At 42.6% G+C, this 958,148-nt stretch overlaps 6 protein-coding genes, 3 long non-coding RNA genes and 1 other non-coding gene across 33 annotated transcripts; 5 read left to right on the top strand and 5 right to left on the bottom strand.

The window, feature by feature from the left end:
• The first annotated feature begins 41,489 nt into the window (after positions 1 to 41,489).
• Positions 41,490 to 57,097, top strand: LOC149123069 (uncharacterized). 4 transcript variants are annotated; one of them, XR_016218538.1, is made up of 4 exons: positions 41,490 to 41,798; positions 45,465 to 45,519; positions 47,954 to 48,015; positions 56,898 to 57,097. It is a non-coding gene; the product is annotated as an uncharacterized LOC149123069 (long non-coding RNA). The 4 variants fall into 4 exon arrangements; XR_016218539.1 differs by lacking the exon at positions 47,954 to 48,015 and having other exon boundaries at positions 45,468 to 45,519; XR_016218537.1 differs by lacking the exon at positions 47,954 to 48,015.
• Positions 45,027 to 61,314, bottom strand: LOC103351146 (transmembrane and coiled-coil domain-containing protein 5B). 2 transcript variants are annotated; one of them, XM_008269257.5, is made up of 11 exons: positions 61,280 to 61,314; positions 60,459 to 60,608; positions 60,020 to 60,137; positions 59,656 to 59,706; positions 58,994 to 59,062; positions 57,872 to 57,928; positions 56,371 to 56,430; positions 55,778 to 55,842; positions 46,740 to 46,815; positions 46,345 to 46,388; positions 45,027 to 45,225 (listed from the first exon to the last, which is right to left on the bottom strand). In XM_008269257.5, exons 1-11 carry the CDS (start codon positions 61,312 to 61,314, stop codon positions 45,027 to 45,029), a joined length of 924 nt encoding a protein of 307 aa, XP_008267479.3. The 2 variants fall into 2 exon arrangements, with proteins under 2 accessions (XP_008267479.3, XP_089167133.1); XM_089311007.1 differs by lacking the exon at positions 61,280 to 61,314 and having other exon boundaries at positions 60,020 to 60,126; positions 60,459 to 60,516.
• A 72,811-nt stretch (positions 61,315 to 134,125) lies between these two features.
• On the top strand, positions 134,126 to 716,840 carry RYR3 (ryanodine receptor 3). Of its 13 annotated transcripts, NM_001082762.1 has the most exon segments (106): positions 134,238 to 134,358; positions 302,698 to 302,817; positions 343,302 to 343,409; positions 378,085 to 378,159; positions 380,862 to 380,940; positions 387,826 to 387,938; positions 389,135 to 389,234; positions 394,115 to 394,208; positions 399,185 to 399,259; positions 401,840 to 401,996; positions 413,647 to 413,820; positions 417,549 to 417,670; positions 424,795 to 424,963; positions 426,294 to 426,429; positions 428,514 to 428,609; positions 430,111 to 430,229; positions 437,334 to 437,467; positions 438,707 to 438,948; positions 451,803 to 451,995; positions 465,811 to 466,027; positions 470,666 to 470,770; positions 472,418 to 472,521; positions 473,581 to 473,664; positions 476,058 to 476,217; positions 477,664 to 477,811; positions 478,651 to 478,820; positions 478,822 to 478,856; positions 479,343 to 479,382; positions 479,385 to 479,517; positions 487,198 to 487,406; positions 489,348 to 489,523; positions 490,407 to 490,443; positions 492,271 to 492,434; positions 496,072 to 496,237; positions 503,156 to 503,242; positions 503,628 to 503,854; positions 505,359 to 506,166; positions 508,445 to 508,645; positions 513,466 to 513,568; positions 514,673 to 514,810; positions 538,653 to 538,926; positions 540,983 to 541,097; positions 542,616 to 542,745; positions 543,857 to 543,960; positions 551,272 to 551,407; positions 566,632 to 566,812; positions 568,257 to 568,365; positions 570,090 to 570,210; positions 572,438 to 572,607; positions 574,018 to 574,238; positions 579,178 to 579,268; positions 581,883 to 582,023; positions 583,513 to 583,676; positions 585,853 to 585,931; positions 588,192 to 588,281; positions 589,564 to 589,710; positions 589,903 to 589,965; positions 591,065 to 591,140; positions 591,256 to 591,379; positions 593,644 to 593,759; positions 594,206 to 594,273; positions 595,169 to 595,290; positions 598,953 to 599,002; positions 599,405 to 599,465; positions 601,631 to 601,869; positions 603,227 to 603,308; positions 625,104 to 625,234; positions 633,087 to 633,407; positions 636,041 to 636,281; positions 657,182 to 657,269; positions 657,370 to 657,462; positions 663,954 to 663,968; positions 665,828 to 665,998; positions 666,295 to 666,354; positions 668,931 to 669,062; positions 669,488 to 669,600; positions 672,278 to 672,374; positions 674,290 to 674,396; positions 674,765 to 674,816; positions 675,700 to 675,753; positions 677,084 to 677,183; positions 677,333 to 677,412; positions 678,777 to 678,853; positions 681,874 to 681,947; positions 682,205 to 682,222; positions 682,645 to 682,725; positions 683,180 to 683,268; positions 684,541 to 684,669; positions 687,496 to 687,600; positions 689,304 to 689,385; positions 690,033 to 691,360; positions 693,142 to 693,200; positions 693,861 to 694,032; positions 695,081 to 695,167; positions 697,007 to 697,207; positions 700,792 to 700,922; positions 705,755 to 705,797; positions 706,264 to 706,391; positions 706,782 to 706,842; positions 707,134 to 707,280; positions 709,714 to 709,848; positions 710,984 to 711,140; positions 711,999 to 712,063; positions 712,394 to 712,494; positions 715,119 to 715,170; positions 715,893 to 716,839. In NM_001082762.1, coding segments are annotated over 106 exon segments (14,616 nt in total). In that variant the 5' UTR covers positions 134,238 to 134,307; the 3' UTR covers positions 715,989 to 716,839.
• Positions 137,661 to 138,417, bottom strand: LOC149123068 (uncharacterized). Its single transcript, XR_016218015.1, has 2 exons — positions 138,289 to 138,417; positions 137,661 to 137,845 (listed from the first exon to the last, which is right to left on the bottom strand). It is a non-coding gene; the product is annotated as an uncharacterized LOC149123068 (long non-coding RNA).
• A 142-nt stretch (positions 716,841 to 716,982) lies between the features above and the next one.
• Positions 716,983 to 906,477, bottom strand: AVEN (apoptosis and caspase activation inhibitor). 4 transcript variants are annotated; one of them, XM_089310021.1, is made up of 7 exons: positions 906,355 to 906,477; positions 905,932 to 906,049; positions 852,875 to 853,052; positions 727,200 to 727,270; positions 721,807 to 721,902; positions 718,214 to 718,520; positions 716,983 to 717,435 (listed from the first exon to the last, which is right to left on the bottom strand). In XM_089310021.1, the coding sequence occupies exons 2-7, from the start codon at positions 906,028 to 906,030 to the stop codon at positions 717,320 to 717,322; spliced, it is 867 nt and encodes a 288-aa protein (XP_089166147.1). In that variant the 5' UTR covers positions 906,031 to 906,049; positions 906,355 to 906,477; the 3' UTR covers positions 716,983 to 717,319. The 4 variants fall into 4 exon arrangements, with proteins under 4 accessions (XP_089166147.1, XP_051678083.3, XP_051678082.2 ...); XM_051822123.3 differs by having other exon boundaries at positions 905,932 to 906,379; XM_051822122.3 differs by lacking the exons at positions 905,932 to 906,049; positions 906,355 to 906,477 and adding an exon at positions 892,068 to 892,413.
• CHRM5 (cholinergic receptor muscarinic 5) lies at positions 825,148 to 906,759 on the top strand. Of its 3 annotated transcripts, XM_089310020.1 has the most exons (3): positions 825,204 to 826,027; positions 903,242 to 905,845; positions 906,373 to 906,759. In XM_089310020.1, exon 2 carries the CDS (start codon positions 903,312 to 903,314, stop codon positions 904,908 to 904,910), a length of 1,599 nt encoding a protein of 532 aa, XP_089166146.1. In that variant the 5' UTR covers positions 825,204 to 826,027; positions 903,242 to 903,311; the 3' UTR covers positions 904,911 to 905,845; positions 906,373 to 906,759. The 3 variants fall into 3 exon arrangements, 2 of the variants coding, with proteins under 2 accessions (XP_089166146.1, XP_069910065.2); XR_011380834.2 differs by lacking the exons at positions 903,242 to 905,845; positions 906,373 to 906,759 and adding an exon at positions 828,198 to 830,076 and having other exon boundaries at positions 825,148 to 826,027; XM_070053964.2 differs by lacking the exon at positions 825,204 to 826,027 and having other exon boundaries at positions 901,053 to 905,845.
• Positions 863,230 to 863,520, top strand: LOC108178276 (H/ACA ribonucleoprotein complex subunit 3). Its single transcript, XM_051822128.3, has one exon. It carries the CDS (start codon positions 863,259 to 863,261, stop codon positions 863,451 to 863,453), a length of 195 nt encoding a protein of 64 aa, XP_051678088.2. The 5' UTR covers positions 863,230 to 863,258; the 3' UTR covers positions 863,454 to 863,520.
• LOC127484058 (small nucleolar RNA SNORA11) lies at positions 878,215 to 878,342 on the bottom strand. The gene has a single exon (XR_007910838.3). It is a non-coding gene; the product is annotated as a small nucleolar RNA SNORA11 (small nucleolar RNA).
• Positions 906,760 to 922,574: 15,815 nt separating the features above from the next.
• Positions 922,575 to 939,778, bottom strand: EMC7 (ER membrane protein complex subunit 7). Of its 2 annotated transcripts, XM_008269259.5 has the most exons (5): positions 939,485 to 939,778; positions 933,507 to 933,626; positions 926,667 to 926,805; positions 925,217 to 925,297; positions 922,575 to 923,045 (listed from the first exon to the last, which is right to left on the bottom strand). In XM_008269259.5, the coding sequence occupies exons 1-5, from the start codon at positions 939,706 to 939,708 to the stop codon at positions 922,893 to 922,895; spliced, it is 717 nt and encodes a 238-aa protein (XP_008267481.1). In that variant the 5' UTR covers positions 939,709 to 939,778; the 3' UTR covers positions 922,575 to 922,892. The 2 variants fall into 2 exon arrangements, with proteins under 2 accessions (XP_008267481.1, XP_008267483.1); XM_008269261.5 differs by lacking the exon at positions 933,507 to 933,626.
• A 141-nt stretch (positions 939,779 to 939,919) lies between these two features.
• On the top strand, positions 939,920 to 941,026 carry LOC149123067 (uncharacterized). Of its 2 annotated transcripts, none has more exons than XR_016218014.1 (2): positions 939,920 to 940,353; positions 940,815 to 941,026. It is a non-coding gene; the product is annotated as an uncharacterized LOC149123067 (long non-coding RNA). The 2 variants fall into 2 exon arrangements; XR_016218013.1 differs by having other exon boundaries at positions 939,920 to 940,485.
• The last annotated feature ends 17,122 nt before the right edge of the window (positions 941,027 to 958,148 follow it).

The following is a 958,148-nucleotide window of genomic DNA, read 5'->3' as shown; positions in this document are numbered from 1 at the left end:
TGGACAGTGAGAGAGACAGAGAGAAAGGTCTTCCTTTTCCATTGGTTCACCCCCAATGGCTGCTGCGGCGGCCACACCATGCTGATCCGAAGCCAGGAGCCAGGTGCTTCCTCCTGGTCTCCCATGCAGGTGCAGGGCCCAAGGACTTAGGCCATCCTCCACTGCACTCCCAGGCCACAGCAGAGAGCTGGACTGGAAGAGGAGCAACCGGGACAGAATCTGGTGCCCCAACCAGGACTAGAACCCAGGGTGCCGGCATCGCAGGTGGAGGATTAGCCAAGTGAGCTGCGGCGCTGGCCAGGGCTTTGCCTTTAAATAGGCTCCATGGTGAAAGCAAAATATATCATCCTAAATAGATTGTTTCAAAAAAAAAAAAAAAAGTGAAATATTTGCGAAAGTATTTTAAAGCGACTTCCCCCCTCACAAGTTTTTTTTTCCTACAAATAATACTTTTAGGAAGCCTTGATTTATTTTTTTTAATAATATTAGTCAAACACTGATGGACACTTCATATGCATTACCCCCCATCAATCCTCATATCCACCCTTTGTGAATTTCGCTTAAACACGAGGAACCTAGGCTCCCAGAGCTGGAGTAAATGTCCCTGGGTCACAAACAAGAGTACTTTAAAAAGTTCATGGAAAATGGAATTAAAAAAGAAGTTTATTTTAGGTGTAAACTATTTTAAATCCATACATAGTTTTGTTTTCCCCTCATAATAATCATTTTCTATGAATGTTTTGAAGAGCCCCCACAAAATCAAAGCCACTGGTCAATATTTCTCTTGTTCAAAACTCATCATTGTAAGTTGTGGGGAGCAAACCGGACTAGACTGAGTTACTGGAATTAAGACTTATTCTGTGCATCTGCTCTCCCACAATGTGGCGCTGGGAGAGAAGTGAACAGCTTCCGCACAGCTGCCTCCAGTTCAACCAATAAACTGTAGGACTTGCTCCTGATTGGAGAGCAGCGTACTCGGCGTGTGGGCAGCCGAGTTAGGATTGGCGGAGGAGGACTATAAAGGAGGAGAGAGACGGCATGCACCAGGAACATCTAAGGGGAACATCTAGCTGAAGGAACACCTGTGCAGCCCCCGAAAAAGCCGGCCGGCGGTGTGCCGCTCCCCTGCGGAAGTGGGGAATGTGGCCAGGGGGAACTGCCCTTCCACGGAGGTGGAAGGGATAGTAGCCAACCCGGGAAGAACCAGCAGCAAACCCGGGGAGGGCCGAGCAGACGAAAGAACAGCACAGGGTTTAGTGTCGTTCCTCCATGAAGAGGGGGAGCGACATAATGGTGCCGTGACTCGGATATGAAGCCTAGGCAGGGCTTAGTGTCGTTCCTCCACGAAGAGGGGGAGCGACAGTAAGTCTAGAGAAGACTGGGCATTTGCACAACTCTTGTTTCTTTGAAGTTTTTTCTTTTTACCTGAAAACATGTCCTAGTGGGATCCAGTCTCCACACTCCCGACTTCTTGACACTACTCATAAACACTCCCAAAAGTGAAGCCTCACCTCTGAAATGTGTTAGCAGCAGTTGCTAATAAAAAGGAGCTGGGATTTGGTATCAGTGAGAAAGAGGTAAAATCTTTCAGGGCTTAAGCCTAACTAGGTTTAAATTGATGTTGGAATATTTTAAAATATACCAACAAAACAATATCCTGACCATGAGAGCTTAGTCCTAGATAGGAAAGAGGGTGTAACCCAGTCTTATTCCTGCATTGTTTTAGCAGGTTTCTGAAGAAATTCCTAAATCCTACTCTGACCATTAATCAAACCCAGAAATACATACTTACTCAAAGCTAGGTGGTGATGAGAAGTAACAGTGGGTGGTTTAAAGGGAAAAGAGAAGAAAATTTTACAAGCAGCCTATTTATATAGAAAAAATATAAATTATAGGCTATAGATCAATACAAAGGTATATACTAATTAACAAGCCAGTGGTATAGACACTTACCTTCTTGGTTTAATAACAATGATTAGATATCTCAAATATGTTAGATGTTTTACTATACTGCGAGGATTTCCAGCTCAATAAAAGCCATTTCCTGAGTCAATGAAGCATAGCCCAGCTGAAGACATCCAATCTGGACCAGACTTGAAAAAGATTACTGTATCAACATAATTACTATTCTTCACAACCGTACACATAGTAGGTATTGTCCCGCTTCACAGATGAGACAACTGAGACTAGGGAGAACACTGACTCACTTGAGGTTGCACATTTAAGAAAAAGCCTTAATCTGACCCACAGATCCACATTTTTGTAGTACACCATGCTAACTTCCTAAGCAAAAAAGCTATCTCTAATAATCCCCATAGAAAGAATTCCTCTCTGGAATATATAATGCAATGCCTATGAATTTTAAAATTTGGAATTGTGAATTTGCACTACTTTCTAAAGGGAGCCAAGAAAATATAAGTGATAGTTCCTGCTTACCTGGGACCCAATATACTATTTATATTTGCTCTCCTTAAATGTCTAGTGGCAAGTGGAAAGATTTCATGTCATTCTCAAACAGTCTCAGACTGTCTTTTTTGCCTTTTAGCTCACTTCTATTAAAATGAATTAGTGACATTCATTCTGATGTGTTTTCAGGTTAGCAGGACTGATCTCACCTACTTGTGGGAAATCTAGCCTCTCAGGTTCACTCCATATCTATTGTATCAGAATCTGTGTTTTAATAAAATACTACAGGTGATTCCTAGGTAATAAAGCCTGAGAACTGGTTAGTGTGAAGTGCATCAAATAATTGCAGCAGTTTACTGCCCAAAGAGGCTTGCTGCTGGCTGTGGGCTGCAGAGGGATCTGCAGAAGAAAGGAAAAAGGAGAGAGGTGAGAGTTTGAATGTCTGCAACACCCATACTCATGCTCCTATCGTTACCTCTAACAGCAAGATCACTGACTCTTTAATTTCTCTCTAAACTATCTCTTTCCTACTAGAAGGGGAGAAATAGAAACTTAAGCCAGGCTGTGGACTTGGATATAACATATCTGAAGTTTCTCAATCCTACCACTGTGACCTTCACAGTCAATTCACCCCATTGAGGTCACAGGGCAACCACTAAGCACTTCCTTTCAAAGAACAAGATCAAAAGTTCCTTCCACAATTAGTTTCCAGCTCAAATGCTGTTTCCTCCATGAAGCCTTTCTTTGTTCCTGGTCCTGTGCTTCTGTAGTGTGTTGACTGTACATCTCTCTCTCTCTTTTTTTTTTAAAGATTTATTTTATTTATTTGAAAGAGTTACAGAGAGAGGTACAGACAGAGAGAGAAGTCTTCCATCCGCTGGTTCACTCCCCAAATGGCCGCAACAGCGGGAGCTGCACTGATCTGAAGCCAGGAGTCAGGAGCTTATTCCAGGTCTCGCACGTGGGTGCAGGGGTCCAAGACCTTGGGCCATCTTCTACTGCTTTCCCAGGCCATAGCAGAGAGCTGGATCGGAAGAGGAGCAGCCAGGACTCGAACCAGCGTCCATATTGGATGCTGGTGCTTCAGGCCAGGGCTTTAACCCACTGCGCCACAGTGCCGGCCCCTGTACATCTCTTATCCCACTGTCTTTGATGAAGGACTGCAGACATGTTTCCTTCCTCTGAATTCAAAGCAACTCGAACGATGGGATTGTCTGCTTTAACTTTTAACCCCACCAACGCCTTACGTGTTATAAGTGATCTGTGTTTAGTTGAATCATTGTTCTTTTCTGAGTAAGCGGAGATGACTTCATTGTGTGACCTAGAAAATCAGAGAAGAGTGAGGAAGGGGCCACAACAAATGCAGAGACAAGATGCAGAGAAAAGAACACAAACAGCATGGTGGCGCCACTTGAAAGGATTTCAATCCATGAGAAGAAATGAGATGGGCGGTGGTACATGACATCATCTGTGAGTCAGGGTCCTACCTTCCCATGATATCACCAGACAGAAGCAAGAAGCATCTTTTACCAACCTGCTAGTGTCAGGGAAGGGGAATCTGTGGGATTGGTGTATGGCTGTCAGAAAGGCCGACTGGAAATGGGAATAGGTGTTGGAAGTGAATGTTGAGAGATGCCAGGGGGGCAGTGCTAGGAAAGGCATCCCAGTGAGCATTTTCAGGGAGATGAACTAAAAGATCACAAGGAGGACTATGCTCTGACAGGAATGCCAAGGATTGCCAGCAAAACAGGTAATTCCAGAAAGGGTCAACATTTCACACGACCAGCTGGTGATGTGGCCTTGTTCAAACCATGCTAGCCAATCTGGACCTCAGTTTCTTCTTCTGGCACTGATAGGGAATGACAGTTATTCAAAGCACCTGTCACAGAACCAGTAATGTTAATGTCCTTTGTGCTGAGCCAACTTTATCCATACAATATTCTCCCTGATAAATTTTCCATTTATTTTAATCTTAAGACAAACAATCCCTATGGGAAGGGAAGGCCATCAGTTGGAAACAGTAAACATGAAACCAATGATCACATCCCTCTGAAATGTAGGACACTGAGAGCAAACCTAATCTCCAAGATGTTTCCACCTCATTTGCCCTCTGCTGTGTAATCAGCTTTTCATCTCAATGCCGGATAAATGCAACTTGCCTGCTGTCACATTTGTCCGAATATAGATGCTGTTCTACTGATCAATAGCTGTTCATCTTCCCCAAATTCCCTGAAAATGCTTAATGGCAGCAAGATGCCAATCTCTGCAACATACCCCGGTGTCTTAGACCCAGGAAAAACAAGGCTTTGTGCTGCAAGGTTGTCGCTTAACATGACTTCACAGACTGGGAAGAGATACACTGGGCCATGGAGAAGTTGGAACTTAAAATAACAATTGAAAATATTTCCTTAGACCACCAGAACAATACCTCTTCAGATTGAGGGGACTCATTCTCTTCCAATGCATCATCTATGTATACTTATCCCCAACTCCTTCTGAAGAACATTTGAAATGGCAGATTATTCTTCTAACATTGTGATGTATAGGTGAACATTGTAAAGGCTGGTACGATTTTTATAGACTGTAGTTTTTTTTTTTAACTTGCCTACTGAAGTCTTTAAAATAGCTTGTATGCCACCTTAAGCACCATATGGAGAAATTACTCTTGCTTAGATACAACCATAATTGCATTTATACTGTAATCTTGTACAAAGAAAGCAAAAAATTTGAATCTTAAAGCTCAAACCATTAAACCACTTTCATTAATTTCCTGAAACAGCTTAGGTTTGACTCAACAGGAAAAGTCATAATGATTATAAGTCTCTTAAATATAGGGGGAGCAGAGTGCTGTGAAGTGTGGGGCTTCATGCCAAGAAATCTACCCTCAGACACTACAGCAGGATTTGCACTCGGTAAAATCATACTGACTTGCCATTAGCTGGCAAAACAGGCTTGGTGTGCTATTTTGTCAAAGGGTCATTTGCTGAGTCACAGATGCCACCAGGCTGCACCCCAGAAGGCAGGGGAGAGATAACAGCAGGCTTCCAAGCTATCTGCTTTGTGATGAACAACTCGAAAGTTATGGGCAGGGAAGAATATCCCAGCTGGGCAGAATTTCAGACAATGCAGCATAATCATGCTCATGGCATAAGCTAGCCTAGAACAGTAGCAGGCAGAGGAAGCAGAGCCAAAGGCGCAGGCTCTGCAGAGAACAGCTGCAGCATCAAATCAGAGATGAAAAGCCTTCTAGATTCTTTAAAAAAATTTTATGAAAGTATCATATGATCATTGTAATCAGAAAATATCAAGAGTACACAAGGAGAAATATGAATGATTATAACCCCCACTATTCATTTATTTAATCAGCAAGTATTTTTTCAGACTTCTGTAAATACCAGGCCCCTGTCCAGGCACTAGAGATGAGAAGATGAGCATACACCTTCTCTTTGAACTTAACAGTCCACGAAATGAGACAGAGCTAAATAATGTAATCACACAAGGGAGAGGATTATCACTTCCCAGGCTAAGAGCCACAAGATGAATAAGGGAGCCTCATCAAACTCTGGTGGGGGAGGAGATGCAGACTGAGGAGACTGCAGGGGAGGTGACCCTTAAACTGACATCTGAGGAATTAAGTAGTCAAATGAGAGGTGAAGAGCCTGCCAGGAAGAAAGAACAACATGCGCAAAGCTCCTGGACATGGCAGAAAGGAACGTGAAGCGTGTTGAAGAACTGAGAGAAGCCAGTGTGAATAGAATCACCAGGCAGAAAGCTGGACCACAAGACTGAAGGTAGGTGGGGCCAGACCACATAGGGCATTGTAGATATTTCTCTAAGTCCTTCAGGTATTTTATTCATGTGTGTATTTATACACATAATATATGTATATGTATGTATAACACCATCAAATTGTCAAATTTCCCTCCAGAAAGTAATGTATCAGTTTATATACCTGAACTATACCAGAGTGTCCATTTCACTTCTTACTCAATAATATTTATATTTTTTCTTACTTCAACATTTGATAAATAAAAATTATATCTTTCAAGTTTTCATGTAATAGTAAACATGATTTTTTTATTGAAAGGCGAGGGACAGACAGACGAAATGATTTCCCATCTGCTGGCACACCCTACTCCATTCCCAATTGCCCACAATGATCAAACTGGACCAGGCTGAAGCCAGCAGTGGGAACTCAATCTGGGCCTCCCACATGGGTGGCAGGGACCCACAACTTAGGCCACCACTGCTCCATTAGTCATCCATGAACCTTCTGAAGTTACAACACATTGTTCAAATGAGCTAGAGGCAACGGTCACAGCTCTCTGTTGGAAATATGTCTTGCAAAGATGCAGCCTAGGTACATAATGTTCTCTTATTGCCATCCTTACTTGTAGGCATTAAAATGTGGAAATGATCTAGATCTAAATTACTGCTAGCAATTAGTCTTGTTCAAAATAATGCAGACTTACTGCCTCCTGGCCAATTGCTTAGGGCAGTCCTGAGGCAGAGAAGAGTTTTCTAAGACTTGTGGAGAGGATGGAAAAGGGTCAGATCTGGCCTTGACAGGAAATGTGTCAATCTCAGGGAGGTGAGAAATGATGGGATCCAAACCAGAGATCTCCATGAAGAGGCTCTGTGCCAAGGAGGAAGGGGTAACCCATGATGACAAAGAGACAGGATTTGATCACAAGTTTGACAGGTTCACCCCTCTGCCTGGGAAGAGCTGTGTTCCATTGCATGAGTCACGTGGGAAGACTCACTGGCTTCCCTCCCAGGTATCCCTTCTGAACAGATTTTGACCTCAGAAGATCAGGACTTTGATTAAGTCTGCGTGCAGGCTGCTGTGGATTATGCACAAGTCATAGGTGGCATATACAGTGTTCCCTGATACTGAACTTGCATAATAAGGCTGGCAAAAGCCACTTCTGTGGGTTAATGTAGGAGCAGGACAGAGAAGTTCAACTTCTTCACAGCAATGATCAGAAGTGACAGTCCAGAGAACTTGCTGCAATAACTCTGGAGCAGTTGTTTAGCCTGAGAACTTTATGAAACAATTGAGAAAGATTGAGCACTCACCAAACATTGAGTTTCACATATATTTTACTATACAATCTATATTGTACAAATTACAAATACAATAAGGTATGTTTCCTTTACAAATTTATAGCTACAACTTACTAAAGAGGCTGATTGAGCTATCATGTGTCCTCTCTTGAGGACTGGCTCATGTTCTGCAGGTAGCCATCTCTGATCTCAGTTACATATTGCAATGGCTTATCTAAGTCTGGCTTCACTGGGGTCTGACAGGTGTAGTCACATGGCCCAAATGTAGAAGGGCTCCACACTTTGTTTAATGCTCTGTTGTTACTATCTTGACATTCTTAATAGTTTCCACTCTGCGTGAGCCCTACGAATTTTGTCACTGGTCATACACATTCTGTTATCAAGAGTCTCTTCTTCCAATATGGAAGTTTTGCAGATTCATGATATAGTTGTATGTCAAGTCAATATGTTGGAAATAAGATAGACTAGAGGTTCACATCTTAGTCCTGCCACCTCCTAACAGTATGATTTTTGAGATACAAAGTCACTCCAAAACTTAATTTCCTCATCTATGCCTGCCTCATAATTTGATTTTTCATTTTTTAACATAATTAAAATGTGGCAAAGTACTTAGCACTCTGCATGGCACAATGAATGAAGATAGCAGTAATACACAATTATACACATTTTACTTTTATTGTGTGTATGTATTGTGCTATTTAATGAAGACTTTGCTTCTCTCTGACACAATCAGCCAAGAATTTCCTGCTAATTACCATAGTAACATTGCCTGACTGTGTGGTCCTGTAGGTATCCCATCCCTGTCTCCTTAATCTGCATCCTTTGTTATATTGTCACTGGCTGCTGAGTTCTTCCTCCAGTGTGGTTTTACATTCAGCAATCTGTGCTCTTGTTGTAGCCATGAGAAAGTTGTTTTTATTCTGCTCCTTTGGATAGAAAGAATAACTCCTTGATTTGGGTATGAGCTAAAAATGATTCTTAACTCTTGGATCATTTCCCACCCTCACCCACTTCACTTTCATTCTGTGACAATTACTATATAAAACCATCAAGCATCAGTTCTATTCCCAGCAGTGTTACCACATTACTGCTTAACCATTTCATATCTTAAAATATACAAAGTTGGACATAGAAGCTTCATTTAAAACATATATGGGTATGTGCTTACCCACACAAACATTCAGATAAATCAAAATAGGTGTCATAGCTGAGAGTAAAAATGAGCAGCCATGGGGCCAGTGAAGTGGCTCAATGGGTAAAGCTGCCGCCTGTAATGCCAGCATCCCACATGAGTGATGGCTTCAGTCCTGGATGCTACATTTCCAATCCAGCTCCCTGCTAATGCATCTGGGAAGGCAGAGGGAGATGGTCCAAGTGCTAGGGTTCCTGCCTCCTGTGTGAGATGCCTAGATAGAGTTGCAGGATCCTGGCTTCGACTTGGCCCAACCCTGGCCATTGTGGCCATATGAAGAGTGAAACAGGAGATCAAAGATCTCTTTCTCTCTCTCTTGCTTTTTTTTCACCAGTCTGCCTTTCAAATAAATAAGATAAATGTTTTTTAAAAAATATGGGTGGCCAGAGGTGTTTCAGAAACAGTTTTCTGATGCCTGCACCCCACTTTGAAATATACAATTATTAAAATGAACTGATGGGTGGGCAGAGGGATGGATAGATATGTGTTAAAGCAAACATAGCTGAATATTCCCTATACAAACTATATAGTAAAGACATGGTATTCAGTATGTAGTTCTTTCTTGTGTTCTGAACATTGGAAAAGTTTTTATTATAAAATATAAAGAAAGGGTAAACAATTGTGAGTTGTTTATTTGCATATTCTGAAAATCAGGAAATGTAATAAAATCCAGATTTTTATCTTTCTGTAAAAATCTAAATTCTGGCAATACTGAGCCCACATGCCAACAGGTATTTGGAGCTGATTAGCAGCTTCCTTTTCAAGGGGCATGAGCTCCCCAAGTCTTCACATTCGTGCAACTTCCTGTTCTATTGTGTGTGTACTTTCTGAGTCAGAGACATTTGACTTTCAAACTCTTCTGTTGATGTCCCAGTGCCCTTAGATTGATTGCAGAACAACTACTCACGTAATAAGGAAGGTTATTCAACTCACAATTCATTTTCCAGGGATGTTTGTTATGGAAACTTTATGGGTCTCCCACAGTAGTGTGTCAGCAAACTTCCTGAAGTTGTATATAAAATATTGTGCCTGTATCCTTGTCAGTCATGTTCTGGGAAGATAGCTGAGAGATTTTATTATGTTCTCAAAGAGATCTATGATTCAAACATAATTAAGAACCACAGTGAATTAAGGAGCTATACAAGTATATTTAAACAATTTTTAAAAACATGCTATCGGGGCCGGCACTGTGGCTCGCTTGGTCAATCCTCTGACTGCGGTGCCAGCATCCCATATGGGCGCTGGGTTCTAGACCTGGTTGCTCCTCTTCTGGTCTAGCTCTCTGCTGTGGCCAGGGAGGGCAGTGGAGAATGGCCCAAGTGATTGGGCCCCTGAACCCACATGGGAGACCAGGAAGAAGCACTTGGCTCCTGACTTCCGATCGGTACAGCGCCGGCCGTAGCGGCCATTTGGGGAGTGAACCAACAGAAGGAAGACCTTTCTCTCTGTCTCTCTCTCACTGTCTATAACTCTGTCAAACAAATATAAAAAAAATGCTATCCACATATAACCAATTATATACGCTATTATCCTACTTATCAAGGCGTCTGTTTACCTCTTCAGAGCTGGTGTAGGTCAGAATCTGTGAGGATGAGAGTCTATAAGCAAGTGCATGTAGCAGGCAAGGTGAGACCTATTGAAGATGAAGATCCTCATGTGCATAGTCCCCAAGCACTCTCTGCGCTTCCAGTATTAGACATCTTCTTTACATGCATATAAAAAGGCTGGTGAGCTCTGTGTCTGCCTTCCTTGCCATATCAAGATCTTGAATTCTATCACTGGCTAGCTTCTGAAAAATTCCATCTCATTGCTTCAACATCATTGCATTTAATTATACCCTTAAAAGGGCCTGGAATCACATGTAGGTGATGAGTTCCAAAAACCAATAATTGTTTCTTCCAATTGTTTTTCCAAAGTTCTTCCAGTAACAGCCAAGACTACAAATCATGCCTTAAATTTAAACATAACTTTAAAGAAGTGACTCTTCTTCATTTAAATTAGCTAGAAGGGTCTCTATAAATCCAATGAACTGATAAGTCTCCATATGAGTTATATTATGCTGTCTAAAGTTAGGTTATAACCCTGACAAATATGTCAGTAAATTCCACATCAATGCCCTTCTGCCCTAGTCAGATGCCAGCTTAGAAGCTAAGGCTAGGAAAACTTAGAGCCAGACCCAAATATGACCCCAAGGGACCCAGATTTCACCTGAATTTTCCCTCCAAACTTTTCCTCCCTGTCCCTCCCCAAACCAGCTTTCTACATAAGAAATGCACCCTTAGCAAAGCTCCCATTTGACACATTCCCTACGCAAGTCAAACAGGAGAAAGAAGAGGAACCTGAACAGGATTTCTTGATCTATGGAAATTTGAGGTTTTGGGTGGCTTTCCTGATCATTATAGAATTGTAAACAGCATCTTTGGTCTCCATCCAATAAATGCCAACAGCACCACTGCCATCCAGATGTAGAAACCAAAATCATCTCCAGACTTGTCAAATGAACTGCAGAGGCAAGAAAAATGAGTGTTTTTAACAACAATCATAGCATTTACCCACATATCAGCTTTTTAAAGCTGATAGAGAAAATTTGAGGTAAAACCACAAACAGGCTGGAGCAGATGTCTTCTATTTCCAAGAATAAATCTTCCATTATCCATCACACCGCAGCTGACCAAAACAAATGCTGTAATGCTATTGGGCCAAACTTCTCTGGATTCTCTCTTCAGTGCTAACACTGCTTTTTATGAACCAGAACACACAGTTAGTCTTTCCAGGTTGCTCTAGATAGTATTTGCTGCTTTTTAACCTCAGCTTCACCTCAGATAACCCAAAGTCACTCACTAGCAGGTATCATCCTACTTATTGGATTTGGGAGTGGATTTCACAATAGATATTCTTCAGGACAATCTGTTCAGCTTGGTTTTTCTGTTACATAGAAGCATCTAATGCCTAGATACGAGAGTCATGTGAGGTATAAGGATGCTCCTAGCCAGAAAGAAGACAATGCTAACTACTGAGCTGGAACTTATGATTCCCTGTGGATAAGGGAAAACAGGAGCAAGAGTAAGACACACCCAACAGGGATCTGATCTTTCCTTCCATCCACACTGTGACAAAGTTCCACTCCCTCTAAGCCAGCAGGTAGTTTCGCCTCTTGTTAGTGTGAAAGGACAGTGTGTTTACTCCTACAATATTGACAGGCCAGCTGCTTTACTAAATGTGATAATTAACGAAAATGTAATTCATTGAATGCCATCAGCTCATAGATACTATGTCTCCAAGGATTAAAAATAAAAAGCCAAATTAACACCTGGAAGGAAGTTAGAACTAAGGTGACCAGATGTCTCTGCTAGTCATTTGAATGTATTGTCTTTCCTAGTTCAGCCATCTGGCCCTGGGCTGGAACAGACTCACTGGATCTCTGCCAGAGGACACATGACTTAAATATCCACATCTTACAGAAGTCTAGAATATGAGAGCAGGATCAATAAAGTGGTAGGAAGATGGCATTCACCCTTGGAAATCTACATGTTCAAGTTTCATTTTAGGAATCTGCATATCACTGATTTAGGGCAATACTTTAAATTAGTTCATTCTATTGCTTAAACCAAAAAATAAGACCAGGATAGAGATGCAAGATACTTAATTTTGATTACATAAAATATATTTGCATTCAGGAAAATAGGAGGACTAGAGATGGAGCTCCTTGTTTTGTTCTTTCTGAATAATTACCCTCAGTAAGTGACTTGGCTTATTCTTGGCAAATGAAACAAATTAAGCTAGTTAACAGGAGTTTCTGGCAGCTGAGTGAGTTCTTGGATGAAATGGCTGGAAAGGTTTGTAAGTTTTTAAAACCCCCACATAAATGACATTTACATGAATCTGATACTAACTTGAAGCTTCTTAAAAATAAAACTCTATGTGTGTGTGGAAGATTGGAAGATTCTATCATTGAAGCCAGCATTGTGATGCAAAGGGTTAGGCTGCCACCTATATGCACACTGGTTTGAGTTCAGCTGCACCACTTCCAATCCAGATCCTTGCTAATGCACCTGGGAAGCCAGCCAAGCCTGGCCCAAGTACTTGGGCCCCTGCAACCCACGTGGGAGACTCTGATAAAGTTCCAGGCTCCTGGCTTTGGCCTGGCCCAGTCCAGCTGTTGTAGTCATTTGGGGAGTGAATCAGCAGATGGAAGATCTCCCTGTCTCTCCCTCCCTCTCTGTAACTCTGCCTTTCCAATTTAAAAAGAAAAAAAAAAAAAACTTTCATCACCAGGCACAAATGTTCAAGTATTTATATCAATGCAGTCAGGATCATTCCCTCTTCCTTTTCCTTCTTCATCGTAATAATACATAGGGAAGAAGCTGCATCTGGTCTTTGAGCTCACAGCAACCTGAGGAGCAATCTGGAGATAATGCAGGTGAAACTGTTCCCACAGCCCTAAAGCCCTGAGGATTAACCCCATCAACAGTGCCCCATGTGGGATAGCAAATCCAGTTTAAACTTAAATCAGCTGTCACAAACCCTTTATAACCCTGATTCTGAAGATGGACCTACCTGGATCATTCAAACTAAACTCGCTTGAGCAAAAAACCAATGGCCAGAATTAGAAATCTGGCAGGACAGTTGCGCTGCAGTTTGACACATTTGAGTGGAACTAGTTAGTCTCAATCCTTTTTTTGCTTCTAGTGCTTAGTTTAGTTTTTTAAAAAAATTATATTTCAACTTTAGCTAGAAGGAAGAAGAAATGCCCTGAGTAATTGAGAATCAGTAGTTATGGGTCCCATTAGGGTTTAGGCAGTGAATATTTCTTTGAATTGGGGGTAATCTTATTGCGTTAGCAAAAGCATTTCCCAGTCCCCTTCTGAAGCAGTGTTCTCATCTTAAGAGCCTGAGAAAATAGCCCCTCAATTAAGATTAATGGCAGAGCATATAAAGGATAATGCTTTCATTGAATATTCAATTACAAGCCAAACGCCTTCTCTCTGGCTGGAAATGCCTTCTCAATTTCATAAAGATTTTGATGTTAGGAAGCAAAGGGCAAGAGGAAGAACAGACTAGACAAGTTCAAGAGAGTAAGTCACAGAGGATCTAACAGTTTTGAAATTGTGTGTATTTTCATCATCAAATTAGATAATAAAAGATCTTATTTTACTTGTCTGGAAATATCATACAGTTCATTCCCTTGACTTTGGAACTGGGAAGATTTTCCCGCCAGTTTTCTTTATCCAGTTGTCTCCATTTCATTTTTTTTTTAGGTAAGTGGTATATGGTATAAGATTAATTTTCTCAGTCACACTTGTGTTTATTTCTCTGTATCTCACATTTATCTATTATGCTTAAAGAATTACTGTCATATTATGATTTCCTTCAGCCTTTTTCTCATGTTCTATTTTCATGTTCCAAAGATCTACAATATTAACAAATTTTCTGTAACATATACATTCAAAACTTTTAATTATTTTTTATATTGCATTTCCAAATAAAGCAATCACTCTAGAATTTTTATTTTTCTGGAGCTTAACATAAATCTCTAACATTAGAAAACATGTGTCATCTCGATTGTCTTTGACCCCATGATTTATCTCTCCTGAAAGGATTCAACTGCATCACGCATAGCAACATCATCATCAGTTATGGCTAATACTTATTAAACCAACTGTCTGCCAGACGCTGTGCTTATTGAATCAAGCAATTTGTTATGGGCTCTGAGCATCCCTGCATCTTCTTACATATGCCAAGAACTCAAAGCTCTGACCACTCTTAAGCCAGACCATTTCTCAGTGCTCTCTTCATAGCAACGAACCTTGAGGGATGAGGTAATAACTTTCATGGACAAAGAACACACTTTTTTTCTTACTTTACTTACCATAAAATGGTGTGTTCAGGGGAAGCATTTGGCCTCATGATCAAGACTGGTTAGGATGCCCACATGCTATCAAAAATGCCTAGGGTCAACATCCGCCTCTGCTTCCTGATTCTAGCTTTCTGCTAATATGAGAGGCAGTGGGGATGGCTCAACTAGTTGGGTCTCTGCTACCCATATGGGAGACTGGATGGAGTTACTGGTTGAAGGCTTTGGTGTGGACTTTGTGGAGTGAACCAGCAGGTAGAAATACAAAGACACACTCTCTCTGTCTCTCCCTCTGCCTCTCAAACAAATATATAAAAATTAAAATAGTGGAACCCCAAGCTTAGTGTCCCTCTCCTGTAATTCAGGCCACTGTGCATAAGCATCTATTACAGGTCTTGTGTTAGCCTCATGAAACTTGGGAAACATAGTAAACCAGTGAAATTGAGCAGGAAGCTCTAGCCACCACTTTTACTCTGAGCAATAAAGTCCTTTGTGTCGGCTCCACTAGTCTCATCTCCTCTGGCAGCATCCTGTGGCAGGCTAACTCGCTTCTAAGTTAGTTTCTAAGTAGGGTCATACTGCAAACCCTGCATATACAGTTCCTGACAAAGTTTTATACATTGATAACCACATCTAATCCTCATAAAAATTCTTTCACTATTCTGGAGTTATCAGCACTCTGATGATCATACTTCCTTGCATTACTAATGATGGACCCCATTGTCAATTCTCTTGTGAGCATCTTCAACTCCATATAGCAGTCAAGTTCTGGCAGAAAAACCTAAAATTACAGGTGAAATAAATGGAGCTACATTTTTTCCATGAACACAGGCAGGAACAGCACTTAAATGTCTAAGATAATTTCAAACCATGTAACATCAGAAGATGCCCAGAGTTACTGTATAAGGAGCTGAAATTTAAAGAGGCTAGTGATTGAATAGATTAGTTTTATATATTTTTTAAAATGATTTTATTTGAAAGGTAGAGTTACAGAGAGAGAGAAAGAGGTAGAGAGAGAGGGAGGAGGGGGAAGGGAGAGAGGGAGAGAGAGAGAGAGCGGGAGCGAGCTTTCTTTTGTTGGTTCACTCCCCAGATGGCCAGAACAGCCAGGGCTGGGCCAGGCTTCTTCCAGATCTCTCACTTGGGTGGGAGGGGTCCAAACACTGAGGCCATCTTCCACTGCTTTTCCCAGGCCATTTTTAGAAAGTTAGATCAGAAGTGCAGCAGTCAGGACGCAAGCTGGGGCCCATATGAGATGCCAGCGTCTAGGCAGCAGCTTTACCCACCATGCCACAACACCAGCCCCCAAATAGGTTACTTTTAATATATGTAGATATATATAATAGGATTTTTGGGCAATTTGATAGGGAAGAGAAAAGCAAAAAATGTTTTTCAGTTCGTAGGTAATTTACATTTTTGGATACAATTTTCATCATGCTCTTGTTTATGCTGGGGCAGTATTTAGCATACCTATGACTGATATTTAATTTTATTAGAAACAGATATTTATCTGGAAGTGAAAGAATCAGGTATTCTTTGACCTCATGACTTCTCTTGGCTGCACTCTATATTTAATCATTTGACAACTTCTTCTCTTTACATGTCATGGATACACAATAAATGTAAGAGTGGAAAGATCTTTTGAAGACAACTGAGCTGCACATTAAAATTTTAAAAATGAAGATAAGGTCTGGAGATGTCACAGGAATTACTCAAGCCCAAGGAACAATTGTTAGAAGAGAGAAAAACCAAGAGTTCGGTTTCCCATAACATTTAAGGCTACTTTTAGTTCCTCTGGATTTGCAAGGGATCTCTCAAGATGTGGAGCAAATGTTCCCATAAGTGCTGTCCCATTAACAAGAGGCTCCTTCAGCTGGAAACTGTTTCTAGGGATGCATGATGCCCAGTGCTAAGCATTTGGGCACCTGTGCTAGAACTCAATCTCCAACCTCAACAGTTGTGGGTGGTGGTTTGACCACAGCTTAAGTGACAATACTTCACAGGTAGGATTCTGTTACCCAGTGGGCAGTGTAAGGGCAAGAGCAATCTTGGCTGGAAAGAGGAACCATTTGGAATCAAGCTGTTGGTTCCTTCCATGGATATATTCTATATCTCTCACTGACTTTTTACATGCCCTGAATAGGGATCAAATGTAAAATAAGACTGCATACTTTTAATTTCACTAAATGGAGCCAAACTCCTAGCATTTAAGCATATTAACTTGATTTAAGACTTTATTTTTGAAATTCATTTTATTATCAAACTTTCTGGTGTTGATTGCAGAGTGGGTAAGAGAAGTGCCTGCAATTTTTACCTTTAGAGGATGGGCTTCCTGATTAGCATGCAGGCTATGTTGGCCAGCTGCATTCACTATTGGAATAGCAGCTGAAGCTGGGCTGGAGTGTAAGCTAACTTACTACAGACACATAATCACACACAGTATATGCTGAAGTATCTCAAGCACATTCATAGATATTGCAATATGATGAATTTCTTTTTAAAGAAATCTAGAGATGCTCATTCTTTCTATCACTACTTCTGTTACTGCAGGGATATGAGCTGGCCTTAGTGCACTCCTGTTGTTGGCAAGAAGTGTCTTCTTTCCCACTTCACCTCCACCCACGTCTACTTTCCTCTTGGCCCCATGGCCCTACCACCCAGTCTGTGGTTTCATGTATTAAGGCTTTTTCCTTCCTCTCTCTTCTTGGAGTAATATTTCCCTGGCTCCTTGTTTATCTTATTTCTCATTATTCAATTATACTTCTTTCTCTTTATTCAATTCTCAGCTCAAATGTAACCTCATCAAAAAACCCTTTCTAGTTTACTCCATTCAACTCACCCTTCCCTCCTGTTATTTTTATGACATCATCCAGATTTTTCCTACTTTGCAACTTTCCACAATCTGCAGTTTATTGTTTTCATGGTTTCTTGCTTATTGTCTTGTTTTACTTAAGGATTAAGAGGTCAGGTATTATATCTGCCTTGTTTACGACTGCCTCCTCATTGACTACAGCAGTTCTTGCACTGGTACGAGCTCATTATATTTGCTGGAAGAACATATGTTGTCTAACGCGTTGGGCAGGAAATATGACTTTATGATCCTTCTTACGTAACACTATTACTGCTTACAGCAATCAGGGTTTTCCTATTTATTTCAGGTCATGATCTCATCATTATAATCTTCAAAACACAAATCTTCCTTCACACATCATTAGACCTTCCATCGTTCACGCCCAACAAAACCTCTTACTCTTTTTTTTTTTTTTTTCTAGAGCAGGATAATAAAATGAATTTCAGGGGCCGGTGCTGTGACTTACTTGGTTAATCCTCCACCTGCGGCGCCGGCATCCCAAATGGGTGCCGGGTTCTAGTCCTGGCTGCTCCTCTTCCAGTCCAGCTCTCTGCTGTGGCCCGGGAAGGCAGTGGAGGATGGCCCAAGTACTTGGGCTCCTGCACCTGCTTGGGAGACCAGGAAGAAGCACCTGACTCATGGCTTTGGATCAGCACAGCGCCAGCTGTGGCGGCCATTTAAGGGGTGAACCAATGGAAGGAGGACCTTTCTCTCTGTCTCTCTCTCTCACTGTCTATAACTCTACCTATCAAAAAAAAAAAGAATAAAATGAATTTCAAAAATAAAATTGTATCTACAAAATTATTGGCAAGTTAATATGCTTAAATGTTAGGAATTTGGCTCTACCAGTTAAACTAAAAGTATGCAGTTTTATTTTAAATTTGATTCTCATAACTATGGATTGTACTGGTCTTTCCTGACCATTCAAGTTGTTGTGCCAGTTACAGCTTTATTGAATCTGAACCCTAAACTTTTTTTGACTGCTCTGTAAAATTGGATCTTAGCTCTTTAAATATACAGTTGTCCCTCCATATCAATGGATTCAACCAAGAGCAGATTGCAAATTTTTGAAAAAATTCTGTATTAAATAATTAGACTTTTTCTTGTTATTAATTTCCAAACAGTATAGTCTTACAACTATGTCTCTTTACATTTACATTGCATTAGGTACTATACATGACCTAAGGATGACTTAAAATATGTGGGAGGATTTCATAGGTTAAATGCTAATTCTGTACCATTTTACATAAGGGACTTGATCATCTGGGGATTTTGGTATCCAGAAGTGGCCCTATTACTAATCCTCCACAGACTGAGGTATCACTGTGTGTGTGTGTGTGTGTATACTTTTTTTTAAGCTTGTGAAATGTTAAACTTTATCAATAGAGGGCACTAGGGAGACATTGACTATGGAAAGAGTTTTGTTTTCCTAGCTACTAGTTTGCTACTCCCAGATACACCAGAGCCAAGTAACCATATAGAATGGTTACCTCAAGTCTGCAGGCAGGAGACACTGGATAAATCTTGTACTGGAATAACACTGTATTATTAGTCTTAAATTCTATCTTCAGAATTCAGCAGTTCAATAGGGATGTCTTTATGCTTGACCTGGAAACAAATCAGTTAACAAAGTTTCTGCTATCATGTCAACATCTACTGACATTGTGGCATAGAATTTGTGCTCCTGCATCTTCTAAAAGTGGTGCTGCTTATAAATAGATCAGAACAGCACAATTCACTAAAAGGAGGCTCTGGAGAGTCCCTGTGCCATAAGCCTTCCAATAAAAGCTATGAAAGGATATGAGATAAATCAAGCTAAGTCCCCAAATCAAAACAATCACAGTTTTTCAGAGAGCACACCAACAAAAATCTGTTCAAATAAACAAGTTCAGTAAAATTTCAGGATACAAACTCAACATTCAAAAATCAGTAGTATCTTTATACACTAATATTGAACTATCTGAAGAAAATCAGGGAAACAATCCCATTTACAATAGTTACAAAAAGTAATACAATGCTTAGGGATAAATTTAACCAAAGAGATGAAAGGTCTCTACACTTAATGCTATACAATACCGATGAGAGAATTTGTAAGCAGCACAAATAAAGGCATAGATATTTCATACTTGTGGGTTGGCAGAACTAAAATTGTTAAAATGGTCATAATCTTCAAAGTAGTCTACAGAGTTTCAGAAATCCCTGTCAAAAATTCCAAAGACATTCTTCAAAGTAATATTATATCCTGCAAAGCTATCATTTGTGAATGAAGGTGAAATAAAGACTTTTCATAGTAAACAGAAATTGAAAGAATTTGTCGCCACTCGTCCAGCCCTGCAACAGATGCTTAAAGATGTGTTACACACAGAAACACAGAAACACGGTCATCAATATGAAAGAAGATAAAGGAAGGAAACCTCACAGCAAAAGATCACAGGGAATTCAAAGCATATATTAGAACTTATCTTTGGCAAATGGGAGGTCAAAGTTACCACTTTTCATTAGTCACATTGAACGTTAATGGCCTGAACTGTCCAGTTAAAAGACACCGATTGGCTGATTGGGTTAAGGAACAAAACCCATCTATTTGCTGCTTACAAGAAACACATCTTTCCAACAAAGATCCATACAGACTGAAAGTGAAAGGCTGGAAAAAGATATACCATGCCAACAGAAATGAAAAAAGAGCGGGCGTAGCCATCTTAATATCGGACAACATAAACTTTACCACAAAAACTGTTAAGAGAGACAAAGAGGGACACTATATAATGATTAAGGGATCAATACAACAAGAAGATATAACAATTATCAATGTATATGCACCTAACTACAGGGCACCAGTTTATCTAAAAGATTTGTTAACGGACTTAAAGGGAGACTTAGACCCCAATACAATAGTACTGGGGGACTTCAATACTCCACTCTCAGAAATAGACAGATCAATAGGACAGAAGATCAACAAGGATACAGTAGATTTAAACGACACTATAGCCCAAATGGATCTAACAGATATATACAGAACTTTCAATCCTACAGCTAAAGATTTTACATTCTTCTCAGCGGTACATGGAACCTTCTCTAGGATTGACCACATACTAGGCCATAAAGCAAGTCTCAGCAAATTCAAAAGAATTAGAATCATACCATGCAGCTTCTCAGACCATAAAGGAATGAAGTTGGAAATTAGCAACTCAGGAATCCCTAGAGCATACGCAAACACATGGAGATTGAACAACATGCTCCTGAATGAACAATGGGTCATAGAAGAAATTAAAAGAGAAATCAAAAATTTTCTGGAAGTAAATGAGGATAACAGCACAACATACCAAAACTTATGGGACGCAGCAAAAGCAGTGTTAAGAGGAAAGTTTATATCAATAGGTGTCTACATCAAGAAATTGGAAAGGCACCAAATAGAGGAGCTTTCAATTCACCTCAAGGAACTAGAAAACCTACAGCAAACCAGACCCAAATCTAGTAGGAGAAGAGAAATAATTAAAATCAGAGAAGAAATCAACAGGATTGAATCAAGAAAAACATTACAAAAAATCAGCCAAACGAGGAGCTGGTTTTTTGAAAAAATAAACAAAATTGACACCCCATTGGCCCAACTAACTAAAAAAAGAAGAGAAAAGACCCAAATCAATAAAATCAGAGATGAAAAAGGAAATGTAACAACAGACACCACAGAAATAAAAAGAATCATCAGAAATTACTACAAGGACTTGTATGCCAGCAAACAGGGAAACCTATCAGAAATGGATAGATTCCTGGACACATGCAACCTACCTAAATTGAACCAGGAAGACATAGAAAACCTAAACAGACCCATAACTGAGACAGAAATTGAAACAGTAATAAAGGCCCTCCCAACAAAGAAAAGCCCAGGACCAGATGGATTCACTGCTGAATTCTACCAGACATTTAAAGAAGAACTAACTCCAATTCTTCTCAAACTATTCAGAACAATCGAAGAAGAGGGAATCCTCCCAAATTCTTTCTATGAAGCCAGCATCACCTTAATTCCTAAGCCGGAAAAAAGATGCAGCATTGAAAGAGAATTACAGACCAATATCCCTGATGAACATAGATGCAAAAATCCTCAATAAAATTCTCGCCAATAGAATGCAACAACACATCAGAAAGATCATCCACCCAGACCAAGTGGGATTTATCCCTGGTATGCAGGGATGGTTTAATGTGCGCAAGAAAATCAATGTGATACACCACATTAACAGACTGCAGAAGAAAAACCATATGATTATCTCAATAGATGCCGAGAAAGCATTTGATAAAATACAACACCCGTTCATGATGAAAACTCTAAGCAAACTGGGTTTGGAAGGAACATTCCTCAATACAATCAAAGCAATCTATGAAAAACGCACAGCCAACATCCTATTGAATGGGGAAAAGTTGGAAGCATTTCCACTGAGATCTGGTACCAGACAGGGATGCCCACTCTCACCACTGCTATTCAGTATAGTTCTGGAGGTTCTAGCCAGAGCTATTAGGCAAGAAAAAGAAATTAAAGGGATACAAATTGGGAAGGAAGAACTCAAACTATCCCTCTTTGCAGATGATATGATTCTTTATTTAGGGGACCCAAAGAACTTTACTAAGAGACTATTGGAACTCATAGAAGATTTTGGCAAAGTAGCAGGGTATAAAATCAATGCACAAAAATCAACAGCCTTTGTATACACAGACAATGCCATGGCTGATGAAGAACTTCTAAGATCAATCCCATTCACAATAGCTACAAAAACAATCAAATACCTTGGAATAAACTTAACCAAGGACGTTAAAGATCTCTACGATGAAAATTACAAAACCTTAAAGAAAGAAATAGAAGAGGATACCAAGAAATGGAAAAATCTTCCATGCTCATGGATTGGAAGAATCAATATCATCAAAATGTCCATTCTCCCAAAAGCAATTTACAGATTCAATGCAATACCAATCAAGATACCGAAGACCTTCTTCTCAGATCTGGAAAAAATGGTGCTGAAATTTATATGGAGGCACAAGAGACCTTGAATAGCTAAAGCAATCTTGTACAACAAAAGCAAAGCTGGAGGCATCACAATACCAGATTTCAGGACATACTACAGGGCAGTTGTAATCAAAACAGCATGGTACTGGTACAGAAACAGATGGATAGACCAATGGAACAGAATTGAAACACCAGAAATCAACCCAAACATGTACAGCCAACTTATATTTGATCAAGGATCTAAAACTAATTCCTGGAGCAAGGACAGTCTATTCAATAAATGGTGCTGGGAAAATTGGATTTCCATGTGCAGAATCATGAAGCAAGACCCCTACCTTACACCTTACACAAAAATCCACTCAACATGGATTAAAGACCTAAATCTACGACCTGACACCATCAAGTTACTAGAGAACATTGGAGAAACCCTTCAAGATATTGGCACAGGCAAAGAATTTCTGGAAAAGACCCGGGAGGCACAGGCAGTCAAAGCCAAAATCAACTATTGGGATTGCATCAAATTGAGAAGTTTCTGTACTGCAAAAGAAACAGTCAGGAGAGTGAAGAGACAACCGACAGAATGGGAAAAAATATTTGCAAACTATGCAACAGATAAAGGGTTAATAACCAGAATCTACAAAGAGATCAAGAAACTCCACAAAAACAAAACCAACAACCCACTTAAGAGATGGGCCAAGGACCTCAATAGACATTTTTCAAAAGAGGAAATCCAAATGGCCAACAGGCACATGAAAAAATGTTCAAGGTCATTAGCAATCAGGGAAATGCAAATCAAAACCACAATCAGGTTTCACCTCACCCCAGTTAGAATGGCTCACATTCAGAAATCTACCAACAACAGATGCTGGTGAGGATGTGGGGAAAAAGGGACACTAACCCACTGTTGGTGGGAATGCAAACTGGTCAAGCCACTATGGAAGTCAGTCTGGAGATTCCTCAGAAACCTGAAGATAACCCTACCGTTCGACCCAGCCATCCCACTCCTTGGAATTTAAACAAAGGAATTTAAATTGGCAAACAAAAAAGTGGTCTGCACCCTAATGTTTATTGCAGCTCAATTCACAATAGCTAAGACCTGGAACCAACCTAAATGCCCATCAACGGTAGACTGGATAAAGAAATTATGGGATATGTACTCTTTAGAATACTATACCGCAGTAAGAAACAATGAAATCCAGTCATTTGCAACAAAATGGAGGAATCTGGAACACATCATGCTGAGTGAAATAAGCCAGTCCCAAAGGGACAAATATCATATGTTCTCCCTGATCGGTGACAACTGACTGAACACCAAAAAGGAAACCTCCTGAAGTGAAATGGACACTATGAGAAATGGTGACTTGATCAGCATAGCCCTGACTGTTAATGAACAACTTAATACATTATCCCTCTTAGTAGTTTTTTTGTCTGTTCTACTTAATATGACTGGTTTAATACTGTAATTAATACACAATTACTCTTAAGTGTTGAAATTTAACTGAAATGTGATCCCTGTTAAACATAAGAGTAGGAATAAGAGAGGGAAGAGATGTACAATTTGGGACATGCTCAAGCTGACTTGCCCCAAATGGTAGAGTTAGAAACATACCAGGGGACTCCAATTTAATCCCATCAAGGTGGCATGTACCAATGCCATCTCACCAGCCCAAGTGATCAATTTCAGTTCACAATTGATCATAATGAAAGGACTAAGAGTCAAAGGGAGCACATAAACAAGTCTAGTACCTGCTAACACTAACCGATAGAATAAATAAAGGGGAGAGTGATCCAACATGGGACGCGAGATACTCAGCAGACTCATAGAATGGTGGATGTCCTAAACAGCACTCTGGCCTCAGAATCAGCCCTCAAGGCATTCCGATCTGGCTGAAAAGCCCATGAGAGTATTTCAGGCATGGAAAGCCAAGACACTCTGGCAAAAAAAAAAAAAAAAAAAAAAAAAAAAAAAAAAAAAAACACAAAACCTAAATGAAAGATCTCTGTGAGTGAGATCCCAGTGGAAAGAACAGGTCTTCAAAGAAGGAGGTACCTTTCTCTGAAGGAAGGAGAGAACCTCCACTTTGAATATGACCTTGTCTAAAGAAGATAAGAGTCGGAGAACTCAAAAGGCTTCCATAGCCTTGGAAACTCATGACTGGTGCATAGGGAGATTACTGATGCCATAAACAGGAATGTCAATTTGTAAAGTCAACAACAGGAGTCACTGTGCACTTACTCCTCATGTAGGATCTCTGTCCTTAATGTGCTGTACATTGAGACTTAATGCTATAATGAGTACTCAAACAGTATATTTCGCTTTGTGTTTCTATGGGGGTGCAAACTGTTGAAATCTTTACTTAATGTATACTAAACTGATCTTCTGTAAAAAAAAAAAAAAAAGAAGAAGAAATTATCAATTCCCAACTTGACTCTCACTGGGATTAAACATGACAATAGGTCTGATCTGATTTCATCATCATTTAAAAAATCATCTATTATTTTTCACTTTATGTTTGTGTGGGAGCAAACTGTTGAAATCTTTACTTAATGTATGCTAAAGTGATCTTCTGTATATAAAGAGAATTGAAAATGAATCCTCATGTGAATGGAAGGGGAGAGGGAGTGGGAAAGGGGAGGGATGCGGGTGGGAGAGACGATATGGGGGGGAAGCCATTGTAATCCATAAGCCGTATTTTGGAAATTTATATTCATTAAATAAAAGTTAAAAAAAAAAAAACAGAACCGGACTCAACACTCTGGTCTAGAAGTAAGAACTCAAAACTGATTATGGGATCGCAAAAAAAAAAAAAAAAAAAAAAAAAAAAAAAAAAAGATAAAAGAAAAGAAACTCTAAAATTTGTATGAATCCACAAAAACAAACAAAAAACCTCAAATGGCTAAAGCAAGTTTTAGGAAAAAGAACAGAGCTCTAAACATTACATTATCTGACGTGAAAATACACTACAAAGCTATAGTGACCAAAATAGTATGATACTGGCATAAAAGTAGGCACACAGAATAATGGAATAGAATAGAAAATATGGAAATGAGTCCACACATTACAACTGACTGATTTTTGACAAAGGTGCCACATATAACAATAAAGTAAGGACAGTCTCTTTAATAGATGTTGTTGGGAAATCTGAAGGTTCACTTGCACATAGGAAGCTTCCGCACAGCAAAGGAAAGGGAACAACAATGAAAAGACAATCGGCAGCATGTCAGAAATATTTGTCATCTTGACAAGGGATTAATCTTTTTTTTAAAAGATTTTATTTATTTATTTGACAGGTAGAGTTATAGACAGTGAGAGAGAGAGAGACAGAGAGAAAGGTCTTCCCTCCGTTGGTTCACCCCCCAAATGGCTGCTACGGCTGGCACTGTGCCAATCCAAAGCCAGGAGCCAGGTGCTTTTCCCTGGTCTCCCACACGGGTGCAGGTGCCAAGCACTTGGGCCATCCTCCACTGCCTTCCCGGGCCACAGCAGAGCTGGACTGGAAAAGGAGCAGCCAGGACTAGAACCCAGCACCCATGTGGGATGCTGGCGCCACAGGCAGAAGATCAACCCAGTGAGCCACGGTGCCAGGCCCGACAAGGGGTTAATCTTCAGAGCACAGAAGAAACTCAAAAATCTCAACAGCGAAAAAGCATATGATCAAGTCAAAACTGAGAAAATGATCTGAAAAGACATTTATCAAAAGCAGATATACAAATTGTCAACAAATATATGAAGAAATACTCAATATCAGCAATGATCAAGTAAATGCAAATTAAACATGGGAAATCTCACCCAAGTTAGATTGGTTATTATATAAAAAAAGAAAAAAATTGGTGAGGATGTTGACAAAAGGGAAGCATTTTTGGATTTATTGATTTATTTGACAGAGTTACAGAGAGAGAGAGAGTAAGGGGCAAAAAGAGAAGTCTTCCATCTGTTGGTTCACTCCCCAAATGGCCACAATGGCCAGAGTTGGGCTGATTCAAAGCTAGGAGCCAGGAGATTCCTCTGGATCTTTCACATGATTCCAGGGGACCAAGCACTTGGGCCATCTTCCAGTGCTCTCATGGGCCATTAGCAGGGAGTTGGATTGGATGTGGAGCAGCCGGGATTTGAACTGGCATCCAAATGGGATCCCAGCACCACAGACAGAGGCTTAATCTACCATGCCAGAGTGCCAGTCCCCAAAGGGGAACTCATATACATGGTTGGTGGGAATATAAATTAGAAGAATCATTGTGGAAAACTGCGTGAAGTGTCCTCAAAAATGTAAAAATAGGACCACAACATGATCCAACAATCCTATTGCTGGGCATAGTTGCAAGGGAAATGAAATCAGTATATCAAGGAGACCCTTGCACTGCCATGTTTATTATGGCACTATTCATAAGAGCCAAGATACAATATCAGCTGTGGCATCCATCAATGCATGAATGGATAAAGAGAATGTGGTATTTAATACAATGAAACATTATTCAACCACAAAAAAATCATTTGTAGCCACATGATTAAACTTGGAGGTCATTGTGTTAAGTGAAATAAGCTAGGCATGGAAAGCTAAGTACCCCATGATCTCACCCATATGTGGAATCTAAATAAGTGTTTCTTGTAGTAGAGAGTAGATTAGTGGTTACTGAAGGCTGGAGAGGGTGGCAGGGGGAGAGATTTGTCAACTATTACAAAGTTATAGTTATATAGGATGAATAAGATCTGGCATATATTGCACAGGAGAGTGGTTATAGTTGAGAATATTATAGCTAGAAAAGAAGATTTCAAATGTTCTTGTCACCAGAGGAAAGGCCTCCTCTGTGGGGTTCTTGTCTTCATGCAAGAAAGAATTCAAGTGTGAGACGAGAGCAGAGTGATGAGGCTTTACTGGGGATAGGGCATCCATCAGACGGAAGGAACAGAGAGAAAGCGCCCAGTCGCTCCGACTGGGGGAGAGCGAGGTTACATGGTTGAGTGGAGAGAACACACCTGGGCAGGCCAGGCGGGCAGCTCAGCAGAGAGGCAGAGGGGCTGAGCACACAGTCTGTTTGGACTCCGTAGGTTTTTAAGGGAGTCTGTTTAACCACCTTCTCCCCTCTTAAGTGTGTGTGAGAAGGGCCTGAAGACCAGCACCTACTGTGGAAGCTCCAGAAGCCCAGCATTTTGCAATTCAAAGCTCCTAGGAGAATTCTCTCTCAAGACCAAATGGGTTACCTGACCTGATAACATGGGACAATCAAACCTTCACAGATGCCCTGAGGGAAACCCCTCTACTCTCCCCAGTGCCAGCAAATCTGGGGAGGAATTTGCCAATTTTCACCCAACAAACCATTTGGCTAGGACTCCCCATCCTTTGTTCTTGAGGAGAGAGTGATTGGGCACTCTCTGTCCCTTCTGTTCTTATAGGATGCCCTATTACCAATAAAGCCTTATTTCTCTCCTGTCTCCTGACTGAATTCTTTCTTGCGTGAAGACAAGAACCCCACAGCTTCCACAGCTTCCATGGCCTTTCTCTGGTGACACTCACACCTTCAATAGTGCACACACTCCCCCCCACAACACATACTAATTTACCTCTTCCTGCCTGAATTTTCTAGATTTTGTGTCCTCTAACCTCTGAAGACACAAAATAGTTCCATAACTACAGAACTATTGTGCTATTTTACCGAATAGGCAGATTATTCATATATATTAAAAAAGTAGAAATAGGAATAATTAATTTCAATGCTAGATATCATTTAACCACTATATCCAAAACATAATCACTTCAATATTCACTTAACAAAAAATTGTCAGTGAGATATTTAACTTTTTTTGTTATAGTAAAGCTTTAAATTTTCTTGTCTTTGTGTAAATGGTCTGGAACTCACCAAAAGTGCTTTTAGAGTACTGGAATCACCTGTAGGGTGATACCAGTGCTCCTAAATAAAATCAAGATTTCTGGTGTTGGGTCTCTGGGCACCAATATTTTCAAATATCCCCCAGATGATTCTGATGTGCTATAAAAGAACTAACTGAATTTCTTTCTCACAGGCCACAAAATTCCTTCTCCAACTTTCCATCCCCCTCTCTCTCACTCTCCCTCTCTCCCTTTCCTGAATAATGTTTCTCAGTTCTTTGGGAACCAGTGGCCTTGAAGCTTTAAGAATTTAAAAAGTTCAACCTGGGAGAACCTTCAGGATTATCTGGTTCTTTCTTCTCTCTGCAATCAAGTTAATAGTTAATCCACTGGAGACAAAAGTTTATTGATCCCATTTCAAGCTCTGTCTTGCATACCAAATGTAAGTGAATAATTAAGGTTCTTTAATACTTGGTAATCAAGAAAGCTGCTTTAAGATTTTTCTCTGCTGGAAGAATGTTCTCTTGATGTTCCAAGGCTTGGTTTATCTCTAGTCTGTTCCTGGACATTTTAGTTTATTTAAAAGCCTGGGGGATTATTTGCTCTCCTTCCCTCAGTTAAAAGGGCCTTCCTCCTCCAGCAACATGGATTGAAATCCTATCACTGTGTTGATGCCTATATCATATGACATCTCTCCCATTAGCTCCTTCCTGGTCTAGGTGTAATCTTTCTCCCTTGAGTCTCCTTGGCACTCTATATTCTCTTCACGGCACTTCTTCACTCTTCTTTGCTTTTTACTTGGTAATAGATCATAAATTCTGTCAAGGTGGAGATTATGTAACAAAAGGCACCATTCTGTCTTGCCTGTTTCCTAGCAGAGTGATGCAGGTAGTAGAGACATGAAAATTTGACTTCAGTAAGATTGGTTAATGGTATCTTTCAAGGACAATAAAATCGGAGGGGGGAGATAGGTTTCCCATCATGTGGGAGGCAGAATCCGTCTCCTGCAGAAGGCAAAGCCCACCTCCCATAATATGGCACTGATAAGGAGTAACCAGCTTTTACACAGCTGATTCATCTTGACTACTAGAAGCCGCAGGAGCCGATTCATCCTCTCAATAGAAGAGAACAGCATGATCAACACGTGGACAAGAGGAGCACGGCTTGGTGGAGAGGACTATAAAGGAGAAGAGAGATGGTACGGTGGTGTAGGTTGGTTGGAGAGTGTGTTGGAGAGTTCGCGGGGGAAATTCGTTGCTTCGTTCTTTCTCATTTCTGCTCATTCTTGCTTTGGGAGTTCGCTGTTTGCTTATTCTTACTTTACTATAGAAAAGACTTGTAAAAAAAGGGAACAAGCGTCCGCACACAGGAAGTCACTGGCAGATTGGGTTCTAGACCCACACTAACTCATCAATTTCCTTCCCCAGGAATCCTCAAACCATGCATGGAAAGATAGGTGAATTTTTCAGCCTCTAATTTCATATTTACTCTTATTTCCAGACTGCAGTGGGCTGTATAGGGCTTAAAATGTCATATGATTTGGTTTAAAGCTGACTGCAAATGTAATTCCAAGCCAAACTGGCCTGAAAGACAAAGAAGCTCCTAACCACCTACTTTTACAGCAAAGAAGTTATAACAAAGGGAAGGATTCATACCTAGGAAATCTAATCCCTTTCCCGGCAGACTATTTTGCACCATCCACCGTGCCACCCCATCCCTTATCCCCACTCCATCTTACCACCCTCTGCATTGTAATCCTTCCAAGACTATTGAAATCCATTACCATACATCTTTCCATTCTTCAGAGACTTAGCTATGAATATTTTGGAATCTGAAAATTATCAAGTTAGTTCCAGGTTTCACCAATCTGCCAATATACCTCCCAAAAGAAGAATAAACCCTACCTCCAAGAAGGTAATTGTCATTCAACTGGTTAAGGGTAGATGGTCCCACATTGAGGCAGCTTTGCCTCCTGAGAGCCCTGACGTCAGCAGCCTGGAAGGAAAGCTTCTATCAGCCCATGTGAATGGTGTGAGCAGTACATGCCCATTAATGGTCCCTGTGACAGAGTTGGCAGCTGTTGAGCTTGGGGACCACAGAGCCCTTTGGCTTTCCAACTCTGGGGAGAACTTCGAGAAGGAGTCACCATAATCCATTTGAATTTGTATGACAAATCATAGACTTGACAGCTTATAAATAACAGATATTTATTTATTATGGTTTTGGGATATGGGAAGTCTAAATCAAGGTGCCAGCAGATTTGGTGTCTGCTGAGAGCTTTCTTCCTGGTTAAATAGAGCAGTCTTTTCACTGTGTCCCAACATGGCAGAAGGGACAAGGGAACTCTCTGCTGTCCTTTTGAAAGGAGTCTCTCTACCTTCTTCACTTAATCACTTTTCAAAGGCCTCATTTCAAATACCACCACTTTGTGGATTAGGTTTCAACATATGAATTTTGGAGGAGCATACACGGTCTATAGCAGAGTGCAACTGATTTTCTTTGAAGCGGGTACCCATCCAGAGTAGGTGGTAACATAATATAAAGTCAAGGGAAATCCTAACTGGTGAGTACAAATGCTATATGGGGGAAGGAACCACCAAGAACATTTCCTGGGGATAATATCAGCCTGGAATGGGTTGAACTTCTTCCAAGTCCCATTAATTTATATTAGAAATTATAAGGGTTTTCTGTGATAAAGTTTTATACACCACACCATCCTGAGCCAACTCAGACAAAGCTACTCTTGGAAGAATCATCTTCCAAATGATTTCTTTAACTTTCCTGTTAGGCTCTGGATTCAATACGCTTATCCATCTGGAGATAACAATAATCTTAAAATTTCCTTCAAGTCATCCTTCTAAGCCCAACTTTCAGGTAGGTGTTTATCATAGCAGTTAATATACTGCTTAAGATGACCTTGTTCCATATTGGAGCACCTGAGTGATACCTGGCTCCTATACCTGAATTTAACTTCCTGTAAGGCAGACCCTGGGAGGCAACAGTGATGACTCTAGTAGCTGGATCCCTGCCACCCATGTGGGAGACCTGGCTTGGGGTTCCTGGTTCCCTGCTTTGTTCTCTCCTCCTACTGGCCATTGTGGGCACTTGATTGGTAAATTGATGACAGGAGCTCTGTGTGTGTGCATGTGTATGCATGTGTATGTGTATCTCTGTCTCTCAAATACATTTTAAAACATTTTTAAAATGGGGCTGGTGGGCTGGTGCTGTGGCATAGTGGGTAAAGCTACCACCTGCAGTGCTGGCATCTCTTATGGGTGCCAGTTCATGTCTTGGCTGCTCCACTTCCAATCCAGCTCCCTGCTGATGGACTGGGAAAGCAATGAAGGATGGCCTAGGTACTTGGGCCCCTGCACCAGCATGGGAGACTCAGAGGTGGCTCCTGGCTCCTGGATTCGAATTGGCTCAGCTCCGGCAGTCATAGCCATTTGGGGAGTAAACTAGCAGATAGAAGACCCTTCTCTCTGTCTCTCCCTCTCTCTGCCTGTAACTCTACCTCTCAAATTAATAAATAAATCTGTAAAAAATTTAAAAAGCAACTCCTCCATGTTTTACTTATATTAAAATGTAAATGGTCTGGGCTGTCTTCATAAAGTAATTATACAAGGCATTTTTTTTTATCTTTTATTTAATGAATATAAATTTCCAAAGTACGACTCATGTGTTACAATGGCTTCCCCCCCATACCGTCCCTCCCACCCACAACCCTCCCCTTTCCCACTCCCTCTCCCCTTCCATTCACATCAAGATTCATTTTCGATTATCTTAATATACAGAAGATCAGCTTAGTATACCTTAAGTAAGTATTTCAACAGTTTGCTCCCACACAGAAACATAAAGTGAAAAATAATAGATGATTTTTTTTAAATGATGATGAAATCAGATCAGACCTATTGTCATGTTTAATCCCAGTGAGAGTCAAGTTGGGAATTGATAATTTCTTTCTTTTTTTTTTTTTTTTTTTACAGAAGATCAGTTTAGTGTACATTAAGTAAAGATTTCAGTCGTTTGCACCCCCATAGAAACACAAAGTGAAATATACTGTTTGAGTACTCGTTATAGCATTAAGCCTCAGTGTACAGCACGTTAAGGACAGAGATCCTACATGAGGAGTAAGTGCACAGTGACTCCTGTTGTTGACTTTACCAATTGACACTCCTGTTTATGGCATCAGTAATCTCCCTATGCACCAGTTATGAGTTTCCAAGGCTATGGAAGCCCCTTGAGTTCTCCGACTCTTATCTTGTTTAGACACGGTCATAGTCAAAGTGGAGTTTCTCTCCTCCCTTCAGAGAAAGGCACCTCCCTCTTTGAAGACCTGTTCTTTCCACTGGGATCTCACTCACAGAGATCTTTTTGCCAGAGTGTCTTGGCTTTCCATGCCTGAAATACTCTCATGGGCTTTTCAGCCAGATCCGAGTGCCTTTAGGGCTGATTCTGAGGCCAGAGTGCTATTTAGGACATCTGTCATTCTATGAGTCTGCTGAGTATCTCACTTCCCATGTTGGATCACTCTCCCCTTTATTTATTCTATCGGTTGGTGTTAGCAGATACTAGACTTGTTTATGTGCTCCCTTTGACTCTTAGTCCTTTCATTATGATCAATTGTGAACTGAAATTGATCACTTGGAGTAGTGAGATGGCATTGGCACATGCCACCTTGATGGGATTGAATTGGAATCCCCTGGTATGTTTCCAACTCTACCAATTGGGGCAAGTCAGCCCGAGCATGCCCCAAATTATACATCTCTTCCCTCTCTTATTCCCACTCTTATGTTTAACAGGGATCACATTTCAGTTAATTTTCAACACTTAAGAATAACTGTGTGATAATTACAGAATTAAACCAGTCATATTAAGTAGAACAGACAAAAAAAAATACTAAGAGGGATAATGTATTAAGTTGTCCATTAGCAGTCAGGGCTATGCTGATCAAGTCACCATTTCTCATAGTGTCCATTTCACTTCAGGAGGTTTCCTTTTTGGTGTTCAGTCAGTTGTCACCGATCAGGGAGAACATATGGTATTTGTCCCTTTGGGACTGGCTTACTTCACTCAGCATGATGTGTTCCAGATTCCTCCATTTTGTTGCAAATGACTGGATTTCGTTGTTTCTTACTGCGGTATAGTATTCTAAAGAGTACATATCCCATAATTTCTTTATCCAGTCTACCGTTGATGGGCATTTAGGTTGTTTCCAGGTCTTGGCTATTGTGAATTGTGCTGCAATAAACATTAGGGTGCAGACCACTTTTTTGTTTATCAATTTAAACTCCTTTGGGTAAATTCCAAGGAGTGGGATGGCTGGGTCGAACGGTAGGGTTATCTTCAGGTTTCTGAGGATTCTCCAGACTGATTTCCATAGTGGCTTGACCAGTTTGCATTCCCACCAACAGTGGGTTAGTGTCCCTTTTTCCCCACATCCTCGCCAGCATCTGTTGTTGGTAGATTTCTGTATGTGAAGCATTCTAACCGGGGTGAGGTGAAACCTCATTGTGGTTTTGATTTGCATTTCCCTGATTGCTAGTGACCTTGAACATTTTTTCATGTGCCTGTTGGCCATTTGGATTTCCTCTTTTGAAAAATGTCTATTGAAGTCCTTGGCCCATCTCTTAAGTGGGTTGTTGGTTTTGTTTTTGTGGAGTTTCTTGATCTCTTTGTAGATTCTGGTTATTAACCCTTTATCTGTTGCATAGTTTGCAAATATTTTTTCCCATTCTGTCGGTTGTCTCTTCACTCTCCTGACTGTTTCTTTTGCAGTACAGAAACTTCTCAATTTGATGCAATCCCAATAGTTGATTTTGGCTTTGACTGTCTGTGCCTCCCGGGTCTTTTCCAGAAATTCTTTGCCTGTGCCAATATCTTGAAGGGTTTCTCCAATGTTCTCTAATAACTTAATGGTGTCAGGACGTAGATTTAGGTCTTTAATCCACGTTGAGTGGATTTTTGTGTAAGGTGTAAGGTAGGGGTCTTGCTTCATGATTCTGCACGTGGAAATCCAGTTTTCCCAGCACCATTTATTGAATAGACTGTCCTTGCTCCAGGAATTAGTTTTAGATCCTTGATCAAATATAAGTTGGCTGTAGATGTTTGGGTTGATTTCTGGTGTTTCAATTCTGTTCCATTGGTCTGTCCATCTGTTTCTGTACCAGTACCATGCTGTTTTGATTACAACTGCTCTGTAGTATGTCCTGAAGTCTGGTATTGTGATGCCTCCAGCTTTGTTTTTGTTGTACAAGATTGCTTTAGCTATTCGTGGTCTCTTGTGCCTCCATATGAATTTCAGCATCATTTTTTCTAGATCTGCGAAGAATGTCTTTGGTATCTTGATTGGGATTGCATTGAATCTATAAATTGCTTTTGGGAGAATGGACATTTTGATGATGTTGATTCTTCCAATCCATGAGCATGGAAGATTTTTCCATTTTTTGGTATCCTCTTCTATTTCTTTCTTTAAGGTTTTGTAATTTTCATCGTAGAGATCTTTAACGTCCTTGGTTAAGTTTATTCCAAGGTATTTGATTGTTTTTGTAGCTATTGTGAATGGGATTGATCTTAGCAGCTCTTTCTCAGTCATGGCATTGCTTGTGTATACAAAGGCTGTTGATTTTTGTGCATTGATTTTATATCCTGCCACTTTGCCAAACTCCTCTATGAGTTCCAATAGTCTCTTAGTAGAGTTCTTTGGATCCTCTAAGTACAGAATCATATCGTCTGCAAAGAGGGATAGTTTGACTTCTTCCTTCTTGATTTGTATTCCTTTGATTTCTTTTTCTTGTCTGATGGCTCTGGCTAAAACTTCCAGAACTATGTTAAATAGCAGTGGTGAGAGTGGGCATCCCTGCCTGGTGCCAGATTTCAGTGGAAATGCTTCCAACTTTTCCCCATTCAATAGGATGCTGGCTGTGGGTTTTTTATAAATTGCTTTGATTATATTGAGGAATGTTCCTTCTATACCCAATTTGCTTAGAGTTTTCATCATGAAAGGGTGTTGAATTTTATCAAATGCTTTCTCTGCATCAATTGAGATAATCATATGGTTTTTCTTCTGCAGTCTGTTAATGTGGTGAATCACATTGATTGATTTGCGAATGTTGAACCATCCCTGCATACCAGGGATGAATCCCACTTGGTCTGGGTGGATGATTTTCCTGATGTGTTGTTGTATTCTATTGGCCAGAATTTTATTGAGGATTTTTGCGTCTATGTTCATCAGGGATATTGGTCTGTAATTTTCTTTCAGTGCTGCATCTTTCTCTGGCTTAGGGATTAAGGTGATGCTGGCTTCATAGAAAGAATTTGGGAGGATTCCCTCTTTTTCGATTGTTCTGAATAGTTTGAGAAGAAATGGGATTAGTTCTTCTTTAAATGTCTGGTAGAATTCAGCAGTGAATCCATCTGGTCCTGGGCTTTTCTTTGTTGGGAGGGCCTTTATTACTGTTTCAATTTCTGTTTCAGTTATGGGTCTATTTAGGTTTTCGATGTCTTCATGGTTCAATTTTGGTAGATTGCATGTGTCCAGGAATCTATCCATTTCTGATAGGTTTTCCTGTTTGCTGGCATACAGGTCCTTGTAGTAATTTCTGATGATTCTTTTTATTTCTGTGGTGTCTGTTGTTACGTTTCCTTTTTCATCTCTGATTTTATTGATTTGGGTCTTTTCTCTTCTTTTTTTAGTTAGTTGGGCCAATGGGGTGTCAATTTTGTTTATTTTTTCAAAAAACCAGCTTCTCGCTTGGCTGATTTTTTTGTAATGTTTTTTTGGATTCAATCCTGTTAATTTCTTCTCTGGTTTTAATTATTTCTCTTCTCCTACTAGATTTGGGTTTGGTTTGCTGCAGTTTTTCTAGGTCCTTGAGGTGCGCTGAAAGCTCATTTATTTGGTACCTTTCCAATTTCTTGATATAGGCACCTATTGCTATAAATTTGCCTCTCAATACTGCTTTTGCTGTATCCCATAAGTTTTGATATGTTGTGTTGTTGTCTTCATTTACTTCCAGAAAGTTTTTGATTTCTCTTTTGATTTCTTGAATGACCCAGTGTTCATTCAGGAGCATGTTGTTCAGTCTCCATGTGTTTGCATACTTTCTGGGGTTTCCTGAGTTGCTAATTTCCAGCTTCATCCCGCTGTGGTCTGAGAAGCTGCATGGTATGATTCTAATTCTTTTAAATTTGCTGAGACTTGCTTTATGGCCTAGTATGTGATCAATCCTAGAGAAGGTTCCATGCGCTGCTGAGAAGAATGTGAAGTCTGTAGATGTAGGGTTGAAAGTTCTGTAGATATCTGTTAGATCCATTTGGGCAATAGTGTCAATTAAATCTGCTGTTTCCTTGTTGATCTTCTGTCCGGATGATCTGTCTATTTCTGAGAGTGGAGTATTGAAGTCCCCCAGTACTATTGTATTGGAATCTAAATCTCCCTTTAAGTCCCTTAACATATCTTTTAAATAGACCGGTGCCCTGTAATTAGGTGCATATACATTTATAATAGTTACATCTTCCTGTTGAATTGAACCCTTAATCATTATATAGTGTCCCTCTTTGTCTCTCTTAACAGTTTTTGTATTAAAGTTTATTTTGTCTGATATTAATATGGCTACACCTGCTTTTTTTTGGTTTCTGTTGGCATGGAATATCTTTTTCCAACCTTTCACTTTCAGTCTGCATGCCTCTTTGTTAGAGAGATGTGTTTCTTGTAGGCAACAAATAGTTGGGTTGTGTTCTGTGAGCCAGTCAGCTAAACGGTGTCTTTTAACTGAAGAATTCAGACCATTAATGTTCAATGTGACTATTGATACGTAGTGACTTTGCCCTGCCATTTTCCCGGAAATATTTTCTAGTATATGCTTTGAGCTTCCCATGCTCTTTTACTGGTAGGTGTTCTTCCTTTCCCTTCTTTCATATTGATGGCCGTGTTTCTGTGTTTCTGAGTGTAGCACATCTTTAAGTATCTTTTGCAGGGCCGGACGAGTGGCCACAAAGTCTTTCAATTTCTGTTTGCTATGAAAGGTCTTTATTTCACCTTCATTCACAAATGAGAGCTTGGCAGGATATAATATTCTGGGCTGGCAATTTTTCTCTCTTAGCACCTGTGCTATGTCTCGCCATTCCCTCCTAGCTTGTAGGGTTTCTGATGAGAAGTCAGCTGTGAGTCTGATTGGAGATCCTCTGAGAGTAATCTGACGTTTCTCTCTTGCACATTTTAGGATCTTTTCTTTATGTTTCACTGTGGTAAGTTTAATTACCACGTGTCGTGGTGAGGATCTCTTTTGGTCATGTTTATTGGGGGTTCTATGAGCTTCCTGTACTAGGATATCTCTGTCCTTCTCCAAACCTGGAAAGTTCTCTGCTAGTATCTCACTAAAAAGGCCTTCCAATCCTTTCTCTCTCTCCATGCCTTCAGGAACTCCTAGAACTCGAATGTTGGTTTTTTTAATAGTATCCTGTAGATTCCCAACAATATTTTTTAGGTTTCTAATTTCCTCTTCTTTTCTTTGGTTTGACTGTATGTTTTCCTGTGCTCTATCTTCTAAGTCCGATATTCTCTCTTCTGCTTCACCCATTCTGTTTTTAAGGCTTTCTAATGTGTTTGTCATTTGATCTATTGAGCTCTTCATTTCATTTTGATTTCTCTTCACTATAACACTTTCCTGTTCTACTAGTTTCTGAGTTTCATTTTGACTCTTCCTTAAAATTTCGTTTTCACGAGAGAGATTTTCAATCTTGTCCATTAAGGATTTCCATAGTTCAAGGATTTGCTTTTGAAAACTTCTAAATGTTCTTATCATAAATTTTTTGAAATCCGTATCTTGCATTTCTTCTATCTCATCATCTTCATACTCTTGGCTTGGGGTGTTTTGCTTATTTGGAGGCATCATAGTGTCATCGTTGATCTTGCTCCCTCTATTTCTGTGTTTGTTACTCGGCATAGTTAATTCTTCTTGCGTCACTGTGCGTTTTTTTTTTTTTTTTTTATACTGTGTCCGTGTTAAGTGGACTGCCTGCTGTTGGAGGAGCCTTGGAGGCTTGAGATGGGTGCGGCCTGAGAGCTCTGCCTGGTTCTTCCAGGTTAAGGGTGTGCAAAGGTGACACCCTCAGGTTATGCGTGGTAAATCTCTCTCTTTTTATTTATTTATTTATTTTATTTATTCAGGGGGTAAGTAACACCGCAGGGCACGGCTGTGCAGAATTGATGGTATTTAGCTTCCAGTCTTTGGCTCCTCTGGACTCCCACTGGGTTGCCTAGGCTACTGAATTGTAGTGACTCAGTTCCTTAGCTCTCCCCCATTGATATGTAAATCCAGAGAGCAGGCCTGCTCTTTGTCTCTTGTGAATTCTTCTAGCCTTGCAGCCTTGTAACCTTTGCAAGGTTAGGGGGAAGAGAAACCCCGAAGCTTTTTTTTTCCCTTCTTTCCGGTAGTGAGTTTGCTGCACTTTCCGGCCCCCCTCTAGATTCTGACCCCCGTTTCCCCACCAATGTCTCGGGTTATTGAGCTCACCTCCCCTTCCAGCGCCGATGTGTGGACTCGGAGCCCTGAGCGTCCCAAGTCTCCCTGCTGTTGTCTGTGTGGCATGCACTCCCCTTGGAGCACTGGGGCTTCTGCGGCTGGGTCCCGCGACTTGGCTTCCGCGCGGTGGGCGACCTTGTTCTCCCAGTAGGTCCTCCGATTCACGATTCCCGTGCAATTTTTTCCTGGTTCTTTTTTCTGCGGCTACCGTAACTCCCCTTTTATTAAACTAAATTTTCCCGGACTATCGGTGCGCGCCCTCACTATTCCGCCATCTTGGCTCCGCCCCTACAAGGCATTTAAATATCTGTCACTGAAATCATTAAACAAGAGGAATAAATGGACTCCCGATTAAACCGTAAGACACTGAAATGATTTGGGGTCTCTTTTTTTTAAATTTATTTGACAGGTAGAGTTATAGACAGTGAAAGAGAGAGAGAGAGAGAAAGAGAGAGGGAGAGAGAGAGAAAGGTCTTCCTTCCGTTGGTTCACTCTCCAAATGGCCGCCATGGCCGGCACTGCGCCAATCCAAAGCCAGGAGCCAGGTGCTTCTTTCTGGTCTCCCATGTGGGTGCAGGAGCCCAAACACTTGGGCCATCTTCCACTGCCCTCCTGGGCCACATCAGAGAGCTGGACTGGAAGAGGAGCAACCAGGACTACAACCATATGGGATGCCGGCACCGCAGGCAGAGGATTAACCAAGTGAGCCATGGTACCAGCCCAATGATTTGGGGTCTCTATACTATCTTTACATAAGTGGTAAAGGGAGAAGTAAATATGTGATGGAACATGAATGGCCTACAATCACTGATTCAGTAGTTCTACTAACTTACAGGCTGTTATTGGCTTCGAAGATGTTGCCAAGGGTCTTGATTGCACCTGAATTTGAAAGGCAAACGTCATCAGGGAGTCTGAAGGTGGCATATGGGCCTGGACTCTGCCACTTACTAGGTGGATACTCTGAGCCAGTTCACTAAACCATGAAATGGACACTGTATGAAACTAACATTATATCTGCAATACAGTAGGCAATCAATCAATGTGCAGGTGTTAATAGTTCTGGACTCCCATTAAGTCAGGATTTATACTTCAGAGCAGCTGCTGAGTTACCTTGAACCTTGTGCTGAGGGCTGGGACCTGCCACAAAATTGAGTCTTTGAGAATGTCATGAACTGCTGGTTCTTGAACCACTCCTGTCACCCCAGCCCCTCCTGAACTCATTGTGCAGTGTCTGGCATGAAGTAAGAACTCAATAAACAAAGCCTTTACATTGAACTTCTTAACTCATGCTTTTTATATTTTTATTTCTTTGAAAGGCAGAGAGAATGAGAGAGAGAGAGAGGAAGAATGAATGAGAGATCTTTCCATATGCTCATTCATTCCCCAAGTGCCTACAATAGTCTGGGTTGGGCCAGGCCAAAGCCAGGAGCTTGGAACTCCATCCAGGTCTTCCATGTAGTGGCAGGAACCAAAGTATTTGAGCCATCACCGGTGCCTCCAAAGATATGCATTACCTGCCTGTAATTTATTGTTATTCATTTATTTATTTAAAAAAAGCAGTAACACATGGGGGTGGGGAGGGAGGGAGGGAGAGAGAGAGAGAGAGAGAGAGAAATCTTCCATCTGCTGGTTCACTCTCCAGGTGGCTGCAATAGCCAGTGCTGGGCCAGGCTGGAGCCAGTAGCCAGGAACTCCATCAGTGTCTCCCACGTGGGTGGCAGGGACCCAACTATTTGGGCCATCTTCTGCTGCTTTCCCAGGCATTTTAGCAGGGAGCTGGATCAGGAGAGACTCAAATTGGTGCTCCGATGTAGAATGCCAGCATCACAGGTGGTGGCTTGACCTGCTACACTGCAGTGCTGTAACTCCTTAAGAAACACTACTCAAGAAGATAGGAATTACAGGAACACTATGCACTGAAATGCCTGACAAGGAAAAGAGATAAAAGTACTTCCAGGTTCCTGAGGGATCACCTGGGAAACAGGGAGCGCCAGGAAAAAGTCTGCAGGGAAGGCCGAAGCCTGATGGAAACGTTAGGAAGAGGATTGTTTCTCACTTACTACTTTGCCTGAATGGACTGATTCATAGAATCCAAAACTGTCAGCATAAATGACTGTAGAAGTCACCTGGAGATTCACCCCAGGCCCACAGAAGGTAAGTGGGGCTTGTGTACAACCATTGGGTTAACAAAATAACTGGGCCTAGTGTCCAAGGCTTGACCTTCTTATCAGTGCTTTTTTCCAGAAAACACTGTGACTTTCCAGAAGAGAGTATGAGTGCAGTTTGTTTTTAATTTTATTTATTTATTTATTTATATATTTATTTTTATTTTTTGACAGGCAGAGTGGACAGTGAGAGAGAGAGACAGAGAGAAAGGTCTTCCTTTGCCATTGGTTCACCCTCCAATGGCTGCTGCGGCTGGCGCGCTGCGGCCAGCGCACCGCGCTGATCCAATGGCAGGAGCCAGGTACTTATCCTGGTCTCCCATGGGGTGCAGGGCCCAAGGACTTGGGCCATCCTCCACTGATGAGTGCAGTTTTTAAAAGCCTCTTCTAATGTGTTTGGAACAAGGAGAAATGAAAGGAATAGGCCATCCCCTGGGGCTGGAGTCTAATGTTGAGAGAGAAGAGTCTTATTTCCTATCAAAGGAACCTAATCTTCAGCACGATAAAAAGGAGAGTCCAAAATAGTTAACAGGTGATTAAGTTTTAACACAGGTGAGAAGATAGAGTGCCCAATCTATTTAATTGGATTCAAGCCTCCAGACTCAAAGAAGTTCCATTTCAGAATACTGAGGAACTTGCAGCTGCTGTTAATGCTGGCCTTGGGTTTCAACGGAAGGGTTAACTAGCTGTCTGACATCAACATATATGGCAAAGCCAAAGCAAATTTTATTCTTAATCCTTTCTGCAACCGGAGTTCCTCAGTTTCTACTCCTCCTTTGTGCCTGTCTCGCTACCCTGTCTTTGGTCACTGAAGTGGGGAGTCAATTCCTTTATAGAAGCAGCATTTTGAAAAATTTCAGTGGAATAAATGAAGCAGTGAAACCAACAAAATGAAAGTTAACAGAACAAGAGGCAAGCGGTAAGTTCTGCATTTATCATTTTATATTATGAACAAGAAATACAAAACAGGATATGTAGAATAAAAAGTCATTCACATAATCCTGGTGGACTCCACACATTACTTTGTGTGATACAGCTACCAAAACAGCTAATGAAATCTTAGAAAGCATTAAGAAAGCCATAGTTTTCAGAATAAAAGAATAGGGTTACTGTTCTTTGCCAGACATCATATCATCTGCTGTATTCTGTTCAGCTTAATAGGTATACAGAGAAGGATAAATAAGATGATCTAGAACCCAAGATCACAGGAGCTCAAAGGATTAGGGAATTTTCATTTTGGATAGCAGACAGCTGTCCAATTTTAAAAAGATACTATGGTTTGTACAGGCTGTGGCCCCCAAACTCATGCAGATGGTCAAATCCCAAAGTCACACGTTCAGTATGCGAAGAAAGTGAAGACTTAATCCAGTTATGGTGCCTAAGAGGTGGACCTACAAGGAGGTCCTTAGGTCATAGGGAGCATGCCTCTGCACGATTGTTCTCATGAGAGGGTTGCCTAGGGAAGGCTAAACCGGGCCCAGCCGCTCCCTCTGTTCCTGGCTCACTCTGCGATGCTTCCTCTGCAATGCTCTTCCATTGCTGTCCTCCGACTTCACCAGACACTTCAACCAATGGGGCCTCTCCAGTCTTGGATGGTGAATTGCCAAAACCTTGAGCAAAATAAACCTCTTTGCTTCATGAGCAACTTCTCTCCAGTATTTGGGACTGAACTAGGAAGGAGCCAGCCTTTTTCTCTGTGTTGCTTTGTAAAATTAGCTTCAGGTGAAGGCAAACTTTTTTGTAACAAAAGGGAAAGAAAACTAGTATTGGTTGACATCATGTGTCCCTTGCTGTGCTAAGTACATTAAATTATTTTATTAAAGTTTTTTGGAAATGTATGGATATTTGGGAGGGTGGTGAGCTCCCACCGCAAGTCATGTTTCCAGTTTAGCACTATTCAGGTAAAGCGTCGTTATCTCTTTTCTGCTTCCAAGACATGGGAACACCATCAGAGCCCTTCTGGCACCAGCTTCCTCCTTGGAGGCAGACTATCTTGGGCAGCCAAAATGTCTATGCTTTTCCAATCTACATCCAGCCCAGTTTCAAGTTTGCATAATCCTGCTGGATGGCTGACTGCAAGTGAGGGGCCACTTAGTCCGTATTTTCCAAGTCGCCTTCCCAAGTCTTGAATGTCGGAATGCAAGGATGTGTCTGTTGGAAGGGCTTGGTGATGGAGAACCCAGGAATTCCATGGACTTATGAGGACTGTAGGGTCAGATGGGAATGGGTCAGGACATATTCTGTGAATGCGCTTCTGTCCAGTTGCAGCCCTTCTCCTCACATATACCTGTAGTTTTACACCACAAGTCCTAAAGTCTTCTGCCCCTTCTGCCTCAGGGATGCTCCGGCAAGTGAACAGTGTATTAGCCAGGGTACTGTCCTGGCAGAAACCAAAACTTAGCTTGGAGTATTCAATCCTAAAGAGACTTTAAAAAGGGACCATTTCAGAGGAGTGAGCAGGGAATCCACAAAAGAGCCTCCTACTCCACTTACTTTGTTAAATCACCTAACCTCATGTCATATTTGCATATTTAATTATATGTTTATTGTCTGCCCATCCCCACTACAAAGCGGGCAGAGAATTGTGTCTGTTTTGTTCATTACTATAATCCTGGCACCTAGAACACCATATAGTCTAACAAAGGTGTTCAGTAACTATTTGTTGAATGAATGAATGAAGACTAAACAGACTCATTAGAATGCATATAGAGAATTGCCCAGGAATGACATGTGATCCATCTTTCCTGTTTCAATTCCATCACAACTTTGAGTAAAGGAGCTGAAACACAAAGATTGTATTGGCCACAAGAGGGCGGTGTTGATCAGTCTTTGTAGGGGCCTTGTTGTGAGACAATCTTATCCCCAAACCATAAAAAGAAAATCTGGGACAGGACCATGTCCTCAGCCAAAGCAAGCACATCGACATTGTCTTCCATGTGAAATTCACTGAAAATTTCATAGGGAATGTTCTCTAGAGGAGACAAGGGCACTGAGAAGCCAGAGCATGAGCAGTGTGGAGGAAGGAGCTGCCAAGGGACACCTCAACCGCTTAGCTTCAGTAACCATGGAGACACCTCCAGCTAGACATATGACCTCATGTTTTGTTGCACCTTCCTCACCTCCCTTCTCTCTGTGCTGTCAACTCCCAATAGTCTTTCCTTGCAAAAGGCTGGGCTTTCACAATATACAATCTAAACTCATGCTTCTAGTTATCACTCCTCAGATGCTCTTGGAAAGAAATACAAACCATCATAGGGATTCTTCCCTAAGTCTCACTTTGTAAAGCCACCATTCTAAGGCGCTGTGTACAAAGGCATCATAAACCCCAAGATACAGGCACTCAGTCGTGGCACCATAAGGCAGTCATGGACAGGGCAGGAAGAGGGGAAGGCCAGACAGGTGGCCTGCAGCGAGGAGAGGTCACGGGAGGCATGTTGGAAGTGAGGAAATTTGAGTTGGGCTTTGAACAATAGGTAAGTGTAAGTGTATTTGGCTGTTTCTAAAGCACTTTCCAATTTTACACATTGACTTTTATTCACATTTGAATTTTAAGGTAATTTTCTTCTCATTTATGAATGAGTAAAAGCACATATGCGTGTGAAAAAGGCCAGCTTTTCAGCGCATCCCACTCCTCTAAGACATAAAATAAAAAGTGTGGTAGGGGAGATAAGGTGTCATTAAAATTACAGAAAGGAACAAGCCTTCTATTCATCCTACTGGCTCCTTAATGGAATGCCCTTTATCCTCACTCCAGAGTGACTGGAGAATCTAACAAAAGAACATGTGACTTTTTCTTTATTTTTAAGAAAATGTGGAACAGACCATAGAAGTTCTGGGAGAGTTTTTCATTCAAGTGCAGGTTGTATCAACGGTACAGGGCAGAACTGGTGGATGCCCAGCGAGGCTCCAGGACTCCCAGACCAAATGTAGGCTAACATAGTGGTCTCTCTACAAACATATTCTTTATTTGAAAGAGAGACACTCTAGAGGGGAAGCAAAGAAAGAACAAAATGAAGACATCAAACATCAAGTAGTAGCTCTGAGTCAGCAGCTCCCACTTCCTTCCAGGACGACCCTTCAACACAGTGGCCTCTGCTATAGCTCCCTCTACTCAGGAGCAGGGTGAGCCCCCACTGGCCACCCCAGACTAGTGTGGTAGAACTTCTTCCACCTCTAGAGTGAGGGAGGGAAATAAGACGTCCCTCAGCCACGTCAAGGTGTCCCTGCTCATTACCATGGGCAGGGCATCCACAAGGAGGTCCGGGTTTATGTACTGCAGATGGAAAAACACGTAACCCAGCAGCCTAATGAAGATCATGGCCATGAAGACAAGACACCGGAAATGCCTGCAAAAAGACACTTATCATTAGTGCAGGGGAAACAGCCCAAGGTCAAGCAGTGCAGATGAACCTCACACTTACAAATTGCTGGTGAATTGTTTCTTCAGGCAAATCTGGTGGTCTGGGGAGGATAGGTGGGAGGTTGGGGGGTACAGAAGGTAAGGGTAGTGGGATGGTGAATACAGAAAAAAGTGATGCCATGGTCAGGAGTTGAGTATAACTCTTCTGATACTTTTGTCTTCCAGCAGAATAGATATCCACAAAGAAAGATTGGAAGAGCAAAAGGAGATGACTTTCCAGGTACTATATTTTAGGGATTCCTTTTTAGGGGTTGTCAGAAAATGTTCAGAAGTGTCCCACTCACAAACCTCATCATCGGTGCCCCTCTTCTGGCCTTTTATAGCAAACAGTTCTAGAACCTGAAACATGATTTAGCCACCTGTGACATTAACATCCAGGTAAAGTGAACACCAGCATTTTCTAAACAGACCAACAGACCAAGTCCAAAGAGACCAACCCAAACAGTAAAAAATGTGTGTGTGTGTCTGTGTGTCTTCTTATGTATACCCAAACCAAAATTCTACCCTGGCAACTAGTCAAAGGCTGTTGTTCTTCAGTTATACTGACATGTCCTAAATAAAAGTTTTCCTTAAAGTGACACATGAAACATGTCTGGGTTAGTCTCCATATTTCAAAAATCAAAAAAAAAAAAAAGGCACAGAGAGTTCAGTGTCATGTTTTTTTTTTTTTCCCTCAAGTTTTCAACTTGAAGCAAAAGAGCTAAGAAAATTAATGCCCCTTGAACTCCCCCCAACAGAGAGGACAGTGGAGCTTGTCAGATTCAGGACCTGGAAAGTGGAAAGGGGCCAGGCTGAGGTTCATAAACGTGGAAGTTGAGGGTGAAATACAGCCTACAGCCTTCATCTGAACTCAGAAAAAGCCAGTAATTCTTCTAACCATTTATCATTGTCTAACTCTGATGTTATAATTCTGGGTTGCGAAAGGAAGGAAGGGGCTGCCTGATGTTCTCTCTTTGATGGATATGGGTTTTCTTTGTTACTTTCTTAGATCAGCTGCAGACCCATATGATCTGAACTAGCTAAAAACTAAGATTCTGCCATTTACCTGTACCAAAAGACCCTCTTTTGTTTCTTCATGATGGTCCTCTCCTATGGGAGGTAATAAAAATCACAGTTATGGCTGTCCACATGCTCACAGAAGGGTAATGTAGCAGAATGGCTAAGAGTGGCCACCCTGGAGTCAGGCTGCCTGGGTTAATGCTGGCTCTGCCACTCTCTATGTGTTAGGGTATGGAGCAAGGCATTTCCTAACTCCAGGGTTATTGATGGACACACATACAACACACACACACACAGAGACGGACACACAGAGACGGACACACAGAGGGAGGAATGTAGAGAGACAGACATACGGGGGAGAGAGAGAGAGAGAACGAACATACAAATCCAGGGAAGGGGAGAGTAGGGGGGAAATCCCGATTTGGAGTAGCAAGGACCTACCACGTCGCTTTGGATGGTCTCCACCAGAATTGATCCAGGCTTCACAATTTGGGAGGAGTTATTCTGGACTTTGGATCTAGGTAAAAAAGATCAGAGCCAATAATGATGTAAAATAATCCAAGAGACTGATGAGAGGAGTTTCCTAAGTCATTTTTCATCTATGATCATGATTTATTTCCTGGATCCAAAATAACATTCACTATGCTCCACATTCAAAATTCATAATTGCTCAGCATACTAAGAACCAGGGTAATGTGATCCATTCTCAAGAGAAAGAAAATTTATAAGATAAAGATTGATGTGACCCTAAAGTTAAATTCAAACAGAAGTCTGTCTTTTGGTGGCAGTTCAAAGGTCAGTTCTGGTCTTGTATCCCCAGCTGAGCTGTTTGCAGATGATCCTGAGTGTGCAAGGCTTGGAGCTCCTCTGGAGACCGGGACAGAGTTTAAATGTAAGGCCTTCTCATGCCTGACTCCCTGCTTTCCTTCCAGCACCCTTGGCTGCCCCAACTCTGTCTTCTAATTTTTATCCCAGAAAAACCATTTAGCTGCCTCTTACACACCAAGTTTGGCCTACACTCAGGCTAGCAGCTCTGCAAATGAGGCAGTAACCTCCTGCTATCCTCTCCTTCCAAGAGTCGGCGCCTCTGTCATATCTGCCTGCTTTTCTTCATTCCCCATTGCCTTCTGGTCATTGATTGTACATTTATTTTCATTTGTTTTATTTTGTGGTTCACATTTTATAATTATTTTCCTCCCCCTGGAGGGGTTGGGTCCAGTGAAAGCTTAATCAGCATTTTAATGGGAATTTCTTTTTATAATCATCAAATGAAAGAGAAAAGATAGAAGTGGCACAGACTCCTGATTCTTGCCCCAATGGAATAACTGTATCAGACTAGTGCACCTCGAAAAGCAACTGTGAAAACTGGGCACAATGCCTGACAGCTGTTGGAATGCATTGGCAGGTGCAGGCAGAAGTCAGGGGGATGCTGACTCATGAAGCTCACTGGACTGAGCTCATTCACCCAGGCTTTTCCCTAGGACATTTACCAATCTGTGGTTCAGGGCAATCGAGTCCAAGCAGCAATGACAGCTTCAATTGGCTGAGGACACGGAGGCTGGAATTCAAGGCCATCAATGTGACTATGACTTGAGGGGAAAAACTCAAGGGAGGTAGAAGTGAGTTCAAACATCTGAATGGATTATCCTCTCAAGGTAGCTGGCTCCTAAATTGTGTGTGTGCAGCTCAAGATTCCAAGAAAGCAGAAGGTGAAGAGGTGAGCAAACAGTGGTGTAATCACACAGTGTGTGGAGGAAAAGTCAGGGTGCAGGGGGCATGCGCATGTTTTCAAGGAAAAAACATGATCCTTTCAACAGATGGTACACAAAGGTTTCCCAAAATGTAGTATATGTCATGACAAAAAGTATTCAGCAAGCTGAAAATAAAAGGGAAATGTCTTAGTCTGACAAAGCATGGCTACAGGAAAGCCATATATCATAATACTTAATTGTAAAGCATTAACACTTTCCCCCTAAGTTCAGTGATAAATAAATAAATGATATCCACCATCACTCTCTCTAGCCTATGCTGTACCAAAAGTCATAACTAATGCTGTAAGTCAAAAAGATAATAACAGGTTTAAAGATTGGAAAGAGAAAGACACAGCTGTCATTATTTTTGAATAAAAATCTAAAAGAATCTACAGATTACTAGAATAAATGGATGTAGCAAGGTTGATGGATATGAATTATATGTAGAGAAACCAATGTCATTTCTGTATACTAGCAGTAATCCAGTCAAATTAATGAACAATGTGATTATAACAGCAATGAAATGTCAAATACCTGGGAATAAATCTGATGAAAGATACACAAAAATACTATGCAGAAAACTACAGAACATTATTTTCAGAAATTAAGGAAGACTGAAATAATCAGAAGGATAAAGATGTTAATAGTTTGGAAAACGGTCATTTAAATATTATCGTTCCACCAAATGTATCTGTAGGATCCATGTAAGTCCAATCAATCTTTCAATACTTTTTGTTTTTAATAGAATTTGAAAAACTGGTTTTAAAATTTATATAGAAATGCAAGAACAACCAAGATAATCTTGAAGAACAACAAAGTTATAGAACTGAAGAAACCATATATCAAGATATTACAAATCTACAATACTTAAAGCATTGTGGTATTGGCACGAGTATACAGGCATAGACTAACAGTACAAAACAATCATCCAGAGATAGACCCACATATAAATACTCACCTGACTTATAAAACAAGTCACCATTGCAAATGCATGGTCTCTTCAAAATGGTGCTGGACCAATTGACAAGCCATCCAGAAAAAATCTTAATCTCTACCTCAAACTACACGGGAAAAAAAATTCCAGATGAATGGAACTTAAGGGTGAAAGTTAAAACAATAAAACTTTCTATGGGAAATTATAGGAGAGTAGTTTTTTTTTTTCATTCAACCATTTATTTTTCCTCCAGAATCCTTTTATTTAAGGAATACAAACTTCAAAAATTTCATATTTACAACTTTAGGAACATGGTGATTCTTCTCACTGAGCCCTTGTCCCACCCATTCTCTTATTGTCATTCTTTTTACCAAGATCTATTTTCAATGAACTTTATAGACATATGATTGATTATGTTAAGAGTTTAGCAAATAGTATGAAAGAAAAAATAAACCTGTTCCTCAACAGTCAAGACAAGGATGTTCAAAGTTATTGCTTCTCAAAGTGTCAATTTCACTTTTAGGTTGTGTGTTAGGTGCTCTGTTAGTTATCACAGGTCAGAGAGAACATATGGCATTTGTCCTTTTGGGACTGGCTTATTTCACTTTGATGTTTTTCAGTTTCGTCCATTTTGTTGCAAATGACTTAATTTCATTTTTTGTTTTGTTTTTGATTTTTTTTACTGCTATGTATATTCCATGGTATACATATCCCATAATTTAACGAGTCTTCAGTTGACGGGGAATTGGGTTGATTCCATATCTTAGCTATTGTGAATTGAGCTGCAATAAACATGGGGGACAGATAGTTCTTTCATAAGCTGATTTCATTTCCCTTGAGTAAGTAACCAGGAATGGGATGGCTGGGTCATTTGGTAGATTTATATTCTGATTTCTTAGGTATCTCCGTACTGTCTTCCATAGTGACTTTATCAGTTTACATTCCCACCAACAGTGGATTAGGGTACCTTTTTTCCACATCCTCACCAGCATTTGTTATTTGTTGGTTTCTGAATGAAAACCTTTCTAACAGGGGTGAGGTGAAACCTCATTGTGGTTATGATTTGCATTTCCCTGACAGCTAGTGATCCTGAACATATTTTCATGTGTCTATTGGCCATTTGGATTTCCTCTTTTGAAAAATGTCTATTTTAAGTCCTTTGCTTATTTCATAACTGGGTTGTTTGTTTTGTTATGTTGACTTTTTTTAAACTTTTATTTAGTAAATATAATTTTCCAAAGTACAGTTTATGGATTACAATGGCTTTTTCCCCCCATAACTTCCCTCCCACCCACACCCTTCCCATCTCCCGTTCCCTCTCCCATTCCATTCACATCAAGATTCATTTTCAATTATCTTTATATATAGAAGATCGATTTAGTATATATTAAGTAAAGATTTCAACAGTTTGCACCACACAGAACATAAAGTGTAAAATACTGTTTGAGTACTAGTTATAGCATTAATTCACATTATTGAATTTCTTGAGCTTTTTATATATTCAGGTTATTAATCCTTTATCAGTTGCATAGCATGCAAATAAGTTCTCCCGTTCTGTTTGTTGCCTCTTCACTTTTGCAGTGCAGATGCTTCTAAATTTGATGTAATCCCATTTGTCAATTTTGGCTTTGATTGCCTGTGCTTCTGGGGTCTTTTCCAAGAACTCTTTGCCTATGCCAATGTCTTGCAGTGTTTCCCCAATGTTCTCTAATAATTTAATGGTATTGGGTCATAGATTTAAGTCTTTAATCCATTTTGAGTGGATTTTTGTGTTAGGTGCAAGGTACGGTCTTGCTTCATAGCTCTGTCAATGGAGACCCAATTTTACCAGAATCATTTGTTGAAGAGACTGTCTTTGCTCCAGGGATTTATTTCAGCTCTTTTGTCAAAGATAAGTTGGTTGTAGGTGCATGGATTGATTTCTGGCATTTCTATTCTGTTCCATTGGTCTATCCATCTGTTTTTGTACCAGTATCAGGCTGTTTTGATTATAACTGCCCTATAGTATGTCTTGAAATCTGGTATTGTGATGCCTCCTGCTTTGTTTTTGTTTTAAAAGATTGCTTCAGCTATTCAGGGTCTCCTGTGTTTCCATATTAATTTCAGTATCATTTTTTCTATATCTGAGAAGAATGTCCTTGGTATTTTGATTGGTATCACATTGAATTTATAAATTGCTTTTGGTAGTATGGACATTTTGATGATACTGATTCTTCCAATCCATGAACATGGAAGATTTTTTGATTTTTTTGTATCATCTATTTCTTTCTTTAATATTTTGTAATTCTCATTGTTTGACATCCTTGGTTAAATTTATCCCAAGGTATTTCATTTTTTTGTAGCTATTGTGTATGAGATTGATCTTAGAAGTTCTTTCTCTGCTGCGGCAATGTCTGTATATACCAAAATTGTTGATTTTTTGTGTGTTGAATTTATATCCTGCCACTTTACCAAACTCAAAATTGAGTTCCAATAGTCTCTCAGCAAAAATCCTTTGGATTCCTTATTATAGAATCATGTCATCTGCAAATAGGGATAGTTTGACTTCTTCCTTCACATTTCTATCCTTTTGATTTCATTTTCTTGGCTAATGGCTCTGGCAAAACTTACAAGGCTATATTAAATAGCAATGGTGAGAGTAGATATCCTTGTCTGGTTATGGATATTAGGGGGAATGCTTCCAACTTTTCCCCATTCACTAGGGTGCTGATCATGGGTTTGTCATAAATTGCCTTGATTGTGTTGAGGAATGTTCCTTCTATATCCAATTTGCTTAAGGTTTTCATCATGAAAGGAGGTTGTATTTTTTCATATGCTTTCTCTGAATCTATTGAGATAATCATATGGGTTTTTGTTCTTCAGTTTGTTAATGTGATGTATCACTTTTATTGATTTGCATATATTGAACTATCCTTAATTACCTGGGACAAATTTCACTTTGTCTGGGTGAATGATCTTTCTGATATGTTGTTGGATTCGATTGGCAAGTATTTTGTGGAGGATTTTTTATCTATGTTCATCAGAGACATTGGTCTGTAGTTCCATTTCTCTGTCATATCTTTCTCTGGCTTAGGAATTAAGGTGATGCAGGCTTCACAGAAGGAGTTTGGAAGGATTCCCTCCCTTTCAGTTGTTTTGCATTGTTTGAAAAGAATTAGAATTAGCTCTTCTTTAAAAGTCTGGTAGAATTCAACAGTAAAGCTATCCAGTCCTGGACTTTTCTTTGTTGGGATGGTCTTTATTACTGATTCAATTTCCATCTTGGTTATTGATCTGTTTAGGTTTTCTAGGTCTTCATGACTCAATTTTGGTAGTTTGTATGTGCCTCGGAATCTATCCATTTCTTCCACATTTCCCAATTTTTTTGCCATACAGCTGTTTGTAGTAATTCTTGATGACTCTTTATTTCTATAATATCTGTTGTTACATTTCCTTTTCCTACTTAATTTTATTGATTTGGGTCTTTCTCTCTTTCTCTCTCTCTCTAGGTTAGTTGTGCCAATGGTGTGACAATTTTGTTTATTTTTTTCCAAAAAACCAGTTCTTTGTTTTGTTGATCTTTGGTATTTTTTTGTTTCAATTTTGTTTATTTCTTCTCTAATTTTAATTTTTTCTTTCCTCCTATTAATTTTGGGTTTAGTTTGCTGTTGTTTTTCTAGGCCCTGGGGATGTATTGATAGCTTTTTTATTTGATGCCTTTCCCATTTCTTGATGTAGGCTAATTGCTATAAACTTTCTTCTTTTTTGCTATATTCCATAAGATTTGTATTGTCATCTTTATTTTTTCCAGAAATTTTTTGATTTCTCTTTAAATTTCTTTAATTATCCACTGTTCATTCAGGAGCATGCTTTTCAGTCTCCATGTGTTTGCATATGTTCTAGAGATTCATGAGTTGTTGATTTACAGCTTTATTCCATTGTGGCCAGAGAAGATGCATGGTATGATTTTGATTTTTTTGAATTTGCTGAGACTTACTTTATGGCCTAGCATCTAGTCAGTCCTAGAGTAAGTTCCATACATTGGTGAGTAGAATATGCATTCTGTGACTGTAGGATGGAATGTTCTATGGCTATCTGTTAGGTCCATTTGGTCTAATAACTCTGTGTTTCCTTGCTGATTTTCTGTCTGATTGATCTGTCCATTAGTGAAAGTTGGGTATTGAAGTCTCTCATTACTATCGTATGGGTGTCTATGTTTCCATTTAGATTTATTAATGTTTCTTTTAAATAGCCTAGGGCCTTGTAATTAGGTGGATATACATTTATAATAGTCACATGATCCCTTAATCATTACATAGTGAACTTTGTCTCTTTTAACAGTTTTTGCATTACAGTCTATTGATATTAGGATGGCTGCATCAGCTCTTTTTTGTTTTCTGTTAGGATGGAATATCTTTTTCCATTCTTTCAGTTTCAGTGTTCATATATCTTTGTTGGTGAAACATGTGTCTTATGAGCAGCAAATAGATGGATTTTGTTTTTTAATCCATTCAGCCAGTCTGTGTCTTTTAACTGGAAAGTTGAGGCCATTTACAAAGTGACTATTGATAAATAATGACTTTGCCCTGCCATTTTCCCGTAAATATTCCCATTGTTTACTTTGAATTTCCTTTGTACTTTTACTGATAGGTTTTCTGTCTTCACTTCATAGTGATGACCATGTTTCTGTGTTTCTGTGTGTAGCACATCCTTAAGTGTCTTTTATATAAGGCTGGATGGGTGGTGACAAATTCTTTCAATTTCTGTTTGTTATGAAAGGTCTTTATTTCACTTTCATTCCTAATTGAGAGCTTTGCAGGGTACAGTGTTCTGGGTTGACAGTTTTTTTTCTCTTAAATCTGAATATATCTTGCCATTCTCTCCCAGCCTGTAAGGTTTCTGATGAAAAGTCTGCTGTGAGTCTAATTAGAGATTCTCTGAAAATAATCTGGTGTTTCTCTCATGCATATTTTAGAATCTTTTCTTTGTATTTTACTGTGGAGAGTTTGACTACAATATGTCATGGTGAAGATCTTTTCTGGTCATGTCTAATTGGATTTCTATGTTTTCCTGTACTTGAATGTCCCTTTCATTCTCCGAATTGGAAAGTTTTCTGTAATTATTTCACTAAAAAGGCCTTCTAATCCATCCTCTTTCCATGCCTTTAGGAACTGTTAAAACCTGTATGTTGGGACATTTGATAGTATCCCATAGATCTTCAACATTATTTTTTAGTTTTCTAATTTCTTCTTTTTTTTTTTCAGTTTGTAAAATTTTCCAGTGATTTGACTTCTAAATTGGATATTCTTTCTTCTATTTCACTAAGTCTGTTGTTAAGGCTTTCCACCACATTTTTAATTTGTTCTGCTGAAATCTTCATTTCAAAGATTTAATTTTAATTTCTCTTTAAGATCTCAATTTCATGGGAGAAATTTTCTTTCATGTCATGTACGGTTTTCAGTAATTTGTGGATTTACTTCTGATTACTTCTAAGTAATACTATGATCAATTTATTGAATTGCGTTTCTTCAATCTCTTCATTTTCACATTCTAGTATTGAAGTGTTGTGTTTTTTTGAGGGCATCATGTTGCCTTCTTCATTCTTGTTTCTTGAATTGCTGCATTTATTATTCAGCATTTGTGGAGATACTCGTTGGTTTCTTTTTTTTTTTTTTTTTCTCTGTGATGGCTTTTATCTTTGGATCATATCTCTTTGACTTAGTGGAGTGTCCACTTTTTCTGTGAATACCCAGAGGTATGTGGTGGATTGGCCAGGGAGCTCTGTTCAGTGCTGCAGGGTGAAGGAAGTGCACAAGGTTTGGTGTGGTAAATCTCTCCACTGCCATTTTTTTTTTTTTTTTTTTTTTGGTCAGAGGGGAGGTTTGTTCTGCTCTGTTGGCATAGTCTCACACTCATCTCCTTTCCTCTTAGGAGACTAGTGTTTGAGTGCTAGCCCCAGTGGGTACAATATTCATCCACATTCACACAAGAACCACACAAAGGATCTGTGCAGTCCTTGGTGTAAGATTAGATACCACAGCAATAACCCTCACCAGGGAATCAGAGAACCCTTCGAGCATGGAGCTACCCTTAGGGAATTCCCAAAGTCCCAACCACACCCTGTGCCCTCCCACACAGTCACAGTGTTTTCACAGTCCTGGCACATAAGCCTCCCACAACCACAAGCCCCCAGTCCCTGTCAATTCTCCCGCCCAGACTTGGGCATCTCCACTCAGCTGGTTACTGAGAGTGTAGACACAAACTGGCGCAGCTGTTACATATGTCCAAAATGGCTCCTGCCCTCTCTCAGCTTGTTATAGAAGAGAAGTTTTATAACTGAGAGCACTGAATATAGAAGAAAAAATTGATAAACTTAATAGATTAAATTTCCTTAAGATTAAGAACGATTGCTTTTTAAAGAAATTCTATTAAGAAAGAATAGAAAACTGTGATACATATATATGACAAAGAACCTTGTGAAAGAAATATAAGGAGCTTGTACAAATCAATGTGAAAAAGACAAAAAACACAAGTGTAGACGAAAGACATGTTATATAAGAGGATATCCCAATCTCCAATTAGCAATATGAAAATCTATAAAACCTCATAAGTAGTCAGTGATTAAATGCATTATTTAAATCAAAATTATTTATCACTACAACTCTCTTTCCAGAAAGGCTAAAATTTTAAAAATTGAAAATACTAAGTGACAGTGAAGATATAGAATAACTAGAATTCTACATTTCTTGTGGGAGCAGATACCGGCACAACCTCTTTGGGAAAATCAATCAGGGAGGTCATTCTTTCAAACTTACATTTCTTTTTCAAGAAGCAGCACCTCCTTTTCCTTTTCCATCTTCCTCAGAATTTCCTGGTATTTCTTCCCACAAAAAATGAAAAAAAAAAAGTCACCAACGAGAATTTCTGTCTTTCATTACAATGTCATTGATAAAAAATATTCTGCTAAGACTAAGTCTTCATATTCTATATGGTACATTCCTTGGAGTGTTCACATAAAGGTAAGGAAGATGTTCTAATAAAAAAGTATGAGATATTAGTGACCAGAATGGATACAAATAAAAGGCATTCTCATTATGGACCCTGCTCTGATTCAAACGACAGCTCTAATGCTTACCAGCTGTGTTCCCCAGAGCATGTTACCTAACTCCTTATAACCTCAGTGTTCTCCTGCTTGTAACATTATCATTCTAATAGAATTATCAGGCAGATTGAGGAAAAATTGAGAGTTTAACCCAGTGCCCGGCACAAAACAAATTCTTAATGAACATCTCTCTTGTTATTTCTACTGTTGCGTAACAGGCATTCTCATGCCTAATGAGAAACCAACGACTTCAAAGCCTTGGAGAAATTTTGCCCTTACTCTGCCTTTTCCCCAGAGGCCTGGTACCTTTATGTAGTGGGCCTGATCCTCACAGAGCTGATACACAGACTGGTAGTCACTCTCTACCTAGAAAGAAAAGAAAATTAACACATCCCGTAAGTTAAAGGAGAACCAAGCCTGAGCTGCTCCCTGGAGCCCTACTTGGTACATTGGACAGTTGCCTGGTTTCCAAGCAAGTCCTTAGTTGAAGGAAAACTACAATATCACAAAGAGGTGATCTCATAATTCACTTGTCTAATTTTCACAAAGAAAATTGCCCAGGTTGCCATATGCTCTTAGGTGGGACTCCAAGGGATATTTCAGGGCACTTATACTTGGGATGTGATGGTGGTATTTGAGGTAGAGGAATATTTTAAGAAATGGAAAAAGCAATACTTTTAAGAGACACTTTCTTCTCCTTCCTTTGCCTCAAATGATTCTGTTTATAAGACCCTTTGAGGGGCTGTGGCGCAGCAAGTTAAAGCCCTGGCCTGAAGCGCTGGCATCTCATATGGGCACCAATTCTAGTCCTGACTGCTCCTCTTCCAATCCAGCTTTCTGCTATGGCCTGGGAAAGCAGTAGAAGATGGCCCAAGTCATTGGGCCCCTGCACCCATGTGGGAGACCTGGAAGATGCTCCTGGCTCCTGGCTTCAGATAAGCCCAGCTCCGGGTGTTGCAGCCATCTGGGGAGTGAACCAGCAGATGGAAGACCTTTGTTTCTGTCTCTACCTCTCTCTATAACTCTCTCTCAAATAAATAAAATAAATCTTTAAAAAAAGACCCTTTGAGTTATCTCCCTTTAAAATTTTTTTTATTTAATGAATATAAATTTCCAAAGTACAGAATATGGATTACAATGGCTTCTCCCCCCATAACGTCATTTTATTTATTTGAAAGAGTTACAGAGATAGGGAGAGAGAGAGAAAGAAAAAGAAAGAGAGGAAGAGAGAGAGGAGAATGAATCTTCCATTTGCTGGTTCACTCCTCAAATCAGAATCCAGGAGCCAAGAGTCTCCTCTGAGTCTCCCAAGCACTTGGGCCCTCCTCCCTTACCCTCCCAGACACATTAGCAGGGAGCTGGATTGGAAATAGGAGCAGCTGGGACTCGAACCTGCACCCATATGGGATGCCAGTGCTGCAGGTTGGGGTTTTAACATGCTGCACCACAGTGTAAACCCCTTAAAATGTTTTTTAAGGCAAAGATAAAGAGAGAGAGAGAATATCTTTGATCTACTGATTCATTATCCAAATGCCACAACAGCCAGAGCTGGACCAGGCCAAAGCCTGGAAACAGGAACAAGGGACTCAATCCACATCTCCCACATTGGTGGCAAGGACCCAAGCACTTGAGTCATCAATTGCTTCCTCCCAGGGTGCATATGAGTAGGGGCTCAGACTCAAACCCAGGCACTCCCATAAGGAATGTGAGCATCTTAAGCAGGGTGGATTAACTACTGTGCCAAACATCTGCCCCATCCTGTTCTTATCCTGCATAGACCCTCAGCAGAAGAGACAACTTCATCTACCTTGGCCATTTCCTTTTCTTGATTTGCACAGGACTCCATTGTCATCTGTACTTTTACCTATGGAAGACAATGAGTGACAGTAGAACGTTTATAGCATTCTTTTAGAGAAGGCAAATGGGTAATTATCATCTTCTCCATACTAGCAAAGAACATAATGATGGCTATAGATTGAGGACATGTGATAGCAATGTATTAGAGCAGGCATGGTTACTACCCTCATTTTTATAGATAAGGAAACAAAAAGGCATGGATTCAGTTAAGTATACAATCATAGTACGTCACATAGTGACAGAATAGCCATGTAAATCTTGGTAGCCTGATTCCCCAGTGAACCTTATCCATCCTTCCTGCAGTCCTATTCACCAAAGCTCACCAGATATTTTCTCCACTCATATTCAGTATGGTGCAGTAGTATGCCCTCTGAATCACATAAAAATCAAAAGAAAACCTTGCTCCTCTTTTTCAGAGGGAAAAAAAGATAGTGGGGCTCTTGCATGGTGGGCTTAGTCAGTTGGTCATATTTGCCACATATATCTGTAATGAGCCTCCCAATCATGGGAGTCCAATTCTTTCATTCAATAAATATTTATTGGATATCTATCATGTGCCCGGAAATATTATAGGCACTCAGGTGTGAACACAAAATTCATGTTGGAAAATTCATGTGAAACACAAAATTCATGTTGTCAATGGATTTATCTTCCAGTAGCATACAATGATAATAAAAATTAATGTTTTTTAAAAAAGCCCTTGGCCTACAAACCCTGGGTTTGAAAACCAGATTGTTGACAGAGCCCTGTGTAATTGTGGATGTTACTATTTTATTCCTTGAATATCTTATTTATGTGTCCTCATTGAGATCATGCACTTCATGATGGCAGGCCCTGACAAGCATTCAGAACATGTGTTGCATTGGCCTGTGGATGATGAGGCTTCACAAGCAATTCCCTCCATTTTGATGCCATGGAAGCCATCTCTGCTACGAGTGTGACAAGGAATGACCTTACGAATGCCCCATGGGCCTTTAACATCTCACCTCAGGGAGTCCTAGAAAACAACAACTTCCAGAACCTAGAATTGACAGATAGTCTGGAAAATCTTTAGGTTTGTTTTTCTACTCACCTTCAATTCTGCCAACATTTGCTTTAGGATTCCTTGATCAAGGCCAACATTCTGAAACCTGTTTGAAATCTGAAATATCATTCCACATATCAAGAACTAAGTAAGGCATACAACCATGAAAACTTGGGAGAGTGGCAGATTTGACTATCTGAGGCAGCAAAATGGTTAACTCATCCAGGTCTCCATAGACACCTGATGGAACACTGTTTGCATTTCCCTAAGAAAGCTGTCTGATTCCATGCTAGCTGGACACAACTTTTGTTCCCATATCCTGTGGATGCTAAGGCTCAAAGAGGAGAAGAGGAGGATGGGAGAGGCAATAGAGTGGGGCAAAATGTTTGGGGAAGGAGGAACACCTCATTTCCTCCTTTATAGTCTTTCATCTTGCTCCGCAATCTGAAATTCCCAATTAATGCTGGCCTTGGTCAGAGTTTGTTCTAAGATCCATTAGATAGCAGTACATGGATTTTGCTGGTTACTTCAGACTGTAGAGTTCAGGAAGACAATTATGGGGATTCCTCAGAAATGGATTTTGTGGTGTGGAAACCAGCCCTTTCATTCATATACCTCCTTCTGAGTGTGCCCAGACCCCCTCTCTCAGGCTCCCAGCCCACCCTAACGGTCTTTCCTGTATGAAGACAATGTTCCAGGGCCCCTCTTACCTCCTTCTGAAGCTCTGCTACATTCCTGCTAAGGAGCTTATTCCTTTTTTCCTGTGGGGAGAAGAAAGCAAAGGGGGAAAGCCTATGCTGCTCTCCTATCCTCCCCTTTACCAGACCCCTGAAATAATATCTGGGGATGAGTGTACCAAGTAGAAAAAATGTACTCTGGCCCCACGTGGTGGATCCAGAAACAGAGCCCAGGCACCAGCTCCTTTGCTGAGTGCTACATCCCAGAACACTCTCTTAAACAGCTGTGATTCCTACAGATACAGAAATGATGAGCATGTGATGATTGCTGGGAAAGAGGGCACAGTAGAATTGTGAGCAAGTGCATCCGAGGATGCCTGGCTAGATGTTTGCTTACCAGTTGTCCTGACTCCAGTTTCAGGTCCTTCAAGGCTTCCTCCTTCTCTAGTATGATGTGGTTCAACTCCTCCTTCTCTTTGACTCGCCCCAGTGACAGGGTGATCTCTGTTTCCAGACTGAAAATTAGAAAATTATCCAGGTGTGGGGCAGTCCTAAGGAAGCCACCAGGACTTCAGCTTGAGGCGCTACCCGAAAGTCTCAGGGATCTCTAGTGACCACCAAGGGCAGCGGTGATAAAATGTCAACCTAATGCAGACATTTAATGCACAAATCTATACGTAAAGCATTTTGAGGGCACCACAGTTCATACTTTAGAATTTAAATAGCATGCCACAACTAGCCATAAAAAGGAGTCATCCACCTTTCAATTTTCTCTCTATCCTAAGGGACATTCAGATAAAAAGAAACCCTTCCCCTCACCAACAGCAAATCCCAACCTTTGAATAGTTTCTTCTTTCTCTTGGATTTTTCTAAGAAGAATCTGATTTGCCTCATCCAGTTTCTGCAGGTCCTGTTCAAGATCTGAGTTCAGGTAGTCAAGATTCTGTTTTGTGACTTCCAAATTTGGTATTTCCATCATCTTGCACCTATAGGAAAATTATCTTCATTACTAAATTCAGGCCAGGAAAATACAAGAGCATAATATGGAAGATTTTTCCTGTAACCTTACTTATTCCCCCAATTGCTGTAGTTAGTAAGCCTAACCAGTTCTACCTTATTTTCCATGATAAATTGATTTCCACAGTGTTTTGCATAAAGAAAATTGCTGGAGTCAAATCCCATTTTATTTTCAAATATTATAAGTGGAACTAAATACACTATAATTCTTTTATCAAGCAAAATAAAGGTTTTTCATATGCATAATCATTCTCTAACTTACATACTTATTTTTATATGGAGTATGTGTAATCCAGTGAACCTATAAAGTGTGTGAGCATGTAAAAGGGAGAGGAATTTCTTCCATATCCATTGGTTGCAGACTTGACTATTTACTAACCCAACTGGACAGATGTGTTTGCTGAGTGTAGAGCTAGAAAGCGGAGGGATCATTTCCCCAAATAAGACCGATAAGCTATTTAAGACAACAGCTATTTCTGAAAACCACTCCATTGATCTGAAAGAACTACAAAGAACTGAAACAAAAGCTTTTGTCTCCTCAGGCTTGAGGATACCTTGGCATAACCAAGGTTTTCCTCCTTCCTGGATTGCAGGAGATTCTCCCTCTAGTACCAAAGTCTTTGTTAATGTCAGTACTTACACGTCATTCAATGGGTTCTGTCCAACTTCTTCCATCGTAAGTTTCCTAAAATGTGAATGCAAACATCTGTTATGGAAATGAAGCACCTGATGTCCAACACATGAAGGATCAGTAAAAAGGTAGATATGGTATTCAGGCAGGACAAAGCCGAGACAGAAACTCAAGCTTTCTATACTCTGCTTCCCAGGATCAACTGCAATATCATGTACAAACTAAATTTCAGCACAACAGATCATATTTTAATTTAAAATGCTGTAAATGAATCTAATTAGAGTATAGACATATTTTTGTTTCCAAAAATTTTCACTCTTTGGTTACTTCTATCTTTTTTAACCTACCTTTATCTCATCACTGGTAAAGTGTAAACAGTACCCCTGCACGTCTGTTGAAAAATTAACGAACAGCTTATTTGTAATCCAAACCTTCAGGAAAACTTAGAAAACAATGTAGAGGAGTCAGAGTAAAAAAGTTGGCTGCCTGGGGCTGACATTGTGATGCAGCAGGTTAAGCCACCTTGAGATGCCTGCATCCCACATCAAAGTGCCAGTTCTAGTCCTGGTTCCTCTGCTGCTTATCAGCTTCCTGTCAAAGCACTTGGGAAGGCAGTGGATGATGGCTGAGTCCCAGCAGCCCATGTGGGAGACCCAGAAACAGCTCCAGACTCCTGGATTTGACTTGGCTTAGCCCTGGCTATTGCAGGCATTTGGGGAATGGACCAATGAATGGAAGCTCTCTCTCCCTCCTCTTCCTCCTCCTCCTTCTTTTTCTTCTCCTTCCTCTCTCTCTCTCTCCCCTCTCCTTCCCTCATCCCTCCCTCTCTCTCTCCCTTTCTCTCCGTGTTACTCTGTATTTCAAATAAATAAGAAGATAAATCTTTTTAGAAGTTGGCTGCCTGATTTCTATTAGTCCACTGCTGTCCTATTTTCCTCAAGCTCTAGATACTACAGGCTGAGTTGATCCTGAAACAGCAGGAAAAAACACAGCATGTGAGCAGTAGGCTACAACTACTAGAAGACAGAACAATCAAGCCCTGAGGAACATCCTCTCCTGGTCATTAATCCATAATTAAAGTTCAGGACAAGACCAATCAAAGTAGAATGTAAAACCTCTTCTCCTTTCCATATTCCATCTTCTTATCCATTGCCTTCCTTTGAATATTTTTTAAAGTTTACTTTTTAATTCCTTATCATACCTCCTCGCATCATGCTCCCTGCTTTTCTTTCTATTCTCTTTATAGACAAGATGTCCCAGGTTGTGATAATGCCCTCTGAGCTTACCCTTCTTTTCCCAAGCAAGATTTCTTCTCCTTTCAGTAGAGATTTCCAATTGAACAACAGAACTTTCAGAAAAGGCACTGCCTTCCTTGCTGACTGAGTTCCCCACTTAGAGCTGTACCTGTCCTCTCTGGCTGGGTGGGGCAGCATGTCATAGTAGGTAGTGTGATAGGTGGGATGGCAACAACGCATTGTCATCCCTGTGGGCAGAGTAAAAGCACAGTGCAGAACTTTATCTCAGTATAGATCTCTTCTGAAATGGGAAAATATCTATAGGACAGACTTCTAGACACAGTTGGAATCTCTTCTAAAGCAGCAACCAGCTCTATGGAACCCATTCCATTTCTCTGAATCTCTGGGCCCAGCAGTGGTTGTAATCACTCTCTTTCCTTTTCTGGGATCTCTGTGGCATGCATGCAAATTGCTGCCCCCAAATCCAAACCATGCATCTCTATTCAGTGCATCCAAGAGCTACATGGTAGGTCAGAGAACAGGCCAGGAAAAATCTGAAAACAGTCTTCTCTCTCGAGCTAAGCAAGCGCTGACTCTCACCAAGCTGGGTTCTTGGAGTTGAAAAGCAAACTCCTTTATTTCGCACTGCAAGTCACTGGGAAGGAAGGGTATGATGTTTCAAAGGTGGAGGGAGTATGTAGAGGTGGAGAAGGAGGTCAAAAAGAGGAGTGTTAGATTTAGAGACCCAAGTACACTCTCCATTCTTTCAGAATTCCCTCTTCATTTTTTAAGGTCTTAAATTACTGGGATAGTAGATGGAGTTTTACATATCAGTGTCGCATTACTAAGCATTCCTGGAATCCTCTCTGCGTTGACTAAGAAGTTGAGACATGGCTGATTGGATACATACCAACTTAGGAATACACCTGGACTTCAAATCTGTCCATTTCTTTCCCTTAAGGCCAATTCAGTCCTCTATGATCCAAGTCAAACCTTTTCCATATAAATTATAGTAATCTGGGCCAGTGTTGTGGTATAGCAGGTTAAGCTGCTGCCTGCGATACAATGCTGACATCCGATATGGGTGCCAGTTGCTCCACTTCTGATCTAGCTCCCTGCGAGTGGCCTGGAAAGATCAGTGGAAGATGGTCCAAGTGCTTAGGCTCTTATACTCAGTGGAAGATCTGGAAGAAGCTCCTGGCTCCTGGCTTCACCCTGGCCCAACCTTGGGTTTTGCAGTCCTTTGGGGAGTGAACCAACAGATGCGAGATCTCTGTGTCTCCCTCTGACTTTAAAAAAAGTGTATGTCCCTGAAAAATGCCTTCTAGAACACAGCACCCTCTGAAGGAATGTGTTGTAATTCTATCCATCCATCTCAACTCATCCCAAATGCTGCTGTGACTACTTGTCTCTACAAACCAACGCTCTAACCAAGCAGAATTAATCACTCCAATCTCTGTTCTCCTCTTCCGATATTTTATTTTATTTTTAATCTGGTCTCCATTCAACAACTGGGCCTTGAGAGAGTATGTTTCAGTCAAAAGCATTTTGATCTCCTTCCCCAGTTTTGTTCCAGGTATGCTGTTTACACAGAATTCAGTGTGGAAATGAGCTCTGTTAGACATAGAGAGCACCTGAATTTTATTTTATCCTGGCACTTCACAGTTGTGATATATTGAACAATTACTTAATCTCTGGGAGCTCAAGTCTTCTTACCTGTAAAATGGGTAAAATAGTATACATAAAGCTAACATAATGCATAGCATGCAATGATACCCAGTTCTCACTCATTGTGTCCAATATAGTACTTCATTTTCTAACTCTTATGACCTTTGCACACGGCATGTGCTGAATGCTTTTAGCATAAGTGCATGAATAAATGACTCATTCTACTCCATCTCTCTAGAACAGGTGCTCTTTGTTCTTTTCTCCTTCTAACACACCTGTGAAACTCTTACCTATACAGTGCCATTTGTAAAATCTCATTAGCAACACAGTGCACCATGGTAAAATCCTCAACAGAAGGGCGCATTCTCTAGGATAGACAAATCAGCAGGGATGTAGTTTGGAAGCCCCTGTTAAATATGTCAGGGCAGCAGGTGCCTCTGGTTGAGAATTGCTGATGAAGAACATATTCTTCCCACCAAACTGCACATCTTCCATCTGTAAAGATGCTGTCCACATTAACCCTATCCACAAAACTTTCCAAACTGAACACTTCTTAGCTTATTGTTCCAAGTACACAATGTGAACTTTCAAAGTGACCATGTTTCCCTTTTTGTGTTCACAACAAGAAACTCAAGGCTACACTGGAAGGCCCATATTTTCATGATTGTGTTGAACATCAAATGGTATATATCTGGCCTCTCCTGTTGTATCATATTTCACATAGTCCTAATTTTATACTTATTTCCCCACTATTTTCTGCTAAGTATAGATGTAGATACTAAAGAGACCAAAACAGATGGACATAGGGACATAAACACAAATGTAAATATAAGCAATGTTTATAGATGTGAGAGCAGAAAGAGTAACATTGAGTGTGGTGGATAAGACTATTTGTGTAGGAATCAAACCGATTTGACTGAATTGCTCCACCACTGCCTAGAAGGAAGGTCTTGAACAATTTATTTAACCTTTTTGAGCCTCAGTTTTCTATTTACAAAATGGAGATAATGTGTATCTAGCTCATAAAATTATTGTAAGATTAAAAAAAGACGTAGCACAATTCCTGACCTAAAACAAATGCTCAGTGAACACCTATAATTATCATCATTATTAAAAGCATCTACACTGGCTCAGTACCACTAACAGCACATCCTCATCCATGACTTAATTCTTCCAGCCTGCATTTTGACCAAGTATCATAACTGTTCTGATGGACTGCAGCTTCCTTCATGTGTCATATTCTTCAGTTTCTGATTCTCTTTTCAGTACCCTTGACTTGACATTTTTTTTAAACCAACGTGACCCTCGATGCTGTGACTTTTCACTTTGATGCAGTCCATGGACTTTTCCTTAGTTTCATTCTCTGTCACTTCAGACCAACCCTCTTCTAATTTTTACCCAACTCAGCTTTTAGAACTAAAAGTACTCACTTGTTTAGATAGGGCACAGGGATCATCAGATGCCTTAAGTCCTAAGTAACAGATATTTGTGGTCACAGTGGTCAACAGAATGAACCCTGAGCTGATTCATTAGCCAGGGAGTAGGACACAGGCCAGGGCAAAAATTCCTTGAGTAGTTGACTCAGGACAAAGGTGTGAGACTTTATTGTAAGAAACAGGAATTTGGGCATGTTATGCTAATTAAAAATGCAAAGTTTGGGGGCAGCCATTTGGTCTACTTATTAAGGTGCTGGTCAAAGTGTTAGTATGTGTGATTTCTAGTTCCCAGCATTGATTATAAGTTCCTGCCAGGGCTGGTACTGTGGCACAGTGGGTTAATGTCCTGGCCTGAAGTGCCAGCATCCCATATGGGCGTCGGTTCTAGTCCTGGCTGCTCCTCTTCCAATCCAGCTCTCTGCTATGGCCTAGATAGAAATAGAAGATGGCCCAAGTCCTTGGGCCCCTGTACCCATGTGGGAGACCCAGAAGAAGCTCCTGGCTCCTGGCTTTGGATCGGCACAGTTCCAGCCGTTGTGGCCAATTGGGGAGTGAATCATCAGATGGAAGACCTCTCTCTCTCTGCGTCTACTCTCTCTGTGTAACTCTGACTTTCAAATAAATAAGTAAATCTTAAAAAAATAAAACGTTCCTGCCAATGCAGATTTTGGGATGCAGCAGGTAATTGTTGAGTTCCTGTCACACACATAGGATCCCTGGACTGGAGTCCTTTCTCCAGCCTTGGCTGGGCTGTTGTGGGCATTTGGAGACTGAAGGAAGAGAGATTCTTTGTCTTTCTATCTCGAATCAATTTTACAGAAGGAAATTTTTCCCTCTGGAAAGGAGAAATGGATTTACATATTTGCACTAGTGTATAAAAACAAATGTCATTTTTAACGAATCAAGAAAGTGTTTTCAGTTGGATTCAATAAAGGTCTGGCATACAGAGATCTCTTAAGGTTCTCAGTCATTTGTCATCTCATCTGGTGGTTGCTCTGGGGTAATATTTATTTTTTTTAAGTAACCTTATTTTGAAATAATTACAGGAACTTATAAAATTAGCACTGAGAGGCCTCCTGTACTCATCACACAGTTTTCCTCAAGGTACCTTATATAAGGTATAGTAGCCAAAATATTGACATTGGTACATTATGTGTATTTATTTCTATGACATTTTATCATAACTAGGCTTGTGTAACCATCAATACAATGAAGTTTCAGAACTATTTCACCACCACAAAGATCTTCATTCCCCTCACAGACACACCCACTTTATTCAGCTTCATCATGCCCCTGGCAACCACTAATGTGCTTTCCTTATTTATAATTTTACCACTTCAAGAATGTTACATAGGAGCAGGCTAAGCCTCTGCTTGCGATGCCCACCTCCCATGTCAGAGTGCTTGGGACTGAGTCCCACCTCTGCATCCTATCCAGCTTCCTGCTAATGCTCATACTGAAAGACTGCAAATAATGTTCAAGTACTTGAGTCCCTGCTACCCATGTAGGAGACTCATAAGGAATTTCTGGCTTCTGACTTTGGCCAGGCCCAGCCCTGGTCGTTTCATGCATTTAGGGGGTGAACCAGAAAATGGAAGGCTCCCTCATCCTCTCTCTCTCTCTCTCTCTCTCTCTCTCTCTTTCTCTCTTTCTCTCTTTCTCTTTTGCTTTTTTCTTTCAAATAAATGAAAAGTAAATAAATGTTTTTAAAGTTATATAAATGAAGTCATATGGTATATGATCTTTGAGGATTTTTTTTCCACTTTTAAAAATTTTTGTCCTTGAGACTAACCCAAGATATTTCAGCTATTGATTGTTGAATGCTTTCTATTGCTGAGTAGCAGTACTTCATGCTTCACAGTTTGTTTAACCATTCAGCTATTGAGGGACATTCTGATTGTTTCTAAGTTTGACTATGACAACTAAAGTTGCTGCAGACATTTGCATACAAGTTTTTTTGTGGATGTAAATTTTAATCTCTGGGATAAATTTCCAGGAGTGTGACTGCTGGCCATTTCACAAACATAAGGAGTCTTCAAAAGTTCATAGAAAATATGTATTATGAAAAAACAATGCATACATTTCAAAATATTTTTGCATAAGTAAACATGTTTTAGTTTTCCCATGAAATTTTGAAGTATTCTCATATAGATTTAGTGTTTTAAGAGACTGTCAAAATACTTCCTAGAGTAACTAGAGTATCTGACAGTTCCACCAATAGATGTATGAGAGACCTAGTTTCTCTGTACCCTCTGTAGCATGCAATGTTGTCATTATTTTTATTTTCACTTTTCTAATAGATTTTCAGTGATTGCACATCATGACCTTCTTTGTGTTTCCCTAATGACTAATGATGTTAAACATTTTTTCCATATGCATATTTGCCATCTGCATATCCTCTTTGGTGAAAGTGTCTTTATGTTCTTTGCCCATTTTCTAGTTTGTATTGATTTTATTGTTGAATTCAAGGAATTCTTATTCTAGATATGAATCCTTTGTTATTTAGGTGATTTGCAAACATTTTCTCCATGCCATAGCTTAGTTTTCAACATTTTGACAAGGTCTTCATATAGGAAAATGTTTTAATTTTGATGCCCAGTTTACAGATTTTTTTAATTTATGAATCATGCCATTGGTTTAGATATTAATATTTTCCCCCTGTGTTTTTATTTTTAAATTTTTCAGTTTTATATTTTACATTTAACTGATGACAATTTTGTGTTAATTTTTCTATATAATGTGAGATTTGTGTCAAAATATGAATGTAGTTAGTCTACAGATGTCCAACTGCTATAGTATCATGCGTTGTAAAAACCGTCCTTGTTCCATGGAATTGCTTTTGTACTTTTGTCAAAATCCATTGAACCTATTATGGCCTTTTAACAATTTCAGCTGGTTAGATACAATGACACAGTATTTAGTTTCCATATACCATAGACAAATGATATTGTATGTGGAATTTTTTGGTGTGTTTTCTAATAGCATAGATAGGATAGAAATATGTAGTAAGGGGCCAGTGCTGTGGTGTAGTGGCTAAAGTCACCGTCTGCAGCACCAGCATCCCGTTTGGGTGCCAGTTTGAGCCTCAGCTGCTCCACATCTGATCCAGCTCCCTGCTAATGTGCCTGGGAAAGCAGCAGCAGCAGATGTCCCAAGTATTTGAACCCCTGCACCCACATGGGAGAACCAGATGAAACTCCTGGCTCCTGGTTTGGCTTGGCCCAGCCCTGGCTATTGTGGCCATTTGGGGAGTGAACCAGCAGATAGAAGATTCTCTCTCTCTCTCTCTCTCTCTTTTCCTCTCCCTCCCTCTCTCTCTGTAGCTCCATCTTCAAATAAATAAAATAAATCTTAAAATAAATACATAATTAAATATATTTGAGGGGAGGGGATTCTCAAGTAACTCTAGTAGTTCTTAGCTAGTACACATACATGACTAATCTAAAAAGTCTATTGAAAGCTTTCTATGGTCTATAACACATGGTGAAGTCCTGGGTCCTCATAAATATGATTAAGAATATGGATAATGTATCCTTTTTCCTAGGTCTATCAATGCACAGCATATTATCTATGAACAGAAAGCACTTGCTGTGAATAATTGGAATGCCCTCCTGCCTCCTTGATAGAGTTCCATTCATACCATCCTAGCAAATGAAAAGAATGGTGTAATCTGTAGAAAGATAACAAAGATCTTTAATATCTAGAATTTTGAGAGGGGCCTAACATTAACCAGCCATTTGGACTTCCCATGGCCCTCTCTTCACCTAACATTACATTTATAGTAACATATCAGGGAACTCTAAGCTTAGAGAAACAGAAGTGCAAGCTCCTATTTACTATTTTGCATTTTGACTTTTTATTTTAATTTAGTTTTATTGAGAATTGTTCCTGTTTAATTGTAGTACTTGAGGCTGTAGTGGAAGTCTATGCTATTGGTATAGCTGCAGCTTGCAGTTTTATCCTTTTTTGTTTGAAATTCGGCAAGTCAGAAGCTTTTGTTTTGTCATGCTATTTTAGTTCTCTACAAATATCACATCATGACAAGACAAATTGTTGCAGTGTCTGTCTTCTGAATGACTAAGAAGAATTTTCAATTACTGGATCGTATACCTAGAACAAGATAAAAATGTAGAGTCAATACATTTCAGAGGGCATGCATTGTGTAGCAGCATCCCAGATAGGAGTGCTAGTTTGCATTCTGGCTACTCTGCTTCCATCCAGCCCTCAGCCAATGCTCCTGGGAATCAGTAGATGATAACTCAAGTACTTGAGTTCCTGCCACCCATGTGAGACCTGGATGGAATTCCTGGCTCCTAACTTCAGCCTGGCCCATCCCAAGCTGTTGCAGGCACTCTGCCTTTCTAATAAAGAAAGAAATATGAGTTTCAAAAGACTTTGAATTCCCTACTTTTACATATATGCAAATATGTGAAAGTTAAATCATTGGAAATGTAAGAAAAGATTCCATTATTTTGTACTTTATATAACTTTTCATAACATTAAGTTGTCAATCACAGAATAAAAGAAATAATTCCTATATTATTAAGGTATTATCTAAAGGTAACAGTTGAATTGCACTATTTGTAATCAAAGTTTCCATTTCCCAGATGGAAATAAAATTAATAACTTCATACTAAAAAAGAAAACTATGCTTCTAACTCATCATGCTAAGAATATTTTTTCTCATGATATTCTTGATTATCTATGAGACTACATTCTAAGTATCCTAGAACTATTAACAGGAACTGGTCTCAATCATGACAAATAATAAGGTGCATCTGATTTCTGCTCTGTAAAAGAGTGTGTTAAGGAAAACTTGGCTAGGTCTTATATTTTGTATCAGACAGACTCATTCTGAAAAATGAAATTTTCAGTAAGACAATATTAGATTAGGTATAATCTAACAATTCATGTGAAGCAATAAGAAATCTCATACATTGTCTATGAGATTAAAATTGACCAAGAAACTTTGGAAGAATCATTTAGAGAGGGCAACCATTTGGCAAAAACACTTGGAGAATGGTAAATGGCAATACAGAACATGTACCTATCAGTTAACCAATAATATCACTATAAAACTTACCTTAAAAGTATCTTTGTACTTGAATCCCAGAACAGATGTTTAATAATTTTTGCACAGCATTGTCAGCAATAGCAAGAACACTGAAAGCAATCCAAATGTCCATAAACAATAGAAGGGAAAATTACACTGTGGTGCATATCAGAGGAAATAATTTATAATTATACTCAACGTATATGGATCTCTTGATCATAAAATTGATCAAAAGAGGTATGGGGAAGGTGTTTGGCCCAGTGGTTAAAACGCTGCTTGGGATGCCCACAACCCGTATTGGAGTGCATGAGTTTGGGTGATGGCTTTTCTTCCAATTCCAGTTTCCTGCAAATGCACACCTTGGGAGGCAGCAGGTGATGACTCAAGTAGTTAGGTCCCTGCCTCTCACATGGGAGATTTAGAAGGAGTTCTGGACTCCTGGCTTTGGCTTGCTTAGTCCTAGCTATTACAGGCACTTGAGTGAGCCAGTGGATGGAAGAGCTCTCTCTGTTTCTCTCTGTCTCTATTTCTCTCTCTGTTTCTCTCTCTCTCCCTCTCTCTTCCCCCCTTTCTCTCTCTCTCTCTCTCTCTTACTCTTACTCTGTGTCTGCCTTTCAAATAAATAAAGATAAGTAAATAAAAAACTTAAAAGAGGCAGATCATGAAAGAATGCATGCAATATAATCCAAGACATACAAAGTACAAAATAGACAAAACTAAACAATTTGTTTAGGGTACATACATAGGTGATAAACCTATAAAGAGAAGCAAGGGAATAATTATCATAAAATTCATAATGGTTAACAATCTGGAGGAAAGAGTGGATATCAAAGTTAGAAAATGACCTTCTGTAGTATATTTTGTTTTCTTTCTTGGGTACATGAGTGTTGATTACTTATTATTCCTTAAAGACTCACAAATGCTTTTATGCTGTATTTATACGATACTTCACATGAAGCCATACAATTTAGAAAATGATTAAGATTTTTTTTAATACAGTGTTCCCTTCTACTTCTAAGGAAAGGTACTTGGGATTTGAGTTCTTATTTATTTCTATTTAAGGGAAACAAATTTCATGTAATTCATATATAGATTTAGGAACATAGTGATATTTCCCACCCGATCCTTCTTCCTGTCCACATTGCCACCCTTCTTCCTCCTTCCTCTGTTATTTCATCTCTTAATTGTTACAATGATCTACTTTCAATTTACTTTATACTCATAAGATTAACCCTACACTAAATAAAGAGTTCAACAAATAGTAAGAAGAAAAAAAAAACAAACACTGTTCTTCAACAGCAAAGACAGGGCTGTAATCATTCATTGACTCTCAAAATATCAATTTCACACCTATACATTCCATTATATGTACTCTATTAGTTATTACAGATCAGAAAAAATATACAGTTTTTTAGGATTGGCTTATTTCATTAATACACTTATTTCCCCTCATCCTCATCAGCATTTGTTGTTTGTTGATTTCTGTATGAGAGTATTGTAACTGAGGTGTGGTGAAACCTCACTGTGGTTTTCATTTGCATTTCCCTAATGGTTAGTGATCCTGAGCATTTTTTCAGTGTCTTTTGCCCATTTGAATTTCCTCTTTTGAAAAATGCCTGTTCAAGTCCTTTGCCCTGTTCAAGTCTTAACTAGATTGTTGTTGAGTTTCCATCCCTGCATACCAGAGATAAATCCCACTTGGTCTGGGTGAATCTTTCTGATGTGTTCTTGGATTCAATTAGCTAGTATTTTGTTGAGGATTTTTGCCTCCATGGTCATCAGGATTTTGGTCTATAGTTCTCTTTGTTGTATATTTTTCAGGTTTAGGAATGAAGGTGATGCTGGCCTCATAGAAGGGGTTTGGGAGAATTCCCTTCCTTTAAATTGTTTTAAATAGTTTGAGAAGAATTGGAATTAGTTCTTCTTTAAAAGCCCGGTAGAATTCAACAGTAAAGCCATCTAGTCATGGGTTTTTCTTGTTGAGAGGGTCTTTATCACTGATTAGATCTCTATCTTAGTTATTGGTCTATTTAGTTTTCTATATCATCATAACTCAGTTTTGGTAGATGGTATGTGTCCAGGAATCTATTCATTTCTTCTGTTTTTTTTTTCCAATTTGTTGGCATATAGCTGTAGTAATTTCTGATGATTCTTTTTATTTTTGTGGTATCAGTTGTTGTTATATCTCCTTATTCATCTCTAATTTTGTTAATTTGGGTCTTCTCCCTCTTTTTCTTTTTTTGGTTAGTTGGGTCTGTTCTTGATATCTGAGTTCCCTATTCCCATAGAGGTGAGGAAAATGGCAGATGACAGTTCAGTCAAGAGCAAAAAAGAGAGAAATAGCCCTTTTACAAAGGTAAACACCAAATGGATTTCTTCTTTTAGTCCAGGTCTGGTCTGGACCTTCTAAAATAATCCTGCTGCCTTTGTCAGGAGGGAAAGTGATGGTGATTTTGGCATTAAGCAGGATGAGGAAGGGGACTACATCCAATAATTGGGGACTCAGTTCTGGGACTCATGTTGTAAACTGCCAGGGAGAGAATAAGTTGTAAATTGTCCATAGATGTTCAGCTTGATGCAAATATGTTTATAATTTTTAGTTAAGTTGGTGGCAATTTAGAAAGTGATCTCATGTGAAAATCTTGAATTTCAGTTCTTAAAAAATAAAAGCTGATAGCATTGAATTAATAGTTAGATGGAATATTCATTCTTCAGTTCAGCATGGGACCCTCACTCCCTATTTGTTTATCCCCATGGAACTCATTTACATTGACAGGCTGACCACTGGAGCACTTGAAACACTTGGTTTGTTAGTGTTGTGAGTGGCACAAAAATGAGGTGCCTTGCTTCTAGTGCTTCAGATGTAAGAGTGGGCATGGATGAGGCCAAGGGGATGCCCGTGGAGGCAGGTCACTAAGTGGTATGGTCTCTGAAGTTGCATTGATGGCCCCTGAGCCCAGTCTACCATGGATCTGGCATGTGGAACTGGGTTAGCTGGACTGCCCCTCGAGTGTCACAGTAGCCTGGACAGGTGATTGCAGGAGGTTCTGTGATCAATGGCAAACTCTTCTCTCCCATTTTTATTGGATGATGAAATTTCAGGGTCCTGGTATAACACAAGGAGGGGTTAGTGGCAAAGGAAGGAATGTATTGCTATTGGGCATTTCATTAATCCTGGACTTTGAAAGAGATGTAATAAAGAAAAAAAGAAATATATCTTTTGCACATTAGTTATGGTAGGAGCATTCATTCGTGCCTCTTAGGTGATTTTTTTATTATTACCAATTTGAAAGGGTCTTTAAATAAAGATTAATGGGTCAATGTTTCTCACCTCATTTGCTCCTCTCATTCAGAGAAGTGAATCTTGCATTTGCTAGTTCACCTTCTCACCCTGCCCCACTCTCAGCTTATTGTTGCCAGAAAGTCTGTACACTTGCAGATGCCAGAGCAGAATCAGAAATGGGCAGGAGAGCAGCCCAAAGAACAGGAGGAGATGTTTTAGGGATGGAGCCAAATTGAATTTCAAAATAAACCACTGGGGAAGAGAGGGGCTGGGGGTGAGGAGAAAAAACTTTAGGGAAAAAAGACTGGGAGGTAGCAAAACAGTTGAATCTGCCTGGGAGCTGGTGATCAGCAAGAAAGTTGTGAGAAATGAAAGGGTGCATGCCAGGGTTGTTCTAATTATGAAGTAGACAGGATCTTCTAATATTTGGAATTTACCGAGTACTTGTGACAGATTGGAATTGGTATTTGGCAGGCAACTGGGGCAGGGAGACTGAATCACGCTTCTTTGAACCTAATGCTGATACTTAGACAAACAAGGAGATTGAGAATCTGGACTCATAAGAATCACGACCATAGTGTAGAATCCAACAGATCCCCACTGAGGGGACTATCAGTGAAGTTAGGTGTGAGGGGGAAACCTGTCCAGTTTTAGACAGACAGACAAAAGAGCAAATCTCAATGCAACAGAAAAGACTTTGGCAGGTGGTGCAGTCAGGCAAATTCCCGAAGCCAAAGAAGTCAGCCTGTAATCCTCTGCCTTGCGGCGCCGGCACACCCGGTTCTAGTCCCGATCGGGGCGCCGGATTCTGTCCCGGTTGCCCCTCTTCCAGGCCAGCTCTCTGCTATGGCCAGGGAGTGCAGTGGAGGATGGCTCAAGTGCTTGGTCCCTGCACCCCATGGGAGACCAGGATAAGTACCTGGCTCCTGCCATCAGATCAGCACGGTGTGCCGGCCACAGCTGGCTGTGGCAGCCATTGGAGGGTGAACCAACGGCAAAAGGAAGACCTTTCTCTCTGTCTTTCTCTCTCTCTGTCCACTCTGCCTGTCAAAAAAAAAAAAAAAAAAAAAAAAAAAAAGAAGTCAGCCTGGATGATGCAGGTAGTGATGTGAACAATCAGGGGTAAAGCAAAGGCCCTGTGCTCTTTCTCTCATTTATGTACTACACACAGGAGTGGGAGGGAAGGAAGTCAGACACGGGCAAGTGAAGTCTGAACTCAGTTGCTTTTGCATCACTAAGTAGCCTTCAGAAATTTGGTGAATATATTTGATTAAATTTCTCATATTTATTTGCCTAACCTGACTATGTCCCTTTGCTAACTGATGGGGCTCATTTATTTGGGAATGCAGGTGGATATTGATTTTTAAAATATTTTATTTATTTATTTGAGAGAGTTATAGACAGAGGGAGGGATGGAGAGAAAGGTCTTCCATCCACAAGTTCACTCCCCAAATGTCCACAATGGCTGGAGCTGAGTAGGTCCAAAGCCAGGAACCAGGAGTTTCTTTTGGGTCTCCCATGCAGGTGCAGGGGCCCAAGCACATGGATGATCTTCCATTTCTTTCTCAGGCCATAGAAGAAAGCTGGATCAAAAGAGAAGAAGTCAGGACTAGAACCACACCCATTTGGAATCTGGTGCCGCAGGCAGAGGCTTAGCCCACTATGCCACAGTGCTGGCCCTGCATGTTGATTTTTGTGGTTGCCATTATGTGAATCTTGCCACTCTAAACACTAGCATTCAAATATATTCAAATCCAATTGTTGCTGTTGATTTCTCAACAATGTTGCAGTGGATTCATTTCTGAGAGGAGGAGCATGGTGGGGGCACGGAGGGGCGGAGTCACCACACAGACCCCGGGAGTCGGGTGAAAGCAGGCTTGAAGCAAGCAGCCTGCAGACTCCTTTATTTCAGTTGGTACAGCAGCTTATATAGCCAATACCACCCAATCCGGTCAAGGGGCAGTCTATGCCACAACCAATCACAGCCTGTTGCCAGGCAGTTTCCAAAGCCATCCAATCACAGCCTGTTGCCAGGCAGGCTCTGTTGCCAGATGGGTTTCAAAGCCATTCCTGAGTAACTGACGCTGGCTTGCCAGCAACCATCTTGGCATGGCCTTCTCATTCCACCACATCTAATCATTTAAATGTAACACAAATTTGCATGTCTAATGCTTAAATAGTATTTGAATTTTGCCCATTGTGCCATTAATGTTCTTTATAGAATTTTTTCTGTATTGAGGATAATACACTGCATTTAGTTGACATATAATTTTAGTCCTCCTCTTATATGGAACAGTTCTGGCTTCTTTTGCCTTTTATGACTATGATATTTTTGAACAGAATAAGCTAATTGTTGTATACAATTTTACAATTGTGTACAATGATAGTATATAATATATAGGCTATGTATAATCAATAAAGAGAGAGAAAGGTATTCTAATGTTCAGAGGACCTGTAGATTTATACCATGTGACTTAATTTTATAAATGAGAAAACTAATCTACATGTTAATTTAAAAATAGCAATTCAGATGTTAACTTTTCATAGGAAGTTGGCCCATGAAGAAAGCTTTGGAGAAGATTGTAATATAGGCAGAAGGCTCCATGAAGGAAAGGGGCCCTTTGGGAAGTAATGAGGAAGCTGAGGGCTGGGTAGGACTCAGAGCACAGAATGCCAGCTACTCTATGAACAGGATCCCTCTCTATGACAGATTTCATTTTCCAAAGTTGGCTACAATAATATCTTCCTTGTCTAGAACTTCACCATTCCCTTATCAGGATGAGGAGTCCAGAACCTATTCCCTTTGTATTTAACCTAACCTATGACTGGTTCCATAAATAGAAGACAGTACACAAGACACTGAGTGGTTTCTGAGACTAGGTTAGAAAAGCCTATCAGTTTCTGCCTGCTTCTCTTGGAACTCATGCTCTGAGGAAGCTGAAGCAGCATGTGGGAATGAGACAAGACATCATCCCATGGGCCTGGCTGAGCACCTGAGTGGGAGACAGCCAGTACCAACTTTCCAGCTGAATGAGAGAGATCTCGAAGGAAGGCCCTCCGGCCCTCAGTCATGAGAAGAGAGTAGCTCTTTCACTGAGCCTTGCCCCAGTTGTAGATTTTCAGGGAAAAGAAGATTCATTCTTTCAAGCTTTTAAGTTGTCAGTGTGGGTTGTTAATTCTTTCAAGCTTCTAAGTTGTCAGTGTGGGAGTTATCTCATGGGAGATAATTAGAAGGCTGTCTAATTCTTAGGTGTCACTTGAAGAAGAAGCAAGGAACCAATGTAAGGTGTTTGAAATCCTTTCTCAGGCTGGCGCTGTGGCTCAATAGGCTAATCCTCCGCCTGTGGTGCTGGCACACCGGGTTCTAGTCCCGGTCGAGGCGCCGGATTCTGTCCTGGTTGCTCCTCTTCCAGGCCAGCTCTCTGCTGTGGCCTGGGAGTGCAGTGGAGGGTGGCCCAGGTGCTTGGGCCCTGCACCCCATGGGAGACCAGGATAAGTACCTGGCTCCTGCTTTCAGATCAGCACGGTGCGCCGGCTGCAGCGCGCTGGCGATGGCGGCCATTGTGGGGTGAACCAACGGCAAAGGAAGACCTTTCTCTCTGTCTCTCTCACGGTCCACTCTGCCTGTCAAAAAAAAAAAAAAAAAAAAGAAAAGAAAAGAAATCCTTTCTCTCTCTTTCTCTCTCTCTCTCTCTCTCTCACACACACACACACACACACACACACACACACAGGAGCTTCCAGATCAATGAAACTATCACAATGGAAGGGATCTGACCAGGACTCTCTTTGTATCTACTGGATCTCATGAGCAGGGTGCAGCATTCATGCCTGCAAGACTTCAGCCTGAAAAGCCTGTCATCCCAGGCTCATAGCACCAGCTCCAGGAGCTTTGCTGGGTTAGCTCTTCAACCTCCTGTACTCCATCATAGTTCTTTATATTAAAGATGACATCTCATCTTTGTCCTGCTTCTCTGGTTTTTATTAACCACCTTTCAGTGACTCTCAGTGCTTAATGCCAGGTAATTAGATATGTGAAATGCTCAACAGCAGCCTCTACCACATAGACACAAAGCTAACAAAGACAGTCACAGTCATCATGCCCAGGACCAATCCAACTCCACAAGAATCAGTGCCCAAAATGCCCAAGTCCTGAGAACGTCCCAGAAATCAGAAGCTATCACATGACAGACTTGCCAACTGCAGGCTAGGGTTTTCTCCCAGAGGTCCACTGCAGTCCCTTGACGGCCATCGGGAAGAGCTGTCCATCCTTTCTAAAATGTATTCACAATGTTTTTTCTTTTCCTCAAGTACATTCAGGGAATAGTTTGATGAGTTAATTGCAATTGATAAGCTGTAATTAGGGACACATGGTTTCCCTAGAGTTTAGGCCCAATAGCTACAGAATCTTATTAGTGAATTTAATTAATGGATTTCCATTATATTTCACTTACTAGGGGGGGAATCAGAACAGTGATGAAAAGATTTTCATGGAAATGAAAAAAGTTAGGTAAATTACCATTTTTAAACTTTGTTATTGAAGAAAAGCACCTTAATGGAATCTTGTTCAGTCAAATGAGTGAAAGGGCTCCATTGCACTTTAAAGATTACCACTCCTATTCATAAAATAAATTAAGACTCAAAATTATATTCCACATTTCCATAAAAACAGTTTGTCATGGACTTGGAAAATATGAATCTTGAATATAAGGTTCAAGGGGAATGACAATTATCTTGGTTAAGAGACAACCTGAAACACTAACACATTGTTTAGTTATTCAAAGAAGGGATAATATCTCACCTGTTATCTTCATTCTATATAATAATAAACACTGAAGTTATCCCCACCAACCAATAACATGACTAAACTTCTCTGAGTAAGGATTTACTAATTAGCAAAAATGCTTTTTCCTCTGTGTTTAGAATAAACCGGTTGCAATGTTATTATTTCTGGAGAAAGTACCATATCCTATATGACTGGTTACATACTATTTATCCTGTTTTTTTTTTTTTTCAAATAAAGAATTGTCTCAGAATGCTAAAGCAAAATGTCCTGAATGAATGCGGATTTAGGATAGATATATTTTTGAAATTTTTTTTTAATTTTTAGTTTCTTTTTTTTAAACTTTTATTTAGTAAATATAATTTTCCAAAGTATAGTTTATGAATTACAATGGCTTCCCCCCCCATAACTTCCCTCCCACCCACACCCCTCCCATTTCCTGTTCCCTCTCCCATTCCATTCACATCAAGATTCATTTTCAATTATCTTTATATACAGAAGATTGATTTAGTATATATTAAGTAAAGATTTCATCAGTTTGCACCACACAGAAACACAGAGTGTAAAATACTGTTTCAGTACTAGTTATAGTATTAATTCACATTGGACACCACATTAAGGACAGAGATCCCACATGAGGAATAAGTACACAGTGACTCCTGTTGTTGACTTAACAATTTGGCACTCTTGTTTATGGCCAGTAATCACCCTAAGCTCTAGTCATGAATTTCCGAGGCTATAGAAGCCTCTTGAGTTCACTGACCTCAATCTTATTTAGACAAGGTCATAGTCAAAGTGGAAGTTCTCTCCTCCCTTCAGAGAAAGGTACCTCCTTCTTTGATGGCCCATTCTTTCCACTGGGATCTCACTCACAGAGATCTTTCATTTAGTTGTTGTTGGTTTTTTTTTTTTTTTTTTTTTTTTTTTTTGCCAGAGTGTCTTGGCTTTCCATGCCTAAAATACTCTCATGGGCTCTTCAGCCAGATCCGAATACCTTAAGGGCTGATTCTGAGGCCAGAGTGTTGTTTAGGACATCTGCCATTCTATGAGTCTGCTGTGTATCTCACTTCCCATGTTGGATCGTTCTCTCCCTTTTTTATTCTATCAGTTAGTATTAGCAGACACTAGTCTTGTTTGTGTGATCCCTTTGACTCTTAGACCTATCAGTGTGATCAATTGTGAACAGAAATTGATCACTTGGACTAGTGAGATGGCACTGGTACATGCCACCTTGAAGGGATTGTATTGGAATCCCCTGGCACATTTCTAACTCCACCATTTGAGGCAAGTCCGATTGAATAAGCTGTAATTAGGGATGCATGGTTTCCCTAGAGTTTAGGCCCAATAGCTACAGAATCTTATTAGTGAATTTAATGAATGGATTTCCATTATATTTCACATACTAGGGGGGAAATCAGAACAGTGATGAAATTTTAAATTATTTGTTTTCATTTTATTTGAAAGGCAGGGAGACACAGAGAGAAAGAGAGACAGAGGGAGACTTTCCATCTGCTGGTTCACTTCCCTAATGTCCACAACAAGCAAGACTGGGCCAAGCTAAAGCCAGAAGTCTTGAATGTAATCTAGTTCTCCCACTTGAGTGGCAGGGACCCAAAATGCGCCTGCTGCATCCTGGGGTACACATAGCAGGAAGCTGAAATCATAAAAAGAGTCAGGACTTGAACCAGGTGTTTCAATAAGATGTGGGCATCCCAAGTGATGACATAACCTCTATGACAAATGTCTACCCCAGGACAGATATGTTGTAATATGGAATATAATAGCTCTTCAGGAAAGCTGGTCTTTGTGGGGAAAAATAAATGCATAAAGTTTGAAAACAATCTTTTTCCCCTGGTTTTCCAGAGTTGGTCCTCACCTTTGGCAATAAAACTCAGGGTAAACTGGGTTATAATTATAAGTACATAAAAAATTCCTGAATAAAATATAATGAAAATTTATCCTCTTTATGTCTTTCCTCTTTTGTCTGAAAGTCCTTTTATACTTCTTTCCCTGGGAAGCTCCTAGTCTTTTTGCAATGCTTATTTTAGATGTCACCTCCTTTGTGAAGACATTCACAAATTCTTCAACCTTTAGAACAATTAATTACCCAGTCTTTCATCTGACAGCATTTCAAAGGTACCTCCATTTTAAATGTAAAGTCACTTGCCAGGATGTGGTCTCTTAGAATTTTGATAATGTGAAACAATAAAAGGTATTTAATGGTTAACGGATCAAAGCAGAATTATGGCACCTGTAATTTCTGTGCAGTAGGAGATTCTTTTTTCAGTTCAGATGCAACCCATATGGTATTCTTCCTACAGAGGCTTTGGAAACATTCAGAATAGAGACAGAGAGAAAGCATCAACAATATGCAAATCAAGAAACTTCCCAATTAATGAGTGTATATTGGCAAGCATTCTGCCAACCTTACTTAACAAAACAAATCTCCTAAGCAATAAAATTGATGATAATTGTGTTACATAATGTCTGAATCTGTGCATTTGCAAACCAAAATATGGAATTCTCTAAAATTAGCAACAAGTACCTTGATAGAAAGAAGCAGCTATTTAAGATGAGACCAGCATGAAGCATCAATAATATGGGAACCCAAAGGGAGGTTCAATAGAATTTGAGTGAAGATAAAAGGGTCCAGAGCAAAAAACAGAGTATGTACCAATTCATAGTAACACAGATTGGAAGTTAATCCTCCACAACTCTGACATAGCATTCATGTTTATTCTGCTTCTATCTATCTCCATATCAATCTATTATTCGGCTATGTATAAGTCAACCAGATGGTATACTATTATTATCATTGCAAATTCTAACTTTCTCATTTCTTTGATAAACTTGACAAAAATTAGAAATAACCTATCAAGTACTATGATAGATAGCTATTTGAATCAATTCAACCTGACTAAAAATTACAAATGCAATCAAAATTTGGTGCTTAGGATGAGTCCACTAGATAAGCATTTTTCCTTAGAGACTTGTTCCCTAAACAAGAGTATATTTCTGTAAATATGCTTGTGTTTTCCTCAAGCATACATTTCCCTTAATTGTTTATACTCAGTTACTAGTGTAGTGACTAACACATAGCAGGCATTCAATAAATACTTATTGCATGAATAAATGAAAAAAGCATAGCTATAACTGTTTTCTGCTAAATACCAAAAGTAAAGCAAGTGCATGCTTTATTGACGGGAACATAATCTATCTTGCTGCTAATGATAAATGTCATATAATAGAACTGTCAGTACAGCAATGGCATCCATTAATCTGCTTTTTTTTTTTTTTAACTTGTGTCTTCACATCATTATACTAAGTAACTGATATTGATGTTGTCCTTTTTTTTTTTTAAATAGTGATTGGGGTTTCTTGAAATAAAATTTTAAAAATGTGTTCTTAGAGAACAGACAGATTTAAATGGAGTCATTTAAAACCCTGAAATATTATTCCCTTAATTTTGGTTTAGTTTGGAATCTGAAAAATAGACAATAATGAAGAGAAAGGATCTGGGTTTTTAGGTCATTAAAAGGAGCATTGGTATCCAAGGGTTAGTTGTGGCAAATTTGCTTTCATATGATTTATTTGTTTAGATGGAAGTGAGGCAGAAAAATAAAATTTCTGATTTTATATGTTTAGACTGAAGTGAGTCAGAAAAAGCTTTTCCAAACCAAATTCAGATTAATTTGGGTTAACTTATCAAAACTAGAACCTGAATGAGGATCTTTATGTCAGGTTTTGGTTAGGCTGCTTTAAGCCATGGAGTACTATCTTTCCTTATGTAGTGCTCAAAATCCAGAAAATTAGATATTTCCTATTCTGAAAGACATGTGCCAAAGTCATAATTGCTACTTAAAATGGAGAAGGTGGCAGAAAAATTATTTAATTAACACTTGACAGATATGTGTGGTTATACATATTTTTAATTAAAGTACTTGAAACCCTACTGAATGTCAACACAAAAATAGTTGTCACCATTTGTATTAACACATGAAGGTAAAATTGTAAGTCTGGAACCAAAGAAAAGTAATGAATCGTGATAGTAAAAATACTTTTATTAATTGGCAAATTGAGTTATACTCATAAATATCTTCCAAAATTAGAATTAGAGAAGTGGTTCATGAAAACCAGATCAATTTAAAGGAGCAAAATGCTAAATAAATATTCCAACTCCTTTTCATTGTATTTAAATAGTCACTTTCATTCCTTAGGAAAGGTCATAGTTATTAAGAGACAATATTTGTCATTCTTTTTTTAAAATTGTATTTAAGTTATACAAGTTTCATGTATTTCATATACACAGATTTAGGAACATAGTGACACTTCCCCCCTTACCCTCCCTGCTGCCCATGCTCCAACCCTTCTTTCTCCTCCCGCTCACATCCTCACTCTTACTTTTTACAAAGATCTATTTTCAGTTTACTTAATGATCATATAGTTAACCCTAAACTAAGTAAAAGATTTCAACAAATAGTATGAAGAAAAAAGAAGAGAGAGAGAGAGAAAACACTGTTCTTCAAAGGGAAGAGACAAGGGCTGTAAACAGTCAGTCTATTACATTACATTTCAGGTACTCTATTAGTTACCTTGGATCAGGAAAAACATGATATCTGTTTTTTTTGGGGGGGACTCACTGATTTCACTAAGTATAATGGTTTCCAGTTGTGTCCATTTTGTTGCAAAAGACAAGATTTCATTTTTTAAAAATCTGAGTAATACTCCATAGTGTGTGCGTGTGTGTGTGTGTATATATATATATATACACACATATATATATAATATATATAATATATTATATATTATTTATATATATAATTTCCTTATCCAGTCAATAGTCAATGGGCATCTGGGTTGATTCTATATTTTCACTATTACGAATTTGCTGCAATGAATATAGAGGTGCAGATAACTCTTTCAAATGCTGAATTCTTTTGGTTTGGGTAAATTCCCAGCAGTGGGAAGGCTGGATCATATGGTAGGAATATTCAGATTTCTGAGGTATCTACATACTGTCTTCCCCAGTGGCACCTCATTTTGGTTTTGATTTGCATTTCCCTGATGGCTTATGATCCTCAGCATTTTCTAAAGTGTTTGTTAGCTATTTGAATTTGCTCTCTTGAAAAATACCTGCTACTGTCCTTTGCCCATTTATTAACTGGATGGTTTGTTTTGTTGTTGTTGAATTCCTTGTGCAATTTATAAATTCCAGATGTTACCTTTTATCAGTTATGTAGTTTGCAAAAATTTTCTCCCATTCTGTTGGTTGCCTCTTCACTTTGCTGAGTGTTTCTTTTGCAGTACAGAAGCTTCTCAGCTTGATGTAATCTCATTTGCCAATTTTGGCTTTGAATGCCTGTGCTTCTGGGGTCTTTTCCAAGAAGTCTTTGAATAAAGCCAATGTCTTACAGAGTTTTCCCAATGTTCTTTAGTAATTTGATAGTATTGAGTCGTAGATTTAGGTTGTTGATCCATTTTGAATGGATTTTTGTGTAAGAAGATAGGTATGGGTCTAGTTTCAAACTTCTGCACATGGAGATCCAGTTTCCTCAGCACCATTTGTTAAAGAGACTGTCTTTGCTATAGGGATTGATTTCTGGAGTTTCTATTCTGTACCACTGAACTATAAGTCTGTGTTTATGCCAGTACCAGATTGTTTTGATTATAACTGCCCTGTAGAATGTCTTGAAATCTGGTATTGTGATGCCTCCAGCTTTGTGTTTGTTCTATAGATTGCTTTAACTTTTGGAAGTCTCTTGTGTTTCCATATAAATTTTAGCATCATTTTTTCTAAATCTGCAAAGAATGTCATTGGTATTTTGATTGGGATTGCATTGACTCTGTAAACTGCCTCTGGTAATATGGACATTTTTTTGGACATTTTGATTATATTGATTCTTCCAGTCCATGAACATGGAAGATTTTTCTATTTTTTGTCTTTTTCTATTTCTTTAGTGTTTTGTGATTTTCATCTTTAGAGATCTTTGACATCCTTGGTTAAATTTATTCCAAAGTATTTAATTCTTTTTGGAGCTATTGTGAATGGGATTGACCTTAAAAGTTCTTTCTCAGCCATGACGTTATCTGTGTATACAAGGCTATTGATTTTTGTGCCTGATTTTATATCTTGCTACTTTACCAAACTCTTTTATGAGTTCCAATAGTTTATTTGTGGGATCTTTTGGATCCTCTGTATTTAAGATTATGTCCTTTGCAAATAGGGATAGTTTGTCTTCCTCCTTTCCAATTTATATCCCTTTGGTTTCTTTTTCTTTCCTAATGGTTCTGGCTAAAACTTCCAGTACTATATTGAATAGCAATGGTGAGAGAAGGCATCCTTGTCTGGTTCCAGATCTTAAGGGGAATGCTTCCAACTTTTACCCATTCAATAGGATGCTGGCTGTGAGTCTGTCATAAATTGCCTTGATTGTGTTGAGAAATGTTCTTGCTATACCCAATTTGCTTAAGGTTTTCATCATGAAAGTATATTGGATTTTATCCAATGTTTTCTTTGCATCTATTGAGATAACCATATGATTTTTATTCTTCAGTTTGTTAATGTGATGTATCACATTGATTTGTGAATGTTTGAACCATCCCTGCATACCAGAGATAAATCCCACTTGGTCCAGGTGAATGATCTTTCTGATGTGTTGTTGGATTCAATTGGCTAGCATTTTGTGGAGGATTTTTGGATCTATGTTCATCAGGGAAATTGGTCTGTAGTTTTCTTTCTCTGTCACATCTTTCTCTGGCTTAGGAATTAAGGTGATGCAGACTTCACAGAAGGAGTCTGGAAGGATTCCCTCCATTCCAACTGTTTTGAATAGCTTGAAAAGAATTAGAATTAGTTCTTCTTTAACAGTCTGGTAGAATTTAGCAGTGAAGCTAACCAGTACTGGGCTTTTTCTGGGGGAGGGTCTTTATTACTGATTCAGTTTCCTTCTTGGTTATTGGTCTGTTTAGGTTTTCTAGGTCTTTATGCCTCAATTTTAGAAGCTGTATGTATGTCTGTTTCTTCTAGGTTTCCCAATTTGTTGCCCTAAAGCTATTTGTAGTTATTCTGGATGATTCTTTTGATTTCTATGGTACTGGTTGTTACATTTCATTTTTCACCTCTGATTTTATTGATTGGAGTCTTCTTCCTCTTTTTTTTTTTGGATAGTTGCTCCAATGGTGTATCAATTTTGCTTATTTTTTGAAAAAAAAAAAAACCAACTCTTTAGTTCACTGATCTTTAGTATTATTTATTTAGCTTCAATTTTGTTTATTTCTTCTCTAATTTTAATTATTTCTTTCCTCCTACTAATTTTGTGTTTGGTTTGATGTGTTTCTCTAGGCTCTTGAGATGTATTGATAGATAGCTCATTTATTTGGTACCTTTCCAATTTCTTCATGTTGGCACCAATTGCTATATACTTCCCTCTTAACACTGGTTTGTCTGTATCCCAGAAATTTTGATATGATGTATTGTTGACTTCATTTGTTTCCAGAAATTTTTTGGTTTCTCTTTTGATATCTTCTATGACCCACTGTTCATTCAGGACTATGTTGTTCAGTCTCCTTGTGTTTGTATATCATCTAGAGTTTCTTGAGTTGTTGATTTCCAGCTTCATTCCATTATTGTCAGAGAAGATGCATGGCATGATTTCAGCATTTTTAAATTTGCTGAGACTTGCTTTATGGCCTAGAATATTGTATATCCAAGAGAAACGTCCATGCGCTAATAAGAAGAATGTATAATCTGCAACTGTGGGGTAAAAAGTTCTGTAGATACCAGTTAGGTCCATTTGGTCCATAGAGTCAATTAGCTCTGTTGTTTTTGTTGATTTTCTGTCCAGTTGACCTGTCCATTGATGAAAGTGGGGTGTTGAAGTCACCTGTTACTAATGTATTGGAGTGTATATCTCCCTTTAGATTCATTAACATTTCTTTTAAATAACCAGGCACCCTGTAATTGAGTGAGTAATAATTATAAGTCACATCTTCTTGTGAATTGGTCCCTTAAACATTATATAGTACCCTTCTTTATCTCTTTTAACAGTTTTTATGTTAACATCTATTTTGTCTGATATTAGGATGGCAATACCTACCCTTTTATGCTTTTCATTAGAATGGAATATCTTTTTCCATCCTCTACTTTCAGTCCATGTGTATCTTTGTTGGTAAGGTATGTTCGTGTATGCAGCAAATAGATGGGTCTTGTTTTTTAATCCATTCAGCCAGTCTGTATCATTTAACTGGAGTGTTGAGTCATTTACATTCTAGCTGACTATTGATAAGTAAAGACTTGGCCCTGCCATTTTTCCATAAATATTCCTATTATGTATTTTGAAGTTATTTTGTACTTTTACTGGGGGATCTTCTGCCTTCACATTCCTGCATAATGATGGCTATCTTTCTGTATGTAGCACATTCTTAAGCATCTTTGGTGGTGTAAAATTCTTTCAATTTATGCTTGCTGTGGAAGGTCTTTATTTAACTTTCATTCATTAATGAGTGCTTTTCAGGGTACAGTATTCTGGGTTGACAGCTTTTTTCTCTCAAGATTTGGAGTCTATCTCACCATTCTCTTCTAGCCTATAGAGTTTCTGATGAGAAGTCAGCTGTGAGTATAATTGGAGATCTGCCAAAAGTAATGTGACATTTCTCTCATGCACATTTTAGAATATTTATGTTTTGTTGTGGGAAGTTTGACTATAATGTGTTGTGGTGAAGGTCTTCTCTGGTCATGTCCGTTAGGAGTTCTGTGTGCCTCCTCTATTTGGATGTCCACTTTCTTTCTCCAAATTGGGAAATTTTTCTGTAATTATTTCACTAAATAGTTCTTCTAGTCCATTCTCTTTTCAGACCTCAGGAACTCCTAAGACGTGTATGTTGAGTGTTTTGATAGTAATCCATATATCTCCAAAAGTGTTTTAAGTTTTCTATTTTCTTATGGTTGCTTTTGTTTGTTTGACTGTATGTAATATTTCCAAAGATTTGTCTTCTAGTCTAGGTATTTTTTCTTCTGCCTCACCATGTCTGCTAAGACTTTCCACCACATTTTTAAATTGATATATTGAATTCTTCATTTCTAATATTTCATTTTGACTTCTCTTTAAAATCTTAATTTCATGTAAAATTTTTCATTCATATCAGGTATGGTTTTCTTTAGTTCATGGATTTGCTTCTGATTGCTTTTGAGTAGTCTCATGATTAATTTTTTGAATTCCATTTCTGGCATTTCCTCAATCTCTTCATCTTCACATTCTAATATTGAACATTATTGTGTTCCTTTGTTGGGGTCATAGTGTCTTCCTTATTCTTGTTTTTTGAATTTCTGCACTTATTTTTAGGCATTTGTGGGATTTATTTTTGTTTTATTCCTCTAACGGCTTTTTTTTCTTTTTTTTTTTTAGATTTTTTGACAGGCATAGTGGATAGTGAGAGAGAGAGAGACAGAGAGAAAGGTCTTCCTTTTGCCGTTGGTTCACCCTCCAATGGCCGCCATGGCCAGCGCGCTGTGGCTGGCGCACTGCACTGATCCGATGGCAGGAGCCAGGTACTTATCCTGGTCTCCCATAGGGTGCAGGGTCCAAGGACTTGGGCCATCCTCCACTGCACTCCCTGGCCACAGCAGAGAGCTGGCCTGGAAGAGGGACAACCGGGACAGAATCCGGTGCCCTGAACGAGACTAGAACCCGGTGTGCCGGCGCCGCAAGGCGGAGGATTAGCCTAGTGAGCCGCGGCGCCGGCCCTCTAATGGCTTTTATCTTTGATCTGTGCCTCTGTGGCTTAGTGTGATGTCTGCGCCTTCAGTGAATATCAAGAGGTGTGTGGTGGGTGTGGCCGGGGAGCTCTGGTCAAGGCTCCAGGATGCGGATGACACCCAAGTTGTTGGTGGTAGATCTCAATGTCCTGGTGTTAGTCCCCAGTGTGTTCCATGCCACCATATGAACTGCACAAATGATCTGTGCAGTCTTAACTGAGCACAGTGAGCAGGTAGAGCCACCCCCCGGTGATTGCCCAAAGACCCCTGCACCTTCTCATGTAGCTACTGAGTCCCCACAGTCTCAGCACACAAGGCTCCTGTAGTCGCTGGGTACCAAGGTTTCTGTTTGCCCTGACAGCCTGTCTCGTCAACAGAGAGGCGGATGTTCCCCAAAACAGCTCCACCTAGGCATCTTGGTCCTGGGATGCTGCAGGCTCCTCACTGTCCTATGTGGTTTCCCAGCCAACTCCCAGCTGGGCTCAAAGTCAGTGGGGACTGCAGATGGTTCCCTCTGCTAGAATCACTGAATCACGTGTGTACATAAGAGTCACTGGCTGAATGTTTCTCCCTGCTACTGCTGCCAGTACTGCTGTGGAAGTGGTGCCCTTTTGAGCCAGGTGCTGTACACACACACAAAGGTTTGCACAGCTGCAGCCCAGACCCCAAATGGTGCCAGCACCTTCTCAGCCAGGCATCGGATGCTATTGTGGGGGAGTTGGAGTGAGACAATCGTGCTCCCTCTATTTCCACTGGGTCTGTGGGCAACCACTAGCAGCCGCTAGCCTCCTGGGCTCCAGTATGGACTCACACCAAGCTCTCCCTCCAGTTATATCACACAGGTTGCTGCAGTCTGGTCTTACCTCTGTCTCCAAGCTGCCACCTGCTCTGGCTCTCGGCTGCTGCAGTCGTGTGCTGCTTCTGTTCATGCTGTGTGTCTGCACCCCACCCCCAGTTCCATGGGGTTCCTCCTCCTCTTGTAGGATTTCTAGTGTGATTTTCTCTCTAATTCTCCCCTGAAAGTGTATTTCCTACACCCCTTTCTTTCACTGTTTAGCCCTAGTCTAATGCATCCTGTCATTCCCTAATTTACCACCTTGGAAGTGATATCTGTCATTCTTATGTAATGCCTTTTTTTTTGCCTTAGCTATAAGGATCAAAACTGTTCTTGAACTAGAATCAGAAACATGTGAGCTTGCAGGAAATCTAACTAGATTTGGACCAAGAGACAAAGGGCTCAGAACTGTTGCTAGAGACAGATGGAACCCTGCCTCCCACCATGCCCAGTGATCAGTAGAGAAGGAATCGGGTCATTTTTAAGATTTTAATTATAATGGCGTGTTAGTTAAACTATTTTAATCATGTGGAATAGAGGTTCAGCCAGTTAAAAATATTAAGCAGATTATAAAAACACACAAGAATGAATTCCTGAAGGTCTTCAGAATGTGAGGCAGGTCTATAGCCCATGTGGCCCCATTCTCAACCTTGGCTGATGGAATCTTCCTCTCAGGAGGTTTGGCCGTACTGCACATATCTAATTGGCCAAATTCCTTCTTTATACATGTAGACACTAGTTTCTACTGCATACAGTAGTTGTAAGGATTAGTGAATCGATTAATGCTAAGTACTTATAGCAAGTTCCATTTCTTTTTTAAAAGATTTTTTTAATTTATTTGAAAGGAAGAGTTATAGGGGGTGACACAAAGCCTACTGGCTCACTCCCCAACTGGCCACAATGTGTGGGCCTGGGCCAGACTGAGTCCAGGAGCTCGAAACTCCACCCAGGTCGCCCACATGGGTGGCAGGGCACCGTATCTTGTGCTGTCTCCCCTGGCAGGGGCTCACATCTTCTACTGCCTTCCTAGGTTGGAAGTAGAGCAGCTGGGATGTGAACTGGTACTCATATGGGATGCTGGCATCGCAGACAGCAGCTTAATCCACTGTACCATAACTCCAGGCTCCAAGGTTGCATTCCTTTAACTCATTCATCTCCCACTGTCCTCCAAGTGCATCTCTTACTTTAAGTCTCCCATACTTCCTATTATCCTCATTCTCAGCTGAGGACTAGGTTCATTTACACTGAGAATACAAAACAAATCAGAACATAATTTTCATGATCTCAAGCTGCTACTTCCATTAGTGACCAGGGTCTATGCCCATGTATCATGCCTTTCCTCCTGGTACCACAGATGTCTGTCTGCACTCAGGCATCAAGCCCCATCTTCACTCTCCTACACAAGGAACATACCAGAAATTTCCTCTCTTTTTCCATTTTATCTTTTCCTCTTTTTTAGACAGCCAGTACTGTCAGCATACAAACTAATTTCTTCTATCATGAAAAAATAACAGTTAAAAGGTCTTCTCTTGACTCGCATGTCTGCCTCTGAATACATCTCCATTTATCTCCCTTTTCTTAAGAACCAAACCTGCAGAGGGCAAGCATTGTGATGCAGCGGGTTAAACTGTCACTTGCAATGCCAGTATCCCATATGGCAATGCTGGTTCAAGTTCTGGGTGCTCTGCTTCTGATCCAACTTCTTGCTAGTGCATCTGAGAAGGCAATGGAAGATGGTGGAAGCACTTAGGTCCTTGTCATCCATGTGGAAAACCACAATGGAGTTTCTAGCTCTTGGCTTCAGCCTGGCCAAGACCTGACTGTTGCAGCCAGTTGGGAAGTGAACTAACAGATGGAAGATTTCATGATGTCTCTCTAATTTCTCTCTCTCATTTCTCTCTCTATGTTGTTTTGCCTTCAAAGTAAATTTTAAAAATCTTAACAGGATGATTCCTGTTTCTGATTCCTCTTTCCCTTATCTTGAAAGCATTTACACCACTCCACCAAAAGTGCTGTTGTTGGGAGCATTAATAATTTCCACAGTGCTGGCCCCATCTCACCTCCCGTGGCCTATCTACAGTATTTAGCATAGTTGACCTCCTTCATTTTGACTTCCCAAACCTAGTTTTGCTCTCCTCTCATTGTACTCTCGTGGTCAGTTTCATATTCTGGCATTTCTTCATGTCTTGAATCTTTAAATAATGGGATAGGATGGACTTTCTATTTTCTTTTCTATCCACTACCATCCAATTGTTCTTTTTACTGTCTCACATGCAGGAAGTTCTCAAGTATATGCCTTCAGGAGAGCCATCTCCACTTTGTGTCTGATAAACTTCACACAGTGACTACATCCAAACTGAACACCCAATCTTCCTCCAAATTTTTCCTCTACATATTCATCTAGCCTGACTCCTCTCTCTGGACACCACTGTTAGTCACTTAGCAAATCCTGACATGTTTTCTCCATTACACTGATCACCATTTATTATACTGTTTATTTTCCTTGTTCAAAAATCTGTGCCCACATCGGAAGGGAAATTTTTTGCTTTATTTTATATATTTTCTTGCCTTCTATGTCTATCATGTATGGAAACATACTTGGGGCAAAATAGGCACTCAGAAAATATTCCAACAGTGTTTGACACAGGATGAAGTCTCAATAGCTACAAGCAGTGGTTTGCATCTTGCTCTCATCTGATCAGTTCTGCTTTCCTGAGCAAGCAATTTATAAGGAGTTTTTTTCTCTTTTTTTACTACTTTATTGAAGTATGATTAACAAACAGAAAGCTTTGTATATTTAATGTGTATAATTTGATGAGTTTGTAAATAAGTATATACCTGAGTTCACATCAGCACAATCTATGCCATAAACATATCCATCACCTCCAAAATTTTCCTCCTGCCTTTTATTTATTATTTGACATGTATGATAGGAACACATAATAAGATCTACCCTGTAAGCTACTTGTAAGTATGTACAGTAGAGGATTGTTATGGTCACCATGCATGTAGTTCTCTAGAACCTATTCACATTATAAAACTGAAACTTGACTCTTTCACTAATGCTTTCTTATTTCCCCTACTTCTACCAGGCCCTGGAAGCCACCATTTTACTCTGTTTTTCAGTTTGACTACTTTAGATCTCACATGTAAGTAGTACTTCTCCTTATGTGTCTGGATTATTTCATGTGGACTAATGTCTTCCAGGTTTTCCTCTGTGTTGCCACAAATGCAAGATAACCATGATTTTTAAGGTTCAATGCCATCGCAATGTACAGACATACCATACATGCAAACAAGAGCAAGATGATAATTGTTCCTGGTGTTTACTGAGTATTCACCCAGTGTCAGCCACTAATGGAATATTTCTTGAATGTCTATTATATATAGTCTTGTGCCTATTCAGTTTCTTTGCCCATTTTAAAATTGAGTTATTTGTTTGTTTGCAATTAAGTTGTAGGACTTCCTTATATATTTTAGAAATTAACTCTTTTGCAAATACATGGTTTGAAAATATTTTCTTCAATTCTGTTGGTTGCCTTTTCATTATGTTGATTGTTTCCTTTGCTATGCAAACACTTTTTCAGTTTGATGCAATCCCATTTGTCTATTTTTTATTTTGCTGCCTGTACTTTTGGTGTCATGTCCAAGAAACCATTGCCAAGACCAATGACATGAAGGATTTCTCCATTTTTTTTTGGAGTTTTATAGTTTTAGAACAAACATTTACATCTTTAGTGGGTTTTGTTTTTGTTTTTGTGTATGCTTTCAGATAAGGATCAAATTTAATTTTTTTGCATTTGAATATCTAATTTCTCCAAAACCATTGATTGAAGAAATTACCCTTTCTCTGTTGTGTATTCTTGGCATTTTTGTCAAAGATTAGTTGATCAGATATACATATGTGTGGGTTTACTCTCTGCTCTGTTTCATCACTCTGCATGTCTAGTTTGATTACTGTAGTTTTGTAATGTGTTTTGAAATCAGAAAGTGTAATACTTCCAGCTAGTTTCTTCTTGATCAAGATTGCTTTGGCTATTTGGTATCTTTTGTATTTCATATGAATTTTAGACTAGTTTTTCTTTCTATGCATGTGAAAAATATCAGAATTTTGAATGGATTACATTGAATATGTAGATCCCTTTGGGTAGTATGGACACTTTGACAATACTAATTATCCAATTCAAGAACACAAAGTAGAACTTTCAGTTATAAGGGAACATGGGCAAAGTATACTCTAAGTTCCTGCTGTCTTGCTGTTGGGTAGCACGCTGCTGCATTCTCAAACTGCTTCCATCATATTTAGCACATCTGAATGTTGCCGCAGAGAAGGCCCAGAACTCTGAGCTCTGCCCAGAGCTGGAACTTATCTTTGGTTGGGGACAGGGCTTGGAACAGCTGGGTTCATAAAAGTGAAAAAAAAAACTGTTGGTATAAGCAGAAAGTTCTGGAATAATGCCCAGAATTTTAATAGTGGTTGTCTCTAGGAGAGTTTTTCTATTTTGTGTGTTTTGACTGTGAGATTTCTTCAATGAAAAAACAGTAGAAAAAATTTAAGATTTGCTTTACTATCAATGAGAAAGAAAAATCAGAAATTCTTATGCCAGCAAGGTATCTCCAAAATGTCCAGGATAGAAAGTGTCTCCCCCCCACACACCCAGGAATAACTTGGGTGCAACTCTGTGCCTGCAGAGGGGCAGAATGCATCCCCATTTTAACAACAATAGGCATTAGGATCTAGTTCCACTTGTTGTAATGCCATGCTCACCAAGCAACATTCTCATGATCATTTAGCATCTCAGGAAAATTATCTACAGGGAGAGGCGCACTCTCCAGACACATGCATCCATCCTCCTGAGAGTTATATTTTCTTTATTAAAAATTAGTATGTAAGCTTTCTGGGTATGGTTCTTAGGTTGATGGAATTTCTCTTTCAGATCCCAGCTGAGAACAACCTACCCACAAAGCCATCTCATTCAAAAATCCTATTTCAGTCTGGCTAATGTGTTTGCCTCAGTGTGTCCTGAGGTGAATACAGGCTCTGCTTCTTTTCTGATATTGAGAATTTTGTCTAATTACTGGTTACAACTGTAACAAGTTATTGTAATTATTACAGAAGGTCAAATAATTTACTGACACTATGTCAGGAAATAGGAAGCTTTAACTAGATGGAGTCTCTTCTTCATTTAAATAGTATTTCAAAGATTATCTTAATAGCATTTTGAATTTAATTTGTTAATGTAACAATGGAAACAAGAAACTAACAAAACCAATTCAAATTGTTAAAGAATGTATAGTTGATCAAGAAGCCCAAATAATCTGCCTTTCTTGTCTTGGCAACAGGTCTTCAGAAGGGGGCCAAGAATGGGCAGTGTGCCTGTCTTCTGGGATGCTGATGGGATAACCCCGAGTGTCTTCTTTCATTCTCTGTTATCAATTTTCACCACTGCTGTAATGTTTGTCCTAGTGGTTAAGACACTGTATGAGATGCATATCAGGGTACCTGGGTTTGAGTCCAGGCTCCATTCCGAATTCCAACTGCCTATTAATGTAGACTCTGGGAGGCAGGAGGTGATAGCTCAGGTTGTTGGTCCCTGCCACCACAGAGAGCTCCACTGAGTTCTCAGCTTCAGTCTGTCCCAGCCATAACCACTGTGGGCATCTGAAGAATGAATCAGTAGATTGGAACTCTGTCTCTCTGTTTCTCTGCTTCCTAATAAATTAAAAATTTATAAATATGGATATATTCAATTATGTATCATTAATGTTACACATAGATAATTTATTTATTGTCATTTTTTCTTGAAGCCTAATCAAGTGGCCTCTCACCTCTAAGCAACCTTGAGGTTCATTATACCACATAGAAAAATTCATACTGCATGGGAAGAGGCCATTTGAATTTCAGTTCTGAGGATTTTTGCTTAGCCAATTTAGTACATTAAAAAGTTTAAAAGTTAAGCTTTATGGAATAGAGATGGGATTTCTAAATCCCAAATCTTCCTTCTTTAGCAGATTGATGCCTGGCGGTCTTGATCTTGAGAGAAGCTGGAGAAGTGATAAGCCTGAATTTTCATGCCTTCAGGTTTGTGGAAAGGAGAAGGAAATCAAAAGAAAGTTCCGGAGGCCAAGATCTTTGTTTTCTTCTCTTCTGGAGCCCATGCCTTGAGCAAATGGAAGTGGGGAGAAATTAAGGTGGGGATTGAGGAATCCACCTCAATAGGGCTGCTTTCCTGAGTGAATGCTGGAGGAAGCTTCAGGCTGAATATTTCCTAACACAAGCAACTGCATTCTCCCTGGGATCCCTGGCACTCTCTTAGCATTGGACTGCTAGAACAGAGGAAGCTGCCTGGACAGGTGAGCCTGGGGCAGTGCTCCTGGCTCCCTGCTGGCCTCACTTTGCAGACTTGTCCGTGTGTCTTACTGAAGTGTTGGGAGACCCAGGGCACCAGGGGGATGAAGGCACTCCCAGAAGTGTGTGTGTGTGTGTAGGGGACTTTTCATAAAAGGGCTGTTGGCTGAGACCCAGTCTCCAGGGATAAATACCAGAGCATAACCGGAGAGAGCCATATGAGATTGTCTGTGCTGCAGTAATTACCTCTTTAGGGTACAGATCAGATGAGCCATTCAATAGCAGAGACCAACAGTCCCCCAGAGGACATGCAGTGTAAGGTGCCTGATACACTTCCTAAGAGGGAGACAGCGGGTAGAGCAGCAGTGTGGAAGGCTAAGAATTTACTCACAGAGACGGAGTCTTCCAAAATAGACAATTTGTATCAGTCCCAATAGAAAATTAAACTTTGACTAATCTGATTACCTAACCAAAAGGAGATTGTTAAACCCTAAGAGACAGAAACTTCAATTAGGAAGTTAATTAGCAAGTTCCTTGGGTCCCCAGTGAGGGCGGAGGCTCATAGAAAATTAACTACATCTTTGTATGTATGATTATCCAGTCTGAGTTATTTGTAACCCTGCTTCATGCACTGAGGAAACCCCCCAATTTCTTTCATTTTCACTTTCATTGCAAACTGTGCTTAGTCAGGGAGGCGAGGCTGGGTAGATCTAGTGCTCCTACTCACCCACTGCCTATCCATGGGTTTCACCGCCCACACTCTCAGGTTATCTCTGAATATACTTGTCACCCCACAATAAATAAGTCCTCCTCCTGGATCCCTTCTCTCCCCCAATTCACATTAGATGCAATGATAAAGAAATGTATTCTCCTCCCTATGGGAGTCTGGAGACTTCAAGTGTTTTGGATTCAGTGACTCAACAATGCTACTAAGGCTGATTTTGTTCCATCTCTCTGGTCTGTTACCATACTGTAGTGTCTCAGCTCTCAGACAGGCAGAAGATAGCTATAGCCATACACAGTCAGATGCAGACATAACGTGTTGAGGAAGTGAGACTCTTTCTTCCTGTGTTTCCCAAAAGCCCTCAGCAGACTTCTCCCAACTCTCATTTTGTCACCTGTCTGTTCCTAGCCAAATGCTGGCAAGGGTAACAGAGTTACTAAAATGAAGCTAAATGAATTCCCTTCAATAAAATTGGTAGTATGGTAACAACAATGCATATCTACTACCCCTTCTGCACTTCTCCTGCTCCACTAATGTATGACAACTCTCTTCCTCTGCCTGTGTTGGTTGTCTATTGCAGAGTGAGCCAAAGGAGGAGCTTCAGCCAGAGTAGGAACTCCACTGGAGAAGTCTGGACCCCAGTAACAGCTTGCCAAGTTTTCCTTTTTCTCTCAGTATCACACACCTTATGTTTTTCTTTTCAAAAAGAATAGGAAAACATACCTGGGTTTGAGAGCTAATCTTCCACTAGCTTTTGACGCTTATGGTGCCAGATGAGTGTCTGCTTCCTCATAGATTTGCAGTACAAAGCTGTCCCCTTTGAACTTTCATTGCCCTTGCCCGCCTTAGTTTTAGGTTCTAAATTTTTTTTAAGACTGATTTTACTTATTTGGAAGACAGAGAGAGAGAGGTCTTTCATCCACTAGTTCAGTCCCCAAATGGCTGCAACGGCCAGAGCTGAGCCAATCCAAAGCCAGGAGCCAGGAGTTTTTCTGGGTATCCCACATGGGTGCAGGGGCCCAAGGACTTGAGCCATCCTCCTCTGCCTTCCCAGGTGAATTAGCAGGGAGCTGGATGGGAAGTGGAGCAACCGGGAGTCGAACCGGCGCCCATGTGAGATGCCGGCTCTGCACATGGGGGCTTTAACCCACTGCACCACAGTGCTGGCCCCTTCATTTTCCCTTAGCAGCTTGACAAAAAGCTGGTTAGTGATAGGCTCAAACAGTCGCATTACTAATTTATAGGAGTGGAAGATGCAAAGAAGTAGGATCTGTGTTCAAATGAGGACCTCAGACATCAGCTCTCAGGAGGGTGTGTGTGTACTAATTCCCAGTGAGCAGTGTGCTCCTAAACAGCAGACTGGGTCAAATTCTTGCTTCATGTTCTTACTAGGAGCAGAACTTTTATAATTGGGAACAGAATAGGAAACAATTTGTATTATATTTGCACTGGGTACAGTTCACTTTCAATCTCCAAAGTTCCAATACAGTCATTAATGATGAGCTATCATAATTATATGAAATATTAGCCTTATTAGAATGTATATATTTATATATATTCATTTAATGATCAGAAGAAAGCAATCATACATTATTTTTTTCATGTTAAAGCCTGTACTTTACTAGAAAGCTGTAAAATGCAAAAACATATCTAGAAAAAAAGCAGTAATTCTAAATGACACTAGTAATAACAATCTGCTTTTTCATGATCTAATAATTTTTCCATATGTTTAAAAATTTTCATATCACACATGTTGCTAAGGTTTGGATATAGAATGTCGCCAAAGGCCATTGTGATAAAAGCTTGATCCACTGGATCACTATTGGTAATTGATGGATCCTTAGCTGGTGGGGCCTAAGGGGAGGTCCTTAGGTTATAGAGAGCATGCCCTTAGTCTCAAGGGACTCCTTGGTAGTTTTTAGAACAGAGTTGTTCTAAAACCTGAGTTTGGGCCTATCCAATGTCTACTTCTTGGCTTTGCATGTGTGCCCCATCATCCACGATGAGTTCCTAACCAAAGCTAAAGCCTACACCGTGCATTTTGGAATTTAAATCTCCAAAACCATAAGCCAAATAAGCCTCTATTTCTTTCATTAGAAGCTTGTTTCAGGTATTTCATTATAGTAATAAAAATCTCAGTAATATACAAATGTACACACACAAAGGCATATATATATGTATATATATGTTCATATACAGTTGGTAATATACCACATACCACTTTGTAAATCACCTTCTTCACTTAATGTGTATTATAAACAGCTGCCTTTCTCATTATTGTTTTTCTATAAGCATGTTTTCCCTTAATTCTTAATCATTGTGATGAACACAGTATGTTGGAAGGAACTGGAGGGAGACCTGCAAGGAAAATTAGAGGCGCTCCTGCTCACCTGTTTGCTTACTGACAAGGAACTAGTGACCCAGGCAGATGCTACACATTGTGCTAAATATGTACAGAAATTAGTGAAAATGCCAGAGTAGTGCCCAGACCTGCAGCTTCTAGTTCCTCATCTAACAGATTGTTACACCTGGCATTTCTCATCTTCCCTGATTTTCTGACTTGTTCTTTTTTTTAATGTGTACTTGAGAGGCAGAGAGACAGAGACAGAACTCCCATCCACTGGCTCACTCCTCAAATCCTTGCAACAGTGTCTAGACTGAGTCTAAAGTGGAACTCAGAAACTTGATGTAGATCTCCCAGGTTGGTGTCGGGGGACCTGTTGCTTCCCAGGGTGTGCGCTAGCAGAAAACTGCTGTCAGGAGTGGAGCTGGGTATTGGACCCAGGTGCTCCAATATTGGATATGGGTATCTGAACTTCTAGGTCAAGTGTTTGCACCTATTCTGATCTTTTACACAAAATCGGAAGCTCCATCAGCAATGGTTGCAAGCCATGTTGATTGCTTCCCAAAAGGTCAGAATCTTAAGAAAATTCCTGTCTTTTTTGGGAGGGCATTTTTGTCCCAATATGGGTTCCTAATTTCCCTGGGTCATTGTAAGCTCCAGGGACACACAAGTTCTTTTCTGTCAGACTCTATCATTTTCTTTTTTTTTTAATTTTAAACTTTTATTTAATAAATATAAATTTCCAAAGTACAGTTTATGGATTACAGAGGCTTTTTCCCCCCCATAACTTCCCTCCCACCTGCACCCCTCCCATCTCCCACTCCCTCTCCCATCCCATTCACATCAGATTCATTTTCAATTCTCTTTATATACAGAAGATCAATTTAGTATATGTTAAGTAAAGATTTCAACAGTTTGCACCCACACAGAAACACAAAGTGTAAAGTACTCTTTGAGTACTAGTTATAGCATTAATTTACATTGTACAACACATTAAGGACAGAGATCCTACGTGGGGAGTAAGTGCACAGTGACTCCTGTTGTTGACTTAACAATTGACACTCTTGTTTTTGGTGCAGGTAATCACCCTAGGCTCTTGTCATGAGTTGCCAAGGCTATGGAAGCCTTTTGAGTTCACCAACTCCGATCTTATTTAGACAAGGTCCTAGTCAAAGTGGAAGTTCTGTCCTCCCTTCAGAGAAAGGTATCTCCTTCTTTGATGGCCCGTTCTTTCCACTGGGATCTTACTCGCAGAGATCTTTCATTTAGGTTTTTTTTTTTTTTTTTTTCCAGAGTGTCTTGGCTTTCCATGCCTGAAATACTCTCATGGGCCCTTCAGCCAGATCTGAATGCCTTAAGGGCTGATTCTGAGGCCAGAGTGCTGTTTAGGACATCTGCCATTCTATTCAGCCTCTATCATTTTCATCCTTCTTTATTGCTGCTCCAAACCATCCTGTTGCCCCGGCAATGGATGGAAGCATCACTATAGATGCAAAGAGTCCTCCTGTAATCAATGACATGAGTGAGAAAAACATGATTTCTACACTACTTTTCACTTTTTACATATCCTTCTTTTTTAGTTTCTATCTCAACTGTTATTATCTACAGTGTCAGATATCCAAAGCGCCATATTTTAATTGTGGCCCTTGTCCTTCTCGACCCTTGCATTACTTGCCCTGTTGAGTACTTACTATTCCTTGGAAAGACTCCAGTTCAAGGGCTCCATATCTGGGTACTCTCCAGGCTTTCCTACTTCTCTGACTACTCCTTTTCTGGTTCCTTTATAATCTGACTTCCTCATCTTGATTTAGGTATGAGCATTCTCCATGATGCTGTCTTTCAAACTCCTGTGTTCTCTGCAAACTCAAGTGAAATATTTGACCCTGGAACAGGTTTTTTTTTTTTTTTTGGACAGGCAGAGTGGACAGTGAGAGAGAGAGAGGGACAGAGAGAAAGGTCTTCCTTTTTCCATTGGTTCACCCCCAATGGCCGCTGCGGCCAGCGTGCTGAGGCCAGCACACCACGCTGACCTGAAGCCAGGAGCCAGGTGCTTCTCCTGGTCTCCCATGCGGGTGCAGGGCCCAAGGACCTGGGCCATTCCCCACTGCACTCCTGGGCCACAGCAGAGAGCTGGACTGGAAGAGGAGCACCCGGGACAGAATCCAGCGCCCCTACCGGGACTAGAACCCAGAGTGCCAGCGCCACAGGCAGAGGATTAGCCTCTTGAGCCACGGCACCGGCGACCCTGGAACAGAATGCAGCTACATGAAGACATTTGATCTAAAATTTTGAGACCACACCATAAGCAACTGCTAGCCATTTGGCCTAATGTAGCTAGTGTTCTAGCAGAATATTTTCATTTTGTTATCATGGTTGTAAATGCATATTCCCTGATGTGAATAGCCACCTGGGTAGGACTATGATCTATTTAATTAATTTAATTTAATTAATTAATGTATAGCCAGTTGCCAAGCATAAAGAGACCAGTGATACACCTGAATGACATGGTACCTGTCTTCAAGGAGTTGGAATGCAGTGAGAATGCTCACATCTGAACAAGTGAATGCAACCAAATATGATGTATCATGGCAGGAGTGGGCAGAGGGTGCTGTGGCAGTGCTGGAGGAATTGTTAATCCCAGTTTGGAGGGTAATGCTTCCCAGAGGATGTGAAGATAAGGATGAGAAGGAGTTCACCATAGTAGACAGCAAGGATTGTGAAAAGTCATGAATACTGGGGCCGGTGCCCAATCTGGCTCACTTGGTTAATTCTCCACCTGTGGCACCGGCATCCCATATGTGCACCAGGTTCTAGTCCCGGTTGCTCCTCTTCCAGTCCAGCTTTCTGCTGTGGCCCGGGAGGGCAGTGGAGGATGGCCCAAGTGCTTGGGTCTCTGCACCCACATGGGAGACTGGAATGAAGCACCTGGCTCCTGGCTTTGGATTGGTGCGGCACGCCATCCGTAGCAGCTGTTTGTGGAGTGAACCAACGGACGGAAGGCCTTTCTCTCTCTCTCTCACTGTCTATAACTCTACCTAAAAAAAGAAAAAGAAAAAGTCATTAAGATTGATCATAACTCAGAATTTCTGTAAAGAAACCTGAGACTACTACTTTTATGTTTACAGATGTCAATCACAGCATATCCCTGGCATTACCTGTTTAAACCCAGAAATAAGGCATGCCATGTAAGGTATACATTTGGCATAGTGATGAGATGTCATTTGGCACACTCACATCCTGTGTTGGAGTGCCTGGGTTTGAGTCCCATATCTGTGCTTAATTCTTGCTTCCTGCTAATACATACCATGAAAGGCAGCGGGTGATGGCTCATGTCATTGTGTCCCTGCCACCCACATAGAAAACCCAAATTGACCTCTGACTCCTGGCTTCAGCTTGGCTTGGCCCAGGCTGTTACAGATATTTGGGGACTACACCAGTAGATGGGATATTTCTTTGTGTCTATTTCTCTCTCTCTCTTTCTCTCTGCCCTTTTCAAAATGAATAAGATAACATGTAGTGTTTGTCTCTTAGAAGGTATGTAACTGAACAGAATTTCATTTCTGATGCATTTTTTATAGTTTTTTTTTTTTTTTGACAGGCAGAGTGGGCAGTGAGAGAGAGAGAGACAGAGAGAAAGGTCTTCCTTTTGCTGTTGGTTCACCCTCCAATGGCCGCCACGGCCGGCACACTGCGGCCGGTGCACCACACTGATCCAAAGCCAGGAGCCAGGTGCTTCTCCTGGTTTCCCATGTGGGTGCAGGGCCCAAGCACTTGGGCCATCCTCCACTGCACTCCCGGGCCATAGCAGAGAGCTGGCCTGGAAGAGGGGCAACCGGGACAGAATCCGGCGCCCCGACCGGGACTAGCACTCGGTGTGCCGGTGCCGCAAGGCGGAGGATTAGCCTGTTGAGCCATGGCGCTGGCCTCTGATGCATTATTAATAGCATTTCTTGTAAGTTCAGTTATACACGAACTTGTATATACCTGTAGCTTGAGAGCTGTTTGTTTTTCCATAAAAACAATTATATTCAGGCAGTTAAATGCTGATTTAAAAGAAAATCCCAGCAACTATTTTGATCTGTTATGCCACAGAGATGTCCCACAGTATATAGGGATGTCTGCCACTAGGCTTTTTGGTTTTTTGAGTGTTTCACTAATAGATTTTTTAAAAATTTTGTTTAAGGAATACAACTTCATGAATTCAATATATTCAGATTTGGAACATGATGATTCTTCCCCCCCTCATCCATACTCCTGCCTTTCTTCCTCCTCCCTCTTCCATTCTCATCCTTATTGTTTACAAAGATCAATTTTCAGTTAATTTTTATACTCATAAGATTAACCCTACACTAAGTAGAGAGTTCACCAATTAGTATGAATAAAAAAAGAACAAAAGAACAAAAATGAACAAACAAGAAAACCGTTGTTCCTTGACAGTCAAGGCAAAGGCTGTTCAAAATCATTGAATCTCAAAAGTGTCACTTTCCCTCCTATGGATTACAATTTAAGTACTCTAGTAGTTACCACAGATCAGAAAGACTATATGGTATTTGTCTTTCTGTGACTGGATTATTTCAGTAAATATGATGGTTTCCAGTTGCATCTATTTTTTTTTTTTTGCAAATGGCAGGATTTCATTTTATTTTTACTGCTGTGTGGTATTCCATAGTGTACATATGCCATAATTTCTTTATCCAGTCTTCAGTTGATTGACATCTGGGTTGAGTCCATATCTTAGCTATTGTAAATTGAGTTTAAATGAACATGGAGGTACAGATCATTCTTTCATATGCTAATTTCATTTCCTTTGGATAAGTTACCAGGAGGGGATGGCTGAGTCATATGGTAAGTCTATATTCAGCTTTCTGAGATACCTCCATACTGTTTTCCATAGTGGCTGTATGTACCAGTTTACAGTCCCACCAATGGTGGATTAAGGTGCCCTTCTCTGCACATCCTTGCCAGCATTTGTTGTTTATTGTCTTCTGTATGAGAGCCATTCTAAAGGGGGTGGTTTTCATTTGCATTTCCCTGGTGGCTAGTAATCCTGAACATTTTTTCATGTATCTATTGGCCATAAGAATTTCCTCCCTTGAAAAATGTCTGTTCAGGTTCCTTTGTCCATTTCTTAACTAAGTTGTTTGTTTTGTAGTTGTTGAATTTCTTGAGCTCCTTAAAAATTCTGGAAGTTAATCCTTTTTCAGTAGCATAGCTTGAAAATATTTTCTACCATTCTGTCAGTTGTCTCCTCACTTTTCTGAGTGTTTCTTTTGCAGTGCAGAAGCATCTCAGTTTGATGCAATCTCATATGTCAATTTTGGCTTCAATTGCCTGTGCTTCTGGGGTCTTTTCCAAGAAGTCTTTCCATATACCAATGTCTTGTAGGCTTACCCCAAATGTTCTCTATTAATTTGATGATATCACATCATAGGTTTATCCCTCTGATTCATTTTTTTAATTTTAATTTTAATTTTTTTGACAGGCAGAGTGGACAGTGAGAGAGAGAGACAGAGAGAAAGGTCTTCCTTTTGCCGTTGGTTCACCCTTCAATGGCCGCTGCGGCTGGCACGCTGCGGCCAGCGCACCATGCTGATCCGAAGGCAGGAGCCAGGTGCTTCTCCTGGTCTCCCATGCGGGTATAGGGCCCAACCACTTGGGCCATCCTCCACTGCACTCCCGGGCCACAGCAGAAAGCTGGCCTGGAAGAGGGGCAACCGGGACAGAATCCGGCGCCCCGACCGGGACTAGCACCCGGTGTGCCAGCGCCTCAAGGCGGAGGATTAGCCTAGTGAGCCGCGGTGCCGGCTATATCTCTGATTCATTTTGAATGGATTTTTGGATAAAGTGTAAGGTAAGGATCTTGTTTCATACTTCTGCCTGCGGAGATCCAGTTTTCCCAGCACCATTTGTTGAAGAGACCATCTTGGCTCCCAGTGGTTGGTTTTTTGCTCTTTTGACAAAGGTAAGTTGGTTGTAGTTGTGTGGATTAATTCCTGGAATTTCTATTCTGCTCCATTGGTCTACACATCTGCTTTTGTGCCAATACCAGGCTGTTTTGATTATAATTGCCCTGTAGTATGTCTTAAGGTCTGATATTGTAATGCCTCCAGTTTTGTTTTTGTTGTTTAAGATTGCTTAGCTATTTGGGGTCTCTTGTGTTTCCATATGAATTTTAGCGTCATTTTTTCTAGATCTGAGAAGAATGTTATTGCCATTCTGATTGTGATTACATTGAATCTATAAATTGCTTTTGGTACAATGGAAATTTTGAAGATGTTGATTCTTCCAATCTATAAAAATGGATGATTTTTCTACTTTTTAATATCTTTTTCTATTTTTTTAATGTTTTTAAACTTTCATTTTTAGATCTTTGGCATTCTCAGTTAAATTTATTCCAAGGTATTTAAATTTTTTGTAGTTATTATGAATTGAATTGCTCCTAAAAGTTCTTTCTCAGCTATGACATTGTCTATGTATACAAAGGCTGTTGATTTTTGTGTTTGATTTTATATCCTGATACTTTACCAAACTCTTTGATGAGTTCCAATAGTCTCTTTGTATTGTCTTTTGGCTTCCCAATATATAGAATCGTGTCATCAGCAAGTAGGGGTAGTTTGATTTCTTCCTTCCCCATTTGATCCCTTTGATTTTGTTTTCTTGCCTGATGGCTCTAGCTAAAGCTTCCAGGACTATATTAAATAGCAATGCTGAGAGTGACCACCCTTGTCTGGTTCTGAATCTTAATGGGAATGCCTCCAGTTTTTCCCCATTCAGTAGGATGCTGGCTGTGGGTTTGTTATAAATTGCCTTGATTATATTGAGGAATATTCCTTCTATACCCAATCTGCTAGGTTTTCATCATAAAAGTGTGTTAAATTTTGCCGAATGCTTTCTCTGCATCTATTGAAATAATCATATGGTTTTTGGTCTTCAGCTTGTTAATGTGGTTTATCACATGCATTGATTTTTGAATGTTGAACCATCCCTGCATACCAGAAATAAATCCAACTTAGTCTAAGTGAATGATCTTTCTAATGTGTTGTTGGATTCAATTGGCTAATGTTTTGTTGAGGATTTTTCTATCTAGGTTAATCAGGGATATTTATAGGTTTATAGTTTTCTTTCTCTGTTGTATCTTTTTCTGGCTTAGCAATTAAGGTGACTCAGGCTTCAGATTTGTTAAAAATTATTTATTTCAAAGAGTTACAGAGAGAGAGAGAGAGAGAGAGAGAATCTTCCATTGCTAGCTCACTTCCTGGATGGCTGCAATTGCCAGGGCTGAGCCAGGCTAAAGCCAGGAGCCAAGAGCTCTTCTGGGTCTTCCATGTGGGTGCAGAGCTGAATCCAACTCTCTGATAATGGCTTAGGAAAGCAGTAGAGGATGGCCCAAGTGCTTGGGCCCCTGCACCCACATGGGAGACCTGGAAGAAGTTTCTGGCTCCTGGCTTTGGATCGACCCAGCTCTAGCCATTGCAGCCATTTGGGGAGTGAAACAGCAGATGGAAGACATTTTTCTCTGTCTCTCCCACTCACTCTCTGTAACTCTACCTCTCAAATAAATAAAATCTTAAAAAAAAAGTGGAGCCATTGGGACTTGAACCATTGCCCATATGGGATTCTGGCATCATAGGCAGAGGCTTTACCTGCTTCACCCCAATGCTGGCATCTCATTTATAAATTTTTGTCTCTCTTCCCATCAGAATGTCAGCTGTCCCATCTTGCTGATATTGATGCCCTGATCTCAGCAATCCTCTTCCCCTACAATCAGATGTGGGTTATGAAGCCGTATAATCATGTCTGTAAAAAGTGTGTGTAATGCTATTGTTTTGGAGTGAGCAATTCTCTTATTTTTTTCTTTTTTTTAAATTTTATTTAAGCTATACAAGTTTCATGCATTTCATATATATAGATTTAGGAACATAGTGATAATTCCCATCCCACTCTCCTTCCCGCCCATGCTCCAACACTTCTCCTCCTCCCTCTAACATTCCACTCTTAATTTTTACAAAGATCTATTTTCAGTTTACTTAATGATCTTAAAGTTAACCTTACAGTAAGTAAAAGAGTTCAACAAATGATATGAAGAAGAAAACACTTCCTCAACATAAAAGGCAAGGGCTATAAATAAAATCAAATCTCAAAATGTTCTTTTCACTCCAATACATTACATTTTAGGTACTGTATTTGTTACCTCAGATCTGGGAAAACATATATCTGTCTTTTTGGGACTGGCTTATTTCACTAAGTATAATGATTTCCTATTGTGTCCATCGTGTTCCAAAAGACAAGATTTCATTTTTTAACAGCTGAGTAGTACTCCATAGTGTATATATGCCATACTTTATCCAGATAACAGATGATGGACATCTGGTTTGATTCCATATCAAGCAACTGTCTTCTGAATAATGGATGCATTTCTGCTCAAAAGCATGAACTTTTGGGCTATTTGTGATTTTCACTATTCTCATTATCCCTCTTCTTCAGTTCTAAAGAGGAAAACTTTCTCAATAACTGAATTTCATACTGGGGATATATATGCTCTGAATGCTGCATGTAATATCTTATGTCTGTTTTCTGTTCTGCTGGCTTCTTGACACCAGTGGAAACAATTATTAGCACAAAACCATGATGGGTCACAGTTGTTGGTGGGGTGACCAGAAACTGTATCATCCACAGAATAGGGGTGATTTATAGAGAGAGTCATAGAGGCCAGAAGAGCCAGAGTCCAATGTTGAGGAAAGCTTTGTAAGCACAAGAACAAGGGGAGGGCTGGAAAGCTGCAAATCAAATAGATAAGAGGTTGGTTATAATTCATAATTCATTTGTCCTGATGATGCTAGGTAACAAAGAACCCCTTTACTCAATGTTTACAAAAATAAGCACTTATTTCTTCATTATATACCTGTAGGGTTAGCTGTGGTTCTGATTGGCATGGCTGAGTTTAGCTTAGCTTGCCTAGACCTAGCTCCAGGGGTCGGATCCACAGGTCCTGGGTTGAAGAGCAGCCATTAGCTGGAGTATGTGGTACTCCTGGAAGAGGACAGGAAGACAAGGGAGGAGACAGAAACAGGTGATGTCGCTGCTCCAGGTTTGCACTTGTCATTTCCTGCACATGACCCAGTCCAGAGTAAATGGGATAGGGAAATATACTTGGTGAACAAGAGTGGGAAAGAAGAATTTTGAAGAAATTATACATCCTACCTTTTCTTGGGAAAAGCAGAGACAATTATTTCAGAATATCAAAGTTTAGAGAAAGGGAAACCAGAGGCCTCTCTTGGACCCTAATCCTATGAGTAGTCTGATAAAGATGCAGAGCTGGATTTGATACTGTGTTCTTAGGAGAGAGTTGGTACATCCAAGAATGATGGCCAGCCCAGCCCTACACCTGTACTCCTGATGAGACTTGCTTGATTCCCCCTTTCTTCCTTCCTTCCTTCCTTCCTCTCTCTCTCTCTCTCTCTCTCTCTCTCTCTCTCTCTCTCTTTCTCTCTTTCTTTCTTTCTTTCTTTCTTTCTTTCTTTCTTTCTTTCTTTCTTTCTTTCTACCTTTTGGCATTGCGTACTCTCTGTAGCGTAATTGGGAATTGATGCAATTATTTTCTGGCTGGTTGCACAAATAAAAATTTACCAGCTGGACCACAATTAAATTTAATTGGAAACTTTCACCACAAAAAATTTTCCAGTTATTTATTAAGTGTTCAATGATTCCAGTCTTAAATCTATTATTCTATCACATCTCTTTTCTGAAATTATAGTTTCGTTTCAAAATCTCATCAGTATCTCTTTACCCCAATCATTAAATAAATGTTCCAGATGTGAAGGTTATGCCATTCCCTTTTGCACTGTGACTTGATACTTTTAGGTCAACTGAGTCCCTGTATCACATTGATTCAGTTGCCAAGCATGGGTGACTTTACCTGTGGAATATGCCTTGCCTCCTCTGTCAATTCCTGCCACCATCTGGTAGTTCTTACCTCCCACCTGTGTAATTACAATAGCCTCTTGGGAGCCTGCTAATCAGTCACTACTTCATATCCCATCACTATATTATGCAGTTTTTTTTTTTATTTTTTGACAGGCAGAGTGGACAGTGAGAGAGAGAGACAGAGAGAAAGGTCTTCCTTTGCCGTTGGTTCACCCTCCAATGGCCGCCACGGCCGGCGCACTGTGGCCGGTACACCGCGCTGATCCAATGGCAGGAGCCAGGTACTTCTCCTGGTCTCCCATGGGGTGCAGGGCCCAAGGACTTGGGCCATCCTCCACTGCACTCCCTGGCCACAGCAGAGAGCTGGCCTGGAAGAGGGGCAACCGGGACAGAATCCGGCGCCCCGACCGGGACTAGAACCCGGTGAGCCGGCGCCTCAAGGCAGAGGATTAGCCTAGTGAGCCACAGTTATTTTGATGTAATTTTAGATCTACAGTAAAGTCTCAAGAGAAGTATGAAGAATTTGAAAATACCTTAACCTAGATTCTACAAATACTAATATTTTATCACATTTACTCTCATTCTGTGTCTCTCTCAAACACATACATATGCTTATACGTGTGCACATATTTCACATTTCTCATTCTCACATTGACAGCTGAATACATGATATTCATATACTCCTAAATGATTCAGTGTACATTTCCTCCAAACAAGCATATTCTCATACATAATCACAGTACAGACATCAAAACTAAGAGCCATAGTGACACAATACTATTTTCTTTTTTTAAAAGATTTATTTATTTATTTATTTATTTGAAAGGCAGAGTTTTACAGAGAGCAAGAGAGGAGTCAATAAAGAGATCTTCCATTTACTGGTTCACTCCCCAAATGACCTCAGTGGCCAGAGCTAGGCCTGACTAAGGCTAGTAGCCAAGAGCTTCTTTTGGATCTCCAATGTGGGTGCAGGGGCCCAAGGAATTGGGCCATCCTCTGCTGCTTTCCCAGGCACATTAGCAGGAATCTGGATCAGAAGTGGAGTAGCCAGGACCCAACCAGCACCCATAGGGGATGCCAGCATTGCAGACAGCAGCTTTACCAGGTGTGCCATAGTGCTGGCATCCACAATACTATTTTCCAATCTATAGATCTTATTCAGGTTTTGGCAAGTATTCCAGTAATATCCTTATAGCTAAAAAAAAATAAGTAAAAATCCCAGATGCTGCATTCAGTAGTCACATATACTTAGTTTACTTTGAAAAAGTCTCTGATACTTTATTTTTCATGGCATTGATACTTAAAAGAGTATAGGTCAATTAGTATTATAGAGTGCCTCCTCACTTTGGGTTTGTCTGTAGCTTCCTTTTGATTAACATCACTCTTTTTTAAAGCGCCATTCTGGTGAGAAGTAGCTTCAGTTACTTCCCATCGTATCACTGGTAAAGTTCCTTTTCTCTTGCCTTGAGAGTCTAACCTCACCCATGTTTCCAGGTCAACGTTCATATACCAGCCATACTGGACTACAAAGCTATGACCCTCTCTGCATATTCTTAAATTGTTCCTTCACACAAGGTCATTCTCTCCACTCTCCACCAGCTGGCACCTACTTTATATCCTTAAAAAATGAGTGAGAATACTACCTAAAGCCACCCATATTTTTTTCCCAGTCATGGAATCATCCCTTCCCTTAATTGAACTCCTGTGACTTTGTTTAGAGTTTTATGATGATCACCACCAAAACTAGAAAGAATTATGAAACACAGGCCCATGAGTACTTAAGAAAGGAAGTAGTAATTAATAGTAGGCAGTTTCCCACAGTCAGGACAAGTTAGACCAGCATCATCTCATTCCTTTTGTGCTAAGATTGTGAGTCTGAAAACTCAGAGGAATAATAGAGGGCTCTGCAACTAAGCAAAGTGTGTGATCAAGTCCAGCAGCATGGACTTGGTTTAGAAACCTGAGCTATCGGCTACTACTGACAGATTCCTGATCTCCAGAACCTTCCACCTCTTCCAACACTTGGGAGCTGTTGGTCATCCACCTGCCCAGGCTCCAAGGAAGTATAGCCCAGGTCACACCTGTGGCCAGTCCAGCTCTAACTGTGTGGCATTTCTAATCTGCTGCCTTGCTCCTAAATGAAGTCCCGATTTGGTGTCCAAGTTCTGGTGACTACCTACCTTTCTTTTTAACCTCCAGTGCTCTAGTGCTCATCTTTGTTACATTACTGATTCTTGTTTACCTCCAGGACCATGCTTTGACCTTGCTTTGATCTTAATATATATTCTCCTGGAAACTGGAGTCATGACTATGAGCTTGATTAGTGGACAAGGCTTTATCAGATTGTAGATGGTTTTCTTGTTGATAAATGTCCCCCAAAGATTTCCAAATGTCTGCCCAATATTTCCTGTCCCCCTTATCCTACTCACCTTGGAATAAGGTCCCTTGTTGGGTATCATCCTTATTCTCTGCTTCCCCAGTTCACTACTTGCTTATTGTTCCGTACTCTGTACATAAGCTGCTGCTGCTGCTGCTGCTGCCGCCTGTTGAACTGGGCTCACCTCCGCATTCACATGGGACTCTGTCCTCAGTGTCTGCTTTCCCCTTTGGCAGGTGCACGTTCATTCCTGGATCTTTTCCAAGTTGTCCTAACCTGCTATTCCTGGCCATAGGTAATCAGACCACCTCTCATTACTGCAGACTGTTAGCTAATTAAACAACCATATGTGTGGGCTTTTGATTGTTGGATCAATGTCAGTTTGGTGGGAAATTGTTAGAGAATACTGAGGGCTCTGGATTTGGTGCTGCACTGTTTGGCCCTTTTAATCAAAGACTAGAAGGAAGCTGGAAAAAAATTTTTTATCGAATTTCAGATAATCTGCAGTGAAGTAGTAGATATAGTCCTTCAATACTTTGAGACTATTCTAAGGCTACATGAAAAAGTGAAACAAATGTATGTATATATATATATATACACATATATATATTAAAATAAGAGATGTAAAGATCTTTGCTAAGGCTTCTAAATGCAGTTTCTCAAGTGTAGGAAGAGAAAAAAAATCTAACTTACTATAGTGATTTGCATTTGACAATCCAGCAACACATATGACACAGCACACCTTTTAACAATGTGCTGTTTCTTTCTCCAGGGTTGACTTGACATTTTTAGTTTATCTAGAAAGTCCTTTCCCACACTTTAATCTGCCTAATTCCTCCTCATCTGAAAAGACTCGGACAATCTCTCCAGAGCATTTCTAGATAAACCAATCCTATTCTATTTGCTCCTTCCTTGGCCTCTGTATTTTCCTCCTGTATCCATCTCCCATAGAGGATGTGAGAACTCAGAGTTTGGGCTGGGTCTTTCTTTTGTATATTCAGTGCTTAGCTAGGCACATAGTAAATGTTGATTAAGTGACTGAAGATGCTGGAACAGGTGTGGTCCTCTTAAAGCTTGCCTTTCTGGATTCTACCTCTGAATTTTTTCTGTCACTTTGAAGCCGTTTCCATTTGGATTTAAAATTCTACTTTGACGTGTTCCTTCAAAGCTAAGTTTCCTTGCTTTGCAGCCTGCTCTCAGCCTGAAGTCCCTTTTTAATTTTCTCCATAGCCTGGGCCCCCAAACCTAGGACAAGCTCTTTCCTCCAACCATCTGTGCACTCAGTGTCTATTCTTGAGACCCAGCAAGTACAAGAGGCATTTCCTTAGTTATTTCTTCACCACCCCCTTTCTTAATCCAGCACAAAATTTACTTCCCCTGTCCAGGATGTGGGCTGAAGCAATAATATCTAGGCTTTAGTTGATTTCAAGTATAAGACAAGCCATCAATGAGCCATAGCTACTAGAAAAGCACATGCCTTTGTTTAAATATGACAAATTCACAAGGATCCAATCCAGTCATCACACTTAAGTATCACATTTTCTGTATTCATACATGCATTTATCTTATCTACTTTATTATGTGCTCCATCAACACAGGGATATTGTATCCAATTCACCTTTGCTACTTTTATAATGGAATATACATAATATACTTGCTCAATAGTTAGCTGATGAATACATTGATAAATAGATGAAAGGATAAATGGATGGATAGATGAAGCCAAAACTATTCTAAGAGTTTTTCTGCGATCTTAAGAAATCCTTCAATTTTTCCCTTATTAGTAAGATTAACATTAAGTATTCTATACCAATTGGAGTGTCAGAGGAAATAGTTAATGCATGACTTTAAAGATGTAGAAACATAGAAATATTGTTATTTCATTAACAATCTTGGCTCCTGTCTCATATCCTTCTATTAAAATTTCACTTTTTTTCAAATTATGGAGTTTTATAGCAGACATTTAAAGTTCAGTTGTATTTTCTTCTAAGATACTAATTTTTTAAAATATGCAATACTCTTTGTAAGAAATCTTTACAGAGCCATAAAATCTTTCTTTGGCATGGGTTAGAATGCATTAACTGAATAATGTGGCTTTATTACTCAATTTAAATTCAATGTGATAAATAAAATCTATTTCCCTATTAATCAATAATAACAACAGCATAAATACAGAGTTACCAAGGTTCAAATAATAGATTGTTCCCTTTTGTTAAAAACAGATATGAGTTTAGTCTTGTGGTTCACATCTGTTGGTTTATCTATCATAGCTCCAAGCCCCTCCATATCGCTATTTACAACCACAGTTATATTAAACCTGGTTGGGACTGTGAACAAAGCTAGATCCATTACAGACCCATCCCCCAAAATCTGAATTTGGGATTAAAGGTCAAGCTCTCTTCTCGTAGCTGTGCCTATAACATGTCAACTTTCTCACTTCTGCCCTATTATTCAATATCTTCTAAATAATCAGAGGAAATCTTCCTATGCATTCATTGTTTGTAAATATCTTTATAATGTGTATGTTTCTATTATTGGGCTAATTTTGATTTCAGTCTCTAGGAGAGTATTTGTAGTTGAGATTTTTTTTTAAAGTTGCAAATAACATGGAAAATAGTTTAAGGAAAAAAATTGAAAATTTAATTTTAGGCTGTTGAGGTACATAATTAAACCCAAGAACGCAGAACTAGTGACAGTATCAGAGCTAGAACCCTGTCTGTTGACTATGCCTGTTGCTTGGAAATTGGAATTCAGTTATCAAATTTTCTAATTTCCTGGGTATTTTCAACACTGGCTGGCCTTTTTTCTCTTCCTTCCTTCTGTCTATCCTTCCTTCCTTCCTTTCTTTTTCCTCTGTTCAGGTCAATTTCATGTAGGTTCATGAAGACTTTTCAGAGTGAGAACAATTCTTTGGAAACAAGAGTGTTTTATTTGCTATCACCAGGGAGAGCTTGTTCATCAGACATGCTATCAGTCCTGGTAACACAGAATCCCATTAATGACACCTGTTTTGGTAGAATAATAGATTGAATATTATTTTAGTTCTTCAAGATCCCAAAATTGCTTTCAGAGTTCTTTATTAGAAATGAAACAGAAACTTGAAGTAGGTGTTTATTATTTCTTCTTCTTTTTTTAAATGTGTTTATTTTGAAGGCAGAGTTACAGAGAGGCAGAGGCAGAGAGAGAGGTTTTTAATCTGCTGGTTCACTTCTGAAATGGCCACAATGGCTGGAACTGCACCAATATGAAGCCACCAGATTCTTCTGGGTCTCCTATGAGGGTGCAGGGGCCCAAGGACATGAGCCATTTTCCACTGCTTTCCCAGGCCAAAGCAGAGAGGTGGCTCAGAAGAGGATCAGCTGGGGTAGGAACCAGCACCCATATGGGATGCCCGTGCTGCAGGTGGCAGCTTTACCTGGTATGCCACAGTGCCGGCCCAATTACTATTTCTTTGTTCTGTGAAAACATATGAGTTTTCATGCGCTACAAATATTAGACTCACACCAGAAAAATCACCAGAGGAAACACACGCTTTATCAGAAACTAGGTTAGCTCCCTGCCACCAGAGGGCGACCTTACCTAATAATGGGATTTGTGACTCACAAACGAGGAGTTAGCATCTATAGTGAGCCCTAAGCAATTCAGGGAGAAAAATTACACACAAGAACTTATATATTGTAAATTAAATTTGCCTATAATGTGTTCACAGTTACTTTCTTCTAACACACCTATTTCACTCACTTAAGGAAATATTTACTTTTCATTACTTGGTATTTTCATGGCATACCTTTGTTATGTTTAGTTCTTGCCACATGGTTGTCTAAGGTTAGAACTGAAGTATTTCTTTTTTCTTTTTTTAAATATTTATTTATATATTATTTGAAAGAGTTACACAGAGAGAGGAGAGGCAAAGAGAGAGAGAGAGAGAGAGAGAGAGAGAAAGTCTTCCATCCGATGGTTCACTCCCCAGATGGCTGCAAAGGCCAGAACTGCACCGATCTGAAGCCAGGATCCAGGAGCTTCTTCCAGGTCTCCCATGTGGGTACAGGGGCCCAAGGACTTGGGCCATCTTCTACTGCTTTCCCAGGCCATAGCAGAGAGCTGGGTCAGAAGAGAAGCAGCCGGAACTAGAACTGGTGCCCATATGGGATGCTGGTGCTTCAGACCAGGGCGTTAACCCGCTGAGCCACAGCGCCAGCCCCTGGAGTATTTCTTTAGGTTAAAATATGACTTGGACAGTACTGCACTCTAATGTTTGCAACTCACTACCTAAAACTGAAAGGTGGTCTTGACCCACTCCTAACACACAGGGACCCCCTGAGGTATTGATCTCTTTACCTCCCCTGTTCCTCCTCCCTTTTGTTATTGCAGCAAAAGTCCTCATTAGTGGTCAGCCCTCCATCCAACCCAAATTCTCAACAGTAGTGTAGAATCTCACTTGCTCCTGTTTTGTCTTCAGTAGTAGTGGAAATAGCTAGTTACATACACAAGAAAACTTCAGAAAGTACAATTAGAAGACAAGTTGATTGTAATACAAAAAACAGTTTTTGTATTAATCCATGCACAGTTTTTCATAACATGTATTCTCTATGAACTTTTTAGTACTCTTGTACTGACTATTTTGTTAAATCACTTCGTTGGCCTTTACTCTTCTCATGAAATAATATGCATTCTTTTTAACTTCTTTTCAGACATTACATGACATTGCTATTTTCCATGTTTCCTTCTATTTTGGTGTTTTCTTCTAAAATAAATAGAAAAGGGGCCAGCGCCATAGCGCAGTAGGTTAATCCTCTGCCTGCGGCACTGGCATCCCATATGGGCACTAGTTCTAGTCCTGGCTGCTCCTCTTCTGATCCAGTTCTCTGCTATGGCCTGGGAAGGCAGTGGAGAATGGCCCAAGTGCTTGGGCCCCTGCACCTTTGTGGGAGATCTGGAAGAAGCTCCTGGATTCTGGCCTTGGATCAGCGCAGCTCCGGCCGTCGCGGTCATTTGGGGAGTGAACCAACAGAAGGAAGACCTTTCTCTCTGTCTCTCTCTCTCACTGTCTGTAACTCTACCTCTCAAATAAATAAATAAATTCTTTAAAAAAAGATAAAAAATAAAATAAGTAGAATAACAAAAATAGTTATTCTTGTTGATTTCATTTCCCCCAACTCCCTTATGTTAGTTTGTCTCTTTGGTGACAAGTTGGGGGCTGCCTGTATGGTGTTTGTGCAATGCTGGAGCTTTCCTGTTTACTCTGGTTTTAATTTGAACACATCCCAGAGCCAGCCATCATTTCTGAATTCATGCTGCTCTCTATTCCTTCAGCAGGAGAACATGAAAGTGATCTCCAGGCCCATCTCCAGATGAATAGTACACAGCACCTGAAAACAGCCCTTTGATTCTCAGATGCAACTCCTGGGTAAGTCATTGTCCCTCTCTACTGAAGGCTGGTTCCTCGGCAGATCTCTGGCACAGCCCAGAAAGAGCTTGCAAGCACTGGGAGAGAGGAGCCTTTGAAGTTAGGTGGCTGCTGCTGCCTACCTTAATAAATGCTCCCAGTATTTATCCATGAGAATGTCTCATGAAGACAATCTTTCCTGGGGGACCATCGGTGGCTGCTACAAACTGTGTGAGGAGCTTCCAAGCTATGTGTCACTCTGCAAATATGTGGGCACTAAAAAGTGTGTTTTCCTGGCTCCAGAACAGAAAACCAACTCTGCCCCAGAGATCAAGGATCCCTGGTACACAAACAGGCTGCCTGGTCAATGCTGTGTCCTTTCTGTTCTAGCAAGAAATGCTCCTGCACAAGCCCAAACGTCTTGCTGGACTGAAGGGAACTGTCACAAGCTCATTAACAGCAGAGGGTCAGAGTGGAAGCACATTTCCCTCAGTAAAGGAGCAGTTCTCCTTCTATGCTTTGTCTTGCCTCAATCTTTAGATTTGTGTGGAGAATGAAAAAGCAGCAAGACAAGATTTGTTTTTTTTTTTTTTTTCCATTCTCATTTTCAGCAAGGACTGTGGCCAATCATTGGTCTCTAGTGCTTAGCATATTATGTATTGACTACCAAAAAAGAACCAGGAACGCGCTGTCCAGCCCCTCCATTCTGCCCCACACAGAAGAGGATCAGAAATATAGTAGTGATGGAAATTACCATTTTTCAGGTCTTCCCCTCTGCCAGGCACCTGTGCTAAACACTTGGGATATATTATATCAGTTAATTTTTATCAGAACCATTTCCAGTAGATTTATCATTCCAATTTTACAGATAGGGAAATTGAAGCTGATAGATTAAAAGAAATTTGCTCAAGTTCTCACAGCTGGGGAACCATAGGGATACACTTTGAGTCAGCATTTATTGCTATACTCCAGTCCATATTTCAATAGTGTTCTAGAATAGAATGTAGGTAGTACACTGTGGGTTCTCTATCACTAGTGGTAAATCTTTAGTTTATCTAAGATACTATAATGAACAATGGGTGTCACATCACTGGTTGATCTAACCAAAGGAAAATTCCAGAATTTGCTGGGCTGACTGAATGGATTAAAGAAAGATTCCATTCTGGAGAGACCAGGTTCTGGCCTTTTTTTTTTTTTTCTAAATTGTTCTGCTTCTTAAATGTTTATTTGAAAGACAGTATGACAGAGACAGTGGGAGAGACAAAGAGAGAAAAATGTCTGCTATACACCAATTCATTCCCCAAATGCCCATAACAGCCAAGACTGAATCAGCCAAAGCCAGGAGCCTGGAATGTCATCTAGGTCTCATGGATGGCAAGGACCCATACACTTGAACCATTACCCACTATGCTTCCCAGGCACATTAGCAGGAAGCTGGATTAGAAGTGGACCGTCACTCCAACATAGGATAAGGGCATCCCAGGCAGTGGCTTAAGCCACTGTTCTACAATGCCTGCCCCAGATTCTGGCTTCCTGACTGTTGAATGGAACTTTCTCACATTTCTGTCCCCCACCCAGTGGACTCACAGAGCTACTGCAATGGGCTGAGGGAGGAGAGTCTTCCAAACTGGTTGGATTTTAGCCTTCAGACTGACATTACACTTCCTCAGCTTATCCTAAATTAATGCATTTTGCACAATTGAAGATCAATGCATATCAATAAATAGTGTGTATCATGTGATCAAGGCCCAGTTGGGCTTTGTAGAAGACAAGAGAAGAAATATGAAAAATGGGCTCTGATATGGCTTTGTGCATTAGCAAAATGGACAGTGCTCAAAGTTCCATGGTCATTCTGAATTGTTCCCAATTCCTGGAGACAGCCAGTCACCCTAGGGGCAAACTTTGCTTCCTGTTCCAGCAGTGACACAATAAATGATCTATAGCACTAGTTTTTAAATAAGCTTTTTTATTTAGGATTCCTTATGTACTTAAATTGTCAAGAACAGAAAGAGCTTTTGCTTATATGGGTTAAATCTAATGATATGTACCATATTAGAAATTAAAACAAGTTAAAAATACTTACTTTCTAAAGGTTTATTTATTTACTTGAGAGGTGCAGTTACACAGAGAGAGGAAGAGATGAAGAAAATAATCTTCCATCTGCTGGTTCACTCCCCAAATGGCTGCAAGGGTTAGAGCTGGGCCTATCTGAAATCAGGAGCCAGGACCTTCTTCCAGGTCTCCCACATTGGTGCAAGGGTCCAAGTGGGCCCTTGGGCCATCTTCTACTGCTTTTCCAGGCCATAACAGAGAGCTGGAAGGGAAGAAGAGCAGCTAGGACTCAAACCGGCACCCATATGGGATGCTGGTGCCACAGGCAGAGGGTTAGCTCACTAAGCAACAGCGATAGCCCCACTATTTATTTTAAAATAAATTCATGGCATATTTATCCCTCAAATTAATAAGAAAGTGGCATTATTTCATATTTTTCAATTATCTTTAATGGGTCTCTTTAAAAAAGCACAATTCTCCTATCTGCTTCTTCCTTTATAATGTGTGATTATAATATGTACATGTTATAATAACAGGTGATATGTTGTTTGATGGAAGTATATGAAGTCAATATGCTTCACATAGGTATTGTGGGGAGCAACTCGGACTAGACTGTTACTCGAATTAAGACTTATTCTATGCATCTGCTCTCCCACAATATGGCGCTGGGAGAGGAGGAAACAGCTTCTACACAGCTGCCTCCAGTTCAACCAATAAACTGTAGGACCTGCTCCTGATTGGAGGAGAGCAGCGTACTCGGCGTGCGGGTAGCAGAGTTGGGATTGGTGGAAGAGGACTATAAAGGAGGAGAGAGACAACATGCACGAGGAACATCTATGAGGAACACCTGAGCAGCCCCCAAGAGAGCCGGCCGGTGGTGTGCCGCTCCCCCGCGGAAGTGGGGAAAGTGGCAGGGGGAACTGCCCTTCCACGGAGGTGGAAGGGTCGGTAGCCAACCCGGGAAGAACCAGCAGCAAACCCGGGGAGGGCCGAGCAGACAAAAGAACAGCGACAGGTATGTAGCTGGAAAAAGAGGACCTTGCTGACTTCATGTAAGTACCCCAGGGATATCTGTAGATGTCTCAGATTGTTATTGGAGAAGCAAAGGGTCCTTGTCTTCACTCAAGAAAGAATTCAGGCGTGAGAGAGAGACTAGTGGAAAGCAAAATAGCAAGGTTTATTAGGGGGGCCGGCACTGTGGTGTAGCAGGTAAAGCCGCCGTCTGCAGTGCCAGCTTCCCATATGGGTGCTGGTTTGAGTCCTGGCTGCTCCACTTCCAATCCAGCTCTCTGCTATGGCCCAGGAAAGCAATAGAAGATGGCCCAAATCCTTGGGCCCCTGCACCCATGTGGGAGGCCCAGAAGAAGCTTTTGGCTCCTGGCTTTGGATTGGCAAAGCTCCAGCCATTGCAGCCAACTGGGGAGTGAACCAGTGGATGGAAGCCCTCTCTCTCTCTCTCTCGCTCTCTCTCTCTGCCTCTCCTTCTCTTTCTGTGTAACTCTGACTTTCAAATAAATAAGTCTTAAAAAAAAAGGTTTATTAGGATAGAGACATCCTTAAGAACGGATGGGCACCTCTCCAGGCAGGACCTGAGAGAGAGTGCCTAGTCCACATTTAGGCTGGGGCTTTTGAGGGGATGGGTCTTGCCTTCCCTCCCTCTCTCCTTCTTTTCCTCCCAAACAAAGCACTTGTTGGATGTAAATATGAGAAATTCCTTTCTGAGTTTCCCCCTGCAGTTATCAGACAGGGGAAGCCTGGCTGGCATTGCCCCTCCTTAGAGGAAGGATGGTTATTGGGTAGAAGGGGCAGGACCTCCTGGAAGGTCATCAGGATCCAGGCAGGATGTTTGAAGTGCAGATACTGGGCTGCACCTGGAAGGTTATTGGGATGACTTTGAGATGCAGATGCTGGACCTAGATGTCAGTTCCTTAGGCTTTTGTCACACACACATAAGCTCATTTCTGGCTTCCTACCTAACAAGATCATACTTTCAGATCAATGATTCTTTGGCAGGGATTGGGCATGGGCAACTTGCATGATCTGTGCATGTAACACCAGTCTATAACAAGACACTAACTATGGCAACAGGTGAACAATTAATTAGGCAACTACCTAAATGATAGCATTTGAGAAGCACAAATATCTCCCTTCTACTGGTCCCTTGTGGGGCATGAATACGATCATTAGTCTTATCTTTGGGTTAGGATATTGAATGTTCCTATTTAAATGTAAATGAATCAATCATCCTTTAATAAACCTGAATTAAAAGACAAATATTTGTAAGAGTCAGAGCTAGGAACATAAAAGTAAGTAAAACAGAAAAACAGAACAGTTTATTAGCCCATAACCTGACAGAATGGAAAGTGAGATAAGAATTGGTGGTATAGAGCAGCAGAAATAGTCTGAAAAAATATTACCAAAGACTGATTCAAACCAAAGTAGAGATGGCCAGCATGGCATAATGATATATATTCAGAATTCTGATCTAGAAAAAAACTGCCTCTGAAAACTCATTTATTTGAATTATTCAAGTCTCCTAAAGTAAATATATGAGTTCTTCTCTCAACCACTACGAAGACCACTCTCAGAAGTATTGGACATTTCTGCCTGCTGTATCATATAGGATTTTCCCAGAGTAGTAGAACCAACGATCTCATACACACACATACACACACACACACACGAGAGAGAGAGAGAGAGAGAGAGAGAGAGAGAGAGAGAGGAGATTGCAAGGGATTACAGGGCTGGCATAATCTAAATCTGCAAGAAGGTTGATCCAGAAGGATAGACTGGAAACTCTTGGTCAGGGGATGATGCTATAGTCCACAGATGAAATTTCATATTCTGTAGGGAAGCCTCAGTTCTAATGAATTGGACCAGCACACCCAGATTACCCAGGATGATCTCCTTTACATAAACTCAGCTAATGGTAGATTTTAGTCACACCTAATAATTGTGGATATTAATCACATCTACTAATTGTGGTTTTTGATCTACATCTACAAAACACATTCCCAATTACACCTTTATCTATTGAACACCTGGGGACTTGCCAAGTAGACACATAGAATGACTATTGCATCACCTTACTGCAAATTTGTTCTTCATTCTGAAAAACTTTTGCATATCAAAAAAATTTTGAACCTAGGAACTTAGAAGAAAAATCCAGAGCAATAAGAAGATAGGAAAAAAAGAGCTAGTGATGTTGGAGGGCAACACAGGAGGGATGCAAAATGAAAGCAGAGAGATTTCCACAGAAAGATAGAATGATGAAGGCAAGAAGCAGAACGATAGGTAATATTACAGAGCAATGAAGGCAAGAAGCAGAGAGAGAGAAGAGGGAAAGGTGACTATTGCTAAGTGCAACTGCCTTAATCATTAACTTTAAAACAGGAATTGGAGAAATAATTACTACTCACAATACTGTATTTTCTTGGTCCTTAATGCTGATTGAAGGAGCTAGCTAAGATTTCCCAGTAGGAAAATAAACTCTTGGTACTCCAGTGACCTGAAATTTATTAACTTTAAATCATAGTTAGAGCTGGCCTCTGTGCTAGAAAACTTCCCCCATCACTCATCCCCTGAATTCTTTGTTGAGATAGGCTTGATTCTTCCAAATTACCATAGAGAAAATGTGTGACCCCACTCCTTTCAAGGCTTTAGGCTCTATAATCAGACTGTGTGAGACATCCTTTAAGATGCTCCCCTGTGATCTCCACCTACTGCTATTCATGCTCTATGTGTTATCTCCTCTCCTTGAATGTGGGCTGAATCTAATGTTCTAATGAATACAATATGACAGAGCAATGGGATGCCACTTCTGAGATTAGATTACAAAAGACTGAGCTATCTTGCCAGCACTTTCTCTGTCTCTGTATCTGAATCTTCATGCTTCCGAATTCTATAAAGCAAGTATAAAGCCACGGTATAAACTGACCTATTGAGAGGCCCATGTGACAGGACATTGAGGGTGCAAGTAACCTGCATTCTATACTTCAGCTAAATCATTTGTAAAACATGGACTATAATAATCATGATGCTGGCATAGGATTATTGTAGGATTAAATGATGCAATAAATTTAAAAAGAACAGAGTCTAGAACATGGTAAATGCATAATAAATGTTACTGCTACTACTACCATCATCATCATAGCAATCATCATCATCATTGAAAGCTTAGGGAAAAATCACAGTGCCATATCACTCTATAGAAAACCATAATGTTGAGCAACTAAGAACAACTGCTGTCACACAGAGAGTTCGTCTTAAACTGTCCATATTAGCTTCCCAACCTTCTGCTAGCTTCGGCAATTCTAATCTTGGAATGGCAAATTCTTGTACACCATAAGCCCCAGAGAGACTAGTGCTTCACTGAGCCCATATTAGTTTAAAAAATTCTAAAGTAGTCTGGAAATAACCTCCATAGAAATCATTTCCTATTTGTTTCTTTTCATCATGTTCTACTTTAACCCAAGGATTTCCAATTCCTGGTCATGGAGTTACCTGTTTAAAAAAAAATAAAGAGGTTCTCTGGCCTCAGAGGTTGGTGAGGCATCATTTGAATGGAACTCTGAGGAGAGACTGCTTCTTGTCTGCTTTTGTTGCCTCAAGAATCCTGCACAACATTTTCCTCCTGAGATTCTGACAGAGGACGGGGGAGTGTCTTCCAAAGGGAAAGACCAATTTAAAGGCTCATTACTGGTCATCTGTCTTCCCTTATCTTTAAATCAAGTCTAATATTTGACTCTTTCTACTTTTCTAAGCTGTCTTATTAGAAATGATTAAATGAGTGGATGAATGACCTTTAACAAATCTGTTAACACCTTTAACAAATCTGTTATAGTGAAAGGAGGCGTCAGGTAAAGCGGATCTTTGATTTTTTTAAAAAAACAACTGCCAAAAGGTAACAGATGGGATGTTAAGTACTAGCTGAGCAAGTCTTGAAATTTTGCAAAAATGGGGCTGAACTCAGATCTCAAAGAATTCCTCCACTCCTAGAGATCCAAGAATGCCATAAATGCACCATCTGTTGACCAAGGGGAGGAGGCTGTCACTCAAGTGGATTTCAATCTACTCTCCCTGTCCCTCCCGAGTTTGTTTTTCTTAAGTTTTCAGTAGCTGCTAGGGTATAGGTAACCTTGGGAATGGTATCCACAGCTGTGTTGGTAACAAGGGAGACTAAACAATCTATTTACATACATATGCTTTGGATCAGTTGTTTGTTAGGATCTAATTTGATTATCCCAAATTTAAAGAAACTAAGAGTTCATTTCCTCTTTTTGCTAGAAATGAGATATCAAAGCATAGTGATTTGGCTTGAGTTTGAAATCAGATAGATGAGGGTTCAAAACCCAGTTTCTCTGAGAAACCTTTGCAAGGTTCTTTAACTCTTATTCTCAGTTTCCTCAGCTGTAAAATGGGGATAAAAATGCCTACCTCACAGGATTATCGATAGCCACCGTTATGCCGTGTGAAAACCGTGTAAACTGGGAGGGCAGGGTCAAAGTCAGAGGGAGACTGAAAGCTGCATCTGCCTCTGGGAGTGACGATTTTGGAAGAATGACATCACCACTGCACCAAAGCACTTTGCATATTCCAGAATAACTGAAGGACTGTGAGAAGCAACAATCGCAGCCCCCAAGCCTCTGGATCAGGGGAGATCTTGGCCCCACTGTGTTATTCTCTCCTTAAATTTCCCCTGGCTCTGCCAATGTGAAAACAAGTCATCTTTTGGTCCAGTCCAATTTGTTCCATAAAGTTGTCTCTGACTGCTCCAGCCATGGCAATCTCACCTTCCAAACAACTCCCGCTCTGCTCACCAAACACAGTGAGTCCTGAATTCCACTGCTGCTTACCTAACTGTACTACATTTTATTTTGCTTTTGAAACTCCCTGAGGGCAGGAAGTCAGCTGTTATTGTCTTCAAATCACTCCCACCAGCAGATGTCATGAACTGTGCTCCACACACTGCTCTACAGATATCTAGGGCTCTGTCAAAGTGACTCAGGAGTATCACCTGGGGTGAGAGGACTGGACTCCCAGGGCTCATCAGCCAATCTCTCCCCTCTGCTTTAGTCACAATACACTACTTTTCAACTGCTTTGTCTTGGGACGTCAGCAGTGATGATGACAACAACATATATATTCAGCATTCTGACTCCAAGGGCCCTACAGTCTTACCAGCCCAATTTCCAACCACCTGAAGGGTTTCTTTAGCAGCCTGTAAACTGGAAGTGACAGAGAATTAACATTCCAAGGAATAGCCTTAACCCTCTGGCTGGCTGGAGTTAACATGTAAATGGTAGTAGCTCCATGGTTCTTTTAGGGGGTAACTGTCAGGTGAATGTTCCCACAGTTGTTCCCATAGTCCTCTTGCAAGATTAGGCTCCACTTGAAGTGGTAATTTACTGGGTAACTTACCAGTTGCCTTCCCTTCCCTGTGCCACTCCCTCACTCTTACTGGTACTTCCTGGGGTCATCTCCCAAATCCTTGTCTCGGTGCTTACTTTGGGAGAAACCAGACATGAAACCAGCAGGTGCTCACGACCAATCGCTATTTGAAAAGCTTTACACATATCGACTTTTTCAAATTTTCAGTTACTCTTTCAAATTTTTAAAAATTGTATTATTGTCTTGCACATAAGAAAACTGAGGCAAGGAAAAGTTAGGCATCTTATCCAAGTTCACAAAACTGTGCCAGGATTGAATACAGAGCTTTCCGAAATGAAGACTTTGAAATCTGCTGATCCAGGTAGATGTGCTGCCCACTGAAGAAGAATTATAGCATCCTCCAGAAGCTCTTGGCAATGCTCATTTTCTGTCATTAATTCATGAATCCAGTCTTTTCTTTCAAATTTTTTAAGTCTGCATGACCTTGGTCTGTTATTCGAAGGTAATTCCTTATTAGAGGTATTAGTTTGGTTACTTGCACACCAAATTCAGTTGTGGAGGCCAGAGCAGGGACAGTACAACAGGCAGGAATAGTATGCCCTTATTTCTTAACAAAATGGCTCTTATTATTTCTGCTGGCTCCTTTGCCAGCGTCACAGAAGACATGGAGTTGGTTCCAGTCATTGTTCCTCCAAGTATGGTGCTATCAGTAATAGAGACAGAGATACTGGAAGAAAGAGAAAGCAGCTAGCATGAGAAGGAAGAATTGCTGGGAAAGCTCTTACTTGTAGGATGGATCCTGTTTTAGGCATGCTGCTTTGGAAAAACAGGTGATCTATAGAGTTGGATGTACCAGTATGCAGTTAGAAAAGTCATTTTGGGACTTGGAAAAACTAAAAATAAAAATTCTGATCATGGAGGTGGTGGTGGCTGAAGTTATGGAAGAAGCTAACATCTGAGTTTGCAGAGAATGAAGGAGGTTCAAAGATGGAATCTTGGGAAATCCCCGCTTCTTATGCCAGGATGAGGAAGTGAGGTCATAAAGGAGGCGGAAAAGGAGTGTTAGAGAAGGAGGAGAGCCAGGATAGAACCTGTACACGGGCTCCATGGATAGAAGTAAATCCCAGAAATAGTAACTGCCCATCAGGACCAAGTACTGCAAGGGTCAAGAAAAACAAAGACCAAAAGTGAAAGGTGGCACTTAGGATGCCTGAGGCCATAGAGGAAGGGTAGGGAAACAATGTGAAAAGCAGTGTGGAAATCATGTCATTTAATAAATTAATCCTTTTTCTTTTGTGAAAGGCTCTTCTAATAGCGCAACACTGGGGCCCCAACCTATCCCCAGACCTCCTCAACACACTGTTTTCATGTGTAGTAAGTATTTAAGTGAGGACTCTTTAAGGCGAGCTTCAACTGTAAATTTCTTTTCTTTTTCCTGGTTCTTTGTTGTTTGAAAGAATAGTAAACAATCCCTTAGGGAATGAGCACTCTAGCTAGTCACTAGAGAATTCCTATACATGTATTATCTGTTTTTTAAAGAAATAGACCTTAGTAAGTTCGCTTAACATTACAACTTTATAGAAAGCAGAATAATTTTATTTGATGATTAAAAATACAGTCCAGGAGGCTGGTGCCGTGGCTCAGTAGGCTAATCCTCTGCCTTGCAGCGCCGCCACACTGGGTTCTAGTCCCTGTCAGGGCACCGGATTCTGTCCCGCTTGCCCCTCTTCCAGGCCAGCTCTCTGCTGTGGCCAGGGAGTGCAGTGGAGGATGGCCCAAGTGCTTGGGTCCTGCACCCCATGGGAGACCAGGATAAGCACCTGGCTCCTGCCTTCGGATAGGCGCGGTGCGCCGGCCGCGGCGGCCATTGGAGGGTGAACCAACGGCAAAAGGAAGACCTTTCTCTCTGTCTCTCTCTCTCACTGTCCACTCTGCCTGTCAAAAAAAAAAAAAAAATACAGTCCAGGATCTTGCTGTACAACTGAGCCACTACCTTGAATTCAATTACAAAGAAGACAGAGAAAATAAATACTAGACAAGGAGAAGGGAGATATGGGCTCTTGTCCTGGCTTTCATTATTTCAGTTTATAGCTCACCTCAGGGGTCCTTAGTTACCTCACCCTAAAAGGAGAGGGTTGGCTTTATCGTGACTCCCAAATCAGTGTTGTGCTCATCTCTGATGATGCTTTCATCTCCTTTGCAGCAAAGGAAGGCTGAAAGGAGAGAGAGAGAGGGAGGGAGAAGGAGAGGAAGAGGGAGAGGGTGAGAGGGAGGGAGAAGGAGAGGGAGAGAGGGAGAGGGTGAGAGGGAGAGAGGGGAAGAGGGGGAGAGGGAGAGAGGGGAAGAGGGGGAGGGGGAGAGGGGGAGAGGGGGAGAGGGAGAGAGGGGGGAGAGGGAGGGAGAAGGAGAGGAAGAAGGAGAAGGAGAGGGGGAGAGGTAGAGAGGGGGGAGGGGGAGAGGGAGAGAGGGGAACAGGGGGAGGGGGAGAGGGGGAGAGGGGGAGAGGGAGGGAGAAGGAGAGGAAGAAGGAGAAGGAGAGGGGGAGAGGTAGAGAGGGGGGAGGGTGAGAGGGAGAGGGGGAGAGGGGGAGAGGGGGAGAGAGGGGGGGGAGAGGGTGAGAGGGAGAGAGAGGGGGGGAGAGGGTGAGGGGGAGAGGGGGAGAGGGAGAGGGAGAGGGGGAGAAGGGGAGAGAGGGAGAGGGTAAGAGGGAGAGAGAGAGAGAAGAGATAGGTAAAATTGGTTCACTCCCCAAATGCTTACAATGGCCAGGGCTGGGTCAGGCCAAAGCCAGGAGTTGGAACTCATTCCGGGTCTCCCATGTGGGTGGCATAGACCCAAGTACTTGAGTTCTTAGCTGCTATCTTTCAGAGTGTGCATTAGCAGGAAACCAGAATCAGGAGCCAGAGCTGAGACTCAAACCAGTCACTCTGATATGGGATGTGGGTCTCCCAAGAAGTGTCTTAGCCACTAGGCCAAATGCCAGTCACCAAAAGTATATGTTTTTAATTCTAAGAGTCATCTTTTCTGTTGTTTTATGTTAAAATATCTTTTCTGAAACAGGTGTTTGGTGCAATGGTTAAGATGCTGGTTGAGACACCCCCATCTCATATCAGAGTTCCAATTCTAGCTTCCTGCTAATATGTATTCAGGGAGGCAGCAGGTAAAGACCCAAGTACTGCTACCTACATGGAAGACCCAGGCTGAGTTCTGGTGTCCTGGCCTCAGGCTGATCCAGCCTTGCACATTGTAAGCATTTGGAGTGTGACCAAGCGGATGGAGGATCTCTGTCTCTGTATCTCTGCCTTTTAAATAGCAAATAAATTAACATTAATTTAAAATTTTCTAATATCCTTTTTTGATATAATGCTAACAGCCAGCCATTTGCAGTTTGATTTTCAATGTGCTTAACAAAAACATAAAAGGCTGACAACCTCATAATACTGCTGAAAATTTCTCTGCAATCTTATCCGTCTGTAGATCCACTGGACTGCAATGCTTGTTTACTCCTAACTTCTAAAATGTGTAATAAGGATGCAGTTTAAACTCCCCGACTTTTATTTCAGCATCACTGCAAGTCTTCTGAGCTCTCAGCATCTGGAGCATTCTGCATGCCTGTTGGCAGCAGCAGTGACATGTTGAGAGGCAATTTCAAAGCATAGCTCACATCCCAGGACACTGACAGAACTGTGCATCCTTTTAGCATAGAGAGAATGAAGATTTGTTTTGTTAAATTCCATGAATTATTTTAAAGTAAATTTCACCAACTCAAAGATATTGGAAATGAGATCTGTTCACAACAGGCTGTAGAGGCAAATTGAACCAGGGGTTGGTCACAGAATCACTACCATGGAACCAGAATAAAACTCATTTGTCGACATCCTTACCTACTGAAATGTGGGTTGTGCCCTGGTATCTGAAATAAATGACATGAAACTTCATCTACTTACCTCCTACTGTGTCCCCACCTATTTCAGCAAGAACTATGAAAACTGAAGCTATTCAGAGCAAGTTGTTGCTGGCAACAGCTTCAATAAATCTGTGCCACTGAAGTGCAGGAAAAATTAAAACACAGAAATTAGAAATCAAAGGTTTTGAGCTTAGTGTAAGTGAGACTTAACTGATTAAGTGTAGTTTCATCAACCACCGGATCTCAATCTCCTGAGGCCCACAGGAGAGCCTGGGGGATGGGTGCTGACAATTGTGCCTTCCAGAGGAAGCTATACATTTCAATATGCCATAGCAACAGAATACATTTCTCATTAAAGATGCGGACATAATACAGCTCAAAACTCCCTGGGAAACAAAAAACAAAAAAGCGGTATGGGTGTTCACCACTAACTTGTAATGCATGAGATCTGCCAAGAATGTTTGCTTATTGGGATAGGAAATTATTTTCTGAAATCAAAGATTTTATATCTTTTTTTGTGGGGGAAAAAAATACGCCTCATGAAAAGAGAGTCAGGAACCAACAGACCCAAAGGCCAGGCATTGGAAACCAAAACAAAGGAGGAGGATGGAGACAGATCTGCAAGGTAGCTCAGGATTTTACATTGAGTGCTTTCACAAGACATTCTGCTAAGCATTGTCTCATCACTAAGTCATTTGAATCTTAAAATAACCTTAGCAATGTTTTCAACCCCATTTTTCCAGAAGATGAAACAGGCTCTGAGAGTTTGAAGCACTTGCTCAGTGTCATTATCTGTAAATGGTGGAGTCTTACCCAGGACTCAAACCCTCATCCTTCTGATGTCAAAGCTGGTGCTATATACAATGGCCAGAGTACAATAAGCTCATGGTTAAATGCACGCTGACCTGGAGGCAAACTCAAAAGAGCGATGATATTGCTGCTGGTTTACTCTATTGCTTTCACAACCTGGTCCAGCTGAAGACTTCTTTAAAATGAATCAGCTCAATGGCCAGCACTTGGTGAGAGGGTCGGCCTCCCACACACCTGCAAGTGTGCTCTGCTTGCCTCCATCTCTCCCATAGCACCTAAGCCACCTAAAACCCTGGAGATGGAGCCCCCTCTTTGAGTGTTTTAGTTCCAGGAGCCTTTCACCAGGGTAGCGTATTAATTTTGACCTTATAATGTAATCCTTAAATCTTAAAGTATCAGGAAAAACAAAACATTTGCATGTGTTCATCTTCAGGAAGGTATAACTTTGGATCCGGGCCTCTGTTTGGCAGTCATAATATCTGTGGCTTTTATAAGAGATATAAAGTAGATATTGTCAGAAAAAGAAAATGTTTTCCAAATATCTGTTCCCTTTCTAATGAAGAAAGGGATTTGGGTCAAGGCTTTTTGATATGGCTCCAAGTCTGTAGACTGAAGATATATAACAACAACTATGTAGCTTATTGGACACATCTTGAAAACTAAGGATAATAATTTCTTAACATTAAACAGAAAGATGTCTGTAAAATGCAGATGTCATGCTTCTGTTGCCATCACATAAAAAACTGGTGTAGTTTTGGGAGCCATTTCTGTCCGTGTGCCTCATTGGTGATAATACCTTCTTGCCTTATCATAAGTAAAAGAGCTTCACAATTCAAACACCTGAACAAAAACCACCAAAAGGAATTTTGCTTTTCTCCCTTGCTAGCAGAAAAATAAATACATCTTCAGTCAATGTATGGTACTACCTATGTATATGGTAAGATATTTTAAAAAGGTGGTAGCCTGCAGAGTCAGCTTCCTCAGCTCCACAGTTCTTTCTATCATGGCCTTTTATAGGTACCCCGGGCAGAACCTGAGTCAATGCAGACCAAAGCCAGAAGCACAATGAACTGGAGAAATGCATTTTCAGCAAATGGATGCCTCCTATAGAAGATGAAGCTGATACGCATATTGAAGATAGGTTCTGTGCTGTGCAAGGTTTAACATACCTCCAGGAAGACGGAGAAGGCTATCTTTATCAAGGGAAGCCTCTCAGTCTCCGTGTCCTCAAGTGTGATAGGTTCTAGCTAGTTCCCAGGCTTTAGACTCCCTCCCTTTATGGCTAAATCAACAAAGATTTATGAGGCTTTTGGCCAGAGTGAAGGGTCTAGGGTCTTGAGCCAGCAAAGAGAATAAAGCTAACTGGCCCTCTTTGAATTGAATCCACAACTGTGGCCTCATTAATATCAGTTGGTCATTTGGCCATCATGAATAATAAAGCATAATAAGATACTGAACTATATGACTGTGGCCATGTTTCAGTGTATTTTAAAGCTATATTACTCTCAGTTGTAAGAAACATATAAGAGGCCCTGTTATATGAGAAAATCCTTGAGATTTTCTTCAAGACCTGTCAGAAAAGAAAATACATGACTTTCATATTAAATATTAGGTTTTAGTTTGTGTCAGGACATTAAAAATCATATATGTAAGGTGTAAAATGTGTAGGAGTGCTGAAAAGATAAAGGTTGAAAATTCACAGGGTGGCCCCACAGACTTAGGGTTGTTACCACAAGCCTTCCAGCTGTGGACAGTGGCTGTAAAGTACCCCAGCACACAAATGCTGCTGACTTTCAGGGCTGGCCCTAAAAGATTCCAGCATCCCTAGGGTACTTCACTGTTCTGTGAACACCTCATTGAAGTCCTAATAATGACTGATACTTCCTCCAGGGGTTTAGAAACCTGTGAGGCTGTGTTTTTTACCTACCAAAATGTAGCAGCTGCAGTATCTTCTCTGACCTAAGGTCTAAGCCATCTGGCTCTCTTTCCAAGTGGAAACTCTCAAAATCCATAGGCTGAGCTCCAAAAGAATCCAAGATTGGGGTAAACAATTCACTTTTGAGCACTCCAAAGGAGCCTAAAGATAACCAGGAATTGAAATGGATGCATTAATAGTGGTATAACACTTCTTTATCACTTTCTTTTATGATCTGGTCATTTAATTGATAAATGAAGCAAGAAGTGTGCTAGCTCATGTATCTTGATTTCAGGAAAGACAGTGAAAAAAGCATTTGTAGTTGTCCCTTGAACAAGAAGAAATTTGGGCTACAAAATAGTAATATTTTTAGATAGGTTCTTAACCTCTTAGGTTAATCACAACCATGGGTGGACATTTCACTTAGTGGTTAAGATACCAGTTGAGATCCCCACACCCCACATGGGAGTACCTGGGTTCAAGTCCTGTCTCTCCCTCTGAGCTCAGCTTCCTGATAACATACACTCTGGGAAGCAGCAGCTGGTGGCTCAAGTAGCTGGGTTCCTGACACCCACTTGGGAGACCTGGACTGAGTTCCAGACTCCCAGCTTCAGCCTTACCCAGCCCTGTCCACTGAGGGCACTTGAGGGGTAAAACAATGAATGGGAGCTGTTTCTGAAATAAACAATTGAAAAAAAAATCATAACTAAAAGTATAAAAGTTAACTTGAGAAGGACTCTATAGGTATTCCAAATGTTTGCTGTGTCATAGTTTAGTGATAATTGGCACTTCTAATGGCACAATTTAGATTGAAAACATCTTCAAGGTCCACTTACAGAGACACCAATATAAGAATTATAATATGAAGAAATTTTTTTAGGTTTTCAAAATGTATATTAAGAACTCCCACATATACACTTTATTCTACTACACATGCACTCACATTCATTTACATTCACTTAGATATTCATGCCACGCATTGGCTTGTGCTTGGCCCCACATTATTTCCCATCCTCCTCCTTTTCAAAGAAATACTTTTTAAAGCTGATGCATAATTACTTGTACACAACCAAGATGAGGAAGACTTGACTTTAGCACTTCAAAGCGAAAGGGGGAACAAACCCAGAAATTCTAGTTAAATCTAAATATGTGTCAATAGATACTACCCCAAAAGTCAGTCTAATGTCAGACTGTATTTAAAGACTGTCCAAAATAAGGAACAAGGGCACTCCAATTTAAGAGGAAGAAGACAAATGGATTCCAATTTGGTCATCAAAGATGATGGAGGTCCTGGAACCCTTGCTATAGGGGATGGTGGGGGCAGGAAGACTTCAGCAGGTCACAGAGCCCAGCACGACAGGTGCATGACAACGTGGGAAGGGCCACAAGGCACAGATGCTTTGGTTTACTCCAGGCAGGCTTCAGAAGAGGCACGGGACTCAAAGTGCAGCCTCTAGAAGGAAGCAGGGTGGGCACGATAGAAATGAGAACTTTTTTTTTCTTAGCATTTCTGATGTCCAGCAGAAAATGTGGGACTGCAGTTCAGCTAAGAGGTCTTGAGGCAGAATAGAGAGAAGAAGGTTGTCCACAAGGAGGCTGCATATGAAGCTGGGAAATGGTCGGGGGTTTCCAATGTCTTCTGCCACCATCATCCTAGAATTGCCGCCCTCCAGGGGGCTTATCTAGGGCTCTTTCTAATGCCACTTCTCGAACACTTCTCTCCCCAGGAACTTCGTGGCCAGCAGACAGAAGGGGGCACCCTGCACCCTTAGCTTCAGCGAGGACCAATCTGACGGCCCCCAAACCTTAGACTACTACCTAAGGCTGGGTGGCCCATCAGCGGGTTTCCAGGAAGAGGGCTTTCAGCGCTACTTCCGTTACCACCTTTGGCGTCCACAGTCTGGCACCGTTAGGGGTGGGCAGAGTGGAAAGGTTCTGACGCCATCTGATTTCCAAAATCTGGATGAACGGGAACCCCCAGGAGCTTCCTGGGGTACAGAGAGAAGTTCCTCCAACTCTGGACAATTGAGGGGTTTGGAAAAGTGTGTTTATTCGACTCTCAAGAGGGGAGGGGGCTCCCTTAAGGTTCAGAAAGAGCTGTCTAGGGATTCGCAAACTTTGTTACGAGTGGACAGTCACCCTCAAGGCACCGTTCTCTCCTTGCTGCGCCGAAAACCAAGGCACACTGTCTCAGCCTTCCACGGCTGGGGTCCTAACAGCGCACTATGGTCAATCTCACATACACCGAGGCAAAGTGGGCACAGAGAGAAGGCTGATGCCCAGCTTGGGTGCGCTGGAGCCAAAGCAACTGGCCTTTGTGTATGAATCACTGTACAGGGGGCATCCTAGCGTCGCCGCGGGGCGCGCGCCTCGGCTGCCCGTGCCGTGCGGTGCTGGGTGGTGCGGTGCGGGGGAGGCTCCACCGCGCGCCGGCCCGGGTCCCTCGCGTCGCCCCCACCCGCTTGACGCGCTCGGCGCCGAGCTCTCCGCGGAATCCGCGGCCGCAGCGCACTTGGCTGGGGCGAGAGGCTAGAGGGGTGGGCGGGCTGCTTGGTTGGCGTTGGCGCTCTGCAGTGCAGTGGAGTGTTAGCCCAGCTCCCTATATGGTCGGGGATTAGCTCGGCGCTGCTGAGGCTGAGCCAGGAGCGGGAGGAGGAGGAGGAGGTGGAGAAGGAGGAGGACGAGGACACGGAGGAGGAGAAGGAGGAGGAGGAGGAAGAGGAAGAGCTCAGCAGCAGTCAGCGCACGCCGAGCGGCTGCCGGGGGAACCAGAGGCGCCGGAGGCTGGGTCGCCGCCGACGCCTCGGGAGCCATGGCCGAAGGCGGAGAAGGAGGCGAGGACGAAATCCAGTTCCTGCGGACTGTGAGTCTCCGCGGTGGGGCGAGACGGCGGGCAGGTGGGGAGGAGCGCGGAGCCGGGCGGGGAGCGGCTGCGCTGCGCCGCGGTGCCCGTGCCCGGCGCGTTCTCCGCACCCACGGGCTGCAGAGGCGGACCGGCCACCTACCCTGGGGCCCGCGTGGGAAGGGGCACCTTCTGATTCTCCCTTCTTCCCCTCCCGCCACCTCCATCCGAGACCCTGCAACCCGGACGGCTCGCTCTCCAGGCAACTTGCTAGTTGGTCTGAAACCTTTGATGCCCAAACTTCCAGCTGAGGTTTGCCTGTGCTTGCCCTGACCCAGACGTGGGAGAATCCTGACCAGGAGTTGGCCCCTATCACCTCCACCCTCTGCCCTAGCCCACCTCCTCTCTGGAGGCGCCCCCGCCGCACCAGGAAACCGCCGGGAAGGAGCCCCCAGGGCAGGGGCGAGAGCGGGGAGCCCGGTCGGAGGAGAAGCGGGCGCAGCCACTTGTCCCAGTCCTGGGCTCGCTCGCAAGAGAATTCGCACAGCGCTGCCCTTTTCTCGTCCAGCCCCACGCCGGCAACTGCTGCTGGAGTCTTAGGACCGATTGCCGGGTGTGCGCGGGCCGTGGCTTCTGCTCTGGCGAGCTCCGCAGGACAGGGAAACCCCGGTGTGCGGTTCCGCGTCACTCAGGTCCCCTCCCTGGCACCGGAGGGCGCTGATCCGCCCCCGGATTTCAGGGGGAAGGGGGGACGGAGTCTGTGGCCGCCAGTTAAGCCTTGCCCCTTAGGCGTTAAAGCCCTCCAGGGTGCCCGACCCCTGGGAGCGGTGCGGGGCCTGGGGGCTGCGTCCTAGCTCTGATTTCGGCCACGTGACCTTGAACAAGTCGCATAGTCCGTCTTACTTGGCCTCAGGTTCCTCAAGTGTAAAAAGGAAACGTCTAAGGAGCGTTTCAGGGTGAAAGGGATTAAATGAGATGGTGAACGTCCTAATGTTTTGGAAACTGTAACTTGCGCTGTGTGTGTGGTAATTTTATATGCGATGTCCAGCTCCCGGGAATGAGAGTGGAATTCTTTCTCGACCTCTCTCCTCTTCAAGTACCTGCCCTCCTGAGCTGGTCTTTGAAGATCTCCACTGAGCTCTGCGCCGTCTTCGAGACCTTTTCTTCCCTCATTGAAGGGCTTCCTTCGAATCCCCTTCAGTTTCTCTTCTAAACCTGGTTTCTTTGAGAAGGCTGCGGCCTAGGTCTGATTCCAGGAATAAGGAAGGAAGCTATCCAGAGGCCAGGTAATTCAGTTCTCACTCCCACTCTGGTCTGCAGACCCAAGCTCTCTCCTCGTCTTCTGCACTGCACCCAAGATGGCCCCACAGCTGCAGCTCCTTCCCACCCTCCTGGAAAGCTGCCGGGTTCTCCAAAGCCCCATGGAATCTATCAGCTCTCCCTCCAACAGGTGGGCTTGGTGTCGGAAGGAGGGCAGCTCAAGTATTCCCTGCCTGGTGCCCTCCTCAATCAATCATGTAATCTTACTGTTAATGATCATGTAGATACCGTGGGCTGAAGAAATTTCCCTCCGACTGATAGGATCGGTGAACCTGAAGGTTCTCTTGAGATCTGGGTCTTGCGTGTCTCTGTTGGCTACTCTGGCTGCTTCCCCAGCGTTTCCCTTCCATTGGGCAGTGTAATTGCTTTTCAATTCAGTTCACCTGTGAGCAAGGCTCATTGAAGCAGTGGCTCTTTAACTTTTTTTTTTTTTTTTAAGATTTATTTATTGGAAAGGCAGAGTTACAGAGAGGGAGAGGCAGAAAGGAGTGGGGGAGAGGTCTTTCATCAGCTGGTTCACTTCCCAGATGGCGGCAAAGCCAGAGCTGTGCCGATCCGAAGCCAGGAGCTAGGAGCTTCTTCCAGGTCTCCCATGTGGGTGCAGGGGCCCAAGGACTTGGGCCATCTTCTACTGCTTTTCTAGGCCATAGCAGAGAGCTGGATCTGAAGAGGAGCAGCCGGGACTTGAACTGGCAGCAGCTTTACCTGCTGTGCCACAGTGCCGGCCCCAGTTCTTAACTTTCTGTCATGGGCTTCCTATCCCAGAGACCAGAGCAGGTGGGCTTTTAAAGCTCATCCATGGCCCCTTGTAGGGTTCAAGGACCCAGGGTAACAGCCCTTATTGCAGAGTGCTTTGTATCAGTTGCGGCTTAGAGGAGGCAAATGACTCCACGTTTGGCATTATGGGTTCTTTTCCTTCCAGCAGTCCCTGTAAGCATGTTTCGTGTGTGTTTCTCAGTTCTTCCTATGAAGCAGCTTGACTTCTTTTCCTTATTGAAGAGAAAATGGATGAAGAAAGCGAAGCTCAGGAAATCAAGTGATTTGGTCACAGTTGCCCAGCAAGTGACTGGTAATTTCATTATGTAATGTTAAATTAAATACCCCCTGGAGCCTGGCATTGAGCACTCCTCCAGAGGCTCTGGTGTTAAGAACTACAGCTTTCTGAACTTGACAATCTCTCTCTCCATGTGCGAATCACACAAGACAATTTCTTAGAACCCAATTGCCACACACTTTTGGTCTCTGCACAAAATGTTTCCTTGCCTTTTCTTCTTTGAGGGGAATCAGATCACTGGGCTATTCTAGCAGTGGAATTACTAGTATGTCCAGGTTGTATGTCTAGGTTGTCTAGATATGTCTAGGTTACAGAAGGTATTTCACTTTGAACTCACCAACTAACCTTTGCTTTAGGTTTGCTGTTCTCCCCAAAAAAATCTTTGACATTAGTCGACCATTTGTTAGTCATCTAATGCCTCCTCACCTGAACATTGTCCTTCATCAGAAAGTGGTTGAAATGTGGCAATGGAGCAAAATTGTATCTTCACACCCCTAAACCTTGAGGCTTGCTATCCCAGAGAGCAAAGGCTTTTAGATGGACTTTTAAAAACAGAACGTAGAATAGCATCATGTCAGGGATTCCAGTCAAATTGTTGGTAGTTATAGTGTCATGCTTATGATGATTGTGCCAGTAGCGAAAACATCTAAAACTATCGATGGCATGAAGGGAGGCATGATTATTACAGTAATCACCATTTTGTGTGTGTGTGTGTGTGTGTGTTTGTGTGAGATGTAGCTTTAGACACTTGTCAGGTGTTGGTTGGTGTTCATTTTGTTTGTGACCTCTGGTGCAGTTCAAGTCTACCCTCTCCTAAGCAGAGGGAAGGCCCTAAACAGGGATTTTAGAAGCTTAAGAGCACCCTGCTAACTAAATGCTCCCCGACCCCAAACCTTAAGAAGACGATGTAAAAACTACATTCTCTCTTCTGGCCTTCTGAAATCACTGACCGTTACAAATGCCAATGAGAGTTGGACAGACAGACGTAAGAGTCTTCTTTCAGGCTGAAATTTCCCTCCCACTGCTGCTGGCAGTGGCATCATCCCTCCTCCCGATTGCTCTCGCTGACGTAGCCAGTGTCACTGACGTGGCTCTGAAGCTGCTCAGAAGCAGATAAACCTGCCAGCCGCTGATCTGAAAGCAAGAAGTTATGGTGAGAAGGGTGACAATTACCCTGTCTCCAGACAGTCAGTGGTGCAGCTGGCACCGCAGCGAGCTCTGAGAGTGCCAGGGAGATATCTTTCCCTCACTTTGCCTCTTAGACTACAGTCTCCATTTAAAAAGTGGAGCTACACACAACTCCAAGCCTTCACTTCTTGTTTTAAGAATATCACGGTCTTCTTGCACACTTTGGCACAAAGGTAATCGAAACAGGATGTGGAGTGAGACTAAGATTCATTTCCATTCACTCAGTTAAAGACTGGTCCTAGACAGTGCAGGGCAACCCTCCCCAGAGCCAGTTGTCCTCCTTCCTCAAAATTGGTAGCTCTAGAGGGACAGGATTAGGTACCTGGGCAGAAAATCAAGGGTTACATCTTTTTCTCAGGGTCCTCCTCCGGAGTGGTTAGGGAAAATACCTGAATTTGAGCTGCAGCCCCTCTGGACTCCGTAGTTCCAGGATGGGGTGATTTTGAACTCTGACCTGTGGTTGATAGATTTCTTGCTTCTCCCCTTTGTGGAGTCTGTTTACGTAATAGCTGTGTGATGCCTGTGTTTTGGCAGCTTTTCCATGAGGAGGCAAGTGAGGAGCTAGACGTGAATGACTGCTCCTTCTGGGAACTAATGAGTAGTAAGAAGGACAGCCCTGGAATGCAGACCCTTGATACCCAGGTGGGAGTTATTGCATGGCTGAGGGTGGCTGTCCTGCTGATTTGGCTCTGATGGTTAAAATGACATAGTATTCTCACATGCTGGGCCTTCCAAGGTCATTTCAGGGCTTCACACCTTCTCAGTCCTTTCTCCCTTGGGTTCTCAGAACTTACCTGATTAAAGATCCATGGGTGTCCATGTCGTGATCCATGTCGTGGCTCACTAGGCTAATCATCTGCCTTGTGGCGCCGGCACACCGGGTTCTAGTCCCGGTCGCAGCACCGGATTCTGTCCTGGTTGCCCCTCTTCCAGGCCAGCTCTATGCTGTGGCCAGGGAGTGCAGTGGAGGATGGCCCAAGTGCTTGGGCCCTGCACCCCATGGGAGACCAGGATAGACCAGGATAAGCACCTGGTTCCTGCCATCGGATCAGCGCGGTGCGCTGGCCGAAGCGTGCCAGCCGCGGCGGCCTTTGGAGGGTGAACCAACGGCAAAGGAAGACTTTTCTCTCTCTCACTGTCTACTCTGCCTGTCCAAAAAAAAAAAAAAAATCCATGGGAGTGGAGCTGAAAACCTGCTAACCCCTCTTCCCAGTTGGATCCTGTTTCAGAAGGAATTAACCTGAGCCAGAAAGGCAGCATCAGTACGGGGGGGGGGGGGGGGGGGTGGCTGCTGACACCTCCGCTAAGGTGTGGTTACCCAGTCACCATCATCCTGAGGATTTTCAGCTGCTCAGCTCCTGAGACAGTGAGTGACGACATCTGCAAACTTGGGAATACTGGGAATGGGATATACTCCCCTGCGAAATGAGACCAACAAACAAGCCTGCAGTTGAAGGATGTGTGTCTGATGTTTGTGCACATTATTTTCTTATGCTATTCTGATTTTTAAGTAAGGCTGAGGGCACTTAAAGGAAATGTATTTTATTTCTTTTCTCATAGTGGTTGAGAAGAAACACGTGTGTATTTTCTGTAGCTCCTTAGGGCTGGTCAGAGGAGGAAATGTTGAGAATGAAAATGGAGAGGAATTTATCTTGAGAGCAAAATACGCTGGTAGTTATTTTTGTTATTTAAATAGTTATTTAAATAGGTTTCATATTATCAATATTTAGCTGCTTCTGTGCTTGTTTTGCAATTATTTTCACTGCTTCTTAAGAAAGACTTTTTATTTTGTACTTTGGCTTTTCCTTTATTTTACTCCTTAAAGAGTTTTAAATTTATAAGCCACTGAATCCATCATTTTCTGATTGACTTGGCCGCCTTCTGAATGATTTTTACCAATCCCTTGTGAAAAATCAGGAGGTCCTGTGTCTCCAGAACCCAAAATATTAGCTCATTTCCCACAATTTCATATCAGTATAAACCTTTCTAAATTAGCTCTGTCTTTAAAACTCACCTTAATACAAATTTATCGAGTAAGAGTGGAATGTTGTAATAACAGAACTGAGCTTGGAGGCAGGAATTCTCACTCCCAGCCCTGCCTCACTGTGACCTTGAATAAAGGAAATTGATCCTGCTTGTGGCTGGATCTTGCTGCAAAAGCACCACTCTTGCCCCTAATATGCTGTGTGCCACACACCCTGCATCCCAGAGTTGTTGGACATCTTCAGTGTTGGCCTCACTCTAGCAGATCTGGGCAGTTACTTGACTAAAACAAACCCCAACTTTTCTGCAACCATTTGATTAAAAGGCTTGATAAAGCAAATCAGTGGGTACAATTGGCTCCCTGAATTCCAGCCACAAAACACATCCAGAGTTATTTTTTTCTCCTCTCAGAAAATTACCCGTGCTACTCTTTCCCATAGGACCACCTTTTCTTATTGAATCCCATAGCTCTTCTGTTCAAAGCGCTCCCTTCCATTCCCCCTCGAATTTCTTTTATGAGCCCATTCTTCTTTTCCCTCCAAGTGCCGGGAACCAGCTTTTCTGGAAAACCAAGTTGGCTTTTCCTCCTAGGGACTGCACTGCTTGAGTTTTGTCTGCTTGGGAGGTTGGGACCTTTTGAAAACTCCTTTGGTCACATCTGGATGAGGCAGGTGCTTTAGTGGTGTGGAGCACAGCCAGTGCTGAGGCTGCAGGGTGATGGTTCTCCCCAGGGGGCCATGCAGGGTCTTCCAGGCCTCACACTGGTGTCCTCTCAGCCATGTTCTTGTTTGGGGCATTTTTAGTGACAGAGATATTTCCAGCCACTGCAGTGAGTTTCGCCATCATAGCACCTTCAGTTCAGAGAAGGAAGAAAAAGTGTTGATACTTTCACCCTGATCCTGCTAAGGGGATGAACCTCCTGAGATGTCAGTTTCCTTTTCCCCGCCCCTGGGCATCATGGCTGATTCCTGGCTGTTAGAAAATACAATTTGGATAAGCTCTGAGATGGTTGATGCAGGATTCCAAAACAGAGGAGTGAACCTCCTCTCTTCATATGCATTTCTTCCCTTCTGCAGCCCAGAGCACAGTGCTGACTACAATCATGGGGCTGTTCTCTAGAGGGTGTGGGTGAAGCTTTACAAGTGAAGGCACTAAGGCATTGCCCTCCCTCCCTACTCCTACCTTTTCATTCACCTTCCAACTCCCTAGACAGTGAACACATTGATTTTAGGCCCCCAGACCCTCCCAGGCTTGTCTGCTTGAGGAGTTCTTGTTATTGAATTGAGTGCCCAAAAAAGGAAAGCAAGCATTCTATCCCCAAATCAGATTACAATGAGATTCAGGAATTATACTCAACGTGAGTCCTTCCCTCAGCGGTGACAGCTACCTGCTACTGCTGGCTTCAGAGTGCACAGGAGGCAGCAGAGAGCTCTGGAGACACAGTGGCTGCTGCCTGTGCAGAATCTTAGTGCTGGGGTCACTGAGAGGTGGTTTTATGTTATACTCTAGGACCCAGCCATTGTGATGATGAGCAAGGCAGTGCTGCTTTAAGGCAGGTGTAGGAGTGAAAGTTAGGGTTGACATCAGAAGGAATGTTTCTCCTCTTTGTCTGCTTTTGGGATAAGGCATTGCCTCAAGAAATTCCCCCTATCAAAATGCTAAAGTGCAAAATTGTTAGCTCAGTACATTCCATTAATGATTAGCATCATTAAAAGCTGCGCAGAACCAGTTCTCTGAAGGAATAGGAATTGGATTGGAGGAGGAGGACAAGAGTACTGGGAGCATTGCTGAGAAGGGCTGCACCAGTTTTGGGGAGACCCTGGATAGAAAAAGAGCCATGAAGGCACAGGAGTCTTTGGTGTCGGGTGGTAGGACAGAGATTCCATACGTATCTAGACTGAGCAGAAGGTCAAGGAGAAAGTGCTGATATTACTCAGACATTAAAAACACTATTGTAGCTGGGACTTGTTCTAATACATACCTTCTATTAGATAATTCATACTCAGAGACAACCCTAGGAAAAGGAATGCCTCATTTTTTTATATGAGGTGGCTATACATGAAAGTGAGAGCTAAGGCACCTCTTCCTGAAGTAGAGAAGAGTCCAAGTGGCATCAGACCCCATTATCAGTTACCATATTTGTTGATGTGTTCCTCACTGTAAACTCCAGAAAAATGTTCCTGATTCCCTGAAACTGACTCAGGACCATTTTCACAGCAAGAACACAGTGTGAAGGGGAGCTGTCTGCCCTCTCAATAAAGCAAATAGGAAAGGCTTTTCTGGGAAGGTGTAGGCACCACAACCCACCAGTGAAAGGGCCTGGCATTACTTCTCTGATAATTTCACAGTTGAATTCTCTAATGGACCAAAGCAGAGAGAGCTAGGCGGTGGGACTATAGAAAGAAATGGAAAGTTCTCCATCAGTGGCACATAAATGTCCATAGTCTAAGAAGTATTGATCAGAACTACTGTACTCTATGCTGTGGACCAGGTCCAGGCTGTAAATAATACTAGGGCAGAAGGAGGGTTCCAGTTGGCAATAACAACACATTGAGTCGGAAGCTGTATCCAAGAGGTAAGAGCAAAATAGGGTGGCTGGTCCTGAAAGATCCTAAGCCCCTCATCTCAGTCACCCAGAACTCATGACTCTGTGCTGAACTCCAGGGTTGGCTCACCTTCGGGGCATCCTGTCTCCTGTCCAAGCTGGTTAGAAGAGAGGAGTCCAAGGAAAAGCTATATAGTGGTATGGCTGGGTTGAATGGTAGGGTTATATTCAGGTTTCTGAGGAATCTCCAGACTGACTTCCATAGTGGCTTAACCAGTTTGCATTCCCGCCAACAGTGGGTTAGTGTCCCTTTTTCCCCACATCACTAGTCCCAGTGATCAATTTCTGTTCACAGTTGATCATAATGATAGGACTAAGAACCAAAGGGATCACATAAACAAGAATAGTGTCTGCAAATACTAGCTGATAGAATAAAAAAGGGAGAGAATGATCCAACATGGGAAGTGAGATACACAGCAGACCCATAGAATGGCAGATGTCCTAAACAGCACTCTGGGCTCAGAATCAGCCCTTAAGGCATGCGGATCCGGCTGAAATGCCCATGAGAGTATTTCAGGCATGGAAAGCCAAGACACTCTGGTGGGGGGGGGACCTAAATGAAAGATCTCCGTGAGTGAGATCCTAGTGGAAAGAACGGGTCATCAAAGAAGGAGGTACCTTTCTCTGAAGGGAGGACAGAACTTCCACTTTGACCATGGCCTTGTCTAAATATGATCAGAGTCAGTGAACTCAGGGGGCTTCCATAGCCTTGGCAGCTCATGACAAGAGCCTAGGGTGATTACTGATGCCATAAACAAGAGTGTCAATTTGTTAAGTCAACAATAGGAGTCACTGTGCACTTACTCCTCATGTAGGATCTTTGTCCTTAGTGTGCTGTACATTGAGATTTAATGCTATAACTAGTACTCAAACAGTATTTTTCACTTTATGTTTCTGTGTGGGAGCAAATAGTTGAAATCTTAATGTATGCTAAACTGATCTTCTGTATATAAAGAGAATTGAAAATGAATCTTGATGTGAATGGAAGGGGAGAGGGAGTGGATAAGGGGAGGGTTGCGGGTGGGAGGGACGTTATGGGGGGGAAGCCATTGTAATCCATAAGCTGTACTTTGGAAATTTATATTCATTAAATAAAAGTTAAAAAAATAAATAATTTTTAAAAAAGCTATATAGTGAGGTTTTCAACAAATCTCGTTTCTTTGCAAAGGACACTTTAGGATGAAAATCATAGTAGGGAACATACTAGTCACATGGGTATATAAAATACTGGCTACATTTGGTGACATTTCTATTGTCATATATTTGTAGAGTTCCCTGCTCTCCCTGAGGTTTTAGTTCCCACATTTATAAAGGCATGGTAATGATATTGTATCTCAGGGATGCCTTGAAGGGATTCCAGTGTCTTCTCCAAGAGGAAATAGATATGTAAATATGGAGGAGGTAGCTTGAAATAATAAGAACAAGAACAACAAAAGTCCTTATTAACCAAAAGCATGAACTGTATCTAATAAACTCCAAGAGCAGAGTTCTTAAACTACATGTATTCTAAGTCCATTGCTACTTGTAGAACAGTGGAATCACAAACTTCAACACTTTGGAGGTCAAGAAGGTAGCTAAAAATGTGAATCATGCTTTATTTGCAGTGAGGTGGGCTTGACCTACACATTCAAATTTTAAAAACATTTCAAACACACTGCCAGTCAAGCAAAACACAACTGCGTCAGGATTCCGAGCTGCCTGTCAGTTTGCCGTTGTGGATGAACCTTCAGAGTTTGAACGAATGCACTCCCTAGAATGCATGAATATTTTCATGAGTCAGATGAGGCTCACAGCACACACTAAGGTCCTTGATGAAAATGTCAACTTAAAAGACAATGTATTATTTATCACAGTGTACAGGAGAGAGATTTTCAGGCAGAGACATTAATAGACCTAATAAATGATAGACTTCCTCATCAAAATAAATTCAGATTTTGCTAGCCTGTAGGTACTCTTTAAGGTTGTCATATGGATATAGATATAAATTCAAAGAAATGTATCAATTCAACATTTGCTGACCAGCTTCTGCTCTCTGTCTGGCCCTGAACAAATTACTAGAAGCTTCATAAACTAGTTAGACATCTTAATGTTGGATGCCTTTGACAAATTAAAGTCAAGAGTGAACTCAGTCTTATTTTGAGATACCAAGGACAGCAGTCCCTTCCAATAATGTTTTTTTTTTTTTTTTTTTTTTTTTTTTTTTTTTTTGGACAGGCAGAGTGGACAGTGAGAGAGAGAGACAGAGAGAGAAAGGTCTTCCTTTTGCCGTTGGTTCACCCTCCAATGGCCGCCGCGGCCGGCGCGCTGCGGCCGGCGCACCGCGCTGATCCGATGGCAGGAGCCAGGAGCCAGGTGCTTTTCCTGGTCTCCCATGGGGTGCAGGGCCCAAGCACCTGGGCCATCCTCCACTGCACTCCCTGACCACAGCAGAGAGCTGGCCTGGAAGAGGGGCAACCGGGACAGAATCCGGCGCCCCGACCGGGACTAGAACCTGGTGTGCCGGCGCCGCTAGGCGGAGGATTAGCCTATTGAGCCGCGGCGCCGGCCCTCCAATAATGTTTTAACAATTAATTTAACTTTTCCATCCTTGTTCAGTACAAAAGTTTTCCTGAAAAATGTATAACCTTGAGGAAGTTTTTTCATTTTCTTTTTTTTTCCTTTTACCTCTATGCCTGTTTCCTCATGTGTTAAATGAAAGTAATAACAGTACCTGTTTCAAAAGGTTATTGCAAGGATTAAATGAGTTAATCCATGAGAGGTGTTTGGAGCAGTGCCCAACATATAGTAAGCCCTCAATAAATATTAGCTATTAATATTATTTCAACAAATAGTGTAAACATAGACATTGATGACACTAGCTTTTCCAAATGTCATTGCACATCCAATTCCTAGTGGAAAATACCAGGGGACCATGCTCCGCGCTTACTCCAGTCTTGATTCCTGACATTCTGCTTAACTATAAATATGAGCAGGCCATGTGAATGGAAATGAGCCTGCCAAGGCTGTGGCCTCAGGGGTGCAGTCTGTTAACTCCGTCCTCAGAAGGTCTGCTTTGCAAAACCTCTTGATACGAATGCTGATTGACTTTTCCTCTGGCAGCTTTTACTTACACACACCCACGGCTAGACAACAGGCTTTGGAGAATCTTCAACCACAAACAACTTATTGTCTTTGGTTGGAATAGTTTTTTTTTTTTTCAAACTGTGTTTTCAGTGTAGAAATTTTCTGTCTCTGGAGAATTCATTGTATTTCCAAAGATCACCCGCCTGTAAAGCTCTGTCTATTCACTGTCCCTGGTCCTTTTCATTTTCTCAAAATACAGCGCATGAACTTAATGTCAAAACTCATGCTTGTTAAGATACTTCACTGTCTTCTCCTTGGAGGGTCCTGCTGGAGGCAGTCTCCCAGGCCTTGGATTCTTACTCCTCTCTATCACACATTTCTTCTTTTTCACGGCTTTAATGTTGGTTATTAAACCTACCTTTAATGTTGGTTATTAATCCTACCAAGAACTTTCTCTTGCCTGGATAAGAGTAAATGTTTTGCTACTTAAAATGTTGTGCTCCTTAAGGAGTGACAGGTGTATAGGAAGGTGCTGGGGAAGACTGATGGCGCCTTAGTTTTGATTACATTAGATCACCCTAATTGGCTCTTCATTTCACTCATAAAGCTGGTCCTAACAACTGGAAGCTTAATCATGCTAAGTAGATGGAAAATCTAATTGAAAAAATTAAAGCAAGATTCCTCCAAGTAATGAAGAATGGATGGGCTTTTGATTCCCTTAAAGAAAGGAACAGATTCTTTTTGGTGCTAAATATAGACATTTCACTAGCTAGCCATCAATTTTGTTGTGTAAGTTGTGAATAGAAAGGTAAACTATATGGATGAGCTGCTTCACCCGTTCAAGTTCAAATTGTGAAAATCATAACTAATTCACAGGGAGGAGTCAGGATGAAATGAGCAGACACCAAGTGTTTATAGATGAAGGCCCTGTTTTATTACTGTTTGCCGCCCTTTCCCCATCATCTGATAATGTCTGGTACTTGAGAATGTCCTCAGAAAGTATACTTTGTAAAATAGAAGATGTCATACATGCATATTAGAACTTGGGCAAAAGTGACATCTGCTATTGATAGAGCTCATATGATAATTAAATAAATTTTAGAGCCAAGTTATGGTATTTATTTTTATCCATAAATATTATTGTAATGGTTTATAATTAGGTATGATTGTACAGTTTACATAAATGGCTATAATTAGTGTGGAGTCTTGCCTCTCCAGAGCAAATTTTCTTCATTGAATGTTCTAGTTCTCTTCTATTATTAACCATAATTGGATGCTTTCACTTGTAACACATACCATTTTGAGATTACCATTCCCATTGTTGTTATCAATAGCAATACCACTTTCACATGCAGGTGTGGATAAAAGAGTGGTTAAGAGGTAAAGGCAAGACAAACTTGACTGTAAAGTATGAATTTGTCATTTGCAGTTTCTTCTCCTCTAAAGATATTGTGACAGGTATTTAATCTAGCAGTTGAGACACTGTTTAAGACACCTGCAATCCAAATCAGAGTGCCTCGGTTCAGTTCCCCTAGGGGGCAGTGGTAATGGCTTTTATGATTGGGTTCCTGCCACCCAAATGGGATCCTGGATTGAGTTCATTGTTTACAGATTCAACCCCAGCCCAACTCGTGTTGTTGTGGGAAAATGGGGAGTGAATCAGCAGATGGGAGTGTTTCTCTCTCTCCCTGTCTCCCTCTCTCTCTCTTTCTCCCTTTCTCCCTCTTTTTCTGTCTCCACCTCCCCATCTGTCTCCCAGATAAAATTTTAAATGAGGATTTTAAGAACTTTTCATGTCTGTAGCACTTTAATACTGGCTTACACTTTTCATATCTGCTCTTCTGTGCTAAAATATATGACATAATACATGACACTTCTTTGAGTGGTAGATCCTACTGCCTACTGACAGCAGAACTCCTTTGCCAGGGCCCAGAACCCTTGCTCAGCCCATGTTTCTAGGAGCCACCTGGGATCCCGAAGCAGCTGCTCTTCAATGATATGGGAAATGTTTGGGGGGTGGGTAGAAGATGTACTTAAACTGTTTATTTACTATGATTTTGAACTCAATTAATTGGAAAAAATCTAAATAGCTCTCCCACCTGCGCCCTGGAAGCCTTAGCCAAATGAAAAGCTGTGGGTGTGTGCACATTTATGCTTGATTTTCTGAACACATGAAGGTTGCAGTCCTAAGTCACGCTTTTAGCAAACAACAGCAACCTGTTCCTGACTCCCAGCTGTTTTGTGGGTATGGAAGATGGTTTCATTCCCAGGCTTGCTGTAGTCTCTGACTGTGCAAAGTACATGTCACTCATTCATGTCCTGGTGAGAACTCCAGAATACATATAAGAGGGCAAATTACTCACCAAGCTAACAGACTCTCAAATCTAGTCTTAGCTGCCTCAATTAAATGAAAGTTAAAAGGTAGTTTATTGGGATTTTAGAGTAAGAGAGATTTGGGGTTAATGGGATGGGGAAACTTTCTTTCTGCCAAGGGCCCTTGGGATATTTATAATATCATTCACAAGCCATGCAAAATTACCAACTTAAAATTAGTCTGCTGTAGACTTACTGAATTTTGAGGCCCACCTCAGTTGCCTTGACAGGGCCAGACCTAATGATTTTGTGGACTCTATACAACTCGTGAATCGGATGTTTCCAACCCATGCTAGCCCATAAGTTAGTTTTATTATGTCCTTGGAGAGGATATGACGCTTTTACCCCAGACTTCTTTGTCACCATGTGATATGGTGCACAGATTTCCTAACATTAAGAATGATTATGTACTTTATTTATTTGAGAGATAATGATAGATCTCCCATTCACTTCTTCACTTCCCAAATGCCAACAACATCTAGGATTGGGTTAGGCCATACCCCAGAGGCTGTAACTCATCCTTGTCTCCCATGTGGGTGCAAGACCACTTGAGCCATCACTTGCTGCCTCCCAGGGTATTCCTTTAGCAGGAGCTAGAATTGAGTGTAGAGCCAAGACTTGAACCCAGGCACTCCAGTGTGAGATGCAGGCATCCTAAGTGGCAACTTAACTGCTTTGCCAAATGCCTGTCCTCTTTCTTTCTTGCATAAGTCTGTGTGGTGTTTTTAGTATCTATGTATAAAAATCAAAGCTAATGCCTTTCTAAATGATCATTAAGACATTTATAGCTAGGCAAAGACCCCAAAAATCACCTGTTAATTTCTGTTATTTTTTTATTAGGAAACTAAGATGCTATACCTTATCCATTCATCCATTCATCCATTCATCCATTCATCCATCCATCTGTCCACCTAACGACATTACTGTGTGAAAGATGTATGGTAGGGAATGGGAAAGATTTAAAGGTGAGAAAATACATAGTCTTATTTTCAAGGTTCTTAAAGTATTCTCAGAGAATTCAACATCTAAAGAATTAACAGTAAAGTAGAACAAAATGTGCTAAATAAAAATAAAACTTATGCACTCTAGGGGTATAGTTAATTTTGAGCAAGCAGTCAGGGAAGATTTGAAAAGAGAGGGAACATTTGAACTGAATGGATTCTGCAGGGGGTTGATAGATTGCAAATGAGTTAAAAGGGAATTTCAAATAGAAAGATCATCAGAAAGAAAAATCCAGAGTTGTGAGACTGTTGGATATTTTCTAGGGACTACAAAGATTGGAGTAGTGGGTACATGGATGACACTATTGGGAGATAAGACTGGAAAACTTAAAATCAAGACAATCTCACCTTAGTTCTTTAGGTAGTGGAGAACTAGCTAACATAAATACAGTTATGCCTAAAAAAACTCAATATATGTTCATGTTAGTTTACTACTGCATGGTTTTGATAAAGTGGCCTATGTAGATTATCACAATACTTTTTGTAGTGGTTTCTTCCATTCATAGATATCTTTCTGATGCTTTAAAACTCTATTTGGCCTTTTAAGGACAAATATAAATTATTTGAGCAATTGCACCTATAAAGATTGGATTTGAGATGTTTTAGTCTATTAGTGAGAAAGAATTTCCACTGACAGAACTGGAGTCACCCCTTGAATGGAAATGAAAGAAGAGTCTCATGTTGTGCCTAAACTTTTGTTTGAATCAGAACTGTTCTATAGCTATAAAAGATGATTCACCTTGGTTCATGCCAAGAGGTTTAAGGTGACATAGAAAAGAAGTAGGTTCTTTGGGAACATGTAGAAAATAGAAACTGATTAGCACTGAAGGGCTGTAGCTCTTTCAAAGGCCTATTGAGGACTCTGCTGTTGAGAGTTGAGTATCAGCAGTGTCCTTCATAGTGCAGATCTTTAAACGTGTATAGCTTCTCCACTCCTGCCTGAAGGCCAGATGTCTATGGGGCACATGAGCCCTCTCAAAGCCCCTGGTGATTGAGTGGTACAGCCCTTTCTCAAGGTGTATTTACAGACCTTACCACCCTGGCTCTTGCCCTTTGATTTACCACTTTGTCACATCTAATAGTGAGGGGAGATGGGAGATTAGAATTCAAACACATTCAGCTTATTTGTTTAAAATTTTGTTAAAAGTTTAGAAAAGAATCTGCCTGAAAAGTAATTGTTAATTATTGTTTTCTGAGCAAAATAATCTGGTACTTGATCATATTGTTCCAATTTTGTTTCGTGGTACGTAAATCTCCTTTTTTTTCCACAAGACTGAATAGCTCCCCGGAGGCAAAGTCTTCTTTCTTTATTTAGCTTTGTTTCTTACAGTTCTTGACAGTGCTCCTATTCAGGTACACAGTGACTCAGTGATGACTTGAATGATTTTTCATTCATTGTTTCTGCCAGATTGCATTGCCCAGACTAGATATTCAGCAGATATTCCTTCCAGTTCCCCCCAAATGGTATGTTCTCACCTAAATACTCATAAAAAGGAACTTTTATAAATTTGCAGGTTCCAGAGTTAGATAATGTGAACTTCTAACAGGAGTGAGTTTTTCAATAAAGTTTTAAAAGTGTGTGTGTGTGTGTGTGTGTGTGTGTGTGTGTGAGAGAGAGAGAGAGAGAGAGAGAGAGAGAGATTGATTTTGAATTGAGGACTGTGGATTTCTGTTGTTTTTTTTCTGAATATATTTTATATATATATATATACAAACATTCATACATACACACACATATATATACATACACACACACATACTCATTGGCCAATGTACCACTTAAGCTATGTGCCAAATAAACATATATAAAACAACTTAATAAAATGAACTGGAAAAAAGGAGAGGGAAACATAAGTGTATTTGAAATATGATACCTTGCATTTCAACTAAAGCCTACATCTGGTGCCTGCCTATCATGGAGTCTGCTATTACTCCATTCTGCCCATTAACATCTTTCTGTTTTGTCTCATCCTTGTTCAAGCTTACTATTGCTCACTTATGTATGTGCCTACTTAAGGCGGCCATCCATCTTAGCTTCTTTCTCTCATATACTATTCAATAATTCCATATCAGCTTCCTCTCTCTGGGTCTAAGGTCCTGTGTTGCATTTTTGGTTGAGCCCTTTTTTCTCTCATCATCTAGGTGGGGTCATGAAATTGAGGGCACCATGTAATACCCTCTTGGCTTTTCATCCAGAGTTCCACTATTTTGGGGGGACTTTACATACTAGCAATTCCAAGTGCACATATGTGAAGTATTTTAGTTGGGATTGATTTGTAACCTTGTTTTCTAGCTGTGACAGAGATGTAGTTGCTGTCTTGGACTTTGGTATGTGAATCTAATATTGCCATTTAAATGCTTGGATCACTTTGCAGCCTTTTTGGTAAGCCCAGACTTGTAACTCATTGAAATATATCTAAATGTATAAGAGTACTTGCTTTCTCCTCTTCCCTCTCATGTGTATTCTTTCTCTCTTCCTTCACCCCTTGCTCATTTTTCCTTCTTTGTGAGCCCCTTCCCTTTTCCCTTATTTTTAGCTGCTTCTCTCCTTTCTTATATTTTTGCTTTCTTTCTCCAGCATTACTCTGGAAATATGAGTAAGTCCAAGTAAAGTTTAGCTCTAGAATATAAGAAAGTAAGGCTCCAATGAAGGGTAACGTAAGTTCAGATTACTCTGCTTATTGACCTTCTGTGGTTTTCCATCAGGGTTGGTCTGCAAACCTAGGGATCGCCTCCTGCCTCCTCTTCTTTCTCATGCCCATTCCTCCCCCTGGCTTAGAGCATGCAGTCTAGAGGATGCCTCAGGCACAGGAGTTGTTGAATGTGCTTCTCTATTTTAAAGGTGGATAAGAACTAGTTTCTAACTCTAAGCTGGATTTCCACGACTGGGTCAGCAAGCGTTTTCCTGTCCCCGGGGAAGTCACCTACTGAGGAACATTAGTGCAGTTAGAGTTCCAAGAGTTTTTGAAAACTGCAAAGTCGGACTTCAGAATACCAGGAGGAGGTAGTTGGCTCTACCCAATTATCTATGGATGGTTTCAAAGTTCATGAGCTGTTTGATAAGTAGTGAATTGAGGGAGACAAAGGGAAATGAATTTTTCTGAAAGGGTACTTGGGTCTTTCTTACCCTTATTAGTGTGTGGAACACTCCATTTGGGTTCATTTGATCAAAAGTATTGGGACATAACATATGCCAGAAGCTGGAGCTGCACCAGTAAATGCTTACACTCTAAATCTCAATAACCCCATTATTTTTTAACCTTACAATCTTTGCTATCACCACAGTACCTGTTATTACAATCTGACAAGGGATAGTCTATTTTCCTCTTCAATGGCTGTCCACAGGACTCGTCTGTGTCCAGTATCAGTAGCCTACAAAATGGTTCCCAACTGTAGGAGTGTCCAGTCTGTGTTGCATGGGTGGTTACTGATATGTTTGTAGTAATGTGGTGCCAAGAAGAAGATACCCCTCAGAGTCCAGCAAACAGAACCGAACATGTGGGAGTCAGGAAGGCAGACCAAGAGGGTAGGACAAATCGGGAAAGGGAATGAACCTGACTGTAAGTACACAAACCCTACGGGTCCTTCAGGGCACTCTTCTTACATGGGCTTGAGCAACCCTGGGATGACGCAGTCATAAATCAAACTGCTCAGCTTTTTCTTGTGCTGCATTGTGGTGGCAGCATCTTGATTGTTTAATCTCATGAGTAATGCTGGCTTCCTTTCCAGGGTATATCTTCCTTGTCTTAAAATAATTGAGGTCCACCCTTTTAAGGGCTCCATTGTCTCCCATTCACCAAGCAAACTGCCTGTATGCCTTCCTCATACCTTCTATGTATTACCAGAATTTACACTAAGTAAAGCTAAAGGAGGAGTTTGTTTTTGTTTTCTCTGTCCTTGTACCCCTTTTTGAGAAGTAGGCTCCTCCTTCTGGTTCCCATAATGCAGTTGTGGTCATGCAGATTTCCTCCCCCGACTGTGCCTTCCTCTATGCACCTTGAGGTACTGCACACTGGCCCAGCTCAGCAACGAGGCTCCCTGTCCTAGGCTCCTGGGCTCTCCTTGCTGTGTTGTTGGTGTTTTATGAATTAATGTGTCTATGAGTGCCAGCTCCTAGTCACCAGAGTTTTATTTTAAAAATGAGTCTTTATGCTTTAATTCATGTAAATGAACAATAAACAGAAATCTAGGCATACTAGCATCAGGATGGTATAGATTGTAGCTGCTGCTCACAGCTGCCCTACTCACAGGTTTGTGAATATCCTTCAGGAATCTCATGGACTTAGTTGCACAGGATTAAATTTTGAATTTAAAAGCAAAGGCATATTAATTTTTATAGGATTCTCTCTTTAAAAAACACTCCTATGTAGCGTTTGGGTTGTAGTCTTAGCTCTGCCTCTAATTCTGCAAACTTGGTCTGCTGTTCATGCATCTTTAAAATGAATGCTCTAGAAATGCAGGAAAGATCACATCAGGCTTACAGGTAGCCACTTTCCACTCAATCAGTGTGTGCAAATCATGGAAATGTGTCTGAGGTTTTATGAGATGAGTTGTAAGACTGTCTATTTTAAAGGATGATTTTTGGAGTGGAATCTCTTCCTCTTACTGTACATTTTTTTTTAATAAGTAGCATTAACAACTTTTTTATAGAGTCATATGCTTTGCACCTTTTAGAAGAATAATCTTTTCACATTGATCCATTTTCTTCATATATTAATTATAAACCTTCTTGATGCCTCAGTACCTTGGGATACATTCACATAGTTAAGAAGGCAAAATAACCCATCCTTAAAGTTGCTTCACCTATTAGAGCTGTTTAATTTGCTGATGTTCTTATAAGGTAGATCACTAGCTAATTGCACATTTTAAGAGGATGTACTGAAGCATAGTCTGGTTTAATTAAGTAATTTTGGGTAGCAAATTAGTTGTTTAACTAGAAATAGTCTCTTAGTTTCCTTGTTTCACTTGGTAATAACAATGCATCTAGCTGTTCTGCTGTGACATATAAATATACATTTATACATTAATTGCTGAGAGAAAACAAGATATCCAGTGGCATTATATTTCAAGAATGAAGACTACATAAAGACATTTTCAGATAAAACCTGAGGAATTTTGTACCATAAGAACTTAAGGACATATTTTGAGAGGAATAAATGTGATCCCAGCAAGAGGATCTCAAAGAAAGAAGAAATGGTAAGACAAAACTAAAACAAAATCAGAAATATAAGTCTATAGGAAACAGTAACAGTTATATAAATATATAAGTATATATATACATATATATAGCTATATAAAACTATATATATAAAACCATAAATATAGCTATATATATAAACTATAGTTATATATAAAAATTCTGAGGTTAAAAAAAGAGAACACATATCCAAAACTCCTTGGATAATTGCATATAAATAGCATGGAAGATGAAGGGTGTTTGATGGTAAAGAATTCTCAGAGGGCAGGCATTTGGTCTAGCAGTTAGTCAAGATGCCCATGCCTGGGTTTGATTTTTACCTCTGGCTCCTGATTCTAATCCTGCTACTATGCACCCTGGGAAAGAGCAAACTTATGGCAGAACCTTAGGTAAAGATTTAATTTTCTACAAGCAATGTCAGTATTTAGACAAGGCCATAAGCAAAGTGGAAGTTCTCTCCTCCCTTCAGAGAAAAGCACCTCCTTCTTTGATGACCACTTCTTTCCAATGGGGTCTCACCCACCAAGGTCCTTCATGTAGGACATTTTTTGCCACAGTGTCTTGGCTTTCTATGCCTGAAATGCTCTTGTGGGCTTTTCAGCCAGACCAGAATGCCTTAAGAGCTGATTTTGAGGTCAGAGTGTCATTCTTGGGTGCTGCTTTAAAGTTAATTAAGTTCCTAAACAAAAAAAAAAATAATAATTTCAAGATGCAATGACTTTGAACAGCCTTTGTCTCAACTATTGACGAACAGGTTTGTTTTTTTCTTTTTGTGCAACTTATTGAACTCTTTACTTGGTATAAAGTTGGTTTTCTATGTATAAAGTTAATTGAAAATGGATCTTAGTGGTGAATGGGACTGGGAAGGGAAGAGGGAAGAGGAGGTGGGGTGGGAGTATGGGTAGGAGGGCCAGTATGGTGGAAAGAATCACTGCATTCCTAAAGCTGTACTTATGAAATGCATGAAGTTTATATTCTTTAAATAAAAGGTTTCTTTGGGGGAAAAAGGCTGTTATACTAGAAAAAAGAGGATTTAGGTTTCTAATATCTTTATTTGGAAGGTACAAGCCCCGGGGCTATCAGAGGGGGAGGCAGGAATCATAGCATGTTGTCCATCAGGAAACATCCTCTCAGCAGTTTGATCTTTCTCCCAAGTTTGAAAGTAGAGGGTGATCAAGCACAGGTGGTGTCCTGCAAAGAGAGAGAAGGAAGGAGTTCAAGGGCACTACGAATGCCCACAAGGCCTGTGTTGCAATGTAAGAGCTAACATAGCTTCTAAACCTTTGGAAAGACTGTTACAAGAAACTGAGATGGCATGAGAAAATAATGTGGAGGGAGGACAAGAGTACATAACTGATGCTGAAAGATTTAAAGGATAACAGTATAAAACAGTATATGCTAATAATTTTGAAAACTGAGCTGGTAGGCCAAATTCCTAGAAGAGTGCAAATTATCAAAACTGACTCCAGAAAAAAATAGAATGTTTCTATAAACTATTAAATAAAATGAACAATGTATTACTGTGGGGAGCAACTGAGACTAGACTAAGTTACTGGAATTAAGACTTATTCTATGCATATGCTCTCCCACAATATGGCGCTGAGAGAGAGCAAACAACCTCTATGGTGTGTGTGCTGCTCCTCCGCGGAAGCAGGGAAAGCGGTGGCGGGGCTGGCAGCTAACCCGGCACGGCATCATTCCTCCGTGAGTGAGGGAACGGCAGCAAACCCGGGAAGGACCGGCAGCAAACCCAGGAAGGGCCAGGCAAGAGAACAGCGCAGGGTCTAGTGTCGTTCCTCCGCGGAAGGGGGAGCGACATACTACCTGAAAAAGTTTTTCTAAAGACACAGAGCTTAGGTAATTTTTTAGGCAAATTCTGTATCAACAACAACAAAAAACAAGCAATCATCATTCCGATCTTGCAAAATCTCCTAAAACAGGAGAAAAGGAAGAAACACTCTCAAACTAGAGTATGAGGCTAGTACTACATGACACTGAAATCAGTCAAATATTATTAGAAAAGGAAATTTACAGTCCAAGTTCACTCTTAAATGTAGATGGGAAAATTCTAGACGAAATGTCAGACTGAATTTATCAACAGATGGACAAGTAGTTGTGTCATGACTGCCAGTTGATTCAGCTACTTTGGAAAATAATCTGGCATTACCTGATAATGCGTTGAAGTTGAATACACACATGTTCGCAGCCCACCCATTTCTCTAACCTCATGCATACAGGTATCAGGTGTGTGTTCAGACTTCCTCCCAGTATCAAACAACTGGAATAACACACATGCCCATCAGCAGTAGTAGAAAGAGTGTGCATGTTACACACACATATTCATCAGCATTCATGGAGAGAGCAGTGAAATGAATCAGCTACAGTTGCCTGTAAATGCGTCAGCAGATCACGAACATAATGGTGAAAAAATAACTCTTCGAAAACTTTAAGCATTTGTTTCCATTCAAAAACAAGTTAAAATAAACAATATATTATTTATGGGTACACGCATGTAGTAAAACTATAAAGGAAAACAAGAGACTGGAAAAACCTGCAAATTAGGGATAGCTGCTGCTACTTCTGGCAGATGGGGGGCAGGTGGTTAGGTAGAGAACTTCCTAAGGTTGGTAAGATTTTGTTTCTTAGGTTGTTGGTGGGAACACTAGGATTATTTTTTATTATAATTTGTATGGCTTTTCGTGCACATGCGCACACACGCACACACACACACCCCACATAAAGAGGTAGAGATGGAGATAATGATAGAGAAATAGTACTTTTGCGGCAGGAGAAGTACACACTCACCGAGGCACTCACCCCAGGGTAGAAGAGTGTGGCTGCTGCAGCCTGCAGAACACATGGGGAACTGGCCAAGAGCAGATAGCATTAAGGAGGGGTTTGTGGAGGTTTGTTTTGTAGGGAAGACTTCTGCTGGTAATTTAGAATGAATATTGAAAGAGTAAGGCCGGTGATCAGGGACCATTTACAAATTTAGTTTAGGCAAAAGGTAACAAAGTGGCATCAAGCATAGGAAAAACCAGGATAAAGAAACAAGGAAAGATTTGAAAGATAATTCAGAGGCAAAGTGGTCAGGATTGGATGCTGCCTGATAGATACGGGTTATAAAATAATTTTTAAAAATGTTGAAGGTGAGACAGGTATGTGTCCTGGTGTTTAAGCAGCTGGATAAAGTGCCTGCGTCCTGCATCAGAGTCCCTCTGTTTGAGACCAGGTTCTGGTCCTCAATTCAAGCTTCCAGCTAATGCAAACCCTGGGAGTCAGAAGATTATGGTTTAAGTAGTTTGATCTCTGCCACCCACATGGAAGATCCCAACTGAGTTCCCAGATTCCTGCTTTGACTTGGCCTAATCCTAGCTGTTAGCATTTGGGAGGGTGAACCAGTAAATAGAAGTTCTCTCTTTCCCTCCCTTGCTCTCTCTCTCTCTTTCTCTCTCTCTCTCCCCCCTCATTCTCTCTCTCCTCATTCTCTCTCTCTCAATCTCTCTTCCTCTTTCTCTCCATCTCTTCTCTCTCCTTCTCAAATAAATTAATATTTAAAAAAAATAAAATCAAATACTCTTGTCCAAGTAATTAGGAGCCCTGGTATATTAGTCAGTTAAGTCTTCCATAATAAAATACCATAGACAGGATGGCTTACAGAGCAAACATTACTTCTCCCACTTCTGGACACTGAATGTCCAAGATCTAGGTGTTGGCAGGCTAATTTTCCAGAGGTTTCTCTATTTGACTCACAGATGGCTGCCTTCTTGCTGTGCCTTCACGTGGCCTCTTCTCTGGGTACTTGGTTCCTTGGTGTCTCTTCTCTTCTTGCAAAGACACCAACACTTTGGGGTTAGGGCCCTACCCTCAAGACATCGTTTAGCCTTTATTATCTCTGTCCCCACATATGGTCACTTTGTGGAGTCAGGCATCCCAGCCATACACTAGCAGTATGCTATCAGGCTGGTGACTTTTTCTGCACTCCTGTGCTCCTCATTTGAAAGTGAAGGTCTAGACAGGGCCTGGAGCAGTGGCTTGTTGACTTCTGTGCACAGTAGAATCTCCTGCAGGACTTTTTGAGCACACATTGTTGAGCCACCCTGGACTTTCTGATTCAACGGACTGGGATGGGAGAAACTTTGTACTTGAACATGTTTCCAGGGACTGCAGCTGCTTTAGAGCCACACTTGGAATAGAATGATCTATACTTTTTTTTTCAGCTTTATCATTATGTGATGATTCTGTTGGAAGGTAACATCTCATATCCTTTCTCAAATGGGGTTCTTTATCTGAACCACAACCTGGAAATTGTTCTGAGTGCTGTTTTCTCAGTTTTTCCCCAAATGGCACAAACTTGTACCATCAAGATGCAGAGGAGGGAAGTTCATTCATCACAGAAAGTGGATGTCTTAGGACAGGAGAGCTTAATTCCCTGTGGAAACTCTGTTGAAAAAGGCTAATATTAGTGCCCCAGTCTTGCAGAAGACTCCAGTATTGAATGCCACTCCCTCAAGGTGATGTTCATAGCAAAGGAGAGCAGAAATCTTATTCTGGCTATCATTGCCTTCCGTCAAAAAAGTAAAAAGATTAAAAGGAAGAAAGGCAAGAAAGAAAGAGTTCGAGCTCAAAGAGATTGGTAGTCATTTCTAGACCAGAATTAAAATTGTTTCAGAGGAGGACACTGGTATTCAAGGATGATGAGGATGACCTACCCAATGCAACACAGGAATCTGTGGCTGAGCCAGAAGTAGAATTTAGGCAGAGTGATGTGCATGGCCAGTCCTGGGGATCCATACCTACTTATCATGATAAAGAGATGATTCAGCAGAGGAAGAGACTCAAGGTGGGAGTGGGAGGGTGGAATCAGTTGGAGCCCAGGTCCTGCCTTCGCAGCTGTGGTAGGTGCCTACTTCAGCAGTTCGGAAGGTGGCATATGCTACACAAGTGCTCCTACTGGGAGCTTTCACTAACTTCTGGCCACTGACATCTGCAGATTTCCAAGTGTGGGGTTTGGACGAATTGTTGCATTGCTTTAAAACTAGATTTTTACAAATAGGGGGTGAAATGCAAAATGAAGAAGTCATATTCATAAAGAAATATATACCCATTGAAAATTGAGTCATGTTCATTCTGCTCAGCTGCAGTGGAATGTAAGGTTAGATTTTTGTACCAGAATCACAGTGCTTGATGCCACGTTTGCCTTTACATATTTGCATGATTAGTTGATAGCTGTTGACTAAGTATTACAATCATATTAATAGGTGAGGTTTATATAAGCCAAAATGGTTTAAAAATCATTTTCAATAGAAGCAGGTCCTTCATTTCATGTACACAGTATTATCCAATGATCTTTAGTCAAAGCCAGTTTCTTTTCAGAAGAGTTGTTTATTTGAAAAGCAAAGTGACAGAGAGAGAGGGAGAGAGAGAGAGAGAAAGAGATCTTCTATCTGCTGGTTAACTCCCTAAATGGCTGTAAGGGTTGGGGCTGGACCAGGCCGAAGCCAGGAGCCAAGAATTCCATCTGGGTCTCTAACGTGGGTGGCAGGGGCCCAAATGCTTGAAATGTCTTCCACTGCTGTCCCAAATGCATTAGCAGGGAGCTGGATTGGAAGCGGAGCAGCTTGGACTTGAATCTTGTTCAAATGGGATACTGGCATTGCAGGTGGCACCCTAACTCAATGTGCCACAATGCCAGCTCCTAAAACCAGTTTCTGTCACTCAATTTCATGTTTTGGAACCCATTTCCCTTCCCCCAAATTGAAACACTAAAGTATGATGCTTCTCCTCAAAATGGCATGATTTTCATTTAAAAAGTTTTTCTCCAGCTACCTGAATCTATGCTTCCCTTTTCTGATTCACTTTGCTCTTGTAATCAGACCATAAATGTCCATGCTATATTGAGACTCAAAGCCATTTCCAAAGGTCAAAGACATTTCTTAAGGGTATGAACACACAGCTCACAAGTCTCGTTCCAACTCTGTTCTCTAGCTAGTTTTTTTTCCTCAATGTTGGAGGACTAACTGCAATACAAGTCATCTTAAAAAGTTCATGGGAAATGTGTATTGTGAAGAAAGATGCATGGATTTCAAGTTTTGCACCAAAGTAAACTTATCTTTTATCTCCACTTCTGCACAAACTTTGTAAACTACCCTTACTCATATGTGATGAGCTATCTAGAGAGCTTGAGGTTACACAGGGGCAGGGTTATATGATTTTGAAGAAAACATGGCATTTGTTGCTTTTTAAAAATATTTAATTTATTTGAAGGGCAGACAGAAGAGAGGTAGTTCAACAGAGATCTACTATCTGCTGGTTCACTCTCTTAAAGCCTGCAATAGGTGGCTGTGCCATAGCCAGGAACTGGGAACACATTCCAAGTCTCCCACATGGGTGGCAGAAATCCAGCCTCATGGGTCATCAGCTCTAAGTCCTTAGGGTCTGCATTAGCAGGAAGCTGAAGTCAGGAGTGGAGCCAGCCATCCAACCAGACTCTTTGTTATGGGATGCAGACTTCCTTATCGTATCTTAACCACTAGGCCAAGCATCCACCCCAACCTGGTCATTTTAATTTTTCTTTTTTGTTCCCTTTAGTTTAATCAGAAATGACTGTCTGTAACAATGCTAGTTTTGATCATGTAAATGAGAAATTGGGATCAAGGAGCAATGATTTTTATACCTTCCCAGTTTTCTACCATAAAAGTAAATAAATAAAAGCAGCTGGTCAGCTGATATTTTTTCATAGGGTTAAACGATAATTTTATTTTGGTTCCACATATTTTTAAAATTCACACATGGTTTTTGCATACACTTTTTTTCATGAACTTCTTAAGACCTTTCATACTACTTCTGTAATATAAACTTTTTAATTAATTTATTTATTTTTGTGATACCATTTTTTATTTCATTTTTTTTAAAGATTTACTTATTTATTAGAAAGTCAGAGGTAAGGAGAGAAAGAGGAGGAGGAGATCTTCCATTGCTGGTTCACTCCCCAAATGGCTGCAATGGCCAGGGCTGGGTCAGGCTGAAGCCAGTAGCCAGGAGTTTCATCTGGGTCTCCCACATTGGTGCAGGGGCCCAAAGACTTGGGCCATCTTCTGCTACTTTCCAAGGCACATCACAGGGAGCTGGATAGGAAGTGACTCAAATCAGTGCCCATATGGGATGCCGGCACTGCAGATGGCAGCTTAACCTATTACACCATAGCGCCACTCTGATAACGTATTTTTAAAATTTACATTATAGACAAAGGAAAAGCAGCTGTTAATGTAAGTAAGATTCTAATGCATGGAGTACTCTTTAATAGGGGTACAGCGTTTTATGGCATTGTATGATATAAGTGAAAGGAAGCAGTTTACACAGATCCCTGAAAGTTTCTAGTTCTTAAAAAGGAGGTGGCTCTGCTACCCCACCAGCTCCAGATTTCACTAACCTGCCCTTTCTTGTCAAATGCAAAGTTAAAAGAAATCCCTTCATCTTTTACTCCCTATCTTTCTTGCAGCCCAACAAACACCTTCCTTTGTGTTTCTCTCAGAACTGTCTTCTTTGTGGCACCTCCTGCTGAATCGCACAGAATTTATTCTGGGCTATTTTGTCATGATTTTGTGCCTCCCTTCCCTTGCCACCCCAGCCCCCCAAGTTTGACTTTACAGGCACTCTCACTTCCCTGTCCTTTGAATTTTACTGCTCTTTGCCTCTTCAGAGTGAAGGGCCTATTTTTCACTGTCTCAGAAAAAAAGAGATCATTGTTATCGGTGGAAAAAACATTTCCTTTTGTTTTGTACTACTTCTTGTCCACATATCTTGATATTTTCAAAATAGACGTCATTTATTGATAATACTCAGTTCCCATTGTTTTGATTCTATTTTTCAAATGAGTTAAGACCAAAACTGAAGGTGTCATGTCCCAGGAATGGAAGCAAGCTTTTGTTTCCAGGTCTGATTTTGTGGTCATGGGACAGCCTGACTACTTAGTGATTCAGAAAGATGTTCTGGGCATTTGTGTTTTTCCTACACAGTAGTAATTCTTGCTATCTTCTGCCTCTGGAGCAGTGACTTGTGGGATGGAGAAAGGTTAAGATAGATGGCAGCATCCAGCAATCTTATTTTTTTAAATTGAGATAGTTTTCTTGCAGAGAAGTTCTGAAATGCTTAATTTCAAAACTGCACACTCACTTGCTGGACTGTTGTTGCTTTTTACAAAGCAGTATTACTGCAGAGCAGTGAGAGGCTACCTGTCTGTGCCAGCCACAGAAAATGAAAACACATTCCCCTGACTGCAGGTGAGGCTGGAGTTCACGCAGGTAAGCCTGCACCTGGGAGTTGACTGGTGATGCCATTAAGGAGCTTGTACCTAGGACTGAACTCTGCCTAATGGCTGGAAAATGTGTTTTGCAACATTGTGTTGAGAAATCAAAAGTAATTTCTTCCTAGAAACTATTTCACGCTTTTGACCTTTGCCAATTTAAGATGAAAATTAGACCCTACCAAGGGTATATCTACACTAAGTACTTCCCAATGCTGGTTTTTTGTATATGAATTCTTAGCCAACAACATTTATTTTTTCTGTAAGAGGTTTTAGAATCATCTAGTTTATACAGAAAAAGATAAGTTTATTTTCCCTGATAGTGTGTTTTCTCTGGGTGGTTCTGTTTATCACAACATCCAAAACATTTCTTAAATGTTTTCCCTAACTGACTCTGAAGACCGGTTCTGAGCTTAAGACCCTTGATGAGTACAGTGATACAAATATTTTCAAGGTGGTTTCTTTAGATCAACCTTCTGCTTGTAGATAGGTGGATCTACTTTAGATCTACAAGTTCTACTTTCTGTTTATATGGAGATAGTGCATCATCTGTGCAGCCAGTACAGGGATCAAGCAGTAAGGATAGGGAAGGTGATTCAGCATGAAAAAATAAGAGACCCAAACTAATACGATCATAATTCATCAGTTACAAAGCCCTGGGCTTAGGCATGTCTACACATGTAGAATGACCGAAGTCCTGGTGCTGAAACTTGTTTCCAGAATTTTATGGTGAAAATCCACCTTCCCAGCCCTCCCATATTTTAAACGTAGGAAAGAAGCATGCTCAGATGTGAAATGACTTCTACAAGTTTGTATAGCTGAATGAGAACACAGATTTCCTTATTTCTAATCCACTTTTTTTTTTCTCAAGTTCAGTATGAAGTAATTGTGTTTATTTGCCAAAAACTGTATTGCAAACTCAGCTAAAGAAATACAGAGCAAAATGTGGCTGACTTACTTTCAACAATCAGCTTAGTCATTGCATAAATATATATTGAGTAGTCACTGTGTGCCAGGCATGGTGCTAGGCTCAGCATTAACGGTGGGTGTGTAGAAGGCATGGGCCTCTGCATCCAGCCTTTCTTTGGCTAACCACCAGCCTGGACTTTCATACAGAAGCTTAAGTAGATAGCCTCTGGGGTTCTGTGCAGCCCCAAAGGCCGATGGTCCCCGCGAAAGCTTCTATAAATGTTTCCATGACAGAGCTTTAGATGTAGATTCAGCACAGGAAAGGTGGTGTGCATCTTAGATGAGCCATAGGAATAAGGAGAGCATTTTAAGTTCCTGCTGTGTTGCACATGGACCCAATCGGAGTCCTGGCAGTGCAGGAAAAGCATAGGTATCAGGGTCTGTACTAAATTGCCAGCACCTGGTTGCATCAGGCCACACAGTGTTCAAGAAATACAAGATGGCTTTCAAAGTTGAAAATTTTTTCAGTTACTGAATTAATATGTTCTATTTATAAAAATCCAAATATTACAGAAATCTCTACATGAAAATGAAAGTTCTATATAATCCACCCCTTTGGAAAACAGTTTGGTATGCATTTCTCTAGATATTTTCCTCTAAATATATTAACATGTCATTTCTTAATAAAAACCAAATTATACTTAGCAAGTTTTTAAAACTTATGTGTCTTAGATATTTTTCTGTGTTAATAAATTTTTTAAAAAGCTTTGTAGCACTCCACTGAATGGATGTATCATTTTAAATAATTACTTACCGATTTTTCCAGTTCTAAAGCAATAGTGCTATACCTACTTCTAAAGGATATTGACCTTTATGTTTGTAAGATGAAAGTGATAGGTGAGTCTTGGAATATGAGAAACAGAAAACTGGATTTTTTAAAAAGATCTATTTATTTATTTGAGAGGTAGAGGCAGAGGCAGAGGCAGAGAGAGAGAGAGAGAGAGAGAGAGAGAGAGAGAGAGAGAGGTCTTCTAACCAGATGGTTCACTCCCCAGATGGCTGCAATGGTTGGAGCGGCGCCATTCCAAACCAGGAGCCAGGAGCTTCTTCCAGGTCTCCCACATAGGTGCAGGGGCCCAAGGACTTAGACCGACTTCTACTGCTTTCTCAGGCCATAGCAGAGAGCTGGATGGGAAGTAGAGCAGCCAGGACTTGAATCAGTGCCCGTATGGGATGCCGGCACTGCAGGCGTTGGCTTTACCCGCTGACCACAGCACGGGCCCCAGAAAACTAGATTTTTAAAAGTGTGTATGTATATTGCGGTGAGAGAGACATAGTTGAGAGGTTGTGGTTATAAAAATGTATTGAGCAGAAGATTGTAGTTTCTCTGCAGGGAACATTGTGACATTCTGTTATCCTTACACACTGACTTCAGTGGCTTCAAAGTGGTACTGCTAAGATTAATGTGGGAGAATCCTGCTCTCCTAATTATTTACCTGAAACCCCAAATGAAACTTGCATCCAAAGTATGGCTGTAACCAATGGAGCTGCAAGACCAGGGACCCAAAAACTACTTGGTAGGAGAGAAGAGTGGTTTATACATGGGTTCGCCTGTTTATTTTGGGGGCAGTGTTTTACATTTATTTGTTTATTTGAAAGGTAGCGAGAGAAAAGGAGAAGGAGTGGGATGGAGGGAAGGACAGAGAGAGAGAAAGCTACCTTCTGCTTGGTTCACTCCCTAAATACCTTGGTGGAATCAAAACCAGGAGAAGAGAGTGCAGTCCAGGTCGCCCATGGGAGTGATAAGAACCTCATTGCTTGAGTAATCACTGCTGCCTCCTATGGTCTGTTTTTACAGAGACCTGGAATCAAAGCCAGAGCTGGGACTTGAACTTGGGCACTGTAGTGTGCAATGCAGGCATCTTCTCCAGCATCTTAAATACTAGACTAATGGCCCATCCCTTTGCAGGGGGTAAAGGTCCTAAAATCATATTAGAATATGTTAGTGGTGTTGTATTTTTATTAATAGATTTTATTTTTAAAAACAGTGGTACAAAAAAAAAAGGAGATAGTACAGAGAGTTCTTATGTTACTCCCTTCCCATCCCAGTTTCCTCTATTATTAATATACTGGTGTGGAACATTTGTGATGATGAAAGTATCGATGCTGGTACGTGAAGATCAACCAATGGCCCTGGTTTATTCAGATTCCTTTACTTTTTAGCAAATGCACCTTTCCACAAAAATTCTTGTAGTACCCTTGTATATCCTGATCAAGGCCTAGAATTAGCCATTTCTCTAAGGAATCTTGGTTCCTCTAATTGGAGAATGAAAGCTAAATTGGGATTGAAAGATAAATTCCAGGCATGAAGGATGTTTGTGGCCACTGGCATTTATTTTTTCTTTTGAAGTCTTCTTACTGACAGAGAAAAGAAAGAGATACATGTATACTAACCTAATTATATATACATTTAGGGTACTTCCAAGAGTTAATGGAAAATATGCTGTCAGAAAACTATATGGATTTCAAAATATTTTATATCAAAATAAACTTATCTTTTAATTCATTTCCATGAGCTTTATGAAGTACCTTTGTAGCCATAAATATTTCTGTGTATAAGCATCTGTATCTGTATTGTTAAACCCTAGTACATTGTCACATGGATCTTTGTAGCTTTCACCTTGTTAATCTGTTTCTGTTCTTTCACTGAGAAACTTCCTCCCACAGTCCACTATCCACTCAGTTGATTGTCCAGTTCCAGTGTACCGAGGTAGCACTATCGGGATTTTGAACCCATATCCCTGTGGGAAACATCTTAATTAGAGGGAGCATAATGCTTATATGCAATTCCTTTTGCCTTTAATCTTCGAGACTTCACTCATTTCCAGATTTGCTTAGAATAGCATCTTTTTTTCCACTCTCTTCTGAATTTTTAAAAAATCTACATACATTAAGTTTCACTCCTTGTGCTGTACAGTTCAATGGGTTTTGACAGACACATAGTATCATGTTTCCACCATTATAGAGAATATAGATCATACAGAATAATTTCAACACCCAAAAGTCCCTTGTGTTTCGTTACTTTGCTCTGCCCCCCAAGCTCCTGGCAACCACTGATATTTTCAATGTCTGTATAGTTTGGCCTTTTCCAGAAGGTAATGTAATTGGAATCAGATGGTGAGTAGCCGTTTCAGATCAGCTTGTTTTGCTTAGCACATATGGTTCCTCCTTATCTTTTTTGTGGCTTGATAGCTTTTGTTTGCTGGATAGTAATCTACTGGATGGAAAACCATTCATCCAGTTTACCTGTTGGAGGAATCTTGGCTGCTTCCAGTGTTTGACAATTATGAGTAAAGCTGTTATAACTGATCTTCATGAGCAGCTTTTTGTGTGGACGTATGGTTTCAGTTCAGTGGCGTAAATAGTGGGAGCAAGGATGTTGGATTATATGGTAAGAGTATGGTTAGTTGCTCGACTGTCTCCCAAAGTAGCCATACCATTTTTGCATTCCAACCAGCAATGAATGAGAGTTCTTGTTGCTTGTCATTCCTGTTGGCATTTAGTATGTGAGAATTCTGGATTTAGTCACTCTAAAGGATGTGTAGTAGTATCTCAGTGTTATTTTCATTTGCAATTCCTTGATCACAAATGATGTAAGCATCTTTTCATATGCTTTTCCTATTTGTCTGTGGTCCTTAGGATTTTAAAAATCAGATTTTAAAAATAATTTTTATTTATTTTTGTTTATTTGAAAGAAGAGAGAAAGAGATATCTATCTATCTATCCATCTATCTATCTTTCTGCTGATTCACTCTTCAAATGTCTGTAACAGTCATGACTGGGACAGGCCATAGCTGGGGTCCAGCACTTAATCTGGGTTCCCAGATTAAGCAGGGACCCAAGGACTTGAACCATCACCTGCTGCCTCCCTTAGCAGTAAGGTAGAATTGGAAGCAGAGCTGAAATTCAACCCAAACACTCCAATGTGGGATGCAGATATCTCAAGTGCCTTTTTAACTGCTGCATGAAATACCCACCCTGACTGTTCAGCTATTTTACCCCTTTAATTGATTTTTTTATTGTTGAGTTTTCAGAGATTTTTTTTTTCTAATTTTGTTCCTTTATCAGATCCTTATATATAGGTTCTTATATAGAGGCCCTTTATCAGATATGTTGTTTGCCAATGTTTTCCCTCCTCCTCCGGCTTGTCTTTTCCTCCTCTAACAGTGTCTTTCATGTGTTGTTGAATTTTATTGACATTTTCTTTATTTTAAAAGAGTAATAATAAGGTGAAGCCTTCTTGTGGTAGGCAGCTTCCATCATTTTTCTCCAGCTGGCGTTTTCTTCTGTCCTTTGCTCTCTTGACAACCCCTGGCCAAGGATACCACTCCTGGTATCCACAATTTGTTCCTCCCCTTGCTGACTTAAATAGATGGAAGCAGCGGGGGAGGTAAGTGCCCGAGAGATTCGACACATGATTTTTTTTTTCTCTGCTGCTTACTAGATGCATGGCTTTGAAGGGATAGTGGTGTTTCTCTGTGCCTTCAATACTGTGGATCCAATACTCTTTAAATTAATAACATCTAAGACATTGTTCACAAGCAAAAGCTTAAGTACCAAAGCATTTGATTACTCTCACTGAGCTTCAGAGTGGGCCATTGCAATGAGTTTTTAAAACAGAGGCCTGTTCTCACTTTTGTCCACCCATGCCCACACTCTACAGAGTTAACGTTAAAGCTATACCTAGACCACTGGTAGAAAATAAGCTCATGCAATCGCTAATGTTGCACGGAACACACCAAGACTTTATGGACCTGTCATCTCTTCTCATATTATATTTACTGTGGGCTTTGAACCTCTGCTGGACCTAATGAGAGCTCTCCTTTTGAAAGTGCTTCCCCAAATGGAGAGCCTACTCTGTGAGGTCTTCAGACATTTATTCCATCAAGTAGAAAGGTTCAGAGCAGCAGATCCTGCTTTGTTTCATCTTTTTTATTCTTTCCCTCTAAGGTATGTGATAGCATTTTTTATATTTAGCTTGAATTTCAATGAGAACAGCCTAAGTCAGCTGTGGGTAAAATAGTGTTACAGCCAACTCTGACTTTTGCCTCTGTAAGTTAATTTCTGTGTTCTGTCTGCCAAGGAAACCGTCTGAAGGATTTTAAGGAGGATTTTGACATGATATGGTTTAGGTTTTGAGGAGATTACCCTTGCTAGTGTATACAAAAGGGATTTTAGTGGGATAGCGTGGAAGCAGGCTAACACATCAGGGAATGATTACAATGGGCAAAGCCACGAAATAGCTTGGGCTAGCTGGTGGCATGGGGATTGGAGAGAAGATATCAGAGTTGAAGTATACTTCGCTGGTGGAGCTAATTAGACTGATTGACAGATGGAGCCTGTGTGGAGAATCTGGAGCTTGCCACCTTAGTGTGTCCGAGACCTCACAGTTTCACCACTGAAAGCCTCACCTGGGAAGATGGTCATCTTGGTAGGGAAATGCCCCTTTATAAAAATAGAGAGTGGATTCACAAATCATGACTATTCTTCCTAGCTTGACAATTTTTTTTTGCTTTGATTCTGTGAAATGCTCCTACAGAGCGGTTTTCCTCCCAGTTAACAGAAGGTTGAATGGTGATCTTGGTATCTTCTCTGGTAGGGTCAGGAATAAGAGCCTATCCTTGTAACTCCTATGTAAAATAAAATTCTTTACACACAGGAAATTTCATTTGTATGAAAGAAAGACTTTTTAAACTGTATTTCCTGGTAAATGGAAAGATGTGGCTCTTCTTTTGGAAAGGTTTCTTTCTTTTTGTATTTCCTTACGGTTGATTTATTTATTTGAAAGTCAGAGCTATGCAGAGAAAGAGAGATACACATACACACAGAGATTTTTCCATCCACTGGTTGCATCCAATATGACTGCAATGACCATGAGTCCAGAACTTCACCTGAGTCTCCCAAATGGGTGCAGGGGCCCAAACACTTGGGTCATTTCCCACTCTTTCCCAGGGTCATTAGCAGACAGCTGGATCAGAAGTGGAGCAGCAGGGACATGAATCAGTACCCATATGGGATTAAAAGAGTCCAGTCAGCAGTCTAACTGACTATGCCACAATGCCAGACCCTGGAAAGGTTTTGAAAAAGCAAACTGGCCGGCGCCGTGGCTCAAAAGGCTAATCCTCCGCCTGCGGCGCCGGCACACCGGATTCTAGTCCCGGTCGGGGCGCCGGATTCTGTCCCAGTTGCCCCTCTTCTAGGCCAGCTCTCTGCTGTGGCCCGGGAGTGCAGTGGAGGATGGCCCAAGTGTTTGGGCCCTGCACCCCATGGGAGACCAGGAGAAGCACCTGGCTCCTGGCTTCGGATCAGCGCGATGCGCTGCCCATAGCGGCCATTGGAGGGTGAACCAACGGCAAAGAAAGACCTTTCTCTCTGTCTCTCTTCTCACTGTCTGCTCTGCCTGTCAAAAAAAAAAAAAAAAAAAAAAAAAAGGGAAACTGGACATTCATTCATCTGAAGTTTACTCAGAATCAAAAGCAAGGTGAATGATGTCTTGAGGTTACTTTTGTGACTCTTTGATGAATGGTTTTAGTTGTATGGCAAAAGCAGTTGACGATTGTCAAATCTGATATGTATTTATTGTCCCTACGCTACACAAATGTTCACCATTCCATTTACTCAGATGCAGGTGGCATTGATGAGAATTCCTTGGTGGTGCAGGCAGCCTTGCAGCTGTTAAACTCAGCCTCTGTGCAGCATCTGCCGAGAAAGCCGTCGTCAAGGAGCTGTGTAGCAGGAGTGTTCTTATCCACTCATAGTATTTCTCTCTGTGGAATCTGGTCTGCTCTTCCTTTCTTCAGATACACTTCCTACTACTTTTCTTCCTGCAAACTGCGTATATGAGTACAAACATTTTGACTAATGCCATATACAAAGCCTTGAGCCTACCCATGGGGAAATATTTAGAGTCTTTTCAAAACCCTGTAAATGAGAGCATTTATACAAAAAAGAAAAACTGCTAAGTGTCAAGTATCACTTCATAAGGCAGCTCTTGACTTCTTATACAAGAATATCAGGACTTTCATCTGCTTTGCAAACCTGCTGTGGAATTTATTTAATCAGCCTTCTGTGCTAGATGAGAAATTGTGGTATGGGAGTGAAGTTAGTTTCTCGCTAACTCGCATATTCTCTCGATAAAATAAGTAGATCTTTCTTTCAAGGAGTGCTTTATCAAAACTGATCTGGAAGCTTACCATTTCCTGTGTTGCTCAATTTCTTTAGCAGTTCACAGGTAAAGTTGCTCAGTTTTGTTGGCCTCTGTCAAGACTAGTTTAAATTCACCTTTTAGCCTCACTCATCATATATCCTGACAGCCAAGATTATGCCGTTAGCTGGGTTGAGCAGGCTTGTCATTCTTATATTTTCTAAATGATTAGAGAACATTGTATTTTTACTATTTGATTATGAAGGTTTCTAACTTGCAGTCACTGTTTAATGGCAAGGAGAATAAAACTCAAGCTTGTATGTTTATAATATTTACTTATATTACTATATAATATTAGCATCATGCAGTATTCCATTTAGCAGCCTTCCATCAGCCCTATATTATATACCAGCAGTTTATTTTATTGTTACCCACTGAACAGATGTGCAAACTGAATTTGGAAAACTTTAAGGCATTTTTGCAACCTCACATCACTGATAAACATTGACAATGAGTTAGCAACTACTGTGGATGTCATATGATAATCAAAACCAAGGTGTCTATCTTCAGGCTTCTTATATGCCACATTTTCTTTAAAAAAAAAAAAAGATTTTATTTGGGGCTGGCACCATAGCTCACTTGGTTAATCCTCTGCCTGCGGTGCTGGCATCCCATATGGGCACCGGGTTCTAGTCCTGGTGCTTCCTCTTCCAGTCCAGCTCTCTGCTGTGGCCTGGGAAGGCAGTAGAGGATGGCCCAAGTGCTTGGGCCCCTGCACCTGCATGGGAGACCAGGAGGAAGAACCTGGCTCCTGACTTCAGATCAGCGTAGTTCCAGCCTTAGCGGCCATTTGGGGGGTAAACCAACGGAAGGAAGATCTTTCTCTCTCTAACACAGTCTAACTCTATCTGTCAAATAATAATAATAATAATAAAAATAAAAAGCATCTTTGTATTCTAATCCCACTGAATGTCTTGAAAGGAGGTTGAGAGATTCACATTGACCAAGATGTAGCTGAGCTGTTGTTGGATGCAGTGATTCATATAGCATGACAGTGTGGCCTTGTGCACACACACACACACACACACAAAGATTTTATTTATTTATTTGAGAGACAGAGTTACAGAGAGAGAGAGTCAGAGACAGACAGACAGACAGACATAAAGGTCTTCCATCGGTGGTTCACTACCCAAATGGCTGCAACAGCTGAATCTGGGCCCATCTGAAGCCAGGAGCAAGGAGCTTCTTCCAGGTCCCCCACACAGGTGCAGGGGCCCAAGCACTTGGGCCATCTTCCACTGCTTTCCCAGGCCATAAGCAGAGAGCTGGATCAGAAGAGGAGCAGCCAGGACACAAACCGGTAGCCATATGGGATGGTGGCACCACAGGCAGAAGCTTGACCTACTAGCCATATTTTCTCATCTTCAATCTTAGAGTCTTTAATCCAGTCAAGAGACTTGCAAAGTATTTAAACCCACCAGTCTGGTGTTCCCACTGTAACTGGCTTCATGGAGACCCTTTTTAACCTGGGATGTCAGAGAAAAATGGCTTCCTGTTACCCCTGATCTTCCAGGTTGGGCAAAACAGGTGCCATTGTTATTTATCATGGGTGAACTTGAGGGGAATTTGGACACTTCATCCCCACCCCAGACGCTATGCTGTACAGATTCCTGCCATGCCACTCAACTTATTGAACTTTTTCTTCTTTCTCCTTTGAAATATTTTATTTATTTATTCAAAAATTGTTAATTGCCTGCTTTGTACCGGACCTTGAATAGATACTGTGGGAGAAACAAAAGAGTGAGACCTTCAAGTAGGACATTCAGGTGGAGATGCCCAGCAGATGGATGGCAGAGTTATACTTGAATTTGAGAGGTAGGTAAGGACAATGAGCAGATTCATGAATCATCATATAATGAAGTTTGATGACTCTAAGTGGGCAGCAGGTTTGCTGGAAAGAGCCCAGAATTCAGAATGAGGAGACTTGTGGTGGGGTCTCATTTCCACCTCTTTCTAGATACCTGTCTCACCCTGTTAAAACTTAGGTGTCTTTCTTATCTCTTCAAGCAGAGCAGTTGTCATTACTTCTTCACAGCACTGTCACAAGGATAGCGTCTATGCTTTGTAAGGTGCTATCAAAATTTCACTTGTTGGTGTTATTACTGCTGTTATTACTATGATTAAAAACAAGTGAGAAAATTTGATAGATGAGGGTAGATCCACATGGAACCAACTCCTGGTTAAAGTCTACTACTTTTGAAGTAGAATTAGAAGTCTGAATTTTAATTTAGGGACCTTTTCCAATAGACAAACATAGTGACACGGAGGAAATAATGATAATTACCAACATATCAAGATAAAAGAAACTTACGTACAGACCAAAGCTGAGCTGCTTAATCTCCCTACATCTTGGGTTCTTATTCAATAAAATGGGAATGATTACACAAAATGTTTACTTTGAAGATTAAATGAGATTTAAAACTCTTGGAAGAGTCCCTGGCACAGATTAGCCATGCAAAAAATTGTCCCAATTACTATTTAGACATAGCCTCATTATGGCTAATAAGCCCTAATACTTGCTTTGGCAAATTACTTAAGTTTTCACTGTGTTTCCTCATACATAGAAGGTTTATTATGACAATGCCTGGCACATAATCAGAATCCAATAAATGTTAAGTATTACAAATAAAAAGTTTATATAATGAGTTACTGGTTAGAGGTGAAATCCATGGAAACTAAATATTTAGACAGAACCAAATGGGAATTCCCCATCTGTTTTTCCATTAGTCAGGTTCAGTTGTCTAGACTAGTAGAATGTTAGGGTCTGCTTCTCACCATAGTGGTAATCAGCAGAACTAGAGATGCAGGACCTAGAAAAAGATGAACCTTGAGTTGCCACAGTTAAACTATTTGGTAGTAAGGGTTAGAAATAGAATTCGAAGCACAAACCAGCTAAATTTACTGGCCAAAACTGTTTAGGGAAAAGGAAAGATCAGTTCATTTCACTCACTGGGAGGAATATAAACTAAATGAAATACTAAATTTATAGGCTTATGGATTCATTAACTCCAGTAAGCATCAAAGTTAGGCTGTCAAGTAGCAAAAGCTGTTAACTCCAAAACAATAATTAGAATGATGGATGGATATGGTAAGTCACAGTTCATAAAAATTAATTTATAAAAGCTATTGTCATAAGTTTATGAAAAGAGTCTTTACTTGTATTCTTTCTATAAGAAGCACCAAGATTCTGGAGAGAGGATTACTGTTAGCATATCTGAGAATATTTTTGTTAAAATTTGGTGATTGGGTAGTATCAGAAATTTAGGTGTGTAAAAAAATAGCCACCAGGTTTGAATTGAACAGATGATAAAAATATCAACACTTTGTAAACCTAATATCCTTTTAAGAGGTGTCATCTTGGACTAGATTATTAGCTCCAGTGCAGCCTTGACTGAAAGGAGATTCTCTGAAAATGAAATTAACAATGGTAATGTACATTTCCTTTGTAATGCCAGGGGCTGATGTGTGTGCTTCTGTTCTCTTGGGAGTGGCAGAGCTGCCTTCCTGGATAAGCAGGGCATGGGGCAGGCAGGGCTGGCCCCATGGTGTAGATCAAGGAGGAGGATCCTGCAACTGGAAATCAGCAGTCAGGCATGTTTTCCAAAGAGGCTCCAGAGAGGGGACCGCGAGTTGGCAGGAAGGCTGGGGAAAAGGTTTAGATCAGGAAAGGGTACAAGCCTGGCTGAGGACAAAGGGGAAGTGGTCTTAAGACAAGGTAGGGTCTCAGGTTCATCTCAGGTGATTCTTGTGAGCCTCCATGTAGTCTGACACCTGGAAAGCCAAAATTTTCCCCAGGTCTTAAGGAAGCTGTTCAGCAGGACAAAATGCAAGTCTGTCCTCTGAGGACCAATGCAGCATTTAACTCTAATTCCCTCTAACATGGCAGCTAGTAAGCATCCAATAAATCAAGGATATTGATAGTTATAATAGGGGGAAATAAGACTTTGGGGGCCACAGTTAAGCAATACCATTCGTTAGTACATAAACCCCATGCTTCCTTGGAAAGGGGTGATTCCATGTGACTTGGAGTCTCGTTTTCTAGCTCTCTTGGAAGTGCCTTTAGGAAGTGTAAGGTGTAAGGTCGCATCCTTCCCTTGTCTATACCACCCCTCTTGGCTTGCGGATTTGATATCTGTGTTGGGTTTTTCTACCACCTGGCCTGATCCTAAATATATGTGCTATTTGCAGCACACAGAAGTCTACATATTTTGTAAAAGCGGCCAGCCCTGCCTTCCTGCCACTTAACAGACCTAAATTATTTAGAAACTACTAGATTTCTTAAAATAATTTTAGTTCTATTCTTGAAAGGGTCAAGAAACTTTTCCATAAGAATATGAAAACAAAAGCAACCCTTCCCTTTAGGGACTGATCTGGTTTGGAAAACTTAACTGCCACATTGGACCAAAGAATAAATGAGGCTAGGTAGATGAGGATGTTGTCTGAGTCTTACTTTTAACTCCTGTGACAGGTCAAGACTCAGCTATAACTTAAAACTTCTCTAATGTTCAAAATCCTTCAAATTTTAAAATCAGAATCTATTTCTCCAGCCTAGCCCATATGACTTCCCAACGTGTTGCATTTTTGTATTTCATGTTGTTTTATCTATTAATATGCTAGAAAATTGAGTTCATCATTGAATATTTTAATCAATAACCTTTATTTTCATTGATTTTTAATAGCTTGTGGGGAGCAACTCAGACTAGACTGTTACTGGAATTAAGACTTATTCTATGCATCTGCTCTCCCACAATATGGTGCTGGGAGAGGAGGAAACAGCTTCTACACAGCTGCCTCCAGTTCAACCAATAAACAGCAGGACCTGCTCCTGATTGGAGGAGAGCAGCGTACTCGGCGTGTGGGTAGCAGAGTTGGGATTGGTGGAAGAGGACTATAAAGGAGGAGAGAGACAACATGCACCAGGAACATCTATCTGAAGGAACACCTGAGCAGCCCCCGAGAGAGCCGGCCGGCGGTGTGCCGCTCCCCCGCGGAAGTGGGGAAAGTGGCTAGGGGGAACCGCCCTTCCACAGAGGTGGAAGGGTCGGTAGCCAACCCGGGAAGAACCAGCAGCCAACCCGGGAAGAACCAGCAGCCAACCCGGGAAGGGCCGAGCAGACGAAAGAGCAATGCAGGGTCCTGTGTCGTTCCTCCACGAAGACGGGGAGCGACATAGCTGTTATAAAACAAACCTACAGAATAGCCTTCCCTCCCTGCCCCAGCAGTCACCATTGATCGTGTTTTGGGTCTTTTAGATGAGAAGTATTTTGCATTAATGACAAACTTGTATTGAAATAGATGGGAGAACTCCACTAAGAAGAGGGCTGCACTCAAGCTCCTTTCATACCGGGGGCAGAAGACTACATTACAGCATTTTACCATAGAGCATATGTCACAGCACTCCCTTCACCTCTAATTCCTTCCTTCTTTGTTGATAGAGTGGAGCATTGCAAGCAGTATAGAGCCAGGTAGGGTCCAAATCCTGGCTGAGGGGCCGAGTGACAATTGGCAACTCACATTATCTGAGCCTTGCTCTCCTCATTGGCAACGGACATGTTGTTTGGATTAACAACAAGCTGCCAGGTGCCCAGAAAGTGCTCAGTAGGGCACAGGCTTGGTTCTTGTGCTGGGTGTTCTACATGTTTGGGTGCTGCAGCCCATTTGTGATCCTGGACTGTATCAGCAATAAGGGAGACATGCCTGTCTCCACTGACAATCTGCCCAGCCTCTATTTGGCTTGCTTGAAATTTGTTTGACAGTATTTCTAGCTGACCTATAAAGAAAAGGGTTTAGACAGGTTGAAATGATCAAATTCAGTCCTGTCTCCACAAATAAAGTACGTTGTTGTGCTTCTGTGAAAAGGGCTTCAGAAATATGGAACTTGCCAAAATTCAACTCAGGACCTCAGTGGACCTAAAATCCTTAATCACTGCCCCAGGGTCCACTATTTGCAAAAAAGCCTGCCTAGCTTCCTTGTAACACCCATTGAAATAAGGGTAAGGATATTGTGGGAAAACAGGAATTGTTTTAGTTACATTATTCCAACTTAATCTTGAACATTTTGCTAAATTTTGCTGTGGTCTGGAATCACACAGTAGTTAGATTGGGAAAGTGGAGGCTCACTCAGAACCCTTTGACCAAAGAGATGAACCTCTTCCTTCTCCAGAGGGAGAGTGAGTGCTCTTTTACCAAGGAAGAGTGGTGATACCGGCTCACATGGCTGCGTGCTTAGCTAAGTGCCAGACACTATTCTAAGCACTTCTCAGGGACTTAGCATATTTTAAGCACATTTCCATTCTATTTACTTTAGAATATTCTAAGTACCATTATAAGCACTATTTTAGGTGCATAGAGTATTTTAAGTACTTTTCAGTTTTTCCTCTCAGCCACCCTATGATTTAGGCACTCTTTAATTTTTTATTTATTTATTTGAGAGGCAGAAGGAGACTGACAAAGAGACAGAGAAGACTCCCACTCATTGGTTCATCCTCCCAAATGCCCACCACAACTCCTGCCTGAGACCGAAGCTGGTATCCAGAAGTTCAATCCCATGTGGATACAGGGACTGCAGTATTTGGGCCATCACCTGCTGCCTCTGAGAGTTTTCAATAGCAGTAGAGCTAGAACTTGAACACAGGTACCCCAGCATGCGATTTGGGTGTCTAAACTGTTAGGCCAAATGCCAGCCCCTGAGGTCATCACTCTTTACTCCCAGATTTACCCAGACCACTTTCTGCTCCTCCACTGATACAGCTTGTCCAAGCCACTGTCAACTATTGGGAAGCTATGGTCCTCTCCACATAGCCATCACTATGATGCCATTAAAGCATTAATCAGATCATATCACACCATTTTCCTTTTCATTAATAAAAGACATAATAATAACAACAGCATAGCAAACAAGCAGAAAAGCCCCCACTCACTTTTCAGTATACTTGACTTTTAAATTCCTTACTCAACCTTCACAGCTCCTGCAAGGTCAGGTTTTTGGTCTCTTATTCTTGACCTTCCTTGTCTGGCTTCACCACAGAAGCTTCCTGGCTGCTTTGCAACCTTTGTGCTCCTGTTTTCAGGGATTGGGTTGTTCTTCCTTACATACCACAGCCGCTGCTGCATCTCTGTCTCACTTCACTGAGGTTTCTGCTCAGAGATGGTCTCTTCAGAGAGGCATTCTTTAACTCCCTGTCCTACATCATAACTCTGGGGTGGATGTTTTGCCTAGCAGTTAGGATGCTGGGTAGGATTCCCAAGTCCCATGTTGGAATTCCTGGGTTCCATACCCAGCTCTGACTATTGACTTGAGTTTCCTGCTAATGCAGATGTTGGGAGGTAACAATGATGGTTCAAGTAGTTGAGCTCCTGTCACCCATATCGAAGGTGAGGTGTGAATTACATCGTGGATCATGGCCTCAGCCTTCTACCTCCCAGTGGTTGTAGATGTTTGGGGCGTGAACCAGCAGATAGGAGCTTGCTATCTGAACCTTTGTCTCTCTGTACCTCTCTGCATCTCAAATACACATAAATTAAAATAGTACTCTGTCACTCTTTTACCTTGTTTCATTTTCTTTAATGGCATTTATTTCTCTTAATTGACTTCAGTTTTATGCATTATTTGTCTCTGCTCTTTAGAATATAAAGTTCATGAGGGCAGGGACTTTTCTTTTGCTCATTGTCGTCTCCCAGCGTGTAGAACAATGGAACCTGGAACATGGTGCTACTACATACAAAGATATTTGAGATATTATTAAACTATGATCAGTGACACTCATTTAAACCAAGTTTTAAATGCATTTTGACAGATGTATAAATCTGTGTAACCATGATTATAGTCATGAGATAGAATGGTTCTCTACCAACCCCTTTGTAATCAATCCCTGCCCACCACCCACCCCTTACCCCCAGGCAATTGCTGGTCTGCCTCTGTCATCATACACTAAGCTTGTCTTTGCTAGAATTTCCTATGAGTGGAGTCCTACAGGATGTACTCTTACACGAACTTCTTTTGCTCAACATAATGTTTTTTGAGATCCATCTGAGTTATTGCATGTGCTGGTTCGTTCCATTTCATTGCTGAGTAGTAGTCTATTGAATGGATGCGTCACAATTTACCCATTCACTTGATGCTGGATATTTGGGTTGTTTCTAGACTACTTTGGCTACAATGAATAAAGCTGCTATGAATATTTATGTACAAGTCTTCTTGGGGACATAGGATTCATTCCATCCTATGTTCTGAAATCCTCAGTGGATGCATCAAATTGTAGATAGAAATAAACATATATATATATATATATAAAATATAGTTTTTTTCTGTACATGCATCCCCATGATTAAGTTTAATTTATAAGCATGTAAGAATTAACAATGATTAATAATCAAATAGAATAATAACAATATACTGTAGTAAGATTTATGTGCATGGTCTCTCCCTCTCAAAATATCATAAGGTACTGTCCTCACCCTTTTTCCTGTGATGATGTGAGATGATGCAGCACTCACTTGATGAGACAAAGTGAGGAGAATGCCGTTGGCACCAGAATGTCGCATAGGCTACTGTTGAACTCTGATCTTTCATTAGAAGTGTCATGCAGCCATGACTTCTGTTAATTGAAACTGTAGAAAGTGAAACTATAGATAAGGGAGCAGAGACTACTGTACTTAGGCGTGGCTAATATATATTCTGAATGGATTTTTACCAGTGGAGCATTGGAGCCTGAGGGGAGGTAGTAAGTGACCTTCCCAATACACTCAGCTGACAAGTGGTGAGGCTGGGTTTGCACCTGGGTGGTTTTGCACCAAGGTGCCATAGTCTTGAATGTTTATTGAAGATACCTTTGCTATTATAGCCCAAGGCAGCTTAGGAGCCTGACTTCTGCCTCCAAGTGGCCAGTCCTTGGCTCTTGGAGACACGCTAGTAGGCTTTGGTCCAAGCAGAGGTGGAATACAAAATTTACCTACTGATTCCCTTCTCTGTCTGCTCCCCTTCCCTAGGTTTCTCCTTGAGCACACAGCCATTGTGGCTGTATTAAGGGGCAAGCTGCTGCTGCAGCTCCTGTTATAATTGGGGCACATGGCAGGTGCCCTCCTGCGGGAGGTGTCTCAGCCTGCAGCCAGCTGGGCCCACATTGTTTGTGGCCTGGGGCTGGTCATCAGTGGGGGCAGGAGTAGGTCTGCTGTGCTGCTGTACCCTCCACGTATATGGCAAGAACCAGAAGTTGGAACTCTTCCTTGCTTGGGACTCTCCTCTGGGTGCTTGCTGAACGTGTCACACTGAAGTTTTACAAAGGGTAGAATCTCTTAGCGAACTGCAGCCGAACTGGAAGAATGGAGAAGAGATATATACTAATGATGGCTTTTAGCAAACAAGTCACAGAAAAAATTACCTGTCCATGCAAGTCTTTCTCTATTTTAGCGGTGCAGTGGTCATATCAATAGGAAGGTCCTCACAGAAGAAAATGGGAAACAGTGAGTTTCAGGCATTAGATCCTTTGTGACCATAGAGAGTGGTAAAAGAGACTGCACTGGTTCTTGGCCTCAGCAGCATCATAAATGCAATACATGGACTCAGCTACAGAGAGGACTTCCTGTTCTGTGACTTGAACAGCTCCCACAGGGGGAGCCCCTTTGTTTTGTGTTGTTCCCTTATGGAGGAGGAGCAGCTTGGGTAGTGTATGAGCCAGTGGTATCTGGTCCCCAGTGTGTGAGTAACCTGAGGGCATGTTATAAAAGAGATTCTCAGGGGCCAGCTTCGTGGAATAGTGGGTTAAAGCTACTGCCTGTGATGCCAGCTTCCCCTATGGGTGCCGATTGCGTGCTTGCTGCCCCACTTCTGATCCAGATCCCTACTGATGACCTGGGAAAGGCAGCAGAGGATGGCCCAAGTACTTGGCCCCCTGCTTTCCACATGGAAGACCTGGAGGAAGCTCTTGGCTCCTGGCTTCAGCCTGTTCCAGTCCTGGCCATTGTGGTCATCTGGGGACTGAGCCAGCGTATGAAAGATAGATCGATCGATCGATTGATCTCTCCCCCCCCCCCACCTCTGTAACTCTGACTTTCAAGTAGATAAATAAATCTTTAAAAAAGAAAGAAAGAGGGTGCCAGCGATGTGGCATAGCAGGTAAAGCTGCCATATGCAGTGCCGGCATCCCATATGGGTGCCAGTTCAAGTCCTGGCTGCTTCACTTCCCATCCAGCTTTCTCCTATGGCCTGGGAAATCAGTAGAAGATGGCTCAAGTCCTTGGGCCCCTGCATCCAATTGGGAGGCCCGGAAGAAGCTCCTGGCTCCTGGCTTTGGATCAGCACAGCTCCAGCCACTGTGGCCCTCAGGGGAGTGAATCAGCGGATGGAAGACATCTCTCTCTCTCTCTCTCTCTCTCTCTCTCTCTCTCTTCCCCTCTCTGTCTCTCTCTTCCTCCCTCCCTCCCTCCCTCTCTCTTCCTCTCTCCCTCTCTCTTTCTTTCTCTTTGTCTCTGCATCTGTGTAACTCTGCCTTTCAAATAAATAAATAAATCTTTTTTAAAAAAGAAAGGAGATTTTCAGAACCAGCTCCTAGTGATTTGTAGTTAACTGACCTGGAACATGGCCTGAGAATCTGCATTATAGCCATTCTTAGATGATTCTGATGCTTGCTGTCAGGGAATCATTATTAGAATCACAGCAAGTTAGGGCCAGTGTCCTCCTCTGAACAGAGGTCAGTGGGAGCCCTTGAAAGTACCTGCCTAGAGGCCAGCCAAGGCCCTGAGTGCCTTGGGCTGAGCCTCCTGGCCGGCAGCTGGCTGTCCGTAGCCAGGCCTGAGGCTCTTCAGAAGCTGCTTTGCACTGTCCCACAGGAGGCGAATCTGATAGGTTAATGTGTTATTTATAACACATCACTCTTGCCTCCTGCAGTGTGTTGCTTCTCATTTTTGGTAACAAGTGCTCTGTAGTTCTTATAAATAAGAACTCCCTGTTGGCTTGTGTTATTGCCTTTATTGTTGGGTATTTTTCTCTTTTGTTCTCCTTTGCTTCACTGTGTTCCAAAATGAACAGCCTGGTGTTTCTTTCTCTCCTCCACATCACAGGATTATTGGGAGAATTAAAGTATTTGGAAGAGGACTTGGCACACTGCTTTCACTTAGTGAATGTTGGTTGTCATTTGTTGTTGCCACTTTGTTGTCCTCATTATCGTCAGCATCATTGCATGAATATAAACTTGCACATTCATATCAATACGCAGGTATGTTTAAATATCCTGTTCAGATGCCCTTTTTGGTTCCCAGTGCTCTACTTAAGAGGGTTCGACCCTTAGCCTGGCAGTTATGGCTGTCCTCAGCATCCTTGTCAGTCTCAGCACTCTCGTTCACACAGTCAGTGTTTGAATTGAGCTGAATTGTTCACTGTTTTTCTCTCATGCTTTTCTGTGTCTCTTCTTGCGTCTGACTTCTTGCTGGGAGATCCCTTCCCTGAAATACCCTGCATGTGGCAATCCCCAGTGTGCAAGGCAAAGTACAAAAGTCATCCCCTGCCGTGCGGTCTCTCCAGCCCTCTCAGGCAGGGTTCACTTTTCCCTCCTGTGACATCTCAGAGGGCTACTATATAACTTATCTGTGTTTTCCTTATAGCACCTGCCGTGCTCTGCCTTGAGATGGAATCACTTGAGTGTGTATATTCTCCCCTTTCTAGCAGAGTGACAGCAGTGGCCATATGACATGGCTGTGAATTGCACAAATTCTTCTTTGTGTCCTCATCTCATTACATTGTTCCTTCCTTGACATAGTGACCTGCAGGTGGTGGAATCTCCATGCACATTGGTTGATAAATACATAAAAATAGAGTAGACACTGCAAGGGTGCTGCCTGTGCCAGTCAGCCTTACGCGAATGGGCAGAGCAGAAGTTTGTGTGGTCTGTGCCCTCTTCATCTTCTGCACAGGCTCAATAATCCAGGAATCCCAGTTCCTCTCTTAGCCATCCCCCTTCCTCACACCAGTTAAAACATCTTAGTTCTGAGAGGGATTGCCGCCATGCTAAATTAGGAAACTAAATTTTGTTCAGTATGCTGAAAGTAGTTACTAGTTTAAAGGCTTTCTCTTCCATTTTTTAAAAAAAATTATTGATAGTAAATGTACATGTTATGGGCTACAGTGTGATATTTCAATACTTGTATGCAATGTTTAGGATCAAAAGTTTTTCCACTGTAACCAGTGTTGATTATTTCTAGTGCTCTCTTTGGAGGTACAGCATATGCCAGCTGGTGACTTGAGGGCTCATGGGGTGTGGCAGGGGTTACTGCAATAGCTGTCCAAATGCATACTATGAAGTATGTGTTGGCTATAAATATACTCTCTTGAGAAGTTTGTATTGGTACTTTAAAAAATACATGTAGGTGCTGTAATTAGTAAAGTATAAATACTTAAATTATGGGTTACACACCATTTGTCATTTTGTATGTTCTTAATCATGGGATGTTAACATGAAAATGACTATTATGTGTTGAACCCATAAATTTTGGATAAAAAAATGGGTTGTCACACTCAAAACTTGCTCTGTCTCTGGGCTATGCTGCTCAGCATGCTACCCACCAGCCACCTGTGGCTACTGAGCACGAAATGTGGCTGTTGTAACTGAGGAGTGGTATTTTACAATTTACTTAATCTTAATTTATTTTAACTAAAATGCTGGATCCAACTATTGGAAAACATTTTTTTAAATGATTTATTTACTTATTTAAGAACCAGAGTTATAGACAGAGAGGTAGAGATAGGGAGAGAGGTCTTCTATCTGTTGGTTCACTCTCCAAATGGCTGCAACTTTCAGAGCTGGACCGATCTGAAACCAGGAGCCAGGAGCCTCCTCCAGATCTTCCATAGGGATGCAGGGACCCAAGAACTGGGGCCATCCTCCACTGCTGTCCCAGGCCATTAACAGAGAGCTGGATCACAAGAGGAGCAGCTAGGACTCGAACTGGTGCTGGCACCCATATGGGATGCCAGCATTGCAAGGTGGAGCTTAACCTACTATGCCACAGCACTGGCCCTGGAAAACTTTTAAAGTAAGTCTAGAAAAACATCAATATACGAATCTAGTTTATCGCCTATGAATTTTAGAAAATCTAAATACAGATCAAGTATTGCTGATGAAAATTCGGCATCTGAAACTAGGTTGTGGTGAGTGTGAAAATATACACCAGATTTCAAAGGCTTAGCATGAAAATAATAGTCTCATTGTAAATTTTCATTGATGACATGCTGAAGTAGCATTTTGAACTTATTTATTTAGGGTTAAATAAAATGTTATTGTAATTAACTTTACTTTTTTTTATTTTTACTCTTTTAAATGTGGCAACTGAAATATTTACATTAAGTGTTTGCCTCACATTATATTTCTGTTTGACAGCATAGCACTAAGCCCTGTCTCTCTGCAGTTAATGAACCCATTCACTCTCCTTAGCCCCGAGCTTCATCTGGAATGGGGTGGGTTATTCACTTACCTTAAAATCAGGGGTTGTGGCCGGCGCCGTGGCTCACTAGGCTAATCCTCCGCCTAGCGGCGCCGGCACACCGGGTTCTAGTCCCGGTTGGGGCGCCGGATTCTGTCCCGGTTGCCCCTCTTCCAGGCCAGCTCTCTGCTGTGGCCAGGGAGTGCAGTGGAGGATGGCCCAGGTGCTTGGGCCCTGCACCCCATGGGAGACCAGGAAAAGCACCTGGCTCCTGGCTCCTGCCATCGGATCAGCGCGGTGTGCCGGCCGCAGCGCGCTGGCCGCGGCGGCCATTGGAGGGTGAACCAACGGCAAAGGAAGACCTTCCTCTCTGTCTCTCTCTCTCACTGCCCACTCTGCCTGTCAAAAAAAAAAAAAAAAAAAAAAAAAAAAAAAAATCAGGGGTTGTGCGGGATGCTGCCTATTGCACAAAACTTTATGAGCGGCCCTGTGTAAGAGCCTTCTGTTCCCCATCTATCTCTCTCTTCTAACTCTTCATTTTAATCAGATCATGATTTTTGTGAGCAACTTGCAAATCCATGAGCACAAAGTTCAGAGAAACACAAAATAAAGTAATGAGAGACTTCAAGTATTTGGGCCTGCAAAGCAGACTCACTCGATTTGAATGCAGAGTCCTAGACAATGCATCAACAGTCTTTCCTGAAAAAGTCATCTCCTAAGACATAGGAGTGGCCGACGCCGCAGCTCAATAGGCTAATCCTCCGCCTTGTGGCGCTGGCACCCCAGGTTCTAGTCCCGGTTGGGGCGCCGGATTCTGTTCCAGTTGCCCCTCTTCAAGGCCAGCCCTCTGCTATGGCCCGGGAGTGCAGTGGAGGATGGCCCAAGTGCTTGGGCCCTGCACCGGCATGGGAGACCAGGAGAAGCACCTGGCTCCTGGCTTCAGATCAGCGCGATGCGCTGGCTGCAGCGCGACGGCCGCAGCAGCCATTGGAGGGTGAACCAACAGCAAAAGGAAGACCTTTCTCTCTGTCTCTCTCTCTCTCTCTCACTGTCTACTCTGCCTGTCCAAAAAAAAAAAAAAAAAAGACATAGGAGTGAAAAGGTGGACAGAATTCTACCCAATGGGAACAACTCAGGTTGGCCTGCTGGTGTAGACAGGGGGCCTAGAAGAAAGTGATTCTGTCAGTAGAGCTCATCAGAATGGAATTAAAGATGACGTGGTAGAAGGGCCTAGACTCAGGCAAGGCAGGCTTAAGACATTGTAGAAAAGAGCAGTACATGTGATTCCATGGCATGCAATTGTAACAGGAAAGCAGGCTCCATGATATTAAGGAGGTCTCAAAAAATAACTTGCCCACTTGCAAATGACCCCAGGAAGAAACATAGGAGATATTTTAGAACATGTATCAGAACGTATCGTCTGTCTTGCTTCCTGATGTGTTGACTGCCTCATGAATGCTCAGGGAGTTTCCCATAGTTCAGAGGCAAAGAGGACACATGACAAGGCGGACAGAAGGACATGTTGCCAAGAGGACTGTCTTGGTAGCAGAGTAGCAGCAACACAGACGGACGGTACCTAGAAGGCTGAGGGGTCAGTCAGCTGGTCCTTGTGAAAAATAACAGCAACACTAAGAGCCCCTCTAGTTAGGCTGGTGCAGCAACAGGAAAAAGAAGAGTGTCTAGATGTCTCGCCTACTTGGAGACCACTACACTTATCTTTGTCCTGAGGTTAAGAGGATGAAGGCTGATTAGTAATAGGGAATTGAGAGCTCATGACACTTTGGCCTGGCCTGGAGGAATTCCATCCCGAGAGACCAAGAGAGAATCAGGGAGGTCAGTGAACTTGTGATGGAGCCTGGAAGGGATTGGGAGGACAAGAAAGGTGCTGATGCTTAGGGAGGGCCATGGGAGGAGGACAAAAAGCAACACGAGGAGTTTCCAGGTTGAGAAGTGAAGAAGGTAGATTGTGAAGGCTGCAGAGTAGTGAGTTCTATACCAGTTCCAGGCAAGACTCCAATATGGGTTATGCAGATGATGGTTTGTAAACATTAGGAAGCCCTGAAAAAGCTGTCAGTGGTCAATAGGGACTGGTTTAGGTTCAATGAAAAAAGAAATCATCACATCTGCCATGCAGCATAGTGCCTGTAGCTAACAACACCTTGATGCATATTAAAGCTTTTCTAAGGCCAGATCTTATATTAAATGTTCTACCAGCAATTGGTAATCATAATAAAGGGGACAGGAAGAAACTTGGCAGGTGATGAACATGTCTCTGGCCTTGATGGTGACAATGGTTTCATGATGTATACTTATCTCCAAGCTCACTGAATTGCTGACACTAAATATGTACAGCTTTTAACATGTCAATCATACCTCATTAAGGTGTTTCTTTAAAAACTTAATTTGATTTTTCTTAATTAATTAGCATTATTGGAGTAGAAGATTGGGATAGCATTTTACATATTTATCTACAGTCCATAAAGCACTTTATAAGGTCTCTCCTCAAAGCACTGTGAACCAAATTGAGAAATTTACCCTGAATGATATCAGAATTGGACTTGGTAACTAATGTCCATAATTAAGGGACACCAATTACTTAATTCTACCAGAATGCAAACTCCATGTAAACAGAGTCTTTGTTTTGTTTTCTACTTTAGTGCTTCACACACAGTAGGTTATTGACATATTTTTATGAATTTTTTTAAAAAGATTTATTTGAAAGAGTTTCAGAGAGAGATGGACACAGTGAGAGATCCTCAGTCCTCTGGTTCACCCTCCAGATAAAACAGCCAGGGCTAGGCCAGGCCAAAGCCAGGAGCCAGGGCCTATACCAGGTCTCCTACATGGGTAACATAGGCCCAAGAGGCCTAAGCTCTTGGGCCATTTTCCACTGATTCTCCCAGGCCACTAGCAGGGAGCAGGATCAAAACTGGAGCAGCTGGGACTTGAACCTATGCCCATATGGGATATTGGCATTTCGGGCAGCAGCCTCAGCCACTATGCCACAATACCAGCCTCACATTTTTATGAATTTATGAGTTTGAAAATTGTAGTTTGATTATCCACTCTTGATAATTATAGATTACCTATTTTCTAATTATGTATTATTTCTTCTCTTAGTCTTCTTCATTCCACAGTTTTATCAATGAATTAGGTAAAATTAAAAAGGACATGCTTATCAATTTGTGCATGTCATAAAGCTTTCAAGAGTAACTAAAATAGTGAAGGGCAGGATTTAAGAAATGATCTTGGCAATTAGGAATGATGAGCCTTATCTAAGAGGTTGAATTTTAATAAGGGTACACGAGAGTCACTGCCCTTAGTTTCAGAACACCAAGAGAAGCAACAGGAGCCATGCATGTGAACTAGACTCAGGGGCCTCAAAGTGACAGTAAACCACACCTGAGTCCACAGGGTGCTGTGCTTGTTCAGGAACTAATGTAAGATTGGGCCACATTGAGACAGATAAAGACAGGTTGGTAGTAGGAATTCTGTGCTAGGAAAATGGCTGGGACAGTCAGGGGCTTGAGCACCCTGTGCCAGAAGGGGCCACGGGAGTGTGGCGCCTAGAGAAACCCGGCAGACTGCTTTACTCACACTGTAAGGGAATCAGCTGCATACAAGAAACTTGGTCTAACTGGCTTGAACAAGGAACCATAAGGACAGTCAGTAGAGAATGAGGGAGCTCATTGGGAGCCCAACAGAAGGAAGCATTGTCTAACTGCTAAGATGGATCCCAGAGGAGGAATCGTGGGTGCAAAGATGCCTGGATGACTCTGGGGTCTCTCTGGTCTCAGCATGGCCATTCTAGCTCTGGGAACATAACATGTTACTCTTTTGTTAAATGTTATGAAAGTGCTGCTGACAGTTTAAGAACCATGAAAAATCAATAGCAAAACTTTATTTGTATTTCCATAAGTAAATTATTTTCAATAGCCAGAGGCTGTGATACCTCCTAGTGGCTGTGTCATCAAACAGAAAACATGCAGTTTATTACCAGATGCTAAATTCTGTCACTTTGCATTTCTGAAAGAAGTTTAGAAAGCATAAAGAAAATAACCAAGAAAATACTGTATTGACCTCATCTTTATTTTATCTGAATCCTCCTGTTTTTTACTCTCTTTTTTCCAAACCTCTCTACCTCCCTACTCTTTCCCCTGTTGACCCTGAATTACTATTTTCATGACTATGCCATTGTCTTCAGAGTGTTTTATACAGTTGGTTAGCTTAAGGGGCAGAGAAGTCAGACTGATAAAATGCAAAAAATCTGCACAATGGGCCATTTTTACTGCATACCGCTCCTCCCAGTGTAAGGACACATATGCAGGGTGAACCCTGCAGGGAGAAGGAAGAAAATCTGAGAATCTCGCCCGGCTTCTGCTGGACGAGTACCGTTCCTACTGAGCACTGTTAGGAGTTGGGTACTGTGTTGGCTGCTAAAGCAATTTGCCCCTTTTTATACTTAGTATAGTATGGTTACAAATTTCTGATTAGACTCCACAGCCCTGAAACTCATCCCAGTACCCGTGTCAGTTGATCTGGTGATAACATGTTCCCCTGTGTTCACAAACTCCGGGTATTGAAAGGCAGCTAAGAGATCCCCAGTCCAGGTTCACTATTTTGCAGGTCGAAACCCACAGACCTGCACAGTTGTGTGGCTTCCCTTCAGTACCTGTTCTTTACATCTGTAGTTTTCCTGTCCCCTTGCTATGCGACAGGTAGTCTGTGTGTCTGATGAGGTATTTTTATTTTATTTTATTTTATTTATTTATTTCTTTTGACAGGCAGAGTGGACAGTGAGAGAGACAGAGAGAAAGGTCTTCCCTTTGCCATTGGTTCACCCTCCAATGGCCGCCGCCGGCGCGCTGCGGCCGGCGCATCGCACTGATCCGATGGCAGGAGCCAGGTACCTATCCTGGTCTCCCATGGGGTGCAGGGCCCAAGCACCTGGTCCATCCTCCACTGCACTCCCTGGCCACAGCAGAGAGCTGGCCTGGAAGAGGGGCAACCGGGACAGAATCCGGCACCCCGACCGGGACTAGAACCCGGTGTGCCGGCGCTGCAAGGCGGAGGATTAGCCTAGTGAGCCGTGGAGCCGGCCCTGATGAGGTATTCTTAGCAGTGTAGGTAGAAAGGAAGAATGGAGAGGAGGCTTTATTTGTAGTTTTGTTACCTTACCAATAGCTTGCCCAACCTCTGACTTTCCTCACACTGTCTAATCATCCCCTTCAGAAAAAGCAGCCTAGCTACCAACTCACAAAGGTAAATCACAGAGAGAATGGGGACTAGTGCAAAGAACAAACCCCTGCCGTGGTTGAACTATCTCTGCTCTTCCAAATATATAACACAGGTCTAGATTCTGGGTCATAGCCTGGTTTTGTGGCTTGAGAGCAGGAGTTCTGTTGCCCCTTTGGAGCCTTTCTCTCCTTTTCCATTCTGGTTTCCTGTCCTGAGGCCCAGCTCACTGGTTTGCCTCTCTTTTTGGAGTCAGTAGAGCTTTACAGCTGATAGGGGCAGCAGTTGGCTTTCGGCAGCCTTCATACAGGTCTTTGTGGCTCCTGTCTGATGTCAGCTTTGCCTTTGAGGTCTCCTGGGCCCATAAGAAGGTAGTGAGATTGATGGATAAGCCTCCTGGTCTAATGTTAGCCGTGTTCAATCAGCAGTTACACTCAGTATGATCATCCTCATTCCAAGTGAGGCACATTGCTCCCAAGAGAAATGTAGTGTACAATCCCTCCTGAGAAGGCCTTACTGGAAGGCCCAGGGAATGTGCTGCCTGCAGCCTGCAGGTTTCCATGCTCGGTCAGCAGGGAGAGTAGTGGGAGAGGCCTCTAAGGGTTCTAGTGCCTTGAGATCCGAAAAAACAAGCCCCAAGGCCCAAACTTACAGCAAGCTCCTGCAGAGACGACTTAAATGAGAGACAAGGCCCTGTCAGAACACCTCAAAATAATGGGGCTTTTTAGTCCCAGGGACTTTCCCAAGGTGTGGGGAAGGGCCTCCATGGGCTCCTGCTGTGCACCTGCTCTCTTAGGAGGGCACCACCCTCTCTTGGGTCACTGTCTACTTAGCCGTAACTAAGGCAGGATTATTGTTATGTGCTAGATGCTGCCTAACACATTGGAATTGTGTGGCATCATTGACTAAAACAACTCTATCATCCTCAGTTTGCCAAGAAGGAAACTGAAGCATCAGACAGTTAAGTCATTTTGCTGAAGGTCACACATGTAGCAAGCAGGAGAGCCAGGCAGGCTGGTTCCAAGGCCGAGCCCTAGCCACTGTGCGATCATGTGCAAGCACAGACCTTGTAAGCTGATTCCTTTCTCCTGTAAGCATCTTCTAGAGTGTAGCCCCTACTCATTCACTTGCGCACAGGCACCATTGGCATGCTTGCACTTCTGTGTGTTTGTTCAGTTTCTGGTCCTTGGACGACCTTGGTCCTCTCTCTGTGTGTGGAAGATCTACTCATCATCCATGGCTGAGCTCACCTGCTGCCTCCTCCATGAAGACTACCCTCCTCTTTCCAACTATAATAAATTTCCTTTTCCTGTGCTCAAGTAATAATTTTATCACAGGATCGCATCTGTTACCTTCATGGCAAGTGTGAGTTTGTAATTCATTATCTATCTACATCATCACTTACCTAATTCATCATCTATTGGTAAGATCTCTCCCTGCCTTCAGCTTTAGAAGAGGGCACCCTATTTGATTTTCTTTTTAAAAAAATGTTTATTTATTTGAAAATAACAGAGAGAGCATGAGCATGAGTGAGCACTAGCTCCCTTCTGCTGATTCACTCTCCAAATGCCTCCAACAGCCAGGGCTAGGTCAGGCCAAAGCTGGGAGCCAGGGCTTGAGGCATCATTTGCTGCATCCCAGGATGTGCAGATCAGCAGGAGGCTGAATCAGAAATGCAGCAGCCAGAGCAGGAATCAGGCACTGGGATACGGATGACGGCAAGGTGACCTACTGCACCATGATGCCTGCCCCTTGATTTTCCTAGACTGGATACTGAGTACCTCTAGCAGAACTTGAACAAATATGTTTTGAATGAATGAGTAAATGAATAATGCTTATACCTGTCCATTAGTAGCTATTGTTGTATTCTTCCTTATGTTTTAGTTCTCTTTGTGAAATATTTCTGTGACATACATTACTAGAAACCCCTGGATTGTAAGGCTTAGAAAATGAGCAATATTTTGTTCATTGCAGCTTCTATCCTATACATGAATGTGCCTAGCACGTAGCAAGTGCTCACCATTGTATGTTTATTCATTTGACTTGCAGGGGCCTCATGACATTTCCAGCCAACACACTGCCACTTACTTGAATTTTTCTTGCTAGTAACAAGTGTTTGAAAATGCATTCCCTCCCCCAATAGGAGCCTTGATACCATGGCAACCACACTGGTTTGACTTGGAAGTGTGTCTTAGAAGCTGAAGGCATTTCCTTCTTCCTGCTGCTATAACAACCACGCACTGAAACATTTCCCAAAAAAGGCTATTGCTTTCATCTGAGCAGATTTGAGTAGGTGGAGCTTTTCATTCTGCGCCTTCTGACATGCTTTCCACCTGGCCTGCCCCACCTCCACCTCTCACCCTGTTCCTGATGAGTTATTTTGAGGACTGTAATCATGATGTCAGAAAATCAACAGCGATAATTCCCTTGGTACTTCCATTGGCTCAGGGCTCCAAAGCCCAGAACTTGAGGGCCAGATGTGCTGGGAAAAGCAGCTGGATGCAGCTGCCCTATGAGAATGCTGACTCTCAGTTCTTGCCTGTGGTTCTCATCTTTCACACAGGTAATCAGTATTATGGCCCAGAGGCAGAATAAACTTACTGGATTTGTTTTATGTACCCAGATTTCCATTTTATAGCTGGGCACTTGATGGGAATGATCATGCCAGGATGTTGGCAGCTTTGGTGCCAGATAAGCAAAACTGAGCCAGGATGGAGAAAGTCAAGAAAAGCATCTAAGATTATCCAGAAGAAAACTGGAACCAAGGCAGGATTCGGTTCAAAGCAACTTTAGGCCAGGAGGGAGGACAGAAGTGAAACGCTGGAAATGAAGATAACTCAGCGAGAACTGCGGTTGTTAGGTGCTTTGTCACACTGCCTACCACCCGTGTTCTGCGGAGGTAGAGGCGCCAAAGCGTAAACATTCGTCAGGGATTTTGATCTTGGTGTGCTCCCCTTGATCCTCAGCTTCAAAAACTGTTCCTGCTACATAGAAGACGTTCAGGAAATAGTTAAGAAATGAATAATTGGTCCAGAGTGGATAATTATTTGTGTTTAATATTTATTTAAATTTACATTTAACAGGGCGTTTACACATAATCTCATGTGAACCTGGTCACAGGAGCTTTTGTCAGTGAGTGAACAGGCAGAGAGGTAAAGAGGCTGAGAGACAAAGGTTGCCCAGCTAGAAAGTGGCATTGTAGGACTTTGGCCTCGAGCCACCAGGGAACAGGGGTACTTGGAGCTAGGGGAGGAGGACTCTCATCATTTTTCTAGAAACAAGTGGCTGATTCTGCAGCCGAGGCAGCGTGTGATGCAAATGCAGCACCTTCTGATGCCTTGCACTACGACAAGCCTGGCCTGTGTTCCAGACTGCTGCCGGCGTCCAGTGCCTGCTGTCAGATGGGGAGTTTGCAGAGGGAGAGTGACCTGAGCCAGAAGAGATGACTGGCTCTGCGGGAGCCCTCCTGAGCATCCGCCAAATTGCTTAGTGGGCATTTCTGCCAAGATGGTAAGGCAAAGAGGGCTTCCACTGCAGCTTGTCCACGCTAGCCATCTAGGCGTTTGCCTTCAGACAACGGCTTTGCAGCGGTCACTTACACTTGTTGATGCTCACCGTGTGCTGGGCCCCGTGCAGACTGCTCCACGCTGAGCTGTTCCCTTCAGTGTTCACGGCATTGCTGGGAAGGAGATGAAGCGGCTCCAGCTCTGATGGTGTCACTGCCTGCTCAGGAAGCTCTGACCCTTGAAGGCTCTTCAAGTTTCAGCTGCTCCTGAGTCCTTCTGCCTATCCCAATCTGTGTGAACTTTTGCCTTCTGCAACGTCATGAGAATTTTAACTTTGTGCACTGCAGCAGACATCCTTGCATTGCTGATTGTCTCTGTGTTTGTGCTGGCATCCGATTATGGATTATGCAGCCTTTACAGGCGGGGACATCATCTGAGTCTTCTCGTATCTCTTCCATTTTTCCTATTAGCAAATTTAATGATATATCAATTCACTTTGCATTAGTGTTCCAGGAATACCGCATTCATGCTGATCAAGTCTTTGTCCAGTTCTCTCTTGAATTCACCAATAAGTATCAGCAAATGGCTGACCCTGACCTGGGAATCCTAGTTCAGCAATTTTTCTTTTAAGATTGCCTCTCTGCCGGCGCCGCCCCTCAATAGGCTAATCCTCTGCCTTGTGGCGCTGGCACACCAGGTTCTAGTCCCGGTTGGGGCGCCGGATTCTGTCCCAGTTGCCCCTCTTCCAGGCCAGCTCTCTGCTGTGGCCCGGGAGTGCAGTGGAGGATGGCCCAAGTGCTTGGGCCCTGCACCCGCACAGGAGACCATGAGAAGCACTTGGCTCCTGGCTTCGGATCAGCACTGTGCGCCGGCCACAGCGCCGGCCGTGGCGGCCACTGGAGGATGAACCAACGGCAAAGGAAGACCTTTCTCTCTCTCTCTCTCTCTCACTGTCCACTCTGCCTGTCAAAATAAAAAAAAAATTGCCTCTCTATCTGGTGTTCCTGCATTCCCTAGTTGTGTCCACTTTCCATTTCTACCATCTCTGCATAAATGCCAGAAAATATCCAAATGATGTGAGGTATTTATTGCTAACTCAGCTACTAGATGACAGACTTTTAGCCAGTTACTTATCTTCTTTAAACCATGTGTCTATACCTGTAAAATGGGCCAACTCTTTTTACATAAGGCTTCAAGGTATGAATGAAATGTGAAAAGGATTTGGTGATTGACTTATGTTTAGGAAAAATAATGTTGCTGATGCATGGCTGAGTGTAATCTCTCCTCTCTCTGTCTCCCTCTCTCCATAGGCATTTCTAAGCATTTTATAGATAGTGGTACAAGAACTATTTCATATTTCATTGTTGTAGTTGTGTACTCAAGATAAGTTTCCAAGATGTGACCTGATTTTTATGTTCTGATGCATTTTAAATTGCATAATAATCTTAGCAAAAGACACCACAATATTAAGTCTGCTTCAAACCTAGAACAGGTAAACTGGCTATCCTCAAATAGCTCCTCAGAATGATGAAATCAGGCAATTAGAAGGAGCAAACCCACATGAGAAAAAGGCAGGACACAGTCTAAAATATATCTCACAGCTATCATGCCTCTGTGAAAATGCAGCTGGTCCAGGGGTTTGCGGGGTGAGTGAGGCAGGCAGAGTGGGGAACTGCTCTTCAAGATGGTGCGTGCAGCCCAGGCTGGAGGCTGGGGACTCCCATCACTTCCAGACAGAGAATATCCTGAAGTGTCCCAGTGGCTTCATTTATGAGCAGCTCTGACAGTGTGTGAGGCTGGAAACATCTTGTTTCCCCAGAACACAGCTGAGAGTTCTGACATTGCAACCTTTAAAATACAACACACATCTCAGGGGATTGAGCAAACAGCAATTTCATGGCAAGGGATTTGATCCTACACAGTATCTGTTTCCGACTCCCAAAACTAAGTGTTTAAAAGCTGACTCGTGGCTTTTCCCCAGGAGCTGCCAATATTCATGGTGTTTTGTAAGAGGATGAGACAGATAAAAGAGAAAGGGAAAGCATTTATTAATATGTTGAGGTAGAAATAGAGAATAAGAGAGCAGGGACTATAAAGAGTCATTGAAATGTACAAATAATTTAGGAAAGGAAATCGTGTTTTACTTGATGGTTTACAACTCTTTCCTCACAATGTCTTGAATCGGGGTGCTGTCAGGAAAGAAAACTGGTGGGTTTTAGCTGGCATCCTTTCATTTTCATTGTTAAATCTTCAGCAAAGCAGCTAAACAGTGGTAAGAAGATAGGCAACGAGGAGGAAGGAAGATGAGGAAGAAGCACACACTAAAGGGAAAAGCAGCCAACTGCAGACCCAAGATCCTTGGGGTCTGAGTAATTGGGTATTAGCAGTAGCTGCCTTTCCAGGATGGCTGACGTGTGACTAACACATCCCTCGGCTCATCAGTAGCCTCCATAGCATCCTAAACTCCCTGCTTTCTGTATCTCTCATTCTTTGTTCCATATATATCTATATCTATATATATCATATATATACACATATATTTGAAATTTTTAAATGGCACAAATATGTATTTATGAGGTACCTTGTGATTTCTAGTACATGCATACATTTTATAATGCCCAATGAGTATAAACATACCTTGTTCCTCAAACATTAATTACTTCTTTAGTAATATAATAATACTTCTTTGAAAAGTTTCAAAACCCTTTCTTCCAGCTTTTTTTAAAAGAAAAGTACACATTATATTATCATCTATAGTCACCCTACTGTGCAGTAGAATGGTAGAATTTCTTAGTACCCAGTAAGTGACTTTACCCCATCTCCTCCCACCCACCACTCTCGCCAGCCTCTGCTAACCACCATTCCACTCTCCACTTCTATAGGATTAACTTTTTTAGATTCCACTTATGAATGAGGCCATGTGGCATTTGTCCTTCTGTGTTTCATTTGCTTCCCTTAACCCAGTGACCAACAATTCCGTCCATGTTGTTGCACATGAGAAGGTCTCATCCTTTTAACAGTTGAATAATATTCCATCGCATCTGTGCCACATTTTATTGGCCATTCATCAGTTGGTGGACACTTTGTTTCCATTTCTTGGCTATCATGAATAGTGCTGCAATAATCCTAGGAGCACATATGTGTCTGACAGAGTGATTTCAGTCCCCTTGGATATATACCCAGTAGTGGAATTGCTGGATCATATGGTGGTTCTATTTCAGGTTTCTGGGGAACCTCCACACTGGATTTTTTATGTATATAAACACACACATGCATATACATACCAGCCAAATCACATTCTTCCTCAGTCATGGTCAGTGCCAACTCTCTCTTTGTTTTGAACAAGCTTTAGCAAAGAGGAGTGGAAAATATCCGTGGCTTAATGGCGTCAAAGAATCAACACACTGGATCACACATGCCCCTTTGGAACAATTTGAAGGTGTATCTGGTGGCCTGAATTGAATGTCATTAGGGTTAGAAAATGGACAGCAAATTTGTGCAAATGGTGTTATAATTGAGAGCAGATGAAGTATATTGCACTAAACATTCAATCAACAGAAACAGAATTATGATAGCATGTGTTTGGGACATTTTGGAAATAACTTTGGAGCCCTTAAGGACAATAAACAGCTGCATTCAGCTGGCCCTGGGCAGGCTTCACCCAGGGTAAATCAGAGCTTGTAATTATGTCCCTTCTTTTTAGTTTAAAAATCCTATTGTTTAAAGAACTATTTTGAGTATTATAATCACTGCATTATTAATAATATAGCTCTTTATTATTCAAGCAAGAGGTATTCTATTAAACATAAATTTTGGCCAATAGTGTCTGGTGGAGAGAATCTAGCCTTTGAGTCAGTTAGAGGTGGGTTTCAGTCCCGGGAGTATTACCTGTTGCTTTATGACTACAGATGGCAAAATGTCTCCAAGTCTCAGTATCTTTCTATGTAAGATGGGAGCAATAATACCTACCTTAAAGGTTTGCCCTAAGTTGCTTTATTTGTCTATTTTTTTTCACTTTATTTGAAAGGCAGAGAGAGAGGAAGAGAAAGAGAGACAGAAAGAGGTCTTTCTTCTGTTGTTTTATCCCTAAATGTCGCTCCCCGTCTTCGCGGAGGAACGACACAGGACCCTGCGTTGTTCTTTTGTCTGCTCGGCCCTCCCCGGGTTTGCTGCTGGTTCTTCCCGGGTTGGCTACCGACCCTTCCACCTCCGTGGAAGGGCGGTTCCCCCTAGCCACTTTCCCCACTTCCGCAGGGGAGTGGCACACCGCCGGCCGGCTCTCTCGGGGGCTGCACAGGTGTTCCTTCAGATAGATGTTCCCCTTAGATGTTCCTGGTGCATGTTGTCTCTCTCCTCCTTTATAGTGCTCTTCCGCCAATCCCACTCAGCTGCCCTCCTCCAATCAGGAGCAGGATCAGCTCCTAGAGGTCATCACTCAAGTTGGCAAGAGGCAGCTGCGTAGAAGCTGTTTCTCCCTTCTCAGTGCCATATTGTGGGAGAGCAGATGCATAGAATAAGTCTTAATTCCAGTACCTTAGTCCAGGTTGCTCCCCACACTAAAGAACCACAATAGCCAGAGCTGGATAAGGTCAAAGCCAGAACTCTGGAACTCAGTATGGGTCTCCCACATGGGTGGCAGGGACCAAAGTACTTGATCCATCACCTGCTGTTTCCTAGGGTATGCATTAGCAGGAAGGTACATCAGAAGCAGAGAAGTTGGGACATGAACCAGGTGCTCCAGTATGGGATGAGAGCAATCTAAGCTGCATCTTAACCAATGTAATAAATGACCATCTCTGTAGGTTTTCCTCCACGATTTATTTATTTGAAAGGCAGAGAGAGAGATCTTCCATCACTGGTTCACTCCCCAAATGGCCACAAAAGCCATGGCTGGGCCAGGCCAGAGCCAGGAACCAGGAGCTGAATCCTGGTCTCCCACATGGTGGCAGGGTCCCAAGCTCTTGGGCCATCTTCTGCTGCCTTCCCAGGTATGTTAACAGGAAACTGGATCAGAATCCAAGCAGTCAGGACTCCAACAGGCATTTCAATATGGTATGTCAATGTTGCCAGCAAAGGCTTAACTTGTTGCACCATAATGCTGCCTTCCGGCCCTAAGTTTTTAAGTGAGGTAGTATGTACAGAGCACTCAGGAAACATGGTAAGCACTCACAAAGTGGCAATGATTATTGCTGTTGTTAGTAAGTCCTCACTGGTCTGGGGACAGAGGAGAGGCTGATTCTCCAGCTGGCAAAATGACAAGTCCATCATCTGGAACCAGTACATTTCGAGGGGGAGAAATATGGGAAAGGAAGATGTCATAGTCCCCAGAAAAACCTTAAGATTCCTAAAAGAAGGAGGATCCAGCCAGATCAAGTAAAGAGAGGAGAGGAGCTGGCTTCTGGGTGAATCCAGGTAGGTGCACTGGAAGCCCTGTTAGAAGCCGCTTAAAATTCATAGCCTTGGGATCAAAGACAATAGAGATCTCTATTCATATGCATGGGTGATTAGAGCAAGCTCAGATGTGAGGGGAACATCATTTTTATTGAAGTATAATTTCCACACAGTAACACGCACAGATTTTAAGTGCAGTTTGATGAGTTTTGACATTAAATGCGCCTGTGTAACTATCACCTCAATTAAGATATAGAACATTTCTGTTCACCCAAAAAGTTTCTTCTTGCACCTTTTCAGGCAACTTCCCCTCCCCGCCCCAGACAAAGTATTCTAATCCCCAGCACCATTGTGTTACCTGATCTGGTGTTTATGTACTTGTGTCTAGACTCTTTTGCTTAACCTAATGTTTTTTTTTTTTTTTTCAAGATTTTATGTATTCACTTGAAAATCAGAGTTAGAGAAGAATAGATATATCCCCTCCCCCATATATATGTGTCTCTCTCTCTATTTTTATATATTTATATATTTATAATATGGCCTCCCCAGGGGGCCATAATGGCCATAATGGATCTGCGAAGGCCAAGAACACCTGGTCTCCCACATGGATGGCATGGCCCAAGAACTTGGGCCATCTTCTGCTGCTTTGCCCAGGCCATTAGCAGGGAGCTGGATGGGAAATGGAGTGTCCAGGACATGAACCAGCACACATATGGGATGTTGGTGTTGCAGACAGTGGCTTTACTCACTATACCAAAACACTGGCACCACCTAATGGTATTAAGACCATCCATGGGGCCAGTGCTGTGGCGCAGTAGACTGAACCTCCACCTGTGGCACTGGCATCCCATATGGGCACAGGTTCCTGTCCCAGCTGCTCCTCTTCTGACCCAGCTCTCTGCTATGTCCTGCAAAAGCAGTGGAAGATGGCAGAAGTGCTTGAGCCCCTGCACCTTCATGGGAGACCCAGAAGAAGCTCCTGGCTCCTGGCTTCAGATTGGCCCAGTGCTGGCTGATGTGGTCATTTGGGGAGTGAACCAGTGGTTGGAAGATTTTTCTGTCTCTCTGTCTGTAACTCTCAAATAAATAAATAAAATCTTTAAGAACAAAAAAAGAAAGAAAAAAAGACCATCCATGACATTAAATGTATCAGTAGTTTTTTTTTTTTTTCCATTTTCATTGATGAAACACATTCCTTTGTATGAATATCCTATAGCTTGTTTATACATTCTCCTCTGCTGGACACTTGGATTTCCTGTTTGTAGGTGTGGTGAATAAGGCTACTCTAGACATCCGGAGAAAAGTCTTTATGGATATGTGGTTCATTTCTCATGAGCTAACCTTCAGAACCGTCCCAAATTGAGAAGTGTAAGTCTTTGTCTCTTCAGTTTGAAAACGTATTGAATGAAGGCTATCCCCAAGGAGAAGCAGATCCCTCTTGCTGAGGAAAGAGGCAGCTGTGAGCCGTAACAGTCAACACCCGTATCTGGGGGACTGAGGCTCTTGGTCTGAAGGGAGCAACCTGCAACCTGTGCTGTGCACCAAGCTCCCACCGCAAGGTCATCTGTTCTCTAGAAATTTCATGATTATACCTTTCACATTTGTGATCCATCTCAAATTTATTTTGGGAGTCAGTTAAGGGGTGAAGTTCATCCTTTGTGTTTTTTTTTTTGTTTTTTTTTTTTTTTTTTTTTTTGCATACAGATATTCAATTGTTCCTGCACCAGTTGTTGAAAAGACTTTCCGATCCCTATTGAATTCCTTGGTGCCTTTGTTGAAAATCAATTGACCACATATGTGTGGGCCTATTTCTGGACTCTTTATTCTGTTCCATTGATCTATTTATCTGTGCTTCCTTCCATGAGGCAATGTTTTGAACAAAATCTGGCAGAAACTGAGTAACCCTTTGTGTTCAGGAAGGTAAATTTGTAGTGTGGGGAAGGCACAGAAAGTAGCCTGGGCGTACAGTAGGCAGATGTAGATGATAATAACCCTAGCAGTGAAACCAGAAGTAAACTAAGTAGCAGGTGTTTAGAATTGCCTAGGCCATGCCATCATTAGTAACCAAACCTGAAATCTCAGTGGCTCAATCCAGATGAGTGTGTTTCTTGCTCATTTCACCACTTAATATACATTGGGTGGCTCTCTTGGTAGCTCTTGTAGCAAGACTCAGGCACCCTGACTACTGATAACTTATATCTGTGCCATCTGGAACTTGTGCCTTCTAAGTCTTCATGGGTGGGGAAGAGGAAGCTGGAAGAAGTTTCTAAATGCCTGTCCTGGTACCTACCATCTAACAGTACCCAGTCACACAACCCTACTAAACTACAAGGAATTGTGGTCTTTGGTAAGCATCAGCCTTGTCCCAGCTATAGATGAACCTGGAAAGAAGTGGGACTGGAGTGAGTTAAAGCAACAGCTTTCACGTGGGATGCTTTATAGCTGAGCTGTTCAATGTCAGAGCTCTTGAGCTCATTTTCTACAGGTTCAAATGCAATCCTGATAGTTACTGTGTGGGTGACCCTGAACATATCACATACACTTTTTGATACTTTGGATTCTGTATCTGTAAAATGCAATGGGATTCTTATCTTAAAGGGTTGCTGTGATAATTTAAAGAATTAGTATATTCATACAGAGAACACTTAGCATAATGCTTGGCACAGAATGAGCATTTCATGAATAGTAGTTATTCCCACATCTGTAGAGGCCTATGAGCATTACTTGAGAGAGTTCAGACTGTGGTTACCAGCTTCCTCTCACTCTATTCAGTACTTGCTTTCTGAGACCCTGGAACTCTTAGACCAGAAAATGAGAACTAAAACAGTTCTTTTTCCCCTCTGCCAGCCCCTGAGCCTCTGACCTCAAATTTCATCTTGTTGCTTCCTGGACACAGTGTGGTCCACTGGTCAGAGGTCATGCATGGCAGACAATTTAAAGAGTTCCTAGTCCCAACCATTTTGGGTTGTAGGATGCTTGAGGCTTTCTGTTTATCTTTGCCACATGTGGTTGGTGTTAAACTGGTTCACAATGACAGCCAATGAAACTCGCTTGTTTAAACAAGAAGCAAATGAGGAGTGAGGATCTGGTGTTTCTATATAGATCAAACCAGGAAGGTGTGTGTGCCTGAGTATTTGCTTCACTCCTCAGAATTTAGCATTTGGACAGAAAGTAGACAGGCCATGTTATAATCTTATGTTTAATCCAAACCTTGTCTAGGTTACTAAGAAGGTTCTCTTATCTCTTAATGACTATGGATAAACTCTGTCACTCCACTGGGTGTTGATTTCTGTACACTCAAATAAAATGGGTAAAGAGGTGTTTGGCTTAAGTGGATGCTAGGGATGCCCATTTCCCATTTAGTTACCTACTGATATGTACCCCAGGAGGCAGCAGTAGATCCTACATGAGTGACATGGATGGAGTTCCTAGCTCCTGGTTTTAGCTTGGCTCAGCCCTGGTTTTTGAGGGCATTTGGGGAGTGAACTGGTGGATGGAAGATCCCTGTCAGTCTGTCTTCCTGTCTCTCTCACTCTCTGCCTCTCAAATAAAGTGAAAATAGGTTAATAAAAGTGTTTTTTTTAAGATTTATTTATTTATTTACTTATAAGAGTTACAGAGAGGTAAAAGGAGAGACAGAGAGAGGTCTTCCATCCATGGTTCACTCCCTAGATGGCTCCAATGGCCGGAGCTGGGCTGATCTGAAAACAGGAGCCAGGAGCTTCTTCCAAGTTCTCCATGCAGATGCAGGGGCTCAAGGACTTGGGCCCTCTTCTGCTGCTTTCCCAGGCCACAGCAGAGAGCTGGGTTGAAAGTGGAGCAGCTGAGACTCAAACCAGCACCCAGATGGGATGCCAGCACTGCAGGCGGTGGCTTTTACCTGCTATGCCACAGCACCAGCTCCTAAATAAAAATTTAAAAAGAGAAAATTCTGATAGTTTTGGTCAGGGAAAAAATGAGTACAAGCAGTTCTGGCTACTGCTTCAAAATCACATAAAACTGATAGTGTTGTAAACCATAATGGTTTCCAAGAATTTGAGAGGTTGTTGATGCAATAGTCAGAAATAAAAGTAGAAGGGACACGTGGTTATTGGTGACTAGCCATGTGGCTATTCCCCCTTACACTCTGGGAGTGGAAGTGAAGGACCATATTTGGGGATTCAGATTAAAGCGATACTGAAATTAAGCAGACATTTAGAGTGATTTAATGTCTGTAAAAAGGATGCTTTTAATCACTGTTCTATGAGAAAAGTCTGCCTGCCTGTGACTTGAACTTTCTTGCTGCCCAAGATTTGATCACTCCTCAGTTTATTATTCACCTGATTGCAAGCAAATAATAGAATTCATAAGAAGCATGGAACTGAGATTAAGTTGTTGAACTCTGATCTCATTTCTAAATTGGTTGTTTCTCTCCCCAAGGACTGTCTGTAAACAGGTCCTGTAGACCCAGGTATAGCAGAGGGGACTGACCAGAGACCTGTTGTAGGAGGCAGGAGGTGCCTATTGCCCACTCCATAGAAACTCTTGCAGGCTCCTATTTTAAGGCATTTTCTGACAGGGAGCATTTATCTTTGAGTGACTTCTGAAGATCTTTTAGCCATGGGAAGGCTGAACTAGAGATGGCTGAGCGATTAACCACCAGGGTGATAAGCACTCTAGAATTTTCAATTCTGGAGGGCTAAAGATAACAAATTCCACATGCTGTCCCTATCAGGATGCCCTGGAGATGATTCATTCAGGTTTCTTGGACTCCATTCATTTTCTAAAACATGGCCATTCATTTCTACACACGTTGCCAAGCCACACCCTGAGTAGTGTTTTACAGACAGTAGTTTTTACAGTAGTGTTTTACAGATAGCGTGGGCTACCTGGGTTTCCTCAGGCATGAGGGACATTCCTTTGGAGCCTGTGAAGCAGTGCATGTACATGGAAACCCGGTCTTATCGGAAGATCCAACAATGTCTTTAGCTTGCTGAGTTTTCCCAGGTTTTGCAGACCTTGTCACTTCCATGGCCATGAGGTCTTTATAGTGAGCTGTTTAATAAGACCAGTATTTTTTTTAAGATGAAACAATTTATTCATGCTTTATCAGATAGGTACTGATTTTGATTCTTGGATTGTATGAACCTTCATCACCCGGTAGGGATCAATAATCTAGATTGTTTTCAATTTCCGCATTCTCCCTTATGCCTTTGGTCTATCAGATCAATCTTCTGGAACCTCCAGCTTGAAAGTGTTCCTGGCTAACAGATCAACAGAGGCTTCCTTGTGCCTGCATGGAGAAGTCCAGGTTCCTTCACTCACTGCCATCTGGTTCCGCTATTTCCAGCCTCTTTCCATTAATCTTAAAATATTGGAGAGAACATTGATTTTTTTTTTTAAGATGTCCAAGCCCTGCATGTTATGGATAAACAGGCAGATACAGAGTAGTGAAGTAACTGTTCAAGGTTACACTGTGAATTAGCAGTAGAATCCCTGGAATGGAAGCACTGTGAGGACAGGGATTTTTATTTTGTTTACTGCTTTGTTCCCAGTGTCTAGAACAGTGAGTGATCAATAAACATTTACTGAATTCATTCATGGAAGAACCAGGCCTGGAACACCAGTCCTCAGAATCCCAGTTCAGCCCTCTTTCCACCTCCCTGATCGTCTCCACAAACCTTCACTGCCCCAGCCTAGTGGGTCAATAGCTTTTCCTCCCAGTGTTTGCTCATTTTGTATTCTTTGTACCTTGACTTGTCCTCCAGGTTGAATTCTTCCCTCAAGGTTCAGTTCAATCCCAATTCTCCTTGAATTATTCCTGACAGTCCCAGGTCTCAGATTTCTCTCTCTCTGTTGGCCTACTGTGGTATCCACAAATTGTGTTGCTTACTTAACCAATGCAACCTTGTATTGAGATTTTCTCGCATGAGCACTGTGTATGCTCACCTGCACAGTGCCCTCCACCCTGCTGGTGTTCTTTCCATTGGTGGTGAGCCTGGTGATCCCAAGGAATGTGGTGTTAATGTTTATTCAGACATGCACAAGCCTTACCCCTTCTTCATTTCAGTCTTGCAAGTCTCTATTACATTACTTAGTGATATTCTTACCTTCATCTATCTCCCATTCTGAGGGCCAGGGCAATGGTAAGTAAAACAATTCTAAAGCTCATAGGAAAGAGCGTAACACAGGAAGATTCAAAAGAGAGGTATCAGAATTAGACTAAATTTTGATTAATGAGAGTTAGCCAAGGAAGGGGAAAAGGAGAATTATAGGGAGTTATAACCTAACAGGACAGTATTTGGGGGAACTGCAAGTAGCTTGAAGGAAAAACTACATGTGGGGAAGTAGAGGAGAAAAGCAAAATGTGCAGGGGCAGCCAGATGATATGGGACTTGCCCACTGTACTTGGTATTTAAACTTGATTGTGTATTTGTCACAGTTTTGTTTCAGATACGAAAAGACAAAACAATGTAAATCTCCAGAAACAAATGCTAATTAAGTAAATAATGTTTCATACCTCCAACTGCATAGAATGCAAAAGAATGAAGTAGATATATGTTCATATGACATAGTCTTTAACATAAATTAGCTAAAAAATCTATATAAAATGTTCTGTATATAACATACTTATATAACATATATGAGGAACACAAAGTTAATGGAAAATGCATATTCAGAAAAAACTGCATAGATTTCAAAATGTTCGCATCAAAATAAACTTATATTTTAATTCTATTTCAATTTCCAAAAACTTTTTAACTCTGTATGTGTGTGTGAGAGAGAGAGAAATTGAGAGAGAGAGGTAGGAACCCTGGGAGTTTGGGATATATGAATACATATTTCAAGAAAATCATATTTACATTTCAATAAGGGTCATTATATAACCTCTGGTAATATTTAAAATTTTATATTGTATCTGTATTACCTTGACTAGAAAAAAAACCATACTTAAAAAATGAACAAATCTTTTCCCCTAAAACCATATGGCCATTTAACATCTCTGCAAAGGGGTAGGGAGCATTGTGGTGCAGCAGTTAAGTGGCTGCTTGCAACATGGGAGAGAGACCCAGATGAAGCTCCTGGCTGCTGGCTTCAATCTAGCCTAGTCCTGCGGTTGCAGGCATTTGGGAAATGAACCAGCAAATGGAAGTTGTCTCTATCCCCCTTTCTCTCTTGCTCTTGCTCTGCCTTTCAAATAAATGAAAATAACAAAATTTTTAAAGTTTAGAATCTGTGAAATCTTTTAAGTGGAGAAGTGGGGTAATCCCGTTTTGTAAAGATCACTGGGTGATAGTGAGAAGAGTATGAAAGATGTACTGGATGGAGACAGGGAGAGCAGGTGGTTGTGGAGGATAGAAACCCCTGGGAGAAGTATGTTCGGGGGGTGGGGTCGGGGAGTATAGCAGTGAGGATCCAGATCCGGACCAAGTGAGATTGGAAAGTGAACATGGGTGTGTCTAGGAGGTGCGTGTCTAGGAGGGAGGCTGGGTGATAGAGAAATGTTGTGTGATTACTAGGTTGGCATTGTGGCAACTGGCTCATGTTGTCACTACAAAGGAAAAACAGGAGGAAGAAGAAAAATGAGTGCTCTTTTGGGATACATCATGGCCTGGGGATATGTCACATTTGAGGTATCTCTGTTCAGTGACTGAGGATCCTTGGATTTCTCACCAACTAACACAGGTTAACATCAAGCATTTTCAAGGAATCCTTGCTGCTTAAGTCATGCCTTTCAAACTTCTAGAGTCTGCCTTAGTTTTCAGTTACTGTGATCACAGAGACAGAAAAACCAAAGCACCTTTCCCCCATGTGATAAGAATGTATATTCTTTCCCCTAGGTCTGGAATCTGGGTCTCTTTAAGAGTCTTGCTACTGATAGTTTCTGGACCCATGCTAAGGAAAGATGTAGTACCTGTACATGTTCACCTTTAATCTTTCTAGAGGTTCTGACAGCCTAGGTCATCTGCTTTCCTCTGGACCCGTGGAAGGATGTGGTGAAGGAGGAGCAATTAGTGATGCAGGCTAGAGACAGCAGGGTTTTGCCTCCATCATCTGGGTAATTCGTTGACTTCTCTGTAATTTAGTTTGCAAATAAGAATTATTTCACACTTGTTGTTTGTCATTATACTTCTAATTTTCAATTGACAAAATTGTTTATGAAGTATAGCATGATGTTTTCACATATGTATAAACTGTAGAATGACTAAATCAAACAAATTAACATATCCCTTATGTCACTTTTTTTTTTTTTTAATGAGAACATTTGGAATCTATTCTCAGAGTGGGCGTTTGGTGCAGTGGTTAAGTCACCACTTGAGTTCTCGTCCCATTTTGGAGTTTATGATTTGAGTTCCGGTTACTCCAATTCTGATCTAGCTTTCTGTTAATGCACACTCTGGGAGGTACAGATGAAGGCTCATATACTTGGGTCTCTACCACCCATGTGAAAGACACAGCTTGAGTTCTGGGCTCCTGGCTCCAGACAGGACCAGTCCTGATTGTTGTGGGCATTTGAGGATTGAACCAGTGGATGGAAGATCTCTGTCTTTGTCTCTCTTCCTTGGAAATAAATAAAATTTTTAAAAAAATCAAAGAAATAAAATCTACTCTCATAGTTCCAAGCAATTTGCAAGAATATAGTACATTGTTATTAATCACCATATGGTATAATAGATCCTTAAGTATATTCCTTCTAACTGAAATTTTGTATACATTAGCCTACATCTTCCCAAACCACACTTCTACCCCAATTTGATCGCACTTGTTTGACTAGTGGTGTTCTAAAGGTTGACTGGGGATAGGGTAGAATTTCTAAGGCTATATCGTGAGTGTTCAAAGGTAAAAGTTGGCCGGCGCCGTGACTCACTAGGCTAATCCTCTGCCTGCAATGCTGGTACTCCGGGTTCTAGTCCCGGTTGGGGTGCTGGTTCTATCCCGGTTGCTCCTCTTCTGGTCCAGCTCTCTGCTGTGGCCCGGGAAGGCAGTGGAGGATGGCCCAAGTGCGTGGGCCCTGCACCTGCATGGGAGACCAGGAGGAAGCGCCTGGCTCCTGGCTTCGGATTGGTGCAGCGCCAGCCGTAGCAGTCATTTGGGGGGTGAACCAACAGAAGGAAGACTTCTCTCTCTCTCTCTCTCTCTCTCTCTCTCTAACTCTGCCTGTCAAAAAAAAATGTAAAAGTTAACTGCAAAAGGAAAAGTAAAATATTAAGGCTTATATAGTAAAATATTAGCCTTGGTGTGTATCCCTCCCATACTTAGGTTGTCCCAACAAGGTGTTTGAGGGAGTTTCAAAATGTTCATGGAATTGGAATTAAAAAGTAAGTTTGGGGCAAAAAAAAAATTTGAACTAAAGGTACAGTTTTTTTATAGTATACTTTTTTTTTTTAATTTGAAAGGCACAGAGAAAAGGAGAGAGGGAGAGAGGGAGAGAAAGAAATATCTTCCATCTACTGGTTCACTCCCCAAATGGCCTAAATGGCCAGGACTGGGCCGGGACAGAGCTAGGAGTCCAGAGTCTCCTTCCAGTCTCCCAAATGGGTGCAGGGGCCCAAATACTTGAGCCATCTTTCGCTGCCTTCCCAGATGCATTAGCAGGGAGCTGGATCAGAAGTGGTACAGCCAGGACTAGAACTGGTACCCGTATAGGATGCCAGCACTAAGACCGGCTTAACCTGCTTGTCACTACACTGGCCCCCATAGTATACATTCTCTGTGAGCTTTTTGGACTCTCATGGAAAGAAGAAATCAAATTTCCTGGAAAATTTGATGTAGAGCCAGTTACCCGCCACAGCTCTTTGTCTAGTCCCCTATTTTTTCATCTACATTAAGGGTTTGTTTTGTGTATTGCACAGCACTCACCACTTCAGTCATGATAGAAGTGAGAGGCCATTTCACTAGTTAATAAGTGTTTATTGATCACTTCTGGGCCTTTTGGCAGAACTGAATTAGAGCCAAGTGCTCTCCATTTGTGCTCAATGGCATTTTTTTGTTTGTATACTTGTAGAAGGTAGAGAAATGTATTCTCTTTGGTAACAACATTGACAATGGAAATTTAGCCTTATAAATGCCAGGATACTTGTAAGTTTGATTGATTATTTTTAGCTGAATGATGAGCATTGTGACTTGCCATTTTTTTTTCTGTTGCTGCCTCTACTATTGCTATTTTATATAGAAATAGGAGGAGCCAGCACTGTGGCACAGCAGGTTAATGCCCTGGCCTGAAGAGCTGGCATCTCATATGGGCGCCGGTTCGAGACCTGGCCACTCCACTTCTGATCTAGCTCTCTGCTGTAGCCTGGGAAATCAGTAAAAGATGGCCAAAGTCCTCGGGCCCCTGCACCCACATGGGAGACCCGGAGTAGGCCCTGGCTCCTGGCTTCAGATCAGCTCAGCTCTGGCAGTTGCGGCCATTTGAAGAAAGAACCAGCATATAGAAGACTTCTCTCTCTCTGCCTCTCCTCTCTCTGTGTAACTCTGACTTTCAAATAAATAAATAAATCTTAAAAAGAGAAATAAATAGGAAACCCTGGGGTTACAAAGTGCTGGCCTATCTACTTTATAATAATAATAATAATAATAATAATAAACACCTCGGAGTTTTAAAATCTGAAAGCAAAACCAAGAATGGATCATTCATATTACTGACTTGCCTGTACATCAGGGATTTTCATAGGATATGCTAACACCAATGACTTCTTTTCTTTTCTCTAACAATGTCTATTATTGTAAAATAGAAAAAATAATTCTTCAAGAGAAGACAATTTATGGGCTGAAATCTTTGGGAAAATCTTTTTTTTTTCCTTCAATGCCAATTTGTCTTAAGTTATGAGCAGTTTGTTTTATTTATATAGTTCTTTTCAACACCACCCTTCTGCCTTACTTTGTATCTTTCTAAGAGATTTGAAGTAAGAATCACAATGCTTACACATTTGGACTGTGCCTGTAACTCATTGGCCTTTCCTTCCTGGATCAGTTCTCTCAAGACCATTTCCAAAACCAGAACAACTTGTAAGGTGTCAGTGATCTCAAACCTTAGAGAAAAATGTTTAGATTGATCTGTAGTGCTAATATTGATTATTATCCCATCCAACAATGAAAACAGTGCTGTGAACTGGTACACTAAAATAAAGTTGGAATCATGCTGGCTTGTGCTGAAGTGGTCATTGTGAGAAGGTAATGGATAGGATCCCAACATTTCTGTTTCAGCAACCTGTGGGATCCTTTCTTTTAACAAAACTTTTTTCTGATGTTAGGATGCAGGGATAGAGAGAAAAAAGACAAACAGCTACATAGAGCATTTCTATCTGCTGGTTCACTCCCCAGATGCCTGCAGTGGTCTGGTGTTGCTGTGGTTCTGTTCTGAGAGGAGGAGTATGGTGGGGGCACGGAGGGGCGGAGTCACCACACAGACCCCGGGAGTCTGGTGAAAGCGGGCCAGAGGGGAGCAGCCTACAGACTCATTTATTTCAGTTGGTACAGCAGCTTATATAGCCAAGGCAACCAATCTGGTCAAGGGGCAGTATATGCCCTAACCAATCACAGCCTGTTGCCAGGCAGTTTCCGAAGCCATCCAATCACAGACTGTTGCCAGTCCCGCTCTGATGCCACATGGTTTCCAAAGCCATCCAATCACAGCCTATTGCCTGGCAGGCTCTGTTGTCAGTGGCCTCTTGGCATGGCCTTCTCATTCCACCACAGTCTGGGGGCTGCATTTGGGAGCTGACAACTCAGTCCAGTTCTCCCACATAAGTGAAAGAAACCTGATAACTTGAGCCATCTCCTACTGCCTCCAAGGGTCTGCATTAGTAGGAAACTGTAGTCAATATATAGAGCCAGACTCGAACCCAGATACTGCAATATTGGATGGGATTATCTTAACTGGCATCTTAAACACGAGGCCAAATGCTCACTCCTTCATAAAGAGTTTTAAGTATACAGTTCAATAGCGTTAATTATATTCATATTGTTGTGCAACCAATCTTCAAAACTTTTTCATTTTGCAAATCTGAGACTCTACGCCCATTAAACAGCAACATATGTTGTTGTTCCCCTCCTCCTCAGCCTCCATCAACATCATTCCACTTTTTGTCTCTATGGCATTAGCTACTCCATATAAATAGAGTCATACAGTATCTGTCTCATGTGGCTGCCTTGTTTCGCTAAGCATAAAGCCTCAGGTGTTCATTCATGTTGTAGCATGTGTCAGGATTTCCTTCCTTTTAAAGGTTGAATACTACTCACTTGTATACGTGTATCACATTCTGTTTATCTATTCATCCAGTGATGGACACTTGGGTTGCTTCGCCCTTTGGGTTATTGTGAATAATGATTTATGAATATTGCTATATAAATATCTCTGAGACATTGCTTTCAATTTTGTGATAGTATATACTCAGAATTAGAATAGCTGGGCCATATGGTTATTCTATTTTTAACTTTTTGACAAATTACTATATTCTTTTTCACAGCAGTTACACCATTTTATATTCCTAATAACACTGCACAGGGATTCTAATTTCTCCACATACTTGTCACCACTTGTCACTTTCTGATTTTTTTGATAGTAGCCATCCTGATGGATATGAGAAGTTTAATGACTTTTTATTGCTCAATTCTTTTTTTTTCTTTGAAAGATTTATTTATTTGAAAGGTTGAGTTACAGAGGGAGAGGGAGAGAGAGAGAGAAGAATCATCCAAGTGTGGATTCTCTCCCCAAATGGCCACAGTGGCCAGAGGTGGGCCTGCCTGAAGCCAGAAGTCAGGAGCATCTTCCAGATCTCCCAAGTGGGTACAGGGGCCCAAGCACTTGGACCATCTTCTGTTGCTTTCCCAGGCACATCAGCAGTGAGCTAAATAGGAAATAAAGCCCCTGGGACTTGCACCAGTGCCCCTTTGAGATGCCAACATCACAGGCAGCACCTTAACCCACTACATCACAACACTGGTCCCCGTTGTTCAGTTCTTAAATATGAACAACTAAGAATCATCATGCATTTGAAAAAGCCTGAAAAATTAAACAAGAACCCTAGATGAATGGACAGAAAAAAATGACCTCAGAGAAAACAGAAATAATGGGACAAGAGAAAGAGTGAGGTTATTTTTTTTCTTGTGATTCTCAGAAAAATGTGAGTAGGTGCTTCATCCATAAAACAAAGTGCTCTGAAAAGGGAAGAAAGGAACATTAAATAGGACACTGGAAGGGTGGATGAGAAAGCTGAAGCAACCTCTTCCAAATCAGAAGAAGGAGGTACAGTGGTGGAAGATAGCAGAGCAAGGATAAATCAGAGAGCATAAATATGGGAGGGTCTGAGAGGACTGAGAAAAGACAGAGAAGGAAATTATTAAGGAAATATTTCAAGACAGATTCCTAAAACTGAAGGGTAAAAAGGAAGTGATTCACTAAATGTCTACTAAATATGAATAAAGCATGACATAGAGAAAATGCACTGTTTCTGGAAGTTCTGAATACTTGGAATAAATGTAAGATTTTATGAGTTTGTGGAGGAAGAAAATACCACCACCACCACCAAAAACAGCCCACACACAGAGGAACCAGCCTCCCAGTCAAAATACATACAGTATGTTAGGGAGCAAAACTTAAATGCTTGCTGACAATTATTTTCAATTTAGATTCAGGCAAGTTTAATGGTAGAATACACGTATTTTTAGATATGTACTAAGAGGAGGAAAAAAACAACAAAGGAAGGTAGGATCCTGGAAAAAATAGTCAACCCAGGAGAGTAATGAAGGAGAGTCTCAGAATGACAGCTGAATTGTATTGACTATTCATGATTAGAGCAGGAGAAAAGATTGCTTTGGCAGGGAGGTGTCAGAGAGTAGGAATAGGCGGGGGAAAAGAGATTCTACAAATACATTATTATCCTTGAATCTTTAGATAATGGAAGGAAGTCATATAGACAAACATTGACACGGGGAAAATGAAAGCAACTAAAAATTCTGGGAAGAATTAAAAAGCTGTGCAGAAAGAAAATATAACTACACTATACCATTTGGCTCCAAGAGTGAACAATAGTTATGGAGACACCACTAGGTAGACACTTTTTAAAAATTCCAGCTTTTAGAATTAACCTATAGACAAAGCATGGATGACAGACATGGCTGCAGACCAACATGTAAATTATGTCAGCCTGCGTTCTGTAATGTATGAACACAAACAACGATAGTTCAGAGTTAAAGCTGTGGTGGAAGAATGGAGCGGAGGAAAAATCATGGAATGGAGAGTTAATAAAATCCTACCTTGAGTAGATGGAAGGAAAAATGTACGTATATGTATGGTTTCTATTAACAAAGGAATCCAATAAACTAAGAGCAGTAAACAGTAGATAAAATCTAAAATCAATAAATTAAGAAATACTGGCATAAGTGTGTTATTCAGTGAAATGGAGATAATCAGTAGAAAATTTTAAAACAGGAACCCATAAATAAAAGTCATTGCTGCTACAGAATAGAAGCAGCTGGGAACTGCGACTTTTAATTATGAATCATTTCTTGACTATTTGATTTGTAACAATAGCTATAGATTACATTGATTAAAAATTAAGAATTTAACATATATTAAAAGTAAAACTGAATTCTTATACTGCAAATTATATAATGATAATTATGGCAGAGAACACCAAAAAGGAAACCTGTTGAAGTGAAATGGACACTATGGGAAACGGTGACTTGATCAGCATAGCCCGACTGTTAATGAACAACTTAATACATTATCCCTCTTAGTAGTTTTTTTTTTTTTCTGTTCTACTTAATATGACTGGTTTAATTCTGTAATTAATACACAGTTATTCTTCAGTGTTGAAAATTAACTGAAATGTGATCCCTGTTAAACATAAGAGTGGGAATAAGAGAGGGAAGAGATGTATAATTTGGGACATGCTCAAGCTGACTTGCCCCAAATGGTAGAGTTAGAAACATACCAGGGGATTCCAATTCAATCCCATCAAGGTGGCATGTACCAATGCCATCTCACTATTCCAAGTGATCAATTTCAGTTCACAATTGATCATAATGAAAGGACTAAGAGTCAAAGGGAGCACATAAACAAGTCTAGTACCTGCTAACACTAACCAATAGAATAAATAAAGGGGAGAGTGATCCAACATGGGAAGTGAGATACTCAGCAGACTCATAGAATGGCAGATGTCCTAAATAGCACTCTGGCCTCAGAATCAGCCCTAAAGGCATTCCGATCTGGCTGAAAAGCCCATGAGAGTATTTCAGGCATGGAAAGCCAAGACACTCTGGCAAAAGATCTCTGTGAGTGAGATCCCAGTGGAAAGAACAGGTCATCAAAGAAGGAGGTACCTTTCTCTGAAGGGAGGAGAGAACCTCCACTTTGATTATGACCTTGTCTAAACAAGATAAGAGTCGGAGAACTCAGAGGGCTTCCATAGCCTTGGAAACTCATGACTGGAGCATAGGGAGATTACTGATGCCATAGACAGGAGTGTCAATTGGTAAAGTCAACAACAGGAGTCACTGTGCACTTACTCCTCATGTAGGATCTCTGTCCTTAATGTGCTGTGCATTGAGATTTAATGCTATAACGAGTACTCAAACAATATATTTCACTTTGTGTTTCTATGGGGGTGCAAACTGTTGAAATCTTTACTTAATGCATACTAAACTGATCTTCTGTAAAAAAAAAAAAAAAAAGAAATTTTCAATTCCCAACTTGACTCTCACTGGGATTAAACATGACAATAGGTCTGATCTGATTTCATCATCATTTAAAAAAAATCATCTATTATTTTTCACTTTATGTTTCTGTGTGGGAGCAAACTGTTGAAATCCTTACTTAATGTATACTAAGCTGATCTTCTGTATATTAAGATAATCGAAAATGAATCTTGATGTGAATGGAAGGGGAGAGGGAGTGGGAAAGGGGAGGGTTGTGGGTGGGAGGGACGGTATGGGGGGGGAAGCCATTGTAATCCATAAGTCGTACTTTGGAAATTTATATTCATTAAATAAAAGTTAAAAAAAAGAAAATATTTTTTAAAGATTTATTCATTTATGTGGGAGGCAGAGTTACAGATAGAGACAAGGAGAGCAGAGAGAAAGATCTTCCATCCACTAGGTCACTCCACAAATGGTTGTGATGGCTGGAGTTGGGTTGATTTGAAGCCAGGAGCCAGGAGCTTCTTCTGGGTCTCCCACGTGGGTGCAAAGGCCCTAACACTTGAGCCATCTTCTACTGCTTTCTCAGGCCTTAGCAATGAGCAGGATCAGAAGAGAAGCAGCAGGGACACAAACCAGTGCCATATGGGGTGCTGGGGCCACAGGCAGAGGCTTATCCCATTATGCCACAGAGCTGACCCTGGAAAATATTTTTTTAAAAAATCTGTGAACTGGGGCTGGCTCTGTGTTACAGTGGGTTAATGCCTTGGCCTGAAGCGCTAGCATCCCATATGGCCGCCGGTTTGAGACCCAGCTGCTCCACTTCCAATCCAGCTCTCTGCTGTGGCCTGGGAAAGCAGTAGAAGATGGCCCACGTCCTTGGACCCCTTCACCCGCTTGGGAGACCTGGAAGAAGCTCCTGGCTCCTGGTTTCAGATCGGCACAGCTCCGGCCATTGCAGCCAGTTGGGGAGCAAACCATCGGATGGAAGACCTCTCTCTCTCTCTCTCTGTCTCTCTCTCTCTCTCTGCGTCTCCTCTCTCTGTGTAGCTCTGACTTTCAAATTAATAACTAAATCTTAAAAAAAATCTGTGAAATTTGATGTAAAATATGACTATAACTTCATAAAATATATATGCATCTGGACAGAAACTAAAAACTAACATGTAGATAATATAGGTATTTTATGTGAAATTATGAATGATTTTCTCATTGTAGAATTTTATTTAATATTATTACTTTGCTTTTTCAAGGATACAGTTTAGTATTTATGTGTTATTATTATATGCAGCTATTTTACCTTTCAGGAATATTTATGAAAATGTAATGTGACGGTGAATTACATGAGAAAATGGCATCCTATAAATATGCTACCTTGGCACTGAGAAAGGTCATTTTGGCTATAAAAAAGTTGCAATGATGAGGGCTATTTATTTAGGCTATGCTGATCAGTTTCCAATTTATCTCATTTTAGATATGTAAATTATTGCTGAAAATGTGGTTTATGTTTGTGGTAAATGGATTTTATGTCACTGGATGAGTTGGCTTCATTGCTGGAAACCTATACTTTTATTCCAAGCAGTCTCACTGTTGTGAGACCAGAGGAGATAAAGCTTCCCTTTTAATACACTTGTCCAATGAAAACAATTATTAGGAATAGCCAGTTTGTACTGTCTGAGGCTGAAAAAGTAAGATGTTTTTTGGTTGGCCTATTTTTTTTTTTTGTATTGTTTTTGTTTGTTTTTTGCTGAGATGGGCTTCAATACCTATGTACCTGGGGATGTCTACACTGGAGTTAATGAACACTGATGTTTCCAGATCACTTAGGACCAAAGCACTTCAAAAGAACATTCCTATAAGATTTTCTTCCAAGTTGATTTTCTCTCTCTATTGGTTGGATGCTGCTGAAAATAGGGGAATGTTTGGTTCATTTGTCTCATTTATGAGACAGAAAAGTTTGCAGAAAAGAGTTGACATAGCAGGCATGAAGTTGCTGTCTTTGGAGGGCTCTGCTTGTGAGACAGCCCCTTGGCTGGCATCTGGGAACTTGTCATTTGACTCATTTATTAAAAGATAAGGATGGTCCACTGTACCTAGACTGTTACCACCAAGAATGTGATCTATGCTGAACATCTGCTTACCGCTGGGATCTTAGAAGAGTGGTACTTGCAAAGTAGAGGGTGCCAGGATGACCATACCCTAAGAAAAACTATGGAAACTGAGTCTTTAATGGGATCATTGCCCAGAAACACTTGTACTTGTACACGTTACTGTATTTTCATTTGCTGGGAGAAAACATGCTCAAATGTGCCCCATCACAGGAGACAGCAGGTGTAAGGAACCATGGCATTGATTTCTTTACTGTGTCTTTTCTCCTTAGGAGCCAGTAGGTATCATTACTACATGCAGCAATAAATCCTTGCACGTATAACTGTGTGCTGAGTCCCAGGAATCCTAGTGAATTTCCAAAGGTGGAGGTCATCTTTGGGACCCAGGGAACAGTAGGAGGTAGATTAATCACACGTCTTCTCTCTAATTCCTCCACTCCACTACCACCCCCACCCAAGATCAAAGATGTAGTCATTCTCAAACACAGACAGCCTTTTCTAAGCAAGGACTAGGAGTCTAGCCATTCTAAATTGGTGGACCACCACACAATCAACTAATTCTGCTTTTGAACAACTTGCAGATTTTGGTTATTTTGTTTTAGTGGAGTTTCCAAGTAATAACATTTTTGAGCGCTAAAGCAAACAGGCAGAGTTAATTACATGGATGAAATAATATATAAATAAATGAATGAATAAATTTATGAGCTAAATAACAGTTTTTTTCTTTTAATTTCCAAATAAAATTGCACAATCCTCTCATTTTCTTAGGGCTGTTAGCTCTGTTGATCATTTATGTGCTACTGGAGGCAGTGTAGGACTTCTGCTATATCCATCTTTTCTCTGCAGTGGTGTCTTCTGAAGCCACAGGGCTTTTATACGTGCTGCTTCCTCTGCCTGGGACAATATTCCACCTACTCTTTACCTTGCTCCTCCTACTCATCCTTTAGCCTTTGGCTAAAAGCTGCTTCCTAAGGGGAATCTTTTCTGCAAATGTGGACAGGTCTCCTTATGTTATACTGTGATGTGTTCTGCATTCTGTCTTCACAGCAGTCATCAGTAAGATTCTTACCTGCTTTATATATATATACTCCCCCACCTCCCAACACCATAGTCTGTAACTTTGATAATAAAAGGATAGGCCCAATGGTTAAGATGTTGGCTAAGACATCAGTTTCCAGTATCTCAGTGCCTGGGTGCAGTACTCAGCATTGGCTCCTGACTCCAGCTTCCTCCTAATGAAGACTCTGGCAGGCAGCAGTGATGGCTCAAGCAATTAGATTCCTGGTACCCATGTAGAAGATTGTGCTTCTGGCTCCAGACTTTGACCTGGCCTGGTGGCAGCGACTGTGAGCATTTGGGGAGTAAGCTAGCAGGTAGGAGGTCCCACCTCAATTAAAACAAAAAAGAAAGGAAATTATGGTGTGTGTCTTGTTAATCATTGCAGCCCTAGAATTCAGCAGGTGGACAGGCACAGGGTGTGCCTTTTAAAAATACCCATGTTGAATAAAGGAATGAAGAAACCTGGTCTTTGGGTGCTGGTGGATCTCTTTGGTCTCATTGTGTCAGTACCTTAGGTTAGATTGATCCATGAGTATACACTGAAGTAAGGTTGGAACACAAGTACTTTGCGTGGAAGGTGATTCCAAGAAGCATTCGTAGTAGAGTAGGGGAGTGAGGTAGGGCCAGGAAGAAAGTCACTTTGGGATTGCAAAGGGCAGGTCACCGCTGTGAACAATTAGGATGCCATCTGCACAAGGTCTCAGAGACTGTGGAGAGCATACCTCACACTTGTTCTGAGGGATGAGGAATCCGGTATTTATTCACTAATTCTCTTCTCTTCTATTGAAGGCTACTCCCTGGGTCATTAACTCTTTGATGGTTGCAGCCTGTGCTATTAAAGCCTAACAAGTTCCTGTGGTTAAAGAAGTAGTCAAAGAGTAGAAAATGCTTGTGATGGGCATGGGCATTTGGCATAGTGGTTAAGTTACTGCTTGGGACACCTACCTCTCACGTGGGAGTACCTGACTCCTCCACTTCTGATTCAGCTTCCTGCTTGTGCACACCCAGAGAAGCAGCAGATGATGGCTCAAGTACTTGGATCATTGCCACCTTCATGGGAAACTCAAATAGAGTTCTGAGGTCTTAGCTTTGGCCTGGCCCAGCCCTGGCTGTTGTGGGAATTTGAAGAGTAAACTAGCAGGTGGAAGATCTTTCCCTCTTTCCCTCTTGCTTCCCCTCTCCTTCTACCTTTCCCTGCATTTCAAGTAGGTAAAAATAAGTAAATTAATTCAAAAAATACTGTATTAGCAAGCCATCAGCTAGAATGGTATTAAGGGAATTTAGTGGATCACAAATAGTAACTGCTGTGTTCAGAAACTCAATGGGATGAAATTAAAGCAAGAAGAATTTGTCATTATGTCATATGTTAAGACAAAGTAAGAAAATAAAATTTTTTCTGTGTGTGCTGTTGTTATTCTTGCCAAAGTCTATTTTAGAAAGAATGCAAGGGCACTAAACAGCCTGACAAACTAGCACTCTGCAGATATGTAGGTGTGGCAGGAAGCAAACTCATGCTAGCATAGTGGGAAACTGCAACAGGCTCTTCTGAGAGTTCTGAAGGAAGGGCTGGTACACCTCATCTTGCCACATGGAATCGTTTTTATAGAGAAGGGTGTTAGCAGCAGCCTTTATCTTTAAGTGTGTTACTGTGTGATTGCTTAAAAGGTTGCCAGGAAACCATTCTGCTTGGTGAGTGTGAACCAATGCAATGTATATAATAGGCAACCTGACTGAATGAGGAACTAAAACATTCCAAGACTGAAACATCCCATAAAGCTTTCTTGTTTTCAGAACTTCAGCATAAAGAACACATGAACTATCTCCATACCTACTTCCTCACCCCTCTGCGTGATGATTTGACTTCTATAGCAAGGATGTTATCAAGACCTTGAGAACCATGCAGAGGAGTGACATAGAATGTGAAGAGGCAACACTCTTTAAGCCACTTCTGGAAAGATGGAGAGAAAGTTTAAAAAGTACAGGGAAGAAATTGGAAATATTTATTATTTATAGAGAAGGAAGTTTATTATTTATGAGCCTACTTGAGCTCATTCTAGTTGAGGCAAGGAGAGTGTGACAACATAGGGTGATTGTTTGGTAGGGCTGGGGTTGGGGACCCTCTGTTGTGCACTCTAGGCTTGGTGTGTGTTCAGAGCCTTCCTTGGAGGCTGGCTCAGGATGTCAGGCTTGAATTTCAAGGCAAACTAACTTAACTGAGTACTTGGAGTGCAGCATGGCATAATCTATTTAGGGAAAGAAAACAAGCAGCTACAGAGTAAGGGCTGTGTGCCAGACTTGATGTTAGGTACTCTACAATACGGTATCTCACTTAACATAACTGGGAGCCCTGTGAGCTAGATGTCATAATCACCTTTTCAGATGAGGTAACTGAAGCAAGAAATGTAGATAGCAGAGCCAAACTCAGGTGTGTCTGGTTCCAAAGTCTGTTCTTTGCACCATCCCATGAAGCCATAGATTACCTCTCTATTCTCTTGTGACCTTGGAAGTAAGTTGCAATGTCTTCATCCTTGTTTTCCGTGTTGGTGAAACATAGTTAACGCTGCATAGTGATGTCTCCTACCCAGAGTAAAATCGCCATTTATGTTAAATAGTAGCAATCTTAAAATGGGCTGAGACATTGGAGAGGGGAGGAAGTTATTACAGGATACACACCCTTTTCATTATGTTCAACTTCATTTAAAATACGTTCTGCTAAGCTCAAAAGAGGGGCAGATGATCAGAATCAGAGCGTGCAGTAATCTGGGGCCAGTAATCTGAGAGAGAGAAACAATTTGCATTCTTTCATGTGCTCACTTTCCGTGTGGATCAGGATGGCCGAATTGTGTGCATTTGTCTATAGGTCTGGGTGGGGAGGGGAGGATATGAGACATGCTGATTTCCCGTCATGCTTAGTCACAAGTTGTCACTTTGGCTGCTGAGCTGACTTTCTTCTTGGTATCTTTTGGGGATGTTATCCTGCCAAAGAGAACTTGAATGTCAGTGGAAGAATTCTTCCCTTCACTCCATGAAATTCTTGGCTGGAGCCTAAAATGAATTTCATTCTGAAATGATGCTGTATAGAAAAGCTCAGCTTTGACTTTCTGGGGCTTTCACCGATCAAACATGCACAGAGTCTCTTTTTCACAAGTCAAGCTGATCTCCAAATAATGTAGCAACCAGTCAGGGCAATAAAAAGAGGGCGGGAGATTGATTTTGAGAGCCAGTTCTGAGAGATAAATGGAAGTAAATTTAGAATTTGACTGGTAGGGATAACCGAATGGATATTTAGTATGATACCAGTCTTGAGTTTGTAAAACTATGACTGTCGAGATTTCAGCCCAGGGGGCTTCAGTTTAATTAGAATGACATGAGATTAGCACTGGGATTTTACAAGTCCCCCCGCCCTGGACTAGAAAAACAAAGTGTGTTGTTCCAAGGATCGCAATCATGGAGCTGATATTTAGAAGGTAAGCAAGAAGATGTGCTCAACTGCACGAAGATGGCATGCGGTTTTAATGTCCTATTGTGTGAGAAACTGGCGCTCACTCTCACAGCTGCGAATACATCAAGGTGTGACTTTCCTTATTAGTCACACACATGGGGATCAAGCTGCTGCTCATACTTTAAGCAGGGAACTGATTATGGGAAGGCACTTCCATAATCAGATAACAAAGTGAGTTCTGATCTGTCCTGCTGTGCCTGCCCCCTGGGCATGGGGAGATGATGTTTTATGTTTTATTCCTTCTCACCTGTCACCCCTGGAGCACTGCTGTATTTTTGATAGTTTCTTAATAACAGAAACTTAAAATTGCAACCACTCAAGGTGCTTTGATCTGCAGCATCTGCTGCCATAGCACACTGCACAGAAGCAGCTGGACACTGGGCACTTCTGAATGTCAGACTGGGCTCCCGATGACTGACAGGCAAATCAGAGAGATGGGCAGAACATAAAATTTGAGCTGATGACGGAATCTGAGCCAGACCAGTGACTGACAGCCCTGCAGTGACATAGGCAGCCACTCTGCTGAGTCTTTCGGCTGGAGCTGAAGATGCTCCATATTTGTCAGACATCCTGGAAATCATATCTGGCTGTGCCATGTGGTGACAACAGTGGACATGCTCCCTGTGAGGATCCGGCCTGCTCAGTCCTTTCTGGTTAGCTGACTGATTTATCTTGGGCACCAACTGCCTGGAAAGTGAGTGCTTGTTCCACTGCGCCTGTGCCCTTTGCATTGCCGGCTCGAGCAAGTGGATGAGAGACTCTGTCCTCCAGCAGCGTCGTTCAGAGACAGCTGTTTCAGATTGGTGCTGCCACCTCTTCCACAGTGCCTGAGGGGTGCAGGTGTTGTCTGAAGCGATCCCATGTTCACTAGCTGCCCTATTTGAGGGCTTACAAACGCCAGACTTAGGCTAATATCACGGGATGGCAGACCTCACCAAGAGAGCCCCACACAGGTTGTCTTTAGGACTGCGTTACTTTAGACTGAGATTCCTAAAGCAGATCCAGGGTGTGAGGGTGAGGAGTGGAGCATCTTCCACCCCTGCAGCGTTTTCTGGCTGATCCCTCGAAGGTCATTTCCCACCCCTGCCCAACAGCGACATCTGTTTTCACTCACATACCCTGCTGGCCTCTGCCCACCCACCTGGGAGCCATTTCATCTGCTCTTCAGTGTGGCAATGGGGCTCTCTCACAAGTTTTCCAACTCCTTTGCCTTTAGAACAGACCTCTCAACCCCAGGGAATCGCATGCATGAAACGGGCCCCTGTAGGAGACGATAGGAATGCTGGGGACAGTGCTGACCCGGAGGGCAGGTGACCCTGCTACACTTGGGACTCAGCTGCACCTAGCTGTTACCTAGAAGGAACTTGAGGCCAACAAGTTGCAAGAGAAACTGTGCACACAGTCTGATCTCCAGATTTTAAATGTAGACGACAAACTGCATATTGCTAAGACTCTGTTTCAGAGAAAAATTTCTCTGGGTCAGGTAGAGTCAGGGTGCCAGTTCTGACTCCCTCAGGAACAGCTTCCTATGCCTTTTTGTCTCTCTAGCTCTCAGCCCTCACCATTGCCTCCCCTAATCCTCAAAAATATTCATTAACACATGGGAGGGATCCAGTCCTGATGTTATACAGTCAGTGACATAACAGGAAAGCCTAATCTAGAGTCCCAGGGAGATTCTTTAATTAATTGAAAGGGAGTAAGAGAGATCTCCTGTCTGCTGGTTCCCTTCCTAATAAACACAATAGCCAGGCCTGAGCCAGGCTGAAGCCAGGAGTCCAGAATTCAGTCAGGGTCTCCCATGTGGGTGTCAGGAATCCAAGTACCGCAGCTATCACCACCGTCTCCCATGATGCACAGTAGAAGGGAGCTGTAGTTCAAACCACTCTGATGGAGATACAGGTTTCCTAAGAAATCTCTCAATGCCTGCTTCCCCATGCGTGTTTGCCTCTCCCTCTGGATATCCTGTGCTATAGGAAAGAAGATGTAGCAGGGTGCCTTTCTCCTGCAAACCCATCTAGACTTTAGAACAAAGAGGAACACATGCATCTCCAAATAACACAAAACAGCCTCTTTATTTCCATGGTGAAGAAAGTAAGCCAGATATATTTTGTTTCTACAACTACAATAAGGCAAGGAATAACATCTGCAAAAAAAAAAAAAATTGTGAAGTTTCTATATCTTAGAGAAGGGAACCTAATGCCTTTGGATTTTGTTATGTATCAAAATCCTGGTTGAGCCAAATATAAGAGCTATAGAGTATAATATGTTTCAAATTTTTCTATAATCTCTTCAAGATAAATACTCAACTTGAGGCTCCTTAGAAGAATGATCCTCTATAAATATAAATGGTTGTGAATGTGTAACGAACACTCTGTTTACTGAAACTGTTGAGGAACTACCTTTAAACATTGTTTTTCAAGGGTGAGTGTTGTGGTGTAGCAACTAAACTTTTCACTGGGTTTACCTATGTCCTGTATCAGGGTGCTGGTTTGAGTCCAACTACTCCACTTACAATTTGGCTTCCTGCTAGTGCATCCTGGGAGGCAGCAGATGATGGCTGAAGTACTTGGGCCTTCGCCATGCAAGTGGGAGACCCAGAAGGAGTTCTGGACTCCTGGCTTCGGTCTGACCCAGCCCTGTCTGTTATAGGCATTTCAGGAGTGAAGTAGCAAGTGGAAAATCAATCTCTCCCACGTCCCCCGCCTTATTTACTTTTTCAGATTCCTGAAAGAATGGCCTCGCTTCTGTCGCTCCCCCTCTTCGTGGAGGAACGACACAGGACCCTGCATTGCTCTTTCGTCTGCTCGGCCCTTCCCGGGTTTGCTGCTGGTTCTTCCCGGGTTGGCTACCGACCCTTCCACCTCCGTGGAAGGGCGGTTCCCCCTGCCACTTTCCCCACTTCCGCAGGGGAGCGGCACACCGCCGGCCGGCTCTCTTGGGGGCTGCTCAGATGTTCCTCAGGTGTTCCCGGTGCATGTTGTCTCTCTCCTCCTTTATAGTCCTCTTCCACCAATCCCAACTCTGCTACCCACACGCCGAGTACACTGCTCTCCTCCAATCAGGAGCAGGTCCTGCAGTTTATTGGTTGAACTGGAGGCAGCTGTGTAGAAGCTGTTACTCCCTTCTCAGCGCCATATTGTGGGAAAGCAGATGCATAGAATAAGTCTTGCCGGCGCCGTGGCTCAATAGGCTAATCCTCTACCTTGCGGCGCCGGCACACCGGGTTCTAGTCCCGGTTGGGGCGCCGGATTCTGTCCCGGTTGCCCCTCTTCCAGGCCAGCTCTCTGCTATGGCCAGGGAGTGCAGTGGAGGATGGCCCAGGTGCTTGGGCCCTGCACCCCATGGGAGACCAGGAAAAGCACCTGGATCCTGGCTCCTGCCTTCGGATCAGCACGGTGCGCCGGCTGCAGCGGCGGCCATTGGAGGGTGAACCAACGGCAAAGGAAGACCTTTCTCTCTCTGTCTCTCTCTCTCACTGTCCACTCTGCCTGTCAAAAATTAAAAAAAAAAAAAAAAGAAAGAAATAAAAGAATAAGTCTTAATTCCAGTAACAGTCTAGTCCGAGTTGCTCCCCACAGCTTCCATAGTAGGGTACCTGAGCTGGCCTCCCTTGGGGAGTCGTTTTGCTAAAGGCATTATTGCTCTTTCCTTCTCTTGTTCCAACTCGCATATGAAAGCTGTAACCAAATGAGAAAAATACTCAGCATTGCCTTTTGTAAACATGTAGTTCCCTTTTCTTCCCTTTTTTTTTTTTTTTTTTTTTTTTTTTTACCTTTCATCTTTGAGCTACTGTTTGGGTCAGTTGTTGTGACCTTAAAGTCTGGGCAGGTAAATTAGAAACACATGATTACATGATTTGAAAGGCCAGCAATGCCTTAGCTACCCACTGTGATCTGGTCATCCTGAAACAACTGTTCGTTCTAGAATGGATGTTTTCTGGTTACTGGGATGTGTCCCAGGCATTAGCAACCTTGGGCCAAATATGAGCTAATGTCCTTCTGATCTGCACCATGTGAGGTGTGCCCCTGGAGAGTCTCAGTTAGCCATAGCTGCTCAGTTATTATGAAGTCTTTAAAAATAGTGCTGCCTTGTTGGGGCAGCCATTCTGAAGGGGAAGAGAGTGAAGAAATTCTTGGATGACTTCCTTCACAGGACAGAAGTATTGTATTGCGTTGTAGAGCATTTTAGCTTCTTAAAACTCATTCACAAAATTACTAGTTTTATCCTGGCATTAGCCCTGGTCAGGGTGGGTTGTAGCTTTCTTGTTTCAGCTGTCTAATTTCACAAGTATACTGTATACTGTATGGATGTAGGCCACCTGGTAAAATCCTGCTGCAGGCCTTGTAAAGGTTATAATCAGCTTTAGCCACCTTCCCCAGCCGCAAGCTGTAGAGCCATTAAAATGCTGTAGAAATTCTATAATTTCTGACTTGTAAAATAATTTTTTTGTGGAAGAAAAAACTCATGTTTTACTTGAGGATGTAATTTCTAAAACAGTATGAAATGCTATGTGGAAAAAGGTCCTGTGTTACTTTCATTTTATTCCCCCATCACTTCATGTTTTTAAAATAAGGCTTACCCATCCCTACAAAAATTCTTATCTGGATGATAAATCTTATATCTGAGAACATCCAACACCTTAGAACCAAAGAATATGATCTCTTTACCACTCCTTCCTAAATATTTATCTATTTAAGTAATTTAAAGGATATCAGAATGTTGACATTGGTTTTCTCTGGGTGAGGACAGTAAGTGACTTCCTGTTTTTTTTTCTTTTTCCCTTTGTGTCTTACAAATTTTCTACATGAATATAAATTTCAACTATTTGAAAGATAATGTTCAAAGACTTCACAATTAGTGCAGTAGAGATAAAATCCTTCCCATAGTAGATGGAGAAGCAAAACATATACAAAAATCTAAGATTGACTAAAAGTATTTAGAGAAAGGTTGGTTTCAGGGAAAGGAAATTGAAATCTATTTAAATGCGATATATCAAGAATGTTTTCTTGTTATTAAATATTATTAAATATTTCTGTGCAACATAATTTCAGCTCGGAAAGAAATGACAAGATACTAATAAATCCTTACTTGAGTCTGGTTGATGTGTTCACAAGGGCATTCCTGGTAGAACATGGAGACTAACAATTTTACTTTATAGTTGAGAAAGGGCAATGGATAGCACAGCTGAAACAGCCTGGTCTGTGAACAGCAATGGAACTTGTCTCCCAACTCAACTTTCACTTCCAAAATATTTAATATACAGAGAAATGGGAACTAAGTGCTGGGCATTTCTGTTGCCTTTGCCTTGTAGATTCACAAGTTGCTTGGGATAAACTTTATTCATCAGCTTAACCTAGACCTCTGCTTAAGAATTGATTCATAGTGGCAATGTAGACAGGCTGTTGCTGTCTTTGTTAATACTCATCTAAACTTGACATATTAAATGGCTTTGCTAGACTTAAGCCACCAGCTTTGAGCTCTCTCTGTGAGAACTGCCCTAGGCAGAGGATCCCCTGGAACCTGTATTCAAGGACTTGAACTTGCTGCTAGGATATCACATTCATGTTTTTTCAAGTCTCTGTAGGCCTTGGTGGTATTTGTTGTCATGAAATCCTATGCCGACTAGGGCCAGGACTAATTGGGTTCACCATGGTGTCAGCTGCAGAGATGCAGGGGCTGATGATCTTACCACAGATGGATGTGGACAGGCAGTACCAGCCTCTCAGCCTCAGCCGTGACCCTGCTGTGAGGAGCCAAGTCCACCATCAGAGGACTAGGGGCAGAATTATTTAAAAGAGTGTTTAGTGGCATTTCACTTACCTATTTTAGTTTTCTTGTATTATGAGGCAGGTTGAGTGAGCAGTTGGGACAGCTGATGTGGACATGAAGAATCTTGAAGACTTTGTTTCTGAACCAGGACTCTATAAGGAGGTTTGAAACTCAGTCACTTAGCAAAGATTCCTTTACCTTGTCCTCATTGTCTGTGTTGGCATGTGCTTTTTAACTGTGTGCCAGGGCACTTCAAGAAGTTGATGGAAAATGGAATTTTTGATGCAGATTAAACCAGTATATGATAATGCCTTTGCTTTCTGTCTTAAACTCGGCCAGCACTTTTAGTTAATGAAACAGATTTCTGAAGATGAGCAATTGCAGACCCTGAATAATAATGGGTATGTTTCAAGTCAGGCAGTTAGCATCAAGCTTTATTGAGAAAGGGTTAGGTCAGTCACTTATTGTCGATGGATTTCAGATTTTAAGTCATCAAATAGATAAATTGAAACACTTTGGAAGTATCAAGAGCACATTTTTTTTCCCAGTAATAGCTATGCCTGATACATAGGAAATGTAGATATCTTTAGTATGTAAATATGAGGTGTATTCAAGAATTTGCGGAGATTCTTCTAAATCAAATTATCAGTTTCACTGTAGAATAATTCTGTGACAGTTATCTGTAAACATTTATGATGCATTGATCTAAATGAATATAATTTGGGAAACTTGGTCATGTTTCTTTTTCCAGTGATGTAAAAATTTTTTTCTTCCATTAGTTTATAGCTAGTGATAGTGTCCAAGTATTTCTCTGTGTCCCTGACATAAAATGATTATTATCATATAGTAGCTATTTGTGCATAATTAAGTACATTGATTACTCCAATTTCTTCAGAATGACTTTACTCTTAGTTGGGTTTGGCTGAGTTTTCCTTTAAGTAAATCTTGAATGTTTCCAAATTAAAGCCAGGAGAGAGATTCTTAGCTAGCTATAATTTTAGAGGAGTTGTAAAAAATAAATGCAGTTGCCAAAAAACATATGGAATGGCTTGTCAACACAAAGATCAACAGTTGTTTTGTAAGGCTATTTCTTGCTTATGATAGCAAGCCACATGTTAACTGTTTTATCAGAAGTGTTTTTGCATCTCCCTTTCAGGAGTGGATGTGATAGTAAAATAATGGTTAGCTTACATCTGGAGTGGTGCTTTTTATTAGCAGAAATGATGGCAAGATGTAAAAAAAAATACTGCTTATACTGTTTTTTATACTGGGGCACTATAAATGAGAAAACACATTGATGCTTGTTAGAGGGGAGGAGACTGCACTCCTATTGAACAATTACATGTTCATGTGCTCATTTAATCTTTTCAAGAGTCCTAAGTAGTAAATATTTGATTTTTTAAAACAAGAAAATGGGCTTGAGGTCTATTAGGTAACTTTGCCAAGGTCAAGGTCACACAGACAGGATGACTGACTTTGAAATTAAGTTTACCTTGGCTCTTAGCGCTCGGGTTCTTCAGGCTACCCTGTTCTCTTTAGGCACTAGTAGTTTGTGGTATCACTACTGTCATTGAAATAGCTAACTGGCACAGTTACCACGTCAACAAGACAATGACCCACCTATTTTAAATGAAGAATGATTGTTTATTGCTGCATTTACTTTTAATTATAAAAATGGGAAACACTAGGTTTTGAGTATATTAGAAGTATACAAATCTTTGAAATTCTTCAAAAACTGAGAAACATTAAGCACTTTAACAAAATATTAATGCATAAAATATTTTTAAAAATTGTTTAAAAAAGGGAGTTCATAATAAAAATGTAAGCAGGACTGTAATTCACATGCATTTTGAAGACTGTAAATGTTTTGTATTTTCTAGTTAGAATAAATACTTCTAATCTATACAATCTTTATTTTAAAGAATGTGTCCATCTGGTATTAAATGTAAAGTATCTTAGAGACTATCTGTAGAGGAAATTTGGAAGCAGTGAAGAGTGTGGATCCTGAAGTCAGATCACCCAAGTTTGAGTCCTGTTCTGCTGCTAACTAGCTATGGCATCTTGGGCAAATGGAAACCCATGTTTGTCCTTGGGAGAATAGGGTTAATACTTACCTTCCAGGTACTGTGAAGGCTCCAGTGAGACAATGTGTCTGGAAATACTTAACATGGGATCTGAATCAAAGGTGATATGCATCTTTTTTCCAAACGAATGGCAGAACACTCTGGTGCATATTTTTAGCGTGGGAGGTGGTTTGGTGACCTGAACTAGCAACCATGAATGGCTTTTATTCTCTAAGGCCATGGTTCTGGCATCAGAGACTGAGGCTCTAAATCTGTCTGCTGATACACTTCATTAAGTATGTGGCCCGAAGTGGAGTTGGGTAAGGTGTGACTTTATAAACTTGTCTTGTGTCTACTGTCTAGGGATTTTCACTAGGCCATTTCCCTGGAGCTATCTGGCCAAGGTTCGAGACTGTTACATGAGACTTTGGGACCTGTTGGTGGCAGGGAATGGTGTTTGTCTTGGCTTTTATAGTATAAAGAGTTGAGCAATCCTAGGGTACCATGAAACCTCTCTGGTATGCTAGTGTATTTCTTTTTTAAAAAATTTATTTGAAAGGCAGTGTTATAGAGAGAGAAAGGGAGAGGTCTTCCATCTGCTGGTTCACTCCCCAGAGCTGGGCCGAACCAAAGCCAGGAGCCAGAGCTGCTTCAGGGTGCAGGGGCCCAAGCACTTGGGCCATCTTCCGCTGCTTTCCCAGGCCCAGCAGAGAGCTGGATCAGAAGTGGAGCAGCCAGGACTTTAACCGACACCCATGTGGGATGCCAGCATTGCAGACAGTAGCTTTACCCATTACTCCATAGCACTGTCCCCAGCTAATGTAGTCTTTCAACCTACTTGTTGTATATGTCCAATAAATGCTTTCTCTAGTAGAAAACATAATAGCTCACTGGATAAACTGATACTTCAGATACTAGCAAGTAAGGCCTGTTGGTATAGAGATTTCTGAGTACATTAATCAAAGCTCATTCAGTTGAAAATGTCAGAACCCCAACTCAAAAGAGCTTGCAAAGAGGGAATTTTTGTTAATTCAACTGGGCAGTCCAAGCAGTGATGCTGGTTTCAGACCCAATTAATCTGAGGATTTAGACACTGTCAGCAGGGCACTGCTCTGCTTCCCTTGCTTAGCTCTGCTATTCTCTGCTTCATTTGCAGGAAGATTTTTTCAGTGGGAACAAAGAGACCCACAATGGCTCAAGGACCATAGAATCCTCCAACGTGTATATCTCAGAAAAATGTGTCCCTCCCTCCTCTAGCATCCATATAAATGACGGAAAAGGACTCATAGTGGCCTGCTTTGGTGATATACCTACCCTTGAGCCAAGTGGTATACTCGGAGGGGTGTGTTACTCTAGGGTCCAGGCTGAGTTACCTGTTCACCTCTACTGTATCTAGTGGAAGTGAAGGTGGGTTTGAAAAGATATCACAGTCATTCAGTAGAGGATTCATGAATACAGGGAAATAATGATCTCATTGGGAGACAAGGAAATGCTTTCTTCTCATTGCTAACTTCTGAGATTGATGACTAGAGAGGAAGGAGTCCCGGGGAGTGGCTCAGCTAATGTCAGGGCTAGCTCCCTTAAGCCATAGTGGCTGACCCTCTCAGTGTTCCAGCCCTCCTCTAGGGAATCCTCCCACTGCCTTTCCCCCACCTTTGGCCTCAACCCACTTCCATAAAACTTCCCTCTGTGATCCATTGCTCTCAGCCTGACAGTGAAAGTGTTGACCCATGAGATTTAATTGCCTCCCAAGAACATTTACACTGGAGATTTTTTCAAAGATAAGCTTTTAAAAGCCAAGAAATAAAAAAAGTAGCATGAAACAGTGGACAAAGAGTCTCTAGGGGTCAGGCAGTCATGCCCTGCTAATCTTCAAATAACACAGTAGAGGCAGCTACCTCATCAGCTTTGGGGTAGTCTCCAGCCTTGTGTTCTGTAGAATCAACTTGGACATAGCTGGACATGACAGTCAGACAAGGGCATGAAGTTCAAGAGTGAGGGGCTACCTCAGGCCAGTTCACTGATTTCTTTATTAAGAGTGTACTGAATGCCACGTGCATGCCAGGTTCTGCTGTACGTTTGGAGGACAAATTGATGAAGAAAGCAAAGTTTTGCCATATAAGTATTGAGTAGGGAAAGATGATTTGTTCATCTGGTGCTACTACAGCAAAATACAGGGCAACTTACACATAACAGAAATGTGTCTTTGGCATTTCTGGAGGCTGGGAAGTCTAAAATTGAAATTGTGGCAGGCATGTTAATCTGGTGTGGGCCATTCCATTATAATATACCACCTTGTGGCCACACTGGTGGGAAGGAGAACACTGTGTCCTCACATGATGGAAGAGAAGGAACAGAAAAGCAAGAGGAGCCTTAGCTAGTTCGCTGCAGCCCTTTTATAAGGTATTAATTCATTCATGAGAGTGCACCCTCCTAACTTAATCACCTCTTAAAAGGACCTATCGCTTAATACTACCACAATGGGGATTAGTTTCAACATGGAATTTGGAGGGGAAAAAACATATCAGAAGATGACCATGAACTAAAACAAGTTCACAAGAACTAAAACAGGGTTAAAGAGATAGAGCATATGGAAGGAGGGAAGTAGTTTCACTGGAAGCTTAAGTTAAGCATGGTTACCATCATTAAGCAGTTCCCACAGCATGTTCCTTCCTTGTTTCCTCTTCTCTCCCCCCCCCAAAAAAAAACCCAAATCTAATATTATTATTCTATAAACATTGCCTAGTTTAGAAAAGAAAAAATACTTAGACTTGAATTTCAGATCAAAAGCGCGAATTTTTAAATGTAATGTGTGTCCCAAATGTTGTAACCCCCTGTATTTTATCTGGTAACCATGGTAGGCAACATAGAATATAGAATTGTTCTGGTCTGAACTTTGGTTGCTGCCTCTGTAGAATGGACAAGTGGACCTTGAAGATTTATCATGCATTGACTCAGTGATTCATGGCTAGAAAAGTTATTCCTGGGATTCTAGCAGCACCTGAAAAATAGCAGAATTAAGACCTATCTCTTAGAGATAGTACTGTAGATTAAGATTTATACTGTAGATTAAGAATTCACAAGGTTTTCCAAAGAATTAGGAAGTGATAGGTCCCATCTTCTTTCTCCATCAGGCTGGGGTTGGAGAACTGTAACCTAAGAAACCCTGAAGGGCTCTGGGTCCATGTTCCAATGGTCCTGAAATTTGATCTTGTAATGTAGCACAGTCCAGGTTTAAACCCTGAGAACATAAAAGTCAAGTCGAAGTCAAAAGAGATCATTTCTGTTTCTCCATTGTTTGATTCTAAGCATACGGAAACTGTATTTCCATTGCTCCAACACAGCTCGTGTAGAATGAGAAGTGACAGCAGGAGGAACAATGGAACTAGCTCATACATTACAACTTCCTGGGGAGTACACACCGCAACACTGATTAAGCAGATATTGGGCCTGATCTGCCAGCTCATCAGACTCAGAGGCAGGATTGATCTCATGTATATGTAAGCAATTGAACACGATGCTTTGTTTCCTCAGAACACTTGACTTGACAGGCCTGAGACTCCAAAATTTGAAATTAACTGAGATGAATTGGAATGAATTGGCAGGTAGACTTCATAGTGGAAACGAATTATTCACTCCACATCAAGAGGTTGAAAGTGATTTGTTACAAGTTCAGACGAATCCATCCATAATGGACTCAAGAGGAAAAGTTTGTCAGATGGAGAAAGCTGATGTCTCAGGAAGCAATGAGCAGTCTGTGTGTACTTAATTGGTTATTTTAATCAAGTTGTTGCAGAGGGTTGGAATCGAGGCATAACTCTCTGAGAAGTTTGTTGCCACTGTATAACCTTTCAGTCTCCCAGTGCTGTGTGCAGCATGGGCCCTGCGTGGTACAGCAGTGGGTGGAGAGGCCAGCAGGAAACCATTGCCGCCATCCGTTCTTGGCTTAGATGCCGGTTTCCAGCTGGTGCCCCACTTCTCAGCACCCCTGCACCTGTATTTGTATTGCTTCAGTTGTTTAAAAATGTGCTTACCTGGTGCTGAAGCTATCTTGCTGAGCCCCTGAGTACAGTTATGAGGTATTCAGTCTAAATTTAAGGAACTCTTGTCTTTATGCAACACTCGGCCATCCCTGGAGCATCTTTAGGGGATTAAACAATATGTGCATTCCTGGCTTTAATTCTGATGGCCGCTACCTGCAATTGCACGTATTGAAGCAAACAGATCCATACAATCTACTCAAATGTGTATAGTGAAGGGAGTTTGCATGGCCATATATGGACCTTAGAAGAAATTAAATAAATGGTTAGTTTGTACAAGATATGTGCAGGGTGACAAAGTAACACCCCTTTTGTCTGGGCATGCCTGGTGTTCAAAGTCAACCCTCGGACTTCTTTGAAGATGATTATTTCTTTTCTTTTTCTTTTTAAGATTTATTTATTTATTTTACTTGAAAGTCAGAGTTACAGAGAGAGAAGTAGAGGCAGAGAGAGAGAGAGAGAGAGGTCTACCTTTTTTTTTTTTAATTTATTTGACAGAGTTGGATAGTGAGAGAGAAAAACAGAGAGAAAGGTCTTTCTTCCATTGGTTCACTCCCCAAATGGCTGCTATGGCCAGCATGCTGCGCCGATCTGAAGCCAGGAGCCAGGTGCTCCCTCCTGGTCTCCCATGCGGGTGCAGGGCCCAAGCACTTAGGCCATCCTCCACTGCCTTCCTGGGCCACAGCAGAGAGCTGGCCTGGAAGAGGAGCAATCGGGACTAGAACCCAGCGCCCATTTTGGGATGCCAGCACCACAGGTGGAAGAGAATAACCAAGTGAGCCATGGTGCCGACCCCTGAAGATGATTATTTCTTATTGATTCTGATTTTTAGTAGTAGTTATTTACAATATGGCAAAATGGCCAATACCTGAATGTTTTAAAACCACAACCTAGGCTGTACCTTAAGAGTTACTTTTCCCCAGTGTTCACACACTAAGAGATCTGGAGGGCATCAGAGGGTTCAAGCTGTCTGGAAGCTGGTGTCTGCATAAGGAAATCCTGTTTCCGTGTGGGCCTCTTCTGTTCAGTTTTACAGTGATGACTTCTTGAAGCAAAAATCTTAAAAAAAAATAGGGGGGAAATTGTCAGATACCTTGCAAACATCTGGTCTGCCTTCCCCATCTTCTCGATGTTCTCCATAGTAATCAGCTCCATAAAGACATCTCGGGGCCAAATTAACCTCCCAAGAAAGAATGTGTCACAGTTGTCTGCAGAAATATCATGTTACTGTGAATGCTATGTCCAACTGAAGTTTCTTGTGTATCAGCTACACCTGCTGTTGCCATTCACAGGGCTACTTTATGAATAGTTCCATAGTAACTTAGAAGAATTGCTTAGGAAAGTAACAGATGATAAATACGATCACTGAAAGGAAGTAGACTCCTTTCCCTCACAGGTACAGCCATGGGCTTCCAGACTGAGTAGTTTCTGGAGAAGGAATGTAGCTTTTCAATTTCATAATCTGTTGGCATGAGGCTGGGAAAGCCACGGGTTGTTCTGGGCACTGACTGGCAAGTGACCTCTTCCAAGTGCCAGAGGTATGTTCCCAAGCTGGATCTGGGCTTTGATGCTGTTCCCCTTAGGAGAGCAAGCTGACAGTGGAAACTCCAGGTCTGGTGAAGGCTTTTGGAGAAACAGCAGGTGATGGTGCTGTGTGGATTCCATCAAATAATTTGGTTGTCACCAAGTGGATCACTTTGCAGCTACCCTGGCAGAAGTCTCCCAGCCTCTGGGGAAAGGAGAGGGAACCCCTATGGTTCCCCTTTGTGGCCCAGGAGGATGGGACTCAGACCTTTTCCTGCACCATTTAGGGTGGACTGGCTTGGTTGTAATCCTCTGCAGCTGAGCCTTGTGGCTAAATCAAGCTCCTGTTCCACTGTTGGATTTTCAGAACTGTCCTCCGGTTTGCCTGTTTCACACCCTCCCACTTCTGCAGCTTCCTGTTTGCAAACAGAGTTGCTGGTTAAATGGAGAAAACCAAGACTGTATGCATTTGTGTCAGGGGGAGGAGGAGGGAAGGCAGTCTTCCTGGGGGAAGGCAGCTGGGGTTGAGTGTTCATGAGAAAAAGATTCTGCTCAACAAAATAGCCCAGATTCTCCATCTTCCTGTTGCTTCCTCTTTTCAAGGATGGAGTGGTCTACCTATCCCTGGGCCTAGAAGAAAAGGGAACCATCCTGATCATAATTGTGTAATGTTAAGATGTTATTTCAGAGATGAAATGACTCTGCTTTTGAAGGAAAAAAAAAAACGAGGTGTCCCTGCAACCCCTTGAATTTTGGCATTGGAGCTTCTGGGAGGGGCCCTGTTACCCACTTTGAGAAAAGAGATAACTTGCAATTCCCAGGAAGTGGTAAAAACAGATTTGTATTGTGCAAGAACTCTTTTTTGCTGACTTGGCTGATTCTCAGATGAGTTATATCTCAAGCAAGAGTTTATCATATTTTAACAACCTTCCCAAAGGATGAATATTAGATAAGAGATACCATAACAAATGCGATTTCTGAAATGGCATGGAAGAATGCCAAAGTCAAAGTGTTGGAAGACTGTCTAAGTCCTAGTGGAAGAGCCATGGGAGGGAAGGGGAGAGTGTAGACAGGACAGCCCAGCAATTTGCAACCAAGCCAATGTGCCTCCCTAGAACCATCTTGGCAAACCAGGCAAAGATCACCATCTTCACGTACGAACAGGAGTGCAGTAGGCTGGGGGTGTCATATCAATGAAAAAAGGTATGTATTCTGCAGACCTCTGATCTAGGATAGGCTGAAAGCCCCCCTTCTAGCCACTTGCAGAGCCTGCCCTACAGAAAACTGGAGCAGGTCAGACGCTGCTGTGTTGAGGCTTCTCCCAGTGGTGGCCAGGGCCCCAGTGTTGTGCAGTAGCCTACATCCTGCTCGCTCCTCAGTTAGCGCTGCCTGTACTGGGGTCCTGAGGAGTTCCTAGCCAGCATCCCAATTATCAAAGGTTACCTGTTTTGTTCCACATACCTGACATTGACTTTTTGCCTAACAATGTGTTACTCTTAGTAATAGTTTTGGTAACTTAGGGTGCTGCCATATTTATTATTGAGTAGCTCTTTGTTCTTGAAAAGTAAGGAAAAGGACTTCAGAGTACCAGAAAAGGCCATTTGGGGAGGCTTTGGGAGGTTCGTGTCATGGAAACATTTCTTAGATATGTTTAAGGTAGGTGCTACCATATTAATATGGAATTAAAAAATATATATCAAGTTGCTGAATAAATGTCTCCACTTGTTATAAATAATTGATACTTTCCAGAGTCCCAGATTTATCTCTACCCTTGCACAGACTGCAGGAATTAATTAATCACATTGTAAGGTTATTAAAATTTTCATTGATTTAAAAAGACATAACAAAATTATAAAAATCATAAAGCTAAAGTGTATTGTAATATCTGTATATGTTGCTCTGCTGTTCAAATTTTTTTTAAAGTGTGCAGAGGAAAGAAAAATAACTAAAAACATTCTGGAAAATATAGACTTGGAGCTGGAATTTTTTTAAAATGGCTTGGCAAATGATATGTGAGCTAGAGATAGAAAGTTATGTCATGTGCGGGGTTCATATGGCTAGAATCTTTGATAACAGAAAAAAGACTATGTAAAGCATGAAGGGACTTCAAAAAATTTATGGGAAGTGAAATTAAGAGAAGTTTAGTGTCTCATGCTTGGTGCAGCAGTTAGACACTGTTTGAGATGCCTACATCTTGTGTATCAGTGGCTGGATGCAAGTCCCAGCTCTGCTTATGATTCCAGTTTCCAGCTAAGGCACACCCTGGGAGGCAACAGATGACTGACTGGGTCCCTGCCACCCTCCAGGGTGCCCTAGCTTGAGTTCCAGCTCCTGGCTTCCACGTGGCCCTAATTTAGCTATGTCAGCCAGTGGGCAACTGAACAGGCAAAGATCTCTCTTGCTTGCTCTTTTTCTCTGCCCCTCAAATAAAAATGTTAAAAGATTTTTTTAGTCCAAAATTCTTGAAATCCATGCATCGTTTTTTCATAACATGTGTTTTCTACAAACTTTTGGGAAGCTCCTCATATTTAGGTTCTAAAGCCTCCAAACATGTGTTGCTAAAATTTTTAGGAATTAAAACAGTACTAGTCCTCCGCACCAAGGGAGACCACTTCTTCAACACTTAGGGTATGGGTGAAGCTAGTTAGTACTGTATTTGAATCCTGACTCAGAAGTGGGGATAAGGGACTGGTGCTGTGGCTTGGTAGGTTAAGCCATAGCCTGCAGTGCTGGCATCCCATAAGGGTGCCAGTTTGAGATCTGGCTGCTCCACTTCTGATCCAGCTCTCTGCTATTGCCTGGGAAAGCAGTAGAAGATGGCCCAAGTTTCCTTTCTTTCTTTCTCTTTCTCTCTCTCTCTGCCTCTCCTTCTCTCGCTCTGCCTCTCCTTCTTTCTCTCTTTCTCTCTCTCTCTCTCTGCCTCTCCTTCTCTCTCTCTGCCTCTCTTTCTCTGTGTAACTCTTTCAAAGAAATAAATAAATCTTTAAAAAAAATGGGGATAGGACATGTCCTGGCTTGAGGCACCTAGAAGTCTTACTCAAGCTGTGTGACTTACCAATAACAACAATTGTCCTCAAACTTGTGGGTTATAGATGGGCACCCTCTCAAATATGTGCATGTGTTTGGAATAACAATTCACACAGTCCCATATGGTGCCTGCTAGGCACATGTAGCTGTTGAGCACTTGGGAAGTGGCTAGTGCAAGTTGAGATGGGCTCCAAGTATAAAAGACACGCTAGACTTCACAGATGTAGTATAGAAAAAGAATGTACAGTATTTCAAGGACAAATTTTTTTGATTCAAGTTGAAATATTTCTGATGTTTTGAAAGTCAATATATTGGGAATTAATATTTCAGTTTTTATGTGGCTACTGAAAAGGTTAAGTCTTTGTATCTGACTATATTTATATGGGACAACACTAATTTAGATGTTCATATATACATGCATCTGTGAAAAGCTTTCAAGTGTATCCATAGTTTTCTCTTTCATTTAACATTTGAGTGCCTGAAGGGACCTGAATTACAAAGATGAATAAAGATTCAATATGTTTCCCCATCTTGGCAGTATACCATTTGATGGATGAGATGATATTCTTTTAAAATAATAACCACAGTGCAGTATTTAAGAGCTGTAATAGAGAAGTGTACTGGTGGTATAGGAGTGTTGGGCTGGGTGAGGAGAGGCTGAGGCAGAGAGACTATTGCGAGCCAGGGAGCAGGCAAAGGCTTCATAGAGGAGAGTGCATTCAGCTAGACTTTAAAGGAAGAGCAGAAGTAGACCATTTGGAGAAAATAGGACGATTATGTTTCAGGTAGAGGAAGAAGCATACCAGGGACAGCGAGACATGGAATAGCTGAACAAAGTGAGGTCAGTGTGGCCAGAGTTGGGTGGTGACAATCCTGGAAGGGTAACTGGGGAAACTGGATGATATACATTAGGGCTAGATATGTCACTGGAGAGGGTTTTTAACAAAGTGTATACGACTTACATTTTGAGACAACTCTGTCTGGATTTAGTATAATTGAACAACTAGAGGAGGCAAAGATAGAAGCTGTAGGCAGAGGAGGGGAGCCTTAACTTCAGACACTAGAACTAGGGATAAGGAAAAGGTGATGCATTCAAGAAATACTTAGGTGGTATAGAAAATGGGACTTAGAAACTGAGTTGTCCGGCACGGGGCGGGGCATGAGGGGAGTCTGCTCACGTGGGGATGTGACAGAGCAGAAGCTAGAATGGTGTGAGGTAGAGAATGAGTGACTGTAGGGGAGGGGCAGCCGTGAGGACTGCCTTGTGGTGAAGCGGCAGGAAAAGGCAGAGAAATGAGTCAGCTTGGTGGAAGGAATGGAGGGCTGTACCCATCTATCTTGCTGTATATGCTTATAAGGGAGACTTAAGTCTTTGGTGAACAGGAGGGTAGCACAAGCAGAAAGAGGGGGATTAGACGTATGAGAGCAAGGGGTAATTAATAGGCAGGGCTTCCAGAGGAGACGGGGCAGGGGTTGAGAATCAAGAATTAGGTAAAGGAAAACTAGGTAAATCAGAAAAAGCCAGTATGAAAAAATGAGGTTGCCAGAATCCTCAGTGCTGTCTCTGAGAAACGGAAGCACTGCAGACCTTAAATAGTTCAACCTTAAACTAGCTTGTTGGGAGTGTCAATCCCGTGTTTTATCCTTGTTGACTGTCCTGGCAGGGGAGGGTGTCTACTTTGAGGAGCAATGTTGCTCCAGCACTGTCACTGGAGACGGGCTCTGCCACAAGCAATGGAGCTGGTGAGATGTTGAACTCGAAGGTGTTTAATCAGACGTTTGGCCCAGGTCCTTCCTTGCTTCTGTCACTTGTTTGGTTTAATGTATATGCTTTCACTTGGGCTTGAGTGTGGACAGGTGTAAATTCATGATCTTCCTGGTGAAGGACTCTGTCCAACTTCAGGCACAAAGTGATCCCTTTATCTGGTGATGTAACTGCATGAAATACTCATGCTTTCTGAGCTCCACTTTATGTTTAAAACTTAGGCATCAAATTAGGTTTTTGCCAAGGCTCCTTTTAGTTCTAAAATTCTATGGTGGTGTGGTTTTAAGTTGAATTGGTGCCCATGTACAAGATGTGAAACAGAAGGAGAAAGTGACACAGTGTGTACTCATCAGTGGGAGCGCTGGTGTTGATGTACTACAGATGTATAAAACCCCCATGCTGCTTTTGCAGGCATCTGCAGTACCAGGACATTTTGCCTGCATAAGCAGCGTATGCTGTGACTCGGAATACATGGCGAGCACACTTGAGGACTTTTGTATTTTGCCGCTAAAGCACAACACAGCTGGCCTCCTAAATGACTTAGTCTGCCTCTTCACCAGCAGAATTAAAAATGAGACTGTTATGATGCCTCTAAGAGAACGTAGATGCAACCTGTAATTATGAATTATCAGACAATACAGCAATATGGCCATCTTTAATATGTTGCCATAATCACACTTTGTTTAGAGAATCAAGCCTTGATTTTAAGAATTTGAGTCACCTAGAGGCTGGAATACAGGAAGTATATGTGCTGCTCATCCAACAGAGCTGAAAAGGAGAACTTAACTAGTTTCCTTCTTACCTGCAGCAAAGTAAGCAAGAGATAGAAGAATCGGTGTGAAGGGGTTTAGCATGTGACATTGGATGCTAGGCTTAGTGTCTTCCTGCTTGTGATGTCACTTATATTGGTATTTGAGTTGGGTTAATGCTTTGACTAGGCATGGAAAACACTATGAATCCGTTGGGTTTCTCCTAGGCCATTCCACAAGAGCAGAGGTCGCTTTGTGTCTTACTTGTTTTCACAATATCCTGAAAACGTACAGTTTTTTGTCATCAGCTTTCAGATGACGAAATTTAGGCACAAAGAAGAGAGTTGAAGCAAAGCAGGTCACAGACAGATGGGGCATCAGCATAAAGTCTGTGAATCTGCGCAATGTTCCTTTTATTCCCTTTAGAAAGAAAAACAAAGTTAAATTTTAAAAATCGAGTGGCTGTTTGAATTATTTGCTAGTTCTTTGTCTACCTTATAAGAAAGGAAGCTGTTTGCTTCTGATAAGGCCCCATGATGAAATATGTCCCGATGGCAGAAATGAGGAAGCAGATGTATTCTGGACCGGTGCCTACCACTGATAAAATGAAATCCCACCGTGCCCATGGCCTGCGTGTGGCGATGGGGAGCTGTCCTATGAGCAAATCAGCATTTTTGAGCTCCTGCATTGTGCTGGACAGGGTGCTAGGAACAGGCTATACAGTGAACAACAAGACACAGTCTCTGCCTTCATAGAGCTCACGGTCTAGTGGGAAATAGTGAACAGATGATTCCAATTACATGAAATATGCTGTGGTCCCTGCAGCATTTGGTGCCGGAAGAACACATTAGCAATGTCCCTAACCCTTTCCTGAGGGTCTTGCTTCTTCAGGGAAAATTGCCTTGAAGGGACGTGAATAGATAGTCAAATCAAAAAGGTCAGGCTGTTTGGGGAGGTGGAGAGGAGGGAGTCCACTTGCTGTTTATTCTACCTGTTGCAAAGGCCTGGAGCCAAGAATGATTCTAGTGAGTTGAAGAAGAAATTGGGAGAGGGGGAGGAGGAAGCTGAATGTTTTAGAGTCAAAAGGGTTACAAGAGGAGACTGGAGAGAGAGACAGAGGCCAGATAAGATGTTTTGTTGGCTGTGGAAGGTATTAGAAAAGCCTCATGCAAGAGAGTTTAATGAGAGCTACACTTATAATTAGTCTAGCGATAGGTTGAAAGGAGACAAGACTGAAGCACGGAGACACATTTGGAGTTCTTTAATGAATGCAAGTTAAAAGCCAAGGCCCGGACTAAGATAATGGCATTGAGGATGGAAGTAATCTGATGATTTGGCAATGATACAAGGGGTTTTGTGATAATTGGATATAGAGAAAAAGCCTTCCAAAAAGGCTTCTAGAATTATGTCTGGATTTCTGGTTGTGAGACCCAGGTAGAAGGGGAAATGAAAGAAAAGGAGCAAGTAGAGGATGTGGTGGCAGAGGAGGAGGAGGCACTTTTGGTGGATGGGATAATGACAGTGACCTTGCTTTTAGTCTTTAAATTGTTTGTGAGAAATTCAAGGAAAGGTATCCAGGAGGCAGTGTGTGTATGAATCGGTAGCTTGGAGAGGTGTAGGCTGGAAATGAAAAGTGGAGTCTTCAGCGGAGGAATTAAAGCATTTAGAAGGAATGAAATTGCCCAGATAAGAAATAGTGGAGAGTGGAATGAGTGCAGGTCCCAGGAGACAGCTCCAAGGTTTGCACCATGTAAGGGGGAAAAAGAGCGTGTGGGTGAGATTTGGAAAGAAGCTCCAGTAACCAGCCACAGAATAGATACTGTGTGATTGCATGCATATGAAGTGGCCGGAATAAGCAAATCCTTGGAGACAAAGTACAGAAGGAGTAGCCAGAGGAAGATGGAATGGGGAGTGTCTGCCAATGAAATGGCCTTTCTTTGGGGAAGGGGAAATGTAAAAATAGTAAAACTTGGATGGTAGTGAAAGTTGCACAACTCTGAACATACTGAAAACCACTGAATTGTACACTCCTCAAAGGTGACTTGTATAACACATGAATTGTAGCCCAACCAATGTATCCTGCATAAAAAAAACCTAGAGCTTCGATAATCGAATGCTGTATTAGAGGAGGAGAAGCTTGGTGTTAGATGAGAACAGGTATGTTGTAAAGCACTTTCAAGGTTTACCTGACTTTTCCCAAGTCCTGCAGTGGTCACCCTAAGCCTCCCTTTCTCTCAGGTTGCTACTGCCTAGGGGTTTATGCTTACAGTCGATAAATGAAATTAAAAACAACAGACCAACATGAAGAGGACATCTCATTTCAAAACCACAAGCCTGTTAAAGGTGTTTTCCTTGGTACAGCGAGCACAAGGCAGCCGCAATGTGAAAAGATTCAGAGGCACCCTAGGCTTTGAATTATCATCATTTTTCACATCACTCTTGATTTAACCACCGAATAACCAGAACCTATTCCTGCAAAAAATGGCAATTTAAAATCTTTTTCCCTAAGACAAAAGTGTTTTTGTTTCCCAGTAGAACTCTTGTGGGCTTGGCCTTAGCAGTCTGTCTGGGACCCTGCTGAGCTGTTGTCTCCTTGCTATTTCAATTTTCCAGCGCTGCCCCTTGGAGTTAAAATGCAGAAGTTAACATAGAAAGGACTCAAGAACCAAGCCCAGTCAGTCATGAGAGTTGGTAAATGGGCAACCTATGCGTAGGAGCCAGGCTTAGTAATCAACCTTGGGAAATTGTAATGTACAAGTTTCTGGCCCTCATGTTTGAGAATCAGTTCTTTAGCATTTTAGTCACCTTTATAAATATTCAGACATTGAAAAGAGAACACACAGAGGAAGGGGGTAGCACTCCCAGCTGTCACGTGGAGTTAGTTAAGGAGTGGGAGTTAAAACCTAGGTCCTTGACTCTGCTGTGGAACTCTCTACCTTTCTTGGTGGTGCATCAACTGCAACATAGATCCAGTCCTTGGATGCAAGGATTTAGAAATTCTAAGGGTGTTTGAGTCTTCTCTATCCCTGAATAGGAATAGGCCAAGTCATGTCCTTCTGGAATTAGTATGGTAAAGCCTGTGTGAGGTCCTGATGAAAAGTGCTGTGTTTTATTTTCTCTTTTGAAATTGATGTATTTATTGGAAAGGCAGGGTTGCAGAGAGACAGGGAGAGAGGTCTTCCATCCACTAGTTCACTCCCCAATTGGCCACAATGGCAGAACTAGGCCAATTCAAAGCCAGGAGGTTGTTCCAGGTCTCCCACATGGGTGCAGCGGCCCAAGGACTTGAACCATCTTCTACTGCTTTCCTAGGCCATATCAGGGAGCTGGATTGGAATTAGAGCGGCTGGGATGGGAACTGGCGTCCATATGGGATGCTGGTACTGCAGGTGTGGCTTTACCAGCTATATTGTGGTGCTGCCCCCCCCCCCCCTTATAATTTGTTTATTTGAAAGGCAGAGAGAAAAGTGCTGTGATTTTTAAGTGGATTTCTCAGGCCACTGGAGACAGAACCATGTCAGAGTGCAGGTGTTTTCTCCTTGGAGTGCCTTGAAAACCAGCAAGGTGCCTGCTGCAGTGTCAGATGGTGTCTCCATGAGATAGGGCTCGTCCACCAGCCATTTCCAAGGGCTGGGCAGAGGCCCAGTCTGCCACAGAGGAACAGTGGCTCAGATTTCCCAGCTTCTTGGTACTAAGAAACTTGGAAGAAGTAGGAAGTTAGGGTTTTGATGTTTGTGTGTCCTTCTCCATTCTGGGGGGATCCAGTATCCTCCTAGAAATAGGGTCTTGTTAACAGACTCAGGGGCACAACGGAGGTAGAAATTCACTGAATTCATACTCAAAAGAGATTCCTGTCTGGTCAGTCCAGGGGCACTAAATAGAATCCAACTTGCCAGCAATCAGAAGTTTATTTTCAAGCTAGCTGTTGGTGAAATGCAATATGCTTTCTAATGGAAGTATCTGTATAAATGACAGTTGTATGTAATAAAAATTGAGCAGTGTTGGAGTTGTCTACGTAGGGAAAGGAAAAATTCAGGGAGTGAGAACAAGAGTCTGGGCCAGCGCCGCAGCTCACTAGGCTAATCCTTTGCTTGCAGTGCCGGCACATCGGGTTCTAGTCCCGGTCGGGGCGCCAGATTCTGTCCCGGTTGCTTCTCTTCCAGTCCAGCTCTCTGCTGTGGCCCAGGAGGGCAGTGGAGGATGGCCCAAGTGCTTGGGCCCTGCACCGTGTGGGAGACCAGAAGGAAGCACCTGGCTCCTGGCTTTGGATCTGTGCAGCGCGCTGGCCGTAGCAGCCATTTGGGGGGTAAACCAACGGAAGGAAGACCTTTCTCACTGTCTCTCTCTCTCACTGTCTAACTCTGCCTGTCAAAAAAAAAAGAGTTTGTTTGAAGGGGAGGAAGAAAGGTGGTGACTGGGGAGAGGTCATGCTTCATTTAACTTCCTGCCAGCCGGAAGGAGGTGCTGCACGCCCTGGAACGCATCATTCGTCACCTTCTAATTCTCGGTCCCAGAGGGTGGAATTCTCTTTTAATTATGCTCCTGGAATGCTGACCAAACCCTAATTAGTGCTGGCCACACCTACATGAGTTTACCAATCCAAGTACTAATTTGTTCATTTTTGTTTAGAATCCTGTTGTTAGGATAACTGGAAAATCCCCTATGGATATCGATTCCATCTGTTAGGTAGAGCTTCAAAGTGACACAAATTATCAGATGTGTTTAGAAGCTCAACAAATGAAAATGAATGGATTTTAAAGGTTTAACTTAGTCACATAAAATATGGATGATATACACATGATATATATACATGAATAATCACATTACCTGTTTGGAGTTGATAGTTTTGGATGATTATTCATATTTTTAAAATTTTTATTTTTTTTTAACTTTTATTTAGTAAATATAAATTTCCAAAGTACAGTTTATGGATTACAATGGCTTTTCCCACCATAACTTCCCTCCCACCCGCAACCCTCCCATGTCCTCCTCCCTCTCCCCTTCCATTCACATCAAGTTTCATTTTCAATTATCTTTATATACAGATGATCGATTTAGTGTATACTAAGTAAAGATTTCATCAGTTTGTACCCACACAGAACTTAAAGTGTAAAATACTGTTTCAGTACTAGTTATAGCATTAATTCACATTGGACAACACATTAAGGACAGAGATCCCACATGAGGAGTAAGTGCACAGTGACTCCTGTTGTTGACTTAACAATTTGACACTCTTGTTTATGGCGTCAGTAATCTCCTTAGGCTCTAGTCACGAGTTGCCAAGGCTATGGAAGCCTATTGAGTTCGCCAACTTCGATCTTATTTACACAAGGTCATAGTCAAAGTGGAAGTTCTCTCCTCCCTTCAGAGAAATGTACCTTCTTCTTTGATGGCCCGTTCTTTCTGGTGGGATCTCACTCACAGAGATCTTTCATTTAGGTTTTTTTTTTTTTTTTTTGCCAAAGTGTCTTGACTTTCCTTGCCTGAAATACTCTCATGGGCTCTTCAGCCAGATCCAAATGCCTTAAGGGCTGATTCTGAGGCCAGAGTGCTGTTTAGGACATCTGCCATTCTGTGAGTCTGCTGTGTATCCTGCTTCTCATGTTGGATCGTTCTCTCCCTTTTTTATTCTGTCAGTTAGTATTAGCAGACACTAGTCTTGTTTGTGTGATCCCTTTGACTCTTAGACCTATCAGTGTGATCAAATGTGAATTGAAATTGATCATTTGGACTAGTGAGATGGCATTGGAACATGCCACCTTGAAGGGATTGAATTGGAATCCCCTGGCACATTTCTAACTCCACCATTTGGGGCAGGTCCAATTGAGCATGTCCCAAATTGTGCATCTCCTCCCTCTCTTATTCCCACTCTTATATTTAACAGGGATCACTTTTCAATTAAATTTAAACACCTAAGAATAATTGTGTGTTAATTACAGAGTTCAACCAATAGTTAACTAGAACAAAAAAAAAATACTAAAAGGGATAAAGTATTAAATTGTATATCAACAGTCAGGACAAGGGCTGATCAAGTCACTGTTTCTCATAGTGTCCCTTTCACTTCAACAAGTTTCCTTTTTTGTGCTTGGTTTTCAAAAATTTTAAAGATTTATTTGGGAGGGGGAGAGAGAGAACTCTTTGATCTGCTGATTCACTTCCCAAATGGCCACAAAAGTCCATGCTGGGCCAAGCCACATCCTATAACTCCATCCTGGACTCCCACAGGGATAGTAGGGGCCTAAGTACTTAACACCGGTCCCTGGATGATGATTCATGTTTTCACTCTTAAGATTTTTGTTTTCCTTCTTTACAATGCAGCTTCAGTTCATCTTTGATACTTAATTCTTTTTCACCTGGAGCACATTTTTAATAAGCTGCTTCTTATTTGCCTTCTTAGAAAAGTTCCTCAGATTGCAAATATGTGGATTTCTGATTTCATTTGTGTGTGTGTGTGTGTGTGTGTGTTTAACTTTTATTTAATGAATATAAATTTCCAAAGTACAGCTTATGGATTACAATGGCTTCCCCCCCCATAACTTCTCTCCCACCCGCAACCCTCCCATTTCCCACTCCCTCTCCCCTTCCATTCACATCAAGATTCATTTTCGATTCTCTTTATATACAGAAGATCAGTTTAGCATACATTAAGTAAAGATTTCAACAGTTTGCTCCCACACAGAAACATAAAGTGAAAAGTACTGTTTGAGTACTAGTTATAGCATTAAATCTCAATGTACAGCACACTAAGGACAAAGATCCTACATGAGGAGTAAGTGCACAGTGACTCCTGTTGTTGACTTAACAATTTGACACTCTTGTTTATGGCATCAGTAATCACCCTAGGCTCTTGTCATGAGCTGCCAAGGCTATGGAAGCCCCCTGAGTTCACCGACTCTGATCATATTTAGACAAGGCCATGGTCAAAGTGGAAGTTCTCTCCTCCCTTCAGAGAAAGGTACCTCCTTCTTTGATGACCTGTTCTTACCACTGGGATCTCACTCACGGAGATCTTTCATTTAGGTCGCCCCCCCCCCCAGAGTGTCTTGGCTTTCCATGCCTGAAATACTCTCATGGGCATTTCAGCCAGATCCGCATGCCTTAAGGGCTGATTCTGAGCCCAGAGTGCTGTTTAGGACATCTGCCATTCTATGGGTCTGCTGTGTATCTCACTTCCCATGTTGGATCATTCTCTCCCTTTTTTATTCTATCAGCTAGTATTTGCAGACACTATTCTTGTTTATGTGATCCCTTTGGTTCTTAGTCCTATCATTATGATCAATTGTGAACAGAAATTGATCACTGGGACTAGTGAGATGGCACTGGTACATGCCACCTTGATGGGATTGACTTGGAATCCCCTGGTATGTTTCTAACTCTACCGTTTGAGGTAAGTCAGCTTGAGCATGTCCCGAATTGCACATCTCAAAAAATGAATTTACTTTTTTTTTTATTTAAATGAATGTCATACACAGAAAGGGACAGATCTTCTCTCCACTGAAGCCAGGAGTTCAGAACTTAATCCAGGTCCCCTACTTGGTGACAGGAACCAAAGTACTTTAGCCATCACCCTCTGCCTTTCCAAGGTGTCCATTAGCAAGAAGCTAGAATTGGGATGGGCATAGTGGGACAGGGTTTTCAGCCACAGCTGGTGTGGCTGTAACCTATATCAATATACTTTGAGTGCTGGAAACTCTGCTTCCTATCCAGCTTCCTGCTAATGTATCTGGGAGACAATAGATGATGGCTCACATACTTGAGTTTCTGTCACCCACATGGGAGAGCCCAGTGGAGCTCCAGGTTGCTGTCTTTGGCCTGACCTATCTCTGGCTGTTGTAGAAATTTGGATAGTGAACCACTGGGTAGAAGATCTCTCCCTCTATCTTTGTCTTCCTGATAGATAGGTAGGAAGATAGACAGGTCTTCTTAAAGGCTCAAACCCAGCCACATCATTATGGGATGTGGTCATTCCAATCTTAACCACTGTGCCAAATAACCACACTTGTTTGGAGTTCTTATAGTATCTCTGATGTTGGTGATCCTTTCAAGCTTTTCTGACTTTAATTTATGTTTTACTAACACCTTGTATTCAAACTGAAATGTGATGTGCATTGAAAAAGTTGAGGAAACACCAATGAGTGACAACTTCCTGGACTTTGAATAAGCAGTGCTTTCACTCCCCAGCTGAGTATTAGGCCTACTGTCTTGCTCACTTACTTTTAAACCCTTGATGGAATACTAGTCTCTTCAGAAAGAAATGAAATAGTATATTTCCTGTTCTCGACAAAATAATAGTCTCATAGAAAACAGACATGCAAACAAGAAATTGGAATGTATAATTGCTATTACAGAGGGATAAATCAAGGCAATGGGCCATGAAAGAAGGAGCCTTGGAAGTCTGGGGAAGGCCTCATGGAACTGAACTTAATGATGAATTAATTAGGCATTTGTCAGATGATAAAAGTTGGGGTGGAGGAGTATGTGAGCCCTTTCTAAGCACACAGAACTGCGTGGGCAAGTAGGACAAGTAGGAAGGTTTGAGAACTGGACATGTTCTGGGCCTCTTTCTGTGTCTATGAATTTGCCTGTACTAGGTGTTTTTATGTAATTCAAATAATGCAATGTGAGTATTAGTCTTCTTGTGTTTGTTTTGTTTCCATCCACAATTTTGTTAAATGATAGAGAAAGCAGAGGCCATGTGGGAGGTAAGCTTGGAGTTGGACAAGTAAGTAGAAACCAGAGCAGGAAAGGCTCTGTATCCCATTAAATAGCGTAAGTAGGTAGGAAGTTATTGAGTTATTCTGAGTAATGTGATTGGAAGGCGACTAGTTAGGTGTTCATTTGCATATATCATCATTATACAAAGTTTAACACTGACCCATAGACAAGAAATATTGTAATAGTGTAATCCTCCTGGTTGTGGTCAAGATAATTCTTGTTTGGGGGTGTTTTTTTTGAATTGTGGTAACATATAATATAGAATTTGCTGTTTTAACCAGTTTTAAGTGTCATTTCCATGGCACTAAGTACTTCTGCAGAGCTGAACAACATTCACAAGTATCTACTTCCAGAATTTCTCCATTACCCCAAATAGAGACTCTAACCACTAAGTAATAACTCTGCATTCCCAACCTCCCAGAGACTGGAAACCTGTACTCTGCTTTCTGTCCTTATTTGCCAATTCCAGGTATCTGATGTAATTCAAATCATATGATTTGAGTGTTTGTTCTTTTATGTCTGACTTGTTTAACTTAGTGAGGTGTTTTCAAAGTTCATCAATGTTGTGGTTCATCCCATTTTATAGGTAAGAATCCATTGGATGTGTGTACTACATTTTCTTTGTTAATAAACACTCATGTTATTTTCCATCTTGGACTATTTGGAATATGTTTTCATGAATATTTGCCTGTAAGAATTTGTTTGAAATCCTACTTTCCATTCTTTTGGACATACACCTAGAAGTAGAATCGCTGGGTCATACAGTAATTCTATGTTTAATTTTAAGAACTGCCAAGCTGTTTTCCATAGTAGCCACTATGCACCATTTTATAGTCTCACTCTCAAGGTGTGAAGGTTCTAATTTCTCCATGACTTAGCTGACCCTTGTTTTCCAATTTTTGACAAATATTAGATTTCCTGGTGTATATGAAGCAGAATCTCATTGTAGTTTAATGCATGCTAGTCTTTGGCTATGTAAATATGTATTTCGGTAACTAATACCAAGCCTAGAAGACATTTTTGTTCATGTATCATCTTAAATGTTCAGTTTTTTGCCATGGAAAATAATATTTGATTGTGAACTTGTGTTCCCTAGTTAAGGCTTGAGGTTCAGTAATTTTAAGTGCAAAAATCCTTGCTTAGAAATACCTTCCAATGCATTCAGGGTGAATTTGCCAAGGTGCTACTGTTGGTCATGTCAGTATACCTAGCTACACAGGTTCCTCTCTCCTTGCCGCAGTTAAGGTATCCCTCATCTCTTGAGTGGACTAGAGTAGACGAGAGTGGCAGCCTGCTAGCTGCTCTTTGCATCCCCTTTCTCTTCTCCTCTTCACTACTCCTACACACTGAAAGCAACGGAGGTCTCTGATTTAAGAACCACAGGCTTTAGAATCAGACCCAGGTCTGAGTGCCAGTTCTGCTCTCCCAGCCGTGACACCATGGATAAGTCACTTATTGAACACATTTCTTCTTCCATGAAATGGAGAAATAACAGTCTATACCCAACAGTTGTTAAGGCAAAGCATGCCAAGCCCTTAGTACCTTGCTTAGCACATAGAGCCTGCTCACTAATAGTTGATGCTGCCTAAAGATTCATCTTTCCAAAAACCTGATTTTGGAACTTTTCTGCTTGAACAAATCTGGACTCTTGCTTTTTCAAAACAGAATACAAACTGGTTGGCAGTGCTACAGCTTAGGTTACTATCCTTACCTGCTGCTCCAGCCTTCCTGAACCACTGGCCAATATAGAACCATTGAGGATGTAGCCATGGCTCAATGCATGCTCTTCCCTCTGCCCCACTGAGCCTCGTACAAAGAACTCCTTTACTCTGAAACCTCTGAAAAGACCTCCTCTTTGTGAAGCCCCACCTGGCATGCTAGGTGAGGCCATGGCTCACTTACCTGTGTTACTGATTATCGGTCCTTCAGCAGATGGTTTTGTGGACTCCTCTCTTTTATTTCATTGCTAATAACCTATGTCCTGCACACTTCAGGGACTTGATCAAGGAGTGAATGTGGCGATTGCTTTATCTATATAAATCATCCATAGAAACCAGCCCCACTTTTTGTTCAGTAGCTTGACATAGTTAAGACTGTAGGTTGAGTGTCCATGTCTTAAAACTAACCTGTCTTTTCATATGGCCATGGAGTCATCAAAACAGACTCTTGGATAAATCCTACTTGCAAGTGTGGTCATGAGCATGTTTTATTTATCCAGCAACTTTATTGAATACCTAGTTTGTGTAAGTCACTTAATAGTTCCTGAGGGAGATAAAGAATTGCATAAGATGCTGCTGTTAATGAGCCTTCTCGAGACAAATTTTCTTGCTTGTCCTGTGGCTTTGAGCAATGTAAAATTTAGTGGGATAAGTCATAATCTCTGTCACTTTTCTGCAGGGGTCTTGGGAAACTCCGACTCCTTTTGCCATTGTATTTTCAAAATAGTTCAGCTTTTTTGCTTGGCAGATGGGGCCACTTGTGGTCCTGACTCAGCTCCTGAATTTCTGGTGAAATCTGAAACTAGAGAAGAGAAATTCAGCTGTTTGCAAAGAAGTCAAGATGGAGATCACAGTAGGTAACAACTCAGAAATCAACACTCAACAAAATAAGCCTGTGCCATCTTCTACAGTCCAAACTAAATTTCCTGACACCAGCTGTTTAGTCTGAAGCTTCTACTAGATAGGAACTCACAACTTTTGCCATTTTTATTTTTGAAGAAAATGTGTTCACATATTGCATCATTGTCTATAAACCATCTCCCTAACTCTGATCTTATTTAAAGAGTAAAGATCTAAATGAAAACTACAAATTCAGTGCCATTATTCTGGGGGGGGGGGTATTGATGAAAGAGAGGAGGTATGGATCAGGAGAAAAGTTAGAGCAGAAAACATAGCCTAAGCATTGTTTTTTTTTTGTTTGTTTGTTTGTTTTTTCAAGAGGCAGTCAGGGCTCTCATCTGCTGGTTTATTCCCCAAAATCAAAGGCCAGACCTGGGCAAAGCCCAAAGCTGGGAGTCAGGAATGCAGTCCGAGTCTCCCATGAGGGTGGCAGAAACCCAAGTACTTGAGCCCTCATCTGCTGCCACCCACAGTGTACATTAGCAGGAAGCTGGGGTGGGCAGTTTAGCCAGGACTTGAATCTAGACACTGTGATATGGAATGTGAGCATCCCAAGTGGTGCCTTATGTACTGTGCTAGATACCTGCCTATTATTTTAAAGTACAGCTAAAACTTAGTTCTGAGATTCACAATAGTTAAAATAGAAAAGTAAATGCCAGAAATTGAATCAACACTCTGAAATGCTTTGATTTCAGCACTCTGAAATTGCTTAGTTTCTCTTCTTTCTGTTTTTAAGAGAACGAGGCATTAGGCATCTGTGGTGGTCCTTCAAGCCCTTCAGCCTTGCTTCCAGATTTGAGATGTTAGATCCAGCCTTGGAAGTGAGGAATGGGCCTTCTGTGGCAGAACTTGAAAGACGACAGGTAACAGGCACTATTTCATGTTTTCTGAGCTAGCTCATTTTTGTAGAAGTGTCTCCTAGAAGTGGCACTTTGCCATTCTTTTCATGGTAAGGGGATATTCTTTTTGTACTAAAGGCAGCTTAATAAGCATAAAAACTACACAAGTCACATGATTTATGGAGTGTTTTTACATACATATTACCCTATAAGGTATTATTATTATATATTTGTATTTAACAAGTATATTGAGGCTCATAAAGTTAAGTCCATTAGCAGCTGGTTGGTGGCAGAACCAGGATTAGAAACTCAGTTCTGAATCTCGGGCCTCATTACTTCCATTGCACTGTGCTCAGTCAGTTATTTGCTGATGCTTTAGTTCCAGCTGCTGTCACAAAGTTCCAGCGTCAGGGTGACTTAGTAACAACAGGTTTATTTCTCACAGTTCTCGGGGCAGGGAGTCTGAGATCATGGTGCCAGTCAGCACAGTCAGGATCTGGTGAGGGCCCTGGTCTGTGTTGCAGATGTCTCACCTATATCCTCATGTGGTCTCTCTATCCACTTATAAAGGCATTGATCCCATTGTTGAGAACTCTACCCTTATGACCTAATCACCTTCCAAAGGCCCCGCCTCAAGTACCATCAGATGGCCCGGTTTAGGTTTCAACATATGAATATGGCTTGGGGGTAATACAAATCATCCCTAACAGCTGGTTCTGTACTGGCTCTCTGATGGACACAAGGATCTAGAAGAACATGTAGCAAGGCATTGAATGGGTATCAGTGTTCATTATAAAAGTACAGTCGTGTCAAAACCTAACGTTCTATTCTTCTTTGGTTTTGGCTGGAATTGGTTCTATAGAGCGGACATTAAAATGTTTCTGATTAGAGGTTAAAGATTGACACAGCGGTAATTGGTTGTAAGTGACAGAGAACTCTGCTCACAATTGCAGTGTGTGGAGGGGAAGGTGTTCTATTCGGTGCAGATTTATGACTGGTATTCCCTTTTCCTTGAACAATACTTCTTGGGATGTTATTTTTTAAAAGCTTGATTTTATTTCCTGGAACTGAGAGTTGTATTGCACCACTGCAAGTTTATTCATGGCTGTCTCTGAAATGAATATTTATGCGCCTGAGCCAGGTTTCCCTCTTATCTCCAAGCAGGACTGGTTACTAGTCACTGGCATCACAGTGAAAACCAGATGTGGAAAGAGAAGGTTGAGACTTATAAAAAACATGAAGCAGGAGCCTGACATTAAAGGAGTAGTGAGACTGTGTATCCTATCCCTTCCTCCTGCCAGGCAGGCTTCTTCTAGATAGAAGCTTCGATCTAAAGAGACGAGCAAAGGGCAAGTCTTGAGTAGACTAGAGATGCCTGTGTAGAAAATGCCATCTTGGAAAGCACTTCTGAAATTCCCTCTACGGTGATCTCTCTGGCTTCACCTCCCCAACCTTGTCTATCCCAATTACCAGGTGTAACATGCTCGTATTTACTGTCTTTGTTTAGTATGCTCCTTAAGGAAAGGAAATTGTATCTTTGGCCCGTAGCAACAGAAGGCCACCCTGATATTCCTAGGTGATCTGGAATATCCAGATAAGCCTGTTTTCCATCACATAAATTGTACCAAATACATTTTCTTCCTTCTCTGCCTCTGTCTATTTGACTTAATGAGCTGAATCTTTGTCAAATGACAGTGCTACTTACCATGGAAGCACTTGGTTATTAACAAACTGCTTGAAGAAAGATTTAGCTTTTTAACTCTTAATTTACTTTGCAAACTTATCTTTGTGTGCAGATAAGATCTATACTTTGATTTTAATAACCCTCACACAAATATCCTAGTAAACAAGATTCTCTTGTTGAACAGTGAAAACAAAAGCCCTGAGACCTCTGTTTCTAAATTTTACTATATCCATGAAAGGTAAATTAAGTGCTGATGTGGAAGCAAAACCTTAAACTAGATGTATTCAGAGAACTTTTTCTCACTCCCATCTTGTTTTTAAGATTTATTCAAAAGGCAGAGTGACAAAGAGAGGGAGAGACAGAAAGATCTTCTATCCCCTGACTGGGTCCAAGTACTTGTATGGTCTCAAACTGCCTTCCCAAGCACATTAGTGGGGAGCTGGACTGGAAGCACAGAAGCTGATGGTATTGCAAATAGTGGCTTAACCTGCTGCACCACAACATCAGCCCTTCTGCTCCCCTTCGTGAAGAGCAAGGAAGCTATTCAGGTGTGTATCAATTCCCAGATGACCTTATTCCTTATTTTCTAGCATTCTTACAGTGAGACCCAGTTAAGTCAGAATTTTTTAAGTGACTTCATTTTACAAAGTGAATAAAAGGGGGCAGTATTTAGCTCAGCAGTTAAGACTCCATTTGGGATACTATCCCACCTCAGAGTGCCTGGGTTGAGTGCTGGCTCAACTTCCAACTCCAGCTTCCTAATAATGTGCACCCTGGGAGGCAGCAGGTGATGGTTCGAGTGTGTGGGTCCCTGCATGGAGTTCACAGCTTTGGCCTGGCTCAGCCCTGGCTGTTTCAGGCATTTAGTGGTGAAGCAGCAAATGGAAGATTGAAAGGCAGAGAGAGAAAGAGATCAAATACAATGGAAATAAAAAATTAAAAGCTTATATTAAAAAATGAATACTAAGTATAGTTTAGGGAAAACATTTTATCAGAAAAATAAGAGTAATTATCATAACTTACGTCATTTACACAAGTTTTTCAAATACATGAGATAGTACTGTCTACCAGGTACTGAACTGGGATTTGAACACACTATGACGTCTTTTCCCTTAAGCTGTCAAAATTCTTGACTGTGCAAGACTGTAAACTCCGAAAGCAACCTCTCCACAAGAGCCTCGTCCTCTGGCCATGGCCCTCAAATTGACCAGTGGCCTGGACTTCCTGTTTAGGGTCTGGGCACTGCAGGAGCATGCATCTTCTCTGGTTCTTTGTGTTTTCTAACGTGGCCTTGGAATAATTATGGAAATGTGCTGCCAGAGGCCCAGGAAGTTGATGTTTCAACGTGTAAGTGTTTCTAAGAGTTATGCCACTAGGGTCCCCAGAGGACTTATGTAAATTCTACTGTTACTTAGAGTTGAGACAAGAAAACGCTTTTTCGGTCTGATGAGTGGCCTGTAGAAGCAGAGTTGCATAGGAGTCTCTCAGTTGTTATGTAGCTGAAAGAGACCTGCATTTGTTTCTTAGGAACTACCTTCACTGCAAAATTAAGGCAGCCCCTTCATAGAAGGTTTACTGGTTTGCAGTAATAAATTGCAGGGACTCGGTGTTGCTGGAGTCCCTCTTTCTTCCTCTTAGCTCGTGGGAAGCAGACTCTGATGATCAGCTTTGCACGGAGCTCTAATTTCCTGGTTAAAGCATGCCCTTGATGTCCCTGATGTTTTCATTGTGCTTTAATGAGGCCCTTTGAAGAGGGGAGACACTGGGTAGCACTTGGAATGCTTCCAACACCAGTGAGCACAAACGCTATTTTAAAGAAACTTCTCCCTTTGTACATTTGACTTAAATTGATCTATCGAACTTTTTGAACATGTATAGCAGAATCACAAAAATTCCATGAATTATTTAGGAAGCTGCTCTAAGTGACGGGGTAGCTCTGACAGTTGGCTTTCGGAAAGGCCGAGCTGCATTAAATATTGTATGACATAAACAAGATTTCTTTTCAAAGGTGGCTCATTATTAGTGTTTCTTTGGGTAATGTGAATAACAGCAGTGGGAAGAAAAGACATTGCAATGGTTTCCAGCACCCCTTCAGCCAGAGTCTCCAGGGCGTACAGGACCTGCTGGATGGTGTGCTGGTAGTGGGTATAGGATGAAGGAAGGAGGGGCAGGCATTTGGCCTAATGATGAAGATCCCTGAATCCTGTATCTGAGATCTGAGATCCCGAGTTCAAGTCCCAGCTCTGCTTCCTATTCCAGCTTCTTGCTAACATGGACCCTGAGAGGTAGAAGGTGATAGTTCAAGTGGCTGGGTCCCTGCTACCCCTGTGGAAGACCTAGATTGAGGGCCTGGCCAGCCCTAGATGTTGGACATTGTGGGTGTAAACCAATGGATGGGAGCTCTTTGTGTATTCTCTCCTCAGCCCTGCTGTGTGTGTGTGTGTGTGTGTGTGTGTATTTCAAATGATTGAATGAGTGAGTGATGAGAGGGGAACAGTGGGCAAGTGAAGAGATTTCCAGCCAACATCAGCAAAGTGAGGAAAGCAGGAAGTATGCACTATTTGTTCTGGGAGATGTGACTGCAGATGAACTCTTCAGATGCCGGTAGCCTCAGGAGAGTCCACAACTGCTTTGTTACCTGCCTGTTGTTTTAGGCCCACCTTCTCTCTCATTGCTTAAAGGAATAACAAGACTCGGGTACAAAAAAACTGGGTCAAAATGAGCTTCCCTAAAAAGACACTGTGCAGAGTGAATGAGATTGGTGGGTTACAGACTCTCCTATGTGCTGGTGGGATTATAAATTAGTACTGCTGTAGGAGGGGCATTGAAGTTTCTGTCCCACCCAGTATTTCTGCTTTGGTCTGTCTAGCAATAAAGAAGCATAAGAACATCCATTGTCAAATACCAAAGGAGTTACCATATCAGTGGGATGCCAGCTATGAACCTTTAAAGGGAATGGTCTAGATTTTTACTTAGGTGGACAAGATCTCCAAGTATAGAAAATGTAGATATGCTCCTACATACAAATGTGCACAAAAATATATGAATATTTGTCCCTTTTATGAGATGCTATACAATTTCTGACTACATTTATGTGTAATCTCATGTTTGCTTTCCTACATGTAGATGTATTTGTAAGTAGGTATAGGTATGTCTGAAAGGAGACACACTTAATTTTTACTTCTGTAGAAAAAGAAATAGGGTGGAGAATGATTATAGAAGATTTAACCTCTGAAATTCCTTTAAAAATTAAATATGTATTCATATTTTACTTATTAAAGCTTAAATAAGGAGAATTTAGCCTAGTGTTTAAGACACCTGCATCCCACATTGGAATGATTCTGTTCTGGCTCCTGATTACAGCTTCCTGCTAAGGCAGACCTTGGGAGACAGTATACAGGCTAAGGTAATTGGGTTCCTGCTACCCATAAGGAAGACCTGGATTGAGTTCCAGCTCCTGGTCCTGGCCCAGGCTTAATCGTTGCAGGCGTTTGAGGAGTGAATTGTCAATTGGGAGCTTTCTCTTTTTGCCTGTCTCTCCCTCTGTCCCTCTGTCTCTTAAAGTTTTTCTTTTTTGAAGTATCAACAACAACAAAAAAAACCTTGCTCATCTTGTTTTGGAACTGGGTAGGTTGTGGGACCCTGGAGGATTTTGCATCATTCAGAAAGTCATCAACATGTTTTAGATAACAAATGACTGGACTTATTGGAGACAAAACTTCTTTCTACCACCAAGTTCCTGGGTTACCCTCACTCTTACTGCTCACCCTTGCCTGCCAAATTTGGCTACTTGTAAGGGTACCGATTCTGGGTTGATCTATAAGTGCCTCACAAATATGAGCTACCCAGTTTCCAATGAGAATGAGTTCATGTTCCCTTCATGGCTGAATAGCTTTTTAGAGGAAGCCAGGATGAGTGTCAAGCAGGCATTTGGGAAAATAATAAAAATCATGGGTACTGATGTAAGATGATGACTAGTAGAGCAGGAGAAATGCCAAGTGTCTACATTTAAATGGAAGAACAGCTTGATACCTTGGGAGCACACAGGATATTATTGAACTACATAAATGTAGTTTTCAAAACAGCACACCTACATTTAACCTGCCAGCCCTCATCCTGGAGCTTTATCATCTGTTCAAGACAAAATCGCTGTTCCAAGACTGCCTGAATATTCCCAGTAAATAGTGTAGCCAGGTATTTAGGGAACTAGTCTTGAGAGGGAGGCAATGATCTGCAGTAGTGTTTGGCCATGGAAACCACTTACAAGGGTACTTCAGGAAGTTTGTGGAAAATGGAAGTAAGACATACTTTTATTTTGGAAAAGTCCATGCATAGTTTTTGCATAATACCTATTTTCCATGAACTGTCTAAAGATTCATCATCTATTCCACTATAGTAAAGCTTTTTTTTTTCTGGTTCTGACAATTCTATATCAAATTAATTTTTCAGTGTCTGGTAATGAAGTAAGGATAGAAAAATCAATAGAATTCAACTCTTTGGCCTAAATAATCTAGTCTTACAACTCTGAAAATAATACACGTTGTGTTGGCTGCATCAAATTAGTTTATTGATTACTGCTTTAGTTGATTTTTTTTCCATTGCCGAAAGCCTATATTGACCTTTTCTTTCATCAGTCTTTTACTCATGCAAATATTCTGGAGGAAGATGAAATGGGACCTTCCACATCAGTGAGATCTGCTGTATAGAGATACATTTTGTATTTTAAATCCTCTAGTATGCATTTCTCAGTGTGTGCTAAGCATAAAACTGCCACCTGGGTTTAGACCTAAGGGACACCTTACTGCTGTGTGTGCTGTCTCCCACAAGAAGCCCAATGTATGCTCTGTCACAGAGTCCTTGTGCAATTTTTTTAAGGCATTAGCATCAGCAGTTAGGCCTGTCCCCCAAAACACTTTATTCTGTTAATGAATCATTAAAGCATCTTTGGATTTACATCTAAAGCTATTTTGACCTTATATCATTGCATTTAATAAGAATGATTAAGTGACCAAAACTGGGGATAAGCTGATAAAGAAGACTGATACTTGCAAACAAGTTAAAAGACCTTGGCGGGGGTGGGGGTGCTGGTGCTGTGGCATAGTGGATAAAGCAGCCACCTGCAGTGCTGGCATCCCATATGGGTGCCATTTTGAGTCCTGGCTGCTCCAGTTCTGATCCAGCTCTCTGCTATGGCCTGGGAAAGCAGTGGAAGATGGCTCAAGTCCTTGGGCCCTTGCACCAATGTGAGAGATCAGGAAGAAGCTCCTGGCTTCAGATCGGCCCAGCTCCAGCCATTGTGGTCATTTGGGGAGTGAACCAGCAGATGGAAGACCTTTCTCTGCCTCTGTCTCTGCCTCTCTGTAACTCTGCCTTTCAAGTCTTTTTTATTTTTTTAAACTTTTATTTAGTAAATATAACTTTCCAAAGTACAGTTTATGGATTACAATGGCTTCCCCCCCATAACTTCCCTCCCACCCACAACCCTCCCATCTTCCGCTCCCTCTCCCATTCTATTCGCATCAAGATTCATTTTCAATTATCTTTATATATAGAAGATTGATTTAGTATATATTAAGTAAAGATTTAATCAGTTTGCACCCACATAGAACATAAAGTATAAAATACTATTTGAGTACTAGTTATAGCATTACTTCACATTGGACACCACATTAAGGACAGAGATCCCACATGAGGAGTAAGCACACAGTGACTCCTGTTGTTGACTTAACAATTTGACACACTTGTTTATGGCGTCAGTAATCACCCTAGGCTCTAGTCATGAGTTGCCAAGGCTATGGAAGCCTATTGAGTTCGCCAACTTCGATCTTATTTACACAAGGTCATAGTCAAAGTGGAAGTTCTCTCCTCCCTTCAGAGAAAGGTACCTCCTTCTTTGATGGCCCATTCTTTCCACTGGGATCTCACTCGCAGAGATCTTTCATTTAGGTTTTGTTTGTTTGTTTGTTTGTTTGTTTGTTTTTTGCCAAAGTGTCTTGGCTTTCCATGCCTAAAATACTCTCATGGGCTCTTCAGCCAGATCCAAATGCCTAAGGGCTGATTCTGAGGCCAGAGTGCTGTTTAGGACATCTGCCATTCTACGAGTCTGCTGTGTATCCTGCTTCTCGTGTTGGATCATTCTCTCCCTTTTTTATTCTATCAGTTAGTATTAGCAGACACTAGTCTTGTTTGTGTGATCCCTTTGACTTTTTTTTTTTTATTTTTTGACAGGCAGAGTGGACAGTGAGAGAGAGAGACAGAGAGAAAGGTCTTCCTTTTGCCGTTGGTTCACCCTCCAATGGCCGCCGCGGCCGGCGCGCTGCGGCCAGTGCACCACACTGATCCGATGGCAGGAGCCAGGTACTTATCCTGGTCTCCCATGCAGGTGCAGGGCCCAAGTACTTAGGGCATCCTTCACTGCACTCCCTGGCCACAGCAGAGAGCTAGCCTGGAAGAGGGGCAAGCAGGACAGAATCCGGTGCCTCCGACCGGGACTAGAACCTGATGTGCCGGCGCCGCAAGGCGGAGGATTAGCCTAGTGAGCCGCGGCGCCAGCCCCCTTTGACTCTTAGACCTATCAGTGTGATCAATTGTGAACTGAAATTGATCATGTGGACTAATGAGATGGCACTGGTACATGCAACCTTGATAGGATTTTAAAAACATGAGGAAAGTAGATACATAAGTGAAGAAATGCAGTGGTTCAAATGTAGAAATGTGAATAAGGGTAAGAAAAGATTAAAAATAAGAGGTAGCTCATTGATATGTTGATTCTGTACTATCTCTTTCCATAATGAGATTCACATATTACTATATAAAAAGCACTTTTAGTAATTTAAAATGAAAATGATGTGATCAAGTACCTTACTCAGTAGCTAGTTTATTTCAGACTTTCAATATGTTAGTTTCCCCTTCCATCTCCCAAGATTGGAGATGCTCCATTCCACATTACCTTGTCTATCCATGCCTGTGGATAAGCTCCCGCACTTCAGTTACATTCCCTTTTAAACACCATCTTCAAGGTCAGCGGACTCTCATCTTCAGAATGACTTAATTGGATACAATCTCATCCCTCTGGGCACTGTGCTTTCGTTCTGTCTTTACTAGATAAATTACACTTTTCTTCAAGTACAACAACTTGAGCTCCACATAATGTTCCAAGTGCAGAAGCATCCTCCAAAATGGTCGGTTAATACTGTGTACCTTTTCTGATGGGGTTGACATTTCCTGGCCCATTTTCTAGGCAATTCCATATTGGGTCAACGTCTTCAAAAATACCTTGTGACATCATTAAAGGCTCTTTTGAAGATTTATTTGAAAGGCAGAGATGGAAGGAGGAAGGGGAGAGAGGGAGGGGGAGATGGAGAGATGGAGATCTGTAGATCTTCCATCTGCTGGTTCACCCCCCAAGTGGCCACAATGGCCAGATTTGAGCTAGGAGCTTCTGCCAGGTCTCCCACGTGGGTGCATCTTCAGCCTCTTTCCCAGGAGCATTAGCAGGGAGCTGGATCAGAAGTAGAGCAGCCAGGTCTCAAACCCACACCCGTAAAGGATGCCGGCACTGCATCCTGGATGTGTGGTATAGAGGCTGCCTTTGCAAAGACAGTGTCAGCCTCAAAGCCTCTTCTGCAAGTTGTGCCCATTAAGCAGCCCATACAGTGTTCTCTTGTTGTTCAGTACAAATGTTTGTCATTTGTTGATTTCCCAGTCACAGCTTCAGATGTTTTCTCAACGAATAACCCCCAGTCCTTGTAGTTCTTTTGCTTATAGTTTGTATTAGTTTGTAAGAGCTTGTATCATTTGCACACTTAAAGATTTCAAAGTATACAGCCTCAGATAAAGAACTTAGTTGAATCCATTTTTTCCTTCCCATATTACCATGTATTAAAACCTGTCTTGTCTGTATAACACAACACAATATTGACCAATTTCAGGTAACTGTTCTAACATTTTTAAAACCCTGGAAGTTTTATGAAATATCTCATTCATAGAAAAATATCTATTTCCTAGGTTCATAAGGAATGAAGATGAACTGAGCTGGTGTGCATTTACTGTTCAGCTAAAGTCACAGGGCAGTTCCAGTAGCTGTGTGACCTTTCTTGACCGCATTTCTCTCTTCCCCAGAGGAAACCACACCCAAAATTTTTCATTCTCTTGCTTCTTCTTAGGGTTTGCTATATAGAGAAATCTCAAAACACAAACAAACTCTATTAGCTTGTTTTTTCTTCTAAATTTTTATGTTGATGTGTCCTACTTTATATGTTCTTCAACTATTTACTACTTTGTGGATTAACAGGAGTTTGCTTATGTTTTTTCCCCCTTCCTATTGGGTTTCTTTTCTAAATAATTCATAAGAGTCCTTCTGATGTTTTGGTGGTTAAGCTATTGGTTATATTGCACAGATTTCCTGATTCATGCTTTATGCTTTGCTTTATCTGTCTTCTGGCAAAAGTCTGTTTTTAAAATCTGAAGGCAATCGTGTATTAGCCTTTAAGAAATATTTTTTTCTGTTTTTTTACATGATCTTTATTTATTGCAATACCAAAAATATTTTTACTCAATTTTGAAAGGTTTTCTTTTTATACTTAAATATTTAATCTTGGGCAGCCATTGTCACATAGTGGGTTAAAATGCCTACATCCCATATTGGAGTGCCTGAGCTTGAATCCCACCTCTGCTTTTGATCCAGCTTCCTACTGATGTACACCCCAGGAGCAAAAGCTTTATGATTCAAGTATTTGAGTTGCCACTGTTCTCCTGGGAGACGTAGATGGAGTTCGTTGCTCCTGGCTTTCATCTGGCCGAGCCCTATCTATTGCAGGGATATAGGAGTGAACCACTGGATGGAAAATCTCCTTCTCTCCCAAACTCTGCCTTTCAAATAAAAATATACAAGTAAACTTTAAATATTTATCTACCCGAATGCACTGTTTGTGTTGTAAAGTACAGATCCAGTTTTATTGTTTATCCATGTGCTAAAGATTTATCTTAGCATCACTTACTGTAATGATTTATACTTCGATCTCTGCCAATATCAAGAATATACGTGTGTGTGGCATGGGTTTGCTCATGTACATGTGGACGATATCTCAGGAATAGAAAATATTACTATGTAGTGACCTATTAAACATGCAGCTTGCTTGTCTCAGGCAATAACAAGTCCATAGTCTGGGGAAATTAGTTGAAGCTGTCTCAGCAGTTATGTATCATCAGGCACCCAAGGTCCTCTTACATTACAGCTTTGTCACCCTTAACATTTTCCTCATAGTTACAAGATGGCTGCAGTACTACCAGGCCTTCTATCTGCTTCCTACTCAGGAAAAACAAGGAAATATAAAGGGCAGAAGCTTGATTTTTGTCATGCTTTGTATTTTAACTTTTCAGGAAGGAAAATTCTCCCTGAGGACTTCTGTCTAAATCAATTATGCATGCCAAAACTGTTATGTATGCTACTCTTAGTAAAACAAAAGCTGGGAATTAAAATAGAGCATTTAATTGTGTAGCCTCCACTCCACTACAGAGAAAAGCAAGAGAAATGGAGTTGACTAAGTACTGAGTAAGTCGCAACCTGCAGTGAGCTGTTCTAGGGGCTATCGTTATCCATTGGTCTATATGCTTGTCTCTGCCTTACTATAACTTTGTTTACTGACAAATAAGTGATATATATTTATGTTATACAATATGCTTTTATATACATATACTTTATGGGATCATGAAGTCAAGCTAATGAACACATCCATCACATTTTTCTGTGGTGAAAACATTTAAAATTTACTTAGTAATTTTCAAGTATATTATGCATTATTTCTTTTAATTGCTGTGCTGTGGGACAGATCAAAACTCACTGCTGTCTGAAACCTTGGCCTCAGAACCAGCATCTACTCGGGCCCAGCCACTTGCCACTGTTGTGGCTTCCATCTTACTCTGCTTCTATGACCGAGTTTTTTTAAAGATTCCACATGAAATATTTCTCTGCCTGTAGAATCTCTCACCCAAAATAACTTTAAAAAAACTCTTCTGTGTAGGACAAGTCCTCTCTTCCTGGTTGCTGTTCTTTCAAGTGTCTGAGTATTCCTGCACCTTTTATCTTCCATATAGTTCTTAAAATTTTTAACCTATCCACAGAAAGCAGTTTAATTTTGTTGTCCTGAATGTATACATTAGAGTATAACTGACATCATATTTTTTAAAAATCTTTGATCATGGTATACTTATTCAGGTTTTCTTTCATGTCTTTCAAAAAAGGTAATTATTTTTCTCTTAAATTGGTAGTCCTAAAAACATAATAACTAAAAGACTGGAATCAATAGCATGTTATTTACACTAGATAAATAGACTTCCATATAAAATAGTAATCTACATGTCACAAGAACTCATACAAGCAGAAGACTACATTTCAAGCCTATTAGGATATTTTTCTGTGGGTGCTGTGACAGAAAAAGGAATGAGAGAGAATGGGTCAGTGTTGCTTTATGGGTCAGGAGTTGAGTATTAACTCAAAAAATTGAAAACATTAAATGTCCAGTAATCTTCTGTTTCTATACAAGTATTTTTCTGGTTTTCTATCTGTTGTTTTTGCTATTTAAATCGTGTTATTTTTAAAATTTTGGATCGTAATCTTTTACTGCTGAGATACAAAATGCTTTGCTATTTTTTGCTTGTTGATCTTGGAGCTAGCCACTTTGTAAAATTCTTAATATTTACTTGTCTTGGAGTTCATTTGCAATTTCTATATAAGCAATTATTTTTGCAAGTCTGGAAATAATGATAGTTTTTTTTCCCTTGCCATATTGTATGTTACTACATTGAATACAACTAATAATAGTGGATATACTTGGCCTGTTTTAACTTTTAAAGGAATTGCTTCCAGTGTTTTATCATTGACTATGACTCAAGTAGGTTCCTTTAGATTCTTGTTTGGTAGGGCTTTTGTTCTTTTTGTGTGTGTGTGTGTGTGAATGTGTATTGAAATACTTCTGGATGTATGAAGATTGTATTTTTAAAATTTGTTAAATTGATGTGTTTGAGTACATGAATCTGTTATACTGCACATACCTTAAAGTTCCTGGAATTTCTAAATTAGATTATGACATTTCTTCATGCTCTGTTTGGTTCAGTTTGCATTATCTTTAACTGAACTCAAGAGTGACAGTAGTATCTGTCTCTCCTCATATTCTCCTGTGTGGTTTTTAACATCATAAACTTAGTTAGGGAATATTCTCTATTTCTAGTCCTTATTCAAAATGTTTTAAGATGAGCCACTTGACTATAATCATAAAATAGATGTGTGATCACAGACAAATTACTCAGCCTCATTAAACCTTTCCTTAATAATAAAATGGGGATAATAATAGTACTGATGCCATGGGCTATTAAGAGAATTGATTGAAGTAATCCACAGGAAGCACTTAGCTCACTCATTGACATACAGTAAGCACAGGAGAAAATGACAGCCATGGTCCTATCGTTGGTCCCTTTTTATCCATAAGTATGAGTTTGCTGTTTCCTTATGTAAAACAAACTACCTTTTTTGGTGTTGCAGTTACATAAGCATGGATTTCTAAAACCACTAAAGGCGATGCAACTGCTTTGCCTAAAGCACAGATAGAGTAAGCAAGCATTCAAGATCAGGTCCATGGGCACAGGGACTTGCTGTTTGTCTTACGACTTGTTTGTTCTGGTTTGATGTTAGAGCAAATGGCCACAGGTGGATGAAAATTTCCTTTAAATTTTCAAATGACAATTCTTAATACATTGAGTTCACTCTCCTACAAGATGCTACAGGAAATAAGAAATGTATGCAACTTGGCATATTGGCTGCTGACTTGAATCCATTTAAATGCAGAAGCCCATAGGTAAGCAATTGAGCTGAGCAGCTTCAGGGGTAGTCATCTCGTCTTTGTCCTGTGTGTGTTGAAGGAGAGACCAGTTCAGTGTCTGTCAATGAGGCATGATTATGGCTATGTAGCAATGTCTAGAATGTCTAGAGATAGTAATGACTGTTACAATTCGAGTGTATGTGGTGCTATTGGCGTGCAGAGAGGGTAGATGCTGGGGATGCTTCTGGACATCACTTGGTGCACAGGGTGTCAATAATACTGACTTTAAGATCTTTCTCAAGTTGATAGAACCCTGAAGCCTGGCTCTTTAGACATGAGGATGAGTCTGTAGTAGGTGGTACAGGAAGTTCGCTATAAGACATACTGAAATATGCAAGTAATAAGAGCACATTTACCAAAATGCATTTATTAAATACAAGGATAGTTCAAAAAGTTTGTGGAAAATGCATATTAAAACTATGGATTTAAAAATATTTTGTTCAAAAGCAGTTCTTTTCTAATTCCATGTTTCTATGAACTTTTTGAAGTACCCTCCTCAATTGAGGGCAACAAGGAAGGAATGTTTGGACAGGAGCCAAGAGTGTGAGTGTTGAAAGTTCTGGGTTCAGGAGAACGCAGACTCACAGGCTTGTCCAGTGATAGCAAAATGACTTCCGGCACTGGCTTCATGTGGCCCTGGTTTCCTCCCCTGGTTCCATATACAGCACAGCTGAACAGTTTCTGTCGTTATCAAGCACTTTGTGCTCAGCCAGCCACATCTTCAGGGTCACTTCTGTGGTGAGGATCTGTCATCATTCTAGGCAGGCTGCAAACAAGGCTGAGTGCTATGGATGAAATTTACAATGCTGTTAACAGGAATTCATTTATTGGAGTCCAGGTTATAGCTGAGGTTAGGAACATATAGGGGGAAATTGCACCTCAAGCTTTATCCTCCATTGCCAGATTGAACAATCTGGCTTTCTGATTGTTCCGTTTACCTTCTGCATTAACTAATGTCGCTTTGGCCAAAAACTCATGTTAGGGATTATCTTTCTGTAGTACTTGTTTTTTTTTTTTTTTGCCAATACTTGCATAGCACTTAGCATTTTCAAAGAATTTTTCTAAGTACTTTAAATACATTAGGTGATTTAATTTTCACAAAAACCAGATTAAACAGGTGCTATTACAATTCCTGTTCTGGAGGTAAGGAAACAAATGGAGGTGGGAAAGAGGTTCCCTTTGGTTGCACAGCCAGTACCAGTTGACACTCAAACCCAGCCCTTCTGGCTCCATAGTGCATATTCTGTAACCTAAACCAGTACTTGCAAATGTCTTTCCCATACTCTGTGACCATAAAATTAAGTTTATAAAATGTTAATGTCCTAACAGTCATTTTGTTTACATATCTCTGCTTTTAAGGAAATGCCCTGCTTGCTTCATGTGGGGTTTTTCTGTATTTTTCCAAATGTTGTAAAGATCTTACTGCTGTAGACTAGGAAGCACTTGTTCTGGATCCATCCATGGTTGCCATATTTGATTCCACATAGCAAAATACTGGTGATTAAATGATTTCCTTGAGAGTAGGATGGGAAAAAAAGATACTGCACAGAAAGAAACCATTTTGGGGCATATCATTGGAATATTACTCAGCATATTAATTCTCCATTCTTCCTTTTTGGATTATTCTAGGAATTTCCAAATTTCACTTTTCTCAACCACTCACCTGTCTCATAGGCTGTTACGTACCAGATGAAGCCAAAGGTCAAAGCTGGAAACTGGTGTTAGTGTCAGAGTGACTTCTGAGGGTTGTCTTGCCCAAGTAGAAATGTTTTGATTTCTCAAATTGATATTTTCTCTTATTTATATTTATATTTGAAAGTTGACTATTATGATAGAAAAAATGTAGTAGCAATTAATTACATTTATTACTTTAAGAGAAAATGTTGCTAAAAGGTGATTGTGAAAAAAACATTCAGCTAAGCAATTGTAATTTCCACTATGAATTACACTGTTTTATACCATCACATTTTTATATTCACTGAAAACCACATTAGCAATTTTTATACAACTTTCATTTGAGCATTTGTGTTGATTGTTTTTATTTTGCTTAATATTAACTAGTTTAAAATTTTACATATATTTGATACATTTTTACTGTGCTTTTCAAATTAAAAATTTCAAGGAAGGAAATTAAAGAAATTCAACATGAAATGGTTTTTTATGATGTTTCAGGCAGAACTAAGAGTCAGTTTGCAAAGAGGAAACATCAGTAATGGTGTTGCTGATAACAAAGGCAACTAATGCCATGGGTTAGGACCACCAGGCCATCGGCAAGTTGCACATGGCCTGAAAATGCCACGTTTTATTTTTGTGTTTACATTTTCCCTTAAGCCAAATAGGTTGTAGACAGAAGCTTCCAACCATAGCAGTGCTTCATTGATCTGTATCTCACTTACACAGTATCTGTGAATATTTAAAATATAATTAGTATCATAATAGTAAACAATGGTCTTTATACAGCCAAAACAGATACCACAAAATCGAAACAGTAAATCCATGTATTTATTCACCTGAAAAGGCGATGATCAAAATGCATTTGTTCTGAGATACTATTTCTAATTGTGATAATTATAATTTCCAGACCAAAACACACTAGAAGGTGGCAGAAAGAGGGAATTGAGAACTACATGAACACAAGTAAAACATTTCATTAAAATAAATGAACCAAACTGTAGAAGTCAGAAAAATTGAAAGGACCACATCCTGGAGTTGGTAAGACAGACACTCAGCCACCTTAAGGGTATAGCATGATTATTTTACTTGATTATCATGAGCCTACATTAAAACAGTGGAGGAATTGTTCATTATAGGCCATTTAATGAAGCAAAAGCTTATAATCCATTTACAAAATCAACTCATTTTTTCCCCTGAGAAATTGAAGACAGCTCCTAGTATCATGGCACATGACACTAAGTGTGGCTCACCTCAGCTGGTAAAGAAGGTGCCCCTTTGGCTTTGCTCAGCACAGTAATTGTCAGGTTGTCAAGTCCTTCACTGTTTTACAAGGCATGGAACCCCAGCAGCTGGAAGTGATGGAGCAGACACAAAAGACACCCTCACCTTGCTCAGCATTGGGGGGTCCACCAGAATGCATCCAAAAGGGGGGTACTTCCTGTGGATTCCCTTCACACTTCCCCCTTCTCTTCTGCCTTCATCCCAGCTCCTACTCTCCTCCTCAGTGCTGACAATTCATCTGGGATTCTCTGCAAGACAGCTTGAAAATCTGTGCCATTCCAGCACACCAGTTACTGCACGAAATAAGTTATCTCCTACCCTGTAGGTTATATTGGAGTGGTAATTGCAAGGTACCCAGTGTGCCTGAGATAAATTGGAGGGCTTATAGTTAGCATCTTCTGTGAATTAAATTTGAGTCGGGACTCACAGTAATAAAACTTTGTTGGGATTTTACTTTATTTGATGGGTTGTTAATGGAGTCTGTATTCAAACATAGGACCAGGAGACTGTCATAGGCTCAGGGTAGACAGGTAAGTGACACTAATTCTGTGTGGGAGCAGGAAGCTTGTTACAACAGGAAGTTTTCTTAGCAGCTCCTCAAGTTGAGCCGATTTGCATTTTAATTTGACTTCTGAAAAATTAAAGACTTACAAAGTCTTACTTTGCTAACTTTACTAGTACCTTCTGTGCAATATGAAAACTTAAAGGCCTCACCTTGTGATATACTCACAGTTGCTACTCTGGTCACAACAAAAACAACCTTGATCTGTGCAGTTTTTTCATAAAATGTATCTTCTATGTATTATGCAAAAATGCACTAAAATAAATTTATACTTTTAAGAATATTTAAGAAGCAGAGAGAGTATACTCTCATCTGCTAGTTTATTTCCCAAATATGTATGAAGGCTTGGCCAAGACCAGAGCTAGGAGCCAAGAGTGCAGTCCAGGTCTCCCATACGGGTAATAGGAACCCAATCAATTGAGCTGTCACTGCTGCCTCCCTGGGCCTGTATGAGTAGGAAGCTGGAGTCAGGAGCAGGAGCCAGGAATCAAACCCAGGCATTCAAATGTGACACATGAGCATCGTAATTGTTTGGTTACTCCTAAATTCATTCATGTTTTTAATTCCATCTTCTACTAATCTCTTGATTTGTGCTGATAAAGTAAACCAAAGGGCCATCACCCGGGACAGCTACTTGGGAGGTTGAGACATGTATGAGGGAACCAGTTACCACCAAAGCTAGCAGAAGACATTGCAGGTGGAGGCCAAGTTTCCTCCTGAAGGGAAAAAGGCTTGTCACACTCCAGTAACTAAGTAAGGCTCACATGAGTAGAACAAGCAAACTGGAGTGAGAATGCTGGTAATGTAAGTAGAGATGAAGGCAATTGATTATGCTGTAAGGCGGCCTCAGGGGAAGCAATACATTGTTTGGATTTGTCCTAAGAAAACTGGGATGATTGGGAGGGTTTTAGCAGAAGAGTGGTGTGATGCCATTTGTGTTCTGGAAGCATTTGATGGCTAAGACAGCAAACTGAGGGCACAAGACTAGCAGCAGGGAGATGAGCTGCAGTGGTGGTAAGGGCTCAGGCTGGAGAGCTGGAGGCAAGGGTGAGGCGAGTGGGTGGATGGGTTATGTCTTAAAGGTTGATGTGATGGGAACAGCTGATGGATTGGATGTTGGAGAATAAGGGTGAGAGAGGAGTCAGGAATGAATCCTAGGTTCTAGGTTTGAACAAGTAGGTGGATGGTGGTATTTTCAGAGATGGGGGAACCAAGTTAGAAAAGATCTGTTTTGGACTGACTGAATGTTGAAATGCCTATTAGCCATTCAAGTAGGACAATGCAGAAAAATACAAAAAAGTTAAAATAAGTTGTGAATTGGGAAAACCTATGCATGTAATTTTAAAAAATTTATATCAAAGTATCTTTTCGATCTTTGTTTTTAAATATCTTATTTAATCTCATTTCATTTGAAAGACACACATAGAGACAGAGAGACAGATCTTTCATCCAGTGGCTCACTCCCCAAATGCCTACAACAGCCAGCGTTGGATCAGGCTGAAGCCAGGAGCCCAGTACTCCACTGGGGTCTCCCGTATGAGGACAAGGGACCCAAGTACCCGTGCCACACCTGCCGTCTCCCAGGGTGTGCATTGGCAGAAAGCTGGTGTTGAAAATGGAGCTGAAACTCGAACCCAGGCAATCTGATATGGGGTGTGGGTGTCTCAACTGACAACCTGAGCCTCTGCACCACGTGCTCAGCCCTGACTTTTTAAGCTACGCTCGCATATCTGATTCTTCCTAATCTAGGAAATGTAGCAGATATGCAGGCCCTAGTTTATCAAGCATCAGTAAATTGTGGGAGAACTGTCCCTCGGTTTTTCAATGTCAGATAATATCATTTCTTGTCCCTTATCTCATCTTTCCACAAGAATTAATACACACATGTCCTCCAGTTCTCCCTCTCTCCTTCCCCTTGAGCTTCTGAGAAACTCCAGGGGAGAATTCAGTGAGTATTGTTCTGATGTAAGTTAAAAGCTTAGCTAATCCTTGTTTGGTACTAAGATACCAGATTTGTACATTTTACAGCTGAAAATGAATACTATTTTTGTACTGTCATAAATAACAATAGAATGCCCTTTGTGTTAAGATGAAACTTAAGATCCCCAAGGGTCTGGGATGCTGAGACACCCTAGTGGGAAGTGCCTTAAACCTCTACCTTTCTCTGCAGTGGTTTAAGTACAGTTGTGCAGATGAGGCTAGAGCCCTGAGGCTAGTGCAAGCAGTTTCCTACGTGTATTCCCTCTCCTAATATGTATTTTCTGCCTTGGGGCATGGCCAGTAAAGCTGTTGCCTGTGACACTGGCATCCCTTATGGGTGTCCATTCAGGTTCCAGTTGCTCCACTTCCAATCCAGCTTCCTGCTAATGACCTGGGAAAGCAACAGAGGATGGCCCACACCGCAAATGCCTACAACAGCAAGCACTGGATCAGGCTGCAGCCAGGAGCCCAGAACTCCATTGGGGTCTCCCATATGGGGACAAGGGACCCAAGTACTTCTGCCACACCTGCTGTTTCCCAGGGTGTACATTAGGCTGCTGCCACCCATATGGGAGACCCAGACGAAGCTCCTGGCTTCTGCTTGGCCCAGCCCTGGCCATGGTGGCCATGTGGGGAGTGAACCAGCAAATGAAAGACACCCCCATTCTCTCCCTCTGCCTTTGAAATATATAAAAAACAAATCTTACAAAAAATTCCTATAACTGCCATTGGCTTCACTGATTTCGGATTCTCTGATTCCTTTGCTAAAACCAGTGTTTTCTTCAAAAGGGCCAGCCAAGAGTTCAGGCTACAAGATTTTCTTTCTAAATTGAAGACTTGGGATAACTTGGCTTTGCTTCCCCAGATATGGAAGCTTACCACGAGTATCTCTGTATGTGAGTGAAAACTGGAATGGAAATAGGCTTTTTGCATCTGTGTTCATTACCAAGATTGCCATGCAAAGTACCTTAGAACAGCAGAGATTCATCCTCTCACGGTTGTGGAAGCTGGAAGTCCGAGACAGAGGTGTCTGCAGGCTTCCTTTCAGCCTCTCTCCTTGGCCTCAAGTGGTCTTTCCCTCTGTGTGTGTGCCTGTGTCTGAATCTCCTCTTCTGGGAAGGATACCAGTTATAATAGACTAGGGGTGGGGCCAGCACTGTGGCAAAGTGGGTTAACGCCCTTGCCTGAAGCACCGGCATCTCCTATGGGTGCCAGTTCTAGTCCCAGCTGCCCCTCTTCTGATCCAGCTCTCTGCTATGGCCTGGAAAAGCAGTAGAAGATGGTCCAAGTCCTTGGGCCCCTGCACCCATGTGGGAGACCCAAAGGAAGCTCCTGGCTCCTGGCTTTGGATCGGTGCAGCTCTGGCCGTTGCAGCCAATTGGGGAGTGAACCATCGGATGGAAGATCTCTCTCTTTCTCTGCCTCTCCCTCCCCCCCCCCCCCGCCTCTCCTCTCTCTTTGTAACTCTGACTTTTGAATAAATAAATAAAATCTTTAGAAAAAAAATAGACTAGGGGTTATCCATTTGAACTCATTTTACCTTAATTGCTCTTTTCTTTAATGACTTATTTTAAATGCAGAGCAACAGGGAGACATATACACACGTACACACAGAAGAAGGGAGGGAGGGAGCCTTCCTTCTGCTGGTTCATTTTCAAAACGGCCATAATGGCCAGGTCTGGGTCAGGCCAAAGCCAGGCGCCAGGAACTCCATCCAAGCCTCCGACATGGGTGGCAGAGGCCCAAGTACTTCGAATTTCTGCTGCATTCTCAGGTGCGTTAGCAGGAAACTGGATTGGAAACAGTGCAGCCAGGACTGGAACTGGCATTCCAACATGGGATGCTGTCATTCCAAGTGGCAGCTTAACCTGTTGTGCCACAACATTGGCTGCTTTAGTCCTTCTTTTAAAAGCCCTATCCAAATACAGTCAGTTCTGAGGTGCTGGGGTTAGAGCTTTAACATAAATTGTTTTCAAAGATTTGTTTTATTTATTTCTAAGACAGCGTTACAGAAAGAGGTAGAGACAGAGAGGTCTTCCATCCCTGGTTCCTCCCCAGATGGCCACAATGGCTGGAGCTGCACCGATCTGAAGCCAGGAGCTTCTTCCAGGTGCAGGGGCCCAAGGACTTGGACCATCTTCTACTGCTTTCCCAGGCCATATTGGAGAGCTGGGTTGGAAGTGGAGCAGCTGGGACTAGAACCAACGCCCATATGGGATGCTGGCGCTTCAGGCCAGGGCTTTAACACACTGCACCATAGCACTGGCCCCAACATAGAAATCTTGAGGACAACACAAGCTCAGAGCAGTGCATCAGTCTTATTTATCTCCTATGGAATAGCTGACTCAGTGTAAAAGCTCTACAGTCCTCCTTTATCACTTCAACATCTGTTACAGTTTCCCCCCTTTCTTCCCTTACACATACTGTAGACAGCAAGTTCTCTAACATCTTCACACCCTTCTGCTTTGAGGAAGCTTTTTCCCGGTCTCCCAACAAATTCAGTCTCCTAGATGCCATTGCTTTGTACTCTTTACACACAATTCTTGCCTGGCGCATCTAGCCCAGATCTGAATAAGAGAAATGAAGTCAAAGACTGTTTTCGTTCTAGTGGCTAACCTACAATATAATACGTGGTTAGTAAATGATGCAGTGAAACACTTAAAGGTGTAAACAGTGGTTTGGAGACAGCTTACATATTGTGTAGTGTCAATAAAGGTAATTTTTTCATTGCTTTGAACTTGGTTGTTAATTGCCTTGTTTTACTCATATTTCCTGTACACTGAGAATCTTTCATTTAATGTAGCCAACAGCCATTAGAATGACGAGATGAAGACAGAGATATCAGAACAAATGGGCTAGCATCAATCATAGGTCAGAAGCATCCTTTCTTTCTGCAAGGACCCTCTCTCCACAACCCTTGCCTATTCAGAGTTCTGTTCTCTGAGCAGTACTGGTCTCATGGATTCCTTTGATGGTTGAGGTTGTGTTTTTTCCAGGGCTATCTGATTAGGGCACACATCTACTTACCCTGCTTGTAGGAAGGACATGAAAATGCCAGGGCTCTGCATGGGTAAGATATTCCTCTAAGGCTGCATTGTACAATGATAGCCACTAGCCACATGTAGCTATATGAATTTACATTAGGGGTAGGCATTATGGTGCAGTTGATTAAGTGTCACTTAGGGTGCTAGCATTCCATATTGGAGTAGCTGATTCAAGTCCTAGCTACTGTAAGTGATCCAGCTTCCTTCTTACATTTCTGGAAGGTGAAAGATGGTGGCCCAAATTCTTGGGTTCCTGACACCCAGGTGGGAGAATGGGATGGAGTTTCTGCTCCTAGATTTGGTGTGGCCTAGCCTTGGCTGTTGTGGGGATTTGGGGGAATGAACCAGCAGGTGGAAGATCTTTGTTTCTATATCTGTCTCTCTCTTCCCTTCTGTCTGCCTTTCAAATCTTAAAAGTTTTCATTAAGTTCCCATTCTGTCGGTTGTCTCTTCACTCTCCTGTTTCTTTTGCAGTACAGAAACTTCTCAATTTGATGCAATCCCAATAGTTAATTTTGGCTTTGACTGCCTGTGCTTCCCGGGTCTTTTCCAGAAATTCTTTGCCTGTGCCAATATCTTGAAGGGTTTCTCCAATGTTCTCTAATAACTTGATGGTGTCAGGTCGTAGATTTAGGTCCTTAATCCATGTTGAGTGGATTTTTGTGTAAGGTGTAAGGTAGGGGTCTTGCTTCATGCTTCTGCATGTGGGAATCCAATTTTCCCAGCACCATTTATTGAATAGACTGTCCTTGCTCCAGGAATTGGTTTTAGATCCTTGATCAAATATAAGTTGGCTGTAGATGTTTGGGTTGATTTCTGGTGTTTCAATTCTGTTCCATTGGTCTATCCATCTGTTTCTGTACCAGTACCATGCTGTTTTGATTACAACTGCCCTGTAGTATGTCCTGAAATCTGGTATTGTGATGCCTCCGGCTTTGTTTTTGTTGTACAAGATTGCTTTAGCTATTCGAGGTTTCTTGTGCCTCCATATAAATTTCAGCACCAATTTTTCCAGATCTGAGAAGAAGGTCTTCGGTATCTTGATTGGTATTGCATTGAATCTATAAATTGCTTTTGGGAGAATGGACATTTTGATGATATTGATTCTTCCAATCCATGAGCATGGAAGATTTTTCCATTTCTTGGTATCCTCTTCTATTTCTTTCTTTAAGGTTTTGTATTTTTCATCGTAGAGATCTTGAACGTCCTTGGTTAAGTTTATTCCAAGGTATTTGATTGTTTTTGTAGCTATTGTGAATGGGATTGATCTTAGCAGTTCTTCCTCAGCCGTGGCATTGTCTGTGTATACAAAGGCTGTTGACTTTTGTGCATTGATTTTATACCCTGCTACTTTGCCAAAATCTTCTATGAGTTCCAATAGTCTCTTAGTAGAGTTCTTTGGGTCCCCTAAATAAAGAATCATATCATCTGCAAAGAGGGATAGTTTGAGTTCTTTCTTCCCAATTTGTATCCCTTTAATTTCTTTTTCTTGCCTAATAGCTCTGGCTAGAACTTCCAGAACTATATTGAATAGCAGTGGTGAGAGTGGGCATCCCTGTCTGGTACCAGATCTCAGTGGAAATGCTTCCAACTTTTCCCCATTCAATAGGATGTTGGCTGTGGGTTTTTCATAGATTGATTTGATTGTATTGAGGAATGTTCCTTCCAAACCCAGTTTACTTAGAGTTTTCATCATGAACGGGTGTTGTATTCCCTCAGTTACACTATCCTTGTTTCAAGTTCTTTATAGCTGCATGTGGCCAGTGGCCATCATATTAAACATCACAGGTTATCAACTATATCCATCTTCACAGAAAGATCTATTTCTTGACACAGTTCTAAACCTTAGGTCACAAAATTTGTTGGTTGTTTAATTCAGTAGATGATAACCATCACTATTTAGCACATATCTACCATATGTTAGACTTTTTAAAATCTCATTTTGAGGATGTGGAAATGGAGGCTCAATGAATTCAGTAATTTATTTAAGGCCTCCAATTTAGAAAACAGCAGAGCCAGGACAAGAAAGAAAATATTTCTAGATTTTGCTTGCTTGTTAAGAGACAGAGCATGCTCCCATATGCTGGTTCACTCCCTAAGTGGCTACAATTGCTAGGATGAGGCTGGGATGAGGCCATATCTGGCAGTTGGAACTGAATCCTGGTCTCCCATGTGAATGGCATGAACCAAGATACTTAATCTGCAGACTGTGTATTAGCAGGAAGCCAGGGTCAGTAGCTGGAGCTGGGTATCAATCCCAGGTACTCCAGTATAGGTTGAAGGTATGTTAAGTGGTAGGCTAAACCCACTCCAAAAGAAAATACTTCTAATTGCTCATTGAATAGATACCAAATGGCCTTGTTGTCTTTTATAGTGAATTTGGTGGAGCAAAGCTAATTCTGTGAAGTTTTGTCTTAGACTTACTCAGCCTCAGTTTCCTGCTGTGTACTTTATCTTGGTCCCCAATGCCTTGAGGTAGCTGTGTCTTCCTGTGAGGGGCCCCAACAATGGGCAGCTCCTCTCAGGAGCAGCTTGACTGCTGACCCCAAGAGAAAACGACATTTCATGTCACAACATCTCGTTTACAAGCAGAGATTAGAGTTGGCTGCTTTTGGCTCCTCTTCCTCCTTTTCCAGATGGGAATCCTAACTGGGAGTAAGAACATGCTAATACTTTTTACCTGAGCCAACCCCCCCCCCCAAATGCACCTGTTGAACAAGAATAGAGGGTCTTCTGTGGTTGTTTCTGTGTGAGTTATTACGTTGTCCAGGAGAGATGACTATAGGCTTCCTAGAGAATGCAACAAGTATTTCTGAAGAAGATAGCATGAGATGTGAGGGTGGCTCAGCACTAACAAAATAAAGAAATGTCTGTAAAACAAAGCATGGACAGGCATTTTCAAAATGGTGAGATAATGAGTGGCCTTTTGCAGCTAGTGCAAAGGTGAGTTCTACTCAGAAATCAGTTCTGTTTGTCTTTTTTAACTGTTTCAGTATGGTTAGACTCCCGAGGAAAATCAGAGAGTAAGGGACGTTAGGTCGCGGGAAGCAGACTGTGGGCCTCATCAGGTGAGGAGAGTGGCAGGGCCGCCAGCTTCTGAGCACAAGTGCATCTCTCTTGGCTGCCGGTTCCTTCTGATGGGAAGTGGCTGCCTGGCTGTGGGTGAGAACATGGGAACCAGTTCTCCTTGCTTTCCATGGACTCAGAAAGGACGTGGTGCTACTCCTGTCGGGGATCTGTGACTCTAGGCCTGAGGGGAATGTTCTAGGGATATTCTTGTACTGAATACTTCTGATGTAGAGACTAATAAGCTGTCTGTTTCTGCATAGCAAATTTATAGCATTTGATATATCATAGTCTCTGTTGGCGAGGAGCCCAGGTATGGCCTAGCCAGGTGCTTTGGTCCAGTGCGTCTCAGGACACAGAGGCAAAGCATCAACACAGGCCATCCCACTGCTCCCTGATGGGGTTGCTTTCAGGCTCTTTGCCCTGTGGTCAGGAGCTTTTGTTCGAACTGGGTATTGGCTAGAGATAGCCACACCTGACCACATGGACCCCTCTGCAGGGCAGCTACTTCCACCAGTGTGGGCCAGGAGGAGAGCTACCGAGGATAAGCCACATAGAACCCATGGTCTCTTTGTGACCTAATCCAGGAAGTGACATCACATCATTTCTGCTGTATCCTTTTCATCAGAAGCAAAGCTCTAGGTCCCACCCACACTCAAAGGGCAGGGATCTGATAGGTGGACTACATAACATAGTGAGGCTGAGACAGGATGCAGAATACATGACAGAAATACCGTTGTCTTCTCAGTAATTATATTGAGATGCAACAGTGTCGTGTGTGTTAGTCCCATGCTGAGTATAAAAATAACATGAATGCCATTATGGAACCAGGAAGAAGTCTGCCAGTTCCTAAAGTTTAATTAGAATGCTTTGTGTGGTAACATCAATAGAAAAGGAAGTTTTGACAAGGTGCGTAGGAGCTGGCCAGTCATTTTGAAGCAAGGAGATCTATGCTCCAAAGAGGAGGCTTGTACTGCTCAGCCTGGCGTGAGAGGGAGGCGTTCCCCCTCAGAGAAGCAATGGCACACCACAGCCCCGGAAGAGGAGAGGAGGTGAGGGACGAAAGGCCCTCAGGGAAGTGGAGTTAGGGACTAGATAAGGCAGGAGAATGCCAAAAGGAAAGCCTATTTTGAATTTTTGCTCACAGGAAGTCCTGCTCTTCCCTACTCAGAAGCAGAGTATCTATGTTATCCCTGGCCTGTGCTACTCTTAACCTCTCTTTACTGAATCACTGAGACCTGGAAAGATGAGCTAATGGCAGTGAGTGGGTTTTCTAGTGAGACCATTTCTCAAAAGAATGCTGGGGGTGCCACTCATCACCTGTAGGTCCTTACACAGGCAGATCTTGGGGACTCGGGAGTTTGACCATGAACATGAAATTCTGCAAAGCCCTTCTAGATAGAGAAAACATCCTGCTAAATAATTAGTGCTGGAGTCTGTTGTCTGAACTTTGGGAAAACAGGAGTCTGATTGTGACTCTATAACACTAGGAGACGGAGGGAGCAGGAACTGGAAACCACCAAGCTCCAAGCCACAAGCACTGTAGCTTTGCAGGCAGCAAAGGCATTCCCTCCCCCTGCCCTCATCTCACGCTGCTCCAAGTCAAATGTTTCCACACAGCAGTTCCCAGAGCCCAGAGTGCTGAGATCAAACTGTTCAGAGCAGAGTGGCACAGTCTCTTCCTGGGCAGAGCGCCAGCATTCCCTGCTCTTTAGATCTGATTCAGACAAACTTGAGTTTTAGGAACTTATTGGGAATACAATGTCAGCTTATGGACTCTGCCTGTCACCTTTATTTAGACTGCAAGCCCTGCAGGATGCTTATTTTTGTAAAGAAGTGAGTCCTAGCTTCGTGAATTTCATGGCAAGGAAGAGGATTCTGGTCATCCCTAGTTTATGTGTATGTGCCAAGAAAGAAAAGGCTTCCACAGCACGTGCTCAGAACCACAGGGAACAGCACAGTACTGCAGCTCTGCTACTCCAGTTACTCCTCACAGCCCTAAGGAAGAAGACATCTTTAGTAACTTTATAGCTCACAAGTTCCAGTGCCTGCTCCCAGCCCCTTTGAGATCTGTTGTGATCACTGAAGGAAGCAGAAATAGGATGCCCTGGGGTCTTTACTTGTAGACTCCTTTCTAAGCCTGAAACAACCTGGTGTTGTCAGAGGCAAATCCATCCCAGTAGACCTGGATTCTCATTCCATCTCTACCATGAGCTTTGGGTAAATGACATGTACTCTGAGCCTTATTAGTTTTCTCATCTGTACAATGCCTATGATGCTACTGTCGGTGTTTAATGAAGCACTGTTAATGAGGTGCCTCCCACAGTCACTCCATAAATGGTGGCTTCTTTCCCTAACCCCCAGCAGTGACTGTCATCACCTCTATTCAAATGGATCCCTTATTCTCTTCCTCCTTTCCCCTGTCATAGGTACCATTCAGGACAGCAGCATGTCACATTCACCTGGTTAAGGCTCAACATGAGTGAACCCACTGGTTGCATAGCTCTGTTGGAAGTTAAGATTGGCAGGAAGGAAGAGCCCAGTTTTCTCTTGAACTAAATCTGGAGAAGTGCGCTCTGCATAGGTTGTGTTAACTCCAGAATTACCAATGCATCTATGATATCTGCAACAGCCCGTCAGAATTTGGCAGGATGGAAGAGCACCTGCAATATCTAGAGGCCGGAAGTCAAGTCCAGAGAAGGCCCTGGGGGTTGTAGAGCAAGAAATATGGAGCCTCAAGCGAATTGGGAGACTGTACCGAAATCCTTAGCCTTTATTTTTTATTACTCATTATGATCATTTTGTGCTTAACAGTTTGTAGATTGTGTCTGCATGAGTGATTCTGTTACTTCTTGTAAGTCTTTGAATCGGGCATTATTAACCAGTTGTAAATAAGGCTCATAGAAGTAAGGAACTCGTCCAAAGCTATGCAGCCATTGACTGATCTAATAAGTACTCACACCAGGGTCTTCAGTGCTTCATTCTGGTGTTACCTATTGAAACACCATTGCACTCTGAAACTGTTTAAGACACTGGGAGTCCAATTGAAAGACAGGTCAGAGCCTCTTTGTTCAGCAGCCAAATAGAACTTGATGTTGGAACAAGATTTTCTGGGCCAAGGCATGTTTATTTGCCTCTCCTAAAATTCAAATTGATCTCATAATGGAAAATAATCCAACCTTTCCTTTCCCAATTATGGAGTGCAAGTAGGGGCTGTGGGGGAATGTTTCCTGTTGTGTTCAGCCTGGTGGTCCTCCAGAGTGCCGAGTTCCTTGCTGGACAGAAATAAGACGTGTCTCTCTTCATTGAATTCCAGCTTCCCAAAGCAGAACTGATACTGTGGCTTTGGGTTACAAACCTATTGAGGATAGGTTATATTTTTTGTACTTAAAGCTGCTTCTCAAATGCCAGAAAAACAACCAAAAATCTACTTAACTTTTTTCTTCTAAATCATGGTTGCAACTTTGGAAACATTAATAAGATGTCTGTGAAGATCAGACTATTTTATTGTTATAAGGAGATAAAGACAGTTGAATGCTGGTAATTCTTAAAGGGTTTCTTGGATATAATAATGTGAATATTAACAAGATACCAGCATCTATTGAGTATTTGTTAAGTGTAAATTCTCTTTGGGGAGTGTTATATTTAGTAATTTAATTCTCAGTGTCTTAAGAAGTTACTGTTGGCCAGCACCGCAGCTCACTAGGCTAATCCTCCACCTGCCGCGCTGGCACCCCAGGTTCTAGTCCCAGTTGGGGCGCCGGATTCTGTCCCGGTTGCTCCTCTTCCAGTCCAGCTCTCTGCTGTGGCCCTGGAGTGCAGTGGAGGATGGCCCAGGTCCTTGGGCCCTGCACCTGCATGGGAGACCAGAAGGAAGTACCTGGCTCCTGGCTTCAGATAGGCGCAGCGTGCTGGCCGCAACGCGCCGGCCGTAGCGGCCACTTGGAGTGTGAACCAATAGAAAAAGGAAGACCTCTCTCTCTGTCTCACACACACACTAACTCTGCCTGTCAAAAAAAAAAAAAAAAAAAAAAAAAAGAAGAAGAAGAAGAAGAAGTTACTGTTACTATTCCCATTTCTCAACTAAAAAATAAAGGTGCGGTATTAATGAAACTTTCCAAAAGACTCCTGGCTAGATGCAAATATAAGATCCCAACCCAGCCAGTCTGTTGTTAGAGCCTGATGAAGCACATTTTTTCCCTAGTTTTTCTTTAATTTTTAAACATTTCAGCTCTTCTTTCCTGGCAGTCTTGACAGCTTCTATCACAGCCATGCCCATGCAGCCAGTGGGCTGTCTCATCCATTCATTTTCTGTTGTTGAGCCTGTGCCAGGCAAATGGGAACTGGTATATCCTGAAAGGTGTCTGGAGAAGGGACAAGGAAGGCAGGGAGAAGAATGGGGTACCGATTTGTATAGAGGCAAAGACAGACACTTCTGCCCTCTGGGGAAGAAGGGAAGGACAACTTCTTCACGCTGCTGTAATGGATTTTATATAAAAATTAAAGTAGCAAAGACAATCAAGAAAAGACAGATGTAAAACACATTATAATTCTTCAGCCATAACTATGTAAATATCCACAGCAGTATGTTAGTGCCAGTGGAGGTTTTATCTCTCTGAATGTTTTACTTGTTAGAAAATCTTCATAGTCAGCCGGCGCTGTGGCTCAATAGGCTAATCCTCCGCCTTGCGGCTCTGGCACACCGGGTTCTGTCCTGGTTGCCCCTCTTCCAGGCCAGCTCTCTGCTATGGCCTGGGAGTGCAGTGGAGGATGGCCCAAATCCTTGGGCCCTGCACCCACATGGGAGACCAGGAGAAGCACCTGGCTCCTGGCTTCGGATCAGTGTGGTGCACTGGCTGCAGCATGCCAGCCGTGGTGGCCATTGGAGGGTGAACCAACAGCAATGGAAGACCTTTCTCTCTGTCTCTGTCTCTGTCTCTGTCTCTGTCACTGTCCACTCTTCCTGTCAAGAAAGAAAGAAAGAAAGAAAGAAAGGAAGGAAGGAAGGAAGGAAGGAAGGAAGGAAGGAAGGAAGGAAGGAAGGAAGGAAGGAAGGAAGGATCTTCATAGTAATATTACCAGTAGCATGCTGGCTCTGACTTCTGCCCTCTGTCTGAGGTCCCCAGGGAGGTTTGCTGCTGTTGAAACTAGGGTTTTCTTCCTTAGAGTTGGGAACGTCTTTGTGAGCCATAGCTTCAAAGGGGAATGAAGACAAGCAGTAAGTCCTATCTCAAAGCTCTAAATAAACTCTTCATTGAATCAGTCATTGACAATTTAAAGAAAATTTAGAAAGTTAAGTGCCATCTTAATGCAAGAAGCTATAGAAAAAATAAACCCTGATCCCTAGTCAGATTAGTATTTTGCGCACTGTGTCCATTTCACTCTGATCCTTGCCCAGATGTAGCAAGTTACATGCTGTTTCCATATTTAACAGTGAATACCCGGGCTGTTTGGGGGTTTTTATATGTTCCTCTTCTAGAGCAGTCTCTCCACAGAAGGTTTAGTATTGCACATGGCAGAAAGAGACATCTGTTTCCATAATTTTTTGGGCAAAAAAAAAAAATGCCTATATATTGATTGTCCATTTAAAGAAACATATAATGATGATTCAGTAGATTTAATTCAAAAATGACCAACTGGTGTAATATGAATAGTGACAAGTAGTGTACCTAAGCATGCACAACTGTACGCAAACGTTGACCATGTCATCATCATACCACAAACCCTGGTATACTTGGAAAAGGCGCAAGTACTAGTTCTTCTTTGTGTTTATGCAATAGTTAATATGTGGACTTTTAGTACATGGTTTTTTTGTTTTGTTTTGTCAAAAAGAGCATTCTAAGGGAGGTATTACCTTCAGAGAAGAACATATAGCCAACTTATAAAGGAATCTAGACTGTACAAAAAATTATTAACCCTTTGAATTAGTTGAATAGTCGATCATAGCATTTCCTATGTATTAATCCTTTCCTGGTATCCAGTAGGTAAATGAATGTCACTCATTTGAAACTTGCTGGTTCTTGCCAGACTGAGGCTTGTAAATGGACAACAGACATGGAAGTTGGCTCAAGGCAGGAGAATATCTTGCTGGTAGGAGAATATCTTCATGCTGGGTGGGGTGCGGGGTGGAACTTACACCTGACCAAGTACTGTGAAGATACCGGAGTACTGAGCAACATGGCTTCCAGTGTTAAGGTGCAAGCAGTAGTAAGACTTGAAGCCTACAAACAAAATGTTACTGTGCTCTTGTTACATGTTCTCAAACCAAAGTGGCAGTCCAGAGAAAACAGCTGAGGTATCTGCTTATAAAACTACTTAAAGCAGGCTGTCTTCCATTGCAGGTAACGCTGGCCTTCTCTTTCCACCTAATTTCCCATCAAGTGGCCTGGACTAAAGCATAAAAATGTGAACTTGGCCTGTGACTATATCAGTGTAACATGAGTTTCAGTTTATGACCCTGGCCCAGCTAAACTCAGTCATCCGGTCATCAAGCGTTCATTAGACATATGCTTTGTGGTAGGCCTTGTCCCGTGCACAAAAATGGATCTGATATAGTTGCTGTCTTCAGGGATCTTACAGACAAGTAAAACAGCTAAGGTACACAGTGGTAAATGCAGTGCCAGAGGTAGGTGGGGCGTATTAAGGGACCACAATGGTGGATCTTCCAAGACTGAATGGTATATGTATATGAGAAGTCTTAGAAAGTGAGAGTGAGTGATGTGATGTGATGGAGACATGCATTTTAGTCCAAAGTGGCAGCAGGTGCAAGCGCTCAGAGATGGAAGAAAGCATGGTACTTGACCAAGTAGTTCAGTAGTGCAGAAGTTTAGCATTTGGGTGAAGGGTATGAGCCAAAGCTGTAGAGGATAGATCAGGAGCCAAATGAGGAGGGATGTAAACATCATCCACAAAAGTTGATAATTCTGGGCAAACTATGTAGTGAGCTGCTCAGAGTTGTCTTCTGCAATGTCATTTGGTTGGGACTGTAGAGAGTTCATGGAGAAGGGTGTTAGCAGAAGGCTGAACTCAGTAAGTAAACTATTGCAGTCACCTCAGGGGTCCAAACTAAAGCCACCAGCAATGGGAATGGAGGAGGGGGTGGGTTGGGGAAGAGTGAAAGAAATTCCAATTGAATGTGTGGAAGAGGGGAGCTGTCAATGGATGACTTGAGGTTTCTCCACAGGTGTGTGAATGAATGATGATACCTGCTCCAGTGTAGGCAGTACAGCAGGAACAGCTCTGCTAAAGGAAATATAATGACCTAGGGTTTGGGTAAATTGACTTGCGGTGTGTCAGGGACATCCAAATGCAGCCCTAATTCTAGCAGTCTAGAGCTTGCAAAAAAAGGCTTAGGAGTCATAAATAAAGTGGTTTGAGTTGAAATTGCTGACATGGATGGAGTCACTCAGAAAACAGAATGAGAAAAGCAGAAGCTGAGGACAACCTGAGCTGTGAGAGACTGAGGCAGAAGACAGGAGGCTTGCAGGGAGAGTCATACATTGCTGCAGAAGCTGAAAGAAAACACTACTTCCAGAAAAATGAAGAGATTCACGGTTTGTTGCCACATATAAAATGCAAGACCAAGTCAGAAAACATCTCCCTGAAAGGGCAAATTGGAGGTCACTGGTGACCCAAAGTGAGAATTGTTTGCAGGAACAGTGATAATATTATATATTGAACAAATGGACAGGGTTGTTTTTCCACGTTTTCACAAGGAATGGAGCCCAGGAAGCCTGGCTGCTGGATATTGGTCCTAGAAATATCTTATCACTTATTTATTTACATATCATGCCATCCAAGCACAGAAGAGGGTGGTTTTACCATTGCGGAGATACTCATGGAGCTCAAGTCCTTTGGTGCATGAATATCAAGACTCTAAAATTTGATTTAAAAATTGATCAAATATAACCTTTTTAAAATGAGTGTTTCCAGAGTGTGTTCTTAGAGAATACCAATCACAAGACACTTAAAATATCAGAGAAGATAGTTCCGTGTGTAAATAACTGTAAGTCAATCTTGGTAATTTATGGCAGTGTTTAACCCTCACTTTCAATAAGTCCATTCTCAAATCTCATTTCAATCTCTTCTTCTGTATTTTTAGGACTCTTCTGTCTCATTCTGACCTCAGTGGATAACAGATGGTTACCATCTTCCATATATCAATCTTTCTCATCCTTACAGATGAATAATAAATTTCTTTTTGCTTTGGAAATCTTCAGGCTAAATAACTAAAAGCCAGAAGAATTGAACTCACAGAATGCCAAGAGGATTAACTAGTTAATGGACACAGACTGTTTTGTAGGCAGAGCAGGCAAATACATGACCATGGATGTTTTTAATTGGTATTGAAAAATGTGGAAAATAGTATTGCATGTTCCAACTGGTGTTTACACATCTTTTGGTATTTTGCTTATGAATTTCTTCCCTCACAAGGTGAGCAGTCTTAACTTCTGTGTAGAACTCCTAGGCTGTTTGCATTCAGTGACTTCTGATGTGCTGCAGTTTTAAATAATCCATGATTCCACATAGGCCATTTTTCTTCCCCTTATCTCTCAAGGTCTGGAGGTTCATTGGCAGTAAAGGATCTGATAATGGCAAAGCCTGAGAAGTAAGGTCATGAGCATCTTCGAAGGGTGTATCTCGTGAAGATGAGTACTGCATTAAACTGTTCCCTGTAGAATCCCCTGCTGTCTATTTCTTCAGTGGGTCAATGCTGAATTAGAAATCATCAGAACAACAACTCGTTACAGTGTGTGATAAAATAGGTCCCAGTCTGTGTATTATTGATCTGTTTTATATAACAAGAATGGACATTGATGCTTAATTCTAAACTGACTCTGATTTGCGATCTAAAGTTATAAAAGGAAAAACTTTCCATCCCTGGGGCAATAAATTTTGCATGATGATTGGAATTTTGTCTGTATTGAACATAAGGATAGCTACCTACAGAGAAACTAGGATTTCAAAAGTATGGAATGTTTTTACTTAGAAGTCACACATTATTTAACACCGTGTTGCATACCTACTGTACATACTCCTGACATTTGGGAGGGAAGATTAAAACTTATTTCCCTGTTTCAAGGTAGAAAAACATGTGCCAATGAAAATAAGATGGATACATATTAGCTTTGTAACATGTCCAAATAGTCTGACTCTTGCTACCAAGAAAGAAATATGTTACTGTGGAGAGACTGAGCCCCTAGTGCAAATGCACAGTGCCCTTATACATTTTAAGACTCAGACATTCCTAACTATAAAACACTTCCATTTCTACACGGAAAAGAGATTTTATTCATTCAGAATATTTCCACTTGCTCTCCTTTGTTCAGAAAGTCATTTACACTTGTTATGGAGCAGTTTGGGAGTGGAATGGGGAGAGAAGAAGCATCAGCAAGTGTCATGGTATGAGTAGTGTCAGCTGCATTGAACATTGTCAGTGCTTGCTGGTTGGTTGCATAATGTTAATGGTTAATTTTATGTGACAACTTAGTTAAAATAGGATTCTTTAAAGCATCATCTCTGGAAGTGTCTGTGAGGTTGTTTCTGGAAGAGGTTACCATTAGAATCGGTAGACTCCATAAAGAAGATGCACCCTCTGATATCATCCACTCTATGAGGGCACAGATAGAACACAAGGACAAAGGAAGGGCAAAGTCTCCTGCCTCCCTCCTTGTTACTTGGAGGTGTTTGTCTTTTCTTGCCCTTAGACCTTCGAGTTCCTGGTTCTCAGGACATCAGCCTTCAGGATGTGTATCACCAGATTTCTTGGTTTTGCAACCTGCAGCCAACATCTTGTGGGACTTGGCCTTCATAAATGCATGAGCCAATTCTCATAATAAAATCTAAGTGTGCTTGTGGTTGTATGTCTTCTATTGGTTCTGTAGCTATGAAGAACCATATTCATACAACTAGTTTTCCTGTTTTAAACTTCTCACTCCATTGTAAATTTATGATTCCATAGTTCTAACAACATCTGTGAGATATTAGTTTCTCCTGGTGACTTACTTAAAACTGACATATTATCTTCCTTATCTAATCCTTGTACTTAAAGAAAACCCACATGAAAATATTGTAAAGACCTTCAGAACAAAGGAATTGGGCTATGTTTGAGAGGAGCATACCTTATAAAGACCTGCAGATAACATTTGGTGATTAACAGGTCTGTGGTCAATAATAGCATACCCTCTGAATCCTTGATTGAAATGAAGTGAGGATCTGATATTGATCTTTCAGCCACTGTTTTCTTTTTTCTGCATTCAGAACACAACAGTTGTATTCTGTGATTTCATAACTAAATCAGAATATTCCTACCATTTTCTGACTTCCCCAAGTATCAGTTCTGACTTGACTCTGTAGATGAGGTATCCAGACTCATTGTGCATCAGTCACTCTGGGGAGTTCTTGAAGACCTGCACCCACCACACTCCCCCAGTGATTCTCATTCTTTTGGACTGGACTAGGGACCAGGCATCAGGATGATTCCAGAAGTGATCCTGGTGATCATATTCACATGAGGTCCATTCCTACTGCCATACAGCAGAAGCAAGTTTATTCTTTTCCTGTAGACTGATCAAAGTGAGAAAAATCCAGGAAGACATTATAGAATAAAAAGGAATTCTGTTATCTGATCTTTCTTTACAAGGAAAAACAGATCTGTGTCCTGGAGATCTGGGGCTTCCTCTTGCTCTTGGGTGGAATTGAGATTTACATTTCTCAAAGTCTCTTGGAGATAAAAATTGGAGGGGGGAGGTCCTAGTAAGGAGAAGTTCCTGAGACTTGTACAGATGAGGCTAAGTGGCCAAACCTGAGAAACTATACTTCTTATGGACTGGGTTGAGGGCATATCAGGGGCTTAATAAGTACAAAAACCAGCAACTCTGCCCACATACTTTCCCCAGGAGATGTCAGAGTCTATAAAAGCCAAGATGCTGGAAACCTAGGCACTGTATCTGGAGCAACCAAGACTGGGCTCCATAGTCTAGCTGGGAAAGGTAATCAAGTGGTGAACACCTGTCAGCCATCATATGGACAATATAGGCTTAGACATGGGCATCTTGGCAGCAGTCTTCACAGAATGAAGACATGGCTGTCTTGCTCCAAACTTGTGTATTAGGGAACTTCATAAAGTACATAGACTGATGAAAAAGATACAATGTTTGCATCCGAATAAAATGGAAAGCCATGTTTTTTTTTTTTTTTTTCCATAACACATACTCTGCAAGAGCCTTTTAAAGGACTCTCATATCGGGACACTTTTTAAAAGTTTGTGAAGGCTGGCCCCACGGCTCAATAGGCTAATCCTCCACCTGTGGCGCCAGCACATCAGGTTCTAGTCCCGGTCGAGGCACCAGATTCTGTCTCAGTTGTCCCTCTTCCAGGCCATCTCTCTTTTGTGGCCCTGGAGTGCAGAGGAGGATGGCCCAAGTCCTTGGGTCCTGCACCCCATGGGAGACCAGAAGAAGCACCTGGCTACTGGCTTCGGATCAGCGCGGTGCGCCGGCCGCAGCGCGGTGGCCATTGGAGGGTGAACCAACGGCAAAGGAAGACCTTTTTCTCTCACTGTCCACTCTGGCTGTCAAAAAAAAAAAAAAATAATAAGAGGAAGAAAAAAAAGTTTGTTTAAAGACTATTTTGATGCCAAGAAATTTTGAAATCCATGTATATGAGAGGTGTTCAAATATCATGGAAACTACATTATGGAAAATCATGCATGAATTTCATTTGAACTTCCTTGTAAGTTTGGAAAGCTTGTTGTGGAAAGCTTCCCTAAACATAATGGAGATTGTAGTTATGGCAGGTAAGGATTTAGATGCAGACATGAGTAAGTTTTTTTTTTTTCTTAAAGAGATGCAGTATTGCTTTCATCCTAAGGATACGGAGCAAATTCTAGTCTGTTACAAAAGGAATCAGGCAGTCATGCTTAAACAAATTGAATAACCCTATCTCATATGACTTTTAAATTTTATTGGTGTTTTAATTTTTAATTAGATTTTGATTTGACAAAGAATTCTCAGGAAAGGTACATTTTCTTAGCCTTTCGATAGGATGTGCTCCAGAATGTCTTAGATCAAGGCTCACAAGCAACAGTGTAACTGGACAAGGTGGGGGGAGAGAAGGAATGGCCCTGAGACTTGAAGTTGGGGTTTCATTTGACATAAAATTGAGAAATAATTGGTTGTTCATATTTTATTTTACTTAAGTGGGGAGAGCTTTTCCTTCAACTGAAAGCTTCTAGCTGCTGACCCCACAATAAAATAAGCAGTTGAAAATGCAGCATTACTAAACTGGAGTGTCAATTATGCACATGACTGAAATGCTTTTTGGAGGTTTGGTATAGTGGGAAAAGCTTGGGTTTTGGAGTCACACAGACTTGAATTTAAATCACCATTTATGAGCTTTGAAGCATTTTTATATTCTCAGGATTTAGCAGTCCATGGCATGGAATGGGCACTCAATGAATACTTAATAAGTTAATAATGAATGGACAAAAGAAATAGCCATCTCACAGTCTGGACAGTGATCCGAAGCCCAAATGTCTTTAACTGAAGGATGGACATAATGATAACTACCTTGAAGAGAGTTTTTGGGAGTTTATAAAATGTTTAAGGCACTACCTGGAAGAGTCATGAAATTCGAGTTTCCTGCATGCCCACCCCTTCCCTAATTTCTGTTTATTCATTGCTTTGTGATAAGAAGAGCCTCCCTATATTGCAACCTTCAAGTGCAGGAAGTTGCCACACGGTACCTGACTTCTTAGCCCTGACTAGATGTTGGCACTAGTTGAGTGCTCACAAAAGAGAATAAGCTGGGGACAGTGGAAAGCAAAACGAGGCTTTGCTTCCCTTGGATGCACTGACCCTTCAGGAGGTATGTCTTGTTATACAGTGTTGGCTCTGATCCCTACTTTTGGATACTTTTGACCTTCAGTTTTTAATTCAGAATTGACCCACCATTCTGAGATATTATTTATCCTAACCATTATTTTCATTCTATGAACAGTGGTGACCAGTTTCCCCAAAGTAGGTACTGGAGATCCAAGATAACCAGGATGGACATGAGGAGAACGTAATCCTTGTCTGCTAAGCATAAAAATTCTGGAGAGGGGATTTCAAACCAGATGTTCAAGAATTACAATAGAGGGATATGTTCTCCAATAAAAATACATTCAGATGGTCTTTGACTTAAGATGGTAGTTCAGCTTACAATTCTCAACTTTCTCATGGTGAAAAAGCAATATGCATTCAGTGGAAACTGTATTTTGAATTTTGGTCTTTGCCTAAGCTAGCAATATATTGTATAATACTCTCAAGATGCTGGACAGTGGCAGTGAGCTGCATTCAGTCAACCACATAATCACAAGATAAACCACTGGTCCTCTATAGTGTATTAAATTATTAAACTAGATGTTTGCTATGTTAGGAGTATTAAATGCATCTTTGACTTAAGATATTTTTGACTTAGAAATGAGTGCATTGAGATGTAACCCCCATGGTTAACTTGAGGAGCATCGGTGCTCGGGGGATCTGAGCCTGGAGTAAAACAGTCCTCAGGAAGGAGAGAGATGTACTTAAATATCCCCATGTTCTTGTGCTGTCTTACCCAGGTTCTTCTGTGCTCAATTTTATCATCTCTGCAAACCACTGCAACCTAAAGCCTGTTTGAGCTTTGTATAAGATGAGATGATTATACACTAAAAACGTGAGCGCCTCACCTGCCTTGTTTATCACCATGTCCCAGACCATTAGAGTCTGGGACATAAATCATACATTCATTCAAGAAATATTTATGTATTTATTTCTGAATGAAGCTGAAGTAACTAGTTTTTTTTTGTTTTTTTTTTTTTTTTTTTGGAAAATAGTCCTGGACAGGATAGTTCACAGGGCCTTTATCTACCATTAAATTAAAAAGACATGTCTTTGGCCTGTTAATGACTTGCTTTCAAAGATTTATCCATTTTAATGTCAGTTGATAAATTTCATTAAAATATGACTTTATTGAGCTTCCTTTTGGAGAACAGTACCATGTTCCCTAGCTGTTACATTTTGTATGGAAATTGCTGGATGCTTTGTTCTTGCTTTTAGATTTCACAACATCTGTCAGTAACTTGGAGTAATTGCACATACACACTATTCAGAGTGCCCTACGTGTTGGATATTTTAGTTTTGTTTACTTTCTCTGCACAAGGATAAAATTCCAGAAAGTGCCCTGTCTGTGGCCCTGCAAGTAGAAAGAGCCTTAATTATTTCCCAGAAACAAAAGTGGATTATTGTGTCCTGTTCCCCTGGTCATAAATATTGTTAGACATTCTGGCTAAAAGTGAATGCATTGTTTAAATGGATTGTGTGGCCCAAGGAAGGCATTATGCCTCAACTCGGTAGCCAAGGTTCCCAGAACCCATGATAAGAGCAAAGGAAATGGCTTAATAAAGAGTAGATCTAATAACAAATGAGGTCTCTCTGTTGTGCATGGTATAATCATAGTTAGGTGCTGTTCTTTGTCTCTGGGGCCACAGCGCTTTAAATTGTGTCAATGTGGAGACAGATTCACAAATTTAGTGGCATTTATGATATGAACATGGCAAGTTCGTATCTCCTCTGCAAAACCACATTAAGATCAGTGTTAAATTCAGAGACCAAATTTCTCTGTCCTAATTTTATCAGCCCTCTTTACCCCGAGATTATGCAGTGAACATCATGACTTGCTGTAGTATTCTAGATGTTTCCCATTCATTCTTCTGCCTCGCTGATGTGGCTGAAGAAGTCGGGTGTGTGTGTATGCACATGCGTGTGGTCACTTACTGGGTGCCTTCTGAGTGAGTGGCAAAGGCGTACTCAAAACATCAATGTCACAAATAATTGTGTAGAAGATCCCCCTAGAAGCTGTGAAATCTCCTGGATACCAACTGGTTTGTTACTTTTCCATCCTGTGAGAATAGAAAATTTCAGCAAGTTGAACACTATTTCTAGGAGAATATGTCATAGGTTACTGTATTCGGTATGTTCTGCCTAAGAGAATTGTGTATGTAAACTCTCATATCTGTATATCTACCTAATCATTTTAGAGAAAGCTTTCCCCTTTGCTGTCTCACCTGTAAGTTCCAAAGGGACCAACCCATGGGCAGGCTGAGCAGATTGCATAGTCAACCTCCAATCTCTGCCTTCTTTGCAACAGATAATTTGCAAAGAAGAAACAGAGTACACCTTCCCTTTGCTGGAGTTGAAAGGGCGCAGTAGGCTGTAGGTGCCCCTTTCGTCAGTTCCCAACACAAATAAACATTTCCAGCTGAGACCAAGGGCTGTTTGGACACTTCCAGTAAAGGAATAAAGGAGTATAGTTTCCAGGTGTTCATGGACACTGCAGTTAACAGGAAATAAAATGAGGAGTCTTTCACGCAGTGACTGTTGGAGTGCTTCCCATTTGCAAGCATTACTTTAGGCACTGGGGCTACATTGGTAAAAGTAACAGAATCTACAAAGGTTACATTCTGATGAGGGTGAGAAAGATAAGAAACAAATACGTATTGTTACAGGGTGAGTGCTAGTTGGAAAAGAAGGCCAATTAAGCAAAGTGAGACTTGTAGCCTGGGAATGGGTTTATAATTTTATATTAGGTAATTAAGGAAGGGCTTTCTGACAGGGTGACATCTGAGCAGACACATAAAGGAAGTGTGGGAGGAAACCCTGCAGGCATCTGGAAGAAGATTATGGGTAAAGGAAACAGCAAGTACTAAGGGCTAAGCTCCAAGGAGGAGGCCAGTGTAGCTAAAACTAAGGAAGCAAAATATTGATGAGATTGTAGGGAAGTGAATATCTGTCTATATACACACATACATATACATATATTTAAGGTATATAACTTGGTGTTTGATATACATAAACACATTGTGAAATGATCAGCACATCAAGCTAATTAACATTTCGTTCATCTCAGCTGTGTGTGTGTGTGTAAAACACTTAACATCTACTCTCATAGCAATTCTCAGGTATACAGTCCAGTATTGTTAAGTCTAATAATCATGCTGCAATTATCTCTCCAGAATGTGTTCATCTTACACGACTGAAACTTTTTACCCTTTGACCAACATCTCCCTGTTTGTCCCATCCCTCCCCACAACTGCTGGCGTTGCCATTGTGTTCTGTGCTTCTATGAGTTTGACTACTTTACATTCCATATATAAATGATAAAACGCAGTATTTGTCTTTGAATTTTTGGCTTATTTTACTTAGCATAATATCTCTCAGATCTGTTCTTGTTGTTGCAAATGGCAGGATATCCTTTTTTAAGGTGAATAATAAACCATTGTGCATGTATATTACATTTTCCTTATCCATTCATTTGTCAGTGGATATTTTGGTTGTTTCCATATCTTGACTATTGTGAGTAATGCTGCAATGAACATGAGAGTATAGATTATATGATACTGATTTCATTTCCTTTGGCTATATATAATCAGAAGCAGGACTGCTGTATCATATATTTGATTTAATTTTTTGAGAAACCTTTGTACCATGTTTCCTTGAGGGTTGTAATAACTTACATTAGCCCCTAGGGAATGGTTTCCAGTGAACAGCCAGGGTACACTCAGTGTACCTGAGTTTCACTTTCTCCACATCTTCACCAGTGTGTGTAATCTTATCTTTATGTCATAGCCATTCTAGCAGGTATTAGGTGATACTTCATTGTGCTTGTGACTTGCATTTCAAGGTAAGCATAGTTTTAGGACCTCGTTAGCCAATGTAAGAATTCAACCTTTCACTAAGAAAGCTGTTTTGAGGAGTAGAATGATATGAATGCAAGTCTTAAGACCCTCTTTGGCTGCTGTGTATAGAAGAGAAGAGAGTGGTAGATAAGTTTAGAGGTGAGTACAATAATTGTGACAACAGATGATGGATTGAACCAAATGGTGGTGATAAACAGCATGCAAGTTGGTACAGATGGATTGATTTTGAGGGTGGAATGGACAGGATCTCTTGATGGAATGGATGTGAGAAGAGAGGAAAAGGAGTTAGTATGACTTTGAGATTCTTCCTGTTTTTTCTTTCTCTTCTACTACTAAAAGAACCTAAAGAATGAAGCTGCAATGTCCTGAGCCAGAGAAAACTTCAGGAATAGCAGAAAGGGGAAGATGATCAGTAGTTGGATTTGGGACTTACAAGTTTGAGGTACCTGTAGGACACCCAACGGGAGATGTTAGAGAAACAGCAGTGCAAGCCTGAAATTCAGAGGTGAAGTTTAATCTAGTGGTACAGATTTGGGGAGTCAGTAAGATATGCATAATTTATAAAACTGTGAAGTTACAAGGGAGAATTTCCAGGTAAAGAAGGAAACTCTGGGGTACTACCCCAGCATTAGAGAAGAAAATGGGAGGAAGTCAGCCCAGGAGCCGGAGTAGGAACTGCTGGTGAATAGAGCCAAAAAGGAAAGTATACCACATAAGTAAGTCAAATGAAGAAAGTATTTTTATAGGAGAGATATAAATGATATCATCTTAGTTTCTTGGTAATTTGAAATTTCAATTTCTTTGCATCTTGCAACAGTCCTCGAGTGAGTGGTGAGGTACCAGAGATGTGCAGCCATCCCTACTTTTTGACAGACCCTAAAACAATAAGACAGTACCAAAAAAGCAAGCAAACTAAAACTAAAATAGAAAATAACAAAATCCTACAAGTTTTGAGGTCGAAATCATGGCGTGGCAGTTAAAACTGCCCCCTGAAAGCTGGCATCCCATATGGGAGCCAGTTTACACCCTCGCTGCTCGACTTCTAATCAAGCTCCCTGCTAATGGCCTAGGAAAAGCAGCAGAAGATAGGCCAAGTGCTTGGGCCCCTGCTACGTACATGGGAGACCCGGATAAAGCTCCTGGGTTTGGCCTGGCCCAGCACTGGCTGCGTGGCCATATGGGGAGCACAGGAGTAAACTAGCAGATGGAAGATCTTTTTATTTTTCCCTCTCTCTCCTTCTCTATAACACTGACTTTCAAAATAAATAGATAAATCATATTAAAAACCCAGCAAGTCTTATCACTGGAGATACAAGCTCAGCTTCTGAGAGCTGGACATTGGGCAACTTCTCCTCCCTCAATTTATAACCTTCAGCTCATAGTTTATAATGGAACTAAGAATGTTTGAACATCTCAGAAACCCTGTAGAAGCAAATGGTATCACAGATCCTTTGAGAAGTACCTTTATTATGAAATTGTGCATGAGCATTGTTAGTATAATTAGATTATAAAAATCTTTTCATTTTTAATATTTGTGGTTTTCTACTTGGTACAAAGCCCTTTTAGGAACTTGTTTTAGGAACTAAGGGTTTACAGGTAAATGAGAGGCTATACCCTCAGAGATCTTAGAATTCAAGGAAACAAACGGGAAAAATGATTGATATTTAGAACATACAAGTCAATGACCAGTACATTAATCCTTATGAGGTAATCTGTGGAGTCTTGTCATTCCAAAATATCCATTTGTTTTTCACTTAAGTTTTAGATAAAGCCTTAGAATCAGTCTTTGTAAATGTTCAGCAAGTAGTTCTAACTTTATCAGTTCCCTAAAATAGTGCCTGATGCTCCAGATTCGTGGATGGGATACATCTCTGCTTTAAAAGCAATAAATGGTTATGGATTTTGCCTCTGCAGTCGTATCCGCACTTACATGTGGACCATGCAATCTGCCAGCCTGCACTCTGCCCCACGTGTTCCCTGCTCACGAGCTTCTTGGTACGGGTGAGGTGCAGATCTAACTATAGGGCTGTCATCAGCTGCCTGATGGTCTCCCTTAAATAGGCCTGCCAGCCATTTTGTTTTGTCCTAGAATGTTCTTCACGAATGACCCAGAGAAAAGAGGGAGAGCCAAGGTGCCCTTGTCATCAACTCAGAGATGGCAAACATGGCACTCTATTGTTGCAGCGCGTGGGCTGTAAGCCAGGGTGGAAGGAAGAAACAATAGGAATAGAATAAGTGAACTTCATTCATTTTCAAATTCGGTGTTCTTTGGTCAGAGGAGTGTAGAAAACCTTGCTTTGTCAGAGATGACCTGTGGTAATAGGAATTCTAAGCAACACAAAGCTGAGACTGTCTATCCTTGCTCAGGGACAATCACTCAACACCACCACGAGCTGAGTCTCGGACAGGAATAGCTGGTGCATGTGAATTACAGAGCTTGGAGGGATGCTGACATATGATACACTGTGGATTTTGATCCTGTTTCCCCTTGACTGCAGTTTTGGGCTGATGTTCAGGCTTTCCAGTGTCACTATCATTGGGTGTAGAGGAATTTTGTTTTCTTGAGTTTCAGCACTCTGGCTGTTGTCTCTGGCATTGTGCTTTGTGGTTTGGTTACCCTTCAGTGTTGTTTGACCACGTGAGAGGGCTAAAGGTCCCCTATTTTTATCAACACCATCATCATGGACTTTAGAGATAAGCAGAGATGAAGTCAAACCTATCACAAAGGTCAGTCTGGGAGGAGAAGACAGCTGCTTGGACACCACAGTATAAAAAGGACAAATTCCTGATTCAGACCATCCTAAGGTCAAGGACTGATTCTACCACTTATGAGCTGTGTGGTGCTAGGCAAGGCACTTAACCTTTCTGTGCCTCAATTGTTTATCAAACAGTGAACATATTAACACTTACTGTATGAGGTGATTGGAAGGCCTCAGCTGAGATGCTATAACACAATAACACATCATAACTGTTCATTAAATATTTGCTGTTATTATCTAACTCGTCTGAGCTTTTGTTTCCTCATTCTTAAAGTGGCTGTGAAGATTAAATAATCTAGGGGGAAATATCAGTAGTGTCTGGTAGAGAAGTGCTGAATGGAGAGTTAATGTTATCAATAATAATAATTGAGAACCACAAGGCCTCATTATCACTTTATGCTAATGTCTGTTCTGTTTTCATTAGATCATTCTGTTCTTACCCATCAACTGCACAATCATCCCTTCTGCAGTGACTACTGTTACATGACTGAGAATAATCCTTTTTTCAAAAGATTGTATGTATACTTTTTTGAAAGGCAGAGTTAGAGAAATGGAGAGACAAAGAGGTCTTCCATCTGCTGGTTCACTCCCCAGCTAGCCACAGTGGCCAGGACTGGACCAGGCCAGAGCCAGGAGCCAGGAATTTTATCTGGGTCCCACACACAGATGCAGGGGCCCAAGTGCTTAGGCCATCTGTTGCTGCCTTCCCAGGCCTTTAGTAAGGAGCTGTATTAGAATCAGGACATCCAGGAATCCAACCCGTGTCCATATAGGATGCCAGTGTTGCAAGTGGAGGCTTAACGTACTGTGTCACAAGACCAGCACTAGAAACCTCTTTTAATCTTATTCCATGGCCTGGTGAATCAACATAGTTTTGCAAAACACATCTTGTTTCTAGCTTGTATGGAGAAGAAGTTTTCTGCTCTCAGTTTGTAATTAACCGGGGTTGTGAGGTAAAATGTACCTAGTCAATTAATAACTGATTACACATTATGAATCAAACATCATGCTAAGGAGTATTGTGGTACACAAACATGAATTAGATGTGCATCCTGACTTCAAGGGATACAAATCCAGCTGGGAGTAATGGTAGAGAGAACATGGATAGAGACTTCCTAGATCGGATACCAGGCTCTACCCATTGCCAGTGTTAGACCCTAGGCAAGTTATTTACTGCTCTATACAGGGAGTCCTCATTTTTAATATGGAGACTACAGTAGTATCTTTATTATGTGTTATTGTGCATAAAACATGTAGTCAGAGATCACTGTGTGTAGGCCATTTTTAAAATTTATTTATTTAAAAGACAGAGTTGAGGAGGGGGGTGAGAAGTGGTGGAAATGAGAGAGAAAAGTTTTCCTTCTGCTGATTCACTCCCCAAATGGTTGCAATGGTTGAGACTGGGCCAAGCCAAAGCTAAGAGCCAAGAACTTCTTCTCAGTCTCCTACATGGTTGCAGGGGCCCAGGCACTTGGGCCCTGCTCTGCTACTTTCTCAGGAACATTAGCTGGGAGCTGGATGAGCTGGGACTAGAACCAGTGTCCATATGGGATGCTAGGATCACAGGTGGCAGCTTTTCTCACTGTGCCATAATGCTAGTCCCTAAATGTTAGCCATTTTAAAACACATGAGGTGTCCCATGCTATATATATACCACAATTTCTTGATCTAGTCATCAGTTCATGGACATCTGGGTTGATTTCATATCTTAGATTATTGTGAATTGAGCTGCAGTAAACATGGTGGTACAGATAACTCTTTCATATGCTGATTTCATTTCCCTTGGGTAAATTCCTAGTAGTGGTATTTCTGGGTCACTTGATATATCTATTTTGGGCTTTCTGAGGTAACTCCATACTATCTTCCACAATGGCTGTACTAGATTACATTCCCAACAGTGGATTAGGATAGCTTTTTCCCCCAATCTTTGTTTCTCCAAACAAAATGGATGTAACTGGAAACCATTATACTTAGTGAAATAAGCCAGTCCCAAAAAGATATATAGCATATGTTTTCCCTGATCTGTGATAACTAATAGAGTAATAAATAATGTAATGTATAAGAGTGAAATTTACATTTTGAGATTCAATGATTATTTACAGCCCTTTTCTCGACTGTTGAGGAATGATTTTTTTTTTCTTGTTACTATTTGACTCTTTACTTAGGGTTAATCTTATGAGTATAAAGTAAACAAAATAGATCATTATAAAAATTGAGAGAGAATAAAAGAGGAAGGAGGAGAAAGGATGTGAGCATGAATGGGAGGGAGGGAGGTTGGGCAGTATCTCTATGTTCCTGAATCTGTATATGTGAAATACATGAAATTTGTTTACCTGAATTTTTTTAAAATTAATTTTAAAAAACCACATGATATAGTTCAAAAATTCATGGATGGTGAAATGAAGAGATAAGCTTATTTTGGTGCAAAAACTGGAAATCTTATGTGAGATCTTAAGAGTTCATAGGAAATATATATTGGGAATAAACTGCATAAATCTTAAATTTTTGCACCAAATTTATCTTCCAATTCAATTTCCATGAACTTTTAAAGTATTCTTATATAATATGGTGGGATAAAAGACATTATTATATATAAATAACCATATACAAAAATGTGGTGATAATGCTATGGAAATTCAAGGAGAGGAGAGATTACTTGGTCTTCATAAAAGAGCTTATCTGGGTAAGCTTAGGTAGAGAGGCAATAAATGAACATGGAAGCAAATCAGGGCAGCTGTAATATTAGAGATACTGTCCATAAGGGTATGGAAATAGAGAAACCCAAGGAGCTCTGTAGAATTTGGGGAAGGGGCTGACACTGTGGTGTAGCGGGTAAAGCTACACCATACGGGATGCCGGTTCAAGTCCCAGCTGCTCCACTTCTGATCCTGCTCTCTGCTATGGCCTGGGAAAGCAGTACAGGATGGCATAAGTCCTTGGGCCCCTGCACCCATGTGGGGGACCTGGAAGAGGTTCCAAGCTTCTGGCTTTAGATTGTCCCAGTGTTGGCCATTGTGGCCATTTGGAGAGTGAATCGGCGGATGGAAGATCTCTAACTGTATGCCTCTGCCTCTCTGTAACTCAGCCTGTCAAATAAATAAACCTTTTTTTATATATATAATAAGTTGGGGAAACAGGTAGAGAAAGTAGAAGTCCTCAGATGGTAGTTTAGGAAGTTTGTATTTGTCTTGTGGATAATGAAGTCAGAACCATTGATGTTTTCAGCAGGAAAATAAGATCTAAGCTGTGCCTCTGATGACAAGGGAAGGCATGTACCGGGTATTATGGTAGCCTTGTCTTGATCTCTAAACTTTCAGTCTCTCCTTCCTGTTGCCCATTCTCCACAGGGCAGAGAGAAGGGGTACTCAGAAATATGAGAATGAGGTTCTAAGCTATGTTGCTCAAGAGTTAGATGTGCAGTAACAACAATGGGAGATAAAAAAGGATTAGGAGACTGAACAGGAAACCTTCTAGTATGTTAGGATATGTTGGTTTGAGGTGTTGATAAATCCAAAGATAAATTTCTAGAGGTTTGGGACTGTAGATGCAACCAGGTTGAAGGTACAGATTGCATAGCAACTCGTCAGAAGTGACACCAGAATCTTGAACACATGAGATTGCCAAGGACAAATGACAGAGATTAATCCTTGGGCAGTTCCTACATTGAGAGCTTGATAGATCCTTCCCATCTCATTTTCTTCTAACAGAAAGGTAGGAGAACATGGAGTTGAACAAAGGAACAGAAAGCTTTCAAGAAGGAGTATTTTGGGGAGCCAGGGCACTTCTTATTTGGGAGAGGTAAAGCTAGAGGTGTTGGACAGAATTCAGCCTTAAAATCCAGGCAGAGTTTTTGATGTGCTTGTTATAAAGCAGGAAACCCTTATGTGATATTAAAGATACGATGTCCTCCTTCCTTGGGACTAGAGAGATTCATACCCTTCTTAAGGACAGAGGCTGTGTCCAAAAGGTCTTATTTCTACCTCCTAGTATTACTGACTATAGTACCCTTCAACTTAGTTCAAAAAACTTCTTCTTTTTCCACTTTCTTTTAAAGACAGGAGGTGTGGTTATAATGCTGAGCTGAATCTGTCATGAGTCTTATAAACAAGGAAAAATTTTATCATCTTGTTCTAATGAAATCAGAGTAAAATGAGCTGGAAATAAGTTATCAGGAAACTATAAACTTACAGTGGCACAAAATCCTCAAGTTATATTTATCGCAAAATCAACCATTGTCCTCCTTGAAATAGAAGAAGTAAAGTGATTGGGGTACGTTCTAGGAACTGAAAGACTTGAAGTAGAACAAATCTGGGAGAATGAGAAAGGAAGAAAGAGAAGGTTGGATTAATACAGTGGGATAGTCTAATTTGGGGTCTTAGGAATGAAACTACCATAGGTTATGGCAAAGAAAGCTCATAATAGTATGTTATTAAAACAGAAGAAATAGTTAGATCAAGGTGTTTGTTCTAAACAGCTTATAAGCATAAATCTTAGTTACCTGGATAATGACTGAAAGTGGAGTGGAGGAAAGCCATGAGCTGGCCTTTCATCCCACAGCTCCATTGTTATAGTGGAAGTTTATCTGGCTTTATTGGCTCTTGCGGATCCCATTACATCTTAACAGAATGCCCTGTCTTTAGAAGGTAGTCAATAGATGCGTGTTGAGTTTGCACAAACATTTTCATCAGGTTCTCTTATTATTATTATTATTATTATTGAGATAAATGATGGGAGAAATAACTGGGATGTTTATGGTTTCTAAAGATGTGGAGAAGGGCTATCATATACTGCAAAATAGAAGTTTTTTTCACATACATGAAAGAGTAACTTATGAATTTGATATTGAAGCATATAAAAGAATGCAAGGTTCTGGGGATATAAGATACAAGATTTTGCAACTTTGATGAAAGGGCTTCCTTGGAAGTGGTATCGGTGAGCAATGCCCTGATCTGATTAAAAACAGAGAAGGAGAGAGATAATAAGCTAAGGAGAGAAAGTGCAGATCTGTGTGGGGATGAGTCACCTAGGGAAGATTGGTAATTGGAGGGGCTTGTGTTCTGTTTTTTTAGAGAGTGAGAGAAGTAATGAGATGGTTTGAATTAACTTACAATTCCAAATGGAGTTTGGTGCAAAGATTTCAGCATCAAACATTCAGACTCCAGATGTATGTCTGTTTAAGATTTATGGAGATAATAGCTGCTATATGGAGCAAAGGCAAGTACAGACTGCCACTCCAGGCTGTGACTGCAGCCAGGTTAGCACTGAACATAAGGTTTTGGATGAAACATGGAGAAGATGAGGAGCATTTGGACAAGGGACCCACTTATCTGTCACCCAGGGCACCAGTCGAGGGCTATGCTAGTATAGGGCTGCTATCGAGCAAATATTCAGTGAATCAGGGAAGGTTTGTTGATTGTATCAGTTTCTTGGCAGCCTGAGTTATAAATATGTGAACTGCAGGACTGGAGTACTTCAGAAGACAATACTAAGACCCCAAGGAAACTCGTATAAGGTCAAACCAAGGTGATATGGATATCTTGAGATAGAAAGAGAAACGGAAATGAGATCATGGAAAGAGACCCATGAAGGCAAACATTTCTGATAGCTTGTATATTCTCTATCCATTAAATCACATCTTATTGCCTTATTCCATATTTGTAGAGAGTCTTAGGTTTACTTTTATAGATGCTCAAGAGTTAAAATTATCTCTTCTCCAGATCATATGCATGAATCCCTGTTAGGAACGAGGCCCATGTTTTAATGTATGTAGTATGTCACTACTTGCTCCCACCCTAGAATGAAGTTCTGACTCATGCTAGAAGCTCAGTGATGCCAGGGGAAAGCAGGCATTTGAATCAGGCATGTAAATACAGATCTCTCCTTAATCAGTTAAAAAAAAAAAGGCATGTTGTCGCTCCCCCATTCGCAGAGGAACAACACAGGACCCTGCGCTGTTCTTTTGTCTGCTCGGCCCTTCCCAGGTTTGCTGCTGGTTCTTCCCGGGTTGGCTGCCGACCCTTCCACCTTCGTGGAAGGGCGGCTCCCCCTGCCATTTTCCCTACTTCCGTGGGGGAGCGGCACACCGCCGGCCGGCTGGCTCTCTCGGGGGCTGCTCAGATGTTATCCGGATGTTCCCTGGTGCATGTTGTCTCTCTCCTCCTTTATAGTCCTCTTCCACCAATCCCAACTCTGCTACCCACACGCCGAGCACGCTGCTCTCCTCCAATCAGGAGCAGGATCAGCTCCTGCAGCTTGTCAAGTTGGTGAGAGGCAGCTGTGTAAAAGTTGTTTACTCCTCTCCCAGCGCCATATTGTGGGAGAGCAGATGCATAGAATAAGTCTTAATTCCAGTAACTTAGTCTAGTCCGAGTTGCTCCCCACAGCATGTGCCTGTCAGTAGAGACTGGCATCTTACCCAATTTCGATATCCTAGAGTGACTTGCAGCCTGGTGCAACAGGGGGAGGTGGCTACCTACCATTCACACTTGGTTCTCTCTTCTCTTCACAGGAAGATGAAGTGGTCCTCCAGTGCATCGCAACTGTCCACAAGGAGCAGAGGAAGTTCTGCCTGGCAGCCGAGGGACTTGGCAATCGCCTGTGCTTCCTGGAACCCACTTCAGAAGCCAAGGTGAGATTAGTCGCCTGCCCTACACCTTTCCCTCTTGGCTTCTCATGCAGTCATTTAGGGGAGATGGTGATGAGGAGTAAATTTGAAAGGATGCTTTTATTTTTTCAAAATGGGAAGCCAACTGGGCTATCTTCTGGTGTTTGCATTCCAAACACCACTGTCCTTACATATTCTGGTTATTAATCCCTTGTCTGGATACTTAACTTACAAAAATTGTCTCTTCACTTGGTTCATTATTTCCTTTGTGGCACGGGATCTCCTTAGTTTGATGAAATCCCAATCGTCTATTTTTGCTTTGGTTTCCTGTGATTTTGGGGTCTGGTCTAAAAATTCCTTGCCCATTCCAGCATCCTGAAGGTTTCCCCTTTGTTTTCTTCTTGTAGTTTCAAAGTTTCAGATCTTACATTTAGATCTTTGAATATATTTTGAGCTGAGTTTTGTACATGGTGAGAGATAGGATTCTGGATTCATTCTTCTGCATGTGGATATCCAGTTTCCCAGCACTGTGTAGAAAACTATCCTTTCTCCCAATGCATGTCCTTAGCATCTTGGTCAGTGACTGATTGGGTATAGATATGTGAGTTTACTTCTAGGGTCTCTATTTTGTTCCTTTGGTTTATGTATGTTTTTTATGCCAATATCATGCTGTTTTAATTACTGTAGCTATATAACATGTAAGGAATCCAAACAACTCAATAACAAAACAACAAGTAATCCAACTTAAAAATGGGCAGTAGATGTAAATAAACATTTCTGAAAGAGTGATATATAAGTAGCCAACAGGTCCGTGGAAAAATGCTAATAGCAGGAATCATCAGAGAAATGCAAATCATAACCACAGTGAAATGTCACCTCACTCCAGTAGAATTGGATAATCAAAAAGAGAAAAACATTGGGGCAGAGTGGGTAAAACCGCTACCTGTGATGCTTGCCTCCCATATGGTGAAAGTTAGTGTCCTGCCTGCTCCACTTCCAGTCAACCTCCCTGGTAATGGCCTAGAAAAAGCAGCAGAAGATAGCCCAAATGTTTAGTCCCTTGCCACCACATGGGAGACCCAGATGAAGCTCCTGGCTTTGGCCTGGCTCAGCCCTGGCCATTGTGGTCATCTGGGGAGTGAACCAGCAGATGGAAGATATATATATGTCTGGTTCTTTTTCTTTCCCTGTCATGGTGACTTTCAAATAAATCATTTTTAGAAGACAAAAAATTGCAAGTGCTGGTCAAGATGTGGAGAAAAGGGAAACTTTATACCCTGTTGCTGGGAATGTAAACAGGTGGAGCCATTGTGGAAAAGAGTGAAGCTTCTCAAAACACTAAAACTAGAACTCAGATAACCGATCAGTCCATGAACTGGGTTTATAGCCAAAGGAAATTAAATCATTCTGTGAGGAGACATCTGCTCTCCCTCCCAAATCACTGCAGCACTATTCACAGTAGTCAGAGCAGCCTAAGTGTCCGTCAGCTGACGAATGGACAAGAACATGTTGACATGTGCACCAGAGAGCACTGTTCAGACATGAAAGGGATGAAATCCTGTCGTTCACAGCGACGTGCCAGGAACTGGAGTTCACCACAAAATGAGATACGTACCACACGTTTACATTCGTGTGCACTCAAAAATGGTGACCTCGGAGCAGCTTAAAGTGTGGTTACCAGAGTCTGAGGTCGGGGGGTGGCGAGGAGAGCTGGGCAAAAGTTAATTAATGTATACTAAGTTAGTTAAGGACAAGAGGTTCTAGGGTCTCTTTTTTTTAAGGTTTATTTTATTTATTTGAAAGACAGAGTTACGGGGGGGGGGGTGGGGGGGAGGTTTCCATCCGCTGGATCACTTCCTAGGTAGCTGCAACAGCCAGAGCTGTGTTGATCCGAGGCCAGGAGCCAGGAGCTTCTTTCAGGTCTTGCAAGCGAGTGCAGGGGACCAAGGACTTGGGCTATCTTCTACTGCTTTCCCAGGTCACAGCAGAGAGCTGGATTGGAAGAGGAGCAGCCAGGACTCGAACCAGCGCCCATATGGGATGCCAGTGCTTCAGGCCAGTGCTTTAACCCATTGCACCACAGCGCTGGCCCCAGGATCCCTTTTCTTAGTGTGTGTTTATTTTCATTTATCTGAAAGAGAGAGAAAGCTCATCTACTGGGTTTACTCTCCAAATGTTTGCAATAGCCAGGGCCAGTGCTAGGGCAGGCTCAAGCCAAGAGCTCAGAACTCCACCCAGATATCCCACCCAGGGGTCCACATCTGCTGCCTCTCAGGATATATTAGCAGGAAGCTGGATCAGAAGTGGAGTAGCCCTGACTCTGCCACTCCAATATGGAAAGCAAGCATCCCAAGTGGCAGCTTAACCCACTGCACCAAAATGTCTGTCCTAGTCTTGGGGTTCTGTTATACAGTAGGATGACTATAGATAATGAAAATGTACTGTGTATTTCTTCTTAAAAAACTAGATAATAGGATTTTCACCACAAAGAAACATTAAAATGTCTGAGAAAATAGGTATATTTACCCTGGTTGGATATTACACAAGGTATGCATGTATCAAAATAACACATGGTGGGGCTGGCACTGTGGCTCAGTGGGTTGAAGCCCCAGCCTACAGTACAAGCATCCATATGGGTGCTGGCTTGAATCCTGCTGCTCCACTTCCAATCCAGCTCCCTGCTAATGCACCTAGGAAAGCAGTGGAGAATGGACCAAGTCCTTGGGCCCTGCACCCTCGTGGGAGACCTGGAAGAAGCTCCTGGCTCCTTGCTTTAGATCAGCTCAGCTCTAGCTGTTAAAAGCCATTTTGGGGAGTGAACCAGCAGATAGAAGACCTCTCTGCTCCCTCTCCCCTAAATAAATCTTAAAAAAAAAACCATATGATGCTCCAGAAATACGTACAACTTTCATGTGTCTGTTTATAAACATTGTTTAAAAATAACTCCTCCCACCACCACCCCCAATCCCAGGAAGCATTGAAGTAGGGGTGTGAAGAATGCGAGGTGCTCTTGCCTGTCAGTGTTCTGAAGGGCACCAGGGATGCTCTGAGTTATCATTCCCTGACCAAGAAGATTCTCTTAATATTCCCTAAACACCTTGTCTTGTTGTGAATTCCTGAAAGTCTGAGTGCATGTTCTGTACCCCCAGCTGTCATTTTGTTGCTACAGCGACTCACGGTTGCCTGAGCCTGTGTCTCACAGCAAGCACAATCTTTTCAGTTCTGACTATGCTGAGGTCGTCACTGTCTGCCTGCTGTGACCCAAAGGCAGAGGGGACCATTTGCTCTGGTCCCTGTCTGCATGGTGGCATGTAACATCATGTCTTTGCAGTTGAACTTTCCTCTTTCCATTTTGAGTCTCTGTCTGCTTTTCCTGATGTGTGTCAAATGGATCTATGTGCTCTGAATCCTTGCAATCCTTTGCAATCCTGGCAAGACATTTATATGAGTTGGGGTTCTCCAGAGAAATAGAACTAACAGAGTGGGTCTGTACGTGGGTGGATGAATAGAAAGATGGATGGGTAGATGGGTGGGTAGATGGATAAATAGAGATTTAAGATATTGGCTTGGGGCTGACACACTGTGGTGTAGCTAGTTAAGCCACCACCTGTGACGCCTCCCTTATGGGCTGATTCGAGTTCAGCTGCTCCACTTCCAATCCAGCTCCCTGGTAATGCACTTGGGAAAGGATGGCCCAAATGCTTGGGCTCCTGCAGCAATGTGGTAGGCCAAGAAGAAGCCCCTGGCTTTGGGATCAGCCTAGCTCCAGCCATTGTGGCCATTTGGAGAGTGAACCAGCAGATGGGAGCACTCTTGAGCTCGCTCTCGCTCTCTCTCTCTCTCTCTCTGTAACTGTCTTTCAAGTAAATAAATCTTAAAAAAAAGAAAAGAAAAAAGGCTGGCACTGTGGCACAGCGGGTTAACGCCCTGGTCTGAAGCGTGGGCATGTGGGTGCCGGTTCAAGACCCGCCTGCTTCACTTCCAATCCAGCTCTATGCTATGGCCTGGGAAAGCAGTGGTGGATGGTGCAAGTCCTTGGGTCTCTGTACCCGCACGAGAGACCTGGAGGAGGCTCCTGGCTCCTGGCTTCGGATCGGTGCAGCTCCAGCTGGTGCAGCCATCTGTGGAGTGAACCATCGGACAGAAGACCTCTCTCTCTCTCTCTCTGCCTCTCCTCTCTATGTGTAACTGACTTTCAAGTAAATAAATCTTAAAAAAAAAAAGGGTCATGCCGTAGTTCAGATTAGTGAACCTGAAATTTGTAGGTTGGATCATCAGCAGGATCATCAGGCTAGAACTCAGGCAGGAGTTAATACTGCCTCTGGAGGACCAGTTGTTTTCTTTTTCAGGAAAACTAAATTGCTGCTCTTTTTTTTTTTTTTTAAAGATTTTACTTATTTGTCAGAGCAACAAAGGGTTGAGGTGGAGGGGGGTGGAGAGAGAGAGAGAGAGAGAGAGAGAGAAAGAGAGAAAGAGAGAAAGAGAGAAAGAGAGAAAGAGAAAGAGAAAGAGAAAGAGAAAGAGAAAGAGAAAGAGAAAGAGAAAGAGAAAGAGAAAGAGAAAGAATGAATATGAATCTTCCATCTGCTAGTTCACTCTCCAAATGGCCACAATAGCCAGGGCTGGGACAGACCAAAGTCAGGAGCCAGAAACTCCTGGTTTCCCACAAGGGTGGCAGGGGCCCCAGTACTTGGGTCATCTTCCACTGCTCTCCCAGGTGCATTGGCAGGAAGCTGTACTGGAAGTAGAATAGCCAGGACTCAGATAGCTACTCTGATATGGGATACTCACATTACAAATGGTGGGTTAACCCACTGTGCCACAATGCTGACCTTCCTGCTGCTGCTCTCAAGGCCTTTAGCTGATCAAATAAGGTATACCCAAATTCTCAAGAGTAGTTGCCTGTATTTAAAGTCAACTGATTATAAATGTTAATCCTATCTATGGGATGCCTTCACATAAAAACCTAGGTAGGTGTTTGATTAAGTAATTGGATAATTTGTCCTAGCCACACTGATAACCAATCAACCATCACACATTTTATCTAATCACAGAATCTTTTTTAAAAAATGTGGTTACATATTCAAAAAGTCCCACCTATTGGTATGTCATTTTCCACATAAGCATACAACATACATCCAGAGAGACATACAGTTGGGCTGTATCTTGGAACAAGATGTGCAGGGCGATGGCCATAGTCTCTAATAGCCCCTCTCTTTCTCCTCACTGCTTCTCCATCCCATATAGGTGGCTGATTCCTAGGGACAGGCATCAGCCAGTAGGACAGAGTCCCATTAAAACAAGTAGCAGAGGATGGACAAGGAAGATTTCTATCTTTTTTTAGACATGATTTCCCTGGGGCCTTAATTCACTTGCCTTTTTCTTAGGTATTTTTCTTTTTCATTCTCAGCAGTATAGGATAGTAGGAAGATCTTTAGATTAGACATCAAGAAGTTAATCCACAACTATTAACTAGTCATGTGACCAAGCACAGACAAGTCACTCAACCTGTTTTCAGTGCAGTAGAAAGACTGTTAGCCTGAGAGAAGCCAGATAGTACTATTTCTTGTCATATACCCAGTGGAGTGTGAGGCAGTGATGTAAGGCAAGACTTGGGAAGTGGAGGTTAGAGTTTGAATCCTGTTCGTACCATTGGCTACCTAAGCCAACATCCTGTGCAATGTACCTCACCTTTCTACATTTCTCTTCTTCATAACCTTCATGGGAATTTAATGGTCTTTACCTCAAAAGGTTATTTTAGGATTAAAGTGTCTCACACATAAATTGCCTAGCATGTTGTAAGCTGTAAACAACCATTGGTTATTGCAATTTAACCTTGGGCAAAATATTTGAATTGGGGCTCAGTTTCTTGATCTGTAAAATGAGGATAACTAATTGCATTTCAGGAGAACTATGAAAATAAAGGGAAACTATATAAAATGCATAAAGTACTGAATCTAATACAACACACTTAATAGCTAGACTTGATAATAATTCTCTGTTAAACCTTTTGATTTACAAAGTCTTATCAGTAGGAAAGGCAGAAAGATTATGGGCAGGCACTGCAGCACAGTGGGTTAAGCTTCCACTTGGGATGCCCACATCACATCTAAGAGTGCTGGTTCAAGTCCTGGCTACTCTGCTTCCAGTACAGCTTCTTGCTAATGCACCTGGGAGGCAATGGATGATGGACCAAGTATTTAGGTTCCTGCCTCCCATGTGGGAGATCTAGTTAGAGTTCCTGGCTCCTGGCTTTGGCTTGGCCAAGCTTTGGCAGCTGTAGCCATTTGGGGAGTAAATCAGTGGGTAGAAGATCTGTCTCCTTCACCCTCTCCCTCTCTCTCCTCTTTGTGTCACTCTGCCTTTCAAATCAAAGAAATACATCTTGTTAAAGAAAAGAATTCTTCAAGTTGCCCAGGTATAAAAAAGATAAACTATGCCACTCATAAGTGCATGCACTAGGGATAAGAAAATATCCTTCATAGATTTCACATGATTAAGTGGTCATTATTTTCATTCTAATGTAAACAGGATGGTAAAACTAGAAAATCACTGAGATATAATATACTATGTATGATTTAACACGTATCATAACTATTTTTTTCCTTTAACCTCTGTCTACATGCACCTGTTTTTGAAGTTACACTCTTAGTGGATATTCAGAAATTCTGCCTCTTTTCTTTGTTTCAACTAGTCCCATATCACTATGTAGTCTTTATGGATAGTTTTCAAAATCATTCATGTACTTTTCTTGGCTTATTTTAGCTTCCTAAAGTGAATGTCCAAGAATAGAATCAATAGTATCAGAAACAAGAATATTAAAGTGCTTTCCCAAAAGGATATGCCAGTATTATAGTTGACATTTCCATTGTCATTGCATGAATGTATGTCAGTTTTACAGTAAGAGGGAAGTACACCATGATAAGGTCACATTCATGGAAAAATATAGTAGGTGTTGAGAATTTTCTGTTAGCATTTCTGGGAATGACCTTCTTGATGAACCCATCTTCTGGGAGCTTTCTTGGCCACAGTTGGTTACAGCCATGCATGCTTCTTTTGACTGCCTATCCCCATCTTTTTTTTTTTTAACTAAATAGTTCCCTTAATTGTCTACCATCAAATTTCACAACCAGCTATAGTCATTTGTAGGTCCTTGGAACCTGAATAAGTCATGCAGTAAGGCAAGAAGGGATATTCCAAAGCCTGGCACTGATCACAGGCATGGACATTAAACACCATTCTTACCAGCTAGCTGCAGAGCCAACCACTGACCTTGAGCATTTCTAGTCAAGGTGACAGCCTCTTAAGCTAGAGAGGTAAAATTGAGATAAACCCTAGGGAGAAGAAAGAGCTCAGAAAAGAACAGATGAGATACGGTGTTCAGAATATATTCTTGGTGTACACGTCCTGAAAAGAGGTCTTACGGAAGCAGAGTGAGAAGGTAGAAGAAATGGAAGCCCAGGATCAACACCTGCTACAGACATGGAGACCATTTTTGTTTAAGGAATAAACTTTGTGCTTTTAATATATACAGATTTGGGAACTTGGTGCTGCTTCCTCCCTCTCACTCATGCCCCTGCCTTTCTTCCTCCTCCTTCTTCCTTTCCCATTCTTATTTTTTACAGAGATCAATTTTCAGTTAATTTTTATAAGATTAACCCTACACCAAGTAGAAAGTTCATCAATTAGTATGAAGAAAAAATAAATAACAAAAGCAAACAAGAAAACATTGTTCCCCAACAGTCAGAACAAGGGCTATTCTAAATCGTTGTATCTCAAAGTGTCAGATTCATTCCTATAGATTACATTTTAAGTACTCTTAGTTACCACAGATCAGAGATCAAATACCATATGGTATTTGTCCTTTGGTAACTGGCTCATTTCACTAAGTATAATGATTTTTAATTGCATCCATTTTGTTGCAAATGACAGGATTTCATTTTTTACCACTGTGTAGTATTCCATAGTGTATATATACCATAATTTCATTATCATGGAGACCCTTTAACACTTGGGACAGCTCTGGTGACTGATCCTTGTTTGCTGTGGCCGACCCTTCCCGGAAGGACTCCTGAAACTGCTGGTATTAACTGACAGTGGTAAAATTATTCAGTTTCCTTCTCAAGTAGACACAGGTCTAGGAATTAAAAAGTGCTTTCTTGGGGCTGGTGCTGTGGTGCCATGGGTTAACACCCTGGCCTGAAGCGTCAGCATCCCATATGGATGCTGGTTCGAGACCCAGCTGCTCCACTTCCAATCCAGCTCTCTGCTATGGCCTGGGAAAGTAGTAGAAGATCACCCAAGTCCTTGGGCCCCTGTATCCACATGGGAGACCTGGAAGAAGCGCCTAGCTCCTGATCAGTGCAGCTCTGGCCATTGCGGCCAATTGGGGAATGAACTGTCGGAATTACGATCTCTCTCTCCCTCTCCCTCTCCCCCTCCCCCTCCCTCCCCCTCTCTCTCCTTCTCCTCTATCTGTGTAACTCTGACTTTCAAATAAAAATAAATAAGTCTTTAAAAAAAGTACTTTCTTAAAAAAAAAAAGTACTTTCTTTTATAGGAAGACAGCTATAACCAGAAACCAGGGAACATAGAGAATAAATTTTTAATTAATAATATTAAATGTTTATTTGCTGTCATTTTTAAGTCGAAATGTGTTCCTTGATACCAAGAATTTAATCTTTGGTCCTTACTATTCTAATCTCATCTATTTGTAACTACAGGGGGTCTTCCTTGGTTTAACTTAACATCCAGATTGATAAGATTCTTCATAGAACACTTGGCACCAGTCTTCTCAGAAGAGTGTAGGACAGGAACCAGGGCTTGCCAAAAAAAAGAAGTGTCAGACACTACTCACTGCTCTTCTGCACAATTTCTTGCAGCAGTCAGGGTGCTGAATTCTGAATTCCCCATCCCCTGACAATGACTCCAATGCAAAGGAGTAAGGGCCACAGCACGCATGGGTGAAAGTCTTCATGGCTTAAAAGCCTGATTTACTCTAGCAGTGAACGTATCTTGCAACAATTCCACAAGTATAACTTTGGGAGACCTCACAAAGGGCAGCCCCATCTATAAGAATGGCTTCAGTTGAGTGGTTGCAAAGGTGTGGCTTCCTATAAAATAATATTCTTCTCAGTCCAGATGCAAGCTACCAATAGGGGTTCATTTCCACCATAAGCATTGTATGCTGGTGCCATGATTAACAAAACATTTTTATCAGGTTGTCTCCAAGAGCAACTGAAGATCAAATTTTCATGCTGAGGGAGAAAAGGATTTCATAAGCCTTATCCCATAATAATCTTCATTGATGATGATTATGTGATTACTGTGACCTAGTCAGCTGAATTTGGAACTCCAGTGCTTTTCCAAATCCCAACTTCCACCTGCCTTAATAATAAATAGATCATCATCGAAAGTGTGAACAGTGTGGGAACTTTCTATTGGAAATTAGTTTCAACAGATCAATCTGGGTTTGTTTCACCGATTTTCATGTTGAAGAAAATGAAATAAGGTAGAACAGTTTACCCTAGTGCCCTTTAACAGCTAGCATGTCTAAAATATTTGAGCTCTAGGTGTCTGAGCATGAATTTCCATCTCCCTTTTAGATAACGCTTTGTCTGGCTTACTGATCATGGCCAATTTAAACTGAAAAATCCAATTTTCAAATTGAACATTTCCTGAGGAAATTTTATTCCCACTGTTATCACCTCCTGCTTTGAAAATGAAGGAGCCTGCTATTATTTCTGAAAGTTGTACAGGCTCTCAACTCAGGATTAAACATAAGCTATTGTGCAAACATCATTATGCAGATGACATAAATTAAGATCAAATTCTCAGCTAAAAATAACTTATTATTTTCTATTATTTTTATAATCTTTCTCCCAGGAGGGAATTTACTGTTTACTCCCAGAAAGTTAAATCTGTGAAAATTGGCAGACAGAGAGGCTCAGCCTGAGTTTGTATGCTCTTCTTTGAACTTCGGATTTATATTTTAGTAAGTTGTATTCTCTGTGGATTGGAGATCTTATGAAAGGCCAAACTGGAATAAAACTTATTCCAAAAATGTGCCATATCATACTATGAAGAGACTAATAAGTAGATATTTTGATTTTAACAAAATTATTAGCATTTTTCAGGCATCCTACACCATATGCCAAGTTCCACAGTGGCTGCTGGCTGCTTTTGTTTAATCTTTAGAAACCTATGAAGCAAACACTGTCCTCACTTACAGAAAAGAAAGGTATAGGGATTTAATTGACTTCCTGAAGAGTATTCATTTTAAACTTTAATCACTACCTAATTTTTTTAATATTCAGAAACATAGAAGTATCATGGATCGAGTTTACTTAAGGGTAAAATAGCCATATTACTCCATGTTGTTAGACCTTAACAAGTATGTCTCCATAACCCCTCCCACAACCTTCTACATCTGTCCAATGAATGTCTGACATTCCAAAGTTAGAATTATGCATTTTGCTTAAATCAAATGGGAGCTATTAAAATGCAAATACTCTGAGCAAGCATATGAAGCAGTGTTAAATTTTTTACAGTTATAAATGAGATTATCATGTATTTTCTTCAAAGCTAAATTTATAGAGGGGGATAAGCATTCTGTATTGTCACAAAGAGACATGGTGAAATTGAGGGGTGTCTAAACATTGACTGCACTGAGTTAGAGTAGTTCACTTGGATATTCGTCTGCCTCCCACCAGTGGATGAGCACTAAAATGGAGGTCTCTGTATAGCTGCACATAGCACGGGGGTTAATAAACATGACCCTAGAGTCAAACTGCCTAGGCAGATAACTCTTGCTCTACCACTTAATAGCTTTGTAACTATGGGCAAATTCTTTGACCTGTCTTTGCCTCAGTTTCTTCATCTTTAAAACTGTACCCTTCTTGTAGAATTACTGTGAAGATACAGTGAAATGGGCTCATAATAGCAAAAAGCTTTACAACAAGTGCCTGATACATGAAAAGTGACCTTAAGCAGTCATTTTGTTATGCCTAGCATGAGTTGTATGACTTGGTAGAGTTGCCTGTTTATTGAATTAGACTAATTAAGTATTTTGAGGCCTAGATTTGTGAGGATCAGGACATTTTGGCTTTCAAAGTGAAATATTAAGGAGAGTCAGTAAGTTAGATGAAAACTGTTAATAAATGGATGATCTAAAGAAATAAAATGAATCAATGGAATATAAATTTTAATTATTACTGACTTCTAATTTCTGATAAGGTCAAGGGACATACTCCATGATTTAAATTTTTTGAAATTTTTTCAATGTTTTTGCAGTTTATTGAAACATATTTTATTACCTGGCATATGGTCTGTCTTTATGAATGTTTCATGTGTACTTGAACCAAATGTGTATTTTGCATTTTTTGAATTTACAATTTTTATGAATGGCAAGATAATCTTTAGTATTATTGAAATAGTCTATTTTCTTATTGAAGACTTGTCTATGTCTCCTTTTTGTTCTATCAGTTTCATTTTTTTGTATTTTAAGGCTCTACTGTTGGGTACACATGTTTAGGATTGTTGTTTTCTTGATGAATTGGTTTCATTTCTCCTTATCAAATAATCTCCTTCCTTACAGAATACTTTGATTGACATTAATCTAGTCCTAAGCTTTCTTGTTCTTACTGCTGGATTTACCATTTTTCAGCACTCTATTTTCACCTCGTTTATATATTCATAGCTTTATATTTAAAATGTATTCCTTATGAGCAGCATGCAGTGAAGTGCTATTTTCCCTCATATTTTATAATCCCTATTGCTTAATTGCAGTGTTCCTTTACATGTATTTTAATAATTGATAATGTTGAATTTTGTTCTACCATCTTTCTATCTGTTTCCTTTTGTCCTCTCTGGATGTGTTTTCTGTTCTTTGCTGTCTTCTTTAAACGAAATCATTTTAAAGAGTATTCTCTTTTGTCTCCTCTACTAGCTTTTTAGCTATATCCGTTTGATTTATTATTTAAGATTTATTTTATTTGAAAGAGTAATAGAGAGGAAGAAAAGACATCTTACATCTTCTTCATTCCCCAAATGACCACAATAGCCAGGGCTGGGCCAGTTTGAAGCCAGGAGCTCCATCCAGGTCTCTGACATGTATGGCATGGGCCCAGGTGCATGGGTCATCTTTCCCCGCTTTCTCAGGCACGTCAGCAGGGAACTGGCTCAGAAACAGAGCAACCAGGATTCAAACCAGTGCTCCACTGTGGGATGCCTGTGTTGTAAGCAACAGCTTGACCTGCTGTGCTACACTACCAGGCCCCCTTTATATCACTTTATGAGTAGCTCCTTTAGAGATCAGAATATAAGCTAACTTCCCACAGTTTCCCTTGAATTAATTTTACATCATGTTCATTGCATCCTTTGTTATATTACTTTGAGGTATTGTATTTCTACATGTTATTAAATTTACAGTATATTCTCATATTTTATCTTAAAGAGCCTATTGTATTTGAAAGAAACTCGTAAAAGGGAAAATGGCCTTCTGTTATATTGACACAGTCACCGTTTTCACTGCTCTTCATTCGTTCTTGTATATCTAGATTTCCACCTGGTAGGATTTCTCTTCAGTCCGAGGAATATCCTTTACTGCTCCTTGTGCTACAGATCCCCTCAGAAAAACTCTCCCAGCTTTTGTTTCATTAAGAATGCCTTCATTTCTTCCTAATTTTTGAAGGCTGTTTCTCCAGATATAAGATACTGGGTTGACTTTCTTACCTTCCCTTTAAAGGTGGTATTTTATATTACTCTCACATCCATTATTTTTTATGAAAAGTTAGCCATCTCTTACAGAATTCAGTAGTTTATTGTTTGTTTGGTCCGAACACATTCAAAATGGAAACTCAAAATATTTCCTACCAGAAACAAACTAGGTTATCTTAGCATACAATTAGTGCTTAACATTTAACAGCAGCAATGAAGGCAAAATGGTAAATCCAATTTAATTGTGATAGTGTCATAAGGACAGAACAGTAACATCAAAAAAATAAATAAATAAAACCAGCAAATGACAATAATGGTAGAAGAGAGGCAATTTCAAAAGAGAAGGGGTGCCAGTAGGGGGCACTATTAGTGAGGGGGTTACATTGAGTGCACCTTTGACGTTGGCAAGGAAAAAGGGAGGAGGTGATGGCACAGATTGGAAGTAGCAAGGATAGAAGCTGAATATGCATAGAACTCATTCTTGGAGGAAAGCTTGTATAAATTTTATAGGTCCTCAAATAAAAAGGAGACAGATAGACTAGCATTAAATCAAATTCAGTCATGCTTCATGTAATTCATAGGGCAGCAAAGGATCAAAGTGGTCAGAATCCAGTATGACTCTAGAGTTACGGGCTTCAGCTGCCTGTAGCTGGCACATCATTTAGAGAAATGTGATATACTGGAAAAGGGATCTATCAAACAGAGGGTGGTGCTGGACATGTGGAGTCCAACGGGCTTGAAAGATAGCCAAAAATATTTTTAAGAATGTATAAATGGAACAAGAATTCATAAATAATGTTCAAAGGAGTTAACGTTTGGGAGTTATTGGCTTGGAGTAATAAATCAAGCTATGAGAATGAGTGAAAGATGTTGATTTCAAAGGAAATAGGAAAATGTCAATATTTTTAAATGAGTGGAGGAAGAAAACACACCCAAGAGCATAAGGTGACTACCCTGAGAGAAGAGAAGAAAACCAGCCAAGTGTGGTGCCAGAGAAGCCATACACAAGAAGAGAAGTATGTCCAAAGGGAGCACAGCCAATAGGGTAGAATGCCATTGGAAGGGCAAGGAATATGAGGATGGAACTTTCCGTTAGATGTGGTGACATGAAGACCAGCTGCAGTTCTGGTGAGAGCTCTTCACAGGGGTGATGAGAACAGAAGCCAGTTTAGAGTAGGAGAAAGTAAGCAAAAACAACCCATATAGACTAATGGAAAATGACAGCTGGAGAGGGATTCGGGATGGATGGACTTTTGCAACAGGAAAAGGCGTCAGCGTTTTTAAATGCTCATGAGAAAGTATAAGTGGAGAAGGAGAGGGAGAAGGTGCAGGAGAGAGAATGGATGGGTTGGGGTGTAAAATTACTGATATGGCAGAAAAGGATAGAAGAGAACTTGACCTTCAAATAAAGGAGGAACTCATTCAACAGGAAGGGAAAAGGCGGTGGTGAAAGTGGAGCTGTAGGTTTTGTGCAAAAAGTGTCCCAGAATGTACTACCTAGAGAAGAATAGAACTGATAAGCAGTGTGGGGGCCTGGGGTTGAGGACCAGTTGGGGTTGGTGACAATGAATTCTTAATGCAACCAGGGTAATGAATAATGTCATCTTCCACCACAACCTTCAGCAGTCCCAGCAGAGACATGAAGAAACTGGGTCCTCCCAGGATCAGGGTATTACTAGGCAACTGTGAGGAGCAACATGGGGCCAAGGAGTATAGGAGATTGGACTATAGAAATCCTGGAACTCAGTTGAATGAGGTGAGAACCAAGATAGGAGTGACAAGGTTTGAGATATAAATAATAATGAAATTGGTGGAGTGAGCAAGCAAGATGAATAGATGATTACATAATGGGGAGTCTCATTTAGAATTTCAGAGAAAAGAAGTTGAGTGAAAATAGGCTTCACATGCATGACCATGAGAGACTGGGGCTAAGGTGGAGTGTTGGAGAGCATTCCTAAAGAGGGGAGACTGTGATATGAGGGGACTTCAAAAAGTTCATCCATTTAAAAGCTAAGTATATTTTGGTGCAAAAAATTTTTGGAGTCTATGCATGTGGGGAATCTTCCAAAAGTTATCTGAAAGTTTACATCATGAAAAAAGTTCATGCATTTTAACATGTTTTGCACCAAAATATTTTCCATGAACTTTTTGAAATTCCTTTGTATCATATGGTGGTATTCATTTATGCATTGGTTTCTTAGGGCTAATGTAGCAAATGACCACAATCTAGATGGCTTAAAACAATGGAAAATTATTCTCTTACAGTTCAGGAGGCTGTAAGTCTGAAATCAAGGTGTTTCCTAGGCCATGCTTTTAAAGTATCTAGGGCAGGATCCTTCCTTGCCTATTCTATATTCTAGTCTCAGGCATCCTTGGTTTACAGAAGCCCCAACTGCAGCCTGTGCCTTCATTGTCACATGGCATTTTTCTCTTCCTATAAACAGCATTAATAATATTGGATTAGGGACAACCCTGATGCTTTAATCTTAACTTGATTACATGTAGAGATACTATTTACAAATAAGGTCACATTCCCAGATTCTAGGGTTAGGACTTCAGTATATGTTTTTAAGGGACATCTTTAAGCCCATAGCAGTGAGCATGCTTGAATCACCAAATATAGGAATAAAGGAAGCCAGAGATTTTAGCAAAGGAAGTAAAGGCTGTGGAAGTATGTGAGTGGCCAAAAGGAGAGGTGTGGAGGATGATGTTTCCAGGTGTGTGAAGCTAAAAGGAGAAGGAGTTAGCAACTCCTAGAAGAGTAATTATCTAGAAACAGTTCTGCATGGAAGAGAGACACAGACCCACCTTGTAAGCTTGAATTATGACAGGAGAGAATAAGTATCCTGTAATAAGTATCCCCAGGAAAGTGGGGTTTGGGGGGTGTCAGTGCCAGATTCTGTTCAGGTGAAGAGTGTGAGGTGCTGTAAGAGAGACAGAGGGTGGATGATGATGGAACAAGTTGATCGCAGAGAAGGTGTTCGAGGTGTGGAAGGGGCAAGGGACTGGATCAGAGGATTTCAGGGTAAAAGTTGTTAAATGAGGATACAGAAAAGGCAAAATGATATAGTAGAAAATCAGCTTATTTGTTGAATCTTGGTCTGTTACAATTTTAAATTTTAATTGACAAATTTTACTTATGGGGTATACTACATGAGGTTTTGATACACACATCTATTCTGTAATATTCAATGAGGTTAATAATATCTGTCTCCTAAAATATTTGTAAGTCCTCTAGGGTAAAAACTTTGAAAGTCCTTTCTTATAACATATGTATGTTTAACAGTGCTACTGATTTTCATGTGTTAACCTTGTATCCTGCAACCTTATTAAATTTGTTATAAAGGTTTTTTGGTGGACCCTTTGCTGTCTTCTATATATGATTGTGTCTTCTGTAATAGTGGTAGTTTTATTTCCTTCTTTCCAATTTAGATCCCCTTTATTTCTTTCTCTTACCTAATTGCTCTGGCTAATATTTCCAGAATAAAAATGGTGGAAGTGGGCATCCTTGTCTTAGTACAGAATTGTAGAGGGAAAGCCTTCAGCTTTTTACCATTCAGTATGATTATAGCTATTGATGTGTTATTTATGACATGTATTACAATGAGGTCCCTTCCTACTAAACCTGGTTTGTTTGGAATTTTTCTTTTTAAGATTTATTTGTTTGAGAGGTAGAGTTACAGACAGAGGGAGAAACAAAGAAATCTTCCATCTACTGGTTCACTCCCCAAATGGCCACAATGGCCAGAGCTGGGCTGATCTGCAGCCAGAAGCTTCTTCCAGGTCTCCCACATGGATGCAGGGACCTAAGCACTTAGACCATCTTCCACTGCCTTTCCAGGCCATTGGCAGAAAGCTGGGTCAGAAGAGGAGCAGCTGGGTCGTGAACCAGATGCTGGCGCTGCAGGCAGAGGCTTAACCTACTATGTCACAGTGCCAGCCCCGTTTGGAGTTTTAACATAAAGGGTGTAAAATGTCTTTTCTGCGTCTATTGAGGTGATTACACAGTTTGTATCCTTCAGTCTGTTGATATGATGTATCATGTTTATTGTTTATATATGTTGAACCATCGGTTACCTCCCTGGACTGAATCCAATTTCAGTGTGGTAGATGATACTTTAATGTGCTGTTAAAGTTGGCTTGCTAGTATTTTTTTAAGAATTATTGCATCCATGTTTATCAAGAATATTATTCTGTAGCTTACATTTGTTGTGCCATTGTCTAGTTTGGTGTCAAGTTAATGCTGATCTCATAGTATGAATTTGGAAGAATTTCCTCTTCTGTCTCTTAAATAAGTAGAGAAGAATTCATGTTCTTCCTTAAATATTCAGTAGAAGTCAGCAGTGAATCCATCTTGTCCTGGGATTTTCTTTTTTGGGAGACTTCTTATTCATTCAAACTTGTTATTCATTATTGCTCTGTTTAGGTATTCACTTTCTTCATAATTCAATCTTGGTAAGGTTTCTGTGTCTAGGAACTTGTTCAGTTCTTCTACACTATCAAATTTGTTGGTATATAATTGTTTTAATTTCTAGCAATCCATTTTCTTTAGGGTCAGTTATAATGTCTCCCTTTCATCTCTGGTTTTATTGGATCTCTTTTTTTTCTTAACCTAGGTAAGGGTTTATCTTTCCTGTTTATCTTAATTGATTTTTTAAAAGGATTTTTATTTATTTGAGAGATAGTTACAGACAGAGAAAGAGAGAAAGGTATTCCATCCACTGGTTCACTCCCCAAATGGCTACAATGGCCAGAGCTGGGCCAATCTGAGGCCAGGATCCAGGAGCTTCTTCCAGGTCTCCCACATGGGTGCAAGGGCCTAAGCACTTGGGCCATCTTCCACTGCTTTCCCAAGTCATTAACAGATAGCTAGGTCAGAAGAGGAGTAGCCTGGACATGAACCGGCACCTGTATGTGATGCCGGTCCTGCAGCCAGAGGCTTAGCCTACCACACCACAGTGCTGGCCCCACTTCACTGATTTTTATTCTGCATTTTTTCAAGTTCTGTTTCACTTTTTTTTTCTGTTAGGAGTTTTATTATTTCTTTTTTGCTACTAATTTTGTGCTTGTTTATCCAGTGTCTTGAGGTAAAGCAACAGATTGTTATGGAAGATCATCTTTTTGATGCAAATTTGAATGCTATAAAATCCCCTCTTCATCGTGCTTTTGTTATAACCTATATTTTGGAGTGTTGTGTTTCCATTTTCATTTGTTTCAAGAAAGTTTTAATTTCTTCCTTGATCTATTGGTTGTTCAGGAGTGTGTTTGTTTGTTTGTTTGTTTATTTGACAGGCAGAGTGGACAGTGAGAGAGAGAGAGACAGAGAGAAAGGTCTTCCTTTGCTGTTGGTTCACCCTCCAATGGCCACCGCGGCCGGCACGCTGCGGCCAGCGCACCGCACTGATCCGATGGCAGGAGCCAGGTACTTCTCCTGGTCTCCCATGGGGTGCAGGGCCCAAGCACTTGGGCCATCCTCTGCTGCACTCCCTGGCCACAGCAGAGAACTGGGCTGGAAGAGGGGCAACCGGGAAAGAATCCGGTGCCCCGACCGGGACTAGAACCCAGTGTGCCAGCGCCACAAGGCAGAAGATTAGCCTATTGAGCCGTGGCACCGGCCACTAGTTATGATTTTACTGCCAAAGTGGCTGTTTGCAAGTTGAGGCCTTAATGCTATTATATGGGGAGAACAGAGGTACCTTGGAATGTGTGATATGGTCCTAAAGACATGAGTGGACTGTCCCAATGATGGGATTACCTTAGTGACCAAGGTAAGCACTCCATTGAACTGCTACGTTATGTTGAATTATCTAAATTGGGCCAGAGACTATAATTGCCAAACACAGAACAGTCTAATGTCATGTTAGACCATTTGTGAAAGCATCAACTCAAAGGATTGTTACGTGACCTGACTACACAGATCCTGGAAAGTATGGCCACACATTCCAGTTTTTCAGTTAGTAGCTAAATGGTTTACTTTCAGGAAATCCCTCTCCACTTCAACTCTGTATGCACATTGAGCCTCATGCTAGTTTATTTCTAACAGTGAAGAAGTGGGAAAGGAAACAGATAACCTAACAAATAGCTTAGAAATCAGGTGCAACACACGTCAAGTTTATTAATGCATTGTCATTTGCTGAATCCATAGCTTAAAAGAGAAGAAAAAGGCCAGCCTTTTAACTGTGAGATCTCTGCTCATCTGTATTGTTCTCCTTGCTACTTGAGCTGTTAATACTATAGTGATAACTTACCTGCTCAAGGCAATACAAGCCACCCCTTTATATTTAAGGGCAGCCTGTTCCTTTAGGGTGGGAATCTTCACAAGGAATTTATTCAGTGAGTAAAACAGCACCATGGCTCTGCTGTTCATTTGTCATTTACTTGTTCACAGCAGGCAAATGGCCCCAGGTGAATTATGAGTAGGTCTTACTCATACATGGGCACCTCTGCAGTACTTAGTGCTTTCCTCTTCACACCTAATAGCTGCTATTTTTGTCCTGATTAACAGTATCTTTTATTCCTCCACCAACTCTTGAACTTACTAATTAGATCACAAAGACTTTTCCTGTGACTAGAAGAACATCTCCTTTCCAGCTGATGCTTTTCCATGGAAGAAAATGATGTATTGCATCTGTGGTAGAGCTGGATTCTGAGGAATACAAACCATACTGCATTTAGCATCTTTATTCTTTATGGGAACTTTAAAACCTGGGTGTAAAACTTAAGTCTTAGTTCTGATATTTTAAAGTTATATGCATACTCATAATTCACAAGTCATGACTGTTTACAGGGAACACTGAGTAGTGATTCAACAGATGAGTTTTTGTTCTTCTTCCGACATGTAAAATGTTATGCAGAATAACCTCTCAGGCCCGAGTCTGACGATCATGGAAGCATTTAGTAAGGGAGATGTTTCAAACTGCACTGGAAGATTTTTAGACGTTTAAGTTGACAACTTTCTCTTTTCCACTACTGTGCGCATTCATTCTTTGAAGTTTCTTTCATTTTAAATATGGGTGTGAACTACGTGAACTGAAACTTTGTGAATCATTTGCAAATAATATCTTGCTTATGTGTAGTTTCCTGATGGGTGAAGAACAGGTGATTTTTGATAATTCAAACATTACTCTGGGGAGTTAATTTGTTTATCTTCTGAACTATTCTGGGGAATGATAACAAAGTGCTCCTAACTTAGTCATTCCAGGATTAAACTGCTTTCTTTGTTAGGATATCTTTAAATCATTTTTCTTCCATTTCATTTAAACTCAATTGAGCTCTATCCAAAGCCTTTAGAGGATGAGAACAATTGGTACAAGAAAGCTGTTTCTAAGCCCCTCTCAAGCAGCTGTTTCTCAACTACAGCGTGGTTGACAAAATTAAGAACCCCTTGACCTAATCATCCAGTTCTTTTTTGGAGCACTTTCATCCAGGATTTTTGCTTCAAGCCCCGCTTTAGCACTTCACTGTACATCCTTAGATATTTCTACTTCAGAACAGTGCAGATTGGCATCTCTTTGGGGGCGGTGCAGCTGCACTCCTGCCTAAAGGCACAGAGGGTGGAATAACAGATCTCTGCTCCACCTCTTCAATCCCAGGAGCAGTCCTGTCAGCCTTGATGTTGCAGTTGTTATCCTGATAAGCTGTGACATCCAGGTTCAAACCATGTTACTTCTTTTACCTAAAGATGAAGAGAGTTTTTGGAGTGTAATAAAAGTGGTGAGACTGAGTGAATACAAGATGGTTTAAACATCCCCTTCAGCAAAGCCCCCAGTAAGCAGCTGAAAGGTGTGCAATTTCTGTGTGAAAAACACAGCCAAGAATGATGAGGAATTTTTCATGTTCATGAGATGAGTTCTACAACCTCCTCTGGTCACCGTTCACATTGAAAAATGAGTTCTGTGGTATTCCTCACTGCTCAGGTTCCAGGTAAATTGTGTCAAGAATGCCATGTCCATGAACAGGGTAAGCCTGCCCAGCTTCTGTAGGGCTTGACATGGAGCTCAGTCGAGATACAGTGGTTCTCAATCTCAGGTATATCTGCTGATTCCCACTCTTTTCTTGGGTGGAGGAAAAAAAATATTTAATTTTTTTTATTCTTCCAAAATTCTTAAGCAGGTGGACCACAGCCCATGCTTTGAGAAATTTTGGCTAATTTTGTGGTTCTTGACCTTAAACACCTAGTATTTTCAATGGCAAAGTAACCAGCAACTTAGGTGTGCTGGTGTCATTGCAAAATAAAGCCAAGCTTTAAGTTTGATTCGTTAGTATCATATTCAAGCTTACCTATAGTAGTATCATATTCAAGCTTACCTATAGTAGTATCATATTCAAGCTTACCTATAGTCACCATAGAAAGTTTCTAGTTTGTATAGTAATGAATAAAATCACTTCCTTCTCAAAATATACAAGTTTAATAGGGAGCCAATCTGACTTTCATCTGTGTCTTGTTCAATGAGAATGTAAGGACAAATGCCACTGGAAAGCAACTGACTAATTTGAAGCATTTATCTTCATAGGGTCTGACATACTTTCCTTAGGTCACCATGAGCAAGGACTTTGATTTTTGAGGTGTGTCATTGCTCAGTCAGTTTTAATCAGTGTGTTCGTTCTCTCTGGGGCTGTCAAATTAATTCAGATGTTATGTATTGGTAACTCCTGACTTATCCAAAAAAGGAAGAGAAAGATCATAATCTGCCATGTAACACCCCTTCCCTGTCCTCACTGTTGATAAGGAACCTCAGTGAACTGAGTTTGTTAGCAGGGCAGGGGAAGCCCAGTCGTGACTCGGATGGTTGGGCAACAGCAGTACTTGCCATGGTATTTCCTGGCCGGTCCCACAGGATACTGAGGGGTTGTGTTCTAGTAAGAAGAGATTGGGTCTCTTAAAGGTTTTGTTGGGTTTATTGGACCTGGCCCGTGTCCTGGGTGAAAAGTATCAGTGACTTCAACTGAAGAAAATTTAGGGAGAAAGGATCCAACGGAGCTCTAGTTCAATGAACGTTTTTTTACTTTATCCATCTTCCATACTTACGATCTTTCCTGATAACACTGTTCAAGAAGAAACAGCCCAAGGAGGTAATAGGTGTCTCTGTTACCATTCTATGTGAGCATTTCTAACTCCTGCAGCAACTTACTAGCAGTGCCAAATCCCTGTCCAAGATATGGCTTTGTATATGATGGGTGCTGTATGCCCCCTTGTAAGTGGGAACATATGGTACTAATGTTTGCAGATGCAAACATCTCTATGAGGCAGTTGCAAGGAATGGGATCCGATTCTCTGTGGAGAGGTAAGGAGACTTTGTCCATGTTGAAGGAAAAAATAACATTTCTACAAAGGCTTTCTAAAACTATGAATCAGTAATATCTGTCCTTGTACGCCTGCCAGTTTTTAAAAATCCTAAATGTAGTTTATAGTGATCTAGTCTTATTTTTCTCAAAGCAGAAATGCCATTTAGGGGCAATTAATAAAAACTGCATGTCCACAATGAAAACTGTCACTTTAAGAGTAGGAAGAAGGCATTGGAAAAGACATTGAGAACATTTGGAAGCCATGTTGTTGTCCTTGCCCTTACCGTAATGCTTAGTGTTCACTTCTGGTCCTGTGTCTGTGACCTTGTGGATCCAGTCCTGCAGTAAGACAGGACCCTAGTGGTGCTGCTCCCTGGGGATGAGTAATACTGACCACTGCATGTAAGGGAGCAGCACAGCCTCTGGGCACCGCGTTTTCTCAGTTCAGTTACAACTTGGCATTTCCTCCACTCTGGTGGGTACATCGCAATGTTCTCAATCTTCCCCTTCCTGTTATGCAATGGTAAGGCCAAGAGACAAACACTGTGCCATGCTGCAGCTGCTATATACCACTGTCTTGGTAATAGAGAAAAAACTGCTCTTGTTTCTGAATTCTGTAATAACAACCACACCATCACTAAAAGGGAGGAGAGGATAGATGCCATAGCAAAGGAGTACACCAAAGCTAAAGTAAACCTAATTCAAGATTAAAGCATGAACATTAGTTTCATACTAGGCTTTTCTTCTCCCCTCCCCTCAGCTTGTATTCCATCTCTGTGTTTCTACTCTCAATATTTTCAAAAAATTTTACTTGAGAAACAAAGACACACGTACACACACACACACACAGCTCCCATCTACTGGTTTACTTCTCAAATGCCCACAACAGCCTTTGGCCAGGCCAGGGACCAAAGTCAGAACCTGGAAACTATATCCAGATCTGACATATGGGTGTCAGGAATCCAACGACTTGAACCATCACCACTGCCTCTCAAGGGTGTATAATGCCAGGAAACTGAGGCAGGAGTTGGAAGTTGGTAATGAACTCAGGCACCCCAATATGGGAGATGTGCGTTTTAATGGCTTGGCAAACACCCACCTCCCCATCTCATCTCATTCTAATTCCACTATCCTGTACCTACCTTCCTCCCTTAGGTGATGCTCAGACTCCTAACTTACTCATGGGACACTTTGGCTGATTTTGTCTCTAATTTGACATTCTGCCTTTTTTCTTTCCCGTGTCTGCTATTTTTCTGATTGCAATCTCTTCTAAATAACGTCTTCAATGTGTCTCAACATAGCACTCTTTGAAAGCTAGAATTCTAGGATTCTAGGTTCCCATTAAGCATCCATGATATTGTTACAGTAGCTGTGCTACTCATTATCATTGTATTTTTGACCATATAATTTTAGGACCCTATAAAGAATCACTGTTTCCAATATCTCTGCCCATCAGCCATAAGTATTAGTTGCTGCTCATCAACACAGCTTGTTTTCCCATGTGCAAATAATCCAAGTTTCCACCTATTGGCACCTTAGTTATTTAACATTCTGACCATGCACTGCCAGGCAGAGAAAAACTTGGCTCAGTCAAGAACCAAATCAACTATCCAACCTGTCACTTATGCTTTTTCCCAGCAGGCATTTTGCGAGCCAGCTGCCCAGCGTTTTGTCTCTGAATCTTTGGCTGCCCCCTCTTCCTTATTTTAAAGAACACAAGCTTTGCAGCACTAATTTGCACAAGGCTTATGGTAACATTCTTCCTAACTGTGCCAGAAACAACTGATTCTTGGCAGAACATAGGTATCCAGGGCAGTTCAGCATTACTTTTCACTGGGCCCACGTCAGGCAGAATCATAAAAACAACAGTCATACAAATATCAAATTACTGGATTATTCATTTGAAGGAAATTACCGTATTTTGATGAATTTGATTCTTCAAAGGAGGAACTTGGGCAACCAACATTTTGGTACAGTTGGTTAAGCTGTGTCTTCTGACACCAGCATCCCATATTGGAGTGCTGGTTCACATCTCTGCTGCTCCACTTCCAGTCCAGCTTTCTGCTGATGTGTCTTGGAAAGCAGTGAAAGATGGCCCAAGTATTTAGACTCCTGCTGTCCATGTAGGAGACCTGGATGGAGTTCCAGCCTCCTGGCTTCATCCTAGCCCAGCCCAGGCTATTGCAGCCATTTGGGGAGGCAGTGGATGAAAGATTGATCTTTCTTTTAAGTAAAAAGTATTTTAGATTTATTTATTATTTTAAAGACAGAGTTGTGTGGGTGGGGAGTGGAAAAGGAAAGAGATCAATCTTCCATCTGCTGCAGCATTCTCTGAATGACTGCAATGGCCCAGGATGGGCCAAGCTTAAGCCAGGAGCTTGGAACCTCCATCCAGGTCTCTCACATGGGTGGCAGGAGTCCAACCACTTGGACCATCTTCCACTGCTTTCCCAGGCACATCAGCAGGAAGTTGGACTGGAAGTAGAGCAACTGGGACTCCAAGTGACGCCCACGTGTGATGTTGAATTGCATTCAGCAGCTTTAACCTACTGTACTACAACATCACCCCTAAATAAATATTTTTAAGGAGACTCTAAAGTAAGAATCAGTTATTCTCAAGGACCTGAATTCACTTGTTTGGTCCAGCTGTTCTGCAGTGTCTCTGAAACAGGGATCAGAGGCACTTCTGCTTCCTAACGCTTGAGATCATCTTTTAAGGTTCACGGGAATTGGAAATTTTAGCAATATGTCCCAGAAAATTCTTATGCCCCCCCCATATTTCTGCATGAACACTTCCAGAAAACGCTTGTGTTTGTGTTAGCTTTTGAGAAAAATCTGTCATCAAAAGAATAACTGATGTAGCAAGTGTTGCTTTCACTTGAATTAACGAGCATTCCTCCTAGGAAAGACTGGACTTTAATAGATCTGTTGATCAGCCAATCTGGGTCTCTGGGGGATAGGCAAGGAACCAGTCGTGGGATGCACACACATACGTTTGTATTTCTTAGATCTTTATCACTTTAGCCTGGCGTTTCTCAGCAAGCCTTTTATGGAAGGATATGGGTCCTGCAATTTGGGTTTCCTGAGCCTAGGTGGCAGTGAAGCCACCTCTCTATAAGAAATGCTTCACAAGCATTTCTACAGCATTTATCTAAGCTCCCTACCATGTGCTCAGCTCTTTTTTTTTTTTTTTTTAGTCAAGACTTTTCTGTAATTGGATAATTTTCTCCTTTTCTTGGCACGTGATCAACTTACCCCACTCTTTGCCTTCTGAACACTCCTCTTGTGTGTTGGTAAGGGTCAGCCCAGCACGACATCTGTACGCCACCATTGTTCCTCCCAGGACTGTGATTGTTTCTGCCCAGAGTCTCTGGTGGTGCAGAAGTGTTTCTCCACAGCTGTCAGTTCTCAGGGCAGCCCAAGTGTCCCTAACATGAAGAAACTCCTAGAAACTGCCTTTATGCTGTGAGCCTGACACTCCTGTGTTGGGTTACTCGGGCATCAGAAAGGGTCGCCTTTACTTTATTCTTTTAAAAGATATTGGCATCTTCTACTTCTCTCAAAAAGGAATGTTTTCCAATTAGAATTATATATATATATATATATATATATATATATATATATATATATATTACTGTTTATCTTTAGTAGCTTTTGTCATTAGTGGCCAAGCATAAAATTAGAGCTCTACTGTTTTGGATAGTATCATTTACCATAGAATGATATGTTTAATAAATAACTTAAGCAAAGTGTTATATATTTTTTTCCTTGATAACAACTCCAAACATAGTCTGTTTCCTCAGAATATTTAAAGTCTGGAAATAACACCAACTTAAAATCGACTTAAAATGTTTGAGAGGTCTTCATTAAGTTCATGGAGAGGCCAGCACTGTGGTGTAGTGAGTAAAGCTGCTGCTTGTGATGCCGGCATCCTGTGTGGGCATCAGTTCAAGTCCTGGCTGCTCCACTTCAGAACCAGCTCCCTGCTAATATGCCTGGAAAGCAGCAGATAATGGCCCAACTGCTTGGTCCCTGCATACATGTGGGAGACCCAGAAGAAGCTTCTGGCTTCTGACTGGCCCAGCTGCAGCTGTTGCGGCAATTTGGGGAGTGAACCAATGGATGGAAGATTCTCTCTCTCTCTCTCCCTCCCTCCCTCCCTCCCTCTCTGCATTGCAAATGAATACATAAATATTTTCTTAAAAAGAAGCTCATAGAAATATGTATTATAAAAACTGTGCATTGATTTTTGAAATGTTTTTTCACCAAAATAAACACCTTTTAATTCTACTTCTCCATGAGCTTTCTGAAGTACCCTGGTATGTCAATGCCTGAAACTTGCTTGAAAAGGCCCAGAGTTGAATGATCTTTTGGAAGAGAAAGCTTCCATAGGTCTCGGATTTTAGAACTTAAGGAAATGATGTCACCTGCCTAGAATCTAGATTTTATAAAGCTCTGGGGCCGTGAAAGTCCCAGTAACTTCAGTCCATGGTCTTTGCATTCCCTATGACCATTCCAAAATAGAGAACCCTTTCTGAGATTGTCAATAATCTAATAAGAGTGGAATGGAGGTAGCCTAATGGGATTAGAATTCTGCAGCCTCGGCATAGGGACGGGAACCCTCTCTTCATGGATATTGATGCGGTATGAGTCAGATCATTGAGTCTGCACTGGCAGCAGAGCTGTCGTTCAAAAAATAAAATAAATCTTAAAGTTGAGTTTGTAACTCAGAGTTAAAATGTTTCCCTAGCTGTATGATTGTGGAAAAGTGTCTCGACTTTCATGCATCTGCTTCTTCATATATAAAATGGTTATTATCTCTCCCATAAGAAGGTTGAGGTAAAGGTTGAATGAGGTGATTTTTTAAGGTTTATTTTATTTATTTGAAAGGCAGAGGTAGAGGAAGAGCAGGCAGGGGGTGGGGTTGGAGAAAGAGAGAGAGAGAGAAGGAGGGAGGGACGGAGAGAGGGAGAGGGAGGTCGGTCTTCCATCCTGTGGTTCACTCCCAAAATGGCTGCAACTGCCATGGATGGGAGAAGGTGGTATTAAGTTCTTGAATCTAGTGGTGGATGAAGCCAGGAGCTTCATCCAGGTCTCCATGTGGGAGCAGAGACCCAGCCACCTGAGCCATCTTCCTCTGCTTTCCCGGGCACATTGGCAGGGAGCTGGATCAGAAGTGGAGCAGCAGCTGGGTGTGAACCGGCCCTGTATGGGATGTAGGCACTGCAGGTGGTAACTTAACCTGCCACACCACAGTACCGGCCCCAGTGAGATAATGAGACAATTTTTATAGAGCATATTAAGCAATTCCTGTTACAGTTACATAGGTAGGCTTGTAGATGCATTCAAAGTGTGTATGTGGCTTTTACTTTTTTTTCTTCACTTGCCCATATAAATTATATATAAATATATATATATACCTAATTTAATTTGTGTCTCACCTGATCCACTTTAAGATTGTTGTAAAATCATCAACTGATCACCATTTAACTTTGATTATAACCTTTCTATTACTTTCCAGAAGTGACAAAGATAGACTGAAAAAATACTTAATTACATGATATTTAAATAAATCATATTGGGATGGAGTGTGGGTGTTTGGTTAATGATGAGATCTGCCTCTGAAGTATAAATACAAATAATTAGATATTATCAATAATTGATCAGCAGTCTGTCCATGAGCACATGTCTGCTGGAATTGGATGAGATAATGTCTGGAAAGTGTCTAAATTTCCTGAAATATAAACTGTGCATATCATTTCTGGCTCTCCTGATGCTAGCCCATGAGAAGTTGGTCTCAGCTGATTCCACGCTATACCCAACAGGGCCTGGATGATAAAGACATTTTCTAGAGGACAGAATAGGTTTGGGTTTTGGAGGGGGGGGGGGTTGTTGTTGTTGTTTTGTTTTGTTTTTGAAGATTTATTTTATTTGAAAGAGTTACAGAAAAAGAGACCCTTCATCTGCTGGTTCACTCCCCAAATGGCCACAATGGCCAGGACTGGAACACACCAAAGCCAGGATCCACTTCTTCTGGGTCTCCCATGTGGATGCAGGGTCACAAGTACTTGGGCCATCCTCTGTTCCCTTCCCAGGTGCATCAGCAGGGAGCCAGATCAGAAGTGAAGCAGCAAGGACTCGAACTGGTGCCCTTAAAGGGTGCCAGTGCCACAGGCTGTGGCCTTGACTCACAGTAACAATGCTGGCCCCTGCAGGAGAGCTTGGAAGTCCTCTCACCCATGTCTTTGAGTAGGACTACTTTGAGTCATCATAGGTTGATGGTTATCAGTCCTGTTTGAGGCAGTGTAGTAAAATGAAACAACCTCCATTCCTGTAGAAGCCAAGCCATTGGCTTTACCTGTTACCAGCAGACACAGTTCCCCTGCAGAAAGGGACTCATTTTGTCTATACAATTTGAAATTTAGAGCTGTGATAATGAACATGTATTTATCCCTGGATGAGGCAGCCTCAAGTATCATAAATAGAGCATAAAGTTAACAATTGGGATACTTTTCTTTCTTAATAAACTCAGAAATTTCAAGAACTATCCTTGAATAGAGAAATCCTTTTGGTGAGAGTTGGTTGGTCATGGGACCCTAATTTTCTGTTCTGACTCTTCCTACTGGGTACTGGTTCTCCTGTTTGATGACTGCTATTAAAATCTTATTGGCTATGGCCGGCGCCGCGGCTCACTAGGCTAATGCTCCGCCTAGCGGCGCCGGCACACCGGGTTCTAGTCCCGGTTGGGGCGCTGGATTCTGTCCCGGTTGCCCCTCTTCCAGGCCAGCTCTCTGCTGTGGCCAGGGAGTGCAGTGGAGGATGGCCCAGGTGCTTGGGCCCTGCACCCCATGGGAGACCAGGAAAAGCACCTGGCTCCTGGCTCCTGCGGTGCGCCGGCCGCAGCGGCCATTGGAGGGTGAACCAACGGCAAAGGAAGACCTTTCTCTCTGTCTCTCTCTCTCACTGTCCACTCTGCCTGTCAAAAAAAAAAAAAAATCTTATTGGCTAAAGGGAGCCACCCTGTTTTCTTTAATGTCTTGGCTCACTTACAGACCAAAATTCTTTCCTCAATTTGCTGTGAGACAACAAATTGTTGGAACTTAGGAAAAAGAATCTGTTGAACAGCAAGGAATAACACAAGAAAAAATATTTTGGTGAAATTCCAAAATACTTCAACATTCTGGCTTCAAGTTTTTAATTCTTACACAATTAACATGCTCACTGCTCCTGTCCCTGATTACCCAGAACCCCAGAGAAAAGCATGACCTGCCCAAGTGTCAGCTTCAGACCCATCTCTGGTTGGATGTTTCTATGATATCTGTTGTTCAGGAGGACCTAAATGGTGGGCTTGACTCTCTACCACTAGATTTAAGAACTTAATACCACCTGCTCCCAACCTCAGCTCTGCTTCCCTAGCTCTGGCCTCTTTTCTCACAATCACTCCTTTCCCCTGGTTTGTTGACATTAGAAATTGCTTTGACTAGTGGCATATATCAATGGCAGTAGTACTGAATTCATGTAAACACATCAGCTTATAGTAGTGTAATGCCATATTGACAGCATCCATCTTACTGCTCAGCCCTGGAAGTAGAGTGGGAAATATGGGTAGGAAATTATCCACTACTTTCTTCCTTTGCTCTTTTCCTTTCCCCATAATGACATCCTCATGGGTTGACCTTTTTCCTTGAGGGGTTGGGTGAGAAAAAGAGGCATTAACTTAAAATTGCTGCTCCAATTCATGGAATTTTAAATGGAAGGGAAAATGCACACAACACAGAAAATGGAAAGACTAAGTCTTCCATCTTAATCATTCACTCAACGAAAGTCTGAATCGTTTCTATGTGCAGGAGGATCCTTATTACCCAAATAAGAACAAATCACCTTCACCCTTTCAGGCCCAGCTGGCCTTTCCAAATTACGTCTCTGCAAGGTATACCAAACCTCTCAACTTGACATTGAATATACTCTTTTGTATTTTTTTTCATGAAGTCTCACATACAGTAGATCTCTGTTCAAATAGATGAAAATTCCTTACAGGCTAGAAACCATGCCTTCCTTTGTTTCTTTGGTCCCAGTGCAGTTGCTGTACCTCTTAGTGGATAGTGTTGTGTTCTGTAAGTGCCGAGTGACTGCCTGAAGGGCACAGGAAAGCACAGTGAGGTTGACGTGGTGGACCTCAGTCGCTGAGCCTCCAAGACTTCTCCTTCATGCCTAGATTCCTCCTTTCTCACAGATGAGCCTACTTGTGCTGACTCCTACAGGGATAGCCTGTATTGGCGCAGACAGTTCCCCACACTCTCATCACTTTTCTGTTGGTCCAAATGGGGTTCCAGTGGGTGGGCGTTTTGCCAAGTAGAATTGCTGTCTCCATGGTCTTTTTGGCGTTTGCCATGACTTGTTCTGGCTAAGTCCTATCCATTGTGCACTCTGCCCCAACCAACAGAAACTTGGTCATCTTCCACACCCAATTAACTGCCAGGTTTTATCTCTTAACTTCTTCAGATGTGTAAAATCCATTCTTTTATCTTCATACTCACAGCCACCACTTTTAATTGAGGCCACTGTTACCTCTCACCCAGTTTATTGCAACAACCTCCTATTTAGTCTGTCTCTGCCTCTGTCTAGCCTTCTTCACACTTTGCTTGCAATGATCTTTCAGAGGTGAAACCTTAAATATATCACTTTCTACATAACTTCCTTAAATGGTGCCCCATTATTCTGAAGATAAATACAAACTCTGCCTTGAGGAGAGAACTCAACTTATGCCTGATCCCCTTCTCCTTTCACTCAATCTCCCCTCCTCTCCATTTTTCTCTATTTCTTTCTTTCTCTCTATTTCTTTGTGTGTGTGTGTCTGTGTGTGTGTGTCTTTATCTCTCTGTCTCTCTCTCACCTCCCCCAGCCATCCTAAACTTGACATGTCTCCCTATTCAGCTCTGGACCTTTTAAAATGAATATTTTTAAATGAACACTTGCTTCCCACACAGACCACATAACCCTGAATAGCTGTGGGGAGCAACCCGGACTAGACTAAGTTACTGGAATTAAGACTTATTCTATGCATCTGCTCTCCCACAATATGACGCTGAGAAGGGAGTAACAGCTTCTACACAGCTGCCTCCAGTTCAACCAATAAACTGTAGGACCTGCTCCTGATTGGAGGAGAGCAGCGTACTCAGCGTGTGGATAGCAGAGTTGGGATTGGTGAAGAGGACTATAAGGGAGGAGAGAGACAACATGTACCCGGAACATCTAAGGGGAACACCTGAGGAACATCTGAGCGGGCCCCCAGGAGAGCCGGCCGGCCATGTGCCGCTCCCCCGCGGAAGTGGGGAATGTGGCAGGGGGAACCGCCCTTCCACAGAGGTGGAGGGGTCGGTGGCCAGCCCGGGAGGAACCAGCAGCAAACCCGGGGAGGGCCGAGCAGACGAAAGAACAGCGCAGGGTCCTGTGTCGTTCCTCCACGAAGACGGGGAGCGACATAATGGTGCCGTGACTCGGATATGAAGCCTAGGCAGGGCTTAGTGTCGTTCCTCCATGAAGAGGGGGAGCGACATAATGGTGCCGTGACTCGGATATGAAGCCTAGGCAGGGTTTAGTGTCGTTCCTCCATGAAGAGGGGGAGCGACAAATAGCAAGTAAGTATTTACGTTACACACAACAGAAACTTCAAAAATACTAGATACATAGTGGTGGTGTTTGGTCTACCAGTTAGATGCTGTTTAAGATCCCCACATCCCATATCAGAGTGTATGGGTTCAATACTTGTCTCCAGCTCCTAACTTCAACTTCTTGCTGATGCAGACCCTGGCAGGCAGCAGGTGATAATGGCTCAAGTTGTTGAGTCCCCCATTCACATGGGAGACTTAGAATACACTCCCAACCCCCAGCTTCAGCCTCTGCCTAGCCCTACCATTGCAGGCGGTTACAGAAGGAACCAGCAGATGGGAGTACTCTTTCTCATTCTTGCTTTTTCTCTGCCTCTTAAATAAGTATTATATATATATATATATTATATATATCTACAAACATATTGCATAAATAAGCCACTGATTCCATGAGTTTTTATAACTGAGTTATTTGATGAGGTATTTTTATTTCACTGTTTTTGGTTAGCTGTCATCTGATATTTTTTAAGTATTTACTTTAAATCAGAACATATTCTAAACTCTTTCAATATGAAAAAAAGTTTCTTTTGAGAAGAAAGTACTAGTATATCTCTAGAAAAGAAAATTGAGGCACAGACGGTAATCCGCCTACTATCATTCCACTGGTCAGTAGTTGGACAGAGATTTGATCTCGGGCAGTCCTATGCCAGAGTATCCACTCCTAACCAACAGACCCTACATTGCCTTTATAATCATCAGTGCATTTAAAGGTATATCACCGAGGCATGTCTGTGTGTGTACTTGATACAGTAACAAAAGTGCAGAGAACTCCATAATGGTGGGAAAAGAAACTCCTTGAATAAAAAGTGGAGGCCAGCACTGCGGCTCACTAGGCTAATCCTCCGCCTTGCAGCGCCAGCACACCGGGTTCTAGTCCCAGTCGGGGCGCCGGATTCTGTCCTGGTTGCCCCTCTTCCAGGCCAGCTCTCTGCTGTGGCCAGGGAGTGCAGTGGAGGATGGCCCAAGTGCTTGGGCCCTGCACCCCATGGGAGACCAGGAGAAGTACCTGGCTCCTGGCTTACAGATCAGTGTGGTGCGCCGGCCGCAGCGCGCCGGCCGCGGTGGCCATTGGAGGGTGAACCAACAGCAAAGGAAGACCTTTCTCTCTGTCTCTCTCTCTCTCTCACTGTTCACTCTAACTGTCAAAAAAAAAAAAAAGTGGAAGACTCGTGGAATGGGCTCAGCCAGGCAGACTCAGTGCAGTTTGTTTATAGACAAAACCCCTGTCAATCACACACTCCTAGGTGGTCTCAAGGACACAAAATCTGTTCAAGAAGACTTGCGCTCCTATTGTTTTATGTGCTGGGAATACCAAACATCAAAAAAGAAATATTTTTCAAGGGACCCACAACTTAGTGAAACATAGACATTGACTCATCAAAAACTGTATGAGCCCAGACAGGGTGGTAGAGAAGTGACAATCCTTTTTGTGAATAATTTTGCCCTTTGTTTCAGGGTTATGCTGGTGTAGCACTGAGTGCATTTGGTGGGATACTGGATAGACAAATGCTCAATGACTACAACAGGAACATCAGACTCCCATCATCCTGGATTTAGTAAACCCCAGAAAAAAATAGGCTGTTAAATAGGTATATGGCGCATGAAATATGCATAGGCCTTCAGTCACTGTTTTCCACAAAGTGGGGATAAAGGTATGCAGGTTCCTGGCTTACTCAAGGCCCTGGTATCTCAAGGTTTTCTGTAGGACACTTGGAAACAAAATGTTTCTCTAGGCTAAGGGGAGGGCTGGGGAGAGCAATGAGGAGCTATTTCAGAACAGATGTCAACAGAGCCCTCCTCTCCGTGCTGAGAATCATCAAATGCATGCCCCACGCCTGCCAGGCAGCGTGACTGCGGCACAGGCTCCAGCGCACAGAGACAATGGACTGGCCTCCTGGGGGACTCTCTCGGCCGCAAACAAATGAGCTTTGATGGACCAGTGGCCTTTGCTCGCTCTTCAGGAGTGTACAGGTGGGAACTCAGGCCGGTTTGAAGTTTAATTAAGGATGGCAGCTGGCATAGCCGGTCAGATGGCTCTGTGCTGTGTACTCCATTCATGTCACAAGTTGCTAGTTGCATTTTGTTTCCTTCTAGATGGTCCTGTTGCCCCATTCCCTCCCTTGCCACTGTTCACACATTGTTATGTATGGTGAGAGTCCAGCCTGGGATTGTGCTCTAGAGGCAGAGGAAACTAAACTGAGCAAATGATATAAGGCAGTGGTAGATACACAGGCCCCCATTTGAGATACTTCCTCCCCATCACACTAGTCTGGAATTCATGACCACCTGAGGACTTGTCATACATGGAAGGAAAGGGAAGATTGATTTATATGCATGCATTTCATAAACAACTTTAGGAACATAGTAATTCTTTCCGCCGTACCCACACTCCCATTCCTCTACCTCTTCCTTCTTCCTAGAGGAAGTTCCATCACTGGAGAGAAGAGTGTGTATTCTGTGGCTGTAGGATGGAAAGTTCTGTGGATACTGTTAGTCCATTTCATCTAATGTCGATTAACTGTTTCCTTGCTGATTTTCTGTCTGGTTGATCTGTCCATTGCTGAAAGTGGGGTATTGAGTCCCCCATTACTATTGTATGGGAGTCTATTTCTCTCTTTAGATTCCTTAACATTTCTTTTAAATAACCAGGTGCCCTGTAATTAGGTAAATATACATTAAAATAGTTAAATCTTCCTGTTGAATTGACCCCTCAATAATTTCATAGTGCCTTTCTTTGTTTCTTCTAACAGTTTTTGTGTTAAAATCTATTTTGTCTGATATTAGGAGGGCTACACCAACTATTTTTTCGTTTCTGTTAGCATGGAATATCTTTTTCTATCCTTTCACATTCAGTCTATATGCATCTTTATTTGTGAGATGTGTTTCTGGTAGGCAGCAAATAAATGGGTTTTGTTTTTGACCCATTCAGCCAGTTTGTTCTTTTTTAACTGGAAAGTTGAAGTCATTTACATTCAAGGTGACTATTGATAAGTAACGTGGCCCTGCCATTTTTCCATTAATATTCCTAATGTTTACTTTGGATTTCCTTTGTATTTGGAGATTTTCTGCCTTCACCTTCTTTCATAGTGTTGACCCTGTTTCTGTGTTTAGCATATCCTTAATCATCTTTTGTAGGCTGGGTGGGTAGCTACAAATTCTTTCAATTTCTGTTTGTTATGGAAGGTCTTTATTTCACCTTTATTCATAAATAAGCGCTTTGCAGGGTACTGTATTCTGGGTTGGCAGTTTTTTTCTCTTAGTATGTGGAATATATCTCACTATTCTCTCCTAGCCTGTAGGGCTTCTGATGAGAAGTCTGCTGTGAGTCTAATTGAAGTTCCTCTGAAAGTAATCTGGTCTTTCTCTCGTGCACATTTTAGAACGTTTTCTTTGTTTTACTGTGAGGAGTTTTACGACAATGTGTCTTGGTAAAGATCTTTGCTAGTCATATCTCTTGGGAGTTCTATGTGTTTCCTGTACTTGGATATCCCTTTCTTTCTCCAACTTAGGGAAGTTTTCTGTTATTTCATTGGAAAGGCCTTCTAATCCTTTCTCTTTCCACTCCTTCAGGGACTCAGGAGTCCGTATGTTGGGTCATTTGATAGTATCCTATAGATCTCAACAGTGATTTTTAGTTTTCTAACTTCTTCTTATTTTTGCTCTGACTGTAAAATTTCTAGAGATTTGTTTTCTAGCTCAGATATTCTTTCTTCTGCCTCACCAACTCTGTTGTTAAGACTTTCCACTACATTTTTATTTGATCGATTGAATTCTTCATTTCTGATATTTCATTTTGATTTCTCTAAGATCTCAATTTCCTAGAAAAATTTTCATATCGTACATAGTTTTCTTTAGTTTGTGAATTTGCTTCTGATTGCTTCTGAGTATTCCAATGAATAGTTTCTTGAAATCCATTTCTGGCACTTCTTCAATCTTTTCATCTTTACCTTCTAATATTGAAATGTTGTAGTGTTCCTTTGGGGGACTCATAGTGTCTTCCTTATTCTTATTTCTTGAATTATTTCCTTTATTTTTGGCATTTATAGACTTTTTTGTCTGTTGGCTTTTATCTGTGTTTCTGTGGTTTAGTTGGATGCCTACACTTCAGTGAGTACCAAGAAGTGCATGCTGGGTGTGGCCAGGGTGCTTTGTTCAGTATTCCAGTGTGGGGCAAGTATCCGGGGTAAGATCTCCATTGGGCATGGTAGCTCTCCTCTGGTTAACGAGATGGAGAGGAATGGTCACCTCTGTTGGTGCAACCAGCCCTTCTCACAGGTGATGGATGCCCTGGTGTTAGTCCCCGTTGTGCTCAGCACTCATCCACACTGCTTAATGAACTGTACTTTAGATCTCTGGAGTCTTTCCTATGAGCACAGTTCCCCTGTTATGAGCGGCTATGGGTGACCTGGGAGCTCAGAATGTGGAGAAGCACTCTGATTGCCCAGGACCTAACCATACTCTGCCGCCTCTTATACAGTCACTGTTTTCTCAGGCTCTCCAGGTCATGGATTGTCAGTAGGGCCACTCCTCCCCACTAGCCAGTCCTTTGTATAAGGAAACGAATGTGTTCCCAGAGCAGCTGTGCATGGTCCTCCCAACCAGCTTCAGTGTCACTGGTAGGGAAGTGGGCAGTTTTCTCTGTTTTGGTCTGTGGTTTGTGAGCATGTAAAGGACCCTCCCACTGCAGCCCTGCTCACTTTTCAATGGTGCGGGATCGGTAGGGAGAGTCCTGCAGGCAGGGCTTCCCTTCGGTAGAGACAGCTCCTCCTCCCCTCCCATTGCCAAGCAACTGGCTCCATGCGACTGACAAGAAGGGGAAAGGAATTCTTAATTGTTAATTGGGTGGGGGAGACCCCTGTTATTGCTGGACTCCTGCAGGGGAGGTGGGGTGGCAGCTATCTGTGTCAAAAAAAAAAAAAAATGATGTGAGCCCCCCCCCCCCCCGACTGGCTGTCGGTCTCTGCTGTGGCAGGGAGGGGGGAGGAGGGAGAGATGCCTCAACTATTTTTTTTTTCTTTTGTTCCCCACCTCTGCTGTTTTCACGTGGAACATTAAAAGCAGTTCACCAAGCTCTCCCTCCAAGTGTATCAGCAGTGCCATGGGCCCATGGAGTCCCCTCTCAACTGGTTTGCCAGGGCAGGTGTCTGCTTCCCCGGATCCAAGCTTTTGTTGTTTTTTGTTGTTTTCTGTTCTTTCAGTGTGGCTCTGGACCATTTCTATTGCTTTCACTGGGTCTCCAGCAGTGGTTCTCCTGCAGCTTTGTCTGAGTGTACTTTCTCCCCCTTTTTAAATGTTAATTTCTCCCCATGTAAGCCAGACTGTCCTTTCACTATTGTGCCATCTTCCCTCTTAGGGAGTTTTTTTGTTTTTTTTTTGGTTTTTTGTTTGTTTTTGTTTTTGTTTTGTTTGTTTGTTTTTTTGACGGGCAGAGTGGACAATGAGAGAGAGAGAGACAGAGAGAAAGGTCTTCCTTTGCCATTGGTTCACCCTCCAATGGCCACCGCAGCTGGCGTGCTGCGGCCGGCACACTATGCTGATCCGATGGCAGGAGCCAGGTACTTCTCCTGGTCTCCCATGGGGTGCAGGGCCCAGGCACTTGGGCCATCCTCCACTGCACTCCCTGGCCACAGCAGAGAGCTGGCCTGGAAGAGGGGCAACCGGGACAGAATCCGGTGCCCCGACCGGGACTAGAACCCGGTGTGCCAGCGCTGCAAGGCAGAGGATTAGCCTAGTGAGCCACAGCGCTGGCCGAGTTTTGTTTTTTTTTTTTTTAAGATATACTTATTTATTTGAATGACAGAGTTCAAGATCTTCCATCCACTGGTTCACTACCCAAATGGTCACATAATCCAGAGCTGGGCCAATCTAAAGCCAGGAGCCAAGAGCTTCTTCTGGGTCTCCCATGTGGATACAGGCTCCCAAGTACATAGACCATCTTCCATTGCTTTCCCAGGCACATTAAAGGGAGCTGGATTGGAAGTGGAACATCCAGGACTTAAACTGGTGCCCATATGGGATGCTAGCGCTGCAGGCAACAGCTTTACTAGCTATACCATAGCTCTGGACCCTGGGAAGGTTTTTCTTGTATTATTATCTATTGGTGGTTCTCCTCAAGAATAGACAGTGGTAGAGGCAGAGAGACCTGTCTCCTGTCCAACAAACCGCCCACAGGGAAGAAAGAATGCTGGCATACAATCCCAGGATCTCCGGTAAGGGCAGAATCTCTAGTGCTTGGAGCCATGAAACTTTCTTAGAACAAATGGGACAAATACTTTTATTGTAAAAGTGGGCATGAGTATTGAGACTGTTCAGTTGACTAGCCAAAAAGCATACCTTAAACTGATAACCATAGTTGCAGACATTCTTGAGTGGAATAATCTCCAAACCAAACACTTTAATAAAGTGGAGGACCAGAAAATGGGCAAACCCTGGCTTTTATGCTTCCTATTTAGGGGATGTGAAATTCAGTAGGCTAAGAATAGTATAAAATTTTGTGTAAAATCTCATTAGATGGCATCACATTTTAGGAGACTAGAGTGTAAGGTCTTTAGGGAATGCTCTATGATATAATTGTATGCTGCTTGTAATGATGCTATATGTACACTAAAAACGCTTCCTGGGGGTGCAGCTCTGCATCACCAGCTGCCTGCTCACTCAAGTCCCATACAAATTAGTTAATTACCTGCTGGGGGAACAGACTTTGAAAACAAAGTGAAAACCATAAAATAACAGTTGTAATCCTTATGTTGCAGTCTCTCATTGGTTATATTGTTTTGAAAGACAAATAGACAAATTCCTGCAATGTCAGAGAATTCTAAGACTGTGGTGGTGTGTTTTGGTTTTGGTTTTGTTTCTGAGAGCATAGACTTTAAAAACTGTATGTAAATTGAAAGCTATTCACTCAAATACTTGGTAGAAAAATATATGGTTTAAAAGTACTATAAAATGTAAATAACTCAAGGTGGCATTGGCCGTTCCTGGCTTAACACTTTAATAAAAGGGATCTTGGAGCTTTAACAGAGGAAAATTATAGGCAGGTCCTGTAGGCAGGATATCATCTTATTTCTGAAGACACTGAGGTTGGGAGGGGATGAGGAATGTACAAACACTTGTAAATGAAAGAGAACTTAATCATGGCCAGTTCCATGATCTTCATTTTGGAAATCAAAGTGCTGACATCAGGTTAAATCTGTATTAGGCACAGGCTTAGTGTGGCTTTTAAATTGGAGCTCCTAGAAACAGCTTTACCCGTCTTAAACTGTTAAATATGGCTGGTGGTGACTTGTGGCCTCACAGTGTCCATGATTTGTTGATACTATGTAGGAACCAAGGATTGGTCTTTTCTGTCAAAGAGATTTATTTGTTGACTCATTTATTTGAAATTGAGAGTTACCAAGAGAATGAGATACACACACACACACACACACACAGAGAGAGAGAGAGAGAGAGAGAGAGAGAGATTTTACATTCACTGGTTCGCTCCCCCAGTGGCTACAGCAGCTCTGGCTGGGCCAGGCTGAAGCCAGGAGCCAGAAAAATGATTCAGGTCTCCCGTGTGAGTGCAGGGACCTAAGCAGTGGATCATCTTCTGCTTTCCCAGGTTCATTAGCTGGGAACTAAATCAAGTGAAGCAGCCCCAGACTTGAACTGGTGCACATATGGAATGCTGGCATCACAGGAGGTGGCTTAACCTGTGCCACAACACTAGCCCCAAGGAGTGGTCTTCAAGCTGATCATAAATTGTATTACCAAGAAACTTGGTGTATTACGAAACTGGATTGGAAGCTCTTGAAGAGCAATGCCTTGTTTTGTGTTTCTTTGTTCTTAATATCAAGCACTGCAGTTTCCAAAAATATAATACTTAAATATTTGCTGATCTAAAACATTTTAGTTGCAAAAATTTTCCTTAATATTTTCACTAGCAGCAAGAACAGTGTAAGGTGAAGCACCTGTGTTTTGATAGACTGCTTGGATTTAAGCCTGACCCAGCCAAATGTAGCACATAGGCAGGTGACCTAAGATCTCTGTGTCTTAAATTTCCGTGGCAATAGTCTCTATCTTATAGGGTAGTTGTGTAGGGATTACATGAGTTAATATATGCAAAATGCTTGGAGCAGTGTCAGGCACAGAGAAAGTACTCTGTGACTATTAGCTATTACTACTTAGCACGTAGAAAAAGTTGTCTTTAATCATCCTCAAGATATGTTCAGGAATAGGCATGAATGTCACTGTTGATCACAGTTAAGTGATTCTAATTAATTAGAATGATTATTATAGAAGTCACAAATTCTTGTAGTTTGGGACATTTCTTTGTTCAGAGCTATATTTATAGAACTCTTAGCTCCCTTTATTGCCTCTTTTTATACTGTAATACCCATGTTTTTGTAACAAATAGTGGATTATCTATTTTGGTCACTGTTGTATAGAGCCAAATTTCAATCTGTCCACAGCTCTTACAAATTATTGTGAGGGGCCCTGGGTTTTCTTCCTTTGGCCCTGCCCAGGCATGGATAAAGATCAACCTTCCCCTCCTGTCCCCCACTCTGCTGGGCTATATACATTTTCTTCCATGTACATTAGCAGCCCTCCCACAATTCAACCCTGATGTCATAGTCACTTCTCCCCTAGAGACTTGGGGCTTTTCTTCTTCTCACCATGTATAATCCTGGTTAAAGCCCATCTTCACTTAAATAAGGGAAATCCACATTTCTACATTCATATTCATCCATCCAACCAGCATGTTGACTGGTAGGTTCTTTGCCTTGAATTGTTATTCCACGATTGATCCATGACTGATTGATATCAGTATGTATCCTCATTCTGGTTTTATTCCCACAGTTTATTCCTCCAGATCTCTGCGTCTGCAATTTCGTGTTGGAACAGTCCCTCTCTGTCCGAGCCCTGCAGGAAATGCTTGCCAACACAGGTGAAAATGGTGGCGAAGGGGTGAGTACCTACATTATGTCCTAGTTTGGGATTGGGACACACCACAGTTTATGAGCACATCCTACATTTCATTCTTCCAGTTTGGAACTGGAAAGCCTTGGGGCCCTTCAGGTGCTTGTTATGGGGAGAGGTAATCTTTCTCACTGAGTTTAGATGATTCTTACTCAGCAGTCATAACTCTGCTTCCTCTGGATTAGCCAGATTCCATCAGAAGAGAGCAGAGACCACCACTAATGCTGTGTGAGCCAGGCATAAGACACTGACCCTGCTCCCTTCTCCTACCCTACAATCCATGAGGGAATATGGAGAGACTGAGAGGGCTTTAGATTGAAGATACCTGTTCAGCAGGTTCTTTTTCCTTGTTAAAATCTGAGTCCCATAGGAGCACATCCACGTTACAGCATTTCAGAGGGGATTTCCTACAGAATTCCGAGACTTTCACATGTGCCCATAACTCTGTGGTTTCCCTGAGATGAGCAAATACAGAACCGTCTTAGATTTCTGTTTTCAGGGAAGTAGTCCCTGAGCACTTCACTGAGAAGCAATGATTCACATCAGGAGGTCTCCTGGGAAAGACTTTGGCCAAATATTGCAGAATACCTTGATCCTCTCCTCCCCTAATGATGGACATTGATTTATATTCATTTATCATCAAATACTTTAATTCTGTTGCTGGAATATATCCAGTCCAGTTGCTTCTCTCCATCTTTGGCACTTCCCAGCACCCTGTTAGATGACCATCCTCTATCTTCTGGGTTACTGCAATAGCCTGCTACCTGCTTTGATTTCTTCTGTAATTCATCCTTCCATTTTTGTTTCATTAGTCGTCATAATGTTATTTCTAAAGGTTAGACACAATTATCACATTTTTATGTTTTGATATCCTTTATCTTTTTATGACCTTGAATTAAATTCCAAATTCCTTGGCATGAGATAAAGCCTTTCAGGATTTGCTGAGCCCTGTTGGCTTTTTCTTCCCCATCTATCATTGCATCTCACCAACTTCTCAATGTTCCAGGTATGTGCTGAATTCTTCTCACTGCCACAAACATGCCAATTCTCTGTGCTCCTCATCCTGAGTCTCATCTATTTCTTCCACATGGAATAATTTCTTCCTCTCTCTCTTGCTATGTAATCCCTACTTACCCTTCAAGTAGTCCCCGTTCTAGATATTTCATAAGCTGAGCAGCTTCATTGGCCCCACAAATCTACTTATTAAGATTTATCTGTTTGAAAGGTAAAATGTTAGGGGGAAGGAAGAATAATCTTCTACCCACTGGTTCACTCCCCAAAAAGCTACAACACCCCAGGCTGGACCAGGCCAAAGCCAGGGGCCAGGAACTCCATCTGGGTCTCCCACATGAGTAGTAGGTCTCCCAGGTGGCCACACTGGACCATCAATTGCTGCTTTTCCAGGCATATTAGTAGGAAGCTAGATTGGAAGCAGAGAGCTGGGTTGCGAATTGTCACTCCAGTATGGGATGCCAGTGTGGCAAATGGGAACTTAACCCACATCATCATAATGCCAGCCATCCACAAGTCTATCAGTTGAACAGAATTGGTACTACTTTTATAGTTCTTATCGCTCTATACCATAATAAAAATGTATTTTCCTTTTACTATACTGGACAATAATGCACCATGTGTGCTTCAGAACTATTTGCAATTACCTAGTAGCATGGTTTATTTTTACTTGACATGAATGAATGCATACATAATACAGAAGTGTTTCATTGGTGGTAGAAAAAACAATAAAAGTCAAGAAAATCAATATTAACATTGTGTTCATCTTCCAGCTCTTAATAGGATCTAGGTGAGTCTTCTAATCTCTTGGGGATACTGTGTTATGACCTATAAAATGAGGATGTTTAATTAGGTCTCTAGGATCCTTAACACCAAATGTTCGTGATGTTTCACTCTTTTGGTTTATAACAAAATGCTTTAGTCAGCCATCTGAGAATAGCTTTTGTTTGTCCCTGAAAGCAATTAACACAGGTGAGATATTTATACCTTTAATGTTCACCTCAATCTGGGTTCGTCTCTTTGCATTGTCTTCAGCACTTCATGGGTTCTGCATATCCTCCAACGTTTCCAGTTCAAGGTGACAATTTTTTTAGTTGCTTGCCCTTTTCTCAAGGCTCATAATATGCAGAAATATTTGCTGAAGAGGACCTAGTTGATTTTAAATATCACCCCATTCAGAGTTCAACAAGATCCAGTAGACTTTGCTTAGTTATGGCCCCAGCATGAAAATTGGGAACACATATAGGCTATGTTACCTCAGAATTGTCTCTTGGGGATTCTTTTAACTTCTTTGTTCAAAAGGTGTTTTTTGAAGGACCTCTTTTTCTTTATCATTTAGCTTGAATGGTACATGGGTCCTGTAGTTGAGAAAGTAAATTCAAAAGTTCTAGTTCTCTTTTGTTACCAAGAACTAGAATAATAATCTTAACTTAGCTTGTTATAAAGAGAAATAAGTAATAATTCACTTTCCAATAAGTGTGGGAAGACCAACTTAATGAAAATTAACCCTTAGGTTTTATTCACGTTTTCTAAAACTATCTGAATTGGCAGCCACTTTATAAAAGAAATTTATTCAATATAGTTGCATATTTCAGGGACCACCTGTAATTTGTAATATTTAGAAACATGCTTTAAATCTTATTTGGGGAGATGTGGTATCTTTGAGAACTTGAGTTTAAAATAAATGATGCATGGCATTTTATTAAATATTCATTGGGTAATAGTCATTGTATTAGGTCAGATTCTGAAGTTTCCCATGAGTCATGTTGCCTTTTTGTGCTGTTTTACCAAAGAGAGATCTGATAGTTATTTGCAATCTTGACATATTTATTATTGTTGTTGTTACTATTATTATTCCCTGGGGAGTGAAGGAAGGGCCTTGAGAAGAGAGATGGTGCACATATAGGATATTACTGTTATGTTATTGACAGTGGCCTCACAAAATAGTTCTTGAGACAGCAGCTTCAGACTCTAGAACCTTCTCATTTTATCTGAGCTCTCAGTCTTTAATGTAAGAAATAATATTTTTGCACTTTCTTGAGTCTGATTGTTTTGCTTTTCTGAAGTGATTACTGTGCACATTTACTGTTAGTGCTTAATTTGATTTTAGAAGATAATGTTCAGTGGGGAAGATTAAGAAAAAGAAAAAAGAAAGAGGGAAGTGAGTTAATATGACAGACCCTGATGATCCTCCGAGAGCCTGGGGATGTGTGAATGGGATGATGCCTCCTTTGCATGCTGTTCCACTCTGTTTGGAAATAGCCATTCACTGCTTTTAAATAGAGATTGCTTTCATTAATGATCATGACTGCCACCAACCCAGATGCTTTGAAGAGTATAATTTTTTCCTTTTAGTCATAAATTAGTCCTTGTGTGGTGTGTCTGTTTACTGCTATGGAGCAACTGGACAGTTTAAAAAATGACTTCAGTTGTTTGTTCCTTCATGTGATGAGTGTACTGAATTCTTTTTGCAAGGATTTATAATTCTGCACCAATTTCTCTTGCTAACAAAGAAAAACAAAGGTGCCTAGCCAAATTTAACAGCAGAGTTTTTTATTACTGAAATGTCCTTAGCTCAGCCAGCGGCATGTGGGAGCCAGTTTTATGCTGAAAAGGAGAATAAATGATGAGAAAGACCCGGGGACAGGACGTTTGGTGCCTCTCAGAGCCTGTCTTTGCTTAGCTATTCCTTGGATCATTTTACCTCTGATATAATCCTATCTAATTCTTTTCTGGGGGGAAATTACCAAGGGATAGAAGCTTGGCACTGAGGCCAATTTTATGGCTGAGTTTGAAGTGAAATCCCCACATACAAATATTAAAGTGATCACACTCTCAGTTGCTTGGACCTATAATGTATAGAATGTCCACCAACATCCAGCGGGCAGCAGGATCAAATGAAATGTTACCATCTCCCTTGAAACCCTCAAGCCCCATAATCTTGTAGAAATGACTAAATTTAGAGTAAGCAGAATTTATAGTGAGAAAATCTCAGTCTTTAGACTCAGTCAGGTGTGTTTTCAATCCAGTTTATGTTGGACCAGGTGACCTCTGGGGAAAATTACTCTCTGTCTTCAAAATAAGATGGGGTGAGAATAAATGAGATCAGGGCCTATAGCTGCCTGGAGATATGGAAATGCGTACCTGCTGTCTTAATCCTGGCCCGCTTCCTACTCTCTCAGAATCTTCAGGAATATTCAGATGGCCCCCAAGGCAGGAGAGGCCCATGCTGCATCTTCAGATGTGTGTTAAATCTGGGGCTAGGTAGCTGTAGCTGGGCTTTAATGTGAACCAGTGTAATGCTTCTGGAGACGAAAGGCCTTGATTACCACAGTTACCGGCTGCATTCCTTCCCATGAGGACTCTGGTTTACCCGAAAAGTCGACTTCATCAACTTCAGACCAGATAAAATATGCATGTATCAATGGTTGCCACATTGATATTAGACTTTATACACATCTGGAACACTTGAGATTAAAGTCCAAGTTTTCCAGTATGCTAATTTATAATCAGTCTTTTAATTTGATTGGGAAATATGACCTTGAAAGGTATTGATTGGGACATCAGTATCTTGATTGGGATATGTGACCTGGAAAGATTATTTCTGGAGAGATGTTTTGTTCATCACAGATGTCCTCACTCAGAGTTCCTTCTTTTTTTTTTTAACTTTTATTTAATGAATATAAATTTCCAAAGTACAGCTTATGGATTACAATGGCTTCCCCCCATAACTTCCCTCCCACCCGCAACCCTCCCCTTTCCTTTCCCTCTCCCTCCCCCCTTCCATTCACATCAAGATTTATTTTTATTTTCTTTTTTCTTTCTTTCTTTTTTTTTTTTTTTGACAGGAAGAGTGGACAGTGAGAGAGAGACAGAGAGAAAGGTCTTCCTTTGCCGGTGCCTTGGTTCACCCTCCAATGGCCGCCATGGCCGACGCTGCGGCCAGCGCACCGCGCTGATCCGTAAGCCAGGAGCCAGGTGCTTCTCCTGGTCTCCCATGCGGGTGCAGGGCCCAAGCACTTGGGGCATCCTCCACTGCACTCCCGGGCCAAAGCAGAGAGCTGACCTGGAAGAGGGGCAAGTGGGACAGAATCCGGCGCCCCAACCGGGACTAGAACCCAGTGTGCCGGTGCCGCAAGGCAGAGGATTAGCCTAGTGAGCCGCGGCGCCGGCTGATTCATTTTCAATTCTCAGAGTTCCTTCTTTGTCTGCTGGTCCTAGTGCTGTGGTAGCTTCATCCTCCTTTCCTTTGCCCTTGTCCTTATTTTTACTTATTTTATTTTTACTTTTTTTAGATTACAGATTTTTTAAAGATTTATTTATTTGAAAGTCAGAGTTACAGAGAGAGAGTAGAGGCAGAGAGAGAGAGGTCTTCCATCCGATGGTTCAATCCCCAATTGGCCGCAAGGGCCGGAACTGCGCCGATCTGAAGCAGGAGCCAGGAGCTTCTTCTGGGTCCCCCACGCAGGTGCAGGGACCCAAGGACTTGGGCCATCTTCTACTGCTTTCCCAGGCCACAGCAGAGAGCTGGATCAGAAGAGGAGCAGCCAGGACTAGAATCAGTGCCAATATGGGATGCCGGCGCTTCAGGCCAGGGCGTTAACCCACTGCCACAGCGCCGGCACTGAGATTACAGATTTTTTAATTAAAGGCTTAATAGTCCCACTAAAAAGTTCAACAAATAAAGACCATAGTTCAGCTGGAAAATAGGCAAAAGCTATAAATAATCAAATGAAAAGATGTTCAACTTCACTCATAAGGTAAATTTTAAAACAATCTCAAAATCATTAAAACTATAGTAGTATATAATTCCTATCAATTTACTTGACACAGATTTAAAACAAAAACAAAGATGGTATATTTGCAACAAAAGGGATACACATGGACATTTCTTTTTCTTTTAATTTTATCTTCCACACATAAGGGAGAACATGTCATAACTGTCTTTCTGTGTCTGGTTTATCTTCCTCAACATAACATCCTTCAGTTCCAACAGTTTTGCTGCAAATGGTAGAATTTTTACAGCTGAATAATATTCGTGTGTGTGTGTGCCACATTTTCTTTATTCATTCTTCTGTTGATGGACACCTTGATTGATTCTGTAGTTTGGCAATTGTGAACAGTGCTGCTATAAGCATGATAGAGCAGGTATCTCTGATAAAAAAGAATATCCATGTCTTTTGCTTAAATATACAGTGTTGGGAATACTAGATGATACCCCATTCCTACTTTTTAAGAAATTGCCAAACTGTTTTCCACAGTGGCTGCACTAATTTACATTCCCATCAATAGTGTATAGGCATTCCCCTTTTTCCACATCCTTGCCAGCATTTGTTGCTGTCTTTTAGAAAATAGATGTTCTTACAAGGGTGAGGTGATACCTCATTGTGGTTTTCATTTGCGTTTCCCTGATGCCTGGTGACATGGAGCATTTTTTTTATATATTTCTTTTGTGAACCATCTGCTCCTGTCTTTTGCCCATTTCTTAACTGGATTGTCTGTTTCTTGGTTGCCGAGTTCTTTGAGTTGCTGATAAATTCTGAATATTAAACTTTGTCAGATAAGTAGATTGCAGATAATTTCTCCCATTCTGTCACATGTTTCTTCACTCTGTTGATTGGTTCCTTTGCCATGCAGAAACTCCTGAGTTTGATATAATCCCACTTGTCTAGTTGTGTGATTGTTGCCTGTGCTTTTGGCCTTGTCTTTAGAATACAGAATACTGCACACACCATGTTGTATGGTGTATTTGTTGAGTGTTACAACTCCCTGAAGAAGACATACCTTCGGAGGAGCTGTGGATTGTCCCCTGGTGTCACATGAACCTGTAAACAGCCAATGAAGCATGAACATACATTATGCTATCTTCATATAACGATTCTTAAAGTAAATGTCATGAGATAGTTTACAGTAATTTCTTACCTTGCAGCCAAGCTCAGGACATTCATCCATTTTACAAAGTCAAGGAAATTTAGTGATGGAAAGGTAGCAACATCATTAAAAAAGAACCTACTCCAGATACATCTACTCCAACAATGCTTCATGTTGAACAAATCAAAATAGATACTGCTGAGGGGAATTCAAAGGCCCTCGTTTAAAGTGTGAACTTTAGCTCTGCCCAGATCTAGAGATCTTGTGTGAACTCACATAGGATAAAGGTGCTTGTCTCTTTCTTCCTGGCCCCCAGATTCCCACAAACATTTTCATATTGTAGAAGAGAAGGGGTATTGTCATAATCCAGATTTAGTGTCTTAGTCTGAGATTTTCATCTTTTCTTTGTAACTGTCAGGAAAAATCCAGAATGAGACTAATTCAGGTATGTGTGTGTGGGGAGAGAGCAAGACTGACAGAGAAGCTACATAGCTAACTCTTCATCAACCTCACCCTTAATTACAATTTTAAACAACTTAATATTTTTAAAGAGAAGTAAACCATGTAATGAGTCCTAACAGTAGACATTAATAACCCATTTAGAATAGTCAATAAGATTTCCTTTGGAGAAAAAGGAGAAGTCACCTGTGCTCATATTGTGGCATAAGCCCCATGATTCGGCCACATATACATCCAGGTCCTATAGCCAGGGTGGCTATGGTGGGGAGCAGGGCCCATCTCCCATAACATGGCAGGGCCCGTCGCCCAGGAGACAAATAAGTACTGAGACTATGGACAAATAAGTACTGAAACTACCGAGACTAGACTAAACTACTGGAACTGCTAAGACTAACTCTATGCATCTGATCTCCCACCATATGGCGCTGAGAGGGAATAAACAACTTCCACACAGCTGCCTCACCAATTCGACTAACAAGCTGCAGGAGCTGATCCTGCCCCTGATTGGAGGAGAGCAGCGTGCTCAGCATGTGGGGAGAAAACGCCAGCAGAGTTGGGATTGGTGGAAGAGGACTATAAAGGAGGAGACAACATGCAGGAAGAACATCTGAGGAACCCCTGAGAGAGCTGGGCAGCGGTGTGCCGCTCCTCCGCAGGGCGGGGTGGGGCGGCAGCTAATCCGGGGAGGACCGGGGAAAGAGACAACAGCAAATCCATTGCCGCTCCTCCGCGAGCCTGCGGAGAGCAACAGCTATGACATACCAAAATAACCAGCTTACTGGTTAAAAGTCTGAACTTTGTACTGGTTGGTAAAAGCCACTTCTGGAAGCTCTCCAAGAACTTCCTTGGTACCCTCACTCAGGATTTCTAGCCCTCAGTACCAGATCCTTTTGGGCAGCAACCCTTGGAGATTCCCCTTGTCTACCATCCAGTTGGTAACAGCAGGATACTTTGTCGTTAAATTCTTAGTTTGCTTGACCTGACCCTGTTGTTTCTTTGGAAAAGGATAAAAATAACGTTCTGGTCTTAGATGCTACCCTTTCCTTTTTTAGCCTGGGTCTGGTTACCCTCACCTCCTGCAAAAATATTTTTGTGTTCACTAAATAATAAGTCTATATTGCTCCTAGATGAAAGCTTGTCAAAACCTTCTCCTTAAACTCTGCCTTGAATTTCAAGCTCACTTTAGGGATTTACTCATGGGAGACAGCCCATTTTGGTGACAAATCTAGACGTCGAAAAGTTTAAGGTTTGGACCTCACTTCGCCACCAATTGGGAATTTGATGCCAGGCAAATGTCTTAATGCCTGTGTGCTTTGATTTCACCATCTCTAAATGAAAGCATCGCTTAGATGCCAAAGTCCTTTCCCTGTTCTGTGGTGGTTGTGATGGACCCAGTCAGCATGGAAAAGTGTCATCACCTCGCATCCCATCTTCTACTGTGTCTTGCTGTCTACGTCACTGGATGTTAGCCTGTTTGGATTAGCCATTATACTTGAGACCTGAGCTCCCATACATTTAAGTATAATTAATATATGTGTTTATTTTCTTTCTGCTTTGGCGTGGATCTGAGAATTTCCCAACGTCCATCCAGGACCACAACTCTAAAGCACTAAGTGTTCACTGTATAATTTTAACTTTGTAATGAGATCTGATTCTTCTATATGTTTTCTTTTAGAGAAATATGGGATTTAATCTTTGCTTTTGATAGGATTTCTGTACTCAGAGAACTAGCTCTTGTTCTGAGAAATAAAATACTTCGTCAATGAGAAGCCTCCAGTGTGGGGTTTTAATGTTGTGGTTTGTCACAGACCAAATTGCCATTAAATATATTTCTGTCCTGTTTGTCCTTTCCTTTTTGCTTTCGTACTATTCATTCTCAAGTTGCACTATGATTTTAGGATTTATTTAGACATAATAGGTCTTAATATTCCTTGATAAGTTTGTATTTACAAAGATGTGTATGAAGTCACTTCTTCATGGGACTGACCTTTTGATAACATGGTTTTCAGTTAAAAATAAGAACTTCATGAAAAGAAAGAACCTTATTTGGTTAAAAAAGTGTGATTGATTGATTGCAGTTTTTTCAAGAAAAGGAAATTCCAAGTATGCTGATGTAGATAACAACCATTTTCCTTGGGAGGGTTTTATAGTATGAGTATAACTATAATTCTGGAAAAAGTATTGCAAAAACTGAATTTAGACCACAAAACATTACTTGTAATTCTTTGATGATATCAGCATGGGGCTGGATAAAGCAAATAAAAACAAAGTTTTAGCCACTGAAGACTTTTAGCTAAGATAAAAATGTTCACATGGCAGGAAATCCACACCCTGTATTCTCATTGCACTTCTGCTCTTTAGTAAACACCAGTGGAATCTCAAGTAAATTGAAAGCCTTCAGCAAGACCTGAGCACACTGAAATACCATTTGCTGTTTTGTGTAGGGTTTTGCTAGCTCTGTGACCTCTCGGAATGGGTGTGTTATTCACTCCTTCCATGCACTTGTAGATGTGTGTGTGGATGGACAGGTGACTCTATCTGTATCTGTAACAAGCTGTGCCTTTCACTTGTGAGTGTGCAGAACACATTCCACTCTTTGTGTCTCTGCAATTTAAAACCAAAACCCACTTGGTCACCACACACTCCCTTCTCGTGCAGAGGTGGCTGCACACTTACAGAGTTGTTGCTGGTCAGCTTGTTGAACCACTGCTCTACAATTAGAACGGCTTGCCCAGGGACTCATTTCCACCACAACCCCCAACCAAGGCATTGAAATTGCTTCCAAACTTTCACGTTTTTTCCTCTGAGTATGCTATAGGTGGTCTGTGGCTGTTGGCTTCAGCTTGGTAAGAGGATAGAGCGTGCAGCCTTGTCTATCTCAAAGCTTGAGGCTTTTTCCAGTGCTACTCTGCAGCTCCAGCTCTGCTCTGCTCTGCCATTAGGCTGGAATTCATAACAAAAATGGAAAAAAGCTAGTTCAACATTTTCCTTCCTCATGCAATATCCTCAAAGTGAACCAGCCGAAGAGCAAATGTTCATTTCCACCCTGAAGAATAACCATTAAGGTTAACTAGCTTTTAACATTTCTTCATGTCCCAGTTGAAGCATTTTCAAGTGAAAGAACCCACAGAATGAATTTTTAAAGCTCCAGACTCTTAGATCCCCTACTCTCTGAATATCATACTTGGCATTAGTGTAATTGCTTTTTCTTTGGTGAAATTGGCTTATTCTGGAGTTGGCACCTCACGTTTTAGACCAGGATGCCAGAACGATCCTGGTGTTACTTTGTAAATGTGATAGCATTTAGCTTTGCTGATGGTGCATACACTCTGGAGTTGTTTTCATTCTCTCTGTGGACATCAGTATGCCCTGTTAGAATAGCAGTGTCAGGACAACTTTAGTCATCTTAGCAAGCCAGAGCTTTTCCGCATTGCTGGGCTAAATATTTTTGTATATTTTAATTGCAAAAATTTTAAATATCTTTATTAAAGTTTCTTAGAGTGTTGACCAGGGATTAGGATGCCTAAGCTTTCTCCAGCACATAGTATGTAGATGAATGGCAGTCTCTTTCAGGGAATGGTTTTGATGAGCGATTTCGCTGAAATGTTTATTTGAAGAACAGAAACATAGATGGGTTATAAAAATGAGTTTTGTCTTAATTTTTAGAAACTTTAATTCTAAGCTGTAAGATATTTGAATTTAGGTGACATCTTTTGTTTTAATACATCTGTTTCCTTTTTTTATTAATTTATTTGAAAATTGGAGTTACCCAGAGAAGGAGAGGCAGAGAAAGAGAGGTCTTATATCTACTGGTTCAATCCCCAGTTGGCTTCATTGGTGACAGCTGCACTGATCCAAAGCCAGGAGCTTCTTCTGGGTCTCCAACAAGGGTGCTGGGGCCCAAGGACTTGGGCCATCCTCCAGTGCTTTCCCAGGCCAAGGCAGAGAGCTGGATTGAAAGTGGTGCAGCCGGGACTAGAATGGGTGCCCATGTGGGATCCTGGCACTACAGGTGGCGGCCTTTACCAACTATGCCACAGCGCCGGCCCCTGCTTCCTTTTTAAAAGTATCATACTACACCCCCATAGATATGTAAAATTTTTACAAGTTAATCAAACATTTTGAAAATGAAAAATAAATATAAGATGAAAGTATTTGGGGATGTTACTATAGTAAAAGAAAATAAAGCACATTTGGAATTCAAGAGACTGAGAGAATAGAATAGAAACCCCTCAGATTATTTACTAGCTTTTTTTTTTTTTTTGATCATGTAATATACTTTTTTTTTTTTTGACAGGCAGAGTGGACAGTGAAAGAGAGAGACAGAGAGAAAGGTCTTCCTCTTTGCCATTGGTTCACCCTCCAATGGCCACCGCGGCTGGCGCGCTGCGGTCGGCGCACCGCGCTAATCCGATGGCAGGAGCCAGGTACTTCTCCTGGTCTCCCATGGGGTGCAGGGCCAAAGTACTTGGGGCATCCTCCACTGCACTCCCTGGCCACAGCAGAGAGCTGGCCTGGAAGAGGGGCAACCGGGACAGAATCTGGTGCCCCGACCGGGACTAGAACCCGGTGTGCCAGCGCCGCAAGGCGGAGGATTAGCCTAGTGAGCCGCAGCGCCAGCCGTAATATACTTTTAATAGCTACCAGTTTAAATTATATATTCATAGGGAGAATTAAGTGAACTAGAGAACTCCAACTTATGTTTTGTGAAAGTCTAATAAAAACAACCAAGCTGGATTTCTGGTAAAGAAAGGTTAACTTAGTGCCAGAGAACACTGGCACCAGCTGGCACTTTAATGCAATCACAACTCCAACCCTATGAGAACTGCTCTCTAGTTTGAGAATGCAGGGCCTGAAATGATGAAGTGGAATCTGAGGAAAGAAAGCAGGAACAATAGCAAGCCATCCATTAAGAGATCCACTGAGAGAAAAATGATCCCTGCCCTGCAGAGGGCTGGACGGCACCTGAAAAGCAAGAGGAAAGCAGAAGGCAGAACGTTCTGTTTCTACCTGGCATCGCCTCCTGTGGCTAATACTAGGGCTGATGCCAAAGTAGCAGGTGGATGAGGGGCTGAGTCTTGTTTCCGTGTCCAGAGCTGTTTCTCTGGTGGGAGAGAGGGAAGAGTCAGGTTGAAGTAGAGCTGGCCAACCTGGAAAACGTACAGCCTTTCTCTGGGTCTTAGCCCATCTGCAAAATGCAGCCCGTAGACATCTATCCCAGGATGAGTATGTCTCTCAAGTCATCACAAAAGCAAGGAAAACTATTAGGTTAACCTTATAAGTGGAGAGGTCTGCCTTAAAAAAAAAAAGAAAAGAAAAGAAAAAACTATGATTATGTCCTTTTTAGTGCTTTTATATTTTAATAGTTATAAAGTTGATTTTTGCTGGAAATTGTAGTGATTTGTACAGGTGACAGTGCCTTTTCTTAATGTCCTTATTTATCAGTTTTGTTCCTGTTGAAATGCTGAAATTGGACTGGTTCTTGGGCTAGTGAAACTCGTGAGATCTCTTATTGTGTACAGCTCACAGATTCCATATTCTAAGTAGTTTTGGCCAAACACCAGACACGTGTTTTGGTTCAAAGACTGTTGCTTCACACATTGTTTTCTTGGTGAAACTTGGAATGGTTGTGGTTCTTCACGTTTCTTTGTGGTTAACTATAGGTTGTGCCTCTGTGACGAAAGGGGAAAAGCACTTTGAGATTGTAGTCACTAGTTGCGCATCTTTTGTTTTTGTTATTGAGAGAAGCATGCGTTGGCACCAACACGTTAACAGTTAACAAGACCCTCCTGCTGCCATCTCATTGGTGACTTGCAGCTGGGGACGAGGTGCCCCCTCATCCCATTTCTCTGTTGTTCAGCTTTGATAAGGTGGGAAGCAGCAGGCAGGAGACCTGGGGTGTTGTTCCAAAAGAGCACACTGAGTGCTCTTGCAGGATGAAGAAGCCAGCACACTAGGCTGCTTCTGAGGAACAGCCTTGGGCTGTAGAAGTTGTTCACCCTTCGCTGTTTCCCCTGGGCCTGCCTTCAAGTGGGAATGGAACTGGAGATTGTGTTGGTAGAACCCTTCCTGAAAATACTTGCTTTCATGTCTTTGATGAGGTGTTGGAATGGAAAGTTGAATGTGTATGTTTTTATACCATGTATATGCTGTGTGTTTTTTTCCCTAAAGTTATGACTTAGTTTTAAGAATGTTTAGAATTACTCCTACACTACAAAAATCTCCAGATTTTATTTCTTTCAGTAGGCAGAGATAATTGAATTGCAATTACCAAGGCATCTTTAGTCAAGCAGAGAGCTATGGTGCTGATTCTGTAAAACTCGAAGTGTCGTTCTGTATTTCCTGCTCAGAACACAGCCCGGGGGATAAGACATTGCCCCAGTGGTCTGTAGACTGTTTCCCCATACTTCACTACCCTGCCAACTTTACCCTATGCTGTGCCGCCAGAGGGATTTTCCCACAGCAGCCTGATAAGGCGACTGATTGCAAACTCTGATCCAACTTTTAAATTTGTATAAATTTTGGAAATAGTGACCCAATGTAACATCATACCTCAACTTCATATTCTCTCTCTCTCAGCTTTGAAATGGTCTCAATAGCATGCATCTTCATCAGTATAAAGTAGAGAAAGTGGAGAGTGAATATTGAACCAGATGCTAGCCTTGCAGAACTTCATGCCTTTCCCAGAGTTGTACATTTCATGGCAGGCTTGACTCCCTGGTCTTGTCCTACATGCTACCTAGGGAGGCCTGGCCCTGTGAGCAATGCCCAGAGACTGGAAGTGGTCTAAGCAGCAGAAGACACAGTTCCCTGACACCAGACAATAGGCCGGGGCTATGAGGAAAGTGAGTGCTTGCTGTTTCTCAGTTCATTGATCCTTCCAGATACCCAGACATTCAGGGCCAGTAAAGCAACAGTGACAAATAAATTCATGACTTATTAGCTGATTTCAGTCAAAGTCAGTAGGAGAAACAGGTCTGTACAACTCACAGGCTCTCTTAAGACTGCAGATTCAAGTTAACCTGCTGCATGGAACTCTAGCTCCTCCTCTCATAACCTCAGCCTGTTCACTTGGTACAAATACCTTCTGAACTCTCCCAAAGTAGAGCTACATATGCTAGGGTTGCTTCACCTCTAACACTGTGTACTTCATTTGAAGCTTTTCATTAGATTTCTTAGATTGAGCTGTTGCCAGGGCAACCAGGGATGCAGAGTTCACAATGCTAAATCCCTGGTCCTAACAGGTCCACTTATTTTACATAATTTTTTGTGCTTATAGAAATGTAAAAACATTACTGGGTGCTGCCAGTCTTCCTCTATTTGTCTATCCATAATTATGGACTCATTGACATATACTTTGTTCTAAATATATTGACTTCATTTTAACACTCCTAACAAACCTCCATGTTTTTCTCTTGTGCATAAGTGATATCACTCAACATTTGGAAAGACTAGTATTTCCAAACTTATCCCCCCTATGTAAAAGAAATCTATTTGTGTCTACCTTTTTTATTTCACTTATGGGCATTGGCTACTAAAATATAATTTTAACAGAAGAAAAGCCTCAATTATTTTGATGTCATCTGCTAAACAATGTTTAAAAATCAGTTGCTTCAATCCTTTCTTGAATAGAGTGCTGTCTCATTGCTATATCTAACTGAATATGTCAAAATAGTCAAGATATTTCTGTATTCCACATTCTTCCATGTTTCATTTGGTAAGGGCTACTTTAACTTATCCTCAAGTTCTAGCACAAAGCAGAAGATTCTGCTTTATAACAAACATACAAGGGTACTTCACAAAATTCTTGGAAGAAAATGGGTAAAAATTTAAATTGATGCATACTTCTTTAAATAATAAGCATTTACATGAAGTTTTTTTGAATTTGTCATGGATTTCAAAAGTGTATTTGTATCCTTCCAAACCAAAAGGCTTCCAAAGCTATAAAAGCTTTTAAATACATTCACTGTACCTCAAAGAAGAGTGTTAGGTCAATTTCAATTTATTCCTTACGAATCCCAGTGGGCTCCAGGGTCAGAGATTTTTCCATTTCAGTATTGCAAACCTTCCTGAAGCTAGGTCCAAATGGCTTCATACCATCCAGTGTATAGCTCATGCCACCTTACGCAAACTTCAGTCCCATATGAAGCTCCTCAAGTTTTCAGGCTGACTTAAGAAAAATTGTGATCCCCAGCTTACTGGGTCACCATGTTAACAACATCAGTGGCAAGAGCCAAAAATATTATCCAGTGTTCTCTTGTCTTCTGAATCATCTTTCTAGTTTATGAGCTTATTTTATAATCTAGTGGTTGAAAAATTACTCCAACATAGAATCAGCATGATTTGAACTAAGAGTCACTGCTGTAAAACAATGTTGGAAACTCACCCGAGCATATATAGTGATGTTTCACACAATGTGTCACCCCATACCTGTTTTAGTATCATCTTAGATTCACAACTTTCTTAAGGTACCCAACAGGTTCCAAAAGACTCATGGATGCTCAGATTCTCCTTGCTGGGTCCAGGAGAGCAGGTGTTAACTGATGTTTTAAGAGACATGGTACCCTAACCTATCTTAACTTTTGTCACAGGGTATGAAACTGTACAATCCTTTGATATTGCTTTCTCCATTTCACAGAGAATAATGTTACAGACCAGACTAGTGTTGGAGAAGTACATTTCATTTTCCCTGCCATGACCAATCTCAGTCCAAACTGGAGATTTCTCCATTGGTCTAAGATTGGAGGAGAAAATAGTAGGATAAAAGAAGACGTAAATAACATCAGTGACAAAGTGAGACTTTATTTTTCTGAAAAGCATGAATTTAAAGTTCACAGTGAAAACTCCAACATACTTCTAACTTCCTTTATCCGACCTTATTTAAGTATGAGAGCTTATTATCCTGTTGTTTTTCTCTTGGGGAACAGTCTCATGTTGTACCACTTAATTGTACTAACTTATCCATTCACTTATTTTTAATGATTTTTTTTATTTTATGTATTTATTTGAAAGAACAACAGAGAGAGACATCTTCCTTCCACTGGTTTACTCCCTAAATGGCCACAACAGCTACATCTGGGCCAGTTCAAAACCAAGAGCCTATAACTCTTTCCTGATCTCCCACGTGGAGGGCAGGGGCCCACGTACTTGGGCCATCTTCCATTGTCTTCCCAGGTGCATTAGCAGAAAGCTGGATTGAAAATGGAACAGCCAAAGCTCAAACTAGTGCTCTGATATGGGATGCTGGTGTTTGAACCAGCAGCCTAACTGCTGAGCCATATCACTGGCCCTGTTCACTTATTTTAAAAGTGTTTATGTAGTGTCTGTTGTGGGTCCTTTACACATAGTTATCTAGGGTGTTAGGAACAGGTTCTTGGTATCTTAAAGCTGTACACACAGTTGTAGGTACATATTAATAACTGGACAGTCATCCAGTGACAGTCATACCAGTGACTGTGGTGGACTGTGCTGGCTCAAGCCAGCCGGTGTGACCTTCTGGTTCTCCCCTTATTGTAGACTCTCACAAATGATTTCTCTTGGATGACTTGTTTGCTCCTTCAGGTTTCCGAAGATCATTCCCAGTCAGCAATGTTATGGAAAAGGCAGAAATAAGCCACAATGTTCTTTTTGGTACCGAGTCATCAGATTACGTTAATGGTCACCACTAACCCCCAGGGAAATGATTGGCTTTTGTTCCCTCTATCCATTGAAGGAGGTGAATGTCGGCCAACTCAGATTTAGTTTTATTTATTTTTGTGGGTTTTTTTGAACCCCAAATTCTGAACTGGCCTCTCGTCCTCTCACAGGAGCTCACTCTGCAGGAGTGCTTTTTTGTGCCTTCTCCCCTTGCCACAAAGCCCGCCATGGTATCTTGAGCTCAGGGAAAGTCAAGTTTTGCTGTCAGCCTCAGTAGGTTATCCTCTCCATGTCTCTGTGATAAATTTGCTCCCTGCACAATGGGGAGAAAAATAGATCAAGATGGTTTGTGTTTTATCTGGGTCCCCAGCTTCTATTCACAGATCAGCAGAGGAGACTTTTTTATAAAAACTTTGATTTTTTTGGCTGGCGCCGCGGCTCACTAGGCTAATCCTCCGCCTTGCAGTGCCGGCACACCCGGTTCTAGTACCGGTCGGGGCACTGGATTCTGTCCTGGTTGCCCCTCTTCCAGGCCAGCTCTCTGCTGTGGCCAGGGAGGGCAGTGGAGGATGGCCCAAGTGCTTGGGCCCTGCACCCCATGGGAGACCAGGAGAAGTACCTGGCTCCTGCCATCGGATCAGTGCGGTGCGCCAGCCGCAGCGTGCCGGCCGTGGCGGCCATTGGAGGGTGAACCAACGGCAAAGGAAGACCTTTCTCTCTGTCTCTCTCTTTCACTGTCCACTCTGCCTGTCAAAAAAAAAAAAAGAAAAGAAAAAAAAGAAAAAGAAAAAAGAAAGAAAGAAAAGAAAGGAAAAAAAAAAACTTCGATTTTTTTTCCATCTGAAAGAAGAGCTGGTTGGTGGGAGGAACACTTGGACCTAAGCCAGACCTCTGGAAGGTGGGATTTTGAAAGCAGCCATGTGAATAGCACTGCCCAAGTGTTAGATGATTCAAAACAAGATGCTAATCAGCCTGCAGACACAGAGGTGGGATGATGTAAATGAGGATGTGAAATGCTAAGGTACACCCCCAAGGGCTGAGAACCTGCAGGGCACAGAAAACAGTGAGAATGTAGGATGAGAGGTACTGCTTTCAGAGGTGGTTGACTGGTAAGAGAAGTAGCGAAAGTCCCTCTGCCCTTGACCTGCTACTCTTTGGTGTTAACTCCATCTCTTCCCAGGCCTCCTAGAGTACAGGCACGTGGGGGAAGGAAGACCAGGCCAAGAAGGGTCCAGTTGGTCACTGATGTGATGAGATGGACAGATGAGAGTTGAACACAGTGGGCCTGGAACTCTTCCTCTGTCAAGCTTGAGTTACCTAGAGTCTTGACCACACATAGATTTTGCAGTAAGGATTGGTGGCTTTTCCTCTTTCACATAGGTAGCAGCAGAGCTGAGAGGGGCAGAGTGGGTTGAATGTTAGTGCTAAATCTATCAAAGACTAAGGGAAGCAGTCCTATTTGTTCTCGCATCTGTGGGCTTCCGGAGGAATATTAAAAGGAAAGTCAATCAGGAGTCCAGAAGGATGCTTCTGAGAACAGAACTAGTTTGACTATAAGCCTCTTGCTAATTACATGCATGGAGGGTCCAGTGTGACTGGGGAGGTCCTAGAGTGGTAACTTTCAAGCCTGGCAGTACATCATTTTAGCTGGCAGCCTGGGCCCTAACACATACCCACCAAATCAAAACCTTAGGAATTTTGTGTTGTTTTTTTTTTTCTTGTTTCATTGTCTACTGGTGATTCTGGACCATAGCTGAGAAGGAGGGTTGAGGGTCACTTCTGTGGCATGAATGCATGAGAGAGACACTGAATGATACAGTTACCCACAAAACAACAATTTAGACCATGGACAGGCTCGAGGTATCGGGTGCACCTGTTCTGTCCATCCACAGGTTACGCAAACACAGAACACCTGAGAGTTTCTCTGTTCAAGGTCCCGTACTTTAGGAAAAAAAAAATATTAAATAAGCAGTTTGTTTCATTTGGGAATACAAACCTGGCTCCAGGCTTGTTACAGTGAATGTAAAGAGAACAAGATGAGTCAGTCTCCATCCAGCAGGATCATCCCTACTGGGATAAGTATAACAGGGATGGAGCATTGAAAACCACAGAAAGAGGTTGTCAGAAAGAAGACATTCAGGATAATGAAACAACAGACTTAAGGTATGTAGAAAAGAGGGAGTAGGATCAGATAGCAAAATGTAACAAGGATGAACTTCTACCTTATAGTCCACAAAGGTAGAAAGAGAAAGGTTTGTATACAGTAGGACTCAACTGGAGTTCTATGACAGAACCTTACTCCTATTTTATTATCTGTAAATTCCCAGGATAAGCAGTGATTTTTTTAAAATAATAGAGAAAGTATAGGTTAAAAAGTGTTCAATTTGTCATGTCAAGGTAGTCTGACCTTTCACATGTTAGACTTTCCGTAGGAAATACTCATACATTACATGAGTGAAGGGAAGTTCTGGGGCAGGCTTCTTGGCTGGCCCTGCCGTTGTGTCAGAGGCCCAGTGCATGACGAGGAGCATGAGTTTGTTTTCCAGAACAGCACCTGGAGAACACACTGGACTCACAGCATCTCTATGTAAAGAATGAACTTGGCAAGGTAAGATTCATAGAATTCAGCCTGTTAACCTAGGAGAAAGGGGATGGGGGACTTAGAGGGGAAAAATGCCTCACCTCTCTCCAAATCATACTTGTCATCAATCTAAATGTCATTAATACCCTGACAAACATCTCCTCTCTATCTGCTCTTTTAGAAAGAAGCATAGAAGAAATATAGGTTAGACAGTTCTTTTTTTATATTTTTTAACTTTTATTTAATGAATATAAATTTCCAAAATACGATTTATGGATTACAATGGCTTCCCCCCCATACTGTCCCTCCCACCCACAACCCTCCCCTTTCCCAATCCCTCTCCCCTTCCATTCACATCAAGATTCATTTTCGATTATCTTAATATACAGAAGATCAGCTTAGTATACCTTAAGTAAGGATTTCAACAGTTTGCTCCCACACAGAAACATAAAGTGAAATATAATAGATGATTTTTTTAAATGATGATGAAATCAGATCAGACCTATTGTCATGTTTAATCCCAGTGAGAGTCAAGTTGGGAGTTGATAATTTTTTTTTTTTTTTTACAGAGGATCAGTTTAGTATGCATTAAGTAAAGATTTCAACAGTTTGCACCCCCATAGAAACACAAAGTGAAATATATTGTTTGAGTACTCATTATAGCATTAAATCTCAATGCACAGCACATTAAGGACAGAGATCCTACAGTTCTAACTTCAGTAGTTGGGGCTCTATGGTTTCCAAGTGGCATCTATGTTCAAAGAAAGGCACAGACGTCCACTGGCTGACCGCATGCCCAACTCCGCTGCTACTTTTACTCCTCTTGACAGGAATTCTCATCCTTCTGTTTCATCAGCAGTGTTCATAAAATTCCAGGCCCAGTGGGAACCTCAAGCAGTCATTTAGTTTGTTCCTCAATTGTGGGTTTGGAATGGAAGGGCAAGAAAATTGTTGTACAAGACTACTTGGGTTCTCATAGGTCAGAAACTTTTTTATAAACTTGGAATGCAGGAGATCCCTTGGTTGTCTTCAGATGTGCATTCGTGGTTTAAGCCTGCACACATCCAAGGGCTCTTCATTTATGCTGGGTAAGTACCCACAAGACAGAATCATGTCTGGGTTGCCATAATGGATCCTGATAGTCCCTAACTCGTCTGAACCACCTCAGATTTAACTTACCACACAGGATCAGTTTGTGCAAACCAGAAGCCAGGTAGGTGTTATCCTGGAAGAGATTGTTTTACTGCTGTGCAGGTCCTTGCTGCAAATGATGCTCATGACCTGGAATTTACAGTTTCTCAAATTAGGCTCCGGCCTTTCATCCCTTTGTCCTGAAATACTTCCATATGACTGTGAAGTTAATAATACAAGTGAAAAAGAGGTCGCACATCTTCTTGTCCAGGAAAAGTAAGTCTGGACACTTTGAAGAGAGAGAGGTGGCTGCATTCAATACATGATAAAGTGAGGGAATCGTGAATTTGACATTCAGAGGTGGGTGGTGGGGAATGATTGAGTTGGATTTGTGTGTTCCCCACTTTGTGGCAAAATATACATACTTGAAAAGCAAAGAAAAGGAGGACAACCCTTCTGTGCGTTGCTTGCTTTTTTTTTTTTTTTTTTTTTTGACAGGCAGAGTGGACAGTGAGAGAGAGAGACAGAGGGAAAGGTCTTCCTTTTTCCGTTGGTTCACCCTCCAAATGGCCTCCAGAGCCGGTGCACTGTGGCCAGTGCACTATGCTGATCCGAAGCCAGGAGCCAGGTGCTTCTCCTGGTCTCCCATGCGGGTGCAGGGCCCAAGCACTTGGGCCATCCTCCACTGCCCTCCCGGGCCACAGCAGAGAGCTGGCCTGGAAGAGGGGCAACCGGGACAGAATCCGGTGCCCCGACCGAGACTAGAACCTGGAGTGCCGGTGCCACAGGTGGAGGATTAGCCTTATGAGCCTGTGCGCCTGCCCTGTGCATTGCTTTCAGAGTCCTCTTTTAGGGAGAAGGCAGCAGTGAGGGCATGGAAAGTGCTCTTTGGAGGTATGGTCACACCACCACCCTTGCTACAAGATCATGGTGGCAGACAGAGCCATGGCTGCCACAGGTCCTTTGCAGCCACTTTCTCCTTCTGTGGGGTAAGGGATTTCCTATTGTGCCTCGAAGCTGCTTACTTTTGGGTCTGTCTTTTCAGTAAGTTAACTGCTAGTTTACCACGTAAGACTGCATGATCACTGACTTTGGGGAAGTGGATCTGTCTGACACAACATCTTTCTCCTCTTTTCTGAACTTCGTTAAAATCCTATTTTATGATTTCAGCTTCCAACGATATCTCAGAAGGGCCTGTGATGAGTGCCAAGGGTGTGACAGCCTTCTGTCCTCACGTGCACTCGTCTTGAGGCTGAGTTGCCCCAGACTTACCTGAGGGATTTCTGAGAAAGCTCTTCCAAGTCCTATCATAAAGCTTTCTGTAGCTCAGGCACCTCTGACTAGTGGCTTTAGATTCATACTAACCACCCTATTATGGGAAGAAAAAACCAAGGTGTCAAATTTAAAGAATAATACCATATGTGGGTGCCATGTTTTTATACCAGCATGGAGAGACAGCAGGAGTTAAACAGCATCCTGGTTCAGCCCAGGAAAACAGGGATTTGGCAATCACCTTATTGAGGACTTAAGTATAGTGACACCCCCCCCCCCCCCGCAAAGTACTGGAGAAACGAGGTGAGTGTCCCATGTTGGTCTCCTCAGTGTTTCCCATCTTCTGGACACGGGGATGGCTGTTGTCTACCTACTGAATCCCTGGTGCCATAATCACTGCCTTCAACTCTAATTGCAAGTCATACTCATCAGCCATGCACCCCTCCCACATGGACTACACTTCTCTAAATTCCAGTCTGTACAAGATCCTTCTTTACAGGCTAGCATTGTGGCTTAACAGGTTAAGCTGCTGCCCATGATGCCAGCATCACATATAGGCACTGTTTGGAGTCCTGGCTGCTCTACTTCTGATCCAGCTCCCTGCTAATGTGCCTGGGAAAGCAGTGGAGGATGGCTCAAGTGCATGGTTCCCTGTACCCATGTGGGAGACCAGGATGAAGCTCCTGGCAATTTGAGGAGTGAACCACAGAAGGAATATTGCTCGCTTGCTCACTTTCTGCCTCTCCCTCCTCCTCACTATAATTCTGCCTTTCAAGTAAATAACAAACCTTTAATAAAGCTTTTTAAAGATAAAATAATAGTTAGATGAATACTTGTTTAACTGTCATTAGAAAGGAAAGTCCCTGTTACTAGAAGCTTACAATCAAGACCCATTTGCAAAATATGTCATCAAATCCTTCAATGTTGTAGGTTTTTTAGTTTTTTAATTTTAATCCGTTTTTAACAGATTCAATGTGATTTGTAAATACAATTCTAACAAGATACTCCCTTCCTTTTTCCCTTTCTCCCTTCCCCTCTCTCCCTCCCACCTTCCTTCCTTCTCCCTTTCTATCTTTTTTAAATTTCAGAAATAGCATTTTAAAATTTACATTACAGTAAAAAGGGTTACTACTTCACTGAATAAGAAGTTTAACAAGTGAAAAGAAAAAAGACTAGTGGGAATATAGACAAAGGCTATAAACAGTAATTGGATGGAAAAATGACCATTTCACCATATACAGTAAATTTTAAAGTAATCATAGATCATTAAAACTATAGTATAACATTTTCTAAAAGATTTATTTATATGAAAGGCAGAGTTAGAGACAGATTTTCCATCTGCTTTCACTCACCAGATGGTCATAGTGGCTGGGCCTGGGCCAGTCTCAAACCAGGAACTTCTTCTGGATCTCCCACGTGGGAACGGGGGCCAAGTTGGGCCATCTTCTCTTGCCTTCCCAAGAACATTAGCAGGGACTGGATCAGAAGTAGAGCAGCAGGGACTCAAACTGGCACCCACATAGGATGCTGATGCTGTCAGCTTTACCCACTATGCCATAGCACCAGCCCCAGGAGTACAATATTCTTAACCATTGGTTTGACAAAGGTATAAAAGAAAGTTTTATAAAACTATATTTGCAGCAGACATTTCTTTTTTCTTTAATTTTAGTTCCACAGATAAGGGAGAACACCTAATATTTGTTTTTCTGGGTCTGGCTTATTTCACTCAATATCCATGCCCCCCAGTTGTGTCCATTTTGTTTCAAGTGGTAGAATTTCATTTTAATTTATAGCTGAATAATATTCCATTGTGTATATATGCACCATATTTTCTTCATCTGATGATGGACACCTTGGTTGAGTCCAAATTTTCGCTATTGTGAACAGTGCTGCTATAAACATGATATATTATGTGTACACTGGGTATATACCCAGTAGTGGGATTGCTCCAGCTTTTGGCAAGTCTGTTTCTAGTTTTTTAAGAACTCTCCACACTGTTTCCCACAGGTGCTGGACTAATTGACATCCCCAAAACAGTGTCTAAGTATTCCCCTTTGTCCACGTCCTCGCCAGCATTCCTCATTCCAGGTGTTTTGGATTTTAGCTATTCTGACAGCGGTGAGGTGATATCTCACTGTGGTTTGAATTTGCATTTCCCTTGATGTGCTGTTGAGTATGTTTTATGCATTGGTTGGCCAGTTGTATTTCTGCTTTTGGGAAATACCTATTGAAGTCCTTTGCCACTTCTTAATTGGATTGGGTGTTTTTTGTTTAAGTTGCTGATATATTTGGGATATTAATCCTTTGTCAGATAGGTGATTTGCAATTCTCTTTTCTGTCAGATGTCTTTTCTCTCTGTCGATCATTTCCTTTGGTGTTTGACACAGAACAGTCTCGTCTATCCCAGCTGCCAGCCCTCTGAGAAAAGTGGATCATTTGAGAGTGGGGCCTTGAGTGTTTGGCCAGGGAGTGGTGATGGTCTGGCTTACTGGATAAGGGAAGGGTAGACTTGAGATTCGAAGGCTGAGGGAGGCCACAGAGAGAAGCAGAGAGTAATTTGTGTAGAACCAAACCCCCAGATACGAGTGGAGTATGCACAAACGGCAGTCACAGTGAACTACTGTGGTAAGAGATCTTTCCTGGTGCAGTCTGTAGCTGAGCCTGAGCTGAGGGATGCTGAACCTGAGGGACCCATAAGGAGGCACTGAGAGGTCCTGAATGAAGCCTGCTTCTCTGAAGTTTGCAGGTAACATCACTGCAGGGCTTGAGTCTGGAATCAGTATCTGAAAACAAGCCTGCTAGATCACTGTCCCCATCCATCCTTCATATGGGTAATTTATCAAGAACCCTGACAAGTCAGTTGCATTCCCAAGAAACTTAAATGATTTTGTTTTTCTTCCAGATAAACAGGGAGGGACACAAAAAGAATGAACACTTTCTTATCTACTGGTTTACCCACCCTGCCACCCCCATACCCAATGCCCACAACAGCCAGGGCTGGACCAGGCCAAAGCCGGAGCCATGAACTCAATCCAAGTCTCCCACGTGGTCTCTCAGGGCACACATGAGCATGAACCTGTAATTGGAAGCAGAGCTGGGACTTGAACCCACTGTGCTGTTGGTATCCCACCCAGCATCATAACTGCTACTCCAGATGCCTGCCAAGCGACTAGATTGAACAGAAACACTGCAGTAGTATTCAATTCTTTTAAACACAGGCAGCATGTTGTTGTCCCCTTGATATGTATGCTTTTATTAAAATGATGATGTGGTAATGGTGTAAAAGAAAAACTCGGAAAAGGAAAAAGTACAGTGGCTCTGCAACCAAATAAGTGCCTATTTCATTTTTATAGGTTTCCTTGTCATTTGTACATATAAAGTAGTCTCAAGCATTTTGTATTCTACTTTTTTCACAGTAGCATATCATCAACATATTTCTGCTTCCACATAGTCTCTGTAATTGCCTTCCTTAATAGCTACGGAACAGAACATCCTGAAGAAGCCCCATGATTTACTAGACAATATTTGCTATTGGATATTCAGGTTCTTTCCAGGCTATGTGTTTCGTTGCACCGATTATAATGCTCTTATCACAACTTTGTGCATACTTTTCTGCTTCTCTTGAATGATGCCCAGTCGTAGAATTACTATAGCAAAGGTTATGGACTTCTTTATGGTTCTTCTTTATATATTGCCATATTGCTTTGCAAAACAGTTGTACTCAATGCCACCTTGCATAAGATCACATCAGCTCAATTGCAACACTGACATTAAGTTTTCCCTCATTTTTGCAAATTTCATAGATGTCAAATGATACCTCAAGATTGCTTTAATTGTCATTCCTCTTATTACTTGAAGAAATGAAATATTTTCCATATGTATTAACTTTATTCTGATTGAATTATTTATTCATATCCTTTGCCTAACTTCTTTGTTTGAGGCTTGTTCTTTTCATACATTTCAGTGAGCTGTTTAACCCTTTCTACTAAATGTCAGTGTTTCCATTCGTCTTACCTAGTTTCTGTTGCTGTAGCAAAGACTGGTTATTTATAAAGAAAAGCTGGGTTATTTATAAAGAAAAGCTGTTTATTTGGGCTCACAGTTCAGGCGGCTGATATAGCACCAGCATCTTCTTGATTTCTATTGAGGGCCACATGCTGCTCCATCTGTGTTAGAAATGTGAAAGGGCAAGCAGACCATGTGCGAGAGAGAAACCAAGAGAACTAGGGGAAGAAGCAAAACTTACTTTATAATTAACCCACTCCACATTAATTTCTTTGTTAAGGGTGGGGCCCCTGTGGTGACCCACTTACTATCTCTCAACACTGTTGCATTTGGAACCCAGACTCAACTGTGAGTTTTGCTAGGAACAACCCATACTACAACCATAGCACCGTTGTTCTGAAGTTCAGTTATTTTGGTATGATTGTATCTGTTTATTTATTTTTTTGACAGGCAGAGTGGACAGTGAGAGAGAGAGAGACAGAGAAAAAGGTCTTCCTTTTCCATTGGTTCACCCCACAATGGTCACTGCAGCTGGCGTTGCAGCCAGCGCATGGCACTGATCTGAAACCAGGAGCCAGGTGTTTCTCCTGGTCTCCCATGGGGTGCAGGGCCCAAGCACTTGAGCCATCCTCCACTGCACTCCTGGGCCACAGCAGAGAGCTGGACTGGAGGAGGAGCAACTGGGACAGAATCTGGCACCCTGACAGGGACTAGAACCCGGGGTACCTGTGCCACAGGCGGAGGATTAGCCTATTGAGCTGCAGCGCTGGCCTTTGTTTTATTTTCTACAAATGAGTCTATTACTTCAAAGGATGGATAAATAGAGGATCTCTAAATGATGTAGACTATGTGTTCTATTCCATGTAGTTCTAGAACTTAATTTTAAAATATGTAACTCTAAAAGCAACCTTCAAAAAGTTTATGGTACAGAATTTTTTAAATCCATCCATAGATTTCTCATAAAGTACAATTTCCATGAAATTTATGAAGACCCCTAACATGTACAGTTTCAAGATGTTTTCTACAAAAATAAACTTATCTGTTCCATTTGCCATGAACTTTTGAAGTGCCTTCATGTTATTCACCCAGAATCCATCCCTTTATGTTTTCTGTGGATCTTACAGAATGCTGTTCATATCACAGAGATGTATGCTTCAAGACCATGCCTGTCTCCTGCTGTACTGAAAAATATGCATAATCATATGTCACATCCTTATAGAGTCAGATCTGTGTATGGACTGTCTATATTGTGCTGTATTATTCCTTTGAATCACTCCCAGAGTCAACTCTTGGTTCCTTTTCAACATAAAAATTTTGTATTGTTTATATTTTCAGATTAATCATTATTAGCAATTTTGTTGAGTTCCTAAATATTCCATTGGTATTTCAATGAAAATCATGTTAAATTTGGAAGTTAAATTTAGGAAAGCAAGCATTTACACACATGCCTATTCTCTTTCTGTAACTGGGTACATCTTTCCATTTCATCAAATCAAGTTTTATTTTATACAGTAAAGTTTTTTGACTTTTGCTTTACGGGTTCCATTCACCTCCACGTGTTCCTAAACACTTAGTACTTTGTAGCTATCATGAGTACACTCATCATGTTTCCTAATTGAGTACATCAGGTGACTTAATTTTGTTTTTGCAATAGCAAATTTTTTGGACAGGCAGAGTGGACAGTGAGAGAGAGAGACAGAGAAAGGTCTTCCTTTGCCGTTGGTTCATCCTCCAATGGCCACCGCGGCCAGCGCGCTGCGGCCGGCACACCGCGCCTATCCAAAGGCAGGAGCCAGGTGCTTCTCCTGGTCTCCCATGGGGTGCAGGGCCCAAGCACTTGGGCCATCCTCCACTGCCTTCCCGGCCCACAACAGAGAGCTGGCCTGGAAGAGGGGCAACCGGGACAGAATCCGGTGCCCCGACCAGGACTAGAACCCGGTGTGCCAGCGCCGCAAGGCAGAGGATTAGCCTGCTGAGCCACGGCGCCGGCCTGTTTTTACTGTATAAAGCAGCATTATTATTTCATCATCACTTGTATCAAAAGAAGTGCAAACCTCCTGGATAATGCCAGGGGGCCCCAGCATGTTCAGGAAATGTTTTTGCATGGCCCTCTAGATAGAAAGACCTCTTTCTTGGATATCCTAAAGGATGGAATAGATGTGGCATGTGGAAAGAGAACTGTAGCACACACATTCATGTGCAGCCTACGGCAGTATACTGTCGCTCCCCGTCTTCGTGGAAGAACGACACAGGACCCTGCGCTGTTCTTTCGTCTGCTCGGCCCTCCCCGGGTTTGCTGCTGGTTCTTCCCGGGTTGGCTACCAACCCTTCCACCTCCGTGGAAGGGCGGTTCCCCCTGCCACATTCCCCACTTCCGCGGGGGAGCGGCACACCACCGGCCAGCTCTCTCGGGGGCTGCACAGGTGTTCCTCTTAGATGTTCCTCTTAGATGTTCCTGGTGCATGTTGTCTCTCTCCTCCTTTATAGTCCTCTTCCGCCAATCCCAACTCGGCTGCCCAAACGCCGAGTACGCTGCTCTCCTCCAATCAGGAGCAAGTCCTACAGTTTATTGGTTGAACTGGAGGCAGCTGTGTAGAAGCTGTTTTTCTCCTCTCCCAGCGCCATATTGTGGGGGAGCAGATGCATAGAATAAGTCTTAATTCCAGTAACTCAGTCCAGTCCGAGTTGCTCCCCACAGTATACCCTGCAAGTCCTCCCAGGAACATGGCCACTGAAGCTTCTCCCTTCTATTACTTTCAGCCTGGAGCCTGGGAATATTACTTAGACCCTTGGATTCTCAAAGTGCAACTTAGATCTCTAAGCCATCCTTGTGATCTGAAACCCTAACGTTTTAAAGCATTTGTGGGTGGCTGGAGAGAAGCAGAATTGCCTCCCCCCTTCCCCTGTTTGCTGAATCTGGTTTATCCTACTGATAGTTAGTGTCATCTAAGAACCACCAAAAGAAGTGTCTGTCACAGAAATCCATGTTGAAATGATAGGTGATATTATTGAACTAGTGATCTAGTGAAGCATTTTCCCTCTGGATATGACATCAGAGCCTTTCACCACCTGCTCCCTGGCCTGCTCCCGTCCTGAGAGTCCCAGATGGTCTCCTCTGTCAGTGGTGACAGCCGAGGTCACTCATGGCAAGGACAGGACTTCATCCTTAGGAAGTCTTGGTATTCAGGTCTAGACCTCCTGATGAGGAAGTCCACACAGTCCTCTGTGTATCATATATCCTTCCCGAAATGCTGTTCCAGAATTAATATCAAACAGTGAAAAGAGTTAATAGAATTTGTAGTAAGACCCAAATTCAACCCCAGCCTCACTGATTAGAAGCCAGCCATGGGAAAGTGTCTTAAATTCTCTATAACTCCTCTTTCCCATCTGTTAGATGGAGACAAAAGGAACACCTCCTCCAGTTATTTGTTCCTTCAAGCGTTAGCTCATGTATACCACCTATGTTCTATGCACTGATAAAAATGACAGTGATATGTCAGTGCATACAACGAAGACCCTGTGTCCATGGGGCTTGTGTTCCTGGGGTGAGAAAGGTAAATATGTCTTTAAAAATAACATGATTTCATATCAGTTAAATACCAAGTAAAAAGCAGTAAAACAAAAAAAGTCAGTGTAAGAGTATTCTTACAGAATGGGTGATTGGTGAATGCTTCTCTAATGATAAGAGAATTGAATGAATAGTGGAAATTAGTCCTAAGGATATGGAAAGAAGAGCTCTCCAACCAGAGGGACACATTTGCATAAAAGCCCTGTGGTGGTAGTACGCGTGTCTGAAAAACAGAGGAAGACTAATTCCGGAGCAGAGGGAGTAAGAGAACATGCTGTTGTTAGTCAGAGTTTGAGGAATCTCTACCTATAGGGTAGAGATTGGCAAGCTACAGCTTTCAGGCTAAACCCAGCCTACAGCCTAAACCATGCCTACAGCCTGCCATGTAAGAATGATTTTAAAATTTTGAGGTTGTTTAAAATAGAGGATTATATGACAGAGATCATATTTGGCCTGAAAAGCCTACACTATTTGCTGTCTTGCCTTTTATGGAGAAAAATTACCAATTCCTGATGCAGGACCTGGAGAGAGGACTTTGTACTAAGTGTTACAGGAAGCCATTGTTGGTTTTGAGCAGGAAAGTAGTGCAGTGACCTCCAGTTTTAAAAGAAGGGCAATGACTGCCGTGTCAGCTCGGGCTGTCAGAGGAGAAGGGGCAGAGCGGGGAGCACAGTTATGATCGTCCAGGCCACAGAGTGTACTAGACTGGCAGCAGCAGGGCGCTGAGCAGTTGGATACAGACTGTGTTTTGAAGGTGTCACGAGAAGATGCTTTGGACTGACTGTGGGGTTTGAGAGGAAGAGAGCAGTAAGAATGACTCCAGGACTATGGGTCAACTCACCCCCTCCTCATGCAGTCATGGAAACAGAATGAAAGGTCTCTTCTGCCCCTATGGCTTGGCCCTTCCGTTTGGGCTCCCTTTCTAAGGTACAGCTTTAACAGTGACACTCCTCTTTCAAAAGCCGACTCCAGTGTCCTGTCAGCCATAGAATAAAGTCCACCCTCTGAGCCCAACAGTCTTAGCCCTGCTTGCTCGGACTGCCCAGTACTACATCCTAGCTTGTTTCCAACTGTTTCTTTCACTGACTCCAACACTACGATGAATGGTCTGCAGGTTCCCACATACACTTCAAGTTCTCCACTTTTCTTAGCAACAATATGAGTACTTTAAATGTCTATAGAAAATGAAATTAAAGTACAGGTTTGTTTTGATGCCAAAGATAATTTGAAATTGAAGCATATGGGCAGTCTTCAAAAAGTTCATGAAGAATGTGTGTTATGAAAAAACCATAAATGGATTTCAAATAGTTTTTATACCAAAATAAACATCTTTTAAACATATTCCCCAAACTTCAAAATTAATTTTGGAGAGGCAGAAAGACAGATTGACAGAAAGCTTTCTCCTTTTGGCCCATGCCCCAAATGCCCACAATGACTGAGGCAGGGCACAGAAACCCAACCCAGGTCTCCCATCTAGGTGGTGGAAACCCAATCACTTGAGCCATGAGCACTGTCTCCCAGGGTCTACATCAGCAGGAAGCTAGAATAAGGAGCCGGAGCTGGGTGTCAAACTTGGGTGCTCTGGTGTGAGACACAGCACCTTAACTTAACGGCCAGGCTGAATACCCACCCCTTCACAAACTCTCTGAACTACCTTCATCCTTGTCAGCGGTCCTACCAGAATATTCTGGTATATCCTTTTAATTATTTCTTAGAATACCCTCTTTGACCTGAGTGCTTTTCAATACTCTTTATCTTCACTTCTTTTAGTGGATATACTGTTCTGATTTGCAACTTGATTTTTATGATACACTAGACTTATCTCACCTACCAAAACACAGAAATAGAGATAGTGTAGCATATGGTTAAGTGTCTTTGTCTTTGTTAAATCTTGACTTTACATTTGAACCTATATGGTTTTTAGCAGGGTAATTAATCTCTCCAAGCCCCAGTTTGCACAGCTCTAAAAAGGGGATGATTAATATAGTCATTCTGAAGTGCTAATGAAGACGATAAAATGAGGTGATTCCTGTATAACACTTAGCCTGCTGTCATGTGATTGGAGGTCATTAAGTCCAAGCTATATCAGTTCATCTCTCTGAAGAAGCTGAGGCAGTATCTTCTATTGGATTCTTACCTGTGCTTTGTACACTGATTTTGCATATGTTAGGTAAATGAGGATGCTATAAAACTTAGAAGCAAATAAGCTCAGGCTGTAATGTTAACCCCAATTTCAAATGCTACCATCACCACATTAGCTGTGAAACATAAGGCAAGCCCAGCATTGTTTAAAGGGTAAATCCATCCCCTGTGATGCCAGCATTCCCTATAGGCTCTGGTTTGTGTCATGGCTGCTCCACTTCCAATCAGACTTCCTCCTAATGGCCTGGGAAAAGGCAAGGGAATGGCTCAAGTGCCTGGGTCCCAGAAATCCACTTGGGAAGCCCAGGAGGAAGCTCCTGGCTTCAGCATTGCACAGCTCTGGCTGTCGCAGCCATTTGGGGAGTGAAGTAGCTGATGCAAGATTGAACTCTGTCTTTGCTCTCTCTCTGTCCCTCTCTCTGTAACTCTTTCAAATAAAGACAATAAATCTTTTTTAAAAAATAAGGCAAGATACCCTCTTTGAACATCATATCCCTTACATGCAAGATGAGGGCAGTCACTCTACCTTAAGAAGTTGAGGATGGCTCTGATGGTATGTAAAGCACCTAACAAGTGCTGTGCACCCAGAGAGAGTCAGCACCATGACGACAGTGGTCCGAGGCTCTGCAGGAAAGGCTCTGTGCCATTCTAGCATTGAAGGGGATTATTCTCTTCGGCCACGGTTTCTAAAGTGTGGTCCCTGGACCAGCAGCATCAGTGACACTTGGGACTGGTTAGAATTACACATTTTCAGGCCTCATGAAGCAGTGTGGACCTGGAGTTCAGGTGATTGTGATGTACAGCTGTTTTTGAGAACCACTGCCTTCGAGAAGGGAGAATTTGGGGTGTGAATGCCCACAGAGAGGATGCTAGGTTCTGCACAGGGACTTCACATGCAATCCGAGTGAGGCACTTAAGTCCTCTGATTTTGTGGTCATGCCATCAATAAGGGACATGAGGTCTCAGTGGTGCCAGAGAAGGAGAGGAGCACAAGTTCTTCAGTACTGCTTTTGAGGTCAGCAACTAATTTTTTTTTAAGATTTAAGAGTAAAACAGTCAGAAGGGAATGAGGGCTCTTCCATCTGCTAGTCCACTCCCCAAATACTCAGAATAATTGGGATTAGGATAGTCTGAAGCCAGAAATCATCCAGTTCTTCCATGTGGGTGCCATGAACCTAAGCACGTTGGCCATCATCATATGCTACCTCCCAGGCTCATTCGCTGGAATGCTGGTTCAGAGTAGCCAGGACTTGAACCAGGCACTCTAATATGGGATGCAGGCAACCTAAGGAGCACTTAACCTGCTCTATTGCAATGCCCACCTCTTGGCAACTGTTGAATCTTGACTTCTGCCTGGAGGAAACTGTGATCCATGGTTAACAACAGGCAACACAATTCAGTCATTTAACTTGACACGTAGGACTGAGTTGGGAATATAAGCCATCAGGAGTCATCATTTAACTTGTAATAACAGAAGTGTATCGGGACAATTTCAGTTATTCTGAAAAGATGTGAAAATTATTTAGTATGTCTAATTTTAACATGAGCTGTTGACACATTTATAAACATAGAAATCAACATTAGTGCAAATGATTTCAAGAAAATTGGAAACATTATGAAGAGCACTATAATTCTGACACAGTATTAGTCTAGAGAACAGTTACATATATCCATAGCTGTGGGGGGTGGGGGAAGCACAGCCATGTTTATATTTATATTTAATTACAACATTTATCTTTTTCCTTTAGGCTTGTTGTGTGACATGAGAACCCATCTCTTTGATAGAGTGATTCTGTTAATCCAAATAGAGTTGAAATAAAATTACTGAAAATATCACCTGATTTCCCTTCCTCTGCATTGCTCTTTGCTGTGACTAGAGGGTAGACGTGGGACAGGAGCAAAATCTCAGACAGCCTTTTGGCTGCCAGTCTAGAGCTCTACCTAAAATGGACTCCATAAAAGATGCCTTTGAAGCATAGAAGGAAAGTATTATAATTTCTCTCATGTAATCAATTCCTATCTCAGTCTGTGTGTCATCGTTTTGTGCACATTTGTAGAAGGGAGGGCCTATGCTCAAATATTTGTTCCCCAAATGGGTGTATGAGCAAAAAACTTGGACTATCCCAGGACAGGTTAGCACGAGGAGGAAAGACTTAGGTAAGAGGATAAAAACATTCATGATAGAAAATTCTAGAACTTTCTGTAGATTGTGGTTTTCCAGGCTACCTACTCACCTACAACTAGAATGGATTACAGTTTTGTCCCATGTCTGTGATACTTAGTTCAGCACAGTGATGTGTGAAACCAATTAAGGGGAGAAGTAAGGAGCAGACACAAGTGGCTCCCTTTCAGGCCTCCTTTGCCCACTGTTTGAGTAGCCACTGAGCAAACAGAGTGGAGGTGCCTGGGAGGCAGAGAAGACACCCAGGAGGTCTCTCAGCTGAAGGGTCTCTTTCTAGTTAGCATTTTAAAGTCCCAAGTCTTAGCGTCATCTCTCATTGGTGAGATCTGTGTTAAAAGGACCCAGTGAAGTGAGTGGGCAGAAGGTAGAATGTCTGAAAGGGTGCAGAGGGTGATGGTTCATCTGCCCGCCGTGCAGCCTCTCTGTCGCTAGGCTGTAGTTACATCACGTGTGTTTCTCTCTCTCACTCTGAACGCTCCTGCGAAGTTTCAAAGGAAGGTAAGCAGTACCTATATCATTCACGTGCTTCTCTGGTGGAGCAGCCCTGTTTCTGCTGATCCTGGGCAGGGCCGTCTCTGAGGAGAGGTTTGTCCTCCATGCCCTCTCCCAAGGATGTTGCATGGCTGTGGTCCTGAGTCTCCTGCCCATCGGCCGGCCACTTGCTTCTAGAATGAATTCCTTGGGAGCTTTGCCGTGGGTCTTTTCCTTGTAGTCTGTCTCCCAGAATTCTCGTGCTGCTTTGCTGTCAGGGAAGCCTCATCTGATGTGTGCTGACACTCTCCCTCCCCCACCTTCGTTCCCACAGGCAGCACAAGGAGGGGGCCACAGGACTCTGCTCTATGGCCACGCCATTCTTCTGCGCCACTCTTTCAGCGGAATGGTAAGTGCATCTGCATTTCTGCTTCCCCGTTTAAGGAGGAGGCCAAAGGTGAAGGAGAGGGGAGGAATACAGGAAACCAACAATGCCAGGTTAGCTCCAGTCCGGGAATGAATTATATGGCAGTTTTGTTTTAGCATTTCCTTCATGATTACCTCAGATTCAATTATGTTTGTGTTTGACTAGTGTCTGACACACTCTCCTCTCCAAGAGGAAAAGAACCATGTCATTTTTAAATTTCACTAACTCTGACTATGCCATCGACAGCATTTGACATACTAGATGCCCAATAAATATTTGTCAAATTTAGGAATGATCCAATGGGCCATGGAGTAACTGATTTCTTTAATATACAAGGATAACCAGCTTAGAAGAGAAAAATTAAGCAAATGGGGTTTTTCTGATATTTCTCCTCTTTTACCTAGCTAAAAGAAATGGATTTACATGTGTTGCCTTCAATTCTGGAAGCATTAGAAGGTACTCTGTTAATCCAGAGGCAGGAGAAAGATAACAGCCGTAGAAACCTGATCAGGCTACTGCTAATCAGGTTCCTAGAAACAGAATTAACCATAATGATGATAACACAATGTAACTTGAAGCCAACTCATGAGTTCTAAATAAATAGAGCTTGTAAAATACTGATACTGCAGATCTCTGGCAAGGAGTATTAAGACTATCATGATCTCCCTCAAGTATAGTAAGTGCCACTCTATGTAGCATTTACTCTCCATGCCTGAGTGTGTCCCCCAAACTTGCTGTCAGTGTAAGGGAGATTTATCTTCTTTCTCTAGCCCTACTGGAAAATGGATGCATTAATTCAAGACTTTATTTTCACACATTTACACCTGCAACATGAAGCAAATTCTTCTCAAAGCTTAAACTATCAAGTTGGCAGCAGGATCAGCAGCTGCCTCTTAAATAATTTATTTATTGCAGCATTTTTTTTTTTCTGAGTACTGGTAAGAAGTTGACCTTTTCAGCTTGAATACACATCTGTTGTAGTCATTCATGGCAAAAGACAAAGCAAAAATGACCAAATAGAAGTTTGTATGAGTGAGAGATGGGGATATTTTAATTGGGGTTGGTAGGGGGGTACTTTATTCCCTGGTTTTGAGAGATGATCATTTATCTTTCTGATTCTGCTGCTTCCGCTAAGATTCATAAAACCCAACACTTCTCTTTTTCTCCTTAAATTGGGTAAACAAAACTTTAAATAGCATACTGCTCCTGGCTTCGAAAACTCAAGCTAGCATCCTGGTAGAAATGTGAAGGCTTATGTTATTCATCATGAAGTTAGCCCCTCCTAGAGAGTCCCATCAGCTCCCTCTGGCTAGTTCCTCCTAAGAGCAGCTCTGAGAATAAGGCCTGTGACTTAGGATTCTGTAGAAGGCAGTGATTTTCTGTCTCTTACAGGCTTTAGAAGTACAAGCATAACTCTGGCCTCAGAATCAGCCCTTAAGGCATGCGGATCCGGCTGAAAAGCCCATGAGAGTATTTCAGGCATGGAAAGCCAAGACACTCTGGCAAAAAAAAAAAAAAAAAAAATGACAGATCTCTGCGAGTGAGATCCCAGTGGAAAGAACAGGTCATCAAAGAAGGAGGTACCTTTCTCTGAAGGGAGGAGAGAACTTCCACTTTGACTACGACCTTGTCTAAATATGATCAGAGTAGGTGAACTGAAAAGGCTTCCATAGCCTTGGCAACTCATGACAAGAGCCTAGGGTGATTACTGATGCCATAAACAAGAGTGTCAATTTGTTAAGTCAACAACAGGAGTCACTGTGCACTTACTCCTCATGTAGGATCTCTGTCCTTAATTGTGCTGTACATTGAGATTTAATGCTATAACTAGTACTCAAACAGTATTTTTCACTTGTGTTGCTATGTGGGTGCAAACTGTTGAAATCTTTACTTAATATATACTAAACTGATCTTCTGTATATAAAGAGAATTGAAAATGAAAACAAACAAACAAACAAACAAACAAAAGAAGTACAAGCACAAAGTATATCCCAAGTACGTTCCTTCCTCCCACTTGGGGATGTGCCACTGTGGCCATTATTAAAAGTCATTTTGAGGTTCCACTTGCACATGTATTTTTATAATCAGAAAAATAAGCATTATAAAAGTTATAAATCCCGTGAGAAAATTCAAAATTAGAAAATAAATAGAAGTGAAGCAATCATCCATGGCTTCCTGCCCCTACCCCCATCTAAAGACAACTTCTGTTATTTTGGTGTAAATCCTCTCAGTATGATTTCTAGGCATTTACATGTAACTATGCAAGTGTTTTTGCATATTACTTTTCAGTTCAGTGTATCATAAACTGTGCTCCATGTTATTAAGCATTGCGATAAATACTCTTAGTAACATACTTTTCTGTGAAATAACATTTATCTAGCTTTTCCATTGTTGGTCATTTATGTCCCATTTATTTTGCTCCCCATTTAAAAGCTACTCAGGAATCTCTGAACTAAAGCATCTTTATTTCACATTTATCTCTAAAACATATGGACCTATAAATTAAACAACTGGGGCATCAGATAAGAACGTCTGGAGTTTTAAACGTGCTGTAAAAGTTGTCTGCAAAAGCGCGGCACCTGTGACCTTGCCAAGGAGCGGTAGCTAATTGCTGAAATGAAATGGAAGCTAGCTAGTGGTGATGAAGACCCAGTGGAAGTCTGACTTCTGCTCTCCTTTCACAGTATCTGACATGTTTGACTACATCAAGATCCCAGACAGATAAACTTGCCTTTGATGTGGGTCTGCGGGAGCATGCCACAGGTGAGTAAGCTTCCCAGGTCTCTGCTCAGTGGATTCTTGGGATGAGGGCTCTGAGGTGGGCACTGAATATGTTACATATTTGGAATTCCAAGGCGATCTGGTCAAGAAATACATCTAGTAAAATTATAGAGAAGAATGAACTAAGGAATATATGCTAGAAACAGAGGGACTGAGAATAAAAAAGACCATAATTTAACCATAGTCTGTTCAAAAAAAAATTTTAGGTTTAAGCTCTGAAAGTAAGTAGGCAAGTCATTCCTGATAAGAACCAATAATACTGAATAACTGTCAGATTAAAAAAAAAAGGTAGCATAGTAAGGGCATGAGTAATGAAGTATAATGTCTACATCGAGGTAGTTCCATTTGACTCAGCAGTGAACAGGCTGTGTCTAAAGCAGTGTTTCCCAAAGAGTCAGGATATTCACCGTTATTATTTTTGTCATGTCAGTATATCCCCTTTAATATTGTTTACCTTAATTTGCTTTGTATTTTCTTATTTTGTTCTTAAAATTTTATAGAAAAAGAACTGTGTCCTTACCATAAGTGAAGGAGACATGTTTGCCATAAAAATATAAATACAATGAAAAGAAAAATGCATTATTAGGTAATTAAGGAGATAATGGCAAACATTAGAAAAGTGATAGTGATACACTAGTTCAAAAATTAAAATTTTCTGCAATGGAATCAGAAGGCTTGAAAGAGTAGTAAAAATAAAATACTTGTTTATTCTACCACCAAGGGTTTATGTTGTATATTCGGGGAACCACTGGCTACTGCTGCTGCTTTTCTGTGTGTGTGTGTGTAGTAAAAAGTACTGATAGTCAAAGATGGGTCCTGTGGTGGAAAGAGAAGGCCATGCCAAGGTGGCTGCTGGCAAGCGAGCATCAGTTACTCAGGAATGGCTTTGAAACCCACCTGGCAACGGAGCCTGCCTGGCAACAGGCTGTGATTGGATGGCTTTGAAACCCACATGACAAATGGAGCCTGCCCGGCAACAGGCTGTGATTAGATGGCTTTCGAAACTGCCTGGCAACAGGCTGTGATTGGTAGGGGCATAGACCGCCCCTTGACCAATTGGCTGGTCTTGGGTATATAAGCTGTTGTACTAACTGAAATAAACGAGTCTGTGGACTGCTTGCCTCAAGCCCACTTTCACCCGACTCCCGGGGTCTGTGTGGTGACTCCTCACCTCTTGTCCCCACCACGCTCCTCCTCTCAGAAACAAATCCACTGCAATGTTGTTGAGAAATCAACTGCAACAGGGTCCTAAGGAAGGAGGTGATGAGGGTGATTCTGGTTCTCATGGGAACCAGAAATGAAAAACAGAGGACCGGGATAACAACCTATAATTACTCAAAAAGTTGCAATATCAAAGGTGGTACAGACTTCCTGTGGATTATCCCAAAGACTGACAGAGCAATGGGCAGATGTTTAAAGTAGGTATATTTCACCCCAACAGAAGGAATCATGTTGTAACATCTGCATTGAGGTAGCAGAGGAGCAGCTGGCCTTAGGATATCAGGGTTTCATATGACTGGAAATATTCATGGACAACCTGACCACTTGTCAAGGGCATTGCATTGCCTATGAAATTTCTGCTCCATTTAAAGCTTGAGCTATGGACCAATCTTGGTTGCAAATGACAGAAACTGATTTTAGTTAAAAGGAGAATAAAAATTTATTGGAAAGATACTGGGTAGAACCCGCACTGATACTATAGCCCCAGACATGGAAATTGGTCAGGCCAGTGAAAGAGAAACCAGTGGAGAGATAAGAGATCACATTTCAGGAAGAATTTATTATGAATTCAGGTTTTAATATCATGGCATTTTTTTCAATAAACAGGAAGTGGGTTCTCACGTTGAGTAGACAACAAATGGAAGTCTATGTAAGACTGGTCAGTTCATAAAGGAAGGTTCCACATCATTTGATTTTACAGATGATCTAGAAAAGAATCTGGAATTCGTGCACATGCACCTGCTATTTCTCTGTGTTGCACAGTGGTGTCCTAACAGTGCCAAAGAGAACTCTCTTATCTCTTCATTTTTGTCAGCATGGGAGAGGGGACCTGCCTCTACCCAAATAAGATTGTGTTTGAATTTGATTTGAGACTTCTTTGTTTTTAGTTAATGTTTTTCTAAAAATATAGTTTCCCCTAAGGTGTTGTCAAACTTTGCTGAAAATTACAAAATGAGTCAAGTGCCCCTCTCTCTGAATATAAATTGGCCTCTGTGTAAAACCCATCACCAGTCTTGGAACATAGAAAATCCTGTATGACCATTCTGCTTATGCTAGGCTAATGATTGTGTGTTTTGAGAGTTGGGAAGAAATTGAGAAATACAACTTTCTTGTTAGATATTCAAGGAATCAATTTTGCTTAATTAATAGAGCCTCCAAAAATCAAGGAAAAATTGAAACCAACTTTACTCTCTCTTGAGCACTTTGTTCGAAATTCTGAAAATCAAACTTGATGTGAATTCTGCTGACAAACCAGGCAAGCTCATGGACTGGCCCAAGTTCAGGTTGGCTTCTCAGAAACCAACTGTGGAAGGAGGCAGTTGCCAAAAGGATTGGCTGGGTCTTCATGAAAATCTAGAGCCTAAAATAACTTTTTTTACTCTTCCTCGGAACTGGAAAAGATTCACACAGAAACGGAACAGTATCCTGTTTCCAATCTGGATAATTCCATGAATGTGCTTTTGGTTTAGAGGCCACTTAAGAGTAGTGAACAAGAAAACAGTTCAGCAGTTGAGTTGAATCTCCAGGAGAATGTGAAAGGAGAAAGTTTGGGGGGAGTTTCTTGAGCAAGTCGGAACTGTTCTCCCTGCACATGGGATCGTAAATTACTAGACTTATCTGATAGTCTCCTTGCAGTTGGTTCTGGTAAACTTCTTTCAGTCCTTCTTCTTAAAGCTTATTTTATTATCTTTAAGATTTAGAGTAGGCCTTTAGAATTCAGGAAGAATATTTTTAAGAATCACACACATTCACTAAAAGCACTACTATGTATCATGGCATCCTTTTCTTTCTTCTTCTTTTTTTTTTTTTGTTTGTTTGTTTGTTTGACAGGCAGAGTGGACGGTGAGAGAGAGAGACAGAGAGAAAGGTCTTCCTTTATCGTTGGTTCACCCTTCAATGGCCGCTGCAGCTGGTGCGCTGTGGCCGGCGCACCGCGCTGATCCGAAAGCAGGAGCCAGGTGCTTCTCCTGATCTTAAATGCGGGTGCAGGGCCCAAAGACTTGGGCCGTCCTCCACTGCACTCCCTGGCCACAGCAGAGGGCTGGCCTGGAAGAGGGGCAGCTGGAACAGAATCTGGCATCCCAACCGGGACTAGAACCCAGTGTGCCAGCACCGCAGGCAGAGGATTAGCCTATTGAGCTGCGGTGTCATGGCATCCTTTTCACTCAGGGGAACTGTTCAATCCCTGGACTACAGAGCCCAGACAGTGGCAGGAAACCAACATAATCTTCCCATTGTACCTCTTCAGGGCTGTGTTCATCCCAGACAACACACAATACACAAAAGCTAAAACATTGCATTGTCCTTCAAATGCAAAAGTCAGCTCTTTACTCATATAGTTTTAAATGTAATCAAACTAATACCCACACATAGTTTAAGTAGATAAAATTGTGCTCCTAAAATAGTGGTATCCTGCCCTACAATTCCCTACTCTGGATTCCTCCTTTGGGGCATCTACTTTCAGCCCTCCTGGTGTTGTGACCCACTTGTTTAAGAACACTATGCTGATACTGTTTTTTTTTTTTAATTTTTTCCATTTTAGGTATCATCTATTGACATTTTGATTAAAATGCAGCTCTTATATGCCACTCTTTTCTGTCTTCTCTTCCCATATTCCCAGTGTGTATACATCTATTTTTATGTAATTCCAAAATCAGTATTAACAATTTATGTTGGTATAACTTCTAATCATTTCCAAATGAGCAACATAATCTACTATGATCAGTTTTACTTTATTACTTTTTGGTTTTTCAGTAGTTAATAATTGTCTTGTGGTTTTAATTTCCTTTAGTCCAATCATTCAGTCATTTCCAATGTTTCCTGTAGAACTGAAAATCTCCCCTGATTAGGTTCAGTCTATTTACCTTTTCTATCAGTTTCTTCTTTTTTAGAAACAACTACCATAATCCAGGAAATTATCCTTGTCTCTCTCCTGGAATCCAAGCTCCCTGAATCTTATATTTTTTTCCATCCTGGTTTTACCACTTCCTTTTGGTGGAGCACATCATCCAGAAGCTTTTACATTAAAAAAGGGAAGTAAACTATCTAAAAGTTGCTTAATTCCAGCTTCATGAGTAATTCATAGTTTAGTTTAATTCTGCACTGAATATATATTTTTGTCTTAGCTTTCTGAAGCCTGTCTCCTAGTTTATAGTCTAGCTGTTGAGAAGTCTATGTTCAGATTCGTGATCCTTTGTGTATGACCTGTTTTTCTTTTTTGAAAGCTACTAAGATTATCTCTTCTGTCCTGGTGTTGGAAATTCTACGGTTCTATGTGTTGGTGTGGATCCTTTCTGTCCTGTCATCTCACAGGAATGGATTTTGGTGTGAGTCTGTGTTCTTCCGTGTGCCAGGGACTCTGAAAGCTTTTAGATCTGTTTTAATTGTATTCATTCTTTGTTAATTTGTTTTCTCCATTCTTGCTTTCTGGATATATTAGTCAGATTTTAATGACTACAATGAAATAGAGGCTATTTAGGAAGGAAAGTGATTTATTTGGGTCCATGTTCTGGAGACCCACAGTCGAAGAGCAGGTAGCCCCATGCATTAGGAATTTGGTGAGGGCAGCAGTGGTGGCCATGGAACACAGACCGAGGAAGGACCATCTGGTTAACCAGGAAGCAGAGTGGTTGGGCCGGCCTCAGGGTAGTGTAACCAACCCTCTCACAAGAACATACTCAATCTAAAGACCTCACTCAGGGCCTGCCTCGTAAACACAAACATATGATTAAGTTCCCACCCTCGGCCGGCGCCGCGGCTCACTAGGCTAATCCTCCGCCTTGCGGCGCCGGCACACCGGGTTCTAGTCCCGGTCGGGGCGCTGGATTCTGTCCCGGTTGCCCCTCTTCCAGGCCAGCTCTCTGCTGTGGCCAGGGAGTGCAGTGGAGGATGACCCAAGTCCTTGGGCCCTGCACCCCATGGGAGACCAGGAGAAGCACCTGGCTCCTGCCATCGGATCAGCACGGTGCGCAGGCCGCAGTGCACCGGCCACGCCGGTCATTGGAGAGTGAACCAACAGCAAAGGAAGACCTTTCTCTCTGTCTCTTTCTCTCACTGTCCACTCTGCCTGTCAAAAAAAAAAAAAAAAAAAAAAAAGTTCCCACCCTCTTAGTACCATCAACTTATATCTTTTAGATTTAAATATCTGAGTGAATTCAGCAGCCAAATCATGTTCAGATCATAGCAGTAGAAATCTCCTAGATGGTTTTTAAACCATCTCTTTTTATTCTTCTGACATGTTTTTTTTTTTTCATTCTTATTTCTAGGAGAATTTTTCAATTTTGTCTATCCTACAACAGCTTTGTTTCTTCATTTTTTTCCAGGTTTTCCTTTCTTTTCTGAAGGGATTACTTCTTGTATTCCTACAGCTGTTTCAGCATGTAACTTTGCATTAATTCTCTGAAATTACTAATATGATTTTAAGGTGTTCTTTTGTTCTCCATAATCGTTGCTTTCTTCAAGTCCCTTTCCCTGTTTTTTGTCTTGCCCCTGTTGTTCATGTTGGAGAGTTTTCTCAGATTTCAGGGGAAACTCCATCCTTACTCTTGTTGAGGTCAAGGCTGTCAAGAAGACTGGAAACTGACTCTGGTTTGTCCTCTGTTAAGCCTCACATTGGGTGATCTGGTAGAGACCAGGGCATTTCACTGGAAACCTCCCCACCTCCCCCACTGAAGTATCTTTTATTTGGGTACTTCGGTTTCCCTAAAAAATAATCCTCGAATTCAGGGAGCCAGGGTTGATCCTGCTTCATAACTGGCAGACTGAAAGCTGAGAGGCAGAAGCAGAGGGTTGGAGCTGGGGTTTTACTAATGATTCTCTTTTCATTGAGAATTTTACTTCACAGTACCTGGTATTTCCAAGACCAGGCCATTAGCGGCTTGCCATGTCGTGGCTTCAACTTTCCATACAGTGTGATGTGGGAGAAAAAGTCATCTGGTTGTGCTGGGCAGGAAAAGGGATCTAGGGATTAGATTTTCTTTCAGGCCTTCAGCCCATGCTGTTTTCAATCTGGCTCCTATCTCAGACTCCAATGCCGGGGACTTGTCTAGGGAGTCTTTGGCAGAAATGGGTGTTTTTATTGGTAGCTTCTTCTCTTCCATTTTCTTAGTAGAAGACTTGGGTTTTAACTTTCTCCTGGCTAAAAGCATCCATCTGCTTTCCTTTGCTAAAATGTCAGTTTCTCTTCCTTGCTATGAATTTCTGACCTGTTTGCATCCTTACAAGTTTAGGCCTTTATAAAAATCCCTTTACTGATGTTTTAGTAGAATTTCATGGGTGGTGTGGAGCAAAGTTAAACGTATTTATGTGTTCAGCACAACAGTGAGGTCAGTGCTTAAAAAAAGATTTGAATGAAGAAAGCATTTTTGATATGAATTAAAAATGCTCAAAGGTTTGTATACATTATGACATAGGATACTGTTTCCCTGTATTTCTCTGGGGAAAATGAAAATGGTAGAGATGGTTAAGAGAGATCGGAGGATGACTGGGAGAAGGTTATAGGTAAATAGAACTTGAAGTCTGGAGATTGTGTGTGTGTGTGTATGTGTGTGTGTGTAAGGTTGTTATCAGGGGGAAGGAGAACAGGGGCAGAATTGGATACATTGGCTTCATATGAAACAATGACTAACTCAAGGAGCCTTTATGTAGGAGAAGCCTGTTGGTGGACCATACATCCTGCTTCTAAACAGAGATCTGAGGGAGAGAAAGTTCGAATTGGTGATGACCTCATCCTCGTCAGTGTGTCCTCTGAAAGATACCTTGTAAGTACCACCTAACACAAGCGTCTTCCTTTTTTTTAACTTAATTTTATTTATTTTTTTGACAGGCAGAGTGGACAGTGAGAGAGAGAGACAGAGAGAAAGGTCTTCCTTTTTTGCTGTGGGTTCACTCTCCAATGGCCACTGCAGCCTGCGCACCACACTGATCCGAAGCCAGGAGCCAGGTGCTTCTCCTGGTCTCCCATGCAGGTGCAGGGCCCAAGCACTTGGGCCATCCTCCACTGCACTCCTGGGCCATAGCAGAGAGCTGGACTGGAAGAGGGGCAACCGGGACTATAACCCGCAGGCGGAGGATTAGCCTATTGAGACGTGGCGCCAGCCACAGGTGTCTTTCATTTTCACAGTTTTTCCCTTTAGCAAAAGGTGGCCAAGGAGAGCTGAGACACAGCAAGTTGGGTAGGATAAGATGTCTTTAGCTGGATATAGTTGAGAGGTGATTAAATTCTGCCCCCATCCGGTAATCATGATGCCTGGAGTTTAGCTGTAAGTTATCCTTTTGGATTAAGGTGCTGTGTCCAGCAAACTTTGTGAAATTGCCCCAGGCACTATTGACACATTAGCTATGATTTCTGTGCTTTTATCATACTGCTTAGCTGTTGTTCTGTAAAGAGCAAGACAGAAAAAAAAATGGAATAAAGGGAAATCAGCTTAAGAGAGTTTGAGATGTTTCATTGTGGGGCTTTGCAGAGGTTGGACGTGGCAGGTGAGATTTTGAAGCTGGGGAGGGGCATCAAGTCGTTGGCTGCTGGTGGGGCTGCCTGAAGATTAGAGCAATGTCAAAGATTAGCCTATAAGCTTCTCAACAGTTTCCTTGGAGCCAGCCCTGTCAGCAGGTTTAACTCTGCCTTGTCCAAATGCTGGAGTAACTCTTCCCATCTGAATTTCTTTATCCTACAAAGCATAGACATTTTATGAGTCCGCACTGAGTCAGGGATTCAGCTGAGGACATGAAGTCAACGCTTGCCTGCCACCTCTGCAGCTGTAGCTCTCCTCCCAGAATGAAGTGGCCCGATTTGAAGCTGCTTCTAGACTGGTTAAAGAAATCTCCCACAGGCTATGTAGAAAGAGCAAGAGGACAGTAAGGCTGTTTAATTTGATCTTTGAAATTCTAGGTGAGCTGCTTTTGTAAAGATTGAACCAGCAATTGAAAGACTGTCCCATTTCTGTTTCTGCTACAGCATCTCTCGATATCGAATGGCAACATACAAGTGGATGCCTCCTTTATGCAAACACTCTGGAATGTACATCCTACCTGCTCAGGAAGTAGCATCGAAGAAGGTGTGCTTTATTATAGTCATTCAGCCCTGGGCTTGCCACTCTCTATAGATGTATATACTGACATTTTCTGTTACTTTCCAGCTCCCACCCGCATGTCTACACAGGTAGCAGGATTTTAGTTCAACTGATGTGTTTTTTTTTTTTCTCTCTGATATCAGAATAGATTATTTCCTGTCCTGACTTCCAGTTACATGAACAATTCTAACATTTTTTCCTCCTTTGGAGCCCACTAGTATTTTAACATTGTGTGCAACCAGGACTCAGTTATTATACCTTCTCTCCCTCAGAGTTTTCATTTCCCTTTATAGCTAGTGGTTGCAAATGTACAAACCTCAGTGATGGTATCTTAGAAGAAATTATTTGCCAAGAAGGTGACACTGTTTATATTTCTCCCTAAGCATCTCTTTATGGGGGAAGGACTTCCTTTATAATAAAAGTATATTTGGTCATTTGTTTTCATTTCTATTTAGAGAAGACCATAGTAAGGAAGAATTTTCACAGTATTATATTTTTTTCCTTTGAAATAAGATCATTAAACTTTGTCTCCACATCCTGTTTCTTGGAGGCTGGCAAACTCTATATACCTTGCAAATTACATAATAAAGAACCCTGGCCTTAGCAAACACATAGGTAATGCCACAGCTGGCAGGATAGTCGAATGTCAGTGACCTATAGGTTATTGCATTACATTCTAGCACCTTGTAGCAAAATGAGAATTTTTTAAAAATAATCCTATATCAGCCGTTAGCCCTATTTTTCATCCTGTGTCTAGCAGTTTCACACTAGGAATGCCCTTCTGTGCTATGATGCTTGAAACTAGAAGGGAAAATAAGAGCTGTCAAGGTGATACCCTACCGTCAGAAGGCATCCTAGCTACACCGAGTGTTCGGGAAATGACAGATCCTTAACTCTTTGGGAAACCTCTGGAAAGCTTTTTAAAAGGCAGAATTTGTTTGGCCTTTGCCCTTGATGCCGAAAGTGACCCAAGACCCTAAGTCTGTTGCCATTCTTCTTTGCTGTCGGATTTAGGAAGCTATGGGTTTAAATCTCCCTGAAAAGCTTTGATTCAATCTCCAAGTTTTTTATTTTCACCCTAGGAATAGAATTATTTCTCAAGTGTCAACAGAGGGCTTGTGGAGATTAATTGAGGAGTGTTTGCAAATCATGTCAGAAAGGTTCTTGTGGAGCTGTTGAGTGCCCTTGTTCTGAGAAAGCCTGGTTGGCTCATCACTAGAGTCATCTGGCTCTGTAGAAGATGCCCTTTCAGCACCCACTTCAGCCTTGGAGAGTGTAAGGGATCCTCACCCTTTCCTGAGGATGGCCCCAATATATTTCCATGAAGAAAAGTTGTGAGGCACCAGCACTTGGCATTTTCCTCTGTGTGAGTAGAATATTGATCAAAGGAGCCCAAGAGCCGTAAATGATGAACTGCAAATGGGACGTGGCCATACCATCAAGAAATGAAGAATTTAATCAAGAGCATGATCACTGAGGCTTTTAATTATCTAAATAAATTGGCTGTTAAGAATTTCCCGGCAGTATGTCATGATTTTTAAAATATTTTTAAATAATGTTTATTAGTTTTTTAGAAATGCAGAGAGAGACCAAAACTGACATCTCCAAACTGCTGGTTGGTTCCTCAAATGCCTGCAACAGCCAGGGTTTCCCAGGCTGAAGTCAGCAGCCTGGAACTTCATCTGGGTCTCCTACATGGGCAGCAGGGACCCAGGCACTTGGGCCTTCACCAGCTACCTCCCAGCATGTGTATAAGTAGGAAGCTGGAGTCAAAAATGGAGCCAGAGCTCAAATTCAGTCATTCTTATAAGGGATGCAGGTGTTCCTAGTGGCATCGTACCTACTATGCCAAGTGCTTGCCTCTCACAAGTTGGTATTTTTTTTTTTTTTGACAGGCAGAGTGGACAGTGAGAGAGACAGAGAGAAAGGTCTTCCTTTTTTGTCATGGGTTCACCCTCCAATGGCTGCTGCGGCCGGCGCACCACGCTGATCCGAAGCCAGGAGCCAGGTGCTTCTCCTGGATTCCCATGTGGGTGCAGGGCCCAAGCACTTGGGCCATCCTCCACTGCACTCCTGGGCCATAGCAGAGAGCTGGCATGGAAGAGGGGCAACCGGGACAGAATCTGGCACCCTGATCAGGACTAGAACCCAGTGTGCCAGCGCCACAGGCGGAGGATTAGCCTATTGAGCCACAGTGCCGGCCTCACAAGTTGTTTTTAATACAAAAAAAAAAGAGAGAGAGAGAGAGAGAGAGAGACATGACTAGAAATTACAGTATAATAACATAGAGGGAAACCATTAAAATTTCTCTGAATATTTGAGAAAACTTTCAGAAAAGCTGTCCTTGGCTAGAAAGAAAACAAATGAGCTAGACTATTGGACTGTCAGTATTCAAGATCCACTAACGCATGCTGGCATGACTATTTACTTGTATTCTTTAAAACAGGCATTCAAAATAGTTTAAGACACTACCTCAAGTGATCTAATTATGTGTGTATTTTTTTTCATTTTCAATTCTCTTTATATATAGATCAGTTTAGCATATATTAAGTAAAGATTTCAACAGTTTGCACCCACATAGCAACACAAAGTGAAAAATACTGTTTGAGTACTAGTTATAGCATTAAATCACAATGTACAGCACACTAAGGACAGAGATCCTACATGAGGAGTAAGTGCACAGTGACTCCTGTTGTTGACTTAACAAATTGACACTCTTCACTCTTGTTTATGGCATCAGTAATCACCCTAGGCTCTTATCATGAGTTGCCATAGCTATGGAAGCCTTTTCAGTTCACCGACTCTGATCATATTTAGACAAGGTCGTAGTCAAAGTGGAAGTTCTTTCCTCCCTTCAGAGAAAGGTACCTCCTTCTTTGATGACCTGTTCTTTCCACTGGGATCTCACTCGTGGAGATCTTTCATTTAGGTGGTTTTTTTTTTTTTTTTAAACAGAATGTCTTGGCTTTCCATGCCTGAAATACTCTCATGGGCTTTTCAGCCATATCCGAATGCCTTAAGGGCTGATTCTGAGGCCAGAGTGCTGTTTAGGACATCTGCCATTCTATGAGTCTGCTGTGTATCTCGCTTCCCATGTTGGATCATTCTCTCCCTTTTTTGTTCTGTCGGTTAGTATTTTCAGAAACTAGTCTTGTTTATGTGATCTCTTTGATTCTTAGTCCTATCATTATGATCAGTTGTGAACAGAAATTGATCACTTGGACTAGTGAGATGGCATTGGTACATGCCACCTTGATGGGATTGAATTGGGATCCCCTGGTATGTTTCTAACTCTATCATTTGGGACAAGTCAGCTTGAGCATGTCCCAAATTGTACATCTCTTCCCTCTCTTATTCCCACTCTTATATTTGACAGGGATCACTTTTCAGTTAAGTTTCAACACTTAAGAATAACTGTGTATTAATTACAGAATTAAACCAATAGTATTAAGTAGAACAGACAAAAAAATACTAAGAGGGATAACGTATTAAGTTGTTCATCAACAGTCAGGGCAAGGGCTGATCAAGTCACCATTTCTCGTAGTGTCCATTTCACTTTAACAGGTTTCCTTTTTGGTGCTCAGATAGTTGTCACCGATCAGGGAGAACATAAGATATTTGTCCCTTTGGGACTGGCTTATTTCACTCAGCATAATGTTTTCCAGATTCCTCCATTTTGTTGCAAATGACTGGATTTCATTGGTTTTTTTTTTAACTGCTGTATAGTATTCTATAGAGTACATATCCCATAATTTCTTTATCCAGTCTACTGTTGATGGCCATTTAGGTTGGTTCCAGGTCTTAGCTATTGTGAATTGGGCTGCAATAAACATTAAGGTGCAGACAGCTTTTTTGTTTGCCAATTTAATTTCCTTTGGGTAAATTCCAAGGAGTGGTATGGCTGGTAGGATTATATTCAGGTTTCTGAGGAATCTCCAGACTGACTTCCATAGTGGCTTAACCAGTTTGCATTTAAATCCTGATGCAGACACTGAGCATACTGTTAAATCCATATGTCTCCCAAGAACAGAATCACCTGGAGTGTTTTTTAATTCAGAGGAAAGAAAAATCCCACCTCTTCATATAAAGCAAGCTCATCAGAGGTCTCTGTCCTGCTACTAGGTTCTTTGAATGAAGGCTCAGATTTTATTTGAAGGTCATCATGTCTTTGAAGTTCAATGTTTCCTTCCCACCTTTGAACTCCACTACTATTGAGATTCTTGTCCTTGTTCTGAAAGCTAAATGATCATTGACAGTAGCACCTACACTTGTCCACTCAGGGTAGATGGAGAGTAATTCTGCTTTCCCCTTTGGGCTACAGGGGTAGCACCCTGGTTTTATCTATGTGCGTGATAAAGCTATTGAAAGCTAGCTTCACCTAAGACAGCTCTGAAGAACAAGTTTGCTATCTCACTTGCCAGCATCTTCATTCTTTCCCATGACTATGATTGGATTTGGATTTTGCTGCGGAATATACATAGCAAGATTGCAGGAACTTACTGAGGAATTTGGTGTTAGATATATTTACATCGTAAACAATTAGAAAATCCTTATCTCCCTAACAATAGAGACTTAACTTTCCTTTTGACTTATAGTGATACCAGTCAACACTATTTTCATCTTGCCTTTTGACAGTAGATTTACTCATATCTGAAATCCTGTTTAACTTTCAGTGCTAGAACTGTTTTGGCTTTCTGGTCTTCTCTGCCTAAGGCTTGAATTCATGGAATCTGTAATGTCCCAAGTGCATCTCGCTTGGTATTTTCCATGACTGTCTCATATTTATATGAATTTATCCTTTTAAAACATGGTGTTCTCCTTACTAAAATTCCCATAGTTTATGCCAGAATATAATTCTTTTATAGGATACCTACTTGGTGGGCACGTGGTACGTCTTTTCCATGGCCATGATGAGTGTCTGACAATACCATCAACAGACCAGAATGATTCCCAGCACAGGTAAGCCAGTAGCGTCATCCTAGTTGTCTCCCAGTTGAGTTGCACTCAAAAGTTTACCTTTGTGTTTGGCCACAGATGTATTCTGTACTGTCAGTCGATTGCCAGCCTTCTTTCAGCTTGGGTTCTGGTTTGCCCACAAGTAGAGCTATGCACATGTCTTTCTTTTAGACAAGCATATCTACAATATTTCCCAATTCCTTTGTTTTCTTTGGCTGTTCCTAAACCAAAGGAGTTGCTAGTAGCACTAATTGTAGACTGAAGCATTCATTTTAGAGATGGAAATCGGGCTAATCGGTTCAGACTTTGGTGAATCTGCACACTGACAGACATTATTCACTAGGTTTTTCAAAGGCAGAGAGCATCTCCATTCTCATTTCATGTGCTCAATAATTAAAGTGGGGTTTATTGATGTGTTGTCCGCTTACTAGCAAATAACACTGGAGAAAGAATGCATTAGCATCCATCAGCAACCGGGTTTAGCAGGGGTACTGCTGAGGGTGATTTTTATTTGGTCTTGAAGTTGAACTCTCAACAGATGTTTGTCAACTGTTCAAAACTATGAAATGGAAGGTATTAATATAGATCTAATATAGATCTTAAATTCATACTAAAGAGTCCCTTTGGTGTTCTGTTTATCACCAAAGGAACAGTTCATAAGAATCTTGGACCTAGAACTATAAAAATATGATATTTTTAAAAAATCTAACCTTAGGTTCAAATTCGGTTGAATTTGAGACAATAGTGAATTTGCTGTGGTAATAATGTGTGTGTGTGTGTGTGTGTGTGTGTAGTTCCTACAGGAATCTTGTTAACTACATTTCTTTTACATAGAAAACACAGCTGACTTGGAGATCATCTAGGTCAGGTCCCTGCCAGAGGCCAAAGTCTGCCTGATTTCAGACGGGAGCCTGGGACTCAGAGCTGCTGATTCTCTATCAGTGCTCACTACTGGGTCCTGTACTGAAGGATTCAGGAAGCAGTGTGCCTGAGTGTATTATGGTCCATCTTACAATACTGACACCTTACAGATCTGAGTTTCTTCCTAGTTGCTATGTCCTCCAAATATCCTTTTGTGGGAACCCTATGTGACCCAGAATCCTGCCCAGGACACATAAAGCATGAACCTGTGTGAGGTGCTGTGACAGATTCACTCATTGCCTCCTGGCACTTGTCCAGTGGTTGACAGTTACCTCTGAATAGAGATGTTAGACTGACCGGGTTTGCTTGGATTAAGGATTCCCTGCCTGATGGCATGTGATGCCATGTGCTCTTATTCAGTTGCAGTTTCTTTTCCTTTTTTTTTTTTTTAAGATGAAATTGTGCAACAGGCCATGTACTATATCTTTACTATCTTTTTTCACTGCATCAAATGAAAGGTTTGCAGGTGAATGAAAATCTGAAGCTTCATGTTCTACAAGGGCACCTCAGGAATTTCATAGAACACAGAATTAACTATAACTTTGTTTAGGTGCAAAAAGTCAAAACCCATGCTTACCAAGAGTCTTCAAGAAAAGTTTGTGGAAAAAGTTTCAAATTTTTTTGTAACAAAACTAAACATCTTTAAATTCCTTATACTCTGAAGAATAGGAATTTAGAAAAAGTGAGTTCTCTGACATGTTAAAATGAGCCAAATCAGAAGCAGCCTGTCCAAAAAGAAACAGTACTACTTTGAGAGGCTTACCATTGCTGGATATTCTCGTCAAGTGATTCCACAAGAAATGAGGTAGTGGAGTGAAGGGAGTAGATGGAGAGGAGTTCCCATGCCAAGGTGAGGACACATGCGAGCATCACTGAATCCAACGGAGGCAGCCTTCCCTTGCCTGGGGATGTTGTAGTCTCAAATTTTTGTTCTGGAAAAAGTGAAACTTACCAATAAGTGTAAGAAGGCTTTTATACTTTTGCTTCATGAGGAAGTTTGGAGGGCTTGAGAGTGAAGGAAATAAGTAGCTATTCAGTACATCAGTGTATCCGGACATGAATTTTTAAATCAACTGGTCTGTCAATCAAAGCAGGGTGCCCTGTTGTGATTTGAGGTCTAGGTGAGGTGAGAGGCAAACCTCATCATTGTATTCTATTGTCAGGTAAATCCTGAGAATTGGTCAGGATGATCAAATAACACAGAATCTGGGGGAGCATGTGGGACTAGGAAATGGAGAACATGCTAGGGGCCAGTGCTGTGATGAAGCGGGTTAAAGCCCAGGCCTACAGTGCCTGCATCCCATATGGGCGCTGGTTCAAGTCCTGGCTGCTCCACTTCCAATTCAGCTCCCTGCTAGTGCACCTGGGAAAGCAGTGGAGGATGGCCCAAGTATTTGGGCCCCTGCACCCCTGTGAGAGACCTAGAAGAATCTCAAGGCTCCTGGCTTCGGATCAGCTCAGCTCCTGCCATTGTGGCATTTGGGGTGTGAGCTAGTGGATGGAAGACCGTTATGGCCCTACCTCTATTCTGTCTTTCAAATAAAATAAATCTTTAAAAAAATGTAAATAACATGCTAAGAGTTCACACTAAGGTTTGCAGGTTGTCCACTTCCATGGTGCTGACTCTCCCTTGCAAATCATCTTTATTCTATGCAGAGCCTGACAAAAACCAGGCTAGATGGAGAGTCCCAGAATGAGGCCCATGATTCTAAACTCTGATCCTTGTCTCTGCCTCTGGCTTGTCAGACACCCTAGGATAAGTCACTTAACCTGTCGAAGCTCAGGCTGAGCTGTCAGCCAAGCTTTCAAAAGCATCTCAGCTCACCACCCACTCTGTACCTCTCCTTGAAATTGTTTTAGAGAACAGGAATAGGTTGTTTCAACCTTGATAACCTTGTAAGATTAAACAGAGCAAGTCACCAAGTGCTTCAGATGGAAGAAATCAACCTTTAGGAATCCTTCAGATGTCAGAGGCAGAGAGCCACCTAGTGCTAGCTCTGGTTTTGTCTTACCTGTGACCTAGGATGAATCAATTTCCTCTCCACCTGAGGAACCCTTGCAGCCCTCACTGAAGGGGGACATGCATCAGTGAAATTGCCAGAAGGCCATCCTGAGTGGCCAGCAGGTAATGACCTGCTTTGTTCCAGGCCTTTTGCAGAAACTTCTGGAACGTCACAACCCTGGCATTATGTAAAATGTTTCTTTCCTGATATTTACTGAGTCTTTCCTGATGTTTACTAAGTATTTCCTGCTAATGTGATCTGGAAAATGCTTAGAAATGCCCCTTCTAACCCCCTTCCCAGAGATAATCATGATTAATGTATCAGTATATTTCTGTGCCACCAGTATGTTTTTCTACATATCTTTATAAATGTTTGTCTATATATGAACAAAATTTGGAAAAAACCTACAATATGTAGTAGTTGGTACATCCATGAACATCTTTGTGAACATTGGGTCACACAGCTAACAAATTCACACTCAGACTTCTCTGATTTCAAAGCCCGTATTTTGAACCAATTCATAATTATTCTCTAGAGATTAAAAAAAGTTGTGAGGGAACTTCAAAAGCATTATGAAAAAATGAAATTAAAAGCTAAGTTTATTTTGATACAAGAAAATTTAAATCCATACACAGATTTTAAATAATACACATTTTTCATGAACTTCTTAAAATATTTATTTAAGAGCTAGAGTCACAGAGGGAGAAGACAGAAAGAGTCACAGAGATGGAGAGACACAAAGGTCTTCCACTTGCTGGTGCACTCCCCAAATGTCCACAGTGGCCGGAGCTGGAGCCAGGAGTTTCCCCTTGGTCTCCCAAACAGGAACAGGGCCCAAGCACTTGGGCCATCTTCCACTGCTTTCCCAGGCCATCAGCAGAGAGCTGGATCAGAAGAGGAGCAGCTGGGACATGAGCCAGTGCCCATATGGGATGGCAGAGGCTTAGCTTACTAAGCCACAGCGCTGGCCCTTTCATGAACTTTTTAAAGACTCCTTGTTTACATTGCTTCTCAACTTTATTGATTGTCTATTGTCTCCAAAATCTTCATCAAGAGTCTTCTGGGACTGAAGTGATTCTGCTGTGATGCATACAAATCCTCTAGGGCAGACATAGGGCTTTAAATCGGTGAATGTAAATATGGTTAAGTGATCAGTCTTGAGCAAAGATTACAATATTCTCAATACAGGGCTGGATTTCGTGTACCAAATACTCTGAGGACCACTGTTCTTGAGACCTGCAGTATAACAATTGGTTTAATTCCAGAGGACCTGGAATTTGAAAACCTGGGACAGACTGAGAAACTATTCCAGGTCAAAGGAAACAGACATGACTGCAATGTGCAGTGTAGAAAACTGAAGGAGAAATTAAGTGAAAGCCAAACAAGATCTTGAGTTGATCTGGTAATGATGCCCAAAGCTTGGTGTCTCAGTTTTGACAAATAATCTACATTAATTCAAGGTGATGACATTAGGGGAAACTGAGTCAAATTATATAGGAGCTCTCTGCACAGTCTTTGCAACAGTGTTGTCAATATAAAACTATTCCTAAGTGAACACTTCATTTATAAACACATTTTTTAAAAGGAGGCAATAGTACAGTAATAAAATCATGAACACTACAATGACTGAGCCCACAGCTTTGTTCCAAGTTTCCTAGAACAGTGGAAATGAGTTCACACTGCATTGAATTTGTGTGACAAAAACATTTTTATAAAAGACCTAAACTACTCCAAGGAACTTAACCTAAAAGAATCAGGGCATTCTGTTTGGTGATGCAACATGTACAACTGGGTATGAGTGAAAGGGGTGTGTGCTTGCCCTCTTTTCATTGTGCATCTGATAATCCATGAGTGTCCATCACAAATAAGTGATAAGCAATCCTCCCCCATTGCACTGCTTATATCCTGCTAAGAGGGTGAGGTTGGGGAACTATGCCTCCTTTTGGCTGTCTTTGTGTTTTGTTGACTCCCCAAGAGCTTAAACAGCAAGACTGTAGCAACTTCTGCAGGGAGCTGTTCCTCCCTGCCAGTGCTGATTTCCAACTTTGCTCACAGGAGGATATTCTACGAAGCTGGGGGAGCTGGGACCCGAGCCAGGTCTCTATGGAGAGTGGAACCCCTTCGGATAAGGTAATGGAGGGACTGAGAGGTTCTTATTACAAAATTACTTTCTTTACTAGTAGTGTTTTCTCTCCTAAATTTTTATTTTGCTCCATCACTGACAAACTCAAAATCCTTGGTTTAGATATAAGTTCTGAAATTTCTGTGATTTTGGTTTTAAAGAACACACACACACACACACACACACACACACACACAAACAGGTGAGGGGTTTCCACGCCCACTGTTTTAACTCCAAGACTAGACAACTCTGCTGCCCTTATAGTAACTGAGTTACAAAGCACAAGCTTGGACATGGCTGTGAAAGCTGTCAAAGTTCCTCTCCCATTTGTTTTCTCCACCAGATTCCCTGGAACTCAGTTAAGTCTTCTCTCTCCTCTCAGCTGTTTTGTTAGCTACAGTGGAAAGTTAGGTTTCAGTGACAGCCAGGAAGGTAGTCCACATAGGATAAGGATGCTGAAAGCTCTACTAGAGATATAGCTGGGAAGAAAGCAGCATTTACCAGAACTCTTGAGTGACAGTATTGTGCCTGGGTGGAGGGAACAGGAGGCTGAGGCTCTGCAGCCATGGGTTGGGGTAAGAATGGTGAAAATGCGGCTTGCTGAATTTCAGACTACTGAAAGCAGTGAAAGACAAGACCTTTATTTTGCTGAATGGGTTTGTCAGGTAGGCTGGAGCTGAACTGCTTGTGATGAGAGAGGAGGGTGAAGTGTGGTCATCAGTTTTCTTTCTCTGCCTTTCCCTCTCACTCTCTGGTCTGTCCCTGAGTGCACATTTCAAGTAAAAGTTTATCTCATGAGGGGTAGATGCTTCTAGGGGTGTCTTCAAGCTAATTCATGGGGGTACCCAGAGAAGATGTTTCAACATACATACACATACAAAATGCATACAAATTTTTTTACTGAGAAACCGTAGCCTGCTGTTTTAAGGAGCATTTGGTGTAAGGAGGACTCACTTGTTATGAGGCATTTACATTCTGTTTCCACTCCCATTAAAAATCTGACAGTTCCGTATCTTAATGGATTCTTTAAAAGATCAAAATAAGCGTGTTGATACAGTTTGAGTTATGATTGTTCTTTTCCCCAGAGACCTAAACGTGAAAAGATTAGTCTTCTATCAATGTGGTTTGGATTCATTGGTGCTCCAAACAGTTGAATCAAGTAGATAGTGATTTTAGAATTTGATGCATAGATCCCTCAAACATCTTATTATAAATTGAAGATAAAATATGAGCTACTGTATATTCAGTGGGTAATTTCTCCCCAAAAAACCTGTTGTTGAATTCTAATATTTTTTTTGACAGGCAGAGTTAGACAATGAGAGAGACAGAGACAGAAAGAAAGGTCTTCCTTCTGTTGGTTCACCCCCCAAATGGCCACTACGGCTGGTGCACTGCAGCTGGCATTATGCCGATCTGAAGCCAGGAGCCAGGTGTTTATCCTGGTCTCCCATGCGGGTGCAGGACCCAAACACTTGGGCATCCTCCACTGCCTTCCCGGGCCACAGCAGAGAGCTGGACTGGAAGAGGAGCAACCGGGACAGAATCCTGTGCCCCAACCAGGACTAGAAGCTGGGGTACCAGCACCACAGATGGAGGATTAGCCTAGTGAGCTGCAGCGCTGGCCGAATACTAATATTTTGACATAGGACCAGGACAAGATTGATGTTTAACATGATATCATGCTTATTTCACTATTCCTACATGTTTTACTTTTTCTCACATGATTTATCTCCTTGTAATACAACACAACACTTTCTGGATTTTATGCTTGTTTATCATCTCTCTCCCTAGCAAATGTGAGTTGCACAGAGTTTGTCCCACAGCTCATTTTTCCTGAGGATGGGACTCATTGTAGTAGTGAAATGTTTGAGTTCAGATGACACGTTTGGAAATGCTTTGCTCTCCCCTAAACTGGGTTTCAATTAAAAGGCAAGCTCCCAGCCGGCGCCACAGCTCAATGGGCTAATCCTCTGCCTGCAGCGCCAGCACACTGGGTTCTAGTCCTGGTCGGGGCGCCGGATTCTGTCCCGGTCACTCATCTTCCTGTCCAGCTCTCTGCTGTGGCCTGGGAGGGCAGTGGAGGATGGCCCAAGTGTTTGGGCCCTGCACCCACTTGGGAGACCAGGAGGAAGCACCTGGCTTCTGGCTTCAGATCAGCGCAGCGCGCCGGCTGTGGTGGCCATTGGGGGGTGAACCAACGGAAAAGGAAGACCTTTCCCTCTGTCTGTCTCTCTCACTGTCCACTCTGCCTTTCCAAAAAATAAAAAAAGGCAAGCTCCCTTCTGTCTTGTGGTCCTTTGCATCAAGACCCTTCAGTAGAGTGAGGGGAAATTGGAAACTTGTGATTTCTGGTTGTGCTAAGTCATTGACATGCCCTCAGGTTCACATTGCTTGTTGCTATTCTTATGAGGGGTCAAAAGAGAGCATGATGGTGCATTGTAGGCAGACATGAAATCCAAGGGCAAGGCAGGAGATGGGTACATTATCCCTTAAGGATGAGGCTTGGCCTGTGTAAGAAGTCACAGGTAAATATTGAAAAGGACTTCTTTTCATATAATTACCATTTCTTGTCTGTTTCACCTGACCAGCTGGAGTGGCAGTAACATCAGATGGGGCCAGGCCTTCCGACTCCGGCATCTCACCACAGGCCACTATCTAGCCTTGACAGAGGACCAAGGCCTCCTGCTGCAAGACCGGGGAAAAGCAGACACCAAGTCCACAGCCTTCTCTTTCCGGCCATCAAAGGTAAGGTGCAATGAAGCGGGCTTTGACCCTGTTCTAAAAGTGAAAGTTCTGAAACCTCTGGGTAGAACTATGACTGAAAGGAAAGTAGGCTGGAACAAAGTGAAATTGGAAACTAGACCCATAATAAACACTTTCTTTTTATTTTGAAAAGAGTTCATGGAGGAGCATGTACCTTGGATGAAGGTTGAAAGACTGGGTAAGAGTGGAAAGCCCTAGAAAAACCAGGTCTCACAGAAACAGACATTGTTATGGAGAAACTAATGGAAAACATTGTTTAATATGTTCTAAGTTTAGTAGCTGCCAAGTTACATGTTTCACTGTCTGTTGTTAGGCAATGCTATCATAGAGCTATGAATTGAATTTCAGAGCCATTTCATTTAAATCAGTGAAGTGATTTCCTCGAGAAAAATCTAGAGGAGACATAATTCTGTACATGCCATCATCTCGATACTGTCTTATTGAAAGTGACTTATGGGCCAGCGCCACAGCTCAATAGGCTAATCCTCTACCTGCGGCGCCAGCACACCAGGTTCTAGTCCCGGTCAGGGCGCTGGATTCTGTCCCGGTTGCCCCTCTTCCAGGCCAGCTCTCTGCTGTGGCCCAGGAAGGCAGTGGAGGATGGCCCAAGTGCTTGGGCCCTGCACCCCATGGGAGACCAGGAGAAGCGCCTGGCTCCTGCCTTCGGATCAGTGCGGTGCACCGGCAGCAGCAGCCATTGGAGGGTGAACCAACAGCAAAAGGAAGACCTTTCTCTCTCTCTCTCTCTCTCTCTCTCTCTCACTGTCCACTCTGCCTGTCAAAAAAAAAAAAAAAGCGACTTACACTGTCTTCATTCTTTTCCATGCTATCTCTATTTCTCAAATCGCTTAGCTTTCTCTTCTACATCCCTAATCTTAATCAAGAATGGATTCTGTGGTAGGTAAGCTAACCCGAAGTGAACGGCTTTGCCATTTGATGTGTCTGTAGACACTTTTTTTTTGGGGGGGAGGGGACTACATACTTAATGTGCAGCCAGGTTTTGACTGTGCATAACTCAGAGCTGGATCTGGTTGAGTGGCCATGACTGCATGCTGCACTAACTTCGGATGGACAGCTGGATGCTCTGTTGCTTTGTGATTGTTCTGGAAGGATCATCCAAGCATTGAGAGGCTCTGGACAGATACACGTACAGTTACCAGGAAGTCTGTACTTTCTAGGAGGACAGCTCAACATTTCCTCTGGGGGTTTCATCTCCAGTTTCATTCTTCTTTGTTCTTTTCCAGAAATAGTTCTTGATGTGTGTTTTCAAGTAGATTTCAGTAGAGGGTTATTGACGATTCTGTTTGTGTAAGACTTGGTATGAAGCTGACAGCCGAATTTTCTATGGGCCATTTCTGCTTCCAAATGCATTAGCATAGAGCAGTCTTTCAGAAGAGGCTCAGAATCCTTTATTCCCTTTTTATTCTATGATCTTTTTAGGCAGAGAAACTCTAGCATCTATTTTTTTTTTCTCCCTCAAGTTGCCATACATTAGAATTAGGCTTTTAGTGCACCTATGTTCAACTGTAAACATCTTTCTGTATCTCCACAAATGCCTCTCAGACATCACCTTGCATCTGTTTCCCTTCCAAGAGAACACTGGCTCCTTGGTTTCATCTTGGTTTTCTGAGCACATGTCCTTCAAGTCATCATCGTTTCTTTCTGAATTTCCCAGCATACAAGGAACTTTTAAATTCAAATTTGTTAACTGTTTAACAAACATTTCGACCTCCAGGAAGTAGGTTAGGGTGGTAAAACTTGGTAAAAGAATCAAAGAAACAGTTCAGCAAAGTTGTAAGACCAGAGATGGGAACAATCATATTCTTCCCTGAGAGATAATTGGGTTGTAGAGTGAGGGGTGCCAGCGAGTTGGGGTGGGGTGGGAAGTGGAAAGCCAGAAATGATTCCTCTTGGATAATGGCCAAGTAAGCACCTTCCTAAGAATGCCGAATTGCCCTTTCTCTTATCATTTTTTAAAGGTTGTTTTATTTATTTGAAAGAGATAAAGATATCTTCTATCCACTGGTTCACTCCCCAGATGGCCACAAAGGACAGGTGGGCCAGGCCAGGACCAGAAACCAGGAGCCAGGAGCTTCTTCTGGGTCTCCTATGTGGGTGCAAGGACTCAAGTACTTGGGCCATCTTATGCTGCTTTCCTAGGTGCATTAGCAGGGAGCTGGATCAGAAGTGGAGCAGCTGCTATGCATGAACCACATACCCCCACCCTTTTTTCTAATCTGAGCACTCTACCCCTTTCTTATTGGCCTACTTGACATGTGCTTCCCTGGGGCAGAACAGTGACCACAGGGCCTTAACCATTTCTGAAAGGGGCTTCTCTTACAGCAGAGGAGCCTGGCAGCCTTCCAGGCAGCTGGCAGGATCTTATTCCAAGGGGATTCTTCCACTGCATTCCCTTTTTTGGCTGAGCCTCCTAGAGGGTGGCTCATCGTTGTGCCATGGTCTCTGGGGACAGCCAGAAAACCTCAGAGCACGATGGAGTTCTTACAACACTCCTTTCACTTGGCACTACTCTAGACTCCAAATACATATTACGTTCAAAAGGACTACTGCTTATCTTCCCAACTCACTGTTCCATGCACACAGAGGCAAGCAGATGATGGCTGGAAAGTCATCACGGTACCATGGGGACCACCAGCATAGCAGAACTGGAGGTAAAAGTCATCCATGAGTCACACTGCGCACTTGGCAGTGTGGTTACATTTTTTTGGAGTCACTCTGTTAGAGGCTTTAAATAACTCTCAGGGCACTACCATTCATCCCAGCTACCTTCATTGCCATTTAAAAAGAACCAAAATTAAAATTACCTAGGCTCCATGGTAGGTAGAGATACGACTGTGTTCCTCCCTGAAACTGGGGCTTCCCTGGGAGCTTGTGTGAGCAGGGGATTTGAGCATCTTAGGCTGTGAAGCTACACAACGAGAGACAAGTCTTGGGGGCAGGGGGACGGGGAACACGTGACTCCACCAAACACAATATCCACTTAGCTGTGGGAGAAGAACACTGGAGATGCCCTCATTTTTCTGGTTCCTTAGGGGCCTCCATTATAAACATATTCGCACCTTGCTGGGTGCAGTTGATCCTCCTTAAATGCATTCACGTGTGTTTCCCTTCTGGGTGGCAGGGTGGTCTCCAGCAGAGGTTTGGCACCCTATTTTCCTCTGCTTTTCAACAATGTTGGGGCATTGAGTCTTCTTGCTGCTCTTGCCTGTTATAGACATTATGTGAGAGTGACACAGAAGAGAGCATGCAGTAGCCTGAGACAGAGCTGGGTGATGGCACATGAGTTGAGTGGATTCACTAGGAAGGCAAATGAGGTGGAGACAGTGAGCCATGTTCTATATAGTGGAAACATGATGTTTATCTGATATTCTCTATAAGTTGGAGAATCTGGAAACAGAGACTCCTGGGGAGCGTACTGCTTGGAGTTCAGTCACATGTTTTAGGAAAATTCTGGGTTAGCTGGTCCATGAACACTTGGTAATGATGAAAATCCCACTCTGGGGTTTTCTGTCAGATTGCATTAGCCTGTGACAGCCATGACTACTAAATCACCAGCCATGGGACAGCTGCAGGTGTATGTCAACAGCCTTATCAAGATTCCTTACAAGGAGGATGGCAGGTGCCCTGTGGATCTTGTATGCATACGATAGGAAAGTGATAAAGGGTGGCCATGTCCAACCACCAGCTGCTGTTACTGGCCTGGGTCAGATAAAATCACATGGAAGACTTTGAGCAAGTTATACAGATATGTAGAATAATGAGCAGAATGTGACCTTGGCTATGATTCTCTCTTGTATCCAACACACACACACACATAAAATTTGAGCAGGGTGAGCCATATCTAGCTGGAAGTCAGAGATGTATTGTTGCCTCCTAAAAGCAGTGTCCCAACTTTGTTCCTTCAATCTGCAAGTGGTGTGAGGTAAGACACAGCATGGCTTCAAAGTTTCCTGAACCTCGCCTTGCTTCCCGTCTGCACTCTATGAGACCCAGAACACAATTCTTAATCTATTTGCACCTCCTCTGAAGTCTCTCATAAAAGATGCTTTCAGATATGACCCCTGCCTGCCCTTCCATCATGTCTCCTGCCACTTGCTGGTGGTTGCCTTGAGCTCCAGAATACTAAGTATTTATCAGTCTGAATGTGTTATTTTTCCCCCGCCACCAAACCTATGCCTACAATGCCTTTACCCTCCTTACATTGCTGCTAGTGAGCTGCTTTTCATACTTCCATACAGGTGTCAGGTACCCCTATGGGAACAAGCCTTATTCATGAACTCCCTCCAGTGGATGACAAGACACCCCCCTTCTTTTCTTGCATCCAAAATCCTCAGACAGCATATGGCACATAGTAAGCTTGAAGACTCCTCGTTGAAGGGGCATCTACATATCACACACTGAAGTGCAGAGTGAGATTCATTTTATTTCACCCTCCATCATCTTCATAGAAACATTCTGTCATCATAATGATCATAATGTACTCATTTTGCTATCATCCTCCCATCCCTGCACGCATTCAATGAAACAGATTCATTTTACTTTGGACATCCTAGTCAAATTTCTGTGAACTTGATTTCACATCATTTATCCATGGTCCTGACATTGCAATGCCATTCCCCAAGGATTGTCGGATAATGTGATTTAATATTGACTCTGGCATGGCAATACTATCTGTTTGGATGTCGTGTCTCAATGTCAGTTTATAGCACTTGAATTCCTTTCAGGGAAGGGTGAATTAATAATGTTATAGCAGGCCTTATTACATGTAGCCATTTATTTTATAGCTTCTTCCTAAGTGCTTTAGAAAGGTACTTGAAATGACTGCACAATAAGTCTTAAAAATATTGAGATCGAATCTCAAATTCTGCCTATTTGGTTGTGTAGGGGCATAGAGCTATCACTATCCTCAACTAGAAGAAATTGTTCTTCAGTGGATAAAAAACATTCAATGCCAACTTAGTCCACATTTATCAAATAGCTACTCTATGCTAAGCACTGTGTTCCTGCCTGGACAAGGTGACTTCTGCACCTGCCTTTCATGTGCCCTCTAACCTCAGCAGCCTGTGACAGCCAGGCTGATGGTGCCTCCGGCTATGAAAACTTCAGCACGGAGCAGTTCTGTTCTGCCAGTCCCTTTGCTTGCTCACACCAGTGTTTCTTCACCCAGTTATCAGCTGGAGGAAAAAAAGGGTAAACAGCAAAGGAGGGAATGGTTCAGGGGGAAATGGGAACATTCAAATTCAACTATTGAGGGGCTGGCCTTGTGTCACAGTGAGCTAAGCCACTGCCTGCAGTGCTGCCATCCCATCCTGGAGCACCGGTGGGATCCCAGCTGCTCTGCTTCCCTGTCTGGCTCCCTGATAATGTGCCCGGGAAGGCAGCAGAAGGTGATCCAAATGCTCGGGCCACTGTCACTATGGGGGAGACCCAGATGGAACTCTGGGTTCCTGGTTTTGGCTTGGACCAGCCCTTGGCCATTGTAGCTATTTGAGGAGTGAATCAGCGGATGGAAAATTGATCTTCTTCTGCCTCCCTCCCTCCATCCCTCTCCCTCTCTGTTTCCATTGTTCTCCCTTCAAATAAATAATAAACTTAAAAAAAAAAAAAACTTCAAACTTTGGGATTAGCATTGTGGCACAATGGGTTAAGCAACCATTTGTGATGCTAGCATCCCACATTGGAGCACAGGTTCAAGTCCTGGCTACTCCCAACCCAGCTCCCTGCTAGTGTACCTGGGAAAGCAGAAGGTGGTCCCAAGTATTTGGGCTTCTGCCATCCAAGTAGGAGTCCCAGGGTCCTGGCTTAGGCCTTGTCCAGCCCAGGCTGTTGCAGCCATTTGGAGAGTGAGCCAGTAGATGGAATATCTGTTTCTTTCTGTCTCTCCTTTTCTCTCTGCCACTCTGCCTTTTAAATAAATACACCTTTTTAAAAAATATTTAAACATCTAGAGAGAACACCATGAGCTGCAGTTTGATTTTTAAAAAAATGTGCAAAGGATTTTTAAGATTTGACTTGAAGTATTTCCCCTAGTCTTTATTGTTTACCTTGGAACAAATAGAAAGGCAGTCAAGAAAAACCATGGGCTTTGAAGTTGAAGAAGCCTGGATTTGAACCCTTGTTTTGCCATTTTCCTTGACCTGAATGTTCTTTCTGGTAAAAATACAGGTAAAAATTGTTTGTTTTAAGGGGTTCTTATGAGAATTAAATAACACCAGGAAGATGACCTGAGGAAATGGAGCAGTACTGCCTACCTCAGGGTGATGGTGTGTGGTAAAGAGCCCAGTACTATGACTTCAGCTTGTGAACTGAGCCTTCCCCCAGGGCGGCAGGTGAACCTGCTCTGCTGAATAGTAGAAGGCCCAAGAGAGTACTTACAGCCAGTCTTGGGTCTGCCAATGTCCTGCAATGTATGATTATTAAGCCACTACTAAGATCTCAAATTCTAGATGATAAATTCAGAAGTGAGCTCTGTAGGTGTAGAAATGAATCCAAAGGTAATTTTTGCAAGGCTTTCTCCAGAGACCCCTAGGAAGGAATAGCCCAACCAAGACTTTGTCTAAGGCTTACCCCAGAATCCACAAATGGGCCCCATCTCCCCCATCTACTTTTCCCGTGGACAATTTTGAGTGTTAATAGTCAATGTTAGAAAAACACTTTGTTGATTTCTGTGGGCACAAGTGTTTTAAATGATGCTAAGTAACAATAGATTTCACTCAAATAAGCATGATTTAGGATGTTCTTCATTCAGGATGTCATCCCAGATACTAATGCTAAGACTTACAGCTCAACCATCTCTAGCCATATTTCTTTTCAGTACTTCACCCATGTTTCCCCGTGTGTTGGAGGCTTTTCATTATCTATTCTGGCTTTCTTAGAGATGTCATTCCAGATAGTGATTTGAGGGAAAGAGGCAAAAGTACTGCATTAAACAAGAGTTCAGTAGGTCATTTGGATTATTGGTGATGGTGGTTGCTTTCTACTGTAGGACTAAGAAGACAATATGCTATTCCCTGTGACCCTTAGAAGAAGATAAAGTATTATTCCAGCTGCCTCTCCCACAGAAAGTCTATTGACATTGTGAGTTTGAGACATCTGAATCTGTAGGTTAAAGATCACAGCCTTGTTTTTTTTTTTTTTGTTCAAGTCCCTGTCTAGATTTTACCCTTCTTGCCACACCAGGCCCATAATAGAATGCCATCCCCTCCAAACTCCCTTTCCCTTTTCTGTCCCCAGGAAGAACTCACATGAGGGATATGCCTTGTATGAAGCCATATCTATTGCCCCTATCAGAGCTGTCCTCCCTTCCAAACTGCAGGTGCACCTGGAATACAGACCATCTGAACTTGCTGTGGTTATTGATGCGTGTGTGTAACTCCTATAGCTTATATAAACCCAAAGCCAATTTCACAAAGGAATAGTATGTATTTTCGACTTTTCTTCAAAATACTTTTAAATAACTTAACCATATTTAGTTTCGTAACTATGATAATGATGATAGTAGTCATTCCAATAATTCTGCTCAAATGACAGTTGGGATTTGGCATTGTGCCTGACTTTGGATTCTCTTCCATTACTTACTACCTTTGTGGCACTGGACAAGTTGCTCAGTCTCTGAAATACTCTCTTTTATCATACATAAAGTAAGATAATAAAAACAATAGAGATATTGAAAGGTTTACAGAAAATGCTTATAAGGTATGCATATGATACTTGTCAGTTTCTAGGTCCTTTATAATCTAGGCAATAGGGTCGTCATTACAAAGAACTTTGCGGGATACCAGACTCAAAGTAGGAACTGAGCAAATAATAGTTCTGGTTCACTTCCTTGTTCTTAAAGTGATCTTTAAACCAATCTGGAGAATAGCAACTTGATCAATACTCATGGACAGTTAAGATATGGTCACAAGCATCTCATCAATAAGCTCACAGTCGTGGCAGAGGATAATGATTATTGCCCTTCAATACACATTAGGCCAAGTAGTCATGCTTTCTTGGAATCAGCTCATCACCATCTGATAGAAGCAGTGTTAGTGCATGTAAACAGATATACAAATTGAGTGCCTGCAAAACAATAACAATAAAAATTATTTGCAGCCTGTTTTCAGCAGAGCACTATGTTCAGTACAAAGACAAACAAATCCCCATTTTGCGCTTCAAGAATTAGCAATCTGGCAGGAGCAGCTAGTGGACCTGCAGCAGTTTTATGCCTGTCTAATAAGGTAGATTTTACTGTTACTCATTTGTGATGAAGCCAAGCAATCAGGAGATGGCTGGCATTGAAAGGATGGTTGGTTACTCACAGTTCCCAGGAGGAAGGGGTATATCTCCCACCATGCAGGGCCACAGGGTACCAGTCATGGGGCAGAGGAAGTGGGGCTGGGGGGAATACAGAAGAAATGTGGGAAAGAATAATTTTTTGGTTTCCATGAAAACTACTGGACAAAGAAAGATGAAAGGATTTAATACTGGCTATTTTGAATATTGTCAGCTGGTTTGGAAACATAGGGGTTATTGCTAGTTAGCCAGCCCTAGGAAAAGTACTCTCCCCCCCAACCAAGAAGCTTTTGTAATATGAAAACATAATAATATACAGAATAATTTAAAATATAAACAATATAGATGTCAAGATGCAGAGATGAGGTAGAGGAATTCTAAGCAGAAAGTGTAAAGAGTAAAGGCCCACAAACATCAAAATAAGCATGTGTGGTCTAATTTGATTAAAGCATATGGTATATAAGAACTTCAAAAATTGTATTCTACAGAACTTGAATTCTTAAAGGAGATGATTAGATTAGCCCTAATCTTTAGGAGGTTTTTGTTTTGGCAATAGAGTTGCCAGATATGGGGCCATGGTCAAGTAAAAGCAGAGGATTGTTAGTTTGCTTTCAAGTCAGAAAGAAACCACCAAACTGCTATGAACCACACCAGGATTCTCTGACAACGATCTCTGGTTTCCTTTCTGATTTACCGTTATTGCCGTTTGGGGCTGGGTTTGATTGCTTTTAGTGCTGATCTTTATCTCTGTGTCTTAGTTTTTGTTGTTGCTGACATCATTCTTGAAATTAGAAGTGGCTTCTGCAGTGACTGTCACAGAACTTTGTCAATGCAAAGATACAGACTCTACATTCTACACAGAATAATGACACATTTCTTTGAATGACTCTAGAATAAGAGAGCCTAGGATTTAGTTTCTTTTGGCAAAGCCACATTTAAATAACTAAAAAGTGAAAAAATAAATGGAGTAGACATGTCCATTGGTAGTTTCGGAATATGTATTCTCTTAACCAGGAGTTATTAGAGGTCAGTGTAATTATTCATATTTCATAGTTGCAGTGTCTGTTATTTTTATGTCACTGGATTGGCCATGGTTAGCAAACAGTCTAGAGATGGAGGTTTTGGCATCTTTTATGTCTTGTTACTGGCTTGAGTTCTATAGAAATGTGAATACGTCTGAGATGAAAATCAAGTATCATTTTATAGAATAAGTGCATTCTTTTGTATTAAATTGTTTTATTTTTGGGAGTTTTGATTACTGTGTAATGCTTATACATGTTTCTGGAGTACAATGCATTTTTGACCAATTGCCTATAAAGAAAAGTCCAATATATAAAATTCTATACTCCCATAGCCTTCTGCTATAAAATCAGAAATGTTTTTCTCTGGAAATGTTCATCATAAGAAATAAGAAGTCACATTTAACAATGCAGCCAGCATTCCAGCACATATATTTAAAAAGAATTTTCTTATGAAATAGTAATATTGCTCAAGATGTTTTTAACTGTACACAAAATAACTAATTTTGCTTTTATGAAGGGTTGAGGGAAAAGAAATGAGAGCTGAAATAAAAAATATAATCACTGAATGATTACTCATATACATTCCATCAATATGTGTTCATCAAGTAACTGGTGCTTAATTCTCTGCATTGGAAATCCAAAGTTAATTGAAATTTAGCCTGTGCTCTTGAGTCTTTCACAGCCTGACAAAAAGAAAGTGCCATGTGAACAAACAGTGTGGTGTGCATTATAGGGGTTCAAAGGAGGAGTGATTGTATGCTAAGGAAATGCAGTAGGAAAGACACGGAGAAGTAGCTTCTGAGCAGTATTTTGAAGGTTGGGAAGGAGTTCAGGGTAGTGAAGGAGAGTAGACTCTGGGCTAAGTGTCTCGGTTTTCATTCTGGCATTATTCCTTGAGTGACCTTGAGAAAATTACTTCCCAAATTTTCTCATTGGTAGAACTGGGGCAGTGTTTGTAGCTGTATCAGAGATTGTTATGAAGAGTTAATACCTGTCCATGTAAAGAAGTTAGGACACTGCATTAAACATGGTAAGGGCTCAATACATGGGTTGCAGTTGTTCCATCATTAAGAATGAGAGGAATGTTACCACAAGCAGAGAGACTAACACATCACATTTTTCATTCTGTAAAATATTCAGAATGTCACCTAGTTAATGGCTTTTACAAATGAGCAATTTAACGCAAGATGTAGAAAAGAAATGGAAATAGAGTAGAACCATTCAGAATAGAGCCACAGAGGCCCTGATTGATAAGAAGGGGGAAAAGTTACCATGCATAGATCAAGGATCTATTTTGTGACACATTCTTGTGACAGACACATCAAGTTGTCACCATGGTTATCTGGTGCATAGTAAGTCCCTCTTACATAGTGGAGAATCGGTAGTGAAACAGTGGCAATTGAATAATGAGATCCATTGACTGTACAGTACAACTAAGGGGGCCCTAAGGGACTAATATGCAAATTACTATATTAACTTGTGTCAAAGTGGCACCTCCTGCTGCTCAGAGTCTCCTTTTGCTGCTTATTTTTATAGGAGATTTACATGATATTAGTTTAAAATTCCTGAGTCAGGACATTTATATAAGATAATCATTAAAATTACAAAAGATATCACTTGGCGAAAATAAGTTAATTAAACCAATAAAGTATGACTTATTAAGGTATCAATGTCAAGATGAGGAAAATAGAAAACATAGTAGGGAATTAAATAAAATCAGATCAGAAGAGAGGTGCTACTAACTACCTTCTGTCCCTATGGATTTTTTGTTTATTATTTTATTTGAAGGGAAGAATTACAGAGTGGAGAGGGGAGAAAGAGATCCATTATCTATCCGCAGGTTCACTTCCCAAATGGCCACAATGGCTAGAGCTGGGCTGATCCAGAGCCGGGAGCTTCCTCCAGGTCTCCTTTGTGGGTGCAGGGGCCCAAGTACTTGGGCCATCATCTGCTGTTTTCCTGGGCACATTAGCAGGGAGCTGGATTGGAAGTGAATCAGCCAGAAATTGAACCAGCATCCGGGTGGGATGCTGGCACTGCAGAAGGCAGCCTTACCCACTACGCCAAAGCATCTCCCTCCCTACAGATTTAAATCATCATTGAGGCAGCTGAAACTTGAGATCCATTGGTTTTTCACAATTAACAGCAGGTAAGGAAAGCAACCCTTTCTGAAATCTCAACTTGGACAGATACATCATGATTTTGATCATCAGTTACCTGGCTTACGTATTCTGCATAAGTGATTTGTTTTATATATTGAATTTCCATTTTATCAGGCACGCCTGTGTTTGTTTCTTTTTTTGTGTGTGAAATAGGAAACCAAGGAGAAATTGGATTCCAGTCACAAGCGAGATATAGAAGGCATGGGAGTTCCAGAAATCAAATATGGGGACTCTGTCTGCTTTGTTCAGCACATAGCCAGTGGTCTATGGGTAACCTACAAAGCACAAGACGCCAAAACATCCCGCCTGGGACCTCTCAAAAGGAAGGTGAGGGGTCAAAGAACCTGTCCACAGTTGATTTATTCTAAGTTGGAATCAGCTAGGAATAGAAGTGCTGAGAATCAGGTGAACATGAGTATGTTTTACTTAACTACTCTGAAGAGTTTTTCTCTGACATGTGGTACATAGCTCCTCTGGTACGTCAATCTGTTTTGGTTACTTTGTTCTCTTATTCAATGAAAAACAAAGTTAAATACATGACAATTCTGTGGGGATGGGAGGGATTTGTTTAATGTACTCTAAAATCTGATCTAAATGACTTTTGGTGGTTTGCTGTTTTGGGGTTATATACATCATTGCTCTCCTCATTTAAGTGGATAATGGAGTTAGCACACAATTTTAATAATGTGGATATGGAATAGAATCCCTACAGAGAAATGCAGAGTGCATAGTAACAAAGCCCACTGGAACAAGATACAGAAGAGAAGAGATGCTGTGGAATGATGCTATATCCACAGAGAATTATCTCCAAATTTGAATGGTCCATCATAACGTGTTACAGTTGGAAGCTAGTGGATTGGGAGACATGTAGCATCTTTTTACCATCAAGTCAATTGCTGTAACAGGGTTTCTTCTGATGTGAACCAGAGAATAGATGTCAAGGATGTGATGCTTTACTTCTTGGAAAACCCTTACAAAATCCGGGCTTGGGTAGTCGAGGAGTCTGAGAGCAAAGTTCTAGGAGGCAGTGTACACTACATTTTAAGTATAATGTAATGCAGTTTCTCTGAAAGGATGTTGAGAACAAACCACAAGGTATTTTCTTATTTTTGTGTAAAGAAAAACATATCAGGAAAACATCAAGAAAAGATAAAATAGAATTATCAGGAGGAGCTAGAAAACAGAACAAGAGTCTACACAGTCTAGCTTATATGAACCCAATCTTTCCATTAAAAAAAAAAAAAAAAAAAAAAAAAAAAAAAAAAAAACTAGAAAATCCAGATGAGCTACAAAACAAAAAATGCTTGAAGGTTTCAACAACCAAGGAGCCTGAAACAGGAATGCTAAAGATTATGCCTGGAATATAAGTAAGTGCACTAATGTGAAACCACCTTTATCTCCATTTTTCCCTTGAGGGCATTTGTTGATTTGCAGGCCTAGGAAATGGGGGTCTTGTGTTAGCTCCACGGTGCTGGATTTGACAAATGACCAGCCAAGGTTTCTGGGACTTCAGAAGCCAAGATTAGGGAGCCAAGGGACCTATAGAAACAGGAGCCTAAATTATATATGCAGTTTTCCCTAGGGTCCTAAGCTGACCATGGACAGGCTGTGAAGCCAAGGAATCAGTCAGAAAACTGCAACTGTGGTAGAGAAAAGCAGAGCAGAGCTGGTGGCAGAATGGCAGTGGCAGTACTACGGCAACAGAGGCTGGAGCTCAGGGCCCGTCAAGCTGGAATGACCCTGGAAAATAGGGTTGGCTCTCAGCTGAATCCCACAGGGTCTACACTCCAGCAGTGAGGACTACTCCCAGGGATTAAGGACAAATAGAAAATAATATGCCAAAAATCTATCTTCTACCAGCATTTCAGAAGAAAATTAAACCCTCTGTAGGGTGTAATACCATATACAGCCTCTGTAGGTTTTCAAAGTAATACATTCCTACTAAGTTTACTTTGGCCTCAGTCCCAGATTTCTGGCCCCCAAAGATCAGAATTCTTAGGTCCTGCTTGCTCTTGGGTGGGGAGATTCTTCCTTGATAAAGACGAGCCTAGGAAGTGGGCTTCTGAGGTCAGTGGGACATAGTACCAGTAGCCTAACAACCGCATTTCCCCCAGTTCTCTTTCTCAGCTAGAAGGCCAGTTTGAACTTGTTCTCTGAGCAAGCAGGACCTAAGAATTCTGATCTTTGGGGGCCAGAAATCTGGGACTCAGGCCAAAGTAAACTTAGTGGGAATGTATTGCTAAGTCAAAATGCAATATTGTTAACCAGTTGCTGGGACCTTCTAACAAAGTGATGTTTTCTAACAGTCCGTGACTCCAGTGTTAAGGCCATCCTTTGCCAGTACTTAAGCCCCAGTATCTAGAGGGAATACCGAGTCTTTTGTTGAAAGTAAACATAGATTACCCAGTGTGTGCATCAGCTGAAACATGGCACCCCATAAATATGTACAGTTTTTATGGCAGTTAGAACATTTTTAAGGCCTAATTTTTTTAAATGTGAACTTTTGCAAGGCCTGTATGTTTCCTATGTGAAGCTATTGTATCAGGGTGTATCTTCAAAATAAAAAAACAGAGATATTTTCAAATGAAAAGTAAAGTAAATTGTTTCTCTATATTAAGAAGAAGGCCGGCGCCACGGCTCACTAGGCTAATCCTCCGCCTAGCGGCGCCGGCACCCCAGGTTCTAGTCCCAGTCAGGGCGCCGGATTCTGTCCCGGTTGCCCCTCTTCCAGGCCAGCTCTCTGCTATGACCCGGCAGTGCAGTGGAGGATGGCCCAAGTCCTTGGGCCCTTCACCCCATTGGAGACCAGGAGAAGCACCTGGCTCCTGCCTTCGGATCAGCGCAGTGTGCCGGCCGCAGCAGCCATTGGAGGGTAAACCAACGGCGAAAGGAAGACCTTTCTCTCTGTCTCTCTCTCTCACTATCCACTCTGCCTGTTAAAAAAAAAAAAAAAAGAAGAAGAACCAAAATTCTTATTACAAAGATAATTTTGGAGCCACATATTTAGTTTATGTTGACATACAGACTGGCTTCCAGGACCTACAAATGATCTCTCTTTACTTAGTCCCTGAATCAGGAAATCATGTCAGGGAACTTGAATCAGAATTTGTCCCTGACTTGAACTGGGGTCAAACCATTTCATTTAACATCTATGCATATTTGACCCTGTCAAGGGAAAATGTTACCTGCACACTAAAGCTGCCAGCCCCAACCAAAAATTGTATCATGAAGACCTTGATGATGATCAGTAAGTAGCTTTTACATTACTGGTCTAAAATGAGTAATATACTGTCCCTTATAATAAGCACTTGGTGAGCACCTATCAAATTCAAGGAACCATGCCAAATGATCTATATGAATCCTCTCAGTAATCATCTTGAGATAAGTCCATTTGCAGATGGTGATATTGAAGCAGGGAGGGATTAAGTAACTTGCCCAAAGGCACACAGCTATTCAAAGGCACAGCAGGACTCAAACTAAGGTCAGGTGATAGTAGACCCCTCACCTTCCAAACCCCTCCTTGGCCTCCGTGAGAATCAGGCTACCACTCTGAGCTGCTTTCCCTAGGACTCCTGTTAACACACTAAGTGTAGCTCCCCTTCTGTAGAGATCCAAGCCTGATCCCAGTAGAGGACTTTGCTTTAAATTCTTTCTGCTTCCCCCAATATGTCTCTAGAGGTCTCTGAAAAAAGTGACTTTTCCCATCTCCAAGGGTAAGGTTCTGTGTTCATTTTAGAAGAAAAACACTATTATAAAGTATGTTTTCAACCTTTCAAATTGGTCATCTAGGCCCATGGAATTTATTGGAACTCATACCATGGTGGCACATAAAATTTCGTGTTCATCAGAGCACCATGTTTCAGCAATGATTCACATGTCAGTAATAGGACATATGGGTGAAATAACATTGTTAATGTTCCAGTTTCAAAATGGACCTAGAGGAGCTTGGTTGGGGAAAGGAAGAAGAGGAAAATATTGCAGGAAATGTTGACTGAACAGCTCTAGCTAGGGAGTAACATGCAACCTTGACCCACTGTCCCATGCCTTATGGGTAGGTCATACTCCATCAGGAAGGTCACATGGATGACGGATTAACACTGCAGAGATGCCAGCGTGAGGAGTCCCAGGCTGCTCGTATCATCCGGAACACGACTGCCTTATTCAGCCAGTTTGTCAGGTACGTTTGCTCCTTCTCTTTTTCCTATAAGTGGTTTCCAAACCCACTCATCCACCTTCTCTCAATACTACTTCCAGGAAATAATTGAACACCCATGATGAGTTTTACCAGAGAGAACTTGGGACTAAAACTTTCCCACGCAATGATCTCCTACCAGCTTCACATTTTGCCCAACAAATGCCCAAGCCCTTTAGTTATGCAGGTTGGAATGATGAGTACCTGAGATGTTCAAAAGAAAATTGAGACTGCTGGAGTGCTTTATGTCCTTTTGGTTTAGGGTGTAAAGGGAGAAGGAGAGGAGGAAAGCTAACCTATCCTCTCGGTGCTACTTAGAAATCGTCTTTACATCATTCGGTATTGCTGCTGTAATTTGGATCAAAGGGGATTTGCATCGGAAGCCTTGGGTTACCCAACTATGGCTAAAACTTAAATGGGAAAAGTAACTGAACTGTCTGCTTGGGTTGCAATCCTTCCAGCATAAACAGTACTGCCAAAACAGAACCCTGTGGATTGCTTTCTCCAATTACTGTGTGGAGTTGATTCTGTTGTAAACAGTGCAGTGTTCCAAATCATTCTTCCCTTGTAAAAAGCCAGGAAGGTATAAAATGCATGATTGAAGTTGCATGAACTAAGGGCTTCTTTATATCTTTACTATGCTTTGACTTGAAACCTTCAATTCAAAGGATGCACATTAGAACATATACTAAGCTGCTGTTTCAATGCAGAATAAATTTTATTTGTTTTCTAAGTAACAATGCAGAGTGGGCAGGTGGTTTAGGGAAAACAGATAACCCAGCCCCTGCAGCTCAAGTTCATCTGTTTGACATCTCCTACAGGCTCTTTTTACAAATTTATTTATTTAAAATAGAGAGAGAGAGATAAAGAGAGAGCAGTTCCATCTGCTGATTAACTCCTCAAATGGCCATAACAGCCAGGGCTGGGCCAGGCCAAAGCCAAGAGCCTGGAAATCCATCTGAGTCACCTACATGGGTGGCAAGGACTCAAGAGCTCAGACCATCTTCCTCTGCTTTCCCAGGAGCTTTAGCAGTAATGTTGGATCAGAAGTGGAGCAGTTGAGACTCAAACCAGCATTAATATTTTATGCCTGTGTGACAGGCAGAGGCTTAACCCACTACACCATAATGCCAGCACCTCCAACAGGCTCTTAAAGTATGCCTCTGGACCAACACAGCAGCATCACTTGAAAATCTGTTAAAAAACACACATTCTCAAGTTTCACCCCAGACCTACTGAATTGGGTGTCTTGGCAATAAGATAATCATATTTCCAAAGGCCTTCTGGGTGATGCTGTAATGCATGATGCCATTTTAAAACCACTATCTTGGAATGGACATTTCAATTTTGCCTACATGTGAGATTCATCTGGGGAGATTTTTAACACCCTTTTGCTCAGGTTGCGTTTGAAACCAGTGGTATCAGTTTTTGGAAGTGGAATCCAAATGTCAGTCTTGTATTGATGCTCTCTTGGTGACTATAAAATTCAGCCACAGTTGAGAACTGCCATCCATGTATGTTTTCTTCATTCCATATAGTCAGAAATAGCTACTAGTACTATGCCTGAGGTCTGTCGTGCAAAAAATGGGAAAGGAAGAGGGAATAGAGGGCAAGCAATTTCTTTCTTAAAGGATTTGACTCAGAAGTAGATCACTTTATCTTGTATCCATTGACTAAGCTGAATTACATGGTCATACCTAGCTTTAGGGAGGCTGAGAAAAGTATCTCTGGCTAGCTGGCTATGCACCCATTATAGTTCAGAGGTTCCATAACCAAAATTAAAGAGTGGATTGTAGAGGTATTCCTGCCACACAATGAAACTTAGACCTGCAAGTCCCTAATCCTTAGTTTACTTTTGGCTCTGCCACTGGCTTCCTGTGATCCCTAGGCAAGATATTTTTTCCTTTCTATGTCTTGTTACTTCCAGATCCTACCCCCTTCTTCAAAGAAAGGCTGTAAGAGTGAAGAGCCTGCCATAGGCACAAAAAGGTTCTTGCATGCGAACGTGAATTTTTTCATGTAACCTTGACTAGCACCAAAGTCATTACCTTCAAGATAGAAGCTTGTCTTTATCTGGCCTCTAATTCTCTCAACCTCTGCCCTGAAGTATTTTGTAAAAGACAGTGACTCTTACTTCATACATATACAAACTTAATTCAAAAGGGATCAAAGACCTAAATGTGAGAACTCAAACTATAAAATATGTAGGAGAAGAAATGGACATAAGTATTCATGACTTTGGACTTGGCAGTGGTTTCTTAAATACTAACATACCAAATACAAAAGCAGCAATAGAAGAATAATTATGCTTAACTTCATCAAAATTTAAAATGTTTTTGCTACAAAAAGCAATACCAAGTAAGCGAAAAGACAACTCACATAATAGTAGAAAAGATTTGAAACTCACATATTGCATATAAGGGACTTGTATCTAGAATAAAGAACTCTTACAATTGACTGATTTTTTTGAAAAGGCAAATGAACCAATTAAAATGAGCAGAGGATATGAATAGATATTTCTGCAAGATATAGAGTGGTTAATAAACACATGAAGAAATGTTCACCATCATTAGCCATCAGGAAAACACCAAGATATTGCTGTGTACCCTGTAGGATGACTGTAATCAAAAACATTGTTAATAACAAGGATGGGAGAAGAGGTGGAGAAATTGGGATAGTCATACGTGGCTAGTGGAAATGTAAAATGTCGCAGCTACTCTGGAATACAATCTTGAAGTCCCTTGAAAGGTTAAACATAGGGTTAATATATGACTCATCCACTTCTAGGTATATACGCAGAGAAATGAATGCCTATATTCACATAAAATTCATGTACAGATACTTATGGCAACATCATTAATAAGCAAAAAGAAGAAACTATCTAAATGTCCATCAGCTAATGAATAAATAAAAGAGTAATTTATTCATAAAAACTATCAGTCCATAAAAAGGAGTGAGCTACTGATATATACCATGTCATGAATGAACCCGGAAAAAATAGTATGCTAAGTGAAAGAAGCTGGTCACAAAATATTGTGTATTACATGTTTTCGTTTATATGAAATGCCCAGGATAAGCAAACCCATATAGACATAGGATATATTGGTTGTTACCTAGGGCTGGAAGGTCTTAGGGGGAACAGAAGACTGACTGCTAAAATGTAGGGGGTTTCTTTGGAACACTGATGGAAAAGTTTTAAAGCATTGCAGTGATGGTTGCACAAATCTACTTTTGAAATAGGTGAGTCTATGATATGCGAGTTATCAATCAAGCTGTTTAAAGTCAGTGGAAATTACATGTCTGATAAAGGGAAAATTATTTTTAAACAGCTTTATTGAAGTAGAATTTATGTCCTCAAATTCCTCTTGTTAAGGATACAGTTCAGTGCGTTTTAGTATATTTACAAAGCTGTACAATCGTCATCACATTTCTGTTTTAAGTCATTTTTCATCACCCCAGAAATACCTCTTAGGCCACTTCTAGCCCTAGGCCTTGACCCTCTTTATCTCTCAATTTAAGACATTAAATTGATACATTAAGTCACGAAATGTCTTGTCTTTTGAATCTGTCCTTTGCATTTAGCTTTACATCTCTGAGATTTATACATGTTGCTCTGTCCCTTTTTTATTTTTATGCCTGTGTATATAAGTGTATTTGATGTTGTGCATGGAAAGGTGGACCTAGATAGATAGATACAGATGCACATATACTGCATTTTATTTACTTATCAATTGGTGAGTTGGTTGTTTTCATTTTTCATTAGTATGACTAAAGCTGCTATGGCTATTAGTGTGAGAGTTTTCAGATATTTGCTGTCATTTCTCTTGAGTAAATCCCTGGGAGTGAAATTCTTGAATCATATGTAAATTTGTTTGACTTTTTAATATTCTTATTGTGGTAGAATTGATGTATTTGTTAAGTTTACCATTTTAGCTATTTTATGTGTCTGGTTTGGTGGCATTAAGTACATTCATATTGTTGGATAACTGTCACCACTAACCATCTTATCTCCAGAGTTGTTTTTTTTTAATCATCCCAAACAGAAACTCTGTACTCATTAAACAATGACTTCTCAATCTCCTCTTCCCACAGACAGGCTCCTACTATCTGTCTCTCTGATTTTGACTGCCCTAGGTACTTCATATAAATGGAATCATACATTATTTGTCCTTTTGTGTCCAACTTACTTACTAAAGTATCTTCAAAGTTCATCCTTGCTTTGGTATGAATCAGTTTCATTCCCTTTCGAGGCTGATGTAGTATTTCATTATATATGACTACCACAATTTACTTATCCACTAGTGCATCAGTGGACATCTGGTGATGTTTTAAGAAACTGGAAAACTGCTATCCAAAGTGTGAAATTCATTCCTATGCATTTGGTTGTTTTTGGTGGTACCACATGGAATTATTTCCTTAGGTTGATTTCAGATTATTCATTATTGCTATATAGGAATACTGGCATATAGAAACTGAGTTTTAGAATTTTCTGTATACAGGGTCATGTCAACAGTGAATAATGAGAAGTTTTATTTTTTCTTTCAAAATAGAATGTCCTTTATTACTTTTCTTCCATGATTACACTGGCTAGAAGATCCACCACTATGTAGAATAAAGGTGATAAGTACGGACATCCTCCTCTTGCTCCTGTTCTTAGTGGGGGAAATTTGTTTTTTTTTTTTACCTTTAAGTGCAATGTTGATGATAGGCTTTTGCAAATGCCCTTTTATCAAGGTGAAGAAGTTCCCTTCTATCAGGAGACTTCATTTTTTTTTAAGATTTGGTTATTTACTTGAAAGTCAGGGTTACAGGGAAAGAGAATCTTCCATCTGCTGATTGAATCCCTAGATAGCTACAGTGACCAGATTCTGAGCCAGTCCAAGGCCAGGAGCCAGGAGTGTCATGCAGGTCTCCCACATGGATGGCAGGTGCCCAAACGCTTGGGCAATTTTTCATTGCTTTTCCCAGTCCATTAGCAGGGAACTGGATCAGAAGAGGGGCAGCCAGAACAGGAATCGGCACCAACATTGGATTCCTACATCACCGGCGGTGGGTTTACCTGCTGTGCCACAACATGGGCCCCAAGAGGTTTTATCTCAAAAGTTTATTGAATTTTGTCAAATGCTGCTGCTTTGTGTATTCAGATGGTTATATGGTTTCATCTGTGATTAACAGGGTTTATTGCATTAACCAACTAGAAACAGGCTATTGAGGTTTCTATTTTTTTTTAACTTTTATTTAATGAATATAAATTTCCAAAGTACAGCTTATGGATTACAATGGCCTCCCCCCCATAACGTCCCTCCCACCCACAACCCTCCCCTTTCCCTCTCTCTCCCCCCTTCCATTCACATCCAGATTCATTTTCAATTCTCTTTATGTACAGAAGATCAGTTTAGCATATATTAAATAAAGATTTCAACAGTTTGCACCCACATAGCAACACAAAGTGAAAAATACTGTTTGAGTACTAGTTATAGCATTAAATCACAATGTACAGCACATTAAGGACAGAGATCCTACATGAGGAGTAAGTGCACAGTGACTCCTGTTGTTGACTTAACAAATTGACACTCTTGTTTATGGCATCAGTAATCACCCTAGGCTCTTGTCATGAGTTGCCAAGGCTATGGAAGCCTTTTATTGTTGAATTATCTCCCTCAATGTTGTTAGTTTTAGCTTCACATATGTTGGTCTCTTTGAGTGCTTATATGTTTATAATAGGTTTGTCTTCTTGATAAATCAACTCTTGTGATTATAAATTACCTTCCTTTTTTTCTGTATGAACATTTTTCATCTTAAGTCTATTTTGGGGAGCCACTCCAGATATTTTACATGTAGGTTATGGTTACTATTTTCATGTTATATCTTAATCTGTTTGTGTCTTTGAATCTATAATGTGTCTCTTATGGATAGTGTATATTACATTTTTTAAAAAAAATCTAGTCTGACAATATCCTTTAATATGTCTAATCCCTTTATACTTAATATAATTATTCAGATTAAGTTATATCTATTATTTTGATGCTTTTATTTTGCTATGTCTCATTTCTCATATTTTTCTCTGTTCCTTTTTTACTGCCTTATTTTGTTTTAGGCATTTTCTATTGTGCCATTTTAATTACATTTTTGGGATTTTTAACAAATTTTTTGAGTTATTTTCTTAGAGATTGCTCCAGGGAACTGTATTGTATTTAACTTGAAATATGGTACTTCCAATTAATAATGACTTAGTAAAATAAACTTACCCCACATTATTCTGTAGATGTCCTCCTCCTCTGTGATAATATTGCCACATATTTTGCATCCTCCTATATAGTACAATTTTACAATTATTGTTTTATGCAATTGTTTTCTTAACTATAAGAGCAAAAGAAAAATATATTTATACTGTTGTTTTATATTTACCTACATAATTATATTTACTGTTGTTCTTTATTTCTTTATAAGGATTCTAGTTATGATTTGTTGTCATTTTCTTTCAATGTGAAGAACTTCTTTTGGTACTTCCTGTAAGGCAAACCTGCGGCCATTTGTTGATGTACCTGTGTTGAGAGCTGCATTCCATGATCAAAGTCCAGGCATTTTCTAGTTCTGTCCTGGATTTTACTTTCTGCTTCCATGGGGATAAATAGGTAGCCTTCAGTGACGGCCCTCTCCTGTCCGTTCTTAGCTTGAGTGGCAGAAAACCATGGTGGATGAAAGGGAAACATCTGCAGGTAGAAAAGTCATTGTCTTAATCACAGCTACAAAGCTCCTCTTTGGATTACCCAAAAATCATTAGACATTCAGTGAAGATTTGTTGCATCCTAGGTGGTGAAATATCACAGTAATTTTAACAGAATAAGTTACACGTTGCTTGAAAATAAACATGCTAAAAGGAGACATTTCCTTTTGTTTATGAAGTAGCTTTAAAATGGAATCCGAGTATTCTCTCTTGGTGCTCTATTGGTTGGTAAACTTCATTTTATAACTGTTAGTACAGACAATAACCAGGGAAAAGCTCACTGAGTTCAGTGTGGAGCCGTTAGGAGCCAGTGCCAGGTGGATGCTTGTCGGGGCTCTTCTGGATGTTGGTGCCTGAGTCCTGTCCGTCTCGTGGCTTTTAGTGGGAACAATCGCACAGCTGCCCCTGTCACCCTGCCTATAGAAGAGGTCCTGCAGACCCTCCACGACTTGATTGCGTACTTCCAGCCCCCGGAGGAGGAGATGCAGCATGAAGACAAGCAAAACAAGCTCCGCTCCCTCAAAAACAGACAGAATCTTTTCAAGGAAGAGGTGAGTCAAAAAAATAAAGAAGTTGAGATTATCTTTGTGTCCAGAGTTAAAATAGCTTTACCACGACAATTTAGCTTTATCTCTGTGCTTGTGCGTGTTTACAAGAGCCAGGGAACAAGAAAGCAATTCAGAGACTGGTTAGGAAAGCTTGTCCCGGCGGTTGACCTTCCTTGTCAACTGCCCCTGGTTATAGCAGCAATGGTGGGCACATTCACCAGATTATGTTTCAGTGCCTCAGTGCCACCTGTGCATCCCAAATCCATTTCCAGGAAATTTTATCTCTGGGAGCATGGCATTGGCTATGAATCTTGTATTTTTGGAAATGTCAGAACTACCTAGGAAACCTATTTGAAAAACACAAATACCTAGATGTGGCCACCTCAAGAATGCCTGTCAACTGCTTTGAATGATGCTGATGATGTTGGGTGTTAGAACTTGGGCTTCTGAGTGCTTGGGGGTTAGGGCCTTCACATGAAAGAAACACCAGGTAGAAGCTCAAGAGACCTGGGCTTTCATTCTGACTCCAGCCAGGCTGTGCCTGACCGTAGCCAAGTCACAGATCCCCAAACTGGGACATAATGAGCTGATGCCAATGGGCTTTCCATTCCTTGGGACGTGGCTTGTCCCTTGGCCAGTTCCTAGTGGTATGGGATGTGGAATCTTCCCTTCTGAGTCTTCTGATCTGTGTAGACTTTGGCTCAGATCCTTCTGTCTGCCTGCTAGGCTACTGAAGCTGCCTTCAGCATATCCTTTCTACTCTTGAAGAATAGCAGGAGGTGGGTGTTTTGATGGAGTGGGACTATATATTAGCTGGAAAAGTACTTGAAAAACCTCTTTGTGTCTGATTGTCTCTCAATCCCACCATTTTGATAGGGCAATTTGGGCAAGGGGAGACCAAACATGGTTATCTTATGCATCTGAATGGAATTTTTTGTATTTGAGATTTCAGAGAGAAATAGGTACTGTATCCAGAGCTATTTCTGGATGACTCAGAATCACTTCACAACAGACAGAAAACAGGTTTTTGTGAGATTCATTGATGCTTCCTCTTCCTCAGCATGTCCTTGGATTGAGTTAAACACAACACATGGGGACAAATCCATCAGAAGAGACTGCTGACTCACTTCCAAAATGGATGCTATTTAGGTCTCTGAGATATAAAAATGTATATTGTGTTTTTAGGAGGAAAACTCAACTGGCACCAGGAAGGTCTATTTGCACATTAGCACTATCAGCTAGGAAAGGTGAATGATATGGGAGGAGAAAGAGAAAAAGGGATAGTGCTGTTTCCACCAGGAATGTTCACTTTTTCCTCAACTCTCCTTCTCAGGGAATGTTGGCCTTGGTGTTGAATTGCATTGATCGCTTAAATATCTACAATAGTGTGGCACACTTCGCAGGGATTGCAAGGGAAGAGAGTGGCATGGCTTGGAAAGAAGTCCTCAGCCTCCTGTACAAGCTGCTGGGTAAGTGCATATACAGTGCGCTCTTGGTGGGGACTGCAAGAGGAGTGTGTATGGGCTCTCCATTGGCACCCAAGATTGCCGTCTAGCTGCCTTCCTTGAAAGCCTTTTGTTAACCATGTGATTCTAACCCAGACATTCACTCTGGTAACCTAATAGCTTATTGTCCTTAACTTGGAGCAAGAAGCCAGAAACAGGTCGAAGCAGGTGATAATCAGTCTTGCCAAAACTACCTATTGACCCTTGACAGTCATTTTCCCTCTCTAAACCTCAATTCCTTGTTTTTAAAATAAAGAAGCCAGACTAGAACATGTTGACAAGAGTCTTCCAGTTTTAAATATCTTTAAAGTTATTGCCTGCACTTTGAGAACTAGTATTGTCTTAAATCCTGTGCCCTTTCACATATCCACTAGTTGGTCATGACTCCCCTTATTTTGGTCTATTACTTACTTGGCAGGGAGTAAGAAAGTTCCAGCACCTGCCTTTCATGTCTCAACACCAAGTGTATGATGATGCTCATGCCTGCTATAACAGGATCCATCACGTAGGTTGGAGCTGGCAGCTTAGGGGAAGGAGGCAACAGGAAGACCTGATCCACAAATGCAAGAAAGTGGCCAGACGAGTTGATCAGGCTCTTTGACAAGGCATCACTTTAGGGCTTTTCTCTGAATTGTGCTTCTATACCCCACTGAGAGAGGAGTCCACAGAAAGTTCAGTAGCTCACAGGGGACCCCAAACAAATGAGCCTGAACCTGTTCTCCCTGCTAGGGTTTAGACTAATTGGATTGGCACTGTGCACTAGGACGCTGTAAAGTCTCTTCAAACTCTAGTAGTTTGCAATGATATAGCTCAAAATCTGTGGTTGTTATTGCAACAATAATGGCTAACCTTTATTGAGCTCTGTGTGCCCATCAGTGAAATGTCTCATTTTAACACAAAGAGAAACAGTTTGAGATGTGAACTATTCTTATCTTTGTTTTACTGATGAAGAAATGCATGCATTTAAATCCTCATAACCCTGTTACACATCTTATTCATGATGGAGCCAAAGCTTAAGCCTCAACAGCCTGACCCCAGAACTCATGCTTTTCAGGTTAAAAACAGGTTAGAAGAGCAGACTGAATTCTGCCTTTTAGGAGCCATAAAAATATAAAGTCGAGGCCCCAGAGGTCTCTCCTTGTCTTAAGTTTACAATTTCTTAGTCTCTGAAAATCTCAATCCCAGAAACCAGGCACACAAAGGGCAAGTAACTTGGGCATTAATTAGTTTACCTGGACTTATTGCAGATTTGCATCTACTATTGTTGCCCTGTGGAGGGAAGAATACTTGTCTAGATTGGTAAAACTCTAGTGACAGCATATTCTCTCCCTCTCTGTGATACCATCTGCCCATGATCTTCAAGGATGAGCAGTCATCAGAATCAGCTGGAGAGATAGCTAGACCAGATGCTGGGATACCCCCAGAGTTTCTAGTTTAATCCATCTGGGAATTTGCATTTTTAGCAGGTTCTCAGGTGATGTTGATGTTCTCAGTCCAGACACTGTCCTCTGAGAACCACTGTCATATAGTGGTACATCTTAGACATTGTATGTTGCTACTGTTTTTCTATTAGTTTAACCTTTCCAGCTGTATGCATTGGGATGCCTTCCTTTAGAATTGAAGAATAAAACATCTCTAGCTTGATTTAAGAAAACATTGCATGACATTGAGTCCTTAAGTCTGTATCTAAGCAGATGTTAGATTCTTGCTTATTGCTATCTGAAGTCAGTTTAGGTATGTGTTTATTGTCTCTTTCCTGCTCAATGAAGAAGGGAAACTGCCTTTTCTGCCCCGCTGCTGTGCTCCCAGCACTGGGCAGGTGCCTGGTACATAGCAGATTCTCCAGAAGTGCATGTTGCATGAGTGACTACTAGATTTTTACTCCTCTAAAAATAGAAAAAGAATTCCATCAAAGTTTTCGACAGAGTAAGCTAGTCATTCAGTTCCTTTTAGTTACTTAGCAGATGAACTATTCAATTGCTCTCCAAATTCTTCTGCTCATCATTCTGCCCTTTAACCTATATAATCAAATGTTTCCTTGTTTGTAGCTGCTCTCATCCGTGGAAACAGAAACAACTGTGCTCAATTCTCCAATAACCTTGATTGGCTTATCAGTAAATTGGACAGACTAGAATCTTCCTCAGGTAAGAATCAACAGTTAACTGTAGCTGGACAAGGTGAACCTTCTTTTCTCTATGTAAAGAAAACAAGGTCAAATCTGTTTCCAAGGACTGCAAAAGATTCTCAGATAATTCCAGGAAAAAAAAAATCTCAAAACTTTCTGGAAACTGTACAACTTTATTTAGCAACTCTAACCCATATTTCAACAATTCTGTTTTGTTTAATTTTAGCTTTGTGCCTTCAACTTCACTCCCTGGATCCTTTCATCCCTCCCCACCCCCAACCCCAGGAATCCTGGTCTTCTTTTAAAGCCTCCTCTACGTTTGTCCTATTGTTTTCAAAATGCTCTTTGATGTTGTCCTAATGGTAAGAAGCAGAATTGGAGGATGACTGGAGTAAGGGAACTGACCCTAACTCCCCTTACTCTTCAACATCTCTGGACCCCTTCTTGATGACTCAGAGAATTTGAGGCAGGAGTGTAGTCATTGTGGGTAAGTGACCGTGCCACAGGGGTCAGCAGTTTGCTTCCTTGGAGAGAAGTGAAGGTGAGAGATGTAGGCCCCTTTCTGGGAAGCTGGGAGGTTTGGATGCTTTCCTCATAGTCCAGAGGTGGCAGGAGCTGTGACAAACTAGCCCAAGGAAGATTCCCTAAGGATCATCTACCTACACATGTCTTCCGGAGTCTCTCTTTTCTTCAGGGCTCTCTCTCACGGGCTTGATACATTTTAGAGTAATTTATGACAAACCTGAGGGGAAAAATAAACAGAATCAAAAGAAATCTTCCTAACAAAACCAATGAAGTTATTGGTCAACTACTTACCTTGAATTTTTGTCCTGCTGCTGCCCTTGTATGTGTCTGGCTGATGTAGCACTAGTTTTTCTTCAGCCTTTACTTAATATGGAAGATTATCCAGTGTGCCAAGAAAAGGGGAAAATGGCAAAAAGTCTTTATTTGGTGATCTTGTTGTACTTTGTGTGATATGCTAGATTACATAAAATGAAAATACTGAGCATTTTCAAAACACTCATGAAAAATGTACATTACATTTTCATTCCATTTTTTCATGAACTTTTTGAAGTAGCCTCATAATTTCTGGGGTGGTTTCTAGAAAAATTCTTACTCAGAATATTTTCTAAACTGCTTGAATGATCTTCAGAATGTATATTAAACTGGACATCTTTTATGTCCATTTTTAAGTGAAGCATTGTTTGGTTTGATCAGACTCAGAATTCTGTTTTACAGTTGCTTATCCTTATTTTCACATCCAAGGATTATGTCTTTGTCCAGGAAGAGGGAGATGAGGTTAGTACTAAATTAAACTCACCTCTGAATTACAGACCAGTTGGCCCCTGGGGGCTCCTGAAGTCAACCAGAGATGATTACATCTTTCTTCTGGCTGGGAATATTTAATAGATTCAAAGAACTGATAGCACTCTATCCCTGCAGGGTGGTATCAGCTCTCTAAATTATGTCAATTCTGCAAGCTATTTAATGTCCTAATGGCTTTTGTGGTGCTCCTGCAGGTATCCTGGAAGTTTTGCACTGCATCTTGATTGAAAGCCCAGAAGCCTTAAATCTGATAGCAGAGGGCCACATCAAGTCCATCATCTCCCTGCTGGATAAGCATGGGCGGAATCACAAGGTGAGTATGGAAAAAGAATGCCAGCAGTAATTGATCTTACCTGGCTTTTCTCTCCCAGCCCATAATAATCACTGTATGCGTTGACTTTGATGGAAACTTGGGATCTTCCTTGACTGTAAGCACAGCACAAGTCACGCTGGATCTTGGGTGGTCCCACTGGGTTTCCACCTGCTTCGTAAGCCCAGGTCATCAGCATTAGGCCTTCACACAAACTCAGTGCAGGGGACTTGGCTAGACTCCACAGGACTGGCTCCTAGGATCTAGAATCTTAGTAGTGAAACAGCTAATAGCAAACTGTATGGAGAGGATATACAGAAATTAAATTTAAAATAGTGTATAAAGTGTTGACCACATGGACTGTTAAATGAAATCAGATTTACTCTGAGTCAATTCAAGTGAAGTAAACAACTATCGGCATGGGGGCCGGCACTGTGGCACAGCGGGTTAATGCCCTGGCCCGAAGCGCCGGCATCCCATATGGGTGCCGGTTCTAGTCCCAGCTGCTCCTCTTCCGGTCCGGCTCTCTGCTATGGCCTGGGAAAGCAATATAAGATAGCCCAAGTCCTTGGGCCCCTGCACCCGTCTGGGAGACCTGGAAGAAGCTCCTGGCTCCTGGCTTCGGATTGGCGCAGTTCCAGCCATTGTGGCCATCTGGGTAGTGAACCATTGGATGGAAGACCTCTCTCTTTCTCTCTGCCTCTCTGCCTCTCCTCTTTCTGTGTAACTTTGACTTCAAAATCGATAAATAAATCTTAAAAAAAAAAAAAAACTATCAGCATGAGCAAGCAAGAGAACTAAAGCTGAAGAGCCCTCCCTTTGAAACAACACAGCCATGTGACTTTGCAACTCAGTTATTTCATCTGTCAAATGGAGGTATTGCCACATCACTTTCCAAAGTGTAATACCATATCAATTTTATGTGATCTCTTCTTGTTCTGATACCTCTCTTTAGGAAATTATATCTCTGAGGCACAATGATTTATGGGGAAGGTCTATTAAAATGCAGTTTTAGTCTGACATTTCACACTTGCACCTCCCATGGGGGCTAGGGTACTCACTAGTTAGTGAGCAGGTGACTCAGGCTAAGGGGGCAGCGGTATGTTTCAAGAATGGTGGCATAGCTGGACATGTGGGCCTGCAGCTGTGTCCCTACACACTGGGGAGAGTTTGCCATGCTTTGGAGGACTGCATGTCTGAGACACATCTCAGTGTGACCAGGAGAATGAGCTCTGTGGCGCTGACTACAAGATCTGCAACATCCTTAGGAAGCAGAGAAGCCGTGGTCCTTCGCATCTGTGAAATTACTTGACAAAGAATAGAAATAAATATGTGGGGTCCATAATTGCTTTCCCAAACATGGTAAATCAAAAACAGACATGAGGCTGCAGCTTGTCCATGTTACAACATGTTTCTGCCTTCTGCAAAGCATAAGAGTAATTAGTACACACTCATGTAACACACCATGTGAGCTGTGAGCTATGTGCTGATGTCAGAGGAGCCCTTGGACAAGAAAGCTTCTCCCATTTTGCTGCCCCAAGGGCTTCTTTATGATAACACCACTTAATCCATAACATCTTTTTTATGACTTCTTTTAGCCAAAAGCCACAAAGCATTTAGTGGTGGACACGTGGTCAAGTTGACCACTACTCTACCCATCCCAAAGGTGAGAAAACTAAGGCCTAGTAAGCCGAAATATTTTGCTAAGAAAGCAATACCTGGTGTTATCTGAGTGTATTAGCAGAGTAGTCTTTAATCCTAGGGAGTTAAGGCATTGTTTGAGAAGTTCTGGCAATATTACAAAAGTAGAGGCAATAGAATCTTGATACTTCAGCGTCTTCTCAAAGATGCCCCTCCTCTTTTGACAGATTTTGGGAGAAGGGTTGTTTGTTCTCTTACAGATTTCTTTGTAAAGAGAAACTCAGACTCAAGTCACCACTGTATTTGTGCTAGTTCCACACAGCATGTGCTGGGTGTTGGCCAGCCTTCCATTGCCATGATTTATCTTGGCTTGGAAAATCCCCAGGTAGCATTTAGCTATCCAGGCTGTTGTGTTTTCCCCAGTCCTAGGTTTTTAGGAGTCTCCAATCCATTCACTTAGTTTTCCATAAAGACAAGGACAGAAAATATACAGAATTTTAGAATCATAGGGGACCTCAGAAGTCCTCTAATCCAGAGATGATGACAATGATGATGATGATAATGATGATGATAAATAACATCTATTATGCTTTTAACAAATGCCAGCTATGGGTCTCAGCATTCAGATGCATCTTCCTTAGTTATACCCCACTGGTGTAGCGTTAACTAATTTCCATTTGACTTAAGTAGAAGGCTGGGGCATGGGTCCTGAGGTGTTAAGCAGTTTTAATCAATGACAGGCCAGGACCTGTTTGTTTAAGACCTAATAAATGTGAATAGGGACAATGAATGAATAAACCCAGAACCCACCCCTGTGCCTCCTTGGTGGCTGGGAGCCCACCCATGTGCACAGGCCTTGTCTCAGCGTACAGACCTCTCAACAGGAACAAATGCAGTTAGTTGTGCTGATTTGATTGAAGAAAAAAAATAATTTTTTAAAAGATTTACTTATATGAAAGAGGGAGAAAGAAAGATATCTTCCATCTGCATGTTTACTCTCCAGATGGCCATGATGGCCGAGACTGGGCCAGGCTGAAGCCAGGAGCTTCTTCGAGGTCTCCTAGGTGAGTGCAGGATCACAGACACTTGGGCCATCCATCGTTCACTGCTTTTCCCAGGTGCATTAGCAGGGAGCTGGATTAGAAGTGGAGCAGCGGCTGGCACTGTGGTTTAGTGGGTAAAGCTGCCACCTGCAGTGCCAGCATCCCATATGGGCAACAGTTGAAGTGCCAGCTGCTCCACTTCTGATATAGCTTTCTGCTATGGCCTGGGAAAGCAGTGGAAGATGACCCAAGTCCTTGGGCCCCTGCACCTGCATGGAGACCCGAAAGAGGCTTGAGGCTCCTGGCTTCAGATTAGTACAGCTGTGGCCACTGTGGCCATCTGGGGAGTGAACCAGAAGGTAGAAGATCCCTCTCTCTGCCTCTGCCTCTCTCTGTAACTCTGCCTTTCAAGTAAATAAGTCTTAAAAAAAAAGTGGAGCAACAAAGACATTCACTTATCAGAGCATCAACGTGAGTCCTGGCTGCTCCACTTCTGATATAGCTCCTTGCTAATGTGCCTGGGAAAATAGTGGAAAATGGTCCAAGAGCTTGGGCCCTTGTAACACACATGGGAGACCTGGATGGAGTTCCAGGCTCCTGGCTTTGGCCTGGCCCAGTCCCTTTGTTTTGGGGATGGCCTTGGTTCTTTGTCTCGCACAAAAGAAGAATTATCACACAGACACCGCAATGAAAGTAAAGTAGGATTTATGTAGGTTGGAAACTTCCTGCTAGAGCTGCAAAGAGGGGGGTTCCAAGAGAGGAAGACCCAAGGAGACGGTGGCAGTGGGCTTTTTAAATATAATTTTGAAGGAAAAAAAAAAACAAAAACAAACAAACTTGGCAATCAGATTGGCATTCAGTTACTAGGCGGAGACAGAAACCATCAAAAAACCTCATTTACAATTCTCCATCCTGTCTGGCCTGCTAAGGGTGGGAGAGGTAACTTGTTTTGAGAATAAGCTGTGAGCTCAGGAAGGGCTCCCTTGCTGGGGGTTCCAAAGAAAGGAGAGTGGCCTGTTTGTTCTTGCTAAAGATTGGGGAAGGAGGCAAGTATTTTACACCCCAAATTCCACTGGGGTCCCCTGACTGCTAACCCATCTGACTCTTCACACTTTCTGATGAGGCCATCTGGGGAGTGAACCAGCAGATGGAAGATCCCTGTCACCCTGTGTCACTCTGCCTTTCAGATAAATAAATCTTAAAAGACTGCAAATAACGTAACAAAAATAGAATAGATTTATATAAATAAAATAACAAAATAGCCAAACAATGTTTTTGTGGATATGTAGTATGTATTTTTTATCTTTAACCTAGAATTCCCACATAAACCTGTGTTTGGGGTAGAGATTGGTGGAGATCAAAGTTCCATTCTGTGTGGTCATTCAGTGGCTTCATTGTTACCTGCTTACCAATCTCCTGGAGATCTCTGTGGGTGGTGATAACATGAAGGCTTTGATTCCACAAGGCTGGAGGGCTTGAGCATCTGTATTCCTAGCAAGGTCCTTGGTGGGGCTGCTGCTACTGGTCCAGGGATCACGCTTGGAGTAAGGAGACCCTGAGGCTTAGGAATCTAAATGTCCAGCATGCATGCAGGGGATGTGGAGGCAACATTCACACAGTACTATACAGGAGGCTCTTAGGGACCAAGCTGAAGAGACAGGTACCTCACATCTTTCCATCCCCCTTGACCAGAACCCAGTCACAGGACCGCATATATCTGCCGGGAAGCTGAAAATGGAGCAGAAGTAGGCAGGCATACAGGCTAAAATCGATCAGGTTTGTGAGCTGAAGACCACACCTTCGCCACGCCCCTGTGTGACCTCACGCCCCTACTTGGTCACACCTGAGTGCCCACTGACCAATCAGGTTAATTAACCACTCCCCTTTGAGAGTGGATTAAAAGCCTGGAACACGGTGTGTCCTCCTCTCTCTTCTTTTCCCTGGCCTCTAGCCACGTGGCTGGTTCCTGGTGCTCAGTATGAACCCAGATTTACCCCTCTGTCTCTTAGATAAAGCTCTCACTCTCCTATGCATCTATCTCACTAAATAAAAGCTTAAAATGCACCATGCTGCCTCGTTTATTTATGCTGGTATTTAGAATTCTTCTCTACATATTGGGCAAGAACCCTCTCGGGCTTATTAATATTGGGGATTTATTAATAAGCATATGGCGATATCGTATGACACCCCAAATTTCAACAACATACGTGGCACCCCAGATGGGACTTCTGGGTAACTTTAAGGGATGACATTTACATATATATTTTAGGGGGTCATTCCCAATATCAGAGCCTCTTCATGTGCTCAAGAGAGAAAGGAAAAGCAGTTGGGTGAACCCTCATCAGTGCCTGCCTCACCAGCCGACCATCCAGAGGCTACTGAGGTGCTCTTGGAGTCAAAAAGCACAGACAATCTCTAGGCATGGCGCTGGCCCTGTCTACACTCCCTTCTCTTTTGTTTATTGTTTGAAAGGTAGACAAAGACAGAGATCTCCCATTTTTAACTGCTGGTTCACAGCCCACAACAGGTTGGACTGTGTCAGGCTGAATCCAAGCATTTGGAATGCTCCCCAGGCCTCCCACACAGGTGGCAAGGACCCAAGTACTTGAGCATCACTTGCCACCTCCCAGGGTATGCATGAGCAGGAAGCTGGAGTCAGGAGCAGAGCCGAGACTTGAACCCAGACACTCCACGGTGAAATGTGGGCATCTCCAGAAGCATCTTAACCGCTGTGCCAAACACCTGTCCCTCCCTTCTCTTTTAAAACAACTCATTTAAATGTTTTTAGAAAAGGAAATTTCCCCCCACCCCCCAGTTTTACTCAAAAAAAAAATGCCTCTTAAAAGCCTAAACACTATCAACTGTGATTCTTTATGGCATCATTTATTTATAGTTGAGGGACTGCTCCATTGCACTGTTTGCTTTTTACAGAGCCTTTTTTTTCTCATTGCTTTTGTTCCTATTGTATATGGATTAAGTTCTGCTTTCCCTCTGGCTATGACAGCAAGGCTCCTGCAACCATCACTCCAAGGCAAAACAGATGAAAATGTGCGATAGGTTGGATGAAAAGTATTTAATTTCCTGGCCATCGAGGGCTCTTTTCTTAGAGTGAGAAATTATCCTCTGGATTTCAAGTTTCCACAGTTGATATCTTTCACAGAGTGGTAATGGTAAGAGATCTTCATAAAGCTGCCTTTGGGATTCTTTTCTGCTTGTCCCATAAATGTGTTTTGTATTTATCTGGAACGAAATTGACATTCAGGGAGTCAGGTAGAAAATTGGTTTGTGAGACTTATGGATACAAATGCCATCAACAACCTGAAGCTACCCAACCCCACGAAGCTTGGAGTCTTCAGTGGCCACTTGGAAGGACTGAAATGCAGCTGCCTACCTCCCTGTTGCTCCTACTTGCCACATCACCACTGTTATTTACTGACTTCTGTTTGCATATTCCTCCTGGTGAGTGAGAGAGGAACAATGGCTGACGCAGCACAGTGTGCTCTGCCATGGAAGGAACACAAAATCTGAATGAATGAGGGGAGGCAGCATGGCACGGAACAGAAGAGATGCTGGCGTGAGGGCAGGATACAGGGACTGCTCCCTCTTCCCAGCAGCCAGGCAACTAGAGGAGCAGGAGTGGCTTGGTGGCAGAGCCCTTGAATTCCTGGGTCACCTGGGCTCTTGGAGATTTGCCGTCCTCCTGTCCTCCTTGTTGGGAGGATAAGAGCATATTAAATACCTTGAATTCTGGTTTCCAGGAATTTAAAAGGATATGAGTGAGTTTTGATGCTGTTGCAGCAAGAAGCCCAAGAATGGGAGTCTACACTACCATTGCTCCTAGCACACAAGATTCTCAAGCTTCCTGTATGCAAGGACCCTGGCCAATGAGGATTTGAACAGCATTTTACAAAGAGCTGTAACAACACGTGCTAGTCCTCAGTGCGTAGCACCATTGGGGCTGAGGGAGCAGGAAGCTTCAGTGTGAGGCCTGCTCAAGGTCTTTCAAATCCCTCTCCATTTACAGGGCTCTAAACATGAGTATCGCCAGGATTGTGTGTCCTGGATGCCTCGCCACACCCTAGTCCTGGCCTTGGCTGTGCTGGTAACCTAGGTGGTCCATCTTCAGAGCTCGGGCTCTTGCATTGTGTGATAGGGCAGTGACTACAGGTGATGTGCAGAGTTTGGAGGTGATGGGCACAAGAACTAGTCAGGAACTAGAAAGAAGCTCAGCCTCATTCCCCTAAGAGGCAACAGACCCCGGAGCATCACTCCCTCTGCTGCTTTGCCTCTGAGCTGGATTTCCAGTCCTTGTAGAGCCTTTACCCTCACAAGTGCTGCTTCCTTCACGTGTCAAGATGGTCAGGGCCCTGCCCTTTGTGCCCTGCTGGTGATCCTGACGTTTGGTGGGTGTATCCTGCTGCAGGTTCTGGATGTCCTGTGCTCCCTCTGTCTCTGCAATGGGGTCGCAGTGAGAGCCAACCAGAACCTGATCTGTGACAACTTGCTGCCCCGGAGAAACCTGCTCCTGCAGACGAGACTGATTAATGATGTCACGAGGTGAGGCCACCACCGTCATTCCTTATGATAAGCAAGGTCTTCTCATCTCATCTCCAGGCAGGGAAGATATGGCTGGTATAGGCTTCAAAATCACTCACCCATCATTCCCATGGTGACACAGGCATACCAGACAAAACCAGGCACATATGCCCTTTTTGTGACTAGGGCCTGGTATTCCAGCCCCGTTAGCAGACCTTCTCCAATTTTTCCTTTGATGAGGCTGAGGATAGAGCAAACACACCACTTAAGTATTGAAGAATTGCAGATCTTACATTTTCTTAATAGTATGTTCATATTTAGTTTGATATACCAGCTTTCTTTCTACAGTGTTTAATAGAACAGATATCCTGTGTTCATGGTGTCGTTTCTTGTATCCCCTGGCATCTGTTCTTTTACCCCACAGCTCTCTGACAGCTGTGATGCAATGCATGTGCATTCATGTGGCCACATGTGAACCCTGTGAGCTCACTGGGCTGGATATTATTTGGCCACTTTCTACCTAGGGCTATCCTTAAATCTACAACCGGATGAGAGGAAATGTCCCTGTGAATTGTAGAGTAGCCCACAGACCTGAACCATCACACAGACTTCATGGGGCTAGCCTGGTTTTTCCTTGCTTACTCAAAATGGGCCAGATCCCCATCCCAGGAACGTTGCATCTCTAGGAGTGTGGTTCCAAACATAAGAACCCTAGGTGGCCTGTCTCAAGCTTTAACGTACTTTGCTAAGCACATGAAGTCCACTTCCCCCTAACAAGGTTGCCTAATAGTGACCTCTTAATGCCTTTAAGAGGCCATTGTTATTAATAACTCTTAGGTGACCGGAGCTGCTGTTGTCAAAATGAGTGTTTAAACCAAACTGCCCAAAGATGGAAGTTGGTAGGTAATTTATTTCACGTGCAGAAAAAAACAAAGGTCTGAACCATACAACACAATGCAGTGTAACATTCTGTACATCACTGCCTGTGGTTAGCACTCACTAAATACTGGTTACATTGAATGGACTATTTAAAGAGTCATCCTTTATATTTCATAATGAATTTACGTTGCCCTGATGCCTCCCAGGGAGAACTGTACCAAGTGTTGAAAGCTCTAAGCTTTTCCTGTTTCTGGATAACAGGCAAAGAAATCGTTCTTAACCTAGATTTAACTGGGTATTGCCTCCTGTGGTCTAAATTCAACTTGTTTTCTCTGTTCTTAGAGAGTTTATCGTTGCCACCTGTCCCATGTTTAATTGCAGTATCCGGCCTAACATCTTCCTGGGAGTCGCTGAGGGCTCAGCTCAGTACAAGAAGTGGTACTTCGAGCTCATCATTGACCAGGTGGACCCCTTCCTAACGGCAGAGCCCACACACCTGCGGGTGGGCTGGGCCTCCTCCTCAGGCTATGCCCCCTACCCAGGAGGTGGAGAAGGATGGGGAGGCAATGGTGTTGGTGATGACCTGTACTCCTATGGTTTTGATGGACTTCACCTGTGGTCAGGTGAGTATTTTTGCCAAAACTTTGGCCTCTTGTCTGTTACTGGAAGCAGTTGAGCCCCAAATTGGTTCAAGCTAAAATTGTCGCTTCTAGTTTAAATGATAGAGACTCATGAGTGTCACCTAATTTGACAGCTGGTTGGGCAGAGTATCGGGCTTCAATGAGACTGATTTACACCATTACCCTGACAGTTCCTGGTGGAGTCTAATGCTGACCACAACTTTTTTCAGGCTCAGCATTCATCTGCATGATGCCTGTTGAATATAGTGGTTATCTGAATAGACAGGTGAGGAGATAGTCAACATTTACTTACTAAGAAAGTTATATATGTTTTGTACATTTTTCTTTCTTTTTATCCTGTGATGCCCTGAGGAAGAAAACATGGGCCTTGTGTTATAGATGTAGAAACTGATACATTGAAGTACTTACTCTGAGTCACGCTGGGAAAGACCCAGATGTTGTCTCCATAGACTGCTCTTACATGATGCAATTTATAATATGCCTGGATCAGTTCCCCACACATTCTGGTTGCAACCTCTCTCTTTTTTTTTTTTAAACAAGAATTGACTTTTTTAAGGTAAGTATTGGTGCTTTTCCCAAGCACATCCATGGTCTCCGCCTACGGAGAAGTGGAATGGCTCTGCCTGAGTGGTAATTCGAGACTGACTCCTAGGCTTTCACACAGAACAAGAGCTCCGCCTCTCCTGTCTGTTATCAGGGGATTGTCCTGTATCTTGTGCAGAACTGCAGTTGGAAACACTGTGTCCTTATAAAAATCTCTTAAGTAAGCATTGTGCTGTATGCTTCTTACATAAGGAGCCATGACACACATTCTTCCTTAAATCCAGCACAAGGTAAAAGTTTGCCTCTCTAAGTCCAACCTGTATATTTTCTTTTGTAAAGGGGGACTGTGTAATCTGTCATGCTTTCCTTCTTCCCTTCACTTTCAAGCTAAAACTTTATTGCCTGGTGTTAACTTTTAAGTCAGCTTGGGTCCCAATGATGCATACCCTATAGTTGGTCTTTGTTTTCAATGTCTTGATATAGTGGGTTCTAAAAAATAATTTGGTTTTTACCTTCATTTTAAACATTTTTAAATTCTTGTGGAATGCCATAAAATTATTTGTTTATACAGTTACTAATCTTGGATAATTTGGGGGGAAGGATGAAACAGTCTCTCCAGGTTGTATGGTATTTGCTAGGGGAGAGCAGGCAGACAATGGCAGGATTTGGGGGGCAGGGTGAAGTGAGTCTTAGCTCATTGTTCCCCCCCTCTTCCCTAACTCTTCATGGACAGTGGCCTCCTTTTCTTGGTTCTCATAGTCTCATTATGGAGCTACTTGGCCCGTGGCTTTACACTAGTAGCCTTTTGCTTAGATTAGCATCAGATGTCTTGAGATTCTCATAAAGCTCTGTGAAGTGATTTGGGCAGAATCAGTGTGCTCCTGCACAGGTGCAGTTCTGAGTGTGATAGGATTAACTCTGGGGTGGATGGGATTGACTTGGGACAATCCTTTCCACACTGCCTGCTGATGGCTGCTCATCTCCTGCCGTGTCAGCACCATAATCAGGGAGTGTTCTCCAGAGCCCAGGCTGCACCTATGCAGCACTCTGCAGAAACCAGCTAAAGAAGTGTGAGGCACACCTAGACCCTGGGAGGAAGCATGCTGGACCCTTCGAAGAGAATTCAGAAATTCTCAAAAGAAAAAAATGTGCTTATTGTTTTCAAGATTTTCTAGAACTACATGGGGCACTCCTTGCATCCCAGTAGCCATTTGTAGACTTTGGAGAATGAACATATCATTGAGTTAAACAGCAGAGAACAAACATAACGCATCGATAAATGGCTGGCTGGCTCTCTCACTCTCTCCCTTCCCCTCACCCTCCTTCTCTCTCTCTGCATATCAGGACCTGGAAATCCTTTCAGGAGAGTACAGTGCCCCACCCCACCCCTTCATTCTTTCCTGTCTCCTATGAAGGTGGGCAAGCTGGATACTCCAAGCTTCCACTGGTCATCACTGACAGTGGCCCTTTGTGCCTGGACGAGGGAGAAGAGAGCTGGTGACTCAGGTTTTCAAAGGCTGGTTGTGGCTGCCAACATTGCTCACAACTGGTAACAGGTGCACCAAGGTAGCATCTGACAAGGTGTGGGAAGATAGCATCTGTAAGATTTACACCTTTTGTTCTCACTAAACACCAAAGCTTCCTTGAGTCTGGACATCATTTTGACTTCTCCAAGCAGCACACAGGGATCATATATCTTGCAGGAGGCTTTGCAGGTAAATATGCCAGCGTGTACTTTGGCTGCAGAAGTAAGGCTTCAGTTAATTACTCCCACCAAGACACAGTGAATTTCAGGCTATCTGATCAAAGGGTAATTGTCTGATGAACACATGAAATGGAACTGGCCCTCTAACTTACTCCAGGAGGGAGAAAAGTAGTTAGAGAAAGAGATTAGAAACTGCTCATGACAATTTTTCTCCATTTAAATCTTGAGATTTAAATACCCAGGCCCATTAACTTTAAAGTTATCTGTGTGCATAAATTAAGCCTCTGCCCTGAGCTGGCCTTTGACATAACTATTAAGGTACGATAGATGTTGTGGTAGAATTATTGCAATAGCTGGAAAGCATTGCAGTGTCCCCAACACCTTGTCAGTAGAAAGAGTCAAGAAAAAATAGTGTAACTTTGGGGTTATGCCTGGGTTTGAATTCTAGTTCAGCCACTTAGGTAATTTTTTGACATTAGGCAAATTACTTCACCTCTGAGACCCGGTTTTCTCAGGTAGAATGAAGATAAAAATAAGGCTCTTCTGAAATTTAAATGAGATAAGAAATATAAAGCCTCTGATATGCTGCATACCCAGTAAATGTGATTTCCCCTTCCTCATTGTATGCTTAAGCCCACTGGAGTCACAGAGGCCAGTTTGAGAGCCCTTGGATTCTCCAGTCAAGGCCATGAGACTAGCCCAGTTAGAGTCACCCAGTAATTCCCTATGGGGATAAAGAACCCAAGTCCAGTGGTGAATGGGGAGAGAAGTCTGAAAATGACACCCTGGGAGCATGAATGAGCTTTTTCCTCTGTAAGCAAGGGCAGCCTTAATAGGTTTTTCTAAGCCATGGAGTTCAATTGCAGGCATCAGCTCTGCAAACATCCCTGTCCTCACCTCTGCCCAGCCCTCCCCACCCACCACTGTGGTTTTCCTTGTGGGGCGAATGACCTCTTTGTTGTCGCCATCACCCTTTCCTGACACAGGCTTGGTGCAGACGTTAGGACAGCAGCTGGGAGTGAATTCCCGACTCCAGGCAGCCTGTGATATGCAACTGTCAAGGGGACACTTTCATAGGGGGAAATAAAACCTCCCCTTCCCCCTTAAACCACTTTTGCCATGCAGAATTAAAATACTCAGAGGAATTCACCTTCCCGGGAGATGAGTGAGGCCAAAGTGAGTGAGTGGAGTAGAACTGGGTTAAGACCACTGACTCAACTGGATACGTTTAGTTCTGCTGAATTCACACCGGGGACTTGTCTCCCTACCAAGATGAGTCCCAGGTCTCAAAACATAACCCACTGTGACTCGGACCTTTCCGACCCGAGTGCTGTGTGGAGGTGAGCCAAGGAGCAGCTGAAGGATATCCGTGTTTTCAAGCCTCTGGATCCTCTCTCCTCCCAAATGCCAAAATATTTGTGTTTACATTCCACTGCCAGACTCCGCGTTCCCCGGGGCTGTGGAAATGCTGAGCAGCACTGTTTTCAGTTGCCAGCATCACTCACTGGAAGATGCTAAATCCTGCAGTAATAGATCCTTGAATGTGAAGATGTGCAGCATGCACAACTGGATCTTTTATTCAGATAAACTTCCCATTGCATCGTTCCAAGTACTTTCTAGTATTTCAAAAAGTTTACGGAACAGTGTAACTAAAAGGTACTTTATTTTGATGCCAAACGTTTTGAAATTCACACATACAATTAATATTCAAAAAGTTCATGGAAAGTTTGTATTATGCCGACAACAAGCATAGCTTTCGAAGTTTTTCTGCACCAAAATGTATCTTTCAATTCCACTTAGTGTGAACTTTTTTTAAAGATTAATTTATTGATTTGAAAGGCAGAGGCAGAGAGAGAGAGATCTTCCATCCACCAGTTCACTCCCCAGATGGCCGCAACAGACAAAGCTGTGCCAATCTGAAGCCAGGAGCCAGAAGCTTCTTCCGGGCCTCCAATGTGGGAACATGGGTACAGGGGCCAAAGGACTTGGGCCAACGTCTACTGCTTTCCTAGGCCACAGCAGGGAGCTGGAGCAGAAATGGAGCAGCCAGGACTTGAACTGGCCCCCATATGGGATGCTGGCACTACAGGCAGCAGCTTTACCCACTACACCACAGCACCAGCCACCCGTGAACTTTTTTTAAAAAAAATATTTATTTGAAAGGCAGAGTTAGAGAGAGAGGGGAAGAGAGAGAGAGAGAGATCATCCATCCTCTGTTTCACTCTAAAATGGCTGCAATAGCTGGTGCTGGGCCAGGCTAAAGCCAGGAGCCTGGAACTCCATCTGGGTCTCCCACATGGGTGGCAGGGGCCCAAGCACATGGGTCACCCTCATCTGTTCTCCCAGGTGCATTAGCAGGGATCTGTGTCTGAAATGGCACAGCCATGACTCAAACTGAATCACACATGGAACGCCAGCGCCAGAGATGGCGGCTTAACCCACTGTGCCACAGCATCTGCGTCTGTGTGAAGTTTCTGAAGTACCCTCATCTTGTGCTTCCTGTCTCAGGATTATCAGTGTCCTCCCTTTAATTTCTGGATAATATTTTGTTGCAGCTCTGTGTTCTCTATTCGGTGTACTTTAAAAATAGGCTCAGCCTGTGATTTCAAGTTGCCTACAGATGATCTTAGTGTTCTAGAGGAGGCTTCTGCTAGGATCCCAGTCTGTTAGCACAGGGGAGGTAAAAGGCAACAGCAGCAGCGACCATCATTCAGCCATTGCTCCTCTGGAAGGCACTTGGCAGCTGTGGAATAGTAAAGGCTAAATGGAGCCAAGAACTCAGCACTGATGTCGTCCGGGCACTGCTGTAGATGAGGATCATCCCCTGTGACAGCTGCTCTACATCTCTCGCGGCCAAAGGCTCAGGCCAGCACAGATGCCTGCAGACAAAGCTGAGGGCATGCTACGCTGGAGACACGGTTCAGCACTGCCCATTATGTCCTAGTTTGTTTGGTTCTTGAGACAGAAAAAGAACCTTACAGTTTGAATTTTTATACTGCAAAGATCTGGATACTCCTAAACATAATCATCCAAGGTAGAATTTCAGTTACTTCATGGTGTACCCAAATTCCCAGAAATCTGTTAAGGTTTGTTCAAGTGACTACAATGATATTTTCCAGAAGGTAAATTAATGCAAAAAAGAAACATTGTTTGCAGGAAAGATTGTGTATTCAGTGGGAAAATAAATCTTAAGAGACAATTATAGCATGCCTTGCTGAGTTTTAATATCATAGGTTTCTTTCATAACAGACTTGAACAGAAGGAAGACAAGTTTCTGGGATCTAGAATATCTAAACTCTACACAGTGAGCTGGGAGGACCCAGTCTCCCTAAATGGAGGCATTTGAAACATGTTTAACCTACACACTCTCCAACTCTGGCTGTTTTGTTCTGTTTTTAAATAGTTTTAGCTATGTCTTTTATAATGAGGAACTTGTGTTTCATTCTCAATAGGGAGTCAAGGTATTAAAGTTACAAAAGCAGACTAATTTGCCAGTAGGCATGTAGTATGTTAGGTGCTATAACACTTGTTCTGTGCAGGTGGTCCAAGGTCTATGTTCCAATGCAATTTGATTGTCCCACCACATCTTGCTCATCCAACCCTTATCAATCCCTGCCTTCCAGCTTTACCAAGCCCTAGCCAGTCTGCGCATAGATCGTGCACCCCTTTGCTCTTTTCTTCTCCGAGACTCAACTTGACCCATGCTCCAAGGCAGACTTGGTACTCTCTTCCGTGCTTGAAGACACTGTGTGCACTTTTATTTCCATAATTGTCATACTGTATTTTAGTTTTTTTATTTGAATGTCCATCTGCTACCAGATTATGAACTTCTTAAGGGTGGAAATTGGGTCCTCTGTCTTTGTTCCCCAGTCCCATGCAGAGCAGTTGGCAGAGAGTAGAACCTCATTGCTATTTGGGAAGAATGAGAGGGAATGCAACATGACTGTAAGTCACCCAAAATAACTAGAGGGATTACCTAGCACCTTTTAAGGAGAGTATAGTATTTTCACTATTATAAAATCTCCAATTTGTTTAGAATCTATTAGTAGAAGAATAACCACAGAAGTAGTTCTAAACTGATATTAGAAATATTATATAGCAATTGTGAATGGGATTGATCTTAGAAGTTCTTTCTCAGCCATGGCAAAGGCTGTTGATTTTTGTGCATTGATTTTCTTTTTTTTTAACTTTTATTTAATGAATATAAATTTCCAAAGTACAGAATATGGATTACAATGGCTTCCCCCCCATAACGTCCCTCCAACCCGCAACCCTCCCCTTATCCACTCCCTCTCCCCTTCCATTCACATCAAGATTCATTTTCTATTCTCTTTATATACAGAAGATCAGTTTAGCATACATTAAGTAAAGATTTCAACAGTTTGCTCCCACACAGACATAAAGTGAAAAATACTGTTTGAGTACTAGTTATAGCATTAAATCTCAATGTACAGCACACTAAGGACAAAGATCCTACATGAGGAGTAAGTGCACAGTGACTCCTGTTGTTGACTTAACAAATTGACACTCTTGTTTATGGCATCAGTAATCACCCTAGGCTCTTGTCATGAGCTGCCAAGGCTATGGAAGCCCCCTGAGTTCACTGACTCTGATCATATTTAGACAAGGCCATGGTCAAAGTGGAAGTTCTCTCCTCCCTTCAGAGAAAGGTACCTACTTCTTTGATGACCCATTCGTTCCACTGGGATCTCACTCGTGGAGATCTTTCATTTAGGTTTGTTTGTTTTGTTTTGTTTTGTTTTGTTTTGTTTTTTTCCAGAGTGTCTTGGCTTTCCATGCCTGAAATACTCTCATGGGCTTTTCAGCCAGATCTGCATGCCTTAAGGGCTGATTATGAGGCCAGAGTGCTGTTAGGACATTTGCCATTCTATGGGTCTGCTGTGTATCTCACTTCCCATGTTGGATCATTCTCTCCCTTTTTGATTCTATCAGCTAGTATTTGCAGACACTATTCTTGTTTATGTGATCCCTTTGGTTCTTAGTCCTATCATTACGATCAATTGTGAACAGAAATTGATCACTGGGACTAGTGAGATGGCATTGGTACATGCCACCTCGATGGGATTGAATTCGAATCCCCTGGTATGTTTCCAACTCTACCAATTGAGGCAAGTCAGCTTGAGCATGTCCCGAATTGCACATCTCTTCCCTCTCTTATTCCCACTCTTATATTTAACTGCGATCACTTTTCAGTTAAGTTTCAGCACTTAAGAAGAATTGTGTATTGATTACAGTATTCAACCAAAAGTATTAAGTAGAACAAACAAAAAAAATACTAAGAGGAATAACATATTAAGCTGCTCATCAACAGTCAGGGTGAGGGTGATCAAGTCACCGTTTCTCATAGTGTTCAATTCACTTTAACAGGTTTCCTTTTTGGTGCTCAGTTAGTTGTCACCTATCAAGGAGAACAAGTGGTATTTGTCCCTTTGGGATTGGCTTATTTCACTCAACATAATGTTTTCCAAATTCCTAACAGGGATCACTTTTCAGTTAAAATTTAAATACCTAAGAACAATTGTGTGTTAATTACAGAGTTCAACCAATGGTACTAGAACAAAAAAAAAATGCTAAAATGGATAAAGTATTACATTGTACATCGACCGTCAGGACAAGAGCTGATCAAGTCACTGTTTCTCATAGTGTCCATTTCACTTCAACAAGTTTTCCCTTTGGTGCTCAGTTAGTTGTCGCTAATCAGGGAGAACATATGATATTTGTCCCTTTGGGACTGGCTTATTTCACTCAGCATGATGTGTTCCAGATTCCTCCATCTTGTTGCAAATGACTGGGTTTCGTTGTTTTTGACTGCTGTATAGTATTCAATAGAGTACATGTCCCATAATTTCTTTATCCAGTCTACTGTTGATGGGCATTTGGGTTGGTTCCAGGTCTTAGCTATTGTGAATTGAGCTGCAATAAACATTAGGGTGCAGACCGCTTTTTTGTTTGCCAATTTAATTTCCTTTGGGTAAATTCCAAGTAGTGGGATGGCTAGGTTGAATGGTAGGGTTATCTTCAGGTTTCTGAGGAATCTCCAGACTGACTTCCATAGTGGCTTAACCAGTTTGCATTCCCACCAACAGTGGGTTAGTGTCCCTTTTTCCCCACATCCTCGCCAGCATCTGTTGTTGGTAGATTTCTGAATGTGAGCCATTCTAACTGGGGTGAGGTGGAACCTCAAGATACCAAAGACCTTCTTCTCAGATCTGGAAAAAATGGTGCTGAAATTTATATGGAGACACAGGAGACCTTGAATAGCTAAAGCAATCTTGTACAACAAAAACAAAGCTGGAGGCATCACAATACCAGATTTCAGGACATACTACAGGGCAGTTGTAATCAAAACAGCATGGTACTGGTACAGAAACAGATGGATAGACCAATGGAACAGAATTGAAACACCAGAAATCAATCCAAACATCTACAGCCAACTCATATTTGATCAAGGGTCCAAAACCAATCCCTGGAGTAAGGACAGTCTATTCAATAAATGGTGCTGGGAAAATTGGATTTCCACGTGCATAATCATGAAGCAAGACCCCTACCTTTCACCTTACACAAAAATCCACTCAACATGGATTAAAGACTTAAATCTACGACCTGACACCATCAAATTATTAGAGAGCATTGGAAAAACCCTGCAAGATATAGGTACCGGCAATGACTTCTTGGAAAACACCCCAGAAGCACAGGCAGTCAAAGCCAAAATTAACATTTGGGATTGCATCAAATTGAGAAGTTTCTGTACTGCAAAAGAAACAGTCAGAGACAACTGACAGAATGGGAAAATATATTTGCAAACTATGCAACTGATAAAGGGTTGATAACCAGAATCTACAAAGAAATCAAGAAACTCCACAATATCAAAACAAACTACCCACTTAAGAGATGGGCCAAGGACCTCAATAGACATTTTTCAAAAGAGGAAATCCAAATGGCCAACAGACACATGAAAAAATGTTCAAGATGACTAGCAATCAGGGAAATGCAAATCAAAACCACGATGAGGTTCCACCTCACCCCAGTTAGAATGGCTCACATTCAGAAATCTACCAACAATAGATGTGCATTGATTTTCTATCCTGCTACTTTGCCAAACTCTTCTATGAGTTCCAATAGTCTCTTAGTAGAGTTCTTTGGATCCCCTAAATAAAAAATCATATCATCTGCGAAGAGGGATAGTTTGACTTCTTCATCCCAATTTGTATCCCTTTAATTTCTTTTTCTTGCCTAATGGCTCTGGCTGAAACTTCCAATACTATATTGAACAGCAGTGGTGAGAGTGGGCATCCCTGTCTGGTACCAGATCTCAGTGGAAATGCTTCCAGCTTTTTCTCATTCGGTAGGATGCTGGCCGTGGGTTTTTCATAAATTGCTTTGATTGTATTGAGGAATGTAGTTTCTATACCCAATTTGCTTAGAGTTTTCATCATGAAAGGGTGTTGAATTTTATCAAATGCTTTCTCTGCATCTATTGAGATAATCTTATGGTTTTTCTTCTGGAGTTTGTTAATGTGGTGTATCACATTGATTGATTTGCGAACATTGAACCATCCCTGCATACCAGGGATAAATCCCACCTGGTCTGGGTGGATGATCTTTCTGATGTGTTGTTGCATTCTATTGGCCAGAATTTTATTGAGGATTTTTGCATCTATGTTCATCAGGGAAACTGGTCTGTGATTCTCTTTCTCTGCTGCATCTTTTTCAGGTTTAGGCATTAAGGTGATACTGGCTTCATGGAAAAAAATTTGGGAGAATTCCCTCTTTTTCGATTATTCTGAATAGTTTGAGAAGAATTGGAGTTAGTTCTTTAAATGTCTGGTAGAATTCAGCCGTGAATCCATCCAGTCCTAGGCTTTTCTTTGTTGGGAGGGACTTTATTACTGTTTCAATTTATGTCTCAGTTATGGGTCTGTTTAGGTTTTCTGTGTCTTGATAGTTCAATTTAGGTAGGTTGTGTGTGTCCAGGAATCTATCCATTTCTGATAGATTTCCCTGTTTGCTGGCATACAACTCATTGTAGTAATTTCTGATGACTCTTTATTTCTGTGGTATCTGTTGTTACATTTCCTTTTTCATCTCTGATTTTATTGATTTGGGTCTTTTCTTTTTTTAGTTAGTTGGGCCGATGGTGTCTCAATTTTTTTTTTTTTCAAAAAATCAGCTCTTCATTTTGCTGATCTCTTGTAATTTTTTATTCAATTCTGTTTATTTCTTCTCTAATTTTAATTATTTCTCTTCTCCTACTAGTTTTAGGTCTGGTTTGCCTCAGTTTTTCTAGATCCTTGAGATGCTTTGATAGCTCATTTATTTGGTGCCTTTCCAATTTCTTGATGTAGGCACCTATTTCTATAAACTTTCCTCTTAATACTGCTTTTGCTGTATCCCGTAAGTTTTGATATGTTGTGTTGTTATCCTCATTTACTTCCAGAAATTTTTTGATTTCTGTTTTGATTTCTTCTATGACCCACTGTTCATTCAGGAGCATGTTGTTCAGTCTCCATGTGTTTTCCCCTAACGGTAGAGTTAGAAATGTGCCAGGGGATTCCAATTCAATCCCATCAAGGTGGCATGTACCAATGCCATCTCACTAGTCAAAGTGATCAGTTTCGGTGCATAATTGATCATAATGATAGGATTAAGAGTAGTCAAAGGGATCACACAAACAAGACTAGTGTCTGCTAATACTAACTGATAGAATTAAAAAGGAGAGAATGATCCAACATGGGAAGCGGGATACACAGCAGACTGCTAGAATGGCAGATGTCCTAAACAGCACTCTGGCCTCAGAATCAGCCCTTAAGGCATTCAGATCCAGCTAAAAAGCCCATGAGAGTATTTTAGGCATAGAAAGCCAAGACACTCTGGCAAAAAAAAAAAATGACCTAAATGAAAGATCTATGTGAGTGAGATCCCAACAGAAAGAACAAGCCATTAAAGGAGGTACCTTTCTCTGAAGGGAGGAGAGAACTTCCACTTTGACTATGACCTTGTCTAAATAAGATCAGAGTTGGCGAACTCAAGAGGCTTCCATAGCCTTGGCAACTCATGATAAGAGCCTCAGGTGACTACTGATGCCATAAATAAGAGTGTCAATTGTTAAATCAACAACAGGAATCACTGTGCACTTACTCCCCAGGTAGAATCTCTGTCCTTAATGTGATGTACTAAGTGAATTAATGGTATAACTAGTACTCAAACAGTACTTTATCCTTTGTGTATCTGTGTGGGTGCAAACTGTTGAAATCTTTACTTAGTATATACTAAATTGATCTTCTGTATATAAAGATAATTGAAAATGAATCTTGATGTGAATGGGATGGGAGAGGGAGTGGGAGATGGGATGGTTGTGGGTGAGAGGGAGGTCTGGGGGAAAAAGCCACTATAATGCAAAAGTTGTACTTTAGAAATTTATATTTAATAAATAAAAGTTAAAAAAAAACAAAGAAATTATATAGCAAAGATATATACATGTATAAAATTTGTAAATAACTCATGAATCCATCAAGAAGATGTTTTTAAATTAGCTTTTCATGGCATATTGTAGTTATTCAAATATGGTTTCTAACAAATATTTTCTTATACAATAAAATGTCTATAATATGATTAGTAGGAAAAAAGTTATAAAAAAGCTCCAATATCCCAGTTTGGCTGAAGTGTGTGTGTGTGTGTGTGTGTGTGTGTGTGTGTGTGAAATGATTCTTTTGGAGTTTTTTTTACGCTTTTCAATATAAATTATGAATATAATGATTCTGTATTTTCTGTAATCAAGAAACAAGGTATTTTATTTTAATACCTAAGTTCTAGCCTTTTATTTCTTTCTGATAGAAATATAACCCTGACAGAAGGGTGGGTGGATTGGTTGTAATCATTTACCTTTAGAATTTCCAGAATGAGATAAGATATAAGGTGATTTTTCTCCCTATTTTAAGTTAGGAAGTGTTAAATCATCTTGGGAGAGAGAGATGAGAAAAAATGATTAAGTCACCAACACAAAGTATGACTGAATGTCTTTTCTTACTTCTCTGAAATAAAGTTTTTTAAAACAAATAGGCAGACTGTGCTGCACAATTGACTGGCTAGATGGTCTTGCCATGCTTCACTTTGCTGGCTTCCATATGAATGCTGGAGTGGCCATAACTTTTGGAGAAAATTGAAGACAGCAGGGTCTTTGGGCCCCTGTGGCTTAGCAGACCCCCACCACCCCCATTCCACCAGGGACCTTCATGCAGTAAAAGCAGGCTGTCCATTTCTTCAGACATCAGCTTAGAGTCTGAGCACACCCTGAGCAGGCTGAGTTCTTGTTATTTCTCACTTTCAGCAGCTTGAGAGCTTTCCCTGGGACTCGACTCATCTCAGATGTGGTGCTTGCCCACTCAAGAGAAATCACTGCTAATCTAGCAAAAGGAGGAAAGTTGCATTTCAAATGCAATCGTATATCTAGACCTCCGATGTGGCCATCACACATCCCTACCTCCCATTGGCAGCCTCTGAACATTTCCTGCAGTTTGGTAGGTGTCTACAGAGTCCCACAGCCTTCATCCTGTTCTTTGCTTATCAGGCCGGATACCCAGAGCCGTGGCCTCCATCAACCAGCACCTCCTCAAGTCGGATGATGTGGTAAGCTGCTGCCTTGACCTGGGAGTGCCCAGCATCTCCTTCCGCATCAATGGGCAGCCTGTGCAGGGGATGTTTGAGAACTTCAACACGGATGGGCTCTTCTTCCCCGTGATGAGCTTTTCAGCAGGTGTCAAGTAAGTTATGGATGTGATTGCCTAGAGAGTAGCTGGTACACACATACACTGCCACCCTTGTAAGCTAAGCAACCTAACTGATAGTCTCCATCAGCAACCATGGGCCAAACTCCCCCCAAGAAAGTGATGGTGTAAGGAGAAGCATCAACTGAAATAATTCTGTCTGTCTACATTTGGTGAGCTTGTATTCCTCACAGGGAGTTATATGTTGAGATAAAAGACAAGGTAAGTCCTGTGTAAAAAAATTAGCAAAATATTTTATATGTTCAATATAAAAAATTATTAAAAGATGTGGTTATAAATAATGCCATAAATATCACCTATGATTCCAACATTTAGTTGTAATCACTTTTAATATTTGGGGGCACTTTTTTCAAGTATTTCCTTTTTCTAGAAGACTATTTGGGGGGGCAGCAATATGGCATAGTAAGCTAAACTTCTACCCATGGCACCAGCATCCCATATGGGTTCTGCTTCGTGTCCTGGCTGCTCCTCTTCAGATCCAACTCTCTGCTTATCGCCTGGGAAATCAGTAGAAAATGGCCCAAGTGCTTAGGCCCCTGTACCCTTGTGGAAGACCCAAAAGAAGCTCCTGGCTTCAGATTGGCCCAGTTCTAGCCTTTGTGGTCATTTAGGGCATGAACCAAGTAGATGGAAGATCCTTCTGACTCTCCCCCATCTGTATTTATACCTCTTAAGTAAATAAATAAAATCTTTATTAAGAAAAGATTATTTATTTTGAAAGTCAGAGTTATAGAGATGGAGGGAGTCTTTTCTCTGCTGGTTCACTTCTGAGATGGTCACAATGGCCAGCGCTGGGCCCAGGAAAAAAGATAGGAGGCAGGAGCATCACTCAGGTCTCCTACATGGGTGGCAGTGGTCCAAACACGTGGGCCATTTTCTGCTGCTTTTCCCAAGCCATGAACAGGAAGCTAGATCAGAAGTGGGGCAGCCAGTCACATACAGAAATCTACCAACAACAGATGCTGGCGAGGATGTGGGGAAAAAGGGACACTAACCCACTGTTGGTGGGAATGCAAACTGGTCAAGCCACTATGGAAATCAGTCTGGAGATTCCTCAGAAACCTGAATATAACCCTACCATTCGACCCAGCCATCCCACTCCTTGGAATTTACCCAAAGGAGTTTAAATTGATAAACAAAAAAGCGGTCTGCACCCTAATGTTTATTGCAGCACAATTCACAATAGCCAAGACCTGGAACCAACCTAAATGCCCATCAACGGTAGACTGGATAAAGAAATTATGGAATATGTATTCTTTAGAGTACTATACCGCAGTAAGAAACAACGAAATCCAGTCATTTGCAACAAAATGGAGGAATCTGGAACACATCATGCTGAGTGAAGTAAGCCAGTCCCAAAGGGACAAATACCATATGTTCTCCCTGATCGGTGACAACTGACTGAACACCAAAAAGGAAACCTCCTGAAGTGAAATGGACACTATGAGAAATGGTGACTTGATCAGCATAGCCCTGACTGCTAATGGACAACTTAATACATTATCCCTCATAGTATTTTTTTTTATCTGTTCTACTTAATATGACTGGTTTAATTCTGTAATTATCACACAGTTATTCTTAAGTGTTGAAAATTAACTGAAATGTGATCCCTGTTAATCATAAGAGTGGGAATAAGAGAGGGAAGAGATGTATAATTTGGGGCATGCTCGGGCTGACTTGCCCCAATTGGTAGAGTTGGAAACATACCAGGGGATTCCAATTCAATCCCATCAAGGTGGCATGTGCCAATGCCATCTCACTACTCCAAGTGATCAATTTCAGTTCACAATTGATCATAATGAAAGGACTAAGAGTCAAAGGGAGCACATAAACAAGTCTAGTATCTGCTAACACCAACCGATAGAATAAATAAAGGGGAGAGTGATCCAACATGAGAAGTGAGATACTCAGCAGACTCATAGAATGGCGGATGTCCTAAATAGCACTCTGGCCTCAGAATCAGCCCTAAAGGCACTCGGATCTGGCTGAAAAGCCCATGAGAGTATTTCAGGCATGGAAAGCCAAGACACTCTGGCAAAAAGATCTCTGTGAGTGAGATCCCAGTGGAAAGAACAGGTCTTCAAAGAGGGAGGTGCCTTTCTCTGAAGGGAGGAGAGAACCTCCACTTTGACTATGACCGTGTCTAAACAAGATAAGAGTCGGAGAACTCAAGGGGCTTCCATAGCCTTGGAAACTCATAACCGGTGCATAGGGAGATTACTGATGCCATAAACAGGAGTGTCAATTGGTAAAGTCAACAACAGGAGTCACTGTGCACTTACTCCTCATGTAGGATCTCTGTCCTTAACGTGCTGTACACTGAGGCTTAATGCTATAACGAGTACTCAAACAGTATATTTCACTTTGTGTTTCTATGGGGGTGCAAACGACTGAAATCTTTACTTAATGTACACTTAACTGATCTTCTGTAAAAAAAAAAAAAAAAAAAAAAAAAAGAAAGAAAGAAATTATCAATTCCCAACTTGACTCTCAGTGGGATTAAACATGACAATAGGTCTGATCTGATTTCATCATCATTTAAAAAAAAATCATCTATTATTTTTCACTTTATGTTTCTGTGTGGGAGCAAACTGTTGAAATCCTTACTTAAGGTATACTAAGCTGATCTTCTGTATATTAAGATAATCGAAAATGAATCTTGATGTGAATGGAAGGGGAGAGGGAGTGGGAAAGGGGAGGGTTGTGGGTGGGAGGGACGGTATGGGGGGGGAAGCCATTGTAACCCATGAGTCGTACTTTGGAAATTTATATTCATTAAATAAAAGATTAAAAAAAATAAAAAAAAATAAAAAATAAAAAAAAAAGAAGTGGGGCAGCCAGGACAGGAACTGGTGCCCATATGGGATGCCAGTGTTACAGATGGCAACTTAACCTGCTATGCTACAATGCTGGCCCCTCAAGCCTTTTTTCTACAAATGCAAGTATTGCTTTAATTAACATCACATTGAGTGTGAAGTTTTATGTCTTGACTGTTTTTCATTCAACAGTAAGTAACAAGCCTTTTCCTGAATCATTAGTATGCTCAAATTGATTTTATGGCTGTGTTTATGCCTTTGTTTGGCTATTCCATCATAAAGCCATTACTTTGTTGGTATACTTCATTTTATTGTTAAAACTGAAACTATGAACATCCGTGAGCATTACTCTATTTCTGCATTTCCATTTTGTTTACCCAAAAGTAGTTCAAATCATATGAACTTTTTGAAGTCAACATTTTTAATTCTGTGGTCAAATTGAGTTTCAGGAAGATTGCTTGAAAGTTCAGAATTCCTTGTCAACAGTTCTAAAATCTAAGAAGCTCTGAACACCTTAAATTTGCTGGTAGCTCATTTTATAGCAAAATATAACTTGAACTAATTTTGTGATAAAACTGTAGTCAGCAGCAGTATTCCTATGTTTAACTGCAGAGATATTAAAATATTTGATGATGGAGACTTCCCCTTACCTGGCTGGAAGTTCAGTATATGCAGCACGTATTTTGTTTCTTATTCAAGATCTATAGACTTATGAAGTACAAAATACATCTCCAAATATTTGAGATCAAGAATTTGAGCCTGTAGTGTCATTTAAAGTAAAGTGCTGAGTTCTCATAAATGTACACTTTTACTGTTGTTTTAGGTAAAAGGGAGGGGGAGAGAGAGAGAGAGAAATCTCATCTGCTGGTTCAATTCCCAAATATCTCCAATGAGCAAGAGGCCAAAACCAGGGACTTGGAACTCTGTCACGTTTCTATTTATATGTTTATATTATGTATTATATATATATATATATATATATATATATATATATATATACACACACACACACACACACACAGATATGTATAGACTGCTAAATTATACTTAGGTACATCCATATATATAGGCTTCTAAACTGTCTTCTTAATGTTAATTATTTCTCTGAGTTTTTTGCTTTTTGTATTTGTTTTTTTTCTATTGCTTTTTGTTTTTCCTTTATGCAAAGTAAGTTAAGTCAAAGAAAATCCCAAAAATCCATAATGGTACCACTCAGATCATCATACTATCTTTTTGTGTATACATCCAAATATCTTCTATTAAAGTGGGCTTATCCTATGCATGCTGCTTTTGCTAACTGTTGGGTTCATCACTCTGCCCCTCTTTCCTTGTACCAGTTGGATATTTTTTCAAATTATCTTTTAGTTTTATCATACATCATAATTTCTGTCAGGTAAAACCCAGCACTAATTCTCCTTGCCAACTGTCTTGACCATCCTCCATCCCACTGTATCTTAATAAGATCACAACTGATAGAGCAGGAGGTTAGAGTCAATATAGTTGGAATCATACTAGTATCCATAGAAGCCATTGAAGGGACCATGGAAGGAGTGTTGTGGAGAGTTATTGCTTATATCTGAGACCACTGAGAAATCATCTCAGACTCCTAGCGTCCAACTAATGGTGTTTTCAGAGCAAAATACTTTAGTTGACATGAACACCTCATGCAGATTGATAAACCAAGTCATGTTTCTATCTTTTCCAAAGGGGCATAAAAATTTGGTTATGTTTCAATTAAATAAATGACTTAGAGATGAAGAGTTATTCAACCTTTGAAACTTGAGGCAGGTATTTATATTTTTGTATAAAATGGTACCTCAATAAGTTCATGGGAAAAGGAAATTAAATAAGTTTGGGGATGGGTGCTTGGCCTAGTGATTAAATCCCAAGTTAAGAAACTCATGTCTCGCTCATATCAGAGTACCTGAATTTGATACTCAGCTCTGACTCCTGACTCTCACTTCCTACTAATCCAGACCCTGAGAGGCTATGGTGTGTGTCTTCCTCTGTCTCTCTGCCTCTCAACTAGATAAGTACATTTTTTTAGAGATAAGTTTATTTTGGTATAAAACAATTTCAAAATGTGTGTAGTTTTATCACGATAAACATTTTCCATGAACTTTTTGAAGGCCCTTCATATACATGCATGCATATTTACAAGTGCACTGTCATACATGAATATAATATATTGGAAGTAAAGGTTGATATTGCTTGAGATCCTTGTAATAAATGAATAAGCACTATAGTAAAGCATTGCTGGCATTGAAAGTCTACTCGTCACAGTTTCAAGCCAGAGAAACTTGTATCAACCCCAAAACCACAGTCTACAGAAATGAGAATTCTTTTCTCGTGGTTTTCTATGTGGAGGATGTTTCTTCCCAGTTCCCTTTATCAGTGTGATCTAACATATTGATTTCCTCATTGCTTCCATAAAGAGCCTGGATAAAACAAGAAGTGTTATTAAAAGACAGAACACTAAACACAGAGAGAACTGGTACAAAGATCCTTCTGGCCATCATTGTACATCTTCCCCACTCCATTCCCCATGAATAAAGAGAATGAGTAGAAACCTAAGTATAGCTTAGCAGCATGGGCTCATCCACACTTTGACTCACTGCCTTCTCTGGGGCAGCAAGGACTCTGTGAGCAGTCATCACCCAGGACTGTTTGCCTGGGCAGCCGATGGCTGTGGTCCCCTGTCATTACTGCTCTTACTGCTACTTCTTTTGACCATGGTCCCACTCACTGGTTGTTACTTATTTTCAAAGAGAATACACCTAATTTCCAAACATTTCAGAGAAAGAGAATCAGTCTTCCATCTGCTGGTTCACTCCCCAATTGGCCACAACAGCTAGAGCTGAGCTGATCAGGAGCCAGGAGCTTCTTTCAGCCAGGACTCGAACTGACACCCATGTGGGATGCCGGCACTGCAGGCGACAGCTTTACCAGCTACACCACAGCACCAGCACCTTTCCCATACATCTTGTGTTTAAATAACACTATATCTGCTCTCACATGTTGCGTAATGATTCTTAATCATTGAGTCATCATTCCAGTCTCCTTCAGAGAAATGAGATAGAATTTTTGTGTTTGATTTTTTTCCTGTTGGTGGGCATTTCTTTTTTGGGGGGCGGGGAATATTTTCTGAACAAAGAACTACAACTATCAGGTAAAAAATAGGGGATTTAAAGCTATCCACATGTGGTAGACATCTCTAGCATTTTGTGTCTAAGTCAGCAAATAATCAGCACACTGGGTGCACAGGCAAAGAGAGACAGATCTGCAAGATAAGAAAAATGAGATGTCTAACCATTTATAAGCCACAAGTGCTGACAGAACTTGAGAAACTGAAGGGTGCAGATGTGTTGACCTGAAGCATCAACAGCTAAGATTGGAAAGGTGTTTGTTGATCGCAGCTAAAAAGTGTACACAAGAGTGTAGTGCCAGGGGACTTGATGTCACCCCAGCCTCTGTCTCTAAGAAAGCTATCAGTTCTGATACATTCCTGTCTCTGGATCTCACAGTGTGATATGATTCAGAGAGGTGGGATCGCAGTGCCTGCATAGTTGGGAAATACATTTTGCTTAAATACATCTACTCCTTCACATGACGATCTTGGTCAAGGTCAGTGCTGGCACTGTTACAGGGTAGTCAACTGCTTTATTTTCACTTACGAGCAAATGGGATCGATGTACCAATACTTGTTCTTACATCAGCTGCTTAACTATGATTTGGTGCTGAAATCCAGCAGTTTTTCCCTTTTCTACTTAAATTCAATTGCACAGAAACTAGAAAGAGAAACCAAGCTGGTAATTCCAAGTTAAAACATCTTATCCAAAAGAAATAGGTTTAATAATAAAGTAAAAAAAATTTGTTTCACACAAAATTGTAGAATAATTGCCTCATTTTATAACATCTCTCCAGTGAGGTGCAAGGCATCATGCCCATTTAGAGAGAGATGATTGCCCCATCAGAGACACTTTCAGAAATGTTTCTCATATTTATTTTTGACTTCTGTATGGCTTCTAAATTAGATTTCTCTCTTACATTCCCATTTCCTCCTATTTATTGGCCTTTATGAGGTCATAATCTTGAAATCTTTTGATTATTTTTATAATTACAAACTATGTTGTTAATAATACCCAATGAGGATGTCCCTGCAGGCAGCCACTAAAGAGCAAAGCCACAAAAAGAGCAGAAATCTTTTTCAATTAGATTTACAGTGAAGCCAAGGGCAGTGTAACTAATTGCTGACAAAGTCCACAAATCAATATGTAGTCTCTTTTCTGACGGATGTGAGTGTGCCTCCACAGTCGTCTTCTCAATTTGATTTGCTTGTGGATAGAAAGATTCTTAGTGCGGTGGTGTAGCAGGTCCTTAACGTAACAGGCCCTGTTCATTAAATGAAAGGATTTGGGATGAGGCTTATATACCTTAGAGCCTCCCCTAAAAGGTTGAGTAACTTTGGTGCCAGGAAACTCTTAACAAAAAGTGTTCTCACACACACACCCCCCCCCCACTGCCCCAATGGCTTCACGGTATGAATCACATAGAGCATTATACAGAAGCCATGGTATGTAGTAAAATTTGGGTGCTACTTTTAGTTTGTGCAGAAAAATGATAAATTAGTCACTGTAGTATATAGTCACTTATAGCTATAGTTAAATTCCCTTTAGGTCTATTGAATCATCTTATATAACTTAGTTATCAGCTCTTTCCTAATTTTTAAAAGCAATAATCAAGGCTTGTTGGTATTTGTGGTTGCTGTTTGTTTTATGTTGGTATCTACCAGACTTGGCTTAAATTCAGGTAACCACCAGATTAGCTATTTCCAGCTTGCTGTGGTCAATGCTGTGGAAATTATTGCTGAGATAAATATACTTCTGCAGAGAACATGATGAGCCCTGGTTGGATTGCTCTGGGCTTTCATCAAACACCAGCCAGAAAGAAATATGAATGTGGGAATGTCCATAACTCAGGTTGTTCTCCAGGCTTGGTGATATGGACTAAAGATACAATTATGAATCATGACTTGTGAGCTAAACTCAGGTCAGTAAAAACTTGCTAATTTTTCTCTTAACTATAGCTTGTATCTTTTTTTTTTTCCTTTGGAGCACCAGCCCAGCCCAGCTCTCTGGAAGGAGTTCAATAGCAGATAAAGTAATATGGTGTCTAGTAAGACTAAAGTAACTACAGGTTTGCCAGTAGTAAGCTATGAAGAATGATGGATCATTGTAGCCTATCAGAAGGAAAACTTGGTGCTTTGGAGCACAGTAAAGTTTTGTCTTGATTTTTTGCTATACTTTTTATTTATGGGTCAGGTTTTCAAAGCTGAGAATTTGCACTAGGTATGCTTATCTATTCTGCAACATAGAAAGAAAAAAGGTGCACAAATCTCAAGAGATGAACCTGAAAATACTAGTGGGGATTCTGCAATGTAATTTTTACCAGATTTTCAAAATTAATCAAGTAAATAAAAATTTTCTCTCTGCATCCTAAAACTTTACTACTCCAAAGTGGCTATTAATGAAGCAATTGCTTATCTCTGATATGAAAGAAACAAGGACACAGCCACTTACTGGAAACCCTGAAGGAAGAAAAAAATCTTTGTTATCAACTGATGGCATGTCTGGGTTCTAGGAAGAACTCTGGAAGATGACACAAAAAGTGCTCTAGTAGAAGAGATTATATTGATTAATGAAACTTATTTTTAAAATCATTAATGTAGAAAAATCTGAAGACAAAGAACAACTAATTTTAATGAACTCAATTCTCTAGTTCTCTTTTTGTAAGTTTCATTCTTGGGGGCTGTTGGGAGACTCGGTGAAATCTAAGGAGCAGGAAAAGAAAATCTCCTAGAAATGGGAGATTTACATCCTAATTGGACATTTCTCATTTGTGAATGAGGCAAAGGATTTGAAAGATAAACACGAAGTGCCAGATAGCAGACTTATTCAGAGAAGTGGATTAGGTAGGTGCAGCTATTATTTCTCCTCCTGTAAATTCATGGCAAGGACTTCTGTCTTTGGATTTATGCTTGGGCAGGTCCAGTAGCTTGTACTGCTATTTTTATTTTTCTTACAGATTGATTGACTGATTTGAAAGTCAAAGGTACAGAGGGAGAGGGATAGAGATTGTCCATCCACTGGTTCACTCCCTAGATGGCTGCAGTGCCAGTGCTGAGCCAGGTAGAATCCAGGAGCCAGAAGCTGCATCTAGATCTCCCCTGTGGGTGGCAGGAGCTGAAATACTTGGGCCATCTTCCTCTGCTTTTCTCAGGCAATTAGCAAGGACTGGGTTGGAAGTGGATCAGCCAGAATATGAGCTGACGCCTGTATGGGATTCCAGCATCTCAGGGGACAGCTTTACCCACTATGCCACAATGTTGGCCCCTGTATTGCTCCTTTTAGAAAGAACCATCTGGTCAGAAATTTGAAATTTCCTTCTATTTGAATATAAAATCCAGATCAGTATGTGGTTAAGGTTTGAGCCCTGCCAGCCTAGGGTCTGCAGTATGTGCTCAGCTCTTTTCCCTGTTGGTCAGCCTCCTCCCACTGACCTCTAGAACTGAGCCTGGAGGAGAAATGACTGGGAGTGGTGTGTCCTAGGGTGTTGGTGTTGTGATCATGTGGCATTGAGTCTTTGGGTAATAGTTACACATTCACTGCCCCCTTATCTTCTGGAGCCTCTTGTAATTGTTTTTAGGCTAGCAGCCTGCTACCACAGTTCTTTGGACACAGTCCTTACCATTTCTGCTGGTTGCCCCATCTGGCTGGCCCCTAACTTCCCTCTGTAGCCCTCCACACTCAGTCATTAGCCTGTCTGAGCAGAGCCCTTTCCAAGATGGCTGCAGTAGACTCCTTAATGGAGTCCAGGGCACCCAGCCCTTGGCCTCAGCCTGAGCAGAAAGGCAGCTCTCTACCACGCAGTACTTTGTGGCACTCTGTCCTGTCACCAGGCAAATATGTCCCTCACCACACTTGTCAAGCCTTCATCATGCAACATCAGATGGAGAACACCCCTGCCTTTCTCCCTAACCATACTCTCCAAAGTCTTTGCATTTCTGGTCTGGAGGGCTGTGGTGGGCTAGGGCTGGTAGAACTGGCTTTATGAGGTTGGGTGAACCTTACACCTAACTCTAGGATTTGAATGCTTTCAGAATCTTCTTAGTTATACTTTCATAGACCATAGACCTCTGCCGAGACTCAGAGAGGAGCCCACACTTTAATACTATACTCAAATAATTAAAGTGGGTTTCTGTTATTTATTTCCTTCTTTTGATTGTTCCCTCCCAGCCCAAATTTGTCCTAGTTGTTTCCCTTGACCTTGTCAGTTTGAATCTCACAGGCCAGATATGAGGGAACCACCAGTACTGGTGGGAGTTTGTTGGATCCCTTCCCACAGACTCTGAGCAGGCGTCCATGGTCAGACAGAGAAAGAGCCTGGGACCTGTTCAAGAGAAGATCCTGCCAGGTGAGCATCTCTGTTCACCCCTGCAAGATCTTCTCTTCCACACACTGAGGCAGAGCATAATGATGTTTGAAGACAAAAGCTTCAGCAAGCAGTAAACACTGATTTTTCCCATGTTAATTTTTCATTTTACAGTTTTCATGGCCATCAGAGAAGATTAAGATTTACAAGGAAATTACCACTCTCCTTTTAATAACTGAATATAAAAACAGAAAGCATTATTCTCTTTAAGTACTACATGAAACTCCATCTTTCTTGATGTGTTATTTACTCAGCAGATTTTAAAAGAGAAGAGAGATTTTGCAACTAAACAGAACTGGCAAGAGACCTCATGAATAATTAAGCCCTTCTAGAAGCCCTCATAAGAGACCATTTATATGTTCTTGGAACATATAAATGAATTAGTAGCAGAATACACTTCACAGGACATACTCTCAGTGATCAGCCTCTCGCAGGAACAGTGCTCAGTGGTGAGAGAAGGGAAACTTCCCACACTAATTCTTTGCTCAAAAAGATCCATTTAACCTATGGTTTCAACATGTCAGCAACATTATGTGTTATTTTGCAATTGAATTGGCGAGTTCTCAACAAATAACTTCAAAGCTTAGTATTTCCTGAAGGTTCACAAAATTAGTAACAGTGCAGGCTAATGACTCAATTTCATTTTAATGTCATTGTTCATATTAATGCATATAAATCATGCACTATTACATAATGCTTCGTGTTAGGAACACTTACAAGAGGCAATTGTGGTTCTAATTCTATATCATTGTTATTTAGGGCATTAAAATGGGAAAGTAGGAGGTTTTGTATGGTTTCTATAATTAATTTTTAAGTAGCATTTTGTAATGTGTTCTTGGGTAGAGTATATATTCTTATTGGGAAGGAAAATAAAAGCATTCCTCACTTGGAGAGATTTTTGCTTTCCAGTTTCATTATTAAGATATTCCCACAATCACATTTAGACAACATTGACTGTCTTGGAAGATTGGCCTCCCAGAATGTTCCAGTTAAAGAAAGTAAGGTCTAGCAGAAAGTGTTCTGTGAGAGCTTTGCTAAATCATAACCTTCCCCCGTTATACATCACTCCATCCACACATACATCCAGTCCATCTGCTCTTCCTAATGATTCTAATTCCAAAACTAAGCTGAGACTACCTTAGTCCAGCACCGTCTCATCTCCCTGTGACTGCTTCAAGAGCCTCCCAGTTGTTCCTATCTGCAGAGGGTGGCTAAAATAATCTTTTGTCTCCTCTAAAGACCCATCAGCCTGGAATAAAATCGCAGTTCCTTGCCAGTGCTCACAGATCTCACTTGCCTGACACAGCTCTGCCTCCCCCATCTCTCCTCCGCTCAGGCTCAGGCCGTCCTTATACACGCACCCTTTCTGCTATCCACCCAAGCTCTTTCCCCATGGTAGGGCCTTTCCACTCATTCCTCTACCTAGAATTCTCTATCTGGATCTTGTACTAACTGGTCTGTTCCTCTTTAACTCTGTGGGTGAACTTGGATGGCCTTTCTTGACAGTGTCTCCAGGAGTCAGCCTTCTGAGTTCTCTCACATATCCCTTTAATTCCCTCGTCAGATGCCTCCCCATTGGCAAGTATGCCTGTGTATCTGCTAGAGTACCCTGTATGTGACACCCGGACCACCACGTAACCCATTTGTTGCCAGCTCCCCAGAGCAAAGACCAGTGCAAGTTGTGTGGCCTCCGTAAATATTTGTTAAACAGAGGAAGGAAAAGGACAGGAAGCCATATCTCAACATAGTATGTATATTGATTTTTCCTGCATGAAACTATTGTTGGACCTGAAGGGCTACATGCCTTGCCGTGTTTTAATTACTTCAAACTGGCTATATTTCCTCATCAGTTTAAGTTTGTGGTTGATTTGTGAAAGCCGTATCTCTAGTTAAAAACCTAGGATCATGAGAAGTATCCTTCTGAAATAGTTCATTTTCACTCCCTCCTCTTTGCAGGTGTAGTCTAACCTAATCATAACCTAATCTGTATACATGGGACTCCAACTCAGCTAGAATGCACAATTAAAATATTAAAGACTTTTATGTGTTGGAAATCTGTGCCTGCCTGCTGTTACCGTGAACCCCTGAGGGCCCCTACCCTTTCCTTTGGAGGCCCCAGCAGGCACTGCTCTGGTGGGCCAGGGTGTTGGGCTGGGATGCCAGCTGCAGAATGGTGCCCTTGAGAAAGGTTCTGGCATCCTGGAGAGCAGACAGTTGGTGCCCGTCTGCCTACTCCGCTGTAGCTGCCTCCCCAGTCGCCCTGATACGGCTGCCTTGGGGAACTACAGGCTCTGCTGTGTATCATTCTTACTAAATAATAGCACCCATGATGTATTTGTGTTTGTGTTTCATACTCTGCTGTTACTACTTCGTTTTGCCTGTATCTTAAAGTAAGAACTGTCTATTTTCCTCAGATCCTTCACATTTCCTTTAACTCCTGGATGGGTAGTCTCCTACAAGTTAGAAGACTTTCAAGTCTCATTCTAACTTCAATATGATCTTATTCAATATGATCTTACTATTACTGTTATCCTTGTCGATGCTGTAGTTATATCTATATTATTTACCTACTAGAGTAAAGATAAACTTGGTTTTTAAAAACCTAGTGATGGGGCCAGTGTTGGTGGCGTAGTGAGTGGGTAAAGCTACTGCCTGTGATGCCAGCATCCCATATGGGTGATAGTTTGTTCTGGCTGTTCCACTTCTGATCCAGCTCCCTGCTGATGGTCTGGGGAAAGCAGTGAAAGATGGCCCAAGTGCTTGGGCCTCTATGACCCGTATGGAAAACCCAGATGAAGCTCCTGGCTTCAGCCTGGCCCAGTGCTAGCTGTTGCAACCATCTGGGGGAGTGAACCAGGAGATGGAACATCTCTGTCTCTCCCTCTATCTCTGTAACTCTGACTTTCAAACTAAATAAATCTTTTTTTAAGGTCAACAAAATAAAAACCTGGTGATGTTTATATATGGACATAAATAACTTTTAAAATGTGTATATTTATGAGAATGAGAAAGACTCCCAATTGCTGGTTTACACCCCACATATCATGGTACTGGAGGCAGCAGCTGGAAACCGGAAACCCAATCTTGGTCTCCTACGTGAGTGGCAGAACCCAGCTACTCAACCATCACTTGCTGCCCCCCAGGATCTGCTTGGGCAGGAAGCTGGAGTCAGGAGCTGAGCCAGGTAATAAAGGGAGGCATCTAATACTGGAGGCACCTTAACCTGAAGATCAAATGTCACCCATAAATAACTTTAGGAATTCAGATGATATGCATCAACTGAGGATCATGCATTGACACTCGGTTACCAGTCTTCTGTTTTGTTACATACTTTACAATGTTTACTGGCTGTATCTGAATTCAGCTTCTTCCTAACAATACTATGGGGGTGAGGAGTGGGGACTCATCTTTAATTTTTCACTTATCTTTTCTGGGCTGGTATCTTTTTTGACCTCTCTGTTCTTGTCCTTTTCAAATGACACAGGGTACGATTCCTCATGGGTGGACGTCATGGAGAATTTAAATTCTTGCCTCCTTCTGGCTATGCCCCTTGCTATGAAGCCTTACTTCCAAAAGAGAAGATGAGATTGGAGCCTGTCAAAGAATATAAACGTGATGCCGAGGGCGTTAGAGATCTGTTGGGCACCACCCAGTTCCTCTCCCAAGCTTCCTTCATCCCATGCCCCATAGACACCAGTCAGGTAGGCTCAAATTGCCAATGAGAGGCAACCCATATAGGTGAAGTTAGCAGTGTTAAATTCTCCTTTCTATGTTGTCTTCAAACCTTTCTATAGACTTCCCATGTATTCTACAGACTTAATGTGAGCAAATTCTATACTTCATATTGCCATCATAAGTACAGATTGGATTCTTTATAAGATTTCTAAATTAATGAAATATGAGCACCTGATACATGTAAGGTGCTGTACCCTGAAGGACTGTCAAAACTCTTTCAATATTCTCTGAAAATCCTCAACCAAGTTGCAAGATTTAACTGTTATTTATTAAAATGCTGAATTTAATAAATGCACAATGAACCATATACACAAATAAGTGCTAGAGACATGACTGTTTCTAGAATCTGTATAGAGAGGATGGAATTAAGTCAGAGCCTTTAATAAGATAAGTAGAGATGTAACAGGAATGGAACAATTACCCAGGGAGATGTAACAGGTATAGGATAAATAATTGCCCAAGTAGGGACAAGTGGCAATGAATGTTCTCATATGGCTGGATCCTTGGAGGACAAGAAAGTGGAAGAGAAAAGTTGGAAAATAAAACTGAAAGAAAAAGGATAGCGTGGAGGACTCTGGAAGTGTTGATGAATGGATGTTTCCTTCCCTTTCCAGGGGCTGTAGTCTTCCCTTGTAAATTTGAGTTTATATGTATTTCATTTGAGAGGCAGTGATAGAGGCAGAGCTTTCATCCATTGGTTCATTAGCCAAGTGCCTACAATGGCCAGGGCTGGGGAGCCAGGAACTCAATCTACATCTCCAATGTGGGTGTCAGGAATCCACCTGCTTGAGCCATTTCCTGCCACCTCCCTGGATGCGCATTAGCAGGAAGCTGGAACTTGAATCAATGTATTCCAATATAGGATATGGGCATCTATTCCAATGTCTTAATCGCTAGACCAGATATCCACCATAGGGTCTTTATTTTGAGAGAGACACATTCATATGTTATGACAAGGGGCATGTCAATAGCATGTTCTACGTATCAGTGTAATTTGAGTCACTATTCTAGATTTAAGAGAAAATAAATGAAAAGGGACTTGAGATTAACAATGTGTACTAACAGTTCTTTTTGTCTGTGGAGTGTGTCTAGTATGTATGACCCCATAATAGTCAGGTGACCTTATTACATTCAGCTGTGTGTGAATGTGTTTCTGAGTTGGCTTCTTACTTCCTGAAGCAAATGAATATGAATTCCCGTAGAAGAGAAGCTATGGTGCTTCTCAGCCTGCTTCACAGAGACCCTTAGAGTAGCAACCTACCTGGGAAAGGGTGAGAATATTGATAGGAAACCTGGAAAAGTTTGTGAGCTAGAGGTGATGGTAAGGAATTGAACAATCTGATTCCTATGAATTGTAGCTATACATAAGTAAAAACTTTTCTTCTACTCTCATGAGTTCTATAATTGGAGGCCTGTGAATTAAATAGACTAAAGATTAGTAAATAATGAAATTTAAAAATAGATTTTAGTTACTTAATGTGGCATTTATAGAAAAATGTGACATGGGAAGGAGTTCCAAAATGGAACTTATATCTCATTTCGATAGGGAAAGGGAAGGGAACAGGTCTTTAGAAGAATGGATGGTGCTACAAGAGTTTATTTTTTGGACAGCACCCATATACGTATGGTGCTTTTTCCCAGTAAGACAAGTGAATCCCTGGGAAGGATGAGTTGAGTTCTTTTGGGTGGTTGTCCTTTTAAGCAGATTAGGGGAGCTCAGAAAAAGCCCCCTCTGCCATCACTTGTTAAGTGCCTTTGGCTCAAATAATCCTTGTGCCACAGTGGCAGATTCTGGACCCACTTCATAGATCTTCTGCTTGAGGGCCAAACATAGACAGAACTTCTATAGACACAAGGCAGTCGGGGCCCAAGCAGGAGATGGTGGGACTATGAATGTGATCCCTTTCTTGGCTGGCTCTTCTTACCATATGGTCAGCAATATGTGTGTCATCTGGACAGTGCTTCCTGGAAGAAATTGGCCTCAAAGAGGGCTCAAAGGAATAAGGAAAACTTTTGATGAGGAAGTAAAGGAAGGCTTGACCCACGACTTGGTTCTCTAAACGTGGAAAATTAAAGATTTGGATCTCATAGAGCAGGGATAAATATGCAAACCAGAAGAACTTTGATGTCTGGATCCACAATTAAATTTGTATGGACCCTGGAGGTCTATGTGGTTGCTAGGAAATCAAATGATAGGGAAATTCTGTTGGAAAGGTGCAACTTATTAACTTGAATGAGACTTTATAATTTTTTAGAATCTCTCATTCTGTGAAATTATTGTCAAGGGAGAAGTTAAATATGAGATACTAACAGAGTCCATTCTCTGTCCTCTCTGGAGCACATTTGTCAGTTTGCAGATTCAGTATTGTTAACTGGAGTACTTAATGCCTGGTCTAACTAGAGCTCAGTCTTAGCTTTGCCCCAGTCCTTGGCTGAACACAGGGAGAAAGGATCCCGGCTCTAAGCAGTGTTCCCTGGAGACTCAAGAAGACTCCTAGGAAGCAATTATCAAGACATTGTCCTGGGCAGTCACCAAGTGAGGTCATGGAAATTATGGTTTAGGGTTATTTGTAGATGATGCCTTTTCCCACCACAACCTTATTTTTCCCTCTCACTAAAGCATTCTGATTCCTCCGACCTGCAAATCCACTTTACTTTCTGACTGTGCTTGGCTAAGGACCACGAAAACAGATAACCTTAGATAATCAGTAAAATGCAAGTACAATTGTAGCTTGCTAATAATTTTCCCCAATTTGCTCATCAAAACATCATGCCACTTTCTTGATTTTTCATAATTAAGCTGTTTTTAAAAGGGTTTAGATTGAAAGGAAAATGTTGTTTGTACAATGTTATTGCTACTTTGTGATCTTCTTATACATCACTAACTTTATATGATCTTTCTTTCAAACAGTATTTTTAACATGAGCACCTCCCTACCCAAAAATGTCAGTATTTTTTAATAGTGAAAACATCAATAATCCTTATTTTTTAAAGATTTATTTATTTATTTGAAAGTCAGAGTTACACAGAGAAAGGAGAGGCAGAGAGAGAGAGAGAGGTCTTCCATCCGATGGTTCACTCCCCAGTTGGCTGCAATGTCTGGAACTGCACTGATCCAAAGCCAGGAGCCAGGAGCTTCTTCCAGCTCTCCCATGCGGGTACAGGGACCAAAGGACTTGGGCCATCTTCCACTGCTTTCCCAGGCCACAGCAGAGAGCTGGATCAGAATTGGAGCAGCCAGCTCTCAAATCAGCACCCCATTGGATGCTGGCACTTCAGGCCAGGGCATTAACCCAATGCACCACAGCACCAGCTCCCAATAATCCTTATTATGAGGCAGAAATTTCAAGGGCCAGGCAGGTGATGCTGAGGTGAAGCTGGTGGAACATGCAGGCTTTCCTCAAGTAGATAGGTGGTTCTCAAAAATTGTAGGTCCAAGAAAGTAAAAATTGAGATTGTTATATGAAAGCTTCCATTTCTTGGGATTTGACAACCAATAAGCATAAAACAAATAATGCTGATGATAATAATAACTTAAAATAGAAGGAGAAGAGAGAGAACTTGTGCTCCAAGTTTATGATCTCTGGGATGAGTTAGAAGCAAAGCACCAGGAAAACACGGAGAAATTCTTCCTGGAGGTAATCACCTAAAGGTGGTGACATGTGCTCTAAACCCAGCAGGATAAATAGGGCATCTGCCAAACAATGAGGAGGGGTGTGTGATGTGTGTGATGGGCAGAGACTGCATGCCTAAGTGCTCAGAACTTGGAGCAATGTGGTTTTCCTGGAGAACTGCAGGAGGTCTGGGAAGCCTGTGTGGAGACCGTGGTGAGAATGAAGAGTGCTGAATGCCCAGTGAGTGCATCTGGTCTGGTCTTAGGAAGGTCATGGAACACTGAGGAGGAGAGTGTGTCAGTGGATTTTCTGCTCTTGCTGTTCACCCCTCACTCTGGCTGCAGCAGGGAGAGTTGGCTGAGGACACGGGGAGGCCAAGTATGAGGCCCTTGTAGTAGTCCAGAGAGAAAGGAATGAGGTTGAGTGATAGAGAGGAGGGCACTCTTCAGAAAGATGCCTCCCGGGCTTGAGGCCACAGTGGGCCATCCAACTAAGAGAAAATAAAAACAGGAAGAGAGAAAGGTTTTGACGGGAAGGTAATAGATGCAACTTTGGCTTTAAGGTGCTGAGCTCACCTCGATGAGAAATGTCTGGCAGACAGTGGAACTGTGGGTCTGAACTTGAGGAGACACCGTGACTTGAGATGCACCCAGGTGAGGGTGATCATCTGCAGGTGTGGGTGAGCGAGGTCTCCTAAGGAGAGAGCACGGAGTGAGGAGCTAAGACAAGGGAAGCATCCACTTGTGGGGGTCGTGCAGCTCAGGTTTGTACATAGAAGATAACTGGAGGTGCTCAGAGAGTGAGCAAGGCACAGAGAGGAAGCTGAAAAGAAGAGGGTTGAAAGGACGTAAAGGATGGGGAGGTTGGCACCACACAGCCCCTCCCGGGGAATGGGCCGGTGAAGGCCGAGGGGGCACCTGACCCTTAGAGATTTTGTGACAGATTTAGTACAGTTTGGTTCTTATAGTTTTGACTTTTCTTCCCCACCAGGTTGTTTTGCCACCTCACCTAGAGAAGATCCGAGACAGGCTGGCTGAAAACATCCACGAGCTTTGGGGAATGAATAAGATAGAGCTCGGCTGGACCTTTGGCAAGGTATGTGTTTTGCTGGCCAGGCACGGCCAGGATGAAAGGTTGGATGGCCTTGTATCTGGAAGGGTTCTGCAATGAATCGAGCGAGCACAGGAACCTCATGAACCAAAACTCACCCCTTGTTGTCACCTGTCTGGCTTTTACTGTGTTCTGCAACTGCCCAGTTATTTGTCTCACTGTCATCAGGAGCCCTGACAGATCAGCTCTTCCCCAGACAGAACCAGGAGACCATCTCCTGTCTTTCCTTCCAAAGGCTGGTTTCCTTTATTTGGGAAATATGTGCAGTCATTTCTCGGCACTTCCCTTCAGAGCACTCACATCTCACCATACCTTCAGAGTGCTGCCCCCGTATGGATGGTGGAAAGAAGCCGATTCGTTGTTTCAATTGAGAAATAATTCAGCATGCTTTTCAGCTGCATTGTTAAAATTAATGGCTATTCAGAGGAGGTTAGGGAATTGCCTTCACTAGGAAGCATTTTTCAAATATGGTATAAATTGACTTTGTCCTATGATTTGTGGAAAGTCATGTCTAAAGACAGAAGAATGGGTGAGTTCTGATGCTTCCTGTGACCCTGACACTCAAAGGATACATATTCCAGCTTAGTTACTGACGAGGTCCCTGTACTGTAGCACATGTTTATATAGCTCATAATTATATACCATGAAATATTCTCCCTATAGCTGACCACTGCTCTGCTGTATGCTCTCAGAATACCACAAAGCTCTTCTTCAGAGAGCTTAGCACAACTGCAATTTTACATTTATTCCTCTGATTATTTTAATGCTGCTCTTTGCCCCATTAAATTGTAGACTTCATGAGCCTGGGGCTATCTGGGCTCACACTGAACTCCAAGTATCTAGTTCAGTGCCTATCCGGTAACACAGGCACTCAACAGATATTTGTTAAATGAATGAATGAACTAGTTAATGTCTAAATGTGCACTATTCAATACAGTAGCTGTCAGACACTTGTGGTTACTGAGCATTTGAAAAGCAGCTAGGCTAGATTGAGATGTGCTGCAAGTATAAAATATAGCACACTGTATTTTTGAAGAATTAGCAGCAAATGTGTAAAATAACTCATTAGTAATTTCTTGGGTTTTTTATTAAAGTAATGGACTCTTGCCTTTACTGGCTAAAGTGAAATACACTTAATTTTACCTATTTCTTTTTGCTCTACTAATTTGAGATTACAAATGCGGTTTCTTTGGCTGGTTTTACACTTGTCTTTAAAATGTTTTTAATTTATTTTCATTGTATTTGGAAGATGAGTCTGGATTCTGTGGTCCTTTGTGTACTCACAAATGCTGCCCTTTAGTAAAACTGTTGATACGCAATATTTATTACATTAATTTTTGGCAAATAAGAGCATGGCTGGCATGTGTAAAATGGCTGCTGTGGGAAACATGTTCTAAATGCAGACACCTGCCTAGAAATAAATCTACAGAACACAAGCCGTTGGCAACTTGGGGAGTGTATGTCTCATTTGCTAGGGAGAAGATGGTCTGTTTGCCTATCAGCAAGTTGCTGTCTTTGTCTCGCTGGATTTGGATTGCCTGGGCCATGTTTCAAAGTATGTTCTTTTCTGTTCTTCAGTGCGGTGCCAGCTGTCAAAACTTAAATTACATTCCTTCTTATATTGTCACCTAGATGCGGGATGACAATAAAAGACAACACCCCTGCCTGGTGGAGTTTTCAAAACTCCCTGAAACTGAGAAGAATTATAACCTGCAAATGTCAACTGAAACCTTAAAGTGAGTGTTTCATTTGAATTGCAGTTGGACTGAACAGTGAGTGGATGATTTAATATGTTATAAATAAACTACAAAGATACACCTCTTGCCTGAAAACATGACAGGTTCTGATAAATTAGACGAATGGTGATTTTTCGTGTCACAAGAGGTTTATTCATGTATATTCCTCTTTACATCTCATTTGCTGTTTTCTAGGGACAAGGGAAAGGTAGGACTGTGGGGGGGTGCAAAACTTAGTCAAAGAACCAAATGCCTCTTGTAATTTAATTAAATCAAAGAGACACAAGATCAGGCATCTTCTAAAAACCAATGGGTTGCATAGTCTAATTCATGTACATTCAGTTTTAGAATAACTTTCTGCTTCTCCATGATGATGCAATGTGACTGAACAAAACCTGACTTTTCAGGCTCAAGTTGGTGTCTCCCATTTTAAATTCCTTTTGTGCTGCTTGTTACCTGTTCTCTCTTAAGTGCTCTCTGTAAGGTGCTTTGTCTCATGGGTTCATGTATATGATAGCTTCAATTACACTGATGCTTCATGAGGGCACAGCTTCATATATCACAGTGTCAAGAATAGCTCAAGACACCATAGAGATGACACACAGTGAATATTTGCTGATGTGTGGACTTGATGGTGCTATCCTATGTGTTCCATGGCAGTAGAAGTATGACATAATTCTAGTGTGAATTTATAAGCTGGGAAATGTCTCTAAAAAGGATAACTCACAAACTTCTCTTTTATGTTCTTACACTTGTTATCATCTAAATTGGGAATTGACCAATTATGGCTTGCAGGATGATCAGACCAGCTACCTACTTTTATCATAACAAAGCCAATATCATTGGTTTGCATATTTACTATGACTGCTTTTCTCTGATGATACAGTTGAGTAGTTCTAACAGACATATGCCAAAATAAAATATTCACAGTGTGACCCTTTAGAGAAAGCTTTGCTGACTCCTGTGTTGTCTGATTTTATCAGCTTAGGTGCACGTTAAGGCTCTTGCTATCCTTTATCTGGCACTTGACCCTAGTCTTCTCCCTCTGTTACATCGCAGAACCCTCCTGGCCCTGGGATGCCACATTGCTCATGTTAATCCAGCTGCCGAGGAGGATCTCAAAAAGGTCAAGTTGCCCAAAAAGTAAGTGACTTCAATGGCTCAAAGCTTTAATGCTCCAGCCTGAGTTTTTTTAAACGGGGAGGGTGGGAGGCCCACGTGCCAAGGGAGATGACAACCAGATACTTGCTAACACCAGCTCAGATGGCTTCCCCAGTTACTTAGACCGCACTGAAGCCTTCAGACAGAAGCCTACTGAAATTGAAATGTTTCCAGCTTTTCTGTCTTTTTACTCCTTCTGCCAACCTCACACAACTGTTTTGGTTTTGAGCCAGGCGGTACAGAGCCCTCAGATGGGTGCTCTGTCTTTGGTCTTACAGAGTAGCCGTGAATAGCAGCTGGCACAGGAGCTTAGAAATGGTTCATAACCACAGCAAAGATTCCCTCCTCTGGCACATGGCCAGCCTGATAAATCCACTGTAGAAATGATCGCCTCTGCCAAGATTTAATTTGGCCCTGCAGTTTGCATGGGTCCTACTCTCCCTCTTACTCCCTGCGTTCACACGAGTAGCACATTCTCACACATTCAGATACTCCCTCACTGGTGTGTCTGCTGGCTTCCTTGATCGTTCACTCTGCTTCATGCACACCAGCCTTGAGTGCACACACATCACATACAGGTGTTGTCATTACTTGAGTATGAGCTGTAATAAATGCTTAGTGTCATCTAATTTCCTTTTGGACTTCCAAGCTGCCAGCTTCCACGCTCACACACAGCTCCTGGTGCCAAGAAAATACATCTGAGAGGCAGCAGCCAGAGGGGCTGAGCACTGGCCGAGGCTGCAGGAGCGTGCCGCTCATTCAGTGCGTGTTGACTGGGCCCACGAGCCAGTACCCTAAGGTGGGCCTAGGAATAGACTATGCATCTCCGGCTGCTCCAAAGTTCCTGGGTAGAATTAGGCCTGGTCTATGAGTCATCACATTTAGGTTCTAGCCCTGGTCTGTGCAGTCAGAGGCCCTTGGACCGTGGATGTTTCTGGACTCAGATTCCAACATGGCTGTGACTGACAAACTGGGATTTGACTCATCAGGATATCCTGTCATTTCCACTAACACAGTGTACCTACCCGGACTCCTGCTGGACTCTTTCACATCTTTGCATTACCAAATTATAGACATTTCAGGTTAGATGTGACAGCTAACTGCTAAGGTCATTTCAAGCTCACAAAATCTAGTATCATGACTTTTTTCTTAAATTTGAAAAGTAAAGGTTTCACTTTCCAAGGCCTAGAAATCATTCTATCCTGATGAATTAAAAAACATTTGGCTCAAGGTCTTGTCCTCGCCAATCTGGTTTTAACTTTTATATATTTGAAATATATTTTATATATTTGCAGGTGTGTCTGGTAACATTACAGTATACTGAATGTGCCCATCACTTATAGAGCAGATATATTTTCTTAGGGGTAGGCATTTGACCCAGTGGTTAAGATGCTGTTTGAGATACCCAAAACCCATATTAAAGTTCTTGGCTTCAAGTCCTGGCTCTGCTTCCAATTCCAGCTTCCTGCTAATGCTCACCCTCGGAGATAGTAGTGATGGTTCATATAGTTTGGTGCCAGCCACCTAAATGGGAGACTTGGATGGACTTCTAGACTCTTGACTTCATCCTGACCTAGCCCTGGCTGTTGCATGCATTTGGAGAGTGAACCAGAAAATGACATATCCCTCCCTCCCTTGCTCTTTCCCCCTCCCCCTCCCTCCTCCCTTCTTCCCTGTCTCCCTCTCTCTCTCTCTCACTCTCCCTCCTTCCCTCCCTCCCTTCCTCTTTCAAATAAATATATATATATATATATTAAAGATTTCTTAGGAATAACAATAGCTTTACACTGACTGCATCTTCCTCCAACAGTCTCCTTTGAAACCCGTGACATATTTCCACAAAAAGAATTATAGATGAGAGGATTCATCTCTCAAACTGAGGGGCTGACATTTGTGGCACAGTGGGTTAAGCTGCTACTTGCAATGCCAGCATCCCTTAAGAGAGTGCCAGTTCAAGCACCAGGTGCTCCCCTTCCAATCCAACTCCTTGCTACTGTGCCTGGGAAGGCAGCGAAGGATGGCCCAAGTACTTGGGCCTCTGATACCCATATGGGAGACTCAGGTTGGAGTTCCTGGCTAAGGGCTTCAGCCTGACCCAGACCTGGCTATTGTAGCTACTTGGGGAGTGACCCAGCATAGGGAAGATCCATCTTTCCCTCTCCTCTCTCCCTCCCTCCCTGTCACTCTGCCATTCAAAGAAAGAAGGAAAAACATCTAAAAAAATAGAACTAAGCTATCCCTCAACCCCAGGGTAGGATCTGTAATTGTTTTCTCATGTACATAATATGCTTACTGTATACTCTGTCTAATATTTGGAATGGAGGAGTTAAACAGTACTGTTCAGTGTATGTGTGTGTTTTTACATTTACTTGTAGCTACATGATGTCCAATGGCTATAAGCCAGCCCCTTTGGATTTGTCTGATGTGAAGCTGTTACCTCCCCAAGAAATTTTAGTGGATAAACTTGCAGAAAATGCACACAATGTTTGGGCTAAAGATAGAATAAAACAAGGATGGACCTATGGCATTCAGCAGGTAAGAAGTGTTGGGACAGGCATGCTGGGACAGTGTGGGGATATGGTCATCCATCAGAATGCCATTGTGCTTTGGTGGGTGTGAAGTTGGAATGTAAAGGTTGCCCTTGCATGCTATGCCATATACCGCAGCAATATTCATTATTTATAGAATCGTGGACTGGATGGAATTTGTGATGGCCACATTGACATTGACTCTGGGCGTAATTCCAATTTTGCAGTAATAGATAGACTTACCTTTCCTTTTGTTAGGGACTCACTTATGATATGCATTGCCCTGCATATATTAGCCATTAGCCACATCTTATCTCATCCTATCCTGCTGCTTGTACTGTGGAGAGTTGAACTTTCATGCCATTCTCAATGTCGTAGGTCAACAGTATGAGAGGGTCTTCAAAAAGTTCATAGAAAAAAAAAAGTATAGATTTCCAAATTGCTTTGCACCAAAATAAACTTATCTTCACCTTCCACTTTTCTATGCACTTTGTGAAGTCCCTTGTACTTCCCAAGTAACTACCAGTGAGAGTGAAAAGGAGAGGAACTTAGCCCTGGAGGGGAGCACACCAGCCTGTCCTGCAGGTTGTGCCCCCTTACTTCAGTCCATTGGGCCACGGATTCCTGGGCAGAGATCTTGGATTTAGCAAAAGACAGCCTGGGTGCCAGCACACAAGAAGGAATTAGGCAGTCTGGTGCCAGCATTCAGCTCTAAACCATCCGACATACCTCTTCCTTTGAAACATTTTATTGTTATAGTAATGAGCATCAGGGAAGTTCAGGGGTGGTTGTGGTCTTATGAACTAATTCATACCTTATCTTCCAAACCCACACATATTGAGAGCCAAAATGCAGCTGTGGAAACCATGTCAGGGTGGTGGAGTGATGAAGTTCAAAACAGCGTGTTATACATATTGATTTGCATCTTATCACTGCAATTGTCCTTCCTGGTGTCTTGGTCACTCCTAAGGAAACAAGAAGGGCCCTACTCACACAGAAAGACTTGTGCCTTCTGCAATGAAATGGACCGGCTGTGGCTCTGCCCACCTTTTCTGGTGTTTCTGTGTGAAGAGTTTTAAAAGGCTGTTGTGAGCAGACTATCACAGTTTAAATCATAGCTTCATCTTCCATATGGGAATAGTTAAGCAAATCCCATCTTGCCTTGGGAATGGAGGTTTCTAGCCAATTTTGTGACACTTAATTTTATTCTCAGGCTGGCATTATTAAAATGTGTTTTTTAATGATAGCTTTGAGCATTAGTAAAATTTTTCCATTCTCATTTAATCCTAAAGAGAATTGGCAAATATGTACATTGCTGAATACCAAGGCACTGGGGGAAGAGCTGATAGAGTGGCATGAGCCAGCCAGAAAGCCAGGAATATGGGAGTGGGGTGAGCTATTTGTAAAGCTGAAATGTGTTCTCTCCATATCTCTTTTCTCTGGCTTCACATAGGATTTGAAGAACAAAAGAAATCCCCGTCTGGTGCCATATGCATTACTGGATGAGCGAACTAAGAAGTCAAACAGGGACAGTCTGCGTGAAGCTGTTCGGACGTTCGTTGGTTATGGGTATAACATTGAGCCATCAGACCAAGAACTAGGTAATGAATTGAGGTTGTTCATTCCCACCCTGGTTACTCAACGAGTCCTCTTCTGGAAACATGCTGACTTTACATAGGTCTAGCTGGTGTTGTTATGAGTGGTATTTCTTATAAATGGTGTGTATTAAAAAAAAGAGGGAAAGACAGATACAAAGCATCATCCTGGTGGTTTCTCTTATGAGCACTTCTATGACCCAGTCCCACAGGGAATACATGTTCCAGGGTAGCTTTTAAGGATACCTGGTCAAAAACTGAGTCTTTTAAAATTTTCTAAACATTGTGAATATCAGCTTACTTTGGGGTCAGGTAATCATATCTCCAATTTAAATTCTAGTGTTAATTAAAATGACTGAATTGGAGCAGATGAACATGTCATTGTCATCCCCCACCCCAGGGAGCGCCATAGGGACAGGATTATAAGGAATTAAGGGGAGGGCTTGGGAGTCAAACCTGGGTTCGAACCTTTGCTCCTTGGTTTATTGGCCTGATTAAGTGGTTTTACCTCTCTGAACCTTAATTTTTTTTTCATCCCTAAAATGATGATGCTATGACTGACCTCACAGGATTATTGTGAGGAAAAACTGAGATATGGTCTCTAAGGGTACAAAGTAATCCCTTAGTGAATATAGATTGTGTTGTTATTATGGTTTTGATGATGATAATAATGATTGTTATACGATGAGCAGAATGCCCTAAATAGTGGGAGATATGTGGCCAGTCCTAGTTACTGTCACCAGATTCTTTTGAGGAATTCTACCTAATTATTAAAAGTTTGTGTTCTCTCTTCCCCCTTCCTACCCCTTCCCTGACTCCCTCTACTCCCCTCCTTTTCACGATAGCTGACCCAGCTGTGGAGAAAGTCAGCATAGACAAGATCCGATTTTTCCGGGTAGAGCGGTCTTACGCAGTGAGATCTGGAAAGTGGTATTTTGAGTTTGAGGTGGTGACTGGAGGAGACATGCGGGTCGGCTGGGCCAGGCCAGGCTGTCGGCCTGACATTGAGCTGGGGGCCGATGACCAAGCCTTTGTGTTTGAAGGCAGCAGGGTGAGTTTCTCCTGGAAGCTGGAATTACTGAGGCTCATGACTGGACACCATTATGCTAATGAGAACATTGAATGGCCATCACCTAAGCATTGATTGTTTCCTTGCTCTTTGGTGAAGGGGAAGGGTTTCTGCCCTCAACTCCCTATCAGTTCTTGAACCCAAGCTCATTAACTATACTCTAGAGGCACCTCACAGCCATGTGTTGGGAATCTCCCCAGTATGTCCTAGCGAGCATCCTGCTTATTGTCTTAGCTGATCAGGAATCAGGAGACTGAGGCTACCTTTTCTGATGAGCCTTGTGTTTCAGTCATCTATGAAATAGACACTCCCTACCCCCACCCTGTGAGTTTCTCTTAGAGAAGTGAGTATCCCATAGAAATCATGTACCACTACCTGTTAGGAGATACTGTTGATGTGTTTATTTCTCCAGCTATGGGAGGCTTCTAGGACGTCCATTTCTCTAAGCCCCAGGCTCTTGTTTTCTAGGGCCAGCGTTGGCACCAAGGTAGTGGGTATTTTGGGCGTACCTGGCAGCCAGGAGATGTGGTCGGATGTATGATTAACCTGGATGATGCCTCAATGATTTTCACGCTGAATGGGGAGCTGCTGATCACCAATAAAGGCTCTGAACTTGCCTTTGCTGACTACGAGATTGAAAATGGTAAATCTACCACCTTCTACCCATTCCAACTCCACGAATTTGAAGGAAAAGTGTAGGGACAGCTGGGGGGTGCTGTTCTACCTCCTTATTGAGGAAATACTGCCCTTTGCATATTTGAAACCCTATTGCTTAAATCTCTCATTTATGCTCTCATTTTTGAAGAATGAGTAGTATCTGTAGGTGTGTTCAGCATAAATAAATGTCTGAGTTTCCAGATAGATTGACCAAGAAGCTGTCTTTTAATTGACTGTGCTGTATCCTTGCAGTGTAAGACTTCCCAGTGTTACAAAGGCAATACCAATTGTATGTGAACTAATGCCCTTGATGGGAGAGAGGACTCAGTGAATTAAAGAATTATTATTTTATGTTGGTTGGAATTGTCAGTCTGCATGTTTGTGTAATTGAACTTGATGCTTTGATGAGAACCGCTGAAACACCAAAGTTAGACTGAGCTGTTGCCTTGAATGAAATATAATTCATTTTGAAATTGGAACATGCTGTGAAACCCAAGCACAGTTACACTCACTAATGCCTATGAATAGACTACAGTCAGGGCAGTGCTTCGAGCTACACAAAGGAGCAGTTGGGGATGATTATTTCTTGTGTGCGTAACACAGTTACATACACAAGATTGGCAGCATATGGGGGAAGGAGCACCAGACTGCGAGTCAGTGGACTCGCTCCTCACCAGCTCTGTCTGTGGCTCTGGCAGTTTCTGCTTGGTCTGTCTGGGCTTCCATTTCTTGATCCCTTACAGAAAATAAGAGGATCTATGAAATAGGTTCCAGCAGTCTCCCTAGATATCAAATCCTGTGACAGTGACTGAATAGCCTGTTGTGTGCACACCCCTCTGCTTGGTGCTGAGACATTCTTTTCTTGCTCATTACAGGTGAGGAGAGTGCTGCTCTGTCAGGAGACCTGGGCTCTTGCTGTCACCCTGCCCTTGCCACTGCCCATCTGTAACATCTTGGTTGACCTTACCTAACCTCTTTGGGCCTTGTTTCCCCCTCTGCTCATACTTAAGGCCCCTTGTAGCTCTACATGTCTATAGCTTGAAAGAAAGTAAGAGTTCCTGCCTAGACAACTCAAAAGATATAACTGAAAAAACACGAGAGCACAAGTACATCAAACCATATGCTTGTATGTTTAATATAATTGCTCTTTGTGTGCAGATTGTTTTTAGCTTTACAAATGATTTTAATGTTTTTTACCACTGCCTGTTATCTGCAATGGGCATATCCAGATGTACCTTTAAAGATTTTTCTAAGAACCAATTATTTGAGGAATTAGGTTGCAAGTCAATGTGTTTTCCTGGAAAGATAGGATGGCTTAAGCCAGATGGGGTCATATTTTAGAGTCTTCTGAAGACATTCCAAATTGAAGTCTTAAAGAAGGAATCCTATTCTTGGAGACAAGTGGGAAGGATGTTGCTAGCAAAAGGAATGTCCTGTGTTCTGGGTCAGAGGTGGGAAGAGGGAGGGCTGCAGGTGGGTATCAAAGCAGTGTAAAAGAACTTCAGCAGATTCCTAAGTGTCCACAACATCCGCTGCTCTCTTTTTGAGGCCAGGGAGAAAACAAAGAGCTACAATATTCAGGTTCATCCACAAGGAAGGTAGCTCCCTGGGGTAGAAAGAGCCCAAAGACTCAGGACCTCTTCCTTTCTCGACTTGAAAAGAGCTACTTAGCTGTTAGTCTTTTGCCCAGCAGTAAGGAAGAAATAAGAATCTTGTATGTTTTGCAGAGTTATGAGACCTTTTTAAAGTCCAAAGGCTGGATATTCAGTCCGGTCCACTTGTAAGAAGTGCAGAATCTTAGCTCCTGGCAGCCCAGCATTAGAAACTGCTTTCTGGCTGGCGCCATGGCTCACTTGGCTAATCCTTCACCTGTGGCACTGGCACCCCGGGTTCTAGTCCTGGTTGGGGCACTGGATTCTGTCCCAGTTGCCCCTCTTCCAGTCCAGCTCTCTGTTGTGTCCTGGGAGTGCAGTGGAGGATGGTCCAATGCTTGGGCCCTGTACCCACATGGGACCAGGAGGAAGCACCTGGCTCCTGGCTTCAGATGGGCCCAGAGCGCCGGCCACAGTGCACCAGCCGTGGCGGCCATTTGGGGGGTGAACCAATGAAAAAAGGAAGACCTTTCTCTCTGTCTCTCTGTCTCTCTCTCTCTCTCTCTCACACACACACACACACACACACACACACACACAGTCTAACTCTGCCTGTCAAAAAACAAAAAGAAAAGAAACTGCTTTCTGAGAAGAAATGCCAAGGCTTCTTGTGTATATTAGAGTGTGAGAAACAAGGTCTCAAGCACACACCAGTGCAAGTAGTGACAGAGTTGACAGTAATGAGCTCATTTTCTAGTTGCAAACTAAAGAAGGTAAGACTATGAAAAGATGATTAATTATGACAAGCAGTCAGTTATAAATGGCAAGTGCCCAAACAGAATGAAAAGTCTGTAAGAATGGGATTCTAATTGTGTGTTAAATAAAGAATATGAGATGCCCGTCTCCAAAGAGAAAGGTATTCCTGTTATGAGATGGAACCAGAGTAGTGGGGTAGCAAAAGCACATGTCAGGAAAGGATAGAGTTTGAACGATTTGTACATGGCATTCGTGGATGATGAAGCTGGAAATGTAGACAGGATACAGATTACAGGCTCAAATACCAAGCTTTGGCCTTCTCATTTAAGCAACTATTACTTGACCTGGGCCAGGAAGCCTTGGCCTTAACCCCCTAGGAAACGAGGGCAGGGGATATTATAGGATCTGAGCAGAATACTGAGAGAGATGTCTTAGGATAACCTTGCTTTGAGAGATCATTTATGTTGTAATGCCAGAGATGCCTCATAGGCCTTTTGTGTAGAGTCATGATTTCACTTTCAGAAATATAAACGTCTGTTGTTAGGACACTGACTTACAATAGAAATGCACTGTGCTATATTAACCTGCTGCTTTATCACGCTTTTATAACGCAGAGACGGGATCATTGGAAAGCTCTTTCAGTTCTGGGATAGCTCAGGGTTAGCTACTCTGACAGCAATGGTCCAGGGGCCTGGAATAACCTTACAGTGCCTCCCTGCTCTCTACCTAAGATGCAAAGCGGCGGCAGTTCTCACCTTGAGTTATTAGGAAAAACCACCTGTTTTATGCATCATAGTCTCCCCCTCCTCCTCCTAAAGCAAACAGCCTGTGTGCTTGTGTTTTCCTTGTTACCAGTAGCTCAGCCTTGATTCAGGCCTTTTGCCCAGTGGGAGTTGTGATGTGTGGAGTCTTCAACACTTGCCTTCCCTGGTCCCTGTCCTTTGCCCTCACAGCTCAGGAGTCTTCAAGGTGAAACTTTTGCCATTGGCTGTCTCTTTTCCTCCACTCAAAGCACAGAAAAACGAAGTGCTGACAATCCTGCCAGACTTCAGAGTGTGATCTGTGATAAAGCCTTTGGGTGGTGTCTGTGCTGCCTCTCTGCCAGGCGCTCCTGTTCGCATCAGTCTGCCTCTGCCATAGCGCCCATAGCTCTGGTGTCTGCAGGGTCAGCATCCAAACCTACTCCTGTGCATCAGCCTGTTTAGGTTTTACAAGTCTGATGGCAGCCCTTTAGGAAGAAGAGAGTAAAACTCATTTACAGGACCCAGCACTGCCATCTACACACACACGTGCACACACACTGGTGCCAGTGGGCCCTGTTGCATGCTCTCCAGCTGGGTGCTGGGCTCTGCGGCTGTGCCAGCAGAGCATGGCCTCTCTTCTCCCGGGTTCCTCCAAGGTTTGTGACCACCTCAGCATTGGCCCTGAGCTCCATCTTCTTGAGGCTCAGCAGGGAATGGAGAGGAATGCTGGCTGAGACCAGAAGCAGCCCAGGAGTGATCTGGGCAGTCATGCGCTCTCCCCTTCTCCACGCTCTCAGGTTTTCCCTTCCTCATAGTGACTGTCGTTCATGCCTTTCTTCAGCTTTAAGTGGATTGGGAATGGGTCTATTGTTTGGGTTTTCTAGAGAACTGGTTTCTTCCCAGGCTCCTGAGTTATAAAAAGATGACCTCTCTGCTCTCCCACTTCCTAATCACAAAACCAGTACAAGGCCTTATCCATGCCCATTTTATCAGAGCCTGTAGTCCTTCAAAAAATTTAAATGCACTTGTATCATATTCCTTTCCTAGGATAAGAACTTTGTACATTTCTTGGCTCAAGATAATGCCATTTGCAAGTTTTGTCCCCAAACCTCTTTAAAGGTGTCAGTATAATTGATAGGTGCATGTAAGGAGGGGGTATTCTTCCCCTTTTATTTTTTCTTTCTGCTTCCTTCTCCAGTTTTATCTGAGGCTATTAATTGGGTTGTGTTCCAAGTACAAATCCTGGTTCACAATCATGAGTCCTCATAGTAATGCCACACGACCTTGCCAAGTGGGTCCTTTTAACCAGATGGACAACAGAGAACCACATAGCCCCCGGAGTGCTTTGTGGTCACGGATCTCCAGCTACCTGATCTAAAGTGCCACTGGTTGTGAGCCTTAAGAAAATTATTTGAAAAGCAAGGGAAGAGTTAGTCGCACAGCAGAGAGGCAGCACAGAATTGGAAGAGAGGCACCCGGCCTAGGTCCCCACTGCTTGTTCTGCCCCTGCTTGTCCAGCTTTGTTCGCATGCTGGCGCTGCAGTTCACAGGTGACAGATGTTGAGTGAGTTATTTCACTTCCAAGTCTGTTTCCTTGCCTGTAAAATGGGCACAATAAAGAGATAAATCTGCCTAACATTTAGAAAGTATTAGAAAAGTTTTAGCTTTTGTGGTTTATCATGTCTTTGCTCTTCACTCTTTATCTGTCTCTATCATGTGGAGTTGTAAAGTCACCTGAAATGTAGACACCTCAAGTAAAAAAGTGTTAGAAATGAAAGTGATCACAAGCCTGGCCATAAGCCCTTAGGCAGGGGGGAACTGATTAAGTGCATCCAGTTACCAAGTCCTCTTCCCAGTACAAAGTGCTGGTGCTTCTGGGGATTCCAGTTTCCTCTCTGTCCTCTCCGGGCTTTCTCTTTGCTGACTTCTTCCTTGGCTCTGCCTTCCCTTCTGCTGCTTCACAGTGGGCCTGCTTTCCCCACTTGGCCCCCAGGAGGTCCTGGTTGCCTCCGCCGTTCCTGCCTGGTGGCTTTTGTTGCCCTGCATTGAGCTCTCCCCTCCCTGGAGAGGGCTCCGCGCCCCACAGGGACAGCACTTAACTCTGCAACGAGTGTGCTTCTGTGCCTTGGGATGTAACCTCTGTTTAAATCTGGGCCACCCATCCCTGTAACATTCTGCACACTGACTGGCAGCTCGCCTGTGACTCACAGGCTGTTGTTTCTCATCCCATGTTGTCACTCGCCCTTCTCGTGACCTTGGGCAAGTCTGTTAGCTCCTCACGCTTTCATTTTTATCTTCTGCAAAGTGCTGCTGCCTCTGGGATGTTTACAAATCCTGAGGAGACCAAGTTCCTTAGTCAAAAACAAAAGTGGGCTTCGTGGCTGTCTTCCTTTCCCCGTAATGTTAGTAGTGAATCTTTCACCAGGAAGTTACCCATGGAGTCCCAAGGCCAAGTCTCCTTGTTGCTGCTTCCCCACTAGTGCCCACTGAGGTTCTTGGGGAAGAAAGAAGAGAGGTTTTCTTGGCCTGCTGTTCTCTGCACACCACAAGGCTCTAGAAGGCTTCACAGTCATGGCGCTCAGATAAAATGACTACAGCATTTTCTGGCTTGAGTTACCCCCTTCCCGGAATAAGTAAAATAGTGTTTTGGGGGTCCAGAGAGCTTGCTTCAAAATCACTCATCCTTCTGCATTCCTTGTTCCCATTCCCATAAGCTCCTTGAGACTGGGATTGCTGCTTCTCCTTTCTCCGCGTGTTGTTATGGTGTCATGCAGAGCTGCTGTCACAAACAGAACCCAAGAAATTTTACCAACAAACAATCCTTATCCTGCACAGTAGTGAGATTTCTGAAGATTGCATATTTGTAAAAACTCATGTCTATAAAACTGAATTGGTTTCACTCATCACAATCCCTAGTACACAAGTGCTAGCTGTGCTCCCAATGTTGTATGAGTGGGGGCTTGATTGACAGGTCCACCCACTGTCCTGGGGGCCAGGGCTGATCTAGTCTCAGGCCTAAGTGTCCCTGAGAGGAGGTTCCTGATACGTCACTGTCACTCTGCTGGGATTATACTGAAGTTCTTACTTAGAAATGGTATTGAACACATCAGCATCCCAAGTCATAGGCTTTGAAACCCTTTTGAAAACAAGTATTGTAGTCTCCCCCCCACTTACACATACACGCACACCCAGCCATAAAGCAAAATGCCCTATAGGCTTATGTACTTCTGCTCATACATCATCCCATATACCTACCTATTTGGGGGGAGGGGTGTTCATGGTAAACTCTGCTCATTCTTCAGACCTGGGGGACACTGACTTTTCACTTGTATCTGCATGCCCTATGTACAGAGAAGCTTCATGACTTGGATAACAATATAGAAGCGCTTGGCCTGGGAAGTGGGTGTTTTGGCCCTGGTGTCTAGGAAGGAAAGTACTTACGTGTTAAATGTAAATGCTTCCCTGACTGGCCTGCACACTGCATTGCCCCTGGACTCAACACATCTATCCTAGGAGTGATGCCAGTTTTATTTTTGGTGGGCAGGGGGCAGCACCAGCCCCTGCTTCAGCCGGCAATCTCCCAGCTGTTCCTTCCCTGCCCACCACTCTACAGGCTCAGCTGTCCTCCGGCCGCTGCCTCCCACATCCTCCCGAATCCAACATAATTAGCGCTTTCCCTGCTTGGCTGATTTGTTGGTCCACAATTATGATTTATAAATAGACCACAAACAAATGCCAGACAGTTTGAACCTCTGCTTTGGTATATTCTGAATGGTAATTTTTTCATATGATCAGGATACAGAGGGGAGCCCACACAGATGACTGCTGCAGGAAGGGATGCATTTGCTCAGGCTCAAAGTTCTCAGCTTTCTCTGTGAGTGAAGGGGGAACACAGTCGGATGAGAGGACTGGAGTTTGTGATTGAGCAGAATTGTAGTGCTAGCATTTAAGACTTCTTGGAGCCATACTCTTAGAACGTGAAGCACCATTGGTCCTATCATTCATTGGTAAGGGTATGGAGACCTAGAAATATTAGACAATTTATAGTCATCCTTTTTAAAAAAAATAATGTATATGTTTAAGTCATATAGCATGTCATGGGATGCATATAAATATCAAAAAGGCTAATATAGTGAGGTTGATTAACATATCCATTATCTTCGTTGTCACCTATTTTGGGAGATTTGTTTTCATGATACAACCTGCTCATTCTGTAGGTTTATTATGCTGATTTGGGTTTGGATAGTATTTTAGTTAAGATCCATTTTAACTAAAGCTAGGCAAGGAATTTCCCTTTTTCTCTTCCTGATTTTACTTTTCAAGTTTATTTACATCTCTTAGTGGGTGATTCCTTTTCCCAAGTAATTTTGAAATGAGCTCACTTTTCCTTCCCATAGAATATTGGTGGTGATGGCCTCCTGTGATTGATTTTGTGTGCCAGGAAGGGAGACAAAAAGGGTGCATCCCCTTTGTCCTCTGCTGACCCAAAGCTCTTAAGGAAACTAAGGTTTGGCTTCCAGGTTCCCGGGATGGCACCTGTGGGCTGAAGCAGGCCTCTCTGTAACTGTTCTTCAGGCTTTGTGCCCATCTGCTCCCTGGGGCTATCTCAAATCGGCCGCATGAATCTCGGGACAGACGCCAGTACCTTCAAGTTTTATACCATGTGTGGTCTCCAAGAGGGCTTTGAGCCCTTCGCCGTCAACATGAACCGAGATGTTGCAATGTGGTTCAGCAAGCGCCTCCCAACGTTTGTCAATGTGCCAAAGGATCATCCACACATCGAGGTAACGTTACACAGTGTGGGAGGCCCTTGTAGTGCAGGTAGGCCAAGGCATTAAGCTCCCACTAATTCTCCTGTCAACAGGCAGCTGCCTACCTACGTTGCCCTGGCTGCCAAGCAGCCACCTCCCTGCTGCCTCCTGGTTATAGGCACTTGAACTGGGGCAGTTCAGTAGCATAATACAAGAGACAGCTTCACACATACAGCCTTGCACATCCACCTCTAACCACCGGGCCACTGGAGTTTCTCTAGACATTGCCGTGCTAGTATTGTCACAGTAATAGCCTTCAGAGAGACCTTTAACATTGTTTGCTTTAAAATATTAAGTGCTCTTACCCAGAGCATAAATGTTCTTAAATGCTTATAACTTGATGTCTTGTAGGCCCTCTTTAATTTCCTTGGTACTATTCCCAGTATTTCAAGTTGAGATGTGGCAGTTGACTATAACATTTTACCTTATGAGGGAGCTAGCGGGAGCTAGAAATTGGAAGGGTCTCATTCTACATTTTTCTCCCTTTGTTTCGCCCATGCCCACCATGTGTTTTCGTGGTGGCTCAGGGGAAAGCGTGCAGATGGAGAAGCAGGTAAATCAGCTCACTTGCGACATTAGCTGGAGTAGATTCAGTGGCTTGCTTGTACCTGCTGTATTTCTTGAACTCTCCCTCCAGTCTGCCTTCAAGAAGCATCGACTCTCAACCTCTCATTGCCACCACAGTCTTAAATTTTGATATTATTTATCTGATTCCTCTCTTACCATTCCTTTAGAAAGGTGGCCCTTGGGCCGGCGCCGCGGCTTACTAGGCTAATCCTCCGCCTTGCAGCACTGGCACACCGGGTTCTAGTCCAGGTCGGGGCACCGGATTCTGTCCCGGTTGCCCCTCTTCCAGGCCAGCTCTCTGCTGTGGCCCGGGAGTGCAGTGAAGGATGGCCCAAGTTCTTGGGCCCTGTACCCCATGGGAGACCAGGATAAGTACCTGGCTCCTGCCATCAGATCAGCGCGGTGCGCCGGCCGCAGTGCGCCAGCCACGGCGCGCGGGCCACGACGGCCATTGGAGGGTGAACCAACGGCAAAGGAAGACCTTTCTCTGTCTCTCTCTCTCACTGTCCACTCTGCCTGCCAAAAAAAAAAAAAAAAGAAAGAAAGAAAAGAAAAGAAAAAAGAAAAAGAAAAAAGAAAGGTGGCCCTTGGAATGTTGGATGGAATGAACTTTTTTGACAAACAGAATCTGGAGGCCTTCCACTAAGCACATACATGAATTATTAAGTACACTTCTAAAACTCCAAGAGTAGGGGAGAAGTTCAGGTTAAAAGTTATTATGAGTCTCAGTTGACTTCTGCCCCACCTATGTGGGCACAGACATTTGAAACTAGAATTTTGCTGTTTTCTTTCTTGCAATGCTTATGTCCCTGAACTAGGCATTTTCCCTGGATTGGGGGAAATGGATTGTGCCTGTGGCCAAGATGGGAACCAGGGTGGAGGTGTAAGGAGTACCCTCCTCTGGAGCTCAGCTTTCTTTCTTTGAGCTTTGGGCTCTCTGAGACCCTTTCTCATAGGTGTTCTTATGCCTGGTGACAAAGGAAATCTTTAGAAAGATTTTCTTCTTCAGCCACTTGCCCCTGACCCAAAAGGTCAGCCTTTGTGGACTCTGTATTCCATCACCACATTACCACCACTCTCTCTGGTCTACATTGTCCACCCTTGACCTTGGAGAGAAGCCACTGATGTGTCTCTTAATCTCTAATTTGTTTATCCAGGAGCAGATGTTATTTTCTATAGGACGGGGCCCAGGTAATGATGAGAGTCCTAGTGTGGTTATCACTGGTGACAACTTAGTTTTGTAGTTTGCAGAATACCTTGCCATGTGTTCCATGTGTGAGTAAAGGATGGTAAGGGTCGAGGTCGGGCCCTCCAGCATGTCAGGGTAAGGACTCATGGTGTTCCCAGGTCGTGAGGATTGATGGCACCATGGACAGCCCTCCATGCCTCAAGGTGACCCACAAGACGTTTGGCACACAGAACAGCAATGCCAACATGATCTACTGCCGGCTGAGCATGCCCGTCGAGTGCCATTCCTCCTTCAGCCATAGTCCCTGTCTGGACAGTGAGGCTTTCCAGAAAAGGTGAGGGCGAGGCCCCCAGCTCTCAGAGGTACTCATTGTTTCTGCTTGATTTTTACTCTACCTCAGCAAAAAGCTCAGCAAAATAGGGTTATCTCTGCTTTCAGTCAGGTAAAATGAGGGTGTGTGTGTGTGTGTGTGTGTGTGTGTGTTTGTACAATGCATAATTCAGGGACCCATCAAGCAGAACAGACCCACACCTGGTGGAAGATTCTGCTGTTCTTGAGATCTCTGGGCCCTTAGCTTCCTTGCTGCCCACGATCCTGTGTATTTTTATTTTTTTGTTGGGATTTTTGGTGTGTTTTGTTTTGTTTTGTTTTGAGTAAAAGGAATGTGAGTGCAAGAGAGGGTACAATTATTGTTGCTTTGGTGTGGAGGCAAATCCTGCCTCCTTTGCATAAATGTGGACATTGCCCAACCCTCCAGCTATGTGACTCATGAGAAATGTGACTTCCTCCTTCCTGATAAGGAACATATTCCTTGCTGCCTCTCTTTGCTTTGATGTCTATTTTTAATCATTGGTGTGCGTCTGCCATGTGCTGCTGTCTTGTCCAGGTCCCCTCCAGCATTTCGCTACCAACCAAGCTTTTAAGCAAGCACAACTCCTTGTGGAAACAAGATAACCCAAATATGGCATGATTTCGCCCATATAATTGCCATCTCCCCTCTTGTCTAGGCTGAGGGACAAGGATTGGAAGTCACAGCTCTGCCTGCTGGCAGCAGCTTACAAATGAACAAGTCCCAAGACCAGTTGCAGTCACTTGTGTGTAGGAAATAGCCAGTTTCCTAAACTTGCCTTGATTGTTAAAGGTAGATCAATTGCCTGTCAGAACTTGGGATGCACTATACAGCTGAATAAGTAAAACGTGCATTATCTTCCCCCCAGGAAACAGATGCAAGAAATACTCTCTCATACAACAACAGTAAGTAAATGTGCTCAATTATGGTTTTAATTATTTGCTTCTTTGTTGTGCCTGGTAATATGCCCCTTACAGCAAAGATCTGTCTAGAGATCCTCTTTAATTGTCAATTACTCTGTCTTTTAATAGCCATCTTGATGTTTGCAGAACATGTCTGTGGCATTTCTCAAATTGGGGAAAGACAAATAGTGAATAGTGCACAGCAGAAGCTCTACCTGGAGCTCCTAATTGGGCATCATTGTATTCTTGTTGTCCATTTGCCCCCAGGGACCCAACACTGCCTCTCCAAGTGAAATGAGCCTCAGTTGGAGGGGTCTGAATTAAATCTTTTTGTTTGTTCTTTTGTGTAAACATCCGTGAGTCAGCTCCCCCATGCCTCTGTGCAGTGCCAGGAGTAATGTTGAAAGCAATCAAATGAGACAGAGCAGGAAGCCGGCCAGGAGATGGAAGTTACTCTGGGCTCCTTTTATGTATCTGGACAGTTGTCAAATTCAGCATTTCTTAACTCCTTTCTTTCTTCAATGCCTGGCCAAAAAAAAAAAAAACCCACACATCTATAGAAGAAATGCATGTTCACGCTTTGTTCACGCTTATATGAAGTTCCTACAATCCAGTGTTTGTACGTTAATTATTAGCAAGAATAAGCTTCTCACTGTACCAATTGTATAGCTAGTGTGTACAGCACACTGGCACATTGCATCACTTCCCCATTTAATCTCCTTTTAATTAATATAAAAATTAGCAACCCCGTGAGTTGGATGATATTTTGCACAGAGGGGACAAATGACTGGTCCAGAGTCACATGATTGATAACTAGCAGCGCCCAAATTCAAGCCCAGGTTGTTTCACTGACCCTTTTTTTTTCTTTCAATTGAGAAAATTTGACAAACTACAAATAATGAGTTACTTCAGTAAGAATAAATATGCTTCATTTCATCTAAAAAATTAAATAGAGGTGAGCCTTCTGACACCGGTCAGGTCACCCAGCCAGAGTTGATGCCTGGTCCTGCCTGACTCATGCAGAGCCTAGGAGGCAGCAGGTGGTAATTCAAATGTTTGGGTCCCTGTTGCTTACATGGGAGATAGGAATTGAGTTTGTGCCTGGCTTAGGCCTGGCCTAGCCCCAGCCATGGCAGACATTTGGGGAGTGAACTAGTAGATGAGAACGCTCTCTGTGTTTGTCTCTTGAATAAATTAAAAACAAATAAAAAATGAAGTCACCATCTTCATTGCAATACCTATTCTTGGAACATGGTGATACACCTCACAAAATGTATGTCCCTGGCCAAGAACTGCTGTACTTCTCAACACCACCTCTGATTGGGCCACACAAAGCACCTTTGGCCAGGACATGGGCAGTTTGTTTTGCAGCCCTTTTTCAAGGCTCTCCAGAAAACACAAAGCCTTGGACTTCCCTGTAGGAGCAGGAGTGTTCTGAGCCATGGCTATTCTCTGTAGGCAAGGGCTGTGCCTGGCTCTCCTCTGAAGCCCAGGTCTGCTCAGCTGCCCAGGTAAAGGTAAGGGTTCTGTGTCGACTGTTCTGAGCAGCTAATACTGATGCCACCCACAGCGTTTTTGGACCTCGTCACCTTCACCTTCTGGGTGAAGCATGGCAGGTTAAGTGCTTGCTTCTCTAAGTGCTGAAGCAGAACAGAAGTGGGAAGATTAGGAGGCCAAAATATCCCTGTTGAGCCCTCCTTCCAAGTCTAGAGTAGAGTACACTGCTACAGCAGTATATGCTTTCTTAGAAAAAGGACCAAGCAGATTGCTGTGTCTTCCACCCATTGTGCCCCCATTCCCCTGCCCACCCGCTCTGTGGTCTCTCCACAGCAGTGCTTCTACTCCATCCGCATCTTCGCCGGACAGGACCCCTCCTGCGTCTGGGTTGGCTGGGTGACTCCGGACTATCACCTGTACAGTGAGAAGTTTGACCTGAATAAAAACTGTACAGTGACCGTCACCCTGGGGGACGAAAGAGGCCGGGTCCATGAAAGGTAAGAGGACTAAGAGGCAGGGTTGCCCAGGGGTTAGCCCACTCCTTCTCCCCAGCAATCTGTTCTCTTCCACTCCACCAGATACTCCAAGAGAAGGGAACATTGGAGCCTCTCTTAAAAGAGAAAACAAATAAAGGCTTAAAATCTGCAGGTAGCCGGGGGACTGGGGAGCACTGCGATGGTGAGAAGTGTTTATGAAAATGGAGTGCTATTTCCTCGTGTCTGTAAGCCATGGTCCGGGGTAAGAGACACAGACAACTGAGGTTGGAAGCCCCTCTTAGAGTTTTCCCCATGATTTCCAGGCAAGCTCCAATTACTACAACATAAGAAAGAGAAAGAGAAAATCCCTGAGTAGTTGATAGAAATCGCTTCAGAAGAAGTAAAAAGATGTATCACAGCAGCTGATGAACTTAGAACTCCTCATCCCAAGGGTTTGCCATGACTGAGAGCACAAATAGAAAAGACAGCAAATAATAATAACCGCTGAATAGAGCTTAGGGATCTTTAGGAACCTTATCTTAGGCACACTTGTACCCTCCCACCACTCCACTGGTACTGCTGATGGAGAATGGGTCCCTGCCCAGATGTGCCCGGTGGATGACTTAGGACACCACGCTTTGTGGTCTCCAAGTGTCCCAACTACATGAGGTATATATTGTCCTTACTCCATGCAGCCCTGTGTACAGATGTAGCAAGTTGCTTCGTGAGCTAGTCTCTTCTTCCTATAAAGTCAGTTACATTTTGCAATCACTGCTCTCTAGATTGTACCAGCTTATCAAGGACTAGGGCCCAGAGGTGAGTCACAACCACTGTGTTATAAGGGACCAGTGTGAGTAGGTTCTTAAGAGCACAGGGTCTGAGAGAAAACCCCATGGGTTTTAAACTTAACTCCCAGTGCTTACTACTAGGGGTGTGACCTTGGGCCAGTCAATTAGCCCTACTAGGCCTCAATTTCCTTCTCTATAAAAATGAGAATAGTAGTTCTAATCCCAGAGAATGTTGTGAAGGTCAAATGAGCAATACATAGAAAAAAGTGCTTCAACTCAAGCACTCAATAAATATTAACTATTATTACTGCCACCATTTAATGGCCATTATGTCACAAGAGCCAGAATAGATATTATAAACAGCATTTGGTTCAGATCAGAAAGAAAAGCATGCAAAAGCAGTTGACCAATCCAGCTTTATTCTTCAGCCAGAAAGGTGGGGGGAGGCAGAAATTCCACCTCATTTCAGTTTATGGCTCCCATTTTCCCAGCTCTGCCACACTAGAGAGATTAGTTAGTTCATCTGGGCCTCTGTGACCACATTGATTGTAAAAATTGGCTGGCATTTTAGCACCTACAGTAATACCCAGTATATGGTAGGCACTTGATAATTGTCTTACACAATAAGAAATAAATACAGGATTGGTTTTCAGATGTTTTAGGGAATTTTATTTTTATTTTTATTTTTTTAACTTTTATTTAATGAATATAAATTTCCAAAGTACAGCTTATGGATTACATTGGTTTCCCCTCCATAACGTCCCTCCCACCCACAACCCTCCCCTTTCCCACTCCCTCTCCCCTTCCATTCACCTCAAGATTCATTTTCGATTCTCTTTATATACAGAAGATCAGTTTGGCATACATTAAGTAAAGATTTCAACAGTGTGCTGCCACACAGAAACATAAAGTGAAAAATACTGTTTGAGTACTAGTTACAGCATTAAATCTCAATGTACAGCACACTAAGGACAGAGATCCTACATGAGGAGTAAGTGCACAGTGACTCCTGTTGTTGACTTAACAAATTGACACTCTTGTTTATGGCATCAGTAATCACCCTGGGCTCTTGTCATGAGCTGCCAAGGCTATGGAAGCCCCCTGAGTTCACTGACTCTGATCATATTTAGACAAGGCCATGGTCAAAGTGGAAGTTCTGTCCTCCCCTTCAGAGAAAGGTACCTCCTTCTTTGATGACCCATTCTGTCCACTGGGATCTCACTCGCAGAGATCTTTCATTTAGGTTTTTTTTTTTTTTCCCCCAGAGTGTCTTGGCTTTCCATGCCTGAAATACTCTCATGGGCATTTCAGCCGGATCCACATGCCTTAAGGGCTGATTCTGAGGCCAGAGTGCTGTCTAGGACATCTGCCATTCTATGGGTCTGCTGTGTATCTCACTTCCCATGTTGGATCGTTCTCTCCATTTTGATTCTATCAGCTAGTATTTGCAGACAGTATTCTTGTTTATGTGATCTGTTTTAGGGAATTTTTAATTTGGACCCTTTAAAATATACTGATAGTCTAGCACCTGAAACTCCCACAGCCTCACTACATTATTAATTGAATTCAATATTAGCCACCAAAGTATTTAATACTTAACCACTAAAAAGCAGGAATAACATGAAACCTTTATGGAAATCTAGCATTGACTATTACTGTTTGAAAGAAGCCATTTTCTCCATACCCTGCCCCAGAGGAGAGGAGATGAGTGTAAGCTTACAAAGGGAATTTCTGTTCACAGGGGAAAATTACTTAAAGTCAAAATGAACCTTGGAGACTCCTAGTTGAACTCTCGGCTTTCCAAAGGAGAGTCAGTTCAGGCAGGTAAAGCCGCCTTTGTTTGCACCTGGCCCACGAGCTTAATGCACTCTCTGGGCCAGCACCTGAGCACCACAAGAGGAAGCCAAGCTGGAACATCATGTTGACCTTAGAAAGTGTGGGAGGGCTGCTCTTGCATCACAGACCAGGTCCCTTTCTCACTTGACCTTCAGAAAATCACAGAATGCTACTGCAAGAGATTGAATCCCTCAGATAATTCACCAAGTTGGACCCAGGTGGAGACAGAATTGGCTGCCTCTTCTCCACAGGCCATTGTGAGAGGCTCTGGGAATCACCTCTGACACTGTACTTCTTCTCCAAAGCTTACTCAGGGTGTGAGATTCTACAGCTAGGGAATCAGGCTTTGAAGAGCCTTAAAGGGCTTTTGGCAATTATAGGTGAGTTTTCAGTGTAAGGACCTGTGGTGGAGTTCTGCATTCTGAGGATGTGTCGGTAGCTAGGGAGAAATCATCCAAATTAGTAGTAAGCTGACAGTGTGGGACTACAACTCCAGGGTGCTGGGAAGAACAGTGCAGTATAAATCAGGGAGGTGGGAGTGGGTGTCAAGACAAACTTTACTTACTTGGCAAGTCTTTCTAGCCTAAACCTGCCATCCTAAGGAATATGTGCCTGAGTTTTCAAATATTTTGTAGCCTTTTGTGGAATCTGGGGCTCTGAACCCAGATTTTTATTTCTGCCTCAAATGCCAAATCTCTGTGTAAGTTTGCCTAAAATGATCACCCTCATTGTGCATTGATTTCCCTTCTCTAACATGAGAATACTACCATCCACATTATCTGTTTCACAAAAGAAACTTGACTTTGAGTTAGGAAACAGTTATAAGAACAGTGTGCTCTTTAAAAGGAAGTAGCCTAACAGATGGCCAAATCCCTAAACTGAGGGGTTCATGCCTGGTTGAAGCTGAACAAATTCATTTAGGAAAATTACAGGCCGATCAGGAAGTTTCATGAGTATTTCATTCTTAAGTCTCGATTTACAAACTGCCTAGTCCAGATTCTGTGCCTTCTCCTCTCTCTCTCTCTGGCTTCCAGTGTTAAGCGCAGCAACTGCTACATGGTCTGGGGTGGGGACGTTGTGGCCAGTTCCCAAAGATCAAGTCGGAGCAACGTGGACCTGGAGATTGGCTGCCTCGTGGATCTTGCAATGGGCATGTTGTCCTTCTCAGCCAATGGGAAAGAACTTGGCACGTGCTACCAGGTAGGGGTAGGTTCTGGAGATGAGACAGTGATGTCCCTAGCCTGGTGTCCTTCTTCTACATATTCAGCATCTGTACCACAGTGTATGCACTTGGCAAGCAAACATGGTCCCTGAGCTACTTAGGACAACAGGAAAAGAACAAGGTGACTTCATTTTTTCATGTAAAAAAGAGAGGTTTTTTTTTTTTTCTGGGTGATCAGACATTCTGGTCATCTTTGTAGGGGATGAAAAGACTTAAATGGTTATTTATTCCATAATTTTTTTCCCAGAAACCTTTTATTTAAGGTGTACAAACTTCATGCATTTCATAAATACTACTTTAGAAACGTAGTGATTCTATAAATGTTTTTTGTTGCATAAATGTTATCTGCACTATGGAAGCTGCAGGGTATACGGCTTGGCAACGTCTGACCGATGGACTGTAAAAGGCCTACAAAATGATTTCGTCTGGCCTTGCCAAGGTGGGATTCAAAATTCAATACCTCTATAGCAGGTTGACTTTTAGGTTGATAATTTTTTGCAGTCCACAAATGGTGTCATAAATATCTGAATGGTCCATGGCAGAAATAATATTCCCCTCCCTTGTATGGGGCAGGCATTGTGATGCAGCTGGTTAGCCTTCACTTGGGATACCTTCATCCCATACTGGAGTGAGATTTCAGATCCTGGCTGCTCTGCTAATCCAGCCTTCTGCTAATGAGTCCTGTGAGACATTGGATGATGGCCCAGGTGCTTGGGCCCTGCCACCCACATGGGGCACCCAAATGGAGTTCTGGGCTTTTGACTTCAGCCTGGTCCAGCCCTGGCTGTTGCAGGTATTTGGGGAGTGAATCAGCAAATGGAAGTTATCTCTCTGTGTTGCTCTCCCCTTTAAGTAAATAAAATCAACATTTAGAAATACTTCTCACCTTAAGAAGCTTCTATGCTCAAAACATAAATCTATATAACTGATTAATTTGCCAGGGAGTATTTCCTTTACCATAAGGTTATTGCCATAAAGGTGCTTTAAAAATATATTTGTATAAATGAGGTGTTTCCCTATTTCATGGACTATGAAGTTCCATAGAATTACTCAGGAAAGTCATCAGTTCTACACAGGTAGGTTTACCTGTCATTAACCACAAGAAGCCTGCTATTTATTCTTGATGGCCAGGTAAGCTTGGGAAAATGTCATATATTACATCTTTCTTCTGAAGTTTTTATAAAGATGACTAAAATCTTTGAGAAACACCTTAGAAATACGCCTGTCTAACCAATTATTTGACCAAGAAAAAGGTTTTTAAAATTTAATGATGTCATATTCTGTGAACCTACAGTTCCACAGGGGTTTCCAAAGGAATGCTACATTAATGAGATAAACTTATGTATTGTACATTCTTGACACTCAGTGAAGAACAGAGTTACATGAATAGGTAGACAGAGGGCATTCCACAAGTTCAGAGAAAGTACTCACGTCCATTGAGCAGTCAGCAAAGTGTTCATCAAGGATGAATATTGATTTCTGAAGGAAAATAAAGGACTTTTTCTTAGTAGAGAAAGGAAAATTTCTGGGTTAAATGAATGACACAAGAGGCATTGTGGTAATAGGAAACCATAAGGTACTTTTGGAGGAAGAGTGGTTGGATGGCATGGGGCTTTTGTGGTTAGTAGGGAGAAACTCACTTGGGGAAGTAGGGAAGTATAGACAGGAAATGGGGAGCTGTTGAAGGTTTCTGAGCAGGCACTTGTCCCTAATTAGCCCCAGGTTACAGCTGATTAAAGGATATCATCCCTCTTGGCAACCAGTTTCTGGTCCATGGTTGGAGAGATGGGGTCAGGTGGTGAGCAGAGAAGCTAGCCCAAATCTGAAAGATTTATTGACCAAGAACAGGTGGAGCAGACCCTCCCTGGGGACCAGGAAGAGCCTACTGGCATATAGCCAGCTGCCTTGGGTGTCTAGTACCCATAGAGCCCTGTGACTGCCTCCTGGAAAAAGGTGGAGTCATCAGTTGCACTTGTAAAACATCGTTCAGGAGCCATGGCCCAGCCATTTCCAAAATGAGGCCTTGTGGAGTCGGACTTTGAGGCAGAAAGGAAAGTGTTCTAGCACTTTCTCGTGTTCCACCTCCTCCACGCGCCAAGTCCCCTGAGAAAATGTTTTATATACATTACTGCATCCTTCAGAATCCATTAGCTTTTTCCCATTAACTTTTGAAATGAGTTTGACTAAAGGGTCCTCCCTAAGCTGCAGAAAACTCTAAAGTATCTAATAACTTTAAAGTCTAGTTGGCCTTTGGAGGTCCCAAAGATTAATTAATTAAAACCAGAATAAGATGACATTCACAGCAGCTGTGAATAGCCTACCTTGGGGAAGTGTCCACAATGTTGAGGGAAGATTTCAACCAAGAGGGGGATGTTGTGGCAGCATTACCCCATCTTTCACTGTAGTTCTGGCTGACGTTGGGTTGGTAGATTGTCTCCTTTGAGCTGGGTGTTGGCGTCTATCTCCCAGGCACCTTCCAGCGTTGTAGGGGAGCCTTCTTCCTGCCAACGGCCATATGGATATTTATAACATCATTCACAGGGCATACAAAATTATCAACTCAAAAATTAGCCTGCTGTAGATTTACTGAATTTCGAGTCGCACCTGCTGTTGCCTTGGCAGGGCCAGACCAAATGATTTCATGGGTTTCACGTGGTCTGCGAGCCAGACATTCCCCACACCCTGCAAGTCTACTCCATGCCCCTGACTCCTACCTGCTCCACTCAGGGGTCTCAGTCCTGTGTGGCATCCTAAGAAATGTTGCTATGAATGGGAGGGTGTCAGGGTCTTTTCAGGGGCCCTCAGGCCGTCTGTCCTCTTTGCTGGTGAGACAGTGACATGTCCAGCCGTGTGTCTGGTCTCTAGCACTGGGATCATTATTATTCTGAAGCTGTAACCATTTTCATTTTTCAATTATCTCTAGGGGAACAGGCCAACAATATTTATACACTGGCTCTCAGTTCAGAAAGGACCAGTAACCAAAATAATGAGAGAAGAATTCTCTCAAACAGTGTTTCTAAACTTAGCCATTAAATAGTGCTATGCAATCTGAAGACCTTTCTGTGTTCCATTTAATATAATCTGCAAAAATGATAACTAAAATATACATTCAAGAGATATTCTTCAGTGACGGCCACACCAGACACATGGCCCTGAGGACAGGCTGCCTGTGAGATTCAGATTTACGAGAGGGATTAGCTTTCAATTCAGACCAATTCCTGTGACTTGACCTTCATGCATGATTAGAAATAGAATGTCTGTTATTACAAGGACAAAATAGAACAGCCAGCAAGAAAAGGTACCTTAAATACAAAAGAAAAAAAAGTCAGGGTGCCTCATACAGCTCTGAATCTGGGCTCACTGCTCGTTCTGTTGGCATGGAAGCTACTCATCAGCTCGTAAGGCCAGAGGCCACCTCTCCCTCTCGTGTTCACTGCTATGTTCTCGATGCCTGGAACAGCACCTGGCACCTAATGAGTGCTTGCAAAGTATTTATTGTCAGACTAATTGACTTGGCTGGGAAACCACTTGTATTTGTTTTTTGCTACTGCCTAATAAGTTACCACAAAATTAGCAGAGGAAAGCAACAGGCATTATCTCACAGCTCTGCAGGCTTGACTGGCTGCTCAGGTTCTCACAAGGCCAAAGTCAAGGTGTCTGCTGGGCTGAGTCAGGCTCTTATCTGAGGCCTCTGGGAAGAATCCATTTCTGAGCTTGTTCAAGTTGTTGGCAGAATCCAGTTCTTCAATTTCATAGATCTGTAGGTCTGAGGTCCCCTGTTCCTTGCTAGCCACAGGGTACCCACATCCATTCTCATTTCTCCCTCTCCATCTTCAAAGCCAATAAGGGCATATCCAGTTCTTGTCATACTCCTGATCTCTCTCACTTTCCCTTCTGTCCCCAGCAGGAGAAAATGCCACCTTTTAAAGGACTCCTGCAGTTAGACGAGACTGACAAGGTCCCCTGGTCATAAACTTGACTTATGTCTGCAAATCCCTTTGTCCCATCGTGTAACATGATCACAGGAGTAGCACTGGAGTCCTGAGGGCTTTCTAGAATTCTGCACCCCCAACCCACCAATGTTGTTTGTATCCTTGTGCACACATAATGAGTCTTCATTCTTGTGTTTTTTTAATGTTTGAAAGGCAAAATTTTCTTTGGTCATACTGGGAGTGTACTCAGCATGGTAGAAATAAACCTATCCCAGGGCATTCTGATGCTTTCAAAGTACCTTCTTCCTACAGGGAGGCTAGAGGAGGGTCCTGGAGTTTGGGCAGTTGATGAAGTTTGCAGGGACTGGTCCTGAGCTACCTGAAAATATATTGCCCTCTTCAGGCCATAGCTGTAGTGACCTTGGCGTGATTTCAGTCAGCACAGGAAGCCTTCATATGAATCCATTCTCTCGTCTGGGACGATAGATTCATGGCCTTCCTGCAGGTCCAGATGTTTTCTCAGCCACCAGAGCTTTGCTTGCTGAAAGTGGCGATGACATGAGGGTAGCAGTGGTTCTAGATGTCACGTGTTGGGTGAGAAGTCTGTGTGTCAGCCAGGTTATGGCCAAAGTCAGAACAGTATCAAATGAAAATTTCCTATTTATATATCTCTCAGCTGTAAACCCCCTCAGGTGTAGGGAACCTTTATTCTACCCAGAGACTTTGGCTATTTATAACATCAGTCACAGTTCATACAGAATTATCAACTTAAAAATTAGCCTGCTGTAGATTTATTGAATTTCAAGTCCCACTTGCAGTTGCTTTGGCAGGGCCAAACCAAATGATTGAGCAGACCTTATATGCCCCATGGGCCAGACATTCCCCACCCGTGGGAATCTAGTACCAAACAGGACTATAACATATACTAATAATTGTTTGTTGGATGTGCTCTACTAAGCTTATTTCAAGCATAGCCGAGCAGTTCTAGCAACCCATGTCCACATTTGGGTTTCATAGGCATTTAGTTCTTTATATTACTCATGAGTACCTTAGACATCCAGAATGACCCAAGTGTTTGTCTTTGAAATGCAAACCAGTGCTAGGCCCAAGTCTTTGGTTTGCAGTCTGATCCCTTTCATCAGGAGCAAATGATAACACTGGACCATGCAATGTTTAGAGTCACCTACAGTCATAAAAATGTGTTTTTCATGAATATTATATACAAATGCATTGGGAAAATTTGTTATTTGAAGGATGCTTGTAGCAAATACTCTGACAAGGAAAGCTCCTATATTCTTCTACTGTCACATTAAAAATTACTACAAACTCAGTGGCTTCAGATAGCATACATTTGTATCTAGCAGTTCCTGTGGGTCTGGAGTCTGGACACAGCTGAGCTGGGGCCTTTGCTCGGGGGCTCACGCTGCAGGCAAGATGTCAGCCAGGCTGCTTCCTTTCCTGGAGCTCAGGATCCTCCTGAAGCTCACCTGGTTGTTGGGAGAATTCAGTTGTTTCCATTTGTAGAACTGAGCTCGTTTTCATGCCGACCAGAGCCAGAAGACTTTCTCTGTCACTTCAGAGCCCTGGAATTCCTCGTCATGAGGCCCTCTCATTGGCCCTCTTACCCCATGGCACCTTACCTTACATCTCCAAGATCAGCTGGAGAATCTCTCTGCAGCCTGCTGAACTGGAGTTCTGTAAAATGTGACCTATTCAAAGAAGCGACAGTCCCTTATGTTGGCCATATTCTATTTGCCATAAACAAGACACAGAATCTTGGGAAAGAGACTAAGCAGCAGGATGACTCTTTGGGGTTCCTTATTATTTCCTAACTTGTGGGTGGAAGAGTTCAGAATTTCCTAATGTCTGCATTTACTTAAAGGCACAGGGCTCAAGTTGGGATGAAAGCCCCAGTGCACGAGTAGGCTTCGTGCCTTCTCCCGTGCCTTCTCCCGTGGTCTTCCAGTGACTTCCCTTGGAAACACTGTGGTTCAGGAGATCCAGTGGCTGCCTCAAGTTTGCATATATGTGAGCCAGCAATAAGTGGAGCTCTTGATGCCATAAGTAAATAAATCCACATGTGTCGTCTAATATGTAGCTAGAAGACAGTGACTGAATTTTCTATAAGACCTGGAGTGGTAAACAGTGAGAAATGGGTAGAGGGAATTCCAGAGGAACCCAAGGAGAAGAGGGCTTTTTTGGAGGGAGCACAGGCTTGGGAGACAATCTATGTTATTGTAGTGGAGATCTTCACGACCTTGGCCTAGATAATAGCAGTTCTCAACTAGAGGTGCCTTTGCCCTCCCTGAGACATCTGGCAATGTGGGGAGACTGTTGGTTGCCATGACTGTGATGGGTTTGGTGTGTGCTACTGACATGTCATGGACAGAGGGCCTGGATGATGTTCTGTGTCCCACAGTACAAAGGACAGCTCCTACCATGAAAAGTCACCCAGCTCAAAATGTCAGTAGTGTGGAAGTTGAGGAACCCTAGTGTGAAGTCTCCCTGGGCTTGCCTGGCCCGTATTGAGTTCTTCAGAAATAATCCTGAATCACCAGCCCACCCTCCATTACCATCTCCTCTGGGTAGAAGTGGTGAATGGTGGTGCTGCCCATGTGCTGGGTGTCTCTGCTCTATAAAGAACCTAGATCTCATGTTCAGTGGCCAATAGCAGGCATTACATTTGCTGGTGAATTTGTGGCTCCTCACCTGTAACTGTCCTGAAAACCAGAGAAAGCTGATGACTGCAGATAGCTGAGAAAGTGAAGGGACGTAAGCTCGTTCAGCCCCAGGTTGATGCTGTGACTAAGGTGCAAAACACCTTAGTGACGACCCCACTAACAGACATCAGATATCTGGGAATTTTCTGGGCAATGGAGAAAGACCAGCAAGCTAGCTGTCCTCTTTGAACTGAGACTGATTCCGGAGCTCTGGGGAAACCTCTCAGCTTGTTTTTGTTTCCAGGTGGAGCCTAATACCAAAGTGTTTCCAGCGGTCTTCCTGCAACCCACAAGCACATCTTTGTTTCAGTTTGAACTTGGCAAGCTGAAGGTATTTGTCCCCTCCTGTAATAGCCATGATGAGAGAAGGCAGCATTACTGTTTGGGGGAAATCTCAGGCCTCAGGAGACAAGAGGCCGTCGCTTCTCATGTACCTCTGGGCCCCTACACTTGCCTGGGAAAGTCAGAGGATGGGACATGCAGACTCAGTTTCCCCTTCTCCAACCTCTTTTGGGTGCTTAAAGAATGAATGCTCTTACAGTCCATTATGTGGGTCCTAATTAATACTGGTAAGGACTACAGAGATCCCCTGGATATAATTCTCTCTAACCCATACTAACTGTATTGGTTACCGTGGACCAGGTGATTATCCAGCAACTGAGAATCTCCATATTGCCAGTGTGCTTTCCTCTCTCATGCCTTTCCACCTTGCCTAGAATGCAATGCCCTTGTCCGCGGCCATATTTAAGAGTGAAGAGAAGAACCCGGTCCCCCAGTGCCCACCTCGGCTGGATGTCCAGACCATCCAGCCAGTGCTCTGGAGCCGCATGCCCAACAGTTTCCTGAAGGTGGAGACGGAGCGGGTGAGCGAGCGCCATGGTTGGGTGGTGCAGTGCCTGGAGCCCCTGCAGATGATGGCCCTCCACATCCCAGAGGAGAACAGGTAATGAGCAGGCCCGCAGGTGAAATGCCGTGGGGAGGCAGGTGAGGCAGGACCAGGGAAGCCCCGAAGAGAACTGAAAGCATGTTCATTGTATCTTGCTCAGTCGGAAGGTTGATGCTGATTTCCCAGATGCCCCAGTTTCTCTCCTTGTTCTTCTGCACTTTCATTGTTCACGCAGAAACATCTGGAGATGCACTGTGACGTGCCTGCCACTGGGCCTTAATTGTAGCTCCTAACATCTGTGATCTGGGAACATTTCCATACTTGGAATTAAAAACCAAGTGACCCTTAAGTATACATTATTTATGACAAGAAGGGGGAGAATCGGGCCCCGATCTCACTTTAAGAGACATTCTTGGATTATGTCCTGTGTTCCATCCCAGCACTGTTGCTTTCTGGTTGTGTGATCTTGAGTAAGTGACTCATGTACTCTGGGCCTCAGTCTTCCATTTTCCTAGAGGAATGCCCATCCAAAGAGTTGCTGGGAGGGAAAAAAATGCCATTGTTTAGATGACATCCAGTACAGCTTCTGTACATAGTAAGAATTAGATAACATGTATGATTGGGGATGTTATTGTCCCTTGATCTTTTTGATTTGATAGTACTTAGTGGAGAGATGATGGAGGTGTCTGACACCTGCTTGGCATCCCTTTGGAACACGAGCCAGCAGCAGGCTAGCTTAGTGCATGGAAGGAGCAGAGAAGACAGAAACCTAAGCAAACCAATTCCAAAGTGTCCTCAGAGCCATGGAAAGGAGCAAGACATAATGGAAAATCTAAGCAGAGACCAGAGCCCAAGCTCAGGGCCCCCATGTAAGGGAACAGCACCTTTAGAAGTGAACAGACCTCTAAAGCCAGGAAGGAAAATTTGGATTGGATGTTGCTGGCTTCCAGGTAAGAGCCTTTGGGGTCAAGAACATCATGTGGATACTGGTCAATTGAAATTATAGGTGGGGTCTTCAAAATGTTTGTGGAAAATGCATATTATGGAAAACTATGCATAGATTTCAAGATATTTTACACCAAAATAGACTTTTACTTCCAATTGCCACAAACCTCTGAAGTACCTTCATGCAGATGATGTAGATGATAGATTGACAGAACTTCAGCTTCCTCTTCTGAGGGTTTTATGGAAGGGTGTGGAGGATCCACTTCAACCTACCAATGAGAGGGCAAGGTCACCTAGTCAAACACCTAAATGTTTTCTATTTGGTGGCTTTGGTGTTCCCCCTAGTAATGGGATCTTTCATATTGTGAGGTGGTGTCTTTCTAAGTCTTGCAGGCTTTTGAGAGCCTGTAATAAGATATGATGGATTATCAGGCTGGGTGGGACCAGAGCTGAGAAAGGAGTGATTACCAGTAAGAGAAAGTATGGCAGAGACTCCTCTGTCTTCTACCAATTCTGCCTTCTTTAGAGCTGGGTAGAAACCCTGGGGACTCAGTGTGGCTGTGTGAATTCTGTGCCTTCTCCCCCTGGTGTGGTTGACTGCTTGTGCCATCCTCAGGTGTGTGGACATTTTGGAGCTCTGTGAGCAGGAGGACCTGATGCAGTTCCATTATCACACACTGAGACTGTACAGCGCGGTGTGTGCCCTGGGGAACAGCCGAGTAGCGTACGCCCTGTGCAGTCACGTGGACCTCTCCCAGCTCTTCCATGCCATTGACAACAAGTACCTCCCCGGCCTCCTGCGGTCTGGTTTCTACGACCTGCTCATCAGCATCCACCTGGCCAATGCGAAGGAGAGGAAGCTGATGATGAAGAACGAGTACATCATCCCCATTACCAGCACCACCAGGAATATTCGCCTGTACCCTGATGAGTCCAAGAAGCATGGACTGCCTGGGGTGGGCCCGAGGACGTGCCTCAAGCCTGGCTTCAAGTTCTCTACCCCTTGCTTTGTCGTGACCAATGAGGAGCGCCAGAAGCAAAGCCCTGAGATTCCCTTGGAGATTCTCAAGATGAAGGCCCTGAGCATGCTGACGGAGGCAGTGCAGTGCAGTGGGGCCCACATCCGAGACCCCGTTGGGGGTTCTGTAGAGTTCCAGTTTGTGCCTGTGCTGAAACTGGTTGGAACCCTGCTGGTCATGGGTGTGTTTTGCGATGATGACGTTCGGCAGATCCTCCTCCTCATCGATCCCTCTGTGTTTGGCGAACACAGTGCAGACACGGAGGAGGGAGCAGAAAAGGAAGAAGTGAGCCAGGTAGAGGAGAAGGCAGTGGAGGCTGGGGAAAAGACCAGCAAAGAGGCCAGGAAGGAGGCTCCAGTCAGAGGCCTGCTGCAGACCCGATTGCCTGAGTCCGTCAAGCTGCAGGTAACTCCAGGCAGCAAAGCTCATGCCAGGGGGAAGGGACTGGGAGAGGAAGAGTGCAGCCTGGCTGTGACTGGTGCTGAAAGGGTAGCAGAGGTGCTCAGGGAGACAGCTCCTGCCCGGTGCTGCTTCCTGACCTGCACCCTACTCCCTAAGACTCCCCAAGCCAGAATGAGAACACTCACCCTCAGCAATAAAGCAAACGCCTCAGGATGATTCTTCTCCTACCGGTGGTGGGTTTGCCCTTCTATCTTAGCCTCTGGGCCCAAAGCACTCGTTTGTGAGGCAGCTGTCTAGAGAGTGGGAGGAGCCGTGGCTGTGGAATAATCTGAAGGGACAGACTTGCTCACTGTCCCTGGGTGCCATGCTGACATGAACCTGCTTAGCCAGTATTCAGTTAGCTGCCATTGAAGCCAAGGAAGACAGTCATACTCTTAGGGCCTTCCTCCTTGGCACCATCAATACTGCCTTAATCAGGATTTCCAGGTGTAAGTTAGCATCAGTTACTGCACTGAGGACAGTGACTTCTGGACACTCAGAGAAGAGAAATGAAGATGAATGGGCTCTGTCCCAGTAAAGTGGGCCTGGGTCAGCCATCTTGGATTCTGATTGCTGCCCCTTAGCTACTTACTAGCTAATGAATATGCCATGTCAGTAGACTTCATTTTATATTAAAACATTAAAATCTAAACAGTATGAAATATGTTCTATCATAAAATGCACTATAGTAAAGAAACCTACAGTAGAAGCATCCTTATTCAATGTCATAGGACTGGTAGGTGGTCAGTTAATCCAAACATTGAGGAGAAATATAACAAATTCTATATATTGTAAGCATTGTATTAAAACATACAAATGTGTTATTCTGATATAGGGCATACAGAGTCCTTTCCATCCCATGCATGATCCCAGGAATATAGCTTCTTTGACTGCTAGTCTGGAGAGTTTTTGTTTTCATTTTGACTTAAAGGTTATTGGAAAATAACTTGACAATGGAATGTTTCTACATTTTTATGATTTCTCCCAGTTTTTCATAGTTGTCTCAGAACCCAATGTTAGCTCTTTCTTTTTAAACAACTTGCCTTTTACAAGTGTGTTCTAGTCATTCAACTCAGTTTTCCTATTTCATTGGCTTATGTGATTTTTTAATTGACTGGCATAGTTCCGCTCACCAGTCTGATAGGAACAGGCTTTGGGTCCCGATTCACCTGGCAGGGGCAGAGATTTGCACATTTGCCAGAGTGTCCTGCTGGGTGAGAGCATTCCACACATGAGCAGCATTTGTCATCTGTGCCCAGACAAACTGCAGAACGGCTGTGAATCACAGGAAGTGCTGAAGTGAGGTGGATTAATGGAACGCCTGTCTTAATTAAGGCAACGAGAACTCATTGAGGGTTAAAGGAGCTGAAGTATGGGAAATGTGTAGCACCATGTCTGGTAAAAAAATGCTTGGTGGTTACGTTTATTATTAGGGTAAGTTGCAATAGTGATGAGTAATAATAACAGTCTCAAAAAACACTGAGCCTAGAAAAACAGTGCAGAGGGGCCAGCACTGTGGCATAACAGGTAAAACTGCCACCTGCAGTGCCTGCATCTCATATGGGTGCCAATTCTAGTCCTAGCTGTTCCACTTCCAATCCAGCTCTGTTTATGGCCTGGGAAAGCACTGGAAGATGGCCCAACTGCTTGGGCCCCTGAACCTGCATGGGAGACCCAGAAGCTCCTGGCTTTAGATCAGCCTAGGCCATTTGGGGAGTGGATGGAAGACCTCTCTGTCTCTCCCCACCCCCCTCTCTGCCTCTCTGTAACTCTGCCTTTCAAATAAATAAATAAATATTTTTTTAAAAAGAAAGAGTACAGAACACCAAAGACAATGAATGATGGTGAAGGGAGTAAACGTGATTTCTCCATACTCCAGGGTTGGAAATTGTCAGACAAGGAGGTGGTGCTCAGTTGAGTGGTTTGGGGTTGGTTTTTACACTAGGCTTCCCCTGAAGACATTTTCTTAGAAGTGTTCTCTCTCTCCCCAGGCAGGTTCATTCTGTCTTTAGTGAGTTCATTTTCCTGTTGTTTCACAGGCTTTCACGGTGACAAACTTGTCTCTGGATTCAGTCTGACTTTTATTCGAGAAATAGCTCTATTACTTTGTCACACTGGAAGAGTCCATTTAATTGCCTAAGCCTCCACATTACAGTCTGTAAAGTGGGGGTGCTGGCAGCTGCACCTACGTACGTAGCGTGTCATCATAGAGGCATACAGATGATAGATACTTTCATTGCAGATGTGTGAGCTCCTCAGCTATCTCTGTGACTGTGAGCTGCAGCACCGAGTGGAAGCCATTGTGGCATTTGGTGACATTTATGTCTCCAAGCTGCAGGCCAATCAGAAGTTCCGCTACAATGAGCTCATGCAGGCCCTGAACATGTCTGCAGCCCTGACAGCCCGGAAGACCAGGGAGTTCCGGTCGCCCCCACAGGAGCAGGTGAGAGTCCCTTCCTGAGCCTCCACCCAGGTCCTGTGAAGGAACACAGCCCGTGAGACACGGTGTCGGAGCAACCTCAGTATCTATGGGGGATGATAAGATCCACCACATGGCAGCACCATGGGACGGCCCTGGTCCTGTGCTAATGCCAGCTGAGGAGTGTGTGCCAGTTATCCTGGGTGGGGAGAGAATCCTTTCTAAAGTGCACACAGGATGGGGCTTCCTCCTCTCCCCCCACCACCCCTTCTACCTGTCCCTCTATTATCAAAGCCCAGATTGCTGTTGGAATTCAGTGGTCACCAGCAGGGCCCCCCACTCAGAAGAATGTCTGCCAGCCCTTCCAGAAGTCACCCCCTCCATCACACACAGACAGAATCTGGTGAATGTGCCCTGACTCCTGGGAGCCGGCACAGGATCTTCACATCCCAGCCTCTGTGCCTGGTGGCTGTGACTCTAACCAAGCTTGCCTGGCTCCGTGAAGCCTGGAAAACAGGACTCCAAGAGTGACTGAATCATCTATACATGTGATCGCCTGTACCTCTATGGGAAGGCTTCTTTGGGAAGTTAGAAACCTAGCGGAAAGCTTCTAACTGAGGGAGGGACGTCTTGTAGAATCCTAGTTTCCATTTACTCTCACAGCTCAGCCCTCACTGCTGCCCTGTAGGCTGGTGGATGACTGCTCCCTAAGTGTTGAAAAGAGAAGATAGATCTTTCAGTGAAGAAATTAGTTTCTCTCTCTGAAATCAGATTTTTAGTTCTTATATATGTTTAATAAGCAGCCTATTCATATTGTTGGCAGCCTAATTACCACTATTTTATATTAATGGGCCCAACTACAACTTTATTCAATTATTTTTCCTAACTTATTTTATAGAACATAGATATTTTTATTGGCTTAAAAATGAACCACATATCTTATCATTTAAAAAGATTCACTTGAAAGATACTGGCCTTGCTAAAGACCAGACAAAGATTATTATCCATTTGCTAGATGCAAATGAGAAGACCCTTTGGACTGCTTGGAAAATATAATGTGTGCTGTGCCAGATTCATGAGTGTGCTGTTTCCCCAGTCACCACTCAAGAATTACCATTGAAGACTCTGCAGATGTTGTAGGCTTCTTTTAAACTGGTGAAGGGTGTGGATGTTCCCCCACTTCCCTGGGCAAATGCTCACTCTTTTATATATTTGTGAAGAATGGGAAGGCAGAATAATGGGGTGACTAGAACACGGGCTCCAAACCACAGAGCTTGCACTTGGCTCACCCATTACTTGCTGTGTGGTCTTAGGCACATTCTGTCTGTTTCTACAGTTTCAAAGTATGGCTAATGCTTGTATCTCCCTCCCAAGGTTCTTGTGAGGTCTACCATCTTGAGATAATTCATTTAGACTGCCTGACATGATGACTGTCTTAGAATAAGCATCCCTTAAGAACTACAGAAGCTACCGTATGTTTTAGTGTCCAGGGTGATGGCTTTGGCCTCACCATGATTTATGACCTCTCTCAGTGAACCCATGCTTAGAGTTTACAAGTGTTCTCTGCCATCTCCTTAACCAAGGAGCACTGGGAGAGTGCGCCTGACGCTGTCCTCAGTGTCTTGGCTCCTGAAATAACAGTGTTGGCTGTCGCCCTTTCTTTCTCCACTGGGCCTCCAGGCCCTCTCTTCTGCCCTCCCCAGCGCCCTATCACCTCCTTCCTTAGTCTTCTAAATATTTCTCTGAGCAGTCATTTCAGGAATCTGCAACTCAAATTCTTCCCTAAAATATTGATCCAGTGCTGCTTGAGTAGACATCAGAATCACTTGAAGGGCCTAATACAAATTGCCTGATCCCTCCAGGGTTTCTAACTCAATAGGTCTAGTGGCCCAAGAATTTGCATTTTGAGCAAGTTTGCAAGGAATGCTGATGTGAGTGTTCTAGAAATAAAATGGAAGAAGGAACGCTAACTGCTATGAATCTCACCTGTCCGTATGGACACTCACTCCTCTGGGGTATCCACTTCTAGAAATAATCTACCCATAGAGTTCTCAACATAAGGAAGCATTCGTTGTCATTGAAAACTGTGGAAGATTTAGATTGATATTGGAGGTTAGCAATTCAGAATCACTTGGAAACTGGGATACATGAGAATTGAGATTTTAAAATGATGATATTTTTATAAGCCTTTGAGGATAAAATAGAAGTTGCCAACCCCATATCCAGAGAACATTCAGAAAAATGAAAGAAGCATTTGAGAGATATGACAAACTACAAAAGAAGGTAAAACTAAGATTAGCCCCATGGTTGTTAGCAAAGTAGCCCAGCGCAGTGAGCCAGCTTTTCACTTCCCAAGAAACTTTGTTAAGGGGCATGACCTGCAGCAAAAAATTCAGTTCAGTCCATCTTTGTGCCCCACAGGCAGGTGGGCCACTGCTTCCCAAAGAAAGGAAAGACCTTTCGGTGAGAAAACTAGTTTTCTGACACTGAAACTCGATCTTCAGATCTTATTTTAATCTAATAAAAGACTTCCCAGTACATGTTATTGATATAATTACTTTAACTTAACATTGAAACAACCAGGAAAAACTACTTTTCTTTAGCGTGTTTCATGGATTTGTTTTACAAACAATATCACTACCTACTGGCAATAAAACCTTAAGTGCAGTTTTTTCCAGTGATGTTAAATAAGGGTCATGGTATAATAAGACACTGTAACTTTTTCCAACCTGGAAATCCTGAGCCGGAGGAAATACCTCGTTGGAGTTTGGGTTGCTGTAGCTGAGGTTGCAGAGTGGACAAGATTACCTCCACTTGTCCAGATGTTCACTGATTGTGGCTGTGGGCCTGTGGGAAGAAGGCAGAATCCAAGAACCTTGATGGGAAATGAATGATAGCTTTATTTCCACTGACCCCTGCCAGCATTTATTTTCATTGAAGTGTAAGCAGCAAAACCCACAGGAATTGTGTGTTTTCCTACCACATTATGGTGGCTCCAATATTTAGGAATACTGTTTGCATCCATCTCTACTTCAAGCTCACAGCGGTTATGGGACTTTCCATACAATGAATGAAGTGCATATATTACTATACTACTAATTTATTTTCTATGATTTTTATAAAGGACTTCAACATTGTTTCTCTTTGTAACTCTAAATGTTTTGTTTATTTTAAATAATAATCTGAAAAGCAACTCAAGAGTTTGACCAGACTGTCAGAGAATCAAGGTACAAGAACAAGGATTGGGAAATGTTGGACAGGTCCTTGGTTATAGTTAGAAAGAAGTTCTGGAGTTCTATTGCACAGTAGGATGAAGATGAATAATGTTAATATATGTTTCTGTGAAATAATTGGAAGATAGGAGTTTTAGATGTTTTCACCACAAAAAAAGTTAAGTACTTAAAAAAGGTAAATAAATTTATTCTGGACATTACACAATGTGTGCAAGTTACAAGGGTGGTACCCCATAAATAGGGATAACTTTTATGTCTATGTGTCTGATAATCTTCAAAATAATTTATAATTTTTAAAAAATCCCTGAGAAAAAAGCTATAATGTAAATTGGCTGTAAAATATAAACCTGTACCTAAAAAAAGAAAAAACCTTGTAAGCAAAATTGAAAGCTCCTTACCAACTGGAGAATATACTACAAAGAGTTAAAAATCTAGATGTATTCAAAGTATTCACTAATTAATTTCTAAAAAATAATTACCTGATAGAAAAATGGAGGAATAACATGGGCAGGAAATTTGGAATGTATAAAACAAAATAGGTCTGTCTTTATGAGAAAACAAAGTTCAACCTCACCAATTAAATGTGAATTAAAGCAATAGGGATATGACGTTTTTCACCCATTAAGCTGGAAAATGTTTGAAAACGTATTAACTCTCATTACTATAATGGAGATGGCAAAGTAATACATCCTCTTATATAAACCTGGTAATGATGCAAAGTGTTGTAAGCTTTCTGGAGTGCAGTTAGGCAATTCATATCAAAAGCCACTGAAACACCTAAACCTGTTGCTCCAGTCATTTCACTTCTAGGACTTTATCCTAAGAAAAAGGTCAGATAGGAACAAAAATTACTAAAACAAGGTTTCAAACAACTTTATAAAGCAAAATGAAAACATTATGTGCAACAGATCATCAATTTTGTGTCCACTCACATAGTAAAATGCAAAGCATCTATTAAAAACGGGTTAAGAGGGGCTAGCATTGTGGCATAGTAGGCTAAGTCTCTGTCTGGGACACCAGCATCCCATATGGGTGCCAGTTCTAGTCCTGGCTGCTCCTCTTCTGATCCAGCTCTCTGCTTACAGTCTGGGAAAGCAGTAGAAGATGGCCCAAGTGCTAGGGCCCCTGTACCCACTGGAAGAAGCTCCTGGCTTCAGATCAGCTCTGCTGTGGCCATTGCAGCCATTTGGAGTGTGAATCAGTGGATGGAAGAATTTTCTCTCTTTCCCTCTCTCTGTCCGTAACTCTACCTCTCAGAAAAATAAATAAAATCTTAAAAAGTTTAACATATAAGGTAAATTAAGTAGAAAAATCTGGTTTTCAAAAATACGCCTAGAGTATGATCCCAATCTGTGTATAAATATGTGATGTCAAGATGATATTAAATATTAACGGAGGTTATCACTGGTTGGTAGAATCATATCAGAGCTTGCTCTTCAGATATTCTCTAAATTTTGTATAATATGGGTTACCTTTAAATTTGGAAAACAGTTAAAGCTACTTTAAAATTTTGGCTGCTTTCATGAATATGTGTGTGCACACACATACACGCACACACTTGACTTGACATTGAGAACGATCAGCCATTCTTCTCTTGTACCCCTGCAAAAGATCAACATGCTTCTTAACTTCCAACTGGGAGAGAACTGTCCCTGCCCAGAGGAGATCCGAGAGGAGCTGTACGACTTCCATGAGGACCTTCTCGTTCACTGTGGTGAGCTTCTGAGAAATGGGCTGTGTCTGTGCCTAGGGCGGGCGACTGGCATAGCACTCACGATGCTGCTGGGGACGCCCACATTCCTGGGTGCCTGGGCTGAAGACCTGGCTCTGCCCCTGATTCCACTCTCCTGATGATGAGCACCCTGAGAGGCACCAAATGATAGCTGAAGGACGTGGGTCCCTGCCACCCACTTGGGAGACCGGGAGGAGGCACTTCCTTGTTTTGGCCTGGCCCTGGTCTTGCTGTTGCAGGCCTTTAGAGGGTCTTGCAGTGGGTGGGAGATGGCATACTAGTACTTGGGTACTCGCTTTCTCATCTCTTATTTCTCTTCCTTTCCCTCTCCCCCCGCCACTCCTTCAAATCAAAAATGAGTAAAAATTTTTGAAAAATAAAAAAAGGAAAAATATGAAAGACTCTGCCCAAACTGCTCAAGTCAGAGAAGAAACAACCCTAGGCAAAGAGGATGACTGAAACTGCTTCTGCCTTTGTTGAGCTCTAAGAGGGATAAGGTTCCTTAGAGAAAGAAGGAAAATACTGATCTTTCTGTAAACCTCACCCGGTTTACTTCAAGTTAGGTGGTTGCAACTCTCTGCTCCCAGATGAGCTGTGGTTCTGATCCCCTTGTCTTTGAGCTGTTGGAGTGTGTGTGTATGGGAGATAGACATAATAACCTCTGTCCTTTGGGATTCTGTGCCAGCAGTCTCTACTTTGATACACATCTGCTGACCTGCTGGTTTTAAGTAGTTGTCAGCATTTTTGGTGCATGTCTGTTTGGGTGTGCTATATAGGTAATAGATGAACATTTTTTCACCGGTGTTAATGCTTTCTTTCTATACATAAAGAGCCCTTTTAAGATATTGGTTCAAAAAAGTTAAGCTTTGGGATGAAAATCACTTGATGTTCTTGTATATAAGAAATCATCTTTAAAAAAAAAACTCCCCAGGAGCCATAATATAGGATAAATATGCATGGGAGGCTGCCTATAATATCTTTAGAAAGTTACAGACTATTGAGAAACTAGAGTTTCCTGATGTTCTTTTCAACACATGGTGGTTTCATGTACTACCTGAGTATTCACTCTGTTCTGTGGATTCCCAGGGGTTCCCTTGGAGGAAGAAGAGGAGGAGGAGGAGGATACTTCCTGGACAGGAAAACTCCGTACCTTGGTGTATAAAATCAAAGGCCCACCCAAGCCAGAGAAGGAGCAGCCAACAGAGGAAGAGGAGAGATGCCCTAGTAAGTGACAGTGCCCCCAACCCTGTGCTCTCCTAAGACTTAATTAAGGTAATTGGCTTTCTATCAAATGCTGTCAGACATGAATGGGCAGTTTGACTTCAGAGGAAGCATCTGAGAAAAATGCCATCATTGCTGGTAGTTATTGTTATGTATTTGGGACTCTGCCTCTTCACTCTCTGCTGAGGAACTTTTAAAATTTTTTATTTTAATTTTTAATTAGTTTTTTTAACAGATTCAATATGATTTGTAGATACGATTCTAAGAACATAGTGATATTCCCTTCCTCCCACTCTCACCCTCTCTCCTTCCCACCATTTTTTCTTCTCCCATTTTCTTTTCTTTCTTTTTTTTTTATATTTTGGGATAACTTATTTTAAAATTACATTAAATTTAAAAGGCTTAATACTTCACCAAGTAAAAAGTTTAACAAGTAAAAAGCAAAAAGACCAAAGTTTAGTGAGAATATGGACAACATCTATAAATAATAATTGGACAAATGACTGTTTCACCCATATACAGTAAATTTTAAAGTAATCACAGATCATTAAAACTATAGTAGTATAACATTCTTAATCATTGGTTTTACAGAATTATAAAATGAAGTTTTACAAAACTATTTGCAGCAATATTGATAAACGCAGACATTTCTTTCCTTTCTTTTTCTTTCTTTTGTCTCTCTTTTTTGTTTGGTTTTTGAATTTTAGCTCCCACATATAAGGAAAAGCATGCAGTATTTGTCCTTCTGGGTCTGGCTTATTTCATTTGATGTGTCCTCTAGTTGCATCCATGTTGCTGCAAATGGTAGAATTTCGTTCATTTTTATAGCTTAATAATATCCATTTTATATATAAACTATGTTTTTATTATCTGTTCATCTGATGATTGGTACCTTGGTTGGTTCCAAATTTTAGCTATTGCAAATAGTGCTGCTATAAATATGGTGTTGCCGGTATCTCTTTAACACTGTGTTTTATGTATATATTAGTAGTGGAATTGCTGGATCATATGGCCAAGTCTATTTCTAGTCTCTTAAGAAATCACCACACTACTTTCCACAGTGTCCACAATAACATACATTCCCACAGTGTATAAATGTTCCCCTTTCTCCACATCTTTGCCAACATTTATTACTCTGGGTACTTTGGATTTTGGCCATTCTGACAAGGGTGAGGTAATATCTCATTGTGATTTGAATTTGTATTTCCCTGATGGTTAGTGATGTTGCAGATTTTTCCATGTATTTGTTGGCCATTTGTACTTCTTTTAAGAACTATTGAAATCCTTTGTCCATTTCTCAAATGGATTGATTGGTTTTTGTTGGTTTTTTTTAAGTTTCTGATATATTTGGGATATTAATCCTTTGTTAGTTGGTTTTCAAAGATATTTCCTATTCTGTTGGATATCTCTTCACCCTATTGATCATTTCCTTTGCTATGCAAAAGCATCTGAGTTTGATGTAGGCCCATTTGTTTAGTTTTGCCTTTCTTACCCGTGCTTTGGGGTTTTGTGCAAGAAGTTGACCCCTACACTAATGTCTTAGAGTGTTTCCCCTATGTTTTCCTACACCAATTTCATAGTTTCAGGTCTTAAATTTAACTCTTTGATCCATCTTGAATTGATTTTTGTATATGGTGAGAGGTATGGATCTAATTTCATTATTCTACATATATACAGCCAGTTTTGCCAGCACCATTTTTGAAGAGATTATCCTTACTCCACTGTATTATCTGAGTACTTTTGTCAAAAATCAGTTGGCTGTATTTGTGTGGATTAATTTCTGGAATCTCTCTTCTGTTACATTGATCTAGGTATCAATTTTTATGCCAATACCAAGCTGTTTTAATTATTACAGCTTTGTAATATGCTTTAAAATCAGGTATTGTGATGCCTGAAGCTTGGTTTTACTTGCATAGGATCACTTTGGCTATTCAGTATCTTTTGTGATTCCATAGGAATTTTAGGATTGTTTTTTCTAACTCTATAGAGAAAGCCATTGATATTTGTATGAGGACTGCATTGAATCTGTCAATTACTTTAGGTAGTATAGACATTTTGATGATACTGATTCTTCTGACTCATGGGCAAGGAATATCTTCCCATTTTTTTCCTTTTTTTCATCAGTGTTTGATAATTTTCATTATAGAGATCTTTCACTTCTTTGGTTAAATTTATTCCTAAATATTTGATTTTTTGTGGCTATTGTATATGGGATTTCTTTAATTTCTCTGAGATCATCATTTGCATGCAAAAAAGCTACTGGTTTTTGTGTTTATTTTATAAACTGCAACTTTAATTGGTTTATCAATTCTAATAGCTTTTTGGAGAAGTGTTTGTTTTTCCATGTACACCATCATGTCATCTGCAAACATGGATAATTTGACTTCCCATTTTCCAATTTTGATGCCCTTTATTTCTTTCTCCTCCCTAATTGCTCTTGCTAAAACTTCTAGTACTATATTGAATAAGAGTGGTAAAAGTAGACATGCTTGTCCTGTTCCAGATCTGAGGAGAAATGCTTTCAGCTTTTCCCTGTTGGTGGGATATTGGCTGTTGTTTTGTGATATATATCCTTTATAATTTTGAAGAATTTTCCTTCTGTACCTAATCTGTGGAGGGTTTTGGTCATGAAAGAGTGTTGAATTTTGTCAGATGCTTTCTCTGCATCTATTCAGATGTCCATGTGGTTTTTGTTCTTCATTCTATTGGTGTGATTTATGATGTTTATTGATTTGTGAATGTTGAACCATCTTTGCATTTCTGGGATAAGTCCCACTTGATTATAACATATGATCTTCTTAATAGTTTTGGATTCAATTTGTTAGTATTTTGTTGAGGATCTTTGTATCTATATTTATTAAGGATATAGATCTGTAGATTTCTCCTAGTGTCATGTCTTTGGTTTTGATATCAAAATAATGCTGGCCTCATAAGAGTTTTACAGAGTTCCATCCTGAAATATTTTGTCATAGTTTGAAGAGTGTTGGAGTTACTTCCTCTTTGAGTGTTATTTAGAATTCAGTAGTAAAGTCATCAGGTCCTTATTGAAAGACTTTTGATTACTGCTTCAGGTCTAATTGTTTATTATGAGACTATTTAGGTTGTATCTTCTTGATTTAGTCTTGATAAGTTATGTGAATCAAGGAATTGATCCGTTTCTTCAAGATTTTCCAGCTTATTAGCATATAGTTCTCCACAGTAGTTTGTATGATCTTTTGTATTTCAGTGGTATCAGTTGTAATGTCTCCTTTTTATCTCTAATTTTATTTGAGTTTTTTTTTCTTTGTTAGTCTGGTCAGATTTATCTATTTTATTTATCTTCTCAAAAAACCAACTTTTTGTTTTGTTGATCTATTGGGTTTTCTTTTTTAGCTTATTTTATTTGTTTACTGATTTTAAAGAGAGAGGAAGAGACAGATCTTCCATCTGTTGATTCATTCCCCAAGTGGCTACAATGACCAGGGCTGGGCCAGGGCAAAGCCTGGAACCAGGAGCTTATTCTAGGTATCTCACTTGGGTATGGGGGCTCAAGCACTTGGGCCATCTTCCGCTGCTTTCCCAGGCACATTAACAGTGAGCTGGATCAGAATTAGAGCAGCTGAGACTTGAACCAGAGTCCATATCGGATGCTAGATGGTGACTTAACCCACTGTGCCACAGCACTGCCCCCTTTAGTTTCTATTTAATTTATTTCTGCTCTGATCCTTATTATTTCTTGTCATCTGCTGATTTAGGGTTTGATTTGTTCTTGTTTCTCTAAGTCTTCAAGATGCATCATTAGATCTTTAATTTGAGACATTTCTCTTTTTTTAATGTAAGCACTTTCTGTTATAAACTTCCCTCTTAATACTGCTCTTGATATATCCTGCAGGTTTTGATATCTTATATTTTCAATTTCATTTATTTAAAAAGTTTTTATTTCCTTTTTAATTTCTTCAATGATCCATAATCCATTTATATTCAAAGTTGGTATTGATAAGAACTAAGACCTGTCACTTTGTTTGGATAATGATTCTACCTGCTGTGTTAGTGAATTTGGTGGTGTCATGTGTTTTCATGATGTTTATTTCTAATGCAGAATCCTCTTTAGAATTTATTATAAGGCTGGTGTGGTGGTGGTGAATTCTCTCAGTTTTTGCTTATCTAGAAAATATTTTTCCTATACTTTAGCTTCACTGGATATAATATTCTTGGAAGTTTTTTTTTTTCTTTTAAGGCTTTGAATATATCATTCCACTCTCTCTGGCCTGTAGGGTTTCCACTGAGAAGTCTGATGTTAATCTCATTAGTTTTCCTTTATATGTAACTTGGCACTTTTCTATTACTGTCTTTAGGATTCTTTCCTTGTCTTTAACTTTTGACAATTTGGCAACAATATGCTTGGAGAAGACATACTTTGGTTGAGTCTGCTTGGGGTTCTTTGAGCTTTTTGTATCTAGATGTCCATGTCTCTTTCAAGGCCTGGAAATGTTCAACTAATATTTCATTTAGCAGGTTCTCAATGCCTTCTCCCTTTTCTTGTCCTTGAGGAATGTCTATAATACAAATATTTGTTCATTTAATGGCAGGCTATATTTCTCATAGGCTTTCTTCATTCTCACTTGTTTCCTCATTATTTTTGTCTGATTGGGATATTTCAAAATTCTTGTCCTTAAGATCAGAAATTCTTGGGGCCGGCGTTGTGGCACAATAGGTTAATCCTCTGCCTGCAGCACTGGCATCCCATATGAGCACCAGTTCTAGTCCCGGTTGCTCCTCTTCGAATCCAGCTCTCTTCTGTGGCCTGGGAAAGCAGTAGAGGATGTCCCAAGTCCTTGGGCCCCTGCAACCACGTGGGAGACTGGGAGGAGGCACCTGGCTTCTGGCTTTGGATTGGCATGGTTCTGGCCATTACAGCCATTTGGGCAGTGAACCAACAGAAGGAAGACCTCTCTTTCTGTCTCTCTCTCACACACACTGTCTGTAACTCTCAAATAAATAAATAAAATCTTTTTTAAAAAAAAAGATCAGAAATTCTTTCCTCCACTTGGTGTGTTCTGTTATTGAAGCTCTCAATCATATTTTTTAATTTCACTGATTGACGATTTCATCTCCAAAATTTCTATTTGGTTGTTCTGAAGAGCTTTGTCTGTAGTAATATTTTCATTCATGTCACTAATTGATTTCCTCATTTCTTTAATCTGTCTATTCTCTTGCATCTCATTTAATTTCCTTATAATCATTATTTTGAATTCTATGTCTGTCATTTCATAGATTTCCTTCAGTTCAGGATCTAATTCTGTAAGAATATTGTGTTCTTTTGGAGGCATCATGCTACTTTGCTCTTCATGTCTCCTTTGTCTCTGCATTGACGTCTGCCCATCTGTGTGTTCATCCCTTCTTTATGGGGTAGGTTTTCTTGTAAAAGAATTTATGGTTTATCTAGAATGCAGGGTATTGCTTGGTTTGTCACTTTGGCATTTGTTTTAGATGAGCCCAGGAGTATAGTCGCTGAGTGATTTGTTTTGTCTTAATAAATGTCAGCTGTACCTATAAGTGACACTGTGGACTAGTCTGCAGCCGTTCATAGGAATAGAAGTGTGGTTTTGAGATGAATAAGAATTTCCTTGCATGTGTTCCTTTGGTCCACAGAGAGCTCAGAGTCTGTCTCCCTGGTAAATATGGTGCTGAGGGGGACAGGAGTGGCTGCTCCCTTGTCCTACTGGCAAGCCCGAGTGATGCTAGAGTCTGTGGCACCAATTGTGATGGCTCTAAGACTCTTTGATACAGATGGAGAGTCCAAGTGGTGCTGTGGCTTATGCCAACAGTCCTAGGACTAGGGGATGTGAATTGGACCCTACTCTAGTCCTAGAGGGTAACTATAAGGTATACATGAGATTTCACTCTGGAGGGTATGTGTACAGAAAGCTAGAATTCAGCTAGGTTCTTCCCTTTGTCCAGTGGGTAGATACCAATGACACCAAGAAATTTAGAACAAATCTTTACAGTCCTGGTATTGCAGGGTCTAGTTGGGTCATTACCCAGATCTCCCGAGGTGGCAACAGATTTTTTTATGGGCTGCTTCTGGTGTTAGCCCCCAGAAGCTAGGGGGAATTCCCCTTGCTCACATAGGGTACATGAATGGAGCTCTGGGACTAATGCCCAAAAAAACTCCCACAGTTGGAGGATGCAGGGCATCTGTCTTTTGCCGGACTTGCTGCCCTGACTCTGACTGTGGTTCTGCTAGAAGAACAAAGGCATGCTGCTGCTGAGTATGGTGCCCTGTGGGAGAGGAGGAGGGGAAGGGGGCAAGTCTGTTCCCTAGGCCAAGCCTGGCAGTTGCTCAGACCCCCACTCAGCTCTCCAGGCTGCCGTAAAAGTCAGTGGGTGACTGTGGAATTCTCTATCCCCTAAAACTGCGAGCAGCAAGGCACACGGCAGTTTCTTCCTACCTTGACATGGTAAGATGGCAGCTCAGAACCAGCAGCCAGCTACACCCACATGGCTGGCTGCATCAGTGTCTCTGTGTTCTCTCCTCTTGTCCCATGGGGTCTTCACTGTTTGTTTTGTTTCACTTCTTCACTGAAAATTTCCAGCAGTCAGACCCCTGGGAATGTAGTCCATCCTTGGTTCCCTTCCTGTCTGAGAGCAGTTTAAGCTTGTATGGCTATGCCCTCGTCAGCAGTCTTAGAACCTCTCAAGGAACTAACTTTTAGATTCTTCTGAAACTACAAGAGATGTAGTCCTTGATGTCTGCTTTTGTTGTCTACTTAGAAATACCTGTTAACAAAGTTCTGTTGGTTTTTTTTTTATGTTTCTAGTCTTCCATTTTTAATCATTTTTGTTTCTGTCCTTTTTTTTTTCTTTTGTGGTTCCTGAGGATAGAAAGTTGTCCACATGAGAAAATAAATTAATAGTAGGAAGAAAGTTTGCAAAGGAAATGAAATTTGAAGTATAGGAAGAGATTGTGTTTGATTTTCTATTCTTTTTTTGTTTTTTTGTTTTTTGTTTTTTGTTTTTTGTTTTGTTTTTTTTTTGACAGGCAGAGTTAGTGTGAGAGAGAGACAGAGAGAAAGGTCTTCCTTCTGTTGGTTCACCCTCCAAATGGCAGCTACAGCTGGCATACTGGGCCAATCCGAAGCCAGGAGCCAGGTGCCTCCTCCTAGTCTCCCATGCGGGTGCAGGGCCCAAGCACTTGGGCCATCCTCCACTGCCTTCCCAGGCTACAGCAGAGAGCTGGACTGGGAGAGGAGCAACTGAGACAGAATCCGGTGCCCCGACCAGGGCTAGAACCTGGGGTGCCAGCGCCACAGGCAGAGGATTAGCCTAGTGAGCCGCGGTGCCGGCAATTGTGTTTGATTTTTACTATGACTTTGATAATCATTGAGGATTTGGCTTTCTTTAAAGCAATACTGAGTATTTTCCAGATTCATTTGTCTAATCTTAAATTGTAGATGACTCCTACGATTTTGAGCCTTGTTGAAACAAGATTATAACTTGTTCTACAGGACAGCTGACTGACTAAACCATTAACATTTCAAGAGTAAGATTGTCTGAGTATTATATGTAATCTATCTGCTCCTTGCTACAGAGGCAGCAAATTTGTCATTTGTGTAAAGAAGGAGTTTCCTACATTTAATAGAGTTGCCTTTTATCTTGTTCCCAGTTCCCATCCATCTTGGAACACACATTCACATCATAGACTAGAGCAATAGACTGTCAAGATATGATTGGTTTCTCTGAAAACACTACTTTGGGGTTCATACATCTTATCGCCTTTATATATTGACCTTTCATCTTTGTCAGAAAGTCTCCAAAGGGGATGAATCCTCACCATTTATCAGCAGAAGTGTGGGAGCTCTACGGGAGTGCACAGGGCGCATGGCAACTGGCAATCTCTGATCAGTCCTATCAATCACCATTGGAAGGGTAGGTCTTTGGTGAGGACTTTGGTGCCAGGGGATTCTGAAGCCACAGAAGAGTGAGTTTAGATGTTCTTTATGGTTATTGCCAAAGCATAACTTGAAATAAACTGGCTTGGCCATTAGTATCCTATGATCCCTGTTGAAGAGTCTGTTTTGAAAGTGGATGCTTCTGAATTTCTTTCTAACAGAGTGTGTCATGATGGGGGTGGAGAATAGGGGCAGGGGTACTTCCCATTTCAGGCTAAGTAGTCACTCAGATGGAATCACTTATCACTTACCTCTGTGAAGTTTCCCTAACTCTAAAAATGGTATTCAAATAACCAAAGATTGCAGCCTTCGGCCCTGCTACATCTAGTCTCAGGCAGATTGACCATGCTCTGTTTGGATAGAACATGCACACCTGAGAGACCAGCTCAGTATGAGTGAGATTCCATGTCCTCATCCTACCCCTTCATAATGAATTATGAGACGTTCAAGCTTTGTGTCAGAAGGATTCTGTCCTGGGATCCCAGAAATACAAGAAGTGGTGGGCAAGGTGAGCAAGCATGTCTGGTTTTCAGCATAAGACTTTCTTCTGGATTCTCACGGATTCAAACTTGTTAAAAAGGCAGGGTTGGCATATGTTAGCAACCAATTAGAAATGTGGGGGGAAGGGGCCAGCATTGTGGTACAGCCTGTTGAGCTGTTGCTTGTGACACCAGCATCACATATCTCAGTGCCCATTTAAGTCCCTGCTGCTCCACTTCCAATCCAGCTTCCTGCTAATGATCCTAGAGAGGCAGTATATGTACTAGAGGCCCTGCCAACCATGCAGAAGACCAGGATAGAGGTTCCTGGCTTCTGACTTCAGTCTGGCCCTTCCTAAGCTGCTGCAGCCATTTGGAGAGTGAACCAGCAGATGGAAGATCTCTCAACCTGTCTCTGTCTCTTCCTCTCTCTCTGTCACTTTGTCTGTCAAATAAGTAAATAAATAACTCTTTGAAACAAAAAGAAATGTGAGGAAGATGAAGTCACTAAAGAAAGCCTTTATGGATTCCTGGGCGATCAGAAATTGTGTTGACCAACATGAAGATGAGGGCAGGTGGCTTACTTTTATTGAGCTCCATTGAGGTTGCAGGAAGATGTTTTTCCATGCCCAGTCTCACTGCTTGATAATTTTGCATGATAGACAAACAGGGCATCATCAATCCTAGCTTAAAGAGCTCAACTTGCCTACTTCATGATGGCAAAATAGAAATGAGACCCATTGTATTTAGCTCCCTGTCTAGCACTTCACAGTAATAAATACATACCATATTCCACAGTCTTTCTATTCAATGTCAAGTCCTCTCTTTTTGCGGCCTGTTCATTAGCAGTGGAGAAGAGAGTTTAGTTCTCAGGATAGACAGAATTTAATGTTGTTTGAGTACCCACTTTGTGCCAGGTACTATATGAGGCACTTCACATAGTCTCATTTGATTTTTCCTCACCAGTTTATGGACTCCAGGTTCACATTTTACATATTAAACAACTAAGTCTGAGAGAAGCGAAATAACTTGGACAAGGTCTTGTAATAGTAACAGAGGCTAGAACTTGAATCATGCTGTATCTGGGGTCCCTGCTCTTTCCAGAAATTGTACAGGAATGCTAGGAAGAGAGCGTAGCAGTGGAGGGATGGGACAAGAAAGCATAGATACTTAGGATACGTGGTTGGTAGCTTGTTTCACAATCACTTTCTTCTCCATACTGGGTAGACGTAGGAATGAAAATAAGAGCTGAACTCCTTCCCCGGCAGAGGCAGAGGACTCAGATCCCTGAGTCCCTGCAGGCTCGTCTCTGCCACATCTTCATTTCAGGGGTTTCCCTCCCTCACACATACACGAATGTCCTCTGTGTTCTTCCCCCCATTATTATCATCAGTCATTCAATCACTTAGATGTTTCAAGAAAGTGATGATGAGGTGATGGACTGATTTCAACAACAGGCCAATTCTCTCCAGAAGATGGATGAGCTCCCAGGGAGCGATAGCAAAGGGTTGACAGAATCTTTCTGCAAATGCCAGCGTGTGGTTTTGCTGGTGGCTTGCAGAGGTGCCTGTGACCGTTAGGGGGTGTCCAGTTGGCTTTTACACTTGTCTGCCCATACAGGTGCAGAGGCTCTGGCCAAGGTAGAAAACAAACCAGGAAGGGAAATGTAGAAACAAATTTAGCAGAAATATCCCACTGACATGTGACTGTCTATACAGAACCTGCTCTGAGAGCCAAGCTCATGAGCTGCCAAGCCAGTATGATCAGGGTTGTTGGGTCCATGGCTAATTGTGGACAGAGTCAGAAGGCTCGGTATTCCGAGCAGCTTCTCTTGTACAGCTCTCACTTGCATAGCTGCATCTACAGGACACCTGTTTACCGGAACCTGGTTTTATTTAATTGCAGTATTTCTTGGTCTAAATAAAAAATAGAGTGCAGATTAGACTGATAGGGGCCATTGTCATTGGGAAAACTCAGTCTTTGCCATATCTGTCATTTTTATTCTGACTTAATAGTTGCAAGGATTGAATAATTCAGATACAGACTTTAACAGAGTCTGACACATAGGAAGCTCTTAGTAAACATTGGTTACTATTATTATAATGGGAAGTAGGATGTTTTAGCAGGCTGTTTGAACTTGCACCTTTATTTAGAGGCAGGGAAGACAATATAGAATGAAACAAATATACAGCTCCAAAAATTAAATACAGAGCTGGGGTGTGTTCTGCTGCTGGCTGTGGAGCCTGGACCAGGGCCAATGCCTTACCATCACCAGCCTGAGGATCGGGCTGCCAGTGCCTGTTCTTTGTACCCTGATGACACACAGTGAGCAGAGTAATTCTTGTCCATCCAAAACACTACTGCAAGGAAGGGATGTTCAGCCTAGTAGTTAACCACTCACACGTTCCTCACTGGAGAACCCTGATTTGTTGGCTGGCTCTAGCTTCTGACTCCAGCTTCCTTCCATGTATGCCCTGAGAGACAGTGGTGGTAGCTCATGTGATTGGATCCCTCCACCCACACCCACATGGGAGACCTGGATTGTATTCCTGGCTCCCAGCTTTCGGCCTGGCTGCAGCCCTGGCCACTGCTATTACTTAGGGAATAAAACAGTGAATTGGAGCACTATTGCATTCTTCTCTCTGTCTTCCAATTAAATTGTTGAAAATTTTTAAGAAAAATAGTCCTGGAAGATGCTCTTAATTTCATTTCAGGAGTCCTGTAACTTTGTTCTCAATAATCCTGACTGCATCCTTGTTCTAGTGAAATAAGGCAAATTGATCCCAACTGCATGGGCTAGGCCAGAAGGGCACTAGGGAAGCAAAAAGAAGTTAGCATGATGAATTTTCCAAAAGTCTCCTTGAAGTCAGTGGGTTTAACTCACTCCCAGGCCTTCTCTTCTATTGAAGAGTATATAATTGAAGACTTTGTAATTCAGATCAGACTTCTGGCCTAGAGGGAGCTCTAGGACATAGCATGCAGAGGACACGAGGGCTTCCCCAGCAAATCTCCCCACTGAATCTCAGGAGTTTTACAGTGCCATTGGCTCCTGACAGTGGGAGATTCCTTGCTCCACCCACCATCAGGACAGTGAATCGAAAGGTCACTGAGTTGCCAGAGCTGACCTCCTCCATGTCAGTGACCAGTGTTTGCAGCCGTGTTCTGATAATGGCCACTTACCCACCCTAGTCAAGAACCGCTAGAACTCTGAGATTTTGTTTTATATCTTCAGTCTTAGGTTTTACTGTTAGGGAAAGCCAACTAGGTAACACCAAAATAGGGCATTGAAAAGCGGTATTAAAATTATTTGTGCTCATCAGTTTAACTCAATGAAGCCACTGGTTTTCATTTGCCATTTTAATAAATTAGTACGACCCTTTCAAGAGCTCAGTGGATTAGGTGGACATAGAATCTTAGAATGTGAGCCAAAAGAGAGTTGACTTCACAGAACTGGACAGAGATACACAGAGGTAGGGACACTCATCCAAGGTCATATAACCAAAGTTAGAGCATCATACTGTCATGCCCTACCTGTTACTCTGCCACACTTACATTCATTTTCTTCTACATGAATTCTGCATTGCTAATTCCATTTTGTCGGTGAAGAAATCAAGACTCCTGGAAAATGAGTAATTTCCCAGCTATGGGTCAGAAAATTCAATATAGCTTTATCATTTTCAGGATTTAATTTCTGAATCTATTTCAAAGTTTATGAAGAGAAGATCTGCATATTATTACATGAAAATTATTAATAAAGATAATTATCATATCAGATTCATGAAGCTATTAAAAATAGAATAGGTCAGGGTGGTAAAGTAGATGGAGAGATTTAGGTTCTTGTAGCATGGGTTTGAATCCTAGTGCTGTCATTTACTAATGTGAAGTTTGCCAATTTTCATAACCTCTATATTAATGTTGCAGTTTCCAGAATGAGAGTAATTATAGTTCTGACCACACAGAGTAGGGGTAGATAATATAAGCACTCAATAAGATAGTGCTCAATTTAAAGATCTGGGCTTTGGGAGTTGTGTACCTCTCAGTAGAGTTCATCTTAGAAATGGGATGAGATCTTCTTGCCCTGAGAAACCTGGGCCATTGGATAGAGAGGCAACAACCCATGCAAAATCAGGATTGTGTTGAGAAGGGAGAAAAGACAAATGGGTGCTGGATACGTGGACAGTAGTATTCCTTATGCACGACGGTTACCATCTTCAGCAGCTTTAATTGACTCTGGTTAATACTGAGAGGTAGCTGGTTCTAGCCCTTGGTGTTCAGAGGCAGTAGAGGCAATAAAGCTGAAGGGTGTGAAGATGATGCAGCCCGAGATCTGTGTACCTCGCCTGATAGTCCACAGAAGTTGTACAGTCAGAGCTTTCTGGGTCTAGTTTTGGCTCTGCAATGACCCCCACAGTATTAGCAGTCCTGTCGTTTACTCCACTTGTCCAGTGAAAGCCTAAGAAACTGACCTGCTTCAGCCTCTGTGAGCACCTCTGTCGTAGTTTGCTCAGAGACTCTCCAGTTGGGTTTCAGAGAAGAATCAAGTGCCCTCAACCCAGGACTTTATTTTTTTTAAGAATATTTATTTGTATTGATTGATTGATTGTCATAGAGAGGGGGGAGGGACAGAGAAGATCTTCCATCTACTAGGTCACTCCCCAGATGGCCACAACAGCCAGGGCTGTGCCAGGCCAAAGCTGGGAGCCAGGAACTTCCTCCAGGTCTCCCATGTGAGTAATAGGGGCCCAAGCACTTGAACAATCCTCTGCTGCTTTTCCCAGGCCATTAATCTGGATCAGAGCTTGATCAGAGCTGGATTAGACCTGGATCAGAAGTGAAGCAGCCAGGGTACAAACCAGAGACCATATGGGATGCCAGCATTGCAGGCAACAGCTTTACCTACTAAGCCACCATGCCAGCTCCAACCCAGGACTTTATATCAGCTGGAGTCACTGCTGTGACAAACTACCACAAACTTAAAATAACAGATCATTTATCTTACAGTCCTGGAGTTCACAAGTCTAAAACTGGTTAATAAGTGTACATTCTTCCTGGAACCTCTATGGCACAATCCGTTTTCTTGTTCTTCCCAGCTCCAAGGGGCCTCCTGCATTCTTTGGCTAGTGGCTGGCCCCCTTTGCAATGGCACTACTCCAACCACTATTTCAGTCTTCACAGATCCTTATTATAAGGACTCAGTGATTATATTGAGCCCAGATAATCCAGGATAATCTCCCCATCCCAAGGACTTTAACTTAATTACGTCTGCAAATGAACCTTTTGCAATAACCTAGTCATAGTTTCTGGGCATTAGGATACGGGCATCTTCAGAGAGTCCACATTTCAGCCTCTGCAGGAAGAAGAAAGCAGGTGTCTACATAGACTTGTTCCTTGTGCTTGGAAATGATCCAGGGAATTTACAACATACCACAAGGTCACTTTTTAATCACTTAAAGATAAGTGTATGTAATTTAGATGCACACAATCATTTTTCTTTTACATCGTAACATGAGCTTTCTAAATTTAAGAACAGAACAATATCGTTTGCTCCTTCTTTTCTATGTATTTGGAAGACTTTTTATTCCATGTCGTCCCAGACTGAAGAGTGTGCGTCTGGTAGGTGGCAGGTTGCTTTGCCAGGAGTCGACACTTGCTCTATGATAATAAGCATGTGCTCTGTTGCATGATGGCCACTTACTATAACCTAAATTCGGAGGAGAAAAGATTGTTTTCAGACTTCTACAGCCTAAAAACATAAACCTGCTCCATGAGAATAAAGGACTCTTCCCTTGTAGCTGGCATCACAAAGCTGGAGACTTGATACTTAAAATAGTATGGTCTGTGACTCCAGACAATTTTCTTGTAAAGGTCACGCATGCAGCGTTGGGGTCCTAGAATTAGAGGAACAGGTTACAAAATGATGTGGAAGGAAGCAAACAAGTTAATGGTAAATAATACTGGACTTCTAAACTGATGTACTGAAGCTGGCTTGAGTTTAAACACATTGTGATCACCTGTTCTTACATGGAACATGTGACTAGTCCAAAAACAATGTAAATGAAGTAGCAATTTTTCTTTCTAAGTATTCCATGGACATTAAGCCTCCCTAAACAATATAATGCCTTAGATGTATTTCCATTCCGGGTTAGCTTGAATAATCATTTAAAATGCAGCTTATAGATCATATAGTTGATATAATTACCTGTGTGTGACTCCTTCTCATTATACTAATTGCAAAAGTGGAGTGTGTTAGCATCTCATAAATGAAGTTGTTTATGATTTTCTAAGAAGCCACACATACATGCCTAGCTTCCCTAAGACAGTCCAGTGAGGAGGATTTGCTTCAAAAAACAAATGCTTGGTTGCATTTATGTTTTTCTCCCTTTTTCCTTTTTGAATGAACACTGCAGCATTTTGTAAATCCCATAAACTGAGCCACCTAAGGCACTTGTTGGAGCCCTCTTGAAACACAGCCAGATCAGTGAATGAAAATCCTGCGGTCGCAGCAAGGTCTGCTTGAAGCATCTTCATTACATAGGTGGGGGTTCTGAGGGAGGAGATGTGGCACTTGTGTGTATGAAAGTGGCTGGCACGGGGGCACAGCTATGGCAAGTGGTACCAGTTTAACGTCTCTGCCTCACCCTTACTTTGCTGTCTTACTTTGGGAGTCCTAATTCTTTAGAAATACTAATGTGTTTGTGTTTTGCTGTTATTGTACATTTATTTGTTTTTACTCTTAAGGGCAACATTTCCAAAGATAAACTTAGAAAAACAACAGAAATAAAGTTAGAATTTACTTGTAGCTATTCTTTTTTTTTTTTAAAGATTTTACTTATTTATGTGAGAGGTAGAATTACAGACAATGAGAGGGAGAGATAGAGAGAAAGGTCTTCCATCCGTTGGTTCACTTCCCAAATGGCCGAAATGGCCGGAGCTGCACCGATCAGGAGCCAGGTGCTTCTTCCTGGTCTCCCACGTAGGTGCAGGGGCCCAAGCACTTGGGCCATCCTCCACTGCTCTCTTGGGCCAGAGAGCTGGACTTGGAAGAGGAGCAGCTGGGACTAGAACCGGCACCCATATGGGATGCTGGCGCTGCAGGCAGAGGATAAACCAAGTGAGCCACTGTGCCAGCCCTGTAGCTATTCTTAATGTGTCTATGTTTCCTCTGGTTATGGAAGAGGTTCAAATTCGAGAGTACTTTGAAAAGTTGATGGAAAATGGGTCTGAAAGATACATTTATTTTGGTGCAAACAGAAATTTGAAATCGATGCATATACCCAGTATCTCAAAAAGTTTACGGAAAAAGTGTATTATGAAGAAAATTCAGAGATTTCAAAATTTCTCTGCAACAAAATAACTTTTTATCTTTTAATTCCATTTGCCATGAAATGTTTAGGTACTCTCTCATAAGTGCTGAAAAGTGACTCCCATTGATATTTGAAAATCCTACAAAAGAAGTCAGCATTCTCCCAGTGACATGATGCAAAATTAAAAGTATTTGGGACGTTACGTGTGAATACTCTCTTGCAGGAGAAGTCCCATTCTACCTCGTCATGGCAGAGTGCTGCCTTTTCTGTCTTTTCACATGTCACTCAGAAGGCTCCTGTTGACTCCACAGTTGAGCTTTTTCTTCCGTGCTTTGATCTCCATGGAGTGGCGATCTGTTCCAGAAATGTCAAGAATGTAGATAAAGGGGCCATTGGAAGAAAAATAAGAATGGAAGACGTTGGAGTTTCTCTTCTCTAATTCCTTGTGAACATATCTATTGTGACAGAGGTTGCACCCTCTTATGAATTGCCTTATCTCCTGAATGTCTTAGATCGTGTACACTTTTATCCATTACTGCACACTATTTTTGATTAAGTGCTTTGTGTGTCTTATGTAGCTTCCACCAAATAGGACTGTCATGGGTAACAATTTTGTCTTGAAATTATTTCATATAGAATACTTAACGACCTTAGGCACTTAATGGGTACTCAGAAAATACCAGTCAATTAAAAAGCTGATTTAGGAGAGACACCACTGTAGGTAACTCAACGACTCAGATGAGAACAGGCAGAAACCTTGACCCCAGGGCCAACCCTTCTGTCGTTGGCTGCTTTGGTTTTTAGTATTCCTGAGAGCAAAGCCACTGCAGAGGAGTTAGCTAATGCTGGGAGCAGAGAACTAAGTCCTTCTTGCCCTCTGTGCCCCGTGTACTGCCTGTGGAGCAGGCTTAACAAGGCTGTGCACCTAGCCCAGGCCCGGCCCCTCCCCAGCCCTGAAGATGACAGCTCTTAAACCCAAATTAAGGAAGAACCAGCGTTTGGAGTCCTTCAGGCCAGTAGGAAGTCCTCTGGTGATGAATGAATGGTGACTGAGGCCCTTGACTACCAGGATTCGATTTCCAAAGTAACGATTCTTGAATCTTCACCTTGTCCTGACATGAAGTGTCTCATTCTTAGACTCACATTCAACCTCCCACTCAGCCAGAAACAGAGAAAGCTTCCTAAGCTGCAGAGTTCTAGGTTCAGTTCTCAGTGACTTGACTGGAATCCCACAGCCTGGTGGGACAGGGTTCGTCACCACAGGAGGGAAGGCTTTGCTGCCTCGTCATGGCCTCACTGCAGCACAGGCCCTGTTACACAAAGGTCACTGGTTCTCAGACTGTCCATGCTTGGGACTCCTTTACACTCTTAACAATTACTGCTGACCCAATGAGACCTTGAGTTTATGTAGGTTTTATCTGTCATTGTTTGCTGAATTCGAAATTAAAACTAAGAACTTTATTTATTTATTTATTTATTTATTTTGACAGGCAGAGTGGACAGTGAGAGAGAGAGACAGAGAGAAAGATCTTCCTTTTGCAATTGGTTTACCCTCCAATGGCCGCCGCAGCCGGCGCACTGCGCTGATCCGATGGCAGGAGCCAGGTACTTATCCTGGTCTCCCATGGGGTGCAGGGCCCAAGCACCTGGGCCATCCTCCACTGCACTCCCTGGCCACAGCAGAGAGCTGGCCTGGAAGAGGGGCAACCGGGACAGACTCCGGCGCTCCAACTGGGACTAGAACCCGGTGTGCTGGCGCCGCAAGGCGGAGGATTAGCCTAGTGAGCCGCAGCGCTGGCTTAAAACTAAGAACTTTAAAAATATGTTTTAAAAACCCTATTACATGTTACTTAAAGAACACTTTTATGAAAAACAACTAAATCTTTCAAAACAAACAATAGAAGAATGATGGTTTTGCATTTTTGTATGTCTGACTTAAAGCAGGTAGATTTTTATATCTGGATTTTCTTTATTTTAAGATTTTTATTTATTTGAGAGGTAGAGTGAAAGAGAGAGGGAGAGACAGAGAAAGAGAAAGGTCTTCTGTCTGCTGGTTCACTCACCAAATGCCTGTAATGGCTGGACCTGGGCCAATCCAGAGCCAGGAGCCAAAGAGCTCCTTCCAGGTCTCCCATGCAGGTTCAGGGGCCCAAACAATTGGGCCAAATCTTTTACTGCTTTCCTTGGCCATAGCAGAGAGCTGGCTCAGAAGAAGAGCAGCCAGGACTAGAACCAGTGCCCATATGGGATGCCGGTGCCGCAGGCGGAGGTTAGCCCACTACACCACACTGCCAGCCCCTATATCTGCTTTCAAGCTAGGAAGAAAATTGACCTCAAACAGACATATAGTTGGAAGAGAGGGAATGGTTTCATAGCCTTTTCAGATAATTATATATATTCTTCTAAGACTACATATTATATAAAATTGTACAAGTAATAACTTCTCAAAAATTGGTTAGGATATAGAATTTGAAACCATATTAAAGAAGTTTTATACTTCATTACCTAAAACCCTTTCTTTTATCTTGCACATTAAACAGATCTTTTACCTATGAATATTTTTGTAACTGCCTGCATTGGTCATTGGGAAATTACTGATTCACTGAGTTGGGGAGAGTCTCCATATATTGATATATTTTATTATGAAATGATTTTTAAATCATTTGTTGAGGCTGGCATTGTGGTACAGCCTAAGCCACAGCTTGTGATGTCCAACATTCCCTATGGGTGCCAATTCCAATCCCAGCTGCTCCATTTCCAATCCAGCTCTCTGCTAATACACTTGAGAAAGCCACAAAAGATGCTTGAATCTCTGATCCCATGTGGGAGACCTGGTTGAAGATCCTAGTTCCTGGTTTCTGGCTTCAACCTGGCGCAGCCCTGGCCATGGCAGCCTTTGGGGGACTGAGCAAGCATATGGACAATCTCTCTCTCCCCCCTTCTTCCTCCCCCTCCCCCTCTCCCTCTCTCTCTCTCTCTCTCTCACACACACACACACACACATACAGTCGCCCTCTCCCCCCTCCTTCTCCCTCTGTAACTCTGCCTTCCAATTTCTTTTAACAATTAAAAAGAATTTTTAAAACACACTTGTTAATATCAACAATTTATTCAGAAAAAAAATCGATAAGTATTGAGAAATTGTCAACGCTCCCCTGGAAGATAAATGTTTCCCAAAATTCTAGTTTTCCACTTAAAAGCTCAAAACTTCATGCTTGGCAATAAATATTGCAAATATTGTCATTTTAAGTAAAAGGCTTTTTTTTTTTTTTTTTTTTTTTTTTTTTTTTTTTTTTTTGACAGGCAGAGTGGACAGTGAGAGAGAGAGACAGAGAGAAAGGTCTTCCTTTGCCGTTGGTTCACCCTCCAATGGCCGCCGCGGCCGGCGCGCTGCGGCCGGCGCACCGCGCTGATCCGATGGCAGGAGCCAGGAGCCAGGTGCTTTTCCTGGTCTCCCATGGGGTGCAGGGCCCAAGCACCTGGGCCATCCTCCACTGCACTCCCTGGCCACAGCAGAGGGCTGGCCTGGAAGAGGGGCAACCGGGACAGAATCCGGCGCCCCAACCGGGACTAGAACCCGGTGTGCCGGCGCCGCTAGGCGGAGGATTAGCCTAGTGAGCCGCGGCGCCGGCCATAAAAGGCTTATTTTTTTAAGAAAACATTTGTTATACAAGGCTGAATAACCATAAGTTTGTTGTTTCTTAAATAAATCTCATGAAGCAAGTGGCTAGTTTAGCTCACAACTCATTCGAACCAGACTCTCAAGAGGGACTGGTGTTGGTACAGAGTGGGTTAAGCCACTACTTACAATACCAGAATCCCATAGCAGAGTGCCAGTTTGAGTCTCCCACTGCTCCTCTACCTGCTGATATGCCTGGGAAGCCAACAGAAGATGGTCAAAGTATTTGGACCTCTGCTACACATGTGGGAGACCAGAATGAAGTTTTTGGCTCCGACTTCAACCTGACTCAGACCTGGCTATTGTGGTCGTCTGGGGAATGAAGCATCAGATGGAATATTCTCATTCTCTCTCTCTCTCTCTCTCTCTCTCTCTCTCTCTCTCTCTGTCTCTCTCTCTGTTTTTCTCTCTTTCTTTCTCTCTTTCTTTCTCTCTCTCTGTCTCTCTCCCTCCCTCCCTCCCTCCTTCCCTCTGCCTTTCAAATAGATCCTTAAAAAACAAAAACTGGCTGGCACCGCAGCTCACTAGGCTAATCCTCCACCTGGCGGCGCCGGCACACCGGGTTCTAGTCCCGGTTGGAGCGCCGGATTCTGTCCCGGTTGCCCCTCTTCCAGGCCAGCCCTCTGCTGTGGCCAGGGAGTGCAGTGGAGGATGGCCCAGGTGCTTGGGCCCTGCACCCCATGGGAGACCAGGAAAAGCACCTGGCTCCTGGCTCCTGCCATCGGATCAGCGCGGTGCGCCAGCCGCAGCGCGCCGGCCGCAGCAGCCATTGGAGGGTGAACCAACGGCAAAGGAAGACCTTTCTCTCTGTCTCTCTCTCTCACTGTCCACTCTGCCTGTTAAAAAAAAAAAAAAAAAAACTTACTGAACTTTGATGTGCTGTAGACATGTTTTATGTATAACTGCCATTCTGGCATGCATGATATTAAAGACGGGTAAACTCCAGCATATTATTGATACAATTAATCCTTTTTACTACTTCAGAGCAGTCTTCTGTGAAACTGATTATTTTTCTGTGTGTGTGTCAGTAAAGAACACAGTTAGGTGTTGTTCCAGCTTATGTCAAAGCACTAGTATTTTACCTACCATTGCTTATAAGCCATCAGTGCAACTGTCGATACAATGAAAATGGCAGATGACATCTCAGGATCCTTATGAAAATATATTTGGCCTTGTGAACTGCTAAAGGGTTTGGCTCCCTAAAGGTCTGAAAATCATATCTCTACAACAATGTTAGTATTGTTGATATTAAGAGTTAACCTTGATTAAGACTACAGTGTATACAGATCTGGTTATAAGGCATTATTTTAATTTTCAAATATACAAATATATAAAGAGCCTAACATGTTCTAGATGAAGTTTTTTTTTAAGATTTGTTTTCAAAGAGTTATACTCACTCCGGGGGCGGGGGGGCAGGGAGGAAGAGAGTGATCTTCCCTCGATTGGTTCATTCTCCAGATATTTGCAACGGCCAAGCCGAAGCCAGGAACCATAAACCTCTTCCAGATTTTCCATGTGGGTAACCAGAGCCCAGGTAGTTGAGCCATCTTTGGCTGCTTTTCCTAAGCCATTAGCAGGGAGCTGGATTGGAGTTGGAACAGCTGGGACACAAACTGGTGCCCATATGGGATGCTGGTGTTGCAGATGGTGGCTTTACCTGCTAGGCCACAAAGAAAGTATTCTTTATAACCTCTCTGCCCTGGTCCATTTTGTCTGCTCTGCTTTGCTGCTGGTTTGTTAGAACTAACTAAAATATGAGGAATCTGCAATAGTGTTGCTGCTGGGGTATAAAGCTTCATTTTCTAAGTCCTGGAAGTGTTTAGACTTTGAAAGATTCATTGATTTGACCCAGATTTGCCTGGTAGGGGCAGAGTACCCAGCATATGTCACACCTCAAAATACAGTGGTACTTCGCAGAGCTTTTGAGGTCTCGTCCTCCTCACCCACTTGGCCAGTTTTATTTCTTCTGATGATTATTGATTTTCTTCCCTGTTGGATCTTGGTCTCACATTTGAGAGCCTGTCCAACACAAACAGCCTTGAGTGCCAAGCTGTCTCCTGAGTGACACCTGCCCGTCCACAACTACTGATGCATCCTTTGCTGACAGGAGCTGGGCCACAGTTTTCAATTGTCCAGCTACGTGGTTTATCTCCTCTGTTTTCTCATACCTACCTTGAAGGAAGATCTGTATGGAGAACTGGGAAGAAGCGGGGAGCACTTCCTGCCTCATGCTTCAGGCAGCTTCCTTTCCCCTTTGTCCTACAGGGAGGGGTTTTGCTGCCTGTGTTCTTTTGATTTGGGTTTTTGAGTCGGCGGCATGGGACTAAAAGCTCACCCCACCCTGAACTACTTAGTTCAACCACGTAAGGGGAATGCTAGTGTTTGCTTGGCTTTGTTGGGGCTCTGTAAAATCCCCTGTTGAAAAGAGGGTGACCCTTGAGCTGATCTGGTCATTGCCTTTTGTGTGTGGCATGGACTGTGATGACGGTAACAGCTCTACAGAGAATTTGATTGTTGATGGTGAAAACTGTAATTCTTTCAAGCCAAAAGTATAGGCTTTAGAGGAAATTATGCTTACAGGACTAGAAAAACATGTCGGTCTAAGTGCCTTTATGTTTTTATCTTGGTTTCATTCTTACTATGAGTATTTATAAAGAGAAATGGAATTTTATATCTGAATACTAGGAAAACAGGTTTCCTAAGAAGAGCCAAGCTTAGCACATAAATAACATACACCCCACCCCTACCCCTACCTGGGTACAGAAGTTTTCTGACCAAACAGATGTTAATCAGCAATGCCTGCCCAGAGTGATCTCTTAGGAACATCTTTGAACTGTACTTCTTTGTGACTTCAGTATCCTCTCCAAGTTTTTCAGCTGTGTCTCCTGTCTGGCCCTAGAACACCCACAGGGTTGGTAGACACAGCAGCAAGGTAAATTAATCCTTTACATATAAATCTCTTTCACAGCTTTCGTGATTGTGTTCTAGTTCAGTATCCTTACGATGAGCCAAGAATGTGTGTGGCACAGACAACAGCCATGCACTGTGATGTGGGATAGGAAACTCCACTCTCAGGGCTACCAAACCAATCTTCATTCATCTCCAGCTCTTTTGCTGGTTTTCCTGTCATCATCTTCATACCCTTAGTTCTGCCTTTTTCTATTGGTCTTACGTAAGGATCTTAGTGCTGTCTGTACCTTGCAGGAATATGATAGGCAACACCAAAGTTGGATTCAATTAAAGTTTAGGAGCATCATTTCTTGCCTCTGTCATGGCATTTTCTGGAAGCGTATGTGGCAAGGGCCGGAGTGAGGGGGTGGATTGTGCCGTGCCCTCCCAGCCATCCCAGCAGTGTCCCTGTCCACTTTGTCCTTCTGCTCAAACCTGCCTCTTCCCTTGGATCATCTTTCCACACGAATGCCAATCAGCAACTGCAGGGGGTGAGGGTGGGTGTCAGTTAGTCCAACCTCTGATGATCCCATGACTGGTTCCGTGGTCTTTATTGTATAGCCAGTGGGATTTCTGTATGTCCAGCATGAACCTTGATCAGTTCTGATTTCAAGGTCATTGTGGTTTCTTTGTCTGGTTGCTTATAAAAGTGGTCAGTAATGCACCATCAGCTGGCTCCTGACAAAAATTCAAAGCAAACAAGTCAGATCCATGGGTGATGGTCAGATGTTCAATTGCAGATCTTTTATACTTCAGTCCATTTCTCTCCAACTCCCAATGTATTTTTATCTTTTTGAATCAGCGTTGGCTATTCTTGAATCAATGGCTTGGCATGTTCAGCTCATGGCAGGTACTTTAAAATACTTGGAAACAGAACTTAAGTAGAAAGATTGGGGCTTAACAGTGTTTTCCTCTAGAGCATTGGCAATGTCTCCCTTTACCAACCCAGAATCAAGTGTTGCCTCTGTGTCCCATGGCACTTAACATGTCCTGCCACTGAAATACTTACTGCATAGCACAAAGATAAAAGTGATTTATTATCAAATAAAGGTGTAAAGAACTGACTTGTGAGTTTCCAGCAGGCAAAGGCAGACTCTTATTTATTGTTCCACTTCCAACGTTGATTCAAACATTGTTTAATTAAAATAGAATATTTACCACTCTGAATTCATAATTGAGAAAGCCTTTTCTTGTCATGTGGCCGGCATATAAGGGTACTTTCAAAAGGTTCATAGAAAGTGGAGCCAAAAGATAAGATTTGTTGGTGCAAAAGATTTTGAAATCCATGCAGTTTTTCACATAATTGGCACTTCTACACAGCTTCCGAAGTACCCTCATATTTGTTCTTGATAATATATTCTCCTGTGTGTATCATATCCTACCTTAACATGAGAATTTTTTTAACCAACTGATGATGTGTCTTAAAGTTGAATGAAGTGGCTGAGGCACCAGCTGTCCCTGAGCCAGGACAGTACAGTACTGGTCCTCCTGTTGCTTTTCCAGCAACACTGAAGGAACTCATCTCACAGACAATGATCCGCTGGGCCCAGGAGGACCAGATCCAGGATGCAGAGCTGGTCCGAATGATGTTTAACCTCCTCCGGCGGCAGTACGACAGCATCGGGGAGCTGCTGCAGGCCCTGCGCAAGACCTACACCATCAGCCACGCCTCTGTGAGCGACACCATCAACCTGCTGGCTGCCCTGGGCCAGATCCGCTCCCTCCTGAGCGTCAGGATGGGCAGGGAGGAGGAGTTGCTCATGATCAATGGGCTGGGGTAGGTCCCTAACGGTAGTGTGCCATTCTCTCTAGAGTTTCAGTGGGAAGACTTGAAGCTCTTCTTGTGGGATCCTGATTGCATTCTTTGTGGGATTGCCTCCTTGCCAAATGAGTTACCTTGGTAACCTCAAAGACCAGGCTGCTTGCTACTTGTTACCAAAAGAAGTGTGGAGGAGTCTCAGAAAAAAGCAATTATTTAGTTTGAATCTTATGAAAATAGCCCCAGGGAAGCCATAAAAAATGCAGAGGAACAGGCAATGTGCTCAGCCTAAGACAGGAACAGTTTAAGCATTTGATCTTTTTACCAGAAACTTTCTAAGACTTCCCTATGAAAAACTACTACCTGATCCCATCCTCTTCTTAGGACTTGGAAACCATGTATTCACAAAAACTCATAGCCTTTTAGCTGTTAAAAAGATTTCCCTTATATATGTAGCACAGAATTTCCATTTTGCAGGTGAAAAAAAAAAAAAAAAAAAAAAAACAAAGTCTGATAAGGTTCATTGACCAGCCCACAGTTTCTCTTGATTAAAACCAAACTGGGAGCAAGCATTTCATGTAGCATTTAAACCACTGCTTGGGATTTCTGCATCCCATTTCAGATTGGCCGTGTTCAAGTCCCAGCTCCACTCCCAATTTGAGCTTCCTACTAATACCCTGGGATGCAGGAGGTAATAGCTGAAGTAGGATGCTAGCCACCCACCTGGGAGAGCCATGTTGAATTTCCAGCTCCTGGCTTCAGGTTGGCCCGGAACCAATTGTTGTGGGCATTTTGATAATGAACCAAGATATGGAAGATATTCTCATTCTCTCATATCTCTCTCTTTTTCTGTTGTTCAAACAAATAAAAGTAAATAATGAATCTCTTTCTTAAGAATTAGAACTACAATCTTCCTCCTACCAGCAAACAAAAGGAGCTTCACCATGGTCCAGGGAAAGCACTTTGAGGATCCTTGGGCAGGGAGGGGCAGGAGCTGTTTTTGTTCCCCAAATTTGTTTCCAAAGAGGACTCTTATAATAATCATGAAGAAACTTACATGGGAAGAGAGAAAGCTCCTGAATTCTCTCTCCACAGCCTCTGCAGTAGACTTAGTAGCTGTGCAAATTGTTTCTTGTAATTGAGTGTCCTGTAACCTTTGGAGAAGAGGAAATAGACAGGAACAGCAGAAAGTAGCTACCTAGTGAGGGTGCACATCCCAACTGACAGGCTGTTTGCATTTTTATTTTCCTGCAGTTTTATTATATGAATTTATATTGAGTGACTTAAAGACATAGTTGTTCTTACATGTTAGTGTCATTGAATTTTTAAAGATTTATTTGTCTGAACAGCAGCCTGACAGACAGATCTTCTGTCCCAAATGGCCACAACAGCCAGGGCAGAGCCAGGTCAAAATCAAGGACAAGGACATCCATCTGGGTTTCCCAGGTGGATGGCAAAGACAAAAATACGTGGTCCATATTCCCCTTCTTTCCCAAGCACATTAGCAGGGAGCTAGATCAGAAACAGAGTGTCTAGGACTCAAGCTGGCACTCCTCTGTGAGATACCAGCATCGCAAGCAGCAACTTAACCCACTGCACCATGACGTCAGCCCCTAGTGCCATCGATGTGTAAAGACTGGTGTCTAAAAACTTAATTGATAGCTAATATAAAACTTTCTTAGCAAAAGGGTATAGCCCTCTCATTAAGAAAACTGATGTATAAAAAGACATAGACATAAAGACAGAAGAAAAAAAAACCACAAAAATGCTGAGTATATAAACAGTCTGTTTCAAAAACTGTAACAAAATAACCAAGAGATAACTTTATATGTAATTAGAAAGAAATATTTCAAAGAGAAGAAGCAAGAACTTAGAAATATTTTGTGTGCCTTTATTTCTATCAGCTAAAAAGGCACTCCGCTTATATTCCAACTGACCTAGTGCCTTCTCATTATCTTTTCAGCCTGTCACTTTGACATTACTTCCCCCCAGTGTGTTTGTGTGTTCTCAACCCTGAATTTTCATAGCCTAGAACTAAGCAAGCACTGAAGCCCCTCTCTAACCTTTATCCTAGGGACATAATGAACAATAAGGTGTTTTACCAGCATCCCAACCTCATGAGAGTCCTTGGCATGCATGAGACAGTGATGGAGGTGATGGTGAATGTGTTGGGTACCGAGAAGTCTCAGGTAATACTGTAAGAACTCTGGCCGGGGCATGTGAGGGGACTTGTTCAGAGCCACGTGGCTGTGTCTGTCACCCAGTTCCTCATCCTGGGGAGAGGGAAGGGCAAGTTCGATGCTGGGAAGGAGCCAAGGGAGAGAATGAAGTTGCTGGATGGAGCCTGGCTTTAAAGTAAGGGGACTTCTGCGTCCATGCCGTTGGACCATCCAGCTGTTAAGTTCGCTCCCAAGGTGGAATAACCGGATTCCACCTGGGAACCTGGTGTGCTTTGTGCTGAGTCAGCAGAAAGCAGCTCTGAAGCAGGATAAGATCTGAATAATGGATCTGGCCGTGCACTGTTGGAGCTCCTGTTTCCTCTGTCAGCTGGGATCCCGAGTTTCCCTGCCAGCTTCCCAGCAAGGAGTCTGCTGTCAGGGGGAGCTCCTGTGTCCAACAAGAAAGGGGAGGGAATCAGAGACAACTGGGCATTTAGTTAGCTTTGCGGAAGTTCTCCATTAAAGTTAGATGGCTTCTGACCCAGGAGAAGTGGTATGGTTTCAAATGCCATATTTGAACACAGGGTGAGCATTCCAGAGTGCCAGAGTCCTAGGAATGGATGGTTTCTGGTGCATTTTCCCTGGAATTGGTGGGTGGAGTGTGAAGGCAGAACGAAAGTCAAGCTCGCATTCCTTCTCACTGTCTTCCATCCGATCTCTTGGGAAATTGAAATCCTTCCAGAACAGCTCCCAAGTAAACATCTGGATGCCTCCGTATGCAGGTGACTGAGCGCTTCAGAACTTAGAACATCTTCCATGATGCTAAACAAGAAAATTAAAGTTTTTCTTGAACCCTAAACAAAGTCAACACTGACATCTTGTATTGAGTATTGTAGAATCAAAAATAAGCTGTAGCCCAGCCTGGTGATGCCAATTACTGCATAAGCAAAGAAGCCAAGCATAATCAACATTAATGTAAGGTGGCATCTCCTTGATAAGTTGTCTAAATCAGATGGAAGTTACTAGAGAATCCCTACGGAGAGCAGTCATCAAGGACAGGAGTCGCTGGAGTAGAATTCACAGGGATGATGCTCTTTGGGTTTCCGTAACTACATGGGCCAGCCTTGACCCAGGGCACTCAGGATCTTGTGCACCAGTGGCTTATTCGTGATCACCTGTCTCCCTCTCTAGTATTCCCCTCAGGGTCTGTCCACCCCCTTCAGTGGAAACAGCCTTAGTCAGATGCAGGGTCGTGCAAATTTCATATGACTCCCAGTGATAACTAGGATTCTTGTTTGATGTCTGTCTTCCTTTGGAGGAAGGAACTCTAATTAGCTGTCAACATTTTGGGAAGCCTTGTTAGATGCCCTCCACTCTCTGCCCCTCTGTGGGTACGTCTGAGGGAAAGATGGCAGTAAGGAGAACATTCGTTTTCCAAACTGCTCACAACTCGCAATGACCTCCCCAACCTAAGACTCTGCTGTCAGACTTTTCAGAGAGGCCTCATGATAGATTGCTTTCTCTGATGCGTCCTACCTCTCCCTACAGATTGCTTTTCCAAAGATGGTTGCGAGCTGCTGCCGCTTCCTTTGCTATTTCTGTCGCATTAGCCGACAAAATCAGAAGGCCATGTTTGAGCATCTGAGTTACCTGCTGGAGAACAGCAGTGTTGGCCTAGGTACGTATGCCATGTTATAACTTCTCTATTGGGACTTGGGGCTTCTGCTGCCCCTACTGACCACTTCAAAGAGAAAAGGAGAGAAACCACATGTATGCTGTGGTATTTTTAAGTACAGAAGGGGGCCCTGCCCAATCTAAAAATAAGTGCAACAATGATACCATGCTCTCCCTCCTAAGTAGAGGAGTTGGTGCCAACCAGCATTGGTGACATATTTATGCTGGCCTGGTGGTACAATTTTCCTCATCTCTTTTGGGACCATTGGCTTATGGTTGATGAAATGCTGCCTTGGATTGACCATATATTCTGGAGACACAGTCTTCCAGGCCCACTCAGCCGACCATGCTAATAAGAGCAAGGTCATGAATCCAATCCCTTTCTGGCAGGCTGGCGTGCTTGTCCCATAAGCCAACCAGCAAGTGCCTTCCTTTGCTGCAAGGCAATCGGATCAGGAGCAACCAGGAATAAGCAGCATGACTATCGTCACAACTAGAAAAACAGCTGGATGCCTATGCTTCACTCACTGTTCTGGAAGTAAACCAAATGAACTTGTGGAAAGCACAAACACATGTACTTGAATTATTAAATGTTTATTTTATTCATCAGCTGCAAACTGATGCTACCAACCTTTTTGTAAACTTTCACCAGAAGATTTTAATTCTAGCCTAAGAGCCAAAGTAAGGAAAATCAAAGATAGCATTGGTGACCTAAAGTAACTTTAGGAGATAATGCTTTTTGAGGCTATTTTTAAGCTCTCAGTAGTGGCCCTTGGAGTTTCCAAGTCATTTGGGCTCAGCCAGTCAAGAGACAGCTATGATCTTTTGCATGATCACCAAATGGGGACCCCGCCCCCAGGAAGTTTTATATTAGGAAAACACTTGAAAATACACAGTCCTGTGTGCTGGTTTTCTAGTAGTCCATATTCACAATTGGTGATGAGTGTGAGGAGAAAGTGATACTGAAATTAGGCAACTGGTTCAGGCAGATGTGGACCAGGTTTCAATGTGTTTGCTGCCCTCTACTGTCCACTTCTCTGCACTGCAATCTCAGCCCAGCAACAGGTGGCCTCTCTGTCCCTGTCTCCCTCCTTTCTCCTCTGCTCCTTCCTCAGCCTCCCCGTCGATGAGAGGGTCCACCCCATTGGATGTGGCAGCCTCCTCCGTGATGGACAACAACGAGTTAGCACTGGGCTTAGAGGAACCGGACCTTGAGAAGGTAACTGGCCCTTGCGGAAGCAACGCTTCTCCTTTCTCCAGTGAGCCAAGCCAAGGACAGAGCAAAGTCTGAATTTCCACAGAGCATCTTCATCTTGGTGGGCTTGTGATGAGCATGTGGGGGACTGAGTCACATGCAGCAGCACAGTAGTTAGGAGCAGGGGACCTCCTGTGGCAGGGTCAGCCCATTGGTACACAGGAATATGTGGACACTAATGACCTTTGTATGTGGAGACGCAGCCTCAGTGGTCTACAAAGATCACCCAATACCTGTAGTTCCTAATAAACTCCTATCATCTGACTCACAAGTTTACATATGAAGGGAATGCATGACGGGAAATTGAGAAGGGGATCAGGAAAGGCACTTAGAGAAGTGATGGCCGGCGCCGTGGCTCAATAGGCTAATCCTCCACCTAGCGGTGCCAGCACACCGGGTTCTAGTCCCGGTCGGGGCGCCGGATTTTGTCCCGGTTGCCCCCCTTCCAGGCCAGCTCTCTGCTATGGCCCGGGAATGCAGTGGAGGATGGCCCAGGTCCTTGGGCCCTGCACCCCATGGGAGACCAGGAGAAGCACCTGGCTCCTGCCTTCGGATCAGCGCAGTGCGCCGGCCGCAGCGCACCAGCCGCAGCAGCCATTAGAGGGTGAACCAATGGCAAAAGGAAGACCTTTCTCTCTGTCTCTCTCTCTCACTGTCCACTCTGCCGGTAAAAAGAAAAGAAAAGAAAAGAAAAGAAAAGAAAAGAAAAGAAAAGAAAAGAAAAGAAAAGAAAAGAAAAGAAAAGAAAAGAAAAAAAAGGAGTGATAACCAGAGAGCGGGTAGAAGCTAACAGGCTGCATTGTGGGAAAGTGTGCCAGGACTTGCAGAGGAGAGCCGTTGTGTGCTGGGAAACCAGTGTTGAGTGTGATTACAGAACAGCCTTCCTGGGACAATGGTGGGAAGGGAGGCAGGGACAGTATGGAATGGCATTTATGCCAACAATACTAGTAAGAAAGGACATTCAGAATCGCTATGTGTCAGGTCCCACATGGACTGCTTCCTTAAGATCAAGCTTCTTTTTTATTGTGTGCCAGTTACAGCAGGAGAAATAGAGGCATGGAGAGATCAGGTACTGTCCTCAGTGTCATGGGGTTAGTGAGTAGCAGATCCAGGAACCAAGAGTTTGGTTCCAGAGGCCATGCTGGTAGCCGATATAACAAAGGGCATCCTTGGAAAGCCAAGAGCTGTGGGAACCACTGGAGGGCTTCAGGCAGGGGAGCAGCAGAGCATGATTTGTGTTTTAGAACACACACCCTGGTTTCAGTAAGAACTCATTGGCACAGACACAACACAGTTGAGGCAAGAGGAACAGTTACGAGATTTCTGCAGTACTCCAAGCACAAGGTAATGCTGGTTGCTGCTGATACTGGCATAGTGGATGTGAAAAGTGCTTAACAAGGGACCTGCAAGAGCGAAAATAAGTCATTGGTCAGATTTGTGTCAGTTTCTCCTCTAAGGGACGTTGGAGGTAGGGCAAGTTCCAGGAGGCAGGTGATGAACTTGCTTTTGGTTGTATGGAGGTTGAGGTGCTCTGAGGCTCCCAGAGCTGATGCATAATCCTAGAGCATTCTGAGCTGCAAACAGCACCCAGCAGGTGGGTGAGGCCCTAGGAACAGATGAGATCACGCCGGGGCAGCGGAGACCAAGAAGAGAAGCTTGGCCAGGCCAGGGCCCTGAGAACTAGTAGCACTTACTGAAGTCACAGAAGAGAAAGCACCCATGAAAAAATCAAGAAGTGTTTACACAGCTTACTTCTGGTGGGAGGAGCTTATAAAAATTAGAACAGTAGCTGGAGAAAGAGGCATGAGGAAATCCATGAGAGGAAAAATTATGCGTGTGTATGCATACACATGCATTAGGATATTCCAAAAAGTTCCTGGGAAGTGGAATTAAAAGAAAAACTTGTTTTGATGCAAAAAAAAAAAAGAAGAAGAAGAAGAAGAAATCCACACATACAAGCAATCTTCAAAAAATTTATGGGAAAATGTGTATTAGGAAAAACAATGCATGAATTTCAATTTGGGGGCACCTGAATAAACTTAATTCCATTTTCCATGAAGTTTTTGAAATTCTATCAAACAATTTCCTTCTAAATATTGAAGGTGGGAAGACTCACAGAAGACTGTTTGAAGAACGAGAGGAAGAAGAATGTGCATCTCTCGACTGGGTGATTACACAGAGACAGTCTTCATCTAGCTGAGGTTGCCACTCAGTTAATGTAGATAGTGTTGCCACTCACGAGGGTTCTGCTGGTTCAGGCCTTGGCCGGGGTCCTAGCCAAGATGAGAAGATAATTACCCCCTGTTAATTTTCTGAAGTTCTTGAGTTAGTAATTACCGAGGGCCCACCATGAACCAGAAGAATAAAATGCAGGTGTTAACACAGCTTACTTCTTTTTGGGAGGAGCCTATATTGTAGTTGGGGGGTATGTTTATTTGATGGGGTGACTACAACAATAGAAACTTTTTTTTCCCCAATTCCAGAGGTTAAGCCCAAGATCAAGGTTTGGTTTCTTCTGAGGCCCCCTCCTTGATTGGCAGATGGCCACCTTCTCTGTGTCCTCACGAGGTCCTTCTTCTCTGGGCAAGCGTCCCTCATGTGTCCAAATGTCCTCCTCTTGGGAGGACACCACCTTAACCGCCTAAGTTTAACTTGAACACCTCTTTAAAGGCCTCATCTGTAAATATGGTAGCATTCGGAGGCACTAGAGGGTTAGGGTTTTATATACAGGAAATTTGCAGGGACACAATTCAGTCCAGAACAGAGGAGTTTGTCTCTGAGTTGATTGTTTTATTTTGTACTTCAGGTTTTTTTCAATATCAAAGAGATGCTTTTAAATGACAACAGTTTTGAGAGGACAAAAATAAATAAAGACATTTTTATTTTGTCAGGTTCAATAAACATTGCTTTTGGACCTCATTGAGTCTCTAATAAACCAGTTATTTAACAGTAGAAATCAGAGAAAGAATCTATTTACTGAGCATGTCAAACATATTTATCAAACAACATAGTATAATAAAGCAATAATACCACTTTTTAAGTTTTTGTTAAGAGATATTCCACTCCAAAGAAACTAAAAGTTGACTTTAATAGGCTTAATGGCTGCAAGGAGAATAAGAAAAAATGATCAGAGAGAAATTGAGAAGTAGCTCCTGTAGACCTCCCAGTCCTGTGTTGAAGGGACAACCACCTGCCCTCTGTACAAACATACGAAGATCCAAACGCCATGCTACCCACTGCTGCCTTGGGTGGTAGCTGTTCCATAAATGCTGTGTCTGCTCCCGATCTCTACTTCTACTGGGACAGAACTCAGTGAAATTTTTTTTTTTTTTTTGACAGGCAGAGTGGACAGTGAGAGAGAGAGACAGAGAGAAAGGTCTTCCTTTTGCCGTTGGTTCACCCTCTAATGGCCGCCATGACCGGTGCACTGCGGCCGGCGCACCGCGCTGATCCGATGGCAGGAGCCAGGAGCCAGGTGCTTTTCCTGGTCTCCCATGGGGTGCAGGGCCCAAGCACCTGGGCCATCCTCCACTGCACTCCCTGGCCACAGCAGAGAGCTGTGCATTTAATATTTATTGAGCATTTAATATTTATTGAGCCTGGAAGAGGGGCAACCGGGACAGAATCTGGCGCCCTGACCGGGACTAGAACCCGGTGTGCTGGCGCCACTAGGAGGAGGATTAGCCTAGTGAGCCGCGGCGCCGGCTAGAACTCAGTGAAATTTAAACTGCATTAAATCACTCAGTATTTTAGGTGATGAGATGATAACCAATACCTGGTGAAAAGCAGCCAACGGTTCTCCTCTGAGAAGCTGGTGCACAGGGGTTTGAACTCATTTCTCAGCTTCAGTTCGTCATTAGAAGTGATGCTGCTGGACAAAGACTCTGAGCTTCCCTAGACAGCTCAGGAAGTGATGGGTAGAGGCTAGCCTGCCAGGAGATGATAGGAATGGGTGCTCAGGAAATCAGGAAAAGGGCCTGAGGTTTGCTACCCCCCTTTGTAAGTGGCTGGAATGGCTCAGCGCAGTGCCACAGACTGTTAATACCAATGTCAGAAAACTACCCAAGTTTAGGTTGCAGGACAGAAAAGCAAAGGATTGGTAAGTACTGGAGCTCCTCCCTTCTGTTTATAGCAACAGAAATTGGATGTATTTGAATTGAGCAATAACCCCAACAGACACACATGCATATTTTAGTGGCCCATAAAATGTCCAGATCTGTAGCTCAGAAAACTTTGCCTAATCCTGGCCCCCGTTGACATTTCCCTGAAATTTTTAAGATAAAATCAAATGTGAGCTCCAACCAGAATAATATCCTTACTGGTTTCAGATGGAAGAAAATATGATGATAGATTCTTACTGAGTTTTGCTTTAGATTTATTCTTCTTGCAAAATAACTTTGAGTATTAGGCATCAGCAAACACAGGATTCATTTAATATTTATTGAGCACCTACCACGTGCTAGGCTCTGGGGATTAAAAAATGAGAAAGATACCAGATCTGACTTGGAGGATTTGCAGAAAAATCAAGTCTCCTCTTCCCCTCATGCAGGTAAAATATCTAAGGCGAATGAAAATGACAACCATGTTTGTTTTTTGTTTGTTTGTTTGTTTGTTTGACAGGCAGAGTGGACAGTGAGAGAGACAGAGACAGAGAGAAAGGTCTTCCTTTGCCAATGGTTCACCCTCCAATGGCCGCCGCGGCCGGCGCACCACGCTGATCCGATGGCAGGAGCCAGGTACTTCTCCTGGTCTCCCATGGGGTGCAGGGCCCAAGGACTTGGGCCATCCTCCACTGTACTCCCTGGCCACAGCAGAGAGCTGGCCTGGAAGAGGGGCAACCAGGACAGAATCCAGCGCCCCGACTGGGACTAGAACCCGGTGTGCTGGCACCGCAAGGCGGAGGATTAGCCTAGTGAGCCGCGGCGCCGGCCTGACAACCATGTTTTAATCAAAGGTTTATTTGCCAGGCATTTTCCCTGATACCTGCTGAAAAGTAAGCACAATCTAAAATCTTTGCGATCTCAGGCTCAGGGGTGGGCATTGGCACTGGTAGGTTAAGACACCACTTGGGATACCTGCATCTCATATCAAAATGCCTGAGATCAAGACTTGCCTATGCTTTCAAGCCAGCTTCCTATTGATGTATTTGGGAGGCAGCACATGATAGCCAGTGTAGTTTGGTTCCTGTCACAAACATGGGAGACCCACATAGAACACCTGGATCCTGGCTTTGGCTTGGCCCAGGCCCAGTTTTTGAGGGCATTTGGGGTATGAACCAGCAAATGGAAGATCTCAACCTCTCCCTCCCCTTCCCTCTCACTGTCTTTATAATAAATCAAATATTTTTTAAAGAGTACTCCAGACTGAGCTATTGTGATAAATGTCTTATAACCTGGCAGCAGAGAGAGCATTGCCAATCCCAGTTTTCAATGGACCATTGCCACTTCACTCTCTGGGCTTTTGGCTCTGAACAACTGGTGTCAATCCCAGCTTAAGTAAGGTATCCCGATTACTCAGAGCCCACCACTCGGTGAGTAACCATTTTGGCCTTGCAACGCCATGACCAAAAAGAACATGTCCCCTAATGGTTTCTTATCTTCCCACCACAATCTCTCTCCAGGTAGACCCTAGTTAGGCTCCTTTATTAAGACTTTTATTTATTCATTTTATTTACATGAAAGAGACATAGACCTCTCATCTACTTATTTGCTTCTCAGATACCTGCAGGAGCTCAGAACTCCATCTGGGTCTTTCAGGTGCATGGGCGGGACCCAGCTACTTGAGCCATCATGTTAACAGGAAGGTAGAATCGGGAGCAGGAGACGGGACTTGAGACCACGCACTCCGACGTGGAATGCAAGCTTTCCCAGCAGCGTCCTAGTCGCTGCCCCAAATGCCTACCACACAGGTTCATTTGTAAATGGCAGCTCCCTTTGGCCAGAATCGGAAAAGCCTGCTGGCAGGTGTATTACTATATGACAATATAATCAATCTTATTGATTACTTGGAAACACAAAAGGATTCAAGGTTCTAGTCACAAATCTTCTGAAATATTTATGTATTTAAAGTCTTGGGTTCTGTATAGTTTCTAGGAAAACAGAAGCCCTTCAGTTCCCAGAATTTCACAGGTCTTATAATCTCAAAGCACTTGGATACTTAGTTTTGATTTTAATATATGTGCATGGCTTATTTTAAATTGTTTTCCAATTTTTATTACGATAACATACACATAAAATTTACTGTCTTTTTAAGTATACAGTTCAGTGGTATTGCTTTCTTTTCTTTTTTAAAATATTTATTTATTTATTTGAAAGTCAGAGTTATACAGAGAGGAGAGCCAGAGAGAGAAGCCTTCCATCCGATGGTTCACTTCTCAATTGGCCACAACAGCCAGAGCTGTGCCGATCCGAAGCCAGGAGCCAGCAACTTCTCCCAGGTCTCCCATGCGGGTGCAGGGGCCCAAAGACTTGGGCCATCTTCTTCTTTCCCAGGCCATAGCAGAGAGGTGGATCGCGAGAGGAGAGCCAGGACTAGAACCAGTGCCCAAATGGGATGCCGGTGCTTCAGGCCAGGACGTTAACCTGCTGCGCCATAGTGCCAGCCCCAAGTGTTATTACTTTCATAAATGTTGTGCAACCATCACATCATCCATTTCCATAACTCTTTTCATCTTGTAACCCTGAAGGTCTATACTATTTAACAATAACTCCCCATTTCTCCCTATGCCTTAGTCCCTCATAACCACCATTCTACTTCTTGGATTTATGGTTTTGACTGTGTTGCCTACCTCATATAGGTGGAAGCATGCAGTATTTGTCCTTTTGTGACTGGTTTATTCCACTTAGCATATGTTTTCAAGTTTATCCCATGCAGCATGTGTTAAAATTCCCTTCCTTTTTAAGACTGAATAATATCCCACCATATGTACATGCTCATTTTGCTATTCCATTCATCCATCAAGAAACATGTTGCCAATTGTTAACAAACCTTCTCTGAATATGAAATTTGCAAATATCTCTTTGAGATTCTGCTTTTTAATTATTTGGGGTATATATCCAGAAGTGGAATTTCTGGCTCATATGGTAGTTTTATTTTTAATTTTTTGAGGCCCACCATACTATCTTCTCTGGCAGCTGAATCATTTTACATTGCTATCAACAACACACAAAGGCTTCGACTTCTCTGCACCCTTGCCAGTGCTTGTTATGTCCTGGGATTTTTTTCATAGTGGCCATCATAATGTGAGAGTGGACACACTTTTACTCTTCTTGGCAGGTGGTGACCTACTTGGCAGGCTGTGGCCTACAGAGCTGTCCCATGCTACTTGCCAAAGGATACCCTGATGTTGGCTGGAACCCTATTGAAGGGGAGCGCTACCTGTCCTTCCTGAGGTTTGCCGTCTTCGTGAACAGTGAGTCCCCTGTTCTCCATGCCTTTCAGACCCAAGGTGGCACAATCATACATCAATACAATGAAAAGGGGACGCTTTCCTTTGTTTCTTATCCATGAATTTGACAGACTCTGCAGGTGATTGGTGGCTGGCAATCGAAATCTTGGAGAGAATCAGGCCAACCAAGGATCAAGAGTAGAGTCTAGTAGAATACTTAATTCTGATCCTATAGCAGCAAGACACTTGCTGTATGAGCTCGGCCTTGGCAGCTCTCTGTACCTCTTCTCAGTAAAAGAGGGACTTTATTAGTATAGGCATCCTACCCAGAGCTAAATGTACATGTGCCTCCAAATAGATTCTTGGACTATATTGTATGAATGAATGGATGGACAGATAAATAAATGGGTTAATAAAACCAGGAATAACTGAATAGGTATAAAAGGTTACTGAAATTCCAGGAAAAAAATAATTGCTACAGCAACCTGAGCTATTCTTCCTCTTACTACAAGTTACTCTACATTTATAGTGAATTTCAACCCTACCAAAATAGTTGCACCAAAATAATGTGCTGAATATTGTATAAAATAAGTAAGCAGTTTCTTCAAAAATATACCTTGCCTACCAGTATTTTGTTATAATACTAATTTACTTGCATTTACATTAATATTACAGTCTCTCACTTTGGAGATCCAGGTAGCAAAACCAACTCAACTGGTTAAATAAAAACAAAGAGAATTGCAGCTAGGATGCAATCCTGTTAATTCTTCTAAGTATGAGAATTTATCTCGTAGTACATTGACATGATGTGGTCATTGTCTCCCCCTGTGGTCTACTTACTGTTTCCCTCCACGCCAACCCTACCCGTTTTGTTTCCTGCTATCCTGTATTGCTAAAACATCAGTGATTTCTATTCTCCTGGGGTTTCCCCCTGTCCTTGCTGGATTGCAGACCTGAGTTATCTGGTTTGTGCTTCTGGCTCCCAGCCAGCCAGTTTCCTAATCTACTCTTGTTTCTGTGTTTTCTTTGCTGCACCTTCCTATCTGATTAAAACCAGCTTTGTTGAACTCCATTTTCTTCTCTGGAGGCCAGTTTTAGAGTCTTTTTGACTTCCTATCCAAGTGATTACTTGTCCAGAATTAATGTAGTTCCTGTGGTGGTAAAGAGAGGGTTTTGTAGAGTAGGTACTAAGAATTCATACAGATCTAGATCAAAGCAGGATCAATTTATTCATCTCGGCCACCTTCCCATTAAAGATCCAGCTCTGTAGGAGTCATTTAGTAGGATTGTCCATATGGGTTATGAAAGTGAAGGGATCTTTGCCCCTATCTTTACTGCCCAAATTCCAACACTTGCTTTTAATGGTTAGATGCAACCATGTTGACCTAAACTGTAAACCAAAATATTTGGTCTGCCCCTTATACTTTTTTTAGCATTCCTTAAATGTTTACATTTCATTTATTTGAAAGAGTTAGAGGCAGAAAGAACTAGATCCCATCTGTTCCTCAAATGCTTGCCATGACTAGGGCTGTGAAGTCGATCTAGGTCTCCACAAGAGAAGGAGGAACCCAGTCACGTGAGCCATCACTGACTGCTGCTTTCCAGGGTGTGAATTAGTAGAAAGCTAGAGTCAGGAGTTGGGCCTAAGAATTAAATCCATACATTCTGCTGCAGAACTTGGGGGTCTCAACTGGATCTTAACTGCTAGGCCAAATGCCTGCCCCTAACATTCTTTTCTTTATTTAAATGTTTGTTTTTCTGAAAGGCAGAAAAACAAGGAGAGGGGGAGAGACAGAGGGGCGGAGGATGGTGGATTGCCTTCTTTCTACTGGTTCACTCGCCAAGTGGCTGCAACAGCCAGGGCTTTGCCAGGTCAAAACCAAGAGCCCAGAACTCCATCAGGGTCTCACACATGGATTACAGGAGCTCAAGCACATGTATCATCTTGCACTGCTTTCCCAGCTGTATTAGCAAGAAGTAGGATCAAAAGTATAGCATATAAGACTTGAACTGGCACTCTGATATGGGATGCTGGCATTGCAAGTTTAACCCATTGCACTACAATGACAGCCACCCATACAGATTATTTATGGTGCAGTTTCATAATGCAATAAGCTCTAGAAAATTGGTCTCTTATAGGAAGATATGTGCATTTTAATTTGGTGTTTATTGTGTCTGTATAACATAAAGGCAACATTTGGTTTTGGCAAAGGATGTCAGCTTCTGCTTTCAAAGAATTTGTGGCCTTTTTAAGAGAGTAGACGTGGACAGAGATCACAGTAACAAAAGCAAGTGGAGTAAGGCAGGGAGAGAACACTGAGGGCTTCAAAAGGGAAACTCATGTTCTGTCGAGATGACTATGCAAGACCTCATGGAGGAGGCAATGTGAGAGGTGAGCTTTGAAGAGTTGGGTTTACAGATGGACACAGGGGAGGTGATCCAGCCAGGGACCAGCATGTACAGTGGCCTAAGGGCTAAAGCATTCTGGGCTCAGGAAATGAAATGATCTCTCAGTCTGGAGGGTAAATACCTGGATGGCAGTGGTAAAAGACGTGATGTTTTAGAGGTCGATGGCTATAATGGGGAGAACTTAAAGGCCAAACTGAAAAGATTAGTATTGGTTCAGTATGTAAAGAACTGGAAAACCTCTAACAAAATGATACGATTATGGGTATCACTGAGGGGTTCTGTGCACAGATTGGAATGAATTGAAATAGGATAGTAGGGACGGATGGGAGAAAATAAATACAAAAGAAGGTTTAGAGACAGAATTTACTGGAATGGATGGTTGTGGTGGTGGTGCTGCTGCTACTGCTGTTACTGCTATGGTTACTGTTACTGCTGATGGTAATGACTGAACCTAAGTTTGTTGAGAGAAAAGGAACAGAAGTCACATTCTAACTTAACGAGTATCAGATGGAGAAAGGTTTTGGGATGCAAGATAAGCTTAGTCATTAGTAATTTTACAGTATGTAACATCCAAATGGATATGCCCCTATTTGGTTTTTTTATTTTGTTGAGTTTTTTTGATTGGCATATTTATATTTTTTATTATCTTTTAAGGAATACAAGTTTCGTGTGTACAACTTTAGGAAAATAGTTATTCTTCCCACCATACCTGCCCTCCTACTCACACTCTCACCCCAACTCCTCCTCCCTCTCCCCTTCCCAGTACCATTCTCCATTAAGATTCATTTTTAAGTGGAAGTTCTCTCCTCCCTTCAGAGAAAGATACCTCCATCTTTGATGACCCGTTCTTTCCACTGGGATCTCACTCACAGAGATCTTTCATTTAGTTTTTTTTTTTTCCCAGAGTGTCTTGGCTTTCCATGCCTGAAATAGTCTCATGGGCTTTTCAGCCAGATCTGCATGCCTTAAGGGCTGATTCTGAGGCCAGAGTGCTGTTTAGGACATCTGCCATTCTATGGGTCTGCTGTGTATCTCACTTCCCATGTTGGATCATTCTCTCCCTTTTTTATTCTATCAGAGAGTATTTGCAGACACTATTCTTGTTCATTTGATCCCTTTGGTTCTTAGTCCTATCATTATGATCAATTGTGAACAGAAATTGATCACTGGGACTAGTGAGATGGCATTGGTACATGCCACCTTGATGGGATTGAATTGGAATCCCCTGGTATGTTTCTAACTCTACTGTTTGAGGTATATAAAGAGAATTGAAAATGAATCTTGATGTGAATGGAAGGGGAGAGGGAGTGGGAAAGGGGAGGGTTGCGGGTGGGAGGGACGTTATGGTGGGGAAGCCATTGTAATCCATAAGCTGTACTTTGGAAATTTATATTCATTAAATAAAAGTTTAAAAAAATTTACCACAAAAAAAGATTCATTTTTAATTAACTTTGTACAAAGACCAACTGTATACTAAGTATAAGATTTCCACTATTTGTACACACACCCACACATAAAAAACACTGTTTGAGAACAAGTATCACAGTTAACTCTCATAATACAACTCATTAAGGACAGAGGTCCTCCATGGGGAGTTAGTGCACAGTGACTCCTATTGTTAATTTACCAGTTAACACTCATGTGTGATGTCAGTGATCACCCAAGGCTCTTGACATGAGCTGCCTATGCTATGGAAGCCTTTTGGGTCCACAAACTCCATCAGTATTTAGACAAGGCCATAAGCAAAGTAGAAGTCCTCTCCTCCCTTTAGAGAAAAGTACCTTCTTCTTTGATGGCCACTTCTTTCAGTTGGGATCTCACTCACAGAGATCCTTAATATAGGACACTTTTTGCCACAGTGTCTTGTTTTCCATGCTTGAAATGCTCTCAAGGGCTTTTCAGCCAGACCAGGAAGGCTTAAAGCTTGCTTCTGAGTTCAGAGTGTTACTTAAAGCAATTGTCATTCTATGAGTCTGCTGTGTGGACTGCTTTTCTTGTTGGAACATTCTCTCCTTTTTAATTCTATTATAATTACCTGACACTTGATCCTATTTATATGATCACTTTAAACTTAATCCTATCTATATGTTTATTTTAACACTTAATATGATCACTTTAACACTTAAGATGAAATTTTTATCATCCAGGTTAATGGGCTTTGGGGTCCCATGACAAGTTTTTTAAACTGTACCCTTAGAAGTTAGGCCTTAGGAATGTATGGAGAACTATACAGCTTTACAGTTACAAACTTCCTCCTCCATCTCTTATTCCCACTCTTATTTCTATCCTCAGTTCATTTTATACAACTATGATTAACTCCATATTAAGTAATGAGCTCAACAAATAGTATGAAGAGAAAAAAATGAAAAATAAAAAAACTGTTCCTCAACAGTCAAAATAAGGGCAGCTCAGGTCATCTTTTCTCAAAGTGTCAATTTCACTTCCACAAATTTCCTTTAAGGTGCTGTATTAGTTATCACAGATCAGGGAGAACGTATGGTATTTGTCCCTTTGGGACTGGCTTATTTCACTAAGTATAATGTTTTCCAGATTTATCCATTTTGTTGCAAATGACCAATTTCTTTTTTTTTTTTTTTTGCTGTTTAGTATTCCATAGTGTATATATCCCATAATTTCTTTATCTACTCTTCAGTTGACAGATATTTAAATTGGTTCCATGTCTTAGCTCTTGTGAATTGAGCTGGAAAAAACATGAGGGTACAGATAACTCTTTGATTTACTGACTTCATTTCCCTTGGGTAAATTCCCAGGAGTAGGATGCTTGGGTCAAATGGTAGTCTATATTCAGATTTCTGAGGTATCTCCATACTGTCCTCCAAAGTGGCTTTACCAGTCTACAGTCCCACAAACAGTGGATTAGGGTACCTTTTCCCCCACATGTGCCAGCATTTGTTATTTCTTGATTTCTGTATGAAAGCCGTTCTAACTGGGGTGAGGTGAAACCTCATTGTGGTTTTGATTTGCATTTCCCTGATGGCTAGTGATCCTGAACATTTTTTCATGTGTCTTTTGGCCATTTGGATTTCCTCTTTTGAAAAATGTCTGCTTAAGTCCTTTCCCCATCTCTTACCTGACTTGTTTTGTTGTTGTTGTTGTGGAGTTTCATGATCTCTTTATATATTCTGGTTATTAATCCTTTAACAGTTGCATTGTTTAAAGTAAGTTCTCCCATTCTGTAGGTTGCCTTTTACTTTCCTGAGTGTTTCTTTTGCAGTACAGAAACTTCTCAATTTGATGTAATCCCATTTTTAAATTTTGGCTTTGACTCCCTATGCCTCTGGGATCTTTTCCAAAAACTCTTTGCCTATTCCAGTGTCTTGAATGGTGTCCCCAGTGTTCTCTAATAATTTGATGGTGTTGGGTCATAGATTTAGATCTTTAACCCATGATGTAGATTTTTGTGTAAAGTGTAAGGTAGGGTCTTGCTTCATACTTCTGCATGTGGAAATCCAGTTTTCCCAGCACCATTTTTTGAAGAGACTGTCCTTGCTCCAGGGATTGGTTTTAGCTCCTTGGTCAAATATAAGTTGGTTGTAGATGCTTGGATTGAACTCTGATGATTCTATTGTATTAAACTGGTCTATCCATCTGTTTTTATTCCAGCGCCAGGCTGTTTTGATTATACTGACTTGTAGTATGTCTTAAAATCAGCTATTGTGATGCTGCCAGCTTTATTTTTGTTGTATAAGATTGCTTTAGGTATCCAAGGTCTCCTGTGCCTCCATATGAATTTTTTTCTATATCTGAGAAGAATGTTTCTGGTATTTTGATTGGTATTGCATTGAATCTATAAACTACTTTCAGAAGAATGGATATTTTGATGATATTGATCCTTCCAATCCATGAACATGGAAGATTTTTCCATTTTTCATATCTTCTTCTATTTCTTTATTTAATGTTTTATAATTCTCATTGTAGAGATATTTGACATCCTTGGTTAAATTTATTCCAAGGTATTTGATTTTTTTGTAGTTATTGTGAGTAGGATTGATCTTAGAAGTTCTTTCTCAGCCATGGCATTGCTTGTGTATGCAAAGGCTGTTGATTTTTGTGTATTGATTTTATATCCTGCTACTTTACCAAACTCTTCTATGAGTTCCAGTAGTCTCCTAGTGGAGTCTTTTGGATCCCCTATATATAGAATCATATCATCTACAAATAGGGATAGTTTGACTTCCTCCTTCCCAATTTGTATCCATTTGATTTCTTTTTCTTGCCTAATGGCTCTGGATAATATTTCCAGGACTATATTGAATAGTAATGGTTAGAGTGGGCATCCTTGTCTGGTACCAGATCTCAGTGGAAATGTTTCCAACTTTTCCCCATTCAATAGAACACTGGACCTGGATTTGTCATAAATTGCCTTGATTGTGTTGAGGAATGTTCCTTCTGTACCCAATTTACTTGGAGTTTTCATCATGAAAGGATGTTACATTTTATCAAATGCTTTCTCTGCATCTATTGAGATAATCATATGGGTTTTCTTCTGGAGTTTGTAAATGTGATGCATCCCATTGATTGATTTGCAACTGTTGAACCATCCTTGCATACCAGGGATAAATTCCACCTGGTCTGGGTGGATGATCTTTCTGATGTGTTGTTGGATTGGATTGGCTAGAATTTTATTGAGAATTTTTGGCTCTATGTTCATCAGGGGAATTGGTCTGTATTTTTCTTTCTCTGTTGTATCTTTTCCGAATTTAGGACTTCGTGGAAAGAATTTGGGAGAATTCCCTCCCTTTCATTTGTTTTGAATAACTTGAGAAGAATTGGAGTTAGTTCATCTTTAAATGTCTGATAGAATTCAGCAGTAAAGCCATCGGTCCTGGGCTTTTCTTTGTTGGGAGGGCCTTTATTACTGATTCAATTTCTGTCTTGGTTATGGATCTATCTAGGTTTTCTATGTCTTCAAGGCTCAATTTAGGTAGGTTGTATGTGTACAGGAATCTATCCATTTCTTTTAGATTTCCCAGTTTGTTGGCATACAAGCTCTTTGTAGTAATTTCTGATGATTTGTTTTATTACTGTGGTGTCAGTTGTTACATTTCCTTTTTCATCTCTAATTTTATTGATTTGGGTCTTCTCCTTTTTTTTTTTTTGTTAGTTGGGCCAATGGTGTGTCAATTTTGTTATTTTTTCAGAAAACCAGCTCTTCATTTTGCTAATCTTTCATGTTGTTTTTTTGGATTCAATTTTGTTGATTTCTTCTCTAATTTTAATTTTTTCTTTTCTCCTACTAATTTTGGGTTTGGTTTGCTGCTGTTTTTCTAGATCCTTGAGATGCATTGTTACCTCATTTATTTGGTGGCTTTCTAATTTCTTGATGTAGGCACCAATTGCTATTAAGTTTCCTCTAACATTGTTTTTGCTGTATCCCATAGGTTTTTATGTGTTGTATTGTTTTCATTTGTTTCCAGAAATTTTTCGATTTCTGTTTTGATTTCTTCTATGACCCACTGTTTATTCAGGAGCATGTTGATCAGTCGCAATGTGTTTGCATATGTTCTAGAGATTCCTAAGATACTGATTTCCATTTTCATTCTATTGTAGTCCAAGAATATGCATGGTATGGTTTCAGTTTTTTTGAATTTTTTGAGACTTGTTTTATGGCCTAGCATGTGGGTAATCTTAGAGAAAGTTCCATGTACTGCTGAGAAGAATGTATATTCTGCAACTTTAAGATGAAAAGTTCTGTGGATATCTTTTAGGTTCATTTGGTCTATAATATCAGTTAACTCTGCTGTTTCCTTGTTTATTTTCTGCTGGTTGACCTTTCCACTGCTGAAAGTGGGGTATTGAAATCCCCCATTACTATTGTATTTTGGCACCTATTTTCCCTTTATATCCCTTAACATTTCTTTTAAATTGCCAGGTGCCTGTAATTGGGTACATATACATTTATAATAGTCATATATTCCTGTTGAATTGATCCCTTAATCATTACATGGTGCCCTTCTTTGTCTCTTTTAACAGTTTTGTGCATGTATGTGTGTTAAAGTCTATTTTATCGGATATTAGGATGGCTACACGAGCTCTTTTTTGGTTTCTGTTGCATGGACTGTCTTTTTCCATCCTCTCACTTTCAGTCTGCATGCATCTTTGTTGGTGAGATGTGTTTCTTGTAGGCAGCAAATAGATGGGTTTTGTTTTTTAATCCATTCAGTCTGTGTCTTTTAACTGGAGAGTTGAGGCTATTTACATTCAAGGTGACTATTGATAAGTAATAACTTTGCTCTGCCATCTTTCCAAATATATTCCTATTTTTACTATGAATTTCCTTTGAACTTTTATGGGGAAATTTCCTTCCTTTCCCTTATTTTGTAGTGAAGGCCATGTTTGTGTTTCTGTGTGCAGCACATCCTTAAGCATCTTCTGTAGGGCCGGACGGGTGGTGACAAATTCTTTCAATTTCTGTTTGTCATGGAAGGTCTTTATTTTACCTTCATTCATAAATGTGAGCTTTGCAGGGTAGTGTTCTGGGTTGACAGTTCTGTTCTCTTAAGACTTGGAATATATCTCACCATTCTCTCCTAGCCTGTAGGGTTTCTGATGAGAAGTCTGCTGTGTGTCTAATAAGAGATCCTCTGAAAAGAATCTGGTGTTTCTTGCGTGTACATTTTAGAATCTTTTATGTTTTACTGTGGTGAGTTTGATTACAATGTGTCACGGTGAAGATTTTTTCTGCTTCTGTCTTTTAGGAGTTCTATATGCTTCCTGCACTTGGGTGTCCCTTTCTTTCTCCAAATTAGGGAAGTTTTCTATTATTATTTCACTAAAAAGACCTCTAATCATTCTTTCCATGCCTTCAAGGACTCCTCAAGCACATATTCTGGGTCATTTGATAGTATTCTGTAGATTCCCAACAGTGTTTTTTAGTTTTTTTAATTTCCCTCCTCTTATTCTTGGTTTAACTGTATTATTTCCTGTGCTTTATTTTCTAGGTCAGATATTCTTTCTTCTGCTTCACCAACTCTGTTGTTGAGGCTTTCCACTGCGTATTTTATTGTTCTATTGAATTCTTCATTTCATTTTTATTTGTCTTTAAGATCTCAATTTCTTGAGGCCAGCACTGTGGCTCACTAGGCTAATCCTCCACCTGCGACGCTGGTACCCCAGGTTCTAGTCCCAGTCAGGATGCTGGATTCTGTCCTAGTTGCTCCTCTTCAAGGCCAGCTCTCTGCTGTGGCCCTGGAGGGCAGTGTATCCACATGGAAGACCAGAAGCACCTGGCTCCTGGCTTCAGAACAGCGTGGTGCGCTGGCCACAGTGCACCAGCTACAGCGGCCATTGGGGGATAAACCAATGGAAAAAGAAGACCTTTCTCTCTGTCTCTCTCTCACTGTCCACTCTGCCTGTCAAAAAGAAATCTCAATATCTTGTGAGAAATTTTCTCTCATATATCATGTACAGAATTTAGTTGCTCATGCATTTGCTTATGATTACTTCTACATATATTTATGATCAACGTTTTTAATTCCATTTCTGGAATTTCTTCAATCTCATCATCTTCACATTCCAGTATTGAAGTGTTGTGTTCTTTTTGGGGCCATAACGTTGTCTTCCTTATTCTTGTTTCTTGAATTGGTGCATTTTTTAATCAGCATTTGTGGAAATACTCATTGGTTTATTTGTTTTTTTTTTCCTCTGTGGCAGCTTTTATGTTTGTACTATATCTCTTTAGATATGTGGAGTGACCACTTTCAGTGAATATCTAGAGCTGTTTGGGAGTGGTCAGGGATCTCTTTTCAGAAACCTGTGTCTCCTTTTTTTTTTTCTTCTCTAGTTTGGCAGGTACGCTATCCCCAGTAGGGCTCCAAGCAGGATTCCCTCTAGGCTCCTCCTGTAGCTCTATTGCCAATGGCTTGGGCTGCTGCAGTCTGGTCCTACCTCACTCTCCCATGCTAGTGTGGAAACTCTCAGCTACTGGAGTCCTGAGCCGGGAGCATTTATGCCCTCCACATAAGTCTACTTTGTCTCTCCAATTTGTATAGAATTTCCTCTGCTGTTTTCTCCCTGACTCTTCCCTGACACTGCGTTAGATCAAGATGCCCTCAAACTTGGTGCCTGGTGAGATTTTCTAGTTAATAGATGGCTCTTTCTTGCTGTCACCTCACATGATGGAAGGGACAAGGCAGCTCTTTGGGCCTCTTTTTCTAGGGCATTGTTTCTATTCTCGTCATCTACTAAAGCCCCACCTGCTAATACTATCACAGTGGGCATTAGAATTCGACATGTGCATTGTAGGGACACAGACGTTCATACCATAGCAAGTTATCTTCATCATTCTCCAAATGAAAAGCCTGAAAATTAGATTAAATATATTGCCCATAATCACAGAGGTAGTAGGAAGAGAAACCAGAAATTGAACCAAATCACCACCAACTTTTCAATTACTCAAGCCAAATCTTAGCATCTTTGGATCAGCCTTTCTCCTTAGTCTCACATGCAGTCCATCAGCAAATTCTGTTGATTCAGCATCTGAAAGATAACAGAAATCCATCTCCTTCTTTCTAACATCCTACTTCAGGTCATTATCTTCCATCTTGGAACGCTGCAGCTGGACACAAACTGAATTCCCTGTTTTTACCTCCACCCCTGCCTTTGTTACATAATAAATAATATTATTATTCAATAACATAGAATAATAAGCATTTATTTCTTACACATCTGCAAGAGAGTTGGGCACCTCTGCTGCTGATCTGTGAGTTTGCTGCAATAACTGTTCCATTTGCCTCATTCTGGGGTTCTAGTGGAGCCACCTTGTTCACTATTTGTCCACTATTTCTCAGTTAGTGACTTACATGTATCCTGGGCTCAGTGGCCCAGTAAATGGTTGAGTTAATGAGAAAGTGGGTGAACTGTCCCTGCTTGCCTCTCTGTGCGATCACAGTAGTTTATGAACATATCCCCAACTCCTCCTATCCCACACTGGAAGGCTCCAAGAAGATCATGTATCCTCACCTTTTGGAATAACTTGGTTCCTACAAGTTGCCTGGCACTGCATCAAAGTTGGAATTTGCCATCCCCTAAAAAAGGTTTTGGATCCTAGCCATCACCCCAGCCTTGTGATTCTCTAATTCAACCAATGCTCTAAAGTAGCTAGACTAGATGCCTTCGTGGGTCCCCAGTGTTCCTCCTGCTGAACTGGAACTGGAGTGGGGATATGTTGTTTTCTTTAGGATTAACTGAAACCTGAGGAAAGGGTCAACCCAGGATCTTGTAAACAGAGGTAATGGGATGAGGGATAATCACCCTTAGTTTCCCATCCAATCATTTCAAGCCTGTGCCTTGAGTCTCATTTATTTATTGAAGAAATATTTTTGAATGCCTATTATATGACATATTTTGGCAAGGCCTCTGAGCACACAAAGTTAAATAATTCAGGCATAAATTTCTCTTACAGAATATGCAACCTAGTTGAAAAAGCTGACCCAAAGGAAGAGTGCATGGTATTTGAGAAGACCAGGTCTTCTGGGGCTCTCATGTTGAGTCTGTTCCTGAAGGGGGGAGGTAACTAAGTCTAGGGTTTCCATCAATGGCATGGGAAGAATGAGCATTGCAAGTGAAGGAACTTTAAAAACTGGAACTGTTGGCTGGCGCCACAGCTCATTAGGCTAATCCTCCGCCTGCGGTGCCAGCACCCTGGGTTCTAGTCCTGGTTGGGGCGCCGGATTCTGTCCCGGTTGCTCCTCTTCCAGGCCAGCTCTCTGCTGTGGCCCGGGAGTGTAGTGGAGGATGGCCCAAGTGCTTGGGCCCTGCACCCGCATGGGAGATCAGGAGGAAGCACCTGGCTCCTTGCTTCTGATTGGCATGGTGCACCGGCCACAGTGCACTGCTGGAGCAGCCATTGGAGGGTGAACCAACGGAAAAGGAAGACCTTTCTCTCTGTCTCTCTCTCTCTCACTGTCCACTCTGCCTGTCAGGAAAAAAAAAGAAAAAAGAAAAAGCTAAGTTGAATTCAGCATGCTGGTGAGAACTGTGCCTGACCCACAAGCATTTATTTTCATCAAGTAATGGAAAGAATCCGAGTGCAGTTTTTAAATAAACTTGATTAGCAGGATTATTTATTCCTCTATTTTTTTGAAAGATTTATTTATATGAAAGAGTTACAGAGAGAGGTAGAGACAGAGAGGAAGGTCTTCCATCCACTGGTTCACTCCCCAGATGGCTGCAACGGCGCCGATCCAAAGCCAGGAGGCAGGAGCCAGGAGGTTCCTCCGGGTCTCCTATGTAGGTGCAGGGGCCCAAGGACTTGGGCATTTTTCTACTTCTACTGTTTGCCCAGGCCATAGCAGAGAGCTGGATCAGAAGAGGAGCAGCCAGGACTAGAACCAGCACCCATATGGGATGCCGGCACTTCAGGCCACAGCTTTACCCACTACGCCACAGTGCCAGCCATGAAGACCAACTTCTTTGCAAAAATTGAGATCTTTCTTCGAGGATTGGGCTAAGAAAACAGTGAAAGTGTGCTGATGAGCTGTTAAAATTCAGTTTGATGAAAATGTTTCTGTATCAAATTACACAATTCTAAAACTTATAGCAATGTGTACTTAATGTGTATCTTGAATCTGACCTGCTGGGTAGAGGTTGGATAATAAAGGGAGAATGTCAGCAAACAAGCTCCAGGACAGACCCAATAGCTGTGGTCCTAGGTAGTCTCACCTGGCTGTGAGATATGTCCAAGGATGACACCGAATGAGAGAGGAGCATCCAGATGGCAGGCTCAGCCCCTCCATTCCTTGGGATGTTGTGGGGGAACTCTCTGCATGCAGATTATACTGGCAGACTTAGGCCAACACTAGAAGTGGCAGGGGTATCCCAACAAGGCAAATATGGAAGTGTACAGTATGCACAGTCACACAGTGATTAGATTAAAACCTGGGACAAGTAGCCAGGTTTCCTGGGCTCCCATTCTAATGCTCCAATCACAACACTTCTTTTTTTTGGACAGGCAGAGTGGACAGTGAGGGAGAGAGAGACAGAGAGAAAGGTCTTCCTTTTGCCATTGGTTCACCCTCCAATGGCCGCCACTGCCGGCGCACTGTAGCCGGTGCACCGCACTGATCCAAAGCCAGGAGCCAGGTGCTTCTCCTGGTCTCCCATGCGGGTGCAGGGCCCAAGCACTTGGGCCATCCTCCACTGCACTCCCGGGCCATAGCAGAGAGCTGGCCTGGAAGAGGGGCAACTGGGACAGAATCCAATGCCCTGTCCGGGACTAGAACCCGGTGTGCCGGTGCCGCAGGCAGAGGATTACCCTATTGCGCCGCGGTGCTGGCCCACAACACTTCTAACTTGATCCATAAACATTTTCATTAAATGGAACATGAACTGCTAGGATGGTTTTAAAACCCATGATTTCCTTGATGCTTCTTCCTCCAAAAGATAGAGCCTAATTATTCTCCCTTTGAGGGTGAGCTGGACTTAGTGAATCACTCCTAATGAACAGGGTTTTGCAGAGTGACAGTGGGTGACCAGGATATGAAAGGCATCACAGCTTCTGCCTCACTCCCTTCTTAGATCATATGCTCTGTGGGAAGCCAGCTCCCATGTCCTAAGAACTCTCAGGAAGCCCAAAGAGAGGTCAGCATGGTGAGGAACTGAGGCTTCCTACCAGTAGCTGTGTGAGGGAGCTTGGAGTCAGGACCTCCAGGCCCAGGGAAGCCGTAGACTGTAGCCCTGATTGACATTTTAACTGCAAACTCATGGAAAATCCCAACCCAGAACCACTCAGCTTCATCAGTCCCAAATTCGTGATCTACTGAAACTGTGAGATGCGAATATTTCCTGTTTTAGCTTGCTAAGATGGAAGCTAATTTTTTACCTACCAGTAACATAATGGCCTATCACAATACTGTTTCTAGTGTGTAGCTCAATCCTCCCAAAGATATCTTATGATTTAGTAGAGAACTTTTTCTTCAGGCTTCATCCAATATACGACATTTAAAATGTCTTGCCTTGAGGTCTTCACTCACGGATAAATTCTCAGACATAAATTAAGAGCTCACCTGAGACAGAAGGTGTTTTTTATGAAGTTGTTCGAACAAGCTGTAAAACTGCTTTTGAATATAAAAGGAAGCAATGGTTATGCCTGCCTAAGCATTCCAATTCTGCATAATCACCTCTTCAGAAAATGAGCCTCTGTCTGGTTGTCCGTGCTTCACTCAAAGACACATACCAGCAGAATGCAATTCTCAACCTTTACCTTCCCTCAGAGCTGTTTTAGGAATAAAAAAGGAAACTCTTTAACCAAACGGGCTCTTCATGTGGCTCAGTATTTCAGGAAAGCCCTGCGATCCATGCACACATGCCTGGTGGTTTTGGAATAGCATTATCCTGCATAAGAGTATTAGAGTCAGGGGCTACTGTGTCATTCTCCCAGGTATTACATGGGGCACACCAGCTTGAGCTACCATCTTACCTCCATTCAAGGAAGCCATCAAGTTGGCCTCTCCTTGTGGAATTAATAAGGACGTAAAGTTCTTTTGTGCCCTCCAAGTCACCTGTGGATGAGTTCGTTTTCTGTGGGAAACATCAGTTGTGTATTACCTGCCCTCTGAGGACCAAATAGGGTGCAAACATTCTCAACAGCACAAAATCCTGGACTGGAGAGTAGCATCCCAGTCTCTAACGGTTTATCTTGATATTGCGAATAAACCTCGTTTGTCAAAGTTCAGCTTTCTCTCCACCACTGTCAACCCCCTAATCCTAATAGTAGATGGCAAGCAGAATGAAATAGTGTTCTCCCAACTACATAAGCTAGAGACAAACTCTGGGGCTGGCCTCTGCAGTGAGAAGCAAACGGTGTCTCTCTTCCTCAGGTGAAAGTGTGGAAGAAAACGCCAGCGTCGTGGTCAAGCTGCTCATCAGGCGCCCAGAGTGCTTCGGCCCTGCCCTGCGGGGTGAAGGGGGAAACGGCCTCCTGGCAGCCATGCAGGGTGCCATTAAAATCTCCGAGAGCCCAGCGCTTGACCTCCCCTCCCAGGGATACAAGCGGGAAGTGTAAGTGCATGGGGTTGCCTTCCTGCGTGGCTATGGCTCGCGAGCCCCTGCAAGTTGTCAGTACTTGGATGGGTAAGGAGGTATAGAAAAGCTCCTCCTGACAGAGAGAGCACAGGTTCTTTCTCTTAAAATCATCTCCCCAAGTGAGTTGTCCTGACTCCTGCAGTAAGCCTGGCAATCGCATCACCTCCATTCTTCCAGCTCTCCCACCCTACTCAACCTCACTGGGAAGTCACAGCCTCAGCAGACCCTCAGCCACCACTGCCCCTCCGTGCAGCATCGCCACAAGAGGAGGACGTGTGGAACCTGAAGAGGGGCTACAGTTATGGTCTAGCTCCAGCACATGTTCTCCGGTGTTTTGAACTGCAGTCTTGTCCTGTCTCTCACTTTTAAAGACTGGTGGTGCCTTCTGCTCCCTCTTATGCAAATGTGGGGACTAACCAAAGAGTGTTTTTGACTTGGGGAAAAGAGCTGCAGAATATTAAAAGGCACAGCATTTAAGGGTTAAGACTGGTCGATTACCTGAGTCCCTTCTTATTGTCTGCTTATCACGTCTTATGATCACTTCCCTTTCTTTATCGAAGCCTGTGTGTTGATAGACGGAGCTCTCAAGCCAGTTGGCTCTTAAATTTGTTGGCAGTCCAACAGATAACCCCATAGAGCTGGAAAGAACCCAAAACCTATGCTGTCTCAGCTTCCTCATGAAGCATGAGAAAATACTAGGTCCAAGGTCCTATAAGTTTGATAGCAACAGACCTAGGACATAGACTTAGTGTTCCTGACTCCTTGTCCAATGTCCTTTCTTCTTCCTTTTTTTTTTTTTTTAGGTGTATTTATTTGAATGACAGAGTTACAGAGAGAGGTAGAGTCAGAGAGGTCTTTCATCCCCTGGTTCACTTCCCAAATGGCCACAATGGTGGAGCTGAGCCAATCCGAAGCCTTTCCCACATGGGTGCAGGGGCCCAAGTCCTTGTGCCATCTTCTACTGTTTCCTCAGGTGCATTAGCAGAGAGCTGGATCACAAGTGGAGCAGCCAGGACTCAAGCCGATGCCCATATGGGATGCTGGCAGTGCAGGCTGGGGCTTTAACCTGCTGTGCCACAGTGCTGGCTCCTGTCTAACGTCCTTTCTACGTGCATTCAGGGAAGAAAACAGGAGACAGAAATGAAACGGATTGGTAGCGTGGTCTGCATGATCCACGCATGCCAGCTCTCACATTCATGCCTTAAAGTTCCTGGGCCCCTAGGAATGTCGTGAGCAAATATCTGGGTCCTTTGAGCTTTAGGAATAAAACCACCTCCTAGATTTTTGAAGGGAGAGAGAGTTCCATGCATGGGGAAAGATGAGAGGAGCAGTGTTTCTGTCTCAAGCAGCTCACGTCTGATCCGAAGCAGTGCCTGCCAGGCCTCCTCACTCCTCCCCTGTGTTGCTTCTCTCTCAGCAGCCCAGAAGATGGAGAAGAGGAAGAAGAGATTGTGCACATGGGCAATGCAATTATGTCCTTTTACTCAGCTCTTATAGATCTGCTGGGCCGCTGCGCTCCTGAAATGCACGTAAGTTACGGAGTTCCCAGGGAGCAGCCTGGAGAAGCCTGAAGCCAGGGACAGCAAACCTCCTGAATATAATTCGCTGACATGCCTGTCCCTAGGCTCCTCTTAGCTAGATTCAAAAGTAGTTTCCATCTCTAAGACCTGACACTGTTTCTTTCTAAGGAAGGACTCCTGGGCAGATCCTGTGATCGTGTGATTTCTTGGTGGCACCAGTTGGGCGTATCCTCTACGCTTTTTGTTTCAAAAATCTCCCCAAATTGCATTTCCATATGCCTCAGTTTGGTCAAAATGTGTCCAACTTGATTCTTGATCGTGTCCATCAGGACACTTTATGTGGAAAATTCTCTCTTCTTGATGGCTACAGTGTTATGTCCAAGGAAGGCAATCTGTTCCCCTAGCTCATGTTTGTTGCTTTCCAGAGGTAGAACCTTACAGACATGGGCAACAGGGTGGCTCTGTTTTATGGAATGTTTGCTCAGACCTCCAGTTTGGAGCTAAAATATCTGTCCTTTCTGCTCCCCTTTTCACCTCTGCTGAGGGCTGAGGCAATTGGCACTGTTTCTCATAGGGCCTTGCACCTTAAGTGAGAGAGAAAATCATTGCTTTTCATATGAAAAGCAAATCTGAAGCTCAGGTAGAAGTGATCAAAATTCTTGGGATGTCAGTTCCTGTTCTGATAAACTATAGACTTACACATAGGCCTATCTTCCCATTTCTGTGTGTTTAAACTAATAAAGGAAATTAAAAGGAGCCAGGGAAATACTATGGTGTTCTGCTGTCTTGAGTAGGGGCCAGACACTGGCATGTTCAGGGATCCCTGTGTGCACATTCTCTGGTTCTCCTAATTAGCTCTCATCACGTGAGAAAGCAAATTGTGTAGTTGGCTTGTTCTTAGGAAGGTGTATTGGGTAGCAAAGCCACCAGAGCCCCTCTGGGAAGGAATTCCTTCTGTATTGTGTTTCTGCTCCAGTACCACATGCATGCACACCCCTTCTCAGAACCCTCTGTGGGCCCCTGCTCTGTCGGTGGTAGAGAGATGGGAGATGCCATCATAACCAGCATCCTTCCTCCACCCACAGGAATGGGAAGTGGCAGCCAGCAGGGGAACACAAGCTTTCCCTTTCCCTGGGATCACTCCTACCCCAGCACACACCATCCAGCCCACTTGGGGCACTGATCTGAGCTCCAGCCTGAGGCCCTGCTGCCCCATATCAAAGACCACTCATGCAGGAGGATGCAGTGTGCATGCTGGCTGACCCTGGTGGCTGGCTGGATCAGATGGTTTATCCTGGGATAATTCCACTGAGATACTCAGGCTCTCTCTGATGGTCTCCAGCCCCAGTTCATCAAACTCTTAGGAAATTGAAATCCATGAGTCATTTCTACACTTACCAGAGTTCTAGAGTCTCGAATTGCGGCCACATTGGCAGTGCTTCCGTCATGACCCCTGAGAGCTCCCTATAGGCACTGACATTGAAAAGCCATCAACAGGCAACACGTGTGCTGCTGAGACCTGATGCCATAACCGCATGACCATGTCAACCACGGCACAGCAATCAAGTAGCCGCCATAGCCCGAGGCATACCCTCAGCAGCACCTCTTCTAAAAATCAAGAGAAAGCTCCTCTCTTTCCTTTCCCTGTGGACACAGGGTCTATGACAGTTAGGGAACCGTAGAGCAGGGGTGCAGGATCTTCATCTGCCTAATTCTCCAGTCTCACATTACAGCTCATCCAGACGGGAAAGGGGGAAGCCATCCGGATCCGGTCCATCCTGCGTTCCCTGGTGCCCACAGAGGACCTCGTCGGGATCATCAGCATCCCCTTGAAACTGCCCTCCCTAAACAAAGGTAGGGGAAGCAGCTCAGGCGGACACTGCCAGTCTCCCAGCCACCTGCACGCCCAAGGGCAGGTGTGTTGCCAGCACAGCATCCCCCAGGCCAGGGGAGTGTGCTACCCTTTACCCTGAGATGAGGTTTCTCCTCCAAGCTTCAGCCTGCTGCACTCTCATCTTCCTGCCTTTGTCAAAACAACTGTCCCTGACGGCCCACAGAGACAGAAGACCCCACCATCCTCGGGACTCTCTGACCCCTTGAAGGAGACTGAGGAAATGGGCCCAATACAAGCTCTCAGCACAGCCTCCTTTGTCTCCTCCCACCACCCTGCCAGATTGCACAGGCAGCTGAGGCAGCCGAGGGGGCCTGACACAAGCTGTCAGCCCCCGAACTACCTGGAGCCTCATGTGTGTGCATCGTAGTTTTTCCTACAATGCCACATGACATCAGTCACTTTATCTTCGCAAAACTTGTACTCCTGCGAAAGTACCGTTTCTCCAAGTCATTCTACCTGCTATGCAGGAATTGAAAAAAAAACAGTGTGATTCCCTGTTGCAGTATTACCAAACTGATATTCCATGAAACACTTCTGTAGCAGATATTAATAGAAATACATACTCGTAAGAGGATTAGGATAAAACAAGTCTGGAAAAGACTGGGGGCTGTATCATATTTTTATAACTTCATGAGGCACAATAAGATTATTATGTCACAGAGAAGTTATGATAAAGAAAATAAATGTTGAACTTAGTGTTTTCCAAACACTCTGTTTCTTGAGCACAAAACACATATTATCCCACAAAAATAATGTTCCTCAGAATCCCAAGCCTATGAGAGATGAAGTCAGCCTCAACCACTTGAGTCCAGCTCCCCCTAGTGGCTTGGGCAGGGCAGGCCAGCAGCTTTGAGTCTGGGTAATCCCTTTTCTTTTGCCTTCTAGAGCCCTACTCTTGCTTCCCCAGGTAAAATGAGGCTCCTGAATAGATGGCCCTAAATACCTATATCTCTTTGGATGACTTAGAAGTCTCACGGATTGCCAGTTCGGTATTTAAACTGCTGCAATGGGGCAGGCATTTGGCCTGGAGATTATGATGCTGGTTAGGATGCCTGCATCCAATATCTGAGTGCCTGGGATCCCATCCTGGCTCTGCTCCTAATTCCATCTTCCTGCTAATGCACACCCTGCAAGACAACAAATGTTGGCTCCAGTATTTGTGTCCTGACACTTATGCGGAATTACCTAGATTAACTTCCCAGCTCCCAGCCCTCAGCATGACCTGGCCCAAACACAGCAGTTACAGACATTTGGAGAGAGAACCAGCAAATGGGGTCTCTGTTTCTCTCGCTCACTATCTCTATCTGTATCTCTCTGTCTCTCTTGCAAATAAACAATTTTTTAGAAAAAAATAGTGTATTATGACTACAATTTGATCATATGAAGACTCTTCCTAATTTTTTATGCAGACAAAATAGGAGAATGGCTTTTTTATCCTCTCTTAAAATCCTATATTTATTCTCCAATCGAGTGGTTTTTATTTTCTTTGAGGCTCTTCACTTCATCTGTGAACCTCTCTATTAAAATAGTAGAATTCTTGAATGACCTGCATTTCATCAAAATCAAATAATAGTTTCCAATACTGAGAATATTCCCTTGATTTTATGCTATTATAATATAATGGCTAAAAGCATAAATTTAACCTGCCCTTGTTAACATTTTTTTCTCACTTTCATATGTCTTTGATCAACAGAGCAATGAGTTCAACCCTGATTTCTGTAATTTGCCCACTTTTGCAGTATAAAGATTCTCACTATAGCAAATTCTACACTAACTACCAATGTGATGTTGCTGAACACAGAGTTGGGAAAAGATAGCACACCCATCATCATATTGTACTTCCAATGTACAAATGCAATTGATGCAAATAACCTCAAGAGTATAGTTTATGATAAAATAAATAGGAAGTTATGAGTTATGAATATTGCTTAACTTTTTAAATAGTCACTAAAATTATAAATTTTAATTTTTCATAACACCCATGTTTAACAACTGCCTCACAAAATTTCTTGAATTTTAGCAATTGACTCTTCTAATCCAGTAAAGGCCAACCCCAGCACAGTGCTATGTTATTCCTATTTTACTCCTGTTACTCATTCAAACTCACCATAGAACAGATAAGCTCTGTGTTGCTTTTTGAGACTGTAGAGATAGAAAAGGGGAAGTGACGTTTTCTGTGTCTTTCAGATGGATCAGTCAGTGAGCCAGATATGGCAGCCAACTTCTGCCCTGACCACAAGGCCCCGATGGTACTGTTCTTGGACCGTGTTTATGGCATTAAGGATCAAACTTTTCTTCTCCACTTGCTGGAGGTTGGGTTTTTACCTGACTTAAGAGCTTCTGCCTCCCTAGATACGGTAAGTGGCTAAAATAAGAACTACTTTTCCCATCATTGTAAAATTAGTAACACTGGACTTAGAAGTAAATATTTTCTACCTACTCACTGCTTATATTTTAGCAGCCTGCTTTAAAGGGTGAGAAAACAAAGATATGGAAGCTCTTTATCTGTTGGGCCAGAGACTTAGATATGGGTACCTTTGACCTCAAATGTTGAATCTAGCTTCCTCAGTTGTAGTTTCTTCATCCTGACAGTATTTGTCGGCAGGGAGGGATGGAATACTCAGTGCGTTGCAGAGTGCTGAGCGGCATCCCTGGCCTCTGTCCCCTAGTTACTAATAACACCCCAGTCTCCACCCCCACAATCTCCAGCTACACCAATTCTAGAGGGCACTAGATGTTCCCTGTGGCAGACAGTCACCCTCAGGGGACTTATGGCTTTTGGAAAGATCCTGGCTGTCAACAACGTAGGCTGCAAACACTCTTCCCATTATCGTTCCTTGGTTTCTATGCCCTGATGATCATGATCCATAACTCAGAAGCAGGATTGTGGCAAAGGTCAGCACAAGAGGCTAAGGGCAATTTAGAAGTTTGGAAATTCAAGGATGAGTAAAGGAACCCAATATCAGCCTTAAGACAGGCGCTCCCAGGAGTTAAAGCCCAATACCACAAGTCAAGACTAAACAGAGAAACAGTGACCTCAAGCTGTAGGCACAGGGAGAGAAGAAAAATTAGAACAGTCTAAAAAAGCATTTGCCAGTTCACAGTTGTTAAGCATCAGTCATAAATTTCTCAAGTGCGCCACCTGCTGTCTAACCGAGGTCGAAGTCAGAGCTCTACTTTTCCGAATAAAAGGTCAGCTTCCCTTTGGTGAGGTCCACCCTTGTGTCATTTATCAGATTGTGAATTGCTCACATGCTCATAAATTAACTGGTAGGGGTCAGAGTGCCACTTTTTCTTGGTAAAGCTGTCATAGAATCCATGAATCCAAGAGGCAGCTTGGCCTATCCTCATAAAATCACAAGAGAGCAATCTGCAAGTCCTCCCAGCAGTTGAGGAAAGAGCTACAAGCATGTGGAGCCCAGCATCTGCACGTGCAGGCATGAAGGGCTGCGGGGCTGAACATGCCGTCGGGAGCCCTAATAGACGTGCAGAATGCTGCTCTGAGGGAAACATGTTGACAGGAGGGTGTGGGATGACTCAGGACCACCCAGCCAGCCTTTGCTTTTTGCTTCGTTTTTGTTGTTGTTTTTTCTTTAAATCTGATATTTTTTCCAATTGGAATGCAGAAGAAAAATAGATCTCCTGACAAGGCAGGAAGTTGTTCACTGTGAAGCATAGACGTGCGTTCTGTGGGAGCTCAGTGCGCAAGCGTGAGCCTTGCTCTGTTGTATGGGAAGATTCAACAGCATCCTGATCCCCTTCCCTAGGTTGCCCTCAGCACCACAGAGTCGGCGCTGGCACTCAACAGGTACATATGCTCTGCCGTGCTCCCGCTGCTTACAAGGTGTGCCCCTCTCTTTGCTGGGACGGAACACTACACCTCTCTGATCGATTCTACACTGCAGACAATATACAGGCTCTCCAAGGGCCGATCCCTCACCAAAGCACAGAGGGACACCATAGAAGAATGTCTGCTTGCCATTTGCAAGTAAGTACCCCTTTCTGGGATTTTGACTTCTCTGGATGCATCCATGTAAACTGAATTTAATTGTGTAACTAAAAACTGGCGATACAGTCCAGGGAAGTGTCCAGGCCTTTGCTGTCCACCAGTTCTCCCTTGAACAGAAGGATGAGCTGTCGTAAAATCAGTTTGCCACAGAACCTTCCAGAGCCTCATCTCAGCCTGTGGGGAAGGGAGAGGTCGCAGTTCAGGCTTTAGCCCTTAGGGTTGGCTGTCTTTCAGGCATGAAGCGTCCAGATTAAGAATGAAGTGTTCAGGTCACAAGTTTGAGCCAGAGACAGATTTTTTTTCCCACCATGTAACATGTAACCTTTATACAGAGGCCTGGCTTTAAGAAGGTGAATCACAATGAACCCCATCCAGGCCTCCCAAGACCTGAGCCAGAGAACAGACTCTCCAGGCACAGTAGAGAGTTACGGACAATCATTTTTAGTCACCCCAAGAGCCGTGGGCCTTAAGGAATCCCCATCAATGTTCGTATCACAAGAAAAGCACCCTTTCAACAGCAGGTCTCGGCAGCAGGCTTTGGACCGCGATCTGCATTGGAAGTTGGTGGTTCAGAATGTCAGCTGCATGTCAGAATCACATAGTGGGCTACTAAGTATCCCAGTGCTCAGGCTGCAAGCCAACCCCAAACTCAAAACCTCTAGGGGAGGGACTCCAGCCTCGACTTGTTGAAGTTTCCCGGCCAAGATTGAGAATCACTGCTTTAAGCTGTCCTGGATAGATCAACAGGCTTCCCTTGAGGGTCCCAATTTTTACTGAGTGAGTTGTTTCCTGATCACCCAAGAGGTGATTCTGCCTCGGGAAACTAGGTTAACAACTTGTCAGTCCTTTTAGGCTCTCAATTGAAAGGCCTTCTCAGCCACGAGATGCCACGGCACACCTGTTAGAACAGACCAAATCCAGAGCACTGACAACACCAAATGCTGGTGCAGGTGTGCACCGGCAGCAACCGTCGCCCATTGCAGCCGCTTTGGGACACAGTTTGGCAGTTCCTTACAAAACGAGAACATACCCTTCCTAGACAACCTTGTGATAGTGCTTCCTGATACTCACCAAAGGAGCTCGAAATTATATCCATGCAAAATCCTGCACACGGGTGTGCATGGCAGCTTTATTCATAATTACCAAAACTTGGGAGCAGCCAAACTGCCCTTGAGTAGGTGAGTGGATAAGCAGACCGTAGTATTTACAGGCAATGGAATATTACGTTATTTTGGAGCTAAACAGAATGGAGCTCTAAAGCCAAGAAAAGACAGGAAGAGACCTTCAATGCATGTGACTAAGTGAAAGGCTGCATGCCATATGAGGCCAGCTGTATGACATTTTGGAAAGGCAAAACTGTGGGTATGGTGAAAAGATTGGTGGTTTCCAGGGGTTATGTGAGGCAGAGGTGAACAGGCTGATGGCAGAAACTTCAGGACAGTGAAAATACCTTGTATAATAACTACAGTGATGAATAGATGTCATCGTGCATCTGTACAAACCCTTGGAATGTACAATTAAATAACATGAGCAAGTCCTCACGTAAGCAATGGGCTCCAGGTGACAGTGGGCTCATCACTCATAACAAGTGTTCCACCCTAGCCTAGATGTTGCTTATGGGTAGGTTAAACATAAGTTGGGAACTCTGTGCCTTCCTGTCAGGGTTACTGTGAACCTAAAACTGCTCTAAAATTGTCCATTAGGAATAACATTTCTTAAGAGAAATCTCTACCTTATGTTTCACAAATAAAAATAGCCCCTGCATTTAAAATGCTTTTTTAACATTAACCCATATCTGTTGTCTTTGTAGTTTTTAAAGACTTATTTTATTTATTTGAAAGGCGGAGTGACTCAGAGATAGAGCAAGAGAGAGGGCACACGAGCTCTTTCATCCACTGATTCACTCCAGAAATGCCTGCAATAGCCTCGGCTGTGCCAAGCCAAAGTCAGAAGCTAGCAACTCCATTCAGGTCTCTAACGTGGATGGCTGGAGCCCAGGCACTAGGGCCACCTCCCACTGCCCTCCCAGGTACACGGAAAGAAGTGGAGAAGCTGGGACTAGAACTGGTTCTCAATATGGGAGGCCAGCATTGCAGGTGGCTGCTTAATCAGCTACACCACATCCAGCCCTCTGTTTCGTTTTGTTTTCTTTTCCTTTTCTTTCCTTTCCTCCCTTCCCTTCTTCCTTCCTATTTTCTTCTTTTATTTGATATTTATGGAAAAGTTTTAAATGAATGACCTCTGCTTACATTAAGAAGCTATAAGATTAAGAAAATTAGAAAGGAAGAAAAAAATAAGAGGGGGAAAATGAGTCAATCAATAAAACCAAAGACTAGATTATTTTAAAAAAAAAGTTTTTAAACTCAGTCTTAGCTGTGTCATTGTGTACTACAATTTGCCTTGGCCAGGGAATGAAGAATGGGATGGGGCCTTAGTCCAGGCCCCCAAAATAAGCTTTCTCCCTGAAGTCCTTTTTTTTTTTTTCAAAGACTTTATTTACTTGAAAGGTAGAGTTACAGACAGAGATAGGGAGGCACAGAGAGAGGTCTTCCATCTGCTGGTTCATTCCCCAAATGGTCACAACAGCCAGAGCTGATCTGAAGCCAGGACCAGGAGCTTCTTCCAGGTCCCCCACATTGGCACAGGGGCCCAAGCACTTGGGCCATCCTCCACTGCTTTCCCAGGCCATAGCAGAGAGCTGGATCAGAAGAGGAGCAGCCAGGACCTCGACCTGCACCCATTAGCTCCACAGGCAATGGCTTAGCCTACTACATGGCAGCACTGGCCTCCTTGAAGTCCCCTTCTACAGTCAGGCCTTAGACACTCACACTACTTCATTCATTTGCAGAGTACTATAACAACTGGCAGAGAATCAAGCTAATTAGAAGGTTTTTGGTCTTAAAGAGAGACACACCTCTAGGATTGTATAGGTCACCTAGATTTTCTACTCTGCCACTTCAAAAGGAGGAGTGACGGCCCCATTATTTGTGTATGGGGGCCTTTACCTTTCTTCTCAGTATCAGCAAAGGGAATAAATAACGAGTTTACACAAAGAGAATGTCTTCCACCAGTGTCAGTTCTGTGGTTGGCTGATCCTGGAGCAGTAGCAGCTGCATATCTTGTTCTACCTTTGGCTAACTTTGAATTTGGTGTGTGTCCTAGGAACCACATTTACCTGCCTCCCAACAGAAGTTATTTCTTAGTAGCAAACTCATGTTAGTGAGACAAATCTGAGCTACAAATACTGTTCAAAAAACCAAACTTTGGGAAATTAGAATTTTACATCACACCAAAAGTGTAGCTCACAGCCCTGTTACTATACTTATAGGGCCTTGCACACCACTTCCCTTACCCACTTAAATTCTACAGATAGCAAACTGATTTTATTTTTTACTGTTTAATAAATCATATATTAATAGTTAGATGTATTTCATTCCTTGATTTTATTCAAGCTAGTCAATCAATCTTAATTGCTAAATAGCTGAATACTAATGTGTAACCTTGAATAATTTTGGATTATAATCACTAAACTTCGAGACAAGGCTAGGTGGTTGCCTGGTAGAGTTTGACTCACCCTGTTCACGCCAGGGCCTTTCATCCCAAGGCCAGCTCTGGGAACAGTGGTGAAGGTGAAAGAGAAGAGTTCTGTTTTCCACATCCACCTGCGCCTGTCCTCCTGGTTGTAGATACCCCTCAGGTTTCTTCCTTCCCATTGTGACAGTTCACGTTACAGTTAGTGACTTTGTTTCCACAACTCCTCCCACATTTATGGGGGAAGCAGCGGGTCATGAAATGAACTTATATGGCAGATGGGGGTGTGTGTACATGCATGTGCACCCACGCTCTTTTCTCTGCGGAGAACACATAGGTTCCACTAGGTTTTAAAAATATTTGGGAACCTAAAAATGAAAGCTATTTCACTGTTGCTTGTTATTCCTTTCTTTGTCTCAAAAAAATGTTTTGTCATTTGAGAGGCATAGAGATACAGAGACAGAGAGAGCTCCTATATGCTGATTCACTCCCCCAAATGTCTGCAATGAATGAGACCGAGTTGGAGCTGGGAACTCAATCCAGGTCTCCAGTGTGGATGACAGGGCCCCAACTACTTGAGCCATCACCACTGCTTCCCAGGGTCTGCATTAGCAGAAAGTGTGAGTGCAGAATCAGGAATCAAACCCAGGCACTGCAGGGTGGGACACGGGCATCTTAATAAACAGCTCAATTGCTTGAACCAAACTCTGCCATTCTCTCTGAAAGTACATTTGCATCAACTACTGAGGCTATCAGTTCTGTAATTCACATGATTTTTTGATTAGTTACTGCATTTACTAGTTACTACATTTAATTAGTTACTGCCTTCTAAAGGAGTTAATTTGAGGGCCAAGGCTTCGCCTAGGGAACAATTCCAATAGTGAGAATGCCCGGACCAGTCGTGGCCTGGAGGGCTGCCCAGTTCCCTCCACAGCACACCAGCAGGTGGCCTCAGGTTCCACCTGTGCATCTGCTCAGTGCCTGCTGCTGCCTTCGCAGAGTTCGACGGGGCCGCCAGTCGTTACAGCGGACAATAAAATTAACCTCATCTCCTTTCTCTTATGTTCTTTGCATGTAACCAGTGAATATATTTTCATTATTCATAGACCCTGAAACATTTATTTTACATAGTGATTGGAATTGAACCTTGGGTATCCCAAGGTTCATTAGCGTATGTCCCTCTTTCTGAATTTCAGCCAAATTAAATTTTAAAGTGTTTTATCATCCCCTGTCATTTGCCACAATCTTGTTTTTGGAGCCAGTTGTCTTGAAACTTGTTCCTAATATGTGCTTTACTGTTGAATGTTTCTTGTGTTCTTTTTCCCTTTTATTATTTTTCCTCCTTTCTTCTTTTGTCCTTTCTGGTTTTTCTTACTCCATGCTACAGTCACCTGAGGCCTTCCATGTTACAGCAACTCCTGCGACGTCTCGTCTTTGACGTGCCACAGCTCAATGATTACTGCAAAATGCCTCTTAAGGTAAACATGATTGTTGTCATGGAAATATGGTCCACAGGAAGCTTGCCATGTAGAACATGATGTCTGCGCAGTTTGGGAAGGAAGCTATTTCATGAATTTCACTTCTTAGGTTGATAGCGAACAAGATACAACACATGAAAACATACAGACCCCTCTTCTACATTCATTAGCTGCTCCAGTGTTCCTTAGTTTCCCCTTGCTACGTATTATTTAGCAGAGGTTAGTAAGAGGACTTGGAGTTTGCACTTGCCTGCCCTAACTATGTTTCCAGAATATTTTCAGTCTCAAAGTTTTGAAGGCCCTGTACTTCTTCACTCAAAGGCGCTAGGATGCCCCTTTTCCATTCCATATCATCTCATGCTATTTTTCTTTGTAACAATCCTCTCTTTTGATTTCCTTTTTCTTTTAATATTTATTTGAAAGGCAGAGCTACAGAGAGGCAGAGAGAGAGAGAGAGAGAGAGAAGGAGAGGGAGAGAAGAGGGGGAGGGGGTCTTCTGTCCGCTGGTTCACTCCCCAGATGGTCACAGTGGCCTGAGCTGAGCTGATCTGAAGCCAGGAGCTTCCTCTAGGTCTCCCACGCAGATGCAGGGGCCCAAAGACTTGGGCCATCTTCTTCTGCTTTCTCAGGCCATAGCAGAGAGCTGGATCAGAAGTGGAGCAGCCAGGACTTGAACCAGTACCCACATGGGATGCCAGCACTGCAGGTGGCAGCTTTACCCGCTATGCCACAGCACTGGCCCCTATACTTTTTCCCCCATTTATTAATGAAAAGATGCAGAACCTATTCCTTATTTTTGCCTAATTCCTGATTTTTCTCATAAATTACAAATATTGCATCCCTTGCTGTGGGAGTATCTGGGCCTGAATGGTGCCAGAATCAACCACGCACCCAAGAGGACAATGTTTTTAGCTTTTACTCCAAGGCTCTTAACTGTATTTGTACATCCCAAAGTATCGACAGTAACCAGCTACACCAGAAAATCCTGCCAAATGATTTTGTGATACAGAGAAACAAAGGTTTGAGACAAGGAGGTAGAGAGTGCCTATCTGCTGGTTCACACCCCAAATACCCTCAATGGGTGGGGGCTGGGCAGGGACTACAGTCAGGACTAGGAAACTCAATCCAGGGTCTCCCACGTAGGTGGCTGCGGCCCAAGTACTTGAGCCATTACTGCTGCCCCCAAGGGTCTCTATTAAGAGAAAGCTGGCACCAGGAATTGAACCCAGGTACTCCAATGCAAGGCACAGGTGTCAACCACTTGGCTGACTGCCCACTCCCAGCCTGGTGATTTTTTAAAATTTTATTATTATTATTATTATTATTTTGCCAGGCAGAGTTAGAGAGAGAGAGAGAGAGAGAGAGAGAGAGAGACAGAGAGAGACAGAGAGAGTGAGTGAGTTATAGACAGTGAGAGACAGAGAGAAAGGTCTTCCTTCCGTTGGTTCACTCCCCTAATGGCTGCTACTGCCGGCGCTGTGCCTATCCGAAGCCAGGAGCCGGGTACTTCCTCCTGGTCTCCCATGCAGGTGCAGGGCCCAAGCACTTGGGCCATCCTCCACTGCACTCCCGGGCCACAGCAGAGAGCTGGACTGGAAGAGGAGCAACTGGGACAGAATCTGGTGCCCCGACCGGGACTAGAACCCGGGGTGCCAGCGCCGCAGGCAGAGGATTAGCCAAGTGAGCCACGGCGCCGGCCCTAGCCTGCTGATTTTAACAGAACATTTCCAAAATGAATCAAGTCAAGATTTCAAGAATTATATTGAGAAAACCAAAAATCCCCGAAAGTGCTGATTAAATCCCCTTTCTCTATGCTAAGCAGAAAAAAACAGTCTGTGTGATCCCAGAGAATCTACAGTCTGTTTTAATCTCGAAACGTACTTTAGCCAACAACCACTGTTTGCACAGCTCAGCTTGGCATTGCTCTGTCTGCAGGCCTCTGCTGTCAGCAGAATGTGGCTCCTAAAAGGGATCATTGATGCCATTCAATAAGCTCACTTCCACCTCTCAGAGCAGTGGGGAGCTTCTTAGCTGTGGCTCTCACCTGCTGAGTTGGCAACATGATTGATGTACTTCTGCCCTCTTCTGGCCGGATGTGAAACTGCTTTAGCACCACTGGGCCGTCAGAGGGCTCTGGAGAGGCAGCAGCCAAGGGGAGTAATCCATGCAGAGAACAACCTTCAGACCACAACCTTCTACCCTCCATCCCCTCCCCATGTCGACGTCCCCAGGATCTTCCAGAGTCCTAAGCAAAGGTCTCAGAAGAAATTCCTCCCACCCCTGACTTCTAAACAGCACCAGGGACTGCTCTCAAAGGGGAGCATTTTCTTGTTTGAAGTAAAAACAGTCCTTTGTTTTCTAGTAATTGCTAGGGGCACAGGAGGAGGCACGAGAATTACCCAGGCAGGTTCCGCTTGGGCTGGAGCTCATTAGGCACAGAGCGGATGGTTCCCAGGGATGTTTGAAGGGCCTTTTCATAGACAACCCAACTGTTGCAAATGCTGGTTTCATCTCATGACCTCTGCAAACTGTCTTTCTCCCCCTGCATGTTTCTGATGCGTGTGGACTTCCTCTCCCGCGTCCGGCTGGTGCAATCCTGTTCTGAACCTCCCAGCTTCTGACCAACCACTTCGAGCAGTGCTGGAAGTATTACTGTCTGCCTTCAGGCTGGGGCAGCTACGGCCTTGCCGTGGAGGAAGAACTGCACCTAACAGAGAAGCTCTTCTGGGGCATCTTCGACTCCCTTTCCCATAAGGTAACGACAGTGTTTCCTGAACAAAACGGGAGCTCGCGGTGATCTGAGCATAGATAATGATGAGCGTCTCTTTAGCTTTACTACATGCAAAGTGCCTCACATGTGTATTCTGCTTGTCCTCACCCCAAACCTCTGAAATAAGAACCATCGTCCTCATTTTGCAGTGAGGACGTCTCACAGCAGGTGACCAACTTGCCAGAGCTACAGAGCTGTGTGAGAGCAACCACCGAAGTCAGTTACAAAGTCATGTCCTGACTCTAGGCTTGATGACTAACCTCACCCACCGTTCTCCTCCACCTGACCTGGCATGGCTCTGTCAGCCTTCACCAGGCTCAAGCCATGAGCAAAAGGCCTGGCACCTGCTCTGAGGTTGGGGCATACTCTGGGAAGGCTCTTCACCCATACCCATTTGGGGAGGAAGTCGAGTGAGATTTTTTTCAAAGGACTTATTGTACTTATTTGAAAGACAGAGAGGGCGAGTGACAGAAAGATCTTCCATCCACTGATCCACTTTCCAGATGGCCATGATGGTCAGGACTGAAGTCAGGCCAAAGCCAGGAGCCCAGAACTTCATTCAGGTCTCCCACATGGATGGCAGGGGCCCAACTACTTGAACCATGCTCCACTGCCTTCCCAGGTGCATTAGCAGGGAGCTGGATCAGAAACAGAACAGCCAGGACTTGAACCAGCTCTCCGATGTGGGATGCCAGCACTGCAGTCAGTGGCTTAACCCACTGCACCACAACACCAGCCCCAAGTGAGATCAAAACAACTGACTGAAATAGAGCTCCAGCTCTCAGACTTTGCTGCGTTTCCCTTGACGCTGTTTATTTTAGATCTGTGAAGTCACCAGCTGTGAAGGTGAATGTGAATAGATCTGGCTTTCTTAGAGAAGTCAAGAGCATTTGTCTAGCTTTTTTGTGTGCACTTTAAAAAATGGTCTTTACCCTTATTCCCTTGGTCTAGTGTAAGTGGAAAAGAATTGTCCCTAACTCCACATGATTTGGCAGATATTCATTCCTGACCAGATTCAAGAGAGAGGATGTGACAGCAACACACGTGCAGTCTGCTGATAACATCGGCTGATGACCCACCGCAGTTCACTTCTGAGCTTTCTAAGCCCTCCCTCCCGGTCAGAGGTTGGGTCAGTTTCTGTAACTGCCCTTCGCAGACACGTTGATAGATTTTTCTGGCTTGATGAGAACTACTTTAGCCCTTAGAGAGTATTGAAATTAACTATTTGGGAGATGTTATGATTTAAACCTTGGTTTAAGGCTTTCCTTCTTAAAGCAAATGGAGTCTTGAGGGCTTACAGATCTTCATTTATCTTCCAAGGAGAGAGAATTAAAAGGCTGACACATCCTCCGTTTTGGTTAAACTGCATAAATGCATGTATTTGATTTTTATTTGCAGCTGACTCTTGAATGATTCTACCTGATGGCCTTGGTTCTGGTTTCTCTACTAACGTAGTCTTTGTCTTTCCGGACAGAAATACGACCCTGATCTTTTCCGCATGTCCCTGCCTTGTCTCAGTGCTATAGCCGGGGCATTGCCACCAGATTATTTAGATACCAGAATCACAGCCACGCTGGAGAAACAGGTCTCAGTGGATGCAGATGGCAACTTCGACCCCAAACCTATCAACACCATAAAGTGAGTCCAGAATCATCTCTAGGCTGGTCCTCTATTTTGTCCCATAGCCGATGTTTCTGTTTCAGAAGGTAGCAAGAAATTTAAACGTTTTATTTCTGTCCTGCCAACACTGTTCATCTTTCCCCTTGATTCGACAAATCACATCACACTCAAGGTTTATTCACCCACATCTGATTATATGAGGGGTTTGCAAAAAGTTCTTGGAAAATGTATGTTACGAAAAAACTGTGCATGAATTTCAAAAAAATGCAGTAAAATAAACCTTTATTTACATTCCATCTTCCATTCTGAAGTCCCCTTATAGATCATGTTATTACATTCTGGACATTTCTTTGGATGGTAGGATTGATTTTTTAAATTATAAGACAAAGATGCTTCCTCAGGTCACAGTTTATGGAACCATCCTGACAAATGATGCAACTAATTTATTAATGAGTTTTTTTTAACAAAGTCTTTGTTCTTTGTGAATTAGACCAGATATAATAGCATCATACATTGAAACAGCCCCATAAATAATATTCTGCTAAGCTGCAGCCAGAACTCCAGTGTGATGGCAAAATAGGATGGCGTCCTTGTTGGAGAGGCTGGACCTGCTCTTTGCCATGCTAAGGGTTGCTGGAACTATGGCTCCAACAGCACCTTTTAATTACTGTTTGATTTCTCTGAAATTCCTCAATGCTATAGAGTAAGCCATGGAGGTGTGTTTAAATTATCCTTTGGGAAAAAATATCACTCCGTTTTGCTTTGTATAAGTTTCACACCAGTTGTGAATATGTGTTGAGGTATACAGTCTTCATCCCCAGCAGTATTCTACATGAAGATCTCCAAAACTGCTGCAGAATGAGCAGGAAAAATAAAACTGACCCTATCTAAACCTCTAGGACTTTTGTTTGGTGTCAGTAGTTCTTAAATGAGAGCCTAAACCCTTTGTGGGCTCTCAAGTTTGGTAACATAAAATTCATCTCTGGAAAATTAAGTACACATTCCATCAGATGAAGCCTTGAACTAAGGGAATGGTGGGAAGAAGAATTGAACCTGCTATAAAGAAAAAAAAAAGGGACATGGTAAAACACCAAGCTGGCATCAAAGAGAAGGCAGGTGTTGACTATGGAGAACTTTGTCTGATAGTTAAGTGTGCCAAAGGAAGAGAAAGCAAATGGCATAATAAGGTAGATGCCTTTATAAACACTGAGACAACAGTCTACTCCAGAGATTGTATGCTAATGATGAGTGGTTGTATGTTATTTTGAGAGTCCCGATTCCTTCAAATATACCTCTGACATCAATGTGGTTCTTTGGGTATCATGAGAAATGAAGTCTAACCCTGGATAACTTAAGGAGAAAAGTACTTTATTGCCAGAATATGGGATCATTATCAAAACCTAATGAGAGGCTGATTAAACTCAGCAAGGACAGGCACCATGGAAGAACTGGCCCCAAGGCACAGTGACCAAATGAGAATTCCCCATTGGGTGAAGCATCTTGTAACGTTTGCTACCCTTCTGTTGCCCAACTCAGCTCACCATGCCAACTCAGATTCCACAGAGAGGGAGTCTGCTTTGCCTGGTTATCTGTCATTGGTAACAGTTCACATAACACCACGTGCAACCCAAGAAGACTTGCAATGCAAAGGGAAATGGAGTTACTGTTAACAACAGGAGGGAGGGTCAAGAGCAACAGGGAAGCAGAAATGACAGATTCCTACTTTACTTCCAAAATTCTGGTATTTAACCATGAGCTACTAAACCCAAAAAGGTAGACAACCATTATTTTATAGTATATCATCCTGTAGCTACCGTTTCTACCATTCCCAGATCAGAGCAGTAGGCTGACAGGCCAGTTTCTTTGGATGAAGAGGTCCTCACTATCTAACCTGGACAGGTCTGGTCCAAGAGCCAGAGTGCTTCAACAGGAGCCAAAGAGATGCTGGAGCAGCTGGAGGGAGTCCACCTCTGCAGAGACATTCTGTGATGAGACGTGGCTGTATGGCTGAGACCTCACCCTGCAGTGCCATTTCTGCTCAGCAGTATCACTACTATGGTTTGCTGTCGCTTCAGCTTTGGGGTTAGCCAGTGATGAAATCCGACTTTTGACAGGCAGTTGTTCATTCCAGCTATCGTCTACCATATCTGGATAAAGCACTTAGAGGAGTTGTAAATTTTTTTTCTCATTTCAGTTTTTCCTTGCCTGAAAAATTGGAATACATTGTCACCAAGTATGCTGAGCATTCACATGATAAATGGGCCTGTGAAAAGGTAGGGATTATCATCCAATTGACAACTGTCAAGGAGAAGAAACAGCTCAAGAACATTAAAGGGTCCACTGCTGGAAATCTGCCTGATTTGTCTAAGTGACAGCTCACCATGCCGAGAACATTCATTATTTCCTGGCAGCAATTTCCCAGGGTTGGTGGAGGTCAGACAAATAGGCAGAGGCAGCTGCTAGTGCTGTTTCTGTATTTCTCAAGAAAATGATCAGTCTGGAAGTGTTAACTTCTTTTTTAACATTGTATTTCCTGGAGTTTGTGCCCAAGCACATAATGGTGTGTGTTTGACATAAATGCTTAATGGGAATGGGGAAGCTTTTATTTATTTTTTTCTTTGAATAACACATTGGAAAGGAGGAAATGACATTGAAAGCTTTGCCTTTTTTCTAGGAAGTTGAATTTTACTCTAGGGAAGACACACAAGTGTCTTCCTACGGTAGGCAGCAGTAGAACTTCCAGACACTCCCTTGTTAATAAGCCTGTCCATCTGGTGTTTAAAATTCCTCACCACATGAGGTCAAGCTGCTTAATAAGTTTAATTGCTATGTCAGCCCTTTAAGGCTGGCAGGCATCAGGGTAAGACTGTGCCAAAGATATCCAGGATTTCTGTGGACAGCCAGTTAAGGACCAGGGCCATTGCTCAGCTGCAGCAGTGGGTCTAGCTCCACGGCAAAACCATAGACAACCACATCCATGGAATACTGCCATGTCCTCACATAGGGTGCACCTTGAACATCATATTGATCTGGGCTCCACTCATGTTTTTAAAGCCCTGTTTGGGACTGGTGATATCAGCATCCATTGTAACTGTGGTTTGGGCTCAGACCTCATAGGTATAGAGCAAGGATGGGAAAACCTATTCTGCAGAGGGTCAGATAATAAACATTGGAAGCTGTGGACCACACGGCCTTAACTGGAATTAGTCACCTCTGCCATTGTAGCACAAAATTAGCCATTGACAAAACAAATAAAATGATACCTGTGTTCTAATAAAACTATTTACAAAATAAAAAGGCAATCAAGTGAACTTGGCCCAAAGGCCATAGTTTACAGAACCTTGCTCTAGAGTTTCTATGTTTTCTAAGAATTCTTTCTATGTGGTTGTTTGGCCAACCCATGAATTAGGGAGAAGAAATAGCTCCATGAATCCATAATAATATCCAATCTATTACTGAACCACATGGGTTTCACCTCCTGAGTCTCCCTTGAATTTCTCTGTTCTCTCCATCCCCACGGCACGACTTTAGTCCAAGCTGCTGTCATCTTTCACCAGAATGATTGTGATAACTTCCTTGTTGGTCTACCCATTTGCATTTTTCTTCACACCACAAGCAAGTGATGATTTCAGAATGCACATTAAGACATATGTTATCACTGCTTGTCCAGTCCTTCTCCTTGTTAAATTCCTTTAGCAACTTCTGACTATTCTCGACATAAAGGTCCAAATCCTTAACAGGGCCTGGTGAGTGCTGGCTAATCTGACCTCTGCTACCATCTCTCCCACATGCCCATCTCTTACACTCTACACACATGTGTGAAAGCTTCCTCCATCGGCGCCAGCTGCCCTCTGCAGTCAGACAGGTGCACACACCATTCCACAGCTCATCTTTCAAGTAGCCACTCATGCGTCAACTCCTAGTATGGTGCTGTCCCAGATCTGGGCCCTCTTAGCACCTCATTCTCAAGGGCAGGGGGACATTTAGAGTAGTAAACTTCCAGGTTCAGATATGTTGACAGGCGCCTATGGAATATCCAAGTGGGGCTTAAGTAGATTTGGGAATTGGGAGAGCACGCTAGCCTAGAAAGATGGATTTAACATTAGGCACTTATCAGTGGTAAAATTTTTATTCTTTCTGGGGCTGGCACGCAAGAGGGCAAACCAAACACTCCCTGTGTGCAGCAGGCAGGAGGCCTTTCAGCCCTGTCTTACACTCCTCCTGGGTGTGCCACACTGACCTAAGAAGCATTGTTCTCAGGGTCCTTCCACACATCCTTCTCCTTAAGTGGGCCTGAAACACAAGCAAAACAGTGGAGAGGACAGCAACTGACACAAGAAGGAATAAAGGGGCAGAGTTCAAGATTCAGGAGGCGAAGAGCCTGATGACCTTAAAGGATCAATTACCAGGGATTTCCAAGCCCTGTCACCGTCCATTATTCCATTCATGCAGTGAAAATAGAAGCAGGAATTTGGGTCAGATAGCAGGACTCTTCGAGTGCCAAGGTCGTTTAAACTGAGAACCTTTCTGCAGAGCCAGAGCGGATGGAAATACGGAATTTCCCTGGATGAAAACGTGAAGACCCACCCGCTGATCAGGCCTTTCAAGACCCTGACGGAGAAGGTAAGAAACGGGCCTCTGCTGACGCTCTGTGCAGCCTTTGGTTTCGTTCCCAGGGAATCCTATCAGAAGCTCAGAGGAGCACAGAGCGCACGCACTCTCAATTTCCTTAGAGACTTTCTAGGACTCCCCAAACTGCTCACACACTTGCCGGTGGGCAGTAGCCCCAGGACCAGTTTACAAGTTCCCAGCCTTGTGTTCCATTCTTTGGCTCTGAGAGCCCATTGGTGGAAGAAGCACTGTGCTGCACTCACAGGCTAGGCGGAAATACTTGTAGTTCTACAAACTGAGCTAGATGGTTGAGGCAGGGTGAGGGGCAGGAGCAGTGAATTGCTGGAGAAGATTCAGACAGAAATGGTTTCTGAGACAGGAACAGAGTCCCCGAGGAAATAGGCACAGGTCTGCTTTTTGTAAATTAAGAAATGTGGTTCAACTCGATACTGAATTCCCATCCTACAGTCAGTTCAAGAGTTCTTTGCATACTTTAGGCCCAGTGTCCTGTGTTAAGGGCAGCCTGTGTGTCTCTGTACACACACTGACCCTCTAGGGACTTGTGCATAGATCAGAAGAGAGCCTGAACCCAAAGCACTGTGTGTTTCTCAAGCTCAAATGAGTAGAGCAGCCTCAGCTGATGTATACAGAGGGAGAAGCGAGGACTCGGAGTCCCTTCACTGCCCTGGTCTCAGCCCATAGTGTGTTGCCGGTGCCTGGGGAGCCTGCAGACTTGGCTTTCACTGGTTTTCAGGGTGCCCCAAGCACCAAAGTTTGGGTGTTTGAAGCCACTTCAGCAGTGGCATCAAAGGGTAAACTCACCTCTACACAAGACATTTCTATTTCTGGTGGTAGAATTTGAACCACACTTCTTATTTTTTATTACATTATGATATCTTCTCCAGATGATATCATAAATGAAATAATTACAGAAAAAGAGCTTTGTGCAAATGCATTTTGACAATATCCTGTCTTAAGCAGCTGCTAGGGCTTGAGGGCCATTCTCCTATTGTTGATTCCTCTTTATCCATAAAACGTGGATCTTGTCCATAATATCTGATACATTCCTTTGAAGACCAAGAGACTGTGGGATCTTATAAAACATCAGGAAGCCTAATTATGTGATTCAGGTGAGATGCTGCCAAGTGTGGTCTGACCTGGTGAGAGAGAGGGCCAGAGCTTTCTATATTTCTAGTACCTTGTCCACACTGGGATCCAACTACCATGGGGAGACAGGCCAGTCAGAATGTTCGGGTGTGTTCTGCAAAGCTCATCTGTTCCAACTGTCTTCCAGGAGAAAGAAATTTATCGGTGGCCTGCCAGGGAGTCCCTGAAAACCATGCTGGCTGTGGGCTGGACCGTGGAGAGGACCAAAGAGGGTGAAGCCTTGGTTCAGCTGCGGGAAAATGAGAAACTTCGAAGTGTGTCCCAGACCAGCCAGGTATGACGGCCACATGCCAAGCCCAGGGTGGGCCCACAGAGCCCACAGGGAATCTGGGGATCATCTCCCTGAGGCACCGGGGGTGGCAACGCCTAAGATGAGCCCTGGGGGTTTGTCGGGACTGAAGCTGGGGCCGCTGATAAGAAGAAGGAAAGCAGTGGCACCCCCGTGACCCTTGCTCCACTTTCCTAGGGTAACAGCTACAACCCTGCTCCCCTCGACCTCTCAAACGTTGTGCTCTCCAGAGAACTCCAGGTCAGTGGTGATGCCTTCACAACAGCAGAGCCCCTCCAGGTCAGGGCATAGTACTTGCCATGGAGTTCAGGGGGGAAGGAATGCCCAGAACATGTCACCTGTAGACCATCCAAACACAAGAGGGCCCCCACCTTGCAGAGACCATGGGAAGTCTCAGCAGAATTAGTCATTCATCTGAGGAGAGGCTGGGCACTTTGTCTAAGGAAGGAATAAGGGGTGCTGGCTCAGGAAGAGGAAGGGCAGCCAACAAACTGCTCTATCAAAACTCCAGCAGTTAAGACAAAACCCTGGAAATTCGACCCCTGAGTTGAGATGTTTGCCCGGTCCTTGTGAGTCCCCCATATGTCCTTGGGGTTTATAATGACAGCCTGCATGTCCCATAATGGATTTGTTCGAGTTCTTCCTGACAGCACAGATAAGCAGTTGTTGCAGGACAAAGTGACATAAAACCAGGGGGGTGGAACTAAAGGCCCTAAGCTGCCTCCCTCTTCTCCTCTCTTACACACAGTGCTAGCTGTGGCCTGCCCCAGCCTGGTGCACTGGGAGTCCATCCATCCAATCCCTAGGGCCTTCTAGAAAGTATCTCCCGAAAATACACCCTTCCTAGTAGGTCACTGTTTCATGAACCTTATACAGATTAATTCTGTTGGGGAAATGTCATGTACCAGAGTTTGCTCTAAGATGTGGATATTTGGAGTTTGGTAAACTAAAGGCTTTCAGGAATTCTAGACTTTGCTTGACCAACACTCACAGCTCCCTGTCTCAGGTCAAGAGAATGATACTGAACTCCTATGAAGAATAAAGGGCTGCCAGCCTTAGTTCCCACTGGGAATGTGTGCTTCTGATAAACGCATCAAGCTTCCAGGATAATAAGTTACAAGGGAAGGATGGAATTAGAAATAGTTGTCTGTGTGTATGGGAAGTCAGAAAACTAATGAGGTGCATAAGCACAGACTAATTAATGATGGGAGGCTCTCAGCAGTGATGCTGTTAGCATTCCGCGATGCTCTGTTCCCGAGACTTCCTGAAATAGCCTGGCAGATCGTAAGCTGTTCTTGCCTGCTTTCTCTTTGACTGGTGTTTCCTTGGTGGGACGTAGGGGATGGTGGAGGTCGTGGCTGAGAACTATCACAATATCTGGGCCAAGAAGAAGAAGCTGGAGCTGGAGAGCAAAGGTGAGCCTGGTCCACAACGTCCCCTGGAAGAGGGGGAGCTGGGGGCGGGTGTGTTCTCCCAGGGATGTAATGAAAGAGGCAGACTCGTTGTCATCTCGCCCCTTACTGACTCCAGGTGGCGGCAGTCATCCTCTTCTGGTGCCATATGACACCTTAACTGCCAAGGAAAAGTTCAGAGACCGAGAGAAGGCACAGGACCTGTTCAAATTCCTGCAAGTGAATGGTGTTATAGTTTCTAGGTAAGTCATTTTCCACAGAAGTTAGTGGGTCAGGAATGTGCATGTATTTAATTAGCTGCCTACAAAACCCATCAGATTAAGGATAGAAGTTGAGTCTTTTGAGATGAGTTAAAAGCAATACAGGCACTCATTCACAGATCTGGAGCTAGGGGACAAGTCCTTTGCTTTGTACAGTGTTCCAGTAATTGGAGTCATAAACCACAAACCTAGTACATCTCAAAGCTTTGGAATTTGGGCTTCTTTAAAGAGCACTAAGAATTTTGAGGCACATGTAAAAACAAAGTATAATATTCTAAATATTTTTAAGTTTTCTTCTGTTTTACAGTTGTCTCATACATGCCTAATTCAAAAACTATACATTTGGAAGCTTGTAGTTATAGGTCTTTAAAAAATATGCAATTTAATTTCATGGAATCAACAGTTCTCTGCATACTTTTATTATTTAATATGATCTTTTATTAAATTACCTAACAGTAGCAAGTATACTTGATGCAAACAGTCTTTGAACAAAAGGAATTGATTCTTATGAAGATGCAGTTCTATGGGGGGAGATTAAATGCATGGTGCCTTCCTAAACAGATGTAAGCCAAAATTATCTAGAGGAATGTTTTATATGAGGGTGACCTTGGCTTCTTAAGTCAAAGGGAGAATCTGTTTCGCACTGGTCAGATGTTAGCAGTGGGCTATGCTGTGTAGGTTCCCGCTCGCTGAGCCCTTTGTAGAATGAAAAACAAGGTAGTATTCCTATTCTGATGTTGCCTTTCCTCCCTAAAGAAAATGTTTGCTAGGCAAGCTGTTCATTCTTCTTTTAGTTTCCTACAGAATTTTGCCATTGAATGTCAAAAAATAAAAATAAAATTCCATATAAATATATCTATTGTATCTCATATGAAAAAATAACGAAAGTCATTTGCCGTACTGTTGAGCTGGAAAGGTCAGACAGCAGGAGACAGCCTCCGGGGAGGCATTCAAGAAAGGCTCCCAGCGTCATTTTGATCCTGTTCTTAACACCAGGATGAGTGTGTAGTAAGATTTGCTGATAAATAACTTGCTCATGGAAATGGAGAATTCTCCTTTACTGTAACTAAAGAGGAATTCATGGAGGGTAATAAAGGAGAAAGATGATTGTATTCTGCAACCATATCCTGAATAGCTGCCTACCATGTACCAGACTCTGTGATAGGCATGTGAATGTCACCACTCGAGGTCCCTGTCACCAAAGAGAACCTCTGAGGTCCTCCCACCCCTGCCTCAGATCTGCTACATCTTCAGCTTCCCCATCGCTGGATGGCAACCATTCTTCAGTTGCTCAAGCCTGACTCTTCTTTTTTTGCCAACCCACATGCAATCCTTCAGGAAATCCTGATGGTTTTACCTGTAGAATGTACCCAGAGTCTGACCATTTCTCGCCATCATTGTTGAGATAGCCTCCCTCCCAGGCTGCCTGCTTATACCTTTGCCCACCACGGTCAATTTTAAACATAACAGCCAGAGTGATTCTGTTAGAATGTAGGTCATAGCATGTCATTACTCTAATCAAAGCTTCCAGTAGTTGCCTATATCACTCAGAGCAAGGATAAAATTTTAGAGATGGGCTACACTGCCCACCTTTCATCCCTCTGACTGGTCACTTCCATTCCACCCCCATTGGCCTCTGTTCCATATTCTTTCCACTCAGCATGCAAGAGCCTGTTCTCTATGCCTAGAAAGCTCTTTTCCCGGATGTCCATATAGCTAACCTCCTTCAAACCTTTACTCTAGTGTAGTTTCCAATGAGACCAACCCTGCCTACACTATTTTAACACTACAATCTGCAAAACCTGCCTCCTCTAATCCCAAGCCTTTTCATCCTGCTTTAATTTTTCTTTCTTTCCATAAAACTTGCTTCTAGCATTCCATATAATTTCTATGTTATTTATAAAATATGTAAATGGTTTAACATTCTGTATAATGCTAACATGTAAATTCCATAAAAGTAAAGATTTTTGTGTTCCCCTCTGATTTATCTCCATCTCAGTATTTATTGAATGAATGATAAAGATTTTACTGAAAAATCTTTTCACAAATTATTGTAATACAAATAGTACAGGCTCACAAAGTCAGATTCTGAGTGCCAGGGAACATCAGTCAAATGATGAATCATGTCATTAAGCCAGAAAAACCACAAGTGTTTGGAGTTCTGTTCAACCAGGACAGGATAGATGATGTACCAAAGTCACATGGTTGTTTCTGTTACTTCCCTGGGTCTGCCATTTCCAACCTAGAGGTATGAAGGATATGGAGCTGGATGCCTTCTCCATGGAAAAGAGGTTTGCCTATAAGTTCTTGAAGAAGATCCTGAAATACGTCGATTCTGCTCAAGAGTTTATTGCACATTTGGGTAAGTAACCCTGTGAAATGTTGCAATAAAATGACTTTCCTAGTATACATGGTTTATATATACCTATCATTTTGAGGAAACAATAGCTGATGTCCCCCCACCCCCATTTAAAAGTCCTTGGCTTCCTTACTGGACATCACTGAACCTGTTGTCATTTTTTCATATAACTCATCCTGTTATAAGTTCTCTGTTGTTTTGCTCTGTTACTATGGGTTTATGACCCAAACTTTCTGAAGCTGATTTCTTGTCAGTAGAGAAAAGAGTAGTGAAAGGGCTTAGAGAATTGAGACCAGCACAATTCTAAAGCACTTTATAGCATGTAAGATATTTGTGAAATCAAATAGGGCTTTTAAGGGCCTTTAAAAAAGCCACTCTGTTTCTAAAATACTGTGGTGGTTTTATTGTTTTTTTAATTGGCCGATGTTGTGCTACCTGTGTCTTTGTAGAAGCCATTGTCAGCAGTGGGAAAACTGAGAAGTCTCCCCATGACCAGGAGATCAAATTCTTTGCCAAAGTAAGTGACTCTCTGTATTTAACCAAATTACTTGTTCCTTAAGATCTCTACTATTTAGAGTTTAGTTTTGGCTGGATCAGCAAAAATATCTAAAACTCCAATGGCGTCCATAACACAAATTCCTATTTCTCTGTGTGTGAAATGGTCCTGGGGTAGCTGATGGTCCACGGAGGCAGCCTTCTTAGCTCCACGTCATCACCCAGTGACCCAACTTCTCCCTCCCTTATGATTCTACCATCTCTGGACATGAGACCCAAACAAGCTTGCCCAAACAATATCCGTGGGAAATAAAAAAGGGAGAGGGGAAGGCGAGCAGCTTCAGTGTTGGAGTTCTCTCCAAGGGGCTAGAACTTAGTCATTTTAGCTTTGTTTCACTGCAAGGGATCCTGGGCAATGCATTCCCTAGCTGACTGGCCCTCTACCCAGCTGAAATACAGGGGGTCCTGTTATTAAAAGGAAGAACATGGGTCCCATTAAGCAGTGTTGTCTATACAACCCTACTCAAAGTACTAAAAGCACAGAAGACCTTGAGTTACTTTGCTCTGAAAAGTAGAGACAGAATACCAGAGACCAGCAGTGCTAGACCATGACCATAGAAAGGACATCTGAGTGCAGGTGTCCCATAGGTCTCCACTGCAATGCTGACTCAGTGCTGTATACACATTCTTTGGCCCCTAGTCAATGGCCCTCTCTTTTCACATATCCCCAAGGCCTCTTGTTTAAGGCATTAAAAAAGGAAAATGTTATGGAAACTGGGACCCAAAGAGTAGAGTTTCCTGGAAAATGTACTGTCTCAGTGTTTAGAGAATTTTTACTCAGAAATGAACTTTTTGAAAGGAGCCAAGGGAGGAGCTTTGGCTAGTTTCCCAGAAGTTGATGTATGTTGGGTTTCCAGGTTCTCCTCCCACTGGTTGACCAGTACTTCACCAATCACCGCCTCTACTTCCTGTCATCTCCTCTGAAGCCCCTTAGCAGCAGTGGGTATGCCTCCCATAAAGAGAAAGAAATGGTGGCCAGGTGAGTCTGCACAGTAAGGAGAAAGTCACAGTGTTGAAGGGGTTTGTATAAAGTGCCAGGATGCTAGGGACTAAATCGTGAGTCTTGGAGAAACAAAGCAAAGCCTGAAGGTTGGTGGCTCAGAGATGTGGTTATCATCCTGGTTTTGAAAGAAGTTCTATTCATATCTATCTCTAATAATTCAGTAACTAAGAGAAGTTCACTGTTTGGGAATATCAGTAGGGCTTGAGAAAGACTTAAATATGCAGATTGACCTCTGTCCCAAAAAACAGCATTTAGAAGAAGATGGAGGTCACTCTGAAGCTTGGGAAAAGTAAACACACAACACTGGAAAGAAACAGGTGGACACTGTTTTCAGTCCCATCTTGCATGCTTTACAAGATTAAAGTAGAAATGAAAAGAATAGATCATACAAGTTCTGGTGTGGATAATCTGAAATTTGAAATCTACAAAATAATTCCATATAAATTCCTAGTAGGAAAAAAATTTCCACCAAAACCCCAGATTCTGTGTTTCTCCCACTACTGATGATCTGTGGATACCTTAACAGGACAGAGAGGATGCTTCATGGTCAACCTAAAGATAGACTCACTTTGCCTCAAGTTCTCTGTGTATTTGATTTTTGAAATGCGAAGAGTCAACTAGACTTCTAAATATCCAGTAGTTAAGAATGCTAGGGAACTAGTGTATCCACTTTTTTTTTTTTTTTTTGACAGGCAGAGTGGACAGTGAGAGAGAAAGACAGAAAGGTCTTCCTTTGCCGTTGGTTCACCCTCCAATGGCCGCTGCAGCCGGCGCATCGCGCTGATCCAAAGCCAGGAGCCAGGTGCTTCTCCTGGTCTCCCATGCGGGTGCAGGGCCCAAGGACTTGGGCCATCCTCCACTGCATTCCCGGGCCATAGCAGAGAGCTGGCCTGGAAGAGGGGCAACCGGGACAGAATCTGGTGCCCCAACCGGGACTAGAACCTGGTGTGCCGGCACCGCAAGGTGGAGGATTAGCCTACTGAGCTGCGTCGCCGGCTGTATCTACTCTTTATCCAGCACCCACTGATAGGGAACAGTGTACTTTGTAAGAATTCAGCCATTAAATATCCCCATCTTTGTGAGGGCATTCAAATCTAGGATTTAGTTAACACTTATATAAAACATCACAGCTTGACACTAAGCTCACTTTTTCATATACAAAAGTTATGATTCATTTGCAAAAATCTCATTGTAAAATATCACAATGTTTTAAATTCTAAGACCTACCTATATATTATGATCTCCATTTTGCAGATGAAGAAACTGAGGTTCAGCCAGGCTTACTTCAATGCCCAAAATGACCCAGGTAGTAAGTTAAGACAAGACCTTAGAATCTCTATCCATATTGTGTGCCATTTATTCTGCACCATAATTATTTGATCTCATTTAAGGCAGAAGAAACCCTGTGTGATCAAAATGAGTTCTATTTAGAACAAGGTACTGACCAAAGACCTTCTAGGCATTTTCAGGAGACAACAGTGTATTTAGTAAGAAGTGAGGGAAATGAGGGATGCAGTGAAATATTCAGATAATCCAATAGAGGGCAGGTGTGTCTGTTTTCTTCATCTATTTTTCTTAGACTATTAATTCATGGAAATGTAACATTTGTTCAACCAGGCACATTTGTCACAGCTGGAATACAACCTAGAGCTGAACAGCCTTGCAAATAGCTTTCAAATCCACCAGTGTGCTTGCTGCCATCCATAGAAGCAATCATGTTTGCCCTGAGTGTGTTCACTTTGCCTGACTCACCTTATTTGTGCTCCACCTAGTCTGCAATTTGCTATTCATTCACCAGCATGTCCTAGACCAATTCTCTCTCTCTCTCTCTCTCTCTCTCTCTCTCTCTCTCTCTCTCTCTCACACACACACACACACACACACGCACGCCTTTATCACCTTAAAATTCTGGGATGGAGGGGAGTTACCTGGGGAGTCTGCCTTCATAACTTAGGGCTAAGAGCAATGCTTCGCTTAAATCCTGCGCTCTGAGGGGACAAACCTTTGGGAAGTTCAGGTCCTGGCCTTGGCTTCCTGACAAAGCACTTCTGCCAGGGAGGAGAGCCATGTTAGTATTAGAATCAGGCAACCCAACCATCTGCTATGGTTAGAGAAACATGATTTGGTGTTTATACAGAATATGTGTCCACTTGGAAGCATTTGCAGTTGAAATCGGTGTTTATCTGCCCCTAATTCTGAAAGCTAACAGTCATAAGACTCCTCTCTGTTTATAAATGAGAAGGCTGAGGGACAGAGCACCTCAGGGGCTTCACCAAGACACCCAGTTGCTCACAGACAGAGCTACAGAACCCACATTCCCTGGGCTGATTTGTCTGCTCTCCCAACTCATGGCTTCGCCTCAATTGCCTATCTCTGGAAATAACAAGCACTGGGCAAAGAGAACAAAAGCAGCCGTCCATGTTGAATTGCACACTTTCTGGCTGCCAAACTTTGTTAACCTATTATGAATTCCCTTAAGCTCTAGGCCGGCAGGGTTCTAACTTCCCACTGTGAAATCTAGTGACATATCTTGGAGACTTTGGCTTGTGATTTTCCAGAAGACAGTCCAGAAAGAGCCAGGGAATTAAGGAAGAACTTCGTAAAGATGAGCAAGTAGCCATCCCTCCAACACTTAGGATGTATTTCTTCTCCACTTGCTTTGTCCTGATGAAGCATCTGTGCTATGTGGGCCAAAGAGAACCATGATGAGTTATGAGTGAGAGACTGGGAATGCCTTTAGTTCAGTCTCACTATGGAACCCCATGGCCTATACACAGGTGTTTTTTTTTTCCTGCTTTCTGAAGGGACTGCTGAGTTCTTGTGTAGCCATGGTAATGTCAAATAATGTCTTGGTTCTAGGAATTCCCTTCCAAGAGTGTTAGTAGCACAGGTCTTATGGTGACCATAGTGCCCGGGCTGGGATACATCAGAAACATTTACTGAGCTCCTTTCTAACCACACAGGCCCTCTACTAGGCACTGTGGAGAGTCCAACAGTGAGGCACACTTGAACCTTCAAAGGATTTCATGGTAGAAACTATGGGTGAAAGAGGAAGGTCATAGTTTCCAAGGACCCATATGGGACAGCCACCTGCTCAGGCCTGTACACTAATGAGAGATGACAGAAAATGCCTTTCCTAAAGTGTTTTCTCGTTTGTTCATCATGTCTCATCCCATACCTTAATCATGAACATTTTTCCAACCCCAGCTTCTTGGCCAGCATCCCACTGACTGAAGCCTCACAGCCTCAGTTGAAGGCTACAAAACAGCCTGCAACCCATTGCACCAGTGGAAATTTACTTTCAGAATCCTCTTTTATTCCTGAACATTATGAAAATGAACATTTTCAGCCCATAGCACAGTTTGCACAGGGTCACTACAAAATATCCTAAGTGTTGCAGGATGATTGCTTTCAGGAAGCATGGGGCTGCCTGCAAAATACCTCTGGGATTCTATACCCAGATAGTGTGACCCACACATTTTCCCGAGCATGGCCTGAAGCATTCTTTGAAAGAAGCACAGTACATCTTGTTAGAGTGCCAATCTGTGCTAGGGGGGATAATGGAGAAGATGTGGGGTTCAAACTAATTCCTGAATCTCTGTGACTTTCTGGATTGTGTTTTATTTTTTCTGCTTCAGCCTGTTCTGCAAACTTGCTGCTCTTGTTAGACACAGGATTTCCCTCTTCGGTAAGTGAACTGGTGCTAAAAGCAACACTACTCCTCTTGGTAATTATCCTGAGCTTGTATTCTGCCTCTGTTTGCAGCTCCCTCAGACAACCTGAGCCTTGGAACTAAGGTGTCACCTAAATTTGCCACAGGAAATTGGTCTGAAGCATGATAAATGACCTCTCTACCCCTTTAACAGCTCTGATTTTCCACACCAATGAATGTTTTAAACTCTGCCTCTGGCATCTATCACAAAGCAGAGGCTGTGTCAGGCTGGAGATAAATGCATGGTCCCTGAACACAGGCCTGGCACTTGATGTGCTTGGTGGTTATGCTAGGCTCTGGTCTGTGCATACTGAGACGAGTGCATTTATAGAAAGGCAGAGTGGTATGAGGAGTCACGGGTGATATTTTTTATTCTAGGGAGCGATTCGACTACAATGGTGAGCTGTCTTCACATCTTAGCTCAGACACTTGACACAAGGTGAGTCCACCCAGTTTCTGCTGATAGCTTCTCAAGACTCCCTCTTTGACTGCCTCATCTCCCTGACAGTTGTACTAAAGAGAAGATAAGTCAGTGCTCTGCATGCGTTGGGAAGAGAGGGAGACAGGACAAAGAGAATCTGATGCTGGATGCTGGCACTCTGTCTCTCGGTTCACATGATGCAGAGCCACTGTCCCGGCATACACCAGAAGCTAAGAGTTGAGCGTGTGGTCAGTTCATTCTTCAGAAGATAAAGTACATGATTTGGGAGGTAGCACTGTGTGCCAAATTCCCCACAATAAAAGGACTTCTGGGTGGATGTTTAGCCTAGCAGTTAAGATGCTGTACCCCCTTCAGAGTAGCTGTGTTCAGTTCCAGCTCTGGCTTCCTGCTACTGCAGAGCCTGGGAGGCAGCAGTGATTGGGTTCCTGCCATTCACATAGGAGACTTTGATGAAGTTCTCATGTTCCAGCTTCAGCCTTGGGCTGGTCCTGGCCCTTGTAAGCATTTGGGAAATAAACCAGCAGATGGAGCACTCTCTGCTTCTCAAATATTTTCTTTTAAAACAAGGAAGATTTGCCCAATGGGTAGTAGAGCCATAAACATCTTGGAAGAGCTGAACAATATCACTCTGAAGTTAAAATGACCAAGGAAGGAAATGCAGGGAGATCTGGTTTCCAGAAGATCAGAGACAAAGGTGGCCATGGGGTCTGTGGGGAGATACAGCTGAACAGGGACAGTATCTTTTAAAAAGGACACATACAAATGCTGCTGTTATTAACATAAAAGAAGAGATTTAAAAGTGAGACCATAGTGAAGCCAACTGAGTAGGAGCTGTCTTAGACATGCTCAGTAGGAAGGGCCCTCGTCAAAGTCGGGAGGGAACACACCTCCCGAGACCCAGTGGAGAAAGACAGGCACCAGCCTGAAAGAATGGTGTGAAGATGAAAGTCACAGCATGGTAAGAGTAACTACACAGAAAGATCCAGGACCAGCAGAGGTAATTTTAGTGTTTTTGAGAGAAATACATGCTGTGGAAACATCGGAATAGCTCAAATTTGTAGGATCAGACCAAGGCCTCCCAGTGACCGAAATCCCTTGCAATTGGGATGAGGCATCTTTACTCCAAGAAGCCTGTGAAGCTTTGGGAGAAGTTCAGGGTTGTTGTTTCAAAGCAGATCAGTGTCATTGGTGGTCATTCCTGGCAAAATCTGCCACTAGAAAGTCAGGCAGAGAACCCATCAGTACTTACAGGGGAGGAGCCAGCCTCATGGACTTCATTCCCTAGTTGTTATCCTGATGGGTTGGATGGTTCTCAAGAAGATGCTGTGATAAAAAGCATCTGCCCTTGAAGCATGTCTGTGCCGTTCTTGTGGTTGAGATGTGGAAACAGGGGAAATTATGGATTGCTTAGAGGTTTCACTCCAGTTGGGAGTTTTATACAGTAGTTTGGAGGGAAGGCCTCAGGTGCCCATAGGAATCTCCATTCCTGCCGGCTCCATCTCAGTGTCCCTCCCACCCCCCAGTGTTCTGATTAAACTTTTATTTATTTGTTTATTTATTTTAAGCTATACATTTTTAAAGGATTAACTGTCCCTTTCTCTCCCCTCATCCTAGTATGTCCTTACAAACTACTGCAAATCCAAACTTCAATTAATCTCCTCTTCCTGTTGCTGCTGCTTTCTCTTTTGCTCCCTCTCTTGTCCCCTCTCCCTCCCTCTCCCTCCCTCTCCCTTTCAGAGAGCCTGCCTCAGAAGAGCTCATACTTCTAGCTAGTTCTTACAAAACTTGCTTCTCCACAGTAAGCAATAAGAAAAGCTCACCTCCCCATCCTTGTAATTGAGTATTGACAAAAGACTCTAGCAAGGTTCTATAGCAAGCAGGCAACCAATATCAGCTTCATTCTAAGTTGTTCTCTACACATCCTCAAGTGTTGTGCAATAAATCCTTCAAACAGCACACTGTCCTGTCGCTAGCCCCTTTGCGACTGTGGAATCCAGGATTTTTTTTCCTGCAAATTTACTGCTCTCCTCGTTTCTCCTGACATAGTGCCATTGGATGACCACAGGACCAAATGTCTGCCCGGGTTGCCCTGCCACTTAGAAAAAGGGGGGTGGCCGACAGCATGAATTATGCGTCTGGTTTTGCACGTTGCTTGCTTTCAGGACTGTCATGAAGTCCGGCTCAGAGCTGGTGAAGGCTGGCTTACGAGCGTTCTTTGAAAGTGCTGCCGAGGACTTGGAGAAGACTTCGGAAAACCTGAAGCTGGGGAAGTTCACCCATTCCCGAACGCAGATCAAAGGCGTCTCTCAGAATATTAACTACACCACTGTGGCTCTGCTCCCCATACTGACGTCCATCTTTGAGCACGTCGCTCAGCACCAGTTTGGGGTGGATCTCCTCTGTGAGTCGCACTGCCAGTTGGCACGGGCTTCTGTGCACATGGCCACACATAGGAAGCCCTGGGGTCATTCACTTACATTGAGCTTGAGGGCAGATCAGAGAGCTAATTATTTCTTGCTCTTTCCCTTTTAGAGTAAGAAAAATGAAGAAATATGCTCTTTGAGGGAAGGAAATACCCTAATTTGAATATATAATATTTAATCTTTTCCCACTTTTATTTTGGGCCAGAAATTCCCACCTGCTAATCAAGTGCTCTGCTCTCATGTGCCTGCTTATTGTAAAAAGGTTACCTAAGCAATTTAGTGGGAGATAAAAGTTTGCTCCCAGGGTCTTTCAGTCACCATTTTTCCTGGTAAGGAGCCTTAATTTATTCATTGGGTACCAGCAGCAAAGGAAAGATGCTAACGTTTCATTATCTGAGCCTTCAGAAAAAGACCATAGTCGGTCAGTTTTATTTTAGTCTGTATTTAGCAGCATGTTCAGCCCCCACGTGAATATCTAACACCAAGATTTGCTTTTGTACTTTTAATTCTGGCACATGATTTAATTCAACCAGTTGTTGATAGCTAAGGGCTGTGTCATCTGCTTCCCTCAACAACTGAAAATCAGTTATTTCCACTGAGGGAACATCCTGACTCAGTATCTTGTGTCACAGGAACAATGAACTTCCTTGGGGGCCTGGGGGAATGAAATACTGAATTAGTTCAGGTTGTATAACAGGAGTCCCAGCCTTGGTGTGAGTGCCAAATGTGGCTAGGGTCACGAAGCCTGCAGGTGAAACGCTACGAGTTCCTAGACAGAATGTGCCTTTTCCTTAGGAAACATGATAAACTTACAGTGTCATTGAATTGCCTTTTGGAAGCACCCAGCAGAGAACTTGGGATGCACACTTGGGGAATTTCACCCTGTCTCTGAAGAAGATGGGGCTGCTTATATATCCTCCTAGGAAATGAGCAAAAGACTCTGTCAAGAGTCGCATTTTCTGCATTCTGCCTTCCAGAGAAAAGAAATATTGCACTAGATAAAATTTGACTATAGTGTCTCCTATTGGAAAAAAAAGTTCCATTATGGAAGACACCTGTCAGACGGTTCCTTGCCCTGTAAAACGATGTGATGCAGATCACGAGCCCCACAATGAACTGGGATGACTCAGTGGAGGATGTTTTCCTATCAGTGGGGTCTCTCCCATGTTCAGCAACTAGTAAGCTAGCAATGGGGTAGAACAACCATTTATAAAGAGAGAAGGTTGTTTTGCTATTGGCTGGTGCCAGTGCATTTTCTTTCTTCCTGGCATCTCCTGTTTGAGGGAGGTAGAGCTGGGGTTGATTTGCAGTAATGACATCTCTTCTTTGTTTCAGTGGGTGACGTGCAGATTTCATGCTACCGCATCCTGTGCAGCCTGTACTCCCTTGGGACAGGAAAAAACATCTATGTTGAGAGGTAATTAGTAAGCAAAAGAAGCTAACACACTCAGGCTCAGGAAAATGTTGCTTACAGTTTTTTTTAAACACTTAATATCTTTTCAATCCAGCAATACCAGAATGCTCCCTGATAGGAAGAGGTGATTTTTAAAGCTAGGTTATGAAATGTTTACAGCAAAATAAAGAAGTGTAATGAGATTTATGACTTCTGTGGCAATCTCTGGCGAATGTATGTGGCTGGAGGAGCAAGATAGCCAAGCTAAAGCAAGTGCTGGTGACCAAAAACTGTTAAAGATGCTTCTATTTCTTCATAATCACAGCTTCCAAATGGCTTGCAGAGTTCCTGTGGTTAAAGCCTGCTGAGAAGCTCAAGGGACGTGAAGCAGCTTCTTTGGTGTTTAATGAGTTTCCATGGGTTACAATCCTGGACCTTTGCCGTTCTCAGCTGTCAGATCAGCGATAGTTTTGAACAAGTGCACCCTTCTTAGCAAAAATGCTGGTCACTAATCTAGACTCCGAACAGACTTATTTGCAGAGGGACTTGGGTTCCAGCTTTGCCTCTCTAATCTGCCTGCCACAGCGGAGGCCTTCGGTGACCTTGGCTTTTCAGCATCAAATGCCATGTGTTGTGTTGTTCCATTTAAATCCATGGGAAGATAAGAAAGATAAGCAAAAGTATTAGCCAAAAAAATCTCTAACAAACTCTTGATTTGGTCTTATCTTGGGAAGATTTTTCTTCAGTTTTTGCTATTTCATATAGACAAATCAGAAGAAATTCAATCCGTTCTTAAAGTTACACGATCTGAACGCTTCTTGGTAGCACCTTAACTTGTACTGCCTTTATTTATGATGCTTTTTGACAAACTAATCAACTATAATCCCTTGTTTAACATTAAAACTTGTATGAATTAAAATTGGAATTTATCAATAAAGCAAGGAAGTTAGTTTAGCTCCTTAACTAAAAAAACACATGATTTGAAATTATGTGCAAATATCCAAAAACTATTGAAGAAATGTCTGCTTCTGTACTATCACAGCTTCCCAGTAGATTTCCAGAGCTCAAGAAATTAGTTGAGAGGGGGTGGGAGGGCGGGTATAATGGGAAGAATCACTGTATTTCTAAAGTTGTACTTATTAAATTTGTACTCATTAAATAAAAGGTTTCTTTGGGGGCAAAAAGAAATTAGTTGAGGTGCTAGTGATTCAATTTGTTTTGATTATGATTGTAGATCCTCACAATTGCCTAGCTTTCTTTATTGTTTTATGTAAAATATGGAGAAATGATTTTGTCATTTAGTAATAGGGACTCTTGGGGCAGACACAAATTTTAACTATTTTATACCAAATCAACAGGAGATCAATAAAATTATTTTTATTAATATGGAATTTTATTCAGGAAAAGTGTTTTTGCTGCATTTCTCCCATTGGGCATTTGTAAATATTTTCTTATTCTCTGAGTTTATATGTGTGAATATATATCTACCTGTGGTGTGGGTGTATGTGTGTGTTTGTGTTTGCACATTTTTTCTCAAAGCTTATGCATTCTTCTCTCAGAAAAGTCAGAGAAAGGTCAGCCCTGAAATGTCAGACCAGAAAAAGACTGCTCTTCATGTGACTTTTTATAGTTTATCCATGTGTTCATGCCACAGTTGTTGTGTATCTACAGCCCTGTGAACGTTGGTGCCTGTGTTTCATGTTCCGTGTGGACAGAAAAGCCCCTAAGTCAGTGCTTCCCCTATGGTTTGTTTGTTTTTATTTTTTTTTTCAAATTTTTATTTAGTAAATATAATTTCCGAAGTACAGTTTATGGAGTACAATGGCTTTTCCCCCCCATAACTTCCCTCCCACCCGCTTCCCTCCCATCTCCCGCTCCCTCTCCCATTCCATTCACATCAAGATTCATTTTCAATTATCTTTATATACAGAAGATCAATTCAGTATGTAGTAAGTAAAGATTTCATCAGTTTGCACCCACACAGAACATAAAGTGTAAAATACTGTTTCAGTACTAGTTATAGCATTAATTCACATTGTACAATACATTAAGGACAGAGATCCTACATGAGGAGTAAGCACACAGTGACTCCTGTTGTTGACTTAACAATTTGACACTCTTGTTTATGGTGTCAGAAATCTCCCTAGGCTCTAGTCATGAGTTGCCAAGGCTATGGAAGCCTATTGTGTCGCTCCCCGTCTTCGTGGAGGAGCGACACAGGACCCTGCGCTGTTCTTCTGTCTGCTCGGCCCTCCCCGGGTTTGCTGCTGGTTCTTCCCGGGTTGGCTACCAACCCTTCCACCTCCGTGGAAGGGCGGTTCCCCCTGGCCACATTCCCCACTTCCCCGGGGGAGCGGCACACCCGGCTCTCTCGGGGGCTGCACAGGTGTTCCTTCAGATAGATGTTCCCCCTAGATGTTCCTGGTGCATGTTGTCTCTCTCCTCCTTTATAGTCCTCTTCCGCCAATCCCAACTCTGCTACCCACACGGCGAGTATGCTGCTCTCCTCCAATCAGGAGCAGGTCCTGCTGTTTATTGGTTGAACTGGAGGCAGCTGTGTAGAAGCTGCTTCTCCCCTCTCAGCGCCATATTGTGGGAGAGCAGATGCATAGAATAAGTCTTAATTCCAGTAACTTAGTCTAGTCCGAGTTGCTCCCCACAGATCCCCCTTTCTTTTTATTTTTTGGCGTTGATACGCGCCTGTCTTCAGTGCCCTGCGGCACACACTCTGCTCTGCTTGCTAGAGTTGCCCACAGGTGCTTACAAGTCCTATCAATCAGGCAAACCGAATCCGGGTCCTCTCTTCGCCATGTTGTGAGGAGGTTTTTAGGCGCTGATGCGTGCCTGAGTTCGGTGCCCTGCAGCGCATGCTCTGCTCTGCTAGAACTGCATGCAGGTGCTTACAAGCCCTATCAGGCAAACCGAATCCAAGCCTTCTCATTGCCGTATTGTGGGGAGACTTATTGGTGTTGATAACGTGCCTATCTTCGGTGACCTGCAGCTCATACTCTGGTCAAGCTACCTGCTGGTGCTTACCGCCTTACTAATCAGGCAGACCGAATCCAAGCCTTCTCATTGCGGTATTGTGGGGAGACTTATTGATGTTAATTCGTGCCTGTCTTCGGTGACCTGCGGCGCATAAACTGCTAGCCGCCCACAGGTGCTCACCACCTCCCTAATCAGGCAGACCGAATCCAAGCTCTCTCATTGCCATGTTGAGGGGAGGCCTCACCTCTCTCTATTTCTCTATCTCCGGGCATTCCTATTTCTCCCATTTCACTTCTATCTACCAGCATTCCTATTTCTCTCATTTCACTTCCAGACTTCTGTTTCTCTTATCCCTGCGGCTTCCCGGCGCCCGCCCCGAGGGTGCTTCTCGGCGGCTTCCCGGCTCTGAGCCACTTCAGCCCTTGCTTCTCTCATCTGCACGGCTGCGCGGCTTCCCGGCTTCGCGCGCACTCCGCGGTCTCCACGCCCCTTTGCACCCACACCACGGCCTCGCACTAGCCCCACGTTCCCTATCTGTTCACGCCCCGTGCGCTCTCTGCACGCGGCGGCTTCCACGAGTCACACAGCGTAGCTTACGTTTCCGCCACTAGCATTCAATCCAAGTTCCCCGGACTAACCTGGCGAATTCCAACCTGGCGGCCCACGTCTCTGCCTCTGGTTCCAGATCTTCACCTCTTGCTCCCCGGGCTGACTTGAAGAATTCCAAGATGGCTTCCGTCTCCGCCTCAGCCTGCACTCGCGGCTTCATCCTCCCTAACATTTTTCTCTACCCGGTATGTTTCCCTAAGTTTTCTTCCAACAATATTCCTCCCTCATTTCTCCTGGCCTCTCCCCACAGTCCGTATCCAAATCTAAGTTTCTTATAGGTTTCACTTTCACTTTCAACCTGCAGTCCGTATCTGACTCTAAGTTTCTTCTTGCGTTCACTTTAAATCCTAATTTCTTTCCCACAGTCCATATCCGAGTCCAAGCCTCCTCCAGGTTTCACTTTCGCTTTCAATCTCCTAGCTTCCCCGCCATAGTCCGCATCCGAGTCTATGAAAGCTTTCACTTTCGCTTTCAATCCTAACTTCTTTCCCACAGTCCATATCCGAGTCACGGCACCATTATGTCGCTCCCCCTCTTCATGGAGGAACGACACTAAACCCTGCCTGGGCTTCATATCCGAGTCACGGCACCATTATGTCGCTCCCTGTCTTTGTGGAGGAGCGACACAGGACCCTGCGCTGTTCTTCTGTCTGCTCGGCCCTCCCCGGGTTTGCTGCTGGTTCTTCCCGGGTTGGCTACCAACCCTTCCACCTCCGTGGAAGGGCGGTTCCCCCTGGCCACATTCCCCACTTCCCCGGGGGAGCGGCACACCGCCGGCCGGCTCTCTCGGGGGCTGCACAGGTGTTCCTTCAGATAGATGTTCCCCCTAGATGTTCCTGGTGCATGTTGTCTCTCTCCTCCTTTATAGTCCTCTTCCGCCAATCCCAACTCTGCTACCCACACGGCGAGTATGCTGCTCTCCTCCAATCAGGAGCAGGTCCTGCTGTTTATTGGTTGAACTGGAGGCAGCTGTGTAGAAGCTGCTTCTCCCTTCTCAGCGCCATACTGTGGGAGAGCAGATGCATAGAATAAGTCTTAATTCCAGTAACTTAGTCTAGTCCGAGTTGCTCCCCACACTATTGAGTTTGCCAACTTCGATCTTATTTAGACAAGGTCATAGTCAAAGTGGAAGTTCTCTCCTCCCTTCAGAGAAGGGTACCTCCTTCTTTGATGGCCCATTCTTTCTGATGGGATCTCACTCACAGAGATCTTTCATTTAGGTACTCTTTTTTTTTTTCCCAGAGTGTCTTGGCTTTCCATGCCTAAAATACTCTCATGGGCTCTTCAACCAGATCCGAATGCCTTAAGGGCTGATTCTGAGGCCAGAGTGCTATTTAGGACATCTGCCATTCTATGAGTCTGCTGTGTATCCCGCTTCCCATGATGGATCATTCTCTCCCTTTTTGATTCTATCAGTTAGTATTAGCAGACACTAGTCTTGTTTGTGTGATCCCTTTGACTCTTAGACCTATCAGTGTGATCAATTGTGAACTGAAATTGATCACTTGGACTAGGGAGATGGCATTGGTACATGCCACCTTGATGAGATTGTATTGGACTCCCCTGGCACATTTCTAACTCCACCATTTGGGGCAAGTCCGATTGAGCATGTCCCAAAATGTACATCTCCTCCCTCTCTTATTCCCACTCTTAAATTTAACAGGGATCACTTTTCAGTTAAATTTTAGCACCTAAGAATAATTGTGTGTTAATTACAGAGTTCAACCAATAGTATTAACTAGAACAAAAAAAATACTAAAAGGGATAAAGTATTAAGTTGTACATCAACAGTCAGGACAAGAGCTGATCAAGTCACTGTCTCTCATAATGTCCATTTCACTTCAAAAGGTTTCCCCCTTGGCGCTCAGTTAGATGTCGCCGATCAGGGAGAACATATGATATTTGTCCCTTTGGGACTGGCTTAGTTCACTCAGCATAATGTTTTCCAGATTCCTCCATCTTGTTGTGAATGACCGGGTTTCATTGTTTTTGACTGCTGTATAGTATTCTATAGAGTACATGTTCCATAATTTGTTTATCCAGTCTACTGTTGATGGGCATTTGGGTTGGTTCCAGGTCTTAGCTATTGTGAATTGAGCTGCAATAAACATTAAGGTGCAGACAGCTTTTTTGTTTGCCAATTTAATTTCCTTTGGGTAAATTCCAAGAAGTGGTATGGCTGGGTTGTATGGTAGGGTTATATTCAGGTTTCTGAGGAATCTCCAGACTGACTTCCATAGTGGCTTAACCAGTTTGCATTCCCACCAACAGTGGGTTAGTGTCCCTTTTTCCCCACATCCTCTCCAGCATCTATTGTTGGTAGATTTCTGAATGTAAGCCATTCTCACCGGGGTGAGGTGAAACCTCATTGTGGTTTTGATTTGCATTTCCCTGATTGCCAGTGATCTTGAACATTTTTTAATGTGTGGGTTGGTCATTTGGATTTCCTCTTTTGAAAAAGGCAAAGAGATTTTCCATCTGCTGGTTCACTCCCCTGCAGTGCCAGGGCTGTACCAAACCAAAGCCAGGGAGGCTACCTGTATCATTTCTCTATTTGTTAAACAAACAACTAACGAATTGTAGACTTAAAATCCTAGAGATGTGATACTGACATTAACTATTTTTATTTGTTAACTTTTCTTTTGTTATTATGAAGGAAACACATGCTTAGTAAAAAAAAAAAATTAAGAAAACAAAAAACCTCAGAACTACAGAAAGTTAAAAATCTGCCATTTTTATCCTTTCATATTAACCTGTGGATCCAATTCCCAATGAAAGCCACTAGAATCCATTTATTGTGAACCATTCCAAATACTTTCTATTTGTACCTTTTTATACATGAGCTCATAATACCCATATTGCTTTGCAACTGTATCTTGTTAAATGAAGGTAAAAACTGAATTTCTTTATCATACAAGTCATATTTTTAAAATTTATCACTAATATATAGTACCCACTAATTCCTTATTTGGAAAGATGAGCAAATTTACTACATTTGCATGGCCAGCCATCTTCTCTTTCTACTGTCTTGTTTTTGCTATACAATCCATTATAACATTCACATTCTGTTCTAGAACCAATATTCCCAGGGTTGTTTACCTCAATTTGTATTTAAATTACTCACTGCATAACCAATCCTTTGAACCATGATGTTCTCATTTCTAATTTTTTTATTTTGATTTATCTTTTGATTGACCGCATTCATCATTAAGTAGTTTTTCCTGCAAGAGCCCTTAGATACTCTTGAGTCTGCATGTTTTGGAACTTATCCCTTGACTTTTATATGTGAACGATTTCCATGGTATAAAATCCTTGAGTCAGGGCCCGTGTTGTGGCACTGCAGGTTAAGCCTCTGCTTGCAATGCTGGTATGCAGGGGTGGGCAGCAACCGACCCACAGGGCCCACAAAATCATTTGATCTGACCCTGCCAAGGCAATTGCAGTTGGGGCTCAAAATTCAATAAATTGACAGCTGGCTAGTTTTTAAGTTGATAGTTTTGTATGGCCCATGAATAATGTTATAAATATCCAAATTACCCTTGGCAGAAAAATGCTCCTCACCTGTGTCATAATATTGGTTAGAGTCCTGATTGCCCTGTTTCTGATCCAGCTCTCTGCTAGTGCACCAGGGAAAGCAGCAGATGATGACCAATACTTGGGCACCTGCCACCCAAGTCAGAAACCCAGATGGAGCTCCTGGCTTTGGCCTAGTCCATACCTGGTTGTTGTGGCCATTTGGGGAACAAACCAATGGATGGAAAATCTCTCTCTCCCCCTCCCCTTCCCTCTCCCCTTCCCTTCTCCCTCTCTCCTCCCCCTCTCCCACTATCCCTCACTCTCTCTCCCCTTCCCTCTCCCCCTTCCTGTCCCCCTCCCTGTCCCTCTCCCCCTCCCTCTCCCCCTCACTCTCCCCTCCCTCTTCCCCTCCCTGTCCCCCTCCCCTCCCCCTCCCCTCCCTCTCCCTCTCTCTCTCCCTCTCCTTCCCTCTCCCTCTCCCCCCTCCCTCTTTCCCTCTCCCCCTACCCCCTCCCTCTCACTCTCTCCCTCTCTCCCTCCCTCCTTTCATCTCTCTCTATCTCCCCTCCACCTTTCAAATAAATCTTAAAAACAAAGTGCTTTTTAAAATCCTTGGGTTGTAATTTTTTTCCTTTATGCACGTGTGGTTATTATTTCTTTGTATTCTGAAAAATTCTAGGCAGTATTTTCTGTACATAAACATAGCTGCAGTGGGAGTGGAGGAGCTGGCTGTTCTTAGGCCTCTTTCTTTAGACTTGAAGTTCTTCTCTGCAATATATGTCCCAGAGTAGATTATTCTATATCAGTCCTTTTCTCTACTTGTCATGGCTTTATGTGTTCCTTCATCTTTAGAATTGCATCTTCTATTTCACAAAATTTTCATTATATCAAAGATACAGGGATTTTCTTATATGGTATTTAGGGAGAATATTTGTGTGTATTGAGTTTTCCCTTAATCTTCCATATCTTTCATTTTATCTCTAGGAACTTTTAGCTGATTCTTCATTTCTGTTTTTCATTTGTATGATTTTCCTTAAATTTTTTTCATATTACTAACCCTTTTTGCTTTTCTCTATTTTCTGTTAATGTATAGGAAAAAATTTATTTTTTTCTGGATAATTCTTTTTCTGACCTATGTTTCTCATCAATTTCTTTGTTTCTAGAAACCTTGCTGGTTCTCAAAAATGGAGAAATTGTATGCATACGAGAGTGTGTGTGTGTGTGTGAGAGAGAGAGAGAGAGAGGTGGTGGGGAGAGAGAGAGAAGAAGTGGAAGAGAATGAAAGGGGAAGAAATAGCAGGCAGCTTCAAATCTGAAAAGCTGGTTCAGGGGTGGTTCTTTCTCACTAAATCTGCAGTGTCTTTAGCCCTAGCAATGCATCTACACTCGGGCTCTGATGTATCCCTCCCTCCCCCCCCCCCCCCCCCCGCAACCAGCAACAGCCCCAGTGGCTGGCCCTGGTAAGAGATTGGTGAAAGTTTTTTAATGTTTTTATTTTATTTAAGTTATGAGAGTTTCATATATTTCATATATACAGATTTAGGGACAGAGTGGGGCTTCCCCTCCTTCCCACCCACCTTCCAACCCTTTTCCCCCTTCCCTCTCGGATTCCCATTCTAATTTTTGTAATGATCTATTATCAGTTTACTTAGCGATCATATATTAGCCCTACTCTAAGCAGAGGAGTTCGGCAAAACAGAAAACAAAGTAAAACAAAACTAAACAAAAGATTGTTCCTCAATGGAAGAGACAAGGGTTATACATAATCATGCATTCTCCAAACGTCTATTTCACTTAAATACATTACATTGCAGGTATTCTATTAATTACATCCGATCAGGGAAAACATGATATTTGTCTTTTGGGGCCTGGCTTATTTCACTAAGTATAATGGTTTCCAGTTGTGACCAACTTATTGCAAAAGACAGGATTTCATTTTTTTGTTTGTTTACAGCTGAGTAGTACTCCATTTTGTATATATACCATAATTTCTTTATCCAGTCAACAGTTGATGGACATCTGGGTTGATTCCATATCTTTTTTATTTATTTATTTTTGACAAGCAGACTGGACAGTGAGAGAGAGAGAGAGAGAGAGACAGAGAGGTCTTCCTTTACTGTTGGTTCACCCTCCAATGGCCGCTGCAGCCGGCGCACCGCGCTGATCCAAAGCAGGGAGCCAGGTGCCTCTCCTGGTCTCCCATGCGGGTGCAGGGCCCAAGCACTTGGGCCATCCTCCACTGCACTCCTGGGCCAAAGCAGAGAGCTGGCCTGGAAGAGGGGCAACTGGGACAGAATCCAGTGCCCAGACCGGGACTAGAACCTGGTGTGCCAGCACCACAAGGCGGAGGATTAGCTTATTGAGCCACGGCACCAGCCGATTCCATATCTTAACTATTGTAAATTGTGCTGCAGTGATAATGGGGGTACAGATATCTCTTTCATGTGCTGATCTCTTTCGCTTTGGGTAAATTCCTAGGAGTGGGATGGCTGGATCATCTGGTAGGCCTATATTCAGGTTTCTGAGGTGTCTCCATACTTAGTTCCACAATGATTGCACCAGTTTACATTCCCACCATCAGTTGATCAGAGTACCTTTTCCCCACATCCCCACCAGCATTTATTGTTGATTTCTGTATGTGAACCATTCTAACTGTAGTGAGGTGAAACCTCATGTGGTTTTGGTTTGCATTTCCTGATGGCTGGTGATCCTGAGCATTTTTGCAGATGTCCATTGGCCATTTGAATTTCCACTCTCAAAAAATGCCTGTTGAAGTCCTTTGACCATTTATTTACTGGATTGATTGTTTTGTTGTTCGATTTCTTAAACTCTTTATATATTCTAGATGTTAACCCTTTATCAGTTGCACAGTTTGCAAATGTTTTCTCCCATTCTGTGGGTTGCTTCTTCCATTTTGCTGAGTGTTTCTTTTGCAGTGTAGAAGCTTCTCAGCTGGTTGTAATCCCATTTGTCAATTTTAGCTGTTATTGCCTATGCTTCTGGGGTCTTTTCCAATAAGTCTTTGCCTATGCCAATGTCTTGTAGAGTTTCCACAAGTTCTCTAGTAATTTGGTGGTATTGGGTCATAGCTTTATGTCCTTGATCCATTTTGAGTGGATTTTTGTGTACAGTGTAAGTTGGGGGCTAATTTAATGCTTCTGCATGTGGAGATCTAGTTTTTCCAGCACCTTTTGCTAAAGAGACTGTCCGTTCCACGATTTATTTTAGCTCCTTTATCAAATATAAGTTGGCTGTAGATGCATGGATTGATTTCTGGAGTTTCTATTCTGTTCCATTGCTTTATAAGTCCATTTTGTGCCAGTACCAGGCTGTTGTAATTGTAATTGCCCTGCAGTATGTCTTGAAATCAGGTATTGTGATGCCTCCATCTTTGTTTCTGTTTTGTAAGATTGCTTAAGCTATTAAGGGTCTTGGATGTTTTCATTTGAATTTCAGCATAGTTTTCTCTAGATCTCTGAAGAATGTCATTGGTATTTTGATTGGGATTTCACTGAATCCCTAAATTGCTCTTGACAGTATGGACATTTTGATGATGTTCATTCATGCAATCTTTGAACACTGAAGTTTTTTCCGTTTTTAAATGTCTCCTATTTCTTTCTTTGGTGTTTTATAATTTTCATCGTAGAGATCCTTGATATCCTTGGTTAAATTTATTCCAAGGTATTTGATTCTTCTTGGAGCTACTGTGAGTAGTACTGATCTTACAAGTTCTTGTTCAGCCATGGCATTGTCTCTGTATACAAACACTATTGATTTTTCTGTGATTTTATATCCTGCCACTTTACCAAACTCTTTTATGAATTCCAATAGTCTCTCAGTGGAGTCTTTTACCTTCCCTATTTATAGGATCACGTCATCTGCAAATAAGGATACTTTGACTACCTCTTTTCTAATTTGTACCCCTTTTGATTTCTTTTTCTTATCTAAAGGCTCTACCTAAAACTTCCAGGACTATATTAAATAGCAGTGGATAGAGAGGGAATCCTTGTCTTTTTTCTGGATCTCAGGGAGAATGCTGCCAATTTTTCTCTGTTCAATAGGATGCTTGCCGTGGGTTTGTCATAAATTGCCTTGATTATGTTGAGAAATGTTCCTTCTATACACATTTTCCTTAAGCTTTTCATCATGAAAGGGTGTTGTATTTTATCAGTTGCTTTCTCTGCATCTCCTGAGATAATTATATGATTTATGCCCTTCAGATTGTTAATGTGGTGTATCATACTGATTTGTGAATGTAGAACCTTCCCTGCATTCTGGGGATAAATCCCACTTGGGAAGGGTGGATGATCTTTCTGATCTGTTGTTGGATTCATTTAGCCAATATTTTGTTCAAGATTTTTGCATCTATGTTCATCAAGGATATTGGTCTGTAGTTCTCTTTCTCCATTGCATTTTTTTTTTTTGACAGGCAGAGTGGACAGTGAGAGAGAAAGACAGAGAGAAAGGTCTTCCTTTGCCATTGGTTCAACCTCCAATGGCTGCCGTGGCCGGCGCGCTGCAGCCGGTGCACCGCGCTGATCCGATGGCAGGAGCCAGGTACTTATCCTGGTCTCCCATGGGGTGCAGGGCCCAAGGACTTGGGCCATCCTCCACTGCCTTCCCAGGCCACAGCAGAGAGCTGGCCTGGAAGAGGGGCAACCGGGTCTCCATTGCATCTTTTACAGGTTGATGTATTAAGATGATGCAAGCGGCTGGCACTGCGGCTCACTAGGCTAATCCTCCACCTTGCAGCACCAGCACACCGGGTTCTAGTCCCAGTTGGGGCACCGGATTCTGTCCCGGTTGCCCCTCTTCCAGGCCAGCTCTCTGCTGTGGCCAGGGAGTGCAGTGGAGGATGGCCCAAGTGCTTGGGCCCTGCACCCCATGGGAGACCAGGAGAAGCACCTGGCTCCTGCCATTGGATCGGCGCGGTGCGCCGGCTGCAGCGCGCCGGCCGCGGTGGCCATTAGAGGGTGAACCAATGACAAAAGGAAGACCTTTCTCTCTGTCTCTCTCTCTCTCTGTCCACTCTGCCTGTCAAAAAAAAAAAATGATGCAGGCTTCATAGAAAGAGTTTAGGAGGATTCCCTCCTTTTCAATTGTTTTGACTTGCTTGAGAAGAATTGGAATTTGTTCTTCTTTAAATGTCAGGTAGAATTCAGCAGTGAAGCCATCCAGTCCTGGGCTTTTCTTTGTTGGGAGGGTCTTTATTACTGATTCAATATTTGTCTTGGTTATTGGTCTGTTTAGGTTTTCTATATCTTCATGACTCAATTTTGGTAGATTGTATCTTTCTAGGAATCTATCCATTTCTTCTATGATTCCTAGTTTGTTGGCATACAGTTCATTTTTTTTCAACTTTCATTTAATAAATATAAATTTCTAAAGTATAACTTTTGGATTATAGTGGCTTTTCCCCCCTACCTCCCTCCTACCCACAACCATCCCATCTCCCACACCTTCTCCTATCCCATTCTTCATCAAGATTCATTTTCAATTATCTTTATATACAGAAGATTAACTTAGTATATACTAAGTAAAGATTTCAACACACTGCACCCACAAAGACAAAGTATAGAGTACTGTTTGAGTAGTAGTTTTACCGTTAATTCACATAGTACAACACATTAAGGACAGAGATCCTACATGGGGAGTAGGTGCACACTGATTCCCATTGTTGATTTAACAGTTGACACTCTTTTTTATGATGTCAGTAATCACCCGAGGCTCTTGTCATGAGCTGCCAAGGCTATGGAAGCCTCTTGTGTTCACAAACTCCGATCTTATTTAGACAAGGCCATAGTCAAAGTAGAAGTTCTCTCCTCCCTTCAGAGAAAGGTACCTCCTACTTTGATGGCCCATTCTTTCCGCTGGGATCTCACTCACAGAAATCTTTCACAGAAATCTTTCATTTAGGTCATTTTTTTTTTTTTTGCCAGAGTGTTTTGGCTTTCCATGTCATAAAGTTCTTCGTAATAATTTCTGATGGTTCTTTTTATTTCTGTGGTATCTGTTATAACATTTCCTTTTTCATCTCTGCTTTTATTGATTTGGGTCTTTTCTGTATTTTTGGTTAGTTTTGCCAATAGTATATCTATTTTTTATTTTTTTCAAAAAAAATTTTCATTTCACTGATTTTTGTATTTTTTTTTGTTTCAATTTTGTTAATTCTATAATTTTAATAACTTCTTTCCTCCTATTAGTTTTGAGTTTGGTTTGTTGTTGATATTCTAGGTCGTTGAGATGCATTGATAGCTCATTTATTTGGTACCTTTCCAATTTCTTCAAGTAGGCACTGATTGCTATAAACTTGCCTCTTAACATTGCTTTTGCTGTATTCCATAGGTTTGGACATGATGTATTGTCATCTTGATTTGGTTCCAGAAATTTTTTTCTTCTATGACCCACTGTCCATTCAGGAGCATGTTGTTCAGTCTTGATTTGTTTATGTATGTTCTATAGATTCTTGAGTTGTTGATTTCTAGCTTTATTCCACTGTGGTCAAAGAAAATGCATGGAAAGATTTCATTTTTTTTTTATTTACTGAGACTTGCTTTATGGCCCAGAATATGGTCTATCCTAGAGAAAGTTCCATGCACTGATAAAAAAAATATGTATTCTGCCACTGTGAGGTCAGAGGTTCTGTGGATATCCATTAGGTCCATTGCATCTATAGTGTCAATTAACTCTTGTTTCCTTGCTGATTTTCTCTCTGGTTTATCTGTCCATTGCTCAAAGTGGGGTGTTGAAGTCCCCTGTCTGTGTCTCCCTTTAGGTCTATTAACATTTTTTTAACCAGGTGCCCTGTAACTGGGTGCTTCTATTATAGTCGCATCATCCTATTGGATTGATCCCTTTATCATTACATAGTGTCCTTCTTTGTCTCTTTTAACAGTTGTTATGTTAAAGTCTATTTTGTCTGGTAATAGGATGGTAATACCAGCTCTTTTTTGGTTTCTGTTAGCATGGAGTACCTTTTTCCATCCTTTCACTTTCAGTCTGAGTGTATATTTGTTGGTGAGATGTGTTTCTTGTAAGCAGCAAATACATGGGTCTTGTTTTTCAATCCATTCAGCCGGTCTGTGTGTCTTTTAACTGGAGAATTGCAACCATTTACATTCAAGGTGACCATTGATAAGTAATGACTTGACTTGGCCTTGCCATTTTTCCATAAATATTTTTTTTTTTGACAGGCAGAGTGGATAGTGAGAGAGAGAGAGAGAGACAGAGAGAAAGGTCTTCCTTTTTGCCATTGGTTCACCCTCCAATGGCCACCGCTGCCACGCTGTGGCCAGTGCGCTGTGGCCGGCGCATTGTGCTCATCTGAAGCCAGGAGCAAGGTGCTTCTCCTGGTCTCCCATGCGGGTGCAGGGCCCAAGGACTTGGGCCATCCTCCACTGCACTCCCGGGCCACAGCAGGGAGCTGGCCTGGAAGAGGGGCAACCGGGATAGAATCTGGCGACCCGACCAGGACTAGAACGCAGTGTGCCGGCGCCGCTAGGCAGAGGATTAGCCTATTGAGCCGCAGTGCCGGCCCATAAATATTCTTATTGTTTACTTGGGTTTTCTTTTGTACTTCTGCTGGTGGTTTTTCTACCTTCTTAATTCTTTCATAATGATGCCTATCTTTCTGTGTTTCTTTTTTTAGCACATCCTTAAGCATCTTCTGTCAGGCTGGATGAGTGGTGACAAATTCTTTCAATTTCTGTTTGTTATGAAAAGTCTTTATTTCACCTTCATTATAAATGAAAGCTTTGCAGAGTACAGTATTCTGGGTTGACAGTTGTTTTTCTTTTAAGACGTGGACTGTATCTTGCCATTCCCTTCTAGCCTGTAGGGTTTTAATGAGAAGTCATCTGTGACTCTAATTTACAGTCCTCTGAAAGTAATTTGGCTTTTCTCCCATGCCCATTTTAGGGTCTTGTGTTTGTTTTACTGTGGAAAGTTTGACTTCAGTGTGTCATGGTGAAGATCTTTTTGGGTCATATCTGTTGGGAGTTCTGTGTGCTTTCTCTATTTGAATATCCCCTTCTTTCTCCAGATTAGGGAAGTTTTCTGTAATTGTTTTACTAAATAGGCTTTCTATTCCCTTCTGTCTTTCCACTCCTTCAGGTACTCCTAAGAACCGTATTTTGGGTCATTTAATAGTATCCTATAGATCTCAAACACTGTTTTTAAGTGTTTTTTTGTTTGTTTGGTTGGTTGGGTTTTTGTTTGTTTGTTTTTGTGGGGTTTTTTTGTTGTTGTTGTGTTTTTTTTTGTTTTTTTGTTTTTTGTTTTTTGTTTTTTGTTTTTTGTCTGACTGTAAGATTTCCAAAGATTTGTCTTCCAGTTTGGATATTCTTTCTTCTGCCTCATCAAGTCCACTGTTAAGACTTTTTTTTTTTTAATCCATTGAATTCTTCATTTCTAAAATTCCATTTTGGTTTCTCTTTATATTCTCAATTTCCTGGGAAAATTTTTGTTCATGTCATGTATGGTTTCCCTTAGTTCATAGATTTGTTTCTGATTTTTTTTTTCAGTTATCCTATGATTAATTTTCTAAATTCCATTTCTGGCATTTCCTCAATCTCTTCATCTTCATGTTCTAATACTGAAATATTATGTTCCTCTGGGGAGGTCTTGGTGTCTTCCTTATTGTTGTTTATTGAATTTCAGTTCTTATTTTTTAGCATTTATGGAGTTAATTTTTAATTTTTTCATCTGTTGTCTTTTATCTTTGGGGCTATGCTTCTGTGTCTTTGTGAGTGTCTGCCTTTTCTCTGAATACCAGGAGGTGTGTGGTAGGTGTGGCCAGGGGGCTCTGGTCAATGCTCTAGGGTAGGGTGAGTTTCCAGGGTAATACCCAAGTTGGGCATGGTAGATCTCAATGTCTAGCTATACCCTACGCTTTTTCATGTATCCACAGAGGCCCCAAGGTCTCAGCACATAAGGCTCCCACGGACACCAAGACCAGAGGGCACTGATGGTGCCAGTGTACCTCTGACCCTCTTAGCTGCCCCACCACCTCCCAGCCAAGCTGAGTCCATGAGGGCTATAGGCCATTCCCTCCACTAGTAGCTCTGGATCCCTGTGTACACTAGAGTAACTCACAGAATGCCTGCCCCCTGCTGCTGCCAGCACTGCCTTCAGGTGTCCCATCTCAGTGAGCTGTTAGATGTGTGCCTGCAGGCTTCCATAGTTGACGTCCTATTTTAAAATGGCGCCCACTCTCTCTCAGCTAGATCATGGGATCTGTTTTAGAGACATTGGTTTGAGTTGACTGCCCACCTCCACTACTACTAGGACCACAGGCAACCGCCAGCAACTTCCGGCTCCCCAGGATCCAGTCCAGACCCACGCCACGCTCTCTCTGGCTCTGTCCTCACTGATTGGTGCAGTCCATCCTCCCCTGTCTCAAAAATGCTGCCAGCTCTGGCTCTCAGGGCTTCAGTTCTCCTCAGTTTCTGGCTGCATGTCAGCACCCACCATGCAGGTTGAAGCCGTTTCCCCTCCTCCCATGGGGCTTCCCAGGCAGTTTTCTCTCCAACTCTCCATGGAGCATGTACCTCCTACACCATTCTCACTTTTTCTCCCTAACCCTGCAAAGCCTGCCTCTCCCTAATCTGCCATCTTGGGTTCTCCCTTTTCAGCTGGTGAAATTCTTAGTACCTCCTGTAGTAGGACTTTTGTTAGAGCTTTACTCTCTGTTTGTACATTACTTAGAGAGTTCAGGTCAGCAACTACAAAACAAGCTGCTTCCCACTCTTCCATCCGTGCCACCTCCAATGCTTTCTCCAGGCTAGGAGTCCAGGTTCAGACAATGGCAAATGTGTGTCTATTCTTCCCCGTTCTGTCCCACCTGCCATCCTGCAGTGTGTGAGCTGACCTCACACACACGTTGTCTGTCAGGTCTCCCATGGCCCGTTCACACCCTGAATCCTCATTGTTTCAAGCAAAAATCTGTCTTTTTGCCCCTCAAAATCCCCCTATTTAATTCCATAAAATCCCTATATTTACTTCCAGAAATGTCTTCACCCACTGCTAGGTCTGGAAAGTACTTTTTAATTTCTGCATCTTGACTTGATTTGGTCCATACTTGGTCGTTTGAAGTTATCACAGTACTCAAATACCAGCATAAATCTTGATTTCTTCCCAATTTCTCCCTTATTTCTTTAAGTTTTAGGGAAAATGATGGAAATAAAGTCACTATTTCTCTACCACCTTTTACTGACATTTCCTTGACTAATGAATGTCTGCAGTTGCAAAGGACTCACTCGGTATTGGGTCCAGCCATTCCTAGGGGGGTGCACTGTGGACAGAAAATATTCCAGATGCCTTTATGATGAGGTTGACTGGGAAGGGAAAGTCATTGAGACAGAGCAGACATTTCTCTTGAAATATTTTCTTCCTGAGACAACACTAAGAATGTCATCAGCAAATGGAGCTTTCAGATACAAAATTTCAAAGTACAAAGGCTTTTATGCAGTTAATCATGCAGATTATTTGAATTATTTAACATTGAGATACTTTCATAATTGAAAGAGTATTTGATGAGGGCTGGTCAAGTAAAGGGAGTTTAGGACTAGATTAGATGAATGATTGAATCTCAATTTTCGTTTGAAATGAAAAGTGTTTTCCCCCTCATACTATAAAAACATTTGTCCCTTCCATCCTGCCTGACTCCCTTGGATGAATTATTCTCATTAGACATTGTACATAGTCCCTAAATCTCTAAGGTTATTAATATTGCTATCTAGAATCATGCCCTGTATCTTACCTTGCTGTTCTTTCTGCCTCTCTGCTACATGTTTTTTCTTTACTTGAGCATCCTATGAAATGCACTTGTAGAAACTTACAAAATTATGAAGTCTATGTGTAAGGCATTATTATTATTATTATTACTGTGATGAATTTATCTTTGCTTAAGCCCCTGACATTTGAGAGGCAAGATCCAGGCTCATGGGAATAAACGTGAGAGATGCACAAGGAAAGGCTGATACTTTGTCACATTGGGAAGTGATGATGCTGAAATACAGACTGAACCCACTGCAGTCTGTTGCCACCAATCGAGTACCTATCATGTGAAATACACAGTACCAGGTAGCAAGAACTGGAGAGGAGAACAAGGAGAGTTTCCATCTGCAGTGATAAACTCTTCAAGTGGATCTTCCCTTGCTCTTCCTGGACACTTGGCCCACACCTACAGTGCCTGCTGGAAGCTGCTAATGGCCAGAGAACACTGGGAAGGACCTCAGCCCCTCCTTAGGCCTAGGGGTCAGGGTCACTCCTGGCATTTCACAGCCAGGAGCATTAATTGTCAGAATTTTTGGCTTTACTTTTTCAGAACTGTTCCAATGGCTAGAGAGCTGCTGTTTATCTCCCTTGGCTGGGCAGCTAATTAACATCATTGTGTGCTCCAGACGAGAAAATGCCCTGTCGTGGAGCTTGTGGAGACTAAGATGTGTCAGTAATTAATTTCAGAGAGGACAGAGCCATGTCCCTCGAGTGAGTTCAGCACAGAGAGCTGAGACTTATCAACTTCCGCTTGTCCCCCAAGGCTTGCCTTTGTAGCTAACTTGCCAGAAATCCACTTTTGGAAGATCATAACTTTAATTTTGGACAAAGAGAAAAAGAAGCATAGTGGGTCGATTTAGCACCAGGGCAGTTCAGGACTAGCTGTTTCCTAGATGCATCTCCCTGTGCCAACTACAAGTTACTATCAGGTTTGAGATCATACCCCTTGTCATCCCTGACTTTCACCCAGATTTGCTTTCATTAATGCTCTTTGTGGTGTTTCTTTCTACTTCCAAATGTATTTCCTTGTTTCTTCTCAGAAGAAAACCAAAAAGATAAAAGAGGGGCAGGCATTTGGCACAGTGATAAGATGCTGCTTGGGACATTTGCAGCCCAAATGACAGTGGCTGGGTTGAGGTCCTCACTGTTTCTTATTCAACTTCCTCTAATACATACCTTGGGAGGCAGCAAGTGATGGCTCAAGTACTTGGGTCCCTATCACCCACACTAGAGACCCAGATTGAGTTCCAGTCTCTTGGGTTTAATTTGACCCAACCATGGCTGTTGGGGGCATTTGGGTGTGAACCAGCAAATGGAAGATCTCGCTTGCTGTCTGTCTTTCTCACCCATGCTCGCGTGCACTCTCTTTCTCTCTCTCTCTCTCTCTCACACACACACACCCTCTGCCATTCAAATAAAGAAAAAAATGTAAGAGAAAAAGGTTATTGTATTTCTTCTCATTAGCCACTATGGCTGGTGGAAACAATGGAATCATTAACCGAAAAAACTAAGATCTCTTGTGAATCCTGATATTTGGTGTAGCCAACATCTCTCACTTATCATGAGGGTAATGGCCATTGAAATCTGAAGTTATAGTGGTCCCCTTTTCTCCTGTCTGTCCAAATCTGGGAAGAACAGATGCTAAGAAGGAAAAAGGTGGGGGACACAGACCTGGCAGGAGTTTACTCAGAAGTAAACAGGGTCTCTATTGTCTCAACAGTCTTAACTCCTCCCATTCCCCGGGATGCACCTGCAGTGGGACCCAGGGCACAGTCAGACTTGTTCTGCACAAGGTCTGCTGCTGTGCTCTGGAGCATACCTGCACCTAAATGCCAAGGCTACATACCTGTCCGTCTGCTTGCTGATGCTTCTGGGGACTGAGTTCCAAGTTATCAGCTCACATGCTTTATGGCCAAGCAAGCTGTAGGCTAGATTCCTAAAAGCCAAGCCTGAGAGGCACCTAAGGAATAAAATCCATGTGTATTAGTTTTCCTTTGAAAGATCTCTCTTCTCATGAGTTTGGTAACAACAATGAAGACTCAGTGGGTTTTCCAAGGAAGACACAGCTTTCTACCGACTCACCCACCTGCTCCCTCCTTCCTCTCTCTAGTCTAGCAGATTCATCTTCCAGCCCAACCAGAGTAGTTCTGTATAGTCTATTTCTGCCCTGACCAGTCTTAATCCAATAATTTTTCTTCAGAACCAGTTACAATCACATTTTCAATCCAACTCAAATATGTCTGCTTCTCTATGTTAAAATCAAGTTGCAGGGTGGTTCTAATCCTTTTGGTTAGTCCTAAATATATGTTTTTGGGTCTCATTGCTCCAGGGTTCTCTACAGAATATGGTTCTATATTTCCTCTGCCCTCAGGGAGGGAGGACTTTTACCACCTAGAGGACAGAGGGTAACATTATGTGGTTTATTCTTCAGTTAGAAAAAATAATGGCTTTCTAAGTTCCTTCCCCTATCATAAATATTTATTTTCTGCCTTCAGAAAATCTGTGCTTTTAACATTTTGGCTTATTAATGCTGCTTAAGTTGTTGACTGTTGTCTCAGTGAGAGGTAACTAACATGAAGTTTTAAGTACAAGTCTCAGTGAGGAGCCCTGGGAGGTGAATGTCTTGCTGTTAGCACAGCATTGGGAGTGTTGAGTGAGCAGTGACTCCTGGGTTGCATTTCCTCCAGCTGGTTTGTGTCTGTGATGGTCCTGTAACATCCCCCAGCGTACAGCCAGATACCTCAGCTCCCAAGGATTTTTTAGAAACTGGCCATCAGTGCACAATTTGAGCTGATCAGTCACAGAGGAAGGCAAAATGAGACAAAAGATAGGCTGGAACACAGTAAACAACATCAGTTCTTCATTACAGATCTATTATCTGCATTTTGTATCATGGTCTAGAAGAGAACTCAGAGGTCTGGTTGTTTGGGAAAAAATCCCCTTTGGGGAGGAACTGACGTCACATGGACAGTGTGTAGTCTGTGACATGATGCCAGTGAGTGGCTAAGAAAGAATGTTGATGGGTGGGAAACAGCTGCTTCTGACTCCTCATTCATCAGAAAGCAAAAGCTAGCAGCCCCCTCCAGGGGTCTTGTAGCCAGCATTGTCACTGTATTGTCTCACTAGTAGCAGAAGAGACACGACCCCAAAGTTAAACCTAGATCTGGAAAGGAGAAGCACTGTTTCAGTCCTAGCTCTGCTTTGACTGGCCAGTGGCTGCATCCCATTCCTTATATTTGCAGACTTGGTTACCCTGCAAGCAAATGCAAGTCCTCCCAGTTGGAGAACTCAGAGTCCCAAGCATTTTGTTTTTGTCTACTTATTTCACAGAAAAACTGAAAAGCCAGAGCTTAGTCCATGCTGGATGCTCAAATTTGTGGAAGGGAAGGAGAGGAACAGTAGGTATTAGAAGTTTCTTTTCTGAGTCAAGCACTATGTTTTAGGATCTGTTGTCTCTATTGCACAGCAGGTTTTTTATTTTGTGTCTAATTGGTGATTGGTCCTATTATCTCCTATTCCCTCTAGTGGACATAGACTTTATCCATAGCAGAGAGTAGACATGGAGAAATTACACAAAATATTTCAAAGCACATTGAAAACACGGAGGATCAATCTCAATTTGCATGCCAATAGAACTTGCTCTCAGACATGCTGCAGGAGGGGGAAAACTCCATAATGTATTGTGTCGCCTTAGCCAGTTGAGAACTGGGTTCTGAGTCGTGAGACCATTGTAAACCATTGATTAGTGTCCGGAGAAAGATGGTGGAGGGAGAAGTGCATGCAGCCTTGCTGAACCCAGGGCTGTCCAGGGGATGAATCTGTGGAGAGGTGGTTTGAGATGTTCTGGGGGTGGGGCCTGGGGCCTGCCCTGCCAATGCAAGGGGCAGCGTGTGGGTCATACCACTTCTAAATGAACTTCTCTCTTTCCAGACAACGCCCTGCCCTTGGAGAGTGTCTGGCTTCACTGGCAGCTGCCATACCTGTGGCGTTCCTGGAGCCTACTCTTAACCGCTATAATGCTCTCTCAGTCTTCAACACCAAAACCCCCAGAGAAAGGTCTAGTAAGTATTTTCCCATGGAGATCATCAGCCCATTCTTTGTGCTGAAAAGAGAGCAGTGGGAAGGCTGTGGGGACAAGAGGTTGCAGCCTGGCAGCACTGCTGTTTCACATGGTCTTAGAGAGACCACGAGGTTGGAGGTAGAGACTAGGTCGCATGTTTTCACCTTATTGGAGGAATGAACATGGTTTCCTCTTCTACCGCTCTGATATCAGATATCACCATCTCTGGTCTACTCTATCTGCATTCCTCCTGTGCACTCGGGAGGACCTAATTTTCTTGCAGTCCTTCTCCAGATATAGTATTAGAAGGAGCACATCCACACTAATAAAATAATTACTAGTTCATATGTGGCTGGTGCCGCAGCTCACAAGGCTAATCCTCCATCTGCGGCGCCAGCACACCGGGTTCTAGTCCTGGTCGGGGCGCCGGATTCTGTCCTGGTTGCTCCTCTTCTAGTCCAGCTCTCTGCTGTGGCCCAGGAGTGCAGTGGAGGATGGCCCAAGTGCTGGGAGACCAGCAGGAAGCACCTGGCTCCTGGCTGCGGATCGGCACAGTGCACCGGCCACAGCGTGCCAGCCACAGCGGCCATTGGGGGTTGAACCAATGGCAAAGGAAGACCTTTCTCTCTGTCTCTCTCTCTCTCACTGTCCACTCTGCCTGTCAAAAGAAAAAAAAATAATTACTGACCTAATTGTTTCTTCAAGTTGAAAGAGAAGGTGTTCTTCTGAAGACAACAACCACATAGTCTCTGTCTCTATAGAAGATAAGATGTAGAAAAGAACCCTAGGACATTCAAATTATGTAAGAAAAATAATTATCTTTTTAAGTTAACATTATTTTTAAGATAATATTTTTAACTGTGGCTCACTTGGTTAATCCTCCGCCTACAGCACCGGCATCCCATATGGGCGCCGGGTTCTAGTCCCACTTGCTCCTCTTCCAGTCCAGCTCTCTGTTGTGGCCCAGGAAGGCAGTGGAGGATGGCCCAGGTGCTTGGGCCCATGCACCCGCATGGGAAACCAGGAGAAGTACCTGGCTCCTGGCTTCGGATCGGCGCAGCACGCTGGCCATAGCAGCCATTTGGAGGGTGAACCAATGGAAGGAAGACCTTTCTCTCTGTCTCTGTCTCTGTCTCTCTCTCTCTCTCACTGTCTAACTCTGCCTATCAAATTAAAAAAAAAAAAAACACTAAAGGCTTAATGCTGTATTAAATAAAGAGTTCAACAAATAAAAAATAAAAAGACCATAGTTCAGCAGGAAAATAGGCAAGGGTTATAAACAACAAGCAAATGAAAAGAGGTTCAGCTTCACTCATATAAAGTAAATTTTAAAATAGTCATAAAATCATTAAAGCTATTGAAGCATATAATTCTTAAGATTTTGACAAAAAATTAAAACAAAGTTTGACAAAACACTGTATTTACAGCAAAACTCATGCACATAGCCATTTCCTATAAGAAAGATAAATCCTTCAAGGACTGCTAACCCAGTAAGTTCTTCATAGCTAACAAGCTATGGATGGCTGCAGGGCAAATGTGGCCCTGTGCCTGTTTTTGTAAACGGAGTTTTATTGGAACACAACCATATCCACTTACTTCTGTGTTGTTCCTGGCTGCTTTAGTGCTACAGTGACAGAGTTGAATAGAGGCACCAACAACTGGCCTGCAATGCCTAAAATGTTTACACTCTAGCTCTTTACAGAAAAGGTATCCACCCTCTATTCTAGAATAACCTAGAACCAAAAGCCAAGGCAAATTATAAACTTGTAAACCTGCTTCCAGGAGGTGGAAGGTAGGTTCTTCATACCAGGATTAACATGTCCCTGCTTAAAGGCAATGGAATAGAAGAGAGGAGCTTCGAGTTGGAACCTCCAATCAAGCCTGGACTCCAACTAGAAAGAAGTACAATGATGCAACGTAACCTGAAGCAAAAATTATCAAACCTGAGCCTAATTGGTGTTAAGGAAAATTTAAAACCTTAATAACCAGAGTAGGCGTTTGGCACAACAGTTAACATATGGAATGCCCATATTCCATATCAGAGTGTCTGTGTTTGAGTCCCAGCTCTGATTCCAATTCCAGCTTACCATTAAGGTGTATGCTGGGTGGCAGCAAGTGGTAGGCCAAGTGCTTGGGTCCCTGCCATCGGCATGGGAGACCAAAACTGAGTTTAAGCCTTCTAGCTTTGGCCTGGCAAGTCCAGGGGTTATTACTGGCATTTGGGTAATGAACTGGTGGATGAAGTATCTCTCTCCTCTCTTCCCTTTCCCTTCCTCTTCCTCCTCTTCTACTTGTCTTTTCTCTGTCTTCCACATAAATGAAAAATATTTTTAACCATTTCAAAGTAGAATCATCTCATTTAGGATCAATATTTTCTTTTTTAATTTTTTTAAAAAAATTATTTCTACCTAAAACTCAGAGTTACAGAAAGAGAGAGGGATGGCGGGGGCGGGGGGAAGAGATCCTCCATCTGCTGGTGCATTCCCCCAAGTAGCCGCAACAACCAGGGCCAAGCCAGGCCGAAACCAGGAGCCAGAAGCTTCATATCGGCTCCCATATGTGTGGTAGAGGGTCCAAGCATGCAGGCCATCCTCGGCTGTTTTTCCCAAGCCATCATCAGGAAACTGGATCGGAAGTTGAGCGGCTGGGGCACAAACTGGTGCCCATACGGGGATACTGTCATTGCAGGTAGCAGATTTTTCTGCTATACCATGATGCCAGCCCCTCTTTTTTCTAAAAAACATATTTGAAAAGTAGAGAAAGAGCGAGCGAGAGAGAGAGAGAGACAAAGATCCTCTACCTCCTGTTTCACTCCTCAAGTTTCTACAACACTACAGCTGGGCAACTCCAAAACCAAAAGCCCAAAACTCAATCCTGGTCTCCCAGTATTGGTGGCAGAAACCTAAGCCTAGCAGGTAACTGGAATTGGAAACAGAAGCAGGACTCAAATCTAGGCACTCTGATATGAGATGTAGATATCCCAAGCACTATCTCAATCCCTACATCAAACATTTGCCCAGGACCAATACTTTATTAAGTATAGGAAATTAAGTGGAAGTAGTGTAAATAGGTAGCTGGACTTGAGCAGTTCCATTTAGTTCAAGTCCTATTTCTCAGACTTCCATGAGAGCCTAAGGGAGAAAGTTCCAAGAATACTTTTCCTTATCACCACTGTTCATTTCATCCAAGAATGCAGAGTTCTAAGCCGTAATAGTTTTATTCCCACTTGCTTCTCATTACTTCACATAAGAGATGCACATTACCCCAGAAATGATCACCAGGGTAATTTTGATAAAGTTGCTATAAAGTCCCATATGGAATCTGAAAGTTAACCTTTCCCCAGCCCTCTCAGCCTCATCTCACCCTTTCTCCCCTTAGAGATGAGCAAAAATGTATTTCCAACCTTATTTTTCTCTGCCCACTCATGATTCCAAATGAGTCATAGAGTTTTCTGCTAATGTGGAGCTGAGCAACAGAGCAGGCTTTGGTGATGCTGTGAAATGGCTGTGACATCTGCAGCAAAATGCCAGTCCAAGTGTTGTTCCCCAACTCCAGAGGAACACAGGGCCCAGTAATGACAGTTCTGGGTACTTACGTATTTATTCTGCTCCAACTGTGACTTGAAAAACAATGTAGCTTGAAAAAGAGATAATCCTACTCTGTTCTTCAGTTCATAGAGGTACAGTATCAGGGCAAAATGAGAATTGACAAAGAGAGGAGAACTTTGATTGGCTGTGGGAGGAAGAGGAATGGTTCTCTTCCATTGTTCTTCCCAAGGGCTACATGAAGTGTTCCTTCTCATTTTCTGTACCTTTCCAATGATCTAACAAGACATCCATAAATAGGAAATCTGTTGTCAATCATTGCATACTCCACAGAAGAAGAGAGACAGGTTGTGATTAGAGATGACACAGTCCTTCATTTCCCAGGGACACATTATGGAAGTCAGTGTCCAGGTCGCCTGAGTCCATACTTTTCATGACTGCATTTCATCAGTCAATCCCAGCCGGCGCCGCGGCTCACTAGGCTAATCCTCCGCCTTGCGGCACTGGCACACCAGGTTCTAGTCCCGGTCGGGGCGCCGGATTCTGTCCCAGTTGCCCCTCTTCCAGGCCAGCTCTCTGCTGTGGCCCGGGAGTGCAGTGGAGGATGGCCCAAGTGCTTGGGCCCTGCACCCCATGGGAGACCAGGATAAGTACCTGGCTCCTGCCATTGGATCGGCGCAGTGCACCAGCCACGGCGGCCATTGGAGAGTGAACCAACAGCAAAGGAAGACCTTTCTCTCTGTCTCTCTCTCTGTCCACTCTGCCTGTCAAAAAAAAAAAAAAAAAAAGTCGATGCCAACTATGTGTATGGTTCTGGGAAAGTAGAGTGTGTATGAACATGTATTCTTAGATACTCGGGCTTATATACAGGATGACTGATGGTTTAATGAGCTCTAAGAAGGTAGATGTCATCTGTTACAAAGTGAGTGGCCTGAGGGATAAAAGAGGTGGAAATATGGGTGGCAAATGTCATGAGCCTGTAATGCAGAAATGCTATACGAACTGATTGATCAAGGCTTCAGTCAACTGACCATCTCTATTATTTGTCACTTGGTGCTTTGCCAGCAGGGCTATTCATACTGTTATCTCCAATGCCCTAGAAGAACTTGGAGCATTTTCTTGCCCATCCAAAGACATAGATGAAGATAAGGTTTAATACTGTTATGCACTAGTTGTTCAAAACTAGATAAAATCTTCATTATGTGTGACAGTGGTCTATTAATTAGAAAATTGGATTGACCAAAATAGCTTATCACTAGCCAGTTTGCTTTTCTTCCAGACTCTGTTGGAATAATCAGTCAAAGAGAAAAGAGGTCCAACTCTGATGCAAGTCATCTGCCTAAATCACAAAGAGGTGGAGTTCTTTGTCACCATCTCTTTGAGAGATCTTCTGGGTGAAGGAAGTAGGAATTTAGAACCTAACTCGCTGGCCTTTGGACTCCAGCATACACTGGAATCACTTGGAGGGCTTGTTAAAGATTGCTGTGCCCTGCCCCTGGGGTTTCTAATTCAGTAGGTCTAGAGTGGGACCTGAGAATCTGCATTTGTAACAAGTGTCCAGGTAACGTTGCTGCTACTGGTGGGAGTACCCCACTTTGAGAACTACTGATTTAAAAGATGAAAAGACAATGTGTTCTAATGACTACCCCTTAACAGTCCTGTGTCCTGTCCTACTCTAATACGACTGAGGTGAGGATTTTTTTTCTAGGTAGCTAACTCAGCACAGTTCATTCTGTGGGTTTATTTTGTGGCATTTGAAATACAAGACACCTCCTGAATTGCAAGTGTTTGTTCCATTCAAGGACCAATTACTGTATATATAAATAACTTTTAAAGGTCATTCTTATGACTCCAGTGCAGCAACCTCCAGCAACTCTATTTTTCTTAGGCTAGGAAAAACGTTTCCATGATGATATATCCTCTGTGTGACATTTAAATGTACTTGTACACACACCTGAGCTTTCTCATTTGTAGTCTTAGAGCAAATAATCACAAACTTCAATTATACCTGAAGCAGTTGGTATTGTTCTGTAGGCAGAGTCTCAAAGTAAAAAGTTTGACTTCTCTGTTTTTAGTTATCTACTCTGAGAAGTCCATGTACAATTATTTTGTTTGGGAGGGTCTTTCCACATTCCCATGTTGTCACCCATGACCTTTATTGCTTTGTCGAAATCTACAGGATACACTTATTCTGCACAAGTGACCAGTATGGACAATGTACCTTATCTGACCCCTGTAATTGTCTTCTGTAAATCACAGCTTTCGTGCTGTTAGTACTTTTGCACTTTATAAATCTTAGAAAACACTGGTCCACTCCAAGGGAGAAGTATCTTTAGCCTTCTATCCACCCAAAGGCTATAAACAGCAACAGAAAATTGTCACTGGGGAAGTGCAAACCATCACTGCACCTGCGCCCTTGCAGAGAGTCTGCTCTGGGTTAACAGTTTGCAAAGCACTGCCCATCCCAATAGAACCACTGGTCCCAGATGAAGACTCCTTCTCCTCAAGACTTCTGGGGTTATTCTGCATCTCTGCTCCAAGCAATACAATCATGGGAGAAATCAAAGAAGTCCTTTTCCATTAGCCAATATTCATGAAGACCAAGGAATTTGGTGTGTCTGCTCCTATTAACCCTTCAATTCCTGTAGACCTAAAATCCAGAGAAGAGTGTCATGAAGCCAGCAGTAAGCATGAAGCAAAGGGTCTGTGGACATAACACCATCTGTCAAACAAAATTGCCTTTGAAGTCTTGTGTTTTGTCTTGGAAACCCATGAGAATCTGGCATTTTACTCCTGATATCAAAAATCATTTCCTGAACACTTCCAATGAAACTGACTTTCCTGTAAAATGTTCCATTTTTCATGTTTTCTTGGACTTCTAGCTTCAGGAGTGCCTGGTGCTTTGGCCTCAGTTTGAGAAATTTGATCTGAAGATGCAACACACTCACATGATAGACCGCCTGGGCCCAGACAGATTCTGTAGGAAGCAGGTAGATCCATCGAAGCAAACCCAAAGCTTTGGACGTGTGGTGCTGCTCAGAGCCATCCCACATCCTTCCCCTCTGTCTCGTGTTATCTTCTCACCTGTCAGGAACTTCCGATGCTTCTGGTCCTCCTGTCTTTCTGGAAAGAGTGCCTTTCCCTTAAGGGGAGCAGGACAGACAACCCCAGGATTCTTTCGCTCAGTTTCTTGTATCTGACAACCATCCCTTGTGTAATGTTCACCTCAGTTGCCACTTCATTCTGTCCATTCTTGTCCTGTGAGGTGACTTTAGTCATTCGGGTGAGGAAAAGTTGGGGAATTCATTCACTATCTTTATAAATAAGCCTTAAGAAACAAAAACACTTAAGTGATTGAAAGGAAATCAATCAAGGTATCTCACATCATTGATTATCTGTTATGAAGCCAGAGATCAATGCATGTGCATCCCCCCCCACCCCAAAAAAAATTTCAGCTGGGCGGGAAGTATTGTTGCTGATTCAACTGAAGCAATATTTGATCAGAGGGTTTTCTTTTCCCTTTCCAGACAGTACAGATATGATTCACGTGATAGAACCATGACTTGGCAACTACACACTGATCGGTCGCTTTTCTCTGCTTGTTAGTGCCTTTCCTGCAGTGGATATGTTCCTAAGGCCCAGAAAGCAAGTCAAGAGGAGAGGCCAAGAAACTGACTTTATTCCAAAGAAGTCATATGAGGTGTTTCTCGGCCATTTCTCCTTTGTGTTCAATGAACCATATGTTTAAGTGTTATATATAACCTTTTTTTAAAAAAATTATTTGACAGGCAGAGTTAGTGAAAGAGAGAGAGAAAGGTCTTCCTTCCATTGGTTCACTCCCTAAATGGCCACTACGGACGGCGCTGCGCTGATCTGAAGCCAGGAGCCAGGTGCTTCTTCCTGGTCTCCCATTTAGGTACAGGGGCTCAAGCACTTGGGCCATCTTCCACTGCCCTCCCAGGCCACAGCAGAGAGCTGGATTGGAAGAGGAGCAACCGGGACTAGTACCCAGCACCCATATGGGATGCCGGTACAACAGGCAGAGGATTAACCAAGTGAGCCATGGTGCCGGCCCCTATATATACCTTAATAGATGACACTGAGGAGATACATGGCCTGTGGATGCTGTGTTCTGCACGCAAAGAGCCGGGGTACAGTCTCTGCACCACTTTCAGGCTCAGTCCTGTGAGGCTCTGGCATGGAATTTTATATTTACAGGCCAGGGTGAGGATGGGGCAGAGGAGTGAAGGTTGCACCCATTGCTTTTGAATCACCATCGCTCTGTTGTTTCTGTGCTCTTTTGGTCAGTTCTGGGGATGCCAGACACAGTGGAAGAGATGTGCCCTGACATCCCCCAGCTGGAAGGCCTAATGAAGGAAATCAATGACCTGGCTGAGTCAGGGGCCCGCTACACGGAGATGCCTCATGTCATCGAGGTGATCTTGCCCATGCTCTGCAACTACCTGTCCTACTGGTGGGAGCGGGGCCCTGAGAACCTGTCCCCCAGCACAGGGCCCTGCTGCAGCAAGGTCACCTCTGAACACCTCAGTCTCATCCTGGGCAACATCTTGAAGATCATCAACAACAACCTGGGCATCGACGAGGCCTCCTGGATGAAGCGCATTGCAGGTACGAGTGCCTCTCCCCTCCATCCCTAGCCCGGGGACCACGGTGGTTGGATTTGCCTTGCATCTCTTTTGTTAAAGCAGAGGTGGTTCTGAGCAAGCTCTCTTCTGTCATTGCACCTTGCACCTCTGCGTGTCTCAGATGTTGAACAGTAGAAAGAATCAGTGTGTTCTGCAGAGCTTCCTGGAGCAAGTGCTTCCACCCAGCTCCCCTAGTAATCCAAGCCGTCCAGGCTCCGGGAACCCCTTTCTGATAGGTTCCAGCAGACTCCCAGTGATCACTGCTTGTTTGCTGTGGGTACTTAAGAACTCCATTTGCTCTCACAGTAATAATTGCACATATTTTTCTCGGTAAGTAGTCCTGTGTGTTTCCCAAATGTATAAAACTCACTCACACCAAGGCAGCACTGAAAAATCCCATTAAGAAACTTAACTCTACATTTGTATATCACTTTGTGCTAAGTCACTCCTTCATGTAGGTTCACAGTAGCAGCAGCTGTCTCTGTTTTTTCTTTCTTTTGCCTCCCTCCGAAACGTCTCGCATGCAGTAAGATCTTCATGCACGTTGCCAGCCAATTTTCACATCCTGAAACAACCTCAAGAAAGGACAGGCTTCAAAAATGAATAACCATACTTTTCTCAGTCAGGAATATTCAGTGTCCCCTCTTGTCAAACTGTAGTCTCAAGAGACGGATGCTAAGGCTAAGTCTTGGCATTTGATGAATCTACAATTTATCTGGTGGTAATAGTTTCCGCCATATCATCTCCTAGACCATGAAATACAGCGACTAGAGAGCTATTAACGCAACACTGGGTATTTATTGTCCTGGACAAGTGAATGAATCTCCTACTGCAAGAGCAGGGAAGAAAAGTCTCTGCCCCCAGCTTGTCTCAGAAATGAACTGTGATTGAAATTATAAATATTTTGGGTGCTGATGACTGCTGGGTAACATTGGCCTCTGTGGATGTGTGAGCCAATAGAGTTGATGTTCTCTTCTTACCCATTAGCCCTAGAATATTGTTAATCATAAGGCAGCTTGTATGAGCTCTAATTTCTAAATATGATTAAGGGAAAGAAGAAGATCAGAGAATCTGCTAGAGGAGCAGAGAAGAAAAATGCCACATCGCAGAGGTTGAGGGATGCTGAGTGCAGGCCTGTAGCTCCACACGGAAACCCAGATCTCAACCAGTCAGGCCACTGAATTCCTGGGGACTAAATAAAGTCAATTTTAAGTAGTGACCCCAAATCAGCCACATGAAGCCTAGCTGTTCTGATTACGGGTCCAAAGCAGAGCTGCACATTGATGAGAGCTGATTAGTCATAACTTCTTAGTTAATGCATTTCATCAGAAGTTCCCATAGTCTTCTTTTTCTAAATCCGTAAATCTGTATTCTTTTGTAAAAGTAAAAAATAAGGGAAAGTGAGATTAAAAAGAAAAACAACTGGAATATAGGTTGTTTGCATTTGAAGTGTCCTAAGCTAAAAACATATTTGCATATATGTTGTCAATGATTCGTGTCTTCAAGTCATTTTATTTCACTTATTTTTTTTTCCTTTATTTACTCTTTTACCTTTGCTCCTTGATCTTTTTAAAGATAAGAATCAAGGGTGGGCATTTCTCCACAGCAGTTTCAGACACTGCTTAGGATGTCCACTTCCCAAATCAGAGTGCCTGGGAAGAAGTCCCGCCTCCACTTCTGCTTCCGATCCATTTCCTGATAATGCCCTTGCCACCCATGTGGGAGACTCAGATGGAGCTCCTGACTTCAGACTGGCCCCTCTCTGTCATGGGTATTTGAAGAGTGCATCAGCAAATGGAAGATTTTTTTACTTTTCTTTCTAACTACGCCACTCTGCCTTTCAAATAAATAAAAATGAGAATGAGTAAATATCTTAAAAATAGATAAAAATCAGAATAACTGTCCCTTTGTAATCAGATATCAATATCTAATCAATAGGTCATAAGAAAGAGGATAAGACATGGAGGCTTTTATCTTTCTGTTTAAGAAGGCCAAATTCGTAGCCGCACTGATTGAATCTTTCTGCTTTTCAGCTTCAACGATCACCCCAACTTCTCTCTGTTCACGTATAGCTGATTTATCTGCCTCCCTCAGGGCCCACAGGAGCATCCAGGCAGCACATTGGCAGTTTTCAAGTTGAGGGCTGAAAACTGGGGTTGGGTTAATATGCTTTTAACAACAGATTTTTCCTTAAGATAACCAGAGAGTGTATATTGTTGGCTCAGCTCTGTCCTGGCTATTATGAATAAAAAACCTCCCTCTGTTTATAATCTAGCTAGTGAGCCAAAACCACCATGGATGTATATAAGGTGATACTAGGTAGTCTGTTAGGAAGAGCTAAGAGGTGCAGCATAGGCCATGCATGCATGCAGAATTCAGGAGCGGCAGGGGCTTCGCATGCCCTGGAGGAGTGAAGCGGGACGTGGATCTTCTCCCTGAGCAGCCTGTGCTGTGGCTTTGTGAGAGGGAAGCACAGTGGGGAGATTGGAGGAGGGAAAGGGAACACACGTCATCCTGAGTTGATGGTCCCCCAGCCTCACCTTTCACCATCGCTTTTTCACTCTGGTTGATTGCCATAATATAAGAAATGAGGGGAGGCCCTTTGTGTGCACACAGTGTACGCCCAGCCGATCATCAGCAAAGCGAGGCCAGACCTGCTGAGAAGCCACTTCATCCCAACTCTGGAGAAGCTGAAGAAGAAGGCCGTCAAGACCGTGCAGGAGGAGGAGCAGCTGAAAGCCGATGGCAAAGGAGACACCCAGGAGGCAGAGCTGCTCATCCTGGATGAGTTTGCCATCCTCTGCAGAGATCTCTATGCCTTCTACCCCATGCTGATCCGCTATGTGGACAACAACAGGTAGGGATGAGACCTCTGGCAGCCTGCCTGCCCTTCTCTGGCCTAAATTTGAGCAACTTAATAGGATGAAAGATGGTGTTGGGTTGTGTTAACGGTGAAACAAAGGAAGGTCACAACTGCCACCCCCAGTCTCCTCTCTGCCCCGAGTAATCTCTGGAGTAGGCCCTGCGGGCAGTGCTTTGCTTGAGCAACTATTCTGTCTGGTGTGCGGGATGGCACCCTCCTCAATCCTCACAGGCTACCACAGATAAGAGGGAGTTGGTCAAATAAGAGCAGCACTGACCCACTGCTGCCCTCTGTTGTTCACTCACACAGTTGTCCAATGGATATTGCTTGATTGTACATCAGACACTTCTCTAGGCACTGGGGAACAGGAAAGAACAAAACAGACAAGCTCTCTGGAGGGAGCATTTATTATGTAGGTTGGGGAGCATAAATAATGCATAAAATCTGTAATATAGAGCAGCACAAAGGGAATATGAAGGATGGGAGGAGTCATAGCTTTTCAATACATGTTACTGAGAAAGCAACATTGAAGCAAAGACCTGAAGGAAGTGAGATTGAGAAGCATCAAGGTCTGGGGCAAGGATGTGGCAGGACGCGGGCACATCTGATATCAGCCCTGAGAAGGGAGCATGGTCAGCATGTTCTAGGAATCCCAAGGAGGCCAGTGTCTCTGGAGCAGAGTGAAGGATGGAAGTGCAGCAGGGGTTGCTGGAGAACGAGGCCAGGAGAACAGGGCCTTGGAGACCACTGGGAGAATGCTAGCATTTACTCTGAGTGACATAAGAAACCAGTGGCGGTTTTGGGCAAATCTGTGATGTGATCAGATTCATTCTTTGAGCCTTGTAGTGAGGAGTAGGGACAGATAAGGAGGTGAGAAGGCCAACTGGGAGGATCCCCAATTTCCAGGCCAGAGATGCCAGACATCTGTAGAGAAAGGAAGCAGACCAGCTGTGCCACGGGCTGCAGGGAGAGAGGAAGGGATGCGAAGGAACTGCTTAACGGGATTGTTATTTTAAGGTGATAGAGATGATCTGAAACTAGGTAGTGATTGTGGTTGCACAACATTGTAAACATACTAAATGTCCTTGATGGTAAATTTTATATTTTATGCATTTTACAGTGACTTAAAAAATGGTTGATAGTGGCTGAGGCCAGGATGGTGGCAATGAAGGCTGGCACAAGTTGTCAGATCCTGGAGGATATTTTGAAAGTCAAACCCTTGAGATTACCAGATTGTGAATGAGAGAAGAGGAAAGAAAAAGGTGATTTCAGGAGTTTTGCCCTAAGCATATAAAAAAAAATGAAGCTCTCAACAACTGAGTTGTGAGAGATTGTGGGCACAGCACATTTACTTTCAGAATGTTTCAGATATGTTCAGTTCAGTTACCTATTCAATACAAAAATGAAAATATTAAATGAGTCATTGAATATACATATAAGTCCAGGCTTCAAGAGAGAGCTCTGGGGTAGACATTTGGATTTTGAAAGTCATGAATACATTGGGAAAGTAGTCTTTAAAGATCATGAGATTTGACCATATAAATAGAGGATTGAAGGAGAGACAGAAGAGTTCCAAGGACTATACCCTGTGCTCTCCAACACCAAGCTTTCAGGAGAAGGGGAGTCAGCAGATGAGACTGAGAGAGAACAACCAGAGGAAAATCAAAGACTGTGTCATGGGTGCCAACTTCACAAAGGATTTCCGGGAGGAAAGAGTGACCGGTTCTCGAGTTATTCAAATGCCCTTGGCCAATAAAGTGAGGACTGACACTGGGCATTTGGATTTAGCAGCATAGAGGTTATTGGTGACCTTGATAATATCAATCTCAGTAATGAAGATGAAAGCCACTTTGAAGTCCGTTAGAATGGGAGAAAAGAACTTGGAAAAAGCAATACAGGCAATTTGTTCAAGTTATAAAGAGGAACAGAGAAATAGAGTGCTGACAGGATGCAGAAGAAAGGTTAAATGAGAGAGTTTTTCAGATGGGACACTTGTCAGCTTGTTTCTTTGCTATTGGACATGATCCAATAGGGAGGGAAAGAATTCGATAATTAAGAGAGAAAAATTCTAAAACATATCATATCCTTCAGCAGGCAGAGTAAGCCTTAGCTCATCTACAGCAACAGGCAGGAGGGCAGAGAGTATGGGTGCTGATTTGGTGGGTACACATATACATACACCTGTATCCAGATGAATAGAATGAGAGATACATTGATAGAGATGAGAGTCTGTAGAAGTCCTTTTCTGATGGCTTCCATTTTCTCCATGAAGTTAGAAGTAAGATCATCAGCTGAAAGTGAAGATGAGGGGAAGGTGCTTAGAGGTTTGAGATATAAAGAAAAATCATGAAATAGTTGCCCAAGAAAGTAGAAGGGTAGATGGAGTGGGAGATGTGATTATCAGGAAGTTTTCAGAGCCTCACCTAAGACATGTTGTCATGAATTGAAAGTGAGACCCATCTGCATGTGGTCTTTTTTACCTCGGCAAATTTAGCTGCCAGGTATAGGCTCAGGATAGAAAGAGAGCTGAATTTAAGCATGGTTTGGGTTTTGTAGCATGTAACAAAAATGGGCTAGGGAGCTGCAGGTGTATTTATGAGGGTAATTATAAAGATTTATCGTGGAATTTAAACTGGATGATGAGAGGAGGGAAGACATAGGAGGGTAACATCATGAATGGGCAAAGGATCAGAGGATTATGGGTTTCAGGTAGTGGTCAAAGAATGAGATGCATAAACAATAATAAGGAGTTGGAGGAGGTTGCAGTTATTGGTAGTGACCATGGGATTGTGTATTGAGGCAGATGGAGGCCAAGATCGTTAGATAAGAGAATAATGAGCTGAAAGCCATGGTATAGAAAGATTATGAACATACATACTGAAATCAATTAAGACCAGTGGTGTATTAGGGAGAATATCAGTCAGAGAGGAACTAAAGCATGAATAAATGAAGGGGGAGTGTCTGTGATTAGTCAGCAGTCTACTATAGAGACTGGTGAAATTCAAACCCATTAGGCACCCCTTGATGTCTCTGTGCTGACATTTGGACCTCAGGAGAGATGGGAAAGGGCATAAGATGCTGAGCTTGTTCTAACGTGGAGCTTCCTTTCCCCATCTTCAGTCCTTCACGGTGATCACCTAAAATCCCTATTCCTCCCCTGCCCCTTGCTTTCAGCCCTCACTGACCCCACACACCTCTTCTTTCCTCCTAACGGTCACTTTCCTGGGGCCTCGCTCTACCTGGCTGGGGCCGCATGTCTAAGCAGCATCACTCCTGTTCTGCCAAACTTCAAAGGTTGAAAGGTACATATGTCATAATTAGACAAGTTAATTCATATAATGCCAGAATTTTCTCTATAATTCATTCTTTCTTCAAGTATAATATGTTCATTTGGAGCATGAAATTTAATTGAACCATTGAAAATAATTCAACAGTTATTTGAGAAATATCAACCAAACACATGCCATTTTTCCACACAAATTCTCCATCACTGTGGGTGTCCAACAGACTAAGTGAACTTGGACATCAATTACTCAGAGTTAGTGCAGACCGCACAGTTCAATGTCTCAGTCCCACAAGACTGCTCCCACTTCAGACAACAGCCACAAATAGGATGCCCAGAGTATACACATTTCAGCTGCATCAATTAAAAGTTCAGTCCATGAGCCCATCCTCAGTACAACTTGTAAAACTCAGGAAAGCACTTGACCTATGATTACTGATTTATTTGAAAGAATGAAACTCTGGAACATCCAAATGGCCGAGATGCATGGGGAAATTTAAGGATGTGGGATGCTCACAGCTTCTGTCCCCTGCCCCTGGTGCATCACTCTGCCAGCATATGGATGTCCTCACCAACCTGGAAGCTGCAGGACTTTGACTATTTACAGTGTTCATCATTTAAGCATGATTAATAAATCGCTGGCCACTGATTATTGAGTTGAACTGAATCTTCAGTCCTCATCACATTCCCATAGGTAGGATGTGTTACTGAAAGTTCCAAACCTCTAATCTGGTTCCAGTTAGAACCAGAAAGCTCTAATCTTTCTGGTGACTAGCCCAGAAGTTATCTAGCCCTCACCCCCAGTCCAAGGGCCACCTCATTAGCATACACTTAAGTGTGGTCAAAGGGGCTCATTATGAGAAACAGAAGATACTTCTACTACTACTCAGGAAATTCCAAGAATTTTAGGAGCTCTGCACCAGGAACAAAAGGTAATGACCAAATACATATTTTTATTATACCATACTCTCTTAAAGTTTAAAGACCTAAATATAAATTAGGGAATATTTAATTTTAAGATAACTATCATAGGGGTTAATGTTGTGATGCAGCAGGTTAACCCACCACTTGGGACACCTGAGTCACATATTGGAGTGATGGTTCAAGTCCTAGTACTCCATTTCCAACCCAGCTTCCTGCTAATGTGCCTGGGAGGCAGCAGATATGGCCCAAGTACTTGGGTTCTTGCTCCCAATGTGGGAGACCAAGATGGAGTTTCTAGCTTTGGCCCCAGCTGTTGTGGGGACTTGGGAAGTGAAACACTGGATGGAAGATATCACTCTCTGTCTCTGTATCAGTCTCTGTCTCTCTCTCTTCCTCTCTCTCTCCCTTTCAAATAAATAAGTCAACTTTTTAAAAAAAAAAAAAAAAAGATAACCATTATAGTTATCAAAGGAATATAATAATATTTGAGGAAACACTGCCAACTTTTCAGGTGATATCCCATTTTGTCATAGACAGGAAATAGGCCTACATGTACCCCTTTTACCACGTATTTTATGTCAATTGTTCTTACATCTCTGTGGGTGCCATTGTGTGTATGCACACATTTCCTTCCCTACCTGTGGAAAGTATTCTCACTTTAGCAAAAGAAGCCTGCTTTGAGGGTCGTTAGTTTAGTCATTTCCGATAACATAATTATGTTAGCAATTTAGAAAAGAAATCGTCAGAGTTTGAGGTGAAAATGAAAAATAGGTAAGTTGCTCCTAGAATAGTTCTTTAATTGCATTTGTCACTATCTATGATCGAGATTCAAGAAAGAGTATGTTCTGCTTATACAGTATTTGACAGTTGCTAAAAATGGCAATGTCAGAGAGTCTGAGATTATCATTAATTCATTCGCCCCCACTTTTCAGTTCTTCCCCAAGAATCATAGCCATATGAGCCCTGCTTTGAGGGCTTATAAATGCATGCTTCCAGCTTGAGTTCTTCAATGCCCTTTCTTCATATGAAAGTATTAACTGGGAATCACAAGGTCACCTCATTTACCTCCAACTAGTTGAATTACCCCTTCCTTTTTCCTAGATAACAATTTCCTGCCTGTTTACCATAGCCACTATGGGTAGCAGAGGGCTGAAGGTAACAGGGATAACATCGTATGCATTCTCTTTCTAGTTTCAGATAGCTCCAACCATCTTGAGCTCAAATCTGTGTCCTGATAAGGGCTCTAATTTTGCTCTCTAGGGCCACACAAAAATTGTTCTACTCTGTCTTGTGGCAGCTCTTTAAATATTAAACAGAGTCACCTTATTCTTGTCTCCTCCTTGTTTTTCCTCAACATGCTAAGCCTTTATAGCCTTGTCATCCCTGTCATGACAGTGTTTAAAATTTCCCTGTTGTCTGGAACATCCTTCCCAAGAGAAGCTTTTGTCGAAGCTTTTGTTGATCTGTGTTTACCTTGAAGCTGACCCAGAATAAGCAAGAACTCCAGATCTGAGCAAAGGAAATCAGCTTTCTAGCTCCTTATGCCAGGAGTTATAAAGATTATATAAATCTATTTATAGGAGGCAAAGGCTTCTTAGCCTCATTTCTGGAAATCAGAAACATGTGGAACATAGAAATTAATTTCAAATAGTGTGAGTTTTGGTGGAAACCCTGTCTTGAACTGTTGAAGAAACTCAGTAAAGCCTGTACATAACAACCTCAAACCGAATTCCCTACAGGAGACTTTGTAACAAGGCTGAGAAAGCTCTTACCTAAGGCAAGCAGCCAGATTGTGAATGCAGGACCAACCATTACTTTACTTTTTTTCGAAACCTGATAACTTGGCTGGTTAAAGATGGAAGTCTGAGCCTCCTTACTCTTGCCATCACCCAAGATGCCATTCCTATTCTTCCTGTTTAGCTTGCTTCTACTATCACATCCATATGGCAGATTGCCAGGTCATTATCTCTAAACCTAACCTCCTTTTCTGCCTACAGCCTTGAATTTTCCAACTGACTTTTGAGAAGCAGGTAGTGCAGATGATAAAAGAAACCCCATAGATCAACAAAGCATCTCAAAAAGCATCAAGTACCTAAATATTAACAAGGATGGTGAACCCCGTGAAGGGGTAGGAGCAGGAAGGAGAAGAGCATCGCTTAGGGAAGAGAAGGTGTGGGCCAACAGGATAGTGGTGGAGTCGAGATCTCCTGCTTCCTGGAAGTACCAGCTTGGTTTGCTAGAGGAAGAGTTGCAGAGAGTTTGTTTTCCTGGAGGAAAATATTTAATGAGATGTTCTCCACATTCATCTCTCTGCTCTTGAAGAAATAACCACTGAAGATAAGAGTGAAGATTTAACACTTAGAAAAAGAATGGGGTAGAAAAAGAGGATTCTGAGGTGGAGCAAGATAGAAGCTGGATAAGATTACCCACTGATCATCTCTCAAGAGAGACATCACTTTGACCAGGTGTTCAAATACTGATTTCCCTTTAAAAGAGCTGGGAAGCAAACAAGAGACAATAAAGCCTGGTTTTAGTATAAAAATGAAGGAACGAAAGAGTTACCCACATCATCCCTCATTCAGTTCCAAGCAGCACAGTATAGAGATACATCCTTCTGTTTGGGAGAGGGAGAGAATGAAGTCCAGGCTTCGTACCAGGCCTACCATAGTGAGACCCAGTAGCACTGTGGTCGTGCTCCCAGGCCAGTCCTTGTGGACTAAGACTCTGGAACTGTTATCTGGGCAGCCAAGGGACTGCCTCTACCACCCTTACCTCCCGACCTTGGACAGCACAGTGTGGGAGAAGATCCCACCCACTAGGGAGTGGGGCAGATAAGCACAAGACTAGATGTTGCAAAGCATCAAGATATGTGATGACCTTATAAATAAGGGAACTAAGCACAGAGCATCTGCTATTTTATTTCTCAAGATCAACCCTAAACCAAGAAAAAGTTTGCTCAGTGGTAATGAAAGAGTAGTTTTTTTTTTTTTTAAAAAAAAGGAAATTAACAAATCATTAATTAGACTAACCAAAAGAAGACTCAAGTAAATAAAATCAGAGATGAAAAAGGCATTTCAACCATAACAGAAAAATACAAAAACTCATTAGGGACTATTATGAATAACTACGCATCAACAAATTTAAAAACCTGGAAGAAATAATTTGTAGACATGTATGACATACCGAGACTGATGCATGAAGACATAGAAAACCGGAACAAGCCAATAACAAGTAATGAGATTGAGTTAAGACTAAAAAAGTCTCCTACCGGGGCAGGTATTTGGCCTACCAGTTAAGATGCCTGCATCCATCTCATAGTGTCTGGATTTGATACCTGCTTCTGGCTCTTTGATCCAATTTTCTGCTAACACAGGCCCTGGGAAAGGACCAGCGATACTTCAAGTAACTGGATTCCTGCCGCCTGTGTGGGAGAACCAGATTGAGTTCCTGGCTCCTGGCTTCAGCACCCTGAATGCTGTGGCCATTTAGGGGTGAACCAGCAGTTGAGAATTTCCCTCTCTATCCCTCCCTCCCTCCTGTTCTCCCTTCCTCTCAAATTAATAAATATTTTTAAGTATCCCAACAAAGCAAAGCCCAGGACTGAGTTAATTCATTGCTGCATTTTACCAATATTTTAATGAAAATATAATGCCAGTGTTTTTTTTTCCAAACTATTCTAAAGTATTGAAAGAGAAGAAACTCTCCCAAACTCATTCCACAAAGCCAGCATTATCCTAATACAAAACCACAAAAAGACATAAATATATGAGACCAATATCCCTAGAGAACCTAGATGCAAAAAAAAAAAATCTCAAATTGAATCCAAAAGCACATAAAAAAGATAATAGAGCATGACCAGGTGGGCTTATCCCAGGGATGCAAGGATGGTTCAATATAAATAAATTCAATAATCATAATACATCACATCAACAGAATGATAAAAGCCATATGATCATATCAATAGATGCAGAAAAATCATTTGATAAAATTCATTCCTTCATGATAAAAACCCTCAAAAGTTACATAGAATGACATACTTCAACACAATAATGGCTATATATATGACAGACCCATAGCAAGCATCATACTTAATGAAAAAATTTCTTAATGAAATTGTTTTCATTAAAATCAGAAGCAAGACAAGGCATTTCACCATTCTTAGGCAGTATAATATTTGAAGTCTTAGCCACCTCAATCAGATAACAGTATGAAATAAACGGCATTCAAATTGAAAAGGAGATCAGGTTATCCCTGTTTGCAGACAACATGATCTTATTATACTGAATCCTAGGGGACTGGCACTGTGGATTAGCTTATAGCCCCAGCAACTTATATGAGCACCAGTCCAAGTCCTAATTGATCCACTTCTTCCCAGGGATGTGGAGTCCCATGACAAGTTTTAAAACTGTACCCTTAAAGTAAGTCCATAGGACTGTATGCAGAACCATACAGCTTTACAGTTACAAATTTCCTCCTCCATCTGCCCTCTCTTATTCCCCCTATTATTTTTTACTGGGATATATTTTTAATTGACTTTATATACATATGATTAACTATGTTAAATAAAGAGTTCAACATATAGTATGAAAAGAAAAAAAATTTAAAAACTGTTCCTTGACAGTCAAGATGAGGGTTGTTCAAATCTTTGTTTCTCAAAGTATCAATTTCACTTCTACAGCTTTTGTTTTAGGTGAGCTATTAATTCTCACAGATCAGGGAGAACATATAGTATTTGTCCCTTTGGCACTGACTTATTTCACTAAGTATGAAGTTTTCCAGATTGATCCATTTTGTTGCAAATGACTGGATTTCATTTATTTTTACTGCTGTGTAGTATTCCATAGTGTACATATCCCATAATTTCTTTATCCAGTCTTCAGTTGATGGGCATTTAGGTTGATTCCATGTCTTAGCTTTTGTGAATCGAGCTGCAATAAACATGGAGGTGCAGACAGCTCTCTTATTTGCTGATTTCATTTCCCTCGGGTAAATTCCCAGGAATGGGATGGTTGGGTCATATGGTAGGTCTGTATTCAGGTTTCTGAGTTATCTCCATAGTGTCTTCCATAGTGGCTTTAGCAGTTTACATTCCCACCAACAGTGGATTAGGGTACCCCTTTCCCCATCCTCTCCAGTATTTTGTTGATTACTGTATGAGAGCCATTCTAACTGGGGTGAGGTGAAATCTCATTTTGGTTTAGATTTACATTTCCCTGACAACCAGTCTGAGCCTGAGCATTTTTTCAAGTGTCTGTTGGCCATTTGGATTTCCTTTTTTGAAAAATGTCTGTTTTGGGCCGGTGCCGTGGATCAATAGGCTAATCCCCCGCCTTGCAGCACCAGCACACCGGGTTCTAGTCCCAGTCGGGGCGCTGGATTCTGTCCCAGTTGCCCCTCTTCCAGGCCAGCTCTCTGCTGTGGCCTGGGAGTGCAGTGGAGGATGGCCCAAGTGCTTGGGCCCTGTACCCGCATGGGAGACCAGGAAAAGCACCTGGCTCCTGGCTTTGGATCAGCGCGATGCACCAGCCACAGCGCGCTGGCCGCGGCAGCCATTGGAGGGTGAACCAATGGCAAAAAGGAAGACCTTTCTCTCTGTCTCTCTCTCTCTCACTGTCCACTCTGCCTGTCAAAAAAAATGTCTGTTTAAGTCCTTTTTCCCTCTCTTAACTGGGTTGTTTGTTTTGTTACTGTGGAGTATCTAGATCTCTTTGTAGATTCTAGTTATTAATTCTTTATCAGTTGTGTAGTTTGCAGATAATTTCTCCCATTCTGTCAGTTGCCTCTTCACTTTCCTGAGTGTTTATTTTGCAGTACAGAAGCTTCTCAATTTGAAGTAATCCCATTTGTTAATTTTGTCTTTGACTGCCATTGCCTCTGGGAACTTTTCCAGGGATTCTTTGCCTGTGCCAATGTCTTGCAGGGTTTCCCCAATGTTCTCAATTAATTTGATAGTGTCGAGGCATAGATTTAGATCTTTAACCCATGTTGAGTGGATTTTTGTGTAAGGTAGGGGTCTTGCTTAATAATTCCACATATGGAAATTGAGTTATCCCAGCATCATTTGTTGAAGAGACTGTCCTTGCTCCAGGGATTGGTTTAGCTCCTTTGTCAAATATAAGTTGGTAGTAGATATTTAGATTGATTTCTGAGGTTTCTATTTTGTTCTATTGGTCTATCCATCTGTTTTTGTACCTGTACCTGGCTGTTTTGATTACAACTGCCCTGTAGTATTTCCTGAAATCTGGTATTGTGATGCCTCCGGCTTTGTGTTGTATAAGATTGCTTTGGCTATTCAAGGTCTCCTGTGCCTTCATATGAATTTCAGCATCATTTTTTCTAGATCTGAGAAGAATGTCTTTGGTATTTTGATTTCTATCACATTGTATCTATAAATTGCTTTTGGAAGAGTAGACATTTGATGATATTGATTCTCCCAATCCATGAACGTTGAAGATTTGTCCATTATTTTGTATCTTCTTCTATTTCTTTCTTTTGTGTTTTTTAATTCTCATTGTAGAGATCTTTGACATCCTTGGTTAAATTATTCCAAAGTATTTGATTTTTTTGTAGCTATTGTGAATGGTATTGCTCTTAGAAGTTCTTTCTCAGCCATGACACTGTTTGTGTATACAAAAGCTGTTGAATTTGTGTATTGATTTTATATCCTGCTACTTTACCAAACTCTTATATGAGTTTCAATAGTCTCTTAGTGAAGTCTTTTGGATCCCTTAATATAGAATCATGTCTTCTGCAAATAGGGATAGTTTGACTTCCTCCTTCCCAATTTATATCCCTTTGATTTCTTTTTCTTTCTGTGGGGAGCAACTGGGAGCAACTCGGACTAGACTGTTACTGGAATTAAGACTTATTCTATGCATCTGCTCTCCCACAATATGGCGCTGAGAAGGGAGTAACAACTTCTACGCAGCTGCCTCTCACCAACTTGAGTGATGACCTGCAGGAGCTGATCCTGCTCCTGATTGCAGGAGAGCAGTGTACTCGGCGTGTGGGTAGCAGAGTTGGGATTGGCGGAAGAGGACTATAAAGGAGGAGAGAGACAACATGCACCAGGAACATCTATCTGAAGGAACACCTGTGCAGCCCCCGAGAGAGCCGGCCGGCGGTGTGCCACTCCCCCGCAGAAGTGGGGAAAGTGGCTAGGGGGAACCGCCCTTCCACGGAGGTGGAAGGGTCGGTAGCCAACCCGGGAAGAACCAGCAGCAAACCCGGGGAGGGCCGAGCAGACGAAAGAACAACGCAGGGTCCTGTGTCGTTCCTCCACGAAGACGGGGAGCGACACTTTCCTGATGTCTCTTGCTAAAACTTCCAGGACTACATTGAATAGAAATAGTGAGAGTGAGCATCCCTGTTTGTACCAGATCTCAGTGGGAGCGCTTCCAACATTCCCTATTCAGTATGATGCTGGCCATGGGTTTGTCATAAATTGACTTGATTGTGTTGAGGAACGTTCCTTCTAAACCCAATTTGCTTAAGAGTTTTCATCATGAAAAGGTGTTGTATTTTATCAAATACTTTCTCTGAATCTTTTGAGATAATCATTTAGGTTTTGTTCAGCAGTTTGTAAATGTGCTATTTCACATTGATTTGTGAATGTTGAATCATCCCTGCATACCAGGGATAAATCCCACTTGGTCCAAGTGAATGAGCTTTCTGATGTGTAGTTGGATTCATTGGCCAGAATTTTGGTGAGGATTTTTGCTTCTATGTTCATCAGGGAAATTTGTCTGTAGTTCTCTTTCTCTGTTGCATCTTTTCTCGATTTAGGAATTAAGATAATGCTGGCTTCATAGAATTCAGGAGGATGACTTCCCTTTCAATTGTTTTAAATGATTTGAGAAGAATTAGAGTTCTTCTTTAAATGTTTGGTAGAATTCAGCAGTGAAGCCATCTGGTCCTGGTCTTTTCTTTGTTGAGAAAGCCTTTATTACTGATTCAACTTCTGTCTTGGTTATGGGTCTGTTTAGGTTTTCGTTGTCTTCATGACTCAATTTAGGTAGATTGTATGTGTCCAGGAATCTATCCATTTCTTCTAGGTTTCCCAGTTTGTTGGCATACTGCTCTTTGTAGTGGTTTCTGATGATTCTTTTTATTTCTGTGGTGTCCGTTGTTACATTTCTTTTTCATCTATAATTTTATTGATTTGGTTCTTCTCTGCCCTTTTTTTGGTTAGTTGGGCCAATGGTGTGTCAGTATTATTTTTTTAAAAAAAAAACAGCTCTTCGTCTTGCTGATCTTTTGTATTTTTTGTTTCAATTTTGTTGATTTCTTCTCTAATTTTAATTACTTCTTTTCTGCTACTAGTTTTGGGTTTGGTTTGCTGTTGCTTTTCTAGATCCTTGAGGTGCATAGATAATTCATTTATTTGGTGCCTTTCCAGTTTCTTGATGTAAGCACCAACTGCTATAATCTTTCCTCTTAACACTGCTTTTGCTATATCCCACAAATTTTGGTATGTTGGATTGTCTTCATTTGTTTCCAGAAATTTTTTGATTTCTTCTATGACCCACTGTTCATTCAGAAACATGTTGTTCATTCTCCATGTGTTTGCATATGTTCTGGAGATTCCTGAGTTGATGATTTCCAGCTTCATTGCATTGTGGTCTGAGAAGATGCATGGTATCATTTCGATTTTTTTGAAAATGCTGAGACTTACTTTATGGCCTAACATATGGTCAATCCTAGAGAAAGTTCTGTACACTGGAGGAACAAAATATGTATTCTGTGGCTGTAGGGTGGAAGGCTCTGTTGATATCTGCTGGGTCTATTTGGTCTATGGTGTCACTTAACTCTGTTGTTTCTTTGTTTATTTTCTCTGTGATTGATCTGTCCTTTGCTGGAAATGGGGTATTGAAATCCCTAATTACTACTGTATTTGAGTCTATATCTCCATTTAAATCCTTTAACAATTCTTTTAAATAACCAGGTTTTCTGTAATTAGGTGCATATTCATTTATAATAGTCACATCTTCCAGTTGAATTGATCCTTAATCATTATATAGTGTCCTTCTTTGTCTCTTTTACTAGTTTTTGTGTTTAAGTCTATTTTGTCTGACATTAGGATGGCTCCACCAGTTCTTTTTTGGTTTCTGTTAGCATGGATTATCTTTTTCCATCCTTTCACTTTCAGTCTGCGTGCATCTTTGTTGGTAAGGTGTGTTTCTTGTAGGCAGCAGATAAATGAATTTTGTTTTTTAATCCATTCAGCCAGTCCGTGTCTTTTAACTGGGGAGTTGAGACCATTTACATTGTGACTGTTGTTAAATACTGTCTTTGCCCTGCCATGTTTCCTTAAATAGCCGCATTTATGTTTGGATTTCCTTTGTACTTTTCCTGGGTTATTTTCTGCTTTCTTCTTCTTTTGTAGTGATGTTCCTCTTTCTGAGTTTCTGTGTGAAGCACATTCTTGAGCATCTTTTGTAGGGCTGGGCGATTAGTTACAAATTCTTTCAATTTCTGCTTATTGTGGAAGATCCTTATTTCTCCTTCATTCATAAATGAGATTTTTGCAGGGTACAGTATTCTGGGTTGACAGTTTTTTCTCTTAGGACTTCAAATGTGTCTCACCATTGTCTCCTTTCCGGTAGGGTTTGCCATGAGAAGTCCGGAGAGAGTCTAATTGGGTTTCCTCTGAATGTGATTTGTCGTTTCTCTTGTGCACATTTTAATATCTCTTCTTTGTGAGTTTTGCCACAATGTATCATGGTGAAGTTCTTTTCTGGTCATGTCTATTGGGAGTTCTGTGTATTTCTTGTACTTGGATGTCTATGTTTTTCTCCAGATTGTGGATTAGAAGGCCTTCTTAATGAAATAATAATAGAGAATATTATTTCTATGGAGAATAGAGAATAATATTTCTCCATAGAAATAATATTCTCTATTATTATTTCATTAAGAAGGCCTTCTAATCCCTCTCTCTTTCCACACCTTCCAGAATTCCTAGGGTAGTTTGATAAAATCTTATAAATCTCCAACTGTGATTTTTTAATTTTCTGATTTCTTGTTCTTATATTTGGTCTGACTGTATTATTTCCAGAAGTTTTGTCTTCTAGTTCTGATATTCTTTTTTCTGTTTTATCTATTCTATTGCTAAGACATTCCACTGCATTTTTTATTTGGCACCAATCTCCTTGCTCAGTCCCTCTGCCACTCCTTCACTGCACATCTGCCACCTCTCCCTCCTCTGTTCCCCCAGCATGGACCTGAGCAGTCTCTGGTGAACTCCTGGGCCAACTTCTTGTGATTCTTCTGCCAGCTTGTATCCCTTCTGCTCACTAAGTATCCATTTTTCCCCTCACAACTCAGAATATCCCACTGCTATACTGCCATCTTGCCCCCACAACACACACAAAGCTATCATAACCAAAACAACACACATAGACTTAAATGTAAGACACAAAACTTCAAAACCACTAAGGAAAATATAGAAGATAAATTTTAAAACATTGGCTTGGGAAAATATTTTTATATGACTCCAAAACACAACGAAAGCAAAAATTAACAAATGCTATTACATCAAACTAAAAAGACTTCTGTACGGTAAAGGAGATAGTCAACAGAGTGAAAAGACAGCCTACAGAATGGGAGAAAGTTACTCATCTGGCAAGGGATAAATTTCTAAAATGAATATATAAAGATCTCAACTCATAGGAAAGCATAATCTGGCTTAAAAATAGGCAATGACCTGAACAGACATTTCTCAAAACAGGACATAGAAAAGGCCAATAAATATAAGAGAAAATGCTCAACATCACTAATCATCAGGGAAATGCAGATCAAAACCATAAGATAAAATTTCACCCCATTTAAAATGGCTGTTCTCTAGAAGACAAAAACAAATACTCATGAGGATTTGGGGGAAAAAATGCCATTCACATACACTGTTGGTGAGAATGTAAATTAGGATACTCATTATGGAGAACATTATAGAGGTTCCTCAAAAATCTAAAAGTAGATCTACCAACTATGCAACCCAGCAATCTTACTACTGGGTATATATTCAAAGCAAATGAGATCAGTATGTCAAAGTGACACCGGTACTCACATGTTCATTGCAGAAATATTCACAATAGCCAGAATATGTGGCCAACCTTGGTTTCCATCATTGGATGAATGGATAAAGAAAATGGGCTATATATTTACACAATCAAGTATTACTCATCCTAAAAGAATAAAATAATGTTTTCAGTCACATGGGTAGAGCTGGAGGTCATGTTAAATAAATCTGGTACAGGTAGACATGGTCTGTCTTACTTGTGGATGATAACTTGATCTTAAAGAAATAGAAAGTAGAATGGCAGGTACCAGAATCTACAAATGATGTGGAGGAGGGAGGAAGACAGAGAAGATGGTTAACAGGTACAGGGGTACAGTTGGAAAGGAGGAATAAGTTCTAATATTCTGTAGTACAACTATAGTAGGATAACTGTAATTGACAACATATAATTCTATGTTTTGAAATAGCTTATAGAGATGATTTTAAATATTCCCAGCACAAAGAAACGATCAATATTTGAAGTGATAGATATGCTAGTTACCCTAATCTGACCGTTGCACATTGCATACATGTAAGGAAATGCCATACTGTACCTCATAAGCATGTAAAATTATTGTGTGTCAATTTTTTTAAAAAAATTTTAAGGAAGATGACCAAAGCAATATTAATTCAGTTGAAACTGTATTCCCACATGAAGGAAAAGAAATCAAAACCATCCTGTTTCTCCCACCTGGAGATGTTACCTAAAATTTTGTTCTCAGTGATCTTGCAACTCACTCCCAGTGGCTATATTTTTCCTTGGCAGGATAGGATATGACCCTCACTTCTTCCTATTCAAGTCACACTGCAAACCTATGAGATCATTTAATCCAAAACACCAAACAGTGAATAGCTGACAGTTCTAATAGAACTTGACACTTGACCCTGAAAATAAATGCTCCTGAAAAATCAGTATAAAAGAGATCACAAAGAATTACCAACCTCGTGTCTCAAGTTTGAATTGCATTTGGCTAATAAAAAGAGGACTATGATGATTTATGAGAAGTTTAATCTCATGCATAAAACATGTCCAAAAAAATCCAATCTAGGACCAGTATGATTACTCCTTGTTGGGGACTCTCATTCCTGTCTCTTTACAAGTATATCTTGAGCATTGGCTGGCATCTCCATAGTTACTTCATGATATAATATGACAAATCATCACATTTTCATTCCAGAAAGGAAGTAGAAAAGCACTAAGAGGCAAAAAGCCACCTTTGGCTATCTGATCTCATTTTAGAGAATTTTCTGAAAGCCCCATCCAATAATTTTTATTTCAAATCATTGTAGAAACCCCAAAACCCTGGTCTACTCACCCAGTGTATGGCAAGTCAATCACTGACATTGGGGTGTTGAAAGAAACATATTGCAAAGCACAGAGCAAGGAACTGGGCAGCTGTCCCTTAAACCCAGACTTTTATAGCTTTAAGTTGAAGTTAAGAAGTACATGTTCAGTTTGTGCACAGGTCCCTAGTTAGTATGCAGAGCACATGGCCCTCCTTTGATCAGTGATAGCATGTACTCCTAGGAATTTTGATGAGATCTAGTGAGTCTCCATCATGTATTTTTTTGTGCTGGGGTTTCTGGAAAAAGTTTCCAAACAAAACTGAACATCAAGATACTATCTATATGGGACTGGCTGCCATTTATGATGCTGGCATCTCATATGGTGCCAGTTCAAGTCCTGGCCGCTCCTCTTCTGATCCAGCTCCCTGCTAATATGCCTGAGAAAGCAGCAGAGGATGTCCCAAGTCCTTGGGCCCCTGAACCAAGCTCTTGGCTCTGTCCAGGGGTCCTGGCCCAGCCCTGGCCATTGAAGCCATTTGGGGAATGAACCAGCAGGTAGAAGATCTCTGTGTCTCTGTCTCTGTCTTCTCTTCTAACTCTGCCTTTCAAATAAATAGATCTTGAAAAAGAAAAATGTTATCTATATAGGAGACAAATGCGCACTCCCTCAATTTAGAGAGTTAATAAGAGGTTGCTTTGCAAAGAAACTTTAAGAAAAAGAAAGGAGGCTGAGAGACTATGGGAGACTAAGGTCTCATAATGTCTACTATCTGTCTATATCAAAGGCATTATACAGGGACTTGGTTTCATAGTTGTAGCTCAAAGGAGGATGAATAACATCTTTAGAAGGGCACTATGTCACCAAAAGCAAAATAGGATTTTGTTTTTATAAAAGAGGAGAATTGTATTGGGTAGACACCCAATAGTGTCTACTGTATAAAGGAGAGACTAGATGAGTTAGAAAACAGGAGAGTTCAAATAAGGATGTTCCTGAGACTGGAACCCGGGGCAGTACAGATTTCAGGAGATAAGAGACAGATCAAGAAATTGTCTTGACCTCATGTGTCTTTTTACCTTTCTGTCTTAGCTTGGTGTTTTCCATGAATGGGCAGGAGATACAAGAATGCCCAGGGCAGCAATTCAGTCTAATGTTCCCAGGCATAGGAAACTGGATTTTGATAACTGTTACTCTGTTTGGGTTAAGAGGCATCAGGTTCCTCTGAATATTTGTAAGTAAATTTTTCTTTAAGAAAGATGATAGAGGCCGGCACTACGGCTCACTAGGCTAATCCTCTGCCTGCGGCACTGGCACCCCAGGTTCTAGTCTCAGTTGGGGCACCGGGTTCTGTCCAGTTGCTCCTCTTCCAGTCCAGCTCTCTGCTGTGGCCCGGGAAGGCAGTGGAGGATGGCCCAAGTGCTTGGGCGCTGCACCCACATGGGAGACCAGGAGGAAGCACCTGGCTCCTGGCTTCGGATTGGCGTGGCATACTGGCTGCAGCGCGCCAGCCGTAGCAGCCATTTGGGGGGTGAACCAACAGAAGGAAGACCTTTCTCTCTGTCTCTCTCTCTCTCTCACTATCTCTCTCTCTCTCTCTCTCACTGTCTAACTCTGCGTGTCAAAAAAAAAATAAAAAGAAGAGAAAGATGATAGAAAAATTAATTTTTGTGTCACTGCAATATTATGATTTACTAAGAAATACATTAGTCTTTATCCCTGATTCCTGACACCAAAGTCCTACAACCCTGGAATTTCCTGAATGATGGAGGCGGATGGAATATCTTTTGTTGTTCCTATTGAGCCTCTTCCAACAATATCTGAGTTTATTCTAATAAGGTGATTCTTTAAGGATGTGGACTGGGTTCCAGGAGAATCAACCATGCGATTAAAGGGTTGAAACTTCCAGCCTCACACTCTTCCTGTCCATCAACTTCCTAGGAGGAGAGACTAGATATTGAGTTTAATAATTGATGGCTATGGTTTAACCAATCATCCTAAACCCTTAGTCATGGACTTGGGAGATCTTCCATGTTGGTAACACTTGGAGGTATTGGGAGGGTTGCACACCTGGGCTGTGCACAGAGGCTCCCTGCTTCTTCCCCATACCTTCCCCTACATGTCTCTTCCATTTGATTGTCCCTCAGTTGTATGATTTATAACATACTGTAAATAGTAATTCATGTATTTCCCTGAGTTCTGTGAGCTAGTCTAGTAAATTATTGGACTCAAGGAGTTACATGATCCTTGATTTATAGCCAGTTGATCAGAAGTACAACATGAGACTTGGAACTGGCATCTGAAATTTGGCAACAGTCTTCTGGAACGGAACCTTTAACTTGTGCACTAATTCCAGATGGCATCAAAATTAAATTACAGAACTTCCAGTTGGTTTCTTTCTGGGGGGTTGAAGTATTGCTTAATGTGACACAGTTGGTGTCAGAAGTGTTAAGTAGCAGAATAACCTTTAAGTTACTCTGTAAGTATTCAAAAGTGGCAACTGACCCAGCCCTTTAAAAACATAATTTAATTAAAATGTGCAAGACAGGTTAATCCTCCACCTGCGGCATCGGCATCCCATATGGGCACCTATTGTAGTCCCAGCTGCTGCTCTTCCATTCCAGCTCTTTGCTCTGGCCTGGGAAAGCAATAGAAGATGGCCCAAGTGCTTGGACTCCTGCACCCATGTCAGGGCTCCTGGCTCCAACTCAGGTCCAGCCATTGCAGCCATTTAGGGAGTGGACCAGTGGATAGAAGACCTTTCTCTCTGTCTCTCCCTCTCACTGTCTGTAACTCTACCTCTCAAATAAATAAATAAAATCTTAAAAAATAAAATGTATAAAACATTGAGGGGCAAGACAACTTATAGAAAATGACTGCATTCTATTGCAGTGTAATCTTGCTGCTACTGTAAAATTTCTCAATGTAGGCTAGTTTTTAAAACTATTTTAAAAGATGAGTAATACCTATCTATAGGGAATTTTCACACCAGTTGAGAGGACATGGGAAATATTTGTTCTCTACTCATATGCTTCAAATCATAGTGGAAAATGTACTGTCTTAAAAATTCCATGCATGGCCGGCGCCATGGCTCAATAGGCTAATCCTCTGCCTTGCGGCGCCGGTACACCGGATTCTAGTCCCAGTCGGGGCGCCGGATACTGTCCCAGTTGCCCCTCTTCCAGGCCAGCTCTCTGCTACGGCCAGGGAGTGCAGCGGAGGATGGCCCAAGTGCTTGGGCCCTGCACCCCATGGGAGACCAGGAGAAGCACCTGGCTCCTGCCTTCAGATCAGCGCGGCGCGGCGGCCATTGGAGGGTGAACCAACGGCAAAAGGAAAACGTTTCTCTCTGTCTCTCTCTTTCACTGTCCACTCTGCCTGTCAAAAAAAAAATCCCATTCATAAAACTGGCTTTGAGAGAAGGGTGGGGCAGGGTGAACTATTTACAGTGCTCAAAATTTCAGAGGCTTAACCACAATGTGTCAAATACAGGATTAGATGTCATAGTGAACAAGACTTCCCTTGTTTTGGTGGCCTAAGTATCAGAGCCAGCCTGTCCTAAAATGTAGAATTTAAGCTTTAATCAACTTATCAGTTTAAAGAAGAAATAAAATCCACTCTTGATAATTTTAAAATTTAACTTCTGACATCTATTTGCTGAGATCACCCTTGAATTCTTCAGTAAAATGCGTTATTGAAGGTCCTTCAAAAATGCTCCCAAGTATATGCCTCTAAGTGTAAAGAAGTTGTGGGGAGCAACTCGGACTAGACTGTTACTCAAATTAAGACTTATTCTATGCATCTGCTCTCCCACAATATGGCGCTGGGAGAGGAGTAAACAGCTTCTACGCAGCTGCCTCTCGCCAACTTGAGTGATGACCTGCAGGAGCTGATCCTGCTCCTGATTGGAGGAGAGCAGTGTACTCGGCATGTGGGTAGCAGAGTTGGGATTGGTGGAAGAGGATATAAAGGAGGAGAGAGACAACATGCACTAGAAACATCTGAGGAACACCTGAGCAGCCCCCGAGAGAGCCGGCCGGCGGTGTGCCGCTCCCCTGTGGAAGTGGGGAAAGTGGCAGGGGGGCCCGCCCCTCCACGGAGGTGGAGGGACGGCAGCCAACCCGGGAAGAACCAGCAGCAAACCCGGGGAGGGCCGAGCAGACAAAAGAACAGCGCAGGGTCCTGTGTCGTTCCTCCGCGAAGAGGGGGAGCCACAGGAGTATATTAACACTTACACTCTGCTGATTGCCTTCAGAAGGAAATTCAGTTTTATCTGAATGTACACATAATTTTTATGAAGATTTTAATCCTTACTGAGTTTCATGTCTCTATTCATTCACTTTTCAATCCAGATCCAACTGGCTCAAAAGCCCTGATGGGGATTCTGACCAACTCTTCCGCATGGTGGCAGAGGTCTTCATCCTGTGGTGTAAATCACATGTAAGGATAGATTTGTGCCCTGGATTTAGCTTGGCTGAGAAAGGTATACACCTTGGGAAACATTTTTGTAATATTTTCTTTTCTATTTCTCCCTGTTTAGAACTTCAAGAGGGAAGAACAAAATTTTGTGATTCAGAATGAAATTAATAACTTGGCATTTTTAACTGGAGACAGCAAAAGCAAGATGTCAAAAGTAAGTCCTTAGAAATCAACTGCAAAAACTCCAATGTTGTCCTCACCCATGACTTGTATCTGTTTTATATGTTTTAAAAATTAGCACTGAGTACACTTAGGGCAGACCACATAATCCACAGTCTCTACTGTCGTTTCTTTGAGAATGATCCAGAAAAAAAAACGCTCTAAAATAAGCATGGTCATCACATTCTGTGAATAAAGAGCTGCTTGTATGTAGACAGTTGAAGTTCCAAGCCTTGCCTAAGGCATTTGAGAGGTCTCCAAAACAAAGTTGGTGGTTTTGAAATAGAACTACCTCCTGTGTAGTGGAACTACAGAAATACATACGCCTGCAGCCACCTTTGGATTAGCTAAGAGGAAATGACCTTGCTTTGAAGATTTCAATAGCACATATACTCTAACATTATGCTTGGTTCCCTCCTATCTGGAACACTCAATACTTGTTTTATTTCAGCTGTGTTGACCTCCTAATGCCTTCCGTTTTATTTTCCATGACAGTTGCGTTCAGAAAGCCAAATACTTCTCCATCTCTCTCCAGGAATGTTTGAAAAGGGGCATAACAGACATCTGTCTGAAAACAGAGTAACCTATAGGGTGGAGTGTAGCAGGACTACAGAGGTAGACATGGGCCTCCTAGCTCCTCCTGAGATAGCTCTGCACAATGAGGCTTTATTATTTTGATTGGAAAGAACTCTCAGGTGTACACAGCAAAGCAAAACCTACTTAAATGCGAAGTTTTGTTACCAGCAATTATGGCTTAGCCTCGACTCTGAGAAATGTTTCTCCGCAATGGTTGAGGTATATGTCAAGTGTAACTGACCTGTAATGCCTGAGATGTGTATCTCTTTCATTGCTGGTGCAGTGCTGCCCTTGAGGAACATGAAGGTGGAATATGCATGGTGGAGAAGTCAAAGTCAGTTCTGGAAAGATGAGAATCATAGCTTTGTAGTGAATACCTTCCTCGGGCATATTTCCAAATAACCACTTGGGATGGAGAACCTGTGTATATAGAGCTACAGACAAGGGGCGTTGTTATACTGAAAATGAAAACTTCAGCACCCACAGCTCCACTAGAGTGTGACTAGCTCTAGTCAATGACAATGACTCTGAACTTTCCATCTCTTCCATCTTTTGGATGTGTTGATACTAATACCTCCCAGTGTTCAAAAACTGACTGGAGAATTTAAGATATACTCCAAGTATACCTGACTATACACTTTTTTAATATGCACTGCTTCACAAAGTTTAACCAACAAAATTGCACGTATGAAAAGCAGAAAGACTTTCAATGGGAATCTTGACTGCCAAGGACCCTTATGGTGGATCCTTTTGTGCTTTGGACACTTTTGTTTGATTTTTCAAAAATTATTCACCCTTTTAGTAACCACAGCTGCAGCTTGCGTGAGGTTACATAAGGTAGGGTTTTTCAGACTCCATCTCCCTAGGATACTGAGCTTATCTGAACTTCCTCTTCAGTCTTCTATAGCCATCACAAACTCTCCTTTGACTCATGTATTATAGGGTCAGCAAATCCTAGGCAGTTTCCAAGCTATCTTCAGCTTCAGGTAGATTTGCTGGCTCAGGGCTGAATTGGTTAGCATCTTTTGTGATTTTCAAGGGATGGCAGCAAAGCAATGGAAGTGACTGTGATAACAAGGATTAGAAACACAGATGAGCAGAAATGGCAAAGATACCTCAGCCCTCTGGTGAGGAATGGATACTCAGAGTCCTTGGTTTTCTTTTGGAAAGAGATAAGGTGACAGAAAATGACATTCAAAACTCACTTGCTAACAAAATAACCGGATACTTGGTTCATTCACATGATTGAATAAGGAAACGGAAGTGCTTGCATTGTCAGAGCGTGGTCATGTTCAGGATCTGGGCATCTTCTTTCTTTGGTAAGGTTAGTCTGCAGATGCAAACTCTCATGTTTTTTCCATTGATGCTGTAAGACAGTATTTTTTGACTCACATGGAATAGGGTCAAAGTTACAATGTAATGGATATGAGGGGAACCCCTACATGCTAAATAGTATGTGCAGTGCTCCTCAAGGTGATAAGTTTTCACATTGTTCCGGGACACAGGATAGTAGAACATTGGCTGGAAACTCAAAGGAAGCTCAATCCTACCCTTGGCCCAGCCTTTGCATCACTCACTCCGCTGCACTCTAATTTATCAATCTATGGAATGAAATTGAACTTACTCCCTGACTTTCTGCAGCTCTAAGATACTCTGATTAAAAGTCAGTTTTTAGCAATATCTCTAGCTTAGAAAGATATTTGATAAATGCAGTACACTGTTTCGCACTGAGAGATGCCATGTTCCCATAAACAATGAATCACAAACACTTCTGTTATTTTTTAAATACGGAACTACATGCTGAAGAGCCAGAGGAGTGGTGTTCTTCTTTGTCAGCAATATAATCCCCATAGCCTTGGCTTCCCTGCAATCTTCTGTTCTCTCTACTACCTGATCTGAGTAGTCATCTGTCACCTGTGCTTGCCTTTACCTCCACTCTTACTTGAATTCTGGTGTTGTATAAAGGAAATTGGCCTCAGTGCCCATGGCAGCCTTTGTGGAAGATGTGTACGTGAATGCTGCATGCCACACACACTGCACATGCCATTGTGAATGGAAAATATACAGTGGGCCACACCATTCATACTTGATGAATTGAAGGTCAGCTCAACTTATTTTTCTGGCAGCTAATGCAGATTTTATTTTGGAGAACTCATTGTATATTTTGTTTATATAACACCAGTTTGCAAATATATATTAAGCTAATTGTAAGTAAGCTGAGCAAGTATTTTTTGTTTTGTTTTTAAACTTGTTTTGTTTTCTGGAAAAATGCCAGCATCTTCCTCGGAGGGGAATGGTAAGTTAGAACACGTTTAGCCCAAGAAATGCCAGTTTCTTGGCCAAGGTTATTATAAACAGTGAAATAAAAAGAGTTGTGATGCAGGGAAATATTAGAATGCCTCATGGTTTAAAGCCACTTCACCCCATGGAGTATGATTTCTGTGGGTTGAAAAAGGACAGGAGTTATTTTAGAAGACAGTTTTTCCAAGGACATATACAACCTAATGTGCAAGCTTTCTTGTGGCCCCATTTGCCTCTCTTTCTCATTTTTTTTCTCTTTGATTCTTTACCTCACTTCTTTTCTCTTGTTTTCATTTCCTTTATTCTTGCATTTGTGCTCGGTCATGCTTGCTAGTTCTCTTACACTTTCTCCACTCACACTCATACACATGCACATGTACACTCTGCATTGGCCCCTCTCGCACACTCATACACATGCACATGTACACTCTGCATTGGCCCCTCTCTCTCACTCATACACATGTACACTCTGCATTGGCCCCTCTCGCACACTCATACACATGCACATGTACACTCTGCATTGGCCCCTCTCTCTCACTCATACACATGTACACTCTGCATTGGCCCCTCTCGCACACTCATACACATGCACATGTACACTCTGCATTGGCCCCTCTCTCTCACTCATACACATGCACATGTACACTCTGCATTGGCCCCTCTCTCTCACTCATACACATGCACATGTACACTCTGCATTGGCCCCTCTCGCACACTCATAGACATGCACATGTACACTCTGCCTTGGCCCCTCTCGCACACTCATAGACATGCACATGTACACTCTGCATTGGCCCCTCTCGCACACTCATAGACATGCACATGTACACTCTGCATTGGCCCCTCTCGCACACTCATAGACATGCACATGTACACTCTGCATTGGCCCCTCTCGCACACTCATACACATGCACATGTACACTCTGCATTGGCCCCTCTCGCACACTCATACACATGCACATGTACACTCTGCATTGGCCCCTCTCGCACACTCATACACATGCACATGTACACTCTGCATTGGCCCCTCTCACACACTCATACACATGCACATGTACACTCTGCATTGGCCCCTCTCGCACACTCATACACATGCACATGTACACTCTGCATTGGCCCCTCTCTCTCACTCATACACATGCACATGTACACTCTGCATTGGCCCCTCTCACACTCATACACATGCACATGTACACTCTGCCTTGGCCCCTCTCACACTCATAGACATGCACATATACACTCTGCATTGGCCCCTCTCGCACACTCATAGACATGCACATGTACACTCTGCCTTGGCCCCTCTCGCACACTCATAGACATGCACATGTACACTCTGCATTGGCCCCTCTCGCACACTCATACACATGCACATGTACACTCTGCCTTGGCCCCTCTCGCACACTCATACACATGCACATGTACACTCTGCCTTGGCCCCTCTCGCACACTCATACACATGCACATGTACACTCTGCATTGGCCCCTCTCGCACACTCATACACATGCACATGTACACTCTGCCTTGGTCCCTCTCGCACACTCATAGACATGCACATGTACACTCTGCATTGGCCCCTCTCGCACACTCATACACATGCACATGTACACTCTGCATTGGCCCCTCTCGCACACTCATACACATGCACATGTACACTCTGCCTTGGCCCCTCTCGCACACTCATAGACATGCACATGTACACTCTGCCTTGGCCCCTCTCGCACACTCATAGACATGCACATGTACACTCTGCATTGGCCCCTCTCGCACACTCATACACATGCACATGTACACTCTGCATTGGCCCCTCTCGCACACTCATAGACATGCACATGTACACTCTGCCTTGGCCCCTCTCGCACACTCATAGACATGCACATGTACACTCTGCCTTGGCCCCTCTCGCACACTCATAGACATGCACATGTACACTCTGCATTGGCCCCTCTCGCACACTCATACACATGTATATGTGTACTCTGCATTGGCCCCTCTCTCACACTCATACACATGTACATGTACACTCTACATTGCCCCTCTCACATTCATACACATGTACATGTACACTCTGCATTGGCCCCTCTCACACTCATACACATGCACATGTACACTCTGCATTGGCCACTCTCGCACACTCATAGACATGCACATGTACACTCTGCATTGGCCCCTCTCGCACACTCATACACATGCACATGTGTACTCTGCATTGGCCCCTCTCGCACACTCATACACATGCACATGTACACTCTGCATTGGCCCCTCTCGCACACTCATAGACATGCACATGTACACTCTGCATTGGCCCCTCTCTCACACTCATGCACATGTACACTCTGCATTGGCCATGTCCTCTCTCTGTGTGTCTCCCCACCACCTTATCCCTCTCTCTATCCTCTCGTTCCCTGTGCTACTCCTCCTCCCTTCTCTTACTTCTCTTGCTCACTCCTTCTTTCCCACTCCATGTCTCTCCCCATTCCCCCTCCTTGTCTCTCTTCCCTTCCCTTGCTCTCTCCCTCACCCTCTCTCTTTTCCCTTCTCTTTTCTCCCTCTCTCTTCCGCACCCTGCTCCATCTCTCCCTTTCTTCCAGCTCCTTCCTTCCTTCCCTCTTCTTTCTCAGACAACTTTCCAGGAAATCTCCTTTTCCTGTAATTTTAATGTTGAGTTGACTTGTCTCCACTTTTCCCTCTCAAATGGCATATGAACTTCCAGTGGTACGATTTGCCTTTGTTCATGAATTGATAGAATGTTCCCTGCCCCATCTGTGCAAAACACCAATATGTGGTGTGTCCTCCTCAAACTCCTTTATCCCTTAAAAGTATTTTTGCTTTAAGGTTTATATATAAAATCAACTTTTGTCATAAACTAATGGTGATAATTTTTTACTTAAGTGTAGAAATATGGTATTATTTTGAAGGTATAGAAATTGAAATTAGGAGAATTGCAATGAGTTAACTAATCCTAGCAACATGGGAAGAATCTGTTACCCATAGGAGCCTTTGAACTAAGATCACAGAATTAGAAGAAAAAAACCTTCATCCTTTGCATTGTGGGTGATCCTGAATAACCTTAACTATTCCTAGAGAACTTGTTTTAAGGCAAATCTTTTAGCAGAAGTATAAGCCCCTTAGCTCCGCTCTCCCTTTTCTTTCTATAACCACAGATCTGCTAGGGTCAATTATGTGGTAGGTAGGAGGAAGAAAGAAAATCCATGTATTTGGTTATGGGACATATTGTCTGTAGCCCACCCTGGTCATGGGGGGAATGACTTGAAATTAATGAATTCATCCTAGTGAACAGAACTGAAGACTACCCCAGGTCAAGCCTCAGTGCCATACCCTCTAGAAGGGTGGTCTCAGAGTGGACTTCTCCCCTGGGATGGGTTGCTTGGCCTGGATGTAGGGCCTTGTGATCAAACTAACCTCCATCCTAACCTCTCACTTGCTCTCCATGCCATGCTCAACTGACTTGCAGAACGGTTGAGTTTCTGGTGCTGGCTGAGAAACTGGGGCTAAGAAGCTGTGACTAACATGTGGTACATTTGCTTTAGAGCCCTGCTTTTACTGACTGACTCTTCTCCTTGTTTCTTTTCTTTTGTCTTTCCACACAGGCCATGCAAGTAAAGGTACAGGTCAAATGCATGACGTGTCTTTTCTGTCCTAGTATTAGAGGTGCCGGGCTCTGGCCCCCTCTGCACTGTGATCACCATGGGGGTGGTACAGGATGGATTTGTCCCATCTGGAGGTCCCCAGGCCTGCGACAGGGGAGACAACTGCCTGTCAAAAGAATGAATGTAGGCCTACCCACCCTTGGAGAGGGGAAGCCGGGGAAGCCAACCAAGCCTCGCCCTAACTGAGGTCTCCTTGCTGTCTCTGCTCCATCCCCCAGCTGCCCTCTCATTTGGCAGCCAAAGCACACACAGAGATGGGATGACTGGCAGGGCTAGTGAGCCTTAGAGACTTGTCCCTCTGCAGTGCCACCCAGGGTCAGAGTCCTAGTTTCTGTTAGTAACTCCAGCCCTTTGACACTATACATGTGTTCTGCCTCTTGTACAAGGCTCCCATGATTCAAGGGGAATCCTCCAGGGACTAAACTCAAGAGTTAGAATTCAACAGTCAGCCATGAGTTTTTGCATGAAATATGTATATGGTAGAGTAAACCCTGGGACAACTTTCTTGTTACCCCTATAGGTTGTTCTGTGGAAAATTTTGTCTTTCTGATCTTAATGTGTGTCTGCTACCATTGTCCCAAGCCCTTTGCTCTAGGGATGTGGTAGAGAATACAGGTACAGAGGTGCAGGAACCAGTCCATATGTAGTTCTTAGAAAAGGAAAATGGAGCCCTGGTGAGACAGACTTGCCTCTGGAGTTTGGCTCAGACACTGTAGTTCTGTGTGGCCTTGGGAACATTACTTACATTTCCTGAGCATCATATTCTCATTTATAAAACTGACTTGATAATATTCAAGGTTGCTGAGAGGATTAGAAATGTTGTGTAAGTAGCAGGCACATTGGAGTCTCATCTTGTAGGCATCATTTATGATTAGAACAACATAAGAGTTGGCCAGATCAAATAGAAAGTGAGCAGGAAATAATCTGATCCACATGGTTACATTTCAAGCCTGTTTATTCAGTTGTGTCCTGTGTGTTACCATTTGCATTTTACATCTGTACATCCATTTACCACCCAGTTTATATACATTTAAGCAGATTCTGTCCCATGTGGATGGTCAGAGGCATTTTCAAAGGTAATTTAGACTATAAATGAGTTTTGCTCTGAGATAGAAAACCTTTAGAATCCACACCAATGACAGAACCTGCGAGGAAGCTAGAAAGTGCTCACTAGTGACAGGACTCACTCAGTCTTGCCCCTCCCACTGCCATCCGAGAGGCTGACCTGGTGTTTTGAAGCATGGAGCATAAGGGCCCCTGAAACTTGTACATATAAATGACAGGCAATGTTTGGGTTTTGCTGGCCAGAGGATTCACTATGGAATACATCCACCTGCATTGCCTCATGGTGGCAGGGCCACATGGGATGCTGGTACTCCAGGACCCTGCTCAGCCCTAGAAACACAGGCAAATCTTTCTGCAGTAGATGTTTTTCAAAGTTTTACTCATTCCCCAGCACTAGAATTCCCTGTTCTTTTCTTAGGTGATTTTGTCAGTTATCAGTTTCTTCTTTTTGCAAAAGACCAGTTTACTTGGCCATTTGGTCCAGAAGTGAATGAGTGAAGACTGTAGATGTCTGTGATGTGTGTCTAGTTATGTGGTTCTGTGTGTGTGTGCATAAAAATACTCAGCATTAGAACTAGTATTTTGTGGCCATCTAGCTTACCTTTAACACACTGCCTCTACTGTCCTTTGAAATGTAGTGAGGGCTGTCCTGTATGGCAGGGCCACAAGGCAGCAGGCTGCTCTGAGTTGAGGCAGTTCATTTCAGAGGGTCACTGAGCCCCTCTCTTTATTTCAACATCATCTCCTAGTCTGGAGGACAGGACCAGGAGCGGAAGAAGACAAAGCGGAGGGGAGACCTGTATTCCATCCAGACCTCCCTCATCGTGGCTGCACTCAAGAAAATGCTGCCCATCGGCTTGAATATGTGCACTCCAGGCGACCAGGAGCTGATCTCCCTTGCCAAATCCCGATACAGCTACGTAAGCTGCCCTGTCGTTGGACTGAGCATGTGATATCAGTGATGGGAGTGATGGGCCCGGGGTCCCTCCTTCTTGGGGTGAGGTAGGCCAGGGGGAGGAAGAGATAAACAGAAACCAAGGCGTATGGAGGTGCACACCCTCACCCTTAAAGCTGGTTTGGGAGTCAGTGTGTACCCTTTGAACAAATATCTGTGATTTTTCTTCTTCTAATAAATATCCCAACAATCCATCTCTGCACCCCACTTCACATTTCCACAGTGATCCCAAGGGATAAAATGTAATCTCTGTTTCTACAGAGGGACACAGATGAAGAGGTCAAGGAACATCTGCGGAATAACTTGCACTTGCAAGAAAAGGTGATGCTGCAAGAAGACACAGAACTCACCAGGCTCTCCTTTGGCTGCCGACTCCACCCCTCTGCTTAGTTTACTTGATTTAGGGAGAATTCATAGTTTTTCCAGACCATATATGTATCTTGGGGCAAGAGTTTTTATTTATTTTTTTATTTATTTTTTAGTTAGTAAATATAAATTTTCAAAGTACAGTTAATGGATTACAATGGCTCCCCCACCCCAACATTTTCCCTCCCACTTACACCCCTCCCATCTCCCGCTCCCTCTCCCCTTCCATTCACATCAAGATTCATTTTCAATTATCTTTATATACAGAAGATCAATTCAGTATATATTAAGTAAAGATTTCATCAGTTTGCACCCACACAGAAACACAAAGTGTAAAATACTGTTTCAGTACTAGTTATAGCATTACTTCACATTGAACAACACATTAAGGACAGATCCCACATGAGGAGTAAGTACACAATGACTCCTGTTGTTGACTTAACAATTTGACACTCTTGTTTATGGCGTCAGTAATCTCCCTAGGCTCTAGTCATGAGTTGCCAAGGCTATGGAAGCCTTTTGAGTTCGCCAACTTCGATCTTATTCCGACAGGGTCATAGTCAAAGTGGAAGTTCTCTCCTCCCTTCAGAGAAAGGTACCTCCTTCTTTGATGGCCCAGGAGTTTTTAATAACCTTAAAGGAAGAGGCATTTGGGACTTAATGACACATACTGTGCATAAATGCAGAACAGGAAACTTGCATAAAATTAGCTTTGGACCTGTGAAAGCCATAAGTCTCCTGAAGAGATAGCTATAAAATCACTTGGAGACTCTTCAGCTCCTGAAATACAAGCTGAGATGCCAAAAAATAAAACTCCTCCTAAAGACAAACTCATACAAAAAATATTACAAAGCACATAAAGAAATGTACAATTTGGGACATGCTCAATTGGACTTGCCCCAAATGGTGGAGTTAGGAACGTGCCAGGGGATTCCAATTCAATCCCATCAAAGTGGTATGTACCAATGCCATCTCACTAGTCCAAGTGATCAATTTCAGTTCACAATTGATCACACTGATAGGTCTAAGAGTCAAAGGGATCACACAAACAAGACTAGTGTCTGCTAATACTAACTGATAGAATAAAAAAAGGGAGAGAACGATCCATCATGGGAAGCGGGATACACAGCAGACTCATAGAATGGCAGATGTCCTAAATAGCACTCTGGCCTCATAATCAGCCCTTAAGGCATTCAGATATGGCTGAAGAGCCCATGAGAGTATTTTGGGCATGGAAAGCCAAGACACTCTGAAAAAAAAAAACAAAAACAGAAGACCTAAATGAAAGATCTCTGCGAGTGAGATCCCAGTAGAAAGAATGGGGCCATCAAAGAAGGAGGTACCTTTCTCTGAAGGGAGGAGAGAACTTCCACTTTGACTATGACCCTGTCGGAATAAGATCGAAGTTGGCGAACTCAAAAGGCTTCCATAGCCTTGGCAACTCATGACTAGAGCCTAGGGAGATTACTGACGCCATAAACAAGAGTGTCAAATTGTTAAGTCAACAACAGGAGTCATTGTGTACTTACTCCTCATGTGGGATCTGTCCTTAATGTGTTGTTCAATGTGAAGTAATGCTATAACTAGTACTGAAACAGTATTTTACACTTTGTGTTTCTGTGTGGGTGCAAACTGATGAAATCTTTACTTAATATATACTGAATTGATCTTCTGTATATAAAGATAATTGAAAATGAATCTTGATGTGAATGGAAGGGGAGAGGGAGCGGGAGATGGGAGGGGTGCAAATGGGAGGGAAAATGTTGGGGGGGGAGCCATTGTTATCCATAAACTGTACTTTGGAAATTTGTATTTACTAAATTAAAAAAATTTAAAAAAAAAGAAATGAACTAGCATTAGATGGCCAATAAATGTAAGAAAGAGAAAGCTTTAAGCATAAGAAACACTAGAAAGGGACTTAAACATAAATAAAGTTTGAAAATTTAAAGAGATAAAAAGAACAGTGGAATCCAAAAGGCAATAATTAGATGTTATTATTTAGAGGAGAAGAAAAGATGAGTTTTTAAAAAGAATTCAGGGAGTTGGCGCTGTAGCATAGTGGGCTAAACCTATGCCTGCAGCACCAGCATCCCATAAGGGCACCAATTCTAGTCCCGAATGCTCCTCTTCCCATCCATCTCCCTGCTATGGCCTGAAACTTGTATAAATTAAATTTTTAAAGAATTCATTGTGATTATAAAAATGAAATTATAGTCAAAAACTCAATGAGTTAAAAAATAAACTAGATATAGCTGAAAAGAGAATTTATGAATTAGAAGGCTATTTTAAGGAAATCATCCAAAATGTAGCACAGAGATACAGGGATAGAAACTGTGACCAGAGAGTTAAAAGACATTGAGGTTAGTTCCTCTATAACATTTTTAATGTTCCAGAAGACAATATCTGAGAAAATGATAGACAAGCAACACATAAGAGTCTTGATTGCTATGAAAGCTTGGTAGGAGTAAAAGTCCCTTTCAGTCCAGGTGGTACAGGAAATTGCTCATCTCACAGTGTGTTTCAATTTTCAGTCTGATGACCCAGCTGTAAAATGGCAACTGAATCTCTACAAGGATGTTCTGAAAAGTGAAGAGCCTTCCAATCCAGAAAAGACTGTGGAGCGTGTGCAGAGAATTTCAGCAGCTGTCTTCCACCTGGAACAGGTGAGGAACCTCCGTGAGGAATACAATCCTCTCCACTCATCTCTCAGTTAAAGCTTCCTTCACAAGACTGAGGAAACAAGGGGCAAAGATCATCCCTAATGTCCCTTGTTTGCCTTATGGTAGTAGACCCTCCCTTAGTTCTTTCCGTTCCTAGTATTTTACAAGTTCTCACCATGAATTCAAATGACCCATATAAGCACCCTGCCATTTGCAAAGCTGCTATTAAGCAATCAATGGCAAAAGCAGTAGGCAAAGAGAGAAACCCTAAGATGTTCACAAACTGAACCATCTACTGCTAGGTATATTTTGCCAACCATAATTTAGAAGTCAATATTCTTTCATGGTTAAGAAGTCTGGGGCACAGGTAGCTGTCTTCTGCCCCCAGATCAGCCTAATAGGTACCTATCCATGTGATTTCTTCTCAGGTAGAACAGCCTTTGAGATCCAAGAAGGCCGTCTGGCACAAACTATTGTCAAAGCAACGGAAACGGGCAGTGGTGGCCTGTTTCAGGATGGCCCCTCTCTATAACCTTCCCAGGTCAGTATTCTGTCATTTGCTTCTGGCTTAGGAGCCAGTAATGGGAATTAAGGTATTCTCCTATGCTATCTTCTGGCCCTTTCATTCTTGATCTAAGAAATAAAAATTGGACTCTTTGACCCATGGAGGCATTGTCATCTTCATAGCACAATGGCCTGCTAAGCCATGAGGTAAGCACAAAAATTAAAATTAAGTAAGATTCCCTAGGGCCCCGTGCCTGTTCATTTTGCACCGTAAGTTGGCCAAGTAAGTATGTGGAGGCTGTCTACTTTTGCTAAGGTGGGATTCACTGTGAGGAGATAAAGGCTTCTGGGAAAGTGGGACTGTTTTCTAAAACATTTTACCCCAAATTCCACCAACAAGTCACACAGTATTTCTCTACACAGACACTTGAAACTAACATCACTATTCCTGTGGCAGATGCAGAAACATAACTTGAGATCTTTTAGCACAGCATCCCATCAAGATGAAACAAAGGTTACTTTGGAGCACAATGCCCATACCTAGTGTGTAAGTCCATCCTTTGAAGCAAACATCCACAAAGGCTTTTTTGAAAAGGATGTGACACATCCTGTTTCAACAAAGGAAAGAGTCTCAGTGGCAGACTCGGCCACCATTGAGCACTGAGATGGACTCAGTGTCTTTGGCTGTAGGCAACATTTCCAACCCCAGACTGATCGCAGGATGGAAGAAGTTCTGTGATCAATAAGCAAAGCTGCTGATTGAATATCAGTCTCCACTACATCAACTTTCACATCACTGGGAACAGTCTCCCCTGGTTAGGGAAAGTAAACTGACTTGGACAAGTATATTCTGAATCCCATGTAAATGTATTTCTTTGGAATATCAGATAAAGTACCATTCCTATACTTGACATTTTACTTTGCCATCATTTGTCCAGAGTGTCCTGTAACCCTATCCTGAGCCAGCTGGCCAACTGAGCTTTCCTAATTAGGGTCTTTGAAATTATTGAGAATCAAGTCTTCTGAGATGAATACTTGCTCTTGAAAAAAGAAATCCCTGTCTTTGCAAGGGAATTAGGCTCCAACCGAATTCATGAATTAAAAAAGCAGAAAATTAAAATCCTAGTAGAAAAGTGAAATATGTAGTCCAGTAAAAAGGGAAAAATGCATTGGATTTTTGTTTGTTTTTAGAAGTATTGAAACACCATAAGCATTTGTTCTTCTCGCTGGCTGAGATCCCTCCCTGAAACTGTGCTAACATGACCTCCAGAAGAGCTCAGATCTAACCAAGCACATGTCTCCAGGGCCAAGCCAGCTGGGCAGAAATGACATCTCTCAAAAATAAACATTAATTTCTAAATCCAGTGAAAATGTTAGTACCCAGGCTACTCCTTCAGTCATATGAGTTTTTGTATGAGAATTGTATGAGTAAGAGAAAGTCCAGGAATTCACTGTGTCCTTGATGAAACATGTGGCCATCCCTGACTCTTGTGTTATGAGGATTGTTCTGGGTGTTCTGTCTAGCATGGTGGACTGCAAGTAGACTTCATAACAATAGCAACAACTAACTCACTAAGAAACTGATGGTGGCGACCACTCCTATCCTCATCTTGTGACGGTCCAAGTTGCATGGATTTTTCCAAACTAAAGGGCTAAAGGGATTTATTTTAATGTGTGGAAACTGTTTCTTTGATGTTAGTTTTTAAAAGAAAACCTGTATGCTTTTCTCCAGACACAAAATTAACAATTTCTTCCTGAGCACCTTTCAACGGGTTTGGCTGGAAAAGGTTAATGAAAAAACTCAGTATGACAGGCTTATACCCATTTTAATGGTAATGTAACCTGTGGAGAGACCTGTTCATTCTCTGCACACTCCTCCTTTCTTGACCATGATTTAATGTTCCCATAAAAACACAAATTTGTACAATTTTTTTTAAAAAAGAACTCTGATTGGTCAGATTTTAAAGGAAGATGGAAAGGGCTATGTTCTATCAAAACCATATTTAGCTCTTAATAACTCCAGTATTGTCCTTTTTCTCCTGTCCTCTCTCTCCTTCCTCTCATTTGGTAAATACTTAGCTGATATTCAGTGGTCAATATCCCCAGAAGTCAATCTGGCTATAGCTAGCGGCTTCTGTCGATTTATTCAGTGTTGCTAGATGCAGCACGCTGAAGATATGCTGATGACAAAACATGCCCAAGCCTAACCTTGCTAAGCAAAGGCCTAGAGCACCTTGCAAGTGTGGTTGCTTAGAGAATGAAGAGAAGCCACACTTCAGTGTTTTCAGCATATCTCACACCATGCTGCTGACTATCAGTGTGACTCAGATTGCATTACAGGAGACCAACTCAAAGGAATAACTGGTCTTTGGAAGCAAATACCTCAGGGTGGCTCCTTATCCTGGGGAAGTAGTTCTCATTAGAGGGGAAATGTTATCAAGACCCTGTGAGACCAAGTTAGGATAAGGGTCATTGCACATCTTGAACAAATCATTGTTATTTTCACAAGGTTCTCCAATATTCAGAAATCACCACGTTAGGACTTTCACATTCCTTGGAATGAATGCTATTGGTGTGCTACTGACTGCCCTGACCAATCAGAAGATAAGAATTGTACAAAAGCCTGTCCTGCTTACTAAACCATTTAACCACCCAAACTAAAATAATGAGTTTCACAGACCCCTCTTGACCTCACTCTCACCCCTTCCGCTCAGGCACCGCTCTATTAACCTCTTCCTCCATGGCTATCAGAGATTTTGGATAGAAACAGAGGAATATTCCTTTGAAGAGAAACTAGTACAGGATTTGGCTGTAAGTACTGACTCAACTGGGAGCAGATTTGGGTGCAAATGAACTTGACATTTGTATTCGTGTGCATATGTGTGTGTGTGTGTTAACTGATAAACAGTCACAAAGTTTCGACTGTATAAATTAGAAAGGAACTAATGACATAAATTCTCAGGGGAGGCCCTGCTAATGGTCATGAAAGCCAGAGGATGAATTTTCCCTTGGAGGTGCTAGTACTGTTGCCATCATCCTCATCATCGCCATCATTAACAACTAATTTCTGGAAATATACAGCCATGTCATGGGGAGTTCATGCTAAGTTAAGTTTTGAGCACCATTGGTTGCAGGAGGCCACCCACCTCAGCTGAGACCCACATTTCTAATCAATAATTCTGCATTGGGGAAGATACATCTAAATAAACTCCTTTCCTGCATCTCACTTTTCTGTATTTGACCCTTCAGGAAATTTGGCATGTCCTGATTCTAACAAACGTAATGCTGTAAAACCACCTAAAACGACAGGCAAGAGGCCAAAGTTAATTGCACGGGCACCACAGAGCCTCATTCTGGCTCACAAAGAAAATAAACCCCCTCTCCCTTGGCCAGCACCTGGTTCTTTTTTCTCCTCCCATATATATTTTTTCTCTAATCATTTCTTCTCAACATTAGCCACTCTTTTGAACCTTTCTTTCTCTTTCTGCCTTTCCCTATCACCCTGTTTCTTTTTCTCTTACTTTTTTTTTCTTTTAAGCTTTTCTCCCCTGTATGTCTTCCATTGATCTTTTTTTAAGATTTATTATTTATTTATTTGAAAGGCAGAGGCAGAGAGAGAATCTTTCATCTGCTGGTTCACTCCCCAGAGCTGTTCTGTCAGAAGCCAGCCAGAAATCAGGAGCTTCTTCTGGGTCTCCAACACAGGTCCAGGGGCCCAAGGACTTGGGCCAACTTCTGCTTTCCCAGGCCATAGCAGAAAGCTGAATTAGAAGTGGAGCAGCCAGGACTTGAACCAGCACCCATATGGGATGCCGGCACTGCAGGCGGTGGCTTTACCCGCTATACTGCAATGCTGGTCCCCCACTGGTCTTTGTGTCCTTGATTGTTCCCATATTTTTCTGTCAGTGAGAAAGAAATCACCTTGGTTTTCCAGTTTCTTGATTAGGTGAAATAAACCAGGAGCATTGATTTGGCCATCCACTTATTCCAAACCACTCAGACAATCTGTGTAGTTCTCAGCAATTTACCAAATATGGTCCATCCTGTTGGTTCTGCCACTGTTAGAAAATTCACTTTCACCTCTGGCATCAGCTGCTGTGTCCTTTTCTGGAAAAGGACATCAATAAGAGACTTAATAAAAGGAGATAAGCAAGGCTTACAACTCCAGGACAGCAGCTCTGGGAAACAATGAGGATTTTTAGAATCTGGGGCAAGGCTAGCAGATATGTTTTGTTTGGTTGACTCTAGAGTAGCATCACACCCAGTGGCCTCCAAGGTGTTTAACTCTTGCCCTACCCCTATCTCCAGCCCAGCTCTCCAAGAGCAATCGCAGATGTTGGCCAGAGAGACTCTGTCTCTCAGGTGACTCTCCAGGGGGTCCCTCCTGAACTCAGGTGCCCAGAGCTTGCATGAGAATTCTGCTGACTGGGCTCTGCAGCTCTCCCCCTATGGCCAGCCTTTTGCTTTTTCTTTTATTTCATTTTAGCCTAAAACTGGAATGTTTCTTTGATTGGCTGGAAAAAGACATATATGGAAATACACACATCCCGACCCCTGCATCTTCAGGGCTTCTATCCTGAAACAAACATATGATGTGGTGGTTTCTTTTTTGTGCTTTCAGTCTGACTCACTCCGTGCCTTGCGCTTGGCCTTCTCTTTGTTGGCATGCAGTTGTGTGGCCGTGCTGAAATCCACGCCTAAAACCTGTCTGTGTTGGTTTGTGTAGAAATCTCCAAAGGTGGAAGAGGAGGAGGAGGAAGAGATGGAAAAGCAACCAGACCCGTTGCATCAGATCATTCTCCATTTCAGCCGCAATGCTCTCACTGAGAGGAGGTTAGCACCACCTGAGCACCCTCCTGCTCCTGGGCACCCTGACCTTCTTTGCACACATGGCAGTGGGTGGAAGGGAAACAAGACTTGACCTGTCCTGTTGTTCATCATCAAGAAACTACATCAAGCTGCAGCCTTCTCTTTATAATGCCAGACACTGAGTCTGAAGATTAAAACAGCCTGCAAATATAACCTGCATCCTGGAATTCCATCCCAAGCCAAAGCAGATTCAGGTTTTATGCTGCTTTCAAAGAATCAGTGCAGGGGAGGGAACTGACTAAGTAGCATTTGATCTGGGATTTCTATGGCCCTTAGTCTTTTCTATGAGATCTTCAAATTAACTTGCTAAATATTTCCTCTGTTCTTTGCAGCAAATTGGAAGATGACCCTCTGTACACTTCTTACTCCAGCATGATGGCCAAGGTACACCTGGATTTTCTGCCTATCTCTATCTGCCTTCCCTTCAACCTGTTCAGGCAATGGAAACTGTTAGGTGTATAGGAAGGCTATGTCATGAAATAGATTGCAGGTGTCACACAAGTCATGTGCCATAAGAATAACATTGGTAAACCACTCCACCATCCTTCCAAGGAAACCTCAAACTTTGCAGAAACACTGCGTGCCAGTGGCTGGGTTCACATGTCAGTCGTAAAGCCAGCTAAGTGAGGCTTGGGCATATAGACTTTGTATTTTCAGTCACTATTCCAGACATGTAAAACCACTCAAACACAGCTGCAGGTGAAGGAAACAGGATTAGAAACTGGAGGAAGACTCCAGTGTCCAGTGTCCTAGAAAAGGCAGGATAATTGGAGGAGTGTCCGACAGAGGAATGGTGAATGAGGGGAGACTCCCAGGCAGTGAGGGAGTATTTTGTGGTACAGGAGCACCTGTTCCTTTAGCTGCACCTTTAGGATCCCCATCTTAGGTGTCCCCATCCCATTGCCATTCCCTCAGTGCTGTGTCTGGAAAGGACAGTGGCCTGCATTCTTGACTCCTCCTGATATCATGGCATTAGTAGGGAGAGAAGACTGCAGGTCTGCGGTTGAACCAGTTAGGTCCCAATTGCTTTTCTGATCTTTGTGTTCCTGTCTCTCATATCAGAATCCCTTGATAACTGCAAAGACAGAGTTTGAAGTAGAATGTGGCCCTGCAGTGATCACAACGTTCCTAGCTTTACAAAGCACTACGTGCCTATAAGTTGTGTCCTGTCTCCTACCCTTGCAAAGTGAAATAGTTGTATTTATTAGACAGACTCACCATAAATTTGGTTGTCTGTTTTCTCCTTTTCCTGCTCCGTGGAATCCAGAGTTGTCAGAGTGGTGAGGATGAAGAAGAAGAAGACAAGGAGAAGACATTTGAAGTAAGCTTTCTCTCAGATTAAAAACAAGGCCAGCAGGCTGGGCCTTCAGAGGTGGATGCTGATGTTAGCCCGTGTGGCTCACCCACCTAGTCATGGCAATTCTGCCTTGAGAAGGCACAGCGTTTGGCTGTGGTCCTTTGGTCTGTCCGTCTGCCTAACAAAAGGCAGCAGGCAGCATGGCAGTCAGCAAACCACCCCACTAAGCTTGCTCTTGTGGGGAAATCTCTGCTTCTGCCCAAGCACTGTAGGAACGGGCCATAGAAGGACAAATTCAGACATCCGAAAAATTGAAACATCAGAACCAGGAAAGACACTGGGATGGTTTTTGCACTACTATTCTGTAAATGCCCATAGATAGCGATTTTGATTTCAAGGGCACACAGGACCCTAAGACCCCCAAGATGAAAGAATATTAGAAAATGTTTTTTAAAAAGAACATTAGGGGCCGGTGCCACGGTTCACTAGGCTAATCCTCTGCCTTGCGGCGCCGGCACACCAGGTTCTAGTCCTGGTCGGGGCGCCGGATTCTGTCCCGGTTGCCCCTCTTCCAGGCCAGCTCTCTGCTGTGGCCAGGGAGTGCAGTGGAGGATGGCCCAAGTGCTTGGGCCCTGCACCCCATGGGAGACCAGGAGAAGCACCTGGCTCCTGCCATCGGATCAGCGCGGTGCGCCGGCCGCAGCACGCAGGCCGCGGCGGCCATTAGAGGGTGAACCAACGGCAAAAGGAAGACCTTTCTCTCTGTCTCTCTCTCTCACTGTCCACTCTGCCTGTCCAAAAAAAAAAAAAAAAAAGAACATTAGGTTACTTACACTCCTTTACAGACTGTACACAGCAGAAGTGAGTGGATACAAGTACAGTTCTGGAGAGCTTTGATTCTCTAGCATGTCTGGTACAAAGTACCTACTGACTGTGTTCTAAGAATTCAAGATGAGCAGGCACTTCCTGCATTCAGAGAGAGACTCAAGTTGACCCCTCAGAAGGTTCCCTGTATGCTAGGACATTGGAAACAAACCTGTTTTAATTTTGAGTTGCTTCCCATAAATATAGTATCAGAGGGCAAAAGACTGAGTTACTACTGTTAAAAAAGTACAAATGCATCATCAAAGTATGAGTGAATTCTGCAAAGACAGTTTTGGAAAGCTGAGAATGTCCATGAATAAACTTCAGAGGTCTGCTTTATCCTAAATAATGTGTATTACCTTCATTAGTCAACCAAAGATTGTCTCTAAACTTACCTCACCACAATGAGTCCTCCAGCAGGTGACAGGGACGGGGTGGAAGTGGCAGCAGTGAGGAAGAGGAGATCTTTCCCTGCACTTTGTTTTTCTAGGAGAAAGAGATGGAGAAGCAGAAAACCCTCTATCAGCAGGCTCGGCTGCATGAGCGCGGTGCCGCCGAGATGGTCCTTCAGATGATAAGTGCCAGCAAAGGTGACTGCCCCACTTTCTGGATGGCCTGTGTAGCTGCCACAGATAGCATGCCATGGCAGAAAGGCATTATTCACAAGTCGCGCTAGAGCCCCGCAGGTGCGAGTCACCAGCTGTTTCGTGGTGATTCAATCAAATCTTCACCGTGGCAGGTGAGATGAGCCCCATGGTGGTTGAGACCCTGAAGCTGGGCATCGCCATTCTGAACGGAGGCAACGCTGGTGTGCAACAGGTAATGAGGCTGCAGAGCTCCAGGGGTGTTTCTATTTGAAAGCTGTCATGCTTTGGGGGTGAGGTGTTGACTGTTACACTAAGGGGGGTCACCACGAATCACTTTGCTGCTGTTTGTATTTTGTGGCCAATTATATCAGACTAGCTGGGAGCAGAGACAAAACCAGGAGGAGCGTCTACACGCACATGTGTAGTTAATAAAGAGGTGCTACCTGGGGTTAAGGAAAAAACACATTTCCTTTTGTCATCAGTAGAGCATTTCTGTGGACATTGACTCTAGAGGAAGTTCCCTAAACCTGAGGTTTCTATTTCAGCCCTTTCACTTATGAGCTTAGTACTCTGAGAAGACACCTCAGCGGCTGTGTGGGCTCCATGACCTCCTACACCTGCCATTCATTCATTCACTTATTGAACAACTGTATGCTGATTGCTGGACTGCCGGGCTGCTCTGGAAAAGGCCATAAAGGGCGTAGCAGCCGAGGATGCCGTGAAAGCCCCATCATCATGTAGCTTAGTGAGACAACAGCCAAAACATGCACTGGAGTGCCTGGCTCATGTTTATTATTCAGTGAGTTATTTGGATTGGAACTGGCTGCAGATGACAGGAATGCACGGGGGTGTTCCAGGAACTCCAGGCGATGGCTCAAGGCATCTGTGTGCACAGGAAAATGCCATTTCACACAGACCCTAAGCATTCATGCGGGTTACGCTCCAGGTCTCAGATCCCTAAGTACCACAATTACACGTGATTTTTCCAATTCACACCAAACCACTCTCTCATTAAGAATTTCATTTTTAAGTCACCCCTTGCTTCTCTTTTCCACTGCCATCTATTAGGTGACTGTCTTGCAAGGCCTTTTTTTTTTTCAATCAATAAAATTCATACTATGTCAAACAGAGTTCCAGCCTTCCCAGTAACAGAGAACACAGGAAACAGAAGTCTCAGCGTGATAGAAAGACTGACTTCTCAGTGAGGCTCATGACTGGCTAAGCTCCTTGATCCTCCGTGAGAAACTCAAAGCACCGGCAGCAACATTAAATGTTACTATATCATGGTCCTGGTGCTTATTCCCAAACAGGAGAGACTTCAAACAATAAATTCATGAACATCAAAAACCCACTCTACTGCCCTAGCAGAAATACTAGTGGGCCTGTACACAGTAAACAGGGTCCACCCTGAGAGATTCTGATTCCTTAAATGGGGGTAGGGTTAAGGCCAACGTAAGGTTTAAGCCGGGAGTAGTTTAGCTCTGGGTCGGACCCAGTATGCCTGGGGATTTGTCATTTCTCCATCAGGATCAGGAGGGTCAGCACTTGCAGCATGGTACTCATTGCTTTTCCATTTAAAATGTGTCTTCCTTACAGAAAATGCTAGATTATCTAAAGGAGAAAAAGGATGCTGGGTTCTTTCAAAGCCTTTCTGGTCTTATGCAGTCTTGCAGGTAAATATGGGGAAACCACTCAGCATTTTTTAAGCATTCTTCACTATTCAAAGGGAAGAGGGGACACAAAAATACTGGCCTCTTGTGGATTAAGAGACGTCACCTACTACAGCAAGCCTACTACAGCAAGCTAGGAAGGTGGGTGTTATTCCACCAGCCTACAGAGGGGAAGCTGTAGCTGCTGCTGCCGTCAACCACACACACACACACACACACACACACACACACATCCCCTCTTGCTGTTGTCTTAAGTTGCCTTCTTCACCCCCTTTTTGTTATGTAGTTTTCCTAGGAGGCTCAGTATACACTTTGAGTTTCTCCTCAAACATATATGCCCCTGAAAATCAAACCAGAAAAGAATGGAAAGGTGGGGGTTACCTCACTGTGACTCAAGGCTGTGTTTTCATTATGCTTATTAAGCACTTTGTTCATCATTGTCCTTAATGGGTTTTTGAGCTTGATTAGGTGTTCAGTGAGTACCTATTTTGACAAAGGTGCATCCTGCATGGGAACACTTTGACATAGTCTAAAAAACAAAGCATTGAACTTCTCATTTATATTACCATATTATGTAAGCTGTTGCTTCTGGCTTAACTTTCTGACACATACACAAAATATATCCAGAAGTCATTAGGTCACTTGTTCAGAAATCATCCATCAGTCTAAGAAAAGTGTCAGCTGATTCTATAAAATTTATTTTTATTTTAAATAGTCTACAACTCATTCTGTAAGAAATCAAAGTTATTATCTAGCTCATTCACCTCTAATTAATGTACCTTAAAATGGAACATTATGTTTTCCATTTGAAAATTTGGAGAATAGATATGCTTACTTATGTTTGGTAAAGGCTTATTTATTTGAAAGGCAGAGAGAATAAGAGTGTGAGAGATCGAGAGAGCTTCCATCCACGAGTTCATTCCCACAACAGCTGGACCTGGGCTAGGACAGAGCCAGGAGCCAGGAGCTCCATCCGGGTTTCCCATGTGGAAGGCAGGAACCCAATTACTTGGGCCATCACCTGCTCCCCAGACTCATTCACAGAAAGCCAGACAGGAAGCACAGCATTGCCAGGACTCCAACCAGGCACTTCAATATGGGATGCAGGGGTTCCAAGCAGTAATTTAACCTACCATACCACAATGCCTGCCCCCTTACTTTTAATGGTCTTCATAATCTCGCTAACCTTATTTGAATGGCTAAATATTATACTCTAGGGCAGTAATGTCCCTTGTTCTCTGTTCTATATTTTCCCACCAATATTCTGTTTACTATCTCTCAGGAAAAGAAAATGTAATATTGTCAGACCTCACTCAGGGTAAGATAGTACATGTGGACACAGTGATGGCAAAAATCAAGGCAGTTCAGTTCCATTTTGCTCATGAAGTTTTCCATTAAATGTCTAAGGGTTCCCTCAGTATTCTGTAATATTTAATATTGCCACATCTGTTTATAATGATGGCTTGGAGAGACAAGTGACGTGTACTTTGATGCCAACAGATTTCTAACAGAAGTTTTAAGATACCTTAATGGATTTTTATGATTATAAAAATAATACATATTTATAAAATATTTAAGCAGTAGAGAAATTAAAAGATTCAGAATGGATGCTTAGGGATGGGATGAGGATCCAAAATGTGTATTGCAAAGATTCAAAATCAAAATCAAAACTGCTACTTGAAAGCAACTGTGTCCAAATGTCCTTTCCTGTGTTATCCTCCCCTGACAGCAAAACCAAAATAGGAGAGTTGGCATTGTTGAGCAGGCTCTGTTTTACAGCAGGATCTGAGGGAAAATAGGAAAAACAACAAAAATTATCATGGAAATTTCACCGTTTTCTGTTTAAAATCCACTGAACTTACAATAGCGGCTTGGTAAAAGGGGAAAGGGATGCTGGACTCTTACCCACTGGACTGATGGGCATTCCCTTCCCAGTGGCAGAAGGAAGGCTGGGGACCACAGCATCTTCATGGACTCAGTTTCCTAAGAGACATGTTCTTGTGAGACCTGTGTTCTGTGCTCTATGAAACCTTTCACATTGTGGAAAGAGCTTGATAATAGAATTATCCCAACATGAAAATAATCTGACTATACAGTGCTCTCATTATCAGCTTTGTGGCTGTAGTAGGGCTTCCTGCCTAAGTAAATCTGATGATGACTGTGACTAGGAAGGTTGGGGAAAGTAGGGACGAAAAGAACGGCCAATTTTCCACGAGTCCAAGAACCTCTAGGGATACCATTGCTTGTAGAAAGAATAATCTTGGCCGCTGTTGACACCTAAACAATGCAAGAATCATAAAAGGGGAGATATGTAACTTTTTCTCCTAAGCATTGGAAAGCACAATTCATGGATTCTTATGGAAAGTAGGTAAATGTGGGAGGTGAACATTAATTATTACAGTGTAAAGTAAACTTTACCTTGAGAAATCATAAACAGAGTGCCCATTCTTTTTCTGGGGAGACATTCTAAATTTTAATCCATAAGAAACTCAAACTGGAAAAACTGATTCTCACCATACAAATATACTTCAAAGTCATGGAAATGATACGTTTATGTGGGTACAAAATTTTAAATCCATGTATATGATGGGCCTTCAATAAATTCATGGAAAATGTGTAGCACAGAGGCCAATGTCATGGCTCAGCAGGTTTAGCCACCACTGCAACACTGGCATCCCATATGAGTGCTGGTTCGAATCCTGGATGCTCTATTTTCAATCTGACTCCCTGATAATGCACCTGGGAAAGCAGTGGAAGATGGCCCAAATCCATGGGAGACCTGGATGGAGTTTCTGGCTCCATCCTGGCCCAGCCCCTCCCATTTAGGGAGTGACCCAGCAGATGTCTGTCTCTCTTGCTCTTCCTCTATTGCTCTGCCTTCCAACTAAAATAAATAAATCTTTGAATAAAATAAAAGATAATGTAGGGACAGGATATTCTTAGTCAATAGATACACTGACATTAGAAATCCATTTTCCCAGCCTGCACAGCCCTGAACCTTGTTTCCTTTTGTCTATTAAAAGTGTCCTTGATTTGAATGCATTTGAGAGGCAGAATAAAGCTGAAGGCCTGGGAATGGTTACTGAAGAAGGAACACGTAAGTAAATAATGAATGTCAAGGCCATTTTCTTCCTGATTAAAATCTTACTAATACTTTCTGGATAGAGCCCATGCTCACTGCTTCATAATCCGCAAAGATTTGCTCCATTTTGGCAAAATGTTTCTATCAGTAGCTCTGATAAAGCCCTCATCCAGGCTGGATGTGTTTATAGATTCAGTTTTAACTAAAGAGAGTTTATTGTGGTATTTATTGTTTTCTTATTTGGCATCTTCTATTTTTTTCTCTTATCACAGTCATTGTTCGTGAGCGTGGTAAGTGTGAGTTCTGGCTTGAGTTCCAACCATGTGTGTGAATCCTAGGAGACTTATTTAATTGCCTCAGCATAGACACATTTTAGGCTTAGTAGTTGCATGTCGAGTGTAACTCAGCAGTTTGATGCTTAAAGAAGTGTCTTCCTATGGGAAGCATGGGTTGTGGACTGTGAACCATTTACTGCCATTATCCTAGTTGCTCTCATTACAAATGTATCTTGTGGCTAAACATTTTACCTTCACTGGGCTCTGTCCCCTGCAGCCTCAGTTCTGCTTTAATCAACTTATTCACCATCCATCCAAAATTAATTTTCCAAATCATTCTGACACAACTCCTGTATCATTTCTCCAGCTGTGTGAGTTAGAAGGTGCTCTATGTTGACAAGCCAAATAAGTGCTCATGAATATTGTATGTTTTCAAGGTGAAAAGGTACTCCAGAATGATGAGTTCACACGAGATCTCTTTAGGTTTCTACAGTTACTTTGTGAAGGACATAACAGTGGTAAGTGGAACAAATCAATTTGTCAAGGAAAAACAACATTCAGCTGCAAAATTATCATTCAGTTTTGTATGTCCCTTTGATACAACCAGTTGCTAACTTTAGGCTATCAATTAAGAAACTAATGTCAGTAAGACACTCAATGTAAGATGACCTTTAACTTAATGGTTCATGGTATTTAGTGCCATTAAGGCAAAGCTGCTTCCAGAATGTTCAGATGGTGAATCTAATGTCCACACCTTTTCATCTAGCCCCTTAGGGCTTCTTAAGTCTCATTTCTGGTGTCATCAGGTTAGGAGGACTCAAAGCAGAGCCTTTACCTACAGGATCTGCCAGAATCCCAACATGGTGTCCTGTAGGACGTCTCATAATGGGTGTCTTCTGAGCTCAGCTGAGAGGATGTGCCTGGCTCCCTCAGTTTGGTGGGCAGGCTCTGACCCTGAACCGGTACTCTCAGACTTTCAGAACTTCTTGCGAACTCAGATGGGAAACACTACCACCGTGAATGTCATCATCAGCACAGTGGACTATCTGCTGCGTCTACAGGTGAGCAGTGGGGTCTTGGGTGGAGGCAAATTCCACCTCCACATCCAAAAGCTAAAATCATTCATCCAGGGTCGGGGGAGGTCCAGCGTGTGGATGCTCTTCAGCTTGCAGTGGAGTTACATCCCAGTAAGCCCATCCTAAGTTGAAACTTGGAAAGTACATTTAATGCACCTTCCAAACATCAAAGCTTAGTACCACATCCTACTACACTGTAGAGAATCAGTTGTTTCCCCGCCTTGATCAGGTGACTGACTGGAAACTGTGACCACTGCCACTGCCCAGCATCACAAGAGAGCATCACTCCATATACCACTAGTGTGAGAGAAGGTCAAAATTCAAAGTACAGTTGCTACTGCATGTGCATTGGTTTCACAACATAATGAAGTAAAAAAAAAAAAGGCATAAGTTGAACTGTAAGTTGGGGACCATCTGTATAGTCACTAAGGAAGGCATTATGATCTCTGTCTACTTGGGAATGGGAAGTCCAAACGCCTGGAAAGTAAAGAATGAAACAGAGGGAGTGGTTAAATACCAAGTCATCTATTGTAAAATGCTGGTTTATGTTGGTTTTTCCAATGAGAACCTGTATGCAGTGTCCAAGAGTTGTAGAACAACCTGTGAAGGAGGTTTACAAATTTCACCAGAAAAAGAGTTACACAACAATGGGACTGAGTTCACCAGTTGTGAGTGTTTAAGGGTCACTTGATTTAATTGTTTTGAGGAAAGTCCAAATTATACTGAGAAAATCAACAAAATTGTACATAAGTGCTCTTTTCTTGTTGCCAAGTCCTCATCTTGGTTAATAGTTTGAAGCCTAGAGCAATCTATTCAGCCTCCATGTGTTCCAGTTTTCTCATCGTAAAATGGGTAGGACCTGTCTCATAGGCCAACTGTAAAGATCGTGAGGGATAATATGTGTATCCTGCTCAGAACAATATCTGGAAATCCATTGTTAGCTATTATGTTGCCTTGTTATTTGGATTATGATCATTTTTATTTTTAATGCACATTTTTCACTCTGAATGAAATGTCCTGTATCATAGTCTCCCAAGTCCAGCTGAAGGCTTTTGTCTCTGAAATGTTCCTTCTTATTGAGGGATATTTGTGCTTGAAAAATTCTAGGGGTCAACTATCTCTGTACTTCTTCACAGAGTCCCCAGCTCCTGTGTAGCAGACAAGTCATGGAGATGTAGGATTCTCTTGTACTCTTCCTAAACAAATGTATCTTCAATTACTGAAGTCTGAAAAACACTAAACTCCATTTGTTTTTAGGAATCCATCAGTGATTTCTACTGGTATTACTCAGGGAAAGACATCATTGATGAATCTGGCCAGCACAATTTTTCCAAAGCTCTAGCAGTCACCAAGCAGATTTTCAATTCTCTTACAGAATACATCCAGGTATGTGCTGCAGAGTGCATGCTTGAAAACCAAGAGGACAATTCTAACATTCCCAAATTCTGTTTCCTACATAGTATTGGGATGTACATGGGGACTCTTCATCCAGCTCTAACAGTGACACTATTTCTTGTCCATAAACAGGCACCAATAGTTCCTGTACTCTACAAGAAGCTATAGTTTGTGGTCCCCCAGTGAGACCTGTTTACAATGTTGTCAAAATTTATTGCCATTTGACTACTTACTGCTTTCCATCTAGACTGAAAACCTTTTGTGGACAGAAAACTTTGTTCAATTTAGTGTTCTTCATGTATGAAACAATGGTGTGTCATAGGTGTTCAGTAACAGACTGGAGTGGAGATATAATTGACAGAATGAAGGAATAAAGTGATAAAAGATACTATCTTAAGTAGGGATTTAAAACAGAATTCATGAGAATCTACTAACTTGTCAGAAATTACCTGTGTCAAAATTAAACTCAGTATATAAATTACATGTAGTCATGCTTCAATCGATCAGTAAATTTTGGGTTGTATGTCTAAATCTTGCAGCACTCTTTCTCTGTTCATTGCATCCTCTATTCATTGCCTACAGCCCTCTAGCTACTATGAAAAGGAATAGAAGCCGGCGCCGTGGCTCAATAGGCTAATCCTCCACCTTGCGGCGCCGGCACACCGGGTTCTAGTCCCGGTCGGGGCACCGGATTCTGTCCCGGTTGCCCCTCTTCCAGGCCAGCTCTCTGCTGTGGCCAGGGAGTGCAGTGGAGGATGGCCCAAGTGCTTGGGCCCTGCACCCCATGGGAGACCAGAAAAAGCACCTGGATCCTGGCTCCTGCCATCGGATCAGCGCGGTGCGCCGGCTGCAGCGGCGGCCATTGGAGGGTGAACCAACGGCAAAGGAAGACCTTTCTCTCTCTGTCTCTCTCTCACTGTCCACTCTGCCTATCAAAAATAAAAAATAAATAAATAAATAAATAAATAAAAATAAAAAAAAAGAAAAGGAATAGAGGACATATTCATGCATAAATTTGCTATAAAATCAAGAACCTTATCACCTTGTGATGTAATATTTTTAGGGCTAACACTTTATCTTCAAATTATCATAATCAGGAGGTTCATGAATACAGTCTCATTCATTTATTTATTCATTTAACAGCACTTGTAGCTTAGGTTCTGCACTGTGATTCATGAAAAGAAATATACTGTGTTGCCTGTACCCTTAAAGAGCTTACAATGCAATTAAGAAAATAGATGTACTTGAGTAAAATTATTTGATACATGTTGGTCATACATGACATCAAATAATCTTACATACTATGCTTGGAAATCACAAATGTATGAGTTCAGAGAAAGGCAAAGTCCTTATGAACCAAAAGGCTCAAAGTCTTCACAGAGGCATGCAGGCTATGGATGGATACAGAGAACAGAATATATTCTGGGCTAGTCATTTGGAAAATGGCTTCATGAGGAATAGTGTAAGTCTTGCTGAAATGAGAAAAGCAAGGGGAAAAAATGGGACTTATTTCATTCCTGTTCTTACGTACCTTCATTTCTTTCCCAAAGAACATTCTGTTTTCTAAAAGTCCAAAAGTTTTCAGGGAATATGATTGAGCCAAAATTTGTTCTTTGAAAAACATTAAATTCTCATCTAATAAAGTTGCTTATGATGCATCAACAGGCACATCCAGATCATATTATTCATTAAAAGTAACCCAAAACTAAAATCACCAACTTGTCCTTGAGACACAGAGAGAAAAACCTAGAAAGAGGGGACTGATGTGCAGTCTCACATATTTGACAAGCAGCCATGTGAGCTTTTTAAAAACCCATTCTGATCTTCAGAATTTCCCTGGGAGAGCTTAACCCAAAAATGAAGGAGAAGTTCGTTTTTGGTGGATCTGAGTTTCTTTCAACAGCCAGTTTTGTTCCCTAAAGAATTTATCAATTTCCAGGGATCAGACACTGAATACACACAATGATTTTTAAACAAGCCTATGTGACTTGGGCTGCAGGTAATAATTCTCCTGCCCACCTCATCTCTAGGAATCCTGCCAAGATGTTTCCAGAACTTGAGGTTGTATCTGTGTCCTCCTTAAAAATTTCTCATTTAAGAATGATTTGGAGACTGGTTACAGGGTTGAAAAAATAGAACTTAAGGAAGAGTTAAGGATAAAAATTGTTGGTTCAATAATGATCTTCAAAAGTAGGAAGGTTATTAACATGGAAAATGCAAACTGTTAATTAATTCAGTCCTCTATGTCTCTTTCCAAAAAGATAGTTGAGATGGCTTTATATTTGAAGTTTCAATTAATGATAAAAACCTCAAAATGGTCGAACACTAGGATTATTACACAGATTTTTTTTCATGATTAAATAGCCACATGGTCATAACAGTTAAATGTAGTTTTGCCTAAAAACAGTGTGTGGATGGGGGCCTGGTTTTCCAGCTGTGTCACACAGCACTTTTGGGTTCCTCACACTGCCTCTTAGACCAACTGTGGGTGAGAAGAGGCAGGAGTGCCCTTCAGTTCTATTGCAACCAAAATACTTAAGTATTTTAAATAGTCCTGTTGTACTTCAATGTAAGATTTTATTTGAAGAATGCATTTTTGAGGCCAAAAGAAATTTTCTGGAAAAAACACTGGAGTGTGAAATCCCTAGTTGTTTTTCTTAGACAAGATGGCCTCTGATCAGGAAGGAAAAGAGTGGTGTCTTGGGAGAAATATCCAGCTACCTAGTCATATAAGTAGGTGTCAAACGCCTTTTCTGGGCTAAGTTTGGGAGCAGCGTGTGATGTTTCAGTGGACTAAGGATGTCCTCCTCTCCACAGGGCCCTTGTATTGGAAACCAGCAGAGCCTGGCTCACAGTCGGCTGTGGGATGCAGTGGTCGGCTTCCTCCATGTGTTTGCTAACATGCAGATGAAACTCTCTCAGGTACTGTGGCTCATTCCCACCCATATCAGCAGTGTGAAATGCTACTCCAATTCCCTCCTCTTGGTATTTCTGTTGCTGGTGTGACTGCTTGGTCAAAGACTAGAAAAGCCGTGCAGATTAGGTCACGTTTTAAAAGCTGAGGGCCAAAATGGGAGACAGAAATGAATAGCTCCAGGGGTGTCCCCGACAGGCTTTTGCATGAATGCAGCTTCCTTCCCTGTGTCCCATCTACCCACCTTTTTAAAATTGCTTCAACCCATGCTTTCTATGGTGCAAATCCTCTTGCTTCCTTGTCACTGTTTTGTCCATTTACACAACTCTCTAACAGTCCTGTCTGATCTGTCCAGTGTTGCATGTCTGTTACCCACACAGCTCTTCTCTTTCACCTTTGCTTCTCTCCTCCCTCTCTGCCCCTGCCTCTCCTTCTCACTCCCCATCTCTCTGGCAAGATGAATCAGAATTGCTCAGAGCATTTATTATGAACAAATAAATGTAGCATATGTAGTAGTTGATCACCTCTCTCCATGGCAACACATGAGGGAGAACTTCAGGATGTGTTTCAGGCTGATTAGAGTAACATTTGCAGCATTAATTTAAATAATGTGTGTCTAAAATTTTCAAGGCTGTCACATCTGCTTCTTCTCTTCCGGAATGTGTCCCTTAACCCTTTCATTTTTTTCCCCTTTTGACTCTGGCCCTATGGGAAGAGAGCGCTCTTGAGAGGGCTGCTAATTTGGCACTCCTATCTCGGCTGGGGCAGAGTGGTGCGGAGGCTCTGGAGCCAGGAGCCGTGGCCCTGCCATCTTCTCACCAGTGATGTTCAGAAAGTCATTTCCCCCTTCTGGTGTTTGGGTTTATCACCTAGAAAATATCTGTAGTAAGAACAGGCGAGCTCTGAAGTTCTGTCCTAGCTCTGCTGTTCTACCCTTCCGTGATATTTTGTGTGTATCTGTGACACACAACATAAGAAGGGGGACACGCCTCTGAAATGTGAAGAGCTAGGGAAAGAGATACATCTCTTTTAGCAAGAGTCTATAAAGGAAGGGTGGCCCCAAATATACTTTTAATCCCATCCTCAGGTGGAATTCCACCTCATATTATCTTCCAAGGATGAAATCCTTTCCTAACTCAGGGTACAAAGCACAGGGGTAACTTAGCAAAACCCTGTCTGCAATGCTGAAATTCAAACCGAACAGACGAGTATGAAAATCATCCATCCAGAGGAATAGCCTCTATTATATACCATTTTAAGTAACTCTTGGCACCCAGATCACCACCAATGAGAAGCAGGAGAACCTAAATCAATCCGGAAAGGAGAGCCCCTTTGGTGATTATAGCTTAGTACCTGAATTGAATTGCAGTAGTATCTCCACAAAGTTCACCGGTCATTCTCTAGTGTAGATAATGCCAACGTAAAGTACTTGAGGTACCCAAAAGCTCTTTGGTGGATTGGGTTGCTCCGTGTTTTGGACAACAGCTGTGCATCTGCCTCGGTGCCCTTGGAGAAGGAAGACTGTAAAGGAGCTCTGTTTGGATGCGTCCTGCTCCAGTGCTGCAGCAGTGCATTCCCAGTGAGCGGGAGCTCGTTCCCAGCATCAGCGCAGCCTTCACCTAAGCTTCCCAGAGCAGGCTCTTCTTGCTCACTGCCCTGTACTTTGCAGAGGGATCAGATAGCTCAGGGGTATCTCCTGTTTCTGTTCTAGGATTCCAGTCAGATCGAGCTGCTGAAGGAACTCTTGGATCTCCTTCAGGACATGGTGGTGATGCTTCTGTCCCTCCTGGAAGGTTGGGCTGTTTGGTATAACTAGGCATTCACACAACTGTAATTGGTCTGAACACTAACCTTACTAATTGTGCAGATGATTCTTCTGGCAGATCATTGATGCCATGACATTGGTTAGAATGCCAAATTTTCAGAAGCAAAAAATGAGTGAGGGGCACGTGGTCTGATGGACAAAGTCAGAAACCAACTCATTTTGTATCAATAGGAAAGCCAGAATGAACTGGGGAAAACTTCCAAGCTTTGCTCTTCCCTATCCTCTCCCTCTCCCCATTGCTTTTCAATACATCTGGCTGCCAGTGTGTATGCCAGCCATCTAGTTGGGCACCCTCCTAGGTCTAAGGGGATAAGAGGGACACCAAATATCCCTACGTGTCCCCTGTAATCTGATAAAGAAACCACTTCCCAGGCCCCAGGCCAGATACAGGGCAATGGTGTGGCCATAGCCATCCCTGTGTTTCTTTCCCCCTTGGCGCCTAGTGGTGTAGTCTTTATGGCTTGCTGCTCCCTCCTACCCATTCCAAATCATCACAGTTAGAAAAACAGCAGATGAATTTGTCCTATAAGTCTTCTAAAATTAGCTACCTGGTCAGTGACATGATGGCTTGGGTTTATTTATATATTTGTATGTCTTTTTGAACCTGCCTCACAGGGAATGTGGTAAATGGAACCATTGGCAAGCAGATGGTTGACACACTGGTAGAATCATCTACCAATGTAGAAATGATCTTGAAATTCTTTGACATGTTCTTGAAACTTAAAGACTTAACCAGCTCAGATACCTTCAAAGAATATGACCCAGATGGTAAAGGGATTATCTCCAAGAAAGAATTCCAGAAGGCCATGGAAGGCCAAAAACAGTATACACAGTCAGAGATTGACTTTCTCCTCTCATGTGCAGAAGCTGATGAGAATGACATGTTTAATTACATTGATTTTGTAGACCGGTTCCATGAGCCGGCCAAGGACATAGGCTTTAATGTGGCGGTGTTACTGACAAATCTTTCTGAACACATGCCAAATGATTCTCGCCTGAAGTGTCTGTTAGACCCAGCAGAAAGTGTGCTGAATTACTTTGAGCCATACCTAGGGCGAATTGAGATCATGGGTGGGGCCAAGAAAATTGAACGTGTGTATTTTGAGATCAGTGAATCCAGTCGAACTCAATGGGAGAAGCCGCAAGTGAAGGAATCTAAGCGACAGTTCATTTTCGATGTTGTCAACGAAGGTGGAGAACAAGAAAAGATGGAACTGTTTGTGAATTTCTGTGAGGATACCATTTTTGAAATGCAATTAGCATCCCAGATCTCTGAGTCTGACTCAGCTGACAGGCCAGAAGAAGAGGAAGGAGATGAAGAATCCTCTTATGTGTTAGAAATTAATGGGGAAGAGGAGGAAGACAAATCTTTTGAGTCTGCCTCTGCATTTGCCATGGCCTGTGCCTCGTTAAAGAGAAATATCACCAACCTTCTGAGGAAGGCAACCCTCAAGAACCTCAGGAAGCAATACAGGAATGTGAAAAAGATGACCGCGAAGGAACTGGTGAAAGTCTTCTTCTCTTTTTTCTGGATGCTATTTGTGGGGCTGTTTCAGTTGTTCTTCACCATAGTGGGGGGAATCTTCCAGATCCTCTGGAGCACAGTGTTCGGAGGGGGCCTCGTAGAAGGGGCAAAGAACATCAGAGTGACTAAGATCCTGGGTGATATGCCTGACCCAACCCAGTTTGGTATCCACGATGATGCGATGGAAGCTGAGAGGGCAGAAGTGGCAGAGGCAGGCATCACGACTGAACTAGTGCACTTCGTCAAGGGAGAGAGGGGAGATACAGAACTCATGTCAGACCTCTTTGGACTCCACCCAAAGAAGGAAGGTGGCGTAAAGCATGGGCCCGAAGTGGGTTTGGGTGACCTCTCCGAAATCATCGGCAAGGATGAACCCCCTACCTTAGAGAGCACTGTACGGAAGAAGAGGAAAGCACAGGTAAGCATCACGTGTTTCTATCACCTTTACTGACGGAATAAAACTTAACACTATATCTTGCAGTCACTGACACCAATTCCCAGGGCTTTACCCTAATCTTATATTCCCAGTTCTGCATGCTCGGAAAATTCAGATGTAAATGTTGTCTTGGTGTCTACTTGCTGGGTTGTCTTTCAATTTTCACTGTAGAGTTCAAACTTGATGGTCTGATACCCTCATTTTGCTTCAAATTTTTAATAGAAGGTATAGGGTTCCCAGAGTTCATTCAGTGAACTGAAAGTATAGGAAACCAAGTTTACCTTAAGAGAAGACCTTTCATGTGAGACAATACTTTTATAATGTGCTAAAAAGTTCCGATGATATCATATGATTTAACGTATGTTAGGAGACCTTTATCCTTGTTATGTACCCACTATCCAATATTCACTCTATGTAAGTCAATAAATTAAATGAATAAGATAGCAATAATTCAGATCCCCTTGGCCATGGGAGGTTTGGAGTATTCCTCTCTCTTGAAGCATCCAACTCAAAACATCATTCTAGCGTAAAAAGGAGTGGAAAAGTATGAAGAGATCAGAGCCCAAAGGGAACTTTTATTCATTCATTCAGTTGTTAATTATTGAAAAGTTAATGTGCACTTGGCATTGTACTAGGCTCGGGAATACAGTGGTAAATGAGCAACACATTGTCCCTGCAGTTTGGTAGATGAGATAAACACTGGACTAGTTAATACAAGCATGAGGAATGATAGGAAGGAGGAATGTCAGGTACTGTGGGATTGTGTGGGAGAGAACTCTCACCTGGTTTGGGGACTGAGGAAGCATCAGAGTACTAGGCATTCTTATGATACTAATTTGTTGTGTTTTGCTCCCTGATGTGGCCCCAGAGCCTAGAACAGAGTTTCATACATCACAGGGACTGCTTTGTGATAGGCTCTGTTCTAAGATAGGGAATACTTCTGTTAACAAGAGAGAAAGCATTTTTGCTTCCATTGAATTTAATCTCTAGTGGGAAAAGACAACAAATAAATAATTACCATTTTTGATGCATATAAAATAACTGAACAAGCCAGTATATAGAGTGAACATAGACCTCCTAAAAATGGAGTGGTCAAAGAGGCTTCTAAAAAGGTGTCATCTGGGCCACATCCTGAAGGGTGGCAGGCACGTGAAAAGCTAGGACACTGATGATCCGAGCAGAGAATGGGGGTAGTACATAGGCAAAGGATGCAGAATGTTCCAGGAAAGGAAAAAGAGGTCTGCATTTTTGGTGTGGGAAACAAATCAAGTTGCAGAAGATGAAGATAACGAGAAAGGTCAAGTTTGTGTAGGACATGTCGGCCTTGGAAAGGAGCTGGACTCGTGTTCTAAATGTAATGCTATCATCCAGAGGGACTGGGGTCATGGCAAGAGTGCTGAAGATGAGCGAGGAAGCCTGGCCAATGGAAGCAGGCTCTGACTCTCACTTGGTTTGATCTGTGTCCCATTTCTGTCTTACCCCATGGGGTGGTAGGACTGTGGCTGCAGGGTTCTCACAATGTCCTGGGACAACTGTCCTTTTTGAGTTGAATAAATAATAGAAGAGCCATTGAGTTTCCAAATTAGATAGAGTAGTGTGATATATGGGGGAGGGGGCTTAGGTTCTGTGATTCAGAGAGCCAGTAGAAACATGCAGAGAAAAGGCCACTGAGACTCACAGCCAAGAAGAAAATAGCCAATGATGTGGTTCATCGTGAACTCACTTCTTTGAGGAAATCTTGACTGACTGTTGTTTTTGTCTAGGCAGCAGAGACGAAGGCAGAACATGAAGCAGAAGGAAAAGTAGAATCTGAGAAGGCAGAGTAAGTTCTGGGTAGCAATAACCACTCTAATTGCTGTTGTAGGTAGCTCTTGATAGCATCTGACTGCTAACATCTACTGTCCTATCACTGTGTTAAATAGAAAACCTATCAGCATTAATATAAACAGTAGATAGTCTTCAAGTCCTGAGTATATGTCTTTTTTCCTTAAATCTATAATAAAGACACCTATTAATCTCATTAACTTTACCGGGTTTTACTATCTGGCCAAATTATCAAGCACCTATAGTTGGCCACTTCATATAATATCAATGATTATGATATCCATTATTAATTGAATAGTTATTATTCATTAGGACTGTGCTAAGCTCTTTTATACAAGTTTAGAATAGTAGCTACTATTGCTAATTCCTAAGAAAGTTTAGAAAATAAAGGATGAATGTACTGAAGGAAAAAGAATTTTAAGCCTAATTCCAAAAGAATACAAACTTATGTGTAAATGATAACCATGACTCATTAAAACGTTCACCACTTATTAAGTATAAATGTGACATCCAACCACTGTGGGGGTGGATAGACTTGAGGTTTCCACACTGCAGGAAGATTCTATCTTCTGTCCCTCTCAACCCAGATCTCTCACTCTCTCTCTGGGCCAGATCTCCCTCCTACCTCCTATGCTAAGTGAGTTCCTCATTCTTGTAGCTTGGAAGATGGGGAAAAGGAAGATAAAGCCAAAGAAGAGGAGCGAGCCGAGTACCTGTGGGCAGAAGTGACAAAAAAGAAGAAGCGGCGGCGTGGTCAGAAAGTTGAGAAGCCTGAAGCCTTCATGGCCAATTTTTTTAAGGGGTTGGAAATCTATCAGACTAAGTTACTGGTAAGCCCTGAGCCTCAGCTGCCTTTGTAGAGCAGGTGTCGCCCAGACAGCCCTCAGAACTGGCTGCTGGTTTGTCCATTGAGTTAGCTCCTCCCCCTCTCATTCCAGTTCTTTTCCCTCTTCTCTTTCCTCCATCTGTTTATTTTGTGTTGGAGGAAAAGAGAAAGGAGATAACCTGGAAATAACTGCAGCCCTACCACAACTGTGCCTCTCAGTAGGATGTTTTCTCTTGAGAGGAATGGAACCACCTCTCTAGTTGATCATTTCTGTATTTTCTGTGGGGACATGGCTGGTCCTCTTCCAAAAGTTCCCAAGTGGTTTGATCATTGGGGATACAGACAGATTGTCCTGTTAGGTTAGGTTCCCACACTATCCTCAGATGTTTATTATTCTAAGATGCAATCAAACCTCAATTCAACTTGTCAGTCAGTTGTATAATCAATTGTCCATTGAGACATAGTTGCTAATGGCCAGAACTACACCTTTTCTGGAATCATCAGTGAGGGCCCCTCCACAAAGAGGGTGGGAGCTCTGTCCCAAGCAGCTGCCATTCCAGTCCTCAAATGCTGATGTTTCTGGGGAAGGGGGATGTAAGAAAGGCGTGAAGGAGGCTTCTTACACAAATACGAGGAATCGAGGCTGCAGTGAGCCTGTATCCAGGGTGGCAGCTACAGGCCCTTGTGTGGGCCCAGATCATCATAATTTCCAGATAGCGCCTTACATAGAGCAGTCAGGAGAAAACACAGCACTCGGACAGCAGGGCTGGAGTCCTCTCTTAGTGCCATGTTTAGGCATTGAATTTCCTGAGGGACAAGACAGAATGGGGTTCTCTCAAGAATTAATCTAAGCAACTTAAAAAAAAATCAAGATTTCTGGTTCCTCCATGTATGTCTTGCCTGTGTTCAGATGGCTAGATTCCCTTAGAAGAGTACTAACCAGAGAGTAAGACTAGGCCCATGAATGTCTAACCAGAATAGAGCTGTGTGAGAGAAGGAAGTTGCCTTTTCTTTCCAAAGTCTTCTACCTCTGCCTGTCCTTCTCTTTTCAGCACTACCTGGCCAGGAATTTCTACAACCTGAGGTTCCTTGCTCTGTTTGTAGCCTTCGCTATCAACTTCATCCTGCTTTTTTATAAGGTGATACTTTATTCAGGGGTTATTTGCTACATATGCTAAATACTAAGCATCCTATACACACAAAAGAAACCTCACAGAAGTCTGTACTCTTAATTATAGAAAAAATTAATATCTAAGAAAACTTCTAATATATTGGCTTCTAAAAAGTATATAACCATTAGCTGTGGGAAGAACACAGACTGCTAGTAAGGGAAGCTATTTAGGAGACTATTCAGTAGTTCAGGTTTGGTTGAGTCATTACTTAATTCAGTCTTCAAATATTTGTTGAGCATCTTGGGACCAGCACTGTGGTGCAGAAAGTTAAGTTGCTGTCTGCAGGGATGGCATCTCGCATGGGCTCTGGTTCAAGTCCCAGCTGTTCCACTTATGATCCAGCTCCCTGCTAATGTGCCTGGGAAAGCAGCAGAAGGTGGCCCACATGTGTAGGCCCCTGTTCCCAAGTAGGAGACCCAGACGAAGCTCCTGGCTTCCACTTGACACAGCCCTGACTGTTGCTGCCATTTGGGGAGTGAACCAGCAGATGGAAGATCAGTCGCTCCCTCTCTCTCTCCTTCTCTCACTCTGTAATTCTGACTTTCAAATAAATAAATTTTTAGAAAATATTTTTGAGCATTGCTATGTGCTGTACCCTATATTAGGAACTATGAAGTATTTCAAAATGAATTATTAATATAGTTCTTTCCTTGAGGAATAAGGTGACTTATTGGCCCATAAGTTAGAACCATTATAAATAATAAAAAAAAGAAGTTGAGAAGACAGAAATGAGTCAAGCTAAATGAAAATTATGAATATTGATAAGTGGTCCTTGTATGCTATAGGAATATAATAATCTTTAATGCAATGAGTTAAAGAATGGTGCAGAATAATTTCTTTGAGAGACAGAGAGGCAAATAGCTCTCATCCACTGATTGACTCCCCAAATACCTGCAATAGTTGGGGCTAGACTAGAGACAAAGCCAGGAGGTGGGAACTCAATCCAGGTCTCCCACATGGTGGCGGGCACCCAACTATCTGAGCCATCACTTCTGCCCTCAGGGAAGCTGGAGTCAGGAGTCAGAGCTGGAAATGGAACCCAGGCACTCACTCCAATGTGGAGCTGGGCATCTTAACCACCAGGCTAAATGCCTGCTCCTGGTCCTACATTCTTGACACTGTTTTCAACTGGCTTTCTATCTCGTCTGTCTGTCTCTCTCTTTCTACTTACCTATTTAAAACTACCAACCTAATTTTTATGAAACATTGTTTTATCCACATCAACTTTCCACTTGACAGCTATGTGGCTTTCTGTTGCCCATAGAAGAAAAAATGGGCCCATAGCAAGGTGTGGCAAAGCTTGATTCTAAGCATATTGAGATATGTGTGACTCCAGGCAGATATTCACAGATAGCCAGGAAGCACTTGGTGCTACACATGTAGATTTGAGAGTAATCTGTGTCAGCGTGGTAATTGAAGCCATAATTGTAAGTAGAATCTCAGAAGCAATGGGAAATAGTGAGTGTATATGCATGTGTGCTTACATACCTGTGCTTATGAGCATGCATGTCTTAGTCTTATCTCATGATATAGAATACCTCCTGTGGCACAGAGACCATAAGAAGGGAGTGAAAGTTCCCTAATTTGCTTTGTGTTCGATAGACAGCTTTATCTCTTCTTGAAAATGTTTGTTTGTACTTGATAGAGAACTCCTAGTAATAAGTTATCTAAAAACCTCATTTGTTCAGCAAGTAATGTTGGGTCACTACTATTTGCACAGCATATGCTAACACCATAAATTATGGGGGGAGAGCTCAATGGGTGAAGCTCCTCCTATGTTTACGAGGGAGTTGTGTCTTGGGCCAGGTCACAGAAGAACCGTTAGAGGAAGAGACTGAGGATGTTGCAAACCTGTGGAATTCCTTGAATGATGAGGAAGAGGAAGAAGCGATGGTGTTCTTTGTCCTGCAGGAGAGCACTGGGTATATGGCGCCAACACTGCGGGCCCTGGCTGTTGTCCACACCATCATCTCTCTGGTCTGTGTGGTGGGCTATTACTGCCTGAAGGTAAGCTGCTTGCCACTCAGGCTCTGAGTCAACTCCTTCAGGACAAAGGGCCTTTTATGAGTCCAACCAGCCCTTTGTTCTCTAAGACTTTGCTGATAGTGTAAGATTGGTGGAGCAGCACCACTGGCATGACCTGGGAGCTGCTTAGACAAGCAGAATGTCAGGCCCCACCCCCAGGCCTTTTAAATAAGAACCAATCAGAATCTACTGGATGGTTTGTAGGCACATCCAAGTTTGACAAGTCTTTCACAAGCAGTCTCATTTTAGTGTGTTCTTACTGTATTTCATAGAATTAGAATCATCAGGCTAATTCACAGGTGGAGCAACTTATGACAGTCTCTTAGGTCTTTGAATTTTTATGAACATAGATTTTCATTTATTACTGACCATTCAAGATATCAGAAGAAAAACTGTTGATGTGTTATAGTTTCAGTTACCTCTCACTGCACAACAAAGTACCCCAGACCTTAGTGATTTGAAACAACAATTTTTCCATCTCTACTTCTGTGACTGGGCACATTTGAGCAATGGCTCTACTTCATGTGAAGGGGCTATGTCTGCAGCCTTGAGGGAGCTCAGCTGGGCTACCATAGCCAAGATGATGCATTCCCATGCTCATACACCTTGGAAGAAGAACTCCCAGAAAGCCAGGCCCCCCTCTTTCTGTCCATGTAGGCTCAGGGAATCTCCCTCTCCATTTGGCCTCTCTACGTGATCTCTCCAGTAGGATATCTAGACTCCTCGCATGATAGGTTGAGGTTTCCAAAGAGTACAACAGTGAAAACTGCTAGCCCTTCTTAAGGTTTAGGTGCAGAACTGGAAAAGTTTCATTTTCAACAGCATTTTGTTAGTGAAAACGAGTCACATGGCCAGCCCAGATTTATTATTGCATGGAAAAAGAGTCTGTACAAGGGCATGAACACTAGGAGGCAAGGTTCTTTCGGGCCAAATTTGGACACAACTGAACTCATGTCAATCTTCAGTCATGTGGTTTTTGGTATTATAAGTCCATCACTTTCCACTACACAAGGGTTTTTTTTTTTTTTCCTCAGTACTTTTTTCTTCTCTTAAGCAGGAAGTCTCCTTGACTATAAACCAAGCCATCTTGTTTCTGGGAAGAGTCTAGGAAATACATTTCTATACTTGTGGCACTTTTTCTCCTAGTATACTATACTATCATAGGAAGTCCAGATGCCCTGCTAGAGAGACCAGATGCCAAATCCATTTTTCAGTTTTGCCTTGTTTTAGAAATAAAGGACTAATACTGGGTAAATGCATATAAGACCCCGCTGTAACCATGAGAAGCATGGATTTAGGAGCCATGCATCCTTCCTTTCTGGGTTGGACTCCTAGTTCTGCTACTTAGCCTCGTCCTCTGTTCCCTTGTCTGTAAAATGCGTATTATTACACCTAAAGTTGCATTAAATGGATTAATGCATGTGAAAGCACTCGGATCTCTGAGCATACTAAACCCTGGAGCATGTTAGCTACCACTCCTCGATTCAAAATCCTAGTGCTCAGCATGTCAGATGGGATGAGGATATACTGGAGACCTAAAGAAAACACAGACACCATACAGGGAATGAAAATGTGGAAGTTCTACCTGCAAGCGTAAACAGACTCCTAGAAGACTGGAGGAGACTGCCTCAAGTCTCAGAGGTCAATACTGCTCCAAAACTTAGTTTAATTATTGCTCTTCACAGTCATTCTGAAATAAAGCAGACATTACTCAGAGTAGCTGTAGTTTGGCTTCCCCTCCTACATCATCCATTAACTAACAGCAGTCATTGATTCCTCCCAGTGTGAAATGTCTATTCATAGCCTTCACCAACTTGCTATCATTAATTTCTTCTTCCCTCAGTGCTGTTCCATTGTTTTAAAGGAAAAAGGGCAATAGGTAACTCTTGACAACTTATTATCTAAATTTTGCCTTTCTGTTTTGGAAATATAGGAGCAAGGTGGGGTATATCCATTTAATAAGCTTTGAGTGAGAGTCACTGGAAGAAACAGTGTGGAGACAGTGGTCTCAGGATTGTCACCAAGTAACCAGTGGATTCCCATCTGAATGGGAAGCCCAGTTCTGTCTGAATTAAGCTTTTCTGCATAGAGGAACTCTGACTTCCCATTTCCTGGGATGTAGCAGTATCCTCTGACCTCACTAACTCTCTTCCATAGTTTAAGTGTGTGTGTGCCTGCTGATGGCTGGGACAAGTGGATTATTCTCCTATCCCTTTCTGCATTCCCCTTTGGTAGTAGGTCTTTACAGCCATTCCACCATACCATCTAAAATTAAAATTATAATTACCATAGTCCCCCCTGATGCATGATTTTGCATTCTACACATTTTCAGTTCCCCACAGTCAATTATGATCCAAAATTGTTGCATGGAAAATTCCAGAAAGAAACAATTTATCAGTTTTAAATTATTCAGTGTTCTGATAGATGGACGAAATCTTGCACTGCCCAGCTCCCTCCCACCTGGGATGTGAATCATCCCTTTATCCAGCATATCCATGCCGACTATAATAACCAACTATTAGTCACTTGGTAGACTCTCAGTTATCAGATCACAACTCTCTCATATCATACTGCTTGTGTTCAAGTAACATGTATTTTACTAATAATGGCCCAAAACACAAGAGTAGTCATACAGGCAGTTACTACTTGGCAAAGAGATACCATTAAGTGCATTCTTTAAGTAAAGAGGGTGAAAGGTCTCAAATTGATAAGGAGAGGGAGAACACTGAGTGCTGAGGTTGCTAAGATACAGGAAAATGAATCTTCTGCAAGATTGTGGAGAAGGAAAAAGAAATTATGCTGATTTTATTGTTGCTACAGTCCTGGGCACAGTACATGAGAAGTGCTGTGTTAAGATGGCCTAGGCATTAAATTTGTGGCCTTATGTACAAGGAAAAACATAGCGTTTATAAGGTTTGGTACTATCCAGTTTCAGGCATTCCTCAGGAGGATCTTAGAATGTATCTCCTCCCCTGCCCAGATGAGAGGAGACTACTATAAAAGGAAAGGGGAGCGATTGTAGGACACAATAAAATGTGCTATACCTCCTTTCAGGAGCAGTTTATGGAAAGAAGAAATCCTCAGTACCATAAAACTAGTGTGTTTATTACCTGAAATTCAAATCTATGCAATAAATATGACCCTAGCTATTGAAGGGGGTGGAACATTTCATATTCCTATGCTGGTCAGTCTATTATAGAATAGGTTGTTGTCGTTTCTAAGTCTTGGTTCAACTCCAGTCTAACAGTCTCAGGAGATGGTCCTGGCACTCATCTAAATAAAGCCTTCTTGCTAGGCTAGGAGAGGAACCCAATTTTTACTAAATCAGGTATTTAACTGAAGCCTTCAATGGTGGCCCAGATAAGATCCGCTTTTGGAGAGGCAGATGTATAACCCAAAAAAATGAAATGTTGTGTTTGACTTTTGTACCACATCTAGGCACCCTAAGAATTCTCATAAAGGAGCTACTGCACTGACATTGAAAGGTTCATTTGTGACAAATGCTAGGGCACAGATACTTTAACTGCAGAGCCCTCTCTGAGTACCCAGTGTCTTCCCACTCCTAGGTGCCTTTGGTGGTATTCAAAAGGGAAAAAGAAATTGCCAGGAAGCTGGAGTTTGATGGCCTCTATATCACTGAACAGCCATCGGAGGATGACATCAAGGGACAGTGGGACCGCTTGGTGATCAACACACCGTAAGTGTCCCTCCAACCTTCCTCCCCCTGCCCCCAGTAACAGCTCTTCCCTTACTGGTCTTGGAAAATGATTGATATCAATCTTCCTTTAGTCTTTGGCACTTTACTCCTTGCATCTTCAGTAACTCAGCCTTGGGACAGGTATTTGCAAAGCACACCAGGTAAGACACTGCTTGGGATGCCCAAATCCCATACCAGAGGGCCAGAATTTAACTGCTGGCTCTGCTCCAGATTCAGCTTCCTACTAATGCACACTCCAGGTGACAGTAGGTAATGGCTCAAGGAGCTGGCTCCCAGACGTGGGAGACCCAAATTGAGTTTTAGACTCCTGCTTCCACGTGGCCCAGCACCAGCTGTTTTGGGAGTGAACTAGCACATGAAAGATCAATATCTCTCTGCTTTTCAAATAAAAATAGATTTTAAAAAGAATCACTTCATAGCTACTTATATAAAACATACGCCAAAAATCAAAAGAAAATAAAGTAGCTTGTTATCCCTCTAACAGTTGCATGAGAAATTTACAAAAAGTTCATGGAAGGGTGGGCTTTGTGTGGCACAGTGGATTAAGCTGCTGCTTGGAAGGCCCACATCCCATACTGGAGTGCCAGGCTAGGGTCTCAGCTACTCTGTGCTTCTGATCCAAATTACTGCTAATGCACATGGGAGGATGATGCCCAAGTACTTGGGTTCCTGTGACCCACATGGGAGACCTGGATGAAATTCCTGGCTCCTGTCTTTGGCCTGGCCAAGCCCTGGCTGTTGTGGGCATTTGGGGAACCAGTAGATGGAAGATCTCTCTCTCTCCATCTCTGCCTTTCAAACACATAAATGAGTCTGTAAAATACATGCATAGTTTTCTTTCATAGTATGCATTTTCTACAAGATTTTTTTCCATTTTTGTTTGTACCAAAAGAAACATCTTTTCATTTTGTTTTCCCATGAACTCTTTGAAATCCTTATGAAGTTAATGGGGAACAGGTGCTGAGCATAGTTTAAGTAAGCCAAGATAGCCAAGTACAGTTCCACAGTCTGGTCACACAGAGTCCATCCAGGGTTTAAGTGGTGCAGAGATCTGGAGATTAGATGGAAAACTTGCCAGGGTCCCCATGTGGAATAGTAGTCCTGTGACAGTAATGCCTCAGACATCTTCTTAAACAACTAGCCTGGCCGGTAATCAACTTTCTCCCTGCAAAAATATTGAGATGGTTGTATGGGTGGTTAGAACAGGACCATCTGTTAAGACCTGTGGAAGACAGCATTCCCTCCAGGTAGGCACATGGCACTGTAGAGCAAGGGTCACTGATCCCAGAGCAGACAGCTGTGGTACCAAGTCAGACCTACAGTCTGGCAGTCAGTGAACTTGGGTGTGGAAACTCAGCCTTCTGAGCGTCAGTTCTCTATCCCCTTCAGTCATGGAGATGAGAACGCCACCTCCTGCAGTCCTAGGAGGATTAAATGAATGCATGCCAGGTGCTTGGCGTGTAGTAGGCATCAAGTTGTCACTCATTCCCTTACCCCCAACTATTCACAAAATGGCCGTCAGCATTAGCAAACAGCATTCCTAATGCCAGTATTCGTAATTATGAAAACAAGAGTTGCGGGATAAATCTGTGTGGTAACAGAAAAATGGGGCTAAATATATGAACAAAGGTGACTTCAAATTCTTAGCTATGCCAATTAGGATGTCTAGAAATCAAAACCCAGTTCCCAGGGGGTAGAAAACCAGTTCATATCTAGAAATGGTTAGGCCAACTGAAAGACAGCTCTGCACAGGTACACCTTGTACATTTTTTAACTATCTCCAGGAAGATGGAGCTCATCTCTCGGGAAATTATTTTTAAAAAAGGGGCTTAGAAACCCAAAGTCTTTCCCTGCCAAAGTCTTCACACAAGGGAAAATACGGAAAGCTACTAAATGTGACTCTGATGACTTATCCTTTCATGACAGGACGTTTTGGATACTATTAAGTAAGTATTTGGTGAGGTTTCTGCGATCATCAGCAATGCTTGTAGCCGTGGTACCAGGTGATAGGGCAGTCAAAGGGCAGTTCAATTTCTGGAAATGTATCCTAAGGGGAGAATGAGACAAACACACGAAGTATACTAAAATGTTTCTATGAAGATGTTGGCTAGCATTTTTAATTGAAGGGGCTTTAAATGTCTATGAGTAGGAATATGCATAAATACAAAGAACAACTGTTTTAAACTTTTTGTTTGTTAAATCAACCTCCCCTCCCCAGCCAATAATGGTATCATAGTATGGGCAGTGCTTTGCAACTTATTTTCCAATTAACTATTTGTCAGAGACTTTTATTTTACATATACACAAGAGCATATACACATACATAAGAACATATAAAATGTGTACATATGTTCATTTTAAAGTATAATAATAAACCACAAAGCTAAAAAATAGATTCTGGCTGAGAGCTTAAAACCTCCCTGTGTTCTCCCAAACCATATCCTCCCAACCCCCAGCTAACTACTTTCCTAATATTAATTAATGATATTCATCCTCCTGCTTTAATTTATAGTTTTACCACTTAGGTATTTGTTCCTAAATATATTGTATCATTTTGTATCTTTCGAACTTTATATAAATAGATTTATACTACTATGTATACCATATTGTCCCTTGGATATTTTGTTCAGCATTATGTTTGAGAACTCACCTATGTCCATGTGTACAACTACAGTTCATTTATGTTCCTTCATGCAAGTGTAGTACCAGGTATTTATCCATTTTCCTAGCAGGGGATGTTTCAGCCATTTCCAGTTTGTGGCTGATAGAAACAGTGCTACAGTGAACATTCCTATACCTGAAGCACAGGTGGAAGTTTCTCTAGAGTACAGAGCCTGGAGAGGAATTTGCTGGGCAGTGGGACATGCGAAATGTTCCAGTCTACATTCCAACCAGTAATACATGAGAATTCCTACTGGTCCACCTCTTGGCCAGCATTTGTTATTGTCAGATAGTTTTGCTGGTCTGATAGGTGAGTAGTAGCACCTCATTGTACATTTCTCTGATTACTGAAGAGGTTGAGCATCTTGTGTTTTGTTTCCCTGACCATATATATATAAATGTGTTCTCTATGCTACACTTTTAAGGTGGAATATTCTCTACTTTTAAGGAGCTAATAAGGGGACAAGAAAGTTAAAATGCTCCTCTCAGGATAAGATCATGTCTGTGACAGGTTCTTGCCCAAAGCCTGAGGTCAGTGACCTTTCAGCATTACTTGTGAAATCTTCTCAGGACAAAACATAACCAAGCCTGAATTGTATGTTACAAGCCACTTATATAAAAGGACTTTTTAAAAAATTTTTCATTTTATTTGAAAAGTAGAGTTGGGGGCTGGGGATCATCTATCTGTTGGTTCACTCCCCAAATGCCTGTAACAGCCAGGTCTAGACCAGGCCAAAGCCAGGAGCCCAGAACCCAATCTGGGTTCCCGTGTGGGTGACAGGATGCAGACACTGGACCCATCACTGCAGCTTCCTAGTATGTGCCTTAGTAGGGAACTGGAAGTGGCAGCAAAGCCAGGATTTGAACGCATATACTCTGATACAGACTACAGGCATCTCAAGCCGTGGCTTAAGCACTGTATCAAATGCCCACCCTGTATAAAGGATTTAAGAAGGAGGAGATATCAGAGTGGAAGAGGGTGCATGGCATGATTTTTACTTGTGTTATTTACTTTAGATTCTAAATTCAATACATGAAAAAAAATCTAGTAGCAGAGAAATCTCAAAGCAAGAAGAAAGTCAAAATAATTGTTAAAATCCATTAGCAGTTTAACACCAGCATTTGTTTCTAAGTGCCATTTAGATGTTTAAGACAAAAAAAAAAACCCTGCTTCAACAATTTAAACAAAAAAACTGTTAAAAAGACCACCAGCCACTTGGGGACGAGGGGAACATGCTTAGGGTTGTTCTTCTGACAGGTTTGTGGAGAAAGGGAGATCCCTACTTCATCACCTATTTGGGTGACTTCTGCAGAACAGGGGACTGGTTTGTTCCACAGCCACAAAGGATGATTCAAATAAAAGAAAATAAGAATGCACGCACAAGGGGCAGAGGCTCCCTGGCTTAATCCGGCTTTGCAAAGAACTTTCCTAGAGGGGATTCCATCTTCCTGGGTAGGAGCAACACGTGTTAAACCATTTTTGCCAGTGAACCTAAAGGTGATGGTTCTTGACCTTCACAATGAGATCTAATACAAGCTCCAGGCAGAAGATAGATCTTTCTGAGGAGGTTAGGGATGGTGTGGAACAGGTACCACTTCTGGAGGAATGAGGGACGTAATCCCTTTGGGAAACAGGTGTCACGGGAGCTGTATAGGAATGAAAAGTCAAGTGGATGAGTACTCAGGTCTTGAAAAACCCTGTGTAGGTTAACTTAAAGGGGAAACATCACAAAGTTAGGGACTTTGCACTTTCCACAACCGCAGCAGTACCCCGGGTACTGCTGATATAACGTAGGGACTCACTGAGTATAATGCATGTGGTTCCTGCATTGTCAATGTTTACACTGGAAGGAAGGAAAGTGTCAGGAAACATCTGTTTCTGACTAGTCTGCCATCACGATTCCTGGCTCTTAACCGTTATCTTGAAGTAGAAAAATGCAGAGTGGCTTTCTGTTTCATAAGTCAATGCAAAGCAGTGAAGCCATAAACCCCTAGACCTGTGATGACTCTGAACTTCAATCAGGTCTTGAAGTCTTCAGTGAGCAGAGACACAAACCAAAAAGATCACAGATCCAGACACTCAAACTGGGAAGTTTTTTGATGTGCCTGCCTTGATGTTAAAAACCTCCTTTTTTCATTTTCTTTTTCAGATCTTTTCCTCATAACTACTGGGACAAGTTTGTAAAGAGAAAGGTATTCCTTGTCAGTAGGGGCAAGTTCCATGGCCATAAAGAAATGTAGTATTTTTTCCACATTCTCCCTATATTTGAATAAATGTGATGTTATTTTTATGAGCGTATCTTAAGAAAAGCAAGACACAGGAGTTGTATGTGAACATTCATTTTTTTTTTTTTTGCTTCATTCTTGTATTCCTCTACCTTAAAAATGTAATATAATCCTTATCATTTTTTATACACTAGGTTTTTTCACATCCAAAAAGAAAAAAAAGGATATTGGCTTGAAAGCAGTTTTCACTCGGTTGTCATTATCACTTCTGTTTTCTCTGGGTGGTTTTTTCTCTTCTTTGGTTGTGTTTTGAGGAATTCCTTAATCCCTGGGAAGAGTCTAGTGTGTGGCAAAGCTTAGAAGACCCTGGGCATGCGCATAACACAGGTGGGGCCCTGTGGCCCAAGCTCACCTTGTCTTCTTTCTGCTTCAGGTGATCAACAAGTATGGAGATCTGTATGGAGCAGAGCGCATTGCTGAACTCCTGGGCTTGGACAAAAATGCCCTTGACTTCAGTCCAGTTGAAGAGACCACGGCAGAGGCGGCTTCTCTGGTGTCATGGTACAGAGCTTAGGGGCTAAACTCCCAAGGGACTACAAGAGACCCTTTTCTGATCCTCTTCAGTGTGCCAGAGGGCAAATATCCCACCCATGCCTGTGTCCTCCCAGGCTTTGGTCTCCTTTAGGTGTTTCATCTAGGTTCTACCCTATCGAGAAAGGACTGACTTACAAATCTGAAGATCAGTCTGCTTTTATGGCTGATCGAGCTGAGAAAGAAAAACTAATTAAAAATTTTGGATGGGTGATTCACCCTCTGTCTGTCTCATGGGTAACACATACAACTTGATAAAGCTCAGAGCCAGATTTAGTTTATTAAACCAAAAGAATTTCTCTTCTTATTAAACACTTAACTTGATGTTTATGAGTCCTGAAATGATTTGTTCCCCTCTAGGCTGAGTTCCATCGACATGAAGTACCACATCTGGAAGCTGGGGGTTGTTTTTACTGACAATGTAAGTATTGCACCTAGAAAATCAAGATCATGTGCCCCAGGCCAAGGGAGGCCCTTAGATACCACAGGGAACCAAGCCATGGAAAATGCCCAGGAAGAGTCAAGGGTTGCTTATCAGACACCAAAATGTATCTCTCTTGTGCAGTGGTGCAAAGCAGATGGGGCTCCACTTGGCAATTCCTGGGCCAGCTCATAGCATCCCAGCACTTAGTCCCCTCTGTCTCCAGCACTTAATGAACATATCATAGCCATGAATGACAGAACAGCTACTAAATTTCTTCAATTTCCACAGTCCTTTCTCTACCTTGCCTGGTACACAACCATGTCAGTCCTGGGCCACTACAACAACTTCTTCTTTGCTGCTCATCTACTGGATATTGCAATGGGCTTCAAGACACTAAGGACCATTCTGTCATCTGTAACCCACAATGGCAAACAGGTATTGGAAATCAGTCCTAGTGTCTAATGCACCTTGCTTGGCTGAACCCTTGAATTAATAGTGATTGCTTTTTGCAAAATTGTAGCCAATTGAATATAAAAATGCAGCTGTCACTAAGAGGCATAAGACACTGATTCAGACATTAACATGTCGATCAACCAAGGGAAGGGGGAGATAATGAGGTCATGAACATATCAGAATCATGTTGGAGACTTTTTATAGGTCTACTCCTTTCTCCATGGGTCTGATATATTGTGGGGGGCTTAGCAGGTAGATAAATATAGGGAGAAAACTACCCAGGTACTCCTGCTATGTACCAATGATTTAAATACACACATTACTATATTATATGTACATAGTACATCATGTATACATACTATACATGTGGCCAATCAAGGGGTTGAGAGGCCATCTAGAAGACTGGCTGTTGATGAGATGGGATGCATCAATGGTTATAGCCACATTAACATCTTCTAAATCCTCTAGTGTCTCCTTGGGATCTCGTTCCTCATTAAGTACAACTCTGTGTAGAAGTAGGCTCCTCCATGTCTCTAAATCTTTGGGGAAGGGAGAAAAGATAGGCCAAGCCCATGCCATGTCCCAGGTACCATGGCATTCTCACAGCTCACTGGGGCTCCGAGAGGCTAAGTGTCCCACCCCAAACCACGCAGCTGCTAAGTGGCAGAGCTTTGGTGTGCAGTCTAAGTTCTTTCTCTTTTCTCTCAGCCAACTGACTTCTATAAAGTCTTTTATCCAAGATTCAAGTAACCCCCTGCACAGGCTGTTCTGGTCCTGAGCTTGGTGCTCCTGCCCACCCCTTTTTGTGTAGCTCCTTGAAGGCAAAGATTTAATCTTGTCGATGTTTGTATCTCTAGCTCAGCACCCAGTTCTTGGGGTAGGCAGATATGTGCATCCTAGGAACCCATTCTGCACACTGCTGGACCCCTATCCCTAAAGCCTAGAAGTAGATAAGCCCTGTGACCCCACAAAGAGCTGGGGCAGATTTCTTGGTAAAGAAATATTGTATTTGGCTCAACCATCATAATTCCTACAGTAACATCAAAGCTATCAGTTATCTGGTTCAGGGTTATTTATGAAATAGTGTACTGTAGAGACACCTACTATCTGAGGACCCTTTGGCATTTTTAGAAGCAGCCTGAGAGTAGAAGCTATATTGCAAATCTCTGAAAAACTGAGTAACCCACCACAATACACCTTTACCATCCAGCAGTGAAGCGCCTTTGCAGTTCATACCTGCCAAATCCAGTATCCTGTGCATTATTTTGGTAGGCCACAATAACAAAATACTACACACTGGGTGGCTTAAACAACAGAAATTGCCTCATGTTCTAGAGACTGGAAGTCTAATGTCAAGGTGTGGGCCAAGGTTGGGCCCTCAGAGGCCTCTCTCTGGCACATGATCATCCCTCTGCAGGTGCACATGTCTGTGTCTCTCGCTGTGTCCTTATCTCTTACAAGAATATCAGTGAGATAGGACTAGGACCCCCATTTTAACTTAACCACCTCTTTAAAGCTATTATCCCCAAATCTAGTCACATCCTGAGATCCTGGGGTTTAGCATTTCAGTGTATGAATCCTGAGGAGTGGCTGGGCCTGGCAGTTAAGATAACCACATCCGATATGGTAGGTAGTACCTGAGTTCTGTTCACGACTCTGCTCTGGACTCCAGCTTCCCACTAACGCAGAACCTTGGAGGCAGCAGTGATGGCCCAAGTAATTGTGTTCCTACCACCTATGTGGGAGACCTGGATTGAGTTCCTGGCTCCTGCATTGCCCCTGCCAACACCCAGCTACCGTGAATATTCAGAGAGTGAACCAGCAGATGGGAGTGCTCCCTTTTTTTTTTTTTAAGATTTTATTTTTTAATTTATTTGAGAGGTAGAGTTACAGACAGTGCGAGGGAGAGACAGAGAAAGGTCTTCCATCTGCTGGTTTGCTCCCCAAATGGCTGCAACAGCCAGACTGCGCCAATCAAAAGCCAGGAGCTTCTTTCTGGTCTCCCTCATGGATGCAGGGGCCCAAGCACTTGGGTCATCTTCTACTGCTTTGCCAGGCCATAGCAGAGAGTGAGACTGGAAGAGGAGCAGCTGGGACCTGAACTGGCACCCATATGAGATACTGCCACTGCAGGCAGAGGATTAACCTACTGTGCCACAGCACTGGCCCCCACTCTCTCTCTATTTATAATTGGAGGTAGACACAACTCAGCCCCAAACACCCCCACTAATCCCCTTTCCTCCCAGTAAGCATGTTTCTGTTCATCAGTGGTCCTGTCTCCCATAGAAGAGAGCCTTCACTCAGCTTCTTGTTTTTCTTTTTCTTATCCTACTGAGCCTCCTGGTTCCTCCCCATTTTGAGTAGTTCATGAACCACTGAAAGTCCCACCTCTTTCCTCCTGTCTCTTGTTCCCAGTTGGTTCTGACTGTCGGTCTCCTGGCAGTAGTTGTTTATCTCTATACCGTGGTGGCTTTCAACTTCTTCCGCAAGTTCTACAACAAAAGTGAGGATGATGACGAGCCTGACATGAAGTGTGACGACATGATGACGGTGAGAGCCCAGCCCCCCTCATATCACCTCACTGGGAGAGAAGGGGCCAGGGTGGGCGGTCAGGACCACAGAGCAAGCCCCGTAGTTACAGAGAAGACTAGACGTAGAACAGAGAGGTCTCAACCGAGGAGGAGAGGCATCCTGGGAAGAGAGAAGGCACTGGGTTTCATCCCCATTAACTGCAGAGCAGGGCTGCTGCTCATCTCGGGCTGTTGGGGTAAAGGGACCTGTCCACATTTCATGGCCATCATGCTCTGATTCATGGCCCCTGGGAACCACAAAGTCCCATGGATCGGGCCCTTGATCTATTTCAGAGCAGACGGCATAGGCAAAGAACATGACAGCAGCAGGTTCGGGCCAGTGGTGAGCCTGCCCCCCTACAACAGCATCTCCCCAGGTTTGCAAGGATCAGGTTCAAGAACAGAACAGGTGGCAGTCAACCTCCGCAGTCTGTGGGCATTTCTATATAAACAGGTAACACTTCTTGAGACAAGTACTCTCGTACACCAGTAACGCTGGCCAACAAGGCACCGGTGTAACCAGTACCTGGCTTCAGGCCACCCCTACCTATACCTGGTGGGGGTCTGTGCTTTCCCTGAGTCTAACCCATCCAGCCAGGTTCAGAGACAGAATGTCCTTCCTGGTGAGCCAATGCCCCAGTGCCTGCACTGCATCGAAGATGAGCCAAGATGCTGCAGAAATCCCTGCCCCCAGGTGTACAAGGAATGCAGAAGTAGAGGAGGCCTTTCCCAGAGGGTGCAGCACAGCCTGGCACTCTAAATGCAGGAAAATGCCCATCTGCCATCTGCCATACCCACCAGGGCTTAAAGGTCTTTTAATCTGTACAGATCTTAAAGGAATTGTGATGGATGAAGCACACAGTTCTAAATTGCTTTTTAAAAAATGTTCCAAGGCATCTTCATAGAAATTCATGGAACAGCAAATCTTTCTGAACATAAAACTGACCAGAAGTGTAGTGGACAGAAATTAGCTGTGTGAATACTGATATCACAAAGATTCTTCTCCTATTCAGGGCTTGTCACAATCTGATGTAATCTTGTGTTATCTGCTGTTGCTGTTGCTAGCAGCAGACAGAACCCTGCAGCTCTGAGTGGCCATTCTTTGTCTCCTCTAGTGCTACCTTTTCCACATGTACGTGGGAGTGAGGGCAGGAGGCGGCATCGGCGATGAAATTGAGGACCCTGCTGGTGATCCTTATGAAATGTATCGCATTGTATTTGACATCACCTTTTTCTTTTTCGTCATTGTCATCTTGCTGGCCATCATTCAAGGTAAGGTTGCCAGTTATGTTAAGTATGAACAGGGTTTGATAAATAGAGTGGATTTTTTTTTTTGCTTTCCTGTATATATGACTTCACTGTTCCATATTAAAAAAAAAAAACAAGTTTATGAATTTACTGGTTATTTTAGCCAACATTTTTTATCTGCTCCATGTGAGGGCTTGGCTATATATATAAAGCTAAAGATATGCCCAGGCACTGTCGTAAGAGACTTGAGAATCCACATGGAGGACGCCCTTCCTTTCATTGCCCACTCAATTACTTCTGCTTTCTGCAGACCTTCTGGGGCTAGACTTGCCCTCATCACTGCCCTCCAAGCAGCAAGGCTGAGGAGAAGGAAAAAGAGAAACTAGGAGACTCTTTGTGAGGTCTGCTACTGATTAAAATATCATTATATTTTGTCAGGAATTAGAGAAAGATGTTGATGAACTTAGTTTAAGTCATGCCAAGTTGAGGTACCTGTGCGATAAGCATGTGCTGCAGGCTAAGCAGCAAATAAATTAAGGATGAGCCCTGATACCTATCAGTGTCTAATGGTCAGGGAGGAGAGGAAGAGCCCATCACGAAAACAGGAGAAAACAGCCGAGCAAGCAGGTGACAAACAAGGGAGTGATGGAGACTGTGTCGAGGCAGAGAGCATAGTCGTTAATTACAGCAGTGGGTGCAGAAAGGTGGGGTAAAAGGAACAACTTAGGTTTTACCAGACCCTAAGTGTCTTTGTACTCATTTTGCTTTAACTGGCGAGTTCAGCTTGGTAATTCACCTTCTTGACAAAGCAGCTTGTCACACCATCACTCATCTCCCACAAACCACCATTCAGATTAAAGGGCTTTGTCTTTAAAATGCCAGGTCTCATTATTGACGCTTTTGGAGAGCTGAGAGACCAGCAGGAACAAGTGAGAGAAGATATGGAGGTAACAACTTCTAAGTCTGGCTACGTTTGTGTATCCCCACAGCAAGTGCATGATTTGGACAACAGGGTCTGCTCTAGGCAAAACTGCAGTCTGTTTTCCTCCCCTGTCTGCTCCCCTTCTCTGAGCCTATTATCTGCCAGCTCTGGGCATTTCTGCTCCTTCTCATCCCCGCTTCCACGGTCCTGATGGAGGAAGCCAGGGAGTGAATGACTCACAGCCATGAGCAACAGAGAAATCATTTTCAAGAATTATCAGCGCAACAGGGACCACCACCCTTTTGCCTCCTGCTTCTGTGGTGCCTAATGCTTTTTCTGCCTGTTATTTCCTTAGACTAAATGCTTCATCTGTGGCATTGGCAATGACTACTTTGACACAACCCCTCATGGCTTTGAAACACATACATTACAAGAGCACAACTTGGCCAACTACCTGTAAGTATTCTTGGTTAGCAGAAGTGACAGGGGCGGTGAGGTGGGTAAACCAGTGTGTTATGGTCCGTTCTCTCTGCAAAGAGTAGAAGCAGTTAGGAAAGGGCTCCAGGAGCCTGTATCTTTGTGTTCCCTCAGTAGTAGGGGAGAGACAAAGGCCAGCCTCAACCTGGGATTAGACCCCATGCCCTCTCAAGGCAATGTCCCTACTGGATTGTTCCTATCACCATACAAATAGGCTCCTCTTTTTGAATCCTAAAGACAGCTGGTGGCCCCATTTTTACCTCTAGCTCTGCCCCACTTCTCTTTCAACAAAACTTGAAAACTGACCCTGCCCCTGTCCCCACTTTTTCCGCTCCCCATTCTCCTCTGAGAAACGTCACCAGGCGCGGTCTCTTGGTGGCAGTGGGGGTCAGGGACCTGCATGTTGCTGCACCTGTCACCACAGCTGTTCTTTTAGTAATACCTGAGCTCCATGAGAGAGGAGTATTTTAGGGTGTGGCTCTTCTCACTGCCAATGCCTGCCCCCTAAAAGGCAAATAAATGATTCATTTTTTCCTAAGGCGAAGCATTCACTCAATTTATGGAGTTTATAGATATTACCTGATAATTCAGATTTTTTGATTATTTTCAAGAACAGCATTGGGTTCTATTCTCTCCCCATTGTATTACTGAAAATGTCCTAATCCTTCTTTAAGATGGTACTCGCCCAGCTTTGAAGAAAGGTGCTACAGGTTAAACAGCCCTAATCCAAAATAATGCCAGAAGGGGAAATTTACATTTGACCTCATGTGATGCACTGCCGTCACTCCTTTTTCACCCGTCTGATGTGGAAGGGAAACCAGGGCTCCAGGAGAAGCAGAGATGGGGTTCTGACGTCAGACCTCGCCACCGCCCATCCTGGCCTGTGGTCCAGACTTGAGGAGTGACTGCTGTGGTTACTTTGAGCAGAAGAGGGAGGAGAGTGGTGAGGCCCCTATGAAGCCTTGAAAACAAAAGGGTCTTGTGTCCCTCTCCCTTAGAATAGTTGCCATGATCTCATGAGCAGGACCCCTGTTCCCCAGCCCACTGGTTCATCAAGTGCAGGGACACTGGGTTCTGTTCACAAGGGGAACCAGGGGCAAGCCCGGAAAAGCTTGCAAGTAGCTCCAGGGTACATTCAGGTAACCGGTGGGTCCAGAAAAGTCGTGTTGGCACTGGGCAGCAGTCAGTGGGCACCTGCTGCAGGGCTGTTTCCTGTCTGCATGGGAGTCACAGTAGTGTGGGAGGGAGTGTGAGAGAGAGGGGTGAGGAAGGAGGTAGACAGGGCTGAGCTTAAAGAATGCGCCCACTAAATGTTGGCTCTTAAGAAAACACAGGTACACTGAGTTATAGTAACAATGTATAAAAAGTATAGAAACATAAGTGAGTTTTATGTTTAGACCTGGGTCCCATCCCCTAAGACACCATACACACACAATTATTCCAAAGTCCAACACACTTCTAGTCCCAAGTATTTCAGGTAAGGGATATTCAACATACACTGTTGAATATAAGTGATAAAATGCCTTTTGGCTAGAATGAGTTTGTTAAAACAAAAACACAAGTTTCTTTAAAAAAAAATTAGCATTTCCTTCTCATGTATGAGTATTTATCTTGATTGTCATGAAGTTTCCATCTTAATGGAAGTGGACAGGAAGCACTCCCATGGAAGATAAGCACTTGGCCAAAAATCATTGACAGTGGGTTATAGGAAACTGAAGGAATGCTATGTAACTACGTTACTGCCCCCATTTGGCCTGAGGGAACAAAACCCAACATAGTCACATTTGAACCTCCTCCCCAAAACCCTGCTTTGCCAAGTAAAGAAATATCTCAAAAAGGGAATGATGTCTTCTGTGCCCAAGTCTCAGACATGGTAAAGGGAGGGATCCTGCCTCCTTGTTAGTTTTGGTAAAGCAAAAGGGAGAGTGAAACAAACACCCTTAGGGCCACATCTGGTGGCCAGCTTCCTCTGCCCTGCCACCCGCAGGATAGTATTTCTACTGTGTCTTCGTCACCACCAGCCTCACACTCCTTTTCCTGAAGGGCACAGGCCGGGTTCTTTCAGATCACATAACACGAGCAGACAGTTCAGTCCCCGGGGGTACTCATGTATCAGAGACTCAGACCTTCGAGCTCTATCACAGTTAGAGCAAGTGGAAGCACACAGGCCTCTCTCAGCTGCCTATAATAAAAACACTGAGATGAAATACTTTCGACCTTTTTCATGACAGATATTCTTGAAACACCTCATCTCAGCTCTGCGGATTTTATAAGATGATAAAATGACCTATTTAAAATTATGACAAGAATTTGGCCTACAAGTTTATTGTTTTGATTGGAATTTTCTTTATAAACTAGTAGCCAAAACACTATCTTGCAAGTGATTACAGCTCAAGGTTTGGAAATGGTAAAAATGCTCTCTTCTCCAAAGAGGCTCGTTTTCAGATTAACATGCATTACTGTAAACCATGGTTTGTGGCCTTCTGTACCATTTCTCAGGCTTAAGAGACGGCCTGGACATCATGATGCCAAACGTCTGCAACTTGGTTCCAGTTTACCCGAGTAAATGAATTTCTGTCTCTTACCTTTTCTCCTTGCTCCAGGTTCTTTCTGATGTATTTGATTAATAAAGATGAAACAGAGCACACGGGTCAGGTGAGAAATAAAATGCCTTGAACTGGAGTTATAGGCCTGCATTAGCTCTTCCCTGAGACTTAGCAGTGCCCATGATTTCTAAACCAGTCTCCCGCATGCATTCTTCCACCATCTCTTTGTGACTTAAGAAGCCAGAATTCCACGGCAGCCTCAGCCTCTCCCAGAAGTCCTCCTGGTAATGCTTGGAGGGGCAGGGAAACGGGCTCGAGGACAAGACAATGAGAAATGGAGTGGGGGTGGCCAGAGCCAGAGCGGCAGAGTGAAACGGTGTGCAGGACAGCCAAGTGGGGGGTGACAAAGGGAATGCAGAGGTGCCGGCAGGGTGGGGCAGGAGACTCTGCGACTAAGTGCAGAGAAAGAGCAAGGTAAAAGCTGGCCATCAGATACTCGCGTTTCCAGCTGTGGCTTCAGCCCAAGGAGCATCCGTGCCTTCCTCCTTCCATCTCCCACCAATACTCTAAACCTTAAGTATTGCAGGAAAAAGAAAACATGCCATTTGCCATCATGAAGATTCTCCAAAATGTCCGTGGAAAATGTGGATGTCAAAGTTGTTTTACATCAAAATAAACATGTTTTAATTGCATCTTTGCATGAATGCTTTGCAGTGCCCTCACATAAGTTCACATCATTCTTCCTAAAGGGAGCCACTTATTTTGTGTTTGCTCTGCGTTTTAGCTACTGTGGTTTAAAAGGAAATATCCCCTCTGTTCACATTGTTTCAGGAATCCTATGTCTGGAAGATGTACCAGGAAAGGTGTTGGGATTTCTTCCCAGCAGGCGACTGCTTTCGCAAACAGTATGAAGATCAGCTTGGATAAAGCTGAGTGAAAGCTACAGCACGACACTGGACGGTCAACTTCCAGTGAAATGAGAATTCATGTCCTAACAGTTCTGCGGCATAGTTTTGAAATGGTACATGTTCTGAATGCCCCCTGTATCTGTGCTCTTTGGAAACTGACTTGGCTTTCTGTACCCCATGGACATACACCATAGGTAATAGCCCATCAAAATGTTAACAGCATGGCAAAGAACGGAGGCATTTCTACTTGAGTGCCTTCAAGTTTTGCAGTTCTGATGTAACTCGTTTGCTGGTAGGGTAGCATTTAGGAAACAGCTAGAGAAGTATAAAGTCTGGAGTGCGTAATACCTGAAATTTGAAATGCCCGAATGTCATATGACTGTCTCCCACCTGTGACTCATTGTCTGAATTTCAAAAACTCATTTTAACTGCAGTCTAATTTTTTCCATGGTACCTGCTAGTGACTGTATTGAGAATCAGCTTGAAAAGCTTTAAGCAGTAAAAGAAATAGAAAACAACAACACTTTATCGACACTGAAATATCGGTTAAGTGCCTTAAAAACCTCTTTAGATATAGCTATGCAAGTTTATTTTTTATGTTTGTGTTCCAGAAAGACAGTTCCATTAATTAGTTGTGTTGATCTTCTGTCTTTATGAAATTGCACTTGAAGGTTCTTCATATTTCTTTTTCAGTAACAGCTTGTCAACTGCTGTTATTAGAAGAAAAGTACTGTACTGAAAATTCAGAAAACTCTCAATCTTATGCCAAAATTGAGTAACGCTTTAGGGTCCCATGTAAGTAGTGGAGCTGCAATGTTTAGGTGAATCTCTGCAAATCAAAGTGCCCACTGCAATAAAGTAATACATACCACTCCACGTTTGGCTTCTTGCAATACGCCACTGCTATTGGATCCACAGCTACGCTGTGACTACTGGGGAAAGAAATATGACAAAGAGCCTAAGGCCTCACAAAAGAAACAGGAGGAGGGGAAAAAAAAAACCACAGACCAGGGTTTGTTTATTTTGGCCAATGTTGCCTGCATCTATTCCCTTAATCAGCAGCACCTGCTACAATGTAAACACGGAGAGGAAGAAGGCTGGGGACAAGGGGCAGTACCACCCCCTGTCCTTAAGGAAGCTTATTACAGCATTAAGCCAGAAGACAAATGCCTCGTACATGTTCGGGTGTTGTCAAACAGAGGTAGGCACTGACTGCTGTAAGCATAATGGAACCCCCCGGCCTGGGGCATGCTTGTAAACCCACGGTTCCTGGATACTAGCCTCATGCCTGCCCTCGTGGAGAAGGCAACCACCATTTTCTTCAGGCACTTTTTGTTTGCTTGTGTGGGTTTAGGAAATCATGCTGTCCAACCAGTCCTCCAGCTCTTCTTCGGTGACGGTTTTGGATGTACTTCCTTGCTCAGGTTCCACGTTCTTTTCTTCAGCCCCAGATGGCTTTGCAGGAACTGGGGAAATACAAGCAATGTTAGCAACGTCACCTTAGTCCTGGAAGCAAGGGGGAAAGCTTCTTAGCATTTGTTTCAAGATATAACTCAGCCCTTATTACTCTCCTTACAAGGGGGAAACATTCTTATTGTTACTCCCGAAGACGATGCAATAATATCTAAACAAATTAGAGATCTGCTCTTCTGTTTATTCTGAAATTGAAGTTCACAGGTGAATAGTAGCTGCTTTTTGTTGTTGCTGTCAAAAACCAGTAGCTCAGTATTCCTTTACTAGTCTAGCAATCCTGGAAAAATCACTAAAGGGTTCCAAATGCAGTCTATGGATGGGGTAGTCACCCTAGGCCTCCCCGTAGCAGATGGGCCACCATCTCACACAATATGCACAAATGAGAAAGCGTTTTTCTTTGGCAGTAAATAAGATCAAAATAACAAGAAAGTTATCGAGAGCTGGTTTCTAGGCCTATTCAGACGATCGATTAAAAGGCCTGCTGCCGAAGAACTGAGGGCTTCAGGTATCTTAATGCCTTTTTACAGCACAAGTTCAATTTGCAGCCCCAGGCTTTGCCACTGCAACCAGGCAGGTAGCAACCTTGGGAGCTCGGTGTATCGAGCTGGGGGATGTAGTCAGAAAGGTCGGGGGGTGGGGGGCAGTGGAGATGGGAGCAGAGAAAGAGAAGTCTGTGGACAACACTAGGTCAATGTCAGACACCAAGGCGGGGCTGCTCTCCACCACCACCAGGATCACAGAGGAGGAGGAGGGAGGGAGGCCACACCGTACCTTTTTCCTCTTGGGCCATCTCCCCGTCTTCCTCAGGTTTCAGGTCCTGAGATGTCTTGCCTAGTAAGTTATCTTCCTCTTTCACAGGTGCATCTAAATTAAGCAACAGATCTAGTTCCTTTTCCAAATGGTCTGCCGCGGACTCAGGGGAGGAAGCTGGTTTCTGAGGACCGCTGGAAGGACCGAGGGGCCCGGGGCAGGCGGCAGATCTCAGCTCAGAGAGGGACCCCTTTAACTGCATCCCTGTGCCCTTGCTGTCATCTGGTCTCTTTGGTTTCACTTGAGGAAGCTCTAAAGGAACAGTGCTCTGAAAGAGAAGTAGAAGTGAGTGGACCATGCAAGTCTTACACTTGCTTAGGTAGAAATAAAACATAGGAGCCAAAGATACCATCAAGCTGTGTGGGGCAGGACAATCAGTTCACATGGGTCACACCCTGCCACCCCCGGACCTGGGTCCACGAGGGACACCTCACTGAAGCAGGGCAGGACTCTGCTTCCACTCCACCAGCCTCAGGCACGAGCCCACCAGTTCACAGTGGAAATTCAGAGGTTTCAGGACACTGGCCTGAAAACTAATGCCACCACACGTCTATGTGAGTGTATACTGGTCTATAAGGACACACAGAACATCTGTAAAAGTCACCAAGAAGTAATTAGCAATCAGACCTGTTATGTTCAGAAAGTCACCAAGAACAACTCTAGGCAGTGTTATTTGTGTAATAAAATGCTGCCCCTGCCACCACCACCACCCCAAGCATACTTTCTTGATTACATCTGCAAAAAATTCTAAGGCAGAAGTCTAGAAGTCAGGGTGGTGGTTGCCTTTTGGGAAGAGTGTGACTCAGAGTGGGTGTTGGTGGTGGTTTATGGGGTACTGCCAATCTTGATTCTTGGTCTGGGCACTAATTTCATGGTTATAATATAGGTGTGCTTTTCTCCATCTATGTTACACTGTGATAAAAGTTTAGTGCTGCCTGCAGTACTGGCATCCCATATGGGCACCAGTTGGAGTCCTGGCTACTCTACTTCCAGTCCAGCTCCCTGCTCATTGTGCCTGGGTATGCAGCAGAGGATAGCCCAAGTGCTTGGGTCCCTGCACCCACATGGTAAACACAGAAAAAGCTCCTGGAGCCGGCGCTGTGGCACAGCAGGTTAATGCCCTGGCCTGAAGCAACAGGATCCCATGTGGGTACTGGTTCGAGACCCAGCTGCTCCACTTCTGATTCAGCTCTCTGTTATGGCCTGGGAAAGCAGTAGAAGATGGCCCAAGTCCTTGGATCCCTGCACCCATGTGGGAGACCCAGAAGAAGCTCCTGGCTTCAGATCAGTGCAGCTCTGGCCATTGTGGCCAATTGGGGAGTGAACCAGCGGATGGAAGACTTCTCTCTCTATCTCTGTCTCTCCCTCTCTGTGTAACTATGACTTTCAAATAAATAAATAAATCTTTTAAAAAAAGAAACAAGCTCCTGACAAGCCCATTTCTGGCACTGCAGACATTTGGGGAGTGAACCAGTGAATGGAAGACCTCTTTCTGTCTCTCCCCCTCTCTCTGTAACTCTGCCTTTCAAATAAGTAAATCTTTAAAATAACATAAATAAGTGTATGTGTGTATGTATGTATGGTTAAAACTCCCCAAGTAAGGGCCCAGCATTTAGCCTGCATCCCATGGCAGAGTGCCTAATACCTGGCTCCAGCTTCGGATTCTAGCTTCCTGCTAGTGCAGACAGTGGGGGGGCAGCAGGCAGGTGACAGCCACGTGAGAGACCTAGCTCAGGCCACGCCCTGCCCGCACCATTATAAGCATCTGGGGAGTGATCCAGCAAAGGAGAGATTGCTCTCTGTCTCTCAAATTCCCCAGGTGACAGAGCTGTGAAGTTACAGTGGCAGGCAGAGAATCTCGACTCCACCAGGAAAGCCGTGGGAGCCCAGCACGGCCTCACAGTGGGCAGGTTCAGAATGGGGGGCATGACCTTTAAGCATCCTCAACCTATCTGCTGTATAGCAGCTCCTCAGGGTGTTTATAAATATGTAAGACCGTCTGGCTTTATACAGATACAAGCAAACCTCTGTTCTTTTTCCTAGAATCATTTGGCTGCCAGGACATGGCCGTGTCTGACATTGTTTTTGCATACTCTTAACTCCCCAATGTCCTAATATGTAGACAAGGTTGAGAATAACTGCTCCACAGCTTGGTGGTGGAGAGGGGGAGGAGGGAGAGGGTTTTTTTTAATGATTTAGCCAGGTTTTCAAAGTTACTCCAATTATTTTACATGTTTACTCTGATGCCTACACCACGGACATGCATTTCTCACTTTGAAATGCTCCTGGAGCCTGGATCTCAGTGCTTGCTGCTGTGTTAGACATCCCTCATTTTCATTTGCTGTGGGATCAAAGCAGCTTCGGAACTCTGAATACCCTGGATGCCCAGCAGGACAAGCTAGCAGCACTCTCCAAACACTCCAAACTCTCCAAATTCATCCAAACACTCCAAACATCCCGAAAGCACCCCCACCCAAGAACACCCTCCCCCGTGAGAAGCAAACGCCCTCCTCTCTGGTTCTCTGCCCTGGCCCCGGCATCCTCCAGCCCTGAACCACTCCTGCCCCAAGTTCTGGGCTAGAAAGTGCAACAGAAAGAGCAGCAACAAATCCACTTGCCGGGCTCAAGCTCAGCATCGCGTTCAGCTTCAGGGGGAGCTGATAATTTTAGTTGCTATTTAAAAATCAATATTACCCAGAGTTTCTCCTTTTTTCCTAAATTCAACTGAATCACAATTAAATGTTGACGTTCCTCGTGGCACTAGCCTTGGCTCTCCTTCTCTTTCAGTCAGGTCATCAACTGCCACCTCACCCTGGCCTCTCCCCAGTTTGCATTTGTATTCCATAATCCTGAGCTATTAACTTCTACGTGGGATTAACTAGTATCTCCGCGTGGACCTCCCGAACTCGGTGTCCAAACCCTGCCCCCGTCACTGCCTGTCACTGAACTGCCCAAGCTCAGAGGTCTCTGATTCTTTCTGGACTGCTTCCTCTCCAACGTATACCAAGTGTTGCCAGTGTTACTTCTGAAATGCCTCTCAAAAAATAAGCCCACTTCTTTGTCGCCTCCACGCCCATCCACCCACCCCACTCCCACCCCACCCCCATCCCAGCTGCATTCCTGGCCCCCAACAGGAAGTCAACCTCACACTCTCCAACACCCTGGGGCTCGTATGACTGTAGTTGGTCTATATTTGTGTGGTTATCTGTTTGGCTGCCTCAGAAACCCAGGTTTCCCAATCGTCTGAGCTCTAGCAGGATAGGAACCGTGTCTGTCTGCTCACAGCCATGCCCCTCATGCCTTACAGCCTGGCACGTAAATACTCTGGGTAAAATAACAGACCTTACAGCCAACATTTCACCCAACCTCATGACATTCGATCTCTTGAACTCTCTTAAATATGAAAACAAAAGCACCCTTTCAAAAAATTACTCCTTTCTTTCTGAAGCTTTGGTGAAAGGGGCAGCGGAGTTTGAGGGCCCTGCAGAGTGGGTTGTCCTTCTCTTCCCCAGCTGGAACCCACCCCAGCGTGGTGGCGCCTTCAGGGCTCTTACCTGGACCAGCTCAGCAGCAACATTGAGTCGGAGAGAGAGGGGCAATTCCTGAAGTGCTCGGACCAGTGACTCGCTGTCCAGGTAGAACGCCGAATTCTACGTATGTTTAAAGAAAGAAGGAAGACGTGATCGGGTGACGATTAAGTGTGACCTTCTGAAAACAACGGAGCGGAAGATGCAAGTAACTGTAAACAAGTCGTTCATTGGCTGAGAGTCCATCAGATCAGAAATCACGCTTGATGAGCTAGAATTTTTCCCTCAGCAGAACCGAAACTACCTTCTTGGGCCACAGCTCACTTGTCAGAGCCGCAGCGGGGTAGCAGCCATCCCCATGCTGGCACTGCACAGTACCTGCCAACCACAGGGGCTGTCTCTACTACCGGCAAGCTGGGAGAGGAACAAGCATGTCACAGAATCAATCTGGACACCTCCCCTAAACTCTGGTTTCTGGCCTCAGGGAGGAGAGACGAGAGCGGCTCAGGTGGCAAGAGGGGGTGGAGAGGCCTCGGAAGGAGCCGGTAATGCCTATTTCTCCTTGAGCCAGAAAGCAGAGAATGGAAACTGGCCCTCGCACAGACTGAGGCCAACACTAAAATCTTCCTCTGATGCAGTTCCCATCATAGAAGTCAAGTCATGCGGCCAGTGCTGTGGTGCAGTGAATTACACCACAGCCTGCAGCGCCAGCATCCCATATGGACGCTGGCTGAGTGCCAGCTGCCCCACTTCCAATCCAGCTCCCTGCTGCTGTGCCCGGGAAAGCAGCAGATGATGGCTTAAGTACTTGGGTTCCTAGCCCCCGTGTGGGAGTCCTGGGCAGAATTCCAGGCTCCTGGCTTCAGTGTGTCCTAACCCTGGCTGTTGCAGCCATGCAGGAAGTGAACCAGAAGATGAAAAAGATCTCCCTTTCCCTCCCTTCCCTTCCCTCCCCCTCTCCCTCCCTCCTGGACACTCTGCCTTTCAAATAAACAAATATCATTTAAAAAAAAAAAAGTGGTCATAATTATCACACACAGAGAGGAAACAGCACTAACCACCCGGCCTCCCAAGGACCATCACCGGCCCAGCTAGGACCAAGTCTTATCTAGAATCACCGACTTCAGGCTACACAAAATCCAGAGGTCTTGTAGTCTCATCTCTGCTCCAGGGCAGAAGCACCTTACACAGATGGGCTGATCATGGCCGGACATGGAGCCGTATTCTCGGTGGGCTCAGAGCCCTGTCACCAAATCCAGACCCACCCTAACCACTGCCCACACCACAGTAGGACACGGGGACTGAAAGAAATGATTTGGGTTTTCAGCTGCCCTTCTTGAACTGTCTTAGGTAGGCAACACTGACAGCACCACTTACGGCCCCACCACCCTGGAAAAAAAGAATTTACATATAAAAAACCCAAGTGCACGTCAGGACAGGATGGAAAACAAGACCCTGATAAGAACACGGGAGACTGAACACATGCTCAGGCCATTCCCTCCTGAACACAGCACATTAAGCCTCGGATCAAGACCATCATGGCTCAGCCTTTGTTCTCAAGTTTAGAAAAACTGTTTCATCCACTGGAAAGTTATGACCCTGAGTGTTTAACCCAGGGAGAAGTCACCACATCAGAAACTGCAAAGTTCACTCTTCCCAATGCCAAGTGTCTGCAAAGTCTCACTTCCCACGGTGTTTCTGCTAGCCACTCTCACGTGTTGCTCTCTAGAGGAGGACCACGGAGACTGCTGCAGTCTGGCTCCAGGGATCCACATGGCCTCGGGCCTCTTCTATGCCACGTACAACACGGTCACAAGGTGTATCACGAACAACGGAAAGTTTGTGAGCCGGGGACCCAGGGACTCGACTGGCTACGTGAGCTGTGCTCCGAGTGTGTCCCCTGTGCAGCCTCCTCCCGCTCTTCTAACCCCACCCATCACCCACCTCCCCGCTGACACTGCACCGTGTCCACAGTGCCTTCACAACTCTGCATTCCATAGATTTCTCTTCCACCCCGGGGGCAGTCCCGGGACCCAGACCCACCACCACAAGCTACCTTCTAAGGCTTTCTCTTGGTGGTCAGTAACTGGTCTCATCGTGGGCTTATGCCTCAGTTGGTGGAAATGAATTGCATACTAACAGTAACTCATGAATTTTAAAAATAGGTTAATTGGAATAATAGCATGAGTTAGCTTTTTGCTACATGTTTTAAAGCAACTGCTGGATACTTCTGCTTGGAAAGCCCATCCCCCACATTGGCCAACTCTGCTGGCCACTAAGAGAGGCAGACAGTGCTCACTAATGTCGTGAGGGAGGGTGGAGAGAGGAGGAGGACACCCTGACACCTTCTTATCTGTACACTCTGAGGCTGCGAGGAGGAAGCCAACCTTGACTGCCAGAGCAAAGTTCCCCAACCCACCTGTCTTCCAGCAGCATGCGGAGAGAATGCACAGGAGCCCCATCAGCCCCTGGGTAAAGCACACTCCCGGGTGAGAAAAGAACCTGCTATAAACTCCACTCTGCAGCCAAAAGAGAGCCTTTGCCCAGACCATTATGCCTACCCCGGAACCCACAGCACGCACGTCTGTGTCTGGCGCTCAGGAACCACGTGCAGACCATACGCTGGAAATGCCCACATTGAGTAGCACTTTGGAATAAGCTGGGAAGGTGTTGTAAGGTACCTATTCTCATGCCTGGCTCACAGAACCATCCTCTGCCCCGGGGTGGAGCTGAGGCCTGGGGGTCCACACCTTTACGCCAGGCACTCAGGAACCACTGCATATCACTGGCACCTGCCAGCTGTTTAGGAAAGGACAAATGAAGAAAAACCGAAAAGAGAATAAAAACTGTCATGTGACTTTCATCTGGTTTTTTTTTTTTTTTTCACCCAAAGAAGGTGTTCTTCCCACTTAGTCTCTCCTGCCACGGCCCTACACTGTTCAAAAAAAACAGCTGCACATCCCAGCCCTGGATCTAAGGGAAAGACTCCCCCATAGAGAGGTAGGCCCACCCAGCTGACGACGGGCCCCAATGCCAGGTGGTGTCCCCGTCACCCTGCCTGTTAGCTACCGAGGAAGAAACCAAGTCAAAGCTGTGATGCTGGGTCCCGCTCCTGACAACCCATCCCACAACCAAAGTCCCACTCCCTTCCAACTGCAAAGACAAACACATTCCCACTTTCCCACTTCACTTCATTGTCTTAGGTCACTGGTCCCACAGGGGAGGTGGGAGGGCCTGCAGAAAACACATTTACTTGTCTCCCTATCCATTTTCATCTTTCTCTCTCGCAAGTAAGTGAGAGGAAAAAAACTGGGCAGTTAAGTGAGACAGGAAATAGTTTTGATGGGGAGATGGTGAATCCCACTTCAGACATATCCTACCACACCTCAGAATCACACTGAACTTGCTGCTCTTCCTTTGTTCCACGGATGGGCATCGCCACTCATCTTGTTCCTGAGGCTGGAAAGCTCAGGGCCACTGCAAATCTTCCTCAGCCTGTCTCACGCCCGGTCAATGACCACCGTGTACCTCACGCTCCCCAGGAGTCCTGTCCATCTGCAATCTCCATTTGCACCCTCACTCTCCGCACTTAGTCAAATGCTCGTCCTGCCCCGTTCACAACAGCTTCCTAACTGGTTTTCCTGGATCTGTGCTGTCCCTCTTTCCCAACGCTGCTGAGGTCAAGTGTAAGCATTTCCATGTTCTCACTAAACAAAACTCTGCTAACAAACGATTTTAGTAAGATGAAGGTTTCATGTACATCACAAACTGCACTGAAAGGCAGTTTAATCCTCCTTACAACTCCAAGTGACATTTTGTAAGCTCTACTTTACAGGTGAGAAGACAGAAGGAATGAAGTTTGCCCAAGTCATAGAACTACGATTCACACTCAGGTCTGCCTCTCCAACGTCTATGTTCTCACCCATATACTAAGCGCCCCTAAAGAGCGTGGAGATCAAACGGCCGGTACTAACAGCAGCAGCTCATCCCTCCTCTGGGAATTCTACACTCAGCTTCACTCCCCACCTCGGTCCTTGGACAGGACCTACCAGAATCATACTCAGTCACCAAGACCCATTCAAGTGATCTTTCCCCATAGCAGTGTTCCTAGCCACTTCCAGACCAAGACAGCGGGCTCCCACTGCACAATGCACTTTATGCTGCTTTCCTTTTCGCTTATTATGTAAACATCTGCCAAGCATCTACTGTAGGGTGACCACCGTGCTCAGGTTAAGAGACCCAAAGCAATTAGCAGGCACCATCTCTGTCTTACTCACTTGCATATGCTGCATCTACCAAGGCATCTAGTAAAGAACACGGTTTTTGCATTTTGATGAAGAAACTTGGAATCATTTGAAATTCTCAAGGTATTTTAAATACCCTGATATTTCATTTGATTCAAAAGGGGTTGAAAGGTGAATTTTTTGACTTTCACAGTTGTATTACTTAGCTTCTCATCAGTGTAATGAGATACCTGAGAAAACTTAACTTTACAAAGAGGAAAGGTCTATTTAGCTCACAGTTTTGTAAGTTCAAAGTCCAAGATTGAGTGGTACCATTGCTCTGGCCTCTGGTGGGGATGGGGGTGGCAGATGAAAATGGCTGGAGCATGTGTCAGAGCAACTGGTTACACCCTGGGCCAGGAAGCAAAGAGAACGGCAGAGCCCACCTCAGACTTTCACAGGCAGCCTTCTCATGAGAACACCCCTCAGCGGCCAAGCCCCAGTGACCTGAGGACTTCCCACTAGGCTGACCTCCTGAACACCATAACTGGATTAAATTGCAACTCTCTCAGTACCATTAACTCTACCATTCACTCACAACCTTGGGGGGTTAAACGCCTGCATGAATTTGGGGGCCAAGTTCTATTCAAACTAGAGCAACTGTACTCCTCAACAATCTCAATTTGTCCACCTTTAATCAATTTGTCCCACAATTCTAAACCGCATGTCATGCATATGTCCCGGAAGACGTAACCAAAGGCAAAAATTTTAATGCTCATTTTCTATGATGTACATAATGCACTCTTTATAAAAAGTGTTGAGAAGTCATTTACAGGTGACAATGGAGTGAATGTCCAGACCAAAGATGAAATGGGACATTTAGGGGGAACACCTCAGTTACAAGGACCTGTCATAGAAGAATGGCAAAAGGAGAATGGACAAATGGCAGGGTCATCAATTTTGTCCAATTCATGGCTACAAAGCTCCTATCAAGTGACCCAATCTGCATTGGCACCTCACTCAAATGGCCACCTGTATAACTTTAGCCTCCCCAAAATTTTCTGAACTGCTTGTATACATGCTAATCAGCTGCACATGAGTTACTACTCCAAACTCTATCTCCAAACACTAAAGTAAAAGGTGTCATCCTATAGCCTGGAGAAGAGCCAATCCACGCTAAAGAAAATTTTCTCTTACCTGTTTTGGACATGAAGCTTCACTATCCCATTCTTTCTCTTCAGCAAACCGGAACTGTGAGAAGGAGTCCCCTAGGTAAGGAGAAAAAAACATACGGGTCTATGAAAAGGCCAAAGGAAAAAATTCAGCTTTCTATCCCTGTGGGAGCAAACACACCATTTCTGAAGAGCTAACCCTCCTTCCTGAATTCAGTGACATCATATTGCAAGGTCCTGGCTTCCACACCTTACACATTGATGGGCATTCAAAAGATGCTTTTGGCAACTACACTCACCGCTTCATACAATTACCAGTAAGCTACCATCTGACATGCTTGAGACACAGCTAATCAGCTCAGGCCTGCAGACAAGGCCATCTAGTGGTATGTGGGATATTTCCCTCTCCTCTGCTAATGTAGGCAAGGGAATTTTTATTTAGGATTTGAGGAGTGGGCAATATAGGGCAGGGTCGGGGGGCAAATAACACAATAAAAAAATATAGCCTGGGAAAGCAGTAGAAGATGGCCCAAGGCCTTGGGCCCCTGCACCTGTGTGGGGGACCTAGAAGAAGCCCCTGGCTCCTGGCCTTGGACCAGCTCAGCTCCAGCCATTGTGGTCATCTGGGGGAGTGAACCAGCAGATGGAAGACCTCTCCCTCTCTCTGCCTCTGCCTCTCCATAACTCTGCCTTTTGGTTAAATAAATAAATCTTTAAACAAACAAAAAAATCATGGTGCACCGCTCTGTGATTCTGTGAGGTAAGGAAACATGAACAACACGTGAGAGCACCATAACTCCTGCCCATTATAACCCTATGCGGTAAGCCTGCCATAGGCTCGTTTTATACGTGTATGTGTATCTCACTAAGAACAGTTCACTCATAAGTTAATTATTCCTCAGTCTAGCTTCCTGATCCTTCAAAATGTGGCTGTACTTCATTAACACAACACTTAACTATGTCTTCAGACTTTATGCTTTCAGAGGTAGCCTCTGTTCACACTCCAGCCTATTCCATGCCCCATCCGACTGTTGTTTCTTATTTCATCCTTTCCTCTCGTCTTGAAGACCTCTATGCTGCTACCATTCATATCCTACTTATAGTTCAACAAACAAGAACAGGCCCACTTCTTTCTTCAAAGCATCTAGACATAGAATTTGTTCTTTACTTCTGAATGAATACTGGGAGACAAGGAAATAAACTCCAACAAAGACATAGATAAAAATGCAACTAGAACTCACCTATAACACCACCATTTCTAAAACACAAACATCACAGCAATAACTTTCAGTAAGATCAAGTACAAGGCACAAGGGGAAAAAAAAAAAAGGTAAAACCAGTACTCTTAGACATTAGTAAATCAATGGTCAATGTGATGCCTCAAGAATTAAGATATCAAAAATGTGCTGGGAAAATTGGATCTCTGCATGCAGAATTATGAAGTAAGACCCCTATGTTATACCTTACACAAAAATAAACTCAAAATGAATCAAATATCTAAATGTAAAACTTGATACCATCAAATCACTATAGGAGAACATTGGGGAAACTCTGCAAGACATTGGCATAGGCAAAGACTTTTTGAAAAACATCCCAGAAGTACTGGCAATAAAAGCATAAATACAAAAACAGGGTTATAGCAAGGTAAGAAGCTTCTGCACGACAAAGAAAACACTCAACAAAGTTAAGAGGCAACAGACAGAATGGGAGAAAATATCTGTAAACTATTAAACTGATAAGAGACTAATATTCAGAATCTATGAAAAGCTTAAGAACCTCAACAATAAAAGAAACAATATAGTTAAGAAATGGGAAAAAGACTTCAATGGGCATTTTTCAAAGGATGAAATTCAAATGGCCAACAGACACATGAAAAAATGCTCAGGATCACTATCCATCAAGGAAATACAAATCAAAATCACAATGAGATTTCACCTCACCCAGTTAGAATGGCTCTCATACAGAACAAAAAACCATACACAATGTCAAGGATGTGGGAGAAAAAGATACCCTAATCTATTGTTGGTGGGAATGTAAAATAGTACAGTGATTGTAGAAGACAGTGTAGAGATTCCTCAGAAATCTAGATCTACCACATGACCCAGCCATCCCACTGCTGGGAGTTTACCCAAACAAAATGAAATCAGCATATGCGAGAGTTATCTGGACCCTTATGTTTATTGCAGCTCAGTTCACAATAACTAAGATACAGAATCAACCCAGATGTCCACCAACTGGTGACTAGATAAAGAAAATGGACTATATATACACTATCAAGTACTACTCAGCCATAAAAAAGCATGAAATCTTGTCTTTTGCAACAAAATGGATGCAACTGGAAACCATTATACTTAGTGAAACAAACCAGTCCCCAAAAGATAATTATGTTTTCTCTGATTTGTAGTAATAATAGAGTACAAAAGAGTATATAAGTGAAACTGACATTTTGAGATGATGATTATTTATAGCCCTTGTCTACTATTGAGAAACAATGTTTTTTTTTTCTTTTCTTCTTATTGCTTGAATTTTTTACTTCTTAGAGGGTTAAGCTTACCATTATAAAATAAACTGAAAGTATGTCATTGTCAAAATTAAAAGGAAGAATAAGAAAGAAAGGAGGAGGGAGGGTAGAAGGTGGGTGGAAGGCATGGTAGAGTAGGACATATACTCCTAAACCTGTATATGAAATACATGAAATTTTTTCACTTTATATAAATTATTTTTAAAGACTAAAAAAGGGCCTGAATTAATACAAATTAACCCATAACACACGAGAAAGATGTTTTCAGAAAAATTTAAATACTTTCATTATCAAGAAATGAAAATAGAGCAGTCAATTGCTTTACAAAGATAGAAAAAAGCAAAATATACATACACAGAAGTTGGTGAAAAAGAACCAGAGATGAGTTTAATTAAATAAAATTTTTAATTAAATGAAATTTTCTTATCTAAATAACTAAAAGCCAGGACTATATCTAAAATAAAGCTAATATCACTGTTGTCAAATAATTTTGCAAAGGGCAGCCCATGTAATTAGATGAAAATGAATTAAATGGTATTCAACTCAAAAAGAAGACAAAAATATGGTAATCTGGAGAAAATGTACTTTGTGCCTAGAAAAGGGAATAAGTGACAAAGGATTGAGAAAGGTGGCCCCGTTACACAGTGCTTTTAACAATGAATGCATCCTATATCGCTCTAGCTTGATTCATTTGCCAGAAGACATGCTTGTCTTTCACGCTAACAACATGGCCAATCTGACTGAAGCAGAGTAGAACAGAAAAATCAGTAAAAGAGACAGTTCCAGCCAACAGTTATAAACAATGGGACAAACATGGTGCGGTATCTTGTGTCCTAAGACTCATCGGCTGTGTCCTCGGGAATTGTAACCAGTGTGACGACAGAACTAGAACCACAAAGGCAGCAACGCCACCTTCCTCCTCCTCCTTCAACCAGACTCATTTCATGACTTACAAGAGACTAGAGCACTGGCTCGTGGTATACTTACTCAACAGCCTCACAAGATGGAAGAGCAGTCCGGGCCTGTTAGTTAGCTTGCACAACCAACAAAATCCCATTAGAGTCTACTTTGCAGATATGAGTATCAAAATGGCAGGCCAATAAACCCAGTGACTGCTTAAGAAAGTATTTTATTCATTAGAATTTTCTTTAAAAGAAATGCAGAAGCAAAACTGAGGTACACTGAGAGTTCACATTTTCCTCACATGACAAAAAGCCTCACATCATTCTATTCCAGCAACAATGCTGAAATTGATATGTATGCAATGAACCATGGTACTGACATAATTTTGTTGTATTTTAAGTCAATAATTTCCACATTTCTAGAGTCCAAATTAATGAGATTTTTTAAAATGAAATAATTTTATGAATCAGCAAAAGTATCAGAAAAGCAGAGATAAAAGAAATAACAGACAGCAGTGACCTTAAGCACTTTTGAAAACATTCAAAAGACAATGTTTCAGGCAGTGCCTAATGTTACAGTTTCTGGGACTGTTTCAAAACTCAGGACCATCAAATCTCCAATGTAGGGACTGATGAAGTGATGCCTTCATCTAGTCAAAGAGTCTCTGAGAGGACACGTTTAACTGATGAGGCACAACACTGCCATTACCAGCAATCCATTCTAGCAGAGCTCATCAATCTTACTCCTCTACCCACCTCAGTTCAGAGCTAACATCTATTTAGTATTGAAAATATGTGGTATAGTATAGTGACTGCCAGTGCAATCTAACAGCTGACAGTGGTGTCTATGCCTTGAATTGTCAACATTTAAATATTTAAACAGTGACATTCTATGAGATCATTTAAAAAATAGATCTATATAACTAATACAAAAAGATAGCCATTATCTCAACTGTTAAGTGAAAAAGCAAGTTTTAGTATGAGTAAGCTATACATATATAAGCAAATATATCACAAAAATACAAATTTATACATTGAGATGAGTCAAGACAATTACATTCCTATGTTAAGAATGGTTATCTTTCAGAGGCAGAAAAAGGAGACTTTTCCTTTCTGTGTAACACATTGCTCCAGCTGAATTTCCCTTGGTAAAGAGCAAGCACGTATTACTTCTGGAATGGAACCAAACAGAAATAAGGAACTCCAGGGGGAAAATGAATTTTCTTCCAAAGATGAACTTAAGACAAAAAAATCCATAGATTTCCAAAGCAAGAGCCACAGCTGTCTCTCATTCTCACCCAACATTCATTCTTACAGAGATTTGAAGGACCTGAGGTCTCAATGTCTGACCAAGGCCCCACAGCCAGTTTATTGCTAGCCACAAACACATCTTGGCTTCTAGCTCCTATTACGCTATCAATAAATTACTTATTGACTAATAAAGCTCTCCCCACTAGTTCGGCTAGCCTTTTGAATTCCCTGGATCACAAACACACTCAAAATATTTTATGATATTTGACATTCTAATATTTGACATGTTGACAATGTGTGAAGATATGAAAGTTCAGATTACAAAATAAAGAAGTCTTCATTTTAGGAAATCACTTCAGGGGTTTCTTTCAATAATGACCACAGTACTTTTAAAAAGAAGAGTCTTTGGGGCAAATACTTGGCACAGTGATTAAGATTCTGCTTAAGACTGCTCCCACATCCCATATCAGACTGCATGGGTTCCCAAGCCCAGCTCTGCTTCCAGTTCCAGCTTCCTGCCAATGCACACACTGGAAGGCAGCAGGTGTTGGCGCAAGTACTTCGGTCTGTACTATCTACACTGGAGTTCTGGATTGTATTCCAGGTTCGGCTTCTGCCTGGTCCAGCCCCAACTATTGTGGGCATGTGGAGAGTGCACCAGTGCATGGAAGATCTATTTCAAATAAATTAAAAATTAATTTAAAAACATAATTGCAAAGCTTTAAATAATTAAAATCTTTGCTAAAACTCTGAATATTCTAATTACAATGGTGTTGGTGAAACAAAAGTGAGGTGCCAAACCTATCACTGTATTATAAATCCAGGATCCTCATTCTACCCGTCTTCTCCAGCTGGTCTAACAAAGTGAACACCCAACTCACTACCATTTCTCAGTATCAATGTTTTCAAAAAGCTAACCATCTAGTCAGAAAATACAGCTTCCGAAGTTAAGTTTACTCTTGTAGCTCTAGCAGACAAAAAAAGAACTTTCAGCCATACGAAAGTACTTAACATAATCAGAGCTCTCCAGCAGTAGTTCAGATGGGATTATAAAGAACAATTTTATCGGGGCAAAAGGAAACCTGTCAACACTAAATTTGGACAATACAGATCAGGTATAGAGTGAACATGAAAAATGGAAAATCTGCCCAAGCTAACACCAAGTTCCAATAATTTGGTAGTAGCAATTCCTATAAATGGTATCTATTCTGGATCTTTAGATCTTTTAATCATAAAACTGACCCAGATGTGTGTGTGATACCTACTTTAGGAAACCAACTCTAGAAAGCAAGAGGGAATGTATCACTTGTTTGGATTCAAATTAATTTTAAGCCCCATTGTTCTGGATCTTCCTTATCATCATGATCAACTCCCTTTTTTGGAACACATACTCAACCAGGACACCACGTCTCTGAAAGATCCCAAGTGAACTTTACAGGCTGACAAAAGACTGACAATTCCACGATCTTCACAAAAAGAATATACAGCAAAGAGCCACACAATGGCTGCCAAAGAAAAACGAAATTCCTCTTTGTCCTCTCTGAACTGCTCCGGTCTCCTCTTTGAAAGACGGCGTACGTGGAAGGTCAAGGCAGACCCTACGTTCACAGGATAACCCAGGGAGGAGTCACAGCCCAGCCAGTAAAAATCACCACCACTTCCAGTTTCCAGCTTTCATGGATGGGTCGTTTTAGATGCAGGTCTCCTTCTCTTTAGGAGTGACTCTAAAACAAAGCAGCTGCTAAAATTTTGTGAGAAAGACTATACAAGCCACTACAGTGACTACCTTAAAAGTTAAGTAGAGCTAAAAGAACAAGAAAGACAATAAAAATTGCTCCTCCTGCTCAACAGTGACTTATCACTACTTTCTCACCAGGTGCGGGGCCCCAAGAGCCCCTGCGCATCAAATATCCACATTGAGCACTGCATTATAGGATGTGCCTATCTTCCCAAAGCCCCTAAAATGCTGCTTCCCCATCTGCATGGATTATGGCGAAGGAAAAGCCAGACACACTCAGGTATATAAAAGGGTTCTAGGCTTTATGAGAAAACCTTACATTCTGGAATTTAGAATCCAGCTGTTTTCCCCAACACTATGGATTAACCCTATGTTAACCTTCAACCACTGCAGACCATCTAACAAAATTCCTGCGTCAGCATTTTCAGGATAAGTGCAACATCAAACCCTGGCATAGAACTCTATGATGAGAGTAAGTAATTTGACAAAATTGACTGAATAAAAGAACATCAAGATCCATCTTCAGAGGGAAGATGAAGTCATAAGACCTTAGAACTGTTCTGCAGTAGTGCAGTGTGTTGTCAGTGAAGATTAGGTCTGGCTGACTGTAACAAAGACCTGGAAACCATGGCTTAAACAAGATAAGAGGTTGTATCTGTGACAGTTAAAGGCCAGTTAAAGTTAAGCAGTCAAAGGCCAAATCGGTAGGCCGGGCTTCTCCCAGCTCATTGCTTTGCCTTAGCTTAGAGAGGCCCCTCTCATCACAACCAAAGAAGAGGGCCAGAATTCCTGTTATCCATCAGACTTCCAGACAACAAGGGAGAAGAATGAAGGAAAAGGAGGCAAAAGGCATGCCCCATCTGTCTAGGGAGGTTTCCTAGCAACAACAGCAGAGTAGTTCCATTTCCTTCTCTTTGGGCCTGAACTGTATCGTACCATCTATCAACCCACAAAGTAGGTAAATTATTTCCAGGTAGTCACATGCCCATTTGTGAACCAGGGATCCTACTCCCCATAATAGAGAAAAATTGAAGAATGAAGCTTCAAGAAGGTTCTACTTGAGAGGTGGTTCATTAACAACAGCTCCCAGGGTAGGGACTGCGCCCCCCGAATCTTGAGTTTTCTCTATTTTAGTGAAATACTTGAAACATCCGAACTTCTCAGACTGAGATTAAACTTAATCTTGGAGAACATGCCTTTCAATGTTTTTTTCAATTCTGATATGGGGTAGGTATAACATGAAATTCCACTTTCCACTTTCCAGCCTAATGCAAGACTGCTTTACCAAAGTAAATGCAGTCTACTATCTTTTAGGGAAAAAGGACATAACTTGATTAGTTTGTTCATTTTCCCATACTTTTTTTTTTTTTTTTTAGCACAACTATGTGCCAAACACTGCTGGGTGCTAACATAACTGTAGCGGGAGTGGTCCCTGTCCACTTTGTTATCAGATTCTGAGTTAAGAAAGGACAGTGTGAAACAAACGAAATATTAAGAAAACTAAAATTCTTCCTCTAAGCTTTCAGGGGTTTCACTCTCTCCCTTTATCAACTTACACATTGTGCTCATGGTGCTGATTTAGTTAGAAAAGGTTAGTCTACCTGGAATCTGATTTGTATTTCATTTGTAACTTCTCTGACACCCAAAACTGTGATTCTGTTGGTTCTCTCAGAAGGTGAAAACCAGCCTATGGCAAAGGTTCCAGGTCTAATGTTAGAAAATGACTGCCCACCAATCCCACTAACAATCGCACAACCACACTCAACTCCCAGAGAGCAGGAAAGAAAACTAATCACATCCTAGCAGTGAACAATTAGACAATTACAGGGGAGGAAAAAGAATCCCTTCGTAACTAACAAAAGCCTAACAAGAGTCACTTGGACCTATATGAAGAAAAATAGAGAACTACACTGGATTCTCCTTTATTCATTTAGCAGAAGTCTGCTAAGAGCCAGATGTTGTATTACATGCTGAAAGAAAAAACTGAATAGACTAATGCCTTCCCTTGATGGGTTCATCATGACATAAAAAAGCAATTACAGAACATGTAATGATGGACACAAAGACTTAGGGAATCATTATGTGGGGTGATCATTAACCCTGGTTGGGCTTCCCAACAAGAGATGGTGCCAGAGCTGAAGAATGACTAAGAGCTGGCCAGGCAAAAAGCCAGGGGACTATAACCAATGGCAGAGCCAAAGGCAGGCATTGTGGGAACCTGCAAGCAGTTTGGCGTTACCAGAACCTAAGACATAAGGGAGTGATGAAAGCTAAGAACAAAGGTCGTGAATGCAAAAATATAACCTCCTGAATGAAACCCTGTAACCACAAAGATGCTGATGTTAATTTCTAGTTCATTGCAATTCCAATGAAAACCTTATTGATATGAATATAGTATATTCAATATAATATTTATTCTAAATGCAATATTACATTATCTACAGAAAATAGAATTCTTTTTTCCTTTTTTGATATAGCTCAAGATAGGTTATACATCTTAGAGATATTTTTTAAAGATTATCTTTTAATTTACATATACTTGCAAATACAGCTTTCAGGTAATAATCTTATTTTGTACATTTTCCAATACTCTAAACAAAAACATCAAGACTCTAACAAAACTGTAAAAAAGCATCAAGCAAAAAAGCATCAAAATATTTTTAAAAATCAAATATAAAAATGCATCAAAAGGCATCAAACTTTTAACAAAACCACAAAAATGGGTATATTTTGACTGTTGTACTACAAAGACTTTAAATAACATATAAAGTTAATGTTAAAATTATAGGACCACATTATCAAAATAATGATGGCCTTTTAATTTAAGACAGTATAATCAATCTTTTGCCACCAAAGCCAAGATCATTTTACTTATACAACAGATATTTGGCTTTTATTGCTCTCTCCACTTTGACTTATAAAGTCTATTTTGTTTTCATGTTTGCTGTTTTTCTTTTGGTGGGGGGGGGGGTGTGCACAAGTCTCAAAAATGTTAGGTTCATTATGAAGTTCTGGGGTAGGTGTTGTTGCAAGTAGGTTAAGCTGTTTCTTGTAACGCCCACGTTCCACATTCCAGTTTCGGTTTGAGTCCTGGCTGCTCTGCTTCCAATCCAGCTTCTTGCTGTGTCCTTGGGAGACAAGTGGATGAGGCCCCAGGGACTTGGGATTCCTGCTACCCATTGTCAGAGACCCAGATGGAGTTCCTGACTCCTGGCTTCAACCCAGTCCAGCCCTGGCTGCTGTGGGTACTTGGGAGTAAACTAACTAATGAAGATCTCTGTCTCTCCCTTTCTTTGTCACTCTGCCTTAGTAAATAAATCAACTTCTTTAAAAAAAAAAAAGTTAATATTATCCCTTTCATTTGCCTGTTTCACATACCAATATAAATATTTATTTGAACTCTGCCTCTCCGCCTTCTATTCAACCTAGTATGAGTGAAATGTTTCTTGAGGCAGGTCAGGGTTGGGGGAGGTTAGTGACCAGTAACAGCTTCCTTTCTTATCCCATTAGATTTTGTTTTCAGTTTTGAAAAACACTATCCTACCGAACTGTGATTTAAATGGGCAAATGATATGCTAAAAAATATGAATTTTAAAAGTTTTTGTTTAGCCTTCCTGTCAAAAATCTGAGTAAGGATCAAAGATGATTTCTAATCTTCTCAGATCATAGCCCTTGAGGCTAACAAAGCAGCGAATGGTGTACACAGAGAGAAAACATGGCATACAATTTAGGGATGGGGGGAGTTCATAAAGTTCAGCTGTGACGATGTACAAACAAATGTGCTTTCCACCAATGAGGCAGGGCAGGCAAAGTCGACAGAAACCCAGTATTCCATGATACCAACTCCACGCAAAAGCAGATGTGCCCCAAGTTCCTTTCACAGAGGGCCATGCTGCCCTCCTGCTGCTGATGTTCACACAGCACTGAGACCACCTGGGTTTCTGTTTCTTGATACCAAGAGGTGTCTTGTTTGAGGGCAAGGAGGGAAGGCACGCCAGTGGTTCCGTAGTCTGCAATGACTGCAAGAGCTGCAGGATTCCCGGCTCTGCACCCTACACAGGCCTCACTCTTTCCAACATCCGCCCAGGACCAGTGCAGTCCCTGGCAAGTGGTGAGCAACAGATGAACAGGGTGTAAATTCCTTCATGTGAGAACCCATGAGCAAATGAATGGGCGCACAAATCTAAGAACAAACCAACAGAGGTGGCCCACATGCCACAGAGGGAGCAGGGGACAGAAAAATAAGGAAAGACATGCTCGTTTTCACAGAGCCAGCCAAATTTAGGGCAGAAATGCAAAACACACAATTACACGTAAACAGAACTTTCTACTAAGTCGAGCGGGAAGGAAGGAAACCTGGCAGAGATCTTTGAATTTCTCTTAAATTGCTCTGGAGAGGTGAGAAAGATGAAAAGAAACTAAGGATGAATCTCAAAACGTAAATACTCTCAAAATTACCCCAACCCAGACAAGTGAACAGTACAACATAAGAGCTTGTGAACTACGAACACCATCATTAAAAAGGGTACAGAGCAAGTAGTTGGTTCCCTGTCACCCACATGGGAGACCTGGATTGAGTTTCCGGTACAGAAGATGGGAGTTCTTTCTGTCTCTCTGCCTTTCAGCTAAAGGAAAATTTAAAAATATTAAAGGGGAATAGGTGCAACAAGTTAGGCCATCATTGAGAAGTCTGTATCCCATATCAGAGTGCCTGGGTTCAAGTCTCACATCCATTTCCAATCCAGTTTCCTGTTAATGCATACCTGGAAGGCAGTGGATGACGGCCCGGGTACTTGGATCACTGCCATCCAGGTGAGAGACCCAGATTGAGTTCCTGGCTCCTGGCTTCCACTTGGTGTAGCCCTAGCTGTTCCAGGCATTTGGGAAGTAAAACAGCACATGGAAGATTCATCCCCCTCATTCTAAGTTTCAAATAAAAATACTTTCACAAATTAAAAAGGGTCATGGGAGTAGGAGTCTAGCTTAGTGGTTCAGACACCTGTACCCGGCGTAGGAGTACTGGTTTTGATTCCTAGCTCCAGCTTTCTGCCCACGTGTCCCCCAGGGAGACAGTGGTGATGGCTGCCATAACTGAGCTCCTGCCTCTCAAATCCAAGTCCTGGGCTGTGTTCCTATCTCCTGGCTTTGGCTTCAGCCTCAACAGCAGCTGTCATGGGCAGGCATTTAGAAGTGAGCCTGTGGATGGGAACACACCTTCTTTCTTTGCTGTTTCTCTGCCTCTCAAATTTTATATATATATATATATATATATATATATATACACACACACACACATACATACATACACACACACACACACACACATTAAAATAAGTTAGGGGTGGGCATTTGACTTGGTGGTAAAGACGCCCATGTCCTGAAGCAGGGTGTCTAAGTCCGATGCCCAGTGTAACTTGTGATATCAGCTTCCCGTAGTAAGGACTAGAGGCAGCTGTGATGGCTCAAGTAACTGGGTTCTCGCCAGCCCTGTAGGAGACTCAGCCCGTTCTCTGCACTCAGCTTCCGCCTCCATCTGAAACCACTGCAGCCATTTGGGGAATAAACCAGTAGATGGGAGAGCTTGTGTTTCTCTTTCTCGCTCGCTCTCATTTCCCTCTCCTTCTCTCCTTCTCAAATAAATTTTTAAAATTTACATTGAAAAGAGGAAAGGTGCAAAAATATTTACCAAAAAATATGCTTTAAGACATTCCCCTTGTTATTCATAAACAGTTTTAGAAATTCCTCCCCAGGGAAATTTTAACATACAGGAAGAGAGTCATCCAAACACCAGGCTTGTGTACATTAGAAAGCAGTATTTTCCTGAGGATTCTCTGTTTTCGAACTACTGTTTGCAATAGATAATAACCTAATATAAATTCTTTAGAAAACTCACTTCCCTTCTTTTGCACTTTATCCTTCCCAAATAAGAACCGTCATCACCAGTAGGAAAATGAAATCCACCAGAGCCGTGGAATGGATTCTGAGAAGGCGGGAGGGGGCTGCGCGCCGTGGCTTCCTTTCTTTGTGGAAGCAGCACTTCCAGCCCGGAGCACACGTATAACAATCTACAGCAGCAGGTGGCACAGGGCACGGCCACACAGCCCATCAGTGGCACCACGTACCTGCTCAAGGTCTCTCAGGAAGAAAAGAAAGCAGAGAAGGAGAAACCTCAGGCCAAGAATTCTAAATAGTTCCTACCCAGCTCCTAAAAACAGAGAACCTAGGGAGCAGATCCTGATCCCTGCCCAAGCTCCCGAAAGAGCCAGCCCTGGACAGTGTGGTTTCAGGACACTGAGGCACTGATGGGACAGTACCAGGACCTCACTTCTGCTTCCTGATAAGGAAAAAATCAAAACTGCAGACAGCTAATATGAAAAATCTCACTATGAGTTTAACAGAGTTTTGAAGAACACAGTTGGGGCGACAGGATTTCTATCTCAAGAAAACAAAATCTACAAATCTGTCAAATGCATAGCTTTTCCCTATATGTGATTCTTCCTCACATAAATTCCCCAAACTAGAACTGGGTCCAAGGACAAAACATTCATTGGCACTATTTTCACATATTTATTGCTCTATCAGTCTATCAAGAAACAGAACTGATTTGCAATCCCACTCATAGTGTGGCCATCCATGCTTGCACACGTACATATCAAGCACGCAGAGTGTGCAAGATGAGAAACAAGTTACAGAAAGCTACACCAACTCCTGGCTCTCATGGAATTTATATTCCATCACATAAGTGTCTACTATGAGATAAAGATACTGAAATACATGTATTCCCTCAAATCAATTAACTTTTCTATTTATGATCACAATGTCATAGGTATAAAACTTATTAGGAATAAGAGAGAGGAGACGTACAGTTCGGCATATGTTCCCATAGCTTTACATGTAAGGGTAAAGCTAAAAACTTGCCATAGGACTCCAAATTCCACTAAATTGGCAGGTACTAATGACATCTTACATGTTAAAGTGATCATATTAAGTTTGTAACTGATCATGTAGATAGGATTAAGTGTCAAAGGGATCATATAAATAAGATCAACTGTCTGATAATAACAATAAATAGAATTAAAAAAGAGAAAATGATCCAACATGGGAAGCAGGCCACACAGCAGACTCAATAGAATGACAAATGCCCTAAATAGCACTCTGACCTCAGAATAAGTCCTTAAGGCATTCAGATCTGCCTGAAAAGCCCAGGAGAGCATCTCAAGCATGGAAAGCCAAGACACTGTGGCAAAAAATAACCTACATGAAGGATCTCTGAGTGAGCCCCAGTGGAAAGAAGTGGCCATCAAAGAACGATGTACTTTTCTCTGAAGGGAGGAGAGAACTTTCACTTTGCCTATGGCTCTATCTAAATACAACGGAGTTTGTGGACTCAAAAGGCTTCCATAGCCTTGGCAGCTCATGTCAAGAGCCTCGGGTGGTCATTGATGTTAAAAATAAGAGTGTTAATTGTTAAATCAACAACAGGAGTCACTGTGCACTTGCTCCCCACGTAGGACCTCTGTCTTTAATGAGGTGTTGTATGAAAATTAATGGGAAGACCTGTCTTCAAACAGTACTTTATACTTTGTATGTCTGTGTGGGTGCAAATAGTGGAAATCTCTACTCAGTATAGAGTTGGGTCTTCTGTATATAAAGTGAATTAAGAATAAATCTTAATGAAAAATGGAATGGGAGAGGGAGTAGGAGGTAGGATGGGAGTGGGAATGAGGTAAAGAAACACTATATTCCTAATAAGCTATACATATGAAATTTGTATTAAATAAAAACCTTAAAAAACTTATGAGCATATTTGTTAAATGTTAAGTATAAACTTCTTACATATTAAAACAATCACTGCTAATTTAATGTGTATTTAATTGCTTATAAAGCTCTCCATTTTCCCCACATAATTTTTTCCTAACTTGTACTTCCTTGGATGCTGTGTGTAACATCTGGTAGGGAAGGGAGGGAAGGCGTTTGGCCTAGCTCTTAGCACGATGGCTAGGACACCCTTGTCCCATGTCATGGTGCCTAGGTTCAATTCCTGGCTCCAGCTCCCAATTCCAGCTCCCTGTGAGTACAAACCCTTGAAGGCAGCCGGTGATGGCTCAAGTAGCTGGGTTCCTACCCTCCAGATGGGAACCCTGGCTTGAGTTCGTAGCTTGGCCCAGCGCAGCCCTGGCCACTGTGGGTATCTGCAGTGTGAAACAGCAGATAGGAGTGTTCACTCTTTTCTCTTCCTTCCCGGTCTCTCTCCCTCTTAAACAATTGTTTTTTAAATTAAAATGTAGTATATAGAAATTTAATCAAATTTTGGGCCACATTTTAGAAGACAATTCTATTGCACAGCAAGATCTCAATGTTCCTTTATTGAAAGTGCTTTTTCTTCTTTTACTTTCTCTTGGTGTTCAGTGTCACAGCCGAGGGTCACACCCATCCTCAGGTCCTTGAATCTTGCCTCTGGAGGGCATCCTCTCTGAATTCCAATTAACCTGCTCCTACTCTCCAGTATGACCCTCTTCTTTTATAGATTTTCTGTCTTAGAAGCTTAACCTACTGCTTTTTCTTTTTTCTTCTTCATTGGTTGTTTTCTACTTCACAGATAGTTCTTCAAAGTGTATATAATCTTTTCAGTCCATATAGAAATTCCTTGGTATTGGTCTCCACATTCAATTACTGTCTTAACTGAATTTTGCAGTTGTATCCTAACTGGCTTACTTACCTCCAGGATAGCGTTTTTTCATAACAATTCATTTTCTATATAAAATTCAAAATGAGCTTTTTAAAAAAATGCAAATCTGATCTTGCCACCTCTTATTTAAACCTCTCTGCAAATGTTCCCCATGGTATTAGATAAAATAGCACAAAGTCTATTTCCAGCCACAAAGGAGTACCAAGGATCAAATTTATCCTATCAGAAATAACAACCAAAAAAATCTGACAAAACATGAGAAGTAATGGCTTTCAAGATCCCAGACAACTAAGAGTAAGCTGTGGTAGAGATATGGGAACAGAAGCAGAGGCCCATAGTTCTCTGAACAGAAGAGAAAGAACTAAGAATCTCAGGAGATCATGGTAGCCAGAGGTGCAGGAGAGAATTTCAGAAATGAAGGGGCTTGGGGCTGGTGGCGCAGCAGGTTAACACCCTGGCCTGAAGCGCTGGCATCCCATATGGGCACCGGTTCTAGTCCCAGTTGCTCCACTTCTAATCCAGCTCTCTACTGTGGCCTGGGAATGCAGTAGAAGATGGCCCAAGTCCTTGGGCCCCTGCACCCATGTGGGAGACCAGGAAGAAGCTCCTGGCTCCTGGCATCGGATCCGCACAGCTCCAGCCGCTGCGGCCAATCAGGAAGTGAACCATCGGATGGAAGACTCCCTTTCTCTCTCTCTCTCTCTCTCTCTCTCTCTCTCTCTCTGCCTCTCCTCTCTCTGTGTAACTCTTTCAAATAAATAAATAAATCTTTTTAAAAAAGAAGAAATGAGGGACTTTCACAGGAAAGAATTCTGGGGGTCTAGGGAGCATTGCCCCCCAGTACTCAGCAGACTAACTACACCTGTGTGAGCAACGGCCTGAGTTCGGGAGGACCACGGAAAGGAGTACAAGGATGGTACCTGGCATGCAAACAGTGCAGAAACAGCACCTGCTTCCTTCCACAGTCAGACGGGAAAGCCTCACAATTCATGAAGCACCTGGCAGAGTAGCTAAAAAGGATCTCACTGTAGAAGTAAAGAACAAATGACTGCATTGAACACGGCTCTAGTTTCACCCAACAAATGCATCTCGAAGTAACTTAACTGCACCTCCAAACAAAGCCATATACTTACCGGAATACACAATTATGACACACTCAACAAGGTAGAACCCGAAATGTCTGACATGTAATAAAAACTGAGCTGACGTGCCAAGCAGCAAAATATGATTCGTCAAGAGAAGGATGAATCCATTGAAGCCCAAGCAGAACTGACAGGAACATGAAATGACATTGTAGTTACGTAACATGACTTACATCACTCCACACAAGCTGGCACTGTAGTTACGTAACATGACTTACAGCACTCCACACAAGCCGACACTGTCATTACATAACATGACTTACAGCACTCCACACAAGCCGGCACTGTCGTTACGTAACATGACCTACAGCACTCCACACAAGCCGGCACTGTCGTTACGTAACATGACCTACAGCACTCCACACAAGCCGGCACTGTCGTTACGTAACATGACTTACATCACTCCACACAAGCTGGCATTGTAGTTACGTAACATGACTTACATCACACCACACAAGCCGGCACTGTAGTTACGTAACATGACTTACATCACTCCACACAAGCCAGCACTGTAGTTACGTAACATGACTTACATCACTCCACACAAGCCAGCACTGTAGTTACGTAACATGACTCACAGCACTCCACACAAGCTGACACTGTCATTACGTAACATGACTTACAGCACTCCACACAAGCCGGCCCCTAACCTGTGCCTCTAGGCCTCAGTCCTCCCCTTTGCAGTCTGTACTTCAACTCTACTGAATTCATTTTAGTTCTTCCCAAATGCCACACTCCTCACATTCACATTAACCATTTTCCCTGGCTGTAATGTTTGTCCATCCACTGATATGCAGGGAAACTGTTGGGGAGGGGTGGGGATGCGGGTCCTCATCTGATGCATTTCATAAAGCCTGTGGTGTCAGTATGCTCACCACGGCCAATTTCAAGCTATCCATGGCCTGACCACCAGCTTGCAAAGTCCCTGAATGCTTTCTAACAATCGACCTTAGGACCTGCTACAAAGGCTGCATCCACCCCGCTCCCATCACCCGCGTGGTCTGTTTCCAGGTCTCAGTGAAACACCAGCTCCGGTGGGAAGGCTTTCATGATCCTTCGGTTCCAAGCTAGTGTACCTCCTCTGTGCTTCCATAACACGTGCACTGACACCATCACAGCACATGAGTCAAATGAGCAACCAAAAGGAACAAGTCGCCGGTATGTGTGACACCAATGAACCTTCAACACATCATACAATGTGGAAGCCAGACGCAAAATTGTCTACAAACTATATGATTCCATTACGCAGCACGCTGAAACTAACCATCCCCACAAGTCCATGGTTGCCAGGTGTTACAGCTTAGGTAATAGTTTGGGTGTCCTGCAAAGGGCCATGTTTTAAAGGCTTTGATCTCTAGAGTCTTCAGTTAGCGGATTAAGGACACTAAAACCAAGCATGCAGTACAAAGGTGGGGCCTTGGGAAGGGATTAGACTGATGGTGTGGAGCCCCGTGATGAAGTCATCGGTAATAAGGAAAGACCATAGAGAACGCAGACTGCAAGGTGCCGTCTCTTCCGTGCTTCCTGCCTTGTCACACGGTCTTCCCCCCACACACGTCCCACCATCCACCACCCTCATCAGACACCAGACCAATGTGGTCACCTGACCTTCCACCAAGGGTATGTTCTCAGGTATTTTGCTTGTGGTAACAAAAAGCTGATGGATTAGAAAAGGATTGCAAAGGAACAGAAGAGAACTCTCCAGGCTGATGAAAATGTTCTATGTTCTGAGTGTGGTGGTCACAGACTGTATATACAGTTGTAAAAACTGTTTGTCTAAAAAGAATGAATCTTACACAGTGTAAATTATACCTCAATAAACAAAATGTTTTTAAGATTTATGTATTTGAGGCCAGAAGCCTGGAACTCTATCCAGGTCTCCCACGTGGGTGCAGGGGCCCAAGAACTGCATTTGCAGAAAACTGGACTGGAAGTGGAACAGCAGGGACTTGAACCAGGGCTCATATGGGATGCTGGCACCATACGCTGTGGCTTAACTGGTTGCACCACAAGACTGGCCCCAAACATGAGATTTTTAAACAGTTTAATGAACACATTAATGCTGAGAAGATAGCGGGGAGTAAAACACAGCCTTGACACTTGGTGAATCTATAGCACAATGACAAGGGGGAGTGGGGTGGGTTAGGGTTGCCTTCATAAAACACCACAAACTGAGTGGCTTAAAACACAGACACTTATTCTCATGGTGTGGAGGCCAGGTGTCTTAAGCCAGAGTGCTGGCAGAGCCAGCTCCCTCTGAAGGCTCTAGCGAGGAGCCCTTCCTTCCATCTTCCCAGCATCCAGTGTTGCCAGCAACCCGATACCCAATGCTTTGTAGCTGCACTCCAATCCGTGCCCCTGAAGTCACAGGGCCACCTTCCCTCTGTGTCCAAATGCCCATCTTTCAAGGACATCAGGCACAGGACTAAGGTCCACTCTAATCCCATGACCTTCTCTTAAGTTGATTACTTTACAAAGACCATGTTTCCAAACAATGTCACATTCACAAGGACTAGGGGCTAGGACATGAGCTTATCTTTTGGGAGGACACAATTCAATTCAACCCCTAACACAAACACATAGCTATGAAACAACACAACGTTAAATACCACAAAAAGGCACAAAAAAAAGGTTATTAATGTCATTAATGCTATTAATGATACAGTAATGTCAGAAGTTCTAAGGGAGAAGATGGCGGAATAGTGAGGGTGCGCACCAATAGTCCGGGAAAAGATAGTTTAATAAAAGTTGAGTTACTGTAGCCTCAGGAAAAGGCTCAGGAAAAAACTGCAAAGGAAACTCTTCCGGATCTAGTGGATGTGACACAGAGGACCTACGGGGAGAGCAAGGTCGCCCACCGCATGGAAGCCAAGCCACAGAAGCTGAGCTGCAGAAGCCGAGCCACAGAGTCTGTGTGCCAGCGCTGGAAGGGCAGGTGAGACAAAAACCTCAGTAACCCGAGACATTGGCGGGGAAAGGCAGAAAGAGCCTAGAGGGAACAAGGCCTGAAGCCCCACGGGGGAAAGTTCACCCGGATGACTGGAGGAGAGGAAAAAAAAAAAAAAACTAATAAATAAGGGAACCGGCATGGACACTAGCCTCTCTCTCCACTCACCTTACAAAGCTGAGCAAGACAAAGAGCAGGCGACATTTTACATATGTAAAGCAGCGCCCACCATTAGCCAAGTAGAAAAACCTGACTCTGGTGCTCTGGTGGGGAGAAATAACAGGAGGTTAGGACCTAGTGAAAGTGTGGGGCTAATGAACTGAGACTGTGAAAATGGGGGGGGGGGGGGCGAGAGAATTCACTGAGTACACAAACTCAGTAAACTTGGCAACCCAGTGGGAGACTGCAGAGAAATTTGAGACCACACTGAGGGCTGCATAGACCCTTTGTGTGATCCCTGGAGTAGAGAGAGCAGATGAATACCCACAGGGGCCAGATTTCATACATCAACTACCCTCAATTCCGCTCAGCTGTGTGGAATTACTTCCCAACTGAGTCAAAAAAAAAAGAGAGAGAGCGAGAGAGTGAGTGAGCCAGCGAGAGAACAATCTGGGTGAATCACCTTTGGCACACCCTTAACCCTGAAGAACCAAACAGAGCTCTCTGGCCACACCCATCACAGCCTCTAAGGATCCATCAAAAGCAGACAGTCCACTTAATCTAGAGTCATAGTATAAAGAGAAAAAACACCACAGCAAAGAAACCAAAGTATATCTCCAATATGCCAAACAACAAACGCAGAAACCGAGGTAACAAGAACAAGGAAGACACTATGACGCCCCCAAATGAAAAAGACACCCCAATTCAAGATTATGAAGATGATGACATAGAAGAAATGCAAGAAGCAGATCTCAAAAATTGATAAGAACATTAAGAAGTTCTCAAAAACAAATTCTTGAACTACAGAAATCCTTAATGGACAAGATAGAAAATCTCTCGCGAAAATGAAATATTAAGGAGGAATCAAAATGAAATGAAACAACTAGTAGAACATGAAACTGTGATAGTGACGAAAAATCATAATGAAGTGAAGAATTCAATAGATCAAATGAAAAACACATTAGAGAGCCTTAAAAACAGGATGGGTGAAGCAGAAGAGAGAGTATCGGACTTAGAAGACAGAGAACAGGAAAATATACAGTGAAATCAAAGAAAAGAAGAGGAAATTAGAAATCTAAAAAATATTGTTGGGAATCTACAGGATACTATTAAAAACCCCAACATTCGGGTTCGGGGAGTTCCTGAAGGCATGGGGAGGGAGAAAGGATTAGAAGGCCTTTTTAGTGAGATACTAGCAGAAAATTTCCCAGGTTTGGAGAAGGACAGAGACATCCTAGTATAGGAAGCTCACAGAACCCCTAATAAACACGACCAAAAGAGATCCTCACCACGACACGTTGTAATTAAACTCACCGCAGTGAAACATAAAGAAAAGATCCTAAAATGTGCAAGAGAGAAACGTCAGATTACTCTCAGAGGATCTCCAATTAGACTCACAGCTGACTTCTCATCAGAAACCCTACAAGCTAGGAGGGAATGGCGAGATACAGCCCAGGTACTAAGAGAGAAAAACTGCCAGACCCCGAATATTATATGCTGCAGAACTCTCATTTGTGAATGAAGGTGAAATAAAGACCTTTCACAGCAAGCAGAAATTGAAAGAATTTGTCACCACTCATCCAGCCCTGCAAAAGATGCTTAAAGATTATTACACATAGAAACACAGAAACACGGTCATCAATATGAAAGAAGGTAAAGGAAGCAAACCTCACAGCAAAAGATCACAGGGAGTTCAAAACATATATTAGAAAATATCTTTGGCAAATGGCAGGGCAAAGTTGCTACTTATCAATAGTCACATTGAACGTTAATGGCCTGAACTGTCCAGTTAAAAGACACAGATTGGCTGATTGGGTTAAGGAACAAAACCCATCTGTTTGCTGCTTACAAGAAACACATCTTTCCAACAAAGATGCATACAGACTGAAAGTGAAAGGCTGGAAAAAGATATACCATGCCAACAGAAATGAAAAAAGAGCAGGCGTAACCATCTTAATATCGGACAACATAAACTTTACCACAAAAACTGTTAGTAGAGACAAAGAGGGGCACTATATAAAGATTAAGGGATCAACTCAACAGGAAGATATAATGATTATCAATGTATATGCACCTAATTACAGGGCATTGGTTTATTTAAAAGATTTGTTAAGGGACTTAAAGGGAGACTTAGACCCCAATACAATAGTACTGGGGGACTTCAATACTCCACTCTCAGAAATAGACAGATCAACAGGACAGAAGATCAACAAGGATACAGTAGATTTAAATGACACTATAGCCCAAATAGATCTAACAGATATCTACAGAACTTTCAATCCTACACATAAAGCACTTAAATACTTCTCAGCAGTACATGGAACCTTCTCTAGGATTGACCACATACTAGGCCATAAAGCAAGTCTCAGCAAATTCAAAAGAATTAGAATCATACCATGCAGCTTCTCAGACCATAAAGGAATGAAGATGAAAATTAGCAACTCAGGAATCCCTAGAGCATACGCAAACACATGGAGACTGAACAACATGCTCCTGAATGAACACTGGGTCATTCAAGAAATTAAAAGAGAAATCAAAAATTTTCTGGAAGTAAATGAGGGATAACAGCACAACATACCAAAACTTATGGGATACAGCAAAAGCAGTGTTCAGAGGAAAGTTTATATCAATAGGGGCCTACAGCAAGAAATTGGGAAGGCACCAAATAGAGGAGCTTTCAATGCATGTCAAGGATCTAGAAAATCTGCAGCAAACCAGACCCAAATCTAGTAGAAGAGAGATAATTGAAATCAGAGAAGAAATCAACAGGATTGAATCCAAAAAAAAACACTACAAAAAATCAGCCAAACAAGGAGCTGGTTTTTTGAAAAAATAAACAAAATTCATACCCCATTGGCCCAACTGACTAAAAAAAGAAAAGACCCAAATCAATAAAATCAGAGATGAAAAAGGAAACGTAACAACAGACACCACAGAAATAAAAAGAATCATCAGAAATTACTACAAGGACTTGTATGCCAGCAAACAGGAAAATCTATCAGAAATGGATAGATTCCTGGACACATGCGACCTACCTAAATTGAACCAGGAAGACATCGAAAACCTAAACAGACCCATAACTGAGACAGAAATTGAAACAGTAATAAAGGCCCTCCCAACAAAGAAAAGCCCAGGACCAGATGGATTCACTGCTGAATTCTACCAGACATTTAAAGAAGAACTAACTCCAATTCTTCTCAAACTATTCAGAACAATCGAAAAGGAGGGAATCCTCCCAAATTCTTTCTATGAAGCCAGCATCACCTTAATTCCTAAGCCAGAAAAAGATGCAGCATTGAAAGAGAATTACAGACCAATATCCCTGATGAACACAGATGCAAAAATCCTCAATAAAATTCTGGCCAATAGAATGCAACAACACATCAGAAAGATCATCCACCCAGACCAAGTGGGATTTATCCCTGGAATGCAGGGATGGTTCAATGTGCGCAAGACAATCAATGTGATTCACCACATTAACAGACTGCAGAAAAAAAAAAAACATATGATTATCTCAATAGATGCCAAGAAAGCATTTGATAAAATACAACACCCTTTCATGATGAAAACTCTAAGCAAACTGGGTATGGAAGGAACATTCCTCAATACAATCAAAGCAATTTATGAAAAACCAACGGCCAACATCCTATTGAATGGGGAAAAGTTGGAAGCATTTCCACTGAGATCTGGTACCAGACAGGGATGCCCACTCTCACCACTGCTATTCAATACAGTTCAGAGCTATTAGGCAAGAAAAAGAAATTAAAGGGATACAAATTGGGAAGGAAGAAGTCAAACTATCCCTCTTTGCAGATTATATGATTCTTTATTTAGGGGACCCAAAGAACTCTACTAAGATACTATTGGAACTCATAGAAGAGTTTGGCAAAGTAGCAGGATATAAAATCAATGCACAAAAATCAACAGCCTTTGTATACACAGGCAATGCCACGGCTGAAGAAGAACTTCTAAGATCAATCCCATTCACAATAGCTACAAAAACAATCAAATACCTTGGAATAAACTTACCCAAGGACGTTAAAGATCTCTACGATGAAAATTACAAAACCTTAAAGAAAGAAATAGAAGAGGATATCAAAAAATGAAAAAAATCTTTAGCTGGTGCCACGGCTCACTAGGCTAATCCTCCGCCTTGCGGTGCCGGCACACCGGGTTCTAGTCCCGGTCAGGGCACCGGATTCTGTCCCGGTTGCCCCTCTTCCAGACCAGCTTTCTGCTGTGGCCCGGGAAGGCAGTGGAGGATGGCCCAAGTACTTGGGCCCTGTACCCCATGGGAGACCAGGATAAGTACCTGGCTCCTGCCATCGGATCAACGCAGTGTGCCGGCCGCAGCGTGACGGCCACGGCGACCACTGGAGGGTGAACCAATGGCAAAGGAAGACCTTTCTCTCTGTCTCTCTCACTGTCCACTCTGCCTGTCAAAAAAAAAAAGAAAAAGAAAAAAAAAAAAAGAAAAAATCTTCCATGCTCATGGATTGGAAGAATCAACATCATCAAAATGTCCATTCTCCCAAAAGCAATTTATACATTCAATGCAATACCAATCAAGATACCGAAGACCTTCTTCTCAGACCTGGAAAAAATGATGCTGAAATCCATATGGAGACACAGGAGACCTCGAATAGCTAAAGCAATCTTGTACAACAAAAACAAAGCCGGAGGCATCACAATACCAGATTTCAGGACATACTACAGGGCAGTTGTTATCAAAACAGCATGGTACTGGTACAGAAACAGATGGATAGACCAATGCAACAGAATTGAAACACCAGAAATCAACCCAAACATCTACAGCCAACTTATATTGGATCAAGGATCCAAAAACAATCCCTGGAGTAAGGACAGTCTATTCAATAAATGGTTCTGGGAAAATTGGATTTCCACATGCAGAATCATGAAGCAAGACCCCTACCTTTCACCTTACACAAAAATTCACTCAACATGGATTAAAGACTTAAATCTACGACCCGACACCACCAAATTATTAGAGAGCATTGGAGAAACCCTGCAAGATATAGGTACTGGCAAATACTTCCTGGAAAAGACCCCAGAAGCACAGGCAGTCAAAGCCAAAATTAACATTTTGGATTGCATCAAATTGAGAAGTTTCTATAATGCACAAGAAACAGGAAAGTGCAGAGGCAACCGACAGAATGGGAAAAAATATTTGCAAACTATGCAACAGATAAAGGGTTAATAACCAGAATCTACAAAGAAATCAAGAAACTCCACAACTTCAAAACAAACAACCCACTTAAGAGATGGGCCAAGGCCGGCGCCGCGGCTCACTGGGCTAATCCTCCGCCTAGCGGCGCCGGCACACCGGGTTCTAGTCCCGGTCGGGGCGCCGGATTCTGTCCCGGTTGCCCCTCTTCCAGGCCAGCCCTCTGCTGTGGCCAGGGAGTGCAGTGGAGGATGGCCCAGGTGCTTGGGCCCTGCACCCCATGGGAGACCAGGAAAAGCACTTGGCTCCTGGCTCCTGCCATCGGATCAGCGCGGTGCGCCGGCCGCAGCGCGCCAGCCGCGGCGGCCATTGGAGGGTGAACCAACGGCAAAGGAAGACCTTTCTCTCTGTCTCTCTCTCTCACTGTCCACTCTGCCTGTCAAAAAAAAAAAAAAAAAAAAAAAAAAAAAAAGAGATGGGCCAAGGACCTCAATAGACATTTTTCAAAAGAGGAAATCCAAATGGCCAACACACACATGAAAAAATGTTCAAGATCACCAGCAATCGGGGAAATGCAAATCAAAACCACAATGAGGTTTCACCTCACCCCAGTTAGAATGGCTCACATTCAGAAATCTACCAACAATAGATGCTGGCGAGGATGTGGGGAAAAAGGGACACTAACCCACTGTTGGTGGGAATGCAAACTGGTTAAGCCACTATGGAAGTCAGTCTGGAGATTCCTCAGAAACCTGAATATAACCCTACCATACAACCCAGCCATTCCACTCTTTGGAATTTACCCAAAGGAAATTAGACTGGCAAACAAAAAAGCTGTCTGTACCTTAATGTTTATTGCAGGTCAATTCACAATACCTAAGACCTGGAACCAACCCAAATGCCCATCAACAGTAGACTGGATAAAGAAATTATGGGACATGTACTCTATAGAATACTATACAGCAGTCAAAAACAATGAAACCCGGTCATTTGCAACAAGATGGAGGAATCTGTGAAACATTATGCTGAGTGAACTAAGCCAGTCCCAAAGAGACAAATATCATATGTTCTCCCTGATCAGCGACAACTAACTGAGCACCAAAGGGGAAACCTTTTGAAATGAAATGGACATTATGAGAGACAGTGACTTGATCAGCTCTTGTCCTGACTGTTGATGTACAATGTAATACTTTATCCATTTTAGTATTTTTTTTTTGATCTAGTACTACTGGTTGAACTCTGTAATTAACACACAATTATTCTTAGGTGTTTAAATTTTAACTGAAAAGTGATCCCTGTTAGGAATTTGGAAAACATTATGCTGAGTGAAATAAGCCAGTCCCAAAGGGACAAATATCATATGCTCTCCCTGATTGGTGACAACTAACCGAGCACCAAGAAGGAAACCTGTTAAAGTGAAATGAACACTATAAGAAACGGTGACTTGATCAGCCCTTGCCCTGACTGTTAATGAACAACTTAATACGTTATCCCTCTTAGTATTTTTTTTGTTTGTTCTACTTAATACTTTTGGTTGAATACTGTAATCAATACACAGTTATTCTTAAGTGTTGAAACTTAACTGAAAAGTGATCGCTGTTAAATATAAGAGTGGGAATAAGAGAGGGAAGAGATGTGCAATTTGGGACATGCTCAATCTGACTCGCCCCAAACGGTAGAGTTAGAAACATACCAGAGGATTCCAATTCAATCCCATCAAGGTGGCATGTACCAATGCCATCTCACTAGTCCAAGTGATCAATTTCTGTTCACAATTGATCATAATGATAGGACTAAGAGTCAAAGGGATCACATAAACAAGACTCGTGCCTGCAAATACTAACTGATAGAATAAAAAAGGGAGAGAACGATCCAACATGGGAAGCAAGATACACAGCAGACTCATAGAATGGCAGATGTCCTGAACAGCACTCTGGCCTCATAATCAGCCCTTAAGGCATGCAGATCCGGCTGAAAAGCCCATGAGAGTATTTCAGGCATGGAAAGCCAAGACACTCTGGCAAAACACACACACACACACACACACACACACCCAAACACCTAAATGAAAGATCTCTGCAAGTGAGATCCCAGTGGAAAGAACAGGTCATCAAAGAAGGAGGTACCTTTCTCTTAAGGGAGGAGAGAACTTCCACTTTGACTACGACCTTGTCTAAATACGACCAGAGTCGGTGAACTCAAAAGGCTTCTATAGCCTTGGCAACTCATGACAAGAGCCTAGGGTGATTACTGATGCCATAAACAAGAGTGTCAATTTGTTAAGTCAACAACAGGAGTCACTGTGCACTTACTCCTCATGTAGGATCTCTGTCCTTAATGTGCTGTACATTGGGATTTAATGCTATAACTAGTACTCAAACAGTATTTTTCACTTTGTGTTTCTATGTGGGAACAAACTGTTGAAATCTTTACTTAATATATACTGAATCGATCTTCTGTATATAAAGAGAATTGAAAATGAATCTTGATGTGAATGGAAGGGAAGAGGGAGCGGGAAAGGGGAGGGTTGCAGGTGGGAGGGAAGTTATGGGGGGGAGCCATTGTAATCCATAACCTGTACTTTGGAAATTTATATTCATTAAATAAAAGTTAAAAAAAAAAGAAGTAGTTCTAAGGGAGCTGAGAGGACTTTGTGGTATTTGAAATGATCCTGAGAAGAGTATAATTTGACCAGCAGAAATCAAGGACAAGAATAGGACCCTCCAAATAAAACAGGTGGTGGAGAGGGGAATGTTATACAGCAGAGGCAGGAGAAGGTGGATGAGCTCCAGCAAGGAGCACACGGGAGCATTAGTGTTAGGTGTGGTATACTGGAAAGGCAAGGAAAACCAGGTAGCAAGTGGTTGAATACCCAAAGAAGTCTATGCTTAATTTAGGAGACATTCTAAGGGGCACTGAGTGGGTGGCAAGAGTAAAAATGGCCCCTCCCCTTTCTCGCTAGTTCGCACAATGTGCCAGGAGACTCTTCAACAGTAGTTCTGTGGACTAGTCATAGCACCCAAACGGCAATTACTGATATCCCCACTGAGTTTCTCCTATTGATCTAGCTGCAGTGTGGTATTAAAACTAGAAGCAGCTGGAAGGCTCCCACAGACTTTGCTGCCGTGTTTAGTCTATTTCATTCATCTGTAAGAACAGTCCCTCCTCTTTCAAAAGGCAGCACTGATTCAAAAGTGTTCGTATTTACTTCCGTCCGTGACAATCTTTTCTGTTGTTAACTTGGCAAGCTAGCACACAAAACCAGAGACTTGACTTGCATACAGACTCTTAGGTAATTCCTCTCTCCAAAAGTGTGCTCCAAAACAAAGTGCATACCAACTCACTCTTCCAGATGTAAAACTAAACATCCTCAGGTCAGTTTTACTTTTTTACAGGCAAGTGGAGAACCATGTGCAAATAAACACACAAAATAGAGAATCTAATGGACAGCAATTGAGCTGAAATCCACAGCAAGACTGCCAAGGCCACAGTTACTGCCTGGATACTTTTCTAGCATCTACATCTATATTTGAGAACCACTTTTTTCTCCTTCTAAGCCTTTTCCTAGGACTCTGCAACTTTAATTATTCCTAGAAATGTGTCTGTGAAACCCCCTGGGATCTAGAAAGTCACTCCTCCCACAAGCCACATTCTCTCTAAATGTTCTCAACTCTGAGATTGCAGCCACTCTACTTGAACTAGAAAAGCGGACAGAATTTCAGGAAAACACTTTTTTAAATTTAAGTGTAAAAAATCTGACTGCATAGCCCACCATTTGATGCCATGTTTCTTTTTTCAATCACACAATAATTACCTTAAGGTCTAAGACTTGGCAATTAACTATAGGCAAAAATGTTTAAATCAAATTATGTTTCTAAACCTTAACTGCTGAATTTCAAAAATGGCAATTACCTTTCAACTATTAATTATCCATGAACAATTTACGGTTTTTCCTTCAGCAGTAACCTGGAGACAGCTGCACTACCTTTCCCACACAGAGTCCTTGGTTGAGGCCACAAAGAAGGAAGCGATACTAAACAAGTTGGAATACAAAGCAAATACAACGAACTCAAGGGTAAACCACTGACTGATGATTCTGGTGCCCTTCTTGCCCTCAATTCAGAGCTTGTTTCTCAAATCTCTCTCTCCACTCTGGTTTTTCCTGTTTACAGCCATATGGAAATAGAACTCACTCACTGCAATTCACCCACTTACATTTCAGAGTTCTGCAACCACCACAGTCGACTTTGGAGCATTCCCATCATCCAGAAGGAAACTTGCACCTATCTGTAGTCATTCTCCATGCCTTCCCTACCCCATACGCCACAGGCAATCACCAATATATTTTCTCCCTGTGTGGATCTGCCTATTCGAGATTTCATATTAACAGAATTATAAAACATGTGGTCATTAGGGGTTGGTTTCTCTCATTTAACGTGTTGTCAAGGTTCATGCATATTGTAATGTGCACCTGCAGTTCCCTTTTTCTTACCATCTGTCAATATACTATGTGATATCTAAGTCCATTTTATCTGCTATTAAAAAACAGTATCAAGACCAGCATTGTGGTACAATGGGTTAAGTCATGGCTTGCAATTCTGGCATTCCCTATTGAAGTGCCAATTCAAGACCTGGCTGCTCCATTTTCAATCCAGCTTCCTACTAATCTGTTTGGAAAAGCAGCAAAAGATGGCCCACGTACTTGGGTTCCTGCCACCCATGTGGAGACACTGATGGAATTCCTGGCTCCTGGCTTTAGCGTGGCCCAGACCTGAGTGTTGCAGCAAATTATTTAGGGAGCAAACCAGCAGATGGAAGATCTCTCCCTTCTCTCCTCCTCCCTCTGTCTCCACCTCCCTTTCAAATAAGTAAATGAATCTTTTAAAAGCTTGCCACAATCTGGGCGGCTATTCAAAAGAAATTTACTCCTCACAATTCTGGAGGCCAGAATATCCAAGATCAGATGCCAGAAGATTCCGTGTCTGGTGCAGGCCCGTTTTCTCATTCTACAAGGCTGTTTCTAGGATGAGAAACACTGTACATGTGTACATGTGTGTACTAGATGCTTAAACAACTTCTATATCCCTATCCTTACATCCCACTCCTCAGAACCAAACCCAAACTAATTTCCAGGGATTCTTTTTTTTCTTTCTTTCAAAGAAAGGGAAAGAAAGATAAAATTTACTCTTAGACCCAACCAATTCAACCAAATGCTTGAACCCTATGAAGCAATATCCGGCTTTAGTCCACTAGTTATGCATCATCCTTCCTGTATTTCTAGTGTGCCATCCCTGTTGTATTTCTAGACTTTTCTCAGTGTCTCTTATTTACATCAACTGCTATCTATACATCCATGAAGGCAAACATTAAGTTGTTAAATTTCATTTTTTTAAAATTACTATTGCCCCAGCAAAAATGTCAAGCTTAAAGCTATTCAGAAACTTAAGAACAGGTCAGAGTTTCCTTTGCATTTTTGATCAGAACTACAGCCAGAGCATGTGTGTGCACCTGCTTCTGTGTATGTGAGACTGGTAGGGTGGGGGAAGGCAGGGAAAACAAACATTGAGGAAACAAAACATGCACCAAAAGCAGGCAGAAGTTCCCTGTACCAACGTGTTATACAAACTATCAGAGATATTCAGAATCAGCCCTTAAGGCATTCGGATCTGGCTGAAAAGCCCACGAGAGCATCTCAGGCATGGAAAGCCAAGACACTGTGGCAAAAAAATAACCTACATGAAGGATCTCTGAGTGAGACCCCAGTGGAAAGAAGTGGCCATCAAACAAGGAGGTACTTTCCTCTGAAGGGAGGAGAGAACTTCTACTTTGCATATGGCCCTATCTAAACACAACAGAGTTTGTGGACTCAAAAGGCTTCCATAGCCTTGGCAGCTCATGTCAAGAGCCTTGAGTGACCACTGATGTCATACATGAGACTGTTAATTGTTAAATCAACAACAGGAGTCACTGTGCACTAACTCCCCATACAGGACCTCTGTCCTCAATGTTGTATTATGAGAGTTAACTGTAAAACTTGTTCTCAGGTTTTTTTTGTGCGTGTGTATGCAAATTGTTGAAATCTTTACTTAGTATAGAGCTGGTCTTCTGTGTACGAAGTTAATTGAAAATGAATCTCAATGGAGACTAGGACTGGGAATGGGAGAGGGAGGAGGGGATGGGAGTGGGAGTGGGAGGGCAGGTATGGTGGGAAGAATCACTGTATTCCTAAAGCTGTACTTATGAAATTTGTTCTCATTACATAAAAGGTTTCTTTGGGGAAAAAAAAGAACATTAGAGATATTTGATAAGCCTTGGAGATTATCTGGCATACAGATAAAAAAGAATTAGACTCATCCCTTTTAAAGACAAAATGTCATTCCATAAACCCAAGTACTATAAAAAGTTCACAGAAATATGGAATTAAAAGAAATTTATTTTGGTACAAAAAATTTTGAAATCCATGTCAGTTTTTTTCATGACATATATTTTCCATGAACTTTTTGAAGATACTGCATATGCATAAATTTCAAATACTTTTTGTACCAAAATTAAACTTTTCATGCCATTTTTCATAAATTCTTAAAGTGTCCTAGTATACACTGCAGGCTGTTTATCCATTTATCCATTCGTGGATCTTGGGGATGCTCTGAGCTTTTGACTAATGTGAACAATGCTGCCTGCTATGGAGTTAGGCAGACAAGTGTCAGTTCAAATCCTTGTTTTCAATTCTTTGATTACATACCAGGATGTGAAATTGCCAAATCATGTGGTTATCCTACTTCTAAACTGTTTTAAGTCTGAAGACATTATTCTACGAGAAATAAACCAGTCACAAGGTAAATAGTGAGTAGATATCTGGCAAGGCAGTTCAGAGACTGGGATGTCCACATCCAATGCCCGAGTTCCCGTGTTCGTGTCACAGCTCTGCTTCTGATTCCTGCTAATACACCCGAGCGGCAGCAGGTGATGGCTCAAGTGCTTGGCTCCCCGCCATCCATGCAGGAGACCCAGACAGAAGTCCTGGTCCAGACCAGGCTGCTACAACTATTTGGAAGATGAAAGATCTGTCTCTCTCTGCAATGAAAAAAACTTACGGTAAGTATTGTATGATTATTTTTATATAGTCAACTATAGGACTCAGATTCATAGAAACATAAAGTAGAATGGTGGTCACCAACAGCTAGGGTGCTAAAGAATAGGTACTTAAAACTCCATGGGTACAGAATTTCAGTTTAGAAAAATGAAAAAAAAAATTCTGGAAATGGCAGCAAACAATGAGAATTTTAAACATTTTTTACCCATGTAGTTTTTGCAGAAACATAATTTTAATCAACTCTATATTCACAGGCTTAACACACCACTAATCATAATATTCAACAAGTAAAAAAGCAGGAAGACCACAGTTCCACAGGAGCACAAATGAAAGCTAAAATGACAATCATATCCCAAAATTACCATATCATTCTTATACATTTTTGTTATTCTATATTGCCACATATCAGAGAAAACATATTTGTCTTTTTTAGGCTGCCTTATTTCACTAATCATCATGGTTTCCAGTTGCATCCATTTTGTTGAAAAAAAGAATTTAGGTTTTTTTTTATGGCTGAGTAGTGTTCCATAGTGTGTATATACATCACATTATCTTTGCCAGTCATCATTTGATAGACACCTGGGTTGATTCCATATCTTAGCTATTGTGAATTGAGCTGCAATGAACATGGAATAAACTCTTTCATATACTGATTTCATTTCCTTTGGATAAACTCCCAGGAATGGGATGGGTGAGTCATATGGTAGATTAAATTTCAGATATCTGAGGAATCTCCATACTGTCTTCCACAATGGTTATACTAGTTTACATTCCCACCAACAATGGACTAAGGCACCTGTTTCCCCATATCCTTGCCAGCATTTATTGTTCTTTGATTTTTGGATGACAGCTATTCTTCCATAAACATTCCTATTATTTCCTTTGGATTTCCTTTATACTTTTACTAGGAGATTTTCTGCCTTCACATTCTTTCATAATGACTGTCATTCTGTTTCTGTGTATAGCACATACTTAATCATTTGTAAGGCTGGACAAGTGGTGACAAATCTAATTTCAGTTCATTTTGGTAGGTCTTTATTTCACCTTCATTTATAATTGAGCGTTTTACTGGGTACAGTATTCTGGGTTGACAGTTTCTTTCTTTTAGGACTTGGACTATGTCTCTCCATTCTCTGTTAGCCTGTAGGCTTCTGATGAGAAATCAGCTGTGAGACTAATTGGGGAACATCTGAAGGTAATCTGGCATTTCTCTAATGCACATTTTAGAATCTTTATGTTTTACTGTTGAAAGTCTGATTATAATGTGTTGTATTGAAGATACTTTCCTGATCCAGTCTATTTTGTGTTCTATGTGCTTCCTGTACTTGGATTTCCCTTTCTCCAAATCAAGGAAGTTTTCTGCTTTTATTTCACTGAGAAGGCCTTCTGACCCATTTTTCTTTCCACATCTTCAGGAACTCCTGTAACACATGTGTTTGGTCATTTGATAATACCCAATAAATCTTGAGCACTGTTTTCAGTTTTTCTATTTTTTCATCATACTCAGATATCTTCAAGGATTTGTCTTCTAGTTCAGATATTCTTTTTTTTTGCCTCCCCCACTCTATTGTTAAGGCTTTCCACTGTACTTTCTACTTAACATATTGAATTCTTCATTTCTAATATTTCAGTTTGATTTCTCTTCAATATCTCTATCTCTTGGCAAAATATTTTCAACCATATTGTGAATAGGTTTCTTTATGTCATGAATTTGTTTTTCTGTTATTCTTTTGAAATCATTTTCAGGCATTTTATCAATCTCTTCATATTCTAAGAGTGAAGTATTGTTGTGTTCCTTTTGGGAGTCATATTGTCTACCTTGTTCCTGTTTCTTGTATTTCTGCATTTATTTTTAGGCATTTGTGGAAACACTTGGTTTTCTCCTCTGATGGCAGTGACCTTTGGACTATGCTTCTGTGGCTTTGTGGGAGCTGATGCTCCTTCAGTGGATACCCAGAGGTGTGTGTGGGGTGAGGCCAGGGAGCCTCGCGTCATTGCTCAAGGGTGGGGCAGGAGTCCAGGGGGACACCCCAGTTAGGCATGGTAGATCGCCTCTGCTGTCAGCAGTGGGGAGAGTGTGATGATGTCTGCTGGTGTAATGACAGCCTCACCTCCTCTCTTCCACGGTGACTACAACCCCCACCCACACAGGTACATGAATCACACATAGGATCTGTGTGGTCGCCAGTGTGAGCACGAACCCTCTGCAATGACCCACCCCAGGAAATCAGGGAATTTTGAGCCTATGAACCGAGACACAGTCAATGCCCAGAGACCCAGCTATACGCCAATGCTCTGTGCGTCACAGAATTCCCACAACATAGCATGCAAGGCTCCCAGTCACAGTGTGCACGGGATTGACTCTCAGCCCTGTGAGCCTGCCCTGTTCATGGGGAGAGCAGAGGCATTGCAGCCAACTGCCTGTGGGTGCTCTGCCTTGGCAGTGTGAGCCCTGGAGCCTGTGACAGAGTGGGGGGATGGGAGTGCCTCACAGTCCGAAGTGGGTGCCCAGCCCCCTGCCAACCCTCCAGATGAGGATCAAAGTCCGTGGGGAACACTGAGTTATCCCCATGATGAAATCCCCTAGTTGCACATATGCATGAGCTGCTGCAGCTGCTGCTTGCATTAAGATGGTGCCTTCTTCCTGCTGGTCGCTGGTGCCCTTCTCAGGGGATGGGGAGAAAGCAATGTGCTCTTCTTTCCCCGGGTTAGGTGGGCATCTGCCCTGGGCTGGCCCTCCAGGCTGGACTCCAAGTCCGTGTGGTCTGCACGGTTCTCCCTCAGGCAGTCTCACCAGGGACACGGGCTGCCACAGTCTGCCTCACCCATTCGCAGAAGATGCTGTCTGCTCCAGCTCCCAGCTGCAGGAGTCAGGGGCCGCTGCACGTCTGTACTATCCGTGCTGCTCCACGGTGTCTCTTCTTTCTGTAGAAGTTCCACTGCAAACGTCTCTCCAACTCTCCCCTGGGAATGCACTTCCTCTGCTTTTCTTCTGTCACCTTCCCCTGGTCAAAATCAGCACACCTCGTTTCCCCATTCAGCCATCTTGGAATCCTCCCTGGATATTCTTCATACTATTAAACTGTTCACTTCCACATGATTAAAATGGTAAATCTGATATTATGGCTACCATAATTTTTTAAAAAATGCATTCACCTATTAGGAGGAAGAACCAAATTCATTAAATGACTTCCCAATATCAGTTAGTGGCACAGCAGGGATTAAGACCGTGTTCTTCCACTCGATAGTCCACAGCTTGTTCTAGCCAACAGTGAATGAAAAAAAAAATAATTATGGCCCCAGAATGCTGTCCCATATTGGCATCTATACAACCTCTGATCTAGCATGACATTGATATCCAAATATCACCAGGGCGTACCAGGCTCCTCCAAGTCCAGTTCTTTGATGACACCCAGTAGGTACCAATTTAAATGAGACCCCCGTTGCAGCTGAGACTTCAGTTGTTAGAGATGAAGACTTCTCTTTCTCCTCCCCGGCAGACACTGCTACGGCTGAGGGGCAGCCAACCGAGGCCAGCCATCATGCAGGCGCTCCCAACAGCAGGGAGCATCTCACAGGAAAGCACGGGATACCAAGGTCAGTTCTTCTGCTTCCAAACTGAACTATGCTGTTTAAATGATACTTTTTTTCAGAGATATTCCCAATTCTCTGCTTAGCATTTTTCAAATGTTTTAAAAAATAAATTCACTAAATCAGCTCATCAGGAAGGAAGGAAACACAACCTTCCTTTAAGCCAGCCTGTTACAAAGTCTCACAGTGTACCATGTGGTTGCCTTGGAAGCGGGGATTCTGTACTGCTGTCTGCCTTTCATCCCCCTCATCTCGCCTTTCTGACAACTGCAGGCAAGTTACAATTCAGCAGTATGTGAGAGTCAAACAGGGAGCTCAGGTTGTTCCAAGCAAAGAACTAATGATCCTTGAAAGCAACAAAGCAAAAGTACCCCTGCTGTGCTGGTATAAACCACAAAATTCTCAATACCAAAATAAACTCTGTAGATCAAAGATGCAGACATGAGAAACAAAACTGTAAGAGCTAGGAAAACACCTGGGTGCACCTCATTGGGATTCACCACCAACACAAAACTAAACCAACGTAACTGTAGAAAAACACAATGCATCTGCATGGCCAAAAACTACACAAGTCAAACAACACAGGGTAGCATTATAGGGGAAATACCTACAACACACCAGATAAACGACTGGTCTTCACTTACAATGTAGATTTTACAAATCAGTTTTTCAGAGACCTTTTTCCTATTTCCAAATGAAACTCTAACCACTCAACAACAGCTCTCCTACTCCCCCAACCCAGCCCCTGACAGCCATCATTTTAGTTTCCAGCTCTACAAATATGGCTCCTAGGTAATTCCTACAAGTGGAATCATACAGGATTTGCCATTCTGCGATTTCTTGATTTTACTGAGCCTAATACCCTCAAGGCTCAATTGCTATAACAAGTGTCGGAGCTTCCTTCCTTCTTAAGACTGGGTAATGTTCCATTGTGTACACCACATCCTGTTTACCCATTTATCCGTCAATGGGCTTTTGGGTTGTTTTATATTTCTGATGCTGTGTACAAATCAATGTTTCAAAAAGAGAAATAATCATCTAATGGACAGACCTAGGAAGGCTAGGGCTCGGTCTATGCAGAAGGTACTGCAGCAGGAAAGATCCACCAGCAATGACAGGGGCAGGCTGTGGGTCCAAGGAGACAAAACTGGGTCTGAAACAACCACTTTCGCTCACAGGGTGTTATGAATGCTGAAGCTGCCTGAGAGAAGATCACCTGCAGAGTTCTGTGCACTCCTCAGATCTCCTGCAGCAGCTGTCCTCACTCTGAGGTGCCTCTCTGGGAGCCCCTCAAACTGTCTCCCAAGTACTAGTTTTCAGTCACATGGGCTTTGTGTGTGTGTGCTGGTTAGTGCTCTGGCTGCTAAGCCATCCAAGCTCTGAGCGGCTGGCTCCTGCCCTATTTCTCCCTTAAGCCCCATTTCTTAGTGTGTGATCTTGCAGAATGCCAGGTTTCTCAAGGACATAAACAGCAAAAGCACCTTTACTTCCATACCTCGGAACAAAGATGACATTTGTGCCTACTTTCCTAGAAAGATGAAAAAGAAAAAAAGACTAGATAACACATTAGCAATTTCAATAAAAGACAAAAGTAACACATGCAGAGAGAATACACACACACACACACACACACACACACACAAGAGCTCTCGTGAGCAAACCATTTGCCCATTCGCAATTGGATAAACACTCATGTTACTGGTTCAAGGTTCGAACAAGAAAGCAGGACTCTTTCATTCCAGTTAACAATAATGTAAGGAACAAAACTGTTGTAACACAAGGGTGAGGCTATGATCTGCAGGCATTGTGAGCACACTGTTCCAAGCAGTTAGCAAGCAGCTTTAGAGATAAAAGAATGTTAGTTGGATGCAAAGATATCGGCTACATCTCTAACCCCATCAAGTCACCAGTTAAAACCACCTCCGTGTTGCGTTTTTGACATGTCTAAAATGACTAAAATTATTATGATCAGGTATATAAAACTATAAGCACAACTTTGCAATTATCTAGGGCATTTTCACGCATTAAAAAACATCTGTTTAGTAAGCAAAGCAGCACTGGTCGAGATTGATTTGCTGATAGGGTCCCCTTGGCATCTGTGTAGGGCACACATTTCTATCGATTCTCTCAGATCTGTCAATGAGGAGTTAGAGGAGGTGTTAAAAAAGACAGACGAGGTGGGAAGCTGTGAAGTGGCTGTGAGCATTGCTGGCCAACGAATAAGATGTCTGTTCAGAAATCACTAGTAGGAAGGGAAACACAGCAGACACACTGACTGTCTACCTGGTGTCTCCCAGGCATTGTACCTGATGCTGTAAGAGCACCGGCTATAAAGGCAAACCATGAGGGGAAGAAACGAAGATCTGAAGGCAGTGGTACCAATATTCATGTGTTCACCCCAGAGCCAAGGCAACACTACACAGCCTCCCACCCTGACCAAGCACCAGCAGCAACGTCTGCTCCAGGATTAGTAAAGAGGAACACGGAGGGCGTTGCAGCACAGTAGGTTAGGCTGCCACCGGGGATGCTGGCATGCCACATTGGAGTGCCCAGTTTGAGTCCCAGCTACTTCATGCTTCCAAAGCAGCCACCTACTAAGGTGTCTGGGAGGCGGCAGATGATGGCGTTAGTACTTCAGTTCCTGCCACCCCTGTGGGAGATCAGGATGGAGTTCCTGGCTCCTGACTTTGGCCAGACCCAGCCCTGGCTGTGGTGGGCATTTGGAGACTGAACTAGCATATGGAAGATCTCTCTGTGTATTTCTCTATTGCTCTGCTTTTCAAGTAGATGGAAAATAAAAAACACTAAAAAATGACAAGGAGAGAGAATGCGCCTTATAAAGCAGCCAACTCACACAAAGGTGCATTGGGCAGTATGTGGGGCTACGTGGTTAATGGGGCACAGTGGTGAGGTTGCAGTCACAGAAACGTGTCTGGAGGGGCCATGAGCAGATCTGGACATAAACCCAGCTCACCAAAGCCGAGCCAACAGCAAAGGCAGCTCTAACCAGGGAGACACACTTCACCACTGCCAGCTACTGATCTCTTCAACTCTGCACTCACCCCTTCTCCTTATATAAGGTGGAACAACCGATACTTCAGGAGCTCTATCATAAACATTCTCTAGGAAAGTGCTTTGAGCTCTTTGGAAGAAAAACAACATCAAACCCACAAACCAGCATGACTCCGCCCTGGGTTGGGGGGCAGCAACAATGACTGGGAGGACGGCCCCCAGCGCTGAAGTACACAGGATCCACTCCATAAGTCTCTCAGAGAGGTTCACGCACCTTGAAAACACATGCCTTGTTCCTCTGGGGACAAAGCCCATCGCCCCCTCTCATCACTGCCGCTATCAGAACCAGCTCCGTGCCTACATCATCTTAGGAGTCAAGCAAACAGGATGAACACCTGTTCCATGGAACAGATGTCACTAGGAAGGCAGCCGACAAGAGCCGGGCCCCGGAGACCTGGAGGGGCCAGGGGGACGAGGTCTGTTCCACACAAAACAGCATCGAGGGCACTGCCAGCTATGCCCCTGTGCTCAGCACTGTGCCTCCTCTGCTTTCCGATGGGACGCATTTAAGTTATCCAATCTTGACACTGCCTTTGCACAGGGCACTGCGCACCTCCCTGTCAGAGTGACTTTCTGAAATCATGCAATGTCTGGGAAAAGAGGTACAAATCTTACTCAGTGCTACAAGACCAAATTGAGGAGTAACTCTTGGTTACAAGGACAAATTACATTTGAAAATGCAAGGTACTTTCAGGGCAAGGTTATTTAAATAAAAATTTCTGTGCCATGAACTGACACCAATGAAAGCTAAATACAATAGTTAATAATACAGAGCTCTGGAAATAAAAGCATTTATTAAGCATTAAAAGTCATTGTGTATTCATCTAAGTGGCAGTATAAAAACACCAAAAACTAATTTGTTGAAAATTATACAGGAAATTGGAATGGCAATTAAGAATCAGCTCAGCAAACTTCCAATAGGAGCTGATAACTAGCTAGAGATTTCCTTGAGTACAGTTCCTTTGCTTCTTTTCGGTTACATACGTAGAGACAGGTGTCAGTCCAGTGGACACAAGAACTTTGAGAGAGACAGAAGGGGGGGGTCTTCCATCCGCTGGTTCACTCCCCAGATGGCTGCAATGGTCGGAGCTGCACTGATCTGAAACCAGGAGCCAGAAGCTTCTCCTGGGTTTCCCATGTGGGTACAGGGGCCCAAGGACTTGGGCCATCTTCTAGTGCTTTCCCAGGCCATAGGAGCTGGATAGGAAGTGGAGCAGCCGGGACTTGAACCGGTGCCCACATGGGACGCTGGTACTGCAGGCAGTGGCTTTACCTGCTGTGCCACCATACTGGCCCCAGAGGGCGTGGCTCTTACAAAGCAGACTGCCTGGAGATGGAACTGTGGTAAAGCACCTGCAAAGCAACTGGCTACAGAAGGCTCTTGCGAGAGTCTGCCCTCTACTGCACAGGTGAAGAAACCTGGTCATTACAGGCCAGGCCCCGAGCATTCCAAGACATTAGACAGGATCAGAAGTCCACTGACCTGGATTGGCAAGCCCCTTCCAGCACCTGGTGTGAGAACTCTCAGGACTTCAGAAGCACACCTGTGCTTCCAGAATGCAGTTCTTGGCACACAGCAAGAGCCAAGTGAGGCCTAGCTGGTCAATGTTTTTGAAGACCCACTGTGTAACAAACAGGCCACCGTGCACACAGCTACCACGCCACACACATGGAGGATGTGTTTTAGAATCCACTAGGACAGGAAACATTTAATTCTCAAAAAGGGGGGAGGGGTTTCTTTCTTCTCCTCCTCCTGTTATCGGTAGTCCTGGAAGTTACCATTTTTTTCCCAGGGGATCAAAAGGCACTTAAATGTATGACTGAGAGTGGAAAAATAGGAGAGAGAAATCAGGTATGGGCAGTTTCTCCATTTTCATTTGTGTGTGAATATTTAATATAGTGCAGAGACACAAAGCATTAATACAAGTCTCAGTGAGCAAGTTTCAGCTACATAACTTTATAACAATTAAAAATAAACCTGTTAATTTTGGGGAGATATCGCCAGCATTTGGATTTGGGGAGTGGAGTAAATTCTTCACTGGTGGAAACTAAATGGTGTTTGTGGCATTTTTATCATACAGCAAATTCCATCCATCCACTATAATTTTCTGAGGTGTTTTACAAACATTTTACACACTTTTAAACTTGTCTGTCTTCTGTGCTTTTTTGTAAGTTTGCTATTACAATGCATTAAACTACAAAAGCAATTTTCTTAAATGTTTAAGGAAATGGCAAGGCTAACCATCCTAAGTTCATCATTACACACAATATGCATGGACTGAAGTATCACAATGTACTCTACAAAAATGTACAATAAAAACAAAATTATCAATTATGGAACAGTGGAAATTAAAATTAGGTATATGAAGAGTGTAAAAAAAAAAAACCAGAAATCTAAGGAAAGAGTATGAAATGGGTTGACTAAATGAAATATTCAGAGAAAATGTTATTCAAACATGGTGTCTAAATGACATTCCGCACAAATATCTATGATGCTGAGGACAATTCTCGGTCAAAGGGCAAAAAGCACAACATAAAATCCCAGCAAGCGCAGATTTCCATCAGCCTGTACCCTGCTCCCTCCCGGAGGACCCCAAGTTCTTTTTTTTTTTTTTTTTTTTTTTTTTTTTTTTTAATTTTTTGACAGGCAGAGTGGACAGTGAGAGAGAGAGACAGAGGGAAAGGTCTTCCTTTTGCCGTTGGTTCACCCTCCAATGGCCGCCGCGGCCAGCGCGCTGCGGCCGGCGCACCGCGCTGATCCGATGGCAGGAGCCAGGAGCCAGGTGCTTTTCCTGGTCTCCCATGGGGTGCAGGGCCCAAGCACTTGGGCCATCCTCCACTGCACTCCCGGGCCACAGCAGAGGGCTGGCCTGGAAGAGGGGCAACCGGGACAGAATCCGGCGCCCCGACCGGGACTAGAACCCGGTGTGCCGGCGCCGCTAGGCGGAGGATTAGCCTATTGAGCCGCGGCGCCGGCTCCAAGTTCTGCCCACGTGAAACGTTGACCTCTTCTCATCTCAGCTGTAGCACGTTTCCTTTTGAGAGAAGAGCTTGTCTTTCACTGCTAAGCGAACAAGTCCATCATCACAACCAAACTGGAGTCATGGGACACTTGTGTTTACTAGACTCCCACTGTCAGCAGAGGGGAAAAAAACGGAGTCCCTGGGGTGGTGCTGTGGCACAGCGGGTAGAGCTACAGTCCTGCAATGCCAACCTCCCATATGGGCACCAGTTTGAGACCCAGCTGGTCAACTTCCAATCCAGCTCCCTGTTGACACACGTGGGAAAGCAGCAGATGACCCAAGTGCTTAGGCCCCTGCCACCCATGTAAGAGACCCGGAGATGCTCTTGGCTGTGGCAATTTGGAGAGTAAACCAGCAGATCAAGGTCCTCAGAACCAACCCTTAAGGCTTCCTGGTCTGGCTGAAAGGCCTGTGAGAGCATTTCAGGCTTGGAAAGCCAAGACTGTGGCAAAAACTATGCTACCCGGAGCATCTCTGTGAGACCTCAGTGAAAAGAAAGGGTCATCAAAGAAGGATGTACTCTTCCCTGAAGGGAGGGGGGAACATCCACTTTGCTTATGGCCATGTCCAAATACCAATGGAGTCTATGGTCACAAAAGGCTTCCATAGCCTTGGTGGCCCATGGCAAGAGCCTCAGGTGATCACTGACATCATAAATAAGAGTGTCAATTGTTAAATCAACAACAGGAGTCACTGAGCACATTCTCCCCATGCAGGACCTCTGTCCTTAATGAGTTGTACTATGAGAATTAACTGTAAAACTTGTCTTCAAACAGTACTTAGTACTTTGTGTGTCTGTGTGGGTGCAAACTGTTGAAATCTTTACTTAGTATAGAGTTGATCTGCTGTATATAAAGATCATTAAAAATGAATCTCAGTGGAGAATGGGATGGGAGAAGGAGTAGGAGGTGGGATGGTTTGGGGGTAGGAGGGCAGGTATGGGGGGAAGAACCATTATAATCCAAAAGTTGTGCTTATGAAATTTATATTAAATAAAAGCTTTCTATAAAAAAAAAAGACAGTGGCTACTGGCAGGGAGGGTTGGAACTGTGACTGGGATGGGGGCAAGAGGCCCTCCTGGGGTACACAGTTTTATTTCTTGACACAGAGGGCAATTACAAGGAAGTCTGCCTTCATTAAGTACAAATTTGCTTTCTGAAGTTCTCTGTATCTGCTTTATTTTATAATAAGATTATCCCAAGAGAAAAACAAATATAAATTGCTTCATTTTAACTGGGAAAAATTAATCAACTTCTGAAAAGTGCTTAAAGTTTCTTTTAAATAACAAAAATTAAGTTCATTTAGTTCCTACAATGCACTTTTAAAACCAATCTGATGATATAAATCTAGCAATCCTTTTCTAAATCTTAAATCAAAACCTAAGTTGAACACTGCTATAATTTGTCCAAGAAAAACAGCATTTTATAAAATTTAATGAAGCATGTTGTTTTCATAGTCTTAAATTATAGCACCTTTTTATAATTAAAGCTTCTCTTCTAAATTATAAGGTTTTGAATGACTAAGCAGAATTTCCTCAATGCGGAGAAAATTAATCTACCTTTTCAAGGGAAGTTAATGCTGTTGACTTCTCATCAAACAATTAAGTAGCCCATACCCCTCCTTTGGTTTGTTTTTAAGATCCATGTTCATATCTTGCTGATATAAATTTTCTTAACAAGAAAGGAATAAATTCAAGCCTCTACTTTAAACCTGAAAGATGTCTAAAAACATTAATATAATATTATATAATATTTATAATGGTAATATTATATAATATTATAATAAAACAGTAATATTAGATGGCACATATAAAGTAGAAACGTAAAGACAAAATCGGTGTTTCTCACATGGTGGACATGCCACTTGGGTGAATGTCAGAACCATCCAAGGAGATTAGAACTAACAATGTCCAGGTCCAAGCCAGAAGCAGCTACATCAGAGTGTACAGGGGTGGGGTGGGGGCTGCATCCTTCTTCCTCTATGCCCAACACACCATCATTTCCCCTTCGGAAAACAGAAAGACCCAAATGAGCTCTACCCCTACTTCAAGAACACCCCAGGAAACTGTGGCTCAGAACAGGACCACGGAAGGAAGAAAGCAATGAGCAAAGACACGTTCCACGTGTGGGGTGCATCCTCCAAATGCGCGACCCTCGATATCCACACACTCGTTAGCTGACAGGGAGGCTGACTGAGCACATCCTGGGGATGTAGTCACATTCGCTTTGTCGGAGGGACAGCTTACAAATACCTCCCTCCTCCGTCAGCTGTCTCTTCACCCGGCCGATCGCTGCGCTTGCTACCCAGAAGCTGCTGCTTATCTTTCTGGCATTTCCCCGAAATAGAGTCAGCCTCCGTATCTGTGGGTTCCACAGCCACAGATTCAACCAAACAGACCAAAAATAGTTGGGGGGGACAACAGCATCTATGGTGAAAAGGTTCCGCGTTCTTCTCTTGTCATTATTCCCTAAAAGCACAACCAGTCACTGAGCATTCCCATTATTCCAGGTACTGTAAGTAATGTAGAGACGGGAGGCTGAGCACAGGCTATGCAGGACCACTATGCCACTGCATATACGGGACGTGAGCACCTGCAGAGTTTGGTTTCCAGGGGGTCCTGGGACCAACCCCCACCAAGACTGACCCTTTTTCCTCCCCTGCCCATAAGCACATGAGCTGCCCGCGCGAGTACCCTCACCTTATTCTATGCTGGCCTGTCAGAGACTCAACGCGAGATGTATGCAGTCTCTGGTTCTGCACACCACGGCGTTATAGCTTCCATGTGTGATGCCCATTTGTTCCACTATTTTTGAAACTGTTGTGTGCAAAACACATGAGACGTGCAATTTGCCATCTCAGACACTTTTAAGTACACAGAGTCAATGGCACTAAGTATATTCATGTTACGTCGCCCATCTCCAGAGCTTTTCATCTTACTAAAATATAACTCCATTCCTGTTCAACGGTAGGTCCTGTCCCCAGCCCCTGGAAACCACCATTCTACTTTGGTTCTAGGAATTTGCCTTTTCTGGATACCTCACGTAAGGGGAATCACACAGAATTTGTCTTTTGATGACTGGCTTGCTTCATTGGCCCCATTTTTTTTTTTTATCAGTGCTGTACAGCATTCCTTTTTATAGCAGTCTCATTCCCAAATCCAACTTACAACCCTATTACCCTTACCTTTTTCCTAAAAGGACACAATCCATTTCTGATTACAAAAGTAACATTCAAAGCAAAGTTTTTTAAAAATGCAAAGGAAAAAAAAAAAAAAAACACTGGCTCCTGAACTCCTACCACCTAAAGATAATCAATATTAACACCAGTGACGTAACAGTCTTGATAACCTAGAATGGCTATTGCAAACGAATACGGTCGGGGCTGGTGCTGTGGCGCAGCAGGTTAACGCCCTGGCCTGAAGCGCTGGCATCCCATATGGGTGCCGGTTCTAGTCCCGGCTGCTTCTCTTCCAATCCAGTTCTCTGCTGTGGCCTGGGAAAGCAGTAGAAGATGGTCCAAGTCCTTGGGCCCCTGTACCCACGTGGGAGACCTGGAAGAAGCCCCTGGCTCCTGGCTTCGGATCGGTGCAGCTCCAGCCATTGCGAAATGAACCATCAGATGGAAGACCTCTCTCTCCTCTCTGACTTTCGAATAAATAAATTAAAAAATATATATAATCTAAGATCTCCAGACCCCCACAGAGCACTACTGCGTGGTCCCTCTGCAGACTTTCTCAGCATGAGTCCTACCCACCACTGCCCTGGCACTACACCCTCAGTGCTGCTGCTCCCCCAAATACGACATCTCTCCCTGTGTGCCTTGGCTCTTGCTGTGCCGTCTCTCTGGAGAGACTCTCACTCTTCTTCACCTAACTCACCCACACTCCTCTTACCATGAGCCAGCATCTTCCTTCTCCTTCTCCTTCCAAAAAGGGTTCCTTTTGCCACATCCCTCTCTTGATCACCATAACAGCCTGAGCTTTCCTCTGCCACCGGACCCAGCCCACGGTCTTCTAATCACTCATTTGTATCTGTGTGTGTGCGTGGGCACACGCATGTGCTTTATCACTCCTGTGCTCTACAGGGTGTAGGCCACCTCTGAGTCATCTCTGGATCTCTAGCAAAGTGGCAAGTACACAGAGACACTGAAATATTTCATGATGGATTATCTATACTTCCTCCTTTTTCAATTTTCAGTGGTTAAATTTATACTTTCTGGATTGGATTAAGATGGCAGGGTATGGAGGGGGCTTGCTATTCGAGTACAGGAGAAGATAGTTTTACAAAAAGTGGAAAGAGTGTAGTCTCAGGGAAGAGTTAGGGAGAAAACAGCAGAGGAAACTCTTCGGAAATTGAAGGAACACAGGGGACGTATGTGGAGGGTGAAGACGCACACAACTTAGGACCCATCAGCCGAGAGCCTCTGCACCAGCCCTGCAGAGCAAGGTGAAACCAGACTGCACCAGCCCAAGCCACTGGCAAAAAAGCTGCAGGAAGAGCCTAGAGGGAATCTGGATTGGAGCCCCGAGGAGGATAGTGTACCGCCACACTAGAGGAGAAAAAACAAAGTGGGGGCACGTTTTCTCTCTCCCTGATCATCCTGCAAAGGCATCCTGTAGCAAGCTGACAGAGAGCAGGCACCATTTTGGACACACCTCACAGCTATGCCAGCTCGAGTCCACGTCCAGCAACAAGCCAAGCAGAGACTCTTGAATCTGGTGGAGAGAACAGACTAGGGGCTGGGTGCTGGGGACCGTGGGAGGCTTGTATGCTAGGACTGTGAAAACACTGAGGCTGCATGGGAGGACTCAGAGTGTGACTGAGACACTGGGAAGTCACTGTGGGAGGCTCCACACCATCAGGGCTCCTGGTTACCTGGCAAGAGACCTTGCTGGGGAATCTGAGCTTACACTGAGAACTGCATGGATCCTTTGTGTGGTCCTTGTGACCGAGCGGATGAATAATATACTCACTGGGGCTAGCACCTAGGCACTGGTATCCTTCAAGGAGAGGAACTCAGCTGAGTCTGCCAACAGACAAGAAGAAACCTTTCCTCTGATTTAAAAAAAAAAAAAAAAAAAAGGGAGATTTACCACACCAAATCTGGAATCAAATATCCTGGAATAAATTTAACCAAGGATGTCAAAGATCTCAACAATAAAAATTATAAAACATTAAAAAAGAAACAGAAGATACAAAAAAAAAAAGAAAAAAAAAGGAAAAACCTTCCATGTTCTTGGACTGGAAGAATCAATATCATCAAAATGTCCATTCTTCCAAAGCAATTTACAGATTCAATGTGCTACCAATCAAAATACAAAGACATTCTTCTCAGATCTAGAAAAAATGATGCTGAAATTCATATGGAAACACAGGAGACCTTGAATAGCTAAAACAAACTTGTACAACAAAAACAAAGCTGGAGGCATAACAATATCAGATTTCAAGACATACAAGGGAGTTGTAATCAAAACAGCCTGGTACTGGTATAGAAACAGATGGATAGACAAATGGAACAGTAGAGAAACACCAGAAATCAATCTAAACATCTACAACCAATTTATATTTGACCAAAGAGTTAAAACCAATCCCTGGAGCAAGGACAGTCTCTTCAACAAATGGTGCTAGGAAAACTGGATTTCCACATGCAGGAGTATGAAGCAGGACCCCTATCTTACACCTTACATGAAAATCCATTCAAAATGAATTATTAAATACCTAAATCTATGAGCTGATGCCATCAAATTACTAGAGAACATTGGGAAAAACTTGCAAGACATTGGCACAGGCAAAGAGTTCTTGGAAAAGACCACAGAGGCACAATCAAAGCCAAAATCAACAAATGAGATTACATCAAATCGAGAAGCTTCTGTACTGCAAAAGAAACACTCAGGAAAGAGAAGAGGCAACTAACAGAATGGGAAAATTATTTGCAAACAATGCAACTGATAAAGGATTAATAACCAGAATGTATAAAGATAAAGCCCAAGAAACTCAACAACAACAAAACAAACAACTCAGCTGAGAGATGGGCCAAGGACTTAAACGGACATTTTTCAAAAGAGGAAATCCAAATGGCCAATAGACACATAAAAAAATGTTCAGGATCACCAGCCATTAGGAAAATGCAAATCAAAACCGTAATGAGGTTTCACCTCACCCCAGTTAGACTATCTTACATACAGAAATCAACAAATGCTGGTGAGGATGTGGGGGAAAAGATATCCTAATCCATTGTTGATGGGAATGTAAAGTGGTAAAATCACTTTGTTTGGAGATACCTCAAAAATCTGAATATAGACCTACGGTATGACTGACCCAGCCATTCCACTCCTGGGAATTTACCCATGGGAAATGAAATCAGCAAATAAAAGAGTTATCTGCACCCCCATGTATATTGCAGCTCAATTCACAATAGCTAAGACATGGAATCAACCTAAATGCCCATCAGCTGAAGACTGGATAAAGAAATTATGGGATATGTGCTCTATGGAATACTACACAGTGGTAAAAAAAAGAAAAATGAAAACTGGTCATTTGCAACAAAATGGATGAATCTGGAAAACATCATACTTAGTTAAATAAGCTAGTCCCAAAGAGACAAATACTATGTTCTCCCTGATCTGTGATAACTAACAGAGCACCCAACAGGAAATCTGTAGAAGTGAAATTGACACTTTGAGCAGCAATGACTTGAACATCCCTTGTCTCGACTGTCAAGGAACAGGTTCGTTGTTGTTGTTTTTCTTAATAAAGAATGGGACTGGGAATAGGAGAGGCAGGAGGAGGTGGGGTGAGAGTGGGGTGGGAGGGTAGGTATGATGGGAAGAATCACTATATTCCTAAAGTTGTACTTATTAAATTTGTATTTATTAAATGAACAGTTTCTTTGAGGAAAAAACTGTATCTTCCCTTGGTGATTTTTAATGCTTTCCTACAAAGCATTAAAATACTCAGCTACTTATTATGACCATAATTCCATTGAATCCTAATTTTTATTTAAAGTGGCTTCTCTACAGTAAGATTCTTATTCTTGGACCACATTATGGTACAGAAAGTTAAGCCACCACCTGCAACACCAGCATCCCATACGAGCACCAGCTCGAGCCCCAGCTTCTCCACTTCCAACCCAGCCGCCTGCTAACCCTGCTGAGGAGGCAATGGAAGGCCCAAGGACATGGGCCCCTACTCATGCGGCAGGCCCAGATAGAGTTACACATGCCTGGCCCAGTGCTGGCTGCTGTAGCCATTTGGGGAATGAACCAACAGACAGAAGATCTCTCCCTCTCCCTCTTTTTTCTTCTCCCCATAACTCTGCTTTTCAAATAAATAAATCTTTTTAAAAATATTCTTATTCTCAGAACTGGAATTTAGCCTAGACCAATGCTTGCATTCTATGTCAGAGCACCTGAGTGTGATGCCAGCTCCAGTCCTTGCACCTAGCTTTCTGCCAGTGCAGACCATTAGAAGCTCTAATAACTGGATTACTGCCACCCACATGAGTGACCTAGATTGCATCCCTGATTCCAAGCTTCAGCCTAGCCCAAGCCCAACCATGACCAGCATTTGGTGAGTGAACCAGATGGGAGCTGTCTGTCTCTTGTCTCTCAAGTAGATTTAAAAAAAAAAAATTATGTTCATATTCTCTTTGGGATGCTAACAGGCAGAGTGATTGGGTCCAACCTCCCTAGAGATTACCCTCTAATCAGGAAACACAGAACACCTGCCTTGTGCCAGGCTGGATGTGGTGCTAGCAAATCACTACCATTGTTGACTTACACTGACATTAAACCCTATGTTAACTGTGTTAACTTTTACACATCTTCTGGCTTATAAAGATACTTGATGGATGACTTCATATATCTACCCTGTCCCCTTCCTTCCTAGTTCCCTAAACAATTGCCAGGAAAAGTACCACTCAATCTTAACCTAACATCATTTTTGTAAAGTCCTAGGGAGAAATGATTAGTCCCCACAGTGGACAGACAAATCTATCCCAAATCTCCCTTCTGATACCTCTATTCCTCTAAGAAAAAAAACCAAGACTGTTCATCTGACCCCAACAGAATTAAGTTGAAACTGGCAGTCGAAGATGGGAGACCTTTGAAGGCTTTGGTAAAGACACTTTGAGGAAACAGACAGTGACGATGGGCTCACTCCTCTGACGTTAACTTCCCTCATGCTCCAGTCACTGCAGGGCACTACTGGCCCTCGGAATCAAAGGCAGTGCTTTTAAGATGAGAGTGCAGGTTAATTGCATAAGATACTTAAAACTAATTCCTGCCCATAAGCGTGGTCGATGGCTGAATAATCACAACTAGAAAGGCTACAGTGAATGAGCCGCATAATTTAAGAGGTTTTTATCCAACAAGGTACCAGAGGAAGGTTAATTCATATGCTGGGTGTCTCTTTAGTGAGAGGAAGAATTTCAAATCATGGCTGGAAGTCAACCCCAAACCTACTTGGAATGGAAAGCTTCAATCGGATTTTATATTACTGCAAAGACTGAAATGCGACGTCCGCTTCTGGAGCTCAGTCCCAGCACCACCACTGAGGAAGCATTCCTTACGTTGCATCCAGCCCTCCCTCTATTGTTTCATCTATGTTCTCTTAATTTTTTCCTTTCCAACAAATTAAGGTATTGAGCAATATTCCTCCTGTAGCAACCCCTTATGTGCCGACTGTCCTGCATACTATTTCCATGTGTACCATCACAGTTTAAATTACAGTTTTTCAGATGGGGGAAGCACTACCACCCCATCTATACAGACACACACACACACACACACACACACACACACGTCTATAAAGCAGAGAGAGACCAAAAACATTAAAGATGTGACAAGAAGCATTTCTCAGAGCCTAGAACACACAGACAATTCAGAAGTTAAACAGGAATCTGCCCTCTCACAGCCTAATGAGCCTCCACTCGGGTTTTCTCAGGAACACTGTGTATCGCTTCCTTCATTTTAGCTTCTCTTCCGTGAATCTTTTTCACAGCTTTCCTAAAGCAGGAAGAACAGACAAGATCCACTACGCATCCTGGAAAGGCCACCCTCTAACCTCGCATATCAGAACAGGGCTTATTAGGAACTAAGAGGGCAGTGCAGTGGGTCAGGGGCACGTACCGGGCAGCCCGGGCCTCAGTCCCAGCTCTGTGATTTCTTGGCTCCGATGGTTTATTTAAGCTGTCTGTGCCTCAGATTTCTCCTCTTTAAAATGAAAGTAATGATGGTACCCAACTCCTAGAGCTGTACTAAGGATTAACTGAGATAATGTGTTAAGTACCGCTAACAGTGCCTGGCATGTGGAAACTAAATGCCTGCTAACTAAATGATTGCCATTATTATCGATAATAAGGACAGTTATTCATCTCGGTGAATTCCTGGATGCTTCTAGACATACTTGGATATGACACTCTCATCTTGTTCTATCGAAGAAGATAGCGTGGAGGCAGTTTACAACCAACTAATGGAACACACTTTGGGGCTCCGCTCTTGCACAAGCCCCTTCACAGGCCCTGAAAGCCCCAGTAATAAATTTATGTGACTGTTTCTGTAGGACTTGGAGTCCTGGACAACATATCATATGTCAAATATATTCTCAGAATTTGCCTAAGTAAGATACTTTAACTGCAATGGCTCTCCATTCCAACTTCATACTTTCCCTTGAACAGGTGGCTCTGGAGTGGCCTGGCCAATGAGGGATCAGGAGAAGGGGAATTTGATTCGGGTACATATTTATGTGGCTTCTGTAGTGCCAGTCATCTTGGTTTAGGAGTGTTCAGGAACATTCCTACTGTCCACTGTGCCAACTCCATATCAGGACACAAAGATTACAGGTCTGTAGAGCTTCCTTGTGTCCCACCATGCCTTCCAGTGAAGGGACTGGGCAATGGAGAAGAAACCAAATCTGAATGCATAAAGACAGAAGCCCATCCATGCAAAAATCTTCCAATCATCCAATGAATGAAACTGCAGGCTTGGGGCTGGCACTGTGGCGCAGTGTGTTAATCCTCTGCCTGCGGCAGCAGCATCCCATATGGGTACCAGTTCTAGTCATGGCTGCTACTCTTCCAATCCAGCTCTCTGCTATGGCCTTGGAAAGTAGCAGAAGATGGCCCAAGTGCTTAGGCCCCTGCACCCATGTGGGAGACCTGGAAGAAGCTCCTGGCTTCAGATCGGCGCTGCTCCAGCCGTTGTGGCCATTTGGGGAGTGAGCCAACGGAAGGAAGACCTTTCTCTCTGTCTCTCTCACTGTCTGTGACTCTGCCTCTCAAATAAATAAATAAAATCTTAAAAAAAAAAAAAACACTAGACATTAAAAAGAAACTGCAGGCTGAAGTTCAGTTCTCTTCGACATCTTGTTAAAATGGAAGTCTCTCTGTTCAATAATACAGCAAAGTACGATTATAGAATGTTGCATAAAATTCATATTAAGTCACTAAAACAAAGACATCAACCAGCTGGCTATTGAGTATGGTTAATTAAAATATTACTCTTTGTACAAGAAAACTTGAAAGCAGTCAAATTTTAGTTGGTATTAGAAGAGAATGTAGAGTTATGCTAATTTTGACAACAGCAACCAGGCCACCAAGGCAAAAGCAAGAGATCAAGCAGACAGATAGAGTTGGTTATGAAGGTGTCCTGGAAGGAATCAGGGCTAAGACGACACTGTGGGTAGCACATCTAAGGCAGGAGAATGCCCTAGAGGACTAAGAAATAGTATAGGAGGTTGAGGCTGAATGAGGGAGTGCAGGCAACAGGCAGGATGCATTACAAGAAGTAATCAAAAGGGAGACAGGAGAAAATAGGGCTCTGTGTCCAGGGATGGGCCAGCTGTGAACACATGGCCATGCTGTCCTGTTTGCTGCATGAACCCTCAACGTGAGGTAGTTCCATCAACCTTCCCCGAGGAATTGCAGAGGCCAACAGCCACCAAGAAGCTGCATAGCACAGGTGTTCCCAGGTAGGAAAGGCCTCTTACTGCAGTAGCACTGGGTCTCAAATAGGTCCAGATGGGTCTTCCAAAGGCACCAGCCCAATAAACAAGGACCAACATGCTCATCAAAGCAGAATGCCTTCCTCTCCTTTCCTGATACAGTATTAAGTAATAGGGATCACTGTAGAATTCTATGTACAATATTCTCATTACAGATGAGGACCTTCTGCTAGGTAATGTACATTACTCATAATGGCTCCAAGACAGTTAACGTGACAGCCCTATGGAACAGAATAGAACATCTAAGTCTCACAGCAGTTACTGTCATTGCTTCCTGCATAAAGAAAACTTAGCAGGGTTTTAGAATCCTGCGGTTGGAGAGGCAGAAGCCTGGTCAAGCGTAATGAACTCTGTTCAGCTCATACAAGGTGAGACCACCTAAGCACCTGCCTACCAACTGTTCTTTGACACGTTCTTTCCACACACATTTATTCTGTGCTTAGTCTTTATGTTGACTGTTATTCACTAAGGCACAGAAAGGTTAACCCCAGTCACTCAGGAAGTCTGAAGTCATAGTGCCAATGTCCCAACTTCACTTGAGTGACCAAGCGAGTTGTCCAGGCCTCACAGCTGTTGTCAATCTTTCAATTTGACAGCACTAGGGCCGAGGTCTGGTGGGGGGGGGGGGGGGACACTCTATACAGTGGGCTACCCAAGTAAAGGCGGCTAGTTTTCAAGGCTGCTAAATTCACAAATACTTCAATGATTCTTCAGATTTTTAACTATTTAAATAAACCATGAAACTAAAGAATTCCGTATCACCATTACAAAATTGGAATCTTTCAGCAAGCAACCCAAATTTGCACACAAAATGGAACAAAAAGCCATTAATGTGACTAATTATTCTTTACTACCCTTTTCAAAGATAGATCAAAACATCCTTTAACAAATGTCAATTTAATTTTACTGCTAAAGATTAGCAGCAGGTGATAAATGGGAAACATAGTGTCCCTAAATACACAGGGAAGCAGATCAGCTTAATCTTCACATGTCTAAGAAAGGAAATTAATTCAGAACAAACAGAAGTATGAGGTATTAAACTACTAGAGAACTGAATAAAAAGTATATGATAACAGACTGATGAGATACAAGTATACGTGGCATAACTGCTGCTAAGAAAACTCCATCCAGTCCATCTGCAAGTACAAGCAAATCGGTCATGTGCCTGAGATGCGCCAAAGGGCCCCACAAATGCACCAGCACCTGGAAGAACAGCTCAGGAGACTGTTCCAACACAACATGATAAATCGCCAAGACAGCGGAGAAAAATTAACAGATATCTTCTCATCATTTTACCAATCATCTCCTGCCATCTTCCTCCATTCCTCTATCTACAGTATCTCCTATCTCAGGGGTGTGCTGAACCATGCTCCAGAGTGAAGACGATTTTTATTAGGGGAATAAAGACCTGATTTTAGATGGCATCCAGTTACACACAACAAGCTGTAAATGTTTTGAGTCCACCTGTGACCACACACACACACACACACACACACTTCAGTAATCCTTTAAAAGAGTTTATTAACTAAACACAAATTTCTAGTCCAGTTTTAGCCAAGACAAAAATCAGGTTGTAGACATAGACACATTCTAGCAAAAAAAAAAAATGCAAACCTGAATAAAATGTGCATAAATTATAATCCATTACTCTTTTCTCAAAGACTTAGAGCTAAATATTCCCTCTCCCCTTCATATACGTTCAAAAGAGAATGCTGTGAGAATAGTCACCATAAACTCAAAATCGAGACTATCATGTTAAATATGAAATTTGTGATGAAAGTTATCTGTCACAATGAGAATTACTGAGGGCTGACTGCTGGGTCACTATGATTTCGAGGTTTTTACATACGCCCTTTCTTCTTCCCCTCTGGACAGAGCCATATTTTACTTGCACATACCACCTACTCCTTCCTGCACGTGTTTTCTTCTTTCACAATAACCACTTACAGCAGATGTGATGCAAGCAATGAGGACTTATCTACAATCTGAACAATAAACCACTGTCCTCTTTAAGAAAGGTAGCCTTCAAAAACTGAAACTTAAATATTTTATTCCATTTATAGGATCATTTGTATGATTTTATTGTGCAATTATTTCAGTCAGCACATAACCATCAAATTAAAGAGCCTTTTAAAATCTTTGTACATTTGCCATGAGAAATTATGCTGAACATTTTCATTAAGAACATTAAAATAAACAGTGTCACAGCAAAACCAAGGAATTAATTTTAAGTTATCTTACTTCATATTTTCCCCTTAATAAAGAGCTCTTGTAATGAGAATTTACAAGGTAAGCAGAAGGCAAGATCCAATTAATTAGAAATATACCTTTCTCAAGGCTAGATTACACCTAATTTGCAACAAAGAAAATTGGTCATCTTAGTCAAAATAATCCCCTTCACGGAGGACAGCCAGAGATCAGAGAAAGAAAACATCCAGTGTGTTTACACTCGCCAGGAAAGGCTTGATTCTGACATAAACCCAATCTCCAGGACAGTAAGTCACAAAAAGTGAACAATCCAGCTCCTACAAGGTCAGCAGGAACAGAGAACATTTCGTCCTTTTTGTCATCAGTGAGACCTCTCGATGGCACACACCTAATGTTGCAAGCTGGTAACTACTGCTTCCAAATCAACAAGACAGTCCGGCATCCCCATTCCACCAGAGGCTCCACACGCTGGAGCCTACAGTGATCCGGTCAGTCCTGAAAACAACAGGACAAACATGGCTCCTGGGACCGGTTTTTGTACAGGGTCTTCACGCACATTTTGGAAAAGTTATTTCTGCAAAAGGAGTAACTCAAGAATACGATAAATGTTCTCCTTAAGCCAGGGTGAGCTGTAAGTGGTAGGCCTCCACATATTAGTGACTTGTCAAACGAAGAGAGTGGCTGTCAGCATTTTGAAAATGACATAAACCACAGGCCACAACAAAGGACAATGCACAAAGGGTAAGATTACTTCATACATCTCTTATTTCGGGAGTATGTGGGGAAGCATGGAATTATAGAAACTGTGTTTCTTCCCAGGATCCTATTCAGAATGTTTAGAGTCACAGGCTCAAGCGCTGCCTTCACAAAATAGAACAGGTCTGATCAGAGCTGAGACCAAGGAACACCCAAAAGACACGTGTTCCCTCTCACACCCGGGCAGCTGCGGAGTCCCGCAGCCACCCTCGGTGTTGTGAGAGAGCGGAAGGCGTCCACACAGCAGCCCTCAGCTGTTTTATACAATGCTGGAGCAGAGCGGTCTTCTGGAAGGCTGAGAGGACACAGCTAGCTGTGAGCCACCTTGCCACCTTCCTGTGGCAGGCCACTCCCAGCCAGGCCACACGGCATCTTCCCAGGCCTCCCAAGGCACTCTACCTCAAGGAGGCTCAGGAAGCCGCATCTGGCTAACCAGGTCACAGGTTCCGGAAGAACTGTGGCGTCCTCCAGTGGAGCTCCGGCGGCCTGGCCTCTCATGCCTGGGCATTATGCCTGGGCCTGTGGAATACAAACTGTTTAGAACTGGTCTCAGGGGGCCGGTGCTGTGGCGCAGTGGGTGAATCCCATGTGGGCGACAGGTTGAGTCCCAGCTCCCTGCTAATGTGCCTGGGAAAGCAATGGAAGATGGCCCAAGGCCTTGGGCCCCTATACCAGTGCTGGAGACCCAGATGAAGCTCCTGGCTCTGGCCTGACCCACTCCTGGCCATTGTGACCATTTAGGGAGTGAAGCAGCGGATAGTAGATTCTGTCTTTCTCTGTCTCTCCCCCTCCCTCCCTAATACTGACTTTCAAAAAAATAAATAGATCTTTGGGGAAAAAAAAAAAGTCTCGAGGCTGCTGTTGTGCCATAGCAGGTTAAGCCACCATCTGCAATGCCAGTATCCTATAAGGATGCCAGTTTGAGTCCTAGCTGCTCCACTTCTGATCCAGGTCCCTGCTACTGGGCCTAGGAAAGCAGAAGATGGCCTAAGTGCCTGGGCCCCTGCACCCACATAAGAGACCTGGATGGAGTTCCAGATTCCCTGCTTCAGCCTGGCCCAGCCTTTACCAATGCAATCATTTGGAGAGTGAACTCACAGTTAGAAGATCAATCAATTCTTTCTAACTCTGCCTTTCAAATAATAATAAATGAATCTTTAAAAAAAAAGTCTCACCCACGGCCAGGACTTACAACAACCAGAGTGGCCACTAATGAAAGCCTTCAGTACCTAGATGTTCATTAAGAGACAGACAGGGAGCTGTGGCTCAGGAAGTCTGTTGTCCTCACAGTACAGAGTAACATCCCATCCAAATCCAACAAATGCCTGCAAACCCGGCAATTCAGAACGAAAAATGGGGTTTTTCAGCTTTATGGCTCAAACGCGTCGAAACGACTCCTCTCCTCCCCACTCCCTGGTGGTCTTCGCCACGCTGCTGAGATGCTGCCCACAGCTCCCTCACGCTCCGGCTGCAGGGCGTCTCCTTTCAGCACTGGCTCTGAGGGAGGTCTCAGGGAGGCACGCTCTTTCCCTTTTTGAAAGCTAAAAGCGGAAAGCCAAAAAGAAGTTCACTGCTCCAAAGTCACGAAGAGTGAAAACACGACAAATAATTTTAGAGGCAGGCATCTGAAAAGGGCAAGTCTCTGTTCTAGAAGCTGGAGGAATCCAACGGCTCTGCCTCCACACAACCGCCAAGATCACCAAACCTGCCATACATAAGAGATTACGACCCTCGTCATAAAACACATCAAAAACAACACTAATTCTGCAGATCTGCTAAATGTGTACGGCCAACATATTTGTTAGGGCTACACGTAACTTTAAACAAATCCCCTCACACTGAAGAGGAAGTAGTGAAGCTGCATTCAAACTGCTGTTTTTTTGTTTTTTTGTTTTTTTACCAAGTCAGGTAATAAGTGATTTCTACTTGCAATGAACACTCGGATGACAAGTTATTCAGATGAGATCAAGTCACTGTAACTCTACCTATCAAACATGCTGAAAATTAAAGACCAGCATCAGTAAGTGGAGGGACAAACCCACCACGTTAGAAGATTGCTCCCAGAACAGGAATTGTCTTTGCTAATGAAGTCATCCTCTCCCTGTTGCTGAGGCTGATCCATTAGCTGGCACAAACAGGTAACCAAACCATGACAATAGGACTTCCAATGTCTTCAGAAGCTAGAGTCAAGTCCTCTAGGAACCAAAAGAAGAGCAGAGCACGTGTAGGGGAGGAGGAAGAGACCATGCCAAGCATAACCCACTCCCAGGCTGTTATCTCATTGACACTAGGTTTTTTATAAAATATTGATCTGCCTGATAACCTTGGACAGCCATCTGGGCAACACCAATGCCGGCTCGTTCCTCCACTGCAAACCATCTGTTCAGCAGACTCTTAGAACAAATCTCACGCTCACACGCCGGCTCCAGAGGATGCCCAAGTGATAAAGGAAGACCACACGCACTGCTTCAACACTGACGTCAATGCGCTACGGAAGCGATCTGACTATCATGTATTTACCTGGTGCCCTGGTGATAGCCTCTCAAGACGTCGCTTTGACGGGAACATGGGCTCTAGAATCAGGCAGATGTGGGTTCTGCACTTTCTGATTGTATAAAACCTACTTCCTCAACTGTGGGGGACAGATGAGAATACCCACTTCAAGGGTTAGGGAAGACTCAAACAGTACAGCAGAGCACACAGCACAGCTCCTGGTACGTTATGGGTCTCAGGTATCATTTATTATCGAAATAATCTTGTCCGTCTTGAATCCCAGAAAGTATTTGTGATTTTCAGCTTGTTCATCGAGGGAATTTCAACAGATAATTACTAAGGTTCTATGATGAGTTGAATGTGTCCCCCCAGATTTCATGTGTTGGAAACTCAATCTCCAAACTCATATGTCAATGACACTTGGAGGTGACTGGACTTAACGGACCAATGGGGGGGTCTCTTCCCTGACACCTGCTGTGTTGCTCTAGGTGCCTCACTGCCATGTTATATAGAGAGGTCGGTCCTTGCCAGAAGCCGGCACATAACAACCTCACCCTTGCAATTTCCCAGCCTCCAGAACCTAGAACAAGAGGAATCTCCACTCTTTACAAATGGTCCAGTCTGAGCTTCCAGTTCTGGTGGCAGAGGATGGACTAAGGTTCCTCCCCAAGTGACAGGGTCCACCAAACCACTCTGATTCTAAGCTAATTAATGCACACATGCTATTATGATACTGCATTCTGATTCTGCATTTTGATAGCTCTCTTGTCTTCTGCTTGGAACCACAAATGCACAAACTGACAATCTTAAGGCATTTAATTGAAGAAATCCTTTCATCATGGGTTGCCACAAAATTATTTTCAAGACATAAAAGTTTTAGACATACTAACGCTTTTTCAAGAGCTATACTATGGCCAGCGCCACGGCTCAATAGGCTAATACTCCGCCTTGTGGCGCCGGCACACCAGGTTCTAGTCCCGGTCAGGGCACCGGATTCTGTCCCAGTTGCCCCCCTTCCAGGCCAGCTCTCTGCTGTGGCCCGGGAGTGCAGTGGAGGATGGCCCAAGTGCTTGGGCCCTGCACCCACATGGGAGACCAGGAGAAGCACCTGGCTCCTGCCTTGGGATCAGCGTGATGCGCCGGCCACAGCGGCCATTAGAGGGTAAACCAACGGTAAAGGAAGACCTTTCTCTCTCTCTCTCTCTCTCACTGTCCACTCTGCCTGTCAAAAAAAAAAAAAAAAAAGAGCTATACTACACAATGATTGTAGCAGAGGTAGGTGGAGATTTTTGTAAAATCATTTTAATAGGCAAGAATGAGATAATGTTTATATTACGGCATATTCATGTAAGGAGTTCTAAATAGTATTTTTTAATCTATGAAGATTTCAATTAAATATTGCTACATTATAAAGTTATAAAATATATATTAAGACATTGTATAACTTGAATAATGAAGAAAGTGCATTACTCATGTAACCGAAGACAAAGACATGAGTTACGATGCCCATCCGACAGTATCAGACAGCCAGCACTTATTTCTTTTAATGGCACCATCACTCCCCCAGTCACTAAAGTCTAGAAACCTCACAGAGGTCTTTTCTCTTTGCTCTTCCTTCACTTCTTCACAAAGTATCACTGTTCACATTAGTGCAGTCAACACAACTTAGTCAACTTCTAATAATCAGTTATAATTCATAAGTATCCAAAGCATAAAGGGCATCATTTTAGATGAGCTGAGGCTAGAATTCTGTCAGTCCATATTTATGGAGTAATATGTACACCTAAACACAAAATACTAATGACAAAGCCCCCTACAGAGGTTTGTTTTACAGATAAACATAGACAGAAAGACACAGCTCACGGTTACACTAGAAAGTTGCAAAAACACAATGAAAATAATATCAAAACAGGAATCAGAAGACCTGTACTCTAAGCTAAACCCTACCATAAAAAAAGTTGTGAATTGAGAAAATTATGTGAGGCCAGTCCTGTGGCATAGAGGGTAAAGCGGCTGCCTGCAACACCAGTATCCCATACGGACACCAGTTCAAGTCCCAGTTCTCCACTTCTGATCCAGCTCCCTGATAATGGTACTGGGAAAATAGCAGAAGATGATCCAGGACTTTGGACCCTTGTACCCAAGTGGGAGATCCAGAGGGGGCTCCTGGCTTCAGTCTGGCCCATTCTTGACCATTGCAGCCATTTGGGGAATGGATGGAAGATCTCCCTCTCCTCTCTCTCTCTTCTCTCTTCTCTCTTCTCTCTTCTCTCTCTCTTTCCTTGATGTGTGTGTCTTGTTCTATAACTGCACCTTTCAAATAAATATTTAAAAAAATAAAATTATGTAATGTCCTAGGTCTTTAGCTTTCTCATCCTTAAAATAGGATGAAATAATCATAAAATTCCTCAAAATTCTAAAATTTCATGATGATAAAAACTTTTATAGGATGAATAATCTGAATAATTGTGTGTGGGGAAAAACTGGAAGCATTCCCCCCAAGATCTGGAACCAGAAAAGAATGCCCACTCTCACCACTGCTGTTCAATAAACTCTTGGAAGTTTTAGCCAGAGCCAATTGGGAAAATAAGGAAATGAAAGGGATACAAATTGGAAAGGAGGAAGTCAAACTATCCCTATTTGCAGATGACATGATTCCATATATAAGGGGTCCAAAAGACTCCACTGAGACTGTTGGAACTCATGAAAAAGTTTGGTAAAGTGACAGGATATAAAATCAACACAGAAAAAAAATCAATAGCCTTTGTATACACAGTCAATGCCAGGGCTGAGAAAAAACTTGTAAGTTCCATTTATCACAGCTCCAAACAGAATTAAAGACCTTGAAACAAATTTAAGCAAGGATGTCAAAGATCTCTGTGATGAAATATACAAAACACAAAAGAAAGAAATAGAAGAAGATATTTAAAAATGAAGAAATTTTTCACGTTCATGAATTGGAAGAATCAACATCATCAAAATGTCCATACTACCGAAAGTATTTTACAGATTCAATGTGATCCCAATCAAATACCAATGACATTCTTCTCAAATCTAGAAAAAAATGATGCTAAAATTCATATGGAAATACAAGAGACCCTGAATAGCTAAGGCAATCTTATACAACAACAACAACAACAAGACAGAAGCATCACAATACCTGATTTCTTTTTTGTTGTTGTTTTTTAACTTCTTTTTAATAAATATAAATTTCCAAGGTACAGCTTATGGATTACAATGGCTTTTTACCCCCCATACCTTCCCTCCCACCCACACCCCTCCCATCTCCCGCTTCCTCTCCCATTCCATTCACACCAAGATTCATTTTCAATTATCTTTATATACAGAAGATCAATTTACTATAAATTAAGTAAAGATTTCAACAGTTTGCACCCACACCGAAACACAAAGTGTAAAATACTGTTTGAGTACTAGTTATAGTGTTAATTCACATTGTATAACACATTAAGGACAGAGATCCTACATGAGGAGTAAGTGCACAGTGACTCCTGTTGTTGACTTAGCAAATTGACACTCTTGTTTATGGCATCAATAATCACCTGAAGCTCTTGTCATGAGTTGCCAAGGCTATGGAAGCCTCTTGAGTTTGCCAACTCCAAACTTATTTAGACAAGGTCATAGTCAAAGTGGGAGTTCTCTCCTCCCTTCAGAGAAAGCTATCTTCTTCTTCGATGGCCTGTTCTTTCCACTGGGATCTCACTTGCAGAGATCTTTCATTTAGGTCTTTTTAATTTTTTATTTTATTTATTTATTATTTATTATTTTTTTTTGCCAGAGTGTCTTGGCTTTCCATGCCTAAAATACTCTCATGGGCTTTTCAGCCAGATCTGCATGCCTTAAGGGCTGATTCTGAGGCCAGAGTGCTGTTTAGGGCATCTGCCATTCTATGAGTCTGCTGTGTATCCCACTTCCCACGTTGGATTGTTCTCTCCTTCTTAATTCTATCAGATAGTATCAGCAGATACTAGTCTTGTTTATGTGATCTCTTTGACTCTTAGACCTATCATTGTGATAAATTGTGAACAGAAATTGATCACTGGGACTAGTGAGATGGCATTGGTACATGCCACCTTTATGGGATTGATTTGGAATCCCCTGATATGTTTCTAACTCTACCGCTTGGGGCAAGTCAGATTGAGCATATCCCAAATTACAATACCTGATTTCAAGACATATTACAGGGCAGTTAAAATCAAAACAGCCTGGTACTAGCACAAAAACAGACATGTAGACCAATAGAACTGAATAGAAACTCTAGAAATCCATCCCCACATCTACAGTCAACTTATCTTTGACAATGGAGCTAAAAATCAATCCCCAGAGCAAGAACAGTTTCTTCAACAAACGGTGCTGAGAAAACTGGGTCTCCTGTGCGGAAGTATAAAACTGGACCCCTACCTTAAACCTTACAAAAAAAATCCACTCAAAATGAATCAAAGACCTAAATTGTAGCAGGAATCATGTACCAAGACAAGACGCGGAGTCCTCTTAACAGGAAGCTGTCTTTTATTATGCTGGCATAAGGCCCAGGTGAATTTCTTATCCAAAGTCCTGAGCCCTGAATGAAGAACAGTTTTCCCTTATATTTGGCATTAGCCTCTTTGTCTTTCTTATATGGTTACCTGCGTCCATTTGATTGGATATTCTAATGTTACATGGCAGCCACAGAACTGATATAATACTGTGCATACAAATATAATTCCTGCAGTTTTTCTTGTTTTTCCCCACACACAGACTGAGCGGTAAGCTGTCTGGCAAGGGTTAACATCATTGCTCTGTACCGACAAGCAGAACCTGAAATGGTTACGTATAAGCAGATAGGGACTACAGTTGAAGCACTCACAGGCAAGCAGGTAACAGCCACATTTCATTCCCAGGACAGATGCCTCCCTTCTTCTTCTAAACTTGGGAAGGCCTTTATCACAACTTTGATCATGTCCATTAGAAACAAGTTTAATTAAAAGACAGAGACCTCTGCTGCAAAATCTATGACCTGAAGCCATCAAATTCCTAGAGAACATTGGGGGAAACTCTGCAAGACATTGGCATAGGCAAAGACTTTTTGGGAAAGACTCCAGAAGCACAGGTGACCAAAGCCAAAATTGACAAATGTTATTAAAACAAGCTAAGAACTTTCTGCACCACGGAAGAAATACTCAGCAAAGTGAAGAGGCAACCAACAGAATGGGAGAAGATATTTGCAAACTATGCAACTAATAAAGGGTTAATATCCAGAATCCAGAAAGAGCTCAAGAAACTCAACAACAAAATAATTCAGTTAATGGGCAAAGGACTTGAACAGGCATTTTTCAAGAGAGGAAATTCAAATGGCCCAAAGACAGTTGAGAAAATGCTCAGGATCACCAGCCATCAGGGAAAATGAAAGTAAAAACCATGGTGAGATTTTTACCTCACTTCAGTTAGAATGGCTCTCACGCAGAAATCAACAAGCAACAAATGCTGGCAAGGATGTGGGGAAAAGGAACTCTAATCCACTGTTGGCGGCAACTGGTGCAGCCACTGTGGAAGACAATACGGAGATACCTCAAAATCTGAATTTAGAGCTACCAATGACCCAGCCATCCCACTTCTGTGATCCAGGAAGGAAGCCCTCATCGGACAAGAATTGAGTGATGTCTTGATTTTAAACTCCTCAGTCTCCACCACTGTCAGAAATAAGGAATTGGAAATAATAATTTGGGCTGCATGGGGAATGTAAAACAGCATCTGTTTTCTTTTAATAACCTTGGAAAAAGCACTAAGTCACTTAGTAATTTTTCAAAATCAAGTAAAACACCAGATGTTTTAACAAAAATCTGTTTTCCTTATCAACCAACCTTTCAGTCCGCCCCTATGTTCTCAAATGAGAGGAGCCAGTGATTGGCAGGACAGGTGTCCCCAGTAGTATGTGTCACCAAGGTGGGCTTCAATCGTGTCTACAAAACTAGGGGACAGCAAGCTCATTCACTGAAAATCAGCAGTAGGTGGAATGTCTTCACAGTCTGTGAAGTTCTTTTCTCTTAGGTTGACCATAGGGATAGGATGTCATTTGGATCCATACATGCCTCCTCTAACCTCCACCAAAACTCTGGCTCTAATCATTTCTAGTCTATTCCTGATAACATAGTAGTCCTGCAGGATGCTCTAAGAAAACAGAAGTCCACAAATTTTTCAGAAACGTTGCATGCTGTCCCTTATTCCTAATCAATTCACAACACAATTTAGACATTTAAGTCTCCGAGAAACCTAGAGTCTTGGTTAAGAAACCTGATTTATACATTTTAACACAGATTGCCTCGACCCAGATGACTATAAACCCTTTCCTGGGGCAGACGCTTGGCACAGGAGTTAAGCCACCACTTAGGATGCCTCTATCCCACACTGGAGCGCCTGAGTTTGATTCCGTAACCGCTTCCTGCTGCAGCTTCCTTCTGATGTGCACCCTGGGAGGTAGGAGACGATGGCTCACGTACTGAGTCCCTGCCACCCATGTGGAGACCCCGGTTGAGTTCCCGGCTCCTGGATTTGGCCTAGCCCAGTTCCAGCTGTTTCAGGCATTTGGAGAGTGATCCCTCCCTCCTTCCTCCCCTTTCAAATAAATCAAAATAAATTTTAAAATTAAAATAGGGACAGGCGTTGTGGCACAGAGTATTGAACTGCCACCTGAGATTAACATATTCCATATCAGAGTGCCTGGTTCAATTCCAGGCGACTCCAGGCTTCTGATACAGCTTCTTATTAATGTGCCCAAGAGGCAGTGGATGATGGACCAAGTACTTGGGTTCCACATGGGAGACAGGGATGGAGTTCCTGGCTCATTGCTTTGGCCTGGCAGTTGTGAGCATTTAGGGAGTGAACCAGCAGATGGAAGATCTGTTACTCTTTCAAGTAAATTTACAAAAAAAAAAAAAAAAGAAGAAGAAGAAACAAACAAAACTTAAGTAATCACTTGAATTAAGGCCTACTTATAGATTAACACAGGATGGGGCAATACTAGTCAAAGCAGACACTTTGTTAGTAACCTCAGTTTGAATGAGTGTTCTTCCTTCATTCAAGCTATGTCTGAAGAAAACAAAATCAAGGAACAGCCTATTCTAAATCTATTATTAAGACCCCTTAATTCCAGAAGACTGTGTATCAAAACAATATTTACCAAGTCAACTTTTTAATCCATTCTATCTAGAAAATACGTGATATGAATCATTATAGCATTTTAAGACTGTGAGGCCACAATAAAAATCACAAGAAAAATAATTAACCTGCCCTCATTAACTAAATTCAGTTACAACTTCCCAATTAGAAATGTTATGAAATACAGGGAAGGAAGAGCTTTGATTAGCTCCCAATGTCAAATTCCATGTATAATTATGAGATCTCATTTTTCCTTATAACTCACGCATATTCCTCTTGCTTAGTCACACTTACCATCTCCCTTCAAAACGTGTCACTCTGAGGAAATCTTCTATTACTGTCTTGATTCAGGAAGTCCACTCAACATCTATGGTACTGAGTGTTTGAGGTGTAATTGGTAATATGTTGCTTGGGGAAAAAGTTTTTTTTATTTTTATTCATATATATGATTTCTTACCTAGATCCTGAGGATTTCCTTTCTTTTGATTTGCCACAAAAATCAAAATCTGAAGTATTCTGTTTTACCTTGAAAATTCATTCAAAATCAACACTATTGTATGTTTTTTAAAAGATTTTATTTACTTGAGAGGTAGAGCTACAGAGAGAGGGAGAAAGAGAGAAAGGTCGTCCATCTGCTGGCTGGCTCACTTCCCAAATGGCCGCAATAGCGGGAGCAGGGCCGACCTGAAACAAGGAGCCTCTTCCTGGTCTCCCACATGGGTGCAGGGGCACAAGCACTTGGGCCATCTTTCACTGGCCATAGGCAGAGAGCTAGATTGGAAGAAGAGCAAGTAGAATGCAAACCAGTGCCCAAATGGAATGCCAGCACCGCAGGCAGAGGCTTAGCTTACTACACCATGGTGTTAGCCACTGTATGTTTGTTTTAACAAAAGAAAAAAAAAGGAATGTTTTTAATGTTGGCAGTGATGTGGAAACACTGGAAACTGTCCACTGCTTTTGGAATTGTAAAAGGATATAATAGCTATGAAAAACACCAGGGAGGTTTCTTAAAATATTAAAAATAGAGCTACCATATGATACAGCAATCTCACTTCTGGGTATATATTCAAAGGTACTGAAAGCAGGTGCCGTAGTTTGATCCTAGTTTCAGGGTCCTCAAAGGCCCATGTGTTAAAGGCTTGGCCCAGAGCAGTGCTAATGGGAGAGGGTAGAGACTTGAGGTGGGCCCAATGAGAGGTCCCTAGGTCACTGAAGGTGAGCCCTCAGAAGGTACTTCTGGCCAGGTGGTCAATTATAGAAGCCTAAGTCAGGCCCAGCTGTACTCTCTGCTTCCTGGCTCACCTCTGCACATGTTCAGTAGATACAGCACCAACAGGGCCACCTAACCTTGCTTGGACTGCGAACCTCCAAAGCCATAAGCCAAGGTAAAAAATTTTTTTTCTTAAGGAGCTTCTCTCAGTATTTGTTATAACAATGGAAATTTGACTAATACATAGGGACTCAAGGAGATATCTCACATTCATGTCCACAGCAGCACTATTCACAACAGACTTTAGTAGTGGCAACCCAAGTGTTTGTTGACAGATAAACAGGTCAACAAAATGTAATATACACACACAGTGGACTATTACTGAGTCTTTTTTTTTTTTTTTTTAATCTTTTATTTAATGAATATAAATTTCCAAAGTACGTCTCATGGGTTACAATGGCTTTCCCCCCCATACCGTCCCTCCCACCCACCACCCTCCCCTTTCCCACTCCCTCTCCCCTTCCATTCACATCAAGATTCATTTTCGATTATCTTAGTATACAGAAGATCAGCTTAGTATACCTTAAGTAAGGATTTCAACAGTTTGTTCCCACACAGAAACATAAAGTGAAAAATAATAGATGATTTTTTTTAAATGATGATGAAATCAGATCAGACCTATTGTCATGTTTAATCCCAGTGAGAGTCAAGTTGGGAATTGATAGTTTCTTTTCTTTTTTTTTTTTTTTTTTTAACAGAAGATCAGTTTAGTGTACATTAAGTAAAGATTTCAACAGTTTGCACCCCCATAGAAACACAAAGTGAAATATACTGTTTGAGTACTCGTTATAGCATTAAGCCTCAGTGTACAGCACATTAAGGACAGAGATCCTACATGAGGAGTAAGTGCACAGTGACTCCTGTTGTTGACTTTACAAATTGACACTCCTGTTTATGGCATGAGAGTATTTCAGGCATGGAAAGCCAAGACACTCTGGTAAAAAGATCTCTGTGAGTGAGATCCCAGTGGAAAGAACAGGTCTTCAAAGAGGGAGGTGCCTTTCTCTGAAGGGAGGAGAGAACCTCCACTTTGACTATGACCTTGTCTAAACAAGATAAGAGTCGGAGAACTCAAGGGGCTTCCATAGCCTTGGAAACTCATGACTGGTGCATAGGGAGATTACTGATGCCATAAACAGGAGTGTCAATTTGTAAAGTCAACAACAGGAGTCACTATTACTGAGTCTTTAGAGTAGAAGCTAATCTTGTCACATGCTCCAACATGGAGGAACCTTGAGGATATTATGCTAAGTAACATGAGCTGATCACAAAAAGAAATATTCTATGATTCCACCCACATCAAGTAGCTAAAGTAATCAAACTCATAGAAACAGAAAATGCATATGGAACGAAGGCTTCAGGGACTGGAGGGAGCGAGAAAAGGGACTTCTTAACTGGCTCCATTTTCACATTTGCAGTCTGAAAAACTTCTGGACTGAACAATATGAAACTATACACTTAAAAATGGTTTACTGGCCGGCGCCGCGGCTCACTAGGCTAATCCTCCACCTTGCGGCGCTGGCACACCGGGTTCTAGTCCCAGTCGGGGCACCGGTTCTGTCCCGGTTGTCCCTCTTCCAGGCCAGCTCTCTGCTGTGGCCCGGGAGTGCAGTGGAGGATGGCCCAAGTGCTTGGGCCCTGCACCCCATGGGAGACCAGGAGAAGCACCTGGTTCCTGCCATCGGATCAGCACGGTGCGCCGGCCGCGGCAACCATTGGAGGGTGAACCAACAGTAAAGGAAGACCTTTCTCTCTGTCTCTCTCTCTCTCACTGTCCACTCTGCCTGTCAAAAAATAAAAAAATAATAATAATAATAAAAGGTTTACAACAGGTATGACGGTAGATTTCATGCTCTGTGCTTTAACACAGGTTTAAGTGTTGTTAATTTCTTCATGTGTCCCAAAATTTCAAATACCGACGTTACCATGTTCACACAACACACAACAGGAACCTACTGAATAGAGTTGACTAATAGCCCCACACAAGTCTCCACGTGGCTCAAAGAACACAGACTTCCACTTCTCTTACACCCCCTGTGCAATTCAATGAACAGTTAGCAAGCAAGCAACTAGACTGTGGGAACTGAGTGGGGAATGCAGAGATTAATTAGGCCACAATCCCTGCTGCTGAGCAGATCAGAGAAACTTGCAGCACCCAGTTCACTGCTGGCAACCTATTATGTGCGCAGTGAACTGGTCAATTCCACAGTTCCCCTTGACCACCTGCTAACTTGTAGGAGGAAAGACTTCTCCCAACTCAAGTTTCTCTGGACACAATCTCCTTCACAGTAAGCACAAAGAACACTACTCGCAGGTGGGACAAATATAAAACAAAACAAAAACCTCTCAATTAGCTGAAAGTCGTTCTGTAAAAAGAGAAGGACTTGAAGTGAGAGCAACAGACATGCCCTTCCATTAAAGCAGAGACACAGAGAATCCTCAAGGTATGCAGCTGCCTGGTAGCAGGGGCAGACTCTCCATGGCAACAAGAGTGAGCACAAGCTGCCCAATGAAATAGCAAACTCACGGCTGAGATAACCACAGAGAAATCTGTTATCACAAATCCCAACACTTTATCCATCAGACCAGATGAATTTGGTTCTGAGCAGTGTCTGTAATCATAGCACAGGGAGCTGTTCCCTGAATAGCAATAGCCCTCATGGTTCCTAGTAGAGGTCTCTCTGTGTACTGCAATGTCAGTTGTGTCACAAATCCTAGGACTCTGTCCCTGGGTGTCACCACAAGAGACATTTAGTCTGTAAGAACAAGCTTATTCTTCTTAATGATGGTATATCCACTGGTTATGTTACCACAGAAACAGCTTTACCTCCGGGGGAAACTGATAAAATAGGTATTACAGAGAAAGCTGCTTTGCTCCATCCTCCATGTCTCATCTTAGGACTTCATCATACCTGGATTACCGCGAAGCCCTCCCACCTGGTCTCCCTGCCTCCAGCCTTCCAGGCCTCCGATTCACCCTGGTTTACACTCAGAGTTAATCTTTTTAAATTCCAGACTTACCACGGTAGCCCCTGCCGGGAACCTTCAATGGTTTACAATGCCTTCAGAGTCTCGGGCACAAACCAGGAGGCTCTTCATGACTTAGTCCCTGCGTGGCATATCCTTAGCAAACTTTCGTTTTTAAAAAATTTCCAATTTACAGAAATACTGCAAAAATAACAAAAAGCACTCCTGAACCCTTTCTTAGAAATTCACCTTTTGCTAACCTCAGTGAAAGCAAGAACTGTGTGTTTTATTCATAGCATCTGGCACATACTTGGCATTCAGTAAATTTGAGGAAGAAATGAATCTGTAAGTGAATGAAGGAAGAATTAATGAAGAACCCTGACCTAATGTCTAGTTAAACAAAGTGGATGGAATACAAACGTTATCTGTGCTTCCTCTTGAACTCTCAAATAACTGCTAAAGACATATTCTTAAAGCATAAATCTATAAGGAGAAAGAGAAAAGGGGACAGCATCCAAATTTGGGAAGGTAACTGACCTGGCACCTTCATAATAGGAACCTCAGAAGATCCCAGAAAAAAAGGCTTAGAAATAGCAGGGGTCAGCAATGTGGCACAGGTTAATCCTGCTCCTGTGGTGCCAGCATCCCATATGGGCACAGGTTCTAGGCCCAGCTGCTCCTCTTTGGATCCAGCTCTCTGCTAAGACCTGGGAAAGCAGAAGATGGCCCAAGCACTCAGGCCCCTGCACCTGCCTGGGAGACCAGGAAGAGGATCCTGGCTTTGGATTGGCCCAGCTCCAGCAGTTGCAGCCACCTGGGGAATGAACCAATGGATGCAAGACCTTTCTCTCTGTCTCTCCTTCTCACTGTCTGTTAACTCTACTTCTCAAATAAAATCTTAAAAAAAGAAAGAAAGAAATAGCAGGCATAGGTTATCTCTTAAAGCATGGGTGCAGACAGGACTGGAAAGAGAAAGGCTAGTTGGAAAATATTAGAACAGTCAGAACACATATCCCTCCATCTCCCGGTCTCCTGCCCAATACAATCCCACTGACCACCCTCCAACACCAGCAGGAAATCTTCTCTAAAGATGTTTATTCAACTTATACTCAGCAAGAAGTCCCAGGTGCTAGGTTCAGATGTCAATGCCCAGAAACGTCTAAGGGAGCAAGGTCAAGCCCTGCCCTCCTCATGGAGCAGACACTTTTTTTCAACATTTATTCATTTGAGAATAAATTACAGAATTAGAGAGAGAGATTTTCCATCCATTGGTTCACTCCCCAGATGGCTGCAACTACCAGGGCTGGGCCAGGCCAGAGCCAGGAGCTTCATCTGGGTCTCCCACATGGGCACAGGGCTCCAAGGACTTGGGCCATCTTCCACTGTTTTCCTAGGCACATTAGCAGGAAGGTGGATCAGAAGTGGAGCATCTGGGACTCAAATCGGTCCATATGGGATGCCGGCTCTACAGACAGTAGCTTAACCCACTGCGCCACGGAGCAGGCCCTGGAGCTGACAGGCTAGGTAGAGCCACCAGCAAGTGGAACTGTGATGGATCCGATATGACGACTGCTATGATGCAAGAGGAAGCAGGCCCGTGCGAGACAGCATGTGCAGAGCGGTGCTGACTCCAGCGTGCAGACCAGGAGAGAGAAATGAGCTGTGCTCATGCTGAGGGACAGGGCAATCCAAGCAGAGGGCAGCGGTGCACAGGCCCAGAGGCGAATGCATCCTTAGTCAGGGAGCAGCCAGGTGGCTGTGATGGCAGAGTGGATAAGGGCGAGGGCCAGCAGGAGTCTGAGATGTGGCCGGGGCCAGGTCTCAAAAGGAACAAAAAGAGCAAGGACTCCCCTGCTCACCCAACACTGGAATCACATGGAGAGCTTAAATATATAAATACATACATACATACATATATATGCATGCCTGAGTCCCAGGCAGTGCTCGTGACTTAAATTCTATTGGTATGGAGGACGGCTGGTCACCAGCACTTTCACAATTTCCCAAGGTGGTTCTCATATCCCCACAGGTTAGAAACATGGTACTGGAGGAAGCCTGCACTCGGGGACCCCAGGCACAGCTGAGGGACGAGACAGAGGAGGGCGCCCCCGAAAACGGGAGATAAAGGGTAACACAGTCAAGGGTGAGACTCCGAGCCCCTCCACCCTCTTTTTCCGGCTAACTCCCAGAAACCACTGTCAGGAAACGGGCACTGGTTTGAGTCCCAACTGCTCTCCTTCTGATCTGGCTCTCTGCTCTGGCCTGGGAAAGCAGCAGAGGATGGCCCAAGTCCTTGGGCCCCTGCACCCACACGACATAGTGTGCTAGGCTGCGGATAAGCATTAAAAAAAAAAAAAAAGTGTAGGAAGTGCACTCTCAGTAGAATTGGACAGAAAACCACACTGGCAATCCTACAAGTGGAAGAGGAACGCCGAGGGCCTGTGAGGAGGGTGCGGATGCACAGCATGAACAGAACGCGCAACTACAGCAGCCAAGAGCCAGAGCAGGCAGCAGCTTAGAAACGGAGCTGGGACGGGACTGCAGCAACCAGGGTGATCTAGCTGGAGGGAGAGCATGGTGTGAGCCCGGGCTGGAGCCCTGGGGGCTAGTGGTTGCTTGTGAACCCAGTGGAAGTAGAGGGGGTACGTTTCTCTCGCCCCAACTTCCCCACAACAGCTCCAGCTGCCTGGCTGAGAAAGGACATGTGCCACCTTGGGTTTGGGCGGGAGCCACGAAAGACTGCGCATGCGCAGCCACTGGCTGAGCCGGGACACCGTCTTCCCAGCAGCACCAGCGGCAGTGGCAGGGAGGGAACGCTGAGCCCGGAACAATCAGTCGTCCCCACCAACTGCGAGCCTGGCTGGTCAACCACGTAGGACGGTGAGGCGCCCACAGCCGCCCACGTCAAGGCGCCTAGGTGGAGCTGGCTGTGGGAACTTCCGTCTCTCTGTTGACTTCACAGGCTGGCAGGGCAGAGGGAAACCTCTGCACCCAGAACTGTGGAGTCCTGTGTGCTGAGACTGTGGGGACTCGGTGAATACAGGAGAAGGTGCAGAGCTCCCTGGCCACATCCACCACACACCTCCAGTTTTTCACTGAAAGTGCAGACATTCCATTAAGCCACAGAGGTGTAGCTCAATGATAAAAGCCATCAGAGGAATAAAACAAAAAACAAAAACCCCACAAACGCCCAAAAGCAAACACAGAAATTTAAGAAACAAGAACAAGGAAAACACCATGACCACCCCAAAGGAACACAACAATTTTCCATATTAGAATGTGAAGATGAAGAAACAGAGGAAATACCAGAAACAGAGTTCAAAAAATTGATCATAGAACTACTCAAAAGCAATCAGAAGCAAATCCACAAACTAAAGACCACACATAACATGAATGAAAATTTTTCCATGAAATTGATATTTTTAAAGAGAAATCAAAATAAATAATATTTTCTAATAAAATATTAGAAATGAAGGGTTCAATAGATCAAATAAAAATGTAATAGAAAGCCTTAACAGCACACTTGGAGAAGCAAAATAAAGAATATTTGAACTAGAAGATAATCTTATAGTCAGACTAGAAAATAGAAAACACAAAAACAGTGTTGGAGGTTTATGGGATACTATCAAACAACCCAACATATAGGTTTTAGAGGTTAGTGAAGGTGTACAGAAAACTCCAAAATTTTGAGAAAGAAAGGGGTGTTCAAGTAGAGGAAGTATACAAAACTTCTAATAGACATGACCAGAAAAGATCTTCACCACAACACACTGTAGTCAGACTTTCCACAGTAAAACATAAAGGAAAAAATTCTCAAGTGTGCATGAGAAAAATACTAGACTCTACTGAGAGACTATTGGAACTCATAAAACTTTATGAGTCTGGTAAAGTAGGAGGCTATAAAATCAACACGGAAAAATCAGTAGCCTTTGTACACACAGACAATGCCACAGCTGAGAAAGAACATTTAAGATCAGTCCTATTCACAGTAGCCCCAAAAAGAATTAAATATCTGGGAATAAATTTAACCAAGAATGTGAAAGATCTCTATAATGAAAATTATAAAACACTAAAGAAAGAAATGGAAGACATTAAAAATGGAAAAAATCTTCCATGTTCATGATTAGAAGAATCAATATTAACAAAATGTCCATACTACCAAAAGCAATTTACAGATTCAATGTGATCCCAATCAAAATATCAAGGACATTCTATGCAGATTGAGAAAAAAATGATGCTAAATTCATATAGAAACACAAGAGACCCCAAATAGCTAATGCAACCTTATACAACAAAAACAAAGACAGAGTCATCACAATACCAGACCTCAAGACATAGTATGTGGCTGGCGCCATGGCTCAATAAGCTAACCCTGTGCCTGCGGCGCCAGCACACTGGGTTCTAGTCCCGGTCGGGGCGCCGGATTCTGTCCCGGTTGCCCCTCTTCCAGGCCAGCTCTCTGCTGTGGCCAGGGAGTGCAGTGGAGGATGGCCCAAGTCCTTGGGCCCTGCACCCGCATGGGAGACCAGGAGAAGCACCTGGCTCCTGGCTTCGGATCAGCGCGCCGGCCACGGCAGCCATTGGAGGGTGAGCCAACGGAAAGGAAGACCTTTCTCTCTGTCTCTCTCTCTCTCTCTCTCTCACTGTCCACTCTGCCTGTCAAAAAATAAAAATAAAAAATAAAAAAGACATAGTACAGGGCAATTATAATCAAAACAATCTGGTACTGGTACAAAAACAGACATGTAGAACAATGGAATAGAAGAGAAACCAAGCAGAAACCAACCCACACATCTACAACCAACTTATCTTTGACAAAGGAGCTAAAATCAATCCCTGGAACAGGCACAGTCTCTTCAACAAATGGTGCTGGGAAAACCAGATCTCCATGGGCAGAAGTATGAAGCTAGACCCTTATATTATACTTCACACAAAAATCCACTCAAAATGGATCAGAAACCTAAATCAATGTCTAGATACCATCAAATTACTAGAGAACACTGGAGAAATTTTGCAAGATATTAGCATAGGAAAAGACTTCTTGGAAAAGATCCAGAAGCACAGGTGACCAAAGCCAAAATTGACAAATGGGATTACAACTAGCTGAGAAGCTTCTGCCCTGGAAAAGAAACACTCAGCAAAGTGAAGAGGCAACCAAAAGAATGGGAGAAAATATTTGCCAACTATGCAACTAACAAAGGGTTAATATCCAGAATCTATAAATATCTCAAGAAACTCAACAAAAACAAAACAATCCAGTTAAGAAATGGGCAAAGGATTTGAACAGGCGGTTTTCAAGAGAGGAAATTCAAATGGCCAACAGACACTTCAGAAAATGCTTAGGATCACTGGCAATCAGGGAAATACAAAGCAAAACCATGGTGAGATTTCATCTCATTCCTGTTAGAATGGCTCTCATACAGAAATCGGCCGGCGCCGCGGCTCACTAGGCTAATCCTCCACCTAGCGGCGCCGGCACACCGGGTTCTAGTCCCGGTCGGGGCGCCGGATTCTGTCCCGGTTGCCCCTCTTCCAGGCCAGCCCTCTGCTGTGGCCCGGGAGTGCAGTGGAGGATGGCCCAGGTGCTTGGGCCCTGCACCCCATGGGAGACCAGGAAAAGCACCTGGCTCCTGGCTCCTGCCATCGGATCAGCGCGGTGCGCCGGTCGCATCGCACTGGCTGCGGCGGCCATTGGAGGGTGAACCAACGGTAAAGGGAGACCTTTCTCTCTGTCTCTCTCTCTCTCACTGTCCACTCTGCCTGTCAAAAAAAAAAAAAAAGAAATCAACAAAGAACAAATGCTGGCGAGGATGTGGACCAAAAGGTACCCAGTCCACTGTTGGCAGGAATATAACCTGGTAAAGCCACTGTGGAAGACAGTATGGAGATACCTCAGAAATCTGAATATAGACCTACCATCTGATTTACCCATCCCACTCCTGGGAATTTGCCCAAACCAAAAGAAATCAGCATCTGTAAGAGTTATCTGATGCCGGCGCTGCGGCTCACTAGGCTAATCCTCCACCTTGCGGCACCGGCACACCGGGTTCTAGTCCCAGTCGGGGCGCTGGATTCTGTCCCGGTTGCCCCTCTTCCAGGACAGCTCTCTGCTGTGGCCAGGGAGTGCAGTGGAGGATGGCCCAAGTGCTTGGGCCCTGCACCCTATGGGAGACCAGGATAAGTACCTGGCTCCTGCCATCAGATCAGCGCAGTGCGCTGGCTGCAGTGCACCGGCCGTGGCGGCCATTGGAGGGTGAACCAATGGCAAAGGAAGACCTTTCTCTCTGTCTCTCTCTCTCACTGTCCACTCTGCCTGTCAAAAAAGAAAAAAAAAAGAGTTATCTGTACCCCCATGTTCACTGCAGCACAATTCACAATAGCAAAGATACGGAATCAACCTAGATGTCCATCATCTTTTGACTGGATAAAGAAATTTTGGTATATATACCATATGGAGCACTACTCAGCTAGAAAAAAAAAATAAAATCCCATCTTCTTCAACAAAACCATTATACGTAGTGAAATAAGCCAGTCCCAAAAAGACGCCATATGTTTTCCCTCCTCCAAGGTAACTAATAGAGTACCTAAAATGTAATGTATTGGAATGAGAATAGACATTTAGAGATCTGATGATTGTTTACAGCCCTGTCACTTCTGTAGAGAAACAGTGTTGGTTTTTTTTCTTCATACTGTTTGTTGAACTCTTTTACTCATTGTAGGGCTAACTATACAATCGTTAGAAAATAGAGATTTGTAAAAAAAAATAAGAGTGGGAATGTGAGAGGGAGGAAGTTGAAGGGTTGTAGCATTGGCAGGAAGGAGGGTGAGGGGGAAGTGTCACTATGTTCTAAATCTGAAAATATGAAATACATGAAATTTGTATAATAAAATTAAAAAAAAGAAAGCTTTGATGCAAAAAAAACTCAAATCCATTCAATAATGTTTTAATAATGATGATCTTCCACAAACTTTTTGATGTATCCCCATATGCAGATGCATTTGGGGACTATGGAATTAAAATGAGCAATTTAAGCAAGGATTATAGTCACTGACATTCCCTTGGAAGCAATCATTTGGCACAAAACTGATAGCTGTGCAATACTCTGGCTCTCAAGGATCCAGGAAGAAAATCCTTGCAGTAATGGATTTCTCCAGGTAGAAAACACATCAAAACTCCACCGTCTTAAAGATTCTTTATTTTCAACAAGGACACAAGTATTTTTAAACTGTAAGTATAAACACATTCAGGTATGTATACAATTAAATATTAGCTTTAGAGACCATATGTCACTTCTAAAAACATACATTATATTTATAAGACTATTAAGTACTGTATCTTAATTGCCTCTATCAGCTGTCCTTGTTGCTATAGAGGCTGAGAGAATCAAACCTCACTAGTCACTGATTTTGTGTATTTTAATAGTAAATCTTAAATACTTAAATGTCTACAGAGCATGGATGTTTTAAAGATAGCACCGGGGCAGACGCTGCAGCACGGCAAGGTTAAGCCGTTGCTTGGTGCACCCTCATCCCATACTGCAGTGCCGCTCTGACTCCCAGCCCTCCACTGCTGACCCAGCTATGTGCTCACACATCCCAGGAAGCAGTAAATGACAGCTCAAGTACTTGAGTCCCTACCCCTACGTGGGAGACTGGGATGGAGTTTCAGATTCCTAGCTTCAGCCTGGCCCCGTCCTGGCTCTTACAAGCATTTGGAGAGTGAACCAGCAGAAGGAAGAACATACACTCTCCCCCCCCCCCGCCCCCGCCCCACCCCTCCCCCCCTGCATGTGTGTATTTCAAATAGTAATGATCAAGGATGACATGAATGCAAGGAGGCATAACAACAAGAAAGTGTTGACAGTGTATAATAACACATTTAGTATCTTTTAGTAAAAACTAACTATTTAGATATCTAAAGGTCTAAACAAAGATATTAAAAGCACAAGAGTAAAATGCCATCTTTGTATCACTGATGGACACCACGGAAGGAAGTCTGAAAACCCAAGAATGCACGTGAAGCATGGCTTTTGAAGCTTGTTTGAATATAACAAGTCAACTCATCTCAACAAACACGTATCAGTGCTCTTAGGGAGCTCAGGAGTTGAAGGGAGCCAGACAAACAAGGAATGACAGTCCGGGGAGAACATGGTCCAAGATAGAAGTGGCACAGGAGGGAAGGACTGAGTGACGACAGTGTAGCCCTGGGGAGAACCTAGGTTGGAAAGGAGGACCATACAGTGTTTGGAAGGGAAACAAGAAGCCCATCAGGGGAAGCAGACAGCACGACTGGGGAAAGGGCAGACGGTCCGGAAGTGGCCCAGGAAGTCTGAGCTGCCTGTCGTCAACAAGACAGGAGCGCACTTGTGAGAGAGGCACGGCCAGACCCTCGGGTGTCTCTGGGGCACTCCCACGTTCAGCACCAAAACCTTCATAAAAGCCTGAACACGAGAAGGAAGTAAATATTCCTTTGTCTTCTGGGCTCCACTTGCTTCAGAAGTTCTTCACAGTATTTCTAAATTTCCTTACAGTCATACTTGGCCATGTCGATTTAATTACAGCCATTATTCCCTAAACCCAAAAGCCTTCGAATCCCACCATTAGCTTTTCTTTTCCTATTCATAAGCTCTTCAATCTCATTGTACCTGAGCCCACATGCTTCCATTCTCATTAAGCCTTATAAACCCTTTGTCCCAACACTCCACAGATACATGGAACAGATTCCCTCCCCAAACTACCCCACCAGACACAAATTCCCAAACGGCAGCTTCGCTTCCATCTCCTTCAGTGTATTTTCCCGACATAACCCAGTAATTCTACAGCTTCTATGTAAAGTTTCTAACTTACCCTCTTTCTGAATTCTCTTCTTGTAAAAAAAAAGGGGGGGGGGAGGGATTCATTTGAAAGGCAGGGTTATAGAGAGAGGGAAAGAATGGGGGGAGAGAAAGGAGGAGGCAGGGAGAGGAAGGGGGGGGATTTTCCATCCACTGGTTCACTCCCCAAATGGCAGCAACAACAGCTAGGTCTGGGATGGGTTGAACTCAGAACCTGAAATTCCATCCAGTTCTCCCACATGGGTGGCAGAGGTCTAAGTACTTGAGTCATCATCTGCTGCCTTCCCAGGAGTATTAACAGGAAGCTGGATCAGAAGTGGAGCAGCCAGGGCTCCAATCAGAACCCTTTTGGGGTGCCAGTGTCACACACAGTGGCTTAGCACTGCCCCGCGGTGCTGGCCTCCGACTCCCCCTTTCTTACAGTGAATGGAATGGCAGGCTTTTGTCAGGAATTACGCTACTGCTCTTATGTCAGCTCTGCCTCTGGGCTGGCGAGAACCTAACATCCTTACAAAGCTCTTTAGGGTTTAGGCTCTCAGACACATTCTATCACCACTGTCAGGCGCTGGTCACATAGCGACATAGCCATCCACTCCAATACTCAGAAAGCTTTCCTACGGCAGGAACCATGTCTTGTTCCCCTTAGGCTCCCCCACCACCATCCACAAGCTCCCAGCACACAGTGTTCAACAGATGTTTCCAGAATAAACAACAAATCACTAACCAAAAGTTAATTTACATTTTTTAAATAAACATGCTCTGGGGTGGGAATTTGACCTAGCAGTGAAAATACTGATTAAAATGCCAGCATCCCATATCAGAACATGTGGGTTTCAAGTTCCAGCTCAGCTGCGGACTCTCGCTTCTGCCAAGTCACGCTCTGCAGAGCCGTGGGAAAGGCTCAAGTATTCGCTCCCCTGCTACTCACATGGGAGACCTGGGCTGAGCTCCTGGCTCCTGGCTTCAGCCTGGCCCAGTCCATTCTGTTGCAAGCATTTGGAGAGTGAACCAGTAGATGGAAACGTGTTTGTGTTCTCTGTCTCTCTCAAATAAAGTATATACACATGAAATATTAAGATAATCTTTATCTCCTGTAAGTGAATTTTATTTTAAATATTTAACCAGGCAATAAAGGTTACAGGGCTTATGGTTCATTATACTTACCACTGCTATTTCAGTTCTTTAGATCTTAAAGGCTGTAAGAAGTTATAAGGTATTCCTTTAACCAAATGATTCCTTTAGCCAAGGAGACCTCCAGAGCTAAGTCATTTTCATGTCTTAGGACAATCATCTCTAGCCTCCATAAAATGGAAAATATTATTGCTTGGCATCTGCCAGCTAGGAGGGAAAAGGAGCCTCTAGAAGAAGCCAAGCAAGCAAAGAAGGGCTACGTCCTGAAGTTTAGGACCAAACCTATCAGTACAGCTTCACACACGAACAAATATAATTACTAGAGATGACTTAGGAAAGACATAGCTCAGCAGAGAGGCTTGATAGACTCAAAGTAAAAAGCAAAATGTATCTCAACTGAGAAAGACGCTCCTGCTCCTCAGAGAAACCACTCTCAAGTCCACCTACAAAGCTGGATAAGGCCAAGGCCAAACAGTAATTTCCTGAACACCTTCCCCACACAATTCCCTATCACCATCCAAGTAAGCATGGCTCTACAGCTCAAAATCCATTCAATTTTGACAGCATGATCTCTAGTTCATTCTGGGTGTCTGTGGCTTCAGGAACAAAAGATACATTTAAGAACCGTGGTTTCTGGCTGGCCTAGGTATATTAGTCTGCACCAGGTTGATTATAAAGATAACAGCAGGCAGCCAGCACTGTGGGACAGCAGGTAACACCGTGCCGGCATCCCACATGGGCTCCGGTTCAAATCCCAGCTGCTCCTCTTCCAATCCAGCTCTCTGCTGTGGCCTAGGAAAGCAGTGGAAGATGGCCCAAGCGCTTGGACCCCTGCACCCATGTAGGAGACCCGGAGGAAGCTCCTGACTCCTGGCTTCGGATCGGTGCAACTCTGGCCGTTGCGGCCACCTGGGGAGTGAACCAGGGGATGGAAGACACCCTTCTCCCTCTGCCTCCCCTTCTCCCTCTCTCTCTGCCTCTCCTCTCTCTATATAACTCTTTCAAATAAATAAATAAATCTTGTTAAAAAAAAAAAAAAAAGAGCCATGACTAGCCTAGGTATATTAGTCTGTACCAGGTTGATTATAAAGATAACAGCAGATGACTGCTAAATTTATCCTCTTTGCCCATCGAGGTGCTTGTCCATAACTGGTAACACCTGTAGTGTTTCCTGGTTAGAAGGAAATGAAAAATTAAGAATCACTGCAATTTCAGTATTTCTTTCCTTTCTGAATCAGACACCAAAACACTCAATGGCAAAAAAAAATTTCATCTCTAAAAACATGAAATTGCATAAATGAGTATAAGTTAATTTTTAAAAAATGGCTCCCAAAACAAGATAAATGGTTTTTCAAAAGAAGATTAAACACATTAGGTTTTTGTACAACACAATTTACTTAATTTTCTCAGACGGTTGAACTAGATGTAGAAATGAAACTAACTTGGGGAAACAACATAGAGACTTTGTTGACCACCCAATAACTATATTGGAATATTTAATACAGCCTATAGGAAGATACCTACATACACCCCAAAACATCAAGTTTGATATGATCCTTGTCCACAAGGGACTGAAAACAAAAACACACATAGACCCCTAAGTATCCCTGTATTACTACTGGAAAATAAGATATCCCACCCACCTCTAGTCCCACAAACCCAACTCCTGTTAACTGGATAAATAATACCCGAGTCATCAAAATCCATATTTTCTCAATTCTGCTTAAGAAAGGCCATCAAAAAGTATCAAATGGTTATCAATCTAGTACAAAACTGTAAGCGTAAGTACAAGATGTCTTGGATGACAACTAACTACAAGAATTCAACACAAAATACATTTGTTTTTCAGATATCATGGAGAATACTAGTTACTCAACATCATTGTACTGGCTGGTTCCACACACACACACCCCTTTACTTTTTAAATAAAACCTACAACCTTACTGATCAGAAAACATTACAGGATCTGTACTGTTCACTATTGAAAATATTCCATTAGGTCTACTTTTTACTTAAATTTTGGCTTTAGTGACTCAAAGGTACTATTAAAATATACTGAGGGGAGCAGGCATTTAGCGTAGCCATTAAAATGGTCATGTCCTACTTATCAGACTGCCCGAGTTTGATTCCCAGCTCCAGCCCTGACTCCAGCTTCCCACCAGTGCAGACCCGGGGAGGCAGTGGGTGATGGCTCAGGTCGCTGGGTTCCTGCCAACCAACTGCATTCCCAGCTCCTTGCTCTCATCCCACTGGGCATTTGGGAAATCAACCAGCAGAGGGACCTCACCCTCTTCCTCTGCCAATCAAATAAACAAAATTTAATACATAAAATATAATTGGGCCTAAGATTAATTTTTTGACCTAGACAACAACTAAATTGTGAGAAGGAAAATGCAAATCAAGTTGGTTTGCGCATATAATTACATTCTTTGTTGGGAATGTTAAGCAGACAAAAATCTCATTAAATACTTCTTGCCCTATTTGCCCCTAATGTGTACAGAGTTGAAGGCATAATCCACAATGAACAATGTTTAAAACCATCATATTCGACAGAGAATGGTAATATACTAGACCAAAAGTTATCTCAGCAGTTACGTGATCTCATCTTTGCCCCCAATACTAAACCACTCAGGAAAAATCATAATAACTTTTTAAAAAGCATTATAAATGTTAGAATTCTGAGAGCAAAGTAAATAACTGAGTAGAAATAATAAAGGGGGAATGGGAAATATGGGAGAAGGAGAGGAAAGGGAATTAAAAATAAAAGGAACATACTATTGAATTAAACATATCACTTGCTTTTCCAAAACCAAACCTTGGAAGCTCATCTCACTCCTAATCTGTGAAGCATGTGACCTGTATAACCAAAAGGAGTGACTGGCCACTTTCTTCCTGAACACTAAGTGAGGCACCAGAACTCACAGGAGAGCCCAAGCACATCGATTAGCAAACCGGTAAGCGGGTACTTCCTCTACTCAACATCCTTAAATATGTTCTCTAAAAATTAAACTTGAAATAACTGAATATATCTTTAAATTGTAATTTAATAAATGGGTTAAATTTTTTTTTTTTTTTTTTTTGGACAGGCAGAGTGGACAGTGAGAGAGGGAGACAGAGAGAAAGGTCTTCCTTTTACCGTTGGTTCACCCTCCAGTGGCCGCCGCGGCCGGTGCTTCTCCTGGTCTCCCATGGGGTGCAGGGCCCAAGCACTTGGGCCATCCTCCACTGCACTCCCAGGCCACAGCAGAGAGCTGGCCTGGAAGGGAGGCAACCAGGACAGAATCCGGCGCCCCGACCAGGACTAGAACCCGGTGTGCCGGCGCCGCTAGGTGGAGGATTAGCCTAGTGAGCCGCGGCTCCGGCCTCATTGAATTTTAAATTCAATCTTCATGCATACACAGAAAATGTAGGGGGTAGCTTACTCTACTGTGGGGATTCTGATCACACTTTACCAAGTGCCCGCCTTGGGTTGTCTGCTCCACAGTGACCAGAACCTTCAGCTGCTGCTTCTGATGCGCCTGTTCCGCCCGCTTGTGCCTTCTCCCTTGGTTTGCCAGTCCCTGACCGTTCTCCTGTCAAGCCACTTGCCCCTTCTTTACCGCACCTGCCCTGTTCCGATAGGCTGTTCCTACCTGGCTGCCTCCCTCTCTGTTCCAGCTGTTCCCTTAACCTAAAGTGTCCTTCTTGAACCCTACACACCCGAACTTTGCCAACAAAGTCTGATGTCTGTCAGTCTGATAGCTGAAGATCTGTGCTTCACTTTAATTAATTTGCATCTCTTATCATGAGTGGGCTGAGCACCCTTCATATGTTTCAGAGCCATTTGCATCTCATTTTCAGTGAACACTGCTCAGAGCCTTTGCCCATTTTTAAACAAAGTTGTCAAAACTTAGCATATACATTGGAAATTAGCTCTCTGTAACATGAGTTACAACCCTATCCCACCTTCGTCCCCACACTCCACATCATTTGTCTTTTGACTTGGTTATGGTAAGTTCTACCATTTAGAAATTCTCCATCTTTAGGCAGTCAAACAATCTTTTCCTTCAAGATTTCTGGATTTTGTATGTCATACTTAAAAATACCTTCCCCATCCATGGGGCCAGTGCTGTGGTGCAGGTTAATCCTCCACCTGCAGTGCCGGCATCCCACATGGGCGCAGGTTCCAGTCCTGGCTGTTCCTCTTCCGATCCAGCTCTCTGCTGCGGCCTGGGAAAGCAGTAGACGATGGCCCAAGTCCTTGAGCCCCTATACCCCTATGGGAGACCAGGAAGAAGCTCTTGGCTCCTGGCTTCAGATCAGCGCAGCTCCAGCCATGGGGGCCATTTGGGGAATGAACCAATAGAAGGAAGACTTTCTGTCTCTCCCTCTCACTGTCTGTAACTCTGTCTCTCAAGTAAATAAATAAAATCTTCAGAAAAAAATGGCTTCCCCATCCTAATGTTAGAAAATATGTTTGTGTATGATTAGTTCCAGTAACTACAGGAGTTTGTTGACTTACACGTACACTTTCTGACACACATAGACTTTATCCTGATTTATGTATGAGGTTTGAATCTACTTTCTCTCCCAGATGAAAACCTCGCTTGGAGCTTTCCCTTTCCCAGTGATTTCACATGCACTAGAATTTGAGGGATTTGGGTTTTTTGCTCATGTCCTGAGCCTCTGATGCTTAGATTTTTCTGAGAAAAATGACAAATTCAGGTAAACTAGGATTGGGAGCGATTTGAATTTCAGGCACCACCTTGTACGTTCTTAAAGTACAAGAATTTGTCTTACCTGTGAGCTCCTCAGGAGCAGGACGGGAACAATGTGCCCTGATGTGACTAGCGCACAGTAACTGTTTAATACATGTTCCTTGAACAAAAGATAAACTACATTTTTTAAAAGGTGTATTGTTTTATATGCTTGTGCTTAAATTTGCTGGTTAAACAAGCTACACCATGTTAGATATGAGATGTTTCCAAATACATGTATTCTTAAAATTTATAGAAGGCATCGGACCTTTTGGTAAATGTTTTCCTAAGTTGTTATCTAATAGTTGAAATCGTTTGCTTAGTTTTCACTTGATATTGCTATTGTCAGTAAGCAATCTGGGACTTGCTCCCTCATTTCTCTATTCTAGGCCTAACTTGTTCCCTCATTTCTCTATTCTCTTTAAGATGGGAAACTGACTATTCTAAAGGACTCTCCAAGACATACAGTTTGATTTTTAGATCTTATAAAAGGGATGGCTAACATTTTCTGCAATAACAGCATAGCCAAAAAGAGCTTAAATTATAATTTCACAGCTAGATTTACTTCGTCATGGGCACAGTAAACAGGCAAAACATCCCTTTCAGACCAAAGGGAGAGAAAGTATTAAAGTCAGGACATAGCTTTCCTCTTGGGCATTGTCTACCTCAGGAAAAACCACTGTCAGAACATGCCTATGACTACAGACTTCTAGTTAGGCCACAAAGATTAGAGATGGGACTGGAGCACCCCTTTGACTTGCATCCTCTGGTTTGCTTTAACAAAAACCAGGAGGAAAAGAAAGCTAGGCATCAGAAACAATGTAAAGCTAGGTGGCAGGCCTATTACTGGCTGCTCTGTACAGTGATCTGCCCTCAAGGAAACCCAACAGGCCAGTCCACTCAGTGGTGGACAGAAAGCAGAACCATGCTTGCCTGGTAAGGGGGATAGAAGGAAAGAAGAAAGTCTTTCTGGAATGACAGCAATGTTTTATCTCAGCACTTTTTGATTCAGAGTGTCATTCTTGAGCCAGGAGCACATAGGAATTCTTAGAAATGTAAATTCTCAGGGTCGGCATTGTGCTACAGTGCGTTAAGCCACCACTAGCGATGCAGCCATCCAATATTGGATCACCAGTTCCTGTCCTGGCTGTTTTGCTTCCAATCCAGCTCCCGTCTAATGTGCCAGTAAAACCAGTGGATGATGGCCCAAGTACCTGGGCCCCTGCCACCATGTGGGAGACTTGGATGGAGTTCCAGACTCCTGGCTTGGCCTGGCCCAGCCCTGGCAGTGAGGCCATTTAGGGAGTGAAGCAGCAGACGGAAGAGCTCAGTCTCTCCCTCTCTGTCACTGCTCCTTCCAAATAAATATTTTTTTTAAAAAATGAAATATAAATTCTCAGTCCCTACCCCAGATCTTCTGAACCTGAAATTCTACAGGTGGGCACACACTATGGCTCACCAGGTGCTCCTGATACATACTAAAGATTGAAAACCAATATTCTTTGATGGCAGAGGTAGCTACACAGGTAGAAACAAATCAAAGTCTATCAAACTATTTGCTTATGATCTGAGCATTTTATATGTAAATTACAACTCAATTTTTGAAATTTGGATGTAACTTTTAATCTGTAACTCAAATGTGTCTTTTCCTCGTTTTCCTTATCTTGATAAATGGCAAAACAATCCACCTAAAAGCTTGAACAAGAAAACTCCCTCTTTTGCACTTTCACTCTACATGATCACCACATCTGGAGCCTCCCTCCTCTTCAGTCTGTCCCCTTCATTATTGTTTTTCTAATCCCACCACCCTAGTTCAACAGATTTTTTCTTCATCTAGAAGAATAGGATCTTGGCCGGCGCCATGGCTCACTAGGCTAATCCTCTGCCTGCGGCGCCGACACACCAGGTTCTAGTCCCGGTCGGGGCACTGGATTCTGTCCCAGTTGCTCCTCTTCCAGTCCAGCTCTCTGCTATGGCCCGGGAGTGCAGTGGAGGATGGCCCAGGTCCCTGGGCCCTGCACCCGCACGGGAGACCAGGAGAAGCACCTGGCTCCTGCCTTCGGATCAGCGCGATGACCGGCCTCAGTGCGCTGGCCGCAGCGGCCACTGGGAGGTGAACCAACAGTAAAAAGGAAGACCTTTCTCTCTGTCTCTCTCTCTCTCTCACTGTCCACTCTGCCTGTCAAAAAAAAAGAAGAAGAAGAAGAAGAATTGGATCTCTCTCTTGTCTCATTCACTGCCAGAGCTCTCTCTATGTCACAGGTCTATTTTAAAGTTCATGGCTCCTTTCTATCTAGAGCATAAAGTCTACACTCCTTCATGGGGCGCCTAAAGCCTCTGGTGACCTGGTTAGCCTCAAGGCCATCAGATTCCATCTGCTCTCAAGCCACTGGTCCCCCTCAGTCCTTGCCCCACAACAGCACAGTCAGCATCTGCCAATGTGCTAAAACATGTTCTTATCTCTAATCTGTCAATCCAACTGTCTCTCGTGTCTAAAAGGCCACCTCTTTCACTCCCCTGCTTGATGTGATCCTTGTCACTCTTAACCCCAGCTGAAACATCACGTTCTTTGGAAAAGTTCTCTATCATCACACCCCAGGCAGAAGGGATTTCTCCTTTCTCTGGGTGCATGGTTTCCTACTAAACAGAATCCATATCTATATATGCCCCTTTTCTTACTGCAAATTCCATTCTTTAAGGACCCAAATGTCCAGTAGATTTAGGTACGTCTGCATATACCCTTCAATAGGTCCCTATCACCTACTTGATAAAGTTCGTGTCCTTAACAGTAAGTGAAACCCAGGTCTATCACATCAGGCCCCTGAATACCTCTCTAACCTCTCTCACCACTCCCTATATTTTAATGACAGCAACAGCCCTCATACCATCAAGCTCTCTCTCAAGTCCCTTGGTGTCTCACTGTGCGTCTCCCTCTGCCAAGAACTCTCTCCTTTCCCCTCCTGGGTTCCATCTACCCCTTGTCCAGCTCTACCAGCAAGTGGAGCGCTGATTTGTTCAAACCACAAATCTAACAGGTCACTAGGTCCGAGGACTAGAAATAAGTAACAAAAAAGGTCAGAAACCAGGTAAACTGGAAGGAGAGCAGACAGCAAGAGCAGACAGAGCCAGTCTTTCTCAGCAAGTGCTGGAGAGCTTAGCCTGGGAAAAGCATGGTGCCTGCCCTGTTTAGTGGTGACAGGACAGACAAACCTCTGCGATACACAAACACACACAGAGACACACACTCAAGTCAGCCATAGGCACGGCACCCAGAGTCCACCAGAGGTCAAGGACATCGCTCAGAAGGTGCGGCTGGACTCCGACCACCCCTGGCTGCCGTGCGATCCCCAGAGCCGACTGAGCGGTCTGACCCTAGGCCTGCCGTTTAATCCTTCAGAGCCTCTCAATGCCCTCACTGTTAATTGAGGAGCCTCCATCAGAAACGGGGAATTCTTTTAGCAATAAAATGCTTACAAATTAACAGAAAAATCTTGGATGCCAAATAAATGGACTTTTTCCAACACAGAGGAGAGGAGAATGACTTTGGGGTTATTTAATTATGAGGGGAAAAAATCAATGCAATAGATAACACAGAATTTTATATGTCACGTCTGTGAATGTGACGTTGAATTTTAAAATCGCGAAAATTGCAGCTTATAATGGAACTGCTGACACAATCTCAATGATAGCAGCAAATGCACTACCATAATCGGGTTGGTATGGCAACTAGAATACTTGGGTTAAAAGGGGAAGAGAGAGGATCTATGTATGCATGTGTGTCAGGTTTTGTTACTGCTTCTATTACAAGCATCAAAAATTGTTTTATGTATAATCTCAGAACCGTATTTATCATGAGCACATGCAACAAGTCTCTTGTTAACTCTTTAGAATTAAAAGAGGGGGTATGTCTTCCATGTAACAAAAATAAAATTTACTCTTCCAGTAACATTCAAAAAGCAACCCAAGAACTGCCATTGGAGCACAGTAGATTAAGCAGCCTCCTGGGGCATCCAAATTCTGTATGGGAATGTGAGTTCAAGTCCTGGCTCCTCTGCTTCTAATCTAACCTCCTGCTAATGTGCCTGAGAGGTAGCAGATGATGGTCCAAGTGCTTGGGCACCTAGGAGACCTGAATGGAGTCTCTGGCTCCTGCCTTTGGCCTGGCCCAGCCTGAACTGTTGCAGAAACTTGAGGAATGAACCAGTGGATGAAAGTATTTCCCTCCCTCCCTTCCTTTCCCTCTACCTTTAACTCTTTAAAAACTTCCTCTTGTGGGGGATGAAGTACAAGGCATGCCTTATGAAAGAAACCATGGGGCAAGGTTCTGCTCGAACACATCTACTGCTAACTCATTGTTGGTCAATGCCAACATCTCAGATGCTGAGCATTCTCCAGAAACCCAGAGTCTGATCCCCTGAGGACAGCCCTTCCTGCCTATGAAACAGTGAGATCAAGAAAAAAGGTAGTTAGCTGTTTTGTTTTGTTTAAGGAATCTGACTCTTCAAGAACCAATCCACAGAAGATTTTCAAGAAATGATTCAACCAAGTTTGGGAGCAAAAGAGAACAACATCTTTATTCCTAGAGTGGCTCTTTCAAACCACACCACATACATGGAGATCAGTTTATCAATTCTTTTACTACCTCCATGCAATACTTGCAAAGAGAGAAGTTATCTGTTATGTGTAAATAACTGGGGAAAGGAAAAACAAAGTGAGGGTAAAAACCAAAGAAGGTGGTGGGGGCAAGACCTGTATACAAAGATAACACACAGGAACACACTGCCTCCCAGAGCCAGGACTGTATCCTTTCCCATGCCTCAAGTGTTGGAGGAGGCAGGAATGGCCAGATCCACGACACATCTTGTTCAGTATTTATCCTTTCTCTCCCTCCCTCCCCTCTTCCCAAACCTGCTCCTTGTCCAGCTACCCCAACCTGAGGAAAACCCATCTCCAACCGTTACTCAGGCTAGATTTCCGGGGGTCATGTCCAACACTCCACTGCTCAACTTACCCACACATCTGACTCATCAGCAAATTCTATCAACGATATTCCCAAAACATGCCTATCATCTATCCACTTCTTTGCTTTTCCACTATTTTTTACCTGAGTAACAAATTGTTACATTCTCCCTTGGTCACCTTACAATAACCTCTTCAATGGCCTGCCAATGTCTTAATTTCTTAACACAGTCATGGGACTCAGAGAAACGTTCTAAAGGCATTTCAAAAGCATGGGATCCCACACCTTGAAGCCTTTCTATAATTCCCTCCTTATTTCCCTGCATACCATCACATAATTATGATCGCTTAACCATGCCTGAACTAAAATACACATGCACTGTGGTCAGAGAGCTCTACGCTAAACCTATCTCCAATGGCTTCATGTATTTCTGTCTGTCTCCAGGCTTCTCCTCTTCTGCCAGATAATGTGTCAAACTGCCTCAATTCTTAGATGATCCCCAAAGCTCCTGTGTTCCAAGAACTAGTGTCCAATCCCGTGCTGGCTCTGGCAAATGCCATTCATTTTAAGGTCCCTGAGGCTATCTCCATATTTAACTATCAATGAAGATTTTTAAAAATAAACTTTAAGCTGAAAAGTTTGTCAAAATATTTTGAGGCTAAGAATATAACCCACTTATTTCTATTCAACCATAAGGCATTTCTGAAACCAAACTATCTTTTCTTTAATAATTATGATGTATTCAAGGCTCAGTACTTTTTAGAATCTGGTGTTGGTATACTATTCTATTGGATTTATTTACCTCAACCCCTAACGGTTTTTGTTTAGATTAGTGGAACTTGCTCACAAATATAAAAAATTACATAATTCTTTTTAAGATTTACTAATTTAAAGTCAAGAGTTACAGAGAGAAGGAAACACACTCACACACACACACACACACAGAGAGAGACAGACAGACAGAGGGGCTGGGCCAGGCTGAAGCCAGGAGCTTCATCTAGGTCTCCCACAAGGATACTGAGGCCCAAGCACTTGGGCCATCCTCCACTGCTTTCCCAGACCATTACCAGATAGATGGATCAGAAGTGGAGCAGCTGGGACTCGAACCAGTACCCATATGGGACGCCAGCATCACAGTGGTGGCTTAACCACAACATTAGCCCCCAAACTTCTGAAATTGGTATCCTGTCATAGACATCATGGCAGAGGAGTCAAGAGCACAAAATGCTTAGGTTTGGATCCTGAGTTTACTACTTATACATCTGTAAACCTTAGGCTAATTATTTAACTTGTATTTACCTCCAACAGTCTATACTTTTAAAAATGCAGGGTCACACAGAGCCAGGTTGGGAGGAAAGGGGAGAGAGGAAGAGAGACCTTCCATTCACTGGTTCACTCTCCAAATACCTACTACAAGCCAGGCTGGGCAAGACCAAAGTCAAAATTCTGGAACCCCATCCAGAACTCCCATTTGGATGGAAGGGATCCAAATACTTGGGCCACCATCTGCTGCCTCCGGGTACACTAGCAGGGAAGTGTATGGGAAGTGGAGGAGCCAGGACTCAAACCAGAACTCCAGTACAGGCTGTAGGTATCCCAAGCAGCACCTAACACAGTACCTGCCCCAAGATTCTATACTTTTTGCCACCGATCTATAATTTTCAAATTTTCCTCTGGAATCCTTGTAACAGATAAGAAACTAAAATTGCTAGGCTTACTACATCACTGAGTATGCTGAAATATTTTGTTTATTGCTTTCTCAATGTCACTCTTAAATTCAAGAAAAACTGACAACTGCCATTTAGTTCAAAATACTTAATCACATAAAAATTTTTATGAAACAGTATAATCATTAAGTTGATAATGACTGGGTCAAAATGTTACTGAATATTTAAAATTTTATTGAATATATAATATTAAAGAGAACAGCCCTAAACATTTATATAGCCTATATCAGAAAGAAAAAAATGTTAAACTGATTGTATAAATCGGATGCCTGGGCTAACTGATCTGTGAAGTCCCTTCCAGCAGTAAGATTCAGTCCCACAGTAAGAATGGCAATCACTGGCATCTGGAGCACTCACCGCCTGCGTGCCGAGCACTGTGCTGGGTGCTGTCCACAGATCACTCAGCAGCTCTGCACACACAGATCACCATGAGACACTTCTCCACTCATACACCCCTAATGGGCACGAGACGCAATGAGAGACAGAGCCTTTCTAAAACATGTCTTTAGTACAAAGCAAAATGCACATGGGAAGTATCAGATCTCTGAGGGGCCTGCTCTGTTCACTGGGATTTGGAGAGGCTGCTTAAATGAAGTGCTTCCCTAAAGATTAGGCCCCGAGAAAGACACCACAAAATAAAATCTAGAGGGCCGGTTCCGCGGCTCACTAGGCTAATCCTCCACCTAGCGGCGTCAGCACACCGGGTTCTAGTCCCGGTCGGGGTGCCGGATTCTGTCCCGGTTGCCCCTCTTCCAGGCCAGCTCTCTGCTGTGGCCCGGGAGTGCAGTGGAGGATGGACCAGGTGCTTGGGCCCTGCACCCACATGGGAGACCAGGAGAAGCACCTGGCTCCTGCCTTCGGATCGGCCGCAGCGCGCTGGCCGTGGCAGCCATTGGAGGGTGAACCAACGGCAAAAGGAAGACCTTTCTCTCTGTCTCTCTCACTGTCCACTCTGCCTGTCAAAAATAAATAAATAAATAAAAATAAAATAAAATAAAATCTAGAGCCATCCAAATAACCCTATTTAGCCCAGAGAATCGGTCCTTGCCAGACTGATGAAGATGCAGCTACGGGATCATCAGAAAGCAAGCATGGCTCCTCTTGTCCTTGTGAGAGTTACTTCAGTCTTCAGCCCTGCAAGGAAACCCCTAACACACTGCTGTAATGCCCGTGAAGGCAGGATGACCTAGAAGTCCAGCTACGTCTCAATTATCCGAAATGCTTCATTGTGGGAGCAACAGCTAAGCTCCAAGCAGACGTAGCAGATCCAAATGTCCTCCCATGGAAGGCTGTAGCGCAGAGAGGCAAGAACACCATGGCACACAAGACCATCCAAGGGCATCTGCAAAACACCCTAGCCCTGGACAAATTACTGCCTCATCTCTGGGGGAAAGCAGGCTCTGTGTTCACCAAGGAGGACCTCATTGAGGTCAGGGACGTGCTGCTGGCCAATAAGGTTCCAGCTGCCACCTGTGTTGGTACCACCATCCCATGTGAAGTCATTCTGCCAGGCCAGAATACTGCTCTGGGGCTCACAGCTTTAGGCACCACCATTAAAATCTCCAGGGGCCCCTGTGAAACCCCACGTGACAAGGGCAGGTGATAAAGACTGGGAGACGGATGGGAGCAGGCAGAGCCACCCGGCTACCATGCTGCCCATCCTCCCCTCTCCTTCAGGCTGACTACCCAGCAGGTGTTGCACAGCGGCAGCATCCAGGACCCGAAGGGCTCTGACGTCCCGAGGGAAACTGCATCCTCACTTCCCGGGGGGTGTCCTCCAGTCGCAGGTGTTTGTCTACAGACTGGTTCCTGACTGTTCCGTCAGTACCCTAGTGCCTCATCAGTGGGGACGACAGGACCGAGCACACCTTCCCATCTGCTGATCCACTGCATCTGTGGCTGCTGGCCCTGCTGTGCTGGAGCTGCAGCCACCGCTCAAAGCCAAGGAAGCACTGCGGGTGCTGAACATGCATGTGGGATTTGGTCTCTGCAACCAGTCACCGAAAAGGAACCAACTCAGCCGCACCTGCAAAAGAAATAAAACCTTCTCTCTCTTCTTTAAAAGGGTTTGGGGGGAGGGAGAGAAGGGCAGCAGGCGGGGATGGGGGGGACAGGACGGATCTCCTACAGGTGCAGAGTTACAGAGAGTATGAGGTGGCACTTTGAGAAACCTGGAAATCTGCAAGGACCCTGGTAATTAGGGTCTCCAAGTGTATGAAGTCAGTGTGCTCAACATGCCGTCTTGTCAGTGCCCCCACTGGACCCATGATTCTTAGGGGCCCAGACCTTACTTTTTGTTCTTAATCTACCACAGGATATAGCACAGTTCTAAGGCCTGGAACATAAGCTGCACATAATAAATACTTCGTGAGAACTTTCAGTGACCTCAGCTGGAACACACTCATTCCACCTCCTAGGCTATGGCTGTAAACCAGGGCTTCCTCCAGTGTGGTCCGGAGACCTCTAGTGGTTGTCGATAGCAGGAGAAGGGACAGCAAAGGGCCAGGCACCACAACACAGGTTAAGGCCCGAGTCAAGCAGGTGTGTGCTTAGATAGAGGGACAGACAAGGAAGCTTGGAAATGAAAAATTCTTCTAAAGATCTGAATTAGAAAATAAAATGCAATTATTTTACCTGAACATGAGAAATCTGAAGAAAGCAATTGTTTCCAAATAACCGACTTTAACATACAACAAATCTAGTTCACATCCCCTCATATCACAACCAGTTTTTAAGAATTTATTTTTTTATTTTTTTATTTTTATTTTTTGACAGGCAGAGTGGACAGTAAGAGAGAGAGACAGAGAAAAAGGTCTTCCTTTGCCGTTGGTTCACCCTCCAATGGCCGCCGCGGCCAGCACACCGCGCTGATCCGATGGCAGGAGCCAGGTGCTTCTCCTGGTCTCCCATGGGGTGCAGGGCCCAAGGACTTGGGCCATCCTCCACTGCACTCCCTGGCCACAGCAGAGAGCTGGCCTGGAAGAGGGGCAACCGGGACAGAATCCGGCGCCCCAACCAGGACTAGAACCCGGTGTGCCGGCGCTGCAAGGCGGAGGATTAGCCTAGTGAGCCGCGGCGCCGGCCCAGTTTTTAAGAATTTAAATGAACATCAATTGCTAGTATTTTAAAACATATTTCTATGTTAGAGACTGTAAAAAATGGAATATGCAATTTTGGAAAGATAAAAAATCTCCCTTTTCTAAATTCAAAACACGGAAGACAGGGGCCAGCCCTGTGGTATGCCTGCTGACACCAGCATCCGATATGGGTGCCGGTTCAAGTTCTAGCTGCTCCACTTCCGATCCAGCTCCCTGCTAATGTGCCTGGGAAAGCAGAAGATGGCCCAACTCCTTGGGCCCCTGCACCTACATGGGAGACCCAGAAGAAACTCCTGGCTCCTGGCCTCCACCTGGCCTAACCCCAGCCATTGCAGCCATTTGGGGAGTGAACCAGTGGATGGAAGATCTCTCTCTCTGTCTCTCCCTGTTACTCTGCCTTTCAAATAAGTAAATCAAAGCACAGAAGACAGGAAGAAGAGTGTGCCTCTATAATAAGCTCCATGTCCCTTTCTCAAAGACTGTCCACTCTCCAGGCATCTGCAGATCCACTTTAGAACAGTGGTGGTCATGCTGGAGAGACACCACTCTTTCCAAATTGCACTAGGATTCTCACACTTCAGTGATCTGTTTTCTCACTGAGGAATCTTCCTGGGATCTGGAGACACCTCACTTGGATTCACACCACAGCTCAACACCTTTCTAGCTAAGTAAGCTCAAGCAAGTTATTTCACCTCTTTGAACTTCAACTTCCTCCTTTATAAAACAGAGTAACCAACAGCCAACAGAGGTGAATGCATTGTACAGAGCAGCCAAAGGAGCTGGAGAAGTGCCTTGTAGATGGTATAGAATCGACTTCAGTACTTATTACAATTAACGTGTTACAAATTATCCAGCATGACCCAAGTAAGCCAACAAAGATTTGATGTCTTTAACAGAAAAAAAATGCAGTTTAGAAAGAGCTTTACGTGATCCTATAATATTCTCTAAAATATAACTTCTTTTCTTAGTTTATCAATTAAAAGTAAGTACATTCATTTGATATAATATTTGAAATGTCCTAAAAAATCAATGGTCAGAGAAGCAATCATTAATCACAAATGCTACTTAACTATGAACTGGAAAACATAAAGGAGGGAACTACTTTTTTTTTCTTTTTGGAAAATAATTATATTTTTGCAAAGATTCAAAACAGCTTTGAGCATATTTCTAGGTACAGACCAAGAAAGACACTTGTATGGAGATAAATCACTATCTTGTTATACATTAAGTTATTTATAAAACTGTGCAGCCTATGAAACTTGTGAAGTTGTTTGATCAACTTTATTATGGTGCAAACGGGACAGTTTAGGTTAAATATGAGAATAAATATGAGAATAAAAGGAGCTGCACAATAGGAGGTGGGAGTTGAGATATCTGAAAAGAAAATCATGCTTTGTTAAACGCAAAGAGAACATAAAAATCCATTTTCTTCTTCTTCTCATGTTTAAGGGGAAGAAAACAAGTCATCTGCCCAACCAGCTATTCAATTAGGTCTCTGAAGAGTATTATTCACATAGACATAGCCTTGTTCAAAATAGAAAGCCTACCCTAAAAAATTAAATACAGCTTTCTATTAACAAAATCCCTGTCGTGGATATCAACAGCAAAATCTTGAAGAAAAACACTTCTGACAATGGCTGAGGTGCACCTATTTTTGGTTTGAACACTATAGGTCACCAATTGAGTCAGTGCTTTTCTATTAATTCAGATTGTTGCCTAGCCACTGAGAGATAATGATTTGAAATAGAGATTTGTACCCAAAATACACAATCTATTATCCTAGTTCTCTACATAGAACAAGCTAGTTCCCCATACATAACACTCTTTTACCAATCAAAATTCTCCAGAAGAATCTGCACATTTACAAAGTGCCCTTATTTACAATGACACTGCATTATAAACAACAGAAAAATTCCAGAGACAACTAGAAAAGAGAAAAGAGGCATTTTGGCTCAGCGTTTCACATTTAACTTACCAGTATATCATAGTCATAGTAACTATTTATGGAGCTTTCAACAAGTGATTGACACATGTGAAAGTAACAAATACATTTACTCTGGTTTAGCCAAATTCAAGGGACAGGTACAACCTGAGAACATAAAGTGCAACCCAAAGTTACCAAGCACTCGTGTCATAACATGACGTATGACAGGAGGCACAGCCAAGAGGGACTACCTTGGGAGGGCAGAAGTCTATAGTCCTCCCAAGAAATGAGAACCCAGTCTTTAGTAGTGGTTTTGAGCTAAGTGGGGCACAGAAAAAATGTTTGCATTTATGCTTTAATAGCCCCCCCATATTTCACTTTCCCCATTTTCATTCATGGAAGTTGAAATAAGATGGGAAAGAAATGGAGAGGGAAAGAAAATCTGAATGACAATCATTTTCAGCAGTTATTTCAGGGTCTCATACTATTGCTATTCCTGGAAAAGTTAAGTAATCAAATAATCTGCTTTATCAGAAAGTGGATGGTAGTACAAACTTTATAGGAACACAAAAAGCCACAGAGATAAACAACTTGACATTCATGAAGAAAAGTATACTACATTACAGTCGTTGGTTCTCATGAATCTAATACCCCATTTGATATATTTTTACTTCTTCATTTTAAGATCTTCAGAGAACTCTAAATCACATTCAAATGGTGAAGTGGGAGTATTGCTGAAATGTTTTCTTGTTTTGATAAAGTAAACAAGATGGTATTTTTCAGCAACAAAAGTAGAGCCAACCAAAGAACACATTTGATTGAGTTTGCCCAAAACAGGCTCCATTGCTTGATGTAGAACATTGAACTATATTATCCAGACCAAGTCAAGAAAAACCAATACAAAGCAATCAATGACCAATCTTTGACATGTGTAATTAGAATCCTTTTTGGTATGATGTGGTGTTAAGTGGGAATGGTTTAAGGAAACATTCCAGAGATAGGTTCTCTCGTATAGATATTCATATCTCAAATGTGTATAGATGAATACTATCCAAATAAGATTTTTCTCATCCAAGTCAATGTTTAAAATTCTAATGCCTAACAATTAAAATGGAATGCATGTACTTTAGACTCAGGAAGGAAGGAAGAAAATAAAACTACAGTGCAGTAGTTAAAAAGACTGCTTGGGACACCTACTTCCTATACCACAGTTCCTGAGTTCAAGTCTCAGATCCACTCCCCATTCCAGCTTCTTTTTAATGCACATCCTGGGAGGCAGCAAGTGATACGGCAATACTGGGATCCCTACCACCCACAGGGAGACCTGGATTGAGTTCTAGGCTCCTGGCTTTGGCCTGGTCCAGCCCCAGCTGTGGCAGGCATTTGGGGAGTGAACCAGCAGAAGAAATCTGTCTCTGAGTCTCTGTTTCTGCCTTTCAAATAAATAAAAGCAAATCAGTAAACTTGGGGCAAAAACCAATATGCAGTTTCTGAGACATGAGGTATTTGAAAGAAACATAGCTTCTAGACTAGACATTGTACGACCTCAAGAGCTGCTGTGTTAGGTGTGATGGTGGCACAGTGGTCATGTGAAAAAGAGTCCATACTTTTGAAACACGCAGGCTAAGGTATGAAAGGCTGAAATGAGATTTGCTTTAGAGTCATTGTTGATACTGATTAAATCTGGGTAAAGTGCTTACAGAGGTTCGTGTTTCAGAGTGAAATCGGAGAAGACCTGTATGCCTGCCTACTTCAAGAGTCTTCTATAAGTCTGAAATTTTTCATCATTTCTCACTATAAAACATCCTAGTGTCTACGTACAGTCCTAAAGGACTCAGACAAGTAAGAAAAAAAAAAGTTTTGTGACATTTAAAAAATAAAGCACAAAAATTATGACATTTACATTTTAGATCTATTTTTATACAGCTAATCAGAATTTCAACTAATTTAACAAAAAATTTTAATGAAGATCTTGTTTTAAATTTCATCTCAAACGATGATTCATGAGGCTTTATTCCAAAGCAACAGAACACACGTGCCCCAAAGATATCCAAGAGTGCCTTTCACACAAAGCAGCCTTTTCCTTCCTATAAATTTTTAAAGCTCACAACACACTCTGTCTCAAAGATTTTTTAAATTAATTCCTCGTTAGGAAAAACTATATGATGAGAAAACAAGTCAGCAAAATTGTGCATAAAATACACAGCAACCCTTACACAAATTTAAAAAAAAAAAAAAAAAAAACTGCAGCCAAAAAGATTAAAAGGGAAAAATGAAAGTAAACATTTTCCAAAAAAAAAAACTGTTGGAACCTCATACCAGCCACCTCTGTGCTAAGCTCTTTTTTTCCTCCCAAAATACGTCACATAACTGTCTGTCAAAATAACTTGCCCATGCTACCTGATCACACTCCAAAGCCTGCAGCTTTTCCTGGATTCCCCTCTCAATGACAAGCTGCTCAGAGAGCACCTATCCAAACGAGATGAGCATCTGCTCCTTCCTGCTTTCCTTGCAGGGCACACTGTGTCCATCAGGAGAAGTAATTAATGGGTTTATTATGTAGGAAAGCGTCATCCCATCAGTTTGCTGTCTGGTTTGAATAGCTCCTATCAGCTCTTCATTCATGCCAAGTATGCTCACTGTCCGGAGATATGATAAAGCCGTACCTCCTCTTGGATTTTTCCCTCACTATTCACAAAACAGTGCACAAGAACTATGTGTTACAGAAGCCCAAGGAGGACGGAAGAAGAAATTCTTTCATCTTCTCTGCAGAAAGGAAACTAATAGACTGAAAAGTTGATAAAGAGAAAAGCAAATAAGGAATGCAAGAGCGTGCAAGAGAACACCCATGCTCCCAGCGCAGGTAATTGTTCTAAAGCAACTCGATTTGGGATTGTGTGTGATTCTGAAATATGGACAAGCACAACTTTTCCAGAGGGCAGACCGTTTGCAGAAACAACCTGGACTTCTCATTGATGAAACATTCAATGAATTTTTAATAAGTTCTGAACATTCAAATTGTCTGTGGTCAGATCAACTGCTGTTATCAGGCAAAGGCAAAATTCACTCTCCTTTGTCTAACATCCTATTCAAATGGAGTCTTCATCAATCGCATGCTGTCCTAACTAATGCAACAGGATTATCAAGAATACAGACAGAGGCACTGCAAGAATAAAACACGCTAGTCAGAGAACACACGAAAGCAGAGAAGGCTTTACAGGTATCGAAGCTTACTATTTCCAGCCAGAGTTCAAATCACTGAGCTTCAAACAGACCACTGCCAGGTAAGATTTAATTTTATCACGTTAATTTATATCTTGATGACTGAAAGTAAATCTGCTGATGCTGTGGGTGGCCAGTAGATTTGAATTTCATGCAATCCTCTCGTAGGCTTTATGCAGATTTAACCCTTCTGAGGTAAACACTTGTTTTTACTTATGCTAAACAGAATGACTCATTCATAACCAGATCAACCCCGTGCATTTTTTCCATTGGATTTTTCCCATCTTTGTCTTCATTTTGTAAAATCTTTATTGTTTTAATTAATAGGTTGAGAAAAAAAGCATGATGACATCCCAAAGTAGTGCAAAAGCCTTTTGCAGACGCTATGCACCAAACAAATTCAAATAAACTTTATTTCCCAGGGCACTTGATAGAAAAAAACTGATAGACACTTTTAATATTTCTATTAATGCAAAAGACCAAAGCTCTGTGGCTGATTTTTATGACTGGGGGGAAAGCTATGATGTCATACTCATTCACCCTAAAGACAACAATCTCTAGTAAACTAAGGTATATCAGCCCAGAACGGGGCTAATTTCTCTAATGATACCACAGCAGATTAAATGATGACATTCTTCTGACTTAACAGAATAAAAAGGTGTCTGGTGCCTTAAAACCTCAAAAGTTTGAACTCACATTAATGGTCCAAACTATAAATTCCAAAGAGCCACCGAAGCCATCGGAGAATTCTAAAGGGTACGGTGCCTTTTAGAAACTGCCTGGACATCTCCCCAGAGCATGTCTTCCAGAGACTACCTTGTGTAAAAACAGAACTGTCAAACCTCCTTCACCTGGTATTTCACCTCCCTACGTAGATTTTTAGCAAAAATTCAACCATATAAATTCAATAAGTTGGGTTGAAAGCTTAATCCTATCATAAAGAAACTCTACAAAAAATAATCGTACTTCCATTGCCTAAGAGAGGAGACCATGGGAAAAACAGTAAAAGCAAACTGACATCCTGATAATAAAAGGTATCTGAAGTAATTATGCTATCCTTGTTTAAAGAACAGTCCAACTTGAAATTCTTCTCTTCCGTCATTGAAGGCATTTCTTTTTTCAAGTTTTAATTAGGAGGGTGAATTACGTGATCCCTCCACTCTTTTCAAGGCAGGCTATAAATAACCTTAAGTATCATAAATCTTTTGCCTCTGAAGTCATTATAGAAACTCACCTGTCATTTTCCAGTATCAGTGAAAACAGCAACTTAAAAAACAAGCAGTAACTATATAAAATATCAACTTATTTTAAAGAAAGATATTTAGGAACATCAAAATATTTCATTTGTATATCAGCCATGACTAAAAATTTGTTTTGTGTGTGTGTGTGTGTGTATTTTGCCTTGAGACTTTTGAACCCTTAAAGGTTCTTTTCCTCTATTTTCTTTTTTTTTTTCTCCATTTTCTTTATTTCCTCCTTATTATATAAACATGCTTCAAAATAAGTGCATATTTTAAGTGAAAAATATTAACCAATATTTCAAATAATAATTAAATATTTTTAAATTAACTTGGGCAAAAATCTGAGATATACCATGCTTCCAGTAAATATAATTAAAAGGATATAAAGTAATTTTCTGAAATATTCAGAATTTCATTCATTCACTATAATGTAAACACATCCCATTGTCTGGGGCTTGGCTTCTAGGACAATCCCCTGAAGATGAGTGGGCAAATGGACCCCAACCCCACCCCTTAGCTCCTGGCAGTCCCAGTCCCAGTGAATCTCTACTTTCTTTTCTGTTGAAATCAATCTTTTTCTCTGTAACTCATTCTGGTCATTGATTATTCATGTTTCAACAACAGCTTTCATAAAATACAGCAATTTGGAATAAACTACATTTTCTTCATTTTGGTGAAAAACAAAAAACATTAGCTGGTTTTTAAACACACTATTTATTAAAAATGCCATGCCAAAAAACTGAAAGTTGCTTCAGCATTTCAAGGATACCAATGGATAAGGAATGTCATGCATGTACCTGAAGACGTGGTTTATTTATAGGAGATTTCCTCCTAGTGTGAACAGATGTAACAGAGATTTTGAACATTCAAGAAAAGTATTCAATGACTGCCTAATTGTTTCTGTAACTCGGAATATATTTTATTCACTCATGTTATATAGAATTATACTTTCAAATCAATTTAACCATGTTATTACTGGTTTCTTTCACAGAATTGGAGCAAATATTTTGGCTACCATATCCTTATAATGATATGAGTATCACAGATTCTGGTCATTGTGAATCATCCAAAAGCTACAAGCTTTTTATTTAAACCATGAGAAAATAAAAATAGGCATATCGGTCATAATAAAGCACATCCATTTAGGGTCTACTGACACATCAATCTTTGTCATTTTTATCTGAAATAAGCGACATAACTTTATAAATATACCTAAAATTCACTTTTCTGTAGTAACATATAAAGGAACTGGCACTACATATTATTCTTAAATGCATTAAATGTTTATTTCGCTATACCTGCATTATTATAACTTTTAAATTTTCATTTAAAATTTATGAAAAAAATTCTAGTATAACGGTAAAGTGTTTCCAGCTTAAGTCAACAGAGTATTTCAATGAGCCAATATATTTGCTCCTCATTATGGTTTTCCTTATGAAGTGATCAAATCTGAATGAGGAAGACTGATCTCTCTGGCTTGTTCCTGTTGTGAGATCCTTTGCTTCATGCCATCACAATCTGTGACCAGGGAGGGGGCTCTGATTACCAAGCAGAGGAGTCTATCCCGTCAGTGAGAACTTGCTGCAAGAGATGTGAGCGCTCCCATTTCAAGTCCTACACCGAGCCACGAAAGAGATGCATGACAGGAACTGATTTAGACAGAGGCTTTCACTGCGTTTGTCACTTTTCCAGCATCAATTATTAAAGATAAAAGTACCAGCTCACAGTTTACTTCACTAATAATTTGCAAGCGGGAGCAAACATCATGTTAGCTGAATTCACACATGATGATAAAATGGCAAGGGGAAATTACTGGCAAGCGAGCAGACAGCGATGGGAGAGGAATGTTGAGAACTGGAACAGATGCAAAAGTTCACCTTGGTTCAAATCAGAAATACAGATTCTTCTCTGGAGACTAAGTTCAGAAAAATCACCACAAGCCCTTGAATGAGGAAGACAGTCTCTGAACGAGGTTCCCAAGTATAGATTATGAAGTACTCCCATGACTTCCTCTCAAGTCATAACACAGATTAATTAGCACGTGCAGTATTGTAACATGAGGGCGGAGATGGGCTGGTTACCACCCTTCTAAGAAAACTTGAATGGGGGAGGGGGTCTCTTTAATTAATGAAACCACTGTGTTCTATGAAAGTCTCCAATAAAATTTTGCAAAAATAAATTGGGAATTAGGGCTCAAACAGAAAACAAAAACAAATCTCCTGTTACAAACACATACTGATCTACAGACCATCTCTCCTTTGTTTATAATCTTTGTTTGCTTCTGTAACAGCCCAGGGACAAAGCAGATCAACTAATCGTTCCACACTGAACACAGTGTGGCAGTTGATCCTTTGATTGGTAGCAATAATCCCCATTTAAAATATCAATCATTTGTGACTTGGCCTGCTAGAGCCTATATTAAGATTATCTGTGGAAAAAAAAATAGTAACAATTCCATACACAATTACAAAAAATAGTAACAATTCCATACACAATTACAAAACCAAGCTGGAATCGTGTTGTCTACAGCTATAGTTTGCTTGAAACAGTAGTGGGTTAGAAAATTCTGAAAGCAATTATCCAGTTCTACATCCTGGTTACTGATAACCACTGTGTTATTCAATTGCTGTTTGAAGATCCTGACATTCTCCATTTTTCACATGGCGTTGGAGATGTTATGAAACAGAAATTCAGACCACCCAGAAAACATTACCACTCCACAATCTCTTTGTTTGATGTCACGTTATTATCATCAGAATATATGAGCAATCCTATTTACTGATTATCACTATAGAAATGTATCTTTGAATAATGTGCTCTTGAGTAGAAACAGTCCCCAGCTGTTATCCCAATAAAAATCTTCAACTGTCTATAGACTTTTCCTGATACTATAATCTGGATATGCTGGTTGGTACATAATCCAAATCTATCAGGCTTCACACATAACAGGGTGCTATGATAATATTTAATCTTCCATCAGCTGCCTATCTTCATTCATGAGTGTTTCAAGGACAAAGTCCCCTGCATGCAGGAATTTCTGGTAACTCAGAGTAATACCTACAGAAGAACTTTTTTTTTTTTTGACAGAGTGGACAGTGAGAGAGAGACAGAGAGAAAGGTCTTCCTTTTGCCGTTGGTTCACCCTCCAATGGCTGCCACGGCCGGCGCGCTGCGGCCGGCGCACCGCGTCGATCCAAAGCCAGGAGCCAGGTGCTTCTCCTGGTCTCCCATGGGGTGCAGGGCCTAAGGACTTGGGCCATCCTCCACTGCACTCCCGGGCCACAGCAGAGAGCTGGCCTGGAAGAGGAGCCCCAACCGGGACTAGAACCCAGGGTGCCGGCGCTGCAGGCGGAAGATTAGCCTAGTAAGCCGTGGCACCAGCCAAGAAGAACTTTTTGTAACTAGCAATTTCCATAGCACTTTGATAATACCTCTTTTATAACATCTTCTTGGGTCTATATGTCTACCAGCCTCGTAAACTCTGCATTTCTCATGGGTGACAGCTTCAAGAATAAACACCATTTCTCATTTGTCTATTCCTAAGGAAAGATGGAAATTAGTTAGCAGATGCATTAAATGAATGGGAAAATGCATCCTAATGCATTATCAAGTACAATTTCAAGTGTAGAAAAATATCAACTCCAAAATATACCTCAGCTTCACTTCACTGGTGATGAGCAATACATCAACCAGAGAAAAGTCTCATTTTTAGGAGCAGTCATACTGAAATAATACATATAAAGAGATCATATCTGTTAAGAATATTATATGATGAGGTGTGCAAATACTAGATAGCAAATTTATCTCTTACACTTTGCTGTATTTGATAGGTGGAAATCGTATTTACCATAGTATGGTGAGACAAAGAGCCTCATTAATAGTCCAAAAGCATCTAATTTGGTTTAGCTATTTAAAAGTCATGACAGGAGAATCTGGACAAATGTTTTTGCAAAAGAAATTGAAGAAATACTGCAATCAGCTTCCACTCAAAGATGAGAATAAGAGTGACACACTTAAAAATCGTACATTTATGCTATATTATTCTATTACTCTCCCCAATTAACCTATGCAATATTCTAAGTCAAATCTCTTAAGAGTCATTAGATACTCAGGTTTTTGGTATGTTAAAACTATGCCAGCAATGGTGATCTCTCTAACAGTAGGGACAGAAGCTAAAGGCTGCGCTGTGGCTCTTCCTCTATAAAGAAATTTAAGGTAAGCAGAGTGTTGCAGTAGGCCTGCTAGAATTCATCAACACATATGTTGGGGTAAAATCAGCTACAGCCTAGGGACACTCAGGGTAAATGGACAAATGCACTCAGAAATTCTCACAGAAATCTGTCATTTGAGATTGGTAAAACTCAAGATTTTCAGCATTCACACCCTATCATTTTTAGGCAGTGTTACAGTTTTTCAAACAAGATCTTAGATAAAAAGCAAATCTGCTTGAGCCGGCGCCGTGGCTCAATAGGCTAATCCTCCACCTTGCGGCGCCGGCACACCGGGTTCTAGTCCCGGTCGGGGCGCCAGATTCTGTCCCGGTTGCCCCTCTTCCAGGCCAGCTCTCTGCTATGGCCAGGGAGTGCAGTGGAGGATGGCCCAGGTGCTTGGGCCCTGCACCCCATGGGAGACCAGGAAAAGCACCTGGATCCTGGCTCCTGCCATCGGATCAGCGCGGTGCGCCGGCTGCAGCGGCGGCCATTGGAGGGTGAACCAACGGCAAAGGAAGACCTTTCTCTCTCTGTCTCTCTCTCTCACTGTCCACTCTGCCTATCAAAAATTTAAAAAAAAAAAAAAAAAAAAAAAAGCAAATCTGCCTGCTGAACTGAGCTAGGAGGCTATGGAGTCCACAGGTCCCCTACACGCTCCTCTCTCCTACACTCACTGGACACCTCACAATGTCTAACTGCTGTACCTGCCCTGCCATCTAGAGGATGCACAAAGGTCTTTTCCTCCATTTTTTAAAAAGATACATTTATTTGAAGAGAAGAGAGAGAATCTACTGTCCAACAGCTCACTCCCAAATGGCCAAATAGCCAGTGACAGGCCACGCTGAAGCCAGAATCCAGCAACTCCACCTGGGTCTCTCACATGGATGGCCGGGGCCATCACCTGTTGCTTCCCAGGCACATTAGCAGGAAGTTGGACTGGAAGCAGAGCAGTGGGAACTGGAACCAGCAGCCTGACGTGAGATGCTCACATCACAAGCTGCAGCTTAACCCATTGTGCCAGAATGCCAGCCCCTCTTCTCCATTTTAATACACATTTTTGATTCCATATAAAAATGCCAAATACTCTAATCTCAAATAACTGGTATGAATTTTTACAAGCAATAGCATTTTCTAGCCCAAAGGGATGCAGGTTGCAAAAAATCATTGCCAACACATGTGGAATTCTACTCAATTACTCTGTTGCTTCAACAGCAATCCAGCAACCAAGACCTAGGATTTAAATAAATTACAAGCTGATTTAAAAAGAAGGACTAAACATCTGTAATTTGGGTTGGAATATGCCAGAAGTAACTAAAATGAACCAGAACTCAGAAAATTATATCATTTGCAATCAGGAAGTAATGCATAAAATAAAGCAGTGGGACTGCATCATAACAGGACTTAGCATTCAGTATGAGAAATCAACAGAATTTAGCTGGTGGAAAAACCAACAGGTGTTTCCTTTCTGATATTATTTCACCCAGCAATACTGCATCAAACATTTTAGTTGTCTTTACAAATCCAGCTTTGAGGACTCTGCCCTTTACTTGACATTGAGAATGAGCTCTACCTCAAGAATTTATATTTGAGCCTCTATATACAGCTCAACACTATACCCAACTGGAGTAAAGATCAAACCAATCAAACCAACTTTTAAAAAGAGGAAATGTGGGGCCGGCGCTGTGGCACACTGGTTAAAGCCCTGGCCTGAAGCGCCGGCATCCCATATGGGCGCTGGTTCTAGTCCCAGCTGCTTCCTTTCCAATCCAGCTCTCTGCTATGGTCCAGGAAAGCAGCAGAAGATGGCCCAAGTCCAGGAGAGTTACAGAGAGAGGTAGAGACAGAGAAAGAGGTCTTCCAAAATCCGCTGGTTCACCCCCCAGATGGCCGCAACGGCCGGAGCTGCACCGATCCAACGCCACGAGCCAGGAGCTTCTTACAGGTCTCCCATGCAGGTGCAGGGGCCCAAGGACTTGGGCCATCTTCTACTGCTTTCCTAGACCATGGCAGAGAGCTGGACCGGAAGAGGAGCAGCCAGGACTAGAACCGGTGCCCATATGGGATGCTGGTGCTTCAGGCCAGGGCTTTAACCCGCTGTGCCACAGCACTAGCAGGGCCCTAGGATATATTCTTGAGATTTTATTTAAGTATTTTACTATAAACTATTTCTAACACCCATGTCAGTGTACTTTAAAAACTCACAGAAAATAGAATTCAAGCAAATTTGAGCAAACATTTTGAAATCCATGCATTGATTTCTAATAATGCGTTTTCCACAAACTTTTCCAAGTACTCTGATAATTAACTAACCAGCTTTAACAGATATCAATTTTGTCATTCTATTAAGTTTCTTAAGATTTATTTCTAATACTTGAAAGCTTTTAGGCCATCATCTGCTGCCTCCTAGATGCATCAGCAGGAAGCTGGATTGGAAGCAGAGTAGCCAGACCCTCCAATATGCCATGCGGGCAAGCAGTGGCTTAACCTGCTGTGGCCCACCCCTAAATGGAGATTTTTTCCTTCCTAGCTCCTTGGTACCATCTAGAGCCAAAAGTTTTTTCTATACAGGATCATAATATTGCTATAAGTAATTCATGCCATTGTGACCATGAGTTTCAGCATCTCTTTTTTTGTAAAAGAAGTAATTGTTGGGAACTGGTTTCCCTCCCAAGGGACCTTGGATCTTGCAATGCTGATAATTTTACTTCTACCCAGGGTGTTGTTATAGCCCAGGGAGTTGACCCACAAGGTGGGAGAAAAGGGTAAGGAAAAACAAAGTAGCCTATGACTCTGCTGTCTGGGACACTGGTTTCAAAAGTTCACCTAGACATCAGAGAGGAAAGGTACACTAACAAATAGCTCTATGGCCTTAAGTTAAACCCCAAGTTTATGAGCCTTGGTTTCCCCATCTGAAAAGTCAAAGATTTAGCCCAAGTGCTACTAATTGTCTTCAGTATGAACACTCTACAGCACTTCTGAAGAATGACAAAAAAGATTAACTGTTCCTAACATACCAACATCACTCGATTAAGAGTGGTCAGTATGACACCCTCAGGAACTATCAAAGACATATGCAGAGAAGCAAGGAACCTTCAGTACCCAGAAAGAGGCAACTTGTATGTGGCTGTTCATTTTTCTTCTACCAGCTGTTGGTTATTAGAGTAGCAAGAGCGATCCAAGACATCTAAGATTGGTCTTAGAGGACTGTTCATGTGAACACTAGCTCTCTCTGCCTATGAATTCAGTGTGTAATGACAGGTCTTAATTCTCTATTCTCTGGGTTTCAATATTAAAAAAAAAAAAAAAAAGATCAACTTACTTTTCTACTACGATTTTCAATTTTAAAGGAAAAAAAAAAAAAACCATAAAGGCAACAGGGGAGAAGTTTCAAAACAGCCTGGTTCAATCAGTGTGGGGTTTGGTTTTGTTTTGTAAATGGCCCCAAAGTAAACTAGTCCGACTCACAGCAGCCAGGCACGGCAGAGCTGGGGTACAAGGAAATCAGACATGTAGAGCTGAAGTTACCTTATTCTAAAATTATAGGAGGCATAGCAAATTCTTATTTAGGAATTACGCCAGATAGCAGACAGACATGTGCATTCCCACATGGGTTACATTTAATAATCTTTTGTTAGCAGCACACCTTTCCAGAATCATCACCCTGGGAATGTCTAAACTTGACAAGACCTCTCTGAGACAGCCTGCTCGAAAACAGGTTCACCTGATCCGTTCCGAGCATGGTCCCATAAATGAGCACTCCAGACACACTGCCTGCCTCCTGGGCAACACTCGTGTGGGTGGCTCCAGTTACAGGCTGACGGTCACACATCCCGGTCACACACCCCCGTAAGCACAAACTGTGACTATTAAACATATACAGATGGATGCCCTGAGAGGCGCCAAAGCATAAATGAGTTTTTAAAAGCCTTGGGTGCTATAATCAGTAGTCACATACGAAAATAGGAAAGAAAAGGAAGTGACAGAGAAAGAGGCGAGGTCTAAAATAACTTCGCCCCAGAACTCAGCCCATTTATCATTGTCTACACACAGAGAAAGGCCAAATTACCCCCTATTCCAGGCAGGGGTACAGGAAAATACCTTAATTCCCCGAATTCCATTTATATCACTTGCAAGTGAATCATCAAGAAAATCACTAACTTATAATAGCATTCTGATTCCAAAACTATAGTTCTCATAAGGGCTAAATCTAACTTACTCTAAAAATGGTATCACTAGAGCCTCCAACCAAAATGCAAAGATTAACCTAGGACTCAGTTTGCAAATCAATACTCTCACTTTAAAATAAGGATTATCAGGACAGACATTTGGCCTAGCAGTTAGGATGCTGTAGGTTAAGACACTCACATCCCCTTTCTGGATGGCTGGGTTGGAGTTCCAACTTCCTGCTGATGCAGGCCTTGGGAGGCAGCAATGACGACTCAAGTAGCTGGGTGCCTGTCACTAATGTGGAAGCTGGACTGAGCTCCCAGCTTCACTCCAGCCCCGTCCTGGGTGCTGCAGCTGAGGAGTGAGCAAGCAGATGGGAGCCCTCTCCCCATCACTCTGCCCTTCAAGTAACCTGAAGTTTAAAATAAGGATCATCAAATGGGGGGAAAAATGCCATGGTTTACGGAGGTCACACTGAAATTACAGACAAATCTGCAATCACAACTTCTACTAAACCCCCTCCAACTTTTGGCAGCAGCCCTGCTACATTCTCAAACCTGTGGGCAGAAGACACCAGAATAAGAGACCCAAAGGTGATATGAAAAATACTAACACAGATGGCTTATCCATGTCCTAAAAAATATCAACCAGAAAATTTCACCTAACTTTCAACATACACAGCTTATAACCCAATTATCTTCTTGCTTGAGTTAACAATTATCAGCAGTCAAGAAAAACCTCATTTCCCTGTTACAGCTCCTGAGTGTCTCTGCAATAACAAGTCAGCAGTTGAAAAAAAGCTATATTTCTTTATGTTTTATTTATTTGAAAGGCAGAGTTACAGGGAGAGGGAGGTACAGGGACAAAGAGAGAAAGATTACATCCACTGGCTGCAACAGCTGGGGCTGGACCAAGCTGAGCCTGAGGTCTCCCAGATGGATGGCAGAGGCCATCTTATCTTTTAATTCCATTTTCCATGAACTTCCCAAAGTACCCTTGTATAAATGCTTCTACTCTTCAAAAAATTCACACAAGAATGGAATTCACCATTTTTAATATAGGTAACTCTGCAATAAAATATAAACAAAAAGATCAAGTATTTAGTCACTGTAGCTTGGCCTCTTGTCTGAGGAAATTTGGGCCTCATTCTGAGAGAATCAGTTCCCCTGCACCTCCCAGGAAACAGAATACTTGCTTGGCCTCAAAAATATTGCCCCCAAGTTCCAGCACATCAGCATAAACCTACAATCCTTGAGATTCATCCTTCAGTAAGTGAAGCTTAACTCCGATCCCTTTCTGTACTACCGTCATAAGTCCTGTTGATAGCTTGTGTCCACTGAAAGGACGCAACAAGAAAGGCACATCAGCTCAGCAGTATTCTCCCCTAAAATCCATAACCTCACTCTGACATGGGGGAAAGAAATTAGGTAAACCCTAACTGGGGGACTTTCCAGAATATATCTGAACACTCTTCTTCAAATGGATCAAGTTCAGAAAAGACTGAGAAATTCACAAACTTAGAGACTAGGGAGACATGAATACATGAAACGTGGTACCATGAGTTGGGAGACAGAAAGGGCTACAGCGGGAAAAACTGGGGAAATTCAAATAAAGTCTGTCCTGTACCAATGTTAATTTCATTGTCAGCATTACAGGAGCTGGGTACAGGGTACACAGAACTCTCTGTACTGTCTGTAACTCTTCTAAAAAGTCTAGAGAATGAAAAAATAAAACATTTTTTTAAAAGATTTATTTATTGAAAGGCAGAGTTAGGAGAGAGACAGAGAGAGAGACAGACAGATGAGAGATCAATCTTCCATGCCCTAGTGCACCCCTAAATGGCCACAACAGCCAGGACTGGGCAAGACCACACCCAGGAGCTTCATCCAGGTCTCCCACACAGTTTGAAGTGTCAAAGTACTTGGGCCAGCTTCCTCTGCTTTCCCAGGTGCATTAGTAGGGAGCTGGATCAGAGCAGCCAGGACACAAATCAGCACCCATATGGGATGCCAGCATCACAGGCAGCAGCTTAACCCTCTATGCCACAACACTGGTCCCAAAATAAAACATTTTAAAACTTAAATGGGCCTCAACATCAGTTGGTTTTAATCTACATAAAAGATATTCTGGGGGCTGCTGCTGTGGGTTAAGCTGCTGTCTGCCGTGCCGGCTTCCCATATGGGCACCAGTTTGAGTCTTAGCTGCTCCACTTCTGATCCAGTTCCCTGATAATGCACTTGGGAAAACAGCAGAGGATGCTCCAAGTGTTTGGGCCTCTGCACCCACATGGGAGACCCAGAAGAAGCTCCTGGCCCTGGCCTGGCCCAGTCCCAGCCATTGCAGTCATTTGGGGAGGGAACCAGTGGATAGAAGATCACTGTCTGTCTCTCTCTGTCTCTCTCTCTCTGTAATTCTGACTTACAAATAAATTTTAAAAAAAAATCTGAAAACTCAACCATTTTCCCCATTTGTTAGAATAGATTTGTGCTACACTACAAAGTGAGATGGTTTCACTATCTTCTTAGGACTTCAGGTTTTGAAAAGGGTACAAACTATGATAGCAAACATATGGTCCTTTAACACAGTAAAATATATCCAATAACTAAAATAAGTTATTCATTCATTCACAAAGCTTCACAGATGTGGACCATGAACTATACCATACACTAATGATTAAAAAAAAAAAAACATGCTGTCAGTCAACACACTAATTGTGGGGAGCAACTCGGACTAGACTAAGTTACTGGAATTAAGACTTATTCTATGCATCTGCTCTCCCACAATATGGCGCTGGGGGAGGAGAAAACAGCTTCTACGCAGCTGCCTCCAGTTCAACCAATAAACTGTAGGACCTACTCCTGATTGGAGGAGAGCAGCGTACTCGGCGTGTGGGCAGCCGAGTTAGGATTGGCGGAGGAGGACTATAAAGGAGGAGAGAGACGGCATGCACCAGGAACATCTAAGGGGAACACCTGTGCAGCCCCCGAGAGAGCCGGCCGGCGGTGTGCCGCTCCCCTGCGGAAGTGGGGAATGTGGCAGGGGGAACTGCCCTTCCATGGAGGTGGAAGGGACGGCAGCCAACCCGGGGAGAACCAGCAGCAAACCTGGGGAGGGCCGAGCAGACAAAAGAACAGCGCAGGGTCCTGTGTCGTTCCTCCACGAAGAGGGGGAGCGACAACTAATTAGTATTATCAGTTCAAAAACAAAGGATTCAGAAGAACCTCTCTGACCATCACCAAACTGAACAGGTACCCTCCCTTGGGTATCCCATAGCATTGTATGTCTGCCATATTGAACTTTACTGATGGTTTCATCATATGTCTCACACCTCATACCAATACCGGCTAAAAACTACACTCTGAGACTTCACCTTCTGCGTAAGCTTGGACGTTAGTCTCTTACTGTTTTGAGGCAACTTACAAGCTTAGCTTAGGCAACTCACAAGCTTGATCTTGCCTGGGAAAGACTATCTCATCTTTCAGGGTTGCTTGCTGGAAACCCAGAGAAATTCTTGGGACACAGAACACTTGGGACGGCCTTGCACTCCTGACACACCCAGGAAGAACATGTCAGAATGCTCAGGGCCCACGGAAGACCAGCTTCCCCAACAACATTCTTAATGGCTGCTACACACTCCTGCTTTTTTTGTAACCTTAGCACCTAGCATGATCCATGACACGCTGGCTCCTTAAGTGTTTTTATTAAATGAGTAACTACAAGCTAGAAATCCTGAGTCAGAAATAGTGCCCTCAATATTATGACCAGATACTTAGTTACTTAATCTTAGTTTTTTAAAGATTTATTTATTTGAAATGCAGAGTCAGAGAGAGAGGAAGAGACAGAGATCTCCATCTGCTGGTTCACTCCCCAAATGGCCCCAATAACTAGGGCTGAGCCAGATCGTAGCCAGAAGCCATGAGCTTCTCCTGGGTCTCCCACATGGGTGCTGGGGTTCATCCTCTGCTGCTTTCCCAGGTGCATTATCAGGGAGCTGGATCAGAAGTAGAGCAGCCAGGATTCAAACCAGCATTCATATGGGATCCCATCATCCATCACAGGTGGTGACTCTACCCGTTACACCACGGCACCAGCCTAGTCCTCCATCTCTCTAAGCCTTGCTAATTTCTAGGAAATGTTCAATAACAGAAGCTGAGGAACAGTTTGTACTTTTTTCCTCTTATACTATTTGCTGAGCTCTTTACTTAGTTTAGGGTTAATCTTATGTGTATAAAGTTAACTGAAAACAGATCTTAGTAAAAAATAAGAACGGGAATAGGAGAGGGAGAGGGAGAGGCAGGAGGAGGAAGTGCGGGAGTGCAGATGAGAAGAATCACTATGATCCTAAATTTGTATTTATGAAATGCATGAAGTGTAGATACCTTAAATAAAAGGTTTCTGAGAAAAAAAATTTAAAAAGCTGAAGAGACATTTAATGAAATAATTTTCTCTAAGGATTCTTCTCTCCCAAAAACTAGAAGTTTCTATATCTTTTTAAAAAAATATTTATTTATTTATTTATTTGAAAGGTAGAGTTGCAGAGAGGCAGAGGCAGAGAGAGATCTTCCATCTGCTGGTTCACTCCCCAAATGGCTGCAAAAGCTGGAGCTGCACCAATCCAAAGCCAGGAGCTTCTTCCGGGTCTCCCACATGGGTGCAGGGGCCCAAGGACCTGGGCCATCTTCGGCTATCACAGGCCACAGCAGAGAGCTAGATAGAGGGTAGAGCAGCCGGGACTCAAACCACAGGCGGAGGATGAACCCACTGCACCACGGCGCCAATCCCAACAGGCATTTTCATAACCACAGCATCTACCATGATCCATGACACACTGGCTCACTGACTGAATCTCTTTACTCACTATTGGTCTCTTCAAACATCCAGTTTCTTCATGATTCAGACTTGGTAAGATACAAATTTCCAGGAATTTATCCACCATTTTCTGGGTTGTCCAACTTATTGGCATATAATTGTTCACAGTGTCTCCTACGAACTTTTGTATCTCCTTATTATCAGTTGTAAAGTTTCCTCTTGCATTTCTGATTTGAATCATTTTTTCTTAGTCTAGTAAAGGATTTATCCATTTTGTTATATTTCTGAAAACCAACTCTAAGTTTCATTGATGTTTTCTATTGTTCTATTCTCTATTTCTGCTCTAATCTTTGTTGTTTCCTTCCTTATGTGAACTTTGGGCTTAATTCGTTCTTTTTCTAGTTCCTTGAGGTATACTGTTAAGTTGTTTGAGATCCTGTTGATGTAGTAATTATTGCTATAATCTTCCATCTTGGAACTACATTTGCTGCATACCGTTTTCATACATTGTATTTCCATTTCATTTGTCTCAAGGTAGTTTCTTAGTTTCAACATGTATACATATTATGAAATTTATCCTACTACCTTAGATTAGGATGTAATGAAATAGAAAAACTGTCTGCCCACAGAATAACTATTGGCAACAACAACTGTATATCTCAAAATAGCTAGTAGAGAAGATTTCTTTAATAATCCCAAAGAAATAATAAATACCTAAGGTGACAGATATGACAGGTGTCCTAATCTGATCATTGCTTAGTATACACGTGTGCTAAAAGGTTGGGCTGTTTCCCATAAAAATATACAATAACTGTATTTCACCCACAACATGCTTTTAAGTACCTGAGTAACACACCTTACGTGGGTAAGAGCCTGAACTTGGCATATGTTCAGGAAGTGGGGGCACTTGTTATCACCATCAGCTGATCAGCTTAAGCTCACCCGCTGCCAGGGCCCAGTCACACACACGTATCCCTTTGTTTGTTAAACACAACTTTTGTAAACACTGGATACACTCCCATACTACAACTGAGTAAAATGCTATAAAACTATTGCAAGGTTAAAGAGGCTAGGAGAAAAGTATCGTAGGGCTGAAAAAACTCCGCGAAAATTCACCTTGCCTATCCCTCTACAGCTGCAGAGACTGAAACAAATTCCACCAAAAAAATCAAATGAGTTCTTGGGCATTGTGTTTTATATTGTAATTATGCATGTCAGTACCACACTGGATATTTTAATGACAGCCCCATTGTTGATGGTGGCATTTCAAATATGACTCACAGTATATCCTACTCAACAGTTTTCTTTATCTATAAAACACTGACTTCTGAATAGTGGTTTATCACTTTTTAAACAATGCTACATGATGCATACCCTACATTTTAAAAAGGCAGGTATTCTTTCTAACTCAACAGTTTGTTATTTAAAAAACAGGAGGTTCCAAGAGCTTCAATCCCACTTTCTCAGAGCCATGTAGCTAGAAAGGGGCAACCAGAATGAAGAGATCACCTGAGACTCATCATCTAATGTAAAATCTAATCAATCCATCCCGCTACCTGAACATCCACGCTACATTCCAGTTATACTTACTCACACAAATGACCTTACAATCACAATCCTGAAGTTATAACTGCCCATGTCATAGCCTCTGAATTTATCCACTAAGATTTTTTAAAGGTCTATTTATTTATTTGAAAGGCAGAGTAACAGAGGCAGAGAGAGAGAGAGAGAGAGAGAGTGAGTGAGTGAGTTCCATCCACTGGTTTACTCCCCAAATGGCCACAATGGCTGGAGATGGGCCAATCCAAAGCCAGGAGCCAGGAGCCTCTTGTGGGTTTCCCAGGTTGGTACAGGGGTCCAAGGACTTGGGCTACCTTCCACTGCTTTCCCAGGCCATAGCAGAAAGCCGATCAGAAGTGCAGCCAGGACTCAAACTGGTGCCCATATGAAATGCAAGTGGTGCCCACATAAAAGCCGTTATGCCAAAGCACCAGGCCCCATTTCAAGATTTTTGTTTTGGAAGAGGTTCTATATTAACCTTCCTTGCAGACTTCACCAAAAAGAATATCTTCCCAGAACAAAGTAAAGAGAACCAACTTCCACCTAAGTATCACATTTATCTTATTTATTTCTTCTCCATTCCAGTTCCTCTAAAATTAAGACTTTTTTTAAGAGAATTGGGAGTCCATAAAATAACCAGAGAAGAGCTACACAGAGGAACTTGCTGAATGCTATGTAGACTGTAGCGCTCAGATTTGATGAAGCAGCCAGTTAGGCATTTGTCAACCAAAATATAAGTTAAACCCCCAAAAAAAAGATTCACTAACATCTCTCATTTAACTATTTCCAGTAAAAACAATTGAAATTAACTAATAATCTTCATAAACATTCAGTCCTTAGTTATGGTCACTGCTAGTGATCCTTTGGCTCAGCAACTGGGGACTGGAACCAAAAATGGTGATGTCAAAAGCAATGACTGCTCTGGCAAACAAAATCTATCAATCAAGTATCACTTTGGTGACTTTAATTTACTAGGGAAAACATTTTTAAAGGAACAGATTAAAAGAAAAAAGCTGGGTACCTCTGAAGATGATAAATTTCAAAAGGTTAAACCACCTAACAGGTTTTAACTTAATAGAAGCATCAAACAAATTCAATGGCAGAGCTCACGGAAACAAATGAAGATAAAACTAAATTTAAAATATATCCCAAGAAACCTCTTTCAGAATAATACATCTCTGTGATGACTGATGAGTACAAAAAATAATGAAGAATGAAGAGACCAGTGCTGTAGTGTAGTGGGTAAAGCCACCGCCTGCAGTGCCAGCATCCCATATGGGCACCAGTTCAAGCCTCAGCTGCTCCACTTCTGAGCCAGCTCTGCTATGGCCTGGGAAAGCAGTGGAAGATGGCCCAAGTCCTTGGGCCCCTGCAACTGTGTGGGAGACCCAGAAGAAGCTCCTGGCTCCTAGCTTTGGATTGACGTAGCTCCAGCCGTTGCAGCCGTCTTGGGAGTGAACCAGTGGATGGAAGACCTCTCCCTCCCTCTCTCTCTCTCTCTCTCTCTCTCTCTGCCTCTCTGTAACTCTACCTTTCAAATAAATAAATAAATCTTTAAAAAAAAAATCACGTAAAGACAGTTCCATTCATACGGAAGGCTTCCCTAATGACATTACCTTTGGTAATATAAGGGTCAAGTATAAAATATTCAAATTAAAAAAAATTACAAAAAACACTTAAGGGATCAGTATTTCCAGAATTTACTATTAAGTCTGCCAAAAAGTTTATAGACATCCCTGGCGCTGACCCCTGGTATAAAGACACAGACCTCCCAGTACTTTTCAAGACTACTTTACAAAAAAGAATGAAGAAGTTATCAGAATGAATTGTAAGCTAAATTAAGAGCTAAACAAAGTAGTCAGCGCTGTGGTGTAGTATGGCTGCCACCTGAGACGCCAGCATCCCATGTGGGCACTTGGCTGCTCCACTTCCAATCCAGCTCCCTGTTAATGTGCCTTGGAAAGCAGCAGAAGTTGGCCCAAGTGTTTGGGCTCCTGCATGCACATGGAAGGCTGGATAAAGCTCCTGGCTCCTGGCTTCAGTCTGGCCCAGCCCTGGCAATCGCAGCCACTGGGGAGTAGATGGAATATCTCTCTCTCTCCCTATAATTCAAATAAATAATAAAATTTTAAAAAGGTGAAACAAAACAAGCACTGACAATGCTGAAATGAAATTTTTAATTGGATGTTTGCTGAAATTTTTAAGTGATTTAGACAACCAGAGTAGATCCTCACATCTTTTCCTAAAAGAGCAAAAGATGGGGGCAGGCATTTGACCCAGCAGTCAAAAATGTCTATATGCCCTGGTTCAAGTCTCAGTTCTCAGTTCTAGCTTCCGATTCCAGATTCCTGCCAATGAACCATCAGTTGCTGCCTCCCAAAATGCACAAGTGGTTGGGTCCCTGCCACCCCTGTGAGAGGCCTGGACTGAGTTCCCGGCTGTAACATGGTCCAGCTTCAGCCACTCTGAACATTTAAGGAGTGACCCAGTGAATGGGAATGTCTGCCCTCCCTCCCTCCCTTTCAAATAAAAGGGAAGGAAGGAATAATTCTACTTAAGGAAGAAGCTAAAGAAGCACTAAATAACGCCAAAGAAGCCAATACTGGCAACCTACAGCTAAAGAACAAGGAAGATATATACAAATAAGAGGAAAGGTAGAAACAGAAAGAACTAAAAAAACTCAGAGGATCAGCAAAGACTCCCTCAACAAATGGCAACTTAAAAGTCTGATTTAGAAGAAAAGGTAGTGGGCAACAAAGCAGTCCAGGCTGGGCACAGTCCAGTGGGCACAGTGCAATCTCAGGGTAAGGAAATCAAAGTTAACAGTGATGAAAAACAAGGCGCAGCTGGACCAGTAAATACACAGCAGAACCTGCACAGCAGAGCACAGAATGGAACTGGACACCAGCAGGGTGGCATTCACACAGATCTTCAGCTACTTTTATCTTTCTGAGGTTTTAAAACAACTGAATTAGGTCCACTTCAATATCCAGTTGTAAGAAAGATTTTGTTATAGAGCCGGCGCCGTGGCTCAATAGGCTAATCCTCCACCTTGCGGCGCCGGCACACCGGGTTCTAGTCCCGGTTGGGGCGCCGGATTCTGTCCCGGTTGCCCCTCTTCCAGGCCAGCTCTCTGCTATGGCCAGGGAGTGCAGTGGAGGATGGCCCAGGTGCTTGGGCCCTGCACCCCATGGGAGACCAGGAAAAGCACCTGGCTCCTGGCTCCTGCCAGGATCAGCGCGGTGCGCCGGCTGCAGCGGCGGCCATTGGAGGGTGAACCAACGGCAAAGGAAGACCTTTCTCTCTCTGTCTCTCTCTCTCACTGTCCACTCTGCCTGTCCAAAAAAAAAAAAAAAAAAAAAAAAAAAAAAAAAAAAAATTAATCACTAAATAAAAAACACATATTAAAAAAAGAAAGATTTTGTTATAGAAGTTGACTTTGGTTATCCAAATGAAATTGTTTAATAACATATGAATAAAGTTCTGTTTGTGTTTTGTCAGGTAATTCAAATATCAAAGGGAAGGTTTCTCCTCTAAATTGCCTCTGTAGTATGAGACTACATCACTACAAACTATATACCACAAAGAAAAACCGGCCAAATCAGTGAGGGCAAATGTACCCTCCTGATGCATAGGAAACAAAGGTTCAAGGTTTAAAAGTGTAGGCTATTAGAATACCTTTTCAATTTCCCTTTCAAACTGCTGGCACAGTACTACTGAAATCCTCCCCCAAATTCAACTTTCCATCAAGTTACACTGAATAAGACATATAAGAGCTTTCAATGCAAACATGCATAGATAACTGTGCCGGCTTAACTGTAAACTAAACAGTTTAATTTGCTCCACAGAGCTAACAGACTTGCACAAAGACTTTCCCATGTTCACCTTCAACACTGCTCCAGTGCATTCTACTCACAGCTTCCTAACTCTGGTTCTCAGTGGCATCCTCAAAGCAACCGACAGTCAATATGGCATGAATTCAGTGATTCACCACTTGGAAAAAAAAGGCAAGGGCAGAAGAAAATTCTTAAATATCTAAATTTTAAGGCCTAACAGTGACAGCAGGATACCATTTCAAAGCTCTTGAAACACAACTGAGAACTTCAAGAGTACTGTTCAGACAGAAAAGCTGAGGCTTGGTTATCTGAGTCCTACAAGCAGCTAAAGAATCCCAAACCCACCAAAAAAAACACACAACTCAAACAGAACGTCCCACTCCCACACCTTCCACTGTCCATGGCCAGAAACTCAATGGTCGGACTTGGTGACCCAGGCTGAGTGTAGGAAAAGGCTTCTCCCTAAAGGGCTCCATTTCATTGGCAGAAACTGAAATTCTATCCTTACAAATCCATTTTAAAGACTTACTCCTTTTATGCAGAGATTTGTAAAAATAAAATATGTGAATGGGTAAAACAGATTAATGATTTGAAGAACTATTCAGGCAACATAATTAGCCAATATCTGGGCCAAGAAACAGGCTACAGATAACCAGCCCCACAGCCACCAGCTACTTTGTGCTCCTCCCGAGTCATTCCTCCTCCTCATTCCCCATGTACAGGTGACCACAATCCTGACCTTTGGAATAACCGTTTCCATGGTCTTAATTTTATCATTTCAACACGCATCCCTAAATAACAGCTTACCTTTCCATGTTTTTCCTTTATATAAATACAATTACACGGAGGTAGTCTGAGTGTATGGTGTCTTTCACTCCATGTTAGAGAGTTTATCTGATTATGCATTCATTCTGCTGTCTGTGGACTGGAGTAGCTTCCATTCACAGCTCTTCTGAAGAATACAGGCCTGAACAGTGCACACACACATTGCAATCTCTCTAGAGAGCCTTCCGGGGTGGCTTATTCAACTGCATCTTCAGCTTTACTGGGAAAAGGCAAACTATCTGCCAAAGTGTAGCGACAGAAATTCTCTAATTAGCAACCTTCAAAGTACACTGCGACAATGGCAATTCTCCTTAGGTAATACACATTAAGCAAGGTGTGCTTTGAGCAAAAACACTGAGTCGGAAGCATACGCACAGTGCAACTAATTCTGGAGGGAGAAATGAAGTATAAAGGACAGTCCACATCAGGTAGCCCTCAGCTGAGAAGACAAACCTGGATCACTTGTGGGCACATGGCAGACAGGTGAGGCAGAGGAAACACTATGTCGTAACCTCATACCACCAGCTTCTCCATGCTTAGACTCAATCACAACACTGGTAGCCAATCAACAGGCTCAAGCACCAATGATATACCTAAAGCTTCTAGCTTCTCAGAAAAGAGATTTAAATTTTGTCAACTATTCCCATGTAGCATTCAAGAAAAATGCTATTAGATTGGAACTTCAGCAAATACAGATAATTCAGCTTCTATCAAAAGGAACTTCAGATAAGTACTGAACCTATATACCACATTTACATATTAAGCAGAATCAAAACCAAAGAATCAGTGGTTGCTGGCACATCAAATCCAGCACTCTTACTTTGCCACATTCTTGTTTTCATACAGAGAAAAAGAAATTGCCTAAATTTACACAGAAATGTGATGGAATAGATTCAAATCCAGCTGTTTGTGAGGCCTGTTCTTATATTAAACTGCTTGGCCCAAAGAAAAGTTACCATATCACAAGTCACACTTAAATGACCTGTACAAAAAAAAGTAAAAAATTCCAAAGTTGAAAAATTGGTTCTAATTTCAGTTATGTTGGTACTTTGATAAATTATAAACTAAATAGAAAATGGAATCCAAAAGGTTATATATGCCTTAGAAGACTAAAATACAAAGCAATTATGCTACCTTAGCAACCAATAAAATTGAACACCTCAGAGAACAAAGCAAAATTTGAACTTTGAAGGAAAAAAAATACAAAGAACATTTCTGTAATCTTGGGGAAAAAATTGGATATTTCAAGGCATCAAACAATACAAGCTGGGAAGGGGCACTTGGCCTACCAGCTAAGATGCTGCTCGGGACACCTGCATCCCGTATCCAGGGCCTGGCTCAGGTTCCAGCTGTTCTGCTTCTGGCTCCAGCTACCTGCTAACACACATCTGAGGAAGCTACAGGTGATGGCCCAAGTAGTTGTGTCCCCGCCACCCACATACAGATGTGAATCTCCATTATTTCACTGTCTGCCTTTTAAAAATATTTTATCTACTCATCTATATTTATTTGAAAGACAGAGTTAGAGAGAAAGATCAAAGTCTTCCATCTGCTGGTTCACTTCCCAAATGGTCACTTCCCAGTGGACTGGGCTGGGCCAGGCCGAAGCCAGGAACCCAGAACTCCAACCAGTCTCTCACGTGGGTGGCAGGAGCCCAAGTCTGTGGGCCATCTTCCTCAGCTGCCCAGACGTGCAGCAGCTGGGATTCTAACTGGCTCTCCCGTGAGATGCTGGCGTAGCAGCTGGAGGCTTAACCTGCTGAGCCACACCGGTCCCTCCCTCGCTGTCTTTTAAGTAATTAAAATAATTTTAACAACTTTTAGAGATAGAAAATGACAAATTCTATGACATTAAAATTTAAAACTACGCACAGAAAGTCATCACAAAAGTAGAAGCAAATCTCATATTGGAAGGTACTTACAAAGATGAACTTCCAAAGTACCAAGAATATATTTCCAACATGTAGAAATCAATTAGAAACAAACCAGGGGGGTGATCAAAGAATGGGGGCAGGCACTTCACAGCTCCATCTCAAGAGTAACTATGGAAATGCAAAGTGAAGCCTCCCAGGGCCACTAAGTCCAGGCTTCTACACACATTACCTCACCGCCATCATCTGCAACCCCACCCAACATCTCAGCACTCAACAGTCTCCGCCTCCCACCACCACTTCCTACCTTTCCAACTCACTCTCCCTTGACACCAACACCTCTGTACTGCCCTCCACTTCCTCTCATGCCTTCACTTCCCTCCTCAACCCACTAAAACTGTCAGTCTTTCTCACTATCCTTTCTCCCTCCATTGCACTTCCCCAGCTAAGCTTTAACCGGGATTAACTCCTGCTCTCCCATTCCTCTCTGCCCACATCCACAGCGTAGAGCAGTAACGAGGGAAAGACGCAGCCACCCTCAGCTGAAATTCGTGACAGGTCACCTCAAGTGGGCCTGCGGGACCCGCCACCCAGTGACCGTTTCTCATTTTCCTGTTTCATTCACTCTCCCACTCCCTGCGCAACTGTTTCTTACCTTCTCCTGTCTCCTCACACTTTGAACACCTCTTCTTTAACACTCATTCACAGCTTATTTCACGGAGAAAACTAAACCCCTATTCCTTGCACCCACCTCCCTGTATCTATGCCCATGTATGCTGCCTTTCCTCTGGTTGCAGCTGAAAAACCGTCCAAGCCCCTAGCGATAGGCAATCTGTCTACCTGTCCAATATATGCTATGACTGTATATGGGTATCTATCTATTAAAGAACATAGACCAGAAATTCAATGCTCCCCACATTTGCCCTCTTTCCAGGATCTTTATCATCAAGTCAATATGTAATTGTTTCTCCCATCTTTTAAAAAAAAAAAGTCTTGAACCAATTCCCTCCAAGCAGCTGATTATTCTCCTTTCCTTTCTTAAATAACTTCCGCAAAATTAAGAGTTGTTTATACTTGCTGTCTCAAATGTCTCTCCTCTCACCTTCTTTTTAAATTTAAGAACTTATCCCACCACTCTACCAAAGCTGCACACTTGAAATCACCACCAGTGCCTCACATGGTTCAACTCAATGATCAGTTCATCACCTTCGCCGCCACTGGATGCAGATCCCTCCTTCTCCCCCAAACCCTGCAGTACAAAAACCTCGTCTCCCCTCTAGCACTCATGCTCAATCTCCTTTGCTGGTTTCTTCTCATTTTGCCAACCCTTTAGACACTGTGGTGCCCAGAGGTCAGTCCTTTTCTAAGTAATAACCCCTCAGTCAATGCCTCCATTCTCATGACTTTCAACATCATCAGTAGGCTGGCAACACCCGGTATGTACCTCAGCCCAGACCTCAACGCTAAATCCCCAGCAGCCTTTATCTAACAGGCTTCTCAATCTCTCCTTGTGCATCTTGTGCTGGGTCTACCCCATTTGCCACTGCAGATCTACCCCCTCCACCCTGCTGCCCTGAAGGTTAACCTATGTGCATTACAGCAGCAGGCTGCCCTTCCTTCTGCTCCCAGCAGGTTAGGTTCATGGAAGCACCGGCAGGAGACAAAGAGAAGAGTGCACAGCTACAGGACTCACTCCTGATTCTCTCCATGTGGGGTCGTCTCCACTGGCTGTGCCTCCTGACCACAGGTGGTGATGCATCTTACAGGCAAACCCTGTGCAGACAGACTCTCCTTCGAAGTTCCAACAACAAAGGATGGTTACAATGTGGTGCTCCTCTCCGAGCTTTTCCTATAGCCTACTTATATCTCTGCAGTGACTCCCTTTGTCAAAACCTCCTTTCAATTATATTGAATAAGCCACCTACAAAAGCCCTTCAAACCATTCATGGCGCAGGGAGGGGGGACTAATTAAAAGTTTATTTTCATACAAAAAAATTTTTGGAATTCATATATACAAGGAGTCTTCAACAAGTTCATGAAAAATTATGAAAAAGCTATGCGTGTATTTAAAAAGATTTTTGCATCAAAATAAAACTTTTGTTCTAATTCCATTTCTCCTCAAGCTTTCTAAAGAAGCCTCGTATATCCTACAGGAATTCTGGCTGACAGGACGTTTGATTTGCATCGCAACTTTAACAAGCAACACTAAACTCTTATATAGTTTACCCATTTACTTATAGACAACTCCTTTCACCTTGCTATTCAGGTCAAAATCCCCGACATCCTCCTATCTCTCAGACCTACCTATCTGCAAGCCCTCTCTGCTCTCCCCTCAACAAAGATCCAGAACTCCACCATGTTTCGTCAGCTCCCTGGCTATCACCCTGGCCCAGCCACCATCACTGCTTGCCAGGATTATTGCAACACCCTCCTAGCTGGTCCCCTTGCTGCCAGACACTGTGTGGGAACTGTCTTTAGTTCGTTCCAGCACAGCAGAGCAACCCTGCTAAAGCATCGCTCGTCTTTGGTACCCTCCAGGGCGTCTCATCTTACTCGGAGTAAAGTCCGCATTTCTAAGAGTCTACAGGTTTCCAGGAGATTTGGCCACGCAGTGCTTTTCTGACCCCTGCACTTCTGCCACGCTGCCTTCCTTGCTACTCCCTCTGCCTGTAACATTCTCCCTGCAAACACCCTCAATGCCTTCTCCCTCACCTCCTCAGACCACTCCTCAACGCCACCTTCTCTGGCATCCTTTTGTTAAACTACAACAGCTCCTCCTCACATTATTTCTGTCCTAACCAATTACCACCACTGACCATGTTATATGCTTTCTTTTTCTTTCTGGTTTCCACCCACTACATCCACTCCACGAGGCAAGTGGTTTTGTCCCGTTCCCCACTATAACATCAGCCTCTAAAACAGCGGCTGGAAACAGCAGCCACTTAAATACTTGTTGTATGAACCACAATCAGATACCATCCAATCGACTGGTCACAATTAAAAAGTCTATCAGTACTACGTACTGGCAAGAGTGGGGAACACTAGGAACTCTAGCTCATCTCTACTTTGAGAAGCCATTTGGCAAGACCTAGCTACGTGTATGCCATCCAAATGGCCAACAAATAAAGGCAGTGTTCTAAAATACAGAATCATTCCAAAGAGTGCAGCAACCTATGTAAGGGAAACGTAATATTTTGTCATCAAAGAACAAACTCTACCTCTCAAAAGCCAACCATATAGCAACCAATACTGCAGCACGCATGGAGAAAGCAAGGCAGCCCTTCGACACTCCCACTGTGGTGAGAGTAGACAGACAAGTAATCAGCAGAATAGGGAAGAAATGTAAGCACATATCAAAGTATGACAGCCACAACCTTCGAAGAAACCACAAGTAAACAAGACACTTAAGAAATCAGGAAGCAAAGACAGACCACAAGAAAAATACACAGAACCGAGCCATGTGCCAGGTTATAAGTTACCAATAAAATGCTTAAATAACCAAAATCACAAACCAGTTGACATGCCTGCTGCATTAGACTAGAATTTTTAATTGCCTTCAAACACACAGTATCTCTTATTACCAGATACTGACTACACAATTGGTTGAAATAAATCCACTGGTAATACGCATGCTAATTTCACTGCATTACTCCAATTTTCTCCTTCTAGATCTTCGGGCAGAAAGCCGATAAGAACTGTAACTGACCAGTCCACATTTTACCTTCATTCCTTTCTCGGACCTAGAAGAAAACAGCTTATAAACCCCCTAATTGGCCAGAATGCAAGGAACAAGAGGGCAATACTCCCTTGACTGGCAAGTGGAGGATTATTAGCCCTGGTGCAGTCAATATCTTGAATGTCATCTCCAAACCTCTATCTCAGGGGACTATGTTACATGTGTCACCTACTCATGTGATAATGACACCACACTGAACTTTGTGCTCTGACTCACAACTTAATACTCTGCCACTTCTTTCCTACTCAGAAGTGCATTCCACAATGCCGGAAGAGAAAGCATCACTTTTTGAGTACTGTTCTGGTGCAGGCAGATGAAAAGCAGAATTTAACAGCAACCTAGAGTTGTGGGAAGAGGGAATTCAAAACAAAATATTTTCATTTTATTTCTCTGTTCCTCACATCTTCATCCTTTAAATCTTTTTAAACTGGCAAATATCTTTGTAGGTAATTGTGGGTCATACACAATTGTAAGGAAATAAGAGATCTCTTGTACACTTTGCCCATCTTCCCAGTTATAAAAACATAATTTCAAGAAAATGGGGGGAAAAAGCAAAAAACAAAAGAAAAAAATTTAAAAACCATAATTTCAAAGTAAGAGGGATGTCTATGCAGCTTTAGCTACGCGGTACCACATGCAACCAGAATTCATACCTGCGGAGCTGAGGAGGACACTGAAGTCTGTCCCCCTCTGAGACTCTCCTCCTTCATTATTCACCTCTTTTTCACTATCTCGATAACGATCCCAGTTAGAGACGATCTTCCTTCTAGAATAATTTCCCTGCTCATCATTCTCTCCTCCGTAAGTCTCTGTATCGCTGTCATCTTCAACCTGCAATCATTAGAGACAAATCAATAAGCAGGCAGTGGAAATCTCGACCTCAGTAGCCTTGAGAGTTTAAGAAAAAAGGACACAGGTTTCACAATAAAGAGCAAATTCATACAGCAAGTTGTCTGAGGATATTAAATAGTATTTTGAGAGAGTCCCATTATACCAGCCTCTTCTTTCAGGGTAAACTCTTTTGATGAGCATGGAGAAGGAAAGCTGGCAAGTTCTTGCCTAAATATTTGTGTAACTGATATCTGCAAAATCAGTCCCTTTCAATCTTAAGTCAACAGTTGTGTCATGTAGTTGAAATAAGGCTGTCGGCCGGCGCCGCGGCTCACTAGGCTAATCCTCCGCCTAGCGGCGCCGGCACACCGGGTTCTAGTCCCGGTTGGGGCGCCGGATTCTATCCCGGTTGCCCCTCTTCCAGGCCAGCTCTCTGCTGTGGCCAGGGAGTGCAGTGGAGGATGGCCCAGGTGCTTGGGCCCTGCACCCCATGGGAGACCAGGAGAAGTACCTGGCTCCTGGCTCCTGGCTCCTGCCATCGGATCAGCGCAGTGTGCCGGCCGCAGCGCGCCAACCGCGGCGGCCATTGGAGGGTAAACCAACGGCAAAAGAAGACCTTTCTCTCCGTCTCTCTCTCTCACTGTCCACTCTGCCTGTCAAAAAAATAAAAAAAAATTAAAAGAAAAAAAAAAAAAGAAATAAGGCTGTCAGTCTTAAATGCAAAGGGCAGTAGGACCAATATCAACTCTGCCTTTCGATGCAGATTTTTACGGACATATTCCATAAATGTGCTTTATAAGCTTATATATGGGGACCCTTCTCAGAGATATTTTAGAAAAGAGTTTTCAGCCTTGGGCAGTAAAAGGTTAAGACAGCAAACAGGAAAATCCAGATTATGAGAAATTCTAAGCCATTAAGGGCTCTGTTTCAACACAAATTGCAAGGGGAGGAAAAATGGCAGGGGAATGGGACAGTCCTGTAGTCAGAAGAGCTGACCAGGACATCACCAGTGTCACGTAGAGAACTATGTGTGCCCCGATTCAGACAACCCAGCCAGAGAGAAGAGTCACCATGAGACAACCGGAGAAATGTGGGAAATGACTGCATGTTTATGTAAATACTGTGGATTTTGTTGACTGTTTGGTATGATTACTGGTGTTGCCTTTTAAGTGTTTTCACCTTTGGGATATAAACACGAAACTCTCTAGGGATGAAACCACAACAACATGTGGGACTGGCTTCAAAACAGAGGGTAGAGCAGGACAGCGGGGAGAAGTGAAATTAAACTGTGTGACAGAGTGGCTGAAGCAGAACTGCTACACGGAAACTCATTCTATCTAATTTTGCATGAGTTTGAAAATTTCCATAATAAAATACCATATTTTTTAACAAGAGATATCTGTGGAATCCAAACAAATTTTAAGGAAATGCCCCAAAGATTATAAAATCCTTATTTAAAAAGTGTATTAGAAAACATATCTATACAAAATGTATTAGTATGGACTTTCGTTTTTTAAAAATAAGCATAAACACACAAATAGATCATATGCCTTGCAGAAGAGTAGGAAGAAATGATAAGCAAAATCTAAAATAAAAACCCGACATTCCCATCACCCCAGAGTACCATTAACAACTTAGTACATATGCTTCCAGGTCTTCCACATATTTATTTATACATCCTTTTTTTCTGGTAACCAGGTTTTTAAAATTGCTGTTTTCCATCTCTCCATTCCGGTAAGTTTCATTTCATGTACCAAACTATTTCCAAATTTCCTATACAGCTGATTTTTCCAGACCACAATCCAATTCAGGACTACACATTAGATCTAATCTTCCCTTGAAATGTTTTGAATCTAGCACAGTCCCTAATTTTATGGCACTGATTTATTGACAAGGCCACGCCAGGCAAAACATGAAAGAAGCCATCTTCTGTGTGGTATTATTTGTAGATTTTTTAAAATCTTATTACCTATAAGCTAATCTAAAAGAAATCAAAATGCTCAACAAAGTTAAACATTTTCTGGCTCAAGTACATCATAGATGGTGCTCTGAGCCTTACGTCACACCACATCAAAGGGCAGGTAAGTAGATGAACCAACATGAGTCATGCCAGGATGGGCCAGAGGGCCTGGGTGATGAAGTCTGACCCACTCCCTATGCAGATGTGGCCCCATCGCTTCACACAGGAAGTGTAGGTATGGTGTTATTTTGGCTCACTTGTAAATTTTCCCAACAGCCACTCACTTAAGAAATTTACCTCTAGTCAATAATCTTTATCTCAATCAGGTTTCAAGAGCTTTTGTGATATGATGGTGTAACTGACCTTTCAAGATCACTTTCAGGCCTCAAATACCATAAAAACTTCCTTGTCAAGCCAAAAACACAGCAGTCGACATTATAATATAAGGACTGCTGGTTTCCCTCCAGTGTGCAAGTGTCTTAGAACCAAAAGATGCTGGCAGCCTAAACACTATGTGACTGGATGAGATCTGTCTTATAAGTAACAGATAAATTTTTTAAACATAACAGACATCAGAAACATTTTAAAGAAAACAGCTTTGTAACTGAGGAAAATCGGGGGGTATAGAACTAGAATGAAAATACTAGCAACGATTTAATCCGGGAAAATCCAATATTCTCAGGTTGGTCCACTGGGTAAATACAATTCATGGAGGGTTCTCTGGTTAGCATAAACCTTAGAACATAGCCATGAAACAGGGCAAAAATGTAAACCTAGGCAAAATAATTATCTTGGTTGGAAAGAGCATTATGATCTGAAACACCTGGGGAGCTAACACAGCGAAACAGCACAGAAACAGAAGGCAGGAGCCCTACATGGAATTAGTGGGCCTTCCACTGCATCACGTAACACTTACCACGTGTTAGGGTAGGCTGGGTCTCATACAGATCTGTGACTCACTAATCCCAGATCAGCACAATCATCGATCTAGGATCTCATTACCCAAACACAAACACAGGGATGAGAGGACCTGCCATTAGCCTCCACAGGAGAATAGTCCAAAGTGATCAAACCCAGTTTAGAAGACATCTGGTATAGCTTGAAGAAAGATACACCGATCTTAACAACTCCTTGAGATTTCAACTTTGGTACATCAGGCAAAGATCTGGGACAAAACACAAACAGGCAAGGCTTTAAGATGCCTTTAAGAGAAAGAACAGAGCAAACAGGGAAAGACTGATGAAAGCAATGTGAAAACTCTAAATACAAGGGCATCATTTTTCTGTTAGACTCATTACAAAATTGGTCTGGTGGTTATCAATGTATTTCATACTTGGCCATTGGTCATTGGTTGCAGTGTTCCTAAAGTAACAGGAACCCAATTAGGTTAACAAGCTAAAGACCCATTATAAGATCAAACTACTGCTGGGCTATCACCTTCAACAATGTGCACACACAAATACACAAATACACACACACACACACACACACACATACAGTCCACTTAGTACAAAGTCAGATTCCCAATGGGAAAAAAAGGTAGCTTGATGTTTTGCAGTTCTTCCTATAGCCAAGAGTCAATTTCACTTCACCTACCCTGCAGAATGGAGATGAGAAAATTTATTCCATGACTACTAATTGGACAACAGTGTAGCATTCTCTAGAAAGGAAGGGGGAAGAGGGGGAAAAGGGGGAGGAGGGAGAGGAAGGGGAGGAGGAGGAGGAGGGAAGGAGGGGGAGGAGGAGAATTAAACATGGGACAAGACATCCACAAGCATTTATGTACATAGGAGATTAATCTAGGAGACTGGAAAAGAAAATTGGTAGTTTTACTTACAAAGTGTAAGTTTTTACCCTTGTTCTAGGTAATTGAGGAAAGAACTGTATTACCATAAGGAACTGTAACCTACATTCAACTAACCAGAGAAGTGAGATTCAAACCTGTTAAATCCACAAAGATCTGAAAAGTCATCATAATCAACAATTACAACCTCTTCTTTACCAAACTATTTACCAGCATAGCTGGCATATTATAAAATGTTTCTGTCGTATCACTTTTTTTTTTTTTTTTTTTTTTTGACAGAGTGGACAGTGAGAGAGAAAGACAAAAAAGTCTTCCTTTTGCCGTTGGTTCACCCTCCAATGGCTGCCACGGCCGTCGTACTGCGGCCGGCACATTGCGCTGATCCAAAGCCAGGAGCCCGGTGCTTCTCCTGGTCTCCCATGGGGTGCAGGGCCCAAGCACTTGGGCCATCCTCCACTGTACTCCCTGGCCATAGCAGAGAGCTGGCCTGGAAGAGAGGCAACCGGGACAGAATCCGGTGCCCCAACCGAGACTAGAACCCGGTGTGCTGGCGCCTCAAGGCGAAGGATTAGCCTATTGAGCCACGGTGCCAGCCCATATCACTTCTTAATTCACCTCAAGCAATAGCATTAAAATCACAGTCAAGAAAAGAAAATAAGAAAGAGTAGACCATCAACTTCCCACTGACAGGGACTGACAGGACAATTCTGTACTCTCACAAGAGTCAGCAACCCTGCCACACACACCACAGAACACAACTGAGGCTACGTTCCCTGCCACTTTTTGTTTCAACCAATTTTTATTTACAGAATGTAACTCTTCAAAAAGATACATTCCTTCATTTTATCAATGGTAAAAAGTCTTATTAAACAGAAACAAAGCCTAAACATCATCAAAATAAAGCCTAAACATTAAAAGTATATGAACATAGAACACAATATGTAGTTTTTACTTAGGCAGTTATGTGAATGAGGCTGTTTTTAAGTTTCTTCACTGACAACTCCGTTTTAACCACTGAACAAATTGTACTTAAATTAACAGTAGTAAAAAATTTAAAAACTCAAATTTAAACATGAAAATATGGAACACTCAAACTTTCTGAGGCATATCAAAACACCTACATCTAAGGTTGCATTTATTTGCAAGGTATCAATACATGTTCAGTGCTAAGACTATCTGTTGCACTTACAGTATACACAAAGCAGCATTAGACTACAATGGTTCAAATTTAAGCTTTATACCACAACTGGCCAATTCAACATTATAGCTAACGCAGTGATTTTTCTTCTGAAACTCAATAAGCAAGTTATCATTTGAGTACATGGAATAATGCCATGTCTTCTTTATAATAGTAAACTTTAAAATCCAACTAACTTCATATCATGAAAACTTCACCTAGCTGTACAAAAGCTCCCAAATACAGTAGTCATCAAGTTTCTTCTTTGTAGATTCCACTAATTTATAGTTATGTTTGTACAGATAAATGCAGGACACTACTCCAGATTACTGGGAACACAAATGTCAGTGCGTCTCTACCTGTACTTAAGTACAAGCACACCACAACCACAACCATGGCAAGTCACTGCCCTCACACGTCCTCCACTGCTTCCAGGGTTCCTTTCCACATCACAGAGCTAATTTAATGGATACCATCAACCTCTCTGCGAAAGTTCCTTTATTAAAAATTTTGAAATTTAACTAGTGGAACATGTACAGTCTCAATAAGCTAGTTTTAAGATTTTTAATTAAAAATTTTGAAATTTAATTTTAAATAAGTCTCAATAAGCTAATTTTTAGTTTTTAATTAAAATTTTTGAAATTTAATTTTAATTAAAAATTTTGAAATAACTACCAGAACATCTACAATATCAATAAGCTAATTTTTTTCACTAACTAGTTCCAATACAATATGTAATGCTTTAAATTTTTATAGATACTTCATTAAAATGATTAAAGGTATCTAAAAATGCCATTAGTGAGTAAAATATTAACCAAAAAAAATGACACTGAAAGTATTTTTGAGACTTTTCCTAACTAGAAAAGCTGTGGAATTCATAATGAACACGGATACAACGACACTTCAACCCTGCTGTTTTACAACATCAATAATAACAGTAAATGCAAGAAGCACAGAGAAGAGCAGGATTTCAGGAGAAAGAGCTATAAACACTTAAATTTTAGATGCCTCAAACACAAAAAGGTTCACAGCACTTATAAGTGCTATCATTTTCATCCTGTAATTAGTTCAAAGCTTTATTTCATTTCTAATTTTATCCAGAAATCAAAACCTAATTCATTACATGATGCATCTTATCAATTTCAGTTTTCAGGTATCAAAGTCATGCAAACTCAAGTGTTTTCTTTTGTGGCAATACCACATTTATGGACTGAGCTTCAAAGACAGAAAAAATTCATTTAAAATAACTGATGCACTCTTCTGCCCAGAGACATAAGGACTAAGACTTTTTTTTTTTTTTTTTTTTTTTTTTTTTTGACAGGCAGAGTGGACAGTGAGAGAGAGAGAGACAGAGAGAAAGGTCTTCCTTTGCCGTTGGTTCACCCTCCAATGGTCGCCGCGGCTGGCGCACTGTGGCAGGCGCACTGCGCTGATCCGATGGCAGGAGCCAGGTACTTCTCCTGGTCTCCCATGGGGTGCAGGGCCCAAGCACTTGGGCCATCCTCCACTGCACTCCCGGGCCACAGCAGAGAGCTGGCCTGGAAGAGAGGCAACCGGGACAGAATCCGGCGCCCTGACCAGGACTAGAACCCGGTGTGCCGGCGCTGCAAGGCGGAAGATTAGCCTAGTGAGCCGCGGCGCCAGCCAGGAGTAAGACTTAACGCTGAGATCACACAAGTGGTATGTAATAAGAGAAGGGGAAAAAGGATGGCCCAATGTAATTTCTTCTTTTTAAAAAGATTCAAACACAGATTGCCTTAATATGTGGCTAGATTCCCAGTAACAAGATATTTTGAGATCTAAAGAACTACAGAAGAAAAACCAGAGTAAGTTCAATTTCCCTGTTGTTTTTCCATAAATGTTCCTGTTGTTTACTTTGGATTTGCCTTGTACTTTTACTGGGAGACTTTTTGCCTTCACCTTCTTTCATGGCGATGACCCTGTTTCTGTGTTTCTCTGTGTAACACATCCTTAAGCGTCTTTTGTAAGGCTCGAAGAGTGGTGACAAATTCTTTCAATTTCTCTGTTATGGAAGGTCTTTATTCCACCTTCACTTATAAGTGAGAGCTCTGCAGGGCACAGTATTCTGGGCTGACAGTTTTCTTCTCTGAGACTTGGAATATATCTCGTCATTCTCTCCCAGCCTGCAGGGTGTCTGATGAAAAGTCAGCTGTGAGTCTGATTGGACATCCTCAGAGTAATCTAGCGTTTCTCTCGTGCACATTTTAGAATCTTTTCTTTAGGTTTTACTGTGGAGAGTTTGACTACAATGTGTCGTGGTGAGGATCTTTTCTGATCATGACTGTTAGGAATTCTATGTGCTTCCTGTACTTAGATGTCCTTTTCTTTCTCCAAATCAGGGAAGTTTTCTGTAATTATTTCATTCTAAAGGCCTTCCACTCCATTGTCTGTTTCCGCGCCTTCAGGAACTGCTAAGATCTGTACATTGTGTTGTTTGATAGTATCCCATAAATCTCCAACACTGTTTTGTTTTGTTTTGTTTTGTTTTTTGGTCTGACTGTAAACTTCCCACAGATTTGTCTTCTGACAATCTTTCTTCTGTTAAGGCTTTCCACATTTTTTATTTGTTCTGTTGAACTTTTCATTTCCAATACTTCCCTTTGATTTCTCTTTAAAATATCAATTTCATGGGGAAAATGTTCTTGACTCATGTCACATACGGATTTCTTTAATTTGTGGATTTGCTGCTGATTACTTCTGGGTAATCCCATGATCAGTTTTTTAAATTCTGTTTCCAGCATTTCTTCTATCTCTTCATTCTCACACTGTAGTATTGAAGTGTTGTTGTGTTCCTTTCAAGGTGTCATGTTGTCTTCCTTATTCTTGTGTCTTGAGTTGCCTGGTTTATATCTGGGCACGTGTGGAGATACTTGTTGTTTTTCCCCCCTGTGATGGCTTTTATCTTTGCACTATGCCTCTGTGGATTAGTGGTCTGCTCTTTTAGTGAATACCCTGACGCATGTGCTGGGTGTGGCCAAGGAGCTCTGTTCATTGCTCCAGGGTGAGGAGAGTGTCCAAGGTGACACCCAAATTGAGCATGCTAAGTCTTTTTTTTTTTTTTTTTAATCAGAGGGGAGGTTTAATCTGCTCTGTGGGCATAGTCTCAGGCTCACCTTCTTTCCTCAATGGAGACCAATGCCTAGTCGCCCCAGTGGGACCAACATTTGTTCACACTGCCACAAGAACCACACAAAGGATCCATGCAGTCCTCTTTGTGTGCATGGATCCCACAGCAATGACCCTCGCCAGGGAATCAGGGAGCCCTGAACGTGTGGAGCCACCCACAGTGACCGCCCAAAGACCCAGCCACACGCTGCACCCTCCCACACAGCCACAGTGTTTTCACAGTCCCAGCACACAAGGCTCCCACATTCATGAGCACCCAGTCCCTGTCAATGCTCCCAAACTCAGGTGTCTCCTCTTGGCTGCTTGCTGGGGACGAGGACACCAGCTGCTGCAGTGGTTACCCATGTACAAAGTGGCCCCACCCTCTCAGTTTGTTACAGGACCCCAGTGCCAGGTGGTTGGGGAGAGAAATGTGTCCCCTTCTTTTCCCTCTAGGCTGGCAGGTACACTGTCCCCCACAGGACTCCACGCTGTATTCACGCCAGGCTCTTGTCACAACTCTATCGCCAGCAGCTTGGCTGCTGCAGTCTGGTCTCACCGCATTCTCCAAAGCTGGTGCTAAAGCTCTCGCTGCTGGGGTCCTGAGCTGTCTCTCCCCGTAGGTCCACAACGTCCCTCTAATTTGTGTGCAGTTTTCTTTGCCCTTTTTTCCCTAACTCTTCTGACACTGCACTCTCTCCAGGTTTTGTAACTGTCTTCCCCTAGATTACAGCAGTAAGCTCCCTCCCTAGTCTACCACCATCCCCTGCCACTTTCAGTCAAGACCCGCTTTTCCCCCAGTATCCAGCAACACGTTCCTCATTTTTTTTGTTTGTTTGTTTTGGACAGGCAAAGTGGACAGTGAGAGAGAGAGAGAGAGAAAGGTCTTCCTTTTTCCATTGGTTCACCCCACAATGGCCTCTGCACCACGCTGATCTGAAGCCAGGAGCCAGGTGCTTCTCCTGGTCTCCCATGCGCGTACAGGACCCAAGCACTTGGGCCATCCTCCACTGCACTCCCAGGCCACAGCAGAGAGCTGGACTGGAAGAGGGGCAATCGGGATGTTCCTCATTTCTGAGACCTACCCAGCTCTTCCTTTAGTGTCCATATTTTTAACAGTCACTTCTAGCATTTGCCTCAAAATTCTTCTTTTACCCATTACACAATTCCACAATCAGTTGTACATTTTTAGTATTTGTAACAGAACCTCAATTCCTGGTACCAAATCAGTACTAGTTTCTTAAGCTGCCATAACAAAGTATCAGGAGGTAATTATCACCACATGTAATCTGGCTTTGTAACAGAGTGACTGTAGCAAAGGTACCACAGAAAGAATACGGAGCAGAGCTATGCAGAAACAATGTTCCTGCACATCATTATAATTAGGTTAGCACAAATCTGAAGCAGATTCTGTTAAGTTAAAACATATGGTAGGCTTAGAACAATCATTTAAAAATTACTAAAAAGTACACCATGGCACACTGGGTTAATCCTCTGCCTGTGGCGCCAGCATCCCATATGGGTGCTGGTTCTAGTCCCAGCTACTCCTCTTCCGATCCAGCTCTCTGCTGTGGCCTGGGAAAGCAGAAGATGGCCCAAGTCCTTGGGCCCCTGCACCTGCATGGGAGACCAGGAAGAAGCACCTGGCTCCTGGCTTCGGATTGGCACAGCTCTGGCCATTGTGGCCATTTGGAAAGTGAACCAATGGAAGGAAGACATTTCTCTCTGTCTCTCTCTCACTGTAACTCTACCTCTCAAATAAATAAATATTTTTTAAAAATGACTAAAAAATCTACAAAAACCTTAAATCAATTTAAATGCTACTTTCAAAATATTTACTTAATGTAAAAGAAAGCAGCAAAGAAAGAATTGAGGAATAAAATATGAATATTAAAAGGGCACAGGAATATCTAATTATATCAATAATATTATATAATATTAAATGTCAGTAGATCAAGGAATGCAGTCAAAAGGTAGAGACTGGCAGAATGCATAAAAACAGATCCAAACCATATGCTGTCTATAGGAGACACATTACATTCAAAGTTAAAAATAGCAATAAAAAGCCATCCTATGGGGCGAGCACGCGAGCGGCCGGCGGGGCTGCGTGTGGCGCAGGAGCCGGCGCTGCGGGTCGTCATGTTTCTCCAGTATTATCTCAACGAGGAGGGCGACTGGGTGTACACGCTGAAGAAGTTTGACCCTATGGGACAGCAGACCTGCTCGGCCCATCCTGCGCGCTTCTCCCCGGACGACAAGTACTCGCGACACCGCATCACCATCAAGAAGCGCTTCAAGGTGCTGATGACCCAGCAGCCGCGTCCTGTGCTCTGAGGGCCTCCTCCACCGCCTGCCGCTCCGCAGAGGCTCCTTGTAAAATAAACCAAAAATGCCCCCTCCACCTCGGCCATGAAAAAAAAAAAAAAAAGCCATCCTATGTCAAGAGTAACCAAAAAAGCTAGCTACAATGACTAAATAAAAAATCAAAAAGACATTAAGAATTGTTTTAAGAAAGTTGTTATAGAATAATGGGTCATTCAGAAAGATACAACGATTATGAGCATACAAATATATGCTCTAACAGAAACCCACAATTTATGAACAAAAAATGAATTTAAGGCAGAATCCAAGGTTCAAGGTTAGTTGGAGGGGCTGGTGCCATGGCACAGTAGGTTAATCCTCTGCTTTCAGCACTGGCATCCCATTTGGGTGCTAATTCTAGCCCCAACTGCTCCTCTTCCAGTCAAGATCTCTGCTATGGCCTGGGAAAACAGTAAAATATGGCCCAAGTGGTTGGGCCCCTGCATCCGTATGGGAGAACAGAAAGAAGCACCACCTAGCTCCTGGCTTCAGATCGGCGCAGCTCTGGCTGTTGCAGCCATTTGGGGAGTGAACCAATAGAAGGAAGACCTTTCTGTCTCTTTCTCTCTCACTGTCTATAACTCTACCTCTCAAATAAATAATAAAAATCTTCAAAAAAAAAATTAGTTGGAGACTTGAACACCCAGAATTCAAGGTTCAAGATTAGTTGGAGATTTGAACACCCCACTCTCAATAATGGCTAGAATAACTAGACAAAAGGGATAATATGTATGGCAGGACCAGTAAAAAGACTTACTTCATTGGGGTAGGTACCATGGCATAGTGAGTAAAGCCAGCATCCCATATAGCATTGGTTCAATACCTGGCTGCTCCACTTCCAATTCACCTCCCTACTAATGCACCTGGGAAAGCAGTGGAGGATGGCCCAAGTGCTTGAGCACCTGCACTCACATGGGAGACCCAGAAGAAGATACAGGCTCCTGGCTTTGGCCTTGCCCAGCCCCAACTGTTGCAACATTTGGGAAGTGAACCAATATGTGAATTATCTCTTGATCCCAGAACAATATATATAATATTTCACGGATCCAAAATGTTGTGGCTGCTAAGAAAGGGGATCAAAAAAAATGCAGACTACTCAAATTCAAGTGTCCCTCCTTGAGAGCAATATATGGAACATGAAGAGGGGGAGGGAAGTGCAGGACCCCAGGAAAGAGAAGATGGTCTCCACTCTCAGAGCAACAGCTCAGTGGCTGCTCTCACACCACCCCCTTCCTGCTCCAAGTCCTTGAGTCTTCATCAGCATCGATCTGTTTCAGACGTGGCTGGAATGGGCAGCATACAAAGCCAATGCATAACCATGTGCTGGCAGCCCACACAGGGACAGGGATGGGTTTCTTATGGTAAAGACCTTGAGAGTTCTACACTTGGACAATTTAGGGGTAGTCTGGGAAATTAGACTGGAGCAATCTTGATTGGACTAATAGTGATCTTAAACTATGCTTCGAGGAAGTCGTTTGATAGAGTCATTGCAGAAAGGAGGGAACAGACAGCAGGAAAATCCATTTCCGTTACCTGCTTTAGAAATTGAACTTCAGGCACCAACTCAGGCTTCTGCCCCACTTTAAACACATGTGAAAGCGACAAAGTTAATCAATCTTGCAAGTCCCAACTCTCACGAAAAGTTCTATCAACAAGATTAATACCAGCAACTTCTCTAGTAAACAAGGTACTAAATGGAACGACAGGAATTCAATTTGTTTCTTGATGCGGCTGTGAGCTAACAGAAAACGTAGTGTTTTGCTTTGTTGATCTACTTAATACAGACACACACAAATAACTAGTGATGCAACTAAACAGTCTACAAGTGAAAAAAATGGTCATTTGTTAAATCATTCCATTGGAAGGTTACATATACACAATATCAACCTTTATATGAAGAGCCTGAGGACTCCTGGAACCCTGAGCTCAACCAGGGCCACTGACACACCTACGCATTTCCCTGAGGAGCAGTGACTCTTCAGGGACACCTGTCTGTCCCTTTGTTCCATTTCCTTTGGAAGGTCACTGCAAATGCTTAATGCTGCAAGTGGCCAGGTTTCTTCCTGACTCTGTCTCAGTTAAAATTTCATCTCCCTTATCCGCTAGCTTGGGTCTTGTTTCCTTGGTTACTCAGGTTTTAACGTCATCACCCACCACCACTGTCCACAAAAAAAGAAATTCACATAGCATTAGATAGCTGTTTATCTGCTGAGATACTCCTAACACCCTCCAGTCACCAGAGGAAGAGAACTTAATTACCAAGGACAACTGGCCTGCTGTGTCCTTGGGTTCCAAGTTCAGGGATCCAACCACAAACGGAAAACATTGTTAAAGCTGCATCTGTTCAGACCATGCACAGACTTTCCTTGTCATTATTCCCTAAACAGGATGAAATAACTATTCACACCGCATTTACATTGCAGCAGGTATTGTAAGTGCGCTAGAGAGGATCTCAAGTATACAGAAAGAAGGACTGCAAAGGTCACATGGAAATGTGACACCGTCTTACGTAAGGGTCTAGAGTGCCGGCAGACTTTGGTATCCGTGGGAGGTCCTGGACCCAATCCCTGCACTGGACGCTGAGGGATGGCCGTAGGCAATCACTGAGCTAGAAGGAAATGAGACAGCCCTGGTCCCACCTCTGCCTTTCATCAAGATCACGCAGAAGCCACAGCTGACCAGTCCACCCCATGCCTGGTGACCTCATTACTCCTTCTTAGTCCTCCTCACTGTGTGTCCTAAGTTGCTTAAACTCCCTAGGACCCTGTGAGTGACTATACCCAAAATTTACTCAGTCTGCTAAGCACCCCCTCCCTACTGCAATTTTTTTTTTTAAAAAAATGTATTTGAAGGTAGAATTACAGAGAGAAAAGGAGAAACAGAGGAGAGGGAAATTTTCTATAGAAAATTTGCCTACTCCCAAATGGCCACAATGACTGCAGCTGAGGCAGGCCAAAGCCAGGAGCTTCCTCTGGGCCACCCATGTGGGTGCAGGGGCCCAAGGACCTGGGCCACCTCCACTGCTTTCCAGATACATTGGCAGGGAGCTGGATCACAAGTGGAGCGGTTCAAGTCCCAGCACCCATATGAATCCTGGAGCGCAGGCCGTGGCTGAACCAAACGCACCACAGCACCAGCCCCTGCAAATTTTTAAAAATATTTTAGAAGCACTCATCTCGCTAGTTTCTCTTTGGGACTTACTTCTCTCTTTAAATACAACTCTATGTGGAACTTATTTTTCTACCTGCCTAGCCTACAGCATGTCTATGTAAAGAGCACAGTTTCTGTTCCTTATACTACTCAATAAGCGTTCCCTGAGTAGCTACTGAGTGCCAGGCCCTGGGAACACAAAGACAAATAAGACAAGTCCCTAGGCTTGAGAACTCACAGGCCGGGGCAGGGGCATCAGACAAGTTAGCGTACATCTTACTAGAAAACATCCGAAGAAGCACAGGTGTAGTAAGCACATTCCAGGCAGGCATTTGGCACAACTGCTAAGAAACTACCATACCCCATCTCAGAGTGCAGGGGTTCGAGACGCGGGTCCTCTCCCAATTAGCTTCCTGCTAGTGTACACTGGTGATGGCGCCAGTTCTTGGGTCCCTGCCACCCACACAGGAGACCTGGTCTGCTTTCTGGGCCTCTGGTTTCCACACGGCCGGGCCCCAGCCCAGCTCTCGGAGGCACTGGGAGAGAAACAAATGGACGGAAACTGCCTTTTTGAGTGGCTGTACTCAAAATGGACTCACTATGCTAAGCACTTTAACAGGGCCTCCTCTCCCGACTGCCAGTTTTTACTATAAAATGCCAGAAGCAGCCACCTTGCAATCCCCAGCAACGGCTGCCGAGTGCAACGCTGGCACAGCACAGCCTGAAGCAGCTGAAGAATTTAGGCAACTCTCACACTAACTGGCCAAAGCTCCTTTGCCCCAAAAAACCACAAACCTCACTCTCACGAAAACCTGCTGGGGGCAGGAGGAATGCTGGTGATAGAATCCAGATGGGGCTGGACACGAACAATGAAGGAAGAGAGAGGGGTCAGATGGGGAGGGGAGAACAGCGGATTTCAGAAAGTCTGCTGTGCTTTGTGTTTTATTTGAGAGGCAGTGAGAGTGAGCTCCCATCCACCGGTTCACTCCCCTAAATGACTGTGACAGTGTCTGGCTGGGGCTGAAGTCAGGAGTCAGGAGCTCAATCAGGTCTCCTAGTTATCCAAGCCATCACCTGCAGTCTCCCAGGGTCTACGTGAGCAGCAAGCTGCAGTCAGGAGCAAGGCTGGGGGCAGGGGGGACTGGGAACAGACCCTGCGACATGAGACACACGTGTCTTGAACCACTCGGCCAAATGCCCACCCCAAGAAATTCAGTGTTTTTACACACACTTGAACGACAGAAGAGAGTGCTCCGGAGCTGAGGCCTGTAAAGCTCTCCTTGGCAGTGTCTCCATTCTAGGGGTTCAGAAACACAACCCCAGCAAAGATGAGCAACAACAAGGGACTGAGTCAAATCCCTGAAGAGCTGTTAGAACAAGGATAGGAGGCCGGCTCACTAGGCTAATCCTCCGCCTTGCGGCGCCGGCACACCGGGTTCTAGTCCCGGTCGGGGCGCCGGATTCTGTCCCGGTTGCCCCTCTTCCAGGCCAGCTCTCTGCTGTGGCCCGGGAGTGCAGTGGAGGATGGCCCAAGTGCTTGGGCCCTGCACCCCATGGGAGACCAGGAGAAGCACCTGGCTCCTGGCTTCGGATCAGCGTGGTGTGCCGGCCATGGCGGCCATTTTGGGGGTGAACCAACGGAAAAGGAAGACCTCTCAAGGATAGGAGACTCTGTGAGAAATTCCACGAAGCTTCCACAATACAATTTCACCATGTAAATATCTAACTAGAAACTCCACCCTGTCCTTAGAGGCTAAGAATTGAAAAGAATAGCTGTCAAGTCCTGCCCCTGCTTAAACTTCAGTACAGTGCATGAGGAAAAGGGGGTGGGGAGCCCGAGAAGAGAGGACTGGTAAGGCCCTCGGGGAGCTGCCCTCTCAGGTTCCTGATCGCTTCCCCACGCGTGGTGTTCTGCTCCGGAGAGTCTGCTGTTCCTCAGCGGAATCCACAATCAGTGCTAGCGTAATGTCTTAGATACAATTATTTTGTAAGATACTGCGGCATTTTTTCCAATGTACACAAGTTCAAGAGACTCTTGATTTTTTTAAATGCTCTTTCCAAGCCTCAAAACTAGATTTCATGGTGAGTGTCCTTTTCTGCTCTTTGGAGTGGGCTTTCCTGCTAGTGTCTCTACAAGCCTTTTCTACAGTACATATCCAAGGAGGCGAGCTGGAAATTTGGTTGGAACGATACCACTGCCCTTAGAGCATCTTCATTCCGGTTTAAGGCCCTAGGCTGTGGAGACGAGCTGAGGTCAGAGAGGGCCTTCACAGCAGAAGCAGAATGACAGTCTCCTAGAACGCAATCCAGCGCTTTTGCAAACATGGCTCTTCATTAAAAAAAGTTTAGAAGCAAATCATTCCCCATTTAAAAACATTTCAGTTTCTGAAGCTTTTATGAAGGTGCTCCTCAAAAGTCATGACAACCAATGGGAAAAGGAAAAAAAAAAAAAAGTCTATCAAACTGTCAGAAGAAAGGTAGCAACCCAGGGAATGACAATCCAAGAATCATCCGATTTGTGAAACTACCTTTCCTACAGCAATGACACCATTTTCTAGCCCTTCAGAACTCTTTCAATTATCTCATTTAAGTTCAACAAAGTCCTGGAGGATACACGGGACCTTACTTTCACGTACTCAGGTGTAGACACAGACAAGATACACACCAAACCCTCACGGAGCCACTCCAAAAAACTTACTAACTCCACAAGTGAGCATGCTTCCGACCCAAATACTTGCTCACATTAATACTATTCAGAATAGTCACTGAAAACTGCAAGGTTCACAGAAAAGGGTGTTGGGAAAATTCCTTCCACCAATTATAGTTAGTAGAGTTTACTTTAGCAAAGAAAACAAAGTAAAACAAATCAGACAGCTCCCACAACCTAAGCAGGGTCTGCGCATTCCAGCCAACCAAGAAGTCAGAAAACACTGTAAGGACAACAGAAGTGCATCATGGGACATTTAGTTGGCTACAGCTTAGACAGCCAGCCAATCAAATTGTCACAGCTTAACTAGTTAAGTGTTTGCAGCTTCATCAATTAACTGCTGGGTCTTTTGCAAGCAGCCAGCTAAACTCAGTACTTAGATTAAACTCTGTAGTGATTGGTCTGTTTGGTTTGTTCAGGTGCTCTATCCAAATCCATGGCCTCCTACAAAACTCCATGGTGAGAAGTCACTTACAGGTAACAGAGATCACAGTGAGCAGAGGGCTGGGAGCAGCAGGGCAGCAGGTGAGGCTGCTCGGATGTGCTCACCTCATATGAGGGCTGGCTCGAGTCTCAGCTGCTCAGCTGCCCATCCAACTCCCTGCTAATGTGTCTGGTGCCCTTGAAGTAGCACAAGACAGCTCAATTACTGGAGTTCCCACCAACCACGCAGGAGACCTGGATGGAGTACCAGGCTCCTGGCTTCAGCCTACCCCAGCCCTGGCTGTTGCAGTCACTTGAGAAGTGAACCAGCACAGAGAAGACACACATGTCTCCTCTGCTCCCCACTGCCTGCCCCCATCTCTCCCCCTACCATTCAAATAAATAATTCCTAAAAAAAAAAAAAAAGAGAGAGAGAGAGAGACCAGAGGCTGGGGAGACAGGAGTGCACATAATCAATGACTAATAAAGGAAAGACAGTTAACGAAGCAAGAGAGTTGAGGAATATTGGCAAAAACTGTCAAAAATACCTCTGCGCTAACAGAAACAGAGATATCAGCCGGTGACAAACTGGCACAATATGAAGAAAGGACACAAGATGTACAGCAGGTGTGTTCTAAATCTCACCCCCCCACACACAACACCTCACCTGGTGTCAGCCAGCATTTCACTGGCGCCATCTGGTAGGCCACCCCTCGCTCACAGGACCCCACACTCTGAAAAGGCACCGCGCTCTCGTGGGGACGTCTGTGCCCCAGCCGTCCTGTGCGCCTTCAACAGCAGCTGCTCTCGTCACCACTGCCAGGTCCCTTGACGGAATCACAGTCTTACTCCCCTGGGGTGAGAGGCAGCGAGCTTCATTAGACCAAACTTCCTCAGACACAAGACTTGGCGTTGGTGTAACTTGTCAGTTGTCTGTCTTTTTGGACAAGGTTCAAACTCAAGCCCTAGCTGGTAACAGCTATTTGATTTGCCATTTTGCATGGGAGAAAGATGGACTCACCAGAATTCTCTTCCTTTAAAATGCCTCCCTCGTAGGAGGACAGCAGAGACCCCCGCTCTGATGGAATGGAGAGGAAGGAGTCACTAGGCCAATCCTCTGAAAAGACTTCTTTGTGCACACAGTTTATCGGAGCCTCACGAAATACTTTCATGAATGCTTCCACCTTCCCCGGCCTCCCAGCCTGTCTGAAAGCCCCTCTCTTGAATCCATCCTCCTTTTCAGCTCTTCCCTGATGAACAGTGTATAAAATGCATCCCTTCCCTCTTTTGTGGGCTGGCGCAGTTTGTTTTTAATATCCTATCTTTTCAAGGCCGGCGCCGTGGCTCAATAGGCTAATCCTCCACCTTGCGGCGCCGGCACACCGGGTTCTAGTCCCGGTTGGGGCGCCGGATTCTGTCCCGGTTGCCCCTCTTCCAGGCCAGCTCTCTGCTATGGCCAGGGAGTGCAGTGGAGGATGGCCCAAGTGCTTGGGCCCTGCACCCCATGGGAGACCAGGAAAAGCACCTGGATCCTGGCTCCTGCCTTTGGATCAGCGCGGTGCGCCGGCTGCAGCGGCGGCCATTGGAGGGTGAACCAACGGCAAAGGAAGACCTTTCTCTCTCTGTCTCTCTCTCTCACTGTCCACTCTGCCTGTCAAAAAAAAAAAAAAAATCCTATCTTTTCTTCACATTCAAGAGGACACACCCACAGTATTACCATGAGGGGAAACTAAGCTGCTGTCCTAAGCGGCTCCCTTAAAATCCACCTAAATCCAATGTGACTACGGCACACCCCATCTGAGGATTTCAAGGGCAAAGATGTTGTAGATGGAATGGGACAGCACTGTTTGCAAGGAAGAAGCCCACGCGTTGTCCTCGACACCTGCCCTTGCCACACAAGGCGCGGCACCTGAAAGGTGCCTGGCCGGCTCGCTCTTCTCTTCTGGCTGGACTGCTTTCTCTAGCTCCTCAGCCACGCCGTCACGGCTGCCTATCGGCTACAAGTCCCTCCTTCCCAGCCAGGACGGGAGGTGAGCAAAGGAAAAGGCTCTTCTCAGAGACCTGGTGACTGCAGAGCCGCGAGACGCTCCCCCAACGACAACAGGCCAGAGTGCTCTCCTCCGCCCCGCCCCACCGCAGCAGCTCCTGTCAAGTGTGACCTTTAGGAAGCTCTAACCCACATTAGGGAGTAAAAGTTTTTAATTAAAGCAAAGGGCAGCAAAGACGCCTAAGGGAGGGAAGAAGCTTCTACCTCGCGTTAGAGAAAGGTGGATTTTCTCAAAGCTTTCCGTGCAGACGAAATGCAAATCCCAGCACCAGGATTATATATATATATATCTTGGTGGAGCTCCCAAGCCAAGCGCTTGAAGCTGGGCCACAGGACACGTAAGCCTGAACATCCGCCTGTTGCTAAAGCGCCCTTGTCCTCAGCAATACTAACACTGTGCATGCATAAATATGAGATTTATCTCTGCTTCAGTGAAAACATAAACCAACATTTCATTCCACCTTCTCAAGGTCCCCAACAAAAGTCTCAAAACACTCTTTGGGGAGAGGAAGAAGCACAAATTAAATTCTAGTGTTGTTTTCCTGTAACAAGAAGGCCTGTGAATTAAAAACTGTGGTCTCAACTCTCAGGAGGAATAAACCTGAAAAAGCTAAATCCTATCAGGATGCAAGCTCTAGCTTTGGAGGAACAGAAATGTGGTATCTTCCTGTAATGTGCTTGGCACAAAAAGGCTCAGCTGCCTCAAAATAGTGCCCCCAAATGGGATTTCTACAGAGACAACATTAACTAGGCGCTTTACCAACAGGCGGATGTTCAGGCTTACGTGTCCTGTGGCCCAGCTTCAAGCGCTTGGCTTGGGAGCTCCACCAGATATATATAATCCTAGTGCTGGGATTTGCATTTTGTCTGCACAGGAAGCTCTGAAAAAATCCACCTTTCTCTTAAAATTCAAAGCCCTCGTCTGTGAGTGCATTTCAAACATATTTTTTGCACCAAAATAAACTGATGGGTTTTTTAAAGATATTTAATTGAAAGGCAGAGTTCCAGAGGGAGAGAGAGAGAGATCTTTCATCTGCTGGCTCACTCCCCAAATGGCTGCAAAAGGCCAGGGCTGAGCCAGGAGCTTCTCCCCAGTCTCCTTGTGGGTGCAGCAGCCCAAGCACTTGGGCCAATCCCCGCTGCTTTCCTAGGCCATTAGCAAGGAGCTGGAGGGGAAGTGGAGCAGGCAGGACTCAAATGGAAGCCCATTTGGGACGCCAGGAGCGCAGGCAGCAGCTTTCCACAGCACCAGCCCGCTCGTGTACTTCTAACACAGACTTGAATCTGCTTTGCTGTATATGAGTTAGGAACTGTTTCCCCGGCTGTGGACTGCCACTTCACTTTCTCCTGAGTGCCTTCCCAGGACACAAGTCTGGAATCCTCAGGATGACCCACTGCTCCAGCTGTCGCTTCTGTGGGCCACACTTCTGGTGCCGTATCTAGGAAATGCTTGCCTAAGCCAAGCGTACAAGCATTCTCTTCCAATGAGGACTGTCCATCCTTCCTTCCATTGGAAGAGTCTGGCTCCTGGAGCACATCGCAACAGCTGCTCTGAAGACTGTCTTCCAGGGCCTGGGTCACCCCAAGGTCGGCACTCACTGGCCTTTGCCTCTGGTTACATTTTCCTAGTAAACTGGCAAGTGTTCAGTTAGTAGATTCTGAATATGAACTTGTACAGACTCTGGGTCCTGTTCAAATCCTCTGGAAAGTGTTGAGACTTTGCTCCCTTATCAGGCAGGCAGCCTGGTCAGCGTCCAGGGGCCAGTTTCACAGGCAAGGGTCCTGGGCCGCTTCGACAGCTCCCAGAAGCCCGGGACTTGGGCAGTGCAGGCACAGAGTAACCGGATCCCCTATCCCAGCTCTTCCTGCCCGGCTGCCCCAATCCTGTCCCTAACACAGGGTTGCCCCAGCTGCCTCTCAGGGAAGCACCTTCACAGGGCCACACTCGGGACAAAGCAGAGAAAGGAGAGGAAACAAGACTGGGCCTTCTCCGTGACCTCTGGACTGCAGGGGCTCTTTCCTCAGCTGCTCCAGCAGAGAGGACTTCTACAGGTGTAGAACCCGCCGGCACCGCCAGCCACCCGCGCTCTCCGAGGGAGCTGCCCCCGATGATCCAGCGAAGAGAGGTGTCCCCCACACTCCTCCGCTGGTCTCTGGCCAGAAAGACGGGATCTCCCCTGGCTGTTAACGATCTCCGCACCAGCAGCACCGCTCTGCTGAGAGCCTCACTCACACAGGCTCTCACTACCTTCCCAATCGGCCAGCTTTTCACTACTTCTCTGATCCTGGGGAAAGCTGCCGTGGGCTGTGGCTGTCATCAGAGAAACAGCCGGCAGTGGGTTGCCTTCATCTCGCATCCCCCCTTAGCCATCCTGCAGTAGCATCTCTCTGCGGCCTCATCACATCAAAAGGGCTCTCAGACACCTGGGCTGAGGCCCCAGCCCATTTCCCACCTTCCTCTTGGTGAAGCCATCAGAGTGGGGACGCCTGCTCACCGCTCTTATAAAACCGTGACATTCAGTACACATCTTTTATCTCCCTCTTAAAACTATCGATTTATGCCCTTAACAAAAGAAAAAAAGGCGGGGGGGAGGAGAGGAAAGCAAAACTTCCCGACCTCCGGAAGGCTCTTCTAGTTGCTACTCTGCAAGCCTGTGCCATGGCCAGCCCATCGGTCACGCCGGGTTACGAGGCAGGCGGGACCTCGCTATTAAGTGTAAACACATGTTCACCAGGTACGCCTGCTGCACTGAGAGGACCTAATCGACACAGCTTCAGGCTGTTGCAGGCATCCAAGAAAGCAGGTCTGTATTAAAACTCCAACAGCTGCCTCTTTCTATAGCCGAGGCACGAAACTCGTTCTGGTTTAATGGCGAGACAACCAACCATCTCCAGACAGAGGCCCAGAGAGTAGACTGGGCTCAGAAATGGAGCTGGACCCCTCCTCCCGTCAGTGCTCCCAGCTGAACTAGGAGAAGCACCCAACCTGCTACCAGAAAATGAACAGCAATGTTTCCAGACTGCTGGAACTAATTCCCGGCTTGAACACAAGGCCCACTATTCACTCACAGAAACATCGACTGAGGGCCCACGTTCTGCCAGGCACATGCCAGTGTGCAGGGAATAAAACAGAGAACAAGACAGACTCCCTGCCCTCAGGAAGCCTGCATTCTACTGCAGCAAACAGCAGCCGAATGCATGAACACTCGATGTTGGTTACATACCCACATCACGGTCATTGCTGCTGGGAACAAACACTATCAAAATCAAGTAGGCCAGTGGATAGAGAATGGTAGGGGCCAGCTCTCTGGAGAGACCTCTGCAGAGACAACACCCAAGCCGAGAACTGGACGGAACAGGAGAGCAGGCCCCAGGAGGCAGCGGCTGCGCGAGCGCCTGGGGAGAGAACATCCCGCCGCACTCAAGGATCACAACGCCCCGAGAGGCCGAGCTACTCCTTTCCCTCCTAGGACGATAACTGAAGGACCATAGTTAGCCTCTTTATTTGTATTGTTATTGTAAAAACCCTCAAACACACTACAGTGAATCCCCCAGGAACCCATAACCCTCGACTACAGCTTTTCAACAATTAAGAGAATTTACTCCCCCCCACCCAGGCAGAGACACAGAACAGAGAGCTCCCACCCACATGGCTGCCTTGGCTAAGACTGGACCAGGCTCGAACTGGGAGCCAGGAACTTACTCCCAGTCTCCCAGGTGACAGAGACCCAACTACTGAGTCCTCACCACCGCCCCGCAAGGTGTGCATTAGCAGGAAGCTGGAGTCAGGCACAGGCACTCTAACGGGATGTGGGACTCCTAACTGACACCTTAACACCAGGCCCACGCCTGCCTCCCATCTTACTCCTACCTCCACCTTCTGCCCATGGACAGGCAGAACAATGTCCCCCCCAGCTTGTGCTGAAGCACAGCCCCTGCACCTGTGACTACGTCAAGTTCTACAGCAAAGCGGGTATTCCACTTGCAGCTATCTTAATTCCAGCGATGGCCAGGTGGCCTCAGGGCCTTAAAAATAAAAAGCCCACCTTTTCTGTCTCTCCCTTCCTAAGTAACAAAAAAAAAAAAGAATGCTTATTTCCCTGTGGGTAGGAAGTTGGCCATCAAAATTCATTATTTATGTCAGAAAACCAAAAAGAGAAGCTAATTTTCCAAAACTATATGCATTAAAGGAAACTATCAAATCGTATAAATTACCATAAACTAAAAGGAAAAAAACTGGGAATATAAAGAGCTCCCAAATACTATGTTAACAGATAGTTAATATATCTATTAATATATTAATATAGTTATAGATACAGAAAGACATGGGCCAATTCATGTGTTTATATAACATAGACAGTCAACTACTGTATTAAAAAATAAATGTACCTCTTTAAGTTGCTTTTTTAAAATAAATGTGTACTTATGGATACACCAGTTGTGGGGGCAGGAGGTACAGGTGGCTGTGGCACCAAAAAAGTCACTCCATGGTAAACTGCAAAAATAAACTTTGTTTCAAAAACCAATACATCAGAAGGGGCTAATAACCCAAAAGGAAAGAACAGTGCCCAGAGATCTGTCATGTGCTAGACAAAATCTGTCCTGTAGATGCAAGCTGACTGCGGCTCTCTAAGTCTACTGCTCAGTAGGAAATCAAACTATAATTGATTTTATTTGAAAGGCAGAGGAGGGAGGGAGGGAGAGGGAGAGGGAGAGGGAGAGGGGGAGAGAGGGAGGGAGGGAGAGAGAGAGAGAGAGAGAGAGATGAACAAAGAGCTCCCTTCCACTGGTTCAATCTCCAAATGCCCACAATAGCAATGGCCAGCCCAGGCCAAAGCCAGGAGTTGGGAACTCAATCCAGGTACCCATGCAGGTGGCAGGAACCCAAACAGGTGAAGCATCACCTGCTGCCTCCCAGGATGCACATCAGCAGGAAGTCAGAATCGGGAGCAGAGCTAGGATGTGACCCCAGGCACTCCGATGTGGGATGCAGGTGTCCCGAGTGCCAGTTTAACTGGCTGCCCCTGGGATAAAATACAAAATATCAGACAAGGCTCACATATATGTTGGTGACTGATACGAAGGCTTCACAGACCCAAAAGATAAGAAACTCCGTTGTCAAGAACAGACTTACCTCTCTAACCTCTCTCTGTAATTCTCACTCCTTCTTTCCTTTCTGTGTAAGAATGTGCTCATCTAACAAACCAAGAGGAAGGGGCTGGTGTTGTGGCACACCAGGCTAGGCTACCACGTAACACCTGAATCCCTTGTCAGTGCTGGTTTGTGTCCTGGCTGATCCACTTCCAATCCATCTTCCTGCAGATGTGCATGGAAAGGCAGCACATGATGGCCAAAGTACTTGGGTCCCTCCTACTGCTCCTGCTACTCACATGGAGACCTGAGTGGAGGTCCTGCCTCCTGGCCTTACCCTGACCCAGCGCTTCTGTTACAAGCATTTGGGAACTAAACCAGTGGATGCAAGTTCTCCCTCTCCCTCTCTCCACCACTCTGCCTTTCAAATAAAAAATGAAAAAAAAAATTTTTTAAAGAAAGAAAAATAGGGGCCAGTGCTGTGGCGTAGCAAGTAAAGCTGCCGCCTGCAGTGCCGGCATCCCATATGGGCGCCGGTTCAAGTTCGGGCTGCTCCACTTCCAATCTAGCTCTCTGCTATAGCCTGGGAAAGCAGTGGAAGATGGCTCAAGTCCTTGGGCCCCTGCACCCACATGGGAGACCTGGAGGAAGCTCCTGGTTCCTGGCTCCTGGCTTCAGATCTGCACAGCTCCAGCCTTTGCGGCAATTTAGGGAGTGAACCAGATGGAAGATTCTTTCTCTGCCTCTGCCTCTGCTTCTCTGTAACTCTGCCTTTCAAATAAAATAAATAAATCTTTAAAAAACAATAAAAATAATAAGAGGAGGAGCAACACAAAAGAGAGTAAGGAATATACATAGTTTCTCAGAGTTTTCTGGTTTGAAATAACATCAACAATTCAGAAAATAGTCAAATACAGTAGCAAAGAATTATAATCACCACCAAAATTTGCTGCTGTCTTAATCTAAATCAGCTAAGGTTTGAACACACTCAGCTGCGCAAGCATTCCCTGGTTGTTCAACTGTTGACTAAAGTATGAGGCGAATGTCTCTCCCAATTTGGAAAAATGCCGGACTGCATACCCCACCTGCTGTTCACTGCCTGCAGACACTGGGCTGCTGGCAACGTTTCAGCCATGAGCAAAACATCCAGGACTGCCCCGAAATCTTCCATTCCTCGTTGTCTGGGAGCTAGAAAAGCATCTCGGAATTAAGCCGCTGGTTCACCTTTCAGTTGTCAGATGCTTCCGCTGTCCTTATGAATGAGGCCAGAAGAATCTGCACATTTACTTCCCATTTTCCTCTCCTATGATTCCCCGACATGTAGAGCCTTTGTTCAGAGCAAGGCCACACATTTTGTGGTTCTCCTCACAATGACCCCAAGTTGCTGTGGGGAGTGTTTAAACAGGGGAGCCAGTCTGCAGGGCCCCTGCTCTGAGCACATCCCATTCACCCCTTTGCTTTTCACTTCTTGGAGAAACAAACAAACGAAACAGAAAACTTAATCAGAACGTTTGTAAAAAGAAATAAAGAGTCACCATTTCACAGTCGCTTTTAAGCAGTCCATATTTCCAGAATGTCCATTTATCAAGCGCATCTGAATCTAACAATTCAGATATTTCATTGACTGTAAGATGCCATCTGGAAACTGAATAGGTCTCTTAACGGTTTTTTACATTTAAATGTTTACAGAGAGAGCCAGCAGAAAGAGAGAGAGACAATAAATTAACACGTTTGCTAAAGATAAAAAGAAACTGAGCAGAGACTGCAAACAGGATATAAAGGTTTCCCAGCCTTCTTAATACCAGCTTGGCGGTCCTGATGTTGAAGGGACGAGAGCAGAGCTTTCACAGCTTCGGAGGGGACACAGTGTGGTGGAGACACATCTGTCCACGCCAGGCCACGGGGAGGAGACTTCAACTTCTATGTCACTCAGTGGGAATCTTAAATTCCCACCTCCACGTCTTACTACACCTTTTACTATCTCTTAAGGGCAGTAAGATAAACTAGAAAACCCGAAGTCAACAGAGCTAAGGGATGAATTACAATTCAATACAGCTTAGCCAATTTGCTACACGAGACAAGAAAGGTATCCACTTCATTAAAGGAATCCATCAATGATTAGTTCCAGGACAGAAAAATATTTACAATTACTTGTTTTTATGGGTCATCAACAAAAACTAAATCTCACCCTAGAAGTTAGAACCCTCAACTTCCAGTGTCAATCACACCACCTACAACTAGGCTGTACCTGTAAAAGGTCCTAAATCCATCCAACTAGTATCTCTTCCTCTGAAAAAGTACATTTAACATCATCAAATGTTCTGAAAAAAAGCAGTTAGCTTTAGTTAATTTCACTTATGACTTTTCAACTTCTTTCTTTAATCATAATACAAAGGATCTTCAAAAAGTTTCATGGAAATAGAATTAAAAGATACTTTGGTGAAAAAATGTTCTGAAATTTACAGTTTTTTCATAATCTACATTTTTCATGAGTATTTTGAAGACCCTTGTACATAATCATGGCAACAAAATAAAAATTCAAATATATCAGAAAGAGATAAATTCCCTCATCCTCTTTACATCCTGTGTTATTCCACAAACATAACCACTATTTACATTTGCTACCTCACCTTCCAGAACCCTTCTAAGCCTGTGCATGAAAACAGAGTAACACTACTGCTAACTTTAAGTATTTTCCCCTCTATGTTGGACATTTATTCCATACCTTCCTCATTCAATCAAAGCAACTGTATAGTATTCTTGTGTAGACATATCATAATTAGCCCTTCCTAAAAGAGACTTAGGAAGTTGTTTACAAGTTTTCCTTATGTTAAACAACATTGCAATGGACAGAAATCTACTTATTGATTTGCTAACTTGTCCAGACATATCCATGAAATCAATAGCCAGATACAGAACTGCTGGGTCACAGGCTGAATTTTGAGCTCAAATTGCCCAACAGGGGCAGGTGCCTGGCCTGGTGGCTCCCGATGTTAGCTTCCCACCAATGCAGACCTGGGAGGCAGGAAATGACAGCTCAAGTAGTCGGGTCCCTAACTCCCACATGGAAAACCTGGATTCAGTGCCCAGCTCCTGGCTCCGGCCCCCACCACTGCAGACATCTGGGAAGTGAATCAGCAGACGGGAGTTCTCTCTGGGTGTCTATCACTATCACTGTCTCACACTGTCTCTCCCTCATAGATAGACAGATAAATTGCTCTACTTAGGGATTTTTATCAACTCTCACCAAGAGAACAGAAGACTAAGTTTAGTGAATACTGGACATAATACTTTTTAATACAACATAAAAAAGTTTTTTTCTGTATATCGTTTCCAACAGGAAGTCTATCTCCCAGGAAATTAACATATACTTTAAAGAGTTTAACACCGGCGCCGCGGCTCACTAGGCTAATCCTCCACCTTGCGGCGCCAGCACACCAGGTTCTAGTCTCAGTCGGGGCGCCGGATTCTGTCCTGGTTGCCCCTCTTCCAGGCCAGCTCTCTGCTGTGGCCAGGGAGTGCAGTGGAGGATGGCCCAGGTGCTTGGGCCCTGCACCCCATGGGAGATCAGGAGAAGCACCTGGCTCCTGCCATCGGATCAGCGCGGTGCGCCGGCCGCAGTGCGCCAGCCGCGGCGGCCATTGGAGGGTGAACCAACGGCAAAAGGAAGACCTTTCTCTCTGTCTCTCTCTCTCACTGTCCACTCTGCCTGTCAAAAAATAAAAAAATAAAAAAAAGAGTTTAAGCAACCTAATTTATGTTTCCACTCTTCACTTGAGGCCAGTAAAGAACCTACAGCTTTGTATTTGGCAAAAGAAACAAAACACATAACAACAATCACAACAGTGACACACAAGAAATGGTCTTTCCTAGGTTAGTCCTGGGCTAACTTTAAAGGCTTAGTAAGAAACACTATGAGACAGCTGTAGTAGAGGCAGTTAAGTCGCTTGTAAGAATGCCCACATCCGCTGTCAGCTCCCCGTTTTGGCCTGGCCCAGCCTGGCTACTGCAGGCATTTTGAGAGTGAACCAGCAGATGGGAGCTCCCTCTCTCTTTCTCTCTCTCTCTGCTTCTCAAATATTTTAAAAAATTTATTTTTAAGAACTGGTGTATTTTAATTCTTCTGAGGTTAGAAAGAAAACCATAGATTTATCTAATCCTCTCATCCTATCAATAGAACAAACAGTACATACTGATAAATGAATTCTAATCCACATTTAACAAATTATTTTGGAAATAGTTCAGAAAAAAAGAAAATAAGTACTAAAATTTCTATGTACTCTATATTTCAAATATCATTTTAAAATACAGTGTACAATAAAATAAAGAAAAACCTTTTTATTATGTAATTGACCCCCCAAAAATGGCAAAGGTAACAATGGCAAGGACTCCAAAGTGTAAACAAGATAAGAATCAAGTTTTCATGATTTATAAAACTGCACACTAGCTTGTCAGCAGTCAGCAAGTGGGAGCAGGACCCGACAGAGAGTGTAAATTTAAGAGAAAATGTCTTGGTAGTACCTGTTTGGGGCTTAGCTTTGTATTTAAGCAAACAAACAAACACAAAAAAGGAAATAAACTTGAAACCTGTCAGCATAAAAACAAAACAAAAAATATTTATTGCTGCCTCCAAAAAAGAACAAAACAGTAATAAAATGTTCTGTGGATGTAAGACCTCTGGATAACACAAGTTCTGTTTTATTGTCTCAATTTTTAAAAGCTGTTGCTTGCATTAAACTGGAAAGCGTGATGAACTTAAAACAAAACAAATACATCTATAACTCAATGCAATTTAAGGCTCTTATATAAATTTAGCCCTTGCAAGAGCAATTGTGTTTTGTTATTGAGCTGTCAACCACTTCTGTATTGTAAAACTGAAAAGCAAGGCAACTTGTCTGCTTAATTTTCCCAGGTAGGTGTAATATGTGCTCTGAAAAATAACATCTTCTGGCCACCACTCAATGCAAGGATTCCCTTGGTTGGCTACCAAAAGAAGAAGAAAATTGTTAAAACTTTAAGAATCATTCTACATAACCATAGTACTACTGACTTTAAAAGGAAAAGCAATAGCAAAACAAAATCTAACACTTGGGAGCAGAGTGAAACACAGTAAGGGAAAATAGGAAGCCAAACATTAGCTTAGGATAACACTTCTCCTTTTTTCCGCTATCAAGCTTTGCTCCCTGAAAAATCTTAACTTCCTTGGAAGGACTTGAAGTTTACACATCCGTAAAGTTCTTCAATAATATGACTAGTATTTAATTGGCCAAAATATTAAACAAAGATGTGTTAATGCTCTATTTTTTATGATTTATTGTATTTATTTGAAAGGCAGAGCAACAGAGGGAGAGACAGAGATCTTCCACCCACTGGTTCAACTCCTCAAATGGCCACAACTGCCAGGGCTGAGCCAGGACAAAGCCAAGAGACTGGAAATCCAGCTGGGTCGCCCACGTGGCTCCAAGCACTTCCCAAGCACATTAGTTCTAGAGACGCAAGAGCGTGGTGCCAGCTTCTGCTTGGCTCTCGCGAGGGCCTCATGGTGCGTGTACCACAACAGCAGGAGCGTGTAAGGCGGCCAATGCAAGGTGACACAGGAAACATGGATTAAGAGACCCAAGTTGGGGGCTGGCGCCACAGCAGGTAAAGCTGCCGCCTGCAGTGCCGGCATCCCATATGGGTGCTGATTCAAGACCCGGCTGCTCCACTTTCGTTCCAGCTCTCTGTTATGGCCTGGGAAAACAGTAAAGGATGGCTCAAGTGCTTGGCCCCTGCACCCATGTGAGAGACCCAAAAGAAGCTCCTGGCTCTTGGATCTGCACAGCTCCTGCCACCCCAGTCATTTGGGGAGTAAACCAGTGGATAGCAGATCTCTTTCTCTGCCTCTGCCTCTCTTTAACTCTGCCTTCAAGTAAATAAATGAATCTTTAAAGAGAGGAAGGATTCTCTTAAAGAGAAAGAAAGAAAGAAAGAAAGAAAGAAAGAAAGAAAAGAAAGAAAGAAAGAAAGAAAGAAAGAAAGAAAGAAAGAAAGAAAGAAAGAAAGAAAGAAAGAAAGAAAAGAAAGAAAGAAAAAGAAGAAAGAAAGAAAGAAAGAAAGAAAGAAAGAAAGAAAGAAAGAAAAGAAAGAAAGAAAGAAAGAAAGAAAGAAAGAAAGAAAGAAAGAAAGAAAGAAAGAAAGAAAGAAAAGAAAGAAGAAAGAAAGAAAGAAAGAAAGAAAGAAAGAAAGAAAGAAAGAAAGAAAGAAAGAAAGAAAGAAAGAAAGAAAGAAAGAAAGAAAGAAAGAAAGAAAGAAAGAAAGAAAGAAAGAAAGAAAGAAAGAAAGAAAGAAAGAAAGAAAGAAAGAAAGAAAGAAAGAAAGAAAGAAAGAAAGAAAGAAAGAAAGAAAGAAAGAAAGAAAGAAAGAAAGAAAGAAAGAAAGAAAGAAAGAAAGAAAGAAAAGAAAGAAAGAAAGAAAGAAAGAAAGAGAAAAAGGAAAGAAAGAAAGAAAGAAAAGAAAGAAAGAAAGAAAGAAAGAAAGAAAGAAAGAAAGAAAGAAGAAAGAAAGAAAGAAAGAAAGAAAGAAAGAAAGAAAGAAAGAAAGAAAGAAAGAAAGAAAGAAAGAAGAAAGAAAGAAAGAAAGAAAGAAAAAGAAAGAAAGAAAGAAAAAGAAAGAAAGAAAGAAAGAAAGAAAGAAAGAAAGAAAGAAAGAAAGAAAGAAAGAAAGAAAGAAAGAAAGAAAGAAAGAAAGAAAGAAAGAAAGAAAGAAGAAAAGAAAGAAAGAAAGAAAGAAAGAAAGAAAGAAAGAAAGAAAGAAAGAAAGAAAGAAAGAAAGAAAGAAAGAAGAAAGAAAGAAAGAGAAAGAAAGAAAGAAAGAAAGAAAGAAAGAAAGAAAGAAGAAAGAAAGAAAGAAAGAAAGAAAGAGAGAAAGAAAGAAAGAAAGAAAGAAAGAAAGAAAGAAAGAAAAAGAAGAAAGAAAGAAAGAAAGAAAGAAAGAAAGAAAGAAGAAAGAAAGAAAGAAAGAAAGAAAGAAAGAAAGAAAGAAAGAAAGAAAGAAACCTGAATTGCTCTTGCAAAAACTAACCGTAAGACCAGCCCTACTCTCTTCCAAGGGCAATACCCCAATGACCACCACCTCTCAGTATCACCACACTGGGACCACTCTTCTAACAAAGAACCTTGGTGGGGAGTTTGGGGGCCATAGCATTTCCAAGCAACAGCAATACACTAACAAAGGGTCTCAGCACCAGTGACTCCCCACAGCCAGAGATGGAGGACGCACAGCCCTGCTAATCCAGGGGAATTATATGAATGTCTCCTAGCAGCCCTGTCATCCCATTAGGGCTTTGCTTAGGTTACTATTACAGTGTCCACTGGCCCTCAGTATATGTTTGATCTGTTACTCAAAAACTAAGCATCAGACAGAGTTAACAGCAAGGGCACTGGAGAACAGGACTAAGTTTCTACAGCAAGGAAGACATTCTGTTCATCTGCTATACAGTTTGAAACGCTGGTGCCGTCCGCGCCCTCCAGCGGTGTGACCCAGACAGTAAAGTGTTGTTCTGCATAGAAATCGTCCTGCAAGAAGCAACTGGAGGCTGACCAGACCAGGCCGGTCAAAGTACAACAGCAGCATCAGCACAAAACACACACATCAACTTGTATTTCCTTCCAACATCCTTTGACAAAACACCCGAAGTGAAGTATTATCCTTAACAATTCTCCATACACTGCCTCATGGCACCACCAAAGAAAATTTCTAGACCAACAAAGCTGTTATTTCCTCCAAAAAAAAAAAAAAAAGCATTTACTCTTAGCACCTCAACACACACACACACAGTGAGAGAGAAACTAACAAAAGAAAATGAAATTTCAAAGATAATTTGTGCAGTATCCTTGTAAGTTAATCAGCAGCTTCTAGAAGAGAGAGATAACTTGGCTTTATTTCTCTCTTTGCTTTTTTTTTTTTTTTTTTTTTTTTTTTTTTTTTGAAAAGCAAAGACAGAGATATCTCCCATTCAGAGTTTACTCCCCCAAATGCCCTGTAACACCAGGGCTAGGCCAGACTGAAGCTAGGAACCAAATACTCAATCCAGGCCCCCCATGTGAGTGGCAGGGATCCAACTACTTGAGCCATCACCTGCTAGCTCTGAGAGTGCACAGTAGCAGGAATCCAGAATCGGGAAGAGCTGGGACTTGCACCCAGGAACTCAAGGATGCTGACATCCTAAGCAGCGGCTTAACCAGTGCACGGAACACCTGCCCCATCCCTTTGAAATTTCAGACTGCACGAGGACATCTGAATAGAAAACACCTTCACAACCATTGACGTTCTAGAACAAAGGGCCAGTAAGAAATGCCGTGGTATGGTTAGGATCAAGTGACCTGCAAAACCTTTCTAGAGGTGCCCTGTCCAGTATTGTGGAAAACAATCACTATTATTCTGGGGAAAAATAACAGTGGCTTAGTTCTAGTTTTTCAGGAAACACAGACTGGGTATGGAATTACAAGCTAGGATTTTTAACCTTAGCAACAATTGCAAACAAAGACTGTAGCACTATTAAGAATGGCAAAAGGGGGTGGACACTGTCACATACAGGTTAAGTTACCACTGGGATGCCCACATCTATACTACGATGCCTAGGATGGAGTCCCAACTCCATTTCTATCCAGCTCCCTGCTAATGTGCCTGGGAGGCAGCACATGATGGCCCAAGTTCTTGGGTCCCTACCACCCATGTGGAAGACCCAAATGGAGTTCCTGGCTCCTGGCTTTGGCCTGGCCTAGACCCAGCTGTTGCAGGCATTTGGGGAGTGAACTAACAGGTGAAAGATCTCTATCCACTTCTCTTTGTCACTATGCCTTTAAAATATATAAATTTTTTTTTAAAAATTAGGATGGCGTTGTGGCACAGGAAGTTAAGCCATCACCTTTAATGCCAGCATCCCATTTAAGCAGCAGTTAGAGACCTGGTTACTCGCCCTTCAATCCAGCTCCCTGCTAATGTGTCTGGGAAAGCAACAGATGATGGCCCAGGCACCTTGGCCCCTGCTACCAGTGTGGGAGACCTGGAAGAAGCTCCCGGCTCCCGGCTTCAACCTGGCCTAGCCCTGGCCACTGCAGCCATTTGGGGAGTGAACCAGTGGATGCAAGATCAATCTCTTTCTTTGCCTGCCTGCTGTCTCTCTTTCAAATAAATCTCTGAGAAACAGCAAAAGTTGGAATCTGTATTCTCCAAATGGTGCATGGCCCCTCAAAGTAAAAAAAAAAAAAAAAGCCGGCGCCGCGGCTCACTAGGCTAATCCTCCGCCTAGCGGCGCCGGCACACCGGGTTCTAGTCCCAGTTGGGGCACCAGATTCTGTCCCAGTTGCCCCTCTTCCAGGCCAGCTCTCTGCTGTGGCCAGGGAGTGCAGTGGAGGATGGCCCAGGTGCTTGGGTCCTGCACCCCATGGGAGACCAGGAGAAGCACCTGGCTCCTGCCATCGGATCAGCGCAGTGCGCCGGCCGCAGCGCGCCAGCCGCGGCGGCCATTGGAGGGTGAACCAACAGAAAGGAAGACCTTTCTCTCTGTCTCTCTCTCTCACTGTCCACTCTGCCTGTCAAAAAAAAAAAAAAAAAGTAACAACCAATCAAGTAGTTTCCAATTCTCAGCTTTCAACAAAATCGAAAGGGAATCTAATCCAGCTATCAGCTGAATGATCGTTTTACATGTTTATAATGAGTTTACCATATAACTAGAAAGGTATTCAAAGAACTGAATGACATTTTATATAGCAAAACTCCAACACTGCCATCTACCTATGCGTGTGAACAACGTTTCTCAGTGCTTACATCTGTAAAATCAAAACTGGGAGAACTGACACTGAATCACATTTTATTCAGGCAATAAGTAGTATTCATCCACGGACACCTAAACTTATTAGAGAAAATGAGATGCTTTATAATAAAATATCACCTCTACGTCTAATAATTACAAGTCAAAATAAATTGCATATAATCAATACAATCTTAATTCAAACTAAAAGAAACAAGCCTTAACATGATAAGACATTTTTTTAAAATATTTATCTTTATTTGAAAGAGTGACAGAGAGGGAAAGACAAAAAAAGAGAGATCTTTTGTCCTTGCGTCCCCAAATGACCAAGAGAATCAGGATTGTGCCAGGCCAAAGCCCAGAGCCAGGAACTCCATCCAGGTCTCCCACGTGGGTGGCAGGGATCCAAGGACTTGGGCCATCTTCCACTGCCTTCCCAGGCACAGTAGCAGGAATGTTGATGACACAAATGGCACCTTAAACCACTGTGCCATACCACCAGCCCTGCAGGACATTGTTTATCTAAATTTATCACAGGGGAGCACAGAAGGCTGACCACTAAAAGATGTTCAAGTATAAAATAAATTGGATAAAGTTCTGTGGGAGACACGGAAATAAAATACAAGAAAAAAGAAGAACCCCAGCCGGCGCTGCGGCTCACTAGGCTAATCCTCCGCCTAGCGGCGCCGGCACACCAGGTTCTAGTCCCGGTCGGGGCGCCGGATTCTGTCCCGGTTGCCCCTCTTCCAGGCCAGCTCTCTGCTGTGGCCAGGGAGTGCAGTGGAGGATGGCCCAAGTCCTTGGGCCCTGCACCCTATGGGAGACCAGGATAAGCAACTGGCTCCTGCCATCGGATCAGCGCAGTACGCCGGCCGTGGCGGCCATTGGAGGGTGAACCAACGGCAAAGGAAGACCTTTCTCTCTGTCTCTCTCTCTCACTGTCCACTCTGCCTGTCAAAAAAATAAAAATAAAAAAAATTTAAAAAAAAGAACTTTAAAAAAAAAAACAAGAAAATCTCACTAAAGAATACTAATGCAAATAAATGGATAAAGGCGATTACCAACCACTATAGTCTTTAGAATCCACCATTTATAAAAATAGCACTGCAGTAAAATGTCAACATATACAATATACTGGAAATTTTATATTTTGAAACTCTGAACCACAGATTTCAAAATGTTAAATATAAATTTTAATGGCCATCACATATGGTCTCTCAAAATTGTTCTGGGCAAAATACAAGCAAAAAACTGGAGAATCAGTTGTCTGTGTTGACAATGGGAATATGTAAGTGCAATGAGCAGTGAGGAAAAGCACACCTCAAAACAGTGCATGCTAAGAATGCAGATGCCCAAATGTGCAGTGTTTGCACAGTGGTTTGCAGCAACAGGAGAGAAGGCAAATTCCACAGATTACCAGGAGCTAATCTTCAAATAATCTGCTGCTGGGACACGTACACATGTTTAGTTTCTGGCCAAATTTGCTTCAGGCTTCCTGGAAAATGGGAAAATATAACCTAGAAGCTGTTATTTGAGTTTTTTAAGATTTATTTATGTATTTGAAAGTCAGAGAGGGAAAGAGGCTTCCACCTGCTGGTTTGCTCTCCAGATGGCTGCAACAGCCAGCACTGTGTCAGGCCAAAGCCAAGAGCCAAGAATGACCTCTCAGTCTCCCACGTGGGTGGCGGGGCCCCAAACACTTGGGCCATCCTCCACTGCCCTCCTGGGCCACAGCAGAGAGCTGGACTGGAAGAGGAGCAGCCGGGATTAGAACTGCCGCCCATATGGGATGCCGGCGCCACAGGCAGAGTATCAACCTACCGCGGCACCCCCCCCCCCAGTTGGCATTTTAACAGATGCCCATCTGCAGCTGGCTGACGTGATGCACGTGTTTCCTTTCAGCAACAAGAGAAACGCAAGGGCCTTAGAGTCTGCTGGGGACTCTGATTCGACATCGCTGCTTCTTCCAGGTTCACTAAACTCAAAGCCAGAGATGGCCTTTTCACTGATTGAAATGATAATGCTAAACGCATCTAGCATAAATTACTACTGAAGCAAGGAATTTACATCATTGTTTATAAAAATTCAGTCTGGAAAAAAAATGCCCCCCCATTCTACCTTCCTTGGTGCAACTAAAAGAAGATGTCCTTTTATTAGATGAGGAATTTAAAAATGAATATCAAAGGGAAAAAAGAAAAAATAAGTATCAGCACCTGCCATTTAACCTGGAGCAAGAAAGCAAAGCTCTGCTAACATCTGCAATAACTGACTGTGCTAACAGGATTACCCTGAAGCCTCATAATCCCACTGATACATCAGCAACAAAAAAAAAAAAAAAAAAAGAGAGAGAGAGCGAGAGAGAGCGAGAGCGAAAGGCCTCCCAGTGGGCACCACTTGAGTCCCCGCTGCTCCACTCCCAATCCAGCTCCGTGCTAATGCGCCTGGGAAAGCAGTGGAAGAAGGCCCAAGTCCTTGGGCCCTGCACACACATGGAGGACCCAGAGGAAGCCCCTGGATCCTGCGTCAGCCTGGCCCAGGCCTGGCCATTGTGGCCATTTGGGGAGTGAACGAGTGCATGGAAGACCTCTCTCTCTCTGCCTTTCAAATAAATTTTTTAAAAAATGTTATTTAACCTCTCCTAACTGGGACTTATTTCACTGTCTCAGTTTCCCCATCTCATACTAAATACTCAACTAATTTGAGTTCCTATCATTGCTATTGCAAAGAAAACAGGAAAACTTTGCCAATATTGACGTCCTCTGCTAACTTATCATCAAAAAATTTAGCACTAAGGGAATTCTAATATTTGTATGTGTTTTCTTAAACACAAGTATAACTGCATGCTTCCAGTGGGTATGCAGTTTAGGCAATCAGCTTACCCAAAGTGAGCTTAGGCCTCAAACCATTTGCAGAAGGAATGAATTAAGAACAGCAGACTAACAGATATACTCCAGGTAGCTCTCAACTAAGAGTATTCCTTACCTAGAAGTTTGTTCCATTTTTTCAACCTCTATGTAGTGGCCCAAAGTAGGAAGGGGGGGGAGGGTGAACCTTATGAATTCTGCAGGTAGACAACTGGCCATTTCACAGCTAGAACCCACTGTGACGTTCTTCTCCTGATCATTTCAATCATCTGGTGCACGTACACCATGGGGTTTGAGAACCAGGAGACCTCGGGAAGATTAATCTATCTTGTCCCGCTTAATCTTTTGGCACCAAGAATGGTATCCCTAACAAGACAAAGCGTAAACAGTACTTCAGACTCTGGGAAGTACAAGGAACCTTGGAGGTCACCACCCAAACCAAAATGAAGGCAGAATCTGCCCACATCCCCCTTGTCTAGGTGGGACTGAACAGGACAACACAGTGACGGTGGTGGCGGCTACAGCGTCCATGCAAGTGCAGCACTGCACTAAGCATTTACACGCGCTAACACACCTCATCATGAAAGCGAGAAAACGCAAGAAAATGTAAGGTGGAATTTTTAAGATCATCCCAACAAAAGGATAAAAGCCTACAACTTTAATAGACTGGTTTTTACTATTAGTATAAATCAAAAGTCCTACTATTCTCTCAACGACATATCATCATTCCACTCATTTTAGATCAACAGATGAACAAGACAGAAGCCACTTCCCTTGCTAAATGCAAACAAGTTAAAGATACTCCTAAGAGGCGGTGCCCAGACACTGCAGGGGGTACCAACAATACCATTACTACGTTTACTATTTTTTTTTTTTTTTTTGACAGGCAGAGTGGACAGTGAGAGAGAGAGACAGAGAGAAAGGTCTTCCTTTGCCGTTGGTTCACCCTCCAATGGCCGCCGCGGCCAGCGCGCTGCGGCCGGCGCACCGCGCTGATCCGATGGCAGGAGCCAGGAGCCAGGTGCTTTTCCTGGTCTCCCATGGGGTGCAGGGCCCAAGCACCTGGGCCATCCTCCACTGCACTCCCGGGCCACAGCAGAGGGCTGGCCTGGAAGAGGGCAACCGGGACAGAATCCGGCGCCCCGACCGGGACTAGAACCCGGTGTGCCGGCGCCGCTAGGCGGAGGATTAGCCTAGTGAGCCACGGCGCCGGCCTACTACGTTTACTATTAAAGCATGAGCCTGCAGCCAAGGAGTGCCCTCTTCATTTTCAGTAAAATCGAGCCTGGGTCTCAAAAATGTAAGTGTGGCTTCAGGGTAGCATGGTTTAAGTCCCAGCTCTGGCACTAGCTGTGAAGACTTCAGCAAATTAGTTAACCTGTGAAAAGTAAGAATTTTGTATGCGTGTGTGTGTGTGCGCGTGTGTGTATATACATTTGCTTGCAATAAGGACAAAATATGATATACAGTGAATACTGGGATGGTATTAACTCCTCATTTCCTTCCACAAACTGTCAAGTAACCTGACACTAACCCTTTCCTGCTACCTCACTCAAGCTTTGCTTGTTACCTACCTCAATCCTAACAAGATCAAATTTAAATATCAAGATTTACATGTTTGAATGTTTTACAATTTTCCCAACTCTATGTTTCTCCATATAATACCATCTTTAGAGATAGTTATGTACTATGCCTTTGGGATACTACAAATTTTAGCAATAGGAAATTCTGCCACAATCAAAAGAATTTTTTTCATCTATGCAGATCAAGAACTGAAAATACACAGTACTGCACTGCAGATGTTAAAATGACAGAACAGCTCCTGAAAAGATCTAACTGCTTTATCGGGGATATAAGTAGGGTTAGAGTGTCGCATGCCTCATCCCCTGCTCCAATTTCTGAGAAATTTCTATGAACATGTGACTAGGAAGTATCACGTTGGTATTCAAACTCAGATCTGGCTACAGAACATTTAAATTCAAATGGCAAAGGCCGGTGACACCTGACTTGCACACGTACGTGTGACATAAAACAACTGTGCTATAAAAAAAGAGAACCACATCAATCAATCAGTCAATCTTACATCTGATTCCGCCCCTAAATACTGAAGATCCTGTCCGCAGGACTTTCCATCCAGACTCTCACTAGGAGCCTACAGTATGCCTGGCATTGCACAAAGCAGCGACAAAACAGACACCCCCGCCCCCAGTAAAGGACGACCTTGGCTCCAGGCCCCCGCAGACAGGGCCGCACCCTAGCACGGCCCGGCCGGCCCCGGGGCCCCAGAGCCACCCCGGCTTGGCGACCACGCGGCTCGCGGGCCCCGGGCTGCTCCGGGGAGACCCCGCGAAGCTCTCCCGCCCGCCCCGCAGCGGGCAGCTCGGGGCGCCACGTGCACACCCGGCGCGCCAGCGCCGCGCAGGCGCCGTCGCCGCCGCCCCGCGCCCGCTCGCCCGCACGTCCGCGCGGCCCCCGCCCCGCCGCCCCGGCCCCACCGGCCGCCGCTGCTTACCGGCGCGCTGGGGCCGGCGCCCCGGCCTGCCGGCTCCCGGCGGCCGCCTCGCGGGGCTCCTCCTCGGCCTCCACGGCTGCCGCGGGAGCCCCGGCCGCGGCCCCGGCGGCCGCCCCCGTCGCCTCTCGCCCCCGCCGCCGCGGAGCCGGCCCGCTCGCGGTCGCGGTCCCCGCCGGGCCGCCTGCCGCGGCCGCCGCGACCTCCTCGCTCCGCCTGCATCGGGCCGCCGCCGGCGGTGCTGCACGCGCGGAGCCGGGCCGCGGCGGAGACGGCCTCGCCCCACCGGAAGCGGGCCGCACGGAGGAGCCGCGCGCCGCAGGCCCCGGCGGCGGCGGGTGCGGGGCACGGGGTGCGGGGCCGGGGATGGGAGCCGGCGGGGGCGGGGCGGCCCGCAGTCCTGGCTGGAGGGGCCGGAGCCGGCCCGGGAGGCTGCCCTGCGAGTGGGGGACGGGGCCCGTGGGGTGGCCCGAGACACCCGCGGCGGGGAGGGGAGAAGGACTGTACTGAGAAGAAAGGAGCGCTAAGGCATTAAATGGTTGTAGGACGTGAACTCATTTTTGTAAAAATAATAAACACTGTTCGCATAAGCAGAGGTTCCCTAGGAGCTGAGACTGGGTGCTGGTGAGCCAGTTTTCCTTTGCTCCTGTTTCCTCTCAGGTCGGTGCTGAGGCGTAAGGAAGGGGGTCTCCGGTGGGCTGCAGCTTGGGTGCAAGGCTAGGAGCGGCCGCGGGGGCCCGGAGAGGGTTCGCAGCAGTGAGTAGAACAGCTGAAGCTCATGGAGCCGCAGTCAGGATTCGGTTCTTTTTACAGCCCTGTGGGACAGATGCCAGCGTCCTCGTTTTGCAGCTGAATTAACTAGAAACGTTTAACACCTTGCCTGCAGTGAGAGAGCTAGTTAACAGTGGAACTGGCAGTCTCACTCCAGCACCATCTTCTAACCAAAGAAGACTGGGGGAGGAGGAGTTGGTCACACAGATGCACCAGAGTCCTCTGTACTACCAAAAGCCACTTGAAAATAATAAAAGGGCTAGAGGCCGGCCCCGCGGCTCACTAGGCTAATCCTCCGCCTTGCGGCGCCGGCACACCGGGTTCTAGTCCCGGTTGGGGCGCCAGATTCTGTCCCGGTTGCCCCTCTTCCAGGCCAGCTCTCTGCTGTGGCCCGGGAGTGCAGTGGAGGATGGCCCAAGTGCTTGGGCCCTGCACCCCATGGGAGACCAGGAGAAGCACCTGGCTCCTGCCTTTGGATCAGCGCGGTGCGCCGGCCGCAGCGGCCATTGGAGGGTGAACCAACAGCAAAGGAAGACCTTTCTCTCTGTCTCTCTCTCTGTCCACTCTGCCCAAGGGCTAGAACAGCCCAGCAAAACAAGGGTTTTCTTCCTTTCCCATCCTTCTCCTGTAACCAAACATAGTTAATACTGTTCATTGCTTTTAATTGCCTATTCTGAGTCAGGCACATTGCTATGTCCTACAATAAAAAAAAAAAATTTTTTTATTTTCCCTGCCCACAGCAGTTCACTGACCACAGGAAGATAACCCCTGTAAACAGAGGAGTACAGTGTTTGAATACAGTGAGGAGTTCAAGGTTAAGGCCCGAAGAAGAAACAAACTGTGCTTAAGTGTGTCGCCTGAAGCTTCCTAAGAAATAGACTGAGCTGAACTGGAGTCTGTGGGGCTGGTAAGAGTGGGTGAGGTTCCCAGGCAGAAAGAGGCACTGAAGGATTTTCAGCTGGCAGAAAAATGCCTTGACACCAACTGGAGCTGGCATTGTACAGCAGGTTAAGCCTCTGCCTGCTGCTCAGATTCCAGTCCAGCTCCCTCCTCAAGCACCTGGGGAAGCAGAGGAAGCTAGCCCAAGTGTTTGGGCCCTGCTCCCACTGGGGAGACATGGAAGAAGCTGCTGGCTCCTGCTTTGGCCTGGCCCAGCCCTGGCCATTGTGGGCATTTAGGAAGTGAACTAGCAAGTGGAAGACTTACCTGTGTGTCTCCCCCTCTCTAATTCTGCATTGAGTAAAATAAAACAATAATACTCATTTTGGAGTCATTGCTATGCACTAAACCCCATTCTAAGCGCTTCCTTATATCATTTCACTTGGACTTCACAGAAGTCCCTATTAGGTAAACTGGTGTTATCCTTACTTTATACTTGTAGGTCAGGGACCTAAAACAGATGTTAATTCACTTCTGCAACACAGCCACACAGATAGTAATGGGATGATCCAAACCATGGGTGGCCCAGTTTCAAAATCTACACTCTTAACCACTGCACTCTCAGAAAATCCAGGAAGGAGAATCAGAATTCCAGGCAGAGCCGTTACAGATCGCTGGAACAGGCTAGGCCACAAGTGATTAAAGATCTGATTCAAAGCCAGGAAAGCAAAATGGGACAGGGAGGAGACGAGAGAAATGGGATGTTGTGTCCAATTGTAAATAAGGAGGTCAGGGACTGAGAAATCAGGGGTGCTGTCCAAGTTTCTTGCTTGAGTGACCAGATAGTTAATCACACCATGATCTAAGGGAGGGAACACAGGGCTGACTTTGGCTTGGCCCAGCCCTGGCTATGGCAGGCATTTGGGGAGTGAACCCCTGGGTGGGAAATGGATCACCTGTTTGCTCTCTCTCCCCTCCCCCCACCTGCCTTTGGAATAGATAAAAAATAAACATTTTTAAGTGATTAAGATGGCAACTTTTTTTAAATGCTATTACTATTTCTGTTTTACACTTATTAAAATGGAGACCTAAAGAAGCTAATTTGCACAGCCTAATAAGGGAGAGATCTGGGATTAGTACCAGGACAGCGCAATTGCAGAACTCATGTCCATGTGTCTGTGTTGTGGTTGACATCCAAAGTCCAGGAATGACCCAACCCTCTGTACATTCAAGGTTTTTCTTTCAGTTCAACCACAAGTGTTTAGGATACAGAAAATTCCAAGGCCCCTACTAATGCTTCCTGCCGGAGGCCACCAGCTGACGTTCTTGGCTGCTTTCCCCTGATCCATTTGGGAAAACTGTCTGTCATTGAGAATGAAAAGGCCACCCAAGCGCCTCCTGCACTGACTTCATAAATAACAAAGGGAAGGAGCATTTTCCAGTATCACTTTTACTTGAAAGTCCTGATTTTAAATATATGCCATTGCATGAATAAAAAAATTCCATTTTCCCTTTGGTAGGATTCATGAGAATTCATGAGGTATCAAAAACAAAGTGCTGAATTACATAGGTAGTGGAGGAAAATAGACTGCACATTTTGTATATTTTTATAAATATGGCCTATTTTTTTTAAAGGAAGTCAGTTCCTTAAGGTAGTAATTCTCAAAACATGAACCAGCAACATAGCAAAGCCAGAGAACTTGTTAGAAATGCAAATTCTTGGGCCTCATTCCAGACTCAAAAACTCAGGATGAGGTCCATGTAGGGTGGGAGTTGGTCCAGCTGTTAAGATGCTGCTTGGCTCGCCCCACACCCCCACCCCCCGGCATTGTGGCATAGCGGGTGAGGCCACAGCTTGGCATCCCAATAAGGGCCCAAGTTCCTGTCCCAGCTGCTGTACTTCCAATCCAGCTGCTTGCTAGTGGCCTGGGGAAATCAGCAGAGGGCGGCCCAAGTACTTGGGTCTCTGGCACCTACGTGGGAGACCCAAATGGAGCTCCTGGCTCCTGGCTTTGGCCTGGCCCCATTGCAGCTATCTGGAGAACGAACCAACAAATGGAAAGTCATCCTCCCACCCCATAAGTGTTTCAAAATAAATAAATAAATCTTTAAAAAAAAATGCTTCTTGGGGCATCTGCTTTTCATACAGGAGTATATGGTCCAAGTCCCTGCTACTCTGCTACCAATAAGCATCCTTGGAGACAGCAGTGGTGGGCCAAATACCTGGTCTCTGCCACCCATGGGGGAGTCTCAGATAGAGTCCCCAGCTCTTAGCTTCAGCCTGGTTCAGTCCTGGCCATTGTGGGCATTTGGGGAATAAACCAGCAGATAGATCTATCTGCCTTTCAAATATTTTTTTAAGATTTATTGACTTATTTTAAAGGCAGAGTTATGGAGGGAAGAGAGGCAGAGGCAGAGAGAGAGAAGTCTTCTACCTGCTGGTCCATCAGCACCCATTTGAAATGTTGGCAACACAGACGTTGGCTTACTCAGCTACGCCACAGGCCCCTCAAAGAAAATTTTGAAAAACTAAACCTACCAAGTGATTCTGAGCCATGTTCAAATTTTACAACACTGTCTCAGTGTAGTATTTAAGGCTGCAACTAACACAAGAAAAACACATAATTCCTAGTGTAAGACAACAGATCCAGGTTTTCAGTGTTTGATGAAAAGTGAATGATAATACTAGAAAAAACAATGCACTGTCTTCTTGGGAAGGTCAGTGTTGTGTGACAGATACACCTGCACAATTCCTCTCTCCCTAGGCAGGCAGATGCTGACTTCATGAACAATACGAACTGGAACACACTGATGTCTTTTATTTACTACCAACTTGGTTTGCATCTGCTGTTGAGGGCTCTCACAGGCCTCAGGGAGCCCAGAATCTGCAGCCTGCGTGCTGGCGGAGATAAGGGGGAGTGGACAGCCTGCCAGGTCATCGTGGTACTTTGGCTTCAAGGATTGGGGTCAGGAGGAGAGAACTCCGGGAAACAAATGGAGCTAAAACCTAAAATGCAGAATATGTGATTTGATGAATTCTCCTCTCCTTCCATCCTCTTAGTTGTTGGCCACATCAAGGAGGAATTGAAGAATCAGAATTTCCCCCACTGCCATGCCTGTACTCATGTGCTCTGCTTCTCCTCCCACTGTGGAGGGGCCTCTACTCCGGTCTGAGGCCAAGACCTACACCAGATGCTCTTTTCCCTGTTCAGCTGCCTGAGGACATCTGCCTACCGACTGCATTCACTCTCTCTCCTGCACATCAAGTTTTACCCTGCACTGGATTTTCCGTGTTAACATCCAGCATGTTGAATTTCTACCTTTCTTTAAAAAGAAAAAAGAAAAAAAAAAAAAAAACCTCCAGGAGCCGGCTTTGTGACACAGCAGGTTAAGCTTCTGTTTACGATGCTGGCATCCGTATCAGTGTGCCAGTTCATGTCTTGGCTGCTCTGCTTACAATCTAGCTCCTTGCTAATGTGCCTGAGAAGGCAGAAGATGGCCCAAGTACTCGGGCCTCTGCCACGCATGCGGGAGACAAGGGTGGAGCTCCTGGCTCTTCAGCTCACCCTGGCCTACACCTGGCTTTTGCAGCCATCTGGGCATGAACTGGCAACGAAGGAAGATCGATCAATCTCTCTTGTGCTCTCACTCTCGCGCTCTGCTTTTCAAATAAGTAGATAAATAAATATTTTTAAAAGAAGAAAGGAAAAAACTCTTGGCCCTACATCCTCATCCAGTGTGTCCACTCCCTTTAACAGCAGAGTTCCTCAAGAGAGCCATCCGTGGCACTGATCCAATTTTCCCCTCCCTTTCATCTTTCATCTGCCCCAAGGCTTTCGTGCCCACCACTTCAGCAAAATGGCTTGCCAAGGCTCCTATGATCTGCCAGTTAACTAATCCTCCTTGACTTATCAGCCTCATTCGACACCATTGTTCACTCCCTCCTCATTTTGCTTCCAGGACAGCAGGCTATGCTTGGGAATTCAGTGATGGGATTCAACAATGAAGACTGTCTGTAATTCTTCCCCTCAAGTCTGTTGCCAAGACTTGAGAAATGGTCAAATGGACTTCCAGATTGTCACAGAAATCTATTTGTGGCAGCCTTCACCATACTTTTCCATGCATGTCATGACACATACAGAAATTATAATCCTTGCCCAGTACCCTGGGGGAACAAGACTGCTCTGACAGAAGTGGCCCTGCTCAGACAACCCTACGCCTGCGGACAATACCAATGCAGTCATTTAGTGTCCTTGGTAATAGGTCTCTTTCACACAATGTGTTCTAAAGGCTCAACTTTATTCTGACATCCTTTTTTTCTTAGAACTGTAAAAGATTAAGTCAGTTCAATAATTATTACATAGCTCTTTTTTAAGATTTATTTTATTTAAAAGGCAAAATTACAGACAGCAGGAGAGAGAGAGAGAGAGATCTTCTATCCACTGGTTCACTCCCCAGATTACCACAATGGCCAAGCTGAAGCCAGGATCCTAGAACTCCATCCAGGTCACCTTCATGGGCACAGGGGACCAAGCACTTGGGCCATCTTTTGCTGCCTTCCTAGGCGCATTTACAGGGAGCTGAATTGGAAGTGGAGCCGTTAAGATTGAAACCAGCACCCATACGGGATGCCAACATTGCAGGTACTCACTTAACCTGTGTACAGCTATTTTATATGCCTCACAGCATCTAATACAGTGAAGAACACAGTATGTTCTAGAAGCATTAGTAAACTGCTCCTGGTTTTTCTGCTTCAGAGAAATTGAGAAGTCATTTCTTAATTGCCATATATCTTCGGACAGAATTTCTACTGTGCCAATCAAAAGAGATTAGATTAGTGACCAAAAGAAGGCAAGTCCATAGAGTGGGCATTGTAGCACCAGGTAAGCCCTGCTTGGGACACCCACATCCAGTATCTGAGTGCCAGTTCCAGTCCCAGCTACCCCACTCCTCATCCAGCTTCCTACTAATGCATCATGGGAGGCAGCAGATGACAGATCAAGTGCTTGGGCCCCTGCCACCCACATGAGAGATCCCAACGGAGTTCTAGGTTCCTGGCTTTATCCTGGCCCAGCCCTGGCTGTGTTTCAGGCGTTTAGGGGTAAACCAGCAGAGGGAAGATCGATCTCTCTCTCTCTCTCTCTCTCTCTCTCACTCTACCTTTCAAGTAGATGAAAATAAGTAGGGGCCAGCCTACTTATAAAATAAGTAGTGGGTTAAGCCTCTACCTGCAGTACCGGCATCCCATATGGGCACCAGTTCGAATGCTGACTGCTCCTCTTCTGATCCAGCTCTGCTATGGCCTGAGAAAGCAGTGGAAGATGGCCCAAGTGCTTGGTCCCCTGCACCCATATGGAAGACCCAGAAGTAGCTCCTGGCTCCCGGCTTCAGCTGTTGCAACCGTCTGGGGCGTGAAGCAGCAGTTGGAAGACCTTACTCTGTCTCTCCCTTCCTCTTCTCTAACTCTACCTCTCAAATAAATAAAATCTTTTTAAAAAACAAGTAAACATTAAAAAGGCAACCCCAGAACCTCCCTTACTGACATAGTCCTTCACTGGAAGTTCTTCCCGATATCTAACCTGATGTGACCACTTGTGTTTTAAGCCTACTTGCTTTTGATTTGTCTTTGAGAAGGAAGAAGGGAAAGAGCACCTCAGCAGTTCTCTTCCTGATAACGTGAGCTGGTTGTGATAATGGTGGACTACCACGGGGTTGTCGATGCTCTGAAGAGTCTGTTGGGTTGCTATAGAAACAGTGAAGAGGAGCAAGGACAGGTTCAGGCACAGAGAAAAGCTATTTCAGAAAAGCAAGGTCTAAGCCCAGGGAAGGCAAAGCCTCCGAAGGCCTCAAGGCCACTTGACAAGGAGAAGAATGCTTCTGTAGCACAATGTTCCCTTTTTTAATTTCCATGTTGTTTTGAGTCTTTTGTAATTCACTGACAACAAAGAATCTGTCAAGGTTGGGAACATGGGGTCTTTTACTGCTGGATTCCTTGTCTTCTGTTCTGTGGGAGAAAATAAACCCGGGCTGACTACTGCTTCCCGCTAATGCTGGTGCCCTAGCAACACACACACGCACAAACACACACATACTCACTCACTCACACTCAACAATGGTGAAAATGGGAACTTTTAAAGCTGTAGTAACCGGGGCCGGCGCCGTGGCGCAGTAGGTTAATGCCGCCTGAGGTGCTGGCATCCCATATGGGCACCGGTTCGAGTCCCAGCTGCTCCTCTTCCAATCCCGCTCTCTGCTATGGCCTAGAAAAGTAGTAGAAGATGGCTCATGTGCTTGGGCTCTTGCACCCAAGTGGAAGACCCAGAAGAAGCTCCTGGCTCCTGGCTTTGGATTGGCACAGCTCTGGCCATTGCGGCCATCTGGAGAGTGAACCAACGGAAGGAAGACCTTTCTGTCTCTCCCTCTCACTGTCTGTAGCTCTACCTCTCAAATAAATAAATAAAATAAAATAAAAAAGCTGTAGTAACCAAGTAAGTGTTCAGAAGGATTCCCATCCCCAGATAAACATTTATTCTTCAATGGCCTCTGAGCCCCACCCCCGAAATAGGAGTTACCCCTCCAGAAACACAATCATTTACTCAAAAATATTTTAATGATTTAGGAAGTTTATTGTGGAAAACAATAATGCCTGAAACTCAATTTTCACATTCAACTGTCATCCAAAAAGAAAAAGAGGAGTCCTTCAGCCATAGAACTCATCTCATGTCCCAAATGCCTTTGTCTATGGAGAGATCTGACTTCTAGCAAGGTAGCAATTGGGAAAAATCATTCTCAGAAAAAATGAGGGAGAAAAAGACGTGAAAAGAATAAATGGAAGCAAAGCTGGAAAGGATTTCTTGATTTCAAAGAGGGGAAATTTAAAAACTCAGACCTTGGGGGACCAGGGCTGTGACGCAGCAGGTTAAGTCACTTCCTGTGACACCAGCATCCCCTATCAGAGTGCCAGGTTGAGTCCTAGCTGCTTCACTTCCAGTCCAGCTCCTGGTAACGTACCTGAGAAAGCAGTGGAAGATGATTCAAGTCCTTGGGCCCCTGCACTCACATGGGAGACTCAGATGGAGTTCCAGGCTCCTGATTTCAGCCCTGGCAGTTGCAGCCATTTGGATGAACCAGAGGATGGAAGATCGCTCTTTCTCTGTCTCTGTCTTTCCCTCTGTAACTCTGCCTTTCAAAAAATACATAAGTCTTTAAAAATAAAATCTCAGACTTTGGGAGGCAGGGCAGGGATCCAAATGTTACTATACATTTCCATTGGAAAATTCCAACTCAACAGTACCTCTGTAAGCTGTGAATCTCCCCCCCCCCCTTTTTTTAGGAAGTTCAGAAATTATCCCGGGCTCTGCAGCTTAAAGTGTGGGTCAGGGATCGGTAGTTTTGAGAGTACTCAAGTGTGTTGAGAACTAGATAATTGTAAGCCCTGCTCCTCTGTAATTTAATAAGATGCTCCGGGTAATTCCTATGCACATTAAGTTTTGAGAAATGCTTTATTCTGTCCTAGGGAGTTTTTGTTTGCAGCGAGCTCCCAGGTGATGCCAGAACTGCCCATCCATTGGCGACACCTTGAGTAGCAGATACTCAGGCTCACTGGGTTTGCACACTGACTATACATGAAAATCACCTGAGGCACTTTGGGACACGCTGAAATGATACCCAAGTCTGCCACAAAGATTCTGAGTTAACAGGCCTAGGGTGGTGTCCAGGCATTCCTCCTTTTCACAAACTCTTGGGTGATGCTTGAGCAGCCTATGATGAGATGCACTTGCTAGATGATCAACTGGACACTGTAGCCTAACCAAGCTGACGTATAAAATTAACCTGCACACTATATAAAATATAAAGTCACAGAAGTGTAATTATCTTAGACCCCATAGTGCAATCTCCTTGGTGTTTTTGAATGAGGAAACAGATGAGAGGGAAGAAATACCCAGGTTATACACATATCCTTTCAGTGTATGTTCACTCCCCAATTCCCAGACCCCTTTTGTAAACTGTTCACTACTAATGTTAATGGAAAAAAATAAATCCTTTCAAAATTCAGAATTGATTTCAAAAATTCAGCAAGCAGCCAGGTCATTCTACTCATTCCCTCCAGACTCAGGTTCTCTGATACCCAGCGGTTGGGACCACCCTCACCATGGATAGCTGACCAGCTCCACCGCTATCCCTGCCAGCCTCTCTTAGTACTTGGGCCATCCTCCACTGCTTTCCCAGATTCATTAATAAGGGTAAGAAGTGGAACAGCCACTTGAACTAGTGCCCATATGGGATGCTGGCATTGAAAGCACTGGCTTTGAACACTACACCACAATGCTAGCCCCTCCTTTTAGTTTTAAAAGTTCTAATTTGTCAACAACTTATTAAATATTGTACAACCATGGAATGGAATAATGTGCAGCCCTTAAAATGAGGACAGCCCTGAATGTACTGATACATAAACCATCCATGACGATTTGCTAAGTAAACAACAAAATGCAGGGTATAGACATTAGAAATGCATCCACTTAAAAATAACTATTTTGGGGCTAGCACTGTGGTATAGCAGGTAAAGCTGCCATCTGCAGTGCCAGCATCCCATATGGGCGTCGGTTTGAGTCCTGGTTGCTCCACTTCTGATCCAGCAGCAAATGGAAGATTGCGTGCAACTCTCGCTCACTCGCTCGCTCTCTCTCTCCCCCCCCCCCGCTTCTGTGTAACTTTGCCTTTCAAATAAATAAATAAATCTTTAAAAAAAAAACTGTATTTGAATATTTGCTAGTAGATGCAGGACGAAAAACTGCCAAAATCCACACTAAACTATTGGCATTGATTACCTCTGTAGGATGGAAAGAAAGCAGACTTCTGTTTCATAAGTTTTACATTTTTACATGGGTTGAGCTTTTATAAGGAGCATATTACTTTATAATTAGAAAAAGGAGAACCTAAGACAGTTCTAATGTTGCCAGTGGTCCAAGGATGCATGGAAGGTTATTATCTTCAGCAACGGGGGACCAATTTCAAGCCCTCAGATGATAGCCAGGTGCGTACCTGGAGTTTGGGCGTTACGTCATCTGTGGTCTTGACCCACAACATAGCTGTGGTAATGTTTAATAATTGAGACTGGAACTAAAGAGTAAATAACACTTTTCTTTCTTTTTGCCAATGCATGGCAGTCTCGAAGGCCTTACTAACGGGAGCTTAAAAAAAGTTTCTTCCCTGAAGGTGATTGCAATCTAAGGTAATCTCACTTCCCGGCTCTACCCTCTTTTTTGCTCTTCCAGCAACCCAGTTTTTTCTTTTTCCCTTGCTCTCAACCGTCCCAATCCTTTATTTTTTTCAATTGCCACAAGAGGGCAGCAGCCTCGTGCACAAGAAGGGCATGGGTAACCATTCTGTAAGTGCTCATCAAAACCTTAGAGATTCCAGCCCTTGCTCTGAATATGTGTGTAGCTGTGAGTAATGTTCTGTTACACATGGTAAGCCAAGGGTGGAAAAAGACACGAGTGGTGCTAACGTGTTTCCCTCTCTTCCAGATGCTGACCAAAAAGTAGGAGAACTTTCTAGAACCTAGAACTCAACCCTATTGTAAATTCTTGCAGCAGGATGGAAGGGGAATCTTATCACAATGCAACCACCGTCAACGGCACCCCAGTAAATCACCAGCCTTTGGAACGTCACAGACTGTGGGAAGTCATCACCATCACAGCTGTGACAGCTGTGGTGAGCCTGGTCACCATTGTGGGCAATGTCTTGGTCATGATCTCCTTCAAAGTCAACAGTCAGCTCAAGACGGTCAACAACTACTACCTGCTCAGCTTAGCCTGTGCAGATCTCATCATCGGGGTCTTCTCCATGAACCTCTACACTACCTACATCCTCATGGGGCGCTGGGCACTGGGGAGTCTGGCCTGCGACCTGTGGCTTGCACTGGACTATGTGGCCAGCAATGCTTCCGTCATGAACTTGCTGGTGATCAGCTTTGATCGCTACTTTTCCATCACGAGGCCCCTGACATATCGGGCCAAGCGCACCCCCAAGAGGGCCGGCATCATGATCGGCTTGGCCTGGCTCATCTCCTTCCTGCTCTGGGCCCCGGCAATCCTCTGCTGGCAGTACTTGGTCGGGAAGCGGACCGTACCCCCAGACGAGTGCCAGATCCAGTTCCTCTCCGAGCCTACCATCACTTTCGGCACTGCTATCGCTGCCTTCTACATCCCTGTTTCTGTCATGACGATCCTCTACTGCCGAATTTACCGGGAAACGGAGAAGCGAACAAAGGACCTGGCTGACCTCCAGGGCTCCGACTCCGTGGCCGAGGCCGAGAGGAAAAAGCCAGCTCACAGGGCTCTGCTGCGATCCTGCTTTCGCTGCCCTCGACCAACTCTGGCCCAGAGGGAGCGGAGCCAGGCCTCCTGGTCATCCTCCCGCAGGAGCACCTCCACCACCGGGAAGCCGGCCCAAGGCACCGGACCCAGCGCCGACTGGGCCAAACCCGAGCAGCTCACCACCTGTAGCAGCTACCCCTCCTCAGAGGATGAGGACAAGTCCTCCACTGACCGAGTCTTCCAAGCGGTCTACAAGAGTCAGGCCAAGGAAAGCCCACAGGAAGAATCCAGTCCTGAAAAGACCAAGGAAACTTTCACAACAGTTCAAGCTGGACAAAATGACTATGACACCCCAAAATATTTCCCGTCTCCAGCTGCTCCTCACAGACCCAAGAGTCAGAAATGTGTGGCCTATAAGTTCCGATTGGTGGTGAAAGCTGATGGGAGCCAGGAGGCCAACAACGGCTGTCACAAGGTCAAAATCATGCCCTGCTCCCTCCCAGTATCCAAGGACCCTGCAGCAAAGGGCCTTGATGCCAGCCTCAACCATCACATGACCAAACGGAAGAGAATGGTCCTCGTCAAAGAAAGGAAAGCAGCCCAGACCCTGAGTGCCATTCTCCTGGCCTTCATCATCACGTGGACCCCTTATAACATCATGGTCCTGGTTTCCACCTTCTGTGACAAGTGTGTCCCGGTCTCCCTGTGGCACCTGGGCTATTGGTTGTGCTACGTCAATAGCACTGTCAACCCCATCTGCTACGCCCTCTGCAACAGAACCTTCAGGAAGACCTTTAAGATGCTGCTGCTCTGCCGATGGAAAAAGAAAAAGGTGGAGGAGAAGTTGTACTGGCAGGGGAACAGCAAGCTGCCCTGAGTAGTTAACAGCTCCGACTACAGTCAACTTCCTCTGAGGATGGGCAGGCTGGTTCTGGTCTACTCATGTCCCATTTAAAAAAAAAAAAAAATGTCATCTGTTGTTCTGAGTCCCCGAGGACTTTTCTAAAATCTCACGATCTGCTGCAGCAGTTGTTGCGACAATGAATGATTCTTGTCTACGACCAAGGCCGCCTGGTGCCGCTGGAGTTTGCCACCAGCACATAAAGAGAGAGACTCATGGCTCTTCACTTGAGTCACTATGAACAATGATTTAGGGAGCTTTTATCTGACCCTTGTAGGGAACAGCGGGAACCATGGAACCCTCCCCCTGGGGAAACCTGTGACGGGGTGCAATACGTCTGTGTCTGTTCAGTTGTCTTGTACCAGTGAGAACCGGGAGAATGTGTGTCAGTGTCCCCTGTTGGCAACAGTGACACTCAGCCGGCTTCTAAGAAACCATGTCTTCATAAACTGATGAGTATTAATCATGCAGCTATTGCGTGGTCTGTACTGTGGTGCACTACCTTGTCCCTACATCGGAGTGGCGCTCTTGCTCTTCTCTTTCATCCCCAGTGCCGATTCCTGGTGCCCACTGAAACCAAACGAACGCCTACAGAACCATCCTTCCTCTCAGAATCCTGGGTCTAGAAGGCCACTGGGACATGGTCACCCACCGTCCGTTAGAAGGGCTGCTAGTCTGCTAATAGACGATCAAATTGCCACAATGTGTTTTAACCACTGGAACCTTCTCTCTTATCTAAACAAATCATATGGAATCCATCTCATACCCATGGAACTCATTTGTTTATGCTTGATTCTTAGACTGCTTTTTTTTTTTTTAAATCAAGACTTCACTGGATAAAGATCTTCCACAGGCTATTTAATCACTGTTTTCTGACACTGTTTTCAGAGGACTTGCTTTCTCCTCCCAAGGTAAAACTGTGGAAAACAAACCTTTTTTACTCTTATTTATTTTAGAAGCAGACACAGAGTCCTTTCCCATTTACTAGATTACTCACCAAATGATGCAACAGCTGGAGCTGGGCCAGAGCAAAGCTGAGAGACAGTAACTCGGTCGAGGTCTCCCATGAGGGCAAGAGTGCAATGACTTGAGCCATCTCTGCTGCCTCCCAGGATCTGTATTGGCAGGAAGCAGGAGTCAGGAGCTGGAGCTGGGGATTGAACCCGTGTACTCCAACACAGGACAGGGGCACCTTAATCGCTAGGCTAAATGCCCACCCCATGGAAAACAAATCTAGTTTCACTCCATGCTGTTGAACTTCAACTACCTGATACCTTTTGCAGGTCCCCAGTAGGCCTGATCCAGATCCCCAATTCACACAGAGGTGCTATAGGGGTGTGGGGAATGGGAGTGGGGAACAAAGAAAAAAGGCTTCTTTTTAAAAACAGGTCTTTCAAAGCAGGGCCTAGAAGTGACTTACCTACCCTTTCCTCTGCAGATTCAGTCAAGAGGAGAAGCCCAGCAAAGCACAGCTGAAGAGTCCAGTGAATGTGGCTGCGGCCCTTGACAACAAAAACTTTACGTTTAAAAATGAAGTATAAGCAGCGCCGTGGCTCACTAGGCTAATCCTCTGCCTTGCGGCGCCGGCACACCGGGTTCTAGTCCCGGTCGGGGCGCTGGATTCTGTCCTGGTTGCCCCTCTTCCAGGCCAGCTCTCTGCTGTGGCCAGGGAGTGCAGTGGAGGATGGCTCAAGTCCTTGGGCCCTGCACCTGCATGAGAGACCAGGAGAAGCACCTGGCTCCTGGCTTCGGATCAGCACAGTGCGCCGGCCGCAGCGGCCATTTGGGGGGTGAACCAACGGAAAAAGGAAGACCTTTCTCTCTGTCTCTCTCTCTCACTGTCCACTCTACCTGTCCAAAAAAAAAAAAAAAAAGTATAGGTCATAGTGATGCACAAGAAAAAAAATTAACATACGTTAGATCATCAAAAGAATTAAAGACCAAAATTCATTGAAATCTCTAAGTGTGTATAAACAAACTTAATCTAAATGCTTGCTTGATAATTCTAAAAACAAAGCCGTGTGTAAGAAACTGAAACTCTTGAATGGGGCCCCAGACCAAGATCCACAAAGAAAGTACCGCCCTGGTGAGATTCTAATGCCGGAGCCCTCCTGTCAGACAGAGGCTCAGTACTTTGTGGATTACACAGGCAGCTGTGTTTTAAGAGCTCCAGACTTCATTTCCCTTAGTGTAGCCCAGCTCTGTTTCAGCCCCGTTTGCCAAGGGAATGGAAAAGGAGCTAATTTAGTGATTCTGGGAATTGGGTCGGGGCCTGGGTGTAGCGGAGCCTCACCTCAGCGTGCTGCAGAGCATGGTGAGACACCAGGGAGGCTTCAGGGTAGCAGACTCCCGGGCAGGACAAAGCTGGTCCCTCCAGGCCTCTCCCCCAGCCCAGGAGGGACTTAACGTTGAGGTGAGACGTGGTAGAAGACTGTATAGCTGCCCAGTTTCCTGAAGGGCAGGTTGACACCGGCCAAGCATTTAGAAGAGATTCATTAATTGGCTCCCAGGCCTACCTGATACCAGCAGGGTGTGGCTTCATGAGCAAACCTGCTCCACCAGCGCTGGATAAACAGTTGATTCTCTTTGTTAAAGGCTTTGATTCCTGACAAAAATGAAAATCCCTCCATGAGAACAGCAGTTGAGGCCCATATTGGGCATTTGCCATTCGCAGGAGAGAGAGGAACAAGCTCATTCCAACAAAAGGACACAGAACCAGAGCAGGGCACACATGGCTCGCTGTGCAGGTGCTTAGAACCCAGCCTCTTGGGTTCAGCTTGTGTGAAATGAATGACGTGGATTATGCTGCCTCCTTTATCACTGGCTTTGCAAGGCAGCGTGATTCACAGATGGCCCACATACCTTGACACAGACAAAAGTACCCCACACTCTTAGGAGACACTAGACTTTCCAAAACAAGCTCTCCAGTGGGATCCTCAGAGTGAACGGATCCTGTAAACTGTAAACTACAGGGACCTGCGGGTGGGGCACGAACGGACTTCAATCTTAGTTAGATCTTCTGTGCCCCTAGTCTCCCACGCTCTGTCTTTGGTAAACTGTGTACAGCTTTGATTCTTCACCTACTGGATACTGTAATGTTGCTAACATTGTGATTTGTTTCTCCTTGGCTGTGAATTTGATGACTTGTCAAGGAATCTGTTTTCTGTATAATCTGGTTAAACAAAGCATTTTGTCACTTTTCCTGGCCTCTGCTTTGCTCCCTTGGTGAATGTCCTTTGAGGACGATGCTGATGCTGGCTCTTTGTAATTGTGAAATCTGTATCTAATCCTCCAGATTGGAATATCCAGCTGTCTACTGTAAATACTAGATTACAGCCAAGGATATAAGGACTTGGCTGCTTTTCTGTATTGTACTAGCGTTATTCTGGATATTAAAGAAATTTAACCACACAGTGGTCCAAGGCAAAGCATTTAAATAAGAAAGTGGTCTCAAGTTAGTTTGTTTGATCCATCTAAATTGGGGATCTCTCCATGTACCTTTGCATGGTCCAGGCTGTTAAGGAGGGAGGGGCCAGAGCACAATACAGAGGCCTGTTCCTCTTGCTACCTTTCCTTTTTGTTTCCCAGGTGCAATATTTCTTAATTAATTGTTTTGAAAGAGTTACAGAGAGAAGGGGGAGGGGATTCTATCTGTTGGTTCACTCACCAGATGGCCACCATAGCCCACTTGGACCAGTTTGAAGCCAGGATCCAGGAGCTTCATCCAGGCCTCCCAAGTGGGTGGCAGGGACCCAAGCACTTGGGCCATCTTCTGTTGCCTTTCCCAGGCCATTAGCAGGCAGCTGCATCAGAAGTGGAGCAGCTGGGATCTAACCAGCGCCCATAAGTGATGCCACATGGCAGGTGGCAGCATAACCTGCTCCACCACAATGCCAGCCCCACCCAGGACCAAATGATGATTACATAGTGATGACAAGAGGTTTGTGACAAAATGCTCTCCTCTCCCTCTAGGATGAGGGCAGTGGGCACTCAGATCACAGCCCTCTATCAGAGAGAGGCTCTGCATTACCTCCTCAGCTGAGTCATTTCATTTCCACTGGAAACGGCACTACTTGCCCTCTCCCTCACATCTTACCAGTAAAGATGGGTTTCATTAACTCTCACTCAGTAAGGACTCCAGGCTGAGAACTGAAGAGAGAAGGGAAATTAAGTAACAGCTACGGATCCAGAAGCAAATTTTTCAAAAAATAATTCTGAATTTACAGAAAAACTGCAATAGTACAAAAAACTCCTATATCCTTCACCTACATAGCACATTTGTTGCAAATATTGTCACGTCACACTTAATCTCATTGTCCTTGATGGCCTGATCATGAGCACCCATTGTTCAACTTCCCAATATCACTGTCATTTTGAGGCTCTCTGCTGTCCCGTTAGATTCAGTCTGGCTTGTTTTACTTGTCTTGTCTGGGGCAGGAGTATCATGATGTGTCCTCCGTGCAGAAAGCAGCTGATGTTTTATCCCAATACTAGTGATGTCAACACTGATCAACCTTTTAAGTAGAGTTCTAACGTTTTGTTTTCAATTCTTTTGTTCTTAAGACAAAAAAAAAGAGTTCCCATTCACTCCCTAAATGCCTGCAGTGGCCAGGGCTCAACTAGGGCCTAAACTGGGCGTCAAGAATGCAGTGAAGGTCTTCCCTGTTGGTGGCAAGAACCTAATTATTTGAGCCATCAATGCTGTCTCCCATGACATGCATTGGCAAGAATGCTGAGTCAGGAGTCAGAGTGAGGTATGAACCCAGGTATGTCAGTCAGAAAGAGGATTCTTAACTGCTAAGCTAAACATTGTCCACCCGGTTTCATTTTAACAAACTCTTTTAGCCATTTTGTTCCAGTATTTGCATCTATATTTAAATATCAGGTATATACTTTTATTTTTGATGCTTTTAGTTTGAGAAAACATCTAGGGGTAACTTTCTTCCATAAAAAAAAGAAACTTTAGTGGCTGGTACTGTGGCATAGTGGGTAAAGCTTCCAACTGCAGTGCCAACATCCTTTATGAGCTCCGGTTTGAGTCCCAGCTGCTCCACTTCTGATCCAGCTCTCTGCTATGGCCTGGGAAAGCAGTAGAAGATGGCCCAAGTCCTTCTGATCGGCCCAGTTGTGGCCATTGTGGCCATTTGGGGAGTGAACCAGTGGATGGAAGCCTTCCTCTGTCTCTGTCTCTCTCGTTCCCTCTCTCTCTCTGCCTCTTTGTAACTCTGCCTTTCAAATAAATAAATCTTTAAAAAAATTAAAAATGAAAATTTGCCTCTTACATAGTGACAACAGCTTCTCAAAGACCCATCTCTCTAGACCTCAGTTTACAAAGCTGTGCATATGTTCGTTCTCCCATGGGATGCTCAAGCTCTCCATCGAGTTAAGGATGTGGATCCTCGAGAAGAAGACAATCTAGGTCTTCTTACAGCATCTCCTGATACAGAGAGCTATGAAGACACCAACAGAACAAGTTGAACAACCCTGTTATTACTTAGACTAATATCGTTAAATATCACATTAAAATCAAAGAGGGCACAGCCAGAATTACCCTCCAATGCACTGTACTGTCCCCCATCTCCCTGATGAATTTGTATTTGTTTATATAGATGGATATAGGGGAGGCGGAAACAACCTTAAATTCACCTGTGGTCTGTGAAGAAGACAAAGGCAAAGGCCTGCCTGGATACTGCCTCTGCTCAACACGCTTGACCATCATGCAGCCTTATCTGCCCGTGTGCCTTGTAACAGTCTGTTTCTCCAAGAGTCCTAAGGGGCTACCATCGGATGCCCCTAAGAATGCTCTTATGTCTGCCAAAAGCAGCTCTCGAAAGAGAATCATTTCCCCATCCTTGGCAATCATTTTCTGGAGAGGGTTGTCTTGCATAAACGCATCTGCAGGGGTCTCCTGGTAAAGGAACAGGCACTATACCCAACTCACTTATCCCCAGTATCGCCAGCTAGGGAAGTGGTGTTTGTTTTTAACAATGCCCCGTGAACCCAGAGACAGGCTTTTGGTCCAGTCACTTTATCAGTCAAATCCATGAAGCTACTGATTGTGATGTCTTAACTCAGCCCAGTCCCCTACTTTAGGATACAGTAGCCTGCAGGGAAACACACCAGAGGCTGGAAGAAGACAGAGAGGAAGAGGTAATACAGATATAAGCTGGTATTTGGAGAACCACTCTTCCCCCTGGAAAACTAGACCACCAGGGATGGAAAGTCCTTTAACACCCAGAAGGTAGTGTCAGAAACAAAGTTAAGTCTTTAACACCAAGTACAAGGTTCTGTCTTATATTCAGTATATTCTATTATAAATGAGGAGGCCTCAAAAAGTTTGTGGAGAATGGAATTAAAAGATAAGTTTATTCAGATGCAAAAAATTTTGAAATCCCTGCACTGTTATGTTTTCATAACGTACATTTTCCAGGAACTTTTTGAAGATCCCTTGTGGGGGTTAACATAACAATTTATATTTGCTTGGAAAATAAAGAGGCAAATAACTGAAAATTACCAGTAATGTAACCCAGAGATAAACTCTTTCAAATATCTTAGTGTCTATCCTTGTAGACATTTTTTCTAGGTACAGACCCACTATTCTTTTTTAAACACAGAGTTAAGCACTGATCTGCAATCCTCATGCTCATGTCTCACAGAAAACATCTGGCCAAACTCTTCAAAAGCAGAAAATCCTAAGAGTTCAACATGAGGAATTCCTACCCATAACCAAATATAGATTAGAAATAGATTGCTTCTTTCCTTTTTTTCTCTTTAGATGCATCCAGTACAGCTTAGAGGGATTATTGTCCTTGGGAATTTTTTTTTTTTCAGGCAGAGTGGACAGTGAGAGAGACGAGAGAGAGACAGAGAGAAAGGTCTTCCTTTGCTGTTGGTTCACCCTCCAATGGCCGCCACGGCCGGCGTGCTATGGCCGGCGCACCGCGCCGATCCGAAGGCAGGGGCCAGGTGCTTCTCCTGGTCTCCCATGGGGTGCAGGGCCCAAGCACCTGGGCCATCCTCCACTGTACTCCCTGGCCACAGCAGAGGGCTGGCCTGGAAGAGGGGCAACCGGGACAGAATCCGGCGCCCCGACTGGGACTAGAACCCAGTGTGCTGGCGCCACAAGGTGGAGGATTAGCCTAGTGAGCCGCGGCGCCGGCCCGGGAATTTTTTTTTTAATTGACATTTCTTTTCAAAAAATTTTAGGGGCCAGCGCTGTGGCTCACTTGGATGGCCCTCTGCCTGCGGCGCCGGCATCCCATATGGGTGCCGGATTCTGTCCCGGTTGCCCCTCTTCCAGGCCAGCTCTCTGCTGTGGCCCGAGAAGGCAGTAGAGGATGGCCCAAGTGCTTGGGCCCTGCACCCCATGGGAGACCAGGAGAAGCACCTGGCTCCTGCTTCGGCCAGCCGTAGCAGCCATTAGGGGGTGAACCAACGGAAAGGAAGACCTTTCTCTCTGTCTCTCTCGCTGTCTATAACTCTACCTGTCAAATAAATAAAATAAAATAAAAAATTTAACTTTGAGAGGCAGAAAGCCAGAGCTCCCATCCGCTGCTGCTTTACTCCTCGAATGCCTCTACAGGCTGGGCTGGACCAGGCTGAAGCTGGAAACCGGGAGCTCAACCCAGGTCTCCCGTGTGGGTGGCAGGGATCCGCGTCATTAAACCATCACCTGTCTCCTCCCAGGAAGCTGGACTGGAAGCTAAGCTGGGACTCAAACCCAGGCACTCCAAGATGGAATGTGGATGTCTCAACCAGCACTTTAACTGCTAGGCCAGTCACCCACCCCTGTCCCTGAGAATTCTAAAGAAGAGCCAATTAATGTCTGGAGAAATATATGTTCTTAAAGACTTATAAAGTCTAATTTTTAAAATAATTGTACTAGTTCCCTAGGGCTGCAGTAACAGAGTTCCACAAACAAGGTAACTTAGAACAACAGAATTTAATGTCTCAGTTTCAGAGGCCAGAAGTCCACAAGCAGGGTGTCAGCTGAGACAAGCTCACTTGAGGGCACTAAAGATAGCTCTGCCCCGTCCCTCTCCTGGCTGCTAGCAGCCTTCGGTGTTCCTTGACTCAGAATGGCCCTCTTCCCTCTGTGTATGTCTGTCTTTGTGTCCCAATGTTCTGCTTTCATAAGGACACAGTCATATTGCATTAGGGCCCACCTTCATGACTTCATTTTGGCTTTATTACCTCTGAAGAGACATTGTTTTCAAATGAGTTCACATTCTGGGGAATTGGAGGTTAGGACTTCAACATATTTGTTTGCAGTGGGGCTAGGGGGGTGGGACACAATTCAACCCGTAACTATTACCACACAAAAAATACCTTCCTGGCCGGCGCCGCGGCTCACTAGGCTAATCCTCCCAGTGCTAGCGGCGCTGGCACACCAGGTTCTAGTCCCGGTCGGGGCGCCGGATTCTGTCCTGGTTGCCCCTCTTCCAGGCCAGCCCTCTGCTGTGGCCAGGGAGTGCAGTGGAGGATGGCCCAGGTGCTTGGGCCCTGCACCCCATGGGAGACCAGGAAAAGCACCTGGCTCCTGGCTCCTGCCATCGGATCAGTGCGGTGCGCTGGCCGCAGCCCGCCGGCCGCGGCGGCCATTGGAGGGTGAACCAACGGCAATGGAAGACCTTTCTCTCTGTCTCTCTCTCTCTCTCACTGTCCACTCTGCCTGTCAAAAAAAAAAAAAAAAAAATACCTTCCTGTTGTTTAGGTGAGCAAACTATAAACCAGTGCTGGGTAGTACTGAATGGGAAGCATTTCCGAACCACTGCTGAGAATATATGCAGGCTTCTCCACTCCGTCACAGAGACCTGGTGGGGCAAGACAGCCTCAGCTGGCATGGTGTTTCTCAAGTACGCATTGGTGGCACTCTCTAGGCTTGAAAAAAGACGGGAAACTAGAGACAGACTGCTAAAGCTCCCTGTGTGTGTGCAAGGAGCGCCAGTGGAGGCTCTAGCCCACACGTCTTGGGCTTCGCCGACGGTGTGCTCTCTGAGAGTCCAACTCAGAATTCTTCATGGGACATTTTTTCTCCTCAAACACCCTGCATAACTTGAGGCCCTGCAGGCTTCAATCTCAGAATAAATGTTTAGACACTTTATTTCCTATACTCAGAATGAACGGACCGGTAATTTGATCCTGACCAACTTCTTAAAAATATTAAATACAAACATGAAGATTTTTATCCCCACAGTGAATAGATCCTATTCAAAGCAGGGATCGGTGCTTCACTTCTCCCCATAGTCACTTCTCTCTTTTCTCTACTTGTCACTGGAGCCACCCTCTCCAAATGCCTTCCCATCCTCTTTTCTCCACCATCTTTTCATTTGCAAGCATCACCACCATGCAATCCGATTATTCCTGTTTGGTTATTCATGTGTTCAGCAAATAGTTACTGAGCCATGTGGAAAGCCTGAGATGTGGAAGGCAACAGGACAGGCTCCCTGTCCTCCAGGAACACAGATTAACAGAGCGGGGGACAGAACAACTGCAGTGCAAAGGAAATCAGCTCAGGGGTGGCTGAAGGCTCAGCCTCTGCCTTCTCCATGCTCCGCCCTTGGTGTTTGGCACCGGAGGGCAACCAGCCCTGAAAGCCTGCAGAGGTTCGAAGCGGGAGGGTGAGTGGCAAGATGGTGGAGGTCCCATCCGACATTCCGCTTAGAAGCTCTCGCGAGCAGTCCCCAGGTGTTGTTCTGCTCCAGCTTGGTTCGCAGTTCCTCGGCTACATGCCAAGGTGCTAACAGAGGGAAGACTTGTCTGGTCTAGATACACTCGAAACTTCCCATTCCACAGTGTGACTCCTTCTCAAGGGAGGGGCAGAGGTCAGGTGAGAATACAGAAAGTAGAGTTGTCCACAGAATCCCAGCAAGATATTCCAAAAGCAAACACATACAACTTGAAGCAGCGAGGACAGAGGAGGACAGAGAACAGCTGGCTAAGTACCGGGAGCGAGGAACCTTCCAGCGGCTTTGACAAAGGGCAGGAAACTCCATTCCAGCCAATCCTCACCAGCTCCAAAGAGGATGAGGGAGACAGAAGCCGACTTTCTGCCACTGGCCATGCTGGGTCCCCTCATTTAAACGGTAGGCCAGAGGTGGGCAAGGAGCAAGGCAAGAGGAAAGGCAAGGCTCTGTTTTTCTTCCAATACACATTCTCTCAACTCTGGGATTTCTACTACAGATTCTAGGCTTTCTGGCAAGGAGCTTCCCATTCCACAGTGTGCTCAGAGACCTGTTATCAGTACCGGTCATGGCCAGGTAACCACTGCCAACCACAGCCAGGTTCAGGTCTCCATAAGGAGTCCCTTCCAACCTGAGGGACTTACACAACACCAGACAAATCTATTTGGGGGACACGAAGGGGCACTACTTAAAGGAAGCCAGAGGTGAATTCCTTAGTAGAGTGAATATTGTAATTACTTCCTGGCTTCAACTGAATTTAATTGCTTAGGCTTGGGAAAGGAGCTTCATGACTTCACCATTTTACTTTATGATTAAAATTCTTTAAATTTTATTTGGGAGGCACAGTGGGGAGAGAAAAAGATATGTAGAGAGAGCTCCTATCCACTGGTTCTTGCCAGATGCCTATAACGGTCAGGGCCAGGTCAGAGCTAAAGCCAGGAGTTGGGAACTCAATCCAGGAAACCCCACGTAAGTGCTAAGGATCCAATCACTTGGGCCACCCCTGCTGTCTCCCGGAGCCTTCAGTCAGGAAGGAACTGGAGCCAGAAATCCAACCCAGACACTCTCTGATGTGGGACACGGGCGTCTTAACTGCTAGGCAAAAACACCTGCCTCTCGACTTATTATTAATGTTTATTAGCCACGCTAAGTGTGTTACTGACAAGATTCAAACTCATTTGGGATCAACTCCCAATCTGTTTCAATTCTACCTCCTCGTCCCAAGCAGCAGCTCAGACTGGGAATCTCCTCGCTCTCAGCCCCTTCTCAGTGTCAGCCTGGTTAACCGCTATATATGTGGTCTTTTGATCTTAACTTCCTAAGTCACTCTCACAGGAAGTGATGCTTGGCCTCAGCGTAACAGTCCAGGTTCCCCATTTACGAGCTTTCATAGGAACTTGGAAGGCTCCTTGGTAGCACATATGTATGTCTGGCTGGTTACTGGCTGTGTCTCCCTCTAGCTCTGAAGTCAAGAGTGCACGACTGTTTTGCTCTGTAGCCTGTTGGTTACTTATCAGCCCTAGGCACATACATAGTCTAGGTGCTTCACGGTGTGTTCTTTACTAAATAGTATGTTTCTAGCTGAATAGGAAGGAGTTATAAGGCCAGTTTCCTGGTTTGTGTTTTTCTCCTAGTGTCACTAGTATCTTTCTGGTTCCTTGAGGAATAGAAATTTAATTCACCCTGGGTATCTAATGTCTATCCTTCCATAAGGAGTGAATTAGGGTCCCAACAAAATATGATCGAGCTGTAAGGTATGCGTGGCAGCTACCCAGAACTCTTTTAAAACACGAGAGATTAAGTCATCTCCTGCCCTTCCTTGACCACAGGATTGTGGTATCCCTGGTGCTTTTTAGACCCAAGAGTTTAGGATTCAGAGGAACAAGTCATCCAACAAAATGCAGTGATGAGGACAGGACATTATGGGACACAGGGGCTCTCGTCCGAGCCTTGAGGGCATCTGGAAGACTGCTGTGAAAGGTGACTTCCACACTAAGTCCTGAAAAGGAGAAAGGTAGGAAGGACAGGACTGGGTGGAGAGTGGGAGGAAGAAACAGTCCAAAAGGCCCAGAGGTGAGAGAGCATGCAGAGCTTTCAGTGGGCAACTGTGAATAATTCAGGATGCAGTGAGAAGCGGCAAGAGGTGCCCGGAGGAGCTGTGGTCAGGGGCCAAAGAGGCTTACCCTGAGGCCCGTGGAGTCAGCAGAGTCTGTCAGGCTTGCTTTAGGATTACAACACCTGGAGCCCCAGGCACCAGAATGTAGGACTAGGATTAGAACTACTTTTACTTGGGAGCCATTTCCTTTCAACTGCACCACTCCTTCTCTCTGAGGAGACTGTGAAGGAGAAAGAGGCAAGTCTCTGGATCATGTCCCCAGAGGTAGGGGGCGATGGGCAGATGGGAAAAGACATATGGTTAAGTTGACATGGACAGAGAGAGTAGAGATGCTTGTGGGTTTTTTGTTTTGTTTTGTTTTTTGTTTATCTCGTGAGAACAGCATTATGTGAAGTAGTTTAAGATCACTTACCTACCAGTGAGCCTGGGAAATCTCAAAATCTGTTTCCTCATCTGAAAAGAATATTAATAATTATGAGCTTTTAATAAGGTCATAGACACATGGTCTCACTTTATGTGGAATCTAAAAAAGTCCAACTCCTAAAGTAAAGAATTGAATGGTGTAATCCTCCGCCTGTGGCGCCGGCACACCAGGTTCTAGTCCCGGTTGGGGCGCTGGATTCTGTCCCGGTTGCTCCTCTTCCAGTCCAGCTCTCTGCTGTGGCCCGGGAAGGCAGTGGAGGATGGCCCAAGTGCTTGGGCCCTGCACCCGCATGGGAGACCAGGAGAAGCACCTGGCTCCTGGCTTTGGATCGGTGCAGCGCGCCAGCTGCGACACACCGGCTGTAACAGCCATTTGGGGGGTGAATCAACGGAAAGGAAGACCTTTCTCTCTATCTCTCGCTCACTGTCTAACTCTGCCTGTCAAAAAAAAAAAAAAAAAAAAAAATTTGAATGGTGGATGCCAGGGGTTAGGAGAAATAGTAAGAGGGTCAACGGACATAAACTTTCAGTTATCAGATGAACAAGTTCTGGGGATCTAATGTACTGCATGATTACTTTGATTGTGGCAATGAATACAAAACATATATGTATATAAAACTTCACATGGTACACCTTGAGTATGTCCACTTTTGTCAACTTTTTTTAAAGGTTTATTTATTTACTTGAGAGGCATTGTTACAGAGATAAGGAGAGACAAAGAGGGAGGTCTTTCATCCCCTGGTTCACTTCCCAAATAACAACGGCCGGAGCTGAACAGATACAAAGCCAGGAGCCAGGGTCTTCTTCTGGGTCTCCCATGTGGGTGCAGGGACCTAAGCACTTGGGGCATCTTCCCCTGCTTTCCCAGGCCCTCAGTAGGGAGCTGGATCAGAAGTGGAGCAGCAAGGACTGGAACAGACACCCATATAGGATGCCAGCACTGCAGGCAGATGCTTAATCTACTATGCCACAGCACCAGCTCCTTGTCAATATCTTTAAAAAAATTTCAGAAAGGGGGGCTGGTGCTATGGTGCAGCAGGTTAGGCCACCATATGCAGCGCCAACATCCCATACAGTGCCAGTTCAAGTCCTGGCTGCTTCACTTCTGATCCAACTCCCTGCTGATGCACCTGGGAAAGAGCAGAGGATGCCTCAAGTCCTTGGGCCTTTGCACCAATGTGGGAGGCCTGGAAGAAGCTCCTGGCTCCTGGCTTCAGCATGGCCCAGCCCTGGCCATTGAGGCCATTTGAGGAGTGAGCTAGTGGATGAAGATCTTTCTCTCTTTCAAATAAATAAAGATTTTAAAACTTAGAAAGGGAATGGAATAAGTTATTCACATTAATGTATATGGGAAAATTTCATTTCAAAATTATGTAAAGAGATACGGGTACAAATCTCTAATAATTATGGACTTAGTTAAATTTCAGTGAGATGAATGCCTCGTCAAGTTTCCTACTGGAAATGCTATGTGCAGCTAGTTTTCATGGCTCTATCAATTCCTTCTGTTTACGACTTGAGCGTCTTAATTTACTCCTCCCTCTTCTCAGGTTTGCTGGCCTGGCTGGCTCAGTCCTACCAGACAGAAAAGCCACTGTGGAAAGTTTCAATTTAGGCTATGTTACTGCAGACAAAAAGAGATGAGCTCATTTTGGCAGAATTCTTTTCTAAAATAGCTCTTTAAATACATCATTGTTTTTTTCCAAGAATATAAAAACAATATCCATAATTTATAGGTAACATCTAAATTTTTCAAAAGCTACCTTCAAATTTTCTTAACATAAAGATTTTTTACCACTTGAATATACTCACATATCTCACAAATTAAAAAATTAATGATTATAAATGACTCAAATTAATCACACCTAAAATGCAGAAGGGTAGGCATTTGGCATGGTGGTTAAGATGCCCACGCTCCAAGTGAGAGTGCCTGGCTCCAAGTCTCAGCTTCACCTCCTCATCTGAATTTCCTGCTAATGAAGGCTAAGGGAGGCAGTGGCAATTGCTCATGCAGTTGGGTTCCTTCCACCCACAGGGAACCTGGATTGTGTTTCCAGCTCCCAGCTTTGGCCCTAGCCTGGCCCAGGCCATTTTGGGTATTTGGAGGGGTAAACCAGTGAGTGGCAGCAACCTCTCTCTCTCCCTATGTTTCAAATAAATTAATTCTAAAAATTCTTGAAAAGCACAGATGTATTTACAAAAACAAAGAAGCCATACAGTGGAGAAGAGCACAGTACAACCAGGTCCTGGATCAGCACATTCCTTGAACTGTAATCAAGCACTCAGCCTCAGCTTCCACCGTGTTCCCTGAAATTAACGCTTAGAATTTTTGTCAGGTCTAACACAAATGGTACATACATCATTCTAACTATGCAAAAGGATGTCTATATTGTTTATGTGTGTCTAAGTATTTCTATATATTGAAAGGCAATCAATAAAAGTAAAAATCGTTTTTTCCAAATCTTTCCTTGCAATATTGAAGATTTTCAATAATAAAATTTTTAAACAAAAAACCCTTGAAGACTAAAAGAACGCCAAACTTCCTGAAAATCTGAGTGACTACCTAAATGGAAAGCTCTCCTTTATCTCTACTGACATTTCTCATAGCAACTTTTTTTTTTTTATTTTTATTTTTTGACAGGCAGAGTGGACAGTGAGAGAGAGAGACAGAGAGAAAGGTCTTCCTTTGCCGTTGGTTCACCCTCCAATGGCCGCCGCGGTTGGCGCGCTGCAGCCGGCGCACCGCGCTTATCCGATGGCAGGAGCCAGGTACTTATCCTGGTCTCCCATGGGGTGCAGGGCCCAAGCACTTGGGCCATCCTCAACTGCACTCCCAGGCCACAGCAGACAGCTGGCCTGGAAGAGGGGCAACCAGGACAGAATCCAGCACCCCGACCGGGACTAGAACCCGGTGTGCCGGCGCCGCAAGGCGGAGGATTAGCCTAGTGAGCCGCGGCGCCGGCCTCTCATAGCAACTTTGAAATCTTTCCAATGACTGAACCTACTGTAGGGTTGACTCTTCCTTCCTGTCAGAGGAGACACAAAGAAAAAATAACTAAGATACTTTTCTACTCTAGGCAGATTAGATAACAATCTGAATCGCTTCAAAATGAATCCTGAGGTTTCCATTCCTAATAAAACTGTGAAACTTGGGAGTAATCAATCCACCCTGGAGAAATCAGCCTGGGACCCAGGACTTCTGTCAAGAATGGGCAGCAAGGATTTGTTCTGCACAAAGTAACTACTCAGATTTAATTTAATGTATGTGAAAAAATTATTAAAGAAACTATAAAACATAAAACACCAAGATTTAAAAGGCAGAGCTGACACAGTGGCACAGTGGGCTAAGCGTCTGCCTTAGGCACCAGCATCCTATGTGGGCACCAGTTCGAGTCTCAGCTGCTCCATTTCAGCTCTCTGCTATAGCCTGGGAAAAGCAGGAGAAGACAGCCCAACCCCTTGGGCCCCTGTACCTGCATGGGAGACCCAGAAGAAGCTCCTGGCTCCTGATCGTCCCAGCTCTAGCCATTGCGGCCATTTGGGGAGTGAACCAGCGGATGGAAGACTTTTCTTTCTCTAACTCTGTCTCTAAGTTATAAATCTTAAAAAAAAAAAAAAAAAAAAAGTCAAAAGGAGACATACATAAAATTAATCTAAAAAATATCCTGAAGCACAGCCAAGTAATACTTTCTTCTAACTAGGAAACAGCAGAAAGAACCCAAGGAAATAAAACAAAGACAAAAGCCAGCAATGACTATATGATTAAGAGAAGGAAATAAATAATGGGACTTTGTTAATACTATAATGGAATTTGAGGCCCATTTATTCATTCAACAAACATTTATTATTGTGCCTATATACTTAATGCTGGAGATACAACAAAGAACAAGACATGGTCCCAGGCAGGACAGTGACTTGTCCAAATCACAAAGCAAGTTAGCAGCCAAATAGGCTCTTTATACCAAGCCCTGTATTGTCTAATAACATACAATACTTTCTGTACCTGTGAGCACCCTAGGCATCTGACACATTTCTGCAGTATAAGGAGTATAGGGGATACTCAGATGCTATTAGAACTGATGTGAAATAATGACAGCTTCTTAATTAGCAGGTGAAGCGGTAGTTTCCTTGGATGTGCTTTGTAACTTCTTGGTCATCGCCTAGTCCGTGTATTAACTCTGACAACCCAAATTAGGACATTTTAAATATGACTTCTGGTCATACAATGATTTATTGCATTCTACTTCCCTAATATTATAAAGGAAGAAGTCACAATTTTTCATTTAATTTTTAAGTGAATATTAGAACACTGAACACTAAGTCAAAATCAGAATACTAGTTGAATGAGCGACATTCAGCTAGGGTTCTAACATTTTATTTTCAATAAACGACTATTTTAAAAGACCTAGTTATACTCTTAGCCAATTTACCCATCTAGTAATTTACAGCTTAACTAGTTTGGTAATTTTCTTGCATATAACACAAACAGAGGAACAGTTAATAGAATGTCCTGATTCAGAGCTCATTTTGAAATTTAATTACCTCATTTCAAAATGAGCAATGTCACCTAACACAAGAGAAAAATAGTTTGGAACCAACCCGTCTTTTGTTATTTTTCACTGATTTAACAACTTTCAAAAAGCAACAGAAGAGTTCTTTGAAATAGGAGAGAATCAATAGGAGCCCTCTACTGAAAGTAACACTCTGACTTAAAGAGTTATCTTTAATGAAAATTACCCAAAAGGAAAAGCTGTAAAATTACCATAACTTACAAAGAATTTTATGACATACTCCTGGCTGTAAAGTAGCAACTATTATTGCAACAACCCTGAGAGTTAATTCCGAGAAAGAGAAAGGGAGTTAAAAGCAACCTGTACTGTGTGCCATCAATATTACAATATGGAGTTCTAAGGCTGATTTATATTTTTAGACTCTAGAAGGCGATTTGCCTGCTGCACCTTTCCCCTGGCCATTCTTTCCCTGTTATTATTTGCCCTTCCTTCCAAAATACTAAGCTCTATTGTGAACAGGTGCCCAGATATTAGCCAAGCCCGTATCCTACCTTGGATCACAGCAATTAGCTGATACTCAGTAAACGTAAAATGATTATCATTGATGGTAATCAGAATAAAATTTATAGGACCTGTTCTGATTCATGAATTCCCTACTGAAAACAAAAACTAAAACCACACAGGAACATGTAATTCTAGCTCAAATAGGAGAGAATGGTAAACAGCAGAGCAGGGCTGACAGTTTCCAAAGCTTTGGTCACAGAAATACATACAGTGCACGCTGCTCTAAAAATAATAACTTACTTCTTTTTAAACAGAAAAGGTCAACGACAAGCCTCAGATAATGAAAGACAGAAGAAAAATGTCAGAAAAAAAAGACACATTAAGTGAAAAAAAAGACAGAAGATAATTTGATCTCTGGATTAAGACGTTTTAATATACATAAAGTATAGTATTTCATATAATTTATTAATGTCATTTTCTATAGGACACTGCAATTAATTCAGTGACATCAATATTGACCTCATACAAAGGATGAAAGCTGGATTTTCTCATGTACCAAGTACAAAACATGTGCTAAAAAGTTAACATATACAACAGTTGTAAGAGATCAACTTTCAGGATGACTCAAGTGTACAGTAGTTGCTTCACACAGTTTTCCCTCAAGATTTAGATGCCACCCAGTGTTACCATTATTTTGTGCAAATGCCATTTCAGAACCACCTGACTACCTCCTTTTGCCAGCCCCACTTTTCCCTGTTTTACTGCTGCCACTGCTAGATTTGCCAGATGACTTTGAAGAGAAGAGTCTTGTCATGAACTCAGAAACATCAGGCAACTCGTGGTTGGAATTCAGCATATTCATTGACTGCTCCATCTCCTGCAGGGAGACAAAGCACAATAATATGAAAAGGCACTGGGATCCTTTGAATTATGGAACTCTTAACAATTCTTAAAGAAGAAGAGCACAAGTAGAAGGCAGTGGTTCTAGGGTCGGCGCTGTGACATAGTGGGTAAAGCCGCCGCCTGCAGTGCCGGCATTCCACGTGGGTGCCAGTTTGAGACCTAGTTTCTCCAACTCTGATCTAGCTCTCTGCTGTGGACTGGAAAAGTAGTAGAAGATGGCCCAAGTCCTTGGGCCTCTGCACCCACGTGGGAGACCTGGAAGCAGCTCCTTGCTCCTGGCTTTGGATCAGTGCAGCTCCAGTCATTGCAGCCATCTAGGGAGTGAACCAGCAGATGGAAGACCTCTTTCTCTCTCTCTCTCTCTACCTCTGCCACCCTGTAACTCTGCCTTTCATATAAATAAATAAATCTTTTTTTTTAAAAAAAGATTTTCTTTTTAAAAAAAAATTAAAAAAAAAAAAAGATTTTTTAAAAAAGGATTTATCTGAAAGGCAGAGTTAGAGAGACCTTTTATCTTTTGGTTCAACTTCCCAAATGCCTACAACAACCAGGGGTAGGCCAGGCCAAAGCAAGAAGGCAAGAACTCCACCCAGGTCTCCCACATGGGTGGCAGGTACCCAAGTACTTAGACCATCATCCATTGCCTTCCAGATGCATTAGCAGAAAGCTGAATTAGGAGATGAGTAGGAGCCAGAGCTGTAGCACAGGAGGTAAAACTGCCGCCTGCAATGCCAGCATCCTTTATGGCACTGGTTCGTGTTCTGGCTGCTCCACTTCTGATTCAGCTCCCTGCTAAGGTACCTGGGAAAGCAGGGGAAGATGGCCCAAGTACTTGGGTCCCTGCACCCATGTGAGAAACCCAGAAGAAGCTCCTGGCTCCTGGCTTCAGATCGGCCCAGCTCTGGCCATTGCAGTCATTTGGGGAGTGAACCAATGGATGGAAGATATCTATCTCTCTCTCTATTTCTGCCTCTCTGTAACTGCCTTTCAAATAAACAAATAAATCTTAAAGAATAATAAGATGAAGAAGTAGTATGGAGTAGCAGGAACTAGAACGAGGCACTCCTATGTGAATACAAGTGTCTTAATATACCTTACCACAATCCTTGCCCCTTGTAAACATTTTTATTATATGTACATTTTATCTTTCCATTTAAAAAAATAAAGAAAAACCACAAAATCCCACAATGGCAAAAAGGGTATTCTATAAATCAGTTCTATTTCCTATCATTTACCTTGACTATGAGTGTCTTGATAACTTAAGTGAAGATTTACAGCTCATTTCTAAAAATTTATTTATTTATTTATTTATTTATTTGAGAGGCACAGAGACTAAGACAGATAAAGAGAGAGAGAGAGACAGCAAGCACTCCCATCTCCTGGTTTACTCCCCAAATGCCCACAACAGTCCCTGGCAATGAAGTCAGGTACTAGGAACTCAATCCAGGTCTCCCCCATGGGTGGCAGAACTCAATCACTGGGGCCTTCACTGCTGCCTCCCAGGGTCTGCATTAGCAGGAAACTGTAATCAGGAGCAGAGTGTGGTATCAAACCTAAACACTCCAACGTGGAATGCTGGCGTCTTAACCAGCAGGCATATTAACCACAAGCCCAAATGCCTGCTCTGGTGGCACTACATTTTAATCATCTTACTCAACATCTACTCTCTTTCCTTACAGAAACAGTTAATTTTGTGGTACAGAATTTGAAAGCAACTATTCTATTTATCCTCCTTGGTCTACCTGATTTTCCTTTGGGTGTGTGACACAAAAATTGAGTATGTTCTTTAAAGAGAGTTTTATAAAGATAGGTTACAGTGGCAATCACTTTATAGTATGTTTGGATTAGGTATAGCACAATTATACATTTCAACTATTTAACAGGTGAGGCACACAAAAAGAAGCTAGGACTAAAGAGAATGTTTTAGCTATATCAAAGAGATCCATATAGCTAAGGAGAAGCAAATGAATGCATCCAGTTCCTACAAGAACACAATACTATGGTAATAGTGTGTTAACTTAGCCTCTAGATTAATTTGGCTTGGGAATGAGAGTAAAACTGCAAAAACACAAGTCAATTAGTCACAAAGGGATAGACCAAGAATCAGAATAAGGTTCAAAAATTCACAGTTAACAATTGTCTTACCCGTCTCATGTCAGGATCACTTGTGTTAACCACTTTGGGCAGAAGCACAAATATCAATAATGGAAGAACCATCATCATAACCTGTGGAAGAGAAAAATTTAGAAGTATTTTTCCTCTCTTTTACAGTTAAAGCAACAACTGCACTTGACAATCAATGATAAAACTAAAAATTCACTTAATGAAGAATGGGATGGGAGAGGTTATAGGAGGTGGATGGAAGTGGGGGCGGGAGGGCGGGTAAGGGGGAAAGAAATGCTATATTCCAAAAGCTGTACCTATGAAATTTATATTTATTAAATAAAAGCTTTCTTTAAAAAAAAAACTGAAGATTCAAATGTTGTGTAAGGAATCAAATGAGCAGCAACCACCTCAGTTCTACTGAATTCTGACGACTGCAAACAGCTATCTGTGAGAGGATTAACCGTGCTTAGGAGTTCTCTTTATGCACTTCATTTCATACTTGTGCCACCCATTTGTCTTTCTGCAGAATTTAAACTTTGGTTTAGCACAAATAATCTGCAAACTATCCAGTCACTTTCTTCAAACCATATTCTGGCACTGGGATTAGTGATCCCGACAAAGAGGTGAGATGCCCTTTCTAGAAGACTGTGGTTCTTGGATAAAACACTGTGCTATCCCTTCCATTAATGTATATCCTCTAGAGCCTGCAGCAGATCAGTTTTGAAAAATGACTTAAAAGCCTCTAGCACTGGACACATGTCCATGGAATTTCAGAAATGAGGACACAGAAGATGAATCAGCTTTAGAGTCACATTGTTAATGTCTCCTATCCAACCTACCCTGCTGCCCCTTCTCTTATGAAAGGTTTCAGGTACTACACAACCCCCACATATTCCTGTTTGTGATTTAAATAACTATTGGCAAGGAATATGATCAAAATTCAGACAATTCTAATAACTCAACCTTTAGAAACAGAATAAACTTCAACTTGTTTTTAAAGAATGTGTATTAGTACTTTGTTAGTGAGTATCATAACCAGTTTCATGATACCAACTACTTAAATTACTACAGAGTAACCTCTGTTTATCACAGGTGTAACAAAGGAAGAGCAAAAGCCTCACTTGTGCCATTCCCAGGGAATGGTTAATAAACAACAGCACATTCCTCCATGGACTAAAGTGCAAGTACTATGAAGGATGGAAGTTTCAAGTAAACCCACCACATACTTTTACACTATTTGAATTTTTAAAAGATTCCTAAGTGTTTATCCAGTTTCTGTTGCACATTTCAATGTCAAATCTGTGGTGCAATTCTCATTATATTTTTTCTGTATGTTACCAAAGCCAGTATTTCTCTGAAATCTGCAAATTGTCTTTTCAATTTTCCAAAACTTTGACTTCAACTTTCCATCTCACAAGGATTTGAAGTTTTCAACTGCACAGAAGCAAATTAGGGGCTTAGTGAAGAGCTCTTTTTAGCCTATACATACCATTGGGTTCATCAGAAAGTCTGTCCAGCCCCATGACTCCCTTTTAATAAAGTAAGAAGGTGGACCCGAAGATTTCATCTGCAGAGGATAGGGCAGCCTGACCACTTCTGATGTTTTGATATAATTCACGTATCTTGCCCTGATAAAGCAACATAAGAAAAGAATCAGTAATTCCACTAACAACCTTATTTTTGCCATTAGGCTTTTCCAAAACAATTTGGCATCCAAACTTTTGATCTTAAAAATCTGATCAAAGTAGTTTTTCTGCATGTCTGAAATATTCAGCAAAACATAAAAAGAAAAGACTAGACTTGGAATCTTTTAGTTATATCTCTGTTACTACCTAAGCCCATGGGGTTAGACAATTTCCTTAACTTCTGTTTGTATCAAAAGTTCTTTTGGAAACCTTTCAGGGAAGCAACAGAAGATGGCCCAACTCCTTGGGCCCCATGTGGAAGACCTGGAAGAAGCTCCTGGCTCCTGACTTCAGACTGGTCCAGCTCTAGCCATCGTGGCCATTTGGGGATTGAACCAGCAGATGGAAGACTCTCTTTGCCTCTGCCACTCTGTAACTCCACTTTGCAAATAAATAAATAAATCAGGAAGAGGAGAAGGGAAGGGGAGAGGAGAGGAGGGGAGGGAAGGAGAGGGAGGGGAGAGAGGAGAGAGGGGAGGGAGGGGGGAGAGGAGAGTGGAGAAGAGAGGAGAGGAGAGAGAAGGGAGAGAGAGGGGAGGGCAGAGAGAGGGGAGGGGGGAGAGGGGTGGGGAGAGAGGGGATGAGAGAGAGCGTGGAGAGGAGGGGAGGGAGGGGAGAGGGGAGGAGGGGGGCAGAGGAGAGTGGAGAGGAGAGAGGAAGGAGAGAGGAGAGAGAAACCTTTCGGGGCCAGTGTTGTGCAGCAGGTTAAGCTGCGCCTGTGATGTCAGCATCCCATATGGGCACTGGTTTGCATCCCCGCTGCTTCACTTCCTATCCAGCTCCCTGCTAATGTGCCTGGAAAGACAGCAAAGGATGGCCCAAGTACTTGGACCCAGATAGAGCTCCTGGCTCCTGTTTATGGTCTGGCCCAGCTCTGGCCATTGTGGCCATTTGGGAGGATAAACCAGTAGATGGAAGATTCCCTCTCTCCGTCTCTCTTTCTGTAACTCTGGCTTTCACATAAATAAATAAATCTTCTAAAAAACATAGAAACCTTGGGGCCATCACTGTGGTAGGTAAAGCCACCGCCTATAGTGCCAGCATCCCATATGTGTGGGGAGCAATCCGGACTAGACTAAGTTACTCGAATTAAGACTTATTCTATGCATCTGCTCTCCCACAATATGGCGCTGGGAGAGAAGTAAACAGCTTCCGCACAGCTGCCTCCAGTTCAACCAATTAACTGTAGGACTTGCTCCTGATTGGAGAGCAGCGTACTCGGCGTGTGGGCAGCCGAGTTGGGATTGGCAGAGAAGGACTATAAAGGAGGAGAGAAACGGCATGCACGGGGAACATCTATGGGGAACATCTATGGGGAACATCTAAGGGAACCCGTGCAGCCCCCGAGAGAGCCGGCCGGCGGTGTGCCGCTCCCCTGCGGAAGTGGGGAATGCGGCCAGGGGGAACTGCCCTTCCACGGAGGTGGAAGGGATAGTAGCCAACCCGGGAAGAACCAGCAGCAAACCCGGGGAGGGCCGAGCAGACAGAAAGAACAGCGCAGGGTTCAGTGTTGCTCCTCCACGAAGAGGGGGAGCGACACATATGGATGCCAGTTTTGAGTCCTGACTGCTCTACTTATCCAGCTCTCTGCTATGGCCTGGGAAAGCAGTAGAAAATGGCCCAAGTCCTTGGGCCCCTGCACCCACACGGAGACCTGGAAGAAGCTCCTGGCTCCTGGCTTTGGATCCCTGTGGCTCCAGCCCTTGCGGCCATCTGGGGAGGGAACCAGCAGATGGAAGACAATTTCTTTCTTTCTTTCTCTCTCTCTGCCTCTCTGTAACTCTGCCTTTCAAATAAATAAATAAATCTTTAAAAAAAAGCTCCAAAGTCCTTCAGTTATATTTAATAATGAATTAATTTTCTTATATATACACAAAAATGCTGGATTTTATTTTTTTGACAGATTGAAATATGCATACTCGATGTACCCAGTTCTTAAAGCTAAACTGCAGGGGCCGGCGCTGTGGCGCAGCGGGTTAACATCGCCTGAAGCAGCGGCATCCCATATGGGCAATGGTTCAAGACCTGGCTACTCCACTTCCGATCCAGCTCTCTGCTATGGCCTGAGAAAAGAGAAGATAGCCCAAGTCCTTGGGCCCCTGCACCTGCATGGGAGACCCAGAAGAAGCTCCTGGCTCCTGGCTTCAGATCAGCGCAGCTCCGGCTGTTGCGGCCAGTTGGGGAGTGAACCATCGGATGGAGGACTTCTGTCTCTCTCTCTGTCTCTCTTATCTCTCTGTGTAACTCTGACTTTCAAATAAATCTTTTTTAAAAAAAGCTAAATTCCAGGAAAAATTAATAATTATAAAAAGCCACAAAACAGCACCACAGGCAATATTACATTTTCACCACAGATGCATTACTTTTAATGAAAACCCTCATACATGTTCAGACATAACCTATTCTACTTTTTAAAAATTGTCTCCTCTATTTTCATTGCTCACTTTTTTTTTTTTTTTTGAAAGCCAGAGTTACAGAGAGACAGAGGCAGAGGCAGAGGCAGAGAGATCTTCGATCCACTAGTTCACTCCCCAAATGGCTGCAACAGCTGGGACTGGGTTGATCTGAAGCCAGGAGCCAGGAGCTTCTTCTGGGTCTCCCATGTGGACACAGGGGCCTAAGGTCTTGGGCCATCTTCTACTGCTTTCCCAGGCCACAACAGAGAGCTGGATCGGAAGTGGAGCATCCAGGTCTCAAACCAGCGTCCATATGGGATGCTGGCACCCCAGGCCAGGGCATTAACCCACTGCAACACAGCACCAGCCCCAAGGTTTTTTTCAAGATGTATTTTTTTTTTTTTATTTGAAAGGCAGAGTTACAGAGACAGGAGGAGAAGCAGAGTGAGTGAGAGAGACAGAGAGACAGAGAGACAGAGAGAGAGAGAGAGAGAGAGAGAGAGAGAGAAAAGAATGAATGAATGAATCTTCCATTCACTGGTCCATTCCCCAAATGGCCCCAACAGCCAGGGCCAAGCCAGGCTGAAGCTAGGAAACTGGAGCTTCTTCTAGGTCTCCCACACGGATGCAGGAGCCCAAGGACTTGGGCCATCTTCTGCTGCTTTCCCAGGAACATTAGCAGGGAGCTGGATCAGAAGCAGAGCAGCCAGGTCTCAAACCAGTGCCCATAAAGGATGTCGGTGTCAGGCGGACACTTAACCTGCTATGCCAAAACGCTGGACCACTCTTCAAGCGCTTTAAGTATATTTTAAGGTCTCTATCCAATAATTCTTCTATCTAAAGTTCGTGGAAGTCTGTGATTCATCTGCTGAGTCAAAGTAGATTGTTTTCTTGGGTACTTTACAAACAGTGCAGAGATAAGCATTTGTCTCTGCCAGAAGTCCAGGGATTCTCACCAGGGAACACCTTGTTCACTGCTCAGCTGGAAAGTTCCTGGATTATGCAGGAAGTAATAAATTCCACGCCAATTTTCAGTGGTGGCTGGACTGCTATCACTCTGGGAAGATGTTTCCCCACAGAACGCAGTGTCAGCTGGGAATCCGGTCTTTTGGATTGCAATACCAATAGCCAAAGGTCAAATGGTCTTAGATCTAATTCTGACCCCAAGCAAACTCAAGGCTTACATCCTACATGCATATGGCTAATAAAATCTAAGCCTTTTGGTTACAGAATATCAAAACCCCAGGTGAGGAAGTGGCTTCTAGTTTATCCCTTAGGGATTTCCCTTACTTCTGGGGAGTTATACACTGAACAGGAGACATCTGTCATATTTTATACTACATTTTCTTCTGTTAAAATGTCAGAAATAGAAGATCCACATATATTCAAAACTTACAAAATATTGATTAAAACATGAGGATTTTATGTGAATCTCACTTTGTTCTCTACTGTCTCACCCCTAATTATGAAAATAACCATCTTTTTTTAAAAAACTTATGCTTCAGACATCCAATCACCAGGAATATATATGAAAATACAAATCTCATGGTGCAATCAGTTCTTAAGTACTAAACACAATGTACCCTTAACCCAAGGCAAAAAAAAAAAAAAAAAAAAAAAAACAAAGAAAATCTTATATTTAAAACAATATTTCTACTTGCTGTCTATTTTATTCAAATTTTAAACAGTAAAAACAAAATACTTCTGGTAGATATGCATTTCCTTTGTTTCATAATTCTTATTCCCTCCACTACTGTGCTGTCAATTTTAAAAACTACTTTAAATTGGTATTTGTAATATGTAGTGTAATTTTCATACTCACCATCTCCAAGTTTGCAATCCTGAAATGTATAAAAGCCATGAGAAGTCCTTTAAGGTTAGATTTAACAATTGAATTTTGGGGCTGGCACTGTAGCATGGAAGGTTAAGCTGCTACCTGTGATGCCAGCATCTCAAATGGGTGCCAGAGTCCTGGCTGCTCCACTTCCAATCCAGCTCCCTGATAATAAGCTGGGGGAAGCAGCAAAAGATGGCCTCAGTCCTTGAGCCCCTGCACCCAGGTAGGAAGGCCTGGATGGTTCCAGATCCGGCTTCAGTCTGGCCTAGTCAGGGCTGTTGTGGCCATTTGCAGAGTGAAACTGCAGATGGAAGACCTTTTTTGTGTGTCTCTTCTTCTCTCTCTGCAACTCTGCCTTTCAAATAAATAAATCTTAAAAAATAATGGAATTTTACCTGTGTGTGTGTATATACGTATAATTTCTTTTAACAAAATGTGTTTCTAAAGAAAAGACATGAGAAAATCATTACCAAAGAAAATTCATATTTTTAAAGAATCCATTTATTCCAGCAGAAAATATTTTATTAACATATTTGCAAGGTATAATCTCCCAAAGAAGATTCACTCTTGCTCTAAATAGCCAAGAGCAAGAAATATCAGCATCTGGGCAAAGAAATTCTAAGACAACAAATTAACTTTAAAAATAGGGAGGAACAGGGCAGATGGCTAGTCTGGCAGTTAGGACACTGGCTAAGACACCTGATTAGGATGCTCACATCCCACATCAGTGAACTTGGGTTTGGTTCCTGACTCTGGCTCCTGATTCTAGATTCCTGCTAATGCAGACCCGGAAGGCTGTGGTGATGGCTCAAGCAGTTGGGTTTCTGTCACTCAAAGGGAAGACCAGGATTGAATTCCCAGCTCTCAGCTTTGGCTGGTCAACTTCAGGCACTGTGGGTATTTAGGGAGTGAACCAGCAAGTGATAGTGTACTCTCTCTGTTCTCTTACTCTGTCTCTCAAATAAGTAAATATTTAAAAAGGGGCCAGAATTGTGGCATAGTGGGTAAAGCTGCCGCCCATGATGTTGGCATCCCATATGGTTGCTGGTTCAAATCCCAGCTGCTCCATTTCTGATCCAGCTCCCTGCTAAAGTGCCTAGAAAAACAGAAGATGGCTCAAGTGTTTGGGTCCCTGTAACAACATAGGAGACCTGGAAGAAGCTCCTGGCTCTTGGCTTCAGCCTGGCCCAGCCCTGTTGCACCTGTCTGGGGAGTAACTCAGTAGATGGAAGATCTCTGTCTCTTTCTCTCTCTCTCCCTCCCCGCCCCGCCTCATAACTCTTTCAAATAAATCTTAAAAAAAAAAAAAAAAAAAGGTGGGGGAGAAAATGTGTGTCCATAAATGTGCTTATTAGTGTTATCACAGTATTGCTGTTACGCCACAATACCAGCCCTGTCAGTTAAATTTTGAGTCCCTATAAATCAATCTAGACATGTTTGATATATATCAAAAAGATCAGTAATAAAATACAGCTTCTTCACAAGAACTGTTTTTGCCTTTGCACACTAAAAAAGGAACAACTACAGAAATTTCTAGATCAACACAGTAACAAGTAAGCAATAAAAGGCATTATTAATGGAGCCAGAGTTGTGGAACAGCGAGTTAAGCCTGCAATAATGGCACTGCATGTGGGCGCCAATTCAAGTCCCAGAATGGAAGTCCTCTCTCTCTGTCTCTCCCTCTATTTCTGTTACTCTGTCTTTCAAATAAATAATTAAATCATTTTTAAAAAGAAAAAGGCATTATCAACATATCCCAATGAAAGACAAGTGACAAACAGTATTTCTGATTTAGAAAATTAAGTTACTGGAGCTCGTGCCATGGCACAGTAAGCTAAGCCTCCACCTTCAGTGCTGGCATCCCATATGGGCGACAGTTCACGTCCCAGCTGCTCCTCTTCCTATCCAGCTCTCTGCTATGGCCTGGAAAAGCAGTAGAAGATGGCCCAAGTGCTTGAGCCCCTGCAAATGCATGGGATACCCTGTAAGAAGCTCCTGGCTCCTGGATTCAGATTGGCTCAGCTCCAGCCATTCGGCCACTTGGGGAGTGGAAGATCTTTCTGTCTCTCCTTCCCTCTGTCTGTAACTCTACCTCACAAATAAATAAAATCTTTAAAAGAAAGTTAAATTACTTCCAACTTTAATATTCTCACAGTGCTTTTACTCCTATAATAAGTAATTTTTTCTCCATATAATCATAGTAAGAGATTTAAGAAAAACTTTAAGCCAGAGCAGGAATAAATCCAACTTTATAATTTTATCCATGTTCAGAGCAAAACAACATAAATGTTCCTCAAGTATTTTAAGGAGTATTTGTAGTCAATATAATAAAACTTTTAACCTTAAATATAGATTCTAAAAACAGTGTTCAGCATCTAGCCCTTGGTAAAAATTAAACCAGGTGCCCTCACCTCATTTTTCCTTTGGAAGTGATGTCCACTCGGACAGGATCAAACCTGTAAGCTGGAGATATAACTTCTACTACATAAGATCCAGAAGGTATATCATGAACCACAAAACTCCCATCTGTCCTGGAAAAGTGAAAATTACATTTTAATTTTTTGTCTTAAATTATCCATTAATTCTGAAATCAATTCCCCAAAAATTGACATTAACACAATTAGCAAGCTTTACATTTGATCTTAGCCAAAAGGCCAAGAAGCGATAACAAGCAAGCTTTAAAAAAAAAAAGAGGGTGGGGGGGTGCCTGGTGCTGGGACGTAGTGGACTAAGCCTCTGCCTACAGAGCAGGCATCCCATATGGGCGCTGGTTCGAGTCCCAGCTGCTCTTCTTCTGATCCAGCTCTCCGCTTTGGCCTGGGGAAGCAACAGAAGATGGCCTAAGTGTTTGGACCCCTGCATCCGTGTGGCTCCTGGCTTTGGATCGGCTCAGCTCCAGCTGTTGCGACCATTTGGGGAGTGAACCAGTGGAAAGAAGACCTCTCACTCTGTCTCTACCTCTCACTGTCTGTAATTCAACTTCTCAAATAAATAAATGGTAAAAACTTTTTTATTAAAAAAAAAAAAAAAAGCAAGCTAGCAAGCTTAAGGGCTAATATTGTGGCACAGTGGGTTAAGCTGCCGCTTACAATGCTAGCATCCCTTATGGGTGCTGATTTGAGTCCCAGATGTTCCACTTCTGATTCAGCTCCCTGCTAATGGTATGAGAAAACAACAGAAGATGGCCCAAGGACCTGGGTCCCTGCACCCATGTGGGAGACCAGGGTGAATATCCTGGCTCCTGGCTTCAGTCTGCTCCAGCCTTGGTTGTTGTGGCCTCTATGTGTGCCTCCTTCTCTCTGTAACTCTGCCTTTCAAATAAATCTTAAAAAAAAAAAAAAAAAGCCTAAGTTCAGCCTCCATAATTACACTGAACGGGTTATGAAAATACCTAAAACAGGGGTCAACACTGTGGTAAAGCCACCACCTGCAGTGCCGGTATCCCATATAGGTGCCGGTTCGAGACCCAGCTGCTCCACTTACAATCCAGCTCTCTGCTGTGGTCTTAGAAAGCAGTGGAAGATGGCCCTACTCCTTGGGCCCCTGGACCCACATGGGAGACCCAGAGGAAGCTCCTGGCTCTGAATCAATGCAGCTCCAGCCGCTGTGGCTAACTGCAGAGTAAACCAGCAGACAGAAAAGCTCTCTCTTTCTGCCTCTCTTCTCTCTCTGTAATTCTGACTTGCAAATAAATAAATAAATCTTTGAAAAAAAAAAAAAAGAAAGAAAGAAAAAACCTAAGACAGAGAACTCTGACACAAAGTATTTCTATGCTTTCTGTGGGCAGATATGACAGGTGCAAGAGCACAGTTCCTATTCTGAAGTCTAGTATTTATTCAAAGAAAACTATCAATATACATTATTGTTACAATGTTAGCCCCAATTTTGCCAATCCCAACATTTTTATCACCAAAAATGGCATTTTAGTCTAGTTTTAGTTTGTATGTTATTGGTTTTATTTCTTTTTTTACAAATAATAAAAGGCTGAGGCTGGCACTGTGGCATAGTGGGTAAAGCCGCCTCTTTACCCATATGGGCACCAGTTCGATTCCTGGCTGCTCCACTTCCAATCCAGCTCTCTGGTGTGGCCTGGGAAAGCAGTGGGCCTTGGGCCCCTGCACCCACATAGAGACCCGGAAGAAGCTCCTGGCTCCTGGCTTTGGATCGGCGCCGCTCTGGCAGTTGCGGCCAACTGGGGAGTGAACCAGCGGATGGAAGACCTCTCTCTCTCTCTGCCTCTGTAACTCTGCCTTTCAAATAAATAAACAAATCTTAAAAAAAAAAAAAAAAAGGCTGTAGCCTCTTACACACACTTACACACACACACACACACCTGAAATACACACATGAAATTAATTTATTTCCGGGCTGGACACCTTCCATTTGTCCTCCAGATCCCCTTCCTACCCTTCTCTTCTCTGTAGACTAGAAGAAGGGAAGTAATGAGTTTGGTATTTTTTCCCCCTGATTTCTCACTGTGAAGCCATCTCTGACTGGTAGTGTCACATCTCACTCGAAACAGACCTTTCTTCTCTTCAAGGTTCCAGTAACATCTACTTACTGTCCTCTCTCAGGCTTAGAGGTGATGGGCACCTTGAGATCCTACACTCCAAAGGGTCCTGCTCAATTTGGTTACTTCCCACACTACGATTGCACTGATTAATCCTTTCACTGAACTCTCCCTGAGTTATTCCGACATGAGTGCATCTTCCGCTTCTTGATGGGACCTTGACTGAACTAATTCAAACTTTTTCTCCAGGTCCAGGAAGAACAACTGCTGTCTGTGCAGCACAAATAATATCAGAATTTCCTGAAGAAAAAAATATGTTTCACCCCAATGTAAACATTTTACTCAAGCTCTAACATATAAATTTCATAATACAATGTTAAAACTTGACTTTAAAGATTACTCCCCGGCCGGTGCCGCGGCTCACTAGGCTAATCCTCCGCCTAGCGGCGCAGGCACACCGGGTTCTAGTCCCGGTCGGGGCGCCGGATTCTGTCCCGGTTGCCCCTCTTCCAGGCCAGCTCTCTGCTGTGGCCAGGGAGTACAGTGGAGGATGGCCCAGGTGCTTGGGCCCTGCACCCCATGGGAGACCAGGAAAAGCACCTGGCTCCTGGCTCCTGCCATCAGATCAGCGCGGTGCGCTGGCCGCAGCCCGCCGGCCGCGGCGGCCATTGGAGGGTGAACCAACGGCAAAGGAAGACCTTTCTCTCTGTCTGTCTCTCTCACTGTCCACTCTGCCTGTCAAAAAAAAAAAAAAAAGATTACTCCCCCATAGTGCAGTGCTTAGGTTCAAGTCTCAGCTCTGCCTCTGATTCCAGCTCCCTACTAATCTGTACCTTTAAACGCAGAGGTGACAGCCCAAGAACGTGGGTCCCTTTCACCCACATGAGAGACCTGGATTGAATTCTGAGCTCCTGGCTTTGGCCTGACCCAGCCTTGGCTGTATGGGCATTTAGGGAGTGAACCAGCAAATGGAAGGTCCTGCTGTGTCTCTACCTTTCAAATAAAATAAAAACAAGTAAATAAAAAATGTATGAATACATAGTCTACAATACACAAGCTGTGTTATACCCTATTTTGTATAATTGAAAGAATTTCATAAAAATATGAGATTATGCAGCCCTTAAGGCATTCGGATCTGGCTGAAAAGCCCAGGAGAGCATTTCAGAAATGGAAAGACAAGACACTGTGGCAAAAAATTGTCCTACATGAAGGATCTCTGTGAGTGAGATCCCAGTGAAAAGCAGCAGCCATCAAACAAGGAGGTACTTTTCTCTGAAGGGAGGAGAGAACTTTCACTTTGCATATGGCCCTGTCTAAATACGACAGAGTTTGTGGACTAAAAAGGCTTCCATAGCCTTGGCAGCTCATGACAACAGCCTTGGTCACTGACATCAAAAATAAAAAGTGTCAATTGTTAAATCAACAACTGTACACTTGCTACCCATGTAGGACCTCTGTCCTTAATGAGTTGTACTATGAGAATTAACGGTAAGACCTGTGTTCAAACAGTACTTTATACTTTGTGTGTCTGTGTGGGTGCAAACAGTGGAAATCTCTACATAGTATATAGTTGGTCTTCTGTATATAAAGTGAATTAAGAACGAATCTTAATGAAAAATGGAATGGGAGGGGAGTAGGAGGTGGGATAGGAGTGGGGTGGGAGGGTGGGAATGGGGAGAAGAAACACTATATTCCTAAAAGCTGTACATATGAAATTTGTGTTCATTAAATAAAAACCTTAAAATTTTTTTTTAAAATGAGATTATGGGGAAATATCAAAATGGACTGGGTATATAGCATTATTATTGATTTTGTTGAATCAATAATGGTAACATATTTTTTAGAATTCCTTATTTTTAGAAATATATAATAAGGCTTTTCTAAGTGAAAATATGCTTAAGATTTTTTTTAGAAATATTCCAGAAAAAAATAATGAAATGAAGACAAGACATGAAATGAAATAGTAGACTTCAATGAGTACCTAAGGACTCACAGTTATTCTGCTTATTTCTGTGCTTCTGAAAATTTCCACAATAAAAATTCAAAAGTATATACATTTTATAACATCACTATGGCAAAAAAAATTGAAAAATACCTACACATCCCAAAACAGAAGGCTGGTTAAATAAATTATGTATACAAGTAAATACACACAATGATGACAGCAAGAAATGGCATGAGAAGTTTTCAGCCGCAACTCCCCTTATCTGCTTTGGCAAAGTCTCAAGCCACCTCCAATAAGCATAGGTCAAAAACTGTTTCCTAGTTATTCAAAACAGCTCCAGTACAATTACCTACACTTCTTCCAACAAAACTCATTCATCTTTCTATATACAAACAGGAAGAACAAGGATACAATAAAATGCTATGGCTGTTACCTCTACTTGTTTAGATATTTTCTTCAATAAACAAATTAATATAGTACTTCTTTTTTTAAACATTTAGTTAAATTATTTGAAAGGCAGAGTGACAGAAGTAGGGAAGGAGGAGGAGAGAGAGAGAAAGAGGGAGAGAGATCTCCCATCTGCTGGCTCATTACCCAAATAGCCGCAATAGTCAGGGCTGGGCCAGGCCAAAGCCAGGAGCCCAGAACTCCATCTGGGTCTCTCAAATGGGTGGCAGGGGCCCACGTACTTGGGCCATCTTCCACTACTTTCTCAGGCACATCAGCACATTAACACTTTTCCCAGACACACACATTCTAAGCAGAGCAGCTGAGACTTCAACTGGCACTCTAATGTGGGATGCTGGCCCTAATACATTACCTCTTAAATGAAAATGATAACTGCTTTTTAAAAAAATGTATACTGTGTAAAAGAGAAGCCAAATGGTCAACTAAAGCTAATTTTCTAAAGTTTAATAGAGCTTTGTTATTAAAACACCATTAGTCCGAGTATACCCTAAAGATGTTCTAATGTTAGGTTATCAATGACAGCATTAAAATACTGGATAAAAACTTGCCATTATCAATCTGAGGCTAACACTCTCCTTAAAGGGCAGCTGGATGATCTGAACAAATGTGCAAATCAGATTTAGAATTAAATGTGTGGATTTGTGTTGCCTGGTCTTCAGAAACCACCTGTTGAGGAACAAACCCTTCTTCCTTCACTAAATGTGGTCTTTCAGTTCCCAATTTCATTTTCCAAATAGTGGTGGGAAGATTTAAATCACATTTTTGCCTGGACAGCTGAAAAACAGGCTACTGCAAACCTCGAGCGCTAACAAATTCATCCTCTTTTACTATAAACAGAAATTCCATTTCCACGAATAGCTAGAAAAGTCGAAAGCCCTGGTCTTACATAAATGACAAATGTGATGCTGCAAATCCCTTGATAAACTCAAGTGTTAAAAAGAGCAACAATCCCACCCGCAGGCAAAAAAGGTGCTGCGATTAGGGACTTCAGGGCTCATTAATTTTAGAAGCAGTAACATTAGTCTCCCAGTCTCTCATCACTAGAAGTCCTCCGGGCTTTGAGAATTCCCACCTGTTTAGCATCTTTCTAGGCAACATCAATCCACAACGAGTGTTAAAAAAAAAAAAAAAAAAAGCGATCCGGTTCCAAGGAAACCACCTGAGATGCAAAGCAAAGAATCCAGCACGAGACATCTGTCCACCCGTCCCCAGGGCCGAGAGCAGTAATCCCCAAACGGGGCCACCAAGGGAGTGGAAACGCCCGACCCCCCAGCTCTGGGTCTGGGGCGAACGCCTGTCACCCTCATTTATGAGGTCCGGAAAGGGAGGCGTCCAGCTGCCTCCCGAGGTCTCCCGGCACAGAGGGAGAGCAGCACCTGCCCCTCCGCTCTGACAGCGACACTGTCCCCTGGCGACAAGCAGCTCTCCTCCATCCCAGCTCTCTCCGCGGCCCTCGGAATGCTCACTTCAGGAAGCCGACGTGCTCTTCTCCGTCTACAAGCACTCGGGCCGCCGAGATCCAGTCCTGAGGCTTCACCCCCGGAACGACAGCACGCCCCTCAATCTTGAAACGATCCCCGACCCCACTCCCTCCCGGCCCCTCGGCAGAAGCCCCAGGCAACTCAGAGTTCTGGGCAGTCCCTGAGAGAAGCAACAAGGCGGAGAGCAAGCCCCACAGAGCTGCCGCCATGTCAGCAGCACTCAGCAGTCAAGGCCGGCAGCTCCGGAAACCCTGCTGGTCTCCCAGCCGCTGCCGCCGCGGCCGCCGCTGGCTCTTGTCGTCATCACTGCGCGCCCGACTCAGGCCCAGGCTGCGGGCTCCAATCAGAGGGAAGAAGTCTTGGCCAATCGAGTTGCGAGGCGGGCGTGGCGGAAGTACTGCCCCGAACTCGCGGAAGTGCGGGCTGGAAGGCGGGGCGAGGCGCTGGGTCAAGTGCAGAGGGAGCGGTGTTGGCGCGGCGGTCTCAGAGGCTGTTAACCTCACGGGAGTAAAGAGTGAGGAGGCTGAAAGGGGCGAGGCCGTGCCCTGGTGTCCGCGGATGGGGCTCCGGCTTGCGCAGAAACAGAAAACTCCGAGAGACTTTCCGAGACAGGAGATTGAAGGCTCCCAGTGTGTGTGTTTATAGGGAGATGCAGTAGTGCTTACATAGGACCCCAGTACTTGACTGAGCCAACGCCTGCTCCCTCCCAGGGTGCGCATCGGCAGGAAGCTGGAATCGGAACCAGGACTTGAACCCAGCCACTGCGTTATGGGATGTGGCATGCCGAGCAGCCGACCTGCTCCTGTATACTTTCTCTCTGCTTACTTGGAATACCAATACAAACTAAATGTTATGTAAGCAGTTGTTACACTATATCGCTTAGGGAATGAGGAGTTTTAAAATCTATACATGTTCAGTATAGACACAGTTTTTAAAAATATTTTCCACCCCCAGTTGATTGAATTTGTGGATGATGAACTTGCAAGGTACAGAGAGCTTACTGTAGTATGCTACTCATTTTGTGAAAAGGGAAATAGAAATGTTTAGTATACTAACATGCAAATAACATTTTATAAACATAGTATTAAACAAATATACTATAGCACATAATAATGTTTTTATATATCCCTTTTACTGGTAGCATATGATAAATGCAGTTCTGCACTTTGCTCTTTTTACTATATATAATTTGGAAATTATCCTTTAAGACTGTTTCCAGGCTGGCACTGTGGAGAAGTAGGATAAGCCTCCACCTGCAGTGCCAGCATCCCATATGGGTGCTGATATGAGTCCTGCTGCTCCTCTTCTGACCCAGCTCTCTGCTATGGCCTGGGAAAGCAGTAGAAGATGGCCCAAGTCCTTGTGGGAGACTGGGAAGAAGCTCCTGGCTCCTGGCTTCGGATTGGCCCAGCTCCAGCCCTTGCGGCCCTTTGGAGAGTGAACCGATGGGATGGAAGACCTCTCTCTCCCTCTCTCTCTCTGTAACTTTACCTCTCAAATAAATTAAAATCTTAAAAAAAAAAAAAAGAATGCTTTCAATCTTGCTATTAATGCTTTTGCTGAAGTGAGTTTCTCTGTGTGGTCTCCACAGATTTTTACATAGTAATCCCCATTACGCATGGGGGATACATTCCAGAACTCCCAGTAGATTCCTGAAACCACAGATGTACCAAAACTGTGTATACTGTTTTGTACATAACTTAAGAGTTTTATGTATAAATTAGACACAGTAAAAAATGACCAACTACAACCAAAATAGTACAGTTACAACAATGTACTGTAATAAAAGTTGTGCATTATGAATATCTCTCAAAATATCTTCTTATACTGCACTCACCTTTTCTTGTGGTGGTGTGAGATAATACAATGCCTACATAGTGAGGTGAATGACCAGCATTGTGACTTAGTGTTAAGCTACTAGGTATGGATTACTTGAACAAAAACACTGTGATACCACATTTAGTTACATAACCAAGACAGACAGCTACTACATAACTGATGGTCAGGTAGGGTACACAAACACAGATACCTTGGGCAAAGGGAAATTCACATCTTGGGCAGGATGAAATAAGATAGCTTGAGATTTCATCACACAACTCAGAATGGTGCGAAATTTAAAATTTAAGAATTGGGAGTAGGCATTTGGCTCAGTGGTTAAGATACCACTTGGGACACCCACATCCCATATTAGATTGCCTAGGTTCAAGTCCTGGGCCTGCCTCAGCTTCCTGTTGATGCAAACTATGGGACGCAGCAGGAGGTGGATTAACTTGTTAGGCCCTTTCCACCCACATGGGAAACTCGGATTAGGGTCCTGTCTCCTGGCTTGGCCTGGCCCAGCCCCACCTATTGCAGGTATTTGCAGAGTGAACCACTGGATGGGGGGAGCTCTACCTGTGTGTGTGTGTGAGAGAGAGAGAGAGTGTGTGTGTGTGTGTGTGCCTGTCAAATAATATTTTCAAAGTAAAATTTATGAATTTTATTTTTGGAATTTTCCATTTAATTTGTTGTTTTTTTAAAAGAAAAGCAGAGTTACAGAGAGAGGACAGAGCTCTTCCATCTGCTGGTTCACTCCCCAGATGTCCCCAACAGCCAGGGCTGGGCCATGGGAAAGCCAGGAGCCTGGAGCTGACTTCAGTCTCCCACGTGGGTGCAGAGGCTCGAGCACTTGGGCCATCTGCCACTACTTTGCCAGGCACATGAGCCGGGAGCTGAATCAGAAGTGAAGCAGTCAGGTAACAAACGTGATGCTCACCTGGGATTCCAGCAGCACAGGTGGAGGCTTAACCTGCTATGCCATGAGGCTAGGCCCACATTTAATATTTTTATGTTTTTTAACTTTTATTTAATGAATATAATTTCCAAAGTACAGCTTATGGATTACAATGGCTTTCCCCCCCCCATAACTTCCCTCCCACCCCCCGTTCTCTCTCCCCTTCCATTCACACAAGATTCATTTTCGATTCTCTTTATATACAGAAGATCAGTTTAGCATATATTAAGTAAAGATTTCAACAGTTTGCACCCACACAGAAACACAAAGTGAAAAATACTATTTGAGTACTAGCTAGAGCATTAAATCACAATGTACAGCACATTAAGGACAGAGATCCTACATGAGGAGTAAGTGCACAGTGACTCCTGTTGTTGATTAACAAATTGACACTCTTGTTTATGGTGTCAGTAATCACCCTAGGCTCTTGTCATGAGTTGCCAAGGCTATGGAAGCATTTTAAGTTTGCCGACTCTGATTATATTTAGACAAGGTCATAGTCAAAGTGGAAGTTCTCTCCTCCCTTCAGAGAAAGGTACATATTTAATATTTTTAGATCATGGTTGATCATGGGTAACTGCAAAACTGAAACCACAGATCGGGGGGACTGCTGTAGGTAGTATAACTGTAACTGGTTGAAAACAGCCCATCTTTTTCTTTCCCTTTCTTCCCTCCCTTCCTTCCTTACTCCCTTCTTTCCCTCCTTCCTTCCTTTGTTTCGTTTCATTTGTTTTATTTGTGGTGCCAGCACCTCAAATAGGCCCTGATTTGTGTCCCGGCTGCTCCTCTTCTGGTCCAGCTCTCTGCTGTGGCCTGGGAGTGCAGTGGAAGATGACCCAAATCCTCATGCCCCTGCACCTGCACGGGAGACCCAGAAGAAGCTCTGGCTCCTGGCTTTGGATAGATCTAGCTCCGGCCATTGCGGCCACTTGGCTAGTGAACCAGCAGATGGAAGACCTCTCTCTCTCTCTCTCTCTCTCTCTCTCTCTCTCTGCCTGTTTGTATTTCTGCCTTTCAAATAAATAAGTAAATCTTTAAAAAAAATAGAATTGTAGACTTGAAAAGTTACTGAGTGTCACATGTGTTTAAAAAAAGATTATTTTATTTATTTGAGAGGCAGAGTTTCATAGAGAGGGAGAAACAGAGAGAAAGGTCTTCATTCACTGGTTCACTCACCAAAATGCAACAATGGCCGGAGCTGGGCTGATCCGAAGACAAGAGCCAGGAGCCAGGAGCCTCTACTGGGTCTCCCATGTGGATGTAGGGTCCCAAGCACTTGTGCCATCTTTCACTGCTTTTCCAGGTCATAAGCAGAGAGTTGGATCAGAAGAGGAGCAGCCATGGCTCGAACAGGGGCCTATATGGGATGCAGGCATTGCAGGTGGAGGCTTATCCTACTCTGCTACAGCGCCGGCCCCAACAGCCTATATTTCAAAGAAAATTTAATGAAGGGAATAATTTACAGTCACCCCTTTCAAGGGTTTTATCTATTTCTTACCAAGGTCCTCCTGACCCATATAGGTTTCAAGCAGACCTACTTATCCTAGTTATTGCAAATAGTGGTAAAGTGAGAAATGATCAGTTTATTATTTAGGCCATTTACTCCTCCCTTACAGCTGCCTGGCTCACGGCCACAAGGGGGTGAACAAAGATAGGGACAGAAGCAAAACTCAAAATGCATGCTTCAGGGATTTTCATAAATGTTTATTATAGCAACAGAGGTCAAAAGGTGATATTTTCTCTTTTCAAGCGTTCTTTATGTTTCTGGTTTATTGGCAACATTTTTATTTTCAAGAAACTATAAAACTATTTTGAAATAAAAGGAGAAATTGCTAAATACAATAAATTTACTTTGAACACTTAAAGTTTGACTCAGCCAAAAATAATTGTTCTCCCCATCTGAAGCTTCATGATCACTTCAAAGTGGCTTCTTTGGGGGGGGGGGGTTTGGCATCTCCCCCTCTCTCTCAGTGTTCTGCCTGTCAGCGTCTCGTGGATCATGCTGCTTTTCAAACTATGCCTCTCATTTTGGCCATTTAAACAGAGAAATGGGTTATTAGGTGTGACTACAGAGTCATGCGGTCCATATCTTACCTACTTTTCTGCATGACTTATTTTATTATAAATCAATTTTTAAATAAAGGAACCCTAGAACGAGGCTCAAGCAGCACTAGTGGGATGAATGGGAAACCTCAGCTGTGCCGATCCCTCAGTATGTTGACATCTATTTTAAGGGATTTTGGGGCTTTGGCTCCCACTTACTTCAAGTAGCTTAGCTAATCTTTCTCACTCACATAAACTGGAGGCGGTTCCCTCAATCTTTAAAAATGCCTGTCATGCACCAGAACCCTGGATTTGAGGTGCCCTCTGGAAGTCCTCTGAAATGGGATGGAGTTCAGGGGGCACCCTAATCTGCCCCAATGTCCTGCAAAAATAACTCACAAAGAAAGATTTCACTTCCTTCCTTTAACCCTAAGTTCATCCTCCCACCAAATTTTGGGAAAACATAAGGTAGCCTGGGGAAGTATGAAGATGACACAAAGAGGAGGAAACAAGCACCTGGGACATTCTAGCTGAAGTGCTTTTCCAATGCTAAATGTCGACATTGTCGGTTACTGTGTTTGAACAGTGATCACTAAGAAGCCAGTGTTAGGAGAAAGGAGTTGGGCTACACTAACCACCTTTGTGCTTTTGGCTCTCCTGGGTTCCCAGACCCACCTTTCCTGAGGCTGCAGTGTAGGAACATCCAGCAAACTACTGCAGGGACTGAGGCTGAAGGATCGGCTCCAGGAGCACTCACAGAAACCTCTAGTTTCACACAGGCACCCCAAGCCCTCCTTACGCAATCCACGTGTTGTCTGCCTCTCATGCCAGTCCATATAAAGCACTGGCCCACCACTTACATCTGCAGATAAGTGTGAAGCTGGAGCTTCTTCATCTTGCTGAAACACTTTTCTATCAGTTTTTATGTATTTGAAAGGCGGGGGGGAGGGGCCCTCCCATCCACTGATTCACTCCCCAAATGACCACAACAGCTGGGGTAAGCCAGTCTAAGTCCATCTGGCCTCCCACACAGGTGGCAGGGACTCAACTACTTTAGTCACTGCTGCCTCCCATGGTGCACATTAGCAAGAAGCTAGAACCCAAGCAGTCTGATATGGGATATAGGCGTCCCAAGCAGTGTCCTTATTGTTACGCCAAGTGCCTACCCAACTTGGTTTTTTTTTTTTAAGAGTAGCCTTGGTTTTTTTTTAATAGTTGCCATCCTAAGAGCATGAGATGGTGTCTCATGTTCTCTTTGATAGTCATTTCTGTAATGATTAGTGATGTTGACCATCTTTTCACAAGTTTATTGGTTCTTTAACTTTCTTTTTTTTTCTTTTTTTTTTCTTTTTTCTTTTTGACAGGCAGAGTGGACAGTGAGAGAGAGAGACAGACAGAAAGGTCTTCCTTTGCCGTTGGTTCATCCTCCAATGGCCGCCGCGGCTGGCACACCATGCCGATCCAATGGCAGGAGCCAGGTACTTATCCTGGTCTCCCATGTGGGTGCAGGGCCCAAGCACCTGGGCCATCCTCCACTGCACTCCCTGGCCACCAGAGAGCTGGCCTGGAAGAGGGGCAACCGGGACAGAACCCGGTGCCCCGACCAGGACTAGAACCCGGTGTGCCGGCGCCGCAAGGCAGAGGATTAGCCTAGTGAGCCATGGCGCTGGCCTGATTTACCTATTTTTGTATTTTTCTTGCCTGACTTTCGTTGTCATATCCCAGAAATCATTGCTAAACTCAATGTCATGAAATCTCCCCCCTATATTTTATTCTTTTTTTAATATTTTCTCTTTTTTAAAGATTTATTTATTTATTTATTTGAAAAACAGAGTTACAGAGAGGCAGAGGCAGAAAACTATCCTCTGGTTCATTCCCCAAATGACAGCAACAGCCAGAACTGCACTAATCCGAAGCCAGGAGTCAAGAGCTTCTTCCAAGTCTCCCACGTGGGTGCAGAGTCCCAAGTACTTGGGCCCTCTTCTACTGCTTTCCCAGGTGCACTAGCAGGGAGCTGGATCAGAAGTGGAGCATCGGGACTCAAACCGGCACCCATGTGGGATGCCGGCGATGCAGGCAGCAGCTTTACCTGCCAGGCCACATTGCCAGCCCACCCCCTATGTTTTCTTCTAAGAATTTATATTTTTCTTACTGTCTTTTTTATTCAAATTAACATTCACTGAGCCCACATTAAATGTCACAGGGGCACGAGGTGCCGTCCCCCGTGCTTGTATAATTCACAACGCCCACCCAGGATCACTGCTCCGCTGCTTCTCTTCAGTTGGGCACACCTCGTGGTTCATTTATGCCATCTCCTGTTGATGCCAGGCTGACAGCTCAGAATCTCCTCAGTAAGTACTGGATAGAAAAGTGGGTTTCACAGCTCATGAAGAACATACTTCATCTTCTGTTGCTTCAACAGGCTCATCAGACCCATAACATCAGTCCTCAGCCACAGAGCTCTCTGTCTGGACAATATCCTAACGAGTGTGGCCCAGCAGCTTCTCCCACAGCGCTGAGCCGCTGACTCCAGGGAAGCAGTGGGTTCCACAGTCTGTGTGTTCTCCCAATACTCAGATGCGGTCGGCTCTTTGTGTCTGCCAGGTCCATGGCAGTGTTGGAAACTCCATCTGTGGCTGCCTCTAGATCTGTGGTTAACTCGAGGTCAGAGGCCCATTCCCGTAGGTCACTGACTAAATTTTTTGTTGTTGTTTAATAGCCCCTAAGACTGCAGTTTTCAGCATGTCCCATAAAACACACTACCCACGTCTCTAGGGCTTGCTGAGCACATGGGCACCCTGTCTGTGTAGGTCCAGGGCAAGAGCTGAAAGTCTTAATCTCTCTCTCTTTTTTAAAAAGATTTATTTATTTATTAGAAAGGCAGAGTCAGAGAGAGACAGAGAGGTCTTCCAGCCACTAGTTTACTCCCCAATTGGCCACAACAGCCAGAGCTGAGCTGATCCAAAGCCAGGAGCCAGAAGCTTTTTCCCTGTCTCCCACGCGGTGCAAAGGCACAAGCACTTGAGCCATCTTCTATTGCTTTCCCAATCCATAGCTGAGAGCTGGATTGGAAGTGGAGCAGCCAGGACTCGAACTGGCTCCCATGTGGGATGCCAGCACTGCAGGCAGTGGCTTTATCCCCTATACCACAGCGCCGCCGGCTCCAGTCTTACTCTCTTTTTAATGATTACCATTTACATATCTATTGGAAGACATTAGCTGTGGACTACTCATCTCCTTATGGATAGAGTTAAGGGATTTTTCCCCTCTGTTGTATCACCTTTGGAGCAGTCCTTCCCTGGGTGCAGATTCTTCTAACTGACAGTGCCTCTCATTGTCTGCATGCACACACATCACCTGAAAACTGTGTGAAGATGTCCATTCTGATTAGGAAGGTCTGGAAGGGTCTGAGGCTCTGTGTTTCTAACAAGCTCTTTGTTGCTGCTGGCTCAAGCACTACATGCTGAGTAGGAGGGGCAGACACTTGTGATTCTCAAAGTACGGCCTCTGTTGCTCCAATCCAGATGCTAAAATACAAGTTTTGTCTTTAGTTCTTAGGAGCACGAGAAGCAGTTCCATAGTTTCAGGCAGCACTGAAAGCTGCATTTTGAGTTATCAAGGACTATTAAAACTTGGCACCCATGAGCTAGCTTACAAGAGTGTTAGAGTTTACCAAAAGTCCACATCATGATTTTCAGGGGTCCTGGACACTTTCTGCCTTCCTAGATCTCTTCCTCCACAAACACATTGAGAATTGTATTCTACGACACACTGGTATAAAGACAAAATAATACAGGTAGGCTTGTTATTATATACTCATTACTGTTTTATTGATTCTTATTTGAAAAGAAATTAAGGGGCCTGTGCTGTGGTGTAGCGGGTAAAGCCGCTGCCTGTAGTGCTGGCATCCCATATGGGCACCAGTTCGAGTGTGGGCTGCTCCCCTTCCTATCCAGCTCTCTGCTATGGCCTGGGAAAGCAGTGGAAGATGGCCAAATCCTTGGGCCCCTGCACTCGCATAGGAGACCCAAAAAAGATTTCCTGGCTCCTGGCTTCAGATCACGCAGCTCCGGCCACTGCAGCCATCTGGGGAGTGAACCAGAGAACCAGAGGATGGAAGACCTCTCTCTCTCTCTCTCTGCCTCTCTGTAACTCAGCCTTTCAAATAAATAAACATATTTTTAAAAAAGAAATTAGGACATTTTTGTGGGCTCCTAAAAGTATCATGGTCTCTATTCCGAAGTACCTACTGTGCTTAAGGGATAAGTTGGCCTTGGTTTATTGACACTCGAACTCAGAATTCCAAGAGTAAGAATGACAGCCATACAGTAGTTGGCAGGTTGCTGAGCTCCCACAGTTGATGGGCAAAGGCAGATAGTTGGAATTCCTACAGTTTTCACAGACGATGCTGCCTGAAACAGTGTCAGCAGTGTTGCTCTGAGTCAGCCATAATTTTTGATTCCTGCTCTTTCTTAGTTTTTAATTACAGAATACTGTTGGCATACTTCATCTGTTAATGTGCATGAGGCTAACCTTACAGTTTCATGATACAATTTGAGGTATATTTGCCTATAATCTCCCAAAGCCAGACTTTAAGACATGAATGTTGAAGTTCAAATGTCAGTTATTCAGTCCCTTATAGCTAAAGCAGATCTATATATAATTTCCTACAGGACTTAATTTTTAGTTTTCAAAGCATGCTGGTAAGTTAATAGTCTTCTCATAAAATAAATGCAAATGGTTCTTTTCTTTTCTGTACTTTATTTTACATCTGAAGAATCAACATGAATGTTGAGGTGATCAATGATGGTAGAAGACTAGACAGAAACAGATGCTAAAGATATAGTGGCAAAGTTATCATGTATTGATCGGTTAAGAGTGACAAAAACACCTAACTATAATTTCAGGAAATAAGGTGCCTCACTGGACAAAAGTTTGGAAGTATTAGAGGAAATATAGGAGAAGGCTGGTGGCAGTCAGTTGGACTACAGATGCATTGGTCATTTTTATCTTGGGCTCCAGGTCAACTTCTGGTCCGTGGGGAAAGGTAGTTAAAAGTAAGTTTTTAAACCCCCTTGAAAGGTGTGTTAGAACAAGAAGTGTTTGGGGAGTGAAGACACAAATATTCTGTTTCTTTTTAGCTTCCATGAATCACAGGAACCTAGTATACAAGTTATTTCTCATTTAGAAGACAACCATTAACAACCACACCACTTTTAAAAGAAGGTTCTGGGCAACACACAGAGAAAGCAAACAACTTCTTACATTTTAAGTCTGGTTACTACAACTTTGTATCATGCTAGTTATATTAATATAAATATTATATTATTATTACTATTCATATAAATAGAATTCTTTGACAAATTGTAAGATCACATTCCTTTTGCTGTCCTATGGGCTCTTTTTTCTTTTTTTTTTTTTTTTTTTTTTTTTTTTTTGACAGGCACAGTGGACACTGAGAGACAGAAAGACAGAGAGAAAGGTCTTCCTTTTTCTGTTGGTTCACCCTCCAATGGCCACTGCAGGTGGCGCACAGGGGCCAGCGCACCGCGCCAATCCGAGCCAGGAGCCAGGTGCTTATCCTGGTCTCCCATGCGGGTGCAGGGCCCAAGCACTTGGGCCATCCTCCACTGCACCCCTGGGCCACAGCAGAGAGCTGGACTGGAAGAGGAGCAACCGGGACAGAATCCGGTGCCCCAACCGGGACTAGAACCGGGGTGCCGCCGCCGCAAGGTGGAGGATTAGCCTATTGAGCCGCGGCGCCGGCCCTATGGGCTCTTATATTTAAATATCACATAACAAATCTCTATATATAAAATTACTAAAAGTTATAAATAAGCAGTATGAATTATGAATGTAGCTTAAGTCCTTATAATTATAAGTACAACTATATAGAAATGAGTCTTACAAATAACCTAGTCATGGAATAAGCACAATTTACATCAAATAATGAAACATTCCATGAACTTCCAGAAAAGAGTAAATCAGGGGGTCATTTTCTTGAGCAAAGATTTTGGCTGATTTGACCAAGAAGTTCTGATAAGGTTAGAAAAAAGACTAAACTATGAAGTTCTAGAAAAATAGATTTTACGTTACTTTTAAGGAAGCACTAGACAGAATAGACTGTTCTGATGGGGTAACCCACAATCTCAACAGGAATAGGCCACTTAAGCTGCTTGGGTGAGATTCCATAAAATAGGAATCAAGTAACAGATGGCTGTACATGACTTTCATCTTGAGATTTTTGTGATTCTTTATTTAGAGCATGAACAGTTGTTTTAAACTGCTTGAGCTTTTATTAATAGTGGTTACAGGAAAAACAACTATCATTTCTCACACGCCAGGTGAAAAGGACTAAATGGTGCAGAACAGAATGCTATTAACGGGCTTTCAACAGAAAAATGAAAACTGGACATTTGTTAGGATCATACCACAGATGTTGTCCATGGACAATCACAGTATAAATTTAGACAGGGTGATTATTCAGAATTTATGAGTTTTATAACTCATTTTAACCATTTCCAAACTTCCTGTGAAGCTCTGAGTAGATCTGCAACCTGAGAATCACCATCCCTTAAAAACAAAGCCAAGACCATCTCTACCATTTGCAGATCGTGGTGACTCTCCAGTTTCTGTGCATGTGTCAGAATCACCCAGCGAGCTTATTAAACATCAGATGCCCGGTCTCCACCCACAGAAACTGTGACTAAATAGGTCTGGGATGGAGCCCTAGGCAGTTCCAGGATTACAGGCTCCTCAGGTGACTCTGATGTGTCCAAGTTTGAGAGTGGTGACCTTTCTCAGGAGAGCAGCGTTTGCACTCGGTAAGAAGTCTAGTAAAGCTCCTAGAAAATGGAGTAGGAATGCTGAGCTTTATTTCTAAGTGCAGTGCTTCCTGCATGGCTATGGGTCAACAGCAACTTTTCAGAATCAGAAAGTACATGTCCGCATATCGAAACTAACAGATTGCTGTTCAGAGATGAACACTGACTCAACACTTCAAGCAAGTGTAGGAGTTCACAAAAACACACAGGCTTTGAGGTTAAACTGGGATTTCAATTCTGGCTGTTGATTACTGATAGTGGGCTCTTGGCCGAGTGACGTCATCTTGCTGAGCCTGTTTCCTCATGTGGAAAAGGAATCAGAGTATTATTTATCTCCCAGGCTTGATCTGAGAATTAAATGAGATCATGTAAATGGGGCACCTAGCACATCGAAAGACATATGGAAAGCAATCAATAAATGGAAGTTGTATTATTTTTGTCGTGACTAATCACTAGATGATTTCAATGAGACCTTACTGTGATTAATGCAGGATTACAGAATCCATTTATTATTATTTACTTATTTAACTGAAGACTAGTTTTACTGTTAATTCTCATAGTGCAACTCATTAAGGACAGAGGTCCTACACAGGGAGCAAGTGCACAGTGACTCCTGTTGTTGATTTAACAACTGAAACCCTTATTTATGACATCAGCGATCACCCGAAGCTCTTGTCATGAGCTGCCAAGGCTATGGAAGCCTCCTCAGTGCACAAACTCTGACATTATTTAGACTGGGCCATAATCAAAGTGGAAGTCCTCTTGGGGCCAGCATAGGATCAATTCAGTGAGCTTTCAGTGGACATGCACTTGTTCCAGGGAGAGGAACATACACAAATGTTTTCATTTTATATATACTTTAAGATAATTTTTCAGGGCCGGCACCATGGCTCACTTGGTTAATCCTCCGCCTGCGGCACCGGCATCCCATATGGGCACCGGATTCTGTCCTGGTTGCTCCTCTTCCAGTCCAGCTCTCTGCTGTGGCCTGGGAAGGCAGTGGAGGATGGCCAGAGTACTTGGGCCCCTGCACCCGCATGGGAGACCAGGAGGAAGCACCTGGCTCCTGGCTTCGGATCAGTGTAGCACTGGCCATAGCGGCCATTTGGGGAGTGAACCAATGGAAGGAAGAGCTTTCTCTGTTTCTCTGTCTATAATTCTACCTGTCAAATAAATAAATTTTAAAAAATTAAAAGATAATTTTTCTAATCTCTTCTATTCTTCAGTTATATCACTTACTCAGAAACAAACTCCCCTATAATCATAAAGAGCATTGTACAAGAGAAAAAATGCCCTCAGATGGCCACCTGTGTCATATGCTAGGCCACACAGCAATCATAAGCTATGGAAATCCAGGACTTGAGAAAATGATTTTATATATAAAACCAAAGTTATCTCTCAAAACCAAAATGCTTTCCTAAAACATCAAAAGTAGTAAATTTGTCTTACAGTGGTTGTATTATCAGCTTTTCATTGCTATAATGGAACAATGGAGAACAGATCATTACAAAGAGAAAACCATATTCTGTTTGATGGTTCTGTAGGTTCACAGTCCAACATTAGGCTGGTCTCGTTGGTTCAGCATTTGGTGATGGTGTTATTTGTGGCAGAGGTGCATATGTGTCCATGCATATGTGATCTCATAAAAGGCACCAGGATTTAATCTTGGGACTCCACCGAGTGGCCCAATCCAAAAACCCGAAGTCTCCACATCAAAACACAAAAATGAGAGCAAGTTTTCACCTTCTGTATGTCTTTAACACAAGACTTCGGGTACCAGTCCTTTAACACGTGGGCCTTTAGGGGAACAACAAACATCCCAACTGAGCAGTGGTGAAGACACATGTCTTAATACCAGACAGAACCGGTAACAGTAATTAGCAAACAGCATTAATCAGAATTCTTTCAGCTGAAGTGCTCAGACTTATAACATTGAAATGAATATGAAGATTTTTTTGGAAAAAGTTATCTTCAGCAACTGTATTTCCAATAGAGAAACTCAATCCTCCTGCCCCAGACTTACCCAACTCTGGTTCTCAAAAGTCACTAATCACTAAGAACAACTTCTCATTTTCTACTTTATGATTTCACATAGGAAGGGTGAGGGCAAGGAGATGACATAAAAAGGCCCAGAATTCATACTGCAGTCCTTGAGCAGAGATGGCTATCATTGATGATAGAGTTGCTGGGCTCCCTACTCCCATCCCTTTTCAGAAACTCATCAGGAGTGGAACCAATATGGCAGGGTCGAAAGCCTTCTCTATGGGTTGAGATCCTCATAACCTGCTGGAGGTCCCTTGGGTATTATCCTAATTACTAGTACACATCCATGAAATAATAAAGCTGTAGTGGGTACTGTGCTGGGTCCCTGTATTGAGCAAGTATCTTACATCAATCCTGCAACCAAATACGCAGCCTTGTAACTGATGACCCATTTGTGAGGCAGGAATCCTAATGTCTGTAACAGAGGGTCTGTAGATGTGCTCGTTGACAGTATGGCAAGGTCTCATTACAGGAGTTCTATTTCTGAATGAATCTTCTCAAAAGAAAAACAGGTGGTAGGTGTTGGCTATAGCCAAGTAGGATGGATGACTGATAAGAACAAGCAGGTGGTCTTGTCTGAATATCTTGGTTTAGTACAAACACCCAGCTCTTTGTGCCTTTCTTAACTCATTTATTCAACAAATTTGTTTGGAACATTTCTTATTTATGCTGCAGAGTGGGAGCTGAATATCCAATGGTGAATAAAACAGACCCTGATCCATATGAGTAAAGAAGTAAAATCCAGTATAGCCAATTACACTCATGTACCCTAAAGGGGAAGTACAGGGTATTCTCGGAGACAAAGGAGGAGCACCAGACACAAAGAAAAATTGGAAGGGAAAAAGAAGCTAAGGTTTGAAGCTTCAAGTAAGAGTTATTTTGGGAAGATGTAGGAAGATGATTGAAGGGAAGAAGGAAGGAAGGGAGGCAGGGAGGAGTGTTCTCTGCAGAGGTTGTGGTAAGTTTAAAGACTTGGAATGACACTGTAGGGTGTGTCACATGAACTGGCTAGGAAACCTGTTACCCAGTGGGGTGTATGTACACGTGCATGTGCATGTGTGCACGTGTGTATGTGCCGTCAAGATGCGATAAGGTTGGAGAGGAAAGCAAAGCCAAGAACATGAAGGGACTGGTAAGTCGAAGTAAGTAATCTGAACTTCACCCTGGGGCTCAGACAACTACTGAAGTGTTTTAAATCGGGAAATACGATCATCTTCCAAACTGGAAAGATGCCTCCAAGCTGTTAGTTATAAGGAAGACAGCAATTCTTTGAAACTGCCATCTCAAAGACAATGTGCAAGATAGATTCTTAAAGTTTTTTTATTTTTTATTAACTTTTATTTAATGAATATAAATTTCCAAAGTACAGAATATGGATTACAATGGCTTCCCCCCCAGATTCTTAAAGTTTTACTACCCAAAATAGTAGCCCACAGTATATTCTAAATTTTCTCAAAACATGTGAAAGGGACTGGCACTGTGGTGTAGCAGGTGGGGCCACTGCCTGTGGCGCTGGCATCCCATGTGGGCACCTGTTAGAGTCCCAGCTGCTCCACTTCTGATCCAGCTCCCTGATAGTGTGCCTGGGAAAGCAGTGGAGGATAGCCTGAGTGCTTGGGCCCCTGCACCCAGATGGGGGACCCAGGAGAAGCTCCAGCCATTGTGGCCATCTGGGGAATGAACAAGTGGATGGAGGCGCCTCTCTCTCTCTCTGTAACTGCCTTTCAGATAAATAAATCTTAAAAAAAATAAAAACATATGAAGGTGTCAGGAGCAACCATGAGTCAAAGTCATTCAGTCTGAGCAGACTTTGAGCCAAACCGAACAGTCTGGCTCTTTCCTAATGTAGGTGTTGGTGCTTTCAGCTCTCATCCTTGTAAAGTCTTTCTAATCCCAATTCCTCATATAAAATATGAGGAACACAAGTTTTGTTGACATCAATAAAACTGCTCTAACTAGAAGACAATGAAGGAATCTATCCGTGGTAAGCTTACTAAGTATTTGAATAAATTTGCCAGTGCCAGGACAAAATACATGTCTTCCCAGCTTCCTCCAGGCGGAAGTAACCAACCGCTATCCAGGTATACCCACCCAAAAGAAAAAAAAAAACAAATATGAAGAACAATACCCCTTCTCACATGCTTTATGCCACTTATTTTCTTAAAGAAAAGGGTGCACCCTAGAGTTTACAATGCATGCACACAGCAGAGATGCTTACCATGGTGTTTTCCAATGAAGGTATGGTTTTAAGTCTCTGAATTTAAAGATTATTCATAATGGCTAACAATACTGTATTGATGATTTCCAAATAGCTAGAAGAGGTCTCACTATGAAATAACTGTAAATGTATGGTTTGATGGAGAGGATAAATACCCTGATTTGGTGAAATGTCAGGTTGCTCTCCATAAATATGTGCAATTATTTTGTGTCAATTAAAAACAAAATTTAGAAAAAGATTGTGCAAGGCATTCTGTTAGCAGCAATACAGTTGAAAATTTGATTCAGTTAATATTTTCCCAATGTTTTGCACTGAAACAGAAAAAGCGAAATTGTAGGAAATTCTAAACAGTAACCAAAGGATCTCATCCTTAAGATGGACCAAAAAAAAAGGTGCCAGGGTTCCCCTCCCCTCCCAAAAACATATATATATATATTTTTTTTTTTTTTTTGACAGGCAGAGTTAGACAGTGAGACAGACAGACAGGCAGAAAAGTCTTCCTTCCGTTGGTTCACCCCCCAAATGGCCGCTACGGCCGGTGCTACACCGATCCGAAGCCAGGAGTCAGGTGCTTTTCCCTGATCTCCCACGCGGGTGCAGGGCCCTAGCACTTAGGCCATCCTCCACTGCCTTCCCGGGCCACAGCAGAGAGCTGGACTGGAAGAGGAGCAACTGGGACTAGAACCCGGAGTACTGGCGCCACAGGCAGAGGATTAGCCTAGTGAGCCACGGCGCCGGCCTCAAAAACATATCCTTTAAAATACCTGAAATTATAATCACTGCCCTTGAAGAGTAAATGACATCTCCCAGGGCATCTGATAGAGCTGTGGCGCTCCTGGCCTCCGTTCCTGCTAGAGCAGGTTACACAGGGACAGTCACTGGCTGGTGGCAGGCTGCTTTGCTGCAGCGAGAAGTTGTCTAATCTTCGCTTTATGCCCTCTCAGGGAGAGATAAATACCAACAGCCTATGCCTCATGTGAAAATCTCTGTAAAAAACAAAACTAAGCACAAAAATGACTGTAGGCTCCTTATAGAATTCTGACACCATCCTATTTCATTTTTTCCCCTTCCATTCTATTACCTTTCTCTAATACTCAAATAGGGAAACCCTGATTTGTAGCATTTTCCCATTCCCATAACGACCAACGTGATGTTCCTGGGAGTGGAGCTGGGGTGTGCACCCTCGACTCTCCCAGAAGCTGGTGGGAGCTGGTTTCAGTACACCGCAGCCTGTTGACTCTTGCTGAGCCATAGCAGCAACCCCAGCGGAGGGTTTAATCATAGGTCACAGGGAGTGCTCCTGTTGTGCCCCACTCATTCCTAACTCTCCAAATTGTGAGCATGATACAGTTGTTTTATGCCACTACTGTTATGCCACTAATTCATATAACCATACAACTCACCCACTTAAAGCATAGAATTCAGTGAAGTTTTCATATATTCTTAGTTGTATACTCATCACAATCAATTTTAGAACATTTTCATTACTCTCCGAAATTCCATCCCCCTTAGCTATCACCCTCCGATTCTCCCATGCACCCATCCTTAGGTAACCAATAACCTATTCATGTATACATTTTTGTGTGGACTTAATGTTTTTATTTCTCTTGACATTCTCTTGGGTGTATACCTAGGAGTGGAATCGCTAACTCCTGTGGCAATTCTGTTGAACCATTTGAGGAACTACCAGAGTGTGTTCCACAGCAGATGCACAATTCTTTTACTATTTTATGTCCGCTCAGCAGTGTCTGAGGATTCAAAAACATTTCTGCACATCCATTCCAACACTTATGATGTCCTTTTAGTACCAGGCATCCTGGGGGTGTGAAGTGCATCTCATTGTGGCTTTGATATGCAATTCTCTGATGGCTAACGATGCCGAGTGCCCTTTCATGTATTTATTGGTCATGATGCCGAGTGCCCTTTCATGTATTTATTGGTCATATGTATCTTCTCTGGACAACTGCCTATTAGGATCTCTTGTCCACATCCTAATTGCGTTATCCTTTCATTATGGACTTGTAATAGCTTTCCCTATATTTTATATTCTACCTACAGAATATCTCAGCAATGTTTCTGAAATGACCATTGTGGAAAACAAACTGACCATAATTGTGAGGTTTTTTCCTCTGGACTCTTCCATTCCACTGAAATGTGCCTTTTTTCATGCCACTATCACACTGTCTTAATTACTGTGGTTTTAAAGTTTTGAAATAAAAATGTGAGTTCTCCAGTTTTGTTCCTTTTTCAACACTGTTTTGGCCATTGTGGTTTTGCAGCATTTCCATATGAATTTTAGCTTGTCATGTTTCAGCTTGTCAATTTCTGCAGTCAGCTGAGGTTCTGATAGGGAGTGCATTCACTATATAGATTAATTTTGAGAGTGCTACCAGATTAAGTACTCCAAGCTATTTACAATTTATTTTCATTTTATTTGAAAGGGGGACAGAGAGAGATTCTTCCATCTACAGCCAGCACTGGGACAACCTGAAGCCAGGAATTCTGGGTCTCTCACGTGAGTGGCAGAGACAGAAGTACTTGAGCCATCTTCTTCCCAGAGTGTGCATTAGCAGGCAGCTGGATCAGAAGCAGAATACCTGAGACTTGAACCAGGCACTGCATTATGGAATGTGGGCGTCCCGAATGGCAGCGTAACCGCTGAGTCACATGCCTGCCCCAAATATTCCAAGTTGTTAACTCTGGATATCCTTCCACTTAGCTAGATCTTTAATTTCTTTCACCAGTGTT

Source organism: Oryctolagus cuniculus, chromosome 12 (assembly GCF_051225735.1).
Source record: "Oryctolagus cuniculus isolate XC-2025 breed Fujian yellow rabbit chromosome 12, ASM5122573v1, whole genome shotgun sequence".
NCBI lineage: Eukaryota > Metazoa > Chordata > Mammalia > Lagomorpha > Leporidae > Oryctolagus > Oryctolagus cuniculus.
Note: the sequence above shows the minus strand (reverse complement) of the source record. Positions and strands in the feature narration are given on the sequence as shown.

Bases quoted from the DNA above. Each gene is read 5' to 3' on its own strand.
- LOC103351146 (XM_008269257.5), bottom strand. From the start codon at position 61,314: ATGGAAGAAGTTGGACAGAACCCATTGAATGACGT. The intron at 60,609-61,279 runs GTAAGTACTGAC...ATTTTCCTATAG, and splicing joins CAGAACCCATTGAATGACGT to GTGCAAGATGATGGAAATAC. The intron at 59,707-60,019 runs GTAAGCAAACAT...TTCTCCCCACAG, and splicing joins AACTGGAGTCAGGACAACTG to GAAAAAAGGAATAAGCTCCT.
- RYR3 (XM_051821716.3), top strand. From the start codon at position 134,308: ATGGCCGAAGGCGGAGAAGGAGGCGAGGACGAAATCCAGTTCCTGCGG. The intron at 417,671-424,794 runs GTACGTTTGCTC...CGTGGCTTTTAG, and splicing joins TTATTCAGCCAGTTTGTCAG to TGGGAACAATCGCACAGCTG. The intron at 666,355-668,930 runs GTGATGCTGCAA...TTCAATTTTCAG, and splicing joins ACTTGCACTTGCAAGAAAAG to TCTGATGACCCAGCTGTAAA.
- LOC108178276 (XM_051822128.3), top strand. From the start codon at position 863,259: ATGTTTCTCCAGTATTATCTCAACGAGGAGGGCGACTGGGTGTACACG.
- CHRM5 (XM_089310020.1), top strand. From the start codon at position 903,312: ATGGAAGGGGAATCTTATCACAATGCAACCACCGTCAACGGCACCCCA.
- AVEN (XM_051822123.3), bottom strand. From the start codon at position 906,156: ATGGGGTGGGCATTTAGCCTAGCGATTAAGGTGCCCCTGTCCTGTGTT. The intron at 727,271-852,874 runs GTATGAATTCTG...CTCCTTACCTAG, and splicing joins TGTCCTCCTCAGCTCCGCAG to GGGACTCCTTCTCACAGTTC. The intron at 717,436-718,213 runs GTACGGTGTGGC...GTATTTCCCCAG, and splicing joins GATGGCCCAAGAGGAAAAAG to TTCCTGCAAAGCCATCTGGG.
- EMC7 (XM_008269259.5), bottom strand. From the start codon at position 939,708: ATGGCGGCAGCTCTGTGGGGCTTGCTCTCCGCCTTGTTGCTTCTCTCA. The intron at 933,627-939,484 runs GTGAGCATTCCG...TCACTTTTCCAG, and splicing joins GAGCACGTCGGCTTCCTGAA to GACAGATGGGAGTTTTGTGG. The intron at 923,046-925,216 runs GTAAGACAATTG...GTCTCCCTGCAG, and splicing joins GTGATCCTGACATGAGACGG to GAGATGGAGCAGTCAATGAA.